This window comes from Ranitomeya imitator, chromosome 4 (assembly GCF_032444005.1).
Source record: "Ranitomeya imitator isolate aRanImi1 chromosome 4, aRanImi1.pri, whole genome shotgun sequence".
In the NCBI taxonomy this organism is placed as follows: domain Eukaryota; kingdom Metazoa; phylum Chordata; class Amphibia; order Anura; family Dendrobatidae; genus Ranitomeya; species Ranitomeya imitator.
Window position 1 is genome coordinate 289490752 of NC_091285.1, and position 1153433 is coordinate 290644184.

Genomic DNA, 1153433 nt, shown 5'->3' on the forward strand with positions numbered 1-1153433 from the left:
CATAGGTAGGGAATCAGGGGACAAAAAATACCCTATTGTAAAGCACAGCTCAGGCACTATTTAACGGTATTTTTATCTCCTACTGAAAAAACGGGGTGACAGGTTCCCTTTAACTCTGTCTCCTGCAATGTGTCATTTAACTGCCGTTAGATCACCAGGTGAACTTTCTCTGTACGGTGCATTTTGGGCAAGGGGGCTGTGATGGCACTATTTTATTTTGTAAAAAAAGGAACCCACATTGGGGAATTTGGCATGAATTGGGAATTGGGCACGCACCACATTGCCAGCTAGGGTTGTTAAATGTTACAATGACATTTCCCAGTGAATGCATTTGTAGCCGTTGAAAGCAATGTTAAAGTTGAAAAACACTTCAAAATCGCTGCGTCTGAACTAAGCCTAAGTGGGGGAGGAAATTTTTGTTCTGGGGTTAATAATTTGGCCTTACAGGCAAGTCATTAACCTGCAAAGGATGTACCTTAACATATTTCCCAGCAAAATCTGTTTTGGTTTCGTTTTAGTGTGTTTTTGGTGGCACCGGGAAAAATGGCATGAATCTCAGAAAAAATTGTTTAAAGCTGTGAACTAGGAGTCAGGAGTGATCCCCATGATGTTCCTGTGTCATATGAGCAGTGTTTCCATCATTTTCAGATGTTTTTAGACCTTAAAAGGACCCCCTGGGGGGATCGCGGTAAAAATACTCGGGTCTCCCATAGACTTACATTGGGCTCGTTGTTCTGGCTGAGTACCCGAGTATTCCAATCTGCTCGACCCGAGCAACGAGCCCCCGAGCATTTTAGTGCTCGCTCATCCCTATTCATATCCTCTTTGGCGGACAGTGCTGATCATTGATTCTATATGTTATGTTTTGTCTGTGTTATGTTATCCAGTCATCATGGCATCTGGCATCTTCTAATATCTTTTTCATCTTCTGGGCCTCCTGATGAACGTCACAGCTGGGAAAATGCGTTGAGGCATACCCTATACATGATAAATGCACTCTTTGTTATATCTAGTCGTTATTGTTAAGGCATTGACTAACTGATGCTTTGCCTGATCCATCTAATGGGGCTGATTTTTTTTCTGAGTGCTTATCATTGTATGGGTTAACGTATTACCAATAGCATTGTAACCAAAAGAAATATACCTCACATTTGATCACGTGGTGATCCCTTCAATTTGAACCATAAAGCCATTGGGGACAATGAAGGAACAATATGATCTAAAGTGCAAATCTATTATAAATCACAAGTAATACATATACAAAGCGATATTATTATAAATATATTATACAAAAAATATACAAAATACATACAAAATAATGTCACCTAGAAAGGAGACAGGCTGTAAATCAAGAGAAACGATAGGGCCACACATTTATAAGTAATTGTCACCTTTGTTAGAATGACATATCAAACCCACGAAGGAGATACTAGAGAAAATCTCAATCCTCTGCTAAATGCGACTGTCTCCTACATAGGTGCAGTAAAGGTTGCTCTGACCATAATCACATATAGCAACAAAACATATTGCTCAGCTATGTAAAGCGTGGTCTGATGTGCCCATGAAATATAGCATAATGTAATTAGTATGTCATGGAACTAAAATATACGTGTTGCCTACAAGGTAATAACACAGCTTGTCAGCAGGGCAACACCAGTGAGACTAAATATTACCTGCAGCCATTGTGCAACCTACAGTAGATGTATGGTTCACCAGCGCACCTCGACGCGCATTTCACCGCCTCTGCAGTTTTGTCAGGAGGTAGGTAAACGCTGTGCTATAACCTTTGTGTCTAAAAAAACACCTTCATGGATTTTTAGGCATTTTTCTCCTTCCTTTTTTTTTATCTCTTCTCTATCAATACAGTGTTTTCCCACCTTCATGATAGGGCGATAACAAGGTATGTAGGGATAGTCTACGTTGAGTGGGGGCGCCAAAAATTGCTGTTATTAGGGTGACAACCTCCACAGTAAGGTAAGTTTTTAAGATACGCCTATTGCAGGGTTTTCTAGGCTGTGTGTTAGGTTTTTTTCTATTTTGGCATTGAACCAAATTTTACTGGGTAGGTGTCTTTTAATATATAGTTATTAAAGATTGTTTTTAAGGGAATACATGTTCACTTTTTTTTAACAGTGTACCCATGTCTCTGCTGTACCTGTTATGTGTCTCTCTCGCCTATCCTCCTTGGTTGGGCAGTGAAGATTGCCCCGTGCTGCTAGCATTGTTTGATGGGAATTTTTTCAACATATTTTCCACAATGGCCTTTCCGCCTCAGGAGAAGAGATGCAAAGTTCTTCTTTGCGGGGTGGGCCTAACAGGATGAACAGCCAGTACTCTTTTTTGGCCAAGATGAATGTATCACAAGGGTCACGGGAAAGGCAGAGGTACAAAAATTCAGCCATATGTATCAAAGGGCCCTACAGTCAACACTTTCCTGTCTCCACCATGATGACTACTCTCCAACTCGTCCTTATCATTCCCCTTCCACAGTCCCTCCAAATAGAAGAGACGTGACGAAGCTCGTGTGGGTACTAACATCTTTTGCGTTATCAGCCGACTCCTGGGAAACTAGATTATAAACTATTTCAGTTTGTTTCGTATATGCGTCTAATTGCCATTTATTGGCGATCTAGGGCTGCCTCCGGTACAAGACTGACAATGACAAGCCTCCCCAGACTCTCACCATGTCCATGCAGGTGCCTCACTGATGTGAAGTGAGAGCAGGGCTGCCGCATTAATACACAGAAGGGCGGCCATCTTCCGCAAGTGCATAGCCTTTGGAATGCTACTCTTGTAGTTGCATTTACGTCGCGCCTGATGTGATGTCACTTCCGTTGAGCTCATTACAAAAGGGAGGCTCTATTAGAACATATATATTGGCACCAAATAGATTCTGACATAGCATGCAGCATAGTGGGGGCAGCTTGATCATTTGCTACTGAGCAGACAACTCCATGCTGGGACAAACTATCTACCTCCGGCATATAGCACTTTACTGGCAGTATAGTGGAATTATTCCTGGATATGCCACTGAGCAGTTTCCCACATAATTGAACTTCAAGTTTTCCATGAGACACTTTACTGAAGGGATCATCCTTATACCCATGAGCTAAGTACTATGCATTACAACAGGAAGGAAGGCAAACCGCGGGAGCGCTGCCATGAATGCATCCTGAAGCATCTAGCCATATCTTCCTGATCTTGAGGACTATGCAGCCCAATGAAAAAAAGAGATCTCTTCCAGCTCCTTTGATAAAAAATGAATACTCCTTTATTTAGAAAATCTTTAAAATTTCCATGTGAGAATCCGGGACAATAAATGACAGATGAGCAGACAGAGCTTTGTTGACACATTTTGATCACAGCAGTGATCTTTGTCAAAGCTATCATCTTACCACCAGCAAGACAAGTTTATAAATATCTAAAGACCAATCAGAAAGACAGAATGAATCACATGACATATGTAAATTAGACCAGAAAGGTCCTAAAATAGACATAAAAACATGAGATATGTTGATATATACAATACAATCTGCAGGATGGAAAAAAATATATAAAGTATATAATATATAAATATATATATATCTATATATATAATTGTCTAAGGGTTTTTCCGTCTGTCTGTCTGTCTTTCTGTCTGTCTGTCTGTCCTGGAAATCCCACGTCTCTGATTGGTCGAGGCCGCCAGGCCTCGACCAATCAGCAACGGGCACAGCGACGATGATGTCATAAAGGACGTAGAAATCCCACGTTTCTGATTCAGCGACGGGCACAGTATCGATGTAGATGTCATAATGGTTGCCATGGCGACGATGATGTCATAAAGGTTGCCTCAACCAATCAGCGACGGGCACAGTCTGCCGCGAATTCTACGTCCTATACTACGGGGACATGCATATTCTATAATACCCGATGCGTTAGAATCGGGCCATAATCTAGTATATATATATATCTGCATATAAATATATATGTATCCCCTTAAAGAACAGAAACAAGAGAAGAAGAAAAAAGAGGACCATATACAGTCATATGAAAAAGTTTGGGCACCCCTATTAATCTTAAGCTTAATGTTTTATAAAAATTGTTTTTTTGCAACAGCTATTTCAGTTTCATATATATAATAACTGTTGGACACAGCAATGTTTCTGCCTTGAAATGAGGTTTATTGTACTAACAGAAAATGTGCAATCTGCATTCAAACAAAATTTGACAGGTGCATACGTATTGGCACCCCACCAGAAAAGTGCCATTAATATTTAGTAGATCCTCCTTTGGCAAAAATAACAGCCTCTAATCGCTTCCTGTAGCTTTTAATGAGTTCCTGGATCCTGGATGAAGGTATTTTTGACCATTCCTCTTTACAAAACAATTCCAGTTCAGTTAAGTTTGATGGTCGCCGAGCATGGACAGCCCTCAGTCATGTCGGACGCTATTCACACTAGGGCTTCTGACAGACAGCAGTAATTCTGAATTTGTCCACTATGCGCTCAGTGGCGCCGGCTAGATTTTATCTAGGTTGTCCGGGGTTAATCTAGCTGGTACTTGGATTGGAGGCTGGGTCACGCCCACGGCCATTAAATAGTTCTTCTGAACTTTGGGCGTCGCCGATTATAGCTTGTGTCTTGTGCCTAGTGATCTCGGTTCAGAGTGGTGGTCTTGGAGTGGAAATATCATATCTGGTGGTGTATGATCCTTTGTCATATTTCTCCTTCCTATATTCATGTTTTGTTTTGCCCTGTGCACATTATAGTGCACAGGGCAAAATAGTGTCTGTGCTTTCTGAGGGGGTTGGTGTGAGGAATTATCACTGGGTGGAGGGTGGAGGTTTCTGATTAGTACTGAAACAGGACTCAGGGTCAGGCCTGGCGGCCCAGACAAGCACACCATCAGTGTAATCTCTGGGAGAGGGACAGACAGGGTTTCCCTAGTCTGAGGGATATTGCAAGGGCCCGGGTTATTAGCTTTAGCCTACCTAGGCTCCCCGTGACACCTTCTTCAAATGATCCCACAGATGTTCAATGATATTCAGGTCTGGGGACTGGGATGGACATTCCAGAACAGTGTAATTGTTCCTCTGCATGAATGCCTGAGTAGATTTGGAGCGGTGTTTTGGATCATTGTTTTGCTGAAAGATCCATCCCCTGCATAACTTCAACTTTGTCACTGATTCATGAACATTATTGTCAAGAATCTGCTGATACTGAGAGGAATCCATGCGTCCCTCAACTTTAACAAGATTCCCGGTGCCGGCATTGGCCACACAGCCCCAAAGCATGATGGAACCTCCACCAAATTTTACTGTGGGTAGCAAGTGTTTTTCTTGGAATACTGTGTTTTCTGGCCGCCATGCATAATAATAATAATTTTATAATAATAATTTTATTTATATAGCGCCAACATATTCCGCAGCGCTTTACAAATTATAGAGGGGACTTGTACAGACAATAGACATTACAGCATAACAGAAATACAGTTCAAAACAGATACCAGGAGGAGTGAGGGCCCTGCTCGCAAGCTTACAAACTATGGGGAAAAGGGGAGACACGAGAAGTGGATGGTAACAATTGCTTTAGTTATTCGGACCAGCTATAGTGTAAGGCTCAGGTGTTCATGTAAAGCTGCATGAACCAGTTACCTGCCTAAGTATGTAGCAGTACAGACACAGAGGGCTAATACTGCATAAAGTGTATGAGAACATGATGCGAGGAACCTTTTTTTTTTTTTTTTTTTTTATTATAAATAGGCCACACAGGGATCGTTAGGTTAATGCATTGAGGCGGTAGGCCAGTCTGAACAAATGAGTTTTTAGGGCACGCTTAAAACTGTGGGGATTGGGGATTAATCGTATTAACCTAGGTAGTGCATTCCAAAGAATCGGCGCAGCACGTGTAAAGTCTTGGAGACGGGAGTGGGAGGTTCTGATTATTGAGGATGCTAACCTGAGGTCATTAGCGGAGCGGAGGGCACGGGTAGGGTGGTAGACTGATACCAGGGAGGAGATGTAGGGTGGTGCTGAGCCATGGAGTGCTTTGTGGATGAGGGTAGTAGTTTTGTACTGGATTCTGGAGTGGATGGGTAGCCAGTGTAATGACTGGCACAGGGTAGAGGCATCGGTGTAACGGTTGGTGAGGAATATGATCCTGGCTGCAGCATTCAGGACAGATTGGAGCGGGGAGAGTTTTGCAAGAGGGAGACCGATTAGTAGAGAGTTACAATAGTCCAGACGAGAATGAATAAGTGAAACAGTCAGAGTTTTTGCAGAGTCGAAAGTAAGAAAAGGGCGAATTCTAGAAATGTTTTTGAGATGCAGGTAAGAAGAGTGAGCCAGTGATCGGAATGCCTTTTTGTATGACCAAATAACTCAATCTTGGTTTCATCAGTCCACAGGACCTTCTTCCAAAAAGAAATTGGCTTCTCCAAATGTGCTTTTGCATACCTCAGCCAACTCTGTTTGTGGCGTGCTTGCAGAAACGGCTTCTTTCGCATCACTCTCCCATACAGCTTCTCCTTGTGCAAAGTGCGTTGTATAGTTGACCGATGCAGAGTGACACCATCTGCAGCAAGTTGATGCTGCAGCTCTCTGGAGGTGGTCTGAGGATTGTCCTTGACTGATCTCACCATTCTTCTTCTCTGCCTTTCTGATGTTTTTCTTGGCCTGCCACTTCTGGCCTTAACAAGAACTGTACCTGTGTTCTTCCATTTCCTTACTATGTCCCTCACAGTGGAAATTGACAGGTTAAATCTCTGAGACAGCTTTTTGTATCCTTCCCCTGAACAACAATGTTGAATAATCTTTGTTTTCAGATCATTAGACAGTTGTTTTGAGGAGCCCATGATACCACTCTTCAGAGGAGATTCAAACAGGAGAACAACTTGCAAGTGGCCACTTTAAGTAGCTTTTTCATGATTGCATAGACCTGGCTATGACGTTCAAAGCTCAATGAGGTTAGAAAACAAAAAAAAAGTGCTTTAGGAAGTCAGTAAAAAGTAGGTAGGAGTATTTAAAACAAGAAAATGATAAGGGTGCCCATACTTATGCACCTGTCAAATTTTGTTTGAATGCAGATTGCACATTTTCTGTTAGTACAATAAACCTCATTTCAAGGCAGAAACATTACTGTGTCCAACAGTTATTAGATATATGAAACTGAAATAGCTGTTGCAAAAAAACAATTTTTATAAAACATTAAGCTTAAGATTAATAGGGGTGCCCAAACTTTTTCATATAACTGTATAATCCATATGAATACCACTGTGTGACTCAGTAATGAAACATTACCTCATTAGTAATCATTACATTTATTTAAGCCATTAGGAGATCTTGTGCCCAAATAATAAATCCAGAAAGCTTCCCTAGTTAGAAGCTGTTGCTGGATATATCTTCTATGCCATAGGCACGAAAAGAAACTATACTCCTTGAATGGCTGTCTATGAATGTTTTGCTACTGAAGATAAATTTCTATTATCACTAGATAGTTCCAAAATATCACGTAAATGCTCAGAAATGCGGCGTTTCAGTTTGCGAGTCGTGCAGCCTATGTATGATTTTGAACAAGACAAACAATCATTTTTATAAACCACGTTAGTGGATTTGTGATTACTGAAACTTTGTTTAATGAAAAACTTTGTAGTATTATTATAGCTGGTAAATGTTTTGACAATGGTAGTTTGTCTACACGTGGTAAACCAGTTTTTCCACATTTGAAAAAAACGGTACATGTGAGCCATGTTCTATTTTTCCTCTCAGATGCATAAAAACTGGGCGATATCATATTGCCAATAGTAGGCGCCCTCCTGTAACTATATTGCATTCAGACTGTAATATTTTGCCTAGAGTATCATCTTCTCCAAGAATGGGCAAATATTTGGTGACAATTTGTTTAATTTCATGAAATTGGGGACTATACTGAAGGCACAAAAAAGGTTTTTGTTGAAAATTAGTGTTTTTTTGTGTTTTACGAGAAGAATCAAGTAAATCAATCTGTTTTTTTTAGAAACATAATTGTGTGCCCTAGTCAATGTCCAATCTGGATAACTACGTTTTTTTAATTTCTGAGAACAATGAGAAAATTCATCTGCCAAATTATGAACATTATTACAGTTCCGCTTAATGCGAACAAATTCTCCAACCGGTATGGATTTAATAGTGTGTCTAGGGTGACTGCTCGATGCATGTAATATTGTATTCCTAGCAAATGGTTTGGAAAACATTTTAGTTGAAATTATTTCACCAGATTTACCCTGCAAACTAAAGGCCCCTTCACATTAAGCGACGCTGCAGCGATACCGACAACGATCCGGATCGCTGCAGCGTCGCTGTTTGGTCGCTGGAGAGCTGTCACACAGACCGCTCTCCAGCGACCAACTATGCCGGTAACCAGGGTAAACATCGGGTAACTAAGCGCAGGGCCGCGCTTAGTAATCCGATGTTTACCCTGGTTACCATCCTAAAAGTAAAAAAAAACAAACACTACATACTTACCTACCGCTGTCTGTCCTCCAGCGCTGTGCTCTGCACTCCTCCTGTACTGTCTGTGTGAGCACAGCGGCCGGAAAGCAGAGCGGTGACGTCACTGCTCTGCTTTCCGGCTGACCGACGCTAACAGCCAGTACAGGAGGAGTGCAGAGCACAGCGCCGGGGACAGACGGCTGTAGGTAAGTATGTACTGTTTGTTTTTTTTTTACTTTTAGGATGGTAACCAGGGTAAACATCGGGTTACTAAGCGTGGCCCTGCGCTTAGTTACCCGATGTTTACCCTGGTTACCAGTGAAGACATCGCTGGATCGGTGTCACACACGCCGATCCAGCGATGTCAGCAGGAGTCCAGCGACGAAATAAAGTTCTGGACTTTATTCAGCGACCAACGATCTCCCAGCAGGGGCCTGATCGTTGGTCGCTGTCACACATAACGATTTCATTAACGATATCGTTGCTACGTCACAAAAAGCAACGATATCGTTAACAATATCGTTATGTGTGAAGGTACCTTAAGGTCCAAGAAAGAAATACTTATAGGATCACTAACAAAGGTAAATTTAAGATTAAATTCATTGGTATTAATATACCGGACAAAATCAGGTATGGTAGATACATCGCCCTACCATATAATGAGCGTATCGTCGATGTATCTACCATACTACTCAATGTGCGAGCTGTAAATATTCAGATCTGAATACAAATAATTATATTCCCAGAAAGTCATTACAAGATTTGCCAGAGATGGCGAGAATTTGGCACCCATGGCCACTCCAGACCGTAAAAAAAATTGTGTGTCAAAAGAAAAAAAAATTGTGAGTCAATAAATAAAATGTGACCTGTAAAATATAATTGATCAAAACTTGAGAATACCTACTGAATTTCATCAAATGAAATTTTAACGCCTCCATAGCTACAGAATGAGGGATGCAAGTATACAGTGATATCACATCACAACTAAGCCAAGAAAACTGAGATGACCATATTTTAGTTGAAAAAGTCTCTAATACGTCTCTGGAATCCTGTATATACCCAGGAGTCCTGTGCACCAGTGGTTGCAAGAGTAAATCAAGCCACTTACACATATGCTCATTAATTGAGCGGATACCTGATACCCGATGCTCTGTCTGCTCATCTGTCATTTATTATCCCGGATTCTCACATGGAAATTTTAAAGATTTTCTAAATAAAGGAGTATTCATTTTTTTATCAAAGGAGCTGGAAGAGATCTCTTTTTTTCATTTGTCTACAACCACGTCAACCAGGACGGACTTCTGCCCACCTGTGCTTCTAAGGGTGAGCTGGCTTCTTTTCTATGTGTTTCATATTATACAGCCCAACTTGCAAATTACCAATACAAGGGTGTTTGCCCATACCAATTTCTACATTTATGACTGAGGAATTGCCAAGTGAGCATATGTTCAACGTATTGAATAAGGCCTGAGATAGGTCAAAACGTCACTTCAATATAGTCACTCTAGCAATTTTTTCTTGTGCTTTACCGTTGATTTTTTTTTATTCTCACCACTTCAAAGTTACAGAGTGTGCGGTGAATTTTTACTACATGAACTAAGGGCCATCTGGCCCGTTACACCAGCACCTCACCATAAGACAGCATGCAGGCCAATACTCTTTCCATTTGATTTTGCACAGTACATTTTCTGTATATATTTTTACACAGTACTGTTATGATCCAGACCGGGTTTTGAGTCTTGTTTTCCCTTTTTCCCGGTCAGGTCAAGTCAAGAGTTAACCTTTCTCAGCCTCCATCTGGGTTCAGATTGGCTATTTATCGCTGCTGCTTCCTGCAGGCTATGCCAGTTATAGTTTTTACCTAGTGCTGCTGTTACATTATGGACCCCCTGGCTTGTCTCTGACAGAGAGTTTGCTTATTCCTTTGGTACTGTGCTACAGTCTAGGATTTGACCCAGCTTGTTTGACTATTCTGCTGCCACCTGTGGTAGCCTCACTGCTGCACTGCATGTCAGCTCTGATTAGGTGCAGACATGCTTCCTCTCTACTGTCATCTAGTGAAGCCTGCACTTACCTGCATTGCAGGAGCATGACAACTACATTTTCTACATATATATTGTTTTTCAATTACTACTATAGCGAAAGATACCATGTCAATTGTCATTGATAGCATATGATTGTGGTTTATACCCATTGTCTGAATTGTACTTTGTGGGTCTATTGGCTTATGAAGACTCTTCCCACAGGTTTTTTGGCTATTTATGTTTACCATTTGTTTTTATGGTTGCCTATCTCTTTTACATTTGTTGTCCAAGAATAATATATATTTTCTATAACTAATTGGAACAGCACAGTTTGGTGCATTGACAGTTTACCAGTCTAGGGAAAAGGCTTCAGTGCAACTGACTATTGTGTTGTATTATGTATTAATAACGGTACGAATATTTATGTGACATGTTCAAAAACAAAGATCTATAAGCTGTAGTGTCCCGACATGTCCCCATTCATATAGAGCCTAAGACCATTCACGCTTCAAGAGGGTGCCAACCTCATGCCCCTGTCTACCTGTATATTTTGTCTTTTTGTTCACTGTTATGTATTCTCACTCCCCCTGATGAAGGAAGTCTAACCGAAACGTGCGTCGGGGCGCACGTGCACACACAGACTTGGAGTCCCCTTAAGGTATTTTGCACATTATTATATGTGTTATGATATAAATTTTACTGGCATTTTTTTGCTGGAGCACTTGTTTCAGTGCCGGATGCAAGACTGGCAGTGATCTTGACCCACATTGCACTCTTTTGCACATTGAGGATTAAGACACCCGTTATTTTGTGTCCCCCTTTTTACTGGTACCTGCACATGGTGCACTTATATAATTATAATTATTTGTACACTTTTTGATTCACACTTTTTTAACTGCTCAGTATAATTTTATTCTATTTTCTATTAATCAATGAGGGGTTTTATTTACAGTATGATCAAAAATTTTAACATTTATTGATGTGTGCACATTGTGGTTTTTTAACCCTTTTATTGTAATTTGTCGCATTGTCAGATGATATAAATAAAAATTAATTATTATTATACAGATTTATGTCTGGTATTTTCTTTCTTTCAATCTGTGCTTTGGTTTTGGTCTCACCCTGTCACGAAGTGGTCACCACTAGGGTTGAGCGACTTTTAGATTTTAGGGTCGAGTCAGGTTTCGCGAAACCCGACTTTCTCGAGTTGAGTGAAATCGGCCGATTATCGCAAAAAGTCGGGGATCGACCGAAACACGAAACCCAATGCAAGTCAATGGGGAAGCATAGTCGGCAGTGAGTGGAGGCCAGGAAAACACCTACAGTGCCCATTTTAATGGCCAAAACATCCATTCTTGGCACTGAAGCTTGTCAATCTTAATTTACCTTATACTAATAGTTAGGCATTGGACATTGGGGGTAATTTAGCAAAATTTGTGGGGGGTATGGCTGGGTCAAGTATTTAGTGGGCCCAGGAAACGTGGACCACGTCACGGCAGTGGAGCAGGGAGAGGTAAGTATTTCAACTTTGCAAGTGCTGTGATCCAGAGCAAGCATGGGGGCCCACTCGTTCGCATTGCCACTGGCACAGGGCCCCTCAAAGTACAGCGGTGTGTTTGCACGGCGGGGGCGCTTCCCACAGGCAGCAATACTTTTGCGTACTATGAGGGGCCCTGTGCCAGTGGCAATGCGAACGAGGGGGCCCCCCCACCTGATGAAGGAACCTGCACTTTCATCTGCACCTTCCTATTTGCCCCCGTGTAAGGTGGTATAGTATGCGGGAAGGGGAACCTCACTTTCAGCAGCGTCAGAATCTGGCTGTGTAGCGTGCAAGGGGAATGTAGCGGTCTGGGTCAATGTACCAGCAGTGTCATCTAGCACTGGCTGGGCAATGGGCAGGATGAGGAGGAAACACAGATCTAGGCCCAAATAATAAAGTGGGCTAAATGCATTTAAAAATTGGTAACAGGACTAACCAGGTGGCATTGCTTTGTTCAGTGGAGGACAACTGTAATGAGAGGCAGACACAGAGAGTAGGCCCAAATCAGTAAGTAGTCTAAATGCAGTTCAAAATTGGCAACAGTAGTAAACAGGCGGCACAGCTTTGTTCAGTGGAGGAGAACAGCAAGGAGCGGCAGACTAGTAGGCCCCAACCCAACTAGTAGGCCAAATGCAGTGTAACATTAACAACTGCTTAACGAGAGCCTGAAAATGGAAGTTCAGGACAGGAAACCAGGAGAACAGCATGGAGCGGCATACACAGTTAGTAGGCCCCAACCACACTAATAGGCCAAATGTAGTGTAATATTAACAACTAGTTAATGAGAGCCTGAAGATCGAAGTTCAGGACAGGAAACCAGGAGAACACCTTGGAGCGGCAGACACTGTTAGTAGGCCCCAACCAAACTTGGAGCCCCACTGCATTACTTCTATTTAACAACTATTTAACAAGAGCCTGAAGATAGAAAGTCAGGAAAGTTAACCTGGAGAACACCTTGGAGCGGCAGACACTGTTAGTAGGCCCCAACCAAACTTGTAGCCCCAGTGCCCCACTGTAGTTTTACAATTCCGATAGGCTGAAAACCTGACAATTGAAGGTCCTTTTTTTAAGAGGACAGCTGTATTGAGTGGCACAGACAGACACTGCTAGTAGGCCTTACACCACAAAGTTGGCTCGACGCAGGTTTAAAAAAGGTTACATGGGTACACAGTCTGCATTGGTGTGCTCAGTGGAGGACAATTGGAAGGAGGGACCGCAGAAAGACTTAGTAGGCCTAAAATAAAAAAAGTAGACTCTATGCACTTTTAAATAGGTTCCAGGGGTACACAGGCAGCATTGGTGTGGTCAGTCGAGGACTATTGGAAGGAGGGACCGCAGACAGACTTAGTAGGCCTAAAATAACAAAATAGGCTCTATGCACTTTTAACCCCTTAAGCCCCGAGGGTGGTTTGCACGTTAATGACCGGGCCAATTTTTACAATTCTGACCACTGTCCCTTTATGAGATTATAACTCTGGAACGCTTCAATGGATCTTGGCAATTATGACACTATTTTCTCGAGACGTATTGTACTTCATGATAGTGGTAAAATTTATTCGATATAACTTGCGTTTATTTGAGAAAAAAATGGAAATTTGGCGAAAATTTTGAACATTTCGCAATTTTCCAACTTTGAATTTTTATACCCTTAAATCACAGAGATATGTCATGCAAAATACTTAATAAGTAACATTTCCCACATGTCTACTTTACATCAGCACAATTTTGGAACCAAAATTTTTTTTTGTTAGGGAGTTATAAGGGTTAAAATTTGACCAGCAATTTCTCATTTTTACAACACTATTTTTTTTTTAGGGACCACATCTCATTTGAAGTCATTTGAGGGGTCTATATGATAGAAAATAACCAAGTGTGACACCATTCTAAAAACTGCACCCCTCAAGGTGCTCAAAACCACATTCAAGAAGTTTATTAACCCTTCAGGCGTTTTACAGGAATTTTTGGAATGTTTAAATAAAAATGAACATTTAACTTTTTTTCACACAAAATTTATTTCAGCTCCAGTTTGTTTTATTTTACCAAGGGTAACAGGAGAAAATGGACCCCGAAAGTTGTTGTACAATTTGTCCTGAGTACGTTGATACCCCATATGTGGGAATAAACCACTGTTTGGGCGCATGGCAGAGCTCGGAAGGAAAGGAGCGCCATTTGACTTTTAAATGCAAAATTGACTGGAATTGAGATGGGACGCCATGTTGCGTTTGGAGAGCCCCTGATGTGCCTAAACATTGAAACCCCCCACAAGTGACACCATTTTGAAAAGTAGACCCCTTGAGGAACTTATCTAGATGTGTGTTGAGCACTTTGACCCAACAAGTGCTTCATAGAAGTTTATAATGCAGAGCCGTAAAAATAAAAAATCATATTTTTTCACAAAAATGATCTTTTTGCCCCCAATTTTTTTTATTTTCCCAAGGGTAAGAGAAGAAATTAGACCACAAAAGTTGTTGTGCAATTTGTCCTGAGTACGCTGATACCCCATATGTGGGTGTAAACCATTGTTTGGGAGCATGGCAGAGCTCGGAAGGGAAGGAGCGCCATTTGACTTTTAAATGCAAAATTGACTGGAATTGAGATGGGACGCCATGTTGCGTTTGGAGAGCCCCTGATGTGCCTAAACATTGAAACCCCCCACAAGTGACACCATTTTGAAAAGTAGACCCCTTGAGGAACTTATCTGGATGTGTTTTGAGAGCTTTGAGCCCCCAAGTGTTTCACTACAGGTTATAACCCAGAGCCGTGAAAATAAAAATTCTTTTTTTTTCACAAAAATGATTTTTTAGTCCCCAGTTTTGTATTTTCACAAGGGTAACAGGATAAATTGGACCCAAAAAGTTGTTGTCCAATTTGTCCTGAGTACGCTGATACCCCATATGTGGGGGGAAGCACTGTTTGGGCGCATGGCAGAGCTCGGAAAGGAAGGAGCGCCATTTGGAATACAGACTTAGATGGATTGGTCTGCAGGCATCACATTGCATTTGCAGAGCCCCTGATGTACCCAAACAGTAGAAACCCCCCACAAGTGACCCCATATTTTAGACTAAACCCCCCAAGGAACTTATCTAGATGTGTTGTGAGAACTTTGAACCCCAAAATGTTGCACTACAGTCTATAACGCAGAGCCGTGAAAATAATTTTTTTTTCACAAAAATGATTTTTCAGCCCCCAGTTTTGTATTTTCACAAGGGTAACAGGATAAATTGGACCACAAAAGTTGTTGTCCAATTTGTCCTGAGTACGCCGATACCCCATATGTGGGGGGGAACCACTGTTTTGGCGCATGGCAGAGCTCGGAAGGGAAGGAGCGCCATTTGGAATACAGACTTAGATGGATTGGTCTGCAGGCGTCATGTTGCATTTGCAGAGCCCCTGATGTACCCAAACAGTAGAAACCCCCCACAAGTGACCCCATATTGGAAACTTGACCCCCCAAGGAACTTATCTAGATGTGTTGTGAGAACTTTGAACCCCCAAGTGTTTCACTGCAGTTTATAACGCAGAGCCGTGAAAATAAAAAAAAATTTTTTTTTCACAAAAATGATATTTTAGCCCCCAGTTTTGTATTTTCACAAGGATAACAAGAGAACTTGGACCCCAATAGTTGTTGTACAATTTGTCCTGAGTACGCTGATACCCCATATGTTGGGGTAAACCCCTGTTTGGGTGCGCCGGAGAGCTCGCAAGGGAAGGAGCACTGTTTTACTTTTTCAATGCAGAATTGGCTGGAATTGAGATCGGACGCCATGTTGCGTTTGGAGAGCCCATGATGTGTCTAAACAGTGGAAACCCCCCAATTATAACTGAAACCCTAATCCAAACACACCCCTAACCCTAATCCCAATGGTAACCCTAACCACACCTCTAACCCAGACACACAACTAACCCTAATCCCCAACCCTAATCCCAACCGTAAATATAATCCAAACCCTAACCCTAACTTTAGCCCCAACCCTAACCCTAACTTTAGCCCCAACCCTAACCCTAACTTTAGCCCCAACCCTAACCCTAACTTTAGCCCCAACCCTAACCCTAACTTTAGCTCCGAACCCTAGCCCCAAGCCTAGCCCTAACCCTAGCCCTAACCCTAGCCCCAACCCTAGCCCCAACCCTAACCCCAACCCTAGCCCCAACCCTAACCCTAGCCCTAACCCCAGCCCCAACCCTAGCCCCAACCCTAGCCCTAACCCTAGCCCTAACCCTAACCCTAGCCCTAACCCTAACCCTAACCCTAGCCCTGTTGGGAAAATGGAAATAAATACATTTTTTTAATTTTATTATTTTTTCCTAACTAAGGGGGTGATGAAGGGGGGTTTGATTTACTTTTATAGCGTTTTTTATATCGGATTTTTATGATTGGCAGCTGTCACACACTAAAAGACGCTTTTTTTATAGCAAAAAAGTTTTTGCGTCTCCACATTCTGAGACCTATAATTTTTCCATATTTTGGTCCACAGAATCATCTGAGGTCTTATTTTTTGCGGGACGAGTTGACGTTTTTATTGGTAACATTTTTGGACACGTCACAGTTTTTGATCACTTTTTATTCCGATTTTTGTGAGGCAGAATGATATAAAAAACCAGCTATTCATGAATTTCTTTTGGGGGAGGCGTTTATACCTTTCCGCGTTTGGTAAAATGGATAAAGCAGTTTTATTCTTCGGGTCAGTACGATTACAGCGATATCTCATTTATATCATTTTTTTATGTTTTGGCGCTTTTATATGATAAATGCTATTTTATAGAAAAAATAATTATTTTGGCATCGCTTTATTCTCAAGACAACTTTTTTATTTTTTTGCTTATTATGCTTTGTGGGGGCTTGTTTTTTGCGGGACAAGATGACGTTTTCAGCGATATCATGGTTATTTACATCCGTCTTTTTGATCGCATGTTATTCCACTTTTTGTTCGGCGGTATGATAATAAAACGTTGTTTTTGTCTCGTTTTTTTTTTTCTTACGGTGTTCACTGAAGGGGTTAACTAGTGGGACAGTTTTATAGGATGGGTCGTTACGGATGCGGCGATACTAAATATGTGTACTTTTATTGTTTTTTTTGTTTTTTTTAGATAAAGAAATGAATTTATGGGAATAATATATATATATTTTTTTTATATATTTAGTAATTTATTTATTTTTTTTACACATGTGGAAATTTTTTTTTAACTATTTTTTTAACATCACCTTGTACCGATCGTCTCAGGGAAGCCCGCAGGGAGCCCCCTCCCTGCGCGATGCTTTCCTGTACCGCCGGCACACCGCGATCATGTTTGATCGCGGTGTGTCGGGGGTTAATGTGCCGGGAGCGGTCCATGGCACATAGTGCCGGATGTCAGCTGCGATAGTCAGCGGCTGATCGCCTATGACGTACTATCCCGTCGGTGGGAATTAAGGCCCACCCCACCTCGACGGGATAGTACGTCATATGGGATTAAGGGGTTAAATAGGTTCCAGGGGGACACACTCACCATTGGTGTGGTCAGTGGAGGACTATTGGAAGGAGGGACCACAGACAGACTTAGTAGGCCTAAATAACAAAATAGGCTCTATGCAGCTTCGTTTATGTGGCAACCTGGAGAACACCTTGGAGCGGGAGACACCGTCTCTACAACCCAGACCCAACTTGTGGGCCTAATGCAGTGTTGTTAAAACAACTACTTAACAAGAGCTTCCAGATAGAAGCCAAGGAGAGGGAACCTGGAGAACACCTTGGAGCAGGAGACACCATCTCTAGAACCCAGACCCAACTTGTGGGCCAAATGCAATGTTGTTTCAACACCTACTTAACAAGAGCTACATGATAGAAGCTATCGAGAGTCAACCTGGAGAACACCTTGGAGTGGCAGACATTGTCTCTACAACCCAGACCCAACTTGTAGGCCAAATGCAGTGTTGTTTCAACAACTACTTAACAAGAGCTTCAAGATAGAAGCTAGGGAGAGGCAACCAGGAGAACACCTTGGAGCGGCCGACACCGTCTCTACAACCCAGACCCAACTTGTAGGCCTAATGCAGTGTTGTTTCAACAACTACTTAACAAGAGCTTCAAGAGAGAAGCGAGGGAGAGGCAACATAGAGAACACCTTGGAGCGTAAGACTCAGTTTGTAGACCACAACAAAACTTGTGGCCCCAATGCAGTTTTATAATTCCGACAGGCTTAATTGTGTTTTTTTTTGCTAGTAGGCCTTACACTACAAAGTTGGCTCACTGCAGGTTGAAAAAGGTTACATGGGTACACGGTCGGCATTGGTGTGCTCAGCGGAGGACAATTGGAAGGAGGGACCGCAGACAGACTTAGTAGGCCTAAAATTTTAAAAAATAGGCTAAAAGCAGTTTGAATTATTTTGCAGGGGTACACAGGCAGCATTGGTGTGGTCAGCGGAGGACAATTTGAAGGAGGGACCGCAGACAGACTTAGTAGGCCTAAAATAAAAAAAATTAGGCTCAATGCAGTTTGAATTATCTTGCAGGGGCACACAGGCAGCATTGGTGTGGTCAGCGGAGGACAATTTGAAGGAGGGACCACAGAAAGACTTAGTAGGCCTAAAATAAAAAAAATTAGGCTCAATGCAGTTTGAATTATCTTGCAGGGGTACACAGGCAGCATTGGTGTGGTCAGCGGAGGACTATTTGAAGGAGGGACCGCAGACAAACTTAGTAGGCCTAAAATTAAAAAAAATAGGCTCAAAGCAGCTTTGATTATGTGGCAGGGGTACACAGGCAGCATTGGTGTGGTCAGCGGAGGATGATTGGAAGGAGTGTCTGACACAGTTAGTACTCCCAAAAAAGAAATAGATGTTAATGTCTCGCAAAACAACAAAACAAAAAAAAAGGGGTGGCATACTTAGGTACAGGGGTGGGCTCCTCTGCTGAGTTTCAGACATAGTAATTTGGCGCTAAGTATTTACTGGTGTCAATATAGGACACTGACCCTGACTATTTTAACTAGCATCATACTTGTCAACAAATTGGTATTGTCAGTGCCAGGCATTGAAGGATGTCAGCGCATAGACTAAACATTGGTGGAGCTGTGAGAGATAATTTTGCAAGTGGTAGAGCACTGTTTGAGCTGGGGGCGGTACAGGCCCAGGGCCCCTCATGTTACAACGGTGTGTCTGACGTTGGGTGCGCGCCACCACCGCCAGAGACACTTTATTGTACTATGAGGGACCCAGTGGTCCTCTTCTATCTCGTGTACAACTTCGTCTGTGTCACCGTGTAAGCTGGTGGTATAGCGTTCGTGACGGGGCACCATAGTCTCATCAGGGTCAGATTCTGGATCAGTACACTGTGAGGGCAATGTTCTGGTCTGAGTCAAAGGAACAGCATAGTAATCTGGCTGTGGCTGTGCATCTGTGCACTCTATGTCTGATTCAACTTGTAATGGGCATGGCCTGGTAACTATTTCACTTTCTAACCCAGGAACGGTATGTGTAAAGAGCTCCATGGAGTAACCCGTTGTGTCGCCTGACGCATCCTTCTCTGTTGTTCTTGGTGAAGAAGACAAGGAAGCGACTTGTCCCTGACCATGAACATCCACTGACGACGCGCTGCTTTTACATTTAACAGTTTCAGAAGAGGGGGCGAAAGAGCTAGAGGCAGAGTCACCAAGGAAAGCCAAAACTTGTTCTTGCTGCTCCGGCTTTAAAAGCGGTTTTCTTACTCCCAGAAAATGGAGCGTTCGAGGCCTTGTGTAGCCAGACGACGAACCTGGCTCAACAACTCGAGACTTAGGTGCAATATTGCTTTTACCAAGACAACCTGATGCTCCACCACCACTACCATCATTACCAGCTGGCAATGACCGCCCACGGCCACGACCTCTTCCACCAGACTTCCTCATTGTTTGAAAAACGTAACCAAACTAACGGTATTTGTTACTGTAAAACCAGTTACAAGGTGAACTCAAACTTCTGTTGGATTTATATATCCCTTTATAGGTGGGTGAGACTGCAGGGAAAATCAGGCCCAATGTATAACAGTACACAGCTTCAGTGGCAGACAGATATGCCACTAACAGGACTGACGCAGATGGACACACTACCAATAAAAATCTCCCCCTTTTTATTTTTTCAGGGAGAATATTGAAGAAATGTGGCCCACTCTTATACAGTATATGTTCTGTGGCATAAAATGAAAGACAGATGCCACAGAAAGGACAAGCACTGAGGCAGAAATGCCAATCTTAATCTCCCACTATTTTTTTTTCCTGGCAGAATTGTCAAGAAATCAAACCCAGTGTTACACACTAGGTTTTCTGTGGCACAAAATGAGAGACAGATGCCACACACAGGACTGGCACTGAGGCAGAATTGCCAATCTTAATCTCCCACTAGTTTTTTTTATCCTGGGAGAATTGTCAAGAAATCAGGCCCAGTGTTACACACTAGGTTTTCTGTGGCACAAAATGAGAGACAGATGCCACACACAGGACTGGCACAGAGGCAGAAATGCCAATCTTAATCTCCCACTTGTTTTACTTTATTGTGGGAGAATTGTCAAGAAATCAGGCCCAGTGTTACACACTAGGTATTCTGTGGCACAAAATGAGAGACAGATGCCACACACATGACTGGCACTGAGGCAGAAATGCCAATCTTAATCTCCCATATTTTTTTGTCTGGGAGAATTGTCAAAAAATCTGGCCCAGTGTTACACACTAGGTTTTCTGTGGCACAAAATGAGAGACAGATGCCACACTTAGGACTGGCACTGAAGCAGAGATGCCAATCTTAATCTCCCACTATTTTTTTTTCTGGGAGAATTGTCAAAAAATCTGGCCCAGTGTTACACACTAGGTTTTCTGTGGCACAAAATGAGAGACAGATGCCACATACAGGACTGGCACAGAGGCAGAAATGCCAATCTTAATCTCCCACTTGTTTTACTTTATTGTGGGAGAATTGTCAAGAAATCAGGCCCAGTGTTACACACTAGGTTTTCTGTGACACAAAATGAGAGACAGATGCCACACACAGGACTGGCACTGAAGCAGAAATGCCAATCTTAATCTCCCACTATTTTTTTCTGGGAGAATTGTCAAAAAATCTGGCCCAGTGTTACACACTAGGTTTTATGTGGCACAAAATGAGAGACAGATGCCACACACAGGACTGGAACACAGAGGCAGAATGGCCAATCTTAATCTCTCACAATTTTTTTTCTGGGAGAATTGTCAAAAAATCTGGCCCAGTGTTACACACTAGGTTTTCTGTGGCACAAAATGAGAGACAGATGCCACACACAGGACTGGCACTGAGGCAGAAATGCCAATCTTAATCTCCCACTTGTTTAACTTTATTGTGGGAGAATTGTCAAGAAATCAGGCCCAGTGTTACACACTAGGTTTTCTGTGGCACAAAATGAGAGGCAGATGCCACACACAGGACTGGCACAGAGGCAGAATGGCCAATCTTAATCTCCCACTACTTTTTTTTCTGGGAGAATTGTCAAAAAATCTGGCCTAGTGTTACACACTAGGTTTTCTGTGGCACAAAATGAGAGACAGATGCCACACACAGGACTGGCACTGAGGCAGAAATGCCAATCTTAATCTCCCACTTGTTTTACTTTATTGTGGGAGAATTGTCAAGAAATCAGGCCCAGTGTTACACACTAGGTATTCTGTGGCACAAAATGAGAGACAGATGCCACACACAGGATTGGCACTGAGGCAGAAATGCCAATCTTAATCTCCCACAATTTTTTTGTCTGGGAGAATTGTCAAAAAATCTGGCCCAGTGTTACACACTAGGTTTTCTGTGGCACAAAATGAGAGACAGATGCCACACATAGGACATGCACTGAAGCAGAGATGCCAATCTTAATCTCCCACTATTTTTTTTCTGGGAGAATTGTCAAAAAATCTGGCCCAGTGTTACACACTAGGTTTTCTGTGGCACAAAATGAGAGACAGATGCCACACACAGGACTGGCACTGAGGCAGAAATGCCAATCTTAACCCCTTTCTGACATCGGACGTACTATCCCGTCCATGTGGGGTGGGCCCCTATGACCATGGACGGGATAGTACGTCCAGCGCGATCGGCGGCACTCACGGGGGGAGCGCCGCCGATCGCGGCCGGGTGTCAGCTGCCTATTGCAGCTGACATCCGGCACTATGTGCCAGGAGTGGTCACGGACCGCCCCCGGCACATTAACCCCTGGCACACCGCGATCAAAGATGATCGCGATGTGCCGGTGGTGCAGGGAAGCATCGCGCAGGGAGGGGGCTCCCTGCGGGCTTCCCTGAGCCCCCCGCAGCAACGCGATGTGATCGCGTTGCTGCGAGGGTCTTACCTCCCTCCCTCCCTGCTCGAGCCCCGGATCCAAGATGGCCGCGGATCCGGGTCCTGCAGGGAGGGAGGTGGCTTCACAGAGCCTGCTCAGAGCAGGCACTGTGAAGCCTGCAGCGCTGCATGTCAGATCAGTGATCTGACAGAGTGCTGTGCAAACTGTCAGATCACTGATCTGTGATGTCCCCCCCTGGGACAAAGTAAAAAAGTAAAAAAAAAATTTTTCAAACGTGTAAAAAAAAATTTAAAAAAATATTCCAAAATAATGAAAAAAAAAAAAAATATTATTCCCATAAATACATTTCTTTATCTAAATAAAAAAAACAAAACAATAAAAGTACACATATTTAGTATCGCCGCGTCCGTAACGGCCCGACCTATAAAACTGGCCTACTAGTTAACCCCTTCAGTAAACACCGTAAGAAAAAAAAAAAAAAAACGAGGCAAAAAACAACGCTTTATTATCATACCGCCGAACAAAAAGTGGAATAACACGCGATCAAAAAGACAGATATAAATAACCATGGTACCGCTGAAAACGTCATCTTGTCCCGCAAAAAACGAGCCCCCATACAGCATCATCAGCAAAAAAATAAAAAAGTTATAGTCCTGAGAATAAAGCGATGCCAAAATAATTATTTTTTCTATAAAATAGTTTTTATCGTATAAAAGCGCCAAAACATAAAAAAATGATATAAATGAGGTGTCGCTGTAATCGTACTGACCCGAAGAATAAAACTGCTTTATCAATTTTACCAAACGCGGAACGGTATAAACGCCTCCCCCAAAAGAAATTCATGAATAGCTGGTTTTTGGTCATTCTGCCTCACAAAAATCGGAATAAAAAGCGATCAAAAAATGTCTCGTGCCCGAAAATGTTACCAGTAAAAACGTCAACTCGTCCCGCAAAAAACAAGACCTCACATGACTCTGTGGACCAAAATATAGAAAAATTATAGCTCTCAAAATGTGGTAACGCAAAAAATATTTTTTGCAATAAAAAGCGTCTTTCAGTGTATGACGGCTGCCAATCATAAAAATCCGCTAAAAAACCTGCTATAAAAGTAACTCAAACCCCCCTTCATCACCCCCTTAGTTAGGGAAAAATTAAAAAAATGTATTTATTTCCATTTTCCCATTAGGGCTAGGGCTAGGGTTAGGGCTAGGGTTAGGGCTAGGGTTAGGGTTAGGGCTAGGGTTAGGGTTAGGGCTAGGGTTAGGGCTAGGGTTAGGGTTAGGGTTAGGATTAGGGTTAGGGTTAGGGCTAGGGTTAGGGTTAGGGCTAGGGTTAGGGCTAGGGTTAGGGCTAGGGTTAGGATTAGGGTTAGGGTTAGGGCTAGGGCTACAGTTTGGGTTGGGGCTAAAGTTACAGTTAGGGTTTAGATTACATTTACAGTTGGGAATAGGTTTGGGATTAGGGTAAGGGGTGTGTCTGGGTTAGAGGTGTGGTTAGGGTTACTGTTGGGATTAGGGTTAGGGGTGTGTTTGGATTAGGGTTTCAGTTATAATTGGGGGGTTTCCACTGTTTAGGCACATCAGGGGCTCTCCAAACGCGATATGGCGTCCGATCTCAATTCCAGCCAATTCTGCGTTGAAAAAGTAAAACAGTGCTTCTTCCCTTCCGAGCTCTCCCGTGTGCCCAAACAGGGGTTTACCCCAAGATATGGGGTATCAGCGTACTCAGGACAAATAGGACAACAACTTTTGGGGTCCAATTTCTCCTGTTACCCTTGGGAAAATACAAAACTCGGGGCTAAAACATATTTTTTGTGGGAAAAAAAAGGATTTTTTATTTTCACGGCGCTGCGTTATAAACTGTAGTGAAACACTTGGGGGTTCAAAGTTCTCACAACACATCTAGATTAGTTCCCTGGGGGGTCTAGATTCCAATATGGGGTCACTTGTGGGGGGTTTCTACTGTTTAGGTACATTAGGGGTTCTGCAAACGCAATGTGACGTCTGCAGACCATTCCATCTAAGTCTGCATTCCAAATGGCGCTCCTTTCCTTCCGAGCTCTGCCATGCGCTCAAACGGTAGTTTCCCCCAACATACGGGGTATCAGCGTACTCAGGACAAATTGGACAACAACTTTTGGGGTCGAATTTCTCCTCTTACCCTCGGGAAAATACAAAACTGGGGGCTAAAAAATAATTTTGGGGGGAAAGATTTTTTTTTTTAATTTTCACGGCTCTGCGTTACAAATTGTAGTGAAACACTTGGGGGTTCAAAGCTATCACAACACATCTAGTATGAGTTCCTTAGGGGGTCTAGTTTCCAAAATGGTGTCACTTGTGGGAGGTTTCTACTGTTTAGGTACATTAGGGGCTCTGCAAATGCAATGTGACACCTGCAGACCATTCCATCTAAGTCCTCATTCCAAATGGAGCTCCTTCCCTTCTAAGCCCTCCCATGTGCCCAAACAGTGGTTCCCCCCACATATGGTGTATCATCGCACTCAGGACAAATTGGGCAACAAATTTTGGGGTCCAATTTCTCCTGTTACCCTCAGGAAAATACAAAACTGGGGGCTAAAAAAATAATTTTTGTGGGAAAAAAATTTTGTTTTATTTTTACGGCTCTGCATTATAAACTTCTGTGAAGCACTTGGTGGGTCAAAGTGCTCACCACACCTCTAGATAAGTTCCTTAGGGGGTCTACTTTCCAAAATGGTGTCATTTGTGGGGGGTTTCAATGTTTAGGCACATCAGTGGCTCTTCAAACGCAACATGGCGTTCTATCTCAATTCCTGTCAATTTTGCTTTGAAAAGTCAAACGGCGCTCCTTCCCTTCCGAGCTCTCCCATCCACCCAAACAGTGGTTTACCCCCACATATGGGGTATCAGCGTACTCAGGACAAATTGTACAACAACTTTTGGGGTCCAATTTCTTCTCTTACCCTTGGCAAAATAAAAAATTGGGGGCGAAAAGATAATTTTTGTGAAAAAATATGATTTTTTATTTTTACGGTTCTACATTATAAACTTCTGTGAAGCACTTGGTGGGTCAAAGTGCTCACCACACCTCTAGATAAGTTCCTTAGGGGGTCTACTTTCCAAAATGGTGTCACTTGTGGGGGGTTTCAATGTTTAGGCACATCAGTGGCTCTTCAAACGCAACATGGCGTCCCATCTCAATTCCAGTCAATTTTGCATTGAAAAGTCAAATGGCACTCCTTCGCTTCCGAGCTCTGCCATGCGCCCAAACAGTGGTTTACCCCCACATGTGGGGTATTGGCATACTCAGGACAAATTGTACAACAATGTTTGGGGTCCATTTTCTCCTGTTACCCTTGGTAAAATAAAACAAATTGGAGCTGAATTAAATTTTTTGTGAAAAAAAGTTAAATGTTCATTTTTATTTAAACATTCAAAAAATTCCTGTGAAGCACCAGAAGGGTTAATAAACTTCTTGAATATGGTTTTGAGCACCTTGAGGGGTGTAGTTTTTAGAATGGTGTCACACTTGGGTATTTTCTATCATATAGACCCCTCAAAATGACTTCAAATGAGATGTGGTCCCTAAAATAAAATGGTGTTGTAGAAATGAGAAATTGCTGGTCAACTTTTAACCCTTATAACTCCCTAACAAAAAAAAATTTTGGTTCCAAAATTGTGTTGATGTAAAGTAGACATGTGGGAAATGTTACTTATTAAGTATTTTGTGTGACATATCTCTGTGATTTAATTGCATAAAAATTCAAAGTTGGAAAATTGCGAAATTTTCATAATTTTCGCCAAATTTCCGTTTTTTTCACAAATAAACGCAGGTACTATCAAAGAATTTTTACCATTGTCATGAAGTACAATATGTCACGAGAAAACAATGTCAGAATCACCAGGATCCATTGAAGCGTTCCAGAGTTATAACCTCATAAAGGGACAGTGGTCAGAATTGTAAATATTGGCCCGGTCATTAACGTGCAAACCACCCTTGGGGGTAAAGGGGTTAATCTCCCACTTGTTTTACTTTATTGTGGGAGAATTGTCAAGAAATCAGGCTCAGTGTTACACACTAGGTTTTCTGTGACACAAAATGAGAGACAGATGCCACACACAGGACTGGCACTGAAGCAGAAATGCCAATCTTAATCTCCCACTATTTTTTTTTCTGGGAGAATTGTCAAAAAATCTGGCCCAGTGTTACACACTAGGTTTTCTGTGGCACAAAATGAGAGACAGATGCCACACACAGGACTGGCACTGAGGCAGAAATGCCAATCTTAATCTCCCACTTGTTTTACTTTATTGTGGGAGAATTGTCAAGACATCAGGCCCAGTGTTACACCCTAGGTTTTCTGTGGCACAAAATGAGACAGATGCCACACACAGGACTGGCACAGAGGCAGAATGGCCAATCTTAATCTCCCACTATTTTTTTTTCTGGGAGAATTGTCAAAAAATATGGCCCAGTGTTACACACTAGGTTTTCTGTGGCACAAAATGAGAGACAGATGCCTCACACAGGACTGGCACTGAGGCAGAAATGCCAATCTTAATCTCCCACTTTTTTAACTTTATTGTGGGAGAATTGTCAAGAAATCAGGCCCAGTGTTACACACTAGGTTTTCTGTGGCACAAAATGAGAGGCAGATGCCACATACAGGACTGGCACAGAGGCAGAATGGCCACTCTTAATCTCCCACTATTTTTTTTTTCTGGGAGAATTGTCAAAAAATCTAGCCTAGTGTTACACACTAGGTTTTCTGTGGCACAAAATGAGAGACAGATGCCACACACAGGACTGGCACTGAGGCAGAAATGCCAATCTTAATCTCCCACTTTTTTAACTTTATTGTGGGAGAATTGTCAAGAAATCAGGCCCAGTGTTACACACTAGGTTTTCTGTGGCACAAAATGAGAGGCAGATGCCACATACAGGACTGGCACTGAGGCAGAAATGCCAATCTTAATCTCCCACTTGTTTTACTTTATTGTGGGAGAATTGTCAAGAAATCAGACCCAGTGTTACACACTAGGTTTTCTGTGGCACAAAATGAGAGACAGATGCCACACACAGGACTGGCACTGTGGCAGAATTGGCAATCTTAATCTCCCACTATTTTTTTTTTCCTAGGAGAATTGTCAAAAAATCTGGCCCAGTGTTACACACTAGGTTTTATGTGGCACAAAATGAGAGACAGATGGAACACACAGGACTGGCACTGAGGCAGAATTGCCAATCTAAATCTCCCACTATTTTTTTTATTTATAGGAGATTTGGCAAGAAATCAGGCCCACTGTTAGACTGTATGTTTTCTGTGCCAGAAAATGAGACACAGATGCCACACGCAGGACTGCCACTGATGCAGATTTGCCAATTTTAATCTGCACCCTTTTTTTTTCTTCAGGGAGACTAGTGAATAAATCTGGGCCACCGTATTAGAGTATATTTTCTGTGGCAGAAAGTGGCTTGAAGCGATATAACGAAAAAAAAAGGGACTGTACTACAATTACTATCTCCCTGAAGTAATCTCAGCAAAGTATGGTAGGCAGCAATAAAAAGGAGTGGACTGCTGCACAAAAAAAGTCAAAAGTGTGGACAAACAAATAAGATAGCTGTGCAGAAAGGAAGGAGCAACAGGATTTGTGCTTTGAAAAAAGCAGTTGGTTTGCACAGCGGCGTACAAACATCAATGCAGCTATCAGGGAGCCTTCTAGGGCAGCCCAATGAGCTACAGCGCTGAGGAAAAAAAAATGTAGCCTCCACTGTCCCTGCAAACAAAAGGTGGTGTTGGACAGTGGAAATCGCTACAGCACAGGCGGTTTGGGGGTTAATGTACCCTGTCTAACGCTATCCCTGCTTCTGATGAAGCGGCAGCAACCTCTCCCTATGCTCAGATCAGCAGCAGTAAGATGGCGGTCAGCGGGAACGCCCCTTTATAGCCCCTGTGACACCGCAGAAATCAAGCCAATCACTGCCATGCCCTTCTCTAAGATGGTTGGGACCAGGAACTATGTCATCACGCTGCCCACACTCTGCGTCCACCTTCATTGGCTTAGAAATGGCGCTGAACACGTCATCGAAACGCGACTTTAGCGCGAAGGTCGCCGACCGTGTGGCCGACCCCACACAGGGATCGGGTCGGGTTTCATGAAACCCGACTTTGCCAAAAGTCGGCGACTTATGAAAATGACCGATCCGTTTCGCTCAACCCTAGTCACTAGGGTTGAGCGACCTTTACTTTTATAGGATCGGGTCGGGTTTCACGAAACCCGACTTTTTCAAAAGTCGGGTCGAGTGAAATCGGCCGATCCTATAAAAAAGTCGGGGTCGGGGTAGGCCGAAACTCGAAACCCAATGCAGTGCATTGGGTTTCCATGGTTTCCAGGGTCTGAAGGAGCGGAAACTTTCCTTCAGGCCCTGCGATCCATATTTTAGTGTAAAATAAAGAATTAAAATAAAAAATAAATACTTACCCTCTGACGCGCCCTGGTACTAACCGGGAACCTTCCTTCCTTAGAATCAGCCTTCCAGGACCTTGCGGTGACGTCGCGGTGACGTCGCGGCTTGTGATTGGCCGCGCGGCCGCCCATGTGACCGCTCGCGCGACCAATCACAAGCCGCGACGTCACCGCGACGTCACCGAAGGTCCTGGAAGGGCTGATTCTTAGGAAGGAAGGCTGCCGGAAAGAAGCAGGGCGCGTCCGAGGGTGAGTATATTCCTATTAGGTATATACTCACCCTCGGACGCGCCCTGCTTCTTTCCGGCAGCCTTCCTTCCTAAGAATCAGCCCTTCCAGGACCTTCGGTGACGTCGCGGTGACGTCGCGGCTTGTGATTGGTCGCGCGAGCGGTCACATGGGCGGCCGCGCGGCCAATCACAAGCCGCGACGTCACCGCGACGTCACCGCAAGGTCCTGGAAGGCTGATTCTAAGGAAGGAAGGTTCCCGGTTAGTACCAGGGCGCGTCAGAGGGTAAGTATTGCGATATTTTTTATTTTAATTCTTTATTTTACACTTAAATCAGAATTCCGATACCAATTCCCGATATCTTAAACATATCGGGAATCGGTATCGGAATTCCGATTCTAGATTCAAAAGATCGCCGACTTCATGGCCGACCCAACACAGGGGTCGGGTCGGGTTTCATGAAACCCGACCTTGCCAAAAGTCGGCGACTTTTGAATATTTTCGACCCGTTTCGCTCAACCTTACTAGTCACCACTTGTTTTCTGCCACACTCTTAATATAATTTATATAACTATATTATTCATAATCTAACATATATCATTTTGAGATATTTTTATTATTTTTTTGTCATTATTTTGAGTGCTGTGGTACTAGTTACTTATTTCAGTAGTAAGGTAATGATTCAGATGATAGCAAGCTATTATCCTGATTTCAGTTTGTTCTTTATAAAAACTTGTGAATTACAATGGTCATGTCAAAGATGTTAGCCAGTACAGTATGTAATGTATATGATAGAAGTAAAAATCTGCCATAATAAATCAGGTCTACATAAAAGTGGTCTTCTTTTAAGATGTGGTTTTTGTGAGAAAAGTAATTGCATATAATTTTGAACGTTTTAAACAGTGAGAGTAAGGAAATATTTATTTTTAGTTTAAAAGTTTTGCACATATACCATGATATCATAAATGTAGGATCATAGTATGAACTACAAATATAAATAATGATACTTTTGTGTGAAAACTGTTACTTAATAATAATAATAATATTAATAACCTTTATTTTTATATAGCGCTAACATATTCCACAGCGCTTTACAGTTTGCACACATTATTGCTGTCCCCGATGGGGCTCTGTAGAAGGGAAGTGCCCCAAAATGTACAGTACAGACCAAAACTTTGGACATACTTTCTCATTTAAAGATTTTTTGTATTTTCATGACTATGAAAATTGTACATTCACACTGAAGGCATCAAAACTATGAATTATCACATGTGGAATTATATACTTAACAAAAAAGTGTGAAACAACTGAAATTATGTCTTATATTCTAGGTTCTTCAAAGTAGCCACCTTTTGCTTTGATGACTGCTTTGCACACTCTTGACATTCTCTTGATGAGCTTCAAGAGGTAGTCACCGGGAATGGTTTTCACTTCACAGGTGAGCCCCGCCAGGTTTAATAAGTGGGATTTCTTGCCTTATAAATGGGGTTGGGACCATCATTTGTGTTGTGCAGAAGTCTGGTGGATACACAGCTGATAGTCCTACTGAATAGACTGTTAGAATTTGTATTATGGCAAGAAAAAGCAGCTAAGTAAAGAAAAACGAGTGGCCATCAATACTTTAAGGTAATGAAGGTCAGTCAGTCCGAAAAATTGGGAAAACTTTGAAAGTGTCCCCAAGTGCAGTGGCAAAAACCATCAAGCGCTACAAAGAAACTGGCTCACATGAGGACCGCACCAGGAAAGGAAGACCAAGAGTCACCTCTGCTTCTGAGGATAAGTTTATCTGAGTCACCAGCCTCAGAAATCGCAGGTTAACAGCAGCTCAGATTAGAGACCAGGTCAATGCCACACAGAGTTCTACCAGCAGACACATCTCTACAACAACTGTTAAGAGGAGAATTTGTGCAGCAGGTCTTCATGGCAAAATAGCTGCTAGGAAATCACTGCTAAGGACAGGCAACAAGCAGAAGAGACTTGTTTGGGCTAAAGAACACAAGGAATGGACATTAGACCAGTGATAATCTGTGCTTTGGTCTGATGAGTCCAAATTTAAGATCTTTGGTTCCAACCACCATGTATTTGTGCGACACAGAAAAGGTGAATGGATGAACTCTACATGCCTGGTTCCCAACGCGAAGCATGGAGGAGGAGGTGTGATGGTGTGGGGGTGCTTTGCTGGTGACACTGTTGGGGATTTATTCAAAATTAATGGAATACTGAACCTGCATGGCTACCACAGCATTTTGCAGCGACATGCTATTCTATCCGGTTAGCGTTTAATTGGACCATCATTTATTTTTCCACAGGACAATGACCCCAAACACACCTCGAGGCTGTGTAAGGGCTATTTGACCAAGAAGGAGAGTGATGGAGTGCTACGCCAAATGACCTGGCCTCCACAGTCACCAGACCTGAACCCAATCGAGATAGTTTGGGGTGAGCTGGACCGCAGAATGAAGGCAAAAGGGCCAACAAGTGCTAAGCATCTCTGTGAACTCCTTCAAGATTGTTGGAAAATCATTCCCGGTGACTACCTCTTGAAGCTCATCAAGAGAATGCCAAGAGTGTGCAATACAGTCATCAAAGCAAAAGGTGGCTACTTTAAAGAACCTAGAATATAAGACATATTTTCAGTTGTTTCACAGTTTTTTGTTATTAATATAATTCCACATGTGTTAATTCATAGTTTTGATGCCTTCAGTGTGAATGTACAATTTTCATAGTCATGAAAATACAGAAAAATCTTTAAATGAGAAAGTGTGTCCAAACTTTTGGTCTGTACTGTATATCTTTACATAGAGATGTGTTTAGCGATATACAAGGAAAAAGAAAAATGTGAAAAATCAGAAGACTGGGTTCTCTGTTATTGATTTTGTTCCGTACATAGCTTGTATTGAAAACCTGCGTCACCCATCCGAACTATCAGCGCTCTGAATGCACAGAATTACACAACAGTTCACCCTGTATCAATGTAATCTGTCTACGTCCCTCTGGCCTGATCAGTTCACAGACGATGACCAGAAATTCACACAGCAAAACATGGAAAACAAAATCTACAGTGGGCCTGTAGCTCCGGAGAATTACAGTTATATGAAAAAGTTTGGACACCCCTATTAGCAGCACAGCGCATGCTTAATCTAGTCTGAAAAATATCTGTGCAGGGCAAAAAGGGGGGAGTGAAGGAAAAGGTGAGGGATCAAATATTTTAGTAAATTTTGATCCAATAAAGAAATGTAATGACAGGTATGTGCTATCTAAATTACAAAGAAAGTTCAAACGTAACATTGTTAAGAGTGCATCCTTAGTAATGGAAGAGTTTAAAAGTTCCAGAGAGAAGGAAACATGTTCTGTCCGGGGACCCTAAATCAGGCATGGCATGTGTTAGGTTGTCATATCTGTATAACTGAATGACAGTCTCATTCAGTGCTTATGCTTTAGGCATGGGCTGTATTTATCCACAGCCGGCACGGCCGATAGAACATGACGCTAATTTCATACACTTAACATTATATGCATTTTCTTACTCTCCAAATTGACTCAATGATATGTCCGGTTAGGAATCATTATTCTCTGACGATTATCCATTTCTTTAGGGTTTCCTCTGTGCAGACGCACCCCATGCATGCACTGTGCTGCTCATAGGGGTGCCCAAGCTTAATGTTTTATAAAAAATGTTTTTTTTGCAACAGCTATTTCAGTTTCATATATCTAATAACTGTTGGACACAGTAATGTTTCTGCCTTGAAATGAGGTTTATTGTAATAACAGAAAATGTGCAATCTGCATTCAAACAAAATTTGACAGGTGCATATGAATGGGCACCCCACCAGAAAAGTGACATTAATATTTAGTAGATCATCCTTTTGCAAAAATAACAGCCTCTAGTCGCTTCCTGTAGCTTTTAATGAGTTCCTGGATCTTGGATGAAGGTATTTTTGACCATTCCTCTTTACAAAACAATTCCAGTTCAGTTAAGTTTGATGGTCGCCGAGCATGGACAGCCCTCTTCAAATGATCCCACAGATGTTCAATGATATTCAGATCTGGGGACTGGGATGGCCATTCCAGAACAGTGTAATTGTTCCTCTGCATGAATGCCTGAGTAGATTTGGAGCGGTGTTTTGGATCATTGTCTTGCTGAAAGATCCATCCCCTGCGTAACTTCAACTTTGTCACTGATTCATGAACATTATTGTCAAGAATCTGCTGATACTGAGAGGAATCCATGCGTCCCTCAACTTTAACAAGATTCCCGGTGCCGGCATTGGCCACACAGCCCCAAAGCATGATGGAACCTCCACCAAATTTTACTGTGGGTAGCAAGTGTTTTTCTTGGAATGCTGTGTTTTTTGGCCGCCATGCATAACGCCTTTTTGTATGACCAAACAACTCAATCTTGGTTTCATCAGTCCACAGGACCTTCTTCCAAAAAGAGATTGGCTTCTCCAAATGTGCTTTTGCATACCTCAGTGTTGTGAATTCTGTGGTCGAGCTCCCTCCTGTGGTCACAAGTGGTACTTCGGCTGATTCTGTCTATGAGCTTCTGTTGGTGGATGTGAGTGGTACTGCGGCTTCTAAGTTTCCTTCCTCAGGTGATGTGGTGAAGTCGTTAGGTGCTGCTCTATTTAACTCCACCTAGTGCTTTGCTCATGGCCTCCAGTCAATGTTCTAGTGTGGATCTTGCTCTCTCCTGGATCGTTCCTGTGGCCTGTCTTTCCTGCATAAGCTAAGTTTTGCTGGTGTTACTTTTGTTGCTATATTTTCTGTCCAGCTTGCGATATTGGTTTTTCTTGCTTGCTGGAAGCTCTGGGACGCAGAGGGGGTACCTCCGTACCGTTAGTCGGTGCGGAGGGTCATTTTGCACCCTCTGCGTGGTTGTTTGTAGGGTTTTGTGTTGACCACAAAGCAATCTTTCCTATCTTCGGTCTGTTCAGTCAGTCGGGCCTCACTTTGCTAAAATCTATTTCATCTCTGTGTTTGTACTTTCATCTCAACTCACAGTCATTATATGTGGGGGTCTGCCTTTTCCTTTGGGGAATTTCTCTGAGGCAAGGTATACTTATTTTTCTCTCTTAGGGCTAGCTAGTTTCTCAGGCTGTGCTCGAGGCGCCTAGGCCTGGACAGGAGCGCTCCACGGCTCCCTCTAGTGTGGTATGATAGGATTAGGGATTGCGGTCAGCAGAGTTCCCACGTCTCAGAGCTCGTCCTTGTTATTGGTAACTGTCAGGTCACCTTGTGTGCTCTTGACCACTAGACCCATTGTGGTTTTGAATTACCTGTTCATAACAGTACTGGAGGCCCAAAGTACTAATGCTTCTCAATAGAGGGAAAAAAGAAGTTCTGAGACCATTTTTTTTCTTTGCACTGTGTTTTGCCTTTTTTTTCCCCTAGACATTTGGGTGGTTCAGGACACAGGTGTAGTGATGGACATTAAAGGTCTGTCTTCATGTGTGGATCATCTCACTGCAAGAGTACAAAATATTCAAGACTTTGTGGCTCAGAATTCTATGTTAGAACCAAGAATTCCTATCCCTGATTTGTTTTCTGGAGATAGAGCTAAATTTCTGAGTTTCAAAAATAATTGTAAACTGTTTCTGGCTTTGAAACCTCGCTCCTCTGGTGACCCAGTTCAACAAGTTAAGATCATTATTTCTTTATTACGTGGCGACCCTCAAGACTGGGCATTATCCCTTGCGCCAGGAGATCCTGCATTATGTAATATTGATGTGTTTTTTCTGGCGCTCGGATTGCTGTATGAAGAACCTAATTCAGTGGATCAGGCAGAGAAAAATTTGCTGGCTCTGTGTCAGGGTCAGGATGAGGTAGAGGTATATTGTCAGAGGTTTAGGAAGTGGTCTGTGCTCACTCAGTGGAATGAATGTGCGCTGGCAGCGATTTTCAGAAAGGGTCTCTCTGAAGCCCTTAAAGATGTCATGGTGGGATTTCCTATGCCTGCTGGTTTGAATGAGTCTATGTCTTTGGCCATTCAGATCGGTCGACGCTTGCGTGAGCGTAAATCTGTGCACCATTTGGCGGTATTATCCGAGCATAAACCTGAGGCTATGCAGTGCGATAGGACTTTGACCAGAGCTGAACGGCAAGAACACAGACGTCAGAATGGGCTGTTTCTACTGTGGTGATTCCACTCACGCTATCTCTGATTGTCCTAAGCGCACTAAGCGGTTCGCTAGGTCTGCCACCATTGGTACGGTACAGTCAAAATTTCTTTTGTCGGTTACTTTGATTTGCTCTTTGTCATCTTATTCTGTCATGGCATTTGTGGATTTAGGCGCTGCCCTGAATTTGATGGACTTGGAGTATGCTAGGCGTTGTGGGTTTTTCTTGGAGCCCTTGCAGTGTCCTATTCCATTGAGAGGAATTGATGCTACGCCTTTGGCCAAGAATAAGCCTCAGTACTGGGCCCAGCTGACCATGTGCATGGCTCCTGCACATCAGAAGTATATTCGCTTTCTGGTGTTGCATAATCTGCATGATGTGGTCGTGTTGGGGTTGCCATGGCTACAAGTCCATAACCCTGTATTGGATTGGAAATCAATGTCTGTGTCCAGCTGTGGTTGTCAGGGGGTACATGGCGATGTCCCATTTCTGTCTATTTCGTCATCCACCCCTTCTGAGGTCCCAGAGTTCTTGTCAGATTACCGGGCTGTATTTGATGAGCCCAAGTCCAATGCCCTACCTCCGCATAGGGATTGTGATTGTGCTATCGATTTGATTCCTGGTAGTAAGTTTCCTAAAGGTCGACTGTTTAATTTATCGGTGCCTGAGCACGCCGCTATGCGGAGTTACGTAAAAGAATCCTTGGAGAAGGGTCATATTCGCCCGTCATCATCGCCATTGGGAGCAGGGTTCTTTTTTGTGGCCAATAAGGATGGTTCGCTGAGACCTTGTATTGATTACCGCCTTCTAAATAAAATCATGGTCAAACTTCAGTACCCCTTGCCGCTGCTATCTGATTTGTTTGCTCGGATTAAGGGGGCTAGTTGGTTCACCAAGATAGATCTTCGTGGTGCGTATAATCTTGTGCGTATTAAACGGGGCGATGAATGGAAAACTGCATTTAATACGCCCGAGGGCCATTTTGAGTACCTGGTTATGCCATTCGGACTTGCCAATGCTCCATCAGTATTTCAGTCCTTTATGCATGACATCTTCCGAGAGTACCTGGATAAATTCCTGATTGTATACTTGGATGATATTTTGGTCTTCTCGGATGATTGGGAGTCTCATGTGAAGCAGGTCAGAATGGTGTTCCAGGTCCTGCGTGCTAATTCTTTGTTTGTGAAGGGATCAAAGTGTCTCTTTGGTGTTCAGAAGGTTTCATTTTTGGGGTTCATTTTTTCCCCTTCAACTATCGAGATGGACCCTGTTAAGGTCCAGGCCATTTATGATTGGACTCAGCCGACATCTCTGAAGAGTCTGCAAAAGTTCCTGGGCGTTGCTAATTTTTATCGTCGCTTCATCTGTAATTTTTCTAGTATTGCTAAACCATTGACCGATTTGACCAAGAAGGGTGCTAATGTGGTCAATTGGTCTTCTGCTGCTGTGGAAGATTTTCAAGAGTTAAAGCGTCATTTTTCTTCTGCCCCTGTGTTGTGTCAACCAGATGTTTCGCTTCCGTTCCATGTCGAGGTTGATGCTTCTGAAATTGGAGCGGGGGCTGTTTTGTCGCAAAGAGGTTCTGATTGCTCGGTGATGAAGCCATGCGCCTTCTTTTCCAGGAAGTTTTCGCCAGCTGAGCAAAATTATGATGTTGGCAATGAAGTGGGCATTCGAGGAGTGGCGTCATTGGCTTGAAGGAGCTAAGCATCGCGTGGTGGTCTTGACTGATCACAAGAACTTGATTTACCTCGAGTCTGCCAAACAGTTGAATCCTAGACAGGCTCGTTGGTCGCTGTTTTTCTCCCGTTTTGACTTTGTGGTTTCGTACCTTCCGGGCTCTAAAAATGTGAAGGCGGATGCCCTGTCTAGGAGTTTTGTGCCCGACTCTCCGGGTTTTCCTGAGCCGGCGGGTATTCTCAAAGAGGGAGTAATTTTGTCTGCCATCTCCCCTGATTTGCGGCGGGTGCTGCAAAAATTTCAGGCTAATAAACCTGATCGTTGCCCAGCGGAGAAACTGTTTGTCCCTGATAGGTGGATGAATAGAGTTATCTCTGAGGTTCACGGTTCGGTGTTGGCTGGTCATCCTGGAATCTTTGGTACCAGAGATTTAGTGGCTAGATCCTTTTGGTGGCCGTCTCTGTCGCGGGATGTGCGTTCTTTTGTGCAGTCCTGTGGGATTTGTGCTCGGGCTAAGCCCTGCTGTTCTCGTGCCAGTGGGTTGCTTTTGCCCTTGCCGGTCCCGAAGAGGCCTTGGACACATATCTCTATGGATTTTATTTCGGATCTCCCCGTCTCTCAAAAAATGTCGGTCATTTGGGTGGTTTGTGATCGCTTCTCTAAGATGATCCATTTGGTACCCTTGTCTAAATTACCTTCCTCCTCTGATTTGGTGCCATTGTTCTTCCAGCATGTGGTTCGTTTACATGGCATTCCAGAGAACATCGTTTCTGACAGAGGTTCCCAGTTTGTTTCGAGGTTTTGGCGAGCCTTTTGTGCTAGGATGGGCATTGATTTGTCTTTTTTCTCGGCTTTCCATCCTCAGACAAATGGCCAGACTGAACGAACCAATCAGACCTTGGAAACATATCTGAGATGCTTTGTTTCTGCTGATCAGGATGATTGGGTGTCCTTTTTGCCGTTGGCTGAGTTCGCCCTTAATAATCGGGCCAGCTCGGTTACCTTGGTTTCGCCGTTTTTCTGCAATTCTGGGTTCCATCCTTGTTTCTCTTTAGGGCAGGTTGAGTCTTCGGACTGTCCTGGTGTGGATACTGTGGTGGACAGGTTGCAGCAGATTTGGACTCATGTAGTGGACAATTTGACCTTGTCCCGGGAGAAGGCTCAACGTTTCGCTAACCGCAGACGCTGTGTGGGTCCCCGACTTTGTGTTGGGGATTTGGTTTGGTTGTCATCTCGTTATATTCCTATGAAGGTTTCCTCTCCTAAGTTTAAGCCTCGTTTCATTGGTCCGTATAGGATTTCTGAGGTTCTTAATCCTGTGTCTTTTCGTTTGACCATTCCAGATTCTTTTTCCATCCATAACGTATTCCATAGGTCATTGTTGCGGAGATACATGGCACCTATGGTTCCATCTGTTGATCCTCCTGCCCCGGTTTTGGTGGAGGGGGAGTTGGAGTATATAGTGGAGAAGATTTTGGATTCTCGTGTTTCGAGACGGAAACTCCAGTATCTGGTTAAGTGGAAGGGTTATGGTCAGGAAAATAATTCCTGGGTCTTTGCCTCTGATGTCCATGCTGCCGATCTTGTTCGTGCCTTTCATATGGCTCATCCTGGTCGTCCTGGGGGCTCTGGTGAGGGTTCGGTGACCCCTCCTCAAGGGGGGGGGTACTGTTGTGAATTCTGTGGTCGAGCTCCCTCCTGTGGTCACAAGTGGTACTTCGGCTGATTCTGTCTATGAGCTTCCGTTGGTGGATGTGAGTGGTACTGCGGCTTCTAAGTTTCCTTCCTCAGGTGATGTGGTGAAGTCGTTAGGTGCTGCTCTATTTAACTCCACCTAGTGCTTTGCTCATGGCCTCCAGTCAATGTTCTAGTGTGGATCTTGCTCTCTCCTGGATCGTTCCTGTGGCCTGTCTTTCCTGCATAAGCTAAGTTTTGCTGGTGTTACTTTTGTTGCTATATTTTCTGTCCAGCTTGCGATATTGGTTTTTCTTGCTTGCTGGAAGCTCTGGGACGCAGAGGGGGTACCTCCGTACCGTTAGTCGGTGCGGAGGGTCTTTTTGCACCCTCTGCGTGGTTGTTTGTAGGGTTTTCTGTTGACCGCAAAGCAATCTTTCCTATCTTTGGTCTGTTCAGTCAGTCGGGCCTCACTTTGCTAAAATCTATTTCATCTCTGTGTTTGTACTTTCATCTCAACTCACAGTCATTATATGTGGGGGGCTGCCTTTTCCTTTGGGGAATTTCTCTGAGGCAAGGTAGGCTTATTTTTCTCTCTTAGGGCTAGCTAGTTTCTCAGGCTGTGCTCGAGGCGCCTAGGCCTGGACAGGAGCGCTCCACGGCTACCTCTAGTGTGGTATGATAGGATTAGGGATTGCGGTCAGCAGAGTTCCCACGTCTCAGAGCTCGTCCTGGTTATTGGTAACTGTCAGGTCACCTTGTGTGCTCTTAACCACTAGACCCATTGTGGTTTTGAATTACCTGTTCATAACACCTCAGCCGACTCTGTTTGTGGTGTGCTTGCAGAAACGGCTTCTTTCGCATCACTCTCCCATACAGCTTCTCCTTGTGCAAAGTGCGTTGTATAGTTGACCGATGCACAGTGACACCATCTGCAGCAAGTTGATGCTGCAGCTCTCTGGAGGTGGTCTGAGGATTGTACAATAAACCTCATTTCAAGGCAGAAACATTAATGTGTCCAACAGTTATTAGATATATGAAACCGAAATAGCTGTTGCAAAAAAAACAATTTTTATAAAACATTAAGCTTAAGATTAATAGGGGTGCCCAAACTTTTTCATATAACTGTAATTCTCCGGAGCTACAGGCCCACTGTAGATTTTGTTTTCCATGTTTTGCTGTGTGAATTTCTGGTCATCGTCTGTGAACTGATCAGGCCAGAGGGACGTGGACAGATTACATTGATACAGGGTGAACTGTTGTGCAATTCTGTGCATTCAGAGCGCTGATAGTTCGGATGGGTGACGCAGGTTTTCAATACAAGCTATGTACGGAACAAAATCAATAACAGAGAACCCAGTCTTCTGATTTTTTACATTTTTCTTTTTCCTTTGCTTGGTAATCTTTGAGAGTGTGGGGTGATCTTTGCCAGTCCATTCTTCCAAAGAGTCATAGTCATTCTCAAGGTAAAAGTCCAGCTGTTCAGGAAAAGGCGTTCCAGATGATAAAAGTACCCTTTCAAGCAGCAGAGAAGGGAGAAGGAGGACAAGCAAGATGGCTTCAGGAAGAGCAAGTATGGACTTATCACCCCTTAAAAGATTAGCAATGCATTAGAGTTGAGCGACCTTGACCTTTTTAGAGTCGAGCCGGGTTTTGCGAAACCCGACTATGTCCAAAGTCGGGTCGAGTGAAATCGGCCGATTATGACGTAAAGTCGGGATCGACCGAAACACGAAACCCAATGCAAGTCAATGGGGCAGCATAGTCGGCAGTGAGTGGGGGCCAGGAAAACACCTAGAGTGCCCATTTTAATGTCAAAACCATCCATTCTTCTTAATGAAGCTTGTCAAGCGTAATTTACCTTATAATAATTGGAAGGCATTTGAAATTGGGGGTCATTTGGCTAAAGTTGTGGGGGGTAGGGCTGGTTCAAGTAATTAGTGGGCCCAGGAAATCTGGACCACGTCACGGCAGTGGAGCAGGGAGAGGTAAGTATTTCAACTTTGCAAGTGCTGTGAACCTGAGCAAGCAGGGGGGGCCCACTCGTTGGCATTGGCACTGGCACAGGGCCCCTCAAAGTACAGCGGTGTGTTTGCACGGCGGGGGCGCCTCCCACCGGCAGCAACACTTTTGCGTACTATGAGAGGCCCTGTGCCAGTGACGTCGCCAACTAGTATTCCTCCCCCCACCTGATGAAGGAACCTGCACTTTCATCTGCACCTTCCTCTTTGTCCCCGTGTAAGGTGGTATGGTATGCGGGAAGAGCAACCTGACTTTCAGCAGGGTCACAATGTTGTTGTGTAGCGTGCACGGGGAATGTTGCGTTATGGGTCAATGTACCAGCAGACTCATCTATCACTGGCTGGGCAATGGGCACGATGAAGTGGAAACACAGATATAGGCCCAAAGAAGAAAGTGGGCTAAATGCAGTTCAAAATTGGTAACACAGGAATAACCAGGGGGCATTGCAGTGGAGGACAACTGGAATGAGAGGCTGACACAGAGAGTAGGGCCAAATCAGTAAGTAGTCGAAATGCAGTTCAAAATTGGCAACCGTAGTAAACAGGCGGCACAGCTTTGTTCAGTGGAGGAGAACAGCAAGGAGTGGCAGACACCGATAGTAGGCCCCAACCCAACTAGTAGGCCAAATGCAGTCTAACATTAACAACTACTTAACGAGAGGCTGAAAATGGTATTTCAGGACAGGAAACCAGGAGAACAGCAAGGAGTGGCAGACACCGATAGTAGGCCCCAAACCAACTAGTACGCCAAATGCAGTTGTTCCATTTAACCACAATTTAATGAGAGCCTGAAGATAGAAGCTCAGGAAAGGCAACCTGGGGAACACCTTGGAGTGTAACACACCATCTCTCTCCACCCCATACCCATTTTGTAGGCCTAATGCTGTGTACTTTTCTACAACTACTAAACGAGAGTCGGAAGACCGAAGCAATGGCAAGGAAACCTGGGGAACACCTTGGAGTGTAACACACCATCTCTCTCCACCCCATACCCAATTTGTAGGCCTAATGCAGCCTACTTTCCGACACCTACTAAACGAGAGCATGAAGATCGAAGCTCAGGAAAGGCAACCTGGGGAACACCTTGGAGTGTAACACACCATCTCTCTCCACCCCATACCCATTTTGTAGGCCTAATGCTGTGTACTTTTCTACAACTACTAAATGAGAGTCGGAAGACCGAAGCAATGGCAAGGAAACCTGGGGAACACCTTGGAGTGTAACACACCATCTCTCTCCACCCCATACCCAATTTGTAGGCCTAATGCAGCCTACTTTCCGACACCTACTAAACAAGAGCATGAAGATCGAAGCTCAGGAAAGGCAACCTGGGGAACACCTTGGAGTGTAACACACCATCTCTCTCCACCCCATACCCATTTTGTAGGCCTAATGCTGTGTACTTTTCTACAACTACTAAACGAGAGTCGGAAGACCGAAGCAATGGCAAGGAAACCTGGGGAACACCTTGGAGTGTAACACACCATCTCTCTCCACCCCATACCCAATTTGTAGGCCTAATGCAGCCTACTTTCCGACACCTACTAAACGAGAGCATGAAGATTGAAGCTCAGGAAAGGCAACCTGGTGAAAACCTTGGAGTGTAACACAACCTGTCTCTACACCCCATACACAATTAGTAGGCCTAATGCAGCGTAGTTTCCAACAGCTACTAAACGAGAGCCGGAAGATCGAAGCTCAGGAAAGGCAACCTGGGGAACACCTTGGAGTGTAACACAACCTCTCTCTACACCACGGAAGGGCTGATTCTTAGGAAGGAAGGCTGTTGTAAATAAGCATTGCGCGTCCGAGGGTGATTATATTCTTATTCGGTATCTACTCACCCTCGGACGCGCCATGCTTCTTGATTTGTAATTAATGTTTATTTGCAATGTGCTTTTGACTTACTCAATTATTTTTTTAATTATTGATTTTATTAAATTAATAGTTTAACATCTTATTGGAAATAATTTAAAGGAGACGCGACAGGACAACACTCGGTGGATGCCATATCTGTGTTAACAACTCCAAAAAACTTTCAGTTAACTTCTTGCAGGAGAAAGAAATTGTAGCTGTTGGACCTTTGTAGTACAGTTCCAGATATTTGTTGTGTGTTTGTTTTGATTGTTAAAATGTCTGCATTTGAGATCTCAACACGATCTTATTTTTTATAATCAAATTAATTTTTTAAATATTTTATTAGGTTGGTTCAAGGGGTACACGGGCCGCAGTAGACAGGTCAGTGGAGGCCTAGTGGAAGGAGGGACCGCAGATGCGCCACTGTTTCACCCATACACAATTAGTAGGCCTAATGCAGCGTAGTTTCCAACAGCTACTAAACGAGAGCCGGAAGATCGAAGCTCAGGAAAGGCAACCTGGGGAACACCTTGGAGTGTAACACAACCTCTCTCTACACCACGGAAGGGCTGATTCTTAGGAAGGAAGGCTGTTGTAAATAAGCATTGCGCGTCCGAGGGTGATTATATTCTTATTCGGTATCTACTCACCCTCGGACGCGCCATGCTTCTTGATTTGTAATTAATGTTTATTTGCAATGTGCTTTTGACTTACTCAATTATTTTTTTAATTATTGATTTTATTAAATTAATAGTTTAACATCTTATTGGAAATAATTTAAAGGAGACGCGACAGGACAACACTCGGTGGATGCCATATCTGTGTTAACAACTCCAAAAAACTTTCAGTTAACTTCTTGCAGGAGAAAGAAATTGTAGCTGTTGGACCTTTGTAGTACAGTTCCAGATATTTGTTGTGTGTTTGTTTTGATTGTTAAAATGTCTGCATTTGAGATCTCAACACGATCTTATTTTTTATAATCAAATTAATTTTTTAAATATTTTATTAGGTTGGTTCAAGGGGTACACGGGCCGCAGTAGACAGGTCAGTGGAGGCCCAGTGGAAGGATTGACGGCAGACAGGCATCAAAGGCCTAACATTGGGCTGGCTGTAGGCAAGTTAAAATTGGTTCCAGGGGAACACGGCCATCAGTGGCCTGGTCAGTGTAGTTGTAGTTGAAAGAACGGGACGCAGACAGGCTTCGAAGGCCTAACATAATAACATAGGGCTGGCTGTAGGCAAGTTAAAATTGGTTCCAAGGGAACACGGCCATCAGTGGCCTGGTCAGTGTAGTTGTAGTTGAAAGAACGGGACGCAGACAGGCTTCGAAGGCCTAACATAACAAACTTGGGCTGGCTGTAGGCACTTTTAAATTTGTTCCAGGGGTACATGGGCAGCAGTGTATGGTCAGTGGAAGTCTAGTGGAAGGAGTGACCGCAGACAGGCTTCGAAGGCCTAACATAACAAACTTGGGCTGGCTGTAGGCACTTTTAAATTGGTTCCAGGGGTACACGGGCAGCAGTGGTCTGGTCAGTGGAAGTCTAGTGGAAGGAGTGACCGCAGACAGGCTTCCAAGGCCTAACATAACAAACTTGGGCTGGCTGTAGGCACTTTTAAATTGGTTCCAGGGGTACACGGGCAGCAGTGGTCTGGTCAGTGGAAGTCTAGTGGAAGGAGTGACCGCAGACAGGCTTCCAAGGCCTAACATAACAAACTTGGGCTGGCTGTAGGCACTTTTAAATTGGTTCCAGGGGTACACGGGCAGCAGTGGTCTGGTCAGTGGAAGTCTAGTGGAAGGAGTGACCGCAGACAGGCTTCCAAGGCCTAACATAACAAACTTGGGCTGGCTGTAGGCACTTTTAAATTGGTTCCAGGGGTACACGGGCAGCAGTGGTCTGGTCAGTGGAAGTCTAGTGGAAGGAGTGACCGCAGACAGGCTTCCAAGGCCTAACATAACAAACTTGGGCTGGCTGTAGGCACTTTTAAATTGGTTCCAGGGGTACACGGGCAGCAGTGGTCTGGTCAGTGGAAGTCTAGTGGAAGGAGTGACCGCAGACAGGCTTCCAAGGCCTAACATAACAAACTTGGGCTGGCTGTAGGCACTTTTAAATTGGTTCCAGGGGTACACGGGCAGCAGTGGTCTGGTCAGTGGAAGTCTAGTGGAAGGAGTGACCGCAGACAGGCTTCCAAGGCCTAACATAACAAACTTGGGCTGGCTGTAGGCACTTTTAAATTGGTTCCAGGGGTACACGGGCAGCAGTGGTCTGGTCAGTGGAAGTCTAGTGGAAGGAGTGACCGCAGACAGGCTTCCAAGGCCTAACATAACAAACTTGGGCTGACTGTAGGCACTTTTAAATTGGTTCCAGGGTAACACGGCCAGCAGTGGCCTGGTCAGTGTAGTAGTTGTAGAAAGAAGGGACCGCAGACAGGCTTCGAAGGCCTAACATAACAAAAATGTCAAAACAATGGTATTGTCAGTGCCAGGCATTGAAGGATGTCAGCGCCTAGACTACACATTGGTGAAGCTGTGAGAGATAATTTTGCTAGTGGTAGAGCACTGTTTGAGCTGGGGGGGGGAACTGTCTTGTGGCCGGCGGTACAGGCACAGGGCCCCTCATATTACAACGGTGTGTCTGACGTTGGGTGCGCACCACCACCGCCAGAGACACTTTATTGTACTATGAGGGACCCAGTGGCAGTGCCGTCGACCAAAAGCGGCCACACCCACCTCTTCAGACAAACAGCACTCTCAAGGGTCCAAGCGCAAAGTGGCGATAGCACGGCCCCGTGTGGGGAGTTTGGCCATTTCGTGAGGTGGAAACATGTCGTATGCTGGACAATCAGGTGAAGAAAATTACGAGATTGGAAAAGTCATTCAGAATAGTCCACAGGCAAGACCTTTTCATAGGAAAGCTAGGTGTCAGCCGGGCAGGGTGGAGCAAAAGATTTTGAAATCCAGTTGTGGTTCATTTTAATGAAGGTTAGATCATCTACATTTTGGGTAGCCAGACGAGTCCTTTTTTCTGTTAGTATTGAACCTGCAGCACTGAATACTCTTTCTGATAGGACACTAGCTGCCGGGCAAGCAAGCTCCTGCAATGCATATTCTGCCAATTCTGGCCAGGTGTCTAATTTGGATGCCCAGTAATCAAATGGGAATGACGGTTGAGGGAGAACGTCGATAAGGGATGAAAAATAGTTTGTAACCATACTGGACAAATGTTGTCTCCTGTCACTTTGAATTGATGCTGCAGTACCTGTCCTGTCTGCGGTCATAGAAAAATCACTCCACAACCTGGTCAGAAAACCCCTCTGGCCAACGCCACTTCTGATTTCTGCCCCTCTAACACCTCTGGTCTGCTGGCCCCTGGAGCTCGTGTGAGAACGATCACGGGCGCTGTGTGCAGGGAATGCCAGAAGCAAACGGTCAACAAGAGTTGATTGTTTTGTTGCTAATATTAGTTCCAAGTTCTCATGTGGCATAATATTTTGCAATTTGCCTTTATAGCGAGGATCAAGGAGGCAGGCCAACCAGTAATCGTCATCGTTCATCATTTTTGTAATGCGTGTGTCCCTTTTGAGGATACGCAAGGCATAATCCGCCATGTGGGCCAAAGTTCCCGTTGTCAAATCTGCGGTTGTGCTTGGTTGAGGGGCAGTTGCAGGCAAATCTACGTCACTTGTGTCCCTCAAAAAACCAGAACCCGGCCTTGCCACGCCACCAATTTCCCGTGCCCCCGGGAAAGCTTCCTCATTAAAAATATACTCATCCCCATCATCCTCCTCATCCTCCACCTCCTCTTCGCCCGGTACCTCGTCATGTACACTGCCCTGATCAGACAATCGCTGACTGTCATCAAGGCTTTCCTCTTCCTCTGGTGCAGACGCCTGATCCTTTATGTGCGTCAAACTTTGCATCAGCAGACGCATTAGGGGGATGCTCATGCTTATTATGGCGTTGTCTGCACTAACCAGCCGTGTGCATTCCTCAAAACACTGAAGGACTTGACACATGTCTTGAATCTTCGACCACTGCACACCTGACAACTCCATGTCTGCCATCCTACTGCCTGCCCGTGTATGTGTATCCTCCCACAAAAACATAACAGCCCGCCTCTGTTCGCACAGTCTCTGAAGCATGTGCAGTGTTGAGTTCCACCTTGTTGCAACGTCTATGATTAGGCGATGCTGGGGAAGGTTCAAAGAACGCTGATAGGTCTGCATACGGCTGGAGTGTACAGGCGAACGGCGGATATGTGCGCAAAGTCCACGCACTTTGAGGAGCAGGTCGGATAACCCCGGATAACTTTTCAGGAAGCACTGCACCACCAGGTTTAAGGTGTGAGCCAGGCAAGGAATGTGTTTCAGTTGGGAAAGGGAGATGGCAGCCATGAAATTCCTTCCGTTATCACTCACTACCTTGCCTGCCTCAAGATCTACAGTGCCCAGCCACGACTGCGTTTCTTGCTGCAAGAACTCGGACAGAACTTCCGCGGTGTGTCTATTGTCGCCCAAACACTTCATAGCCAATACAGCCTGCTGACGTATGCCAGTAGCTGCCCCATAATGGGAGACCTGGTGTGCAACAGTGGCAGGTGCGGATGGAGTGTTTGTGCGACTGCGGTCTGTGGACGAGCTCTTGCTTCTGCAGGAGGACGAGGAGGAGGAGGAGGAGGAGGGGGTGCGAACGGCTACAGACAACTGTTTACTAGACCGTGGGCTAGGCAGAACTGTCCCAAACTTGCTGTCCCCTGTGGACCCTGAATCCACCACATTTACCCAGTGTGCCGTGATGGACACGTAACGTCCCTGGCCATGCCTACTGGTCCATGCATCTGTTGTCAGGTGCACCTTTGTGCTCACAGATTGCCTGAGTGCATGGACGATGCGCTCTTTAACATGCTGGTGGAGGGCTGGGATGGCTTTTCTGGAAAAAAAGTGTCGACTGGGTAGCTCGTAGCGTGGTACAGCGTAGTCCATCAGGTCTTTGAAAGCTTCGCTTTCAACTAACCGGTAGGGCATCATCTCTAACAAGATTAGTCTAGCTATGTGGGCGTTCAAACCCTGTGTACGCGGATGCGAGGCTAAGTATTTCCTTTTTCTAACCATAGTCTCATGTAGGGTGAGCTGGACTGGAGAGATGGAGATCGTGGAACTAGCGGGGGTGCCGGTGGACATGGCAGACTGAGAGACGGTGGGAGATGGTATTGTTGCCGCCGGTGCCCTAGATGCAGTGTTTCCTACTACGAAACTGGTGATTCCCTGACCCTGACTGCTTTGGCCTGGCAAAGATACCTGCACAGATACAGCAGGTGGTGCGCTAAATGGTGGTCCTACACTGCCGGAAGGGATGTTGCGTTGATGACTAGCTTCATTGGCCGAGGGTGCAACAACCTTAAGGGACGTTTGGTAGTTAGTCCAAGCTTTCAAATGCATGGTGGTTAAATGTCTATGCATGCAACTAGTATTGAGACTTTTCAGATTCTGACCTCTGCTTAAGGAAGTAGAACATTTTTGACAGATGACTTTGCGCTGATCAATTGGATGTTGTTTAAAAAAATGCCAGACTGCACTCTTTCTAGCATCGGATACCTTTTCAGGCATTGCAGACTGAGCTTTAACCGGATGGCCACGCTGTCCTCCACCAGGTTTTGGCTTTGCCACGCGTTTTGGGCAAGATACGGGCCCGGCAGATGGAACCTGTGGCGATGTTGATGCCTGCTGCGGCCCCTCCTCCTCCTCTGCTTCAGAACTGCTGCCGCCTGCACCCTGTTCCCCCAATGGCTGCCAATCGGGGTCAAGAACTGGGTCATCTAATAACTCTTCTTGTACCTCCTGCGCAACTTCGTCTGTGTCACCGTGTCGTTCGGTGGTATAGCGTTCGTGATGGGGCAACATAGTCTCATCAGGGTCTGATTCTTGATCAGCACCCTGCGAGGGCAATGTTGTGGTCTGAGTCAAAGGACCAGCATAGTAGTCTGGCTGTGGCTGTGCGTCAGTGCACTCCATGTCAGATTCAATTTGTAATGGGCATGGACTGTTAACTGCTTCACTTTCTAAGCCAGGGACGGTATGTGTAAAGAGCTCCATGGAGTAACCCGTTGTGTCGCCTGCTGCATTCTTCTCTGTTGTTGTTTTTGCTGAAGAGGACAAGGAAGTGACTTGTCCCTGACCGTGAACATCCACTAACGACGCGCTGCTTTTACTTTTACCAGTTTCACGAGAGGAGGCAAAAGAGCTAGAGGCTGAGTTAGCAAGATAAGCCAAAACTTGCTCTTGCTGCTCCGGCTTTAAAAGCGGTTTTCCTAATCCCAGAAAAGGGAGCGTTCGAGGCCTTGTGTAGCCGGACGACGAACCTGGCTCCACAGCTCCAGACTTAGGTGCAATATTTTTTTCCCCACGACCACCTGATGCTCCACCACTACCACTACCCTCATTACCAGCTGACAATGAACGCCCCCGGCCACGACCTCTTCCACTAGACTTCCTCATTGTTTTAAAAACGTAACCAAACTAACGTTATTTGTTGCAGTCACACAACTTACACGGTGAGCTATAACTTCAGTATGATTTAGCTACCCCTTTACAGGTTGGTGAGACCACAGCGAAAATCAGGCCCAATGTTACACACTCTTTTTTTGGTGGCTGCAAATTAGAGAGATGCCCCACACGCAGGACTGTCACTGAAGCACAAATGTTAATATTAATGTCACACTATTATTTTTTTTTTATTTTTATTTTTTTCAGGAACACTTTAGAAACCCCCCAAAAAAAAAAAAATAGATTTTTGCAGGGAGAATTTAGAAAACAAATGTAACAAACTATATGCTTTCTATGGGCCACTGAGTGAGAGATGACGCACACAGGAATCAGGAGTGGCACACAAGCCCAGAGGCCAATATTTTTCTACCAATGATTGATGGAGTTATTTTCTCTGGTAGATTTTGGAACCCAAATCAAGGAAAAAAAATATAGGCTTTCTATGGACCACAATTGGAGAGAGAGAGAGAGAGAGAGAGAGAGATGGCACACCCAGGAGTCAAGACTGGCACACAAGCAGAAAGGCCAATATTAATCTCCCACTGTTTTTTTTGGTTGTTTTTTTTTTTTTTTTTTCAGGGAGACTTTAGAAAAAAAAATAATAAAAAAAATATGATTTTATCAGGAAGAATTTAGAAACCAAATAAAATAAAATGATTTTTTCAGGGAGAATTTATAAAACAAATAAAAACAAAAATAGGCGTTCTATGGCCCACTGACTGAGAGATGACGCACACAGGAATCAGGAGTGGCACACAAGCCCAGAGGCCAATATTTTTCTACCAATGATTGATGGAGTTATTTTCTCTGGTAGATTTTGGAACCCAAATCAAGGAAAAAAAATATAGGCTTTCTATGGACCACAATTGGAGAGAGAGAGAGAGAGAGAGAGAGAGAGAGAGAGATGGCACACCCAGGAGTCAAGACTGGCACACAAGCAGAAAGGCCAATATTAATCTCCCACTGTTTTTTTTGGTTGTTTTTTTTTTTTTTTTTCAGGGAGACTTTAGAAAAAAAATAATAAAAAAAATATGATTTTATCAGGAAGAATTTAGAAACCAAATAAAATAAAATGATTTTTTCAGGGAGAATTTATAAAACAAATAAAACCAAAAATAGGCGTTCTATGGCCCACTGACTGAGAGATGACGCACCCAGGAGTCAAGACTGGCACACAAGCAGAAAGGCCAATATTAATCTCCCACTGTTTTTTTTTTTTTTTTTTTTTTTTTTTCAGGGAGACTTTAGAAAAAAAAATAATAAAAAAAATATGATTTTATCAGGAAGAATTTAGAAACCAAATAAAATAAAATGATTTTTTCAGGGAGAATTTAGAAAACAAATAAAACCAAAAATAGGCGTTCTATGGCCCACTGACTGAGAGAGAGAGAGAGATGGAACGCTTAGTACTGGCACACAAGCCCAAAGGGCAATATTAATCTCCCTTTTTTTTTCCAGGGAGAATTTCTAAAACCCAAAAAAAAAAAAAAATAGGCTTTCTATGGCCCACTATTTGTGAGAGAGATGGCACGCTCAGGGCTGGCACAGATGGCACGCTCAGGACTGGCACACAAGCCCAGAGGCCAATATTAATCTCCCTTTTTTTCAGGGAGAATTTATAAAACCCAAAAAAAAATAAAATAGGCTTTCTATGGCCCACTATTTGTGAGAGAGATGGCACACTCAGGACTGGCACACAAGCCCAAAGGCCAATATTAATCTCCCACTGTATTTTTATCAGGGAGAATTTATACACCCCACAAAAAAAAATACAGAAAAATGAAAAGGCTTTCTATGGCCCACTATGTGAGAGAGATGGCACACACAGGGATGGCACTCTAGCAGAAATGCCAAATTGCCAATCTTAATCTCCCACCAAAAAAAAAAAAAAAAAAAAAACAGGGAATGTCCTACAATTACTATCTCCCTGCCTGCAGTAATCTCAGCCAGGTATGGCAGGCAGCTACTATCTCCCTGCCTGCAGTAATCTCAGCCAGGTATGGCAGGCAGCAATAAGGAGTGGACTGATGCACAAATGAAATAAAAAGTGTGGACAAACAAAAAAGATAGCTGTGCAGAAAGGAAGGAACAAGAGGATTTGTGCTTTGAAAAAAGCAGTTGGTTTGCACAGCGGCGTACACACAGCAATGCAGCTATCAGGGAGCCTTCTAGGGCAGCCCAATGAGCTACAGCGCTGAGGGGAAAAAAAAAAAAAAAAAAACTTCCACTGTCCCTGCACACCGAGGGTGGTGTTGGACAGTGCAAATCGCTGCAGCACAAGCGGTTTTGTGGTTAATGGACCCTGCCTAACGCTATCCCTGCTTCTGACAAAGCGGCAGCAACCTCTCCCTAAGCTCAGATCAGCAGCAGTAAGATGGCGGTCGGCGGGAACGCCTCTTTATAGCCCCTGTGACGTCGCAGACAGCAAGCCAATCACTGCAATGCCCTTCTCTAAGATGGTGGGGACCAGGACCTATGTCATCACGCTGCCCACACTCTGCGTTTACCTTCATTGGCTGAGAAATGGCGCTTTTCGCGTCATTGAAACGCGACTTTGGCGCGAAAGTCGCGTACCGCATGGCCGACCCCGCACAGGGGTCGGATCGGGTTTCATGAAACCCCGACTTAGCCAAAAGTCGGCGACTTTTGAAAATGTTCGACCCGTTTCGCTCAACCCTACAATGCATAGTAAATTTCATCCAGTAACCCCCACTGTACGCAAATCTGCAGAATTGCTGTGGTCTGCCCTATTGGAACAAGCATGTGGGCATGATAGCATGTGCATAGACAGACGGTCAGTCTTGAACAAGTCAAGCAGATGACTGCAGATGTTTGCCAAACTGATCTGTGTGTATGAGGAATCCCTGTGTAAGACAGACTCCCCAAATTTCAACTGTCAGTGTTGTGTGTCTAATGTGCAGAGAGTTTGTGCCTTACAGACACAACTGGCAGAGAATGAACAGTATAATGTGGACAGAGAAAAGCAGGTTGCCAGTCTTGAATCACAACTGCTGAAAATGAAAAATCATTGTGTTGATATGGAAGCACAGCTGACTCAGTCTGGGGCTGAGATCAAAGCTGTGAAGGAAATGGCAGCAGCTAGTGATGCCATTATTAATCAGTGCAGTGTGGAGCTGGATACTAGTTCCCAACTAATTACTAGTCTGAAAAATATCATCAATGATTTTTCAAATGTGGTGCCGGCCTTCTCTTTGTCTCTGAAAACAAGGTCAGATCCCCGATCACTTGTGCCCTGTGCAGGGCAAAAAAGGGGGAGTGAAGGAACAGGTGAGGGATCAAATATTTTAGTAAATTTTGATCCAATAAAGAAATGTAATGACAGGTATGTGCTATCTAAATTACAAAGAAAGTTCAAACGTAACATTGTTAAGAGTGCATCCTTAGTAATGGAAGAGTTTAAAAGTTCCAGAGAGAAGGAAACATGTTCTGTCCGGGGACCCTAAATCAGGCATGGCATGTTTTAGACTGTCATATCTCTATTACTGAATGACAGTCTCATTCAGTGCTTATGCTTTAGGCATGCGCTGTATTTATCCACAGCCGGCACGGCCGATAGAACATGACGCTAATTTCATACACTTAACATTATATGCATTTTCTTACTCTCCAAATTGACTCAATGATATGTCCGGTTAGGAATAATTATTCTCTGACGATTATCCATTTCTTTAGGGTTTCCTCAATGCAGACGCACCCCATGCATGCTCTGTGCCGCTCCGGCGGCGTTGCTGGCTGGGCGCGTTGCTGTGGAGATGGACAGTGATGACGCACGTCCTCCTGCCCATGATCCACAGTGCATGGCGTCCCGCTTCGCTGCCAGCATGAGCGCATCATGATGGGTCTGCGCGCTGATTCACTGAGGGCCCCTCTCACGCCCACATAAATATGTTAGCCCATTCTTATTGATCACGCCTCCTGATGAAGTCAATGCGGTGAAACGGGCGTCGAGGCTCTCCTGTGTCCTGTCTGCACGCCTGCACCTTTTTGCCATCATGTCCCAAGGTACGAGTATATAGCCATATTTGGCAGAAACTTATCTTTGTTTGCCTTGGACTATATGAATGCTTTAGTGATTTATCACTCTGGGTGTCTAGCAGACCTGTTATGAAAGGCAATTCAGTAACACAATGTACATAGCGATCAGAGCACATACAGTGATCTGACAATAACCCAAAATAATAGAACGAGCTCTGAGACGTGGAAACTCTGTAGACCGCAATTCCTGATCCTCTCCAAACACAACTAGAGGCAGCTGTGGATTGCGCCTAACGCTCCCTATGCAACTCGGCACAGCCTGAGAAACTAACTAGCCTGAAGATAGAAAAATAAGCCTACCTTGCCTCAGAGAAATACCCCAAAGGAAAAGGCAGCCCCCCACATATAATGACTGTGAGTAAGACGAAAAGACAAACGTAGGGATGAAATAGATTCAGCAAAGTGAGGCCCGATATTCTAGACAGAACGAGGATAGGAAAGATAAGTTTGCGGTCTACACAAAACCCTAATGAAAACCACGCAAAGGGGAAAAAAGACCCTCCGTACCGAACTAACGGCACGGAGGTACACCCTTTGCGTCCCAGAGCTTCCAGCAAAACAAATAGACAAGCTGGACAGAAAAAATAGCAACAAATAGCAAAGAAGCACTTAGCTATGCAGAGCAGCAGGCCACAGGAATGATCCAGAGAAACACAAGTCCAACACTGGAACATAGACAGGAAGCATGGATCAAAGCATCAGGTGGAGTTAAGTAGAGAAGCAGCTAACGACCTCACCAGATCACCTGAGGGAGGAAACTCAGAAGCTGCAGTACCACTTTCCTCCACAAACGGAAGATCCCAGAGAGAATCAGCCGAAGTACCACTTGTGACCACAGGAGTGAACTCTGCCACAGAATTCACAACACAGACCACTGTTAGGCTAATTAGCCCCATTCATCTACTTTCTTCCAGCATGGTCTCCCTGGCACTCTGACTGCTGTATTTATAATTATATAGCATTTGTACATTGCAGGTGCTGCACCAGGACACTTGTGCTGTCTATCAGTGCACCCCATACCATCTAGGCACACTGACTGTTTTAGCTGTTATTGCTCACCTACTCCTCAACTTTTGTCTATGTGAATTTATATATATTCTGTCTAAATAATAAACTTTGTATTGATTTATTACTAACCCTTATCTGGTATGGATTTTGTGCATAGCTACATTGTGAACATATTTGCATTTTCTATTATATTACTTTACTGATCGTTTGCCTTGTTTGTTGGTTCGTATGGCATGTGTTAGAAGTTATGCCTGTGCTGGCTCCGGCCATATTGTCAGGTACTGCAAATGTCCGGGTACAATGAGAGAGAGAAAATATCATTCTGTGAAATGTTTTTTAACCCCAGTCCCACAAGCCCGCTGTCTTGGGGTAATCCTTGACACTGATCTCTCTTTTAAACCACATATCCAAGCCCTTTCCACTTCCTGCCGCCTCCAACTCAAAAATATTTCACGGATCCGCACATTCTTAAACCAAGAATCCGCAAAGACCCTAGTCCATGCGCTCATCATCTCCCGCCTTGACTACTGTAACATCCTGCTCTGTGGCCTCCCCTCTAACACTCTTGCACCCCTCCAATCTATTCTAAACTCTGCTGCCTGACTAATCCACCTGTCCCCCCGCTATTCCCCGGCCTCTCCCCTCTGTCAATCCCTGCACTGGCTCTCCATCACCCAGAGACTCCAGTACAAAAGCCTAACCATGACATACAAAGCCATCCACAACCTGTCTCCTCCATACATCTGCGACCTCGTCTCCCGGTACTCTCCTGCACGCAAGCTCCGATCCTCACAAGATCTCCTTCTCTACTCCCCTATTATCTCCTCTTCCCACAATCGCATACAAGATTTCTCTCGTGCATCCCCCCTACTCTGGAATTCTCTACCACAACATATCAGACTCTCGCCTACCATGGAAACCTTCAAAAAGAACCTGAAGACCCACCTCTTCCGACAAGCCTACTACCTGCAGTAACCACCGATTGACCAAACCGCTGCACGGCCAGCTCTACCCTACCTACTGTATCCTCACCCATCCCTTGTAGATTGTGAGCCCTCGCGGGCAGGGTCCTCTCTCCTCCTGTACCAGTTGTGACTTGTATTGTTCAAGATTATTGTACTTGTTTTATTATGTATACCCCTCCTCACATGTAAAGCGCCATGGAATAAATGGCGCTATAATAATAAATAATAATAATAATAATAACCCCTCAGTGACAGAGCCAATTTGATACTTAATGACCGAGCCAATTTTTGCAATTCTGACCACTGTCACTTTATGAGGTTATAACTCTGGAACGCTTCAACGGATCCCGCTGATTCTGAGATTGTTTTTTCGTGACATATTGTACTTCATGTTAGTGGTAACATTTCTTCGATATTACTTGCGATTATTTATGAAAAAACGCAAATATGGCGAAAATTTTTAAAATTTTGCAATTTTCAAACTTTGTATTTTTATGCCCTTAAATCAGAGAGATATGTCATGAAAAATAGTTAATAAATAACATATCCCACATGTCTACTTTACATCAGCACAATTTTGGAAACAACATTTTTTTTTGTTAGGGAGTTATAAGGGTTAAAAGTTGACCAGCAATTTCTCATTTTTACAACACCTTTTTTTTTTAGTGACCACATCACATTTGAAGTCATTTTGAGGGGTCTATATGATGGAAAATAATGAAGTGTGACACCATTCTAAAAACTACACCCCTCAAGGTTCTCAAAACCACATTCAAGAAGTTTATTAACCCTTTACGTGCTTCACAGGAACTGAAACAATGTGGAAGGAAAAAATGAACATTTAACTTTTTTTTGCAAACATTTTAATTCAGAACCATTTTTTTTTCACAAGTGTAAAAACAGAAATGTAACCATAAATTTTGTTATGCAATTTCTCCTGAATACGCCAACACCCCATATGTGGGGGTAAACCACTGTTTGGGCGCACCGCAGAGCTTGGAAGAGAAGGAGCGCCGTTTGACTTTTTCAATGCAGAATTGGCTGGAATTGAGATCGGACGCCATGTAACGTTTAGAGAGCCCCTGATGTGCCTAAACAGTGGAAACCCCCCACAAGTGACACCATTTTGTAAACTAGACCCCTTAAGGAACGTATCTAGATGTGTGGTGAGCACTTTGAACCCCCAAGAGCTTCACAGAAGTTTATAACGTTGAGCCGTGAAAATAAAAAAATCGCATTTTTTCTACAAAAATGATCTTTTTGCCCCCAAATTTTTATTTTCACAAGGGTAACAGGAGAAATTAGACCACAAAAGTTGTAGTGCAATTTCTCCTGAGTACGTCAATACCCAATGTGTGGGGGTAAACCACTGTTTGGGCGCACCGCAGAGCTTGGAAGAGAAGGAGCGCCGTTTTACTTTTTCAATGTAGAATTGTCTGGAATTGAGATCGGACGCCATGTCGCATTTGGAGAGCCCCTGATGTGCCTAAACAGTGGAAACCCCCCACAAGTGACACCATTTTGGAAGCTAGACCCCTTAAGGAACTTATCTAGATGTGTGGTGAGTACTTTGAACCCCCATGTGCTTCACAGAAGTTTATAACGTTGAGCCGTGAAAATAAAAAAATCACATTTTTTCTACAAAAATGATCTTTTTGCCCCCAAATTTTTATTTTCACAAGGGTAACAGGAGAAATTAGACCACAAAAGTTGTAGTGCAATTTCTCCTGAGTACATCGATACCCAATTTGTGGGGGTAAACCACTGTTTGGGCGCACCGCAGAGCTTGGAAGAGAAGGAGTGCCGTTTTACTTTTTCAATGTAGAATTGTCTGGAATTGAGATTGGACGCCATGTTGCGTTTGGAGAGCCCCTGATATGCCTAAACAGTGAAAAAAAAACCACAAGTGACCCCATTTTGGAAACTAGACCCCCATGGAACTTATCTAGATGTGTGGTGAGAACTTTGAATGCCTAAGTGCTTCACAGAAGTTTAGAATGCAGAGTCGTGAAAATAAAAAATATTTTTTTTTCCACAAAAAAGATATTGTAGCCCCCAAGTTTTTATTTTCACAAGGGTAACAGGAGAAATTGGACCACAATAGTTGTTGTCCAATTTATCCCGAGTACACTGATGTGCCATATGTGGGGGTAAACCACTGTTTGGGCGCACGGCAGAGCTCGGAAGGGAAGGAACGCTGTTTTGGAATGCAGACTTTGATAGAATGGTCTGTGGGCATTATGTTGCGATTGCAGAGCCCCTGATGTACCTAAACAGTAGTAACCCCCACAAGTGACTCCATTTTGGAAACTAGACCCCCAAGGAACTTATCTAGATGTAAGGTGAGAACTTTGAATGCCCAACTGCTTCACAGAAGTTTAGAATGCAGAGTCGTGAAAATAAAATAAATATTTTTTTTTTCCACAAAAAAGATATTGTAGCCCCCAAGTTTTTATTTTCACAAGGGTAACAGGAGAAATTGGACCACAATAGTTGTTGTCCAATTTATCCCGAGTACACTGATGTGCCATATGTGGGGGTAAACCACTGTTTGGGCGCACGGCAGAGCTCGGAAGGGAAGGAGCGCTGTTTTGGAATGCAGACTTAGATAGAATGGTCTGTGGGCTTTATGTTGCGTTTGCAGAGCCCCTGATGTACCTAAACAATAGTAACCCCCCACAAGTGACCCCATTTTGGAAACTAGACCCCCCAAGGAACTTATCTAGATGTGTGGTGAGAACTTTGAATGCACAAGTGCTTCACAGAAGTTTAGAATGCAGAGTCCTGAAAATAAAAAAATATTTTTTTTTCCACGTGTTTGGAGACCCCCTGATGTAACTATACAGTGGAAACCCCCCAATTCTAGCTCCAACCCTAACCCCAACACACCCCTAACCCTAATCCCAACCCGATCCATAATCCTAATCACTAACCCTAACGATAATCACAACCCTTACCCTAAAACAACCCTAATGTCAACCCTAACCATAACCCTAATCTAAACCCTAAATCCAACACACCCCTAATCCTAATCTCAACCCTAACCTCAAACCTAACCCTAATCCCAATTCACCCCTAATCACAACCCTAACCTTAACCCTAATCCCAAACCTAACTGTTGTGAGTTCCGTTCTGGAGCTCCCTCCTGTGGTTGCTAATGGTGTGTTTGCGAGTTCTGCCCTTGGGCTCCCCCTGGTGGTTTCGAGTGGAACTGCTGCTCCGTTAGGTAGCTTTAGCAGCTGCCTTCACTAATCGCCTTGCCTGGGTTTGTTATTTAAACCTGCTCTGGGCTTTAGTCGATGCCTGCTGTCAATGTTCTTGGTTGGATTTGATTCTTCCCTTGGATTTCTCATATGGCCAGTCCTTGTCTGCTTAAGATAAGTTTTGCTAGTTTGTTTGTCCATTTGATTAGACTCTATTGCTTGCATTTTGTCTCTTTTGTCCAGCTTGTCACTATGTCTTATTTAGGCTAGCTGGAAGCACTGGGAAAGCAGATTTGCCCCTCCACCCCGTGAGTCGGTGTGGAGTTCATTTTTGTAAACTCTGCGTGGATTTTGTAGTTTTTAATACTGACCGCACAGTATCCTTTACTCTCTGTCTATCTAGTTTAGTATTGGCCTCCCCTTTGCTGAATTCTAATTTCATTTCTGTGTTCGTCATTTCCCTCTCCTTTCACAGTCAATATTTGTGGGGGGCTATCTTTCCTTTTGGGGGTTTCTCTGAGGCAAGATAGCTTTCTATTTCCTTCTTTAGGGGTAGTTATATCTTAGGCTGTGACGAGGTGTCTAGGGAGTGTCAGGAACATCCCACGGCTATTTCTATTTTTGTTGTTAGGATTAGGGACTGCGGTCAGTAGAGATACCACCTTCTCAGAGCTCGTTCCATGTTGCGTTTTAGCCACCAGGTCATTTCAGTGTGGCCTCTTAACCACCAGGTCATAACAGTACAGCAGGCCAAGAATGAATTGAATGCATCTCAAAAGAAGGAAAAAATAAGAGTTCTGAACCATTTTTTTTTCTGTGCTCTGTTCTGTCTTTTTTTTCCTCTTGATATCTGGGTGGTGCTGGATATATGCTCTGGTATGGAGGTTCAGGGTTTGTTTTCTCGTGTGGATCAACTTGCTGCAAGAGTCCAGAGTATCCAAGATTATATTGTTCAGACTCCGGCTCTAGAGCCAAGAATTCCTACTCCTGATTTGTTTTTTGGGGATAGATCCAAGTTTTTGAACTTTAAAAATAGCTGCAAATAGTTTTTTGCTTTGAAACCCCGTTCTTCTGGTGATCCCATTCAGCAAGTGAAAATCATCATATCCTTGCTGCGTGGTGATCCTCAAGACTGGGCATTTGCTCTTGAAACAGGGAATCCAGCATTATTGAATGTAGATGCATTTTTTCAGGCGCTCGGATTGTTGTATGACGAACCTAACTCTGTAGAGCATGCTGAGAAAACACTGTTGGCCCTGTGTCAGGGTCAGGAAGCGGCAGAGTTATATTGCCAGAAATTTAGAAAATTGTCTGTGCTCACTAAATGGAATGAAGAGGCTGGCTGCTATTTTCAGAAAAGGTCTTTCTGAAACCATTAAAGATGTTATGGTGGGCTTTCCTGCGCCTGCCGGTTTGAGCGAGTCTATGTCTCTAGCCATTCAGATTGATCGGCGCTTGCGTGAGCGCAAGGCGGTGCACCATATGGCAGTGTCCTCTGAGCGAAGTCCTGAGCCTATGCAATGCGATAGGATTTTGACTAGAGCAGAAAGGCAGAAATTCAGACGTCAGAATGGCCTGTGTTTTTACTGTGGTGATTCAGCTCATGCTATTTCTGATTGCCCTAAGCGTACTAGGAGGGTCCCTAGGTCTGTTACCATTAGTACTGTGCAGCCTAAATTTCTCTTGTCTGTTACCCTGATTTGCTCATTGTCGTCCTTTTCTGTTATGGCATTTGTGGATTCTGGCGCTGCCCTGAACTTAATGGACTTAGAGTTTGCCAGGCGCTGTGGTTTTTCCTTGGAACCTTTGCAGAGTCCTACTCCCTTAAGGGGGATTGATGCTACGCCATTGGCCAAGAATAAACCTCAGTACTGGACACAGTTAACCATGTGCATGGCTCCAGCACATCAGGAAAATATTCGTTTTTTGGTGTTGCATAATTTGCATGATGTTGTTGTGCTGGGTTTTCCATGGTTACAGGAACATAATCCAGTGCTGGATTGGAGATCTATGTCTGTGACTGGTTGGGGTTGTCAGGGAATACATAGTGATATTCCTTTGATGTCCATTTCCTCGTCCCCTTCTTCTGAAGTTCCTGAGTTTCTGTCGGATTTCCAGGATGTATTTGATGAGCCCAAGTCCAGTTCTCTGCCTCCTCATAGGGACTGTGATTGCGCCATTAATTTGATTCCTGGCTGTAAGTTCCCTAAGGGCCGACTTTTCAATCTGTCTGTGCCAGAGCATGCCGCTATGTGGAGTTATGTAAAGGAGTCCTTGGAGAAAGGGCATATTCGCCCGTCTTCGTCACCGTTGGGAGCGGGATTTTTTTTTGTTGCCAAGAAGGATGGCTCCTTGAGACCCTGTATAGATTATCGCCTTCTCAATAAGATCACTGTCAAATTCCAGTATCCGTTACCTTTGCTTTCTGATTTGTTTGCTCGGATTAAGGGTGCTAGTTGGATTACTAAAATCGACCTCCGAGGGGCGTATAATCTTGTGCGTATTAAACAAGGTGATGAATGGAAAACAGCATTTAATACGCCTGAAGGCCATTTTGAATATCTTGTGATGCCATTCGGGCTCTCTAATGCTCCATCGGTATTTCAGTCCTTTATGCATGATATCTTCCGGAATTATCTGGATAAATTTATGATTGTGTATTTGGATGATATTTTGGTTTTCTCCGATGATTGGGAGTCTCATGTGAAGCAGGTTAGGATGGTGTTTCAGGTCCTTCGTACTAATGCGTTGTTTGTGAAGGGGTCTAAGTGCCTCTTTGGAGTTCAGAGGGTTTCTTTTTTGGGTTTCATTTTTTCTCCCTTGGCTATTGAAATGGACCCTGTTAAAGTCCAGGCCATTCATGATTGGACTCAACCTTCATCTGTAAAGAGCCTTCAGAAATTTTTGGGCTTTGCCAATTTTTATCGTCGCTTTATTGCTAATTTTTCTAGTGTGGTGAAGCCTCTGACCGATTTGACGAGGAAGGGCGCTGATGTGGTGAATTGGTCCTCTGCGGCTGTTGAGGCCTTTCAGGAGCTTAAACGTCATTTTACTTCTGCCCCTGTGTTACATCAGCCAGATGTTTCTCTACCTTTTCAGGTTGAGGTTGATGCTTCTGAGATTGGGGCAGGGGCCGTTTTGTCTCAGAGAAATTCTGATGGCTCTTTGATGAAACCATGTGCCTTCTTCTCCAGAAAATTTTCGTCTTCTGAGCGTAATTATGATGTCGGCAATCGGGAGTTGTTGGCTATGAAGTGGGCATTTGAGGAGTGGCGACATTGGCTTGAGGGAGCCAAGCATCGCGTGGTGGTCTTGACTGATCACAAGAATCTGATTTACCTCGAGTCTGCTAAGCGGTTGAATCCTAGACATGCTCGGTGGTCCTTGTTTTTCTCACGTTTTGATTTTGTGGTCTCGTATATTCCTGGATCTAAGAATGTGAAGGCTGATGCCCTTTCTAGAAGTTTTTTGCCTGATTCTCCGGAAGTTCTTGAGCCGGCTGGGATCCTCAAGGAGGGGGTGATTCTTTCTGCCATCTCCCTTGATTTGCGGCGGGTACTTCAGGAGTTTCAGGCTGATAAACCTGACCACTGTCCTGTGGGGAAATTGTTTGTTCCTGATAGATGAACTAGTAGGGTAATTTCTGAGGTTCATTGTTCGGTGTTGGCTGGTCACCCTGGGATTTTCAGTACCAGAGATTTGGTGGCTAGGTCCTTTTGGTGGCCTTCCTTGTCGCGGGATGTGCGTTCGTTTGTGCAGTCCTGTGGGACCTGTGCTCTAGCTAAGCCTTGCTGTTCCCGTGCCAGCGGGTTGATTTTGCCTTTGCGTATTCCTGAGAGGCCCTGGACGCATATTTCCATGGATTTTATTTCTGATCTTCCTGTTTCTCAGAAGATGTCTGTTATCTGGATGGTTTGTGACCGGTTTTCTAAGATGGTCCATTTGGTGCCGTTGCCTAAGTTGCCTTCCTCTTCTGATTTGGTTCCATTATTTTTTTAGCATGTGGTTCGTTTGCATGGTATTCCGGAGAATATTGTGTCTGACAGAGGTTCCCAGTTCGTTTCTAGGTTTTGGCGGTCCTTTTGTGCTAGAATGGGCATTGATTTGTCTTTTTCTTCTGCATTCCATCCTCAGACAAATGGCCAAACGGAGCGAACCAACCAGACCTTGGAAACCTATTTGAGATGCTTCGTGTCTGCTGATCTGGATGATTGGGTGACCTTTTTGCCGTTGGCCGAGTTTGCCCTTAATAATCGGGCTAGTTCTGCTACCTTGGTTTCGCCTTTTTTTGTAACTTTGGTTTTCATCCTCGTTTTTCTTCAGGGCAGCTTGAGCCTTCTGACTGTCCTGGTGTGGATTCCGTGGTGGACAGGTTGCAGCAAATTTGGACTCATGTGGTGGACAATTTGACGTTGTCTCAGGAGAAGGCTCAGCGTTTTGCTAACCGTCGTCGGTGTGTTGGTCCCCGGCTTCGTGTTACGGATTTGGTCTGGTTGTCTTCTCGTCATGTTCCTATGAAGGTTTCTTCCCCTAAGTTCAAGCCTCGCTTTATTGGGCCTTATAAGATTTCTGAAATTATCAATCCAGTGTCTTTTCGTTTGGCCCTTCCAGCTTCCTTTTCCATTCATAATGTGTTCCATAGATCCTTGTTGCGGACATATGTGGTACCTATGGTTCCCTCCGTTGATCCTCCTGCTCTGGTGTTGGTTGAGGGGGAATTGGAATATGTGGTAGAGAAGATTTTGGATTCTCGTTTTTCGAGGCGGAAGCTTCAGTATCTGGTCAAGTGGAAGGGTTATGGCCAGGAGGATAATTCTTGGGTTGTTGCCTCCGATGTTCATGCTCCCGATTTGGTTCATGCTTTCCATTTGGCTCGTCCTGATCAGCCTGGGAGCTCTGGTGAGGGTTCGATGACCCCTCCTCAAGGGGGGGTACTGTTGTGAGTTCCGTTCTGGAGCTCCCTCCTGTGGTTGCTAATGGTATGTTTGCGAGTTCTGCCCTTGGGCTCCCTCTGGTGGTTTCGAGTGGAACTGCTGCTCCGTTAGGTAGCTGTAGCAGCTGCCTTCACTAATCGCCTTGCCTGGGTTTGTTATTTAAACCTGCTCTGGGCTTTAGTCCATGCCTGCTGTCAATGTTCTTGGTTGGATTTGATTCTTCCCTTGGATTTCTCATATGGCCAGTCCTTGTCTGCTTAAGATAAGTTTTGCTAGTTTGTTTGTCCATTTGTTTGGACTCTATTGCTTGTATTTTGTCTCTTTTGTCCAGCTTGTCACTATGTCTTATTTTGGCTAGTTGGAAGCTCTGGGAAAGCAGATTTGCCCCTCCACACCGTGAGTCGGTGTGGACCACACAGTATCCTTTGCTCTCTGTCTATCTAGTTTAGTATTGGCCTCCCCTTTGCTGAATTCTAATTTCATTTCTGTGTTCGTCATTTCCCTCTCCTTTCACAGTCAATATTTGTGGGGGGCTATCTTTGCTTTTGGGGGTTTCTCTGAGGCAAGATAGCTTTCTATTTCCTTCTTTAGGGGTAGTTATATCTTAGGCTGTGACGAGGTGTCTAGGGAGTGTCAGGAACATCCCACGGCTATTTCTAGTTGTGTTGTTAGGATTAGGGACTGCGGTCAGTAGAGATACCAACTTCTCAGAACTCGTTCCATGTTGCATTTTAGCCACCAGGTCATTTCAGTGTGGCCTCTTAACCACCAGGTCATAACACCTAACCCTAATCCGAAGCGTAACCCTAATGCCAACCCTAACCCTAATACCAACTCTAATCCAAACCCTAACCCCAAATCTAACCCTAACTTTAGCCCCAACCCTAGCCCTAACTTTAGCCCCAACCCTAACCCTAGCCCTAAGGCTACTTTCACACTTGCGTCGTTTGGCATCCGTCGCAATCCGTCGTTTTGGACAAAAAACGGATCCTCCAAATGTGCCCGCAGGATGCGTTTTTTTGCCCATAGACTTGTATTGCCGACGGATCGTGATGGATGGCCACACATCGCGTCCATCGTGCACTGGATCAGTTGTGTTTTGGCGGACCGTCGGCACAAAAAACGTTCAATGTAACGTTTTTTTGTACGTCGCGTCCGCCATTTCTGACCACGCATGCGTGGCCATAACTCCGCCCCCTCCTCCCCAGGACATAGATTGGGCAGCGGATGCGTTGAAAAACTACATCCGCTGCCCACGTTGTGCACAACTTTCACAACGTGTGTCGGTATGTCGGGCCGACGCATTACGACGGCCCCGTACCGACGTAAGTGTGAAAGAACCCTAACCCTGAATTTAGCCCCAACCCTAACCCTCCTTCGGCCGGCAGATGGCGATAGATGGCGGGCGCACTGCGCATGCGCCCGCCATTTTCTTTTCCCCGGCAGCCAGGAGGAGCAGCAGGAGGATCCAGGGACACCGGTAAGTATAATAGGGTCCCCGAATCCCCCTATTTCTCTGTCCTCTGATGTGCGATCACATCAGAGGACAGAGAATTACACTTTGATTTTTTTTTTTGCGGTCGCCGGTAAACAGTTAATTACCGGCGATCGCAAAACAGGGGTCGGTAAAACCGACCCCGATCATGTTCTTTGGGGTCTCGGCTACCCCCGGCAGCCGAGACCCCAAAGATTCTCCCAGTGCCGGCCGGCGGGCGCACTGCGCATGCGCCCGCCATTTTGAAGATGGCGGCGCCCACCGGGAGCCACGAGGAGCACCGGGGGAGATAGGTGAGTATCGGGGGGCTATCTGGGACCCCTTTTCTCTGTCCTCTGATGTGCGATCACATCGGAGGACAGAGAAATTAAAAAGAGATTGCGTTTTTTTTTTGCGATCGCCGGTAAACGGTTAATTACCGGCAATCGCAAATGCGGGGTCGGTTAAAACCCCCCCGAATCATGCTCTCTGGGGTCTCGGCTACCCCCGGCAGCCGAGACCCCGGAGAAAATCCGACTCTGGGGGGCGCTATTTACTTTTTCCACAGCGCTGTTAATTAACGGCGCTGTGGTTTAAGTACCCTTAGTGGCCGCCGTTAAAAGGTGTATCGGTGGTCGCTAAGGGGTTAAATGTGGTTACTTTGGACATATTGCAAAGAACTGTTATTGCACAAGTAATTGTGAGGGGCCTAGCAATATTGTCAAGGAGCATAGGCATTTTCACAGACATAATGGCTTTGTCTTTCAGTCTCATGTACCCCACCATGTGCAGACTCCTCAAAATGGCCGATTACAACCAGGGAGGCTAGTGAAGCCTTGATGTAAACTCAGTTTATTCAGAGTTTCAATCTGGCCTCTAGTCTTTCTGATTGTTTGTTTTCTTTTAGTTTCTTGTACTCTTCTGTTTGCTAAGTTTGCTCTTTTGTAATTGAAATGTATTGTTAGACCAGTAAGGTTCAGACAGGAGGCAGAAGGGCTTTATCTGAGGTTCCTTGTGATTGCAATGATAACAGGATTTGTTTTAGTTGCTGGTTGTTTGCTGTTTTCTATCAGACCCCCTGTGAAGTAAATGAGGTGTATTTGTTGTATTTGTCCAGGTTTCCATAGAATTCATAATGATAAGAGTAACACAGATTGCAGGATAATAGAGCCACATCCATGGATGTTCTGATTTTGTTGCTTGAACTAAAGGTACCGTCACACTTAGCGACGCTGCAGCGATACCGACATTGATCCAGATCGCTGCAGCGTCGCTGTTTGGTCGCTGGAGAGCTGTCACACAGACCGCTCTCCAGCGACCAACGATGCCGGTAACCAGGGTAAACATCGGGTAACTAAGCGCAGGGCCGCGCTTAGTAACCCGATGTTTACCCTGGTTACCATCCTAAAAGTAAAAAAAACAAACAGTACATACTTACCTACAGCCGTCTGTCCTCCAGCGCTGTGATCTGCACTCCTCCTGTACTGGCTGTGTGAGCACAGCGGCCGGAAAGCAGAGCGGTGACGTCACCGCTCTGCTTTCCGGCTGACCGACGCTCACAGCCAGTACAGGAGGAGTGCAGAGCACAGCGCTGGAGGACAGACGGCTGTAGGTAAGTATGTACTGTTTGTTTTTTTTACTTTTAGTATGGTAACCAGGGTAAACATCGGGTTACTAAGCGCGGCCCTGCGCTTAGTTACCCGATGATTACCCTGGTTACCAGTGAAGACATCGCTGAATCAGTGTCACACACGCCGATTCAGCGATGTCTGCGGGGAGTCCAGCGACCAAATAAAGTTCTGGACTTTCTTCCCGGACCAGCGACAGCACAGCAGGGGCCTGATCGCTGCTGCCTGTCACACTGGACGATATCGCTAGCGAGGACGCTGCAACGTCACGGATCGCTAGCGATATCGTCTAGTGTGACGGTACCTTTAGATTGGATAAAGGGTGTTGTTACGTGAACTAAGACAGGCAAAGAAGCATGGAGAGATAACGGACATACACAAGGGAGTGTTGTGTTATAGTGTGTGCTTAGACCTTGACGTTTGGATGGATAACATGGTTTTGTTTGAAACTTGATGCAGGATCCAACTAAATACAGTGTACCTTAGTTTTACGTTTAGTTTTCCTAAGGGTGTTAATGTTTTTCTGGTTTCTTTAATAATAGAGTCACATCCATGGATGCCCTGATTTTGTTGCTTGAACTAAGATAGGTAGAGGTGTGAGTTCACCTAGGCCTTGAAGTTCAGCGGTTAATTAATTTTGCTTGTTTGTTTTCCTGTGCATCTTAGATTGGATAAAGGGTGTTGTTACATGAACTAAGACAGGCAGAGAAGCATGGACAGATAACGGACGTACACGATGGAGTGTCATGTTATACTGTGTGCTTTGACCTTGACATTTGGATGGATAACATGGTTTTGTTTTGTGTAAAGGTTGTTGTTATGTGAACTAACAGTGTCTATAGAAAAAACAGCCGCACACTCAAGACTTGCAGGTTTTTACGTGAAAGTTGTATTTTTTATTATTAGTACAGGCATCACCAAATGCTTATTAGTGTTCAGAAAAAATGACGGATACTTTAAGTTACGGTTAACGTTTCGACCAAGGCTGGTCTTTGTCAAAACCACACTTCTAATGGAGGGTAGAAAAGGTGCAGAAGCAGTCTGGAGTAGGCGAAGTCTGCAAGGGTCCTGTAGCACTGAGTCCGTCACACTGGTGATGCAGTTATGTGAACTAAGACAGGCAGAGAAGCATGGACAGATAAAGGACGTACACTTTGGAGTGTTGTGTTATACTGTGTGCTTAGACCTTGAAGTTTGGATGGATAACAGGGTTCTGTTTTGGATAAAGGTTTCTATTAAGTGAACTAAGACAGACAGAGAAGCATGGACAGATAACGGACGTACACGATGGAGTGTCGTGTTATACTGTGTGCTTAGACCTTGAAGTTTGGACAGATAACATGGTTTTGTTTAAAACGTGATGCAGGATACAACTAATGTCAGCATACCTTAGTTTTATGTTTAGTTTTCCTAGGGTGTTAAGTAGCTGCGAGGGTTGTACATTACTCTTTTGAATTGTGAAAAATTGGAAGGGGTGTCTGTATAGGAAACAGAAGCAATTGACTAGGATATTACTAAAGGAAAATTGCATTCATTTTTTTGGGTTCAGGAGAGTTGAGGCATTAGCTAATTACTGGGCAGCTCAAGAAAGGTTAACAGGCGGAGGTCACCCTGAAGTAAAAGCATAAAGAATGAGTGCATTTGGTGGAACAGGGAGCATCAAATAAGGAAGGTTATCCAGTGCCAGGATGGTTATTAACTGCACTGGGAGATCTCCTAGAGCGTATTGTTCCCTTTTCCCCATTTGAGGTATCTATGTACAGTCATGGCCAAAATTTTTGAGAATGACACCAAAATTATATTTTCACATTATCTGCTGCCCTCTGGTTTTTATTAGTGTTTGTCTGATGTTTATATCACATACAGAAATATAATTGCAATCATATTATGAGTACCAATAGGTTATATTGACAGAATGAGTTCATGCAGCAAGTCAATATTTGCAGTGTTGACCCTTCTTCTTCAAGACCTCTGCAATTCTCCCTGGCATGCTCTCAATCAACTTCTGGACCAAATCCTGACGGATAGCAGTCCATTCTTGCATAATCAATGCTTGCATTTTGCCAGAATTTGTTGGTTTTTGTTTGTCCACCCGTCTCTTGATGATTGACCACAAGTTCTCAATGGGATTAAGATCTGGGGAGTTTCCAGGCCATGGACCCAAAATCTCTATGTTTTGTTCCATGAGCCATTTAGTTATCACCTTTGCTTTATGGCAAGGTGCTCCATCATGCTGGAAAAGGCATTGTTGGGCGCCAAACTGCTCTTGGACGGTTGGGAGAAGTTGCTCTTGGAGGACATTCTGGTACCATTCTTTATTCATGGCTGTGTTTTTAGGCAAGACTGTGAGTGAGCCGATTCCCTTGGCTGAGAAGCAACCCCACACATGAATGGTTTCAGGATGCTTTACAGTTGGCATGAGACAAGACTGGTGGTAGCGCTCACCTCTTCTTCTCCGAATAAGCTGTTTTCCAGATGTCGCAAACAATCGAAAAGGGGATTCATCAGAGAAAATGACTTTGCCCCAATCCTCAGCAGTCCACTCCCTGTACCTTTTGCAGAATATCAGTCGGTCCCTGATGTTTTTTCTGGAGAGAAGTGGCTTCTTTGTTGCCCTCCTTGAAACCAGGCCTTGCTCAAAGAGTCTCCGCCTCACAGTGCGTGCAGAAGCACTCACACCAGCCTGCTGCCATTCCTGAGCAAGCTCGGCACTGCTGGTAGTCCGATCCCGCAGCTGAAACAGTTTTAAGATACGGTCCTGGCGCTTGCTGGTCTTTCTTGGGCGCCCTGGAGCCTTTTTGGTAACAATGGAAGCTCTCTCCTTGAAGTTCTTGATGATGCGATAGATTGTTGACTGAGGTGCAATCTTTGTAGCTGCGATATTGTTCCCTGTTAGGCCATTTTTGTGCAGTGCAATGATGGCTGCACGTGTTTCTTTAGAGATAACCATGGTTAACTGAAGAGAAACAATGATACCAAGCACCAGCCTCCCTTTAAAGTGTCCAGTGATGTCATTCTTACTTAATCATGACTGATTGATCGCCAGCCTTGTCCTCATCAACACCCACACCTGTGTTAATGGATCAATCACTAAAACGATGTTAGCTGCTCCTTTTAAGGCAGGACTGCAATGATGTTGAAATGTGTTTTGGGGGTTAAAGTTCATTTTCTGGGCAAATATTGACTTTGCAAGTACAGTAATTGCTGTTAAGCTGATCACTCTGACATTCAGGAGTATATGCAAATTGCCATTAGAAAAAATGAAGCAGTAGATTTTGGAAAAATTAATATTTGTCTCATTCTCAAAATTTTTGTCCATGACTGTAGAAGAGCACATATCATTCCAGAGAAGAAGACCTGACCTTTGCCCAGATGCCCTTGAGAGTCTTCAGAACGCCCTGCTTACATTTGGTGCCGAGCAGAAACATCACCTCTCAGATTTCAGCCATGAAGAGGAGACTGTAATAAAACCCAACGCCACTTCTTCCTGTCATTTTCCTCCTGATCATTATTTTATGTATATTGGACTGTTTATGATCTGCAGGAGGACCAAAAGACTGGACTCCCAGCTGCAAGGAAGTCAGGCTGAGCACCATTAACTCAGCTGGAGAAGGGGGTTAAGGACATAAGAAAAATCCAATCCTTTACCCCGAATCCAATATATATATATATATATATATATATATATTGTATATAAATAATGCATTGTCGTGTTACTGTGTAGTAAATTCCATATGTGTGCATATAGACACTTTAGGTGTAAGTGCAGGACTACCTGTACATGGACATACTCAGTAAGTGTGTTCATGTGAAAGTGTTCATGCATTTACAGCCAGTAGAGCTTAAGTCTCTATTTGCATGCATTATGGAATTGTAATATGTGTTTTGTGTGAATGGGGTGTGAATATGGAAAAAGAGTAAGGTTCTCTAGGGACAGCCCCCACCCCCCCTCAACTAAGGTATTTGCCACTTTATCCCTAGCAATGGTGAAGGTTGTTAGGGATGGATTGAATGTCGGTTAGAATTAGACGGTGTTCCTTCCTGCAGACAACTTAAGAATTGTGACATCACTCCCTACTCCAGAAATTCTCACCTGCCTAGTAAAGATCTGCGTATCTATCTATGGAGGAACCTCATCAACTATCTTCAATCAAGATTACAGGAGAAGTGCCTGATGGAAGTTGTGTTTGATGCATGTCTGATGAAAGTAAAGTTGTGCCTCACGGAAGTTGTGCCTGATGGAAGTCGTGCCTCCGCTACAAAAATACCATGAGGCCCATCTACAGACACCCAGCAGTCTCATCATGCCAGATATACTCAAAAGAGAGTAATGTGAATTCTGGCAGGGTGAAGGGTATGCACAGCATGATGCTGGCTGACCTATGGATTGTAAGGGTGAAGCGATTCCAGAGTCTGACCACTAAGACGACATTGGGATAGGCCGGCACCCGAAGACCGATAACGACATGACCACAGAGAAAAGACATAGCAAACAGACTTTGATAACAAAAGACTTTGATTTGACAACAATAAGACTACCAAGAAAGAAGAAGGTGTACTCTGCGGATAGAGATGTGGGTTACGGTGAACGGCAGGGAAGAGCTGATGGTCGTGTGGATGATGTCTAGGTACCTAAGTGCAGAATTATGCTTCATTCCATCCTGAACTGTCACAAGTTATAATTGGGTTTGAGTAGGTAAATAAATCCCAGCACAACACTTCCCTCAAATTTCATTGTCGTGTTCTCGACAACAGGGGGATTGTAGAAGGGAAGTGCCCCAAAATGTATATCTTTACATAGAGATGTGTTTAGTGATATAATTCTCCCACATGTGTTCCCAGAAGCCCCCTCCTCCAGCCTGCTGTATTGCAAAGTAGGTCTGCCATGAGCTGGTAAGACAGGTTATTGAGGGGATATACCTTTGCCAGTGGACAATAGACTTGTGACTTCATTCCCCACACCTGGGGCTGGACACACCTCTTTTAGATGGTCACATTAAAGGGACAAGAGCATGTGGCTCTGGTCTCTTTTGCCTCTCTTGCTTGCTGGGACGATCATGGGCGTACATGGTGGTTGAGTATACACTGTAACCCCTTTATTTACTAGGCCTTAGGGACAGTAAGCTATAGATGGGAGGGCTGATATTTTATGTGTGATTTGGGTAATTTGGGAAGTTAATTGTGGGTTTTTACTGTGTGATATTGTTGTGATATTACTGTATACTGTAGTGATATTACTGCATTAGAGATGTAGTGTCCGTAGATTTGTATTTATACATATATATATATTTATAGTCGCCAGCTTGGGTATAAATATATATGTATGTTATAGACTGCAGACTTGTTTGGGTGTAATAAATATCCTTTATTGTTACACTGTTTTGTCTCAGTTAGTACCGTATATACTCAAGTATAAGCTGACCTGAGTATAAGCCGACCCCCCTAATTTAAGCAACAAAAAACTGGGGAAACTTATTGACTCGAATATAAGCCTAGGGTGAAAATGCAGCAGCTACCGGTAAATGTCAAAAATAAAAATAGATACCAATAAAAGTAAAATTAATTGAGACATCAGTAGGTTAAGTGTGTTTGAATATCCATATTGAATCAGGAGCCCCATATAATGCTCCATACAGTTCATTATGGCCCCATAAGATGCTCCATACAAAATAGGCCCCATATAATGCTCCATACAGTTCATTATGGCCACATAAGATGCTCCATATACAAATATGCCCCATATAATGCTCCATGCAGTTCCTTATGGCCCCATAAGATGCCCCATATAATGCTCCATTCAGTTCTTTATGGCCCCATAGATGCCTCATATAATGCTCCATGCGGTTCTTTATGGCCCCATAAGATGCTCCATACAAAATAGGCCCCATATAATGCTCCATACAGTTCATTATGGCCCCATAAGATGCTCCATATACAAATATGCCCCATATAATGCTCCATGCAGTTCCTTATGGCCCCATAAGATGCCCCATATAATGCTCCATTGTTCTTTATGGCCCCATAGATGCCTCATATAATGCTCCATGCGGTTCTTTATGGCCCCATAAATGCCCCATATAATGCTCCATGCAGTTCTTTATGGCCCCGTAGATGCTCCATATGTTAGGGGTCGAGTTCCCGCCTCTGCACAGGGGGAATCTCGGGCCATCTCTGCTGCGGTCTCCCATTCTTCTCCTGCCGCAGTGGAGCCTGCTCAGCGGAGACGTCGGTCCCAGCATATTGCTCAGTCCCACTCTGTACAAAGAGTTACTGCTGCTTTTCCGGCTTCTGCCGTTGAAGTCAGTGCTGGGCAGCGGCGAGCAGACGCTTCTGGGACTAAGTCCTGATTTTCTCGTTCTGAGCATGCCCTGAGTAAGATCTCTCAGTGGAGATTGAGGGTCACATGGTCAGATACTGCAGCTAAGTCCATTGGTCCTTTCAGGAGGGTCCTTTAAGTGCTAGGACTAAGTCATTCTTTGCACACTGAGCATGCCCAGGGCAAGATCTCTCAGTGGAGATTTAGGGTCACATGCTCAGGTATGGCAGTCTCTCATTGGTCCTTCTAGGAAGGTCTTTTACTTGCTGCAGCTATATAAGGCTCGCATGGCCGCACGGCCATGCGCTAGAGTACATTTGTATACGTGTGTTTGTTGTGAGTGCAAGTCGTTCATTAAATACCCCTACCCTATTGTATGACTGTTCGCATAAAGTGTATGGCTGCTACCTAGCGCCCGACTTATCACTCAACGTGTTACACACGAATCAGCGTCTATTGCTGTGACCACCAGTGCGGCACCACGCGCCAGTAGTGCGCTTCCGAACCCACGTCCGGGTACTTAGTGGTGTCTGCCAGCACGGCACAGTTTGCACTTCGGTGCTCTTACTATACCTAACACACCCAGTTGCGGTGTGGTGCGCAAGTAGTCTGTACGGACTTCAACCCTGAGTCTTGGGATTGAGTTCGCTGACTCCTTGCTTACACTCATTAGTGCGGTATTGCGGACCTGTGGCTTTACAGGGTTCGCTTCCACCGCCATATAGCGCTGCCATTTACTAGCAGCAGGTTTTTCATCTGCACTGTGGACCCCGGACTGTGAACGCACCAATATTATTTCATCTTATACTTGGTGCAATCCGCCAGTCATAACACCATATAATGCTCCATGCAGTTCTTTATGGCCCTATAGATGCCCCATATAATGCTCCATGCAGTTCTATATGGCTCCATAGAGGCCCCATATAATGCTCCATGCAGTTCATTATGGCCCCATAGATGCCCCATATAATGCTCCATGCAGTTCATTATGGCCCCATAGATGCCCCATATAATGCTCCATGAAGTTCTTTATGGCCCCATAGATGCTCCATATAATGCTCCATGCAGTTCTTTATGGCCCCATAGATGCCCCATATAATGTTCCATGCAGTTCATAATGGCCCCATAGATGCCCCATATAATGCTCCATGCAGTTCTTTATGGCCCCATAGATGCTCCATATAATGCTCCATGCAGTTCTTTATGGCCCCATCCCATGTAATGCTCCATATAATGCTCCATGCAGTTCGTTATGGCCCCATATAATGCTCCATGCAGTTTTTTATGGCCCCCATAGATGCCCCATATAATGCTCCATGAAATTCTTTATGGCCCCATAGATGCCCCATATAATGCTCCATGCAGTTATGGCCCCATAGATGCTCCATATAATGCTCCATACAGTTCTTTATGGCACCATAGATGCTCCATATAGCATTGTGCCACATGTAATGCTGCTGCTGGTGCACTAAAAAAAAAATGACATACTCACCTCTCGTCACTGCTCCTCAGCGTTCCGTCTGACTGACTGTTCAGGCAGAAAGCGGTGCTTACACTAATACGTCATTGCGCCCTCTGACTTGAACAGTCTCTGCAGAGGACGTGGGAGATGGGGCGGCGGTGGAACGAAGGAAGGTGAATATGAAATACTCACCTGCTCCCCGGCCCTCCTGACATGTTCCCTGCATGTCCCACGGTCTTCGGGAGCGGCAGCTTCTTCCTGTAGTGAGCGGTCACATGGCACCGCTCATTACAGTAATGAATATCGGGCTCCACCCCTATGGGAGTGGAGTCCATATTCATTACTTTAATGAGTGGTACCAGTGACCGCTGAACAGGGGAAGAAGCTGCCGCTCCCTAAAACCGTGGGACATGCAGGGACCGCGTCAGGAGCGCCGGGAGCACGTGAGTATTTGACATATGTCGCTCCCCCTCAACCGCCGACCCCCTCCGCCTTCCATGACTCAAGTGTAAGCCGAGAGGGGCACTGTCAGCACATTTTTTTGGGCTGAAAATCTCAGCTTATACTCGAGTATATATGGTATATAGTATAAGGAAAAGATAACATTGAGGCATATTTAGTGGATATTAATTATTAATAGCAAAGTTCGGCGTTAATATCGGACCTCAATAGAGGTGTAGGGAGAGTTCCTCCTTTAATAACCATAATGGTTAATATTTTGTGGAGGAATATCTGATCCTTCTACAGGCTCACAATCTAAATTTCCTATCAGTATGTCTTTGGAAATTAAATATAATAGACACTGACCAATGATGTAGGTATGATTCTCTTAGAACATCTGCAATAAGGAATAGACGGTCATTAGAAAGATGGGAGTACTTTGTGGGTTATCTTTGATCATAGAAGCTTGACAGGTGGCAGCAATTTTTTCTTGATTCACATTTAGAGCTTTAAGCTTGATGCCATATTTTTGATTACCACATATAAAGCAACCCATTTACTGTTCAATTAGGCACTGTATTTTAGAACAACAATGTGGAAAGAACTTTTAAATCATCACTATGTTTTTGTGAAGTCTGCATAATTAAAACTGACATTCGTCTATGTGCCTTAAAAACAAAATGTACACTGGCTTTATATAATTCAGTGGTCAGTTACGGCAAAGAAAACACTTTGAGTTGGACTGAACTTCTAATTTAAAGGGAACCTGTCACCCCCCAAATCGATGGTGAGGTAAGCTCACCGTCATCAGGGGCTTATCTACAGCATTCTGTAATGCTGTAGATAAGCCCCGGATGTATCCTGAAAGAGGAGAAAAAGAGGTTAGATTATACTCACCCAGGGGCGGTCCCGCTGTGGTCCGGTCAAATGGGTGTCTCAGGTCTACTCCGGCGCCTCCTATCTTCATACCATGACATCCTCTTCTGGTCTTCACACCGTGGCTCCGGCGCAGGCGTACTTTGTCTGCCCTGTTGAGGGCTGAGCAAAGTACTGCAGTGCACAGGCGCCGGGCTTCTCTGACCTTTCCAGCGCCTGCGCACTGCAGTACTTTGCTCTGCCCAAAACAGGGCAGAGAAAGTACGCCTGCGCCGGAGCTGCGGCGTGAAGACCAGAAGAGGACGTCATGGAATGAAGATGGGAGGTGTTGTTCCGGACCTGAGACGCCCATCGGAGCAGGACTGCCCCTGGGTGAGTATAATCTAACCTCTTTTTCTCATCTTTCAGGTAACATCGGTGGCTTATCTACAGCATTACAGAATGCTACAGTTAACCAAAAGCACAACGAAACTCAGCATTACACAGACAAGTGCCTGGAACCACATACTGTACATATATCATATGCTGAACATAAAGAAGGACTAAGTAAGCGGACTAGTCGCTAATAAACCTGAACCAAAGCATGGGTCACAAGGACCCAAAAAAACGACCTCAAAGTCCATGTAGTACAATATATATCAACAATCTTTATTAGCCGTTAAAACAATTTTTTAGACAATACAGAAACAGGTAAGATAGGGTACCACATGGTGTACACGAACACCGCACCGACGTGTGATGCACCACAGGCGCATGGAGCCAGGGAAAACACCTGCATATATCAGCTGCTTACAAAAAAGGTTAAAGCTTACACAAGCCAGATGTCTAATTCCAGATAATCTATATGAATAGCAACGCCATTTTAACAGGAGCATAGGTACATAGTGCTAGATAAAGTTATCAACCGTAGCCCTGCATGCAGCATGGTAACAACGCTAAGTCAAATATACAGGAATAGACTCTGGGATATACATTACCTCTTAATAGAGCGCAGTGTGTAAATTTCCCCCGGGTCCGTGCGCCCACCCCGACGCGTGTTTCAGTCACACACAGCATAATTCAACCCCCCCACACACACACATAGTATAATGCAGCCCCCACAGTACACACATACACATATATACACATACATACACAGACACAGTACACATATACAATACTCACCTCTAGTGTTGAGCGATACCGTCGTATATTTGAAAGTATCGGTATCGGATGGTATCGGCCGATATCCGAAAAATATCGGATATCGCCGATACTGATATCCGATACCAATACAAGTCAATGGGACACAAATATCGGAAGGTATCCTCTATGGTTCCCAGGGTCTGAAGGAGAGGAAACTCTCCTTCAGGCCCTGGGATCCATATTCATGTGTAAAATAAAGAATAAAAAAAAAAATATTGATATACTTACCCTCGGACGCGCCCTGGTTTTAACCGCTGCAACCGCCATGATTCCCTTCCTAAGAATGAGCGCGTAAAGGACCTTCGATGAAGTCGCGGCTTGTGATTGGTCGCGTGACCGCTCATGTGACCGCTCACGCGACCAATCACAAGCCGCAACGTCATCGAAGGTCCTTCACGCGCTCATTCTTACGAACAGAAGCATGGCGGTTGCAGCGGTTACAACCAGGGCGCGTCCGAGGATAAGTATATCAATATTTTTTATTTTTATTCTTTATTTTACACATCAATCTTCATCCCGATACCGATTCCCGATATCGCAAAAATATCGTAACTCGGTATCGGAATTCCGATACCGCAAATATCAACCGATACCCGATACTTGCGGTATCGGAATGCTCAACACTACTCACCTCTCCTCCCCATTCTCCATGCTGCTCCAGGGTCAGTATAGTGGTATCAATATTGTATATGCTGGTAAAAAAAAGATGGTTTGTTGGTATTTCTCTGTACTATGGCAATATTACTATTTTGATATTATAATCTTATATAGCAATTTTATCGGTATGATTAGAAATATTTGTCTTGCAGTAAATCTTGATTTCCTCCAGGCAGGTTAATATAATTTATATATTCCCATCTGGTGCTCAGGGGCAGGGACAGCATGGACCTGTATGATTTCAAATGCCAGGGCTGAATTTCAGTCCCAGTTCGTCCCTGATTCACATTGATGTTGCTATCACAGATAGTAAGGTTTTAATACTAAAGGTTAGGACCATCCCAAATTTGGCTACACCATGACGCTGTGAAATGACTCTACACTTTTTTTGAACAAAGATGGTATTTGCTAAGATTCTTATTTATTTATTTGCACTATTGTTTTTACTAATTTACTTACAGCAGGGTATGTGTTCATTTTGTTTCTGTCTTAGGTTTTTTAAGAAAGACAGAATCTTTGGGAAAGTGCATACGTCTTTGTGTTCTTAGTACCATGTCTGAATCAAATATAGAAAAGAACAAAGCTCATCTAGTTTGCCTAGGGTTGAGACTCTTAGCTGATTCCAAATAAGTCAGATTTTAGTGGTCCATGATAACAGTGACTTTCATGGGTGTACCGTGACAGAGAGGAGCCAGAAGATCGCAGTGTCTGATTTCTCCTACTCCTGCAAAGATTAGAAGCACTTCACCTTCTTATTAAATGCTATAAATTTCTTTGTGCAGTGAAGGGGTTAATCTGCTCTGTTGAGAGCTCCTGGAGCTAAGGCTCTCAGCTGCGCACTGTTAGTCACTCCCATCTCCCATATAAACTGAATCCTGGATAGCACTCATTGTCAGAGTTAGCTTTTGCTATATGGCTTGAAGCTGTTGTTGGTGGTTATTGGAGAAAGTCATTTGGGGTTTATGTCTGACGGTTGCTAGGTTTTGAGTGTGTGATAATTTCCCTTCTTCCGCTACTTAGGTTTAACCCCATCCTCCACTCCCCAGCGCATACCTCTGTTGTTTACGTGTGTATATTTGTATGTTTGGTATTTTTTGTTACCCTAGTTCATATTACCTTGTTAGTCTGGTTGGTGTATTACAGTACACTTCTAATCCCCTCTTCCCTAGGTGGGGGATGTGTATACAATGATGGTGGATCCAGGAGCTAAGGCAAAGTACGTGGCCCCGGCATCGTCACCATCAGAAGTTACCTGGAGAACAGGGTGAGCTAGGGTGCTCCTAGCATTAGGGACAGGGAATGAGCCCCTGGTCCTGGGACACCCAACAACGGAGTCGTGACAGTGATTTTATGTTTGGCACCTTGGAGGAAGTGGCACCATTCCTCGAATACCCACTTAATTACTTAATTGCTAACAATTCACGACTACCGATGTCGTAATTCTTCTTGGCAGATTAAAATGTTTGTGAAAAGAAGGCACACAGATGAAGATGAATGAGAGACCGGGTACCTTGCAATAGCACCACTTCAACTCCAACATCAGAGGCATTGATCTCCGCAATTAAAGGATGCTTAAGATCAGGCACATCTGCCCCTTAAGTCAAGTAAGTGAGGGGTTTGGTAAATTTGGAAACATTTTTAATATATTTATGATAGTAGTTTGCAAATTGTCTCTACATAGAGTAAGAGGACTAGAACTCTAGTGCCACCTATTGGAAGTAGCAATCGTAAAAATTAATATCAACCATTTAACAAGCTTTGTTACATAACTTAGGATAGAAACCAATAACCGGAATCTCAATTTGCAGACACTGTGTTTCGGGGTACTGCCCCCCATCAGTGCAAAGTGTGAGATATGGTTTAGCTGGGTGATAGGCGTCTGACTGGGGTCAAAGTGTTAAAGTTTCACCTCCTTTCTGAAGAGACAATTTGGATACTTAATTTACCATAAGAGCATTGCAAGGCTTAAAATCTTCTCACCTTGGTATGTCAGGCTTGACATGTCACTCTCCGTAAGGAGAAACATTAAATTATTTCCCTGCCTGTTTTTAAAAAATGTGTTACATCAAAAAAATAATTATTTGCCATACTGGGCTGTAATGTCTGAATACTTTTTTACTTCCTTCATTATCTAGGAGATGTGGTATGATCACATCATGTCCCAGCACGGTCAGACACAGCCATTACACAGTACACAGCATGAGCACATTTATAAGATCATCTCAGCACAGGAACATTTTTTTAAAACACATACAATTGTGGAAATTATTATCATTCAAAGATCTATTAATTAAAATGACCTTTGTTAGTGGGACAACCCCTTTAAAAGGTTATTAAGGTAATTATGGCTCTGGAAAGAAGGGGGGCAAAAAACAAAACTGCAAAACCAAAAATACCTCTGGTCATGAAGGGGTTAAGAGGCAATTTTATTCAATCCCCATAAAACCTCTTTAATATTCATTTGATGGAAGTTCTATCTAAAGGTATTGCCCTTCAAATACAGTCATAACTAGCAGGTTTACAGACAGTTGAGGCAAACAATAAGTTACCATTTCCCATAGAAGATAACTGCATGTTTACCCAATAATAAATATCCATTCCAAATACAGCTAGACAGTGGCAGACAAGCCTAGAGGCTTCGGGGGGCCCCTGCAGGGCAGATAATAATGGGGGCAATCTGGCCAGTTTATCCGGCCCTGAGGCTCCGGGGGGCAATCCCTGCAGCTCCGCTGCCTGCAAGAGAAAATGGCAGCGGAGAGGAGCTGCAGGAAATGGATCCATCCTGCTTCCTGCCCCCACTTCCTGTCTTACACAGCAGCGACTGAATGAAATCATCATTTAGTACTGCGGCTGTGCGAGACAGGGGGCTGCTGGTGATGGTGCGGCTTCAGGATACCGTGCGCAGAGGTGAGGTGTGTGTGTGTGTGTATTCAGAGAGGTGAATGGTGCTGGGTGTGTCTGTTTGTTTGTATGTGTATGCAGAGAGGTGAATGGTGCTGTGTGTGTGTATGTGTATGCAGAGAGGTGAATGGTGCTGTGTGTGTATGTGTCTGTGTGCAGAGAGGTGAATGGTGCTGTGTGTGTCTGTGTAGGTGGAGGAGAGGGCAATGATGGGGGTGATGGGGCAGAAGGCAATGATAGGGTTGACAGAGAGGGAAATAATAGGGGTGATGGGGCAGAAGGCTATGATTGGGTTGACAGAGAGGGCAATGATGGGGTGATGGGGCGGAAGGCAATGATTGGGTTGATGGAGAGGGCAATGATAGGAGTGGTGGGGGAGGAGGAAATGATGGAGGTGGTGTAATGGTCAATGATGGGGATGGTGGGGAGGAGGAAATGATGGAAGTCCTTGGAATGAGTAATGATAGGGTTGGTGGGGAGGAGGAGATGATGGAGGTCGTGGAATGGGTAATGATGGGGTGGTGGGGGAGAAGACTGATGATGGCGGTGGGGGAGTAGGAAATGATGGAGGTGGTGGAATGGGTAATGATGGGGTGGTGGGGAAGAAGGTAATGATGGGGTGGTGGGGAGAAGACAATGATGGTGGCAGTGGAAAGGACAATGATGGGGTGGTGGGGAGGAGGAGATGATGGAGGTGGTGGAGTGGGCTATAATGGGGTGGTGGGGAGAAAGCAATAATGGAGGTGTTGAAGAGGGCAGTCATGGGGGTGGGGCAATAATGGGACGCAGGGGAGGAGGACAATGAGGGGTGTGGAAGATTTGGATGGGAGGAAGGGAAATTTATAAGAACAGGGGGAGGTGGAGGAAGACGTTATTATCGATTATTATGTCTAACACAGTCCCTTAGTATAAAGTGTACTCACTTATATATAGCACAGTCCCTTAGTGTGTGTGTTTGTGCATATATATATATATATATATATATATATATATATATATATATGTATATTAGATGGTGGCCCGATTCTAGCACATCAGGTATTCTAGAATATGCATGTCCACATAGTATAATGCCCAGCCACGTAGTATATTGCCCAGCCACGTAGTATATTGCCCAGCCACGTAGTATATTGCCCAACCACATAGTATATTGCCCAGCTACATAGTATATTGCCCAGCCGCGTAGTAAATTGCCCAGCCACGTAGTATATTGCCCAGCCACGTAGTATATTGCCCAGTCACGCAGTATATTGCCCAGCTACGTAGTATACAGCACAGAGCCACGTAGTATACAGCACAGACACGTAGTATATTTCCCAGCCATGTAGTATATTGCCCAGCCACGTAGTATATTGCCCAGCTATGTAGTATACAGCACAGAGCCACGTAGTATACAGCACATACATGTATTATATTGCCCAGTCACGTAGTATATTGCCCAGTCACGTAGTATATTGCCCAGTCACGTAGTATATTGCCCAGTCACGTAGTCTATTGCCCAGTCACGTAGTATACAGCACAGAGCCACGTAGTATATTGCCCAGCCACATAGTATATTGCACAGTCACGTAGTATATTGCCCAGTGACGTAGTATACAGCACAGAGCCACGTAGTATACAGCACAGCCACGTAGTATACTGCCCAGTCACGTAGTATAATGCCCAGTCATGTAGTATATTGCCCAGCCACATAGTATGTTGCCCAGACACGTATGTAGCAGGTTAAAAAAAGAGTTAAAATAAAAAATAAAAATATACTCGCCTTCCGCGGTGCACGCGGCAGCTTCCGGTCCCAGGCTATGTCCAGAACGGTCGCTGTACACTGGGGCGTCTGAAGAGACAGGAACCGCCAACTCCTGGTGTGCCCGGGCCAGATGCAACGCCGGAGCAGTAGCGGTGTGTGGGGGGGCATGGCTAAGATCGTGACGTCACAGGTAGGGCGGGCGTTGTGTCAGGGGAAACCAATCCAACGCATTTCGAAAGAGGTACTCCTTCTTCGTCCGGGCCCTGGACATAGCCGGTCTCAGCATTTACCTGCAGTTCTACAGCACAGCCCAGCACACCAGCCGACGAAAGTCTTGGACTTCCACTGATCTCCGCAACCATCCGGACCTTTAGTACTAGTAAGTGGATGTTCAATCGCTTACGGGCACTCCATTACTGTCGGTCTCTAACTGATAGATCCCCATCCCACCGTAATAGGAGGGTGTCAGTACACATTTGATTTTAAGGCATAGCCCGCTCATTGCATTCATTTTATCGCATATTTATTGTATTAATTAGTGTGCAATTGGCTCTGTCCATTTTGCTGTAGTGCATGCACTGAATATTTTCCATTAGCGCAGGTGGGCCATCGGTATATATTTTCTAGTACAACTATCTCAGACAGGGTATAGCACAGACCCTGTCACCCCACCAGCAGCTCCACTTCTTTTCCCTCTCCCTCAATCAGCCTTTCCCTCTTTCCTCTATTGCCCGGATTGTACAGCGCCAGTGTTTACTATCTCAAATTTATTAACCAATGGAGACCTGGATTTGGAGTCTCACACAAAATTAAAGTGGAATGTAATGTCCTTAAAACAAGTCAAAAGGAAGCTCAGTATTGTGTGTGGCCTCCACGTGCCTGTACATGCTGTATGACTTCCCTACAACATCGGGGCATGCTCCTGATGAGGCAGCGGATGGTCTCCTGAGGGATCTCCTCCCAGACCTGGACTAAAACATCTGCCAACACCTGGACAGTCTGTGGTGCAAAGTGACGTTGGTGAATGGTGCGAGACATGATGTCCCAGATGTGTTCAATCGGATTCAGGTCTGAGGAACGGGTGGGCCAGTCCATAGCTTCAATGCCTTCATCTAGCAGAAACTGCTGACACACTCAAGCCACATGAGGTCTGGCATTGTCCTGCATTAGGAGGAACCCAGGGTCAACCACACCAGCATACCTACCCGGTACCTAATGGCAGTCAGGCTACCTCTGGCGAGCACATGGAGGGCTGTGCGGCCCTCCAAAGAAATGCCACTCCACACCATTACTGACCCACTGCCAAACCGGTCATGCTGAGGGATGCTGCAGGCAGCAGATCGCTCTCTATGACATCTCCAGACTATGTCATGTCTGTCACATGTGCACAGTGTGAACCTGCTTTCATCTTTGAAGAGCACAGGGAACCAGTGGCAAATTTGTCAATCCTGGTGTTCCGTGGCAAATGCCAAGCGTCCTGCACGGTGTTGGGCTGTGAGCACAACCCCCATCTGTGGACATTGGGCACTCAGACCATCCTCATGGAGTTATTTTCTAACCATTTGTGCAGACACATGCACATTTGTGGCCGGCTGGAGGTCATTTTGCAGGTCTCTGGCAGTGCTCCTCCTGTTGCTCCTTGCACAAAGGCTGAGGTGGCAGTCCTGCTGCTGGGTTGTTGCCCTCCTATGGCCCCATCCACATTTACTGGTGTACTGGCCTGTCACCTGGTAGCGCCTCCAGCCTCTGGACACTATGCTGACAGACACAGCAAACCTTCTTGCCACAGCTTGCATTGATGTGCCATCCTGGATGAGCTGCACTACCTGAGCCACTTATGTCAGTTGGAGAGTCTGTCTCATGCTACCATGAGTGTGAAAGCACAACCAACATTAAAAAGTGACCAAAACATCAGCCAGAAAGCATTGGTACTGAGATGTGGTCTGTGGTCCCTACTAGGGTTGAGCGAAACGGGTCGAACATTTTCAAAAGTCACCGACTTTTGGCGAAGTCGAGTTTCATGAAACCCGATCCGACCCCTGTGCGTGGTCGGCCATGCGGTACGCGACTTTCGCGCCAAAGTCGCGTTTCAATGACGCGAAAAGCGCCATTTCTCAGCCAATGAAGGTAAACGCAGAGTGTGGGCAGCGTGATGACATAGGTCCTGGTCCCTACCATCTTAGAGAAGGGCATTGCAGTGATTGGCTTGCTGTCTGCGGCGTCACAGGGGCTATAAAGGGGAGTTCCCGCCGACCGCCATGTTACTGCTGCTGATCTGAGCTTAGGGAGAGGTTGCTGCCACTTCGTCAGAAGCAGGGATAGCGTTAGGCAGGGTCCATTAACCACAAAACCGCTTGTGCTGTAGCGATTTCCACTGCCCAACACCACCTTCGGTGTGCAGGGACAGTGGAAGCTCCTTTTTTTTTTTTTTCCTCAGCGCTGTAGCTCATTGGGCTGCCCTAGAAGGCTCCCTGATAGCTGCATTGCTGTGTGTACGCCGCTGTGCAAACCAACTGCTTTTTTCAAAGCACAAATCCTCTTGTTCCTTCCTTTCTGCACAGCTATCTTGTTTGTTTGTCCACACTTTTTATTTAATTTGTGCATCAGTCCACTCCTTATTGCTGCCTGCCATACCTGGCTGAGATTACTGCAGGGAGATAGTAATTGAAGGACAGTTCCTTTTTTTTTTTTTTTTTTTTTTTGTGGGAGATTAAGATTGACATTTCTGCTAGAGTGCCATCTCTGTCTGTGTCATCTCTCACTCAGTGGGCCATAGAAAGCCTATTTATTTTTTTGCTTGATTTGGGTTCCAAAATCTACCAGAAAAAATCACAACATCAATCAGTGGGAGAAAAATATTGGCCTCAGGGCTTGTGTGCCACTCCTTACTCCTGTGTGTGCCATCTCTCACTCAGTGGGCCATAGAAAGCCTATTAATTTTTTTGCTTGATTTGGGTTCTAAATTCTACCTGAAAAAATCAATAAATCAATCAGTGGGAGATTAATATTGGCCTTTGGGCTTGTGTGCCAGTCCTAAGCGTGCCATCTCTCTCTCTCTCAGATAGTGGGCCATAGAAAGCCTATTTTTTTATTATTTTATTGGGTTTATAAATTTTCCCTGGAAAAAAAAAAAAAGTGGGAGATTAATATTGGCCTCTGGGCTTGTGTGCCAGTCCTGAGCGTGCCATCTCTCTCACAAATAGTGGGCCATAGAAAGCCTATTTATTTTTTTGGTTGATTTGGGTTCATAATTCTACCTGAAAAAATCAATCAATCAATCAGTGGGAGATTAATATTGGCCTTTGGGCTTGTGTGCCAGTCCTAAGCGTGCCATCTCTCTCTCTCAGATAGTGGGCCATAGAAAGCCTATTTATTTTTTTTTTTTTTATTGGGTTTATAAATTTTCCCTGGAAAAAAAAAAAAAGTGGGAGATTAATATTGGCCTCTGGGCTTGTGTGCCAGTCCTGAGCGTGCCATCTCTCTCACAAATAGTGGGCCATAGAAAGCCTATTTATTTTTTGGGTTGATTTGGGTTCCTAATTCTACCTGAAAAAATCAATCAATCAATCAGTGGGAGAAAAATATTGGCCTCAGGGCTTGTGTGCCACTCCTTACTCCTGTGTGTGCCATCTCTCACTCAGTGGGCCATAGAAAGCCTATTAATTTTTTTGCTTGATTTGGGTTCTAAATTCTACCTGAAAAAATCATTAAATCAATCAGTGGGAGATTAATATTGGGCTTTGGGCTTGTGTGCCAGTCCTAAGCGTGCCATCTCTCTCTCTCAGATAGTGGGCCATAGAAAGCCTATTTATTATTATTTTTTTTATTGGGTTTATAAATTTTCCCTGGAAAAAAAAAAAATGGGAGATTAATATTGGCCTCTGGGCTTGTGTGCCAGTCCTGAGCGTGCCATCACTCTCACAAATAGTGGGCCATAGAAAGCCTATTAATTTTTTTGCTTGATTTGGGTTCCAAAATCTACCAAAAAAAATCACTAAATCAATCAGTGGGAGATTAATATTGGCCTCTGGGCTTGTGTGCCACTCCTGACTCCTGTGTGCGTCATCTGTCACTCAGTGGGCCCTAGAAAGCCTATTTTTTGTTTTATTTGTTTTCTAAATTCTCCCTGAAACAATCATTTTATTTTCTTTGGTTTCTAAATTATTCCTGAAAAAAATCATTTTTTTTGTATTTTTTTTTCTCTCAAGTCTCCCTGAAAAAAAAAAAAAAAAAAAAATCTGTGGGAGATTCATATTGCCCCTTCTGCTTGTGTGCCAGTCTTGACTCCTGGGTGTGCCATCTCTCTCTCTCTCCCCAATTGTGGGCCATAGAAAGCCTATTAATTTTTTTGCTTGATTTGGGTTCCAAAATCTACCAAAAAAAATCACTAAATCAATCAGTGGGAGATTAATATTGGCCTCTGGGCTTGTGTACCACTCCTGACTCCTGTGTGCGTCATCTGTCACTCAGTGGGCCCCTAGAAAGCCTATTTTTTGTTTTATTTGTTTTCTAAATTCTCCCTGAAACAATCATTTTATTTTCTTTGGTTTCTAAATTATTCCTGAAAAAAATCATTTTTTTTGTATTTTTTTTTCTCTCAAGTCTCCCTGAAAAAAAAAAAAAAAAAAAAAATCTGTGGGAGATTCATATTGCCCCTTCTGCTTGTGTGCCAGTCTTGACTCCTGGGTGTGCCATCTCTCTCTCTCTCCCCAATTGTGGGCCATAGAAAGCCTATTAATTTTTTTGCTTGATTTGGGTTCCAAAATCTACCAAAAAAAATAACTAAATCAATCGGTGGGAGATTAATATTGGCCTCTGGGCTTGTGTGCCACTCCTGACTCCTGTGTGCGTCCTCTCTCACTCAGTGGGCCCTACAAAGCCTTTTTTTTTTTTTTTTTCCCTAAATTCTCCCTGAAACAATCATTTCATTTTATTTGTTTTATAAATTCTTCTGTAAAAAATAATTTTTTTTTAATTTTTTTTTTTTCTGAAGTCTCCCTTTTAAAAAAAACAAACACAAATCAGTGGGAGATAAATATTTACATTTGCGCTTCAGTGACAGTCCTGCGTGTGTGCCATCTCATTTGTTGCCAACAACAACAGAGTGTGTAACATTGTGGCTGATTTTCGTTGTGGTCTCACCCACCTGTAAAGGGGTAGCTAAATCATACTGAAGTTATAGCTCACCGTGTAAGTTGTGTGACAGCAACAAATACCGTTCGTTTGGTAACATTTTTAAAACAATGAGGAAGTCTGGTGGAAGAGGTTGTGGCCGGGGGCGTTGATTGTCAGCTGGTAATGAGGGTAGTGGTAGTGGTGGAGCATCAGCTGGTCGTGGGAAAAAAAATATTGCACCTAAGTCTGGAGCTGTGGAGCCAGGTTCGTCGTCTGGCTACACAAGGCCTCGAACGCTCCCTTTTCTGGGAGTAGGAAAACCGCTTTTAAAGCCGGAGCAGCAAGAGCAAGTTATGGCTTATCTTGCTGACTCAGCCTCTAGCTCTTTTGCCTCCTCTCGTGAAACTGATAAATGTCAAAGCAGCGCGTCGTTAGTGGATGTTCACGGTCAGGGACAAGTCGCTTCCTTGTCCTCTTCAGCAAAAACAACAACAGAGAAGAATGCAGCAGGCGACACAACGGGTTACTCCATGGAGCTCTTTACACATACCGTCCCTGGCTTAGAAAGTGAAGCAGTTAACAGTCCATGCCCATTACAAGTTGAATCTGACATGGAGTGCACTGATGCACAGCCACAGCCAGACTACTATCCTGGTCCTTTGACTCAGACCACAACATTGCCATCGCAGGGTGCTGATCAAGAATCAGACCCTGATGAGACTATGTTGCCCCATCACGAACGCTATACCACCGACCGACACGGTGACACAGACGAAGTTGCACACGAGCTACAAGAAGAGGTAATAGATGACCCAGTTCTTGACCCCGATTGGCAGCCATTGGGGGAACAGGGTGCAGGCGGCAGCAGTTCTGAAGCGAGGAGGAGGGGCCGCAGCAGGCATCAACATCGCAACAGGTTCCATCTGCCGGGCCCGTATCTTGCCCAAAACGCGTGGCAAAGCTAAAACCTGTTGGAGGACAGCGTGGCCATCCGGTTAAAGCTCAGTCTGCAATGCCTGAAAAGGTATCCGATGCTAGAAAGAGTGCAGTCTGGCATTTTTTTAAACAACATCCAATTGATCAGCGCAAAGTCATCTGTCAAAAATGTTCAACTACCTTAAGCAGAGGACAGAATCTGAAAAGTCTCAATACAAGTTGCATGCATAGACATTTAACCACCATGCATTTGCAAGCCTGGACTAACTACCAAACGTCCCTTAAGGTTGTAGCACCCTCGGCCAATGAAGCTAGTCAGCAACGCAACATCCCTTCCGGCAGTGTAGGGCCACCATTTTCCGCACCACCTGCAGTATCTGTGCAGGTTTCTTTGCCAGGCCAAAGCCGTCAGGGTCAGGGAATCACCAGTTTCGTAGTAGGAAACACTGCATCTAGGGCACCGGTGGCAACAATACCATCTCCCACCGTCTCTCAGTCTGCCATGTCCACCGGCACCCCCGCTAGTTCCACGATCTCCAGCTCTCCAGTCCAGCTCACCCTACATGAGACTATGGTTAGAAAAAGGAAGTACTTAGCCTCGCATCCGCGTACACAGGGTTTGAACGCACACATAGCTAGACTAATCTCGTTAGAGATGATGCCCTACCGGTTAGTTGAAAGCAAAGCTTTCAAAGCCCTGATGGACTACGCTGTACCACGCTACGAGCTACCCAGTCGACACTTTTTTTCCAGAAAAGCCATCCCAGCCCTCCACCAGCATGTTAAAGAGCGCATCGTCCATGCACTCAGGCAATCTGTGAGCACAAAGGTGCACCTGACAACAGATGCATGGACCAGTAGGCATGGCCAGGGACGTTACGTGTCCATCACGGCACACTGGGTAAATGTGGTGGATGCAGGGTCCACAGGGGACAGCAAGTTTGGGACAGTTCTGCCTAGCCCACGGTCTAGGAAACAATTGGCTGTAGCCGTTCGCACCCCCTCCTCCTCCTCTTCGTCCTCCTGCAGAAGCGAGAGCTCGTCTACAGACCGCAGTCGCACAACCATTCCATCCGCAGCTGCCACTGTTGCACACCAGGTCTCCCATTATGGGGCAGCTACTGGCAAACGTCAGCAGGCTGTATTGGCTATGAAGTGTTTGGGCGACAACAGACACACCGCGGAAGTTCTGTCCGAGTTCTTGCAGAAAGAAACGCAGTCGTGGCTGGGCACTGTAGATCTTGAGGCAGGCAAGGTAGTGAGTGATAACGGAAGGAATTTCATGGCTGCCATCTCCCTTTCCCAACTGAAACACATTCCTTGCCTGGCTCACACCTTAAACCTGGTGGTGCAGTGCTTCCTGAAAAGTTATCCGGGGTTATCCGACCTGCTCCTCAAAGTGCGTGGACTTTGCTCACATATCCGCCGTTCGCCCGTACACTCCAGCCGTATGCAGACCTATCAGCGTTCTTTGAACCTTCCCCAGCATCGCCTAATCATAGACGTTGCAACAAGGTGGAACTCAACACTGCACATGCTTCAGAGACTGTGTGAACAGAGGCGGGCTGTTATGTTTTTGTAGGAGGATACACATACACGCGCAGGCAGTAGGATGGCAGACATGGAGTTGTCAGGTGTGCAGTGGTCGAAGATTCAAGACATGTGTCAAGTCCTTCAGTGTTTTGAGGAATGCACACGGCTGGTTAGTGCAGACAATGCCATAATAAGCATGAGCATCCCCCTAATGCGTCTGCTGATGCAAAGTTTGACGCACATAAAGGATCAGGCGTCTGCAGCTGAGGAAGAGGAAAGCCTTGATGACAGTCAGCCATTGTCTGGCCAGGGCAGTGTACAGGATGAGGTAGCGGGTGAAGAGGAGGAGGAGGACGAGGAGGATGATGGGGATGATTATATTTTTAATGAGGAAGCTTTTCCGGGGCCACTGGAAATTGGTGGCGCGGCAAGGCCGGGTTCTGGTTTTTTGAGGGACACAAGTGACGTGGATTTGCCTGAAACTGCCCCTCAACCAAGCACAACCGCAGATTTGAGAACTGGAACTTTGGCCCACATGGCGGATTATGCCTTACGTATCCTCAAAAGGGACACACGCATAACTAAAATGATGAATGATGACGATTACTGGTTGGCCTGCCTCCTTGATCCTCGCTATAAAGGCAAATTGCAAAATATAATGCCACATGAGAACTTGGAACTAATATTAGCAACCAAACAATCAACTCTTGTTGACCGTTTGCTTCTGGCATTCCCTGCACACAGCGCCCATGATCGTTCTCACACGAGCTGCAGGGGCCAGCAGACCAGAGGAGTTAGAGGGGCAGAAATCAGAAGTGGCGTTGGCCAGAGGGGTTTTCTGACCAGGTTGTGGAGTGATTTTGCTATGACCGCAGACAGGACAGGTACTGCAGCATCAATTCAAAGTGACAGGAGACAACATTTGTCCAGTATGGTTACAAACTATTTTTCATCCCTTATCGATGTTCTCCCTCAACCGTCATTCCCATTTGATTACTGGGCATCAAAATTAGACACCTGGCCAGAATTGGCAGAATATGCATTGCAGGAGCTTGCTTGCCCGGCAGCTAGTGTCCTATCAGAAAGAGTATTCAGTGCTGCAGGTTCAATACTAACAGAAAAAAGGACTCGTCTGGCTACCCAAAATGTAGATGATCTAACCTTCATTAAAATGAACCACAACTGGATTTCGAAATCTTTTGCCCCACCTTGCCCGGCTGACACCTAGCTTTCCTATGAAAAGGTCTTGCCTGTGGACTATTCTGAATGCCTTTTCCAATCTCGTAATTTTCAGCACCTGATTGTCCAGCATACGACATGTTTACACCTCACTAAATGGCCAAACTCCCCACACGGGGCCGTGGTATCGACACTTGGCGACAGCACCCGTGAGAGTGCAGTTTGTCTGAAGAGGTGGGTGAGCCCGCTTTTGGTCGACGGCACTGCCACTGGGTCCCTCCTAGTACAATAAAGTGTCTCTGGCGGTGGTGGTGCGCACCCAACGTCAGACACACCGTTGTAATATGAGGGGCCCTGGGCCTGTACCGCCGGCCACAAGACAGTTTCCCCCCACCCCAGCTCAAACAGTGCTCTACCACTTGCAAAATTATCTCACAGCTCCACCAATGTTTAGTCTATGCGCTGACATCCTTCAATGCCTGCCACTGACAATACCATTGTATTGACATTTTTGTTATGTTAGGCCTTCGATGCCTGTCTGTGGTCACTCCTTCCACTAGGCCTCCACTGACCACACCACTGCTGCCCGTGTACCCCTGGAACCAATTTAAAATTGCCTACAGCCATGTGTTATTATTTTAGGCCTTCGATGCCTGTCTGCGGTCACTCCTTCCACTAGGCCTCTACTGACCACACCACTGCTGCCAGTGTACCCCTGGAACCAATTTAAAATTGCCTACAGCCAGCCCAATTTTTTTATTTTAGGCCTTCGATGCCTGTCTGCGGTCCATTCTTTCAACTACTACTACACTGACCAGGGCACTGCTGCCCGTGTACCCCTGGAACCAATTTAAAATTGCCTACAGCCATGTGTTATTATTTTAGGCCTTCGATGCCTGTCTGCGGTCACTCCTTCCACTAGGCCTCCACTGACCACACCACTGCTGCCCGTGTACCCCTGGAACCAATTTAAAATTGCCTACAGCCATGTGTTATTATTTTAGGCCTTCGATGCCTGTCTGCGGTCACTCCTTCCACTAGGCCTCCACTGACCACACCACTGCTGTCCGTGTACCCCTGGAACCAATTTAAAATTGCCTACAGCCATGTGTTATTATTTTAGGCCTTCGATGCCTGTCTGCGGTCCATTCTTTCAACTACTACTACACTGACCAGGGCACTGCTGCCCGTGTACCCCTGGAACCAATTTAAAATTGCCTACAGCCATGTGTTATTATTTTAGGCCTTCGATGCCTGTCTGCGGTCACTCCTTCCACTAGGCCTCCACTGACCACACCACTGCTGTCCGTGTACCCCTGGAACCAATTTAAAATTGCCTACAGCCATGGGTTATTATTTTAGGCCTTCGATGCCTGTCTGCGGTCCATTCTTTCAACTACTACTACACTGACCAGGGCACTGCTGCCCGTGTACCCCTGGAACCAATTTAAAATTGCCTACAGCCATGTGTTATTATTTTAGGCCTTCGATGCCTGTCTGCGGTCACTCCTTCCACTAGGCCTCCACTGACCACACCACTGCTGCCCGTGTACCCCTGGAACCAATTTAAAATTGCCTACAGCCAGCCCAATTTTTTTATTTTAGGCCTTCGATGCCTGTCTGCGGTCCATTCTTTCAACTACTACTACACTGACCAGGTCACTGCTGCCCGTGTACCCCTGGAACCAATTTAAAATTGCCTACAGCCATGTGTTATTATTTTAGGCCTTCGATGCCTGTCTGCTGTCACTCCTTCCACTAGGCCTCCACTGACCACACCACTGCTGCCCGTGTACCCCTGGAACCAATTTAAAATTGCCTACAGCCATGTGTTATTATTTTAGGACTTCGATGCCTGTCTGCGGTCACTCCTTCCACTAGGCCTCCACTGACCACACCACTGCTGCCCGTGTACCCCTGGAACCAATTTAAAATTGCCTACAGCCATGTGTTATTATTTTAGGCCTTCGATGCCTGTCTGCGGTCACTCCTTCCACTAGGCCTCCACTGACCACACCACTGCTGCCCGTGTACCCCTGGAACCAATTTAAAATTGCCTACAGCCAGCCCAATTTTTTTATTTTAGGCCTTCGATGCCTGTCTGCGGTCCATTCTTTCAACTACTACTACACTGACCAGGGCACTGCTGCCCGTGTACCCCTGGAACCAATTTAAAATTGCCTACAGCCATGTGTTATTATTTTAGGCCTTCGATGCCTGTCTGCGGTCACTCCTTCCACTAGGCCTCCACTGACCACACCACTGCTGCCCGTGTACCCCTGGATCCAATTTAAAATTGCCTACAGCCAGCCCAATTTTTTTATTTTAAGCCTTCGATGCCTGTCTGCGGTCCATTCTTTCAACTACTACTACACTGACCAGGTCACTGCTGCCCGTGTACCCCTGGAACCAATTTAAAATTGCCTACAGCCATGTGTTATTATTTTAGGCCTTCGATGCCTGTCTGCGGTCACTCCTTCCACTAGGCCTCCACTGACCACACCACTGCTGCCCGTGTACCCCTGGAACCAATTTAAAATTGCCTACAGCCATGTGTTATTATTTTAGGCCTTCGATGCCTGTCTGCGGTCACTCCTTCCACTAGGCCTCCACTGACCACACCACTGCTGCCCGTGTACCCCTGGAACCAATTTAAAATTGCCTACAGCCAGCCCAATTTTTTTATTTTAGGCCTTCGATGCCTGTCTGCGGTCCATTCTTTCAACTACTACTACACTGACCAGGGCACTGCTGCCCGTGTACCCCTGGAACCAACATCAGAAAATATAAAAATAAGTATTTTGCTTACAAAAAAGAAAATACTGGAGAGATATCAAATGCAGACATTTTAACATTAAAAACAAACACACAACTAAAATCTGGTACAGTACTAAAAATGGCCACCAGCTACAATTACTTTCTCCTGCAAGTAGTTAACTGAAAGGTTTTTTAAATTGAAAACACACATATGGCATCCACCGAGTGTTGTCCTGTCGCGTCTTCTTTATATTATTGCCGAGAAGATGCAAAACAATGAAAATAATAAAATCATTAATTACCAAAATAATAGAGAAAGTCAACACCACATTGCAAATAAACATTCATTCCAAATAAAGAAGCAGGGTGCGTCCGAGGGTGAGTATATACCTAATAAGAATATAATCACCCTCGGACGCGCAATGCTTATTTCCAACAGCCTTCCTTCCTAAGAATCAGCCCTTCCGTGGTGTAGAGAGACGTTGTGTTACACTCCAAGGTGTTCCCCAGGTTGCCTTTCCTGAGCTTCGATCTTCCGGCTCTCGTTTAGTAGTTGTTGGAAACTACGCTGCATTAGGCCTTCAAATTGGGTATGGGGTGTAGAGAGATGGTGTGTTCCACTCCAAGGTGTTCCCCAGGTTGCCTTTCCTGAGCTTCGATCTTCCGGCTCTCGTTTAGTAGTTCTTGGAAACTACACTGCATTAGGCCTTCAAATTGGGTATGGGGTGTAGAGAGAGGGTGTGTTACACTCCAAGGTGTTCCCCAGGTTGCCTTTCCTGAGCTTCGATCTTCATGCTCTCGTTTAGTAGTTGTCGGAAACTACGCTGCATTAGGCCTTCAAATTGGGTATGGGGTGTAGAGAGAGGGTTTGTTACACTCCAAGGTGTTCCCCAGGTTGCCTTTCCTGAGCTTCGATCTTCCGGCTCTCGTTTAGTAGTTGTTGGAAACTACGCTGCATTAGGCCTTCAAATTGGGTATGGGGTGTAGAGAGAGGGTGTGTTACACTCCAAGGTGTTCCCCAGGTTGCCTTTCCTGAGCTTCGATCTTCCAGCTCTCGTTTAGTAGTTCTTGGAAACTACACTGCATTAGGCCTTCAAATTGGGTATGGGGTGTAGAGAGAGGGTGTGTTACACTCCAAGGTGTTCCCCAGGTTGCCTTTCCTGAGCTTCGATATTCCGGCTCTCGTTTAGTAGTTGTTGGAAACTACACTGCATTAGGCCTACAAATTTGGTATGGGGGAAACATTGGCGCATCTGCGGTCCCTCCTTCCTCTAGGCCTCCACTGACCTGTCTACTGCTGCCCGTGTTCCCCTGGAACCAATTTTAAATTGCCTACAGGCAGCCCAATTTATTATGTTAGGGCTTCGAAGCCTGTCTGCGGTCCCTCCTTCCACTAGGCCTCCACTGACCTGTCTACTGCTGCCAGTGTACCCCTTGAACCAACATCATAAAATAAAAAAAAAAGTATTTTGCTTATAAAAAAGAAAATACTGGTGAGATATCAAATGCAGACATTTTAACATTAAAAACAAACACACAACTAAAATCTGGTACAGTACTAAAAATGGCCACCAGCTACAATTACTTTCTCCTGCAAGTAGTTAACTGAAAGGTTTTTTAAATTGAAAACACACATATGGCATCCACCGAGTGTTGTCCTGTCGCGTCTTCTTTATATTATTGCCGAGAAGATGCAAAACAATGAAAATAATAAAATCATTAATTACCAAAATAATAGAGAAAGTCAACACCACATTGCAAATAAACATTCATTCCAAATAAAGAAGCAGGGCGCGTCCGAGGGTGAGTATATACCTAATAAGAATATAATCACCCTCGGACGCGCAATGCTTATTTCCAACAGCCTTCCTTCCTAAGAATCAGCCCTTCCGTGGTGTAGAGAGACGTTGTGTTACACTCCAAGGTGTTCCCCAGGTTGCCTTTCCTGAGCTTCGATCTTCCGGCTCTCGTTTAGTAGTTGTTGGAAACTACGCTGCATTAGGCCTTCAAATTGGGTATGGGGTGTAGAGAGATGGTGTGTTCCACTCCAAGGTGTTCCCCAGGTTGCCTTTCCTGAGCTTCGATCTTCCGGCTCTCGTTTAGTAGTTCTTGGAAACTACACTGCATTAGGCCTTCAAATTGGGTATGGGGTGTAGAGAGAGGGTGTGTTACACTCCAAGGTGTTCCCCAGGTTGCCTTTCCTGAGCTTCGATCTTCATGCTCTCGTTTAGTAGTTGTCGGAAACTACGCTGCATTAGGCCTACAAATTGGGTATGGGGTGTAGAGAGAGGGTTTGTTACACTCCAAGGTGTTCCCCAGGTTGCCTTTCCTGAGCTTCGATCTTCCGGCTCTCGTTTAGTAGTTGTTGGAAACTACGCTGCATTAGGCCTTCAAATTGGGTATGGGGTGTAGAGAGAGGGTGTGTTACACTCCAAGGTGTTCCCCAGGTTGCCTTTCCTGAGCTTCGATCTTCCGGCTCTCGTTTAGTAGTTCTTGGAAACTACACTGCATTAGGCCTTCAAATTGGGTATGGGGTGTAGAGAGAGGGTGTGTTACACTCCAAGGTGTTCCCCAGGTTTCCTTGCCATTGCTTCGGTCTTCCGACTCTCGTTTAGTAGTTGTAGAAAAGTACACTGCATTAGGCCTACAAAATGGGTATGGGGTGGAGAGAGATGTTGTGTTACACTCCAAGGTGTTCCCCAGGTTGCCTTTCCTGAGCTTCTATCTTCAGGCTCTCATTAAATTGTGGTTAAATGGAACAACTGCATTTGGCGTACTAGTTGGTTTGGGGCCTACTATCGGTGTCTGCCACTCCTTGCTGTTCTCCTGGTTTCCTGTCCTGAAATTCCATTTTCAGGCTCTCGTTAAGTAGTTGTTAATGTTAGACTGCATTTGGCCTACTAGTTGGGTTGGGGCCTACTATCGGTGTCTGCCACTCCTTGCTGTTCTCCTCCACTGAACAAAGCTGTGCCGCCTGTTTACTACGGTTGCCAATTTTGAACTGCATTTCGACTACTTACTGATTTGGCCCTACTCTCTGTGTCAGCCTCTCATTCCAGTTGTCCTCCACTGCAATGCCCCCTGGTTATTCCTGTGTTACCAATTTTGAACTGCATTTAGCCCACTTTCTTCTTTGGGCCTATATCTGTGTTTCCACTTCATCGTGCCCATTGCCCAGCCAGTGATAGATGAGTCTGCTGGTACATTGACCCATAACGCAACATTCCCCGTGCACGCTACACAACAACATTGTGACCCTGCTGAAAGTCAGGTTGCTCTTCCCGCATACCATACCACCTTACACGGGGACAAAGAGGAAGGTGCAGATGAAAGTGCAGGTTCCTTCATCAGGTGGGGGGAGGAATACTAGTTGGCGACGTCACTGGCACAGGGCCTCTCATAGTACGCAAAAGTGTTGCTGCCGGTGGGAGGCGCCCCCGCCGTGCAAACACACCGCTGTACTTTGAGGGGCCCTGTGCCAGTGCCAATGCCAACAAGTGGACCCCCCTGCTTGCTCAGGATCACAGCACTTGCAAAGTTGAAATACTTACCTCTCCCTGCTCCACTGCCTTGACGTGGTCCAGATTTCCTGGGCCCACTAATTACTTGAACCAGCCCTACCCCACACAACTTTAGCCAAATGACCCCCAATTTCAAATGCCTTCCAATTATTATAAGGTAAATTACGCTTGACAAGCTTCATTAAGAAGAATGGATGGTTTTGACATTAAAATGGGCACTCTAGGTGTTTTCCTGGCCCCCACTCACTGCCGACTATGCTGCCCCATTGACTTGCATTGGGTTTCGTGTTTCGGTCGATCCCGACTTTACGTCATAATCGGCCGATTTCACTCGACCCGACTTTTGAGATAGTCGGGTTTCGCAAAACCCGGCTCGACTCTAAAAAGGTCAAGGTCGCTCAACTCTAGTTTCGTACCTTCCGGGCTCTAAGAATGTGAAGGCTGATGCCCTGTCAAGGAGTTTTGTGCCTGACTCTCCGGGTGTTCCTGAGCCGGCGGGTATTCTCAAAGAGGGGGTAATTTTGTCTGCCATCTCCCCTGATTTGCGGTGGGTGCTGCAAAAATTTCAGGCTGATAGACCTGACCGTTGCCCAGCGGAGAAACTGTTTGTCCCTGATAAATGGACTAGTAGAGTTATCTCTGCGGTTCATTGTTTGGTGTTGGCTGGTCATCCTGGAATCTTTGGTAACAGAGATTTGGTGGCTAGATCCTTTTGGTGGCCGTCTTTGTCGCGGGATGTGCGTTCTTTTGTGCAGTCCTGTGGGACTTGTGCTCGGGCTAAGCCCTGCTGTTCTCGTGCCAGTGGGTTGTTTTTGCCCTTGCCGGTCCCGAAGAGGCCCTGGACGCATATTTCTATGGATTTTATTTCGGATCTCCCTGTCTCTCAAAAGATGTCGGTCATTTGGGTGGTTTGTGATCGCTTCTCTAAGATGGTCCATTTGGTACCCTTGTCTAAATTGCCTTCCTCCTCTGATTTGGTGCCGTTGTTTTTCCAGCATGTGGTTCGTTTACATGGCATTCCGGAGAACATCGTTTCGGACAGAGGTTCCCAGTTTGTTTCGAGGTTTTGGCGATCCTTTTGTGCTAGGATGGGCATTGATTTGTCTTTTTCCTCGGCTTTCCATCCTCAGACTAATGGCCAAACCGAACGTACTAATCAGACTTTGGAAACATATCTGAGATGCTTTGTTTCTGCTGATCAGGATGATTGGGTGTCCTTTTTGCCTTTGGCTGAGTTCGCCCTTAATAATCGGGCTAGCTCGGCTACTTTGGTTTCGCCGTTTTTCTGCAATTCTGGTTTCCATCCTCGTTTCTCTTCAGGGCAGGTTGAGTCTTCGGACTGTCCTGGTGTGGATACTGTGGTGGATAGGTTGCAGCAGATTTGGACTCATGTGGTGGACAATTTGACATTGTCCCAGGAGAAGGCTCAACGTTTCGCTAACCGCCGGCGCTGTGTGGGTCCCCGACTTCGTGTTGGGGATTTGGTTTGGTTGTCATCTCGTTATGTTCTTATGATGGTTTCTTCTCCTAAGTTTAAGCCTCGTTTCATTGGTCCGTATAAGATTTCTGAGGTTCTCAATCCTGTGTCATTTCGTTTGACCCTTCCAGCTTCTTTTGCCATCCATAATGTATTCCATAGGTCGTTGTTGCGGAGATACGTGGCGCCTGTGGTTCCATCCGTTGATCCTCCTGCCCCAGTGTTGGTTGAGGGGGAGTTGGAGTATGTGGTGAAGATTTTGGATTCTCGTATTTCGAAACTCAAGTACCTGGTCAAGTGGAAGGGTTATGGTCAGGAAGATAATTCCTGGGTCTTTGCCTCTGATGTTCATGCTGCCCATCTGGTTCGTGCCTTTCATTTGGCTCGTCCTGGTCGGCCTGGGGGCTCTGGTGAGGGTTCGGTGACCCCTCCTCAAGGGGGGGGGGGTACTGTTGTGAATTCTGTTGTTAAGCTCCCTCCTGTGGTCATGAATGATACTTCGGCTGGTTCTGTCCATGGGCTTCCTCTGGTGTTTGTGAGTGGAGCTGCGGCTTCTGAGGTTCCTTCCACAGGTGACGAGGTTAATTCGTTAGCTGGCTGCTCTATTTAACTCCACCTAGATCATTGCTCCATGCCACCTGTCAATGTTCCAGTATTGGTCTAGTTCGCTCCTGGATCGTTCTTGTGACCTGTCTTCCCAGCAGAAGCTAAGTTCCTGCTTCTTTTTCTCTGTTTGCTATTTTTTCTGTCCAGCTTGCTATTTTGATTTTTGTCTTGCTTGCTGGAAGCTCTGGGACGCAGAGGGAGCGCCTCCGCACCGTGAGTCAGTGCGGAGGGTCTTTTTGCGCCCTCTGCGTGGTCTTTTTGTAGTTTTTTGTGCTGACCGCAAAGTTACCTTTCCTATCCTCTGTCTGTTCAGTAAGTCGGGCCTCACTTTGCTAAATCTATTTAATCTCTGTGTTTGTAATTTTCATCTTAACTCACAGTCATTATATGTGGGGGGCTGCCTGTTCCTTTGGGGAATTTCTCTGAGGTAAGGTAGGCTTTATTTTTCTATCTTTAGGGCTAGCTAGTTCCTTAGGGTGTGACGAGGCGCCTAGGGAGCGTCAGGAGCGCTCCACGGCTATTTCTAGTGTGTGTGATAGGATTAGGGATTGCGGTCAGCAGAGTTCCCACGTCTCAGAGCTTGTCCTGTTTTATTAGTAACTATCAGGTCATTCCGTGTGCTCTTAACCACCAGGTCCATTATTGTCCTCACCACCAGGTCATAACAAATGGGCGTCCGAGTCCGGCGCCTCCCATCTTCATGCGATGACGTCCTCTTCTTTGCTTCCTGTTGCGGCTCCTGCGCATGCGTCCTTTATCTGCCCTGTTGAGGGCAACGTATAGTACTGCAGTGTGCAGGCCTCTCTGACCTTTCCTGGCACTTGCGTACTGCAGTACTTTCCTCTGCCCTCAACTTTTAGGTTACCCCACAACATTTTCTGAAATTGGAATATCTAATAATATTGACCGTTAAGTATTACCTGAAGCAGATTTTTTTTAGCTATTATTTCAATGCTGCATCAAAGAGAGAAATTCTGGAATGATGATACATATTACAGCGTTTGTGTCAAAATCATTATATTCACGTGCAGTGAATTAGTCTGTTTTCTGAAACCACAACATTTGTTCTGTAAATTTCCTGATACGGGTAAGAACTTGTTCTAGGGACAAAGGTAAGGACGAAAAGGAGGAATAATTTGTTACATAGCGTGCATGTTCAGAAAACCCATTAATATATTCTGAGCATACTTTGAAGTCTGTAAATGGATTTTAATAGCAGCTCACTTGCTGTCACATCTAATAGCAGCTTTGGAAGTATGTGAGAGAGTATAATGTTATTTTCTGGCCTCGTGCCAGCATTTTGTATTTCTCCCTACAAATATTTTATTTCACTTAACAGTATGAGGATTGATAGCTCATTGTGATGAAAGTATACAAACACAAAAACGTATCTATTCTCTATTGCTCTTTAACCCCTTTCTGACATTAGACGTACTATCCCGTCGAGGTGGGGTGGGCCCCTATGACCACTGAAGGGATAGTACGTCATATGCGATCGGCAGCGCTCACGGGGGGAGCGCCGCCGATCGCGGCCGGGTGTCAGCTGCCTATCGCAGCTGACATCCGGCACTATGTGCCAGGAGCGGTCACGGACTGCCCCCGGCACATTAACCCCCGGCACACCGCGATCAAAGATGATCGCGATGTGCTGCCGGTACAGGGAAGCATCGCACAAGGAGAGGGCTCCCTGCGGGCTTCCCTGAGCCCCCCGCAGCAACGCGATGTGATTGCGTTGCTGCGAGGGTCTCTTACCTCCCTCCCTGCCTGCTCCAGCCCCGGATCCAAGATGGCCACGGATCCGGGTCCTGCAGGGAGGGAGGTGGCTTCACAGAGCCTGCTCAGAGCAGGCACTGTGAAGCCTGCAGTGCTGCATATCAGATCGGTGATCTGACAGAGTGCTGTGCAAACTGTCAGATCATTGATCTGTGATGTCCTCCCCTGGGACAAATTAAAAAAGTAAAAAAATTTTTTTCCAAATGTGTAAAAAAAAAAATATTCCTAAATAATGAAAAAAAAAAATATTATTCCCATAAATACATTTCTTCATCTAAATTAAAAAAAAACCAATAAAAGTACACACATTTAGTATCGCCGTGTCCGAAATGACCCGACCTATAAAACTGGCCCACAAGTTAACCCCTTCAGTAAACACCGTGAGAAAAAAAAAAAAACGAGGCAAAAAACAACGCTTTATTATCATACCGCCGAACAAAAAGTGGAATAACACGCGTTCAAAACGACAGATATAAATAATTATGGTACCGCTGAAAACGTCATCTTGTCCCGCAAGAAACGAGCCACCATACAGCATCATCAGCAAAAAAATAAAAAAGTTATAGTCCTGAGAATAAAATGATGCAAAAATAATTATTTTTTCTGTAAAATAGTTTTTATCGTTTAAAAGCGCCAAAACATAAAAAAATTATATAAATGAGGTGTCGCTGTAATTGTACTGACCCGAAGAATAAAACTGCTTTATCAATTTTACCAAACACGGAACGGTATAAACGCCTCCCCCAAAAGAAATTCATGAATAGCTGGTTTTTGGTCATTCTTCCTCACAAAAATCGGAATAAAAAGCGATCAAAAAATGTCACGTGCCCAAAAATGGTACCAATAAAAACATCAACTCGTCCCGCAAAAAACAAGACCTCACCTGACTCTGTGGACCAAAATATGGAAAAATTATAGCTCTCAAAATGTGGTAATGCAAAAAATATTTTTTGCAGTAAAAAGCGTCTTTCAGTGTGTGACGGCTGCCAATCATAAAAATCCGCTAAAAAACTCGCTATAAAAGTAAATCAAACCCCACTTCATAACCCCCTTAGTTAGGGAAAAATTAAAAAAATGTATTTATTTCCATTTTCCCATTAGGGCAAGGGTTAGGGCTAGGGTTAGGGCTAGGGTTAGGGTTAGGGCTAGGGTTAGGGCTACGGTTAGGGCTAGGGTTAGGGTTAGGGCTAGGGTTAGGGTTAGGGCTAGGGTTAGGGCTAGGGTTAGGGTTAGGGCTAGGGCTAGGGTTAGGGTTAGGATTAGGGCTAGGGTTAGGGTTAGGGCTAGGGTTAGGGCTAGGGTTAGGGCTAGGGTTAGGGTTAGGGCTAGGGTTAGGGCTAGGGTTAGGGCTAGGGCTAGGGTTAGGGTTGGGGCTACAGTTAGGGTTGGGGCTAAAGTTAGGGTTAGGGTTTAGATTACATTTACAGTTGGGAATAGGGTTGGGATTAGGGTTAGGGGTGTGTCAGGGTTAGAGGTGTGGTTAGGGTTACCGTTGTAATTAGGGTTAGGGGTCTGTTTGGATTAGGGTTTCAGTTATAATTGGGGGGTTTCCACTGTTTAGGCACATCAGGGGCTCTCCAAACACGACATGGCGTCCGATCTCAATTCCAGCCAATTCTGCGTTGAAAAAGTAAAACAGTGCTCCTTCCCTTCCGAGCTCTCCCATGTGCCCAAACAGGGGTTTACCCCAACAAATGGGGTATCAGCGTACTCAGGACAAATAGGACAACAACTTTTGGGGTCCAATTTCTCCTGTTACCCTTGGGAAAATACAAAACTGGGGGCTACAAAATAATTTTTGTGGGAAAAAAAAAGATTCTTTATTTTCACGGCTCTGCGTTATAAACTGTAGTGAAACACTTGGGGGTTCAAAGTTCTCACAACACATCTAGATGTGTTCCCTGGGGGGTCTAGTTTCCAATATGGGGTCACTTGTGGGGGGTTCTACTGTTTAGGTACATTAGGGGCTCTGCAAACGCATTGTGACGCCTGCAGACTATTCCATCTAAGTCTGCATTCCAAATGGCACTCCTTCCCTTCCGAGCCCTCCCATGCGCCCAAACGGTGGTTCCCCCCACATATGGGGTATCAGCGTACTCAGGACAAATTGGACAACAACTTTTGGGTCGAATTTCTCCTCTTACCCTCGGGAAAATACAAAACTAAGGGCTAAAAAATAATTTTGGGGGGAAAGTTTTTTTTTTTTATTTTCACGGCTCTGCGTTATAAACTGTAGTGAAACACTTGGGGGTTCAAAGTTCTCACAACACATCTAGATGAGTTCCCTGGGGGGTCTAGTTTCCAATATGGGGTCACTTGTGGGGGGGTTCTACTGTTTAGGTACATTAGGGGCTCTGCAAACGCAATGTGACGCCTGCAGACTATTCCATCTAAGTCTGCATTCCAAATGGAGCTCCTTCCCTTCCGAGCCCTCCCATGTGCCCAAACAGTGGTTCCCCCCACTAATGGTGTATCAGCGCACTCAGGACAAATTGAACAACAAATTTTTGGGTCCAATTTCTCCTGTTACCCTCGGGAAAATACAAAACTGGGGCTAAAAAATAATTTTTGTGGGAAAAAATGTTTGTTTTATTTTTACGGCTCTGCATTATAAACTTCTGTGAAGCCCTTGGTGGGTCAAAGCGCTCACCACACATGTAGATAAGTTCCTTAGGGGGTCTACTTTCCAAAATGGTGTCACTTGTGGGGGTTTCTACTGTTTAGGTACATTAGGGGCTCTGCAAACGCAATGTGACACCTGCAGACCATTCCATGTAAGTCTGCATTCCAAATGGCGCTCTTTCCCTTCCGAGCCCACCCATGCGCCCAAACAGTGGTTCCCCCCACATATTGTGTATAATCGCACTCAGGACAAATTGGGCAACAAATTTTGGGGTCCAATTTCTCCTGTTACCCTCGATAAAATACAAAACTGGGGGCTAAAAAATAATTTTTGTGGGAAAAAATTTTTGTTTTATTTTTATGGCTCTGCATTATAAACTTCTGTGAAGCCCTTGGTGGGTCAAAGCGCTCAAAACACATCTAGATAAGTTCCTTAGGGGGTCTACTTTCCAAAATGGTGTCACTTCTGGGGGGTTTCAATGTTTAGGCACATCAGTGGCTCTCCAAACACAACATGGCGTCCCATCTCAATTCCTGTCAATTTTGCATTGAAAAGTCAAACGGCGCTCCTTCCCTTCCGAGCTCTCCCATGCGCCCAAACAGTGGTTTACCCCCACATATGGGGTATCAGCGTACTCAGGACAAATTGTACAACAACTTTTGTGGTCCAATTTCTTCTCTTACCCTTGGGAAAATAAAACATTGGGGGTGAAAAAATAATTTTTGTGAAAAAATATGATTTTTTATTTTTACGGTTCTGCATTATAAACTTCTGTGAAGCACTTGGTGGGTCAAAGTGCTCACCACACCTCTAGATAAGTTCCTTAGGGGGTCTAATTTCCAAAATGGGGTCACTTGTAGGGTGTTTCAATGTTTAGGCACATCAGTGGCTCTCTAAACGCAACATGGCGTCCCATCTCAATTCCTGTCAATTTTGCATTGAAAAGTCAAACGGCGCTCCTTCCCTTCCGAGCTCTCCCATGCGCCCAAACAGTGGTTTACCCCCACATATGGGGTATCAGCGTACTCAGGACAAATTGTACAACAACTTTAGGGGTCCAATTTCTTCTCTTACCTTTGGGAAAATAAAACATTGGGGGCGAAAATATAATTTTTGTGAAAAAATATGATTTTTTATTTTTACGGTTCTGCATTATAAATTTCTGTGAAGCGCTTGGTAGGTCAAAGTGCTCACCACACCTCTAGATAAGTTCCTTAGGGGGTCTACTTTCCAAAATGGTGTCACTTGTGGGGGGTTTCAATGTTTAGGCACATCAGTGGCTCTCCAAACGCAACATGGCGTCCCATCTCAATTCCTGTCAATTTTGCATTGAAAAGTCAAACGGCGCTCCTTCCCTTCCGAGCTCTCCCATGCACCCAAACAGTGGTTTACCCCCACATATGGGGTATCAGCGTACTCAGGACAAATTGTACAACAACTTTTGGGGTCCAATTTCTTCTCTTACCTTTGGGAAAATAAAAAATTGGGGGCAAAAAAATAATTTTTGTGAAAAAATATGATTTTTTATTTTTACGGTTCTGCATTATAAACTTCTGTGAAGCGCTTGGTAGGTCAAAGTGCTCACCACACCTCTAGATAAGTTCCTTAGGGGGTCTACTTTCCAAAATGGTGTCACTTGTGGGGGGTTTCAATGTTTAGGCACATCAGTGGCTCTCCAAACGCAACATGGCGTCCCATCTCAATTCCTGTCAATTTTGCATTGAAAAGTCAAACGGCGCTCCTTCCCTTCCGAGCTCTCCCATGCACCCAAACAGTGGTTTACCCCCACATATGGGGTATCAGCGTACTCAGGACAAATTGTACAACAACTTTTGGGGTCCAATTTCTTCTCTTACCTTTGGGAAAATAAAAAATTGGGGGCAAAAAAATAATTTTTGTGAAAAAATATGATTTTTTATTTTTACGGTTCTGCATTATAAACTTCTGTGAAGCACTTGGTGGGTCAAAGTGCTCACCACACCTCTAGATAAGTTCCTTAGGGGGTCTACTTTCCAAAATGGTGTCACTTGTGGAGGGTTTCAATGTTTAGGCACATCAGTGGCTCTCCAAACTCAACATGGCGTCCCATCTCAATTCCTGTCAATTTTGCATTGAAAAGTCAAACGGCGCTCCTTCCCTTCCGAGCTCTCCCATGCGCCCAAACAGTGGTTTACCCCCACATATAAGGTATCAGCGTACTCAGGACAAATTGTACAACAACTTTTGTGGTCCAATTTCTTCTCTTACCTTTGGGAAAATAAAAAAATTTGGGGCGAAAAGATAATTTTTGTGAAAAAATATGATTTTTTATTTTTACGGTTCTGTATTATAAACTTCTGTGAAGCACTTGGTGGGTCAAAGTGCGAAGCACTTGGTGGGTCAAAGTGCTCACCACACCTCTAGATAAGTTCCTTAGGGGGTCTGCTTTCCAAAATGGTGTCACTTGTGGGGGGTTTCAATGTTTAGGCACATCAGTGGCTCTCCAAACGCAACATGGCGTCCCATCTCAATTCCTGTCAATTTTGCATTGAAAAGTCAAACGGCGCTCCTTCCCTTCCGAGCTCTCCCATGCGCCCAAACAGTGGTTTACCCCCACATATGGGGTATCAGCGTACTCAGGACAAATTGTACAACAACTTTTTGGGTCCAATTTCTTCTCTTACCCTTGGGAAAATAAAATATTGGGGGCGAAAAGATAATTTTTGTGAAAAAATATGATTTTTTATTTTTACGGTTCTGCATTATAAATTTCTGTGAAGCGCTTGGTGGGTCAAAGTGCTCACCACACCTCTACATAAGTTCCTTAGGGGTTCTACTTTCCAAAATGGTGTCACTTGTGGGGGGTTTCAATGTTTAGGCACATCAGCGGCTCTCCAAACGCAACATGGCGTCCCATCTCAATTCCTGTCAATTTTGCATTGAAAAGTCAAACGGCGCTCCTTCCCTTCCGAGCTCTCCCATGCACCCAAACAGTGTTTTACCCCCACATATGGGGTATCAGCGTACTCAGGACAAATTGTACAACAACTTTTGGGGTTCAATTTCTTCTCTTACCTTTGGGAAAATAAAAAATTGGGGGCAAAAAAATAATTTTTGTGAAAAAATATGATTTTTTATTTTTACAGTTCTGCATTATAAACTTCTGTGAAGCACTTGGTGGGTCAAAGTGCTCACCACACCTCTAGATAAGTTCCTTAGGGGGTCTACTTTCCAAAATGGTGTCACTTGTGGAGGGTTTCAATGTTTAGGCACATCAGTGGCTCTCCAAACGCAACATGGCGTCCCATCTCAATTCCTGTCAATTTTGCATTGAAAAGTCAAACGGCGCTTCTTCCCTTCCGAGCTCTCCCATGCGCCCAAACAGTGGTTTACCCCCACATATAAGGTATCAGCGTACTCAGGACAAATTGTACAACAACTTTTGGGGTCCAATTTCTTCTCTTACCTTTGGGAAAATAAAAAATTTGGGGCGAAAAGATAATTTTTGTGAAAAAATATGATTTTTTATTTTTACGGTTCTGCATTATAAACTTCTGTGAAGCACTTGGTGGGTCAAAGTGCTCACCACACCTCTAGATAAGTTCCTTAGGGGGTCTGCTTTCCAAAATGGTGTCACTTGTGGGGGGTTTCAATGTTTAGGCACATCAGTGGCTCTCCAAACGCAACATGGCGTCCCATCTAAATTCCTGTCAATTTTGCATTGAAAAGTCAAACGGCGCTCCTTCCCTTCCGAACTCTCCCATGCGCCCAAAAAGTGGTTTACCCCCACATATGGGGTATCAGCGTACTCAGGACAAATTGTACAACAACTTTTGGGGTCCATTTTCTCCTGTTACCCTTGGTAAAATAAAACAAATTGGAGCTGAAGTAAATTTTTTGTGAAAAAAAGTTAAATGTTCATTTTTATTTCAACATTCCAAAAATTCCTGTGAAGCACCAGAAGGGTTAATAAACTACTTGAATATGGTTTTGAGCACCATGAGGGGTGCAGTTTTTAGAATGGTGTCACACTTGGGTATTTTCTATCATATAGACCCCTTAAAATGACTTCAAATGATATGTGGTCCCTAAAAAAAAATGGTGTTGTAAAAATGAGAAATTGCTGGTCAACTTTTAACCCTTATAACTCCCTAACAAAAAAAAATTTTGGCTCCAAAATTGTGCTGATGTAAAGTAGACATGTGAGAAATGTTACTTATTAAGTATTTTGTGTGAGATATCTCTGTGATTTAATTGCATAAAAATTGCGAAATTTTCATAATTTTCACCAAATTTCCATTTTTTTCACAAATAAACGCAGGTACTATTAAAGAATTTTTACCACTATCATGAAGTACAATATGACCCAAGAAAACAATGTCAGAATCACTGGGATCCGTTGAAGCGTTCCAGAGTTATAACCTCATAAAGGGACAGTGGTCAGAATTGTAAAAATTGGCCCGGTCATTAACGTGCAAACCACCCTTGGGGTTAAAGGGGTTAATACGCACAAGTGTATACAAGGACCTACAGATTTGTATACACTCAACAATCTTTGATTATGCGCATGGAAAGCTACAGTAGCTGCTGGTATGGCAGACCAGGTAATGCATGTATGGGTATTGCTCTTACTTTACATCTATATATCTGTTCTGGCTCATGTAGGTCAATTCAATGCTGGGGCAAATCACTGTATAGTTACACAGATTGGTCATATGGCCTTGGACTGCTGGTGGTTCCAAGCTTCTTCTATTTAATTTAATTATGATCACTGTGCATTCTGGAGAAAATGCAATACATCAATCTATTTTGTACCCTTCCATGGATTAGTCAATCTGTCTTGAATGTCTCTAACTTTTTTCTGACACTGGATATACTGATAGGTCCTATTTTGCAGTGACGTCCCACAAATGGATGTATTGGTACATCATAGTGGTTATGAGTCGCCCGTCGGGGGCCGTGGGGTACCCGGTACCGGGTCTGGTTCTTAATGGGACATGTCACGGTGGCGGCGACACGGTCCGTGGCCCTGGGTGCCCATATTAAAGGAAAGGTCTTTAAAGAGGTTGTGTGAAATAATAGGAGTTTGTGATGCCACTTCTGGTATTCGGTTAGGGATGACCGACGCTGCCTCAAGGGGTCCACTGGGGTGATGTTATGACAGCTAGGATGGTGTAGCTTCCCACAGGTGAATCTAGGTCCCCAGGGCTCCCAGTGTAGTAGATGAAGATGGTAAGTGGTGCGATAAAAAACGGAAGACACAGATTTGCAGTCTATTTACCTGGTTTACTGATGGTAGAAGGCAGCCCCAGTCCAGGGCACCAGATCACAGGTACAGGCAAGGTCCGGCCGGCTTGGAAGCGAGTTCAGAGTCCCCTTTAACCAGGTGGAGTTAAAAACCTTCCTTTTAGAATGGTGATATTATAGTCCCTTGCTGCCTATGACTTCTTAGCAAGGTCCTCTCAGTTATCTCTGTCCTTTATTAAAATGGGACACAAATCCGTATGACAGGGCTCTATGTGTCATTGTGTCTCCTGGGTGTTAGGGCGGACAGGTTACGTGTAGTCTAGCTGTCCTACCGGTTTCTGCTGTGCCTCCTAGAGTATGACACAACCTTGGTCTTCCGGTTACCCGTATCTGCTCTTTCAGGGAGGTAGCCCAGTTACAGCTATTCTCCCTTGTTGTTGCTCTCCTGTGCTCCGCTCTCCGGCACGTTAGCTAAAGGCTGTTCTTCCTTCTGTATCTCGCTATCTAGGAGCTACAGCACCTCAGGCTGTATGGCCCCTCACCCGTCCTTCTGCCTCAGACTGCTCCCATCTGATGTCTGGCATCAAGTGTCTAATTCTTCCCAACTGCCTATCAACTAACTCCTCCTCCCGACCAGATAGAGCAGCTCCCCTGAAGTCGGGGATAGAGCTCCCCCTTCCGGCCTGGAGTCAGAACGGTATTGTATGTGCTGATTACCTGTCAAAAATGAATCCTCCATCGCTTCCAAGCATGACAACACTCTCCCCGTGAGGAAAGCAATGCCACTGTGACAACCAGGACCCTGGGGCATCACCCCCCACCCCCCACCCACCCCCGTTAAATCCAGTACTCCCGGACTGGGAAAAGAAAACAACAGTTACAGGTTATTAAAAGACATGCAAAATTTTTATAAATGCTGATAAACAGGTTAAACATATGTTAACTTGAGCTTCCCTTTATGGGAGGTAATTTCCTAAACATTGCAGGAACATATAGCAGGGAGGTTTCTTTCTTGAACGTTACATAAAACAAATGCAAACATTTTTCAGGTGTACAACATTACATTAATAACATTTTTACTTCTTGTTCTAGGGCAGGTCCCCAGGCCTGCATCCTCCTGGACTGGAGGCCAGCTGGATCTTCTCCTTTGGGGGCACTTGCATGGACTGCACAATTTTGGTTAAGGGCATACTCCCGTATACTGTCCTGCACCCTCTGTTTACATCCAAAGAATTTCATTTTTACTATTGCTGCAGTGTGAGTGTCAAAAGAGTCTTTCAGTTTGGGTAATATTTGCTCAACAGTTCCTTTTCCAATATCCGGCCAGGATTTTTCTTCTCTTTGTGCTGCACCAATTAATTGGCCAGTTAGGATGTTGACTTTTTGTTGTTCCAACAGGGGGTACACCTGACATAAGCTGCAGAGTCTTTCTTTAAAGTTATTGAGGATGTGGGACTCCCCTGAATATTGTGGCAGCCAGGCCGCTCCTGGCACAGTATATAGGGCATGGATAGCAGCATAATAGGAGCTGTTACTGTTTCTGGGTCCCGCCTATTTGCAGGAGCTGTGGGCACTGCGGTGACTGGTGGCATTATGGGACCTGCGGCTGCTACCACTGCTGGGCCTGAGAGCTTCATGGGACTTACAGCTGCAACCGCTGCTAGTTCTCCTCCCAGACCAACATTTCCATTCCCCCATGCTAACCTTCAGCTTGGCTGACGTCTCTCCTCTGGAGTCTGCAGCAGTTCCTCCTGTGTGCGGTAAGTCGCTCCTTCCAGTCATCCATCCAGGATTTTGTAGCGTCTTCACTTGCGATTCTCGTCCACGGCATCCTCACTTGTATTTCTCACTTCAGGCTCCACCCACAATGGCACACCCCTCTTTTCCTGCACTCCTCACAGCGCTTTTTCTGGCGGCTGTTGGTGGTTATTTTGAAAACAAAGTGCGTGCTTCGTGTGACGCAGTTATGGCGGTGTTTTGATGGCGATGTTTTAGAAAACCATTAAAGTCTCTCTAGTTTCTCAATAAATCACAGTCTCTTAGGCGCACTAGACCCGTTTGCTGGGTCGGTCTATCCTATTCGTGAAGCCAAAATGAGTCGCCCGTCGGGGCTGTGGGGTACTCGGTACCGGGTCTGGTACTTAATGGGACACGTCACAGCGGCGGCGACATGGTCCGTGGCCCTGGGCACCAATGTTAAAGGAAAGGTCTTTAAATGGGTTGTGTGAAATAATAAGAGTTTGTGATGCCACCTGTGGTATTCAGTCAGGGATGACCGATGCTGCCTCAAGGGGTCCACTGGAGTGATGTTATGACAGCTAGGATGGTGTAGCTTCCCTCAGGTGAAGCTGGGTCCCGAAGGCTCCCGGTGTCGTAGATGAAGATGGTGAGTGGTGCGATAAAGAACGAAGGACACAGATTTGCAGTCTCTTTACCTGGTTTACTGATGGTAGCAGGCAGCCCCAGTCCAGGGCACCAGATCACAGGTACAGGCAGGGTCCAGCTAGCTTGGAAGCGAGTTCAGAGTCCCCTTTAACCAGGTGGAGTTAAAATCCTTCCTCTTAGCGTGGTGGTATTATAGTCCCTTACTGCCTATGGCTTCTTAGCAAGGTCCTCTCAGTTATCTCTGTCCTTTATTGAAGTGGGACACAAACCCGTATGACAGGTGACTCGAGCCTTTTTACAGGGTCTCTATCATGACCCGGGCTCTATGTGTCACTGTGTCTCCTGGGCGTTAGGGCGGACAGGTTACGTGTGGTCTAGCTGTCCTACCGGTTTCTAATGTGCCTCCTAGAGTATGACACAACCTCGGTCTTCCGGTTACCGGTATTTGTTCTCTATCAGGGACGTAGCCCAGTCGCAGCTATTCTCCCTTGTTGTCACTCTCCTGTGCTCCACTTTCCAGCACGTTAGCTAAAGGCTGTTCTTCCTTCTGTATCTCGCTATCTAGGAGCTACAGCACCTCAGGCTGTATGGCCCCTCACCCTTCCTTCTGCCTCAGACTGCTCCCGTCTGCTGTCTGGCACCAACTGTCTAATTCTTCCCAACTGCCTAGCAACTGCCTATCAACTAACTCCTCCTCCCGACCAGAGAGAGCAGCTGCCCTGAAGTCGGGTGTAGAGCTCCCCCTTCTTGCCTGGAGTCAAATCAGTATTGTATGTGCTAATTACCTATTAAACGGAATCCTCCATCGCTTCCGAGCATGACATTATTATCCCCATGAGGAAAGCAATGCCACTGTGACAACCAGGACCCTGGGGTGTCACACTCATGTAGGTACAGGAGCTATGCTCGCACAATCACCACCAGTAGCTCGGCTTAACTACCAGATTTTATAGCCATTGCATGTGCCAACATTGCTCTTAACTGGCTGTTTAATCCTGTATCAACAGCGATTGCGGAACTTAGAACGTTGAAAGAGGGGCCTCCCTGTCTCACTTCATAAGCACCCCTGCAACATGATTTTGGGGGATCGTGGGGAGCCAATGGTTGTCATATCACCCTAGAGGTCAAATAACGAAAGTCAAGCACAGGGGGACTGTTATACCCTAAGCCCAGAAACAGACATTCTATCATTGTCAAAACAACATGCCCAATAAATTAAAAATTGCATATGTATTCTAATGCATTAGACTACCGATCAGACAGATAAAATGTAAAACCTCACAGAAGGATTAAGTAAAAAAAGGTTAAAAAAGTTTTAAAACATTGTAAGAATACAAAAACAAACAACTAAATACACATTTTTATGTAACTACAAAAATAAATCTAAGAAAGGAAACATATGTGGTAATCCCATGTCTGAAATAGCCTAATCTATAAAATTGTCACACTATTTAACTTCTACAGTGAACACCGTAACAAAAACTAAATACATAACAAGTAAAAATTTATGTGAGTGGGGGCACCAGTGCTGTGCTGATACTAGGTTGCCAATCTCTGTGGCCAGTGTCCTATAGATTTTTTAACCTTTGGTACACCAGTCGGTAACATCCTATTGTATAGTATTTACTGTATCTATCATTTATTACTATGGCTAAGTCATACCAATTTATTAGGATTATTTTTCCTTGGCCAGTTTTGTGATTTTTAATGAATATAGCTATATTTTTGTTTTGCACTTACTTCAATAGTTTTTGGTGGGATTTATTTGTATTGGAAAAATTGTAATATCCACCTTAAAAGTTATATTTTAGGGGTCTAATATGTAAAAATGGTTGTGTTCATACCCTCTTTCTATCCCATACGTTGTCAGCCAAGTAAATGCACAAACACTTGGTTTTTCAAAGTCATCTTGTAACTTAAAAATGTCTTCCATAGATTAGTACCATACTCCATACATAAATTAGCCTCTAGTATTTACTGCTAACATGCTGCAGTCATCTTTCCTTCAACTTTGACCAAGTTTCCTGTTCCTTTGCAGCTCACACATCCCAAAACATCAGCGATCCACCTCCGTGCTTTACAGTGGGAATGGTGTTCCTTTCATCACAGGCTTTGTTGACCTCACTCCAAATGTAACGTTTATGGTTGTGGTCAATAAGATCAATTTTGGTCTCATCACTCCAAATTACCTTGTTCAAGAAGTTTTGAGCTTTGTCTCTGTGCTGTTTTGCGTATTGTAGGCGAGATACTTTGTGGCATTTGCGCAGTAATGGCTTTCTTCTGGCGACTCAACCATGCAGCCCATTTTTCTTCAAGTGGCTCCTTATTGTGCATCTTGAAACAGCCACACCACTAGTTTTCAGAGAGTCCTGAATTTCAGTTGATGTTATTTGTGGGTTTTTCTTTACATCCTTAACAATTTTCCTGGCAGTTGTGGACAACATTTTTGTTGGTTTACCTGACCGTGGTTTTGTTTTAACAGAGCCCCTGATTTTCCATTTGATAACCACAATTTGAACGTTGCTGACTGGCATTATCAATTCCTTGGATATCATTATGTATCCCTTTCCAGTTTTATACAGTTCAACTACCTTTTCCCGTAGATCCATTGACAATTCTTTTGCTTTCCCCATGACTCACAATCCAGAAATGTCAATGGCTGGATGAAAGATACAAGAGTCTGTCTGGATCCCAGAACCTCACTCAGCTTTTATGTACACACATTGATTACAAGCAAACAGGTCACAAGTGAGGATGTTACCTTTAGTAGCCATTCAAACCCATTTGTGTCAACTTCTGTGCATGTTATCATGCCAAAATCACCAGGGTATGTGAACTTTTGATCAGGGTCATTTGGATGTTTTGGGTTGTCATTATGATGTAAAAAGAGAAAACACCGTGGTTTGATAATACTGTAAATGGCTTCACCCAACCACTTACCGTGAGTGGAGAAAAAGCTTTTGTGTTATCATTCATATTCTCTGAAATAAAGGCCAAAAAAGCAAAAATTCTGCCGGGCTATGTAAACTTTAGAGTACAACTGTACATGCTCAAATGGAACTGCAATACTGCCATTTTACATTTGATTTCCATGGACCAAACAGGAGCAGCCAGTAGGCTGGATTTGACCCATGAGACACAGGTTATACTGTAACTTATAAAATCATTCACAAAGAAATGAATCTCTACAAGAAGACACAAATTGTAAAAACATCTCAATGGCAATCAATGGAAATAGGATGCATAAAATGCAAGAGGCTGATAACCTACAGTATTTGTATGTTAAAATGTTGTTGGATACATACTGAATTTTCAAACTGAAAGAAATTTTCAGCGTTTCAGTTTTCTTTTCTTTTAGAGGTAAAATGCAGCAGCACAAAAGATAAACACAATATCTGTATTAATTTATAAAAATACTTATGTAAAGAAAATCATTAGGCTGGGCTTCTTCACTATAAAACTTTGTTGTGTCAATGTGGTGGGTTATGTCTCAACATCCAATGCTGTTTACATCACTGAGTACTGCACAGAACTCAACCATTATTAAAGTGTTTGTCTCAGGATTGTTTTGCAAGAGAGGACCACTCCCTTGCCTCTCAGCTTCCTGCTTTCTGGAGTTAGCTGTGCTCCTTCTTGGTTGATTGCAAATTGTCCATGCTGCAAACAGAGCAAGCTATTGAAAATTGTGCATTTTCTGGTGCTGCAAATAGAGCAAGCTTTAGTGCAGGATCTGAGAAGCGCAGTGACACTGAAGTCAGCCAGGATGAAGAACTAACAGTGCGCTCAGTGCGCTCAAGCTATCCTAGGCAGCCTTGCTCACATGTGTGACCACCACTGCTAGACTGCAGCAGTTGCCAGTAACCTAGACAATGACAACTAATTGAGGATTTTACACTTTGCAATTTTTCCAAGGTAAGAACATGGTAATGACCCTTTAAACTGGCATGATAATAGAATAATTAGAGATGATCGAATGTTTTGAACTCACTAACTTCAATGGATTGAACAAAATGGATTTGAAGGAAATTTCAATACTGCAAAGCCTCCAGTTCCCATGTGATAATATACTTTTAGCTCTCCTAGTATTGTTTGAACCTTATTTGAGCTTGTTAAAACAAATACAGCCTTTAGAAATGTCAACGTGACCAAAACATAACTGGCTTGATAACCATTGGCAGGGTTGCCACTAGAAATTTCGGGGCTCCATATTGGCAAACTTTTTGGGGCCCTCTTGAGACTCCGCCCAGGCTCCACCCCAGCCCCACCTCCACGCCACACCCCTCAAATTGCCCACAGTTCCACCGCTCTCTTTTGGAAAAAATCCACTTCTCACCTATCACACATTAACAGTTCCTATCACCAGATCACGCATATAGCCCGCAACTTTTGCTTTGGCCAAAATATTTTTTAAGCCGCCACCATAACACGTTAGACCCTTTTGGCCGGGCCCTACTCTACTGTAACCTATTAAATATTTGTTAAAATATGCAATACAATTTAGGTATATATATTTTTTTCAATTTTTAAAATGACCAATAATATCATATTCAAAGAACAAATACTGCTACACCATGTCCAGACCACATATTACCACCACAGTGATCGAATAATTTCACATACAAGGAACAAATACCACAACACCATGACCAGACCACATATTACCACCAGTGACCGAATAATATCACATACAAGGAACAAATACCACCGCACCATGACCAGACCACATATTACCACCACAAAGTGACCAAATAGCACATACAAGGGACAGATACGGCAAAACCATGTCCAGACCACATATTACCACCACATAGTGACTGAATGCTACAATACTGATCAGTAATAAAAATAACACAATACTATCACCATAAGTGCCATTATACACAGGAGATCTGCACTTAGTATGCAGTGTCTGTGTACAGGTAATAGTTTTCACTGTTGGTATTATACACAGGAGCTCTGTATATAATGTATAGGTAATATAGTGATCACTGGTGACATTATACAGAGGACCTCTGTATATAGTATACAGTGTATAGTGTCAGTGTATAGGTAAGACACTGTCTCACCAGTGACGTCTCTAGGTGAAGTCCTTCATCTTTGTTTTTCATCCATCACAGACCGCCATCACTTTTTCCAGCCAGGGCTCATCTCTGCAGGAAATAACACAGTTATCTCGAGCTCTGCTTGTAGAACACAATAATTAATTTTTCCAAACTTCTACATTACACCACATGAAGAAAAAAAGGCAACATAGTATCACGCTACACAGTAACAGGACCGCCCCCCCATTTAAAACAGTATACTCAAAAGATAAAATAAATACATCACTGCAGTAATAATATCCCTTAATTAGCCCCTATGGTAATAATATTCCCCATCCTGGCCCCCGTGTGTCTCATTCCTGGCTTCAGCCATATGTTCTCGCATCCTGCCCTCATGAGTATCCATTCTGTCCCATATGATCTCCCCATCCTTCCCCATATGTCTCCATCGTACCTATCCTGCCCCATGATCCAATCATGCCCCGTATCTCCATTATGCCCCTATGTCTCCAACATTCTGCCCCCAATGTGTCCACCATTCTGCCCCCAATGTGTCTCCAGCATTCTGCCCCGTGTCTCCAGCATTCTGCCCCAGTGTCTCAAGCATTCTGCCCCAGTGTCTCCAGCATTGTGCCCCCAGTGTGTCCAGCATTGTGCTTCATTCTGTCCAGCATTCTGCATCCAGTGTGTCCAGCATTGTGCCCCCAGTGTGTCCAGCATTGTGCCCCAGAGTGTCAAGCATTGTGCTCCCAGTGTGTCCAGCATTGTGCCCCAGTGTCTCCAGCATTGTGCCCCCAGTGTGTCCAGCATTGTGCCTCCAATGTGTCCAGCATTGTGCCCCCAGTGTGTCCAGCATTGTGCTCCAGTGTCTCCCGGATTGTGCCCCAGTGTCTTCAGCATTCTGCCCCCCGCCCCGTGTCTCCAGCATTCTGCCCCAGAGCCCCCTGGATTGCCGCTCTCAATAATTAAAAAAAAAGAAGTTCTTACCTGGCCGCACACCTGCAGCGAAGGTGAAGCTCCCTCCACTCAGCTGATGCGCGCACTCGCCGTTGACTGACAATGACGTCAGACGCTGGCAACGTGCGCGCTGCGGCTGATGTCAGCTGCCAGCCTCCGATTGGCTGGCGGCTGTTAACTATTGACATGCGAGGACGGGCCCGCACATCAATAGCTTTGCTGCCGCAGTGCCGCTAAGGGCCCGGTTTAGCCTGACAGTAGGGGCCAGGTGAGCAGATGAGACGGGGCCCGATGCGGGCCCCCTCTGCCCACCGGACTCCATACGCCAATCAGGGCAGTAATGCCCTTATGGCGGCCCTGACCAGTGGTAACCAACAGCCTGCTTAGTAACACAGATTTTTTATGCATTACAATGTTAAAAAAAGTCCAAAAATTATCTGTCTTAGGCCCTGATTCATGAAGTGTTTTCATAAGTTTTCTAGAATAAATCAGCTTTAATTGTCACAAGCAAATATTGTGACTTTTGCCATTTCCACGACAGTCCTGACCAGCTTCTTCAAAAAGGAAGGGGGATCAGGTGTGAGATAGAGCATGACTTACCCAGGTTATCTTTTTCATGAAAATGTATGCCACCTTATGCAGTGTAAAATGTAAAAAAATGCAATCACTTGGAAAGCTCTCAAAAACATATTTTGTTCAGAACACCGAATATAGAATTGAAGTTGAAAGTTAGTCTTCCTTTTATGTCCTTTGAAAAAAATTGCTCATTTATAAATTTATGGCAGCAAAAGTTGAGACAGGGCTTAAAAAAGTACAAAGCTAATGAACAGCTTGAGGGTCAATTTTCAACTACGTCATATGACTGTGCACTGAAATAGCATATTAGAAAGGCAGACTCTCCCAGAAGCAAACGATTGTCAACGGTTCACCAATCTACATAGTAACATAGTAACATAGTTAGTAAGGCCGAAAAAAGACATTTGTCCATCCAGTTCAGCCTATATTCCATCATAATAAATCCCCAGATCTACGTCCTTCTACAGAACCTAATAATTGTATGATACAATATTGTTCTGCTCCAGGAAGACATCCAGGCCTCTCTTGAACCCCTCGACTGAGTTCGCCATCACCACCTCCTCAGGCAAGCAATTCCAGATTCTCACTGCCCTAACAGTAAAGAATCCTCTTCTATGTTGGTGGAAAAACCTTCTCTCCTCCAGACGCAAAGAATGCCCCCTTGTGCCCGTCACCTTCCTTGGTATAAACAGATCCTCAGCGAGATATTTGTATTGTCCCCTTATATACTTATACATGGTTATTAGATCGCCCCTCAGTCGTCTTTTTTCTAGACTAAATAATCCTAATTTCGCTAATCTATCTGGGTATTGTAGTTCTCCCATCCCCTTTATTAATTTTGTTGCCCTCCTTTGTACTCTCTCTAGTTCCATTATATCCTTCATGAGCACCGGTGCCCAAAACTGGACACAGTACTCCATGTGCGGTCTAACTAGGGATTTGTACAGAGGCAGTATAATGCTCTTATCATGTGTATCCAGACCTCTTTTAATGCACCCCATGATCCTGTTTGCCTTGGCAGCTGCTGCCTGGCACTGGCTGCTCCAGGTAAGTTTATCATTAACTAGGATCCCCAAGTCCTTCTCCCTGTCAGATTTACCCAGTGGTTTCCCATTCAGTGTGTAATGGTGATATTGATTCCTTCTTCCCATGTGTATAACCTTACATTTATCATTGTTAAACCTCATCTGCCACCTTTCAGCCCAAGTTTCCAACTTATCCAGATCCATCTGTAGCAGAATACTATCTTCTCTTGTATTAACTGCTTTACATAGTTTTGTATCATCTGCAAATATCGATATTTTACTGTGTAAACCTTCTACCAGATCATTAATGAATATGTTGAAGAGAACAGGTCCCAATACTGACCCCTGCGGTACCCCACTGGTCACAGCGACCCAGTTAGAGACTATACCATTTATAACCACCCTCTGCTTTCTATCACTAAGCCAGTTACTAACCCATTTACACACATTTTCCCCCAGACCAAGCATTCTCATTTTGTGTACCAACCTCTTGTGCGGCACGGTATCAAACGCTTTGGAAAAATCGACATATACCACGTCCAATGACTCACCGTGGTCCAGCCTATAGCTTACCTCTTCATAAAAACTGATTAGATTGGTTTGACAGGAGCGATTTCTCATAAACCCATGCTGATATGGAGTTAAACAGTTATTCTCATTGAGATAATCCAGAATAACATCCCTCAGAAACCCTTCAAATATTTTACCAACAATAGAGGTTAGACTTACTGGCCTATAATTTCCAGGTTCACTTTTAGAGCCCTTTTTGAATATTGGCACCACATTTGCTATGCGCCAGTCCTGCGGAACAGATCCTGTCGCTATAGAGTCCCTAAAAATAAGAAATAATGGTTTATCTATTACATTACTTAGTTCCCTTAGTACTCGTGGGTGTATGCCATCCGGACCCGGAGATTTATCTATTTTAATCTTATTTAGCCGATTTCGCACCTCTTCTTGGGTTAGATTGGTGACCCTTAATATAGGGTTTTCATTGTTTCTTGGGATTTCACCTAGCATTTCATTTTCCACCGTGAATACCGTGGAGAAGAAGGTGTTTAATATGTTAGCTTTTTCCTCGTCATCTACAACCATTCTTTCCTCACTATTTTTTAAGGGGCCTACATTTTCAGTTTTTATTCTTTTACTATTGATATAGTTGAAGAACAGTTTGGGATTAGTTTTACTCTCCTTAGCAATGTGCTTCTCTGTTTCCTTTTTGGCAGCTTTAATTAGTTTTTTAGATAAAGTATTTTTCTCCCTATAGTTTTTTAGAGCTTCAATGGTGCCATCCTGCTTTAGTAGTGCAAATGCTTTCTTTTTACTGTTAATTGCCTGTCTTACTTCTTTGTTTAGCCACATTGGGTTTTTCCTATTTCTAGTCCTTTTATTCCCACAAGGTATAAACCGCTTACACTGCCTATTTAGGATGTTCTTAAACATTTCCCATTTATTATCTGTATTCTTATTTCTGAGGATATTGTCCCAGTCTACCAGATTAAGGGCATCTCTAAGCTGGTCAAACTTTGCCTTCCTAAAGTTCAGTGTTTTTGTGACTCCCTGACAAGTGCCCCTAGTGAAAGACAGGTGAAACTGTACAATATTGTGGTCGCTATTTCCTAGATGCCCAACCACCTGCAGATTTGTTATTCTGTCAGGTCTATTAGATAGTATTAGGTCTAAAAGTGCTGCTCCTCTGGTTGGATTCTGCACCAATTGTGAAAGATAATTTTTCTTGGTTATTAGCAGAAACCTGTTGCCTTTATGGGTTTCACAGGTTTCACTTTCCCAGTTAATATCCGGGTAGTTAAAGTCCCCCATAACCAGGACCTCATTATGGGTTGCAGCTTCATCTATCTGCTTTAGAAGTAGACTTTCCATGGTTTCTGTTATATTTGGGGGTTTGTAACAGACCCCAATGAGAATTTTGTTACCATTTTTCCCTCCATGAATTTCGACCCATATGGACTCGACATCCTCATTTCCTTCGCTAATATCCTCCCTTAAAGTGGACTTTAGACAAGACTTTACATAGAGACAAACCCCTCCTCCTCTCCGATTTTTACGATCTTTTCTAAACAGACTGTAACCCTGTAAGTTAACTGCCCAGTCATAGCTTTCATCTAACCATGTCTCGGTTATTCCCACTATGTCAAAGTTACCTGTAGATATTTCTGCTTCTAGTTCTTCCATCTTGTTTGTCAGGCTTCTGGCGTTTGCGAGCATGCAGTTTAGAGGATTTTGTTTTGTTCCAATCTCCTCGCTGTGGATTGCTTTAGAAATGTTCTTACCTCCCATCTGAGTATGTTTTCCTGGGTCTTCTTTGTTCAAGTCTAATGTTTTTCTTCCCGTCCCCTCTTCTTCTAGTTTAACGCCCTCCTGATGAGTGTAGCGAGTCTTCTGGCGAATGTGTGTTTCCCAGGTTTGTTGAGGTGTAGTCCATCTCTGGCAAGGAGTCCATCGTACCAGTAATTCACACCGTGGTCCAGGAATCCGAATCCTTGTTGTCTGCACCATCGTCTTAGCCAGCTGTTTGCATCAAGGATCCTGTTCCATCTCCTGGTGCCATGCCCGTCTACTGGAAGGATAGAAGAAAAAACTACCTGTGCATCCAGTTCCTTTACTTTCTTCCCCAACTCTTCAAAGTCTTTGCAGATTGTCAGTAGGTCTTTCCTTGCTGTGTCATTGGTGCCAACATGTATCAGAAGAAATGGGTGAACGTCCTTGGAGCTGAAGAGCTTTGGTAACCTATCGGTCACATCCTTGATCATCGCACCTGGAAGGCAGCATACTTCTCTTGCAGTTATGTCCGGTCTGCAGATGGCTGCTTCTGTGCCTCTCAGTAGTGAGTCTCCCACCACCACCACTCTTCGTTGCTTCTTGGCTGTACTTTTTGCTGTCACTTGTTGCTGTGTGCCCTTTTCTTTTTTGCTTGCTGGTATTGCTTCATCCTTAGGTGTGCCATCTTCATCCTCTACAAAGATTTGATAATCTGTGGTATGGAGTGCATCACACTTACTTCCGGGCCGCGTGCCTCCATTGGCTCCGGGTTTTCTTCTTCTGGAACCTCAGCAGTAATAACTCCAAGGAAAAAGGATCCCATAAAAACAATCAAACTTTTACTGGATAAATGGCAGTCTTTAGAAACAGGCATACAGGATAAGGCCCAACGAGTTGTTGAGTTACAGCCAACAATGTTAGAGATGAGCGAATATTTCAATGTTCGGTTCGATTCACGATCGCCGACTTTGCAATATACGCTGAATTAATCGTTGATTAAATTGCCGAATATAGCCGAACATACACAGATCAAAAGCCGGTGTTTCCCACGCTATGTGACTGCGTGGGAAGCACCGGCGTAGCGCTCTGATCAGCAGTAAAATCATCCCCGCCGGTCAGAGAGCCGCGGTTCTCACGCTGTCAGAAGACAGCATGAGCTCTCAGTTGTAATCGGAGTTATAAAGTTTACCTCCGGTCACAGGTGTCAGTTGATGGGACTTCGCAAAAACAAGGAGAGAAAAGACCAACAAATAATGGTGTGCACACCTGGTACAAATCAATAGAAATACATATAATTTTTATTGAGAACCCGAAACAGACAACAAATTTAAAAACATCTAAAACCAATAATACGACACGATGATCAAAACACCCCCCCCCCCCCTTCCCCTCCCAGGGAAACATGTGTCTACATGGGACAAACTATGTGGAGCTCCATTAACATGCAATGATAAAATACTAAATACAATCAATAATCAAAAATATGATACAGCAATAAAAATTGCAATCGAGTACAAGAAATCACTATTTAGTCACAATATAAATTGCCCAAAAAATATTGTTATATACCAAAGCAGCCAATATGATAAGATCCAATTTCAAAATGAAAATTGCATGGTATGGGTATAGCTAGAGATAAAGGAAAAAAATGGGAAAAGGTGCCAGTGCCTTTATGATTAAATGTTTAAAAAAGCACTATATACCCTGATGAGAGCAGAAAGCTGCCATGAGAGATGGATGTAAGCCCAAAAATAGCTACCTGTGTAGCTCAAACAAGAGAGGAGCTCCTATCAAGCCCAAGTGGGCAGTCAGTCCACATGAGACAGGGGAGTGGGGAGACCCCACGTGTATCGCTGTGCAGGACACCTTCGTCAAGGAAAGTCTGTACCGGGTACCATATACATGCATTATATACAGAAGGTACTAATGAGTCCAAGTATTTACCGATGTGTAAAAATCATCTCATAGGTCAGGATTGGGAGGTAGTCAGAGGGTCACGGACACGCGGTGTCCAATCCACTGCATAGTCCATGTACGTCCGGTTGTCAAGCTGCGCAAGCGCATAGTTCTATTAGATTTCAACCGGGCAGAAGTAAACTCATTGCGCATGTGCAATACCTGAAATGAAGTCAAAATTAAAAACTCAAAGTGCATGCGCTAGAATGAAACAAAATTGAGTCGTATGTGTGCACACTGCGCATGTGCCAAATTTACCCAAGAAAATGCACGTAGAATGCATCTGCAAACACCCAAAGTGCCGCAGATGACTAATTATAGGGCCATCAGATGAATCAACACCTATAATGAGGCACAATATCCAATAAAGGTAATACTATTAAAGATAGTAATATCAAAAGATGGCACAATAAACAGCAAATGCTCGATAGATTGAACTCAGCGCATGCACTGCATATATCTTCATTTGAGCTATTTTTGCGCATCTACTATTTATTGTGCCATCTTTTAATATTACTATCTTTAATATTTTTATTGGATATTGTGGCTCATAATAGGTTTTGATTTGTCTGATGGCCCTATAGTTTGCCATCTGTGGCATTTTGGGTGTTTGCAGATGGCAGTCTACATGCATATTCTTGGGTACATTTGGCGTATATGTGTTAGGTGTCGAGTTCCCACCTCTGCACAGGGGGAATCTCGAACCTTCTCTGCGGCGGTCTCCCATTCTTCTCCAGCCGCAGTGGAGTCTGCTCAGCGGAGACGTCGGCCCCAGCATCTTGCTCAGTCTCACTATGTGCATAGGGTTACTGCTAATTTTCCAGCTTCTGCCATTGAGGCCAGTGCTGGGCAGCGGCGAGCAGACGCTTTTGGGACAAAGTCCTGCTTTTTCCCTTCTGAGCATGCCCGGGGTGAGATCTCCCGTTGGAGATCTCGGGTCACATGCTCAGATGCTGCAGCGGTTCCCATTGGTCCTCCAGTAAGGTCTTGAAGGTGCTAAACTTCTGTGGCAGCTTCCCATTGGTCCTTTATTGGAAGGTCCTGAACGTGCTGCAGCTATATAAGCTGCACATGACCGCACGGCCATGCGCTAGTGTACATTTGTAAACATGTGTGTGTTGTGAGTGAAAATCGCTCTTTAAAAAACCCTCCCTATTGGATGACTGTTCGCGGAAGGTGGATGATTGCTGTCTAGCGTCCGACTTACCCAACAGCACGTTACACACCAATACATCTAGTTGCTCTTGTGTGCGGTACCGCGGCCCTGTGACTTAACAGGGTTCGCTTCCTTCACACAGGGTGAAGTTAACCCATGTGTGTATTCACATTGTACCGCCATATAGTCCATCATTGCTTGGCAGCAGGTTCCATCTCTGCACGGTGGACCCCGGGCTGCGAACGCACCTTATTCTACCTATCTTATTATTTGGTGCGTTCCGCTAGCCCTAACAATATGCGCAGTGTGTACACTTACGGCTCTATTATGCTTCATTCTAGCGTATGCGCTTTGAGTTTTTAATTTTGACTTAATTTTGGGTATTGCGCATGCGCAATGAGTTTACTTCCGCTTGGTTGAAATCTAATAGAGCTATGCGCCTGCGCAACTTGACAACCGGACGTATGTGGACTATGCAGTGGATTGAACACCGTGACTTCCGTGACCCTCTGACTGCCTCCCGACCCTGACCTATGAGATGATTTTTACACATCGTTAAATGCTTGGACTCATTAGTACCTTCTGTATATAATGCATGTATATGGTACCCGGTACAGACTTCCCCTGACGAAGCTGCACAGCGATACGCGTGGGGTCTCCCCACTCCCCTGTCTCATATAGACTGACTGCCCACTTGGGCTTGATAGGAGCTCCTCTCTTGTTTGAGCTACACAGGTAGCTATTTTTGGGTTTACCGCCTTCTCTCATGGCAGCTTTCTGCTCTCATCAGAGTATATAGTGCTTTTTTAAACATTTAATCATAAAGGCACTGGCACCTTTTCCTTTTTTTTTCCCTTTATCTCTAGCTATACCCATACCATGCAGTTTTCATTTTGAAATTGGTTCTTTTCATATTGGCTGCTTTGGTATTTAATAATAATCTTTTTTGGCTGTTTATATTGTGACTAAACAGTGATTTCTTGTACTTGATTGCAATTATTATTGCTCTATCATTATATTATTGATTATTGATTGTATTCAATATTTTATCATTGCATGTCAATGGAGCTCCACATATTTCGTCCCATGTAGACACATGTTTCCCTGGGAGGGGGGGTGTTTTGATTATCATGTTGTATTATTGGTTTTAGATGTTTTTAAATTTGTTGTCTGTTTCAGGTTCTCAAAAAAGAATTATACCTGGACCCGTTGAAGCACCCTGCGCGAAACGGCCGTAGTCCTTACCGGTTCCCCGCACCCTCTCCTGTTCACGTCCTGCCGCCTCTCCATATGTACCTGATTGCTGTTCGTAGCAAATAAAGGACTTCATCACAGCATCTCCAGGGGTGAGTGCCATACTTTCTTTTCTGATATACTGTCAGTGAAGCCTTGGGTCCTCTGTGGATTTTTCTGTGAGCACCACCCCGAGCTGTTTTTTCTGGACAGTGTTGCAGCCGACGCTGCAGCCGACGCTGCCGCCGCTTTTCCACACACCTGTGAAGAGTTGTGATTCTAGTGCCGCACGGCTACCATTCTTTGGTTTGGTTCTGATTTCTATTGATTTGTTCCAGGTGTGCATGCCATTATTTGTTGGTCTTTTCTCTCCTCATTTTTGCTTTGTTTATATTCCTACAAGGTGTAGCACCCTATTATTTAAATTTAACTTATGGAGGTGCATCCTATATTTTTTCTTTATAGTTGATGGGACTACAGCTCCCATCAACTGACACCTGCTGCCGCTTATAACAGTGAGAGCAGGAGTGGCAGATGGGAGTATTCATCAGCTGCTCCTGCGCTGTAAATAAATACCGTATATACTCAAGTATAAGCTGAGACCCCTAATTTTGCCACCAAAAACTGGGAAAATTTATTGACTCGAGTATAAGCCTAGCTGCATACAAAATACGCCCCATAAAATGCTGCATAAAGTTCATGATGGGCCCCATAAGATGTTCCATACAAAAAATATGCCCCAAATAATGCTGCACAAAGGTTAATAATGACCCCATAAGATGCTCCATATTAAAATATACCCACATAATGCTTCATAAAAGTTGATGGCCCCATAAGATGCGCCATAGAATAATATGCTCCATATGCTGCTGCGATGAAAAAAAAAAAGGACTTACTCACCTCTCGTCGTTGGGGGCCAGGTGTCGGTGTTGCCGTTGGCTCATGCCCCCTGTACTTGCGATATTCACCTGTGCCCGTTCCACCGCCGCGCTGTCTTCCATGTCCTCTGGCTGTGACTGTTCAGGAAGACAGAGACCGGCGGTGGAACAGGGACAGATAAATATCACATGGCTCACCCTCCCCCGTCATACTCACCCCCTCCTGATGCGGTCTCTGCATGTCCCTGCTTCTCTGATCATCTCTGGCGCCTGCAGCTTGTTCCTGTGTTCAGCGGTCACATGGTACCGCTCATTAAGGTAATGACTATGCGCTGCTAGCCTATGATAGTGGAGTCACGTGCATATTCATTACTTATTTTTAATTATGTAAATACATTTTTAAAAAAACATCATGGGGTCCCCCCATTTTTGACAACCAGCCTTGCTAAAGCAGACAGCTGAGGGCTGGTATTCTTAGCCTGGTAAGGATCCATGGATATTGGCTCCCCCCAACCTAAAAATAGCAGCGCGCAGCTGCCCAAAAGAGGCACATCTATTATATGCACCAATTCTGTTGGCAAATATATAGCTGCTGCTTTTTTTTGAGGAGACTGAAAAAATATAATATATTTTGATCCGTCAAGTATAACATGTTTTGAGGTCCTTTTTTGAAACATTTTCCTGGGCTACATTTCTCAGCCATACACTGTAGTGTGGAGTATATTTCTGTAATTTCTAAAACTGAATTTCTGTGATCTCCAAACCTGATAAAAAAATTGAAACATGTTTAACCCCTTTATGACCGTGGGATTTTTCGTTTTTCCGTGTTCGTTTTTCACTCCCCTCCTTCCCAGAGCCATAACTTTTTTATTTTTCCGTCAATTTGGCCATGTGAGGGCTTATTTTTTGCGGGACGAGTTGTACTTTTGAACGACATCATTGGTTTTAGCATGTCTTGTACTAGAAAACGGGAAAAAAATTCCAAGTGTGGTGAAATTGCAATAAAAGTGCAGTCCCACACTTGTTTTTTGTTTGGCTTTTTTGCTAGGTTCACTAAATGCTAAAACTGACTTGACATTATGATTCTCCAGGTCAGTTCGAGTTCGTAGACACCTAACATGACTAGGTTATTTTTTATCTAAGTGGTGAAAAAAAATTCCAAACTTTGCTAAAAAAAAAAAAAAAATTGCGCCATTTTCCGATACTCGTAGCGTCTCCATTTTTCGTGATCTAGGGTCGGTTGAGGGCTTATTTTTTGCATGCCGAGATGACGTTTTTAATGATAGCATTTCGGTGCAGATACGTTCTTTTTATCGCCCGTTATTGCATTCTAATGCAATGTCGCAGCGACCAAAAAAACGTAATTATGGTGTTTCGAATTTTTTTCCCGCTACGCTGTTTAGCGATCAGGTTAATGCTTTTTTTTAATTGATGGATCGGGCGTTTCTGAGCATGGCGATACCAAATATGTGTAGATTTGATTTTTTTTTTATTGATTTATTTTGATTGGGGCGAAAGGGGGGTGATTTAAACTTTTATATTTTTTTTATTTTTTTAACATTTTTTTCAACTTTTTTTTTTTACTTTTTCCATGCTTCAATAGCCTCCATGGGAGGCTAGAAGCAGGCACAACTCGATCGCCTCTGCTACATAGCAGCGATCTGCTGATCACTGCTATGTAGCAGAAATGCAGGTGTGCTGTGAGCGCCGACCACAGGGTGGCGCTCACAGCCACCGGCGATCAGTAACCATAGAGGTTTCAAGGACCTCTATGGTTACAATGGAGATGCATCGCCGACCCCCGATCATGTGACGGAGGTCGGCGATGACATCATTTCCGGCCGCCCGGCAGGAAGCGGTGGTTAAATGCCACTGTCTGCGTTTGACAGCGGCATTTTACTAGTTAATAGGTGCGGGCAGATCGCGATTCTGCCCGTGCCTATTACGGGCACATGTCAGCAGTTCAAAACAGCTGACATGTCCCGGCTTTGGTGCGGGCTCACCGCGGAGCCCTGCATCAAAGCAGGGGATCTGACCTTGGACGTACTATCCTGTCCAAGGTCAGAAAGGGGTAAAGGATTGAAATTGATTGTCATCCATGCACTTTTGCATTCTTTCTGTTATATTATGGTTGACTAAACTCCCCAAAACTGCTTTGATTGCTGCAGGTGACCAATTTTTTTCTTTTATTAAAAATAAACTTGATTTCAAGAGACCTAGCAATTAAAAAATGCGTAAACTGTGCGTTAAGGGATGGGGAAGTGGAAGTGCTGATGATAGTGGAAGCAGATGCCGAGGACGTGGGTAGATGCAATTACGCTTGTTGCTGTAGCACAATAAACACGATAATCCAAGGCACACAGGTTCCTGGCCCACTTTGTAGGGAGGCATGGTATATCACTTTTGAAGCCAGAGCAGTGTGAACAGGTGGTCAGTTGGATAGCAGATAACATAGTAACATAGTTATTAAGGTTGAAGGAAGACTTTAAGTCCATCTAGTTCAACCCATAACGCTTCCAGCAGGCTTGGCTGCACCACACAGTCTTCCACACAGTCCAGTCTTACAAGGCCAAAGTCTGGATCACTTAATCCACCTCCTTCCTCCCACCATGTTGAGTCCCAGGAGACTAGTGATCCCACACTAGGACACTCTGATGTGCTCTTTACCCCAACATTTCTTGATTGTGGACTCCCAACCTGCATATTTCAAGAGGTACAGGAGGACAGCCATAGCCAAAAGAACATGATGGTCAGGAACTGCAAATTTGGGACAAGGAGGAAGATGATGATGAGACACAGTTGCTGATAAGTCTTGTTGTTGTTAAATCACAAAGTCAGGAGGACCAGAGTGCAGCAGTGCTAGACGAGGTGGTGGATGACAAGTGTGAAGAGATTGAGGGCACTACCAACAGGGGATCAAAGGCCACACAGAGTATATATTGATGACCAAGGAAAGAGGAAAGCAATGTGTATGACGGCCATGATCACCCATGAAAAAGTCCACACAATATGATTGCTCCAAACCTAATATAGAAATACAATAATTTTTATAAATGCAAAAAACAGACCAAACAAGGACAAACAGATTAAAAACAATTTAAAAAATGCCAAAAGTAGGCCATAGAAAAAGCTACTAGAGGCCCGTGTGAGGACCAAAATTAACATCCTACAATGTGTTGGCTATAAAATGCAGGAAAGAAACAATGTATGGATAGGGACACCAAATTCAACAAAATGAAATATTAACCATACAATGCCAAATGCTAGACAGGTTTACCATGTATGAAGTAATGACAAAACTGTTAGCAAAAATACAAACAAATTCTAAGCAAGCACCTTTTCCGCCGACTCATGGCGGCAGCCATCTCTCGGTACTCAGTCCCCAGCTGCCACTTTTTCTCCCAATGTGGCATCCCCACCTTGTACCAGCATGTGTCCATGAACATCACCAGTGCTCTTACCAACTCACTTATATGGATTGTCCACTTAGCAACCGACACGTGGACAAGCGCTTGTGGCCAGGGACGCTACATTTCCATGATGGCACACTGGGTGAACATTGTAATGGCCGAGCTGAGTCCTACTCTGGCACGGCACATTTGCTCAGTGTCACAGTGCAGAAAGGTCGCTCCTATGCTAGTGCTGGTGCTGAAAATGAACTTATCCTGTGTGAAATCGATCTTCCAGCATCAAAGTAGATTGTGCAAAAATTGTGTGGCAGTCTCCAGATGCCCCATTAGCTACTCCAAATCATTTGTGCTAACACTGTGTTTCAGTGGAAAATCAGAAAGCCAGATTTCCACTTAAAAATCGTTAGGCCTAATATAGTTTTGCAGCCTGGAGGGCCAATTAGCTACTCCTAATCGTTTGTGCTAAAACTGTGTTTCAGTGGCAAATCAGAAGGCCAGATTTCCACTTAAAAATTGTTAGGCCTGATATAGTGGTGCAGCCACGAGGCCCAATTAGCAACTACAAATCGTTTGTGCTAAAACTGGGTTTCAGTGGCAAATCAGAGGGCCAGACAGGAAGAGGCAGTGGGGTGACCAGAGGGACAAAGCGGCAACTGGAATTTCTCCATCAAAGAGTCAGGCTTTCCTCAGTCTGTGACTTTTAAAGAGAGTTCTGAGACAAACAAAATGGCCGTTTACAACCTGTGCCATGACAAGATCAGCAAGAGCCTGACCACTAAGAACCTAACCACCACCAAATGTCATCTAAGCACCCGATTCGGTGGGCCGTATGCCTGGGACCACGATTGGGGCCATCTGATGACACCACTACCTATTCCCCTGTGTTAGGTGCTTCCTAAACCCCTGTCCAAAACACTGATGCAGATGCCTCCTGCCCTGCACGTATCCTTGCACATTCTGACTTACTATCATCAGGCACTTCCAATTTCTTGTCCCAGCACAGCGTTCAGCTGTCCTTACCCCATGCTTGGAATGAAAAAGAAAGTTCCCACCCATCCACATGTCAAATTGCTAAGCAGGCATATTTCCAGGCTGCTTGCCTTGGAAATGATGCCATATAGGCTGGTAGACAAGGAGGATTTCCGCCGACTCATGGCGGTAGCCGTCCCATGGTACTCGGTCCCCAACTGCCACTTTGTCTCCCAATATGGTGTCCTCACCTTGTACCAGCACGTGTCCAGGGACACCACCAGTGTTCTTACCAACGCACTTACATGGATTGTCCACTTAAAGACCGACATGTGGTCAAGCACTTGTGGCTAGGAACTCTATCTTTCCATGACGGCACACTCGGTGAACATTGTGGTGGCCGGGCCGAGTCCTAACCTGGCACGGCACATTTGCTCAGTGTCACAGTGCAGAAAGCTCGCTCCTGCATTAGTGCTGGTACTAAAACTGAACTTACAGTGCCTTGCGAAAGTATTCGGCCCCCTGGATCTTTTCAGCCTTTTCCCACATATCATGCTTCAAACATAAAGATACCAAATGTAAATTTTTGGTGAAGAATCAACAACAACTGCAATACCAAGTTAGGTTATTACACTTGGGGCTATTTAGTTTGGAAAAAGGAAGACTAAGGGGTGATCTTATTTTAATGTATAAATATATGAGGGGACAGTACAAAGACCTTTCTGATGATCTTTTTAATCATAGACCTGAGACAGGGACAAGGGAGCATCCTCTACGTCTGGAGGAAAGAAGGTTTAAGCATAATAACAGACGCGGGTTCTTTACTGTAAGAGCAGTGAGACTATGGACTGGATACCTTTCTGGAAAAGTATAATGTTACAGGGTATATATGCTAGATTTCTTGATAGGGTGTTGATCCAGGGAACTAGTCTGATTGCCGTATGTGGAGTCGGGAAGGAATTTTTTTTCCCATAATAGAGCTTACTATTAGCCACATGGGGTTTTTTGCCTTCCTCTGGATCAACATGTTAGGGCATGTTAGTTTACGCTATGGGTTGAACTAGATGGACTTAAAGTCTTCCTTCAACCTTAATAACTATGTTACTATGTAATATATGGGAATGCTAAAGTCACTTCAAACATGGATAGGTCCCTAAAAAATATAAATTTTGTAAATTTCCTTGAAAAAATGAAAAATTACTGCTACCTTTTTAAACCTCCTAAAACGCTAACAAAATAAAAGAACATTTTAGAAATGGTACGGATGCAAAGCAGAGATTAGAGAAATTTTATTTATTAATGTTTTGCTGTGGTATGATTATCTGAATTAAAGGGATAATCATTCAAAGTTTGAAAATTGCTAATTTTTTACCATTTTTCTCAAATTTCTGATATTTTTTATAAATAAACACGAAACATATTGACCTAAATCTACCATTATCATAAAGTATAATGTGTCACGAAAAAACAATCTCAAAATCACTGGAATTTGTTGAAGCATTCCAGAGTTATTATCACATAAAGTGACACTGGTCAGATTTCAAAAATTTGGTTCCATCACTAAGGTATTTTGTTGCGCCACCTTTGGTGCGATTACAGTTCAAGTCGCTTGGGGTATGTCTCTATCAGTTTTGTACATTAAGAAACTGAAATTATTGCCCAATCTTCCTTGGCAAACAGCTCGAGCTCAGTGAGGTTTGATGGAGATCATTTGTGATCAGCAGTTTTCAGCTCTTTCCACAGATTCCATTCTAACACCTGCATACGCTTGTTTGTGAACCATTCCATTGTAGATTTTGCTTTATGTTTGGGATCATTGTCTTGTTGGAAGACAAATCTCTCTCCCAGTCTCAGGTCTTTTGCAGACTCCAACAGGTTTTCTTCAAGAATGGTCCTGTATTTGGCTCCATCCATCTTCCCATCAATTTTAGCCATCTTACCTGTGCCTGCTGAGCAAAAGTAGGCCAAACCATGATGCTGCCACCACCATGTTTGACAGTGGGGAAGGTGTGTTCATGATGATGAGCTGTGTTGCCTTTATGCCAAACATATCGTTTGGCATTGTTGCTAAAAAGTTCAATTTTGGTTTCATCTGACTAGAGCACCTTCTTCCACATGTTTGGTGTGTCTCCCAGGTGGCTTGTTGCAAACTTTAAATTACACTTTAAAGCGCCCGTCGCTGATTTGTCGTGGCAATGGTCGTAGGCGTTTTGCCACGACCAATCAGCGACTTGGATTCCATGACAGACAGAGGCCGCGACCAATGAATATCCGTGACAGAAGGACAGACAGACAGAAAGACGGAAGTGACCCTTAGACAATTATATAGTAGATTCCCAAAAGCTGCTAAACACATCAACTTAGGGGCAGACACCAGGAAAGTGGCCTCAATTCACCCACAGTACAAATTTTAGAATGGCATGTGTTGTGAATTCTGTTATCGAACTCCCTCCTGTGGTCATGAATGGTACTTCGGCGAGTTCTGTCCATGGACTCCCTCTGGTGGCTGTGAGTGGAGCTGCTGCTTCTGAGGTTCCTTCCACAGGTGACGTATTTTATTCTTTGGCTGGCTGCTCTATTTAACTCCACTCAGATCGTTACTCCATGCCAGCTGTCAATGTTCTTGTACTGGTTCAGTTCGCTCTTGGATCTTTCTGGTTACCTGTCTACTCCAGCAGAAGCTAAGTCCCTGCTAGTTTATTATTTGTTCATTGTTTCCTTGTCCAGCTTGCTATCATGATTTTGCCTTGCTAGCTGGAAGCTCTGGGATGCAGAGTGGCACCTCCGCACCGTGAGTCGGTGCGGAGGTCTTTTTGCACACTCTGCATGGTCTTTTTGTAGTTATTTATGCTGACCGCAAAGATACCTTTCCTATCCTCAGTCTGTTTAGTAAGCCTGGCCTCCCTTTGCTGAAACCTGTTTCATTTCTGTGTTTGTGACTTTCATCTTAACTCACAGTCAATATATGTGGGGGGCTGCCTTTTCCTTTGGGGAATTTCTCTGAGGCAAGGTAGGCTTTATTTTCTATCTTTAGGGCTAGTTAGCTCTTAGGCTGTGAAGAGGCATCTAGGCAGTGTTAGGTACGCTCCACGGCTATTTCTAGTTGTGTGATAGGATTAGGGGTTGCGGTCAGCAGAGCTCCCACTTCCCAGAGCTTGTCCTGTGTGAGTTTAACCATCAGGTCATTCCGGGTGCTCCTAACCACCAGGTCCATAACAGTACAGCTGGCCCAAAGTATTAATGCATCTCAATAGAGGGATAAGAGAAGTTCTGAGACCATTTTTTTTTCTCTGCAGTGTGTTTTGTCTTTCTTTTCCCCTTAACCTCTGGGTGGTTCAGGACACAGGTGTAGATATGGACATTAAAGGTCTGTCCTCTTGTGTGGATCATCTCACTGCAAGGGTACAAAACATTCAAGATTTTGTGGTTCAGAATCCGATGTTAGAGCCTAGAATTCCAATTCCTGATTTGTTTTCTGGGGATAGATCTAAGTTCCTGAATTTTAAAAATAATTGTAAACTGTTTCTAGCTTTGAAACCCCGCTCCTCTGGTGACCCCGTTCAACAAGTAAAAATCATTATTTCTTTGTTGCGTGGTGACCCTCAAGACTGGGCATTTTCCCTAGCGCCAGGAGATTCTGCATTTCGTGATGTAGATGCGTTTTTTCTGGCGCTTGGATTGCTTTATGATGAACCAAATTCAGTGGATCAGGCAGAGAAAATCTTGCTGGCTTTGTGTCAGGGTCAGGATGAAGCGGAGGTGTACTGTCAGAAGTTTAGAAAGTGGTCTTTGCTTACTCAGTGGAATGAGTGTGCCCTGGTGGCAATTTTCAGAAAGGGTATTTCTGAAACCCTTAAGGATGTCATGGTGGGATTTCCCACGCCTGCTGGTCTGAATGAGTCTATGTCCTTGGCCATTCAGATCGATCGGCGCTTGCGTGAGCGCAAAAATGTGCACCATTTGGCGGTATTCTCTGAGCATAGGCCTGAGCCTATGCAGTGTGATAGGACTTTGACCAGAGCTGAACGGCAAGAACACAGACGTTGGAATGGGCTGTGTTTTTACTGTGGTGATTCCACTCATGCTATCTCCGATTGTCCTAAGTGCACTAAGCGGTTCGCTAGGTCTGCCACCATTGGTACGGTACAGTCTAAATTTCTTTTGTCCGTTACTCTGATTTGCTCTTTGTCGTCCTATTCCATTATGGCATTTGTGGATTCAGGCGCTGCCCTGAATTTGATGGACTTGGAGTTTGCCAGGCGCTGTGGTTTTTTCTTGGAGCCCTTGCAGTATCCTATTCCATTGAGAGGAATTGATTCTATGCCTTTGGCCAAGAATAAGCCTCAGTACTGGACTCAATTGACCATGTGCATGGCTCCTGCACATCAGGAGGATATTCGCTTTTTGGTGTTGCATAATCTGCATGATGTGGTCGTTTTGGGGTTGCCATGGCTACAGGTCCATAATCCAGTAATGGATTGGAAATCTATGTCTGTGTCCGGCTGGGTTTGTCAGGGGGTACATGGTGATGTTCCATTGCTGTTAATTTCGCCTTCCACTCGTTCTGAAGTCCCTGAGTTTTTGTCAGATTACAGGGATGTATTTGAAGAGCCCAAATCCGGTGCCCTACCTCCTCATAGGGATTGCGATTGTGCTATTAATTTGATTCCTGGTAGTAAGTTTCCTAAGGGCCGACTGTTTAATTTATCTGTGCCAGAGCACGCCGCTATGCGGAGTTATATAAAGGAATCCTTGGAGAAAGGTCATATTCGCCCGTCGTCATCACCGTTGGGAGCAGGGTTCTTTTTTGTGGCCAAGAAGGATGGCTCTTTGAGACCTTGTATTGATTACCGCCTTCTTAATAAGATCACAGTCAAATTTCAGTACCCTTTGCCGCTGCTGTCTGATTTGTTTGCTCGGATTAAGGGGGCTAGTTGGTTCACCAAGATAGATCTTCGAGGGGTGTATAATCTTGTGCGAATTAAACAGGGCGATGAATGGAAAACAGCATTTAATACGCCCGAGGGCCATTTTGAGTACCTGGTTATGCCATTCGGGCTTTCTAATGCTCCATCTGTGTTTCAGTCCTTTATGCATGACATCTTCCGAAAGTACCTGGATAGATTCATGATTGTATATTTGGATGATATTTTGGTCTTTTCGGATGATTGGGAGTCTCATGTGAAGCAGGTCAGAATGGTGTTCCAGGTCCTTCGTGCGAATTCCTTGTTTGTGAAGGGGTCAAAATGTCTCTTTGGAGTTCAGAAGGTTTCATTTTTGGGTTTCATTTTTTCCCCTTCTACTATTGAGATGGACCCTGTTAAAGTTCAGGCCATTTATGATTGGACTCAGCCGACATTTGTGAAGAGCCTGCAGAAGTTACTGGGCTTTGCTAATTTTTACTGTCGCTTCATCGCTAATTTTTCTTGTGTTGCTAAACCGTTGACTGATTTGACCAAGAAAGGTGCTGATGTGGTCAATTGGTCCTCTGCGGCTGTAGAGGCTTTTCAGGAGTTGAAGCGTTGTTTTTCTTCTGCCCCTGTGTTGTGCCAGCCAGATGTTTCGCTCCCGTTTCAGGTCGAGGTTGATGCTTCTGAGATTGGAGCAGGGGCTGTTTTGTCGCAAAGAAGTTCTGATGGCTCGGTGATGAAACCATGTGCCTTCTTTTCTAGAAAATTCTCGCCTGCTGAGCGCAATTATGATGTTGGCAATCGAGAGTTGTTGGCCATGAAGTGGGCATTCGAGGAGTGGCGACATTGGCTTGAAGGAGCCAAGCATCGCGTGGTGGACTTAACGGATCACAAGAATTTGACTTATCTCGAGTCTGCCAAACGGTTGAATCCTAGACAGGCTCGATGGTCGCTGTTTTTCTCCAGTTTTGATTTTGTGGTTTCGTACCTTCCGGGCTCTAAGAATGTGAAGGCTGATGCCCTGTCAAGGAGTTTTGTGCCTGACTCTCCGGGTGTTCCTGAGCCGGCGGGTATTCTCAAAGAGGGGGTAATTTTGTCTGTCATCTCCCCTGATTTGCGGCGCGTGCTGCAGAAGTTTCAGGCTGATAGACCTGACCGTTGTCCAGCGGAGAAACTGTTTGTCCCTGATAGATGGACTAGTAGAGTTATCTCTGAGGTTCATTGTTCGGTGTTGGCGGCTCATCCTGGAATCTTTGGTACCAGAGATTTGGTGGCTAGATCCTTTTGGTGGCCTTCTTTGTCACGGGATGTGCGTTCTTTTGTCCAGTCCTGTGGGACTTGTGCTCGGGCTAAGCCCTGCTGTTCTCGTGCCAGTGGGTTGCTTTTGCCCTTGCCGGTCCCGAAGAGGCCCTGGACGCATATTTCCATGGATTTTATTTCAGATCTCCCTGTCTCTCAAAGGATGTCGGTCATTTGGGTGGTTTGTGATCGCTTCTCTAAGATGGTCCATTTGGTACCCTTGTCTAAATTGCCTTCCTCCTCTGATTTGGTGCCATTGTTTTTCCAGCATGTGGTTCGTTTGCATGGCATTCCGGAGAACATCGTCTCGGACAGAGGTTCCCAGTTTGTTTCAAGGTTTTGGCGGTCCTTTTGTGCTAAGATGGGCATTGATATGTCTTTTTCTTCAGCTTTCCATCCTCAGACAAATGGCCAAACCGAACGAACTAATCAGACTTTGGAAACATATCTGAGATGCTTTGTTTTTGCTGGTCAGGATGATTGGGTGTCCTTCTTGCCTTTGGCTGAGTTCGCCCTTAATAATCGGGCCAGCTCGGCTACTTTGGTTTCGCCTTTTTTCTGTAATTCTGGTTTCCATCCTCGTTTCTCTTCAGGGCAGGTTGAGCCTTCAGACTGTCCTGGTGTGGATACTGTGGTGGACAGGTTGCAGCAGATTTGGACTCATATGGTGGACAATTTGACATTGTCCCAGGAGAAGGCTCAACGTTTCGCTAACCGCCGGCGCTGTGTTGGTCCCCGACTTCGTGTTGGGGATTTGGTTTGGTTGTCGTCTCGTTATGTTCCTATGAAGGTTTCCTCTCCTAAGTTTAAGCCTCGTTTCATTGGTCCGTATAAGATTTCTGAAGTTCTCAATCCTGTGTCATTTCGATTGGCTCTTCCAGCTTCTTTTGCCATCCATAATGTGTTCCATAGGTTGTTATTGCGGAGATACGTAGCGCCTATGGTTCCCTCCGTTGATCCTCCTGCCCCGGTGTTGGTCGAGGGGGAGTTGGAGTATGTGGTGGAGAAGATTTTGGATTCTCGTATTTCGAGACGGAAACTCCAGTACCTGGTCAAGTGGAAGGGTTATGGTCAGGAAGATAATTCCTGGGTTTTTGCCTCTGATGTTCATGCTGCCGATCAAGTTCGTGCCTTTCATTTGGCTCGTCCTGATCGGCCTGGGGGCTCTGGTGAAGGTTCGGTGACCCCTCCTCAAGGGGGGGTACTGTTGTGAATTCTGTTATCGAACTCCCTCCTGTGGTCATTAATGGTACTTCGGCGAGTTCTGTCCATGGACTCCCTCTGGTGGCTGTGAGTGGAGCTGCTGCTTCTGAGGTTCCTTCCACAGGTGACATAGTTTATTCTTTGGCTGGCTGCTCTATTTAACTCCACTCAGATCGTTACTCCATGCCAGCTGTCAATGTTCTTGTACTGGTTCAGTTCGCTCTTGGATCTTTCTGGTTACCTGTCTACTCCAGCAGAAGCTAAGTCCCTGCTAGTTTATTATTTGTCCATTGTTTCCTTGTCCAGCTTGCTATCATGATTTTGCCTTGCTAGCTGGAAGCTCTGGGATGCAGAGTGGCACCTCCGCACGGTGAGTCGGTGCGGATGTCTTTTTGCACACTCTGCGTGGTCTTTTTGTACCCTTGTCTAAATTTTTGTAGTTTTTTGTGCTGACCGCAAAGATACCTTTCCTATCCTCAGTCTGTTTAGTAAGCCTGGCCTCCCTTTGCTGAAACCTGTTTCATTTCTGTGTTTGTGACTTTCATCTTAACTCACAGTCAATATATGTGGGGGGCTGCCTTTTCCTTTGGGGAATTTCTCTGAGGCAAGGTAGGCTTTATTTTCTATCTTTAGGGCTAGTTAGCTCTTAGGCTGTGAAGAGGCATCTAGGCAGTGTTAGGTACGCTCCACGGCTATTTCTAGTTGTGTGATAGGATTAGGGGTTGCGGTCAGCAGAGCTCCCACTTCCCAGAGCTTGTCCTGTGTGAGTTTAACCATCAGGTCGTTCCGGGTGCTCCTAACCACCAGGTCCATAACAGGCATGGCAGCAATCAGCCATGCATGAGGTATCAGGGTCTGGACAAGCATTTACAGCTTTGAACCGAACTTTAAATTAAGATTAGGTGGGGGGGAAATCAGTGTAGGCCTGCTGTGCTAGGAGCCCTGATACCACATGCAACAGCTCAACCTGTTTTGATGCTCAGCCACACTCAGGTGGCACAAATATCAGTTTTGTAGACTACTATTATCAGAAAAATGAAAAAATAGTAACACGTGTAGTTGACTCAAAGGAAGTGAGGCCTACTGCTACAGGCAACACACATGAAGGAGACACAACAAGGAGTCTACACATTTCCAAAAATTAGAGGCAAACACCAAAAAAAGTGGCATTTATTGCAATAGAGTAGATCTAGTAAAATGGGGATAAACACCTCTTCCACTACAGCCAATCTAGCAGATGGATTGGAGACCCAATCAGGAGTCTTCAAATTCAAAAAATGAGGGCCTGACACCAAAGTGGCATCAATTTCATCAGAGTATAAGTAGTATAATAGGGAACGACATCTCTTCCACTACAGCCAACCCAGCATATGTAGACACAACCACGAGTGTTCATATTTCCAACAATTAGTGGCAGACACCACTAAAGTGGCATCAATTTCACCAGAGTAGAAATAGTATAATGAGGAGCGACATCTCTTCCACTACAGCCAACCGAGCAGATGGAGAGACCCAATCAGGACTCTCCACATTTCCCAAATTTAGTGGCAGATATCAACAAAGTGGCATCAATTTTACCAGAATAGAAATAGTTTAATATGGACCAACACTTCTTCCACTACAGCCAACCCTGTAGATGGAAATCCAACCAGGATTATTCAAATTTCCAAGAATTAGTGGCAGGCACCAAAGTGGTATCAATTTCTCCAAAATAGAAATGGTATAATGGGGAGCAACATATATTCCACTAAAGCCAACCCAGCAGATGGAGAGACTTAATCAGGGTGTCCACATTTCCAAAAAATTTGTGGCAAACACCACCAAAGAGGCATCACTTTCACCAGAAATAGCATAATCAGGAGTGACATCTCCTCCACTACAGCCAACCCAGAAGATGGGGACCAAATCATGAGTCTTCAAATTTCCAAAACTTAGGGCCTGACAACACTGAAGTAGCATCAATTTCATGAGAGTAGAAATACTATAATAATAGGGACCGACATGTCTTCCACTAAGTCATGACTATATGGGGATCATGTTGCAGACAGTGCAGCAAGAAGGCACTCATATGTCGGGCTTTTTCCATGCTTGTTTCCTCTGTCCCCTCCCGCTAACCATAAACAAGAGAGGGGATGATTTTCCTCTTCATCTCCTGACAGTTGCTCTTGCACCTTCACAACAGATTGCCTGGTATTTACAGTCCCCCTCGATCTCAGTAATCCACCCTCTCTTGGCACCCGCCTGTGTGATGACAGTCTGGAACTTTGAGACAATGTTATCCCTTCCGCATCCTTCTTTGCTTTCTCCTTTTCCTCTGGGACTAGCACCTCGTCCCGCAGGCTAATCAAAGTCAGCTCCAGCATGTATATGACCGGAAAAGTGATGGTGATTATGGTATCGCCAGCGCTAACCACCTTAGTAGCCATTTCCAAACTGTGCAGAAGCGTGCAGAGGTCCTTAATCTGTGCCAGTGTAAGGAGGAAGACCGGACTGTGGGTACCTGTGCCAGACTGGGTCCGGAACTGCTGAAGTTGCATCCCATGTTGTCTGCGGGAAGGCAAAAAGGCCCAGACAGGTTCCTTGACCCAGAAGCAGGGGACGCAGCTATAAGTAAAAGTGCGCAGCGTCGGGCAGTTTTCCGCCGGCGGTGATAGAGGCAAGGTGCAGGCTCCGTGGGGTGCGCAGCCAGGCCGCAACGACATTGGGCTGATCCGATGCTGGGACGCTGCCAGAGTCCACCGCAATAATAAGGAAAGAGTCGGGAGCCCTGTTCAGCTAAGCGCCGCACGCCAGCCTAAGAGCCAGGGCAGAGTTCAGGACTGTTCGCTGCTGCCCTCATTGTTTAACTGTGGCTTGAAGGACTTCGTTGGAGAAGCATCGCGCCAGCTGTTGTCGGCGCTTCAGTCTTGGCAGGAACAGGCAGCGCGCAGCACAGAGAAAGAGGTACAGCGTGCCTGGTGACTGACAGAGAGCAAGGTGCCATGCGCTTCGTGACCGTGAGTACAGCACATATGCCGCAAAGAGAGAACTGGGTACTGGACAGACGTTTTCAGCCCACCTTAGCAGCATATACTTTCCCACCCACTGGAGACCATGATCGTGCTGTGGCCTTGTTTGCTCCGGCCGCATATGTTCAAGGGCTAGGGGCTCAGCGGAAGGTGCAGAAGACCGACCGCTGCCACCAGAAGATGGACCACTGCTACCAGCTGATCCTTCTTGTACCAGCAACGCGCCAGCCGTTGTTGGCGCTATTGACTCCCTCGCAGCATTCACAAGAACTGCCGTTATCTGATTCATTGTTCCTTAACTCTGCATATCCTTTCACTTTGGACTGTTATTCTCCCCATTTAACACTGCCCCTCCCTGCGAGGAGTTAACCCCGTTAAATTAAAACTTACTGTATATTGGTTAACCTTTGCTCTGTCTTCTGTCTGTCACTGCATCCCGCAACCTGTTTACACTTGGCATTGTCGGCAGGATGCAGTCCACAGGCATGGAAGTGACAGACCAAGTGGCCGGGGTGCCCCAAGAGCCAGTATACTGGTGGTGGCAATGTTGAGCAACCTCCAGGGCCGTATTTGCCACTAGGCACGTGAGGGCACATGCCTAGGACGCCAGGATGCAGGGGGCGGCACCTGGGCAAGGTTTTTTTTTAAAAGTCTGGGGTCAACCGCCCGCCCCACTCTCCCCCTCCTTGAAGATGACATACTCACCCTCCTCCTGCGGTGCCTGCAGCTCCGATGGTCTCAGCGCCGGCAGCTCATCCTGTTCTCAGCGGACACATGGTATCGGTCATTAAGGTGATGAATATGGACGCATATTCATGACCTTAATGAGCGGTACCATGTGACCGCTCAAACAGGAAGAAGCTGCCGTGTCGGCAGTCGGGACATAGAATCAGATGCAGGGAGTTCAGAGCGCTGTGAGGAGGGTGAGTATGACGGTCCCTGGAGGATGCAAGAGGACGGGGGAGGATGCAGGAGGACGGGGGAGTATGAAGGAGGACGGAGGAGGATGCAGGAGGAAGGGGGAGTATGAAGGAGGATGGGGGAGGATGCAGGAGGACGGTGGAGGATCCAGGAGGACGGGGGAGTATGAAAGAGGACGGGGAGGATGCAGGAAGATGAAGGAGGTCGGTGGAGTATGAAGGAGGACGGGGAGGAAGCAGGAGGACGGGGAGTATGAAGGAGGATGGGGAGGATGCAGGAGGACGGGGGAGTATGCAGGAAGACGGGGGAGTATGAAAGAGGACAGGGAGGATGCAGGAAGATGAAGGAGGATGGGGGAGTATGAAGGAGGACGGGAAGGATGCAGGAGGACGGGGAGTATGAAATAGGATGGGGGAGGATGCAGGAGGACGGGGGAGTTTACAGGAAGACAGGGGAGTATGAAGGAGGATGGGGAGGATGGAGGACGGGGAGGTTGAAGGAGGACGGGGGAGGATGCAGGAGGACGGGGGAGTATGAAGGAGGATGGGGAGGATGCTGGAGGATGGGGGAGTATGCAGGAGGACGGGGAGGATGAAGGAGGATGGGGGAGGATGAAGGAGGACGGGGGAGGATGAAGGAGGATGAGGGAGGATGAAGGAGGACGGGGGAGTATGCAGGAGGATGGGGAGGATGAAGGAGGATGGGGAGGGTGAAGGAGGACGGGGAGGATGAAGGAGGATGGGGGAGTATGAAGGAGGATCGGGGAGGATGAAGGAGGACAGGGGAGGATGAAGGAAGACGGGGGAGGGTGAAGGAGGACGGGGGAGTGTGAAGGAGGACGGGGGAGTGTGAAGGAGGACGGGGAGGATGAGGGAGGATGCTGAGCCACGCATATAAGGATGGGAGGGGGGAGCAGAGCCACGCATATAAGGATGGGAGGGGGGAGCAGAGCCAAGCATATAAGGATGGGAGGGGGGAGCAGAGCCACGCATATAAGGATGGGAAGGGGGAGCAGAGCCATGCATATAAGGATGGGAGGGGGGAGCAGAGACAAGCATATAAGGATGGGAGGGGGGAGCAGAGCCACGCATATAATGATGGGAGGGGGGAGCAGAGCCAAGCATATAAGGATGAGGGGGGGGGAGCAGAGACAAGCATATAAGGATGGGAGGGGGGAGCAAAGCCAATCATATAAGGATGGGAGGGGGAGCAGAGCCACGCATATAAGGATGGGAGGGGGGAGCAGAGCCACTCATATAAGGATGGGAGGGGGGAGCAGAGCCACACATATAATGATGGGAGTAGGGAGCAGAGCCACGCATATAAAGATAGGAGGGGGGAGCAGAGCCACGCATACAAGATGGGAGGGGGGAGCAGAGCAACGCATACAAGATGGGAGAGGGGAGCAGAGCCAAGCATATAAGGATGGGAGGAGGGAGCAGAGCCACGCATATAAGGATGGGAGGGGGAGCAGAGCCAAGCTTATAAGGATGGGAGGGGGGTGCAGAGCCAAGCATATAAGGATGGGAGGGGGGAGCAGAGGCAATCATATAAGGATGGGAGTGGGGAGCAAAGCCATGCATACAAGGATGGGAGCGGGAGCAGAGCCATGCATATAAGGATGGGAGGGGGGAGCAGAGCAACGCATATAAGGATGGGAGAGGGGAGCAGAGCCATGCATATAAGGATGGGAGGGGGGAGCAGAGCCATGCATTCAAGATGGGAGGGGGGAGCAGAGCCACGCATACAAGATGGGAGGGGGGAGCAGAGCCATGCATATAAGATGGGAGGGGGAGCCATGCACATAACAGGGGGATCCACACAGAGCAGGATAAGAGGGGGAGCCACACATGATGGACAGTGATGAGGGGACAATACATACCCAGCTTATACTCAAGTCGATAAGCTTACCCAGTTTTTTGTGGCAAAATTAGGTGCCTCGGCTTATACTCGGGTCGGCTTATACTCAAGTATATACGGTGTGTAATATATACACATGTACTGTATGTGTGTGTGGCTATATCTATATAGCTTTGTCACCATAAAATGAGGGGGGCCCAGACACAGTTTTTCCACAAAGGTCCTAAGTTGTCTGTGTCTGCCCCTGCCCAGGTAACAATTGTACTCACATCTTACAGAAGTGAGTATAACTGAGGCTTTGACTGCCGGGTCAGAGCGACGTGAGCAGCGTGATCACGCTGCTGACGTCGCTCACTCGCGCTACAGAGGCAAACAATGGTGGTAAGTGCTCCAGTGGAGCAGAAGACACCGAAGATTAAGTGCACTGGAGGGGGGGGGACAATTGGAGTGGGGATGGGGGGATTTATTATGTGTGGGGAGAATTGGAGTGGGGATGCGGGTGCTTAATGTGTGGGATGAGATTTAAGGCACAAAATGAAGAGCAAAGGGGGAGATGGGGAAACAGTACTGGGGAATGGGGGCATGTATGAGGAAACAGTATGGGGGGATGGGTGCAGACATTATGGGGAACGATGGGGGAATGTATGTGGACACAGTATGAGTAGCGATGTGAAAAATTGATGTGGACAGAGTACGGGGAGTGAGGATGATGGGATGTGTGCAGACACAGTATGGGGAGTCAGGTGAGCAGGCAGTATAGAAAGTGAAGGGTTAAATATATGAGGAGACAGTATGGTGAACAGGAGGGATGTGAGAGGAGACAGTATGAGGAGGGAGGGGAATAGTGTGAGGAGACAGTATGGGGGAAGATGGAAATCAGGAGCGGTCCCGCTGCGGTCCGCTCTGATTGGCATCGCAGTGCGGGTCCGGCGCCTCCCATTTTCATACAATCACGTCCTCTTCTTGTCTTCCTTCCCCTGCTTTGGCGCAGGCGTACTTGGTCTGCCCTGTTGAGGGCAGAGCAAAGTACTGCAGTGCGCAGGCACAGGCGCCGGGCCTCTCTGACCTTTCCCGGCGCCTGCGCACTGCAGTAATTTGCTCTGCCCTCAACAACGCAGACAAAGTATGCCTGCACTGGAGCTGTGGCAGCAGGAAGACAAGAAGAGGACGTGATCGTATGAAGATAGGAGGCGCCGGACCGGACCTCGATGCCCATTGGACCAGAACTGGACCGCAGCGGGACCGCCCCTGAGTGAGTATAATATAACCTGTTTTTCTTACCTTGCAGGACACATCGGGGGCTTACCTACAGCATTACAGAATGCTGTAGATAAGCCCCTGATGCCGGTGGCCTTATCTCATATACGATTTTTGGGCTGGCAGACTCCCTTTAATAAATTGTTTTTCTAAAGCTTTATAGTGTAGTTTTAGGTCAGGGAGGGATGGTTAGAGATAAGCTAGCAAGGTGCAGGGACAGGTAGTGATGGCTACTTGCGGACATGTGCGGCACTTGTGGTTTTGCACTTGCGGTGAGACAAAAACACTGCTGGCAGCATTTTTTCCCATTGCTGCAAGTACCGCATTTGCCGGATCGCGGCAAAACCGCAAGTGCCGCACATGTCCGCAAGTCCCATCGGGAATGAATGAGGCTGAACGCAGTGTTGCTGTAAGTGTTCCGTTACGCGGCAGATGCGGAAAAACTGCCAGATCTGCTGCAAAAGGCTACTTTCACATCAGCAATTTTTGCCAAAGTCACTGCCGATAGTCTCATACTCACCAATGGGGGAGACAGCACTAAAAGTGCCTAGAGCAGCAGAAACTATAAATACAGCCCAGGAAACCTCCCAAAATTTACAGGAAGCAATGCTCTGCTGTGGGACTGGACTGAGCGAGTCAAGGGTATGTTGAGGATGCACCCCGTGACTCCTGTGATAGAGGCAGAGATTGCCATGATGGCCCTGGACGAGGCGAGAAGCTCCATCATGTTCCGACCTCCATGCTGCAATCGCTAAGTGGGATGATCCAGGCATAGGGCCTCCTGATATAACTTTGAGAGACCAGCTAGCGGCATGCTTTGGAGATGAGCAGCTTAAACAAGTTTTGCAGCAGCGCCTACGTGCTAGGCAGCGTATGACTTTCTCAGAAATTGGGGCAAAAGTGTGCATAAAGGAACAGGATCAATAGATATATATGACAAAAAACCATGGTAAAGTGTTTAGTAATTTGTAAATTTATAACCATGCGTTAAATAGGATTAATGTGGCCTATCATCAACTACTACATAGATCCAGAAAACAAAAGATGATCAAAAGGCAATAATATCAGTATAAAAGCCATAATTTTATTAATACAACTTCATTTAAAAAACATACTGCCAATCCTTAGGGAAATGGAACCACCAACATATATCACACCATCACCAGTGTTGACGCACAGCGCCCTACGACAAACAGCATCCTTCTATCAAAGGTGTTAATACTGGGCAATGTTAGAATGAAACACCATAGTATATTATAATAATAGACACAAATTCTTGCCCTATACGCCACCACTCTAGATAATAGCCTTACATCATCACACAACCCCCATCAAGCCCACATGAGGCCTATATAAAATGGGACATTATAATTACCCTTCAGTGAAGTAGCGTGTGAGATGCACGCAGCCTGGTGGCGACAGCTAGGGTTGAGCGAAACGGATCGTTCATTTTCAAAAGTCGCCGACTTTTGGCACAGTCGGGTTTCATGAAACCCGACCCGATCCCTGTGTGGGGTCGGCCATGCGGTACGTGACTTTCGCTCCAAAGTCGCGTTTCAATGACGCGAAAAGCGCCATTTCTCAGCCAATGAAGGTGGACGCAGAGTGTGGGCAGCGTGATGACATAGGTCCTGGTCCCCACCATCTTAGAGAAGGGCATTGCAGTGATTGGCTTGCTGTCTGCGGTGTCACAGGGGCTATAAAGGGGCGTTCCCGCCGACTGCCATGTTACTGCTGCTGATCTGAGCATAGGGAGAGGTTGCTGCCGCTTCGTCAGAAGCAGGGATAGCGTTAGGCAGGGTCCATTAACCCCCAAACCGCTTGTGCTGTAGCGATTTCCACTGTCCAACACCACCTTTTGTTAGCAGGGACAGTGGAAGCTACATTTTTTTTCCTCAGCGCTGTAGCTCATTGGGCTGCCCTAGAAGGCTCCCTGATAGCTGCATTGCTGTGTGTACGCCGCTGTGCAAACCAACTGCTTTTTTCAAAGCACAAATCCTGCTGTTCCTTTCTTTCTGCACAGCTATCTTGTTTGTTTGTCCACACTTTTGATGTAATTTGTGCAGCAGTCCACTCCTTGTTATTGCTGCCTGCCATACCTGGCTGAGATTACTGCAGGGAGATAGTAATTGTAGGACAGTCCGTTTTTGTTTTTTTTAAATTGTCCCTGAAAAAAAATAAATAGTGGGAGATTAATCTTGGCATTTGTGCTTGAGTGCCAGTCCTGTGTGTGCCATCTCTCTCCAATTTTGGGGCACAGAAAGCCTAGTGTCTATAATCCTTTATTTTTTTTTATTTTTTTTTTAATTCTCCCTAATAAAAAAAAATAATGGGAGATTAAGATTGGCATTTCTGCTAGAGTGCCATTCCTGTGTGTGCCATCTCTCTCCAATTTTGGGGAACAGAAAGCCTAGTGTGTAATACTGGCCCTGATTTCTTGGCAATTCTCCCTAACAAAAAAAAGTGGGAGATTAAGATTGGCATTTCTGCTAGAGTGCCAGTCCTGTGTGTGCCATCTCTCTCCAATTTTGGGGCACAGAAAGCCTAGTGTGTAATACTGGCCCTGATTTCTTGGCAATTCTCCCTAACCAAAAAAAGTAGTGGGAGATTAAGATTGGCATTTCTGCTAGAGTGCCAGTCATGTGTGTGCCATCTCTCTCCAATTTTGGGGCACAGAAAGCCTAGTGTCTGTTTTGTTTTATTTTTGTTTTTAAATTCTCCCTGAAAAAAATAAATAAATAGTGGGAGATTAACATTGGCCTTTGTGCTTCTGTGCCCGTCCTGTCTGTGCCATCTCTCTCAAATTGTGGGCCACAGAAAGCCTAGTGTATTTTTTTTTTTATTTTGGTTTTTAAATTCTCCCTGAAAAAAAAAAAATAGTGGGAGATTAATATTGGCCTTTGTGCTTCTGGGCCTGGCCTGTCTGTGCCATCTCTCTCAAATTGTGGGCCACAGAAAGCCTAGTGTCTGTTTTTTTTATTTTGGTTTTTAAATTCTCCCTGAAAACAAAAAATAAATAGTGGGAGATTAATATTGGCCTTTGTGCTTCTGGGCCCGTCCTGTCTGTGCCATCTCTCTCAAATTGTGGGCCACAGAAAGCCTAGTGTTTTTTTTTTATTTTGGTATTTAAATTCTCCCTGAAAAAAAAAAAATAGTGGGAGATTAATATTGGCCTTTGTGCTTCTGTGCCCGTCCTGTCTGTGCCATCTCTCTCAAATTGTGGGCCACAGAAAGCCTAGTGTCTGTTTTTTTATTTTGGTTTTTAAATTCTCCCTGAAAAAAAAAATTGTGGGAGATTAATATTGGCCTTTGTGCTTCTGGGCCCGTCCTGTCTGTGCCATCTCTCTCAAATTGTGGGCCACAGAAAGCCTAGTGTCTGTTTTTTTTATTTTGGTTTTTAAATTCTCCCTGAAAAAAAAAAAAATAGTGGGAGATTAATTTTGGCCTTTGTGCTTCTGGGCTCGTCCTGTCTGTGCCATCTCTCTCAAATTGTGGGCCACAGAAAGCCTAGTGTCTGTTTTTTTTATTTTGGTTTTTAAATTCTCCCTGAAAAAAAAAAATAGTGGGAGATTAATATTGGCCTTTGTGCTTCTGGGCCCGTCCTGTCTGTGTTATCTCTCTCAAATTGTTGGCCACAGAAAGCCTAGTGTCTGTTTTTTTTATTTTGGTTTTTAAATTCTCCCTGAAAAAAAAAATAAATAGTGGGAGATTAATATTGGCCTTTGTGCTTCTGGGCCCGTCCTGTCTGTGCCATCTCTCTCAAATTGTGGGCCACAGAAAGCCTAGTGTCTGTTTTTTTTATTTTGGTTTTTAAATTCTCCCTGAAAAAAAAAATAAATAGTGGGAGATTAATATTGGCCTTTGTGCTTCTGGGCCCCTCCTGTCTGTGCCATCTCTCTCAAATTGTGGGCCACAGAAAGCCTAGTGTCTGTGTTTTTTATTTTGGTTTTTAAATTCTCCCCGAAAAAAAAAATAAATAGTGGGAGATTAATATTGGCCTTTGTGCTTCTGGGCCTGTCCTGTCTGTGCCATCTCTCTCAAATTGTGGGCCACAGAAAGCCTAGTGTCTGTTTTTTTTATTTTTGTTTTTAAATTCTCCCTGAAAAAAGAAATAATAGTGGGAGATTAATATTGGCCTTTGTGTGTTAGGTGTCGAGTTCCCGCTTCTGCACAAGGGGAATCTCGAGCCATCTCCACTGCGGTCTCCCATTCTTCTCCAGCCGCAGTGGAGTCTGCTCAGCGGAGACGTCAGTCCCAGCGTCTTGCTCAGTCTCACTCTGTACAAAGAGTTACTGCTGCTTTTCCTGCTTCTGCCATTGAAGTCAGTGTTGGGCAGCGGCGAGCAGATGCTTTTGGGGCTAAGTCCTGCTTTTATCTTTCTGAGCATGCCCAGGGCAAGATCTCCCGTTGCAGATCGAGGGTCACATGCTCAGGTACTGCAGCACATCCCATTGGTCCTCCAGGAAGGTCCTGAAAGGGCAAAACTTTGGTAGCAGCTTCCCATTGGTCCTTTATTGGAAGGTCCTGAATGTGCTGCAACTATATAAGCTGCGCATGACCGCACGGCCATGCGCTAGTATAGACTTGATAATGTGTGTGTGTTGATGGATGTATGTCGATGGATGAAAGCTCCTAATCATTCCCATTCCTAGTGTTGTTGACTGGTCGCGAATGTAGGTTTGCTATCTAGCACCCGACTTAGCCATCAGCACGTAAACACACAATACAGCGTCTTATTGCTTTGACCGCCAGTGCGGCGCCGTGTGCTTTCACAGCGCTTTCCTGACCCAAGCCTGGGTGGTTAGTGGCGTTCGCCAGTGCGGCACTGCATGCACTCTCGTGCTTCTAATGCTGTCACTCTGACACCCCAGTAGCGGTGTCGAGCGCATGAGGTCTATGTACTCAAATCCTGTGCCTCGAGATTGAGTTCTGAGTCTCCTTGCTTGCGCTCTTGGTGCGGTACCGCGGCCCTGTGACGCAACAGGGTTCGCTTCCTTCACATAGGGTGAGGTTAACCCGTGTGTGTATTTACTTTGTACCGCCATATAGTCCGTCATTGCTTGGCAGCAGGTTCCATCTCTGCACGGTGGACCCCGGGCTGCAAACGCACCTTACTCTATCTGTCTTATTATTTGGTGCGTTGCACTAGCCCTAACATTGTGCTTCTGGGCCCATCCTGTCTGTGCCATCTCTCTCAAATTGTGGGCCACAGAAAGCCTAGTGTCTGTTTTTTTTATTTTGGTTTTTAAATTCTCCCTGAAAAAAAAAAATAGTGGGAGATTAATATTGGCCTTTGTGCTTCTGAGCCCGTCCTGTCTGTGCCATCTCTCTCAAATTGTGGGCCACAGAAAGCCTAGTGTCTGTTTTTTTTATTTTGGTTTTTAAATTCTCCCTGAAAAAAAAAAAAATAGTGGGAGATTAATATTGGCCTTTGTGCGTCTGGGCCCGTCCTGTCTGTGCCATCTCTCTCAAATTCTGGGCCACAGAAAGCCTAGTGTCTGTTTTTTTATTTTGTTTTTTTAAATTCTCCCTGAAAAAAAAAATAAATAGTGGGAGATTAATATTGGCCTTTGTGCTTCTGAGCCCGTCCTGTCTGTGGCATCTCTCTCAAATTGTGGGCCACAGAAAGCCTAGTGTCTGTTTTTTTTATTTTGGTTTTTAAATTCTCCCTGAAAAAAAAAATAAATAGTGGGAGATTAATATAGGCCTTTGTGCTTCTGGGCCCGTCCTGTCTGTGCCATCTCTCTCAAATTGTGGGCCACAGAAAGCCTACTGTCTTTTTTTTTTATTTTGGTTTTTAAATTCTCCCTGAAAAAAAAAAAAAATAGTGGGAGATTAATATTGGCCTTTGTGCTTCTGGGCCCGTCCTGTCTGTGCCATCTCTCTCAAATTGTGGGCCACAGAAAGCCTAGTGTCTGTTTTTTTTTATTTTGGTTTTTAAATTCTCCCTGACAAAAAAAATAAATAGTGGGAGATTAATATTGGCCTTTGTGCTTCTGGGCCCGTCCTGTCTGTGCCATCTCTCTCAAATTGTGGGCCACAGAAAGCCTAGTGTCTGTTTTTGTTATTTTGGTTTTTAAATTCTTCCTGAAAAAAAAAAAAGAAATAGTGGGAGATTAATATTGGCATTTGTGCTTGAGTAACAGTCCTGCGTGTGTGGCATCTCTCTCATTTTGTGCCACAGAAAACTGAGTGTGTAACATTGTGCCTGATTTTCCTTGCAGTCTCACCCACCTATAAAGGGATATCTAAATCCTACAGAAATTTGAGTTCACCTTGTAAGTTGTTTAACAGTAACAAATACCGTTACTTTGGTTACATTTTTAAAACAATGAGGAAGTCTGGTGGAAGAGGTCGTGGCCGTGGGCGTTCATTGCCAGCTGGTAATGATGGTAGTCGTGGTGGAGCATCAGGTGGTCGTGGGAAAAACAATATAGCACCTAAGTCTCGAGCTGTGGAGCCAGGTTCGTCGTCTGGCTACACAAGGCCTCGAACGCTCCCTTTTCTGAGAGTAGGAAAACAGCTTTTAAAGTCGGAGCAGCAAGAGCAAGTTTTGGCTTTCCTTGCTGACTCAGCCTCTAGCTCTTTTGCCTCCTCTTCTGAAACTGGTAAATGTAAAAGCAGCGCGTCGTTAGTGGATGTTCACGCTCAGGGACAAGTCGCTTCATTGTCCTGTTCAGCAAAAACAACAACAGAGAAGGATGCGTCAGGCGACACAACGGGCTACTCAATGGAGCTCTTTACACATACCGTTCCTGGGTTAGAAAGTGAAACAGTTAACAGGCCATGCCCATTACAAGTTGAATCGGACATGGAGTGCACAGATGCACAGCCACAGCCAGATTACTATGCTGTTCCTTTGACTCAGACCACAACATTGCCCTCGCAGTGTACTGATCCAGAATCAGACCCAGATGAGACTATGGTGCCCCGTCACGAACGCTATACCACCGGCTTACACGGTGACACAGACGAAGTTGCAGACGAGATAGAAGAGGAGGTCATAGATGACCCAGTTGTTGACCCCGATTGGCAGCCATTGGGGGAACAGGGTGCAGGCGGCAGTAGTTCTGAAGCGGAGGAGGAGGGGTCGCAGCAGGCATCAACATCGCAACAGGTTCCATCTGCCGGGCCCGTATCTGGCCCAAAAAGCGTGGCAAAGCCAAAACCTGTTGGAGGACAGCGTGGCCATCCGGTTAAAGCTCAGTCTGCAATGCCTGAAAAGGTATCCGATGCTAGAAAGAGTGCAGTCTGGCATTTTTTTAAACAACATCCAATTGATCAGCGCAAAGTCATCTGTCAAAAACGTTCAACTACCTTAAGCAGAGGTCAGAATCTGAAAAGTCTAAATACCAGTTGCATGCATAGTAACATAGTAACATAGTAACATAGTTAGTAAGGCCGAAAAAAGACATTTGTCCATCCAGTTCAGCCTATATTCCATCATAATAAATCCCCAGATCTACGTCCTTCTACAGAACCTAATAATTGTATGATACAATATTGTTCTGCTCCAGGAAGACATCCAGGCCTCTCTTGAACCCCTCGACTGAGTTCGCCATCACCACCTCCTCAGGCAAGCAATTCCAGATTCTCACTGCCCTAACAGTAAAGAATCCTCTTCTATGTTGGTGGAAAAACCTTCTCTCCTCCAGACGCAAAGAATGCCCCCTTGTGCCCGTCACCTTCCTTGGTATAAACAGATCCTCAGCGAGATATTTGTATTGTCCCCTTATATACTTATACATGGTTATTAGATCGCCCCTCAGTCGTCTTTTTTCTAGACTAAATAATCCTAATTTCGCTAATCTATCTGGGTATTGTAGTTCTCCCATCCCCTTTATTAATTTTGTTGCCCTCCTTTGTACTCTCTCTAGTTCCATTATATCCTTCCTGAGCACCGGTGCCCAAAACTGGACACAGTACTCCATGTGCGGTCTAACTAGGGATTTGTACAGAGGCAGTATAATGCTCTCATCATGTGTATCCAGACCTCTTTTAATGCACCCCATGATCCTGTTTGCCTTGGCAGCTGCTGCCTGGCACTGGCTGCTCCAGGTAAGTTTATCATTAACTAGGATCCCCAAGTCCTTCTCCCTGTCAGATTTACCCAGTGGTTTCCCGTTCAGTGTGTAATGGTGATATTGATTCCTTCTTCCCATGTGTATAACCTTACATTTATCATTGTTAAACCTCATCTGCCACCTTTCAGCCCAAGTTTCCAACTTATCCAGATCCATCTGTAGCAGAATACTATCTTCTCTTGTATTAACTGCTTTACATAGTTTTGTATCATCTGCAAATATCGATATTTTACTGTGTAAACCTTCTACCAGATCATTAATGAATATGTTGAAGAGAACAGGTCCCAATACTAACCCCTGCGGTACCCCACTGGTCACAGCGACCCAGTTAGAGACTATACCATTTATAACCACCCTCTGCTTTCTATCACTAAGCCAGTTACTAACCCATTTACACACATTTTCCCCCAGACCAAGCATTCTCATTTTGTGTACCAACCTCTTGTGCGGCACGGTATCAAACGCTTTGGAAAAATCTAGATATACCACGTCCAATGACTCACCGTGGTCCAGCCTATAGCTTACCTCTTCATAAAAACTGATTAGATTGGTTTGACAGGAGCGATTTCTCATAAACCCATGCTGATATGGAGTTAAACAGTTATTCTCATTGAGATAATCCAGAATAACATCCCTCAGAAACCCTTCAAATATTTTACCAACAATAGAGGTTAGACTTACTGGCCTATAATTTCCAGGTTCACTTTTAGAGCCCTTTTTGAATATTGGCACCACATTTGCTATGCGCCAATCCTGCGGAACAAACCCTGTCGCTATAGAGTCCCTAAAAATAAGAAATAATGGTTTATCTATTACATTACTTAGTTCTCTTAGTACTCGTGGGTGTATGCCATCCGGACCCGGAGATTTATCTATTTTAATCTTATTTAGCCGGTTTGCACCTCTTCTTGGGTTAGATTGGTGACCCTTAATATAGGGTTTTCATTGTTTCTTGGGATTTCACCTAGCATTTCATTTTCCACCGTGAATACCGTGGAGAAGAAGGTGTTTAATATGTTAGCTTTTTCCTCGTCATCTACAACCATTCTTTCCTCACTATTTTTTAAGGGGCCTACATTTTCAGTTTTTATTCTTTTACTATTGATATAGTTGAAGAACAGTTTGGGATTAGTTTTACTTTCCTTAGCAATGTGCTTCTCTGTTTCCTTTTTGGCAGCTTTAATTAGTTTTTTAGATAAAGTATTTTTCTCCCTATAGTTTTTTAGAGCTTCAATGGTGCCATCCTGCTTTAGTAGTGCAAATGCTTTCTTTTTACTGTTAATTGCCTGTCTTACTTCTTTGTTTAGCCACATTGGGTTTTTCCTATTTCTAGTCCTTTTATTCCCACAAGGTATAAACCGCTTACACTGCCTATTTAGGATGTTCTTAAACATTTCCCATTTATTATCTGTATTCTTATTTCTGAGGATATTGTCCCAGTCTACCAGATTAAGGGCATCTCTAAGCTGGTCAAACTTTGCCTTCCTAAAGTTCAGTGTTTTTGTGACTCCCTGACAAGTCCCCCTAGTGAAAGACAGGTGAAACTGTACAATATTGTGGTCGCTATTTCCTAGATGCCCGACCACCTGCAGATTTGTTATTCTGTCAGGTCTATTAGATAGTATTAGGTCTAAAAGTGCTGCTCCTCTGGTTGGATTCTGCACCAATTGTGAAAGATAATTTTTCTTGGTTATTAGCAGAAACCTGTTGCCTTTATGGGTTTCACAGGTTTCTGTTTCCCAGTTAATATCCGGGTAGTTAAAGTCCCCCATAACCAGGACCTCATTATGGGTTGCAGCTTCATCTATCTGCTTTAGAAGTAGACTTTCCATGGTTTCTGTTATATTTGGGGGTTTGTAACAGACCCCAATGAGAATTTTGTTACCATTTTTCCCTCCATGAATTTCGACCCATATGGACTCGACATCCTCATTTCCTTCGCTAATACCCTCCCTTAAAGTGGACTTTAGACAAGACTTTACATAGAGACAAACCCCTCCTCCTCTCCGATTTTTACGATCCTTTCTAAACAGACTGTAACCCTGTAAGTTAACTGCCCAGTCATAGCTTTCATCTAACCATGTCTCGGTTATTCCCACTATGTCAAAGTTACCTGTAGATATTTCTGCTTCTAGTTCTTCCATCTTGTTTGTCAGGCTTCTGGCGTTTGCGAGCATGCAGTTTAGAGGATTTTGTTTTGTTCCAATCTCCTCGCTGTGGATTGTTTTAGAAATGTTCTTACCTCCCTTCTGAGTATGTTTTTCTGGATCTTCTTTGTTCAAGTCTAATGTTTTTCTTCCCGTCCCCTCTTCTTCTAGTTTAACGCCCTCCTGATGAGTGTAGCGAGTCTTCTGGCGAATGTGTGTTTCCCAGGTTTGTTGAGGTGTAGTCCGTCTCTGGCGAGGAGTCCATCGTACAAGTAATTCACACCGTGGTCCAGGAATCCGAATCCTTGTTGTCTGCACCATCGTCTTAGCCAGTTGTTTGCATCAAGGATCCTGTTCCATCTCCTGGTGCCATGCCCGTCTACTGGAAGGATAGAAGAAAAAACTACCTGTGCATCCAGTTCCTTTACTTTCTTCCCCAACTCTTCAAAGTCCTTGCAGATTGTCGGTAGGTCCTTCCTTGCCGTGTCATTGGTGCCAACATGTATCAGAAGAAATGGGTGGACGTCCTTGGAGTTGAAGAGCTTTGGTATCCTATCAGTCACATCCTTGATCATCGCACCTGGAAGGCAGCATACTTCTCTTGCAGTTATGTCCGGTCTGCAGATGGCTGCTTCTGTGCCTCTCAGTAGTGAGTCTCCCACCACCACCACTCTTCGTTGCTTCTTGTCTGTACTTTTTGCTGTCACTTGTTGCTGTGTGCCCTTTTCTTTTTTGCTTGCTGGTATTGCTTCATCCTTAGGTGTGCCATCTTCATCCTCTACAAAGATTTGATATCGGTTCTTCAGTTGTGTGGTTGGTGATTTCTCCATGGTCTTCTTGCTTCTTTTGGTCACATGCTTCCACTCATCTGCTTTTGGAGGTTCTCTGACACTTTTTTCACCTTCTGTGACCAGTAGAGATGCTTCTGTTCTGTCTTGAAAGTCTTCATTCTCTTTGATGAGTTTCAAAGTTGCTATTCTTTCTTCCAGACCCCGCACCTTTTCTTCTAAAAGGGCCACTAGTCTACACTTCTGACAGGTGAAATTTAATTCTTCTTCTGGTCGATCTGTGAACATGTAGCACATGCTGCAGCTCACCATGTAGGTTGTCACATCTGCCATGTTGCTCCTAGATCCTGCTGACTTGCTGTGTGTTTTCCTTCTTGTGTAATCTACTCAGCCAAGCTTTCTTGCATTAATGTCCTACAGGCAAAAATTACGGCGCGCGGTTTGGTGATTCTTTCCAAGCAGCTGGTCCCGGCTGTACCCAACGATCTTCTAGCTTAGGGAGACTTTTCGCTTTTCCCAGAAGGCACCTGGAATATGCAAATTAGCCTCCTCAAGCTTGAATCCCTGGTTTGGTGATTCTTTCCAAGCAGCTGGTCCCGGCTGTACCCAACGATCTTCTAGCTTAGGGAGACTTTTCGCTTTTCCCAGAAGGCACCTGGAATATGCAAATTAGCCTCCTCAAGCTTGAATCCCTGGTTTGGTGATTCTTTCCAAGCAGCTGGTCCCGGCTGTACCCAACGATCTTCTAGCTTAGGGAGACTTTTCGCTTTTCCCAGAAGGCACCTGGAATATGCAAATTAGCCTCCTCAAGCTTGAATCCCTGGTTTGGTGATTCTTTCCAAGCAGCTGGTCCCGGCTGTACCCAACGATCTTCTAGCTTAGGGAGACTTTTCGCTTTTCCCAGAAGGCACCTGGAATATGCAAATTAGCCTCCTCAAGCTTGAATCCCTGGTTTAACCACCATGCATTTGCAAGCCTGGACTAACTACCAAACGTCCCTTAAGGTTGTAGCACCCTCGGCCAATGAAGCTAGTCAGCAATGCTACATCCCTTCCGTCACTGTAAGGCCACCATTTTCCGCACCACCTGCAGTATCTGTGCAGGTTTCGTTGCCAGGCCAAAGCAGTCAGGGTCAGGGAATCACCAGTTTTGTAGTAGGAAACACTGCATCTAGGGCACCGGCAAGAATACTGTCTCCAACCATCTCTCAGTCTGCCATGTCCACCGGCACCCCCGCTAGTTCCACGATCTCCAGCTCTCCAGTCCAGCTCACCCTACATGAGACTCTCGTTAGAAAAAGGAAGTACTTAGCCTCGCATCCGCGTACACAGGGTTTGAACGCCCACATAGCTAGACTAATCTCGTTAGAGATGATGCCCTACCGGTTAGTTGAAGCAAAGCTTTCAAAGCCCTGATGGACTATGCTGTACCACGCTACGAGCTACCCAGTCGACACTTCTTTTCGAGAAAAGCCATCCCAGCCCTCCACCAGCATGATAAAGAGCGCATCGTCCATGCACTCAGGCAATCTGTGAGTACAAAGGTGCACCTGACAACAGACGCATGGACCAGTAGGCATGGCCAGGGACGTTACGTGTCCATCACGGCACACTGGGTGAATGTGGTGGATGCAGGGTCCACAGGGGACAGCAATTTTGGGACAGTTCTGCCTAGCCCATGGTCTAGGAAACAGTTGGCTGTAGCCGTTCGCACCTCCTCCTTGTCCTCCTGCAGAAGCGAGAGCTCGTCCACAGAACACAGTCGCACAACCGCTCCATCCGCAGCTGCCACTGTTGCACACCAGGTGTCCCATTATGGAGCAGCTACTGGCAAGCATCAGCAGGCTGTATTGGCTATGAAGTGTTTGGGCGACAACAGACACACCGTGGAAGTTCTGTCCGAGTTCTTGCAGAAAGAAACGCAGTCGTGGCTGGGCACTGTAGATCTTGAGGCAGGCAAGGTAGTGAGTGATAACGGAAGGAATTTCATGGCTGCCATCTCCCTTTCCCAACTAAAACACATTCCTTGCCTGGCTCACACCTTAAACCTGGTGGTGCAGTGCTTCCTGAAAAGTTATCCGACCTGCTCCTCAAAGTGCGCGGACTTTGCTCGCATATCCGCCGTTCGCCCGAACACTCCAGCCGTATGCAGACCTATCAGCGGTCTTTGAACCTTCCCCAGCATTGCCTAATCATAGACGTTGCAACAAGGTGGAACTCAACACTGCACATGCTTCAGAGACTGTGCGAACAGAGGCGTGCTGTTATGTTTTTGTGGGAGGATACACATACACGGGCAGGCAGTAGGATGGCAGACATGGAGTTGTCAGGTGTGCAGTGGTCGAAGGTACAAGACATGTGTCAAGTCCTTCAGTGTTTTGAGGAATGCACACGGCTGGTTAGTGCAGACAACGCCATAATAATCATGAGCATCCCCCTAATGTGTCTGCTGATGCAAAGTTTGACGCACATAAAGGAGCAGGCGTCTGCAGCAGAGGAAGAGGAAAGCCTTGATGACAGTCAGCCATTGTCTGGTCAGGGCAGTGTACAGGACGAGGTAGCGGGCGAACAGGAGGAGGAGGAGGACGAGGAGGATGATGGGGATGAGTATTTTTTTGATGAGGAAGCTTCTCCGGGGCCAATAGCAACTGGTGGCGTTGCAAGGCCGGGTTCAGGTTTTTTTAGGGAGACAAGTGACGTAGATTTGCCTGAAACTGCCCCTCAACCCAGCACGACCGCAGATTTGACAACTGGAACTTTGGCCCACATGGCGGATTATGCCTTACATATCCTCAAAAGGGACCCACGCATTATTAAAATGATGATTGATGACGATTACTGGTTGGCCTGCCTCCTTGATCCTCGCTATAAAGGCAAATTGCAAAATATTATGCCACATGAGAACCTGGAACAAATATTAGCAACCAAACAATCAACTCTTGTTGACCGTTTGATTCAGGCATTCCCAGCACACAGCGACGGTGAGCGTTATCACACGAGCTGCAGGGGGCAGCAGGCCAGAGGTGTTAGAGGTGCACAAATCAGAAGTGGCGTTGGACAGAGGGGTTTTCTGACCAGGTTGTGGAGTGATTTTGCTATGACCGCAGACAGGACAGGTACTGCAGCATCAATTCAAAGTGACAGGAGACTGTTATGAAAGGCAATTCAGTACTACAATGGACATAGCGGTCAGAGCACATACAGTGATCTGACAATAACCCAAAATCATAGAACGAGCTCTGAGACGTGGGAACTCTGCAGACCGCAATCCCTAATCCTCTCCAAACAACACTAGAGGCAGCCGTGGATTGCGCCTAACTCTGCCTATGCAACTCGGCACAGCCTGAGAAACTAACTAGCCTGAAGATAGAAAATAAGCCTACCTTGCCTCAGAGAAATACCCCAAAGGAAAAGGCAGCCCCCCACATATAATGACTGTGAGTTAAGATGAAAAGACAAACGTAGAGATGAAATAGATTCAGCAAAGTGAGGCCCGACTTTCTTAACAGATCGAGGATAGAAAAGGTAACTTTGCGGTCTACACAAAACCCTAAAGAAAACCACGCAAAGGGGGCAAAAAGACCCTCCGTACCGAACTAACGGCACGGAGGTACACCCTTTGCGTCCCAGAGCTTCCAGCAACAAATTAGACAAGCTGGACAGAAAAAATAGCAAACAAATAGCAAAGAAGAACTTAGCTATGCAGAGCAGCAAGCCACAGGAATGATCCAGGGAAAAGCAAGTCCAACACTGGAACATTGACAGGAAGCCAGGATCAGAGCATTAGGTGGAGTTAAGTAGAGAAGCACCTAACGACCTCACCAGATCACCTGAGGGAGGAAACTCAGAAGCCGCAGTACCACCTCCCTCCACCAACAGAAGCGCACAGAGAGAATCAGCCGAAGTACCACTTGTGACCACAGGAGGGAGCTCTGCCACAGAATTCACAACAGTACCCCCCCCTTGAGGAGGGGTCACCGAACCCTCACCAGAGCCCCCAGGCCGACCAGGATGAGCCACATGAAAGGCACGAACAAGATCGGGAGCATGGACATCAGAGGCAAAAACCCAGGAATTATCTTCCTGAGCATAACCCTTCCATTTAACCAGATACTGGAGTTTCCGTCTAGAAACACGAGAATCCAAAATCTTCTCCTCAATATACTCCAATTCCCCCTCCACCAAAACCGGGGCAGGAGGATCAACAGATGGAACCATAGGTGCCACGTATCTCCGCAACAATGACCTATGGAATACGTTATGTATGGAAAAAGAATCTGGAAGGGTCAGACGAAAAGACACAGGATTAAGAACCTCAGAAATCCTATACGGACCAATGAAACGAGGTTTAAACTTAGGAGAGGAAACCTTCATAGGAATATGACGAGAAGATAACCAAACCAGATCCCCAACACGAAGTCGGGGACCCACACGGCGTCTGCGATTAGCGAAACGTTGAGCCTTCTCTTGGGACAAGGTCAAATTGTCCACTACATGAGTCCAAATCTGCTACAACCTGTCCACCACAGTATCCACACCAGGACAGTCCGAAGACTCAACCTGTCCTGAAGAGAAACGAGGATGGAACCCAGAATTGCAGAAAAATGGCGAAACCAAGGTAGCCGAGCTGGCCCGATTATTAAGGGCGAACTCAGCCAAAGGCAAAAAGGACATCCAGTCATCCTGATCGGCAGAAACAAAGCATCTCAGATATGTTTCCAAGGTCTGATTGGTTCGTTCGGTCTGGCCATTAGTCTGAGGATGGAAAGCCGAGGAAAAAGACAAGTCAATGCCCATCCTACCACAAAAGGCTCGCCAAAACCTCGAAACAAACTGGGAACCTCTGTCAGAAACGATATTCTCTGGAATGCCATGTAAACGAACCACATGCTGGAAGAACAATGGCACCAAATCAGAGGAGGAAGGCAATTTAGACAAGGGTACCAGATGGACCATCTTAGAAAAGCGATCACAGACCACCCAAATGACTGACATCTTTTGAGAAACGGGAAGATCAGAAATAAAATCCATAGAGATATGTGTCCAAGGCCTCTTCGGGACCGGCAAGGGCAAAAGCAACCCACTGGCACGAGAACAGCAGGGCTTAGCCCGAGCACAAATCCCACAGGACTGTACAAAAACACGCACATCCCGCGACAGAGACGGCCACCAAAAGGATCTAGCCACCAACTCTCTGGTACCAAAGATTCCAGGATGACCAGCCAACACCGAACAATGAACCTCAGAGATAACTTTATTGGTCCACCTATCAGGGACAAACAGTCTCTCCGCTGGACAACGATCAGGTTTATTAGCCTGAAATTTTTGCAGAACCCGCCGCAAATCAGGGGAGATGGCAGACACAATTACTCCTTCCTTGAGGATACCCGCCGGCTCAGACAAACCCGGAGAGTCGGGCACAAAACTCCTAGACAGAGCATCCGCCTTCACATTTTTAGAGCCCGGAAGGTACGAAATCACAAAGTCAAAACGGGCAAAAAACAGCGACCAACGAGCCTGTCTAGGATTCAACCGCTTAGCAGACTCAAGATAAGTCAATTTCTTATGATCAGTCAATACCACCACGCGATGCTTAGCTCCTTCAAGCCAATGACGCCACTCCTCGAATGCCCACTTCATGGCCAGCAACTCTCGGTTGCCCACATCATAATTTCGCTCAGCAGGCGAAAACTTCCTGGAAAAAAAAGCGCATGGTTTCATCACTGAGCAATCAGAACCTCTCTGCGACAAAACAGCCCCTGCTCCAATCTCAGAAGCATCAACCTCGACCTGGAACGGAAGAGAAACATCTGGTTGACACAACACAGGGGCAGAAGAAAAACGACGCTTCAAGTCTTGAAAAGCTTCCACAGCAGCAGAAGACCAATTGACCAAATCAGCACCCTTCTTGGTCAAATCGGTCAATGGTTTAGCAATACTAGAAAAATTGCAGATGAAGCGACGATAAAAATTAGCAAAGCCCAGGAACTTTTGCAGACTTTTCAGAGATGTCGGCTGAGTCCAATCATGGATGGCTTGGACCTTAACAGGATCCATCTCAATAGTAGAAGGGGAAAAGATGAACCCCAAAAATGAAACCTTCTGCACACCAAAGAGACACTTTGATCCCTTCACAAACAAAGAATTAGCACGCAGGACCTGAAAAACTGTTCTGACCTGCTTCACATGAGACTCCCAATCATCCGAGAAGATCAAAATGTCATCCAAGTACACAATCAGGAATTTATCCAGGTACTCTCGGAAGATGTCATGCATAAAGGACTGAAACACTGATGGAGCATTGGCAAGTCCGAATGGCATCACTAGATACTCAAAATGACCCTCGGGCATATTAAATGCAGTTTTCCATTCATCTCCTCGCCTGATTCGCACCAGATTATACGCACCACGAAGATCTATCTTGGTGAACCAACTAGCCCCCTTAATCCGAGCAAACAAATCAGATAACAATGGCAAGGGGTACTGAAATTTAACCGTGATCTTATTTAGAAGGCGGTAATCTATACAAGGTCTCAGCGAACCATCCTTCTTGGCTACAAAAAAGAACCCTGCTCCTAATGGTGACGATGACGGGCGAATATGCCCCTTCTCCAGGGATTCCTTCACATAACTGCCCATAGCGGCGTGCTCAGGCACGGATAAATTAAACAGTCGACCTTTTGGGAATTTACTACCAGGAATCAAATTGATAGCACAATCACAATCCCTATGCGGAGGTAGGGCTTCGGACTTGGGCTCATCAAATACATCCCGGTAATCAGACAAGAACTCTGGAAACTCAGAAGGGGTGGATGACGAAATTGACAGAAATGGAACATCACCATGTACCCCCTGACAACCCCAGCTGGACACTGACATGGATTTCCAATCTAATACTGGATTATGGGCTTGTAGCCATGGCAACCCCAGCACGACCACATCATGCAGATTATGCAACACCAGAAAGCGAATAACCTCCTGATGTGCAGGAGCCATGCACATGGTCAGCTGGGTCCAGTATTGAGGCTTATTCTTGGCCAAAGGCGTGGCATCAATTCCTCTCAATGGAATAGGACACTGCAAGGGCTCTAAGAGAAACCCACAACGCTTAGCATACTCCAAGTCCATCAAATTCAGGGCAGCGCCTGAATCCACAAATGCCATGACAGAATACGGTGACAAAGAGCAGATCAAGGTAACGGACAGAAGAAATTTTGACTGTACCGTACCAATGGTGGCAGACCTAGTGAACCGCTTAGTGCGCTTAGGACAATCAGAGATAGCATGAGTGGAATCACCACAGTAGAAACACAGCCCATTCAGACGTCTGTGTTCTTGCCGTTCAACTCTGGTCAAAGTCCTATCGCACTGCATAGGCTCAGGTTTAAGCTCAGGTAATACCGCCAAATGGTGCACAGATTTACGCTCACGCAAGCGTCGACCGATCTGAATGGCCAAAGACATAGACTCATTCAAACCAGCAGGCATAGGAAATCCCACCATGACATCCTTAAGGGCTTCAGAGAGACCCTTTCTGAACATAGCTGCCAGCGCAGATTCATTCCATTGAGTGAGCACGGACCACTTTCTAAATTTCTGACAATATACCTCTATCTCATCCTGACCCTGACAAAGAGCCAGCAAATTTTTCTCTGCCTGATCCACTGAATTAGGTTCATCGTACAGCAATACGAGCGCCAGGAAAAATGCATCGATATTACTCAATGCAGGATCTCCTGGCGCAAGAGAAAATGCCCAGTCCTGAGGGTCGCCGCGCAAAAAAGAAATAACAATCAAAACCTGTTGAACTGGATCACCAGAGGAGCGAGGTTTCAAGGCCAGAAATAATTTATAATTATTTTTGAAACGCAGAAATTTAGTTCTATCTCCAAAAAACAAATCAGGAATAGGAATTCCAACATAGCTTTCTGATCAATAGTGTCTTGAATCTTTTGTACTCTTGCCGAGAGCTGATCCACAAATGAAGACAGACTTCTAATGTCCATCGCTACACCTGTGTACTGAACCACCCAAATGTCTAGGGGAAAAAAAAGGCAAAACACAGTGCAAAGAAAAAAAAATGGTCTCAGAACTTCTTTTTTCCCTCTATTGAGAATCATTAGTACTTTTGGCTTCCTGTACTGTTATGAAAGGCAATTCAGTACTACAATGGACATAGCGGTCAGAGCACATACAGTGATCTGACAATAACCCAAAATCATAGAACGAGCTCTGAGACGTGGGAACTCTGCAGACCGCAATCCCTAATCCTCTCCAAACAACACTAGAGGCAGCCGTGGATTGCGCCTAACTCTGCCTATGCAACTCGGCACAGCCTGAGAAACTAACTAGCCTGAAGATAGAAAATAAGCCTACCTTGCCTCAGAGAAATACCCCAAAGGAAAAGGCAGCCCCCCACATATAATGACTGTGAGTAAGATGAAAACACAAACATAGAGATGAAACAGATTTAGCAAAGTGAGGCCCGACTAGCTGAACAGAACGAGGATAGGGAAGATACCTTTGCGGTCTACACAAAACCCTAAAGAAAACCACGCAAAGGGGGCAAAAAGACCCTCCGTACCGAACTAACGGCACGGAGGTACACCCTTTGCGTCCCAAAGCTTCCAGCAACAAATTAGACAAGCTGGACAGAAAAAATAGCAAACAAATAGCAAAGAAGAACTTAGCTATGCAGAGCAGCAGGCCACAGGAATGATCCAGGGAAAAGCAAGTCCAACACTGGAACATTGACAGGAAGCCAGGATCAAAGCATTAGGTGGAGTTAAGTAGAGAAGCACCTAACGACCTCACCAGATCACCTGAGGGAGGAAACTCAGAAGCTGCAGTACCACCTCCCTCCACCAACAGAAGCTCACAGAGAGAATCAGCCGAAGTACCACTTGTGACCACAGGAGGGAGCTCTGCCACAGAATTCACAACAGGAGACAACATTTGTCCAGTATGGTTACTAACTATTTTTCATCCCTTATCGACGTTCTCCCTCAACCGTCATTCCCATTTGATTACTGGGCATCCAAATTAGACACCTGGCCAGAATTGGCAGAATATGCGTTGCAGGAGCTTGCTTGCCCAGCAGCTAGTGTCCTATCAGAAAGAGTATTCAGTGCTGCAGGTTCAATATTAACCGAAAAAAGGACTCGTCTGGCTACCCAAAATGTTGATGATCTAACCTTCATTAAAATGAACCACAACTGGATTTCGAATTCTTTTGCCCCACCTTTACCGGCTGGCACCTAGCTTTCCTATGAAAAGGTCTTGCTTGTGGACTGCTCTGACTGACTTTTCCAATCTCGTAATTTGCAGCAGCTGTTTGTCCAGCATATGACATGTTTACACCTCCCAAAATGGCCAAACTCCCCCCACGGGGCTGTGGTCTCGCCACTTGGCGCAAGCACCCGTGAGAGTGCCGTTTGTCTGAAGAGGTGGGTGTGCACGCTTTTGGTCGACGGCACTGCCACTGGGTCCCTCATAGTACAATAAAGTGTCTCTGGCGGTGGTGGTGCGCACCCAATGTCAGACACACCGTTGTAACATGAGGGGCCCTGGGCCTGTACCGCCGGCCACAAGAGACTTCCCCCCCCAGCTCAAACAGTGCTCTACAACTTGCAAAATTATCTCTCACAGCTCCACCAATGTTTAGTCTATGCGATGACATCCTTCAATGCCTGGCACTGACAATACCAATGTGTTGACATGTATGATGCTACTTAAAATAGTCAGGGCCAGTGTCCTATATTTACACCAGTAAATACTTTGCGCCAAATTACTAGGTCTGAAACTCAGCAGAGGAGCCCACCCCTGAACCAAAGTATGCCACCCTTTTGTCTTTTGGTTTTGTTGTATTGCGAGACATTAACATCTATTTATTTTTGGTGAGTACTAACTGTCAGACACTCATTACAATCGGCCTCCGCTGACAACACCAATGCTGCCTGTGTACCCCTGCAAGATAATTCCAAGTGTCTACAGCATACTTTTGTTATGTTAGGCCTACTAAGCCTGTCTGCGGTCCATTATAGAAATTGTCCTTAACTGACCACACCACTGCTGCCCGTGTACCCCTGGAACCTATTTTAAATTGCATAGAGCATCCTTTTTTAATTGTTGGCGTACTAAGTCTGTCTGCGGTCCATAATTGAAATTGTCCTCCACTGACCAGAACAATGCTGCCTGTGTACCCCTGTAACCTTTTTTAAACTGCATTGAGCCAACTTTTTTGTTTAAGGCCTACTACCTGTGTCTATCTGCGCCACTCAATACAGCTATCCTCCTCTGAAAAGGCTGAGTTTTCAGCCTATAGGAACTTGAAAACTGCATTGGGGCTACTACTTCGGTAGGGCCTACTAACGGTGTCTGCCGCTCCAAGGTGTTCTCCTGGTTGCCTCTCCATAGCTTCGTTCTTCTAGCTCTCGTTTAGCATTTGTTGCAAACAACACTGCATTAGGCCTCCAAGTTGGGTCTGGGTTGTAGAGACGGTGTCTTCCGCTCCAAGGTGTTCTCCTGGTTGCCTCTCCATAGCTTCGATCTTCTAGCTCTCGTTTAGTAGTTGTTGAAACAACACTGCATTAGGCCTACAAGTTGGGTCTGGGTTGTAGAGACGGTGTCTGCCGCTCCAAGGTGTTCTCCAGGTTGCATCTCCATAGCTTCGATCTTCTAGCTCTCGTTTAGTAGTTGTTGAAACAACACTGCATTAGGCCTACAACTTGGGTGTGGGTTGTAGAGACGGTGTCTTCCGCTCCAAGGTGTTCTCCAGGTTGCCTCTCCATAGCTTCTATCTTCTAGCTCTCGTTTAGTAGTTGTTGAACACAACACTGCATTAGGCCTACAAGTTGGGTCTGGGTTGTAGAGACGGTGTCTTCCTCTCCAAGGTGTTCTCCAGGTTGCCTCTCCATAGCTTCTATCTTCTAGCTCTCGTTTAGTAGTTGTTGAACACAACACTGCATTAGGCCTACAAGTTGGGTCTGGGTTGTAGAGACGGTGTCTTCCGCTCCAAGCTGTTCTCCTGGTTGCCTCTCCATAGCTTCGATCTTCTAGCTCTCGTTTAGTAGTTGTTGAAAACAACACTGCATTAGGCCTACAAGTTGGGTCTGGGTTGTAGAGACGGTGTCTTCCGCTCCAAGGTGTTCTCCAGGTTGCCTCTCCATAGCTTCTATCTTCTAGCTCTCGTTTAGTAGTTGTTGAACACCACACTGCATTAGGCCTACAAGTTGGGTCTGGGTTGTAGAGACGGTGTCTTCCGCTCCAAGGTGTTCTACAGGTTGCCTCTCCATAGCTTCTATCTTCTAGCTCTCGTATAGTAGTTGAACACAATACTGCATTAGGCCTACAAGTTGGGTCTGGGTTGTAGAGACGGTGTCTTCCGCTCCAAGGTGTTCTCCAGGTTGCCCCTCCATAGCTTCTATCTTCTAGCTCTCGTTTAGTAGTTGTTGAACACAACACTGCATTAGGCCTACAAGTTGGGTCTGGGTTGTAGAGATGGTGTCTTCCGCTCCAAGGTGTTCTACAGGTTGCCTCTCCATTGCTTCAATCTTCATGCTCGTCTTAAGTAGTTGTTGAAACAACACTACATTAGGCCTACAAGTTGGGTCTGGGTTGTAGAGACTGTGTCTTCCGCTCCAAGCTGTTCTCCTGGTTGCCTCTCCATAGCTTCTATCTTCTAGCTCTCGTTTAGTAGTTGTTGAACACAACACTGCATTAGGCCTACAAGTTGGGTCTGGGTTGTAGAGACGGTGTCTTCCGCTCCAAGGTGTTCTACAGGTTGCCTCTCCATTGCTTCAATCTTCATGCTCGTCTTAAGTAGTTGTTGAAACAACACTACATTAGGCCTACAAGTTGGGTCTGGAATGTAGAGACGGTGTCTTCCGCTCCAAGGTGTTCTCCAGGTTGCCTCTCCATAGCTTCGATCTTCTAGCTCTCGTTAAGTAGTTGTTGAAAACAACACTGCATTAGGCCTACAAGTTGGGTCTGGGTTGTAGAGACGGTGTCTTCCGCTCCAAGGTGTTCTACAGGTTGCCTCTCCATTGCTTCAATCTTCATGCTTGTCTTAAGTAGTTGTTGAAACAACACTGCATTAGGCCTACAAGTTGGGTCTGGGTTGTAGAGACGGTGTCTTCCGCTCCAAGGTGTTCTCCAGGTTGCCTCTCCATAGCTTCGATCTTCTAGCTCTCGTTTAGTAGTTGTTGAACACAACACTGCATTAGGCCTACAAGTTGGGTCTGGGTTGTAGAGACGGTGTCTTCCGCTCCAAGGTGTTCTCCTGGTTGCCTCTCCAAAGCTTCGATCTTCTAGCTCTCGTTTAGTAGTTGTTGAAAACAACACTGCATTAGGCCTACAAGATGGGTCTGGGTTGTAGAGACGGTGTCTTCCACTCCAAGGTGTTCTACAGGTTGCCTCTCCATTGCTTCAATCTTCATGCTCGTCTTAAGTAGTTGTTGAAACAACACTGCATTAGGCCTACAAGTTGGGTCTGGGTTGTAGAGACGGTGTCTTCCGCTCCAAGGTGTTCTCCTGGTTGCCTCTCCATAGCTTCGATCTTCTAGCTCTCGTTTAGTAGTTGTTGAAACAACACTGCATTAGGCCTAAAAGTTGGGTCTGGGTTGTAGAGACGGTGTCTTCCGCTCCAAGGTGTTCTCCAGGTTGCCTCTCCATAGCTTCGATCTTCTAGCTGTCGTTTAGCAGTTGTTGAAAACAACACTGCATTAGGCCTACAAGTTGGGTCTGGGTTGTAGAGACGGTGTCTTCCGCTCCAAGGTGTTCTCCAGGTTGCCTCTCCATAGCTTCGATCTTCTAGCTCTCATTTAGTAGTTGTTGAAAACAACACTGCATTAGGCCTACAAGTTGGGTCTGGGTTGTAGAGACGGTGTCTGCCGCTCCAAGGTGTTCTCCAGGTTGCCTCTCCATAGCTTCGATCATCTAGCTCTCGTTTAGTAGTTGTTGAAAACAACACTGCATTAGGCCTACAAGTTGGGTCTGGGTTGTAGAGACGGTGTCTGCCGCTCCAAGGTGTTCTCCAGGTTGCCTCTCCATAGCTTCGATCTTCTAGCTCTCGTTTAGTAGTTGTTGAAAACAACACTGCATTAGGCCTACAAGTTGGGTCGGTCTGGGTCGTAGAGATGGTGTCTGCCGCTCCAAGGTGTTCTCCAGGTTGCCTCTCCATTGCTTCAATCTTCATGCTCGTCTTAAGTAGTTGTTGAAACAACACTACATTAGGCCTACAAGTTGGGTCTGGGTTGTAGAGACGGTGTCTGCCGCTCCAAGGTGTTCTCCAGGTTGCCACATAATCGAAGCTGCATAGAGCCTATTTTGTTATTTTGCGCCTACTAAGTCTTTCTGCGGTCCCTCCTTCCAATTGTCCTCCACTGAGCACACCAATGCAGACCGTGTACCCATGTAACCTTTTTTAAACCTGCGTCGAGCCAACTTTGTGGTGTAAGGCCTACTTGTAGTGTCTGGCTGCGCCACTCAATACAGCTGTCCTCTTTACAAAAAATGACCTACAATTATCTGGTTTTCACCCTATTGGAATTGTAAAACTGCAGAGGGCCTACTAGTTGGGTTGGGGCCTTCTATCGGTGTCTGCCGCTCGTTGCTGTTCTCCTCCAGTGAACAAAGCTGTGCCGCCTGTTTACTACTGTTGCCAATTTTGAACTGCATTTAGACTACTTACTGATTTGGGCCTACTCTCTGTGTCAGCCTCTCATTCCAGTTGTCCTCCACTGAACAAAGCAATTCCCCCCTGGCTAGTCCTGTTACCAATTTTGAACTGCATTTAGCCAACTTTATTCTTTGGGCCCATATCTGTTTCCCCCTCATCCTGCCCATTGCTCAGCCAGTGATAGATGAGTCTGCTGGTACATTGACCCATAACGCAACATTCCCCGTGCACGCTACACTGCAAGATTGTGACCCTGCTGAAAGTCAGGTTCCCCTTCCTACATACCATACCACTTTACACGGGGACAAAGAGGAAGGTGCAGATGAAGGTGCAGGTTCCTTCATCAGGTGAGGGGAGGAATACTCGTTGGCGACGTCACTGGCACAGGGACCCTCATAGTATGCAAAAGTGTTGCTGCCGGTGGGAGGCGTGTTATGACCTGGTGGTAAGGACAATAATGGACCTGGTGGTTAAGAGCACACGGAATGGCCTGATAGTTACTAATAATACAGGACAAGCTCTGAGACGTGGGAACTCTGCTGACCGCAATCCCTAATCCCATCACACACATTAGAAATAGCCGTGGATTGCTCCTAACGCTCCCTATGCAACTCGTCACAGCCTAAGGTACTAGCTAGCCCTAAAGATAGAAAAATAAAGCCTACCTTGCCTCAGAGAAATTCCCCAAAGGAAAAGGCAGCCCCCCACATATGATGACTGTGAGTTAAGATGAAAATTACAAACACAGAGATGAAATAGATTTAGCAAAGTGAGGCCCGACTTACTGAACAGACAGAGGATAGGAAAGGTAACTTTGCGGTCAGCACAAAAACTACAAAAAGACCACGCAGAGGGCGCAAAAAGACCCTCCGCACTGACTCACGGTGCGGAGGCGCTCCCTCTGCGTCCCAGAGCTTCCAGCAAGCAAGGCAAAAATCAAAATAGCAAGCTGGACAGAAAAATAGCAAACCAGAGAAAAACAAGCAGGAACTTAGCTTCTGCTGGGAAGACAGGTCACAAGAACGATCCAGGAGCGAACTAGACCAATACTGGAACATTGACAGGTGGCATGGAGCAATGATCTAAGTGGAGTTAAGTAGAGCAGCCAGCTAACGAATTAACCTCGTCACCTGTGGAAGGAAACTCAGAAGCCGCAGCCCCACTCACAACCACCAGAGGAAGCCCATGGACAGAACCAGCCGAAGTACCATTCATGACCACAGGAGGGAGCTTGACAACAGAATTCACAACAGTACCCCCCCCTTGAGGAGGGGTCACCGAACCCTCACCAGAGCCCCCAGGCCGACCAGGATGAGCCAAATGAAAGGCACGAACCAGATCGGCAGCATGAACATCAGAGGCAAAGACCCAGGAATTATCTTCCTGACAATAACCCTTCCACTTGACCAGGTACTGGAGTTTCCGTCTTGAAATACGAGAATCCAAAATCTTCTCCACCACATACTCCAACTCCCTCTCAACCAACACCGGGGCAGGAGGATCAACGGATGGAACCACAGGCGCCACGTATCTCCGCAACAACGACCTATGGAATACATTATGGATGGCAAAAGAAGCTGGAAGGGTCAAACGAAATGACACAGGATTGAGAACCTCAGAAATCTTATACGGACCAATGAAACGAGGCTTAAACTTAGGAGAGGAAACCTTCATAGGAACATAACGAGACGACAACCAAACCAAATCCCCAAAACGAAGTTGGGGACCCACACAGCGCCGGCGGTTAGCGAAATGTTTAGCCTTCTCCTGGGACAATGTCAAATTGTCCACCACATGAGTCCAAATCTGCTGCAACCTATCCACCACAGTATCTACACCAGGACAGTCCGAAGACTCCATCTGCCCTGAAGAGAAACGAGGATGGAAACCAGAATTGCAGAAAAACGGCGAAACCAAAGTAGCCGAGCTGGCCCGATTATTAAGGGCGAACTCAGCCAAAGGCAAAAAGGACACCCAATCATCCTGATCAGCAGAAACAAAGCATCTCAGATATGTTTCCAAAGTCTGATTAGTTCGTTCGGTTTGGCCATTTGTCTGAGGATGGAAAGCCGAGGAAAAAGACAAATCAATGCCCATCCTAGCACAAAAGGATCGCCAAAATCTCGAAACAAACTGGGAACCTCTGTCCGAAACGATGTTCTCCGGAATGCCATGTAAACGAACCACATGCTGGAAAAACAATGGCACCAAATCAGAGGAGGAAGGCAATTTAGACAAGGGTACCAAATGGACCATCTTAGAGAAGCGATCACAAACCACCCAAATGACCGACATCTTTTGAGAGACAGGTAGATCCGAAATAAAATCCATAAAAATATGCGTCCAGGGCCTCTTCGGGACCGGCAAGGGCAAAAGCAACCCACTGGCACGAGAACAGCAAGGCTTAGCCCGAGCACAAGTCCCACAGGACTGCACAAAAGAACGCACATCCCGCGACAAAGACGGCCACCAAAAGGATCTAGCCACCAAATCTCTGGTACCAAAGATTCCAGGATGACCAGCCAACACCGAACAATGAACCTCAGAGATAACTCTACTAGTCCATTTATCCGGGACAAACAGTTTCTCCGCTGGGCAACGGTCAGGTCTATCAGCCTGAAATTTTTGCAGCACCCGCCGCAAATCAGGGGAGATGGCAGACAAAATTACCCCCTCTTTGAGAATACCCGCCGGCTCAGGAACACCCGGAGAGTCGGGCACAAAACTCCTTGACAGGGCATCAGCCTTCACATTCTTAGAGCCCGGAAGGTACGAAACCACAAAATCAAAACGGGAGAAAAATAGCGACCAACGAGCCTGGCTAGGATTCAACCGTTTGGCAGACTCGAGATAAGTCAAATTCTTGTGATCCGTCAAGACCACCACGCGATGCTTGGCTCCTTCAAGCCAATGACGCCACTCCTCGAATGCCCACTTCATGGCCAACAACTCTCGATTGCCAACATCAATAATTGCGCTCAGCAGGCAAAAACTTTCTAGAAAAGAAGGCACATGGTTTCATCACCGAGCCATCAGAACTTCTTTGCGACAAAACAGTCCCTGCTCCAATCTCAGAAGCATTAACCTCGACCTGAAACGGGAGCGAAACATCTGGCTGGCACAACACAGGGGCAGAAGTAAAACGATGCTTCAACTCCTGAAAAGCTTCCACAGCCGCAGAAGACCAATTGACCACATCAGCACCCTTCTTGGTCAAATCAGTCAACGGTTTAGCAACACTAGAAAAATTACTGATGAAGCGACGATAAAAATTAGCAAAGCCCAGGAACTTTTGCAGACTCTTCACAGATGTCGGCTGAGTCCAATCATAAATGGCCTGGACTTTAACAGGGTCCATATCGATAGTAGAAGGGGAAAAAATGAAACCCAAAAATGAAACCTTCTGAACTCCAAAGAGACACTTTGACCCCTTCACAAACAAAGAATTCGCACGAAGGACCTGGAACACCATTCTGACCTGCTTCACGTGAGAATCCCAATCATCCGAGAAGACCAAAATATCATCCAAATATACAATCAGGAATTTATCCAGGTACTCTCGGAAGATGTCATGCATAAAGGACTGAAATACTGATGGAGCATTGGAAAGCCCGAATGGCATAACCATAACCGGCAAGGGCAAAAGCAACCCACTGGCACGAGAACAGCAGGGCTTAGCCCGAGCACAAGTCCCACAGGACTGCACAAAAGAACGCACATCCCGCGACAAAGACGGCCACCAAAAGGATCTAGCCACCAAATCTCTGGTACCAAAGATTCCAGGATGACCAGCCAACACCGAACAATGAACCTCAGAGATAACTCTACTAGTCCATTTATCCGGGACAAACAGTTTCTCCGCTGGGCAACGGTCAGGTCTATCAGCCTGAAATTTTTGCAGCACCCACCGCAAATCAGGGGAGATGGCAGACAAAATTACCCCCTCTTTGAGAATACCCGCCGGCTCAGGAACACCCGGAGAGTCGGGCACAAAACTCCTTGACAGGGCATCAGCCTTCACATTCTAAGAGCCCGGAAGGTACGAAACCACAAAATCAAAACGGGAGAAAAATAGCGACCAACGAGCCTGGCTAGGATTCAACCGTTTGGCAGACTCGAGATAAGTCAAATTCTTGTGATCCGTCAAGACCACCACGCGATGCTTGGCTCCTTCAAGCCAATGACGCCACTCCTCGAATGCCCACTTCATGGCCAACAACTCTCGATTGCCAACATCATAATTGCGCTCAGCAGGCAAAAACTTTCTAGAAAAGAAGGCACATGGTTTCATCACCGAGCCATCAGAACTTCTTTGCGACAAAACAGTCCCTGCTCCAATCTCAGAAGCATTAACCTCGACCTGAAACGGGAGCGAAACATCTGGCTGGCACAACACAGGGGCAGAAGTAAAACGATGCTTCAACTCCTGAAAAGCTTCCACAGCCGCAGAAGACCAATTGACCACATCAGCACCCTTCTTGGTCAAATCAGTCAACGGTTTAGCAACACTAGAAAAATTACTGATGAAGCGACGATAAAAATTAGCAAAGCCCAGGAACTTTTGCAGACTCTTCACAGATGTCGGCTGAGTCCAATCATAAATGGCCTGGACTTTAACAGGGTCCATATCGATAGTAGAAGGGGAAAAAATGAAACCCAAAAATGAAACCTTCTGAACTCCAAAGAGACACTTTGACCCCTTCACAAACAAAGAATTCGCACGAAGGACCTGGAACACCATTCTGACCTGCTTCACGTGAGAATCCCAATCATCCGAGAAGACCAAAATATCATCCAAATATACAATCAGGAATTTATCCAGGTACTCTCGGAAGATGTCATGCATAAAGGACTGAAATACTGATGGAGCATTGGAAAGCCCGAATGGCATAACCATAACCGGCAAGGGCAAAAGCAACCCACTGGCACGAGAACAGCAGGGCTTAGCCCGAGCACAAGTCCCACAGGACTGCACAAAAGAACGCACATCCCGCGACAAAGACGGCCACCAAAAGGATCTAGCCACCAAATCTCTGGTACCAAAGATTCCAGGATGACCAGCCAACACCGAACAATGAACCTCAGAGATAACTCTACTAGTCCATTTATCCGGGACAAACAGTTTCTCCGCTGGGCAACGGTCAGGTCTATCAGCCTGAAATTTTTGCAGCACCCACCGCAAATCAGGGGAGATGGCAGACAAAATTACCCCCTCTTTGAGAATACCCGCCGGCTCAGGAACACCCGGAGAGTCGGGCACAAAACTCCTTGACAGGGCATCAGCCTTCACATTCTTAGAGCCCGGAAGGTACGAAACCACAAAATCAAAACGGGAGAAAAATAGCGACCAACGAGCCTGGCTAGGATTCAACCGTTTGGCAGACTCGAGATAAGTCAAATTCTTGTGATCCGTCAAGACCACCACGCGATGCTTGGCTCCTTCAAGCCAATGACGCCACTCCTCGAATGCCCACTTCATGGCCAACAACTCTCGATTGCCAACATCATAATTGCGCTCAGCAGGCAAAAACTTTCTAGAAAAGAAGGCACATGGTTTCATCACTGAGCCATCAGAACTTCTTTGCGACAAAACAGTCCCTGCTCCAATCTCAGAAGCATTAACCTCGACCTGAAACGGGAGCGAAACATCTGGCTGGCACAACACAGGGGCAGAAGAAAAACGATGCTTCAACTCCTGAAAAGCTTCCACAGCCGCAGAAGACCAATTGACCACATCAGCACCCTTCTTGGTCAAATCAGTCAGCGGTTTAGCAACACTAGAAAAATTACTGATGAAGCGACGATAAAAATTAGCAAAGCCCAGGAACTTTTGCAGACTCTTCACAGATGTTGGCTGAGTCCAATCATAAATGGCCTGGACTTTAACAGGGTCCATATCGATAGTAGAAGGGGAAAAAAATGAAACCCAAAAATGAAACCTTCTGAACTCCAAAGAGACACTTTGACCCCTTCACAAACAAAGAATTCGCACGAAGGACCTGGAACACCATTCTGACCTGCTTCACGTGAGAATCCCAATCATCCGAGAAGACCAAAATATCATCCAAATATACAATCAGGAATTTATCCAGGTACTCTCGGAAGATGTCATGCATAAAGGACTGAAATACTGATGGAGCATTGGAAAGCCCGAATGGCATAACCAGGTACTCAAAATGGCCCTCGGGCGTATTAAATGCTGTTTTCCATTCATCGCCCTGTTTAATACGCACAAGATTATACGCACCACGAAGATCTATCTTGGTGAACCAACTAGCCCCCTTAATCCGAGCAAATAAATCAGACAGCAGCGGCAAAGGGAACTGAAATTTGACTGTGATCTTATTAAGAAGGCTGTAATCAATACAAGGTCTCAAAGAACCATCCTTCTTGGCCACAAAAAAGAACCCTGCTCCCAATGGTGACGACGACGGGCGAATATGACCCTTCTCCAAGGATTCCTTTATATAACTCCGCATAGCGGCGTGTTCTGGCACAGATAAATTGAACAGTCGGCCCTTAGGAAACTTACTACCAGGAATCAAATTGATAGCACAATCGCAATCCCTATGAGGAGGTAGGGCACTGGATTTGGGCTCATCAAATACATCCCGGTAATCCGAGAAAAACTCCAGGACTTCAGAAGGGGTGGATGACGAAATAGACAAAAATGGAACATCACCATGTACCCCCTGACAACCCCAGCTGGACACAGACATAGATTTCCAATCCAATACTGGATTATGGACCTGTAGCCATGGCAACCCCAAAACGACCACATCATGCAGATTATGCAACACCAAAAAGCGAATATTCTCCTGATGTGCAGGAGCCATGCACATGGTCAATTGGGTCCAGTACTGAGGCTTATTCTTTGCCAAAGGTGTAGTATCAATTCCTCTCAATGGAATAGGATACTGCAAGGGCTCCAAGAAAAAACCACAGCGCCTAGCAAACTCCAAGTCCATCAAATTCAGGGCAACGCCAGAATCCACAAATGCCATAACAGAATAGGATGACAAAGAGCAAATCAGAGTAACGGACAAAAGACATTTCGACTGTACTGTACCAATGGTGGCAGACCTAGTGAAACGCTTAGTGCGCTTAGGACAATCGGAGATAGCATGAGTGGAATCACCACAGTAAAAACACAGCCCATTCCGACGTCTGTGTTCTTGCCGTTCAGCTCTGGTCAAAGTCCTATCACATTGCATAGGCTCAGGTCTTTGCTCAGATAATACCGCCAAATGGTGCACAGCTTTACGCTCACGCAAGCGTCGATCGATCTGAATGGCCAAAGACATAGACTCATTCAGACCAGCAGGCATGGGAAATCCCACCATGACATCCTTAAGGGCTTCAGAGAGACCCTTTCTGAAAATTGCTGCCAGGGCACATTCATTCCACTGAGTGAGTACAGACCACTTCCTAAACTTCTGACAATATATCTCTACCTCATCCTGACCCTGACACAGAGCCAGCAAGATTTTCTCTGCCTGATCCACTGAATTTGGTTCATCATAAAGCAATCCAAGCGCCAGAAAAAACGCATCAACATCACGCAATGCCGGATCTCCTGGTGCAAGGGAAAATGTCCAGTCTTGAGGGTCGCCACGTAACAAAGAAATAATGATTTTCACTTGTTAAACAGGGTCACCTGAGGAGCGAGGTTTCAAAGCAGGAAACAATTTACAATTATTTTTGAAATTCAGAAACTTAGATCTATCCCCAAAAAACAAATCAGGAATTGGAATCCTAGGCTCTAACATCGGATTCTGAACCACAAAATCTTGAATGTTTTGTACCCTTGCAGTGAGATTATTCATACAAGAGGACAGACCTTGAATGTCCATATCTACACCTGTATCCTGAACCACCCAGAGGTAAAGGGGAAAAGAGAGACAAAACACACTGCAAAGAAAAAAAAATGGTCTCAGAACTTCTTTTATCCCTCTATTGAGATGCATTAATACTTTGGGCCACCTGTACTGTTATGACCTGGTGGTAAGGACAATAATGGACCTGGTGGTTAAGAGCACACGGAATGACCTGATAGTTACTTATAATACAGGACAAGCTCTGAGACGTGGGAACTCTGCTGACCGCAATCCCTAATCCTATCACACACACTAGAAATAGCCGTGGATTGCTCCTAACGCTCCCTATGCAACTCGTCACAGCCTAAGGAACTAGCTAGCCCTAAAGATAGAAAAATAAAGCCTACCTTGCCTCAGAGAAATTCCCCAAAGGAAATGGCAGCCCCCCACATATAATGACTGTGAGTTAAGATGAAAATTACAAACACAGAGATGAAATAGATTTAGCAAAGTGAGGCCCGACTTACTGAACAGACAGAGGATAGGAAAGGTAACTTTGCGGTCAGCACAAAAACTACAAAAAGACCACGCAGAGGGCGCAAAAAGACCCTCCGCACCGACTCACGGTGCGGAGGCGCTCCCTCTGTGTCCCAGAGCTTCCAGCAAGCAAGACAAAAATCAAAATAGCAAGCTGGACAGAAAAATAGCAAACCAGAGAAAAACAAGCAGGAACTTAGCTTCTGCTGGGAAGACAGGTCACAAGAACGATCCAGGAGCGAACTAGACCAATACTGGAACATTGACAGGTGGCATGGAGCAATGATCTAAGTGGAGTTAAGTAGAGCAGCCAGCTAACGAATTAACCTCGTCACCTGTGGAAGGAAACTCAGAAGCCGCAGCCCCACTCACAACCACCAGAGGAAGCCCATGGACAGAACCAGCCGAAGTACCATTCATGACCACAGGAGGGAGCTTGACAACAGAATTCACAACAGAGGCGCCCCCGCCGTGCAAACACACCGCCGTACTTTGAGGGGCTCTGTGCCAGTGCCAATGCCAACGAGTGGGCCCCCCCTGCTTGCTCAGGATCACAGCACTTGCAAAGTTGAAATACTTACCTCTCCCTGCTCCACTGCCGTGACGTGGTCCAGATTTCCTGGGCCCACTAATTACTTGAACCAGCCCTACCCCCCACAACTTTAGCCAAATGACCCCCAATTTCCAATGCCTATTATTATAAGGTAAATTTAGATTGACAAGCTTCAGTAACAAGAATGTATGTTTTTTGCCATTAAAATGTGCGCTGTAGGTGTTTTTCTGGCCTCCACTCACTGCCGACTATGCTCCCCCATTGACTTGCATTGGGTTTCGTGTTTCGGTCGATCCCCGACTTTTCGCGATAATCGGCCGATTCCACTCGACACTCGACTCGACTTTTGAGATAGTCGGGTTTCGTGAAACCCGATTTGACTCTAAAAAAGTCAAGGTCGCTCAACCCTAGCGACAGCAACTCACACGCTACTTCACTGAAGGGTAATTATAATGTCCCATTTTATATAGGCCTCATGAGGGCTTGATGGGGGTTGTGTGATGATGTAAGGCTATTAGCTAGAGTGGTGGCGTATAGGGCAAGAATTTGTGTCTATTATTATAATATACTATGGTGTTTCATTCTAACATTGCCCGGTATTAACACCTTTGATAGAAGGATGCTGTTTGTCGTAGGGCGCTGTGCGTCAACACTGGTGATGGTGTGATATATGTTGGTGGTTCCATTTGACTAAAGATTGGCAGTATGTTTTTAAATGAAGTTGTATTAATAAAATTATGGCTTTTATACTGATATTATTGCCTTTTGATCATCTTTTGTTTTATGGATCTATAAAGGAACAGGAGCAGGGGACCGCCGCCTTGGCAGGGATGGTCCAGACCCGCAAAGTACCTACACTGAATGTGACAAAGCCGGAGTGGTTCTGTGAATTACGGCAGGAAATGCAAAAAATGAGGGCAGAAATAGGGAGTCTAAAGGAAGCCCTTGCTGCTGCCTTGGAGTCCAATTCCATACCCCGGGGTAACTTACGGCAAGGGATAAGAGAAGTTAGAGGAGAGACACACGTTGTAAGAGAAACTCCAGCAGTAGCCCCAGAATCTAGTCCTATATCCTGGGATGAAGAGCAATTACAGAGGGGGTATGCCTCTACTGGAGGACAGCGAACTAGACGGAAGTGCCCACCAGACAGGCGCAGAAGTGAGTGTTGGACTTGGAGCATGGAAGTTGAAGATGACAACGGCCCCAGCGAAGAGGCGGAGGTAGAACTCACACCTAGTGCACAATCAGGTGTTGGGGATAGCACACTAATGCTGCTGAAGGAGGTACTACGTATGCGGGTGTCACTCCATGTTCTGGATGGCTGTGAGGCTGGAGAAAACCAATGAAGTGCAGTCAGATGACCTAGTGGAGGAGGACATTGAATGCCATGGAGAAGAGCCTGATGTCAAAATTCTGTATGAGATGCCTGAAGTTCTGAGTACTCCTGACGAGAAGATTCAAGAGGTGCCTCAAAGTGCTCAGTGTGACCACACTGGTGTTCCGCCTATGCAATATACACAGAATAATTTTCTTTGGCAAAACGAAGTGCAAGAGAGGCAGAAATAAGTGCAAAAAATGTGGGCATCTTGCCCACCTCCGAAGAACATAAATGGGCACAAAGAGTCCTCGCCCGTGGAATGGTGAGCTAAAGGAAAGGGGGAGTGTAAGGAGGGAGACTGGACTGCGGGTACATGTGCCAGACCGGGTCCGGAACTGCTGAGGCTGCGTCTCATGTTGTCTGGGGGAAGGCAAAGAGGTCTGGACAGGTTCCTTGACCCAGAAGCTGGGGACATGGTTATTACTAAAAGCGCGAGCAGCGTTGGGAAGTTTCCCACCAGCGGTGACAGAAGCAAGGTGCGGGCTCCGACGGGTGCGCAGCCAGGCCGCAACGACACGCAGCTGATCTGATGCTGCCGGAGCCCACCACAATAATAAGGAAAGATTCGGGAGGCCTGTTCAGCTAAGCGCTGTATGCCAGCCTAAAAGCCAGGGCAGAGTTCAGGCCTGTTCGCTGCTGCCCTCGTCGTTGGACCGTGGTTTGCAGAATCTCGTTGGAGAAGCATCGTGCCAGCTGTTGTCGGCGCTTCAGTCTTGGTGGGAACAGGCAGCGTGCAGCACAGAGAGGTGCAGAGCGCCCGGTGGCTGACAGAGAGCGAGATACCATGCGCTTTGTGGTCGTGAGTACAGCACACGTGCCGTAAAGAGAGAACTGGGCACTGGACAGACATTTTCAGCCCACTTTATCAGCATATACCTTCCTGCCCACTGGAGACCCTGATCGTGATGCGGCCTTGTTTGCTCCGGCCACAAATGTTCATGGACTAGGGGCTCAGCGGAAGGTACCAGAGACCGACCGATGCCGCCAGAAGACAGACCACCATTACCAGCTGAGGCTTCTTGTACCAGCACCGTGCCAGCCGTTGTTGGTGCTATCGACTCCCCCACAGCATTCACAAGAACTGCCATTATCTTATTCATCGTTCCTTAACTCTGCATATCCTTTTCCTTTGGAGTGCTATTCTTCCCATTTAACACTGCAGCTCCCTGCGAGAAGTTATCCCCCCTGTTAAATTAAAACTGTTATATTTGCTAACCCTTGCTCTGCCTTCTGTCTGTCATTGCATCCCACAACCTGCTTACACCCACTCTGTAAACGTGATATGTGCCACGTCCGTACTATGTTGGCACAGGCTATACGACATTACATACTGCATCAGGGCTTGTTGCTGCTGCAACAGTCGCTGCAACATGTGCAGAGTGGAATTCCTTAGTGTCGTAACATTTCATATAAACCTGTTAACTGGCATGGACAAAGATCTACGTATCAATGTAAGTCGATGACCTGAGGGGTGCGAACGGCGGAAGTGAGCACACAGCTTCCGTGCTTTCTGCATCAGCTTACCCAGGCCAGGATAGTGGTGGAGAAAACGCTGTACTACCAGGTTGAAGACTTGAGCCATGCAAGGCACATGTGTGAGCTTGCCTCGCCATAGGGCCGCCACCAGGTTCGCACCATTATCGGACACGGCTTTCCCTGGATCCAGGTTTAGTGGAGACTGCCATTGCTCAAACTCGGCCAGGAGACCTGTCCACAACTCTTCAGCTGAATGACTGTGATCTCCAAGGCATATGAATTTTAACACTGCCTGATTGTGGTGAGCCCTCACTGCGTGGTACGGAATGGTGGGGTATCGCTCTGCATTGTTGGAATGCCCTAGGAGGCCCTAGAGGAGGTAGATGATGAGGCAGAAGCAGTGAAGGAAGTGTGAAATACAGAAATTTGTCCTGCAAAGCTTAGGGATTCCACAACTTGTGGTGCAGCCCCTTTCCCACCTGCCCCCACATCCACCAGAGTCACCCAGTGCTCAATCAGTGAGATGTAACGCCTTGGCAATGCTTACTCATCCAAGTGTCTGTAGTGAAATGCACCCTGGCAGACATAGAGTTAATCAAGGAATGGGTGATGTTGTCAGCTACATGCTGATGTAGCGCAGGCACAGCTTTCTTAGAGAAGTAATGGCGACAGGGCAACTGGTACTCGGGAACTGCAATGGCCATAAACTTTCTAATACCGTCTGTATCTACCAGATGGAAAGGCAGCATTTCTGTGGCCAACAGATTGGAGATGGTGGAGTTCAACCTCTTAGGCCATGTTCACACAGTGCGTTTTTTACCGCGGAACCGCGGCGGTTTTGCCGCTGCGGTTCCGCAGCTGTTTTCCATGCAGGGTACAGTACACTGTACCCTATGGAAAACAGGACACACTGTGCACATGGTCCGGAAATTGTAAAAAAAAAGCCGCGCTGAATAGCTCCCGGAAAAAAGAAGGAGCATGTCAATTCTTCTTCCTGAACCGCAGCGGTTCTGCACCCATAGACCTCCATTGTGAGGTCAAAATCGCAGTAAAACCCGCAGATCAAAAATATATCTGCGGGTTTTACTGCGATTTGATGTGCAGAACCGCTGCAGCAGGAAGTGCGGGGGAGCGGGCGGAAGTGCGTGGGCGGAGTGTGGCTGCCCCCCCGTGCTCCGATCCCGCCCCCCCGTGCTCCGATGCCCCCCCCCCCCGTGCTCCGATGCCCCCCCCCGTGCCCTAATCTCCCCCCCTTATACTTACCCGGCGTCCCGGTGTCCGTCCGGCCGTCTTCTCCCTGGGCGCCGCCATCTTGCAAAATGGCGGGCGCATGCGCAGTGCGCCCGCCGAATCTGCCGGCCGGCAGATTCGCTCCAAAGTGCATTTTGATCACTGAGATATAACCTATCTCAGTGATCAAAATAAAAAAATAGTAAATGACACCCCCCCCACTTTGTCACCCCCATTGGTAGGGACAATAAAAAAATTAAGAATTTTTTTTTTTTTTTTCACTAAGGTTAGAATAGGGGTAGGGTTAGGGGTAGGGTTAGGGTTAGGGGTAGGGTTAGGGGTAGGGTTAGGGGTAGGGTTAGGGTTAGGGTTAGGGGTAGGGTTAGGGGTAGGGTTAGGGTTAGGGTTAGGGGTAGGGTTAGGGGTAGGGTTAGGGGTAGGGTTAGGGGTAGGGTTAGGGGTAGGGTTAGGGTATTTTCAGCCATTTTAGCCCTAAAAAGCTTCCTAGGAAACACACAGTAAAAAAAGGATAAAAAAACGCATCAAAAAACGCATCAAAAAACGCATCAAAAACGCATCAAAAAAGGACAAAAAAAGGACCTGCGTTTTCTGCCAAGAGCTGCAGTTTTTTAAAAAAACTGTCCTGAAAAAAAAAGGATGGAAATCCTGAACGTGTGAACATACCCTTAGCTTTGTCATGTGTAGGAGGAAACAAGCTTTTACATGACCACAACTGCGAGACCGTGGGCTTCCTGCAGTCGTGAGAAAGGCAGAGTACGGTGAACCGGACAAACTTCTGGACCGTGAGTGAGGTGCAGGCGGAGATGTTACGGTGGATTAATAAAGATAAAGAACTGGAAGTTCTGCGGTCAGGGACCTCCGTGACAATACTTGGCATGGTAACAGAGGAGGAAAAAGCAGCAGATGCGGTTGATGGGGCAGCTGATGGTTCTAAAGGTCCACTGGTTCGCATTTTAGCATAGTGGGTTTCCGAGAGTAACGCATGTTGATTGCGCATGTGAAGGTTCATGCAGGAAGTAGTCAAATTAATGCACTTTTTCCCTCTACTTAGTTTTTTTGCAAAGTTGGCAGATAACGTGAGTTGACTCATCCTTTGTGGTGTCAAAAAAGACCCAGGCTAGGCAATCCTTGCCATCCCTGCAAGCTGCTCGTCATGGCTGCATCAGAATGTGTCTGCGCCGTACGGTGCAACATAACCTTCTCATCTTCCCCTCCACCTCCTCAGATGACCTACACAGCTGCATGCCTCTGTGTTCACAACAAGTGAGATCTACAACCTTATACTCATCATCTGTGTTATCACATTCCTCGTCCTAAGTGTCACCCTCCTCCTCTTCCTGCCCTGACAGCACAGTACAGTCCGCATGAACTTCAGATATCTGAGTCTCATCAGGATCACCTCCCGTGGGTTAACATCTGGTGACAAGTGTCAGGATGCTTTGTGAACAGATCTGTAGACTCACCTATCTACAGTAAGTTGGGCGACGGAGAGTTGTGATGCAAGGGAATGCAAGGGTAATTGGGGTGCCACCTCTGTGGACTGTTCTGGGTGTGATGTTTTAGTGTGACTGTGCTCCATTTCGCAAAGCACGTCCCATAAAAGTATTGTTGGCTGATATTGGTGTGAAAAAGGTTTACTGACCCACACAGAACAGAACACAGAACAAAGACACAACATCGTTGAGACTAGATCAGAGAATGTGAGCCATATCCTATCGCACAATATTTGTGTCTGACTTCATCAGTGCTCTGCTGGAAGAATGGGCAAAAATTCTTACACACATCCTCCAAAATCTTGTAGAAAACCTTCACAGAAGAGAGGAAGCTGTTATATCTGCAAGGGAGGATATGACCAACTCTATATGAATTTAGAATGGGATGTCATATAGGCCAATGTAGGTGTAATGTGTAGGTGTCCCAATAATTTTGTTCTTATAGTGTATGTTCCAGATGTATGCTACTGTATTACAAACATTCGGTCCAGATTTATGCAATGGAATGCCAAATTTATGTTCTATGTATAGTGGAAACTTTATGCCAAACATATGCCCGAAGTGTATGCCAAATGTATGTCCTAGATATACTAAATTGTATGCCAAACATGTGCCCTAGGGGCATGCCACTGTATGACAACTGTAACATCTAGATATATTGAATTGTATGAAAAACACATGCCCCAGATGTATGCCACTGTATACCAAATGTAAGTCCAAGACATACTGAACTGTATGCTAAACATATGCTCCAGAAGTAGGCCAGACATAAGTCCCAGATATACTGAATTTTATAATAACATATGCCCCAGATATATGCCACTGTATGCCAAACGTAACTCCTAAATTTACTGTACTGTATGCCAAACATGTGCCCCAGATGTATGCCACTGTGTGCCAAATGTAAATCCTATTTATACTGAACTATTTTCTAAGCATATGCCCCACATGTATGCCAAACATAAGTCCCAGGTATGCTGGATTGTATTCCACATACAGTATATGCTTTGGGGTATGCACCTATATCCTGAACATGTGCCCCAGGTGTGTGGTACTTGGTGTCTACGCAGTGGCACATATATGTGTGTTGCACACATTTTCCACACTGCTATAGTAGAGTTGTGTACTGTAGTGTAGTTCTGTGCTGTAGTGTAGTTGTGTACTGTGGCGCAGTTCTATACTGTAGTTGCATAGTGTAGTGTAGCTGTTTACTGTAGCGTAATTGTGTACTGTAGCGCAGTTGTGTACTGTAGTGTAGTTGCATAATGTAGTACAGTTGTGTACTATAGTATTGTGTACAGTAGCACAGAAGTTCTGTACTGCAGTTGCATACTGTAGTGCAGTTGTGTACTTTAGTGTAGTTGTGTACTGCAGTTGTGTACTGTACTGAAGTTGTATACTGTAGTTAGTGCAGTTCTATACTGTAGCTGCACACTGTAGGGAAGTTGCGTACTGTAGTACAGTTGTGTACTATATTGGAGTTGTGTACTGTAGCGCAGTTGTATACCGTAGTGTAGTTATGTACTGTGGTTGTATACCGTAGTGTAGTTGTGTAGTGTAGTTGTGTACTGTAGTTATATACCGTAGTGTAGTTGTGTACTGTAGTACAATGTGTACTATATTGGAGTTGTATACCGTAGTGTAGTTGTATACGTAGTGTAGTTGTGTACTGTAGCTGCACACTGCAGGGAAGTTGCGTACTGTAGTACAACGTGTACTATATTGGAGTTGTGTACTGTAGTACAGTTGTATACCGTAGTGTAGTTGTATACGTAGTGTAGTTGTGTACTGTAGTGCAGTTGTATACCGTAGTGTAGTTGTGTACTGTGGTGCAGTTGTATACCGTAGTGTAGTTGTATACGTAGTGTAGTTGTGTACTGTGGTGCAGTTGTATACCGTAGTGTAGTTGTATACGTAGTGTAGTTGTGTACTGTGGTGCAGTTGTATACCATAGTGTAGTTGTATACGTAGTGTAGTTGTGTACTGTAGTGCAGTTGTATACCGTAGTGTAGTTATGTACTGTGGTTGTATACCGTAGTGTAGTTGTGTAGTGTAGTTGTGTACTGTAGTTATATACCGTAGTGTAGTTGTGTACTGTAGTACAATGTGTACTATATTGGAGTTGTATACCGTAGTGTAGTTGTATACGTAGTGTAGTTGTGTACTATAGCTGCACACTGCAGGGAAGTTGCGTACTGTAGTACAACGTGTACTATATTGGAGTTGTGTACTGTAGTACAGTTGTATACCGTAGTGTAGTTGTATACGTAGTGTAGTTGTGTACTGTAGTGCAGTTGTATACCGTAGTGTAGTTGTGTACTGTGGTGCAGTTGTATACCGTAGTGTAGTTGTATACGTAGTGTAGTTGTGTACTGTGGTGCAGTTGTATACCGTAGTGTAGTTGTATACGTAGTGTAGTTGTGTACTGTGGTGCAGTTGTATACCATAGTGTAGTTGTATACGTAGTGTAGTTGTGTACTGTAGTGCAGTTGTATACCGTAGTGTAGTTGTGTAGTGTGGTGCAGTTGTATACCGTAGTGTAGTTGTATACGTAGTGTAGTTGTGTACTGTGGTGCAGTTGTATACGTAGTGTAGTTGTGTACTGTGGTGCAGTTGTATACTGTAGTGTAGTTGTATACGTAGTGTAGTTGTGTACTGTAGTGCAGTTGTATACCGTAGTGTAGTTGTGTACTGTAGTGCAGTTGTATACCGTAGTGTAGTTGTGTACTGTAGTGCAGTTGTATACCGTAGTGTAGTTGTATACGTAGTGTAGTTGTGTACTGTAGTGCAGTTGTATACCGTAGTGTAGTTGTATACGTAGTGTAGTTGTGTACTGTAGTGCAGTTGTATACCGTAGTGTAGTTGTATACGTAGTGTAGTTGTGTACTGTAGTGCAGTTGTGTACCGTAGTGTAGTTGTGTACTGTGGTGCAGTTGTATACCGTAGTGTAGTTGTATACGTAGTGTAGTTGTGTACTGTGGTGCAGTTGTATACCGTAGTGTAGTTGTATACGTAGTGTAGTTGTGTACTGTGGTGCAGTTGTATACCATAGTGTAGTTGTATACGTAGTGTAGTTGTGTACTGTAGTGCAGTTGTATACCGTAGTGTAGTTGTGTAGTGTGGTGCAGTTGTATACCGTAGTGTAGTTGTATACGTAGTGTAGTTGTGTACTGTGGTGCAGTTGTATACCGTAGTGTAGTTGTATACGTAGTGTAGTTGTGTACTGTGGTGCAGTTGTATACCGTAGTGTAGTTGTATACGTAGTGTAGTTGTGTACTGTAGTGCAGTTGTATACCGTAGTGTAGTTGTGTACTGTAGTGCAGTTGTATACCGTAGTGTAGTTGTGTACTGTAGTGCAGTTGTATACCGTAGTGTAGTTGTATACGTAGTGTAGTTGTGTACTGTAGTGCAGTTGTATACCGTAGTGTAGTTGTATACGTAGTGTAGTTGTGTACTGTAGTGCAGTTGTATACCGTAGTGTAGTTGTATACGTAGTGTAGTTGTGTACTGTAGTGCAGTTGTATACCGTAGTGTAGTTGTGTACTGTGGTGCAGTTGTATACCGTAGTGTAGTTGTATACGTAGTGTAGTTGTATACCGTAGTGTAGTTGTATACGTAGTGTAGTTGTGTACTGTAGTGCAGTTGTATACCGTAGTGTAGTTGTGTACTGTAGTGCAGTTGTATACCGTAGTGTAGTTGTATACGTAGTGTAGTTGTGTACCGTAGTGTAGTTGTATACCGTAGTGTAGTTGTATACGTAGTGTAGTTGTGTACTGTAGTGCAGTTGTATACCGTAGTGTAGTTGTGTACTGTGGTGCAGTTGTATACCGTAGTGTAGTTGTATACGTAGTGTAGTTGTGTACTGTGGTGCAGTTGTATACCGTAGTGTAGTTGTGTACTGTGGTGCAGTTGTATACCGTAGTGTAGTTGTATACCGTAGTGTAGTTGTGTACTGTGGTGCAGTTGTATACCGTAGTGTAGTTGTGTACTGTGGTGCAGTTGTATACCGTAGTGTAGTTGTATACGAAGTGTAGTTGTGTACTGTAGTGCAGTTGTATACCGTAGTGTAGTTGTATACGTAGTGTAGTTGTGTACTGTAGTGCAGTTGTATACCGTAGTGTAGTTGTATACGTAGTGTAGTTGTGTACTGTAGTGCAGTTGTATACCGTAGTGTAGTTGTGTACTGTGGTGCAGTTGTATACCGTAGTGTAGTTGTATACGTAGTGTAGTTGTATACCGTAGTGTAGTTGTATACGTAGTGTAGTTGTGTACTGTAGTGCAGTTGTATACCGTAGTGTAGTTGTGTACTGTAGTGCAGTTGTATACCGTAGTGTAGTTGTATACGTAGTGTAGTTGTGTACCGTAGTGTAGTTGTATACCGTAGTGTAGTTGTATACGTAGTGTAGTTGTGTACTGTAGTGCAGTTGTATACCGTAGTGTAGTTGTATACCGTAGTGTAGTTGTGTACTGTGGTGCAGTTGTATACCGTAGTGTAGTTGTGTACTGTGGTGCAGTTGTATACCGTAGTGTAGTTGTGTACTGTGGTGCAGTTGTATACCGTAGTGTAGTTGTATACGTAGTGTAGTTGTGTACTGTGGTGCAGTTGTATACCGTAGTGTAGTTGTATACGTAGTGTAGTTGTGTACTGTGGTGCAGTTGTATACCGTAGTGTAGTTGTGTACTGTGGTGCAGTTGTATACCGTAGTGTAGTTGTATACCGTAGTGTAGTTGTGTACTGTGGTGCAGTTGTATACCGTAGTGTAGTTGTGTACTGTGGTGCAGTTGTATACCGTAGTGTAGTTGTGTACTGTGGTGCAGTTGTGTACTGTGGTGCAGTTGTATACCGTAGTGTAGTTGTGTACTGTGGTGCAGTTGTATACCGTAGTGTAGTTGTGTACTGTGGTGCAGTTCTATACTGTATTTACATACTGTAGCGTAATTGTGTACTGTTGTGGCCACTTTTAACTTTCCCCATTCTGTGGGTGAGATGTGCTTTTCACTGGCACGGTCGGGTGGGTCACTGAGTGTGAGTGCCACTGTCTATGGGGGCTTCTCAGGTGGCATCCATCACTCCCTGCTTACACAAGCATGGCGCGGAGCGGCCGAGTGCAGCTGCTCGCAGACCATGATAGATAGGCTTCCTTCCAGCAAGAGGGGCTCTGATGTCGGCTTGTGTCAGGGGCTGGCCAGAAGGCGGGCTCTGCTCTTTGATGTCGGGTCCTGGGATGGTCAGAGAGGACGGCGGAGGGAGCAGAGCTGCTGGCACGGTGCCGCGGCTTCACACATGTCCTCCGTGCAAGTGCCAGCTGAAGACACTGCGAGGAAGGGACAAGGACGGAGCGATGCGAGGCTGGCACTGGAGACACTTCTGTGAGGGGCACAAGCGGCAGACATAGTCCGCACAGCACTTGTGAGGGGAGCCGAGGGGCGCGGGCTGGGGGCGAGCGACCGAGGGAGGCAGGGAGGGAGGAAAGTGAGGGGAGGAAAGTGAGGAGAAGAGGACCTTCCGTGCTCTGCACACAGGGAACATGCTGGGGGCGCACTGGCTGGCGGGGCTCATCTGTCACCTCTGCTTCCTGCACATCCGCTCCTGGGAAAGCCGGCTTCACCCCAAGCAAGGTAATGTCACTGACAGCACTGACTGACAGCACCGACTGACAGCACCCGCCTGTACTGCAATGAATGGGAGTCACCACCTTGTGGGTATAGGGACTTACATGGGACAGTGAATGATACTCCACTCACAGGTTCAATATGTCCCAGGACTTTACAATGCTGCCTTTCTCTCAGATTCTGGCACTTGTAGTTCAGGCGGACAGCTGATGGAGCCCGTTATAACTGTTGGTACTCGTAATATGGCATGTGCCACCATTTGTTCGTAACATTCGGGTACCACAATATGTTTTCTGCCAAATTTTACAATGTCCGGCAGGATATGGTTCAGTGACTAGGACTGGTCCTGAGGAAAGAAATCCATTAATAATTACACCCTCTGAGGTGATTCCCTGCACCCACTCTTATGAGGAAACCAATGGTGGAGCTCCTGTGGGGTGTCCCAGAAGTGGTGTCTTTCACTCATAAAAAGAGTGGTGTGGGTGAACAGTTGCGTGGGTGATTAGTGGCCTGGATGATCAGTGGCGTGGGGGACCAGTGGCATGGGGGGACCAGTGGCGTTGGTGACCAGTGGCGTGGGGGGCCAGTGGCATGGGGACCAGTGGCGTGGGGGACCAGTGGGGTGGTTGACCAGTGGCATGGGGGGACCAGAAGAGTAGGGAACCAGTGGCGTGGGGGACCAGTGGCATGGGTAACCAGTGGGGTTGGTGACCAGTGGCGTGAGGGACCAGTCGTGGAAAAGTGGTATGTGTGACCAGTGGCATGGGGGGACCAGTGGCGTGGGTGACCAGTGGCATGGCTGACCAGTGGGGTGGTTGACCAGTGGCATGGGGGGACCAGAAGAGTAGGGAACCAGTGGCGTGGGGGACCAGTGGCATGGGTAACCAGTGGGGTTGGTGACCAGTGGCGTGGGGGACCAGTCGTGGAAAAGTGGTATGTGTGACCAGTGGCATGGGTGACCAGTGGCGTGGGTGACCAGTGGCATGGGTGACCAGTGGTGTGGGGGACCAGTGGCATGGGTGACCAGTGGGGTGGTTGACCAGTGGCATGGGGGGACCAGAAGAGTAGGGAACCAGTGGCGTGGGGGACCAGTGTAATGGGTAACCAGTGGGGTTGGTGACCAGTGATGTGGTTGACCCGTGGCGTGGGGGACCAGTGGCGTGGGTGATCAGAGGCATGGGTAACCAGTGGCGTGGAGGAGCAGTGGTGTGGGTAACCAGTGGCGTGGGGGACCAGTGATGTGGTTGACCCATGGCGTGGGGGACCAGTGGTGTGGGTGATCAGAGGTGTGGGTAACCAGTGGCGTGGAGGAGCAGTGGTGTGGGGGACCAGTGGCGTGGGTGACTAGTGGCGTGGGGGACCAGTGGTATGTGCCCAGTGTCCTTATTCCATTGTTCTTCATTGCCTCTTGATGTGACTATAACAAGCAATAGATGTTAAGTAGTGAATGGTCGTATGCTACCAATCCGGCATAAAGAGCCAGCCCCCCACTGACAGCTACTTGTCATTTGTGAATGGCTCTCACAGGGGTAAAATGATGGGGTTGCCAATATGGGGTCTCAGCACATTGGACTGAAGGTTTTATCATAAATCCCTTTGGGATCCAAGAAAAGCCAACCCTTTTTTGATGAGCGGAGCCAAACGATCCTGCTTACCAAAAAGAGCTTATCCTGAGGTAAATTTTCAGTTTTTTGCCAATGTAAGTATTTGTGCCCTTCCTAAGTCACAGGTCAGAGTTGGAAATGATATGTGAGAGGAATATTGCCCGGAAATAATGACTGACCCCTCTTATTGGCCATTATATGGCATAATGCATGTTTTTGTACCAGTTTCATACATGGATCTGCCATGTCTGTATATGTTTCAGGTATAGCTGTCCGCCTTTGCCTTGTCTATGGCCAGAACAAACTTTTCAATATAGTCAGAACTTCCTTTTTTTCAGTAAATGCAGTTTCACACATCGGAGACTTTGGAAAAATGTCTTTTTCATGACATTTTTACTGGTGTTTTCATGATTTTTTTCCCCAAAAACACAGCAAACGGATTTTCCATAAGGCTCCATACGGATATAGGCGATCTAAAAAAATGTTGTTGTTTTTTTGCTGCGGAAAAAACAATGAAAAAGATGTGTAAAGGAGACATGAGGCTGAAATCACAAAAACTGTTTTTGTAGCAATTTTTGTTATTTTTTTTAGACAAAGTCAGAAGTGGATTCACAATAAATGGGACTTAAAAGGAAGGACTAAAATGTTTTCATGCTACCGAATCCACTACTTGCTCGAAGGGTGCCGTATAAATCGGAACGAGATCGCAACCCAGTGCTCTGATTGGCTGGTGGCATTCTCAAACCGAGTGTAACAGCTTCATTTATTTCTATGTACCGGTCACACTCGGATCAAGGGAGCACAGTCCAATTTCGGTCTGATCTACACGGCTGTCTGACTGCACCCTAACACAAAAAACTGGCTACAAAGCAATTTTCAGACAAGACCAAAATACATTTCTGCAACTTGTCTGCAACTTGCTGTCTCGCAAATATTTTATTGTAGTGATCTTTGACCAAAAATCCAACAAGGTCAAAATTTTTGTGACTGGACGGTCATGGGCCAAAACAAGACCTCATTGACAATCATTAGACGAAATGTTTCGATGCGTCACCATGATCTCCATGTTATGTGATCAGAGTCATCGTCTAGCCTATCCTTAAATGTTTTGTCTCATCCGATTAAATGGGAATAGTTGCAAAGTGCTTATGAAAATAGCAACTTTTGGAATTTATCTCTTATTAAAAATTCTCTAAGTTCTCAAGATCAAAGAGATTTTTAATTCTATAGTATACAGCTGGTTCCCAAGGTTACTGGCCACCTCTGTATTCTATTAGCAGCTGGATTCTTTTGCAAGCTCTTTGCTATGCACTGAAGATGTCCAGATAGCTGGATCCGCTCACCTTCAGTGCCACTGCCCTTTTTTCTTAAAAGACAAGACCAAAAATCTTTTTTCAAGTATGTGAGTAAAGTACTGTGTCTAACATTGGATGTGAAAGTTTACAGGATCCCACGAGTATTTAGGTGAAAAATCAGATTCCTAATGTGTCACGGAAATGTGGATTTACATAAGACTACCATTCAGGGCCTTGGAAAAGTTGGCTCATAAACTAACAGCTGTCATTAGTGGTTTTCTCCCAGCATCTGTCATCCATTTAACACACAAGAATAACTGAGTAAAGACTGAAAAGGATATTAAGGATTTCACACAGCACAATTTGTTTTTAATTTCGGACAGAAATAATCGATAACGTAAAGGGCTTGTCCAGTGGGGCATGGTCCCTGTTATGAAAGGCAATTCAGAATCACAATGGACATGGAGGTCAGAGCACATACAGTGATCTGACAATAACCCAAAATAATAGAACGAGCTCTGAGACGTGGGAACTCTGCAGACCGCAATCCCTACTCCTATCAAACCACACTAAAGGTAGCCGTGGAGCGCTCCTGACCAGAACCTAGGCGCCTCGTCACAGCCTGAGAAACTAGCTAGTCCTGAAGATAGAAAAATAAGCCTACGTTGCCTCAGAGAAATTCCCCAAAGGAAAAGGCAGCCCCCCACATATAATGACTGTGAGTAAGATGAAAACACAAACATAGAGATGAAACAGATTTAGCAAAGTGAGGCCCGACTAGCTGAACAGAACGAGGATAGGGAAGATAACTTTGCGGTCAGCACAAAAACCTATAAATAACCACGCAGAGGGGACAAAAAGACCCTCCGCACCGACTAACGGTACGGAGGTGGTCCCTCTGCGTCTCAGAGCTTCCAGCAGGCGAGAAAAACCAATAAAGCAAGCTGGACTGAAAAATAGCAACAAAATAACATAAGCAAAACTTAGCTTTGCAGAGCAGCAGGCCACAGGAATGATCCAGGGAAAAAGCAAGTCCTACACTGGAACATTGCCAGTAAGCATGGATCAAAGCATCAGGTGGAGTTAAGTAGAGAAGAAGCTAACGAGCTCACCAGATCACCTGAGGGAGGAAACTCAGAAGCTGCAGTACCACTTTCCTCCACAAACGGAAGATCCCAGAAAGAATCAGCCGAAGTACCACTTGTGACCACAGGAGTGAACTCTGCCACAGAATTCACAACAGTACCCCCCCCTTGAGGAGGGGTCACCGAACCCTCACCAGAGCCCCCAGGCCGACCAGGATGAGCCACATGAAAGGCACGAACAAGATCGGGAGCATGGACATCAGAGGCAAAAACCCAGGAATTATCTTCCTGAGCATAACCCTTCCATTTAACCAGATACTGGAGTTTCCGTCTTGAAACACGAGAATCCAAAATCTTCTCCACAATATACTCCAATTCCCCCTCCACCAAAACCGGGGCAGGAGGCTCAACAGATGGAACCATAGGTGCCACGTATCTCCGCAACAATGACCTATGGAATACGTTATGTATGGAAAAAGAATCTGGAAGGGTCAGACGAAAAGACACAGGATTAAGAACCTCAGAAATCCTATACGGACCAATAAAACGAGGTTTAAACTTAGGAGAGGAAACCGTCATAGGAATATGACGAGAAGATAACCAAACCAGATCCCCAACACGAAGTTGGGGACCCACACGGCGTCTGCGATTAGCGAAAAGTTGAGCCTTCTCCTGGGACAAGGTCAAATTGCCCACTACCTGAGTCCAAATCTGCTGCAACTTGTCCACCACAGTATCCACACCAGGACAGTCCGAAGACTCAACCTGTCCAGAAGAGAAACGAGGATGGAACCCAGAATTGCAGAAAAACGGTGAAACCAAGGTAGCCGAGCTGGCCCGATTATTAAGGGCGAACTCAGCCAAAGGCAAAAAGGACACCCAGTCATCCTGATCAGCAGAAACAAAGCACTTCAGATATGTTTCCAAGGTCTGATTGGTTCGCTCGGTCTGGCCATTAGTCTGAGGATGGAAAGCCGAGGAAAAAGACAAGTCAATGCCCATCCTACCACAAAAGGCTCGCCAAAACCTCGAAACAAACTGGGAACCTCTGTCAGAAACAATATTCTCTGGAATGCCATGCAAACGAATCACATGCTGGAAGAACAAAGGCACCAAATCAGAGGAGGAAGGCAATTTAGACAAGGGTACCAGATGGACCATCTTAGAAAAGCGATCACAGACCACCCAAATGACTGACATCTTTTGAGAAACCGGAAGGTCAGAAATAAAATCCATAGAGATATGTGTCCAAGGCCTATCGGGACCGGCAAGGGCAAAAGCAACCCACTGGCACGAGAACAGCAGGGCTTAGCCCGAGCACAAATCCCACAGGACTGCACAAAAGTACGCACATCCCGCGACAGAGAGGGCCACCAAAAGGATCTAGCCACTAACTCTCTGGTACCAAAGATTCCAGGATGACCAGCCAACACCGAACAATGAAGTTCAGAGATAACTCTATTCGTCCACCTATCAGGGACAAACAGTTTTTCCGCTGGGAAACGATCAGGTTTATTAGCCTGAAATTTTTGCAGCACCCGCCGCAAATCAGGGGAGATGGCAGACACAATTACTCCCTCCTTGAGGATACCCGCCGGCTCAGATAAACCCGGAGAGTCGGGTACAAAACTCCTAGACAGAGCATCCGCCTTCACATTTTTAGAGCCCGGAAGGTACGAAATCACAAAGTCAAAACGGGCAAAAAACAACGACCAACGAGCTTGTCTAGGATTCAAGCGCTTGGCAGACTCGAGATAAGTCAAGTTCTTATGATCAGTCAATACCACCACGCGATGCTTAGCTCCTTCAAGCCAATGACGCCACTCCTCGAATGCCCACTTCATGGCCAGCAACTCTCGGTTGCCCACATCATAATTTCGCTCAGCAGGCGAAAACTTCCTGGAAAAGAAAGCGCATGGTTTCATCACTGAGCAACCAGAACCTCTCTGTGACAAAACAGCCCCTGCTCCAATCTCAGAAGCATCAACCTCGACCTGGAACGGAAGAGAAACATCTGGTTGACACAACACAGGGGCAGAAGAAAAACGATGCTTCAACTCTTGAAAAGCTTCCACAGCAGCAGAAGACCAATTGACCACATCAGCACCCTTCTTGGTCAAATCGGTCAATGGTTTAGCAATACTAGAAAAATTGCAGATGAAGCGACGATAAAAATTAGCAAAGCCCAGGAACTTTTGCAGACTTTTCAGAGATGTCGGCTGAGTCCAATCATGGATGGCTTGGACCTTAACAGGATCCATCTCGATAGTAGAAGGGGAAAAGATGAACCCCAAAAATGAAACCTTCTGCACACCAAAGAGACACTTTGATCCCTTCACAAACAAAGAATTAGCACGCAGGACCTGAAAAACCGTTCTGACCTGCTTCACATGAGACTCCCAATCATCCGAGAAGATCAAAATGTCATCCAAGTACACAATCAGGAATTTATCCAGGTACTCTCGGAAGATGTCATGCATAAAGGACTGAAACACTGATGGAGCATTGGCAAGTCCGAACGGCATCACGAGATACTCAAAATGACCCTCGGGCGTATTAAATGCAGTTTTCCATTCATCGCCTTGCTTAATTCGCACCAGATTATACGCACCACGAAGATCTATCTTTGTGAACCAACTAGCCCCCTTAATCCGAGCAAACAGATCAGATAACAATGGCAAGGGGTACTGAAATTTAACCGTGATCTTATTAAGATGGCGGTAATCTATACAAGGTCTCAGCGAACCATCCTTCTTGGCTACAAAAAAGAACCCTGCTCCTAATGGCGACGATGACGGGCGAATATGCCCCTTCTCCAGGGATGCCTTCACATAACTGCGCATAGCGGTGTGCTCAGGCACGGACAAATTAAACAATCGACCTTTTGGGAATTTACTACCAGGAATCAAATTGATAGCACAATCACAATCCCTATGCGGAGGTAGGGTATTGGACTTGGGCTCATCAAATACATCCCGGTAATCAGACAAGAACTCTGGGACCTCAGAAGGGGTGGATGACGAAATTGACAGGAATGGAACATCACCATGTACCCCCTGACAACCCCAGCTGGACACCGACATGGATTTCCAATCTAATACTGGATTATGGGCTTGTAGCCATGGCAACCCCAACACGACTACATCATGCAGATTATGCAACACCAGAAAGCGAATAACCTCCTGATGTGCAGGAGCCATGCACATGGTCAGCTGGGTCCAGTATTGAGGCTTATTCTTGGCCAAAGGCGTAGCATCAATTCCTCTCAATGGAATAGGACACTGCAAGGGCTCCAAGAAAAACCCACAACGCTTAGCATATTCCAAGTCCATCAAATTCAGGGCAGCGCCTGAATCCACAAATGCCATGACAGAATACGATGACAAAGAGCAGATCAAGGTAACGGACAGAAGAAATTTTGACTGTACAGTACCAATGGTGGCAGACCTAGTGAACCGCTTAGTGCGCTTAGGACAATCAGAGATAGCATGAGTGGAATCACCACAGTAGAAACACAGACCATTCAGACGTCTATGTTCTTGCCGTTCAACTCTGGTCAAGGTCCTATCACACTGCATAGGCTCAGGTTTAAGCTCAGGTAATACCGCCAAATGGTGCACAGATTTACGCTCACGCAAGCGTCGACCGATCTGAATGGCCAAAGACATAGACTCATTCAAACCAGCAGGCATAGGAAATCCCACCATGACATCCTTAAGGGCTTCAGAGAGACCCTTTCTGAATATTGCTGCCAGCGCAGATTCATTCCATTGAGTGAGCACTGACCACTTTCTAAATTTCTGACAATATACCTCTATCTCATCCTGAGCCTGACAAAGAGCCAGCAAATTTTTTTCTGCCTGATCCACTGAATTAGGCTCATCGTACAGCAACCCAAGCGCCAGGAAAAACGCATCGATATTACTCAATGCAGGATCTCCTGGCGCAAGAGAAAACGCCCAGTCCTGAGGGTCGCCGCGCAAAAAAGAAATGACGATCCTAACCTGTTGAATTGGGTCACCAGAAGAGCGAGGTTTCAAAGCCAGAAATAGTTTACAATTATTTTTGAAACTCAGAAATTTAGTTCTATCTCCAAAAAACAAATCTGGAATAGGAATTCTCAGTTCTAGCAAAGAATTCTGAACCACAAAATCTTGAATATTTTGAACTCTTGCCGTGAGCTGATCCACACATGAAGACAGACCTTTAATGTCCATTGCTACACCTGTGTCCTGAACCACCCAAATGTCTAGGGGAAAAAAAAGACACAGTGCAAAGAAAAAAAAATGGTCTCAGAACTTCTTTTTTCCCTCTATTTAGAATCATTAGCACTTTTGGCTTCCTGTACTGTTATGAAAGGCAATTCAGAATCACAATGGACATGGAGGTCAGAGCACATACAGTGATCTGACAATAACCCAAAATAATAGAATGAGCTCTGAGACGTGGGAACTCTGCAGACCGCAATCCCTACTCCTATCAAACCACACTAAAGGTAGCCGTGGAGCGCTCCTGACCAGAACCTAGGCGCCTCGTCACAGCCTGAGAAACTAGCTAGTCCTGAAGATAGAAAAATAAGCCTACCTTGCCTCAGAGAAATTCCCCAAAGGAAAAGGCAGCCCCCTGTTGTGAATTCTGTGGCTGAATTCACTCCTGTGGTCACAAGTGGTACTGCAGCTTCTGAGCTTCCTCCCTCAGGTGTTCTGGTGAGCTCGTTAACTGCTTCATTACTTAACTCCGCCTGATGCTGCTATCCTTGCTCCTTGTCAATGTTTCAGTGTTGGATCTGAGCTTCACCTGATTGTTCCTGTGACCTGCTGCTCTGTATAGCTAAGTGCTTTTTGCTTTTTTGTTGCTTTTTTTCTGTCCAGCTTGTCTTTTGTTTTGCTGGAAGCTCTGAGACGCAAAGGGTGTACCGCCGTGCCGTTAGTTCGGCACGGTGGTTTTTTTTTGCCCCCTTTGCGTGGTTTTGCTTTAGGGTTTTTTGTAGACTGCAAAGTTCGCTTTACTGTCCTCGCTCTGTCCTAGAATATCGGGCCCCACTTTGCTGAATCTATTTCATCCCTACGTTTTGTCTTTTCATCTTACTCACAGTCATTATATGTGGGGGGCTGCCTTTTCCTTTGGGGAATTTCTCTGGGGCAAGTCAGGCCTATTTTTCTATCTTCAGGCTAGCTAGTTTCTTAGGCTGTGCCGAGTTGCCTAGGTAGTTGTTAGGCGCAATCCACAGCCGCTTTTAGTTGTGTTTAGGATAGGATCAGGTGTGCAGTCTACAGAGTTTCCACGTCTCAGAGCTCGTTCTTGTATTTTTGGGTATTTGTCAGATCACTGTGTGCGCTCTGATCGCTAAGCACACTGTGTTTCTGGATTGCCTTCATAACACCTGTCATTAGCAAACATAACAGTACAAGGAGCCCCACTAATGATTCTCAATAGAGGGAAAGAAAAAGTTCTGACATAATTTTTTTTTTTTTTCTTCTGCTCTGTGTTCACTTTTTTTTTTTCCCCTAGACATTTGGGTGATTCTGGACACAGGTGTGGACATGGATATTCAGGGTCTGTGCTCTTCAATGGATAATCTCGTTATAAATGTACAAAAAATTCAAGATACTATTGAGCAGAAATCTATGTTAGAACCAAGAATTCCTATTCCTGATTTGTTTTTTGGAGATAGAACTAAGTTTCTAAGTTTCAAAAATAATTGTAAGCTATTTCTGGCCTTGAAACCTCATTCTTCTGGTAATCCTATTCAACAGGTTTTGATTATTATTTCTTTTTTGCGCGGCGACCCTCAAGACTGAGCATTTTCTCTTGCGCCAGGAGACCCTGCATTGAGTGGTGTCGATGCGTTTTTCCTGGCGCTCGGATTGCTGTATGATGAGCCTAATTCAGTGGATCAGGCTGAGAAAAATTTGCTGGCTTTGTGCCAGGGTCAGGATGATATAGAAGTATATTGTCAGAAATTTAGGAAATGGTCAGTACTCACTCAGTGGAATGAATCTGCGCTGGCAGCTTTGTTCAGAAAGGGTCTCTCTGAGGCTCTTAAGGATGTCATGGTGGGATTTCCTATGCCTGCTGGTTTGAATGAGTCTTTGTCTTTGGCCATTCAGATCGGTCGACGCTTGCGCGAGCGTAAATCTGTGCACCATTTGGCGGTACTGCCTGAGGTTAAACCTGAGCCTATGCAGTGCGTTAGGACTATGACTATGGTTGAACGGCAGGAATACAGACGTCTGAATGGTCTGTGTTTCTACTGTGGTGATTCCACTCATGCTATTTCTGATTGTCCTAAGCGCACTAAGCGGTCCGCTAGGTCTGCCGTCATTGGTACTGTACAGTCCAAATTCCTTCTGTCCATTACCTTGATATGCTCTTTGTCGTCGTTTTCTGTCATGGCGTTTGTGGATTCGGGCGCTGCCCTGAATCTGATGGATTTGGATTATGCTAAACGTTGTGGGTTTTTCTTGGAGCCTTTGCGGTGTCCTATTCCATTGAGAGGAATTGATGCTACACCTTTGGCCAAGAATAAACCTCAATACTGGGCCCAGCTGACCATGTGCATGGCTCCTGCACATCAGGAAGTTATTCGCTTTCTGGTGTTGCATAATCTGCATGATGTGGTCGTGTTGGGGTTGCCATGGCTACAAACCCATAATCCAGTATTGGATTGGAATTCCATGTCGGTATCCAGCTGGGGTTGTCAGGGGGTACATGGTGATGTTCCATTTTTGTCGATTTCGTCATCCACCCCTTCTGAGGTCCCAGAGTTCTTGTCTGATTATCAGGATGTATTTGAAGAGCCCAAGTCCGAGGCTCTACCTCCGCATAGGGATTGTGATTGTGCTATCAATTTGATTCCTGGTAGTAAATTCCCTAAAGGTCGATTATTTAATTTATCCGTGCCCGAACACGCCGCTATGCGCAGTTATGTGAAGGAATCCCTGGAGAAGGGACATATTCGCCCATCGTCATCACCACTGGGAGCAGGGTTCTTCTTTGTAGCCAAGAAGGATGGTTCGCTGAGACCGTGTATTGATTACCGCCTTCTTAATAAGATCACTGTTAAATTTCAGTATCCCTTGCCATTGTTATCTGACTTGTTTGCTCGGATTAAGGGGGCTAGTTGGTTCACTAAGATAGATCTTCGTGGTGCGTATAATCTGGTGAGAATCAGGCAAGGAGATGAATGGAAAACTGCATTCAATACGCCCGAGGGTCATTTTGAGTATCTAGTGATGCCGTTCGGACTTGCCAATGCTCCATCTGTGTTTCAGTCTTTTATGCATGACATCTTCCGTGAGTATCTGGATAAATTCCTGATTGTTTACTTGGATGACATTTTGATCTTCTCAGATGATTGGGAGTCTCATGTGAAGCAGGTCAGAATGGTTTTTCAGGTCCTGCGTGCTAACTCTTTGTTTGTGAAGGGATCAAAGTGTCTCTTCGGTGTGCAGAAAGTTTCATTTTTGGGGTTCATCTTTACCCCTTCTACTATCGAGATGGATCCAGTTAAGGTCCAAGCCATCCAGGATTGGATTCAGCCGACATCTCTGAAAAGTCTGCAAAAGTTCCTGGGCTTTGCTAATTTTTATCGTCGCTTCATCTGTAATTTTTCTAGCATTGCCAAACCATTGACCGATTTGACCAAGAAGGGTGCTGATTTGGTTAATTGGTCTTCTGCTGCTGTGGAAGCTTTTCAGGAGTTGAAGCGTCGTTTTTGTTCTGCCCCTGTGTTGTGTCAGCCAGATGTTTCTCTTCCGTTCCAGGTCGAGGTTGATGCTTCTGAGATTGGAGCAGGGGCGGTTTTGTCACAGAGAGGTTCTGATTGCTCAGTGATGAAACCATGTGCTTTCTTTTCCAGGAAGTTTTCGCCCGCTGAGCGTAATTATGATGTGGGCAATCGAGAGTTGCTGGCCATGAAGTGGGCATTCGAGGAGTGGCGTCATTGGCTTGAAGGAGCTAAGCATCGCGTGGTGGTATTGACTGATCATAAGAACTTGACTTATCTCGAGTCTGCCAAGCGCTTGAATCCTAGACAGGCCCGTTGGTCGTTATTTTTTGCCCGCTTCGACTTTGTGATTTCGTACCTTCCGGGCTCTAAAAATGTGAAGGCGGATGCTCTGTCTAGGAGTTTTGTGCCCGACTCTCCGGGTTTATCTGAGCCAGCGGGTATCCTCAAGGAAGGAGTCATTGTGTCTGCCATCTCCCCTGATTTGTGGCGGGTGCTGCAAAAATTTCAGGCGAATAAACCTGATCGTTGTCCAGCAGAGAAACTGTTCGTCCCTGATAGGTGGACTAATAAACTTATCTCTGAACTTCATTGTTCGGTGTTGGCTGGTCATCCTGGAATCTTTGGTACCAGAGAGTTAGTGGCTAGATCCTTCTGGTGGCCATCTCTGTCACGGGATGTACGTACTTTTGTGCAGTCCTGTGGGATTTGTGCTAGGGCTAAGCCCTGCTGTTCTCGTGCCAGTGGGTTGCTTTTGCCCTTGCCGGTCCCAAAGAGGCCTTGGACACATACTTCGATGGATTTCATTTCTGACCTTCCCGTTTCTCAAAAGATGTCAGTCATTTGGGTGGTCTGTGATCGCTTTTCTAAAATGGTCCATCTGGTGCCCTTGGCTAAATTGCCTTCCTCCTCTGATTTGGTACCTTTGTTCTTTCAGCATGTGGTTCGGTTGCATGGCATTCCTGAGAATATTGTTTCTGACAGAGGTTCCCAGTTTGTTTCAAGGTTTTGGCGAGCCTTTTGTGGTAGGATGGGCATTGACCTATCCTTTTCCTCGGCTTTCCATCCTCAGACTAATGGCCAGACCGAACGAACCAATCAGACCTTGGAAACATATCTGAGATGTTTTGTTTCTGCAGACCAGGATGATTGGGTGTCCTTTTTGCCGTTGGCTGAGTTCGCCCTTAATAATTGGGCCAGCTCGGCTACCTTGGTTTCTCCATTTTTTTGCAATTCTGGGTTCCATCCTCGTTTCTCTTCAGGACAGGTTGGGTCTTCGGACTGTCCTGGTGTGGATTCTGTGGTGGATAGGTTGCAGCAGATCTGGACTCAGGTAGTGGACAATTTGATCTTGTCCCAGGAGAAAGCTCAACTTTTCGCTAATCGCAGACGCCGTGTGGGTCCCCGACTTCGTGTTGGGGATCTGGTTTGGTTATCTTCTCGTCATATTCCTATGAAGGTTTCCTCTCCTAAATTTAAACCTCGTTTTATTGGTCCGTATAGGATTTCTGAGGTTCTCAATCCTGTGTCTTTTCGTTTGACCCTCCCAGACTCCTTTTCCATACATAATGTATTCCATAGGTCGTTGTTGCAGAGATACGTGGCACCTATGGTTCCATCTGTTGAGCCTCCTGCCCCGGTTTTGGTGGAGGGGGATTTGAAGTATATTGTGGAGAAGATTTTGGATTCTCGTGTTTCTAGACGGAAACTCCAGTATCTGGTTAAATGGAAGGGTTATGCTCAGGAAGATAATTCCTGGGTTTTTGCCTCTGATGTTCATGCTTCCGATCTTGTTCGTGCCTTTCATGCGGCTCATCCTGGTCGGCCTGGGGGCTCTGGTGAGGGTTCGGTGACCCCTCCTCAAGGGGGGGGTACTGTTGTGAATTCTGTGGCTGAATTCACTCCTGTGGTCACAAGTGGTACTGCAGCTTCTGAGCTTCCTCCCTCAGGTGTTCTGGTGAGCTCGTTAACTGCTTCATTACTTAACTCCGCCTGATGCTGCTATCCTTGCTCCTTGTCAATGTTTCAGTGTTGGATCTGAGCTTCACCTGATTGTTCCTGTGACCTGCTGCTCTGTATAGCTAAGTGCTTTTTGCTTTTTTGTTGCTTTTTTTCTGTCCAGCTTGTCTTTTGTTTTGCTGGAAGCTCTGAGACGCAAAGGGTGTACCGCCGTGCCGTTAGTTCGGCACGGTGGGTTTTTTTTGCCCCCTTTGCGTGGTTTTGCTTTAGGGTTTTTTGTAGACTGCAAAGTTCGCTTTACTGTCCTCGCTCTGTCCTAGAATATCGGGCCCCACTTTGCTGAATCTATTTCATCCCTACGTTTTGTCTTTTCATCTTACTCACAGTCATTATATGTGGGGGGCTGCCTTTTCCTTTGGGGAATTTCTCTGGGGCAAGTCAGGCCTATTTTTCTATCTTCAGGCTAGCTAGTTTCTTAGGCTGTGCCGAGTTGCCTAGGTAGTTGTTAGGCGCAATCCACAGCCGCTTTTAGTTGTGTTTAGGATAGGATCAGGTGTGCAGTCTACAGAGTTTCCACGTCTCAGAGCTCGTTCTTGTATTTTTGGGTATTTGTCAGATCACTGTGTGCGCTCTGATCGCTAAGCACACTGTGTTTCTGGATTGCCTTCATAACACCTGTCATTAGCAAACATAACAGCCCCCCACATATAATGACTGTGAGTAAGATGAAAACACAAACATAGAGATGAAACAGATTTAGCAAAGTGAGGCCTGACTAGCTGAACAGAACGAGGATAGGGAAGATAACTTTGCGGTCAGCACAAAAACCTATAAATAACCACGCAGAGGTGACAAAAAGACCCTCCGCACCGACTAACGGTACGGAGGTGGTCCCTCTGCGTCTCAGAGCTTCCAGCAGGCGAGAAAAACCAATAAAGCAAGCTGGACTGAAAAATAGCAACAAAATAACATAAGCAAAACTTAGCTTTGCAGAGCAGCAGGCCACAGGAATGATCCAGGGAAAAAGCAAGTCCTACACTGGAACATTGCCAGTAAGCATGGATCAAAGCATCAGGTGGAGTTAAGTAGAGAAGAAGCTAACGAGCTCACCAGATCACCTGAGGGAGGAAACTCAGAAGCTGCAGTACCACTTTCCTCCACAAACGGAAGATCCCAGAGAGAATCAGCCGAAGTACCACTTGTGACCACAGGAGTGAACTCTGCCACAGAATTCACAACAGGTCCCCCGCCAGTGTGTGCTTCCCTTTTTGGCACGACAGGCACATGCCGTTGTAGCCAATCAGTGGCACAGCATTGATGAACAAATCACTGCTGTGGACAATGATGGGTGCAGTGATCACTTTTTTGTATGGGAGAACAGGATGTACGTAGACCGGTTCCTGTACATCATATTTCTGTTGTACAGGTATGTGACTGCTGCAGCCAGTGATGGAGGAATCTCATGCCTTTAGAAAAGGAAATTTGAAGATTGGCGTGGGATCCGGGCGTCATTGGAAGAGGAACGGTGGGAATCCTATACTTTCCCTTTGTAGCACTGTCACCAGATTTGCAGTTTCCCTCAAAATGTAAATAGTTACATATTATTCAGCAAAACTTTTGTAAATGTTCACATCTCTTTTTTCAGAAACATATGCAACAATTGCAGTGCTCTAGCGTCCAGAACACAATAATGGAAATACTAGGTAACATGTGCCGTTATTGTGGTGCAATTTGCAACAAAAAACTAGCGTCCCACATTCGTTTTTTTCAGTCACTCAACTGCCAAACTTTTGGTGAAAAGTAAGCCAACGTGTAGATGGTGTAAAGTTAAGCTCCCATATACGATAAACTAATGTCGTCTGCAACAGCTGATATTGAAAGGGTCGGCAGACACTATGATGGGTGTGAGTGCGCCAGTGAACTGTTCATTGAGGGAGATGTCGATCAAGTCATGTCCAGTTTCTGACTGCTGATTGATCATATTCCGTCTCTGAACCCTGCTTATACAGGTACTATACAGATGATAAGATTTTTAAATACATCAGAGATTATATACATTAGGTAGGACTGCTCTATATGGGTATACCTTGATGATTGGTGGAGCAGCTTAGTATACATTTTTTTGCAAAAATCGTATCAACTAAATACCCTGTTTTTTTCCATCTTTTAACTAGCACTTGCTTATTACTGTGATTTTTTTACAACAGAGTATTTTTGACCTCAATGTGCTCTTTTGTGTCTTCAAGTTTTTTGGTGGTGTGAACAGGTTTCTACAGACTTGTTCAATGTGCAAGTAGCCCAGGTGTTTCTGGTTCTACAGCAGAGATGTCTGTAGCTTTCTCCTAGAAAGACTGGGAGTGATTGGCCGAAAGAGCACTCCTGTGTATGGGAGAGATGGCTTTCGACAGAACGATTGGATGGTGCATGGTTCGGCCGACAGCCATATAATGTGTATGGCTGGCTTTAGACAACAGTGTCTAAAAATGAGCCAGACTTATCATCCAGCTCCGTGATAAACTCGGTGTGAAGTCAAAGTCTACACTGACTAAGGAGTAAATAGTGTTAGTAAATCTGACCAGGTGTTTTTATTTTAATAATAATAATAATTTAACTCCTTTGTAAATAATAAACTATGTATATATCTGTGAGATCAGACAGTGAAACACTGTATTATGACGTCCATTGAACTTCCGCTGCATGTGAAATCAGTGCTTGATGTCTATTGCTGACACCTATACTGAGGCCATAGCTGAGCTGTGGAAATTACTGACATGACCTCAACGCTTGCTTAAATATATACTGTAATTGAGTTTTTTTTAATACAATTTTGCAAAGATATTTCAAGTGCTATATCATGGGTGGGGAACCTCAGGCTAAAGGGCCATTTACGGCCCTCGGTGACCTTTTATCAGGCCCACCGAGCAGATTCTCAGGGACAACATTCTTGTGCAGGGAGGTGTATTTTGATTACAACCAGCTCATTAATATCTTCTTGCTCTGTTAGCACACACACGCAGTGTTCACTGCTGAACACTGAAGGGCATGCAATGAAAGATTACGTCCTGACACCAGTGCCACAGTCAGGATGTACTTCGTGAGCAGAGTTTATGCAGCCCCCAAAGGATGGTATAAATATCCAAATGGCCCTTGGCAGATAAAAGATTCCCCACCCCTGTGGTAAAGGAATAAAACATAGAAGCTGTTTTTATAATAGCGAAGTACATATACATACTTTGTAAGACAAAACGTAACCATTGTTTTAATATCTTATTAGACATATCTGCATAACTCTTCCTGGACTGATTGGAAGTTCATTCTCAATTCACAGGTTATAACTGTTTTCAATTAATACAGATATTCCCATTACTGAGATCGGAGATGGCAATACGTGTCCATAAAGTTATTTAGAGAACAGTACCTGTCGTTTCAGGAGAACTTGCAGAACAATGTCATCTTTCTGCCTCTAAATCCTCCCATTTCACTCTCCACTTCTCAGAACTTTATGAGCCCCAACTTTCATTCTCTATCTCAGTAATGTGTACATTTTGTCTTCACTAAATAAAGATTTTACATATTTTACCCACAAATTGAGAGTGAAAGATCAGTTCATGAGAAGATAGAAGCAGATTTCTCTGATAACATACTTTGGGGAAAATAAATATTTAAAAAACTGCCAATTTTGCAAGTTTTCCCACCTACAAAGAATGGAAAATCTGTAATTTTTTTTATCATAGGTACACTTCAACTGTGAGCTATTGTGATTTTTTTACTGTGATTTTTAAATAATTAAATTGCATTTTATTGCGTGATATCAGTACTTGATCACCTACCAACCAGCAAGAATTCTGGCTCTCACAGACCTTAGTTTTTTTTTAAGGGCTCCTTTCCATTTGCGAGATAAACGTCCGTGTCTCGCATGTGAAAACCAAGCTCTGGCGCCGGCACTTGGGAGCGGAGCGTGTGGCTCCATGTGTTGCTATGCAGCCGCACTCTGCTCTATAGTGCCGGCGCCACAGCTTGGTTTTCACATGCGAGACACGGACGTTTATCTCGCAAGTGGAGAGGAGCCTTAAGAAGACCTCCTACTCTGCACTTAATTGCACCTGTTTGAACTTGTTAGCTGTATGAAAGACACCGGTCCACACAATCAATCAATCTCACTCTAACCTCTCCACCATGGCCAAGAAAAAAGAGCTGTCTAAGGACACCAGGAACAAAATTGTAGCCCTGCACAAGGCTGGGTTGGATACAGGACTTTAGGCAAGAAACTTGGTTAGAAGGCAACAACTGTTGGTGCAATTATTAGAAAATGGAAGAAACACAAGATGACTGTCAATCTTCCTCAGTCTGGGGCTCCATGCAAGATCTCAACTTGTGGAGTAAGGATGATTCTGAGAAAAAGGCAAGGAATCAGCCCAGAACTACACAGGAGGACCTGGTCAATGACCTTAAATGAGCTAGGACCACAGTCTCAAACATTACCATTAGTAACACACTACGCTGTCATGGATTAAAATCCTACAGAGCATGCAAGATCTCTCTGCTTATATCAGCATGGGTCCAGGCTTGTTTGAAGTTTGCCAATGGCCATCTGGGTGATGCAGAGGAGGCATGGGAAAAGGTCATGTGTTAAGATAAGGTAAAAACTTTTTGGTATCAACCCCACTCGCCATGTTTGGAGGAAGAAAAAAAACGAGTACAACCCCAAGAACACCGCCGCAACCTTGAAGCATAGTGGGGGAAACGTTATACTTTTGGGCGCTTTTCTGCAAAGGGGGCAGGACAACTGTACCGTATTGAAGGGAGGATGAAAGGGGTCATGTGTCTCAAAATTTTGGCCATCAACCTCTTTCCCTCAGTAAGAGCATTGAAGATGGGTCTTAGCTGGGTCTTACAACATGACAATGACCTGAATCACACAGCCAGGTCAACTAAGGAGTGGCTCTGTAAGAAACATTTCAAGGTTATGGAGTTGTCAGACTTGAACCCAATGAAAAATCTTTCAAGGGAGCTGAATCTCATGCCCATTGACAGCCCCGAAACCTAAAAAATTCAGAGAAGCTCTGTATGGAGGAGTGGGCTAAAATCCCTGCTGCATTGTATGCAAACTTCAAGAACTACAGGAAACGTCTGACCTCTGTAATTGCAAAGAAAATTTTCTGTATCAAATATTAAGTTCTGTTTTTCTATTGCTTCAAATACTTATTTCATGCAATAAAATTAAAATTAATTATGTTAAAATCATACAATGCGATTTTCAGGATTTTTTTTACGATTCTGTCTCTCACAGTTGAAGTGTACCTACTATAAAAATTACAGACTTCTCCATTCTTTGTAAGTGGGAAAACTTCGGCAGTGTATCAGGTGCTTATTTTCTCCACTGTATGTATTGCAGAAATTACGATCTATTATAAACGCCGGCTCATGGCTTGCGTTCACAGGAGTGTCATTATGACAGACATGAGTATCTTCTGCAGACAACCCTTCGGCGTCCCCCGATCATGTCATTGGCGCTGATTGGTGGGATTAGAGTTGCGCTTTCAGCTGGAATGTGTTAAATCCCGCTGTCAGTGGGATTTAACTGGTTAACAGCCGTAGGTGGCGCTCCAATACACTCGCGGGTGTTAAAGGGACATGGCAGCTGATTAAATCATCTGTTATGATGCGTTCATGATAACATCAGGTCACTATGGCAATGGTCGGCCCCAGAGATGATGCTGCGGGGGCGCCGATCGGAGGGCAGAGGGGGATCTCTCTCTCTCTGCCTGCCTTCTAAATGCTGAGATCGATATCAATCACAGCATTTAGGGGGTTAAGCTGCTCCGCTGAATACCCAGCTGCTGTGCATGCAAAAACGCCTGAACATACTATGTACATCTATCGTCGGGAAACACTTCCCAATCAGGGTCGAGAATGGGTTAACGCTGAGAACCTGCAATTTAAGCCCATATTGATTATATAGCTGTATCTTGAATATGTTTTGGTAAATAGGTAAAATGCTAAAACTTGTATCACATTCCAAGTATAAAAATATATAAATATAAAAATTTGACTCATCCCAATTTTAACTTGTTAAAGGGAATCTGTGACCAGAAAAATCGCTACTAACTTGCGTATATTCGATACGATACACTTTATTGATCCCGGGGAAAATTACGGGGTTAAACTTCAGGTTAATAACGTTATTAACCCATCTGGCCCCCGCACTTAGCCAAATAATGCTGGGAGAAAATGTGCTTTATTTTCCCTCTGGAGCAGGAGAAGGGTTTCAGTTACAGAGGTGGCATGAGCACGGGTTCAGTCACCATTCTGAGTATACGAAGCGGTGGCTGTAGCCGTGCCCTGGCACTGACTGACAGCCGGCCGAAATGCAGAGTTAGTGCCAATCAGAGTCGGGGGTGCAGTTACAGCTGACGCTCTATATACACAAAGCGGTGACTGAACCCCGAACACTGCTGGGGGAAATAAAGTTATTTTTTTCCCAGCAGTGTTCAGCAAAGTGCAGACGCTGGACAGGTTGATAATGCTATTAACCTACAGATTAACCACATATTTGCAGGTTAATAGCATTTTTTGGTGACAGGTTCCCTTTAAATTTAATGCAATTTAAAAAAAAATAAACATTTCTGGTGTCTCCATAAAATTCTGGTGTATCAAAATGATAAAAAAATGTTTCAATTACTTGACCTGTACGGTAAATGCTATCAATAGAAAAATTAACACACTATAATTGCAGTTTTTTTTTGTGGTCTATAAAAATGCAACAATACACAGGTTTTGATAAAGACGTCAACTCACCATGTGAAAAACAAGCTTTCAAACCGCTCCATAGATGGAAATATGGAAACATTATGGGTCTCATAAAATGGCAACAATTTTTTTTACAAACTTCTGAATATTTTTCTCAACTAAAATAAAAAGTTTGGTGTCACCGTAATCATACTGATCTGTAGAGTCATGTTGCCAGGTCATTTTTTTTTTTTTTTTAGCAAAGAACGCTGTAAAAAAAAAAAAATCAATGGCGGAATTGCATCTATTTACTGCAGGTGCACTGCGAGGAAGGGCACCAGTTCAATTTTCTAGCCAAAAAGCTAGAATCAGCCTTTCTCCTAAAAGCAAAGGAAAGGTTTCTCATTGAATACATTGTTATGGGAGATATTGAAAAATGTATATTTGTACCATGTTACCCAGTAAATAGAGAAAATAATAAAAAATGAGAGTCGGCAGTGGTTGATACCTTTCAAGGGCTAAATGTAAAGATGATGACAAATAACAAGATTTTGAGACTACCCAGTTCTCTTCGTCAGATATACCGTAGTTTAACATAATATATGAAGAGTCACCTATTTATACACAACCGGACACAGAATAGTGTAGTAAATTAGACAAGTGACGTGAAGCGAAATTGTGAAAATGGGAAGGGGAGAATCTTGGGAGATACTGAAACAGCAGAATGAGTGCAGTTTTTCCATATCTCCATTAGGGTATGTGCACAGAATGTCTTTTTACTGTGGATTTAAAAGTGCTCATAAGAATGAATTTATGCATTTCTATGTAAAAACAGCTTGCTGTGCATACATTTAGGGTATTGAGCAACCTCTAACTTCTACAAGTTTGAAAAGTCCCCAAGCTTCTAAAGAGAAGTGACCTGACCATTCTTGACCTAACAAGAAATGAAGTATTGCTAAGCAAAATATAAATTTGTGTATTTCTAAAAAGATATCTAATAACATGGAATAGACTTAATCAATTTAGATTCACAAATTAGTCCAACATCGAAAATTGGCAGACAATATAATAATAACTATAGTTCTACTTGCAAAAAGTCATTGGTACTGCGGACACTAAAAATAAAGGTTTACATAGCCCTCCACATAGAACATGCATCTCTAGAAATCATGCAGTGTTAGGTTGTGTGACGGATGTGATGCTCACTGGGTGATCTCTGTGAGGCTGCCAGCGAGTGACACATGCAAGTAGTTGCAGGAGGAAACTGTGTTCACGGAGTCCAAAACACACGGAGGAGCAGGCTAAAGAGAAGGTAATGCCTCGAGGAGGAAGTTGCATCTGTAGAGCCATCGGGTGCTCATGCCAGTAGGGTCCCTGGATACCAAACACGGAGGTGGATGGCGGAACTGGAATAGAAATGTGATGTCACAAAATACAGAGGTCAAGGGGAGACAAAAGGGACTCCGTGTGTCAGGGAATACTTGGTTTCCCTTCATCAGGGTCTATCCTGATGAAGGGGAACCTAGTATTCCCCGAAACGAGTTGGAATCCTTTTTGTCTCCCCTTGGACTCCTTATTTTGGAATGGAGATGCTAGTCTCACCCATAGCCATTCATCTGGAGGATTACATCTTTTAAAGCAGTGTTCCCCAACTCTGGTTCTCAAGAGCCACCAAGAGGTCATGTTTTCAGGATTTCCTGAGTATTGCACAGGTGATTGAATTATTGCCTGTGCAGGTGATGCAATTATCACCTGTGCAATACTAAGGAAATACTGAAAACATGACCTGTTGGTGGCTCTTGAGGACTGGAGTTGGGGAACACTGTCCTAAAGTAAAGCCAATCTGGGGAATAGATACACCATAGGAATAGTCATGGCTGCTTTCCTTATGAGCAGTGATATATAAATGACTTTGCCGCTCACGTCAGCAGAGTTCTGGCACACCACGCGCTTGATTACAATGCAGGACTAGGGCTCTACAGATACTGGTGGGGGTTTAGGGTTTGCTATAAAGATTACACTCACACATTAGTTATAGAGTAGACTAGATGGTAGCCCGATTCTAACGCATCGGGTATTCTAGAATATGCATGCCCACGTGGTATATTGCACAGCCACGTAGTATATTGCCCAGCCACGTAGTATATTGCACAGTCACGTAATATATTGCCCAGGCATGTAGTATATTGCCCAGTCATGTAGTATATTGCCCAGCCATGTAGTATATTGCCCAGCCACGTAGTATATTGCCCAGCTACGTAGTATATTGCCCAGCCACGTAGTATATTGCCCAGCTACGTAGTATATGGCCTAGCCACGTAGTATATTGCCCAGTCACGTAGTATATTGCCCAGTCACGTAGTATATTGCCCAACCACATAGTATATTGCCCAGCCACATAGTATATTGCCCAGTTACGTAGTATATTGCCCATCTACGTAGTATATTGCACAACGACGTAGTATACAGCACAGAGCCACATAGTATACAGCACAGACGCGTAGTATATTGCCCAGTCACGTAGTATATTGCCCAGCTACGTAGTATATTGCCCAGCCACGTAGTATATTGCCCAGTCACGTAGTATATTGCCCAGCTACGTAGTATATTGCCCAGCTACGTAGTATATTGCTCAGTCACGTAGTATATTGCCCAGCTACGTAGTATATTGCCCAGCCACGTAGTATATTGCCCAGTCACATAGTATATTGTCCAGCCACGTAGTATATTGCCCAGCTACGTAGTATATTGCCCAGTCACGTAGTATATTGCCCAGCTACGTAGTAAATTGCCCAGCCACATAGTATATTGCCCAGTCACGTAGTATATTGCCCAGCCACGTAGTATATTGCCCAGCTACGTAGTATATTGCCCAGTCACGTGGTATATTGCCCAGCTACGTAGTATATTGCCCAGCCACGTAGTATATTGCCCAGTCACATAGTATATTGTCCAGTCACATAGTATATTGCCAAGCCACATAGTATATTGCTCAGTCACGTAGTATATTGCCCAGCCACGTAGTATATTGCCCAGTCACATAGTATATTGTCCAGCCACGTAGTATATTGCCCAGCTATGTAGTATATTGCCCAGTCACGTAGTATATTGCCCAGCTACGTAGTAAATTGCCCAGCCACATAGTATATTGCCCAGTCACGTAGTATATTGCCCAGCCACGTAGTATATTGCCCAGCTACGTAGTATATTGCCCAGTCACGTGGTATATTGCCCAGCTACGTAGTATATTGCCCAGCCACGTAGTATATTGCCCAGTCACATAGTATATTGTCCAGTCACATAGTATATTGCCAAGCCACATAGTATATTGCCCAGTCACGTAGTATATTGCCCAGCTACGTAGTATATTGCACAGCGACGTAGTATACAGCACAGAGCCACGTAGTATACAGCACAGACACGTAGTATTTTGCCCAGCCATGTAGTATATTGCCCAGCTGCATAGTATATTGCCCAGTCACGTAGTATATTGCCCAGTCACGTAGTATATTGCCCAGTCACGTAGTATATTGCCCAGCGACATAGTATACAGCACAGCCACGTAGTATACAGCACAGAGCCACGTTGTATACTGCCCAGTCACGTAGTATATTGTCCAGTCACATAGTATATAACACTGCCCACGCAGTATATAACAGTGGCCACGTAATATCTAGCACAGCCCTCGGAGAACTGCGACGCGGGATTTCCAGGACAGACTGACAATTAAACCCTTAGACAATTTATAGATTTGTGATAGAGCAATTCTAATTCATTGTGTTATTTTGCAGCAAGTTTCGTGAAAACACTTTCATCATATGAGATTGTCATACCATCTCGAGTGAATCACTTTGGACAAGTGTTCCCTTCTAACCAACATTTCAGAAGAAAGAAAAGGAGTCTAGAACCTGAACCTTTACATCCTGTCCTGAACAGGACTTATTATCACATTGCTGCCTATGGCCAGCTCTTCCATTTTAACCTTACCAATGATGCAAGCTTTATTGCGGATTCTTACAATGTTATCCATATTGGAAACCAAAGCCATGTCCACCTTGACTTCTCCGACTTCAAGCATTGTTTCCACAGTGGGCATGTCAACGGTCTGGAGACACATCCGGCTATCTTAAGTCTCTGTGGCGGCATGGTAAGTGTATAAAACTTTCTTTTTGTTTTATTTAGCCATAAAATATTATTGATATAGATTGTCTACAAGGTTTAAGGGAACCTGTCACCCCCAAAATCGAAGGTGAGCTAAGCCCACCAGCATAAGGGGCTTATCTACAGCATTCTGCAATGCTGTAGACAAGCCCCCGATGTATCCTGAAAGATGAGAAAAAGAGGTTAGATTATACTCGCCCAGAAAGGTCTCGGCGCCTGCGCACTGCAGTACTTTGCTCTGCCCTCAACAGGGCAGACAAAGTACACCTGCGCCAGAACCGCAGCGTGAAGACCAGAAGAGGACGTCATCGTAAGAAGATGGGAGGCCCCGAACTGCGACGCCCATCGGACCAGAACCGGACTGGGACCGCCCCTGGGTGAGTATAATCTAACCTCTTTTTCTCATCTTTCAGGATACATCGGGGGCTTATCTACAGCATTACAGAATGATGTAGATAAGCCCCTGATGCTGGTGGGCTTAGCTCACATTTGATTTTGGGGATGATCGGTTCCCTTTAACCTTGCCATGCATTATATTTTATTATTTATTATGCTTTGCTTATATAGCACCATCATATTCTTTAGCGCTTTACATACATCATCATCACTGTCCCTATAGGGGCTCGCAATCTAAATTCCCTATCATACTGTCTTTGGAGTGTGGATGGAAACCGGAGAGCCCTGGGGAAACCCACCCTACCACGGGGAGAACATACAAACTCCTTGCAGATGTTGTCCGAGGTGGGATTTAAACCCAGGGCCCAAGCGCTGCAAAGCAAGCCACCATGCTGCCCTAATGCATTAGCACAGTATCACATGGCAGTCAATAGTACCCCGCCTGCTTGGGCATGGTGTGATTAGTCATATAGACCCCTTAATCTAAGAGATTATAAATTTACAGTCAGGAAATCCGAAATTGCATAATCTTCGTCAGTGTTTTTTAAAATTTTCAAGCCAATTAACCTTTAATGACAAAAAGTTCCAACTGCCTTCCCCAAGGACAGGTCCATCTGTGTAACACGGCATGTAAAGGGAATCTGTCATCCCCTGGGACATATATGACCTCATATTAATGGTCTTGTTGTTGAGAAATATTATATTCTTTTTTTATGTTAATAATTTTCATATTCATCTGTATGGGCTTATGACAGGTCACTGAACCTTCACTGACCTGCCCCCTATTTTACATATTGCATAGAATATTGTGTGAAAAAAAATAACAATCATAATGCAGGTGGCGGCATCTGCGCTGTAGCATGATACAATATGCATATATTCATTTATGATTTTGTCATATATAGAGGTGATCAGACATCTGGATGTTCGGGTCCTGCAGGTTTGGCTGAACAGATACAAAACGTTCGGGTAACAGAATATTATCCGAATCCGGACCCCATTCACTTGAATGGGGTGCCCGAACATCTAGTGTTTGCCACACTGTCATGTGCATGACAACGTGGCAAATGCTTCTGATTGTCGTAAAATCATCACCACCGGTCAGACAGCCTCGGTTCCCAGCTTTGCAGCTGTGATCGGAGGTATAAAGTTTACCTCCGGTCACTGGTGTCAGCTGATGGGACTACTGTTCCCATCAGTCGACACATGCTGCCGCTAATAACAGAGAAGGAGCGGCTGATGGGAGTATTCATTAGCTGGTGTCTGTTATGTAAATAAATAATTGAAAAAAAAAAAACGGCGTGAATGCCCCTGTATTTTTGATAACCAGACAGGCAAAACTCACAGCTGGGGGCTGCAACCCTCAACTGTCAGCCTCAGCAAGGTTGGTTATCAAGAATAGAGGGGTCCCAATGCCGTATTATTTAAATGAATTATTTGAAAAAATGGAGTGGGGTCTCGCCCATTTTTGACAATCAGCCAAGCTAAAGCAGACAGCTGGGGCTTGTGCTCTCAGGCTACTAAAGGGCCATGGATATTGGCCTTCCCCAGGCAAAAATAGCAGCCCACAGGCACCTAGAAAAGGTGCATCTATTAGATGCACCAATTCTGATGCTTTGCCCATCTCTTCCCACTTGCCCTGTAGCGTTGGCAAGTGGGGTTCATATTTGTGGGGTTGCTGTCACCTTTGTATTGTCAGGTGACATCAAGCCCACAGTTTAGTTATGGAGACGCGTCTATAAGATATACATTCGAAATCCTATAGTTATATTGTAAATAAACACACAGCAAGTGTAAAGTCTTTTATTTGAAATAAAACAAAACACACGTTTCCATTTTTATTTAAAAATAACAGTTATACTCACCTAACCCCAAACTCCACTGAATCCCTCTTCTGTAATAAAACCAAAATAAAAAACATCAATATTCCATACCTGTCCGTCGTTCTGTACCATGCCGTAATACATGTCTGGGTGATAAAAAGTTTTCAACTTTGATGGTGCCAAGATGCGACCATTCAGGCTGAGAACAACTGGTCAAGATTACTGTCCGTCACTGAGGCTGGTTAACCCCTTAAGCCCCAAGGGTGGTTTGCACGTTAATGACCGGGCCAATTTTTACAATTCTGACCACTGTCCGTTTATGAGGTTATAACTCTGGAACGCTTCAACGGATCCTGATGATTCTGACACTGTTTTCTTGTGACATATTGTACTTCATGATAGTGGTAAAATTTCTTCTATAAGACTTGCGTTTATTTGTGGAAAAAACGGAAATTTGGTGAAAATTTTGCAATTTTCCAACTTTGAATTTTTATGCCCTTAAATCACAGAGATATGTCACACAAAATACTTAATAAGTAACATTTTCCACATGTCTACTTTACATCAGCACAATTTTGGAACCAACATTTTTTTTTGTTAGGGAGTTATAAGGGTTAAAATTTGGCCAGCAATTTCTCATTTTTACAACACCATTTTTTTTAGGGACCAAATCTCATTTAAAGTCATTTTGAGGGATCTATATGATAGAAAATAACCAAGTGTGACACCATTCTAAAAACTGCTCCCCTCAACGTGCTCAAAACCACATTCAAGAAGTTTATTAACCCTTCAGGTGTTTCACAGATATTTTTGGAATGTTTAAATAAAAATGAACATTTAACTTTTTTTCACACAAAATTCACTTCAGCTCCAATTTGTTTTATTTTACCAAGGGTAACAGGAAAAATTGGACCCCAAAATTGTTGTACGATTTTTCCTGAGTACACTGATACCTCATATGTGGGGGTAAACGACTGTTTGGGCGCATGGCAGAGCTCTGAAGGGAAGGAGCGCTATTTGACTTTTCAATGCAAAATTGACTGGAATTGAGATCGGACGCCATGTTGCGTTTGGAGAGCCCCTGATGTGCCTAAACATTGAAACCCCCCAAAAATGACAAAATTTTGGAAAGTAGACCCCCTAAGGAACTTATCTAGATGTGTTGTGAGAGCTTTGAACCCCCAAGTGTTTCACTACAGTTTATAATGCAGAGCCGTAAAAATAAAAAATCATTTTTTTCCCACAAAAATTATTTTTTAACCCCCAGTTTTGTATTTTTCCAAGGGTAACAGGAGAAATTGGACCACAAAAGTTGATGTACAATTTGTCCTGAGTATGCTGATACCCCATATGTGGGGGGGAACCACCGTTTGGGCGCATGGCAGAGCTCGGAAGGGAAGGAGCGCCATTTGGAATGCAGACTTATATGGATTGGTCTGCAGGCGTCACGTTGCATTTGCAGAGCCCCTGATGTAACTAAACAGTAGAAACCCCCCACAACTGACCCCATATTGGAAACTAGACCCCCCAAGGAACTTATCTAGATGTGTTGTGAGAACTTTGAACCCCCAAGTGTTTCACTACAGTGTATAACGCAGAGCCGTGAAAATAAAAATTCATTTTTTTCCCACAAAATGTTTTTTTAGCCCCCCAAATTTTTATTTTCCCAAGGGTAACAAGAGTAATTGGACCCCAAAAGATGTTGTCCAATTTGTCCTGAGTACGCTGATACCCCATATGTTGGGGTAAACCCCTGTTTGGGCGCACGGGAGAGCTCGGAAGGGAAGGAGCACTGTTTTACTTTATCAACGCAAGATTGGCTGGAATTGAGATCGGACTCCATGTCGCATATGGAGAGCCCCTGATGTGCCTAAACAGTGGAAAACCCCAATTTTAACTGAAACCCTAACCCTAGCCCCAACCCTAACCATAACCCTAGCCCTATCCCTAGCCCTATCCTTAGCCCTACCCTTAGCCTTAACCCTAGTCTTAACCCTTCCCCTAGCCCTAAACCTAGCCCTAGCCCTAACCCTAATGGGAAAATGGAAATAAATACATTTTTTTAATTTTATTATTTTTCCCTAACTAAGGGGGTTTTTAGCGGATTTTTATGATTGACAGCCGTCACAGACTAAAAGACGCTTTTTATTGCACAAAATAGTTTTTGAGAGCTATAATTTTTCCATATTTTGGTCCACAGAGTCATGTGAGATCTTGTTATTTGCGGGACGAGTTGACGTTTTTATTGATACCATTCTCAGGCACATGACATTTTTTGATCGCTTTTTATTACGATTTTTGTGAGGCAGAATGACCAAGAACCAGCTATTCATGAATATCTTTTTTTGGGGGGGCGTTTATTCCGTTCCACGTTTGGTAAAATTGATAAAGCAGTTTTATTCTTCGGGTTAGTAGGATTACAGTGATACCTCATTTATATAATTTTTTTATGTTTTGGTGCTTTTATTCGATAAAAACTATTTTATAGAAAAAATAATTATTTTTGCATCGCTTTATTCTGACGACTGCGACTTTTTTATTTTTTCGCTGATGATGCTGTATGGTGGCTCATTTTTTGCGGGACAAGATGACGTTTTCAGAGGTACTATGGTTATTTATATCCGTCTTTTTGATCGCGTGTTATTCCACTTTTTGTTTGGCGGTATGATAATAAAGCATTGTTTTTTGCCTCGTTTTTTTTTTTTACCGCGTTCACTGAAGGGGTTAACTAGCGGAACAGTTTTATAGGTGGGGTTGTTACGGACGCGGCGATACTAAATATGTGTACTTTTATTGTTTTTTTTTTTTTTTTCTATTATTTAGATAAAGAAATGTATTTATGGGAACAATATATATATATTTTCTTTATTTAGGTTTTTTTTTACACATGTGAATATTATTTTTTTTATTTCATAACATTGCCTAGGGGGGGCATCATGTTATAGGGTCAGATCGCTGATATGCAGGGCTGCAGGCTTACCAGCGCTTGCTCTGAGCAGGCGCTGGTAAGCCACGCGGCCATTTTCCATCTGGGGCCTGCAGGGAGGAGATGCTCGGTACAAGGTGAGCACTTGTCCCGAGGGTCTCAGGGAAGCACGCAGGGAGCCCCCTCCCTGCACGATGCTTCCCTGTACCGCCGGAATGCTGCGATCATGTTGGATCACAGTGTTTCAGGGGTTAATAGTGCCGGTTTTCAGCTGCAATAGTTAGCTGACACCCGGCCGCGATCGGCCGCGCTCCCCCCGAGAGCGCGGCCGATCACATATGACGTACTATCCCTTTACTGGTAATTAAGTCCCAGGTCACCTCGACGGGATAGTACGTCATATGGGATTAAGGGGTTAAAAACTATTAATCCCCAGACATGGATTACAGCGTGAGACAGAATGACTGACAGGTAATAATAATAATAATAATTTTTATTTATATAGCGCCAACATATTCCGCAGCGCTTTACAAATTATAGAGGGGACTTGTACAGACAATAGACATTACAGCATAACAGAAATACAGTTCAAAACAGATACCAGGAGGAGTGAGGGCCCTGCTCGCAAGCTTACAAACTATGGGGAAAAGGGGAGACAGGTGAGGGATATTGCTGTTTTTTTATTTTTGTTTTATTACAGGAGACGAGGGATTCAGTGGAATTAGGCGTCAGGTGAGTATAACTGTGTTTGTTATTTTTAAATAAAAGAAGGAAAAGTGTGTTTTGTTTTGATTTCAAATAAAATACTTTATTCTTGCTTTTCTGGGCTGCTATTTTTGGTTGGGGGTCCAATACCCATGGCCCCTTATCGCCCTGATAATTCTAGCCCCCAGCTGTCTGATTTAGCAAGGCTGTTTTTCAAAAATGGGGGGCACCACATGCCTTTTTTTAAGTATTTATTATTATTATTTATTTATATAGCACCATTAATTCCAGGCGATTGGGTGAGGAGCGAATAAGCGTGGAGGAGAGGAGGAGGTCTTGGTAGGACCGGAGATTACGTGAGGGAAGATATTGAGAGATTAGTGTGGAAATATACAGAGGAGAAAGGTTATGGATGGCTTTGTAGGTCAGTGTTAGTAATTTAAACTGGATACGCTGGGAAATTGGGAGCCAGTGAAGAGATTTGCAAAGAGGGGAAGCAGGAGTGTAGCGAGGAGAGAGATTAATTAGTCTGGCAGCAGAGCTAAGGATGGACTGGAGGGGTGCGAGAGTGTTAGAAGGTAGGCCACAGAGGAGTATGTTGCAGTAGTCGAAGGCGGGAGATGATTAGGGTATGCACGAGCATTTTGGTAGAGTGTGGGTTGAGGAAAGGACGGATTCTGGAAATATTTTTGAGTTGGAGGCGACAGGAGGTGGCGAGAGCTTGGATGTGCGGTTTGAAAGACAGGGCAGAGTCAAGGGTTACTCCGAGGCAGCGGATTTTGGGGACAGGGGAAAGTGTGATTTCATTTATTTTGATAGATAGATCAGGTAGGGAAGATATGCGTGATGGAGGAAAGATAATGACTTCAGATTTGTCCACATTGAACTTGAGGAAGCGAGAGGAGAAGAAGGAGGATATGGCTGATAGACACTCTGGGATTCTTGAGAGCAGAGATGTGACATCTGGGCTAGAGAGGTAGATCTGAGTATCATCGGCATATAGATGGTACTGGAAGCCATAGGACCTCATGAGTTGTCCCAGGCCGAGTGTATAGATTGAGAAGAGTAAGGGTCCTAGGACAGAGCCTTGGGGGACTCCAACAGAGAGGGGGCGAGATGGAGAGGTAGTATGGGAGTAGGAAACGCTAAATGTGTGGTTGGCAAGGTATGAGGAGATCCAAGATAGAGCAAGGTCTTTGACCCCAAAGGAAGAGAGGATCTGTAGTAGGAGGCAGTGGTCAACTGTGTTGAAGGCAGAGGACAGGTCTAGGAGGAGGAGTATAGAGAATTGTCTGTTAGCTTTGGCTGTAAGTAAGTCGTTAGTAATTTTGGTCAGGGCAGTCTCAGTGGAATGGTGGGGACGGAAGGCAGATTGTAGGTTGTCGAAGAGAGAGTTAGATGCAAAGTGAGAGGAAAGTTAGCATGGACGTGCTGCTCAAGGAGTTTGGAAGCAAATGGGAGCAAAGATATGGGGCGATAGCTGGACATACCGCTTGGGTCAAGGGATGGCTTTTTGACGATAGGTGTGATTGTGGCATGTTTGAAGCCAGAGGGGAAGGTACTAGAAGTTAGTGATATGTTGAAGAGATGGGTTAGGGATGGGATTAGTGTGGTGGTGAGGTTGGAGAGGAGGTCGGATGGGATGGGGTCAAGTGCACAAGTGGTGAGATGTGATTTGGCGAGAAGATGAGCAAGCTCCCCTTCAGAGATTTAAAATAATAAATAAAATAAATAAATAATATTTAAAATAAATATTTAAAAAAATATCTTGGGGACCCCTCTATTCTTGATAACCAGTCTTCTTAACACTTGCAGCCCCCAGCTGTTAGTTATGCCTGGCTGGTTATCAAAAATACAAGGAGGCCACCAGAGACCACCGCCGCAACATGGCAGCAACGGATGTGCGGGGGGCTTCCGGGCTTTGACGAAATGCCAGGGGAGCCCCTCACGGAGCACAGAGAGCCGCTGCCACTGCACCGAAGCACAGCCCACCACCACCACACCATAGAGCCCCACCGCACCGCCACAGCTGCAGGATTTGTAAGTATATTGCGACCATAAGACGCACCCCCATTTTCCCACAAAATACGGTACTATGCATTATGTAAAATCAAGGAGGGATCAGTGACCTGTCAGAAGCCATACAGATTTATATGTAAGCAGAAGACCACATAAAGCCCCCCCCCCCCCCCCCCACAGGCCGCCCCGGAGCACGAGAATCCCATTAACTGAAAATTACAAATACAGATTAAACTGCAACCACAAGATGGATTTCATCAACCAAGGTATCATTTTAATCAGTATTAAACTGACACTGTAGTTTGCCCAGCACAATCCTGCTGGCATGGTCACTTTAGCAGTAAAGAGTAAACATAATCTAACTCTTTAGTGGCTTATCTTTGTTTTCATAAGTATAGTCTCAAATCAATATTTTGCATGCTATGATATGTATACAGCTTTGTTTGATAAACACCTTTCATTGTAGTCCTGACTGTGAATAGGAAGTGTTAGCTTATTATGAGACTCAGTGGTCAGAGAGAAAGCTGCAAGATTTTATTGGGAATTCATCAGTAGGCTCATCCCTCCTAAGGCATCTAACACGAAAGTTGAATAAAATGATACCTTGATAGTTGCGATTCAACATCTTATTGCAGAGAAATCCAAGGTTTCTTAATATGAAAATGATTTATTCCCGACACAAATCTACTTGAGAATTTGCCTCCAGAGCTTATTTCAATGTGAACCTGTCACCAAGTTTGGCCGATATGAGGTAAGGCCACCACCTTTCAGGCCTGATGTACAGCATTATATTATGCTGTATATATTCCCACAATCCAACCGGAAAAAGAAGAAAAATACTTTTTCTTATACTCACCTGCAGGGTGGTCCGGTCCGTGGGGTGTCGCTGGTCCTTGTCTGATGCCTTCCTTTTTTTTGCTTCATGTGGATGACACATCCCTACATCATCCACACAGTCTCCCTGGCATTGCATTCAAACGTAGGGATACTTCTCTGCCCTGTTGAAAAGATGGCAGGCTCCGGGCCAGGATCATCGACACTCATCGGACCAGACTACCACACAGGTGAGTAGAAAAAAATCTCTTTTACTTCTCTTTCAGGTCGGGTTGGGTGTAGATATACAGCATTATAGAATGCTGCATATCAGGCCTCAAAGATGGTTGCCTTACCTGATTTCAGCCAAACCTGGTGACAGGTTTCCTTTAAATGAAAGGGGGTATTACAGTCTGAGACATCTAATGACTGTGAGTCTGATATCTTTATCTCACTGCTGAGCTGTGTGTGATTATAACTAATACAGTACAGCAGTGCTGAACGTTGTCTTATTAGAAACACATCTGCAGTTATCCTCTCACAGTACTGTCAGCTCTATCTCAATGCCGTGCCCGATTACCACCCTTCTTCAGCTTCTATCTCACAGGTAGCCAGTATGGAGGAAGGGCCTGTAGAGTATAACTTTGTCTCATTGCAAACATATTTGCAGTTGTAGCTTTTTTTCTCACATAGTTGTCAGCTGAGCTGTACTTCCCTTCCCACAATGTCTGCCTGTGCGATGGAAGATAAAGTGTTTCTTGTAATCACAAACAGCTGTGTAGTGAGATCTGGAGAGCAGACTGTCAGTCATTACATGTCTCACACCAGTAATACCTCCTTTCATTTAAAATAAGCTCTGAAGACAGATTCTCAGGGAGATCTTTGTCCATCCGATAGATCTTAACAGCTCATTTACATATTAAGAAAAATGTAGATTTCTCTTCAATAAGACATCGGATCACAGATATCACATCATTTCATTCAATTTTCCAGTACATGGAGGCCCATGTAAACAGTTTAGAAGGGTTGATTATGCTGACAGATTCCCTTTGAGACTTCTTTTTTTTATAAAGTAGCATAAAAAAATAACAAAAAGGCACCAAAAATGTCAAAAAATATATAAGCAACATAAAAACTTGATTAATCTAATAGATCTTTTTCTGACAATATATTTAAAAATGTACAATGCACTTTTTTAAACAAGTAAAAATTTACTAAGGTCATAATGTATGATACTTGGTGAAATTAACCCCTTAACCCCCTAGCTATTTTTTTTGCATTTTTGTTTTTTGCTCCCCTTCTTCCCAGAGCCATAACTTTTTTATTTTTTGCTCAAAATAAGGGCTTGATTTTTGCAGGACGAGTTGTACGTTTGAAAAACACCATTGGTTTTAACATATACTGTGCTGGAAAGCGGGAAAAAAATTACTAGTGCGGTGAAATTGCAAAAAATGCAATCCAACAGTTGTTTTTTTTGCCATGTTCACAAATGCTAAAACTTGCCTGCAATTATGATTTTCCAAGTCATTACGAGTTCATAGACATCAAACATGTCTAGGTTCTTTTTATTTAAGTGGTGAAAAAAAATTTGTTAAAAAAACAATTGTGCCATTTCCCGATACCAGTAGCGTCTCCATTTTTCGTGATCTCAGGTTGGGTAAGGGCTTATTTTTTGCGTGCCAAGCTGACGTTTTGGTGCAGATATGATCTTTTGATCATCTGTTATTGTATTTTAATGCAATGTTGCAGCTAACAAAAAAACATAATTCTGGCATTTTTACTTTTTTTCTCATTATGTCGTTTAACAATCGGGTAAATTCTTTTTTTAAATTCATAGATTGGGTGATTCTGAACACAGCAATTCCAAGTATGTGTATGTTTGATTTTTTTTATTGTTTTATTTTGAATGGGGCGAAAAGGGGGGCGATTTGAACTTTTATATTTTTACTTTTTTTAAATATTTTTAAAAACATTTTTTTTTACTTTTGGCATGCTTCAATACTCTCCATGGGAGACAAGAAGCTGCCATAATCCGATCGCCTCTGCTACATACAGGCGATGATCAGATCGCCTGTTTGTAGCAGAATTGCTCACTTGCTATGAGTGTCAACCACCGGCGGCGCTCATAGCAAGCCTGTTTGTAGCAGAATTGCTCACTTGCTATGAGTGTCAACCACCGGCGGCGCTCATAGCAACCCGGCAGTGACAACCATAGATGTCTGCTGGAGACCGACCTTTTGTTGTCATGCCAAATCATCGGTGACCAGGGGTCACGGATGGGCGGGATTTCCAGCACGCTTGTCGGAAGCGTGAGTTAAATGCTGCTGTCAGAAATTGTCAGTGGCATTTAACTAGTTAACAGCTGCGGGTGGATCGCGATTCCACTTGCTGCTGTTGCGGGCACATGTCAGCTGTATATATCAGCTGACGTGCTTGGAAAGGTGCAGGCTCAGCGCCGGAGCCCGCACCAAACAAGGGGAGTCCGATATCGACATACAATTGCGCCCGATGTCGGAAAGGGGTTAATGTATCAACATGCAAAATATATGTATTCTATCAGTTTAAATGATTTGTGTGGCAAACAGAAGCATTTATGTAAATTTAAGACTGTATAATAGGTGTTATTCTAATAAAAGCATCAATTATTTTGTTACATAGATTGGCACTTTTAGAACACATGACGAAGAATATTTTTTAGAACCATTGATGAAATATGGTGCTAATGAGCATAAAGATGAGCACAGCAAGCCGCATCTTCTCTACAAAAAGCAAAACAAAACTGGGAAATCTGAAATGGCAGATCCAAATTGTGATATATCAGGTATGGTCTTAGTGGTGGATGTTACAGTGGTTGATAGTACTGTTAACTGAAGAAAAATGATTGCATATGGTCATGTTACATCTACATATTATGTAGAGCCTAAATAGGCCATCTGTAGAGGCTCATGCATACTTTCTATAAAGCCTTGGCTAAAAATTTTGAGCCTCTCACAAAGTTTTGTTTTCAGAAAGTTTGCTGCTCCAGTGTTTTTAGATCTTTTAGTCAGATGTTTCTATGGTTATTGAAGTACAATTACAAGCATGTCATAGGTTTTTACACTTTTATTTACATTTATGCAGAGAATCAATGTTTACAGTGTTGACCCTTATTTTTCAAGACTTCTGCAATTCGCCATGATATGCTGGATATCTTGTCTAGTCAGTGCTTGGAGGTTGTTACAATTGCTGGGTTTTTGTTTGTCTATCTGTATTTGAGGAGTGACCACAGGTTTTCAATGGAATTGAGATCTGGGGAATTTCGTGGCCTTGGTTCCAAAATTTCATTGTTTTGTTCATCGATACACTTAGTTGTCACTTTTGACTTGTGACATGGAACCAATCATGTAGGAAAAAGCATTGTTCATCATCAAATTGCTCTTATTCATGGCAGTGTTCTTAGACAAAATTGTAGGTGCACAAAGATTAAATTGCAGAGGACTAGGATAAAGTTATTGGCGCGGTCCCTGCATGTCCCATGATCTTCGGCGCCCGCAGCTCTTCCTCTGTTCAGCGGTCACATGGTACCGCTCATTAAAGTAATGAATATGGACTCCACTCACATAGGGGTGGAGCCGCATATTCATTACTGTAATGTGTGGTACCAGTGACCGCTGAACAGAGGAAGAAGCTGCCGACTCCCAGAGACCATCTGTCCAGGAGAAGCTTCCAGGTACCGCGCTGGGAGCAGGTGAGAATTTCATATTCACCTTTCCCCTTTCCACCGCCACTCCGTCTTCCGAGTCCTCTGCAGTGACTGTTCAGGTCAGAGGGCGCGATGACGTATTAGTGTGCGCGCCGCCCTCTGCCTGAACGGTCACTGTGGAGAGGCGGGACGCTGAGGAGCAGCGGGCAGCAACGAGAGGTGAGTGTGTCATTTTATTTTTTTATTGCAACAGCATTACATGTGGCACATTTTTATATGGAGCATCTTATGGGGCAATAATGAACTGTATGGAGCATTATATGTGGCACATTTTAACACTTAACCTACTGATGTCTCAATCAATTTTACTTTTATAGGTATCTGTTTTTATTTTTGAAATTTACCAGTAGCTGCTGCATTTCCTACCCTAGGCTTATACTCGAGTCAATAAGTTTTCCCAGTTTTTGTGGCAAAATTAGGGGTCTCAGCTTATACTCGGGTCGGCTTATAATCGAGTATATGGTATCTGTTCATTAGCAAACTTGATCACTTCTTTGAAAGCAGACACTTTGGCACTTTGCCGGTCTGGCTCATGCAGGCATTTGTTTATACAATGCCATGGAGATGTCAGTAATGATCTTCAAGGCCGGCATCACATTAAACGTATGGAAAATTGGCCAAGTCTCCATGCCGAGAGTCACACGAGTGTTCTCCATATGGTCATCCGTGTGTAATGCATCTGCAATGCAATGATGTGATTTTCTCGCACCTATGTATCTGTATGACATCCGTATGACATGCTTATGGCTTTACATTTCTCACTGCTTTTCCCCATTGAATTTTATGGCTCAATGGGCTGAAATGAGGAAAATGTGTGCGTATTTCTCACAAGTCACACAGATGGTCCGTGAGGTGTCCGAGTTTTTCTCGCACCCATAGGCTTGCATTGGGGAGTCTCGGATGAGATAAGCGTAAAATCACAGCATACTCGATTATACACACACTTTGAATACGCCTGAGAAAAAACACGGTGATGTGAGCTGCCCCATAGATTAACAATGGTCCTAGTGTTATGCGATGTTTTCTCGCATAGCACTCGTCCGTATTCTACTCTAGTCTGACCCTGACCTAAGGTTAACAGTCAGTCAGTGCCAAAAGTGCGGTTACAGCCACTATGTCACTATGTGCTAAATGGCAACTATAGCCGTGCCGACCCACCCCTATGACTGAAAGCCCGAAACTGTGAGGAGGAATAAAATGTATTTTCTCCCAGCAGTGGAGCTCTCCGAGCAGATGTGAGGCAGCTTCAGAACACTATTAAATTGCTGATTAACCCCATATCTGCAGGTTAATAGCGTTTTTTTTTTTTAGGCGGAGCTTAAGGGAAAAAGTACGCAGCCCTACGCAGGGCTGCCGAACGCAAGTGTGAACTTAGGTCCATTTCCAAACTTGCAAAAAAAAAACGAAGGGCTATAACTCAGACTTTAAAGGCCTCACTAACCATGTTAAATATTTATGTTCATGATAGTACAATTAGACAAAGACTGAATAAGTATGGCATATTTAGAAGAGCTGCCAGGAGAAAACTTATTTTTTCTAAAAAGAACATGGCTGCTGTAGGCAATCCAGTGACACAGTGTGCCAGCAATCAGAGCACATACAGTGATCTGACAATAACCCAAAAACAATAGAACGAGCTCTGAGACGTGGAATCTCTGTAGACCGCAATACCTGAACCTATCCTAAACACAACTAAAAGCAGCTGTGGATTGCGCCTGTCACTACCTATGCAACTCGGCACAGCCTGAGGAGCTGACTAGCCTGAAGATAGAAAAACAAGCCTGACTTGCCTCAGAGAAATACCCCAAAGGAAAAGGCAGCCCCCCACATATAATGACTGTTAGCAAGATGAAAAGACAAACGTAGGGATGAAATAGATTCAGCAAAGTGAGGCCCGATATTCTAGATAGAGCGAGGATAGCAAAGAGAACTTTGCAGTCTACAAAAAAACCCTAAAGCAAAAAACCACGCAAAGGGGGCAAAAAGACCCAGCGTGCCGAACTAACGGCACGGCGGTGCACCCTTTGCGTCTCAGAGCTTCCAGCAAAAACGAATAGACAAGCTGGACAGAAAAAGTAGCAACAAAAGCAAAGAAGCACTTATCTAAGCAGAGCAGCAGGCCACAGGAAAGATCCAGAAGCTCAGGTCCAACACTGGAACATTGACAAGGAGCAAGGAAGACAGAATCAGGTGGAGTTAAATAACAAAGCAGCCAACGAGCTCACCAGAACACCTGAGGGAGGAAGCTCAGAAGCTGCAGTACCACTTGTGACCACAGGAGTGAATTCAGCCACAGAATTCACAACAGTACCCCCCCCTTGAGGAGGGGTCACCGAACCCTCACCAGAGCCCCCAGGCCGACCAGGATGAGCCACATGAAAGGCACGAACAAGATCTGGAGCATGGACATCAGAGGCAAAAACCCAGGAATTATCTTCCTGAGCATAACCCTTCCATTTAACCAGATACTGGAGTTTCCGTCTAGAAACACGAGAATCCAAAATTTTCTCCACAATATACTCCAATTCCCCCTCCACCAAAACCGGGGCAGGAGGCTCAACAGATGGAACCATAGGTGCCACGTATCTCCGCAACAACGACCTATGGAATACATTATGTATGGAAAAGGAGTCTGGGAGGGTCAGACGAAAAGACACAGGATTGAGAATCTCAGAAATCCTATACGGACCAATAAAACGAGGTTTAAATTTAGGAGAGGAAACCTTCATAGGAATATGACGAGAAGATAACCAAACCAGATCCCCAACACGAAGTCGGGGACCCACACGGCGTCTGCGATTAGCGAAAAGTTGAGCCTTCTCCTGGGACAAGGCCAAATTGTCCACTACCTGAGTCCAGATCTGCTGCAACCTGTCCACCACAGAATCCACACCAGGACAGTCCGAAGACTCAACCTGTCCTGAAGAGAAACGAGGATGGAACCCAGAATTGCAGAAAAATGGAGAGACCAAGGTAGCCGAGCTGGCCCGATTATTAAGGGCGAACTCAGCCAACGGCAAAAAGGACACCCAATCATCCTGGTCTGCAGAAACAAAACATCTCAGATATGTCTCCAAGGTCTGATTGGTTCGTTCGGTCTGGCCATTAGTCTGAGGATGGAAAGCCGAGGAAAAAGACAGGTCAATGCCCATCCTACCACAAAAGGCTCGCCAAAACCTCGAAACAAACTGGGAACCTCTGTCAGAAACAAAATTCTCAGGAATGCCATGCAAACGAACCACATGCTGGAAGAACAAAGGCACCAAATCAGAGGAGGAAGGCAATTTAACCAAGGGCACCAGATGGACCATTTTAGAAAAGCGATCACAGACCACCAAAATGACTGACATCTTTTGAGAAACGGGAAGGTCAGAAATGAAATCCATCGAAATATGTGTCCAAGGCCTCTTCGGGACCGGCAAGGGCAAAAGCAACCCACTGGCACGTGAACAGCAGGGCTTAGCCCTAGCACAAATCCCACAGGACTGCACGAAAGTACGTACATCCCGTGACAGAGATGGCCACCAGAAGGATCTAGCCACTAACTCTCTGGTACCAAATATTCCAGGATGACCAGCCAACACCGAACAATGAAGTTCAGAGATAACTTTAGTAGTCCACCTATCAGGGACGAACAGTTTCTCCGCCGGACAACGATCAGGTTTATTCACCTGAAATTTTTGCAACACTCGCCGCAAATCAGGGGAGATGGCAGACACAATGACTCCTTCCTTGAGGATACTCGCCGGTTCAGATGAACCCGGAGAGTCGGGCATAAAACTCCTAGACAGAGCATCCGCCTTCACATTTTTAGAGCCCGGAAGGTACGAAATCACAAAATCGAAGCGGGCAAAAAATAACGACCAACGGGCCTGTCTAGGATTCAAGCGCTTGGCAGACTCGAGATAAGTAAGGTTCTTATGATCAGTCAATACCACCACGCGATGCTTAGCTCCTTCAAGCCAATGACGCCATTCCTCGAATGCCCACTTCATGGCCAGCAACTCTCGGTTGCCCACATCATAATTATGCTCAGCAGCCGAAAACTTCCTGGAAAAGAAAGCACATGGTTTCAACACTGAGCAACCAGAACCTCTCTGTGACAAAACCGCCCCTGCTCCAATCTCAGAAGCATCAACCTCGACCTGGAACGGAAGAGAAACATCTGGTTGACACAACACAGGGGCAGAACAAAAACGATGCTTCAACTCCTGAAAAGCTTCCACAGCAGCAGAAGACCAATTAACCAAATCAGCACCCTTCTTGGTCAAATCGGTCAATGGTTTGGCAATGCTAGAAAAATTACAGATGAAGCGACGATAAAAATTAGCAAAGCCCAGGAATTTTTGCAGACTTTTCAGAGATGTCGGCTGAGTCCAATCCTGGATGGCTTGGACCTTAACCGGATCCATCTCGATAGTAGAAGGGGAAAAGATGAACCCCAAAAATGAAACTTTCTGCACACCGAAGAGACACTTTGATCCCTTCACAAACAAAGAATTAGCACGCAGGACCTGGAAAACCATTCTGACCTGCTTCACATGAGAATCCCAATCATCTGAGAAGATCAAAATGTCATCCAAGTAAATAATCAGGAATTTATCCAGATACTCACGGAAGATGTCATGCATAAAAGACTGAAACACAGATGGAGCATTGGCAAGTCCGAACGGCATCACTAGATACTCAAAATGACCCTCGGGCGTATTAAATGCAGTTTTCCATTCATCTCCTTGCCTGATTCTCACCAGATTATACGCACCACGAAGATCTATCTTAGTGAACCAACTAGCCCCCTTAATCCGAGCAAACAAGTCAGATAACAATGGCAAGAGATACTGAAATTTAACAGTGATCTTATTAAGAAGGCGGTAATCAATACATGGTCTCAGCGAACCATCCTTCTTGGCTACAAAAAAGAACCCTGCTCCCAGTGGTGATGACGATGGGCGAATATGTCCCTTCTCCAGGGATTCCTTCACATATCTGCGCATAGCGGCGTGTTCAGGCACGGATAAATTAAATAATCGACCTTTAGGGAATTTACTACCAGGAATCAAATCGATAGCACAATCACAATCCTTATGCGGAGGCAGGGCATCGGACTTGGGCTCTTCAAAGACATCCTGATAATCAGACAAGAACTCTGGGACCTCAGAAGGAGTGGATGACGAAATAGACAAAAATGGAACATCACCATGTACCCCCTGACAACCCCAGCTGGATACCGACATAGAGTTCCAATCCAATACTGGATTATGGGTTTACAGCCATGGCAACCCCAACACGACCACATCATGCAGATTATGTAGCACCAGAAAGCGAATAACTTCCTGATGTGCAGGAGCCATGCACATGGTCAGCTGGGTCCAGTACTGAGGTTTATTCTTGGCCAAAGGTGTAGCATCAATTCCTCTCAATGGAATAGGACACCGCAAAGGCTCCAAGAAAAACCCACAACGTTTAGCATAATCCAAATCCATCAGATTCAGGGCAGCGCCTGAATCCACAAACGCCATGACAGAATACGATGACAAAGAGCATATCAAGGTAATGGACAGAAGGAATTTGGATTGTACAGTACCAATGACGGCAGACCTATCGAACCGCTTAGTGCGCTTAGGACAATCAGAAATAGCATGAGTGGAATCACCACAGTAGAAACACAGACCATTCAGATGTCTGTGTTCTTGCCGTTCAACTCTGGTCATAGTCCTATCGCACTGCATAGGCTCAGGTTTAATCTTAGACAATACCGCCAAATGGTGCACAGATTTACGCTCGCGCAAGCGTCGACCGATCTGAATGGCCAAAGACATAGACTCATTCAAACCAGCAGGCATAGGAAAACCCACCATGACATCCTTAAGAGCCTCAGAGAGACCCTTTCTGAACAAAGCTGCCAGCGCAGATTCATTCCACAGAGTGAGTACTGACCACTTCCTAAATTTCTGACAATATACTTCTATATCATCCTGACCCTGGCACAAAGCCAGCAAATTTTTCTCAGCCTGATCCACTGAATTAGGCTCATCGTAAAGCAATCCGAGCGCCAGGAAAAACGCATTGACATTACTCAATGCAGGGTCTCCTGGCGCAAGAGAAAATGCCCAGTCCTGAGGGTCGCCGCGCAAAAAAGAAATAATAATCAAAACCTGTTGAATAGGATTACCAGAAGAATGAGGTTTCAAGGCCAGAAATAGCTTACAATTATTTTTGAAATTAAGAAACTTAGTTCTATCACCAAAAAACAAATCAGGAATAGGAATTCTTGGTTCTAACATAGATTTCTGATCAATAGTATCTTGAATCCTTTGTACATTTGTAACGAGATTATCCATTGAAGAGCACAGACCCTGAATATCCATGTCCACACCTGTGTCCTGAAACACCCAAATGTCTAGGGGAAAAAAAAGACTGAACACAGAGCTGAGAAAAAAAAATGATGTCAGAACTTCTTTTTTCCATCTATTGAGAATCATTAGGTAGGCTCCTTGTACTGTTATGTAGGCAATCCAGTGACACAGTGTGCCAGCAATCAGAGCACATACAGTGATCTGACAATAACCCAAAAACAATAGAACGAGCTCTGAGACGTGGAATCTCTGTAGACCGCAATACCTGAACCTATCCTAAACACAACTAAAAGCAGCTGTGGATTGCGCCTGTCACTACCTATGCAACTCGGCACAGCCTGAGGAGCTGACTAGCCTGAAGATAGAAAAACAAGCCTGACTTGCCTCAGAGAAATACCCCAAAGGAAAAGGCAGCCCCCCACATATAATGACTGTTAGCAAGATGAAAAGACAAACGTAGGGATGAAATAGATTCAGCAAAGTGAGGCCCGATATTCTAGATAGAGCGAGGATAGCAAAGAGAACTTTGCAGTCTACAAAAAAACCTAAAGCAAAAAACCACGCAAAGGGGGCAAAAAGACCCACCGTGCCGAACTAACGGCACGGCGGTGCACCCTTTGCGTCTCAGAGCTTCCAGCAAAAACGAATAGACAAGCTGGACAGAAAAAGTAGCAACAAAAGCAAAGAAGCACTTATCTAAGCAGAGCAGCAGGCCACAGGAAAGATCCAGAAGCTCAGGTCCAACACTGGAACATTGACAAGGAGCAAGGAAGACAGAATCAGGTGGAGTTAAATAACAAAGCAGCCAACGAGCTCACCAGAACACCTGAGGGAGGAAGCTCAGAAGCTGCAGTACCACTTGTGACCACAGGAGTGAATTCAGCCACAGAATTCACAACAGTACCCCCCCCTTGAGGAGGGGTCACCGAACCCTCACCAGAGCCCCCAGGCCGACCAGGATGAGCCACATGAAAGGCACGAACAAGATCTGGAGCATGGACATCAGAGGCAAAAACCCAGGAATTATCTTCCTGAGCATAACCCTTCCATTTAACCAGATACTGGAGTTTCCGTCTAGAAACACGAGAATCCAAAATTTTCTCCACAATATACTCCAATTCCCCCTCCACCAAAACCGGGGCAGGAGGCTCAACAGATGGAACCATAGGTGCCACGTATCTCCGCAACAACGACCTATGGAATACATTATGTATGGAAAAGGAGTCTGGGAGGGTCAGACGAAAAGACACAGGATTGAGAATCTCAGAAATCCTATACGGACCAATAAAACGAGGTTTAAATTTAGGAGAGGAAACCTTCATAGGAATATGACGAGAAGATAACCAAACCAGATCCCCAACACGAAGTCGGGGACCCACACGGCGTCTGCGATTAGCGAAAAGTTGAGCCTTCTCCTGGGACAAGGCCAAATTGTCCACTACCTGAGTCCAGATCTGCTGCAACCTGTCCACCACAGAATCCACACCAGGACAGTCCGAAGACTCAACCTGTCGTGAAGAGAAACGAGGATGGAACCCAGAATTGCAGAAAAATGGAGAGACCAAGGTAGCCGAGCTGGCCCGATTATTAAGGGCGAACTCAGCCAACGGCAAAAAGGACACCCAATCATCCTGGTCTGCAGAAACAAAACATCTCAGATATGTCTCCAAGGTCTGATTGGTTCGTTCGGTCTGGCCATTAGTCTGAGGATGGAAAGCCGAGGAAAAAGACAGGTCAATGCCCATCCTACCACAAAAGGCTCGCCAAAACCTCGAAACAAACTGGGAACCTCTGTCAGAAACAAAATTCTCAGGAATGCCATGCAAACGAACCACATGCTGGAAGAACAAAGGCACCAAATCAGAGGAGGAAGGCAATTTAACCAAGGGCACCAGATGGACCATTTTAGAAAAGCGATCACAGACCACCAAAATGACTGACATCTTTTGAGAAACGGGAAGGTCAGAAATGAAATCCATCGAAATATGTGTCCAAGGCCTCTTCGGGACCGGCAAGGGCAAAAGCAACCCACTGGCACGTGAACAGCAGGGCTTAGCCCTAGCACAAATCCCACAGGACTGCACGAAAGTACGTACATCCCGTGACAGAGATGGCCACCAGAAGGATCTAGCCACTAACTCTCTGGTACCAAATATTCCAGGATGACCAGCCAACACCGAACAATGAAGTTCAGAGATAACTTTAGTAGTCCACCTATCAGGGACGAACAGTTTCTCCGCCGGACAACGATCAGGTTTATTCGCCTGAAATTTTTGCAACACTCGCCGCAAATCAGGGGAGATGGCAGACACAATGACTCCTTCCTTGAGGATACTCGCCGGCTCAGATGAACCCGGAGAGTCGGGCATAAAACTCCTAGACAGAGCATCCGCCTTCACATTTTTAGAGCCCGGAAGGTACGAAATCACAAAATCGAAGCGGGCAAAAAATAACGACCAACGGGCCTGTCTAGGATTCAAGCGCTTGGCAGACTCGAGATAAGTAAGGTTCTTATGATCAGTCAATACCACCATGCGATGCTTAGCTCCTTCAAGCCAATGACGCCATTCCTCGAATGCCCACTTCATGGCCAGCAACTCTCGGTTGCCCACATCATAATTATGCTCAGCAGCCGAAAACTTCCTGGAAAAGAAAGCACATGGTTTCAACACTGAGCAACCAGAACCTCTCTGTGACAAAACCGCCCCTGCTCCAATCTCAGAAGCATCAACCTCGACCTGGAACGGAAGAGAAACATCTGGTTGACACAACACAGGGGCAGAACAAAAACGATGCTTCAACTCCTGAAAAGCTTCCACAGCAGCAGAAGACCAATTAACCAAATCAGCACCCTTCTTGGTCAAATCGTTCAATGGTTTGGCAATGCTAGAAAAATTACAGATGAAGCGACGATAAAAATTAGCAAAGCCCAGGAATTTTTGCAGACTTTTCAGAGATGTCGGCTGAGTCCAATCCTGGATGGCTTGGACCTTAACCGGATCCATCTCGATAGTAGAAGGGGAAAAGATGAACCCCAAAAATGAAACTTTCTGCACACCGAAGAGACACTTTGATCCCTTCACAAACAAAGAATTAGCACGCAGGACCTGGAAAACCATTCTGACCTGCTTCACATGAGAATCCCAATCATCTGAGAAGATCAAAATGTCATCCAAGTAAATAATCAGGAATTTATCCAGATACTCACGGAAGATGTCATGCATAAAAGACTGAAACACAGATGGAGCATTGGCAAGTCCGAACGGCATCACTAGATACTCAAAATGACCCTCGGGCGTATTAAATGCAGTTTTCCATTCATCTCCTTGCCTGATTCTCACCAGATTATACGCACCACGAAGATCTATCTTAGTGAACCAACTAGCCCCCTTAATCCGAGCAAACAAGTCAGATAACAATGGCAAGAGATACTGAAATTTAACAGTGATCTTATTAAGAAGGCGGTAATCAATACATGGTCTCAGCGAACCATCCTTCTTGGCTACAAAAAAGAACCCTGCTCCCAGTGGTGATGACGATGGGCGAATATGTCCCTTCTCCAGGGATTCCTTCACATAACTGCGCATAGCGGCGTGTTCAGGCACGGATAAATTAAATAATCGACCTTTAGGGAATTTACTACCAGGAATCAAATCGATAGCACAATCACAATCCCTATGCGGAGGTAGGGCATCGGACTTGGGCTCTTCAAAGACATCCTGATAATCAGACAAGAACTCTGGGACCTCAGAAGGAGTGGATGACGAAATAGACAAAAATGGAACATCACCATGTACCCCCTGACAACCCCAGCTGGATACCGACATAGAGTTCCAATCCAATACTGGATTATGGGTTTGCAGCCATGGCAACCCCAACACGACCACATCATGCAGATTATGTAGCACCAGAAAGCGAATAACTTCCTGATGTGCAGGAGCCATGCACATGGTCAGCTGGGTCCAGTACTGAGGTTTATTCTTGGCCAAAGGTGTAGCATCAATTCCTCTCAATGGAATAGGACACCGCAAAGGCTCCAAGAAAAACCCACAACGTTTAGCATAATCCAAATCCATCAGATTCAGGGCAGCGCCTGAATCCACAAACGCCATGACAGAATACGATGACAAAGAGCATATCAAGGTAATGGACAGAAGGAATTTGGATTGTACAGTACCAATGACGGCAGACCTATCGAACCGCTTAGTGCGCTTAGGACAATCAGAAATAGCATGAGTGGAATCACCACAGTAGAAACACAGACCATTCAGACGTCTGTGTTCTTGCCGTTCAACTCTGGTCATAGTCCTATCGCACTGCATAGGCTCAGGTTTAATCTTAGACAATACCGCCAAATGGTGCACAGATTTACGCTCGCGCAAGCGTCGACCGATCTGAATGGCCAAAGACATAGACTCATTCAAACCAGCAGGCATAGGAAAACCCACCATGACATCCTTAAGAGCCTCAGAGAGACCCTTTCTGAACAAAGCTGCCAGCGCAGATTCATTCCACAGAGTGAGTACTGACCACTTCCTAAATTTCTGACAATATACTTCTATATCATCCTGACCCTGGCACAAAGCCAGCAAATTTTTCTCAGCCTGATCCACTGAATTAGGCTCATTGTAAAGCAATCCGAGCGCCAGGAAAAACGCATTGACATTACTCAATGCAGGGTCTCCTGGCGCAAGAGAAAATGCCCAGTCCTGAGGGTCGCCGCGCAAAAAAGAAATAATAATCAAAATCTGTTGAATAGGATTACCAGAAGAATGAGGTTTCAAGGCCAGAAATAGCTTACAATTATTTTTGAAATTAAGAAACTTAGTTCTATCACCAAAAAACAAATCAGGAATAGGAATTCTTGGTTCTAACATAGATTTCTGATCAATAGTATCTTGAATCCTTTGTACATTTGTAACGAGATTATCCATTGAAGAGCACAGACCCTGAATATCCATGTCCACACCTGTGTCCTGAAACACCCAAATGTCTAGGGGAAAAAAAAGACTGAACACAGAGCTGAGAAAAAAAAATGATGTCAGAACTTCTTTTTTCCATCTATTGAGAATCATTAGGTAGGCTCCTTGTACTGTTATGTAGGCAATCCAGTGACACAGTGTGCCAGCAATCAGAGCACATACAGTGATCTGACAATAACCCAAAAACAATAGAACGAGCTCTGAGACGTGGAATCTCTGTAGACCGCAATACCTGAACCTATCCTAAACACAACTAAAAGCAGCTGTGGATTGCGCCTGTCACTACCTATGCAACTCGGCACAGCCTGAGGAGCTGACTAGCCTGAAGATAGAAAAACAAGCCTGACTTGCCTCAGAGAAATACCCCAAAGGAAAAGGCAGCCCCCCACATATAATGACTGTTAGCAAGATGAAAAGACAAACGTAGGGATGAAATAGATTCAGCAAAGTGAGGCCCGGTATTCTAGATAGAGCGAGGATAGCAAAGAGAACTTTGCAGTCTACAAAAAACCCTAAAGCAAAAAACCACGCAAAGGGGGCAAAAAGACCCACCGTGCCGAACTAACGGCACGGCGGTGCACCCTTTGCGTCTCAGAGCTTCCAGCAAAAACGAATAGACAAGCTGGACAGAAAAAGTAGCAACAAAAGCAAAGAAGCACTTATCTAAGCAGAGCAGCAGGCCACAGGAAAGATCCAGAAGCTCAGGTCCAACACTGGAACATTGACAAGGAGCAAGGAAGACAGAATCAGGTGGAGTTAAATAACAAAGCAGCCAACGAGCTCACCAGAACACCTGAGGGAGGAAGCTCAGAAGCTGCAGTACCACTTGTGACCACAGGAGTGAATTCAGCCACAGAATTCACAACAGGCTGCACAGTTATCATTATATATGAATAAACTGCTAGACCTATTGAACAATGGCCGGAATCCTGAATGTGTTTTTCTGGAGTAAAACACCCTTTAATTTTCCAATTTTTGGTATTATTCACTCTATTCACTCCACTCCATGCCAAATATGCCAAAATGGCAAGGCCTGCCTGGCAAATTCATCAAAATTGACGTCAACCTAGTGGCGTAAATTAAACGAGAAATGTTTTTCAGTCTCTTATGAGTAACATTTCTAGCGGAGGCTCACTGCAGTTGTAAGATGTGCCTAATAAATTACCGTAAGTAATCTAATCATTAAAAACACCTCATATCAAATATCAAGCTCAGTAGTGCAAGGATCATTATTTCAGATTGTTTTGCAGTCACATGACCTAGGCACCTTGCAGTCATTGAGCTAACCATAAATTCCCAAATTTATCAAGTCAAATGTGAGTTCATAAATCCAAAAGCTAAAGCTTGACCGAAATCGGGTCATGCATCAGGGCAATGATTCCAAGCACATCAGAAAATCTTTCACACAATAGTTGAAAAAAATCATTATGATCCAACAGCCAAATTACTGTCCAGAACTCTACCCAATTGAAATTCAGTGGCGGGAACTCTAGAGAGCTGTGCATAAATAAATGCCCACAAGCTTCAATGAACTTAAGCAACATTGTAAGGAAGAGTGGGCCTAAATTCCTCTAGAACAATGTAAGAAACTGGTAATGTCATACAGAACCTGATTAATTCAAGTTATTGCTGCTTAAGGTGGATTCAACAAGCTTTCCACCTCTGCAAAAAAAATGTTTAAATGCATGCATTTGGGGCTAATCATCATGTTTTTACAAATATTATTAATAAACATTTTGCACTGTTGCTTTCATAGGCTCAGCTAATATCAGAAATGTTCTACCAAGCTGAATGCAGCTGGGCATTTTCTGTCAGCAACGTTTGCAGTTGCCGACCAATGATGTCCCAGATGTGGGTGACAAGTCTGGAGACACATGGCATAATGGCATGAGCAACATGTGTTCTGGTGTTGGCATGTTGAAAAACACTTTGGAAAAATGGCCATTCCACTTGTCCCATAAACAATTCAATATAATGCTAAGATGTTCATTTACCTGAAATGAAGACTAGAGGTGTTCGTCTACCATAATTATGCCACTTCTACAACATTCGTAGAAGAAGGAGTGGTGTGACATTCCCTTGTGAAGGTCTCTCTATGGTGTTGCCCATGTGGTCTTATCAGATTTGAAAAATGGCACTTAGTGGTCTAGTTTGTATTGCACATGAAATTAGACGTCACATATTAAGCCTAGAATGTGAAGCAATGTCTACACAACCCATCAGAATATGTTTGCATGTTTTTAGATTATGAACCAGTCATTCATCTACAGGTGTTTCATTGACTTCATGCCACCGCTTTCTAGGGCTATCATGGTGCAGAGCAATGCGGCAATGTAGGTCTAGCCTGTTTGGCAAAGAATACAACTTTTGTCTTGGATGCAATGATAATTGGAAATTAGTCTGGGGACCTCTTAGGCAACTCCAGGTCGAGTCCTTCACAAGAAAATGTAAACGTGTCCCAGCAGCCATTTTTCGTCGGGACAAGCCAGGCTGCATATTGCTCATGTTACTGTGAGCAACCTGCATCATATACATTTTCTACCATGGCCTGCAGGATTGCCAGACTTTTTTCCCATCAATCACATATAGTGCGTCATTGGTCAGTAGTTGCAAGAGGAGCTGCAAGTAGCGTATCTTGATGTTTTACGCATCAAGTGCATTCAGCGATGCAGAACTTTCCTCAGACAACCATTAATAACCTCATTTATAGAATGCCAAAACGTGTAAGTGCATGTATTTCTGCACATAGATCTAATACTCAAGATGTTTTGATGTTTTCCCCATTTTTTCATCATTTGTATATCATTAACATACTTCTTGATCTGGTGATATTCATAATTCCATACAATTTTCTTCATAGTATTGGAATTTCTAACTTGTCAGGTGTAAATAATGATATGGTTTGATTTGTCATGTGTTGTGATTCATCTGTATCTGCATTTTACTGCTGTCTAGGTACCACATTTTTTTCTTGTTTATATATATAAAACCATAACATTCAAAGAGGGTCTTTCTGCTTCATATTTCTCATGATTGTATGATCTTTTTTGTTGGATTCTGTAATCCAGCAGAAACAAATTGTGCTCTGTTTCTTCATATGGCTTATTATTACTGATTTCCAACACATTCCACCCATACAGTGTTCATGTTAGGACATTGTCACGTATCAAAGTCAAACATCAGAAATACTCTGTCTGATACCTGATTCTGATACTTGACTCTGATACCTGACTTTTACATATCAAAGTCAAACATCAGAATACTCTGTCTGATACCTGATTCTGATACTTGAGTCTGATACCTGAGTCTGATACCTGACTTTGATACCTGACTTTGATACCTGACTTTGATACCTGACTCTGATACCTGACTCTGATACTTGAGTCTGATAACTGAGTCTGATACCTGACTTTGATACCTGAGTCTGATGCCTGAGTCTGATACCTAACTCTGATACCTGACTCTGATACTTGAGTCTGATACCTGACTCTGATATTTGAGTCTGATACATGACTCTAATAACTCACTCTGATACTTGAGTCTGATACCTGACTTTGATACCTGACTCTGATACTTGAGACTGATACCTGACTTTGATACCTGAGTCTGATACCTGACTTTGATACATGAGTCTGATACCTGACTTTGATACCTGACTTTGATACCTGAGTCTGAAAACTGACTTTGATACCTGAGTCTGAACCTGAGTCTGATATCTGAGTCTGATACATGAAACATTCAAACATCAGAATCAGAAGGTTAATCAGATTCCCTCCATACAGTATGTGAATGGTTCATCTCATATTTGATTTTGATGTTTGGAAGAAGTCAAGTATCAGGTATTATGTATCAGACTCCTTTATTCAAATCACTGAGCAAGGAGGTTCTGCCACATGTTTACATTGACTGTCACATAAGAAAATAGAAGACTGATATCCTCCAACTGAGAGTATAGCACAGTGGTAAGGTGTTTAGGCTTGGAAACAGAGAGCTTTGAGTTCAAATCCCAGCAATGGAAGCTAATTTTTTTTATTATTTTAAACCAAAGCTATGTGTGATGAAAAAGCACAACTCTAGAGACTACAGCCGTCAGCCTTACCATTGCACCACACGCTCAAGTGATACCAGGTACTAATTTTTTGAGATGAACCATTCAGATACTGTATGGAGGGAATCTGAATAACCTGATTCTGATGTTTGAATGTTTCATGTATCAGACTCAGGTATCAGACTTGGGTATCAGACTCAGGTATCAAAGTCAGGTATCAAAGTCAGGTATCAGACTCAGGTATCAGACTCTGGAGTCAGACTCTGGAATCAGAGTCAGGTATCAGACTCGGGTATCAAAGTAAGGAATCAGACTCAAGTATCAGAGTCAGGTATCAGAGTCAGGTATCAGACTCAAGTATCAGAGTGAGTTATCAGAGTCAGGTATCAGACTCAAGTATCAGAGTCAGGTATCAGAGTCAGGTATCAGAATCAGGTATCAAAATCAGGTATCAGACTCAGGCATCATACTCAGGTATCAAAGTCAGGTATCAGATTCAGGTATCAAAGTCAGGTATCAAACTCAAGTATCAGACTCAGGTATCAGACTCAAGTATCAGAATCAGGTATTAGAGTCAGGAATCGGAGTCAGGTATCAGACAGAGTATTTCTCACGTTTGACCTTGATATGTGAAAGTCAGGTATCAGAGTCAAGTATCAGAATGAGGTATCAGTCAAGAGTATTTCTGATGTTTGACTTTGATACGCGATCATGTCCTAAAATGAGCACTGTACACCCAATGGCACATCATACAGTGGAGTACTGCAAAGGACTACATGAGCAATTCTGTGGCCTACTGCAGTAGACTTATATAGAGAGTTACGGAAGTGCAATGTAAGGTGAATAATATTGCTTTTATATTGTCTCTTCTGATTTTAATAGGATTGCTTTCAAGTTCTGTGCAGCTAATGAGAAAGCATTTCTAGTTGCATTTCTTTGTTTTTCAGTTGGTTCACTTTTTTGTCTGTTTAATGTCTATTAAGGAACAGGTTGACCTAGTTCTTTATTCTTCCTTTATTTTCTCAAACGAAAAAGCAGTTATCACAAAGTGTTGAATGTAATAAATAAGATATGGGAGAAATGTTACACTTTCATCGACTGTATATCAAGGTCATTTGTGTTATTAATCTTGTAACAATAACTCATTTACAAACATCATATGTGTGGTTAATGGGTTTGTCCACCCCTGAAATCTTTTAAACAAACTGTACAGTCTGCTTTAAAATGATAAAAGAAAGTATTCTCAACTTTACTGTCTGCTGCTTCTACTCTTAAGGGTATGTGTCCACGTTCAGGATTGCATCAGGATTTGGTCAGGATTTTATGTCAGTATTTGTAAGCCAAAACCAGGAGTGGGTGATAAATGCAGAAGTGGTGCATATGTTTCTATTATACTTTTCCTCTAATTGTTCCACTCCTGGTTTTGGCTTACAAATACTGACATAAAATCCTGACCAAATCCTGATGCAATCCAGAACGTGGACACATACCCTAAGAGTGCTGCCCTGGTACTCTCTGAGCGTCCTCTTCCAGCCATAGGGGTATTTGACTGCTGCAGCCAATTACTGGCGATAGAGGTCACATTTTGGTCAATGTCACCTGTTATCTTTAGTTATTTTGCTTTTTAGGAATTTACCTGTAGGCTCCATAGATTGAAGCTCAATAGGACTGACAGAAAAATAAGTAATGCAATTTTATAAATATAACTTAGGTAAAAATTCCCCCAAAATGCTTTATAGATAGCAAGTATATTATCCAAATGATCTATCAAGAAGTTTTAAACTTATGGGCAAGGCCATGAAAGCAAAAGATGACCCCTGCCAAACGTGTCTAGAAGTTGATGTCTACCATTTGAAATGCCCTTTGCCATCCATAAACCTGGAGACTAAAGGTAAAGTGGTGGAAGGTGGCAAGCTGTATAGTAGCTCTCTAAGCTTTGTTCTTGTCCCATCTGAAGGGCAGGAGTTGTTTTTGATTCAGGTGGATAGCTAACAGAAGTTCAGTTTTGGCCTTATAAGATTTTATTAACCCCATAGTGGCCGAGACAATTTTAACCTTAATGACCAGGTCAAATTTTTAAAATCTGAACATTGTCATTTGATGTGGTGATAACACTGGAATTCTTCAATATAACCCAGTGATTCTGAGATTTAGGTTGATATGTTTTGCGTTTATTTGTGAAAATATCTGAATTTTGGGAAACATTTTGAAAAATTTGCAGTTTTCAAGCTTTCAATCTTTGTACTCTTAAACCAGTTAGTGATGCTGTAGAAAATAATTTATCAATAACATTTCCCATATGTCTACTTTACATCTGCATCATTTTTTAAACGTAATTTTATTTTGTTAGGATGCTAGAAGAGTTAAAAGTTTTGTAGCAATTTCGAACTTTTTCAAGAAATTTACAAAACCTGTTACTTTAGGGACCTATTTAGATTCAAATGGCCTTTGAAGAGCCTATATATTGGAAACTCCCAAAAAGTGATACTGCCTTAAAAATTGCACCCCTCTAATACTTCAAAACTGCTGTCAGAACTTTTTCTAACCCTTCAGGTGCTCCACATGAATTAATACTATGTCGAACGAAAAAAAAGAAATTGTAATTTTTACTCTAAAATGTTGCTTTAACCCCATTTTTTTACTTTTACAAGGAAAAGCACAAAAATATGGACCTAAATATTTGTTGCTTAGTTTATTCTGAGCGCGTTGATACCCCACAGGTGGTCAGAAACCGCTGTTTGGACAAACGGCAGGGCTCGGAAGGGAAGGAGCAACATTTGAATTTTGGAACACAAATTTGTTTGAAATAGACTAAAGGCACCATTAGCACGGACCTTAAGATGCCCAAACAGCCGAAAACCCCCAAAATGACCCCGTTTTGGTAACTACACTACACAAGGATATTATCCAGGATTATAATGAGTATTTTGAACCCACAGGTACTACTCAGAATTTGATAACCTTAATTTTAATTTCTGTAATGAAAATTTTGCTTTAGCCACAAATATTTCACGTTTGCAAGACATAACATGTAAATGTGGACCATTTTGTTACCCACTTTTCTGAACGTGGCATTACCCTACATGTAGGACTTGGAAGGGAAGAAGAGACATTTGGTATTTGGAATGTACAGTTACGTCCATATATATTTGGACAGAGACAACATTTTTCTAATTTTGGTTATAGACATTACCACAATGAAGTTCAGACTTTCACCTTTCATTTAAGGGTATCCACATTAAAAATGGATGAAGGGTTTAGGAGTTTCAGCTCCTTAACATGTGCCACCCTGTTTTTAAAGGGACCAAAAGTAATTGTACAGATTAAATAATTTTAAATAAAATGTTCATTTCTAGTACTTGGTTGAAAACCCTTTGTTGGCAATGACTGCCTGAAGTTCTGAACTCATGGACATCACTAGACGCTGTGTTACCTCCTTTTTGATGCTCTGCCAGGCCTTCACTGCGGTGGTTTTCAGTTGCTGTTTGTTTGTGGGCCTTTCTGTCTAAAGTTTAGTCTTTAACACGTGAAATGCATGCTCAATTGGGTTGAGATCAGGTTACTGACTTGTCCATTCAAGAATAGTCCACTTCTTTGCTTTAATAAACTCCTGGGTTGCTTTGGCTTTATGTTTTGGGGCACTGTCCATCTGTAGTATGAAACAACAACCAATTAGTTTGGCTGCATTTGGCTGGATCTGAGCACACAGTATGTCTCTGAATACCTCAGAATTCATTCGGCTGCTTCTGTCCTGTGTCACATCATCAATAAAACTAGTGACCCAGTGCCACTGGCAGCCATGCATGCCCAAGCCATCACACTGCCTCCGCCGTGTTTTACAGATGATGTGGTATGCTTTGGATCATGAGCTGTACCACGCCTTCGCCATACTTTTCTCTTTCCATCATTCTGGTAGAGGTTGATCTTGGTTTCATCTGTCCAAAGAATGTTGTTCCCGAACTGTGCTGGCTTTTTTAGATGTTTTTTAGCAAAGTCCAGTCTAGCCTTTTCATTCTTGATACTTATGAGTGGCTTGCACCGTGCAGTGAACCCTCTGTATTTACTTTCATGCAGTCTTCTCTTTATGGTGGATTTGGTTATCGATACGCCTACCTCCTGGAGAGTGTGGTTCACTTGGTTGGCTGTTGTGAAGGGGTTTCTCTTCACCATGGAGATTATTCTGCGATCAACCACCACTGTTGTCTTCCATGGGCGCCCAGGTCTTTTTGCATTGATGAGTTCACCAGTGCTTTCTTTCTTTCTCAGGATGTACCAAACTGTAGATTTTGCCACTTCTAATATTGTAGCCATTTCTCCGATGGATTTTTTTCTGTTTTCGCAGCTTAAGGATGGCTTGTTTCACCTGCATGGAGAGCTCCTTTGACGGCACATTTACTTCACAGCAAAACCTTCCAAATGCAAGCACCACACCCAGGGTGGATTTGATTTAAATCTAACTGATTTAAATCACGATTTAAATCACTAGTCAGTAAGGCTTGATTTAAATCAGTGATTTAAATCAAAGTTTCTACCTAACTGAATTTGACTCCGCAGAGGTCACAGCCTCTTCTTCACGGTGGCGCGAATGAGGCAACACCATCTTCATCACCGCACTTCTCATGATGTTGCCTCATTCGCGCCACCAGGCCTTGCATCTCTTTGTTGCATCGTTTGCATTTTGCACGCATGCCTGCCTTACCGATAGGCGAAGGAGCTTCATTAAAATATTCCCAAACTGGGTCTCTTTTACGGCCTGCTGCCATTATAAGGAAAGAATGTAATAAACCTCAGATCGTACACACAAACAGATCCAGACTTGTCTGTCTGTGGCTATGCTGCAGTATTGTGCTCAAAGTTTCACTTTCATTTTCTTGTCTGCTTGCCCTTCCTCCTCCTCACACTTAGATTCACATTCTTCTTGTGTTGTACAGATCTATTCCACTCCAAACAATCAGAAACATATTGTCTAACTTCTTGGACTTGGCACTGAAGGGGTTGATTGTGTATTCATAGGTTTGTAGAACAATAGGATTAAGGTCTTTTTCTCAACTCTGTTCATGTTGTAACATTTTTGCCGTGAAGAAGAGGCTGGGACCTCTGCGGAGTCAAATTCAGTTTTGAGAACTGCGTAAGTAAAGCGAGCGTCTTTGATAATATAGGAGAGAAACTGCCCACTAATCCTACAGAAACCTCTGGAAGAGCATGGCATTGTGAATGTTACACATATACAGCCTTTATTCTACTGAGTTAAACAACTCAGCTTTATCTCATGATGGAAGAACCTTTGGATGGTAAAATATTTTCCTCAAAAAGCAGTTTATTGAAAAAAATCAGATTTAAATCAAAAAAATCCGATTTAAATGAAAAAAATCCGATTTAAATAAAAAAAATCCGATTTTTTTAAAAAAACATTGATTTTTATCCACCCTGACCACACCTCAAATCAACTCCAGGCCTTTAATTTGCTTAAGTGAGAATGACATAACGAAGGGATTGCCCACACCTGTCCATGAAATAACCTTGGAGTCAATTGTCCAATTACTTTTGGTCCCTTTAAAAACAGGGTGGCACATGTTAAGGAGGTGAAACTCCTAAACCCTTCATCCAATTTTAATGTGGATACCCTCAAATGAAAGCTGAAAGTCTGAACTTCAACTGCATCTGAATTGTTTTGTTTAAAATTCATTGTCCTAATGTCTATAACCAAAATTAGAAAAATGTTGTCTCTGTCCAAATATATATGGACTTAACTGTAAATTTGGCTCTAATAGATTGCAGATTCACAAGTGACCCCATATTAGAAATTTCACTGCTAAAGGAATTCATATAGGTGTGTAGTGAGTATTTTGAACCCACAGATTTCTCACAGAATTTTATACCATTGGTCGTGGAAATACAGCTCTGGCAAAAATTAGGAGACCACTGCAAAATGTTCAGTTTGTCTGATTTTTCTCTTTATAGGTATATTTTTTAGTAAAATGTAAATTGTTCTTTTATTCTCTAAACTTCTGACAACATGTCTCTGAATTTCCAAGCAATACATTTTGTATTTTTTTTCTGACAAAGAAAAATAGTCAAAATTAAAAAACAAACAAACAGTGCTTTCAAACCTTAAATAATGCAAAGAAAACTAGTTCATAATCATTTAGAACCAACAACACTAATTTTTTAGCTCAGGAAGAGTTCAAAAATCAATATTTTGTGGAATAACCATGATTTTTAATTGCAGCTTTCATGCGTCTTGGCATGATTTCCACCAGTCTTTCACACCGCTTCTGTCGCAAAAATTTAAGCAGTTCTTTGATGGCTTGTGACTATCCATCTTCCTCTTGATTACATTCCAGAGGTTTTCAATGGGGTTCAGGTCTGGAGAATGGGCTGCCCATGACAGGGTTTTGATGTGGTGGTCTCTTAATTTTTGCCAGAGCTGTATAACATTTTAGTGGTAAAATATTTCATTTGCTGCAAATTTGTCACTTACACACGGTTTAATAGGTGAAATTAGACCCCACAATTTATTGATATTAGGCAATTTCTCCTGAACGCGGTCATGCCACATATATCATCAGAATCTACTGTTTGGCCACACGCCAGGGCTGAGAAGGCAGGAGCTCTAGTTGACTTTGGAGCCTTTGAATAGTTTTTTTTTCAGACAGTAAAAATGGATTTTTTATAAAAAATTGTTTTTTTTGTCCCCATTTTCCGAGATCTGTAACTTTTTTTGTTAAACATGGCTGTATGAGTGATTATTTTTTCACGACGAGTTGGAGATTTATTTGTACCATTGTGGGCAACATAATGTTTTTTGATAATTTTTCTTCAGATTTTTTAGATGCATAATGAACAAAAAACAGCAATTTCGTTACTGTTTTTATTTTTATTCTTGTGCTGTTCACTGTGCAATAAAAGAGATAAGATAAATTTCTTCTTTGAGTCAGTACGATTACAGTGATAGCAGATTTATATATTTTTTATGCTTTGCTACTTTTCCACACTAAAAGCAGTATTTTGCAAAAATTGATTTGTTTTTGTATCGTCATATTCTGAGATGTGTATTTTTTTTACTGAATGAGCCATACTAGGGGTTTTTTTGCAGAATGGTTTTTGATTATACCATTATTATGTGTCCTTTTTTTGTTTTAAGACAAACGCTATGTTTTTAGTGGCAAAACAACTTTTCATGATGTGTGTGCCTTTTTTGTGGGTTTTTTGTTTACCTTTTTTTTTCTACTTTTTATATATATATATATATATATTTTTTTTTTCACTATGTCCCACTGTGGGACATGTATAATTTTTACTTTTTTACTTTGATCACTGGTCTCATGCGCTGCAATACTCGTGTACTGCAGTGCCGGAGACCTGTCAGAGAGCGACTGATACTTCAAGTAAAACCCAGCTTAAAAGCTGGAACTCGCATGCCACTGTGGACCTCAGGGTACCATGGCAATGATCGGCACCCATTATGATTGTGGGGGTCTATCCTGCCATAAGGGGTCATGTAACACTCTTTTAACAACTTAGATACCACTGTCATCTCCCGACAGGCAGTGTGTGGAGTGGCAGTACAAGAGAACTGACAGTGCTAAGAGAGGAGAGCTTATAGAAGGGTTTGTAATGTGACACAGCTAAAGTCAGCTGTGCTACCCCTTTCCGAACAGGATCGTTATCTGAAAAGTGTTAGTCATCTGTGCTCTAATCTCCAATCACTTTCTAATAGTGCAGGAGGTAAGAGCCTTATCCTTACATCTCACACACTGAGAAACCTCAGCTATTCTCGGAGCATGTTCTATTTCTACTGTGTTGCTACCTGCATATTATTTGGAAACTCATTCCAGGAGAAGAAGTACACGCCCCCAGTGAAAAATATCTGATAACCACTTAGACTTAAAAAGGCTAACTCAGTGCCAAATAGTTTGATTGCCAACATCTCTGAAATGGAGAGGTGAAATGAAAAAAAAAATCATTTTATTCCACTATGGAGACACTATTACATCATGAGTCAAGTTCAACATGAAAAATGTGGTGAAAAAGTCCTCCTTAAATAATTTGGACATCTGGTGTAGGTTTCTTACTTTAATTTATGCTAAAAATCTTAATTGTTAGGATTGCGTTGATATGCTTTATCCATTTTGCTTTTGTAGCTAGGGATGAGAGAACATGCACGGTGATACAATAGATATCATTCGAGTATCTGGGTGCTCAGATGTGCTTGACATTTGAAGAGTATTAACCGGTGCTCGATTTCAAACTCAAATCCACGCCTCCCATGTTTGGTGCCTGTTACACAGCCAATATGCATGCGGGGATTGCCTTTGAGTTGCTGTAATGACATTGGGATCTTGGTAATGGCATTACTGTGATTGGCTGGCCATGTGACATCATCAGGTGTTAGGCTAAGTTCACATTGCTTTAGCAGCAGCCCATTCAGCACATACGCTAACGAGCTGCTGCTAGCGCAAGTGCCGGCGCTACATCGCGCTAGCGCAGATGGAGCATCTGCTAGCTCCATCTGTGCTAGCAGTGATGGACCCGGAAACGCTGCAGCCCATGTTTCGGGTCCGTCACTCAAATGACGGCACATCGCTAGCACACGCCCTTTGTGGGCGTGCGCTAGCGATGCGTCCGACATTGCTTTAAATGGCGGCGTTAACAGACTACGTTACACCGCGTTATGCCGCAGTGTAACGTAGTCCGTTTAACGTCAATGAACGCAATGTGAACCTAGCCTTATAGAAGGAAGGCGCCGCCAGTCACGGAACACTGATTCCATTGTATAGCTCTGAGCTCTATAACAGTTGTTATTGGAGGGAGAGAGTGCTTGTCCAGGCGTGTGTGGACATTTTTATAAATCAGACTCTTGTAGTGTTGATATTTGTACAAAAGCTGAGCCATCATTCCAGCAGTCCTTGTAAGGGCTAATTTTGTGCTTTACTGTTTGTATCAGATAGAATATTCATTTATCCTATGGCGGGAGAGAGAGGCAGGAATTATGGCTTTGCAGTCTGCTGCTAAGTATATAGCTGCGACAGTTGACCACATTTTTATTTTTTGGATGAAAAAAATTACTGTATTGTCATTTATAGAGTATTAGGTGCTCTGTGGTACATTTTGCTGTTATATAACTGACTAAAAAAGTGTTGAAAAAATTTTCTGTATTCAATTACTCCTCCATAGACTATTACGTTCTCTAGAGTACATTTCAGTGTTATATAACAGTCCAAAAAAGCATTGGAAAATGTTTCTGTATTTCATTACTCATCCATAGAATATTACGTGCCCTGTAGTACATTTTGGGGTTATATAACACTCGGCACATACAGTACAGACCAAAAGTTTGGACACACCTTCTCATTTAAAGATTTTTCTGTATTTTCATGACTATGAAAATTGTACATTCACACTGAAGGCATCAAAACTATGAATTAACACATGTGGAATTATATACTTAACAAAAAAGTGTAAAACAACTGAAATTATGTCTTATGTTCTAGGTTCTTCAAAGTAGACACCTTTTGCTTTGATGACTGCTTTGCACACTCTCGGCATTCTCTTGATGATCTTCAAGAAGTAGTCTCCGGGATTGGTCTTCCAACAATCTTGAAGGAGTTCCTAGAGATGCTTAGCACTTGTTGGCCCTTTTGCCTTCATTCTGCGGTTCAGCTCACCCCAAACCATCTCGAATGGGTTCAGGTCTGGTGACTGTGGAGGCCAGGTCATCTGGCGTAGCATCCTATCACTCTTCTTCTTGGTCAAATATTCCTTACACAGCCTGGAGGTGTGTTTGGGGTCATTGTTCTGTTTAAAAATAAATGATGGTCCAACTAAACGCAAACCGGATGGAATAGCATGCCGCTGCAAGATTCTGTGGTTGCCATGCTGGTTCAGTATGCCTTCAATTTTGAATAAATACCCAACAGTGTCACCAGCAAAGCACCCCCACACCATCACACCTCCTCCTCCATGCTTCACGGTGGGAATCAGGCATGTAGAGTCCATCCGCTCACCTTTTCTGCGTCGCACAAAGACACGGTGGTTGGAACCAAAGATCTCAAATTTGGACTCATCAGACCAAAGCCCAGGTTTCCACTGGTCTAACGTCCATTCCTTGTGTTCTTTAGCCCAAAGTCTCCTCTTAACAGTTGTTGTAGAGATGTGTCTGCTGGTAGAACTCTGTGTGGCATTAACCTGGTCTCTAAACAGAGCTGCTGTTAATCTGCGATTTCTGAGGCTGCTGACTCGGATAAACTTATCTTCAGAAGCAGAGGTGACTCTTCCTCTTCCTTTCCTGGGCAGTCCTCATGTGAGCCAGTTTTTTTGTAGCGCTTCATGGTTTTTGCCACTGCACTTGGGGACACTTTCAATGTTTTCCCAATTTTTTTGGGACTGACTGACCTTCATTTCTTAACCCCTTCATGGCCTTGGGATTTTTCGTTTTTCCGTGTTCGTTTTTCACTCCCCTCCTTCCCAGAGCCATAACTTTTTTATTTTTCTGTCAATTTGGCCATGTGAGGGCTTATTTTTTGCGGGACGAGCTGTAGTTTTGAACGACATCATTGGTTTTAGCATGTCGTGAACTAGAAAACGGGAAAAAATTCCAAGTGCGGTGAAATTGCAAAAAAAGTGCAATCCCACACTTGTTTTTTGTTTGTCTTTTTTGCTAGGTTCACTAAATGCTAAAACTGACCTGACATTATGATTCTCCAGGTCAGTACGAGTTCATAGACACCTAACATGACTAGGTTATTTTTTACCTAAGTGGTGAAAAAAATTCCAAACTTTGCTAAAAAAAATAAATAAATAAATAAATAAATTGCGCCATTTTCTGATACTCGTAGCGTCTCCATTTTTCATGATCTGGGGTCGGTTGAGGGCTTATTTTTTGCGTGCCGAGATGACATTTTTAATGATAGCATTTTGGTGCAGATACGTTCTTTTGTTCGCCCGTTATTGCATTTTAATGCAATGTCGCGGCGACCAAAAAAACGTAATTATGGCGTTTCGAATTTTTTTCTCGCTACGCTGTTTAGCGATCAGGTTAATGCTTTTTTTTAATTGATAGATCGGGCGAATCTGAGCGCGGCGATACCAAATATGTGTAGATTTGATTTTTTTTATTGATTTATTTTGATTGGGGCGAAAGGGGGGTGATTTTTTTCACATTTTTTTTAACTTTTTTTTTACTTTTGCCATGCTTCAATAGCCTCCATGGGAGGCTAGAAGCAGGCACAGCACGATCGCCTCTGCTACATAGCAGCGATCTGCTGTTCGCTGCTATGTAGCAGAATTGCAGGTGTGCTGTGAGCGCCGACCACAGGGTGGCGCTCACAGCTACCGGCGATCAGTAACCATAGAGATCTCAAGGACCTCAATGGTTACAATGGAGAAGCATCGCCGACCTCCGATCATGTGACGGGGTCGGCGATGACGTCATTTCCGGCCGCCCGGCTGGATGCGGTAGTTAAATGCCGCTGTCTGCGTTTGACAGCGGCATTTAACTAGTTAATAGGCGCGGGCAGATCGCGATTCTGCTCTCGCCTATGACGGGCACATGTCAGCTGTTCAAAACAGCTGACATGTCCCGGCTTTGGTGCGGGCTCGCCGCCGGAGCCCGCATCAAAGCGGGGCTTCTGACCTCGGACGTTCTATCCCGTCCGAGGTCAGAAAGGGGTTAAAGTAATGATGGCCACTCGTTTTTCTTTACTTGGCTGGTTTTTCCTTGCCATAATACAAATTCTAACAGTCTATTCAGTAGAACTATCAGCTGTGTATCCACCAGACTTCTGCACAACACAACTGATGGTTCCAACCCCATTTATAAGGCAAGAAATCCCACTTATTAAACCTGACAGGGCACACCTGTGAAGTGAAAACCATTCCCGGTGACTACCTCTTGAAGCTCATCCAGAGAATGCCAAGAGTGTGCAAAGCAGTCATCAAAGCAAAAGGTGTCTACTTTGAAGAACCTAGAATATAAGACAAATTTTCAGTTGTTTCACACTTTTTTGTTTAGTATATAATTCCACATGTGTTAATTCATAGTTTTGATGCCTCCAGTGTGAATGAGCAATTTTCATAGTCATGAAAATACAGAAAAATCTTTAAATGAGAAGGTGTGTCTAAACTTTAGGTCTGTACTGTAAGTCTACATAAAAGCGTTGAAAAATTGTTCTGTATTCTATTACCCATCCATAGAGAATTACATCCTCTGTGGGCGATTGGAAATGGATATGCAGCACTCTTGCTAAGGCTGGTTTCAGACTTGTGCTTGGCTGGTCTGCGTATGGCTACGTACATCCTCCGTTAAGCTCCTCCTATGCTCTTCCTACTTCCCATGATGCATCCTGCGTTGTCGTTGCAAGGGTGCGTTTGGCGGGCACATCAAAACACCGCATGCGGACGCATCCGCATACATCGCATGACTCTGCGTACCTATTGTTAAAGATGTACGAAGGAGGAAGCAGGACGCATGCAGAAGTGGGCAGAGCTTAATGGAGGATGTACGCAGCCCTACGCAGACCAGCCAAACGCAAGTGTGAAACGAGCCTAAGGTGTGGTGCTCGAGTAAGGGTTCTTACATTTTTGACATCCGATTGCTGAGTACTTTACATTATTAAAGATAGCAGAATCACATTAGACTCCCAAGGGAGGGACAGGATGAACATCGGAGTGAGAGGAAGCTGGCGTGACACTGGAGGTTGTAGAAGCATGTGGTCAGGAACGGGCCACTTTCCCGGAACCACAAAGGTCCAAACCTAGGCCTGAACTCAGGCCGCAGCTTTCACCACTGGGGTTCTTGGGTGTGATCCAAGAAGGAAGGGAACAGGATGAAACCTTCTTGAGGAATGAACAAGCCTGAAAGAGGCTCCTCTAGGTCACTTGAGACGGGGCTACTACCCTCCCCCCAGAGATCGGACTGTCCTTGAGTTTCCCCACCTCCTATGTTGAAACAGGCGATGGTGCAGGTGTCACTAATTTCTAGATGCCAGGGGCTCAGGCACTACCCGAAGCTGGGTCACTTACAGCCCAGGAACCTGGGAATCGGGCTTCAGGGTGCAGGTAGAGACAGTACCCACATCCCCCAGTGAAAGGAGATACGGAAGCGGACACCTGTAGAGAATTACTGTATTACCCTCCTTATAATTTTTTACTGGCTTTGCACTTTGTCCAAAGCCTTTATAAGTGTAGGAGTGCAGCAACTACACTTTAATATAAATTACATTACATTTGAATGAGGTATGCCAATTGTTTCTTTTCTGGGGTCTATGGATGACACTACATATAATTTTTTATTTGACTTTGCACTTTGTGCATATCAACTACACTTTAAAAATATTTGAATGAGGCCCGCCAGTTGTTTCCTTTCTGGAGTCTATTGTTGACACCATTATAATATTTTCCTGCCTTTGCACTTTCTGCAAAGCCTTTGAGTGTATTAAACGTTCAAAATATTTACGTTCAAAAAATGTTTATAGATTCAATTAGCCATCCATACAGTTTAAGACTGTTCTTGTTACATTACAATGGTTTTTCACACTCCAAGAAAGCATTTCAAAATGTGTATGGACTCAATTAGTCATCCATAGAGTATTATGTGCTTTTTGTTACATTTTGGTTGTATATAACACTCCAAAAAAGTGTTGAAAAATGGGTATTCAATTAGTTATCCATAGAGTATTAGGTGCTTTCTGTGACATTTCAGTGACATTCCAAAGTATTTTATAACACTCCAAAAAACATTTAAAATTAGTCTGGATTCAATTAGTCATCCATAAAGTATTTGATCAGCTCTGTTAAATTTGAGTGGTATATAAAACTCCCAAAAAGCGTTGAAAAATTTATCTATATTCAATTAGTCATCCATAGAGTATTATGGGCTGCTACAGTTTGGCGGTGTATAACATTCCAAAAAGCGTTAACATTTTTTTCTGGATTCAATTACTCATCCATACAGTATTACGTGCATTGTGTTAAATCTTCATGGTATATAACACTCCAAAAAAGCGTTGAAAAATTTGTGTGTATTCAATTAGTCATCCAAGCGGTTAGGTGCTTTCTGTTACATTTCGGTGGTACAGTATATAAGACTCCAGAAAAGCATTTAAAAATCTGTCTGTATTTACCGTATATACTCGAGTATAAGCCGACCCGAGTATAAGCCGACCCCCCTAATTTTGCCACAAAAAACTGGGAACACTTAATGACTCGAGTATAAGCCTAGGGTGGGAAATGCAGCAGCTACTGGTAAATTTAAAAAATAAAAATAGATACCAATAAAAGTAAAATTAATTGAGACATCAGTAGGTTACGTGTTTTTGAATATCCATATTGAATCAGGAGCCCCATATAATGCTCCATACAGTTCATGATGGGCCCCATAAGAAGCTCCATATTAAAATACGCCCCATATAATGCTCAATATACAAATGTGCCCCATATAATGCTCCATGCAGTTCATTATGGCCCCATAGATGCTCCATATACAAATATGCCCCATATAATGCCCCATGCAGTTCATTATGGCCCCATAGACCCTCCATATACAAATATGCCCCATATAATGCTCCATGCAGTTTATTATGGCCCCATATATGCTCCATATACAAATATGCCCCTTATAGTGCTCCATACAGTTCATCATGGCCCCATATTTGCTCCATATACAAATATGCACCATATAATGCTCCATACAGTTCATTATGGCCCCATAGATGCTCCATATACAAATATGCCCCATATAATGCTCCATACAGTTCATTATGGCCCCATAGATGCTCCATATAACAATGTGCCACATATAATGCTGCAATAAAAAAAAATGACATACTCACCTCTCATCGTTGTTCCTCAGCGTCCCGTCTCTCTGCACTGACTGTTCCGGCAGAGGTCGGCGCGCATCAATAATGCATCATCGCGCCCTCTAACCTGAACAGTCACTGCAGAGGATGCGGAAGACGGAGCGGCGCCGACGCTGGAACAAGGGACAGGTGAATATGAAATACTCACCTGCTCCCGGCGCGGTCCCTGGCAGCTTCTCCTGGACAGATGGTCTCTGACGCCCGCAGCTTCTTCCTCTGTCAGCGGTCACTGGTACCTCTCATTACAGTAATGAATATGCGGCTCCACCCCTATGCGAGTGGAGTCCATATTCATTACTTTAATGAGCGGTAGCACGTGACCGCTGAACAGAGGAAGAAGGTGCCGGCCCCGGAGACCATGTGACATGCAGGGACCGCATCAGGAACGCCAGGAGCAGGTGAGTATGCGACCGTCGTCGCTCGCCCTCACCGACCCTGACTCGACTATTAGCCGAGAGGGGCACTTTCAGCCCATTTTTTTTGGCTGGAAATCTCGGCTATACTCGAGTATATACAGTAATTTATCCATAGAGTATTAGGTACTCATACCTGTGACATTTTGATGGTATATAAAATTCCATAAAAGAGTTGAAAAATTTGTCAGTATTAAATTAGTCATTCAGAATGTATTAGGCACTTTCTGTTATATTACGGTGGTGTGTTAGATTCCAAAAAAGTGATGAAAAATTTGTCCTTATTCCGTTATTCATCCAGAAAGTATTAAGTGCTTTCTGTGACATTTTTGTGATACTCAACACTCCAAAGAAGCATTGAAAATTTTGTCTGTTGTGACATTTCAGTGGTATATAACACTCCAAAAAAGCATTTAAAAATTTGTATGGATTCAATTACTCATCCATACAGTATTACATGCTTTGTGTTAATTTTTGATGTTATATAACACTCCAAAAAAGTGGTGAAAAATTTTTCAGTATTCAATTACTCTTTCGTAGAGTATTATGTGCTCTGGGGTATATAACACTCCAAAACAGCCATTTTTTTCTGTTTTTAATTACTCATCTATAGAGTATTACATGCTCTGGGGTACATTTATGTGGTATATAACACTCCAAAAAAGCATTAAAAATTTTTTCTGCACTGAATCTGTAATCCATTCATTATAAAGTGCTTAGTGGGTGACAAAGTCGACAAAGATGGCAGAATCTAGCAAGACTCCAGAGGAAGCTACTGGAGGAATTTCAAAGCCAGTCCAAGCTGGCATGACAGTGGAATTGGCAGTAGCCTGTGGTTCGGAAATGGCCACTTTCCCAGAACCATGAAAGCCGAAACCCAGGCCACCATGACCCAGGAGGATGAACCCTTCTTGAGGAATGAACAAGCCTGGGAGAGTCTTGTCGAAGCGGCTCCAGAAGGGGCTACTGCCTCCCCCAAGAGATCGGATTGTCCTAGGGGTTCCCCACCTCCTGTGCGGGAGTAGACAATGGTGCAGATGACACAGGGTACTGTCACCCATTTGTACATGTTGGGGGCTCTGGCACTACCTGAAGCCGAGACACTTACAGCCCAGATATCAAGTGGCAGCCTCCTGGGGAAGGAGAAGAAGAAGCAGCAGACATCTGAAGAGGATTCCTTTATTATCATCCTTGTACTTTTTCCTGGCTTTGCACTTTCTGCAAAATGTTTATGACTGTAGGAGTACAACTACACTTTCAAAATATTAACATTCCCAAAAAAATTCTGGATTCAGTTAGTCATGCATACAGTTTAACGTGCTTTGTGTAAAACTATGGTGGGTTGAAATTTTTAAAAGTCACTTGGCCCGGAACAGTTAAAATATTTTTGTTCCAAAAATTTAATATTTGCATATATTGTTGAACTTGGTTTGTGAAAAATTATGTTGGTTTGAAATAAAACACAGAATTGGCCTGCTGCAGGTAAAGAACATTTTTTTTTATTTATTATTTATTTTTTTAAATTAAAATAATGGATAAAAAAGTGGGTTAGTTGTCATGTATATACTGTGGAACTTGGTTTGTGTGAAATTTCATTGGTTTGAAATAAAAACCAAAATTGGTCTGCTACAGATATAGAAAAAAAATGTATTCAAAAATTGCCTATTACCTTCAAGATTTTTTTAATACAGTTTTTTTTACTTGACAATCTTTTCAGTAAAATGTTTCACCTCTTGCAAATTTTAGAGTTAAATTTTTTTAAAATAATGGAGAAAGGGAATGGCGAATGGGTTAGTTGTCATGTATATAATGTGGAACTTGGTTTGTGTGAAATTTCATTTGTTTGAAATAAAACCATAAGGCTATGTGCACACGTTGCGGATAAGCCTTTGGAATTTCTGGTGTGGATTCTGCCTCTCCTGGCAGAAAACGCAGCTGAGGATTTGTCGCATTTTTTTTTGCGAATCTGCAGCATTTTTTGTGCATTTTTGCTGCGTTTTTTTTGCGGATTTGCTGCGTTTTTTACCCCTGCGGATTTCTATAATGGAATGCGTACAAAAACGCTGCAGATCCGCAAAAAAGAAGTGACATGCTTTTTTTTTTCTCATTGAAATCAATTGTGGATCTGCAGCATTTCTGCACTGCAAAAAACGCTGTTGAAAAATACTGTTGAACTTAGTCTGTGTGAAATTTCATTGGTTTGAAATAAAAACCAATTTTTTTTATTCAAAAATTGCCTATTACTATCAAGATTTTATTTTACAGCAAAGATATTTTTTCATACAGTTTTCTTTTACTTAACAATCTTTTCAGTAAAAAATGTTTTATTTCTTGCAAGCTTTAGAGTTAACAATTTTTTAAATAATGGAGAATAAAACGGATGGTTAGTTGTCATATATATACTGTGCAACTTGGATTGTTTGAAATAAAAAAGCAAAATTGGCCCGCTACACGTGTAGGAATTTGGTTGTTCAAAAATTGACTATTGTCATATATACTGTTGAACTTGTTATGTGTGAAATTTCGTTGGTTTGAAATAAAAAAAACAAAAATTGTTCTGCTACAGGTGTACAAATTTGGTTCCTCGGTACTCGGAACTCTGCCACTATTTCTCCTGTTTGTGGCATCACCACCTTGTACCAGCACATGACCAGGAACAGCACCCATGCTCTTACCGTTGTGATTACTGGGATTGTCCACTTAACGATGGACAAGCATTAGTGGCCAGAGATGCTACATTTCTCTGACAGCGCACTGGGTAAACATTGTGGTGGCCTGGGTCAGAGTTCCACCCTGGCACTGCACATGTGTAACCGCTGCCGGGGGGGTTGCTGGCTCTATTTCTATCAGGGTTTTGTCCACCTCCTACATCAGTTGCTGCACATCCTCTTGCGCCTGCTCATCCTCCATCTCCGATGTGCTATCTCCGTGCATGTCCACATCAGCTGGAAGCTGGAAACTCTGCAGCACTGCCTCAGCGAAGCGGCTACAGGCTCTGCTGAAGCTAATTTGTCTAAGAGACAAACCGCACTCTGTGGCAGGATTTTTGAAAAGAACAACAGACCAGACAGATCTGTAGCTCTCGCTTTATACAAGTCATTATACAGGAAAAAATGTTTCTTAAATTTTTTTTTCCTGTAAACGCCATTTTCTTGTTGATTTTGAACGTTTTAGTATCAGTTGTTAAAGTAGAGTAAAAATGTGACACCATTGTCCTTAGCAGTGATCTGGGAGTCAAAGATGCTTCCAGGGGTCTTCCCCTTGCTGTTCTCCTTCCACTCGGAACTTTTTCCATCCATTTGAACATTTTCGCTGCTCCCCCAGACCTCCTTTTAGGGTCTGCCGTTAAAATGCTCAGATTTCTCATTGACTCCCATTATGCTCGTTACTTGAAACGATCATAGAAATTACTTGGTTTGCGTAACGAGCATCTGAGCATTTTAGTGTTCTGTGATCTCTATTTGTAGCCTCTATGTATTATAGCATAATGGCTATACAGCAATGAGTTAACACTAAATCTGTAAGTGTAACTTAGCTGTCTTCGCTCCTCTGTTCTCTCTCCCAGCTGTTAGTCACCGTCTCTCTGTTTCGGCAAGCAGCCAAACGGTGGAGAGCACAGCATTGGTGTCATTTATGGGCGGCATGTTCACTACCCAGCCTGTCTGTCAATCCTGTCTGTTGTGTACTTCTCTGTTGCTGGGTGGTGCACATACTGGCCAGCAAGTAGTTAAGTAAAAAATTAACAATCTCTGCTGAGCAGCTTGTATTGCCTGCCGCTCAGCTGTTTTGTCTATGCTTTATTTAGATTAGAATACCAAAAGAGAGAAACCGATGAACAGTCGAATAAATAAATACAAAATAAGCATGAATTTAAATAAAAATACCTTTACTGCAGTATATTTTAGGCATGTGGTGGCACAGAAGGTGCTCACACAAAATTATAACAATGAAATATACATTGGAAAAATATATGAGGCAGAGCAGCATACATTTTTAGACCAATAATTGTGATTGCACAGACCTATATCAAAGTGCAAAAGTGCTAGACAACTGATTACTGGATCAAAACTATACTAATCACATGATTGAAACCTAATTCAAAGTGCTGAAGTGCAGATTTGAATATTGAAAATATATAATCACATATACACCATTGCCATATAAATGGTAGATTCATTTTTGCAAGAAACTTATTTATCCCATATATCCAGGTTGAATCTGTAGTATATAATTTGTATGTATTTATTCCACCATTCCTTGGTTTCTCTCTTTTGGTATTCTAGTCAATTTTCTGAGTTGTCTTTACTTTAGTCTTCTGGCATGTATATACAGCTCTGGCAAAAAAATTAAGAGACCACTGCACAGTTTTATAAAAATCAGCTTCTCTACTTTGTCTGACAGCCATTTCATTCCAGTGTCAGTTGAATTCCAACCAGAGGACACCTCATTCTACTTAATGTGCGTCTGATTAGATGATCACCTGAACCAAGTCTTATTTAACGAAGGAAAGTATAAAAAAAACCCTGATGCTGTGTTTGCAATCCTCTTGCAATAGGACAACTTGGATGGCAAAACAAGTGCTAGTAATATTCCAAAAGGAATTGAAAAGTAAAGTGTTGAGTAAGGAAAAGCAGAGCTCAATTCTGGCTTTACCTGCAGAGGGACACAGTGAGCGTCATGTTGCCTCCATCCTTAATCTTTCTAAGATGGTAGCCCATTACAACAAGGTCAAGCAGCAGACATTGGGGACAACAAAGCTACAGACCGGAAGCGGTTGAAAACGATTTTCCACTGACCAGGATGACCGTCATCTTATTCGAATGTCACTCAGCAACCACAGGATCAAATGACCTACAAAAGGAATGGCAAATGGCAGCTGGGGTGAAGTGCACAGCAAGAACATTTTGTAACAGTGTCCTAGAGGCAGGGCTCAAGTCATGTAAAGCTAGAAAAAAGATTTTCATCAATGAAAAGCGAAGGAGAGCCAGGCTGAAGTTTGCCAAAGACCATAAGGATTGGACCATAGAGAACTGGAGTAAGGTAATTTCTCTGATGAGTCAAATTTTCAGTTTTGCCCAACACCTGGTCGTGTAATGCTTAGACCTGGAGAGGCGTACAAGCCACAGTGTCTTGCACCCACTGTGAAATTTGGTGGAGGATCAGGGATGATCTGGGGATGCTTCAGCAAGGCTGGAATTAGGCAGGTTAACTTTGTGAAAGATGTGTGAATCAAGCCGCATACAAGGTTATCCTGGAAAAATAGTTGATTCCTTCTGCTCAGGCAATGTTCCCCAAGTCTGAGGACTGTTTTTTTGCAGCAGGAAAATGCACCATGCCACACAGCAAGGTCAATCAATGTGTGGATGAAAGACCACCACATAAAATCCCTGTCATGGTCAGCCCACTCTTCAGACCTGTACCCCTTTGAAAACTTCTGGAATGTAATCAAGAGGAAGATGGATAGTCACAAGCCATCAAACAAAGAAGAACGGCTTAAATTTTTGTACCAGGAATGGCATAAGGTCACCCAAAAGCAGTATGAAAAACTGGTGGAAAGCATGCCAAGACGCATGAAAGCTGTGATTAAAAATCATGGTTATTCCACAAAATATTGATTTTTGAACTCTACCTGAGTTAAAACATTAGTATTGTTGTTTCTAAATGATTATGAACTTCTTTTCTTAGCATTATTTGAACTCTGCAAGTACTGCATTTTTTTGTTATTTTGAACATTTCTCATTTTCTGAAAATAAATACAAAATTTAGTGCTTGGAAATGTCAGTAGTATTTAGAATAAGGAGACTTTCACACATCAGGTTTTTTGTTTCAGGCACAATCCGGCTAATTTTATAAAAGACTGATCCGTCCCAAATAGGGAAAAACTGATGCGATGGATCCGTTTTTCTGCTGGATCCGTTTTTTTGTTTTTCACTCGAATACAATGACTTCCTGTTCCGGGGTGAGAGAGAGTTCTGTGAATATCTAGATCCGGTCGTCGGGTTCGGCCATTTCTACCTGCATTTCATACATTTTTGGCCGGATCAGTCGTGCGGTTTTCCGCCGGACAGAAAAAATGTTGCTCTGGACGTTTTCTCAGTCTGCCGGAAAACTTATTTTTTACAGATCTGACAAAAAACGGATGAAACATTGGGACATCAAGCGCAATCCGGTGCTAATACAACTCTATGAGAAAAAAAGGGATCCGGCAGGAAAAAAAAAGGATCCTTTTTTTAAAAAATCGCCGGATTGTGTCTGATGCAAAAAACCTGATGTGTGAAAGTAGCCTAAAAGAGCAAGTTACATTTTACTCAATAATTTACCTACAGTATAAAGAGAAAAATCAGACAAACTGAAAATTTTGCAGTGGTCAATTTTTGCCAGAGCTGTATGTATACACAATTGATTTCATTGATATGTATACAACTAATCTTAATATTTATATGCTATATGCGTTTTTCCTTACCTGTTTGGTCTAATTATTCACATTTGGTCTTACTAATCAGCAAGGTCTGGCTCACTCATCAGACCAATCATTATATACTAAACCTTATTTAAACTACTCACCGACTCTGGGTCAGTGCTAGTTATAAACATATCCTCACACTAGTTTTTTGTTCCTGATTGATCTGATTGCCTTGAATCTGAACATGATTGTGGACTCTTTGACCTTTGTGTTGCCTGCTAATTCTGACCATGGTTCTGCTCTCTTGATTTTGACCCCTTTTACCTTTATTCACTTGACTCTGTCCCTGCCTCAATCCCTTTCTTTTAGTATTGACTTGACAAGTCAAGTATATCCTGCCAACTCGAGTTTGCATCTCGGCTTTGGGAAAATGGCCGCCGCGATCTCTTGTGCGCACGCGCGGCATCCCGTGGCCATTTTCCTGAAGCCCCGTGCAGCAGAGCACTCCATCTGCGCACGCGCGGCCCCAGGAAGATGGCCGCCCCCACCGATGACAGGGGGTGATAGCGCAGATCGCGCGCTCCTTGTTCACGTGCCCACAGTGGATTAGTCACCTCAACATGCGCACACCACTACGCCACCAACGTAAAGCTGAGGAAGAAACCGCTGTGAACACGCCCACCCGACCTGACCAGCCTGATTGACAGGCGAAAACGGCGACTTTGGTAATGTATTGCGCAGCGTAGGTGGGGAATCAGGGTACACTACATACACTATAGTAACGCACAGCGCAGACCCTATTTAACAGTATTTATATCTCAATCTGAAAAAACGGGGTGACAGGTTCCCTTTAAGCTAAATTGATATATGATAACATCAAAGTTAAACTTTACCAGCTTAGAAGAATTTCATGACCTATATACCATCCAACGTTACACCAAAGGTATTTAGAGGAGGGTGCCTCTTAGATTTGTTTCATCTGCAAACTTTTTATGTCCTAGAAATAAGCCTTATTAGTCTCCTAAACTCCCAAAGTGACCTGGAAAAACTATATTGGAGTGGGATGGAATGGAAGGTACTACAAAAGTACTCACAATAGAAATCAAGGCCTCAAAATACTCACTTATCAAAACTTCCAAGAAAACTAGCTTTCCTGGAATCTTTTTATTCATTCCATTTTAACAAACTGGGTGAGGTATATACCGCAGCCAATACTTTTCGTGCTGTGAGCCTACAAAATGTACTATAGTTGATTATAATTGTTGCTTTCACAAATTCTACAATATTTCTAAATTAAAACTTTATTTACAAATAAATTCTGATCAAATTTAAAATTTTTAGCATTATTAAATCAAGAAAAGCAATAACAAGGCAAAAAAGCTTTTAAAGGTTAGTCTGACATACAAATTAATTTTCATCCTAAATTCCAATCTATTTAATACCGTAATCTAAACTATTTTCAAATATACTTTCATTAAAAATTCTCTATTCTTTCCTAACTACACTAACTTTTTTTTCTCATAGTTCCTGCTGGGATACTGAAACAAGGCATCATCAGGCAGCATAGATGCGTGAGTGAGCTCTTTCAGGGGCTGGGCTAGTCTTTGCTGGTTGTACACTGTGCCATATCCACAATGACAGCATTCTCATTTGCCTGCTCAAATCAGCAGTAACAAGCTGGGAACAGAGCGCACTGTTAATACACATTGTCAGAATAGTCGGTATGTTGAGACACGCGGCACACTTGCAAGGATGACGCTGGTGTCTGTACAGAAACTATTATTATTAATTTTTATAGCGCCATTCCATGGCGCTTTACATGTGAAAAAAGGGGCATACATAGACAAGTACAATCAACATGAGCAATACAATGCACACACAAGTACAGAAGGAGAGAGAACCCTGCCCGATAGGGCTCACAGTCTACAGGAAATGGTTGAGGATACACTAGGAGAGGGTAGAGCCGGTTGTGCAGCAGTTCAATAGATTGAGAATCACTGCAGGTTGTAGGCTTGTCGGAAGGGTGGGTTTTCAGCTTCCTTTTGAAAGTTTCCGTGGTAGGTAAAAGTGTGATGGGATGTGGTAGAGAGTTCCAGAGTATGGGGGAAACACGGAAGAAGTCTTGTATGCGATTGTGGGAAGAAGAGATAAGAGGGGAGTAGAGAAGGAGATCTTCAGATGATCGAAAGTTGCGTGTAGTTAATTACCGGGCGACCATGTCACAGATGTATGGAGGAGACAGGTTGTGGATGGCTATGTATGTCATAGTTAGGGTTTTGAACTGGAGCCTCTGGATAATAGGAAGCCTGTGAAGGGCTTGGCAGAGAGGAGAGTCTAGGGAATAATGGGGAGACAGGTGGATTAGTCGGGCAGCAGAGTTTAGGATAGATTGGAGTCGTGCAAGATTGCTAGAGGGGAGGCCAGAGAGTAGGAGGTTGCAATAGTCAAGGCTGGAGTTGATGAAGGCATGCACAAGCATTTTTGTAGTTTCTTGGTCAAGGAATGTACGGATCCAGGAAATGTTTTTGAGTTGGAGTTGGCAGGAGGAGGCAAAGGCTTGGATATGTGGCTTGAAAGAGAGGGGAGAGGATCACCCAGAGGCACCGAGCATGTGGGACTGGGGAAGGTGAGCAGCCGTTGACATTGATGGATAGGTCTGGTGGAGGGGTAGAGTGAGATGGGGGAAAGATGATAAATTCTGTTTTGTCCATGTTCAGTTTTAGAAAGTGAGTAGAAAAGAAAGATGAAATAGCCGACAGACATTGTGGGATTTTTGGCAGTAAGGAGGTGATGTCAGGTCCAGATAGGTAGATCTGCATGTCATCGGCTTAGAGTTGATAGTGCAGACCGTGAGAATCTATGAGCTGTCCCAGGCCAAAGGTGTAGATGGAGAAGGGCAGTGGTCCTAGAACTGAGCCTCTGGGTATTATGACAATGCGCATGGATGTGAGCTCTGTTGCTGGTTCGTTACTGCTGTTCTGAGATGGTGAGAGAGTGTGCTGTCATTGTGCACATCGCGCAGGGACTAGCCTGAAACAAAGCTCACTGATGACGCTTAGTTTCAGGTTGGGGGCAGAGACTTTATAGTGACTGCAGCCTCTTCCTCCTGATGGTCCTTCATTTGAGTATACCAGCATTCACTTGGATTCTCAAACAAAGCATCATATTAAAGGAAGATAGTTTAGATTATGGAATTAAATAATAGGCATTTAGGATGAAAATTCATTTGTATGCCATGCCGGACCACCCTTTTCATGCTACTTAGAGATGGGTGGACACCTGGATGTTCGGGTCCGGCGGGTTCGGCTGAGCAGTTACAAAAAGTTTGGGTTCGAGTACCAGAACAGTACCCAAGACCCGAACCCGAACCTGGACCCCATTCACTTGAATGTGGGACCCGAATATCTAGTGTTTGCTGCACTGTCATGTGCATGACAGTGCGGTAAACACTGCTTCTGATCAGAGGTGAAATCATCCCAGTCGGTCAGAAAGCTGCGGTTCCCACGCTGTCAAAAGACAGCGGGAGTGCTCAGCTGAGAGCGGAGGTATAACGTTTACCTTCGGTCATTGGTGTCAGCTGATGGGACAACTGATCCCATCATCCGACACCTCAACCACTAATTACAGTGAGAGCAGGAGTGGCGGATGGGAGTATTCATTAGCTGCGCTGTAAATAAAAAATGTAAAAAAAAAGTTTAGCTCACTATGCTAGTGTGAATCTCACTGAGGTTACCGCAGTTCAGCCCGGCTGGGAACGTGCCTCAGTGACCAGACGTAGCCTCAAATTCAGTGTGTGCACACAGCCTAATAACCAAACTAAAAAATGTAAAATACATAATAGTATGCTGGAGGCCTAAGGTATTTCCACACCTTGATACAGTAGTATTATACATTAAGGTTATATTAAGGGGCAACTGTCACTATGTATTACTGACACAGCCCAGTGTAAGGACTATATCTCCAGGAATACATGGCCAGAGTAAACTATCTAAAGACATTGAGCCAGTAAGGATTGCTGACAGCTTTCTGGCCCAAAGCCTGTACACTGCAACTCTAGACTACTTTATAAATTTTATCTTAAGGGGGCTATACCCATTACAGACATTTATAGCACATCCACAGTACCCACGCCTGTCTCCTATTGCTACCCCTGGCAATGCAAAACTTGGACCGATCAAACTCTGCATATGACAAGTCTGTAATAAGATTACCATGGGGCAATACATACAGATGAAATGAGTTAAAGAAGAAAAAGCTTTACTGCAATTGGTATAATAAAGCATATACCAAAACCTTAAAGGGGTATTCCCATCTCCAAGATTCCATCCCAGTATGTATTAAGAAGAATATTAGCAAATACTGTCAATTACAAATTTAGTACGTCATATTTGCTAGGTCGCTTACCTCATCTAGGTCATTGCAGTAGCTTAGTTATCCATGGTCATGACCACTCATATAGTGACAGATTGTAAGATAGATCTTAGTGGTCGTAACCATGGATACCTAAGCTACTGCAATGCCCTACATAAGGTAAGTGACATAGCGAATCTGAAGAACTATACTTAATTTGTATTTGCTAATATTATTATTATTACACTTACTACATATTGGGATAGGATCTTGGAGATGGGAATGCCCCTTTAAGGCAATAATGAGCATACATATCTCATTTAGTGCAAAAAAGTTTTCCATGATATATATTGCACCATCTTGGTGACTTGTCACAGCAGGTTATCTAATTTAACCCCTTTATCCCATATGATGTACTATCCCGTCGAGATGACTTAATTCCCAGTGATGGGATAGTATGTCATAGGCGATCGGCTGCGTCAGCTGATTATTACAGCTGACATCCAGAACTATGTGCCAGGAGTGGTCACAGACCGCTCCCGGCACATTAACCCCCAGAACACTGCGATTAAACATAATCGCAGCGTTCCGGCGGCATTGGGAAGCAGCTCGCAGGGAGGGGGCTCCAAGCGTGCTTCCCTAAGACCCTCGGAGCACCGCGATGTGATAAGTTCCTTGGGGGGGTCTTGTTTCCATATGAAGTAAATTGTGGGGGTTTCTACTGTTTAGGTACATCAGGGGCTCTGCAAATGCAACGTGACGCCTGCAGACCAATCCATCTAAGTCTGCATTCCAAACGGCGCTCCTGACCTTCCAAGCTCTGCCATGCGCCCAAACAGTGGTTTACCCCCACATATGGGGTATCAGCATACTCAGGACAAATTTTACAACAACTTTTGGGGCCCAATTTCTTCTGTTACCCTTGGGAAAATAAAAAAATGGGGGTGAAAAGATCATTTTTGTGAAAAAATATGATTTTTTAATTTTACGGCTCTACATTATAAACTTTTGCGAAGCACTTGGTGGGTCAAAGTGCTCACCACACATCTAGATAAGTTCCTTAGGGGGTCTACTTTCCAAAGTGGTGTCACTTGTGGGGGTTTCAATGTTTAGGCACATCAGGGGCTCTCCAAATGCAACATGGCGTCCCATCTAAATTCCAGTCAATTTTGCATTGAAAAGTCAAACGGCGCACCTTCCCTACTGAGCTTTGCCATGCGCCCAAACAGTGGTTTACCCCCACATATGCTGTATCAGTGTACTCAGGACAAATTTTACAACTTTTGGGGTCCAATTTCTCCTGTTACCCTTGGTAAAATAAAACAAATTGGAGCTGAAGTAAATTTTTTGTGAAAAAAGTTAAATGTTCATTTTTTTTAAACATTCCAAAAATTCCTGTGAAACACCTGAAGGGTTAATAAACTTCTTGAATGTGGTTTTGAGCACCTTGAGATGTGCAGTTTTTAGAACTTGTCACACTTGGGTATTTTCTATCATATAGACCCCTCAAAGTGACTTCAAATGTGATGTGGTCCCTAAAAAAATGGTGTTGTAAAAATGAGAAATTACTGGTCAACTTTTAACCCTTATAACTCCCTAACCAAAAAAAAATTGTGGTTCCAAAATTGTGCTGTTGTAAAGTAGACATGTGGCAAATGTTACTTATTAAGTATTTTGTGTGACATATCTCTGTGATTTAAGTTCATAAAAATTAAAATTTTAAAAATTTTCGCGAAATATCCATTTTTTTCACAAATAAACGCAGGTAATATCAAAGAAATTTTACCACTATCATGAAGCACAATATGTCACAAGAAAACACTATCAGAATCATCAGGACCCGTTGAAGCTTTCCAGAGTTATAACCTCATAAAGGGACAGTGGTCAGAATTGTAAAACTTCGCCCGGCTATTAAAGTGCAAACCACTCTTAGGGGTTAGGCCTCTTTCACACTTCCGTCTTTTTCCTCCCGTCAAAATCCGTTGACTTTTGAAAAAACAGGATCCTGCAAATTTGTCTGCAGGAGTCTGCTTTTTCCCATAGACTTGTATTAGCGATGGATTGTGAGGGATGGCCATCCGTTTCATCCGTAGTGCGCTGGATCCGTCGGAAAATAGTGGCCCGTCGTGCGGAGAAAACGTTCAGAGGAACATTTTTTCTGCACGTCGGAAAATCGCTCAGCGATGGGTCCTGCGCTGTCCGTCGTTGGCTATAATGGAATCCTATGGATGCAGGATCTGTCGCTGACCGTTACACACAGGAATCCAGCGATGTATCCCGTTTTTCATTCTGAGCATGCCAAGAAGGATTTTCAAGTCAGGGAAAAATCTCTCTCTCTTTCTCTCTCTCTCGAATCTTATACCTGAAAATGCAGGCAGGAACTCCTTCAACGCATCCGTCATAACACTGGATGCGTTGCACACGTTTTCCACTATTTTGATGACATCCGTCGAGATGTTGCTTCACTGCATTATGACGCACCCCGACCGACGGAAGTGTGAAAGTGGCCTTTAGGGGTTAAAAGGATAAAGATAGCTTAAAGGCGATGCGTTGTCTCGCGATGAATCTTCAGGAGAACACCGCTCTTGGTTTCTTGCTTTGTTGGGGGAGGGTTGGGGTAATGTACTCATGAAGATTATAATTGCTTTGAAGCAGTGTCATGGTCGCACTCCTGGTTTGAACTGAACACTGTCCCATACTTCTAGCAACGGCTGCTTTGCTTTTGCCGCATGGGTCGGAACACAGGGGAATCTGCTGTAACAGATCTGGCCAGATTCAAAGTGGTGTAAGAAGGCCGTACTCATGCCATGCATGCCTTCCCTAGGCAACCAGCCATGCTAGTGGCCTACGCAATGTGCTATACGCTACAAAATTAAAAAATCCCTCTGTTATTGAAGACAGAGAAAATGTTTAGTTAGCGATAAATTGGAAAGTTGCTTGCTTTCACAATCAGTTTGCAGTTTTGTCCATTTAACATTGCACAAGAAAGACATTGACCAATATCACCTTAAAAATTTGCAACAAACGAATTTGGAGGCAGACAAGGAAAATCACATATCCACAGGCCTATAATTTACTTATTCTTTCATTTAACCCCTTAATCCCATATGACGTACTATCCCGTCCAGGTGACCTGGGACTTAATTCCCATGGACGGGATAGTACGTCATATGCGATCGGCCGCGCTCACGGGGGGAGCGCGGCCGATCGCGGCCGGGTGTCAGCTGCCTATCGCAGCTGACATCCGGCACTATGTGCCAGGAGCGGTCACGGACCGCTCCCGGCACATTAACCCCCGGCACACCGCGATCAAAGATGATCGCGGTGTGCCGGCGGTGCAGGGAAGCATCGCGCAGGGAGGGGGCTCCCTGCGGGCTTCCCTGAGACGATCGGTACACGGTGATGTGCTCACCGTGTACCGAGCGTCTTCTCCCTGCAGTCCCCGGATCCAAAATGGCCGCCGGGCTGCATCCGGGTCCTGCAGGGAGCACTTCCGGGTCAGGATCAGGCTGCAGCTGCAGCTCTAATCCTGCCCGGCTGTATGTTAGATCACCGATCTAACAGAGTGCTGTGCACACTGTCAGATCGGTGATCTGTGATGTCCCCCCCTGGGACAAAGTGAAAAAGTAAAAAAAAAAATTTCCACACTTGTAAAAAAAAAAATAAAAAAAAAATTCCTAAATAAAGCAGAAAAAAAAAAATATTATTCCCATAAATACATTTCTTTACATAAAAAAAACCAAAAAAACAATAAAAGTACACATATTTAGTATCGCCGCGTCCGTAACGACCCGACCTATAAAACTGGCCCACTAGTTAACCCCTTCAGTGAACACCGTAAGAAAAAAAAAAAAAAAACGAGCCAAAAAACAACGCTTTATTATCATAACGCTGAACAAAGAGTGGAATAACACGCGATCAAAAAGACGGATATAAATAACCATGTTACCTCTGAAAACGTCATCTTGTCCCGCAAAAAACGAGCCGCCATATAGCATCATAACCAAAAAAATAAAAAAGTTATAGTCCTCTGAATAAAGCGATGCCAAAATAATTATTTTTTCTATAAAATAGCTTTTATCGTATAAAAGCGCCAAAACATAAAAAAAATGATATAAATGAGGCGTCGCTGTAATCGTACTGACCCGAAGAATAAAACTGCTTCATCAATTTTACCAAACGCGGAACGGTATAAACGCCTCCCCCAAAAGAAATTCATGAATAGCTGGTTTTTGGTCATTCTGCCTCACAAAAAAATCGGAATAAAAAGCGATCAAAAACTGTCACGTGTCCGAAAATGTAACCGATAAAAACGTCAACTCGTCCCGCAAAAAACAAGACCTCACATGACTCTGTGGACCAAAATATGGAAAAATTATAGGTCTCAAAATGTGGAGACGCAAAAACTTTTTTGCTATAAAAAGCGTCTTTTAGTGTGTGACGGCTGCCAATCATAAAAATCCGCTAAAAAACTCGCTATAAAAGTAAATCAAACCCCCCTTCATCACCCCCTTAGTTAGGCTAGGTTCACATTGCGTTAATGGGTTAACGCTAACGGACAGCGTTGCACGGCGAAAATGTCACAATTAACGCCGTGCAACGGGTCCGTTAGCACAACCATTGACAGCAATGTGATTTTCAGGTGTAGCGCATCGCTAGAGCGTGCCATTTTCGGCTCGCGCTAGCAAGGTGCCATTCTTTTGTGGCGCGCCTCAGACGCTGCTTGCAGCGTCCGCGGCGCGCCCGAGGTCCGATCCCCAATCTTCCAGAGCGGGGACGTTAACGCGACCACTAAACACGACACCTAAAAAGACATTGTGTTAGCGCAATCCGCTAGTGCTAAACGGATTTCCCTAACGCAATGTGAACCTAGCCTTAGGGAAAAATAATAAAATTAAAAAAAATGTATTTATTTCCATTTTCCGGTTAGGGTTAGGGTTAGGGCTAGGGTTGGGGCTAGGGTTGGGGCTAGGGTTAGGGTTTGGATTACATTTACGGTTGGGATTAGGGTTGGGATTAGAATTAGGGGTGTGTCTGGGTTAGGTGTGTGGTTAGGGTTACAGTTGGGATTAGGGTTAGTGGTGCGTTTGGATTAGGGTTTCATTTATAATTGGGGGGTTTCCACTGTTTAGACACATCAGGGGCTCTCCAAATGCGACATGGCGTCCGATCTCAATTCCAGCCAATTCTGCATTGAAAAAGTAAAACAGTGCTCCTTCACTTCCGAGCTCTCCCGTGCGCCCAAACAGGGGTTTACCCCAACATATGGGGTATCAGCGTACTCGAGACAAATTGGACAACAACTTTTTGGGTCCAAGTTCTCTTGTTATCCTTGGGAAAATAAAAATTTGGGGGGCTAAAAATCATTTTTGTGGGAAAAAAAAGGATTTTTATTTTCACGGCTCTGCGTTGTAAACTGTAGTGAAACACTTGGGGGTTCAAAGTTTTCACAACACATCTAGATAAGTTCCATGGGAGGTCTAGTTTCCAATATGGGGTCACTTGTGGGGGGTTTGTACTGTTTGGGTACATCAGGGGCTCTGCAAATGCAACGTGACTCCTGCAGACCAATCCATCTAAGTCTGCATTCCAAATGGCGCTCCTTCCCTTCCGAGCTCTGCCATGCGCCCAAACAGTGGTTCCCCCCCACATATGGGGTATCAGCGTACTCAGGACAAATTGGACAACAACTTTTGGGGTCCAATTTATTATGTTACCCTTGTGAAAATACAAAACTGGGGGCTAAAAAATTTTTGCGAAAAAAAAATAAATTTATTTTAACGGCTCTGCGTTATAAACTGTAGTGAAACACTTGGGGGTTCAAAGCTCTCAAAACACATCTAGATAAGTTCCTTAGAGGGTCTAGTTTCCAAAATGGTGTCACTTGTGGGGGTTTTTAATGTTTAGGCACATCAGGGGCTCTCCAAACCAACATGGCGGCCCATCTTAATTCCAGTCAATTTTGCATTGAAAAGTCAAATGGCGCTCCTTCCCTTCCGAGCTCTGCTATGCACCCAAAAAGTGGTTTACCCCCACATATGGGGTATCGTCGCACTCAGGACAAATTGCACAACAATTTTTGTGGTCTAATTTCTTCTCTTACCCTTGGGAAAATAAAAAATTGGGGGCGAAAAGATCATTTTTGTGAAAAAATAAGATTTTTTATTTTTACGGCTCTGCATTATAAACTTCTGTGAAGCACTTGTTGGGTCAAAGTGCTCACCACACATCTAGATAAGTTCCTTAAGGGGTCTACTTTTCAAAATGGTGTCACTTGTGAGGGGTTCCAATGTTTAGGCACATCAGGGGCTCTCCAAACGCAACATGGCGTCCCATCTCAATTCCAGTCAATTTTGCATTGAAAAGTCAAATGGCGCTCCTTTCCTTCCGAGCTCTGCCATGCGCCCAAACAGTGGTTTACCCCCACATATGGGGTATCGTCGCACTCAGGACAAATTGCACAACAACTTTTGTGGTCTAATTTCTTCTCTTACCCTTGGGAAAATAAAAAATTGGTGGCGAAAAGATTATTTTTGTGAAAAAATATGATTTTTTATTTTTACGGCTCTGCATTATAAACTTCTGTGAAGCACTTGTTGGGTCAAAGTGCTCACCACACCTCTAGATAAGTTCCTTAAGGGGTCTACTTTCCAAAATGGTGTCACTTGTGGGGATTTCAATGTTTAGGCACATCAGGGGCTCTCCAAACGCAACATGGCATCCCATCTCAATTCCAGTCAATTTTGCATTGAAAAGTAAAATGGCGCTCCTTCCCTTCCGAGCTCTGCCATACGCCCAAACAATGGTTTACACCCATATACGGGGTATCAGCGTACTCAGGACAAATTGGCCAACAATTTTTGAGGTTCAATTTCTTCTCTTACTCTTGGGAAAATAAAAAATTGGGGGCGAAAAGATCATTTTTGTGAAAAAATATGATTTTTTATTTTTACGGCTCTGCATTATAAACTTCTGTGAAGCAATTGGTGGGTCAAAGTGGTCACCACACATCTAGATAAGTTCCTTAGGGTGTCTACTTTCCAAAATGGTGTCACTTGTGGGGGGTTTCAATGTTTAGGCACATCAGTGGCTCTCCAAACGCAACATGGTGTCCCATCTCAATTCCTGTCAATTTTGCATTTAAAAGTCAAATGGCGCTCCTTCCCTTCCGAGCTCTGCCATGCGCCCAAACAGTGGTTTACCCCCACATATGGGGTATCAGCGTACTCAGTACAGATTGTACAACAATGTTTGGCATCCATTTTATCCTGTTACCCTTGGTAAAATAAAACAAATTGGAGCTGAAATAAATTTTGTGTGAAAAAAAGTTAAATATTCATTTTTATTTAAACATTCCAAAAATTCCTGTGAAACCCCTGAAGGGTTAATAAACTTCTTGAATGTGGTTTTGAGCACCTTGAGGGGTGCAGTTTTTAGAATGGTGTCACACTTGGGTATTTTCTATCATATAGACCCCTCAAAATGACATCAAATGAGATGTGGTCCCTAAAAAAAAATGGTGTTGTAAAAATGAGAAATTGCTGGTCAACTTTGAACCCTTATAACTCCCTAACAAAAAAAAATTTTGGTTCCAAAATTGTGCTGATGTAAAGGAGACATGTGGGAAATGTTACTTATTAAGTATTTTGCGTGACATATCTCTGTGATTTAAGGGCATAAAAATTTAAAGTTGGAAAATTGCGAAATTTTCAAAATTTTCGCCAAATTTCCGTTTTTTTCACAAATAAACGCAAGTTATATCGAATAAATGTTACTACTAAAATGAAGTACAATATGTCACGAGAAAACAATGTCAGAATCGCCAAGATCCGTTGAAGCGTTCCAGAGTTATAACCTCATAAAGGGACAGTGGTCAGAATTGTAAAAATTGGCCCGGTCATTAACGTGCAAACCACCCTCGGGGCTTAAGGGGTTAAAAACCTGGAGAGAACTTGACCTAGGCTATCTGGCAACTTAGCCATGGTATTCTTGAGAGAGCTGTGCAGAAAATTCATTCAGTAGATCTTGCTTACTATTACGCTCCATCTTCCTTCCTCTTGGCTTGAATGGAGTATTCACGCACTTTGAAACTGAACTTAGTTGTGACATTTGCTGACCCGATAGGACAGTTCAGTCCTATCATTTTTTCAATTTGAACAGGTGTTGCATTCTTAGTATCAGCTATAAAGAGATTAGACTTGGCTAGTGACTGGCACATATTACTGTAGATTTAAAAAGAACCTGTCAGCAGAATTTAGCACTAAAAAGTAAGGGAATGGCCATAATGGCACAGTTATGTTGATTAAATTGATACCTGCAGTGAAGGAATATGATCAGTGGTTGTTGTTTAACCCCTTAACAACCAGAGGTATTTCAGTCTTTTTGTGTTTTTGTTTTTCGCTCCCCTTCTTCCCAGAGCCATAACTTTTTTTATTTTTCTGTCAATATGGCCACGTGAGGGCTTGTTTTTAGCGAGACAAGTTGTACTTTTGAACGACACCACTGGTTTTAAAATTAAGATTTCATCTCTTTCCTTAGTGTATTCACTTAAAGTAACTTTGTAAAGAGGGAGCAGCTGCCATCTTGGATATGGAGCATAATGCTAGCCTCCTATCAGAGATTGGCCTGACTCCATTTTGTCTCATATAGAATTCACCTGGTCACACATCTGCAGGGACATGAGCACCCCTGGCCCTCATCTTTTCCCTACTTGAATGAAGACCATTTAGTATGGTAATAGACTGAGACCAGTGTAGCAGGCAGATGGCACTTCAAAGCTTAAATGAGGAAGCCACGCCAGCAGGGGGCATGGAGGTGCCTGGGGGCTCAATTAAAGCATACATGTCAGATGGCTACAGGAGGACACGTCTATTTTCTTTCCAGCCTGTCCGTCTACAACATGAAATTATGAATTATGGACGCATCGTCCGAGGTACAGGCTCTTAAAAAATATCATCATAGCCCTGAAGAAATTGTGCATCTGATAGGGCAGCTCCCGGGTCAGTAAGAGTTCTGGAACCTCAGATATAGAGATCAGCCTCCCACAGCGATCGAATGGGTCCAGGTTTGATCCCTGTACCGGCAGAACAACCCACATGCGCTGGTACCGCAGTGTACTGATCCGATCATCCTGAGAGAAGTTATTCCATTTATTAGGTATTGGGACTAGATTCTGCAGGGAATCTGAAGGGTGGAGATTGTTAGCCCACCCAGGTACAGGGGGGGAGGGACACAGAAGGATTAAGAGCTGAGGACACATGGAGAGTCGGACACAACAGAAGAAGATGATGATGATGATGATGAAATAAGGAACAGGGCATATGCCAGCCACAGGGTAGCAAGCACATGCTTTTAGGGGGCTGCCCGGCAACTAGAAGTCTTGTACCTGTGGAACGCAGAGCTCCCCGGCCTCAACAAGCGAACTTCAACCTGGTAAATTGACCTCCAGCTCTAAGCCTTGTACTATTATTGTTATATTTTACTCTGACTGTAACTCTTGGTATATTCTTACTGTATATTTCTTGTAATTATCTAGTGCGCCCTTAAGGCAATTAAACCATAAATTAATTTTGGGCTGATCCTTTTATTCTGATTGCGAATCTTAGAATACCCAGCGTGGGTAACAGGGCAGTCTCCCCGGCAGCCATTTGCTCTAGGTGCAGTTCCCTTATTGACCTGAGAGACAAGGGGGGCGCCGGAGAGCTGTGCCTGTGTAGTTACATCACGGATTGGTGACGTGGGAGGAACCAGTTTTCTTCACACACTTATTTAGATGTTAGTACTGTACTTGTTATGCTAGTGATTTTAGGTCATTGTATTGATTCATTCTGTAACTCTGTACCACATTTAGAAGTCTTTATTCTTATGGTTCTCTTTTTTTTTTTTACTTTTTAAAGAGTCAGTGCCATATACAGTGAACGCTTCAGAATTTTCCATATTTCTTCTGTGACCTAAAACTACAACAGATTTCCTTGCAAGTCATATCACATGGCATGTTGATGTGGTATTTCCATAAGAAGGAGTCATATAGACTCTGAAACGCGTTGAATAAACCACAATGAATTCCTTCACTACCAAAAAAAAAAAATTTGAAAAGGTACTCCAGCTCCGATAAAAGATGAAAGTCTTTATTATTCCCAAATTAAAAAGGATAATCCAATGCACACAGTGAACATGTAGGCGAAAGCGAAAGTCACGGCTACGCGTTTCGATCCATAAGGATCTTACTCATGCCGGACTCTCGTGCTCTGCACCTGGTGGTCTGGTTGGTGAGCTGGCTGCGGCTTTTGGCCGCTTTCTCTTTTTTATAATTCCTTCACTACGTCTGGCTTCGAATTGGTTAGCAGCGCGGACATAATCCACAAATCTTCTTCTATAACATTAATATCTGACCTTGTCATTTTTTATTGAGAAAAATTATCCAAAATCACATGATTGTGAGTGGCAAAAGTATGTGAACTTTTGCTTTCAGTATCTAGAGTGACTCCTTGGTGCAGCAATAACTGCATCACGACATTTCCTGTAATTGTTGATTAGTTCTACTCCTGCGCATTGGCTTAGAGCAATTTTAGTTGAGCAAGTAGCACCACTAATCAAACAACAACACCATGAAATCTCGGGACCAGATGCCCTATAAGAGGAGACCCGGCGTATAAGACAACCCCCGACTTTTAAGAAGATTTTCAGGGGTTAAAAGGTCTTATACGCCGGAAAATACGGTATATACAGTACATCACATATCAGTCACTAGGGCTGGTGTATATAGTATATATATATATGTATCCAGGGCCACCATCAGGGCATTACTGCACTGACTGGTGTATGGGGCCCGCGGAGCAGAGGCGGGCCGCATCAGGCCCCGTCTCTTCTGCTCACGGGCCCCAGCAGCAGGATTCTGCCGGTTCAGTAACTTAACCTGCGTTCCTAGACGCAGGTTCACTTAAACTCTATTGCCTTGCGGTCCCTTGCAGGCTGTTCCACTAGGAGGCTGGCAGCTGACATCAGCGAGCACGTCGCCGGCGTATGACATCATTGTCATTTTCCGGCAAGTACATGTTTTAAATGCCTGGGGTGGATGATGCCATGAGACCACGGCCAGGTAAGGAAAAAGTGTTTTTTTATTTTTCTTGAAAGCGGGAAGCTGCAATATGTTTGGGTGGCAGGATGGAGCCACATGGAACATTTGCCGCAGCGAATATTTCATGTGCATAAACATGGTCAATGGAGGAATTAAAGGGCCAGAAGCCCAAGCACTGCGGTCTCCAGGAACTGATATGGCACAGATATTGAAAACTTCCCATAAAAATATATTTGAATGCCAAACACATCTATATTGACAGCAATAGGTGTCAGGACCTCATTCTCAAGACAGATGTAGGCCACAGTATTGGCATCTGCAACACCCACATCTACTATAAATTTAACGTATATCCTTTTTGTAATTTTGCTTGTTTTTATACAGCTTCTGTGTCGATCTACTGTATGTGTGTGTTATGTCTATTGGGTGGAGGAGCCAGAGTAGGGTACAGCAAGCGGTGGTAAAAGATCTTGAACGTAGCAGAGGGAGCTGTTGACACTATCCAGAGATGAATAAAGAGTCTGGGTAATAAAGTTCAGGAGCTGGAGGCTGGAACTAAACTGCTAAACACAATACTCAAGCAATGAGTTAATGTTCCATGTGGCTTTAAATAGGCCCAAAAACTAAACAAAGTGGCTTTCAAAGGTTCAATATTGGCCATATTAGAAACGGGCGATTGCAGAAACACAATGACAGCCTCTAGTGGTAAGGAGTGAAATTGCAGCACAATTTAGCTAAGTGAATAATAGCTGCCATTAGTGGTCAATCCGCAGAATGACATCAGAATCCTGACATTACTTACTCCCTTTCAACAGCGGCCTCAGGACGCTGCTTCATCAGGTTTATCTTGAAACTCCTTAAGCAGGGTTCCCAGGAATTATCCTCAGGGCCGTATACCTGCTATTTAATTAAGTACTGCAATCTGTTACTGAATATTCTGGAGAACAGGATTTTTACAACATTTTAGTCTTCTTGTTCAGCAACTTTAACAGGATCAGGAGGAGGTAGGCAAAGTCCTTTAAAAGCATTTGAACAAATCGCTTCAGGCAGGAAACATTGAATACTGGATGTATCTTCATTGTTCTGGGAGTTGACGACAGAAAGCTGCTGAGCTAACTTGTCCAATAATTTTGAAAGGATCGATTAATTTTTGACCCAGTTTTGGGGAAGGTATATGAAGTTTCAGTTTCTTTTTAGAAAGCCACACTTCATCTCCGACTTGGAAGCTTTGAGAAGGTCTGTGAGATTTGTCCGCTGCTTCCTTACATTTCTCCTTGACAATTCTTAATTTTTTTTTAGCACTTCCAGATTCTGTTGGAGAGATTTTAGTATGTCAGTGACTGCAGGAAAAGAAGTTTCTCTGGAAAAATTGGAAAGAATACTTGGATGGTAACCCAAACTTGCAAAGAATGGAATCTGTTTAGTTTAATCATTTTTAGAATTGTAAAGGAAGCAAATGAACCCAGTCATACTGAAGATGGTAAACGTGTCATCGGAGATATTGCTTGAAGGTTTGGTTTGTGCATTCAGTCTGGCCATTAGATTGGGGATAAATGCAGAGGATAAGATGACATCAATATCCAATGCTATTTAAAATTCTTTCAGAATCTTGATGTAAGTTGTACCCCACGATCAGAAACAATGTAACCTGGAACTCCATGAAGACGAAGCACATTCTGAATTTACGAGATTGGCAGTCTCCTTAGCTGAGGGCAAACCTGTACAAGACACAAATTGTGCTGCTTTGGTGAGTGTGTCAATTACGATTGAGATGAAATTCTTCCCCTTTGAAATTGGTAAATCAACAATAAAGTCCACAGATACAGAATCCCAGGGGCGAAATGGAATTGACAGAGGATGCAATAGTCCGATTGGAGACGTGCGGTGAATTTTATACATGGCACATGTCCTATAGTAAGAAACATATTTTTTTACATTTTTCTTGTAATAGGGCCACCAAAATAAGAGAGACAAAAATTACTTTGTTTTCTGAATCATTTAAATATATTCAGTCTCACAGTTTTCAGGAACATCAATGCAATGATTATCAGGCCATACTTTATCTTGACACATTGGGTTCTGTGTCCCCTTCAGAGTATACATCCGAATTCCCCCTGAAATGGGATCCGGACACATGTGCTGACAGGGCCATAGACTGTAATGGTGTCAGTAGTGCGAATGTGAGCTGTGTATGCCTACAGGAGGCAGACACTCAGAATCAGTCTACTACGTCTGAGTGTCCACCTCCTTTAGGTATACACTCCAAAAAGTGATGCACAGCAGAGCGCACTTTCAGTCTATGGCCCTGTTATGCAAGGGATTTCGAACATATGCCTCATGAGGACACAGAACGCAATGTGGAAACACCCTAAGAGATATATCATCTGGCAGATGCAGAAGAATCGGGTGAGTCTCATATGCGTCGCGTATATCTTCAAGCAAGTCTTTGTTATGGATCACACTTAGCAGATCTGACAAATTTAAGGTTTGGGGTTGTCAGTTAAAACAACAATTTATGGAGCTACTCCTTCTAGATGATGTCTCCATTCCTTGAAAAATCAATGATCACTAGCTCTTCATTCATCTCATCATAGTTTCTTTCTGGCACAGTTAAAAATAAAAAAGCACAAGGATGTAACACTTCTTTTATTCGCATTCCTTGCGATAGAATGGCCCCAGCTGCACTGTCTGAAGCATCTACTTCCACAATAAAGGCATGTTCAAGATTTTGATGTATCAGTATAAGGCTGCCATCACACTAGCCGTATTTGGTCAGTATTTTACATCAGTATTTGTAAGCCAAAACCAGGAGTGCAACAAATAGAGGAAAAGTATAACAGAAACATATGCACCACTTCTGCATTTATCACCCACTCCTGGTTTTGGCTTACAAATACTAATGTAAAATACTGACCAAATACTGCTAGTGTGACGGCAGCCTGAGAGATATAGTGAATATATAGAACAAAGCAGCGCCACTGCTCTAGCAGTTTTTAAATGAACAGTGGGGGTGCTGGACTTCACCAATCTCATATTAATGACATATCCCATGAATAGTTCATTAACAAGGTGTAACTAGACAAGTAACTGTTGTTCCAATTTTGATGTCATAGATCAGTAGTACATGTGAAGATAAGCGACTTCATAATAGAGAAATCTGCTGATCTGTTACTCCCAATTCATGGGTAAAATCTGTATTCAGTGAAGATAGATTTTCCCAATGCTAAAATAGGTCATTGCAGCTGGTTCTTTTAAAATTCTATGGAGAAGGGAGGAATTAGATACAGGCACAAATATTTGTACAAATGCTCCTGAAAAAAAGTTACAGTTCTTCACACATTTTAACCATGTACAGCTAGAGATAGATTCGTCCTGGCAGACAAAGAAGCAGATTTCTCTAATAAGATATGTTACAAATTGTATTATTTTCTTGTGTACTGTTAATTTGTAAAACAAAGGTTAACACGAAGGTTACTCTGTATGTTCAGCAAATGAAAGCATGCTATAGTGGTGTTTTATGCCTCCTGTCTTTGACTTCAGTGTACAAGCTTGCACTATCGTTTCATTTCAGGCCTATTGAGTGTCATGACGAGGTTAACAAATATCTACGATAAGCCAGTCACACGTCTTGGCTCAGAAATGTTTTAACCCCTTAGTGACCACCAATACAATTTAAACCTGACCTGTGATATATGAGTCTAGCATCCTCCTAAGGGTGACAATCCAGCAGTTGTCGGCTGTTCGCTATAACTGACAACTTGCTACATCAGCCACTATCAGTGTTGGCAGCGTCCATGGCCATTTAATTTCTTAAATACTGCGGTCAATAGTGATTACAGCATCTAGATTGTAGTAGAGTATGGCTTCTCCCTCTTTAACCCCATCAGCACCCCGAGATCTTGATTGTGTGGTCCTGGTGTTTGCTATGGCTATTCATGGCCAAATAATGGCATTACATTCTGACGGCTACAGTGGCCTGTTAAGCAGTTTAACCCCTTCCCGACCTTTGACGCATACGCTGCGTCATGAAAGATCGCGTCCCTGCAGATCGGGTGAAAGGGTTAACTCCCATTTCACCCGATCTGCAGGGACAGGGGGAGTGGTAGTTTAGCCCAGGGGGGGCGGCTTCACCCCCCCGTGGCTACGATCGCTCTGATTGGCTGTTGAAAGTGAAACTGCCAATCAGAGCGATTTGTAATATTTCACCTAAAAAAATGGTGAAATATTACAATCCAGCCATGGCCGATGCTGCAATACCATCGGCCATGGCTGGAAACACTAATGTGCACCCACCCCACCCCTCCGATCGCCCCCCCAGCCCCCCGATCTGTGGTCCGCTCCCCTCGGTCCTGTGCTCCGCTCCCCCGTCCTCCTGTCCGCTCCCCCCGTGCTCCAATCACACCCCCGTGCTCCAATCAAACCCCCCGCACTCTGATCCCCCCTGCACAGCGATCTCCCCCCCGCACAGCGATCCCCCCCGTGCTCCGATCCACCCGCCCGCACAGCGATCCCCCACTCCGTGCTCCAATCCACCCCCCCGTGTTCCGATCCACCCCCCCGTGCTCCGACGCCCCCCCCCGTGCCCTGATCTCCCCCCCTTATACTTACCTGGCCTCCCGGGGACCGTCCGTCTTCTTTCCTGGGCGCCACCATCTTCCAAAATGGCGGGCGCATGTGCAGTGCGCCCGCCGAATCTGCCGGCCGGCAGATTCGTTCCAGAGTGAATTTTGATCACTGAGATAGGTTATATCTCAGTGATCAAAATAAAAAAAAAAGTAAATGACCCCCCCCCCTTTGTCACCCCCATAGGTAGGGACAAAAAAAAATAAATATTTTTTTTTTCCACTAAGGTTGGGGTAAGAACTAGGGTTAGGGTTAGGGGTAGGGTTAGGGTTAGGGGTAGGGTTAGGGCTAGGGGTAGGGTTAGGGTTAGGGGTAGGGTTAGGGGTAGGGGTAGGGTTAGGGGTAGGGTTAGGGGTAGGGTTAGGGTTTGGGATGTGCACACGTATTCTGGTCCTATGCGGATTTTTCCGCAGAGGATTTGATAAATCCGCAGTGCTAAACCGCTGCGGATTTATGGCGGATTTACCATTTTTTTTCTGCGCATTTCAATGCGGTTTTACAACTGCGATTTTCTATTTGAGCAGTTGTAAAACCGCTGCGGAATCCGCAGAAAGAAGTGACATGCTGCGGAATGTAAACCACTGCGTTTCCGTGCAGTTTTTCCGCAGCATGTGTACAGCGATTTTTGTTTCCCATAGGTTTACATTGAACTGTAAGCTCATGGGAAACTGCTGCGGATCCGCAGCATTTTCCGCAGCGTGTGCACATACCTTTAGAATTAGGCTATGTGCACACGGTGCGGATTGGCCGCTGCGGATTCGCAGCAGTGTTCCATCAGGTTTACAGTACCATGTAAACATATGGAAAGCCAAATCCGCTGTGCCCATGGTGCGGAAAATACCGCGCGGGAACGCTGCGTTGTATTTTCCGCAGCATGTCAATTCTTTGTGCGGATTCCGCAGCGTTTTACACCTGTTCCTCAATAGGAATCCGCAGGTGAATTCCGGACAAAAAACACTGGAAATCCGCGGTAAATCCGCAGGTAAAACGCAGTGCCTTTTACCCGCGGATTTTTCAAAAATGGTGCTGAAAAATCTCATACGAATCCGCAACGTTGGCACATAGCCTTAGGGTTAGGGTTGGGTTGGAATTAGGGTTGTGGTTAGGGTTAGGGGTGTGTTGGGGTTACGGGTGTGTTGGGGTTAGGGTTGTGATTAGGGTTACGGCTACAGTTGGGATAAGGTTTAGGGGTGTGTTGGAGTTAGAATTGAGGGGTTTCCACTGTTTAGGCACATCAGGGGGTCTCCAAACGCAACATGGCGCCACCATTGATTCCAGCCAATCTTGTATTCAAAAAGTCAAATGGTGCTCCCTCACTTCCGAGCCCCGACGTGTGCCCAAACAGTGGTTTACCCCCACATATGGGGTACCAGCATACTCAGGACAAACTGCGCAACAATTATTGGGGTCCAATTTCTCCTGTTACCCTTGAGAAAATAAAAAATTGCTTGCTAAAACATCATTTTTGAGGAAAGAAAAATGATTTTTTATTTTCACGGCTCTGCGTTGTAAACGTCTGTGAAGCACTTGGGGGTTCAAAGTGCTCACCACATATCTAGATAAGTTCCTTGGGGGGTCTAGTTTCCAAAATGGGGTCACTTGTGGGGGGTTTCTACTGTTTAGGCACACCAGGGGCTCTGCAAACGCAACATGATGTCCGCAGACCATTCCATCAAAGTCTGCATTTCAAAAGTCACTACTTCCCTTCTGAGCCCCCACGTGTGCCCAAACAGTGGTTTACCCCCACACATGGGGTATCAGCGTACTCAGCAGAAACTGGACAACAACTTTTGGGGTCCAATTTCTCCTGTAACCCTTGGGAAAATAAAAAATTCTGGGCTAAAAAATTATTTTTGAGGAAAGAAAACGTATTTATTATTTTCACGGCTCTGCGTTATAAACTTCTGTAAAGCACTTGGGGGTTGAAAGTGCGCACCACATATCTAGATAAGTTCCTTTGGGGGTCTAGTTTCCAAAATGGGGTCACTTGTGTGGGGTTTCTACTGTTTAGGCACACCAGGGGCTCTGCAAACGCAACGTGACGCCCGCAGACCATTCCATCAAAGTCTGCATTTCAAAAGTCACTACTTCCCTTCTGAGCCCCCACGTGTGCCCAAACAGTGGTTTACCCCCACACATGGGGTATCAGCTTACTCAGGAGAAACTGGACAACAACTTTTGTGGTCCAATTTCTCCTGTAACCCTTCGGAAAGTAAAAAATTCTGGGCTAAAATATTATTTTTGAGGAAAGAAAACGTATTTATTATTTTCACTGCTCTGTGTTATGAACTTCTGTGAAGCACTTGGGGGTTCAAAGTGCTCACCTCACATTTAGATAAGTTCCTTTCGGGGTCTAGTTTCCAAAATGGGGTCACTTGTGGGGGTTTCTACTGTTTAGCCACATCAGGGGCTCTGCAAACGCAACGTGACGCCCGCAGAGCATTCCATCAAAGTCTGCATTTCAAAACATCACTACTTCACTTCCGAGCCCCAGCATGTGCCTAAACAGTGGTTTACCCCCACATATTGGGTATCAGCGTACTCAGGAGAAACTGGAAAACAACTTTTGGGGTCAAATTTCTCCTGTTACCCTTGGGAAAATAAAAAATTGCGGGCTAAAAAATCATTTTTGAGAAAATAATTTTTTATTTTTATTTTCATGGCTCTGCGTTATAAACTTCTGTGAAGCACTTGAGGGTTCAAAGTGCTCAACACACATCTAGATTAGTTCCTTTGGGGGTCTAGTTTCCAAAATGTGGTCATTTTTGGGGGATCTCCAATGTTTAGGCACACAGGGGCTCTCCAAACGCGACATGGTGTCCGCTAATGATTGGAGCTAATTTTCCATTTAAAAAGCCAAATGGCGTGCCTTCCCTTCTGAGCCCTGCCGTGCGCCCAAACAGTGGTTTACCCCCACATATGGGGTATCTGCGTACTCAGGACAAACTGGACAACAACATTTATGGTCCAATTTCTCCTATTACCATTGGCAAAATAGGAAATTCCAGGCTAAAAAATCATTTTTGAGAAAAGAAAAATTATTTTTTATTTTCATGGCCCTGCATTATAAACTTCTGTAAAGCACCTGGGGGTTTAAAGTGCTCAGTATGCATCTAGATAAGTTCCTTGGGGGGTCTAGTTTCCAAAATGGGGTCACTTGTGGGGGAGCTCCATTGCATAGGCACACAGGGGCTCTCCAAATGCGACATGGTGTCCGCTAACAATTGGAGCTAATTTTCTATTCAAAAAGTCAAAATGCGCGCCTTCCCTTCCGAGCCCTGCCGTGTGCCCAAACAGTGGTTTACCCCCACATATGAGATATCGGCGTACTCGGGAGAAATTGCTCAACAAATTTTAGGATCCATTTTATCCTATTGCCCATGTGAAAATGAAAAAATTGAGGCGAAAAGAAATTTTTTGTGAAAAAAAAGTACTTTTTCATTTTTACGGATCAATTTGTGAAGCACCTGAGGGTTTAAAGTGCTCACTAAGCATCTAGATAAGTTCCTTGGGGGGTCCAGTTTCCAAAATGGGGTCACTTGTGGGGGAGCTCCAATGTTTAAGCACACAGGGTCTCTCCAAACGCGACATGGTGTCCGCTAACGATGGAGATAATTTTTCATTCAAAAAGTCAAATGGCGCTCCTTCCCTTCCGAGCCTTACCATGTGCCCAAACAGTGGTTTAACCCCACATGTGAGGTATCGGTGTGCTCAGGAGAAACAAATTTTAGGATCCATTTTATCCTGTTGTCCATGTGAAAATGAAAAAATTGAGGCTAAAAGAATTTTTTGTGTGAAAAAATAGTACTTTTTCATTTTTACGGATCAATTTGTGAAGCACCTGGGGGTTTAAAGGGCTCACTATGCATCTAGATAAGTTCCTTGGGGCGTCTAGTTTCCAAAATGGGGTCACTTGTGGGGGAGCTCCAATTTTTAGGCACACGGGGGCTCTCCAAACTTGACATGGTGTCCGCTAAAGAGTGCAGCCAATTTTTCATTCAAAAAGTCAAATGGCGCTCCTTCCCTTCCAAGCCCTGCCGTGCGCCCAAACAGTGGTTTACCCCCACATATTAGGTATCGGCGTACTCAGGACAAATTGGACAACAACTTTCGTTGTTCAGTTTCTCCTTTTACCATTGGGAAAATACAAAAATTGTTGCTGAAAAATAATTTTTGTGACTAAAAAGTTAAATGTTCATTTTTTCCTTCCATGTTGCTTCTGCTGCTGTGAAGCACCTGAAGGGTTAATAAACTTCTGGAATGTGGTTTTGTGCACCTTGAGGGGTGCAGTTTTTAGAATGGTGTCACTTTTGGGTATTTTCAGCCATATAGACCCCTCAAACTGACTTCAAATGTGAGGTGGTCCCTAAAAAAAATGGTTTTGTAAATTTTGTTGTAAAAATGAGAAATCGCTGGTCAAATTTTAACCCTTATAACTTCCTAGCAAAAAAAAATTTTGTTTCCAAAATTGTGCTGATGTAAAGTAGACGTGTGGGAAATGTTATTTATTAACTATTTTGTGTCGCATACCTCTCTGGTTTAACAGAATAAAAATTCAAAATGTGAAAATTGCGAAATTTTCAAAATTTTCGCCAAATTTTCGTTTTTATCACAAATAAACACAGAATTTATTGACCTAAATTTACCACTAACATGAAGCCCAATATGTCACGAAAAAACAGTCTCAGAACCGCTAGGATCCATTGAAGCGTTCCTGAGTTATTACCTCATAAAGGGACACTGGTCAGAATTGCAAAAAACGGCAAGGTCTTTAAGGTCAAAATAGGCTGGGTCATGAAGGGGTTAAAACAATTAGATGGTAAAAATACATTTTTTCATTCGTGTTATGTCACATTTCATTAATTCCTGAAAAGCACCAGAAGGGTTAATAAACTACCTGAAAGAAATTTTGAACACCTTGACGGGTGCTGTTTTTAAAATAGTATCAATTTTGGGGATTCCAATATATAGGACCAAGAAAATCATTTAAAACTGAATAGGTCCCTAAAAAGTTTTGTCAATTTCCTTGAAAAAAATGAAAAATTACTGCTACATTTCCTTCTAAAATGTTAACAAAACAATATTTTACAAATGGTGCTGATGTAAAGCAGGCATGAAGGAAATGTTAATTATTAATATTTTTGTGTGGTATTTTTATATGGATCAAAGGGATAATCATTCAAAGTTTGAAAATTGCTCATTTTTTGAAATTTTTGTTAAATTTATGATATTCTTGTAAATAAACAAATCTACCTAAATTTACCATTATCATAAAGTGCAATGTAAAAAATAATCTCAAAATCAATGGGATATGTTGAAACATTCTAGAATGATTACTAAATAAAGTGATACATGTCAGATTTCAAAAATGTGGCTTGGTCATTAAGGGGTTAGTATACTGTAGCACATTCTTTAAGAAAATTTTGTTTAAGAAGACAGATTTTTCTTTTCAGATTTATTTCATAAACATGTATGGCTTTCTTTATAGCTGAGTACTGGTTCAATGCCAGACATTTATGGCTTAACTGTATTCAATACAAGACATGTGATCTAATGCTCTAAAAACAACCCTCTGGGAAGGGGCTACAGCTGTGTGGTTGTAGCAGAAGGAGTCCATATTGCTTAAAATGTGTTGGCTATGCATATTTGAGATTAGACTCCTGTACTGAGCTCTCTAGAATGACACCAGTGGAAAATCGAAACAGTATTTGACATACAGTGGGGCAAAAAAGTATTTAGTCAGTCAGCAATAGTGCAAGTTTCACCACTTAAAAAGATGAGAGGCGTCTGTAATTTACATCATAGGTAGACCTCAACTATGGGAGACAAACTGAGAAAAAAAAATCCAGAAAATCACATTGTCTGTTTTTTTAACATTTTATTTGCATATTATGGTGGAAAATAAGTATTTGGTCAGAAACAAAATTTCATCTCAATACTTTGTAATATATCCTTTGTTGGCAATGACAGAGGTCAAACGTTTTCTGTAAGTCTTCACAAGGTTGCCACACACTGTTGTTGGTATGTTGGCCCATTCCTCCATGCAGATCTCCTCTAGAGCAGTGATGTTTTTGGCTTTTCGCTTGGCAATACTGACTTTCAACTCCCTCCAAAGGTTTTCTATAGGGTTGAGATCTGGAGACTGGCTAGGCCACTCCAGGACCTTGAAATGCTTCTTACGAATCCACTCCTTCGTTGCCCTGGCGGTGTGCTTTGGATCATTGTCATGTTGAAAGACCCAGCCACGTTTCATCTTCAATGCCCTTGCTGATGGAAGGAGGTTTGCACTCAAAATTTCACGATACATGGCCCCATTCATTCTTTCATGTACCCGGATCAGTCGTCCTGGCCCCTTTGCAGAGAAACAGCCCCAAAGTATGATGTTTCCACCACCATGCTTTAAGGTAGGTATGGTGTTTGATGGATGCAACTCAGTATTCTTTTTCCTCCAAACACGACAAGTTGTGTTTCTACCAAACAGTTCCAGTTTGGTTTCATCAGACCATAGGACATTCTCCCAAAACTCCTCTGGATCATCCAAATGCTCTCTAGCAAACTTCAGACGGGCCCGGTCATGTACTGGCTTAAGCAGTGGGAAACGTCTGGCACTGCAGGATCTGAGTCCATGGTGGCGTAGTGTGTTACTTATGGTAGGCCTTGTTACATTGGTCCCAGCTCTCTGCAGTTCATTCACTAGGTCCCCCCGCGTGGTTCTGGGATTTTTGCTCACCGTTCTTGTGATCATTCTGACCCCACGGGGTGGGATTTTGCGTGGAGCCCCAGATCGAGGGAGATTATCAGTGGTCTTGCATGTCTTCCATTTTCTAATTATTGCTCCCACTGTTGATTTCTTCACTACAAGCTGGTTGGCTATTGCAGATTCAGTCTTCCCAGCCTGGTGCAGGGCTACAATTTTGTTTCTGGTGTCCTTTGACAGCTCTTTGGTCTTCACCATAGTGGAGTTTGGAGTCAGACTGTTTGAGGGTGTGCACAGGTGTCTTTTTATACTGATAACAAGTTTAAACAGGTGCCATTACTACAGGTAATGAGTGGAGGAAAGAGGAGACTCTTAAAGAAGAAGTTACAGGTCTGTGAGAGCCAGAAATCTTGATTGTTTGTTTCTGACCAAATACTTATTTTCCACCATAATATGCAAAAAAAATGATAAAAAAACAGACAATGTGATTTTCTGGATTTTTTTTTCTCAGTTTGTCTCCCATAGTTGAGGTCTACCTATGATGTAAATTACAGACGCCTCTCATCTTTTTAAGTGGTGGAACTTGCACTATTGCTGACTGACTAAATACTTTTTTGCTCCACTGTATGTAAAACCATGAAGTATAAATAGCTGGTGTCTACCTTGTCTAATACATAAAATGTTAACATGTGGCCCCTGAGAGCTGACTCTAGGGACTACTTGGCATGCAAAAACCCTAAAAAGAACCTCTGGTAGAGAACATACAGTCAGACAGGAAGCCCTCCAAAAGCATTAACCCTAGAATGCGTATCTCAGGCATTTTAGATTTGGTAGCTTACTTTTCTTTGCTATTTTCTGCAAAATGACTTTCATATTTATCATATCTTTGCAATTTTGAAATAAATTTGTAAAAGTTATTTATTTGAGTTTCCTCCATATGATTTGCACAAGGGTGTTAAATTGTCAATTGATCTGGCTAACATTGGCAGTTTTGATGACTTTAGTGTGTATAAGGCCTTTAGTAAACCTGTTTGGCTTGTGCCCTGTGAAAGTGTCTCATATTCTTAACTTGACTCTGCAAAAACCCTTACTGTTACTTTTATTTATTCTCGTCTGGACTAATGCAACTCACTACTAATTGGTCTTCTCCTCACTAAATTCTCCCCTCTCCAATCCATCCTGAATGTGGCAGCCAGGATCATAGTCCTGTCTAACCGCTACATTGATGTCTCCACCCTTTGCCAGTCATTGCACTGGTTGCCCATCCGATACAGAGTACAATATAAACTTAACACTCTCGCCCACAAAGCGCACCACAGTTCTGTACCGCCCTACATCTCCTAACTTATCTCTGTCTACCATCCTTCCCATGCTCTTCATTCCACTAATGACCTAAGACTAACAATAATCATAACCTACCACTCCCATCTCCAACACTTCTCGTGTGCTGCATTACCCAGGATGATTTGATTAAAACTCAATACCCACAGTTTTAAACATGTCCTAAAATACATTTCTGTAGACTGAACTTTCACCTTACTTCACTTGACTTACCAAATATTTCCGTTTTTCTTTGACAAAATTTTACTCTGTATCTCATGTACTTAATAGAATTCTGTAATTATACTTGTACAGATACTGGCTGATTACCGGCTCATGCAGCATTCTTGGGACGCCTCTATTTATTATATTGATGGATGGAGCGTACACGACAAGCATTTTTTATCATTTATCTTCTGTGTCTCCCCCATTTCCTCATAGATTGTAAGCTTGCGAGCAGGGCCATCAGTCCTACTCGTGTCTGTTGAACTATGTGTTACTGTATAATGTCTTCAATTGTCTGTACAAGTCCCCTCTGAATTGTAAAGTGCTGCTTAATATGATGGGGCTATAGAAATATATTTTTTATTATTATCTGATGAACATAATCTTAAATCATCATTCACTGGATGGAGGGAAAAGCCAGGTCCACTTGTCCTTTGTCTGAGTGGCATTCGCATAATATGTATACCTCAAATTTATACCCATAATGTGATGTTAACATGTTGTCTTAATGCTCCTTCACATAAGATTCAGGCTGGTCATGGCTGCTGATATCTTCTGGATGTTCTGATCATCTAATGAGCGTGGTGGCATTCCGACTCTTCCTATAGATGATGCCATTGCCGAGTAGTCTAGTAGCGGTTTTGTCTTCATTGATAACACATAAATGCTTAGCTGAGCATTAATGTATGTTGGAGAGTCTGGAGGGATAACTGTGTATGGCCATTTGAAGAACCATCTATTATCACAATAACAGTTTTTTTTCTAGTGTTGCTAGGTAATAATAATCTTCACACATTCTGGTTACACTCTATGGGTGCCTTTTCACTGTGCGATGCGCAGCTTTAAACCACCCCCAACTAGCAACAAACATGTCTGTGACCATCTGATTGGGGACTGCACTTAATGGAATAGCTGGCAGCAGGTTGTGATCCCCGATCTAGAATGTAACTTAGCTACTGGGTACTAGCCATTCAGGGTGCCCAAACTTTTGTATCTGCCCAGTTTCATTTATGTAATTTTTAAAATGTAAAAGTTGAAAACATATATTTATATATATTTTTTCATAAAATACAAAGGAGATGTGTCATCTTTAACTTTAGGCCTTTCAGAGGCCATTTCATCTTCAACTTTCTTCACTGTTCACAATAACAGTAATATTGACCAGGAGGGAGTGCCCAACCTTTTACATGCCACTGTATCTTTTAAAGGTTATCTTATTTTTAATGTCAATTGCATTTGGGTAGAAAAAAAGTCTGCCAGATTAATTTTTTGTAAGTGTTGTAACAAAAATTTCATTGAACTGTTAGTTACATCAGACAATTATTTGCTGATAGCTTCTGTTTCTTTACAGAATATAAAATGAAGGAAGATTCGGCATTATTACATGCTTCAGGCTTTGAAGATCTTATTATGTTTACAAACTCTGCACTTTTTGAACATTTGCCACACAACGAGACTAAAGATGAAGGAAGCAGGTCACATGTCAGACGGAAACGCTTTATTTCATATCCAAGATATGTAGAGCTCATGGTTACAGCAGATGCAAAAATGGTGCGCCATCATGGCAGAAACCTACAGCACTATGTTTTAACTCTAATGTCAATTGTAAGTAATGGGGATGTAATTTGACACAACAAATAACATACTGTATGTTTGTAGCGGACTAATGTTCCTTTTCCGCAACATGAGAAATCATTCTATGGCCCCATTCTCTATGTATCAAGTATGTAAATTTTATTATTATAGTATTGTTATTATCATAAATGGCTTTATTGCTTGTGTAGGTAATGGTGTACTTTGAAGCCTTTGGCCTCAATGCAAAATCTCCACCAGGGCCCCCAAGTATCAAGTGTCTTTAAAGGGAACATGTCCTGTAAAATAACGATATTAACCTGCAGATATGGGGTTAATCTGCAGGTTAATAGGAATCTGAAGCTGACTGGCTCCTGCATTGAGAGCCCCGCTGCTGGGAGGAAATGAACTTTATTCCTCCCAGCAGCCTCGGGCGTTCAGTCATAGAGAAGTGGCTTTAGTCACTGCTCAGTGCATAGCGAGTGGCAGCTGTAACCATGCCCCATCACTGACTAACTGCCATCTCTGATACTTAGCCAGCTGTCAGTTAGTGCTGGGGGCACGGTTACAGCCAGCACTCACCATGCACTGAACGGTAACTAAAGCCGCTCCTCTGTAACTGAAAGTCCGAGTCTGCTGGGAGGAATACATTTCATTCCGGCAGCAGGGCTCTCAGTGCTGGTGCTGAGCAGCTTCAGAATGTTGTTAACCTGCAGATTAAGCCCATATCTATAGGTTAATAGCATTTTTTACATGATGGGTTCCCTTTAAAAGTACTAATCTTTTCATATGGGTCAAAGGGACTATTTGAGTCTCCCTAGGATCCAGGGCCAAGGTACGACTGCAACCCCTGCACCCACTATCGTTATGCCCCTGTGTGTAGAACATATCACCAATACGAACTAATTGTTTCATAATAAATAGGCCTTAGTAGCAAAAGACTACAAATGATGCACCAAATGGGGTTTTTAACCTGAGTCATACTGACTAGCGAGTCCGTCTTGCAAGACTTACTGTATGACAGATTTGGTTGTTCCTGTGGGAGCTCACTACATTTGAAACAGGATTCCATGGTTTATTTTCTGATACTAGTGTGAGTAAATGGTTTCTATATATGGGTGCTATGTTGTGTGCCAAGAGGAATGTCGTGTGATACTTGATATGATCACTTGTGCTAAGCAGCCTGCACCCACCCTTGATTGAGAGCCTCTGCAACAAAAAAAAACCTCTCTCCCTATTGTAAATCTGTTCCATGTGTATAAACAAAGTTACTAAAGTAGAATCTTCACACATGAACAGGTTTCTTTTAACCCTTATCTTTTACTTATTACTTATAAATGTCTTATAACAATATCCACAGAACAGAATTCATAATCTATGGATTAAATATTTTTAGTCCTAGGGCCATATATGAAAGGGGCCTAAGTATATGTATGATGGAAACTCCTGCACAATTCATGCACCAAAAAAATGGAGTAACTAGTCCATCCAAAAGCTATAGTAATTTTATTACACAAATATCTTTTAAATAATGGCATATGACAATTACAACAAACATGAAGTCAAAAGCTTAAGCAAGATACAGGTGTCAATATAGTACATGCCACATATATGTGTTTGGGTTGGGAAGAGATACTATGTCATGAAATTCAATAGGATATAGCAGCTAGTACAGTATAGGAGTCTGTATATTATATCAAACATATTTACGTTACCAGCTTCACATAACTTTTCTGCCAGCACAAAAACACACCATGTAAGCTCATCGGTAAGGTAATTCATTCTGACTGCACTGAGAAGCCATAACCATAATGATCCCTGGGAACCAAAACTGCAAATACTAGTTATTAATATCTCTTACTCATCTATCACCCACGTGGACCAAGTACCTAAACAGCACCAACGCGCGTTTCGCGTGGGCTCCCTCAGGGGGCTGTATAACTTATAAATACCTTGTTTAGTGGATTATGCAAATGTACAACATAAGGCAATTAAAGAAAGATGATTAATATATTTCTAATTATAACAGCCTACTTTGTGAATGAATTTGTAATACACAAGTGTTGCCACCACTCCATTCACTACTATGGAACCAAGCGCTGTGTTGTTACGTTTTAACTTTAAATGGAGTCTGTCACCCACCAAAACTCAATTAAAAGTATTTATACAGTCCTGCAAGTGACATAGCCCCTATAGAAGTCTTACCTACAGTATTGATGTCACTTGTTTAATTGTACACAAAAACAGTTTTGTTGCATATGTAAATGAAGGCTTCTCTGTGCACCCTTGGCTTGGCCAAGGGCTCAATGCACTGTTTTACCCCCTAAATCAACATTATGCACACTTCTCAATTGCTTGATCGTTGTCCTCACTGACAGTGCAGGAGCTAAAGAGGCTTTAAACAGGATCACACAGTAATGAAATGTAGACAGGTTGAGGGATGAGACTGTGCCCGCTGTGTGTGCACTTGTTCGGCTCCTGCAATATTGGTAATAATGTGCAAGGCCAGGGATTCAGTATATTTATCACTCTGGACAAGTGAGCGTTGTCATTTAAGAACAGGAGTTGTACATGGCATATGGATTGAGGGTGCATATCGATGCAGAGAGACCTTGGTCTTGTCAAAAGTGAACAGAGTGGCCCTCTTTTGCTTATTTGTGTCTATACTATTAAAAAAGAGAAATCTATACTACAAGTATGAGTTTTATAGGGGTTACCTCTCTTATAGAACTTTAGAAGTGCCAGAAGTTTACATCGAGTTTTTGGTGTGACAGACTACCATTAGGCAAGGATAAAAATCACAAGATATCCAAGAGATTTTTTGTTTTCATCACAGTTAGTTTCTCGTTTCATTCATTCGTTTGTCTTAACTGCTCGTTGAACTCATAAGAGAGTAATTTACTGTCTTACTGTATATGATCAGTGATACATTTTTTATGCTAGGTTGCTGCTATCTACAAAGATCCAAGCATTGGGAATCTCATAAATATCTTGATTGTAAAGCTGATTGTCATTCACAACGAACAGGTATGTTATTTAACAATTTTATTCTTATATTTGAATCACAATGTTCATTCTGAATCCCATTTTCATTTTCTGAAGAGGCAATTTGCATTTTTGTTGAACAAAAATTTAAATGAACGGTAATACATAGAAGTAGTACTGATTATTATTATTATTATTATTATTATACATTTTTATAGCGCCATTTATTCCGTGGCGCTTTACATGTGAATACGGGGCAAATATAGACAAATACATTAAACAGTACTGATGTTGAAGTCATACAATTATCTTCAAAGGTTTGCAAGTTAAAAGCAGCCACATAGACAAAAAAAATAAAATTGATCTGACACAGGCTTGTTCTAACAAACCATTCATCTGGACCATTAATGTCCAAAACTTATTGCAATGTCACCATTTGTACATGAAAAATAGTTAAGTAATCCTTCTGATGTTTTCCTTACACATGTCTGGCATGTATTACCAGAAGTTTGGAAAGAATGAGCATTGTGCATATTCACTTTGCCTATATTAAAGAGGCCTTGCTCTGTGGTGCAGAGGCGTAGCTAGAGCTTTTGCCGCCCGGGGCTGTTCCCGAGTTTGGCGCCCCCCCCCCGGCTCAATACACACAAAGGTTACCAAAAACGGTTTTCCTGTTTTGTAGAACTTAAACTGGGCCTAATGGTGTCACCCCCACATGCCACACCTGTGACTTAATACCACCACACCATGACCAGGCCACATAGTGACCGAATAATACTACATACAAGGGACAAATACCACAACACCATTTCCAGACCACATATTACCACCACATAGTGACTGAATACTACAATACTGATCAGTAATAAAAAAAAACCCACAATACTATCACCATAAGTGCCAGTATTCACAGGAGATCTGTACTTAGTATGCAGTGTCTGTGTAGAGGTAATACAGAGATCACTGGTGACATTATACACAGGACCTCTATATAGTATACAGTGTATAGTGTCAGTGTATAGGTAACACTGACTCACCAGTGACGTCTCTAGGTGAAGTCCTTCATCTTTCATCCAGCACAGACCGCCATCATTCCTTCCAGCCAGGACTCGTTTCTGCAGGAAATAACACAGTTATCTCGAGCTCCGCTTGCAGAACACATTACTTAATTTTTCACAACTTCTACATTACATCACATGAAGAAAAAAAGGTGATATAGTGTCACTCTGCACAGTAACAGGACCGCCCCCCCATTTAAAACAGTATACTCAAAAAATAAAATAAATACATCACTGCAGTAATAATATCCCTTAATTAGCCCCTATGGTAATAATATTCCCCACCCTGGCCCCGTTTCTCATTCCTGGCTCCAGCCATATGTTCTCGCATCCTGCCCTCATGAGTATCCATTCTACCCCATATGATCTCCACATCCTGCCCCACCAGCCTCCATCGTATCCGTCCTGCCCCATGATCCAATCCTGCCCCGTGTCTCCAATCATGCCCCGTATCTACATTCTGCCCATGCCTCAAGTCCTGCCCCCAGTGTGTCCAGCATATTACCCCCATGTTGTCCAGCAATCTGCCCCAGTGTGTCCAGCATATTACCCCCATGTTGTCCAGCAATCTGCCCCAGTGTGTCCAGCATATTACCCCCAGTGTGTCCAGCAATCTGCCCCAGTATGTCCAGCACTGCCCCCAGTGTGTCCAGCAATCTGCCCCAGTGTCCAGCCTTTCCTCAGTGTGTCCAGCATATTACCCCCAGTGTCCAGCATTGCCCCAGTGTGTCCAGCATATTACCCCCAGTGTGTCCAGCAATCTGCCCCAGTGTCCAGCATTGCCCCAGTGTGTCCAGAAGTCTGCCCCAGGGTCTCCAGCATTGCCTCAATGTGTCCAGAAATCTGCCCCAGGGTCTCCTGTATTGCCCCAGTGTGTCCAGCATTCTGCCACATGGTCTCCTGTATTGCCCCAGTGTGTCCAGCAATCTGCCCCATGGTCTCCTGTATTGCCCCAGTGTGTCCAGCATTCTGCCACATGGTCTCCTGTATTGCCCCAGTGTGTCCAGCAATCTGCCCCATAGTAGTCTCCTGTATTGCCCCAGTGTGTCCAGCATTCTGCCCCATGGTCTCCAGTATTGCCCCAGTGTGTCCAGCAATCTGCCCCATGGTCTCCTGTATTGCCCCAGTGTGTCCAGCAATCTGCCCCATGGTCTCCTGTATTGCCCCAGTGTGTCCAGCATTCTGCCACATGGTCTCCTGTATTGCCCCAGTGTGTCCAGCAATCTGCCCCATGGTCTCCAGTATTGCCCCAGTGTGTCCAGCAATCTGCCCCATAGTCTCCTGTATTGCCCCAGTGTGTCCAGCAATCTGCCCCATGGTCTCATGTATTGCCCCAGTGTGTCCAGCAATCTGCCCCATGGTCTCATGTATTGCCCCAGTGTGTCCAGCAATCTGCCCCATGGTCTCCTGTATTGCCCCAGTGTGTCCAGCAATCTGCCCCATAGTCTCCTGTACTGCCCCAGTGTGTCCAGCATTCTGCCCCATGGTCTCCAGTACTGCCCCAGTGTGTCCAGCAATCTGCCCCATGGTCTCCAGTATTGCCCCAGTGTGTCCAGCATTGCCCCAGCCCCAGACAGTCAGACATAAAGAAAAAAAAAAAAAAGTAAAATCCTCACCTCTCCCGTTCCTAGCGTAGGTCCGGTGCAGTCAGCGTCTCTCCGGCTCTGCGACGCTCAGGACAGAGAGGCAGAGCGGCGCGCACAGTAGTGACGTCATCGCGCCCTCTGTTCTGAGACGTCGCAGAGTCAGAGGACGCTGCAGCTGCCGGCGCCGCAGGAACCAGGAGAGGTGAGTATAGAGCGGGGGGCGGGGTCCGGTGGTGGGGGGAGCTGGCCCTGGTCGTGGCGGCGGACGGCGCCGCCCGAAGATTTAAAGGGCGTCTTTTTTTTTTTTTTTTTCTTCTCCTGCAGCGCCGGCCGCCCCCCGCATTGTGCCGCCCGGGGCGGACCGCCCCCCCCGCACCCCCCTTCCTACGCCACTGCTGTGGTGGACATGTTTATCTGCAGATCAAATCACAAATTGTATTGTAACTGAATCTGTAGCAGAAAGAGAGCACAGGTAGAATGATGTGCAGGAGATGGAGGGAGGTGCAGCACTGTAAAGAGGACTGATAGAGAATATACAGAGGTGAGCAGGAGATGTAGGGTAGTGCAGCACTGTGGAGAGGAGAGGTAGGGTGGAAGACACAGGTGAGGAGGAGATGTAAGACAGTACAGCACTTTAGATAGGACAGGTAGCGTGGCAGACCGAGATGAGGAGATGTAGGGTGGTGCAGCACTCTGGTTAGGACGAGTAGGTGGTATACATAGATGAGGAGATGTAGGGCGGTGCAGCACTATGTATAGGACAGGTAAGGTGGTAGACAGAGATAAAGAGGAGATGTAGGGTGATACAGCTCTGTGGAGAGGACTAGTAGGTGGTAGACAGAGATGAGGAGTAGATGTATGGTGGTGCAGCACTGTGTAGAGGACAAGTAGGTGGTTGAGGGAGATGAGGAGATGTAGGGCTGTGCAGTACTGTGGAGCAGATGGATATGGTGGTAGACAGAGGTGATGAGATACAGGGTTGTGCAGTACTGTGGAGAGGATGAGTAGGGTGGTAGACAGAGATGAGGAGGAGGTGTAGAATCATAGAATGTTAGAGTTGAAATGGACCTCCAGGGTCATCTTTTCCAATCCCCTACAGCAGACCTGGGCAAAGTGCAGCCCGCGGGCCACATCCGGCCCTCTGGCTGTCTCAGTCTGGCCCGCGGAACGAGACAACCGTGGGGCTGGAAATCAGAGGTCCACGGGCAGCACGATGCCTTCTCACCCGCCCGCTGTTTCCATGTGTGCCGCGGCTCTGCGGGGCGCCGCTGACTCCTTGGTGGAGGAGGGGCCTCCGGGCACTTCCTCCACCAATCGGCACGTGAAACAGCTGAAGTGATGACGTCACTTCATCGCGCCAGCTGTGTACTCCAGAGAGTCCGCGCACTGGAGGCAGGGAGAGAAGCAGAGTGCCAGGGAATGGGACTGAGGTGTGCAGTTTTTTTTCCTTATGTATGTGGGCTATTTGGGTGGGCATGGTGCAGCTATGGGGGTGACATGGTGTTGCACACATGGGGTGACAACATGGTGTTGCACACATGGGGTGACAACATGGTGCTGCACACATGGGGTGAAAACGTGCTGTACATGGGGGTGACAACATGGTGCTGCACATGGGTGACATGGTGCACGACATGAGGGTGACAAGGTGGTGCACATGGGGGGAGACATGGTTCTGCACATGGGGGGAGACATGGTGCTGCACATGAAGGGGAGACATGGTGCTGCACATTGGGGGGTGACATGGTGCTGCATATGGGGGGTGACATGGTGCTGCACATGGAGAGGTGACATGGTGCTGCATGTGGGAGCAACATATTGCACATGGTGCTGCATATGGGGGTGACATGCTGCACATGGTGCTGCTATGGGGGTGACATGCGGCACATGGTGCTGGATATAGAGGCGACATACAGTGGGGCAAAAAAGTATTTAGTCAGTCAGCAATAGTGCAAGTTCCACCACTTAAAAAGATGAGAGGCGTCTGTAATTTACATCATAGGTAGACCTCAACTATGGGAGACAAACTGAGAAAAAAAAATCCAGAAAATCACATTGTCTGTTTTTTTAACATTTTATTTGCATATTATGGTGGAAAATAAGTATTTGGTCAGAAACAAAATTTCATTTCAATACTTTGTAATATATCCTTTGTTGGCAATGACAGAGGTCAAACGTTTTCTGTAAGTCTTCACAAGGTTGCCACACACTGTTGTTGGTATGCTGGCCCATTCCGCCATGCAGATCTCCTCTAGAGCAGTGATGTTTTTGGCTTTTCGCTTGGCAACACGGACTTTCAACTCCCTCCAAAGGTTTTATATAGGGTTGAGATCTGGAGACTGGCTAAGCCACTCCAGGACCTTGAAATGCTTCTTACGAAGCCACTCCTTCGTTGCCCTGGCGGTGTGCTTTGGATCATTGTCATGTTGAAAGACCCAGCCACGTTTCATCTTCAATGCCCTTGCTGATGGAAGGAGGTTTGCACTCAAAATCTCACGATACATGGCCCCATTCATTCTTTCATGTACCCGGATCAGTCGTCCTGGCCCCTTTGCAGAGAAACAGCCCCAAAGCATGATGTTTCCACCACCATGCTTTACAGTAGGTATGGTGTTTGATTGATGCAACTCAGTATTCTTTTTCCTCCAAACACGACAAGTTGTGTTTCTACCAAACAGTTCCAGTTTGGTTTCATCAGACCATAGGACATTCTCCCAAAACTCCTCTGGATCATCCAAATGCTCTCTAGCAAACTTCAGACGGGCCCGGACATGTACTGGCTTAAGCAGTGGGACACGTCTGGCACTGCAGGATCTGAGTCCATGGTGGCGTAGTGTGTTACTTATGGTAGGCCTTGGTACATTGGTCCCAGCTCTCTGCAGTTCATTCACTAGGTCCCCCCGCGTGGTTCTAGGATTTTTGCTCACCGTTCTTGTGATCATTCTGACCCCACGGGGTGGGATTTTGCGTGGAGCCCCAGATCGAGGGAGATTATCAGTGGTCTTGTATGTCTTCCATTTTCTAATTATAGCTCCCACTGTTGATTTCTTCACTCCAAGCTGGTTGGCTATTGCAGATTCAGTCTTCCCAGCCTGGTGCAGGGCTACAATTTTGTTTCTGGTGTCCTTTGACAGCTCTTTGGTCTTCACCATAGTGGAGTTTGGAGTCAGACTGTTTGAGGGTGTGCACAGGTGTCTTTTTATACTGATAACAAGTTTAAACAGGTGCCATTACTACAGGTAATGAGTGGAGGAAAGAGGAGACTCTTAAAGAAGAAGTTACAGGTCTGTGAGAGCCAGAAATCTTGATTGTTTGTTTCTGACCAAATACTTATTTTCCACCATAATATGCAAAAAAAATGTTAAAAAAACAGACAATGTGATTTTCTGGATTTTTTTTTCTCAGTTTGTCTCCCATAGTTGAGGTCTACCTATGATGTAAATTACAGACGCCTCTCATCTTTTTAAGTGGTGGAACTTGCACTATTGCTGACTGACTAAATACTTTTTTGCCCCACTGTATATAAATAGTATAGTCTCTAACTGGGTCGCTGTGACCAGTGGGGTACCGCAGGGGTCGGTATTGGGACCTGTTCTCTTCAACACATTCATTAATGATCTGGTAGAAGGTTTACACAGTAAAATATCGATATTTGCAGATGATACAAAACTATGTAAAGCAGTTAATACAAGAGAAGATAGTATTCTGCTACAGATGGATCTGGATAAGTTGGAAACTTGGGCTGAAAGGTGGCAGATGAGGTTTAACAATGATAAATGTAAGGTTATACACATGGGAAGAAGGAATCAGTATCACCATTACACACTGAACGGGAAACCACTGGGTAAATCTGACAGGGAGAAGGACTTGGGGATCCTAGTTAATGATAAACTTACCTGGAGCAGCCAGTGCCAGGCAGCAGCTGCCAAGGCAAACAGGATCATGGGGTGCATTAAAAGAGGTCTGGATACACATGATGAGAGCATTATACTGCCTCTGTACAAATCCCTAGTTAGACCGCACATGGAGTACTGTGTCCAGTTTTGGGCATCGGTGCTCAGAAAGGATATAATGGAACTAGAGAGAGTACAAAGGAGGGCAACAAAATTAATAAAGGGGATGGGAGAACTACAATACCCAGATAGATTAGCGAAATTAGGATTATTTAGTCTAGAAAAAAGACGACTGAGGGGCGATCTAATAACCATGTATAAGTACCGTATATACTCGAGTATAAGCCGACCCGAGTATAAGCCGACCCCCCTAATTTTGCCACAAAAAACTGGGAAAACTTATTGACTCGAGTATAAGCCTAGGGTAGGAAATGCAGCAGCTACTGGTAAATTTCAAAAATAAAAATAGATGCTCCATACCGTTCATTATTGCCCCATAGATGCTCCATATACAACTGTGCTATATAGAATGCTGTGCACCGTTCATTATGACCCCATAGATGCTCCATATACAACTGTACTATATAGAATGCTGTGCACCGTTCATTATGACCCCATAGATGCTCCATAGAAAGATGTGCCATATATATATTGCTCTGCACCGTTGATTATGGCCCCATAGATGCTTCTTATAAAGCTGTGCCATATATATATTGCTCTGCACCGTTGATTATGGCCCCATAGATGCTCCTTATAAAGCTGTGCCATATATATATTGCTCTGCACTGTTGATTATGGCCCCATAGATGCTCCATAGAAAGCTGTGCCATATATATATTGCTCTGCACCGTTGATTATGGCCCCATAGATGCTCCTTATAAAGCTGTGCCATATAGAATGCTGCTGGTGCTGCAATAAAAAAAAAAAAAATCACATACTCACCTCTCTTGCTCAGGATGCCAGCGCTTTCAATATTTACCTGCTCCTCGTGCGGCTCCGTCTCCAGCACTGACGCTCAGCAGAGGGCGCGCACTGACTACGTCACCGCGCCCTCTAACCTGAATCTCGGCTTATACTCGAGTATATATACGGTATATAAGGGGACAATACAAATATCTCGCTGAGGATCTGTTTATACCAAGGAAGGTGACGGGCACAAGGGGGCATTCTTTGCGTCTGGAGGAGAGAAGGTTTTTCCACCAACATAGAAGAGGATTCTTTACTGTTAGGGCAGTGGGAATCTGGAATTGCCTGCCTGAGGAGGTGGTGATGGCGAACTCAGTCGAGGGGTTCAAGAGAGGCCTGTATGTCTTCCTGGAGAAGAACAATATTGTATCATACAATTATTAGGTTCTGTAGAAGGACGTAGATCTGGGGATTTATTATGATGGAATATAGGCTGAACTGGATGGACAAATGTCTTTTTTCGGCCTCACTAACTATGTTACTATGTTACTATGACATGCTACACATGGGGAGGCTATGGGGCCAACAGGGTGCACATGAGGAGGCTATGGGGGTGACATGCTGCACATGGGGAGGCTATGGGGTGACATGCTGCACATGGTGCTGCATATGGGGGCAACATGCTGCACATGGTGCTGCATATGGGGGGACATGTGGCACATGGTGCTGCATATGGAGGTGACACGCTGCTCATGGGAGGCTATGAGGGCAACCTGTTGCACATAGGGAAGCTATGGGGCGACATACAGTGTATATGTGTATATAGGTAGGCTGTAAGGTTCATGCAGTGTATATAGGAAGGCTTGTTGGGGCTCATGCAGTGCATATAGAGAGGCTGTGGGGCTCATGCAGTGCATATAGAGAGGCTGTGTGTGGCTCATGCAGTGCATATAGGGAGGCTGTGTGGGGCTCATGCAGTGTATATAGGGAGACTGTGTGGGGCTCATGCAGTGTATATAGGGAGGCTGTGTGAGGCTCATGTAGTGTATATAGGGAGGCTGTGTGAGGTTCATGCAATGTATATAGGGAGGCTGTGGGGGCTCATGCAGTGCATATAGGGAGGCTGTGTGGGGCTCATGCAGTGCATATAGGGAGGCTGTGTGGGGCTCATGCAGTGTATATAGGGAGGCTGTGTGAGGCTCATGTAGTGTATATAGGGAGGCTGTGTGAGGCTCATGCAATGTATATAGGGAGGCTGTGTGTGGCTCATGCCATATATGGGGGAGGCTGTGTGGTGCTCATGCCGCATATGGGTAGGCTGTGTGGGGCTCATGCTGCTTATAGGGGAGGCTGTGTGGCGCTCATGCCGCATACGGGGGAGGCTGTGTGGGGCCCATGATGTATTTGGAGAGGCTCAGAAAACACAAGAAACAGGAGTCACCAAAGTATCCGCAAACCACCAAAATTATAATAGAAAATACATAAGCTTTATTGGTAACATGATTAAAAACAATTAAAACCATATGTAACATCCTCCGTGCACATGTTCCTGTAACCACTGTGTGCCGCACAACAACTCACATACAACAATGGAGCATAAACAAAAATTGTAACCATACATCAATCTTGTACAATCAATACTAGCGGTTTGACTATAAATAGTCCAAATAGTACTAAGCAAGCTGTATTAAAAAATATAACAGCATTTACACACACAGTTCAGCGTTATGGGAGCCTCCGGTCACATTTGCCCTGTGGTAGCTCAGCCTCACAGCCTCCTCCACGAGCATTTGTTCCTTGGTGCCCTGAAAAGCAAAAATTTTTTTGCTTCCACATGATCTTTGGTTGCAACCATACAGGGTATGCTTGTCTATTACCTAGACATTTCTTCTTTCTTGTTCTGGGGCATCGTGTTATCATATGCTCCTTGATATTCATAGGGACAGTGTTGGGGGCTATATGCCATGGTGGGGCAGTCTGTTATTAGGCTCCCATAACGCTGAACTGTGTGTGTAAATGCCTTCGTTTTTGCAAGCTAAACATTCCCAGATCTTTTAAATGCTCCTCATAGGACATAGTTTGCAGTCTGCTCACCATTCTGGTAGATCTTCTCTGAACTTGCTCCAGTTTTTCAATGTTTTTTTTTAAATGAGGTGCCAACAACTGGTCAGAGTATTTCAGATGAGGCCTGACCAAGGAGGAGAAGAGGGGGATAATTACTTCACATGATCTAGGCTCTATGCTTCTCTTCATACATTCTAGAACTGTGTTTGCTTTTTTGTGCTGCTGCATCACACTGTTGACTCATGCACAGTCTATTAGTATATACTAATATACAAGTCTTTTTCACATGTGCTGTTGCTTAGCTTTATTACTCCCATTCTGTAGATGTAATTTTCGTTTTTCTTGCCCAGATGTACAATCTTGCATTTATCACTATTACATCCATTCTATTAGTCCCTGTCTTCATTTAGAAAATATTTGAAATATCACTTAACTATTTTTTTTTTCAGCTGTTTCTTTCTTCTTATGCAAATTAATATTTAATTTTACACATAATAATGTAGTCATTTTTTTTACATGAAGGATGGACCAGTAATCAACATTAATGCAGCTACAACACTTCAGAATTTTTGTGTCTGGCAAAGAACACAAAATATTCCTGATGACTCTCATCCATCTCACTATGATACAGCTGTTCTTCTAACCAGGTATCAATTATCAGTTTTTTTTAATCAGTAGATTTGCACTGCATTTTTCGTTCTGTTAGTAACTTTTACTTCCATCATCAACATCAAAGGTTTCTTCATGTTGTGGCCTTTCCTATTTTCTATAATGTAATATTATTATTTGATCTGGAAATGTGATATTTGATAACATACAGTCATGAGAAAAATTAAGTATATCCATTTGGAAGACTGTTTTACATATCAAGGCATAATGAAAAAACATGTGGTCCTCAGAAAGAAGTAAAATTAGATAAAAACAACTAAATACAACTTCGGCTGAACAACAACACATGACAGATTACACTGTGTCATTAACTATTTCACAAATGCTAAATTTAGAAGCAATGTGTGAAAAAGTAATTACGCCCCATAAATATTACGTTTTTTAGTCTCTCATGCTGTTCTGGGGAAATTTTGGCCCTCTCTTCTTTTCAATATTGCTTAAAGGGAATCTGAGAGGTGTTATCAGCCACTGACTGTACGATCACAGCCATGTATGTTTGCCACATTGTTCACATTGTTTCAGAGAAAAAACTTATAATCGCTGCCAGGGACTGAGTCGCACTGTGCACCAGTCATACAGGTGCGTTCTTGGTGGCTTTTCCTCGCCTTCTGACCGTAACTGGCAAACCTCTGCCTGTAATGGCATGCAGGTAGAGACCCAGGGTCAGATTAACTCACCGGATAGAGATGGGCGAACCCAAACAGTAAAGTTCGGCGTCTGTACCAAACACCTACTGTTCGGGAACGGACACCGAACACGGACTTCACCAGGAAGTCCGTGTTACTGTTCGGGTTCAGCTGCCCGAACACCGGGTGTTTGTTGCGCTGTCATTTGCATGGCAGCACGGCAAACATCGCTTCTGATCAGCGGTGAAATCATCCCCGCTGGTCTGAGAGCTGCGGTTCCCACGCTGTCAAAAGACAGTGTGAGCGCTCAGCTGTGATTCCAGGTTTAAAGTTTACCTCTGGTCACTGGTGTCAGCTGATGGGACTACTGATCCTATCATCCATCACCTGCTGCCACTAATAACAGTGAGAGCAGGAGCAGCGGATGGGAGTATTCATCAGCCGCGCCTGTGCTGTAAATAACTAATTAAAAAAAAAACGGTGTGGGTTCCCTTGTATTTTTGCTAACCAGCCAGGCAAAACTCACAGCTGGGAGCTGCAGCTTTCATCTGTCTGCCTCAGCAAGGCTAGTTATCAAGAATAGAAGGGTCCCCACTCTGTATTTTTTAATTATTTAAATAATTTTAAAAAACGGCTTGGGGTTTCCCCTATTTTTGACAACCAGCCTTGCTAAAGCAGACAGCTGGGGGCTGGTATTCTCAGGTTGGTAAGGGGCCATGGATATTACCCCCACAGCCATAAAATAGCAGCCCGCAGCTGCCTAGAAAAGGCACATCTACTAGATGCACCAATTCTGGGGCTTTGTCCTGCTCTTCCCACTTGCCCTGTAGCGGTGGCAAGTGGGGTTATTATTTGTGGGGTTGATGTCACCTTTGTATTTTCAGGTGACATCAAGCCCACGGCTTAGTAATGGAGATGCGTCTATAAGACACCTATCCATTAGTAATCCTATAGTTATATGGTAAAGACACAGCCAGAATAAAGTCTTTTAATTGAAAGAAAGACACAGACTCCTTTAATAATCTTAGTTAAACCATACTTACGACCTCGCCTAATTCCACCGAAGCCCTCGATCTCCTGTAAGAAAACTAAAATAAAAAAAAACAATATACCATACCTGTCTGTCGTTCTGTTCCACGCCATAATCCATGTCTGGGGGATAAACAGTTCTCAACCTGGATGGTGCCAAGATGCGACCATCCAGGCTGAGAACCACTGGTGACTGAACTGCTGCGGGCGCAGCCTCATTGACCGGTGGTGACATCATTGATGTTACGTCCGGTCACCGAGGCTCCGTTCCCTGCCGGGCAGTACTGCGTTGACCTCAGTGAGATTCCCGTGAGATTAGTTTCCCTTCCATTTTTCAAGAATTGTTTATAGTTATTAGACCTTGATTTTTTTGTGAACACTCGTGATTGGGTGGTTCCTGGATGACCCTATTACCTTTTTAAAAAAAATAAATTATTACTTTTAATACAATAATTAAAAGTTAATTTTTAGGGGGTTTTATTTTCTTTGTGGTTTTGTTTCTACTGTATATTGAGACCCAATTCATTTCTTTAAAGGGTTTGTTCTGGTAGCACAAAGGCTCTGGAAAAGCAAAATGCCGCCCCTCCCCCCATTCCCCCAAAAGAAATTATTCAATTACTGCACTCTGAAATCCAAATGCCCCCCTCCCTTCTGAGCCCCACAATTTGTCTAAAGAACATTTAGCGTACACATGTTTGGCATTTCTGTAGCAATGAGAGCTTGCCTCATTTACGGGTGAGTGTCTCCAGAAGCATGAGCTGGGCACAACATAATGGTCATTACAACATACTGGTCACTACAAGGTACTGATCACTACAATGTACTGGTCACTACAACGGCGGTTTGTATTTTTCACTCGGCAACATGCACTACACCTTGTTTGTGGAAAACAGCCATGGAGTCAAAAATCTTCACTACACCTGTAGATAAATTTCCAAAGGGGTATAATATCCAAAATGGGGTCACTGGAGGGGAATTCTCTTCTTGCACTTAGGGGCTCTGTATATGGAGTAAGAAAATCTACGCTCCAGGAGGCAAATAGTGCTTCGTCCTTCCCAAGTCTCGCTTTGTAGCTAAGCTTTACTGTACAGCCATCTAACATGTTGAGTTTCTATGAGGAAGTAACTGCAAATCTGGATGTTGGTAATGTGGTTGATGTGATTTATCTGGACTTTGCTGTTTGTTCTGACCCAAAGTCAGATATGCAAGATCACCAGTGAGGCCGAATTAAGAGGTTATGCCCCAGATAACGAGCTCGGAGAAAAGCATGCACACAGAGTGTGAGTATATCACTTTCCTACTTTAATGCCAAAAACAAGCCAGTGTTTTATACCATTTACAGATAATGTAACTCTATGTAATTCATGTAGCCCCTCCCCCCCCCGTTACCCAGGGTCATGCTTTATTTACCATATACCCAGAACATGTTGTTGCTGACTATTAAAAACATATAAGATAAGTATAAAATCCTTGAATCGGAGACTACAAGACTATTACATTATAAGAACAAATTCTAGCAGATTCTAGCAATTAAAGGAAAAACATTAACCCTTCTATATCAGTTTCCCCCTTTTGTAAATGGTATAACCTTTTGCCATGGGGTCTGTTGGTGTCCACAAAGGAGCTACTGTCTCATGTGTCAAGTACCCATAAGTGAGCTTTCTACCTGCTTCACCCATCCACCCTCAGTGTGGACACTCACTTCCTCCATCAGCAGTGGTTATCTGGGGTCTATGATACACTATGGAAGGTTCAACCTTAGATTTTTTTCTCATACATTATTCAATAGCTTAGGTAATACATATATCAGCGCTTTTACAGCTACATAAAGCAATAAACAAATCAATAACATTTGTATGAAAATCTGTACAATACCAGAAATCCATCCTGCTAGGCCACTAAATCAGTTGGCTGGATTTAAAAAGGAGTCTCTGTATTGTATTAGTCTCATTGAGAACTGCAAGGAACCTGGAAAATCTGAGTCCAAGTCTCATTGTGTATGCAGTGTGGTGTTAATAAGTTCCATGGCTCCAGAGGTAAGGCTAAGTATGGCATAGTCCTTGCAGATGCTGGGCTGTGTGTACAGATCCAACAGTCTTTCGGTTCTTGTCCTTCCGTGTCCTTTATAAGAAGAGCATGATGTCCAGAAAAGTTTGTTGTCCCAGTCAACATTTAAAAGTTTATCCAGTGTCTGTAGAGTGCAATAATCCTGATACTGCAAGCAAGGTGGTTAGAACAGTCATTCTGCTGGTGAAGTGACCTTTTTAAAGTGACTTGCGTGGATCCAGGTGAGCTTTCCCTCAGGTTTCACTGAGGTGGATGTGGTTAGCTGGACTTGGAATGGGCCATCAAACCGTGGATCTAGTCTCCTTCTCACATGTCTGCGTATGACCACCCAATCACCAGGATTCAGCTGATGCACGTCTGCACTTTTATTAGGATCTGGAATGCATCAGAACACATGCTTATGCACCACATTAAGTCTTTTCTGCAAGGCCTGGACATAGGTTGTCATAGAACTGTGTTGCATTTGTAGCACCTGTGGGAAGTACAGACCAGTCTTTGGCGCACTACCAAACAGAACTGCAAAAGGAGACAAGCCTGTCTTTCTATTTGGAGTGTGTCTGACTGAAAAGAGTGCAAGTGACAAGCACTTTACCCAGTTCTTTCCTGTGTCTTCCATGGCCTTTTCGATTTTTAGTTTAAGTGTCCCGTTTAGTCTTTCCACTTTCTCACTACTTTGTGGCCGATATGGTGTATGATATGCTTGCTGAATTCCCAGGGCCTGCATGATTTCCTTCATTATTTCTCCCGTGAAGTGCGTATCCCTATCACTTTCAGTTGTTTCTGGGACACCATATCTGCAGATCAGTTCTTTCATCAGTTTCTCTGCAGTCGTTTTAGCATTTGAGCATTTTACGGTATAGGCTTCCGGCCAATTAGGGAAGAGATCTACACATATTAGGACATATTCTTACTCTCCTACCTTAGGTAGCTGTATGTAGTAAATCTGCAGTCTCTGAAATGGGTAGAGAGGCCTGGGTGTCACTTTCTTAGGGACTTTTACTGTTTTACCTGGGTTGAGCTGTGCACAGATGAGGCATGACTGTACAAGTTTCGCGGCTGCGTAACTAAAACCAGGAGCGATCCAGAAGGTATTTACCATGGTACACATGTGACTTTTTGAGGCGTGAGTGGGGCCATGTGCTGCTTGCACCATGACTGGGAACAGGGACCTCGGTAGGCACAATTTATCCTTATTCTCCCATACTCCATTTGAGTTCAGCTCAGCTTCCATTTTCCCCCATTGTTCCTTCTCCGAGGGGGAAGCCTGCTGCTGGAGGGATTTCAAGACATCTAGGCTCAGTGTGGCTGTAATAAGCTGACTCCCCGCCTCCGTCCTCTGCTACTTAGGCTGCCTTGCTGCTACTTTAGCAGCCTCGTCCGCTCTTCTGTTGCGCTCTACCTCCATGGAGCCACCTTTTGTGTGTGCTCTCACTTTGATTATGCCAACCTGGACTGGTAACATCAATACCTCCATTAATTGTTTCACCAGCTCTGCATTTTTAATGGGCTTACCAGCTGATGTAAGAAATGCTCTGCTTCTTCAGATAGTGCCAAAATCATGGGATATTCCCCATGCATAATTCAAATCTGTGTAAATATTAGCGACTTTACCTGCAGCAGCTCTACACGCCTCAGTGAGTGCCTTCAACTCTGCCTCCTGCGCTGACATGTGAGGAGGGAGTGGTTCAGCGTAGAATCACCCATCCTGGCGGTATCTGGAGCCAGCTACAAAAAACTCAAAATCTGCATTAGGACCAGGTTTTTCATGAACGGGTGCAAAACCCACTGTTTCCTGACTCATCAGTTCTATGCAATCATGTTTGTGCGTCATGTCAAAGTACTCTTCTTCACTTGCTAATACTGTCACGATTTCCCACTTTTTTGAATCCGTAGGGTAGCTGAATTCAGAACATTACATCTTTTGAGAGTGACGTATTCAGAAATTAGTAAAGCATATTTAAGTCTGAGCTGTCAGGCCATAGACAGGTGTTTTAGTTGAACTTGTACGAGTATGGCATGGATGTCATGTGGGGAGCAAATTGTCAAAGGAAAATTTAGTGTGATCTCACATGCCTTTCCTAGTAGTAATGCAGCAGCCCCTACAGAACGGACTCACATAGGAGACCCTCTGATCACTGGGTCTAATTGTGCTGAGTAGTAAGCTATTGGTCTCTGTTTTCCTACATGTTGTTGTGCCAGTACTGCTGTAGCATGTCCTCCTTGTTCTGTGCAGAACAAGAAAAATAGCTGATCATAGTTTGGAATGCCTAGGGCCGGGGCTGACACAATGAGCAGCTTGAGAGAATGGAAGGAATCAGTTGCTTCTTGAGTGAGATCAAAGGGGTCTGATGACAAGCAGTCATAGAGTGGTTGCATCATTTGTGAAGCAGACCTTATCAAAGGCCTACAATAGGTCACCAAGCCTAGGAAAGTGCGTAGATGCTGGTGTGACCTGGGTAAAGGGAGATTTTGAATTGCCTGTTTTCTCTCTTCAGTCAGGTGTCTTGTACCTTCAGCAATACAGTGGCCTAAAAATGTCACCTTTTGTTTGCAATACTGTAATTTGTCACGTGAGACTTTGCAACCCTTTTCTGCTAAAAAGCATAGCAAGGAAACTAGCTTCCTTGTAGGACATCTGGTCTGGGCAGCAGAGCAAGAGGTCATCCACGTACTGTAATAGTACAATCTGTGGATGAGGTGGTTGCCACTGCTCAAGGATCCCTGCCATTGCTGTTGAATAGATGGTAGGGGAGTTTTTTCCTCCCTGCGGGAGGACCATCCAACAGTATTGTTTACCTTCGTGAGTAAAAGCAAAAAGATCCTGACAATGAGGGTGAGGGGTACAGAGAAGAATGCATTTGCCAAATCAATGACTATGAAACATTTTAACTTCACTGGGATCTGTGACAGTAAGGTGTGTGGGTTAGGAACAATTGAGGTCACACTCTCTGTAGCATCATCAATAGCCTTTAAATCATGAACCATTCTGTAAGTGTCAGGGTAACCCTTGGGTTCTTTTTGTCTTAATGGGATACAGGGGGAAGATCTTTGCACAAGAGCACCTGCTTTGACATACTCTTTAATACCCCTGCTCAGTGCCATTCATTTGGCTAGGCTTAAGAAGTATTGTTTAAAACAAGGAGAAGCGGTTCCCTCTTTTGATTTTTATCATGATGGGGGGAATGGGAAGCCGACCCACATCTTTGCCCAAACGGTGTCTGGTGCCTGACTCATTTCCCTATCCTCAGACACTGGGGAGTCAGGTGTTACTTTCACAGCTTTGTCATATACACCATTGCTGCAATCTTACACAAGTGTTTATCTGAGAGGGGACTTGTGACCGTAATACCCTCAGGAGAGTAGTGTATGGTGGCCTGGATAGCACTCAACACATCTGCTCCCAGCAAATTCATAGGCGTATTGTCTCTAAAAATAAGCTTTGTAAGCACTTCCTGGCTATCTTGTAATTTTAGTTTTATTTGTTCAGTTAGAGGGGCTTCAGTCACTTGTCCCTCTATCCCCCACACATTCCACAATCTCATTAATAATCAGGTCTGGCATTATCAAGTCCTTGTGTACCACAGTCCTGGCTGCTCCAGTGTCAATAAAAAAATCTGCCTCTTTTCCCCCTGGCATTTTTATGGTAATCATCAAGGCAGGACCAGGTCCCTAGGGGATAAGAACAGGGTACACATTTGTCACTGCATTGCCAGTTTCCTAGTCTGAAGGTAAAGGAGGTAGAAGATTGGTCTGCGTAGTCTCCTTTGTAGGGTTTTTGCAGTGTTTGGCGTAATGTCCAATTTCTTCACAATTCCAGCACCTCACTGTTTCTAGGGCATTAGGTCCCCTACCACGTCTCCACTCTTTCCCTTGTGCTCTAGCATACATGACAGGTCGTCTTATCGTCCTTGTTTGTTCAACTCTTTTAGCCACCTTCAGGAGATCTTTTGGATCTACATTTCTCCATTCAGGTCTGGCTGTCTGTACTGCGTCTCGTAAGCCTTTGTTCATACCGTCAATGAATGTATTTACCAGTATTTTCACATCAAGTGGGTTTATGGGACTGTACCCCATGTCTGCCCATTTCAGCTGTATCCGTCCAAAGTACATCTCTATACTCTCTCCTTTTTGCAGTGTCACCTCAGTCAGGAGTACAAACTGCTCTGATTGTTTTACTGTTGCCCATTGTTTTAGTGATTCACAGTACATCTCTCCAGACCATGCAGATATATCATCCATGCCCCATGCTTGATCCTTTGCCACATCTGTATGTGTCTTAATTATGTGTCCTAGTCCGTCACCTGCCTTTGCACTCACCAAACTCTTTAGGTCTGCCCAGGTACACTTATATGCCCACTGTATTTCCTTTATTTGTCTGTAAAATGGGAAAGGTAGGTTCTCAGGGTTTAGCAGCTGCTTCAGCATAGCTAGCTGGTCAGAGGGGCTCCAGGGATAATACTCCTGCGTCAGTCTTACTCTAGTTACCCTTCTAGGTCCTGATGTGGTTAGTTGTCCGGTGGTGGAGGTGACCGGATGATCAGTGGGGGTGATTTCCTCCCTCTCAGGATTACTTTCAGCTTCTTCCCCAAAAGTCAATGTCCCCACTACCTACTAACCACACTACTGTGTCAGTTTCTTATGTCACTACATGTGATCTTGTCTGGACAGGATTTAGTGTAATTCACTTAGGTCGGTAGCACAGGTCACACAAGTATTTTTCCAGTCTAGGTTTGTCTGACCATAGTGTTTACAAGTTCATCTGTCTTATCTCGGTCTCTGGCTATACAGAGGTACGACAGTAGCAGTCATGTTTCGGTCATAGTAAGACTTTTGTGCATCAAAACATTCATAATACACCTTACTTCTGTACTACTGCACTATCCCAGACACCATTTTTTCACTTGCTATTTTCTTCCCTTGTCTGTGCCATTTTTGTGCATCCAAACATCCACACTCTGGCATTTTTGCCTTTTTCAATATTTCCCACATTCTATCACTGCTTCTTTTCCTTCTCTCTCTTTTACAATCGGTATAGCTGTTTTGGATCCCATTGGGGCCCTGACTGCACACAGAACAAGTTGCCCATGGCTTCAACTTATTCTCCCGACAGCTCAACTTTCTTCAAATGCCCTCTCAGTGTGGCTTGACCTTGTCTACGGGCCACACTTTAGCAAGTCAGAATGAGCCTGTCTAGGTGTAGCGGTAAGGCTCTCGTGCCTCTCACCTGGTAGACCTACAGGGTGTAACGGGAAGGCTCTTTGCCTCTCACCTGTTAGCTGAATAAAGTGGAAAGGCTCAGGCCTCTCACCTACTAGACCAGCTCTATGGACAGTGGGAAGGCTCAGGCCTCTCACCCACAACAAAAAAACACCATCTGACTAAAGTGGGAAGGCTCAGGCCTCTCACCTACTAGACCAGCCGTACAGTTGGCTACCTCCTTTTGCTGATCCTCAATTTGCTGTACATCAATCACACAATTAGAATCAGGTATGAAACTACTGATGAACACACAATCACTCACAAGTTTCAGTACTGTTGGGGTAAAAGCACAAATCTCCCAGCCCGTATTACACGAAGGACAGAAGTACAAAGAACTCGTGCGCAGCTTCATTCCCCCTCCCTGTATTAGCGGAGATAAGATCTCACAGTGTCTTTTACACAGAAGCAGAATACAGCAGTTCTCAGACTTAATTCATTTCTGAAAAACCTTCATCCTCCTCAGGAAACCAAGGAACTTCAATGTAAGGGCAGATCACTGTATAATTTGAAATGCCGAACCCTGACCTTGTCTGGCCAAATGCATACAGGAAACTGTCCAATGTCATACCACATATAACACGGGCTATATCATCACTCAATTCATTAAATCTCAGATGTAGATTAAAATATCTGTAACATCCATCCTGGACCTTCCACAATAATTGGAATAGTAAACGTATTAGGAATCCATGAAAAAATCCTGCAGGGCTCTGCCCCTTGACACGGTACCCCTAGGCGTCCTTTGCACCCTTCACAAAATGGTGTGTGGTGATTCATTAATACGTGCTCATTCAGGGATTTTTTTTTTCATTTTTTTTCCTCTTCACTTTCCTGCGGTCAGTTGATTTTACAAAAGGAAGAGAAGAACAAAATCCCTTATCTCAATCACTCCGCCTGATTCAGCTCAAAGTGAGTTGAATAATTGTCCTCTGTCACATACAGAGGACCACACCTACCGGAACCCCTCATCAATCAGGGACTTAAATTTGTGTCCCTTATACTCAATTACTCATCACTCATGTCATTCAGAGTTTCTCATAAACATGCATACAAGGATTTACACAGCAGGCCTATTGTACCTAGGAATTTGCACAACTTGTAAAACTGCAGCAGTGTCCACTGACACTCCGACAATGCCGAAGCCAACTACATAAACATAAAACACATCAACACAGCCCTATACAATGAACTACCAATCCAAAATGACCAAAGGACCAAAACAAAACTGCACAGAGTCTTTCCCAGCTCTGCACTACACAATTCACAACCAGTTGGTATATTGACAGATAATACAGATAACAATGATCATCTTATTACTCTGTTGTTCAACTCTCATACGGACATAAACAGACAAAACACAAAACTCACTGGTGATGTTGATTCTTTGAACCGTGTTTGCAACCTTTACCCAGAGATATTGATAGATCAAGAGAGATTGCAAGTGGAAAACAAAGTGTAAGAATAAAATTTATCACCTTGTCACCTTGCTGCAGCTGGGTTTTGCATGTCCAATCTCCCAGGAAACTCCAACATAAGGATTCCGTATAGGCTGGTTACCACGGCCCCACATTGGGCGCCAAAACTGTTGTAGCTGTTTGCATTGTGACCCAAAGTCAGATATGCAAGATCACCACTTAGGCCAAATTAAGAGGTTACGCCCCAGATAACGAGCTCGGAGAAAAGCATGCACATAGGTTGTGAGCCAATCACTTTCCTGCTTTAATGCCAAAAACAAGCCAGTATTTTATACCATTTATAGATAATGTAACTCTATGTAATTCATGTAACCCCCCCGTTACCCAGAGTCATGCTTTATTTACCATATACCCAGAACATGTTGCTGACTATTAAAAACATATATTGGGCTCCACATTTTAAAAAAAATATTCAGAAGTTCAGAAGTTAGAATTAGTTCAAAGATGAGTAACTAGATTATTACAAAGGATGGAAGGCCTCTCATATGATGCAAGGTTGGAAAAGTTTTTATGCTTAGAAAAAATACGCCTCAGAGGAGATCTCATTTACATGCAGATGACTTATTCCTTCTAAAGACCATACTGAGGACTAGGGGGCGCTTATTATGGGTGAAAGAAAGGTGATTCCGTCAGCTAAATAGGAAAGGGTTATTTACAGTTAGAGCAGTCACACTGGAATGCCTTACCGCAAGAGGTAGAAGTGACCAACACTATAGCAGCATTTTAAAAAGGGCTAGCCGATTTCCTTAATACACATAACTGTTGTGAATTCTGTGGCAGAGCTCCCTCCTGTGGTCACAAGTGGTACTTCGGCTGGTTCTCTCTGTGAGCTTCCATTGGTGGAGGAAAGTGGTACTGCGGCTTCTGGGTTTCCTTCCTCAGGTGATGTGGTGAAGTCGTTAGGTGCTGCTCTATTTAACTCCACCTAGTGCTTTGATCCTGGCCTCCAGTCTATGTTCTAGTATTGGACCTGTTTCCTCCTGGATCGTTCCTGTGGCCTGCTGCTCTGCATAGCTAAGTTCCTCTTTTCTATTTGTTTGCTGTTTTTTTATGTCCAGCTTGTCAATTTGTTTTTTTCTGCTTGCTGGAAGCTCTGGGACGCAGAGGGTGTACCTCCGTGCCGTTAGTTCGGTACGGAGGGTCTTTTTGCCCCCTTTGCGTGGTTTTTGTAGGGTTTTGTGTTGACCGCAAAGTTACCTTTCCTATCCTCGCTCTGTTCAGAAAGTTGGGCCTCACTTTGCTAAATCTATTTCATCTCTACGTTTGTCTTTTCATCTTAACTCACAGTCATTATATGTGGGGGCTGCCTTTTCCTTTGGGGTATTTCTCTGAGGCAAGGTAGGCTTATTTTCTATCTTCAGGCTAGCTAGTTTCTCAGGCCGTGCCGAGTTGCATAGGGAGCGTTAGGCGCAATCCACGGCTGCCTATAGTGTGGTTGGAGAGGATTAGGGATTGCGGTCAACAGAGTTCCCACGTCTCAGAGCTCGTTCTTGTTTTTTGGGTTATTGCCAGGTCACTGTATGTGCGCTGACCTCTATGTCCATTGTGGTACTGAATTACCTTTCATAACAGTACTGGAGGCCCAAAGTACTAATGATTCTCAATAGAGGGAAAAAAGAAGTTCTGAGACCATTTTTTTTCCTTTGCACTGTGTTTTGCCTTTTTTTTCCCCTAGACATTTGGGTGGTTCAGGACACAGGTGTAGCAATGGACATTAAAGGTCTGTCTTCATGTGTGGATCAGCTCACGGCAAGAGTACAAAATATTCAAGACTTTGTGGTTCAGAATTCTATGTTAGAACCGAGAATTTCTATTCCTGATTTGTTTTTTGGAGATAGAACTAAATTTCTGAGTTTCAAAAATAATTGTAAACTGTTTCTGGCTTTGAAACCTCGCTCCTCTGTTGACCCAGTTCAACAAGTTAGGATCGTTATTTCTTTTTTGCGTGGCGACCCTCAGGACTGGGCATTTTCTCTTGCGTCAGGAGATCCTGCATTAAGTAATATCGATGCATTTTTCCTGGCGCTCGGATTGCTATATGATGAGCCTAATTCTGTGGATCAGGCAGAGAAGAATTTGCTGGCTCTGTGTCAGGGTCAGGATGAAATAGAGGTATATTGTCAGAAATTTAGAAAGTGGTCCGTACTCACTCAGTGGAATGAAGGTGCGCTCGCAGCTATTTTCAGAAAAGGTCTCTCTGAAGCCCTTAAGGATGTCATGGTGGGATTTCCTATGCCTGCTGGTCTGAATGAGTCTATGTCTTTGGCCATTCAGATCGGTCGACGCTTGCGCGAGCGTAAATCTGTGCACCATTTAGCGGTATTACCTGAGCTTGAACCTGAGCCTATGCAGTGCGATAGGACTTTGACCAGAGTTGAACGGCAAGAACACAGACGTCTGAATGGGCTGTGTTTCTACTGTGGTGATTCCACTCATGCTATCTCTGATTGTCCTAAGCGCACTAAGCGGTTCGCTAGGTCTGCCACCATTGGTACGGTACAGTCAAAATTTCTTCTGTCTGTTACCTTGATCTGCTCTTTGTCATCGTATTCTGTCATGGCATTTGTGGACTCAGGCGCTGCTCTGAATTTGATGGACTTGGAGTATGCTAGGCGTTGTGGGTTTTTCTTGGTGCCCTTGCAGTGTCCTATTCCATTGAGAGGAATTGATGCTACGCCTTTGGCCAAGAATAAGCCTCAGTACTGGACCCAGCTGACCATGTGCATGGCTCCTGCACATCAGGAGGTTATTCGCTTTCTGGTGTTGCATAATCTGCATGATGTGGTCGTGTTGGGGTTGCCATGGCTACAAGTCCATAATCCAGTATTAGATTGGAAATCCATGTCTGTGTCCAGCTGGGGTTGTCAGGGGGTACATGGTGATGTCCCATTTCTGACTATTTCGTCATCCACCCCTTCTGAGGTTCCTGAGTTCTTGTCTGATTACCGGGATTTATTTGATGAGCCCAAGTCCGATACCCTACCTCCGCATAGGGATTGTGATTGTGCTATCGATTTGATTCCTGGTAGTAAATTCCCAAAAGGTCGACTGTTTAATTTATCTGTGCCTGAGCACGCCGCTATGCGGAGTTATGTGAAGGAGTCTTTGGAGAAGGGGCATATTCGCCCGTCATCGTCGCCATTAGGAGCAGGGTTCTTTTTTGTAGCCAAGAAGGATGGTTCACTGAGACCTTGTATAGATTACCGCCTTCTAAATAAGATCACGGTTAAATTTCAGTACCCCTTGCCATTGTTATCTGATTTGTTTGCTCAGATTAAGGGGGCTAGTTGGTTCACCAAGATAGATCTTCGTGGTGCGTATAATCTTGTGCGTATTAAGCGAGGCGATGAGTGGAAAACTGCATTTAATACGCCCGAGGGCCATTTTGAGTATCTTGTAATGCCATTCGGACTTGCCAATGCTCCATCAGTGTTTCAGTCCTTTATGCATGACATCTTCCGAGAGTACCTGGATAAATTCCTGATTGTGTACTTAGATGACATTTTGATCTTCTCGGATGATTGGGAGTCTCATGTGAAGCAGGTCAGAACGGTGTTTCAGGTCCTGCGAGCTAATTCTTTGTTTGTGAAGGGATCAAAGTGTCTCTTTGGTGTTCAGAAGGTTTCATTTTTGGGGTTCATCTTTTCCCCTTCTACTATCGAGATGGACCCTGTTAAGGTCCAAGCCATCCATAATTGGACTCAGCCGACATCTCTGAAAAGTCTGCAAAAGTTCCTGGGCTTTGCTAATTTTTATCGTCGCTTCATCTGCAATTTTTCTAGTATTGCTAAACCATTGACCGATTTGACCAAGAAAGGTGCTGATTTGGTCAATTGGTCTTCTGCTGCGGTGGAAGCTTTTCAAGAGTTGAAGCGTCGTTTTTCTTCTGCCCCTGTGTTGTGTCAACCAGATGTTTCGCTTCCGTTCCAGGTTGAGGTTGATGCTTCTGAGATTGGAGCAGGGGCTGTTTTGTCGCAGAGAAGTTCTGATTGCTCGGTGATGAAACCATGCGCCTTCTTTTCCAGGAAGTTTTCGCCTGCTGAGCGAAATTATGATGTGGGCAATCGAGAGTTGCTGGCCATGAAGTGGGCATTCGAGGAGTGGCGTCATTGGCTTGAAGGAGCTAAGCATCGCGTGGTGGTCTTGACTGATCATAAGAACTTGACTTATCTCGAGTCCGCCAAGCGGTTGAATCCTAGACAAGCTCGTTGGTCGTTGTTTTTTGCCCGTTTTGACTTTGTGATTTCATACCTTCCGGGCTCTAAAAATGTGAAGGCGGATGCTTTGTCTAGGAGTTTTGTGCCCGACTCTCCGGGTGTATCTGAGCCGACGGGTATCCTCAAGGAGGGAGTAATTGTGTCTGCCATCTCCCCTGATTTGCGTCGGGTGCTGCAAAAATTTCAGGCTAATAAACCTGATCGTTGCCCAGCGGAGAAACTGTTTGTCCCTGATAGGTGGACGAATAAAGTTATCTCTGAGGTTCATTGTTCGGTGCTGGCTGGTCATCCTGGAATCTTTGGTACCAGAGAGTTAGTGGCTAGATCCTTTTGGTGGCCGTCTCTGTCGCGGGATGTGCGTTCTTTTGTGCAGTCTTGTGGGATTTGTGCTCGGGCTAAGCCCTGCTGTTCTCGTGCCAGTGGGTTGCTTTTGCCCTTGCCGGTCCCAAAGAGGCCTTGGACACATATCTCTATGGATTTTATTTCAGATCTTCCCGTCTCTCAAAAGATGTCAGTCATTTGGGTGGTCTGTGATCGCTTCTCTAAGATGGTCCATTTGGTACCCTTGTCTAAATTGCCTTCCTCCTCTGATTTGGTGCCATTGTTTTTCCAGCATGTGGTTCGTTTACATGGCATTCCAGAGAATATCGTTTCTGACAGAGGTTCCCAGTTTGTTTCGAGGTTTTGGCGAGCCTTTTGTGGTAGGATGGGCATTGACTTGTCTTTTTCCTCGGCTTTCCATCCTCAGACTAATGGCCAGACCGAACGAACCAATCAGACCTTGGAAACATATCTGAGATGCTTTGTTTCTGCTGATCAGGATGACTGGGTGTCCTTTTTGCCTTTGGCTGAGTTCGCCCTTAATAATCAGGCCAGCTCAGCTACCTTGGTTTCACCGTTTTTCTGCAACTCTGGGTTCCATCCTCGTTTCTCTTCAGGGCAGGTTGAGTCTTCGGACTGTCCTGGTGTGGATACTGTGGTGGACAGGTTGCAGCAGATTTGGACTCATGTAGTGGACAATTTGACTTTGTCCCAGGAGAAGGCTCAACGTTTCGCTAATCGCAGACGCTGTGTGGGTCCCCGACTTCGGGTTAGGGACTTGGTTTGGTTATCTTCTCGTCATATTCCTATGAAGGTTTCCTCTCCTAAGTTTAAACCTCATTTTATTGGTCCGTATAGGATTTCTGAGGTTCTTAATCCTGTGTCTTTTCGTCTGACCCTTCCAGATTCTTTTTCCATACATAACGTATTCCATAGGTCATTGTTGCGGAGATACGTGGCACCTATGGTTCCATCTGTTGATCCTCCTGCCCCGGTTTTGGTGGAGGGGGAGTTGGAGTATATTGTGGAGAAGATTTTGGATTCTCGTGTTTCAAGGCGGAAACTCCAGTATCTGGTTAAGTGGAAGGGTTATGCTCAGGAAGATAATTCCTGGGTCTTTGCCTCTGATGTCCATGCTCCCGATCTTGTTCGTGCCTTTCATATGGCTCATCCTGGTCGTCCTGGGAGCTCTGGTGAGGGTTCGGTGACCCCTCCTCAAGGGGGGGTACTGTTGTGAATTCTGTGGCAGAGCTCCCTCCTGTGGTCACAAGTGGTACTTCGGCTGGTTCTCTCTGTGAGCTTCCGTTGGTGGAGGAAAGTGGTACTGCGGCTTCTGGGTTTCCTTCCTCAGGTGATGTGGTGAAGTCGTTAGGTGCTGCTCTATTTAACTCCACCTAGTGCTTTGATCCTGGCCTCCAGTCTATGTTCTAGTATTGGACCTGTTTCCTCCTGGATCGTTCCTGTGGCCTGCTGCTCTGCATAGCTAAGTTCCTCTTTGCTATTTGTTTGCTGTTTTTTTATGTCCAGCTTGTCAATTTGTTTTTTTCTGCTTGCTGGAAGCTCTGGGACGCAGAGGGTGTACCTCCGTGCCGTTAGTTCGGTACGGAGGGTCTTTTTGCCCCCTTTGCATGGTTTTTGTAGGGTTTTGTGTTGACCGCAAAGTTACCTTTCCTATCCTCGCTCTGTTCAGAAAGTTGGGCCTCACTTTGCTAAATCTATTTCATCTCTACGTTTGTCTTTTCATCTTAACTCACAGTCATTATATGTGGGGGCTGCCTTTTCCTTTGGGGTATTTCTCTGAGGCAAGGTAGGCTTATTTTCTATCTTCAGGCTAGCTAGTTTCTCAGGCCGTGCCAAGTTGCATAGGGAGCGTTAGGCGCAATCCACGGCTGCCTTTAGTGTGGTTGGAGAGGATTAGGGATTGTGGTCAACAGAGTTCCCACGTCTCAGAGCTCGTTCTTGTTTTTTGGGTTATTGCCAGGTCACTGTATGTGCGCTGACCTCTATGTCCATTGTGGTACTGAATTACCTTTCATAACACATAACATTGCGAGTTATAGTTAAATTAGTGACAAAATGTATAATTAGTGGAGAAAGGTTGAACTTGATGGACCTAGGTCTTTTTTCAACCTGTGTAAAAACCGGTATGTATATAGGGTATTTCAACATTCAGCAGAAATTGTGGGAAAAATGTTGGTGCCAATATGGCGCTTCTTCACTTCTGAGCTTTGAAATGTGCCTCAAAAGTAGTTTTTGACCACATATGAGGTATCAGTGTACTTACGAGAAATTGCACAATAGATTTTGGATTCAATTTTCTCCTGTTACCTTGTGAAAATAAAAAAATAGGGCAACAATAAAATTTTTGTAGTAAAAATGTGATTTTGCTTGTTATTTTCACGGCTCTACGTTAACTTCTGTGAAGCACCTGGAGTTTAAGGTGCTCACCACACATATAGATGCATTCCTTGAGGGGCTTAGTTTCCAAAAGGGGTCACTTCTGGGGGATTTCCACTCTTTAGGCACATCAGGGGCTCTCCAAACGCGACATGACACCTGCAGACCATTCCATCAAAATCTGCGTTCCAAACTGTCACTGCTTCCATTCTGAGATCTGCCATGTGCCCAAACAGTAATTTTTCACCACATATAGGGTATATGCGTACTCAGGAGAAATTGCCCAACTCATTTTGGGGTCCATTTTCTCCAATTACCTTGTGAAAATAAAAAAAAATTGTATTTTTCTGGGAAAAAGAACCAAGGAGTTCAAGGTGCTCAGCACACATCTAGATAAGTTTACCAAGGGGTTTAGCTTCCAAAATGGTGTTATTTTTGGGGGGTTTACACTGTTTAGGCACATCAGGGGCTCTCTAAACACGCCATGGCATCCGCTAATTAATCCAGCATATTTTGCTTTCAAAAAATCAAATGACCCTCCTTTCTTTCCAAGCCCTGCTGTACACCCAAACAGTAGTTGTCCTCCACATTTTGGGTATCAGAGTACTCAGGAGAAATTGCACAAGAATTAGTGTAGTGCAATTTCTCATGTCACCCTTGTGAAAATGCAAAATTTGGGGCCCAAAAAACTTTTTTTGTGGGGGAATTGGATTTTTTTTTTTTTTTTCATGGTTCATTGTTATAAACTTTTGTGAAACTTTTTGTGAAGCACCTGGTATTACAAGGTCCCCAGCACACATTTTGACAAGTTCCCTGAGGGGTCTGGTTTCCAAAATGGTGTCAGTTTTGAGGTGTTTTCACTGTAAAGGCTCATTAGGGGCCCTCCAAATGCGACATGGTGTCCGCTAATTATTCCAGCAAATTTTGCATTCAAAAAGTCAAATGGCTCTCCTTCCCTTTCAAGCCCAAACAGTAGTTTTCCTCCACATATTGGGTATCGGCGTACTCAGCAGAAATTGTACAACAAATTGCATTGTGCATTTTCTCCTGTTACTCTTATGGAAATGTAAAATTTGGGGCTAAAAACATTTTTTTGTGAAAAATGGGATTTTTTTTATGTGTACCGCTCAAAGTTATAAACTTCTAGGAAGCACATGGGGGTTCAATATGCTCATCACACATCTAGAGAAGTTCCCTGAGTGGGTCTAGTTTTCAAAATGGTATCACTTTTGGGGGTTTCCACTGTTTAGCTACATCAGGGGCTCTCCAAACTTGACAAGGCATCCGCTAATTATTCCAGCAAATTTAGCATTCAAAAAGTCAAATGGCGCTTCTTCCCATCTGACCCCTGCCATCTGCACAAACAGTAGCTTTCCCCCTCGTATGGGGTCTCAGCATGCTCTGGAAATTGCACAACAAATTTTACAGTCCATGTTTTCCTGTTACACTTGTGGAAAAAAATCAAGTGGGAAGAGCCAGGTAAAGTGCCACAATTGGAGCATCTTTGGATGCACGGTGCTATTTTTAGGCAGGTGAGGGCCAAAATCCATGGGCCTCGCCAGCCTGAGTATACCAGGCCACAGCTGTCTGCTTTTTACTTGGCTGGTTAACAAAAATAGGTGGACCCCACGCTATTTTTTTGGAGGGAATCCCACTATTTTTATTAACCATCCAAGGTCAGCAGACTGCTGCAGCCTGGTGTTATCAGGCTGGTAAGGTTCATGGATATTGGATCCTTACCAAGGAGAAAAAACGAAAAAACTAAAAAAATAAAGACCTAAAAGAATATACTTTATTATCAATAAATAAGAATAAAATTAGGAACCATTTAACCTATAAACCTAAAGTAGGGCGCCTATGGGTCAGGATCTGCTAGTGATAAAATACAAAACAAAAAATGTAATAATGGGAAAGGACTAGGGAGGATAGTGGTGTCTCACCCTAAGCTATTCCCTTCCTTGCAGCAGAGGTTGGCACCCTGTGTTAGGGCTAGCGGAACGCACCAAATAATAAGACAGATAGAATATGGTGCGTTCGCAGCCCGGGGTCCACCGTGCAGAGATGGAACCTGCTGCCAAGTAATGACGAACTATATGGCGGTACTCATAAGTATACACACGTGGGTTAAACTTCACCCAGCGTGAAGGGAGCGATCCTGTTGCGTCACAGGACCGCGGTACCGCACATAGAGCGCGAGCAAGTAGTCAGCGAACTCAACCCCAACTAGGATTGAAGTCCGATTAGACCCTTGCTGGCACAACACCGCAACTGGGTGTGTAAGGAAACCGAACAACAATATCAAGGCACAAGAGTGCATGCGGTGCCGCACTGACGAACGCCACTAACCACCCAGGCTTGGGTAAGGAAAGCACAGAGGAAGTGCACGGCGCCGTACTGGCGGTCACAGCAACTGGACGCTGTAATGTGTGATTCGTGCTGTTGGATAAGTCGGGCGCTAGATAGCAACCATACACCTTCCGCGAACAGACATTCAATAGGGTAGGGGTATCCAAGGACGACTTGCACTCACAACATACACACATTAACAATTGTACACTAGCGCATGGCCGTGCGGTCATGCGCAGTTTATATAGTTGCAGCACAGGAAGTGGCCACAGAAACTTTGCCAATCCAAGACCTGCCAAGAGGACCAATGGAATGTGCTGCAGAGCCTGAGCACATGACCCTCGATCTCCAACGGGAGATCTTGCCCTGGGCATGCTCAGTGTGTGCAGACAAGGACTTAGTCCCAGAGAAGTCCGCTCGCTGCTGACCAGCCCTGGCTTTAATGGCAGAAGCTGAAGAGGCAGCAGTAACTCTCTGTACAGAGTGAGACTGAGCAAGACGCTGGGACCGACGTCCCTGCTGAGCAGACTCCACTGCGGCTGGATAAGAATGGGAGACCGCAGCGGAGATGGCTCGAGATTCCCCCTGTGCAGAAGCGGGAACTCGAGACCTAACATTACCCCCCCTCCTTGGGCCTCGCTACGCTCAAAGGCAGCAATGAGCTGTGGGGCCCGAATGTTTTCAGCAGGCTCCCATGACCTGTCCTCTGGGCCATAACCCTTCCAATCCACCAGATAAAACTTTTTTCCGCGTACCACCTTGCACCCCAAAATAGCGTTCACCTCGTAATCGTCCGTAGACGAACCCGATGTCCCGGCAGATGACTCGGAAAACCGGGACATGTATACGGGTTTCAAGAGGGAAAGGTGTCGGTGATACCCAAGCGTGGAGGAAGAGCCAAACGGTAGACCACAGGATTAACCCGTTCGAGAACCTTGAAGGGACCCAAGTAGCGAGGAGCAAACTTAGTGGACTCAACTCGCAGCCTGATGTTACGGGCGGAGAGCCACACCAAGTCGCCAGGAGCAAAGGTCGGAGCGGGGCGCCGATGAACATCGGCAGAGGACCTCATTCTCTCCTTGGAGGCCCGAATGGCATCCTGCGTGCGGTCCCAAATGTCCCGTGCCTCCACAGCCCAGTCTGCCACCCTGGAGTCAGCAGAAGACACAGGCATGGGCACAGGAACACGCGGATGCTGGCCGTAATTTAGGAGGAATGGAGTCTGACCGGTGGAGTCAGCTATGGCATTGTTTAGTGCAAACTCTGCCCACGGTAGCAAGGATGCCCACTCATCCTGCCTGGCAGAAACAAAATGTCGTAAATATGTGACCAAGGTCTGGTTGGCCCTCTCTACCAACCCATTCGTCTCGGGATGATATGCCGAAGAGAGATTCAACTCAATACTGAGGAGACGACAAAGCTCTCTCCAGAATCGAGACGCAAACTGGGGACCCCGGTCACTAACAATTTTGTCTGGCATACCGTGTAGGCGAAAGATATGCTTGACGAACAAGACAGCCAACGCCCGTGCAGAAGGTAGCCGTGGAAGAGGCACCAAGTGCACCATTTTGGAAAAATGGTCGGTGATCACCCAGATAATGGTGCAGTTACGAGACTTGGGTAAGCCCACCACAAAGTCCATCCCGACCATCTCCCAGGGCCTGTCCGCCACCGGCAGAGGATAAAGCAAACCAGCTGGCCGTTGCCGAGGAGTCTTGTTCTTGGCGCAAGAGACACACGCCCGAACATACTCTGCGACATCACGAGCCATATGCGGCCACCAGTACGTCCTCGCCAGTAACTCAGATGTCCTTTTGGTACCAAAATGTCCACTGTTATGGCTGGCAATCAGGCAACACAGCGTGCAGTAATCAGCGCACATACAGAGATCTGGCAATAACCAAAAACAATAGGACGAGCTCTGAGACGTGGAATCTCTGTAGACTGCAGTACCTGATCTATCCTCACACAACTATAAGCAGCAGTGGATTGCGCCTATCACTACCTATGCAACTCGGCACTGCCTGAGGAGCTGACTAGCCTGAAGATAGAAATACAAGCCTGACTTACCTCAGAGAAATACCCCAAAGGAATAGGCAGCCCCCCACATATAATGACTGTTAGCAAGATGAAAAGACAAACGTAGGAATGAAATAGATTCAGCAAAGTGAGGCCCGATATTCTAGACAGAGCGAGGATAGCAAAGAGAACTATGCAGTCTACAAAAAACCCTAAAACGAAAACCACGCAAAGGGGCAAAAAGACCCACCGTGCCGAACTAACAGCACGGCGGTGCACCCCTTTGCTTCTCAGAGCTTCCAGCAAAAGTTAATAGCAAGCTGGACAGAAAAAACAGAAAACAAACTAGAAGCACTTATCTAGCAGAGCAGCAGGCCCAAGGAAAGATGCAGTAGCTCAGATCCAACACTGGAACATTGACAAGGAGCAAGGAAGACAGACTCAGGTGGAGCTAAATAGCAAGGCAGCCAACGAGCTCACCAAAACACCTGAGGGAGGAAGCCCAGAGACTGCAATACCACTTGTGACCACAGAAGTGAACTCAGCCACAGAATTCACAACAGTACCCCCCCCTTGAGGAGGGGTCACCGAACCCTCACCAGAACCCCCAGGCCGACCAGGATGAGCCACATGAAAGGCACGAACAAGATCTGGGGCATGGAGATCAGAGGCAAAAACCCAGGAATTATCTTCCTGAGCATAACCCTTCCATTTGACCAGATACTGGAGTTTCCGTCTAGAGACACGAGAATCCAAAATCTTCTCCACAATATACTCCAATTCCCCCTCCACCAAAACAGGGGCAGGAGGCTCCACAGATGGAACCATAGGTGCCACGTATCTCCTCAACAACGACCTATGGAATACATTATGTATGGAAAAGGAGTCTGGGAGGGTCAGACGAAAAGACACCGGATTGAGAATCTCAGAAATCCTATACGGACCAATAAAACGAGGTTTAAATTTAGGAGAGGAAACCTTCATAGGAATATGACGAGAAGATAACCAAACCAGATCCCCAACACGAAGTCGGGGTCCCACACGGCGTCTGCGATTAGCGAAAAGCTGAGCCTTCTCCTGGGACAAGGTCAAATTGTCCACTACCTGAGTCCAGATCTGCTGCAACCTGTCCACCACAGAATCCACACCAGGACAGTCCGAAGACTCAACCTGTCCTGAAGAGAAACGAGGATGGAACCCAGAATTGCAGAAAAATGGAGAGACCAAGGTAGCCGAGCTGGCCCGATTATTAAGGGCGAACTCAGCCAACGGCAAAAATGACACCCAATCATCCTGGTCAGCGGAAACAAAACATCTCAGATATGTTTCCAAGGTCTGATTGGTTCGTTCGGTCTGGCCATTAGTCTGAGGATGGAAGGCCGAGGAGAAAGATAGGTCAATGCCCATCCTACCACAAAAGGCTCGCCAGAACCTCGAGACAAACTGGGAACCTCTGTCAGAAACAATATTCTCAGGAATGCCATGTAAACGAACCACATGCTGGAAGAACAAAGGCACCAAATCAGAGGAGGAAGGCAATTTAACCAAGGGCACCAGATGGACCATTTTAGAAAAGCGATCACAGACCACCCAAATGACCGACATTTTTTGAGAAACGGGAAGGTCAGAAATGAAATCCATCGAAATATGTGTCCAAGGCCTCTTCGGGACCGGCAAGGGCAAAAGCAACCCACTGGCACGTGAACAGCAAGGCTTAGCCCTAGCACAAATTCCACAGGACTGCACAAAAGCACGCACATCCCGTGACAGAGATGGCCACCAGAAGGATCTAGCAACCAACTCCCTGGTACCAAAGATTCCTGGATGACCGGCCAGCACCGAACAATGAAGTTCAGAGATAACTTTACTAGTCCACCTATCAGGGACGAACAGTTTCTCGGCCGGACAACGATCAGGTTTATTAGCCTGAAATTTCTGCAACACTCTCCGCAAATCAGGGGAGATGGCAGACACAATGACTCCTTCCTTGAGGATACTCGCCGGCTCAGATAACCCCGGAGAGTCGGGCACAAAACTCCTAGACAGAGCATCCGCCTTCACATTTTTAGAGCCCGGAAGGTATGAAATCACAAAATCAAAACGAGCAAAAAACAACGACCAACGGGCCTGTCTAGGATTCAAGCGCTTGGCAGACTCAAGATAAGTGAGGTTCTTATGATCAGTCTAAACCACCACGCGATGCTTAGCACCCTCAAGCCAATGACGCCACTCCTCGAATGCCCACTTCATGGCCAGCAACTCTCGGTTGCCCACATCATAATTACGCTCAGCAGCAGAAAATTTCCTGGAAAAGAAAGCACATGGTTTGAGCACTGAGCAACCAGAACCTCTCTGTGACAAAACCGCCCCTGCACCAATCTCAGAAGCATCAACCTCGACCTGGAACGGAAGAGAAACATCAGGTTGACACAACACAGGGGCACAGCAAAAACGACGCTTCAACTCCTGAAAAGCTTCCACGGCAGCAGAAGACCAATTAACCAAATCAGCACCCTTCTTGGTCAAATCGGTCAATGGTCTGGCAATGCTAGAAAAATTACAGATGAAGCGACGATAAAAATTAGCAAAGCCCAGGAATTTCTGCAGACTTTTTAGAGATGTCGGCTGAGTCCAATCCTGGATGGCCTGAACCTTAACCGGATCCATCTCGATAGTAGAAGGGGAAAAGATGAACCCCAAAAATGAAACTTTCTGCACACCGAAGAGACACTTTGATCCCTTCACGAACAAGGAATTAGCACGCAGTACCTGGAAAACCATTCTGACTTGCTTCACATGAGACTCCCAATCATCCGAGAAGATCAAAATGTCATCCAAGTAAACAATCAAGAATTTATCCAGATACTCACGGAAAATGTCATGCATAAAAGACTGAAAAACAGATGGAGCATTGGCAAGTCCGAACGGCATCACCAGATACTCAAAATGACCCTCGGGCGTATTAAATGCCGTTTTCCATTCATCTCCCTGCCTGATTCTCACCAGATTATACGCACCACGAAGATCAATCTTAGTAAACCAACTAGCCCCCTTAATCCGAGCAAACAAGTCAGAAATCAATGGCAAGGGATACTGAAACTTAACAGTGATCTTATTAAGAAGGCGGTAATCAATACACGGTCTTAGCGAACCATCCTTCTTGGCTACAAAAAAGAACCCTGCTCCCAATGGTGACGACGATGGGCGAATATGTCCCTTCTCCAGGGACTCCTTCACATAACTGCGCATAGCGGTGTGTTCAGGTACGGACAAATTAAATAAACGACCCTTAGGGAATTTACTACCAGGAATCAAATCGATAGCACAATCACAATTCCTATGCGGAGGTAGGGCATCAGACTTGGACTCTTCAAATACATCCTGAAAGTCCGACAAGAACTCTGGGATGTCAGAAGGAATGGATGACGAAATAGACAAAAATGGAACATCACCATGTACTCCCTGACAACCCCAGCTGGTTACCGACATAGAATTCCAATCCAATACTGGATTATGGGTTTGTAGCCATGGCAACCCCAACACGACCACATCATGCAAATTATGCAGTACCAGAAAGCGAATAACTTCCTGATGTGCAGGAGCCATGCACATGGTCAGCTGGGCCCAGTACTGAGGCTTATTCTTGGCCAAAGGTGTAGCATCAATTCCTCTCAACGGAATAGGACACTGCAAAGGCTCCAAGAAAAATCCACAACGTTTAGCATAATCCAAATCCATCAGATTCAGGGCAGCGCCTGAATCCACAAACGCCATGACAGAATACGATGACAAAGAGCACATTAAGGTAATGGACAAAAGGAATTTGGACTGTACAGTACCAATAACGGCAGAGCTATCGAACCGCCTAGTGCGTTTAGGACAATTAGAAATAGCATGAGTAGAATCACCACAATAGAAACACAGTCTGTTCAGACGTCTGTGTTCTTGCCGTTCTACTTTAGTCATAGTCCTGTCGTACTGCATAGGCTCAGGTTTACTCTCAGACAATACCGCCAGATGGTGCACAGATTTACGCTCGCGCAAGCGACGACCGATCTGAATGGCCAAGGACATAGACTCATTCAAACCAGCAGGCATAGGAAATCCCACCATTACATCCTTAAGAGCTTCAGAGAGACCCTTTCTGAACAAAGCCGCTAGTGCAGATTCATTCCACAGAGTGAGTACTGACCACTTCCTAAATTTCTGACAATATACTTCTACATCATCCTGACCCTGGCATAAAGCCAGCAGATTTTTCTCAGCCTGATCCACTGAATTAGGCTCATCGTAAAGCAATCCCAGCGCCTGGAAAAATGCATCAACATTACTCAATGCAGAATCTCCTGGTGCAAGAGAAAACGCCCAGTCCTGTGGGTCGCCGCGCAAAAAAGAAATAATAATCAAAACCTGTTGAATAGGATTACCAGAAGAATGAGGTTTCAAGGCCAAAAATAGCTTACAATTATTTCTGAAGCTCAGGAACTTAGTTCTGTCACCAAAAAACAAATCAGGAATCGGAATTCTTGGTTCTAGCATCGATTTCTGATCAATAGTATCTTGAATCTTTTGTACATTTACAACGAGATTATCCATTGAGGAGCACAGAGCCTGAATATCCATGTCCACAGCTGTGTCCTGAAGCACTCTAATGTCTAGGGGAAAAAAAAGACTGAAGACAGAGCTAAGAAAAAAAAAATGATGTCAGGATTTCTTTTTTCCCTCTATTGGGAATCATTGGTGTGGCTCCTTGTACTGTTATGGCTGGCAATCAGGCAACACAGCGTGCAGTAATCAGCGCACATACAGAGATCTGGCAATAACCAAAAACAATAGGACGAGCTCTGAGACGTGGAATCTCTGTTGACTGCAGTACCTGATCTATCCTCACACAACTATAAGCAGCAGTGGATTGCGCCTATCACTACCTATGCAACTCGGCACTGCCTGAGGAGCTGACTAGCCTGAAGATAGAAATACAAGCCTGACTTACCTCAGAGAAATACCCCAAAGGAATAGGCAGCCCCCCACATATAATGACTGTTAGCAAGATGAAAAGACAAACGTAGGAATGAAATAGATTCAGCAAAGTGAGGCCCGATATTCTAGACAGAGCGAGGATAGCAAAGAGAACTATGCAGTCTACAAAAAACCCTAAAACGAAAACCACGCAAAGGGGCAAAAAGACCCACCGTGCCGAACTAACAGCACGGCGGTGCACCCCTTTGCTTCTCAGAGCTTCCAGCAAAAGTTAATAGCAAGCTGGACAGAAAAAACAGAAAACAAACTAGAAGCACTTATCTAGCAGAGCAGCAGGCCCAAGGAAAGATGCAGTAGCTCAGATCCAACACTGGAACATTGACAAGGAGCAAGGAAGACAGACTCAGGTGGAGCTAAATAGCAAGGCAGCCAACGAGCTCACCAAAACACCTGAGGGAGGAAGCCCAGAGACTGCAATACCACTTGTGACCACAGAAGTGAACTCAGCCACAGAATTCACAACAGTCCACCCACCTGGACGAGTGTGCCCAAGAGAGAACCCCCGGTCGCAAATTGGATGGAACAAAAGTCTTGCCCGGGGGCACAGACTCTAGCGAAACCAGGGCCACAGTTCTCAAACTCTCGGTGGGGACAATAAGCCGAGGCTCCTCCTCCTCCGCAGATGACACAACGGAGCGAGAGAGAGCGTCGGCCCGAATGTTCTTCTCCCCAGAAAGAAAATGGAGGGTGAAATGAAACCGGGAGAAGAATAAGGACCATCTGGCCTGGCGAGAATTCAACCGCTGGGCTGTCTGCAGGTACACCAAATTTTTATGGTCTGTGAAGACTTGGAAGGGAAAACGTGCTCCCTCCAAGAGATGTCTCCACTCCGAGAAAGCCAACTTCATGGCTAGCAACTCCCTGTCCCCGATGGAATAATTCCTCTCTGCTGGTGAGAAGGTCTTGGAGAAAAAGAAGCAAGGATGCTTCCGACCTTGAGCATCCTTTTGGAAGAGGACTGCTCCAGCACCAACAGAAGAGGCATCCACCTCCATGATAAATGGCTTATCAACATCGGGGCGATGTAGGATGGGAGCGCTAGCGAAGTGTGACTTTATAGAGTTAAAGGCCTTGGAGACCTCCTCAGACCACAATTTAGGATTCGCCCCCTTTTTGGTGAGGGCAACCAAGGGAGCTACCAAAGTTGAGAAGTGCGGAATGAACTGGCGATAATAATTAATGAACCCCATAAAGCGCTGCACCGCTTTAAGAGAATGGGGTTCCTGCCAGTCCATCACAGCCTGTAGTTTGGCAGGATCCATAGCCAATCCCTGGGCAGAGATGATGCAGCCTAGGAAAGGTAAGGACTCCTGCTCAAACATACACTTCTCCAACTTGGCATAGAGGGAGTTTGCCCGTAGGAGGTCGAAGACTTTGCAAACATCTCTCCGGTGGGAGTCAATATCTGGAGAGTAGATGAGAATATCATCCAGATAGACTACGACCGAGGTGGAAAGCATATCCCGGAAGATATCGTTCACAAAGTCTTGGAAAACGGCTGGGGCATTACAGAGCCCGAAGGGCATAACCAGATATTCATAGTGCCCATCCCTGGTGTTAAAAGCCGTCTTCCATTCGTCCCCCTCACGGATGCGAATCAGGTTGTAAGCACCCCGCAGATCTAGTTTAGTAAATACCCTTGCTCCCCGAAGCCTATCGAAGAGCTCAGATATCAAGGGCAAAGGATACTTATTTTTAACGGTGATGGCGTTAAGACCCCTGTAGTCTATGCATGGACGCAATTCCCCATTCTTCTTCTGCACGAAGAAGAACCCTGCCCCAGCAGGTGACACTGACTTCCTAATGAATCCTCTTGCCAGATTTTCCTGGATGTACTGTGACATTGCCTCCGTCTCCGGGAGAGATAGCGGATAGACTCGACCCCGGGGAGGCTCAGCACCAGGCAAGAGATCAATAGGACAGTCATAGGGGCGATGGGGCGGAAGGATCTCCGCCGCCTTTTTGGAGAACACGTCTGCATAAGACCAATACTGCTTGGGGAGAGAGGAAAGATCTGCGGGTACCTCTGTAGTAGCAACCTGAACGCACTCTCTCTGACACCTACCCCCACAAGATTCGCCCCATCCCAGGATTCTGCCAGAGGACCACTCGATATGAGGAGAGTGGTTCCCGTAGCCAAGGTATTCCCAACAGGACCTCATCAATTCCCTCAGGAATGACGAGCAGAGATATAATCTCCTGATGAGATGACGACATGGACAGAGTAAAAGGGATGGTCTGGTGTCTTATATGTGAGGGCAGTGTCGACCCATTCACCACTCGTACCGTTACTGGTTGAGCTAGCATAACCAGGGGTATTGCGTGACGTTGGGCGAAGGCAGAAGACATAAAATTGCCCTCCGCCCCAGAATCCACGCAGAGCTCTACCGAGTGGGAGAATGAGCCTATAGTAATTGTCCCCTTAAAGGACAATTTAGAGGCAAACGTCGCCGTGTCTAGTGTACCTCCACCTACTACCACTAGACGCTGACGTTTCCTCGACCGCTGAGAACATCTGGTGGCTAGATGTCCTGACTGCTGGCAAACATGACAGACCTTGAGTGCACAAGCGGTCCGGGACTTAGATCCCGCTTGTGACACTTCCCTGGCCTCATGTGACTCAGGAACCAGGACCGGAGATTCCAGAGGTTTGGCGAAGGTAGGAGCCAGCCGAAACCTCTGCCTACACTGGGCTCGCTCTAACCTCCGCTCGTTAAAACGGAGGTCAATTCGAGTGGAGACAGTTATTAACTCCTCCAGTGTGGCAGGAACTTCCCTAGTGGCCAGAGCGTCCTTAACGTGGTCAGCCAGGCCCCTCCAAAATATGGGGATAAGAGCTTTATCCGACCAATCCAGCTCAGAAGCTAAAGTGCGGAATTGGACGGCAAAATGACTGACCAAGGACTCACCCTGAGTTAATGCCAGCAGTTGGAGCGCAGTATCATGGGTGACTTGAGGTCCTAAAAAGACCTGTTTCAGAGTGCTCAGAAACAGCGGAGCACTCTGCACCACATGATCGCCACGCTCCCACAGCGGCATAGCCCATTCCAACGCCCTGTCCGACAAGAGAGACACTATAAATCCCACCTTAGCCCGCTCTGTGGGAAAACGTGCAGCCAGGAGCTCGAGGTGAATAGAGCACTGACTCACAAATCCCCTACAAAATTTGCTATCACCAGAAAATTTTTCTGGCAGCGGGAGGCGAGAAAATGTCGGAGCAGGGGTGGCAATGGACAGGGTTGCTGCAGCCACGCTAGCAGCCTGTACAGCAACTGCGGTAACATCCACAGCTGAGGTTGCGCTCTCAAGAGCCGCCAACCTACCCTCCAGCTGCTGGATATACCACAAGGATTGCTGTTTGTCCGTCATTACTAGCCAGACCCTGGTGCTAGTGTAATGTTAGGGCTAGCGGAACGCACCAAATGATAAGACAGATAGAGTATGGTGCGTTCGCAGCCCGGGGTCCACCGTGCAGAGATGGAACCTGCTGCCAAGTAATGACGGACTATATGGCGGTACTCATAAGTATACACACGTGGGTTAAACTTCACCCAGCGTGAAGGGAGCGATCCTGTTGCGTCACAGGACCGCGGTACCGCACATAGAGCGCGAGCAAGTAGTCAGCGAACTCAACCCCAACTAGGATTGAAGTCCGATTAGACCCTTGCTGGCACAACACCGCAACTGGGTGTGTAAGGAAACCAAACAACAATATCAAGGCACAAGAGTGCATGCGGTGCCGCACTGACGAACGCCACTAACCACCCAGGCTTGGGTAAGGAAAGCACAGAGGAAGTGCACGGCGCCGTACTGGCGGTCACAGCAACTGGACGCTGTAATGTGTGATTCGCGCTGTAGGATAAGTCGGGCGCTAGATAGCAACCATACACCTTCCGCGAACAGACATTCAATAGGGTAGGGGTATCCAAGGACGACTTGCACTCACAACATACACACATTAACAATTGTACACTAGCGCATGGCCGTGCGGTCATGCGCAGTTTATATAGTTGCAGCACAGGAAGTGGCCACAGAAACTTTGCCCTTCCAAGACCTGCCAAGAGGACCAATGGAATGTGCTGCAGAGCCTGAGCACATGACCCTCGATCTCCAACGGGAGATCTTGCCCTGGGCATGCTCAGTGTGTGCAGACAAGGACTTAGTCCCAGAGAAGTCCGCTCGCTGCTGACCAGCCCTGGCTTTAATGGCAGAAGCTGAAGAAGCATCAGTAACTCTCTGTACAGAGTGAGACTGAGCAAGACGCTGGGACCGACGTCCCTGCTGAGCAGACTCCACTGCGGCTGGATAAGAATGGGAGACCGCAGCGGAGATGGCTCGAGATTCCCCCTGTGCAGAAGCGGGAACTCGAGACCTAACACCCTGGGATACGAAATGGTGCCCCCGCTCAACGTAGACTGACCCTGGAGACCCTAATAGGTATCCCTACCAAAAGCCACCACCCAAACAAACACCACAAAAACAGAAAAAAAGTGAATACATACACTAAAGTGCTGTAGCTAGTACTGACTGCTGATGCGTCAATGGCACCGTTGAGCTTAGTATGATAAACTCTGAGAAATTACTAAGACTCTTAATATTGTAAATACTAGGAGGTAAGACTCTTAATAATGTAAATACTAAGAGGTAAGGTGATTCACAGAGATAGAACGTAAACAATGATTTATAACACAGTGTACTCCTCCTTCCAGGTAGAATTCAATTGGTATAGGAAAGAGACATGAAATAATCACCTATTAGAAGAAAGAATCTTAACCCCTTTCTGACATTAGACGTACTATCCCGTCGAGGTGGGGTGGGCCCTTATGACCACCGACGGGATAGTACGTCATATGCGATCGGCAGCGCTCACGGGGGGAGCGCCGCCGATCGCGGCCGGGTGTCAGCTGTTTATCGTAGTGATCGCGTTGCTTGCTGCAAGGGTCTTACCTCCCTCCCTGCCTGCTCCAGCCCCAGATCCAAGATGGCCGCGGATCCGGGTCCTTCCAGGGAGGGAGGTGGCTTCACAGAGCCTGCTCAGAGCAGGCACTGTGAAGCCTGCAGCACTGTAAGTCAGATTAGTGATCTGACAGAGTGCTATGCAAACTGTCAGATCATTGATCTGTGATGTCCTCCCTGGGACAAAATAAAAGAGTTAAAAAAAAAATTTCCAAATGTGTAAAAAAAAATAAAAAAAAATATTCCTAAATAATGAAAAAAAATATATATATTATTCCCATAAATACATTTCTTCATCTAAATAATAAAAAAACAATAAAAGTACACATATTTAGTATCGCCGCGTCCGTAACGACCCAACCCATAAAACTGGCCCAATAGTTAACCCCTTCAGTAAACATCGTAAGAAAAAAAAAAAAAAAACGAGGCAAAAAACAACGCTTTATTATCATACTGCCGAACAAAAAGTGGAATAACACGTGATCAAAAAGACAGATATAAATAACCATGGTACCGCTGAAAACGTCATCTTGTCCCGCAAAAAACGAGCCGCCATACAGCATCATCAGCAAAAAAATAAAAAAGTTATAGTCCTGAGAATAAAACGATGCAAAAATAATTATTTTTTCTGTAAAATAGTTTTTATTGTATAAAAGCGCCAAAACATAAAAAAATTATATAAATGAGTTGTCGCTGTAATCGTACTGACCCGAAGAATAAAACTGCTTTATCAATTTTACCAAACGCGGAACGGTATAAACGCCTCCCCCAAAAGAAATTCATGAATAGCTGGTTTTTGGTCATTCTTCCTCACAAAAATCGGAATAAAAAGCGATCAAAAAATGTCACGTGACCGAAAATGTTACCAATAAAAACATCAACTCGTCCCGCAAAAAACAAGACCTCACATGACTCTGTGGACCAAAATATGGAAAAATTATAGCTCTCAAAATGTGGTAACGCAAAAAATATTTTTTGCAATAAAAAGCGTCTTTCAGTGTGTGACGGCTGCCAATCATAAAAATCCGCTAAAAAATTCGCTATAAAAGTAAAGCAAACCCCCCTTCATCACCCCCTTAGTTAGGGAAAAATTAAATAAATGTATTTACTTCCATTTTCCCATTAGGGCTAGGGTTAGGGCTAGGGTTAGGGCTAGGGTTAGGGTTAGGGTTAGGGCTAGGGTTAGGGCTAGGGTTAGGGCTATGACTAGGGTTAGGGCTAGGGTTAGGGCTAGGGTCAGGGCTAGGGTTAGCGTTAGGGCTAGGGTTAGGGCTAGGGTTTGGGCTAGGGTTTGGGCTAGAGTTAGGGCTAGGGTTAGGGTTAGGGCTAGGGTTAGGGCTAGGGTTAGGGCTAGGGTTAGGGTTGGGGCTAGGGTTAGGGTTGGGGCTAAAGTTAGGGTTAGGGTTTAGATTACATTTACAGTTGGGAATAGGGTTGGGATTAGGGTTAGGGGTGTGTCAGGGTTAGAGGTGTGGTTAGGGTTACTGTTGGAATTAGGGTTAGGGGTGTGTTTGGATTAGGGTTTCAGTTATAATTGGGGGGTTTCCACTGTTTAGGCACATCAGGGGCTCTCCAAACACGACATGGCGTCCGATCTCAATTCCAGCCAATTCTGCGTTGAAAAAGTAAAACAGTGCTCCTTCCCTTCCGAGCTCTCCCGTGTGCCCAAACAGGGGTTTACCCCAACATATGGGGTATCAGCGTACTCAGGACAAATAGGACAACAACTTTTTGGGTCCAATTTCTCCTGTTACCTTTGGGAAAATACAAAACTGGGGGCTAAAAAATAATTTTTGTGGGAAAAAAAAGATTTTTTATTTTCACGGCTCTGCGTTATAAACTGTAGTGAAACACTTGGGGGTTCAAAGTTCTCACAACACATCTAGATGAGTTCCCTGGGGGGTCTAGTTTCCAATATGGGGTCACTTGTGGGGGGTTTCTACTGTTTAGGTACATTAGGGGCTCTGCAAACGCAATGTGACGCCTGCAGACTATTCCATCTAAGTCTGCATTCCAAATGGCACTCCTTCCCTTCCGAGCCCTCCCATGCGCCCAAACGGTGGTTCCCCCCACATATGGGGTATCAGCGTACTCAGGACAAATTGGACAACAACTTTTGTGGTCGAATTTCTCCTCTTACCCTCGGGAAAATACAAAACTGGGGGCTAAAAAATAATTTTTTGGGGAAAGTTTTTTTTTTAAATTTTCACGGCTCTGCGTTACAAACTGTAGTGAAACACTTGGGGGTTCAAAGCTCTAACAACACATCTAGATGAGTTCCTTAGGGTGTCTAGTTTCCAAAATGGTGTCACTTGTGGGGGGTTTCTACTGTTTAGGTACATTAGGGGCTCTGCAAACGCAATGTGACACCTGCAGACCATTCCAGCTAAGTCTGCATTCCAAATGGAGCTCCTTCCCTTCCGAGCGCTCCCATGCGCCCAAACAGTGGTTCCCCCCCACATATGGGGTATCAGCGCACTCAGGACAAATTGGACAACAAATTTTGGGGTCCAATTTCTCCTGTTACCCTCAGGAAAATACAAAACTGGGGACTAAAAAATAATTTTTGTGGGAAAAAATTTTTGTTTTATTTTTACGGCTCTGCATTATAAACTTCTGTGAAGCCCTTGGTGAGTAAAAGCGCTCACCACACATCTAGATAATTTCCTTACGGGGTCTGCTTTCCAAAATGGTGTCACTTGTGGGGGGTTTCTACTGTTTAGGTACATTAGGGGCTCTGCAAACGCAATGTGACACCTGCAGACCATTCCAGCTAAGTCTGCAGTCCAAATGGCGCTCCTTCCCTTCTGAGCCCTCCCATGCGCCCAAACAGTAGTTCCCCCCACATATTGTGTATAATCGCACTCAGGACAAATTGGGCAACAAATTTTGGGGTCCAATTTCTCCTGTTATCCTTGGGAAAATACAAAACTGGGGGCTAAAAAAATAATTTTTGTGGGAAAAATTTTTTGTTTTATTTTTATGGCTCTGCATTATAAACTTCTGTGAAGCCCTTGGTGGGTCAAAGCGCTCAAAACACATCTAGATAAGTTCTTTAGGGGGTCTACTTTCCAAAATGGTGTCACTTGTGGGGGGTTTCAATGTTTAGGCACATCAGTGGCTCTCTAAACCCAACATGGCGTCCCATCTCAATTCCTGTCAATTTTGCATTGAAAAGTCAAACGGCGCTCCTTCCCTTCCGAGCTCTCCCATGCGCCCAAACAGTGGTTTACCCCCACATATGGGGTATCAGTGTACTCAGGACAAATTGTACAACAACTTTTGGGGTCCAATTTCTTCTCTTACCCTTGGGAAAATAAAAAATTTGGGGAGAAAAGATAATTTTTGTGAAAAAATATGATTTTTTATTTTTACGGTTCTGCATTATAAACTTCTGTGAAGCACTTGGTGGGTCAAAGTGCTCACCAAACCTCTAGATAAGTTCCTTAGGGGGTCTACTTTCCAAAATGGTGTCACTTGTGGGGGGTTTCAATGTTTAGGCACATCAGGGGCTCTCCAAACGCAACATGGTGTCCCATCTCGATTCCAGTCAATTTTGCATTGAAAAGTCAAATGGCGCTCCTTCGCTTCCGAGCTCTGTCATGCGTCCAAACAGTGGTTTACCCCCACATATGAGGTATCGGTGTACTCAGGACAAATTGTACAACAACTTTTGGGGTCCATTTTCTCCTGTTACCCTTGGTAAAATAAAACAAATTGGAGCTGAAGTAAATTTTTTGTGAAAAAAAGTTAAATGTTCATTTTCATTTAAACATTCCAAAAATTCCTGTGAAGCACCAGAAGGGTTAATAAACTTCTTGAATATGGTTTTGAGCACCATGAGGGGTGCAGTTTTTAGAATGGTGTCACACTTGGGTATTTTCTATCATATAGACCCCTCAAAATGACTTCAAATGAGATGTGGTCCCTAAAAAAAAATGGTGTTGTAAAAATGAGAAATTGCTGGTCAACTTTTAACCCTTATAACTCCCTAACAAACATCCGTGTGCCGCCCGTGTGCCGACTGGGTACCACACGCACCGTGCAGGAGACAGCGCTACAGTTAAGCGCTGTCCCCTGCATCTGGTGCTGAAGCCGCCATTCATTTCTTCTCTCCAGCAGTGTTTGCCTGCATTCTCTCAGCGTCGCAGCTCTTCCTGTATGAGCGGTCACATGGTGCCGCTTATTACAGTAATGAATATGCGGCTCCACCCCTATGGGAGGTGGAGCCGCATATTCATCACTGCAATGTGCGGCACCATGTGACTGCTCATACAGGACAAGCAGCGACGTTGAGAGGATGTAAGCGCCGAGGGAGCTGGGTAAGTATTTTAATGCCAGCAGGCGGGCGCACAGGGGGTGGGAGGGGGCAGATTACCGGCAACTTTATTTTAAAAACAAATATAAATAAAAAAATTATTAATTCCTTCTTTCCAGCGAACGCTGCTGGAGAGAAGAAATGAATGGGGCTTCAGCACCACATGCGGGGGGGACAGCGCTTACAGTAGCGCTGTCTCCTGCACGGCACACGGACTGTACACGGACAACATCCGTGTGCGGTACGTGTTTTACATGGACCCATTGACTTTAATGGGTCCGTGTGATCCGTGCGCTCCCACGAACACTGACATGTCTCCATGTTTTCCAAACGGACACACAGTCCGTGAAAACACGCTGACATGTGCAGAGACACATTGATTTTAATGTGTCTACGTGAGTCAGTGTCTCCGGTACGTGAGGAAACTGTCACCTCACGTACCGGAGCCACTGACGTGTGAAACCGGCCTAAGCCGGAGGCATCCGTGCACGTATAGTGGACATGGGATTTCTTGAAATCCCATCCACTATGTTGTAACAGCTGGACGCTGCAGGTTGGACACTGCAGAAGTATGCAGCATCCAACCCGCAGCATTTACTAATCGTGGGAACGTTTCCCAATATATCTGCAAACAGGAAATCACTTTTTTTTCCTTCCCAGAAGCCAACTTTCAATTAGCTTTATTTCAAGTGTGAAAAAAATGCATGCAATGAACACATCAAAAACGCATGCAGAAAAAAACGCATAAAAAAAGTAGGTGACCTGCCAGTGACCTCATATGCAGATTTGGTGCATATTTCACCTGCGTCAAATCCTGAGCAAATACTGAGATCATGTGCACATACCCTTAGAGTCTGAGCTGTAGCTATGGGGTTGTTTGTAGTAGCTCAGAACATTGCTTAGTCTAACCTTGGGTTTAATTTGCTAGCACATATACTCATAGAAAGATTTACAACTGTTAATGTTTGTGAATAATTTTCACTTATGAATAACTAGCTGAAGAGCCCGGCGTTGCCTGGGCATAGTAAATATCTGTGGTTAGTTATAGCACCTCACTTCTCTTATTTTCCCATCACGCCTCTCATTTTCCCAATCACATCTTTCATTTTCCCCCTCACATCTCTCATTTTCTCCCTCACACCTCTCATTTTCTCCCTCACTCCTCTCATTCCCCCCTAACACCTGTCATTTCAACCTCACATCTGTCATTTTCTGATCACTCCACTATTTTTCCTCACTCCTCTCATTTTGCACTCACACCTTTTCATTTTCACCTCACACCTCTCATTTTCACCTCATCACCTCAGTATATACATGTTTGTCATCTCCCTTATATATAGTATACATCTGTATGTTATCTCCTGTATATAGTATATACCTGTATGTCATCTCCCCTGTATATAGTATATACCTGCTGTGTGTCATCTCCCCTATATATAGTATATACCTGTATGTCATCTCCTCCTGTATATAGTATATACCTGTGTGTCATCTCCCCTGTATATAGTATATACCTGCATGTCATCTTCTATATATAGCATATACCTGTATATATATAGCATATACCTGTATGTCATCTCCTCCTGTATATAGTATATACCTGTAGGATATCTGCTCCTGTATATAGTATATACCTGTGTGTCATCTCCTCCTGTATATAGTATATACCTGTATGTCATCTCCTCCTGTATATATATGTACCTGTATGTCATCTCCTCCTCTATATAGTATATACCTGTGTGTCATCTCTCCTGTATATAGTATATATCTGTGTGTCATCTCCTCCTGTATTAGACCTCGTTCATACGTTATTTGCTCAGTATTTTTACCTCAGTATTTGTAAGCTAAATTGGCAGCCTGATAAATCCCCAGCCAACAGGAAGCCCTCCCCCTGGCAGTATATATTAGCTCACACATACACATAATAGACAGGTCATGTGACTGACAGCTGCTGTATTTCCTATATGGTACATTTGTTGTAGTTTGTCTGCTTATTAATCAGATTTTTATTATTGAAGGATAATACCTTCTGTATACAGGATAATCCTCCTGTATATAGTATATACCTGCATGTCATCTTCTATATATAGCATATACCTGTATATATATATAGCATATACCTGTATGTCATCTCCTCCTGTATATACCTGTGTGTCATCTGCTCCTGTATATAGTATATACCTGTGTGTCATCTCCTCCTGTATATACTATATACCTGTATGTCATCTCCTCCTGTATATATATGTACCTGTATGTGATCTCCTCCTCTATATAGTATATACCTGTGTGTCAGCTCTCCTGTATATAGTATATATCTGTGTGTCATCTCCTCCTGTATTAGACCTCGTTCATACGTTATTTGCTCAGTATTTTTACCTCAGTATTTGTAAGCTAAATTGGCAGCCTGATAAATCCCCAGCCAACAGGAAGCCCTCCCCCTGGCAGTATATATTAGCTCACACATACACATAATAGACAGGTCATGTGACTGACAGCTGCTGTATTTCCTATATGGTACATTTGTTGTAGTTTGTCTGCTTATTAATCAGATTTTTATTATTGAAGGATAATACCAGACTTGTGTGTGTTTTAGGGCGAGTTTCGTTTGTCAAGTTGTGTGTGTTGAGTTGCGTGTGGCGACATGCATGTAGCGACTTTTGTGAGATGAGTTTTGTGTGGCAACATGCGTGTAGCAACTTTTTGTGTGTCAAGTTGAATGTGACAGGTTAGTGTAGCAAGTTGTGTGCAGCAAGTTTTGCGCATGGCGAGTTTTGCGCGTGGCGAGTTTTATGTGTGGTGCCTTTTGAGTATGTGCAAGTTTTGTGTGAGGCAACTTTTGCATATGTTGCAACTTGTTAGGAGTCGAGTTTCCTCTGCTGCACAGGGGGAATCTCGATCCGTGTCTGCTGCGGTCTCCCATTCGGTATCGGCCGCAGTGGGCTCTGCTCAGCGGAGACGTCGCTCCCAGCGTCTCGCTGAGGCTGATTCAGTGCATAGGGTCACTACTGCCTTTTCTGGCTTTCCTATGGTACCCTGCACTGATCTGCGGCGAGCGAGTCTCTCTGGGACTAAGTCCTTGTTTACTCACACTGAGCATGCCCAGGGCAGGGTCTCCCATTGGAGGTTGAGGGCCACATGTTCGGTCACATGCTCAGGTGCTGCAGTACATTCCATTGGTCCTCCTGGAAGGTCCTGAAAGGGCAAAACATGCTCAGGTACTGCAGCACTTTCCATTGGTCCATCTGGAAGGTCCTGAAAGGGCAAAAACTTCAGTAGCAGCTTCCTGTGCTGCAACTATATAAACTGCGCATGACCGCACGGCCATGCGCTAGTATTGTCTTGAAAATATATGTGTGTGTGTGTAGATGGATGTATGTCGAAGGATGAAAGCTCCTAAGTATCCCTCCCTAGTGTTGTTGTCTGTTTGCGGATGATGGTAGCTATCTAGCGCCCGACTAGCCATCAGCACAAAACACACATAACAGCGTCTAGTTGCTGTGACCGCCTGTACGGCGCCGTGCGCTTTCCTTACCCAAGCCTGGGTGGTTGGCGGCGTCCGTTAGTGCGGCACCGCACGCACTCTCGTGCCTTTATTTACTATTTCAATAGTTTCCTTACACACCCAGTTGCGGTGTTGTGCCAGCAGTGGTCTAATCGGACTTCAATCCTAGTTGGGGTTGTGTTCGCTGACTTATTGCTCGCGCTCTATGTGCGGTACTGCGGTCCTGTGACGCAACAGGATCGCTTCCTTCACGCAGGGTGAAGTTAACCCTTGTATGTATACTTATAGTACCGCCATATAGTCCGTCTTACTTAGCAGCAGGTACTTTCCTGCACGGTGGATCCCGGGTTGCGAACGCACCAATTCCATCTAATAAACTATATATTTGGTGCGTTCCGCCAACCCTAACAGAATACTAGCGCCAGGATCTGGCTAAGTAATGGCGGATGAACAGCGATTGCAGGGGTACATCCAGCTGCTGGAGCGCCGGTTGGCGTCTCTTGAGCGTGCAACCTCGGCGGTGGATGTTACCGCAATAGCTGTTCAGGCTGCTAGCGTGGCTGCAGCAGCTTTACCCACTGCCACCTCTGTTCCGACCCTATCTCACCTTCCTTTGCCTGAGAGATACTCTGGGGACAGTAAGTCCTGTAGGGGTTTCGTGAGCCAATGTGGTATACACCTCAAGCTCCTGGCTGCACGTTTCCCTACTGAGCGGGCAAAGGTGGGATTCATAATCTCCCTCTTGTCGGACAGAGCGTTGGAGTGGGCTACGCCGCTGTGGGAGCGCAACAATCATGTGGTGCGGAGTGTTCCTCGGTTTCTGGACTCTCTGAAACAGGTCTTTTTAGGACCTCAAGTCACCCATGATACAGCGCTCCAGCTGCTGGCTTTGACTCAGGGTTCAACCATGGTCAGCCATTTTGCTGTTCTCTTCCGGACATTAGCGTCTGAGTTGGAATGGTCAGATAAAACCCTCATTCCCGTATTTTGGAGGGGGCTGGCTGACCATGTGAAAGACGCTTTGGCTACTAGGGAGATTCCCGCCACACTGGAGGAGCTCATAGCCATATCTACTCGCATAGACCTTCGTTTTCGCGAGCGAAGGTTGGAGCGAGCCAAGTGTAGGCAGAGGTTTCGGCTGGCTCCCACCTTCGCCAAACCTTTGGAATCTCCAGTCCAGGCGTCCGAGTCACATGAGGCCTTTGAGGTGACACGAGCGGGATCCAAGTCTCAGTCCGCCCGTGCACATAAGGTCCGTCATGTTTACCGGCAGTCAGGACCTCTTGCCTCCAAGGGTCCTCAGCGGTTGGGGAAACGTCAGCGTTTAGTGGCAGTTGGAGGAGGTACACTAGACACGGCGACGTTTGCCTCAAAGTTGTCCTTCAAGGGGACAATTACCATAGGCCCATCCACTCTTATGGTCGAGCTATGCGTGGATTCTGGGGCAGAGGGTAATTTTATGTCTTCCTCTTTTGCCCAGCGTCACGCAATACCCTTGGTGATGCTCGCCAAGCCTGTGACTGTTCGAGTGGTAAATGGGTCAACACTACCCTCACAGATTACCCACCAAACCATTCCTTTCACGCTTTCTGTGTCTCCATCACATCAGGAGATAATCTCCCTATTAGTCATTCCTGAGGGAATTGATGAGGTCCCGTTGGGGATACCATGGCTTCGCTACCATTCTCCTCATATTGAGTGGTCCTCTGGGAGAATTTTGGGATGGAGTAAATCCTGCGAGGGTAGATGTCAGAGGGAGTGCGTTCAGGTTGCTACTACACAGGTACCCGCAGATCTTTCCTCTCTCCCCAAGCACTATTGGCCCTATGCAGACGTGTTCTCCAAAAGAGCTGCGGAGACCCTTCCGCCTCACCGCCCCTATGACTGTCCTATTGACCTCTTGCCTGGTGCTGAGCCTCCCCGGGGTCGAGTCTATCCGTTATCTCTCCCGGAGACGGAGGCAATGTCTCAGTACATCCAAGAGAATCTGGCAAGAGGATTCATTAGGAAGTCAGTGTCACCGGCAGGGGCTGGGTTCTTCTTCGTACAAAAGAAGACTGGAGACTTACGTCCATGCATAGACTACAGGGGTCTTAACGCCATCACCGGTAAGAACAAGTACCCATTACCCCTGATATCTGAGCTGTTTGATAGGCTACGGGGAGCGAGAGTATTTACGAAGTTAGATCTGCGGGGTGCCTACAACCTGATTCGCATCCGTGAGGGGGATGAATGGAAGACGGCTTTTAACACCAGGGATGGGCACTATGAATATCTGGTGATGCCCTTTGGGCTCTGTAATGCCCCAGCCGTTTTCCAAGACTTTGTGAACGACATCTTTCGGGATATGCTCACCACCTCGGTCGTAGTCTATCTGGATGATATTCTCATCTTCTCTCCAGATATTGACTCCCATCGGAGAGATGTTCGCAAAGTCTTCGACCTCTTACGGGCAAACTCCCTCTACGCCAAGTTGGAGAAGTGTGTGTTTGAGCATGAGTCCTTGCCTTTCCTTGGTTATATCATCTCTGCCCAGGGTTTGGCTATGGATCCTGCCAAGCTACAGGCTGTAATGGACTGGCAGGAACCCCATTCTCTTAAAGCGGTGCAGCGCTTTATGGGGTTCATTAATTATTATCGCCAGTTCATTCCACACTTCTCAACTTTGGTAGCTCCCTTGGTTGCCCTCACCAAGAAGGGAGCAAATCCCAAGTTGTGGTCAGAGGAGGTCTCCAAAGCCTTTCTCTCGATCAAGTCACACTTCGCTAGCGCTCCCATCCTACATCGCCCCGATGTTGATAAGCCATTTATCTTGGAGGTGGATGCCTCATCCGTTGGTGCTGGAGCAGTCCTTTTCCAAAAGGATGCTCAAGGTCGGAAGCATCCTTGCTTCTTCTTCTCCAAGACCTTCACACCAGCGGAGAGGAATTATTCCATCGGGGACAGGGAGTTGCTGGCCATGAAGTTGGCTTTTTCGGAGTGGAGACATCTCTTGGAGGGAGCTCGCTTTCCCTTCCATGTCTTCACTGACCACAAGAACTTGGTGTATCTGCAAACGGCCCAGCGGCTGAATTTTTGCCAGGCTAGATGGTCCCTGTTCTTCTCCCGGTTCCATTTTACTCTCCATTTCCTCTCCGGGGAGAAGAACGTTCGTGCTGACGCTCTCTCCCGCTCCGTGGTGTCATCGGAGGAGGAGGAGCCTCGGCTTATTGTCCCTTCTGAGAGCCTGAGAACTGTAGCTCCGGTTTCGCTAGAGTCTGTGCCCCCGGGCAACACTTTCGTACCAGCTAACTTGCGACCGGAGGTTCTCTCTTGGGCTCACTCCTCCAAAGTGGGTGGGCATTTTGGGACCAAGAGGACATCTGAGCTTCTGGCGAGAACATACTGGTGGCCGCATATGGCCCGAGATGTCAAGGACTATATTCAGGCGTGCGTTTCTTGCGCCCAGAATCGGTCTCCTCGGCAACGGCCTGCTGGGTTGCTTTACCCTCTACCGGTGGCAGACAGGCCCTGGGAGATGGTCGGGATGGACTTTGTGGTGGGCCTATCCAAGTCGCGTGGCTGCTCCATTATTTGGGTTGTCACCGACCATTTCTCCAAGATGGTGCATTTGGTGCCGCTTCCTCGGTTACCCTCAGCACGGGCCTTGGCGGTGTTGTTCATTAAACACGTTTTCCGATTGCATGGTAAGCCTGATAAGATTGTCAGCGATCGGGGTCCCCAGTTCGCATCTCGGTTTTGGAGAGAGCTCTGCCGTTTACTCAGCATAGAGTTAAATCTCTCCTCTGCATACCATCCCGAGACGAATGGATTGGTGGAGAGAACCAACCAGACTCTGGTGACATATTTGCGAAATTTCGTCTCTGCTAGGCAGGATGACTGGGCATCTTTGCTACCTTGGGCGGAATTTGCCTTGAACAACGCCGTAGCCGATTCCACTGGTCAAACTCCTTTTCTCCTTAATTACGGCCAGCATCCGCGTGTCCCTGTGCCCATGCCCGTGTCATCCACCGATTCTAGGGTGGCAGACTGGGCGGTGGAGGCACGTGACATCTGGGACCGCACACAGGATGCCATCCGGGCCTCCAAGGAGAGAATGAGGGTTTCGGCTGATACACACCGGCGCCCCGCTCCGGTCTTTGCTCCTGGTGACTTAGTGTGGCTCTCCGCCCATAACATCAGGCTGCGAGTTGAGTCCACTAAGTTTGCTCCTCACTACATTGGTCCATTTAAGGTTCTGGAACAGGTCAACCCTGTGGTCTACCGTTTGGCTATTCCTCCACGCCTTGGTATCACCGATACTTTCCACGTTTCCCTCTTAAAGCCCGTTCATTTGTCCCGGTTTTCTGAGTCATCTGCTGGGACATCGGGTTCATCCACGGATGAGTTTGAGGTGAATGCTATTGTGGGGTGCAAGGTGGTACGTGGCAAGAAATTTTATCTGGTGGACTGGAAGGGTCACGGCCCAGAGGATAGAACCTGGGAGCCTGTGGAGCACATTCGGGCTCCGCTGCTTATCGCAGCTTTTGAGCGTAGTGAGGCTCAGGGAGGGGGGGGCCCTAGGAGGGGGGGTAATGTTAGGAGTCGAGTTTCCTCTGCTGCACAGGGGGAATCTCGATCCGTGTCTGCTTCGGTCTCCCATTCGGTATCGGCCGCAGTGGGCTCTGCTCAGCGGAGACGTCGCTCCCAGCGTCTCGCTGAGGCTGATTCGGTGCATAGGGTCACTACTGCCTTTTCTGGCTTTCCTATGGTACCCTGCACTGATCTGCGGCGAGCGAGTCTCTCTGGGACTAAGTCCTTGTTTACTCACACTGAGCATGCCCAGGGCAGGGTCTCCCATTGGAGGTCGAGGGCCACATGTTCGGTCACATGCTCAGGTGCTGCAGTACATTCCATTGGTCCTCCTGGAAGGTCCTGAAAGGGCAAAACATGCTCAGGTACTGCAGCACTTTCCATTGGTCCATCTGGAAGGTCCTGAAAGGGCAAAAACTTCAGTAGCAGCTTCCTGTGCTGCAACTATATAAACTGCGCATGACCGCACGGCCATGCGCTAGTATTGTCTTGAAAATATATGTGTGTGTGTGTAGATGGATGTATGTCGAAGGATGAAAGCTCCTAAGTATCCCTCCCTAGTGTTGTTGTCTGTTTGCGGATGATGGTAGCTATCTAGCGCCCGACTAGCCATCAGCACAAAACACACATAACAGCGTCTAGTTGCTGTGACCGCCTGTACGGCGCCGTGTGCTTTCCTTACCCAAGCCTGGGTGGTTGGCGGCGTCCGTTAGTGCGGCACCGCACGCACTCTCGTGCCTTTATTTACTATTTCAATAGTTTCCTTACACACCCAGTTGCGGTGTTGTGCCAGCAGTGGTCTAATCGGACTTCAATCCTAGTTGGGGTTGTGTTCGCTGACTTATTGCTCGCGCTCTATGTGCGGTACTGCGATCCTGTGACGCAACAGGATCGCTTCCTTCACGCAGGGTGAAGGTAACCCTTGTATGTATACTTATAGTACCGCCATATAGTCCGTCTTGCTTAGCAGCAGGTACTTTCCTGCACGGTGGATCCCGGGTTGCGAACGCACCAATTCCATCTAATAAACTATATATTTGGTGCGTTCCGCCAACCCTAACACAACTTTTGTGCATGTGGCAATTTTTCCGCGTGTGCAAGTTTTGCGTGTGGGGAGTTTTTCATGAGGTGAGTTTTGCACTTGTGGCGAGTTTTGCAAGAGCCTAGTTTTTGCATGTGGCGAGTTCTGCGCATGGTGAGTTTTGAGTGGCGACTTTTGTGTTTCGACTTTTATGTGGCGAGGTTGGTGTATTTGTGGTGAAATGTGTGCTGAGGGTAATATGTGTTCAAGCACGTGGTAGTGTGTGGCGCATTTTGTGTGTGTGTTCATATCCCCGTGTGTGGTGAGTATCCCATGTCGGGGCCCCACCTTAGCAACTGTACGGTATATACTCTTTTGGCGCCATCGCTCTCATTCTTTAAGTCCCCCTTGTTCACATCTGGCAGCTGTCAATTTGCCTCCTACACTTTTCCTTTCATTTTTTTCCCATTATGTAGATAGGGGCAAAATTGTTTGGTGAATTGGAAAGCACGGGGTTAAAATTTCACCTCACAACATAGCCTATGACGCTCTCGGGGTCCAGACGTGTGACTGTGCAAAATTTTGTGGCTGTAGCTGCGACGCCTCCAACACTTTTCTTTTCACTTTTTTCCCCATTATGTAGATAGGGGCAAAATTGTTTGGTGAATTGGAACACGCGGGGTTAAAATTTCGCCTCACAACATAGCCTATGACGCTCTCGGGGTCCAGACGTGTGACTGTGCAAAATTTTGTGGCTGTAGCTGCAACACCTCCAACACTTTTCCTTTCACTTTTTTCCCCATTATGTAGATAGGGGCAAATTTTTTGGTGAATTGGAACGCGCGGGGTTAAAATTTCGCCTCACAACATAGCCTATGACGCTCTCGGGGTCCAGACGTGTGACTGTGCAAAATTTTGTGGCTGTATCTGCGACGCCTCCAACACTTTTCCTTTCACTTTTTTCCCCATTATGTAGATAGGGGCAAAATTGTTTGGTGAATTGGAATGTGCGGGGTTAAAATTTCGCCTCACAACATAGCCTATGACGCTCTCGGGGTCCAGACGTGTGACTGTGCAAAATTTTGTGGCTGTATCTGCGACGGTGCAGATGCCACTCCCGGACATACATACATACATACACACACACATTCAGCTTTATATATTAGATTTTCATCACTGTAGAATGATGAACTCCAAATTGCCTTATAACCCTTCCCAGATGGACAGAAGCAATTGATTCTCTAATTCCTCCTAGATATTTTAGTAACATAATTCTGAATACGCTAGACTAGCAAACTGCTGAAATGTCTACTTTAGGCCTTGCTCACATGAGTGTATAACACGGCCAAGTGCTATCTGATGTTTTATCTGATAGCACTCGGCCCCATGTTATACTATGGGGCAGTGCAAATCAGCAATTATTTTCTCATGTCGATTCAGTATTAGAAAACAGGTGCAGCATGCTGCAAGTGGCAGCGAGACTCAGCAAATTCGCACCAATTAAAGTCTATGGGTGGGTGTGAAACATCAGACTGCACTTGGATGTTATCCCTGTGCAGTCCAATATATGCCGAGACAGGCAATGGAGGAGATGGAGAAATTACTTTCTCCATCGCCTCCGCACCTGTGCTGCTGTACTCTGATAAGAGAGGATCGGCGCCCAGAGCACTGACAATCAGATCACATGAGGGCAGTAGCCGAGTGTCCTTAACATTTCATATAATGCTCTCACATCATATGTCTATGTTAAATAAATAATGACATGGTGTAATTTGTCATATGTTGCTGTTCACCTGAGATTGTAGTAACCAAATTTTAAGACCTTTTAGGCTATGTGCACACGTTGCTGATTTTATGCGTTTTTGTTGCCGCGAAAACGCGGCGAAAACGCATACACAACACAACCCATTGAATTCAATGGGATTCTGCAATGCTGTGCTAATGCTGCATTTTTTTTCCGTGGTGGATTCGCATCGCGGAAAAATACGCAACATGCTCAGTCTTTGTGCGGAATCGTGGCGATTCCGCACACATAGAAATGCATTGATCCGCTTACTTCCCGCATTGGGCGATGCCCACCATGCGCAAAGTAAGTGGATCATGTTCGGATGGTACCCAGGGTGGAGGAGAGGAGACTCTCCTCCAGGCCCTAAAAAAAGAACTAAAATAAAAAATAGTTATATACTCACCTTCTGGCGGCCCCCGGATCCAGCCAAGGCCTTAGCGATGCTCCCGGCAGCTCCCGTTCCCAGTGATGCCTTGCGACAATGATCTGTGATGACGTAGCGGTCTTGCGTGATGCTACGTCATCTGGGGTCATTGTCGCAAGGCATCGCTGGGAACAGGAGCTTGCCGGGAGCATCGCGAGGAGCGGGAAGGCTGCGGGGGCCGCCGGAAGATGAGAATATCACGATTTTTTTTTAATTATTATTTTTATCATTATATGTTTTTATTATTGATGCTGCATAGGCAGCATCAATAGTAAAAAGTTGGTCACACTACACTTGTCAGGCACTATGCTTGACAAGTGTGACCAAACTTTATCATTTTTCCAAGCGATGCTACAGATTGCTTGGAAAACGCTAGCATTCTGCAAGCTAATTACGCTTGCAGAACGCTAGTGTTTAGCGGCAAGGAGTTGCGGAATTGCGGGGGAAATTTCCGTGGCAATTTCACAACGTGTGCACATAGCATTAAGGACCAGATTTTTTTTTATTATGATCCATAATGCCATAAAATTCAAAGACAGTTTTTCTCATGAATGTACGTATGTAACCAGTGATGACATACTGTATCTCTGTGCAATATCATCATCATCTAATGACTGGTCAGGACTAATATGCTTTAATATTTTATTCATTCATGCTCTCCTTTGCTAAGTGATCGGTGAGGGTCCCAGTTAAGGGTAAGACACTTCTTGTGAATATAAACGGGGACCTACACTGGGGCTGATTTACTAAAACATAGTGTAAAGTCAGCCTAGACGAGTCTTAAAATGTGTGTTATTTATAAAAAATGCTTTTTGGGTTTGATACATCTTGACCATCTTAAGAGCCACTAGCTAGGGCAGTGCAATCTATGGCCTATTCCCTTAACGGCAAGAGCCACTGAGTGCGACACTCTTCTTTGATAAAGGACTTCAACCTTACAGACTGAAATGGGGATAAACATCCCATTGTATAATACATTGACATGCTTTCTTTCATTGGAGAATATTATTGTACTACCTCATTGTACTATTTTCTTTGTCCAAAAATGCCACTAAAGACACATGTAACTAGTGTAGAAAAACAAGCTTCAAACTGCAAGTATAATTTTAAATAACAAACATAAATAAGAAGTTAGTTTAATCAGTTTACCAATATTACATGCATCTTTAGTCAAATGCCACTAAAGACACAAGTAACTAGTGTAGTAAAACAATCTTCAAACTGCAGGTATTAATTTAAATGTCTTTAAAATATAACAAAAAATTGTATGCCATATGTAATCATTAAAGACAGAAAAGGTTCATTCAAGTTTTTCTGCTAAAAACATATTTATGAAAAATTGCTGGCATTTTTTTATTCTGGAAGTCTTTTCAGTGGCCAATGAGTCTCGCAATAGGCTGACCCTTCCTGTTCTAAAGAGATCATTTTTTGTAGCCTTTTTTTCATCATGGGCAGGATTACACCACTCACAATAGGTGATGGGTACGGCTCACTTCATCGTCCTCTCTGCACTGTGACTTCTGCACAGCTCAAAGAGCATGCTCAAATCATCCTACCATAGAGGTCATCAATGATTCCTCTCTACAATTACTGTTCCCAATGGTCTTTGTGGCTGCAATAAAGTATATCACTATATGCTGTTCACAAAGATCAGGCATTATGACTGCCCCATGATCGTGAACATTCAAAGATAAAACACCATGAGAAAATAAAACAGTATAAAAAAATGTGGTTTTGATATTAGTCATGTGTGGACCTGCAATGGACTTCATGTGTGGATTCAACTTAACACTTATAACAATCTTTATTCTATTTGGTTTGTAACCTGACAGCAATCAGAACAGGAAATGTAGTTTGGAAAATCCTATTGTGGTTAGGGCATGCACAGTCTGCTAGTTGGTATATAAGTCATCTACAGGTGGTAGTCATTTATAGAAAATTACTGAACCTTTAAATGTAATGTTAACTCTATATTTTATTGGACATATTATAGGTACTTATGATTATTGTATATTCAACTTCCTTTCTACCTCTTTTTTTTTTACTAGAGAAGATATATGCAGAGCCAGTAATAAATGTGACACTTTAGGTAAGTAATTCTTTGTTGTGCTGTATGATATACTGTAATAGTGTTCCATTTTACAGCTCTCTGCATTGCATTGGAAAAGATGGTTTCAAGTAAAATTTGTAAAGTCTAATAAAATTACCCAAGCTGTCTTTTTCTTTTCCCTTTGACCTTTTAAGGTATCATTTGCTTAACCATGTTCTATGTTTGGCCTATGTGAGTAGTTACCACTGAAGGAAAGCAGGAAACCTCTTCAGGTCCTGCTTTTGTTAAATGGGGTGTGATCTGATTTTGGTTGGAAATGTCCAAACTTGTTTTCATTTTTCATGTATTCTTAGGTATATTTGAAAAGTATTCCACCACCAATGAATGCAATGAAGGCTGCGATGTATGCTTCTGTATAGGCAAAAGGGCATTCAGACGTGGACAAAATTGTTGGTAAAGTTTCTTACTGTTAAAGTAAGAAAAACCCACAGTGGTCACTGAAATAACTTAACACTGGCAACATTAATTTACTGAGTATCAACTATTAAAAATCATACATTGCTTTTAAATGGTAGTACAACAGAAAAATAAAACAAGCAACAATAAAGCCATGAAAATGGCCTGGACAAACATGATGGTACCCCTAGAAAAGCTTGAAAATAATTTGAATACATGGACATGTGAATCTAAGGTATGTCCTGTAACTGGCATCACAGATGTCTACAAACTTGTAATCAGTCAGTCTGCCTATTTCAAGGGTGAAAAGTAGTCAGTCTGCTGTTTTGTATCATGGTGTGTAGCTCACTGAACTTGGACCAAAGAAATCTAAGGAGAGCATTATCTCAGTAGATTAGAAACAAAATTAGAGACAAACATGTTAAAGATGAAGACTATAAGACCATCTCTAAACAGCTTGATGTCCCTGTTACTACAGTTGCAGATTTTTTTCAGAAGTTTAAGTTCTCTGGAAGAGGAAAATTGATGAAAAATTGAAGAGATGGATAATGTGAATCATAATCAAAGAGCCCAGAGTAACTTTAAAGGGAACCTGTCACCCCCCAGGCGTTTGAAACTAAAAGAGCCACCTTGTGCAGCACTAATGCTGCATTCTGACAAGGTGGCTCTTTTAATTATTGGTGCTGTAAATGCAGAAATAATCAGTTTTGTAATTTGGCCGAAATACCTATCTTCAGTCCTGGAGGCAGGTCTTTCCCCCCTGCTGCAAACGCCTCACAGCTGTCACTCAAGTCTTCTTCGCGCCAGGCGCCGCCTCCTCACCGCTGTTTTGAAATCAGCCGGCTCCTGCGCTCTTTTGTCATGCCTGGGGCAGGCGAAGTGAGCGCTGCCTGTCTGTCCTCATATGCAGTCTCGCTGACTGCGCCTGTGCGGCCACCCTGCTTGTGAATCCCAGCCCCTCAGTGTCTTATGATTTATTCACACTGCGGGACTGGGATTCCTGGGCATGCGCACTGTGTGTCTAAGCCACTCACCCAGGTCGCAGTGCGCATGCCCAGGAATCCCAGCCCCGCAGTGTGAAAAAATCATAAGACACTGAGGGGCTGGGATTCACAAGCAGGACGGCCCCACAGGCGCAGTCAGCGAGACTGCATATGAGGACAGACGGGCAGCGCTCACTGCGCCTGCCCCAGGCAAGACAAAAGAGCGCAGGCAGATTTCAAAACAAACTGCCCTAAGGAGGCGGTGCCCGGCGCCAAGAAGACTTGACTGACGGCTATGAGGCATCTGCAGCAGGGGGGGGGGGGGGGGAGACCTGCCTCCAGGACTGAAGACAGGTATTTTGGACAAATTACAAAATGGATTATTTCTGCATTTACAGCACCAATAACTAAAAGAGCCACCTTGTCAGAATGCAGCATTACTGCTGCACAAGGTGGCTCTTTTAGTTTCAAACGCCTGGTTTGACAGGTTCCCTTTAAAGAGACTAGAGTTGAACTCTAAGGTACATCAGTGTCAGATCGCATCATCCTTCACTGTCTTAGCAAAGTGGACTTTATTGAAGACAACAAAGGAAGAAACCATTTTTTAAATCTAATCATTAAAAAGCGAGACTGGAATTTGCTAAAAGGCTTATTGACAAGCCACAAAGCTACTTGGAGAATGTACTCTGGACAGATGTCCAGATGACTCAAAACTGAAGCATTTGGCAAATCACATCAGCTAAATGTTCACAAATGCAAAATTGTAGCATACAAATAAAAGAACATTGTACCTAATGTGAAACATGCAGGAGGCTCGGCTAGGTTTTGGGGCTGCTTTGCTGGATCTGGCACCGGGTGCCTAGAGACTTCTGCAGGCTAGAATGAAATCTCAAGACTAACAAGTAATTTAGCAGTCAAATGTGCTGATCAGTGTCATAAAACTTGGTCTGAATTGCAGGTCATGGGTTTTCCTACAGGATAATGATCCAAAAACAGAAAAAAACATCCAAGATTGGCTAAGAGCAAAGCATCGGCCATTCTGAAGTGTCCTCTCTGAGCCCTGATCTAAATGGATGGAGCTGAAACATGCAGTCTAGAGAAGGCAACCTTCACAACTCAGATGAGCTGGAGCTATGATACCTGTGGACAGGTGCAGAAGTCTCAATGAGCTTTACAGAAATTCTCTGTTTGCAGTGATTGCCTCAAAACATTTTAAAACAAAATATTTAGCTAATGGTACCATCATTTTTGTCCAGTCCATATTCATTAGTTTTTTTTACATTTTTCCGATTAACCAACATACTAAAGCAATATCTGATTTTTATAAGTTGATACCTTTCAAGTTATTTAAATGGATTTTTCTTACATTAAAGGTTTTTGCTAGGTAACCTGAAGACAGCAGGAGATAGGGCTGAAACACAGATTTCAACGATGTATCAGTTTTTTGGCTATGTGCTATTGTTGACTTATAATGTAGGTTTTATCACCTGGGAATCATCGCTGTTGGACTAGGTGCCCCCATGCCCCCTGATCTGATTCCACCTCCTCCTCTGATAGGCATCTCACTGTCAATAGATTATGTATATACAAAATTTGGTGGGGGTGGGGTTAGGTTTCTTAGCTCTGCTTCATGCTGCATCAAAGAAATCTGATTTATCACCACTGCTGCACCCAGTAGACTCACTTGCCTTATATTATGCTACTCTCAGATTAAATAGCAAAAACCACAAATTCCCTGTAACAGAAGGATATTAAACATTTTGTCCACCATATCTGCAAATTGTCTCTTCAGAGAGGAAGAGGACTAGTACTCTGGCGCCACCTACTGGAAGCAGCGATCTTAAAAATCAATATTGACACTTTTATGAGCTTGCAATATGACTTAGGATAAAAGCCAAACCAGAACCAGAATCTTAAATTGAAATTCTGGTTTGACTTTTATCCTGTCATATTGCAAGACACGTTAAAGAGTCAATATTTTCTTTTAGGATTGCTGCTTCCAGTAGATGGCGCTAGAGTTCTATTCCTCTTCCTCTCTGAAGAGACAATTTGCATATTTAATTTCCCATGGTAGTAGTGTATATGGCTTTTAAGTCTCCTCACTCTGACTTGCCAGGCTTGGCTTGTCACTCTCCACAAGGAGACACGTTACCCCCTTAAACCTCAGTCCACAATGTCTCTTGAGTCATCCACTGAGTGACATTGTGAAAAAAAGTATATACTGTGCTATATACTTTAATGTATCCATCTGTATAAAAAAGCACAAGTAAATCTTCCGATACACAAAAAATAAAAATGCATATCAGGCTAGTGTATGCCAAATACACTGAATGTATATATTAAATAACTGGTATGTTCTCATTTTCATTTACAGGATTAGCGGAACTAGGCACAATGTGTGACCGGCAACGCAGTTGCTCTATAAGTGAGGAAAATGGTTTAGGTGCTGCATTCACGATAGCTCATGAACTGGGACATGTGTAAGCATTTTCTGGTTTTTAATATAAGCTTCCTGTAATGAAGATGTGGCTCTTTCTATTTACTACTAATACTTTTTTTAATGAATGATTTTCCCATTTTTTCTTTTGATGCAATCAAAGATAGACTGTGCAAATGTATGAAATTATAAACTTCTCAGATATTTGGGTACTACTCAACAGACTTGGCTTTGTAAACTGCCTCTGAGTTGCAGAAAATGCAGGGTTTTTTTAAAAGATTTTCTTTGTTTTTTAATGTTTAATGTTACAAATAGGGACTATGAACTCTGTACATATAAAGTACATACTTGCATACTTGCACTCCAGTATATTACATAGTCATATCAACAGGGGATAAGAATCATTTCAGAACTTTTTTCATCTTGAATGTCACCCAAAATCTGTATAATTCAATTGAATAGCAAAATGAATTTTTTTCAGGTGGAGAAAGAAAAATAGAGAACTGGAATCAGGTGGTTATATATATATATATATATATATATATATATATATATATATATATATATGCACACCCTTAAACTAATACTTTCCTGAAGTGCTCTAAATTTTTGACAGCATTCTGTCTTTTTGAGGAAGAGTTTGTCAGCATAGCACATTTGCAATATGCAGTCTTTGCCCACTCTTCCTTGCAGCAGCACTCCAAATCTGTAAAATTGAGAGGACATTTCCTGTGTACAGCCCTCTTCAGGTCAATCCACAGATTTTCAGTTATATTCAGTTCTTGATGGGCCATTCCCAAACTTTGATCTTCTCGCGAAGATAATCTTTTGTTGATTTGGAGGATTGCTTAAGGTCGTTGTCATGCTAAAAGGTAAAATTCCTTTCATCTTTAGCTTATTTAGCAGAGGCCTGCGGTTTTGATGCAAAATTGACTGATATTAAGAACTGTTCATAATTTCCTCCACTATGACTAAAGCGTCATTTCTGGCTGCCGTAAAGCTGCGCCAAAACATGTTGCCTCCATTATGCTCAATTTGTGAGAGCTTTACAAGTCTGAGAAAACACTAGACAATCCTTCTTGAAGCAGAGACTGAGGTTTATTAGAGAAATGCAATAGAGTTGATACAGAAGATGGGTTAGCTGAAGCAAGAAGACAACGGACCCTGACTAGGATGTACGGACTTTTTTATACAGGGTTAGACAAAGGAAACATACTGCAGAAAAATGTTTATACGTTGTAGAATAAAGCATGCAATGATACAGCATGACAATATTTATGAGCAAAACTCAATAAAATAATATAATTGTCACAGGTTTACTGCGACAGAGAGGAGAGAGGACCACGGTGTTTGATTTCTCCTACTCCTGCACTGGCTAGAAGCACTTGACCTTCATATTAAATGGTATAAATTTCTTTTAGCAGTGCAGGGTTTACCTGCTCAGTTGTGAGCTCCTGAAAGCTTTCCTGCGTTAAGGCTCTCAGCTGTGCCCATCTCCTATATAATCTGGGTCCTGGCTAGCACTCATTGTCAAAGATAGCTTATGCATCATGGCTAGAGGTTGTTGGTGGTTATTATTGGAGAAAGGCATTTGGTGAATTTATCTGTGACTGTTGCTGTTGTTTGAGTGTGTGATAATTCCCTTTCTTCTCCTACTTTGGTTTAACCCCATCTTACACTCCCTGGTGTATTTCTTTGTTGTTGCTAGGGCACCCCTAGCATTAGGGACAGGGAAGGAGCCCCTGTTCCCTGAATACCCGACAACAGAGTCGTGACAATAATTCTTTGGGCCTCCATGTTTCTTCTAACTAATTCAATAATGTCATCATCACTAACGTCTGTGATCCTTGAAGGTGCCTCGACTCACATGCAGTGGGGACGGAAAGTATTTAGACCGCTTTAAAATTTTCACTCTTTGTTTCCTTGCAGCCATTTGGTAAATTCAAAAAAAGCTCATTTTGTTTTCACATTAATGTACACTCTGCACCCCATTTTGGCTGAAAAAAAAAGAAATGTAGAAATAAATTTTTGCAAATTTTAATAAAAAAGAACAACTGAAATATCACATGGTCATAAGTATTCAGACCCATTGCTCAGACACTCATATTTACGTCACATGCTGTCCATTTCCTTGTGATCCTTTGAGATAGTTCTACTCCTTCATTGGAGTCCAGCTGTGTTTAATTAAACTGATAGGACTTGATTTTAAAAGGCATACAGCTCTCTATATAAGACCTCACAGCTCACAGTGCATGTCAGACCAAATGAGAATCATGAGGTCAAAGGAACTGGCCAAGAAGATCAGAAACAGAATTGTGGCAAGGCACAGATCTGGCCAAGGTTACAACAGAATTTCTGCAGTACTCAAGGTTTCTAAGAGCACAGTGGCCTCCATAATCCTTAAATGGAAGAAGTTTGGGACCACCAGAAGTCTTTCTAGACCTGGCCGTCCAGCCAAACTGAGCAATTGTGGGAGAAGAGTCTTGGTAAGAGAGATAAAGAAGAACCCCAAGATCACTGTGGCTGATCTCCAGAGATGCAGTAGAGAGATGGGAGAAAGTTCCACAAAGTCAACTATCACTGTAGCCCTCCACCTTATGTGTCCCCAGGTGGTTCAGAATGTCACATTAGTACAAGATGGGAGACCTTACGACATTATCTCACTGTTGTGAGTTCTGCTCTTGGGCTCCCTCCTGTGGTTTTTAGTGGCATGGCTGCTTCTTGGATTTAGCTTCAGCAGCTGTTTTCACCGATCGTCTTTCTGGCTCGGCTATATTAGTCTGGCCTTATCCCTCATTCAATGCCAGTTGTCAATTGTTCCTGCCTGGAGTCATGGCTCTTAGGATTTTCCTGACACTCTGACCAGTTCAGCAAAAGCTAAGTCCTTGCTTGTCCTTTTGCAGTTCACTTGTTGTGGACTTTGTTGTTCAGCACTTTCTATGTTTTGCTCATTTGTCCAGCTTATCAGTATGGATCTATTCAGCTAGGCTGGAAGCTCTGGGCAGCAGAGTTTGCCCTCCACACCTTTAGTCAGGTGTGGAGATGTTTGCATTCCTCTGCGGTGGACTTTTTCTAGTTTTTATTACTGACCGCACAGCGTTCTGTCCTGTACTATTTCTATCTAGCTAGAAGTGGCCTCCTGTGCTTAATCTTGTTTCATACTACGTATGTCATTTCCTTCTCCTCTCACAGTCATTACTTGTGAGGGGGCTAATCTATCCTTTGGGGATTTTCCCTGAGGCAAGATAGTTTTCCTGCTTCTATCTTTAGGGGTAGTTAGCTCTTAGGCTGTGACGAGATGCCTAGGCAGAGTTAGGAGCATTCCACGGCTACTTCTAGTGTTGTGTCGAGCTTAGGGACTGCGGTCAGTATAGTTACCACCTGCACAGAGCTAGTCGCATGTCGCTCCTTAATCACCAGACCATAACAGTACAACTGGCCAAAAATGAATTAAATGCATCTCAAAAGATGGAAAAGAAAGTTCTGAACCATTTTTTTTTCTGTGCTTTGGTTTGTCTTTTTTTTTTCCTCTTGATATCTGGGTGGTTCAGGATATATGCTTTGGCATGGATGTTCAGGGTTTGTTTTCTCGTGTGGATCAACTTGCTGCAAGAGTACAGAGTATCCAGGACTATGTTGTCCAGACTCCGGCTTTAGAGCCCAGAATTCCTACTCCTGATTTGTTTTTTGGGGACAGATCAGAGTTTTTGAACTTTAAAAATAACTGCAAATTGTTTTTTGCTTTGAAACCCCGTTCTTCTGGTGATCCCATTCAGCAAGTAAAAATCATCATATCCTTGCTGCGTGGTGACCCTCAAGACTGGGCTTTTTCTCTAGAAACGGGATCCGGCATTATTGAATGTAGATGCATTTTTTCAAGCGCTCGGATTATTGTATGACGAACCTAACTCTGTAGAGCATGCTGAGAAAACACTATTGGCCCTGTGTCAGGGTCAGGAAGCGGCAGAGTTATACTGCCAGAAATTTAGAAAATGGTCTGTGCTCACTAAATGGAATGAAGAGGCTCTGGCTGCTATTTTCAGAAAAGGTCTTTCTGAAGCCCTTAAAGATGTTATGGTGGGTTTTCCCACGCCTGTTGGTTTGAGCGAATCCATGTCTCTGGCCATTCAGATTGATCGGCGCCTGCGCAAACGCAAAGTGGTGCACCATATGGCAGTGTCCTCTGAGCAGAGTCCTGAGGCCATGCAATGTGATAGGATTTTGACTAGAGCGGAACAGAGGGGATACAGACGTCAGAATGGGCTGTGTTTTTACTGTGGTGATTCTGCTCATGCTATTTCTGATTGCCCTAAGCGTATTAAGAGGATCGCTAGATCTGTTACCATTAGTACTGTGCAGCCTAAGTTTCTCCTGTCTGTGACCCTGATTTGCTCATTGTCATCTTTTTCTGTCATGGCATTTGTGGATTCGGGCGCTGCTCTGAACTTAATGGACTTAGAATTCGCTAGGCGCTGTGGTTTTTCTTTGCAGCCTTTGCAGAGTCCCATACCCTTGAGGGGTATTGATGCTACACCATTGGCCAAGAATAAACCTCAGTATTGGACTCAGCTGACTATGTGCATAGCTCCTGCACATCAGGAAGATTGCCGTTTTCTGGTGTTGCATAATTTACATGATGTTGTTGTACTGGGTTTTCCATGGTTACAAGTACACAATCCAGTGCTGGATTGGAAATCAATGTCTGTGACTAGTTGGGGTTGTCAAGGGGTACATAGTGACGTTCCTTTAATGTCAATTTCCTCTTCCCCCTCTTCTGATGTTCCTGAATTTTTGTCAGATTTCCAGGATGTTTTCGATGAACCCAAGTCCAGTTCCCTTCCTCCACATAGGGACTGTGATTGTGCTATTAACTTGATTCCTGGTTGTAAGTTCCCTAAGGGCCGACTTTTCAATCTGTCTGTGCCAGAGCTATGTTAAGGAATCTTTGGAGAAAGGGCATATTCGGCCCTCTTCGTCACCATTGGGAGCGGGTTTCTTTTTTGTTGCTAAGAAGGATGGCTCCTTGAGACCCTGTATTGATTATCGCCTTCTTAATAAGATCACGGTCAAATTCCAATACCCTTTACCTTTGCTCTCTGATTTGTTTGCTAGGATTAAGGGGGCTAGTTGGTTTACCAAGATTGACCTTCGAGGGGCATATAATCTTGTTCGTATTAAACAGGGTGACGAATGGAAAACTGCATTTAATACGCCCGAAGGCCATTTTGAATACCTGGTGATGCCTTTTGGGCTTTCTAATGCTCCTTCTGTATTTCAGTCCTTTATGCATGATATTTTCTGCAATTATCTTGACAAATTCTTGATTGTGTATTTGGATGATATTTTGATTTTTTCCAATGATTGGGAGTCTCATGTGAAGCAGGTCAGGATGGTATTCCAGATCCTTCGTGATAATGCTCTATATGTGAAGGGGTCTAAGTGCCTATTTGGAGTTCAGAAGGTCTCTTTTTTGGGGTTTTTTTTCCCCTTCGTCTATAGAAATGGATCCTTTTAAGGTCCAAGCCATTCATGACTGGATTCAACCCACATCTGTGAAGAGCCTTCAGAAATTTTTGGGCTTTGCTAATTTTTATCGCCGTTTCATTGCCAACTTCTCTAGTGTGGTTAAACCCCTGACCGATTTGACGAAGAAAGGCACTGATGTGACTAATTGGTCCTCTGAGGCTGTTGAGGCCTTTCAGGAGCTTAAACGCCGATATACTTCTGCCCCTGTCTTGCGTCAGCCGGATGTTTCTCTTCCCTTTCAGGTTGAGGTTGACGCTTCTGAGACTGGGGCAGGGGCCGTTTTGTCACAGAGGAATTCTGATGGTTCCTTGATGAAGCCATGTGCCTTCTTTTCCCGAAAGTTTTCGCCTGCGGAACGCAATTATGATGTTGGCAATCCGGAGTTGTTGGCTATGAAGTGGGCATTTGAGGAGTGGCAACATTGGCTTGAGGGAGCCAAGCATCGCATTGTGGTCTTGGCCGATCATAAGAATCTGATTTACCTTGAGTCGACCAAGCGGCTGAACCCTAGACAGGCTCAGTGGTCCCTGTTTTTCTCCCATTTTGATTTTGTGGTCTCGTATCTTCCAGGATCTAAGAATGTTAAAGCGGATGCCCTCTCTAGGAGTTTTTTGCCGGATTCTCCTGGAGTCCTTGAGCCGGTTGGCATTCTTAGGGAAGGGGTGATTCTGTCTGCCATCTCCCCTGATTTGCGGCGGGTGCTTCGGGAGTTTCAGGCTGATAAACCTGACCGCTGTCCTGTGGGGAAGCTGTTTGTTCCTGATAGATGGACAAGTAAGGTAATTTCTGAGGTCCATTGTTCTGTGTTGGCCGGTCATCCTGGGATTTTTGGTACCAGAGATTTGGTTGCTAGGTCCTTTTGGTGGCCTTCCTTGTCGCGGGATGTGCGTTCTTTTGTGCAGTCCTGTGGGACTTGTGCCCGGGCTAAGCCTTGCTGTTCCCGCGCTAGTGGGTTGCTTTTGCCTTTGCCCATCCCCGAGAGGCCTTGGATGCATATTTCCATGGATTTTATTTCGGATCTTCCTGTGTCCCAGAGGATGTCTGTTATCTGGGTGGTTTGTGACCGGTTCTCTAAAATGGTCCATTTGGTACCTTTGCCTAAATTGCCTTCCTCCTCTGATTTGGTTCCATTGTTTTTTCAACATGTGGTTCGTTTGCATGGCATTCCGGAGAATATTGTGTCTGACAGAGGTTCCCAGTTTGTTTCCAGGTTTTGGCGGGCCTTTTGTGCTAGGATGGGTATTGATTTGTCTTTTTCTTCGGCGTTCCATCCTCAGACAAATGGTCAATCTGAGTGAACTAATCAAACCTTGGAGACCTATTTGAGATGCTTTGTGTCTGCTGATCAGGATGATTGGGTGACTTTCTTGCCGTTGGCCGAGTTTGCCCTTAATAATCGGGCCAGTTCAGCTACTTTGATTTCGCCTTTCTTTTGTAATTTTGGTTTCCATCCTCGTTTTTCTTCAGGGCAGGCTGAGCCTTCTGATTGTCCTGGTGTAGATTCTGTGATGGACAGGTTGCAGCAGATTTGGACTCATGTGGTGGACAATTTGACGTTGTCCCAGGAAAAGGCTCAGCGTTTTGCTAACCGCCGTCGGTGTGTTGGTCCTCGGCTTCGTGTGGGGGATTTGGTCTGGTTGTCCTCTCATCATGTTCCTATGAAGGTTTCTTCTCCTAAATTCAAGCCTCGGTTATTGGTCCTTATAAGATTTCTGAGATTATCAATCCTGTGTCTTTTCGTTTGGCCCTTCCAGCCTCTTTTGCCATCCACAATGTTTTCTATAGATCTTTGTTGCGGAGATATGTGGTGCCCGTTGTTCCATCTGTTGATCCTCCTGCCCCGGTATTGGTTGAGGGGGAGTTGGAATATGTGGTTGAGAAAACTTTGGATTCTCGTTTTTTGAGGCGGAAGCTTCAGTATCTTGTCAACTGGAAGGGTTATGGCCAGGAGGATAATTCTTGGGTTGTTGCCTCCGATGTTCATGCTGCCGATTTGGTTCGTGCTTTTCATTTGGCTCGTCCTGATCGGCCTGGGGGCTCTGGTGAGGGTTCGGTGACCCCTCCTCAAGGGGGGGGTACTGTTGTGAATTCCGCTCTTGGGCTCCCTCTGGTGGTTGTAAGTAGCATTTTTGTGAGTTCTGCTCTTGGGCTCCCTCCTGTGGTTTTGAGTGGTATGGCTGCTTCTTGGATTTAGCTTCAGCAGCTGTTTTCACTGATCGTCTTTCTGGCTCGGCTATATTAGTCTGGCCTTATCCCTCATTCAATGCCAGTTGTCAATTGTTCCTGCCTGGAGTCATTACTCTTAGAATTTTCCTGACACTCTGACCAGTTCAGCAAAAGCTAAGTCCTTGCTTGTCCTTTTGCAGTTCACTTGTTGTGGACTTTGTTGTTCAGCACTTTCTATGTTTTGTTCATTTGTCCAGCTTATCAGTATGGATCTATTCAGCTAGGCTGGAAGCTCTGGGCAGCAGAGTTTGCCCTCCACACCTTTAGTCAGGTGTGGAGATGTTTGCATTCCTCTGCGGTGGACTTTTTCTAGTTTTTATTACTGACGGCACAGCGTTCTGTCCTGTACTATTTCTATCTAGCTAGAAGTGGCCTCCTGTGCTTAATCTTGTTTCATACTACGTATGTCATTTCCTTCTCCTCTCACAGTCATTACTTGTGAGGGGGCTAATCTATCCTTTGGGGATTTTCCCTGAGGCAAGATAGTTTTCCTGCTTCTATCTTTAGGGGTAGTTAGCTCTTAGGCTGTGACGAGATGCCTAGGCAGAGTTAGGAGCATTCCACGGCTACTTCTAGTGTTGTGTCGAGCTTAGGGACTGCGGTCAGTATAGTTACCACCTGCTCAGAGCTAGTCGCATGTCGCTCCTTAATCACCAGATCATTACACTCACTGACGTAATATTGACATCAGTCGGGGTGGCGAGGTGTGGATCCTTCACGTTCATCACAGTGAGATATATATATATATTCTTATGTTATTTTGTATTGGTCTACTGTTTGGTTTAAATGATGACTGACTGTTCGTAACCTTATTATCCACTGGTACTACAATGGAACTTCTCTATCTGTGCAAATCTCTGCCTTTTATCTGGTTTTATTACTGTATAGTATGTGATCTGGCTGTGGTTTAAGATTATTTAATTGGGGGATGTATGAGGGTGCTGATTGTTTTATGCATCACTTTGTTTTCATACAACAATTCTTGTGATGTGACAATTTTTTTATAATTAGCAGTATCCACTCTGTTTATGGCGGTCTGTGAGCATCTCTACTTCTGGAGGACATGAAGTATGCTTTTTTGTATTCTTATAAAGTTACTGTTCTCGTGCTTGCTCCCCTGCCTGACATGATATTATATGGATCCATGTAACCATCCACATTTATAACTAGACAACTACCGTAAGTGAAAAGTGATGTCACAGACAAGTCTCATCAGGAACAATAGGTTCCTATAAGATCAGCAGATGCAGCAAATATACTGTAATTTACTAATGCAGTTGTCTCACCAGGATAATCTCTGAATCTCTCTGTTAGGGCTGGCTGAATGCATCAAATAATATAAAAGGCGATCTGAGGTGCGTTCGCAGCCCGGGGTCCACCGTGCAGAGATGGAACCTCCTGCTAAGTAATGGTGGAACAAGATGGTGGATGAACGCTTGCGCACATGTGGGTTAGACTTCACCCAGTGTCAATGGAAGCGAACTCTGTTGCTTCACAGAGTCACTAAAGGAACGCTGTGCCCTGTTAGCAGTCACAGGGTGCAGCTGGTAGACGCTGGTGGGATCCCTATGATTCAAGCCCACTATACTGGTGAATGGACTTTCTCTGACCCTCAGTGGCTTTTGAGCCCACGCCTGAGGACACCCTGAGTCAGATTCTGAGTCTAAGCGGGAATTCCCACCCTACACTGACCAGTGGTATAAACGCGGCTGTGCCACCTGGATATGGCGCTGACGATTTGCTCCAGCACCCTAATACCCAAACAACAGCCAAAGGGATGGGGATCATTAAGGAGCTTTCACCAATCTCAAACACACTGCACTCACACACCTAGTCAGGTTTATACTAGTGCATGGCCGAGCGGCCATGCGAGCCTTTTATAGATGTAGCCTTCCGAGACCTTCCTAGTGGTCCAATCGGAGCCGCTACAGGACCTGAGCATGTGACTTCCGACCTCCAATAAGAGGCCATCCCACGGCATGCTCAGTAGATGAAAAGCAGGACTTAGTCCCTGGAATGTCTGCTCGCCTATGATCAATGCTGGTTACAAAGGCTGTAACCAGATGCACAGCATCAGCTTGAGCCAGACGCTGGGACCGACGTCTCTGCTGAGCAGACTCCACTGCGGCCGGGGAAGAATGGGAGACCGTAGAGGACATGGTTCGAGATTTCCCCTGTGCAGCGGCAGGAACTCAACACATTACACTCTCTTTTCTCTTCATATGTGACAGTCCATGAAAATTGCACTGCACTCGGATACCATCCGAGTTCTGTTTTTTTTTCTCTGATCCATAAACTTGCATTGCCGATTCTGCTCTAACTTTCTGAACAAAAAGGAGTCTCCCCCATTTTACACAGACAACTCAATCCACGGAAAGTCACCGACATGTGAATGATTTCATTCACGATTGTAGGTACACATGCTAACTGTGAACAACAGGGATAGCACTCGTGCGTGAAAAACAGACGTCTGAATGAAGCCTCAGACTTTATTATATGGGTGGCCATTAATTTTAACAGCCAACACTTAATAATTCATTTTCTCTGCTTCTTTTTTTATTTAAACCACCAAATAACGAGAAGTATAATAATGGAATATTTTTCTTGTGATAGTTAATTTATAAAACTATATTTAGATGGGAAGGTCCTATTCATAAAGGTGTGCCAATTGATTATATTGTATACAGTACATTTCAATCATTCACATGGGCAATGCAGACTGTATAGGAGCAGAATGATTGCTAACACAATTGTTTGGACCCCATAGAGTATGCTTCCGACATCAGTTATTTTCATGCTGATGATCCAGTCAGTCAATGAACATGATTTTTCTCATTTGTTGGCTGATCAGCCAAAAATTGAGAAGGATTCTTATGAATGCTGGTAAATGGGTCTATAGTTAAAGAAACACATCAAAATGCTTATCCTCTTAATATATTACAATCATCATATTATAGAGCACTGTGTAGTTACATTTTCTCATTTTGCTTTAGGTCTATGACATCATGTGATTAAAAACTGACTTGCTAAATACTACTTAGCTCTATGTAGAAACAGGAGGTCAATTTTGTCTCTATGTCTCATCACTCACTGCAATAGTCAATGGCAGGGGGATGGAAGTATTAACTGGGTCAGGAGTTGAGAAGATGAATAATTTCTGCAGGCACAAAAGACTTCCTGTTTCTACATAGAGCAGAAAAATTAGAAGAATTAGCTGGGAAGAAAGGCAAAATGAGCAATTGTAAGAACCCGGTGCTATATACAGTGGGGCAAAAAAGTATTTAGTCAGTCAGCAATAGTGCATGTTCCACCACTTAAAAAGATGAGAGGCGTCTGTAATTTACATCATAGGTAGACCTCAACTATGGGAAACAAACTGAGAAAAAAAAATCCAGAAAATCACATTGTCTGTTTTTTTAACAATTTATTTGCATGTTATGGTGGAAAATAAGTATTTGGTCAGAAACAAACAATCAAGATTTCTGGCTCTCACAGACCTGTAACTTCTTCTTTAAGAGTCTCCTCTTTCCTCCACTCATTACCTGTAGTAATGGCACCTGTTTAAACTTGTTATCAGTATAAAAAGACACCTGTGCACACCCTCAAACAGTCTGACTCCAAACTCCACTATGGTGAAGACCAAAGAGCTGTCAAAGGACACCGGAAACAAAATTGTAGCCCTGCACCAGGCTGGGAAGACTGAATCTGCAATAGCCAACCAGCTTGGAGTGAAGAAATCAACAGTGGGAGCAATAATTAGAAAATGGAAGACATACAAGACCACTGATAATCTCCCTCGATCTGGGGCTCCACGCAAAATCCCACCCTGTGGGGTCAGAATGACCACAAGAACGGTGAGCAAAAATCCCAGAACCACGCGGGGGGACCTAGTGAGTGAACTGCAGAGAGCTGGGACCAATGTAACAAGGCCTACCATAAGTAACACACTACGCCACCATGGACTCAGATCCTGCAGTGCCCGATGTGTCCCACTGCTTAAGCCAGTACATGTCCGGGCCCGTCTGAAGTTTGCTAGAGAGCATTTGGATGATCCAGAGGAGCTTTGGGAGAATGTCCTATGGTCTGATGAAACCAAACTGGAACTGTTTGGTAGAAACATAACTTGTCGTGTTTGGAGAAAAAAGAAAACTGAGTTGCATCCATCAAACACCATACCTACTGTAAAGCATGCTGGTGGAAACATTATGCTTTGGGGCTGTTTCTCTGCAAAGGGGCCAGGACGACTGATCCGGGTACATGAAAGAATGAATGGGGCCATGTATCGTGAGATTTTGAGTGCAAACCTCCTTCCATCAGCAAGGGCATTGAAGATGAAACGTGGCTGGGTCTTTCAACATGACAATGATCCAAAGCACACCGCCAGGGCAACGAAGGAGTGGCTTCGTAAGAAGCATTTCAAGGTCCTGGAGTGGCCTAGCCAGTCTCCAGATCTCAACCCTATAGAAAACCTTTGGAGGGAGTTGAAAGTCCGTGTTGCCAAGCGAAAAGCCAAAAACATCACTGCTCTAGAGGAGATCTGCATGGAGGAATGGGCCAACATACCAACAACAGTGTGTGGCAACCTTGTGAAGACTTACAGAAAACGTTTGACCTCTGTCATTGCCAACAAAGAATATATTACAAAGTATTGAGATTAAATTTTGTATCTGACCAAATACTTATTTTCCACCATAATATGCAAATAAATTGTTAAAAAAACAGACAATGTGATTTTCTGGATTTTTTTTTCTCAGTTTGTCTCCCATAGTTGAGGTCTACCTATGATGTAAATTACAGACGCCTCTCATCTTTTTAAGTGGTGGAACTTGCACTATTGCTGACTGACTAAATACTTTTTTGCCCCACTGTAATATTATGATTGCAATAGATTAAACGGATACAAACTTTAATGGGAGGAGAGGTTTTTTAAAACCTCTCACCATGAACATATGATGTGTATCAGCTCACCAGGCATGACTATGATTTGTCTGAAAAAGGACATATGCTCAGAGAATTTAAGCAATACATAAACCATCACAAGAGGATTTCCTATGTATCTTCTTAGATTTATATTCGGAGCTCAGTCAGGCTGAAGTAATATTCTTCATTTTTTTTACTTGCTATGTACCGGGTAGACTATCCATGGTATACTCCAGTGATGTTTGGCTCTTGCAGCACCCTGGTATTTTAAGTGTGACAGCTGTTGTGTCTATTGCACATTCTGAAAGCGTGAGCAGATAAGATATTGTCCGCTGTCCACAGACATTCTGAAATTACTGCATCTCTAGAGATTATCTTTACTTGACAATCCTATTAAAATAAGTTTTTAGACATGAACTATAAAACACCTTTTGATTCCTTTGTAATGTAATAATTAAAGCAGAGCCATGTTTTTATACAAATAAAGTGATTGGCTGCTTTATGGATAGTTTTCCCATTGGGTACATAAAATAGACATTTAGACAACCTACTAATATATCCTTATTAGAAAGCCCTTCAATATGAAATACCCTTTTCTCTAACAGCACCCTACTATCTCCCTATAATTGCTGCTGATGGAGGGCATGTGGCACGTGTGATAGGTTTTTCAATAAATTTTAAGTTCCCTGATGAACACAAGCTGCAAAGTTTTTTTTGGGAAGCCCACGACTTGCATAAACGCTGTTGAATGTTTGGTACTGAGGTTGAACATTCTACAAGTTACATATTACTAAGTTGCCTACATGACTATTTTACACGCATTAGTTAAACGTAAATATTAAGCATATAAATTCATATACGAGCGGAATAGAAAATAAATACTCTTTAACAGCTAAATATTAAAAACACGAGAGGAAAAAAATTACTAAAACGCGAGGTAGATGCTGCATCTAGGTGGAGTGGAATTTACCCAAATATGGTTGAGTGAATAAACATGTACACAATGAGGTTAATAATGTGGCAAAAATTAATCTAGTGATATCAAGCAATATATCACATCAAGCAGCAATATCACAGTTACACATGGCAAATAGACATATACTACAAAGCAGAAACCAGGAGCAACAACTCAACTCACATTTTGCACGGTGTGATTCATTACCTGACCATGCACCTTTTGCAAAAAGCATGTCAGGTGTCTGTTCCCCCAGCTTTATAACCCCTGCCTGGTATTACTTCATAGCTAGATTTGCCAAATGTATTTTTTGTACTGCGATATTGATGCTTGCTGATTTACATTTACATTATATCACTTGATGAGTTCTGGATATTCCTACATTAAATAATGTAATGCTTACGCTTGTTAACGTGCCTTTCAGATTTAACATGCCTCATGATGACAGCTCAAAGTGCAAAGACATAGGAATTAAAAAGGAATTCCATGTAATGTCAGCAGTTCTAAGCTATGACACAAGCCCGTGGACCTGGTCTAAGTGCAGCCAGAAATATATCACAGAATTCCTAGAGTAAGTATTTACACATTCTAGCTGCATTTGTGCATTTAATAAAGAAAATGTTTGCTTTTTGTTTGTAAAGTTTTATTTTTTGTTTGTGAATTTTTTTTTCAAAATTCTATAATTACTTTTAAGGTTCACTTATGCAATTTTCATGGTTTTGCCCATTTTAATGTGTAACTGTTAAAGATTCAATTTAGATTAGGGTTATTGTAATTTTCACTTGGTTGCCATTTTTTCTTAATTGTGTGATTATAAATTGCATAAAACTGCAACATAAACCAAAAAATATAAGTCCAGACAGTGCACCGCAATAAAGTGGCTGTAAACTGAATTTATTTTTATTAATTGTCTTCAAAGACCCGATTCAATTTTGACCTTAATGACCAAACCAAATTTTACAATTCTGACCACTGTCACTTTATGAGGTTATAACTCTGGAACGCTTCAACGGATCCCACTGATTCTGAGATTGTTTTTTCGTGATATAATGTACTTCATGATAGTGGTAAAAAAAATTTCGATATGACTTGCGTTTATTTGTGGGGGAAAAAATGGAAACTTAGTGAAAATTTTGAAAATTTCACAACTTTTAATTCTTATACCCTTAAATCAGAGAGTCATCTCTCACAAAAATAATTAATAAATAACAGTTACCACATGTCCACTTTACATCAGCACAATTTTAGAAACAACATTTTTTGTTATAAGGGTTAAAAGTTGACCAGCAATTTCTAATTTTGCCAACACAATTTACAAAACCATTTTTTTAGGGACAACATCCCATTTGAAGTGACTTTGAGGGGCTGTATGACTGGAAATACCCCAAACTGTCACCATTCTAAAAATTGCACAACTCAAGGTGCTCAAAACATACCTGTCAGGTGCTTCACAGTAACTGAAGCAATGTGGAAGGGAAAAACTAACATTTAATTTTTTTTTTAATTTTTAATTTAATTTTTATACCCATACTGTTAGGGCTAGCGGAACGCACCAAATAATAAGATAGATTAAGGTGCGTTCGCAGCCCGGGGTCCACTGTGCAGAGATGGAACCTGCTGCCAAGTAATGACGGAATATATGGCGGTACAATGTGAATACACACACGGGTTAACTTCACCCTGTGTGAAGGAAGCGAACCCTGTTGAGTCACAGAGCTGCAGTACCGCACGTAACAAAACCAATAATTAAATAGCACGAGAGTGCGAACTGTGCCGTACTGGCGGACGCCACTAACCACCCTGACTTGGGTTGAAGAAGCACTCTAATGGCGCGTGGCACCGTACTGGCGGTCACAGCAGTAGGTGCTGTTTCGTGTGTAAACGCTGTGAGTTCAGCCGGGCGCTAGATTGCAGTCATGCACATGGGATGGGTTTTTTAAGGAACGACTTGCACTCATCAACACACACACGATTACAAATGTACACTAGCGCATGGCCGTGCGGTCATGCCAAGCTTATATAGCTGCAGCACGTTCAGGACCTTCCAATAAAGGACCAATGGGAAGCTGCCACAGAAGTTTAGCACCTTCAAGACCTTCCTGGAGGACCAATGGGAACCGCTGCAGCATCTGAGCACGTGACCCTCGATCTCCAACTGGAGATCTCACCCTGGGCATGCTCAGATGGGAAAAAGCAGGACTTAGTCCCAAAAGCGTCTGCACGCCGCTGCCCAGCCTGGCTTCAATGGCAGAAGCAGGAAAAGCAGCAGTAATCCTATGCACAGAGTGAGACTGAGCAAGACGCTGGGAACGATGTCTCCGCTGAGCAGACTCCACTGCGGCTGGAGAAGAATGGGATACCGCAGCAGAGATGGTTCGAGATTCCCCCTGTGCAGAGGCGGGAACTCGACACCTAACACATACTTTTTTATTTTCATAAGGGTAACAGGAGAAAATACACCCCAAAATTTGTTGTGCAATTTCTCCTGAATATGCTGATATCTTATTTGTAGGGGAATTCCACTGTTTCGGCCCTCGGAAGGAAAGGAGTGGCATTTCACTTTTTCATTGTAAAATTTGCTGGAATAATTGGTATGCCATGTTGCATTTGGAAAGCCTCTGATGTGCCTAAACAGTGGAAACCCATCACAAGTTACCCCATTTTGGAAACCACACCCCTCAAGGATTTTAACCAGGGGTATAGCGAGCATTTCTAACCCACAGGTACGACACAGAATTTTATAACATTAGGTTGTCATATTGAATATGTCTTCATTAATGTTGATAAAATTGTTTTTACTGTGTAAAAGCGCCAAAATATAAAAAAAATTATAAATGTGTTATTGCTGCAATCGTACTGACCCCAAGAATAAAAGTGCCCTGGCAATTTTACCACACGTGAACCGGCATAAAAACACCCCCAAATAAACAATTTCTTTCTTGCTGGTTTTAATCATTCTGCCACCCAAAAATCAGAATAGAAAGCGATGAAAAATCATTATCTGACCGAAAACGGTACCAATAAAAATGTAAATTCGGCCCGCAAAAAAAATGAGGTGTTACATGACTCGGCAGAAATATTTAAAAATTATGGCTCTCAAAATATGGCCATGCGAGAACTATTGTTTGCAATAAAAAAGCTTTTTTTAATCATGTGACAGCAGTTAACCCCTTAGCGACCGCCGATACGCCTTTTAACGGCGGCCGCTAAGGGTACTTAAACCACAGCGCCGTTTATTAACGGTGCTGTGGAAAAAGTGAATAGCGCCCCCCAGAGTCGGATTTTCTCCGGGGTCTCGGCTGCCAGGGGTAGCCGAGACCCCAGAGAACATGATTCGGGTTTTTTTTTACCGACCCCGCATTTGCGATCGCCGGTAATTAACCGTTTACCAGCGATCGCAAAAAAAATTTGATCTCTTTTTAATTTCTCTGTCCTCCGATGTGATCGCACATCAGAGGACAGAGAAAAGGGGTCCCAGATAGCCCCACGATACTCACCTATCTCCCCCGGTGCTCCTCGTGGCTCCCGGTGGGCGCCGCCATCTTCAAAATGGCGGGCGCATGCGCAGTGCGCCCGCAGGCCGGCACCGAGAGAATCTTTGGGGTCTCAGCTGCCGGGGGTAGCCGAGACCCCAAAGATCATGATCGGGGTCGGTTTTACCGACCCCTGTTTTGCGATCGCCGGTAATTAACTGTTTACCGGTGACCGGAAAAAAAAAAAAATCAAAGTGTAATTCTCTGAACTCTGATGTGATCGCACATCAGAGGACAGAGAAATAGGGGGATTCGGGGACCCTATTATACTTACCGGTGTCCCTGGATCCTCCTGCTGCTCCTCCTGGCTGCCGGGGAAAAGAAAATGGCGGGCGCATGCGCAGTGCGCCCGCCATCTATCGCCATCTGCCGGCCGACAGGAGAAGAGCAGTTGGGGCTAAAATTAGGGTTAGGGCTAGGGTTAGGGCTAGGGTTAGGGCTAGGGTTAGAGCTAGGGTTAGGGCTAGGGTTAGGGCTAGGGTTAGGGCTGGAGTTAGGGTTAGGGCTAGGGTTAGGGCTAGGGTTAGGGCTAGGGTTAGGGTTGGGGCTTAATTTAGGGTTAGGGTTGGGGCTAAATTCAGGGTTAGGGTTCTTTCACACTTACGTCGGTACGGGGCCGTCGCAATGCGTCGGCCCGACACACCGACGCACGTTGTGAAAATTGTGCACAACGTGGGCAGCTGATGTAGTTTTTCAACACATCCGCTGCCAAATCTATGTCCTGGGGAGGAGGGAGCGGAGTTACGGCCACGCATGCGCCGTCAGAAATGGCGGACGCGACGTACAAAAAAAGTTACATTGAACGTTTTTTGTGCCGTCGGTCCGCCAAAACACAACTGATCCAGTGCACGACGGACGCGTTGTGTGGCCATCAATCACGATCCGTCGGCAATACAAGTCTATGGGCAAAAAAACGCATCCTGCGGGCACATTTGGAGGATCTGTTTTTTGTCCAAAACGACGGATTGCGACGGATGCCAAACGACGCAAGTGTGAAAGTACCGTTAGGGCTAGGGTTAGGGTTGGGGCTAAAGTTAGGGCTAGGGTTGGGGCTAAAGTTAGGGTTAGATTTGGGGTTAGGGTTTGGATTAGAGTTGGTATTAGGGTTAGGGTTGGCATTAGGGTTACGCTTGGGATTAGGGTTAGGTTTGGGATTAGGGTTAAGGTTAGGGTTGTGATTAGGGGTGTATTGGGATTAGGGTTAGGTTTGAGGTTAGGGTTGAGATTAGGATTAGGGGTGTGTTGGATTTAGGGTTTTGATTAGGGTTATGGTTAGGGTTGACATTGTTTTTGGGTAAGGGTTGTGATTATCGTTAGGGTTAGTGATTAGGATTATGGATCGGTTTGGTATTAGGGTTAGGGGTGTGTTGAGGTTAGGGTTGGAGCTAGAATTGGGGTGTTTCCACTGTTTAGTTACATCAGGGGGTCTCCAAACACGACAGCCAATTTTGCGCTCAAAAAGTCAAATGGTGCTCCCTCCCTTCTGAGCTCTGCCGTGCGCCCAAACAGTGGGTTACCCCCACATATGGGGCATCAGCGTACTCGGGATAAATTGGACAACAACTTTTGGGGTCCAATTTCTCCTGTTACCCTTGTGAAAATAAAAACTGTGGGGCTACAAAATCTTTTTTGTGGAAAAAAAAAATATTTTTTATTTTCATGACTCTGCATTATAATCTTCTGTGAAGCACTTAGGCATTCAAAGTTCTCACCACATATCTAGATAAGTTCCTTAAGGGGTCTAGTTTCCAAAATGGTGTCACTTGTGGGGGGTTTCCACTGTATAGGCACATCAGGGACTCTCTAAACATGACATGGCGTCCGATCTCAATTCCAGCCAATTCTGCATTGAAAAAGTCAAACGGCGCTCCTTCACTTCCAAGTTCTGCGGTGCGCCCAAACAGTGGTTTACCCCCACATATGGGGTATTGGCGTATTCAGGAGAAATTGCATAACAAAATTTATGGTTACATTTCTGTTTTTACACTTGTGAAAATAAAAAAAAATGGTTCTGAATTAAAATGTTTGCAAAAAAAGTTAAATGTTCATTTTTTCCTTCCACATTGTTTCAGTTCCTGTGAAGCACGTAAAGGGTTAATAAACTTCTTGAATGTGGTTTTGAGAACCTTGGGTGGTGCAGTTTTTAGAATGGTGTCACACTTCGTTATTTTCTATCATATAGACCCCTCAAAATGACTTCAAATGTGATGTGGTCCCTAAAAAAAAAAGGTGTCGTAAAAATGAGAAATTGCTGGTCAATTTTAACCCTTATAACTCCCTAACAAAAAAAAATTTTGTTTCCAAAATTGTGCTGATGTAAAGTAGACATGTGGGAAATGTTATTTATTAACTATTTTTTGTGACATATCTCTCTGATTTAAGGGCATAAAAATACAAAGTTTGAAAATTGCAAAATTTTAAAAATTTTCGCCATATTTCCGTTTTTTTCATAAATAATCACAAGTAATATCGAAGAAATGTTACCACTACCATGAAGTACAATATGTCACGAAAAAACGGTCTCAGAATTAGCGGGATCCGTTGAAGCGTTCCAGAGTTATAACCTCATAAAGTGACAGTGGTCAGAATTGCAAAAATTGGCTCGGTCATTAAGTACCAAATTAGCTCTGTCACTAAGGGGTTAAACATAAAAAAACAATATGAATCTGGTATCCTTGTAATCACACCGACCCAAATAATAAAGTCGTCTAATCACTTATACTGCATGAGGAACGCTGTAAAAAATAAATAAAATCAACTCTCCACTTGATGTTGATTTTTTCATTCTGCCTCCCAAATATCGCAGTAAAGCTTGGCTCACATTTATGCTGTGCTCTACACTGAGCGCTTACATGTAAATCTCTGAAATATGGGATTTAGACTGGATCCCGGTGGAAGATTCCATATAATGAGGCAGATGGAGGCACTGTGCACACCGTCTGACCTGTGATCTGGTGGTGACCATCTTTTTAGGCGTGCATAAAAGTGCTGTCGGCCACAGTTTTGTGCACTGTTGGAAAGAAGGAAACCACTGATTAGAGACCAGAATCCAGAGTAACTCTCCTGCCTCATTATAGTAAATGGATCCCTCGGGGATTTCATCTGAATCACGTCACTCAGAAGTTTAGATGGAAGCCTCAAAGTAAGTGCTCAGCATAGAGTGTCAAATAAATGTGATCCCAAACGTTATGTAAAATGGTCCAAATAAAAGCTTCCACTCAGTCCACAAAAACAACAAGCCCAACTCAGGTCCATCATCTATCAATGGAAATATAGGGGGCTTCCACGTCACTGGTAGCATAAAGGCTCTGGAATAGCCCTATGGCACCTCGCACCCCAAAAGAAATCTGGAATTCTGCGCTCCCACATACAAATGCTCCCTCCATTCTGATCCTCAGTGTGCCTAAACTACATTTAGCATCAACATGTTTGGTATTTCTGTAGTGTTGGGCACTCTGAACTTACTGGGCACTACAATGGCAGTTCTGGAAGTACACACACAGACAAAATTGTCACTACACCTGTAGATAATTTCCACAATGGGGTCACTTGAGGGGGAATTCTACACTTCTAGCACTTACTGGCTCTGTTTATGAAGTCTACAAACTATTCTAGGAAAATCTGAGCTCCAGGAGGCTTGCCATTTGGCTAACCGGTACTGTACAACCACATATGGGGTGTTTCCACATTCCGGAGAAATTGTGGGAAAAATTTTGGTGCTATTTTTGCCCATTTCTTCTTGTGAATATGTAAAATCTGGGGCTACAACAATTTATTTTGGTAAAAATGTAATTATTTTTTCTTCACTGCCCAATGGTATAAAATTCTGTGACACACCTGTGGTGTCAATGTTATCACTGCCACCATAGATTAATTCATCAAGAGGTGTAGTTTGCGAAAATGGGGGTCACTTATGGCACCCACAAACTAAAACAGTAAAATCTGCTTTATAATATGGTGCTCCTTCCCTACTGAGCACTGTTCCTGAAAAGTATGTCCTGTTTATATGCAGGGCATTGGCGCACTCAGGAGAAATTTTTACAACAAACAGGTCCTTTTTTTCCTACTAGCCCTTAGAAAAATTAAAAACTTGTGGCTAATACAACATTTTAGTAATAAAAATGTAATTATTCTTTCTTCATCACCCTATAGTATAAAATTCTTTGAGGCACAAGTGGTCTCAATATGATCACTGCACCCCTAGATGAATTCATTGGGCTGTGTAGTTTGTAAAATGAGGTCATATATGGGGGCATTTCTGCTGTACTTGCACCTCAAGGGCTCTGCCAATGTGACATGACATCCTCAAACCATTCCAGCAAAATCTAAACTCCAATATGATGCTTTTTACCTTCGGAGCTTTGCACTGTGCTTCAAAAGTAGTATTAGGGGGGTATCAGCGTACTCAGGAGAAATTGCGCAAATGTTGGGATCCATTTTCTCCTGCTATCCATAAGAAAATGAAAAAATTGGGGCTAATACAACAGTTTTGTGGGAAATTTTTGTTTTTCATTGTCACAGACCAACGTTGCAAAATTCTGTGAAGGACCTTGGGGTTCAATTTGCTCACCACACATCTAGATAAATTCCTTCATTGGTCTAGTTTTCAAAAAGGGGGTCATATCTGGGGTTTTCCATTGTGTAGGAACATCAAGGGCTCTCCAAATACGACATGACACCCGCACACAATTCCATCAGACCCTGCGTTGCAAAACTTCACTCCATTTCTGAGCCCTGCCTGCAACCAAACAGTAGTTTTACCCCTCATATGGGGTATCGGCATACTCAGGAGAAATTGCACAACAATTTGTATTTTGCAACTTCTTGTTAGGTCTCGAGTTCCCGCTTCTGCACAGGGGGAATCTCGAGCCATCTCCGCTGCGGTCTCCCATTCTTATCCAGCCACAGTGGAGTCTGCTCAGCAAGGACGTCAGTCCCAGCGTCTTGCTCAGTCTCACTCTGTACAGAGAGTTACTGCTGCTTCTTCAGCTTCTGCCATTAAAGCCAGTGCTGGTCAGCAGCGAGCGGACTTCTCTGGGACTAAGTCCTTGTCTACACACACCGAGCATGCCCAGGGCAAGATCTCCCGTTGGAGATCGAGGGTCATGTGCTCAGGCTCTGCAGCACATTCCATTGGTCCTCTTGGCAGGTCTTGGAAGGGCAAAGTTTCTGTGGCCACTTCCTGTGCTGCAACTATATAAACTGCGCATGACCGCACGGCCATGCGCTAGTGTACAATTGTTAATGTGTGTATGTTGTGAGTGCAAGTCGTCCTTGGATACCCCTACCCTATTGAATGTCTGTTCGCGGAAGGTGTATGGTTGCTATCTAGCGCCCGACTTATCCTACAGCACGAATCACACATTACAGCGTCCAGTTGCTGTGACCGCCAGTACGGCGCCGTTCACTTCCTCTGTGCTTTCCTTACCCAAGCCTGGGTGGTTAGTAGCGTTCGTCAGTGCGGCACCGCATGCACTCTTGTGCCTTAATATTGTTATTGAGTTTCCTTACACACCCAGTTGCGGTGTTGTGCCAGCAAGGGTCTAATCGGACTTCAATCCTAGTTGGGGTTGAGTTCGCTGACTACTTGCTCGCGCTCTATGTGCGGTACCGCGGTCCTGTGACGCAACAGGATCGCTTCCTTCACGCTGGGTGAAGTTTAACCCACGTGTGTATACTTATGAGTACCGCCATATAGTCCGTCATTACTTGGCAGCAGGTTCCATCTCTGCACGGTGGACCCCGGGCTGCGAACGCACCATACTCTATCTGTCTTATCATTTGGTGCGTTCCGCTAGCCCTAACATTACACTAGCGCCAGGGTCTGGCTAGTAATGACGGACAAACAGCAATCCTTGTGGTATATCCAGCAGCTGGAGGGTAGGTTGGCGGCTCTTGAGAGCGCAACCTCAGCTGTGGATGTTACCGCAGTTGCTGTACAGGCTGCTAGCGTGGCTGCAGCAACCCTGTCCATTGCCACCCCTGCTCCGACATTTTCTCGCCTCCCGCTGCCAGAAAAATTTTCTGGTGATAGCAAATTTTGTAGGGGATTTGTGAGTCAGTGCTCTATTCACGTCGAGCTCCTGGCTGCACGTTTTCCCACAGAGCGGGCTAAGGTGGGATTTATAGTGTCTCTCTTGTCGGACAGGGCGTTGGAATTGGCTACGCCGCTGTGGGAGCGTGGCGATCATGTGGTGCAGAGTGCTCTGCTGTTTCTGAGCACTCTGAAACAGGTCTTTTTGGGACCTCAAGTCACCATGATACTGCGCTCCAACTGCTGGCATTAACTCAGGGTGAGTCCTTGGTCAGTCATTTTGCCGTCCAATTCCGCACTTTAGCTTCTGAGCTGGATTGGTCGGATAAAGCTCTTATCCCCATATTTTGGAGGGGCCTGGCTGACCACGTTAAGGACGCTCTGGCCACTAGGGAGATTCCTGCCACACTGGAGGAGTTAATAACTGTCTCCACTCGAATTGACCTCCGTTTTAACGAGCGGAGGTTAGAGCGAGCCCAGTGTAGGCAGAGGTTTCGGCTGGCTCCTACCTTCGCCAAACCTCTGGAATCTCCGGTCCTGGTTCCTGAGTCATATGAGGCCAGGGATTTGTCACAAGCGGGATCTAAGTCCCGGACCGCTTGTGCACTCAAGGTCTGTCATGTTTGCCAGCAGTCAGGACATCTAGCCACCAGATGTTCTCAGCGGTCGAGGAAACGTCAGCGTCTAGTGGTAGTAGGTGGAGGTACACTAGACACGGCGACGTTTGCCTCTACATTGTCCTTTAAGGGGACAATTACTATAGGCTCATTCTCCCACTCGGTAGAGCTCTGCGTGGATTCTGGGGCGGAGGGCAATTTTATGTCTTCTGCCTTCGCCCAACGTCACGCAATACCCCTGGTTATGCTAGCTCAACCAGTAACGGTACGAGTGGTGAATGGGTCGACACTGCCCTCACAGATAACACACCAGACCATCCCTTTTACTCTCTCCATGTCGCCATCTCATCAGGAGATTATATCGCTGCTCGTCATTCCTGAGGGAATTGATGAGGTCCTGTTGGGAATACCTTGGCTACGGTACCACTCTCCTCATATCGACTGGTCCTCTGGCAGAATCCTGGGATGGGGTGAATCTTGTGGGGGTAGGTGTCAGAGGGAGTGCGTTCAGGTTGCTTCTACAGAGGTACCCGCAGATCTTTCCTCTCTCCCCAAGCAGTATTGGTCTTATGCAGACGTGTTCTCCAAAAAGGCGGCGGAGATCCTTCCGCCCCATCGCCCCTATGACTGTCCTATTGATCTCTTGCCTGTTGCTGAGCCTCCCCGGGGTCGAGTCTATCCGCTATCTCTCCCGGAGACGGAGGCAATGTCACAGTACATCCAGGAAAATCTGGCAACAGGATTCATTAGGAAGTCAGTGTCACCTGCTGGGGCAGGGTTCTTCTTCGTGCAGAAGAAGAATGGGGAATTGCGTCCATGCATAGACTACAGGGGTCTTAATGCCATCACCGTTAAAAATAAGTATCCTTTGCCCTTGATATCTGAGCTCTTCGATAGGCTTCGGGGAGCAAGGGTATTTACTAAACTAGATCTGCGGGGTGCTTACAACCTGATTCGCATCCGTGAGGGGGACGAATGGAAGACGGCTTTTAACACCAGGGATGGGCACTATGAATATCTGGTGATGCCCTTCGGGCTCTGTAATGCCCCAGCCGTTTTCCATGACTTTGTGAACGATATCTTCCGGGATATGCTTTCCACCTCGGTCGTAGTCTATCTGGATGATATTCTCATCTACTCTCCAGATATTGACTCCCACCGGAGAGATGTTTGCAAAGTCTTCGACCTCCTACGGGCAAACTCCCTCTATGCCAAGTTGGAGAAGTGTATGTTTGAGCAGGAGTCCTTACCTTTCCTAGGCTACATCATCTCTGCCCAGGGATTGGCTATGTGTTATGTCTGCTAATGAAAGGTGTAATGAAGGCAATCCAGAGACACAGTGTGCCTAGCGATCAGAGCGCACACAGTGATCTGACAAATACCCAAAAACAAAAGAATGAGCTCTGAGACGTGGAAACTCTGTAGACTGCACACCTGATCCTATCCTAAACACAACTAAAAGTGGCTGTGGATTGCGCCTAACCACTACCTATGCAACTCATAGTAACATAGTAACATAGTTAGTAAGGCCGAAAAAAGACATTTGTCCATCCAGTTCAGCCTATATTCCATCATAATAAATCCCCAGATCTACGTCCTTCTACAGAACCTAATAATTGTATGATACAATATTGTTCTGCTCCAGGAAGACATCCAGGCCTCTCTTGAACCCCTCGACTGAGTTCGCCATCACCAACTCCTCAGGCAAGCAATTCCAGATTCTCACTGCCCTAACAGTAAAGAATCCTCTTCTATGTTGGTGGAAAAACCTTCTCTCCTCCAGACGCAAAGAATGCCCCCTTGTACCCGTCACCTTCCTTGGTATAAACAGATCCTCAGCGAGATATTTGTATTGTCCCCTTATATACTTATACATGGTTATTAGATCGCCCCTCAGTCGTCTTTTTTCTAGACTAAATAATCCTAATTTCGCTAATCTATCTGGGTATTGTAGTTCTCCCATCCCCTTTATTAATTTTGTTGCCCTCCTTTGTACTCTCTCTAGTTCCATTATATCCTTCCTGAGCACCGGTGCCCAAAACTGGACACAGTACTCCATGTGCGGTCTAACTAGGGATTTGTACAGAGGCAGTATAATGCTCTCATCATGTGTATCCAGACCTCTTTTAATGCACCCCATGATCCTGTTTGCCTTGGCAGCTGCTGCCTGGCACTGGCTGCTCCAGGTAAGTTTATAATTAACTAGGATCCCCAAGTCCTTCTCCCTGTCAGATTTACCCAGTGGTTTCCCGTTCAGTGTGTAATGGTGATATTGATTCCCTCTTCCCATGTGTATAACCTTACATTTATCATTGTTAAACCTCATCTGCCACCTTTCAGCCCAAGTTTCCAACTTATCCAGATCCATCTGTAGCAGAATACTATCTTCTCTTGTATTAACTGCTTTACATAGTTTTGTATCATCTGCAAATATCGATATTTTACTGTGTAAACCTTCTACCAGATCATTAATGAATATGTTGAAGAGAACAGGTCCCAATACTGACCCCTGCGGTACCCCACTGGTCACAGCGACCCAGTTAGAGACTATACCATTTATAACCACCCTCTGCTTTCTATCACTAAGCCAGTTACTAACCCATTTACACACATTTTCCCCCAGACCAAGCATTCTCATTTTGTGTACCAACCTCTTGTGCGGCACGGTATCAAACGCTTTGGAAAAATCGAGATATACCACGTCCAATGACTCACCGTGGTCCAGTCTATAGCTTACCTCTTCATAAAAACTGATTAGATTGGTTTGACAGGAGCGATTTCTCATAAACCCATGCTGATATGGAGTTAAACAGTTATTCTCATTGAGATAATCCAGAATAACATCCCTCAGAAACCCTTCAAATATTTTACCAACAATAGAGGTTAGACTTACTGGCCTATAATTTCCAGGTTCACTTTTAGAGCCCTTTTTGAATATTGGCACCACATTTGCTATGCGCCAGTCCTGCGGAACAGACCCTGTCGCTATAGAGTCACTAAAAATAAGAAATAATGGTTTATCTATTACATTACTTAGTTCTCTTAGTACTCGTGGGTGTATGCCATCCGGACCCGGAGATTTATCTATTTTAATCTTATTTAGCCGGTTTCGCACCTCTTCTTGGGTTAGATTGGTGACTCTTAATATAGGGTTTTCATTGTTTCTTGGGATTTCACCTAGCATTTCATTTTCCACCGTGAATACCGTGGAGAAGAAGGTGTTTAATATGTTAGCTTTTTCCTCGTCATCTACAACCATTCTTTCCTCACTATTTTTTAAGGGGCCTACATTTTCAGTTTTTATTCTTTTACTATTGATATAGTTGAAGAACAGTTTGGGATTAGTTTTACTCTCCTTAGCAATGTGCTTCTCTGTTTCCTTTTTGGCAGCTTTAATTAGTTTTTTAGATAAAGTATTTTTCTCCCTATAGTTTTTTAGAGCTTCAATGGTGCCATCCTGCTTTAGTAGTGCAAATGCTTTCTTTTTACTGTTAATTGCCTGTCTTACTTCTTTGTTTAGCCACATTGGGTTTTTCCTATTTCTAGTCCTTTTATTCCCACAAGGTATAAACCGCTTACACTGCCTATTTAGGATGTTCTTAAACATTTCCCATTTCCCTTAAACTCGGCACAGCCTAAGAAACTAGCTAGCCTGAAGATAGAAAAATAGGCCTGACTTGCCCCCAGAGAAATACCCCAAAGGAAAAGGCAGCCCCCCACATATAATGACTGTGAGTAAGATGAAAAGACAAAACGTAGGGATGAAATAGATTCAGCAAAGTGGGGCCCGATATTCTTAGACAGAGCGAGGACAGTAAAGCGAACTTTGCAGTCTACAAAAAACCCTAAAGCAAAACCCACGCAAAGGGGGACAAAAAAGACCCACCGTGCCGGACTAACGGCACGGCGGTACACCCTTTGCGTCTCAGAGCTTCCAGCAAAACAAAAGACAAGCTGGACAGAAAAAAGGCAAAAAATAGCAAAAAAGCACTTAGCTATACAGAGCAGCAGGTCACAGGAACAATCAGGAGAAGCTCAGATCCAACACTGGAACATTGACTAGGAGCAAGGATAGCAGCATCAGGTGGAGTTAAGTAACGAAGCAGCTAATGAGCTCACCAGAACACCTGAGGAAGGAAGCTCAGAAGCTGCAGTACCACTTGTGACCACAGGAGTGAATTCAGCCACAGAATTCACAACAGTACCCCCCCCTTGAGGAGGGGTCACCGAACCCTCACCAGAGCCCCCAGGCCTACCAGGATGAGCCGCATGAAAGGCACGAACAAGATCGGGAGCATGAACATCAGAGGCAAAAACCCAGGAATTATCTTCCTGAGCATAACCCTTCCATTTAACCAGATACTGGAGTTTCCGTCTAGAAACACGAGAATCCAAAATCTTCTCCACAATATACTCCAATTCCCCCTCCACCAAAACCGGGGCAGGAGGCTCAACAGATGGAACTATAGGTGCCACGTATCTCCGCAACAATGACCTATGGAATACATTATGTATGGAAAAGGAGTCTGGGAGGGTCAGATGAAAAGACACAGGATTGAGAACCTCAGAAATCCTATACGGACCAATAAAACGAGGTTTAAATTTAGGAGAGGAAACCTTCATAGGAATATGACGAGAAGATAACCAAACCAGATCCCCAACACGAAGTCGGGGACCCACACGGCGTCTGCAATTAGCGAAAAGTTGAGCCTTCTCCTGGGACAAGGTCAAATTGTCCACTACCTGAGTCCAGATCTGCTGCAACCTGTCCACCACAGAATCCACACCACGACAGTCCGAAGACTCAACCTGTCCTGAAGAGAAACGAGGATGGAACCCAGAATTGCAGAAAAATGGAGAAACCAAGGTAGCCGAGCTGGCCCGATTATTAAGGGCGAACTCAGCCAACGGCAAAAAGGACACCCAATCATCCTGGTCTGCAGAAACAAAACATCTCAGATATGTTTCCAAGGTCTGATTGGTTCGTTCGGTCTGGCCATTAGTCTGAGGATGGAAAGCCGAGGAAAAGGATAGGTCAATGCCCATCCTACCACAAAAGGCTCGCCAGAACCTTGAAACAAACTGGGAACCTCTGTCAGAAACAATATTCTCAGGAATGCCATGCAACCGAACCACATGCTGAAAGAACAAAGGTACCAAATCAGAGGAGGAAGGCAATTTAGCCAAGGGCACCAGATGGACCATTTTAGAAAAGCGATCACAGACCACCCAAATGACTGACATCTTTTGAGAAACGGGAAGGTCAGAAATGAAATCCATCGAAATATGTGTCCAAGGCCTCTTTGGGACCGGCAAGGGCAAAAGCAACCCACTGGCACGAGAACAGGAGGGCTTAGCCCTAGCACAAATCCCACAGGACTGCACAAAAGTACGTACATCCCGTGACAGAGATGGCCACCAGAAGGATCTAGCCACTAACTCTCTGGTACCAAAGATTCCAGGATGACCAGCCAACACCGAACAATGAAGTTCAGAGATAAGTTTATTAGTCCACCTATCAGGGACGAACAGTTTCTCCGCTGGACAACGATCAGGTTTATTCGCCTGAAATTTTTGCAGCACCCGCCGCAAATCAGGGGAGATGGCAGACACAATGACTCCTTCCTTGAGGATACCCGCTGGCTCAGATAAACCCGGAGAGTCGGGCACAAAACTCCTAGACAGAGCATCCGCCTTCACATTTTTAGAGCCCGGAAGGTACGAAATCACAAAGTCGAAGCGGGCAAAAAATAACGACCAACGGGCCTGTCTAGGAGTCAAGCGCTTGGCAGACTCGAGATAAGTCAAGTTCTTATGATCAGTCAATACCACCACGCGATGCTTAGCTCCTTCAAGCCAATGACGCCACTCCTCGAATGCCCACTTCATGGCCAGCAACTCTCGGTTGCCCACATCATAATTACGCTCAGCGGGCGAAAACTTCCTGGAAAAGAAAGCACATGGTTTCATCACTGAGCAATCAGAACCTCTCTGTGACAAAACCGCCCCTGCTCCAATCTCAGAAGCATCAACCTCGACCTGGAACGGAAGAGAAACATCTGGCTGACACAACACAGGGGCAGAACAAAAACGAAGCTTCAACTCCTGAAAAGCTTCCACAGCAGCAGAAGACCAATTGACCAAATCAGCACCCTTCTTGGTCAAATCGGTCAATGGTTTGGCAATGCTAGAAAAATTACAGATGAAGCGACGATAATAATTAGCAAAGCCCAGGAACTTTTGCAGACTTTTCAGAGATGTCGGCTGAATCCAATCCTGGATGGCTTGGACCTTAACTGGATCCATCTCGATAGTAGAAGGGGAAAAGATGAATCCCAAAAATGAAACTTTCTGCACACCGAAGAGACACTTTGATCCCTTCACAAACAAAGAGTTAGCACGCAGGACCTGAAAAACCATTCTGACCTGCTTCACATGAGACTCCCAATCATCTGAGAAGATCAAAATGTCATCCAAGTAAACAATCAGGAATTTATCCAGGTACTCACGGAAGATGTCATGCATAAAGGATTGAAACACTGATGGAGCATTGGCAAGTCCGAACGGCATCACTAGATACTCAAAATGACCCTCGGGCGTATTGAATGCAGTTTTCCATTCATCTCCTTGCCTGATTCTCACCAGATTATACGCACCACGAAGATCTATCTTAGTGAACCAACTAGCCCCCTTAATCCGAGCAAACAAGTCAGATAACAATGGCAAGGGATACTGAAATTTAACAGTGATCTTATTAAGAAGGCGGTAATCAATACACGGTCCTAGCGAACCATCCTTCTTAGCTACAAAGAAGAACCCTGCTCCCAGTGGTGATGACGATGGGCGAATATGTCCCTTCTCTAAGGATTCCTTCACATAACTGCGCATAGCGGCGTGTTCGGGCACGGATAAATTAAATAATCGACCTTTAGGGAATTTACTACCAGGAATCAAATTGATAGCACAATCACAATCCCTATGCGGAGGTAGAGCATCGGACTTGGGCTCTTCAAATACATCCTGATAATCAGACAAGAACTCTGGGACCTCAGAAGGGGTGGATGACGAAATCGACAAAAATGGAACATCACCATGTACCCCCTGACAACCCCAGCTGGATACCGACATGGAATTCCAATCCAATACTGGATTATGGGTTTGTAGCCATGGCAACCCCAACACGACCACATCATGCAGATTATGCAACACCAGAAAGCGAATAACTTCCTGATGTGCAGGAGCCATGCACATGGTCAGCTGGGCCCAGTACTGAGGTTTATTCTTGGCCAAAGGTGTAGCATCAATTCCTCTCAATGGAATAGGACACCGCAAAGGCTCCAAGAAAAACCCACAACATTTAGCATAATCCAAATCCATCAGATTTAGGGCAGCGCCTGAAACCACAAACGCCATGACAGAAAATGACGACAAAGAGCATATCAAGGTAATGGACAGAAGGAATTTGGACTGTACAGTACCAATGACGGCAGACCTAGCGGACCGCTTAGTGCGCTTAGGACAATCAGAAATAGCATGAGTGGAATCACCACAGTAGAAACATAGCCCATTCAGACGTCTGTATTCCTGCCGTTCCACTCTGGTCATAGTCCTATCGCACTGCATAGGCTCAGGTTTAACCTCAGGCAATACCGCCAAATGGTGCACAGATTTACGCTCGCGCAAGCGTCTACCGATCTGAATGGCTAAAGACAAAGACTCATTCAAACCAGCAGGCATAGGAAATCCCACCATGACATCCTTAAGAGCCTCAGAGAGACCCTTTTTGAACAAAGCTGCCAGCGCAGATTCATTCCACTGAGTGAGTACTGACCATTTCCTAAATTTCTGACAATATACTTCTATATCATCCTGACCCTGGCACAAAGCCAGCAAATTTTTCTCAGCCTGATCCACTGAATTAGGCTCATCGTACAGTAATCCGAGTGCCAGGAAAAACGCATCGACACTACTCAATGCAGGGTCTCCTGGCGCAAGAGAAAATGCCCAGTCTTGAGGGTCGCCGCGCAAAAAAGAAATAATAATCAAAACCTGTTGAATAGGATTACCAGAAGAATGAGGTTTCAAGGCCAGAAATAGCTTACAATTATTTTTGAAACTTGGAAACTTAGTTCTATCTCCAAAAAACAAATCAGGAATAGGAATTCTTGGTTCTAACATAGATTTCTGATCAATAGTATCTTGAATTTTTTGTACATTTATAACGAGATTATCCATTGAAGAGCACAGACCCTGAAAATCCATGTCCACACCTGTGTCCAGAAACACCCAAATGTCTAGGGGAAAAAAAAAAAAAGTGAACACAGAGCAGAGAAAAAAAAAAAAAAATGATGTCAGAACTTTTTCTTTCCCTCTATTGAGAATCATTAGTTGGCTCCTAGTACTGTTATGTCTGCTAATGAAAGGTGTAATGAAGGCAATCCAGAGACACAGTGTGCCTAGCGATCAGAGCGCACACAGTGATCTGACAAATACCCAAAAACAAAAGAACGAGCTCTGAGACGTGGAAACTCTGTAGACTGCACACCTGATCCTATCCTAAACACAACTAAAAGTGGCTGTGGATTGCGCCTAACCACTACCTATGCAACTCGGCACAGCCTAAGAAACTAGCTAGCCTGAAGATAGAAAAATAGGCCTGACTTGCCCCCAGAGAAATACCCCAAAGGAAAAGGCAGCCCCCCACATATAATGACTGTGAGTAAGATGAAAAGACAAAACGTAGGGATGAAATAGATTCAGCAAAGTGGGGCCCGATATTCTTAGACAGAGCGAGGACAGTAAAGCGAACTTTGCAGTCTACAAAAAACCCTAAAGCAAAACCCACGCAAAGGGGGACAAAAAAGACCCACCGTGCCGGACTAACGGCACGGCGGTACACCCTTTGCGTCTCAGAGCTTCCAGCAAAACAAAAGACAAGCTGGACAGAAAAAAGGCAAAAAATAGCAAAAAAGCACTTAGCTATACAGAGCAGCAGGTCACAGGAACAATCAGGAGAAGCTCAGATCCAACACTGGAATATTGACTAGGAGCAAGGATAGCAGCATCAGGTGGAGTTAAGTAATGAAGCAGCTAATGAGCTCACCAGAACACCTGAGGAAGGAAGCTCAGAAGCTGCAGTACCACTTGTGACCACAGGAGTGAATTCAGCCACAGAATTCACAACAGCTATGGATCCTGCCAAACTACAGGCTGTGATGGACTGGCAGGAACCCCATTCTCTGAAAGCGGTGCAGCGCTTTATGGGGTTCATTAATTATTATCGCCAGTTCATCCCGCACTTCTCAACTTTGGTAGCCCCCTTGGTTGCCCTCACCAAGAAGGGGGCGAATCCCAAATTGTGGTCTGAGGAGGTCTCCAAGGCCTTTAACTCTATAAAGTCACACTTCGCTAGCGCTCCCATCCTACATCGCCCCGATGTTGATAAGCCTTTTATCATGGAGGTGGATGCCTCTTCTGTTGGTGCTGGAGCAGTCCTCTTTCAAAAGGATGCTCAAGGTCGGAAGCATCCTTGCTTCTTTTTCTCCAAGACCTTCTCACCAGCAGAGAGGAATTATTCCATCGGGGACAGGGAGTTGCTAGCCATGAAGTTGGCTTTCTCGGAGTGGAGACATCTCTTGGAGGGAGCACGTTTTCCCTTCCAAGTCTTCACAGACCATAAAAATTTTGTGTACCTGCAGACAGCCCAGCGGTTGAATTCTCGCCAGGCCAGATGGTCCTTATTCTTCTCCCGGTTTCATTTCACCCTCCATTTTCTTTCTGGGGAGAAGAACATTCGGGCCGACGCTCTCTCTCGCTCCGTTGTGTCATCTGCAAGGGAGGAGGAGCCTCGGCTTATTGTCCCCACCGAGAGCTTGAGAACTGTGGCCCCGGTTTCGCTAGAGTCTGTGCCCCCGGGCAAGACTTTTGTTCCATCCAGTTTGCGACCGGAGGTTCTCTCTTGGGCACACTCGTCCAGGGTGGGTGGACATTTTGGTACCAAAAGGACATCTGAGTTACTGGCGAGGACATACTGGTGGCCGCATATGGCTCGTGATGTCGCAGAGTATGTTCGGGCGTGTGTCTCTTGCGCCAAGAACAAGACTCCTCGGCAACGGCCAGCTGGTTTGCTTTATCCTCTGCCGGTGGCGGACAGGCCCTGGGAGATGGTCGGGATGGACTTTGTGGTGGGCTTACCCAAGTCTCGTAACTGCACCATTATCTGGGTGATCACCGACCATTTTTCCAAAATGGTGCACTTGGTGCCTCTTCCACGGCTACCTTCTGCACGGGCGTTGGCTGTCTTGTTCGTCAAGCATATCTTTCGCCTACATGGTATGCCAGACAAAATTGTTAGTGACCGGGGTCCCCAGTTTGCGTCTCGATTCTGGAGAGAGCTTTGTCGTCTACTCAGTATTGAGTTGAATCTCTCTTCGGCATATCATCCCGAGACGAATGGGTTGGTAGAGAGGGCCAACCAGACCTTGGTCACATATTTACGACATTTTGTTTCTGCCAGGCAGGATGACTGGGCATCCTTGCTACCGTGGGCAGAGTTTGCACTTAACAATGCCGTAGCCGACTCCATCGGTCAGACTCCATTCCTCCTAAATTACGGCCAGCATCCGCGTGTTCCTGTGCCCATGCCTGTGTCTTCTGCTGACTCCAGGGTGGCAGACTGGGCTGTGGAGGCACGGGACATTTGGGACCGCACGCAGGATTCCATTCGGGCCTCCAAGGAGAGAATGAGGTCCTCCGCCGTTGTTCATCGGCGTCCCGCTCCGACCTTTGCTCCTGGCGACTTGGTGTGGCTCTCCGCCCGTAACATCAGGCTGCGAGTTGAGTCCACTAAGTTTGCTCCTCGCTACTTGGGTCCCTTCAAGGTTCTCGAACGGGTTAATCCTGTGGTCTACCGTTTGGCTCTTCCTCCACGCTTGGGTATCACCGACACCTTTCATGTGTCCCTCTTGAAACCCGTATACATGTCCCGGTTTTCCGAGTCATCTGCCGGGACATCGGGTTCGTCTACGGACGATTACGAGGTGAACGCTATTTTGGGGTGCAAGGTGGTACGCGGCAAAAAGTTCTATCTGGTGGATTGGAAGGGTTATGGCCCAGAGGACAGGTCATGGGAGCCTGCTGAAAACATTCGGGCCCCACAGCTCATTGCTGCCTTCGAGCGTAGCGAGGCCCAAGGAGGGGGGGGGGCCCCTAGGAGGGGGGGTAATGTTAGGTCTCTAGTTCCCGCTTCTGCACAGTGGGAATCTCGAGCCATCTCCGCTGCGGTCTCCCATTCTTATCCAGCCGCAGTGGAGTCTGCTCAGCAAGGACGTCGGTCCCAGCGTCTTGCTCAGTCTCACTCTGTACAGAGAGTTACTGCTGCTTCTTCAGCTGCTGCCATTAAAGCCAGTGCTGGTCAGCAGCGAGCGGACTTCTCTGGGACTAAGTCCTTGTCTGCACACACTGAGCATGCCCAGGGCAAGATCTCCCGTTGGAGATCGAGGATCATGTGCTCAGGCTCTGCAGCACATTCCATTGGTCCTCTTGGCAGGTCTTGGAAGGGCAAAGTTTCTGTGGCCACTTCCTGTGCTGCAACTATATAAACTGCGCATGACCGCACGGCCATGCGCTAGTGTACAATTGTTAATGTGTGTATGTTGTGAGTGCAAGTCGTCCTTGGATACCCCTACCCTATTGAATGTCTGTTTGCGGAAGGTGTATGGTTGCTATCTAGCGCCCGACTTATCCTACAGCACGAATCACACATTACAGCGTCCAGTTGCTGTGACCGCCAGTACGGCGCCGTGCACTTCCTCTGTGCTTTCCTTACCCAAGCCTGGGTGGTTAGTGGCGTTCGTCAGTGCGGCACCGCATGCACTCTTGTGCCTTAATATTGTTATTGAGTTTCCTTACACACCCAGTTGCGGTGTTGTGCCAGCAAGGGTCTAATCGGACTTCAATCCTAGTTGGGGTTGAGTTCGCTGACTACTTGCTCGCGCTCTATGTGCGGTACCGCGGTCCTGTGACGCAACAGGATCGCTTCCTTCACGCTGGGTGAAGTTTAACCCACGTGTGTATACTTATGAGTACCGCCATATAGTCCGTCATTACTTGGCAGCAGGTTCCATCTCTGCACGGTGGACCCCGGGCTGCAAACGCACCATACTCTATCTGTCTTATCATTTGGTGCGTTCCGCTAGCCCTAACACTTCTTTTGTTAACATTGTGAAAACAAAAAATTGGTGCTAAAAAAACTTTTTGTGGGAAAAATGTTTTTTTTTTTTTTTTTTTCATTATTGCAGCTTAACGTTACAAACCTCTGTGAAGCACCTGGGGCTTAAAGATGCTCACTGCACATTTAGATACATTCCTTGAGGGATCTAGTTTCCAAAATGGCACCACTTGTGGTGAGTTTCCACTGTTTAGGCACATCATGAGCTCTCCAAGCGCTACATGGCGTCCGCTACTGATTCCAGACATTTTTGTATTCAAAAAATCAAACGCTACTCCTTCTCTTCCGAGCCCTGCCGTGCGCCCAAACATTTCCCCCACATATGGGGTATCGGCATACTCAGGAGAAATTGCACAACAATTTTTGGAGTCAAAATAAATAATTGGGGCTAAAATAACATTTAAAAAAAAAAATTATAATTCTTTATTTTCACGTCTCAACATTATAGATTTCTGTGAAGCACCTTGGGATTCAAGGTGCTCACCACATTTCTAGATAAGTTCAGTGAGGAGTCTAATTTCCAAAATGGGTTCATGGGTCTGCACTGTTTAGGCACACCAGAGTCTCTCCAACAGGGGCAACATTATTTGAAAACCCCTATTTATTATAATAATGGCTCGTCCATACATGACAAACCCTTTTACCTTTTGTGTCCCCCCTATTTCCTTATAGGTTGTAAGCTTGCTAGCAGTGCCCTCACTCCTCTTGTTTAAATTGTTGAATAATGTATTACTGTGTTATATCTTATATAATTCATATAATGCAAAAAATGGAACAGCACAATGCCAATTTGCGGGTGCTCAGGCCTCCTCAGCAATGCATCCAATACTTGCCCCAATCCAGATAAAAGTAAAAAGGAAGGCAGCACTCCATAGGCTTTTAGGTGAAAAAAAGTGGATTTATTCAGACCCCCATGGCATGGTGGCGTTTTGGCTCACACTGAGCCTTTCTCAAGCGGTGAGTTTAACACACAGGTGAGTATATACAGACATTACTTAATAATCATTAGTTATTCACAATTACTGTATATTCTCGAGTATAAGCCGACCCAAGTATAAGCCGAGACCCCTAATTTTGCACAAATCTGGGAAAACTTATTGACTCGAGTATAAGCCTAGGGTGGGTAATGCAGCAGCTACTGGTAAATTTCAAAAATAAAAATAGATACTAATAAAAGTTAAATTAATTGAGACATCAGTAGGTTAAGTGTTATTGAATATCTATATTGAATCAGGAGCCCCATATAATGCTCCATAAAGTTGATGATGGGCCCCATAAGATGCTCCATATTAAAATATGCACCATGTAATGCTGCATAAACGGTTAATGAGGGCCCCTGTTGTGCATTTATCAGGTGTGTTCAATTTGGACTCAGCTATTTAGTCCTGCTTGATCCTTTAGTCAGTGCCAGTTGTCCATTGTTTTTGGAGGATTCACATCCCTTCTGGTCTCTCCTGTTTGCTGTGCTTTTCTTCAAAGATAAGTCCTGGCTTTGTTTTTGCTGTCCACCTGCTGTGAACCTTATAGTTCTGTGCATTTTCATGTTTTGTCTTGTCCAGCTTTGTCTGTGAAGGATTTTTTGCAGCCAAGCTGTGTCTCTGGAGATGCAGATATACCCTCCATGTCTTTAGTCAGATGTGGTGATTTGTATTTTCTGTGGTGGATATTTTCTAGTGTTTTAATACTGACCGCATAGTACTCTGTTCTATTCTTTCTTTTTAGCTAATATGGCCTCCTATGCTAAATCCTGATTTCATTTCTGCGTATGTTATTTCCCTCTCCTCTCACAGTCAATATTTGTGGGGGGCTGTCTATCCTTTGGGGATTTTCTCTGAGGCAAGATAGGTTTCCTGTTTCTGTCTTTAGGGGTAGTTAGTTCTTAGGCTGTGTCGAGGGGTCTAGGGAGTGTTAGGTACCCCCCACGGCTACTTCTAGTTGCGCTGCTAAGTTCAGGGTTTGCGGTCTGTACAGGTACCACCTTCTCCAGAGTACGTCTCATGCTGCTCCAAGGCCACCAGATCATAACAGGCCCCATAAGATGCTCCCTAGAATATTATGCCCCATTTAATGCTGCACAGCGGTTGATGGCCCCATAAGATGCTCCATAGCATATTATGCCCCATATACTGCTCCATAAAGGTTGATGGCCCCATAAAATGCTCCATAGAATATTATGCCCCATATAATGCTGCACAAAGGTTGATTGCCCCATAAGATGATCCATAGCATATTATGCCCCATATTCTGCTCCATAAAGGTTGATGGCCACATAAGATGCTCCATAGCATAATATGCCTCATATGCTGCCCCATAAAGGTTGATGGCCCACATAAGATGCTCCATAGAATAATATGCCCCGTATGCTTCTGCTGCTGGTGTAATTAAAAAAAATGACTACTCACCTCTTGAGGTGCTGAGGGCCTGAGCAGGCAGGGACACTGGCTCGCTATGAGGGCCAGGTGCCGGAGTCGCCGCTGGCTCAAGACACCTGCACTTGTGACATTCACCTGTCCCCGTTCCACCGCCGCGCGCCGCTGTGTCTTCCGGGTCTCTGCAGTGACTGTTCAGGCAGAGGCGCGCACTAAATACGTCATTGTGCCCTCTGACCTGAATGTCACAGCCAGAGGACGCAGAAGACACATTGCGGCGGTGGAACGGGGACAGGTGAATATCGCATGGCTCACCCTTCCCCGTCATACTCACCCTCTCTTGGCACAGTCTCTATTTATGTCCCTGCTTCTCCGATGGTCCCCGGAGAGCGCCGGCAGCTTGTTCCTGTGTTCAGCGGGCACATGGTACCGCTCATTAAAGTAATAAATATGCGCACCACGCCTATTTGAGTGGAGTCGCACACATATTCATTACTTTAATGAGCGGTACCACGTGATCGCTGAACAGAGGAAGAGCTGCAGGCGCCAGAGACCATCGGAGAAGCAGGGACGTGCAGAGACCGCATCAGGAAGGGGTGAGTATGATGTGACAGCCGCCACTCCTACTGCTCCCCCTCCGCCGCCGACCCCCTTGGACAATGACTTGAGTATAAGCCGAGAGGAGCACTTTTAGCCTAAAAAAATGGGCTGAAAATCTCGGCTTATACTCGAGTATATACTGTACATTACAAACTGCAATAAAATACTTGATTATAAATAATTTTCATGATTATGTCCATAGTGCTGCTATATTATATCTTATTAACCTTTAGAAAATGCTTAGTGCATAAAGTGCCAATAAAATGCATACAGAAAAGTCTTATATCTGTTAATCATTATTATTCAAATAGTGACTACAACCTTGCATACAATTATTAGAATAGCTCACCCATTGAATATACCTGTGGCTTTAGATTTAATGAAAAGGTTTTGTATACAGGCGCTGATGCTTTCCAGGGATAATATGTAATTAGTGTATACTGGAGACATGCCATATGGATGGGAAGAATTGTCCTTTAACAGGCCTGTGATGTGCGCGGTACAGTAAGTTCTCTTGTTAGTGTGCCCAACCTAAGATGTCACTGAGGAGGCTGGAATGTGGGAGTGCGCATGCGTGCACACGAGATATTATACACGTATACTCGGATTGGCGTTCAGAATATGACTAGGTAATGATGAGCTGATGCATGTGCAGTAGGTATCTAGGAACGCTGGATATGGCATTCATGGCGTCCTCCATGTGAGAGTCAGTAATCCTAACTGGGTGAGCTATTCCAATAATTGTATGCACAGTTGTACTTACTATGAGAATAATAATTATTAACAGATATTAGACTATTCTGTATGCATTTATATGGCACTTTATGCACTAAGCACTTTCTAAAGGTTAATAAGATACAGGTACATCTCACAAAATTAGAATATTATCAAAAAGTTAATTTATTTCAGTTTTTCAATACAAAAAGTGAAACTCATATATTAGATACAGTGATTACAAAATGAGTGATGTATTTCCAGTGTTTGTTTCTGTTAATGATTATGGCTTACAGCCAATGAAAACCCAAAAGTCATTATCTCAGTAAATTAGAATATTTTATAATACCAGCTTGAAAAAAATGATTTTAAAATCCGAAATGTTGGCCTACTGAAATGTATGTTCAGTAAATGTACTCAATACTTGGTCGGGGCTCCCTTTGCATCAATTACTGCATCAATGCGGAGTGGCATGGAGGTGATCACCCTGTGGCACGGCTGAGGTGTTATGGAAGCCCAGGTTGCTTTGATATCAGCCTTCAGCTCTTCTGCATTGTTGGGTCTGGTGTCTCATCTTCCTCTTGACAATACCGCATAGATTTTCTATGGGGTTAAGGTCAGACGAATTTGCTGGCTAATCAAGCACAGTGATTCTGTTGTTTTTAAACCAGGTATTGGTACTTTTGGCAGTGTGGACAGGTGCCAAGTCCTGCTGGAGAATGAAATTTCCATCTCCGAAAAGCTTGTCTGCAGAGGGAAGTATGAAGTGCTCTAAAATTTCCTGGTAGACGGTTGCGCTGACTTTGGTCTTGATAAAACACAGTGGACCTACACCAGCAGATGACATGCCTCTCCAAACCATCACTGATTGTGGAAACTTCACACTTCAACGAAATGACTTTTGAGTTTTCATTGGCTGTAAGCCATAGTCATCAACATCAACAGAAATAATCACTTGAAATAGATCACTAGATCACTCTGTTTGTAATGACACTAATATATGCGTTTCACTTTTTGTAATGAAAAACTGAAATAAATTAACTTTTTAATGATATTCTAATTTTGTGAGATGCACCTGTATATTGTCACTGCACTATGGACAAAATCATGCAAATTATGTATAATCATGTATTTTATTGCACTTTGTAGTGTAATTATGAATAACTAATGACTGTTAAATAATGTCTATATATACTCACCTGTGTGTTAAACTCACTGTTTGATAAATGCTCAGTGTGAGCCGAAACATCGCCATGCCATGTGGGTCTGAATAAATCCGCTTTTACCTAAAAGTCTGTGGAGTGCTGCCTTGTTTTTTACTGTTATATAATTTGTATACAGCTGGACCTTCTATGACAGTATTTGAAGGCCATGCAATTGCATGCAAAGCCAGTTAAATCTTAAGATGTACATTTGTGATATTTTATTATCTTTATTCCATTTGTATAGCACGGGTTATGGTGAATGTCTCCTTGATAAGCCCAGTGGACGTGTGTATGATTTTTCAAATCAGTTACCTGGTATAATATACGATGCTAACAAGCAATGTGAATTGATGTTTGGTAAAGGGTCACAAGTTTGTCCATATATGGTAAGTTGTTCTTTTATTTTAACTTACAGCTAGAGTTTTAAATGCAATCTGTTAGTTTAGTATCGTGTTCTAGTATAGAGCTGAATATTATAAATATTAGTTCAAAAAGATCAAAATCATAATGTATTTTGCCATTTGTCTAATATGACAAAGAATACACTACAGCTGCAGTAGTGAGTCTAAAGTCTAATGTATTCTAGCTACTTGGGTATGGCACAATTGTTTTGTGCTTTTTGTCTTGGTGAAACGTGCTAAGATGCCATTACACCATACACAGCTGTCTGTCCAAGCCTTCATGTGGTTTTAGTGGAGAGATCAGCATAATTCCCATGCAAAGGATTGGTCATTTCAGTTCAAATTGATTTATTCTTATTTCCCTCTACACCGTCTATCGAGGAAAAGTCAGGTAGACTCCATACACTTTAGATGGTCGTCCAGTTGCTCCGAAAATTGTGGGTTAAGACTTTTAAAAAAGGTTGTCCATTACTCTGACTCAGTTACTGGATTTACTATGAATGCTTAAGGCTAATGCCCCTTAGGCTCACCATATAAGTTTTCTGCCAAGTTTCAAGTTGCTTTATGCATTTCTGCTTTGCTTCCTATTTCCTGGCATCAGCTCTGCAGTCATTGCCATCACTTCCTATTCAGATTCCTTTGCTTCCTTCTTACTATATTTCCCAATTCCCATCATTTATTGTGCTGAGCTGCAAGCCAGCAGTGAACACACCCACTATAACTCTGCATAAACCCCTCCTACTCCCCCAGCATCACACACAGACCCAGCACAGATATTCTGTACAGGACACTGTAAGAGGGGATAGAAGTAATGCACATAGCACCATTACACCAGCTCTGACAATAAAGGTCATACCCTACTCTCCCTCACTGATGGATGGATAATAATAATAATAATCTTTATTTATATAGCGCCAACATATTCCGCAGCGTTTTACAGTTTAACAGTTTCAAACACAACAGTCATAGGTAACAACGTTAACAATACAATAAAGCAAAATAAGACGACCCTGCTTGTGAGAGCTTACAATCTACAATGAGGTGGGGGAGATACAAAGTACAGGTGTGTATTTACAATGATGTATTTACAATGATGGTCCAGCTATCTTCAGGGGGCGGGGGGTAGATGAACATGAAATGACTTTGATTAGTTAACATGGTAGGCCCCTCTGAACAAATGGGTTTTGAGCGAGCGCCTAAAACTATGCAAGTTGTGGATGGTCCTAATATCTTGGGGTAGAGCATTCCAGAGGATTGGCGCAGCACGGGAGAAGTCTTGGAGTCGGGAGTGGGAGGTACGGATTAGTACAGAGGTTAGCCGAAAGTCATTTGCAGAGCGCAGCGGTCGGCTAGGCTGATAGACCGAAATGAGGGAGGAGATGTATGGGGGTGCTGCACTGTGGAGAGCTTTGTGGGTGAGAACAAGTACTTTGAATTGTATCCTGTAATGAATGGGCAGCCAGTGTAATGACTGGCGAAGAGCGGATGCATCTGAGTAACGATTAGCCAGATGGACAACCCTGGCTGCCGCATTAAGGATGGACTGGAGAGGGGAAAGTCGAGTGAGGGGGAGGCCAATTAATAGAGCATTGCAGTAGTCCAGGCGGGAGTGGATCAGGGTGACAGTGAAGGTTTTTGTTGTCTCGATGGTGAGAAAAGGACGGATTCTAGAGATGTTCTTTAGGTGTAATCGGCATGAGCGGGCAAGAGATTGTATGTGGGAGGTGAAGGAGAGATCGGAGTCAAACATAACACCAAGACAGCGTGCCTGCTGCCGGGGTGTTATTATGGTGCCACCCACGGAGAGGGAAATGTCAGATTTAGGGAGGTTAGTAGAAGGCGGGAGCAGAAGAAGTTCAGTTTTGGAGAGGTTGAGTTTCAGATAGAGAGCGGACATGATGTTGGAGACAGACAGTCAGTTGCGTTCTGTAGTACAGCGGGGGTAAAGTCAGGGGACGACGTGTATAGTTGTGTGTCATCAGCATAGATGGTACTGAAAGCCAAATCTGCTGATGGTCTGTTCAATTGGGGCTGTGTAGAGGGAGAAAAGAAGGGTGCCAAGGACTGAGCCCTGAGGTACCCCAACAGTAAGAGGAAGAGGAGATGAAGTGGAGCCAGAGAACAGAACACTGAAGGAGCGGTCAGAAAGGTAGGAGGAGAACCAGGAGAGTGCAGTGTCCTTAATGCCTAGTGACTGGAGCCTAGAGAGTAAGAGAGTGTGGTCAACAGTGTCGAAAGTTGCAGAAAGGTTGAGGAGAATGAGCAGAGAGTGGTCACCGTTACATTTTGCTGTCAGAAGGTCATTGTTCACCTTGATGAGTGCAATTTCTGTCAAATGTAGGGGGCGGAAACCGGACTGTGAAGGGTCTAGGAGGGAATGAGTGGAGAGGTAATGGGTAAGGCGGGTGTAGATCAGGCGCTCCAAGAGTTTTGAGATGAAGGGGAGATTGGAGACCAGTCTGTAGTTGTTTGTGCAGGATGGGTCGAGGGTAGGTTTTTTTTAGTAATGGAATAATGATAGAGTGTTTGAAGGAGGAGAGGAAAATGCCAGAGGAGAGGGAGAGATTAAAGATTGTAGTTAGTTGATTTGTGACGACTGGAGAGAGAGACTGGAGGAGGTGTGAGGGAATGGGGTCGGTGGTGCATGTAGTTGGACAAGAAGAGGAGAGGAGCTTGGAGACTTCTTCTTGTGTGATGGGATCGAATGTGGAGAGTGAGCCAGGGGAGATGCAGGGAGGGATTGGAGTCATTGCACTTGGTGTCTGGGAGCGGATTTCCTGACGGATATTGTCTAGTTTCTCTATAAAGTGGGAAGCCAGGTCATCAGCACAAATCTCTATGATAGGTTCTTGTACTTTTGGCCTGAGGAGGGAGTGAAAGGTGTTAAAAAGTTTCTTGGGGTTGTTGGATAGTGAGGAGATCAGGGTGGTGTAGTAGGTCTAGAAAGATAGATATGCTGGATGGGATGGATCAATTGGATATGAACAGAGATATAAATATAAATTATACAGTATACACAGCAGTGTGTTTACATGTATATACCCCCTTTTTTAACTGACCTAACACTATCTTCACCATGCATTCCTTTGTTGTATGCACTTTTTCTTAAAGTTTTTACTTTTCATGAATAAACTTTGTTTTACATCTAATGGTTTTCTGTGCATCCCTTTCTTTAATAAGTTCAGCCTATGTACAGTATATATACCCTGCTGTATGCATGCAAATATAAGTGGGGAGTGTCTACAGGGAGAGCTGTGTTGGCAGCAGCAACATACACAACAGGAACTGCTTGTGCCCTGCTGAATGGAGTCGCGTCCATTTACATGGCAAGCCCCACTCACCCACCAGTTACAACATCCCGAAACTTATGATGGAGATTTTGACGTGACATAACAGGAACGTAGGAGATTCTCAGCCAGAGATCATGTGCCAGAAGGGCAGCTCAGGTTACAGCAGGGCTTGCAAAAGCAAAGCATCTAGAGATGTGCTTATCTGTGGCAGTTAGTTCAGATGAAAGAGACTTGCAAGGTAGTGGCCATCCCCTTCAAGACTAATGTATATGGGAGCTTTTACATTTTATAGTAACAGATCAACTTGAAACAGAGACAAGTTTTTTGAGTTTTGCTGGTTAGGAAATAACAGGATCATTAAGGCATCAGTGTTTATTAATCACTTCTTGCAAACACTAAAGTGCATAGCATGTATGGCCATTAGGAGTTTTGTAACTTTATGCTTCAGGCTTTTCTATCTTCATTTATACACACAACTTGCTTTGGTTCTTTACTTTCTGTAAACAGTTGTCCTCAAAGTGCATTGGGTAGCAATCAGATTGAAAAAAAAACTTGGGTAAATTACGGTGCACGTGATGATAGTCTGCCACTCGATCAAAAAACCCTTGGCGACTACATTCACAATTCGGCAGGTTGTTGGGAACAGTCCAAAATCTTGTCATCAGATATTTCTAACAGCTCAATTAAGCTTACTTGATGCAGAGGGAAAGTTAGAGAGTATTCACATGGGCTGGACGCCTGCTGGCTGATCAAAAGGAAGTTGCAATGATTCACACAGCATCTTTGCACAAGTAACGCAATATACAGTGAGCCGAATAAATGAGTACACCCTCTTTGAAAAGTAAGACTTTAATCAATATTTTACTGATTTTCCAAAATTTTGACAAGCCTGAGTTACAAAGAACATTTTTCTTTCTAGATTAATAATATAATTTTCATTACAAAATCTTCAGTTTTACTAAAATTAGTTGATCCAAAAATGACCACAGACTCAAATCAAAAACTACTGCATTTAGAATTTTATATGATCTCCATGATTTTCTTCTGCGCATGGAATGAAAACGCTGGCAAATTTTTTTCAACATTTTATTTCTCTTTTTTTTTTTCTTGCTTTTCAATACCTATTATGGTAAAAAGAATGGTGTCATTCAAAACTACAAGGCCTTTTATGGCTTTGTCTATGAAAGAAATAAAAAAAAATTGACTCTTAAAAGAAAACAAGGAAAATATGTAAGTACAAGAAATGAAAAGTCATTCAAGCCTTAAAGGGGCTATTCAGGACTTAAATAAAAGGCATGCAGTTGCTCACAGAGGCCAGTACCTGCCTGCTGTACTCTGCTCTGGTCATTGACCGCTCATGGCATAGATTCAGCTGCTCCCTGTCAACAGAGCAGCAGTTTATTTTCCTGTTGACGGGGTGGGACTACTGGTGACATGCCGATTGACAGCCAGCTTCCCCCAACTAGGCAGTGGAGAGCAGGCTGTCAATCAGCATGACACCATTAGCCCGCTCTGTCAAGAAGAAGAGAAACTGCTGACGAGATGTCAACAGAAGCCTGACAGTGGCATGTAACTCACACATCCGGACAGAAATGCGCATACCGGTGACCCCCGTCATGTGATCGGGGGTCATCGGTGCGTCGGCATGACAACCAGAGGTCTCCTGAAGACCTCTATGGTTGTTGATGCCAGATTGCTATGAGTGCGACCCTGTGGTCGGCTCTCATAGCAATCCTGTAATTCTACTACATAGGGGCGTCAATCATTACACCAGGGAGTGATCACAGTGAGTAGTGACCATAACATCTGCCTCCTACACCCTGATCACTTGAAACAAGCAGCTGCTGTGAAAATGTAACTCTATTTTCTCCATGTAGCCGTTGTTCCAGTAACAGAGAAAAGCATGATTTAATCGCTATTTAACTGCAGATTACCACTTTATTTGCAGGTAAATAATATTTCTAGAGGTGACAGGATTTCTTTAACTCTTTATAATATGCAAAATTAAAAACATATACCTTACAATCAGCATCCATCTTTAAACAATTTGTATTGACAATATCATTATGCGAACTGCCTTAGGCCACCTACAATCTTATAATTAACTAGATGGCAGCCCGATTCTAAAGAATCGGGAGTCTAGAATCCATATATACTTTATTTATTCAAATGTAAAAATAATACAATTAATAAATAATAGTAAGAAAGAACAAAAAATGGCTGCACTCACCAGCTCTTGACAATTCTTGTTATTTAAGGTACAGTTACACAGGATCCATGAACATGCGTATGAGGGGAGGGATGAAAGACATCAGACGACAACTTTGCGTGTTGTGGCAAATGCCACAACAACGGTTCTTTGCTTAAGAACAATGTCAGGTAGTAGGAAAATACCCAGTTAATAATAGGCAATAGTTCTTTGCAGGAATGCAGATATTAATAAATAGGCAGTTTATATTGCAGAGAAATTGCTGGGCAATAATGGACAATGTCCTTATGTGGCAAATAATAGAGCAATATACCCAATGTGGCAAAGAAGAGGTTAATAAACGGCAGTCTCTCAGTATAACAGTCAGTGAATAATAGGCAGTATATGGAGAAAACACCAAACAAAAGTTCAAAATTGGTGTGAAAATGTCACTGAACCACTTCACAACTAAATATATATAGTTTTGGTAAATGGTATTATCATTTTTTTGACGAAATTCGGCAGGAGCTTGAAGAGCAACGTCACTGGGCCCGCCTCCACGCAGTAGAAACTTGCTGTGAGGTAAAAATTCAAAAATCACACCAAAATGGCGGGCGGAGTGTGTCACAGTACGGCACGTTTCTGATTGGTCGCTCGCAGCAGGCGGCAACCAATCAGACACTGGACACTGTTGACGTCACTTATCTCCGGACATTAGCTCCGGACATTATCTCCGGACATTAGCTCCGGACAGGAAGTTGGCACAAATTGCAGGAAGTAGTATTCTAGGCAATTATATATTAGATGAAGACCATTGTTGTACACAGCAGCCTTAATGATGGGGTGTGCGAAAGTAAGATGTCTCTAATTCACTAAGAGGTGCACACATTAGGTGCATAAGGACTAGAGTATATTTCTAGAGTAATTTACGCTGATAAAGTTGAGTACATTTTCATGAATTAAATGGGCGGGCTTAGGTATGCCCTGTCCTGCACATATTCCGCCCATTTTGGCGAAGCTGACCAGGACTGGCTTGAAAAAAGGCAAAAGTAGCAACATTTTTGAACATCTTCTGAGATATTACAAATTTTGAAACTTTTTAGTTTCTTTTATGGCAACATTCTACAGAAATACAGGCTTGGAAAATGTCAGAACCCTTAATGAATTTCATAAGCTTTTGAGGCCCACACCCATCTCTCACCTTGGCTTCACCCATGTAATTGGCATAAAAATGCCTAAAGTCGCAACATTCTTGTGCAATTTTTAAAGCTTTTACACTAGTTTTCTGTCATAAAAGCTTTGATGATTCGGCCCCTATCTCTTGAATATAATCATGTAATATGCTACATAGCCTTTTAAAGGTTTTTTTTACACATCGTCTCCATTTGACAATGAAAAAAAAACATTTTTGCAACCATTACCTCCCAAAAAGTTAAATCAATGGGCTTGAAACCCAAACATCACATCACAAATCCCTTATCCCCTTCACAACCTTAGACGTATCCATGCGTCCAGGTTGGGAAGTACTTCCCGACCTTGGACGTATGGATACGTCATGGCGATTTTGCCATCTAGGGGTATACTGAGCATTTTTAACCAACAGCTGATTCACAAAACTTTATAACATTTAGATGTGAGAACAAAAAATTAAATTTTTCCACTAAAATGCTGTTTTAGCATGAAATTTATAATTTACATGAGGAGTAATGTGAGAATTTGCACCCCACAATTTGTTATGCAATTTCTACCATATGTGGAAGTACCCCATATGTGGTTGTATACTACTGTTTGAGCACAAGGCAGGGATTGGATTGGAAGGAGCACTACCCTTTTTTGGAAGTGCATTAAACAGCAAGGTGGATTGCAGCTGAGGGGAAAAAGAAAAATTTTTTTTAAATCTTCAGCTTAGCGAGTGTGAACGAGCTGACTGTGACCTGAGCGTAAGTGTGAACGGCTGTAAGTGTGACTTTTGTTTCAGTGAAGAGGTATTTGGAAAGCCTTTAACAAATACCTGTGTGAATTGGTGTGAATTGCTGAATTAGGAGTAGCTATATTCACAAGGCTTTAACTTAGGGTGGGGACTTATAATTAGGGGTTTATAAGGGGCAGCTGTTTGGGGCTCAAGTCCTTTTTGGAAGTGCATTGAACAGCAAGGTGGATTGCTACTGAGGGGAAAAAGAAAAAAAATTCTTTAAATCTTCAGCTTAGCAAGTGTGAACGAGCTGAGTGTGACCTGAGCGTAAGTGTGAACGGCGGTAAGTGTGACTTGTGATTCAGTGACTTTGGATTCAGGGAGTTTCCAAGGGAGGAATTACTGAATTGCTGTCTGTATCTTATTAATGCATTTTTTTGTGTGTTTTTTTATTTAACGGTTCTGTCTGGTGCAATCCCCATTAGGAAATGTGCTCCACTATTGTTGATGCCATCCAGTGCACATCTTGCCACATGTATGCAGTCCTTGATCAGCCGGTCGAGGGTGCATACTGCTGTGCAAGATGTGAGCACGTTGTGCATTTGAAAGCCCAGATTCTGGATCTAAATGTGCAGCTGACAACACTGAGATCCATTGACAACATGGAAAGGAGTCTTCTGCTCACTGAGCAGACGATCAATGGGATAGATGAGGTGGGGGATGGTAGGATGGAGCTGCAGGACGGTGAAGTAGCAAGCTGGGTGACAGTTAGAAGGCTGGGTAGAGGGAAGAGTGCCAGGGAGGCTAGTCCTGATCTGGAACACCCCAATAAGTTTGCTAAGTTGGCAGATGAGGGGGGTGCCAGTACAGGGGTAGCACTGCTGCAGCAAGGCATGTCCTCTGAAAGCCGGAGGAGTGGCTGCTCCAGTAAGGAGGGAAATAGGAGAGCAGGGCAGGCCAGACAGGTGCTGGTAGTGGGGGACTCAATTAGGGGAACAGATATGGCAATCTGTCACAAAGACAGGGATTGTTGAACGGTGTGCTGCCTACCTGGGGCTCGAGTCCGACACATCGCTGATTGGGTGGACAGATTACTGGGAGGGGCTGGTGAGGACCCAGTGGTCATGGTGCACATTGGCACAAATGACAAAGTTAGAGGTTGGTGGAAGGTCCTTAAAGATGATTTCAGGGAAGTAGGCTGCAAGCTGAAAGCAAAGACCTCCAACGTAGTATTTTCCGAAATACTGCCTGTACCACGTGCCACGCCAGAGAGGCAACGGGAGATTAGGGAGGTTAATAAGTGGCTCAAGAATTGGTGTAGGAAGGGGGGGTTTGGGTTCCTGCAGATCTCGGCCGACTTCTCAGTTGGCTACAGGCTCTACGCTAGGGATGGGCAGCACCTCAATGGGGAGGGTGCAGCTGTGTTGGGGGAGAAAATGGCTAGAAGGTTGGAGGAGTGTTTAAACTAGGGATTGGGGAGGGAGGGTATTCATTTTATAGGAGGGGAAGATAGTGCAGATAGAGACCTGGGCACAAATAAGGAAGATGGGGGTGGCGGTGGCAGTGGGGGTGAAACAGTTAATAAATTAAGAAAGAATAGAGGTACACAGAGGAACATCAAGTGCATGTATACTAATGCCAGAAGCCTTGCCAACAAAATGGACGAATTAGAATTAGTGTTGTTGGAGCATAATTATGACATGGTGGGGATATCTGAAACGTGGCTGGATGAGAGCCATGACTGGAATGTTAACTTGCAGGATTATAGTCTGTTCAGAAATGACCGAATGGATAGGCGAGGGGGAGGGGTGTGTCTACATGTAAAATCGTCCTTAAAACCTATCCGGCGTGATAATATAGGTGAATCTAATGAAAATGTAGAGTCCCTGTGGGTGGAGATAAGGGGAGGGGAAAAAATAATACGGTAAATTACTGATAGGGGTTTGTTATAAATCTCCAAAAATAATGGAAGCAATGGAGAATATCCTCGTAAAGCAAATAGATGAAGCTGCAACTCAAGGGGAAGTCATTATTATGGGGGACTTCACCTAACCTGAAATAGATTGGGGAACAGAAACCTGCAGTTCCAGCAAAGGTAATCAGTTTTTGACAACTATGAGAGACAATTGCCTTTCACAACTGGTTCAGGACCCAACAAGAAGGGGGGCACTGCTAGACCTAATATTAACCAACAGGCCAGACCGCATATCAAATATAAGGGTTGGGGGTCACTTGGGGAATAGTGATCACAAAATAATACGTTTTCATGTATCCTTTAATAAGATGTGTAGTAGAGGGGTTACAAGGACGCTAAATTTCAGGAGGGCAAATTTCCAACGGATGAGAGAGGATCTTGGTGCAATTAACTGGGACGATATCCTGAGACATAAAAATACACAAAGAAAATGGGAGACGTTTATTAGCATCCTGGATAGGACCTGTGCACAGTATATACCGTATGGGAATAAACATACTAGAAATAGGAGGAAACCAATATGGCTAAGTAGAGCTGTAAGGGGCGCAATAAGTCACAAAAAGAAAGCATTTAGAGAATTAAAGGAAGTAGTGATGAGGCATTAAATAAATACAGAAAATTAAATAAATTCCGTAAAAAGCAAATCAAGGCACCAAAGATTGAGACAGAGAGACTCATTGCCAGAGAGAGTCAAAATAATCCCAATATATTCTTTAACTACGTAAATAGTAAGAAACTAAAAAATGATAGTGTTGGCCCCCTCAAAAATAGCCTGGGTGAAATGGTGGATGAGGATGAGGAAAAAGCTAATATGCTAAATGACTTTTTTTTTATCAGTATTTACACAAGAAAATCCCATGGCAGACAAAATGACTAGTGATAAAAATTCCCCATTAAATGTCATCTGCTTAACCCAGCAGGAAGTACGTTTGCGTCTAAAAATCACTAAAATTGACAAATCTCCAGGCCCGGGTGGGAAACACCCCCGAGTACTGCAGGAATTAAATACAGTCATTGATAGACCATTATTTTTAATCTTTAAAGACTCCATATTAACAGGGTCTGTACCACAGGACTGGCGTATAGCAAATGTGGTGCCAATATTCAAAAAGGGGACAAAAACTGAACTCGGTAATTATAGGCCAGTAAGCTTAACCTCTACTGTGGGTAAAATCCTGAAGGGCATTCTAAAGGATGCTATACTGGAGTATCTGAAGAGGAATAACCTCATGACCCAGTATCAGCACGGGTTTACTAGGGACCGTTCATGTCAGACTAATCTGATCAGCTTTCTATGAAGAGGTAAGTAACGGACTGGACCAAGGGAACCCAGTGGACGTAGTGTATATGGACTTTTCAAAATCTTTTGATACGGTGCCACATAAAAGGTTGATACATAAAATGAGAATAATGGGGATAGGGGAAAATATGTGTAAGTGGGTTAAGAGCTGGTTCAGGGATAGGAAACAAAGGGTGGTTATTAATGGAGCACACTTGGACTGGGTCGCGGTTAGCAGTGGGGTACCACAGGGGTCAGTATTGGGCCCTCTTCTTTTTAACATATTTATTATTGACCTTGTAGGGGCATTGAGAGCAGAATTTCAATATTTGCAGATGACACTAAACTCTGCAGGGTAACCAATACAGAGGAGGACAATTTTAGATTACAGGATGATTTATGTAAACTAGAAGCTTGGGCTGATAAATGGCAAATGAGCTTTAATGGGGATAAATGTAAGGTCATGCACTTGGGTAGAAGTAATAAGATGTATAATTATGCGCTTAATTCTAAAACTCTGGGCAAAACTGTCAATGAAAAAGACCTGGGTGTATGGGTGGATGACAAACTCATGTTCAGTGGCCAGTGTCAGGCAGCTGCTACAAAGGCAAATAAAATAATGGGATGCATTAAAAGAGGCATAGATGAGGAGAACATAATTTTACCTCTATACAAGTCACTAGTTCGACCACACTTAGAATACTGTGCACAGTCCTGGTCTCCGGTGTATAAGAAAGACATAGCTGAACTAGAGCTTGTGCAGAGAAGAGCGACAAAGGTTATTAGAGGACTGGGGGGTCTGCAATACCAAGATAGGTTATTATACTTGGGGCTATTTAGTTTGTAAAAATGAAGACTAAGGGGTGATCTTATTTTAATTTATAAATATATGAGGGGACAGTACAAAGACCTTTCTGATGATCTTTTTAATCATAGACCTAAGACAGGAACAAGGGGACATCCTCTACGTCTGGAGGAAAGAAGGTTTAGGCATAATAACAGACACAGGTTCTTTACTGTAAGAGCAGTGAGACTATGGAACTCTCTGCCGTATGATGTTGTAATGAGTGATTCATTACTTACATTTAAGAGGGGATTGGATACCTTTCTTGAAAAAGTATAATGTTGCAGGGTATATACACTAGATTCCTTGATAGGGTGTTGATCCAGTGAACTAGTCTGATTGCCGTATGTGGAGTCGGGGAGGAATTTTTTTCCCCAAAGTGGAGCTTACTAGTTGCCACATAGGTTTTTTTTGCCTTCCTCTGGATTAACATGTTAGGGCATGTTAGGTTAGGCTATGGGTTGAACTAGATGGACTTAAAGTCTTCCTTCAACCTTAATAACTATGTTACCCTGCTTGGCCTTTAGAACACAGATTTCATTTGAACAGATTGTGGGCTCCATTAGCTGAGCCCCTGAGGTACCAGAACAACAGAATCCCCCCTTCCCCCAGGTGACCCCATATTGGAAACTTGAGTGCATAAGGAATTCATCCAGGGGTGTAGTGAGTATTTTGAGCCCGTACAATGGGGAAAATACGTATTTTATACACTGCCGATTTTGCATGTTTTTTCACTTACAAAGAATAGAGAAGTCTGTAATTTTCATCGTAGGTCCACTTCAACTGTGAGAGACAGAATCTTTAAAAAATATCTAGAAAATCACATTGTATGATTTTTACATAATTAATTTGTAGTTTAGTGTGTGAAATAAGTATTTTACATAATAGAAAAACAAAACTTAATATTTGGTACAGAAACATTTGTTTGCAATTACAGAGGACAGAAGTTTCCTGTAGTTCTTGATCAAGTTTGTACACACTGCAGCAGGAATTTTGGCCCACTCCTCCATACAGATCTTCGCCAGTCTTTCATGTTTTAGCACTGCCACTGGGTAACATTGAGTTTCAACTCCCTCCAAAGATTTTCTATTGAGTTTAGGTCTGGAGCCTAGCTAGGCCACTCCAGGACCTTGAAATGCTTCTTACGGAGCCACGCCTTAGTAGCCCTGGCTGTGTGTTTCTGGTCATTATCATGCTAGAAGACCCAGCCACGACCCATCTTTAATGCTCTTACTAAGGGAAGAAGGTTGCCAAAATCTTGTGATACATGACCCCATCAATCCTCCCTTCAATACGGTCCAGTATTCCTGTCCCTTTTGCAAAAAGTGACCTCCAAAGTATGATGTTTCCCCCACCATTTTTCACAGTTGGGACTGTGCTCTTGGAGTTGTACTCTTCTTTCTTCTTCCTCCAAACACAGCAAGTGGAGTTGATACCAAAAAGTTCTATTTTGATCTCATCTAATCACATCTAATCACATTACCATTTCCCATGCCTCCAGATGGTTATTGGCGAACTTCAAACAGGCCTGCACATGTGCTGTCGTGAGCTGGGGGACCTTGCGTGCCTTGCAGGATTTTAATCCATGATGGTGTAGTAATGTTTGAGACTATGGTCCCAGCTCCCTTAACCCCTTCACCCCTGGAACTTTTTTTCATTGGTTTTACCATGTCATGTGTTGTGAATTCCGCTCTTGGGCTCTCTCCCGTGGTTGTAAGTGGCACTTTTGTAAGTTCTGCTCTTGGGCTCCCTCTTGTGGTTTCTAGTGGTATGGCTGCTCCTTGGAGTTAGCTGTCATCAGCTGCCTCCACTTATTGTCTCTTCTGCTCGGCTATTTAAGTCTGGCTCTTCCTTCAGCCAGTGCCACTTGTAAATGGTTTCTGGTTGGATTCACTTCTCTTTGGAGTTCCCTGTTATCCTGACCAGTTCAGCTAAGCTAAGTTTTTGCTTGCTCTTTTCTGTCCATAGATTGTGGACTTATCCATTCTGTGCTTTCTATGTTTGTCCAGCTTATCAGTGTGAATTAATTCTGTCTTGCTGGAAGCTCTGGGAGGCAGATTTGCCCTCCACACCTTTAGTCAGGTGTGGAGATTTTTTGTAAACTCTGCGTGGATTTTTGTAGTGTTTTATACTGACCGCACAGTATTCCATCCTGTCCTATCTATTTAGCTAGACTGGCCTCCTGTGCTCATCCTGGTTTCATTCTGTGTATGTCTTTCCCCTCTCCACTCACAGTCATTATTTGTGGGGGGGTAATCTATACTTTGGGGATTTTCTCTGAGGCAAGATAGCTTTCCTGCTTCTTTCTTTAGGGGTAGTTAGCTCTTAGGCTGTGACGAGATGCCTAGGGAGAGTTAGGAGCATTCCACGGCTACTTCTAGTGTGTTGTTGAGCTTAGGGACTGCGGTCAGTACAGTTACCACTTCCTTCAGAGCTCGTTCCATGTTGCTCCTAGACCACCGTATCATAACAGTATAAGTGGCCAAAAATGAATTAAATGCATCTCAAAAGAAGGAAAAGAAAGTTCTGAACCATTTTTTTTTCTGTGCTCTGGTTTTTTTTTTTTTTCCTCTTGATATCTGGGTGGTTCAGGATATATGCTTTGGCATGGATGTTCAGGGTTTGTTTTCTCGTGTGGATCAACTTGCTGCAAGAGTACAGAGTATCCAGGATTATGTTGTCCAGACTCCGGCTTTAGAGTCCAGAATTCCTACTCCTGATTTGTTTTTTGGGGACAGATCCAAGTTTTTGAACTTTAAAAATAACTGCAAATTGTTTTTTGCTTTGAAACCCCGTTCTTCTGGTGATCCCATTCAGCAAGTAAAAATCATCATATCATTGCTGCGTGGTGACCCTCAAGACTGGGCTTTTTCTCTTGAAACAGGGGATCCGGCATTATTGAATGTAGATGCATTTTTTCAAGCGCTCGGATTATTGTATGACGAACTTAATTCTGTGGATCATGCAGAAAAAACCCTGTTGGCCTTGTGTCAAGGTCAGGAAGCGGCAGAGTTATACTGCCAGAAATTTAGAAAATGGTCTGTGCTCACTAAATGGAATGAAGAGGCTCTGGCTGCTATTTTCAGAAAACGTCTTTCTGAAACCCTTAAAGATGTTATGGTGGGCTTTCCTACGCCTGCCGGTTTGAGCGAATCTATGTCTCTAGCCATTCAGATTGATCGGCGTCTGCGCGAGCGCAAAACTGTGCACCATATGGCAGTATCCTCTGAGCAAAGTTCTGAACCTATGCAATGTGATAGGATTTTGACTAGAATAGAATGGCAGGAATTCAGACGTCAGAATAGGCTGTGTTTTTACTGTAGTGATTCGGCTCATGTTATCTCTGATTGCCCTAAGCGTACTAAGAGAGTCACTAGGTCTATTACCATTAGTACTATACAGCCTAAATTTCTCTTATCTGTGACCCTGATTTGCTCATTGTCGTCCTTTTCTGTCATGGCATTTGTGGATTCAGGCGCTGCCCTGAACTTAATGGACTTAGAATTCGCCAGGTGCTGTGGTTTTTCCTTGCAGCCTTTGCAGAGCCCTATTCCTTTGAGGGGCATTGATGCTACACCCTTGGCCAAGGATAAACCTCAGTACTGGACACAGATGACTATGTACATGGCTCCTGCACATCAGGAAGATTGCCGTTTTCTGGTGTTGCATAACCTGCATGATGTTGTTGTGCTGGGATTTCCATGGTTACAGGAACATAATCCGGTGCTGGATTGGAAAACTATGTCGGTGACTAGTTGGGGTTGTCGAGGAGTACATAGTGACGTTCCTTTGATGTCAATTTCCTCTTCCCCCTCTTCTGAGGACCCTGAGTTTTTGTCGGATTTCCAGGATGTATTTGATGAGCCCAAGTCCAGTTCCCTTCCTCCACATAGGGACTGTGATTGTGCTATTAACTTGATTCCTGGTTGTAAGTTCCCTAAGGGCCGACTTTTCAATCTGTCTGTGCCAAAGCATGCCGCCATGCGGAGCTATGTTAAGGAATCTTTGGAGAAAGGGCATATTCGTCCCTCTTCGTCACCATTGGGAGCGGGTTTCTTTTTTGTTGCTAAGAAGGATGGCTCATTGAGACCCTGTATTGATTATCGTCTTCTTAATAAGATCACAGTCAAATTCCAATACCCCTTGCCTTTGCTTACTGATTTGTTTGCTCAGATTAAGGGGGCTAGTTGGTTTACTAAGATTGACCTCCGAGGGGCATATAATCTTGTTCGTATTAAACAGGGTGACGAATGGAAAACTGCATTTAATATGCCCGAAGGCCATTTTGAATACCTTGTGATGCCATTTGGGCTCTCTAATGCTCCATCTGTGTTCCAGTCTTTCATGCATGATATTTTCCGCAATTATCTTGATAAATTCATGGTCGTATATTTGGATGATATTTTGATTTTTTCTGATGACTGGGAGTCTCATGTGAAGCAGGTCAGGATGGTGTTCCAGATCCTTCCTGATAATTCTTTATTTGTGAAGGGGTCTAAGTGCCTATTTGGAGTTCAGAAGGTCTCTTTTTTGGGTTTTATTTTTTCTCCCTCGTCTATATAAATGGATCCTGTTAAGGTCCAAGCTATTCATGACTGGATCCAACCCACATCTGTGAAGGGTCTTCAAAAAATTTTGGGTTTTGCTAATTTCTATCGCTGTTTCATTGCCAACTTTTCCAGTGTGGTTAAGCCCCTTACTGATTTGACGAAGAAAGGCGCTGATGTGACGAATTGGTCCTCTGAGGCTGTTGAGGCCTTTCAGGAGCTTAAACGCCGATTTACTTCTGCCCCTGTGTTGTGTCAACTGGATGTTTCTCTTCCTTTTCAGGATTTTTCATTCCTTCTCTCTAGCGAACGCTGCTGGGAAGAAGGAATGAATTCTGGATTCAGCACCCAAAGCAGGGGACGGCGCTTAACTCTAGCGCTGTCTCCTGCACGGTGCGTGTGGTACCCAGTCGGCACACGGAGGGCACACGGCTGCCACACGTGTGCCACACTGATGTGCCACGTGAGCACATGGACACGGATAACTCCGGTACCGATTTTTCCGGTACCGGAATCATCTGGACGTGTGGGACAGGCCTAACATGGTAACCATTGGAACCTGAAATTCTCAGTCTTTTATCCCCTTTGTAACCAATTAAATACCACTGCCACTATTGACAGCGTTTTTTAACCCCTTCCCGACATGCCCCGTACTAGTACGGTGCATGTCGGGTCCCCTGCTTTGATGTGGGCTCTGGCGGAGAGCCCACATCAAAGTCGAGACATGTCAGCTGTTTTGTACAGCTGACATGTGCACGCAATAGCGGCGGGTTAAATTGCGATTCACCCGCTGCTATTAATCTGTCAAGCGCTGACAGCGGCATTTAACCGGCGCGGCCGGAAATGACCTCATCGCCGACCCCCGTCACGTTATCGGGGTTAGCGATGCATCAGGATGGTAACCATAGAGGTCCTTGAGACCTCTATGGTTATTGATGCTGGCCTGCTGTGAGCGCCCCCCTGTGGTCGGCACTCATAGCAAGCCTGCATTTCAGCTACATAGCAGCGATCATCATGTAGCAGAGCCGATCAGGCTATGCCAACTTCTAGCCTCCCATGGAGGCTATTGAAGCATGGCAATAGTTAAAAAAACAGTTTTTATAAATATGAAAAAAATAAAAAATATATAAAAGTTTAAATCACCCCCTTTCGCCCCATCCAAAATAAAACAATAAAAAAAAAAACAAACCTACACATATTTGGTATCGCCTCGTTCAGAATCGCCTGATCTATCAATAAAAAAAGGATTAACCTGATCGCTAAACAGCGTAGCAAGAAAAAAATTTGAAACACCAGAATTACGTTTTTTTGGTCGCCGCGACATTGCATTAAAATGCAATAACGGGCGATCATAAAAACATATCTGCAAAAAAGTGGTATCAATAAAAATGCCAGCTCGGCACGCAAAAAATAAGCCCTCAACCGACCCCAGATCATGAAAAATGGAGACGCTACGGGTATCGGAAAACGACGATTTTTTTTTTTTTGCTGCAAAGTTTTGAATTTTTTTTCTTCACTTACATAAAAAATAACCTAGACATGTTAGGTGTCTATGAACTCATAATGACCTGGAGAATCATAATGGCAGGTCAGTTTTAGCACTTAGTGAAGCTAGCAAAAAAGCCAATCAAAAAACAAGTGTGTGATTGCACTTTTTTTGCAATTTCACCGCACTTGGAATTTTTTTCCCGTTTTCTAGTACAAGACATGGTAAAACCAATGGTGTCGTTTAACAGTACAACTCGTCCTCACATGAAGATATTGACGGAAAAATAAAAAAGTTATGGCTCTGGGAAGGAGGGGAGCAAAAAACGAAAACACAAAAACTAAAAACGACCGTGGCGGGAAAGGGTTAATAGATTAATCTGCCCTAATGAGTCTGAAAACTGTCCCGGGCCAATACCGCAGGGTGTCAGCTGTCATGTATAGCTGAATTGCGACTGCCGAGTGGCGCTACACCCTTATTCACGATCATTATTTTAAAACGGCGATGAGGGAAAAAGGCCCCTTAACGGGTTAAATCCGTTCTCTCTAAAAGCCATAGTTTATTCAATTTCATTACTATTTTTATCCTGCACTTCATTCATTATCAGTTTTCATTAGGTGTACCATGCCAAACATCGCTCATATAGAGGGGTCCCACCAGTGGATTCGCCTGTTTCCCTGTCGGCCAGTCTCAGCCTTTGCCTGTGTATATGTTTGTCAGAAATTGTTGTCCATAATCATAAACGTGACGGGAAAAGATATACAGTAATATTTGATTGGCTCACAGCAACCTCATGTGCAGCAGGCATGGAACAATCTCTGCAGCTCAGCTGCCTACTGGAGTGGAGCTGCAGGAATTTGTCCTCAGCTTCTTGCCTGACGTTTTCTCTCTGACACAGGCATGCACTGCTGGATTATGTCAGCACCTATGTCAGAGAGAAAGTTGCTGGCGACAGACAGAGGTGAGTGTTGTTGTTTGTTTGTTTTTTTACCAATACATTGGGGAGAACAATGATGGAGGGGTGGGAGAACAATGAGGGGGTGGGGAAGAAGAAGAATAATGGAGGTGGGGGAGAACAATAATGGAGTTGGGACAACAATGATGAGGTGTGGGAGAGCAATGATGGAAGTGGGGGATAGTAATGATTGAGATGGGGCAAAATAATGATATAGGTGGAAGGAAAATGGCGGGGAGAACAATTATGGAGGTGAGGGAGAACCATGAGGGGTGGGGGAGAACAATGATGGAGGTAGGGGAGAATGATGATAGTGGTGGGGAGAACAATGATTGAGGTGGGGGAGAACAATGATGGAGGTGGGGGAGAACAATGATAGAGGTAGAGGAGAACACTAAGGGAGGTGGATGAGAGGACAATGATGGATGTGGGGGAGAGGACAATGAGGGATGTAGGGGAGATGACAATGAAGGAGGTGGGGAAGATGGCAATGAGAGATGTGGAGGAGAGGTCATTGTGAGGTGTGGGAGAGAAGACAATGAGGGGGTATATTTGAATGGGAGTAGGGGGGACTTATAATGGACTTATGAACAGGGTGAAGAGGAGGAGGAGGACATTAGATATGGATATAAAATGAATTGGGTGGTGGAGAGAGTGCTAAGTCCCTGATAGCTTTCTCAACTATCTTACAATTCATTATGACACTATCGATGGAATAGGAGGCGGTACGGTGCATATGAATAATTATAATGAATTGAAAGGTGGGAAAGACTCTGTCAGAGACTTGTCATTAATTGGGAGATGGGTGTTGCATGCTCAGTACCTGATAATGTCTTCTCCCACCCTCAAATTCATTATGATGCTATCAAGAACTTATAATGAATGGGGGGACAAAGAAAAAGGACTACGGCTATGTAAACATTTTAAGGATTTGCAGGAGAAAATTCTGCAGGTCCTAATGTGTTGGCAGGAAGAATGCTGCATAAAATATTTTTGTTTCCACATTTTGTACATGCTTTTGTTCCGTATTTCCCCTGACTCATTAGTATGGGTGAAATACGCTGCAAGAATTGACATTATGCAGATTTTAATCTGCTGCAAATCTGCAATGGAAAAATAACTATATGTAGTCAGGAGTTTTATAGATCCCTTCACACATCCGTGAAAATCATGGATCTGAAAATGAGATTCATGAGTGAATTCTGCTCTTGGGCTCCCTCCGGTGGTTATGAGTGGTAGTGCTGCTGTCTGTGGATTGCAGCATTTATCAGGTGTGTTCACTTTTTGCAATTTGGACTCAGCTATTTAGTCCTGCTTGATCCTTTAGTCAGTGCCAGTTGTCCATTGTTTTTGGAGGATTCACATCCCTTTCTGGTCTCTCCTGTTTGCTGTGCTTTTCAAAAAAGATAAGTCCTGGATTTGTTTCTGCTGTCCACATGCTGTGGGCCTTATAGTTCAGTGCATTTTCATGTTTTGTCTTGTCCAGCTTGTCTGTGAAAGGATTTTTTGCAGCCAAGCGGTATCTCTGGAGATGCAGATATACCCTCCATGTCTTTAGTCAGATGTGGAGTTTTGTATTTTCTGTGGTGGATATTTTCTAGTGTTTTAATACTGACCGCATAGTTCTCTGTCCTATTCTTTCTTTTTAGCTAGTAAGGCCTCCTTTGCTAATCCTGATTTCTGTCTGCGTTTGTCATTTCCCTCTCCTCTCACAGTCAATATTTGTGGGGGGCTGTTTATCCTTTGGGGATTTTCTCTGAGGCAAGATAGTTTTCCGTTTCTATCTTTAGGGGAAGTTAGTCCTTAGGCTGTGTCGAGGTGTCTAGGGAGTGCTAGGTACATCCCTGTTGTGAATTCTGTGGCAGAGCTCCCTCCTGTCGTCACAAGTGGTACTTCGGCTGATTCTCTCTATGAGCTTCAGTTGGTGGAGGAAAGTGGTACTGCAGCTTCTGAGTTTCCTTCCTCAGGTGATGTGGTGAAGTCGTTAGGTGCTGCTCTATTTAACTCCACCTAGTGCTTTGATCCTGGCCTCCAGTCAATGTTCTAGTATTGGACCAGCTTCCTCCTGGATCGTTCCTGTGGCCTGCTGCTCTGCATAGCTAAGTTGCTCTTGTGTTATTTTTGTTTGCTGTTTTTTCTGTCCAGCTTGTTTATTTGGTTTTTCTTGCTTGCTGGAAGCTCTGGGACGCAGAGGGTGTACCTCCGTGCCGTTAGTCGGTACGGAGGGTCTTTTTGCCCCCTTTGCGTGGTTGTTTGTAGGGTTTTGTGTTGACCGCAAAGTTACCTTTCCTATCCTCGCTCTGTTCAGAAAGTCGGGCCTCACTTTGCTAAATCTATTTCATCTCTACGTTTGTCTTTTCATCTTAACTCACAGTCATTATATGTGGGGGGCTGCCTTTTCCTTTGGGGTATTTCTCTGAGGCAAGGTAGGCTTATTTTCTATCTTCAGGCTAGCTAGTTTCTCAGGCTGTGCCGAGTTGCATAGGGAGCGTTAGGCGCAATCCACGGCTGCCTCTAGTGTGGTTGGAGAGGATTAGGGATTGCGGTCAGCAGAGTTCCCACGTCTCAGAGCTCGTTCTATGTTTTTGGGTTATTGTCAGGTCACTGTATGTGCTCTGACTTCTATGTCCATTGTGGTACTGAATTACCAAATCATAACAGTACTGGAGGCCGAAAGTACTAATGATTCTCAAATAGAGGGAAAAAAGAAGTTCTGAGACCATTTTTTTTTCTCTGCACTGTGTTTTGCCTTTTTTTTCCCCTAGACATTTGGGTGGTTCAGGACACAGGTGTAGCGATGGACATTAAAGGTCTGTCTTCATGTGTGGATCAGCTCACGGCAAGAGTACAAAATATTCAAGACTTTGTGGTTCAGAATTCTATGTTAGAACCAAGAATTCCTATCCCTGATTTGTTTTTTGGAGATAGAACTAAATTTCTGAGTTTCAAAAATAATTGTAAACTATTTCTGGCTTTGAAACCTCACTCCTCTGGTGACCCAGTTCAACAAGTCAGGATCATTATTTCTTTTTTACGTGGCGACCCTCAGGACTGGGCATTTTCTCTTGTTCCAGGAGATCCTGCATTATGTAATATTGATGCGTTTTTCCTGGCGCTCGGATTGCTGTACGATGAACCTAATTCAGTGGATCAGGCAGAAAAAAATTTACTGACTCTGTGTCAGGGTCAGGATGAGATAGAGGTATATTGTCAGAAATTTAGAAAGTGGTCCGTGCTCACTCAATGGAATGAAGGTGCGCTCGCAGCTATTTTCAGAAAGGGTCTCTCTGAAGCCCTTAAGGATGTCATGGTGGGATTTCCTATGCCTGCTGGTCTGAATGAGTCTATGTCTTTAGCCATTCAGATCGGCCGACGCTTGCGTGAGCGTAAATCTGTGCACCATTTGGCGGTATTATCTGAGCATAAACCTGAGCCTATGCAGTGTGATAGGACTTTGACCAGAGTTGAACGGAAAGAACACAGACGTCAGAATGGGCTGTGTTTCTACTGTGGTGATTCCACTCATGCTATCTCTGATTGTCCTAAGCACACTAAGCGGTTCGCTAGGTCTGCCACCATTGGTACGGTACAGTCAAAATTTCTTTTGTCCGTTACCTTGATCTGCTCTTTGTCATCTTATTCTGTCATGGCATTTGTGGATTCAGGCGCTGCCCTGAATTTGATGGACTTGGAGTATGCTAGGCGATGTGGGTTTTTCTTGGAGCCCTTGCAGTGTCCTATTCCATTGAGAGGAATTGATGCTACGCCTTTGGCCAAGAATAAGCCTCAGTATTGGACCCAGCTGACCATGTGCATGGCTCCTGCACATCAGGAGGTTATTTGCTTTCTGGTGTTGCATAATCTGCATGATGTGGTCGTGTTGGGGTTGCCATGGCTGCAAGTCCATAATCCAGTATTAGATTGGAAATCCATGTCTGTGTCCAGCTGGGGTTGTCAGGGGGTACATGGTGATGTCCCATTTCTGTCTATTTCGTCATCCACCCCTTCTGAGGTCCCAGAATTCTTGTCTGATTACCGGGATGTATTTGATGAGCCCAAGTCCGATACCCTACCTCCGCATAGGGATTGTGATTGTGCTATTGATTTGATTCCTGGTAGTAAATTCCCAAAAGGTCGACTGTTTAATTTATCTGTGCCTGAGCATGCCGCTATGCGGAGTTACGTGAAGGAGTCCTTGGAGAAGGGGCATATTCGCCCGTCATCGTCGCCATTGGGAGCGGGGTTCTTTTTTGTGGCCAAGAAGGATGGTTCGCTGAGACCTTGTATAGATTACCGCCTTCTAAATAAGATCACGGTTAAATTTCAGTACCCCTTGCCGCTGTTATCTCATTTGTTTGCTCGGATTAAGGGGGCTAGTTTTTTCACCAAGATAGATCTTCGTGGTGCATATAATCTTGTGCATATTAAGCGAGGCGATGAATGGAAAACTGCATTTAATACGCCTGAGGGCCATTTTGAGTACCTAGTAATGCCATTCGGACTTGCCAATGCTCCATCAGTGTTTCAGTCCTTTATGCATGACATCTTCCGAGAGTACCTGGATAAATTCCTGATTGTATACTTGGATGATATTTTGGTCTTCTCGGATAATTGGGAGTCTCATGTGAAGCAGGTCAGAACGGTGTTTCAGGTCCTGCGTGCTAATTCTTTGTTTGTGAAGGGATCAAAGTGTCTCTTTGGTGTTCAGAAGGTTTCATTTTTGGGGTTCATTTTTTCCCCTTCTACTATCGAGATGGACCTTGTTAAGGTCCAGGCCATCCATGATTGGACTCAGCCGACATCTCTGAAAAGTCTGCAAAAGTTCCTGGGCTTTGCTAATTTTTATCGTCGCTTCAGCTGCAATTTTTCTAGTATTGCTAAACCATTGACCGATTTGACCAAGAAGGATGCTGATGTGGTCAATTGGTCTTCTGCTGCTGTGGAAGCTTTTCAAGAGTTGAAGCGTCGTTTTTCTTCTGCCCCTGTGTTGTGTCAGCCATATGTTTCGCTTCCGTTCCAGGTCGAGGTTGATGCTTCTGAGATTGGAGCGGGGGCTGTTTTGTCGCAGAGAAGTTCTGATTGCTCGGTGATGAAACCATGCGCCTTCTTTTCCAGGAAGTTTTCGCCTGCTGAGCGAAAGTATGATGTTGGCAATCGAGAGTTGCTGGCCATGAAGTGGGCATTCGAGGAGTGGCGTCATTGGCTTGAGGGAGCTAAGCATCGCGTGGTGGTCTTGACTGATCATAAGAACTTGACTTATCTCGAGTCTGCCATGCGGTTGAATCCTAGACAGGCTCATTGGTCGCTGTTTTTCGCCCGTTTTGACTTTGTGATTTCGTACCTTCCGGGCTCTAAAAATGTGAAGGCGGATGCCCTGTCTAGGAGTTTTGTGCCCGACTCTCCGGGTTTGTCTGAGCCGGCGGGTATTCTCAAAGAGGGAGTAATTGTGTCTGCCATCTCCCCTGATTTGCGGCGGGTGCTGCAAAAATTTCAGGCTAATAAACCTGATCGTTGCCCAGCGGAGAAACTGTTTGTCCCTGATAGGTGGACGAATAAAGTTATCTCTGAGGTTCATTGTTCGGTGTTGGCTGGTCATCCTGGAATCTTTGGTACCAGAGAGTTAGTGGCTAGATCCTTTTGGTGGCCATCTCTGTCGCGGGATGTGCGTTCTTTTGTGCAGTCCTGTGGGATTTGTGCTCGGGCTAAGCCCTGCTGTTCTCGTGCCAGTGGGTTGCTTTTGCCCTTGCTGGTCCCGAAAAGGCCTTGGACACATATCTCTATGGATTTTATTTCAGATCTTCCCATCTCTCAAAAAATGTCAGTCATTTGGGTAGTTTGTGATCGCTTCTCTAAGATGGTCCATTTGGTACCCTTGTCTAAATTATCTTCCTCCTCTGATTTGGTGCCATTGTTCTTCCAGCATGTGATTCGTTTACATGGCATTCCAGAGAATATCGTTTCTGACAGAGGTTCCCAGTTTGTTTCGAGGTTTTGGCGAGCCTTTTGTGCTAGGATGGGCATTGGTTTGTCTTTTTCCTCGGCTTTCCATCCTCAGACTAATGGCCAGACCTAACGAACCAATCAGACCTTGGAAACATATCTGAGATGCTTTGTTTCTGCTGATCAGGATGACTGGGTGTCCTTTTTGCCTTTGGCTGAGTTCGCCCTTAATAATCGGGCCAGCTCGGCTACCTTGGTTTCGCCGTTTTTCTGCAACTCTGGGTTCCATCCTCGTTTCTCTTCAGGGCAGGTTGAGTCTTCGGACTGTCCTGGTGTGGATACTGTGGTGGACAGGTTGCAGCAGATTTGGACTCATGTAGTGGACAATTTGACCTTGTCCCAGGAGAAGGCTCAACGTTTTGCTAATCGCAGACGCTGTGTGGGTCCCCGACTTCGTGTTGGGGATTTCGTTTGGTTGTCTTCTCGTCATATTCCTATGAAGGTTTCCTCTCCTAAGTTTAAACCTCGTTTCATTGGTCCGTATAGGATTTCTGAGGTTCTTAATCCTGTGTCTTTTCGTTTGACCCTTCCAGATTCTTTTTCCATCCATAACGTATTCCATAGGTCGTTGTTGCAGAGATACGTGGCACCTATGGTTCCATCTGTTGATCCTCCTGCCCCGGTTTTGGTGGAGGGGGAGTTGGAGTATATTGTGGAGAAGATTTTGGATTCTCGTGTTTCAAGACGGAAACTCCAGTATCTGGTTAAGTGGAAGGGTTATGCTCAGGAAGATAATTCCTGGGTCTTTGCCTCTGATGTCCATGCTCCCGATCTTGTTCGTGCCTTTCATATGGCTCATCCTGGTCGTGCTGGGGGCTCTGGTGAGGGTTCGGTGACCCCTCCTCAAGGGGGGGGGTACTGTTGTGAATTCTGTGGCAGAGCTCCCTCCTGTGGCCACAAGTGGTACTTCGGCTGATTCTGTCTGTGAGCTTCCGTTGGTGGAGGAAAGTGGTACTGCGGCTTCTGAGTTTCCTTCCTCAGGTGATGTGGTGAAGTCGTTAGGTGCTGCTCTATTTAACTCCACCTAGTGCTTTGATCCTGGCCTCCAGTCAATGTTCTAGTATTGGACTAGCTCCCTCCTGGATCGTTCCTGTGGCCTGCTGCTCTGCATAGCTAAGTTGCTCTTGTGTTATTTTTGTTTGCTGTTTTTTCTGTCCAGCTTGTTTATTTGGTTTTTCTTGCTTGCTGGAAGCTCTGGGACGCAGAGGGTGTACCTCCGTGCCGTTAGTCGGTACGGAGGGTCTTTTTGCCCCCTTTGCGTGGTTGTTTGTAGGGTTTTGTGTTGACCGCAAAGTTACCTTTCCTATCCTCGCTCTGTTCAGAAAGTCGGGCCTCACTTTGCTAAATCTATTTCATCTCTACGTTTGTCTTTTCATCTTAACTCACAGTCATTATATTTGGGGGGCTGCCTTTTCCTTTGGGGTATTTCTCTGAGGCAAGGTAGGCTTATTTTCTATCTTCAGGCTAGCTAGTTTCTCAGGCTGTGCCGAGTTGCATAGGGAGCGTTAGGCGCAATCCACGGCTGCCTCTAGTGTGGTTGGAGAGGATTAGGGATTGCGGTCAGCAGAGTTCCCACGTCTCAGAGCTCGTTCTATGTTTTTGGGTTATTGTCAGGTCACTGTATGTGCTCTGACTTCTATGTCCATTGTGGTACTGAATTACCAAATCATAACACATCCCACGGCTATTTCTAGTTGCGCTGCTAAGTTCAGGGTCTGCGGTCAGTACAGGTACCACCTTCTCCATCGTACGTCACATGCTGCTCCTAGGCCACCAGATCATAACAGTACAACTGGCCAACAATGAGTTAATTGCATCTCAGAAGAAGGGAGGAAAGGTTTTGAGCCATTTTTTTTTCCTTAGCCTGTTTTGTCTTTTCCTCCCTCTTAATCTCTGGGTGGCTGCGGAACCTAGTAATAACATGAATGTTCAGGAGTTAGGGTACAGGGTATTTCAGATTATATTGTTCAGACTCCTGCCTTAGAACCTAAGATTCCCACTCCTGATTTATTCTTTGGTGACAGATCCAAATTTTTGAGTTTCAAGAATAACTGTAAACTGTTTTTTGCATTGAGACCCCGGTCCTATGGTGATCCCATTCAGCAGGTTAAAATCATCATATCCCTGCTGCGTGGTGACCCACAGGATTGGGCATTTTCCCTGGAAACTGGCAATCCTGCTTTGCTTAATGTTGATTCTTTCTTTCAAGCATTGGGGTTATTGTATGATGAGCCTAATTCTGTGGATCAAGCTGAGAAGATCTTGTTGGCCCTGTGTCAGGGTCAAGAAGCGGCAGAATTGTATTGCCAGAAATTTAGAAAATGGTCTTTACTGACTTAATGGAATGAGGATGCCTTGGCGGCAATTTTCAGAAAGGGTCTTTCTGAATCCGTTAAAGATGTTATGGTGGGGTTCCCCACGCCTGCTGGTCTGAGTGATTGTATGTCTCTGGCCATTCAGATTGATCGGCGCTTGCGCGAGCGCAGAGTTGTGCACACTGTGGCGTTGTCCTCTGAGCGGAGCCCTGAGCCTATGCAGTGTGATAGGATTTTGTCTAGAGCTGAACATCAAGGATTCAGGCGTCAGAATAGGTTGTTAGGTTGTGTTTTTACTGCGGCGATTCTGCTCATGTTATTTCTGATTGCCCTAAGCGTACAAAGAGAATCGCTAGTTCTGTGACCGTCAGTACTGTACAACCTAAATTTCTGTTATCTGTGACCTTGATCTGCTCATTATCATCATTTTCTGTCATGGCATTTGTGGATTCAGGCGCCGCTCTGAACTTAATGGACTTAGAATTTGCCAGACGTTGTGGTTTCCCCTTGCAACCTTTGCAGAACCCTATTCCTTTAAGGGGCATTGATGCTACACCGTTGGCTATCAATAAACCTCAGTTTTGGACACAGCTGACCATGCGCATGGCGCCAGCCCATCAGGAAGATTGTCGTTTTCTGGTGTTGCATAATTTGCTTGATGATATTGTGCTGGGTTTTCCATGGTTACAGGTACATAATCCGGTGTTAGATTGGAGATCTATGTCTGTGACTAGTTGGGGTTGTCAGGGGGTTCATGGTCACGTTTCGTTGATGTCAATTTCCGCTTCCCCCTCTTCTGAAATTCCTGAGTTTTTGTCAGATTTCCAGGATGTATTCGATGAGCCCAAATCCAGTTCCCTTCCACCGCATAGGGACTGTGATTGTGCTATTGACTTGATTCCAGGTTGTAAGTTCCCTAAGGGTCGACTTTTCAACCTGTCTGTGCCAGAACATGCCGCTATGTGGAGCTATATTAAGGAGTCTTTGGAGAAGGGGCATATTTGGCCATCTTCTTCACCATTGGGAGCAGGTTTTTTTTTGTTGGCAAGAAGGATGGCTCCTTGAGGCCCTGTATTGATTATCGCCTCTTGAATAAGATCACGGTCAAATTTCAATACCCTTTGCCTTTGCTTACTGATTTGTTTGCTAGGATTAAGGGGGCTAGCTGGTTTACTAAGATTGACCTTCGAGGGGCATATAATCTTATTCGTATTAAGCAGGGTGACGAATGGAAAACTGCATTTAAAGGGACACTGTCACCTGAATTTGGAGTGAACAATCTTCAGCCATGGAGGCGGGGTTTTGGGGTGTTTGATTCACCCTTTCCTTACCTGCTGGCTGCATGCTGGCTGCAATATTGGATTGAAGTTCATTCTCTGTCCTCCGTAATACATGCCTGCATAAGGCAATCTTTCCTTGCGCAGGCGTGTACTATGGAGCACAGAGAATGAACTTCAATCCAATATTGCAGCCAGCATGCAGCCAGCGGGTAAGGAAAGGGTGAATCAAAAACCCCAAAACCCCGCCTCCATGGCTGAAGATTGTTCCCTCCAAATTCAGGTGACAGTGTCCCTTTAATATGCCCAAAGGCCATTTTGAATACCTTGTGATGCCATTCGGACTCTCTAATGCCCCATCTGTGTTCCAATCCTTCATGCATGATATCTTTCGGAGTTATCTTGATAAATTCATGGTTGTATATTTGGATGATGTTTTGATTTTTTCCGATGATTGGGAGTCTCATGTGAAACAGGTCAGGATGGTATTTCAGATCCTCCATAATAATGCTTTATTTGTGAAGGGGTCAAAGTGCCTCTTTGGAGTGCAGAAGGTTTCTTTTTTGGGCTTCATTTTTTCTCCCTCATCTATAGAAATGGATCCGGTTAAGGTTCAGGCCATTCATGATTGGATTCAGCCCACATCTGTGAAGAGCCTTCAGAAATTCTTGGGCTTTGCTAATTTTTATCGTCGTTTCATTGCCAACTTCTCCAGTGTGGTTAAACCTCTGACCGATTTGACGAAGAAAGGCGCTGATGTGACGAATTGATCCTCCGCGGCTGTTTCTGCCTTTCAGGAGCTTAAACGCCGATTTACTTCTGCCCCTGTGTTGCGTCAGCCGGATGTTTCTCTTCCATTTCAGGTTGAGGTTGACGCGTCTGAGATTGGGGCAGGGGCCGTTTTGTCTCAGAGGAATTCTGATGGTTCCTTGATGAAACCGTGTGCCTTCTTTTCTCTGAAGTTTTCGCCTGCGGAACGCAATTATGATGTCGGCAATTGGGAGTTGTTGGCTATGAAGTGGGCATTTGAGGAGTGGCGACATTGGCTTGAGGGGGCCAAGCACCGTATTGTGGTCCTGACCGATCATAAGAATCTGATTTACCTCGAGTCTGCCAAACGGCTGAATCCTAGACAGGCTCGATGGTCCCTGTTTTTCTCCCGTTTTGATTTTGTGGTCTCGTACATTCCTGGTACTAAGAATGTTAAGGCGGATGCCCTCTCTAGGAGTTTTTTTCCTGATTCCCCTGGGGTTCTTGAGCCGTTCGGCATTCTGAAGGAAGGGGTGATTCTTTCTGCCATCTCCCCTGATTTACGACGGGTTCTTCAGGAATTTCAGGCTAATAAACCTGACCGCTGGCCAGTGGGGAAACGGTTTGTTCCTGATAGATGGACTAGTAAAGTGATTTCTGAGGTTCATTGTTCTGTGTTGGCTGGCCATCCTGGGATTTTTGGTACCAGAGATTTGGTTGGTAGGTCCTTTTGGTGGCCTTTGTCGCGGGATGTGCGTTCTTTTGTGCAGTCCTGTGGGATTTGTGCGCGGGCTAAGCCTTGCTGTTCCCGCGCTAGTGGGTTGCTTCTGCCTTTGCCGGTCCCTGAGAGACCTTGGACGCATATTTCTATGGATTTTATTTCAGAGCTTCCGGTTTCCCAGAGGATGTCTTTTATCTGGGTGGTTTGTGACCGGTTTTCTAAGATGGTTAATTTGGTACCTTTGCCTAAATTGCCTTCCTCTTCTGATTTGGTTCCGTTGTTTTTTCAGCATGTGGTTCGTTTGCATGGCATTCCAGGGAATATTGTGTCCAATAGAGGTTCCCAGTTTGTTTCTAGGTGTTGGCGGGCCTTTTGTGCTAGGCTGGGCATTGATTTGTCTTTTTCTTCCGCATTTCATCCTCAGACAAATGGCCAAACCGAGCGAACTAATCAGACTTTGGAAACTTATTTGAGATGCTTTGTGTCTCCTGATCAGGATGATTGGGTGGCTTTCTTGCCATTGGCCGAGTTTGCCCTTAATAATCGGGCTAGTTCTGCTACCTTGGTTTCGCCTTTTTTTTTGTAATTTTGGTTTTCATCCTCGTTTTTCTTCAGGGCAGGTTGAGCCTTCTGATTGTCCTGGTGTGGATTCTGTGGTTGACAGGCTGCAGCAGATTTGGGCTCATGTGGTGGACAGTTTGGTGTTGTCTCAGGAGGAGGCTCAGCGTTTTGCTAACCGTCGTCGGTGTGTTGGTTCCCGGCTTCGGGTTGGGAATTTGGTCTGGTTGTCTTCCCGTTATGTTCCTATGAAGGTTTCTTCCCCTAAGTTCAAGCCACGGTTTATTGGTCCTTATAGGATTTCTGAGATTATCAATCCAGTGTCTTTTTGTTTGGCCCTTCCAGCCTCTTTTTCCATCCATAATGATTTCCATAGATCTTTGTTGCGGAAGTATGTGGTGCCCGTTGTTCCCTCTGTTGATCCTCCGGCTCCGGTGTTGATTGATGGGGAGTTGGAGTATGTGGGTGAGAAGATTTTGGATTCTCGTTTTTCGAGGCGGAAGCTTCAGTATCTGGTCAAATGGAAGGGTTATGGCCAGGAGGATAATTCTTGGGTTGTTGCCTCCGATGTTCATGCTGACGATTTGGTTCGTGCCTTTCATTTGTCTCGTCCTGATCGGCCTGGGGGCTCTGGTGAGGGTTCGGTGACCCCTCCTCAAGGGGTGGGTACTGTTGTGAATTCTGCTCTTAGGCTCCCTCCGGTGGTTATGAGTGGTAGTGCTGCTGTCTGTGGATCGCAGCATTTATCAGGTGTGTTCACTTTTTGCAGTTTGGACTCAGCTATTTAGTCCTGCTTGATCCTTTAGTCAGTGCCAGTTGTCCATTGTTTTTGGAGGATTCACATCCCTTTCTGGTCTCTCCTGTTTGCTGTGCTTTTCAACAAATATAAGTCCTGGCTTTGTTTCTGCTGTCCACATGCTGTGGGCCTTATAGTTCAGTGCATTTTCATGTTTTGTCTTGTCCAGCTTGTCTGTGAAAGGATTTTTTGCAGCCAAGCGGTATCTCTGGAGATGCAGATATACCCTCCATGTCTTTAGTCAGATGTGGAGTTTTGTATTTTCTGTGGTGGATATTTTCTAGTGTTTTAATACTGACCGCATAGTTCTCTGTCCTATTCTTTCTTTTTAGCTAGTAAGGCCTCCTTTGCTAATCCTGATTTCTGTCTGCGTTTGTCATTTCCCTCTCCTCTCACAGTCAATATTTGTGGGGGGCTGTTTATCCTTTGGGAATTTTCTCTGAGGCAAGATAGTTTTCCGTTTCTATCTTTAGGGGAAGTTAGTCCTTAGGCTGTGTCGAGGTGTCTAGGGAGTGTTAGGTACATCCCACGGCTATTTCTAGTTGCGCTGCTAAGTTCAGGGTCTGCGGTCAGTACAGGTACCACCTTCTCCAGAGTACGTCACATGCTGCTCCTAGGCCACCAGATCATAACACATGAGGGTCAGAGAATGTTCTCTGTTCTGATCGGATTTTGATGTTCAATGTGTCTGTAAAAGTGGGCAGCCCACTGACACTGTCCCTTAGTATATAGTGTACTCATTTATTATGTATAGGACCGACCTTAATTACATATTTTCTTCTATTATTATGTGTAACACCAACCCTTATTACGTACCATCTTCTTTAGGTATACATGCTACCGTACCTTATTATATAGCTTCCTCCGCTGTTATGTACAGTGCTGTCCCTTACATACAGTAGTATATTCTTGTCATTCTTATTATTCACAGCACCCTCTTTTATTACATAGTCCTCTCTTGTTGGATATAAAATGATGGCTGATGGAGCAGCATCTGACCAGAAGACCAGCCATCAGCTCTTTCATGAGAAAAGAAACTTTCTCATGATCTATCAGCCATCATTGCAGTTATATCTAACAAGGAGAACAGTATGTAATAAAGAGAACAGGGAACTATATGATATGTAAGGTACGGTGCTGTACATAACAAGAGAGGGCACTGTGTAATAAGGAACAGAAATATTCATAATAAAGGAAACTATTTAATATATTTGTGTGTGTGGCTATATTTATATTTATCTGTAGCTTTGTTGCCATAAAAGGAGGGGGGACCAGACACATTACTCGCACAGGGCCCCAGACTTTGAATGTCCACCCTTGTTCTCCAGTAAGGAGAAACGTGCATGTATAGAAACCACAGCTATCTAATATACAGCTGTAATGTCTGTGATTTTGAAATAATTTTTTTTTTGTAATGAAAGATACACCTGAGACATTTTCCACTACAAAGAAAAGTTGAATATGAAGAAATTACATCAAATGTATTTATTGTTTTTAACTAGAAACAATGTAAGCGCTTGTGGTGCACCAGTACAGAAGGGATGCATAAAGGATGTTTAACTCAGCATATGCCTTTAGCTGATGGAAGCGACTGTGGTCCTGGAAAGGTATGCACTTTAGACTTTCTATTTGGTTAACAGAGTTAAAATAAAATGAAGAAATGTCTAGAGTTACTCTTTAAGATCTCAGTACATGATAACATACTTTTCTAACATCTAAAGATGTAAAAGCAGTACAGATATTATATTTAAATGGAGATTTCAATAATACAAAGTTGTGGCTGGGACTCCCACAGATCCAGAAAGTGTGAGGGCCAAAATGCTGTCACTATGTCTCCTTCTAAGCCTTTACTGCACAGCGATGCTCTTGGCTGCTCGGCTATGAAGGGAACTGCAGCAGGTCACGTATATTAGAAAACAAAAAAGTTACATAAATTGCTAAACCAGGTCTATGGACTCTTTACTCGCAGAATCTGTGTATATCCCAAGGTCAGACTTCATGGATCATAAAGTGATTTTTGCATATTAGCAATATACCATCACTTAAATGGAATCTGTGAAGATAATCAACCCTTCTAAGCCATCTAATTTAGCACGCAGGTCACTGGAAACTGAATAAACTGATACCTTGGTATGTGTGATCTAATGTCTCATTCCTGAGTTATCTACGTTTTTCTTACATATAAATGAGCTGCTCCAGATTATGGGCCGGACACTGATCTGCAGGAGAATCTGCCTCCAGAGCAAATTATAAATGAAAGGAGGACGTTACTAATGTGATGTGTAATATCCGCTCTCTGCTCTCCTGATCTCACTGCAGAGATGTGTGTGGTTATACCTGACACATCTGCGGGATCCTCTCAATGTCAAACTCACAGGCAGATAGGGCTGCAATACAGCAGAGCTGAAAAGCTGTAGTAAATGTGTTTTGTTATGAGACAAAGTTCAGTAAGGCTACGTTCACATTTGCATTGTTGGGCGCAGCGTCGGCGATGCAACCAACAACGCATGTACACAACGTAGCGTTTTGCGACGCATGCTTTGTCATAAGATCGTACAGAGCAGGAATTTCGGCGCAGGGAAAACGCTACAAGTAGCGTCCTCTGAGCCCTGTCTGTGCATCAACATGACGCATGCGTCGTAAAACGTAATACAACGCATACCGGCGCATGTCCATGTGCCACCCATGTTAAAGATAGGGGCGCATGACGCATGCGTCGGTATGCGTCGACGACGCTGCGCCCATCAACACAAATGTGAACGTAGCCTTACATGTCTCTCAGTGGTAATGCTCCCTTTCATTTATAATAAGCTCTGGAGGCAGATTCTCATGCAGATCAGTGTCCGGCCCCATAATCCTGAAACAGCTCATTTACACATAAGAAAAAAATGGCTTTCTCTGGAATAAAACATTTGGTCACTGACCTTTTCTCCTCAAAATGCCAGTTAGATTGTAATTTCCCTTTTAACAGTTTATTCATATAATCTTGCTAACATTTACCAACACTTATACTCCTGATTCATTTAGCCCAGAGATTTGTGCCTTCAGATTAGTTTAGATGACAGATTAATGGATAGGCTTGATAGAATTGTAGCAAACATTTGTGAGAAGTATTATATTTGTGCAGGTTTCGAGACTTTGCATATGTCAGAATGTTTCTATACACAGAGAACTAGGGAAGTGAGTTGCACAGTTGATTGGTGTTCGTTTAATAGCCTGTTTATGCAGGCAAACCCAGCTTCAGATGCTCAGTGAATGATCTTCGATAGCTTGTTCAGTGCTCATAGGCTGTCATTGTTCTCGGCAGAATGGTGATCTTTTGTGCAGCCCAAAAGGTTAGTTCGCCAGATGAATGAGTGAATGATCAGCAGCCTGTTTAGATTGAACGATTATCTTTATACAAGCATTCATAGGAACACATTTCTTGATAATCATTCAGTGTAAATTAACATTTAGATCTCGAACAGTGAGGAATTAAACAAAAGTTTATTAGAAAGTTGATGAGCATTTCAATTTATCTTGATTTTTGTTCACATAAAACCAAGAAACCCATTAGATTAGTCAAACAGTATATATAGTTTTTATTGAGGTGGATTTCCTCCTTGACACCTTACTTAGTTATTATCCACTGCAAAGAGCATTTATAAAAAACACTCCCATTAAGTTTTTATCCTCTTGCAATTATCATATGGCACTAGGTACCTATAATTGCTCATTTTGTCTTTCTACTTAGTTAATTCTTCTCTTTTCTCTGTTCTATGTAGAATCAGAAAGTCTCTAAGGGTATGTTCCCATGGTCAGTAAATGCTGCGGGTTGGACACTGGGTATATCCGCAGTGTCTAACCCACAGCATCCAGATGTTACAGCATAGTGGATGGCATTTCAAGAAATACCATGCCCACTATGTGTCCTCGGACGCACGCGGATCATCCACAGAGACCGACATGTGGTGCGTCTTTCCAGACCGCAGCATGTCAATTTATCTTGTGGAGACACAATCCTTTTAGAGTAAACCACGACACTTATGATGCCCATCACAATGCTTTTATTAAGAGTTTATCAATCTAGCAATGGCTTGTATTAGCAATTTATTATTACAGATGTACAGAGACAGTTGGATTCACCACCAATGTTTCAGTCCTTCCAGACTTTGATCACAGTGGTATTTACAATAATAAGTCATAAAAATGTACGAATTCAGGAAATCAATATAGCATACACCAATCTGTTTAGTGTTAGTCATAATAAAAACATGCCAATCAGAATGAAATAAGGCAAGATAAATCATGTAGTAGAGGAGCTGTTGCCAATAATTGCATGAAAAATATGACATTTTTAATATACATTTTATATTTCTTGATGTGATTATTGGAAAAAGCTCCTCATATATGATTTATCTTGCTTTATTTCATTCAGACTGACATGTTTTTATGTTTTTGTTACGTCTAATACCATATTGATTGGTGTATGGTATGTGTAGTTCCTGTATTGATACATTTTTATGTCTTGTTATTATAGAATACCTCCATGATCAAGGTCCAAGAGGACTGAAATGTTGGTGGTGTAATCAAGTATTTTGTCACTGTACATAATAAAACATTGGCCCGTGAAGGTGAAAGCTATTTCTGGATTGATCAATGACCTTTTAAAGAGGACCTTTCACAAAATATTTCATATTGAACTAGACACACAATGTATCAGTGTATGCAGAACAGAATAAAATGTTTTTTTGTTTTTTTTGTATCTCACCTCTCCACTGCGCAGATATTAGTACTCAAAGTTTTATTTGTTTCCTAATGAATTCATATTCGTCAAGTCAAAGTGGGCGTTATCGGATAATTTTCACTATGGGTGTGTGCTTCTTCCCTGTGTATGATGCTGATCAATCATAAACAGGCAACATATAGCAGAAATAGTACAGGCCCCACAATAGCTTCAATCAGGTTTCTCAGTGTGTGAGGGTTAATGACAGACAGCCCTGATCTCCTGGACTAACTTTGTGCATGATTAGAAAGTATTTTGAGTGGGAGTAGAAATGACTACTACCTTTCAGATAAAGTCCCAGTTTATGTGGAGATAGGCCCAGTACAGCTGGGTGTAGTTGTGTTACATTAAACACCATTTTATCAGCTCTCATCCTCTCATAGCACTGTAACCTCTGTTGTACTGCCCCCTCCCTATACTGCCCATTCTGTGCTGAAAACTAAGAGGAGTCAGTAATTACAGTTAAATGTCTTGTTCTCATACCAATTTGTAAACACTCCTGGGTGAGACATTTAACCCCTTAGTGACAGAGCCAATTTGGTACTTAATGACCGAGCCAATTTTTGCAATTCTGACCACTGTCACTTTATGAGGTTATAACTCTGGAACGCTTCAACGGATCCCGCTGATTCTGAGTTTGTTTTTTCGTGACATATTGTACTTCATGTTAGTGGTAACATTTCTTCAATATTACTTGCGATTATTTATGAAAAAACGGAAATATGGCGAAAATTTTTAAAATTTTGCAATTTTCAAAATTTGTATTTTTATGCCCTTAAATCAGAGAGATTTGTCATGAAAAATAGTTAATAAATAACATTTACCACATGTCTACTTTACATCAGCACAATTTTGGAAACAAAATTTTTTTTTGTTAGGGAGTTATAAGGGTTAAAAGTTGACCAGCAATTTCTCATTTTTACAACACCATTTTTTTTTAGGGACCACATCACATTTGAAGTCATTTTGAGGGGTCTATATGATAGAAAATAATGAAGTGTGACACCATTCTAAAAACTACACCCCTCAAGGTTCTCAAAACCACATTCAAGAAGTTTATGAACCCTTTACGTGCTTCACAGGAACTGAAACAATGTGGAAGGAAAAAATGAACATTTAACTTTTTTTTGCAAACATCTTAATTCAGAACCATTATTTTTATTTTCACAAGTGTAAAAACAGAAATGTAACCATAAATTTTGTTATGCAATTTCTCCTGAATACGCCAATACCCCATATGTGGGGGTAAACCACTTTTTGGGCGCACCGCAGAACTTAGAAGTGAAGGAGCGCCGTTTGACTTTTTCAATGCAGAATTGGCTGGAATTGAGATCGGACGCCATGTCACGTTTAGAGAGCCCCTGATGTGCCTAAACAGTGGAAACTCCCCACAAGTGACACCATTTTGGAAACTAGACCCCTTAAGGAACTTATCTAGATGTGTGGTGAGCACTTTGAACCCCCAAGTGCTTCACAGAAGTTTATAACGTAGAGCCGTGAAAATAAAAAAATCGCTTTTGTTTACACAAAAATGATCTTTTCACCCACAAATTCTTATTTTCACAAGGGTAACAGGAGAAATTAGACCACAAAAGTTGTTGTGCGATTTCTCCTGAATACGTCGATACCCCATATGTGAGGGTAAACCACTGTTTGGGCGCATGGCAGAACTTGGAAGTGAAGGAGCGCCGTTTTACTTTTTCAATGTAGAATTGGCTGGAATTGAGATTGGACGCCATGTCGCGTTTGGAGAGCCCCTGATGTGCCTAAACAGTAGAAACCCCCCACAAGTGACCCCATTTTGGAAACTAGACCCCTTAAGGAACTTATCTAGATGTGTGGTGAGCACTTTGAACCCCCATGTGCTTCACAGAAGTTTATAATGTAGAGCCGTGAAAAAAAAAATCGCATTTTTTCTACAAAAATGATCTTTTTGCCCACAAATTTTTATTTTCACAAGGGTAACAGGAGAAATTAGACCACAAAAGTTGTTGTGCAATTTCTCCTGAGTACGCTGATACCCAATATGTGGGGGTAAACCACTGTTAGGGCGCACCGCAGAGCTTGGAAGAGAAGGAGTGCCGTTTTACTTTTTCAATGTAGAATTGGCTGGAATTGAGATTGGACGCCATGTCGCGTTTGGAGAGCCCCTGATGTGCCTAAACAGTAGAAATCCCCCACAAGTGACCCCATTTTTGAAACTAGACCCCCCATGGAACTTATCTAGATGTGTGGTGAGAACTTTGAATGCCCAAGTGCTTCACAGAAGTTTATAATGCAGAGTCGTGAAAATAAAAAATATTTTTTTGTCCACAAAAAATAATTTTTAGCCCCCAAGTTTTTATTTTCACAAGGGTAACAAAAGAAATTGGACCCCAAAAGTTGTTGTCCAATTTGTCCTGAGTATGCTGGTACCCCATATGTGGAGGTAAACCACTGTTTGGGCGCACGGCAGAGCTCGGAAGGAAGGAGCGCCGTTTTGGAATGCAGACTTTGATAGAATGGTCTCCGGGCATTATGTTGCAGAGCCCCTGATGTACCTAACCAGTAGAAACCCTCCACAAGTGACCCCATTTTGGAAACTAGACCCCCCAAGGAACTTATCTAGATGTGTGGTGAGAACTTTGAATGCCCAAGTGCTTCACAGAAGTTTAGAATGCAGAGTCGTGAAAATAAAAAATATTTTTTTTTCCACAAAAAAGATATTGTAGCCCCCAAGTTTTTATTTTCACAAGGGTAACAGGAGAAATTGGACTGCAATAGTTGTTGTCCAATTTATCCCGAGTACGCTGATGCGCCATATGTGGGGGTAAACCACTGTTTGGGCGCAAGGCAGAGCTCGGAAGGGAAGGAGCGCCTTTTTGGAATGCAGACTTTGATAGAATGGTCTGTGGGCATTATGTTGCGATTGCAGAGCCCCTGATGTACCTAAACTGTAGTAACCCCCCACAAGTGACCCCATTTTGGAAACTAGACCCCCCAAGAAACTTATCTAGATGTGTGGTGAGAACTTTGAATGCCCAAGTGCTTCACAGAAGTTTAGAATGCAGAGTTGTGAAAATAAAAAAATATTTTTTTTTTCACAAAAAAGATATTGTAGCCCCCAAGTTTTTATTTTCACAAAGGTAACAGGAGAAATTGGACCACTAACGTTGTTGTCCAATTTATCCTGAGTATGCTGATGCCCCATATGTGGGGGTAAACCACTGTTTGGGCGCACAGCAGAGCTTGGAAGGGAAGGAGCGCCGTTTTGGAATGCAGACTTAGATAGAATGGTCTGTGGGCGTTATGTTGCGTTTGCAGAGCCACTGATGTACCTAAACAGTAGTAACCCCCCACAAGTGACCCCGTTTTGGAAACTAGACCCCCCAAGGAACTTATATAGATGTGGTGAGAACTTTGAATGCCCAAGTGCTTCACAGAAGTTTATAATGCAGAGTCATAAAAAAAATATATATATATATATATTTCCACAAAAAGGATTTTGTAGCCCCCAAGTTTTTATTTTCACAAGGGTAACAAGAGAAATTGGACCCCAGAAGTTGTTGTCCAATTTATCCCGAGTATGCTGATGCCCCATATGTGGGGGTAACCCACTGTTTGGGCGCACGGCAGAGCTCAGAAGGGAGGGAGCACCATTTGACTTTTTGAGCGCAAAATTGGCTATCGTGTTTGGAGACCCCCTGATGTACCTAAACAGTGGAAACCCCCCAATTCTAGCTCCAACCCTAACCCCAACACACCCCTAACCCTAATCCCAACCTGATCCATAATCCTAATCACTAACCCTAACAATAATCACAACCCTTACCCCAAAACAACCCTAATGTCAACCCTAACCATAACCCTAATCAAAACCCTAAAGCCAACACACCCCTAATCCTAATCTCAACCCTAACCTCAAACCTAACCCTAATCCCAAAACACCCCTAATCACAACCCTAACCTTAACCCTAATCCCAAACCTAACCCTAATCCCAAGCGTAACCCTAATGCCAACCCTAACCCTAATACCAACCCTAATCCAAACCCTAACCCTAATCCAAACTCTAACCCTAACTTTAGCCCCAACCCTAGCCCTAACTTTAGCCCCAACCCTAACCCTCGCCCTAAGGCTACTTTCACACTTGCGTTGTTTGGCATCCGTCGCAATCCGTCGTTTTGGACAAGAAACGGATCCTGCAAATGTGCCCGCAGGATGCGTTTTTTGCCCATAGACTTGTATTGCCGACGGATCGTGACGGATGGCCACACGTCGCGTCTGTCGTGCACTGGATCAGTGTTTTGGCGGACCGTCAGCACAAAAAAACGTTCAATGTAACTTTTTTTGTACGTCGCATCCGCCATTTCTGACCGCGCATGCGTGGCCGTAACTCCGCCCCCTCCTCCCCAGGACATAGATTGGGCAGCGGATGCGTTGAAAAACTACATCCGCTGCCCACGTTGTGCACAATTTTCACAACGTGTGTCGGTATGTCGGGCCGACGCATTGCGACGGCCCCGTACCGACGTAAGTGTGAAAGAAGCCTAACCCTAAATTTAGCCCCAACCCTAACTCTAAATTTAGCCCCAACCCTAACCCTAAATTTAGCCCCAACCCTAACCCTAAATTTAGCCCTAACCGTTAATCCTAGCCCTAACCCTACCCCTAGCCCTAACCCTAGCCCTAACCCTAACCCTACCCCTAACCCTACCCCTAGGAGCAGCAGGAGGACCCAGGGACACAGGTGAGTATGGCAGGGTCCCCGAATCCCCCTATTTCTCTGTCCTCTGATGTGCGATCACATCAGAGGACAGAGAATTACACTTTGACTTTTTTTTTTTTTTTTGCGGTCGCCGGTAAACAGTTAATTACCGGCGATCGCAAAACAGGGGTCGGTAAAACCAACCCCGATCATGCTCTTTGGGGTCTCGGCTACCCCCGGCAGCCGAGACCCCAAAGATTCTCGCGGGGCCAGCCGGCGGGCGCACTGCGCATGCGCCCGCCATTTTGAAGATGGCGGCGCCCACCGGGAGCCACGAGGAGCATCGGGGGAGATAGGTAAGTATTGGGGGGCTACCTGGGACCCCTTTTCTCTGTCCTCCGATGTGCGATCACATCGGAGGACAGAGAAATTAAAAAGAGATCGCGGTTTTTTTTTGCGATCGCCGGTAAACGGTTAATTACCGGCGATCGCAAATGCGGGGTGGGTTAAAAAACCCCCGAATCATGTTCTCTGGGGTCTCGGCTACCCCCGGCAGCCGAGACCCCGGAGAAAATCCGACTCTGGGGGGCGCTATTTACTTTTTCCACAGCGCCGTTAATTAACGGCGCTGTGGTTTAAGTACCCTTAGCGGCCGCCGTTAAAAGGCGTATCGGCGGTCGCTAAGGGGTTAAGGACAGCCTGCTCTGGTTTCACTGCAGAGTGATTACAAGTTGCTGTGAGCACAAAACACATAACTGTGATTACTGACACCTTTTAGCATCCATTTCTGGGCAGGCAGTGTAAAGAAAGGGACAGTATAGCAAAGGTAACAGTGCTATGAGAGGAGAGCTGATAGAAGGGTTTTTAGTGTTGTACAACTATACTCAGCTGTACTCCCCATTCCCTGCTGGTACCTTATGTAAAAGGTGTCATTTGTCTTGCTTTCTAACAATTTTTATGATGAGACATACAGTGGTGTTCAGAAGTCCTGCATAGGAAAATTGATTGATTTTTCAAGTTTTAAACGTTTTCTGTCGAATATTTTCGATGCTAATGACATATTATATATGGTTTTGATCAGAATACAATTTTGCATTCTTTCCCTGTAATATTTTTAGCTTTTGAAGCAGTTTTGCCTGAAATTATTGCAACAATATGGGAATTGAAAGCAGAACTAAACATTGTACAGATTCAGATCCAAAATTAGCCAATCACAGATGAGGTTCTTGTGACCATCATAACCGGGATATGGCAGCCAATCACATTGCATTACATTGCATCACATCTGCTGCTTTGTTTGTTTTATCTGTTGGTCTATCTAGTGAATCATACTGTAGAGTTTTATGATGGGAGCCTTCAGATTTTTGCCAGCGGAGGATCGTGTGCGAGTTGTGGTGCTACATGAAGAGGGTTATACTGGCCCCCAGATCGCAAGGAAGGTCGGCTGTAATCAGAGTACAGTCGTAAGAATTTTGCAGAAACATAAGCAGCTTGGAATCACCCAGGACAGGCCCAGATCTGGTCGGCCTGGAAAGTCAACTAAAAGGGAGGATAGAGTACTGATAAGAACATCCCTTGCCAATCGAAAGCTCACCTCTCCTCAGCTTCTGCGAGAATGGCAGGAAAAGTGCAATATTGAGGTAGCAACATCAACTGTTAGGAAGAGATGTTTGGAAGCAGGATTGAGAGGGTGCAAGGCCCGAAAGAAGCCATTGATGACAGCCATACAAAGACAAAGGCGAAAACTGTGGGCATTGAAATAGTTAAAATGGAGGAAGGAGGAGTGGGAAAAAGTGCTATTTAGTGATGAAAGCACTTTTTGCATTTTAGGAAATGATGGCAAGTCTTATGTGAGAAGGTTCCCACATGAAGAGTACAAGCCAGAGTGTTTGAGCTCCTCTGTGAAACATCCAATGAAAGTAATGGTCTGGGGCTGTATGGCAGCCAATGGTGTTGGAAGGCTTCATATTGTGGAGAGTATGGTTAATGCAAAAAAATACATAGACATCCTTAATAAGAAAATACTGCCTTCTGCTCAACACTCTGAATTAAATAAAAAATAATAAATCTTAAAATTTAAGTCTGTGTGAACTTGCATTGGAAGTTAGTGAACTTAGAAACCTGTTCACCATTCTACACACTGTACTAGTGTAGGTATGGTTATGCTGTAAAAAAATTATCAAAAATGCACATACCATAACAAGTTATATACTTGGGACATTCAAAAATGAGTATGGCATACAATGAGGGATTACAAAAACATATCTGTTCCACCAGTTTCACTGTAGAGATGCAGAGGTATGTAACATATAGTTTTCTTCACGCCTATGCAGGACTTTTGAACACCACTGTACATACCCCCAGTGAAAAACTGTGATAGCACCCACTTGGACTTAATGAATATTAATTCATACGGTGCCAAATATTTTGACTGCAATGAAGAGGCAAAATAATAATAAAAAAACAATTCCGCTATGTAGCCACTATCTTATTGTGTGTCCAATTCAACATAAAATAAATTTAGATCCACTTTAATAAAAACAATACAGTCAGCATCATAAGTGCTGTAGTTTACTCTAAAAAATTTAAAGTTGTAGTTTAGTTATTGGGAACGTTAGTCTTTCTTTAGCATGGAGTACCGACAATAAGTTATTAACTGAAGATCTGTCAATGAGCTTGTTCTGATAGGAGTGTTTGTAACTCCTTATTCTGTCTTTTTCTGAGCTCTTCTGTGCTTAATTATGCCCACATTAAAGTCCAGCTCAACTTTTACTTGGTGTGTGGCTACAAAATCAGGATGGAGGAGGTAATAAAACCAGATAGAATCCCTGACAGAACGGCTGACTAACAGATTCACAGATAACTCATTCTGAAGTCAGCGATAAATAGTGTAAGGCCGGTGTCACACTTGCGAGTGCAAGGCGAGAAACTCGCACGAGTCTCTCGCATCAATATCCGGCTGCATGTATTTCTATGCAGCTTCACACTCCAGTCCCGAGTGCCGGTGGCAGTGCCAGGTATTGATGCGAGAGACTCGCGCGAGTCTCTCCTTGCACTCGCAAGTGTGACACCGGCCTAACACAAAGCCTTTAGTAGGCAAAACTTTTAACAAACCCTAGTTGGAAAAAAATATTTTTAACCAAAAATACATTTAGTTAAAAAAAAAAGTTTGCTTGAATGTGTCCAGTATATTGAATCTGCATCAACTTCTGATCTGCAGAAATCAATTTATCTCTATTGTGGAAACAAAAGTGAATTAAGGAAGACCTTTCACCAGTTTTTCTTACATTGAACTGGACACACGATATAATAGTGACTGCAGAGTGGAATAAAAGATTTTTTTATTTCACCTTTCTGTTTTGGATATATTAGCGATGAGAGTATTTGGGACCTAATGAGTTAACTTTTTTAAGTTCATGTGGATGTTAGCGGACAGTGCTATGAGAGGAGAGATGATAGAATAGTTTGTAATGTGACCCAGCTAAACTCAGCTGTGCTGCCCTTTGCCCCACATCCTCCTTATCTGAAAGGTATGAGTAATCTGTGCTCTAATCAGCACTGTCTAAGGGTACCGTCACACTATACCATTTCGATCGCTACGACGGTACGATTCGTGACGTTCCAGCGATATCGTTACGATATCGCTGTGTCTGACACGCAGCAGCGATCAGGGATCCTGCTGAGAATCGTACGTCGTAGCAGATCGTATGGAACTTTCTTTCATCGCTGGATCTCCCGCTGTCATCGCTGGATCGGTGTGTGTGACACCGATCTAGCGATCTAGCGATGCGATCCAGCGATGCGTTCGCTTGTAACCAGGGTAAACATCGGGTAACTAAGCGCAGGGCCGCGCTTAGTAACCCGATGTTTACCCTGGTTACAAGCGTAAAACTAAAAAAAAACAAACAGCACATACTTACATTCTGGTGTCCGTCAGGTCCCTTGCCGTCTGCTTCCAGCACTGTGACTGCCGGCCGTAAAGTGAAAGCAGAGCACAGCGGCTGTGCTTTCACTTTCACTTTACGGCCGGCAGTCACAGTGCGGGAAGCAGAGACTGCAAGGGACCTGACGGACACCAGAATGTAAGTATGTGCTGTTTGTTTTTTTTTAGTTTTACGCTTGTAACCAGGGTAAACATCGGGTTACTAAGCGCGGTCCTGCGCTTAGTTACCCGATGTTTACCCTGGTTACCCAGGGACCTCGGCATCGTTGGTCGCTGGAGAGCTGACTGTGTGACAGCTCCCCAGCGACCACACTACGATTTACCTACGGCCAGGTCGTATCGCTGGTCGTGATCATAGGTAAATCGTATAGTGTGACGGTACCCTAATGATGCAGGAGTTTACAGCAGGAAACTAGATTGTATCAGTACATCTCACACACTGAGAAACCTGCTCTAAACTATTGTGGCAGCATGTTATTTTCTGCTTGTTGCTGCCTACTTATGATTTGCTAGCTCATACAAGGGGAAGAAGTACACGCCCCCATTGATTAATGTCTAGCACCCACTTGGAATTATCAAAAGTTAACTCGTTAAGAGACAAATTCTTTTATTGCTAATATCTCAGCAACAAACGTAAAAAATTACTATAACATCCCTTGTCAAGTTCAACATGAAAGATTTGGTGAAAAGACAATTTTTGCCAAGTGCAAAAATGCATTTGTTAAAACTATGCATTTTAAAAACCACTGTGGGCCTGGTTATGAGAGACAAATTGTCCGATTATGAGAGGCAAATAGCCTTGTACAATAAAAAAATGAGTAGCTTTTGACTTTTAATTTGTTTGTTTTTTAATGTTTTTATTGTTATAAATGTATTTATTTATTTTCTTATTAAATAGCATTGCCATCGTGGCCTTTGTGTAGACAAAGTATTGAATACCCATCTTGTAGATGGTGAATGGGGTCCTTGGGAGCCTTACAGTTCATGTTCAAGAAGCTGTGGTGGTGGAATCAAAACGTCTACTAGATATTGCAATCAACCTGAGTAAGCTGTTGAACTGATGTATTGCATATTTATTCATGTAAATATTGCTTCTGTCCATTATCAAATGAAATATTTAAAGGGAACCTGTCACCCCGAAAATCGCGGGTGAGGTAAGCCCACCGGCATCAGGGGCTTATCTGCAGCATTCTGTAATGCTGTAGATAAGCCCCCGATGTTACCTGAAAAAGGAGAAAAAGACGTTATATTATACTCACCCAGGGGCGGTCCCGCTGCTGGTCAGGTCGGATGGGTCCGCTGCGGCGCCTCCCATCTTCATTACAAGACGTCCTCTTCTGATCTTCAGCCACGGCTCCGGCGCAGGCGTACTTTGCTCTGCCCTGTTGAGGGCAGACAAAGTACTGCAGTGCGCAGGCGCCGGGCCTCTGACCTTTCCGGCGTCTGCGCACTGCAGTACTATCCTCTGCCCTCAAGAGGGCAGAGCAAAGTTTCGGGGTGACAGGTTCCCTTTAATAAGATCTCCTGAGCTTTTTGACCTAAGGACAGAAGCATGGGGAAGTATGCTGTACCATTTTTCATCTGTTTTCAGAATTGTGTTGTTACATCAACTGTCAAAATATATAACCTTAGTTTTAGTAACATTATTTTTAGCCCTTTTAGGACATGAGGACATTGAGCAGCCAAAACAAAGAAACAATGTAAAGTGTAGCTCATAGGGATTTCCTGATTGCATTACCTTTAAAGGGAACCTGTCAGCAGGTTTTTTGGTGTGTACACCATGTTCCAAATAAATCTGCTAATGATATTTTTCTCAGATTTTCCTAAATGGTCAGTGCAAATGAGTCAGTCTAATAAAAGTCATCACCCGTTAGAGTATACATCAAATTTTATTGAAGAAACCTCCCAATGATAACAGTATAATCTCCAAAATGAATAAAAATTCAAAATGCACTGTTCCAAATTATTAGGCACAGGAGAATTTCTAAACAGTTGATATTTTAAAACATATCAACTGTTTAGAAATGAAAATGCTCATTTGTGGAATTTGCAGCATTAGGAGGTCACATTCACTGAACAAAAAAGCTATTTAACTCCAAAACAAGAAACACCAAATGATATCCCTAACAGGACCATGAAGGCACCAAAAATGCAAATACCAAAAAAACAAACCTTCACAAAAAGGACCCAAGAAAATATATAGCAAAAATATAAACTTTATTGAATATACATAAATAAAATAAAAACAGGGCAGTAGCCACCAGTGCAGCAGCAAAGGTGGGACTCATACAGGGGCAACCTCAATAAAACAGCATATGCGGCAGTAGTATAAGGAAAGCAGGTAGCAATGTCTAAGTTATGATGACAATAAATAAATAAAGTGCAAGTAGATACATACAGGGCAATAGAACAAAAATGATTAGATAATATACACAATAATAAATATAAAGTGAGAAACTAGTAAGCTGTGTCCTATTGCATAGGCATAAAACTATCCTAGGCTAGACCGTTAATAAACCACACATGTGAACGCTGCATAAATAGACGGTATAGTTACCACGAGGAGGCACCCGGAGACCCACCACACCCGACGCGCGTTTCGCAGGGAAATGCTTCGTCCAGGGGTGGTTGGGTACTGGCCAGAGGGGGATTATAAGAGGGTCATGACCAATAGAAAGAAAGAAGAAATGAAGAAAAGATTAACGGCACCTGTGTAGAAAGAAAATCCTGATGGAGGAACGTCCCAGATAATGTAGAAGCGCCAGTATAAGAGGACCGGAAACCGGAAATGACGATGCCGGCCAAGTTGAAGGTAACTGTGCAGCCGTGGGCAAAGAGCAACTGTTGCCATAAAAAATAAAGAACGCGCGGCCGAAAATAGGCAGCGGCCGTACTAAGATCCTAGCACAGGCGCATAATCAAGAGGAGATAGTTGCCAGGGACGCGTACAGCCGGAAATGCATCTTCACCGCGCGTGCGCATAAATGATGGACAAACACAGACGCACCAGCGCAAGCGTCGGCACCGGGCAGCCACAGCTACAACAGTGCACATATAGATGATAGCGATCAAAGTAGGGACACAGCCCTAGATAAATCAGAGCGCCAGCACATATAAGAACAAAGATAATAACTATAAAATAAAACAAAAAACATACCAACCATCACAGTCGCACCAAAACCGCAGCAGAGAAAAGAGGACATAACAATTGAACAAAGAGTAAAGCATAACACAATACATAAAAACTGACAACAGGATATACAAGTGGGAGGCTCACCGTGGCCACACATAAGTGCAGACGAGCAATAGCGCAGAGTAACAGTAGATTCACATAAAACCCGCAAAGTAAAAAGTGGCCAAAGGAAAAAACAACATATAAAAACTAATCAAAAAACGCAACAGACGCAACAGTAATGGAATATGACAAAGTGAACTAAATAAATAAGAAAAAAGAAAAAGAATAATAATGAAAGTAAAACAAAAAGGAAATGAAAAAAGAATCAAATCATGAGGAAGAAAATAATGAAGAATAGAACCAACGTAGGTAAATTACGAAGTGTTACGCAGACACTAGTAACAGAATATCAACCCATACAAATACATGAGTGCAAATTACTGATAAATATATAAATGGACATACATATATATATATATATATATATATATATAAATATAAAAAAGGGGAGGCATATAATCCCTGCCAAAACAGTACATATTAATAAGTTAGTGAATTAGAGGTATGGTATACCGTGAAAAAAACAATAAGAAAGAAAAATCAAGGGAGATAATGTGAAAAACCACAATAATGAACAACAATAAATAAATACACCAAAACGGAGACGATTAAGTTGCTAGGTGTCCGGAAATCTTCATATGGTTATACCAACAAATCTACTGTAAACATCATCCAACAGGACCAGGAGCCAAGAAGAGAAGTCCATATAGAGGGCGACTAACAGGACATGACCATAATCGAATAATTAACCTTAACGGAAAAAATAAAATAAAAAATGAATAAAATGAGACAGAAAACCAAAAATTTATTAAAATATATAGTAACATAGTTAGTAAGGCCGAAAAAAGACATTTGTCCATCCAGTTCAGCCTATATTCCATCATAATAAATCCCCAGATTTACGTCCTTCTACAGAACCTAATTATTGTATGATACAATATTGTTCTGCTCCAGGAAGACATCCAGGCCTCTCTTAAAAAGGAAAGCCAGTTAAAAACAACTGCAGACAGAAAACAGCATATAGTATGAAATTCTACTACTAAATAAATAAGCTGAAAAGATTAAGAAGGTAAGAATGGAACAAAACTGTTGTGGTCATTAAGACCGAATGGTGTAATTGTGTTCAATCTATGTATCCACTTCGTCTCTCTCTGTGCTAGAAGTCTTTTCCAGTTACCACCACGAGGGCCAATAAAAATACGGTCAATGCCCTTCACCATCAATCCGGTGGAATCACAATTGTGTACGGACTTGAAATGTCGAGGTATGGGTTTGAGTCTGTGAAGATCATCCTCGGTGGCTGCATTTTCAATGTCCAAGACATGTTCCCGTACCCAGCGGCGGAGTTCCCGTGTAGTCATGCCCACGTAAATCAAGCCACAAGGGCATGTGGCATGGTAAACTACCGATTTGGTGGTACAGGTAATGGTGTGAGTAATGACAAAAAGCTTGTCGTTGGTGGAGTTGGAAAACTCGGTAGATTCACAGATATTTTTACAGGCAACACACTTACCACACCGAGTACATCCCCATTTTGGACCTTTTGAGCCGAAGATATATTTTTGTCGTGGACCACTATGGTAACTGTGGACCAGTTGGTCTCTGAGATTCTGCGATCTCCTAAACGTGACCGCTGGAGTATTACCAATGAATTTGGAAATAACCTCATCCAATTGAAGGATGTGCCAGTGTTTGGCAATGATGTCCCTGATTTCCCGACTCCTAGAGTTATAGTCCAATATACATCGTACCTGGTCCTGTTGTTCAGTAATCCTCTTTTGTTGTAGCAATTCGGTCCTCTGGCTCTGAAAAGCTGGTATGAACGGCAAATGGTCCTCTTTCCATACCCCCTATCCATGAACCGTTTGGAAAGATCCAATGCCTGTTTTTCAAAGAGAATATTATTTGAACAAATCCTTCTGGCACGTAAGTATTGTCCTGTTGGAATATTCCTGATCAAGTGTTGGGGATGCTGAGAAGAAGCGTGCAGTAGTGAGTTGGCCGAAGTACTTTTCCGATAGAGGTCGGTTTGTAAAAAGCCGTCACCATCCACAAAAATAGAAATATCTAAAAATTCAATCGAACTAGTGCTATGTTTATATGTTAGCTTGATGTTCTTGGAATTGTCATTGAGAGCAGTAAAAAAGGAGTTTAATTCGTCTTGAGTACCCTGCCAGATCATAAGTACATCATCAATGTACCTCCACCAGGATACAACTTTAGCACTTAACTGGTGTGGACACACCTAAAAGATCTCACGCTCCCAAAGGCCCAAAAAGAGGTTCGCATATGAGGGCGCACAAGACGCCCCCATAGCGGTACCCTGTACCTGGAGGAAAAAAGAGTCACGATACATAAAAAAATTGTGTGTCAAAATAAACCTCAAGACCTTAATAAGGAAGACACACAAATGTTCATGATGGCCACTATGGCTAAGAAAAAAGGAGACTGCTGACAGGCCATCAGCGTGACGAATTGATGTGTACAACGACTCAACGTCGCATGTCACCAAAATCATATTAGCTTCCAATTGAATCCCATCTAGTTTCCTCAAAGTATCCGTGGTGTCCTTAAGATACGAAGGTAGGGTTTCCACCAAAGGTTTCAGGTGGTGGTCAACAAATTTTGAAATAGGGTCAGAGATATTATTAGTCCCAGAAACTATAGGCCTACCTGGAGGTGTTAAGGGATCTTTATGGATTTTTGGAAGTAGGTAGATGCTTGCAACTGTTGGTTCTTCAATCCAGAGACCCTCCATCTGTTTGGCCGTCAAGACACCGTTGTCCACCGCCTCCTGTAGAAGGACTCGCAACTCATCTCTATATTTAGATAAAGGGTTGAAAGTCAATTTCTGATAACAAGATGTATTTTTAAGCTGTCGCGTCATCTCCTTCTCATAAGCAGGAACTGACCACACCACCACGTTGCCACCTTTATCAGATGGCTTGATAACCACCCCCTGGATATTTCTCAGTTCTCTGATCTTTCTTTCGATCTTAGTACGGCCGCTGCCTATTTTCGGCCACGCGTTCTTTATTTGTTATGGCAACAGTTGCTCTTTGCCCACGGCTGCACAGTTACCTTCAACTTGGCCGGCATCGTCATTTCCGGTTTCCGGTCCTCTTATACTGGTGCTTCTACATTATCTGGGACGTTCCTCCATCAGGATTTTCTTTCTACACAGGTGCCGTTAATCTTTTCTTCATTTCTTCTTTCTTTCTATTGGTCATGACCCTCTTATAATCCCCCTCTGGCCAGTACCCAACCACCCCTGGACGAAGCATTTCCCTGCGAAATGCGCGTCGGGTGTGGTGGGTCTCCGGGTGCCTCCTCGTGGTAACTATACCGTCTATTTATGCAGCGTTCACATATGTGGTTTACTAACGGTCTAGCCTAGGATAGTTTTATGCCTATGCAATAGGACACAGCTTACTAGTTTCTCACTTTATATTTATTATTGTGTATATTATCTAATCACTTTTGTTCTATTGCCCTGTATGTACCTACTTGCACTTTATTTATTTATTGTCATCATAACTTAGACATTGCTACCTGCTTTCCTTATACTACTGCCGCATATGCTGTTTTATTGAGGTTGCCCCTGTATGAGTCCCACCTTTGCTGCTGCACTGGTGGCTACTGCCCTGTTTTTATTTTATTTATGTATATTCAATAAAGTTTATATTTTTGCTATATATTTTCTTGGGTCCTTTTTGTGAAGGTTTGTTTTTTTGGTATTTAACTCCAAAACATCCTAACAGGCCAAGTTACATGTTAACATAGGACCCCTTCTTTGATATCACCTTCACAATTCTTGCATCCATCGAACTTGTGAGTTTTTGAAGAGTTTCTGCTTGTATTTCTTTGCATGAAGTCAGAATAGCCTCCCAGAGCTGCTGTTTTGATGTGAACTGCCTCCCACCCTCATAGATCTTTTGCTTGATGATACTCCAATGGTTCTCTATAGGGTTGAGGTCAGGGGAAGATGGTGGCCACACCATGAGTTTATCTCCTTTTATGCCCATAGCAGCCAATGACTCAGAGGTATTCTTTGCAGCATGAGATGGTGCATTGTCATGCATGAAGATGATTTTGCTCCTGAAGGCACGTTTCTGCTTTTTATACCGTGGAAGAAAGTTGTCAGTCAGAAACTCTATATACTTTGGAGAGGTAATTTTCACACCTTCAGGAACCTTAAAGGGCCCTACCAGCTGTTTCCCATGACTCCGGCCCAAAGCATGACTCCTGCACCTCCTTGCTGATGTCGCAGCCTTGTTGGAACATGGTGGCCATCCACCAACCATCCACTGCTCCATCCATCTGGACCATCCAGGATTGCTCGACACTCATCAGTTAACAAGACTGTTTGAAAATTGGTCTTCATGTATGTCTGGGCCCACTGCAACCATTTCTGCTTGTGAGCACTGTTTAGGGGTGGCCGAATAGTAGGTTTATGCACCACAGCAAGCCTTTGAAGGATCCTACACCTTGAGGTTTGAGGGACTCCAGAGGCAACAACAGCTTCAAATCACTGTTTGTTGCTTTGTAATGGTATTTTGGTAGCTTCTCTCTTAATCCAATTAATTTGTCTGGCAGAAACCTTCCTCATTATGCCTTTGTCTGCACGAACTGTGCTCTGTTTCAGTCACAAATCTCTGATCTGATCACTCTTAAGTTTTCGTGAAATATCTAGTGTTTTCATACCTTGTCCAAGGTATTGCACAATTTAACGCTTTTCAGCAGCAGAGAGATCCTGCTTAATAATGTGGAACATCATTTTTAAGTAGTTTTCCCTTAAATAGAATCACCTGGAAAACTAATTATCACATGTGTTTAAGATTGATTTCAGTGATCCATTGAGCCCTGAGACACTATACCATCCACGAGTTTATTTGAAAAACAAAACAATTAAATCTTTATGACACTTAAATCCAATTAGCATAATAATTTGGAACACAGTGTATTGTGAGAACATCATGTGGTAGGGGTTAAAACACAGAATTCAGCTGTGTCACTTTATCAATCTGTATGCTGTTGTTTACTTATAGTGCAGGTTTTAGCATTAGAACATTTTCACTCCTAGGTCTGATGTGCATGCGACTGCCAGTCCCACTCCACCTCCTCCTGTGATAAGTACCTCACTGTCTATGGACATTGTACATACAAAGCCTGGTGTAAGGTGGAGAGAGGCAGCTTTCTCAGCTCTGCATCATGCTAAATCTAAAAACTCTGATTGTGTCAGAACTGCTGCACATAGTAAACTAATTGATGCATTGTCGGATTTAGGGTCTGTTTACCTACATCACGCTGCACTCAGATGCGGTAGCAAAAGCCTGCTGACAAATTCCCTTAAACCCCTTCTCGACATATGACGTATACCTGTATGTACGACATACGTCGTGTCCTTGCCTTTGGTGCCATCTTTTGCAGATCGATGATGGCGATCCGACGATCAGAGTTTCAAGTCCCCTAAGGAAACTATTAAATAAAGTAAATTGTAAAAAAATTGTTTTTAAAAATTCAACCCCTTAAAAATAAAACACATATAGTATCTCTGTGTTCTAAAAAGTCCAATCTATCAAAAGAATAACGTAAATTAACGGAATAACAAGAAAAAAACAAAATGCCAGAATTATGTAGGTTTTTATAGTTTCAATAAAAACGTCAGCTCGGGGCACAAAAAATAATCCCTCACACTGATCCACATCATGAAAAATGAATATTACACGTCTCAGAAAATGGCGACCTAAAAGAACCTATACTTGTTTGGTATTTGCGTATTCGTACTGACCTACAGAATTATATTGCCACGTCAGTTTTACAATATAGTGAACATGGTAAATACAAACCACAAAAAACAATTGTAGAATTGCATTTTTTTTTGCAATTTCAATGCACTTGGAAGTTTTTTCCCATTTTCCAGTGCACTATGTGATAGAATGAATGGTGTCATTCAAAAGTACAACTTCTCTCTCAAGAAATAAGCTATCATATGGCTATGTCAACAGAAAAATAAAAAAGTTTTGACTCTTGGAAGAAGGGGAGGAAAAAAAAGGAAATTGCAATGTCACGGAGGGGTTAAGACCATATTGTGTTACAAATGTTTGACAGTGTCTGGCCATTAAGACAAAAAATAATCCGACTTGATTAGCAGTAGAGATGGACGGACTCCTGGATGTTCGGGTCTGGCGGGTTCGGAAAAAAGTGCCTGGACCCAAACCCGGACCCCATTCACTTGAATAGGGGGTCAAACATCCAGTGTTTGTCACGCTGTCATGTGCATGACAGTGTGGCAAACACCCCATTTGGTCGGAGGTGAAATCATCCCCGCCGGTCAGAGAGACGCAGTTCCCACTCTGTCAGAAGACAGCGTGAGCGCTCAGCTGTGATCGGAGGTATAAAACTCACCTCCGGTCATGGGTGTCAGCTGACAGGACTACTGATCCCATCATCTAACACTGCTGGCCGCAGTGAGAGCTGGAGCGGCGGATGAGAGTATTCATCACCCGCTCCTGCTCTGTAAATAAATAATTAAAAAAAATGACTTGGGTCTCCCTGTATTGTTAATAACCAGCCAGGCAAAATTCACAGCTGGGGGCTGCAACCCTCAGCTGTCAGCTTCAACAAGGCTGGTTATCAAGAATAGAGGGGTCAACATACTGTTTTTTTAATTATTTAAATAAATAATAAAAAAACGGCGTGGGGTCCCCCCATTTTTGACAACCAGCCTTGCTAAAGCTAAAAGCTGAGGACTGATATTCTCAGGCTGGTAACGAGTCATGGATATTGGCCCCCCCAACCTAAAAATAGCAGCCCGCAGCTGCCCAAAAAAGTCACATCTATTAGATGCGCCAGTTCTTTATTTAGCATGTAACTATAGGATTAGCAATGGATAAGTGTCTTATAGATGCCTCTCCATTACTAATCTGTGGGCTTGATGTAACATGATAATACAAAGGTGACATCAACCCCACAGATATTAACCCCATTTGCCACCATTACAGGGCAAGTGGGAGGAGCCAGGCAAAGCGCCAGAATTGGCTCATCTAATAGATGTGCCTTTTCTGGTCAGCTGCGGGCTGCTATTTTTAGGCTGGGGGGCCAATATCCATGTCCCCTTACCAGCCTGAGAATACCAGCACCCAGCTGTCTGCTTTAGCAAGGCTGGTTGTCAAAAATGGGGGGCACCCCATGCCATTTGTTAAAATTATTTATTTAAATATTTAAATAATTTTAAAAAGATACGGTGGGGGGATCCCTCTATTCTTGATAACTAGCCTTGCTGAATCTGACAGCTGGGGGTTGCTGCCCCCAACTGTGAGTTTTGCCTGGCTGGTTATCAAAAATAGGGGGGGAACCCACACCAGGTTTTTTAAAATTATTTATTTACAGCGCAGGAGCGATTGATGAATACTTCCATCCGCCGTTCTGGCTCTTGCTGTTATTAGCAGCAGCAGGTGTCGGATGATGGGACCAGTTGTCCCATCAGCTGACACCAGTGACCAGAGGCAAGCTTTATATCTCCTATCACAGCTGAGCGCTCACGCTGTCTTTTGACAGTGTTACGCTGTCTTTTGACAGCATGGGAACCGCGGCTCTCTGACCAGCAGGAATGATTTCACTGCCGATCAGAAGTGGTGTTTGCCATGCTGTCATGCACATGACAGTGAGACAAACAGCTAGTGTTTGGGCAGCCGAACCCGATCAGTAACATGGACTTCCTGGGGAAGTCCGTGTTCGGTGTCCGTCCCTGAACAGTAGGTGTTCGGTAGGGACACCGAACTTTACTGTTCGGGTTCACCCATCTCTAATTAGCAGCTAAAATTATATTATTATCAGCTATATCAACATTCATTTTATGTGAAAACCATACATGAAATTCTTAATTATAATAGTACATAAAGCTTAAAATTTGCTGCACTTTTAAATATGCAATCTTGTTTATTACCTAGCCATAATAACTTAATGCACATATGTGGTGAATTTTATCTAACTTTTACTACTGCAAATGTTTTGTAGGCCAAAAAATGGAGGAAAATATTGTGTGGGAAGAAGAATGAAGTTCAGATCTTGTAACACCGATTCTTGTCCCAAAGGAAAGAGAGATTTTAGAGATGCGCAGTGTTCACAGTTTGATGGCAAGCATTTTAACATCAATGGTCTTACAACCAGTGTACAGTGGATCCCAAAATACAGTGGCAGTAAGTTTCCATTGTATCGTCGTTGTCGCCATAAGAGTGTGAAGTTATTATTGGAAGCAGAAACTACACAGTAACAGAGAATGCATTTTATCTGTACAGTCCTGATGAAAGATCGATGCAAGCTGTTTTGTCGTGTTTCTGGGACGTCATCCTATTACCAGCTGAAGGACAGGGTTATAGATGGCACGCCTTGCGGTCCAGATGCTGACGACCTTTGTGTTCAAGGATTATGCAGGGTATGAAATAAAGCTGAAGTGCCTCTTGTTTCCATAGTGTTGTGTATAAATATAATTTCATAAATCATATTGATAGAAGATATGCATCCTATCGTGCTGTCAAATATAATGCTGCTATAGAAACAACGTTCCACTTCTTTAATGAATACAGTTTATCATCTATCTAAAGTATTAATAAAGAAAAATTAGTTAATAATCATAATAATAATAATAATATTACAATGACAGCCATCTCTAGACTAATTTAATTAACTATTCTGATAGAGCAAAGAGTAGCCCATATTTGAAGTATGTTTATGTGATATTTTCTGCATTAAATATACGTTCTTTTTTTTAGCAAGCGGGCTGTGATCATGTTTTAAATTCCAACGCAAGAAAAGATAAATGTGGTGTATGCGGAGGTGATAATTCCTCCTGCAAACTGGTAGAAGGAACCTTTACCAAAGCTCAGTATGGTAAGTAGATTCTTAATGTCCTGACTTTGTTGTTAAATTGAAACTGGAGTTTTACTAAAATAAAATATATAATTGTGTACATTCTGCATCTTTATATTCCAATAAAGAGATGGCAAAAAACAGTCATGTATATTGGATGCAACCCTAAATGCATGTGGGAGTATTCTCGTCTCTAAGATCCTATCCCAATATGTAGTGGGTGTAATAATAATAATAATAGAAAATACCTCCAATTAGAACTGTAGCATAGCTCTGATAACTTATGTGTCTTAGCCCATATGCTGGGCATTCCAGTGGCTTAGGTCTCCATGGTTACGATGACTAGCAACTAACTGTCACTATGTGAGTGGTCGTAACCTTGGATACTTAAGCTGCTACAATGGCCTGTACAAGAGGTAAGCGACATAAGTTATCAGAAGAACTATACTACTTTTCTGACCCCTTAGTGACGGGGCCAAATTTTTAAAATCTGGTCTGTGTCACATTATGTGGTAATAATTCTGGAACGCTTCAACATATCACACTGATTTTGAGATTGTTTTTGGTGGCACCTTATCATTTATGATAATGGTAAATTTAGGTTGATATGTTTTGTGTCTATTTATAAAAAAATGTTGAGAAATTTGTCAAAAATGTTAAAACATTAGAAATTTTCAAACTTTAAATGATTATCCCTTTAACCCCTTTCTGACCTCGGACGGGATAGTATGTCCGAGGTCAGAAGCCCCGCTTTGATGTGGGCTCCGACGGTGAGCCCGCATCAAAGCCGGGACATGTCAGCGGTTTTGAACAGCTGACATGTGCCCGTAATAGGCGCGGGCAGAATCGCGATCTGCCCGCACCTATTAACTAGTTAAATGCCGCTGTCAAACGCAGACAGCGGCATTTAACTACCGCATCCGGCCGGAAATGACGGCATCGCCGACCCCCGTCACATGAACGGAGGTCGGCGATGCTTGTACATTGTAACCATAGAGGTCATTGAGACCTCTATGGTTACTGATCGCTGGTAGCTGTGAGAGCGACCCTGTGGTCGGCGCTCACAGCACACCTCCATTTCTGCTACATAGCAGCGATCAGCAGATCGCTGCTATGTAGCAGAGGCGATCGTGCTGTGCCAGCTTCTAGCCTCCCATGGAGGCTATTGAAGCATGGCAAAAGTAAAAAAAAAAAGTTAAAAAAAATGTGAAAAAAATAAAAAAAATATAAAAGTTTAAATCACCCCCCTTTCGCCCCAATCAAAATAAATCAATAAAAAAATCAAATCTACACATATTTGGTATCGCCGCGTTCAGAATCGCCCGATCTATCAACTAAAAAAAGCATTAACCTGATCGCTAAACGGCGTAGCGGGAAAAAAATTTGAAACGCCAGAATTACGTTTTTTTGGTTGCCGCGACATTGCATTAAAATGCAATAACGGGCGATCAAAAGAACTTATCTGCACCAAAATGCAATCATTAAAAACGTCATCCCGGCAAGCAAAAAATAAGCCCTCAACCGACCCCAGTTTTTTGGGGTTTTTTTAGCAAAGTTTGGAATTTTTTTTCACCACTTAGGTAAAAAATAACCTAGTCATGTTAAGTGTCTATGAACTCGTACTGACCTGGTGAATCATAATGGCAGGTCAGTTTTAGCATTTGGTGAACCTAGCAAAAAAGCCAAACAAAAAACAAGTGTGGGACTGCACTTTTTTTGCAATTTCACCGCACTTGGAATTTTTTTCCCGTTTTCTAGTACACGACATGCTAAAACCAATGATGTCGTTCAAAAGTACAACTCGTCCCGCAAAAAATAAGCCCTCACATGGCCAAATTGACGGAAAAATAAAAAAGTTATGGCTCTGGCAAGGAGGGGAGTGAAAAACGAACACGGAAAAACGAAAAGTCCCAAGGTCATGAAGGGGTTAACCCAAATAGTCAAACCATTAATAAATAACATTTCCCTCGTGTTTGCTTTAAATCGGCACCACTTGTAAAACGTTTTATTTTGTTAGCAGCAGTTTTTCATTTTTTCAAGGAAATTTACAAAATTTATTTTTTCTAGGACCTATCCAGGTTTGAATTGACTTTATATTGGAAAACCTATGAAAATGATATTTTAAAAACAGCACCCTCTGACATGGAAAATTGCTGTCGGGTAGTTTATTAGCCCTTCAGGTGTGTTCAGGAATTAATGCAAAGTGACATGACAGGAATGAAAACGTGTATTTTTTACCACCTAAATGTTGGTAACTTCTGAACAGGTTACTACAGCCGGCAGACTCTAAGACTGCTATTTGGCCGTGAACTGCAAATGCAAACATCAGGACCATGCAATCATGATCTCAGGGTGCAGATGGGAATAAATAGGAAGCGCCCACACTTTCTTAACCATTTATATGATGTAGTCACTATTGACAGCAGCGTCTAAGGGGTTAAAACAGATATGGTGGATGCCAACACCCTATCGTGGCTGTTGCAGCAAGTTGTCATCTATAGTGTACAGCTGACAGCTGCTGGATTGTCCCCTGTATGGGGAGGCTAGTCTCTTATACCTCAGGTCAGTAAAAAGTCGTATTGGTGGTCATTAACGGGCCGATTGGAGGTATTTGTTAATATTATTATTATTACACCTACTACAAATTTCGATAGTATATTGGAGATTTTAATAAAAAGGGAAGATTCTGCCTTTTGGACATACTCAGTTGTCAGGCACTTTAGTCCAAGGAAAAAGTTGGACATGTGCACATCCCCATAGAATATCATGGGTACGAGTGCTATCTGTCAAAACCACATATAGCATTCGTCCAATATAAATGGTAGAGCCCACGAACCCTACAGGAGTTTCTTTTTGCAAACAAGAGTATTACTCCCATCATTTCTCTGCAAATATAACTGCATTTACCCAAAATGATAACAGGCTGCTGCTAACCCTATGTATGAGCAAAGCGCCCATTAATGTGGTGCAATGACCTTTTCTGCATTACAAAAGATCTTCATTATCTCCTGTGCATCTTCCTCTGTAAACAGGACTCACACCGCCGAGAATAAAGGTACCTTCACACTAAACGATATCGCTAGCAATCCGTGACGTTGCAGCGTCCTGGCTAGCGATATCGTTTAGTGTGACACGCAGCAGCGATCAGAATCCTGCTGTGATGTCGTTGGTCGGGGCTAGAGGGCCAGACCTTTCTTTGGTCGCTGGCTCTCCCGCTGACATCGCTGAATCGGCGTGTGTGACACCGATTCAGCGATGTCTTCGCTGGTAACCAGGGTAAACATCGGGTTACTAAGCGCAGGGCCACGCTTAGTAACCCGATGTTTACCCTGGTTACCATCCTAAAAGTAAAAAAAACAAACGCTACATACTTACCTACCGCTGTCTGTTCCCGGCGCTCAGCTTCTCTGCTCTGGCTGTGAGCACAGCGGCCGGAAAGCAGAGCGGTGACGTAACCGCTCTGCTTTCCGGCTGCCCGGCGCTCACAGCCAGAGCAGAGAAGCACAGCGCCGGGGACAGACAGCGGTAGGTAAGTATGTAGCGTTTGTTTTTTTTACTTTTAGGATGGTAACCAGGGTAAACATCTGGTTACTAAGTGCGGCCCTGCGCTTAGTAACCCGATGTTTACCCTGGTTACTGGCATCGTTGGTCGCTGGAGAGCGGTCTGTGTGACAGCTCTCCAGCGACCAAACAGCGACGCTGCAGCGATCCGGATCGTTGTCTGGATCGCTGCAGCGTCGTTTAGTGTGAAGGTACCTTAATGGCAGCCCATGTGCAATAAACAATCTATTACAGGTGACTCAGTGCACATCATCAACTGCAGTCTATCTGTGTAAACAAGCTGTGAAAAGACCACTGAATGCCAGAGGTTTACTTAGCGGTTGTTTAGTGCTGCCGGTCATACGTGTAAACAGACCTTTGTATGGTGCAGAGGTATGGTGCAGTTAATTTTCACAAATAAACGCAAGTCATATCAAAGAAATGTTACCACTATCATAAAGTGCAATGTGTCACGAAAAAAAACAATCTCAGAATCAGTGGAATCCGTTGAAGCGTTCCAGAGTTATAACCTCATAAAGTGACAGTGGTCAGAATTGTAGAAATTGGCCTGGTCATTAACGTGCAAACCACCCTTGGGGGTAAAGGGTTGTAATAATTTTAATGGATGACTCAGGAGTCTTTTTGCGTGGACGCTACAGAACACAGTTTATAGGTGGTAAAGTCTATATTATAACACACAGTGTTTCAAACAGGTGCAGGGAAAACATCAAAGTCTATAAACACACAGTGTAGATATTGAATGCGACTTAACAGAGTCTGTAGGTAACCTCAGAGGAGAATGTAATCAACGGAGCAGTCTGTGAAGCACAGCTACAATTGAGGATGCTTGAAGACTAGTAAGTCCTTGTCTAGTCCATCCACGGATAAATATATATAAGCCAGTTCAAATAATATAGTAACTCATCCAGGGAGGTCTGGGTAGGAAGTCTTGAGCATTTGCAGAGCAAAGCAGCAACGGCTTACGTGTACAACAAATGCAGGTGAGAGCAACATGAACAGCCAGAAGCAGGAGGAATTCTGGAAAAAGGTGTATGCAGCAGAAACTCTGAGAGCGGAGAAACAGGAAATCCACACGTGCTCACAGAAGCAGGCAGAAAGCCAGGAAGCCACCAGGGTCAGGAGTTGGACACAGGCAGAATACTCTAGCACAGACCAAAGGCTGGGGTGGAGTTATAAAGCAGGAAGACAGGGGGCACATGAGACAAAAGGCGCCATCTTCAAAGAGGGCTGGAATGCCCAAAAGGTAATTAAAAATGTTCAGTCCTTTCCTGCAAGGGGTTAAACTTCTACTGAAAGCTCAAAAGCTGCTTTGCAGTTAAAGCTCATTGGAAAGTACAAAGAGGGAGTAGAGCTTCATACAGTGTATGCTGTCTTCATTGTGAGTGTGTTGAAGTCATGAAACCCAGTACTCAATGGCTACAGTATTTATAGTGCTTCAGTTAATAATCCAGGTGTTTGAAACATATACCATTTTGTTTTATTTGCTTTTTTTCAGGATATAATATTATTGTGAAAATTCCTGCTGGGGCAACAAACATTGATATTTATCAGCATAGTTATTCTGGTCGACCAGATGATGACAACTACCTGGGTAAGTCTAAGAAAACATTTGTAATTGTTCAGTTTTGTAAGTGGAGTTGTATCACATATTGTCTGCCAGAACTAATACGAATAGCAAACACTGTAGTTATTAGAAAAGCTACCGTATATACTCGTGTCTAAGCCGAGATTTTCAGCACATTTTTCTGTGCTGAAAACACCCCCCTCGGCTTCTACAACCCCTGGAAAAAATTATGGAATCACCGGCCTTGGAAGATGTTCATTCAGTTGTTTAATTTTGTAGAAAAAAAGCAGATCACAGACATGGCACAAAACTGCAGTCATTTCAAATGACAACTTTCTGGCTTTAATAAACACTAAAAAAAATCAAAAACAAAAAATGTGGTAGTCAGTCATGGTTACTTTTTTAGTACAAGCAGAGGGAAAAAATTATGGAATCACTCAAGTCTGAGGAAAAAATTATGGAATCACCCTCGAAATTTTCATTCCCAAAACTAACACCTGCATCAAATTAGATCTGCTCATTATTCTGCATCTAAAAAGGAGTGATCACACTTTGAAGAGCTGTTGCACCAAGTGGACTGACATGAATCATGGCTCCAACACGAGAGATGTCAATTGAAACAAAGGAGAGGATTATCAAACTCTTAAAAGAGGGTAAATCATCATGCAATGTTGCCAAAGATGTTGGTTGTTCACAGTCAGCTGTGTCTAAAATCTGTCTAAAATCTGGACCAAATACAAACAACATGGGAAGGTTATTAAAGGCAAACATACTCGTAGACCAAGGAAGACATCAAAGTGTCAAGACAAGAAACTTAAAGCAATATGTCTTCAAAACAGGAAATGCACAACAAAACAAATGAGGAACGATTCAATGTCTGTGACCGATCTGTAAGAAGCCGCCTAAAGGAAATGGTATTTACATACAGAAAAGCTAAATGAAAGCCATCATTAACACCTAAACAGAAAAAAACAAGGTAACAATGGGCTAAGGAAAAGCAGTCGTGGACTGTGGATGACTGGATGAAAGTCATATTCAGTGATGGATCGCGAATCTGCATTGGGCAAGGTGAAGATGCTAGAACTTTTGTTTGGTGCCGTTCCAATGAGATATATAAAGATGACTGCCTAAAGAGAACATGTAAATTTCCATAGTCATTGATGATATGGGGCTGCATGTCAGGTAAAGGCACTGGGGAGATGGCTGTCATTACATATTCAATAAATGCACAAGTTTATGTTGATATTTTGGACACTTTTCTTATCCCATCAATTGAAATGATGTTTGGGGATGATGAAATAATTTTTCAAGATGATAATGCATCCTGCCATAGAGCAAAAACTGTGCAAATATTCCTTGAAAATAGACACATAAGGTCAATGTCGTGGCCTGCAAATAGTCTGGATCTCAATCCAATTGAAAATCTTTGGTGGAAGTTGAAGAAAATGGTCCATGACAAGGCTCCAACCTGCAAAGCTGATCTTGCAACAGCAATCAGAGAAAGTTGGAGCCAGATTTTATTTTATTATTATTTTTATTTTTTTATATAGCGCTAACATATTCCGCAGCGCTTTACACACATTATCATTGCTGTCCCCATTGGGGCTCACAATCTAAATTCCCTGTCAGTATGTCTTTGGAATGTGGGAGGAAACCGGAGTGCCCGGAGGAAACCCACGCAAACACGGAGAGAACATACAAACTCTTTGCAGATGTTGTCCTTAGTGGGGTTTGAACCCAGGACTCCAGCGCTGCAAGGCTGCTGTGCTAACCACTGCGCCACCGTGCTGCCCTAGATGAAGAGTACTGTGTGACACTCATTAAGTCCATGCCTCAGAGACTGCAAGCTGTTACAAAAGCCAGAGGTGGTGCAACAAAATACTAGTGATGTTTTGGAGTGTTTTTTTGTTTGTTTTTCATGATTCCATATTTTTTTCCTCAGAATTGAGTGATTCTATAATTTTTTCCCTCTGCTTGTTCTAAAAAAGTAACCATTACTGACAACCACATTTTTTGTTCTTGATTTCTTTTAGTGTTTATTAAAGCCAGAAAGTTGCCATTTGAAATGACTGTAGTTTTGTGCCATGTCTATGATTTGCTTTTTTACTACAAAATTAAACAACTGAATGAACAACCTCGAAGGCCGGTGATTCCATAATTTTTGCCAGTGGTTGTACACGAGTCAGACATCAATACTCACCCTCCATCCCTGGATCTCCATCCCTGCATCTCCTTTGTCTGGGCGCCGGCAGCTTCTTCCTGCACAGAGCGGTCACGTGGTACCGCTCATTAAGGTAATGAGTATGTACGCGTCTCCACTCCCATAGGCACGGATCGCATATTTAGTACCACGTGACCGCTCTGCACAGGATGAAGCTGCCAGCCCCGGGACAACGGAGAAGCAGGGAAGTGCAGAGACCGTGCCAGGAAGGGGTGAGTATGACGAGGGAGAGCAGGTGAACCGAGCCATGCCATGCATACAAGGGGGAGGACGGGGGAGCCATGTATACACGGGGGAGTACGGGGGAGCCTTGCATACACAGGGGAGTATAGGGAGCCATGCATACATGGGGGAGTACGGGGGAGCAATGCATACACGGGGGAGTACAGGGGAGCCCTGCATACAAGTGGGCGGAAGCCGAGCCATGCATACACCGGGAAGTACGGGGGAGCCATGCATACATGGGGGAGTACGGGAGAGCCATGCGTACACGGGGGAGTACGGGGAGCCATGCATACATGGGGGAATACGAGGGGGCCATGCATACACGGGGAGCCATGCATACATGGGGGAGTACGGGAGAACCATGCATACGCGGGGGAGTACATGAGCCATGCATACATGGGGAGTACGGGGGGCCATGCATACACGGGGGAGTACAGGGGTGCTATGTATATACGGGGGAGTACAGAGGAGCCATGCGTACACGGGGAGTATGGGGGAGCCATGCATACACAGGGGAGTACAGGAGAGTCATGCATACACGGGGAGTACGGAGAGCCATGCATACACGGGGGAGTACGGGAGAGCCATGCATACATGGGCGAGTAAGGGGAGCCATGCATACACGGGGGAGTACGGGAGAGCCATGCATACACTGGGGAGTACGGGGGAGCCATGCATACACAGAGGAGCCATGCATACACGGGGGAGTACGGGAGAACCATGCTTACACGGGGGAGTACGGGGAGCCATGCATACACGGGAGACTACGGGGGAGCCATGCATACACGGGGAGTACGGGGAGCCATGCATACATGGGGAGTACGGGGAGCCATGCATACACGGTGGAGTACAGGGGTGCGATGTATACACGGGGGAGTACATGGTAGCCATGCATACACGGGGAGTACGGGGGAACCATGCATACACGGGGAGTATGGGGAGCCATGCATACACGGGGAGTACGGGGAGCCATGCATACACGGGGGAGTACGGGAGAGCCATGCATACACGGGGAGTACGGGGAGCCATGCATACACGGGGAGTACAGGGAGCCATGCATACACGGGGGAGTACGGGAGAGCCATGCATATACGGGAGAGTATCGGAGAGCCATGCATACACGGGGAGTACGGGGGAGCCATGCATACATGGGGGAGTATGGGGAGCCATGCATACATGGGGGAGTACGGGGGAGCCATGCATACACGGGGGAGTACAGGGGAGTCATGCATACAAGGGGAGTACGGGGAGCCATGCATACACGGGGGAGTACGGGAGAGCCATGCATACACTGGGGAGTACAGGGAGCCATGCATACACGGGGGAGTACGGGGAAGCCATGCATACATGGGGAGTACGGGGAGCCATGCATATACGGGGGAGTACAGGGGAGTCATGCATACAGGGGGGAGAATGCCAAGCCATGCATACACGGGGAAGTACGGGGGAGCCATGTATACACGGGGGAGTACAGGGGAGCCATGCATACAAGAGGGAGGACCCCGAGCCATGCATACCTGGGAAGAGAGAGCCATGTATACACGGGTGAGCCATGCATACACGCGGAAGTACGGGGAGCCATGCATACATGGGGGAGTACGGGGAGCCATGCATACATGGGGAAGTACCGGGGAGCCATGCATACACGGGGGAGTACAGGGGAGCCATGCATACAAGGGGGAGATGCCGAGCCATGCATACAACAGAGGGAGCCACACATAGCAGGACAGGGATGAGGGAACAATGCATACCCAGCTTATACTCGAGTCAATAAGCTTGCCCAGTTTTTTCCGTGGCAAAATTAGGTGCCTCGGCTCATACTCAGGTCGGCTTATACTCAAGTATATACGGTAATTATATATAATCATATCTAACATATTGTCGTTCTTTATTTCAGCGCTTTCAGATGGTCAAGGGAACTATGTTCTTAATGGAAATTTTATAGTGAGCAAGTTTAAAAGAGAAATCAATATTAGAGGTGCTGTTTTGGAATATAGTGGTTCGGACACTGTAGTAGAAAGATTAAATTGCACTGACCGTCTGGAGGAAGCTTTAATTCTTCAGGTAACTAATAAATTAGGAACTGCAGTTTGTCCTTTCCTCGGTGTAACTCTGGTATTATATTTATTGTTTTTCTTTTATTTAAAAGAGATTTGAGCCTAATTTATTACAAGGCGCACACTTCTTAATATATCTCGCGCATTTGTCTCACCATTGTAATTTATTTTTATGCTTTCTAAAAGCTGCCATACATTTGCACGTCTTTATTTGGAAACTATCATCTAATAGAACTTAAATTGATCACTTTATTGGATGGGAATACCCCTATAATGTTTGATAAATGAGACTTAAAGTACAATTACAGCCATGCTATTCTCAACTGTTTTTTTTTCGTTTGGAGTGGAGATACAAAAGACACATTTTGGTGCACATTTTGCACAATTTGAAATAAAAATTTTGGGAAATTGAGCAGTAAATGTGGCCCATTGAGTATACTCACTTTATTGGTTTAATTTAGATTTATTGATAGTCTTAGAATCCTTTTAAAAAGCTGCATAAAATACACTTAAAACGGATATTTTCTGCCTGTTGAAACATAATACATAGCATGATATTAACATTTATTACAAAATTTTGATTAGAAAATACCATTCAGGAAGTTAAGGGTTCTGCTGGAGACATTTGGCCTCTGGAGGGATTTGGAAAAGGTCATCCTTTCCTTTCTTTTGTATATTTTCACCTCCGAAGGAGCTCGTCCAATCTTCATCTTCCCTCTTTCTGGATTACAGGTGATGAAAACTGGTGCTATAATGACGAGGGAAAAGGGAGAAAAGGACTCTTTCCAAGTCCAATAGAGCCCTTAAGCTAGTGAGTGCACTTATACCAAGAAAACTTTCCTGTAAAGTTTCCAGTGTGTTATGCTATGCGGCACATGTTTTGACTAGATTTGTCAAGGCAGACATATCTTAATCTCAACATTTTCATCTCATTATAAAAACTTATGGAAATTTCTCGTAGATAACTACACATATGGTTTATTGTATTCATAGCTGTAATGTTTAGTGGTATAGTTTAACTTTACATCAAATATTTACTGTTGTTATTGAATCAATCTGGTTCTAGATTTTATGTGTTGGAAATTTATACAATCCAGATGTTCGATATACATTCAATATTCCTGTTGAGGATAAAGTCAACCAATTTTCTTGGGGCAAATATGGGCCATGGCAGGACTGCAACAACATATGTCAGGGTAAGTTTTTCTCTATAACCTAATAAAAGCTGTTATTGGGGGAAAATGTTAAAACCCTAGTGTCCAGACTTTTATTTGCACGACTAACATCCTTCCTTCTTCTCATTATTAAAGCTTTTAATGTGCAGGATATTGTTCATGTTATGCAAAAATTACAAATTAGAACACCATGGTCTTTTTGAAGTTCGGTATTAATGTATTTATTAAATGTATATGTGTTGAATTATATAGGTTTTCGGAAAAGAAAATTGACCTGCCAACGTAAAAGTGACCAAGCTGTTGTCTCTGATCAAAAATGTGAATATTTGTCTCGACCAGAGCCCATTACTGAACCGTGTAACACAGAATGCCAATTAAGGTAAATCTAAAGTGTCTAAAAAATTTAAATTTTTTCGTAATAGTAGTAGCCATAACATCTCTATTTTACAGCTACTTAGCTTGTGATGATCTGGTTCTTTTGTAAGACTAGTTGTTGGATCTTGTAGATATAAATATAAATATATATATATATATATATATATATATACTGTATATACTTTATTTATTGTATTTCTTCAATATATTGTACTTAGTTTGGAGCTTTGAATCATCCTATGATACAATTTTTAAACCTAAACAATTTCAACCCCTTTACAATACAGCCAGTTTTAGTTTTTGCGTTCTCTTCTCTTTTTCCAAGAACCATAACTTTTTTTCTACACCAACATAGCCATATGAGTTATATTTTTGAACGACACCATTCACTTGACCATATGATATACTGAAAAACAAGAAAACAATTACTTGTGACATGAAATAGTGTGTTAAAAATAACCGTGCAACGCAATCTTTCAGGCGCGCACAGATATGGCTATACCAACCTTTTTTTTTATTTCTTTAGACGCTTTAATAAATTGCCATGTGTCTCCATTTTCTCAGAATTATAACTTATTTTATTTTCCTATCTATTGAGCTGTATTAGAGCTTGTGCTTGTGTACCAAGCTATATTTTTTATGGGTACCATTTTGTGGTGTACATGATGCTTTGATCACTTTGTATTGCATTTTCGAAGTGATGGTGCATTGACGAAAAACGGAAAGTTTGGTGATTTGATTATTTTCTTCTTTATGGCATATATCTTTAGTTAAAATAATTTTACATTTTGATAGATTGGACTTTACAGCTTTTATAGTCGCGCTGATATCAAAAATGCTTTTTTTTTCTTTTTTTTTTTTGTTAGATGGGGAGATCGGGGCGATTTGAATTTTCATATTTTTCCTTTTCACTTTATATTTTAGTTTCCACAAGGGACTTGAAGCTGCAACTGTTTTGTTGTGGCAGGCCAACGACTGCTATTGCTAACCAGTGGCACTTCGGGAAGGGCAATGATCTGACACCACACAGGAAATGCAAGACTTAAATGCTACTCTCAGTTTCTGACAGCAGCATTTAAGTGGTTAAATAGTCATCAGGTGCAGGCTACATAACATCACTGGCACCTGTGAAGCTCCTGATTTCCCTCCATGATGTAATAGTACGTCATCAACCAAAATGGAGTTAAATTGAAATATTTATAATGGATACATGTATCATTCATTTGCTATCTGCTTTTTTGTATTTTTTTATAGCAAAATTGTAACTTATTGTATGAAATTGTGGTTTGGTTAGCAATGAGAAAGCAGCTAACATGAATACATGTATATGTTCTCTTTAATGGTTTCTACCTAAAGGTGGTATGTTACTAGCAAAGGTGAATGTTCATCCCAGTGTGGACCAGGACATCGGTCGCTGGATGTGCGCTGTATAAAATATTCTTCTGTAAGGAGTCTGACCACACCTGTGGAAGATACATTTTGCATGAACCAACCTAAGCCTCCAATCCGGGAATCTTGCCATGGAAACTGTCTTTCAGCCAGCTGGCGATACTCAGAATGGGCACAGGTAAGGAGGGTCATAAAGTTTTTCAATGTAGTTGGTATCAAAAAAGGTTTACATCAATGTAAGGTAAGAGGTAGACTTCAGTTTATCTATTTGTACTTTATTTGCTTATATAACACCATTAATTTGCACAACACTTTACTGACATCATCACTGTCCCCCATGGGGGCTCACAATCGAAAGGTGTTAAGCATTATGTCAACTGCCAATAGGTTCTACTAAGCTTAATTACCTTACTTTTAATTAACCACTTATGGTTGGAGCTAATTTTGGTCTGAAGGGCCACAGAATTTACAGTATTATATCAGCCATAACTTCTTTATTTTTACATCAACTTAACTTGTAATGTGTAATGTTCTGGTTCTTTTGTAAGACTAGTTGTTGGATTTTTTTAGACATTATTCTGGTACATTATGCTAATGTTTATTTTATTTGGATTTTCATCATGGAAAAATACATAAAAATTACACTTCCACTATAGATTTTAATTTCATTATGCTGTTTAACTTTGAGGGTTTTTTACTATTACATCAGATTTACTCATCAAAAAGGATTTGTTTTATCATTATTACATTTACTTGTAACTTTATTGCAATGTTTTAGATTTTTACTTTTTTTAATTTGCCATAATGTAATATCTGATGAGTCATTCCATGTAAAATGCACAGACATCTATTTAGTGTGTTCCCATTGGCTTAATTTTATGCCATGAATAGTCCACCTCAAAATGTGCATGAATTACTTGATTCTGATATTAATATAGATGCTTATTTTCTGCTAATTTACTCTGGATTTCAACCTTTTAGTGCAACTGCTAAATCTAGATCGATCCCAAGACAAATCTATCTCAAATGTATGTGACTGTAAAATTACAGTCTATGTGAATGCACATGATCGCCATGCAAAAAAGACTAAACAGCTGAGATCTGTTTGTACAGGGAACTGTTTAATGCTAACATAGTAAGAAGGCTTATGCTGTACAGCTTGCGGGACTTCTTATTACAACAGTAAAAATACACCAGCCTTGGTGTTACAGTAATGTTTTAAAGGACCCTTCCTTCATGATAAAGATTATAAAGCCTTTATTTCATCAGGACTCCTGTTATGTAAAAGAGGTTAAACATTTGGGATATGAGTTTTAATTAAACCCGGCTATAATTCACAGCCGCCGTCCAGAAGGCTATATCTGAGGCCAAGTTGATCTGTTCCATTTGACCATTTTCATGTATATTATACAATTAAATAATTTAAAGGGAATTTGACAGCTAATACCTTCTGTCTGATCCCTGACACTGGCTGTATAATTTCAACTGTATATGTTTGTCTCTGGAACTACTGAGGGTATGTGTCCACGTTCAGGATTATATCCGGGTTAGCTGTGGATTGAACGCTGCATACAGCCGCAGCGTTCAACCCGCAGCTTCCAGATGTTGCAGCATAGTGGAGGGGATTTTATGAAATCCCGTCTCCACTATGCATGTGAACACGCATCCGGCGGCCCTGCGTTAAAGGACATGTAAATCACAGGGCCCTATGTATAGGGTGTGGTAAACCCTGATGTGTGCAATGAACACATCCGGAATCACCGTGCGTACAGAAGGGGGCGGTGCATTGGGCGGAGCGGGGTTTCCTCTCCGTCCAAAGTGCAGTCATTACGGAACGTGGACACACACCCTAACACAGATGTCTCACCAGCAGCTTCTCCCCTTGAGTAACGGGTCTCTCCTGGCGTGCATGTATAGGGAGAGACCTTTCACTCATGGGGAGTGGGTGAGAAGGCGTCTCTGGCGTCCGGTCTTTCCGACTAGTCTCCGGTGCGGCGCAGTTCCCAGCCAGCTTTAAAAGTATGTTTTTCTCTGAAATGCCGGAGCTGTATCAGACAGACTGTGTCTCATACATGCTGCTCGTGGATCGAGCAGCATGTATCAGCAGTCAGATTCCCTTTATTATGTTATTGAATGTTAATGCAGCATTTTGTCATTCATGGAAGTAATATACGGTTGTGAATATTCTTTTTGTTTGTAAATGATAGTGCACTCAGAGCTGTGGAAGGGGAGTGCAGACTCGGGAAGCTTATTGTATTAACAACTTTGGTCATCGTTTGGTTGATAGAGAATGTAGCGAAGAGCAAAAAGTAGTGACCCGTGGCTGTAATGAGCACTCATGCCCTTCTTGGACTACCAGTGAGTGGAGTGAGGTAATTAAGCTGTTTACTCATTATTAGTAGTGTGTGTTGGGGTATGGTGTTGTCTGAAATTAGTGTGGGCTAACTAACTCATTGACTCATTTTTGATATGGAAAATTGGTGTAAAATAATAACAAGTGGTGGTGTAATGTTAGGTACATGAAAGTGTGTACAGTGCATCAAATAGGCATGAATGTTTTGTCAGGTTCCCTTTAAATGTAGCAACTAATAAACGAGTCAGCTTGTAATGTAGCTATACTGTAACCATACATTTTTGGACACTAATGTATTAAACTTTTTTTCTTTCCTTGTGTCATCAGTGTTTTGTGACCTGCGGAAAAGGCATAAGGCGACGACATATAACATGCATATTGAACGATGAACATGTGAAAGACAATTACTGTAATTCAGACATTAAACCTGAGTCTGTCATGTCTTGTGAGCTTCAGGAATGTGCTTTTTGGCATGTTGGACCTTGGGGACAAGTAAGTGGAAAGAAAATACATACATTTGTGCGAGTATTCGTTATGTAAAAAATAGAAACAGTATATTTAATGCAGATCAGTATTTAACCTAGCATTTATCTCAATACATAATTAAATGTAACATATGGACCTATAAATACATAAAACATTGCAGTATACAGTCATGGCCAAAAGTATTGACACCCCTGCAATTCTGTCAGATAATACTCAGTTTCTCCCTGAAAATGATTGCAAACACAAATTATTTGGTATTATTATCTTCATTTAATTTGTCTTAACTGAAAAAACACAAAAGAGAATGAAGCAAAAAGCAAAACATTGATAATTTCACACAAAACTCCAAAAATGGGCCAGACAAAAGTATTGGCACCCTCAGCCTAATACTTGGTTGCACAACCGTTAGCCAAAATAACTGCGACCAACCACTTCCGGTAACCATCAATGAGTTTCTTACAATGCTCTGCTGGAATTTTAGACCATTCTTCTTTGGCAAACTGCTCCAGGTCCCTGATATTGTAAGGGTGCCTTCTCCAAACTGCCATTTTTAGATCTCTCCGCAGGTGTTCTATGGGATTCAGGTCTGGACTCATTGCTGGCCACCTTAGAAGTCTCCAGTGCTTTCTCTCAAACCATTTTCTAGTACTTTTTGAAGTGTGTGTTTTGGTCATTGTCCTGCTGGAAGACCCATGACCTCTGAGGGAGACCCAGCTTTCTCACACTGGGCCCTACATTATGCTGAAAAATTTGTTGGTAGTCTTCAGACTTCATAATGCCATGCACACGGTCAAGCAGTCCAGTGCCAGAGGCAGCAAAGCAACCCCAAAACATCAGGGAACCTCCGCCATGCTTGACCGTAGGGACCGTGTTCTTTTCTTTGAATGCCTCTTTTTTTCTCTGTAAACTCTATGTTGATGCCTTTGCCCAAAAAGCTCTACTTTTGTCTCATCTGACCAGAGAACATTCTTCTAAAATGTTTTAGGCTTTTTCAAGTAAGTTTTGGCAAACTCCAGCCTGGCTTTTTTATGTCTCAGGGTAAGAAGTGGGGTCTTCCTGGGTCTCCTACCATACAGTCCTTTTTCATTCAGACGCCGACGGATAGTACGGGTTGACATTGTTGTAACCTCGGACTTCAGGGCAGCTTGAACTTGTTTGGATGTTAGTCGAGGTTCTTTATCCAACATCCACACAATCTTGCGTTGAAATCTCTTGTCAATTTTTCTTTTCTGTCCACATCTAGGGAGGTTAGCCACAGTGACATGGGCTGTAAACTTCTTGATGACACTGCGCACGGTAGACACAGGAACATTCAGGTCTTTGGAGATGGACCTGTAGCCTTGAGATTGCTCATGCTTCCTCGCAATTTGGTTTCTTAAGTCCTCAGACAGTTATTTGAGTCTTCTTTCTTTTCTCCATGCTCAATGTGGTACACACAAGGACACAGGACAGAGGTTGAGTCAACTTTAATCCATGTCAACTGTCTGCAACTGCGATTTAGTTATTGCCAACACCTGTTAGGTGCCACAGGTAAGTTACAGGTGCTGTTAATTACACAAATTAGAGGAGCATCACATGATTTTTCGAAGGGTGCCAATACTTTTGTCCACCCCCTTTTTTATGTTTGGTGTGAAATTATATCCAATTTGGCTTTAGGACAATTCTTTTTGTGTTTTTTCATTTAAGACAAATTAAATGAAGATAATAATACCAAATAATTTGTGTTTGCAATCATTTTCAGGAAGAAACTGAGTATTATCTGACAGAATTGCAGGGGTGTCAATACTTTTGGCCATGACTGTATGCTATATTTATGTAAAAATGGGCCTTGGTCTGAAATCCAAATTGTGTCTAGAGCAATGCAGTAAATTAAAGAAAAGGAGGAGGGAGAAGCAGCAGCAATTTTCGACTCAATGCTCTAGTAGAACATTAAGAAGCATAGAGTTGTAAGGAGCGGCAAGAAGAAATGTCCGATTGACTTAGCTTACAGCACAGCTTCTATCACACGAGAAAAAGCACAGGCATTCATCAAGAATGGAGGAACAAAATGTACATTTAAAGAATAAACACTTCACAATATGGAGATCAACATATACTCATCTCAGTTGTCTTTTCAGAATTTACTGTCATGTGTATAAATGACGAATAACACTATTTCTGTCCTTTATATACCTTGTATTCTGCATTTTTCACAAGGTTTCCCCTTTGAAGGCTATATCTACCATTTCAGTTGTCTGTGAGCTAGTGGAAGGAGACCTACTGTTATGATGTCTCCCATACACTGCACATACAGACATGAGAAGCAGCATGGAGGACATCATGCAGCAGTATCGAGCAGAGTAACTGTAAATACAGCTCTTGGGGTGAGCTAAAGAAAGCTGCTTAGAAGAAAACTGTCACATGACTTGTCTTTGTTTTTCTTTCCCTATCCTCTGTATGTGCTCCTCTTTCCACTTCCTTTTTTTGTAAACTCTCTAGGCAGTTGTAATCTAATGTGTCAATGAGCTATCAGGCTTTTATCTGTTTTTCAAAGTAACTGATGAGTTCTGGATGTACGAGGTAAAAGAAGCATATTTCTTATAGTCAACTGTACTACTGTTTTATGCAAAATTTGTTGAAATGACATTGACTATTAAAAACAATATTTCTGGCTACACTACACTTAATATATAGCTCATTTATTATGGGCTCTGACTAATGAGCGAACATGCTCAGATAAGGTGTTAACCGTGCATGCTTGAGTGCTAATAGAGTGTCTTCAACGTGTTTGAATACTAAGTCGCTTTGTCTGCATTTTTGACAAGTGTTCGACAGCCGCAACACATGCAGGGATTGCTTAACAAACAACACAGGGACTCAAAGTATTCGATCATGCTGAAGATACCCTATTATCACCCGGGCATGCTCGAATAACACCTTATCAGAGTACACTCACTCATCACTAGCTCGGACCACTGAAGTATTAAGTTATTTGCATGGAACATTTTGAGCTGGGTTGCGCCTGAAATCTGCCTGAAAAAGCACTTAAAAAATGCTAAAAAGAATGATTGTATTGCAGTGTCAAAATGACTTGCCATGCGTATGTTCAGTATTTTACAGCTTCTTTTAGTTGTTTCAGGCCTTTAAAGTCACAAAGCAGCTAAAAGAAGTCACTTGTCCATTCAACAGGCGGCTTCTGCGTGGAATCTGCCCAAAAGTTTGTGTATCCAGTTAAACAAAAAAGGCACCATAAAAACAACCAAAGAAGATGCTTCAGGAACAACATCTATGGTGTTTTCCTAAAGTTTCTTCTGCTTCAAAAACTCAGCAGGTACACGAGTGTCCAAAAGAACGAACACATGACAGCACTTAGCTGCTACCAGAGTTTTATCAGAGTGTTTAGTACAAGGTGGAATAAAGGTGACTTTGCAGAATAATTAAGTGGGTGAGCATATTAAACTGGCCTTTAGGTGTATAGACAGCTAAACCGGTGTACAAAATGTATTCCACGCTCTATTAGGTCAGCTTGTATCAATATATGGCTATATGCTTGAATTTCCTTTTAAATTAATATGCAAATATTGATATTTCCTAATTTAGTAGTAAGTAAGACTTTGTCTATTTATGTGTAAACAACATTAAACAGCATTAAACAAGACGTGTGTTCTTTTTATAATAACAGTTTTGATGTCCTTTAACAGTGTTCGGTTACTTGTGGACATGGATATCAATTGCGTACAGTGAAATGCAGCACAGGAACCTATGGGATTTCTTTGGACGAGCGTGAATGCAATGCAGCATCAAGGCCTACAGATAGTCAGGCAAATATCGGTCTTGTACTGTGTACTTTTGCAATGCTAACTAAAGTTAACAATACATAATTTATGATGAAGTTGGTATTTGTAGAACCATTTGCCATCGAGTCTGTATCTGTTGTCTGGTGATGCTACTCGTTTGCAGAAGTGATTTTCTTCACATTTCCAAAATCAGATACAAAGCTGATTTGCGTAACATCTACTTTTTATCCCTTTTTATAATTATGGAACCAAAAAAAGGAAGAAAATAAAACTGTGGGTTTGAGTATGCCCTTACAAATACATTCTGCACTATAGAAATCATTTTTGCACCTGCAACAGCACTTCCAATTGGTGTAATTCAAATGACATTTTCTTTTTCCTCATTTATACTTTCAATAAATATTTGGACATTTTAATAAATGTAGCCTTTGATTTAACACTAATTTACTTTCCTTTGTTTAAAACTTATTGTATTAAAACTAGTCCACCCCACCCGGGTTTGTAAACCTCTGCTTTAATATACCATTATTGCAACATATGTAAGCCACTGTTTTAATATGTTACTATTGTTTTTATTTATGTTAGTCTTGTATCTACAGGACTGTGAAAGATCTTCTTGTCCTACACATTCCCGTGTATATCCAACTATCTCCTCCATAGATCAAATACAAAAGAATGCACAGTGGCGATATGGGTCATGGACACCAGTAAGTGCCATACAGATTGTATTTAGTCTACAATGAATAGTTTTCAAACATGCTTCTTTATCTCTGATATAACACAAGTCTAGTCATGCTAATAGGCCCATATAAAAAGGTGGTATTGAAAATTAACACACTTTTCCCTTTAAAATTTATAATAATATCCAAAATGTAAGAACATTCCTATGGAAAAAACAACATCAAGGACACAAAGGCGATGCGTTTCGATCACGATCCTGCAAACTGAGTCCAGAACACAGCCTTCGACTATTCTATGGCAATTTCAAGAGAGTTTCTTCTTTTTCACGCCCCACACAAAGACATATACTAAAATGTCTGCAAGATCATCAATTGATTGATACATGGCACCTATGACAGACAGGGATTTCTCTTTCTACTATTTTTCTCATGATATCCATATGAGAATTAATTACTTTTTACTAGAACATCAAAACATTACTCCAATGGGCCGCAATTTACAATTTCTTCTCGGAGCACAAACTTGTTAGTGTCTCCATTGCTCTAGTTGCCTTTAGAGTCAAGCAGTGCCACTGACACTTAAACTTGTTCCTACTCAATGATCCCATCGTGAAGTCAGACTTAGATAAGTCTCTTGACACATACTTCGCTGTGATCACTGTTGAGGGAACAGACCCTTGTATTGTGTGGGAGGCTTATCTGCTGGGGAGAACAGTAACCTGGGAAGATCGCATAAACGTGCCACATCCAATAACATAAGGAAGTCCCTTATAATTAGAATGGAATCATTCTATTCTTTACTCCTACATAAAGCAAAAGTGGATTTTTCTAAATGTCGTCGTCATTAGTACAAACATCGCAATAGAAGTGGTAATTCATTAGCTAGAGCCTTAAGGGTACAGAGCGCTAATAACTATGCCCCTTCTATCAGGGACCAGTCACAATGATGCAAACACCTACCTTATATTGCCGATATGATTAAAACCCTTTACTCCTTTTACTCCTCCCTGTATTCCGTGGATTCAACTAATCCTGCAACACAAAAAGCTGACTTTAAATCCCACATCCAAACATATACAAAAGAGTCTGGTCTACTTACATTGTCTGACGACAGCACAGAAACCCTTCAGTTGCCTCTTACTGAAGGGGAACAATGGACCGCCATAAAAGAGTCCAAATCAAGGAAAGCCTTTGGCCTGGGTGGTTTCTCTTTACCCTTTTATAAACAGTTCATGGAGTCAATTTCCCTTATTTTTAGCTTCAATAAGATACGTAAGGGCTCTTCATTCCCAAGGAACTCCTTATGAGCTCATATATCCTTAAGGAAGGGAAATATCCATCCCAATGTGCAAGCTTGAGACCTATGATTCCTTAAATATAGATATTAAGTTGATTGTGAAAATCCTCACGTCCAGATTTTCCCTGCTATTAACAGATATTATCCACACGGACCAGGCAGGTTTCATGAAAGATAGAGAGGCTAGGAACAACACAACTAAGGCATTGAACCTCATATGCAGAGCTTGAATGAAATTCTAGCACTTTATGCTTTTATCTGCAGATACAGAAAAGGCCTTTGATAGGGTAAACTGGACCTTCATGAATGAGACTCTCTGTAGTATAGGCTTAAAATCTAATATGCTACATTGGATCTCCACCTTATAGTCAAAACAGACTGACAGCTAAAGGTAATTGGTGTCTTATCACTGAAATTTGCAACACGCAAATCCCTGAAAGCCACCTTCAACTTCAAATGGGCTAACTCAGCCATAAAATACTTAGAGATACTATTACTGAGAGAAATAAGCTTGACTTATTCTCTTAAATTCCCTAAACGTCTCTAATCGGTACAGGAGAACTGCTCAAGATGGACAAGGAATGTTTTTACATTTGGTATACGTTTGGTATAAGTGCAATTTTTAAAATAGACGTGATTCCTTGGATTTGGTATGTCATTCATGCTTTTCAAATTGGGATTCCCTTGTTATTCTTCAGCAGTCTTGCTTCGGTTGAAACAAAGTTGATATGGTCTGGTAAATTCCCCTTTATCAGTAGATCCATTTTATATCATTCTGAGTTCTCAGGGGGTGTAGCCTTGCCAGAATTCAGAAATCTTATTATATAGCCTCCCATCTCTCCAGAGTCCTGGACTAATGTAGAAATGGTGTGGTGAAAGCTTAGGACGGGATCGAGCAAGGCTTCACAAATATCCCTCTGACTGCTACTCCTTGGTTAGACTTGTCCCTGGTGATATCACTTAGACATCCCACGATTGAGGATACCCTTGCCTTAGAAAACAGAAAAGGATAATGCCAGCTCACCATTGAAGTTTATAGAAGTCCAGCTTGCATGGAACCACGAGCCGACCACTCATGTGTTTATTTGCAAAAAATAAAGAAGAAATGTTCCAGCTTCTGGTAAAATTTTCAGAGTAATCTTTAGTCAATAAAAAAACTATTAAAAAAATGGTGAACAGGAGCAAGCGACGCGTTTCGATCACGGTTGTTCTTTGTCAAGCAAACAATTGTCCAAAATGTCTTGGAATGTCAATGAATTAAAGAGGACATATCACCTCGAAACATACTAGGGTATACCACAGTAAGCAGACTGTATGTATTTATTGTAGGCATTCAGTCTCTCAGGTACGCATTAGGTAGTGTACATACAGGCAATGCGGTTTGGTCCAAACATGTGCAGTTTTATTGCTTTCATAAAACTCCAAGGGACTCAAAATCAAAAACAGCCTCTTCTAGGCATAATGGTATCACAGCAAATAGTTCAGTTAGTAGTTCAAATCGGATATTGGGATACTGGCGTGCTCAAAAGAAATTGCACAGTAAATTGTATGGTCCATTTTCTTCTGTTACCCTTATGAAGATAAAAAATTTGGGGCTAAAAGAAAATTTTTGTGGGAAAAATGTGATTTTTTTATTTTATTTTCATGGCTCAACTTTATAACCTTCTGTTAAGCACCTGGGTGTTTAAGGTGCTCACCACTAATCTAGATATGTTATTTGAGGGGTCTAGTTTTCAAAGTGGGATTACTTGTGGGGGATTTCCACTAGTTAAGGAACATCAAAGGCTCTCCAAACTCAACATGGCGTCCGCTAATTATTCCAGCAAATTTTGCATTCAAGAAGTCAAATGACGCTCCTTTCCTTCCAAGCCCTACCAATCGCCTAAACAGTAGTTTACCCCTACATATGGGTTATGAGCGTGCTCAGGGGAAATTGCACAACAAATTTTGTGGTCCATTTTTTCCTTTTACCCTTGTAAAAATAAAAAAATTTGGGTCTTTTTTCCTTCCACATTGCTTCAGTTCCTGAGAAGCACTTGAAGGATTTATAAACTTCTTGAATATGATTTTGAGCACCTCGAGGGGTGCAGTTTTTAAAATGATGTAACTTTTTTTGGTATTTTCTGTCATATAGACCTCTCAATGTCATTTCAAATGTGATGTGGTCCCTAAAGAAATGGTTTTGTACATTTTGTTGTAAAAAAGAGAAATCTATGGTCAACTTGTAACCCTTATCACTTCCTAACAAAAAAAAAATTGTTTCAAAAATTGTTCTGATGTAAAGTAGACATGTTAGTTATTAGCTATTTTGTGTGACATAACCCTCAGATGTAAGGGCATAAAAATTAAAAGTTTGAAAATTGATACATTTCCACCAAATTTCTAATTTTTTCACAAATAAACGCAAGTCATATTGAAGAAATTTTACAACTGTCATGAATTACAATAGGTCATGAAAAAAATCTCAGAATCACTGGGATCCAGAGTTATTCTGATAACACTTGTCAGAATTGTACATTTTGGCCTGGTCATGAAGGTGAAAACAGGCTCGGGGGTGAAGGGGTTAATGGTGTTTGACAGTGTACAAAGACTATACTAAAATAGCTTCTTTAAAAGCTGACTTCATAATTATTCTTACTTTGTGGCTTCTATATTTTATTGGGATAAACAAACCTATTACAAGTGATAAGCGGCATTGCATCCTAGTATAAAGGTACCGTCACACATAACGATATCGTTAACGATATCGTTGCTTTTTGTGACATAGCAACGATATCGTTAACTAAATCGTTATGCGTGACAGCGACCAACGATCAGGCCCCTGCTGGGAGATCGTTGGTCGCTGGGGAAAGTCCAGGACTTTATTTCGTCGCTGGATCACCCGCTGACATCGCTGAATCGGCGTGTGTGATGCCGATTCAGCGATGTCTTCACTGGTAACCAGGGTAAACATCGGGTTACTAAGCGCAGGGCCGCGCTTAGTAACCTGATGTTTACCCTGGTTACCATTGTAAAAGTAAAAAAAAAAAAACTACATGTTCACGTTCCTCAGCGTCAGCTTCCCTGCGTCCCCCAGTGTCAGGGCCGGCCGTAAAGCAGAGCACAGCGGTGACGTCACCGCTCTGCTTTCCGGCCAGCGCGCTTACACAGTGCAGGGAAGCTGACGCTGGGGGACGCGACAGGAATGTAAGTATGTAGTGTTTTTTTTTTTTACTTTTACAATGGTAACCAGGGTAAACATCGGGTTACTAAGCGCGGCCTTGGCTTAGTAACCCGATGTTTACCCTGGTTACCCGGGGACTTCGGGATCGTTGGTCGCTGGAGAGCTGTCTGTGTGACAGCTCTCCAGCGACCAAACAGCGACGCTGCAGTGATCGGCATCGTTGTCTAGATCGCTGCAGCGTCACTTAATGTGACGGTACCTTAAGACACTGTCTGTTCTGTCGCTAATGAACAATCAGCACTAGAAGAGTAGAAGGCTTTCCTTATAGAATCTCTCTACCAGTCCAGCACTGAGCACTCAACAAATCAGTGTTTGTCTCTTACACTGGGTAGCTTATCTCTACTTATCTCTAATTGTAAGTAGTGTTCAGGGCATGTAGTATTAATTCAGTCACAGTCCCTGCCAGGGTACATTGACTGTATGCTGTGCTACTGATAAATGCTCAATTCTCATCAGACTAACAAACAGCTTGCTAATTTGTTGAGGGTTCAGTGCTGGAGTAGTAGGCGGATTCCCTGTACCATTCTAGCGCTAAGCGCTTGTCAGTCTCCTGCACTAGAATGTAGAGCCATTTAGCCCTTATAATAGGTGCCAGCTATCCCTACCAGTAAAATGTTAGTACAGTCACATTGCTGGCCAGGGAGCAATTGACCGACTGCTGTGCTGCCGATGAGCACTTTCCTCAGTAAATATCTTTTCTCAGAGCACTCAGCAGTAGCCCAGCAGGCAGTATAATCACTCTGGCTGACTGTGTGTGTTGTATGTGCTGAGCACTGATGAGTTACTGATCGAGATAAGTCTAAAGGTTAAGCAGTGTTGCCTACTAGTACAGGAGACTGACAAATCCGCTGATGATGAATAGTAGCGGCTGGGGCGGACCCTGTAAGTGAAGGGCCCCTGTGTAGGATTTGTTTCTGGGTCCTCCCATCCGTAAGACCCCACCTATGCAAACACAATAATATTTACATGCATATTCACATTAGGCACATACGTGTTTACACTTTATGCATGCATATACATAGTACTAAAATGCAATCAAGCAAATATAAAATATGCACGTACACATAACACATACAGCGGGTGAAATAAGTATTGAACACATCACCAATTATCTAAGTAAATATGTTTCTAAAGCTGCTATTCCTATGAAATTCTCACCAGATATTAGTAACAAACAATCCAATCCACACAGGCAAAGAAATCAACCCATAGATGTCCCACGGAACCTCCAGTATTTAAAGAGTGTTTGTGTGGAAGAATGGGCTAAAATCACATCTGAACAATGCATGCAACTATTTTCTCCATACAGGAGGCATCTTCAGCTGTCATCCCCAACAAAGGCTTTTGTATGAAGTATTAAATACATTTCAGTAAGCATGTTGTCATGATCGGTTCCAGGGTTTAATCCTGTCTGCCCTTTTTCCAGGCGGATCATGTCAAGGGTAACTTTGGTCTGCCTCATTCTAGGTTCAGGTTTGCTATTTAGCTCCCATGCATCCTGCTGGCGGTGTCAGCTATAGTTCTGCCTTCGGCATGTGAACCTGACTCTGGTAGCTCTTGATTTGTCCTGCTGTGATCCTTGACTTACCCCGTGTCTGTTGACTCCCTCTGTCTGCCCTTTTCCCAGCATTTCCCTGTTTTTGTTTGATTCTCTGGTTCCTGACTTGGCTTGTATTCGGACTCGCTTCTGCCTTCTGACTTTGTCTTATCCGCTTCTGACTACTGCTGAACCTCCTGGCTTCTTCCTGACCACGTTTACTGCTTATCCCTTTTGGTATTCTGCCTCCGATTGTATTTTGACTTGGCTTGTCTGACCACTCTCTTGCCACTTGGTGGCGCCTGAGCTGCTGCTCTGTGGTGCTTCTCTGTGTACGCAGTCTCACTTCCATCTCAAGCTTCCATCTCTGGTGGAGGTTGTGTTATACTGCACTGCAGCAGCATGACACATGTTCAATACTTTTTCCCTGTCATTTCTCATTATTACATATAACTTAATTTATGGACATTTATGGTTTGATTTCTTTGCCTCTGTGGATTGGATGGGTTGTTACCGACATCTGGTGAGAAATTCAAGTCACTAGCAGCTTTAAAAATATATTTGCTTAGAAAATTGGTGACAAGTTCAATACTTATTTCACCTGCTGGTTTTATACACAATTACATTTTTGTGATGCATTCGTTCAGATGACCAGACATTTTCTGTGTTCATTGATTCAAATTTGTAATAGATATAAGTTATGAACAAATCTGGTTTTGCTGAATCGGGCCAAAATATTCAAGACGAAAAGCTGGTGTAAATACAGTGAGAAATCTGCCACATTGACAGCCACTATCTAATTTCTAAATGGTGTAAACTCGGACTAGTCAGTCCAAAAAAAAAAAAACATTCCAAATTTATCATGGTTACTCATGTTGTTTGATAAGCTTGATGCATTTTTTGATTGTTTGCAGTAAGTTTGCACTTCCACAAGTTAGCTTACTTTACACCAGAAATTTGCTCCAAAATTCAGTTTCTTAAGCAAACTTTGTTTTGTCTGAATACAGTATTATGGGAACCACATAATTCTTCCATACAGTATTATGACACCACATAGTGCTCCATATGGTATTATGGGCCCCATATATTGCTCCATACTTTATAATGGGCCCCATATATTGCTCCATACTTTATAATGGGCCCCACATAATGCTCCAGTATTATGGCTCCTATTTATTATTACATACCATATAATGGGCCCCAGCTATAACTCCATACAGTATAATAGACCCCATATATTGCTCCATACATAAGGTCTCCTCAGCATCTTTTGACCATCGGCACTGATGCTCAGTACAGAGGGCGCTCTGTAGTGAGATCATCGCACCCTCTTTGCTGAGACGTCACAGAGCTCTGATGAGGGAAAATGATGGGAGAAGGCGCGTCAGCTGATGGCTCTCTCTCCCATCATTGTTTTCAACTGTATCAGAATCCAAGATGACAAAACAGTTGAAAGTATAATCCTGGGGATGAGTGGCGCTGGCACCAGCTCCCCCACACTTTACGGGCCCCATAGTGTGCCGGTGTCCCCGATGGTGAGTGTGCCCTCTGTTTGTCCAGTGCCCTGGCACTAGCCCGGGTGTGCCAGGTGTTGACACTGGCCCTGCATTTAACTTATACTTTTCTTTTTTGATTATTTTTCAATAAATGTAAATACCGTACTTTAAATGTGTTAAGCGATTTCCACTTCCAGTTACTTATAATGTAATTAAAAAATGAAAGATAACATCACACTTGCATTTTTTTTAGACAGCATACAGTTCATTTGATTCTGATTAAACGTTTTGGAAAATTTCAGTGTTCTGCTTCGTGTGGAAGAGGCAATCGTGCTCGTTATGTGAGCTGCAGAGATGTGCTTGGTGGGGTGGCTGATGAGACCTTTTGTACCTACTTACCCCGACCACCTGAAGTTACCAGCTGTTTTTCATCCTGTGGAGAATGGAAGTCAGGAGATTGGTCTCCTGTAAGCAAAAAATCATAGTATATTTATTCTTCTCTTGAATTTAATTTGCATTCTCCAGTAACATTTGTCTTATTTTTGTGTATCTAGTGTCCAGTGTCTTGTGGAAAAGGAACAGTTATTAGACAAGTTGTGTGTACTAGTTACCATGGAAGAATTGATGATGAAAACTGTGATCCCGATAACAAACCTATAAAAGAGCAGGAATGCAAGCTGGTCCCATGCCAAACATCCAGACAGCATCCTAACAATCATGACAATCCAATGAGATTCCCAGATGCCGAAAGCCCACATAGATTTAGAGAACATGATACAACCAGCAAAGACAACCAGCGCAACAAGCTTGCTAGCCACGGAAACCAGTGGAGGACTGGACCATGGGGCGCAGTAAGAAATACTTTCCCTTGTAAAACAAAACCACAGCAATTTTTAGTTCTTGAACATACTGAAGGTCATTTTTATTTGCTTTCTGTAATTCATATCCATCAAAATGACTTGTTTTTTTTAAACTAAAATCACTTTATATTTATATAAATCTGTAGGTTTTATGTTGCTTTTGAAAGAATAGAGGCTGAAAGATAGGAGTAGTGAATGCCAAAGGAAGGTAGATTGGAAGTTCTTCAGATGAGAATGTGATGAGCAACGTGTTAAAAGTGTAAGGCCATGTGCACACTTTGCGGATTTGTCCTAGCGGATTCTGAAAAATCCACAGGTAAAACGGCCTGCGTTTTACCTGCGGATTTAACGCGGATTTTGTGCGGATTTCACCTGCGTTTTTACACCCGCGGATTCCAATTATGGAGCAGGTGTAAAAGCTGCAGAATCTGCACAAAGAATTGACGTGCTGCGGAAAATAAACATCGCAGTGTTTCCGCGTGGATTTTTCCACAGCATGTGCACAGAGGATTTGGTTTTCCATAGGTTTACATGCTAATATACAATGCATGGAAAACTGCTGCGGGTCCGCAGGGCCAAATCCGCTGCGGATCAGCAGCCAAATCTGCAACGTGTGAACATACCCTAAAAAGTATTTTGTTGGTGATTAGTAACTAGTTAATGTATTGTGTGATGTATTGTGATAATTTTGGTGTCGGAGTGAATTGGGATAACTAGAAAGGATGTGAAATCTGTTTGTGCATGGTGAGTTTTAGTATATGAATGGTGAAGTAAGAGGAGACAGCTAAAGAATGCTTAGACATCATTTTGTACAGCAAAGAACATCAAGGAACAAAGAGAGGTAGAGACGCAATTTATCAGGATATTAACATCAAGTGATTAATGACAGTGCTTTGAGAGCCCCTATGAATTAAAGGGACTCTGTCACCTGAATTTGGAGGGAACAATCTTCAGCCATAGGGGCGGGGTTTTCGGGTGTTTGATTCACCCTTTCCTTACCCGCTGGCTGCATACTGGCTGCAATATTGGATTGAAGTTCATTCTCTGTCCTCCGTAGTACATGCCTGCACAAGGCAATCTGTATATAGTATATACCTGTATGTCATCTCCCCTGTATATTGTATATACCTGCTGTATGTCATCTCCTCCTCTATATACAGTCATGGACAAAAGTATTGACACCCCTGCAATTCTGTGAATAATACTCATTTTCTTCCTGAAAATGATTGCAAACACAAATTATTTGGTATTATTATCTTCATTTAATTTGTCTTAAATGAAAAAACACAAAAGAGAATGAAGCAAAAAGCAAAATATTGATCATTTCATATAAAACTCCAAAAATGGGCCAGACAAAAGTATTGGCACCCTCAGCCTATTACTTGGTTGCACAACCTTTAGCCAAAATAATTGTGACCAACCGCTTCCGGTAACCATCAATGAGTTTTTTACAATGCTCTGTTGGAATTTTAGACCTTTCTTCTTTGGCAAACTGCTCCAGGTCCCTGATATTTGAAGGGTGCCTTCTCCAAACTGCCATTTTTAGATCTCTCGATCTCTCCACAGGTGTTCTATGGGATTCAGGTCTGGACTCATTGCTGGCCACCTTAGAAGTCTCCAGTACTTTCTCTCCAACCATTTTCTAGTGCTTTTTGAAGTGTGTTTTGGGTCATTGTCCTGCTGGAAGACCCATGACCTCTGAGGGAGACCCAGCTTTCTCACACTGGGCCCTACATTATGCTACAAAATTTGTTGGTAGTCTTCGGACTTCATAATGCCATGCACACGGTCAAGCAGTCCAGTGCCAGAGGCAGCATAGCAACCCCAAAACATCAGGGAACCTCCGCCATGTTTGACTGTAGAGACCGTGTTCTTTTCTTTGAATGCCTCTTTTTTTCTCCTGTAAACTCTATGTTGATGCCTTTGCCCAAAAAGCTCTGCTTTTGTCTCATCTGACCAGAGAACATTCTTCCAAAACGTTTTAGGCTTTTTTTATGTCTTGGTGTAAGAAGTGGGGTCTTCCTGAGTCTCCTACCATACAGTTTCTTTTCATTCAGATGCTGACAGATAGTACGGGTTGACATTGTTGTACCCTCGCACTGTAGGGCAGCTTGAACTTGTTTGGATGTTAGTCGAGGTTCTTTATCCAACATCCGCACAATCTTGCGTTGAAATCTCTTGTCAATTTTTCTTTTCCGTCCACATCTAGGGAGGTTAGCCACAGTGCCGTGGGCTTTAAACTTCTTGATGACACTGCACACGGTAGACACAGGAACATTCAGGTCTTTGGAGATGGACTTGTAGCCTTGAGATTGTTCATGCTTCCTCACAATTTGGTTTCTCAAGTCCTCAGTCAGTTCTTTGGTCTTCTTTCTTTTGTCTATGCTCAATGTGGTACACACAAGGACACAGGACAGAGGTTGAGTCAACTTTAATCCATGTCAACTGGCTGCAAGTGTGATTTAGTTATTGCCAACACCTGTTAGGTGCCACAGGTAAGTTACAGGTGCTGTTAATTACACAAATTAGAGAAGCATCACATGATTTTTCGAAGGGTGCCAATACTTTTGTCCACCCCCTTTTTATGTGTGGTGTGGAGTTATATCCAATTTGGCTTTAGGACAATTCTTTTTTGTGTTTTTTCATTTAAGACAAATTAAATGAAGATAATAATACCAAATAATTTGTGTTTGTAATCATTTTCAGGAAGAAAATGAGTATTATCTGACAGAATTGCAGGGGTGTCAATACTTTTGGCCATGACTGTACCTATGTGTCATCTCCGCTTTCATATAGTACATACCTGTATGTCATCTCCTCCTGTATATAGTATATACGTGTGTCTTCTCCTCCTGTATATAGTATATACCTGTATGTCATCTCCTCCTATATATAGTATATACCTGTATGTCATCTCCTCCTGTATATAGTATATACCTGTGTGTCATCTCCTCCTGTATATAGTATATACCTGTATGTCATCTCCTCCTGTATATAGTATATACCTGTATGTCATCTCCTCCTGTATATAGTATATACAGTGGGGCAAAAAAGTATTTAGTCAGTCAGCAATAGTGCAAGTTCCACCACTTAAAAAGATGAGAGGCGTCTGTAATTTACATCATAGGTAGACCTCAACTATGGGAGACAAACTGAGAAAAAAAAATCCAGAAAATCACATTGTCTGTTTTTTTAACAATTTATTTGCATATTATGGTGGAAAATAAGTATTTGGTCAGAAACAAACAATCAAGATTTCTGGCTCTCACAGACCTGTAACTTCTTCTTTAAGAGTCTCCTCTTTCCTCCACTCATTACCTGTAGTAATGGCACCTGTTTAAACTTGTTATCAGTATAAAAAGACACCTGTGCACACCCTCAAACAGTCTGACTCCAAACTCCACTATGGTGAAGACCAAAGAGCTGTCAAAGGACACCAGAAACAAAATTGTAGCCCTGCACCAGGCTGGGAAGACTGAATCTGCAATAGCCAACCAGCTTGGAGTGAAGAAATCAACAGTGGGAGCAATAATTAGAAAATGGAAGACATACAAGACCACTGATAATCTCCCTCGATCTGGGGCTCCACGCAAAATCCCACCCCGTGGGGTCAGAATGATCACAAGAATGGTGAGCAAAAATACCAGAACCACGCGGGGGGACCTAGTGAATGAACTGCAGAGAGCTGGGACCAATGTAACAAGGCCTACCATAAGTAACACACTACGCCACCATGGACTCAGATCCTGCAGTGCCAGACGTGTCCCACTGCTTAAGCCAGTACATGTCCGGGCCCGTCTGAAGTTTGCTAGAGAGCATTTGGATGATCCAGAGGAGTTTTGGGAGAATGTCCTATGGTCTGATGAAACCAAACTGGAACTGTTTGGTAGAAACACAACTTGTCGTGTTTGGAGGAAAAAGAATACTGAGTTGCATCCATCAAACACCATACCTACTGTAAGGCATGGTGGTGGAAACATCATGCTTTGGGGCTGTTTCTCTGCAAAGGGGCCAGGACGACTGATTCGGGTACATGAAAGAATGAATGGGGCCATGTATCGTGAGATTTTGAGTGCAAACCTCCTTCCATCAGCAAGGCCATTGAAGATGAAACGTGGCTGGGTCTTTCAACATGACAATGATCCAAAGCACACCGCCAGGGCAACGAAGGAGTGGTTTCGTAAGAAGCATTTCAAGGTCCTGGAGTGGCCTAGCCAGTCTCCAGATCTCAACCCTATAGAAAACCTTTGGAGGGAGTTGAAAGTCCGTGTTGCCAAGCGAAAAGCCAAAAACATCACTGCTCTAGAGGAGATCTGCATGGAGGAAAGGGCCAACATACCAATAACAGTGTGTGGCAACCTTGTGAAGACTTACAGAAAACGTTTGACCTCTGTCATTGCCAACAAAGGATATATTACAAAGTATTGAGATGAAATTTTGTTTCTGACCAAATACTTATTTTCCACCATAATATGCAAATAAATTGTTAAAAAAACAGACAATGTGATTTTCTGGATTTTTTTTTCTCAGTTTGTCTCCCATAGTTGAGGTCTACCTATGATGTAAATTACAGACGCCTCTCATCTTTTTAAGTGGTGGAACTTGCACTATTGCTGACTGACTAAATACTTTTTTGCCCCACTGTACCTGTGTGTCATCTCCTCCTGTATATAGTATATACCTGTATGTCATCTACTCCTATATATAGTATATACCTGTATGTCATCTCCTGTATATAGTATATACCTGTATGTCATCTCCATCTGCATATAGTATATACCTGTATATCAGCAGCCAAATCTGCAACGTGTGAACATACCCTAAAAAGTATTTTCTTGGTGATTAGTAACTAAGTTAATGTATTGTGTGATGTATTATAATAATTCTGGTGCCGAAGTGAATTGGGATAACTAGAAAGGATGTGAAATCTGTTTGTGCATGTTGAGTTTTAGTATATGAATGGTGAAGTAAGGGGAGACAGCTAAAGAATGCTTAGACATCATTTTGTACAGCAAAGAACATCAAGGAACAAAGAGAGGTAGAGCAGCAATTTATCAGGATATTAACATCAAGTGATTAATGACAGTGCTTTGAGAGACCCCATGAATTAACGGGACTCTGTCACCTGAATTTGGAGGGAACAATCTTCAGCCATAGGGGCGGGGTTTTCGGGTGTTTGATTCACCCTTTCCTTACCTGCTGGCTGCATACTGGCTGCAATATTGGATTGAAGTTCATTCTCTGTCCTCCGTAGTACATGCCTGCACAAGGCAATCTGTATATAGTATATACCTGTATGTCATCTCCCCTGTATATAGTATATACCTGCTGTATGTCAACTCCTCCTCTATTTACCTATGTGTCATCTCCTCTTTCATATAGTATATACCTGTATGTCATCTCCTCCTGTATATAGTATATACGTGTGTCTTCTCCTCCTGTATATAGTATATACCTGTATGTCATCTTCTCCTATATATGGTATATACCTGTATGTCATCTCCTGTGTATAGTATATACCTGTATGTCATCTCCTCCTGCATATAGTATATACCTGTATGTCATCTCCTCCTATATATAGTATATACCTGTATGTCATCTCCTGTATATAGTATATACCTGTATGTCATCTCCCCTGTGTATAGTGTATACCTGCTGTATGTCATCTCCTCCTCTATATACCTATGTGTCATCTCTTTTATATAGTATATACCTGTATGTCATCTCCTCCTGTATATAGTATATACATGTGTCTTCTCCTCCTGTATATAGTATATACCTGTATGTCATCTTCTCCTATATATAGTATATACCTGTATGTCATCTCCTGTATATAGTATATACCTGTATGTCATCTCCTGCATATAGTATATACCTGTATGTCATCTCCTGTATATAGTATATACCTGTATGTCATTCTCTGTCCTCCGTAGTACATGCCTGCACAAGGCAATCTGTATATAGTATATACCTGTATGTCATCTCCCCTGTATATAGTATATACCTGCTGTATGTCATCTCCTCCTCTATATACCTATGTGTAATCTCCTCTTTCATATAGTATATACCTGTATGTCATCTCCTCCTGTATATAGTATATACGTGTGTCTTCTCCTCCTGTATATAGTATATACCTGTATGTCATCTTCTCCTATATATAGTATATACCTGCTGTATGTCATCTCCTCCTCTATATACCTATGTGTCATCTCTTTTATATAGTATATACCTGCATGTCATCTCCTCCTGTATATAGTATATACATGTGGCATCTCCTCCTGTATATAGTGTATACCTGTATGTCATCTCCTCCTATATATAGTATATACCTGTATGTCATCTCCTGTATATAGTATATACCTGTATGTTATCTCCTGCATATAGTATATACCTGTATGTCATCTCCCCTGTATATAGTATATACCTGTATGTCATCTCCTCTTTTATATAGTATATACCTGTATGTCATCTCCTGTATATAGTATATACCTGTAAGTCATCTTCTCCTGTATATAGTATATACCTGTGTATCATCTGCTCCTGTAGATAGTATATACCTGTATGTCATCTCCTGTATATAGTATATACCTGTAAGTCATCTCCTGTATATAGTATATACCTGTGTGTCATCTGCTCCTGTATATAGTATATACCCGTGTGTCATCTCCCCTGTATATAGTATGTACCTGTATGTCATCTCCTCCTGTATTAGACTTCGTTCACACGTTATTTGGTCATTATATTTACCTCAGGATTTGTAAGTTAAATTTGCAGCCTGATAAATCCCCAGCCAACAGGAAGCCCTCCCCCTAGCAGTATATATTAGCTCACACATACACATAATAGACAGGTCATGTGACTGACAGCTGCATTATTTCCTATATGGTACATTTGTTGTTCTTGTAGTTTGCTTATTAATCAGATTTTTATTTTTGAAGGATAATTCCAGACTTGTGTGTTTTAGGGCGCGTTTCATGTGTCAAGTTGTGTGTGTTGAGTTGCGTGTGGCAACATGCATGTAGCGACTTTTGTGAGATGAGTTTTGTGTGGCGACATGCGTGTAGCAACTTTTTGTGTCGAGTTGCATGTGACAGGTTAGTGTAGCAAGTTTTGCGTATGGCGAGTTTTGCGCGTGGCAAGTTTTATGTGTGGTGCGTTTTGAGTATGTGCAAGTTTTGTGTGACGCAACTTTTGCATGTGTTGCAACTTTTGTGCATGTGGCAATTTTTCCGCGTGTGCAAGTTTTGCATGTGGCGTGTTTTCCATGAGGTGTGTTTTGCACATGTGGCGAGTTTTGCGTGAGCCTAGTTTTGCATGTCGCGAGTTTTGCGCGTGGTGAGTTTTGAGCGGTGACTTTTGTGTTTCAACTTTTATGTGGCGAGGTTGGTGTATGTGTGGTGAAATGTGTGCTGAGGGTGGTATTTGTTCAAGCACGTGGTAGTGTGTGGCGCATTTTGTGTGTGTGTTCCCCACCTTAGCAACTGTATGGTATATACTCTTTAGCGCCATCGCTCTCATTCTTTAAGTCCCCCTTGTTCACATCTGGCAGCTGTCAATTTGCCTCCAACACTTTTCCTTTCACTTTTTCCCCATTATGTAGATAGGGGCAAAATTGTTTGGTGAATTGGAATGCGCGGGGTTAAAATTTCGCCTCACAACATAGCCTATGACACTTTTGGGGTCCATATGTGTGACTGTGCAAAATTTTATGGCTGTAGCTGCGACGGTGCACACACACACATTCAGCTTTATCTATATATATAATTGTCTAAGGGTTTTTCCGTCTGTCTGTGTTAGGAGTCGAGTTTCCTCTGCTGCACAGGGGGAATCTCGATCCGTCTCTGCTGCGGTCTCCCATTCTCCTCCAGCCGCAGTGGAGCCTGCTCAGCAGGGACGTTGATCCCAGTGTCTCGCTCAGTCTGACTCTGTGAGAAGAGTTACTGCTGCTTCTCCAGCTTCTGCCTGTAAAGCCTATACTGGTCAGCAGCGAGTGGACTTCTCTGTGACTAAGTCCTTGTCTGCGCACACTGAGCATGCCCAGGGCAAGATCTCCCGTTGGAGATCGAGGGTCATGTGCTCAGACTCTGCAGCGCATTCTATTGGTCCTCTTGGCAGGTCTTGGAAGGGCAAAGTTTCTGTGGCCGCTTCCTGTCCTGCAACTATATAAACTGCGCATGACCGCACGGCCATGCGCTAGTGTACAATTTAATACGTGTGTTTGTTGTGAGTGCAAGTCGTTCTTTAAATACCCCTACCCTATTGTATGATTGTTCGCGTATGGAGTATGGCTGCTATCTAGCGCCCGACTTATCACTCAACGTGTCACACACGTGTCAGCGTCTACTGCTGTGACCGCCAGTGCGGTGCCACGCGCCAGTGTGCGCTTCCTGACCCACGTCTGGGTGCTTAGTGGTGCCTGCCAGCACGGCACAGTTCGCACTTCGGTGCCTTAATTATATAATTCCTTTCACACCCAGTAGCGGTGTAGTGCCAGCAAGGGTCTAATCGGACTACAATCCCTGTTGGGGTTTAGTTCGCTGACCACTTGCTCGCGCTCTATGTGCGGTACCGCGGTCCTGTGACGCAACAGGATCGCTTTCTTCACGCTGGGTGAGGTTTAACCCACGCGTGTATACTTTTGAATACCGCCATATTGTCTGTCATTTCCTAGCAGCAGGTTTCACCTGCACGGTGGGCCCCGGACTGCGAACGCATCTATATCATCTCTCTTGGTGCGTTCCGCCAGTCCTAACAGTCTGTCTGTCTGTCCTGGAAATCCCGGCTCTCTGATTGGTCGAGGCCGCCAGGCGACGGGCACAGTATCGACGTACAAATCCTGCGTCTCTGAGGCCTCGACTAATCAGCGACGGGCACAGCGACGATGATGTCATAAAGGATGTAGAAATCCCGCGTATCTGATTGGTCGAGGCCGACGTAGATGTCATAATGGTTGCCATGGTGACGATGATGTCATAAAGGTTGCCTCGACCAATCAGCGACGGGCACAGTCTGCCGCGAATTCTGGAATCATCATTGTCCTTATACTACGGGGACATGCATATTCTAGAATACCCGATGCGTTAGAATCGGGCCACAATCTAGTATAATATATATATATATACAAATATATATATATATAAATATATATATATATATATATATATATTAGGAGATGGGGTGAGCAAAACACAGCAATACAACTTTTTTATGGGTTAAATTACTTAATCATTTTATTGTTTTGGTTGTTAACAAGGAAAGCAATAGCAAAAATGTCTATTGTACAATCTCTCACGGCTGTATTGATGGAAAAATAAAAAGGTTATGGCTCTTGGAAAAAGCAAAAAACAGAAAATGGTGATGGCGTGAAGGGGTTAAGAAGCACCCTCACTAACATTTTTATTGTGTGAATGTGTGTATGTGCATGTAATGTAGTGTGAGTGTCTTCATATACTCACCTACCGCTGCTCTCTCCAGTGTCCAGCGCTGTTCTTCTGCTCTTCTCATTGATCTATGTGTGACCTGGAAGCCAGTGGTACAATGTAAAGCCTATGGCGCTTCGTTCTGACTCTCCATAGACTTACATTGTAAAAGTCACTACCAATTCACGCAGAGCGCAGTGTGACCTGGAGGAGTCTGCAGAGAGGTGGCATCATTCAGAAGAACGGTGCAATGCGCTCGCACTTCTTGCATGAGCACGCACATGTACACTATAAAAATGTTAGTGGGAGTACTTCTTTAATGCTGTTTAAATGTCTTTTACTGCCTTATAAAAATGTTTCCTCATTTTTGTGTCACGTTTTCACTAGTGTTCAAGCACATGTGCAGGTGGTTTTGAACGTCGAGTTGTGGTATGTCAAGACAGAGAAGGAAGGATTACCAATTTTTGTGAAGGGACAACAAAACCTGCTGATTCAAGACAATGTGATTCTGGGCCATGTCCTCAATGGAATTACGGAAGCTGGGGTGAGGTATGAAATAAACTTAATTTTTCTTTTTTATTCACGTGAAATGCATGTAATAAAAGTACATTTTCTTTTTCCCTGTGTGATAAAACCCTTGGCAAAAATTATGGAATTACTCCAATAAAGCAAAGTTAACACAACTTTTTATTTACTTTGTAGCAAATACCCAGATAATAGATATGACATGAAATATTTATCCGTCTTTATCTAATCTTACTGATTTATGAACATAGACCACATCAGAGACAAGGTATTGGTGTTTGTGCCAATAAATTGGCTAAGAGGAGCTCAGAAAAAAAATATAAGAGTTGCAAACTCCTGAAAGATAAATTATCAGTTATCTAGCAATTTGAAGTTTAAAAAGGAGACTGGAAAATCCAATTGGTGCAAACCTTTTAATAAAATCCCATTAAAAAAAAAATATGCTTTTTCTCAATACACATCTCAAAATTTATGGTTGAAGCTAAAAAATTGGTTTGAGGAAAGGCTCCAATCTGGAAAGCTGATCTGTCAACTGCTTGCCAAGAAACTCGTCACCACTTCTGTATTTTTCTCTCACTACTGGTACTTTTACAATGAAGCTTGCCAAAGGGTTAAACTTTTTTTTTGAAAGTTATTACGCCTTTCATTTGCATTTCAATTTCTGCCTTTAAATTGCAGTGTACCCTGACATGTGGTGGCGGTATGAGAACAAGATTGGTGATATGCCAGATGACAAATGGACAAGTTTTGGATGATCAAAATTGTGAAATTGTCAATAAGCCATCAAATATAGCCCAGTGTAACACACACTTATGCCCTGCGGATGCTTCATGGCATCCAGGACCGTGGAATTCGGTACGATAGCAATTTACATTTGGAATTTACATTCGTTATATGGCGCATTTCAGGCACGACTTTCCATAAGATAACTGTTGTGCCTTATTATTTAAAGAAGGTTTATTTAATTTTGAATAATATATTGTCATTTTGGGGCATTCCTTTGTGTAAAAATAGATGTATATACTGCTACACAGAGTTGTTTCACAAATTTTTAGCACTTGTAAATTTTATTGATTATTTAGCTTAATTTAAAAGACATGCAACTATTTAATACTTTAGATAGACAATCAAATACAGTGATATTTATGATATATGGCCTTCTAGTTTTAAAGACTTTTAGTTAAAATATAATTACACAATTCTCCACCTAAATTAGATTTTTTTAAAGCACTCCAGCTGAAATGGGCAATAACATGCAACCAAGCGGTGCTGTTATGTGACAGCAACTATTGTATCTATGAAGTTACTCAGGTCCGATCTCAGCAGGTCTTCAGGAATTCCAATCGAATTCTTCCTTTCTGGGAAATTTCATAATGCAAATTACCTCTTCAGAGGAGAATTGCAAGGCAAATATGGCTCCTTTCCTTCACATGCCAGAGACGGTATGTCACTCTCCACAAGGAGAAACCTTACCCCTTAGACCCCAGTCCAGAGCCTTTCACCTAGCCAAATCAGTTCTCATGCTTTGTACTGATGAGGGGGAATACCCCGAAACACCGTGTCTGAAAATTGACATTCTGATTTGGCTTTTGTCCTTAGTCACATTTCAAGGCTTATTAAATGGTCAATAATGACTTGTAGGATTGCTGCTTCCAACAAGTGGTGCTATAGAGTCAAGTCCTTTTCCTCTCTGAAGAGGCAATTTGCATAATGGAATTGAAGGCAGCGATGGTACAAAGAGGCTGGGCAGAATGTGTTATATGAAAATGACCTATAGTTTAAATTAGGTTTATATGTTACATGTGCTTAAAGGAAATCCGACACCAGGTTCTTGCTACCCCATCTCAGAGCTGAATGATGTAGAGACTTTGATTCCAGAGATGTGTCACTTGCTGGGCTGCATTATGCAGTTTTCATAAAAAAATATATATTATCTGCTGCAGATCTACCAGTTGTCTTAATGCTGAGCTCTGTATAGCCCTGCCCACACCGATGATTGGCAGCTTAGAGGCAGAAAGATGCCAATCAGTGCTGCTGAGAGGTTATGCAGAAGTTATGAATTTGGAGGACTACAGTCCAGCAGATTTACTAGTCATCTAATCTGCTAATGAATGTGATTTTATCAAAAGTATTGCAAATTTTCCAGTAAGTGACACGTCGCTGGAACCAGCGTCTCTATCCCTACTCTAAGCTGGTCTCAGTTTATTTAGCAAAAAACTGGTGACAGGTACCCTTTAAAAGAAAAATGTTTGTTTGTTTTTTATTTTTCCATATCAATTTTTGTAAACCAAAAATAATCAGAAAATCAAGCAATTTTTACCCTGGCTACCAAGACTAATATTAGACTTTCTGTTCTTTACAGATTACTTTTCAGCAGTTACTTATTGCTGCCTATGTTTATGTGGCTGCTGAGTGGAACAGGAAGAGCCTAACATTAGGCCTAGTGGTTAGAGTGGAAATTGCAAGGGTTCTAGTGATATGGAAAGCTTAAAAAATGGTATAACAAATGCATTTAGCATTAAACAACAGAATTAAACTGCGTGTCATTTTCTGATGACAAATTCTATTATGCATTTCTTTGTATCTAGGTGGGAGATCATTATAAGGTCCATGGAAAACTAAATGAAAAACATATTGAAACATTATGAAAATGTATATTGATTATCTAAAAACAAAAATAAAAAGTATAACAAAGATTTAACCTTTAAAAAGTACTATAATTATATATAAACTCATTTACATATACATAAGTTATATATATATATATATATATATATATATATATATATATATATATACATATATATATGTGTGTGTATAAGTTTATATATAATTATAGTACTGTTATATTATAAACATAATAATATAAGTTTACAATTAGCTGCAGAATTGGTGCTACACTATGACAATTGCACAAGTTAGAGACAGAGTAGACCTTATTACATAACATCAATTCTAATATATGTAGCCAAGTTACTTTTAGTGACATAGACAAGTTTCTGTGTGTCCCTAGCCTTAGATATTTTTTTGTGTATGTTGATGAAAAACAAAATATAAAGCTCAAACCTCTTTATCTTGATATGAGCTACCTGCTAAAACCAACTTACCTGGCTTTTTTTATTTTTAACGGGAGCCTAACAGGTCCCAACTGCTACCATAGCAGATTTCTTATATCTAGTAAAATGATTTTTGTGATTAGTACCTCCGCAATGTTTGCAGATTGTGGTTTTATTCCTCATATGAAAATGAGGCAGGACTAGTCTGGGGGGGCATCTCTTCTCTTGGTTTTGTCCTGCCTAAGATTTATTAATCAAGCCCCCTGTGATGACATACAATCCACATCTTGGTAGGACCATTATGCAGGCTGTCAATCAAACACAGATAGGCAATCGGAACACTCGCCGCTGCAGAACAAAACATTGTTTTCAAACATTGCAGCATTAGTAATCACATAAAACACATTATTACCCTAGAATTAAAAACTCGATGCCCATGCAGCTATAGTAGCAGTAAAGGTACCTTCACACATAACGATATCGTTAACGATATCGTTGCTATTTGTGACGTAGCAACGATATCGTTAATGAAATCGTTATGTGTGACAGCGACCAACGATCAGGCCCCTGCTGGGAGATCGTTGGTCGCTGAATAAAGTCCAGAACTTTATTTCGTCGCTGGACTCCTGCTGACATCGCTGGATCGGCGTGTGTGACACCGATCCAGCGATGTCTTCACTGGTAACCAGGGTAAACATCGGGTAACTAAGCGCAGGGCCGCGCTTAGTAACCCGATGTTTACCCTGGTTACCATGCTAAAAGTAAAAACAAACAAACACTACATACTTACCTACAGCCGTCTGTCCTCCAGCGCTGTGCTCTGCTCTCCTCCTGTACTGGCTGTGAGCCGGAAAGCAGAGCGGTGACGTCACCGCTCTGCTTTCCGGCTCCCAGACAGTACAGGAGGAGAGCAGAGAAGCAGAGCGCAACGCTGGAGGACAGACGGCTGTAGGTAAGTATCTAGTGTTTGTTTTTTTTTACTTTTAGCATGGTAACCAGGGTAAACATCGGGTTACCAAGCGCGGCCCTGCGCTTAGTTACCCGATGTTTACCCTGGTTACCGGCATCGTTGGTCGCTGGAGAGCGGTCTGTGTGACAGCTCTCCAGCGACCAAACAGCGACGCTGCAGCGATCCGGATCGTTGTCGGTATCGCTGCAGCGTCGCTTAATGTGAAGGGGCCTTTAGGGACAGCTACCCAGAGAAATTATAGGTTAGCTTCAATAATAATCATATACTAAACGTTTGTGTTTTTATTCAGGTTAAATGATTCTATAAAAGATCAGAAAGAACTAGACTTACCCAAATAAAATCTTTGCCTATAGAAAAAATTAGTAATGCAAAATTATAGAAAAAAACATTTGACATATTTTGCATTCTCATTTGGCTTCAATATTGATTCAGGAAGAGCAGTTGAATATGCTGGTGTACTTAAAGGAGTTGTCTCAGGTTCACAAATGGGTAAAATTACAAAGTGATTGTATTGCAAGACTCGTTAAAGGGTCAATAGGATGACTGCTTCCAAGGGATGGCGCTACAGAAGGCAATTTGCATATTAAAGTGCCTGTAAAGACATTTCACCCTTACTAAAGATCCTTTCCTTTTTCAAGAACAAAGGTATTTTTGTTTTTATAGTGCAGTGTTCATACCCTGCAGTCCCAGTCTAGTTAAATAATTAGGCTATGGACGTACTCCGCTTACAGGCTCAATGCTTTTACAGCATGCACGCGCCCCTCTGAAGCTGGCAGGATCGCTGGATCAGTACAGCTTTAGCCCCCTTGTACATCTCCCATTCTGCAAAGGCAATGATGCCTCTGCTGTCATCCTGAGAGAGTGCTGATTTTGGACTAGTGACGTGACCATGATGCTGGTCTGAACTGTCAATCTTCTTGGGGCACACCGCCCCAGAAAAGCAGGAATCTGGGAGGAATGGAAGCAGTGCGCTCCTGAAGCTGCATTTTGAGACAACCCTTTCATCTTAACTTGGTTTAATCCAAAACAATTCACCTTCATATATTATACTTGTATTGGTGCTGCTAGGTGCTCATGTTGAACAAAGCTACATTACGGTGCTATAAACACTGATTATTTTATGACTTTTTTATATTGTGTTTAATGGTATATGGTATTACAGATGACTATTTAATGATGCTTTACTCTCAACGCTATGCAAAGTTTATTGAAAAACATCTTAAATTGAATGTCCCATATTCTATTATTTTATTTTAAGGTTTTAAAGGGTAACTGTACTTTCAAGTAATTTTTCAGAATAAGGTTTCCTGCATGAGGAATAACATCATTTCTGGCCATTATGTGACTTATATCCTGCATTCTCACCAGTCCCCCTTCCCCCCAAGCTTTATCTGCGATTTACATTCCATTGGTAGCTGGAGGAGACTAGTAACAGTGATTTCTCCTATAGACAGCACTGAAGGGGCGATGCCTGCTCTCCATTCAATTTTTAGCTCACCGAGACAAGCTGCAGCAACACGGAAAACATTATACAGTAGAGCTGATCTGTCTTGATAGGAATCAAGCTCTGAACACTTGATATAGACTTTTGCAGAATGCTTTCCTGTCTGCCTTTCTCTTCCTTCCCCTGCTGCTTTCTCCCCTTTCCATAGAGGATAATGGCTGTGTCACATAACACCTGCAGTCCGTGTCCTCTGAGCAAGTTTAGGACATATGGGGGAGGCTAGGAAGTGGTCTGAAAAGTGAAGAAGGAAGTTGATTTTGCTGATAAAATACATTAAAAAGTTTCTACTATTGATTTATGCTAAGATTCTTGAAAGTACAGTTCCTTTTTAAGGTTTGCATTTTTGTAATTACTATAGGAGTTGGTCACTTTCTAATCAAGTTTCAGAAATGCCAGAACTTGATGTGTAATGTTATATGAAACTGTAAAAAGCCATATCCTGATTTTAGCACCCATTGGTATTATGTGTAAAATTTGAAGGGAGCATCAATTGCTCTCGGGACCATAACTACCAATCCAGTGGGCACTGCCAGTACACATAGAAGGAATGCTAAAATGGCATATGCAAATAATACATTATATAGAAAAGAGGAAGGCACTTTCACAAACGGCAACCTTGCCTCCAAATTGTGTAAATAATCTTCCTTTGTTCAATACATGGTTGGTTAGCAAAAATGCAGACAACACAGACAAAGAAAAACCCTCAAAAAACAGGCATAGGTGTCTGTTATCACTGCCTGTGATCTAAAGCTGACAAGCTACCCACATGAGACTAAAGGCCCCTTCACATTTAGCGACGCTGCAGCGATACCGACAACGATCCGAATCGCTGCAGCGTCGCTGTTTGGTCGCTGGAGAGCTGTCACACAGACCGCTCTCCAGCGACCAACGATGCCGGTAACCAGGGTAAACATCGGGTAACTAAGCGCAGGGCCGCGCTTAGTAACCCGATGTTTACCCTGGTTACCATCCTAAAAGTAAAAAAAAACAAACACTAGATACTTACCTACAGCCGTCTGTCCTCCAGCGCTGCGCTCTGCTTCTCTGCTCTCCTCCTGTACTGTCTGGGAGCCGGAAAGCAGAGCGGTGACGTCACCGCTCTGCTTTCCGGCTCACAGACAGTACAGGAGGAGAGCAGAGCACAGCGCTGGAGGACGGACGGCTGTAGGTAAGTATCTAGTGTTTGTTTTTTTTTACTTTTAGCATGGTAACCAGGGTAAACATCGGGTTACTAAGCGCGGCCCTGCGCTTAGTTACCCGATGTTTACCCTGGTTACCAGTGAAGACATCGCTGGATCGGTGTCACACACGCCGATCCAGCGATGTCTCCAGGGAGTCCAGCGACGAAATAAAGTTCTGGACTTTCTTCAGCGACCAACGATCTCCCAGCAGGGGCCTGATCGTTGGTCGCTGTCACACAGAACGATTTCATTAACGATATCGTTGCTACGTCACAAATAGCAACGATATCGTTAACAATATCGTTATGTGTGAAGGTACCTTTAATAAAGCAAAAAAAAGGCAGCAGTGTTTACCTGCCCAGGTCTCAGAACTACTGCACTCTCAGGATGCCGCAAACCCATGTAGTAAGGATGGCGGCACCACCGGAGCAAAATACTGATGAGACAACCACTCACAATCTACCAATTCACGGAGGAGGTGATTGCATAGCATTAAATTGCACAAAAACGGCTTGTATAGAGAGCTGTTCACACACAGGTAATGCACTGTCTGGCTTACAGTCAATTAGTGACGCCCATACTATTAGATTAGGTGGGCTGCCCAGCACTTTCTAGGTGCATCACATATGACTAACATGAAGCTTGTCTCTACTAATACATCATAAAGGACTAAAAACTGCTTATAAATCAAGAGAAGGAAAGTAAATCAAATAATAATAAAGGTTACATATGTAGTGCAATACAGCATCAACCCCCGAAAATAATGAGAAAACAAACCCTACATCCCTAAGAATGTAGCACATGAGTAAGGGATCATTTGGAGGTGAAGTTGGCATTTTTGCACGGATTCTTTTTCTCTTTTTTTTTTTTACATAGCACTCATTGCAGTACTCATGCGATTGACCCAGGGGACCACCTCTGTGTCCTGTTACGTGCAATCACTGAGATCATTCAGTACAGGCACAGAGAGAGATTATGTAGTCTGTATCTGCAGACACTGTGCAGAAAAGGAAACTGCGAGAGAGGTGGTCACATGGGTGAATCAGGTGGTCCCCCCCATCCGGGAAGCCATAGGCACAACGACCACCGGGCCCAGTATTTACATACGGCACCCATTAACGGCGTGGGGGCTTCAATATGTGTTCTGAGTTCCTTTTGTAATTTTTTTGTTAGCATTACTCATCAAGTTATAGCAGTTACGAAGAGAAGAATATAGTTTTATTGTTATAGTGGTCAGTTTATTTTTTTCTAATATGGCCTTTGTTCACCACTAGACGGAGCTTTGAGGTTTACCGCATATTATTATTTATTTATATAGCACCATTAATTCCATGGTGTTGTACATTAGACGGGGTTACATCAAAATACAAATATCACTTACAGTAAGCAAAACTAACACTGACAGACTGATACAGAGGAAAGAGGACCCTGTCTTTGCGGGCTTACATTCTACAGGGCATACTACACCTATCTACAAACAACATCAAATTATAGTAAGCCCCTAAGCTCCATCAAGTGGTGCCGGCAAGCAGCCAGAATATTATATTCTAAATCTATGTCTGTGCAGGAGACTTGGAGGTCTGTATCTGAAATATGGAGCTCTGACTGTCGAGATATTAATGCAAACAATGAACTCAACAATGGGCACTCACTTCAGGAATGAAAAATTGGGAGAAATCCAGTGTCTCTACATTTACTACAAAGTTCATAACTGCTTTGCCACAGCATTCAGTACAACATTGCGGCTTTAAGTCTCCTCATCTCGACATGCTTAACATGTCACTCTCCGCAAGGAGAAACAATACTTCTTGGATCCCGATCAGACACCTCTCAATCAGCCAAACTAGATCTCTACTTTGCACTGACGAGGGGCAGTACCCCGAAACACAGTGTCTGCAAATTGAGATTCTGGTTTGGCTTTTATCCTAAGTCATGTGACAAGGCTCTTTAAAGGGTCAACATTGACTGTTAGGATTGCTACTTCAGTAGGTGGCATTAGAGTTCTAGTCCTCTTCCTCTCTGAAGAGACAATTTGCATATTTCCCAGAGGAGCATTGCGGCTTTAAGTCTCCTCACCTCAACATGCTTAACGTGTCACACTCCGCAAGGAGAAACGATACTTCTTGGATCCCAGTACAGCACAAAAAACGACGTATATATTTTTTACAGGGCGCGCCATTAAGCAGACTGTGTCCTGCTTGCAATGTGTTGCAGATATGCTCGCCTCAAGTACTTGTCCCATATATATGAATAGGTTTGTTATGCAGAACATACATGAGTTTTACAAATCCTGTTCATATGTAGGAAATTAATCTATGACGCAGACATTTCTATTACATGGGAACGTAACTTTATAGTAATTTGTATGTTGCTTTTTTGCACACAGATTTTTAATTGCTGATAGTGACTGATAAAATCTGTATATTCAAAGAAGAGACAATCTTAGGAAATTCCACATGCATCCCATATGTATTAAAGTTAATGTCATAATGGTCACCACAATTGTAACAAGAGATCCATATCTTTGTACTTAAAAATTACTCTGTGACTTTTACATCTTTAATGAAATACTAAATTTACTGTTAATATAATTAGATTCATACAGTATAGCTTTATTGGAGAAAATATAGTATAAAATAGTTGTTGGAATTTACCTGAAATGTAAGGTACCGTATTTTAAATTATTAATGAATATATTTATATGGAACAGAAAATGTATATAATATTTATCCTAAAAGTTATCACTAAATCAAAACATCAATATAGAATGGATCAAGATACCCTTCTGTGACTGTTATAGAATTGCACAGTCCATCCCAGGGTGTACTGAACTAAACTAAGATGGTAGCAGGGCTTTATCGTATTAGAGCTATATGACACCGCCCTAATATGTCATGGTTTTATTTAAAAGTTATTTCATTTATTGGAAAAGTACCTAGCAACTAGAGGAATGTATAAAAGGTTCCATAGCGTCCAAAAAATGTGTGCAACTTATTTATTAGTTCTTAAGGGATTGTCCACTACTCAGACAACCCTTTCTTAATCAATATGTTCCCCCCTTATAAAATAACAACTTTCTTTCCCTCAGGTGAGGGCGCAGTTTCAGCAGAATCGGCTCTCCCAGGGCTTGAATGACATTGTTATGTCATGTGATTTCTGCAGCCAATAAGTGGCCACTTTACTTTCCCATATTTCAGACAAAATCAGAAGTCAGAGCTGCGGCTGCTCTCTAAATTCCTACGAATGTCTGATTTGTCCAAAGGAGTGGACAATGAAGCGGACTGCAGGGATAGCGTGACATAATGTTACTTGAGCCCGGGGAGAGCCGGTCTGCAGGGTCTCATAGGATGGATTATTAGGATCCTGATTAGGAAGCACACAATGTACTGGCAGTAATTTAATAAAGGGAAACCTAATAACAGGTTCCCTTTAATTTTATACTCAGATGTTGAAGTTAGCGTCGATGCCAGAGGCGGCATTTGCGGTATTCAGATGGCAATATACTCTCTTCTGATATGTTTAATTATGTGCACACATGCATATTGTAGCATGGCTAAAGGGTTTGTAGTCGATGGGAGGTATGTGCCACATAAGTGCCTGGTTGCTGTAATGTAGCCCGGAGTATTCCTTTCTTGCACATAATCTTGTATATGTGTTTCAGGACCTGTGGTAATGTCAGACCACATGGCTAATCATGTGATGGGTTACTGGGTGGGGTTAGCTCTTTATAAGACTGGCTAATCCTTTACACAGCAGATATGTGTGGAGGTGAAACCCTCCTGAGTGTGTTACGGCTTCAGGACTGAGCCGGATGAACTGGACACTTGCTTTTCTTTGCCTGAACCAAAGGCCCATTTTGCTTTCTGTTATTTGCCACATGGTTTATGAAGCAATAAACCCAGTGAACTTTAAAGGAACACGTCTCCTGAGTGTCAGCCGTCGCAGCTGAGTGAGTGAAATCCTTACAATTGGTGGAGAATGCGGGCAGCGTTCCCAGCGGAGATGTGAGTTTATTTTTGAATGTCCTGGGTCAAGGCTGTTGCAAGCCAGCAAGCATTGCCGGAGAAAATGGAGGACCTGCTGAAACACTTGGTCCAGATGCAGTCACAGCAGGAGAAAAGGCAGAGCCAGCAGGAGCAAAGGCAGCAAGAGACCAACAAGCTGTTGATGCAGCAGATACAACAGAGCCAGCAGGAGCAACGGCAGAGTCAGCAGGAGCAACGGCAGCAGATGCAGCAGAGCCAGCAGGAGCATCAGCAGCAGATGCAGCTTCTGGCAACCGCCATCCAGGGCAAGGCGAGCGCCCCAACCCCAGGTTTGGCTGATGACACCCACGTCCGGAAGACGGTAAGACGCGCATTGCAGAAAATGACTCCCGGGGATGATGTTGAGGCCTTCCTGACGGTGTTTGAGAGGGTCGCTGAGAGGGAAAAACTTCCGCCAGAGCAGTGGGCAGAGGTACTTGCGCCATACCTGACGGGAGAACCCCAGAAGGCGTACTATGATTTGACCTTGCAGGATGCCAAAGAGTATCACAAATTGAAAGCCGAGATTCTCGCACGTTTGGGGGTGACACTGACTGTCAGGGCACAGCGAGTTCACTCCTGGGGCTATCACCGGGACAAACCACCTCGTTCCCAAATGTTTGATCTGTTGCACCTGGTCCAGAAATGGCTGCAGCCAGAATCCTCTGCGCCTGCACAGATGGTAGAACGGGTGATGATGGATCGGTTTGTCCATTCCCTCCCGAGGCCTATACAGTCTTGGGTTGCCCAGGGTGATCCCCAGAATGCCGACGAGCTGATCGGACTGGTTGAGAGATACCAAGGGTTGGAAGGCTCCTTCGGGAGGCAGCCCATGCCGTACTGGGGGTCCCAGAAGGCAGCTGAGTCCCAAAAAGGGGTGGTGCGTCCAAGGTCACAAAGGGCGGGGGAGGTGGTGCCCAAGGTCCCCACGGGTGATATTATTTGTTGGAGGTGCCACAAGCCAGGACATATAGCTGCCCGTTGTTCCCAAACCACTGAGCAGATGGACTGCAGCATGGGACGCCGTTGTTCATACTATGCGTATCCAGCCTGTAGTGTGAACTCTCCATCCAACGAGGGACCTCAAGCGTGTCCCGTAAAGGTGAACGGTCGAGCAGTAACGGCACTGTTAGACTCGGGGAGCCTAGTGACCCTGGTGAGGGCCACTTTTCCTCTCCACCTGCTCCCAGGAAAGAAGGTCGGAGTGCGGTGCATACATGGTGATGCAAAGGACTACCCTATGGCCAGGGTGGACATTGAAACGGCATGTGGCACTGAGTCCCACATAGTCGGCGTGGTTCAGGACTTGTTGCACCCTATAATTATTGGCCGGGATTTCTGTTTGTTTTGGGATTTGTGGGGAAATGGTTCTGAGCTCCCTGGCAGGGAACCAGTGAACCCTGGAAGGGTATCGCCACACCCAGAGGCAGACAGTTTTCCTTTTTGTGTTCTGGTTGGGGATGAGGAGGAAGTATCCCCTACATCTGACATTCTGGAGTTAGAAGTTACCGGTGAAAATTTTGGGACTGCCCAACATAGGGACCCCACTCTGAGGGAAGCCTTTAATAATGTCACAGTTATTGACGGGGTGGTACAGGAGCCGGGGGCAGACACAAGATTTCCCCATTTTCTGTTGAGGGGGGAGTTGTTGTACCGTGTCACGAAAATACGGGAGGAGTTGGTAGAGCAGTTGATAGTGCCGGGTCCGTATAGACGGAAAGTGTTGGACATGGCCCATTCACACATCTTGGGTGGACACCTGGGGGTGGAAAAAACGCAGGAACGGGTTGTGCAGAGGTTCTATTGGCCTGGGTGTCACCGGGAAATAGTGAACTATTGCAGGTCCTGCCCTACATGTCAGCTAACTGCTCCTACTCCTCATTTCCGGAACCCCCTTGTGCCACTGCCCATTATTGAGGTACCGTTCGAGAGAATTGCCATGGACTTGGTCGGTCCCTTAGTTAAATCAGCTCGGGGCCATCAGTATATATTAGTCATCCTGGACTATGCCACACGCTATCCTGAGGCAATTCCCTTGAGAAATTCTTCCTCAAAAAGCATAGCCCGCGAGTTGGTCCATGTCTTTTCCCGGACAGGTCTGCCAAAGGAGATCCTGACTGACCAGGGTACACCTTTCATGAGCAAGGTGATGAGGGAGTTATGCAAAGCCCTGAAGATCTCCCAGTTGAGGACCTCGGTGTACCATCCCCAGTCAGATGGCCTTGTTGAGAGGTTTAACAAGACACTAAAGAGCATGCTGAGAAAAGCTATAGAGAAAGACGGTAGAGACTGGGATTGTCTCTTACCCTATCTGATGTTTTCCATTCGTGAAGTTCCACAGGCCTCCACAGGGTTCTCACCGTTTGAGCTTCTATATGGCCGACATCCACGAGGACTCCTGGATATAGCCAAGGAAACCTGGGAGGCCGAAGTCACACCCCACAGAAGCGTCATTGAGCATGTGGCCCTGATGCAGCAGAGGATTGCAAAGGTGATGCCTATCGTGAAAGAACACCTTCTCCAAGCACAAGAAGCTCAAGCCAGGGTCTACAACCGGTCTGCAAGAGTGAGGCAGTTCAATCCGGGAGACCGAGTTCTTGTGTTAGTTCCAACGGTGGAAAGCAAGTTCTTGGCCAAATGGCAAGGGCCATATGAGGTTGTCGAGAAACTTGGTGAGGTAAATTATAAAATTCACCAACCAGGAAGACGGAAACCATTCCAAGTTTACCATGTCAACCTCATCAAGCCATGGCAAGATAGAGAGCCGACAGCAACTCCATCATTGTTAAGCAACCCAGAAGGTGAGGTTGGAGCGGTTACTATAACAGAGACGCTATCAAAGACCCAGAAACAGCAGTGCCGGGAGTTACTCCAGAAAAACAGGGACCTGTTTTCAGAATTGCCAGGATACACGAAGGTCATAGAGCACGAGGTCCTAACAGAGCCACATGTGCGGGTGAATGTGAAACCTTATCGTATTCCTGAGGCTCGTCGAGAAGTTATCTCCAAGGAAGTGGAGCGTATGTTGAGGCTTGGGGTCATTGAAGAATCCAAGAGCGGTTGGTCGAGCCCAATTGTCCTGGTCCCAAAACCTGATGGAGAGTGGAGGTTTTGCAACGACTATCGGAAGTTGAATGAAGTCTCCAAGTTCGACGCTTATCCCATGCCCCGTATTGATGAGCTCATCGAAAGGCTTGGGCACGCCAGATATATATCCACCTTGGATTTGACAAAGGGGTATTGGCAGATCCCCATGGCACAGGAAGCCAAGGAGAAGACGGCCTTTTCAACACCTGATGGATGCTTCCAATATGCCCGGATGCCGTTTGGCCTACAGGGAGCTCCGGCGACCTTCCAGAGGGCTATGGATAGAGTCCTTGCACCCCATAAGGCCTACGCTGCTGCGTACCTAGATGATATCGTCATCTTTAGCCCGGACTGGGAGAGTCATCTGGAGAAAGTCCAAGCGGTGTTGGATGCTATAAGAGAGGCCGGATTTACTATAAACCCAAAGAAGTGCGCCTTGGGTAAAGAAGAAGCTAAGTACCTTGGATACATAGTGGGTCATGGAGAAATAAAACCCCAAATCAATAAAGTGGAGGCAATCCAAACATGGCCAAAACCAGTTTCCAAGAAACAAGTTAAAGCCTTCCTGGGAATCGTGGGATATTACAGGAGGTTCATCCCAAACTTTGCCACGAAGGCTGCGCCTCTGACTGACCTGCTAAAAGGGACAAAATCAGTAATGGTTAAGTGGTCCGAAGAAACAGAGTCAGCCTTCCAAGAAATGAAAAACGCTTTGTGTAAGCAACCCGTTCTGATGGCCCCAAACTTCAAGAAAGAGTTTATTCTTCAGACAGATGCCTCAGATGTTGGGGTGGGAGCAGTCCTTTCCCAAGAACTACATGGGGAGGAGCATCCTGTTCTCTATCTGAGTAGGAAGCTGTCCTCATCTGAAAAGAACTACTCAGTCGTTGAGAAGGAGTGCTTGGCCATAAAATGGGCAGTGGACACATTGCGGTACTATCTGCTGGGACGTAAATTTAGACTGGTGTCTGACCATGCCCCGCTTAGGTGGATGAGAGAAACGAAAGGAAGAAATGCTAGAGTCACCCGTTGGTTCTTAGCCCTGCAGGACTTCAGTTTCCATGTGGAACATAGGGCCGGAAAGCTGCACGGTAATGCGGATGCCCTATCGAGAATCCCTTGTTTAGTGGGGGAAAGTGCCAAGCCCCACGGCTTTAGGCAGAGGGGGGAGGTATGTAGCATGGCTAAAGGGTTTGTAGTCGATGGGAGGTATGTGCCACATAAGTGCCTGGTTGCTGTAATGTAGCCCGGAGTATTCCTTTCTTGCACATAATCTTGTATATGTGTTTCAGGACCTGTGGTAATGTCAGACCACATGGCTAATCATGTGATGGGTTACTGGGTGGGGTTAGCTCTTTATAAGACTGGCTAATCCTTTACACAGCAGATATGTGTGGAGGTGAAACCCTCCTGAGTGTGTTACGGCTTCAGGACTGAGCCGGATGAACTGGACACTTGCTTTTCTTTGCCTGAACCAAAGGCCCATTTTGCTTTCTGTTATTTGCCACATGGTTTATGAAGCAATAAACCCAGTGAACTTTAAAGGAACACGTCTCCTGAGTGTCAGCCGTCGCAGCTGAGTGAGTGAATTCCTTACAATATGTAGCAAAGTTTGACATGACTTGGAGTTTGTGTAGAGCAGCCAGGAGCTAATTTACTTTGTAGTGGGACAGCCTTGCTACTAAAATTGCATATGAACTCTCAGTGCGCCAAACAAACAATTGCGGGACATGGAAAGCTCATTTGGAGATTGACACATCTGTATACACGTATTTCACACCATTCAAGCCAGATAAGAAATACATAATGATGTGACTAGAGTTGCAGATGACAACAATACAGAGAAGGAAATGTCATCAATATGCATATCAAAGATACATCAGCTTTGAAGTCATTTGGCATATTTATAAAGCTAGAAGAGTGACTTGCTCATGAGACATTATTTCCTAATTTTACAGTAACAGTCACCTTTTGAGGTCAAATGAGGTTAAGAACGGTTGATTTTCTTTGCCCCTATGTTACAGTCAGTTCCCTGTTTTCTATCAAATTCCAGTAGTTTTCTAAAATGTAGAGCTATATTTTGTATCATAGTCTTGCAGCAGTCCAAAACTTACATGATCTAATTCACACTGTGAAAATTCAATAAGTCATGTATTAAAGAGTTATTCCTCTCTTAGGCTGTGTGCACACGATGCAGATTTGGTGCAGAAAAATCTGCTGCAGTTCTGCACTAAATCTGCATCTCCTGGCAGAATCTGCAGGTGCGTTTTTTGTGCGTTTTTTGTGTGTTTTTGATGTGTTTTTTATGTGTTTTTTAAAGTGCAGTTTTGGTGCAGATTTGAAGTGCGTTTTTACATGCAGTTTTGTAAGCGTTTTTTAAAGCTAAGTTAAGCCCTAACCCTAGCCCTAACCCTAGCCCTAACCCTAGCCCTAACCCTAGACCTAACCCTAACCCTATTCTAACCTTAGTGGAAAAAAAAAAATTCTTTATTTTTTTATTGTTCCTACCTACCTATGGGGGTGACAAAGGGGGGGGGTCATTTACTATTTTTTTTATTTTGATCACTGAGATAGGTTATATCTCAGTGATCAAAATGCACTTTGGAACGAATCTGCCGGCCGGCAGATTCGGCGGGCGCCCAGGGAGAAGACGGACGGACCCTGGGAGGAACGGTAAGTATGATGAGGTGGGGGGAAGGCACGGGGGAGGATCGGAGCGTGGGGGGGTGGATCGGAGCACGGGGGGGTGGATCGGGCACGGGGTGGATCGGAGCGCGGGGGGGTGGATCGGAGCGCGGGGGGGTGGATCGGAGCGCGGGGGGTGGATCGGGCACCGGGGGGGGTCGATCGGAGCATGGGGGGGTGGATCAGAGCACGTGGGGGTGATTGGAGCACGGGGGTGAGCGGACAAGAGCACGGGGGGAGCGGAGCACAGGACGGAGGGGAGCCGGAGCAGTGTACCGGACAGATCGGTGGCTTGGGGGGGATCGGTGGGGTGGGGGCACATGTTATATGTTGTATGTAATGTATGTTTTATGTGTGTTTGTGTTTCTAACCCATTGTAGTCAGTCGCCTGACGATGGGACAACTCTCCCATCATCACATTTCGATGGGAGAAGTAGTCCCACCCGACAAATGACTACAATGAGTCACTACTGACAGAGAGACAGACACAGACCGACACACACACACAGACCGACACACACACACAGACCGACACACACACACAGACACTACATACCATTTCCACCATACGCTTTACATCGACCATACACTAACTTCACTACACTCCGCCCACACACTTCCTCCACATCACTGACGTCACTTCCGTCTGCTGCGGTTTTGACACCCTAATCCGCATAAAATCTGCAGATGGTTTTTACATCTGCAGTTTCTATGCGGATTTGACCCACAAAATGGGAGCCGATGGGTGCAGAAACGCTGCAGAACTGCACAAAAGAAGTGACATGCACTTCTTTGAAATCTGCAGCGTTTCTGCACGGATTTTTCTGCACCATGTGCACAGCTTTTTTTTTTTTCTATCGATTTTCATTGAATTGTAACTCACAGTGCAGTTCTGCAGCGTTTCTGCTGCAGAAAAAAACGCTGCAGAACTGCACTAAATCTGCATCGTGTGCACATACCCTTAGGTTTTTATTGTCCAAATGGTAACAACTTCTGCTAGGTGTCTGTCACCAGCTGATCTGCACTGTTTGCTTACCTCCTATGTAAATGAATGGGAGTTAAGGAAAGGGTGAAAGTAAGTGAGCTATACTGGCACAACTCTCCAGTTATGGAAAGAGCGTAGCTTGCTGTGTTATATAGTTTCTGTAACTCCCATTATACGTCTATGGGAGTTACCCAGATAGGGTAGCCAAGCAGCGCTTGCCTCTTTTCATAATAGCCCCATCTCTGGAAGCCAACTTTAGAAGTAGTTATTCCAATTTTTTGGAAATAAAAACCTGAGATGGGAACAATTCTTTAACTTATATATTTGTATATATTAGCATTTTAGTTAACATGCAAACATTTGTAAAATGTTTTTTCATTGCAAAACTGTAAATATGTATCCTTGCACACGAACAGTATCTTACAATAGCACGCTTTTTATTAAGATTGGTGGAAAATATGTGTCTTAAAGAGGAACTTTCATCATTTTTTTCATGTTCAACTGGACAAATGATGTAATACCATGTAGTGGCTGCAGAGCAGAATAAAACTTTTTTTTTTTTTTTTTTATTTCACTTTTCCTTTCTGGATATTTTAGCAATCAAAAAAGCCCTGCGGAATATGTTGGTGCTATATAAATAAAGATTATTATTATTATTATTAATCAAATTATTTTGCAGCTAATGAGTTAATTTTAGTAAAATCCATTTGGCTTGATCAGAGTTTTCACAAGGGTGTGAACTTCCTCTCCCTGTATGATGCTGATCAATCATAATAAAACAGCAACTCAGGAAAAAAAGATCATTTCCCACAATAGCTTAGAAGGAGAGTCTCATGTATGGGATAAAATGACAGCTTGCTCTGATCTCAATGCACAGCAATTACAAGTACATGAGCACAGCAGACATAAGTGATTACTGACACCTTTGAGCTTCCACCTCAGAGAGGGGATACAAGGATGTCAGTAGTCACATTGTTGCATCAGTCAGAGGCCTTCAGTAGGCATAATAAGATTTATTAGCCTATTTCTTTAACCTAGCAGAATGATAGAGCTGTACTAGTAGTTTCTGTGCAGCGTCGCTGTAATTTGGTTATTTGAATGAGGACTATTCCTCAACTAGCTTTTTTTTTTACTTGTACGGGCCGTAGTCTTCTTAGCTACATCTTAGGAATACTCAATATTTTCCATACTCTTCTTGAGTTTTGGCTTGACTGTTGTGTCAATTGTCTGCATATTTCTGCTGCTCTCTGAAGGCATCAGAGGTTGGGCAGACTGATTTCAGTGCTTTTTGTGAAATCTAAACTTTAGTTGCAGCACTTGTGAGCTATAAGTTCTTAAAATTATAATCACAAGCTTAGGGTCCTTGGTATGAGGCGCAAGCTGACCCTACTCTCCAGTCTTTGATTAACAACAACAGGGACATGGCCATCAACAAGCAAAGGGCCGCCAACGACTGATGAATACTGTGAACTTGATCTTCATAGCTGAATGCAAGCTATGCAAGTAATAAAATAAGTAATACAAACTACACCACAGGCTTGTATAACAGTCACAATGGCAGCTTCTCTGTCATGACCTTATGCTGCACTTAGAGAAGACAGCATGAAGATGGTGACAGATTCCCCTTACACTACAAATCTATCAATGGCTTATCTTTATACACTAGCATTTACATTTTACGTGACTTACTACAATTAGGAGTCAATCAACTTCAGTAAGTACCATATCTTGGCTTCCTATAAGTCGGAGCTTCTACAGAGCCATAATAGACTCATGTCCGTGTTTCAGCACCAAGAAAATGAAGTGGGTTGTCCGTGTAATGCAGAAAACCATTCTCTTCTTTGACTATGAGTTGAAGATCCTGAGACTCATCCCACCCTAATAACTCAGAATTTCCTGATAGAGTACATAAAAATGGATGCTATCAATTTAGTTCTCAGTATGCAGGAGCATTTATTGTAAAGTGTCCATAATGTATGGTCTAGCGTATTGCTTAAAAATCACATTATCGTTGATGATTGATTGGACCTTGTCCATTGGGAAGGAACAGTATCACATACCTGATTGGACCTTATCCACTGAGAAGGAACCACATCACATACCTGATTGGAACTTATCCATTGGGAAGGAACCATATCACATACCTCACTTAGCATCCTTTATTTGTGATATTTTTATTGTTTACTGAAATAGACCTCATTGTTTGGCAGCTGATAATTTTTTTTCTACAGTCCAGTACATAAGTTATCTTTTAGGTTTTCGGTTTCATTCTATCTATGATGAGAGCTAAAGCGAATACTTTGTTTGCTTTATGACTAGAATTTTAAAAACACTATTTGCACAGTGCAGCGTCAGCTGTAATTCGGATTCTTTGCATTTGGTGAACGTAACATTTAGTGATGAGCGAGTATACTCGTTGCTCGGGTTTTCCCGAGAACGCTTGGGTGGTCTCTGAGTATTTGTAAGTGCTCGAAGATTTAGTTTTGGTTGCCTAAGCTGCATGATTTACAGCTGATAGACAGCTTAATTAGACAGCTTGTGGAGATTCCCTAGCAACCAGACAACCCCCACATGTACTCAGGCTGGCTAGCAGCTGTAAATCATGCAGCTGCATCAACCAAAACAATCTCCGAGCTGTTACAAATACTCGTAGACTACCCGAGCATGCTTGGGAAAACCCGAGCAACGAGTACACTCACTCATCACTAGTAACAATCCATTGAGGTAAGAAAGTCACCGGCACCGTTACTAATTGTGCTTACACCTTAAACACAAGCACAAATGGTAAGGGAGTCTTAAAAGTCTGGGGTGAAATAGATCTGATTTTATTGTTTTCTTCATGGCCAAAAGAAATTCAGACTATAAGTATACAGATATAAAATATTTACAAAGATTGGTTTGACTGTAAATTCTGCCAAAAGAAAATATGTCAGTGATTGCCACCTAGTAATGCTACTAACAAAAAGGTGCTGTAGGGGACATTTTTATGTAGCCAGTATTGGATTTTAGGTAAGCAACAATCAATATATGAAATTTATTTTTTTATAATAAATGACATTTCTATGTTCAGACATTTGAACATTAATACTGGGTTACTGTAGGTGTCTGGCATTCACTGTGCCATATTCGTTTTTGTCTTGCATGTTTAAAACATAGATAACATTCAAATTATGTTTTAAAATGAATGTGATTGTTGTGTACATTTTGTGTTACATTGTTGAGCTGTGTATTCTAACGTTTGCTTTTATTGTTATGTTAACCTAATACTGTGAATAAATAACAAACTGACAATACTGTTCTTCAACTGTATATATAATAAAAAGAAATGTGCTGCTTTTTGTCGTTACTCCTGGATCAAATGTTTCCCTAATGAGCTGTTTGTAAGGCCGATTTCACAATGTTTCACATACGCGTGAGACCGGCCTAAGAATGTCTACTAATTCAGTTGCTTGTGTTGCAGTGTAATATATTTTCAAAGTTACTAAACTTAAATCAATTAATGTCATATCTGACATTTAGTAGCAAAATAATGTTCAAAGATGGACATACACTTTCAGAGTGATGACATCTTGCACACCATATTTTCATGGTAAGATATTATTTTTCCATGCTTGCTCAACCACCTTTACCCAAGTTACATAATTTATAGTAGTGCAGTCATGATATCAAAATTACACATGCTAGTCTATATAGATTCTGTCCTCTAAAAATAGTTACAGGTAGCCTGGGAGCTTCAAAAAAGCTTTTTAGTTATTTACATGCAGATGCAGTGGGACTGTGCACGGAAGTAATGTTTTGATTATGTTTAGTTGTGTTAGGTGGAAGTGCGGCTAAAGGGCGAAAATTGAGTTATGTTCTCCCTGCAACTGCTCCCTTCCAGTCATCGGAGTGCTGTAGGGAGGTGTGACAGTCACTGCTTGCATGCTGTGATCGCTCCCCGATACTTTGGTTGACAGCCAGTTTTGCACACACACAAGAGTAGCCTTTCAGTCAAGGTGCAGGGAGGCTAAGAATAGCATGTCTAATATGTAGGGATCTGTGGCTATTACAGTCTCCAGCACCTTCCCCATGTCTGGAAGCGAGCAACTGCAGGGAGAATATAACTTCATTTTCTCCCTTGTAGCCGCTATACCGGCACAACAAAACAAGGGTAGAATGTTATTTACTTTTAGTATAACACTATATCTGCAGGAAAATAGCATTTTTATAGCTGACAGGTTTCAATTAACATAAAATATTAGGCAACTGCATGTGAAGCAATCCCCTAATGTATTGCTAATAACCTTCACGGAGGCTATCATTATAAAATACCCCCGGTGAGTTCAAAGTGGAACCATGTAGCTTACTACCTCCCAGCAGAGTACTGACACCACTATTTCTGGCAGCCATAGGCTCTCACTTGTTATGTAGAAATGGTGTGGAGCTTATGTGGTAAGTACATTACTATTTGTTATACTTAATGATTTAGTGACTTTTGTGTGTTTTACTTTAGCTTAATTAGTTTATCGAGATGGTTAAAGATGGTTGGCTACAAAAAAAACTCTGTCATACATATACTTTAAAGGTTTTTTGAGGCCGAAAAGAAAAGTTTGCAGTCACTCTGTGTAACAGTGCAAACTGTACACTCTGTCTGAATTCTTTTTTATCATCTGTATGAGTGGGCATTCACATGACCACAAGTATGCGATTAGCATGTGCTCACTAGATAATCATTCTCTTCTTTCAATACATCATTGAGAGAAATCCAGGAGAATCTAGTGGGCACATTACCACAACTGTGCAAATAGCATACTTGCAATCACATGACCGGCAACTCATACAAGGAATAAAGGGAATCCTTACAGAGTGTGCATTGTACACTGTCACGATTTGGCAGTCTGCAGTTACACCGAATGACTGCAGACTTTTCCAGTCATCTCAGAAAACCCCTTTAAAAATAAATTATTAGGTTTCCATTTTACGACATCTCTCAGAGATCTGCTATTCAGTATATCTCATGAATAACATTAATTATTTTTTGAAACTACATTGACATATAGTGCTGTGTAAGTATGGAAAAAATGCTGCTAATTAAGAATGCTTTCAGAAATAGAAGTGTTAATAGTTTACTTGTATCAGTTTTCAAAATGCAAAGTGAAAGAACTAAAGAGAACACTAAATCAAATGAATATTTGGTGTGACCACCGATTTCATTCAAAGCATCATTAAAGCATCAATTCTGTTAGGTACTTTTTCACAAAGTTTTTGATGGAATTCGCCAGGTAGGTTGTTCCAAAGATCTTGGAGAAGTTACCACAGATTTTCTTTGGATGTAGGCTTGTGCAAGTCCTTCTGTCTCTTCATTTAATCCCTCACAGATTCAGAGATGATGAAATCAGGGCTCTGTGGGGGCCATATCCTCACCTCCAGGATTCCTTGTTCTTCCTAACACTGAAATACTTCTTAATGATATTGGATGTATGGTTGAGGTCATTGTCTTGCAGCAAAATACATTTGGACCCAATCAGATGCCTCCCTGGTGGTGTTGCATGATGGATAAGTATCTACCTGTACCTCATAGCATAGAGCCAGAAAAATGGCAGCAGTTACCCTGGAATGCGGAGTCGAAATTTGAAATACTTGGCTGTAACGCAACAGATTGCTTGCCAAATACCTGGAGCGTGGTACAATAGTATGTCTGTAGGAAACAGTGAAGCATCCTGGAGGTTCCTTGCAAGCTTAAGGCTGCATTTCAGCAAATGGAGTTGAAAATTTGATCAGGATTAATGGTGTCTTTAATGCTGAGAAATATAGACTGATCATGCATTGCCTTCAGAGATATGTCTGATTGGCTCCAAGTTTATTCTGCAGCAGGACAATGATCCCAAACATACAGCCAATGTCATTAACAACTATCCCATTCCTAAATAAGAACAAGTAGTCCTGGAAGTGATGATATGGCCCCCACAGAGCCCCGATCTCAATATTGAGTCTGTGTGGGACTACATGAAGAAACGTTAACATGAAGAAGAATTTATGCAAATTACATTCATGGAAGATCTGTAGTTAGTTCTCTAAGATGTTTGAAATGATCTTCCTGCTGAGTTCCTGCAAAAATGTTGTGCAAGTGTACCTAAAAGCATTGCTTGTATGCTGTTTAAAGTCAAGGATTGGTCATACCAAATATTGGTTTGATTTACAGTTAGGGCCAGAAATATTTGGACAGTGACACAAGTTTTGTTATTTTAGCTGTTTACAAAAACATGTTCAGAAATACAATTATATATATAATATGGGCTGAAAGTGCACACTCCCAGCTGCAATATGATAGTTTCCACATCCAAATCGGAGAAAGGGTTTAGGAATCATAGCTCTGTAATGCATAGCGTCCTCTTTTTCAAGGGACCAAAAGTAATTGGACAATGGACTCTAAGGGCTGCAATTAACTCTGAAGGCGTCTCCCTCGTTAACCTGTAATCAATGAAGTAGTTAAAAGGTCAGGGGTGGATTCCAGGTGTGTGGTTTTGCATTTGGAAGCTGTTGCTGTGAGCAGACAACATGCGGTCAAAGGAACTCTCAATTGAGGTGAAGCAGAACATCCTGAGGCTGAAAAAAAAAGAAAAAATCCATCAGAGAGATAGCAGACATGCTTGGAGTAGCAAAATCAACAGTTGGGTACATTCTGAGAAAAAAGGAATTGACTGGTGAGCTTGGGAACTCAAAAAGGCCTGGGCGTCCACGGATGACAACAGTGGTGGATGATCGGCGCATACTTAATTTGGTGAAGAAGAACCCGTTCACAACATCAACTGAAGTCCAGAACACTCTCAGTGAAGTAGGTGTATCTGTCTCTAAGTCAACAGTAAAGAGAAGACTCCATGACAGTAAATACAAAGGGTTCACATCTAGATGCAAACCATTCATCAATACCAAAAATAGACAGGCCAGAGTTAAATTTGCAGAAAAACACCTCAAGAAGCCAGCTCAGTTCTGGAAAAGTATTCTATGGACAGATGAGACAAAGATCAACCTGTACCAGAATGATGGGAAGAAAAAAGTTTGGAGAAGAAAGGGAACGGCACATGATCCAAGGCACACCACATCCTCTGTAAAACATGGTGGAGGCAACGTGATGGCATGGGCATGCATGGCTTTCAATGGCACTGGGTCACTTGTGTTTATTGATGACATAAGAGCAGACAAGAGTAGCCGGATGAGTTCTGAAGTGTACCGGGATATACTTTCAGCCCTGATTCAGCCAAATGCTGCAAAGTTGATTGGACGGCGCTTCATAGTACAGATGGACAATGACCCCAAGCATACAGCCAAAGCTACCCAGGAGTTCATGAGTGCCAAAAAGTGGAACATTCTGCAATGGCCAAGTCAATCTCCAGATCTAAACCCAATTGAGCATGCATTTCACTTGCTGAAATCCAGACTTAAGACGGAAAGACCCACAAACAAGCAAGACCTGAAGGCTGCGGCTGTAAAGGCCTGGCAAAGCATTAAGGAGGAAACCCAGCGTTTGGTGATGTCCATGGGTTCCAGATTTAAGGCAGTGATTGCCTCCAAAGGATTTGCAACAAAATATTGAAAATAAAAATATTTTGTTTGGGTTATGTTTATTTGTCCAATTACTTTTGACCTCCTAAAATGTGGAGTGTTTGTAAAGAAATGTGTACAATTCCTACATTTTCTATCAGATATTTTTGTTCAACCCTTCAAATTAAACGTTTCAATCTGCACTTGAATTCTGTTGTAGAGGTTTCATTTCAAATCCAATGTGGTGGCATGCAGAGCCCAACTCGCGAAAATTGTGTCACTGTCCAAATATTTCTGGCCCTAACTGTATATCTCTCTTTTGTTCATTCACTTTGGCTTTTGTTAATTGATAAAAATAAACTATTATAATTTCTATTTCTGAAATGATTCTTACTTTGCTACATTTTTCCATAACCTTCTAAAACTTTTGCACAATATTGTATATCAGGAGATTTTATCTCTGGCCTTCAGTGACCCTTCTACACTACTGACAGCTGCATAATCTACCTTGGGTGCACCTTCTTCTGTTTGTTCTCCTGGCTTTACTCACAGATCTGATTGAAACTAACATTCATTGATATCTAATTTGATTAACACAAACCTACACTCAATAACTTTGATGAAGTCATAAACTGGATCTGAATATGTGAAAATGTGACGTCATCTGCTTTCAAAGAAGACTTTAGATATGATGACAAATAGCGATGAGTGGATCTATTCGCCTACAAGCATCCTGGTCAGTGGCAACTGACAGCTACATGGGAGGTCAGTAAGTCTCTTACTTTTCAGCATCCCTGGAGTGGCTTTTGATTAGCCAGGGCTGGTGTGAAGTCATCTGTGCATTACGTTGCACATCCATTTTGGTTGTCACTTACTGTTCCTTCAAAAAGATACTTCTAAGGAACAGGTTATAGCCAAAAAGCATTTTTAGGGTCAAATAATGATGTTAAAAAGGTTGTCCACTACATATTATAATTTCCCCATCGATATAACCTTTCTATAGAAGTATTTTTCTAAATACCTCTTGTTGTCCTCTCTGCCTGCAAGCGGCACTATCACTGCCTGCGAGCGGCGCTATCGCTGACCGCTCACTTGGCATCACGTGACCCGGGCTGCAGCTGCCGCTGATGCCATATCAAGTTCCATAATCCATTCACCTGGGCATGACCCAGTTGTGCACACCCCTCCTGAGTGACAAGGCTGTCGCCAGTTACAACCAGCCACAGGTAGGGTGTAACGGGAACTGCCTGTGTAGTCACACAGGTTTCATGCAATCAAGTGCTGGTGCACTGCAATGCGTGCTGTAGAAATAAAAAAGTACACACATTTGATATTGCCATGTCTGGAACGACCTGATCTATTAAACTGTCACACTAGTTCAGTGAATACCGTAAAAAAATAGCAAAAAACTATTGTTTTTCATCATACCGCTGGAAAAAATGATAAAAAGACCAACGTAAACAAAAATGGTATTGCTGATACAGTAATCTTGTCCCGTAAAAAACAAGCTGCCATACAGCTCCATCAATTGAATAAAAAGGTTAGAATACAGTGATGCAAAAACAATATTTTTTCTCTAAAATAATTTATATTGGTTAGAATTGACAAAACATAAAAAATACGTAAATGTGGTATCACTGTAATCGTAGTGACACGAAGAATAAAAAATAAAACAGTCTTAACACTTCTACCACTCGGTGAATGCCACAAAAATAAACCCAAAAATAGAATTCCTGAATTGCTGGTTTTTGTTCATTCTTCCTCCCAAAAATCGGAATAGAAAGCGATAAAAAAGTAATGTGCCCGAAGAAATAATGTTCACTTCTGGTATGGTCTCCATGGGAGGGGTAATTTGCAATAAAAATGTAAACTGAGCAAAGATATGTGACATGTCATATTTGTTTTATTTTTGTTATATTTAATAAAAATTAAAAATGTATTTCATTAAAATAAACTGATGTACCCGAAAATAGTTCCAATAAAAACGTAATTTTGTCCCGCAAAAAAAACAAGCCCCCCACTTGACTCTGTCAGCAGAAATATGGAAAAATATTAGCTCTAAAAGTATGGGGATGCAAAAACTTTATTTTGCAAAAAAAGTGTCTTTTTTTGTGTGATAGCTGCTAAACATAAAAAAGATATGAAGCTGGTATCGCTGTAATCGCACTAACCCGAAGAATAAAGTAATCTAATCACTTATACCACATGAGGAACAGCATAAAAAATAAAACCAGTTCTCGACCTGCTTTTGATTTCTTTGTTGATCGTAGTAAGGCTCGGCTCACATATATCTTGGGCTCTGCATTAAGCGCTTACACCGGGGTATCCATGTAATTCTCTGAAATACGTGATTCAGACGGAACCACTGACCGGAGATGCCCTATAATGAGGCAGATAATTATGCCATCTGGCCTATGATCCGGTAATGTCTTTTTAAGCATGCGTAAAGCCGGCCACAGTTTTGTGCACTTCTGAAAAGCCGGATACCGCTGAACAGAAGCCAGACAGAGTCCAGAAAAATTAGTGAATGGATACATCAGGGGGTTTTATCCAAATCACATATTTTGTAGATTTATTTGGAAACCCTGATGTAAGTGCTCGGCATAGGATAAACACAAGATAAATGTGATCCAAAATGTTCTGAACTCCAAAATGCCGCCAATAAAAGCTTCAACAATCCACAAAATATTCTCCACTCAGGTTTGTCATCTGTTAACAGAAACATAGGGGGCTTCCACCTTACTGTTAGCACGATGGCTCTGAAAAAGTGACGTGGCTCCCATCAAAAGAAATCCAGCAAAATCTGCTCTCCCAAATGCCCCCTCCTCTTGAGCCCCACAGTGCACCTAAACTACAGTTGGTGTCCACATCTTTGGCACTACTGTAGCAAGGAGAGCCCACTTAATTTATGGGGTGCATGCTTCCAGAAGCACAAGCTAGGTACTACAATGGAATATTTGCATTTTCACTTAGCAACATCTATTGCTGCTTGATCTTGAAAACACCCAAGAAGTCAAAATCATCACTACACATGTAGATAAATTCCAATAGGGGTGAAATTTCCAAATTGGGGTTAATTGACGGGGATTCTGCTCTACTGGCACTTGGGGGCTCTGTATATGGCGTGCGCAAATCTATTCTATCAAAATTTGTTCTCCAAGAGACCAATAGCGCTCCGTACCTCCGGAGTCTTGCCACGTGGCCAAACAGTATTGTACAGCCACATGTGGCATATTGCCTCATTCATGAGAAATTCTGTAACAAATTTTATTTCCATTTTTACCTATTTCTATTTGTGAGATTGTAAAATCTGGGGCTAAAACAACGTTATAGTGGTAAAAATGCAATTTTTCATTTTCTTCAGCATAGATATATTTTGTGAAACACAATTGGCATCAATATGATGATTGCATCCGTCAATGATTTTATTAAGAGGTGAAATTTATAAAATGGGGTCACTTATGGGGGTACTGCTGTCCTTACATCTCAGAGGCACTGCCAATGTGATATGGCTTCGGCAAACCACTCCAAGCAAATCTGTTCTCTGATATTGCGCTCTTTCCCTTGTGAGGTTTCCACTGTAGCTAAGAAGTAGATTTTGACCACATGTGGGCCACTGCGGTACACAGGAGACATTGCGTAACAAATTTTGGTGTCCATTTTCTCCTGATACATTTGTGAAAATTAAAATTTGGGGCTAAAGCAACATTTGTGAGGAGAAAATGTCATTTTTAATTTTCACGGTCCAACGTTTTAAAATTCCACAAAGCACTTGTGAGTTCAAAATGCTCACCACACCTTTAGATACATTCCTTGAGGAGTGTAGCTTCCAAAATGGGGTCACTTGTGGGGGGTTTCCACTCTTTAGGCACATCAGGGGCTTTCCAAATGTGACATGGCTTCTGCTATCAGACAATTTTGCCCTCCTTCCCTTCCAAGCCCTGCCATACACCTAAACTGTAGTTTTCCTCCACATATGGTGGTGATAGATGTTAGGTGAGATCTGCATGGCTTTCAGATCATACCAGACATTGACCATGCAGATTGTGTTCATTAACTGACAGTCTTTTTGATCTAGACCTTACTGTGCATGCACTGCCCCGTTGAACGATTCACTAAATCTCAGGCAGGAGAGGCAGGTCACAAAAAGAAGATTGATTTGTCAGTCAATTACAAGAGACAGGTGGGGACTAGGGAAGAGGCAGAAGAGCTAAGTGATATGCCGGCCCAGTGAACTTGCTTCTCATTTGCATAGCAGTGCCTTTGCATAGATGGCATTAGAGGGGCGTATTAAAACCTTATCACAGCTTATTCAACCTACAGTTCCTTCTAGTCTTGTAAACACATACATGCTCTGCTCAGTGATCTATTTATTTGTGAGATGATTAAGCCACTGCCTCATACCTCTTTTGGTGGTGTATCACCCATAGAAACAAGGCTGGGCATGGTGTAATCCACAAGCCAGTCCCATTTTAGTGGCATCTATAGTGTCAGAAAGTTGGAATCCCTCATGTTCCTTCAGATGGTTGGCTGTGCAAATGGGCAGGCTTGTCCAACAATGAACCTAATACTTATGGTCACCTAAAAGATTGTCATTGCATGTATGATGCTGGGCATGTAGTTTGACTACTACTTGAGTTCCTCAGGTTGCAAATCTTTCATGTAAACTTCAACTTGTAAATAGTTTTATTTATAGGCTGGTAGGAAGATGTATTTCAGGGATGACATCAAGAAAGAGCTGCTCACCTGGCATATAGTGGTTTTGCTTCCTATGTACAGCCTATTGCATAATATCTAATAAAACGCAGCTTGTGGCCACTAGAAGTAATTTAACTCCTTAAATGCAGTGGACATTAGCAACTTTGCTACCTATGGGGAAGAGGACCTCTGTCTTTGCATCACCCTCCCTCTCAGCACAATTGCAGGGTGCCGATAGCTTTGTCACAGCAGCTGTGAGACTAATAATGCCTGCTGCTTATCTGCCATCTTTGCACTTTTGTGAAAGCTACTGCATCTGCTGTATTTGATGATTACACAATTTACAAAAAATTTAAATAATTGAATATGTAAAATACAAGTATAAGAATCACCCTCACGCTGACTCACTGTCGCCATAGCCATTCTATATAACAAAGTCTATGCCTATAATTGTAAAATGTAGTGGTAGTCACAACCAGGCTGCTGTCCAGTTTCGCTCTGGCACTTTACAGACAAATGGTGTCCCAGTGTGTTGTAGAGTGCGGGATGCATTACACCCACTTATTAGCCGCAGGCCTCCGTTGCCTCCAGGCTTCTTTCCTAATGAGCTGCTGCAAACAATGCATGGGACACCAAGTTGTTTGTAACAGTCAAACTATTACCAAACAGTCCAAATTCATCAGGTGTACACAAGTGGGATAGGGCACAGCAATACGCACTTCCTTCCTCATTATTACAACTCCTCTTCTGTCTTGCCACCCATTCTTTCTGGACCACCCAAGCCCACTGTCTCCATCAGTCTCAGGGATTCATAGGCGGTCCTCTCGGTCAGAAATGTAGACCAATATTCATCCGAGTCCATGTTCCAGAAAAACAATGGCCCTAAAGGCCACACATTAACTTTGTTTTCACTGAATCTTTCCTTGCATTTGGCAAGTTTTCTTGATGTATGGACTGATCCTGCCAACTACGCCAAATGTAAAGTGTCCGAGAGCTGTAGTCGCGACTGAGCTGCTGTCCAGTTGCGCTCTGGCACTTTACAGAATAGGGTTGTTCCAGTCCCAAGTTTATCAGGTGGACATAAGTGGGATAGGTTACGGTATATATATTTGCGCTAAAGTAACCAATAGTTTTTAAAGAACTCTTAATAAGAAGATTTCTTGCGAAACAAAAAATGCTGTATGTAACTGTTGATCTGGCCAATTACCTTAATCAGGATGAATGCAGCAAGCGTCCTGCGGCTCTGTTATCCCAAAAAGGTCCTTGCGGCTAGGGGATGATGGTATCTAAATGTCCACAAAAATCGTCTCCCACCGATATGTCAAGTGATAATCCTCAATATTCCTATGATGGAGAGGGGGTGTTTTCCTGTCCCGGCCGGTGACAGGCACCCTTCACCTCGTGGGTAGCGCTCCTGGCGTCTGGGCGGAAGCCCGAGTCTTCAGATAGTAATTGCTGGCAAGGTGCAGTGAAGCTGCAGAACCTTGCGTGACGTCACGGACACGTGATGCTTCACGTGACCGGCTTACGAAGTGCACCTAGGACCAAAATACAATCCGACGCATTTCGGAATCAACTAGTGGATACCGTGTCTGGAGGCTGGGACCTTCGCCCCACACACCGGCTTATATCAGCCTGTTGATGCTCAATTTCTAAATGTGGTCACCGCCCCACCACAACAGTATTTAAATCAAGCTTTATTAGAATATTACCATTCATGCCCTAAAGCATGGCGGTTCTCTTGCACAGCCCGTATAATTTTTCTCCCGCATGAATTTTGCCATATTTGCTAGGATCAGCACGTGACTGAGGAAAGTCCTTATGGACTGAAACTTTTCAAGTGCTACAAATAAATCAAACCTATCGAAACTTAAATTGAGTGCTAGACTTCTTACTTGATTTGACGGTTTGGGAACCTAGTCTAAGCACCACGTTGTAGCTGTGCACATGGTGTTTTCACTCACATTAAAGGGATTATGTCACCAGGTATTTGCTACCCCATCTGAAAACAGCATGATGTATGAGGTAGAGACAAGTGTTGAGCGATACCTTCCGATATCGGGAAATATTGGATCGGACCGATACCCAAAAAATATCGGATATCGCCAATTCCGATACTGGAAACCAATGCAAGTCAATGGGACACAAATATCAGATTGAAAATAAACCCTTTCTTTCCTTGCAGGTTAATTCTACATGAAGGAAAACAACTAAGAATAATGTAGAATGTATTGGGGAGGTGGAGGAGACGTTAAAGGCATAGAGGTGTAGCCCAATCAAATGGAATAGCAGGAATTACATGTTTTTGAAGACGTTCGGAGTTACAAAGATATTGACTATGTTAAGTTTTTTTTCTATTTTGTGAGATATTTATGTTTCACTACTTCCATGCTCTTTACCTTCTTTTCAACTTCTCCCACACTTTCTCCTTCATCCTCGGCAGCAGCATCTTTTTCATCAACTTCACCTTATTCATCTTCGTCTTCACCTTCTTCCTATTCTTTTATTTTACATTCTTCATATTCTTCTTATTCAACTATTATTCTTCTTCATATTCTACTTCTTCATCTTCTTCATATTCTTCTTCATCATATTCTTATTTGTGACAGGCATTCCTGTAGCTGTTATCTATAAAAGTTTGAAGATTGCACCTTCCGTTCTGCCTGTCACAAAAGATTTACAACAGCATTTGTCCGCATTCAGTTTGGCCTGCAGCAGCAGATATTTTCCACAAGGAGGAACGGACTCACCCCCATACACTGCTTAGTCTTCTGCTTATAATTTAGATAATATCTTTTGCTCTGTTTTTTAGTCTTATGCTTAATGTTCTTCTGCTTTTTGTTCTGCAGCTTCTTGTTCTTCTGCTTCTTGGTCTTCTGTCTCTTGTTCTTCTGTATCTTGGTGGTTGTCTTGTTCTTTGTCCTCTTGGTCATCTTCAGGGTCATCTTCTTAGTCTTCTTTGAGGTGGTCTTCAGGGTCGTCTTCAGGGTCATTGTCTTCTTCGGGGTGGTCTTCAGGGTCATCGTTTTTAGGGTCATTGTCAGGGAGATCCAGACTGATTACCAAAAACCATTTCAAAAAGCTTGAACTTGGAAATGTAGCAGATGGTACAAGAAGGCTGAGGAACTGCCGAGAACCAGCTGACGGTACTGGAACCCGAATAGGTAGCAGAAGGTACAAGAGCCAATGGAACTATCGAGGTCCAGCTGATCGTTCTGGAACCTGGTTACTAAGCAGGAGGTACCTGTGCCAGAAAGAACTACCAAGGACCAGCAGACGTTGGTGGAACTCGGATACTGAGAAGGAGGCACCTAATCCAAAGGCACTGCCTGGAACCAGCTGATGTTACTGGAACCCAGGGAGACATTCAAGATTGACTTCCAAAGAACCAGCTAATGATACTGGAACTCAGATAGGCAGCAGAAGGTACACATGAAAGAAAAAGTTGCAAGGCCGCGAGCCGGCTGGAGTTACCGAAACCCACAGTCCTACAGGGGTGCTTGTCCTATTGGCACTACGGAACCAGCCTTCATTGCCAGATCCCACAGTCCACATAGGAAGCACCTAAACTGCAAGCACCATAGAGTCGGCTAACCCGACCCTAAGACGACAGGACAACGTATTGGAGGCAAAGTGACGTTGACACTACCCGGAAACAGCTGGTGTGCTGGAACCAGGCTGGGCAGGAGGGAGTACCCATGACAAAGACACTGCCGGGAAACAGCTGGAGGTGCTGGAGCCCAGGGTAAATACTAGAAACAGAGTGGAGGCAGAGGCCTAATTAGAGCAAGTTTAAAATCAGTAGTGTGAATGTGGACAGAGCAGGAGAAATTGCCGGACACCCAGCAGGGGATCAGCTGACATTACTGAACCTCAATAACACCGGAGCATGTGTTGACTGTGCAGACGGCACTTCTGAGCAGCAACTGGCAGTGTTGGAGTCCAGGGTAAATACTAGAAACAGAGTGGAGGCAGAGGCCTAATTGGAGCAAGTTTAAAATCAATAGTAGTGTGAATGTGGACAGAGCAGGAGAAATTGCCGGACACACAGCAGGGGTTCAGCTGACATTACTGAACTCCAATAACACAGGAGCAAGTGTTGACTGTGCAGATGGCACTTCTGAGCAGCAACTGGCAGTGTTGGAGCCCAGGGTAAATACTAGAAACAGAGTGGAGGCAGAGGCATAATTGGAGCAAGTTTAAAATCAGTAGTAGTGTGAATGTGGACAGAGCAGGAGAAATTGCCGGACACACAGCAGGGGATCAGCTGATGTTACTGAACCCCAATAACACTGGAGCATGTGTTCACTGTGCAGATGGCACTTCTGAGCAGCAGTTGGCGGTGTTGGAGCCCAGGGTAAATACTAGAAACAGAGTGGAGGCAGAGGCCTAATTGGAGCAAGTTTAAAATCAGTAATAGTGTGAATTTGGACAGAGCAGGAGAAATTGCCGAACACACAGCTGGGGATCAGCTGACGTTACTGAACCCCAATAACACAGGAGCAAGTGTTGACTGCAGATGGCACTTCTGAGCAGCAACTGGCGTTGTTGGAGCCCAGGGATTACAGTTCAGGTGATAGAAACATGAACACAACAGGAGATCTGGATACTGTTGCCAACCAATTATTTAATCTGGAAATGGACTGGCAAAATCCTGTGAGATCCAGGCCTTGTTCATTTTCAGAAAAGTAAGCCGTCAACGTTATCGGAGGATAGTCCCATGCGACGATCTGTTAGTACACCACCTGTGGCACTAAAGACGCGTTCCGATAATACACTAGCAACAGGGCAAGCCAGCACCTCCAATGTATACTGGCTAAGCTCTAGCCATGTATCCAGCTTAGAGACCCAAGACTTGAAGGGGGATGAGCCGTCTAGGAGTACACTGAGAGGGTAAGACATGTAGCCTGTCACCATCTGACAGAAATGTTGCCTCCTGCTGACTGGAGCCGTCTGTGATGGTGTAGATATTTGTGGCAGGGACACTAAACTTTGCCACATTTGGGCCATACTGGTCTTGCCTTGTGCTGAAGCGCTGCTTTTGCTCCCTCTTTGTGCAGAGCTTCCTCCACTGCCTCAACGCCCTGAGTTGCTTTGTAAAGTATTAGCAGCACTGCTCTCGGGTGGAATGGAGAACATGATGGAATGCACCAGTGCATCTTGGTACTCCTGCATTTTACGCTCCCAGTTCAATGGTGTTATAAGGCTTTGTAAGTTGTCCTGGTAGTGAGGATCTAGGAGGGTGGACACCCAATAATCAGCCGTGTTGAGAATGTGGGCGATGCGGCGGTCATTTCTCAGGCACTGCAGTATGAAACCAACCATGTGCTGCAGACTGCCAGCTGGCCAAGAAATGCTGTCCCTGCTTGAGGTGTGATCTCTGCCTGCTCTGCATCACTCCACCCTCGCTCTACATACTGACTACTAGAGTATTGTGTACCTCCCTCCTCTGGACAGATGTCTTCCTCCTCCATTGACTCCTCATCCTCCTCACAAAGTGTCCCCTGCCTGGGCCTTTGTGAGGAACCACGTTGCGCTGACTGTCCAGAAGCAGATGGCATTTGTGACTCCTCATCGTCCAGCTCTTCCAAAACCTCCTCCTTTAATGCAGTGTTTTTTCAAGCAGGCAGATAAGGGGGATAGTCATGCTGACTAGTGCATCATCTGCACTCGCCATCCGCGTGCAATCATCGAAGGCATGCAAAACGTGGCAGGTAGTGTTGAGCATTCCGATACCGCAAGTATCGGGTATCGGCCGATATTTGCGGTATCGGAATTCCGATACCGAATTCCGATACTTCCCGCGTATCGGATACCGGAATCGGAAGTTCCCAGAATTCAAACTGAACGCAGCAGCCAATGAGGAATGATTGGAAGTGTGGGCACATCCTGTTTAGCATGGTGGGCATGTAAGTACTGGCAAGGCTGTGATTGGCTGCTGAAATGATGTCACTCTGCACTATAAAAAACGCTGCCGCCATTTTGCGCTCACTCTGCTGTGATTTCAGTTAGGGACAGGACGCTGTGTTCTAACTGAGGGCCAGTTGAGCTAGCTAATTGCTTTATTTTCCTTTCCAAAGGCTAATTTAGCAAAACACTGTGTGTTCTTCACTGCTCACCTTGCTCTTGCCTTGCAGCGCTGTTTTAACAGCGTTCTGCAAGGTCTCTGTGTGTGTGTGTGTGCAGCTCACTCTGTAGTCTGTGTGCAGCCATATACCCGGTTGTATTCAGCTCAGGGGGGGTTCACACTGCCTCACACAGTTGTCCTTTTTTGCTCATAGTGCAGCCTGCTGCACATTTTTTCTCAAATTTCCTATTAGTGTTTTTCCACCCGTCTCCAGCTAAATTGTGGAAAAACACTACATAGGATAACCTAGAGGGGGGTTTTTGGGCCTTGCAGCGCCGTTTACGGCTGTCTGCACGGTCTCCGTGTGAGCCCAGCTCGCGCTGTAGTCTGTGTGCAGCCATAGCCGGTTGGATTCAGCTCAGGGTTCGTTACTGGCTCATACCTTGAGAATAATTTTACTTTTTTTCAAATAGTGCAGCCTGTTTAAAAATTAAAAAAAAAATTCCCTATTAGTGTTTTTCCACCCGTCTCCAGCTAAATTGTGGAAAAACACTACATAGGATAACCTAGAGGGGGGTTTTTGGGCCTTGCAGCGCCGTTTACGGCTGTCTGCACGGTCTCCGTGTGAGCCCAGCTCGCCCTGTAGTCTGTGTGCAGCCATAGCCGGTTGGATTCAGCTCAGGGTTCGTTACTGGCTCATACCTTGAGAAAAATTTTCCTTTTTTTCAAATAGTGCAGCCTGTTTAAAAATTTTTAAAAAAATTCCTATTAGTGTTTTTCCACCCGTCTCCAGCTAAATTGTGGAAAAACACTACATAGGATAACCTAGAGGGGGGTTTTTGGGCCTTGCAGCGCCGTTTACGGCTGTCTGCACGGTCTCCGTGTGAGCCCAGCTCGCCCTGTAGTCTGTGTGCAGCCATAGCCGGTTGGATTCAGCTCAGGGTTCGTTACTGGCTCATACTTTGAGAAAAATTTTCCTTTTTTTCAAATAGTGCAGCCTGTTTAAAATTTTAAAAAAAAAATTCCTATTAGTGTTTTTCCACCCATCTCCAGCTAAATAGTGGAAAAACACTACATAGGATAACCTAGAGGGGGTTTATTGGGCCTTGCAGCGCCGTTTACGGCTGTCTGCACGGTCTCTGTGTGAGCGCAGCTCGCCCTGTAGTCTGTGTGCAGCTATAGCCGGTTGGATTCAGCTCAGGGTGCGTTACTGCCTCATACCTTGAAAAACAATTTCCTTTTTTTCAAATAGTGCAGCCTGTTTAAAATTTAAAAAAAAAAATTCCTATTAGTGTCTTTCCACCCGTCTCCAGCTAAATAGTGGAAAAACACTACATAGGATAAACTAGAGGAGGGTTTTTTGGCCTTGCAGCGCCGTTTACGGCTGTCTGCACGGTCTCCGTGTGATTTAAACTAGCTCTGTAGCCCGATCTGCACAAAAAAAAAGTAAAGTTCACCAAACACAACTTAACACTTGTGTAGGCCACATTTGAAAAATAATAAAGTTTAGTCCACACTTTACAACATTAGTGTTTCTTACACCTGTTAGGAGGAGCATTTCAGGAATAAGCACACTAAGGCCTTAGTACTTTTCTGCTTATCTTTATCTGTCAACCAAGATGAAGAGGGCAGGGAGTAAGGCACGTGGGCGTGGGCGCGGAGCAGGGAGAGGAGCAGGGAGAGGACGTGGTGATTCTGTGCCTGCTGCGGGCGCCGGTGACTCGTCGTCACTCAGTTTCAGCAAGGAACAGTCCTTCATGCGCAGCTTTGTCGGAGAGCGCCGTGCACCGCTGCTGCGTGAAGACCAAATTGAAGCCGTTGTCGGGTGGATGGCAGCTAACGCCTCGGCATCGACTTCAGTTAGTGCCACATCCTCTCAGGCACAGAGCACTGGAGAACAGCCATCTGTCTCTTCACCACCTGCCAAATTGGCCAGGCAGTCAGAGAGCCCAGGACAGGAGCCGTCTCTACTTCTGTTCTCTGAATCTCTTGGCTTGGAAACAGGGGGCCAGCCAAGCAGCATTGGAGAAATGGAAGAAGAGTCAGTGTGCAGTGATGCCCAACAGCTTTTTCTCTCTGACTCTGAAGAGGCAGGTGGGCCAGTGCCTCCGGTGACCACAGCGCAGTACGCATCTGATGATGAAACTCAGGTGCCGCTTTCTGATGCGTACTGTGCTGCCGAGACTACCCAGGAGGAGCAGTTGGTGGCAGAGGGTAGTGGAGATGATGAGGTCCTTGACCCATCGTGGCGTGAGGAACAGGAAGGTGGTGGGAGCAGCTCTGAGGAAGAGCTTCCCCTTACGGGCCAAAGAGGAAGAGGGAGGGGGAAGACTGCGGAGCCTGTAGCCTCCACTTTGGCACCCGTTAGGAGCCTGTCTCTTTCCAAAGCCAAAAAGGGCGCTCCCAAGACTTGCAGTGCCTGGTCCTTTTTTGACACAGTTGCAGATGACATTTGTTTTGTCAAATGCAAGCTGTGTCATCAGAAAGTAAAAAGAGGGAAAAATGTCAGCAACCTCAATACCACAAATATGTAGAAACATGTGCGGACCAGGCACGCGGTGGAGTTACAGAAACAGACTGAAGATGTAGGCCAACCAACAGCGGCAGCTACCACCTCTTCAGCTCGTGTTGCCTCTTCCTCCAGCTCACGCACAGCTGGTTTGGCTTCCTCCCAGGATCGCCATGGAAGAACCTCTGGCACTGTTGTCCAGAGACCTTGTGTAATTCCACCCACAGCACCACCTTCCCAGTCATCCTCACACTCCCAGTCTACTCTACAGCCATCGGTAGTACAGGCATTGGAGAAAAGTCGGGCATTCTCGGCCAACCACCCCCGAGCACAGGCTCTGAATGCAGGCATTGCCAAACTGTTGTCCCTGGAAATGCTCTCGTTCAGGCTGGTGGAGACTGACAGCTTCCGTGACTTGATGGCATTGGCAGTCCCACAGTACAAGGTGCCCAGCCGCTTTTACTTCAGCAGGCAGGCTGTCCCTGCCCTGCACAGGCATGTTGAGGCAAACATAAAACATGCGCTACTGAACACCGTCAGTAGCAAGGTCCACCTCACCACCGATGCGTGGACCAGTCAGCATGGACAGGGGCGATATGTTTCCCTCACTGCCCATTGGGTTAATGTTGTTGAGCCAGGTACAGATCGTGCGAGTGGCGCAGGACGTGTCCTGCTCACTCCAAGGATTGCAGGAATCCAGTCTGTACGCATCGACTCCTCTTCTTACACCAGTTCCTCAGATTCCTCTCTGCAGGATCCGTCACAGTCCACCTCCACATGGACCCGTGAACGTTTACCTATGACCGACATGAGCACAGCCGTGGCCAAACGTCAGCAGGCCGTCTTGAAACTAGTTTCATTGGGGCATCGAAGCCACACAGCGCAGGAGCTCTGGAATGCCATCAAGCAGGAGAGCGATGTGTGGTTACTGCCAGCGAATCTCCAGCCAGGCATGGTAGTGTGTGACAATGGCCGAAATCTGGTGGCAGCTTTGGCCCTTGGCAACCTCACTCACATCCCATGTCTGGCACATGTGCTCAATTTGGTTGTGCAGAGTTTTCTGAGGGACTATCCGGATCTTGATGCCCTGCTGCACAAGGTCCGCCTAGAGTGTGCTCACTTGCGGCGTTCCAGCTTGGCCAGATCCCGCATTGCTGCTCTGCAGCGCCGATTCCGCCTTCCGGAACACCGCATCATATGTGACCTACCTACCCGGTGGAATTCCACGTTACATATGTTGGAGCGGTTGTGTGAGCAGCAGCAAGCAGTTATGGAGTACCAGCTGCATCAGGCGCAAAGAAGTCGCAGTCAGCGCCGATCAGACTTCACAACCACAGAGTGGGCCACTATGAAGGACGTCTGCCAGGTTTTGCATCCTTTTGATTATTCCACGCGGATGGCAAGTGCAGATGATGCACTAGTCAGCATGACTGTCCCCCTTATCTGCCTGCTTCAGCAAACTTTGCAAGGGTTAAGGGATGATGTTGTGGAAGAGGTGGAGGATGAGGAGTCACCTTTTCCATCAGCTTCTGGAGAGTCAGCACCACGTGGTTCCTCACAAAGGGGTACGCAGGGGCCAATTTGTGAGGAGGATGAGGAGGAGTCAATGGAGGAGGAAGAGCTCCGTCCAGAGGAGGGAGCGACACAATTGTCCAGTGGTCAGTGTGTACAGTGAGGGTGGGGTGATGACGAGCGGGCAGAGATCATGTCTCAAGCAGGGGACAGCGTTTCTGGGCCAGTTGGCACTCTGCAGCACATGGTGGATTTCATGTTGCAGTGCCTGAGAAACGACCTCCGCATCGACCACATTCTCAACATGCCTGATTATTGGGTGTTCACCCTCCTCGATCCTCGCTACCGGGACAACGTCCAAAACCTCATCCCTGCGTTGACCCGGGAGCGTAAATTGCGGGAGTACCACGACACACTGGTGAATTCCATCATCTTCTCCTGTCCAACTGAGAGGAGTGCTGCTAGTGCTTTACAAAGCAGCTCAGTGCGTCGAGGCAGTGGGGGAGGCTCTGCCCAAAGAGGGAGCAGAAGCAGTGCCTCTGCCCAAGGCAAGCCCAGTATGGCACAACTCTGGCACACTTTTGTGTGCCCGCCCCAAATGTCTACACCATCACCGGCGGCTCCAGTCAGCAGGAGGCAACGGTTCCGTCAGATGGTGACAGACTACATGGCTTGCCCTCTTACTGTACTCCCAGACGGCTCTTCCCCGTTCAAGTTTTGGGTCTCTAAGCTGGATACATGGCCAGAGCTAAGCCAGTATGCATTGGAGGTGCTGGCTTGCCCTGCGGCTAGTGTCTTATCGGAACGTGTCTTTAGTGCCGCAGGTGGTGTACTAACAGACCGTCGCATGCGACTATCCTCCGATAACGTTGACCGGCTTTCCTGAAAATGAACCAGGCCTGGATCTCGCAGGAATTTGCCACTCCTCTGCCTGATTAAGTAATTGGGTGTCATCCAGGTCTCCTGCTGTGTTCATCTTTCTACCACCTGAACTGCTATTCCTGGGCTCCAACACCGCCAGTTGTGGCTCAGAAGTGCAGGCTGCACAGTAAAAACATACGACCCAGTGTTATTGGGTTTCAGTAACGTCAGCTGATCCCCAGCTGTGTAGCCGGCAATGTGTCCTGCGACCGCCACGCTGGCACAACAACCTAAATGTAAGGGAACCTGTCCCCCTCCCGTCGTTTGTTACTGAAAGAGCCATCTTGTGCAGCAGTAATGCTGCACAAGGAAAAGGTAGCTCTTTTTTTTTAGCTCCTTGCACACGCAGAACTTAACACTTATAAAATGTGTTCACTGATACCGTTATACTGTCCCGGAGCTGAGACTTTCCTTCGTAATGTGACGCAGCACAGCCATCATTCCTACCCCCTTGGTGCCATGCGCTGCCTCCTCAGCGTTGTTTTAAGCTGTCACGGAGCCTGCGCTGTTCTGTTATCCCTTGGGCATGCCCTATTTGCGCTGCCTGTCTTCTGACATAATTTGGTGTCAGGCTGGCTGCGCCTGTGCGGCCGCGCTGCCCGAGATCCCGCCTCGCAGTGTCTTCTGATTGAGTCACACTGTGGGCCTGGGATCCATGGGCATGCGCAGTGCATATCTTCCCCTCGGGCTCTCGCTCATTTCCCTCCGCCTTCTTTAGACTGTGCACCGTCAGCTGATCCCTAATAGCATGCCACGGCCGTGACACCGCAACGTCTGAAGAAGAGGGAAGGAGGGGAGTGAGAGTCGAGGATATGCACTGTGCATGCCCATGGTTCCAAGGCCCGCAGTGGGATTACATTAGACGAGACTGCGAGGTGGGATCCGGAGCAGCGTGGACGCACAGGCACTGACAGCCTGACACCAAATTATGTCAGAAGACAGGCAGCGCTAATTGGGCATGGCCAAGGGCTAACAGAACAGCGCAGGCTCCGTGACAGCTTAAAACAACGCTGAGGAGGCAGCGCATGGCACCAAGGGGACAGGAATGACAGCTGTGCTGTGTCCCATTACGAAGGAAATTCACACCTCCGGGACGGTTTAACGGTATAAGGGGACACATTTTTAGTGTTTACTTCGGTGTTTGCAAGGAGCATAATTAAAAGAACCACCTTTTCCTTTTGCATCCTTAGTGCTGCACAAGATGGCTCTTTCAGCTACAAACGTCTTGGGGGGGGGTTAAAGGTTCCCTTTCAAATTGCTCCAATCAGGCTTCGGCCTACACTCTGTTCCTCTGCTCCTCCTGCTGTCCCTGGGCTCTAACACCGCCAGTTGGTGCCTGGAAGTGCTGTGTGCACAGTCAACAGTCGCTCCTCTGTTATTGGGGTTCAGTAACGTCAGCTGATCCCCAGCTGTGTGTGCGGCAATACCTCCAATCTGCTCCTCCTGCTGTCCCTGGGCTCTAACACCGCCAGTTGGTGCCTGGAAGTGCTGTGTGCACAGTCAACAGTCGCTCCTCTGTTATTGGGGTTCAGTAACGTCAGCTGATCCCCAGCTGTGTGTGCGGCAATACCTCCAATCTGCTCCTCCTGCTGTCCCTGGGCTCTAACACCGCCAGTTGGTGCCTGGAAGTGCTGTCTGCACAGTCAACAGTCGCTCCTCTGTTATTGGGGTTCAGTAACGTCAGCTGATCCCCAGCTGTGTATCCGGCAACGTGTCATGCGACCGCCACGCTGGCACAACTAAAATGTAAGGGGACCTGTCCCCCCCCCCCCTAGGCGTTTGTTACTGAAAGAGCCACCATGTGCAGCACTAATACTGCACAAGGGAAAGGTCGCTCTTGAAATTATGCTCCTTGCAAACGCTGAACTACACACTCATGTAATGTGTCCCCTCACACCGTCCAACCGTCCCGGAGGTGGGACTTTCCATTGTAATGTGACGCAGCACAGCCGTCATTGCTACCCCCTTGGCACCGTGCGCTGCCTCCTTAGCGTTGTTTGATTCTGTCATGGACCCTGCGCTGTTATGTTATCCCTTGGCCATGCACAGTTTGCGCTGCCCGTCCTCTGACATCATTTGTTGTCGTCCTGGCTGCGCCTGTGCATCCACGCTGCCCGAAATCACACCTCGCAGTGTCGTCTAATGTGATCCCACAGTGGGCCTGGTATCCATGGCCATGCGCAGTGCATATACTAGTGTTATGTAGGCAATCCAGTAACACAGTGTGCCAGCAATCAGAGCACACACAGTGATCTGACAATAACCCAAAAACAATAGAACGAGCTCTGAGACGTGGAATCTCTGTAGACCGCAATACCTGAACCTAACCTAAACACAACTAAAGGCAGCTGTGGATTGCGCCTGACACTACCTATGCAACTCGGCACAGCCTGAGGAGCTGACTAGCCTGAAGATAGAAAAACAAGCCTGACTAGCCTCAGAGAAATACCCCAAAAGGAAAAGGCAGCCCCCCACATATAATGACTGTTAGCAAGATGAAAAGACAAACGTAGGGATGAAATAGATTCAGCAAAGTGAGGCCCGATATTCTAGATAGAGCGAGGAAAGCAAAGAGAACTTTGCAGTCTACAAAAAACCCTAAAGTAAAAAACCACGCAAAGGGGGCAAAAAGACCCACCGTGCCGAACTAACGGCACGGCGGTACACCCTTTGCGTCTCAGAGCTTCCAGCAAAACGAAATGACAAGCTGGACAGAAAAAGTAGCAACAAAAGCAAAAAGCACTTATCTAAGCAGAGCAGCAGGCCACAGGAAAGATCCAGAAGCTCAGATCCAACACTGGAACATTGACAAGGAGCAAGGAAGACAGAATCAGGTGGAGTTAAATAACAAAGCAGCCAACGAGCTCACCAGAACACCTGAGGGAGGAAGCTCAGAAGCTGCAGTACTACTTGTGACCACAGGAGTGAATTCAGCCACAGAATTCACAACAGTACCCCCCCCTTGAGGAGGGGTCACCGAACCCTCACCAGAGCCCCCAGGCCGACCAGGATGAGCCACATGAAAGGCACGAACAAGATCTGGAGCATGGACATCAGAGGCAAAAACCCAGGAATTATCATCCTGAGCATAACCCTTCCATTTAACCAGATACTGGAGTTTCCGTCTAGAAACACGAGAATCCAAAATTTTCTCCACAATATACTCCAATTCCCCCTCCACCAAAACCGGGGCAGGAGGCTCAACAGATGGAACCATAGGTGCCACGTATCTCCGCAACAACGACCTATGGAATACATTATGTATGGAAAAGGAGTCTGGGAGGGTCAGACGAAAAGACACAGGATTGAGAATCTCAGAAATCCTATACGGACCAATAAAACGAGGTTTAAATTTAGGAGAGGAAACCTCCATAGGAATATGACGAGAAAATAACCAAACCAGATCCCCAACACGAAGTCGGGGACCCACACGGCGTCTGCGATTAGCGAAAAGTTGAGCCTTCTCCTGGGACAAGGTCAAATTGTCCACTACCTGAGTCCAGATCTGCTGCAACCTGTCCACCACAGAATCCACACCAGGACAGTCCGAAGACTCAACCTGTCCTGAAGAGAAACGAGGATGGAACCCAGAATTGCAGAAAAATGGAGAGACCAAGGTAGCCGAGCTGGCCCGATTATTAAGGGTTTATGAGAAATCGCTCCTGTCAAACCAAACCAATCTAATCAGTTTTTATGAAGAGGTAAGCTATAGGCTGGACCACGGTGAGTCATTGGACGTGGTATATCTCGATTTTTCCAAAGCGTTTGATACCGTGCCGCACAAGAGGTTGGTACACAAAATGAGAATGCTTGGTCTGGGGGAAATTGTGTGTAAATGGGTTAGTAACTGGCTTAGTGATAGAAAGCAGAGGGTGGTTATAAATGGTATAGTCTCTAACTGGGTCGCTGTGACCAGTGGGGTACCGCAGGGGTCAGTATTGGGACCTGTTCTCTTCAACATATTCATTAATGATCTGGTAGAAGGTTTACACAGTAAAATATCGATATTTGCAGATGATACAAAACTATGTAAAGTAGTTAATACAAGAGAAGATAGTATTCTGCTACAGATGGATCTGGATAAGTTGGAAACTTGGGCTGAAAGGTGGCAGATGAGGTTTAACAATGATAAATGTAAGGTTATACACATGGGAAGAAGGAATCAATGTCACCATTACACACTGAATGGGAAACCACTGGGTAAATCTGACAGGGAGAAGGACTTGGGGATCCTAGTTAATGATAAACTTACCTGGAGCAGCCAGTGCCAGGCAGCAGCTGCCAAGGCAAACAGGATCATGGGGTGCATTAAAAGAGGTCTGGATACACATGATGAGAGCATTATACTGCCTCTGTACAAATCCCTAGTTAGACCGCACATGGAGTACTGTGTCCAGTTTTGGGCACCGGTGCTCAGGAAGGATATAATGGAACTAGAGAGAGTACAAAGGAGGGCAACAAAATTAATAAAGGGGATGGGAGAACTACAATACCCAGATAGATTAGCGAAATTAGTATTATTTAGTCTAGAAAAAAGACGACTGAGGGGCGATCTAATAACCATGTATAAGTATATAAGGGGACAATACAAATATCTCGCTGAGGATCTGTTTATACCAAGGAAGGTGACGGGCACAAGGGGGCATTCTTTGCGTCTGGAGGAGAGAAGGTTTTTCCACCAACATAGAAGAGGATTCTTTACTGTTAGGGCAGTGAGAATCTGGAATTGCTTGCCTGAGGAGGTGGTGATGGCGAACTCAGTCGAGGGGGTCAAGAGAGGCCTGGATGTCTTCCTGGAGCAGAACAATATTGTATCATACAATTAGGTTCTGTAGAAGGACGTAGATCTGGGGATTTATTATGATGGAATATAGGCTGAACTGGATGGACAAATGTCTTTTTTCGGCCTTACTAACTATGTTACTATGTTACTATGAACTCAGCCAACGGCAAAAAGGACACCCAATCATCCTGGTCTGCAGAAACAAAACATCTCAGATATGTTTCCAAGGTCTGATTGGTTCGTTCGGTCTGGCCATTAGTCTGAGGATGGAAAGCCGAGGAAAAAGATAGGTCAATGCCCATCCTACCACAAAAGGCTCGCCAAAACCTTGAAACAAACTGGGAACCTCTGTCAGAAACAATATTCTCAGGAATGCCATGCAAACGAACCACATGCTGGAAGAACAAAGGCACCAAATCAGAGGAGGAAGGCAATTTAACCAAGGGCACCAGATGGACCATTTTAGAAAAGCGATCACAGACCACCCAAATAACTGACATCTTTTGAGAAACGGGAAGGTCAGAAATGAAATCCATCGAAATATGTGTCCAAGGCCTCTTTGGGACCGGCAAGGGCAAAAGCAACCCACTGGCACGTGAACAGCAGGGCTTAGCCCTAGCACAAATCCCACAGGACTGCACAAAAGTACGTACATCCCGTGACAGAGATGGCCACCAGAAGGATCTAGCCACTAACTCTCTGGTACCAAAGATTCCAGGATGACCAGCCAACACCGAACAATGAAGTTCAGAGATAACTTTACTAGTCCACCTATCAGGGACGAACAGTTTCTCCGCCGGACAACGATCAGGTTTATTCACCTGAAATTTTTGCAACACTCGCCGCAAATCAGGGGAGATGGCAGACACAATGACTCCTTCCTTGAGGGTACTCGCCGGCTCAGATGAACCCGGAGAGTCGGGCACAAAACTCCTAGACAGAGCATCCGCCTTCACATTTTTAGAGTCCGGAAGGTACGAAATCACAAAATCGAAGCGAGCAAAAAATAACGACCAATGGGCCTGTCTAGGATTCAAGCGCTTGGCAGACTCGAGATAAGTAAGGTTCTTATGATCAGTCAATACCACCACGCGATGCTTAGCTCCTTCAAGCCAATGACGCCATTCCTCGAATGCCCACTTCATGGCCAGCAACTCTCGGTTGCCCACATCATAATTACGCTCAGCAGCCGAAAACTTCCTGGAAAAGAAAGCGCATGGTTTCAACACTGAGCAACCAGAACCTCTCTGTGACAAAACCGCCCCTGCTCCAATCTCAGAAGCATCAACCTCGACCTGGAACGGAAGAGAAACATCTGGTTGACACAACACAGGGGCAGAACAAAAACGATGCTTCAACTCCTGAAAAGCTTCCACAGCAGCAGAAAACCAATTAACCAAATCAGCACCCTTCTTGGTCAAATCGGTCAATGGTTTGGCAATGCTAGAAAAATTACAGATGAAGCGACGATAAAAATTAGCAAAGCCCAGGAATTTTTGCAGACTTTTCAGAGATGTTGGCTGAGTCCAATCCTGGATGGCTTGGACCTTAACCGGATCCATCTCAATAGTAGAAGGGGAAAAGATGAACCCCAAAAATGAAACTTTCTGCACACCGAAGAGACACTTTGATCCCTTCACAAACAAAGAATTAGCACGCAGGACCTGGAAAACCATTCTGACCTGCTTCACATGAGAGTCCCAATCATTTGAGAAGATCAAAATGTCATCCAAGTAAACAATCAGGAATTTATCCAGATACTCACGGAAGATGTCATGCATAAAAGACTGAAACACAGATGGAGCATTGGCAAGTCCGAACGGCATCACTAGATACTCAAAATGACCCTCGGGCGTATTAAATGCAGTTTTCCATTCATCTCCTTGCCTGATTCTCACCAGATTATACGCACCACGAAGATCTATCTTAGTGAACCAACTAGCCCCCTTAATCTGAGCAAACAAGTCAGATAACAATGGCAAGGGATACTGAAATTTCACAGTGATCTTATTAAGAAGGCGGTAATCAATACACGGTCTCAGCGAACCATCCTTCTTGGCTACATAAAAGAACCCTGCTCCCAGTGGTGATGACGATGGGCGAATATGTCCCTTCTCCAGGGATTCCTTCACATAACTGCGCATAGCGGCGTGTTCAGGCACGGATAAATTAAATAATCGACCTTTAGGGAATTTACTACCAGGAATCAAATTGATAGCACAATCACAATCCCTATGCGGAGGTAGGGCATCGGACTTGGGCTCTTCAAATACATCCTGATAATCAGACAAGAACTCTGAGACCTCAGAAGGAGTGGATGACGAAATAGACAAAAATGGAACATCACCATGTACCCCCTGACAACCCCAGCTGGATACCGACATAGAGTTCCAATCCAATACTGGATTATGGGTTTGCAGCCATGGCAACCCCAACACGACCACATCATGCAGATTATGTAGCACCAGAAAGCGAATAACTTCCTGATGTGCAGGAGCCATGCACATGGTCAGCTGGGTCCAGTACTGAGGTTTATTCTTGGCCAAAGGTGTAGCATCAATTCCTCTCAACGGAATAGGACACCGCAAAGGCTCCAAGAAAAACCCACAACGTTTAGCATAATCCAAATCCATCAGATTCAGGGCAGCGCCTGAATCCACAAACGCCATGACAGAATACGATGACAAAGAGCATATCAAGGTAATGGACAGAAGGAATTTGGATTGTTCAGTACCAATGACGGCAGACCTATCGAACCGCTTAGTGCGCTTAGGACAATCAGAAATAGCATGAGTGGAATCATCACAGTAGAAACACAGACCATTCAGACGTCTGTGTTCTTGCCGTTCAACTCTGGTCATAGTCCTATATGCATAGGCTCAGGTTTAATCTTAGACAATACCGCCAAATGGTGCACAGATTTACGCTCGCGCAAGCGTCGACCGATCTGAATGGCCAAATACATAGACTCATTCAAACCAGCAGGCATAGGAAAACCCACCATGACATCCTTAAGAGCCTCAGAGAGACCCTTTCTGAACAAAGCTGCCAGCGCAGATTCATTCCACAGAGTGAGTACTGACCACTTCCTAAATTTCTGAAAATATACTTCTATATCATCCTGACCCTGGCACAAAGCCAGCAAATTTTTCTCAGCCTGATCCACTGAATTAGGCTCATCGTAAAGTAATCCGAGCGCCAGGAAAAACGCATTGACATTACTCAATGCAGGGTCTCCTGGCGCAAGAGAAAATGCCCAGTCCTGAGGGTCGCCGCGCAAAAAAGAAATAATAATCAAAACCTGTTGAATAGGATTACCAGAAGAATGAGGTTTCAAGGCCAGAAATAGCTTACAATTATTTTTGAAATTAAGAAACTTAGTTCTATCACCAAAAAACAAATCAGGAATAGGAATTCTTGGTTCTAACATAGATTTCTGATCAATAGTATCTTGAATCCTTTGTACATGTGTAACGAGATTATCCATTGAAGAGCACAGACCCTGAATATCCATGTCCACACCTGTGTCCTGAAACACCCAAATGTCTAGGGGAAAAAAAAGACTGAACACAGAGCTGAGAAAAAAAAATGATGTCAGAACTTCTTTTTTCCCTCTATTGAGAATCATTAGGTTGGCTCCTTGTACTGTTATGTAGGCAATCCAGTGACACAGTGTGCCAGCAATCAGAGCACACACAGTGATCTGACAATAACCCAAAAACAATAGAACGAGCTCTGAGACGTGGAATCTCTGTAGACCGCAATACCTGAACCTAACCTAAACACAACTAAAGGCAGCTGTGGATTGCGCCTGACACTACCTATGCAACTCGGCACAGCCTGAGGAGCTGACTAGCCTGAAGATAGAAAAACAAGCCTGACTAGCCTCAGAGAAATACCCCAAAGGAAAAGGCAGCCCCCCACATATAATGACTGTTAGCAAGATGAAAAGACAAACGTAGGGATGAAATAGATTCAGCAAAGTGAGGCCCGATATTCTAGATAGAGCGAGGATAGCAAAGAGAACTTTGCAGTCTACAAAAAAACCCTAAAGCAAAAAACCACGCAAAGGGGGCAAAAAGACCCACCGTGCCGAACTAACGGCACGGCGGTACACCCTTTGCGTCTCAGAGCTTCCAGCAAAACGAAATGACAAGCTGGACAGAAAAAGTAGCAACAAAAGCAAAAAGCACTTATCTAAGCAGAGCAGCAGGCCACAGGAAAGATCCAGAAGCTCAGATCCAACACTGGAACATTGACAAGGAGCAAGGAAGACAGAATCAGGTGGAGTTAAATAACAAAGCAGCCAACGAGCTCACCAGAACACCTGAGGGAGGAAGCTCAGAAGCTGCAGTACCACTTGTGACCACAGGAGTGAATTCAGCCACAGAATTCACAACATACTAGCCTCTCACTCCCCTTCTTCACGCTTCTTCAGACTAGGCGGCGTCAGCTGATCCCTAATAGCATGCCACGGCCGTGACGCCGCACAGTCTGAAGAAGCAGGAAGGAGGTGAGTGAGAGGCGATGATATGCACTGCGCATGCCCAATGATCCCTGGCCCGCAGTGGGACTACATTAGATTACACTGCAAGGTTGGATCTCGGGCAGCTTGGACGCAAAGGCACTGCCAGCCTGACACCTACATGATGTCAGAAGACGGGCACCGCTAACTGTGCATGGCCAAGGGATAACATTACAGCGCAGGCTCCGTGACAGAACCAAACAACGTTGAGGAGGTGGCGCCCGGCACCAAGGGGGTTGGAATGACGGCTGCGCTGTGTCACATTACAAAGGAAAGTCCCACTCCCGGGATGGTTTGACTGTGTGAGGGGACACATTATATGAGTGTGTACTTCAGCGTTTGCAAGGAGCATAATTTTCGGAGCCACCATTTTCCATGTGCAGTATTACTGCTGTACAAGATGGCTCTTTCAGCAACAAATGCCTGGGGGGGGGTTAAAGGTTCCCTTTCAACTTGCTCCACTGCAGGCTTCGGCCTACACTCTGCTCCTCTTTGATTCCCTGGGTTTCAACACTGACAGTTGCCACCTGGAAGTGTTGTCTACACAGAAAAAACACTAGGTGATGTGTCAGTGGGGTTCAGCACCGCCAGCTGTTCCCCTGCTGTGTAGTCGGCAACGTGTCCAGCACAAGCCACGCTGGCACAACAGAACAAAAGCTGCCACCAGTGCAGGCTTCGGCCTACACTCTGCTCCTCTCCTCCTCCTGCTGACCCTGGGCTCAAACACCGCTAGTTTTTGCCCGGAAGTGCTAGCTGCACAGAGAAAAACACCAGCCAATGTGTTAGTGGGGTTCAGCAACGCCAGCTGTTCCCCTGCTGTGTAGCCGGCAACGTGTCCAGCACAAGCCACGCTGGCACAACAGAACAAAAGCTGCCACCAGTGCAGGCTTCGGCCTACACTCTGCTCCTCTCCTCCTCCTGCTGACCCTGGGCTCTAACACCGCTAGTTTTTGCCCGGAAGTGCTAGCTGCACAGAGAAAAACACCAGCCAATGTGTTAGTGGGGTTCAGCAACGCCAGCTGTTCCCCTGCTGTGTAGCCGGCAACGTGACCTGCAAACCCCACGCAGGCACATGAACTGAAATTAAAGGGAACCTGGCCCCACCCACCCAGGTGTTTCTATGTATAACAGCCACCTAGTACAGCAGTACTGCTGCATTTGTACAAGGTGGCTGACTTTTTATCCTTGCCCACGTGGAACTCAACACGTACAAAATGTGTCTCATTGAGACCATTCCACTGTCCCTGAGGTGTGACTTTCCTTTCTAATGATACGCAGCACCCCCCTTGGTAGCGTTTCCCGTCTTTTGACATCATGGTTAGCTGGCTGCGCCTGTGCATCCGCCCTGCCAGAAACAACGCCCCTCGTTGGCATATTTATTTTGTCAGCGAGGGTGTGGTTTATGGGCACGAGCAGTGCATATGTTCGCCTGTCTTAACTCATCTCCTTCCGCCTTCTTCAGACTGTGCGGCCTCCTGGCCGTGGTAGGCGATAAGGGATCAGCTGAGGCCGCCCAGTCTGAAGCAGGTGTAAGGACATGTGTGAGCGGCAAACCTATTTACTGCAAAAGGCCACGAATCCCAGCCACGCAGTGTGTTTTTTGGAAAACACACTGCGGGTCTGGGATTCATATTCATTGCTAACCGCAACGGCCAACATGAAATGAGGTGAGAAGACAGGCAGCGCTCACAGCGCATGGCCAAGGGATCACAATAGCGCAGACTCCTGTACAGCTAATAACAACGCTCATGAATTTGCGCCCAGTACCTAGGTGCAAATTTTGACACCTGTGCTGCGTCTCCTTAAAAAGACAAGTCACGCCTCCACAACTGTTTGACAGTATAATGGGCTAAATAGTGTACGTGTTTTATTCAGCGTGTGCAAGGAGCAAACTAAATAGAGCAACCTTTTACTTGTGCAGCATTAATGCTGCACAAGGTGTGGCTCTTGTACCTTGCAACACCTTAGGGGGGGTTAAAGGTAACCTTTGAAATTGGTTCAACTAGGCTTCGGCCTACACTCTGCTCCTCTCCTCCTCCTGCTGACCCTGGGCTCTAACACCGCCAGTTTTTGCCCGGACATGCGATCTGCACAGAGAAAAACACCAGTCAATGTGTCAGTGGGGTTCAGCAACGCCAGCTGTTCCCCTGCTGTGTAGCTTGCATCGTGTCCAGCACAAGCCACGCTGGCACAACCGACCAAAAGCTGCCACCAGTGCAGGCTTCGGCCTACACTTTGCTCCTCTCCTCCTCCTGCTGACCCTGGGCTCTAACACCGCCAGTTTTTGCCCAGACATGCGAGCTGCACAGAGAAAAACACCAGTCAATGTGTCAGTGGGGTTCAGCAACGCCAGCTGTTCCCCTGCTGTGTAGCTTGCATTGTGTCCAGCACAAGCCACACTGGCACAACCGACCAAAAGCTGCCACCAGTGCAGGCTTCGGCCTACACTTTGCTCCTCTCCTCCTCCTGCTGACCCTGGGCTCTAACACCGCCAGTTTTTGCCCGGACATGCGATCTGCACAGAGAAAAACACCAGTCAATGTGTCAGTGGGGTTCAGCAACGCCAGCTGTTCCCCTGCTGTGTAGCTTGCATCGTGTCCAGCACAAGACACGCTGGCACAACCGACCAAAAGCTGCCACCAGTGCAGGCTTCGGCCTACACTTTGCTCCTCTCCTCCTCCTGCTGACCCTGGGCTCTAACACCGCCAGTTTTTGCCCGGACATGCGAGCTGCACAGAGAAAAACACCAGTCAATGTGTCAGTGGGGTTCAGCAACGCCAGCTGTTCCCCTGCTGTGTAGCTTGCAACGTGACCTGCAAACACCACGCAGGCACATGAACTGACATTGAAGGGAGCCTGCCCCCCACCCCCAGGTGTTTCTATGTATAACAGCCACCTTGTACAGCAGTACTGCTGCATTTGTACAAGGTGGATGACTTTTTCTCCTTGCCCACGTGGAACTCAACACGTACAAAATGTGTCTCATTAGAGACCATTACAATGTCCCGGAGGTGTGACTTTCCTTTTTAATGACACGCAGCACCCCCATTGTTAGCGCTGCCCGTCTTCTGACATCATTGGTTGGCTGCCTGTGCCTGTGCGTCCGCCCTGCCCGACACAACGCCCCTCGTTGTCTCATATATTTTGGCTGCGAGGGTGTTATTGATGGGCATGTGCAGTGCATATGTTCGCCTGTTTTAAGTCATCTCCTTCCGCCTACTTCAGACTGTGCGGCGTCATGGCCGCGGCATGTGATAAGGGATCAGATGATGCCGCCCAGTCTGAAGCAGGTGTAAGGACATGTGTGAGCGGCAAACATATTAACTGCACAAGGGCACGAATCCCAGCACCGCAGTGTGATTTTTTCAAAACACACTGTGGGTCTGGGATTCATGTCCACAGCTAACCGCAACGGCAAACATGAAATGAGGTCAGAAGACAGGAAGCGCTCACAGCGCATGGCCAAGGGATAACAAGAGCGCAGACTCCTGTACAGCAAATAACAACGCTCAGGAAGCTGCGCCCAGCACCTAGGTGTAAATTTTGACACCTGTGCTGCATCTCCTTAAAAAGACAAGTCATCACGCCTCCACTACTGTTTGACAGTATAATGGGCTAAATAGTGTACGTGTTTTATTCAGCGTGTGCAAGGAGCAAATTAAATAGAGCAACCTTTTACTTGTGCAGCATTAATGCTGCACAAGGTGTGGCTCTTGTACCTTGCAACACCTGAGGGGGGGTTAAAGGTAACCTTTGAAATTGGTTCAACTAGGCTTCGGCCTACACTCTGCTCCTCTCCTCCTCCTGCTGACCCTGGGCTCTAACACCGCCAGTTTTTGCCCGGACATGCGAGCTGCACAGAGAAAAACACCAGTCAATGTGTCAGTGGGGTTCAGCAACGCCAGTTGTTCCCCTGCTGTGTAGCCGCCATCGTGTCCAGCACAAGCCACGCTGGCACAAATGACCAAAAGCTGCCACCAGTGCAGGCCTCGGCCTACACTCTGCTCATCTCCTCCTCCTGCTGACCCTGGGCTCTAACACCGCTAGTTTTTGCCCGGAAGTGCTAGCTGCACAGAGAAAAACACCAGCCAATGTGTTAGTGGGGTTCATCAACGCCAGCTGTTCCCCTGCTGTGTAGCCGGCAACGTGACCTGCAAACGCCACGCAGGCACATGAACTGAAATTAAAGGGACCCTGCCACCCACCCCAAGGTGTTTCTATGTATAACAGCCAAATTGTACAGCAGTACTGCTGCATTTGTACAAGGTGGCTGACTTTGTCTACTTGCCCACGTTTAATTAAACACGTACAAAATGTGTCTCATTACAGACCATTACAATGTCCCTGAGGTGTGACTTTCCTTTTTAATGACACGCAGCACCCCCCTTGTTAGCGCTGCCCGTCTTCTGACATCTTTGCTTGGCTGGCTGCGGCTGTGCGTCCGCCCTGCCTGAAACCACACTCCTCGTTGTCTTACTTATTTTGACTGCGAGGGTGTGATTGATGGCCACGAGCAGTGGATATATTCGCCTGTCTTAACTCATCTCCTTCCGCCTTCTTCAGAATGTGCGGCCTCATGGCCGCGGCATGCGAGAAGGGATCAGATGAGGCCGCCCAGTCTGATGCAGGTGTAAGGACATGAGGGACAGGCGACAAAATTTACTGCGCAAGGTCACGAATTCCAGCTCTGCAGTGTGACTTTATTAAAAGACACTGCGGGTCTGGGTTTCATGTCCATCGCTAACCGCAGCGGCCAATATGAAATGAGGTGAGAAGACAGGCATCGCTCACAGCGCATGGCCAAGGGATAACAAGAGCGCAGACTCCTGTACAGCAAATAACATCGCTCAGGAAGCTGCGCCCATGCGCCAAGGTGTTATTTTCGACACCAGTGCTGCTTTTCTTTAAAAAGACAAGTAACGCCTCCACTACTGTTTTACAGTATAATGGGCTAAATAGTGTACGCGTTTTATTCAGCGTGTGCAAGGAGCAAAATTAAGAGAGCAACCTTTTACTTGTGCAGCATTAATGCTGCACGAGGTGTGGCTCTTGTACCTTGCAACACCTGAGGGGGGTTAAAGGTTACCTTTGAAATTGGTTCAACTAGGCTTCGGCCTACACTCTGCTCCTCTCCTCCTCCTGCTGACCCTGGGCTCTAACAACGCTAGTTTTTGCCCGGAAATGCGATCTGCACAGAGAAAAACACCAGTCAATGTGTCAGTGGGGTTCAGCAACGCCAGCTGTTCCCCTGCTGTGTAGCTTGCATCGTGTCCAGCACAAGCCACGCTGGCACAACCGACCAAAAGCTGCCACCAGTGCAGGCTTCGGCCTACACTTTGCTCCTCTCCTCCTCCTGCTGACCCTGGGCTCTAACACCGCCAGTTTTTGCCCGGACATGCGAGCTGCACAGAGAAAAACACCAGTCAATGTGTCAGTGGGGTTCAGCAACGCCAGCTGTTCCCCTGCTGTGTAGCTTGCAACGTGACCTGCAAACGCCACGCAGGCACATGAACTGAAATTGAAGGGAGCCTGCCCCCCACCCCCAGGTGTTTCTATGTATGATAGCCACCTTGTACAGCAGTACTGCTGCATTTGTACAAGGTGGCTGACTTTTTCTACTTGCCCACGTGGAACTCAACACGTACAAAATGTGTCTCATTGAGACCATTCCACTGTCCCTGAGGTGTGACTTTCCTTTCTAATGATACGCAGCACCCCCCTTGGTAGCGTTTCCCGTCTTTTGACATCATGGTTAGCTGGCTGCGCCTGTGCATCCGCCCTGCTAGAAACAACGCCCCTCGTTGTCATATTTATTTTGTCAGCGAGGGTGTGGTTTATGGGCACGAGCAGTGCATATGTTCGCCTGTCGTCACTCATCTCCTTCCGCCTTCTTCAGACTGTGCGGCCTCATGGCCGCGGCATGCGAAAAGGGATCAGATGAGGCCGCCCAGTCTGAAGCAGGTGTAAGGACGTGTGTGAGCGGCGAAAATATTTACTGCTCAAGGCCACGAATCCCAGCACCGCAGTGTGACTTTATGAAAAGGCACTGTGGGTCTGGGATTTATGGCCATCGTTAACCGCAGCGGCCAACATAAAATGAGGTCATAAGACGGGCATCGCTAACAGGGCATTGCCAAGGGATAACACAAGAGCGCAGACTCCTGTACAGCAAAAAACAACGCTCAGGAAGCTGCGCCAAGCACCAAGGCGTTATTTGGGACACCTGTGCTGCGTCTTCTTAAAAATACAAGTCACGCCTCAACTACAGTTTGACTGTAGAATGGGCTAAATTGTGTACGTGTTGCATTCAGCGTGTGCAAGTAGACAAATTAATAAAGCAACCTTTTACTTGTGCAGCATTAATGCTGCACGAGGTGTGGCTCTTGTACCTTGCAACACCTTAGGGGGGTTAAAGGTTACCTTTGAAATTGGTTCAACTAGGCTTCGGCCTACACTCTGCTCCTCTCCTCCTCCTGCTGACCCTGGGCTCTAACAACGCTAGTTTTTGCCCGAAAGTGCTAGCTGCACAGAGAAAAACACCAGCCAATGTGTTAGTGGGGTTCAGCACCGCCTGCTGTTCCCCCACTGTGTAGCCGGCAAAGTGTCCTGCAAACGCAATGCAGACACAAAGCTGACTCCAGTGCAGGCTTCGGCCTACACTCTGCTCCCCCTGCTTACCCTTTGCTCCAACATCGCTAGTTGGGGCTGTAGGAAGCCAATCTTTGATAGGCAACGCATCTGGGTTCCAGCTCCGCCAGCTGGTTCTCGGCAGTGTTCTAGTCACGGGTACTCCCTCATGCCAAGCATGGTTTCAGCACCGTCAGCTGTTTCCGGGTTGTGTCAAGTTCACTGAGACGCCTATGCTTGCCCCGTCGTGGTGCGGTCGGGTTAGCCAACTCCAGGGTGCCTCCAGTTTAGGAGCTTCCTATGTGGGCTGCGTGAACTGGTAGTCAAGGCTGGTTCTGTAGTGCCAGTAGGCCCAGCTCCCCCTGTAGGACTGTTGGGTTCGGTAACTGCGGCTGCCTCGCGGCCTAGCTGTTCTCTCCTCTCCTGTGGGCCTTCGGGTCCACCTCCTGGTTCCAGCACCGTCAGCTGGTTCCAGGCCGAGCCTTTGGCTTAGGTGCCTCCTCCTGGGTATCCGAGTTCCGCCAACGTCAGGCGGTCCTTGGTAGTGCTTTTAAGCGCGGGCACCTACAGCTTAGTAACCGGGTTCCAGCACCGTCAGCTGGTCCTCGGTGCCATTGGCTCTTGCACACTGGGGCAACGCATCCGGGTTCCAGCACCGCCAGCTGGTTCTCGGCAGTGTTCTTGTCACAGGTACTCCCTCGTGCCAAGCCTGGTTTCAGCACTGTCAGCTGTTTCCGGGTTGTGTCAAGTTCACTGAGACGCCTATGCTTGCCCCGTCGTGGTGCGGTCGGGTTAGCCAACTCCAGGGTGCCTCCAGTTTAGGAGCTTCCTATGTGGGCTGCGTGAACTGGTAGTCAAGGCTGGTTCTGTAGTGCCAGTAGGCCCAGCTCCCCCTGTAGGACTGTTGGGTTCGGTAACTGCGGCTGCCTCGCGGCCTAGCTGTTCTCTCCTCTCCTGTGGGCCTTCGGGTCCACCTCCTGGTTCCAGCACCGTCAGCTGGTTCCAGGCCGAGCCTTTGGCTTAGGTGCCTCCTCCTGGGTATCCGAGTTCCGCCAACGTCAGGCGGTCCTTGGTAGTGCTTTTAAGCGCGGGCACCTACAGCTTAGTAACCGGGTTCCAGCACCGTCAGCTGGTCCTCGGTCGTGCCATTGGCTCTTGCACACTGGGGCAACGCATCTGGGTTCCAGCAACGCCAGCTGGTTCTCGGCAGTGTTTTTGACACAGGTACTCCCTCGTGCCAAGCCTGGTTTCAGCACCGTCAGCTGTTTCCAGGTTGTGTCAAGCTCACTGAGACGCCTATGCTCGCCCCGTCGTGGTGCGGTCGGGTTAGCCAACTCCAGGGTGCCTCCAGTTTAGGAGCTTCCTATGTGGGCTGCGTGAACTGGTAGTCAAGGCTGGTTCTGTAGTGCCAGTAGGCCCAGCTCCCCCTGTAGGACTGTTGGGTTCGGTAACTGCGGCTGCCTCGCGGCCTAGCTGTTCTCTCCTCTCCTGTGGGCCTTCGGGTCCACCTCCTGGTTCCAGCACCGTCAGCTGTTTCCAGGCCGAGCCTTTGGCTTAGGTGCCTCCTCCTGGGTATCCGAGTTCCGCCAACGTCAGGCGGTCCTTGGTAGTGCTTTTAAGCGCGGGCACCTACAGCTTAGTAACCGGGTTCCAGCACCGTCAGCTGGTCCTCGGTGCCATTGGCTCTTGCACACTGGGGCAACGCATCCGGGTTCCAGCACTGCCAGCTGGTTCTCGGCAGTGTTCTTGTCACAGGTACTCCCTCGTGCCAAGCCTGGTTTCAGCACCGTCAGCTGTTTCCGGGTTGTGTCAAGCTCACTGAGACGCCTATGCTTGCCCCGTCGTGGTGCGGTCGGGTTTGCCAACTCCAGGGTACCTCCAGTTTAGGAGCTTCCTATGTGGGCTGCGTGAACTGGTAGTCAAGGCTGGTTCTGTAGTGCCAGTAGGCCCAGCTCCCCCTGTAGGACTGTTGGGGTTCGGTAACTGCGGCTGCCTCGCGGCCTAGCTGTTCTCTCCTCTCCTGTGGACCTTCGGGTCCACCACCTGGTTCCAGCACTGTCAGCTGGTTCCGGGCCGAGCCTTTGGCTTAGGTGCCTCCTCCTGGGTATCCGAGTTCCGCCAACGCCAGGCGGTCCTTGGTAGTGCTTTTAAGCGCGGGCACCTACAGCTTAGTAACCGGGTTCCAGCACCGTCAGCTGGTCCTCGGTGCCATTGGCTCTTGCACACTGGGGCAACGCATCCGGGTTCCAGCACCGCCAGCTGGTTCTCGGCAGTGTTCTTGTCACAGGTACTCCCTCGTGCCAAGCCTGGTTTCAGCACCGTCAGCTGTTTCCGGGTTGTGTCAAGTTCACTGAGACGCCTATGCTTGCCCCGTCGTGGTGCGGTCGGGTTAGCCAACTCCAGGGTGCCTCCAGTTTAGGAGCTTCCTATGTGGGCTGCGTGAACTGGTAGTCAAGGCTGGTTCTGTAGTGCCATTAGGCCCAGCTCCCCCTGTAGGACTGTTGGGTTCGGTAACTGCGGCTGCCTCGCGGCCTAGCTGTTCTCTCCTCTCCTGTGGGCCTTCGGGTCCACCTCCTGGTTCCAGCACCGTCAGCTGGTTCCAGGCCGAGCCTTTGGCTTAGGTGCCTCCTCCTGGGTATCCGAGTTCCGCCAACGTCAGGCGGTCCTTGGTAGTGCTTTTAAGCGCGGGCACCTACAGCTTAGTAACCGGGTTCCAGCACCGTCAGCTGGTCCTCGGTCGTGCCATTGGCTCTTGCACACTGGGGCAACGCATCTGGGTTCCAGCAACGCCAGCTGGTTCTCGGCAGTGTTTTTGACACAGGTACTCCCTCGTGCCAAGCCTGGTTTCAGCACCGTCAGCTGTTTCCGGGTTGTGTCAAGCTCACTGAGACGCCTATGCTTGCCCCGTCGTGGTGCGGTCGGGTTAGCCAACTCCAGGGTGCCTTCAGTTTAGGAGCTTCCTATGTGGGCTGCGTGAACTGGTAGTCAAGGCTGGTTCTGTAGTGCCAGTAGGCCCAGCTCCCCCTGTAGGACTGTTGGGGTTCGGTAACTGCGGCTGCCTCGCGGCCTAGCTGTTCTTTCCTCTCCTGTGGGCCTTCAGGTCCACCACCTGGTTCCAGCACCGTCAGCTGGTTCTCGGCAGTGTCTTTTGCTCTTGTACCTTCTGCTCCCCATCCTGGTTCCAGTACCGTCAGCTGGTTCCGGGCAGAGCCTTTGGCTTAGGTGCCTCCTTCTGGGTATCCAAGTTCCACCAACGTCAGGTGGTCCTTGGTAGTGCTTTCAGGCACGGGTACCTCCTGCTTAGTAACCGGGTTCCAGTAACGTCAGCTGGTCCTTGGTAGTTCCATTGGCTCTTGGACCTTCGGCTACCCATCCGGGTTCCAGTACCGTCAGCTGGTTCTCGGCAGTGTCTTTTGCTCTTGTACCTTCTGCTCCCCATCCTGGTTCCAGTACCGTCAGCTGGTTCCGGGCAGAGCCTTTGGCTTAGGTGCCTCCTTCTGGGTATCCGAGTTCCGCCAACGTCAGGCGGTCCTTGGTAGTGCTTTTTAGCACGGGTACCTCCTGCTTAGTAACCGGGTTCCAGTAACGTCAGCTGGTCCTCGGTAGTTCCATAGGCTCTTGAACCTTCGGGTAGCCATCCGAGTTCCAGTTCCATCAGCTGGTTCTTGGCATTTTCTCAGCCTTCTTGTACCTTCTGCTACATTTCCAAGTTGAAGACCCTAAAGTCGACGACCCGGAAGACCACCCCGATGACGACGACGACGACCCGGAAGACCACCCCGATGACGACGACGACGACGGCGGAGACGACGACGGCGGAGACGACGACGGCGGAGACGACGACGGCTGAGACGACGACGGCGGAGATGACGACACTGGAGACGACGACCCTGGAGACGACGACATGGAAGACCGAGAAGCAGAAGAACAAGAGGCTGCAGAACAAAGAGCAGAAGAACATTAAGCATAAGACTTAATATCAGAGCAAAAGATATTATCTAAATTATATGCAGAAGAAGACTAAGCAGTGTATGGGGGTGAGTCCGTTCCTCCTCGTGGTGCCCCTGGATAAAGCCTGATGCTGCAGGCCAAACTGAACGCGGACAAATGTAACTTTTGTGACTGGCAGAACGGAAGGTGTAATCTTCCAACTTTTATAGATAACAACTACGGGAATGCCTGTCACAAATGAGAATATGATGAAGAAGTAGAATAGGAAGAATAATAACAGTGGAATAAAAAGAATATGTAGAATAGGAAGAATAATAATAGTTGAATAAAATGAATATGAAGAATGTAATCAAAAAAAAAAAAAAAGGTAAAGGATGAAGAAGAAGATGAATATGGTGAAGAAGAAGTTGATGTCAAAGATGCTGATGATGATGAAGATGAAAGTGTGGGAAAAGAAAAAAAAAAAGAAAAAAAAGAAGGGGAAGGGCGTGGAATAGTGAAACATCAATATCTGACAAAATAAAAAAAAAAATTTACATAGTCAATATCTTTGTCACTCCGAACGTCTTAAAAAAAAACAAAAGACATGCTATTCTATTTGATTGGGATAAACCTCTATGACTTTAATGTCTCCGCCACCTCCCCAAATACATCCGGCATTATTCTTAGTTGTTTTCCTTCATGTAGAATGAACCTACAAGGCAAGAAAGGGTTTATTTTAATTCCGATATTTTGGTCCCATTGACTTGCATTGGGATCGGGTATCGGTATCGGCGATATCCGATATTTTTTGAATATCGGCCGATCCTATCCGATACCGATACTTTCCGATATCGGAAGGTATCGCTCAACACTAGTGGCAGGTGTCCTTCATAGAGGCCCACTCAGTGATGGTGAAGTGTGAACGGTGCGCAGTGTGACTTTTTTGCGCCTGATGCAGATAGTACTCCATTACTGCTGGCTGCTGCTCACACAACCGCTCCAACATATAAAACGTTGAATTCCACCTGGTGGGTAGGTCACATATGATGCGATATTCCAGAAGGTGGAATCGGCGCTGCAGAGCTGCAATGCGTGATCTTGCCATGCTGGAACGCCGCAAGTGAGCGCACTCTATGCGAACCTTGTGCAGCAGTGCATCAAGATCTGGATAGTCCCTCAAAAAACTCTGCACGACCAAGTTGAGCACATGTGCCAGACATGGGATGTGAGTGAGGTTGCCTAGACCCAGAGCTGCCACAAGATTTCGGGCATTGTCACACACTACCATGCCTGGTTGGAGATTCACTGGCACAAACCACACTTCGCTCTGCTGCTTGATGGCATTCCAGAGCTCCTGTGTTGTGTGGCTTCGATTCCCCAAAGAAATTAATTTCAATATGGCCTGCTGACATTTGGCCACGGCTGTGCTCATATCGGTCGTAACAGTTAAGCGTTCACAGGTCCATGTGGAGGTAGACCATGATGGCTCCTGCAGCACTGATTCAGAGGAATTGGAGTATGAGGAGGAGTCAATGTGTACAGACTGGATTCCTACAATCCTTGGAGTTGGCAGAAAACGTACAGCGCCACTCTCAAGATCTGTACCCGGCTCCACATCATTTACCCAATGGGCAGTGAGGGAAAGGTATCATTCCTGTCCATGCTTACTGGTCCACGCATCGGTGGTCAGGTGGACCTTGCTACTGACGGCGTTTAGTAGCATATGTTTAATTTTTCCCTCCACATGCTTTTGCAGGGCAGGGCGGCTTGCCTGCTGAAATAAAAGCGGCTGGGCATGTTGTATTGTGGGACTTCCAATGCCATGAAGTTACAGAAGGTGTCAGTCTCCACCAGCCTGAATGATAGCATTTCAAGGGACAGTAGTTTTGCAATGCCAGCATTCAGAGCTTGTGCTCGTGGTTGGTTTGCCGAGTATGGGCGCCTTTTCTCCCATGCCTGTGCTGCCGATGGCTGTAGACTGGCCTGGGAGTGTGAGGATGACAGGGAACGTGGTGCTGTGGGTGGAATGACACTGTCTGTACAACAGTGCCAGAGGTTCTTCCATGGCGATCCTGTGAGGAAGCCGAACCAAGCTGTGTGTGAGCTGGAGGAAGAGGCTACAACACGAGCTGAAGAGGTGGTAGGTGGCGCTGAAGGTTGGCCTAGGTCTTCAGTGTGTCTTTGTAACTCCACCACGTGCTTGGTCCGCACATATTTCCACATGTTTGTGGTATTGAGGTTGCTGACACTTTTTCCTCTTTTCACTTTCTGATTACACAGCTTGCATTTGACAAAGCAAATGTCATCTGCAACTGTGTCAAAAAAAGTACCAGACACTGCAAGTCTTGGGAGCGCCCGTTTTGCGTTTTGGAAGATGCATGCTCCTAATGGGTGCCGAAGTGGAGGCTACAGGCAACCGAATCTGCCCCTTCCCTCTCCCTCCTTTTTTGGCTGTTCAGGGAATCTCTTCCTCAGAGCTGCTCCCACCATCTTCCTGTACCTCACGCCATGATGGGTCAAGGACCTCATCATCTACACTACCCTCTTCAAACAACTGCTTCTCCTGGGTAGTCTCGACAGCACAGTACGCACCAGAAAGTGGCACCTGAGTCTCATCATCAGATGCGTACTCAGGTGTGCTGACCATAGGCACTGGCCCACCCACCTCTTCAGATTCAGAGAGACAAACTGTTGCGCATCACTGCATACTACCTCTTCTTCAAATTCTAGAATGCTGCTTGGCTGGCCCCCTCTTTCCAAGCCAAGAGATTCAGAGAACAGAAGCAGAGATGGCTCCTGTCCAGGGCTCTCTGACTGCCTGGGCAATTTGGCAGGTGATGAACTGCTTGGCTGGCCACCTCTTTCCAAGCCAAGAGATTCAGAGAACACAAGTAGAGATGGCTCCTGTCCAGGGCTCTCTGACTGCCTGGGCAATTTGGCAGGTGGTGAAAAGACAGATGGGTGCTCTTCAGTGCTCAGGACCTGAGAGGATCTGGAACTAATTGAAGTCGATGCATTAGCTGCCATCCATTCGACAACGGCTTCAATTTTGTCCTCCCGCAGCAGTGGGGTACGGCGAGCTCCTACAAAGCTGCGCATAAAGGACTGTTCCCTGGTAAAACTGGGGGCTGCTGAGTCACTGGTGCCAGCAGCAGGCACAGAATCCCCACATCCTCTCCCTGCAGAAACTCCACGCCCATGACCACGTGCCTTAGGGTACCGTCACACTAAGCGACGCTGCAGCGATACCGACAACGATGTCGATCGCTGCAGCGTCGCTGTTTGGTCGCTGGAGAGCTGTCACACAGACAGCTCTCCAGCGACCAACGATCCCGAGGTCCCCAGTAACCAGGGTAAACATCGGGTTACTAAGCGCAGGGCAGCGCTTAGTAACCCGATGTTTACCATGGTTACCAGCGTAAACGTTAAAACCACATACTTACTTTCAGCTGTCTGTCCTCCGGCGCTGTGCTTTCCTCTGCACTGTCAGCGCCGGTCAGCCGGAAAGCAGAGCGGTGACGTCACCGCTGTGCTTTCTGGCTGACCGGCGCTGACACAGGATGCAGGAGGAGTGCAGAGAAGCAGAGCGCCGGGGACAGACAGCTGAAGGTAAGTATGTAGTGTTTGTTTTTTTAACGTTTACGCTGGTAACCAGGGTAAACATCGGGTTACTAAGCGCGGCCCTGCGCTTAGTAACCCAATGTTTACCCTGGTTACCAGTGAAGACATCGCTGAATCGGCGTCACACACGCCGATCCAGCGATGTCAGCGGGAGATCCAGCGACGAAATAAAGTTCTGGACTTTCTTCAGCGACCAACGATCTCCCAGCAGGGGCCTGATCGTTGGTCACTGTCACACATAACGATTTCCTTAACGATATCGTTGCTACGTCACAAAAAGCAACGATATCGTTAACGATGTCGTTATGTGTGAAGGTACCTTTACTCCCTGCCTTCTTCATCTTGGTGGACTGATAATGATAGGCAGAAAAGTACTAAGAGCTTAGTGTGCTTATTCCTGAACAGCTGCTAACAGGTATAAGAAACTAATTTTATAAAGTGTGGACTAGACTTTAATATGAGCTAATGTGGCCTACACAACTGTAAAGTGGAGTGTTTTGTGAACTTTATTTCCTTTTTTTTTCATAAAAAGACACTGGATGTGCCCAAAGACGTAAAACTGATAGTATCACAAACTTTTTGTAGCTATTACAATGCAGGAAGGTAACCTACAATGCAATAGATGAGGCTCCCAAAAATAGGCTAATACTAATCTGGCTGGGACTGCAGGGCACAAGCCAGCAGAAAGGCTCCTCTGTCTACTCCTATATAGTGTTTGCAAGCTATCTAGCTGGATACAGATGGAACCATACTAATAGGAGAAATCAGGAAAAATGAGCAGCACTAATGCACAAAAGAACAAGGTATGAGGCAGTGATGCACGCTGAGCGGACTACAACCGGAGGTGGCTGCAGAATACCCTACAGCGTGAGCTGCACTCACAGAGACCTCGCAGACAGCCATGAACAGTGCAGAGAACTGTGCACTAGCGCTGCAAGGCTGCAGAAAGGCTCCTCTATCTACTCCTATATAGTGTTTTCAAGCAATCTAACTGGATACAGATGGAACCACACTAATAGGAGAAATCAGGAAAAATGAGCAGCACTAATGCAAAAAAGGACAATGTATGAGGCAGTGACGCACGCTCAGCGGACTACAACCAGAGGAGGCTGCAGAACACACTACAGTGTGAGCTGCTCTCACACACACAGACCTCGCATACAGCCGTGAACAGCGCTGCAAGGCAAAATAAAGCTCACAGAGCGGTTACTAAAGTAGCCAGGGTAAAGCATAATAAAGCAAATCGCTAGCTCAAACTGTCCCTCAGAGTCAGAACAGCAGTGTCCTGTCCCTAAGTAAATTCACAGCAGAGTGAACCCAAAATGGAGATGGCAGCTTTTATAGTGCATCACGATATCATTTCAGCAGCCAATCACAGCCATGCCATTAGATAACATGCCTAACAGGATGTGCCCACACTTCTTAGGATCCTCATTGGCTGAATAAAATCAAACTGGCTCATTGCATTATGGGAACTTCCAATTTCGGTATTCTATATTCTAAAAGTATCGGAACTCAGTATCGGAACTCCGATACAGCGAATATCGGTCGATACCCGATATTTCAGTATCGGAATGCTCAACACTAGTAGAGACCCTATTTCCAACATTATATCACTTACTGGGCTGTTTGCTACAATTTTGATAAAATGACTGTTTTAACTGCTTATCTACCAGTTTTTTTTAATGCTGAGCTCTGTATAACTCTGCCCACTTCACTGAGCTACAAGAATAGTAAGAGTGATTACTTTATGAGTACACTGTGCATAGGCAGGAAGCTGCCAATTATCGGTGAGGGTGGGGTTATGCAGAGCTCATGAAAATGGAGGACTACATGGCAGCAGGTTTACTAGTTCCCTAGTGATAATTTTCTGTTGATAAAACAAGTGATTTTATCAAAATTACACCAAGCAGCCCAGTAAGTGACACATCACAAGAATCAGGGTATATATCTCTACATTCATTGTCCTCTTAGATAGGTGGCAAAAACTTGTTGACAGAGTCTCTTTAAGGACTAAGAGGCCTGATCATAAATGGGCAAATATCTGTGTTAATTACAGTGCTGAGAGAATGTTTTCTGGCTGCATATAGTGAACTTTTGCAACACTTAATGAATATCCTATTGCCTACAGTGGGGAAAAAAGTATTTAGTCAGCCACAAATTTTGCATGTTCTCCCACATAAAAAGATGAGAGTCCTGTAATTGACATCATATGTAGACCACAACTATGAGAGTGAAAACTAAGAAAACAAATCCAGAAAATCACCTTGTCTGATTTGGCAGGATTTTTTTTTGCAAATTATGTTGGAAAATAAGTATTTGGTCATTAACAAAGGTCATCACAATATTTTGTTATATATCCTTTGTTGGCAATGACAGAGGTCAAATGTTTTCTGTAAGTCTTCACAAAGTTGGCACACACTGTTGGTATGTTGGCCCATTCCTCCATGCAGATCTCCTCTAGAGCAGTGATGTTTTGGGCCTGTTGCTGGGCAACACAGACTTTCAACTCCCTCCAAAGGTTTTCTATGGGGTTGAGATCTGGAGACTGGCTAGGGCACTCCAGGACCTTCATATGCTTCTTACAAAGCCACTCCTTTGTTGCCCTGGCGGTGCACTTGGGATCATTATCATGCTGAAAGACCCATCCATGTTTCATATTCAATGCCCTTGCTGATGGAAGGAGGTTTGCACTCAAAATCTCATGATACATGGCCCCATTCATTATTTCATGTATACAGATCAGGCGTCTTGGTCCCTTTGGGGAGAAACAGCCCCAAAGCATGATGTTACCACCCCCATGCTTCACAGTAGGTATAGTGTTCTTTGGATGCAACTCAGTATTCTGTCTCCTCCAAACATGACGAGTTTTGTTTCTACCAAACATTTCGCGTGTGTTTCCACTGACAGGAAATGCTGCATGTTTGACACTGTGCAGAGCCGCAGCGTCAAACACGCAGCGTCCAGATGTTACAGCATAGTGTAGGCGATTTCATGAAATCCCGTCTCCACTATGCGTTAAAACATGCATGCGGCAGACCCGCGTAAACGGACATGCGGCACACCGCACAGAGCCCCGGCACACACGCACAGAGCCCCGGCACACACGCACAGAGCCCCGGTACGCCACACAGAGCCCCGGCAGGCCCGCACAGACCCCCGGCAGGCCCGCACAGACCCCCAGCAGACCTGCACAGACTCCCAAGAGGCCCACACAGACCCCCGGCAGGCATGCACATACCCCCGAGAGGCCCGTACAGATCCCTGGCAGGCCCGCACAGACCCCGCCCGCACACACAGACATGCACAGTGTCCACCCACGCACCGCTCACACTCTTCCCCCCTCCAGAACAGATATAGAAGGACAGAAAGGGCTAATTTACATTCTGATATTTATGTCACATTGACTTGCATTGGTATCGGGTATCGGTATCGGCCATATCCGATATTTTTTGGATATCGGCCGATCCAATCTGATACGATACTTTTGGATATCGGAAGGTATCGCTCAACACTTATGAAAATATACCCTGCTGTAAGTAAGTAAAAACAATAGTGCATATAAAATAGAGTACTAAGGCTACGTTCAGACTAGCGTTGTGCGCCGCTGCGTCGGCGACGCAACGCACAATGCACCGAAAAACGCGGCAAAACGCACGCAAAAACGCTGCGTTTTGCGACGCGTGTGTCGTTTTTTGCCAAGAATCGGACGCAAGAAAAATGCAACTTGTTGCGTTTTCTTGGTCCGACGCTTGCGGCAAAAAAGACGCATGTGTCGCAAAACGCAACAAGCAAAAACGCATGCGTCCCCCATGTTAAACATAGGGGCGCATGACGCGTGCATCGCCGCTGCGTCGTCCGACGCTAACCCGACGCTCACTAGCACAACGCTAGTCTGAACGTAGCCTTAGTAAACACTGTTTTTGATTGAAAAGCATGTATGTAGCATGTATGTAACATGTATGTAGCATGACTACTACAGAGCCACGCACGCCGCAAAGACCCCCGGCACACACTCACAGAGCCCCGGCATGCCGCAGAGAGCCCCGGCATGCCGCACAGAGCCCCGCATGCCGCACAGAGCCCCGGCACGCCACACAGAGCCCGGCACGCCACACAATGCCCCGACACGCAGCACAGAGCCCCGGCACACACACACAGAGCCCCGCACGCCGCACAGAGCCCCGCACACCGCACTGAGCCCCATCACGCCACACAGAGCCCCGGCACGCTGCACAGAGCACTGCACGCCGCACAGAGCCCTGGCACACACGCACAGAGCCCCGGCACACATGCACAGAGCCCCAGTACGCCACACAGAGCCCTGGCAGGCCTGCACAGACCCCAGGCAGGCCCGCATAGACCCCCGGCAGCCCCGTACAGACCCCCGGCAGGCAAGCACAGACCCCCGAGAGGCCTGCACAGACCCCCGGCAGGCATGCACATACCCCCGAGAGGCCCGTACAGATCCCCGGCAGGCCTGCACAGACCCAGCCCGCACACACAGACATGCACAGTGTCTGCCCATGCACCGCTCACACTCTTCCCCCCTCTGGAACAGGATGTAGAAGGACAGAAAGGGCTTATTTAAATTCCGATATTTATGTCACTTTGACTTGCATTGGTATTGGGTATTTGTATCGGCCATATCCGATATTTTTTGAATATCGGCCGATCAAATCCGATACCGATACTTTTGGATATCGGAAGGTATCGCTCAACACTAAAGAAAATATACCCTGCTGTATGTAAGTAAAAACAATAGTGCATATAAAATAGAGTACTTAGTAAACACTGTTTTTGATTAAAAAGCATATATGTAGCATGTATGTTTTTTTTTTTTTTCATTCAACACATTAGCCGGATGATGGGACTACTACTGTCCCATCATTGGCTAATGTGTCAATCACTGTCACTGTAGTAGGCATCGTCCGATGGGACTTGTAGTCCCAGCAGACGATGCCTGCACACACGCACAGAGCCCTGCACGCCGCACAGAGTCCCACATGCCGCACAGAGCCCCGGCACGCCGCACAGAGCCCCGGTACACCGCACAGAGCCCTGCACACCGCACAGAGTCCCGCATGCCGCACAGAGCCCCGGCAGGCCCGCACAGAGCCCCGCACGCCGAACAGATTCCGGGCACACACGCACATAGCCCCGGCACGCCGCACAGAGCCCCGCATGCCGCACAGAGCTCCGCACAGAGCCCCGGTACACCGCACAGACCCCCGGCATGCCACACAGAGCCCCGCACGCCGCACAGAGCCCTGCATGCCGCACAGAGTCCCGGCACACACGCACAGAGCCCCGCATGCCGCACAGAGCCCTGTCATGCCACACAGAGCCCCGGCACGCCGTACAGAGCACTGCACGCCACACAGAGCCCCGGAACACACGCACAGAGCCCCGGCACACACGCACAGAGCACCGGTACGCCGCACAGAGCCCCGGCAGGTCCACACAGACCCCCGGCAGGCCCGCACAGACCCCCGGCAGGCCCACACAGACCCCCAAGAGGCCCTCACAGACCCCCGAGAGGCCCGTACAGATCCCCGGCAGGCCCGCACCGACCCCGCCCGCACACACAGACATGCACAGTGTCCGCCCACGCACTGCTCACACTCCTCCCCCCTCCGGAACAGGATGTAGAAGGACAGAAAGGGCTTATTTACATTCCGATATTTGTGTCCCATTGACTTGCATTGGTATCGGGTATCGGTATCAGCAATATCCGATATTTTTTGGATATTGGCCGATCCAATCCGATACCGATACTTTTGGATATCAGATGGTATCGCTCAACACTAATGAAAATATACCCTGCTGTAAGTAAGTAAAAACAATAGTGCATATAAAATAGAGTACTTAGTAAACACTGTTTTTGATTTAAAAAAGTGTAGAAGTCAACCCGCCAGTGGCAAACTGTACCCAGTCAGGATGGTCCTTACCTCTAGTATTAAAACCTTACCATGTGTCAAAAATGACACCAATATGTATAAGGGCCGAGCAAATGCTAATTTGATTTTGGCCACAGTAAGCATTTCTTTCAGCAGATTTCCCTGAGGACAAGTACTAATCAGTGGTATTTTTACAGGTCCTTCTCAAAAAATTAGCATATAGTGTTAAATTTCATTATTTACCATAATGTAATGATTACAATTAAACTTTCATATATTATAGATTCATTATCCACCAACTGAAATTTGTCAGGTCTTTTATTGTTTTAATACTGATGATTTTGGCATACAACTCCTGATAACCCAAAAAACCTGTCTCAATAAATTAGCATATCAAGAAAAGGTTCTCTAAACGACCTATTACCCTAATCTCCTGAATCAACTAATTAACTCTAAACACATGCAAAAGATACCTGAGGCTTTTATAAACTCCCTGCCTGGTTCATTACTCAAAACCCCCATCATGGGTAAGACTAGCGACCTGACAGATGTCAAGAAGGCCATCATTGACACCCTCAAGCAAGAGGGTAAGACCCAGAAAGAAATTTCTCAACAAATAGGCTGTTCCCAGAGTGCTGTATCAAGGCACCTCAATGGTAAGTCTGTTGGAAGGAAACAATGTGGCAGAAAACGCTGTACAACGAGAAGAGGAGACCGGACCCTGAGGAAGATTGTGGAGAAGGACCGATTCCAGACCTTGGGGAACCTGAGGAAGCAGTGGACTGAGTCTGGTGTGGAAACATCCAGAGCCACCGTGCACAGGCGTGTGCAGGAAATGGGCTACAGGTGCCGCATTCCCCAGGTAAAGCCACTTTTGAGCTACAGAGAAGCAGCACTGGACTGTTGCTAAGTGGTCCCAAGTACTTTTTTCTGATGAAAGCAAATTTTGCATGTCATTCGGAAATCAAGGTGCCAGAGTCTGGAGGAAGACTAGGGAGAAGGAAATGCCAAAATGCCTGAAGTCCAGTGTCAAGTACCCACAGTCAGTGATGGTGTGGGGTGCCATGTCAGCTGCTGGTGTTGGTCCACTGTGTTTCATCAAGGGCAGGGTCAATGCAGCTAGCTATCAGGAGATTTTGGAGCACTTCATGCTTCCATCGGCTGAAATGCTTTATGGAGATGAAGATTTCATTTTTCAGCATGACCTGGCACCTGCTCACAGTGCCAAAACCACTGGTAAATGGTTTACTGACCATGGTATTACTGTGCTTAATTGGCCTGCCAACTCTCCTGACCTGAACCCCATAGAGAATCTGTGGGATATTGTGAAGAGAAAGTTGAGAGACGCAAGACCCAACACTCTGGATGAGCTTAAGGCCGCTATTGAAGCATCCTGGGCCTCCATAACATCTCAGCAGTGTCACAGGCTGATTGCCTCCATGCCACGCCGCATTGAAGCAGTCATTTCTGCCAAAGGATTCCCGACCAAGTATTGAGTGCATAACTGAACATTATTATTTGTTGGTTTTTTTTGTTTGTTATTAAAAAACACTTTTATTTGATTGGATGGGTGAAATATGCTAATTTATTGAGACAGGTTTTTTGGGTTATCAGGAGTTGTATGCCAAAATCATCAGTATTAAAACAATAAAAGACCTGACAAATTTCAGTTGGTGGATAATGAATCTATAATATATGAAAGTTTAATTGTAATCATTACATTATGGTAAATAATGAAATTTAACACTATATGCTAATTTTTTGAGAAGGACCTGTATTAGGCCAGTGCATGAAATTTGGCTGTTGAGTAACTTCTTTTTGAACCTTGCAGACAGTGCTACATCACTCTCATTATTCTTGTAGTTTCTTACTGGACAAATTGATAACTAGTGTTGAGCGATACCTTCCGATATCGGAAAGTATCGGTATCGGATAGGATCGGCCGATATTCAAAAAATATCGGATATCGCCGATACCGATACCCGATCCCAATGCAAGTCAATGGGACCAAAATATCGGAATTAAAATAAACCCTTTCTTTCCTTGTAGGTTCATTCTACATGAAGGAAAACAACAAAGAATAATTCAGTATGTATTTGGGGAGGTGGCGGAGACATTAAAGTCATAGAGGTTTAGCGCAATCAAATAGAATAGCCTTTTTTTTTTTAAAGACGTTCGTAGTGACTAAGATATTGACTATGTAACTTTTTTTTATTTTGTCAGATATTGATGTTTCACTATTCCACGCCCTTCCCCTTTTTTTTTATTACTTTTCCCACACTTTCATCTTCATCATCATCATCAGCAGCAGCATCTTTGACATCAACTTCTTCACCTTATTCATCTTCTTCTTCATCTTCTACCTATTTTTTTTTAATTACATTCTTCATATTCATTTTATTCAACTATTATTATTCTTCCTATTCTACATATTCATTTTCTTCAACTATTATTATTCTTCCTATTCTACTTCTTCATCATATTCTCATTTGTGACAGGCATTCCCGTAGTTGTTATCTATAAAAGTTTGAAGATTACACCTTCCGTTCTGCCAGTCACAAAAGTTACATTTGTCCGCGTTCAGTTTGGCCTGCAGCATCAGGCTTTATCCAGGGGCACCACGAGGAGGAACGGACTCACCCCCATACACTGCTTAGTCTTCTTCTGCATATAATTTAGATAATATCTTTTGCTCTGATATTAAGTGTTATGCTTAATGTTCTTCTGCTCTTTGTTCTGCAGCCTCTTGTTCTTCTGCTTCTCGGTCTTTCATGTCATCGTCTCCAGGGTCGTCGTCGTCTCCGCCGTCGTCGTCGTGGTCTTCCGGGTCGTCGACTTCAGGGTCTTCAACTTGGAAATGTAGCAGAAGGTACAAGAAGGCTGAGAAAATTCCAAGAACCAGCTGATGGAACTGGAACTCGGATGGCTACCCGAAGGTTCAAGAGCCTATGGAACTACCGAGGACCAGCTGACGTTACTGGAACCCGGTTACTAAGCAGGAGGTACCCGTGCTAAAAAGCACTACCAAGGACCGCCTGACGTTGGCGGAACTCGGATACCCAGAAGGAGGCACCTAAGCCAAAAGCTCTGCCCGGAACCAGCTGACGTTACTGGAACCAGGATGGGGAGCAGAAGGTACAAGAGCAAAAGACACTGCCGAGAACCAGCTGACGGTACTGGAACCCGGATGGGTAGCCGAAGGTCCAAGAGCCAATGGAACTACCGAGGACCAGCTGACGTTACTGGAACCCGGTTACTAAGCAGGAGGTACCCGTGCTAAAAAGCACTACCAAGGACCACCTGACGTTGGTGGAACTTGGATACCCAAAAGGAGGCACCTAAGCCAAAGGCTCTGCCCGGAACCAGCTGACGGTACTGGAACCAGGATGGGGAGCAGAAGGTACAAGAGCAAAAGACACTGCCGAGAACCAGCTGACGGTGCTGGAACCAGGTGGTGGACCCGAAGGTCCACAGGAGAGGAGAGAACAGCTAGGCCGCGAGGCAGTCGCAGTTACCGAACCCCAACAGTCCTACAGCGGGAGCTTGGCCTACTGGCACTACAGAACCAGCCTTGACTGCCAATTCACGCAGCCCACATAGGAAGCTCCTAAACTGGAGGCACCCTGGAGTTGGCTAACCCGACCGCACCACGACGGGGCAAGCATAGGCGTCTCAGTGAGCTTTACACTACCCGGAAACAGCTGACGGTGCTGGAACCAGGCTGGGCACGAGGGAGTACCCATGACAAAAACACTGCCGAGAATCAGCTGGCGGTGCTGGAACCCAGATGCGTTGCCCCAGTGTGCAAGAGCCAATGGCACGACCGAGGACCAGCTGACGGTGCTGGAACCCGGTTACTAAGCTGTAGGTGCCTGCGCTTAAAAGCACTATCAAGGACCGCCTGACGTTGGCGGAACTCGGATACCCAGGAGGAGGCACCTAAGCCAAAGGCTCGGCCCGGAACCAGCTGACGGTGCTGGAACCAGGTGGTGGACCCCAGGGTCCACAGGAGAGGAGAGAACAGCTAGGCCGCGAGGCAGCCGCAGTTACCGAACCCCAACAGTCCTACAGGGGGAGCTTGGCCTACTGGCACTACAGAACCAGCCTTGACTACCAATTCATGCAGCACACATAGGAAGCTCCTAAACTGGAGGCACCCTGGAGTTGGCTAACCCGACCGCAACACGACGGGGCAAGCATAGGCGTCTCAGTGAGCTTGACACTACCCGGAAACAGCTGACGGTGCTGGAACCAGGCTGGGCATGAGGGAGTACCCGTGACAAAAACACTGCCGAGAACCAGCTGGCGGTGCTGGAACCCAGATGCGTTGCCCCAGTGTGCAAGAGCCAATGGCACGACCGAGGACCAGCTGACGGTGCTGGAACCCGGTTACTAAGCTGTAGGTGCCTGCGCTTAAAAGCACTACCAAGGACCGCCTGACGTTGGCGGAACTCGGATACCCAGGAGGAGGCACCTAAGCCAAAGGCTCGGCCCAGAACCAGCTGACGGTGCTGGAACCAGGTGGTGGACCACAAGGTCCACAGGAGAGGAGAGAACAGCTAGGCCGCGAGGCAGCCGCAGTTACCGAACCCCAACAGTCCTACAGGGGGAGCTTGGCCTACTGGCACTACAGAACCAGCCTTGACTACCAATTCATGCAGCCCACATAGGAAGCTCCTAAACTGGAGGCACCCTGGAGTTGGCTAACCCGACCGCAACACTACGGGGCAAACATAGGCGTCTCAGTGAGCTTGACACTACCCGGAAACAGCTGACGGTGCTGGAAACAGGCTGGGCACGAGGGAGTACCCGTGACAAAAACACTGCCGAGAACCAGCTGGCGGTGCTGGAACCCAGATGCGTTGCCCCAGTGTGCAAGAGCCAATGGCACGACCGAGGACCAGCTGACGGTGCTGGAACCCGGTTACTAAGCTGTAGGTGCCTGCGCTTAAAAGCACTACTAAGGACCGCCTGACGTTGGCGGAACTCGGATACCCAGGAGGAGGCACCTAAGCCAAAGGCTCGGCCCGGAACCAGCTGACGGTGCTGGAACCAGGTGGTGGACCACAAGGTCCACAGGAGAGGAGAGAACAGCTAGGCCGCGAGGCAGCCGCAGTTACCGAACCCCAACAGTCCTACAGGGGGATCTTGGCCTACTGGCACTACAGAACCAGCCTTGACTACCAATTCATGCAGCCCACGTAGGAAGCTCCTAAACTGGAGGCACCCTGGAGTTGGCTAACTCGACCGCAACACGACGGGGCAAGCATAGGCGTCTCAGTGAGCTTGACACTACCCGGAAACAGCTGACGGTGCTGGAACCAGGCTGGGCATGAGGGAGTACCCGTGACAAAAACACTGCCGAGAACCAGCTGGCGGTGCTGGAACCCAGATGCGTTGCCCCAGTGTGCAAGAGCCAATGGCACGACCGAGGACCAGCTGACGGTGCTGGAACCCGGTTACTAAGCTGTAGGTGCCTGCGCTTAAAAGCACTACCAAGGACCGCCTGACGTTGGCGGAACTCGGATACCCAGGAGGAGGCACCTAAGCCAAAGGCTCGGCCCGGAACCAGCTGACGGTGCTGGAACCAGTTGGTGGACCCGAAGGTCCACAGGAGAGGGGAGAACAGCTAGGCCGCGAGGCAGCCGCAGTTACCGAACCCCAACAATCCTACAGGGGGAGCTTGGCCTACTGGCACTACAGAACCAGCCTTGACTACCAATTCATGCAGCCCACATAGGAAGCTCCTAAACTGGAGGCACCCTGGAGTTGGCTAACTCGACCGCAACACGACGGGGCAACGCATAGGTGTCTCAGTGAGTTTGACAGTACCCGGAAACAGCTGACGGTGCTGGAACCAGGCTGGGCACGAGGGAGTACCCGTGACAAAAACACTGCCGAGAACCAGCTGGCGGTGCTGGAACCCGGATGCGTTGCCTATTAAAGATTGTCTTCCTAGAGCCCCAACTAGCGGTGTTGGAGCAAAGGGTAAGCAGGGGGAGCAGAGTGTAGGCCGAAGCCTGCACTGGAGGCAGCTTTGTGTCTGCGTTGCGTTTGCAGGACACTTTGCCGGCTACACAGTGGGGGAACAGCTGGCGTTGCTGAACCCCACTGACACAATGGCGGGTGTTTTTCTCTGTGCAGCTAGCACTTCCGGGCAAAAACTAGCGGTGTTAGAGCCTGGGGGCAGCAGGAGGAGGAGAGGAGCAGAGTGTAGGCCGAAGCCTAGTTGAACCAATTTCAAAGGAAACCTTTAACCCCCCCTCAGGTGTTACAAAGTACAAGAGACACACCTTGTGCAGTATTAATGCTGCACAAGTGAAAGGTTGCTCTATTAATTTGTCTACTTGCACACGCTGAATGAAAGACGTACGCAATTTAGCCCATTCTACAGTCAAACTGTAGTGGAGGCGTGACTTGGCTTTTTAAGGAGACGCAGCACAGGTGTCCCAAATAACGCCTTGGTGCTTGGCGCAGCTTCCTGAGCGTTGTTATTTGCTGTACAGGAGTCTGCGCTCTTGTGTTATCCCTTGGCAATGCCCTGTTAGCGCTGCCCGTCTTATGACCTCATTTCATGTTGGCCGGTGCGGTTAACGATGGCCATAAATCCCAGACCCACAGTGCCTTTTCATAAAGTCACACTGCGGTGCTGGGATTCGTGGCCTTGAGCAGTAAATATTTTTGCCGCTCACACACGTCCTTACACCTGCTTCAGACTGGGCGGCCTCATCTGATCCCTTCTCGCATGCCGCGGCCATGAGGCTGCACAGTCTGAAGAAGGTGGAAGGAGATGAGTGACGACAGGCGAACATATGCACTGCTCGTGCCCATAAACCACACCCTCGCTGACAAAATAAATAAGAAACCGAGGGGCGTTGTTTCGAGCAGGGCGGACGCACAGGCGCAGCCAGCTAACCAATGATGTCAAAAGACGGGAAGCGCTACCAAGGGTGGTGCTGCGTATCATTAGAAAGGAAAGTCACACCTCAGGGACAGTGGAATGGTCTCAATGAGACACATTTTGTACGTGTTGAGTTCCACGTGGGCAAGTAGAAAAAGTCAGCCACCTTGTACAAATGCAGCAGTACTGCTGTACAAGGTGGCTATTATACATAGAAACACCTGGGGGTGGGGGGCAGGCTCCCTTCAATTTCAGTTCATGTGCCTGCGTGGCGTTTGCAGGTCACGTTGCTGGCTACACAGCAGGGAAAAAGCTGGCGGTGCTGAACCCCACTAACACATTGGCTGGTGTTCTTCTCTGTGCAACTAGCATGTCCGGGCAAAAACTGGCGGTGTTTGAGCCCAGGGTCAGGAGGAGGAGAGGAGCAGAGTTTAGGCCGAGGCCTGCACTGGTGGCAGCTTTTGGTCTGTTGTGCCAGCGTGGCTTGTGCTGGACACGATGCCGGCTACACAGCAGGGGAACAGCTGGCGGTGCTGAACCCCACTAACACATTGGCTGGTGTTTTTCTCTGTGCAGCTAGCACTTCCGGGCAAAAACTAGCGGTGTTTGAGCCCAGGGGCAGCAGGAGGAGGAGAGGAGCAGAGTGTAGGCCGAAGCCTAGTTGAACCAATTTCAAAAGTTACCTTTAACCCCCCTCAGGTGTTGCAAGGTACAAGAGCCACACCTTGTGCAGCATTAATTCTGCACAAGTCAAAGGTTGCTCTCTTAATTTTGCTCCTTGCACACGCTGAATAAAACACGTACACTATTTAGCCCATTATACTGTCAAACAGTAGTGGAGGCGTGACTTGTCTTTTTAAGGAGACGCAGCACAGGTGTCAAAATTTACACCTAGGTGCTGGGTGCAGATTCCTGAGCGTTGTTATTTGCTGTACAGCAGTCTGCACTCTTGTTATCCCTTGGCCATGCGCTGTGAGCGCTGCCTGTCTTCTGACCTCATTTCATGTTGGCCGGTGCGGTTAGCGATGGCCATGAAACCCAGACCCGCAATGTCTTATCTTTAAGTCACACTATGGGGCTGGGATTCGTGACCTTGCGCAGTAAATTTTTTCGCCTGTCACTCATGTCCTTACACCTGCATCAGACTGGGCAGCCACAGCTGATCCCTTCTCGCATGCCGCGGCCATGAGGCTGCACAGTCTGAAGAAGGCGGAAGGAGATGAGTTAAGACAGGCGAAGATATGCACTGCTCGTGCCCATCAATCACACCCTCGCAGTCAAAATAAGTAAGACAACGAGGAGCATTGTTTCAGGCAGGGCGGACGCACAGGCGCAGCCAGCCAACCAATGATGTCAGAAGACGGGAAGCGCTACCAAGGGTGGTGCTGCGTATCATTATAAAGGAAAGTCACACCTCAGGGACAGTGGAATGGTCTCAATGAGACACATTTTGTACGTGTTGAGTTCCACGTGGGCAAGTAGAAAAAGTCAGCCACCTTGTACAAATGCATCATTACTGCTGTACAAGGTGGCTGTTATTCATAGAAACACCTGGGGGTGGGGGGCAAGCTCCCTTCAATTTCAGTTCATGTGCCTGCGTGGTGTTTGCAGGTCACGTTGCCGGCTACACAGCAGGGGAACAGCTGGCGGTGCTGAACCCCACTAACACATTGGCTGGTGTTCTTCTCTGTGCAGCTAGCATGTCTGGGCAAAAACTGGCGGTGTTTGAGCCCAGGGTCAGCAGGAGGAGGAGAGTAGCAGAGAGTAGGCCGAAGCCTGCACTGGTGGCAGCTTTTGGTCAGTTGTGCCAGCGTGGCTTGTGCTGGACACGATGCCGGCAACACAGCAGGGGAACAGCTGGCGGTGCTGAACCCCACTAACACATTGGCTGGTGTTTTTCTCTGTGCAGCTAGCACTTCAGGGCAAAAACTAGCGGTGTTAGAGCCCAGGGTCAGCAGGAGGAGGAGAGGAGCAGAGTGTAGGCCGAAGCCTAGTTGAACCAATTTCAAAGGTAACCTTTAACCCCCCCCCCTCAGGTGTTGCAAGGTACAAGAGCCACACCTTGTGCAGCATTAATGCTGCACAAGTAAAAGGTTGCTCTATTAATTTTGCTCGTTGCACACGCTGAATAAAACACGTACACTATTTAGCCCATTATACTGTCAAACAGTAGTGGAGGCGTGACTTGTCTTTTTAAGGAGACGCAGCACAGGTGTCCAAAATAACACCTTGGTGCATGGGCGCAGCTTCCTGAGCGTTGTTATTTGCTGTACAGGAGACTGCGCTATTGTTATCCCTTGGCCATGCGCTGTGATCGCTGCCTGTCTTCTGACCTCATTTCATGTCGGCCGTTGCGGTTAGCGATGGGCATGAATCCCAGACCAACAGTGTGTTTTCAAAAAATCACACTGCGTGGCTGGGATTCGTGGCCTTGTGCAGTAAATATGTTTGCCACTCACACATGTCCTTACACCTGCTTCAGACTGGGCGGCCTCATCTGATCCCTTATCGCATGCCGCGGCCATGAGGCCACCCAGTCTGAAGAAGGCGGAAGGAGATGAGTTAAGACAAGCGAACATATGCACTGCACATGCCCATCAATCACACCCTCGCTGTCCAAAAAAATAAGACACCGAGGGGCGTTGTTTCGAGCAGGGCAGACGCACAGGCGCAGCCAGCTAACCAATGATGTCAAAAGACGGGAAGCGCTACCAAGGGTGGTGCTGCGTATCATTAGAAAGGAAAGTCACACCTCAGGGACAGTGGAATGGTCTCAATGAGACACATTTAGAACGTGTTTAATTAAACGTGGGCAAGGAGAAAAAGTCAGCCACCTTGTACAAATGCAGCAGTACTGCTGTACAAGGTGGCTGTTATACATAGAAACACCTGGGGGGGGGTGGGGGCTGGTTCCCTTTAATTTCAGTTCAGGTGCCTGCATGGCGTTTGCAGGACATGTTGCCAGCTACACAGCAGGGGAACAGCTGGCGTTGCTGAACCCCACTAACACATTGGCTGGTGTTTTTCTCTGTGCAGCTAGCACTTCCGGGCAAAAACTAGCGGTGTTTGAGCCCAGGGGCAGCAGGAGGAGGAGAGGAGCAGAGTGTAGGCCGAAGCCTGCACTGGTGGCAGCTTTTGGTCTGTTGTGCCAGCGTGGCTTGTGCTGGACACGATGCAGGCTACACAGCAGGGGAACAGCTGGCGGTGCTGAACCCCACTAACACATTGGCTGGTGTTTTTCTCTGTGCAGCTAGCACTTCAGGGCAAAAACTAGCGGTGTTAGAGCCCAGGGTCAGCAGGAGGAGGAGAGGAGCAGAGTGTAGGCCGAAGCCTAGTTGAACCAATTTCAAAAGTTACCTTTAACCCCCCCTCAGGTGTTGCAAGGTACAAGAGCCACACCTTGTGCAGCATTAATGCTGCACAAGTCAAAGGTTGCTCTATTAATTTTGCTCCTTGCACACGCTGAATAAAACACGTACACCATTTAGCCCATTATACTGTCAAACAGTAGTGGAGGCGTGACTTGTCTTTTTAAGGAGACGCAGCACAGGTGTCAAAATTTACACCTAGGTGCTGGGCGCAGATTCCTGAGCGTTGTTATTTGCTGTACAGGAGTCTGCGCTATTGTGATCCCTTGGCCATGCGCTGTGAGCGCTGCCTGTCTTCTCACCTTTCATTTCATGTTGGCCGGTGCGGTTAGCAATGGCCATGAATCCCAGGCCCGCAGTGGGTTTTCAAAAAATCACACTGCGTGGCTGGGATTCGTGGCCTTGTGCAGTAAATATGTTTGCCGCTCACACATGTCCTTACACCTGCTTCAGACTGGGCGGCCTCAGCTGATCCCTTATCGCCTACCACGGCCATGAGGCCGCACAGTCTGAAGAAGGCGGAAGGAGATGAGTTAAGACAAGCGAACATATGCACTGCACATGCCCATCAATCACACCCTCGCAGCCAAAATATATGAGACAACGAGGGCGGTTGTGTCGGGCATGGCGGACGCACAGGCACAGGCAGCCAACCAATGATGTCAGAAGACGGGCAGCGCTACCAAGGGGGGTGGTGCGTGTCATTAAAAAGGAAAGTCACACCTCAGGGACATTGTAATGGTCTGTAATGAGACACATATTTTACGTGTTTAATTCAACAAGGGCAATGAGAAAAAATCAGCCATCTTGTACAAATGCAGCAGTACTGCTGTACTAGGTGGCTGTTATACATAGAAAGACCTGGGGGGGTGGGGCCAGGTTCCCTTTAAATTCAGCTCAGGTGCCTGCATGGCGTTTGCAGGACACGTTGCCAGCTACACAGCAGGGGAACAGCTGGCGGTGCTGAACCCCACTAACACATTGGCTGGTGTTTTTCTCTGTGCAGCTAGCACTTCCGGGCAAAAACTAGCGGTGTTTGAGCCCAGGGGCAGCAGGAGGAGGAGAGGAGCAGAGTGTAGGCCGAAGCCTGCACTGGTGGCAGCTTTTGGTCTGTTGTGCCAGCGTGGCTTGTGCTGGACACGATGCCGGCTACACAGCAGGGGAACAGCTGGCGCTGCTGAACCCAACTAACACATTGGCGGGTGTTTTTCTCTGTGCAGCTAGCACTTCCAGGCTACAACTGGCGGTGTTATAGCCCAGGGTCAGCAGGAGGAGGAGAGGAGCAGAGTGTAGGCCGAAGCCTGCACTGGTGGCAGCTTTTGGTCTGTTGTGCCAGCGTGGCTTGTGCTGGACACGATGCCGGCTACACAGCAGGGGAACAGCTGGCGGTGCTGAACCCCACTGACAATGGTGGGTGTTTTTCTCTGTGCAGCCAGCACTTCCGGGCCCCAACTGGCGTAGTTAGAGCCCAGGGTCTGCAGGAGGAGCAGAGTGTAGGCGGAAGGCTACTTGAACCAATTTCAAAGGTAACCTTTAACCCACCCTCAGGTGTTACAATGTTGAAGAGCCACACCTTGTGCAGCAGTAAAGCTCCACAAGTTAAAGGTTGCCCTTTAAGTTTTGCTCATTGCACACGCAGATTGAAAGATGTACACAATTTAGCCCATTGAACAGAAGTTCAGTTCTGTATTGGAGGCGTGACTTGTCTTTTTAAGGAGACGCAGCACAGGTGCACATAAATAACGCCTTGGTGCTGGGCGCAGCCTCCTGAGCGTTGTTATTTGCTGTACAGGAGTCTGCGCTATTGTGATCCCTTGGCCATGCGCTGTGAGCGCTGCCTGTCTTCTCACCTCATTTCATGTTGGCCGGTGCGGTTAGCAATGGCCATGAATCCCAGACCAGCAGTGTGTTTTCAAAAAATCACACTGCGTGGCTGGGACTCGTGGCCTTGTACCATCCACCTCTCGTGTCTCCCCTTTTCCCCATAGTTTGTAAGCTTGCGAGCAGGGCCCTCACTCCTCCTGGTATCTGTTTTGAACTGTATTTCTGTTATGCTGTAATGTCTATTGTCTGTACAAGTCCCCTCTATAATTTGTAAAGCGCTGCGGAATATGTTGGCGCTATATAAATAAAAATTATTATTATTATTATTATAAATATGTTTGCCGCTCACACATGTCCTTACACCTGCTTCAGACTGGGGGGCCTCAGCTGATCCCTTATCGCCTACCACGGCCATGAGGCCGCACAGTCTGAAGAAGGCGGAAGGAGATGAGTTAAGACAGGCGAACATATGCACTGCACATGCCCATCAATCACACCCTCGCAGCCAAAATATATGAGACAACGAGGGGGGTTGTGTCGGGCAGGGCGGACGCACAGGCAGCCAACCAATGATGTCAGAAGACGGGCAGCGCTACCAAGGGGGGGGGTGCGTGTCATTAGAAAGGAAAGTCACACCTCAGGGACAGTGGAATGGTCTCAATGAGACACATTTTGTACGTGTTGAGTTCCACGTTGGCAAGGATAAAAAGTCAGCCACCTTGTACAAATGCAGCATTACTGCTGTACAAGGTAGCTGTTATACATAGAAACACCTTGGGGTGGGTGGCAGGGTCCCTTTAATTTCAGTTCATGTGCCTGCGTGGCGTTTGCAGGTCACGTTGCCGGCTACACAGCAGGGGAACAGCTGGCGGTGCTGAACCCCACTAACACATTGGCTGGTGTTTTTCTCTGTGCAGCTAGCACTTCCGGGCAAAAACTAGCGCTGTTTGAGCCCAGGGGCAGCAGGAGGAGGAGAGGAGCAGAGTGTAGGCCGAAGCCTGCACTGGTGGCAGCTTTTGTTCTGTTGTGCCAGCGTGGCTTGTGCTGGACACGTTGCCGACTACACAGCAGGGGAACAGCTGGCGGTGCTGAACCCCACTGACACATCAGCTAGTGTTTTTTCTGTGTAGACAACACTTCCAGGTGGCAACTGACAGTGTTGAAACCCAGGGAATCAAAGAGGAGCAGAGTGTAGGCCAAAGCCTGCAGTGGAGCAAGTTGAAAGGGAACCTTTAACCCCCCCCCCCCAGGCATTTGTTGCTGAAAGAGCCATCTTGTACAGTAGTAATACTGCACATGGAAAATGGTGGCTCCGAAAATTATGCTCCTTACAAACGCTGAAGTACACACTCATATAATGTGTCCCCTCACACCGTCAAACCGTCCCGGAAGTGGGACTTTCCTTTGTAATGTGACACAGCACAGCCGTCATTCCAACCCCCTTGGTGCCGTGCGCCACCTCCTCAACGTTGTTTGGTTCTGTCACGGAGCCCGTGCTGTAATGTTATCCCTTGGCCATGCACAGTTAGCGGTGCCCGTCTTCTGACATCATTTAGGTGTCAGGCTGGCAGTGCCTGTGCGTCCAAGCTGCCCGAGATCCAACCTCGCAGTGTCATCTAATGTAATCCCACTGCGGGCCAGGGATCCATGGGCATGCGCAGTGCATATCATCGCCTCTCACTCACCTCCTTCCTGCTTCTTCAGACTGTGCGGCGTCACGCCCTTGGCATGCTATTAGGGATCAGCTGACGCCGCCTAGTCTGAAGAAGCGTGAAGAAGGGGAGTGAGAGGCTAGTATATGCACTGCGCATGGCCATGGATACCAGGCCCACTGTGGGATCACATTAGACGACACTGCAAGGTGGGATTTCGGGCAGCGTGGACGCACAGGCGCAGCCAGGACAACAACAAATGATGTCAGAGGACGGGCAGCGCAAACTGTGCATGGCCAAGGGATAACATAACAGCGAAGGGTCCATGACGGAATCAAACAACGCTAAGGAGGCAGCGCACAGTGCCAAGGGGGTAGCAATGACGGCTGTGCTGCGTCACATTACAAAGGAAAGTCCCACCTCCGGGACGGTTGGACGGTGTGAGGGGACACATTACATGAGTGTGTAGTTCAGCGTTTGCAAGGAGCATAATTCCAAGAGTGACCTTTTCCTTGTGCAGTATTAGTGCTGCACAAGGTGGCTCTTTCAGTAACAAACGCCTAGGGGGGGGACAGGTCCCCTTACATCTTAGTTGTGCCAGCGTGGCGGTCGCATGACACTTTGCCGGATACACAGCTGGGGATCAGCTGACGTTACTGAACCCCAATAACAGAGGAGCGACTGTTGACTGTGCAGACAGCACTTCCAGGCACTAACTGGCGGTGTTAGAGTCCAGGGACAGCAGGAGGAGCAGATTGGAGGTATTGCCGCACACACAGCTTGGGATCATCTGACGTTACTGAACCCCAATAACAGAGGAGCGACTGCTGACTGTGCAGAGAGCACTTCCAGGCACCAACTGGCGGTGTTAGAGCCCAGGGACAGCAGGAGGAGCAGATTGGAGGTATTGCCGCACACACAGCTGGGGATCAGCTGACGTTACTGAACCCCAATAACAGAGGAGCGACTGCTGACTGTGCAGACAGCACTTCCAGGCACCAACTGGCGGTGTTAGAGCCCAGGGACAGCAGGAGGAGCAGAGGAACAGAGTGTAGGCCGAAGCCTGATTGGAGCAAGTTGAAAAAGAACCTTTAACCCCCCCCCCAAGACGTTTGTAGCTGAAAGAGCCATCTTGTGCAGCACTAAGGATGCAAAAGGAAAAGGTTGCTCTTTTAATTATGCTCCTTGCAAACACAGAAGTAAACACTAAAATGTGTCCCCTTATACCGTACAACCGTCCCGGAGGTGCAAATTTCCTTCGTAATGGGACACAGCACAGCTGTCATTCCTATCCCCTTGGTGCCGTGCGCTGCCTCCTCAGCGTTGTTTTAAGCTGTCACAGAGCCTGCGCTGTTCTGTTATCCCTTGGCCATGCCCAATTAGCGCTGCCTGTCTTCTGACATAATTTGATGTCAGGCTGTCAGTGCCTGTGCGTCCACGCTGCTCCAGATCCCACCTCGCAGTGTCGTCTAACGTAATCCCACTGCGGGCCTTGGATCCATGGGCATGCACAGTGCATATCCTCGACTCTCACGCCCCTCCTTCCCTCTTCTTCAGACTGTGCGGTGTCACGGCCGTGGCATGCTATTAGGGATCAGCTGATGGCGCACAGTCTAAAGAAGGCGGAGGGAGATGAGCGAGAGCCCGAGGGGAAGATATGCACTGCGCATGCCCATGGATCCCAGGCCCGCAGTGTGATTTAATCAGAAGACACTGCGAGACGGGATCTCGGGCAGCGCGGCCGCACAGGCGCAGCCAGCCTGACACCAAATTATGTCAGAAGACAGGCAGCGCAAATAGGGCATGGCCAAGGGATAACAGAACAGCGCAGGCTCCGTGACAGCTTAAAACAACGCTGAGGAGGCAGCGCATGGCACCAAGGGGGTAGGAATGACGGCTGTGCTGCGTCACATTACGAAGGAAAGTCCCAGCTCCAGGATGGTATAACGGTATCAGTGAACACATTTTATAAGTGTTAAGTTCTGCGTGTGCAAGGAGCTAAACTAAAAGAGCTACCTTTTCCTTGTGCAGCATTACTGCTGCACAAGATGGCTCTTTCAGTAACAAATGACAGGGGGGGGGACAGGTTCCCTTACATTTAGGTTGTTGTGCCAGCGTGGCGGTCGCAGGACACATTGCCGGCTACACAGCTGGGGATCAGCTGACGTTACTGAAACCCAATAACACTGGGTCGTATGTTTTTACTGTGCAGCCTGCACTTCTGAGCCGCAACTGGCGGTGTTGGAGCCCAGGAATAGCAGTTCAGGTGGTAGAAAGATGAACACAGCAGGAGACCTGGATGACACCCAATTACTTAATCAGGCAGAGGAGTGGCAAATTCCTGCGAGATCCAGGCCTGGTTCATTTTCAGGAAAGTAAGCCGGTCAACGTTATCGGAGGATAGTCGCATGCGACGGTCTGTTAGTACACCACCTGCGGCACTAAAGACACGTTCCGATAAGACACTAGCCGCAGGGCAAGCCAGCACCTCCAATGCATACTGGCTTAGCTCTGGCCATGTATCCAGCTTAGAGACCCAAAACTTGAACGGGGAAGAGCCGTCTGGGAGTACAGTAAGAGGGCAAGCCATGTAGTCTGTCACCATCTGACGGAACCGTTGCCTCCTGCTGACTGGAGCCGCCGGTGATGGTGTAGACATTTGGGGCGGGCACACAAAAGTGTGCCAGAGTTGTGCCATACTGGGCTTGCCTTGGGCAGAGGCACTGCTTCTGCTCCCTCTTTGGGCAGAGCCTCCCCCACTGCCTCGACGCACTGAGCTGCTTTGTAAAGCACTAGCAGCACTCCTCTCAGTTGGACTGGAGAAGATGATGGAATTCACCAGTGTGTCGTGGTACTCCCGCAATTTACGCTCCCGGGTCAACGCAGGGATGAGGTTTTGAACGTTGTCCCGGTAGCGAGGATCGAGGAGGGTGAACACCCAATAATCAGGCATGTTGAGAATGTGGTTGATGCGGCGGTCGTTTCTCAGGCACTGCAGCATGAAATCCACCATGTGCTGCAGACTGCCAACTGGCCCAGAAACGCTGTCCCCTGCTTGAGACATGATCTCTGCCCGCTCGTCATCACCCCACCCTCGCTGTACACACTGACCACTGGACAATTGTGTCGCTCCCTCCTCTGGACGGAGCTCTTCCTCCTCCATTGACTCCTCCTCATCCTCCTCACAAAGTGGCCCCTGCGTACCCCTTTGTGAGGAACCACGTGGCGCTGACTCTCCAGAAGCTGATGGAAAAGGTGACTCCTCATCCTCCACCTCTTCCACAACATCATCCCTTAACCCTTGCAAAGTTTGCTGAAGCAGGCAGATAAGGGGGACAGTCATGCTGACTAGTGCATCATCTGCACTTGCCATCCGCGTGGAATAATCAAAAGGACGCAAAACCTGGCAGACGTCCTTCATAGTGGCCCACTCTGTGGTTGTGAAGTCTGATCGGCGCTGACTGCGACTTCTTTGCGCCTGATGCAGCTGGTACTCCATAACTGCTTGCTGCTGCTCACACAACCGCTCCAACATATGTAACGTGGAATTCCACTGGGTAGGTAGGTCACATATGATGCAGTGTTCCGGAAGGTGGAATCGGCACTGCAGAGCAGCAATGCGGGATCTTGCCAAGCTGGAACGCCGCAAGTGAGCACACTCTAGGCGGACCTTGTGCAGCAGTGCATCAAGATCCGGATAGTCCCTCAGAAAACTCTGCACAACCAAATTGAGCACATGTGCCAGACATGGGATGTGAGTGAGGTTGCCAAGGGCCAAAGCTGCCACCAGATTTCGGCCATTGTCACACACTACCATGCCTGGCTGGAGATTCGCTGGCAGTAACCACACATCGCTCTCCTGCTTGATGGCATTCCAGAGCTCCTGCGCTGTGTGGCTTCGATTCCCCAATGAAACTAGTTTCAAGACGGCCTGCTGACATTTGGCCATGGCTGTGCTCATGTCGGTCATAGGTAAACGTTCACGGGTCCATGTGGAGGTGGACTGTGACGGCTCCTGCAGAGATTATTCTGAGGAACTTGTGTAAGAGGAGGAGTCAATGCGTACAGACTGGATTCCTGCAATCCTTGGAGTGAGCAGGACACGTCCTGCGCCACTCGCACGATCTGTACCTGGCTCAATAACATTAACCCAATGGGCAGTGAGGGAAACGTATCGCCCCTGTCCATGCTGACTGGTCCACGCATCGGTGGTGAGGTGGACCTTGCTACTGACGGCGTTCAGTAGCGCATGTTTTATGTTTCCCTCAACATGCCTGTGCAGGGCAGGGACAGCTTGCCTGCTGAAGTAAAAGCGGCTGGGCACCTTGTACTGTGGGACTGCCAATGCCATCAAGTCACGGAAGCTGTCAGTCTCCACCAGCCTGAATGAGAGCATTTCCAGGGACAACAGTTTGGCAATGCCTGCATTCAGAGCCTGTGCTCGGGGGTGGTTGGCCGAGAATGCCCGCCTTTTCTCCCATGCCTGTACTACCGATGGCTGTAGAGTAGACTGGGAGTGTGAGGATGACTGGGAAGGTGGTGCTGTGGGTGGAATTACACAAGGTCTCTGGACAACAGTGCCAGAGGTTCTTCCATGGCGATCTGGGAGGAAGCCAAACCAGCTGTGCGTGAGCTGGAGGAAGAGGCAACACGAGCTGAAGAGGTGGTAGCTGCCGCTGTTGGTTGGCCTACATCTTCAGTGTGTTTCTGTAACTCCACCGCGTGCCTGGTCCGCACGTTTCCACATATTTGTGGTATTGAGGTTGCTGACATTTTTCCCTCTTTTGACTTTCTGATGACACAGCTTGCATTTGACAAAACAAATGTCATCTGCAACTGTGTCAAAAAAGGACCAGGCACTGCAAGTCTTGGGAGCGCCCTTTTTGGCTTTGGAAAGAGACAGGCTCCTAACGGGTGCCAAAGTGGAGGCTACAGGCTCCGCAGTCTTCCCCCTCCCTCTCCCTTTTTGGCCCGTAAGGGGAATCTCTTCCTCAGAGCTGCTCCCACCACCTTCCTGTTCCTCACGCCACGATGGGTCAACGACCTCATCATCTCCACTACCCTCTGCCACCAACTGCTCCTCCTGGGTAGTCTCGGCAGCACAGTACGCACCAGAAAGCGGCACCTGAGTTTCATCATCAGATGCGTACTGCGCTGTGGTCACCGGAGGCACTGGCCCACCCGCCTCTTCAGAGTCAGAGAGACAAAGCTGTTGGGCATCACTGCACACTGCCTCTTCTTCCATTTCTCCAATGCTGCTTGGCTGGCCCCCTGTTTCCAAGCCAAGAGATTCAGAGAACAGAAGTAGAGACGGCTCCTGTCCTGGGCTCTCTGACTGCCTGGCCAATTTGGCAGGTGGTGAAGAGACAGATGGCTGCTCTCCAGTGCTCTGTGCCTGAGAGGATGTGGCACTAACTGAAGTCGATGCCGAGGTGTTAGCTGCCATCCACCCGACAACGGCTTCAATTTGACCTTCACGCAGCAGCGATGCACGGCGCTCTCCGACAAAGCTGCGCATGAAGGACTGTTCCCTGCTGAAACTGAGTGACGACGAGTCACCGGTGCCCGCAGCAGGCACAGAATCACCACGTCCTCTCCCTGCTCCTCTCCCTGCTCCGCGCCCACGCCCACGTGCCTTACTCCCTGCCCTCTTCATCTTGGTTGACAGATAAAGATAAGCAGAAAAGTACTAAGGCCTTAGTGTGCTTATTCCTGAAATGCTCCTCCTAACAGGTGTAAGAAACACTAATGTTGTAAAGTGTGGACTAAACTTTATTATTTTTCAAATGTGGCCTACACAAGTGTTAAGTGGTGTTTGGTGAACTTTACTTTTTTTTTTTCTGCAGATCGGACTACAGAGCAAGTTTAACTCACACGGGGACCGTGCAGACAGCCGTAAACAGCGCTGCAAGGCCCAAAAACCCTCCTCTAGGTTATCCTATGTAGTGTTTTTCCACTATTTAGCTGGAGACAGGTGGAAAGACACTAATAGGAAATGTTTTTTTCAAATTTTAAACAGGCTGCACTATTTGAAAAAAAGGAAATTTTTTTTCAAGGTATGAGGCAGTAACACACCCTGAGCTGAATCCAACCGGCTATGGCTGCACACAGACTACAGGGCGAGCTGCGCTCACACGGAGACCGTGCAGACAGCCGTAAACGGCGCTGCAAGGCCCAAAAACCCTCCTCTAGGTTATCCTATGTAGTGTTTTTCCACTATTTAGCTGGAGACGGGTGGAAAGACACTAATAGGAAATTTTTTTTAAAATTTTAAACAGGCTGCACTATTTGAAAAAAAGGAAATTTTTTTTCAAGGTATGAGGCAGTAACGCACCCTGAGCTGAATCCAACCGGCTATGTCTGCACACAGACTACAGGGCGAGCTGCGCTCACACGGAGACCGTGCAGACAGCCGTAAACGGCGCTGCAAGGCCCAAAAAAACCCCTCTAGGTTATCCTATGTAGTGTTTTTCCACAATTTAGCTGGAGACGGGTGGAAAAACACTAATAGGAAATTTGAGAAAAAATGTGCAGCAGGCTGCACTATGAGCAAAAAAGGACAACTGTGTGAGGCAGTGTGAACCCCCCCTGAGCTGAATACAACCGGGTATATGGCTGCACACAGACTACAGAGTGAGCTGCACACACACACAGAGACCTTGCAGAACGCTGTTAAAACAGCGCTGCAAGGCAAGAGCAAGGTGAACAGTGAAGAACACACAGCGTTTTGCTAAATTAGCCTTGGGAAAGGAAAATAAAGCAATTAGCTATCTCAACTGGCCCTCAGTTAGAACACAGCGTCCTGTCCCTAACTGAAATCACAGCAGAGTGAGCGCAAAATGGCGGCAGCGTTTTTTATAGTGCAGAGTGACATCATTTCAGCAGCCAATCACAGCCTTGCCAGTACTTACATGCCCACCATGCTAAACAGGATGTGCCCACACTTCCAATCATTCCTCATTGGCTGCTGCGTTCAGTTTGAATTCTGGGAACTTCCGATTCCGGTATCCGATACGCGGGAAGTATCGGAATTCGGTATCGGAATTCCGATACCGCAAATATCGGCCGATACCCGATACTTGCGGTATCGGAATGCTCAACACTATTGATAACCTAAATGAAATCATGTACTGTAACTGTCTAAAAGGACAGCACTAAAGTTTCTATACATTTTTATTTCTTTTGCCAAATAATAGATATAAATAAAATGGAGAACAGTTATTGGCCATAAATTATTTCCATGGAAACATAGCTTTGAATACTATTGTTTCCAGCTTGGTCTTATAACTTTGTAATATGATAATGTTTGATGTTTCCATATGGTTCACATTATGTTATGAATCCAATGTAGTAATAATTTTCTCATGTTAGAAATAGGCTTTGAATAACCTAATCTACCTAGCCCTCAGTTGCCCCCAGTATTTAAAAGGATCAATGGATTCATGCTGCCTAAACTATGAGCAGCATTAGTTCTAGCCTGGCTGTAGGTACATTTTTCTCTGAAACACCAAAAATATTGTTAGAAGATCGAACAGAGCAGTGAATCTCTGAATATTTACCGTTCAGACCAAGCTGAGCGCTTTTAGATGCTGCTAGCAGAGGTAGCATTACCTCTGCAGCATGGAAGAAGCGCAGGGAGATTGAATCTGGATGGCTCCAGCTACCTTCAAAGCAGCACTTGCAGGCTCTAAACGAAAAGTATATGCTCCCTACTTACACAAATGGTCAAAATTATTGGTACCCCTCATTTATTGACAGAAAAACCCACAATGGTCACAGAAATAACTTGAATCTGAGAAAAGTATTAATCAATAAAATATCTATGAAAATGAACAAATGAAAGTCAGACATTTCTTTTCAACCATGCTTCCACAGATTAAAAAAAAACAAAACAAAACAAAAAAACTCATGAAATAGGCCTGGACAGAAATGATGGTACCCCTGAAAATAATGTGACAAAAGGGATATGTTAAATCAAGGTGTGTCCACTAACTAGCATCACAGGTGTCTACAACCTTGGAATCAGTGAGTGGGCCTGTATATAGGGCTACAGATACTCACTGTGCTGTTTGGTGACATGGTGTGTATCATGTAACATGGACCAAAGGAAGCAAAGGAAAGAGTTGTCTCTAGAGATTACAGGAAAGATATATATCTTGGTACCGTGTTAGCCAGTAGATAGAAAATATTTAGAATTGAGAGTCCTCAGTGGCTGAAATGTAGTAATTTTTGCAAATTTATTAAAAAAGAAAAAAACTGAAATATCACATGGTCATAAGTATTCAGCCCCTGTGCTCAGTATTGAGTAGAAGCACCCTTTTGAGCTAGTACAGCCATGAGTCTTCTTGGGAATGATGGAACAAGTTTTTCACACCTGGATTTGGGGATCCTCTGCCTTTCTTCCTTGGAGAGCCTTTCCATTTCCGTCAGGTTGGATGGTGAACGTTGGTGGACAGCCATTTTCAGGTCTCTCCAGAGATGCTCAATTGGGTTTAGGTCAGGGCTCTGGCTGGGCCAGTCAAGAATGGTCACAGAGTTGTTCTGAAGCCACACCTTTGTTATTTTAGCTGTATGCTTAGGGTCATTGTCTTGTTGGAAGGTGAACATTTGGCCAAGTATGAGGTCCAGAGCATTCTGGAAGAGGTTTTTATCCAGGATATCTCTGTACTTGGCCACATTCATGTTTCCTTTAATGGCAATGCAGTCGTTTTGTCCCTGCAGTTGAAAAACACTCTCATAGAATGATGCTGCCACCACCATGTTTCACTGTATTGGGCAAGTGATGAGCAGTGCCTTTCTCCACACATACCGCTTTGAATTATCACTAAAAAGGTCTATCTTAGTCTCATCAGACCAGAGAATCTTATGTCTCATAGTCTGGGAGTCCTTCATGTGTTTTTTTAGCAAACTCTATGTGCACTTTCATATGTCTTGCACTGAGGAGATGCATCCGTCAGGCCACTCTGCCATAAATGCCTAACTGGTGGAGGGCTCCAGTGATAGTTGACTTTGTTGAACTTTCTCCCATCTCCCTACTGCATCTCTGGAGCTCAGCCACAGCGATATTGGGGTTCTTCTTTACATCTCTCACCAAGGCTCTTCTCCTACTATTGCTCAGTTTGGCTGGATGGCCAGGTCTAGGAAGAATTCTGGTGATCCCAAACTTTTTCAATTTAAGGATTATGGAGGCAACTGTGCTCTTAGGAAAGTTGAGTACTGCAGAAATTCTGCTGTAACCTTGGCCAGATCTGTGCCTTGCCACATTCTGTCTCTGAGCTTCTTGGCCAGTTTCTTTGATCTCATGATTCTCATTTGGTATGACATATGCTGTGAGCTGTGAGGTCTTATATAAACAGGTGGGTGCCTTTCCAAATCAAGTCCTATCAGTTTAATTAAACACAGCTGGCCTCTAATAAAGGTGTAGAACCATCTCAAGGAGGATCACAAGAAAATGGACGGCATATGAGTGTCTGAGCAAAGGGACTGAATTCTTATGACCATGTGATATTTCCGTTTTCTTTTTTATTAAATTTGCAAAAAATTCTACAATTCTGTTTTTTTTTCAGTCAAGATGGGGTGCAAAAATTTAAAGGGGTCTGATTACTTTCCATTCCCACTGTACATGTTGACAAGTCACAAAGCTTCTGGGAAAATGTTCTATGGACAGATGAGACAAAAATGGAAATTTTGGCAAGGCACATCAGCTCTATGTTGACAGATGGAAAAATGAAGCATATCAAGAAAAGAACACTGTCCCTATTGTGAAACATGGAGGAGGCTCTGTTATGTTCTGGGGTTGCTTTTCTGCATCTGGCACAGGGTGTCTAGAATCTGTGCAGGGTACAATGAAATCTCAAGACTATCAAGGGATTCTCGAGAGAAATGTGCTGCCCAGTGTCAAAAAGCTTGGTCTCAGTCACTGGTCATGGGTCTTGCAACAGGATAATGACCCAAAACACACAGCTAAAAACACCCAAGAATGGCTAAGAGGAAAACATTGGACTATTCTGAGGTGGCCTTCTATAGGCCCTGACCTAAATCCTATTGAATATCTTTGGAAAGAGCTGAAACATGCCATCTGGATAAGGCAACCTTCAAACACCAGACAGCTGGAGAAGTTTACTCTTGAAGAGTGGGCCAAAATACCTGTCGAGAGGTGCAGAAGTCTCACTGACAGTTACAGGAATCGTTTGATTGCAGTGGTTGCCTCAAAAGGTTGTGCAACTAAATATTAAGTTAAGGGTACCATCCTTTCTGTCCAGGCCTATTTCATGAGTTTTATTTTTGTAAAAATTATGTGGGAAGCATGGTGGAAAAGCAATGTCTGACTTTCTTTGTTCATTTTCATAATTTTTTTATTTATTATTACTTTTGTCAGATTCAAGTTATTTCTGTGACCATTGTGGGTTTTTCTGTCATTAAACAAGGGGTACCAACAATTTTTACCATGTGTGTAGGTTTCTGGACATTCTGAGATTGTGATGTGGTGAAATATGTGTGTGTGTATACATTGTGGTGTAGTGACCAATGGTACAGCCAGGGGGTGCTGTGTGTGCACTGCAAGATGCACTTGGAGGCATAATTCTGATGAGACAAAGTCCAGCAGTGTTGTGAATGGCCGATATGTGTCGCAGAGGGAGTCTGCGTGGTAAGTCTGATGCAATATTGTTGTTCTGGGACCTGTAGTCCCTCAAGAGTGTTTATGTATGGTGTAGTTGTAAGGGAGACTTACTAGGCTAGTTGTGTGAGATGGGCAGGACAAACTAGCCACACATCCACACACTCCCATCCATGAGAGTGGTTAAGGATATATAATGTGACCAGGGTGTGGGTCACATGTTCATGTTTGGTCTTTGAGTGTGGACCTGAATGGTCTATGCTGGAAGGTCCTGGAAGCCTGTGTTGGAAGTCCTGGAGTATAGGATTCCTGAAGAGCACATGGCAGGGCTCTGGACCTAGCACACGCCAGTGTGTGGAACGGATGGAGATCCGTGTTGAACTGACCGGGGTCAGAGTGAGAAACATCTGAAGGATACCTCTGTGGAGGAGAGGTATCTGAGAAACCTGTGCGGCACCAACAGATAACAGAAAGGGATCCGTGTTATGCTAACCGGGGTTAGAAGAGAGAGACATTTTGTATGGGGCACCTCTGAGGCCAAGAGTTGTCCAGGAACCTGTGAAGGTCGCCAGCAGGTAACGGATGAGGTCCGTGTCTTATGCTGACCGGGGTCAGAGACGAACTGTGGTGAAGTTCAATATGTACAGACGGTGTTCAAGCTGTTACCAAGTTCTGAGGATGTGGTTTATGCTGATGTGAAATAAACCTAGAGACTGTGTTTTATAAGAAAACCGTGCCTGAGTGCATTAATCCCATACCAAGTGAGTGTCCCCCAAGACACGTAGTAGGCACTATGCTACTATATATATATATATATATATATATATATATACATACATACATACACACACACACGTGCAGTGGACTATGTCACTGGCAATAATGTACCATCTGTCTTGAAAAGCTGCACCCAGGTGTTAATATGTATTTTCCTGAGAAAATTAGACTTCTGCCTCCAATCTCACCAGAGGGTTCTGCTGGTAGCCAAGAAGAAAGGTAACATTTGACACTTCCTAGCTCTTGGAAGAAAGATGTTAATTACGGCCTGATAGTATCTCTGTGAGAACTTTTACACAAAGTATCTCAAGAGAAAATAATATATTCATTGGAGGCGCGGCCGTGGACCAATCAAAAAACAAGCAATTATGATATTAACCTGAGGGGCTGGTCTAGAAACCTGACCTCCAGATCAAAGCTATAAATTAGTCCTGTATACCTAAAAATGTGTTCACATGTGAGGGTAGCCTGAGACGCTGATGTGTTCCACCAACTCCATTCACCCCCCCTCAGGGAGCAGAAAGCAAACTACCAGTTAGATGATTTCTGTAAGTTTTCTCCTGTTTATTTTTATACTGATTTGCATAAGTTGTATGTCTTTTTCTTATCATATTTTTATACCTTTTCTTACTGTACGCACTGAACCTTTATGTATTAAAGTATAAAACTTTAACAAGTTGAACCTTGAATGTTCTAAAAGAATCCATAGCCTAAGGTGTGTGAGCCTTATGAGTGGTAGACATTATTAGTATTAATATTTCCAGGACTCATCGCCCGTGTGTTCGATAAGTGGTGTCAGCGTGTATGAGTGGGTGTGTGGCCTGGGTTGGTGTGTGATTTTTGCTCCCATTACAGCATAGGACAGTGGTTGAATGTTGGACTGAGAGTGGGGACATAGATTAACCCTTGCAGGCACAACCAAAGTCACGTGCTGAGAGCAGGCACGTGACGAATTAGTTACACCACGGAGAAGGGATCCGTGACAAGCGATTAATTGCAAAGTTACTTATTTGAAATTTTAACTATTTAAGAATTTGAGAAAACCCTATTGTGTGAAAATTACCAAGCAAGCGTATTTGGCTGTTTTCAGTACTCCCATAAAAGTGAATGGAGATAGGTGCTAATTCTAGAAGTGGGACAGCTATTTATTAGGCATTTATGACATATACTTTGGATACGCTATAAATGTCTGAGATGAAAATAATTTAAGTCCGAGCTCTGTTTTATTGTCAAGAAAGAGGTAAGTAAAGCCTCATGGACATGCAGTAAATTTATGATTTGTCTTTGCTTATGCTTAATAATTTAAAGTTGGTTTGCTTAGGGAATGTTTCTTCTCAAGCAATATCACAGACATGTCCTGCTGAATCTTCACATAGCTTTAGATATTCAATGCCAAGAATGTACTCCTTGGGACCAGTCCAATTCTATTTTCCTTCAGTGTTCAAAAACACCGATTAGATTTTTACTAGTGTGTCATATTAATTTACTAGTTCACTTTAACTAGTGTTATTTTTCCAATTCTGATATTGCAATATATAAAATACTGATACTTATGACATAAACAATGAACTTTAACCTGAAGTTGATTATGTAATAGAATAGAAAAAAACTTGTAGATAGCAGTGCAGTGAAGACATTTGTATGTACTGTATATGAAGAATCGAATCTTCAGTTTGATCAGTTAAATGATAGCATAAAGTACATCTATGGGGAGCTTGAAAAATTGCATGTAAAATGCAAACACATTTTTAAGTCCAGTATTGCAGTACTCTTGCACTAAATGAAATGTATTAAATGTATAACCCTGCACCCTCAAAAAATGCATAAACAGTATTGCATATTTTGGTGTGAACATCTTCATAAAACATGCGGAAATGATGTCATGCTGCTGTATTTGGAAAACATGGTCTTAATATCTATAAAATTCCTCAAAGCTCAGAAGTTCAGAAAATAAGTAAAGATTTACTCAACATGGGACTTATATACATTTAAAGGGAATCTGTCACCTCAAAAATGGCCTATAAACTAAGGCCGTCGGCATCAGGGGCTTATCTACAGCACTCTGGAATGCTGTAGATAAGCCCCCAATGTAACCTGAAAGATAAGAAAAACAGGTTATATTATATTCACCTAGGGGCGGTCCCACTGCCGTCCGGTCCGATGTGGGTAGGGGTCTGGGTCCGGCGCTTCCCATCTTCATACGATGTCGTCTTCTTCTTGTCTTCTTGCCATGGCTCCTTCAACGGTGTACTTTGTGTGCCCTGTTGAGAGCAGAGCAAAGTACTGCAGTGCGCCGGCACCGGGACTCTCTGACCTTTCCCAGTGCCTGTGCACTGCAGTACTTTGCTCTGCCCTCAACAGGGCAGATAAAGTACGCCTGCGCCGGAGCCGCAGCAAGAAGACAAGAAGATTACGTGATCGTATGAAGATGTGAGGCGCCGGACCCGGACCACGACACCCATCGGACCTTACCGCCCCTGGATGAGTATAATATAACCTGTTTTTCTTATCTTTCAGGATACATCGGGGGCTTATCTACAGCATTACAGAATGCTGTAGCTAAGCCCCTGATGCCAGTGGCCTTAGTTTATAGGACATTTTGGGGTGACAGATTCCCTTTAAACAGGAACTCAGTGATTTAGATTTTTTCACTGTAAGAAGACACCTCAACATTTACTGTATGTGGAGTTCGGAATTATTTTTTCCCATAATATGGGGCAAGTAGCAATTGCTTCATGGGGTTTTTGCCTTCCTCTGGATAAATGTGTTAGGGCATAGGTTAAACTTGATAGACTTACCTTTGTCTCTCTAAAAGTATGAAAGAGAACAAGAGGATCTGCCATCTTGGACCAAATTCTTATCAACAGGGAAGAAATGGTTAAGGATGTAAAATTGGTTGGGAATTTAGAAGGTAGTGATCATGCTATCCTCAAATTTTGGATTTCAAGAGGAGGAAGACTTTAACCCCTTTCTGCCATTGGACGTAATATTCCGTCCATGTGGGGTGGGCCTTAATTCCCAAGGACGGAATATTACGTCCAGCGCGATCGGCCGCGCTCACGGGGGGAGCGCCGCCGATCGCGGCCGGGTGTCAGCTGCTTATCGCAGCTGACATCCGGCACTATGTGCCAGGAGCGGTCACGGACCGCCCCCGGCACATTAACCCCCGGCACACCGCGATCAAAGATGATCAAAGGCACTTGGTAACGCTGCACTGCTCTCAGACAGATCGATGATCTGTCAGAGTGCTGTGCAAACTGGCAGATCACCGATCTGTATTGTCCCCCCCTGGGGCAAAGTAAAAAAGTAAAAAAAAAAATTTCCAAGTGTGTAAAAAAAAAAAAAAAAAAAATCCTAAATAATGAAAAAAAAAAATATATATTATTCCCATAAATACATTTCTTTATCTAAATAAAAAAAACAAAATAAAAGTACACATATTTAGTATCTCCGCGTCCGTAACGACCCGACCTATAAAACTGGCCCACTAGTTAACCCCTTCAGTAAACACCGTAAGAAAAAAAAAAAAAAAACGAGGCAAAAAACAACGCTTTATTATCATACCGCCAAACATAAAGTGGAATAACACGCGATCAAAAAGACGGATATAAATAACCATGGTACCGCTGAAAGCGTCATCTTGTCCCGCAAAAAACGAGCCACCATACAGCGACAACAGCAAAAAAATAAAAAAGTTATAGTCCTCAGAAGCGATGCAAAAATAATTATTTTTTTCTATAAAATAGTTTTTATCGTATAAAAGCGCCAAAACATAAAAAAATGATATAAATGAGGTGTCGCTGTAATCGTACTGAACCGAAGATTAAAACTGCTTTATCAATTTTACCAAACGCGGAACGGTATAAACGCCTCCCCCAAAAGAAATTCATGAATAGCTGGTTTTTGGTCATTCTGCCTCACAAAAATCGGAATAAAAAGCGATCAAAAAATGTCACGTGCCCGAAAATGTTACCAATAAAAACGTCAACTCGTCCCGCAAAAAACAAGACCTCACATGACTCTGTGGACTCAAATATGGAAAAATTATAGCTCTCAAAATGTGGTAACGCAAAAAATATTTTTTGCAATAAAAAGCGTCTTTCAGTGTGTGACGGCTGCCAATCATAAAAATCCGCTAAAAAACCCGCTATAAAAGTAAATGAAAAAAATGTATTTATTTCCATTTTCCCATTAGGGTTAGGGCTAGGGTTAGGGCTAGGGCTAGGGCTAGGGTTAGGGTTAGGGTTAGGGTTAGGGCTAGGGCTAGGGTTAGGGCTAGGGCTAGGGCTAGGGCTAGGGCTAGGGCTAGGGCTAGGGCTAGGATTAGGGCTAGGTTTAGGGCTAGGGTTAGGGTTAGGGCTAGGGCTAGGGTTAGGGCTAGGGTTAGGGCTAGGGTTAGGGCTAGGGTTAGGGTTGGGACTAGGGTTAGGGTTAGGGTTAGGGCTAGGGCTAGGGTTAGGGTTAGGGTTGGGGCTAGGGTTAGGGCTAGGGTAAGGGCTAGCGTTAGGGTTAAGGCTACAGTTAGGGTTGGGGCTAAAGTTAGGGTTAGGGTTTGGATTACATTTGCGATTGGGATTAGGATTAGGGGTGTGTCTGGGTTAGAGGTGTGGTTAGGGTTACCGTTGGGATTAGGGTTAGGGGTGTGTTTGGATTAGGGTTTCAGTTATAATTGGGGGGTTTCCACTATTTAGGCACATCAGGGGGATCTCCAAACGCGACATGGCGACCGATCTCAATTCCATCCAATTCTGCATTGAAAAAGTAAAACAGTGCTCCTTCCCTTCCGAGCTCTCCCGTGTGCCCAAACAGGAGTTTACCCCAACATATGGGGTATCAGCGTACTCAGGACAAATTGGACAACAACTTTTGGGGTCCAATTTCTCCTGTTACCCTTGGGAAAATACAAAACTGGGGCTAAAAAATAATTTTTGTGGGAAAAAAAGATTTTTTATTTTCACGGCTCTGCGTTATAAACTGTAGTGAAACACTTGGGGGCTCAAAGTTCTCACAACACATCTAGATAAGTTCGTGGGGGGGTCTAGTTTCCAACATGGGGTCACTTGTGGGGGTTTCTACTGTTTAGGTATATTAGGGGCTCTGCAAACGCAATGTGACGCCTGCAGACCATTCCATTTAAGTCTGCATTCCAAATGGCGCTCCTTCCCTTCCGAGCCCTCCCATGCGCCCAAACGCTGGTTCACCCCACATATGGGGTATCAACGCACTCAGGACAAATTGGACAACAACTTTTGGGGTCCAATTTCTCCTTTTACCCTCGAGAAAATACAAAACTGGGGGCTAAAAAATAATTTTGAGGGGAAATTTTTTATTTTATTTTCACGGCTCTGCGTTATAAACTGTAGTGAAATACTTGGGGGCTCAAAGTTCTCACAACACATCTAAATAAGTTCCTTGGGGGGTCTAGTTTCCAATATAGGGTCACTTGTGGGGGGTTTCTACTGTTTAGGTACATTAGGGGCTCTGCAAACACAATGTGACGCCTGCAGACCATTCCATCTAAGTCTGTATTCCAAATGGCTCTCCTTCCCTTCCGAGCCCTCCCATGCGCCCAAACGCTGGTTCTCCCCCACATATAGGGTATCAGCGCACTCAGGACAAATTGCACAACAACTTTTGGGGTCCAATTTCTCCTGTTACCCTCAGGAAAATACAAAACTGGGGGCTAAAAAATTATTTTTGTGGGAAAAAAATGTTGTTTTATTTTTACGGCTCTGCATTATAAACTTCTGTGAAGCACTTGGTGGGTCAAAGTGCTCACCACACCTCTAGATAAGTTCCTTAGGGGGTCTACTTTCCAAAATGGTGTCACTTGTGGGGGGTTTCAATGTTTAGGCACATCAGTGGCTCTCCAAACGCAACATGGCGTCTCATCTCAATTCCTGTCAATTTTGCATTGAAAGGTCAAACGGCGCTCCTTCCCTTCCGAGCTCTCCCATGCGCCCAAACAATGGTTTACCCCCACATATGGGGTATCAGAGTACTCAGGACAAATTGTGCCACAACTTTTGTGGTCCAATTTCTTCTCTTACCATTGGGAAAATAAAAAATTTGGGGCGAAAAGAATGTTTGTGAAAAAAAATGATTTTTTATTTTTACGGTTCTGCATTATTAACTTCTGTGAAGCACTTGGTGGGTCAAAGTGCTCACCACACCTCTAGATAAGTTCCTTAGGGGGTCTACTTTCCAAAATGGTGTCACTTGTGGGGGGTTTCAATGTTTAGGCACATCAGTGGCTCTCCAAATGCAACATGGCGTCCCATCTCAATTCCAGTCAACTTTGCATTGAAAAGTCAAATGGCGCTCCTTCCCTTCCGAGCTCTGCTATTTTCTATCATATAGACCCCTCAGAATGACTTCAAATGAGATGTGGTCCCTAAAATAAAATGGTGTTGTAAAAATGAGAAATTGCTGGTCAACTTTTAACCCTTATAACTCCCTAACAAAAAAAAATTTTTGGTTCCAAAATTGTGCTGATGTAAAGTAGACATGTGGGAAATGTTACTTATTAAGTATTTTGTGTGACATATCTCTGTGATTTAATTGCATAAAAATTCAAAGTTGGAAAATTGCGAAATTTTCAAAATTTTCAAAATTTTCGCCAAATTTCCGTTTTTTTCACAAATAAACGCAGGTAATATCAAAGAAATTTTACCACTATCATGAAGTACAATATGTCACGAGAAAACAATGTCAGAATCACCGGGATCCGTTGAAGCGTTCCAGAGTTATAACCTCATAAAAGGGACAGTGGTCAGAATTGTAAAAATTGACCCGGTCCATAACGTGCAAACCACCCTTGGGGGTAAAGGGGTTAAGGTTGGACTTCAGAGAGGCAGATTCTAAAAATATTAGAAAGAGGGTAGGAAAGGTCCAATTGCTGGATGTTCTAAAGGGCAGCAATGGCCATGAAGAATGGGAGATTTTTCTCAGTGAAATTCTCCCTACACAATCAGTAACAATCGTTAAAGAAGGAAGAATTGGAAGCATTTAAGGAGACCAGGATTGATGACAGACAGAGGACAGAACTTAACCCCTTAACGACCAGAGGTATTTTTTGATTTTTCATGTTTATTTTTTGCTCTTCCCAGAGCCATAACTTTTTTTTTGTCAAAATGGCCATGTGATGACTCGTTTTTTGTAGGATGAGTTGTACTTTTGAATGACACAATTGATTTTACATATCTTGTACTCGAAAACAGGAAAAAAATTCAAAGTGGGGTGAAATTGCAAAAAAAGTGCAATCACATAGTTGTTTTTTGTTTTTGCTTTTTTACTATGTTCACTAAGCTAAAACTGACCTGCCATTTTGACTCTCCAGGTCATTATGAGTTCATTGACAGCAAACATGTCTAAGTCCTTTTTTATCTAAGTGGTGAAAAAAAATTCCAAACTTTGTTAAAAAAAATAAATTGTGCCATTTTTCGATACGAGTAGCGTCTCCATTTTTTGTGATCTTGGGTTGGGTGAGATCTTATTTTTTGTGCGCCAAGCTGATGTTTTTAACCCCTTGCTGAAATTGGGCGTAATAGTACACCAATATCGGACTCCTTCCCTTTGATGTGAGCTCCAGTGGTGAGCCCACATCTTTCTGGGGACATGTCAGCTGTTTTGAATAGCTGACATGTGCCCGCAATAGACGCGGGTGGAATCGCAATCCACCTGCGGCTATTAACCAGTTAAATGCCGCTGTCAAACTCTGACAGCAGCATTTAAATTGTTCTTCCTGCAATCGAGCCGTAAATATGCACACCGTTGTGTTGGCATGACAACCTGAGGTCTCCTGGAGACCTCTATGGTTGTCAGTGCCGGCTTGCTGTGAGCGCGACCCAGTGGTCGTCGCTCATAGCAAGTGTGTAATTCTGCTATATAGAGGCGATCTGAACATCGCCTCTATGTGGCAGAGCCGATCTGGTTGTGTCTCCTATGGAGACTATTGAAGCATGCCAAAAGTAATAAAAAAAGTTTTTAAAAATATATATAAAAAATATACATACATAAAAATTCAAATCACCCCCTTTTTGCCCCATTCAAAATAAAACAATAAAAATAAAATCAAACATACACATATTTGGTATCGCCGCGTTCAGAATTCCCCGATCTATTAATAAAACAAGGTTTAACCTGATCGCTAAATAGCATAGCGAGAAAAAAGTCTAAATGCCAGAATTATGTTTTTTGTCACCACAACATTGCATTAAAATGCAATAACGTGCGATCAAAAGATTGTATCTGTACCAAAATTGTATCATTAAAAACGTCAGCTTGGCGCTCAAAAAATAAGCCCTCACCCGAACCCAAGATCATGAAAAATGGAGATGCTACAGGTATTGGAAAATGGGGCAATTTTTTTTTTAGCAAAGTTTGGAATTTTTCTTCATTACTAATATAAAAAAGAACCTAGACATGTTTGGCGTCTATAAACTTGTAATGATCTGGAGAATCATAATGGCAGGTCAGTTTTAGCATTTAGTTAACCTAGTAAAAAAGTCAAGCAAGAAACAAGCAAGCAAGAAACACTTAGAATTTTTTTCCTGTTCAAAACAGCTGACATGTGCTGGAAAAGATATGGACTCACCGTCAGAGCCCAAATAAAAGGGAGGGTGTCAAACATCGACGTACTATTACGCTTGATGTTGGAAAGGGGTTAAACACTTGATAAAAAGGAAAAAAAATGTATATCCATTGGAAAGAGGGGGCATATCTAAAAAAATAATATAATGCTGTCTGCAGGGAATTCAGAGGAAGTGTCAGAAGAGCTAAAGCCAGTAATGAAGTGAGGCTTGCAAGCGAGACCAAAAGCAGTAAAAAAGGATTTTGGGGGTGCTATAGAATATTTACAGGATGAAAAGGGCGAAGTGGTCAAAAATGGTGTTGAGAAGGTCAAACTGTTAAATTCCCATTTTGCATCTGTGTTCTTTCAGAAAGCAAATGTAACATCAACTGATCTTCATGGTGCTATCGATGGAATGTAAAAATCTACACTATCTATAAACAGAGAGATGATGTTGGAGCACTTAGCTAATTTAAATATATTTATATCTCCTGGTCCAAATGAATTACATCCTAGGGTACTGAAAAAAGCACAGGAAATTGCAGAACCACTATCAAGAATCTTGCCAGACTAGCCTGTTTTTCAGAAATTTCCTGGAGAACAGGAGAAAATCTAAAAGATTGGAGAAGGGTAAATTATGTCCCTATCTTCAAAAAAGGAAAGAAGGTGGAGACAGAAAATTATAGGCCAGTGAGCTTTACTTCTAAGCCAGGAAACATCTTTGAACAAATGATTAAACAGCATATATGTAAGTACTCGAATAAGAATACAGTATCCAGAGCCAGCTTTGGTTTGTAGCAAACAAGTCATGCCAGACTAATCTAACTTCCTTCTATGATGGAATAATATAGTATATCTCAACTTCAGCAAAGCATTTGACAAAGAATTTCACACTGTCCTTATTGAAAAAATGGCCAAGTATGGGACTGACAACTCAAAGAGTGATAATAAATGGTTGCACATCCAATTGGAATAGTGTTTCAAGTGGGGTAACACAAGGCTCTGTCCAGGCCTCAGTTTTTTTCAACATTTTTATAAATAATCTAGACAAAAGGGAACTGAAGATAAACCAATCAAATTTGCAAGCGATGCAAAGCTAGAAGGTAGGGCTAACATTTGAGAAGATAAAGGATTCAAAATTATCTAGATAATCTTAGAAAGGGCAGCAACTAATAGAATAGTATGTAGCAAGGGGGAAGATTCTACATCTGGGCAATGTGAGGGATATCACATGTCCCCCAGGATGTGGACGGAATCTTATTAAACCCACTGGAAAGCCTTGTGTTCACAGCGGAATGCCTGTGAATCACAATGCAAAATAAAAGATTTTTAGGAAAACTCATCAAGGGCTTTTATTTTTAGAGGGATTTGCAGGTTTGGTAGTGGGACGAATCCCTCTCTCCACTTCAAATTTTGGAAGTGGCTCTATGGCCACGATTCCATTTCAAGTCTGTCAGTTTTGTCTTGTGTGTGTCAGTTTGCAAGCTGCAAAGCAGGAGGCTCTGTAAAACCCAGGTCTGTGTGGAGCTAACACAGAGCCAGAGACTTCAAGGCGGCTTATGTATCCAAGAGACATGGTGGTCCCATTGCCCACGGCAGCGGGTTTTGAACTCGGACTGTACTAGCTGAAACCTGGCTGTGATCCATAGAATATCACTCATGTATTTGAGTCTGATAATAAAGACACTCTTTATGTTGAACTTTGTGTGGTCCCTGCCTATCTGTCGCACTGCACCAACCCTGCTGTACTATAGCAAGAAAAACGAAAATGACATGTACAGAATGGGAGGAATAGAACTAAACAACAGGACATGTGTAAAAGACTTGTCTATACTAATAGATCACAGACTGCACATAAGTCAATAGTTTGATGCAGCAGCAAAAAAGGCAAACACAGTTCTAGAATGCATTAAGAGAAGCACAGAGTCTAGCTCATGTGAAGTAATTATCCACCACTACTCCTCCTTGGTCAGACCTCATCTGGAATACTGTGTCCAGTTCTGGACACAACATTTTAAAACAGACATAAAAAATACTAGAGCAAGTTCAGAGAAGAGCTAGCAAGATGGTGATCGGATTGCAAACTATGCCTTACGAGGAACTGTTAAAGGATATGGGAATGTTTAGCTTGCAAAAAAAAGGCTAAAAGGAGCCTTCATAGCTGTCTACAAATATCTGAAGGGATACAGGGTTCATCCTTATTCTCATTTGCAAATGGAAACACGAGATGCAATGGAATTAAACTGAAAGGGAGAAGATACAGATTAGGCTGGTTTCACACTTGCATTGGGCAGAGCTGCGGAGGGCTGCGCCGAACGCAACATGTTGCATTTTGTTGCGGTCATTGTAGCGTCAAAATGATGCATGCGGAGGCATCCGCATACATTCGCATGGCCTGCATACCCAATGTTAAAGATAGGTACGCAGGACGCATGCCGACGGAGGTGGAGCTTAATGGAAGAGGTGCAACAGTGGGCGGGGCTTAATGGAGCAACTACGCAGCCCTCTGCAGCTCTGCCCAATGCAAGTGTGAAACCAGCCTTAGATATTAGAATATTTTTTGACAGCGAGGGTGTGTCTAACAGGCTTCTGTGAGAGGTGGTGAGTTCTCCTTCAATAGAATTCTTCAAACAGAGGCTGGACAGACATCTGTCTGAGATGGTTTAGTGAATCCTGTGCTTGCATTGAGCAGGGGGTTGAACACGATGACCCTGGAGGTCTCTTCCAACTCTAACATTCTATGATTCTATGACTTATGTCTATCATAAACGTTAAAAACTATGAAAGTAGATTTTGTGCAGAAATTTTTACACCTGAAAATCAGTTACATTTATCTAAATCAGGTTGTTTAAGATAATGGTGATCATTGCATAACTTCCTCCAAGAAAATCCACTCTGGATTTATCGTAAGGTTCTATTTACACAAGATTTTTTTTAGCACACAGAATCCATCAAAATTTACAACTAAAATAAGTTTCATTCCTTTAAATTGGTAAAATGTCTATAGAGTACGTCTTGTTTTTTAATGTGAATAAAACATTGACATATCAATCTTCGCTACTCATTTCCTGAGCCCTCTTTATGACATCCGTTTTTCTCATAGTTGTTAAATTTTTCCACAGATAGAAAACCTACACATTACAGTCCATTGTGCTATTCACATGTCCTCTTTTTGTGAACGGTTTGGCAGCAAAAAAATAATTGCAAAGAATTAAAGAAGTTTTGCAATTTGTTTTGCATATAAGAAAATCACTTCTAAAACACTGATGGTAAATTTGACACACTGACCAAACACCGATAAAAAATGTCCATTTTTTATGTATGAGGAATCAATGGACATCTGAATGACATCTAAGTCACATAAATTAGAGGAGTGACTCCTCAAATTTATAACATAATTTGGCAACTCTGCATACTACTCTTTCTGCAAACGTAGTATATGTTATCTGCAGTTCTATGTAACACTAAGGCCGGCGTCACACTAGCGAGTTTTACGGACATATGAACGCAGAAAATATGTCCAGAAAATACGCATTGCACACGGCCCAATGATTTTCTATGGGACAGCTCCTATCTGTCGTATATTACGCATCCGTAATATACGGTATGTTACGGGTGTAGAAAATCACAGCATGCTGTGTTTGTCAGCATATTGCGCAAAAAATACACCAACGAAAGTCTATGGGGGCGAGAAAATTACGGATTACACACGGACCATGTGTGTGACTTGCGAGAAATACGCAGCGGTATTCTGTAGAAAAGCTGGCAATTCAGCGCGGTGTACAGTAAAACCACACTGACAGAATAGAATAGGTAGAATAAATGTGTACACATAGATAAATGTGTACACATAGAATAGGTGTATATATATATATATATATATATATATATATATATATATATATATATATATATATATATATATATATATATATATATATATATATATATTTCAGCGCTAGATAGCAGAAAAGCCGGTAATTCAATTGCCGGCTTTTCCTATCTCCTTCACAAACCCGACAGGATAGGAGACATGGTTTACATACAGTAAACCATCTCATATCCCTTCTTTTATTACATATTCCTCTTTAGTAATGTAAGAAGTGTCTTTGTGTCAAATTTGGGGTCTCTAGCTATTAAATTAAAGAGTTAAATCCCGGAAAAAATTGGTGTGGGCTCCCACGCAATTTTCTCTGCCAGAGTGGGAAAGCCAGTGACTGAGGGAAGATATTAATAGCCTAGAGAGGGACCATGGATATAGGACCCCCCGGCTAAAAATATTTGCCCCCAGCCACCCCAGAAAAGGCACATCTGTAAGATGCGCCTATTCTGGCACTTAGCCTCTCTGTTACCACTCCCCTGTAGTGGTGGGATATGGGATAATGAAGGGTTAATGTCACCTTGCTATTGTAAGGTGACATTAAGCCAGGTTAATAATGGAGAGGCATCAATTATGACACCTATCCATTATTAATCCAATAGTACAAGATGGTTAATAAAACACACACACATTATTAAAAAGTATTTTAATGAAATAAAGACACATGGTGTTTTAATATTTTATTATACTCCTAATCCACCTGAAGACCACCTGGAATGTGTAATAAATGCCTAGTTATTTCTCAACTATATGTCCAGTAAATTGAATCAAGACCACCTTAGGCTACTTTCACACTTGCGTCGGTACGGGTCCGTCGCAATGCGTCGGGCTGACATACCAACGCACATTGTGAAATTTGTGCACGATGTGGGCAGCAGATACAGTTTTTCGATGCATCCGCTGCCCATTCTGAAATTCGGGGAGGAGGGGGCGGAGTTTCGGCCACGCATGCGCGGTAGAAAATGACGGATGCAACAGACAAAAAAGTTACATTGAACTTTTTTTGTGACGACGGTCCGCCAAAACACAACGGATCCATCACACGACGGACGCGACATGTGGCCATCCGTCGCGATAACAAGTCTATGGGCAAAAAACGTATCCTGCAGGCATATTTGCAGGATCCGTTTTTTGCCCAAAATGACAGATTGCAACGGATTGCTAAAAACGCAAGTGTGAAAGTAGCCTAACAGTGCTCAACATACAGAATATGCAGCACAATTGTAATACGGACAGAATATTTACTACCATTCACAATATTAACAAAGTGTAAACAGGAATGCATAGGAATACATGCATTCTTCAGAAGATGCTAGGGTCAACTTTCATAATCTTACAGATAAATGAGGTTAAAAGACATTTTAGCATTCTTTCATAATGACAGTAATGTTAAAGGGAACCTGTCACGTCCCTCAGCCGTTTGTAACTAAAAGAACCACCTTGTGCAGCACAAATGCTGCATTCTGACAAGGTGGCTCTTTTAGTTATGATGCCTGCACACGCTGAAATAAACCTTCATAAAATGTGCCCCCTCATACCGTGAAACCGTCCCGGAGGCGGGACTTTCCTTCCTAATCAGACGCAGCACAGCCGTCACTCCGGGCCTGTGCACGCCGGGCGGCGCCTCCTCTTGCAACATTATCGTCCCCGGCGCCTGCGAATTAAGTTTTTTGGGGGGGCATGTGCAGTTGCGCTGCCCTTCGTTCTTACAGTTCAGGCGCCAGGGACGATAATGCAGCAAGGGGAGGCGGCGCGCGGACGGGCCCGGAGTGACGACTGTGCTGCGTCTGATTAGGAAGGAAAGTCCCACCTCCAGGACGGTTTCAGTGTATGAGGGGGCACATTTTGTAAACGCTTATTTCAGCGTGTGCAGGCATCATAACTAAAAGAGCTACCTTGTCAGAATGCAGCATTAGTGCTGCACAAGATGGCTCTTTTAGTTACAAAGGCCTGAGGGACGTGACAGGTTTCCTTTAAGTTGCTTTCACACTGCATTATGTTTGCCAATATTCTGCATTATTATTTATAAACCAAACGAGTAGTAGGTTGAAATCTCAGAAGATGCAAATTGTTCTATTATTCTTTTGCTCCTTGTAGATGGTGTTATTATCTTTCTTAATTTTAGTGCTCTGTTGGCTGTGGAAAGGGGACACAAGATCGAAATGTTCACTGCATTTCAAATGGCCAACAAGTGGAAGATGAAAACTGTAAGCACTTGAGAAAGCCTCGCATGCAAAAGATATGTAGGAGTGGCAGATGCCCTTCTTGGAAAAGTGAAAAGTGGGAAGAGGTAAAAATGTTTTTGCCATTCATCAATTTGGTTCAAACAAGCATTAAAATTATTAACAAACTTGCTGTACTACTGATGCTGTTTTGAAGTCAAATGGTTGTCACATCAAATATTATTTGATTTAGATTTCTCTTCTTTTCTGTCACTTTGTCTTTTGTTAGTTGATAAAAATAAACTATTAACACTTCAGTTTATGAAAGATGTTGAAGCCTCTGTGGCCTTAGAAAAGGTGGGTATATACTGACAGACATGTGACACTTAGATTGCACACAGGTGGACTTCCTTTCATTAAGCATGTGACTTATGAAGGTCACTGCTTGCACCAAAATATTTAGGGGCTTCATAGCAAAAGGGCTGAACACATATGCACATGCCAAATTTTATTTATTTGATCCCATAAATGTAATTCATGTCTATATTTTTCTCACTTCACTCCGCCAACTTAGGCTATTTAGTGCCGAAGCATCACACACAAGTTGGATTCCAAAAATATTTAAACACAGATTGTAATCTAACAAAATAGGAAAAAAGCCAAAGGTGGGTGGGTGAATACTTTTTTCAAGCTACCATATGTTTCCTATCTTGGTATATATATATATATATATATGTTCCTCATCCTGGAAAATTATATATATATATATATATATATATATATATATATATATATATATATATATATATATATATATATATATATATATATATATATATATATATATCCTCCATCCTGGTATATATGTTCACCTTCCTGGCCCCAACCTGGTATCTATTCCATTCTGTTATATACATACAAAAACCCGGCAGGTCTCTGTGCAGCAATAAAATTCAGCTGAATATGCTTCCAAGGAATAATAATTCGAATGATAATTCTAATAATTAATAATACTAGCCCACAGCAATTCCCTACCTCCACCTTTCTGGAGTTGAAGTGGAGGTCTATGCCCATTACTGATCCAGCCATGGGGTCAGCCTTCTTCTCTGAAGAGTCACTCATCTCATCAGTCCATAAATTCTTTGAAAATCTATGTTTAGTTATTTCTTGACCCAGTCTTGATGCTTCAACTTCTGTGTATTGTTCCGTTGTGGTCGGGTTTCAGCCTCTCTTACCTCGGCCAGGTCTCTGAGCACTGAACACCTTTTACTTCTGGGCCTCCAGGGAGGTTGCAGTTTGGAATATGACAGCACTGGAGGATAATGGGGTCCAAGTCGTTTACATTTGATTCTACTCAAACCTTTTTCATTTAATAAGCGTCTTTTTTTTCTTTAACCCCTTAATGACAGCCAATACGCCTTTTAACTGACCTGAGATATAAGAGACTTATATCCCCATACAGGTGACAATCCAGCAGCTGTCGACTGGACACTATAGCTGACAACTTGCTGCATCAGCCACGATCAGTTTTTGCACCATCCAAATCTATTTAACCCCTTAGATGCTGCTGTCAGTAGTGACTACTAGGGTTGAGCGACCTTGACCTTTTTAGAGTCGAGTCGTGTTTCGCGAAACCCGACTATCTTAGAAGTCGAGTCGAGTGGAATCGGCCGATTAAGGCGAAAAGTCGGGTATCGCCCGAAACACGAAACCCAATGCAAGTCAATGGGGGAGCATAGTCGGCTGTGAGTGGAGGCCAGGAAAACACCTACACTGCCCATTTTAATGGCAAAAACATCCATTCTTGTTACAGAAGCTTGTCAATCGTAATTTAGCTTATAATAATTGGAAGGCATTTGAAATTGGGGGTCATTTGGCAAAAGTTGTGGGGGGTAGGGCTGGTTCAAGTAATTAGTGGGCCCAGTAAATCTGGACCACGTCACGGCAGTGGAGCAGGGAGAGGTAAGTATTTCAACTTTGCAAGTGCTGTGATCCTGAGCAAGCAGGGGGGGCCCACTCGTTGGCATTGGCACTGGCACAGGGCCCCTCAAAGTACAGCGGTGTGTTTGCATGGCGGGGGCGCCTCCCACCGGCAGCAACACTTTTGCGTACTATGAGAGGCCCTGTGCCAGTGACGTCACCAACTAGTATTCCTCCCCCCACCTGATGAAGGAACCTGCACTTTCATCTGCACCTTCCTCTTTGTCCCCGTGTAAGGTGGTATGGTATGCGGGAAGAGGAACCTGACTTTCAGCAGGGTCACAATCTTGCTGTGTAGCGTGCACGGGGAATTTTGCGTTATGGGTCAATGTACCAGCAGACTCATCTATCACTGGCTGGGCAATGGGCAGGATGAGGAGGAAACACAGATATAGGCCCAAAGAATAAAGTGGGCTAAATGCAGTTCAAAATTGGTAACACAGGACTAACCAGGGGGCATTGCAGTGGAGGACAACTGGAATGAGAGGCTGACACAGAGAGTAGGCCCAAATCAGTAAGTAGTCGAAATGCAGTTCAAAATTGGCAACCGTAGTAAACAGGCGGCACAGCTTTGTTCAGTGGAGGAGAACAGCAAGGAGTGGCAGACACCGATAGTAGGCCCCAACCCAACTAGTAGGCCAAATGCAGTCTAACATTAACAACTACTTAACGAGAGCCTGAAAATGGAATTTCAGGACAGGAAACCAGGAGAACAGCAAGGAGTGGCAGACACCGATAGTAGGCCCCAAACCAACTAGTACGCCAAATGCAGTTGTTCCATTTAACCACAATTTAATGAGAGCCTGAAGATAGAAGTTCAGGAAAGGCAACCTGGAGAACACCTTGGAGTGTAACACACCATCTCTCTACACCCCATACCCAATTTGTAGGCCTAATGCAGTGTAGTTTCCAACAACTACTAAACGAGAGCATGAAGATCGAAGCAATGGAGAGGAAACCTGTGGAACACCTTGGAGTGGAACACACCATCTCTCTACACCCAATACCCAATTTGTAGGCCTAATGCAGCGTAGTTTCCAACAACTACTAAACGAGAGCCAGAAGATCGAAGCTCAGGAAAGGCAACCTGGAGAACACCTTGGAGTGGAACACACCATCTCTCTACACCCCATACCCAATTTGTAGGCCTAATGCAGCGTAGTTTCCAACAACTACTAAACGAGAGCCGGAAGATTGAAGCTCAGGAAAGGCAACCTGGAGAACACCTTGGAGTGGAACACACCATCTCTCTACACCCCATACCCAATTTGTAGGCCTAATGCAGCGTAGTTTCTAACAACTACTAAACGAGAGCATGAAGATCGAAGCAATGGAGAGGAAACCTGGGGAACACCTTGGAGTGTAACACACCATCGCTCTACACCCCATACCCAATGTGTAGGCCTAATGCAGTGTAGTTTCCAACAACTACTAAACGAGAGTCGGAAGACCGAAGCAATGTGGACAAAACCTTGGGGAACACCTTGGAGTGGAACACACCATCTCTCTACACCCCATACCCAATTTGTAGGCCTAATGAAGAGTAGTTTTCTACAACTACTAAACAAGAGTCGGAAGACCGAAGCAATGTGGACGAAACCTGGGGAACACCTTGGAGTGGAACACACCATCTCTCTACACCCCATACCCAATTTGTAGGCCTAATGCAGTGTAGTTTCCAACAACTACTAAACGAGAGCATGAAGATCGAAGCAATGGAGAGGAAACCTGGGGAACACCTTGGAGTGGAACACACCATCTCTCTACACCCCATACCCAATTTGTAGGGCTAATGCAGTGTGGTTTCCAACAACTACTAAACGAGAGCATTAAGATCGAAGCAATGGCGAGGAAACCTGGGGCACACCTTGGGGAGGCAGACACCGTTAGTAGGCCCTACCAAAGTTGTACCCCCAATACAGTTTTAAAATTCCTAGAGACTGAAAACAAGACTATTGACGCTCAGCTTTTTTCAAAGGAACACAGCTGAATTGAGTGGCGCAGACAGACACAGGTAGTAGGACTTAACCCAAAGATGTGGCTCACTGCAGCTTAAAAAAGTTACAGGGGTACACAAGCAGCAGTGCTCTGGGCAGTGGAGGACAATTTCAATAGTGGACCGCAGACAGACTTTGTACGCCTACTATTAAAAAAAGGATGCTCTATGCAATTAAAAATAGGTTCCAGGGGTCCACGGGCAGCAGTGGTGTGGACAGTGGACGAGTATTGGAAGGAGGGACCGCAGACAGGCGTAGTAGGCCTAACATAACAAAATTAGGCTGTAGACACTGTAAAATTGGTTCCAGGGGTACACGGGCAGCAGTGGTGTGGTCAGCGGAGGAAAATTGGAATTAGGGACTGCAGACAGACTTTGTAGGCTGTCCCCTGTGGACCATGCATCCAACACATTAACCCAGTGCGCCGTAATGGACACGTAACTTTTTGTGGACATGCCTACTGGTCCATGCGTCTCTTGTCAGGTGCACCTTTCTACTGTTTGATTGCCTGAGTGCTATGACAATGCAGACTTTTTCATGCCGCTGGAGGGCTGGGATGGCTTTTCTCGCAAAAGAAATGTCGACTGGGTAGCTTGAACCGTTGCACAACGCAGTTCATCTGGGCTTTCTAAATATAAAACAAAGAAAAAAAGGAGGCTACATGCACTTTCAGCTGGGTTCCAGGGGTACACGGCCAGCATTGGTCTGGTCAGTGGAGAACTATTGGAAGGAAGGACCGCAGACAGGCTTCGAAGGCCTAACATAATAACAGATGGCTGTAGGCAATTTTAAATTGGTTCCAGGGGTACACAGGCAGCAGTGGTGTGGTCAGTGGAGGCCTAGTGGAAGGAGTGACCGCAGACAGGCATCGAAGGCCTAACATAATAACACATGGCTGTAGGCAATTTTAAATTGGTTCCAGGGGAACACGGGCAGCAGTGGCCTGGTCAGTGTAGTAGAAGTAGAAAGAACGGACCGCAGACAGGCTTCGAAGGCCTAACATAAAAAAATTGGGCTGGCTGTAGGCAATTTTAAATTGGTTCCAGGGGTACACGGGCAGCAGTGGTGTGGTCAGTGGAGGCCTAGTGGAAGGAGTGACCGCAGACAGGCATCGAAGGCCTAACATAATAACACATGGCTGTAGGCAATTTTAAATTGGTTCCAGGGGAACACGGGCAGCAGTGGCCTGGTCAGTGTAGTAGTAGTAGAAAGAACGGACCGCAGACAGGCTTTGAAGGCCTAACATAAAAAAATTGGGCTGGCTGTAGGCAATTTTAAATTGGTTCCAGGGGTACACGGGCAGCAGTGGTGTGGTCAGTGGAGGCCTAGTGGAAGGAGGGACCGCAGACAGGCTTCGAAGGCCTAACATAAAAAAATAGGGCTGTTGGCAATTTAAAATTGGTTCCAGTGGTACAAGGGCAGCAGTACAATGGTCAGTGGAGGCCTAGTGGAAGGAGGAACCGCAGACAGGCTTCGAAGGCCTAACATAAAAAAATAGGGCTGTTGGCAATTTAAAATTGGTTCCAGTGGTACAAGGGCAGCAGTACAATGGTCAGTGGAGGCCTAGTGGAAGGAGGGACCGCAGACAGGCTTCGAAGGCCTAACATAAAAAAATAGGGCTGTTGGCAATTTAAAATTGGTTCCAGGGGTACACGGGCAGCAGTGGTGTGGTCAGTGGAGGCCTAGTGGAAGGAGTGACCGCAGACAGGCATCGAAGGCCTAACATAATAACACATGGCTGTAGGCAATTTTAAATTGGTTCCAGGGGAACACGGGCAGCAGTGGCCTGGTCAGTGTAGTAGTAGTAGAAAGAACGGACCGCAGACAGGCTTTGAAGGCCTAACATAAAAAAATTGGGCTGGCTGTAGGCAATTTTAAATTGGTTCCAGGGGTACACGGGCAGCAGTGGTGTGGTCAGTGGAGGCCTAGTGGAAGGAGGGACCGCAGACAGGCTTCGAAGGCCTAACATAAAAAAATAGGGCTGTTGGCAATTTAAAATTGGTTCCAGTGGTACAAGGGCAGCAGTACAATGGTCAGTGGAGGCCTAGTGGAAGGAGGGACCGCAGACAGGCTTCGAAGGCCTAACATAAAAAAATAGGGCTGTTGGCAATTTAAAATTGGTTCCAGGGGTACACGGGCAGCAGTACAATGGTCAGTGGAGGCCTAGTGGAAGGAGGGACCGCAGACAGGCTTCGAAGGCCTAACATAACAAAAATGTCAATATAATGGTATTGTCAGTGCCAGGCATTGAAGAATGTCAGCGCATAGACTAAACATTGGTGGAGCTGTGAGAGATAATTTTGCAAATGGTAGAGCACTGTTTGAGCTGGGGGGAACTGTCTTGTGGCCGGCGGTACAGGCCCAGGGCCCCTCATATTACAACGGTGTGTCTGACGTTGGGTGCGCACCACCACCGCCAGAGACACTTTATTGTACTATGAGGGACCCAGTGGCAGTGCCGTCGACCAAAAGCGGGCACACCCACCTCTTCAGACAAACAGCACTCTCACGGGTGCTGGCACCAAGTGGCGATACCACGGCCCCGTGTGGGGAGTTTGGCCATTTAGTGAGGTGTAAACATGTCGTATGCTGGACAATCAGATGCAGAAAATTACGAGATTGGAAAAGTCATTCAGAATAGTCCACAGGCAAGACCTTTTCATAGGAAAGCTAGGTGTCAGCCGGGCAAGGTGGGGCAAAAGATTTCGAAATCCAGTTGTGGTTCATTTTAATGAAGGTTAGATCATCTACATTTTGGGTAGCCAGACGAGTCCTTTTTTCTGTTAGTATTGAACCTGCAGCACTGAATACTCTTTCTGATAGGACACTAGCTGCCGGGCAAGCAAGCTCCTGCAATGCATATTCTGCCAATTCTGGCCAGGTGTCTAATTTGGATGCCCAGTAATCAAATGGGAATGACGGTTGAGGGAGAACATCGATAAGGGATGAAAAATAGTGTGTAACCATACTGGACAAATGTTGTCTCCTGTCACTTTGAATTGATGCAGCAGTACCTGTCCTGTCTGCGGTCATAGCAAAATCACTCCACAAACTGGTCAGAAAACCCCTCTGGCCAACGCCACTTCTGATTTCTGCCCCTCTAACACCTCTGGTCTGCTGGCCCCTGCAGCTCGTGTGAGAACGATCACGGGCGCTGTGTGCAGGGAATGCCAGAAGCAAACGGTCAACAAGAGTTGATTGTTTGGTTGCTAATATTATTTCCAAGTTGTCATGTGGCATTATATTTTGCAATTTGCCTTTATAGCGAGGATCAAGGAGGCAGGCCAACCAGTAATCGTCATCGTTCATCATTTTAGTAATGCGTGTGTCCCTTTTGAGGATACGTAAGGCATAATCCGCCATGTGGGCCAAAGTTCCAGTTCTCAAATCTGCGGTTGTGCTTGGTTGAGGGGCAGTTTCAGGCAAATCCACGTCACTTGTGTCCCTCCAAAAACCAGAACCCGGTCTTGCCGCGCCAACAATTTCCAGTGGCCCCGGAAAAGCTTCCTCATTAAAAATATAATCATCCCCATCATCCTCCTCCTCCTCTTCGCCCGCTACCTCGTCCTGTACACTGCCCTGGCCAGACAATGGCTGACTGTCATCAAGGCTTTCCTCTTCCTCAGCTGCAGACGCCTGATCCTTTATGTGCGTCAAACTTTGCATCAGCAGACGCATTAGGGGGATGCTCATGCTTATTACGGCGTTGTCTGCACTAATCAGCCGTGTGCATTCCTCAAAACACTGAAGGACTTGACACATGTCTTGAATCTTCGACCACTGCACACCTGACAACTCCATGTCTGCCATCCTACTGCCTGCCCGTGTATGTGTATCCTCCCACAAAAACATGTTCGCACAGTCTCTGAAGCATGTGCAGTGTTGAGTTCCACCTTGTTGCAACATCTATGATTAGGCGATGCTGGGGAAGGTTCAAAGAACGCTGATAGGTCTGCATACGGCTGGAGTGTACGGGCGAACGGCGGATATGTGAGCAAAGTCCACGCACTTTGAGGAGCAGGTCGGATAACCCCGGATAACTTTTCAGGAAGCACTGCACCACCAGGTTTAAGGTGTGAGCCAGGCAAGGAATGTGTTTCAGTTGGGAAAGGGAGATGGCAGCCATGAAATTCCTTCCGTTATCACTCACTACCTTGCCTGCCTCAAGATCTACAGTGCCCAGCCACGACTGCGTTTCTTTCTGCAAGAACTCGGACAGAACTTCCGCGGTGTGTCTGTTGTCGCCCAAACACTTCATAGCCAATACAGCCTGCTGACGTTTGCCAGTAGCTGCCCCATAATGGGAGACCTAGTGTGCAACAGTGGCAGCTGCGGATGGAGTGGTTGTGCGACTGCGGTCTGTGGACGAGCTCTCGCTTCTGCAGGAGGACGAGGAGGAGGGGGTGCGAACGGCTACAGCCAACTGTTTCCTAGACCGTGGGCTAGGCAGAACTGTCCCAAACTTGCTGTCCCCTGTGGACCCTGCATCCACAATATTCACCCAGTGTGCCGTGATGGACACGTAACGTCCCTGGCCATGCCTACTGGTCCATGCATCTGTTGTCAGGTGCACCTTTGTGCTCACAGATTGCCTGAGTGCATGGACGATGCGCTCTTTAACATGCTGGTGGAGGGCTGGGATGGCTTTTCTGGGAAAAAAGTGTCGACTGGGTAGCTCGTAGCGTGGTACAGCGTAGTCCATCAGGGCTTTGAAAGCTTCGCTTTCAACTAACCGATAGGGCATCATCTCTAACGAGATTAGTCTAGCTATGTGGGCGTTCAAACCCTGTGTACGCGGATGCGAGGCTAAGTACTTCCTTTTTCTAACCATAGTCTCATGTAGGGTGAGCTGGACTGGAGAGCTGGAGATCGTGGAACTAGCGGGGGTGCCGGTGGACATGGCAGACTGAGAGACGGTGGGAGATGGTATTGTTGCCGCCGGTGCCCTAGATGCAGTGTTTCCTACTACGAAACTGGTGATTCCCTGACCCTGACGGCTTTGGCCTGGCAAAGAAACCTGCACAGATACTGCAGGTGGTGCGGAAAATGGTGGCCCTACACTGCCGGAAGGGATGTTGCGTTGATGACTAGCTTCATTGGCCGAGGGTGCTACAACCTTAAGGGACGTTTGGTAGTTAGTCCAAGCTTGCAAATGCATGGTGGTTAAATGTCTATGCATGCAACTTGTATTGAGACTTTTCAGATTCTGCCCTCTGCTTAAGGTAGTTGAACATTTTTGACAGATGACTTTGCGCTGATCAATTGGATGTTGTTTAAAAAAATGCCAGACTGCACTCTTTCTAGCATCGGATACCTTTTCAGGCATTGCAGACTGAGCTTTAACCGGATGGCCACGCTGTCCTCCAACAGGTTTTGGCTTTGCCACGCGTTTTGGGCAAGATACGGGCCCGGCAGATGGAACCTGTTGCGATGTTGATGCCTGCTGCGGCCCCTCCTCCTCCGCTTCAGAACTGCTGCCGCCTGCACCCTGTTCCCCCAATGGCTGCCAATCGGGGTCAAGAACTGGGTCATCTATTACCTCTTCTTGTAGCTCGTGTGCAACTTCGTCTGTGTCACCGTGTCGGTCGGTGGTATAGCGTTCGTGATGGGGCAACATAGTCTCATCAGGGTCTGATTCTTGATCATTACCCTGCGAGGGCAATGTTGTGGTCTGAGTCAAAGGACCAGCTTAGTAGTCTGGCTGTGGCTGTGCATCAGTGCACTCCATGTCAGATTCAACTTGTAATGGGCATGGACTGTTAACTGCTTCACTTTCTAAGCCAGGGATGGTATGTGTAAAGAGCTCCATGGAGTAACCCATTGTGTCGCCTGCTGCATTCTTCTCTGTTGTTGTTTTTGCTGAAGAGGACAAGGAAGCGACTTGTCCCTGACCGTGAACATCCACTAACGACGCGCTGCTTTTACATTTACCAGTTTCATGAGAGGAGGCAAAAGAGCTAGAGGCTGAGTCAGCAAGATAAGCCAAAACTTGCTCTTGCTGCTCCGGCTTTAAAAGCGGTTTTCCTACTCCCAGAAAAGGGAGCGTTCGAGGCCTTGTGTAGCCAGACGACGAACCTGGCTCCACAGCTCCAGACTTAGGTGCAATATTTTTTTTCCCACAACCACCTGATGCTCCACCACTACCACTACCCTCATTACCAGCTGACAATGAACGCCCCCGCCACGACCTCTTCCACCAGACTTCCTCATTGTTTTAAAAACGTAACCAAACTAACGGTATTTGTTGCTGTCACACAACTTACACGGTGAGCTATAACTTTAGTATGATTTAGCTACCCCTTTACAGGTGGGTGAGACCACAACGAAAATCAGGCACAATGTTACACACTCTGTTTTTGGTGGCACCAAATGAGAGAGATGCCACACACGCAGGACTGTCACTGAAGCACAAATGTAAATATTAACCCATTTCTGCCATTGGATGTAATATTCCGTCCATGTGGGGTGGGCCTTAATTCCCAAGGACGGAATATTACGTCCAGCGCGATCGGCCGCGCTTACGGGGGGAGCGCCGCCGATCGCGGCCGGGTGTCAGCTGCTTATTGCAGCTGACATCCGGCACTATGTGCCAGGAGCGGTCACGGACCGCCCCCGGCACATTAACCCCCGGCACACCGCGATCAAAGATGATCGCGATGTGCCGGCGGTGCAGGGAAGCATCGCGCAGGGAGGGGGCTCCCTGCGGGCTTCCCTGAGACCCCCGCAGCAACGCGATGTGATCGCGTTGCTCCGGGGGTCTCCTACCTCCCTCCCTGCAGTAAGTCCCGGATCCAAGATGGCCGCGGATCCGGGTCCTGCAGGGAGGGAGGTGGCTTCACAGAAGCCTGCAGCACTCTGAGACAGATCGGTGATCTGTCAGAGTGCTGTGCAAACTGGCAGATCACCAATCTGTATTGTCCCCCCCCGGGAAAAAGTAAAAAAGTAAAAAAAAAAATTTCCAAGTGTGTAAAAAAAAAAAAAAACTGTCCCACTAGTTAACCCCTTCAGTAAACACCGTAAGAAAAAAAAAAAAAAAACGAGACAAAAAACAACGCTTTATTATCATACTGCCAAACAAAAAGTGGAATAACACGCGATCAAAAAGACAGATATAAATAACCATGGTACCGCTGAAAACGTCATCTTGTCCCGCAAAAAATGAGCCGCCATACAGCAACATCAGCAAAAAAAAAAAAGTTATAGTCCTCAGAATAAAGCGATGCAAAAATAATTATTTTTCTCTATAAAATAGTTTTTATGGTATAAAAGCACCAAAACATTAAAAAAATGATATAAGTGAGGTGTCGCTGTAATCGTACTGACCCGAAGAATAAAACTGCTTTATCAATTTTACCAAACGCGGAACGGTATAAACGCCTCCCCCAAAAGAAATTCATGAATAGCTGGTTTTTGGTCATTCTGCCTCACAAAAATCAGAATAAAAAGCGATCAAAAAATGACACATGCCCGAAAATGTTACCAATAAAAACGTCAACTCGTCCCGCAAAAAACAAGACCTCACATGACTCTGTGGACTCAAATATGGAAAAATTATAGCTCTCAAAATGTGGTAACGCAAAAAATATTTTTTGCAATAAAAAGCATCTTTCAGTGTGTGACGGCTGCCAATCATAAAAATCCGCTAAAAAACCCGCTATAAAAGTAAATGAAAAAAATGTATTTATTTCCATTTTCCCATTAGGGTTAGGGCTAGGGTTAGGGCTAGGGCTAGGGCTAGGGCTAGGGCTAGGGCTAGGGTTAGTGCTAGGGTTAGGGCTAGGGTTAGGGCTAGGGCTAGGGTTAGGGCTAGGGTTAGGGCTAGGGTTAGGGCTAGGGTTAGGACTAGGGTTAGGACTAGGGTTAGGACTAGGGTTAGGGTTAGGGCTAGGGTTAGGGTTGGGGCTAGGGTTAGGGCTAGGGATAGGGTTAGGGTTAAGGCTACAGTTAGGGTTGGGGCTAAAGTTAGGGTTAGGGTTTGGATTACATTTACAGTTGGGAATAGGGTTGGGATTAGGGTTAGGGGTGTGTCTGGGTTAGAGGTGTGGTTAGGGTTACCGTTGGGATTAGGGTTAGGGGTGTGTTTGGATTAGGGTTTCAGTTATAATTGGGGGGTTTCCACTGTTTAGGCACATCAGGGGGATCTCCAAACGCGACATGGCGACCGATCTCAATTCCATCCAATTCTGCATTGAAAAAGTAAAACAGTGCTCCTTCCCTTCCGAGCTCTCCCATGTGCCCAAACAGGAGTTTACCCCAACATATGGGGTATCAGCGTACTCAGGACAAATTGGGCAACAACTTTTGGGGTCCAATTTCTCCTGTTACCCTTGGGAAAATACAAAACTGGGGCTAAAAAATAATTTTTGTGGGAAAAAAAGAGATTTTTTTATTTTCACGGCTCTGCGTTATAAATTGTAGTGAAACACTTGGGGGCTCAAAGTTCTCACAACACATCTAGATAAGTTCGTGGGGGGGTCTAGTTTCCAATATGGGGTCACTTGTGGGGGTTTCTACTGTTTAGGTATATTAGGGGCTCTGCAAACGCAATGTGACGCCTGCAGACCATTCCATCTAAGTCTGCATTCCAAATGGCGCTCCTTCCCTTCCGAGCCCTCCCATGTGCCCAAACGCTGGTTCCCCCCCACATATGGGGTATCAACGCACTCAGGACAAATTGGACAACAACTTTTGGGGTCCAATTTCTCCTTTTACCCTCGAGAAAATACAAAACTGGGGGCTAAAAAATAATTTTGAGGGGAAATTTTTTTTTTTATTTTCACGGCTCTGCGTTATAAACTGTAGTGAAATACTTGGTGGCTCAAAGTTCTCACAACACATGTAGATGAGTTCCTTGGGGGGTCTAGTTTCCAATATGGGGTCACTTGTGGGGGGTTTCTACTGTTTAGGTACATTAGGGGCTCTGCAAACACAATTTGACGCCTGCAGACCATTCCATCTAAGTCTGCATTCCAAATGGCGCTCCTTCCCTTCCGAGCCCTCCCATGCGCCCAAACGCTGGTTCTCCCCCACATATAGGGTATCAGCGCACTCAGGACAAATTGCACAACAACGTTTGGGGTCCAATTTCTCCTGTTACCCTCAGGAAAATACACTGGGGGCTAAAAAATTATTTTTGTGGGAAAAAATTTTTGTTTTATTTTTACGGCTCTGCATTATAAACTTCTGTAAAGCTCTTATTGGGTCAAAGTGCTCACCACACATCTAGATAAGTTCCTTAGAGGGTCTACTTTTCAAAATGGTGTCACTTGTGGGGGGTTTCAATGTTTAGGTACATCAGTGGCTCTCCAAACGCAACATGGCGTCCCATCTCAATTCCAGTCAATTTTGCATTGAAAAGTCAAATGGCGCTCCTTCCCTTCCGAGCTCTGCCATGCGCCCAAACTGTGGTTAACCCCCACATATGGGGTATCAGCGTACTCAGGACAAATTGTACAACAACGATTGGGGTCCATTTTCTCCTGTAACCCTTGGTAAAATAAAACAAATTGGAGCTGAAGTAAATTTTTTGTGAAAAAAAGTTAAATGTTAATTTTTATTTAAACATTCCAAAAATTCCTGTGAAGCACCTGAAGGGTTAATAAACTTCTTGAATGTGGTTTTGAGAACCTTGAGGGGTGCAAGTTTTAGAATGGTGTCACACTTGGGTATTTTCTATCATATAGACCCCTCAAAACTACTTCAAATGAGATGTGGTCCCTAAAATAAAATGGTGTTGTAAAAATGAGAAATTGCTGGTCAACTTTTAACCCTTATAACTCCCTAACAAAAAAAAATTTTGATTCCAAAATTGTGCTGATGTAAAGTAGACATGTGGGAAATGTTACTTATTAAGTATTTTGTGTGACATCTCTGTGATTTAATTGCATAAAAATTCAAAGTTGGAAAATTGCGAAATTTTCAAAATTTTCGCCAAATTTCCGTTTTTTTTTTCACAAATAAACGCAGGTAATATCAAAGAAATTTTACCACTATCATGAAGTACAATATGTCACGAGAAAACAATGTCAGAATCACCGGGATCCGTTGAAGCGTTCCAGAGTTATAACCTCATAAAGGGACAGTGGTCAGAATTGTAAAAATTGGCCCGGTCCATAGCGTGCAAACCACCCTTGGGGTAAAGGGGTTAATCTCCCACTGTTTTTTTTTATTTTTTATTTATTTTTCAGGGAGACTTTAGAAACAAAATAAAATAAAATGATTTTTTCAGGAAGAATTTAGAAACCAAATAACATAAAATTATTTTTCCAATGACAATTTAGAAACCAAATAAAAAAAAAAAAAAAAAAAAAAAAAAGGCTTTCTATGCCCCACTGAGTGAGAGATGCCACACACACGAGTCAGGAGTGGCACACAAGCCCAGAGGCCAATATTTTTCTCCCAATGATTGATGTAGTGATTTTTTCAGGTAGATTTTGGAACCCAAATCAAGCTAAAAAAATAATAGGCTTTCTATGGCCCACAATTGGAGAGAGAGAGAGAGAGAGAGAGATGGCGCACCCAGGAGTCAAGACTGGCACACAAGCAGAAAGGGCAATATTAATCTCCCACTGATTTTTTTTTTTTTTTTTCAGGGAGACTTTAGAAACAAAATAAAATAAAATGATTTTTTCAGGAAGAATTTAGAAACCAAATAAAATAAAATGATTTCTTCAGGGAGAATTTAGAAAACAAATAAAACAAAAAATAGGCTTTCTATGGCCCACTGAGTGAGAGATGACGCACACAGGAGTCAGGAGTGGCACACAAGCCCAGAGGCCAATATTGTTCTCCCACTGATTGATGTAGTGATTTTTTCAGGTAGATTTTGGAACCCAAATCAAGCTAAAAAAATAATAGGCTTTCTATGGCCCACAATTGGAGAGAGAGAGAGAGATGGCACACACAGGAGTCAGGAGTGGCACACAAGCCCAGAGGCCAATATTAATCTCCCACTTTTTTTTTTTTTTTTTTTTTTTCAGGGAAAATTTATAAACCCAATAAAAAAAAATAATAAATAGGCTTTCTATGGCCCACTATCTGAGAGAGAGAGATGGCACGCTTAGGACTGGCACACAAGCCCAAAGGCCAATATTAATCTCCCTTTTTTTTTTTTTCAGGGAGAATTTATAAAAGAAAAAAAAAAATAAATAAATAGGCTTTCTATGGCCCACTATTTGTGAGAGAGATGGCACGCTTAGGACTGGCACACAAGCCCAAAGGCCAATATTAATCTCCCACTGATTGATTTATTGATTTTTTCAGGTAGAATTTAGAACCCAAATAAAGCAAAAAAAAAAAAAAAGGCTTTCTATGGCCCACTGAGTGAGTGATGATGCACACAGGAGTCAGGAGTGGCACACAAGCCCTGAGGCCAATATTTTTCTCCCACTGATTGATGTAGTGATTTTTTCAGGTAGATTTTAGAACCCAAATCAAGCAAAAAAATAAATAGGCTTTCTATGGCCCACTGAGTGAGATGGCACAGACAGGGATGGCACTCTAGCAGAAATGCCAATCTTAATCTCCCACAAAAACAAAAAAAAAAAAAAAAAAGGAACTGTCCTTCAATTACTATCTCCCTGCAGTAATCTCAGCCAGGTATGGCAGGCAGCAATAAGGAGTGGACTGATGCACAAATTAAATAAAAAGTGTGGACAAACAAACAAGATAGCTGTGCAGAAAGGAAGGAACAAGAGGATTTGTGCTTTGAAAAAAGCAGTTGGTTTGCACAGCGGCGTACACACAGCAATGCAGCTATTAGGGAGCCTTCTAGGGCAGCCCAATGAGCTACAGCGCTGAGGAAAAAAAAAATGTAGCTTCCACTGTCCCTGCACACCGAAGGTGGTGTTGGACAGTGCAAATCGCTACAGCACAAGCGGTTTGGTGGTTAATGGACCCTGCCTAACGCTATCCCTGCTTCTGACGAAGCGGCAGCAACCTCTCCCTAAGCTCAGATCAGCAGCAGTAACATGGCGGTCGGCGGGAACGCCCCTTTATAGCCCCTGTGACGCCGCAGACAGCAAGCCAATCACTGCAATGCCCTTCTCTAAGATGGTGGGGACCAGGACCTATGTCATCACGCTGCCCACACTCTGCGTTTACCTTCATTGGCTGAGAAATGGCGCTTTTCGCGTCATTGAAACGCGACTTTGGCGCGAAAGTCGCGTACCGCATGGCCGACCCCGCACAGGGGTCGGATCGGGTTTCATGAAACCCGACTTTGCCAAAAGTCGGCGACTTTTGAAAATGAACGACCCGGTTCGCTCAACCCTAATGACTACATAATTGTAAAAGGTTAACAGAGTGTGGGGGCTTCCTCTTTATCCCAATTGGTGGTCTCAGATCATGATTGTGTTGTCCTGATGTTTGCCATGGCAGTTCACGACCTAATAGCGGCTTTAGAGGCTGACGGCTGTAGTAATCTGTTCAGAAGTTAGTGACATTTAGGTGGTAAAAATACACTTTTTCATTTCTGTCATGCCACTTTGCATTAATTCCAGGGCCGTATTTAGAGTTTATGCTGCCCTGGGCACTTTTCGGCCTGCCTCCCCCATTGGTGAATATGACACTATCGGCAGTGACTTAGGCTACTTTAACATCAGCGATTTTTGACATTTGCGGCAGTTTTCCCGCATCCGTAATGGATCACTTGCGGCAACAGTGCGTTCGGCCTCATTCATTCCCTATGGGACTTGCGGACATGTGCGGCACTTGCGGTTTTGCAGCGGTCCGGCAAATGCGGTACTTGCAGCAACAGGAAAAAAAAATGCTGCTAGCAGTGTTATTTTGTCTCGCCTCAAGTGCAAAACCTCAAGTGGCGCACATGTCCACAAGTCCCACAGGGAATGAATGAGGCTGAACGCAGAGTTGCCGGCCTGTAACTGATACGTTACGTGGCAGATGCGGAAAAACTGCAGTATCTCCCGCGAACAGAGAAAATCGCTGATGTGAAAGTAGCTTTAGCAAACCTTTCCAGTTGTCATGTGAGAATCTGGTGAATCTCATACACATTACATGGTCAGTTGATTCTGCCATGGTTGCAAGTTTTGACAGATTTCTAAAGGGAACCCCCTCTTCAGCCTCACCCTGTTGGATGCAGGACGCAGACTTCCCTCAACAGCCTCTCCTCACTCCCGTAAGCAGCCTCCACCTGCCAGATGCAGCCTCCACCTGCCAAATGCAGCCTCCCCTAGCCTCCCCCTGCCAGATGCAGCCACCTCAGCAGCCTCTCATCTCACCAGCCACTCATCTCCTCACCAGCCTCTCATCTCCTCTCCAGCCTCCCCTCACCAGCCTCTCATCTCATCAGCAGCCTCCCCTCTCATCTCCTCACCAGCCTCCCCTCTCCTCAGCAGCCTCTCATCTCCTCACCAGCCTCCCCTCTCCTCAGCAGCCTCCCCTCTCCTCAGCAGCCTCTCATCAGCCTCATCTTCTCACCAGCCTCTCCTCACCAGCCTCCCCTCTCCTCTCCAGCCTCCCCTCTCCTCACCAGCCTCCCCTATCCTCACCAGCAGCCTCTCATCAGCCTCATCTTCTCACCAGCCTCCCATCTTACCAGCCTACCCTCTCCTCACCAGCCTCCTCACCAGCCTCCCCTCTCCTCCTCACCAGCCTCCCCTCTCCTCTCCTCACCAGCCTCTCATCTCCTCTCCTCACCAGCCTCTCATCTCCTCTCCTCACCAGCCTCTCATCTCCTCTCCTCACCAGCCTCTCATCTCCTCTCCTCACCAGCCTCTCATCTCCTCTCCTCACCAGCCTCCACTCTCCTCACCAGCCTCCACTCTCCTCACCAGCCTCCACTCCCCTCATCTCCTCTCTAGCCTCCCTCCTCATCTCCTCTCCTTAGCAGCCTCCCCTCACCAGCCTCTCCTTAGCAGCCTCCCCTCACCAGCTTCTCCTCAGCAGCCTCCCCTCATCTCCTCAGCAGCCTCCCCTCACCAGACTCTCCTCAGCAGCCTCCCCTCATCTCCTCTCAGCAGCCTCCCCTCACCAGCCTCTCCACACCAGCCTCTCATCTCCTCTCCTCAGCAGCCTCTCATATCCTCTCCTTAGCAGCCTCCCCTCACCAGCCTCCCCTTTCATTTCCTCTCCAGCCTCTCATATTCTCCCCTTAGCAATCTCCCCTGTCCTCACTCACATCAGCAGACTCCCATCTCCTCTCTCACCTCACTCCTCTCTGTAGCTTCCTCTCACACTGCCCGCCTCCTCTCCCTGCTCACCGCCGACTTCAGTATCTTCTCCCACAAACATGACATGCTGCTCAGCTCTGCAGTCTGCTCCTACATTAAGAAGAGTGTGCAGCATGTCACATGACCGGCGTCAGGATTATGATGCACTTGGGCCTGCCTGCTGCTGCTTAAAGGTACAGCACCCATTTCTGGACGCCAGATGCACACTAACAAGTAATGCCCTGATAGCGGGCGGCCCTGCGCCCGAGGCCCCCTCCCCCCGCAGCAGTCGGGGCTGAGGTTGACCTCGGACTAAAAAAAAAAAAAATTTTTAAACTTGCTCAGGTGCTGCCCCCTCACATCGCCACGCTGGTCAGATTTCAAAAATTTGGCTGCGCCACTAAGGGGTTAAATCAAACACTGGCTTATTATAAATGTTCAACATCTTTAATATGCCAAACAGCAGTTACTGCCACCAACTGCCTTTAGTCCATAATAAAGAAAAACGGCACATCCAATCATTTTCTTCATGATTATATCCTATTATATTTCATAAAGTGTATATACGAGTGCTTGATAGTTTCTTAATATTATTATAATCACCACTGTGAACAAAACATCCAGATTGCAATACGGGCTTCAGCAAGCTCCCGAGCTGCAGTGAGTTCCTTGGTGTGGACTGTCCATGCGCACCTGCAGTTGAATGAAAAGAGAGAAGAGGCGCTGACCAACGAAGATCGAAATGCACCTATGGCGACACTTAGGGGACCTCCCCTTTGTCAAGCATGTATCGCTGTCTGGATATTTTGTTAAGACAGTAACAAGTATTTGTATATGCACTTTATGACATATAAAAGGATATTATCCTGAAGAATATGAATGGATGTGCCGCTTTTCTATATTACTTCTTTTTGTCTCAAAAGACTTTTTTACAACCCTGCTAACTATTTGCAGCAAAACTTTTCATGATTCTGTGGTTCATGGTCCAATATTTTAGCAATTTCAAGAGTTTTGCGTCACTCAGTCAAGACTTTTAACAATTTTAGACTTTTGTGAGTCAATTAAATAACTTTTTTTGGCCTATTTTACCTGAAGAAAACAAACAAACAAACTGCCTAATAATTCTGCACACCTTTATGAAGGGTGTTGATATCCCTTGGCAACACCCTCCCTCATTACACAAATAAACATCATCTTATATGGTTCACAGTAAAAAACCATTCAAGTTTATACAGCTTAAAGATAGAATTCAGTGGTTTTTCTATATTGAGTCTAGAAACTCAAGGATGGACTTAGAGGGATTCAATGATGAAGGTCTCATAAAATTAAAGAAGTAATATTATGAACATTTTACTTCATAATCCTCTATCTACTAGAGCTACTTTACTTTATAGAGATTTCTCACATAGTTGTTTTATGGTAGTGCATTGTTGTTATCTCAATAAATAATATATTTTATTTTTGGAATTCTCTTTATCTGATATAGTGTTCTACAACATGTGGAGTAGGAATCCAGTATAGACATGTGTATTGTAGGCTAAAAGGAAAAGGCCAAGTTGATGCAAAATTCTGCAGTCCTGCTTTCCGCCCCAACAGTCATAAGCACTGTACATTGCCTGACTGTATCCAGTACCAATGGAAGGCAGATGAGTGGCTAGCTGTGAGTATTGATGATGATGAAGAATGCATTTTATATTATTTATTTTACAGTATTAATGGCGTAGCATTGATTTTTTTAATATACCACATTTTTGTCGCACTTGCTCTTGATCAGATTCATTTCCTGTATTAGATATCTGTTTGTATAGTTTACATGCTTATAATAACTTTTTATGCATAAGTGTCCCACAGATTGTAATCAAGAAGAAACGAGGAGGAAAGTAAAATGTATGGATATTCAAGGCAGATCTGTGAATGAGTCCTATTGTGACTCAGCTGCTAAGCCACTTGCCACTAAGAAATGTCCAAATACTGCATGCAGGCATATCCTTGTGACTGAAGATTTCTCTCAGGTATTGTCTTTCATTCCATAAACAAGATGAAAAATAATTAAATGAAAAAGCTGAACTATAGAATATTTTATTGAAGGTGCAATGTGGACAGGGTCGTATTTGGAGTGCTGCTGTAGGCACTTTACATGTCCCACTGATAAGTAAGACTAAGGCCTCATTCACACATCAGGATTTTGGGATCAGTATTTGTATGTCAAAACCAGTAGTGTCTTCCAAACACAGAACAGGTGTCAGTCCTGGCTTTGGCATACAAACACTGATGCAAAATACTGACCAAATACTAATGTGTGAATGAGGCCTAAGGCAAAGGTCATACGACTGTTTTTCTCTCATCCAAGAAAGTCTAATTATGCTGATCAAATTCTGATCAGACAGACTGTGATCAGAGCATGATTAGATTTTCTCGGATGTGGAGAATAAAAAAAAAATCTTCTCCATTCTGTCAGTCCGTGAAAATCGGACTGCATTCGGATGTCACCAGAGTGTGGTCCAATTTTTCCCCGTAAATGGGCCCATAAGAGGAGTGCTATCTGACATAATGACGGACACCAGTCGTCCGATTTTTACAGAATGAACATATTGTGTAATTGTTCAATTTAAACAGAATAAACATATGCAATATAAAAACAACTTGCAGCACATATGTTTTGTGTTTTGAGCTTCTTTTAACGACTTAAGGTGTCCAAAGACGCAAAGCGGTTAAAAAAAGTAACCTGTCTATTTCATACAATTTAAATATTTAAAAAAAAAAACGGTGTCCTAAAGATGTCAGAAAAGACAACTGAAAGGAAGCAAAAAAAAAGTTGTTTCAGGACTACGGTGTTCATTTTAGGACATGGTCACAAATCAAAGTCAAACATCAGAAAAACTCTGTCTGATACCTGATTCTGATACTTGAGTCTGATACCTGAGTCTGATACTTGACTCTGATACCTGACTCTGATACCTGACTCTGATACCTGACTCTGATACCTGACTCTGATACCTGAGTCTGATACTTGACTCTGATACCTGACTCTGATACCTGACTCTGATACCTGAGTCTGATACTTGACTCTGATACCTGAGTCTGATACTTGACTCTGATACCTGACTCTGATACCTGACTCTGATACTTGACTCTGATACCTGAGTCTGATACTTGACTCTGATACCTGACTCTGATACCTGACTCTGATACCTGACTCTGATACCTGACTCTGATACCTGACTCTGATACCTGAGTCTGATACTTGACTCTGATACCTGACTCTGATACCTGACTCTGATACCTGAGTCTGATACTTGACTCTGATACCTGAGTCTGATACTTGACTCTGATACCTGACTCTGATACCTGACTCTGATACTTGACTCTGATACCTGAGTCTGATACTTGACTCTGATACCTGACTCTGATACCTGACTCTGATACCTGACTCTGATACTTGAGTCTAATACTTGAATCTGATACTTGACTCTGATACCTGACTCTGATACCTGACTCTGATACCTGACTCTGATACCTGACTCTGATACCTGACTCTGATACTTGAGTCTAATACTTGAATCTGATACTTGACTCTGATACCTGAGTCTGATACTTGACTCTGATACATGAAATTAGTAAAATTAGCTAAAATTAGTACCTGGGATCACTTGAGCTTGTGGTGCAATGGTAAGGCTGACGGCTGTAGTCTCTAGACGCCGGATCCGTTTTTTTTCCACCGGATCCGTTTTTCTTCTGCCGAATCCATTTTTTTTACGCCGTCTCCGTTTTTTTTACGCCGGATCCATTTTTTTTCGCCGGATCCGTTTTTTTCCCCATATCCGTTTTTTTTTTTCGCCTGATCCGTTTTTTTTTCTGCCGGATCCGGTTTCTTTACACCGGATCCGTTTTTTTCTGCCAGATACGTTTTTTTTCGCCGGATCCGTTTTTTTACGCCGGATCCATTTTTTTTGTCCGGATCCGTTTTTTTTACCCCGATTCTGTTTTTTTTTCGCCATATCCGTTTTTTCTGCCAGATCCATTTTTTTTCGCCGTATCCTTTTTTTTTACACTGGATCCGTTTTTTTTCACCGGATCTGTTTTTTTTCTGCCGGATCCGTTTTTTTTACGCCAGATCCGTTTTTTTTACGCCGATTCCGTTTTTTCGCCATATCCGTTTTTTTTTTTGCCGGATCCATTTTTTTCGCCATATCCGGTTTTTTTTTACGCCGGATCCGTTTTTTTTTTTACGCCGGATCCATTTTTCTTCACCGGGTCCGTTTTTTTCCGGCAGATCCATTTTTCTTCTGTGGAAAAAATGGATCTGGCGTAAAAAAACGGAATTGGCATAAAAAACGGATCTGGCGTAAAAAAAACGGATCCGACAGAAAAAAAATGGATATGGCGAAAAAAAACGGATCCGGCAGGAAAAAACGGATCCGGTGTTAAAAAACGGATCCGGCGTAAAAAACGGATATGGCGAAAAAAATGGATCCGGCAGAAAAAAACGGATATGGCGAAAAAAAAACCGGAATCAGCGTAAAAAAAACGGATCTGGCATAAAAAAAACGGATCCGGCAGAAAAAAACGGATATGGCGAAAAAAACGGATCCGGCGTAAAAAAAACGGATACGGCGAAAAAAAATGGATCCGGCAGAAAAAAACGGATATGGTGAAAAAAGCCGGATCCAGCAGAAAAAAAACGGATCCGGCAAAAAAAAAACGGATCCGGCGTAAAAAAAAACGGATCCAGCGTAAAAAAAAACGGATCCGGCGTAAAATAAATGGATCCGGCAGAAAAAAACGGATATGGCGAAAAAAACGGATCCGGCAGAAAAAAACGGATCCAGCGTAAAAAAAACGGATCCGGCGTAAAATAAATGGATCCAGCAGAAAAAAACGGATATGGCGAAAAAAACGGATCCGGCAGAGAAAAACGGATCCAGCGTAAAAAAAAACGGATCCGGTGAAAAAAAATGGATCCGGCAGAAAAAAACGTATACGACGTAAAAAAAAAATGGATTCGGCAGAAGAAAAACGGAGACGGCGTAAAAAAATGGATCCGGCAGAAGAAAAACGGATCCGGAGGAAAAAAACGGATCCGGCGTCTAGAGACTACAGCCGTCGGCCCTACCATTGCACCACAAGCTCAAGTGATCCCAGGTACTAATTTTAGCTAATTTTACAAATTTTACTAATTTCATGTATCAGAGTCAAGTATCAGACTCAGGTATCAGAGTCAAGTATCAGAGTCAGGTATCAGACTCAGGTATCAGACTCAGGTATCAGACTCAGGTATCAGACTCAAGTATCAGAATCAGGTATCAGAGTCAGGTATCAGAGTCAGGTATCAGAGTCAGGTATCAGAGTCAAGTATCAGACTCAGGTATCAGACTCAGGTATCAGACTCAGGTATCAGACTCAAGTATCAGAATCAGGTATCAGAGTCAGGTATCAGAGTCAGGTATCAGACTCAGGTATCAGAATCAGGTATCAGAATCAGGTATCAGACAGAGTATTTCTGATGTTTGACTTTGATTTGTGACCATGTCCTAAAATGAACACCGTACAGGACAAATGGGATCCCAGTGTGTCCTGAAGTGTCTTCTGCTTGAAAAACTTGCAGAGTTTGCAGGCATCTAAAAGACATTGTGTGCACATACCCTAAGGCCGGCCCTAAATATTAGATAACTGTTGACTTAACTATGTCTCAGTTTATTGTTCAGCCAACAGCCTTTCAGCCTATGCTGCCATGCACAGAAATACTCACTCAGCCTATTACAACATCTACATTAATGCATCACCAGGATCACCATCAGTACATGACTACATCACTAGAACCACCACCAGTAGACAACTACATCGCCAGAACCACCGTCAGTGATTAATTACAATGCCATATCAGTCCCATATACAATTGTATCACATGAATCCACATCTCCCAGCATGTACTTAGCAATAGTAAGGAGGTACTGGAAGCTGTTCTTAAAAGTCATCATCAGACTGGGATCATACAGGAACCAAAGTACTAATTAGGTGCAGTTAGTAGAGCTATTAAACATTTAAAGAGTGACTTAACTTTTAGGAGATATACTACATGTTATAGGTTTATTAATTTTGAGCAGAGTAGTGTGGATCTGAGTCTTGAGACTTTGATTGTTCAAAAGACGTCTTAGAATGAACAGCTTAGGAGACAGGACTATGACTTTCTATGGGATTTGCTCTGCATTATGCTCTTCATTCCACTGAGCTGCTCTCTTCTAAGAGGTTGTTTGAGCAGCTGGTGGGGGTCTCAGGACCAGATTCCCCATTAATCTTCTGAGAATGAATGAGTCTAAAACATATAAAAGAATCTCCCAAAAGTTTAGTTATCCTTTAAGGTTAATTTACACTGCGGCCAATAATTGGAAACGGCTTATCAGTCTACCTAAACTGGCTGTCAATGACCCAATGCATGAGCAAAATGTTTGTTCGTTGGGTGAAATTATTTTTAAGCTTACCTAAAGGGTCTGTCACCCCAAAATGCCAAACAAACTGCATAAACATTTAAATATGGAACATAACCCCTATAAAATCATACCAGTCATATACAGTTTAGATTAATATTTGCTGAAAAAATCTTTTAATATACAAATTAGGGCAATTCAGTGCACTCTTAGCGTGGCCCTTGCTTTGGTGCATCTTATACACCATAATATACCATCATATTTGCAGTCCCTTGTCTTTATTGATGGTAATCGCTTGGTAAGAGTGAGCAATGTCTAAAATCAGTTTGCATTTTGAACTTGCGATGTGAATTGACACTAGAGGAAAACAATAGTGCTCCAATTGTCAGTGCAGATACACACCACGGCCGCCACTCGATGTTCCTGAAAGTGGAGCAAGCAAATTGCTCCAGTGAAGAGAGGACCCTGCAATGTTCACATGTTGTCCGCTTGCGTCAACACTTCTCATCTTCATTGAAGCCGCTCAAGAGGCAGTCAAAGACAGACAAGATCTAGGCAGCCCTCACCAACTTGTTTGCAGCACCTCAAGAGCAAAATAGGAGTGATACAGGCATCAGAACGCACCTGCTGCCAGACTGTGTGCGCCTTTTTGGGGGGGGGGAGAAATGTGGTCAATTTAAGGAACGCTATGGCTATAGAGCACACTGCAATAGATTAGTGGTAAGCAAACCTTTTATTGAACCACTACGCGTTTCGGCAGCGGACTGCTACCTTCCTCATGTGGGTTTCATGGATTTCAAATGTGTTTTTTTGCACCTACTACACTAGTTTTTGGTGGGAATTTTTTTGTCTGAAAGAATTTTAAGATATATATTAACCCCTTAATCCCATATGACGTACTATCCCGTCCAGGTGACCTGGGACTTAATTCCCATTGACGGGATAGTACGTCATATGCGATCGGCCGCGCTCACGGGGGGAGCGCGGCCGATTGCGGCCGGGTGTCAGCTGCCTATCGCAGCTGACATCCGGCACTATGTGCCAGGAGCGGTCACGGACCGCTCCCGGCACATTAACCCTCGGCACACCACGATCAAAGATGATCGCGATGTGCCGGCGGTGCAGGGAAGCATCGCGCAGGGAGGGGGCTCCCTGCGGGCTTCCCTGAGACGATCGGTACACGGTGATGTACTCACCGTGTACCGATCGTCTTCTCCCTGCAGGCCCCGGATCCAAAATGGCCGCGGGGCTGCATCCGGGTCCTGCAGGGAGCACTTCCGGGTCAGGATCAGGCTGCAGCTGCAGCTCTAATCCTGCCCGGCTGTATGTCAGATCACCGATCTGACAGAGTGCTGTGCACACTGTCAGATCGGTGATCTGTGATGTCCCCCCCTGGGACAAAGTGAAACAGTAAAAAAAAAAATTTCCACACGTGTAAAAAAAAAAAAAAAATCCCTAAATAAAGTAGAAAAAAATAAAATATTATTCCCATAAATACATTTCTTTATCTAAAAAAAACAAACAATAAAAGTACACATATTTAGTATCGCCGCGTCCGTAACGACCCAACCTATAAAACTGGCCCACTAGTTAACCCCTTCAGTGAACACCATAAGAAAAAAAAAAAAAACGAGCCAAAAAACAACGCTTTATTATCATAATGCTGAACAAAAAGTGGAATAACACGCGATCAAAAAGACGGATATAAATAAACATGGTACCTCTGAAAACATCATTTTGTCCCGCAAAAAACGAGCTGCCATATAGCATCATAACCAAAAAAATAAAAAAGTTATAGTCCTCAGAATAAAGCGATGCCAAAATAATTATTTTTTCTATAAAATAGCTTTTATCGTATAAAAGCGCCAAAAATTAAAAAAAATGATATAAATGAGGTATCGCTGTAATCGTACTGACCTGACGAATAAAACTGCTTTATCAATTTTACCAAACGCAGAACGGTATAAACGCCTCCCCCAAAAGAAATTCATGAATAGCTGGTTTTTGGTCATTCTGCCTCACAAAAAATCGGAATAAAAAGCGATCAAAAACTGTCACGTGTCCGAAAATGTTACCAATAAAAACGTCAACTCGTCCCGCAAAAAACAAGACCTCACATGACTCTGTGGACCAAAATATGGAAAAATTATAGGTCTCAAAATGTGGAGACACAAAAACTTTTTTGCTATAAAAAGCGTCTTTTAGTGTGTGATGGCTGCTAATCATAAAAATCCGATATAAAAAACGCTATAAAAGTAAATCAAACCCCCCTTCATCACCCCCTTAGTTAGGCTAGGTTCACATTGCGTTAATGGGTTAACGCTAACGGACAGCGTTGCACGGCGAAAATGTCACAATTAACGCCGTGCAACGGGTCCGTTAGCACACCCATTGACAGCAATGTGATTTTCGGGTGTAGCGCATCGCTAGAGCGTGCCATTTTCAGCTCGCGCTAGCAAGGTGCCGTTCTTTTGTGGCGCGCCTCGGACGCTGCTTGCAGCGTCCGCGGCGCGCCCGAGGTCCGATCCCTGATCTTCCAGAGCGGGGACGTTAACGCGACACCTAAAAAGACATTGCGTTAGCGCAATCCACTAGCGCTAGCGCTAAACGGATTTCCCTAACGCAATGTGAACCTAGCCTTAGGGAAAAATAATAAAATTAAAAAAAATGTATTTATTTCCATTTTCCCATTAGGGTTAGGGCTAGGGTTAGGGCTAGGGTTAGGGTTAGGGCTAGGGTTAGGGCTAGGGTTAGGGTTTGGATTACATTTACGGTTGGGATTAGGGTTGGGATTAGAATTAGGGGTGTATCAGGGTTAGGTGTGTGGTTAGGGTTACAGTTGGGATTAGGGTTAGGGGTGCGTGTGTGGTTAGGGTTACAGTTGGGATTAGGGTTAGGGGTGCGTTTGGATTAGGGTTTCAGTTATAATTGGGGGGTTTCCACTGTTTAGGCACATCAGGGGCTCTCCAAACGCGACATGGCGTCCGATCTCAATTCCAGCCAATTCTGCATTGAAAAAGTAAAACAGTGCTCCCTCACTTCCGAGCTCTCCCGTGCGCCCAAACAGGGGTTTACCCCAACATATGGGGTATCAGCGTACTCGAGACAAATTGGACAACAACTTTTTGGGTCCAAGTTCTCTTGTTATCCTTGGGAAAATAAAAATTTGGGGGGCTAAAAATCATTTTTGCGGGAAAAAAAAGGATTTTTTATTTTCACGGCTCTGCGTTGTAAACTGTAGTGAAACACTTGGGGATTCAAAGTTTTCACAACACATCTAGATAAGTTCCTTGGGGGGTCTAGTTTCCAATATGAGGTCACTTTTGGGGGGTTTGTACTGTTTGGGTACATCAGGGGCTCTGCAAATGCAACGTGACGCCTGCAGAACAATCCATCTAAGTCTGCATTCCAAATGGCGCTCCTTCCCTTCCGAGCTCTGCCATGCGCCCAAACAGTGGTTCCCCCCCACATATGGGGTATCAGCGTACTCAGGATAAATTGGACAACAACTTTTGGCGTCCAATTTATTCTGTTACCCTTGTAAAAATACAAAACTGGGGGCTAAAAAATCATTTTTGTAAAAAAAAAATAATTTTTATTTTCACGGCTCTACGTTATAAACTGTAGTGAAACACTTAGGGGTTCAAAGTTCTCACAACACATCTAGATAAGTTCCTTGGGAGGTCTAGTTTCTAATATGGGGTCACTTGTGGGGGGTTTGTACTGTTTGGGTACATCAGGGGCTCTGCAAATGCAACGTGACTCCTGCAGACCAATCCATCTAAGTCTGCATTCCAAATGGCGCTCCTTCCCTTCCGAGCTCTGCCATGCGCCCAAACAGTGGTTCCCCCCCACATATGGGGTATCAGCATACTCAGGACAAATTGGACAACAACTTTTGGGGTCCAATTTATTCTGTTACCCTTGTAAAAATACAAAGCTGGGGGCTAAAAAATCATTTTTGTGAAAAAAAAAAGAATTTTTATTTTCACGGCTCTGCGTTATAAACTGTAGTGAAACACTTAGGGGTTCAAAGTTCTCACAACACATCTAGATAAGTTCCTTGGGAGGTCTAGTTTCTAATATGTGGTCACTTGTGGGGGGTTTGTACTGTTTGGGTACATCAGGGTCTCTGCAAATGCAACGTGACGCCTGCAGACCAATCCATCTAAGTCTGCATTCCAAATGGCGCTCCTTCCCTTCCGAGCTCTGCCATGCACCCAAACAGTGGTTCCCCCCCACATATGGGGTATCAGCGTACTAAGGACAAATTGGACAACAACTTTTGGGGTCCAATTTATTCTGTTACCCTTGTAAAAATACAAAGCTGGGGGCTAAAAATCATTTTTGTGAAAAAAAAAGAATTTTTATTTTCACGGCTCTGCGTTATAAACTGTAGTGAAACACTTAGGGGTTCAAAGTTCTCACAACACATCTAGATAAGTTCCTTGGGAGGTCTAGTTTCTAATATGTGGTCACTTGTGGGGGGTTTGTACTCTTTGGGTACATCAGGGTCTCTGCAAATGCAACGTGACGCCTGCAGACCAATCCATCTAAGTCTGCATTCCAAATGGCGCTCCTTCCCTTCCGAGCTCTGCCATGCACCCAAACAGTGGTTCCCCCCCACATATGGGGTATCAGCGTACTAAGGACAAATTGGACAACAACTTTTGGGGTCCAATTTATTCTGTTACCCTTGTAAAAATACAAAGGTGGGGGCTAAAAATCATTTTTGTGAAAAAAAAAGAATTTTTATTTTCACGGCTCTGCGTTATAAACTGTAGTGAAACACTTAGGGGTTCAAAGTTCTCACAACACATCTAGATAAGTTCATTGGGAGGTCTAGTTTCTAATATGGGGTCACTTGTGGGGGGTTTGTACTGTTTGGGTACATCAGGGGCTCTGCAAATGCAACGTGACTCCTGCAGACCAATCCATCTAAGTCTGCATTCCAAATGGCGCTCCTTCCCTTCCGAGCTCTGCCATGCGCCCAAACAGTGGTTCCCCCCCACATATGGGGTATCAGCGTACTCAGGACAAATTGGACAACAACTTTTGGGGTCCAATTTATTCTGTTACCTTTGTAAAAATACAAAGCTGGGGGCTAAAAAATCATTTTTGTGAAAAAAAAAAGAATTTTTATTTTCACGGCTCTGCGTTATAAACTGTAGTGAAACACTTAGGGGTTCAAAGTTCTCACAACACATCTAGATAAGTTCCTTGGGAGGTCTAGTTTCTAATATGTGGTCACTTGTGGGGGGTTTGTACTGTTTGGGTACATCAGGGGCTCTGCAAATGCAACGTGACGCCTGCAGACCAATCCATCTAAGTCTGCATTCCAAATGGTGCTCCTTCCCTTCTGAGCTCTGCCATGCGCCCAAACAGTGGTTCCCCCCCACATATGGGGTATCAGCGTACTCAGGACAAATTGGACAACAACTTTTGGTGTCCAATTTATTCTGTTACCCTTGTGAAAATACAAAACTGGGGGCTAAAAAATAATTTTTGCGAAAAAAAAAAAATTATTTTCACGGCTCTGCGTTATAAACTGTAGTGAAACACTTGGGGGTTCAAAGCTCTCAAAACACATCTAGATAAGTTCCTTAGGGGGTCTAGTTTCCAACATGGTGTCACTTGTGGGGGGTTTTAATGTTTAGGCACATCAGGGGCTCTCGAAACGCAACATGGCGTCCCATCTTAATTCCAGTCAATTTTGCATTGAAAAGTCAAATGGCGCTCCTTCCCTTCCGAGCTCTGCTATGCGCCCAAAAAGTGGTTTACCCCCACATATGGGGTATCGTCGCACTCAGGACAAATTGCACAACAACTTTTGTTGTCTAGTTTCTTCTCTTACCCTTGGGAAAATAAAAAATTGGGGGCGAAAAGATCATTTTTGTGAATAAATAAGATTTTTTATTTTTACGGCTCTGCATTATAAACTTCTGTGAAGCACTTGTTGGGTCAAAGTGCTCACGACACATCTAGATAAGTTCCTTAAGGGGTCTACTTTCCAAAATGGTGTCACTTGTGAGGGGTTCCAATGTTTAGGCACATCAGGGGCTCTCCAAACGCAACATGGCGTCCCATCTCAATTCCAGTCAATTTTGCATTGAAAAGTCAAATGGCGCTCCTTTCCTTCCGAGCTCTGCCATGCGCCCAAACAGTGGTTTACCCCCACATATGGGGTATCGTCGCACTCAGGACAAATTGCACAACAACTTTTGTGGTCTAATTTCTTCTCTTACCCTTGGGAAAATAAAAAATTGGGGGCGAAAAGATCATTTTTGTGAAAAAATATGATTTTTTATTTTTACGGCTCTGCATTATAAACTTCTGTGAAGCACTTGTTGGGTCAAAGTGCTCACCACACATCTAGATAAGTTCCTTAAGGGGTCTACTTTCCAAAATGGTGTCACTTGTGGGGATTTCAATGTTTAGGCACATCAGGGGCTCTCCAAACGCAACATGGCATCCCATCTCAATTCCAGTCAATTTTGCATTGAAAAGTAAAATGGCGCTCCTTCCCTTCCGAGCTCTGCCATACGCCCAAACAATGGTTTACACCCATATATGGGGTATCAGCGTACTCAGGACAAATTGGACAACAATTTTTGTGGTCCAATTTCTTCTCTTACTCTTGGGAAAATAAAAAATTGGGGGCGAAAAGATCATTTTTGTGAAAAAATATGATTTTTTATTTTTACGGCTCTGCATTATAAACTTCTGTGAAGCAATTGGTGGGTCAAAGTGGTCACCACACATCTAGATAAGTTCCTTAGGGTGTCTACTTTCCAAAATGGTGTCACTTGTGGGGGGTTTCAATGTTTAGGCACATGAGGGGCTCTCCAAACGCAACATGGCGTCCCATCTCAATTCCTGTCAATTTTGCATTGAAAAGTCAAATGGCGCTCCTTTCCTTCCGAGCTCTGCCATGCGCCCAAACAGTGGTTTACCCCCACATATGGGGTATCAGCGTACTCAGGACAGATTGTACAACAACGTTTGGCATCCATTTTATCCTTTTACCCTTGGTAAAATAAAACAAATTGGAGCTGAAATAAATTTTGTGGGAAAAAAAGTTAAATATTCATTTTTATTTAAACATTCCAAAAATTCCTGTGAAACCCCTGAAGGGTTAATAAACTTCTTGAATATGGTTTTGAGCACCATGAGGGGTGCAGTTTTTAGAATGGTGTCACACTTGGGTATTTTCTATCATATAGACCCCTCAAAATGACTTCAAATGAGATGTGGTCCCTAAAAAAAAATGGTGTTGTAAAAATGAGAAATTGCTGGTCAACTTTTAACCCTTATAACTCCCTAACAAAAAAAAATTTTGGTTCCAAAATTGTGCTGATGTAAAGTAGACATGTGGGAAATGTTACTTATTAAGTATTTTGCATGACATATCTCTGTGATTTAAGGGCATAAAAATTTAAATTTGGAAAATTGCGAAATTTTCTAAATTTTCGCCAAATTTCCGTTTTTTTCACAAATAAACGCAAGTTATATCGAATAAATTTTACCACTACCATGAAGTACAATATGTCACGAGAAAACAATGTCAGAATCACCGGGATCCATTAAAGCGTTCCAGAGTTATAACCTCATAAAGGGACAGTGGTCAGAATTGTAAAAATTGGCCCGGTCATTAACGTGCAAACCACCCTCGGGGCTTAAGGGGTTAAAAATTATATTTTAGGGCTGTATTATGTAAAATGCGTCCATATCCTTAGACTATTCCGTACGTTGTTAGCAAACAGCTAAAATGACAAAATTTGTGTTACTGTCCAAATATTTCTGTACCTAACTGTATAAAAATAACACATTTTATTTACATACTTATTTATTCTGTTGTAGTGTCCTAGGAGTTGCTGGTTTGGCTACAAACCAAAGTTGACAAATTGTAGAAAAGTGCTTTCACGGCACAATCAGTATATTAACGGCTTTCGAATTGCCAGTTACAAGAGCTGTCCTGTACGGCAAAATATATTTGACTGGAAATGCAACGAACGAAGGAGCTGTGTCCAAGCTCTCTTTTGGAAAGTTGGAAAATGGAACAAGGTTTGGTATAAAATTGTAGTTTATATTTTCTAAATGTATGTTTTACAAAGTAAATAGATTGTTTTTTTTAATCCAGAACACCAGAATTAGATCCCCAAAACAATAAATTCCTTAAGTGCGCAACTATTTATTCTGTTTCTCACCATGGCGCTCTGAGAGCTGTAACTTTTTACTTTTTTAATAAATGTAGGCATATGAAACCTATTTTTAGGGACATTTTATTTCAATATAACCAGAATAGTTAAAGGACTACGTATTAAGCTTTGAAAAAATAGTAAAAAAGCTAAACAATTTTGTCATTTTTTGCATCATTGCTGCATCAATTTTCTAATATTTCTTTAAAATACATCGCTACTTTACCACAATAAAAACACTTAAAAACATTTTTTTTTTGTTGCAACAGCTATAAGGTTGTTTTTTTTTAGTATCGACACAGCTCATTGCTGATAATAAGTACTTATTTTTTGTGAACTTGTTAAAGTTTTCATTGTGTTTTTGTAAGTATTAATGCTTCTATATTGATTTCAGACTAAAAATAGAGTGATAGAGGTAAATGGGGTGGCTCAGCAACCATGTGCGGAGGTGGTATTTCCGCGCATGGCGGTCAATTAGGAGTTACTATATAGGGTTGACAAAATCCGGGATGAAGTAGTGGAACAGCTGGTAGTGCCCCAATCCTAACATCGGGTAGTGCCCCAATCCTACCATCGGGCAGTGCTCGAAATAGCTTACACACACTTGCTGGGTGGGCACTTAGGGGTTAAAAAGACACAGGAATGTATTTTACTGCGGTTCTTTTGGCCTGTGATTTACAGTGGTACAGTGGTTTTGTGAGACATGTCATGAGTGTCAACTGACCACACCCATCGCAACCTTCCAGAGTCCATTGGTACCTGTAGCCATTATAGAAGTACCTTTTGAGCGGATTGCTATGGATCTGGTAGGGCCAGCAGTACAATCTGCCTGGGGCCACCAACATATATTAGTGGTAGTTGATTATGCCATTCGTTACCTGGAGGCAATTCTGCTTCGTCACACCTCAGATAAACTTATTGCCTGGGAGCTGTTTGCCATGTTCTGTCACCTTGGGCTACCTAAGGAAATCTTTACTGATCAGGGGACTTCTTTTATGTCCAATGTGACAAAGGAACTGTGCTTCTGTAAATAATACAATTGTGCATGTCGGTGTACCACCCCCAGACGAACGAATTAGTCGAATGGTTTAACAAAACCCTCAAATCCATGCTGAAAAAGGAGGTTTCCAAGTATGGAAGGGATTGGGGCATGTTACTGCCCTATTTAATGTTTGTAATCCACAAGGTGCCGCAGACTTCCACGGGATTTTCAACCTTTGAGCTATTGAATGGCAGGCATCCTAGGTACATGCTGGACATAGCCAAAGAGACGTGGGAGCAGGAGCCTACTCCACATAAGAATGTAATAGAGCACGTGACCAGTATGCAGGACTGGGTTGCGGATTGGATAGTGAAAGATCATCTAGTGGGTGCTCAGGCAGTGCAAAGCCCAGAGTATAACAGAAAGCCCACAGTCCAGGCCTTTAAAGAAGGGGATCAGGTATTAGTCTTAGTGACCACTGCAAAAAGTAAGCTTATGGCCAAGTGGAAAGGGCCGTATGAAGTCCGGGAAAAGGTTGGGGAGGTGATTTGCCGAGTATACCAGCCCAGGAAAAGAAAACCCAAACAGTTGTATCATATAAATCTGCTAAAAGCATGGAAGGATCAGGAGTGTGTGATTACAGAATACAGATGCAACTCCGGTTGTAACTTCTGGGGACCTTCCGACACCGGCCCGGAAGGAGGCCGAGAGAGATGTAAAGAAAAGCGACACTCTCTCTAAACAGCATTGACGGGAGGCTATTATTATTATTATTATTATTTATTGTTATATCACCATTTATTCCATGGCGCTTTACATGTGAGGAGGGGTATACACAAAAACAAGTACAATAATCTTAAACAATACAAGTCATAACTGGTACAGGAGGAGTGAGGACCCTGCCCGCGAAGGCTCACAATCTACAAGGGATGGGTGAGAATACAGTAGGTGAGGATAGAGCTGGTCATGCAGCGGTTTGGTCGATCGGTGGTTACTGCAGGTTGTAGGCTTGTCGGAAGAGGTGGGTCTTCAGGTTCTTTTTGAAGGTTTCGATGGTAGGCGAGAGTCTGATGTGTTGTGGTAGAGGGTTCCAGAGTAGGGGCAGCGTCGGACTGGAGCACCTTGGGCCCACCAGAGAAAATCATTCTTGGGGCCCACTATGTAGCTACATAGAAATAGATACAAGACCACCAATTGTGCGGTAAAAAGCGCTAATATCAGGGTATAATATAAGGTAGTTCACGTCTTAATAATGTAGCAAGGGTTGGGGTAGCCCCCTCACAGCATATAATGTAGCCCCCTCATAAAATATAATGCAGTCCCCTCTCATAGAATATAATGCAGCACCCCACAAAATATAATGCAACCCTCTCAGGTATGACGCAGTCCCCACCATAGAATATAATGTAGCACCCCATAGGGTATAATGCAGTCCCCCCATATAGTATAATGCCACCCACCACAGAATATAATGTAGTCCCCTGAGAGAATGCAGTTCCACCACAGAATATAATGCAGCCCCTCCATAGAGTATACTGTAGCCCCCTCATATAGTATGATGTAGCCCCCAAAATATTATGTAGTCCCCTGAGAGAATAATGCAGCCCCACCACAGAATATAATGCAGCCCCCCATAGAGTATACTGTATCCCCTCATATAGTATGATGTAGCCCCCCATAATATAATGTAGTACCTTGAGTATAATGCAGTCCCCCCACAGAATATAATGTAGCCCCCCAGGGCCGTATTTAGAGTTTCTGCTGCCCTAGGCACTTTTAGCGCTGCCTCCCCTTTTGGTGAGTATGACACTATCGGCAGTGAATTTGGCAAGAATCGCTGATGTGAAAGTCGCCTTTTGCAGCAGATTGGGCAGTTTTTCTGCATCTGCCGCGTAACGGATCACTTATGGCAACACTGCGTTCGGCCTCATTCATTGCCTATGGTATTTGTGGCATTTGCCGTGATCTGGCAAATGTGGTACCATACCTCCCAACTTTTGAAGAAGGGAAGGAGGTATTAAGTTTGCGGCGCGCGTAGTGCGCCGCGGAAAATTTTAGGCCACGCCTCTGACCAGACCCATTTCACAACTAGTCACACCCATATCCACGTCCCAACCGCAGCCATTTAGCACTGCTGATCACACTGTTTTATATACAATAATTATAAGCAAACAAAAATATGGCCACACATGATGCTCAATACTGTATAACGGCCACCACACATGATGCTCCATACTGTATAATGGCCACACATGATGCTGCATACTGTATAATGGCCACACACAGTTCTTCATACTGTATAATGGCCACACATGATGCTCCATAGTGTATAATGGCCACACATGATGCTCCATAGTGTATAATGGCCACACATTGCTCCATACTGTATAATGGCCAGACAGTGCTCCATACTGTATAATGACCACCCACACATAGTGCTCCATAGTGTATAACGGCCACACAGTTCTCCATACTGTATAATGATCCCACATAATGCTCAATACTGTATAATGACCACAAATGATGCTCCATACTGTATAACGGCCACACATGATGCTCCATACTGTATAATGTCCATTGGCCACACATGATGCTCCATACTGTATAACGGCCACACATGATGCTCAATACTGTATAATGACCCCCCTCCTGTATGCATGGCTCATCTCCCTCCTATCCCATATACATAGCTCATATTACCCCCTCCTGTATGAATGGCTCATATTCCGCCCCTGTATGCATGGCTTATATTCCCCCCTGTATGCATGGCTTATATTCCCCCCTGTATGCAAGGCTCATATTCCGCCCCTGTATGCATGGCTCATAGTCCGCCCCTGTATGCATGGCTTATATTCCCCCCTGTATGCATGGCTCATAGTCCGCCCCTGTATGCATGGCTTATATTCCCCCCTGTATGCATGGCTCATATTCCCCCCTGTATGCATGGCTCATATTCCACCCCTGTATGCATGGCTCATATTCCCCCCTGAATGCATGGCTCATATTCCCCCCTGTATGCATGGCTCATATTCCACCCCTGTATGCATGGCTCATATTCCCCCTGGTAGGCATGGCTTATATTCCCCCCTGTATGCATGGCTCATAGTCCGCCCCTGTATGCATGGCTCATATTCCCCCCTGTATGCATGGCTCATATTCCCCCCAATATGCATGGCTCATATTCCCCCCTGTATGCATGGCTCATATTCCCCCCTGTATGCATGGCTCATATTCCACCCCTGTATGCATGGCTCATATTCCCCCTGTATGCATGGCTCATATTCCCCCCTGTATGCATGGCTCATATTCACCCCTGTATGCATGGCTTATATTCCCCCCTGTATGCATGGCTCATATTCCCCCCATATGCATGGCTTATATCCCCCCTGCATGGCTTATATTCCCCCCTGTATGCATGGCTTATATTCCCCCCTGCATGGCTTATATTCCCCCCTGTATGCATGGCTTATATTCCCCCCTGCATAGCTTATATTCCCCCCTGTATGCATGGCTTATATTCCCCCCTGTATGCATGGCTTATATTCCCCCCTGCATGGCTCATATTCCCCCCTGTATGCATGGCTTATATTCCCCCCTGCATGGCTTATATTCCCCCCCTGTATGGCTTATATTCCCCCCTGTATGCAGGCTTATCTCTCCGCACCTGCACTCGCTCCTGCTCCTGCTCGGCGGGCCGGCTTATGTCCTTCTTCATCCCCCCCGCCCCCCGTCCCTCATACTCACCTGTCCCACTGCACGGCCGTGCCGACATCCCTCGCGCTCTGTCCCGACTCCAGGCGGCGGCGCCGGCGCAGCACCTTCTTCCTGCTTGAGCGGTCATGTGACACCGTTCATTAAGATCATGAATATGCGCATATTCATGATCTTAATAAGCGGTGTCACGTGACAGCTCGTTCAGGACGAGCTGCAGTGCAGACGCCGAGACCATCGCTGGAGCAGGGTGAGTATTCAAGGCAGGCGGCGGCGGCGGGGGATGGGGCCCTGGAGCGGGGGGAGGCCCTGCCAGCAGGTGTCAGTGCCAGGGCCCACCGGAGGATCCTCCGGTTCCCCGGTGGGCCAGTCCGAGCCTGAGTAGGGGTGATACGCGAGAGAAATCTTGTATACGATTGTGGGAAGAGGAGATAAGAGGGGAGTAGAGAAGGAGATCTTGTGAGGATCGGAGGTTGCGTGTAGGTAAGTATCGGGAGACGAGGTCACAGATGTATGGAGGAGACAGGTTGTGGATGGCTTTGTATGTCATGGTTAGGGTTTTGTAGTGGAGTCTCTGGGCAATGGGGAGCCAGTGAAGAGATTGACAGAGGGGAGAGGCCGGGGAATAGCGGGGGGACAGGTCGATTAGTCGGGCAGCAGAGTTTAGAATAGATTGGAGGGGTGCGAGAGTGTTAGAGGGGAGGCCACAGAGCAGGAGGTTGCAGTAGTCAAGGCGAGAGATGATGAGGGCATGGACTAGGGTTTTTGCAGATTCATGGTTGAGGAATGAATGGATTCGTGAAATATTTTTGAGTTGAAGTTGGCAGGAAGTGGAAAGGGCTTGGATATGTGGTTTGAAGGAGAGGTCAGTGTCAAGGATTACCCCGAGGCAGCGAGCTTGTGGGACTGGGGAGAGTGGGCAGCCATTTACTGTAATGGATAGGTTCGTTGGGGGGGTCGCGTGAGATGGGGGAAAGATGATGAATTCTGTTTTGTCCATGTTAAGTTTCAGAAATCTAGCGGAGAAGAAGGATGAAATAGTGGACAGACATTGAGGGATTCTGATTAGTAGGGAGGTGATATCTGGTCCAGAGATGTAGATCTGTGTGTCATCAGCATAAAGGTGATACTGAAAGCCATGAGATTCTATGAGCTGTCCAAGGCCAAAGGTGTAAATGGAGAAGAGCAGGGGCCCAAGGACTGAACCTTGTGGGACTCCGACAGATAAGGGGCGAGGTGAGGAGGTGGTGTGTGAGTGGGAGATGCTGAATGTCCGGTCTGTTAGGTATGATGAGATCCAGGATAGGGCCAAGTCTGTGATGCCAAGGGATGAGAGGGTCTGTAATAATAGGGAATGGTCCACTGTGTCAAAGGCAGCCGACAGGTCGAGGCTTGGAAATTAGTGCAAGAGAATACGGATGTATTCTCGGAACTGTCCGGCCGTACATGTAAGCAGGTTGCGGGATGCAGTGACAAACAGAAGGCAGAGCAAGGGTTAACAAATATAACAGTTTAATTTAACAGGGGGTTAACTCCTCGCAGGGAGGTGCAGGGTTAAATAGGAAGAATAACAGTCTAATTATAAAGGATATGCAGAGTTAAGGAACAATGAATCAGATAATGGCAGTTCTTGTGAATGCTGCTGGGGAGTCAATTGTGCCAACAACGGTTGGCATGATGTTGGTATAAGAAGGTTCAGCTGGTAACGGTGGTCCATCTTCTGGTGGCAGCGGTCGGTCTTTGGTACTTTCTGCTGAGCTCGTAGTCCATGAACATATGTCGCTGTTGCAAACAAGGTTACAGCACGAACAGTGTCTCCCATGGGTGAGAAGGTATATGCTGGTAAGGTGGGCTTGAAACGTCTGTCCAGTACCCGATTCTCTCTTTGCGCATGTGCGCTGTACTCACTGTCATGAAGCACACGGCACCTCACTCTCTGTCAGCCACTGGGCGTGTTGCACATCTCTCTCTGTGATGCATGCTGCCTGTTCCCACCAAGACTGATGCGCTGACAACAGCTGGTGTGATGCTTCTCTAATGAGGTCCTGCAGACCATGGTCCCACGACAAGGTCAGGAGCGAACAGTTCTGAACTCTGCCCTGGCTCTTAGGGTGGCATGTGGCGCTTAGCTGAACAGGGCTCCCGGCACTTTCCTTATTACTGCAGTGGGCTCCGGCAGCATCCCACATCGGATCGGCTGCGTGTCATTGTGGCCTGGCTGCGCACCCCTCGAAGCCTACTGCGCATGCACCATGCCTCTGTTACCGCCAGCGGAAAACTGCTCGATTCTGTACAAACCTTTACTTATAACTGTGCACCCAGCTTCTGGGTCAGGGAACCTGTCCGAGTCTTTTTGCCTTCCCGAGGACAACATAGGATGCAGCCTTAGCAGTTCCAGACCTGGTCTGGCACAGGTACCCGCAGTCTGGTCTTCCTCCTTACACACATATGTGATTCAACATGGCATTGTCACCAAACCTCAGATAAGGGAATGGATGAAACGACCATGTGCCAGAAGCCCGAAGGTAAGCCATCGCGGGTGAGGTAAACCAAATGATCCAGCTAGGACTAATTGAGGAGTCCAGGAGTGAGTAGGCTAGCCCCATTCTACTGATTCTGAAGTCAGACGGATCATTAGAGTTCGGTAACTACTTCCGAAAATTGAATAAAGTGACAAAAATTGACCTTTATCCAGTGCCCCGGGTGGACGAGTTGATTGAGCAACTGGGACAGGCCTAGTTCTTTACCACGCTCGATCTGACCAAAAGTTACTGGCAGGTGCCTTTTACAGAGTCGGCGAAGGAAAAGACCACCTTTATAATGCCAGAGGGTCTCTATCACTAGGTCGTCTTGCCTTTTGGATTACATCGGGCCCCAGCCACGTTCCAGAGGCTGATGGACATAGTGTTAGAGCCCCATCAGAAGTATGTGTCAGCCTATTTGGATGATATTATCATATTTAGTACTGACTGGCATACTCAGTTGCCTCAGGTACAAGCGGTAGTGAATTCGCTCATAGCCGCAGGCTTAACAGCGAATCCAAAAAAATGTGTGTTTATCAAACACCTAATTAATAAAATCGAGGCCATTCAAACCTGGCCTCGGCCTGTTACTACTAAACAGGTAAGACTGTTCCTCTGCATCATTGGGTATTATTGACGGTTCCTAATTTTGCTGGGAGATCGGCACCCCTGACCTATCTCTTAAAGGGAAAGAAGTCAGTCATGGTTCGGTGGAACGTTCAGGTGGAAGAAGCATTCCAATCTATGAAGTTGGCATTGTGCGGACAGCCTGTCCTCATCAGCCCCAACTTCAAGAAAGACTTCATCTTACAAACGGATGCCTCGGAGGTAGGCCTAGGAGTAGTCCTGTCACAGGAGGTGAACGGAGAAGAACATCCGGTCACCTACTTGAGTAGGAAACTTACCCGGGCCAGAAAAAATAATAGCATAGTGGAGGAAGAGTGCTTGGCCATTAAATGGGCCTTGGAGTCCCTATGTTATTGTTTGCTTGGGTGATGGTTTCGCTTGGTGAAATACCATTGACCCTTGGTATGGATGAGAAATGCCAAGGAGAGGAAAGCTTGAATCACCAGATGGTTCCAGTCACTACAAAAATTTTGCTTCATGATGGAACATCGAGCGGGGAAGATGCAAGGAAATGCTGATGCCCTGTCATGGGCACCCTGTATGGTGACAAGTGTTCAACCTCACAAGTTTCAACAGAGGGGGGGATATGTGAGGCAGTGAGGTGGATCATATACGAGGGCTTGTATCTGTCCCCTGGGATGCGTATAGAGACATATTAAACCCACTGGAGAGTGTTGTAATTACAGCAAAACATCTGTGATTACAAGGCAAAGTAAAAATAAGTGTGGATTTGGTCAAAGTAGTTGAGCAAGTCAGGTTTTAGGAAAATCTTTGGAGGGATTTGCAGGTTTGGTAGTGGAGGGAATCCCTCCCTCCACTCCGGGTTTTGGGAGTGACTGGTGCCCCCAAGAGATGTGGCAATGCAATTGCTCACAGCAACAGGTTTGAACATTGGCTGTTTGGAGGACCCGGCTGTGACCCGGAGGATATCGTTTACCTGTTTATGTGAGTTTCTCGAATAAAGACATTTTTTATGTTGAACTTTCTGTGGTCCCTGCCTATCTGTCGCACTGTGTGAACATCGCTGCACTACAATACATAGAAGTGTTTTGGGGGGTTGTGGAAGCTGTCAGTTTCCTTTAAATGTTTTGATTGAAACTTTGGAGGGAGTGTAACATACTGAATCTTAATAGTGTGTAAGATACACACAGTTAGGATTCCATTATGTTTTACACACAATGTGAACGTTATGCCATGTTCATGGGATTTGCATACTTTTAATCATGTGTCATCATTGAGAGAAGTTTGAATCAAAGCACACTTTCAAATCTGTAATTTTTCAATGCTTGATAGTCTCATTTGTAATTTATTACACTAAGCAATAAAAAAGATTTGTGGCCAGGTTTATGCTTCCTAAATGCCATTGTTGGGTCATCTACTGAGCAACTCGTTGTAGTTATGGTAAAACACTTTGCTTCTGCTAGCTCTTTCAATGATGTGTTCCTTTTCACTTCATCCACTTCATTAACTGACAACTTTCTGCCTACACTATGCATAGGCAGATAACTGAAGTGATTATCAATGGTTGGGGGCCATATTGCCAGAGTTCATGAATATCGAAGAATACACATCAGAAGCTAATTATTTAAAGGACTAGCAGTACTTCAGCAGATAAGAGAGTGTTTTTTCATAGTTCAAGCAAATAGCAAAGTAAGTGATCTAGTTTTAAAATCAGGGTCTCTGCCTCCACTTTATGCTGCTGTCAGATGTGGCAGCAAAAATCTAGTGACAGATTTTTACATATTAAAGGGACCAAGCCCTGTAAACTGCCCATCTGCATTAATGCATTAATTAAAGTAGAACTCTAGGTTGAAGAAAAAGCCTATGAGATATACTGTACGATGAATAGCTAAATATAGCCCTGCTGTTTTTGAACAATAATCACATTAGTAGGGAATAGCTGGCTGTGCAACAAAATGTTGTGTATGTTGTGTATATGCAAAACACATTACTAGGAAGATACTTTTGATAAATTCATATTTTATGGTTCTGAATCCTTCCCGAACTTGCAATTAATGCTATTTGCCCTCTTCAAACAGTGTTCTGCAACATGTGGCATTGGCTTCATGGAAAGAAAAGTAGTGTGCATGACTGAAAACAATCTTTCAAGTGATCTGTGTCCATCACATGTGAAACCCCGAGCTAGGAAATCATGTTTGTCAAAATACTGTAAGTGTTGATGCCATCAATAGTGAGCATTTATAAGAAACATACTTATTGTAGTATAATTATCCCTTCACATGAATGTTATCTTTGGTATGTATATTTTTTAAACTGATATTTTTCGCCATTTATAGTGTAAGAGCAAGATAAGTTATAAATATTTAAATGGTGTAAGCCTCACTTCTGATACCCTTGCCAATCACAAGAACTGAGGTCTTGGAGGTAGATGGTGGTGCTTATTCATATAGATCTTTATTAAAGTCTATTAAGTCATAGAAAAATACAAGTTGTCATGGCTCTGTTGTCGGGTGTCCTGGAACCAGGGGCTTCTTCCCTGTCCCTAATGCTAGGGGCACCCTAGATCGCACTATTCCCGGATTACTTCTAATGGTGAAGATGCCAGGGTCACGTACCTCGCCTTAGCTCCTAAATCTGCCCTCAGTCTGTACCCTGCCCTAACTGTTATGATCTGGTGGTTTAGGAGCAACATTGAACGAGCTCTGAAGGACGTGGTAACTGTACTGACCGCAGTCCCTAAGCTCAACACAACACTAGAAGTAGCCGTGGAATGCTCCTAACTCTCCCTAGGCATCTCGTCACAGCCTAAGAGCTAACTTCCCCTAAAGATAGAAGCAGGAAAGCTATCTTGCCTCAGAGAAAATCCCCAAAGGATAGATTAGCCCCCCACAAATAATGACTGTGAGTGGAGAGGGAAAAGACATACACAGAATGAAACCAGGATGAGCACAGGAGGCCAATCTAGCTAAATAGATAGGACAGGATGGAATACTGTGCGGTCAGTATAAAACACTACAAAAAATCCACGCAGAGTTTACAAAAATCTGCTTCCCAGAGCTTCCAGCAAGACAGAATTAATTCATACTGATAAGCTGGACAAACATAGAAAGCACAGAACGGATAAGTCCACAATCTATGGACAGAAAAGAGCAAGCAAAAACTTAGCTTTGCAGAACTGGTCAGGATAACAGGGAAATCCAAAGAGATGTGAATCCAACCAGGAACCATTTACAAGTGGCACTGGCTAGAGGAAAGAGCCAGGCCTAAATAGCAGAGCAGAAGAGACGATAAGTGGAGGCAGCTGATGACAGCTAACTCCAAGGAGCAGCCATACCACCTGAAACCACAAGAGGGAGCCCAAGAGCAGAACTCACAAAAGTGCCACTTACAACCACCGGAGGAAGCCCAAGAGCGGAATTCACAACACCTAACCCAGGGAAGAGGGGAGTAGTAGTGGATGGGGTAAAACCAAAGTAGGAGAAAAAAAAAGTTACAGTAGCAGAGCTCCGGGTGGGCCCCCTCTGGGCACTGGGCCCGGGGCGATGGTCCCCTCTGCCCCCTGGTAGCTACACTACTGCGCATACCTCGATCTCCTGGGCCACAATTCTTATCCCCTGCAGCGTAACTCTTTGGGGTCTAGACTGTGCTGGTGCGTCGCGCTTCAGCAGTCTGTAAAGGCTTCGGACAGAGTGACGCTCCCACCATTATATTATAGATATTTACTAAAATACAAAGGAATTGTGTCATCTTTAACGTTAGGCTTTATCGAGATCATTTCATCTTCAAATTGCTTAACTCTTCACAATAGCAGCAATTTTGACCAGGGGTGCCCAAACTTCTTCATGCCACTGTAGCTGCTTTTGCTCAGACGATAAATAGAACTCATTGGCAAATGGAGGGTCACAGAATTTTTGTTTTCCAATGAAAAGTTTTCCAATGCCAAGCATTTAAGACATACAGTATATTGAGAATATGCCAGAAATGTTACAGGTGGGAGCTAATTAAATTTCTTTATATGTGTGGTTTAATTTACACAAGCATAGTTGACATCTTTTGGGCTATTTCCCCACGATCAGGAATAGAGGAGGCTAACCTATAGACTTTATGCCACTTTGGTAATGCCTCAAAATTCCTTTGTCAAGGGACCTGTAGTGTTACCATTTATTCTGTCTGTGATTTGTGAAAGGTAGAGATAGCTTACTGCCTCATGCTATAAATTGTGCAATTGGCCTATGATTACAAAGAGTGGCTATTAAAATAAAATGTTGGTGTCTATTGAAGAGATAAGATCATAATCATCACCCTTCTAATTTGCCTTTTCATTAGGTATTAAATGCCACCATATGTGAATTTTTCTAACTTATTACTGTCATTGTTATGGGATCCTTTTGCTGTCAGCTGTTATTTGGTGTCCTGTTGCAGTTACTAGGGAGCTTGCAGTTGTTGCCGTTGGTGGGAGACGTGTGCCTGTTGCTGCTACTGGGAATTATATGTCTGTCACTGTTGTTGTTGAGTTTCATAACTATAAATTTAGTAACATTTAGTATTTTTAGCAGTTTTTCCAGTAGCATTGTGTAATATCTGTATACCCAGGGAGTAAGAGTGAGTACTCAGAGTACTTTAGCGATGTGCTTGTACAGATGCTGGATGTTAATGCGATGTCTGCTACAACTTTATGTATTGTAAAATATAAAAGAACTATTACTTAATGGCCACTAGGCGGTTTGGTGATAAAACATAGTTTTTATGTCATGTTATGTAAGCTGGAAGGCAGAATAATCCCTCTATCATGATATCATCCACAGGTGATTATAAGAACTGCAAAGAACTACGCTTGCTAAATAGCACTAATGTAGATGGTGAATATTTATTGAAAATTGCCAACAAAAAAGTCAAGGTAGGTTTAATGCTACAGATATTACATATTTAGGATTGTAATCACTATGGTACTTCATGGGTTTCTTTATTTCTTTCAGATTTACTGTTCAGGAATGCAGTCAGATAATCCAAAAGAATATATAACATTGGTAAAAGGTGAAGGGGATAACTTTTCAGAAGTGTTTGGATATAGGTATTCAGAAATTTCTAATATTCCAAATGTTGTAAGTACTAATCTAAGATAAAACAAATTTGAGATATTTTACCACACACCAATATGTCCTATATTGGGAGCGGATGACTAGAGCAGAGCTGTGTCCATGCCCAGCAAGTGCTGCGTGTGCTGTACAGCCAGCATCTGCCTATAACAGAAGCAGCTAGAGCAGGGGTCAGGAACCTTTTTGGCTAAGAGAGCCGTAAACGCCACATATTTTGAAATATAATTCCGCGAGAGCCGTACAATATGTTTAAAGGGCCATTGACAGATCAATCGCTCCAATGTTCACTTAGTACAGCAAGGAATGCTCCTCCCTGCTGTATAAAGCCACAACTGGACTGAAACAATGGTAATTAGCAGTAAAAAATTAAATAAATAACTTACATTGTGAGCTTGCGATGCATGACATCAGTCCAGCAGTCTGGCTTCTTCTTTTTCCTGCGCATGACTGGAAGCTGGCATTCTTCCCACCTGATGTTGAGAGAATGCCAGCTTTGAGGCATTCGCAGAAGAAAGAAGCTGGAATGTTGGACATGTCACACAACGCATTGTCAGTTATGTCAATTGTCTATTTTATTATTTTACAGCGAATTATTGTTTAGGTCCAGCGGTGGCTTAGTGCAGCAGTGAGGAACACTCCTTTGTGTACTAAGTGACCGCTGGAGCAATTGTATCTGTCAGTGGCCCTTTTAAAAGTGTTGGTCTTACAGAAAATGAACAAAAAAGAGAGGCTCAGACCCATAGGGAACTAAAGCATTTACTACTTAAAGTGGTACATACAAGCAGGCACACCCAGCGTAATAAATAATTGAACTTTATTAAATAGTCTCACTGTACATAAAGTGCACACATTGACTTGTATTTAATTTTAAAGAACAACAAATCTCCGAACTCTTTTTTTTATAACATAATAACGTTTTAATGCTGTTGCTAACCAACGATGAATAGAATACTTCCTACCATTTATGTGACTTCTGGTGCTGCATGGATTTGCTGATGGCTTTGTAATCTGGTTCATACGTGGTGAGGTTTAGCTTCATGCAGGCGTTGAGACTTCCATCCGTTAAACGTGAACGTATGTTAGTCTTGATGTGCTTTAGATGTGAGAAAGACTGCTCGCATGCATAGGTAGAGCCAAACATTGTCAGTACAGCAATACCCACACGCTGCAGTGTTTGGTATGTGACAGGAAGTGCATTCCAAGTTTTGACAATCAGCTGGTCTGCATGTTGGAGTTGTTTCATTTCTCTCCACTTGTGTTTGCTTGCCAACTCTGCTTGCTGTCGTGCAAGTTTTTCCAAATCTTCATTAAGTGATTTAAACTTATTCACCCACATGTCTGAAGCCTTCAGGTCAGCAGCTTGTAGCTCAAAATCTCTGATGGAGACACCAGGGATATAACTCAGGTCAGTGCTGTCCAGTGCACACTCATGTGGATGAGTGATGAACTTAAAAAGACGAGTGTGCTCACGAAATTCTCCAAAGCGCGCTTTGAATGATTGCAGGAGATTGGATGTAAAGCCTGCTAGCTGCTGAATATCAAGATGTTGTGCAGGGTCATTTGCTGTGCATGCATCTTTAAACTCTCCCAGTTTTTCAAAGTGTATTAAACGACCTGTTTCAATGTCTGCGATAAACAGTTCCAGCTTATTTTCAAATGCAAACACAGCTTGTTGAAGCGATAAAACTGTATTACCAACGCCTTGCATTTTCACATTGAGCTGGTTCAGATGTTCAGTCATATCTACAAGATAGAAGAACTTCAGGAGCCACTCAGTGTTGGACAACTCAGGATGGTCAACGTTTTTCATTTCAAGAAAAGTTCGTATTTCACTCAGACAAGCTGCGAAACGGCTGAGCACCTTCCCTCTTGACAGCCAGCGCACGTTGCTGTGCAGAAGCAGACCAGGATAATTATTCCCAACTTCATCCAGGAGTGTTTTAAACTGGCGATCATTTAAAGCACGGGCAACAATAAAGTTGACCACCTGAATGACAAGTGACATCACCTCACCAAGCTGCTCACCAAACATCTGAGCACAAAGTGCCTCCTGATGTAGGATGCAGTGAAAACTAAGGATAGGTCTTTTTTCATGTTCACGAAGAAGCGCTACAAATCCTTTGTTTTTTCCTACCATGCTTGGAGCACCATCAGTACACACTGAAATAAGTTTATGCATTGGTAGATTTTTTTCTTTAGTGAACTCAGTGAATGACTTGAACAAATCATCCCCTCTTGTTGTCCCTTTCAGAGGCAAAACAGCAAGACTTTCCTCATGTAACGTGTCACCGACAGCATACCTTGCAATGATGCTGAACTGAGATATATGGCTTACGTCAGTTGATTCATCCAAAGCAAGAGAAAAGAACAGAGCTGTATTTATGTCCTTCACTTGGGATGCCTCAATCTGATTTGCCATCATGATGGCACGGTCATGAACTGTTCTTGCTGACAGAGGCATGTCTTTTATCTGTTTGATAATCTTGGCTTTATCCGGAAAATCATCAAAAAGTTCATTGGCAACATCAAGCATAAATGTTTTGGCATACTCCCCATCTGTGAATGGTTTTCCGTTTCTGACAATTGCCAAAGCACCAACAAAGCTAGCCGAATTTAAGTCACCTTGTTGGGTCCAAACTCGAAGTTGCTGCTGACTAGCTTGCACTTTGCACAGCAGCTCTTGACAGGCTTTCTTCCTGCTGTCCCCTGCAGGATATTTCGATGCAAATGAAGCATGGCGTGTGTCAAAGTGGCGCTTTATATTTGACCGCTTCATGGATGCAATTTTATCATTGCATATAAGACAAACTGGTGAACCTGCTCTCTCCACAAAGGCAAATTCGTCTGTCCACTCCTGCTGAAAAGTACGATACTCCTCATCCTTCTTTCTTTTAGCCATCTTCTTCAATAAAGGGCAGTACTGTGGGGTGAAAAGAAGGCTCTGAGTCATTATTTCTTTAATTTGTGGATTTGTCTGCAAGCAGGGCCAATTCCAGGTTTCTTTTGGTCCTTGTGCTATAGAACTTTAGTAGACCTCTAGAAGAGCTGTCTTCTTTTCGTCACGGGTTAGTCGGGTGCACAGTGGTCTATACAGCACAGCCCGCACAGTGGTCTATACAGCACAGGCCGCACAGCGGTATATCCAGCACAGCCCGCACAGTGGTCTATACAGCACAGCCCGCACAGTGGTCTATCCAGCACAGCCCGCACAGTGGTCTATACAGCACAGCCGGATGGATAGACCACTGTGCGGGCTGTGCGGTATATACATACCACTGTGCGGGCTGTAAAATAAAGAGGAGAAATCACGCTGCAGCCGATCACAGCTATGGGCCCCAGGGGCCCGAGCTCCTGCTGCACTGTGCCCCCGTACCTGTCCCTGGTGGTCGATGTAGTAGAAGTACTCCTTGGTTTAGGGGTCGGGGTTCTGGCCCTGGACATAATGAAGGCTCCTGCGGGGGCCCCTGAGGGCCGGGGACAGGCGGCAGAGTCGGAGCCGCAGTGCGTGACAGGACATGGCTAGGACGGCCGCGGGTCACTATGGAAACAGGTGCTGCCGCTTCCGGGCACCGCCGGAAACATGGGAACTGAAGAAAGCATCCGCACGCGATGCTTGTGTAGTGGGCATGTCAGGGGCGTGGCGGCGGATACAGAGAGCCACCCCCTGCTATGGATGGGAGGAGCCGCTCTGCAGCGTCACTGAGCCTGCGCACTGCTGCTTATCTATAGATAGAAGTAAGTGACGGAAGTGTGCGGGAGCAGGAGGCGGACATAGTGCGGTGACCAGGGGCGTCTGACTTGCCGGCCCCGGGCCCCCTGTCTGCGAGCCAGATACGGCCATCAAAAGAGCCATATCTGGCTCGCGAGCCATAGGTTCCCGACCCCTGAGCTAGAGCATGCTCCGATAAGTGCTGCTTAGCTGCTGTTAAGTCTCTCACAGGGTCTTTTTAATGGCCCAGTTGTGTGGTGTAGTCATTCAAGTGTCTGCTAGCCTGCTAGCCCCACCACAACAATGCAGCAATTGAAGGTCCCCATGGTTGCCATGTTGGTGCTCCTATAAGGCTGGAGTCACACTAGCGTATTGCATTCTATGCAAGAGCATCAGATGCGATATGCTAAGGACCCTCGGCTCCTGCTCTGCTGCGAGCAGGAGCCGAGTGTCATACATCTGTGCTCCGAGCCTCTCGTACAGAGCGTTTCAGAGCACAGCTGCGGAGGAGGCGGAGAAGCTAATTTCTCCATCTCCTCCATTGCCGGGGTCAGTGTATAATGTACATCACTCGGATGATATCCGAGTGATGTGCGTTGTCTCACTCGCACCCATAGGCTTATATGGGTGCGAGTGAGCCGAGACTCGGCCGGTGACAATCGCAACATGCTGCGATTTCACTCGCACACTGAAAACGGCCGAGGAAAGAAAACGGTGATGTCAGCTGCCCCATAGAGGAATACTGGTCCGAGTGCTATGTGATTTTTTTTTTTATTGCATAGCACTCGTCAGTAGTATACGGTCGTGTGACTCCGTCCTAAAAGTAAGTCTACGACTTGGCTTGGCAGGAGTTCAGTGATGAATACTGTGGCATTGCAGTACATAGAACAATTTATCAAATGATGGCAGATTCAAGTCCCCTAGTGGTTAATAACCCCCTTTTTTCCCATTCCAAATATAAATAAATAAAATATGTTTAGCATTGTTGTTTCTGGAAAAATCTGATGTATCAAAATATAAAATTATTCAAACTGTGCGTTATATACCGAAGAAAACCCTGAAATGCCAGAATTTGTCTTTTTTGGCTCTACACTTCCTTTTAAAATGCAATAAAATTGGATAAAAATGTCATACATATTCCCCAAGTATCAATAAAAATGTTGGCTCGCTAGGCAAATACACAGCTCTGTTGATGGATAAATAAAAAAGTTACAGGTCTCATAAAAATGCAACATTAACCAAACTCTTTTTAAAATGTTCTGTTTTATTTTAAATTATTAATATTAATACCAATAATAATACTAATATTAAGAATAATAATAATGATATATACAGTGGGTACGGAAAGTATTCAGACCCCTTTAAATTTTTCACTCTTTATTTCATTGCAGCCATTTGGTAAATTCAAAAAAGCTCATTTTTTTTCACATTAATGTACACTCTGCAGAAATTTCTGCATAATTTAAAAGAAAAACTGAAATATCACATGGTCATAAGTATTCATTGACTCTTTGCTCAGATACTCATATTTAAGTCACAGGCTGTCCATTTCCTTGTGATCATCCTTGAGATGGTTCTACTCCTTCATTGGAGTCTGGTTTTGTTTAATTAAGCTGTTAGGACTTGATTTGGAAAGGCACACGCCTGTCTACATAAGACCTCACAGCTCACAGTGCATGTCAGACCAAATGAGAATCATAAGGTCAAATGAACTAGCCAGGGAGCTAAGAGACAGAATTGTGGCAAGGCACAGTTCTGGCCAAGGTTACAACAGAATTTCTGCAGTACTCAAGGTTCCTAAGAGCACAGTGGCCTCCATAATCCTTAAATGGAAGAAGTTTGGGACCACCAGAAGTCTTCCTAAACTTGGCCATCCAATCAAACTGAGCAATCGTGGGAGAAGAGCCTTGGTGACAGAGGTAAAGAAGAACCCCAAGATCACTGTGGCTGAGCTCCAGAGATGCAGTAGGGAGATGGGAGAAAGTTCTACAATGTCAACTATCATTGCAGCCCTCCACCAGTCGGGCCTTTAGGGCAGAGTGGCCAGACGGAAGCCTTGCTAAAAAACACATGAAGGACTCCCAGACTATGAGAAATCAGATTCTATGGTCTGATGAGATGAAGATAGACCTTTTTGGTGATAACTCTAAGCAGTATGTGTGGAGAAAACCAGGCACTGCCCATCACCTGACCAATACAATCCCAACAGTGAAACATGGTGATGGAAGCATCATGCTATGGGGGTGTTTTTCAACTGCAGGGACAGGACAACTGGTTGTCATTGAAGGAAACATGAATGTGGCCAAGTACAGATATATCCTGGATGAAAACTTCTTCCAGAGTGCTCTGGACCTCAGACTTGGCCAAAGGTTCCCCTTCCAACAACACAATGTTGCTTCAGAACAACTCTATGACCATTCTTGACTGGCCCAGCCAGAGCCCTGACCTAAAACGAACTGAGCATCTCTGGAGAGACCTGAAAATGGCTGTCCACCAAAGTTCACCATTCAACCTAATGGAACTGGAGAGGATCTGCAAGGAAGAATGGCAGAGAATCCCCAAATCCTGGTGTGAAAAACTTTTTGCATCATTCTCAAGAAGACTCATGGTTCTACTAGCTCAAAAGGTGCTTCTACTCAATACTGAGCATAGGGTCTGAATACTTTTGACCATGTGATATTTCAGTTTTTCTTTTTTAATAAATTTGCAAAAATTACTACATTTTCAGTCAAGATGGGGTGCAGAGTGTACATTAATGAGAAAAAAATGAACTTTTTTGAATTTACCAAATTCACCAAAGAGTGAAAAATGTAAAGGGTATGAATACTTTCTGTACCCATTATATATACAGTACAGACCAAAAGTTTGGACACACCTTCTCATTTAAAGATTTTTCTGTGTTTTCATGGCTATGAAAATTGTACATTCACACTGAAGGCATCAAAACTATGACTTAACACACGTGGAATTATATACTTAACAAAAATGTGTGAAACAACTGAAGTTATGTCTTATATTCTAGGTTCTTCAAAGTAGCCACCTTTTGCTTTGATGACTGCTTTACACACTCTTGGCATTCTCTTGATGAGCTTCAAGAGATAGTCACCGGAAATGGTCATCCAACAATCTTGAAGGAGTTCCCAGAGATGCTTAGCACTTGTTGGCCCTTTTGCCTTCACTCTGCGGTTCAGCTCACCCCAAACCATCTTGATTGGGTTCAGGTCTGGTAACTGTGGAGGCCAGGTCATCTGGCGTAGCAACCCATCACTCTCCTTCTTGGTCAATAGCCCTTACACAGCCTAGAGGTGGGCTTGGGGTCATTGTCCTGTTGAAAAAAAAGGATGGTCCAACTAAATGCAAAACTGGATGAAATAGCATGCTGCAAGATGCTGTGGTAGCAATGCTGATTCAGTATGCCTTGAATTTTGAATAACTCTCCAACATTGTCACCAGCAAAGCACCCCCACACCATCACACCTCCTCCTCCTTGCTTCATGGTGGGAACCAGGCAAGTAGAGTCAATCCGTTCACCTTTTCTGAGTCGCACAAAGACACGGTGGTTGGAACCAAAGATCTCAAATTTGGACTCATCAGACCAAAGCATAGATTTCCACTGATCTAATGTCCATTCCTTGTGATCTTTATCCCAAACAAGTCTCTTCTGCTTGTTGCCTGTCCTTAGCATTGGTTTCCTAGCAGTTATTTTGCCATGAAGGCCTGGTGCACAAAGTCTCCTCTTAACTGTTGTTGTAGAGATGTGTCTGCTGGTAGAACTCTGTGTGGCATTGACACTAATCTGAGCTGCTGTTAACCTGCGATTTCTGAGGCTGGTGATTCGGATAAACTTATCCTTAGAAGCAGAGGTGACTCTTGGTCTTCCTTTCCTGGGGCGGTCCTCATGTGAGCCAGTTTCTTTGTAGTGCTTGATGGTTTTTGCCACTGCACTTGGGGACACTTTCAAAGTTTCAAAGTTTTCCCAATTTTTCAGACTAACAGACCTTCATTTCTTAAAGTAATGATGGCCACTTGTTTTTCTTTACTTAGCTGCTTTTTTCTTGCCATAATACAAATTCTAACAATCTATTCAGTAGAACTATCAGCTGTCTATGCACCAGACGTCTGCACAACACAACTGATGGTCCCAACACCATTCATAAGGCAAGAAATCCCACTTATTAAACCTGACAGGGCACACCTGTGAAGTGAAAACCATTCCCGGTGACTACCTCTTGAAGCTCATCAAGAGAATGCCAAGAGTGTGCAAAGCAGTCATCAAAGCAAGAAGAAACAAGAATATAAGACATAATTTCAGTTGTTTCATACTTTTTTGTTAAGTATATAATTCCACATGTTTTAATTCATAGTTTTGATACCTTCAGTGTGAATGTACAATTTTCAGTCATGAAAATACAGAAAAATCTTTAAATGAGAAGGTGTGTCCAAACTTTTGGTCTGTACTGTATATATTGATACAGTCGGTGAAAGAAGTATTGAAAATGTCACCAATTCTCTATGTAAATATACATCTAAGGGTGCTATTGACATGAAATTTTCACTAGATATTGCTAACAACTAGTGATGCACGAGTGTAATCGCGCGGGTGATCGCCGAGTATTTCTTAGTGCTCGGAGATTTAGTTTTCATCCCTCAGCTGCATGATTTATGGCTGCTGGACAGCGTGAATGCATGTGGGAATTCCCTAACAAACAGGCATTCCTCACATGTATTCAGCCTGTCTAGCAGTTGTAAATCATGCAGCTGCAGCAATGAAAGCTAAATCTCCGAGCACTAACAAATACTCGAAGACCACCCGAGCGTGCTCGGGAAAACCCGAGTAACGAGTATACTTGCTCATCACTACTAAAAACTTATCCAATCCACACAGGTAAAGACAAGGAGGGAAAATCAAAAACTCAAGAATGGAATATCGTCCGGTTGTGAAGGGCCTACATGTCTTTTCTGATCTCAAATATTCAAAAATGTTGTGTATCAATAAATGTAAGAGGAACTTTAGAAATTGTACAGTAGCAAGTGAAGAATATGGTGTGGCTGAAGAAGACTGGATGATAAGTATCTTTTGATTGCTGTGTCCGCCAGTGATATGATACTTACTGCCTATCCGTCTTGATTCTGGGAAAACCACTTTAAATAAAACACATCCTACTGTGCATGATAATCGGCATATCTGGGCAAATAGCCTGAGGATCTTTATTCTGCCTCTTCTATCTTTGTGTAGGCTGAGAAATCCATATGAGTGTCCATTCAATGGGAGTAGAAGACAAGACTGTGCATGCAAACATGACTATCTTGCAGCTGGACTCACTGTATTCAACAAAATAAGGCTTGATATTATCTCAATGCAAATCAAAAGTAAGTTTCTACAAATATATATATATATATATATATATATATATATATATATATATAATAGGAAAACAAGGAAAGAGAAAGTCTTCCAGCCTAACGTTACTTGTTCCTGTGCTTTTCGGTGCTCGAATGACAGTTCTGCCATGACACATCAGTATAGACAAAATAAAATAATATCTGGTTCTGACAAACAAGCAATCTTCTTTATTCACATGGATATAACACAGAGTACATATAGTAAAAGTTCATGTTAGGATAGTGCTACCATCACGCTAGTGTCGATACCAATAGTGAAATTGTAGCTCTATCCTAACATGAAGTTTTATTACAGTATATTTCCTCTGTGTTATATCCATGTGAATAAAGAAGATTGCTTATTTGTCACAGCTGGATAGCGCTTCTTTATTTTGATGATAGGTAAATGTTTGACTCGCACAAGTAAAGCGGAACTTCTCAACTTCAGTTTGAAAGAAAATCTAACAAGCCATAGCCTACTAAAGCTAGTAATGTAAATGAGCATACTAGTGTCAGCTCAAAGATCTGGCTGGATTCTACCTTAAAGGAGTTGTCCACTACTAGGACAACCCCTTCTCATTTGGAATGTTGCTCACTTCCCGCGCTTGTATTGTTCCAGCAGTGTCGGCACTCGCGTTCCCAGAGTTCATGTGAGAGCTGCGGCTGGCTAATCACTTTCTCTTGATTACTTATACATTTGAAGGCAGAGAGAGTGATGCCAGTACTGATTGAGAGCAGGGTTCACATGACGTAACAAAATCACTTGAGCCCCCAAAACGTTTGTGCTGACAATGATGTCATCGTGGGAAGTGAATATAAATGTTTTTATTTTAATGAGGCAAATATTCAGGATGAGAAGGGGTTGTTCTAACAGTCTACAACCTCTTACTTTAAATTAATTATATGACTTATAAGAGTATTTTAGTAATTGTGTTAAACAACTTTTTAGCTACAGATCTTCTCTATGCCCGTACACTGAATGGGAGAGCAGTTCCATTTGCCACAGCAGGTGATTGTTACAGTGCCGCCAAGTGTCCACAGGTAAGTATATGTGTTGTGTGATTAAATTACTGCAATCATCATGTCATAATTAGCTACATGTGAAAAGTCAACATTTTTATTTTCTGCCATAGGGGCAGTTTAGCATTAATCTTTCAGGAACCAATTTTCGAGTATCAGACTCTGTCAAATGGATTGCTCAAGGGAATTATGCAAGTGTCAATGTTCACAGGTCACAGGTAAGCTACTGTATATGTATTAGCAATGTCTAAAAAGAACAATTATTGTAAGCGCAGAGCATCATAAAACACTTGAATATGTTCTTAGAAAAAAATCCCAATTGTGATTTGATGATATTCGTGCCAGAATCAAAGTGTTACTTTTTAGTTTATATTAAATGGCAAATGTCATAACATTAAAAAGAAAAATGCTACAACTTTGAAAACACTTGTGTGCTTGATAACCAAAGTCAATATATAAGTTTTCTGATTTATGTATTATGACTAGTGTTGAGCGATACCTTCCGATATCGGAAAGTATCGGTATCGGATTGGATCGGCCGATATTCAAAAAATATCGGATATCACCGATACCGATACCCGATCCCAATGCAAGTCAATGGGACCAAAATATCGGAATTAAAATAAACCCTTTCTTTCCTTGTAGGTTCATTCTACATGAAGGAAAACAACTAAGAATAATGCAGGATGTATTTGGGGAGGTGGCGGAGACATTAAAGTCATAGAGGTTTAGCCCAATCAAATAGAATAGCATGTTTTTTTGTTTTTTTTTAAAGACGTTCGGAGTGACAAAGATATTGACTATGTAAATATTTTTTTTATTTTGTCAGATATTGATGTTTCACTATTCCACGCCCTTCCCCTTCTTTTTTTTTACTTTTCCCACACTTTCATCTTCATCATCATCAGCATCTTTGACATCAACTTCTTCTTCACCTTATTCATCTTCTTCTTCATCTTCTACCTATTTTTTTTGTTATTACATTCTTCATATTCATTTTATTCAACTATTATTATTCTTCCTATTCTACATATTCATTTTATTCAACTATTATTATTATTCCTATTCTACTTCTTCATCATATTCTCATTTGTGACAGGCATTCCAGTAGTTGTTATCTATAAAAGTTTGAAGATTACACCTTCCGTTCTGCCAGTCACAAAAGTTACATTTGTCCGCGTTCAGTTTGGCCTGCAGCATCAGGCTTTATCCAGGGGCACCACGAGGAGGAACGGACTCACCCCCATACACTGCTTAGTCTTCTTCTGCATATAATTTAGATAATATCTTTTGCTCTGATATTAAGTGTTATGCTTAATGTTCTTCTGCTCTTTGTTCTGCAGCCTCTTGTTCTTCTGCTTCTCGGTCTTCCATGTCGTCGTCTCCAGGGTCGTCGTCTCCAGGGTCGTCGTCTACGCCGTCGTCGTCTCCTTCGTCGTCGTCGTCATCGGGGTGGTCTTCCGGGTCGTCGACTTTAGGGTCTTCAACTTGGAAATGTAGCAGAAGGTACAAGAAGGCTGAGAAAATGCCAAGAACCAGCTGATGGAACTGGAACTCGGATGGCTACCCGAAGGTTCAAGAGCCTATGGAACTACCGAGGACCAGCTGACGTTACTGGAACCCGGTTACTAAGCAGGAGGTACCCGTGCTAAAAAGCACTACCAAGGACCGCCTGACGTTGGCGGAACTCGGATACCCAGAAGGAGGCACCTAAGCCAAAGGCTCTGCCCGGAACCAGCTGACGTTACTGGAACCAGGATGGGGAGCAGAAGGTACAAGAGCAAAAGACACTGCCGAGAACCAGCTGACGGTACTGGAACCCGGATGGGTAGCCGAAGGTCCAAGAGCCAATGGAACTACTGAGGACCAGCTAACGTTACTGGAACCCGGTTACTAAGCAGGAGGTACCCGTGCCTGAAAGCACTACCAAGGACCACCTGACGTTGGTGGAACTTGGATACCCAGAAGCAGGCACCTAAGCCAAAGGCTCTGTCCGGAACCAGCTGACGGTACTGGAACCAGGATGGGGAGCAGAAGGTACAAGAGCAAAAGACACTGCCGAGAACCAGCTGACGGTGCTGGAACCAGGTGGTGGACCCGAAGGTCCACAGGAGAGGAGAGAACAGCTAGGCCGCGAGGCAGCCGCAGTTACCGAACCCCAACAGTCGTACAGGGGGAGCTTGGCCTACTGGCACTACAGAACCAGCCTTGACTACCAATTCACGCAGCCCACATAGGAAGCTCCTAAACTGGAGGCACCCTGGAGTTGGCTAACTCGACCGCAACACGACGGGGCAACGCATAGGTGTCTCAGTGAGTTTGACAGTACCCGGAAACAGCTGACGGTGCTGGAACCAGGCTGGGCACGAGGGAGTACCCGTGACAAAAACACTGCCGAGAACCAGCTGGCGGTGCTGGAACCCGGATGCGTCGCCCCAGTGTGCAAGAGCCAATGGCACGACCGAGGACCAGCTGACGGTGCTGGAACCCGGTTACTAAGCTGTAGGTGCTTGCGCTTAAAAGCACTACCAAGGACCGCCTGGCGTTGGCGGAACTCGGATACCCAGGAGGAGGCACCTAAGCCAAAGGCTCGGCCCGGAACCAGCTGACGGTGCTGGAACCAGGTGGTGGAACTGAATGTCCACAGGAGAGGAGAGAGCAGCTAGGCCACGAGGCAGCCGCAGTTACCGGACCCCAACAGTCCTACAGGGGGAGCTTGGCCTACTGGCACTACAGAACCAGCCTTGACTACCAATTCACGCAGCCCACATAGTAAGCTCCTAAACTGGAGGCACCCTGGAGTTGGCTAACTCGACCGCAACACGACGGGGCAACGCATAGGTGTCTCAGTGAGTTTGACTGTACCCGGAAACAGCTGACGGTGCTGGAACCAGGCTGGGCACGAGGGAGTACCCGTGACAAAAACACTGCCGAGAACCAGCTGGCGGTGCTGGAACCCGGATGCGTCGCCCCAGTGTGCAAGAGCCAATGGCACGACCGAGGACCAGCTGACGGTGCTGGAACCCAGTTACTAAGCTGTAGGTGCTTGCGCTTAAAAGCACTACCAAGGACCGCCTGGCGTTGGCGGAACTCGGATACCCAGGAGGAGGCACCTAAGCCAAAGGCTCGGCCCGGAACCAGCTGACGGTGCTGGAACCAGGTGGTGGAATCGAATGTCCACAGGAGAGGAGAGAACAGCTAGGCCGCGAGGCAGCCGCAGTTACCGAACCCCAACAGTCCTACAGGGGGAGCTTGGCCTACTGGCACTACAGAACCAGCCTTGACTACCAATTCACGCAGCCCACATAGGAAGCTCCTAAACTGGAGGCACCCTGGAGTTGGCTAACTCGACCGCAACACGACGGGGCAACGCATAGGTGTCTCAATGAGTTTGACAGTACCCGGAAACAGCTGACGGTGCTGGAACCAGGCTGGGCACGAGGGAGTACCCGTGACAAAAACACTGCCGAGAACCAGCTGGCGGTGCTGGAACCCGGATGCGTCGCCCCAGTGTGCAAGAGCCAATGGCACGACCGAGGACCAGCTGACGGTGCTGGAACCCAGTTACTAAGCTGTAGGTGCCTGCGCTTAAAAGCAATACCAAGGACCGCCTGGCGTTGGCGGAACTCGGATACCCAGGAGGAGGCACCTAAGCCAAAGGCTCGGCCCGGAACCAGCTGACAGTGCTGGAACCAGGTGGTGGAACCGAATGTCCACAGGAGAGGAGAGAACAGCTAGGCCGCGAGGCAGCCGCAGTTACCGAACCCCAACAGTCCTACAGGGGGAGCTTGGCCTACTGGCACTACAGAACCAGCCTTGACTACCAATTCACGCAGCCCACATAGGAAGCTCCTAAACTGGAGGCACCCTGGAGTTGGCTAACTCGACCGCAACACGACGGGGCAACGCATAGGTGTCTCAGTGAGTTTGACAGTACCCGGAAACAGCTGACGGTGCTGGAACCAGGCTGGGCACGAGGGAGTACCCGTGACAAAAACACTGCCGAGAACCAGCTGGCGGTGCTGGAACCCGGATGCATCGCCCCAGTGTGCAAGAGCCAATGGCACGACCGAGGACCAGCTGACGGTGCTGGAACCCGGTTACTAAGCTGTAGGTGCCTGCGCTTAAAAGCACTACCAAGGACCGCCTGACGTTGGCGGAACTCGGATACCCAGGAGGAGGCACCGAAGCCAAAGGCTCGGCCTGGAACCAGCTGACGGTGCTGGAACCAGGTGGTGGACCCGAAGGTCCACAGGAGAGGAGAGAACAGCTAGGCCGCGAGGCAGTCGCAGTTACCGAACCCCAACAGTCCTACAGGGGGAGCTTGGCCTACTTGCACTACAGAACCAGCCTTGACTACCAATTCATGCAGCCCACATAGGAAGCTCCTAAACTGGAGGCACCCTGGAGTTGGCTAACCCGACCGCAACACGACGGGGCAAGCATAGGTGTCTCAGTGAGCTTGACACTACCCGGAAACAGCTGACGGTGCTGGAACCAGGCTGGGCACGAGGGAGTACCCGTGACAAAAACACTGCCGAGAACCAGCTGGCGGTGCTGGAACCCGGATGCGTCGCCCCAGTGTGCAAGAGCCAATGGCACGACCGAGGACCAGCTGACGGTGCTGGAACCCGGTTACTAAGCTGTAGGTGCCTGCGCTTAAAAGCACTACCAAGGACCGCCTGACGTTGGCGGAACTCGGATACCCAGGAGGAGGCACCTAAGCCAAAGGCTCGGCCCGGAACCAGCTGACGGTGCTGGAACCAGGTGGTGGACCCGAAGGTCCACAGGAGAGGAGAGAACAGCTAGGCCGCGAGGCAGCCGCAGTTACCGAACCCCAACAGTCCTACAGGGGGAGCTTGGCCTACTGGCACTACAGAACCAGCCTTGACTACCAATTCACGCAGCCCACATAGGAAGCTCCTAAACTGGAGGCACCCTGGAGTTGGCTAACCCGACCGCAACACGACGGGGCAAGCATAGGCGTCTCAGTGAGCTTGACACTACCCGGAAACAGCTGACGGTGCTGGAACCAGGCTGGGCACGAGGGAGTACCCGTGACAAAAACACTGTCGAGAACCAGCTGGCGGTGCTGGAACCCGGATGCGTTGCCTATTAAAGATTGTCTTCCTAGAGCCCCAAGTAGCGGTGTTGGAGCAAAGGGTAAGCAGGGGGAGCAGAGTGTAGGCCGAAGCCTGCAGTAGAGGCAGCTTTGTGTCTGCGTTGCGTTTGCATGACACTTTGCCGGCTACACAGTGGGGGAACAGCTGGCGTTGCTGAACCCCACTGACACAATGGCGGGTGTTTTTCTCTGTGCAGCTAGCAATTCCGGGCAAAAACTAGCGGTGTTAGAGCCCAGGGGCACAGGAGGAGGAGAGAAGCAGAGTGTAGGCCGAAGCCTAGTTGAACCAATTTCAAAGGAAACCTTTAACCCCTCCCTCAGGTGTTACAAAGTACAAGAGACACACCTTGTGCAGTATTAATGCTGCACAAGTGTTATGTTTGCTAATGACAGGTGTTATGAAGGCAATCCAGAAACACAGTGTGCTTAGCGATCAGAGCGCACACAGTGATCTGACAAATACCCAAAAATACAAGAACGAGCTCTGAGACGTGGAAACTCTGTAGACTGCACACCTGATCCTATCCTAAACACAACTAAAAGCGGCTGTGGATTGCGCCTAACAACTACCTAGGCAACTCGGCACAGCCTAAGAAACTAGCTAGCCTGAAGATAGAAAAATAGGCCTGACTTGCCCCAGAGAAATTCCCCAAAGGAAAAGGCAGCCCCCCACATATAATGACTGTGAGTAAGATAAAAAGACAAAACGTAGGGATGAAATAGATTCAGCAAAGTGGGGCCCGATATTCTAGGACAGAGCGAGGACAGTAAAGCGAACTTTGCAGTCTACAAAAAACCCTAAAGCAAAACCACGCAAAGGGGGCAAAAAAAACCCACCGTGCCGAACTAACGGCACGGCGGTACACCCTTTGCGTCTCAGAGCTTCCAGCAAAACAAAAGACAAGCTGGACAGAAAAAAAAGCAACAAAAAAGCAAAAAGCACTTAGCTATACAGAGCAGCAGGTAACAGGAACAATCAGGAGAAGCTCAGATCCAACACTGAAACATTGACAAGGAGCAAGGATAGCAGCATCAGGCGGAGTTAAGTAATGAAGCAGTTAACGAGCTCACCAGAACACCTGAGGGAGGAAGCTCAAAAGCTGCAGTACCACTTGTGACCACAGGAGTGAATTCAGCCACAGAATTCACAACAGTACCCCCCCTTGAGGAGGGGTCACCGAACCCTCACCAGAGCCCCCAGGCCGACCAGGATGAGCCGCATGAAAGGCACGAACAAGATCGGAAGCATGAACATCAGAGGCAAAAACCCAGGAATTATCTTCCTGAGCATAACCCTTCCATTTAACCAGATACTGGAGTTTCCGTCTAGAAACACGAGAATCCAAAATCTTCTCCACAATATACTCCAATTCCCCCTCCACCAAAACCGGGGCAAGAGGCTCAACAGATGGAACCATAGGTGCCACGTATCTCCGCAACAACGACCTATGGAATACATTATGTATGGAAAAGGAGTCTGGGAGGGTCAAACGAAAAGACACAGGATTGAGAACCTCAGAAATCCTATACGGACCAATAAAACGAGGTTTAAATTTAGGAGAGGAAACCTTCATAGGAATATGACGAGAAGATAACCAAACCAGATCCCCAACACGAAGTCGGGGACCCACACGGCGTCTGCGATTAGCGAAAAGTTGAGCTTTCTCCTGGGACAAGATCAAATTGTCCACTACCTGAGTCCAGATCTGCTGCAACCTATCCACCACAGAATCCACACCAGGACAGTCCGAAGACTCAACCTGTCCTGAAGAGAAACGAGGATGGAACCCAGAATTGCAAAAAAATGGAGAAACCAAGGTAGCCGAGCTGGCCCGATTATTAAGGGCGAACTCAGCCAACGGCAAAAAGGACACCCAATCATCCTGGTCTGCAGAAACAAAACATCTCAGATATGTTTCCAAGGTCTGATTGGTTCGTTCGGTCTGGCCATTAGTCTGAGGATGGAAAGCCGAGGAAAAGGATAGGTCAATGCCCATGCTACCACAAAAGGCTCGCCAAAACCTTGAAACAAACTGGGAACCTCTGTCAGAAACAATATTCTCAGGAATGCCATGCAACCGAACCACATGCTGAAAGAACAAAGGTACCAAATCAGAGGAGGAAGGCAATTTAGCCAAGGGCACCAGATGGACCATTTTAGAAAAGCGATCACAGACCACCCAAATGACTGACATCTTTTGAGAAACGGGAAGGTCAGAAATGAAATCCATCGAAATATGTGTCCAAGGCCTCTTTGGGACCGGCAAGGGCAAAAGCAACCCACTGGCACGAGAACAGCAGGGCTTAGCCCTAGCACAAATCCCACAGGACTGCACAAAAGTACGTACATCCCGTGACAGAGATGGCCACCAGAAGGATCTAGCCACTAACTCTCTGGTACCAAAGATTCCAGGATGACCAGCCAACACCGAACAATGAAGTTCAGAGATAAGTTTATTAGTCCACCTATCAGGGACGAACAGTTTCTCTGCTGGACAACGATCAGGTTTATTCGCCTGAAATTTTTGCAGCACCCGCCGCAAATCAGGGGAGATGGCAGACACAATGACTCCTTCCTTGAGGATACCCGCTGGCTCAGATAAACCCGGAGAGTCGGGCACAAAACTCCTAGACAGAGCATCCGCCTTCACATTTTTAGAGCCCGGAAGGTACGAAATCACAAAGTCGAAGCGGGCAAAAAATAACGACCAACGGGCCTGTCTAGGATTCAAGCGCTTGGCAGACTCGAGATAAGTCAAGTTCTTATGATCAGTCAATACCACCACGCGATGCTTAGCTCCTTCAAGCCAATGACGCCACTCCTCGAATGCCCACTTCATGGCCAGCAACTCTCGATTGCCCACATCATAATTACGCTCAGCGGGCGAAAACTTCCTGGAAAAGAAAGCACATGGTTTCATCACTGAGCAATCAGAACCTCTCTGTGACAAAACCGCCCCTGCTCCAATCTCAGAAGCATCAACCTCGACCTGGAACGGAAGAGAAACATCTGGCTGACACAACACAGGGGCAGAACAAAAACGACGCTTCAACTCCTGAAAAGCTTCCACAGCAGCAGAAGACCAATTAACCAAATCAGCACCCTTCTTGGTCAAATCGGTCAATGGTTTGGCAATGCTAGAAAAATTACAGATGAAGCGACGATAAAAATTAGCAAAGCCCAGGAACTTTTGCAGACTTTTCAGAGATGTCGGCTGAATCCAATCCTGGATGGCTTGGACCTTAACTGGATCCATCTCGATAGTAGAAGGGGTAAAGATGAACCCCAAAAATGAAACTTTCTGCACACCGAAGAGACACTTTAATCCCTTCACAAACAAAGAGTTAGCACGCAGGACCTGAAAAACCATTCTGACCTGCTTCACATGAGACTCCCAATCATCTGAGAAGATCAAAATGTCATCCAAGTAAACAATCAGGAATTTATCCAGATACTCACGGAAGATGTCATGCATAAAAGACTGAAACACAGATGGAGCATTGGCAAGTCCGAACGGCATCACTAGATACTCAAAATGACCCTCGGGCGTATTGAATGCAGTTTTCCATTCATCTCCTTGCCTGATTCTCACCAGATTATACGCACCACGAAGATCTATCTTAGTGAACCAACTAGCCCCCTTAATCCGAGCAAACAAGTCAGATAACAATGGCAAGGGATACTGAAATTTAACAGTGATCTTATTAAGAAGGCGGTAATCAATACACGGTCTCAGCGAACCATCCTTCTTGGCTACAAAGAAGAACCCTGCTCCCAGTGGTGATGACGATGGGCGAATATGTCCCTTCTCCAGGGATTCCTTCACATAACTGCGCATAGCGGCGTGTTCGGGCACGGATAAATTAAATAATCGACCTTTAGGGAATTTACTACCAGGAATCAAATTGATAGCACAATCACAATCCCTATGCGGAGGTAGAGCATCGGACTTGGGCTCTTCAAATACATCCTGATAATCAGACAAGAACTCTGGGACCTCAGAAGGGGTGGATGACGAAATCGACAAAAATGGAACATCACCATGTACCCCCTGACAACCCCAGCTGGATACCGACATGGAATTCCAATCCAATACTGGATTATGGGTTTGTAGCCATGGCAACCCCAACACGACCACATCATGCAGATTATGCAACACCAGAAAGCGAATAACTTCCTGATGTGCAGGAGCCATGCACATGGTCAGCTGGGCCCAGTATTGAGGTTTATTCTTGGCCAAAGGTGTAGCATCAATTCCTCTCAATGGAATAGGACACCGCAAAGGCTCCAAGAAAAACCCACAACGTTTAGCATAATCCAAATCCATCAGATTCAGGGCAGCGCCCGAATCCACAAACGCCATGACAGAAAACGACGACAAAGAGCATATCAAGGTAATGGACAGAAGGAATTTGGACTGTACAGTACCAATGACGGCAGACCTAGCGGACCGCTTAGTGCGCTTAGGACAATCAGAAATAGCATGAGTGGAATCACCACAGTAGAAACACAGACCATTCAGACGTCTGTATTCCTGCCGTTCAACTCTAGTCATAGTCCTATCGCACTGCATAGGCTCAGGTTTAACTTCAGGCAGTACCGCCAAATGGTGCACAGATTTACGCTCGCGCAAGCGTCGACCGATTTGAATGGCCAAAGACAAAGACTCATTCAAACCAGCAGGCATAGGAAATCCCACCATGACATCCTTAAGAGCCTCAGAGAAAAAAACCCTTTCTGAACAAAGCTGCCAGCGCAGATTCATTCCACTGAGTGAGTACTGACCATTTCCTAAATTTCTGACAATATACTTCTATATCATCCTGACCCTGGCACAAAGCCAGCAAATTTTTCTCAGCCTGATCCACTGAATTAGGCTCATCGTACAGCAATCCGAGCGCCAGGAAAAACGCATCGACACTACTCAATGCAGGGTCTCCTGGCGCAAGAGAAAATGCCCAGTCTTGAGGGTCGCCGCGCAAAAAAGAAACAATAATCAAAACCTGTTGAATAGGATTACCAGAAGAATGAGGTTTCAAGGCCAGAAATAGCTTACAATTATTTTTGAAACTTAGAAACTTAGTTCTATCTCCAAAAAACAAATCAGGAATAGGAATTCTTGGTTCTAACATAGATTTCTGATCAATAGTATCTTGAATTTTTTGTACATTTATAACGAGATTATCCATTGAAGAGCACAGACCCTGAATATCCATGTCCACACCTGTGTCCAGAATCACCCAAATGTCTAGGGGGAAAAAAAAGTGAACACAGAGCTGAGAAAAAAAAAAAAATGATGTCAGAACTTTTTCTTTCCCTCTATTGAGAATCATTAGTTAGGCTCCTTGTACTGTTATGTTTGCTAATGACAGGTGTTATGAAGGCAATCCAGAAACACAGTGTGCTTAGCGATCAGAGCGCACACAGTGATCTGACAAATACCCAAAAATACAAGAACGAGCTCTGAGACGTGGAAACTCTGTAGACTGCACACCTGATCCTATCCTAAACACAACTAAAAGCGGCTGTGGATTGCGCCTAACAACTACCTAGGCAACTCGGCACAGCCTAAGAAACTAGCTAGCCTGAAGATAGAAAAATAGGCCTGACTTGCCCCAGAGAAATTCCCCAAAGGAAAAGGCAGCCCCCCACATATAATGACTGTGAGTAAGATGAAAAGACAAAACGTAGGGATGAAATAGATTCAGCAAAGTGGGGCCCGATATTCTAGGACAGAGCGAGGACAGTAAAGCGAACTTTGCAGTCTACAAAAAACCCAAAAGCAAAACCACGCAAAGGGGGCAAAAAAAACCCATCGTGCCGAACTAACGGCACGGCGGTACACCCTTTGCGTCTCAGAGCTTCCAGCAAAACAAAAGACAAGCTGGACAGAAAAAAAAGCAACAAAAAAGCAAAAAGCACTTAGCTATACAGAGCAGCAGGTAACAGGAACAATCAGGAGAAGCTCAGATCCAACACTGAAACATTGACAAGGAGCAAGGATAGCAGCATCAGGCGGAGTTAAGTAATGAAGCAGTTAACGAGCTCACCAGAACACCTGAGGGAGGAAGCTCAAAAGCTGCAGTACCACTTGTGACCACAGGAGTGAATTCAGCCACAGAATTCACAACAACAAGTCAAAGGTTGCTCTATTAATTTGTCTACTTGCACACGCTGAATGAAAGACGTACACAATTTAGCTCATTCTACAGTCAAACTGTAGTGGAGTCGTGACTAGCCTTTTTAAGGAGACGCAGCACAGGTGTCCCAAATAACGCCTTGGTGCTTGGCGCAACTTCCTGAGCGTTGTTATTTGCTGTACAGGAGTCTGCGCTCTTGTGTTATCCCTTGGCAATGCCCTGTAAGCGCTGCCCGTCTTATGACCTCATTTCATGTTGGCCGGTGCGGTTAACGATGGCCATAAATCCCAGACCCACAGTGCCTTTTCATAAAGTCACACTGCGGTGCTGGGATTCGTGGCCTTGTGCAGTAAATATGTTCGCCGCTCACACATGTCCTTACACCTGCTTCAGACTGTGCGGCCTCATCTGATCCCTTATCGCCTGCCATGGCCATGAGGCCGCACAGTCTGAAGAAGGCGGAAGGAGGGTAGTGAAGACTGGCGAAAATATGCACTGCTCGTGCCCATCAATCACACCCTTGCAGTCAAAATAGATGAGACAACGAGGGGCGTTGTGTCGGGCAGGGCGGACGCACAGGCACAGCCAGCCAACCAATGATGTCAGAAGACGGGCAGCGCTAACAATGGGGGTGCTGCGTGTCATTAAAAAGGAAAGTCACACCTCAGGGACATTGTAATGGTCTCTAATGAGACACATTTTGTACGTGTTGAGTTCCACGTGGGCAAGTAGAAAAAGTCAGCCACCTTGTACAAATGCAGCAGTACTGCTGTACAAGGTGGCTGTTATACATAGAAACACCTGGGGGTGGGGGGCAGGCATCCTTCAATTTCAGTTCATGTGCCTGCGTGGCGTTTGCAGGTCACGTTGCCGGCTACACAGCAGGGGAACAGCTGGCGGTGCTGAACCCCACTAACACATTGGCTGGTGTTTTTCTCTGTGCAGCTAGCACTTCCGGGCACAAACTAGCGGTGTTTGAGCCCAGAGTCAGCAGGAGGAGGAGAGGAGCAGAGTGTAGGCCGAAGCCTACACTGGTGGCAGCTTTTGGTCTGTTGTGCCAGCGTGGCTTTTGCTGGACACGATGCCGGCTACACAGCAGGGGAACAGCTGGCGGTGCTGAACCACACTAACACATTGGCTGGTGTTTTTCTCTGTGCAGCTAGCACTTCCAGGCAAAAACTAGCGTTGTTTGAGCCCAGGGTCAGCAGGAGGAGGAGAGGAGCAGAGTGTAGGCCGAAGCCTAGGTGAACCAATTTCAAAGGTAACCTTTAACCCCCCCTCCGGTGTTGCAAGGTACAAGAGCCACACCTTGTACAGCATTAATGCTGCACAAGTAAAAGGTTGCTCTCTTAATTTTGCTCCTTGCACACGCTGAATAAAACACGTACACTATTTATCCCATTATACTGTCAAACTGTAGTGGAGGCGTGACTTGTCTTTTTAAGAAGACGCAGCACAGGTGTCAAAATTTACACCGAGGTGATGGTCGCAGATTCCTGAGCATTGTTATTTGCAGTACAGTAGTCTGCGCTATTGTGTTATCCCTTGGCAATACCCTGTTAGCGCAGCCCGTCTTATGACCTCATTTCTTGTCGGCCGTTGCGGTTAGCAATGGCCATAAATCCCAGAACCACAGTGCCTTTTCCTAAAGTCACACTGCGGTGCTGGGATTCGTGGCCTTCTGCAGTAAATATGTTCGCCGCTCACACATGTCCTTACACCTGCTTCAGACTGGGCGGCCTCATCTGATCCCTTATCGCCTACCACGGCCATGAGGCCGCACAGTCTGAAGAAGGCGGAAGGAGGGGAGTGAAGACAGGCGAAGATATGCACTGCACATGCCCATCAATCACACCCTCGCAGTCAAAATAGATCAGACAATGAGGGGGGTTGTGTCGGGCAGGGCGGACGCACAGGCGCAGCCAGCTAACCAATGATGTCAAAAGACGGGAAGCGCTACCAAGGGGGTGCTGCGTATCATTAGAAAGGAAAGTCACACCTCAGGGACATTGTAATGGTCTCTAATGAGACACATTTTGTACGTGTTGAGTTCCACGTGGGCAAGTAGAAAAAGTCAGCCACCTTGTACAAATGCAGCAGTACTGCTGTACAAGGTGGCTGTTATACATAGAAACACCTGGGGGTGGGGGGCAGGCTTCCTTCAATTTCAGTTCATGTGCCTGCGTGGCGTTTGCAGGTCACGTTGCCGGCAACACAGCAGGGGAACAGCTGGCGGTGCTGAACCCCACTAACACATTGGCTGGTGTTTTTCTCTGTGCAGCTAGCACTTCTGCGCAAAAATTAGCGGTGTTTGAGCCCAGAGTCAGCAGGAGGAGGAGAGGAGCAGAGTGTAGGCCGAAGCCTACACTGGTGGCAGCTTTTGGTCTGTTGTGCCAGCGTGGCTTGTGCTGGACACGATGCCGGCTACACAGCAGGGGAACAGCTGGCGGTGCTGAACCCCACTAACACATTGGCTGGTGTTTTTCTCTGTGCAGCTAGCACTTCCGGGCAAAAACTAGCGTTGTTTGAGCCCAGGGTCAGCAGGAGGAGGAGAGGAGCAGAGTGTAGGCCGAAGCCTAGGTGAACCAATTTCAAAGGTAGCCTTTAACCCCCCCTCAGGTGTTGCAAGGTACAAGAACCACACCTTGTGCAGCATTAATGCTGCACAAGTAAAAGGTTGCTCTATTAATTTAGCTCATTGCACACGCTGAATAAAACACGTACACTATTTATCCCATTATACTGTCAAACTGTAGTGGAGGCATGACTTGTCTTTTTAAGAAGACGCAGCACAGGTGTCAAAATTTACACCGAGGTGATGGTCGCAGATTCCTGAGCGTTGTTATTTGCAGTACAGTAGTCTGCGCTATTGTGTTATCCCTTGGCAATACCCTGTTAGCGCAGCCCGTCTTATGACCTCATTTCTTGTCGGCCGTTGCTGTTAGCAATGGCCTTAAATCCCAGAACCACAGTGCCTTTTCCTAAAGTCACACTGCGGTGCTGGGATTCGTGGCCTTCTGCAGTAAATATGTTCGCCGCTCACACATGTCCTTACACCTGCTTCAGACTGGGCGGCCTCATCTGATCCCTTATCGCCTACCACGGCCATGAGGCCGCACAGTCTGAAGAAGGCGGAAGGAGGGGAGTGAAGACAGGCGAAGATATGCACTGCACATGCCCATCAATCACACCCTCGCAGTCAAAATAGATCAGACAACGAGGGGGGTTGTGTCGGGCAGGGCGGACGCACAGGCGCAGCCAGCTAACCAATGATGTCAAAAGACGGGAAGCGCTACCAAGGGGGGTGCTGCGTATCATTAGAAAGGAAAGTCACACCTCAGGGACAGTGGAATGGTCTCAATGAGACACATTTTGTACGTGTTGAGTTCCACGTGGGCAAGGAGAAAAAGTCAGCCACCTTGTACAAATGCAGCAGTACTGCTGTACAAGGTGGCTGTTATACATAGAAACACCTGGGGGTGGGGGGCAGGCTTCCTTCAATTTCAGTTCATGTGCCTGCATGGCGTTTGCAGGACCCGTTGCCAGCGACACAGCTGGAGAACAGCTGGCGGTGCTGAACCCCACTGACACATTGGCTGGTGTTTTTCTCTGTGCAGCTAGCACTTCCGGGCAAAAACTAGCGGTGTTAGAGCCCAGGGTCAGCAGGAGGAGGAGAGGAGCAAAGTGTAGGCCGAGGCCTGCACTGGTGGCAGCTTTTGGTCTGTTGTGCCAGCGTGGCTTGTGCTGGACACGATGCCGGCTACACAGCAGGGGAACAGCTGGCGGTGCTGAACCACGCTAACACATTGGCGGGTGTTTTTCTCTGTGCAGCTAGCACTTCCAGGCTACAACTGGCGGTGTTATAGCCCAGGGGCAGCAGGAGGAGGAGAGGAGCAGAGTGTAGGCCGAAGCCTAGGTGAACCAATTTCAAAGGTAACCTTTAACCCCCCCTCAGGTGTGGCAAGGTACAAGAGCCACACCTTGTGCAGCATCATAAATGCTGCACAAGTAAAAGGTTGCTCTATTAATTTAGCTCATTGCACACGCTGAATAAAACACGTACACTATTTCGCCCATTATACTGTCAAACAGTAGTGGAGGCGTGAATTGTCTTTTTAAGGAGACGCAGCACAGGTGTCCAAAATAACAACTTGGTGCATGGGCGCAGCTTCCTGAGCGTTGTTATTTGATGTACAGGAGTCTGCGCTCTTGTTATCCCTTGGCCATGCGCTGTGAGCGCTGCCTGTTTTCTGACCTCATTTCATGTCGGCCGTTGCGGTTAGCGATGGCCATGAATCCCAGACCCACAGTGTGTTTTCAAAAATTCACACTGCATGGCTGGGATTCGTGGCCTTGTGCAGTAAATATGTTTGCCGCTCACACATGTCCTTACACCTGCTTCAGACTGGGCGGCCTCAGCTGATCCCTTATCGCCTACCACGGCCATGAGGCCGCACAGTCTGAAGAAGGCGGAAGGAGGGGAGTGAAGACAGGCGAAGATATGCACTGCACATGCCCATCAATCACACCCTCGCAGTCAAAATAGATCAGACAACGAGGGGGGTTGTGTCGGGCAGGGCGTACGCACAGGCACAGGCAGCCAACCAATAATGTCAGAAGACGGGCAGCGCTACCAAGGGGGGTGCTGCGTGTCATTAAAAAGGAAAGTCACACCTCAGGGACATTGTAATGGTCTCTAATGAGACACATTTTGTACGTGTTGAGTTCCATGTTGGCAAGGGTAAAAAGTCAGCCACCTTGTACAAATGCAGCAGTACTGCTGTACAAGGTGGCTGTTATACATAGAAACACCTGGGGGTGGGGGGCTGGCTTCCTTCAATTGCAGTTCAGGTGCCTGCATGGCGTTTGCAGGACACGTTGCCAGCTACACAGCAGGGGAACAGCTGGAGGTGCTGAACCCCACTGACACATTGACTGGTGTTTTTGTCTGTGCAGCTAGCACGTCCGGGCAAAAACTAGCGGTGTTTGAGCCCAGGGTCAGCAGGAGGAGGAGAGGAGCAGAGTGTAGGCCTAAGCCTACACTGGTGGCAGCTTTTGGTCTGTTGTGCCAGTGTGGCTTGTGCTGGACACGATGCCGGCTACACAGCAGGGGAACAGCTGGCGGTGCTGAACCCAACTAACACATTGGCGGGTGTTTTTCTCTGTGCAGCTAGCACTTCCAGGCTACAACTGGCGGTGTTATAGCCCAGAGGCAGCAGGAGGAGGAGAGGAGCAGAGTGTAGGCCGAAGCCTGCACTGGTGGCAGCTTTTGGTCTGTTGTGCCAGCGTGGCTTGTGCTGGACACGATGCCGGCTACACAGCAGGGGAACAGCTGGCGGTGCTGAACCCCACTGACACAATGGTGGGTGTTTTTCTCTGTGCAGCCAGCACTTCCGGGCCCCAACTGGCGTAGTTAGAGCCCAGGGTCTGCAGGAGGAGCAGAGTGTAGGCCGAAGCCTACTTGAACCAATTTCAAAGGTAACCTTTAACCCACCCTGAGGTGTTACAATGTTGAAGAGCCACACCTTGTGCAGCAGTAAAGCTCCACAAGTTAAAGTTGCTCTTTAAGTTTTGCTCATTGCACACGCAGAATTAAAGACGTACACAATTTAGCCCATTGAACAGTAGTTCAGTTCTGTATTGGAGGCGTGACTTTTCTTTTTAAGGAGACGCAGCACAGGTGCACATAAATAACGCCTTGGTGCTGGGCGCAGCCTCCTGAGCGTTGTTATTTGCTGTACAGGAGTCTGCACTATTGTGATCTCTTGGCCATGCGCTGTGAGCGCTGCCTGTCTTCTCACCTCATTTCATGTTGGCCGGTGCGTTTTGCAATGGCCATGAATCCCAGACCCGCAGTGTGTTTTCAAAAATTCACACTGCGTGGATGGGATTCGTGGCCTTGTGCAGTAAATATGTTTGCCGCTCACACATGTCCTTACACCTGCTTCAGGCTGGGCGGCCTCAGCTGATCCCTTATCGCCTACCACGGCCATGAGGCCGCACAGTCTGAAGAAGGCGGAAGGAGATGAGTTAAGACAGGCGAACATATGCACTGCACATGCCCATCAATCACACCCTCGCAGCCAAAATATATGAGACAACGAGGGGGGTTGTGTCGGGCAGGGCGGACGCAAAGGCACAGGCAGCCAACCAATGATGTCAGAAGACGGGCAGCGCTACCAAGGGGGTGCTGCGTGTCATTAAAAAGGAAAGTCACACCTCAGGGACAGTGGAATGGTCTCAATGAGACACATTTTGTACGTGTTGAGTTCCACGTTGGCAAGGAGAAAAAGTCAGCCACCTTGTACAAATGCAGCATTACTGCTGTACAAGGTAGCTGTTATACATAGAAACAGCTTGGGGTGGGGGCTGGTTCCCTTTAATTTCAGTTCATGTGCCTGCGTGGCGTTTGCAGGTCACGTTGCCGGCTACACAGCAAGGGAACAGCTGGCAGTGCTGAACCCCACTAACACATTGGCTGGTGTTTTTCTCTGTGCAGCTAGCAGTTCCGGGCAAAAACTGGCGGTGTTAGAGCCCAGGGTCAGCAGGAGGAGGAGAGGAGCAGAGTGTAGGCCGAAGCGTGCACTGGTGGCAGCTTTTGTTCTGTCGTGTCAGCGTGGCTTGTGCTGGACACGTTGCCGACTACACAGCAGGGGAACAGCTGGCGGTGCTGAACCCCACTGACACATCAGCTGGTGTTTTTTCTGTGTAGACAACACTTCCAGGTGGCAACTGACAGTGTTGAAACCCAGGGAATCAAAGAGGAGCAGAGTGTAGGCCGAAGCCTGCAGTGGAGCAAGTTGAAAGGGAACCTTTAACCCCCCCCCAGGCATTTGTTGCTGAAAGAGCCATCTTGTACAGCAGTAATACTACACATGGAAAATGGTGGCTCCTAAAGTTATGCTCCTTGCAAACGCTGAAGTACACACTCATATAATGTGTCCCCTCACACCGTCAAACCGTCCCGGAAGTGGGACTTTCCTTTGTAATGTGACACAGCACAGCCGTCATTCCAACCCCCTTGGTGCCGTGCGCCATCTCCTCAACGTAGTTTGGTTCTGTCAGGGAGCCCGCGCTGTAATGTTATCCCTTGGCCATGCACAGTTAGCGGTGCCCGTCTTCTGACATCATTTAGGTGTCAGGCTGGCAGTGCCTGTGCGTCCAAGCTGCCCGAGATCCAACCTCGCAGTGTCATCTAATGTAATCCCACTGCGGGCCAGGGATCCATGGGCATGCGCAGTGCATATCATCGCCTCTCACTCACCTCCTTCCTGCTTCTTCAGACTGTGCGGCATCACGGCCGTGGCATGCTATTAGGGATCAGCTGACGCCGCCTAGTCTGAAGAAGCGTGAAGAAGGGGAGTGAGAGGCTACAATATGCACTGCGCATGGCCATGGATACCAGGCCCACTGTGGGATCACATTAGACGACACTGCGAGGTGGTATTTCGGGCAGCGTGGACGCACAGGCGCAGCCAGGACGACAACAAATGATGTCAGAGGACGGGCAGCGCAAACTGTGCATGGCCAAGGGATAACATAACAGCGCAGGGTCCATGACGGAATCAAACAACGCTAAGGAGGCAGCGCAAGGTACCAAGGGGGTAGCAATGACGGCTGTGCTGCGTCACATTACAAAGGAAAGTCCCACCTCCAGGACGGTTGGACGGTGTGAGTGGACACATTACATGAGTGTATAGTTCAGCGTTTGCAAGGAGCATAATTTCAAGAGCGACCTTTTCCTTGTGCAGTATTAGTGCTGCACAAGGTGGCTCTTTCAGTAACAAACACCTAGGGGGGGGGGGACAGGTCCCCTTACATTTTAGTTGTGCCAGCGTGGCGGTCGCATGACACGTTGCCGGATACACAGCTGGGGATCAGCTGACGTTACTGAACCCCAATAACAGAGGAGCGACTGTTGACTGTGCAGACAGCACTTCCAGGCACCAACTGGCGGTGTTAGAGCCCAGGGACAGCAGGAGGAGCAGATTGGAGGTATTGCCGCACACACAGCTGGGGATCAGCTGATGTTACTGAACCCCAATAACAGAGGAGCGACTGTTGACTGTGCAGACAGCACTTCCAGGCACCAACTGGCGGTGTTAGAGCCCAGGGACAGCAGGAGGAGCAGAGGAACAGAGTGTAGGCCGAAGCCTGATTGGAGCAAGTTGAAAGGGAACCTTTAACCCCCCCAAGACGTTTGTAGCTGAAAGAGCCATCTTGTGCAGCACTAAGGATGCAAAAGGAAAAGGTTGCTCTTTTAATTATGCTCCTTGCAAACACAGAAGTAAACACTAAAAATGTGTCGCCTTATACCGTAAAACCGTCCCGGAGGTGGGAATTTCCTTCGTAATGGGACGCAGCACAGCTGTCATTCCTATCCCCTTGGTGCCGTGCGCTGCCTCCTCAGCGTTGTTTTAAGCTGTCACGGAGCCTGCGCTGTTCTGTTATCCCTTGGCCATGCCCAATTAGCGCTGCCTGTCTTCTGACATAATTTGGTGTCAGGCTGTCAGTGCCTGTGCGTCCACGCTGCTCCAGATCTCACCTCGCAGTGTCGTCTATTGTAATCCCACTGCGGGCCTTGGATCCATGGACATGCACAGTGCATATCCTCGACTCTCACTCCCCTCCTTCCCTCTTCTTCAGACTGTGCGGCGTCACGGCCGTGGCATGCTATTAGGGATCAGCTGACGGCGCACAGTCTAAAGAAGGCGGAGGGAGATGGGCGAGAGGCCGAGGTGTAGATATGCACTGTGCATGCCCATGGATCCCAGGCTCGCAGTGTGATTCAATCAGAAGACACTGCGAGGCGGGTTCTCGGGCAGCGCGGGCGCACAGGCGCAGCCATCCTGACACCAAATTATGTCAGAAGACAGGCAGCGCAAACTGGCCATGGCCAAGGGATAACAGAACAGCGCAGGCTCCGTGACAGCTTAAAACAACTCTGAGGAGGCAGCGCATGGCACCAAGGGGGTAGGAATGACGGCTGTGCTGCGTCACATTACGAAGGAAAGTCCCAGCTCCGGGACGGTATAACGGTATCAGGGAACACATTTTATAAGTGTTAAGTTCTGTGTGTGCAAGGAGCTAAAATAAAAGAGCTACCTTTTCCTTGTGCAACATTACTGCTGCACAAGATGGCTCTTTCAGTAACAAACGCCGAGGGGGGGGGCAGGTTCCCTTACATTTAGGTTGTTGTGCCAGCGTGGCGGTCGCAGGACACATTGCCGGCTACACAGCTGGGGATCAGCTGACGTTACTGAAACCCAATAACACTGGGTCGTATGTTTAGACTGTGCAGCCTGCACGTCTGAGCCGCAACTAGCGGTGTTGGAGCCCAGGAATAGCAGTTCAGGTGGTAGAAAGATGAACACATCAGGAGACCTGGATGACACCCAATTACTTAATCAGGCAGAGGAGTGGCAAATTCCTGCGAGATCCAGGCCTGGTTCATTTTCAGGAAAGTAAGCCGGTCAACGTTATCGGAGGATAGTCGCATGCGACGGTCTGTTAGTACACCACCTGTGGCACTAAAGACACGTTCCGATAAGACACTAGCCGCAGGGCAAGCCAGCACCTCCAATGCATACTGGCTTAGCTCTGGCCATGTATCCAGCTTAGAGACCCAAAACTTGAATGGGGAAGAGGCGTCTGGGAGTACACTAAGAGGGCAAGCCATGTAGTCTGTCACCATCTGACGGAACCGTTGCCTCCTGCTGACTGGAGCCGCCGGTGATGGTGTAGACATTTGGGGCGGGCACACAAAAGTTTTCCACAGTTGTGCCATACTTGGCTTGCCTTGGGCAGAGGCACTGCTTCTGCTCCCTCTTTGTGCAGAGCCTCCTCCTCCACTGCCTCGACGCACTGAGCTGCTTTGTAAAGCACTAGCAGCACTCCTCTCAGTTGGACTGGAGAAGATGATGGAATTCACCAGTGTGTTGTGGTACTCCCGCATTTTACGCTCCCGTGTCAACGCCGGGATGAGGTTTTGGACATTGTCACGGTAGCGAGGATCAAGGAGGGCGTATACCCAATAATCTGGCACGTTGAGAATGTGGTCGATGCGGCGGTCGTCTCTCAGGCACTGCAACATGAACTCAACCATGTGCTGCAGACTGCCAACTGGCCCAGAAACGCTGTCCCCTGCTTGAGACATGATCTCTGCCCGCTCTTCATCACCCCACCCTCGCTGTACACACTGACTACTGGACAATGGTGGAACTCCCTCCTCTGGACTTAGCTCTTCCTCGTCCATTGACTCCTCCTCATCCTCCTCACAAAGGGTCCCCTGCCGACCCCTTTGTGAGGAACCACGTGGCGCTGACTGTCCAGAACCTGATGGAAAAGGTGACTCCTCATCCTCCACCTCTTCCACATCATCCCTTATCCCTTGCAGGGTTTCTTGAAGCAAGCAGATAAGGGGGGCAGTCATGCTGACTAGTGCATCATCTGCACTTGCCATCCGCGTGGAATAATCAAAAGGACGCAAAACCTGGCAGACGTCCTTCATAGTGGCCCACTCTGTGGTTGTGAAGTCTGAGCGGCGCTGACTGCGACTTCTTTGCGCCTGATGCAGCTGGTACTCCATTACTGCTTGCTGCTGCTCACACAACCGCTCCAACATATGTAACGTGGAATTCCACCTGGTAGGTAGGTCACATATGATGCGATGTTCAGGAAGGCGAAACCGACGCTGCAGAGCAGCAATGCGGGATCTTGCCAAGCTGGAACGCCGCAAGTGAGCACACTCTAGGCGGGCCTTGTGCAGAAGTGCGTCAAGATCCGGATAGTCCCTCAGAAAACTCTGCACAACCAAATTGAGCACATGTGCCAGACATGGGATGTGAGTGAGGTTGCCAAGGCCTAAAGTTGCCACCAGATTTCGGCCATTGTCACACACTACCATGCCTGACTGGAGATTCGCTGGCACAAACCACGCATCGCTCTCCTGCTTTAGGGCATTCCAGAGCTCCTGCGCTGTGTGGCTTTGATTCCCCAAAGAAACTAATTTCAAGACGGCCTGCTGACGTTTGGCCATGGCTGTGCTCATGTCAGTCATAACAGGTAAACGTTCACGGATCCATGTGGAGGTGGACTGTGACGGATCCTGCAGCGAGGAATCTGAGGAACTGGTGTAAGAGGAGGAGTCAATGCGTACAGACTGGATTCCTGCAATCCTTGGAGTGGGCAGGACACGTCCTGCGCCACTCGCACGGTCTGTACCCGGCTCAACAACATTAACCCAATGGGCAGTGACGGAAAGGTATCGCCCCTGTCCATGTTGACTGGTCCATGCATCGGTGGTGAGGTGGACCTTGCTACTGACGGCGTTCAGTAGCGCATGTTTGATTTGTCCCTCCACATGCTTGTGCAGGGCAGGGACAGCTTGCCTGCTGAAGTAAAAGCGGCTGGGCACCTTGTACTGTGGGACTGCCAATGCCATCAAGTCACGGAAGCTGTCAGTCTCCACCAGCCTGAATGAGAGCATTTCCAGGGACAGAAGTTTGGCAATGCCTGGATTCAAAGCCTGTGCTCAGGGGTGGTTTGCCGAGAATGCCCGCCTTTTCTCCCATGCCTGTACTACCGATGGCTGTAGACTAGGCTGGGAGTGTGAGGATGACTGGGAACGTGGTGCTGTGGGTGGAATTACACTAGGTCTCTGGACAACAGTGCCAGAGGTTCTTCCATGGCGATCCAAGGAGGAAGCCGAACCAGCTGTGCGTGAGCTGGAGGAAGAAGCTACATGAGCTGAAGAGGTGGTAGCTGCCGCTGTTGGTTGGCCTACGTCTTCAGTGTGTTTTTGGAACTCCACCGTGTGCCTGGTCCGCACATGTTTCCACATATTTGTGGTATTGAGGTTGCTGACACTTTTACCTCTTTTTACTTTCTGATGACACAGCTTGCATTTGACAAAAGAAATGTCATCTGCAACTGTGTCAAAAAAGGACCAGGCACTGCAAGTCTTGGGAGCGCCCTTTTTGGCTTTTGAAAGAGACAGGCTCCTAACTGGTGCCAAAGTGGAGGCTACAGGCTCCGCAGTCTTCCCCCTCCCTCTCCCTCTTTGGCCCGTTAGGGGAATCTCTTCCTCAGAGCTGCTCCCACCACCTTCCTGTTCCTCACGCCACGATGGGTCAAGGACCTCATCATCTCCACTACCCTCTGCCACCAACTGCTCGTCCTGGGTAGTCTCGGCAGCACAGTACGCACCAGAAAGCGGCACCTGAGTTTCATCATCAGATGCGTACTGCGCTGTGGTCACCGCAGGCACTGACCCACCCGCCTCTTCTGAGTCAGAGAGACAAAGATGTTGGGCATCACTGCACTCTGCCTCTTCTTCCATTTCTCCAATGCTGCTTGGCTGGCCCCCTGTTTCCAAGCCAAGAGATTCAGAGAACAAAAGTAGAGACGGCTCCTGTCCTGGGCTCTCTGACTGCCTGGCCAATTTGGCAGGTGGTGAAGAGACAGATGACTGCTCTCCAGTGGTCTGTGCCTGAGAGGATGTGGCACTAATTGAAGTCGATGCGTTAGCTGCCATCCATCCGACAACGGCTTCAATTTGATCTTCACGCAGCAGCGGTGCACGGCGCTCTCCGACAAAGCTGCGCATGAAGGACTGTTCCCTGCTGAAACTGGGTGATAGTGAGTCACCGGTGCCCGCAGCAGGCACAGAATCACCACGTCCTCTCCCTGCTCCTCTCCCTGCTCCACGCCCACGCCCACGACCCTTACTCCCTGCCCTCTTCATCTTGGTTGACAGATAAAGATAAGCAGAAAAGTACTAAGGCCTTAGTGTGCTTATTCCTGAAATGCTCCTCCTAACAGGTGTAAGAAACACTAATGTTGTAAAGTGTGGACTAGACTTTATTATTGATAAAATGTGGCCTACACAAGTGTTAAGTGGTGTTTGGTGAACTTTACTTTTTTTTCTGCAGATCGGGCTACAGAGCGAGTTTTACTCACACGGAGACCGTGCAGACAGCCGTAAACGGCGCTGCAAGGCCCAAAAACCCTCCTCTAGGTTATCCTATCTAGTGTTTTTCCACTATTTTACTGGAGACGGGTGGAAAGACACTAATAGGAAATTGTTTACAAAATTTTCAACAGGCTGCACTAGTTGAAAAAAAAAGGAAAAGTTATTTAACGGTATGAGGCAGTGACAAACCCTGAGCTGAATACAACGGGCTGTCGCTGCACACAGACTACAGGGCGAGCTGCGCTCACACGGAGACCGTGCAGACAGCCGTAAACGGCGCTGCAAGGCCCAAAAACCCTCCTCTAGGTTATCCTATCTAGTGTTTTTCCACTATTTTACTGGAGACGGGTGGAAAGACACTAATAGGAAATTGTTTACAAAATTTTCAACAGGCTGCACTAGTTGAAAAAAAAAGGAAAAGTTATTTAACGGTATGAGGCAGTGACAAACCCTGAGCTGAATACAACGGGCTGTCGCTGCACACAGACTACAGGGCGAGCTGCGCTCACACGGAGACCATGCAGACAGCCGTAAACGGCGCTGGAAGGCCCAAAATCCCTCCTCTAGGTTATCCTATCTAGTGTTTTTCCACTATTTAGCTGGAGACGGGTGGAAAGACACTAATAGGAATTTTTTAAATAATTTTTAAACAGGCTGCACTATTTCAAAAAAGGAAAAGTTTTTTAACGGTATGAGGCAGTGACAAACCCTGAGCTGAATACAACGAGCTGTGGCTGCACACAGACTACAGGGCGAGCTGCGCTCACACGGAGACCGTGCAGACAGCCGTAAACGGCGCTGCAAGGCCCAAAAACCCTCCTCTAGCTACTCCTATCTAGCGTTTTTCCACTATTTGGCTGGAGACTGGTGGAAAGACACTAATAGGAAATTTTTAAAAAATTTTTCAACAGGCTGCACTATTTGAAAAAAGGACAAGTTATTTTACAGTATGAGGCAGTGACAAACCCTGAGCTGAATACAACCGGCTATGGCTGCACAGAGACTACAGGGCAAGCTGCGCTCACACGGAGACTGTGCAGACAGCCGTAAACGGCGCTGCAAGGCCCAAAAAAACCCCTCTAGGTTATCCTATCTAGTGTTTTTCCACTATTTAGCTGGAGACGGGTGGAAAAACACTAATAGGAAATTTTAGAAAAAATGTGCAGCAGGCTGCACTATGAGCAAAAAGGACAATGGATAGAACTGTGTGAGGCAGTGTGAACCCCCCCTGAGCTGAATACAACCGGGTATATGGCTGCACACAGACTACAGAGTGAGCTGCACACACACACACACTGAGACCTTGCAGAACGCTGTTAAAACAGCGCTGCAAGGCAAGAGCAAGGTGAACTGAACAGTGAACACAGCGTTTGCTAAATTAGCCTTGGAAAAGCAAAATAAAGCAATTAGCTATCTCAACTGGCCCTCAGTTAGAACACAGCGTCCTGTCCCTAACTGAAATCACAGCAGAGTGAGCGCAAAATGGCGGCAGCGTTTTTTATAGTGCAGAGTGACATCATTTCAGCAGCCAATCACAGCCTTGCCAGTACTTACATGCCCAACATGCTAAACAGGATGTGCCCACACTTCCATTCATTCCTCATTGGCTGCTGCGTTCAGTTTGAATTCTGGGAACTTCCGATTCCGGTATCCGATACGCGGGAAGTATCGGAATTCGGTATCGGAATTCCGATACCGCAAGTATCGGCCGATACCCGATACTTGCGGTATCGGAATGCTCAACACTAATTATGACATGAATTAGATAGTGTACATGCAGGGCCGGCTCCAGGTTTTTGAGGGCCCCGGGTGAAAGAGTCTCAGTGGGCCCCCCCTTTAACACATACCACGATTCATGATCGCATATAAACACAGCCATGTAGTATATAACACAGCCCACGTAGTATATAGCACAGCCACGTAGCATATAACACAGCCATGTAGTATATAGCACAGCCAATATAGTATATAGCACAGCCACATAGTATATAACACGGCCCACGTAGTTTATAGAACAGCCATCTAGTATATAGCACAGCCCACATAGTATATAACACGGCCCACGTAGTATATAGAACAGCCATGTAGTATATAAAGACATTTGCCCCATATAGTGCTGCACAAACGTTATGGCCCCATACAGACACTTGCCCCATATCGTGCTGCACAAACGTTTTGCCCCATAAGATGCTCCATACAGACACTTGCCCCATTTGTTGTTGCTGCGATAAAAAAAAAAAAATCACATACTCACTTCTCCGTCACTCAGCCCCCACGGCACTTTCAATATTCACCTGTCCTCGTTCCAGCCGCCGCTCCATCTTCTTCAGCATCTTCTGCACTGATGCTCAGGCAGAGGGCACGCACTAACCATGTCACCGCACCCTCTGACCTCAGCGTCACTGCAGAGGACGTGGAAGATGGAGCGGCAGCTGGAACGAGGAGCAGGTGAATATCGCGCAGCGCTGCACTCCCCTCCCCATTATACTCACCTGCTCCTGGCACTGTGCAGTCCCTGCTTCCTGGCGCCAGCAGCTTCTTCCTGTATTGAGCGGTCACTGTTACCGCTCATTACAGTAATGAATATGCGGCTCCACCCTTATGGGAGGTGTAGCCGCATATTCATTACTGTAATGAGCGGTACCATGTGACCGCTCAGTACAAGAAGAAGCTGGGGAGCCGGGGACCTGCAGGGACCGCGCCAGCCGCCAGGAGTAGGTGAGTATAATTAGACAGCCCTCGGCCGCTCCCCCTCCCCTGCTGAGTCAGCTCTGTGATGTGCCGCTAGTTGAGGGCCCCTGCTGGGGGAGCAGTGGTCCTAGGAACTGGCAGCTGCCTGCCCTTAACGTCGGCCTTGAATGGGCCCCCCTGTCTCGCCAGGGCCCCGGCACTTGCCCGGGTACGCCAGGTGCTGAAACCGGCCCTGTTTCAGTTACCGGGGGTAGCTAAGACCCTGGAGAACACAATCAGGGCCAGATTTTATGGTCACCGATCATGTGATCACCATTATTCGATGAATAACGGAGATCAAGTTAAAAAAAAGCATGTCTGCTATTAAAATAATTTCTCTCCCTTCTGACCTGATATACATATCAGAGGAGAGAGAAATGATATACTATATACATATATATATATATATATATATATATATACATATATATATATTATCTTTTACATTTTTAAAATTACAAAAAGGAAAATGGACCGATGCAAAAGTTTGGACACCCTGCATGGTTAATAGCTAGTATGACCCCTTTTGAAAATATCACAGCTTATAAATGCTTTTTGTAGCCAGACAATAGTCTTTGAATTCTTGTTTCAGGGATTCTCATCTATTCTTCCTTCGAAAATTCTTCCAGTTCTGTGAGATTCCTGGGTCGTCTTGCATGCACTGCTACTTTGAGGTCTACCCACAAATTTTCAAATCAGGGGACTGTGAGGCCATTTTAAAACCTTCAGCTTGCGCCCTTTGAGATGGTCTATTGTGGATTTTGACGTGTGCTTAGGATCATTATCCATTTGTAGAAGCCATCCTCTTTCCAACTTCAGCTTTTTTACAGATGGTGTTATGTTTGCATCAATAATTTGTTGAAATTTCATAGAACCCATTTTTCCCTCTACCTGTGAAATGTTGCCCATGGCATTGGCTGCAAAACAACCCCAAAGCATGATGGATCATGATTTTCCTGTGCCCTTTTTACTCCAAACATACCTTCTGTCACTGTGGCCAAAGAGTTTTTTTTAAACGGTACACAGGACTTGTTTCCAAAATGCATCACGCTCATTTAGATATTCTTTTGCATACTTCTGATACTGAGTTTTATGATGAGGAGGCAGGAGAGGTTTTCTTCTGGTGACATTTCCATGAAAGCCATATTTGTTCGGGTGTATCTGAACAGTAGAACAATGCACCAAAACTCCAGAATCTGTTAACCTCTTTCTGACATCAGACGCGATATTCCGTCAATGTGTCCTGGGCCTATTTGATCATGGATGGAATATTGCATCCACGCGATCGCCCGCGCACATGGGGGTGTGCAGCCGATCGCCGCCGGGTGTCAGCTGATTCTTACAGCTAACACCTGCCACTAAGTGCCAGGTGCAGTCACAGACAGCTCCCGGCACTTTTACCCCCAAAATTCTGCGATCAAACATGATCGCAGCATTCTGGAAGCTGGCAGAGTCGGCTGACAGCCCCTCTGCCTTTAGATCGGAGACTCCGCGGCATGATGCGGTGTCTGATTGTTGCCATGGTGACCTGGCCTAGCAAACATGCTGATCATGCCCAGTACATGATGAGCAAGTTTGTCTGTCAGAACACAGACAACGGTTTCTGCAGCATGGAGATGCTGCTTCATCTCCATGCTCTAGAAGCAATCAACCTTCAAAAAATTATAGTCCCATATTGGGATAAAGTAAAAAAGATAGAAAAAGTAAAAAAAATTGTTAAAATAATTGTAAAAATATTTTAAAAAAATCAAAATTTAGAATACTGTGTACAGTTCTTTAGAATACTGTATACAGTTCTGGTCTCCGATGTATAAGAAAGACATAGCTGAACTAGAACGGGTGCAGAGAAGAGCGAACAAGGTTATTAGAGGACTGGGGGGTCTGCAATACCAAGATAGGTTATTACCCTTGGGGCTATTTAGTTTGGAAAAACGAAGGCTAAGGGGTGATCTTATTTTAATGTAGAAATATATGAGGGGACAGTACAAAGACCTTTCTGATGATCTTTTTTAATCATAGACCTGAGACAGGGACAAGGGGGCATCCTCTACGTCTAGAGGAAAGAAGGTTTAAGCATAATAACAGATGCGGGTTCTTTACTATAAGAGCAGTGAGACTATGGAACTCTCTGCCGTATGATGTTGTAATGAGTGATTCATTACTTAAATTTAAGAGGGGACTGGATACATTTCTTGAAAAGTATAATGTTGCAGGGTATATATACTAGATTACTTGTTAGGGTGTTGATCCAGGGAACTAGTCTGATTGCCGTATGTGGAGTCGGGAAGGAATTTTTTTTCCCCAAGGTGGAGCTTACTCTTTGCCACATGGGTTTTTTTTGCCTTCCTCTGGATCAACATGTTAGGGCATGTTAGTTTAGGCTATCGGTTGAACTAGATGGACTTAAAGTCTTCCTTCAACCTTAATAACTACAGTATGTTATTATGTTACTAAAAATAATAATAAAAATCAAAAGATATTGTATCTCTAAATAAATATTTCAAAGAAAAAAACAAACAAACAATAAAAGTACACATATTTGGTATCACCACGTATGCAACAACCCGACCTAAAAAATTGTCCCACTAGTTACCTCCTTTAGTGAACACCATAAAAAATAAATTAAAAAAAAGCAAAAAAAACAATGCTTTATCATCATGCCACCGAACAAAAAGTGGAATAAAACGCGATGAAAAATACAGATATAAATAAACATGGAACTGCTGTAAATGTCATTTTGTCCTGCAAAAAACAAGCCACCATACAGCTCCATCAGCAGAAAAATAAAAAAGTTATAGCTCTCACAATAAAGTGATGCAAAAATAGTTATTTTTTCTATAAAATAGAAAACATAAAAAAGATATACATGAAGTATTGTTGTAATTGTACTGACCTGAAAGATAAAACTGCCTTATCAATTTTACCACATATAGAACGGCATAACCCTCCCCCCAAAAAAAAATAAATTCCTGAATTGCTGGTTTTTGTTTGTTCTGCCTCACAAAAATTGGAATAGAAAGTGATCAAAAAATGAAATGTGCCTGAAAATGGTATCAATAAAAATGTTAACTCGTCCTGCAAAAAAACAAGCCATCACATGACTCTGTGGGACAAAATATTGAAAAAGTATAGTTCTCAAAATGTGGTGATGCAAAAAGCGTCTTTTAGTGTGTGACAGCAGCCAAACATAAAAACCCAATATAAATCTGATATTGCTGTAATCGCACTGACCCAAAGAATAAAGTCGCCTAATCACCTACTGCTAATTTTTTCAGTCAGACACCAAAAGATCACATTAAGGTTCGGCACACATTTATCCTGCAATCTGCGTTGAGCGCTTACACTGGGGTTTCCGTGTAAATCTCTGAAATACGTGATTCAGGTGGAACCTCTGGTAGAAGATTCCCTATAATGAGGCAGATGGAGGCACTGTGGACGTCGTCTGACCTGTGATCCAGCGGTGTTCATCTTTTTAGGATTGCATAAAAGTGCCATCAGCCACAGTTTTGTGCACTTCTGAAAAGGAAACCGCTAAACAGAGGCCAGATGGAGTCCAGAGTAATTCTGCTACCTCATTACAGTGAATGGATCCCTTGGGGGTTTCATCTGAATCACGTCACTCAGAGATTTAGATGGAAACCCCAAAGTAAGTGGTCACTGTAAATGTGATCCCAAACATTATTTAAAATGTTCCCAATAAAAGCTTCAATTCAGTTTACAAAAGAAGCAAGCCCTAGCTCAGGTGCGTCATCTGTTAATGGAAATATAGGGGGCTTTCACGTTACTGGAAGTACATAGGCTCTGTAAAAGAGAAATGGCTGCTCACCCGCCAAAAGAAATTCAGCAAATTCTGTGCTTTCAAATCCAAAATGCCCACCTCCCTTCTGAGCACCAAAGTGTACCTAAACAACATATAGAGTCCATGTTTGGCATTTCTGAAGCAATGAGAGCCCACCTAACTTATGGGTGCATGCGTCCAGAGGCATCGGCTGGGCATAACATACTGGTGACTGCAATGTTCTGGTCACTACAGCGGCAGTTTGCAATTTTCACTTGACAACATTCATTGCTTCTGGAAAATACCCATGGAGTCAAAATCAGCACTACACCTGTAGATAAATTCCCCAAGGGGTATAATTTCCAAAATGGGGTCATTTTAGGGGGGGTTCTGATCTTCTAGCAATTAGGGACTCTGTATATGGAGTCTGCAAACTGTTCTAGGAAAATCTGTGCTCCATGAGGCAAATAGTGCTCCATTCCTCCTGAGTCTCTCCGTATGGCTAAGTTGTACTGTACAGCTACATATGGCGTATTGCAACATTCAGTAGAAATTGTGGGACAAATTTTGGTTCCATTTTTACCCACTTCTTGGTTGAAAATTTTAAATCTGGGGCTAAAACTAAATTTTGATGTTAAAAATGTAGTGATTTTTTCTTTACTTCTTAATGGTATAAAATGGTATAAAATTCTGTGACACACCCGTGGTGTCAATTTGATCACTGCACCCCTAGATTAACTCTTTGAGAGGTGTAGTTTATAAAATGGGGTCACTTATCGGGGGTTCTGGTGTTCTGGCACCTCATGGGCTCTCCCAGTGGGTCATGGTACAAGCAAACCATAACAGTAAAATCTGGCGCTCTTTGTCTTCTGAGCTTTGCACTGTGCCTGAAAAATATTTCCTGATTGCATGTAGGGTTTTGGCGCACTCAGGAAAAAATGGACCTCAGTTTGCTGTAAAAAATTTCCTATTAGCCCCTGGAAAAATTTTAAACTTGGGGCTAAAACAACATTTTTTGTGAGGAAAATGTGATTTTATGTTATTGCCATGGCCCGGTCCTCCGCTGCTCGCCCCATTCTGTCTGCTCCAGCGTGTGATCCTGGCACCCGTGCATGCTCCCTGGGAAGCATGGGACGCGGCCATGCGCATCTTATGGAGCTGATGTGTCCTGACCCAGAAGCGCCGTCCAGCCTATAGGGCTAAGGGATTGAGTATATAAGGCTGCTTCCTCTCTGTGGAGGTGCCTTATTATTACATGAGTTCCATGCTAGTAACTCGGGCCCTGCACTCCTATCCGTGCGCTGCGCTGTCTCTGCACTATCCTTACCCGACTTCTCTCTTGTTCAGTCCACAGTGCCTGCCGCCATCACCTGCCTCAGTGTGACTCCCCGGTAGTCCTCAAACCTGGTTCCTATCCTTTTTGGTCTATGTCTTTGGTTCCTTGTTCCAATCCTCTTCCTCACCAGTACCCCTAGTCCACCAACGTTTCACAGTCCCTTCTTGGATCCCTTTCTGCTATCCCACCTTACCCTTACTTCCCTATGAGCCGCCCCTCTCAGTATCAGCTGCTGTGGTATTAGAGTCCACTAGGCTTTCCCCTGATGGTCCTGTATAGGGGTTGGTTCCACTAGGGTCTGCTAGCCTTGGGGAGGGTCGGTTCCATGGTCCAGAGGGCCCACTCTAGGTAGCTCGTCTACCTGAGGTGTTACATTTTATTATTTTCACGGCTCAACATTATAAACTTCTGTGAATCCTGGGGGTTCAAGGTGCCTACCATGCATCTAGATACATTCCTTGAGGAGTCTATTTTCCAAAATGGGGTCACTCATGTGTGGTTTCCACTGTTTAGGCACATCAAGGGCTCTCAAATGGGACAGGAAGGGCGCTAATGATTCCAGGAAATTTTACATTCGAAAAGTCAAATGACGCTCCTTTCCATCCGAGCCGTGCCGTGCACCCAAACAGTAGTTTTCTCCCTCATTTGGGATATCAGTGTACTCAAGAGAAATTGCTCAACAAATTTTATGTTGCAAATTCTCCTCTTACCCTCAAGATGCAATATTTTGTGTTAAAAACATTTGTGGGGAAAATGTGATCTTTTTTATTTTTACATCTCAATATTATAAACTTCTGTGAAGCACCTGAAGGTTCAATGTGCTTCCCACACATCTAGATCAGTTCCCTGAGGGGTCTAGGTTCCAAAATGGTGTCACTTGTGGGGGATTTTCACTGTTTAGGCACATCAGAGGCTCTCCAAATGCGACATGGTGTCCGCCAATTGTTCTAGCAAATTTTGCATTCACATAGTCAAATGGCGCGCTTTCTTTTTCAAGCTTTGCCGTGCGCCCAAACAGTGGTTTTCTCCCTCATATCATGCATCGGTGTACTCAGGAGAAATTACACAACAAATTTTGGGGTCCATTTTATCCTATTACCCTTGTTAAAATAGAAAATTTTGGATCGGAAGTAAATTTTTGGGGGAAAAAAGTAAAATGTTAATTTTCTTTCCACATTCCAAAAATTCCTGTGAAGCACCTGAAGGGTTAATAAACTTCTTGAATGTGGTTTTGATCACCTTGAGGGGTGCAGTTTTTAGAATTGTTTCACTTTTGGGTATCTTCTATCATATAGACCCCTCAAAGTGACTTCAAATGTGTTGTGGTCCCTAAACAAAATGGTGTTGCAAAAATGAAAAATCACTGGTCAAGTTTTAACCCTCATAACTTCCTAACCCAAAAAAATGTGGTTCCAAAATTGTGCTGATGTAAAGTAGACATGTGGGAAATGTTACTTATTAAGTATTTTGTGTGACATATCTCTCTGATTTAAGTGCATGAAAAATCAAAGTTGGAAAATTGTGAAATCTTCAAAATTTTCACCAAATTACTGTTTTTTCCACAAATGCAAATCATATCAAAGAAATTTTACCACTACCATGAAGTATAATATGTCACAAAAAACAGTGTTAGAATCACCAGGATTTATTGAAGCGTTTCAGAGTTATTACTTCATAAAGGGACAGTGGTCAAAATTGTAAAAATTGGCCTGTCATTACTGTACAAACAACTGTCGGGGGTAAAAGAGTTAAATCTTCTGAAGTTCTTTGCAGTAAAAGCAGAGGTTCTGATTTTCTCCTCTAGCAATCCTATGAGCAACTGTCACTTAAATTTTGCTTTGTCCTCCAAACCTTATCTTGACCTCTACTGTTCCTCTTTACTACCATTTCTTAATTATATTTTAAACTGAGGAAAGGGCAACTTGAAAACGCTTTCCTATCTTCTTAAAGCCTTCTCCTGCTTCCAGCATTTTCATTTTCATTGTGCTAGGCAGCTGCTTAGAAGAACTGAATGCTGCTGTTTTTTGGCACAAGGTTAGAGGAGGCTGGATTTTTATAAAGCTGTGAAATTTGTATCACGTGGCCTTTACTAACGATGATAGTGAATAAGCCATAACCCTACCAGACAAATTAAGGTCTGAAACCTTGGTCAGAATTATCTGAGCAAACAATTCTCCAAGGCTGCCCAATTTCCAAACTCAATTTCCGTTTTGTAATTTTTGAAATGTAAAAGATCAGAATAGATATATATTGCCTAAAATACAAAGGAAATTTGTCATCTTTAATTTTAGACCTTTTAGAGATCATTTCATCTTCAACTTGCTTAACTGTAATTTTTACCAGGGTGTCCAAACTTTTACATGCCACTGTATATATTCATACGATATTTACTGTTTTTTAATTATTCATAACTCATATAAAGTAGCATAGTTTATTTTTATTTTTAAAGGGTTTTATACTGTGGGTCATTCTTATATTACAGTTATTAATTCCAACAATAAACACCTAATCCAATGCTGGTAGCACGAGTTACTTTCTTCTGAAGTTTTTAACTTTTGTCAGGCTAATTTATTATCTAATAGTCATTTAATGATAGCAGTAGTACTGCTGATTTTATAGAAGACCTGAATTTGCAAATAGAGAGTGAGCCTTGTGAGCGATTTACCCTGATGGGCTCAAGTTTCTTCAGTTTTTAAGTACTTTAGTACTGCTACAATATGGGATTTCTAAGACTACCTAACCTCACTGTTTAAATTAAACTTGCCAATTAAACAGTCATTTATATGTTTATTTCCTTTAGGATGGGAATAAAATATATGGAAGATGTGGAGGTTATTGTGGAAAATGTGTTCCCAATTCAACTGTTGGTCTCCAAGTTCAGGTGCAAGACCGTTAATGGACTCCTTACTTACATGAAAAAGAGCTGTTGAAATGTATTACCTATTTTTTAACAACCTTACCAACAGTCATAAAACCTCTAGAAGCCGTCAACTATATCTTGTGGAAGTAGGCGTTCTTGTGCAGCACACTATAACAAGATAACAGGTTATTTTCTTAAAATTTCAAAGATTAGATTTTAGGTGCACTAAATTCACTTAAAAGAGGTTTTCCACTTCTAATTTATCCCCTTTTCATTTATCCTAACTCTTCCTAACTAACAGTTTTCAAATAAACTTGCATTACCTACCATGCTCCTGAAAGCTCAACTCTCTGTTGGTGATATACCCTTCTATGTTGACTTTGGTTCTGCTACTTCCAATCTGGGGACCGTAATCAGAGTGGGACATGTCACTAGTGAGGGCGGGGCTACATCTCGGTGAGTGACAGAATGCATGCTCAGATCAAAATTCACTCTTTTCTCTTTGCTGAATACTGTTTTGAAGTGCCATCCATTCAGGTGACAAACCCTGCGATGTCCTGATCATTAGAAAGTATTTCACAAGGCATGTCTGTTGAAGGCATGGCACTTCAATGAAGTATTCAGGCAGAGTCAGTCTGCACCATTCATGACCGAGGTCACATCAGAATTCACTCTTGTCTGACTGAATGTTGTTTTGAAGTGCCGTGCCTTCAGCTGACAAGACCTGTGATATGCTTTCTAATGATCAGCACATCGCAGGGCTTGTCATCTGAATGGAATGCACTTTATAGCAACATTCAGGCAGAGAGGAGAGTGAAGTCTGATCTGAGCATGTGTGCTCAGACTGCTGTCACCGATATTTAGCGCCGCCCCCACCAGTGATGTCACCTGCTCTGTTTATCCGATTCCAGTCACCAGATTGGAAGTAGCAGAGTCAGAATCAAAACAGAAGAAAATATGACCCACACAGAGATGAGCTTGCAAAAGCATGGCATTTATTAAAAGTGTATTACAAAAGTGTTAGTTATGAAGAGTTAGGACAAATGGAAAGTGATGAAATTAGTAGTGGAAAATCCCATTAAATTAAGGTTAGGCAATATTATACTGCCTCATTTTTTTATAGCTGTTATATCTATTTAACAACCTCTCACTCTACACCCACCTCTACTAGCCAAAGGAAAGAGCAGCCTCTGGTAGACCCAACATATCCATAAAGTACATGGCCAACAGGTGACATTAGAATTAAGTACATAATACTGCAGAACACTGCATGAATGGCTAGCCAAAACTACTCCCTGCAATGTTTGTAGACATTAAAAAGCTTGACACATGGTTGGCTTCATTTGACAGAAACCATACCATATATTCTACACATTGAAACAGTAGCTGTATGGAATATGAGAAAAATTGTGTATTTATAAGATTATATAATGCCAAGTATACACAAAACATAAGATTTGAAAAGGCTTATCTGGGACCTTCGTATTTTCCTTATGGTGAGAGAACATACTCGCAGGTAATTTCTAAGTACCCTCCTGTTATTGCCTGAAATCATCTTTCCTGGCTCAGAGCGGTTCCGGAACGCTCATGCCAGCAATTCTTCCGCTTCATGTGATGTCATATCATTAGCAGTTCCTTCTGTTTCACACTGCTCTGTTGATGTGGTGTCACTGCTGTCATCATGATTACAAGCCGGGTCCCTGCTGCATAACTGCAGGTAGCTAGCTGTCAATCAGCATGACGATGGTAGTGATGCCCTATTGATAGAGTAGCCTGGAAAAGCTGCTCTGTTGGCATGAGATCGAAGGACGCAGCAGAATCGCTTCCTGAGCCGTGAGACATCGTCACAGGGCAGAACAGGCAGGTAGTTACTAACTATCTGCTAGTAATTTCTTAGACCCATACGGAAAAAAAAAAAGTAGATAACCCCTTTAAGATTGTTTGGACAATGGATACTGTTCAGTAGGCGCTGTGCTCAACAGTCAGTCTTCACATTAAAAATTCTATATGGGTTGATGAATTGACCAGTTAATTGCTGGATGATATGGCTGTAGCACATTGAAGGCTTTAAAGAGAACCTGTAAGCAGGATTTAGCCCTTTAAAATAATGGCACTGTGATGCTGATTAGTGATGAGCGAATATGCTCGTTGCTCGAGTTTTCCCGAGCACGCTCGGGTGACCTCCGAGTATTTGTTAGTGTTTCGGAGATTAAGTTTTCATTGCCTCAGCTGAATGATTTACAGCTATTAGCCAAGCTAAGTACATGTGGGGGTTGCCTGGTTGCTAGGGAATCCCCATATGTAATTAAGCTGGCTAACAGCTAGAAATCATTCAGCTGCCGCGAAGAAAACTTAATCTCCGAATACTAACAAATACTCGGAGGTCACCCGCTCATCACTAATGCTGATCAATCTGATAACTGATGTAAAGGATCCACTAAGTGGATCATAAATATTTACACTGTGAAGTTTTCATAAAATGACAACTTGTGTGGTTTGGGGTGGGACATGAGGCAGTGTCTTCTTCTTGTTTTCCATCCTCACCAACCTCCTCTGCTTTTTCTACAGATCACTGATTATTCAATGACCTGCCTCCTTTTTAAAATTCCATGCTGCCACCGCCATCATTCTGTGGGTAGCGCATGCACAGTATGAATCTACGTCCTGTGTGCAAGCCTTCAATAAAATGATGCCAGAAATGGCACATGCGCAGATTGAGATTTTGGCTCGGAGAAAAATTTACTGAGCTAAAACCTTGATCTGTGCATGCGCCGCCTCTGGTGCCATTTTAATGATGTCCTGCACACAGGATGCTGACTCACACTGTGCTCGCGCAGTCCACTCAATTAATAATTTTAAAAAGGAGGTAGGTCAGTGACCTGTGCAAGAAGCAAAGGAGACTGGTGATAGGGTTGGGGGGGCAGAACCATAAGAAGACCCTGTCCCCATGTCCCAAAGCCTACAGAAGCACAAAAGACGTCATTTTATGAAAACTTCACAAAGTAAGTATTCATCAGCGACTGAGCGGATCTTTTCACATCAGCTATCAAATTAATCAATATCACAGCACCATTATGGCCATGCCTTTTGTTTACAGGGCTAAATCCTGCAGACAGGTTCTGTTTAAAACTCACTAAAAGTACAAACTCTCCTTATATTGTTATGTGTGTGGCACAACGTTTCAGGATTTGTCCTATCAAGTCGTAGGAATGCAGATATTATTCAATAATTATTGTTTATTTTATTATTTTGTGCTAAGTAAGGTGTTATATGCTAGACCTTTAGACTTGTAACTGAAATAAGAGCATTTAAATGGTGCATAACAATTTAAATCATCAGGGCATATTCTCAGGTATTCATTTACATTTTGAACGTGAGTCTGTTTCTAATATTTAGTAAATGTTCGAAGAATCCTTGGGTAAAATATGTAAGAAATTATATTGTATTAAATGACATTTGATTATATAAAACTCAAATGATCATAATGGCAGCTGTAACCAAAAAAAACCTTCAAGCGTATTCTAATAGAATACAAAAAACACACCTCTCCATCCGTTTTTATTAATAATAATACTTTGTATTAAATAAATGTTGACAAAATTATGTTATTGTACTGACCTTTGACTGAAATACAGTGGGGACTCCAATCTTGAAGAAACATTGTACAAATGCAATGAAAATTATTCACCTCCAAATTATGGTTATTAGCAACATTAACAAGCTTTCTGCTTTTTGCAACATAACAATCAAACAAGAACACTTTAAATAACTCAACAAATAATATAACAAATTTTTCTAAAATGCTGCCAGAAGCTGGTGTCTGACTATGCATTATATTTGCAGTACGTTATAACAACCAAAGATGTGTTTCTAAGTACAAAATAAGCTTGTCATGAAGGGGGTGAATAATTCTAAGACTGCAATAGTCAGTGAAAGTGGCATTTTCTGTTAAATTTGGAGAAAACACTTGATATGTTATTTTATTGAGGTATTTCCATTGTTCTTATTTCATTAATTTATTGCAAACAGCAAAAAAGGTTATAAGTTTTGCGAATTTACATTGGGGTTGTTGTATAATTTTCATTTCAACTGTGTGCAACAAAGCAGCATAAATGCCAGAAAAGTTTGCACTACCAAGTTAAAATAATAATTATTGCATTCATTTTCCTTTTGTAACTAAATATGAAATGTAAATGATACATTATTATTTTAGTGTTATAAATCATTTTTTATATTATTTTTCTCAAAATCAGTTAAATAGTTTGTAATTAGGATGATCTGAATTCATATTGGAAATATTCAGCATTTTAATTCTGAATATTGAATATGGTGCTTAATTTTTATAACAACACATTTTGATATTTTTTTTAGAGATCAACAAAAACAAATTTTGCACTGTGTTTGTATAATAAATCATATGTATTCATAGAAAATTTCACTTATTGAGAAGTAGAAAACATTTGAATTGTACAGGGGTTTTCTGGGATGTTAACCTTGATGGCCTAAATCATCGATGTTTGATTGGTTGGGTCTCACATTCTTATGCACTGCATCTTCTTAATATTTATTTTCAAAGGCACAAACCGTTTTATGCATAACTGGCTGTGCCCTGTACTGCAGCTTGCCTTATTCACTTTAGCAATCCAAGCTGTGACCCCTTTATTGGACTAATCAGTGGGACTACTAAATTGTCTAATCCCCAGCAATGACATATTATTGTCCTAGAGAACCACTACAATGCTGTAGCCTCTAAGTGGTGCTATAATTACACTCATGGCCAAAAGTATTGACACCCCTGCAATTCTGTCAGATAATACTCATTTCCCAGTTTGGAGAAGGCACCCTTCAAATATCAGGGACCTGGAGCAGTTTGCCAAAGAAGAATGGTCTAAAATTCCAGAAGAGCATTGTAAGAAACTCATTGATGGTTACCAGAAGCGGTTGGGGCTGAGGGTGCCAATACTTTTGTCTGGCCAATTTTTGGAGTTTTGTGTGAAATGATCAATGTTTTGCTTTTTGCTTCATTCTCTTTTTGTGTTTTTTCATTTAAGACAAATTAAATGAAGATAATACCAAATAATTCGTGTTTGCAATCATTTTCAGGAAGAAACTGAGTATTTTCTGACAGAATTGCAGGGGTGTCAATACTTTTGGCCATGACTGTATATGTATTTAGTTGAGGAATATCAACTTTTACAATGCTTTTGACTGTCCTGGTAAAATACATATGTGGAGCCTTATGTGTTATTGTATGCTTTACTTGTATATTTATTTATCTGGTAACTGTAATGTGTATTTGTAGAAGAAGAGTAAGGAAGAACTAGATTAGTTCTTCTTTATCACATATATTGTTGGTTTTTTCATGTTAAACATGTAGGCTTCATGGGTCCGGGTTCCACCTCTGGGTCCTACTGCTCTTCCTGTAACTCCCCTAAGCTTCAATAGAAAGAACCATGTTGGATCTCCGCCTCCTCTCCATTGAATTTGATGAGGGCTATACACACTAAAAATTGACCAATTGGTCATGGTACCTGGGTTCTCACTATATGTTACCAAAGTTTGCACCCAAACCTATGAACCATTTATGGTATGGCCATAATACCCCTTTGATATACAATTGATAATTGACTAATTTTAGAACATTGTTCCAAATTTTTTACTTTTTGAAAGACCAATGTGTTTTTTTTACCATTTTTTCTGCTTTCTTAGTACTTTATTACTGCACATTAATATTTTGGTCAACAGAGGTGCTATATTCCTTAAAGGAAATCTGTCAACAGGATTGTGCAGAGTAACCTACACACAGTGTCAAGTTGGGTCTTCATGTGGTGCTCATTATGTAAAATAGTGGGCAGGTTACATAGGGATCACAGGCCACCTGGGAGCATGAGCATATCATTAACACAAAACTGAAAATAAGGATTGCACAACAGCCACAAGACAGATTTCATCAATCAATGTTTCATTTTAGTCAGTATACCGGTGCCTACCTAACTGTATCTGTAGGTTTCTCAGCACAATCCTGCTGACAGGTTCCCTTTAACAGCTAAATGTGAATGTTTATTCCAAAATTTAAAAAATTGCAAAACATTGGAGATGAGAAAAACAGTTCATAACAAATCAAACTTTTGTGGACTTCCCAACAATTTCAGATTTGCCAGCCTGCCACAATCTTGAAGGTTTCTTTAAAGGGTTGGGAAGATAAAGAAAAATATGAAAGATTATACTTACCTATCCTAGGATCACTCCTCATGTACTGCTGCCACAGCTCATGAGCTGAGTCTTACACTTTACTCTTTGTATCTTCAAGTTCAGACTAGTCTAGGTGGTATGATATACGTCATTGATATGACTTTGGAAAGCCTAGTCAGCACCGAAAGAGCAAAAGTGTGAAGATTAGTGAAAGCTAGTTGAGGACTGGGCGAGATGCTGAGGCTTCAAGATAGTGGAGGGACAAGTCTAGAACAGATGAGAATAGTCTTTTATTATTTTTTAATGCCTTACCGGTCCTCCATTTATTTGAGTATTTTTTTATTTTAACCTAATTTTATTTGGACCAAATCAAATCTGCCAACTGGTTTGATTGAATTTGCCAGGCAAGAATTTGGGGAGACATTTCCTGTTACTAAGGGTTTATGTTGCCGAGTAATTTACTCAGACTCATTTAAAGGACACTGGCATCACTGTTTTGGCTCATTTCAATAAAAAAAAATTTATTTTATGTTTTGTTCTTTATTTTAAAAAGTAGCATTAATTTTGCCTCTAAATATTTACATCATGCTGTATTTTTCTCCTGGAACTGCACCTTATCCTCTCTTAACAACTTTAAAGTTTACCTGCAATTATAGAGAAAAACTATTATAGTCTAAGAAGTTAAACTATAATATTCTTCTAAATTACTTTAACCAGCGATTTTGTGCTCAAAAGCAGCATGAACTGGCCATTGTCTGTGATGGTTACCTTGATTAGACAGTACTATATAATTGTTATTATATTATTACATAACTGCTGACCAATCTTAATGAGGTGTCGACTCAACACTGAGTTTTACTACAGTCTACGGCTATGTTCACAATAGAAATCTCTGCGCTGAGAACTCCGTCAGGAGTAATATGTCTGTACCTGAAAATCTAGTAGACTGAGTGGACTAATCTCTTCTGTCCCACAAAGGGAAAGTATACGATGGAAAGGAGCTGAAACATTTATCCTTTGGACTCTTTTGCCTCAATAGATATGTTATGGGGCACATCTGAATCCTATTTTGGGCATAAAGATGTGACTGCACTCTTTATGTGAAAATAACTTAAAATGTACACTGTCTGACCATGGGTAATTATCACATATGAAAACTGCATTGTGATTTTTGCATTAATAGACATGGCAAAATACAAAGTAATATTGCACTCCCCAAAAGCATTTATTTATGCAAGCAAGCAAGCAAGTCTTTATTTGTTGATAGTGTTTGTTCAATGTCAATCTACAGTACATACGAGATTTTTCCAATTTTGAAGCTATGAAACCCAGATGGGTTGAGCGGAACACAGATTTAATTTGCAATTCACAAACTATAAAGCAGCAGAAGCTGACAAAAGTGTTAAAGTGCACTCACTATAAAAGTTGTTTTTTCAAAATGATTATGCTAAATAAACTTTTCTGAATGCAGAGATGTTGACCAAAATAATCTGTAATGTTAATTGTTTGTGCGCAACAAAGTAGGTTTACTTACTGTCAAGTCAATAATGTCAGTGCAATCGTTTTCAATTGCAAAAAATATATTTTCAGAAATAAAAAGTGCATTTATAACATGGTACCCCTGTATAGTCTATTTGTTACATACTATACTAATTGCATTTCTTTCCTGTTTCTTCTCAATTTTTTTAAAAATGGGAAAAACGTAAATATACTAAAAAAGAACTAAATTGACAGCATAATACAATTTTCTTGTAAACTTAGGTCAACCAGAGTCATTTGCCTCAATTCATTAAGACCATGTTGCGGACGCCAGTCTTAATGAATATCGCTGCTGCAGGTCAATGTGCCTTCTAATTTATTAAGAATGTGCCCCCTAGTGAATTAGGTACATCGCGCAAGTGCTTGCGCACCTCCTTCAGACATGTACTCCAGTTAGGGATTGGAGTTGAATAACCGTTCATGAACTGGACTGATGGGCTTAGCCATGCTCCTATCTGCCAGTGCTCAACCCACTTTGGAATTGAGTGAAAACACCAAAAGTGGCAAAATTTTTGTCAACTTGCTCAAAAATTTGACAACATTTGAATGGTGTTATATGGCAGAAATCTGGTTAGAACACATTCTTAAATTGGACTCATGGTTTTAATACTTTATATTGATAAATGATAGAAGGTCATACAGTTCTAAGCAACTTGAAAGCAGCTGTTTAAGTTTAATAGAATCATAGAATGGTGGAGTTGGAAGGGATCTCCTGGATCATCGGGTCACTAAATTCACTAAATCATTCCAGACAGTTGTTTAATCTTTATCAGACAAAACTTTAGACTTTATTCTGCTGTATAATAGATGTTCTGAATGTATAGAGAATGTTTGGGTAAAGAGATTTTCCAAATAAAGAGATTAATCACCTATTCAAAGCTTAGGTGGTAAATGTCTGATTGCTTGGGGCTTCACCAATGTAACCCCCATGATCAATTGAACCTGGTTCCCAAACCACCCTTTTCACCTTAATGCAGACCCACGCTGAAAAGAAAGTTAAAATGATAGACAATCAAGCACACACGGTACAAGTTTATTCAAACTCTAAGGAACTGTCGGAAACAGCTTATCAGCATGTACGTATGTAAGCGCAGCTTCATTCAAAGTTCTCACTGCTGCTGTGAAGTGAGGAGGAGATAGCGACAAATTATACTGACTGAGGGAATACCACACCCCCAGAAGGAACTTTAATAAGAAACGGCATAGGGGTCGGGGAGAAGCAGCTGTACCTTATCTATTTCTGAACTCCATTGCCCTATTCACTCAGGTGATGTACCTACTTATATAAGTTATTATTTGTATGATTGCCCTATGCTGATACCTATGCTATATGTAATCTAACCATAGATAGAGTGATAATTACTTAGCAACTTTGCTTTCTTTCACTATCTACACTGCCTATGGTTAAAATCTTTGCCATTTTTAATACATGGGACTGCTAAGTCCTATCTGTACATATTTAAGTTTACATTGCACCCATCACTTTATATCGTTTTGGGCAACACTACAGAATTATGCACTATCATTTTCACTGCTTTAATTAGGATCCATTTTGGGACATTGTGGGCTCCACAAGTAGTCAGACCCTAGGAGGTCTTCCTTCCCCACCCTGTTATTTTACCTTCCTGTCATTTGTATTTTAATAATTTTTATTAATAAAAATGATTTACCTAAGCTAGAATTTCTTTTTTTCTGTTGACCGCATAAAAAAAACACAGCTGTTAGCAAAAAAGATATTTATTGTGTCTGAAGTGTCTAGCACATTATACTTTCTATTGGTTTGGGACATGTGTAAATCAATATAAGACTTGTATTGATAAATAGTATCTCCTCACTGCAGAGTGATGATGTGCTGGAGCACAACAGGCCTGAGTGTGATTATCTGACAACTTTCAGATTTCACCAGCAGTCTGAGTGGGGTTGGGACAGTACTGCAGAAGTTGAGTCTCCTTACACACACTTCTAGTATCTCTACTCTCAGATTCAAATGAGCTTTATAGACAGAACCAAATAAACATTAACATTGCCAAAATAAGTGTAGTGCTTTCACCTCTGCGGTACTGATGCTCCACCCACACTGACTGCTGGAGATGGCAACTGAAAGCTGTTGATCACACTCTTGTCTGTTGTACTCCATCACTCTGCCAGTCACAGATGCTGATCAAGCAGTCATCAGTCTCAGATTTTTTCAAGCTGTGATTGGCGCCATCTGGTAGGGAGAAATGAAAACTCATGCCCCCAGGGAAGACTCTGAAGAAATGCACATTTGGTGTACAAGCAGAAATTTCACATGGTGTGCTCCAAAAGCAACAAATGTCAATATCTCTGCAATGGAGCGATGCAGGAATTTCTACAAGGTATTTGGCCCAATTTTTTGAGAAAGTGATAAACCCTCTTTAAAGACGGCTTCCATGTAAGTGACATGGCCTAACAAGTTTTCACTTCCATCACAGAAAATTCAGTCACTCTGCCAAACTGTTTATATTTTTGAAGGTTGTTATCTTACCTATGAGACACACTGTAGACAGGTTTAAATTTATTTGAATGCTACTTTCACGCTCCACGGCTAACAGGTAATGTGTCTCTGCCACTGTGCATTACTTCTTTAGGGTCATCACCTATGTTTGATATATCAGGACTTGCTCACTCTCTTGGAGCCTAGCTAGGTCGCATATCTTACCGAGATCACTTTCATTTATGTGAAGCCCCATAGTCCTTTTTCCTACCAGCCTCTTTTTTGCTGCTTAAAATCTGTGCACTATAGCACATTAACACTTTTACTGTCTATCAGAAGCGTTTATACGCTCTTGACCGCACTCTGCACTTTACATACCATATACTTTATATCTGATGACCCATGACATTGTCTATACCTAGTCTGGTTCGATTGTATCAGTTGCACTTTGTATCCGCATAGCCCTTTTAATCCCTATTACACTGTTTCCTTTTGTTTATAAATTTATTGAAATAAAGTATGTTAATATTTTTAAGGCTATAGCTTTCTCTTGTTCTCTTTTTGGATGCAATACCTTTACTAGCAGCCAAAAAACAACTGACATCAACCCCACAACTATTACCCCACATGCACCAGGGCAAGTAGGAAGAGCGGGGGCTAAGGATCAGAATTGGAGCATCTAATGGATGCCCCATTTCTGGGGCAGCTGAAAGCTAATGTTTTTAGTATGAAAGGGGGCCAATAGCCATGAATCCATAAATACAAGTACAGAAAAATAAGCATGCAAAGAACTGACACTGTCATACTTCTATCTATCTAGAAAAAAATCGATGGAAGCAGCACTCCATATTACGTAGAATAATGCTATTTTAATAGCACACAAGACAAAGAAGCTTGAAGAAGGCTCACACTTAGAGCCGAAACGTCACCTTATGAGCTATTAAAATAGCATTTTCTAAACAATGAGTGCTGCTTCCATCTTTTTTTAATATATTAAGGACTGGTATGTGCCTGGGAGGTTTGCACCTGTGAGGTCGAAATGTTGCACCACTTGGTGCTGGATTAAACCCCATAATTTTTCCTTGAACTGGAGTGCTGCCTGATTTTTTTTTTATCTATCTATCTATCTATCTATCTATCTATCTATCTATCTATCTATCTATCATGTTCCTCATCACTATCTCTATCTTGCAACATCTTTAAGACATAAAAATCTTTAATTTCAATGCTGGACATTATCTCCCAATCCCCTCATACCATGCACTCTCCTCCCTCCCCCACTGCATCTAGCTTACTCTCTGACTTTGAACCAGTCACAGAAGAAGAAGTAATCAGGCTCCTTGCATCTTCTTGCCCGACCACTTGCACCAGTGACCCCATTCTGTCACATCTCATCCAGTCCCTTTCCCCTGCTGACACCACTCACCTAATCTAATCTTCCCTTCATCTCAAAACTCCTAGAACACCTGGTCCACTCCCATCTTATCCGCTATCTCTCAGATAACTCTCTTCTCGCCCTCTACAATCTGGTTTCTGCTCTTTACACTCTACTGAAACTGCCCTTACTAAAGTCTCTAAAGATCTACTAGCAGCTAAATCTAATGGCCACTGCTCCCTGCTAATTCTCTTGGATCTCTCTGCAGCATTTGGCACTGTAGATCATCTGCTCCTCCTCACTATGCTCCACTCCATCGGCCTCAAGGACACCGTTCTCTCCTGGTTCTCCTTCTATCTCTCTGACCGCTCATTCACTGTACCTTTAGCTGGCTCCTCCTCCTCTCATCTTCCCCTTACTGTTGGAGTTCCTCAAAGATCGGTTCCAGGCCCCCTCCTCTTCTCTTTGTATACCGCCCCTATTGGTCCAACAATTAGTAGCTTTAGTTTCCAATACCATCTCTATGCTGATGACACCCAATTATACACCTCTACTCCTGATATCACACCTTCCTTTTTAGAAAATACTAGTGATTGTCTTACCGCTATATCAAACATCATTTCCTCCCTCTATCTGAAACTGAACCTGTCAAAAACTGAACTCCTTGTGTTTCCTCCCTCTACTAATGTGCCTATGCCCAACATTGCCATTTCCATGTGTGTTTCCTCCATTACTTCCCAGCAACATGCCCGCTGTCTTGGGGTCATACTTGATTCCGAGCTTTCATTCACCCCCCACATCCAATCACTGGCTCACTCTTGTTATCGGCATCTCAAAAACATTTCTAGAATTCGACCCATTCTTACTTTCAACTCTGTAAAAACTCTCACTGTTTCTCTTATTCATTCTCATCTGGACTATTGTAACTCTCTACTAATCGGTCTCCCTCTTACCAAACTCTCCCCTCTCCAATCGTCTTGAATGCTGCAGCCAGGATCATATTCCTCACCAACCGATACACCGATGCCTCTACCTTGTACCAGTCATTACACTGGTTACCCATCCACTCCAGAATCCAGTACAAAATTATTACCCTCACCCACAAAGCACTCCATGGCTCAGCACAACCCTACATCTCCTCCCTCATCTCAATATACCACCCTACCCGTGCCCTCCGTTCTGCTAATGACCTGAGGTTAGTATCCTCAATACTCAAAGCCTCCCACTCCCGTCGCCAAGACTTTTCACATGCTGCACCAATTCTTTGGAATGCACTACCTAGGTTAATACGTTTAATCTCCAATCCACACAGTTTTAAGCGTGGCCTAAAAACGCATTTGTTCTGACTGGCCTACCGTCTCCATGCTTTAACCTAACTATCCCTGTGTTGCCCATTCAAAATTTTTACCATAACCAGGTTCCTCGCATCATGTTCTCACATGCTTTATGCATTTAATAGCCATCTGTGTCTGTACTGTTACATACTTAGGCTGATAACCGGTTCATGCAGCTTTACATGAACACCTGATTCTTACACTATGGCTGGTCCGAACAACGAAAGCAATTGTTACCATCCACCTTTTGTGTCCCCCCTTTTCCTCATAGATTGAAAGATTGTGAGCAGGGCCCTCATTCCTCTTGGTATCTGTTTTGATCTATGTGTTTATTGTTATGCTGTAATGTCTACTGTCTGTACAAGTCCCCTCTAAAATGTAAATTGTTGTAGAATATGTCGGCGCTATAGAAATAAAATTATTATTATTATTATTATTATTATTATTATTATTATAAGGGAAACGTAGCTGATCTAGGAAATACTGTGGTGCCAGACCAAAAAATTCCTTCAACTAACAAGTTGCACGGACATCACTGGGGGGTTGTATACCATCTCCGTAAGTGCCACATCCCGATATTGACAAATGTGCACTTGAGGGAAGTGTTTAGGGTTCCAGTGACCCACTTCAGCTACTGTGACATTAAAATCTGCTGCCAGTTCAACTACATGCTCCAGCTGGCCCCTATACAAAATCTGACACCTCCCCAATGGCTCACCTCTGTAGCATTATTAGGCAATATAGGCTACTCACAGTAGCCTGAACAAGATGCAGCCTGGCATTATATTGTCAAGAAATAGCTCCTAGGCCACTTTGGAGAAATGGCGTATCATTTGTTCCATGAAAAAATCAATATACCACTGAGCTGTTAGTGTAAGCAGAGTGAAGATCATAGGGTTGCGGCTACTGTACATTATTTCACCTTGCACCAGAAACACAAGAGTAGGACCTGTGTGACTTTTCTTAATTAAGACACTTTCATGGCATTTCCATGTGGTCTCGTCAGATTCGACCAATGGCATTTAATGATCCATTCTGCAATGTAAGTGAAACTGAACATCATATATTGTCTATGATAACCACCAAAGGGCATTTGGAAGACATTGGACTATGAACCAGGCATCCAGCTACAGGTGTTAAACTGACCACAAGCCACTACTCAAACTATCATTGTTTAGATCAAGATGACAACAGTGACTGAGATGAGGGTTCATCCTCTTCAGCAATGAGTTATGCTTTTGTCTAGGATGCAATGGTAGCTGGAGATTAGTCTGGGGACAATGTGGGCAATACCATGAAGAGACCTTCATGAGAGAATGTGAAAGCGTGCCAAGTACCATTTTTCAACACGACAATGCCATGGTCTGTCGCATTTCTAGACTTGTCTCCCATGAAGCACATTTGGGATATCATTAGTTGACAATTACAAAGAGAGCTGCCAGAAGCAGATCTTGATGATTGCCCAAGTGCATGGTCGCAGAACATTCCTGAAACAACCATTAATAACTTCACTGATAGCATACCAAGGAGTGTAAGTGTGTGTATTTCCGTTTGGGGTAATAAAACTAGATACTGAATAGAGATGTTTTCAAAAGAGGGAAGAGGATGAGAAGAGGCGACCATGTTAGAATCTTCAACTGTTGTTAGTTGTATCTGTTCCTGGGAGGTCAGCTTTACTATGAAAAGATATATTCCTCAACTGCTGTTAGTGATATCTGTTCTTGGGAAAGCTGAGTGGAAAGATCTCCCAAATGGTGACTGGAAAAACTAACATTGGAAGAGACATTAAAGAAATGTGGAGGACAGTTATCCCCCTCCCCCGTTTATCCTGTAATGTTGGTGTCTCTAAAAATAAAAAAAATTATAAAATTAAATGCCCACATCCCCCCCATTAAAAAAAAAAAAAAAAAAACATATTTGGTATTGCCGCATCTGTACTGTAGTATAATTTGTAATGATAATGTGCGCAAAACTGTAAAGTGCTGCTAAATATGTTAGTGCTATATAGAGTTGAGCGACCTTGACCTTTTTAGAGTCGAGCCATGTTTCGCGAAACCCGACTATCTCAAAAGTCGAGTCGAGTGGAATCGGACGATTATCGCGAAAAGTCGGGGATCGACCGAAACACGAAACCCAATGCAAGTCAATGGGGGAGCATAGTCGGCAGTGAGTGGAGGCTAGGAAAACACCTACACTGCCCATTTTAAAGGCAAAAACATCCATTCTTGTTACAGAAGCTTGTCAATCGTAATTTAGCTTATAATAATTGGAAGGCATTTGAAATTGTGGATAATTTGGCTAAAGTTGTGGGGGGTAGGGCTGGTTCAAGTAATTAGTGTGCCCAGTAAATCTGGACCACGTCACGGCAGTGGAGCAGGGAGAGGTAAGTATTTCAACTTTGCAAGTGCTGTGATCCTGAGCAAGCAGGGGGGGCCCACTCGTTGGCATTCGCACTGGCACAGGGCCCCTCAAAGTACAGCGGTGTGTTTGCACGGCGGGGGCGCCTCCCACCGGCAGCAACACTTTTGCGTACTATGAGGGGCCCTGTGCCAGTGACGTCGCCAGCAACGAGTATTCCTCCCCCCACCTGATGAAGGAACCTGCACCTTCATCTGCACCTTCCTCTTTGTCCCCGTGTAAGGTGGTATGGTATGCGGGAAGGGGGACCTGACTTTCAGCAGGGTCACAATCTTGCAGTGTAGTGTGCATGGGGAATGTTGCATTATGGGTCAATGTACCAGCAGACTCATCTATCACTGGCTGGGCAATGGGCAGGATGAGGGGGAAACAGATATGGCCCCAAAGAATAAAGTGGGCTAAATGCAGTTCAAAATTGGTAACAGGACTAACCAGGGGGCATTGTTTTGTTCAGTGGAGGACAACTGGAATGAGAGGCTGACACAGAGAGTAGGCCCAAATCAGTAAGTATTCTAAATGCAGTTCAAAATTGGCAACAGTAGTAAACCGGCGGCACAGCTTTGTTCACTGGAGGAGAACAGCAAGGAGCGGCAGACACAGATAGAAGGCCCCAACCCAACTAGTAGGCCTAATGCAGTGTTGTTTTCAACAACGACTAAACGAGAGCCAGAAGATCGAAGCAATGGAGAGGAAACCTGGGGAACACCTTGGAGTGGAACATACCGTCTCTACACGCCATATACCCAATTTGTAGGCCTAATGCAGTGTAGTTTTCAACAACTACTAAACGAGAGTCGGAAGATCGAAGCAATGGAGAGGAAACCTGGGGAACACCTTGGAGTGGAACACACCGTCTCTACACCCCAGACCCAACTTGTAGGCCGAATGCAGTGTTGTTTTCAACAACTTCTAAACGAGAGTCGGAAGACCCAAGCAATGGAGAGGAAACCTGGGGAACACCTTGGAGTGGAACATACCGTCTCTACACCCCATATACCCAATTTGTAGGCCTAATGCAGTGTAGTTTTCAACAACTACTAAACGCGAGTCGGAAGACCCAAGCAATGGAGAGGAAACCTGGGGAACACCTTGGAGTGTAACACATCGTCTCTACACCCCATATACCCAATTTGTAGGCCTAATGCAGTGTAGTTTTCAACAACTACTAAACGAGACTCGGAAGATCGAAGCAATGGAGAGGAAACCTGGGGAACACCTTGGAGTGGAACACACCGTCTCTACACCCCAGACCCAACTTGTAGGCCGAATGCAGTGTTGTTTTCAACAACTTCTAAACGAGAGTCGGAAGACCCAAGCAATGGAGAGGAAACCTGGGGAACACCTTGGAGTGGAACATACCGTCTCTACACCCCATATACCCAATTTGTAGGCCTAATGCAGTGTAGTTTTCAACAACTACTAAACGAGAGTCGGAAGACCCAAGCAATGGAGAGGAAACCTGGGGAACACCTTGGAGTGTAACACATCGTCTCTACACCCCATATACCCAATTTGTAGGCCTAATGTAGTGTAGTTTTCAACAACTACTAAACGAGAGTCGGAAGATCGAAGCAATGGAGAGGAAACCTGGGGAACACCTTGGAGTGGAACACACCGTCTCTACACCCCAGACCCAACTTGTAGGCCGAATGCAGTGTTGTTTTCAACAACTTCTAAACGAGAGTCGGAAGACCCAAGCAATGGAGAGAAAACCTGGGGAACACCTTGGAGTGGAACATACCGTCTCTACACCCCATATACCCAATTTGTAGGCCTAATGCAGTGTAGTTTTCAACAACTACTAAACGAGAGTCGGAAGACCCAAGCAATGGAGAGGAAACCTGGGGAACACCTTGGAGTGTAACACATCGTCTCTACACCCCATATACCCAATTTGTAGGCCTAATGCAGTGTAGTTTTCAACAACTACTAAACGAGAGTCGGAAGAATGAAGCAATGGAGAGGAAACCTGGGGAACACCGTGGAGTGGAACACACCGTCTCTACACCCCAGACCCAACTTGTAGGCCGAATGCAGTGTTGTTTTCAACAACTTCTAAACGAGAGTCGGAAGACCCAAGCAATGGAGAGGAAACCTGGGGAACACCTTGGAGTGGAACATACCGTCTCTACACCCCATATACCCAATTTGTAGGCCTAATGCAGTGTAGTTTTCAACAACTACTAAACGCGAGTCGGAAGACCCAAGCAATGGAGAGGAAACCTGGGGAACACCTTGGAGTGTAACACATCGTCTCTACACCCCATATACCCAATTTGTAGGCCTAATGCAGTGTAGTTTTCAACAACTACTAAACGAGACTCGGAAGATCGAAGCAATGGAGAGGAAACCTGGGGAACACCTTGGAGTGGAACACACCGTCTCTACACCCCAGACCCAACTTGTAGGCCGAATGCAGTGTTGTTTTCAACAACTTCTAAACGAGAGTCGGAAGACCCAAGCAATGGAGAGGAAACCTGGGGAACACCTTGGAGTGGAACATACCGTCTCTACACCCCATATACCCAATTTGTAGGCCTAATGCAGTGTAGTTTTCAACAACTACTAAACGAGAGTCGGAAGACCCAAGCAATGGAGAGGAAACCTGGGGAACACCTTGGAGTGTAACACATCGTCTCTACACCCCATATACCCAATTTGTAGGCCTAATGCAGTGTAGTTTTCAACAACTACTAAACGAGAGTCGGAAGATCGAAGCAATGGAGAGGAAACCTGGGGAACACCTTGGAGTGGAACACACCGTCTCTACACCCCAGACCCAACTTGTAGGCCGAATGCAGTGTTGTTTTCAACAACTTCTAAACGAGAGTCGGAAGACCCAAGCAATGGAGAGAAAACCTGGGGAACACCTTGGAGTGGAACATACCGTCTCTACACCCCATATACCCAATTTGTAGGCCTAATGCAGTGTAGTTTTCAACAACTACTAAACGAGAGTCGGAAGACCCAAGCAATGGAGAGGAAACCTGGGGAACACCTTGGAGTGTAACACATCGTCTCTACACCCCATATACCCAATTTGTAGGCCTAATGCAGTGTAGTTTTCAACAACTACTAAACGAGAGTCGGAAGAATGAAGCAATGGAGAGGAAACCTGGGGAACACCTTGGAGTGGAACACACCGTCTCTACACCCCAGACCCAACTTGTAGGCCGAATGCAGTGTTGTTTTCAACAACTTCTAAACGAGAGTCGGAAGACCCAAGCAATGGAGAGAAAACCTGGGGAACACCTTGGAGTGGAACATACCGTCTCTACACCCCATATACCCAATTTGTAGGCCTAATGCAGTGTAGTTTTCAACAACTACTAAACGAGAGTCGGAAGACCCAAGCAATGGAGAGGAAACCTGGGGAACACACCCCATACCCAATTTGTAGGCCTAATGCAGTGTAGTTTTCAACAACTACTAAACGAGAGTCGGAAGATCGAAGCAATGGAGAGGAAACCTGGGGAACACCTTGGAGTGGAAGACACCGTCTCTACACCCCAGACCCAACTTGTAGGCCGAATGCAGTGTTGTTTTCAACAACTACAAAACGAGAGTCAGAAGACCCAAGCAATGGAGAGGAAACCTGGGGAACACCTTGGAGTGGAACATACCGTCTCTACACCCCATATACCCAATTTGTAGGCCTAATGCAGTGTAGTTTTCAACAACTACTAAACGAGAGTCGAAAGACCCAAGCAATGGAGAGGAAACCTGGGGAACATCTTGGAGTGTAACACATCGTCTCTCTACACCCCATACCCAATTTGTAGGCCTAATGCAGTGTAGTTTTCAACAACTACTAAACGAGAGTCAGAAGATCGAAGCAATGTGGACGAAACCTGGGGAACACCTTGGAGTGTAACACACGTCTCTCTACACCCCATACCCAATTTGTAGGCCTAATGCAGTGTAGTTTTCAACAACTACTAAACGAGAGTTGGAAGACCGAAGCAATGGAGAGGAAACCTGGGGAACACCTTGAAGTGGAACACACCGTCTCTACACCCCATACCCAATTTGTAGGCCTAATGCAGTGTAGTTTTCAACAACTACTAAACGAGAGTCGGAAGACCGAAGCAATGGAGAGGAAACCTGGGGAACACCTTGGAGTGGAACATACCGTCTCTACACCCAATATACCCAATTTGTAGGCCTAATGCAGTGTAGTTTTCAACAACTACTAAACGAGAGTCGGAAGACCGAAGCAATGGAGAGGAAACCTGGGGAACACCTTGGAGTGGAACATACCGTCTACACCCCATATACCCAATTTGTAGGCCTAATGCAGTGTAGTTTTCAACAACTACTAAACGAGAGTCGGAAGATCGAAGCAATGGAGAGGAAACCTGGGGAACACCTTGGAGTGTAACACATCGTCTCTCTACACCCCATACCCAATTTGTAGGCCTAATGCAGTGTAGTTTTCAACAACTACTAAACGAGAGTCGGAAGACCCAAGCAATGGAGAGGAAACCTGGGGAACACCTTGGAGTGGAACACACCATCTCTACACCCTATACCCAATTTGTAGGCCTAATGCAGTGTAGTTTTCAACAACTACTAAACGAGAGTCGGAAGATCGAAGCAATGGAGAGGAAACCTGGGGCACACCTTGGAGCGGCAGACACCGTTAGTAGGCCCTACCAAAGTAGTAGCCCCAATGCAGTTTTCAAATTCCTAGAGGCTGAAAACAAGACTATTGACACTCTGCTTTTTTCAAAGGAGGACAGCTGTATTGAGTGGCGCAGACAGACACATGTAGTAGGCCTTAAACCAAAAATGTGGCTCACTGCAGTTTAAAAAAGGTTACAGGGGTACACAGGCAGCATTGCTCTGGTCAGTGGAGGACAATTTCAATAGTGGACCGCAGACAGACTTTGTACGCCTACTATTAAAAAAAGGATGCTCTATGCAATTAAAAATAGGTTCCAGGGGTCCACGGGCAGCAGTGGTGTGGTCAGTGGACGAGTATTGGAAGGAGGGACCGCAGACAGGCCTAGTAGGCCTAACATAACAAAATTAGGTTGTAGGCACTTTAAAATTGGTTCCAGGGGTACACGTGCAGCAGTGGTGTGGTCAGCGGAGGACAATTTGAATTAGGGACTGCAGACAGACTTTGTAGGCTGTCCCCTGTGGACCATGCATCCAACACATTAACCCAGTGCGCCTTAATGGACACGTAACTTTTTGTGGACATGCCTACTGGTCCATGCGTCTCTTGTCAGGTGCACCTTTCTACTGTTTGATTGCCTGAGTGCTATGACAATGCAGACTTTTTCATGCCGGTGGAGGGCTGGGATGGCTTTTCTCGCAAAAGAAATGTCAACTGGGTAGCTTGAACCGTGGTACAGCGTAGTTCATCTGGGCTTTCTAAATATAAAACAAAGAAAAAAAGGAGACTCCATGCACTTTCAGCTGCATTCCAGGGGTACACGGCCAGCATTGGTCTGCTCAGTGGAGAACTATTGGAAGGAGGGACCGCAGACAGGCTTCGAAGGCCTAACATAATAAAATATGGCTGTAGGCACTTTAGAATTGGTTCCAGAGGTACACGGGCATCAGTAGACAGGTCAGTGGAGGCCTAGTGGAAGGAGGGACCGCAGACAGGCTTCGAAGGCCTAACATAATAAAATTAGGCTGTAGGCACTTTAAATTTGGTTCCAGGGGAACACGGGCAGCAGTAGACAGGTCAGTGGAGGCCTAGTGGAAGGAGGGACCGCAGACAGGCTTCGAATGCCTAACATAATAAATTAGGGCTGTAGGCACTTTAACATTGGTTCCAGGGGAACACGGGCAGCAGCAGACAGGTCAGTGGAGGCCTAGTGGAAGGAGGGACCGCAGACAGGCTTCGAAGGCCTAACATAATAAATTAGGGCTGTAGGCACTTTAACATTGGTTCCAGGGGAACACGGGCAGCAGTAGACAGGTCAGTGGAGGCCTAGTGGAAGGAGGGACCGCAGACAGGCTTCGAAGGCCTAACATAATAAAATTAGGCTGTAGGCACTTTAAATTTGGTTCCAGGGGAACACGGGCAGCAGTAGACAGGTCAGTGGAGGCCTAGTGGAAGGAGGGACCGCAGACAGGCTTCGAAGGCCTAACATAATAAATTAGGGCTGTAGGCACTTTAACATTGGTTCCAGGGGAACACGGGCAGCAGTAGACAGGTCAGTGGAGGCCTAGTGAAAGGAGGGACCGCAGACAGGCTTCGAAGGCCTAACATAATAAATTAGGGCTGTAGGCACTTTAACATTGGTTCCAGGGGAACACGGGCAGCAGTAGACAGGTCAGTGGAGGCCTAGTGGAAGGAGGGACCGCAGACAGGCTTCGAAGGCCTAACATAATAAAATTAGGCTGTAGGCACTTTAAATTTGGTTCCAGGGGAACACGGGCAGCAGTAGACAGGTCAGTGGAGGCCTAGTAGAAGGAGGGACCGCAGACAGGCTTCGAAGGCCTAACATAATAAAATTAGGCTGTAGGCACTTTAAATTTGGTTCCAGGGGAACACGGGCAGCAGTAGACAGGTCAGTGGAGGCCTAGTGGAAGGAGGGACCGCAGACAGGCTTCGAAGGCCTAACATAATAAAATTAGGCTGTAGGCACTTTAACATTGGTTCTAGGGGAACACGGGCAGCAGTAGACAGGTCAGTGGAGGCCTAGTGGAAGGACGGACCGCAGACAGGCTTCGAAGACCTAACATAATAAAATTAGGGCTGTAGGCACTTTAACATTGGTTCCAGGGGAACACGGGCAGCAGTAGACAGGTCAGTGGAGGCCTAGTGGAAGGAGGGACCGCAGACAGGCTTCGAAGGCCTAACATAATAAAATTGGGCTGTAGGCACTTTGAATTCTCTTGCAGGGGTACACAGGCAGTGGGCACCATTGGTGTTGTCAGCGGCGGCCGATTGTAATGAGTGTCTGCCAGTTAGTAGTCCCAAAAAATAAATACATGTTAATGTCTCGCATTACAACAAAAAGAAAAACCAAAAGGGTGCAATCATTAGGTACAGGGGTGGGCTCCTCTGCGTAGTTTCAGACCTAGTAATTTGGCACAAAGTATTTACTTGGGTAAATATAGGACACTGCCCCTGACTATGTTAAGTACCATCATACATGTCAACACAATGGTATTGTCAGTGGCAGGAATTTACGGATGTCAGCGCATAGACTAAACATAGGTGGAAGTGTGAGAGATAATTGTGGAAGTGGCAGAGCAATGTTTGACCTGGGGGTGGGTGAACTCTCTTGTGGACGGCGGTACAGGCCCAGGGCCCCTCATGTTACAACAGTGTGTCTGACGTTGGGTGCGCACCACCACCGCCAGAGACACTTTATTGTACTATGAGGGACCCAGTGGCAGTGCCGTGGACCAAAAGCGGGCACACCCACCTCTTCAGACAAACAGCACTCTCACGGGTGCTTGCGCCAAGTGGCGATACCACGGCCCCGTGTGGGGAGTTTGGCCATTTAGGGAGGTGTAAACATGTCGTATGCTGGACAATCAGCTGCTGCAAATTACGAGATTGGTAAAGTCATTCAGAGTAGTCCACAGGCAATACCTTTTCATAGGAAAGCTAGGTGTCGGCCGGGCAAGGTGGGGCAAAAGAATTCGAAATCCAGTTGTGGTTCATTTTAATGAAGGTTAGATCATCAACATTTTGGGTGGCCAGAGTCCTTTTTTCGGTTAATATTGAACCTGCAGCACTGAATACTCTTTCTGATAGGACACCCCATATACCCAATTTGTAGGCCTAATGCAGTGTAGTTTTCAACAACTACTAAACGAGAGTCGGAAGACCCAAGCAATGGAGAGGAAACCTGGGGAACACCTTGGAGTGTAACACATCGTCTCTACACCCCATATACCCAATTTGTAGGCCTAATGCAGTGTAGTTTTCAACAACTACTAAACGAGAGTCGGAAGATCGAAGCAATGGAGAGGAAACCTGGGGAACACCTTGGAGTGGAACACACCGTCTCTACACCCCAGACCCAACTTGTAGGCCGAATGCAGTGTTGTTTTCAACAACTTCTAAACGAGAGTCGGAAGACCCAAGCAATGGAGAGAAAACCTGGGGAACACCTTGGAGTGGAACATACCGTCTCTACACCCCATATACCCAATTTGTAGGCCTAATGCAGTGTAGTTTTCAACAACTACTAAACGAGAGTCGGAAGACCCAAGCAATGGAGAGGAAACCTGGGGAACACCTTGGAGTGTAACACATCGTCTCTACACCCCATATACCCAATTTGTAGGCCTAATGCAGTGTAGTTTTCAACAACTACTAAACGAGAGTCGGAAGAATGAAGCAATGGAGAGGAAACCTGGGGAACACCTTGGAGTGGAACACACCGTCTCTACACCCCAGACCCAACTTGTAGGCCGAATGCAGTGTTGTTTTCAACAACTTCTAAACGAGAGTCGGAAGACCCAAGCAATGGAGAGAAAACCTGGGGAACACCTTGGAGTGGAACATACCGTCTCTACACCCCATATACCCAATTTGTAGGCCTAATGCAGTGTAGTTTTCAACAACTACTAAACGAGAGTCGGAAGACCCAAGCAATGGAGAGGAAACCTGGGGAACACACCCCATACCCAATTTGTAGGCCTAATGCAGTGTAGTTTTCAACAACTACTAAACGAGAGTCGGAAGATCGAAGCAATGGAGAGGAAACCTGGGGAACACCTTGGAGTGGAAGACACCGTCTCTACACCCCAGACCCAACTTGTAGGCCGAATGCAGTGTTGTTTTCAACAACTACTAAACGAGAGTCAGAAGACCCAAGCAATGGAGAGGAAACCTGGGGAACACCTTGGAGTGGAACATACCGTCTCTACACCCCATATACCCAATTTGTAGGCCTAATGCAGTGTAGTTTTCAACAACTACTAAACGAGAGTCGAAAGACCCAAGCAATGGAGAGGAAACCTGGGGAACATCTTGGAGTGTAACACATCGTCTCTCTACACCCCATACCCAATTTGTAGGCCTAATGCAGTGTAGTTTTCAACAACTACTAAACGAGAGTCAGAAGATCGAAGCAATGTGGACGAAACCTGGGGAACACCTTGGAGTGTAACACACGTCTCTCTACACCCCATACCCAATTTGTAGGCCTAATGCAGTGTAGTTTTCAACAACTACTAAACGAGAGTTGGAAGACCGAAGCAATGGAGAGGAAACCTGGGGAACACCTTGAAGTGGAACACACCGTCTCTACACCCCATACCCAATTTGTAGGCCTAATGCAGTGTAGTTTTCAACAACTACTAAACGAGAGTCGGAAGACCGAAGCAATGGAGAGGAAACCTGGGGAACACCTTGGAGTGGAACATACCGTCTCTACACCCAATATACCCAATTTGTAGGCCTAATGCAGTGTAGTTTTCAACAACTACTAAACGAGAGTCGGAAGACCGAAGCAATGGAGAGGAAACCTGGGGAACACCTTGGAGTGGAACATACCGTCTACACCCCATATACCCAATTTGTAGGCCTAATGCAGTGTAGTTTTCAACAACTACTAAACGAGAGTCGGAAGATCGAAGCAATGGAGAGGAAACCTGGGGAACACCTTGGAGTGTAACACATCGTCTCTCTACACCCCATACCCAATTTGTAGGCCTAATGCAGTGTAGTTTTCAACAACTACTAAACGAGAGTCGGAAGACCCAAGCAATGGAGAGGAAACCTGGGGAACACCTTGGAGTGGAACACACCATCTCTACACCCTATACCCAATTTGTAGGCCTAATGCAGTGTAGTTTTCAACAACTACTAAACGAGAGTCGGAAGATCGAAGCAATGGAGAGGAAACCTGGGGCACACCTTGGAGCGGCAGACACCGTTAGTAGGCCCTACCAAAGTAGTAGCCCCAATGCAGTTTTCAAATTCCTAGAGGCTGAAAACAAGACTATTGACACTCTGCTTTTTTCAAAGGAGGACAGCTGTATTGAGTGGCGCAGACAGACACATGTAGTAGGCCTTAAACCAAAAATGTGGCTCACTGCAGTTTAAAAAAGGTTACAGGGGTACACAGGCAGCATTGCTCTGGTCAGTGGAGGACAATTTCAATAGTGGACCGCAGACAGACTTTGTACGCCTACTATTAAAAAAAGGATGCTCTATGCAATTAAAAATAGGTTCCAGGGGTCCACGGGCAGCAGTGGTGTGGTCAGTGGACGAGTATTGGAAGGAGGGACCGCAGACAGGCCTAGTAGGCCTAACATAACAAAATTAGGTTGTAGGCACTTTAAAATTGGTTCCAGGGGTACACGTGCAGCAGTGGTGTGGTCAGCGGAGGACAATTTGAATTAGGGACTGCAGACAGACTTTGTAGGCTGTCCCCTGTGGACCATGCATCCAACACATTAACCCAGTGCGCCTTAATGGACACGTAACTTTTTGTGGACATGCCTACTGGTCCATGCGTCTCTTGTCAGGTGCACCTTTCTACTGTTTGATTGCCTGAGTGCTATGACAATGCAGACTTTTTCATGCCGGTGGAGGGCTGGGATGGCTTTTCTCGCAAAAGAAATGTCAACTGGGTAGCTTGAACCGTGGTACAGCGTAGTTCATCTGGGCTTTCTAAATATAAAACAAAGAAAAAAAGGAGACTCCATGCACTTTCAGCTGCATTCCAGGGGTACACGGCCAGCATTGGTCTGCTCAGTGGAGAACTATTGGAAGGAGGGACCGCAGACAGGCTTCGAAGGCCTAACATAATAAAATATGGCTGTAGGCACTTTAGAATTGGTTCCAGAGGTACACGGGCATCAGTAGACAGGTCAGTGGAGGCCTAGTGGAAGGAGGGACCGCAGACAGGCTTCGAAGGCCTAACATAATAAAATTAGGCTGTAGGCACTTTAAATTTGGTTCCAGGGGAACACGGGCAGCAGTAGACAGGTCAGTGGAGGCCTAGTGGAAGGAGGGACCGCAGACAGGCTTCGAATGCCTAACATAATAAATTAGGGCTGTAGGCACTTTAACATTGGTTCCAGGGGAACACGGGCAGCAGCAGACAGGTCAGTGGAGGCCTAGTGGAAGGAGGGACCGCAGACAGGCTTCGAAGGCCTAACATAATAAATTAGGGCTGTAGGCACTTTAACATTGGTTCCAGGGGAACACGGGCAGCAGTAGACAGGTCAGTGGAGGCCTAGTGGAAGGAGGGACCGCAGACAGGCTTCGAAGGCCTAACATAATAAAATTAGGCTGTAGGCACTTTAAATTTGGTTCCAGGGGAACACGGGCAGCAGTAGACAGGTCAGTGGAGGCCTAGTGGAAGGAGGGACCGCAGACAGGCTTCGAAGGCCTAACATAATAAATTAGGGCTGTAGGCACTTTAACATTGGTTCCAGGGGAACACGGGCAGCAGTAGACAGGTCAGTGGAGGCCTAGTGAAAGGAGGGACCGCAGACAGGCTTCGAAGGCCTAACATAATAAATTAGGGCTGTAGGCACTTTAACATTGGTTCCAGGGGAACACGGGCAGCAGTAGACAGGTCAGTGGAGGCCTAGTGGAAGGAGGGACCGCAGACAGGCTTCGAAGGCCTAACATAATAAAATTAGGCTGTAGGCACTTTAAATTTGGTTCCAGGGGAACACGGGCAGCAGTAGACAGGTCAGTGGAGGCCTAGTAGAAGGAGGGACCGCAGACAGGCTTCGAAGGCCTAACATAATAAAATTAGGCTGTAGGCACTTTAAATTTGGTTCCAGGGGAACACGGGCAGCAGTAGACAGGTCAGTGGAGGCCTAGTGGAAGGAGGGACCGCAGACAGGCTTCGAAGGCCTAACATAATAAAATTAGGCTGTAGGCACTTTAACATTGGTTCTAGGGGAACACGGGCAGCAGTAGACAGGTCAGTGGAGGCCTAGTGGAAGGACGGACCGCAGACAGGCTTCGAAGACCTAACATAATAAAATTAGGGCTGTAGGCACTTTAACATTGGTTCCAGGGGAACACGGGCAGCAGTAGACAGGTCAGTGGAGGCCTAGTGGAAGGAGGGACCGCAGACAGGCTTCGAAGGCCTAACATAATAAAATTGGGCTGTAGGCACTTTGAATTCTCTTGCAGGGGTACACAGGCAGTGGGCACCATTGGTGTTGTCAGCGGCGGCCGATTGTAATGAGTGTCTGCCAGTTAGTAGTCCCAAAAAATAAATACATGTTAATGTCTCGCATTACAACAAAAAGAAAAACCAAAAGGGTGCAATCATTAGGTACAGGGGTGGGCTCCTCTGCGTAGTTTCAGACCTAGTAATTTGGCACAAAGTATTTACTTGGGTAAATATAGGACACTGCCCCTGACTATGTTAAGTACCATCATACATGTCAACACAATGGTATTGTCAGTGGCAGGAATTTACGGATGTCAGCGCATAGACTAAACATAGGTGGAAGTGTGAGAGATAATTGTGGAAGTGGCAGAGCAATGTTTGACCTGGGGGTGGGTGAACTCTCTTGTGGATGGCGGTACAGGCCCAGGGCCCCTCATGTTACAACAGTGTGTCTGACGTTGGGTGCGCACCACCACCGCCAGAGACACTTTATTGTACTATGAGGGACCCAGTGGCAGTGCCGTGGACCAAAAGCGGGCACACCCACCTCTTCAGACAAACAGCACTCTCACGGGTGCTTGCGCCAAGTGGCGATACCACGGCCCCGTGTGGGGAGTTTGGCCATTTAGGGAGGTGTAAACATGTCGTATGCTGGACAATCAGCTGCTGCAAATTACGAGATTGGTAAAGTCATTCAGAGTAGTCCACAGGCAATACCTTTTCATAGGAAAGCTAGGTGTCGGCCGGGCAAGGTGGGGCAAAAGAATTCGAAATCCAGTTGTGGTTCATTTTAATGAAGGTTAGATCATCAACATTTTGGGTGGCCAGAGTCCTTTTTTCGGTTAATATTGAACCTGCAGCACTGAATACTCTTTCTGATAGGACACTAGCTGCCGGGCAAGCAAGCTCCTGCAATGCATATTCTGCCAATTCTGGCCAGGTGTCTAATTTGGATGCCCAGTAATCAAATGGGAATGACGGTTGAGGTAGAACATCGATAAGGGATGAAAAATAGTTAGTAACCATACTGGACAAATGTTGTCTCCTGTCACTTTGAATTGATGCAGCAGTACCTGTCCTGTCTGCGGTCATAGCAAAATCACTCCACAACCTGGTCAGAAAACCCCTCTGTCCAACGCCACTTCGGATTTCTGCACCTCTAACACTTCTGGTCTGCTGCCCCCTGCTGCTCGTGTGAGAACGATCACGGGCGCTGTGTGCTGGGAATGTCTGAAGCAAACGGTCAACAAGAGTTGATTGTTTGGTTGCTAATATTAGTTCCAAGTTGTCATGTGGCATAATATTTTGCAATTTGCCTTTATAGCGAGGATCAAGGAGGCAGGCCAACCAGTAATCGTCATCGTTCATCATTTTCGTAATGCGTGTGTCCCTTTTGAGGATACGTAAGGCATAATCCGCCATGTGTGCCAAAGTTCCAGTTGTCAAATCTGCGATTGTGCTTGGTTGAGGGGCAGTTTCAGGCACATCTATGTCACTTGTGTCCCTCAGAAACCCAGAACCCGGCCTTGCCACGCCACCAATTTCCAGTGGCCCCGGAGAAGCTTCCTCATTAAAAAAATACTCATCCCCATCATCCTCCTCGTCCTCCTCCTCCTGTTCGCCCGCTACCTCGTCCTGTACACTGCCCTGACCAGACAATGGCTGACTGTCGTCAAGGCTTTCCTCTTCCTCGGCTGCAGATGCCTGCTCCTTTATGTGCGTCAAACTTTGCATCAGCAGACACATTAGGGGGATGCTCATGCTTATTATGGCGTTGTCTGCACTAACCAGTCGTGTGCATTCCTCAAAACACTGAAGGACTTGACACATGTCTTGTATCTTCGACCACTGCACACCTGACAACTCCATGTCTGCCATCCTACTGCCTGCCCGTGTATGTGTATCCTCCCACAAAACATAACCGCCCGCCTCTGTTCGCACAGTCTCTGAAGCATGTGCAGTGTTGAGATCCACCTTGTTGCAACGTCTATGATTAGGCGATGCTGGGGAAGGTTCAAAGACCGCTGATAGGTCTGCATATGGCTGGAGTGTACGGGCGAACGGCGGATATGTGAGCAAAGTCCGCGCACTTTGAGGAGCAGGCCGGATAACCCCGGATAACTTTTCAGGAAGCACTGCACCACCAGGTTTAAGGTGTGAGCCAGGCAAGGAATGTGTTTCAGTTGGGAAAGGGAGATGGCAGCCATGAAATTCCTTCCGTTATCACTCACTACCTTGCCTGCCTCAAGATCTACTGTGCCCAGCCACGACTGCGTTTCTGTCTGCAAGAACTCGGACAGAACTTCCGCGGTGTGTCTGTTGTCGCCCAAACATTTCATAGCCAATACAGCCTGCTGACGCTTGCCAGTAGCTGGCCCATAATGGGACAACTGGTGTGCAACAGTGCCAGCTGCGGATGGAGTGGTTTGGCGACTGCGGTCTGTGGACGAGCTCTCGCTTCTGCAGAAGGACGAAGAGGAGGAGGAGGATGAGGGGGTGCGAACACCTACAGCCAACTGTTTCCTAGACCGTGGGCTAGGCAGAACTGTCCCGAAATTGCTGTCCCCTGTGGACCCTGCATCCACCACATTCACCCAGTGTGCCGTGATGAACACGTAACGTCCCTGGCCATGCCTACTGGTCCATGCATCTGTTGTCAGGTGCACCTTTGTACTCACAGATTGCCTGAGTGCATGGACGATGCGCTCTTTAACATGCTGGTGGAGGGCTGGGATGGCTTTTCTCGAAAAGAAGTGTCGACTGGGTAGCTTGTAGCGTGGTACAGCGTAGTCCATCAGGGCTTTGAAAGCTTCACTTTCAACTAACCGGTAGGGCATCATCTCTAACGAGATTAGTCTAGCTATGTGGGCGTTCAAACCCTGTGTACGCGGATGCGAGGATAAGTACTTCCTTTTTCTAACCAGAGTCTCATGTAGGGTGAGCTGGACTGGAGAGCTGGAGATCGTGGAACTAGCGGGTGTGCCGGTGGACATGGCAGACTGAGAGACGGTTGGAGACGGTATTGTTTCCGCCTGTGCCCTAGATGCAGTGTTTCCTACTACGAAACTGGTGATTCCCTGACCCTGACTGCTTTGGCCTGGCAAAGAAACCTGCACAGATACTGCAGGTGGTGCGGAAAATGGTGGCCTTACAGTGACGGCAGGGATGTAGCGTTGGTGACTAGCTTCATTGGCCGAGGGTGCTACAACCTTAAGGGACGATTGGTAGTTAGTCCAGGCTTGCAAATGCATGGTGGTTAAATGTCTATGCATGCAACTTGTATTGAGACTTTTCAGATTCTGACCTCTGCTTAAGGTAGTTGAACATTTTTGACAGATGACTTTGTGCGGATCAATTGGATGTTGTTTAAAAAAATGCCAGACTGCACTCTTTCGAGCCTCGGATCCCTTTTCAGGCATTGCAGACTGAGCTTTAACCGGATGGACACGCTGTCCTCCAACAGTTTTTGGCTTTGCCACGCGTTTTGTCCCATCTACGGGCCCGGCAGATGGAACCTGTTGCGATGTTGATGCCTGCTGCGGCCCCTCCTCCTCCGCTTCAGAACTACTGCCGCCTGCACCCTGTTCCCCCAATGGCTGCCAATCGGGGTCAACAACTGGGTCATCTATAACCTCCTCTTCTAGCTCGTGCGCAACTTCGTCTGTGTCACCGTGTAAGTCGGTGGTAGAGCGTTCGTGACGGGGCAACATAGTCTCATCAGGGTCTGATTCTGGATCAGTACCCTGCGAGGGCAATGTTGTGGTCTGAGTCAAAGGACCAGCATAGTAGTCTGGCTGTGGCTGTGCATCAGTGCACTCCATGTCAGATTCAACTTGTAATGAGCATGGCCTGTTAACTGCTTCACTTTCTAAGCCAGGGACGGTATGTGTAAAGAGCTCCATGGAGTAACCCGTTGTGTCGCCTGCTGCATCCTTCTCTGTTGTTGTTTTTGCTGAAGAGGACAAGGAAGCGACTTGTCCCTGACTGAACATCCACTAACGATGCGCTGCTTTTACATTTACCAGTTTCAAAAGAGGAGGCAAAAGAGCTAGAGGCTGAGTCTGCAAGGTAAGCCAAAACTTGCTCTTGCTGCTCCGGCTTTAAAAACGGTTTTCCTACTCCCAGAAAAGGGAGCGTTCGAGGCCTTCTGTAGCCAGACGACGAACCTGGCTCCACAGCTCCAGACTTAGGTGCAATATTTTTTTTCCCACGACCACCTGATGCTCCACTACCACTACCATCATTACCAGCTGACAATGAACGCCCACGGCCACGACCTCTTCCACCAGACTTCCTCATTGTTTTAAAAACGTAACCAAAGTAACGGTATTTGTTACTGTCAAACAACTTACACGGTGAGCTATAACTTCACTATGATTTAGATATCCCTTTACAGGTGGGTGAGACCGCAAGGAAAAACAGGCACAATGTTAAACACTCTGTTTTCGGTGGCACCAAATGAGAGAGATGCCACACACGCAGGACTGTCACTCAAGCAGAAATGTCAATATTGATCTCACACTTTTATTTTTATTTTTTCAGGGAGAATTTAGAAGCCAAATTAAAAAAAAAATAGGCTTTCTATGGCCCACTATTTGAGAGACAGAGATGGCACACCCAGGAGTCAGGAGTGGCACGCAAGCAGAAAGGGCAATATTAATCTCCCACTGATTTTTTTTTATTTTTTCAGGGAGAATTTAGAAACCCAATAAAAAAAAAAAATAGGCTTTCTATGGCCCACTATTTGAGAGAGAGAGATGGCACATCCAGGAGTCAGGAGTGGCACGCAAGCAGAAAGGGCAATATTAATCTCCCACTGATTTTTTTTTATTTTTTCAGGGAGAATTTAGAAACCCAATAAAAAAAAAATAGGCTTTCTATGGCCCACTATTTGAGAGAGAGAGAGAGAGATGGCACACCCAGGAGTCAAGACTGGCACACAAGCAGAAAGGGCAATATTAATCTCCCACTGATTTTTTTTTTATTTTTTCAGGGAGAATTTAGAAACCCAATAAAAAAAAAAGGCTTTCTATGGCCCACTATTTGAGAGAGAGAGATGGCACACTCTGGAGTCAGGAGTGGCACACAAGCAGAAAGGGCAATATTAATCTCCCACTGATTTTTTTTAATTTTTTCAGGGAGAATTTAGAAGCCAAATTAAAAAAAAAAAATAGGCTTTTTATGGCCCACTATTTGAGAGAGAGAGATGGCACACCCAGGAGTCAGGAGTGGTACGCAAGCAGAAAGGGCAATATTAATCTCCCACTGATTTTTTTTTAATTTTTTCAGGGAGAATTTAGAAACCCAATAAAAAAAAAAAACGCTTTCTATGGCCCACTATTTGAGAGAGAGAGAGATGGCACACCCAGCAGTCAAGACTGGCACACAAGCAGAAAGGGCAATATTAATCTCCCACTGATTTTTTTTTTATTTTTTCAGGGAGAATTTAGAAACCCAATAAAAAAAAAATAGGCTTTCTATGGCCCACTATTTGAGAGAGAGAGATGGCACACCCTGGAGTCAGGAGTGGCACACAAGCAGAAAGGGCAATATTAATCTCCCACTGATTTTTTTTTATTTTTTCAGGGAGAATTTAGAAACCCAATAAAAAAAAAAGGCTTTCTATGGCCCACTATTTGAAAGAGAGAGATGGCACACTCTGGAGTCAGGAGTGGCACACAAGCAGAAAGGGCAATATTAATCTCCCACTGATTTTTTTTGATTTTTTCAGGGAGAATTTAGAAACCCAATAAAAAAAAAAATAGGCTTTCTATGGTACACTATTTGAGAGAGAGAGATGGCACACCCAGGAGTCAAGACTGGCACACAAGCAGAAAGGGCAATATTAATCTCCCACTGATTTTTTTTTATTTTTTCAGGGAGACTATAGAAACAAAATTTAAAAAAATGATTTTTTCAGGAAGAATTTAGAAACAAAATTAAAAAAAATGATTTTTTCAGGGAGAATTTAGAAACCAAATAAAAAAAAAAAAGGCTTTCTATGGCCCACTATTTGAGAGAGAGAGATGGCACACCCTGGAGTCAGGAGTGGCACACAAGCAGAAAGGGCAATATTAATCTCCCACTGATTTTTTTTTTAATTTTTTCAGGGAGAATTTAGAAACCCAATAAAAAAAAAAAATAGGCTTTCTATGGCCCACTATTTGAGAGAGAGAGATGGCACACCCAGGAGTCAGAAGTGGCACACAAGCAGAAAGGGCAATATTAATCTCCCACTGATTTTTTTTAAATTTTTTCAGGGAGAATTTAGAAACCCAATAAAAAAAAATACGCTTTCTATGGCCCACTATTTGAGAGAGAGAGATGGCACACCCAGGAGTCAGGAGTGGCACACAAGCAGAAAGGGCAATATTAATCTCCCACTGATTTTTTTTTTATTTTTTCAGGGAGAATTTAGAAACCCAATAAAAAAAAAAATAGGCTTTCTATGGCCCACTATTTGAGAGAGAGAGATGGCACACCCAGGAGTCAGGAGTGGCACACAAGCAGAAAGGGCAATATTAATCTCCCACTGATTTTTTTTTTTTTTTTCAGGGAGACTTTAGAAACAAAATAAAAAAAAATAATTTTTTCAGGAAGAATTTAGAAACCAAATAAAAAAAATGATTTTTTCAGGGAGAATTTAGAAACCAAATAAAAAAAAAAATAGGCTTTCTATGGCCCACTATTTGAGAGAGAGAGATGGCACACCCTGGAGTCAGAAGTGGCACACAAGCAGAAAGGGCAATATTAATCTCCCACTGATTTTTTTTTAATTTATTCAGGGAGAATTTAGAAACCCAATAAAAGAAAAAATAGGCTTTCTATGGCCCACTATTTGAGAGAGATGGCACACTCAGGACTGGCACACAAGCCCAAAGGCCAATATTAATCTCCCACTGTTTTTTTTTTCAGGGAGAATTTATAAACCCCACAAAAAAAAAACAGAAAAATAAAAAGGCTTTCTATGGCCCACTATGTGAGAGAGATGGCACACACAGGGATGGCACTCTAGCAGAAATGCCAATCTTAATCTCCCACAACTTATTTTTTTAGGGAGAAAAAAAAAAAAAAAAAAGGGACTGTCCTACAATTACTATCTCCCTGCAGTAATCTCAGCCAGGTATGGCAGGCAGCAATAAGGAGTGGACTGATGCACAAATTAAATAAAAAGTGTGGACAAACAGACAAGATAGCTGTGCAGAAAGGAAGGAACAAGAGGATTTGTGCTTTGAAAAAAGCAGTTGGTTTGCACAGCGGCGTACACACAGCAATGCAGCTATCAGGGAGCCTTCTAGGGCAGCCCAATGAGCAACAGCGCTGAGGAAAAAAAAATGTAGCTTCCACTGTCCCTGCAAACAAAAGGTGGTGTTGGACAGTGGAAATCGCTACAGCACAAGCGGTTTGGTGGTTAACCCCTTTACCCCCAAGGGTGGTTTGCACGTTATGGACCGGGCCAATTTTTACAATTCTGACCACTGTCCCTTTATGAGGTTATAACTCTGGAACGCTTCAATGGATCCCGGTGATTCTGACACTGTTTTCTCATGACATATTGTACTTTTTCACAAAAAATTTACTTCAGCTCCAATTTGTTTTATTTTGCCAAGAGTTACAGGAGAAAATGGACCCCAAACCTTGTTGTACAATTTGTCCTGAGTACGCCGATACCCCATAAGTGGAGGTAAACCACTGTTTGGGCGCATGACAGAGCTTGGAAGCGAAGGAGCGCAATTTGACTTTTTAATGCAAAATTGATTGGAATTGAGATGGGACGCCATGTTGCGTTTGGAGAGCCACTGATGTGCCTAAACATTGAAACCTCCCACAAGTGACACCATTTTGGAAAGTAGACCCCCTATGGAACTTATCTAGATGTGTGGTGAGCACGTTGACCCTCCAAGTGCTTCACAGAAGTTTATAATGCAGAACTGTAAAAATAAAAAATATATTTTTTTTCACAAAAATTATCTTTTCGCCCCCAATTTTTTATTTTCCCAATGGTAAGAGAAGAAATTGGAACCAAAAAGTTGTTGCACAATTTGTCCTGAGTACTCTGATACCCCATATGTGGGGGTAAACCACTGTTTGGGCGCATGGGAGACCTCGGAAGGGAAGGAGCGCCGTTTGACCTTTCAATGCAAAATTGATAGGAATTGAGATGGGACGCCATGTTGCGTTTGAAGAGCCACTGATGTGTCTAAATATTGAAACCCCCCACAAGTGACACCATTCTGGAAAGTAGACCCCCTAAGGAACTTATCTAGATGTGTGGTGAGCACTTTGACCCACCAAGAGCTTCACAGAAGTTTATAATGCAGAGCTGTAAAAATAAAACAAATTTTTTTTCCCACAAATATAATTTTTTAGCCCCCAGTTTTGTATTTTCTCGAGGGTAACAGGAGAAATTGGACCCCAAAATTTGTTGTCCAATTTGTCCTGAGTGCGCTGATGCCCCATATGTGGGGGGGAACCACCGTTTGGGCGCATGGGAGGGCTCGGAAGGGAAGAAGCGCCATTTGGAATGCAGACTTAGATGGAATGGTCTGAAGGCGTCACATTGCGTTTGCAGAGCCCCTAATATACCTAAACAGTAGAAACCCCCCACAAGTGACCCCATATTGGAAACTAGACCCCCCCACGAACTAATCTAGATGTGTTGTGAGAACTTTGAGCCCCCAAGTGTTTCACTACAGTTTATAACGCAGAGCCGTGAAAATTAAAAAATCTTTTTTTTCCCACAAAACTTATTTTTTAGCCCCCAGTTTTGTATTTTCCCAAGGGTAACAGGAGAAATTGGACCCCAAAAGTTGTTGTCCAATTTGTCCTGAGTACGCTGATACCCCATATGTTGGGGTAAACTCCTGTTTGGGCACACGGGAGAGCTTGGAAGGGAAAGAGCACTGTTTTACTTTTTCAACGCAGAATTGGCTAGAATTGAGATCGGACGCCATGTCGCGTTTGGAGAGCCCCTGATGTGCCTAAACAGTGGAAACCCCCCAATTATAACTGAAACCCTAATCCAAACATACCTCTAACCCTAATTCCAACGGTAACCCTAACCACACCTCTAACCCAGACACACCCCTAACCCTAATCCCAACCCTATTCCCAACCGCAAATGTAATCCAAACCCTAACCCTAACTTTAGCCCCAACCCTAACTGTAGCCTTAACCCTAACTGTAGCCTTAACCCTAACTGTAGCCTTAACCCTAACTGTAGCCTTTACCCTAACTGTAGCCTTAACCCTAGCCCTAACCCTAGCCCTAACCATAACCCTAGCCCTAACCCTAGCCATAACCCTAGCCCTAACCCTAGCCCTAGTCCTAACCCTAGCCCTAACCCTAACCCTAGCCCTAACCCAAACCCTAACCCTAGCCCTAACCCTAGCCCTAACCCTAGCCCTAGCCCTAACCCTAATGGGATAATGGAAATAAATACATTTTTTAATTTTTTTTTATTTTTCCCTATCTAAGGGGGTAATGAAGGGGGGTTTGATTTACTTTTATAGTGGGTTTTTTAGCGGATTTTTATGATTGGCAGCCGTCACTCACTGAAAGACCCTTTTTATTGCAAAAAATATTTTTTGCGTTACCACATTTTGAGAGCTATAATTTTTCCATATTTGAGTCCACAGAGTCATGTCAGGTCTTGTTTTTTGCGGGACGAGTTGACGATTTTATTGGTAACACTTTCGGGCACATGACATTTTTTGATCGCTTTTTATTCCGATTTTTGTGAGGCAGAATTAGCAAAAACCAGCTATTCATGAATTTATTTTGGGGGAGGCGTTTATACCATTCCGCGTTTGGTAAAATTGATAAAGCAGTTTTATTCTTCGGGTCAGTACGATTACAGCGACACCTCATTTATATCATTTTTTTATGTTTTGGCGCTTTTATGCGATAAAAACTATTTTATAGAAAGAATAATTATTTTTGCATCGCTTTATTCTGAGGACTATAACTTTTTTATTTTTTTGCTGATGTTGCTGTATGGTGGCTCGTTTTTTGCGGGACAAGATGACGCTTTCAGCGGTACCATGGATATTTATATCTGTCTTTTTGATCGCGTGTTATTCCACTCTTTGTTCGGCAGTATGATAATAAAGCGTTGTTTTTTGCCTCGTTTTTTTTTTTTTAATCTTACGGTGTTTACTGAAGGGGTTAACTAGTGGGCCAGTTTTATAGGTCGGGTCGTTACGGACGCGGCGATACTAAATATGTGTACTTTTATTGTTTTGTTTTTTTTTATTTAGATAAAGAAATGTATTTATGGGAATAATATATATATTTTTTTTCATTATTTAGGATTTTTTTTTTTTTTTTTTTACACACTTGTAAATTTTTTTTTTTACTTTTTTACTTTGTCCCAGGGGGGGACAATACAGATTGGTGATCTGCCAGTTTGCACAGCACTCTGACAGATCACCGATCTGTCAAACAGCGCTGCAGCGTTACCAAGTGCCTGCTCTGAGCAGGCACTTGGTAAGCCACCTCCCTCCCTGCAGGACCCGGATCCACGGCCATCTTGGATCCGGGACTTTCTGCAGGGAGGAAGGTAGGAGACCCCCGGAGCAATGCGATCACATCGCGTTGCTGCGGGGGTCTCAGGGAAGCACGCAGGGAGCCCCCTCCCTGCGCGATGCTTCCCTGCACCGCCGGCACATCGCGATCATGTTTGATCGCGGTGTGCCGGGGGTTAATGTGCCGGGGGCGGTCCATGATCGCTCCTGGCACATAGTGCCGGATGTCAGCTGCGATGAGCAGCTGACACCCGGCCGCGATCGGCCGCGCTCCCCCCGTGAGCGCGGCCGATCGCCTATGACGTACTATTCCGTCCTTGGGAAGTAAAGCCCACCCCACATGGACGGAATAGTACGTCTAATGGCAGAAAGGGGTTAATGGACCCTGCCTAATGCTATACCTGCTTCTGACGAAGCGGCAGCAACCTCTCCCTAGGCTCAGATCAGCAGCAGTAAAATGGCGGTCGGCGGGAACGCCTCTTTATAGCCCCTGTGACGCCGCAGACAGCAAGCCAATCACTGCAATGCCCTTCTGTAAGATGGTGGGGACCAGGACCTATGTCATCACGCTGCCCACACTCTGCGTCCACCTTCATTGGCTGAGAAATGGCGCTTTTCGCGTCATTGAAACGCGACTTTGGCGCGAAAGTCGCGTACCGCATGGCCGACCCCACACAGGGGTCGGGTCGGGTTTCATGAAACCCGACTTTGCGAAAAGTCGGCGACTTTTGAAAATGAACGATCCGTTTCGCTCAACCCTAGTGCTATATAAAAGTGAAGATTATACGCATCCTGTGGTGTCTTCACCATTTTTCGGCGCTGCTCTGGTCCCACGGTTCCATCTTGTGAGCATAACTTCTGACTAGCCAGAACTAAGAATCTATGTCACAAGCTCTCAATGCAAGTCTATGACGGCCAGAAATGCGTCCAGAACGCGGCTCTCATAGACTTACATGTATTAGCGGCCTCCGGCTTGCTCCATGAAACACTGGAGCACCCAGCTCACAAGCTCCAGGAGATGGCCCGGAAACAGGTGAAAACGCCAGAAGGTGAGTATCAGACAGAGGACTTCGATTTTCAGCACCACTCCAGGGCTGAAATAAAAAAAAACAAACATTGGAGTAGTGCTTTAAGTAATAGTTTTCTGAAGAAAACCCACATTTACTGCAGTTGTAATGCGAACTAGCAGTCCACCAGGTTTTCATGGTAAATTTCTGCAGCTGCTCCCCCTAGTGTTTACAGGTTGAAAATATCAAAACCTTTAAAATAACTTCTCATGTTTTTTATCAGTAAAAAATAAAAGCGTTAATACTTTACATTTTTCAATTGTTTAAAATGTTTTTGTTTCTCAATAATATGTTATATTTAAAACTTTTAAGTTAACCCCTTAATCCCATATGACGTACTATCCCGTCAAGGTGACCTGGGACTTAATTCCAAGTGACGGGATAGTACGTCATATGCGATCGGCCCGCTCACGGGGGGAGCGCGGCCGATCGCGGCCGGGTGTCAGCTGCCTATCGCAGCTGACATCCGGCACTATGTGCCAGGAGCGGTCACGGACCGCTCCCGGCACATTAACCCCCGGCACACCGTGATCAAAGATGATCGCGGTGTGCCGGCGGTGCAGGGAAGCATCGCGCAGGGAGGGGGCTCCCTGCGGGCTTCCCTGAGACAATCGGTGCACGGTGATGTACTCACCGTGTACCGAGCGTCTTCTCCCTGCAGGCCCTGGATCCAAAATGGCCGCGGGGCTGCATCCGGGTCCTGCAGGGAGCACTTCCGGGTCAGGATCAGGCTGCAGCTGCAGCTCTATACCTGCCCGGCTGTTTGTCAGATCACCGATCTGACAGAGTGCTGTGCACAATGTCTGATCGGTGATCTGTGATGTCCCCCCATGGGACAAAGTGAAAAAGTTAAAAAAAAAATTTCCACACGTGTAAAAAAAAAAAAAAAAAAATTCCTAAATAAAGAAGAAAAAAAAAATATTATTCCCATAAATACATTTCTTTATCTAAAAAAAACAAAAAAAAACAATAAAAGTACACATATTTAGTATCGCCGCGTCCGTAACGACCCAACCTATAAAACTGGCCCACTAGTTAACCCCTTCAGTGAACACCGTAAGAAAAAAAAAAAAAAACGAGCCAAAAAACAACGCTTTATTATCATAACGCTGAACAAAAAGTGGAATAACACGCGATCAAAAAGACAGATATAAATAACCATGGTACCTCTGAAAACGTCATCTTGTCCCGCAAAAAACGAGCCACCATATAGCATAATAACCAAAAAAATAAAAAAGTTATAGTCCTCAGAATAAAGCGATGCCAAAATAATTATTTTTTCTATAAAATAGCTTTTATCGTATAAAAGCGCCAAAACATAAAAAAAAGATATAAATGAGATATCGCTGTAATCGTACTGACCCGAAGAATAAAACTGCTTCATCAATTTTACCAAACGCGGAACGGTATAAACGCCTCCCCCAAAAGAAATTCATGAATAGCTGGTTTTTGGTCATTCTGCCTCACAAAAAATCGGAATAAAAAGCGATCAAAAACTGTCACGTGTCCGAAAATGTTACCAATAAAAACGTCAACTCATCCTGCAAAAAACAAGACCTCACATGACTCTGTGGACCAAAATATGGAAAAATTATAGGTCTCAAAATGTGGAGACGCAAAAACTTTTTTGCTATAAAAAGCGTCTTTTAGTGTGTGATGGCTGCTAATCATAAAAATCCGATATAAAAAACGCTATAAAAGTAAATCAAACCCCCCTTCATCACCCCCTTAGTTAGGCTAGGTTCACATTGCGTTAATGGGTTAACGCTAACGGACAGCGTTGCACGGCGAAAATGTCACAATTAACGCCGTGCAACGGGTCCGTTAGCACACCCATTGACAGCAATGTGATTTTCGGGTGTAGCGCATCGCTAGAGCCTGCCATTTTTGGCTCGCGCTAGCAAGGTGCCGTTCTTTTGTGGCGCGCCTCGGACGCTGCTTGCAGCGTCCGCGGCGCGCCCAAGGTCCGATCCCCGATCTTCCAGAGCGGGGACGTTAACGCGACCACTAAACGCGACACCTAAAAAGACATTGCGTTAGTGCAATCCGCTAGCGCTAAACGGATTTCCCTAACGCAATGTGAACCTAGCCTTAGGGAAAAATAATAAAATTGAAAAAAAATGTATTTATTTCCATTTTCCCATTAGGGTTAGGGCTAGGGTTAGGGCTAGGGTTAGGGTTAGGGCTAGGGTTAGGGTTTGGATTACATTTACGGTTGGGATTAGGGTTGGGATTAGAATTAGGGGTGTGTCAGGGTTAGGTGTGTGATTGGGGTTACAGTTGGGATTAGGGTTAGGGGTGCGTTTGGATTAGGGTTTCAGTTATAATTGGGGTGTTTCCACTGTTTAGGCACATCAGGGGCTCTCCAAACGCGACATGGCGTCCGATCTCAATTCCAGCCATTTCTGCATTGAAAAAGTAAAACAGTGCTCCTTCACTTCCGAGCTCTCCCGTGCGCCCAAACAGGGGTTTACCCCAACATATGGGGTATCAGCGTACTCGAGACAAATTGGACAAATTTTTGGGTCCAAGTTCTCTTGTTATCCTTGGGAAAATAAAAATTTGGGGGGCTAAAAATAATTTTTGTGGGAAAAAAAAGGATTTTTTATTTTCACGGCTCTGCGTTGTAAACTGTAGTGAAACACTTGGGGGTTCAAAGTTTTCACAACACATCTAGATAAGTTCCTTGGGAGGTCTAGTTTCCAATATGAGGTCACTTGTGAGGGGTTTGTACTGTTTGGGTACATCAGGGGCTCTGCAAATGCAACATGACGCCTGCAGACCAATCCATCTAAGTCTGCATTCCAAATGGCGCTCCTTCCCTACCGAGCTCTGCCATGCGCCCAAACAGTGGTTCCCCCCCACATATGGGGTATCAGCGTACTCAGGACAAATTGGACAACAACTTTTGGGGTCCAATTTATTCTGTTACCCTTGTAAAAATACAAAGCTGGGGGCTAAAAAATCATTTAAAAAAAAAAAAAGAATTTTTATTTTCACGGCTCTGCGTTATAAACTGTAGTGAAACACTTAGGGGTTCAAAGTTCTCACAACACATCTAGATAAGTTCCTTAGGGGGTCTAGTTTCCAAAATGGTGTCACTTGTGAGGGGTTTGTACTGTTTGGGTACATCAGGGGCTCTGCAAATGCAACGTGACGCCTGCAGACCAATCCATCTAAGTCTGCATTCCAAATGGCGCTCCTTCCCTTCCGAGCTCTGCCATGCGCCCAAACAGTGGCTCCCCCCACATATGGGGTATCAGCGTACTCAGGACAAATTGGACAACAACTTTTGTGGTCCAATTTATTCTGTTACCCTTGTAAAAATACAAAGCTGGGGGCTAAAAAATCATTTAAAAAAAAAAAAGAATTTTTATTTTCACGGCTCTGCGTTATAAACTGTAGTGAAACACTTAGGGGTTCAAAGTTCTCACAACACATCTAGATAAGTTCCTTAGGGGGTCTAGTTTCCAAAATGGTGTCACTTGTGAGGGGTTTGTACTGTTTGGGTACATCAGGGGCTCTGCAAATGCATCGTGACGCCTGCAGACCAATCCATCTAAGTCTGCATTCCAAATGGCGCTCCTTCCCTTCCGAGCTCTGCCATGCGCCCAAACAGTGGTTCCCCCCCACATATGGGGTATCAGCGTACTCAGGACAAATTGGACAACAACTTTTGGGGTCCAATTTATTCTGTTACCTTTGTGAAAATACAAAACTGGAGGCTAAAAAATAATTTTTGCGAAAAAAAGAAGAATTTTTATTTTCACGGCTCTGCGTTATAAACTGTAGTGAAACACTTGGGGGTTCAAAGCTCTCAAAACACATCTAGATAAGTTCCTTAGGGGGTCTAGTTTCCAAAATGGTGTCACTTGTTGGGGGTTTTAATGTTTAGGCACATCAGGGGCTCTCCAAACCAACATGGCGTCCCATCTTAATTCCAGTCAATTTTGCATTGAAAAGTCAAATGGTGCTCCTTCCCTTCCGAGCTCTGCTATGCGCCCAAAAAGTGGTTTATCCCAACATATGGGGTATCATCGCACTCAGGACAAATTGCACAAAAACTGTTGTGGTCTAATTTCTTCTCTTACCCTTGGGAAAATAAAAAATTGGGGGCGAAAAGATCATTTTTGTGAAAAAATAAGATTTTTTATTTTTACGGCTCTGCATTATAAATTTCTGTGAAGCACTTGTTGGGTCAAAGTGCTCACCACACATCTAGATAAGTTCCTTAAGGGGTCTACTTTCCAAAATGGTGTCACTTGTGAGGGGTTCCAATGTTTAGGCACATCAGGGGCTCTCCAAACGCAACATGGCGTCCCATCTCAATTCCAGTCAATTTTGCATTGAAAAGTCAAATGGCGCTCCTTTCCTTCCGAGCTCTCCCATGCGCCCAAACAATGGTTTACCCCCACATATGGGGTATCGTCGCACTCAGGACAAATTGCACAACAACTTTTGTGGTCTAATTTCTTCTCTTACCCTTGGGAAAATAAAAAATTGGGGGCGAAAAAATCATTTTTGTGAAAAAATATGATTTTTTATTTTTACGGCTCTGCATTATAAACTTCTGTGAAGCACTTGTTGGGTCAAAGTGCTCACCACACATCTAGATAAGTTCCTTAAGGGGTCTACTTTCCAAAATGATGTCACTTGTGGGGATTTCAATGTTTAGGCACATCAGGGGCTCTCCAAACGCAACATGGCATCCCATCTCAATTCCAGTCAATTTTGCATTGAAAAGTAAAATGGCGCTCCTTCCCTTCCGAGCTCTGCCATACGCCCAAACAATGGTTTACACCCATATATGGGGTATCAGCGTACTCAGGACAAATTGGACAACAATTTTTGAGGTCCAATTTCTTCTCTTACTCTTGGGAAAATAAAAAATTGGGGGCGAAAAGATCATTTTGTGAAAAAATATGATTTTTTATTTTTACGGCTCTGCATTATAAACTTCTGTGAAGCAATTGGTGGGTCAAAGTGGTCACCACACATCTAGATAAGTTCCTTAGGGTGTCTACTTTCCAAAATGGTGTCACTTGTGGGGGGTTTGAATGTTTAGGCACATGAGGGGCTCTCCAAACGCAACATGGCGTCCCATCTCAATTCCTGTCAATTTTGCATTGAAAAGTCAAATGGCGCTCCTTTCCTTCCGAGCTCTGCCATGCGCCCAAACAGTGGTTTACCCCCACATATGGGGTATCAGCGTACTCAGGACAGATTGTACAACAACGTTTGGCATCCATTTTATCCTGTTACCCTTGGTAAAATAAAACAAATTGGAGCTGAAATAAATTTTGTGTGAAAAAAAGTTAAATATTCATTTTTATTTAAACATTCCAAAAATTCCTGTGAAACCCCTGAAGGGTTAATAAACTTCTTGAATGTGGTTTTGAGCACCTTGAGGGGTGCAGTTTTTAGAATGGTGTCACACTTGGGTATTTTCTATCATATAGACCCCTCAAAATGACTTCAAATGAGATGTGGTCCCTAAAAAAAAAATGGTGTTGTAAAAATGAGAAATTGCTGGTCAACTTTTAACCCTTATAACTCTCTAACAAAAAAAAATTTTGGTTCCAAAATTGTGCTGATGTAAAGTAGACATGTGGGAAATGTTATTTATTAAGTATTTTGCGTGACATATCTCTGTGATTTAAGGGCATAAAAATTTAAAGTTGGAAAATTGCGAAATTTTCTAAATTTTCGCCAAATTTCCATTTTTTTCACAAATAAATGCAAGTAATATCAAATAAATTTTACCACTTTCATGAAGTACAATATGTCACGAGAAAACAATGTCAGAATCACCTGGATCCGTTAAAGCGTTCCAGAGTTATAACCTCATAAAGGGACAGTGGTCAGAATTGTAAAAATTGGCCCGGTCATTAACGTGCAAACCACCCTCGGGGCTTAAGGGGTTAATAACATTTTTAATTCTTCGTTGTAATGTTTTTAAATGATGACATGTAATATGATCACCATCCACAAGAAGAAAAGTAGACACTGGTAAAGTAAGTATATATACCCTTCAAGGGTAGAATTTTTTTAGTCTGTACACATAGGGAGAACTACAATACCCAGATAGATTAGCGAAATTAGGATTATTTAGTCTAGAAAAAAGACGACTGAGGGGCGATCTAATAACCATGTATAAGTATATGAGGGGACAATACAAATATCTCGCTGAGGATCTGTTTATACCAAGGAAGGTGACGGGCACAAGGGGGCATTCTTTGCGTCTGGAGGAGAGAAGGTTTTTCCTCCAACATAGAAGAGGATTCTTTACTGTTAGAGCAGTGAGAATCTGGAATTGCTTGCCTGAGGAGGTGGTGATGGCGAACTCAGTCGAGGGGTTCAAGAGAGGCCTGGATGTCTTCCTGGAGCAGAACAATATTGTATCATACAATTATTAGGTTCTGTAGAAGGACGTAGATCTGGGGATTTATTATGATGGAATATAGGCTGAACTGGATGGACAAATGTCTTTTTTCGGCCTTACTAACTATGTTACTATGTTACATGGAAGCATATAGGTCTGCATTGGAGCTATAGACCCAAGATAAGTGAATATTTATAACCAAGATTATTTTCAAAGTTCCTTCACTTGTAACATGAAAGGAGAATTCCAAGTAAACTAATCTACTGACAATTATGAGAAAAAAGAACCTCTCAGCAGGATTTAGTTTTCAAAGTTTCTTCTCCTACTTGTTATCTGGGAAAATGACAGCTTCACAATGATGATCTTTTATATTCTGGCAGATTGAGGATAACTGAGAAAAATGACTTTAATTCCTGTATTAATTTAGCAGTAAGAAGTGATGCTTTAGAACCGCACTCCTGCGCTGGCCAGCCTCCTCCTGGTCAGAGGGATGTCCCGCAGACCTACTGCACATGACAAGCTGTATCCAGCAGCACTAACCACACGTGCAGCATACAGATAAAGCCCTATGCTATTAAACCTCTGTTCCCTGCACATATGCCAGTCAGTTACAGCTGGAGGTGGCTTGTGATGAGAAGGGGGCTGGCCAGCCTGGCTGCTCTACAGAGTGGCACCATTCTTGTGACTTCTTACTGCTGTTTGAATGCTCAAAGTTATTTTTCTCCTTTATGTTCACTGTCAAAAGATCATGATCGTGAACGTGTCACCATTCTAGATAACAGGTTGCTAATGGTTTGGATGCCAGATGGCAAGTACACTTTAAAGGGGTATTCTTAAGTTTGAAAGTTATCTCCCCCCCTCCTGATATCCGGTAGAAGTGCCCTCTCAACAATCTCGAGAACCAGGGCTCTGAAGAGCCCCAGTTGAATGGAGTGGTGGTCAATCTTGCATACCACCGCTCTATTCACTGTTAATGGTGGAGAAGTGGATTGCCGAGCACTGCACTTGGCTGATCTTTGTCTATCTTGCAGAATGATTGGAGCAGTGCACATTATCGACCTGTACTCAATTCATATGGGAAAGATGTCCTTTATACCATGGATAGGTGATAACTTTCAAACTTGAGAATATGCCTTTAAGTTGTTTAGTTTATATAGTAATTTGCAGTACTCAACTACTAATGACAACACTGCCATCTAGTGGTAAATCTGAAGCAAAATGTGACAAAATATGGTTTAGCTTGTTTGTGACGTCTTTAACTACCGTAACTTTTTTTCACATTAGTGGAGATATCTAATAAATGCTGAAATGCTTTCACAATGTTAAGTTTTAAACTTGGATCACATAATATAATAGCGAGGAGACTATCAGTCTTCTGTAACTTTGACAACTTACTGGCTAAAATTATAGGAAGGCCATAATATCAAAAGTAAAGTTATGAAAATATTAGTATGTAAATTTGACCTCTACAGTATAACAATAATTCTGAATTTATCAGTACAACTGAAAAGAGATTCGTAAAATAATGAAGCCTTTACATACACTACATGGAAAGGTTTTCCTGTAACCTTTGAAATTCATGGCATTCCTTCTAAATCAAGACTTAAAAGAGATGAAAGGAAGTTGGCTTGAGTCCTACTCTAATAAAAGGTACACATGCATCTGTTTTGTGCAGGCTGCTATTAACCATTCACAGTCTCGTCAAATCGCCTACTTAACATTATTTCATAGCATTAGACACTATATGGAAATATGAATGGTATAGCAGATTGATGTTAGTCATTTGACCTAGTCTTATGTAATCGTTTGGTTTTTAGGCAATTGTGAGGTCACAGATAGTGATATTTCAATCTCAAATATGAAAGCATAAGAATTAAACTTCAGTGTGAAATTTCCAATCCCTGTGAAACATGTTAATAGGTATGTGGATGCAACAGCGCAGACAATGAGGAGACTGGTAATTAACAAACAGCTATTTAATTGTCTAACACGAGTTTCTCGCTCTATATGTAAGCACGTTGTCAAGGGTAACAAGGAACAATGACAGTACAGAAAAATGGCACGATCAGAACACAGTAACAAAATGAAACAGGATATCCTTACAGCAATATATATACACACATACTGTTTTATATTTACAGCTAAGGGACAAAGTCTAGTCCTTAGTTCACAACCTAGCGAACATCACTCTCACTACTGGGTCCATCATCGTTATCTTTCTCTAGGCAGCTCAAAATATCACACAGGCCCTAGTGGGGGTCATCGGTATTTGCTGCTTAGCTGCAAGTCCCGGACTGGTGAGTTACTTGGTATACAGTACACTCATCAGACTGCTATCTTCGTTCCCTGAAGCATGGCTCCGGCCCACACTCTGTACCATACATCTACGCTGAAAGTATTGGCTCATATGAATGTCTCCTTCTGTGGTCTGGTCGTCACTCTCGGCCCTAGCTTTGCTTACCTGATTTGGATCTCTCAGCCCTCGTCTCTGGTCATCTGGATCTTATCACTCAATCCCTCTCCTGAAGCTGGGTACTCAGTCCTTCAGTCGCAGCTAGTCATTGGCAATGGCGGCTGTAAGCCAACGCCACTGCAGCCCACGTCCGTCCTCCAATAGATCCAGTTGTCGACTCCTCCCCTTCTTTTCATTAAGGCTAGCTTCACACTAGCGTTCGGCAGGGCGGCGGATGGCAGCCTTCGTCCTCCGTGATCCCCCGCCCACTGCCGCGCCTCTTCCTTCAGCTCCACCTACGTCTGCATGCATTCTGCATACCCTATCTTTAACATTACGCAGGCCATGAGGATGTATGCAGATACCTCTGCATGTGTCGTTTTGAAGCTGCGCCGACCGCAACAAAATCCTAACATGTTGCATTTGACGCAGGTCAGCACAGCATCAAGACGACGCATGCGGAGGCATCCGCATACATCCGCATGGCCTGTGTACCCAATGTTAAACATAGGGTATGCAGAACGTGTGCAGATGTAGGCGGAGCTGAAGGAAGAGGTGCGGCAGAGGGCAGGGCTTCACAGAGGAAGAAGGCTTTCATCCGCAGCCCTGCCGAAGGCTAGTGTGAAGCCTGCCTAAGAGGCTTTTTATAATTATCAACTGTGCCACAGCTTTCTTGTGACACAGTGTCTTCTCCAATTTCCTCCCTGCAGTGACATGCACTTCACTCTTGGGTTCCTAGTAATACAGTTCTTTTTAACTTTCACTTTCTCTTTCATCTTTGATCAGCATATGGCAGTGTTCACTTACAGACACTCAGTTTAGACACTATTATTTGTGTGTCTTCTCTTCTTTACTTCTTTATTCCCTCACATTCCTCTCTTCTTTAACTTCATCAATCTACAGGTGAGAAAAATTGCTTCAGGCAATAGATGCTCTCTTTGGGGGTGGCCCCAGCGTAGCTAGTATCCAGGTGCACTCCTGTATCTCTCACAATGCATTGCCAGATGAAGGCATCTTTGCATACCTCGTGGGTGGGACACTGGCTTTTGTCATGCTCAGTTCTACAGGGCCCCTCTTGGCTTACTCCTTCAGGAGCACTTAAGCCTTCTAAAACTTCTCTTGCAGGTTCAGTCTCTGACTAAGTCCGGTGTCATACTTGCAATTGCCGATGCTGATGTTCCCGCAGCCAGGTGAAAGTGCTCATCCTGGTGCAATCTTCATCTAGGTCAAGCTATAAGTTCATTATCTCACAGCCAATACGGCCAAATGGCAACTTGCTGGATGTGTATCGGGTTGGGTCATGAGCTTGGTTGTTATACACCCACACTAATTCTGGAACAAATTCAGGGCATTTCATTTTCCGTTCCTCTTTCCCTAAGGGTGATAGGGTGTTGTCCTGGACTTCTCTATGTCATAGAGTTGGTACAGTTCTTCCATGACTCTCTCCTGGAAGCATGCCCCTTGATCATAGTGGATCCTCTTTGGGCACCCATATGCCCCAAAAACGTCTTGGCTGATGGCACAGGCCGCTGACTCAGCTGTGTGATCCTGAGTCAGGTTCACATCTGTGAAATTTGTGAAGTAGTCTGTAGTCACCAGGCAATATTCACATCCATAATGAGATGGGCTGATCATGAGGTAACCCACCATTAACATTTCCAGTTAATATGCAAATTGCCTCTTCAGAGAAAAAGAGGACTTGAACTCTATAGCGCCACCTATTACTCAGACGTTCTTATCACTTTGCGTGGGTGCCCGCTGTTCTGGAGGTTTAGCCAATTCACACTGTCGGCACTTTTGATAAACTACTTCCACCACCTGACATAATTGTGGCAAATACACAAGCCGCTGCAGCCATTGAAAGCTCCTCTCCATTTCAAAGTGTGTACCCCTTTCATAGGCCTCATTTGGCAAACTTGGCCCCACCTATTCTGGAATCACTACTTGCCACATAGTTCTGAACTCTCTGGGCTTCTGTATCCACCTGTATAACAGGCCATTCTTCATATAGAAATGCTCCAATTTTCCTAGAGTCTGTCTTGCTGCTCTATCTTCTCAGTTGGGCTTCTGGCCTTAGGTCACCCACTTCTGTAGCATCGATAACTCTGGATCTGACTATTGCATCTGCACCCATTCATCTGGTGGGTGTCCCAGCACTCATTTTTGTCGATATACTTCTTACAGTTCTTGAGAGGCCACTGTTACAAGGCACCTGAAATCTGAGGTATCATCACCCTCCAACTCTACATCCACATCTTGGGCCGGTCGCTCATGGGTCACGGGTCATAGGTTGGATGGATAGTACATCCTCGTTCGTGTTTTCAGTCTTCACATGATACTTTGTCTTGTACAGGTACTTTGACATCCTCGCTACCCACCATTGTTCCAATGCTTCCTGTTTTGAGTTTTCTTTTTTTGGGCAACTGGGTTTTTGTCAGTTCACACATTAACTTCAGACTCTGACAGGTACTCCACAAACTTTTCAGTAATGGCCCATACCAGGGCTAACAGTTCTAGTTTGAATGAGCTATCATTTTGATGATTCTTCTGTGTATCCCATATGGATCTGCTAGCATAGGCAATCACTCGTTCTTGCCCTTCTTGGACCTGGGCCAGCACCGCTGCTATACTGCAGAGACTCACTTCTTGTGGCAGACACCACACAGGACTGCCGGTATCTGGAGGCTATATAGCCACTGCATATAGCTCCAACTTATGGACTGTTAATTACATGGACTTGTAAGCTATATTTGGGCCTGGTGGCCGTTGAAACTCCCCTGATGAATCTTCAAGACTGGAGAGGAAACGCGTAGGGAGGCACTATATCACATCTTACACGGTGGAGGGGTGTCCATAGTGGGGCTGATTTGGGCCTGTCCTTGTCAGGACAGGAGTCATTGCTGGGGCACGACAGGGGATATAGGACAGAGATCCCCCGTTCCTTCATTCTTACCCCACTACTACTGGACCCTCCCTGGGACCCTCTTGCATCGGTTTGGGTACCCAACGTCCATAATTGGTGAGATCAAACCAATTTTTTAATATGAGCACGGTTTTCGGCGTGAGCACTTTGTGTATATGTTGTACTGTTTTGTCCACCTTTTTAATATAAATAGTAAAAGTTACATTTTATCCTATTGGGTTATGCTCTTCTAGCTGTTTTTCTGTCTTCTATACTGCAGAGACTACCATCCCTGTATAACACAAAGGAATGTGAGAAGTCAGCATAAGCCAGGATAGGAGCATTTGTCAATGCCAGCTTCTCCGCCTGGGAGGCCCCATTGGATCAGCTGACTCTTGGAACCTCCTTCCCCTTTATAGCTCATGCAGTGGTGCTGCAGTCTTTGCAAAATCCTTTTTACATTTTCTATAGTATCCCGACAGGCCCAGGAATGCCTTTAACTCTCTCAACAATGTGAGTGTAGGCCACTTTTGCACAGAGGCTAAATTTTTCTTTGTCGGGCACACATCTTCACTCAAGACTGTATGCCTCAGGTACTCAATTTCCTACTGGAACATACTTATCCATGCTTCTGAAGCCGCTCCAGCACCAAGTCTATCAAGATGCTCTTCATGCATGAGTATATAATGATGTCATCCAAATATATGAGCGTCTCTTTGAGGTTCAAGTCTCCAAGGCACCTCTCCATTTTTCCTCTGGAATGTCACTGGACCATTAGTTAACCCAAACAGCATTCGATTAGAATCAGAGAGTCCCATAAGGAGTTTGAAAACAGTCTTCAGGAAGTCCTGCTTGGCCATGGGACCTACATCTAGGGCAGAATATGATGATATCTTTCTCGTATGGGGCTGCAGTTCCTGTAGGGATCTCATGCTGGAAAGCCTCCATACATCCGAAGATGTCATTGTGATGGGCGAACCTTCCTGATATCGCCCCAACAGGTCTCTCACTCGTCTGTATAAAAAAAAACTGGATAACAATACTTCCATCTGCCCAAACATGAATTTCACCTTTGGGTTCCTACTAATACAGTTATTTTTCACGTTCGCTTTCGATATTTGATCAGCAGATGACAGTGTTCGCTTACAGACACTCAGCTTAAACACTATCATGTGTGTCTCTTCACTTCTTCATCCCCTTACAAATGCACAGTTTTATTTCATTGGGTGTCATCCCAGTTGTATTCATGTTGCATTTATTTTATTCTTAGGCTGCCATCACACTAGCAGTATTTGGTCAGTATTTTACATCAGTATTTGCAAGCCAAAACCAGGAGCGGGTGATAAATGCAGAAGTGGTGCATATGTTTCTATTATACTTTTCCTCTAATTGTTGCACTCCTGGTTTTGTCTTACAAATACTGATGTAAAATACTGACCAAATACTGCTAGTGTGACGGCAGCCTTAGCCATTGTTTTCTTCACTAAAAAGATGTGATTGATCCAAGCCAATTAAAAGACCTCTCGAAGTTTGTCTTTCTAATTCACACTGTTCACTAAGCAATGGATCCATTAGACACGGAAGCACATTAAAAGCATTCCGATGTGCATTTGTGATTCTTACATTCCTATTGACGTCTATGGCAGAGTCTGATCCACAAACACAATATCCGCGCTGGGTCCATGAATTTTTGTGGGTCACTGTGCTGTGGAAGTTAGACAGAAAACCCCTACACAGATTTTTTTCTGTACAATTTACATCTGAATCCTTTTACATGGGCAAATTTTAGATCCATGTGTTGTTTTCTGGCTGTGTGTTGTACATCTCAATCAAGGGTGGTGGTAGTGGGAGATTTATTCTACCCAGTACTGAAATATTTCATATTGTTATCAAGCGATAATGAATATAGCTTCAAGATTTGTCTCTCTAGTTTGCTTGAGGAAGGAATAATTTTAAAATTGAAGATTGATAGCACTGAAGTATGCAGGAAAATATCTGGTCATATAAAATATCTGGGCTACAAGCAGTCAAATTGTATGGGTCTATTGTGCTCAGTCATATCATATGTCCTACAGTATATACCTTATACCAAAATTTCCATTTGCTTGTCATCTAATGGGACTATTGAGAAGGGAAAACATGATCATAATGCAGCACAAAGATCTTATTAGTTTCCTTCTTAAGCACCATGTGCCTCCTATTTAGTACCTTTGTCCACTCTTTCAATACTATACCATTTTACTCGACTTTTCACACTTCCTGGACAACCCCTGAAGTTTCTCGCCTTGTAAAATAAAAATAACAGCTACTCACCTCCAATGAGTATTGTGGTGCGGTAACCCATGTTACAGCCAGGGGGCACTGTGTGTGTGCTTCAGGATGCGCTTGGAGGCATAATTATGGTGATGAGACAAGGTTCGGCAGGATTGTAAATGGCCGGTATGTGTTGCAGAGGTGCTCTGCGCTGTAAGCCCAAAATTATATGGTTATGCTGGGACTTATAGTTCCACAAGAGTTTGTTGTGTTTACTTATAAGGGCGGGCTTATAGGGTTAGCTGGTGAGCTGGGCGGGACTGGCTAACCACACACACTCCCATCTAGGGGAGTGGTTACAACCATATAATGTGACTGAGGTCTGGTCACATGGTCAGAGTGTATGGACCTGTTTGGTCCATGTGCAAGGTCCTGGATGGTCGGTGTTGGAAGCTCCTGTGAGTGGAGTCTTCCTGGAAGCACCTGAGAGACCGTGGACCTGGTGGTCGGTGTTGGAACCTCCTGTGAGTGGAGTCTTCCTGGAAGCACCTGAGAGACTGTGAACCTGAATGCTCAGGGTGCTGGATTGTCCTGGGATGGACTGGAGTCCTGCAAGCACCTGGTGAGGCTATGGACTGATGGCCTGTGTGTTGGAAGTGCCTGGGATTGGACTTCCTGGAAGCGCATGGAGAGGCTGGATCTACAGAGCCTGAGACGGTTTCTGTGTTGGGGAAGCTACAATTCCTACTTTGGGTCTCGACTATCCGAGGTGCCCTGGTCCCAAGGACGGTGATCCCAGTGAGGCAGCTTTCCTCTGTGAACCAGTACTGTCAGGAGTCAGTGTGTGGAGCCGGAGCTCCTGTAAGGTAACTCCAGGTAACAAGGGGTTACGGGCAGACACGGATCTGCCATTGGAACAGACTGTCGGTGGTTAAAATGTTCCAGTGATGTATATAATGAACTGTTTGTGTTATGGTTTATGACGTCTAATAAACCGAATAAGACTGTTTACAAGGAGAAACCGTGCCTGAGTGCTTAAATCCCGTGCCAAGCGAGTGTTCCCCAACCCACTCAGGTAGCGTTTCACCACATTATCTTTTCATGCATTGCCAATGTCCGGGCTCCCGAGGCTCGTGTAACATTGCTGTGCTATGTGAGACCTGCAGTCAATCAGAGACTGCTTTGGGCAGCTGTGCTCTCACTTTTTCCACTTGTCTGTGGTTTGTTCGAAGGAAGTGAGAGTGTAGCCGCTCAATAGCAGTTGATAATTGGCTCCAGGGCTCAAATGGCATAACAATTTCACGCGAGCCCAAGGACACTTAGCGCTGTCATCGCTGGAATGATGCCAGTGTAGTTTGGGTCTCCTTCACCCACTAGGATACACATTAAATACAAATATTGTATAAGTGCATGGGCAGCTATAAGCCCTAGCCATTACTTTAAATACAATGGTCAACTTATTGGTTCCTCTACTTGCTTTTAGGACTAGGGTGCATATTACCTCCCTAACCAGCTATGCCTCAGATACCACACGTTCAAACTTGATACACACTGTCACAATGTGGCACAATTTAATGCAAATTTAGACTCAGAAGAACATTCAGTCAACTTTACTGAAAAGGAATTTGGAGAAATGTGGCATTTATTGGAATTGCACCATTCTTAATTAATTATGTAAGCGTATTGTTCAGATAAACATCTTTACAGCATTTCCTTAAATAATGTGCACAATTATTGTAGAAAACTGAGTTTTTGAAATAAAATGATGCAAATATGTGGTTATGTGACTTAAACGGTATATTTTATTTAAGTACAGCAAGAGAGCTAGGAAAAGGGCAACTTATTTGCCATGTTTGTAGACAAAAAACTGAAAAAATTTTTTGATTACAGTCAGGGCTGCTGACCAAATAGACCTCCATATAGTATAATGTGCCCTCCATATAGTATAATGTACCCCCATTGCCCTCTACATAGTATAATGTGCCCCCATTGCCCTCCATATAATATAATGCACCCTCATTGTCCTCCATATAGTATGACTCCCTATAGTCTTCCAGATAGTAATATGTGCCCTCATTACCATCCATATAGTATAATGTGCCCCCTTTGCCCTCCATATAGTATAATGCACCCCACTGCCCTCCATATAGTATAATGACTCCCTACAGCTTTCCATATAGTAACATGCACCCCATTGCCATCCATTTAGTATAATGTGCCTCCATTGCCCTCCATATAGTATAACGCACCCCCATTGCCCTCAAAATAGTATAATTCACCTTCATAATCCTCCATATAGTATAATGCACCCCAATCGACCTCCATATAGTATAATGTTCTCCCATTGCCCTCCATATAGTATAATGCGCCCCATTACAGTTCATATAGTATAATGCACCAACATATAATATAACACATGCAATAAATCCTACACAATGTACTCTTTGATTTAAAAAATAAAAGAATGCACACCCTCTCTCGATCCCCTGCTGCATCTCCGCAGCGTGTGGTCTGTATCACTGCACAACTCCACACAGAGTCTGCCATGTAGTAATGTCATCACATCCACTGAGCTGTTTAAAGTATGATGCGGGGAAGGGATGGCAATGGCATTGGGCCCCCCCAACTTGCTGGTGCTGGAAGTGCATTTGAACAGCAAGGTGGATTGCTGTTAAGGGAACTAGAGAAAAAAAAAATCTATAAATCTTCAGCATAGCGAGTGTGAGCGAGCTGAGTGTGGCCTGAGCGTAAGTGTGGACGGCGGTAAGTCTGACTTGTGATTCAGTGACTTTGGATTCAGGGAGTTTCCAGGGGAGGAATTACTGAATTGCTGTCTGTTTCTTATTAATACTTTGTATTTATTTTTTATTTTTTTTTAATTTAACTTTTCTGTCTGGTACAATCCCCATTAGGAAATGTGCTCCACTCTTGTTAATGCCATCCAGTGCACATCTTGCCACATGTATGCAATCCTTGAGCAGCCGATCGAGGGTGCATACTGCTGTGCGAGATGTGAGCACGTTGTGCATTTGGAAACCCAGATTCTGACTCTAAATGTGCAGCTGGCAACACTGAGATCCATAGACAATATGGAGAGGAGTCTTCTGCTCACGGAGCAGACGCTCAATGGGATAGATGAGGGGAGAGTTGGTAGGATGGAGCTGCAGGATGGTGAAGTAGCAAGCTGGGTGACAGTTAGGAAGCGGGGTAGAGGGAAGAGTGCTAGGGAGGCTAGTCCTGATCTGGAACACCCCAATAAGTTTGCTAAGTTGGCAGATGAGGGGGGTACCAGTACAAGGGTAGCACTGCTGCAGCCAGGCATGTCCTCTGAAAGCTGGAGGAGTGACTGCTCCAGTAAGGAGGGAAATAGGAGAGCAGGGCAGGCCAGACAGGTACTGGTAGTGGGCGACTCAATTATTAGGGGAACAGATAGGGCAATCTGTCACAAAGACAGGGATCGTCGAACGGTGTGCTGCCTACCTGGCGCTTGAGTCCGACACATCGCTGATCGGGTGGACACATTACTGGGAGGGGCTGGTGAGGACCCAGCGGTCATGGTGCACATTGGCACAAATGACAAAGTTAGAGGTAGGTGGAAGGTCCTTAAAGATGATTTCAGGGAATTAGGCTGCAAGCTGAAAGCAAGGACCTCCAACGTGGTATTTTCCGAAATACTGCCTGTACCACGTGCCACGCCAGAGAGGCAACGGAAGATTAGGGAGGTTAATAAGTGGCTCAAGAATTGGTGTAGGAAGGAGGGGTTTGGGTTCCTGCAAAACTGGGCCGACTTCTCAGTTGGCTACAGGCTCTACGCTAGGGAAGGGCTGCACCTCAATGGGGAGGGTGCAGCTGTGTTGGGGGAGAAAATGGCTAGAAGGTTGGAGGAGTGTTTAAACTAGGAATTGGGGGGGAGGGTATTCCATTTATAGGAGGGGAAGATAGTGCAGACAGAGACCTGGGCACAAATAAGGAAGATGGGGGTGGCGGTGGCATGGGGGGTGGGGTTAGAACAGTTAATAATTTAAGAATGAATAGTGGTACAGAGAGGAACATCAAGTGCATGTATACTAATGCCAGAAGTCTTGCCAACAAAATGGACGAATTAGAACTAATGTTGTTGGAGCATAATTATAACATGGTAGGGATATCTGAAATGTGGCTGGATGAGAGCCATGACTGGGCTGTTAACTTGCAGGGCTATAGCCTGTTCAGAAATGACCGTACAGATAAGCGAGGGGGGAGGGGTGTGTCTGTATGTAAAATCGTCCTTAAAACCCATCCTGCGTGATAATATAGGTGAATTTAATGAAAATGTAGAATCCCTGTGGGTGGAGATAAGGGGAGGGGGAAAAAATAATAAATTACTGATAGGGGTTTGTTATAAATCTCCAAAAATAATGGAAGCAATGGAGAATATCCTCGTAAAGCAAATAGATGAAGCTGCGACTCAAGGAGAAGTCATTATTATGGAGGACTTCAACTACCCTGAAATAGATTGGGGAACAGAAACCAGCAAAGGTAATCGGTTTTGACAACTATCAGAGACAATTACCTTTCACAACTGGTTCAGGACCCAACAAGAAGGGGGACACTGCTAGACCTAATATTAACCAACAGGCCAGACCGCATAACAAATATAAGGGTTGGGGGTCACTTGGGAAATAGTGATCACAAAATAATAAGTTTTCATGTATCCTTTAATAAGATTTGTAGTAGAGGGCTTACAAGGACGCTAAATTTTAGGAGGGCAAATTTCCAACGGATGAAAGATGATCTTGGTGCAATTATCTGGGACGATATCCTGAGACACAAAAATACACAAAGAAAATGGGAGACATTTATTAGCATCCTGGATAGGACCTGTGCACAGTATATACCGTATGGGAATAAACATACTAGAATTAGGAGGAAACCAATATGGCTAAATGGAGCTGTAAGGGGCACAATAAGTGATAAAAAGAAAGCATTTAGAGAATTAAAGGAAGTAGGTAGTGATGAGTAGTGTTGAGCATTCCGATACCGCAAGTATCGGGTATCGGCCGATATTTGCGGTATCGGAATTCCGATACTGAATTCCGATACTTCCCGCGTATCGGATACCGGAATCGGAAGTTCCCAGAATTCAAATTGAACGCAGCAGCCAATGAGGAATGAATGAAAGTGTGGGCACATCCTGTTTAGCATGGTGGGCATGTAAGTACTGGCAAGGCTTGGATTGGCTGCTGAAATGATGTCACTCTGCACTATAAAAAAGCGCTGCCGCCATTTTGCGCTCACTCTGCTGTGATTTCAGTTAGGGACAGGACGCTGTGTTCTAACTGAGGGCCAGTTGAGCTAGCTAATTGCTTTATTTTCCTTTCCAAAGGCTAATTTAGCAAAACGCTGTGTGTTCTTCACTGTTCACCTTGCTCTTGCCTTGCAGCGCTGTTTTAACAGCGTTCTGCAAGGTCTCTGTGTGTGTGTGTGTGCAGCTCACTCTGTAGTCTGTGTGCAGCCATATACCCGGTTGTATTCAGCTCAGGGGGGGTTCACACTGCCTCACACAGTTGTTCTTTTTTGCTCTTAGTGCAGCCTGCTGCACATTTTTTCTCAAATTTCCTATTAGTGTTTTTCCACCAGTCTCCAGCTCTATTGTGGAAAAACACTACATAGGATAACCTAGAGGGGGGTTTTTGGGCCTTGCAGTGCCGTTTACGGCTGTCTGCACGGTCTCCGTGTGAGCCCAGCTCGCCCTGTAGTCTGTGTGCAGCCATAGCCGGTTGGATTCAGCTCAGGGTTCGTTACTGGCTCATACCTTGAGAAAAATTTTCCTTTTTTTCAAATAGTGCAGCCTGTTTAAAATTTGAAAAAAAAAATTCCTATTAGTGTCTTTCCACTCGTATCCAGCTAAATAGTGGAAAAACACTATATAGGATAACCTAGAGGAGGGTTTTTTGGCCTTGCAGCGCCGTTTACGGCTGTCTGCACGGTCTCCGTGTGAGCCCAGCTCGCCCTGTAGTCTGTGTGCAGCCATAGCCGGTTGGATTCAGCTCAGGGTTCGTTACTGGCTCATACCTTGAGAAAAATTTTCCTTTTTTTCAAATAGTGCAGCCTGTTTAAAATTTGAAAAAAAAAATTCCTATTAGTGTCTTTCCACTCGTATCCAGCTAAATAGTGGAAAAACACTATATAGGATAACCTAGAGGAGGGTTTTTTGGCCTTGCAGCGCCGTTTACGGCTGTCTGCACGGTCTCCGTGTGAGCCCAGCTCGCCCTGTAGTCTGTGTGCAGCCATAGCCGGTTGGATTCAGCTCAGGGTTCGTTACTGGCTCATACCTTGAGAAAAATTTTCCTTTTTTTCAAATAGTGCAGCCTGTTTAAAATTTGAAAAAAAAAATTCCTATTAGTGTCTTTCCACTCGTATCCAGCTAAATAGTGGAAAAACACTATATAGGATAACCTAGAGGAGGGTTTTTTGGCCTTGCAGCGCCGTTTACGGCTGTCTGCACGGTCTCCGTGTGAGCCCAGCTCGCCCTGTAGTCTGTGTGCAGCCATAGCCGGTTGGATTCAGCTCAGGGTGCGTTACTGCCTCATACCTTGAAAAACAATTTCCTTTTTTTCAAATAGTGCAGCCAGTTTAAAATTTGAAAAAAAAAATTCCTATTAGTGTCTTTCCACTTGTATCCAGCTAAATAGTGGAAAAACACTATATAGGATAACCTAGAGGAGGGTTTCTTGGCCTTGCAGCGCCGTTTACGGCTGTCTGCACGGTCTCCGTGTGATTTAAACTAGCTCTGTAGCCCGATCTGCACCAAAAAAAAGGTTAAGTTCACCAAACACAACTTACACTTGTGTAGGCCACATTTGAAAAATAATAAAGTTTAGTCCACAATTTACAACATTAGTGTTTCTTACACCTGTTAGGAGGAGCATTACAGGAATAAGCACACTAAGGCCTTAGTACTTTTCTGCTTATCTTTATCTGTCAACCAAGATGAAGAGGGCAGGGAGTAAGGCACGTGGGCGTGGGCGCGGAGCAGGGAGAGGAGCAGGGAGAGGACGTGGTGATTCTGTGCCTGCTGCGGGCGCCGGTGACTCGTCGTCACTCAGTTTCAGCAGGGAACAGTCCTTCATACGCAGCTTTGTCGGAGAGCGCCGTGCACCGCTGCTGCGTGAAGACCAAATTGAAGCCGTTGTCGGGTGGATGGCAGCTAACGCCTCGGCATCGACTTCAGTTAGTGCCACATCCTCTCAGGCACAGAGCACTGGAGAGCAGCCATCTGTCTCTTCACCACCTGCCAAATTGGCCAGGCAGTCAGAGAGCCCAGGACAGGAGCCGTCTCTACTTCTGTTCTCTGAATCTCTTGGCTTGGAAACAGGGGGCCAGCCAAGCAGCATTGGAGAAATGGAAGAAGAGGCAGTGTGCAGTGATGCCCAACACCTTTTTCTCTCTGACTCTGAAGAGGCAGGTGGGCCAGTGCCTCCGGTGACCACAGCGCAGTACGCATCTGATGATGAAACTCAGGTGCCGCTTTCTCGTGCGTACTGTGCTGCTGAGACTACCCAGGAGGAGCAGTTGGTGGCAGAGGGTAGTGGAGATGATGAGGTCCTTGACCCATCGTGGCGTGAGGAACAGGAAGGTGGTGGGAGCAGCTCAGAGGAAGAGCTTCCTCTTACGGGCCAAAGAGGGAGAGGGAGGGGGAAGACTGCGGAGCCTGTAGCCTCCACTTTGGCACCCGTTAGGAGCCTGTCTCTTTCCAAAGCCAAAAAGGGCGCTCCCAAGACTTGCAGTGCCTGGTCCTTTTTTGACACAGTTGCAGATGACATTTGTTTTGTCAAATGCAAGCTGTGTCATCATAAAGTAAAAAGAGGGAAAAATGTCAGCAACCTCAATACCACAAATATGTGGAAACATGTGCGGACCAGGCACGCGGTGGAGTTACAGAAACACACTGAAGATGTAGGCCAACCAACAGCGGCAGCTACCACCTCTTCAGCTCGTGTTGCCTCTTCCTCCAGCTCACGCACAGCTGGTTTGGCTTCCTCCCAGAGACCTTGTGTAATTCCACCCACAGCACCACCTTCCCAGTCATCCTCACACTCCCAGTCTACTCTACAGCCATCGGTAGTACAGGCATGGGAGAAAAGGCGGGCATTCTCGGCCAACCACCCCCGAGCACAGGCTCTGAATGCAGGCATTGCCAAACTGTTGTCCCTGGAAATGCTCTCGTTCAGGCTGGTGGAGACTGACAGCTTCCGTGACTTGATGGCATTGGCAGTCCCACAGTACAAGGTGCCCAGCCGCTTTTACTTCAGCAGGCAGGCTGTCCCTGCCCTGCACAGGCATGTTGAGGCAAACATAAAACATGCGCTACTGAACGCCGTCAGTAGCAAGGTCCACCTCACCACCGATGCGTGGACCAGTCAGCATGGACAGGGGCGATATGTTTCCCTCACTGCCCATTGGGTTAATGTTGTTGAGCCAGGTACAGATCGTGCGAGTGGCGCAGGACGTGTCCTGCCCACTCCAAGGATTGCAGGAATCCAGTCTGTACGCATCGACTCCTCCTCTTACACCAGTTCCTCTGATTCCTCTCTGCAGGATCCGTCACAGTCCACCCCCACATGGACCCGTGAACGTTTACCTATGACCGACATGAGCACAGCCGTGGCCAAACGTCAGCAGGCCGTCTTGAAACTAGTTTCATTGGGGCATCGAAGCCACACAGCGCAGGAGCTCTGGAATGCCATAAAGCAGGAGAGCGATGTGTGGTTACTGCCAGCGAATCTCCAGCCAGGCATGGTAGTGTGTGACAATGGCCGAAATCTGGTGGCAGCTTTGGCCCTTGGCAACCTCACTCACATCCCATGTCTGGCACATGTGCTCAATTTGGTTGTGCAGAGTTTTCTGAGGGACTATCCGGATCTTGATGCCCTGCTGCACAAGGTCCGCCTAGAGTGTGCTCACTTGCGGCGTTCCAGCTTGGCCAGATCCCGCATTGCTGCTCTGCAGCGCCGATTCCGCCTTCCGGAACACCGCATCATATGTGACCTACCTACCCGGTGGAATTCCACGTTACATATGTTGGAGCGGTTGTGTGAGCAGCAGCAAGCAGTTATGGAGTACCAGCTGCATCAGGCGCAAAGAAGTCGCAGTCAGCGCCGATCAGACTTCACAACCACAGAGTGGGCCACTATGAAGGACGTCTGCCAGGTTTTGCGTCCTTTTGATTATTCCACGCGGATGGCAAGTGCAGATGATGCACTAGTCAGCATGACTGTCCCCCTTATCTGCCTGCTTCAGCAAACTTTGCAAGGGTTAAGGGATGATGTGGTGGAAGAGGTGGAGGATGAGGAGTCACCTTTTCCATCAGCTTCTGGAGAGTCAGCGCCACGTGGTTCCTCACAAAGGGGTACGCAGGGGCCAATTTGTGAGGAGGATGAGGAGGAGTCAATGGAGGAGGAAGAGCTCCGTCCAGAGGAGGGAGCGACACAATTGTCCAGTGGTCAGTGTGTACAGCGAGGGTGGGGTGATGACGAGCGGGCAGAGATCATGTCTCAAGCAGGGGACAGCGTTTCTGGGCCGGTTGGCACTCTGCAGCACATGGTGGATTTCATGCTGCAGTGCCTGAGAAACGACCGCCGCATCGACCACATTCTCAACATGCCTGATTATTGGGTGTTCACCCTCCTCGATCCTCGCTACCGGGACAACGTCCAAAACCTCATCCCTGCGTTGACCCGGGAGCGTAAATTGCGGGAGTACCACGACACACTGGTGAATTCCATCATCTTCTCCTGTCCAACTGAGAGGAGTGCTGCTAGTGCTTTACAAAGCAGCCCAGTGCGTCGAGGCAGTGGGGGAGGCTCTGCCCAAAGAGGGAGCAGAAGCAGTGCCTCTGCCCAAGGCAAGCCCAGTATGGCACAACTCTGGCACACTTTTGTGTGCCCGCCCCAAATGTCTACACCATCACCGGCGGCTCCAGTCAGCAGGAGGCAACGGTTCCGTCAGATGGTGACAGACTACATGGCTTGCCCTCTTACTGTACTCCCAGACGGCTCTTCCCCGTTCAAGTTTTGGGTCTCTAAGCTGGATACATGGCCAGAGCTAAGCCAGTATGCATTGGAGGTGCTGGCTTGCCCTGCGGCTAGTGTCTTATCGGAACGTGTCTTTAGTGCCGCAGGTGGTGTACTAACAGACCGTCGCATGCGACTATCCTCCGATAACGTTGACCGGCTTACTTTCCTGAAAATGAACCAGGCCTGGATCTCGCAGGAATTTGCCACTCCTCTGCCTGATTAAGTAATTGGGTGTCATCCAGGTCTCCTGCTGTGTTCATCTTTCTACCACCTGAACTGCTATTCCTGGGCTCCAACACCGCCAGTTGCGGCTCAGAAGTGCAGGCTGCACAGTAAAAACATACGACCCAGTGTTATTGGGTTTCAGTAACGTCAGCTGATCCCCAGCTGTGTAGCCGGCAATGTGTCCTGCGACCGCCACGCTGGCACAACAACCTAAATGTAAGGGAACCTGTCCCCTCCCCCCCCCCGTCGTTTGTTACTGAAAGAGCCATCTTGTGCAGCAGTAATGCTGCACAAGGAAAAGGTAGCTCTTTTTTTTTAGCTCTTTGCACACGCAGAACTTAACACTTATAAAATGTGTTCACTGATACCGTTATACCGTCCCGGAGCTGGGACTTTCCTTCGTAATGTGACGCAGCACAGCCGTCATTCCTACCCCCTTGGTGCCATGCGCTGCCTCCTCAGCGTTGTTTTAAGCTGTCACGGAGCCTGCGCTGTTCTGTTATCCCTTGGGCATGCCCTATTTGCGCTGCCTGTCTTCTGACATAATTTGGTGTCAGGCTGGCTGCGCCTGTGCGGCCGCGGTGCCCGAGATCCCGCCTCGCAGTGTCTTCTGATTGAGTCACACTGCGGGCCTGGGATCCATGGGCATGCGCAGTGCATATCTTCCCCTCGGGCTCTCGCTCATTTCCCTCCGCCTTCTTTAGACTGTGCGCCGTCAGCTGATCCCTAGCATGCCACGGCCGTGACACCGCACAGTCTGAAGAAGAGGGAAGGAGGGGAGTGAGAGTCGAGGTTATGCACTGTGCATGCCCATGGTTCCAAGGCCCGCAGTGGGATTACGTTAGATGAGACTGCGAGGTGGGATCTGGAGCAGCGTGGACGCACAGGCACTGACAGCCTGACACCAAATTATGTCAGAAGACAGGCAGCGCTAATTGGGCATGGCCAAGGGCTAACAGAACAGCGCAGGCTCCGTGGCAGCTTAAAACAACGCTGAGGAGGCAGCGCACGGCATCAAGGGGATAGGAATGACAGCTGTGCTGTGTCCCATTACGAAGGAAATTCGCACCTCCGGAACGGTTTAACGGTATAAAGGGACACATTTTTAGTGTTTACTTCGGTGTTTGCAAGGAGCATAATTAAAAGAGCAACCTTTTCCTTTTGCATCCTTAGTGCTGCACAACATGGCTCTTTCAGCTACAAACGTCTTGGGGGGGGGGGGTTAAAGGTTTCCTTTCAACTTGCTCCAATCAGGCTTCGGCCTACACTCTGTTCCTCTGCTCCTCCTGCTGTCCCTGGGCTCTAACACCGCCAGTTGGTGCCTGGAAGTGCTGTGTGCACAGTCAACAGTCGCTCCTCTGTTATTGGGGTTCAGTAACGTCAGCTGATCCCCAGCTGTGTGTGCGGCAATACCTCCAATCTGCTCCTCCTGCTGTCCCTGGGCTCTAACACCGCCAGTTGGTGCCTGGAAGTGCTGTGTGCACAGTCAACAGTCGCTCCTCTGTTATTGGGGTTCAGTAACGTCAGCTGATCCCCAGCTGTGTATCCGGCAACGTGTCATGCGACCGCCACGCTGGCACAACTAAAATGTAAGGGGACCTGTCCCCCCCCCCCCCTAGGCGTTTGTTACTGAAAGAGCCACCATGTGCAGCACTAATACTGCACAAGGGAAAGGTCGCTCTTGAAATTATGCTCCTTGCAAACGCTGAACTACACACTCATGTAATGTGTCCCCTCACACCGTCCAACCGTCCCGGAGGTGGGACTTTCCTTTGTAATGTGACACAGCACAGCCGTCATTGCTACCCCCTTGGCACCGTGCGCTGCCTCCTTAGCGTTGTTTGATTCCGTCATGGACCCTGCGCTGTTATGTTATCCCTTGGCCATGCACAGTTTGCGCTGCCCGTCCTCTGACATCATTTGTTGTCGTCCTGGCTGCGCCTGTGCGTCCACGCTGCCCGAAATCACACCTCGCAGTGTCGTCTAATGTGATCCCACAGTGGGCCTGGTATCCATGGCCATGCGCAGTGCATATACTAGCCTCTCACTCCCCTTCTTCACGCTTCTTCAGACTAGGCGGCGTCAGCTGATCCCTAATAGCATGCCACGGCCGTGACGCCGCACAGTCTGAAGAAGCAGGAAGGAGGTGAGTGAGAGGCGATGATATGCACTGCGCATGCCCATGGATCCCTGGCCCGCAGTGGGACTACATTAGATGACACTGCAAGGTTGGATCTCGGGCAGCTTGGACGCACAGGCACTGCCAGCCTGACACCTACATGATGTCAGAAGACGGGCACCGCTAACTGTGCATGGCCAAGGGATAACATTACAGTGCGGGCTCCGTGACAGAACCAAACAACGTTGAGGAGGTGGTGCCCGGCACCAAGGGGGTTGGAATGACGGCTGTGCTGTGTCACATTACAAAGGAAAGTCCCACTTCCGGGATGGTTTGACGGTGTGAGGGGACACATTATATGAGTGTGTACTTCAGCGTTTGCAAGGAGCATAATTTTCGGAGCCACCATTTTCCATGTGCAGTATTACTGCTGTACAAGATGGCTCTTTCAGCAACAAATGCCTGGGGGGGGGGGGGTTAAAGGTTCCCTTTCAACTTGCTCCACTGCAGGCTTCGGCCTACACTCTGCTCCTCTTTGATTCCCTGGGTTTCAACACTGTCAGTTGCCACCTGGAAGTGTTGTCTACACAGAAAAAAACACTAGGTGATGTGTCAGTGGGGTTCAGCACCGCCAGCTGTTCCCCTGCTGTGTAGTCGGCAACGTGTCCAGCACAAGCCACGCTGGCACAACAGAACAAAAGCTGCCACCAGTGCAGGCTTCGGCCTACACTCTGCTCCTCTCCTCCTCCTGCTGACCCTGGGCTCAAACACCGCTAGTTTTTGCCCGGAAGTGCTAGCTGCACAGAGAAAAACACCAGCCAATGTGTTAGTGGGGTTCAGCAACGCCAGCTGTTCCCCTGCTGTGTAGCCGGCAACGTGACCTGCAAACGCCATGCAGGCACAGGAACTGAAATTAAAAGGGAACCTGGCCCCACCCCCCCAGGTGTTTCTATGTATAACAGCCACCTAGTACAGCAGTACTGCTGCATTTGTACAAGGTGGCTGACTTTTTCTCCTTGCCCACGTGGAACTCAACACGTACAAAATGTGTCTCATTGAGACCATTCCACTGTCCCTGAGGTGTGACTTTCCTTTGTAATGATACGCAGCACCCCCCTTGGTAGCGTTTCCCGTCTTTTGTCATCATGGTTAGCTGGCTGCGCCTGTGCATCCGCCCTGCTAGAAACAACGCCCCTCGTTGTCATATTTATTTTGTCAGCGAGGGTGTGGTTTATGGGCACGAGCAGTGCATATGTTCGCCTGTCTTAACTCATCTCCTTCCGCCTTCTTCAGACTGTGCGGCCTCCTGGCCGTGGTAGGCGATAAGGGATCAGCTGAGGCCGCCCAGTCTGGAGCCGGTGTAAGGACATGTGTAAGCGGCAAACCTATTTACTGCACAAGGCCACGAATCCCAGCCACGTAGTGTGATTGTTTGAAAACACACTGTGGGTCTGGGATTCATGTCCATCGCTAACCGCAACGGCCGACATGAAATGAGGTCAGAAGACAGGAAGCGCTCACAGCGCATGGCCAAGGGATCACAATAGCGCAGACTCCTGTACAGCAAATAACAACGCTCAGGAATCTGCGCCCAGTACCTAGGTGCAAATTTTGACACCTGTGCTGCGTCTCGTTAAAAAGACAAGTCACGCCTCCACAACTGTTTGACAGTATAATGGGCTAAATAGTGTACGTGTTTTAGTCAGCGTGTGCAAGGAGCAAAACAAATAGAGCAACCTTTTACTTGTGCAGCATTAATGCTGCACAAGGTGTGGCTCTTGTACCTTGCAACACCTGAGGGGGGGGTTAAAGGTAACCTTTGAAATTGGTTCAACTAGGCTTCGGCCTACACTCTGCTCCTCTCCTCCTCCTGCTGACCCTGGGCTCAAACAACGCCAGTTTCTGCCCGGACATGCTAGCTGCACAGAGAAAAACACCAGCCAATGTGTTAGTGGGGTTCAGCACCGCCTGCTGTTCCCCCGCTGTGTAGCCGGCATCGTGTCCAGCACAAGCCACGCTGGCACAACCGACCAAAAGCTGCCACCAGTGCAGGCTTCGGCCTACACTTTGCTCCTCTCCTCCTCCTCCTGCTGACCCTGGGCTCTAACACCGCTAGTTTTTGCCCGGACATGCAATCTGCACAGAGAAAAACACCAGTCAATGTGTCAGTGGGGTTCAGCAACGCCAGCTGTTCCCCTGCTGTGTAGCTTGCAACGTGACCTGCAAACGCCACGCAGGCACATGAACTGAAATTGAAGGGAGCCTGCCCCCCACCCACAGGTGTTTCTATGTATATCAGCCACCTTGTACAGCAGTACTGCTGCATTTGTACGAGGTGGCTGACTTTTTCTCCTTGCCCACGTGGAACTCAACACGTACAAAATGTGTCTCATTAGAGACCATTACAATGTCCCTGAGGTGTGACTTTCCTTTGTAATGACACGCAGCACCACCCTTGTTAGCGCTGCCCGTCTTTTGACATCATTGGTTAGCTGGCTGCGCCTGTGCATCTCCCCTGCTCGAAACAACGGCCCTCGGTGTCTTATTTTTTTGGACAGCGAGGGTGTGATTGATGGGCATGTGCAGTGCATATGTTTGCCTGTGTTCACTCATCTCCTTCCGCCTTCTTCAGACTGGGTGTCCTCATGGCCGCGGCAGGCGATAAGGGATCAGATGAGGCCGCCCAGTCTGAAGCAGGTGTAAGGACATGTGTGAGCGGCAAACATATTTAGTGCACCAGGGCACGAATCCCAGCACCGCAGTGTGATTTTTTAAAAACACACTGTGGGTCTGGGATTCATGTCCATCGCTAACCGCAACGGCCGACATGAAATGAGGTCAGAAGACAGGAAGCGCTCACAGCGCATGGCCAAGGGATCACAATAGCGCAGACTCCTGTACAGCAAATAACAACGCTCAGGAATCTGCGCCCAGTACCTAGGTGCAAATTTTGACACCTGTGCTGCGTCTCGTTAAAAAGACAAGTCACGCCTCCACAACTGTTTGACAGTATAATGGGCTAAATAGTGTACGTGTTTTAGTCAGCGTGTGCAAGGAGCAAAACAAATAGAGCAACCTTTTACTTGTGCAGCATTAATGCTGCACAAGGTGTGGCTCTTGTACCTTGCAACACCTGAGGGGGGGGTTAAAGGTAACCTTTGAAATTGGTTCAACTAGGCTTCGGCCTACACTCTGCTCCTCTACTCCTCCTGCTGACCCTGGGCTCAAACACCGCTAGTTTTTGCCCGGAAATGCTAGCTGCACAGAGAAAAACACCAGCCAATGTGTTAGTGGGGTTCAGCACCGCCAGCTGTTCCCCTGCTGTGTAGTCGGCAACGTGTCCAGCACAAGCCACGCTGGCACAACCGACCAAAAGCTGCCACCAGTGCAGGCTTCGGCCTACACTTTGCTCCTCTCCTCCTCCTGCTGACCCTGGGCTCAAACAACGCCAGTTTCTGCCCGGACATGCTAGCTGCACAGAGAAAAACACCAGCCAATGTGTTAGTGGGGTTCAGCACCGCCTGCTGTTCCCCCGCTGTGTAGCCGGCATCGTGTCCAGCACAAGCCACGCTGGCACAACCGACCAAAAGCTGCCACCAGTGCAGGCTTCGGCCTACACTTTGCTCCTCTCCTCCTCCTGCTGACCCTGGGCTCAAACAACGCCAGTTTCTGCCCGGACATGCTAGCTGCACAGAGAAAAACACCAGCCAATGTGTTAGTGGGGTTCAGCAACGCCAGCTGTTCCCCTGCTGTGTAGCTTGCAACGTGACCTGCAAACGCCACGCAGGCACATGAACTGAAATTGAAGGGAGCCTGCCCCCCACCCACAGGTGTTTCTATGTATATCAGCCACCTTGTACAGCAGTACTGCTGCATTTGTACGAGGTGGCTGACTTTTTCTCCTTGCCCACGTGGAACTCAACACGTACAAAATGTGTCTCATTAGAGACCATTACAATGTCCCTGAGGTGTGACTTTCCTTTGTAATGACACGCAGCACCCCCATTGTTAGCGCTGCCCGTCTCCTGACATCATTGGTTGGCTGGCTGTGCCTGTGCGTCCCCCCTGCCCGACACAACGCCCCCCGTTGTCTCATATATTTTGACTGCGAGGGTGTGATTGATGGGCACGAGCAGTGCATATGTTCCCCTGTTTTCACTCCCCTCCTTCCGCCTTCTTCTGACTGTGCGGCCTCATGGCCGCGGCATGCGATAAGGGATCAGCTGAGGCCGCCCAGTCTGAAGCAGGTGTAAGGACATGTGTGAGCGGCGAACATATTTACTGCACAAGGCCACGAATCCCAGCACCGCAGTGTGACTTTAGGAAAAGCCACTGTGGGTCTGGGATTTATGGCCATCGTTAACCGCACCGGCCAACATGAAATGAGGTCATGAGACGGCCTGCACTAACAGGGTATTGCCAAGGGATAACACAAGAGCGCAGACTCCTGTACAGCAAATAACAACGCTCAGGAATCTGCGCCCAGTACCTAGGTGCAAATTTTGACACCTGTGCTGCGTCTCGTTAAAAAGACAAGTCACGCCTCCACAACTGTTTGACAGTATAATGGGCTAAATAGTGTACGTGTTTAATTCAGCGTGTGCAAGGAGCAAAATTAAATAGAGCAACCTTTGACTTGTGCATCATTAATGCTGTTCAAGGTGTGGCTCTTGTACCTTGCAACACCTGAGGGGGGGGTTAAAGGTAACCTTTGAAATTGGTTCAACTAGGCTTCGGCCTACACTCTGCTCCTCTACTCCTCCTGCTGACCCTGGGCTCAAACACCGCTAGTTTTTGCCCGGAAATGCTAGCTGCACAGAGAAAAACACCAGCCAATGTGTTAGTGGGGTTCAGCACCGCCAGCTGTTCCCCTGCTGTGTAGTCGGCAACGTGTCCAGCACAAGCCACGCTGGCACAACAGAACAAAAGCTGCCACCAGTGCAGGCTTCGGCCTACACTTTGCTCCTCTCCTCCTCCTCCTGCTGACCCTGGGCTCTAACACCGCTAGTTTTTGCCCGGACATGCAATCTGCACAGAGAAAAACACCAGTCAATGTGTCAGTGGGGTTCAGCAACGCCAGCTGTTCCCCTGCTGTGTAGCTTGCAACGTGACCTGCAAACGCCACGCAGGCACATGAACTGAAATTGAAGGGAGCCTGCCCCCCACCCCCCCAGGTGTTTCTATGTATAACAGCCACCTTGTACAGCAGTACTGCTGCATTTGTACAAGGTGGCTGACTTTTTCTCCTTGCACACGTGGAACTCAACAAGTACAAAATGTGTCTCATTACAGACCATTACAATGTCCCTGAGGTGTGACTTTCCTTTTTAATGACACGCAGCACCCCCATTGTTAGCGCTGCCCGTCTCCTGACATCATTGGTTGGCTGGCTGTGCCTGTGCGTCCCCCCTGCCCGACACAACGCCCCCCGTTGTCTCATATATTTTGACTGCGAGGGTGTGATTGATGGGCACGAGCAGTGCATATGTTCCCCTGTTTTCACTCCCCTCCTTCCGCCTTCTTCTGACTGTGCGGCCTCATGGCCGCGGCATGCGATAAGGGATCAGCTGAGGCCGCCCAGTCTGAAGCAGGTGTAAGGACATGTGTGAGCGGCGAACATATTTACTGCACAAGGCCACGAATCCCAGCACCGCAGTGTGACTTTAGGAAAAGCCACTGTGGGTCTGGGATTTATGGCCATCGTTAACCGCACCGGCCAACATGAAATGAGGTCATGAGACGGCCTGCACTAACAGGGTATTGCCAAGGGATAACACAAGAGCGCAGACTCCTGTACAGCAAATAACAACGCTCAGGAATCTGCGCCCAGTACCTAGGTGCAAATTTTGACACCTGTGCTGCGTCTCGTTAAAAAGACAAGTCACGCCTCCACAACTGTTTGACAGTATAATGGGCTAAATAGTGTACGTGTTTAATTCAGCGTGTGCAAGGAGCAAAATTAAATAGAGCAACCTTTGACTTGTGCATCATTAATGCTGTTCAAGGTGTGGCTCTTGTACCTTGCAACACCTGAGGGGGGGGTTAAAGGTAACCTTTGAAATTGGTTCAACTAGGCTTCGGCCTACACTCTGCTCCTCTACTCCTCCTGCTGACCCTGGGCTCAAACACCGCTAGTTTTTGCCCGGAAATGCTAGCTGCACAGAGAAAAACACCAGCCAATGTGTTAGTGGGGTTCAGCACCGCCAGCTGTTCCCCTGCTGTGTAGTCGGCAACGTGTCCAGCACAAGCCACGCTGGCACAACAGAACAAAAGCTGCCACCAGTGCAGGCTTCGGCCTACACTTTGCTCCTCTCCTCCTCCTCCTGCTGACCCTGGGCTCTAACACCGCTAGTTTTTGCCCGGACATGCAATCTGCACAGAGAAAAACACCAGTCAATGTGTCAGTGGGGTTCAGCAACGCCAGCTGTTCCCCTGCTGTGTAGCTTGCAACGTGACCTGCAAACGCCACGCAGGCACATGAACTGAAATTGAAGGGAGCCTGCCCCCCACCCCCCCAGGTGTTTCTATGTATAACAGCCACCTTGTACAGCAGTACTGCTGCATTTGTACAAGGTGGCTGACTTTTTCTCCTTGCACACGTGGAACTCAACAAGTACAAAATGTGTCTCATTACAGACCATTACAATGTCCCTGAGGTGTGACTTTCCTTTTTAATGACACGCAGCACCCCCATTGTTAGCGCTGCCCGTCTCCTGACATCATTGGTTGGCTGGCTGTGCCTGTGCGTCCCCCCTGCCCGACACAACGCCCCCCGTTGTCTCATATATTTTGACTGCGAGGGTGTGATTGATGGGCACGAGCAGTGCATATGTTCCCCTGTTTTCACTCCCCTCCTTCCGCCTTCTTCTGACTGTGCGGCCTCATGGCCGCGGCATGCGATAAGGGATCAGATGAGGCCGTCCAGTCTGAAGCAGGTGTAAGGACATGTGTGAGCGGCAAACATATTTACTGCACCAGGGCACGAATCCCAGCACCGCAGTGTGATTTTTTAAAAACACACTGTGGGTCTGGGATTCATGTCCATCGCTAACCGCAACGGCCAACATGAAATGAGGTCATAAGACAGGAAGCGCTCACAGCGCATGGCCAAAGGATCACAAGAGCGCAGACTCCTGTACAGCAACTAACAACGCTCAGGAAGCTGCGCCCATGCAAAAAGGTGTTTTCGACACCTGTGCTGCTTTTCTTTAAAAATACAAGTCACGCCTCCACTACTGTTAAACAGTATAATGGGCTAAATAGTCTACGTGTTGCATTCAGCTTGTGCAAGTAGACAAATTAATAGAGCAACCTTTTACTTGTGCAGCATTAATGCTGCAGAAGGAGTGGCTCTTGTTCTTTGTAACACCTGAGGGGGGGTTAAAGGTAACCTTTGAAATTGGTTCAACTAGGCTTCGGCCTACACTCTGCTCCTCTCCTCCTCCTGCTGACCCTGGGCTGTAACAACGCTAGTTTTTGCCCGGAAATGCTAGCTGCACAGAGAAAAACACCAGCCAATGTGTTAGTGGGGTTCAGCAACGCCAGCTGTTCCCCCGCTGTGTAGCCGGCATCGTGTCCAGCACAAGCCACGCTGGCACAACCGACCAAAAGCTGCCACCAGTGCAGGCTTCGGCCTACACTTTGCTCCTCTCCTCCTCCTCCTGCTGACCCTGGGCTCAAACACCGCTAGTTTTTGCCCGGAAATGCTAGCTGCACAGAGAAAAACACCAGCCAATGTGTTAGTGGGGTTCAGCAACGCCAGCTGTTCCCCCGCTGTGTAGCCGGCATCGTGTCCAGCACAAGCCACGCTGGCACAACCGACCAAAAGCTGCCACCAGTGCAGGCTTCGGCCTACACTTTGCTCCTCTCCTCCTCCTCCTGCTGACCCTGGGCTCAAACACCGCTAGTTTTTGCCCGGAAATGCTAGCTGCACAGAGAAAAACACCAGCCAATGTGTTAGTGGGGTTCAGCACCGCCAGCTGTTCCCCTGCTGTGCAGCTTGCAACGTGACCTGCAAACGCCACGCAGGCACATGAACTGAAATTGAAGGGAGCCTGGCCCCCACCCCCAGGTGTTTCTATGTATAACAGCCACCTTGTACAGCAGTACTGCTGCATTTGTACAAGGTGGCTGATGTTTTCTCCTTGCCCACGTGGAACTCAACACGTACAAAATGTGTCTCTTTGAGACCATTCCACTGTCCCTGAGGTGTGACTTTCCTTTCTAATGATACGCAGCACCCCCCTTGGTAGCGCTTCCCGTCTTCTGACATCATTGGTTGGCTACTTGCGCCTGTTCGTCCGCCCTGCCTGAATAAAATGCTCCTCGTTGTCTTAATTATTTTGACTGCGAGGGTGTGATTGATGGGCACGAGCAGTGCATATCTTCGCCTGTCTTAACTCATCTCCTTCAGCCTTCTTCAGACTGTGCAGCCTCATGGCCGCGGCATGCAAGAAGGGATCAGCAGAGGCCGCCCAGTCTGAAGCAGGTGTAAGGACGTGTGTGAGCGGCCAAAATATTTACTGCTCAAGGCCACGAATCCCAGCACCGCAGTGTGGCTTTATGAAAAGACACTGTGGGTCTGGGATTTATGGCCATCGTTAACCGCACCGGCCAACATGAAATGATGTCATAAGATGGGCAGCGCTAACAGGGCATTGCCAAGGGATAACACAAGAGCGCAGACTCCTGTACAGCAAATAACAACGCTCAGGAAGCTGCTCCAAGCACCAAGGCGTTATTTTGGACACCTGTGCTGCGTCTCATCAAAAAACCAAGTCACGCATCCACTACAGTTTGACTGTAGAATGGGGTAAATTGTGTATGTCTTTCATTCAGCGTGTGCAAGTAGACAAATTAATAGAGCAACCTTTCACTTGTGCAGCATTAATACTGCACAAGGTGTGTCTCTTGTACTTTGTAACACCTGAGGGGGGGGTTAAAGGTTTCCTTTGAAATTGGTTCAACTAAGCTTCGGCCTACACTCTGCTCCTCTCCTCCTCCTCCTGCTTCAACACGGGCTCTAACATCGCTAGTTTTTGCCCGCAAGTGCTAGCTGCACAGAGAAAAACACACGCCATTGTGTTAGTGGGGTTCAGCAACGCCAGCTGTTCCCCCAGTGTGTAGCCGGCAAAGTGTCCTGCAAACGCAACGCAGACACAAAGCTGCCTCCAGTGCAGGCTTCGGCCTACACTCATCTCCCCCTGCTTACCCTTTGCTCCAACACCGCTAGTTGGGGCTCTAGGAAGACAATCTTTAATAGGCAAGGCAACGCATCCGGGTTCCAGCACCGCCAGCTGGTTCTCGGCAGTGTTCTTGTCACAGGTACTCCCTCGTGCCAAGCCTGGTTTCAGCACCGTCAGCTGTTTCCGGGTTGTGTCAACTTCACTGAGACGCCTATGCTTGCCCCGTCGTGGTGCGGTCGAGTTAGCCAACTCCAGGGTGCCTCCAGTTTAGGAGCTTCCTATGTGGGCTGCGTGAACTGGTAGTCAAGGCTGGTTCTGTAGTGCCAGTAGGCCCAGCTCCCCCTGTAGGACTGTTGGGGTTCGGTAACTGCGGCTGCCTCGCGGCCTAGCTGTTCTCTCCTCTCCTGTGGGCCTTGGGGTCCACCACCTGGTTCCAGCACCGTCAGCTGGTTCCGGGCCGAGCCTTTGGCTTAGGTGCCTCCTCCTGGGTATCCGAGTTCCGCCAACGCCAGGCGGTCCTTGGTAGTGCTTTTAAGCGCGGGCACCTACAGCTTAGTAACCGGGTTCCAGCACCGTCAGCTGGTCCTCGGTCGTGCCATTGGCTCTTGCACACTGGGGCAACGCATCCGGGTTCCAGCACCGCCAGCTGGTTCTCGGCAGTGTTTTTGTCACAGGTACTCCCTCGTGCCAAGCCTGGTTTCAGCACCGTCAGCTGTTTCCGGGTTGTGTCAAGCTCACTGAGACACCTATGCTTGCCTCGTCGTGGTGCGGTCGGGTTAGCCAACTCCAGGGTGCCTCCAGTTTAGGAGCTTCCTATGTGGGCTGCGTGAACTGGTAGTCAAGGCTGGTTCTGTAGTGCCAGTAGGCCCAGCTCCCCCTGTAGGACTGTTGGGGTTCGGTAACTGCGGCTGCCTCGCGGCCTAGCTGTTCTCTCCTCTCCTGTGGACCTTCGGGTCCACCACCTGGTTCCAGCACCGTCAGCTGGTTCCGGGCCGAGCCTTTGGCTTAGGTGCCTCCTCCTGGGTATCCGAGTTCCGCCAACGCCAGGCGGTCCTTGGTAGTGCTTTTAAGCGCGGGCACCTACAGCTTAGTAACCGGGTTCCAGCACCGTCAGCTGGTCCTCGGTCGTGCCATTGGCTCTTGCACACTGGGGCAACGCATCCGGGTTCCAGCACCGCCAGCTGGTTCTCGGCAGTGTTTTTGTCACAGGTACTCCCTCGTGCCAAGCCTGGTTTCAGCACCGTCAGCTGTTTCCGGGTTGTGTCAAGCTCACTGAGACACCTATGCTTGCCTCGTCGTGGTGCGGTCGGGTTAGCCAACTCCAGGGTGCCTCCAGTTTAGGAGCTTCCTATGTGGGCTGCGTGAACTGGTAGTCAAGGCTGGTTCTGTAGTGCCAGTAGGCCCAGCTCCCCCTGTAGGACTGTTGGGGTTCGGTAACTGCGGCTGCCTCGCGGCCTAGCTGTTCTCTCCTCTCCTGTGGGCCTTGGGGTCCACCACCTGGTTCCAGCACCGTCAGCTGGTTCCGGGCCGAGCCTTTGGCTTAGGTGCCTCCTCCTGGGTATCCGAGTTCCGCCAACGCCAGGCGGTCCTTGGTAGTGCTTTTAAGCGCGGGCACCTACAGCTTAGTAACCGGGTTCCAGCACCGTCAGCTGGTCCTCGGTCGTGCCATTGGCTCTTGCACACTGGGGCAACGCATCCGGGTTCCAGCACCGCCAGCTGGTTCTCGGCAGTGTTTTTGTCACAGGTACTCCCTCGTGCCAAGCCTGGTTTCAGCACCGTCAGCTGTTTCCGGGTTGTGTCAAGCTCACTGAGACACCTATGCTTGCCTCGTCGTGGTGCGGTCGGGTTAGCCAACTCCAGGGTGCCTCCAGTTTAGGAGCTTCCTATGTGGGCTGCGTGAACTGGTAGTCAAGGCTGGTTCTGTAGTGCCAGTAGGCCCAGCTCCCCCTGTAGGACTGTTGGGGTTCGGTAACTGCGGCTGCCTCGCGGCCTAGCTGTTCTCTCCTCTCCTGTGGGCCTTGGGGTCCACCACCTGGTTCCAGCACCGTCAGCTGGTTCCGGGCCGAGCCTTTGGCTTAGGTGCCTCCTCCTGGGTATCCGAGTTCCGCCAACGCCAGGCGGTCCTTGGTAGTGCTTTTAAGCGCGGGCACCTACAGCTTAGTAACCGGGTTCCAGCACCGTCAGCTGGTCCTCGGTCGTGCCATTGGCTCTTGCACACTGGGGCAACGCATCCGGGTTCCAGCACCGCCAGCTGGTTCTCGGCAGTGTTTTTGTCACAGGTACTCCCTCGTGCCAAGCCTGGTTTCAGCACCGTCAGCTGTTTCCGGGTTGTGTCAAGCTCACTGAGACACCTATGCTTGCCTCGTCGTGGTGCGGTCGGGTTAGCCAACTCCAGGGTGCCTCCAGTTTAGGAGCTTCCTATGTGGGCTGCGTGAACTGGTAGTCAAGGCTGGTTCTGTAGTGCCAGTAGGCCCAGCTCCCCCTGTAGGACTGTTGGGGTTCGGTAACTGCGGCTGCCTCGCGGCCTAGCTGTTCTCTCCTCTCCTGTGGACCTTCGGGTCCACCACCTGGTTCCAGCACCGTCAGCTGGTTCCGGGCCGAGCCTTTGGCTTAGGTGCCTCCTCCTGGGTATCCGAGTTCCGCCAACGCCAGGCGGTCCTTGGTAGTGCTTTTAAGCGCGGGCACCTACAGCTTAGTAACCGGGTTCCAGCACCGTCAGCTGGTCCTCGGTCGTGCCATTGGCTCTTGCACACTGGGGCAACGCATCCGGGTTCCAGCACCGCCAGCTGGTTCTCGGCAGTGTTTTTGTCACAGGTACTCCCTCGTGCCAAGCCTGGTTTCAGCACCGTCAGCTGTTTCCGGGTTGTGTCAAGCTCACTGAGACACCTATGCTTGCCTCGTCGTGGTGCGGTCGGGTTAGCCAACTCCAGGGTGCCTCCAGTTTAGGAGCTTCCTATGTGGGCTGCGTGAACTGGTAGTCAAGGCTGGTTCTGTAGTGCCAGTAGGCCCAGCTCCCCCTGTAGGACTGTTGGGGTTCGGTAACTGCGGCTGCCTCGCGGCCTAGCTGTTCTCTCCTCTCCTGTGGGCCTTGGGGTCCACCACCTGGTTCCAGCACCGTCAGCTGGTTCCGGGCCGAGCCTTTGGCTTAGGTGCCTCCTCCTGGGTATCCGAGTTCCGCCAACGCCAGGCGGTCCTTGGTAGTGCTTTTAAGCGCGGGCACCTACAGCTTAGTAACCGGGTTCCAGCACCGTCAGCTGGTCCTCGGTCGTGCCATTGGCTCTTGCACACTGGGGCAACGCATCCGGGTTCCAGCACCGCCAGCTGGTTCTCGGCAGTGTTTTTGTCACAGGTACTCCCTCGTGCCAAGCCTGGTTTCAGCACCGTCAGCTGTTTCCGGGTTGTGTCAAGCTCACTGAGACACCTATGCTTGCCTCGTCGTGGTGCGGTCGGGTTAGCCAACTCCAGGGTGCCTCCAGTTTAGGAGCTTCCTATGTGGGCTGCGTGAACTGGTAGTCAAGGCTGGTTCTGTAGTGCCAGTAGGCCCAGCTCCCCCTGTAGGACTGTTGGGGTTCGGTAACTGCGGCTGCCTCGCGGCCTAGCTGTTCTCTCCTCTCCTGTGGACCTTCGGGTCCACCACCTGGTTCCAGCACCGTCAGCTGGTTCCGGGCCGAGCCTTTGGCTTAGGTGCCTCCTCCTGGGTATCCGAGTTCCGCCAACGCCAGGCGGTCCTTGGTAGTGCTTTTAAGCGCGGGCACCTACAGCTTAGTAACCGGGTTCCAGCACCGTCAGCTGGTCCTCGGTCGTGCCATTGGCTCTTGCACACTGGGGCAACGCATCCGGGTTCCAGCACCGCCAGCTGGTTCTCGGCAGTGTTTTTGTCACAGGTACTCCCTCGTGCCAAGCCTGGTTTCAGCACCGTCAGCTGTTTCCGGGTTGTGTCAAGCTCACTGAGACACCTATGCTTGCCTCGTCGTGGTGCGGTCGGGTTAGCCAACTCCAGGGTGCCTCCAGTTTAGGAGCTTCCTATGTGGGCTGCGTGAACTGGTAGTCAAGGCTGGTTCTGTAGTGCCAGTAGGCCCAGCTCCCCCTGTAGGACTGTTGGGGTTCGGTAACTGCGGCTGCCTCGCGGCCTAGCTGTTCTCTCCTCTCCTGTGGGCCTTGGGGTCCACCACCTGGTTCCAGCACCGTCAGCTGGTTCCGGGCCGAGCCTTTGGCTTAGGTGCCTCCTCCTGGGTATCCGAGTTCCGCCAACGCCAGGCGGTCCTTGGTAGTGCTTTTAAGCGCGGGCACCTACAGCTTAGTAACCGGGTTCCAGCACCGTCAGCTGGTCCTCGGTCGTGCCATTGGCTCTTGCACACTGGGGCAACGCATCCGGGTTCCAGCACCGCCAGCTGGTTCTCGGCAGTGTTTTTGTCACAGGTACTCCCTCGTGCCAAGCCTGGTTTCAGCACCGTCAGCTGTTTCCGGGTTGTGTCAAGCTCACTGAGACACCTATGCTTGCCTCGTCGTGGTGCGGTCGGGTTAGCCAACTCCAGGGTGCCTCCAGTTTAGGAGCTTCCTATGTGGGCTGCGTGAACTGGTAGTCAAGGCTGGTTCTGTAGTGCCAGTAGGCCCAGCTCCCCCTGTAGGACTGTTGGGGTTCGGTAACTGCGGCTGCCTCGCGGCCTAGCTGTTCTCTCCTCTCCTGTGGGCCTTGGGGTCCACCACCTGGTTCCAGCACCGTCAGCTGGTTCCGGGCCGAGCCTTTGGCTTAGGTGCCTCCTCCTGGGTATCCGAGTTCCGCCAACGCCAGGCGGTCCTTGGTAGTGCTTTTAAGCGCGGGCACCTACAGCTTAGTAACCGGGTTCCAGCACCGTCAGCTGGTCCTCGGTCGTGCCATTGGCTCTTGCACACTGGGGCAACGCATCCGGGTTCCAGCACCGCCAGCTGGTTCTCGGCAGTGTTTTTGTCACAGGTACTCCCTCGTGCCAAGCCTGGTTTCAGCACCGTCAGCTGTTTCCGGGTTGTGTCAAGCTCACTGAGACACCTATGCTTGCCTCGTCGTGGTGCGGTCGGGTTAGCCAACTCCAGGGTGCCTCCAGTTTAGGAGCTTCCTATGTGGGCTGCGTGAACTGGTAGTCAAGGCTGGTTCTGTAGTGCCAGTAGGCCCAGCTCCCCCTGTAGGACTGTTGGGGTTCGGTAACTGCGGCTGCCTCGCGGCCTAGCTGTTCTCTCCTCTCCTGTGGACCTTCGGGTCCACCACCTGGTTCCAGCACCGTCAGCTGGTTCCGGGCCGAGCCTTTGGCTTAGGTGCCTCCTCCTGGGTATCCGAGTTCCGCCAACGCCAGGCGGTCCTTGGTAGTGCTTTTAAGCGCGGGCACCTACAGCTTAGTAACCGGGTTCCAGCACCGTCAGCTGGTCCTCGGTCGTGCCATTGGCTCTTGCACACTGGGGCAACGCATCCGGGTTCCAGCACCGCCAGCTGGTTCTCGGCAGTGTTTTTGTCACAGGTACTCCCTCGTGCCAAGCCTGGTTTCAGCACCGTCAGCTGTTTCCGGGTTGTGTCAAGCTCACTGAGACACCTATGCTTGCCTCGTCGTGGTGCGGTCGGGTTAGCCAACTCCAGGGTGCCTCCAGTTTAGGAGCTTCCTATGTGGGCTGCGTGAACTGGTAGTCAAGGCTGGTTCTGTAGTGCCAGTAGGCCCAGCTCCCCCTGTAGGACTGTTGGGGTTCGGTAACTGCGGCTGCCTCGCGGCCTAGCTGTTCTCTCCTCTCCTGTGGGCCTTCGGGTCCACCACCTGGTTCCAGCACCGTCAGCTGGTTCTCGGCAGTGTCTTTTGCTCTTGTACCTTCTGCTCCCCATCCTGGTTCCAGTACCGTCAGCTTGTTCCGGGCAGAGCCTTTGGCTTAGGTGCCTCCTTCTGGGTATCCAAGTTCCACCAACGTCAGGTGGTCCTTGGTAGTGCTTTCAGGCACGGGTACCTCCTGCTTAGTAACCGGGTTCCAGTAACGTCAGCTGGTCCTCGGTAGTTCCATTGGCTCTTGGACCTTCGGCTACCCATCCGGGTTCCAGTACCGTCAGCTGGTTCTCGGCAGTGTCTTTTGCTCTTGTACCTTCTGCTCCCCATCCTGGTTCCAGTAACGTCAGCTGGTTCCGGGCAGAGCCTTTGGCTTAGGTGCCTCCTTCTGGGTATCCGAGTTCCGTCAACGTCAGGCGGTCCTTGGTAGTGCTTTTTAGCACGGGTACCTCCTGCTTAGTAACCGGGTTCCAGTAACGTCAGCTGGTCCTCGGTAGTTCCATAGGCTCTTGAACCTTCGGGTAGCCATCCGAGTTCCAGTTCCATCAGCTGGTTCTTGGCATTTTCTCAGCCTTCTTGTACCTTCTGCTACATTTCCAAGTTGAAGACCCTAACGTCGACGACCCGGAAGACCACCACGATGACGACGACACGGAAGACCACCCCGATGACGACGACGACGACGGCGGAGATGACGACACTGGAGACGACGACCCTGGAGACGACAACATGGAAGACCGAGAAGCAGAAGAACAAGAGGCTGCAGAACAAAGAGCAGAAGAACATTAAGCATAAGACTTAATATCAGAGCAAAAGATATTATCTAAATTATATGCAGAAGAAGACTAAGCAGTGTATGGGGGTGAGTCCGTTCCTCCTCGTGGTGCCCCTGGATAAAGCCTGATGCTGCAGGCCAAACTGAACGCGGACAAATGTAACTTTTGTGACTGGCAGAACGGAAGGTGTAATCTTCAAACTTTTATAGATAACAACTACGGGAATGCCTGTCACAAATGAGAATATGATGAAGAAGTAGAATAGGAAGAATAATAACAGTGGAATAAAAAGAATATGTAGAATAAGAAGAATAATAATAGTTGAATAAAATGAATATGAAGAATGTAATAAAAAAAAAAAAATAGGTAGAAGATGAAGAAGAAGATGAATAAGGTGAAGAAGTTGATGTCAAAGATGCTGATGATGATGAAGATGAAAGTGTGGGAAAAGAAAAAAAAAAAGAAAAAAAAGAAGGGGAAGGGCGTGGAATAGTGAAACATCAATATCTGACAAAATAAAAAAAAAATTTACATAGTCAATATCTTTGTCACTCCGAACGTCTTAAAAAAAAACAAAAAACATGCTATTCTATTTGATTGGGATAAACCTCTATGACTTTAATGTCTCCGCCACCTCCCCAAATACATCCGGCATTATTCTTAGTTGTTTTCCTTCATGTAGAATGAACCTACAAGGAAAGAAAGGGTTTATTTTAATTCCGATATTTTGGTCCCATTGACTTGCATTGGGATCGGGTATCGGTATCGGCGATATCCGATATTTTTTGAATATCGGCCGATCCAAACCGATACCGATACTTTCCGATATCGGAAGGTATCGCTCAACACTAGTGATGAGGCATTAAATAAATACAAAAAATTAAATAAATTCTGTAAAAAGCAAATCAAGGCAGCAAAGATTGAGACAGAGAGACTCATTGCCAGAGAGAGTAAAAATAATCCTAAAATATTCTTTAACTACATAAATAGTAAGAAACTAAAAAATGATAGTGTTGGCCCCCTTAAAAATAGTCTGGGTGAAATGGTGGATGAGGATGAGGAAAAAGCCAATATGCTAAATGACTTTTTTAAATCAGTATTTACACAAGAAAATCCCATGGCAGACAAAATGACTAGTGATAAAAATTCCCAATTAAATGTCACCGGCTTAACCCAGCAGGAAGTGCGGCGGCGTCTAAAAATCACTAAAATTGACAAATCTCCGGGCCCGGATGGGATACACCCTCGAGTACTGCACGAATTAAATACAGTTATTGATAGACCATTATTTTTAATCTTTAGAGACTCCATAATAACAGGGTCTGTACCACAGGACTGGCGTATAGCAAATGTGGTGCCAATATTCAAAAAGGGGACAAAAACTGAACTTGGAAATTATCGGCCAGTAAGCTTAACCTCTACTGTGTGTAAAATCCTGGAGGGCATTCTAAGGGATGCTATACTGGAGTATCTGAAGAGGAATAACCTCATGACCCAGTATCAGCACGGGTTTACTAGGGACCGTTCATGTCAGACTAATTTGATCAGTTTCTATGAAGAGGTAAGTTTCAGATTGGACCAAGGGAACCCAGTGGATGTAGTGTATATGGACTTTTCAAAAGCTTTTGATACGGTGCCACACAAAAGGTTGATACATAAAATGAGAATAATGGGGATAGGGGAAAATATGTGTAAGTGGGTTGAGAGCTGGCTCAGGGATAGGAAACAAAGGTGGTTATTAATGGAGCACACTCGGACTGGGTCGCGGTTAGCAGTGGGGTACCACAGGGGTCAGTATTGGGCCCTCTTCTTTTTAACATATTTATTAATGACCTTGTAGGGGGCATTCAGAGTAGAATTTCAATATTTGCAGATGACACTAAACTCTGCAGGGTAATTAATACAGAGGAGGACAATTTTATATTACAGGATGATTTATGTAAACTAGAAGCTTGGGCTGATAAATGGCAAATGAGCTTTAATGAGGATAAATGTAAGGTCATGCACTTGGGTAGAAGTAATAAGATGTATAATTATGTGCTTAATTCTAAAACTCTGGGCAAAGCCGTCAATGAAAAAGACCTAGGTGTATGGGTGGATGACAAACTCATATTCAGTGGCCAGAGTCAGGCAGCTGCTACAAAGGCAAATAAAACAATGGGATGCATTAAAAGAGGCATAGATGCTCATGAGGAGAACATAATTTTACCTCTATACAAGTCACTAGTTCGACCACACTTAGAATACTGTGCACAGTTCTGGTCTCCGGTGTATAAGAAAGACATAGCTGAACTAGAGCGGGTGCAGAGAAGAGCGACCAAGGTTATTAGAGGACTGGGGGGGTCTGCAATACCTAGATAGGTTATTACACTTGGGGCTATTTAGTTTGGAAAAACGAAGAATAAGGGGTGATCTTATTTTAATGTACCGTATATACTCGAGTATAAGCCGAGATTTTCAGCCCAAATTTTTGGGCTGAAAGTGCCCCTCTCGGCTTATACTCGAGTCACGGTAGCGGTGGGGTCAGCGGGTGAGGGGGAGAGGGCGCTGAGGCATACTTACCTAGTCCCAGCTGTCCTGACGCTCCCTCTGCCGTCCCACGGTCTTCTGTGCTGCAGCTTCTTCCCCTCTTCAGCGGTTACGTGGGACCGCTCATTAGAGAAATGAATAGGCGACTCCACCCCCCATGGGGGTGGAGCCGCCTATTCATTTCTCTAATCAGCGGTGCCGGTGACCGCTGATAGAGGAAGAGGCTGCAGCACAGAAGACCGTGGGACAGGCGGGGAGCGCCAGGATCGCTGGGACTAGGTAAGTATGTAATATTCACCTGTCCACGTTTCAGCCGCCGGGCGCCGCTCCATCTTCCCGGCATCTCTGCGCTCTGACTGTGCAGGTCAGAGGGCGCGATGACGCATATAGTGTGCGCGGCGCCCTCTGCCCTCTTAAGCCTTCTGGTATTACACCATTATTAACCCTCTCCGCCACAAGAAGGAGAGATGGAAGGTTCTCCTTGTAGTATGGGTTGAGAAGGGTGAAGAACCTGGAATCATTGTTAGCCAAAATGCGCATAACGTAAGGGTCACGAGAAAGGCAGTGGGACATTTTGTCAGCCATATCAGTCTGCCAAACTGCCAATAGGCAAGACTTCCCTATCCTCACCAGGAGGATGACTCTCCATCTCATTCTCCTCCCCCTCTTGCTTTTAGCCCATGCACGCTGAACGGTGACCAGAAAAATGCCCACAGGAAAATTGCCCACAGGAAAATTGCCCACAGGAAAAATGCCCACAGGAAAAATGCCCACAGGAAAATTGCCCACATGGAAAATTGCCCACATGGAAAATTGCCCACACAGAAAATGGCCAATTGCAGCATCACAAAGTTTCAGATCCATGATATTTGAGGTGCAAGGTGAAGAATGCCCACAGAAAATTGCCCACAGGCTGAAATATAGGTTAAATGCTAAGTAGGACAGGGGGATAGTATATGCATGTATACATGAGATGCTCTGCAGGGCAGAAGAATAATATATAATTATAGGTGAGATGCTCTGCAGGACAGAGAATAGCAAAGAGATATAGGTTAAATGCTCTGCAGGACAGGGGGATATTATGCAGGTATACGTGAGATGCTCTGCAGGGCAGAAGAATAATATAGAATTATAGGTGAGTTGCTCTGCACGATAGAGAATAGCAAAGATCTACAGGTTAAATGCTCTGCTGGACAGGGGGATAGTATGCAGGTATACGTGAGATGCTCTGCAGAACAGAGAATAGTATAGAATTATAGGTGAGATGCTCTGCAGGACAGAGAATAGCAAAGAGATATAGGTTAAATGCTCTGCAGGACAGGGGGATATTATGCCGGTATACATGAGATGCCCTGCAGGGCAGAAGAATAATATAGAATTATTGGTGAGTTGCTCTGCAGGATAGAGAATAGCAAAGATCTATAGGTTAAATGCTCTGCAGGACAGGGGGATAGTATGCAGGTGAGATGCTCTGCAGAACAGAGAATAGTATAGAATTATAGGTGAGATGCTCTGCAGGAAAGAATAGCAAAGATATATAGGTTAAATGCTCTGCAGGACAGGTGGATATTATGCAAGTGTCGAGGAGAGCCATAAGATCAAATACTTAATTAACCTCAAGACATAAGAGATTGAGAGAAGTGACCCATAACATGTATTGTTTAACCTTACTTAAGGTTTCTCAGATCAAAGTGAGACACTAAAGATGGCTGCCATTTCCTGTCTCAGCACACCATGTGCTGGTATCCAAGATGACGCCCACCCTGATGACCTCATGGATCCACCCACAGTGACGCCCACCTTGATGACCTCATGGACCATCCCACCCTGATGACCTCATGGATCCGCCCACAGACTTGCTCATTGCCCAATCCACTGACCAATGGAATACATACGATCACTTCCATCTCAGAGCTAACTGTGCCCCCTTACAGGGGTTATATAAACCTGTGTTCTGACTAAATAAAGCCCTTGGAACTGAGCCATAGATTGATCAAGGAAAGTTTACATCTGACTGTGTGTCTGTCTAATTTTATTTCTTTAGTGCGCACCTGATCAATATCCATTAGACCAGGAGTAGGCAACTGGAGTGAACATATATTAATTGTTCAATCTAACACAACTATACTTGAGATGCTCTGCAGGGCAGAAGAATAATATAGAAGCTGCTCTGCAGGATAGAGAATAGCAAAGATCTATAGGTTAAATGCTCTGCAGGACAGGGGGATAGTATGCAGGTATACGTGAGATGCTCTGCAGAACAGAGAATAGTATAGAATTATAGGTGAGATGCTCTGCAGCACAGAAGAATGTCGGCAAAAATTTCCCATATAGAAAACTACCGACAAGTTTATCAAGAACAGTTTATTAAGGAGTTCTAATAACAACAATAACTTAAGTTTATTAAACAATCATTGCACACCTGCAAATAATTAGCTGCCGGGTGATTGTCCTTGACTTCCATGGGCTCCATTGAAATACAATACAGCACAACACAGGCAGCAAAGAAAATGCAGAATGGATTTCAACAAATGTCTCTGGGTCCAGTTTACTTCTCCAGGTTCTACAGGTTCGGTTCACTCATCCCTAGTCCCAGACTACGGATTCTGTTCTTAGGAGTTGTCATTCCTCTGTGCTAACAATAATTCTACTCTCATTGTGGTGTGTCTGGGCCTAGAGATCCTTCCAGTAGACGGGCATGGCACCAGGAGATGGAACAGGATCCTTGATGCGAACAACTGGCTAAGACGATGGTGCAGACAACAAGGATTCGGATTCCTGGACCACGGTGTGAATTACTTGTACGATGGACTCCTCGCCAGAGACGGACTACACCTCAACAAACCTGGGAAACACACATTCACCAGAAGACTCGCTACACTCATCAGGAGGGCGTTAAACTAGAAGAAGAGGGGACGGGAAGAAAAACATTAGTCTCGAACAAAGAAGATCCAGGTAAACATACTCAGAAGGGAGGTAAGAACATTTCTAAAACAATCCACAGCGAGGAGATTGGAACAAAACAAAATCCTCTAAACTGCATGCTCGCAAACGCCAGAAGCCTGACAAACAAGATGGAAGAACTAGAAGCAGAAATATCTACAGGTAACTTTGACATAGTGGGAATAACCAAGACATGGTTAGATGAAAGCTATGACTGGGCAGTTAACTTACAGGGTTACAGTCTGTTTAGAAAGGATCGTAAAAATCGTAGAGGAGGAGGGGTTTGTCTCTATGTAAAGTCTGGTCTAAAGTCCACTTTAAGGGAGGATATTAGCGAAGGGAATGAGGATGTCGAGTCCATATGGGTCGAAATTCATGGAGGGAAAAATGGTAACAAAATTCTCATTGGGGTCTGTTACAAACCCCCAAATATAACAGAAACCATGGAAAGTCTACTTCTAAAGCAGATAGATGAAGCTGCAACCCATAATGAGGTCCTGGTTATGGGGGACTTTAACTACCCGGATATTAACTGGGAAACAGAAACCTGTGAAACCCATAAAGGCAACAGGTTTCTGCTAATAACCAAGAAAAATTTTTCTTTCACAATTGGTGCAGAATCCAACCAGAGGAGCAGCACTTTTAGACCTAATACTATCTAATAGACCTGACAGAATAACAAATCTGCAGGTGGTCGGGCATCTAGGAAATAGCGACCACAATATTGTACAGTTTCACCTGTCTTTCACTAGGGGGACTTGTCAGGGAGTCACAAAAACACTGAACTTTAGGAAGGCAAAGTTTGACCAGCTTAGAGATGCCCTTAATCTGGTAGACTGGGACAATATCCTCAGAAATAAGAATACAGATAATAAATGGAAAATGTTTAAGAACACCCTAAATAGGCACTGTTAGGCCATGTTCACACGTTCCTGCTGTTTTTTCTGCACTAAAAACCGCAGCTCTTGGCAGAAAACGCAGGTGCGTTTTTTGGTGCGTTTTTGGTGCGTTTTTTGGTGCGTTTTTTTATGCGGTTTTTAGTGCGTTTTTTATGCAGTTTTCTCTGCAGAGTGTGTGTTTTCTAGGAAGTTTTTTTAGGGTTAAAATGGCTGAAAATACCCTAACCCTAACCCTACCCCTAACCCTACCCCTAACCCTAACCCTACCCCTAACCCTAACCCTAACCCTAACCCTACCCCTAAGCCTACCTCTAACCCTACCCCTAACCCTACCCCTAACCCTACCCCTACCCCTAACCCTAACCGTACCCCTAACCCTAACCCTAGTTCTAACTGTAGTGGGGGAAAAAAAAAATTCTTTATTTTATTATTGTTACTACCTATGGGGGTGATAAAGGGGGGGGTCATTTACTTTTTTTTAAATTTTGATTACTGTGAGGTTATCACAGTGATCAAAATGTGCCTGGAACGAATTTGGAAGATGGCGGCGCCCAGGGAGAAGACGGACGGACACCGGAAGGCCCGGTAAGTATAAGAGGGGGAGATGAGGGCACGGTGGGGGCGTCGGAGCACGGGGGGGTGGCATCGGAGCATGGGGGTGGGATTGGGGCACGGGGGGACAGCCACACTCCGCCCACGCACTTCCTGCTGCAGCGGTTCTGCACCACAAACCGCAGAAAACCCGCAGATATTTTTCTCGTCTGCGGGTTTTACTGCGGGTTTGACCTCACAATGGAGGTCTATGGGTGCAGAACCGCTGCAGTTCCGCACAAAGAAGTAACATGGTCCTTCTTTTTTACCGCAGCTATTCAGCGCGGCTTTTTTAGTGAATTTCCGCATCATGTGCACAGCGGTTCCTGTTTTCCATAGGGTACATTGTACTGTACCCTGCATGGAAAACAGCTGCGGACCCGCAGCGGCAAAATCGCGGCGGTTCCGCAGTAAAAAACGCATTGTGTGAACATGGCCTAAGCGGTTTATACCTTGTGGGAATAAAAGGACTAGAAATAGGAAAAACCCAATGTGGCTAAACAAAGAAGTAAGACAGGCAATTAACAGTAAAAAGAAAGCATTTGCACTACTAAAGCAGGATGGCACCATTGAAGCTCTAAAAAACTATAGGGAGAAAAATACTTTATCTAAAAAACTAATTAAAGCTGCCAAAAAGGAAACAGAGAAGCACATTGCTAAGGAGAGTAAAACTAATCCCAAACTGTTCTTCAACTATATCAATAGTAAAAGAATAAAAACTGAAAATGTAGGCCCCTTAAAAAATAGTGAGGAAAGAATGGTCGTAGATGACGAGGAAAAAGCTAACATATTAAACACCTTCTTCTCCACGGTATTCACGGTGGAAAATGAAATGCTAGGTGAAATCCCAAGAAACAATGAAAACCCTATATTAAGGGTCACCAATCTAACCCAAGAAGAGGTTCGAAACCGGCTAAATAAAATTAAAATAGATAAATCTCCGGGTCCGGATGGCATACACCCACGAGTACTAAGAGAACTAAGTAATGTAATAGATAAACCATTATTTCTTATTTTTAGGGACTCTATAGCGACGGGGTCTGTTCCGCAGGACTGGCGCATAGCAAATGTGGTGCCAATATTCAAAAAGGGCTCTAAAAGTGAACCTGGAAATTATAGGCCAGTAAGTTTAACCTCTATTGTTGGTAAAATATTTGAAGGGTTTCTGAGGATGTTATTCTGGATTATCTCAATGAGAATAACTGTTTAACTCCATATCAGCATGGGTTTATGAGAAATCGCTCCTGTCAAACCAATCTAATCAGTTTTTATGAAGAGGTAAGCTATAGGCTGGACCACGGTGATTCATTGGACGTGGTATATCTCGATTTTTCCAAAGCGTTTGATACCGTGCCGCAAAAGAGGTTGGTACACAAAATGAGAATGCTTGGGATGGGGGAAAATGTGTGTAAATGGGTTAGCAACTGGCTTAGTGATAGAAAGCAGAGGGTGGTTATAAATGGTATAGTCTCTAACTGGGTCGCTGTGACCAGTGGGGTACCGCAGGGGTCGGTATTGGGACCTGTTCTCTTCAACATATTCATTAATGATCTGGTAGAAGGTTTACACAGTAAAATATCGATATTTGCAGATGATACAAAACTATGTAAAGCAGTTAATACAAGAGAAGATAGTATTCTGCTACAGATGGATCTGGATAAGTTGGAAACTTGGGCTAAAATGTGGCACATGAGGTTTAACAATGATAAATGTAAGGTTATACACATGGGAAGAAGGAATCAATATCACCATTACACACTGAATGGGAAACCACTGGGTAAATCTGACAGGGAGAAGGACTTGGGGATCCTAGTTAATGATAAACTTACCTGGAGCAGCCAGTGCCAGGCAGCAGCTGCCAAGGCAAACAGGATCATGGGGTGCATTAAAAGAGGTCTGGATACACATGATAAGAGCATTATACTGCCTCTGTACAAATCCCTAGTTAGACCGCACATGGAGTACTGTGTCCAATTTTGGGCACCGGTGCTCAGGAAGGATATAATGGAACTAGAGAGAGTACAAAGGAGGGCAACAAAATTAATAAAGGGGATGGGAGAACTACAATACCCAGATAGATTAGCGAAATTAGGATTATTTAGTCTAGAAAAAAGACGACTGAGGGGCGATCTAATAACCATGTATAAGTATATAAGGGGACAATACAAATATCTTGCTGAGGATCTGTTTATACCAAGGAAGGTGACGGGCACAAGGGGGCATTCTTTGCGTCTGGAGGAGAGAAGGTTTTTTCACCAACATAGAAGAGGATTCTTTACTGTTAGGGCAGTGAGAATCTGGAATTGCTTGCCTGAGGAGGTGGTGATGGCGAACTCAGTCGAGGGGTTCAAGAGAGGCCTGGATGTCTTCCTGGAGCAGAACAATATTGTATCATACAATTATTAGGTTCTGTAGAAGGACGTAGATCTGGGGATTTATTATGATGGAATATAGGCTGAACTGGATAGACAAATGTCTTTTTTTGGCCTTACTAACTATGTTACTATGCTACTATGTTATTCCACTCTCATTGTGGTGTGTCTGGGCCTAGAGACCCTTATTCCACTCTCATTGTGGTGTATGTGGGCCTAGAGACCCTTATTCCACTCTCATTATGGTGTGTCTGTGCCTAGAGACCCTTATTCCACTCTCATTGTGGTGTGTGTGGGCCTAGAGACCCTTATTCCACTCTCATTGTGGTGTGTCTGGGCCTAGAGACCCTTATTCCACTCTCATTGTGGTGTGTCTGGGCCTAGAGACCCTTATTCCACTCTCATTGTGGTGTGTCTGGGCCTAGAGACCCTAATTCCACTGTCATTGTGGTGTGTCTGGGCCTAGAGACCCTTATTCCACTCTCATTGTGGTGTATGTGGGCCTAGAGACCCTTATTCCACTCTCATTGTGGTGTGTGGGGGCCTAGAGACCCTAATTCCACTCTCATTGTGGTGTGTCTGGGCCTAGAGACCCTTATTCCACTCTCATTGTGGTGTGTCTGGGTCTAGAGACCCTAATTCCACTCTCATTGTGGTGTGTCTGGGCCTAGAGTCCCTTATTCCACTCTTATTGTGGTGTATGTGGGCCTAGAGACCCTTATTCCACTCTCATTGTGGTGTGTGTGGGTCTAGAGACCCTTATTCCACTCTCATTGTGGTGTTTGGGCCTAGAGACCATTATTCCACTCTCATTGTGGTGTGTGTGGGCCTAGAGACCCTTATTCCACTCTCATTGTGGTGTGTCTGGGCCTAGAGACCCTTATTCCACTGTCATTGTGGTGTATGTGGGCCTAGAGACCCTTATTCCACTCTCATTGTGGTGTGTGTGGGCCTAGAGACTCTTATTCCACTCTCATTGAGGTGTGTCTGGGCCTAGAGACCATTATTCCACTCTCATTGTGGTGTGTCTGGTCCTAGAGACCCTTATTCAAATCCACTCTGCATTTCCTTCCATACTATGCCTGCCTGCACCTGCCGTATATGTGTATGATGCATAACTAGGTAGGATCTGTTCACTCTTAGGCTGCCGTCACACTAGCAGTATTTGGTCAGTATTTTACATCAGTATTTGTAAGCCAAAACCAGGAGTGGGTGATAAATGCAGAAGTGGTGCATATGTTTCTATTATACTTTTCCTCTATTTGTTCCACTCCTGGTTTTGGCTTACAAATATTGATGTAAATTACTGACCAAATACTGCTAGTGTGACGGCAGCCTTACTCTTGGTAATCATACTGTAAGTGGACAGGGAAGGAAGTGCATGCCCCAGATTCACTGCCACTGAAGTCAATGGTAGAGCGGAGCTGCTATGGCACTTCCGCTCCTTTGACAGATTCTGACAGAATCTCACCTTTCTGCGGTGCCTTCTGGGCTTCCAGGACCAGCTATCTCAGCCATGAGCACCCTGTTTTTGGTGGGCACCCACTGAGATGATAATGTATTAGATCTGACCTACAGTCCCATGTAACTCCACAGATAATACAGTGATTCTTTTGTGGGTACTGATAGCAGTGATGGCTCCTCTGGATCATACTGCTGCTGTTTCTGCATGCATTGTGCTGCTGTTCTGGGCTGGTGGGAGGAGTAAGGCAGAGTCAGTGAGAGATGAGAGCAGACAAGATCTATCTATTGCTAATAATGACAAACTGCTACAAACCACAGATCTTCAGCATGTTTGCAGTTTTGCACTAGGTCAGCTGTAAATCACAAGTTGATCACACATCATGTGAACATCCTCACCTTTCACCTCAAATATCATAGATCTGAAACTTTGTGATACTGCAATTGGCAATTTTCCATGTGGGCAATTTTCCATGTGGGCAATTTTCCTTTTGTGCATTTTTCATGTGGGCAATTTTCCTGTGGGTATTTTTCAGGGAACCGTGGCAGTTAGTAGCGGAGAGGTGAGTGTAAGGATTTTTATTATTTGTTTTACATACTACGTTTATTATGATCTCAGGAGAGAACTAAACTCCCCTTTTATATGTTTCTCACCCAATCACCTCTAAGATTTTTCCAGAGCATCTCGGCAGCACGGTGGCTCAGTGGTTAGCGCTGCAGCCTTGCTGCGCTGCAGTCCTGGATTCAAATCCCGCCAAGGACAACATCTGCAAGGAGTTTGTACGGTCTCCCCGTGTTTGCTTGGGTTTCCTCCCCCATTCCAAAGACATACTGATAAGGAATATAGATTGTGAGCCCCATCTGGGACAGCGATGATAATATGTGCAAAACTGTAAAGTGCTGCGGAATATGTTAGTGCTATATAATAATAAAGATTATTATTAAGATTATTATCCACTGGAATTTAGTGCATCAACATATCCTATTGTCTCCCACATTTGAAATCTTTACCTGCAACCTGAAAACTCATCTCTTCAGGAAAGCTTACAGCTTGCAATAACCTGGCTGCCCATCTCACTACCACCGAGGCTGCTCCAACCTCTACCTACTGTCTCCTTCCCAATTACTGTGCAGACTGTAAGCCTGTGAGGCCAGGGTCTTCTCCTCCTCTGAACTAGTCTGTCAGTTTCATTACTTTATTTTATATACCGTACATACTCGAGTATAAGCTGAGATTTTCAGCCCCCCAAAAATGGGCTGAAAGTGCCCCTCTTGGCTTACACTCGAGTCATGTTTGGCGGGTGAGGGGGAGTGACGACTGTCAAATACTCACCTGCTCCTGGCGCTCCTGACGCGGTCCCTGCATGTCCCACAGTCTTTGGGCACGGCAGCTTCTTCCCCTATTCAGCGGTCACTGGTATCCCTCATTAAAGTAATGAATATGTGGCTCCACCATATGTGACCGCTCACTACAGGAAGAAGCTGCAGTGCCCAGAGACCGTGGGACATGCAGGGACCGCGTCAGGAGTGCCAGGAGCAGGTGAGTATTTCATATTTACCTTCCCTCTTCCACCAACACTCCATCTTCCGCATCCTTTGCACTGACTGTTCAGGTCAGAGGGCACGATGACGTATTAGTGTGCACGCCGCCTCCTGCCTAAACAGTCAGTGTGGAGAGAGGGGACGCTGAGGAGCGACGAGAGGTGAGTATGTCAATTTTTTTTTTTAGTGCAGCGGCAGCAGCAGCATTACATGTGGCACAATGTTATATGGAGCTTCTATGGGGCCATAATGAACTGCATGGAGCATTATATGGGGCATCTATGGGGCCATAAAGAACTACATGAAACATTATATGGGGCATCTATGGGGCCATAAAGAACTGCATGGAGCATTATATGGGGCATCTATGGGGCCATAAAGAACTGCATGGAGCATTATATGGGGCATGTATGGGGAACTAAAGAACTGCATGGAGCATTATATGGGGCCATAAAGAACTACGTGGAACATTATATGGGGCCATAAAGAACTGCATGGAGCATAATATGGGGCATCTATGGGGCCATAAAGAACTGCATGAAACATTATATGGGGCATCTATCGGGCCATAAAGAACTGCATGGAGCATTATATGGAGCATCTATGGGGACATAAAGAACTGCATGGAGCATTATATGGGGCATCTATGGGGCCATAAGGACTGCATGGAGCATTATATGTGACATCTACGGTGCCATAAAGAACTACATGGAGCATTATATGGGGCATCTATGGGGCCATAAAGAACTGCATGGAGCATTATATGGGGCATCTATGGGGCCACAAAGAACTACATGGAGCATTATATGGGGCATCTATGGAGCCATAAAGCACTGCATGGAGCATTATATGGGGCTCCTGATTTAATATAGATATTCAAAAACACTTAACCTACTGTTGTCTCAATTAATTTTACTTTTATTGGTATCTATTTTTATTTTTGACATTTACCGGTAGCTGCTGCATTTTCCACCCTAGGCTTATACTCGAGTCAATACGTTTTCCCAGTTTTTTGTTGCAAAATTAGGGGCGTCGGCTTAAACTTGGGTTGGCTTATACTCGAGTATATACGATATATTATGTATGTCACTTTTATCACGTGTACAGCACCCTGGAAATAACACTGCTTCAAAAAGGAATAATAAATACTAATAATTATTTGGAGATCTGTGCAAATATCTACAATTGAAAAGTGCCATCCTATCCTCTTGTTTATTAAAGTCTTCTGGACAGTTTGACCGTAATCCCACCCTAAAAATGGCCACTAACGAAGGTACATGCAACCAGACCTGAATGTTGCTTTATGTTTAAAAAAAATGCATAAATATCCTTTCATTATCTCTTTTGTTGAGAGGTTGGTCAGGATCTCAGAGTTGCTTTTAAGCATAAAACTGAAGGATAATGTGCTTCCTTTTCCCATTGACTGTACATGGAGAAATCTGTAAGCATGAATGCATTACATCTACTGTTTTATCACATTTTCTCGGAATAAATAAATGAATAGACCCAATTTATAGAACAGCCCCTTTAATCCTATAAAATAAACACACTTTCTATACAACTGTATATATTTAATATAATGCAAGTTTTAGAATTAAGTAAATAATTTTTTATGCATTCCTTATGTTAGTCTTGACAAAGCTCACTTCATATTGGGGACCACCAGCACAGCCCATGGGGGGGTCACTCTACACACTGGCATGTTAGAGCTTACTGCATAGCTTTCTTTGTGGGTCCATTCATAAAATTGAAACCACCCCAACTGCTTGTAAAGGTAACACTAATAAGTCAATGAGGTTTGTGTAAAAACATTGCCATCTGTTTTCAGTCCTATGTTCATAGGTTTTAAAACTAGGGAATATGCACAAAAGAACAGGAGAAAAAAACACTTTGTAGTGAAAATACTTTTGAATATTATCAGGAATCTTCCTTTCATCTATTATGTTTTGATGGATCTATTCTGCATTGCATCTGAAATGTGCCAGCATCCCATTATACGTGGATTGTGATTTGCTCTAAATGAGAATTCAGTAACATGTTTTATACACTAGGGGGCAATATGATGTTACATATGGTTTGTCAAAAGCCAAGTTAGTAAACATAGGTTATGATGGTTCAAACAGATGGTAGATTTACACAAAAATACTATAAATTACACCTAAAACTTAAAAAAATAAATGAATTCATGTACCACAAAATTTTTACATCATTCTATGAATTTTACACTATGATAAAAGTTGATATCAATAACCTAATCTATCTATCAATCTACCTATCTTCTACTGTCTCTATAAATGTCCAGAAATTGTGCGCAGGGCACTGATGTCACTACAGGTAAGGGAGTGGGCACAACTAGTCCGTGTACCCCCTTACACAAACAGTATAATGCAGCCCCAACAGACACAAAGTATAATGTAGCCTCCCTCCACAAACACAATATAGTACAGCTCCCCAACACACAGTATAGTGCAGCTTCCCCAACACACAGTATAGTGCAGCTCCCCATCACACAGTATAGTGCAGTTCCCCATGACACAGTACAGTGCAGCTCTCCCATCACACAGAACAGTGCAACTCCCCCATCACACAGTATAGTGCAGCTCCCCATCACACAGTATAGTGAAGCTCCCCAACACACTGTATAGTGCAGCTCCATAGCACACAGTAAAGTGCAGCTTCCCCCACACACAGTGTAGTGCAGCTCCCTCAACAAAGAGTATAGTGCAACTCCCACAACTCACAGTTTAGTGCAGCTCCCCTACACACAGTATAGTGCAGCTCTCCCCCACACACAGTATAGTGCATTTCCCCAACACACAGTTTAGTACTACACCCCCAACACACAGTATAGTGCAGCTCCCCCAATGCACAGTATAGTGCAGCTCCCCAATACACAGTATAGTGCAGCTCCCCGCATGCACAATATGGTGCAGCTCCCCCCACACACATAGTATAGCGCAGCTACCCCCACACAGTATAGTTCAGATCCCCCCACACACAGTATAGTGCAGTTCCCCCACACACAGTACAGTGCAGCTCCCACACAGTATAGTGCAGCCCTTCACTCACAGAATAGTGCAGCTCTCTCCACACACCCAGTCCAGTGCAGCTCCCTCACACAGAGTATATTGTAGTTCCACCCCACATAGTATAGTGCTGCCCCTCACTCACAGAATAATGCAGCTCCCCCACCCACACACAGTATAGTGCAGCTACTCCACACAGTATAGTGCAGCTCCCCCCCACACAGTATAATGCAGCCCCTCACTCACCATTTAGTGCAGCTTCCACACACACACAGTACAGTGCAGCTCCCACACACAGTATAGTGCAGCCCCCCACACAGTATAATACAGCCCCTCAATCACAGAATAGTGCAGCTCCCCCTTCACACAGTATAGTGCAGCTCCCCCAACACAGTGCAGTGCAGCTCCCCCAATACACAATACAGTGCAGCTCCCCAACACACACACAGTATAGTGCAGACACACACAGTATAATGCAGCCCACGCACTCTCACAGACACACACACAATAATGCATACACACACTCACACAATACTCAGCCCTCCTCCTTGTTCCTTGAACTCCTCCAGGCTTTGCTCCCATCTCATCAGCTCCACTGCTGGCACAGGATGGCACACGATGAAGTGATGTCATTGCGTGCCCACTGAGTCACAAGCAGAGGGGGAGTGATGGGAGAGGGAGCATCTGATGCTCTCTCCTCCATCACTGCTTTCAACTGTATCGGCGTCTATGATGCCAATAAGTTGAATGAGCAATGGGAGTGGCGCTGGGCACCATAGTGGCCGCATGGTGTGCCGCTATTAGCGGCACACAATTGGCTGGGGGCCCCTGGAGGAGCGGGGGCGCTAGACAGCTGCCTGGTCTGTCTGCCTCTACCGCCGGCCCTGCACTCACTTCATAGTGTGAGGTGAAAGTAACCACTCCCTGCAATGCCCTGATCACTAGAAGCAAGCTTTTGTAGAGAAAATAAAACTTCATTTTCTCCCTGGAGCTGCTGTTCCCTTAAGTCAGCCAGACATGATTTAAACGCTCTTTAGCTGTGTAATATAGGTGACCAGATACAATGCACAGATAGTTCATTGGCTGTTCCTGCCTCGTCTATTTATTTCCCTCACTTTGGTGGTAACTTGCAGTAGTTTAAAGATAATTAAACAGTTTAAACAGGGTAATCATAAGTAGAGTAGATTATGCAGTATAGAACATATAATGGGTTTTAAAGTACAATTAGAACAGCAGTAAAATCTCAGAAATTATTCTAGTATTCCTCTGACAGGGGTGATACACCCATCCCTGTGGGAGCAGCTACGTTGGCTCCTCCTGAAGCATAGGCCCTAGCAGGGGTCATCAGTTGTTACCACTAGGCCGTAAGTCATCCTGACAAAGTATACTACTGAACGATGAGCCTGCTTCGCTCCAACTGACCCCCACCTTGTCTGCTGTCCTAGGCCAGACCAATCCCTGTACCATACGTCAGCGCTGGAAGCGACAGCCTATCTCACTCGTGCGTTCCTTCTACCACTGCAGGCGTCCTCATCCTGGCAGAGTCTCTTCAGGGGTTTTCAGTGCTTGACCGATGACGGCTGTCTCCCGGATCGGGAAACAGAAGGCTGGGTTCCGAATCTTGACTGACATCAGAATTCGGTATCTTGACAGCCTCAGGTATTGGATTCGGGCCTTGATCGGCCCAGTCTGGAATCTGAGTCTTGACAGGCATAAATTGGGCCCTCGGGTCTTGACCTGCAAAGTCGGGGGCCTGGAACTGATGTGATGTCATCTGGATCCCATCTATAAGCGGCCAACAACCTGTTGGCACACACTTGTTGTGGACTGTCACGCTTGCTGCGGCGTCTTCTCCTGTGCACGTCTCCACCTCTCTCTCTTGGCACAAAACCAAGATTTGGCATGCAGACTTTTTATATACTGGAACTCTGTCATAAGTGGCACCTGACTGGTTGTTGCATCTGAATTTGTACCCCCTGCAATTCTTGTTGCTCCAGTTAGCTCCGCACGTTCCCTTCTGAAAAGCAGGTGGCAACCTTCTTGCACCAATGATACACATCGTCAGGATTTCTCAGGAGCATTGTCACCTCCTTTTACACCTGCAGCTCTATTCATCAGTTGTTTTTTTTGTTTTGTTTTATGTCACTTTTCTTTTTCACTTGTGATTTTTGCTGACTTTTGAATGCCAAATTCATCAAAATGGCACACATGATTCATGAACTTTGCATAAAGCCCCAAATGTTCCTTTTTACTGCTTCTAACTGTATTTGTGACTTTTGGGGGCAAATAGTAGAATATATTGTAAAATGAAGTAAAAATGTGACTTTTATACACACTTACATAAAATTATTCAAGGAGGAATTGAGTAGAGTTGCGCCAACTTTAGCGACTTTTTCATAGCTCCCAACCATGCCGGATTCTGCAGGACTGTCCTGCCATGTCAGAGAATTGACCCGGCTTCTAAATACCACTAGTGATGAGCGAGTATACTCATTGCTCTGGTTTTCCTGAGCAAGCTCGGGTGGTCTCCGAATATTTATGAGTGCTCGGAGATTTAGTTTTTGTCAATGCAACTGCGTGATTTACGGCTGCTAGCCAGCCTGAGTTCATCGGGGGGAGGGTTGCCTGGTTGCTAGGGAATTCCCACATGTATTTAAGATGTCTATCAGCTGCAAATCATCCAGCTGTGTCAACAAAAACTAAATCTCCGAGCACTCACAAATACTCAGAGACCACCCGAGCATGCTCAGGGGAAAACCTGAGCAACGAGTATTCTCGCTCATTACTACTCACCACCTCTCTCCAATGTCTTCATTGCTCTGTAGCTCCTCCTTCTCGGGGTCAAGGCTGGCTCTCTGCTCAGTACATAAATTAAATTGTAATATTAACTGCTTTTTCTCCTGTGATCGGGTCTACTGTTATGACCTGGTGGTCAGGACAATAATGGACCTGGTGTTTAAGAGCACACGGAATGACCTGATAGTTACTGATAATAAAGGACGAGCTCTGGGACGTGGGAACTCTGCTGACCGCAAACCCTAAACCTATCAACCACACTAGAAATAGCCGTGGATTGCGCCTAACGCTCCCTATGCAACTTGGCACAGCCTAAGAAACTAGCTAGCCCTGAAGATAGAAAAATAAAGCCTACCTTGCCTCAGAAAAATTCCCCAAAGGAAAAGGCAGCCCCCCACATATAATGACTGTGAGTAAAGATGAAAATACAAACACAGAGATGAAATAGATTAAGCAAAGTGAGGCTCGACTTACTGAACAGACCGAGGATAGGAAAGGTTACTTTGTGGTCAGCACAAAAACCTACAAAAAGACCACGCAGAGGGCGCAAAAAGACCCTCCGCACCGACTCACGGTGCGGAGGCGCTCCCTCTGCGGCCCAGAGCTTCCAGCAAGCAAGACAACAAATTAAATAGCAAGCTGGACAGAAAAATAGCAAACCAAAGAAATACAAGCTGGAACTTAGCTTCAGATGGGAAGACAGGTCACAAGAATGATCCAGGAGTGAACTAGACCAATACTGGAACATTGACAGGTGGCCTGGAGCAAAGATCTAAGTGGAGTTGAATAGAGCAGCAGCTAACGAATTAACCTCGTCACCTGTGAAAGGAAACTCAGAAACACCCACCAGAGGAAGTCCATGGACAGAACCAGCCGAAGTACCATTCATGACCACAGGAGGGAGCCCGACAACAGAATTCACAACAGTACCCCCCCCCCTTGAGGAGGGGTCACTGAACCCTCACCAGAGCCCCCAGGCCAACCAGGATGAGCCAAATGAAAGGCACGAACCAGATCGGCAGCATGAACATCAGAGGCAAAAACCCAGGAATTATCTTCCTGACCATAACCCTTCCACTTGACCAGGTACTGGAGTTTCCGTCTCGAAACACGAGAATCCAAAATCTTCACCACATACTCCAACTCCCCCTCAACTAACACCGGGGCAGGAGGATCAACGGATGGAACCACAGGCGCCTCGTATCTCCGCAATAACGACCTATGGAACACATTATGGATGGCAAAAGAAGCAAGAAGGGCCAAACGAAATGACACAGGATTGATAACCTCAGAAATCTTATATGGACCAATGAAACGAGGCTTAAACTTAGGAGCGGAAACCTTCATAGGAACATAATGAGATGACAACCAAACCAAATCCCCAACACGAAGTCGGGGACCCACACAGCGCCGGCGGTTAGCGAAACGTTGAGCCTTCTCCTGGGACAATGTCAAATTGTCCACCACATGAGTCCAAATCGGCTGCAACCTATCCACCACAGTATCTACACCAGGACAGTCTGAAGACTCAACCTGCCCGGAAGAGAAACGAGGATGGAAACCAGAATTGCAGAAAAACGGCGAAACCAAAGTAGCCGAGCTGGCCCGATTATTAAGGGCGAACTCAGCCAACGGCAAAATGGACACCCAATCATCCTGATCAGCAGAAACAAAGCATCTCAGATATGTTTCCAAAGTCTGATTAGTTCGTTCGGTTTGGCCATTTGTCTGAGGATGGAAAGCCGAGGAAAAAGACAAATCAATGCCCATCCTAGCACAAAAGGATCGCCAAAACCTTGAAACAAACTGGGAACCTCTGTCAGAAACGATGTTCTCCGGGATACCATGTAAACGAACCACATGCTGGAAAAATAATGGCACCAAATCAGAGGAGGAAGGCAATTTAGACAAAGGTACCAAATGGACCATCTTAGAAAAGCGATCACAAACCACCCAAATGACCGACACCTTTTGAGAAACGGGGAGATCCGAAATAAAATCCATAGAAATGTGCGTCCAGGGCCTCTTCGGGACCGGCAAGGGCAAAAGCAACCCACTGGCACGAGAACAGCAGGGCTTAGCCCGAGCACAAGTCCCACAGGACTGCACAAAAGAACGCACATCCCGCGACAAAGACGGCCACCAGAAGGATCTAGCCACCAAATCTCTGGTACCAAAGATTCCAGGATGCTCAGCCAACACTAAACAATGAATCTCAGAGATAACTCTATTAGTCCATCTATCAGGGACAAACAGTTTCTCCACTGGGCAACGGTCAGGTCTATCAGCCTGAAATTTTTGCAGCACCCGCCGCAAATCAGGGGAGATGGCAGACAAAATTACCCCCTCTTTGAGAATACCCGCCGGCTCAGGAACACCCGGAGAGTCAGGCACAAAACTCCTTGACAGGGCATCAGCCTTCACATTCTTAGAGCCCGGAAGGTACGAAACCACAAAATCAAAACGGGAGAAAAATAACGACAATCGAGCCTGTCTCGGATTCAACCGTTTGGCAGACTCAAGATAAGTCAAATTCTTGTGATCGGTCAAGACCACCACGCGATGATTGGCTCCTTCCAGCCAATGACGCCACTCCTCGAATGCCCACTTCATGGCCAACAATTCACGATTACCAACATCATAGTTACGCTCAGCAGGCGAAAACTTTCTAGAAAAGAAAGCACATTGCTTCATCACCGAGCCATCAGAACTTCTTTGCGACAAAACAGCCCCTGCTCCAATCTCAGAAGCATCAACCTCAACCTGAAACGAAAGTGAAACATCTGGCTGGCACAACACAGAGGCAGAAGAAAAACGACGCTTCAACTCCTGAAAAGCCTCTATAGCCGCAGAAGACCAATTGACCACATCAGCACCCTTCTTGGTCAAATCAGTCAACGGTTTAGCAACAGAAGAAAAATTAGCGATGAAGCGCCGATAAAAATTAGCAAAGCCCAGGAACTTTTGCAGGCTCTTCGCAGATGTCGGCTGAGTCCAATCGTAAATGGCCTGGACTTTAACAGGGTCCATCTCGATAGTAGAAGGGGAAAAAATAAACCCCAAAAATGAAACCTTCTGAACTCCAAAGAGACACTTTGACCCCTTCAGAAACAAGGAATTCGCACGAAGGACCTGGAACACCATTCTGACCTGCTTCACATGAGACTCCCAATCATCCGAAAATACCAAAATATCATCCAAATACACAATCAGGAATTTATCCAGGTACTCTCAGAAGATGTCATGCATAAAGGACTGAAATACTGATGGAGCATTGGAAAGCCCGAATGGCATCACCAGGTACTCAAAATGGCCCTCGGGCGTATTAAATGCTGTTTTCCATTCATCGCCTTGTTTAATACGCACAAGATTATACGCCCCTCGAAGATCTATCTTGGTGAACCAACTAACCCCTTTAATACGAGCAAACAAATCAGACAGCAACGGCAAAGGATACTGAAATTTGACTGTAATTTTATTAAGAAGGCGGTAATCAATACAAGGTCTCAAAGAACCATCCTTCTTGGCCACAAAAAAGAACCCTGCTCCTAACGGTGATGACGACGGGCGAATATGGCCTTTCTCCAAGGATTCCTTTATATAACTCCGCATAGCGGCGTGTTCTGGCACAGATAAATTGAACAATCGGCCCTTAGGAAACTTACTACCAGGAATCAAATTAATTGCACAATCGCAATCCCTATGAGGAGGTAGGGCACTGGCTTTGGGCTCATCAAATACATCCCGATAATCCGACAAAAACTCTGGAACTTCAGAAGGAGTGGAAGATGAAATAGACAAAAATGGAACATCACCATGTACCCCCTGGCAACCCCAGCTGGACACAGACATAGATTTCCAGTCCAATACTGGATTATGAACCTGTAGCCATGGCAACCCCAAAACGACCACATCATGCAGATTATGCAACACCAGAAAGCGGATATCCTCCTGATGTGCAGGAGCCATGCACATGGTCAATTGGGTCCAATACTGAGGCTTATTCTTGGCCAAAGGCGTAGCATCAATTCCTCTCAATGGAATAGGATACTGCAAGGGCTCCAAGAAAAAACCACAGCGCCTAGCATACTCCAAGTCCATCAAATTCAGGGCAGCGCCTGAATCCACAAATGCCATAACAGAATAGGATGACAAAGAGCAAATCAGAGTAACAGACAATAGAAATTTAGACTGTACCGTACCAATGGTGGCAGACCTAGCAAACCGCTTAGTGCGCATATGACAATCGGAGATAGCATGAGTGGAATCACCACAGTAAAAACAGCCCATTCCGACGTCTGTGTTCTTGCCGTTCAGCTCTGGTCAAAGTCCTATCACATTGCATAGGCTCAGGCCCATGCTCAGATAGTACCGCCAAATGGTGCACAGCTTTACGCTCACGCAAGCGTCGATCGATCTGAATGGCCAAGGACATAGACTCATTCAGACCAGCAGGCATGGGAAACCCCACCATGACATCCTTAAGGGCTTCAGAGAGACCCTTTCTGAAGATTGCTGCCAGGGCACATTCATTCCACTGAGTGAGCACAGACCACTTTCTAAACTTCTGACAATATATCTCCACTTCATCCTGACCCTGACACAGAGCCAGTAAGATTTTCTCTGCCTGATCCACTGAATTAGGTTCGTCATAAAGCAATCCAAGCGCCAGGAAAAACGCATCAACATCACGCAATGCCGGATCTCCTGGCGCAAGGGAAAATGCCCAGTCTTGAGGGTCACCACGTAACAAAGAAATAATGATCTTTACTTGTTGAACAGGGTCACCTGAGGAGCGAGGTTTCAAGACAAGAAACAATTTACAATTATTTTTGAAATTCAAGAACTTAGATCTATCACCAAAAAACAAATCAGGAATAGGAATCCTAGGCTCTGACATCGGATTCTGAACCACAAAATCTTGAATGTTTTGTATCCTTGTAGTGAGATTATCCATCCAAGAGGACAGACCTTGAATGTCCATGTTTACACCAGTGTCCTGAACCACCCAGAGGTAAAGGGGAAAATTGAGACAAAACACACTGCAAAGAAAAAAAAATGGTCTCAGAACTTCTCTTATCCCTCTATTGAGATGCATTAGTACTTTGGGCCACCTGTACTGTTATGACCTGGTGGTCAGGACAATAATGGACCTGGTGGTTAAGAGCACACGGAATGACCTGATAGTTACTGATAATAAAGGACGAGCTCTGGGACGTGGGAACTCTGCTGACCGCAAACCCTAAACCTATCAACCACACTAGCAATAGCCGTGGATTGCGCCTAACGCTCCCTATGCAACTCGGCACAGCCTAAGAAACTAGCTAGCCCTGAAGATAGAAAAATAAAGCCTACCTTGCCTCAGAAAAATTCCCCAAAGGAAAAGGCAGCCCCCCACATATAATGACTGTGAGTAAAGATGAAAATACAAACACAGAGATGAAATAGATTAAGCAAAATGAGGCCCGACTTACTGAACAGACCGAGGATAGGAAAGGTTACTTTGCGGTCAGCACAAAAACCTACAAAAAGACCACGCAGAGGGCGCAAAAAGACCCTCCGCACCGACTCACGGTGCGGAGGCGCTCCCTCTGCGGCCCAGAGCTTCCAGCAAGCAAGACAACAAATTAAATAGCAAGCTGGACAGAAAAATAGCAAACCAAAGAAATACAAGCTGGAACTTAGCTTCAGATGGGAAGACAGGTCACAAGAACGATCCAGGAGTGAACTAGACCAATACTGGAACATTGACAGGTGGCCTGGAGCAAAGATCTAAGTGGAGTTAAATAGAGCAGCAGCTAACGAATTAACCTCGTCACCTGTGAAAGGAAACTCAGAAACACCCACCAGAGGAAGTCCATGGACAGAACCAGCCGAAGTACCATTCATGACCACAGGAGGGAGCCCGACAACAGAATTCACAACAGTCTACCCATTACTCATACTCGCATCTCAATGTTTGTAGACAGCAGCTTAATCTATGAGCCACAGCTCATAATGGTAAACATTGGAGAATTTGGTAATCTTGACCTGTAATGCAGGCAGTCTACCCAGAAGCAGATTATACATGTACATAGAGATATATTGTATATTTCAATGTACTTCTTTGGTCCCCATATACTGAGGTGAATAAAAAGTCAGAGGTTTTTTTGCTCCTATAAAACTGCTAAAAATAATAAAAAGCAATTAGAAAAATGTAATTTTTATTTTTTGTATGTCTTACTTGTAATCCACAAACCTCAACATTGTAGGCAGTTGCTAAAGCAATTGAGCCAAAAGTTCTGGCAATGTAATGGGAAGAATTTTGTGTACTTGATCTGTATTGCAGGCTCTGATTCTACAGGCAAATTGTGCTGATACATTGTACACAAAAAAACTAAACCACAGAAAAAACAAAACCCTAAAAGCATTTTTTATTCATAAATATTTAAAAAGACCAAATTATCAACACTAGACAAATACATAAATTACCATCACCAAACTGAAAATGGGTATTGGTACAAGGGTACTAATCTGGAAGGTGCCAGATTAAAGATAATGCTACATAAACCTAATGTGGCCCTAATAAAGTCCTACACACGCTGTACCTTCCTGACAGTGGAGGTTGGCACCCTAAGTTCGACACGGCGCCCCCACTCCGCGACGGCTGTCCCTTCTATCCCTGAAGGCCCTGTCAGCTACCCAACCCAAGACCCACCACCATGCACCCAAATAGCTAATCCCTTTGGCTATAAAGTATATAAATAGCCTCTCCTATGATAGAAAATAGAAATAAACCCTCTAGTGTTCACTAGAGTTTATTGAGAGTTTGCCAAACAGTGTCCATTCAAAGGACTACAAATTGCCCTCATATTAAAGGCTCATGCTGTAACTGTCATTGGCATGACTAAGAGAAAGAGCAAATCCAAAATGACTATGTATATATTGTCCTCTAATTTCAAATTAGATCGGATGTCTGTGCTAGCGGGATCGCCAAGCGCGATCCCTTTTGGGACATTGTGTTAGCGCAGTCCGTAGCGCTATGCGCTAAACGGACTGCCCTAACGCAATGTGAATCTAGCCTTAGACACAACGCACACAGCGCCTAGATTTCGTAGTATCACATCCACTGATTGTGATCATTTTAACAAAAACCCAGGCTGCTTACTTTTTGCAAACAATTATAAATACAATGTTGTGCATTTTTCATATCTTACTTTGCAATTTTGAAATAAACTTGTAAAAGTTTATTTATTTGAGTTCCTCCATATGATTTATACAAGGGCCTAAAGGGCCCTGGTTATGTGAAAGTGGATGTGATTTTTTTTCAAAACTGTGCCCCCTGTTCCTCTAAAGACGCTGCTGAACTGTGCACTTTTGGTGTTTTTTTCTCTAGTGGCTTTAAAAAAAAACACACACATAAAAATGTACTATAAAAAGCACTTAAAAATGAGCTTGACATCTCCTCTTAAAACACTTAAATCAAATAAATGGGAAAAGGAATGAGGCTATGTGCACACGTAGGAAATGTAGTGCAGAATTTTCTGCACAAAATCCGCAGCTGCAAATTTGCAGCGGTTTTTATGCGGATTTTATGCGGATTTTGCCACTGCAGATTTCTATCATGGAGGGGTGCAGAAACACTGCAAATCCGCACAAAAGAAGTGACATGCACTTCTTTTAATACTAGAAGTCCCAGAAATTTCAAGCTCCCCCTGAAGTCCTGAAAGAGGGTCAAATGACCCTAAAGGTACCGTTACACTTAGCGATTTACCAACGATCATGACCAGCGATACGACCTGGCCGTGATCGTTGGTAAGTCGTTGTGTGGTCGCTGGAGAGCTGTCACACAGACAGCTCTCCAGCGACCAACGATGCCGAAGTCCTCGGGTAACCAGGGTAAACATCGGGTTACTAAGCGCAGGGCCGCGCTTAGTAACCCGATATTTACCCTGGTTACCATAGTAAATGTAAAAAAAAAACCACTACATACTCACATTCCGGTGTCTGTCACGTCCCTCGCCGTCAGCTTCCCGCACTGACTGTGAGCGCCGGCCGTAAAGCAGAGTACAGCGGTGACGTCACTTCATGAGACAGTGTGGCGTGAAGTACAAGTGGGGAAACATCTCCATTTTACCACAATAGAACCGTACCCTACAGATGGAGAGCCAAGTGCTAAGGCCAGACGAAGTGTCCGGAGTCGCCTTCAGAGCTTCCTCTGTTTTATCACTCTTGACATGCTTCGTAGCATTCAAGAATGGACTACTCAACATGCACGTCACACGGAGCAGGTGGATTGGTTAATGGGTCTCCCAGAACTAATGGCATTTATTTCAGTCATTATCTTGCGGGGGGTGACCAAGGTTCCATCATTACGTGACAGCTGGTCAAGAAACCTGGCAAACCCAAGGATCATTGCAACTATGGCCCGAAACCGCTTCCAAGACATCATTCAACACCTACGCTTTGATGACATGTTCACGCGCAGTGAGCGAGTGGAGACCGATAAGTTTGCTGCAATCTCCGATGTGTGGAGATCGTTTGTCACCAACTGCATCGCATCCTACAACCCTGGTCAGCACATCACTATTGATTAACAGCTTTTCCTGTCAAAGACTCGCTGCTGATTTCTGCAATACATTGCAACAAAAACAGACAAGTTTGGCATCAAGTTTTGGGTGGCTTGCAACTTGAAATCAAAGTACATCTGTAATGTCCTCCCATATCTTGGCAAGGACCCCAGTCATCCCAGCGGGGAGAGACTGTTCAAAACTGTAGTGATGAGGCTGATGGAACCATTCATGGAGGAGGGCAGAACTGAACCACGGACAATTTCTTTACATAATTGTCACTTGCACGATTGCTTAGTCGGAAAACCACTATCCTCAGCACAGTCAACAAGAGTCGCAGGGAACTTCCTTAATCCGCTAGACAGATGGACTGCACTGAATTCACCACTCAGGTGTTTTCAACCACTGGTGCCACACTGACAGTGTATGCACCCAAACGAAAGAAGGCTGTCTACATTCTCCGAAGCATGCACAACGTGGTTGAGACTGAGGATACCAACAAAAGGAAGCCAAACACGGTCACACAATAACCACACAAAGTGTGGTGTGGATGTAATGGACCAAAATGGTGTGGGAGTACAGCGTGCGTGCAGGAACACGGAGATGGCCAGTCACCGTGTTCTACAACATGATTGACATGGCAGCACTGAATGCTCATGTTCTTTATCAGGCATGCACTGGGGTGCAGGAGAGACGGGTGGACTTCCAGGTTGAGCTTGCAAAAGAGTTAGGTGGCTCTCATGTGACTGAAAAGAAGGCACGCAAGGAGAAACTCCTTCGGCAACAACCTTCCACACCCAGTCCTGGCAAAAGGGCAAAGTATCAGGTCAACCAACGATGCATGAACAATTGTGCAACTGAGAGATGTGGTGACTAATACACATGTGGCAAATGTACCAGGGACATACCCAGGCAGTGCAGTGCAGACAGACTGCTGAGTGAGTGCTGAAATGCTAGTCACACAAGAAGGACATGCCACTCACATACACACGCAGCCCCCCACTGCAGCCTATTGTAAATATGTGTGGAATTGTTTTATTCCTTGTTTTTTTTTATTATTTTTATAACAAAAATAAGAAGCATGGAAACAAATAACAGTTGTTCTTTTGTATATTTTTCACACTGAAATTTCAGTCCTCTTGTGTGATTTTCGCATGATTTTTTTTCGCTAGTGTTCTTGAGGCCTTAGACACAAATGCTTCTGGTCATTACTCACAGCTGTACCTTGCTCTAAAATTAAATTTCTAATTCTCTATTTAAAATATATAAAAATGATTCATTGTTTCAGTGCTTTTTTGCTCAAATAAAACTAAACTAAACACATTATGTATAGTCTTTATATTATCAAATACAATAAACTGAATAGAACTAACTAGAAACTAAATGGCTAAACTCAAAGGAAAACAACAACCTCCTGTGGTGCGACAATAATAGCCTTAATTACAGAACAAAAGACGGTGATTAGAGGATGTTAGGTAAAATCCTTCAGGTCATTGGACAGGTTTCTGGGTTCCAAAGGTAGAAATGTTAAATGACTCCTCTCTGGGACTTCTAGTGTTAAATCCGCAGCAATTCCGCACTGATTTTTCCACACCATGTGCACAGCTTTTTTTTTTTTTACATTGATTTACATTGTACTGTAAATCACAGTGCGGATCTGCAGCTTTTCTGTGCGGAAAAATCCGCATCGTGTGCACATAGCCTAACAATGCAGAAAAAAAATACAATAACCAGAGAAGATTGTTATTGTGTAGTTTGGTGCAGACACAGGGGCGTAACAACTGTGGTTGCAGGGGTCGCAGCTGCGACTGGGCCCGAGTGTTTAAGGGCCCGCCCAGTTCAGCAAACAAGCCGACAAGTCACGCAGTCTGCTAGCCACGCCCACAGCTTCCCCAGACTTCCAGCAGTGTGCGGCAAGTGGGCGTGTCTGTGAAGGACATGTGACCTAGCAGAAGGGCTGGGCGTGACTGTCACTGAAGCTTGAGTTCAAGTTGGAAGGCAGCAGCTAGTGAGTGAAGCGGCTGTAAAGTGCTGATGTGCTGCTTACACCTGACACACACATACCACACAACACACACACACCTGTTCTGTGCGCACAGCACCTGTGATGAGGTCACAGGAGGGGAGGAGTCAAGGGTCACATGATCAGTGGCCTCAGTGTATGCAGGACTCTGCTGTTCTTGATTGTCATGTTGCTGAATGAGGGGATGTTTATGTGTGAGGTCAGGAGGGGGTTACAGTGTGGATGTAGCAGAGCCGTGTGTGTACAAGGTGTACAGAGCGGAGCCGTGTATGTGTAGTGGAGCAATGTGTACGAGTCAGGTGTGTACGAGGTGTACAATGCTGAGCCGAGGGTGAAAGAGGTGAGCGGAGTCGTGTATGTATGGGGTGTATGGAGTGGTGCTGCGTGTTTATGAGGTGTATGGAGCGGAGCCGCGTGTGTACGGGGTGGACGGAGCGGAGAAGCCTGTGTATGGAGTGTACAAAGCGGAGCTGTGTGTGTGAGGTGTACGGAGCAGATCCGCAGGTATAAGGAGCGGAGCCATGTGTGTACAAGGTGTAAGTAGCAGAGACGCGTGTGTACGAGGTGTAAGGAGCAGAGCCGCGTGTGTACAAGGTGTAAGGAGCGGAGCCGTGTGTGTACAAGGTGTAAGGAGCAGAGCCGCGTGTGTACGAGGTGTAAGGAGCAGAGCCGCGTGTGTACAAGGTGTAAGGAGCAGAGCCGCGTGTGTACAAGGTGTAAGGAGCAGAGCCGCGTGTGTACGAGGTGTAAGGAGCAGAGACGTGTGTGTACAAGGTATAAGGAGCAGAGCCGCGTGTGGGCAAGGTGTAAGAAGCAGAGCCGCATGTGTACAAGGTGTAAGGAGCAGAGCCGCGTGTGTGCAAGGTGTAAGGAGCAGAGCCACGTGTGTACAAGGTGTACGGAGCAGAGCCGCGTGTGTACGGGGTTTATGGGAGCGAAGCCGTGTGTGTACGGGCTGTAAATTTCCAAGTGGGGAAGAATGGTACACGGCTGTGGACAGAGCCCTGCATGTGCAATGTGGGGGAGTATTGCGTGTACTCGCCAGCATCAGAATGTGCAGTGCGCATGCTCTGGAGCTGACCAGTACACCCAATACACTCCCACACTGCACAGGTCTGGAAATGACGCACTGCAGCGTCATACCAGGAAGAAGCAGCACACAGATTTCAAACGCCGGGAGTGCGCTTGGAATTAGAGCGAGGGAGGACATGAACGCCCAGTGTCTGCACTTCCGAAGACATCGCCCTAATTAGTATAGTGACATGTTAGTTATAAAATCATTTTTCTCAGCGATTACAGTGCAGTAATAGGTCAGACCATACAACATTGCAACAAAATTATAGTGTGCGAAATGCTTAGGGAAAATGTGAATTTCGGTGGGAAATATTTTGGCACGGGGGGCCCCATTTGAATGTTCGCATCGGGGCCCCTCACTTTGTAGTTACGCCACTGTGCGGACACCTGCCGAAAACACAGTTTCTATTCTACGTGTAAACACGGCCTTACAGGCACAAAAAAGCCGGATGTTGTATAGAGATGCTATATAAAAATGAGAAAAGTCTGGCAGCTCTGTGAATGAAGGAAAAAGACATAAATCCACAGGTACCAACTAGAGATGAGCAGGACGCACCGATCACATCTCACCAGCCCTGGGTGATCAAAAGCTGTGCCAGATCTGCTCATCTTTAGCCCCAACTGTCATGGATACAGTGGACAGTCCTGGATTTGAGTCTGCACCCTGCAGTCTAGGACATTTGCTGAATGTCACTCACTACCACCACTCCTCCTACCAGGTGTGACAGTCACTGGCAAGGTACTGGAGGGGAGATATGTTCACCTGAGGTAATTAGGTTCAGTGATGTGAAACCCAGAAGTTTTGCTCCAGCACACTGAGTGCTGAGAGGGGTTAAGCAGCCATATTAAAAGGGATGTTTTTTTTTAGAACAACTATAGTGCGGGTGGGAGGTTATTCTCCATATGTCCACCTCAGGGTGTGATCTGAGATTTATATAGTTGGTCTTCTTCGACCGAGATCTTCAAAACGCGTTGGAATTGGTCCACACAGCGCTCCGTACCTAGGACGGTCACGTGACCATCTACGTCACGCAAGGTCCTGTTTCGGCGTCTGCAACGCCACAGGCTCCAAGCGTGCACCGGCTTCATTTGTGCACCACCAGGAAGGACGCGAGGAGAAAGAGGGGTGTGAGTCACCGGCCGGGACCACACTCCTGAATAATTATTACTACTACTCTTTCTATTTCTATTTCTTCCCGGACTGTCGCTGGGACCATACCGCTACCGTGGAAACGGACCTCACTATATGAAAAGGTATTTTATAGTGCTCTTGTATATTTAACCTGAGACACATTGAGTTATATCAGGACTCTTTGCTTTCTCATAGCTATTGATTAAAGTTGGCAGAGTAGCTGCCGATTATTTGGAGTATATCTAGGTAAAAGTGGAGATCATTTGCATAGCGCAAAACGAATTGAATGATTTTGTATTTATATTTTATTGTGGATAACTTTGGTGGTTGTTGTCCTGTTTTTGCAGCAGCAATAAGATCTCCAACATTGCCTGGTTCGCGCCAAACATACTATATACTCTGTCAAATTGCATTTTATGCATCTGTCTAAAGATCTGCAAAAGCTACAATGACATAAAACCCAGAAACCTAAACCTCAAAAGACAACTTGAAAAAGGCGCAAATCATTTGATGAAATTATCGCATATGACAAAGTCACTAATTGAGAGGTATTCAAGCCAAAAAACTGGAGGAAATGCAGCGATGAATTGGACCTTCATCTGCAAGTAAATAGTGTTTTTTGGAAGTTACAGGTTTCCCTTTAATTTAGCACCGCAAAGTACACAACTACCTTCAAGTTGTATCTTCTAACCAATGTGTTAGAACCAACTGGATTGCAATGAAAACTTGTGTCACAGAACTCAGACTGTGTAACAATTATAGTGGAACACTCAGGTATCTCTTGGCTTGACACAAATAAGGCAGCAAAACCAAAGTAAAGTGTAACGTCTGTATAATTCAATAAATACAGGTGCAAGGCGTGAGCAAGTACAAAACACAGCAAACAAGGTGATATCAGGAGATGATACTTTGCAGCTCTGCTGCAGGCAGAGTCAGTGTTTATATGCACAAACATTGGTGCAGCATGTGGACATAAGTTCAAGTGAATGGTAAACAAAGTCCTTCTTAGGAGTAGTTCATTTGCAGCTCCGCTGCGGGCAAAGTCTTATGGGCGTAGCACTCTCTGGAGTAAAGCAGATCATAGAACACAGTTCATATCAGGGTTTGCAGATCTGGAACATCCATCGGAGACCTAGGAATGATGTTTGGATGATAACCTAGATTAGCAAAGAAGGGCGTTACCATAGTGGAGGCATTCTGAGAATTGTTGAATGAGAATTCCGCTAGAGGAAGTAGCTCCAACCAATCTTCCTGAAGATGGCAGATGTAGCATCGTAGATATTGCTCCAAAGTCAGACTGGTTCGCTCTGTCTGACCATTCATCTGAGGGTGATATGCAGAAGAAATATTAAGCGTAGCACAAAACCCTTTCCAGAATCTTGAGGTGAATTGGACTCCATGGTCAGAGATCACTTCATCTGGGACCTCATGCAGCCGAAATATATTCTGAATCACCAAGTTCACAGTCTCTTTTGCCGAGGGGAGGCTGGCACAAGGAACAAAATGAGCAGCCTTAGTCAGACGATCAACCACCACTAGGATTGTATTCATACCACCAGAAGTAGGAAGATCCACAATGAAGTCCATAGAAATTGAGCCCCATGGTTGAGATGGAACTGGTAGTGGTTTAAGTAGACCCGTAGGAGAAGCACGAGGAGTCTTATAACGAGCACATACCTCGCAAGAGAGAACATAGTCCTTAGTATCCTGCAGGCAAGTTGGCCACCAGAAGAATCGGCTCAGGAATTCTTGTGTCTTCTATACCCCCCTATGACCTGCCAACTTGGAGTCATGTACCAACTTGAGAGTCTGCAGACGTACGGCCTCAGGGATGTAGAAATGTCGGTCACGGAACCACAAGCCTCCCTTAAGGACAAGATTGAGATCCACAGGTGGGTTAGCAAGACATACATCACCATCATAGGCCTCCATGATCTACGTCCACAGGTCTGGATCATGGATTACTCTGATGAAGTTGGCATCCGATAAAATGGTCCTGGGTGGGGATCCAGGTACGGAATCCGCAGAATGGATTAGGGACAAAGCATCAGCCTTCCCATTATGTGAACCTGGATGGTACGAAATAACAAAATTAAATTGGTTTAAAAATAAATTCCACTGAGCCTGATGTGGAGACAGACACTTAGCAGATCTGAGGAACTCTAAATTGCGATGATCGGTCAGCACTATGATCTGTTGTGCAGCCCCTTGCAGATGGTGCCTCCATTCCTTAAAGGCCGCAATAATCACTAGAAGTTCCTTATCTCCCATGTCGTAGTTCCTCTCTGCAGGGGTAAGCCTACGGGAAAAGAAAGAACAAGGATGTAACAGAGCCTTCTCTCCAATTCTTTGAGAGAGAATGGCCCCCAACGCCCAATCAGAAGCATCCACCTTCACGATAAAAGGAAGTGTTGGGTCCGGATGAATCAAGATTGGAGCTGAAGTGAAACATGACTTAAGCCGATCAAAGGCTTCCTGAGCCTGTTAAGACCACTTAAAGGATTTCTCCTTCTTAGTCAGAGAAGTGATGGCATTGAAAATCTCTGAAAAAGTAGGAATTAGTCAAACCGGTACTAGTGTTTCCAGGAGTCCATCACGACAGCACCACAAGGAGGCTGCCCTTCGTATCCTTGATAGGGACAGGAACACATAAGAGGTTAAATAGCCTCTCCCCACCTCCACCCTTCAGTGATTTTCCCAAGTACCACACCAGGATGGATGCAACTCTATTTTATTGAATTATTGAACTTCCTTTCTACACATTTTTGCATCACATATCAGACAGGAAACTCAAGGGAGTGTATATTAGGTGGTGCTGTCATGATGGACTCCTGGAAACGCTATTACAGGTAGGACTAATTCCTACTTTCCAAAACGTCCCTCCTGACAGCACCACCAGGAGAAATACCAAATAACTCCTATTTTAGGGCAGGATTGCAGCTAGGAGGACTTTCCTCCCAAATCTAGTTTGTTAATTTGCCATAACATCCAACCTATAATGCCTACAGTAGGTATTTGATCTAGACCAGGTTGCAGCTCTGCAGATCTTGTCCATGAAGCCCAGATTGCTCTCAACGAGTGCGCTTTGAGGTTTTCCGGTGAGGGTCTCCCCGCCGAGACATAAGCTGCAGTGATAGTTGACTTAATCCATCTAGCTAGTGTAACTTTGGACGCCTTCTTCCCTCTGTTTCTTCCGGCCATTTGGATGAAGAGGTTAGAGTCCACTCTCCAACTGTTTGTTATTTCTAAATTGTGGAGAATCGTTCTTTTAACATCTAAAGCGTGAAGGGAATGCTCCTTTTCATTACTATAATTTTGGCAAAAGGTAGGTAGAACAATCTCTTGACTCCAATGGAAATCGGAAACCACCTTAGGAAGAAAGGCGGGATCCAGTTTTAGGATGATGCAGTCATCTTGTATTTTCAAGTACGGGTCCTTTATGGAGAAGGATTGAATTTCGCCAATACGTCTTGCTGATGTTATTGCCACTAAAAAGAGGGCTTTAAGGGTTACTGCTCTTAAGTCTGCCTGATTTAGCGGTTTGTATGATTCTTTACAAAGTTTGTTCAAAACCAGGTTGAGATCCCAGGGAGGTACTGTACTGCGAATTGTGGGCCTAAGCCGTTGGGTGGCTTTGATAAATCTCATCACCCAGAAATGAGCGGCTAACTGGAAGTCATAGAAGGAACTGAGAGCTGAAATTTGTACTTTTAAAGTACTAGGTTTTAACCCTATTTCGAAGACAGATTGGAGAAAGTCTAGGATTCTAGGAATATCTGGGCCCTGAGAGACAGATACAGGAGTTGTACTTTGTGAACTGAACTTTGTCTATATTTTCCTGTATATTGCAGAAGTCACCGGCTTCCTACTGTTCTGGATGGTAGAAATGACTGTATCCAAAAGACCTTTTGACCTCAAGATCTCTTTTTCAGGATCCAAGCCGTTAACTGTAGCAGGCCCGGGTTTTGATGAACTAGAGGGCCCTGAACTAAAAGGTCCAGTTTTGCTGGTAAATGGACTGGCTCTTCCAAGAACATCCATTTTAGTAGAGGAAACCAGCTCCTTTTGGGCCAGTATGGCACAATTAAGATTACAGTCGTCTGACTCTCCTGAATCTTCCTTAAGACCCTCGGTATTAGCGACAATGGAGGAAAAGCATTGGCCAGATTCATATTCCAATTTTGGGCTAAGGCGTCCATTCCTGACGGCTTGTCTCCTGGATTTAGGGAGAAGAATCTTCTTGTCTTTGTATTCTTCCTTGAAGCAAATAGATCTACTTCCAGGATACCCGAGCGTTGGGTTAAGTGAACAAGGATGTCGTGATTTAAGGACCACTCTGTGGGACATAGCTTTTGTCTGCTCAGGAAGTCGGCTACCTGATTTTTGGTGCCTTTCAGCTGAACTGCTGTTATTGATTTTACTGAGAGTTCTGCCCAGGAGAATATTGTGTTTGAGAGATCCTGTAAATGACGATGTTTTGGACCTCCCTGATGTAGTAGAAAGGCTACTGTTGTCGAATTGTCTGAAAAGATACGTCCTTTAGCTCCTCTTGATATTTTTTAAGGCTTCCCAAACGGCTCTGAGCTCTCTGTAGTTGGAAGACCTGTTGCGTATTGACACGGGCCAGATTCCTTGGGAGTAGTATTCCTTCATATGTGCTCCCCAGCCCCTGAGGCTTGCATCCGTAGTGATGTTCACGCATGGAGATGTTCTCCAGGGTCTTCCTTTCTCAAGGTTTGTTGTCTTGGTCCACCATGACAGCGAACTTTTTGTGTCCGTGGATAGGTGCACCCTGTTGTCCAGAGATGTGTCTTTGCCATCCCATAGAGAAAGAACTTCCTGCTGAAGAGGTCTTGAATGATATTGACTCCATCGAACACTGGGAATGCATAATGTCATTAACCCCATCACCCGCATGGCTTTTCTTATGGAGGTGTGTTTCTCTGTAAAACCTGAATCTCTTTTTTGATGGATTCATGTTTGTGTTGCGGGAGATACGAATGTTCCTGAGTTGAGTCTAGAATCACTCCGAGAAACAATTTCTTTGTTTCTGGTTTGAAATTTGATTTTTTTTAGATTTATTAGCCATCCTAGACTCTTTAGGACTGACACTGTTGTTGTTAAATGATCTTCCATTTGTTGAGGGGAGTCTGCTATAAGCAGAATGTCATCCAGGTAAGGAGCGATGAGTATTTCTTTTTCTCTCAGAAAGGCCATCACTTCTGCTATAAGTTTGGTGAAGATTCAGGGAGCGGACGAGAGCCCGAAAGGTAGACACCTGAACTGGAAGTGTTGTATGTGATCTCGGTTTTTTATAGCAAATCTGAGATATTGTTGATGGGAGGCGTAGATGGGGACCTGGTAGTAAGCACTTTTTAGGTCTAGTGTGCTCATTAATGAGTTTTCCCTGATTAGAGGTATTATAGATTTGAGGGACTCCATCTTGAACTGTTTGTATTTTACCCACTGGTTTTGTGGTTTCAGGTTTATGATCGTACAATATTCTCCACCTGGTTTATTTATAGACAACAGGCATGAATAGAGTCCCCTGAATCTTTGAGAGTGGGGTACCGGGATAATGGCTTTTGACTGGAGAAGTTCCTGTATATCCTTTAGAAGTCTCTGATGAATTGTCAGAGACTGGGTCTGAGTTAGACAAAATCTCTTCAGGGGTAACTGGCTGAATTCTATTCTGTACCCCTGTTTTATTGTACTTAAGATCCATGAATTCTGAGTGATCTCTTGCCAGCCCCGAAAATAGTATTGGAGTCTTCCACCCACTGCTCTGGCGTCATTGTTTGTTGGATCTTGATTTCTGATCCTGGAAGGTACCTCTACCTCTACCACATTTCAGGTAGTTCCACTTTCCACCTTTCCCCTTCCCTCTATAGTCCTTTCTGGGATGGGAACGCGTCCTACGAAAGGGCGGCGTGTTTTTTTGTTTCTCTTCAGGAATACCCTTTTTTGTCTGCTGCTTTTTCATGCAGCTTGTCTAATACTGGACCGAACACATGAAGGCCAGAGAAAGGTATTGAACAGAGTTTGTTCTTCGATTGTGTATCCCCAGACCATGACCTATGCCAAAGAGCCAGTCTTGCCTGCCGCATTGGATAAAGCATTGTTTCTAGCTGGAAAACGAAATGATTCTGCCAAGGCCATAAAATCCATCGCCATCTTCAACATTGGTAATGATTTTAGGATCTCTTCTCTAGAAGACTTATTGTTAATCTGGTCTTCTAGTCTTTCTACCTATAAGGACATTGATCTGGCCACTGAGGTTGCCGCAATGTTAGCTTTCATGATGGCTGATGATGCCTCCCAGGCCTTCTTGAGGAGAACTTCTGATCTTTTGTCCATAGGGTCTTTGAGAGCAGACGAATCTTCAATGGGAATGGCAGTCTTTTTTGAGACCTTAGCCACTGGGATATCTACCTTAGGCACAGATTCTCATACTTTGGTTTCATCTGGATCAAAAGGGAGTCTGTGTTTAAAATCTCTTGGGACTATGCGTTTCCTTACGACGTCATCACATTCTTCCAGAATCATTTCTGTTATGTGGTGATTTACTGGAAACACCCTGTTCCTGCGAGCTCTAAGCCCACCAAACATTTCGTCTTGAACCGTCAGAGGCTCTGTGGCTTCCTCCACCTTCACGGTGTTTCTGACAGCCTGTAGGAGTATGTCCGTGTTTTCAGAAGAGAATAGATACCTCTTCCTCTCTTCTGGGAGAAAAGCTGAAAAACATTCGGCTTCCGCAGAAACTGATATAGAGTAAGTCGAAACCTCTCCTTCTTCTGAGCTAATATCCTGTTCCCACCTGGGTTTTTTAGGACGGGGGGATTCTCCCAGCATCAGAGAAGATACCGTAGTCTGTACCTCCTCTTTGATCATAGCTTTGATGCTATCTAAAAAAAGAGGTCTGCTCTTCTTTAAGTAGCCCCGCCATACAGCTGTCACATAGTTTTTTTAAGGTGTCCATCTGGGAGTCTGCTTGCGCATAAAGGGCATCTATTAGTCTTGCGTTTAGTTGCTGCCACCGGACGCCTGGGCGCTTCCTTGTCCTGAAATAGACACATAAGAAGGCCCAGGAGTTTGTAGCTGACCGGCCCCAGGAAACCCCATTATGTGTCTACTCACATGTTCTGGGGCGAGCTCTGAGGACTGGACATCTGGACGATTAGCATCCTCCATGTTTACTGGGTCAAGGGTGCTGTCAGCTGTCCGTGTCTAAATAGTCTGCCTCACCTGGCTTCAAAACATCTGACACGTTCCCTCCTACCGAGCTCAGCTGCTGCAGATTTCGGTGATTGCAGGTCCCTGCTGTACTGCGCATGCGTCATCTGGAACGCACGCTGACCAGCCTGGGACCTTGTTGTCGGAGCCACCATGCCTCGCTTTACTCCAGCGATCCACCCGGGTCCATTACGGCAGAAACCACAAGCGTCGCTGAATACAGACCTTGGCCATGCCCCCCAAAGCAGATGTCGGCGCACCTTCTCTGACAAAGCACCAGAAATGAGGGAGATACCCCGGGCGCCGGAAGTCTCAGGGAGGCGCCACTTGAAGGTCGGGGAAATGCCGCCGGCACTGGCCCATGTGGTGCCCAGAGCCGGGATGCCAGACCACGCTGCCACAGCTGCTGCCTCAGAGCCCTTTACAAAGGGATGAAGCAGCTGACGGGAGCACAGAGCTCAACCTATAATACAGGAGGGACCTCCGTCGGTATCCTGCAATCTGTCCATCGGGACTCCCACGGTCCAGAGCCCCCTCCAGGAGGAAAGGACTGCCTTCAGGAGCATCTGCTCCCTTACCAAATATCCAGGTACTCTGTCTTCTGGAGAGCACTCTCCTGCGTCTGTCCCTGATAGGGACAGAAAAAACACTGAAGGGTGGAGGTAGGGAGGGGCTATTTAACCTCTTCTGTGTTCCTGTCCCTATCAAGGATACAAAGGACAACCTTCTGGTGGTTCTGTCAAGAGGGACGTCCTGGAAATTTCGGATAAAACGTGTATAAAAATTTGCAACGCCAATAAAGCGTTGAACTTCCTTAACGTTTTAGGTGCCAGCCAATACAGGATTGCTTGAATCTTACCAGATTCCATGTTTATCCCTTGAGGAGAGATGACAGACCCCAAGAATTGTATTTCAGAATGATGGAAGTCACATTTCTCTGGCTTGTTATAAAGATGGTTTTCTTGCAAACATTTCAAAACCACTTTGACATGTTCTTGATGTTCCTGTAGGAAGTCAGAAAAAATTAAGATGTCGTCCAGATAGATTACGACAAGCTGGTCCAGTAAATCTCTAAAGATATCATTGGCAAGATGTTGAAAGGTTGCAGGGGCATTGCACAGTCAAAAAGGCATCACCAAGTATTCAAAATGTCCTTACCGACATCTGAAAGCCATCTTCCATTCATCACCAAGACGAATATGTACCAGATTATATGCCCCGCGAAGATCCAGTTTAGAAAATACCTTGGCATGATGGATTCTTTCCAATATTTCTGGAATCAAAGGCAAGGGATATCTATTCCAGATGGTCACCTTGTTGAGTTCCCGATAGTCGATACAAGGTCTTAGAGTCCCATCCTTCTTCTTCACAAAAAAATAGGTGCCCCTGCTGGTGAGGAAGAAGGACGTATAAAGCTCTTGGCCAAATTCTCATCGATATACTCCTTCAAAGCTTGTAGTTCAGGAGTAGCTAATGGATATACATTACTGAAAGGAATGGCAGCACCTGGAAGCAGTTCAATAGGACAATCATAAGACCTATGTGGTGGAAGCTGATCTGCCTTCTTCTTATCACAGTTATCTGAGAATTCCTTATACACAGAAGGTAAAGTGAATACCGGTTCCAGAGGTTCCGAATCAAGGGACTTCGGTACAGTTTCCAGTAATGTTGAATCACTCCTTGTTGGAAATGCAATCTCTCTGGTCTCCCAGTTGATCGTTGGCTTCTGTGAATGCAGCCAGGGAATGCTTAGAATCATAGGAAAAAGAGGAGAAGAGATTAATAACAAGGAGAGCTGCTCCTGATGATCTGGCTCCAATACAATGGTAAGAGGCACAGTCTCCTGATCAACAGGCCCAGAGATTAAAGGGACTCTGTCACCCTCTCCAGCCGTTATAAACTAAAAGAGCCACCTTGAACAGCAGTAATGCTGCATTCTAACAAGGTGGCTCTTTTAGCTTTTGGTACAGTTATTGCCAAAATAAAGCATTTTATAATTTCACCAAAATACCTTTCTTTAGACAGGGAAGCAGGTCTTAACCCCCCTGCTGCACACGCCACACTGCCGTCGCTCAAATTCTTCTTCATTACTGCTGCACAAGGTGGCTCTTTTAGTTTAGAACGGCTGGAGGAGGGTGACAGAGTCCCTTTAAGGGTGAGTCATCTATAGTCTCCATGGCAATTGGGGAAGCTCTATGCAGAATATCTATACCGTGTTCCTTGGCAAAAGCAATGTCCATGAAATTACCCCCTGCGCCTGAGTCGATCATGGCTGCACCAGAGATCCACTGTCCAGAACCTTTATAGGGAGCGAACAGTGAGAACTCCTCTCCTTCTGCTCAGTGGAAGAAGTAGTCATTGAGAGTGCATGGAAAACAGCATTCACTGGTAAACTAAATTCAGAGATATCTGACTCAGCATCACAGTCATCATATTCCCCTACCGCTGTTAATACCTTGTTAGGCCGCTTGGGACAGTTGATCAGGAAGTGGTCAGATTGGCCACAATAGAAGCATAGACTCTCCCGGAGGTGGTGCTCTCGGCGTTCATTACTCTCACGCCTCTGTACTGAGTCAAATTGCATAGGCACCACCTCAGTCTCCCAAGCAGCTTTACCTGCAGATTACTTGGGAGAAAGGGAATAGTTAGACATGCAATTAAATACTGCCATTTTCTCCTGTCTACGCTCAGTAAGGCGATTATCAATGAGTATCAATGAGTACACAATATTGAATAAATGTTTCTAGTTCTTGTGGTGACTCAGAATGAGCTAGCTCATCCTTTATAACACTAGATAGACATAGTAACATAGTAACATAGTAACATAGTTAGTAAGGCCGAAAAAAGACATTTGTCCATCCAGTTCAGCCTATATTCTATCATAATAAATACCCAGATCTACGTCCTAGACCTCTCCTGAAAATAGGCAATTGTGCATAAGAATCCCAATTAGTATCAACAGCTAACCTTCTAAAATCAGTGGCATATTCAATAACTGAACGTTTACCCTGGCGTAAAGACAGTAAGGCGGTCTCAGCAGAAGCACGGCGATTAGGGTCATCAAACATTAATGCCATGGCAGCCAAAAAATCATCCAATACATTTAAACGCAGATCACGAGACTCGATCATCGGATTTACCCAGGCGAGTGCTCGTGATGTCAATAGCATAATGATACATAACACCTTAGAACGATCGGTGTGAAAGCGGTCAGCATGCACATCAAAATATAACAAACGTTGATTAACAAAACCACAAAATTTATCATGATCACCATTGTATGTATCGGAATGGCGGCAGCTTAACAGGACTGGCTGCCTGCGGCTGTCCAGGGGGTAAGACCACTTGTGTGGCCATCTGAGCACTTAAGTCCTGAAAAGCCTGTCCATACTGGGACTCCATGCTTTTAAATTTATTTTCCTGAGCATCCATTGGAGAACTCAGATGCTGCAGAGCTTGTCAAAATACCTGCTGATTATGCTCCAAGCCTCCAACCTTACTTTGCAGACTGCCCATTTCTTTTTGCAGAGATCTCATCATAGAAAACAGTTGCTCAATCTTAGGTTCAGTAGCCATTGTCTCAGCAGATTCCTTATTTGGCTTGTGTATCCTGTAACAATTATAGTGGAACGCTCAGGAATCTCTTGGCTTGAGACAAATAAGGCAGCAGAACCAAAGTAAAGTGTAAAGTCGGTATAATTCAATAAACACAGGTGCAAGGCGTGAGCAAGTTTAAAACACAGCAAACAAGGTGATATCAGGAGATGATAATTTGCAGCTCTGCTGCAGGCAGAGTCAGTGAATGGTAAACAAAGTCCTTCTTAGGAGTAGTTCATTTGCAGTTCCGCTGCGGGCAAAGTCTTATGGGCGTAGCACTCTCTGGAGTAAAGCAGATCATAGAACACAGTTTATACCAGGGTTCGCAGTCACTAGAAAAGCGTCCTGAAGCAGAGCAGAGCTTCGAGTCCAGAAACAGTCAAATAAACTGGCAACCGATACCAAACTAAATAGCTGCAGCAGGCAGAGCTTACATGTCCATGCAGGCAGGAGGAGGATGCAGAGTGACACAGGCAAAACAGCTTGCAGCACAAACACCTCTGAGAGCTGGAAAGGTTTGCTAAGGAGGCAGAGACGGAGTATCTGAAGCAGGAAAGTCTCTTGCAGCACAAGCCAGGAATACTAGCAGAATTCACAAGCAAGGAGTGGGATGTGAGCCAGGGTTATAAAGACAGGGAAGGCAGATCACATGGGCAGAAGCGAGGCAGCAGACGCCATCTTGGAAAAAGGCAAACAGTACCACAAATGAAAACAGAGAATCCAGAGTCCTGACAGACAGCTATATAAATCAGACTGAGATTGGAGCACAGTGCATGGATTGGCTCTCTTCTGACCCAAAAGTGATGCCTTCATGTATTTCAATGCAGCTGTTCTTTCTGGCGGGAGATCCACTCCCCAGTCTGTACAGTGCGTTCCGATCTCTGTCTGATTCATACAGCCTGAAATAAATGGATATATGTGTATAATATATATAAAAAAATAAATTATGCTTACGTAAAAAGTCTGTTCTAATAATTGGGACAATTTTTATGTTTGGAGTACAATGTCCATTTTAGTACATTATGCTAAAACATCTGAATTACACTACATTTCCTGTTATCAGATTCGATCATGACTTGTCAGAATCAAATATGGCTTTAATGTTAGTGGAAATGATGAGAAATCAGAAATACGGTAGGTAATGAGGATGAGATAAAAATATCTAGCAGTGAATCATGGAAAGTAGGACACCGAGATATATCTCTGCATTAGCAGACTTCTAATTAGGCAAAACACCTAAAGCAAGAGACTAGGAAGAAAGTGCTGGAAGAGTATTCATCTGCATTAATTACTAATGCTAATACTTGAAATGCTAAATCTAATATATAAAGCTGAATGTGTGTGTGTATGTGTATGTCCGGGATTGGCATCTGCACCGTTGCAGCTACAGCCACAAAATTTTGCACAGTCACACGTCTGGACCTCGAGAGCGTCATAGGCTATGTTGTGAGGTGAAATTTTAACCCCGTGCGTTCCAATTCACCAAACAATTTTGCCCCTATCTACATAATGGGGAAAAAGTATTGGCGGCAAATTGACAGCTGCCATATGTGAACAAGGGGGACTTAAAGAATGAGAGCGATGGTGCCATAGAGTATATACCGTACAGTTGCTAAGGTGGGGCCCTGACATGGGATACTCACCATACACGGGGATATGAACACACACACACAATGTGCCACACACTACCACGTGCTTAAACACATATACCACCCTCAGCACACATTTCACCACACATACACCAACCTCGCCACATAAAAGTTGAAACAGAAAAGTCACCACTCAAAACTCGCCATGCGCAAACTTGAACAGAAAAATTGCCACATGCACAAAAGTTGCAACACATGCAAAAGTTGCCTCACATAAAACTTGCACATACTCAAAACGCACCACTCATAAAACTCGCCATGCGCCAAACTCACCATGTGCAAAACTTGCTGCACACAACTTGCTGCACTAACCTGTCACATAAAACTCGACACACAAAAAATTGCTACACGCATGTCGCCACACAAAACTCATCTCACAAAAGTCGCTACATGCATGTTGCCACACGCAACTCAACACACACAACTTGACACATGAAACTCGCCGTAAAACACACAAGTCTGGTATTATCCTTCAAAAATAAAAATCTGATTAATAAGCAGACCAACTCCAAGAGCAACAAATGTACCATATAGGAAATACGGCAGCTGTCAGTCACATGACCTGTCTATTACGTGTATGTGTGAGCTAATATATACTGCCAGGGGGGAGGGCCTTTTGTTGGCTGGGGATTTATCAGGCAGCCAATAGCAACCAATCACAGCTCAGCTTCTATTTTGCTTCAGTTAATTAATCTGAGCTCTGATTGGTTAATATAGGCAACAAAGGACATTCTCAGTATAACAAAGCTTGTGTGAGGTAATAGCATGTTAGTTAGGGTGTGCTGGTGGAAAGGCTGATGTCAGTCACATTACCTCTGTGTGAGAGGATATAGAAATTGCCAGTTACAGACTACTTTTACCACAATAATGCCTCATAAGAAAAGTAATTCCATGGCACGGATGTCAGCTGATGCGAAAAGAAAAGCTGCATTATGGGCCAATGAAAAATGTGAAGACCGAGAAACAAGGTTGACACACATGAGAACAGCAGCTGCTTCCTCAAGAGCCAATGAATTTTCTGAGCAGAGGGAAGCGAGGCTTGCATACAAGAGAACAAGAGCTGCTTCCTCAAGGGCCAATTAACTTTCTGAGGAGAGAGAAGTGAGGCTTGCAGACATGAAAACAAGAGCTGCTTCCTCAAGAGCCAATGAACTTTCTAAGGAGAGGGAAGCGAGGCTTGCAGACATTAAAACAAGAGCTGCTTCCTCAAGGGCCAATGAACTTTCTGAGCAGAAGGAAGTGAGGCTTGCAGACAAGAGAACAAGAACTGCTTCCTCAAGAGCCAATGAACTTTCTGATGAGAGGGCAGCAAGGCTTGCAGATAAGAGAAGAGCTGCTTCCTCAAGGGCCAATGAGTCATCTCAGCATAGAGAAGGCCGACTTGCCACTAAGAGAATTGCTATTTCTTCCACCAGGGCACAGGAAATGGTTGTAGATTTGAAACATGCTGCATTTTGTTACCAGTCAGACATAAACTATCAGCATAATCCTAAAGTTCAGATAGGAAAAATGGATGTGGTCTGCATGTACTGCAGTCCCCTGAAATAGAAAGATGAACTACCAGGTTTATGCTGTGCAAATGGCAAGATAAAACTTCCACCTCTCCTGTCACCACCAGATCCCCTAAAGTCTCTGATGACAGGTACCAGTACAATATCAAAGCATTTCTTGGACAACATCAGGAAGTACAACTCCTGCTTCCAAATGACATCATTTGGTGCAACAAAAGAAATGTTTACAACAGGATTTATGCCGACATTTAAAGTTCAATGACTGGTTTATCACTCAATTGGCTCAACCACTGGACAGATCACCTTCCCAAGCAACTTATGTTGCATTGTGACTTCCATTGAGGAGTTGAAAGCAAAGGTTTTTCCAAACATTCAACTCCACTTCAGAAATTCTGGCTGGCTGTGTGAAAGGGCTATTCTAGCTCCCAAAAATGACAACGTCAACAAGATCAATCTTCAAATTCTCAATCTCCTTCCAGGTATGTGCACAACCTACAAGTCAGTGGATACAGTAACAGACCCTGCTCAAGCATTATTTTATCCAACGGAGATCCTCAATTCCTTGGAGCCACAAGGACTTCCTCCTCACAACCTCTTTCTAAAATCTGGAGCACCTATTCTGCTATTGAGAAATTTGTATCAACCAAAGCTGTGCAATGGAACAAGACTCTTTATTAAGAACCTGTTTCCACATGTAATTGAGGCAACCATTTTGACTGGATGTGCCACAGGAGAATATGTTTTCATTCCAACAATTCCTGTCTTTTCATCTGATTTGCCTTTTGATTTTAAACGCCTCCAGTTTCCTGTTCGACTTGCATTTGCTATGTCCATCAACAAGGCTCAGGGACAGTCCTTTAAAGTAGTTAGAATCGCTTTACAATCTTCGTGCTTTTCTCATGGTGAACTTTATGTGGCCTGTTCAAGAGTTGGAACAGCCAAAAATCTGTTCGTCTTTGCACCTGAAGGAAAAACTAAGAATGTTGTTTATCAAAAGGCTCTCAAATAAGTAGTAGAAGATTACTTCACATTACTTGGACAATTTAGTTAAATCTGTGTGGACTATCTCTGGTGTTGAAATATATGTTGTGAAATGCTTCTATTAGCTTAGTTTTTGCCTTTTAATAATTACATTTCTAACTATTTGTTTTGTGGTTTTTGTATGCAGAATAAATTTTTGCTAACACATTCTATTTCGCTAACAGCAGTTATTAACCCGGGCGAAGCTGGGTAGTACAGCTAGTCTGTAATAAAACAGAATATATAGGAAATCAGCCTTCCAGTTTAACTTCTTACTGATTACACTGTTCATCAGTTACTGCTCTTGACGTCTCTTTTTTGGCAGACTCATCACTTTGGCCCTCATTGCTCACTTTTCATCATGTACAGTATCACTTATCATGTTATGCTTGACACGTATCCCTCATCACCTATGTTACGGGTTGCTCATCACTCATTGCTCATCCTACGCTCTCTGCATATACCAGTGTTTTGATTATGTGGAATGATGACATTTTAGTATGACATAATTTTATGTCTAAATTTGATATTTAAAAAAAATTGCATTGCTTTGACTTTAATATAGGATTGGCATTCTGAGTGACTTCTTGCAAAAAAGAAACGCCCAACCTTGGGGTTTCTAGTCAGCAAGATAACACGTGGAATGGAATATCGGAGTGTGCTGCCCTTCCACCCAAGTTCTTCAGTCAAATTCTAGTTAAATTAACTAGTAAGCATAATACCCAAGCCCATATTCCCAACACGGGAGTGGGCAACACTTCATATATAACTATAGCATACTTGTTCCACAGTTAGTCAATCTGTGGTCAAAAAAAGAGCCACATATACAGTCATGGCCAAAAGTATTAACGCCCCTGCAATTCTGTCAGATAATACTCATTTTCTTCCTGAAAATGATTGCAAACACAAATTATTTGGTATTATTATCTTCATTTAATTTATCTTAAATGAAAAAGCACAAAAAGAATTGTCCTAAAGCCAAATTGGATATAATTCCACACCAAACATAAAAAAGGGGGTGGACAAAAGTATTGGCACCCTTCAAAAAAACATGTGATGATTCTCTAATTTGTGCAATTAACAGCACCTGTAACTTACCTGTGGCACCTAACAGGTGTTGGAAATAACTAAATCACACTTGCAGCCAGTTGACATGGATTAAAGTTGACTCAACCGCTGTTCTGTGTCCTTGTGTGTACCACATTGAGCATGGAGAAAAGAAAGAAGACCAAAGAACTGTCTGAGGACTTGAGAAACCAAATTGTGAGGAAGCATGAGCAATCTCAAGGCTACAAGTCCATCTCCAAAGACCAGAATGTTCCTGTGTCTACCGTGCGCAGTGTCATCAAGAAGTTTAAAGCCCATGGCACTGTGGCTAACCTCCCTAGATGTGGACGGAAAAGAAAAACTGACAAGAGATTTCAATGCAAGATTGTGCGGATGTTGGATAAAGAACCTCGACTAACATCCAAACAAGTTCAAGCTGCCCTGCAGTCTGAGGGTACAACAGTGTCAACCCGTACTATCCGTCGGCGTCTGAATGAAAAGGGACTGTATGGTAGGAGACCCGGGAAGACCCCACTTCTTACCCCGAGACATAAAAAAGCCAGGCTGGAGTTTGCCAAAACTTACCTGAAAAAGCCTAAAATGTTTTGGAAGAATGTTCTCTGGTCAGATGAGACAAAAGTAGAGCTTTTTGGACAAAGGCATCAACATAGAGTTTACAGGAGAAAAAAAGAGGCATTCAAAGAAAAGAACACGGTCCCTACACTCAAACATGGCGGAGGTTCCCTGATATTTTGGGGTTGCTTTGCTGCCTCTGGCACTGGACTGCTTGACTGTGTGCATGGTATTATGAAGTCTGAAGACTACCAACAAATTTTGCAGCATAATGTAGGGCCCAGTGTGAGAAAGTTGGGTCTCCCTCAGAGGTCATGGGTCTTCCAGCAGGACAATGACCCAAAACACACTTCAAAAAGCACTAGAAATTGGTTTGAGAGAAAGCACTGGAGACTTCTAAGGTGGCCAGCAATGAGTCCAGACCTGAATGCCATAGAACACATGTGGAGAGATCTAAAAATGGCAGTTTGGAGAAGGCACCCTACAAATATCAGGGACCTGGAGCAGTTTGCCAAAGAAGAATGGTCTAAAATTCCAGCAGAGCATTGTAAGAAACTCATTGATGGCTACCGGAAGCGGTTGGTCGCAGTTATTTTGGCTAGAGGTTGTGCAACCAAGTATTAGGCTGAGGGTGCCAATACTTTCGTGTCGCCCATTTTTGGAGTTTTGTGTGAAATTATCAATGTTTTGCTTTTTGCTTCATGCTCTTTTGTGTTTTTTCATTTAAGACAAATTAAATGAAGATAATAATACCAAAGAATTTGTGTTTGCAATCATTTTCAGGAAGAAACTGAGTATTATCTGACAGAATTGCAGGGGTGTCAATACTTTTGACCATGACTGATATAAAATCACTGCATGTCTTTATTGAAAATATTAAAATACATTTAACTACATAGATAAACACTAGACAAGGTGCCTCAAACAAACCACATGAAAATGAGGTCAACTAGAGCTGGACAACTAATCAATACACAGGAGGTAATTAGTATAAATATTGCACATACTATGGTGTCAGGGGAAATGGAAATACAGTTTGTTGCCAATAGGCCCTTAAATACAATTAAAGTTCAAAATTACTGTTATATAGAAACAGGGCAAAACATTATAGCTTGGACCAGACATGTCGTGAATAGGTGCATATAATTCAATGCAATCCTACCAATAGCAGAAAGTAAGCCTAACATGCGGCCCGGAACATACACCTATGAGTTTAAACGCTCTCAATAAAGACATTCAGTGATTTAAATTAACTAGTGACATAAATATGCCATCCACCACTTTATAGAGAAAAAGAGCGGCACATCCAAGGAATGAAATAACGGAATCTTCTCTTATTGCATGGCAAAAAAGGATAAGGCTAAGGGTGTTACTATTACACCAGAAATGCGCAGTCTTTCAGGGCTGTCATGTCAACCCATGGTGGGATGACTTTTAAGGATTTTTTTTAATCCAAATTATGTTAACTAAATACCCTACAGTGCTGTGCAAATTAATTGGGACAAAGCAAAAAAATAAAATGTTATAATGCACTGTTACATACTAATTCTGAAAATTACCTTTTTCCACTGGCTAGGTGATCAAGATTTATTTATTATATATTAAAGCTAGTTTGAATCACTGACTGGTAACCAACTTACGATTTTACTTAAAAAATGCTTTGTCCCAATTAATTTGCACAGCACTGTATGTTATTTTTATGCACTATTGCTGTTTATTTATTTATTACAGGTATTTGCTCATTTTACTTGCATCCGGGATGCAGATACCATTGGAAATGTTCTGAATTTGGACCCCCTGACTCACGGGATCTATTAGCCGTATGCCACTGTTCATGCCAGATGCAACTGTTAAATTATTATCTTTCACAGTGATGCAATTACTGTGATTTTATAGTTATTGCTATTGTTCTGTTGTAGTCTATTGCTGACGTGTGATGATATTTCTGTGAGGTGGACGTGACACTGTAACATAGAGTCAGAGAAGAATTCAACAGTTACAGCCAGACCCAGTTGCTGGAAGAGTGTTAATATGGATTCTTCAAAGCTGGGAAGTGGCTTATGTTATTTAAGAGGCTGTAGAGCTTGCGCACCAATAGTTGACGTTCAGTGAGGTACTAGTGATAGTAAGTCCTGCAGAAAACAATTGGATTCAAAATGGAAGAAGATCAAACACAGATGCAAGTGAGTGAAACTCAGGGAGAAGCATCGGTGGAGCAGAGCTGCTGGGAATCCTGAGACTGTTGGGTGTTGAGAGTGCCTCCTTGTCCTCCATATCTTACAGTTAAGGAATTGCTTATCGGTAATGCCTAGTCCTAATGACCCAGCCTAACAGGTGTCACTCTCATTACTGTCTATGTCAGATGTGAAAAATGTCAAGCACTGTGCTTACTGTCCATTATGGCTGTTCATTTTTCAAAACTACAAATTAAATCCTGCTTTTAATGACAATCGCCGATCCTGCTATTTCATTTGCATATTTCACCAAAATACACCTCAGGCCCCAGCCACCGGCCCACAAGGAAGCAGTATTGATAAGATAAGGGTAGGAGCTGAGTACGTGACATGTTTATCACTAAGAGGTGGAAGACAACTCTTGGCCAGAGAGACCTTACAAGCAGTTTTCCATGATGTCAGCTGAATGCCAGGAGTCACAAATGCTGGACCCACTTGCTCAGCAAGAACTTGCAGAAGTCATAGAAGTAATTGGAGAAAACGGTTTAAGCAAACACAGGTCTAATGATACATATGTGCTTTTAAATGGTGACATCTGTCAATAGTCGCATATATTACATTTCTAGAGATTTTTGCCTGAAAAGATTTTTCTTTATTGACATTTCTTGAAAATTCACAGTAAAAAGTTCACTTACTTATTTTTGTTACTGAAGCCATACAGCACTTGTCATAGTTAATGAATTATACGCAATATCAATTTTGTATATACAAAAATCAGTAGAGCAAATTCAGAAAATAATGGCCCTGAAATACAGGAGATTATACGTCCTGGAAAAGCTCCCTGCTGAGCAGACATACCTGCGTACATTTTAATCTTATAGGACTGTATTCGGAGTGACCTGAAATGCTCCCAGCGCTGCTTCATTTACACACTCATATTTCTGCTTGGCATCCTCAAATCTCTTCTGCCAAGTAGCAATATATCAAACTATGTGTATGGTGAAAAAAGTATCTTTCTGGGAAGGTACAGAGAAGTTTTATACAGCCTTATTTGTTTCTTAAAAAAAATATGCCATTTGTTTCCAAGCATTTTTTTAGGGTAACTTTTTTTTTTACGTAGACATTGTTTCTTTTATCACATTTTTTAATAATGGGTTACATGGAACGTTCTGCAATTTGAAAAAAGCCAAACAAACAAAAAAAATAACCAAGAAGCTCCAGTGCAAAATGATCATTTGTTCTATGTAAAACTATCCATCTATATCAGATGAGCCATAGACAGTAATTTAACAACCCACCACTAATGATTATGGTATGACTATGATTTAGCGTTTAGAGTCCACTGCTGGTAATCCAGAATTTGGCTAGAGTCAACCCAGAGGTATCCTGTAAAATGTTATGTTGGTTCAAGACTTTAATGATAGCCGGATTGCCTTGTGATTTATTAAGAACTCACTCAGATCCAGTAGCTTTAATAAAACTTGCAGTGACATAGTAACTAATGAATAATATACTACTGTATTCGTCCGTAAGTACTGTACGTATATGAGCTAGTTGAAAATTCTATTACGCTACCATCAGGGCCGTATTTGGCGTTCATGCTTCCCTAGGCTCTTTAAATGGTCATGCCCCCCATTGGTAAGTCAGAAAAAGGCCTCATGCAGCCATCACTGCTAAACATACAGATGATAGCTGTGTTTTTTATGGCTACATCAGGTAGTCATTATAGTCTATGGGGCAGTTCACATATCTGTGTTTTTTTTTCATGGACTATGTGCCCGTGCAAAACTCTTGAAGATATGTCCATTTTTTTTTAACAGTACACCATATGAAAAGTGCTAATACAAGTCTATGTGTCCAGAAAAAGCACATTAAGTACATGGATAGTATCAGTATATCGTCCATGTTCTGTCTGTGATTAACGTTGCAAAGTATAGGAGAAGCTTTGTAATTTATTTATCCATGTGTGACAGCCACTAACAATAACGGATGGTAAAAACAGGCACAGGGACCATACAAAAATGACACATGGACCGTGCACCAATGACACACGGACCGTACACTAATGACACACGGACACTGATAACTTATGGACCATACAACAATGACACACGGACCGTACACTAATGACACTTGGACTGGACACTGATGACACACGGACCGTACACCAATGACACGTGGACCGTACACTAATGACACACGGACTGTACCCTAATGACACACGGACCGTACACTAATGACACACGGACTGTACACTAATGACACACGGACACTGATAACTTATGGACCATACAACAATGACACACGGACCGTACACTAATGACACTTGGACTGGACACTGATGACACACGGACCGTACACCAATGACACGTGGACCGTACACTAATGACACATGGACTGTACACTAATGACACAAGGACTGTACACCGATGACACACGGACCGTACACCGATGACACATGGACCATACACTGATGACATATCGACCATACACCAATGACATATGGACCGTACACTAATGACACTTCGACCAGACACTGATGACACACGGACCGTACACCAATGACACATAGACTATACACCAATGACACACGAACCGTACACCCTTGACACACGGACTGTACACTGTTACACATGGACCACACACCGATAACACCAGAACCATTACACGTACGTACGTGTTTAAATACAGATGGGTGAATGATGCCTAAATGTGCCCATTCCCTTTAGATAGTAGTTAATGTCCCCATATACATTAGACTAAGGTTGGCCAAACCCACCGATATCAACGTGCTCGGCCGACAATCTGATGCTAGATTCACACATTCATGTGTTAAAATGTGAGCGACACAGACTGATTTTCTTCTCAGTTGTCATCGTAGCAGCTCCAATTTATTTTTCTTCCGTTGTTTTTTTCACTGAAATGGTGCTTGCTAAACCCTTGGAAGATCACATTTTTATTCAAGTTTATCACTAAGCAACCAATGCAATCAATTCAATTTTATTGAGAGAAGCCGAATATATCGAGCTGGCATGTGACCGCAAGTATGTAAATGGCATGCATCAGGTCAAAATAAATTTGGAGCCAATCAGACGCTTCCTTGATTGTCTTGCCGCTTGCCTCAATTAGGCATATATAGCCAAAAATAATACACGACAGAGCATATGCTGACTCCGTCTGCATCATTACAGTATAGTCAATAGCCCCATCAGTGCATATCACTGTGCTGGTTCAGACATAAGCCCTAAAATAGCCGCTGAACACACTGTATTTACATAGAACAGGCTGTCAATCACCTGATGCACAAGCAAAATGTTTGTGCGCTTAGTGCAATAAGTTTGCTTAAAGGGAACCTGTCACCTGAATTTGGTGGGTCCTTTTTTGGGTCATATGGGCAGTGTTTTTGGGTCATTTATTAACCCTTTTTTTCCCGCTGGCCGCACACTGGTTGCGAAATTGACTTGCCGTTGATTCGCTTTCCTCCCTAATTAACGCGTGCGCAAAGCAATCTTGCCTTGCGCACGCGCAGTATGCTTTGCCCAACTGCGGGGAAAGCCAAAAACCATTAGTGCACATGCGCCAGCGCACTATGTCCCAGAAGTATTTTGCTGTGTTTCGGGACATAGTACGCCGGCGCATGCGCACTAATGGTTTTCGGCAAAGCATACTGCACGTGTGCAAGGCATGATTGCTTTGCGCACACGTTAACTAGGGAGGAAAGCAAATCAACGGCAAGTCAATTTCGCAACCAGCGTGCGGCCAGCGGGAAAAAAAGGGGTTATTAAAAGACCCGAAAACACCGCCCATATGACCCAAAAAAGGACCCGCCAAATTCAGGTGACAGGTTCCCTTTAAAGAGGTGTCCATTACTTTAACATTGATGACCTATCCTTAGGATAGGTTATCAATGTGTGATCAGTGGGTGTGCAACACCTAGCACCCGCTGATTAGATGTTCTTGATGTCATCAGCGTCTGGAACTGCTCAGCTATTCAGCTGCACAACTACTGTAAAGTGGCCGTGGCCGGGTACTGCACTTCTGCCCCTTGCACTGTGCAGTTCTGTAACTAAGCAGCTTTAGATGTCGACACTGAGAACAGCTGATTGCTCTCCTACTGATCAGAAACTGATGATCTATCCTAAGGAGGTTAACCTATTTGCATGTTAATGACAGGTCCAATATTAACAATTCTGACCACTGTCCGTTTATGAGGTTATAACTCTGGAATGCTTCAACGGATCCAGGTGATTCTGACAATGTTTTCTCGTGACATACTGTACTTCATGATATTGGTAAAATTTCCTTGACATTACTTGAGTTTATTTATGAAAAAAATGGAAATTTGGTGAAAAATTTTGAAAATTTTGCAATTTTTCAAATTTGATTTTTTATGCCCTTAAATCACAGAGATATGTCACACAAAATACTTAATAAGTAACATTTCCCACATGTCTACTTTACATCAGCACAATTTTGGAACCAATTTTTTTTGTTAGGGAGTTATAAGGGTTAAAAGTTGACCAGCAATTTCTCATTTTTTTAGGGACCACATCACATTCAAAGTCACTTCGAGGGGTCTATATGATAGAAAATACCCAAGTGTGACACCATTCTAAAAACTGCACCCCTCAAGATTCTCAAAACCACATTCAAGAAATTTATTAACCCTTCAGATATTTCACAGGAATTTTTGGAATGTTTTTAAAAAATGAACATTTAACTTTTTTTCACACAAAATTTATTTCTGATCCAATTTGTTTTATTTTACAAAGGGTAACAGGAGAAATTGGACACTAAAAGTTGTTGTACAATTTGTCCTGAGTACGCTGATACACCATATGTGGGGGTAAACCACTGTTTGGGCGCATGGCAGAGCTCAGAAGGGAAGAAGCGCCATTTGACTTTTCAATGCAAAATTGGCTGGAATTGAGATAGTACGCCATGTCTTGTTTGGAGAGCCCCTGTTGTGCCTAAACATTGAAATCCCCCACAAATGACACCGTTTTGGATAGTATACCCCCTAAGGAACTTATCTAGATGTGTGGTGAGCACTTTGAACCCCAGAGTGCTTCACAGAAGTTTATACTGTAGAGCCGTAAAAATAAAATATCTTATTTTTCTCAGAAAAATGATTTTTCGCACCTAATTTTTTATTTTCCCAAGGATAGCAGGAGAAATTGGACCCCAACAGTTGTTATACAATTTGTCCTGAGTATGCTGATATCGCATATGTGTGGGTAAACCACTGTCTGGGCACCTGGCAGAGCTCAGAAGGGAAGGAGCACCATTTGACTTTTCAATGCAAAATTGGCTGGAATTGAGATGGGAAGCCATGTCTTGTTTGGAGAGCCCCTGATGTGCCTAAACAGTGGAAACCCCCAAAAGTTTCACTAAAGCTTATAACGCAGAGCCATGAAAATAAAAATCTTTTTTTTCCACAAAAATGATTTTTTAGCCCCCAGCTTTGTATTTTCCCATGGGTAACAGGAGAAATTGGACCCCAAAAGTTGTTGTCCAATTTGTCCTGAGTACGCTGATACCCCATATGTGGGGGTAAACCACTGTTTGGGCGCACAGCAGAGATCAGAAGGGAAGGAGCACTGTTTTACTTTTTCAACGCAGATTTGTATGGATTGAGATCGGACGTCATGTTGCGTTTGCAGAGCCCCAGATGTGACTACACAGTGGAAGCCTACCAATTCTAACTCCAACCCCAACACACCTCTAACCCTAATCCCAACCCTAACCACACCCCTAATGCTAATCCCAACCCTAACCTGTTATGAACAGGTAATTCAGAACCACAATGGACATTGAAGTTCAGAGCACACAAAGAGACCTGACAATTACCAAAAACAAAGGACGAGCTCTGAGACGTGGAAACTCTGCTGACCGCAATCCCTAATCCTATCACATCACACTAAAGGTAGCCGTGGATTGCACCTAACGCTTCCTATGCAACTCGGCACAGCCTGAGAAACTAACTAGCCCTGAAGATAGAAAAATAAGCCTACCTTGCCTCAGAGAAATTCCCCAAAGGAAAAGGCAGCCCCCCACATATAATGACTGTGAGTAAGATGAAAATACAAACACAGAGATGAAATAGAATTAGCAAAGTGAGGCCCGACTTACTGAATAGACCGAGGATAGGAAAGATAGCTTTGCGGTCAACACAAAAACCTACCAACAACCACGCAGAGGGGCAAAAAGACCCTCCGCACCGACTAACGGTACGGAGGTGCTCCCTCTGCGTCTCAGAGCTTCCAGCAAGCAAGAAAAACCAATATAGCAAGCTGGACAGAAAAAATAGCAAACAAAAATAACACAAGCAAAACTTAGCTTATGCAGGAAGACAGGCCACAGGAACGATCCAGGAGGAAGCAAGACCAATACTAGAACATTGACTGGAGGCCAGGATCAAAGCACCAGGTGGAGTTAAATAGAGCAGCACCTAACGACTTAACCTCATCACCTAAGGAAGGAAACTCAGAAGCCGCAGTACCACTCTCGACCACAGGAGGGAGCTTGGCCACAGAATTCACAACACTAATCATACCCCTAACCCTGACACACCGCTAACCCAACCGTAAAAGTAGTCCAAACCATAACCCAACTGTAGCCCCAACCCTAACTTTAGCCCCAAAACTAACCCTAACTTTAGCCCCAACACTAACCCTAATGGGAATATAGAAATAAATACATTTTTTTATTTTATTATTTTTTCCTAACTTAGGCTGGTTTCACATTTGTGTTTAAATCCGCAGCGTTTTAAACGCATCCACAAGTGGTGAAAAAAACCCATGTAAATGCGTACAAACACTGCGTTTTTTAGACGCATGCGTTTTCGCATGTGGTCAAAAAACGCGGCGTTTGTACGCATTTACATACGTTTTTTCCTGCGTTTGCGCTTTTGGTACGCATGATGAGAAATTTCACAAGCTGGTTTTTGTTCATTCTGCTTCACAAAAATCGGAATAAAAAGCAATCAAAAATGTCATGTGCCTGAAAATGTTACCAATAAAAATGTCCCACAAAAAACAAGACCTCACATGACTCTGTGGACCAAAATATTGAAAAATTGTAGCTCTCAAAATGTGGTAACGCAAAAAATATTTTTTGGAATAAAAAACACATTTCAGTGTGTGACAGCTGCCAATCATAAAAATCCACTAGAAAACCCCTTATAAATAGAAATCAAACCCCCTTCATCAACTCCTTAGTTAGGGAAAAATTAAAAGATTAAAAAAATGTTTTTATTTCCATTTTCCCATTAGGGTTAGGGCTAGGGTTAGGGTTAGGGTTAGGGCTAGGGATAGGGTTAGGGCTAGGGTTAAGGTTAGTTTTATGGTTAGGGTTAGGGTTTGGATCCCTTTGGGGTTAGGGTTAGGGTTTGGATCCCTTTATCACCTTGATGGTGGGGGGTGGCTTATCAGTGTCTAGACTTGTTTTTCTCTATGGAAACGCATGCATTAAAAAATGCAACCAAACAGATGTGTTAAAAACGCATAGACAGCAATACGTTTTTTTGACGCAATCGAACGCATGCTTTTTTTTTCGGCAAAAAAAACGCCTCTAGAAATTACTACATGTTGCATTTTCGTGCCAAGATGCAAGCATCGAAACAACGCATGCGTCATCAAACGTGGCAAAACGCGTACAAAAAAAACGCATGCGTTTTTAATGTTAAATATAGGAAAATCGAACGCATGCGTTTATATGCATTACAAACGCAGCGGCAAAAAACGCAAATGTGAAACCAGCCTTAGGCGGTGATAATGGGGGGTTTGATTTACTATTTATAGCGGGCTTTTATAGCGGGTTTTTATGTTTGGCAGCTGTCACACACTAAAAGATGCTTTTTATTGCAAAAAATAATTTTTACTTTACCACATTCTGAGAGCTATAATTTTTCCATATTTTGGTCCACAGAGTTATGTGGTTATGTGAAGTCTTGTTTTTTGCGGGACGAGTTGACGTTTTTATTGGTATCATTTTCGGGGACATGACATTTTTTGATCGCTTTTTATTCCGATTTTTGTTAGGCAGAATGAACAAAAACCAGCAATTCGTGAGCGTTTATACCATTCCGTGTTTGGTAAAATTGATAAAGCAGTTTTATTCTTCGGGTCAGTATGATTACAGCGATGCCTCATTTATATTTTTTTTATGTTTTGGCGCTTTTATACAATAAAAACTATTTCATAGAAAAAATAATTAGTTTTGCATCGCTTTATTCTGAGGGCTATAACTTTTTTATTTTTTCGCTGATGATGCTGTATGGCAGCTCGTTTTTGCGGGACAAGATGACATTTTCGGCGGAACAATATTTATATCCGTCTTTTTGATCACATGTTATCCTACTTTTTGTTCGGCGGTATGATGATAAACATTGTTTTTTGCCTAGTTTTTTTTTTTTTTACGGTGTTCACTGAAGAGGTTAACTAGTGGGACAGTTTTATAGGTCGGGTCGTTATGGATGCGGCGATACTAAATATGTGTACTTTTATTGTTTTTTTTATTTACATAAAGAAATATATTTATTGGAACAATATTTTTTTTAATATATTTATTTAGGATTTTTTTTGTACACATGTAAATATTTTTTTTAAACTTTTTTACTTTGTCCCAGTGTGGGACATCATAGCTGATCTGACACTTTGCAATGCACTGTGTCACATCAGTGATCTGACAGGCACTGCAGGAGGCTTGCCGGCACCTGATGTGCCAGATGTCAGCTATGATAGTCAGCCGACACCCGGCCCCGTGAGCGCGGCTGATCCCGTTAGACATACTATCCCATCGGTGGTCATACGGGCCCATACCACCTCGACGGGATAATACGTCTAATGTCAGAAAGGGGTTAAAGTAGTGGACACCTCTCTAAATATTAGCGGATACTCCTGTAAAAACGTGCTGCCAAGAACAATGCTATTATGTAGTATGTGCACAGAAGGAGCATATTAAACGAGCTGTCTATAGGTTTGTCAAACAAGTGAACTGAGTGAGGCTGCACATGTCTAGTCTGAATGTGGCCAGAAGTATACATATCTCATACTTGTGGTCACATGACCGCTCTCACCACTGGTGTTTGTGAATTCTAACAGCATGCAGTGCACATGCTGCTGAGATTCAGAAGTCTGCAGTTACAGGCTATTAAATGACTGTCGATTGACTTCATATATCCGGTCAGTGGTCGTTTAAAGACGGTAATTGTCCAGCATAAATGCACCCATAGATCCAGGTACCTTATTGGTTGACATGTTCTCTGATTGGAAATGTTCTCATCCCATTCTTCTTCGTCTGATCCAGAAGCCATTATGACTTTGGACATCCACAGCACGTCTCTGCAGACTTCTCTCTTCTCTGGTCTTCTACAAGCACATTCCGACACATTGCCCGTAAAAATAACAGTGTCATTATAATTATGCTGTTCACTAAACAAGTCTTATGCCATGCACCTGAATAAATATTTGCCCATTGTGCTTCCTTCCAAAAAGTTTACCCCACACTGTCCCTCTTATGATACATGGCCTCCACACTGTCATCCTTGTACACTATAACCCATGGGCGGACATACCGCCGGTTCAACCTGTGCAACTGCACCGGGGCCCAGAGCCGGAGGGGGCCCCTGAAGGACCGAGAAAGCAGGGCGGTGAATGACAGCCGGCGGCAGGATTACTGATAATAGGAGAAGCAGGGGGCCCGCTCTGCTGCACACGTGATATGACGGTCAAAAGGGGCCCCCTGCCTGACCTCTCCTGTTAGCATACATACGCTGCTGTCTGGCTGTCACTGGTGCAGTGTGGTGAGGGGTGGCAGACGCTGGAAGAGAGGAGTGAGGGAGTCACTGAAGCTGCGTCTCTGACTCGCTGCTGTGCAGGTACACATTCTTCCCAGAGCCTCAGTGATCGGCAGGACTGGGATAGTGGATACACATGAAAATAGGGGGAGGGGAGGAGGAATTACTACTCTAGGTAGGAGATAGGAGAAGGCCTGGCCCGCCAGGTGTCTGCAGTGATGAGTGCCGACAGTCTGGACAGGCTCATGTCTCCCCTGCTCATTTCCTGTGTTCTGGGCCTGACTAGCTCCCTGCAACTGCACTCTCTGTAGGTACTGTACATATTCCATGTGATGGATGTTGATCTATCTAGTGTGTGTGTGTATACTGCTATGTGTATATATTGCTAGTGTGTGTGTGTGTGTACTGCTGTGTGCATATATATTGCTAGTGTGTGTGTATATATATTGCTAGTGTGTGTGTGTATACTGCTGTGTATATATATATATATATATATATATATATATAGCTGGTGTGTGTGTGTGTGTGTATATATATATATATATATAGGGCTAGTATGTGTGTGTATACTGCTGTGTGTGTATATATAGGGCTAGTATATGTGTGTGTATACTGGTGTGTGTGTATACGGCTAGTGTGTATACTGCTGTGTGTGTGTATATATAGGGTTAGTGTGTGTATACTGTTGTGTGTGTATATAGGGCTAGTGTGTATACTGCTGTGTGTGTGTGTGTGTATATATAGGGCTAGTATGTGTGTGTATATATAGGGCTAGTATATGTGTGTATACTGCTGTGTGTGTATACTGCTGTGTGTGTATATATATAGGGCTAGTATATGTGTGTATACTGCTGTGTGTGTATACTGCTGTGTGTGTATATATAGGGCTAGTATGTGTGTGTATACTGCTGTGTGTGTATACTGCTGTGTGTGTGTATATATATAGGGCTAGTATATGTGTGTATACTGCTGTGTGTGTGTGTGTATATATAGGGCTAGTATATGTGTGTATACTGCTGTGTGTGTATACTGCTGTGTGTGTATATATAGGGCTAGTATGTGTGTGTATACTGCTGTGTGTGTGTGTGTATATAAGGCTAGTGTGTGTGTATACTGCTGTGTGTGTGTGTATATAAGGCTAGTATGTGTGTGTATACTGCTGTGTGTGTGTGTGTATATAAGGCTAGTATGTGTGTGTATACTGCTGTGTATGCACATATGTTATTATAGGTATTTTATATACAGTGTACATGCATGAGGGGGGCCCCGAATGTATTTCCTGCACAGGGGCCCATTGCTGCTTGTGTCCGCCCCTGCTATAACCACTTTAACTATGGCCGCCACACTGGCTTTCCTTATGAGCAATGTCTGTCAAATCATCTCCCCTTAACAAATATAATCTATTCGCTGTCCAAACTACACAATGTACCTGTCATATGAACTATGGCCTCCACACTGTCCACATCTTTAGTGCCCTCCCCTTGCTGACTTTTTCCATACAGTGACCCCTTTTCATACCTTACTTTTATCTACTGCCTCCCATACTTTGCCCTTACTTTGAATACTGCGTGAACACCCCTATTCCCCCTCCCATGGTCCACAGTAAAAGGTCCTCACTTCTTCATCTTCTCCCTCATCTTCACCTCCTTTGTGACGCTCTATCACACACAGTCTGCACCCCCATCGGCACCCCCATATTCCACATTGCCTGCAACCTTCTGTCTCATAGCCTGTACCCCACACACCCCTCTTACAGTCTGCACTCCTGTATTTCACTAACTCAAGCACTCTGCAAACCCCCGTGCCCCTCTATCTCATGCATCCTGCACCTTTATATCCCACACAACCTTCACCTCTCTATCTCATGCACCCTACATCCCCTCACACCCCTCTATTTCACGCACTGTGCACTCTCATGCACCCCTCTATCACATAGTGCACCTCTTTTTAAGTGTGCACCCCTCTATCACTAATTCAAGCACACTTCAACCCTCTATCTCATATTCCCTGCACACCCATATCCCACACACCCTGCATCCTCTCTCTTATGCATCCTGCACCCTCATATCCAACACAACTTTCACCTCTCTCTCACCCAACTATCTCACGCACCCTGTCCCTCTCTTGCAAACTTTTATCTCATGCACCCCCTCCCACTCCTCTATCTCATGCCGCTCTCGCATATCTTGATCTCATGTACCATGCACCTCCATATCCCACACACCCTGCACCCCCTTGCAACCCTCTATTTCATGCACCGTACACCCCCATATCCCACACACCCTGCACCTCTATATCTCACACACCATGCACCCCCTTATCTCACGCACCATATACCCTCATGCACCCCTCTATCTCACGCACCTTGCACCCCCATATCCCACATTCCCTGCACCCCTGTATCTCATGAACACTGCTCCCAAACACCATGCACCCCCTTGCACACCTCTATCTCACACACTGGGCACCCCCATATCTCACACACCATGCACCCCTCTATCTCAAGCATCCTGCACCCCCTTATCCCACACACCCTGCACCCCTCTATCTCACACACCATGCATCCCTCTATCTCATGCATCCTGCACCCCCATATCCCACACACCCTGCACCCCTTTAGCTCACACACAATGCACCCTCATGCACCCCTCTATCTCACGCATCCTGCCACCCCATATCCCACACACCCTGCACCCCTCTATCTCACGCATCCTGCACCCTCTTGAACCCCTCTCTCACACACCATGCTCCCCTCTCTCTCATGCACGATACATCCCTCTAGCTCATGCAACATGCACCCCCTCGCACCCATCTATGTCACAAACTGTTTACTCCCCTGCACCCCTCTATCTCATGTACTCTGCACTCCTTTTCTCACACCATGCACCCCTTTATCTCACGCACCCTGTACTCCTTCACATCCCTCTATCTCATGCACCATGCACCCCTTCGCACCCCTCTATCTCACACACCCTGTATCCCCTTGCACACCTCTCACACACTCTGTACCCCCTTGCACCGCTCTCACACATGACACATCCTGTATCACCTCGGACCTCTCTCACGCCCTGTACCCCCCTGCACCCCTCTCACACACTCTGTACTCCTCTATCTCATGCACCCTGCACCCCCTCGCACCCCTCTGTCATGCACCATGCACCCATCTATCTCACCCACACTGTACTACATTGCACCCCTCTATCTCATGCACCCTGTACCTCCTTGAACCTCTCTATCTCACGCACCCCTGTACCCCCTTGCACCCCTTTTTCTGACACAACCTGTACCCCTCTTTCTCACACAGTCTATACCCGCTTGCACCCCTCTATTTCACACATCCTGTACCCCCTTACACCCTTGCACCTCGTTTTCTCACATACCCTGCACCCCCTTGCACACCTGTATCTCACACACCCTGTACCCCTCTATCTCACACACCCTCTACCCCCTTGCATCCATCTATCTCACACACCCTGAACCCATCTGTAACAGTCTGCATCCCTCTATTTCCCACAGCCTGTAGCCCCATACACCCCACTGTCAGTCTTCTCCCTCCATAGCCCACAGAGCCCGCATCCCTCTATCACTTCCACCCTGCACTCCTCATGTACGCCTGTTCCCTCATTACCTCTCACAAGTGCTTTTATCTTCTCCTTTAACACAGGGGTCCCCAACTCCAGTCCTCAAGGCCCACAGGATTTCAGGATTTCCTTAGTCTTGCCCAGGTAATAATTGCATCACCTGTGCAATGCAAAGGAAATCCTGAAAACATGACCTGTTGGTGGGCCTTGAGGACTGGAGTTGGGGACCTCTGCTTTAGCATACTGCTGCTTCCAGCCATCAAAACTCTGTGGCACACCCATTGAGTCATGACCTTTCAGATCTATTTTCTTCCATATACACAGGGAGCGGATTAGTGCTTCTCTGATCCTGCTGCGTGCTTGCATATCGAGTTCCCCATCTCCTCTTAAAAAACGCTGTTTTGCTACTTGGTCCAACAAAAGGCAAGGAGGTTTTTTTAAAAAAAAAAAAAAATGTTCCTACACGATGGCGCCGCCCCACTCCACCTGCCGCCCTAGGCACCTTCCCTCCAGTAACTAATGTCTAATATGGCCCTGCATACCATGGTTGGTATTATTGAGTTGCAAACTATTGCAACTAAAACAGCTTCCAATTTCCAGGGAAGGGTATGTGCACACACTGCAGATTTTGCTGCGGATTGGCCGCTGCAGATTCGCAGCAATTTTCCATGTGATTATGGAGTGCCCCCAGACACAGGGCCACGAGTTCTCGGTACCGGGCCTCTCTGGTTCGGTTCTGAGGCTGTCACGGTGGCTAGACCCGGTCCGCGACTGTGCTAAGGGGCGTCCAATAAAGGTGGTAAGAGTCTGTCAGGGATTCGTGACGCCACCAGTGGTGTTCGGTCAGGGTGACCGACGCTGCTGTGGGGTCCGCTGGGGTGATGGAATGGCAGCTGGATGGTATACCTTCCCACAGGTGAAGTATGTCCCCAGGGCTTCCCAGTAAGGAGGATGGTGATGGTGTAAGGTGCAGTCAATAACGAAGACACAAGGTTGCAGTCTCTTTACCTCTTTACTGAAGACTTCAGGATCCTCAATCCAGAGCACGCTTAACAGGGCTATCTGAGACCGGCCGGTCCGATGGGCACATCCAGAGTTCCCTTTGCAGGTGGAAATCAGTGCCTGCCACTAGCACCTGTGTGTTGTAGTGCTACCCTGCTGAGCATTCGGAATAGTCCTCACAACTGCTGTTCACGTTCATTCGTTCTTTCTAATTCTCTCTCGCTTGTTCCAGATGTTACGATACGATACGATACGATACACTTTATTGATCCCATGGGAAATTATGGTATCACAGCAGCACAACTTAAATCATAAAAATCATAAAGGAATTACATAGTTGACATGACAGTTTGTTGACAGAAGAACATTATACATTATACATTAGAATAGGACATACACAACGAGTGAACTGAAATGTAGAGAAATAAGTAGACTTTCACCTTGGTGGTTTAACCCTAATGTTATTATTGTACATTCCCATGGCAGTTGGCACAAACGATTTCCTATATTTTTCCTTCTTACACCTCAGAAGTATTAGCCGGTTACTGAAGGTGCTCTTCTGTCTCATGAATAGCTCATATAATGGATGTGCATTATTGTTCATAATTGCCATACACTTTTTCAGAGTTCTTCTCTCCACTACCTCCCCAAAAGAGTCCAGATTGCAGCCGACAGCAGAAATTGCCTTCTTGATAATCTTATTCAGCTTATTAGCATCAGAGGCCCGCACACTACTACCCCAGCACGTGATTGCAAAAAAGATGGCACTTGCCACTACAGACTGGTAGAACATTTCTAACATTTTGCTGCACACATTAAAAGACCTCAGTTTCCTTAGGAAATACAATCTGCTCATCCCCTTCTTGTAGACAAACTCTGAGTGGCATCTCCAGTCCAGTTTGCTATCCAAATGGACCCCCAAATATTTGTAACTCTCCACCTGCTCGACCTCCTGACCAGCAATAGTGATCGGTAAGCATTCCAACTTAATCCTGCTATAGTTGGCCACCAACTCCTTAGTTTTCTTAACATTTAGTTAAAGATAGTTCCCATTGCAGCAATCCACGAAATTCGACACCACACTTCTGTATTCCTCATCCCCCTGATCTCCCCTAATGCATCCCACAACCACGGAGTCATCCGAAAATTTTTGAAGGTGGCAAAGTTCAGATTTATACTGAAAGTCTGAAGTATACAGAGTGAAAAGAAAGGGTGCAAGCACCGTTCCCTGGGGGGCACCTACACTGCTCAATAATCTGCTTGACACCACTGCTCCCATCTGTACAAACTGTGGCCGATCTGATAGGTAGTCAGTTATCCAATTTCTCATCCCCTCCTCAACCTTCATATCAGTTATACTAGTTTCTCGTCCCCCAGGTATGTTATGGCTAGGACGCACCTGTATGAAGCTTTTCCGGGACCCTAGAGACGCCCATCTCCACGCGTTGCCCCCTATGTCTTCGTAGGAAATTTAAGGTAGACAGCCAACCTATAATTAACTGTCCTGCGGAGTTCGAAGTAAGGCCTAGAGTCAGTTACTCCCGCGGTGTTCCGACCACCGGCTACGCGCCTCAGTAGGATGTTGCCTCGGTCTCACGGCACGACTCCTACTGGCTCTCCTTTGAGCTTGATCTCGTTTCTCACAGTTCCACAATATCCTTCCCTTCGTGTCACTCTCTTAGGATACCGCCGCGGGGTGTGCAGGCGCGGTTCTGTAATGTTCTGCTCTGTTCGCTAGGCACCTGCCAGGTTCCCACGCCTGACAGGGACCCCCCTGTGTCTTCTCCCTGCAACACCCCCTGCCACGGGATGTTGCCTGAATCCAACCTAGTCAGCTTCTGACTAACTTCCTATCCAACCCCTAGTTTTACCAGTGTGAGGAGTGGCCCAATAAATAAAGCCTTTTTCTCCCCCTAGTGGCCGGAGTGTGAAGTGTAATGTGTGCTGGTGATACCCGGTCAGTAGAATTCCTTCAGTGCCATCAGACGTACCATCACTCCCCTTAGCGGCAGAGTGTCATACTGCAACGACCAGATCTCTGGGGCGCTGCACTTACAGTACCATGTAAACCTATGGAAAACAAAATCCACAGTGCACATGCTGTGGAAAAATTCGCGCGGAAACGTTGTGTTGTTTATTCCTCAGCATGTCAATTCTTTGTGCGGATTCCGCAGCGGTTTACACCTGCTCCATAATAGGAATCTGCAGGTGTAAAACCGCAGGTGAAATCCACACAAAAACCGAAAAAAAAAATGCAGTAAATCCGAATTTACCAAAATCAGTCCGGAAAAATCTGTAGAGTAATCCGCAGCATGTGCACATAGCCGAAGGCTTGTCATAAGATTTTGAGGGTTGTCTACAGAAACTTCTGTCTATTCAGCAAAAAAAAACCCATTTGTTATGTCATTCACTAAGGGTGAATAAAAAGGTCAGGCTCACAATTAGCATTCCAGTTCATCCTAAAGATGTTTGTAAGGCTAGGTTCCCATTGCGTTAATGGGACCGCGCTAATGGAAAGCGTTGCACGGCGAAATTAACACCGTGCAACGCGTCCGTTAGCGCGCCCATTAACAGCAATGGGGACGCGCATCACTAACACATGCCATTTTCACACTAGCGATGTGCCGGTGTTTTTTGGCGTGCCGTGGACGCTGCTTGCAGCGACTGAGGTGCGCCCGCGGTCTGTTCTCTGCTCTCGCAGATCGGAGATCTGCGAGAACGGGGACGTTTAACGCGATACCTTTACAACACATTGCGTTAGCGCAATCCGCTAGAGCTAGGCGCTGAACGGATTGCACTAACGCAATCTGAACCTAGCCTTAGGGTTGAGGTCAAGGTTCTGTGAAAGATTCTTAAATTCCTCTAAATCCAATTTCTTAAAAATGTCCTTATGGACCACATTTTATGTACAGGAACAAAGCTATAGTGGAACAGCAAAGGGCCTTTTCCAAATTGTTGCCACTAAATTGGAGGCATACAATTGTCCAAAACATATTTTTATTCTGTAGCATTAACATTACCTTTCATTGGAATTAAAAGGCCAAGGCCATTCACTAAGATGAGCCCCATGCACCTCCTTAACCAAATGTTCTAATAGGCTCTGCAGATAGTGTTCTCTGGTGACCAACAATCCCAGATGTGTCCATCATGCACTACTGCTGTATCCAGTGACTGTCAGACTTCCGCACAGCAGCTTGACTATGGAAACCCATTAGGCTGCTTTCACACATCAGGTTTTTGCCGTCAGGCTCAATCCGGCGAATTTTGAAAAAAACAGATTCGTCGCAAATTGTGAAAAACTGATGCGACGGATCTGTTTTTTCGCCGGATCTGACTAGCTTATCCGGTCCGGAGCTGAATAGCTGGTCCGGAGAGAGAGAAAGAGATAGAGAGATACCCCAGAATGGAAAATGCTTGCTTAGTTTCAAAAACGGAATCCGTCACCGGACTCCATCATTTGACGGTTCCGGCGCCAAAGGGTTCCATTATAGCAAATGATGGACGGCGACGGATCCGTCTCTGTACGTTTTTTCGCCGGACACAAAAAACGTTACTATGTCTGTTTTTTGTGTCCGGCAAAAATACGGACAGTGACAGATCCGGCAAAAAACGGATGAAACATGTGGCCATCCATCGCAATCTGACGCTAATAGAAGTCTATGAGAAAAAAACGGATCTGGCGGGAATTTTTGTCGGATCCGTTTTTTTTTAAATTTGCCTGATTATGCCTGATGGCAAAAAACTGATGTGTGAAAGCAGCCTTACATGTAGCTCCTGAAATACAGTTGTAGCTTCTACAATGTTTGCTGCCTGACAGCAGAAGATGAGTGCAGTCAGTCTATCATATGGGATCAAATTGACCATAGAAATTAATGAGGGAAAACATTTAAATTGGTTGCTATAATTTAACATGTGCAAAGTTCTTTATCCTAGGGTTTATATGCGTATACTCCAAACACCACAATAGGAGAAGCTGCTGCTATCCATGTCCATTTGTTCATAATCTGGTGCATCAACATGGGAAATTTGTCTGAAATAAATAGGAATAAAGAACCAAACTATGATATTGCATTTGGTAAGACAAAAGGAAAGCATTCAAGAAAGTCTCTTAATTTGCCAGCATGTTCCAATAATTGTTTATAGTGGGGCTATAACATTTTAAACTTTGGTACATATCAATCTTTTGGTACATGTGGACGAAATTGTATGTCCGCGCCACTGTGCTCATGTATGGAGCTAAGGCTGGTTTCACATTTGCATATATGTGCTCAGCGTTTGATCTGCATACAGTATATCTGCATGCATCTTGCGTACCTGTCCTTAACATGGTGCACGCAGGGACATGCGTTTGTATGCGTGCGCATGCGTCTGCGTACGCATGCGTTGTTTTTCGATGTGCGGCGGGGCGCAACGAATGCAACATGTTGCATTTTTTGAGGCGTCAATTATGTGCATTTATCCGCATGCGGATGATTGCAGATGGAGTGCGTCAATACAATGCATTACTGTCTATGGGAATGCATTGGTACGCAAGGACATGTGTACATATGTATTCGATACGCATGCGTACTTCACACTAATCATGTCCAGGAAACTATGTTACCATCTCCAAAATCGCTGATGTATAAAAGGGGGTCTGGAGACTGATAGTCCATTACTCTCAAGACACTGGAGCTGACCGCAACACTGGCTGTGTAAGTATAGAACCTTTCATAATGTCTGTCTATCTCTCTGCAGTCTGTACTTTGTACACATTTTTTTTCTGTTCCTTGTAGACTGGGCGAATCTCCTGTTGCTGTGGTGTGTCTCCTTGTGCTCCTGGATCTCCTGGTGCTGCCGCCTTTCCTGGTGAGGACAACACAGTCTATGTAAGTATAGATTTTTTGAAAATGTCTGTCTGTTTCTCCAATGCTTTTTCTGTTGCTTGTAGACTGATGGAATCTCCTGTTGCTGCCGTGTGTCTCCTTGTGCTCCTGGGTCTCCTGGTGCTGCCGTCTTTCCTGGTGAGGACAACACAGTCTATGTAAGTATAGATTTTGAAAATGTCTATCTGTTTCTCTAATGCTTTTTCTGTTGCTTGTAGATTGGTGGAATCTCCTGTTGCTGTGGTGTGTCTCCTTGTGCTGTGGGGTCTCCTGGTGCTGCCATCTGTCCCTGGCCTGTACTGAATGCTGTGCTGTTGTACTGCTGCCTGCCTGTAATGTAAGTATTGGTGTCCATGGATTTTTTTTTTGGCTACATAGTGTTTTGCTCATAACAAGTTTATTTTTTATTCTCTGTTCTTTTCTGTAGTGTTTCACTTGACTGCTGCCTGGTCTTCCAACATGTCCTCCTCCAGTGAAGCCTCCCAGAGTGGACTTGACCCTGATTATGCAATCACATTTGATATACTGATTGGTATGTATTGAATGGCAGTACTATACATGTGGTAAATCCTGTTTTTTTCTTTACAAGTACCTGACAGTTAAATAAAAATACTCAAAGCAAGGGATACATAGGTACTTCTGTCACATAGTAGGACAACCAATAAAAGATGATATGTACAGTTAGGTCCATATATATTTGGACAGAGACAACATTTTTCTAATTTTGGTTATAATCATTACCACAATGAATTTTAAACAAAACAATTCAGATGCAGTGGAAGTTCAGACTTTCAGCTTTCACTTGAGGGTATCCACATTAAAATTGGATGAAGGGTTTAGGAGTTTCAGCTCCTTAACATGTGCCACCCTGTTTTTAAAGGGACTAAAAGTAATTGGATAATTGATATCCAAGGCTATTTCATGGACAGGTGTGGGAAATCCCTTCGTTATGCCATTCTCAATTAAGCAGATAAAAGGCCTGGAGTTGATTTGAGGTGTGGTGCTTGCATTTGGAAGGTTTTGCTGTAAAGTAAACATGCGGTCAAATGAGCTCTCCATGCATGTGAAGCAAGCCAAGTACTAAAAACAGAAAAGACCCATCTGAGAAATTGCTACAATATTAGGAGTGGCAAAATCTACAGTTTGGTACATACTGAGAAAGAAAGAAAGCACTGGTGAACTCATCAATGCAAAAAGACCTGGGCGCCCACGGAAGACAACAGTGGTGGATGATCGCAGAATAATCTCCATGGTGAAGAGAAATCCCTTCACAACAGCCAACCAAGTGACCAACACTCTCCAGGAGGTCGGCGTATCAATATCCAAATCTACCATGAAGAGAAGACTGCATGAAAGTAACTACAGAGGGTTCACTGCACGGTGCAAGCCACTCATAAGCATCAAGAATAAAAAGGCTAGACTGGACTTAGCTAAAAAACATCTAAAAAAGCCAGCACAGTTCTGGAAGAACATTCTTTGGACAGATGAAACCAAGATCAACCTCTACCAGAATGATGGAAAGAGAAAAGTATGGTGAAGGCGAGGTACAGCTCATGATCCAAAGCATACCACATCATCTGTAAAACACGGCGGAGGCAGTGTGATGGCTTGGGCATGCATGGCTGCCAGTGGCACTGGGTCACTAGTGTTTATTGATGATGTGACACAGGACAGAAGCAGCCGAATGAATTCTGAGGTATTCAGAGCCATACTGTGTGCTCAGATCCAGCCAAATGCAGCCAAACTGATTGGTCGTCGTTTCATACTACAGATGGACAATGACCCAAAACATAAAGCCAAAGCAACCCAGGAGTTTATTAAAGCAAAGAAGTGGAATATTCTTGAATGGCCAAGTCAGTCACCTGATCTCAACCCAATTGAGCAGCATTTCACTTGTTAAAGACTAAACTTCAGACAGAAAGGCCCACAAACAAACAGCAACTGAAAACCATCGCAGTGAAGGCCTGGCAGAGCATCAAAAAGGAGGAAACACAGCGTCTGATGATGTCCATGAGTTCAAGACTTCAGGCAGTCATTGCCAACAAAGGGTTTTCAACCAAATACTAAAAATGAACATTTTATTTAAAATTATTGAATCTGTCCAATTACTTTTGGTCCCTTTAAAAACAGGGTGGCACATGTTAAGGAGCTGAAACTCCTAAACCCTTCTTCCAATTTTAATGTAGATACCCTCAAGTGAAAGCTGAAAGTCTGAACTGTTATGTTTGCTAATGACAGGTGTTATGAAGGCAATCCAGAAACACAGTGTGCTTAGCGATCAGAGCGCACACAGTGATCTGACAGATACCCAAAAATACAAGAACGAGCTCTGAGACGTGGAAACTCTGTAGACTGCACACCTGATCCTATCCTAAACACAACTAAAAGCGGCTGTGGATTGCGCCTAACAACTACCTAGGCAACTCGGCACAGCCTAAGAAACTAGCTAGCCTGAAGATAGAAAAATAAGCCTGACTTGCCCCAGAGAAATTCCCCAAAGGAAAAGGCAGCCCCCCACATATAATGACTGTGAGTAAGATGAAAAGACAAAACGTAGGGATGAAATAGATTCAGCAAAGTGGGGCCCGATATTCTAGGACAGAGCGAGGACAGTAAAGCGAACTTTGCAGTCTACAAAAAACCCTAAAGCAAAACCACGCAAAGGGGGCAAAAAAAACCCACCGTGCCGAACTAACGGCACGGCGGTACACCCTTTGCGTCTCAGAGCTTCCAGCAAAACAAAAGACAAGCTGGACAGAAAAAAAGCAACAAAAAAGCAAAAGCACTTAGCTATACAGAGCAGCAGGTCACAGGAACAATCAGGAGAAGCTCAGATCCAACACTGAAACATTGACAAGGAGCAAGGATAGCAGCATCAGGCGGAGTTAAGTAATGAAGCAGTTAACGAGCTCACCAGAACACCTGAGGGAGGAAGCTCAGAAGCTGCAGTACCACTTGTGACCACAGGAGTGAATTCAGCCACAGAATTCACAACACTGAACTCTAACTGTATCTGAATAATTTTGTTTAAAATTCATTGTGTTAATGTCTATAACCAAAATTAGAAAAATGTTGTCTCTGTCCAAATATATATGGACCTAACTGTATATATATATATATATATATATATATATATATTATGTATATCCCAAAATGGACATAAATGGGGACAAATCGGAGAAAATATATAAAAACAAAGAACACACAACCGAACTAATGCCCAGGAAATAAATTTAAATAAATTTATTAATACAAAAATACACCAATTGGTGTGTGGGGGGGGAAGAAACCAACGAAAAAAGGTACAACAACAAGGAGACAGGGCAAAATACAGTCCTGAAATGGCAAAGAAATGGCAAAATATATAAAAGAGATAAATAAATATAAAGCCAAACACTGAACTGAAAAAAAAAAAAAAAAAAAAAATATATATATATATATGCACGCACAGAACTAATGACAAAAAGAAAGGGGTGATACACCTTTAAAAATACCTGAAAGGGTTAACAGGCTAAGACAAATGTAATAACTGCAGTTGCAGTAAAAAAGTGAAGATATAAATATGTATATATAAAAACAGTATTTTAAAGTGAGAGTTTGTGCGGCTATATATGTACTTTACACTAATAGTAGGTACAGGGGGACTGCTAAATGAGGTAGAGACACTATGACATATGTCACATGGGAGTAAACCATATATTGCAGCTAATAGCTTAAGTGGAGTGTCAAAAGCAGGCGTTACCTGTAGTGCTACCCGTCTCCTGGATGTGTCAGTCCCCGACGCGCGTTTCGGCATCTGCCTTCGTCAGGGGCGGTGTTTGGCTTTATATTTATTTTTCTCTTTTATATATTTTGCCATTTCTTTGCCATTTCAGGACTGTATTTGCCCTGCCTCCTTGTTGTTGTGCCTTTTTTCGTTGGTTTCTTCCCCCCCCCCCCCCACCAATTGGTGTATTTTTGTATTAATAAATTTATTTCAATTTATTTCTTGGGCATTAGTTCGGTTGTGTGTTCTTTGTTTAAGTACCTGACAGTGCAGAAGAGCAGGAGCAGGAGAGTGGAAATGAAGCTTCCCAGGGTCGTCGGACTCAAGTTTCTGAGGAGGAAAGATGGGGTGTCCCAGCCCTCTTCCTCTGCCTTGGTCTCTGCTTGAGTCTTCTTGTCAGTGGCAGAGGACCAGGGAGAGGCCAGGCATGCCCGAGTTTATGCACTTAAGCTCGGTCTTTCAGGATGGGATTAGGGTGCTTGGTGATAGACTGAAGAGTGGGTTCACTCATGTGAACACACTTTTACAGGATGTCAACAAACGCCTTGACCTCCTGGAAGCCTTGAGAGACCGGTGAGACATTTCTTTTCAGCAATAGAGCGGAGCGTGTCGGAAAACCTTACACCTCAGCTCCAGCTGAACATCATGCAGGCCTGACAGGCTGCATACAGCCATGTATTGCAGCAGCAGTCCCAAAGCTACAATCCACAGGCCAGAGGATATTACCAGCAGCCAAACATCTACTTTACAACTCCCACAGCACCTAACTATCCTTAGCAACCACTGCCTCCAGTTTACAGATCCACCACCCTGACGAGTTCAACAGCCCTGCAGCCAGCATTATCCACAACGCTGCCCATTCCATCACCCCTGCAGCTAGCAGTATCTACGATGCTGCCCATTCCATCACCCCGGTAGCCAGCAGTATCTATGATGCTGCCCATTCGTGCACCATGCCCGAACAATAATATATCAGCCAAGAAAACAAAGAACCAGGACAAAGACCCGGAGCCACAAAAAACAGCCAAGTTTGGACCCACCACCTCCACCCTCACCTACCAATATGTCACTACCTTCAAGTTTGTCTATCCATTCCCATGATTCCACTGTGTCGTCTACCCTCGATGTGTCCACTCCCTTCCATGAGTCAATCCTTCAATGTGTTGCTCCTTTCCCTGTAACCCCTGCCTCATTAATTACCACCCAATCCTCACATCTCTACACCCCCAAAGTCCACCCCATCTCACCCTCAGATATACCCTGATCCTAAAAACAATCACCCCTATCCTAAACCCCGATCCTAAACCCTATCACTCCTATCCTAAACCCATTTTCTTTGTTAAATTTTGTTAAATAAAATTTGTATTTTTTTGCCACAATATTTGTGTTTTCTTTGTATCTTTATGCGCCGCCGCCGCAAACACACGCAAGTGTCTATTGTATTGTTGAGGGAACTTGTAATTTTAACTGGAGGCATTTTATTATATGAGTAAGCAAAAATTACAGGTACATTGTAAAATTAAATGTAGATTTTAATATTAAAGGTACATTGTAAAATTACAGGTAAATTTTAAAATTACATGTACATTTGAACAGGTGCATTTTAACATTAGATGCACATTTTAACTTTACATAGAAATTGTAACGTTACAGTGACATTTTACCATTGCAGGGACATTTTAGTATTAAATGAAAATTTTACTTGGTGGCTTAAACCATTCCATCTTGCCATGCAACATGTCCATTATCAGAAACAAAATAAGCAGCAAACTTATCCCTCATCTGAGCAACTACCACTGAAGTCCTCAGAGGGTGATCTTGGTACTCCTGCAATGAAACAGCTTCCTCAGGTTCCAAGTTTGGTCGCTCTTTTGCCAGGATGTAGTTGTGCGGAAGAACACAAGCTTTCACAACCTCATCAATAGTCTCAATTTTTAGATTAATTGATGTTCCCAAAATGCGTCATTTAGAAACCAGCAATCCAAATGCACAATTAACAGTTCTTCTTGCCCTTGTCAGTTGGTAGTTGTAAATCTTTTTTGTTTGATTTAAGTCCCAAATTGAGTACGGTTTGGTGAGGTTAGCACACATTTGCAATGCTTCATCCCCAACCACAACAAACGGCATTGGCGATTGGCGGTCCTTCAGTGTTGGGAAGAAGTTGTGGCTGTGGAAAATTAAAATCATTCTCTTTTGAAAGTCTGTGAGTCAATTCCTCATCCATATGAGCCAATGTCCATGGTGACAAATCTACACTCAGCATCTGCGATTGCCATTAGAACAATGGAAAAGTATTTTTTTTAATTGAAATATTCGGTTCCACTTCTGGCAGGTTTCAAAAATCCGAATGTGTTTGCCATCCACAGCCACCACACAGTTAGGAAAATTACAAATATCCTTGAATTTTTTAGCATTTTCAAGCCATATTTCAGTTGTAGGTTGGGGGAGGAATTCATGCGGCGGAACCTCACCTAAGGCACAGCAGGTGTCTCCAAGAATCCCAGAAAGTGTTGACACTCCAATCCTGAATTGAAAATGGAGGGATAACAAGGTCTCTCCGGTAGCAAGGAATCTGCGGAACAGAAAATTAGAAAAAAAAATCAGTACATGGCTTTTAGAAAAATCATATTAATGACAGGTGTTTCTTTTTCCAAATTACGTACCTCAGAGTGACCAAGAGACGTTTGTCTGCAGGAATTGAAAGATGGAGCTGTGTGTCTTGTCTGGCGATTGATCCTTGGACACATAGCGGCCGATCATCAAAGCTCTGTTCTGACATTCTTGTGTAGTCAAAAAACTTCTGAGGGTTTGCACGCAGCTCTGTGTACAAAGAGTGGTAGGCTCCACGGCTCTCTCGGAGTTCAATGATGGGGTGTTGCCAATAGCGATGATGACATCTGATCCATCTTTCTCTTCTTCTTTGTTCTTGACAAGCCACAGCAAAGGCAGCAGCCAATTTCAATTGTAAATCCAGATCTTCATAGAAGCTGTCCATGCCCAGATCCATCTTGCAGCTTTATACAGCAGCCAAAGGCGAGGATTTCATCAGTGCAGTGTGTCTACATATATATAGAAATTCCATGAGACACGCCCACTGGGTGTCTGATGTCAAGGAAAAGCTACTGTGAAGCATTGGAAATATCTAATGCATGCCAAAACGCATACAAACGCATGCACATGCAGCGCTTTTTTGGCATCATGTGTAAGATGATGCGGATAAAAAAAGCTGTGTAAGCATGCGTTTGTATGGGTTTTTTGCATGCGTTTGGGCATGCGGATGATACGCTGCGGATGCAAACGCTAATGTGAACCTAGCCTTACGCCTTACTCAGGAGCTTAGAATGTTCTGCACGCAGCAGAATCGGGGTGTGTGATACAAAGCCCCGATACGTAGCTCACTCCAATCACTGCTGTTTAACCTTTTAGATACTGCTGTAAATCACCATGGCATTTAAATGGTTTGGTTGACGCTGCGCTTGTGCATCGGTGCCCATAAACCCCATCCTCGCAACTTGATCATTAAGTGCTGATAAGTTATCGTTGATGCCCGGTACCTAATGGATTGCTGCTAATTATCTTCTTGGCCTCATATTACGCTCAGTGTGCCTATGCTTCATAGGAGAATATCAGTTTCGTTAAATGGTGAAATATGGTAGTATAGCAGAATCTGTTACAAACGATCAAACGATTGCAAGTTCAAATGCTTTAGGGGGACAAAAAAATAAAGTAAAAAATAAATAAATTAAATAAATTTCAAATTAAAAAAATAAAAAAATAAACAAGTTTATTTTAATCGCTTCTATTAATATTCATATTATGAAAATGTAAAATGAATTAACCCACACGGAAAACTGCAAAAAGAAAAGAATTTAGAACAATAGAATTGTCATTTTTTTGGTCACTGCACTGCCTTAAAAACACAGCAAAAAGCTATCAAACAACATATGTACGCTAAAATATTATCAATAAAAATGTTAGACCAGCATACGAAAAGCAAGCCCTCACACAGCTCTATCGATGAAAAAATTAAAAAGTTACTGGGCTCAGAATATTGAAATGATAAAATGCATTTTTTAAAACATGCTGAATGTTTTTAACTAATTTTTTAAAGAGGTGTTCCTAGCTCTACAATTCTGCCCCAATATGTACAGTAGTAGGTGTAATAATAATGATATTAGCAAATATCTGCAATTAGAATTGTAGTAAAGTTTATTTCTGCACATATATTGACATCATAAATAAATAAATGAAAAAATGATGTGGGGTTCCCCCATTTTTGGTAACCAGCAAAGGTAAAACAATCAGCTGTGAGCTGATATTAATATTAATTAAACTGTTCTACACATTTTAAAAAGTTGTCAGGTTCAGTTATGAAATGAGCCATTTCTTAATGATTTTGACCTCGTGAATTCAAATCTGAGAATGACATTTTTTTGTTGGCTCTTGCTTCTCTTATATCAAAGAGTTTTCCCAGTACTGTGTGATAGGGTAACTGGTGATGCATGTGAGGGGAGATATGTGTCACAAAGGTTGCTATCTTCTGTGATGTGAAACCTAGAAGTTTCTCTTCAGCATGTTTTATGCTGAGGGGATTAATTGGTCATGACAGGGTTGAGCATTTTGTGAGTGGCTGTACGAGATGGACGGGACGGCCACTCATCATATCTCCTCCCCAAGGATGTGGTTGGTGAAGTTAAATGTACAGCTACTGTGTTTTTTTACTCTGCTATGGCTTTGGAGACCATGAAAGCTCCAGTGGGAGCTGCAGTTTACTGTGTCCCTGCGTGTGAATCCCGCAAACATATGGACTGTCCTATAAGTTATCTTTTGTTTTGCCGTTATGCCAGAAAGGACATGTTTATTTTGTTAAATCGTGCACTAGTTAATGCCATGTTTTAGTAAACCAGCAGAAGATAAACCCAAGAAGCGTTCCTATGTCTACCTCTGAGAGTAGCTGAGTGAGCCAATCTATCACAACTGCTAAATATAAGTAAAGCATGAAAGCTTCAGTACTTTGAAACATTATTGTTTTTGCTAACATAAAGAAGCAGAATATTTTGTTATGCCAATTTCCTGATATTTATTGAGAGGAAGCTGTCACGCGTTTACAACAGAGAGAAGCCAGAATTTCTCCTACATAACTGATTTCTCCTACTCCTGCACTGATTAGGAGCACTTCACCTACATATTAAAAGGTATAAGTTTTTTTTTATCAGTGCAGAGGTTAATCTGCTCAGTTGAGAGCTCCTGCAAGCTTTCCTGAGTTAAGGTTCAGCTGTGCATTGCTAGTCACTCCCATCTCCTATGTAAACTGGGTCCTGGCTATCACTCATTGTCAGAGTGGCTTTTGCTGATTGTCTGGTGATTGTTGGTGGTTGCTGTTGGAGAAGGCATTTGGTGGATTTATCTGTGACTGATGCTAGGTTTTGAGTGTGCGATAATTCCCTTGTTTCTCCTACTTTGGTTTAACACCATCCTGCACTCTCCGGTGTTTACCTCTGTTGTTTATGTGTGTATACTTGTATGATTGGTATTTTCCTGTTCATATTATCTTCTTAGTCTGGTCAGTGTATTACAGTACACTACTCTAGATGGGGGAAGGGTACAGAATGAGGGCGGATTCAGGAGCTAAGGCAAAGTACGTGGCCCTGGTGTCTTCACCATTAGAAGTAATCTGGGGAACAGGGTGAGCTAGGGTGCCACTAGCATTAAGGACAGGGAAGGAGCCCCTGGTCCTGGGACACCGAACAACAGAGTCGTGACCAAAAATTAGCAACAATTCAAATAACTAAAAAATGTCTAAACACTATTGCAAATTACAAACAGTTACAGAAATTGCAATACAAAATTTGGTCCTCATTCAGTGACAGCTCTTTCTTGCTTGTCCCTTGTACTGCTATATAGGATTATCTCTCGATTGTCTACCAGATTTTCCACCAACTCTTCATAGTTACCTGTTGAGTTTCCCCCCAAAATTAGTTAGTTACTACTAATGCAAATGCTACCCATGCAGCCCTTTTCCTTGCTCTGCAACAAAAAGAGAAACTCCTCATCTTGAAGAAGCATATGAATCTGAGGTCCAATAAAGACTCCTTCCTTTATCTTTACTTCACTCAACTTTGGTAATTTATCAATGAGATACTTAAATGCTTTTGCATTTTCATCCATTGTGTTTATAACATTTTTCATTAGGCTCAACTAGATATGCAATAGTGATAACAAATTGTTATGTGCGTCAACAAATGCTGGATGCAGGACATTTTTATGCCTTGGCTGAAGTGAATGTTGGAGAGGCCAGTCTCTTTTATTGTAGTGATATTCTTTTGCTGACTATCCCACTCATGCATAAAGCCGCAGTACTTCATGTGTCCACCATAGAGACCAAGTAAGAGGGCAACCAGCTTTAAGTCACCACAAAGGAGCCACAAATGTTGGTCATAGTCAGGCACCTGAATAGCTGTTTCATGTTGTCATAGTTTTCTTTCATGTGGGCTGCATACCCAACTGGAATTGATGGTAGTGAATTGCCATTATGCAGCAAGATGGCTTTTAGGCTTGTTTTAGATGAATCGTTGAAGAGACTCCATTCCTCTGGATTATGACTAGAGATTGGTGAACCCAAACAGTAAGGTTCATCATCCGTAACGAACAGCTACTGTTCGGGCATGGACACCGAACACGGACTTCACCATGAAGTCTGTGTTACTGTTCGGGTTCGGCCCACAAACACAAGGTGTTTCTCGCGATGTCATGTGCATGAGGGCACGGCAAACAATGCTTTTGATCGGTGGTAAAATCGTTACCGCCAGTCAGATACCAGCGGTTCCCATGCTGTCAAATGACAGCGTATGCCCACATCTGTTATCGGAGGTAAAATGTACATACATATGCACAAAAAATACTTTATTCAAATGATCACTCCCCGACACTTATCATGGTTCACTACTTTATTAAAAAAATCCCACGCAGGTCCATCTTGTGGGTTCCAGTGTTCATGGCACTGAAAATGATGTATAAGATTTCATGCAGCCCATAGGAAGTGACGCGTGCGGGTCACGTCTTGGCCTGCATGTTGGCGCACGGCTGTAATATTTCCCCACTTTGGTCTTTTGTCTCCCCTGCTGAGTCAGAGATGAACTGTGTGGGGAGCACCACGGTGTATTCTTTTTATTAATCCCTGGAATTTTGAGTGAGGAAATGTGTGGCCTTGTTGGAATAGTGCCCCCCCCCCATCTTTGCTTCACCTGGTATAAAGGATTTATCCTGTTCAATCCGGTACAAGTAATCTTATCTAGATAATTTCTTCTAAGACATCTTCTGAATTACGGTGAAATCCTTCCAAATTTGTACAATTTTCATGTATATATTCTTTACTACATCAAACTGCCTCATTTATTTGAGAATATATTGGTTTAATTATCCTTACTAGTGCTGATTATTTGTATATTTATTTGTGTGTCCGCATATATATTTTCTATGCTCATTAGCCTGTTGGCTATTGTAGTTTCATTATTTTAAACACTTTCTGCCTTGCTGCTAATATATTATTGCATGATTGGCAGCATATAACCATACACTTGATCTTAGCCAAAAGACTGAGATGCACCAAATCCATATATAGTATATATGCAGTAACGGACAGGAGGCAGAGCAAGGGTTAAAGTTAACTTTACTGATACAGGGGTATAATCCACGCAAGGAGGGGAAAGTAGAGGCAAGGGTATGGCAGGTGAAAGAAGCACAATAGGTGTGCTGAGGGAGGTTATGAGGGCAAAAATATTACAACTGTTCATAAAGAGTAAACTTATCAGTTTGACGGCTTCTTGACTACAGAGACTCAGGTTCTAACGGTGGTGCCAACGCTGTCAGTGCGTGATGAATCCAGTGTCATCCTGCAGATGATTAATGATCCAGTTCCGGGCGATGGCGATGGGTCCTTGACATCTTGCATGGGGTCCTGGGTCCAGGATGTGGGTTGAGGGTGAATACCTGTCTTCAACGCTGCCAGGGCTTAAAGCAGCTTGGCAGAAATAGGCGGGTGAGAAAAAGTACAATTCTCGGTAAGTCACCCGGGGTTTCTTAGGCAGCATGTGCATGTTCTCTACTGGCCTGCAGCATCGGATACTTGGTGTAGTGGGAGCCGACGGGCAGATTACAGTTCTCCATAGTCTCTGTAAGTCACAGCAGGGATAATAAAGTGTGGGCCTGCGTTACCATGATGCTCAGAGGATGGAGCACCAAAGTTTCCCTGCTACGCCCAGTACGTTCCTGCCAGGTCTGATCTCCTTTTTGTGCACTCTTTCCTTTTTATGCTAACTGTGCCCCCTGTTGTCCAGTGCAAAGGTCCGGGTCTCTAAGCTTTCCCCCAGACAACAAAGGTGACAGCCCTGACAGTTCAGGACCCGGCGCAAGAAAGGTACCCCCGGTCCGGTGCCTCTTCTTACACTCCCCCTCTCCTTTAGCTTGCCATTCCATGGACGAGAATTCTTGTAGTGTGAGTTGACATTCTTTTGGTCCTTGAACGATTTGTCACCAAATAAATTGGTCTTGTTTGTATCTGTTGGGGTATTCCGGCTGTGGCCCATTCAGAGCACCTTAAGTCAGAAGGATAGTCGAATCAGGTTGAGTAGTCGAGTCGGCTGAACAGATGAGGGTGGGGATGCACCCATTTTCACCAGAGCAACCACTTCAGGGACTTCAGGAACTTCAGCTTCAGGAACTTTGTTCCTCTCTTGGATTTACAGATGAGAGGTCAGGGAACTCATCTTTTTGATAAACAGCAACTGTCGGAGGGAGCATTTCAGGAGCACTTTTCTATTCTCTAATTTGGTCAGGATCTTTCGACAAACAAGGATGTAGCATATTGCGGTGAACTAATCGAGTGGGAGCATTTTCTTCCTGATCAGGTTGAATTTCATAGATGGCCCTTCCTGACTGATTCTCCGATTCACCCCCTGCTCAATGCATTGCATGATTCACTAAACCATCCCAGACAGATGCCTGTCCAGCCTCTGTTTGAAGACTTCCATTGAAGGAGTACTCACCAGCTCTCATGGCAGCCTTCTCCACTCATTGATCACCCTCACTGTCAAAAAGTTTTTTTCTAATATCTAATCTGTATCTTCTCCTTTCAGTTTCATTCCATTGCTTCTCGTGTTTTCATGTGCAAATGATAATAAAGATGATCCCTCTACATTATGACATCCCTTCAGATATTTGTAGACAGATATTAAGTCTCTTGTTAGCTTTCTTTTTTGCAAGCTAAACATTCCTGGATCCTTTAACCCTTGTAGGACATACTTTGCAGTCCACTCACCATCCTGGTAGCTCTTCTATGAACTTGCTCCAGTATTTCAATGTCTTTTTTTACAATGAGGTGCCCAAAACTGGACACAGTATTCCAGATGTGGCCTGACCAAGAACGAATAGAGGGGGATAGTTACTTCACGTGATCTAGACTCTATGCTTCTCTTAATACATTCTAGAACTGTGTTTGCCTTTTTTTTGCTGCTGCATCACACTGTTGACTCATGTGAGGTATATAATCTTTCAGTATAACTAAGTCTTTTTCACATGTGCTGTTGCTTAGTTCTATTCCTCCCATTCTGTAGATGTAATTTTTGCTTTTCTTGCCCAGAAGTAGTCTTGCATTTCTCCCTGTTAAATACCATTCTATTAGTCGCTGTCCATTGTTCAAGCTTATCTAGATCCTTCTGAATTCTTTCTCTGTCTTCACTAGTGTTAGCTATCCTTCCTAACTTTGCATTGTCTGAAAATTTGATCAGCTTACCTTTAGTTCCCTTGTCTAGATCATTTATAAAAATGTTGAACAACACTGGGGGCAGAACAGATATTTGTGGTACCTCACTTGAAACATTTATCCAATTGGATCTACGACCATTTATTACCACTCTTTGAGAACAGTCACTAAGCCAGTTATGAATTCACTTAACCATAGCCTTGTCAATCCCATACTTTGTCCTTTTTTCAATAAGAATAGTATGAAATACTTTATGAAATGCTTTGCTGAAGTCGAGATACACTATATCTACTGAAATTCACTTAGCCACCCAATCAGGGATTCCATCATAGAAGTAAATTAGATAAGTTTGGCATGACTTGTTTGCTAAAAACCCATACTGGCTCTAGGTAATTACTGGATTCTTATCCAAGTACTTACATACAGTGCTGTGCAAATTAATTGGGACAAAGCAAAATACACATATTTTTTGAATATTTAATAATAAAATGTTATAATGCACTATTACATACTAATTCTGAAAATTACCTTTTTCCACTGGCTAGTTGACCAAGATTTATTTATTATATATTAAAACTGGTTTGAATCACTGACTGGTAACCAACTTACGATTTTACTTAAAAAATGCTTTGTCTCAATTAATTTGCACAGCACTGTATATGATGTTTAATAATTTGTTCAAAGATTTTTCCTGGTATAGAAGTAAGGCTCACTGTCCTGTAATTTCTTGGCTCCATCTTTCCTTTTTTGAAGATAGGGACAAAATTTGCCCTTCTCCAATCTTCTGGGACTTCTCCTGTTTTCCAGGATTTTTCAAAGTTTCTGGCTAGAGATTTTGCAATTTCCTCTGCTAACTCTTTCAGTACCCTAGGATCCAGAAGTATAATTGCTCCTTGCGGAGAGTGACATGTTAAGCATGTCGAGATGAAGAGACTAAAAGCCGCAATGCTCCTCTAGGAAAAAAGCAAATCGTCTCTTCAGAGAGGAAGAGGACTAGAACTCTAGTGCCACCTATTGGAAGTAGCAATCCTAACAGTTAATGTTGATTCTTAAACGAACCTTGTCACATGACTTAGGATAAAAGCCAAACCAGAATCTCAATTTGCAGACACTGTGTTTCGGGGTACTGCCCCTCGTCAGTGCAAAGTGGAGATCTGGTTTGGCTGAGAGAGAGGCGTCTGACCGGGATCCAAGAAGTATTATTTCTCCTTGCGGAGAGTGACTTGTTAATCATGTCGAGATGAGGAGACTTAAAGCCGTAATGCTTTTCTGGGAAATATGCAAATTTTCTCTTCAGAGAGGAAGAGGACTAGAACTCTAGTGTCACCTATTGGAAGTAGCAATCCTAACAGTCAATGTCGACCCTTTAATGAGCCTTGTCACATGACTTAGGATAAAATCCAAACCAGAATCCAGTACCCTAGGATGTAATTCATCTGGACCAAGAATTTGATATTCATTTAAATTAGCTAAGTGTTGCCTCACCATCTCTCTGTTTATGGATAGTGTGGATTTTTATTTATACCTTTGATTCCACCGTGGAGATCAGTTGATGTTACAATTGCTTTTTTAGAGAACACAGACGCAAAATAGGAATTTAAAAGTTTGGGCTTCTCATCACCATTTTTTACCACTTCTTCCTTTTCATCCAGTAAAAATCCTATAGCATCTTTGGGGTGCAATAGTCTATCCATTTCCAGAAAATCTTCCTTGAAGTTGCTATTCTGGCAAAAAGAATTCTTTTTTTTCAGTTTTTAAAGCTTTTGGGTTTTTTCAACTTGAAGACTGTATTTAGTTGTTATGGATTTCACTTCCACCAAGCAACTTTGAACTGCCAGATCATCAGAACATTATCACTTCAACCAAAATTTCATGGAACTTATACTCTTCTGGTAATTTCAGCTGCCAAAGACTGGATGACAGAATAACCTGATGTAATCTCTTGAAAATATTTGTATGATCAAGTCAGAAATACGCACTGTTTAGATGTTACTACTACTAGTTTCTTGAGACTAGTTGACTGTATACTGTTCTACATTCAGTACCACATTCTACGATTTATAACTCTGCCATTACAGTGGAAAGTGTTAGCTTGTCTTGCACACAAAGTTAATAAAATGAGTAAAGAGCTGCTCATTATTTTTTTATGACTTTCCTTTTCCAGCCTATATCTCATGACTATTACTCTATTCCAGATCACTTTAAATCATTTAACTACTTGATACAATTGTGTCTTTGTCCTAATCCAGCAATACATTTGTGACCCCTAATGCTGTTCTACCAAGTTGTGTATAATTAGTACTTCACCAGGACTTGTATGGAATACTTGCAATGTAATCTTGGATATAAACATTGTTTGCCACTGGGGAGGTGAAAATAAATTCTCTATTTTTTGGGGGTGAATGAATATTAATTTTAGTCATTTGAATAGGAATTTTTTTATGTTGTGTGCGAATTTCAGTTTCTGCCACATTATTTCTGCAACCTGTGCAAACAGCCAAATTGTCAAGCTTCAAACCTAAAAGCCCCCATATTCATATTAGATTAAAAGTCATTCAAACTTACCAATATTGATTGAATTGGCCGACCATGTAACACATTAGGGTTGAGCGACTTTTACTTTTAAAGGATCGGGTCGGGTTTCACGAAACCCGACTTTTTCAAAAGTCGGGTCGAGTGAAATCGGCCGATCCTATAAAAAAGTCGGGGTCGGGGTCGGCCGAAACACGAAACCCAATGCAGTGCATTGGGTTTCCAATGGTTCCCAGGGTCTGAAGGAGAGGAAACTCTCCTTCAGGCCCTGGGATCCATATTTAAGTGTAAAATAAAGGCCATGAGGTCGGCGATCTTCTGAATCTGGTATCAGAATTCCGATACCGAGTTCCGATATGTTTGCAATATCGGAAATCGGTATCGGAATCCATATTTAAATGTAAAATAAAGAATTAAAATAAAAAATATTGCTATACTCACCCTCTGACGCGCCCTGGTACTAACCGGCAGCCTTCCTTCCTTAGAAACAGCGCGTGAAGGGCCTTAGATGATGTCGCGGCTTGTGATTGGTCGCGCAACCGCCCATGTGACCGCTCGCGCGACCAATCACAAGCCGCGACGTCACCGAAGGTCCTTCAAGCGCTGATTCTTAGGAAGGTAGGCTGCCGGAAAGAAGCAGGGCGCGTCCGAGGGTGAGTATATACCTAATAGGAATATTCCTATTCCTTCACGCGCTGACCACTGATATGTATTTTCACGGTGGCAATTAGGGTACTTAAACCACAATGGCGTTAATTAATGGCGCTGTAGAAAAAGTTTATAGCGCCCCCCATGAGTCGGAATTTCTCCAGGGTCTCAGCTACCGGGAGTAGCCGAGACCCCAGAGAACATGATTCAGGTCCTTTTACCGACCCCGGTGTTGCGATCACCATTATTAATGGTATAACAGTATAACAGCGACCGCAAAAGAAAAAGTCCAATGTTCCATTTAATTTCTCTCTCCTCTAATGTGATCGCACATCAGAGGAGAGAGAAATAGAGTCCCCCGATTGCCCCCCCTGTACTTCTGGAGTCTAGGAATCCCCCGTGATGTCACCCGGCATCTTGTTCTGGGGGAAAATTGATATGGAAATTTGGGTTGGATAAATCTATTCCATGTGTGCTGCAGCCGTTCCCAATAAGACTGAGTATTTTGAGCGCTCATCAAGAATGAGTCTGTACACCATTGTGACAGAAAAGCATTCCATCAATACTGACACTTTATTGTACATACATAGTTTTATAATTGCATATAGAAAGTAGTGGTTAGAGGTGGTTACTTAATTACCATATTGTCTAGCTCCTCTGTTATTGGTTATCTGAATATCTATGGAATATTGTGATTAATGCACATATGATTGCTGATTAAGCAACTAAAATGTATCTCTGCATCTAGGACAAAGTTGAGACATCTCATCAGCACTTAAGACATCTGGAGTTCTTCCGCTTTTTTGGGTGGAAATCACCGAACAGTCTGTCTGGCTTATATCAGTTTATGTCAGCCATTTTAAGCAATTGATTATAGTGTACATAGATATATTTGCGTTTATAAGAGTATATATGATTATAGAGGAGTATACATGCAAGTGAGATCTACATGATATAAATATTTCTATCACAAGCCCCCCTTAGATATCACTTGTCCCAATCCTAGCCTTCTGTCCCAAAGCGCTGCAACTCTTTTGTGCTGCTGGTGAACTGACGCAAGCCTAGCGCCTACGCCCTACACCGTACAGACTTTTCGCAAATGGGCGGTCAGGAGATCTGTCCCTAACGGGGGTTAGTTGCAATCAGTCTCTTAGTCAATAGCATGTGTAGTGTATTCTTTATCAGGTAGGTCATCTATTCGGTCAGGCAGGGCATCCACAACATCATTCTGGCTTGGTTGTCATCTTCTGGTAGGGGAGCGTTCTTGCAATGCGATGCGTGGATCCAAGTGGGTCTTCCCTCCAGCTTCACAGAGGTTGGTGTCATCAGCGGCACTTGAACAGGACCATCAGATCTGGGATCGAGTGGTGTTCTCCTTACAAATTTTTTTCACCAACACCCAGTCTCCTGGCTTCAAGGAGTGCGTACCGGACACTGAATCTGGATCTGGCAATAAAGAAAAAACTCAAGAATGGATGTTAGCAAGTTTCTTGGTGAGTTCAATTACATGAGCAGACAAAGTATCATATTGCATAATCAGCTGCTGAGGGAAAGAATACCCCTAACCTGGGACTAGACCCAAACAAAATTTCATATAGTGACAGCTTTACTGGTCCTCTGGAAGTGTGCCTTACACTAAGTAGTGTGATTGGGAGTGTCTCATGCCATGGTTTGTGTGTCTCTTGGGCAACTTTCAACATCCTGTTCTTAAGTGCCCCATTCAGTCTATCCACTTTCCTCGCTACTCTGGGGATTGTAGGGAGTGCGTAGGCCTAAGTCTGACCCTACTGCTGACCAGATCTCCCGTGTGAGATTTGCTGTGAATGCGGGTCCCTGGTCACTGCCTATCACTTCTGGGACCCCATATCTGCGTATCTCATCTCTGAGGGTAGTCTCTTTGCAGTAGTCTTTGCTGACTGGTTCCTCACTGGGAAAACTTCTGGCTATCCTGAGAACACGTCCAAGACCACAAGGGCATATTCAAAACCTCCACTTAGCGGCATCTGGATGTGGTCTACCTGGATCCTCTGGAAGGGGTACAGTGGTCTGGCAAGATGATTTGTGGGAACTTTCTCCATTCTTCCAGGGTTGCATTTGCCGCAGGTCAGGCAGCTGCTAGTGAACTTGGCTGTTAGGGTGGAGATCCCTGGAGCGAACCAGTAAGCACCTATCAGATCATTCATCTGTCTCTTTGATCTGTGTGTGGGCCCATGTGCCCACTGGACTACCATAGGATACATGCTTCGGGATAAACAGGGCGGGGTAAACAGGGTTTTGTAGTCCATTGCGTACACCCTTCCTTCTTCATGTGTTACTCCATTCCACATCCAGCATTCCTTCTTGTCCTTTTTTGGGGCTTGCTCTTGCAGCTTTTTGAGCAGATCCCAGGACGTCATCTGGTCAGGTTTCTTGCCTTCAGTCGTCGTGTAGTAGCCGTCCGGCTCTACGACCTCTCCCACTTCTCCATATTGTCTTCCTTTGGCTGCTTCTTTGGCTGCTATATCCGCCATGTTGTTACCCCATGCCTCTACTGTGTTCAATTTTCCATGTGCTTTGACTTTTAGTACTGCCATCATATTTTGGAAGTTGGAGTGCATCCAGCAGGTCCTTGATGGCTCCATGATGCTTTACGGTTTGTTCCGCTTGCTGTGATGAAGTCTCTTGCAGTCCAGACGGGTCCAGATTCGTGTGCTATGCCATGCGAGTACCTTGAATCAGTGTATATGTTCGCAGTTTTGCCTTCTGCAATCTGGCAGGCCTCCGTCAGCGCTATCAGTTCTGCTTTCTGAGCTGACAGACTAGGCGGCAGACTTCTGGACCACAGGATCTCTTGATTGCTGGTCACTGCACATCCCGTGTGGAATCTTCCTTCATCATCTGCAAATCTGGAGCCATCCATGTAGAGGATCAACTCTGGTTTGGTCAGTGGCTCTTCTGCCACCTTAAGTAGTCCTGCTGTTTCCTGTTGCATGATGCTGAAGCAATCATGGTCATCCGTCCGGAGCAAATCCAGATTCCTGTGGAAGGTATCATGCAGATTTTGATCAGAATTTTGATCTGAGGGTCCATATCTGTATCCCCCCTTGGGAGTGGGAGTAGAGTGGACGGGTTGAGGACTGTGCATCTGGAGATAGTGACATTGTCGGGCAGGAGTAGAGAGCACTGGAGGCGAAGATGCCTGGCGGTGGAGAGATGTTTTGGCTGGGTTTGGTTGAGGATTGCTGAGATGTCATGCAGGAGGGGGCTTCCCTTGCAACTGGATCCAAGCAAGCTGAAAATTAGCCCAAAGGTCTCGGCTTTCCCCCCTGAAGCTGCGTCAGGACTCCAGTAGCAAGGTCTTCTTTTTCCATCAGGTAGAGACGGAATGGCTTCTCGTAGTCAGGTAAGCCTAGTGCTGGTGCTGAGAAGTCTTTTAACTTCTTGAACGTGCTGAAAGCTGCATCTGTCAGGAGGAACGGGGTTATGTTGACACAGTCATACAGAGGCTGCATTAGGACTGAAGCATCAGGGATCCAGGCTCTGTAATATACGAAACTAGACCAAGGAAGGCCTGTTGCGCCTTTGGAGTTGTTGGAGGAACCATCTTCTCCACTGTGGTCTTCCAGTCATCTGTCAGGTGTTTTGTCTGGTAAGCAATACAGTGTCTCTGGAACATAACTCGCTTCAGACACCACTGGACTTGGTTCTTTGAGACCTTGCAGTGCTGCTCCGCCAGGTAGAGTAGGAGAGACAAGGAATGGGCTTTACACGTGCACAAAGGAGTAGATTGTCCACGTATTGTAGCAGGGTTACTTCTGCATGTCATGTGACCCAGTTGGTGAGGACAGTGGACATTGCTTTGCTGAACTATGAAGGGCTGTTCTGGGCCCGCTGTGGCATAACTGTCCATGTGTGCTGTCCCCACTGGTGCGTTAAGGCAAACAGGTACTGGTCTTCTGGATGAAGTGAACACTGGAGAAAGCATTAGCCAGGTCGGTCACTGTGAACACTTTTGCTGTGGAAGGCACATTTGAGAGCAGAGTGTGCGGATTGGAGTTTCAAACACCGTGGCATCATTCACGTCTCTCAGGTCATGTACCATTTTGAACTTGGCTGGCTCTCCTTTTACAGTCTTTTTTTTCTTGACCGGGAAAAGCGGGGTATTGCAAGGCGATGTGCAAGGAACAATGATTCCTATTTCCAGGTAGACCTTCAGTTGGTCAGAGGCAGCTTGACTCTAGGCCTGGCCTGGGCCTTACGAGGGTACAGGGTACCTGGCTTGAGTGACACCCGTACTGGGGCAACTTGAGGTTTTCCCACGTCCTGGGGTCCCTTAGACCATAGACTCTCTGGTACTACGTCCAGTACCTCCTTGGGTAGGCCTCATCTGGTTGTTTGAGGTTCTTGTAGGGCCGCCAGCATGATTCTTCTTGGGTCAGGGATGAAGAAAGTGTCACGGTCCCATCTTCCTGGAACATTGTGGTTGCCTTCAGCTTCTGAAGTAGGTCCGCTCCCAGCAGGTTGAGTGGCAGGTTCTTGACACCACAAACTGGGACAGGATAGAGTATCCTGGCTGAGTGCACACGCTCAGAGGCTTTGTAAGCTGAGAATGTCTGACTTGACCATCAATGCCCATGCGAGACACAGAGGATTCTGATAGGCAGGTGGGATCAGCGAGTTCCACAGGTCTCATCACACTTCTGGCTGCACCAGTGTGCAGAAGAAAAGATCTGACAACGCCATCCACTTTCAGGGCAATTTGAGGTATTGGTCCTGCAGACGGGGTTTTACATGTCAGGAACGTAGTGTCTTGCAGACCTGGCATGCTTACCCCTGTCCCATGGACGGGGTACTTCACTGTTTTCTGTACTTCTTCCTTGACCTGTTTCTCTGGACCAACTCTTGGGTTGCATGGGTGCTCTGCACTGGTTCCAGAAATGACCAAACTTGCCACAGTTGCAACACTTGACACTTCTTCTGTCTTTGTAGGGTGGTTGCGCTTCCAGGTCAGTGGTCACCATGAGAGGGGCTGTCTTCTGCACTCGTGGTTGGGACTCAATCCCTTTGGCTACTGTGGACAACGGCATGATGGGCACTGTAGCGGCAGCAGGGTCCGGCCTGCTGATTGAAGCTGCGGTGGTAAGATGTGGCCTACAGGTACGTCCATAGCGAGGCCCGGGGTGCCATGAGACCGGTGGCCGCATCCAACCCGAGATCTTGGGGCATTACAGGGGCTGAGGCTCCATCTGCCACCACTTCTTCCCCCTGGTTTGACATAACTTCTCCCCTTTGCTAACCTTATTGAGGTCGGTGTCTCCTCTCCGGAGTCTGCAGCGGTTCTTCCGGCGTGTCGCTCGACACTTTGCAGCGTCTTCACCTCTGGCTCCCCTTCCGGCGTTCTCAGCAGCACGGCACCCGTTTCCTTCTTTGTGCGCTTTGTGGCGCTATAATGGCAGCATTTTTGGGGACAATTGGCAATAAACAGTCTCCCAGGTGCACATAACCCGTTTTGTTGGGTCAGTCCACTGCTATTGACCTGTTCTCGGGCCTAGCCACTATCAGTGGTTTCCTGATTGGCTGTCTCAGTCCATGCACAAAGGCCTGTGCCAACATTTGCATGTGTATCTGGTCATGAATGGTGAAGCCCAAGTCTTGGAATACTTGCATTACTCTGCCATGAAACTTCTTTAAAGACTCTGTCTTGTCTTGGCTCATGTCATATAAGCTGAGGGCTTGTCCTGCCAATCTGCCTTTGGCTCACACTCTGAGCTGTTCAATTTGCTGTGGCCCTGACTGTACATCTAATTCTGCTGGAAGTTTGAATTGTTCCTTCATGATTGGCCAGAGTGCATCACCTGCTTTTATTTCCATTTATGGCCCAGAGATCATTCGAGGTGGCTATATATGTTCGCTGATTCTGCTACATTCTTCAGTAAAATGGCATGGGATGCATCCCTGGGTCTGAAAGATTGTCACCTGACTTGAAGTGCAGTGCACATAGAGTAATGGTGGTGCCTCTATCTGCCCCTGCATTCTTGGTGCCTGTGGGTTTCTTTAACCCCTTTCTGACCTCGGACGGGATAGTACGTCCGAGGTCAGAAGCCCCGCTTTGATGCGGGCTCTGGCGGGGTGAGCCCGCATCAAAGCCGGGACATGTCAGCTGTTTTGAACAGCTGACATGTGCCCGTAATAGGCGCGGGCAGAATTGCGATCTGCCCGCACCTATTAACTAGTTAAATGCCTCTGTCAAACAGCGGTATTTAACTACCGCATCCGTCCGGGCGGCAGGAAATGACGGCATGGCCGACCCCCGTCACATGATCGGAGGTCGGCGATGCTTCTCCATTGTAACCATAGAGGTCCTTGAGACCTCTATGGTTACTGATCGCCAGTAGCTGTGAGCGCCACCCTGTGGTCGGCGCTCACAGCACACCTGATTTTCTGCCACAATGCAGCGAACAGCAGATCGCTGCTATGTAGCAGAGGCGATCGTGCTGTGCCTGCTTCTAGCCTCCCATGGAGGCTATTGAAGCATGGCAAAAGTAAAAAAAAAAGTGAAAAAAAAGTGAAAAAAATAAAAAAAATATAAAAGTTTAAATCACCCCCCTTTCGCCCCAATCAAAATACATCAATAAAAAAAATCAAATCTACACATATTTGGTATCACCGCATTCAGAATCGCCCGATCTATCAATTAAAAAAAGCATTAACCTGATCGCTAAACAGCGTAGTGAGAAAAAAATTCGAAACGCCAGAATTACGTTTTTTTTGTCGCCGCGACATTGCATTAAAATGTAATAACGGGCGATCAAAAGAACGTATCTGCACCAAAATGCTATCATTAAAAATGTAATCTCGGCACACAAAAAATAAGCCCTCAACCAACCCCAGATCATGAAAAATGGAGACGCTACGAGTATCGGAAAATGGTGCAAATTTTTTTTTTTTTTTTAGCAAAGTTTGGAATTTTTTTTCAGAACTTAGGTAAAAAATAACCTAGTCATGATAGGTGTCTATGAACTCGTACTGACCTGGAGAATCATAATGTCAGGTCATTTTTAGCACTTAGTGAACCTAGCAAAAAAGCCAAACAAAAAACAAGTGTGGGACTGCACTTTTTTTTGCAATTTCACCTCACTTGGAATTTTTTCCCGTTTTCTAGTACATGACATGCTAAAACCAATGATGTCGTTCAAAAGTACAACTCGTCCTGCAAAAAATAAGCCCTCACATGGCCAAATTGACGGAAAAATAAAAAAGTTATGGCTCTGGGAAGGAGGGGAGAGAAAAACAAACACGGAAAAACGAAAAATCTCAAGGTCATGAAGGGGTTAACTAGTACTGGACAGCATGTATGATGTACCCTCCTCATCTTCATTAGAGGAATAGTTGTGATAGTGTGTGCTGGGGTCATACACTGGCTGATTTTCGACTTAGAAGTTGCCTTTTTGTGTGAGGATGTCTTCCCCCTTACTGAAGCATGGGCTTATAGTTCTATGTTGGTGTGAATGTAGGCAGCTCTGACCGGTGCTGAAGTTGCTCATTATCAACAGATGGTGAGTAGTGTTGAGCATTCCGATACCGCAAGTATCGGGTATCGGCCGATATTTGCGGTATCGGAATTCCGATACCGAATTCCGATACTTCCCGCGTATCGGATACCGGAATCGGAAGTTCCCAGAATTCAAACTGAACGCAGCAGCCAATGAGGAATGATTGGAAGTGTGGGCACATCCTGTTTAGCATGGTGGGCATGTAAGTACTGGCAAGGCTGTGATTGGCTGCTGAAATGATGTCACTCTGCACTATAAAAAACGCTGCCGCCATTTTGCGCTCACTCTGCTGTGATTTCAGTTAGGGACAGGACGCTGTGTTCTAACTGAGGGCCAGTTGAGATAGCTAATTGCTTTATTTTCCTTTCCCAAGGCTAATTTAGCAAAACGCTGTGTGTTCTTCACTGTTCACCTTGCTCTTGCCTTGCAGCGCTGTTTTAACAGCGTTCTGCAAGGTCTCTGTGTGTGTGTGTGTGCAGCTCACTCTGTAGTCTGTGTGCAGCCATATACCAGGTTGTATTCAGCTCAGGGGGGGTTCACACTGCCTCACACAGTTGTCCTTTTTTGCTCATAGTGCAGCCTGCTGCACATTTTTTCTCAAATTTCCTATTAGTGTTTTTCCACCCGTCTCCAGCTAAATTGTGGAAAAACACTACATAGGATAACCTAGAGGGGGTTTTTTGGGCCTTGCAGCGCCATTTACGGCTGTCTGCACGGTCTCCGTGTGAGCCCAGCTCGCCCTGTAGTCTGTGTGCAGCCATAGCCGGTTGGATTCAGCTCAGGGTTCGTTACTGCCTCATACCTTGAAAAAATTTTTCCTTTTTTTCAAATAGTGCAGCCTGTTTAAAATTTAAAAAAAAAATTCCTATTAGTGTTTTTCCACCCGTCTCCAGCTAAATTGTGGAAAAACACTACATAGGATAACCTAGAGGGTTTTTTTTTTGGCCTTGCAGCGCCGTTTACGGCTGTCTGCACGGTCTCTGTGTGAGAGCAGCTCGCCCTGTAGTCTGTGTGCAGCCATAGCCGGTTGGATTCAGCTCAGGGTGCGTTACTGCCTCATACCTTGAAAAAACATTTCCTTTTTTTCAAATAGTGCAGCCTGTTTAAAATTTAAAAAAAAAATTTCCTATTAGTGTTTTTCCACCCGTCTCCAGCTAAATTGTGGAAAAACACTACACAGGATAACCTAGAGGGGTTCTTTTGGGCCTTGCAGCGCCGTTTACGGCTGTCTGCACGGTCTCTGTGTGAGCGCAGCTCGCCCTGTAGTCTGTGTGCAGCCATAGCCGGTTGGATTCAGCTCAGGGTGCGTTACTGCCTCATACCTTGAAAAAAAATGTCCTTTTTTTTCAAATAGTGCAGCCTGTTTAAAATTTTTAAAAAAAATTTCCTATTAGTGTCTTTCCACCCGTCTCCAGCTAAATAGTGGAAATACACTACATAGGATAACCTAGAGGAGGGTTTTTGGGCCTTGCAGCGCCGTTTACGGCTGTCTGCACGGTCCCCGTGTGAGTTAAACTTGCTCTGTAGTCCGATCTGCAGAAAAAAAAAAAAGTAAAGTTCACCAAACACAACTTAACACTTGTGTAGGCCACATTTGAAAAATAATAAAGTTTAGTCCACACTTTACAACATTAGTGTTTCTTACACCTGTTAGGAGGAGCATTTCAGGAATAAGCACACTAAGGCCTTAGTACTTTTTTGCTTATCTTTATCTGTCAACCAAGATGAAGAGGGCAGGGAGTAAGGCACGTGGGCGTGGGCGCGGAGCAGGGAGAGGACGTGGTGATTCTGTGCCTGCTGCGGGCACCGGTGACTCGTCGTCACTCAGTTTCAGCAGGGAACAGTCCTTCATGCGCAGCTTTGTCGGAGAGCGCCGTGCACCGCTGCTGCGTGAAGACCAAATTGAAGCCGTTGTCGGGTGGATGGCAGCTAACGCCTCGGCATCGACTTCAGTTAGTGCCACATCCTCTCAGGCACAGAGCACTGGAGAGCAGCCATCTGTCTCTTCACCACCTGCCAAATTGGCCAGGCAGTCAGAGAGCCCAGGACAAGAGCTGTCTCTACTTCTGTTCTCTGAATCTCTTGGCTTGGAAACAGGGGGCCAGCCAAGCAGCATTGGAGAAATGGAAGAAGAGGCAGTGTGCAGTGATGCCCAACAGCTTTGTCTCTCTGACTCTGAAGAGGCGGGTGGGCCAGTGCCTCCGGTGACCACAGCGCAGTACGCATCTGATGATGAAACTCAGGTGCCGCTGTCTGGTGCGTACTGTGCTGCCGAGACTACCCAGGAGGAGCAGTTGGTGGCAGAGGGTAGTGGAGATGATGAGGTCGTTGACCCATCGTGGCGTGAGGAACAGGGAGGTGGTGGGAGCAGCTCTGAGGAAGAGATTCCCCTTACGGGCCAAAGAGGGAGAGGGAGGGGGAAGACTGCGGAGCCTGTAGCCTCCACTTTGGCACCCGTTAGGAGCCTGTCTCTTTCCAAAGCCAAAAAGGGCGCTCCCAAGACTTGCAGTGCCTGGTCCTTTTTTGACACAGTTGCAGATGACATTTGTTTTGTCAAATGCAAGCTGTGTCATCAGAAAGTAAAAAGAGGGAAAAATGTCAGCAACCTCAATACCACAAATATGTGGAAACATGTGAGGACCAGGCACGCGGTGGAGTTACAGAAACACACTGAAGATGTAGGCCAACCAACAGCGGCAGCTACCACCTCTTCAGCTCGTGTTGCCTCTTCCTCCAGCTCACGCACAGCTGGTTTGGCTTCCTCCCAGGATCGCCATGGAAGAACCTCTGGCACTGTTGTCCAGAGACCTTGTGTAATTCCACCCACTGCACCCCCTTCCCAGTCATCCTCACACTCCCAGTCTACTCTACAGCCATCGGTAGTACAGGCATGGGAGAAAAGGCGGGCATTCTCGGCCAACCACCCCCGAGCACAGGCTCTGAATGCAGGCATTGCCAAACTGTTGTCCCTGGAAATGCTCTCATTCAGGCTGGTGGAGACTGACAGCTTCCGTGACTTGATGGCATTGGCAGTCCCACAGTACAAGGTGCCCAGCCACTTTTACTTCAGCAGGCAAGCTGTCCCTGCCCTGCACAGGCATGTTGAGGGAAACAAAACATGCGCTACTGAACGCCGTCAGTAGCAAGGTCCACCTCACCACCGATGCGTGGACCAGTCAGCATGGACAGGGGCGATACGTTTCCCTCACTGCCCATTGGGTTAATGTTGTTGAGCCAGGTACAGATCGTGCGAGTGGCGCAGGACGTGTCCTGCCCACTCCAAGGATTGCAGGAATCCAGTCTGTACGCATTGACTCCTCCTCTTACACAAGTTCCTCAGAATCATCTCTGCAGGAGCCGTCACAGTCCACCTCCACATGGACCCGTGAACGTTTACCTATGACCGACATGAGCACAGCCGTGGCCAAACGTCAGCAGGCCGTCTTGAAACTAGTTTCATTGGGGAATCGAAGCCACACAGCGCAGGAGCTCTGGAATGCCATCAAGCAGGAGAGCGATGTGTGGTTACTGCCAGCGAATCTCCAGCCAGGCATGGTAGTGTGTGACAATGGCCGAAATCTGGTGGCAGCTTTGGCCCTTGGCAACCTCACTCACATCCCATGTCTGGCACATGTGCTCAATTTGGTTGTGCAGAGTTTTCTGAGGGACTATCAGGATCTTGATGCCCTGCTGCACAAGGTCCGCCTAGAGTGTGCTCACTTGCGGCGTTCCAGCTTGGCAAGATCCCGCATTGCTGCTCTGCAGCGCCGATTCCGCCTTCCGGAACACCGCATCATATGTGACCTACCTACCCGGTGGAATTCCACGTTACATATGTTGGAGCGGTTGTGTGAGCAGCAGCAAGCAGTTATGGAGTACCAGCTGCATCAGGCGCAAAGAAGTCGCAGTCAGCGCCGATCAGACTTCACAACCACAGAGTGGGCCACTATGAAGGACGTCTGCCAGGTTTTGCGTCCTTTTGATTATTCCACGCGGATGGCAAGTGCAGATGATGCACTAGTCAGCATGACTGTCCCCCTTATCTGCCTGCTTCAGCAAACTTTGCAAGGGTTAAGGGATGATGTTGTGGAAGAGGTGGAGGATGAGGAGTCACCTTTTCCATCAGCTTCTGGAGAGTCAGCGCCACGTGGTTCCTCACAAAGGGGTACGCAGGGGCCACTTTGTGAGGAGGATGAGGAGTCAATGGAGGAGGAAGAGCTCCGTCCAGAGGAGGGAGCGACACAATTGTCCAGTGGTCAGTGTGTACAGCGAGGGTGGGGTGATGACGAGCGGGCAGAGATCATGTCTCAAGCAGGGGACAGTGTTTCTGGGCCAGTTGGCAGTCTGCAGCACATGGTGGATTTCATGCTGCAGTGCCTGAGAAACGACCGCCGCATCGACCACATTCTCAACATGCCTGATTATTGGGTGTTCACCCTCCTCGATCCTCGCTACCGGGACAACGTCCAAAACCTCATCTCAGCGTTGACCCGGGAGCGTAAATTGCGGGAGTACCACGACACACTGGTGAATTCCATCATCTTCTCCTGTCCAACTGAGAGGAGTGCTGCTAGTGCTTTACAAAGCAGCTCAGTGCGTCGAGGCAGTGGGGGAGGCTCTGCCCAAAGAGGGAGCAGAAGCAGTGCCTCTGCCCAAGGCAAGCCCAGTATGGCACAACTCTGGCACACTTTTGTGTGCCCGCCCCAAATGTCTACACCATCACCGGCGGCTCCAGTCAGCAGGAGGCAACGGTTCCGTCAGATGGTGACAGACTACATGGCTTGCCCTCTTACTGTACTCCCAGATGGCTCTTCCCCGTTCAAGTTTTGGGTCTCTAAGCTGGATACATGGCCAGAGCTAAGCCAGTATGCATTGGAGGTGCTGGCTTGCCCTGCGGCTAGTGTCTTATCGGAACGTGTCTTTAGTGCCGCAGGTGGTGTACTAACAGACCGTCGCATGCGACTATCCTCCGATAACGTTGACCGGCTTACTTTCCTGAAAATGAACCAGGCCTGGATCTCACAGGAATTTGCCACTCCTCTGCCTGATTAAGTAATTGGGTGTCATCCAGGTCTCCTGCTGTGTTCATCTTTCTACCACCTGAACTGCTATTCCTGGGCTCCAACACCGCCAGTTGCGGCTCAGAAGTGCAGGCTGCACAGTAAAAACATACGACCCAGTGTTATTGGGTTTCAGTAACGTCAGCTGATCCCCAGCTGTGTAGCCGGCAATGTGTCCTGCGACCGCCACGCTGGCACAACAACCTGTCCCCCCCCCCCCCGTCGTTTGTTACTGAAAGAGCCATCTTGTGCAGCAGTAATGCTGCACAAGGAAAAGGTAGCTCTTTTAGTTTAGCTCCTTGCACACGCAGAACTTAACACTTATAAAATGTGTTCACTGATACCGTTATACCGTCCCGGAGCTGGGACTTTCCTTCGTAATGTGACGCAGCTCAGCCATCATTCCTACCCCCTTGGTGCCATGCGCTGCCTCCTCAGCGTTGTTTTAAGCTGTCACGGAGCCTGCGCTGTTCTGTTATCCCTTGGGCATGCCCTATTTGCGCTGCCTGTCTTCTGACATAATTTGGTGTCAGGCTGGCTGCGCCTGTGCGGCCGTGCTGCCAGAGATCCCGCCTCGCAGTGTCTTCTGATTGAATCACACTGCGGGCCTGGGATCCATGGGCATGCGCAGTGCATATCTTCCCCTCGGGCTCTCGCTCATCTCCCTCCACCTTCTTTAGACTGTGCGCCATCAGCTTATCCCTAATAGCATGCCACGGCCGTGAAACCGCATAGTCTGAAGAAGAGGGAAGGAGGGGAGTGAGAGTCGAGGATATGCACTGTGCATGCCCATGGATCCAAGGCCCGTAGTGGGATTACGTTAGATGACACTGCGAGGTGGGATGTGGAGCAGCGTGGACGCACAGGCACTGACAGCCTGACACCAAATTATGTCAGAAGACAGGCAGCGCTAATTGGGCATGGCCAAGGGATAACAGAACAGCGCAGGCTCCGTGACAGCTTAAAACAACGCTGAGGAGGCAGCGCACGGCACCAAGGGGATAGGAATGACAGCTGTGCTGTGTCCCATTACGAAGGAAATTCGCACCTCCGGGACGGTTGAACGGTATAAGGGGACACATTTTTAGTGTTTACTTCTGTGTTTGCAAGGAGCATAATTAAAAGAGCAACCTTTTCCTTTTGCATCCTTAGTGCTGCACAAGATGGCTCTTTCAGCTACAAACGTCTTGGGGGGGGGGGTTAAAGGTTCCCTTTCAACTTGCTCCAATCAGGCTTCGGCCTACACTCTGTTCCTCTGCTCCTCCTAATGTCCCTGGGCTCTAACACCGCCAGTTGGTGCCTGGAAGTGCTGTCTGCACAGTCAACAGTCGCTCCTCTGTTATTGGGGTTCAGTAACGTCAGCTGATCCCCAGCTGTGTATCCGGCAACGTGTCATGCGACCGCCACGCTGGCACAACTAAAATGTAAGGGGACCTGTCCCCCCCCCCAGGCGTTTGTTACTGAAAGAGCCACCTTGTGCAGCACTAATACTGCACAAGGAAAAGGTCGCTCTTGAAATTATGCTCCTTGCAAACGCTGAACTACACACTCATGTAATGTGTCCCCTCACACCGTCCAACCGTCCCGGAGGTGGGACTTTCCTTTGTAATGTGACGCAGCACAGCCGTCATTGCTACCCCCTTGGCACCGTGCGCTGCCTCCTTAGCGTTGTTTGATTCCGTCATGGACCCTGCGCTGCTTTGTTATCCCTTGGCCATGCACAGTTTGCGCTGCCCGTCCTCTGACATCATTTGTTGTCGTCCTGGCTGCGCCTGTGCACCCACGCTGCCCAAAATCCCACCTCGCAGTGTCGTCTAATGTGATCCCACAGTGGGCCTGGTATCCATGGCCATGCGCAGTGCATATACTAGCCTCTCACTCCCCTTCTTCACGCTTCTTCAGACTAGGCGGCGTCAGCTGATCCCTAATAGCATGCCACGGCCGTGACGCCGCACAGTCTGAAGAAGCAGGAAGGAGGTGAGTGAGAGGCGATGATATGCACTGCGCATGCCCATGGATCCCTGGCCCGCAGTGGGATTACATTAGATGACACTGCGAGGTTGGATCTTGGGCAGCTTGGACGCACAGGCACTGCCAGCCTGACACCTAAATGATGTCAGAAGACGGGCACCGCTAACTGTGCATGGCCAAGGGATAACATTACAGCGCGGGCTCCGTGACAGAACCAAACAACGTTGAGGAGGTGGCGCACGGCACCAAGGGGGTTGGAATGACGGCTGTGCTGTGTCACATTACAAAGGAAAGTCCCACTTCCGGGACGGTTTGACGGTGTGAGGGGACACATTATATGAGTGTGTACTTCAGCGTTTGCAAGGAGCATAATTTTCGGTGCCACCATTTTCCATGTGCAGTATTACTGCTGTACAAGATGGCTCTTTCAGCAACAAATGCCTGGGGGGGGGGGTTAAAGGTTCCCTTTCAACTTGCTCCACTTCAGGCTTCGGCCTACACTCTGCTCCTCTTTGATTCCCTGGGTTTCAACACTGTCAGTTGCCACCTGGAAGTGTTGTCCACACAGAAAAAACACTAGCTGATATGTCAGTGGGGTTCAGCACCGCCAGCTGTTCCCCTGCTGTGTAGTCGGCAACGTGTCCAGCACAAGCCACGCTGGCACAACAGAACAAAAGCTGCCACCAGTGCAGGCTTCGGCCTACACTCTGCTCCTCTCCTCCTCCTGCTGCCCCTGGGCTCAAACACCGCTACTTTTTGCCCGGACGTGCTAGCTGCTCAGAGAAAAACACCAGCCAATGTGTTAGTGGGGTTCAGCACCGCCAGCTGTTCCCCTGCTGTGTAGCCGGCAACGTGACCTGCAAACGCCACGCAGGCACATGAACTGAAATTAAAGGGACCCTGCCACCCACCCCAAGGTGTTTCTATGTATAACAGCTACCTTGTACAGCAGTAATGCTGTATTTGTACAAGGTGGCTGACTTTTTCTCATTGCCAACGTGGAACTCAACACGTACAAAATGTGTCTCATTGAGACCATTCCACTGTCCCTGAGGTGTGACTTTCCTTTCTAATGGTATGCAGCACCACCCTTGGTAGCGCTGCCCGTCTTCTGACATCATTGGTTGGCTGACTGTGCCTGTGCGTCCGCCCTGCCCGACACCACCCCCCTCGTTGTCTCATATATTTTGGCTGCGAGGGTGTGATTGATGGGCATGTGCAGTGCATATGTTCACCTGTCTTAACTCATCTCCTTCCGCCTTCTTCAGACTGTGCGGCCTCATGGCCGTGGTAGGCGATAAGGGATCAGCTGTGGCCGCCCAGTCTGAAGCAGGTGTAAGGACATGTGCTAGCGGCAAACATATTTACTGCACAAGGCCACGAATCCCAGCCACGCAGTGTGATTTTTTGAAAACACACTGCGGGCCTGGGATTCATATCCATTGCTAACCGCACCGGCCAACATGAAATAAGGTGAGAAGACAGGCAGTGCTCACAGCGCATGGCCAAGGGATCACAATAGCGCAGACTCCTGTACAGCAAATAACAACGCTCAGGAATCTGCGCCCAGCACCTAGGTGTAAATTTTGACACCTGTGCTGCGTCTCCTTAAAAAGACAAGTCACGCCTCCACTACTGTTTGACAGTATAATGGGCTAAATAGTGTACGTGTTTTATTCAGCGTGTGCAAGGAGCAAAATTAAGAGAGCAACCTTTGACTTGTGCAGCATTAATGCTGCACAAGGTGTGGCTCTTGTACCTTGCAACACCTGAGGGGGGGTTAAAGGTTACCTTTGAAATTGGTTCAACTAGGCTTCGGCCTACACTCTGCTCCTCTCCTCCTCCTGCTGACCCTGGGCTCTAACACCGCTAGTTTTTGTCCGGAAATGCGAGCTGCACAGAGAAAAACACCAGCCAATGTGTTAGTGGGGTTCAGCACCGCCAGCTGTTCCCCTGCTGTGTAGCCGGCATCGTGTCCAGCACAAGCCACGCTGGCACAACCGACCAAAAGCTGCCACCAGTGCAGGCTTCGGCCTACACTCTGCTCCTCTCCTCCTCCTGCTGCCCCTGGGCTCAAACACCGCTAGTTTTTGCCCGGAAGTGCTAGCTGCACAGAGAAAAACACCAGCCAATGTGTTAGTGGGGTTCAGCACCGCCAGCTGTTCCCCTGCTGTGTAGCCGGCATCGTGTCCAGCACAAGCCACGCTGGCACAACAGACCAAAAGCTGCCACCAGTGCAGGCTTCGGCCTACACTTTGCTCCTCTCCTCCTCCTGCTGACCCTGGGCTCTAACACCGCCAGTTTTTGCCCGGACATGCTAGCTGCACAGAGAAAAACACCAGTCAATGTGTCAGTGGGGTTCAGCACCGCCAGCTGTTCCCCTGCTGTGTAGCTGGCAACGTGTCCTGCAAACGCCATGCAGGCACCTGAACTGAAATTAAAGGGAACCAGCCCCCACCCCCCCAGGTGTTTGTATGTATAACAGCCACCTTGTACAGCAGTACTGCTGCATTTGTACAAGGTGGCTGACTTTTTCTACTTGCCCACGTGGAACTCAACACGTACAAAATGTGTCTCATTGAGACCATTCCACTGTCCCTGAGGTGTGACTTTCCTTTCTAATGATACGCAGCACCCCCCTTGGTAGCGCTTCCCGTCTTCTGACATCATTGGTCGGCTTGTTGCGCCTGTGCGTCTGCCCTGCCTGAAACAATGCTCCTCGTTGTCTTACTTATTTTGACTGCGAGGGTGTGATTGATGGGCATGAGCAGTGCATATCTTCGCCTGTCTTAACTCATCTCCTTCCGCCTTCTTCAGACTGGGTGGCCTCATGGCCGCGGCATGCGATAAGGGATCAGATGAGGCCGCCTAGTCTGAAGCAGGTGTAAGGACATGTGTGAGCGGCGAACATATTTACTGCACAAGGCCACGAATCCCAGCCACACAGTGTGATTTTTTGAAAACACACTGTGGGTATGGGATTCATGTCCATCGCTAACCGCAACGGCCGACATGAAATGAGGTCAGAAGACAGGAAGCGCTCACAGCGCATGGCCAAGGGATAACAAGAGCGCAGACTCCTGTACAGCAAATAACAACACTCAGGAATCTGCGCCCAGCACCTAGGTGTAAATTTTGACACCTGTGCTGCGTCTCCTTAAAAAGACCACTCACGCCTCCACTACTGTTTGACAGTATAATGGGCTAAATAGTGTACGTGTTTTATTCAGCGTGTGCAAGGAGCAAAAGTAATAGAGCAACCTTTTACTTGTGCAGCATTAATGCTGCACAAGGTGTGGCTCTTGTACCTTGCAACACCTGAGGGGGGTTAAAGGTTACCTTTGAAATTGGTTCAACTAGGCTTCGGCCTACACTCTGCTCCTCTCCTCCTCCTGCTGACCCTGGGCTATAACACCGCCAGTTGTAGCCTGGAAGTGCTAGCTGCACAGAGAAAAACACCCGCCAATGTGTTAGTTGGGTTCAGCACCGCCAGCTGTTCCCCTGCTGTGTAGCCGGCATCGTGTCCAGCACAAGCCACGCTGGCACAACCGACCAAAAGCTGCCACCAGTGCAGGCTTCGGCCTACACTTTGCTCCTCTCCTCCTCCTGCTGACCCTGGGCTCAAACACCGCTAGTTTTTGCCTGGAAGTGCTAGCTGCACAGAGAAAAACACCAGAAAATGTGTTAGTGGGGTTCAGCACCGCCAGCTGTTCCCCTGCTGTGTAGCCGGCAACGTGTCCTGCAAACGCCACGCAGGCACATGAACTGAAATTGAAGGGAGCCTGCCCCCCACCCCCAGGTGTTTCTATGTATAACAGCCACCTTGTACAGCAGTACTGCTGCATTTGTACAAGGTGGCTGACTTTTTCTCCTTGCCCACGTGGAACTCAACACGTTCAAAATGTGTCTCATTAGAGACCATTACAATGTCCCTGAGGTGTGACTTTCCTTTTTAATGACACGCAGCACCCCCATTGTTAGCGCTGCCCGTCTTCTGACATCATTGGTTTGCTGGCTGTGCCTGTGCGTCCGCCCTGCCCGACACAACCCCCCTCGTTGTCTCATATATTTTGGCTGCGAGGGTGTGATTGATGGGCATGTGCAGTGCATATGTTCGCCTGTCTTAACTCATCTCCTTCCGCCTTCTTCAGACTGTGCGGCCTCATGGCCGTGGTAGGCGAAAAGGGATCAGCTGAGGCCGCCCAGTCTGAAGCAGGTGTAAGGACATGTGTGAGCGGCGAACATATTTACTGCACAAGGCCACGAATCCCAGCACCGCAGTGTGACTTTATGAAAAGGCACTGTGGGTCTGGGATTTATGGCCATCGTTAACCGCACGGGCCAACATGAAATGAGGTCATAAGACGGCCTGCACTAACAGGGTATTGCCAAGGGATAACACAAGAGCGCAGTCTCCTTTACTGCAAATAACAACGGTAAGGAATCTGCGCCCAGCACCTAGGTGTAAATTTTGACACCTGTGCTGCGTCTCCTTAAAAAGACAAGTCACGCCTCCACTACTGTTTGACAGTATAATGGGCTAAATAGTGTACGTGTTTTATTCAGCGTGTGCAAGGAGCAAAATTAAGAGAGCAACCTTTGACTTGTGCAGCATTAATGCTGTTCAAGATGTGGCTCTTGTACCTTGCAACACCTGAGGGGGGGTTAAACGTTACCTTTGAAATTGGTTCAACTAGGCTTCGGCCTACACTCTGCTCCTCTCCTCCTCCTGCTGACCCTGGGCTCTAACACCACTAGTTTTTGCCCTGAAGTGCTAGCTGCACAGAGAAAAACACCAGCCAATGTGTTTGTGGGGTTCAGCACCGCCAGCTGTTCCCCCACTGTGTAGCCGTCAAAGTGTCCTGCAAACGCAACGCAGACACAAAGCTGCCTCCAGTGGAGGCTTCGGCCTACACTCTGCTCCCCCTGCTTACCCTTTGCTCCAACACCGCTAGTTGGGGCTCTAGGAAGACAATCTTTAATAGGCAAGTAAATAAGGCAGCACACTGCAGCGCTAGAACATACAAACTTGAAAAACGAAATTTGAACTGCATTACTGCACTAGAAATATGAAAAATGAGAGCTTTTAGCGCATAAAAATGGCCAATTTTATGTGTACCTGGTAGCCCCGTTACGGCATCTCTCTTATACCAGGTCCTAGGCTTGCCTTACCTCGCTGAGAATAAACGTCTCCATCTGAATGGGTACATGTGAAAACCTCTTACTAGACTAAAATTCTCTCTCTCTGTGGAGGGGTATTGGACCTGCTGTAATTAAAACACCTGAAGCTAGGAGGCGGAGTGCACGATCAGAAGGCTAGAGAATACATTTCAAAAACCTGACCGGCACATCCAAACATAGACTCAGTGTGAACAGGTGCTGAACCTAGAGTCGCCAACTCGTATATAGTTAAGTAAATAAGGCAGCACACTGCAGCGCTAGAACATACAAACTTGAAAAACGAAATTTGAACTGCATTACTGCACTAGAAATATGAAAAATGAGAGCTTTTAGCGCATAAAAATTGCCAAAAAAAATCTTTAATAGGCAACGCATCCGTGTTCCAGCACCACCAGCTGGTTCTCGGCAGTGTTTTTGTCACGGGTACTCCCTCGTGCCCAGCCTGGTTCCAGCACCGTCAGCTGTTTCCGGGTACTGTCAAACTCACTGAGACACCTATGCGTTGCCCCGTCGTGTTGCGGTCGAGTTAGCCAACTCCAGGGTGCCTCCAGTTTAGGAGCTTCCTATGTGGGCTGCGTGAACTGGTAGTCAAGGCTGGTTCTGTAGTGCCAGTAGGCCCAGCTCCCCCTGTAGGACTGTTGGGGTTCGGTAACTGCGGCTGCCTCGCGGCCTAGCTGTTCTCTCCTCTCCTGTGGGCCTTCGGGTCCACCTCCTGGTTCCAGCACCGTCAGCTGGTTCCGGGCCGAGCCTTTGGCTTAGGTGCCTCCTCCTGGGTATCCGAGTTCCGCCAACGTCAGGCGGTCCTTGGCAGTGCTTTTAAGCCCAGGCACCTACAGCTTAGTAACCGGGTTCCAGCACCATCAGCTGGTCCTCGGTCGTGCCATTGGCTCTTGCACACTGGGGCAACGCATCCGGGTTCCAGCACCGCCAGCTGGTTCTCGGCAGTGTTTTTGTCACAGGTACTCCCTCGTGCCAAGCCTGGTTTCAGCACCGTCAGCTGTTTCCGGGTTGTGTCAAGCTCACTGAGACGCCTATGCTTGACCCGTCGTGGTGCGGTCGGGTTAGCCAACTCCAGGGTGCCTCCAGTTTAGGAGCTTCCTATGTGGGCTGCGTGAACTGGTAGTCAAGGCTGGTTCTGTAGTGCCAGTAGGCCCAGCTCCCCCTGTAGGACTGTTGGGGTTCGGTAACTGCGGCTGCCTCGCGGCCTAGCGGTTCTCTCCTCTCCTGTGGGCCTTCGGGTTCACCTCCTGGTTCCAGCACCGTCAGCTGGTTCCGGGCCGAGCCTTTGGCTTAGGTGCCTCCTCCTGGGTATCCGAGTTCCGCCAACGTCAGGCGGTCCTTGGTAGTGCTTTTAAGCGCGGGCACCTACAGCTTAGTAACCGGGTTCCAGCACCGTCAGCTGGTCCTCGGTCGTGCCATTGGCTCTTGCACACTGGGGCAACGCATCTGGGTTCCAGCACCGCCAGCTGGTTCTCGGCAGTGTTTTTTTCACGGGTACTCCCTCGTGCCAAGCCTGGTTTCAGCACCGTCAGCTGTTTCCGGGTTGTGTCAAGCTCACTGAGACGCCTATGCTTGCCCCGTCGTGGTGCGGTCGGGTTAGCCAACTCCAGGGTGCCTCCAGTTTAGGAGCTTCCTATGTGGGCTGCGTGAACTGGTAGTCAAGGCTGGTTCTGTAGTGCCAGTAGGCCCAGCTCCCCCTGTAGGACTGTTGGGGTTCGGTAACTGCGGCTGCCTCGCGGCCTAGCTGTTCTCTCCTCTCCTGTGGGCCTTCGGGTCCACCTCCTGGTTCCAGCACCGTCAGCTGGTTCCGGGCCGAGCCTTTGGCTTAGGTGCCTCCTCCTGGGTATCCGAGTTCCGCCAACATCAGGCGGTCCTTGGTAGTGCTTTTAAGCGTGGGCACCTACAGCTTAGTAACCGGGTTCCAGCACCGTCAGCTGGTCCTCGGTCGTGCCATTGGCTCTTGCACACTGGGGCAACGCATCCGGGTTCCAGCACCGCCAGCTGGTTCTCGGCAGTGTTTTTGTCACAGGTACTCCCTCGTGCCAAGCCTGGTTACAGCATCGTCAGCTGTTTCCGGGTTGTGTCAAGCTCACTGAGACGCCTATGCTTGCCCCGTCGTGGTGCGGTCGGGTTAGCCAACTCCAGGGTGCCTCCAGTTTAGGAGCTTCCTATGTGGACTGCGTGAACTGGTAGTCAAGGCTGGTTCTGTAGTGCCAGTAGGCCCAGCTCCCCCTGTAGGACTGTTGGGGTTCGGTAACTGCGGCTGCCTCGCGGCCTAGCTGTTCTCTCCTCTCCTGTGGGCCTTCGGGTCCACCACCTGGTTCCAGCACCGTCAGCTGGTTCTCGGCAGTGTCTTTTGCTCTTGTACCTTCTGCTCCCCATCCTGGTTCCAGTACCGTCAGCTGGTTCCGGGCAGAGCCTTTGGCTTAGGTGCCTCCTTCTGGGTATCCAAGTTCCACCAACGTCAGGTGGTCCTTGGTAGTGCTTTCAGACACGGGTACCTCCTGCTTAGTAACCGGGTTCCAGTAACGTCAGCTGGTCCTCGGTAGTTCCATTGGCTCTTGGACCTTCGGCTACCCATCCGGGTTCCAGTACCGTCAGCTGGTTCTCGGCAGTGTCTTTTGCTCTTGTACCTTCTGCTCCCCATCCTGGTTCCAGTACCGTCAGCTGGTTCCGGGCAGAGCCTTTGGCTTAGGTGCCTCCTTCTGGGTATCCGAGTCCTGCCAATGTCAGGCGGTCCTTGGTAGTGCTTTTTAGCACGGGTACCTCCTGCTTAGTAACCGGGTTCCAGTAACGTCAGCTGGTCCTCGGTAGTTCCATAGGCTCTTGTCTTGAACCTTCGGGTAGCCATCCGAGTTCCAGTTCCATCAGCTGGTTCTTGGCATTTTCTCAGCCTTCTTGTACCTTCTGCTACATTTCCAAGTTGAAGACCCTAACGTCGACGACCCGGAAGACCACCCCGATGATGACGACGACGACGGCGGAGACGACGACGGCGGAGACGACGACACTGGAGACGACGACCCTGGAGACGACGACATGGAAGACCGAGAAGCAGAAGAACAAGAGGCTGCAGAACAAAGAGCAGAAGAACATTAAGCATAACACTTAATATCAGAGCAAAAGATATTATCTAAATTATATGCAGAAGAAGACTAAGCAGTGTATGGGGGTGAGTCCGTTCCTCCTCGTGGTGCCCCTGGATAAAGCCTGATGCTGCAGGCCAAGCTGAACGCGGACAAATGTAACTTTTGTGACTGGCAGAACGGAAGGTGTAATCTTCCAACTTTTATAGATAACAACTACGGGAATGCCTGTCACAAATGAGAATATGATGAAGAAGTAGAATAGGAAGAATAATAACAGTTGAATAAAATGAATATGTAGAATAGGAAGAATAATAATAGTTGAATAAAATGAATATGAAGAATGTAATCAAAAAAAAAAAAAAAAGGTAAAGGATGAAGAAGAAGATGAATAAGGTGAAGAAGAAGTTGATGTCAAAGATGCTGATGATGATGAAGATGAAAGTGTGGGAAAAGTAAAAAAAAAAGAAGGGGAAGGGCGTGGAATAGTGTAACATCAATATCTGTCAAAATAAAAAAAAAATTTACATAGTCAATATCTTTGTCACTCCGAACATCTTTAAAAAAAAACAAAAAAACATGCTATTCTATTTGATTGGGCTAAACCTCTATGACTTTAATGTCTCCGCCACCTCCCCAAATACATCCTGCATTATTCTTAGTTGTTTTCCTTCATGTAGAATGAACCTACAAGGAAAGAAAGGGTTTATTTTAATTCCGATATTTTGGTCCCATTGACTTGCATTGGGATCGGGTATCGGTATCGGCGATATCCGATATTTTTTGAATATCGGCCGATCCTATCCGATACTTTCCGATATCGGAAGGTATCGCTCAACACTAATGGTGAGTCCTCCTCCCTCTGCACCCAGGGCTGAGCTGTCTGCTGCCTGATGTGTCTGTATCTTGGTGGGTGCCTTCTACTGGGGGATCTCCACCTTCCTCCCCCGATACCATGATTGTCAGAGGCCGGGCTGTATTAGGAACATATAATGTGCCTTGTGCTGTGAGCACCGGATACAGAGACACCTCACTGCTTGAATCTGGCATCTGCCCAGCAGACAACAAAGCAGGAGAAGGAGAGTGTGAAACAGGAAGAGATACATGGTGCAGAGGAAAAGAAGGAGGTAGAGATGTAAGGTGCGCAGAAGTCGGGACGTGCGGAGGTGAAGAATGAGGGAGGGGAGCTGATAGAGCAAAAGACGGGTGGTTTAGAGAAGGGGGAGAGAGAGAAGGAGGCAAAGGGTGTGGCGAAAGAGAAGGAGGAGGTGGGGAGTGTGATGTAGAAGGAGGGAGGAGAACAGAGGGAGGAGAAGATGGGAGGTGAGGAGGAGGAGAAGAGAGCTGTGGAGATTGGTGTGGAGAAGGAAGAGCAGGGGGAGATAGGTGTGGTGGGGGAGTGAAGAAGGAGGAGTGAAGGAGGGTGAGTGAAGGAGGAAAGAGGTGTGGAGATGAAGGAGAAGGAGGAGTAGATGAGTAGAGGAGATAGAGAGGGAGAGAGAGAGAGGAAAAGAGTGAGAGAGGAGTAGGAGGAGAGAAAGATTGATAGAGAAAAAGGAGGATAGAGAGAAGAAAGATGGAGGAAAAAGACAAGAATTCCTTCTTCTTTGATGGCAGATGCAGCCTGAGACTGCATGGTCAGATCAACAGCGCCATCTCCATGTACAAAGGTTGGGCGGGGCGCACCACATACTGTGCAAAAACTCCCTATACCATGGAATCTATTGAGAGCATGGGGAGGCGCTGATAGCTTAATACCTTTCCCCATCTTATACACATAAAAATCACTTCCTGGGTTGCTCACATATCTCTCTGTACCACCTAAACTATGTAAGCTCTGCTGCTACTGTATACCATGTATCAGCATTCAGCAATGTAACATCAGCTAACTTCCCTTATTTCCTTTCTACATCATGCCATTCTGCAGCTTGAATTCTGCCGTTCTTATGGATTTCACATACTTAACACCTTCGTATTCTGCAACTATCTGGGGGGCCGTTTTCTCATCAGGAAGTAAAAGACCCTCCTGTTGCTTGGCCACCTTACTTCCCATTGCAAAAAGAAAAATATTAAAAAAAACACAACAAAAAACTTCAAACAAATGGGTATATAAAAACACAAAAAATAATAAAATAAAAAAAGAAAGGAGCACTTCCAAAAATTGGTGCAAGAAGGTGAAACCAAAAGGAAAGAAAACCATCAAAAACCCTTGGTGCACGACCAAAAAGACCTTAAGATTTTGATACAAAAGTAAAAACCTTTTCTTCTACAGTATATCTTTTTCCTTTTTTTCCAAAAGAAAAATAAAGAGATAGAAAGGAAAACTTTTGGGAACTTAAAAAAAAAAAACTCCAAAAGACTTTAAAATGTCTTTGCTCTTTTTTTTTCCCTTCTGTGCTCAAACACAGTTAGACACACACACTTCCCCTTTTCTTATGCTGCTATATCGAAAAATACCAAAATCATGTATCTAAAACAAGTAGCTCACAGCAAAAATGATAGATACCACTTAGTTTCACTTCTTCCAAAAAATGGCTACACTATAGCCAGCACTGCAGAAACAGGAAACTTAAAAAAAACAGATTTAACAGTGTGATTTACAATGAATATATCTCTACAAGCAGCGTGGAGAAGGAAAAAAGAGGAAGAGAAAAAAAAACTTCTCTATCTAATATATAATTGCCTAGAATACTACTTCCTGCAATTTGTGCCAACTTCCTGTCCGGAGCTAATATCCGGAGATAATGTCCGGAGCTAATGTCCGGAGATAAGTGACGTCAACAGTGTCCAGTGTCTGATTGGTTGCCGCCTGCTGCGAGCGACCAATCAGAAACGTGCCGTACTGTGACACACTCCGCCCGCCATTTTGGTGTGATTTTTGAATTTTTACCTCACAGCAAGTTTCTACTGCGTGGAGGCGGGCCCAGTGACGTTGCTCTTCAAGCTCCTGCCGAATTTCGTCAAAAAAATGATAATACCATTTACCAAAACTATATATATTTAGTTGTGAAGTGGTTCAGTGACATTTTCACACCAATTTTGAACTTTTGTTTGGTGTTTTCTCCATATACTGCCTATTATTCACTGACTGTTATACTGAGAGACTGCCGTTTATTAACCTCTTCTTTGCCACATTGGGTATATTGCTCTATTATTTGCCACATAAGGACATTGTCCATTATTGCCCAGCAATTTCTCTGCAATATAAACTGCCTATTTATTAATATCTGCATTTCTGCAAAGAACTATCGCCTATTATTAACTGGGTATTTTCCTACTACCTGACATTGTTCTTAAGCAAAGAACCGTTGTTGTGGCATTTGCCACAACACGCAAAGTTGTCGTCTGATGTCTTTCATCCCTCCCCTCATAAGCATGTTCATGGATCCTGTGTAACTGTACCTTAAATAACAAGAATTGTCAAGAGCTGGTGAGTGCAGCCATTTTTTGTTCTTTCTTACTATTATTTATTAATTGTATTATTCTTACATTTGAATAAATAAAGTATATATGGATTCTAGACTCCCGATTCTTTAGAATCGGGCTGCCATCTAGTCTAATATATAATTGCCTAGAATACTACTTCCTGCAATTTGTGCCAACTTCCGTGGCTTTGTCCGGAGCTAATGTCCGGAGCTAATGTCCGGAGATAAGTGACGTCAACAGTGTCCAGTGTCTGATTGGTTGCTGCCTGCTGCGAGCGACCAATCAGAAACGTGCCGTACTGTGACACACTCCGCCCGCCATTTTGGTGTGATTTTTGAATTTTTACCTCACAGCAAGTTTCTACTGCGTGGAGGCGGGCCCAGTGACGTTGCTCTTCAAGCTCCTGCCGAATTTCGTCAAAAAAATGATAATACCATTTACCAAAACTATATATATTTAGTTGTGAAGTGGTTCAGTGACATTTTCACACCAATTTTGAACTTTTGTTTGGTGTTTTCTCCATATACTGCCTATTATTTTTGTTCTTTCTTACTATTATTTATTAATTGTATTATTCTTACATTTGAATAAATAAAGTATATATGGATTCTAGACTCCCGATTCTTTAGAATCGGGCTGCCATCTAGTACAATTATATGCTCTTTAAAGCAGCAATATGTGACTCGAACCAAACAGATACAGACGTCCGGGAGAAACCCTTTTAATTATTCTGTGACATGTGCAGGTTGTGCTGGGAACAGACTACTGCCAATCGCACTGGGCACACCTGTGCCCGGGCCGCCTGAGTGAGAAACACAGCAAGCGGGAAATCTACCACCCCGGTCATCCTAACTGGCTTGCCGGCACTACGGGAATCTGCAATAGCCCTCTAAGTTATCACTACCCGTGCCTGGATTCGGAGCCACCTGCCCACGGAACTACCTGTTCCTGCTATGCACGGGAATCCTGCAATAACTTATCGAGCAATTTGACCTCCTGCGGTCTGTTACCCAGCAACCACAAGCAAAACAGCCACTGTTCCATCCAACTGTCTCCCGGATCTTACACAAACATGGAACACATACACGGCACACAGCAGACACCTTGATCCCAGGGTTTTGGATACAGGCTTTTGGACTTTTTACACTACCTGGGAATGCGGTGCTGACCACACCTGACCGGCAAGAGGTATAGACCCGGACTGGGCACAGGGGACTTTCAGGTAAAATGATAACATTTTCTTACCTTACTTATGGAGCTGCGCAGTCTCCGTCCCGTGAACCAAGGCCGTGGCCAACACTTCCGTCTCTTCGGTCAGCGGGGTCGCCATGTGTTTCATCCAAGCCACACGTTGGGCACCATTTGATATGGAAATTTGGGTTGGATAAATCTATTCCGTGTGTGCTGCAGCCGTTCCCAATAAGACTGAGTATTTTGAGCGCTCATCAAGAATGAGTCTGTACACCATTGTGACAGAAAAGCATTCCATCAATACTGACACTTTATTGTACATACATAGTTTTATAATTGCATATAGAAAGGAGTGGTTAGGGGTGGTTACTTAATTACCATATTGTCTAGCTCCTGTGTTATTGGTTATCTGAATAAATATGGAATATTGTGATTAATGCACATATGATTGCTGATTAAGCAACTAAAATGTATCTCTGCATCTAGGACAAAGTTGAGACATCTCATCAGCACTTAAGACATCTGGAGTTCTTCCGCTTTTTTGGGTGGAAATCACCGAGCAGTCTGTCTGGCTTATATCAGTTTAAGTCAGCCATTTTAAGCAATTGATTATAGTGTACATAGATATATTTGCGTTTATAAGAGTATATATGATTATAGAGGAGTATACATGCAAGTGAGCTCTACATGATATAAATATTTCTATCACAAAATGACGGGTGCATGTGCAGTGTGCCCGCCGAGATCTGCTGGCCGGCACCCAGCAACAATTAGAAAATGTTCCTATTGGTTCATTTTGATCATGTAATAGACACTATCACAGTGATCAACAAAAAAAGTAAATACTAACCCTTTTATCACCCCCTTAGGTAGGGAAAAATAATCAAATAAAAAAATAAATTTATTTCCATTTTTCCATTATGGTTAGAGTTGGGCTAAAGTCATTTGGGCTAAAGTTAGGGTTAGGGCTAGGACTAGGGTTAGGGTTAGGATTGGGATTAGAATTAGGGGTGTGTGTTATGATCTGGTGGTTTAGGAACAACATGAGACAAGCTCTGAAGGAGGTGGTATCTGTACTGACCGCAGACCCTGAACCTAGCAGCGCAACTAGAAATAGCCGTGGGGGGTACCTGATGCTCCCTAAACCCCTCGGCACAGCCAAAGATCTAACTTCCCCTAAAGATGGAAACAGGAAACCTATCTTGCCTCAGAGAAAATCCCCAAAGGAAAGATAGCCCCCCACAAATATTGACGGTGAGAGGAGGGGAAAATAACATACGCAGAGATAAAATCAGATTTTAGCATAGGAGGCCAGTCTAGCTTGATAGATAGGACAGGAAAGGATACTATGCATTCAGTATAAAAACTACAAAACAATCCACACAGAGTTTACAAAATCTCCACACCTGACTAAAGGTGTGGAGGGTAAATCTGCTTCCCAGAGCTTCCAGCTAACAGAAAAAATCCATAATGACAAGCTGGACAACAATAGAATGCACAGAACAATAAGTCCACAACATGTGGACTGAAATGAGCAAAGCCAGAACTTATCTTTGCAGAACTGGTCAGGAAACCAGGAGAATCCAAGCAGAGATGTGAATCCAGCCAGAGAACATTGACAAGTGGCATAGGCTGAAAACTGGAGCCAGGTTAAATAGCAGAGCCAGGAGAGACGATTAGTGAAAGCAGCTGCTAAAGCTAAACCCAAGGAGCGGCAGTTCCACTCAAAACCACCAGAGGGAGCCCAAGGGCAGAATTCACAAAAGTGCCATTTACAACCACCGGAGGGAGCCCAAGAACGGAATTCACAACAGGTGTGTTAGGGTTAGGTTTGTGTTTTAGGGTTATGGTTAGGGCTGGGATTAGGGTTAGGGGTGTGGTGGGTTATGGTTAGTGTTGGGATTAGGGTTAGGGGTATGTTGTGGTTAGGGTTGGGATTAGGGTTAGGGGTGTGTTGGGGTTAGGGTTGTGGTTCGGATTTAGATTAAAGTTAGGGGTGTGATGGGGTTAGGGTTGGAGTTAGAATTGGGAGTTTCAACTGTTTTGGTATATCAGGGGGTCTCCAAACGCGACATGGCGCCATCATTGATTCCAGCCAATTTTGCGTTCAAAAAGTCAAATGGTGCTCCCTCCCTTCTGAGCCCTGCCATGCACTCAAACAGTGAATTTTCCCCACATATGGGGTATCGGCATGCTCAGGAGAAATTGTACTACAATTTTTGTGGTCCATTTTCTCCTGATACCCTTGTGAAAATAAAAAAATTAGTTCCAAATTAAATTTTTTGTGAAAAAGTAAAATGTTCATTTTTTCTTCCACATTGCTTTAGTTCTCGTAAAGCACCTGAAGGGTTAATAAACTTGTTGAATGAGGGGTGCAGTTTTTAGAATGTTGTCACTTTTGGGTATTTTCTTTTATATTGACCTCCCAAGTCACTGTGGGGTCCCTAAACAAATGGTTTTGTAAATTTTGTTGGAAAGATGAGGAATCGCTGGTCAACTTTTAACTCTTATAATGAACTAACAAAAACAATTTGTTTCCAACATTATGCTGATGTAAGGCTAGTGTCACATTTGCGGATGGAGGGCTGCGAACGTCCTCCGTGGAGCACCGCCCACCACCGCACCTCCTCCGGTCAGCTATGTCTACGTCGGCATACGTCGTGCATACCCTATCTTTACCATTAGGTACGCAGGCCATGCCGATGTATGTGGCTGCCTCCGCATGCTTCGTTTTGACGGTGCAGCGACCACACCAAATTGCAACTCATTGCAAGTCACCACATCGTCAAAGCTACGCATGCGGAGGCATCAGCATACATCGGCATAGCCTGAGTACCTAATGGTAAAGATAGGGTACGCACACCGCATGCCGACGTAGGCGGATCTGACCAGAGGAGGTGCGAAGGTGGGCAGAGCTTCACGGAGGACGCGCGCAGCCCTCCATCCGCCGTAAATGTGAAACTAGCCTTAAGTAAACATGTAGGAAATGTTAGTTATTAAGTATTTTGTGTGACACCACTTCGCTCTCTGATTTAAGGGCATAAAAATTCTAAATTTAAAAATTGCTAAATTTTCAAAATTTTTGCTATATTTCTATTTTTTTCATAAATAAACGCATGTTATATTGAAGAAATTTTACCACTAACATGAAGTACATTATGTCACGAAGAAACAATTTCAGAGTCAGTGGGATCTGTTGAAGCATTCCAGAGTTATAACCACATAAAGTGACAATGGTCAGAATTGTAAAAATTGGCTTGGTCATTAAGCTGCAAATTTGCTCTGTCATTAAGGGGCTAAATACCAGTCCGCAGCTGCCCCAGAAGTATTGCATCACATTAGATGTGCCAATCCTGTCACTTTAGCCTGCTCTTCCCGATTACCCTGTTGTGGTGGCAATTGGGGTAATGGTAGTTGGAGTTAATATCATCTATGGTTTGCCAAAATTCACCGCTGTCATCAAACCCTGTTGTTAGTAATGGAGAGGTGGCTATCAACCACCCCCATTGCTAGCCCAGTATTTAAAAATAAAATGAAACACACAGAAAAAAAGTTTATTTGAATAAACACTCACCCTCACATTGATAATATCAGCCCCCAGCTGTCTGCTTTACTTTTGTTGGTTAGCAAAAATAGTGGGGACTCCACATCATTTTTTTCTTTATTTATTAGGTAAAACAAGCTAAACACTTGCACTAAAGGGTGCAAGTTTATTATATAGGGGGGATTATTGACATTATATATCTATAGGATATCTATCTATTCTATTTATATATTTTATCTTACTATCTATTCTATCTAATTTATCTATTATGATGGTTCTAGCTATGAATTTACTGTATTTGGCTGGTTAAATATGGTGGTTCTTTTGTCATGTGTGAGTAAAAATCGGATGCTATACGTATAGTCTATGTGTCATCCAATGTTTTTCTTGCATTCAATGACTTGCATTGGCAAGTGTGAGCCAATACTTGCATCAACTCAACATTGTGCAAATTTCTTCCTACATCTGATTATAGCTGAGGAAAAACTCGACGATGAGCGCTGCCTTATTGAATAACATTGCTCAGAGCACAATGTGATGTTTTCTCGCATTGCACTCATCCGATTTATATGCTTGTGTGAGAACCCTATCAGATAATGTCGGGAGAGATATAGATTGGAGTTTCATTTTAAAGAGGTGTCTTTCATTGGTTTTTTCCACTCTCCCCATACTGAGCACACGAATGCTCAGTCAAGCATTCATGCGTATGTAGGAGTCAGGAGAAATATTTTGTGGCCAAACGACATATAAGGGCTTAATAAAGAAAATGGTATAGAGTCATGAAGCAAAATCAGGTATTAACCCCTTCATGACCCAGCCTATTTTGATCTTAATGACCTGGCCGTTTTTTGCAATTCTGACCAGTGTCCCTTTATGAGGTAATAACTCAGGAATGCTTCAACGGATCCTAGCGGTTCTGAGACTATTTTTTCGTGACATATTGGGCTTCATGTTAGTGGTAAATTTAGGTCGATAATTTTTGCATTTATTCGTGAAAAAAAATGGAAATTTGGCAAAAATTTTGAAAATTTTGCAATTTTTAAATTTTGAATTTTTATTGTTAAACGAGAGAGTTATGTGACACAAAATAGTTAATAAATAACATTACCCACATGTCTACTTTACATCAGCACAATTTTGGAAATAACATTTTTTTTGCTAGGAAGTTATAAGGGTTAAAATTTGACCAGCGATTTCTCGTTTTTACAATGAAATTTACAAAATCATTTTTTTTTAGGCACCACCTCACATTTTGAGGGGTCAGTTTGAGGGGTCTATATGGCTGAAAATACCCAAAAGTGACACCATTCTAAAAACTGCACCCCTCAAGGTCCTCAAAACTACATTCAAAAAGTTTATTAACCCTTCAGGTGCTTCACAGCTGCAGAAGCAACATGGGAGGAAAAAATGAACATTTAACTTTTTAGTCACAAAAATGATCTTTTAGCAACAATTAATTTTATTTTGCCAAGGGTAAAAACAGAAACTGGAAACCAAAAGTTATTGTACAATTTGTCCTGAGTATGACGATACCCCATATGTGGGGGGGAACCACTGTTTGGGCGCACAACAGGGCTCGGAAGGGAAGGAGCGCCATTTGACTTTTTCAATGAAAAATTGGCTCCAATCTTTAGCGGACACCATGTCGCGTTTGGAGAGCCCCTGTGTGCCTAAACATTGGAGCTACCCAACAAGTGACCCCATTTTGGAAACTACACCCCCCATTGAGCTTATCTAGATGCATAGTGAGCACTTTGATTCCCCAGGTGCTTCACAAATTGATCCGTAAAAATGAAAAAGTACTTTTTTTCACACAAAAATTCTTTTAGCCCCAATTTTTTCATTTTCACATGGGCAACAGGATAAAATGGATCCTAAGATGTGTTGGGCAATTTCTACTGAGTACACCGATACCTCATATGTGGTCACAAACCACTGTTTGTGCACACGGCAAGGCTCGGAAGGGAAGGAGCGCCATTTGACTTTTGAATGTAAAATTAGCTCCAATCGTTAGCGAACACCATATCGCGTTTGGAGAGCCCCTGTGTACCTAAAGATTGGAGCTCCCCCACAAGTGACCCCATTTTAGAAACTAGACCCCCCAAGGAACTTATCTATATGCATAGTGAGCACTTTGAACCCCCAGGTGCTTCACAAATTGATCCGTAAAAATTTGTTCATTTCCACATGGGCAGCAGGATAAAATGGATCCTAAAATTTATTGGGCAATTTCTCCTGAGTACACTGATACCTCACATGTGGGGGTAAACCACTGTTTGGGCACACGGCAGGGCTCGAAAAGGAAGGAGCGCCATTTGACTTTTTGAATGAAAAATTAGCTCCAATCGTTAGCAGACACCATGTCGCATTTGGAGAGCCCCTGTGTGCCTAAACATTAGAGCTCCCCCACATGTGACCCCATTTTGGAAACTAGACCTCCCATGAAACTAATCTAGATGTGCGGTGACCACTTTAAACCCCCAAGTGCTTCACAGAAGTTTATAACGCAGAGCCGGGAAAATTAAAAAATCATTTTTCTTTCCTCAAAAATTATTTTTTAGCCTGCAATTTTTTATTTTCACAAGTGTAACAGGAGAAATTGGACCCCAAAAGTTGTTGTCCAGTTTGTCCTGAGTATGCTGATACCCCATATGTGGGGTGGAACCACTGTTTGGGCACTGGTCGGGGCTCAGAAGGGAAGTAGTGACGTTTTGAAATGCAGACTTTAATGGAATGGTCTGCGGGCGTCACGTTGCATTTGCAGAGGCTCTGATGTGCCTAAACAGTAGAAACCACCACAAGTGACCCTATTTTGGAAACTAGACCCCCTCATGGAACTTATCTAGATATGCGGTGAGCACTTTGAACCCCCAAATGCTTCACAGACGTTTACAACACAGAGCCGTGAAAATAAAAAATCATTTTTCTTTCATCAAAAATTACGTTTTAGTAAGAAATTTTTTATTTTCACAAGAGTAACAGGAGAAGTGGACCCCAATATTTGTTGCCCAGTTTGTCCTGAGTACGCTGGTATCACATATGTGGCGGTAAACCACTGTTAGGACACACGTCGGGGCTTGGAAGTGAAGTAGTGACGTTTTGAAATGCAGACTTTGATGGAATGGTCTGCGGCATCACATTGCATTTGCAGAGCCCCTGATGTGCCTCAACAGTAGAAACCCCCCACAAGTGACCCCATTTTGGAAACTAGACCCCCCAAGGAACTTATCTAGATGTGTGGTGAGCACATTGAACCCCCAAGTGCTTCACAGAAGTTTATAACGCAGAGCCGTGAAAATAAAAAATCATTTTTCTTTCCTCAAAAATTATGTTTTAGCAAGCATTTTTTAATTTTTGCAAGGGTAACAGGAGAAATTGGACCCCAGTAGTTGTTGCCCAGTTTGTCCTGAGTACGCTGGTTGTTAGGGCTAGCGTAACGCACCAAATAATAAGATAGATTAAGGTGCGTTCGCAGCCCGGGGTCCACCATGCAGAGATGGAACCTGCTGCCAAGTAATGACGGACTATATGGCGGTACAATGTGAAAACACACACGGGTTAACTTCACCCTGTGTGAAGGAAGCGAACCCTGTTAAGTCACAGGGCCGCGGTACCGCACACAAGAGCACAAGCAAGGAGTCACCAAGCTCAGTCCCAAGACTTGGGATCCGAGTCCGACTAGACTACTTGTGCTCGACACCGCTAATGGGGTGTCAGCGTAACCAAAGTAAAAATAAAAGATGCACGAGAGTGCATGCGGTGCTGCACTGGTGGACGCCACTAACCACCCAGGCTTGGGTCAGGAAAGCGCTGTGAAAGCGCACAGCGCCGCACTGGCGGTCACAGCAATAGACGCTGTAAGGTGTGTAACGTGCTGATAGCTAAGTCGGGCGCTAGATAGCAATCACCCACCTTCCGCGAACAGTCATCCAATAGGGAGGGGATTTTAATGAACGACTTTCACTCACAACACACACGTTTACAAATGTACACTAGCGCATGGCCGTGCGGTCATGCGCAGCTTATATAGCTGCAGCACGTTCAGGACCTTCCAATAAAGGACCAATGGGAACCGCTGCAGCATCTGAGCATGTGACCCTCGATCTCCAATGTGAGATCTCACCCTCGGCATGCTCAGAAGGGAAAAAGGAGGACTTAGATCCCAAAAGCGTCTGCTCTCCGCTGCCCAGCAGGCAAAGCAGCAGTAATCCTATGCACAGAGTGAGACTGAGCAAGACGCTGGGAACGACGTCTCCGCTGAGCAGACTCCACTGTGGCTGGAGAAGAATGGGAGACCGCAGCAGAGATGATTCGAGATTCCCCCTGTGCAGAGGTGGGAACTCGACACCTAACATTACCCCCCCTCCTAGGGCCCCACCTCCTTGGACCTCGCTACGCTCAAAGGCAGCAATGATCTGTGGAGCTTGAATGTGTTCAGCTCCCAGGACCTATCCTCTGGGCCATAACCCTTCCAATCCACCAAATAGAATTTTTTGCCATGTACCACCTTGCAACCCAAAATAGCGTTCACCTCATAATCATCCGTAGACGAACCCGATATCCCGGCAGATGACTCGGAAAACCGGGACATGTATACGGGTTTCAAGAGGGACACATGAAAGGTGTCGGTGATACCCAAGCGTGGAGGAAGGGCCAGACGGTAGACCATAGGGTTAACCTGTTTGAGGACCTTGAAGGGACCCAAGTAGCGAGGTGCAAACTTAGTGGACTCAACACGCAGCCTGATGTTACGTGCGGAGAGCCACACTAAGTCACCAGGAGCAAAGGTCGGAGCGGGGCGCCGATGAGCATCGGCGGAGGACCTCATTCTCTCCTTGGAGGCCCGAATGGCATCCTGAGTGTGGTCCCAAATGTCCTGTGCCTCCACAGCCCAGTCTGCCACCCTGGAATCAGCGGAAGACACAGGCATGGGCACAGGGACACGCGGATGCTGGCCGTAATTTAGGAGGAATGGAGTCTGACCGGTGGAGTCGGCTACGGCATTGTTAAGCGCAAACTCTGCCCACGGTAGCAAGGATGCCCAGTCATCCTGCCTGGCAGAGACAAAATGTCGTGAATATGTGACCAAGGTCTGGTTGGCCCTCTCTACCAACCCATTCGTCTCGGGATGATATGCCGAAGAGAGATTCAACTCAATACTGAGTAGACGACAAAGCTCTCTCCAGAATCGAGACGCAAACTGGGGACCCCGGTCACTAACAATTTTGTCTGGCATACCATGTAGGCGAAACATGTGTTTGATGAACAACACAGCCAGAGCTCGTGCAGAAGGTAGCCGTGGAAGAGGCACCAAGTGCACCATTTTGGAAAAATGGTTGGTGATCACCCAGATAATGATGCAGTTACGAGACTTGGGTAAGCCCATTACAACGTCCATCCCGACCATCTCCCAGAGCCTGTCCACCACCGGCAGAGGGTAAAGCAAACCAGCTGGCCGTTGCCAAGGGGACTTGTTCTTGGTGCAAGAGACACACGCCCGAACATATTCTGTGACATCACGAGCCATATGCGGCCACCAGTATGTCCTCACCAATAACTCAGATGTCCTTTTGGAACCAAAATGTCCACCCACCCTGGACGAGTGTGCCCAAGAGAGAACCTCCGGTCACAAACTGGATGGTACAAAAGTCTTGCCCGGAGGCACAGACTCTAGCAAAACCGGGGCCACAGTTCTCAAGCTCTCAGTGGGGACAATAAGCCGAGGCTCCTCTTTCTCCTTCACAGATGACACAACGGAGCGAGAGAGAGCGTCGGCCCGAATGTTCTTCTGCCCAGAAAGAAAATGGAGGGTGAAATGAAACTGGGAGAAGGACAAGGACCATCTGGCCTGGAGAGAATTTAACCGCTGGGCTGTCTGCAGGTACACCAAGTTCTTGTGGTCAGTGAACACTTGGAAGGGAAAGCGAGCTCCCTCCAAGAGGTGTCTCCACTCTGACAAAGCTAACTTCATGGCTAGCAACTCCCTGTCCCCGATGGAATAATTCCTCTCCGCTGGTGTGAAGGTCTTGGAGAAGAAAAAGCAAGGATGCTTCGGACCTTGAACATCCTTTTGGAAAAGGACTGCTCCAGCACCAACGGAAGAGGCATCCACCTCCATGACAAATGGCTTATCTACATCGGGGCGATGTAGGATGGGAGCGCTAGCGAAGTGTGACTTAATCGAGAGAAAGGCCTTGGAGACCTCCTCTGACCACAACTTGGGATTTGCTCCCTTCTTCGTGAGGGCAACCAAGGGAGCTAAAAAAGTTGAGAAGTGTGGGATGAATTGACAATATTAGTTAATGAACCCCATAAAGCGCTGCACCGCTTTAAGTGAATGGGGTTCCTGCCAGTCCATCACAGCCTGTAGTTTGGCAGGATCCATAGCCAATCCCTGGGCGGAGATGATATAGCCCAGGAAAGGTAAGGACTCCTGCTCGAACATACACTTCTCCAACTTGGCATAGAGGGAGTTTGCCCATAGGAGGTCGAAGACTTTGCAAACATCTCTCCGGTGGGAGACAATATCTGGAGAGTAGATGAGAATATCATCCAGATAGACTACGACCGAGGTGGAGAGCATATCCCAGAAGATGTCATTCACAAAGTCTTGGAAGATGGCTGGGGCATTACAGAGCCTGAAGGGCATCACCAGATATTCATAGTGCCCATCCCTGGTGTTAAAAGCCATCTTCCATTCGTCCCCCTCACGGATGCGAATCAGGTTGTAAGCACCCCGCAGATCTAATTTAGTAAATACCCTTGCTCCCCGAAGCCTATCGAAGAGCTCAGATATCAAGGGCAAAGGATACTTATTCTTAACGGTGATGGCGTTAAGACCCCTGTAGTCTATGCATGGACGCAATTCCCCATCCTTCTTCTGCACGAAAAAGAACCCTGCCCCAGCAGGTGACACTGACTTCCTAATGAATCCTCTTGCCAGATTTTCCTGGATGTACTGTGACATTGCCTCCATCTCCGGGAGAGATAACGGATAGACTCGACCCCGGGGAGGCTAAGCACCAGGCAAGAGATCAATAGGACAGTCATAGGGGCGATGGGGCGGAAGGATCTCCGCCGCCTTTTTGGAGAACACGTCTGCATAAGACCAGTATTGCTTGGGGAGAGAGGAAAGATCTGCGGGTACCTCTGTAGTAGCAACCTGAACGCACTCCCTCTGACACCTACCCCCACAAGATTCACCCCATCCCAGAATTCTGCCTAAGGACCACTCGATATGAGGAGAGTGGTACCGTAGCCAAGGTATTCCCAACAGGACCTCATCAATTCCCTCAGGAATGATGAGCAGAGATATAATCTCCTGATGGGATGGCAACATGGACAGAGTAAAAGGGATGGTCTGGTGTGTTATCTGTGAGGGCACTGTCGACCCATTCACCACTCGTACCGTTACTGGTTGAGCTAGCATAACCAGGGGTATTGCGTGACGTTGGGCGGAGGCAGAAGACATAAAATTGCCCTCCGCCCCAGAATCCACGCAGAGCTCTACCGAGTGGGAGAATGAGCCTATAATAATTCTCCCTGTAGGACAATTTGGAGGCAAACGTCGCCGTGTCTAGTGTACCTCCACCCACTACCACTAGACCCTGACGTTTCCTCGACCGCTGGGGACATCTGGTGGCAAGATGTCCTGACTGCTGGCAAACATGACAGACCTTGAGTGCACAAGCGGTCCGGGACTTAGATCCCGCTCGTGACAGTTCCATGGCCTCATGTGACTCAGGAACCAGGACCGGAGATTCCAGAGATTTGGCGAAGGTAGGAGCCAGCCGAAACCTCTGCCTACACTGGGCTCGTTCTAACCTCCGCTCGTTAAAACGGAGGTCAATACAAGTAGAGATAGTTATTAACTCCTCCAGTGTGGCAGGAATCTCCCTAGTGGCCAGAGCGTCCTTCACGTGATCAGCCAGCCCCTTCCAAAATATGGGGATAAGGGCTTTATCCAACCATTCCAGCTCAGAAGCTAAAGTGCGGAAGTGGACGGCAAAATGGCTGACCAAGGACTCACCCTGAGTTAATGCCAGCAGTTGGAGCGCAGTATTATGGGTGACTTGAGGTCCTAAAAAGACCTGTTTCAGAGTGCTCAGAAACAGTGGAGCACTCAACCACATGATCGCCACGCTCCCACATCAGCGTAGCCCATTCCAACGCCCTGTCCGACAAGAGAAAGACAATAAATCCCACCTTAGCCCGCTCTGTGGGAAAACATGCAGCCAGGAGCTCGAGGTGAATAGAGCACTGACTCACAAATCCCCTACAAGATTTGCTATCTCCAGAAAATTTTTCTGGCAGCGGGAGGCGAGATAATGTCGGAACAGGGGTGGCAGTGGACAAGGTTGCTGCAGCCACGCTAGCAGCCTGTACAGCAACTGCGGTAACATCCACAGCTGAGGTTGAGCTCTCGAGAGCCGCCAACCTAACCTCCAGCTGCAGGATATACCGCAAGGATTGCTGTATGTCCGTCATTACTAGCCAGACCCTGGTGCTAGTGTAATGTTAGGGCTAGCGGAACGCACCAAATAATAAGATAGATTAAGGTGCGTTCGCAGCCCGGGGTCCACCGTGCAGAGATGGAACCTGCTGCCAAGTAATGACGAACTATATGGCGGTACAATGTGAATACACACACGGGTTAACTTCACCCTGTGTGAAGGAAGCGAACCCTGTTAAGACACAGGGCCGCGGTACCGCACACAAGAGCGCAAGCAAGGAGTCACCAAGCTCAGTCCCAAGACTTGGGATCCGAGTCCGACTAGACTACTTGTGCTCGACACCGCTAATGGGGTGTCAGCGTAACCAAAGTAAAAATAAAAGATGCACGAGAGTGCATGCGGTGCCGCACTGGCAGACGCCACTAACCACCCAGGCTTGGGTCAGGAAAGCGCTGTGAAAGCGCACAGCGCCGCGCTGGCGGTCACAGCAATAGACGCTGTAAGGTGTGTAACGTGCTGATAGCTAAGTCGGGAGCTAGATAGCAATCACCCACCTTCCTCAAACAGTCATCCAATAGGGAGGGGATAATGAACGACTTTCACTCACAACACACACACGTTTACAAATGTACACTAGCGCATGGCCGTGCGGTCATGCGCAGCTTATATAGCTGCAGCACGTTCAGGACCTTTCAATAAAGGACCAATGGGAACCGCTGCAGCATCTGAGCATGTGACCCTCGATCTCCAATGGGAGATCTCACCCTGGGCATGCTCAGAAGGGAAAAAGCAGGACTTAGATCCCAAAAGAGTCTGCTCTCCGGTGCCCAGCACTGGCTTCAATGGCAGAAGCAGGCAAAGCAGCAGTAATCCTATGCACAGAGTGAGACTGAGCAAGACGCTGGGAACGACATCTCCACTGCGGCTGGAGAAGAATGGGAGACCTGCAGCAGAGACGGTTCGAGATTCCCCCTGTGCAGAGGTGGGAACTCGACACCTAACACTGGTACCCCATATGTGTGGGTAAACTACTGTTTGGGGGCTCGGAAGGGAGGGAGCACCATTTGACTTTTTGAACGCAAGATTGGCTGTAATCAATGGTGGAATCAAATGTTGCATTTGGAGACCCCTGATGTGCCTAAACAGTGGAAACCCCTCAATTCTAACTTCAACACTAACCCCAACACACCCCTAACCCTAATCCCAACTGTAACCCTAATCACAACTCTAACCCCAACACACCCGTAACCCCAATCCCAACCCTAACTCTAATCTTAACCCTAATCCCAACCCTAACCCTAATTCCAACCCTAACCACAACTTTAACCCCAACACACCCCTAACCGTAACCCTAACCACAAGCCTAATCTTAACCCTATTTCCAACCCTAGCCCTAATTCCAAACCTAACTCTAATTCCAATCCTAACCCTAAGGCTATGTGCCCACGTTGCGGATTTGTGTGAGATTTTTCCGCATGATTTTTAAAAATCCGCAGGTAAAAGGCACTGCGTTTTACCTGCGGATTTACAGCGGATTTCCAGTGTTTTTTTGTGCGGATTTCACCTGTGGATTCCTATTGAGGAACAGGTGTAAAACGCTGCGGAATCCGCACAAAGAATTGCAATGCTGCGGAAAATACAATGCAGCGTTTCCGTGCGGTATTTTCCGCACCATGGGCACAGCGGATTTGGTTTTCCATAAGTTTACATGGTACTGTAAACCTGATGGAAAACTGCTATGAATCCGCAGTGGCCAATCCGCTCTGGATCCGCGGCCAATCCGCTGCGGATCTGCAGCCAAATCCGCTGCGGATCTGCAGCCAAATCCGCACCGTGTGCACATAGCCTAATTCTAACCCTAACCCTAGTTCTAACCCTAGCCCCAGCCCTAACAATAACCCTAACCCTAGTTCTAACCCTAACCCTAGTTCTAACCCTAACCCTAGTGGAAAAAGATATATATATATTTTCTTTATTTTATTATTGTCCCTACCTATGGGGGTGATAAAGGGGGGGTCATTTTCTATTTTTTTTATTTTGATCACTGTGATAGGTTTTATCACAGTGATCAAAATATACCTGGAACGAATGTGCCGGCCGGCAGAGTCGGCAGGTCCACTGCGCATGCGCCCGCCATTTTGGAAGATGGCGGCACCCATGGAGAAGACGGACGGACACCAGGAGGCTCGGTAATTATGAGGGGGGGGATCGGAGCACGGGGGGGGGGGAGATCGGAGCACGGGGGTGGGATCGGAGCACAGGGGGAGCGGACAGGAGGACGGGGGAACAGACAGGACGACGGAGAGGAGAGGAGCACAGGACGGAGGACTGGGGAGATCGGTAGCAGTGGGGGAGGCAGATCAGGGTTTCTAGTCATGGCCGATGATATTGCAGCATCGGCCATGGCTGGATTGTAATATTTCACCAGTTTTCATAGGTGAAATATTACAAATCGCTCTGATTGGCAGTTTCACATTCAACAGCCAATCAGAGCGATCGTAGCCACGGGGTTGTGAAGCCACCCCCCCTGGGTTGAAGTATCACTCCCCCTGTCCATGCAGATCGGGTGAAATTGGAGTTAACCCTTTCACCCGATCTGCAGGGACGCGATCCCTCCATGATGCCACAAAGGCATCACAGGTCAGATTGGCACAGACTTTCATGATGCCTACGTGGTGTCACAGGTCGGGAAGGGGTTAAAGGGAATCTGTCAGCAGGGATTGAGACCTTTAGGCCTCTTTCACACCTCCAGATAATTTCGGTATTGGAGAAATCGGTACCGGAGTTATCTGTGTCCATGTGTCCGTGTGCTCATGTAGCACATCAGTGTGGCACACGTGTGGCACATGTGCGGCAGCCATGTGCCACCTGTGTGCCGACTGAGGACCACACGGACCATGCAGGAGACAGCACTACAGTTAAGCGCTGTCCCATGCTTTTGGTGCTGAAGCTGGCATTCATACCTTCTCCCCAGCAGCGTTCGCTGAAGAGAAGGAATGAAAAATCAAGGGTTTTTTTGTGTTAAAAATAAAGTTTGTGGGTCACCTCCTGCCTCCCATCCCCTGTGCGCCCGCCCGCTTGCTGAGAAATACTCACCCAGCTCCTGCGATGTATGCTCTCAGCGCCAGCAGCAGGTCCTGTGTGAGCAGTCACATGGTACCGCTCATTACACTGAATACCATGTGACTGCTCACACAGGACCTGCTGCTGGCGCTGAGAGCATACATCGCAGAAGCTGGGTGAGTATTTCTCGGCAAGCGGGCAGGCGCACAGGGGATGGGAGGCGGGAGGTGACCCACAAATTTTATTTTTAACACAAAAAAACCTTGATTTTTCATTCCTTCTCTCCAGTGAACGCTGCTGGGGAGAAGGAATGAATGCCGGCTTCAGCACCAAAAGCAGGGGACAGAGCTTAACTGTAGCACTGTCTCTCCTGCGGGCGGTACGTGCACACGGAGGAGAGTGCACACTGTTCTCCGTGTGCACGTGTGCGGGACGTATTGCGGTACGTGCTGCCGGAGAAAAGCGGACATGTCTCCGTGTTTTGCACACGGACACACGGTTTGTGAAAAAACTGAGACATGTGCATAGACCCATTCATTTGAATGGGTCTACGTGTGTCAGTGTCTCCAGTACGTGAGAAAACTGTCAATACACGTACCGGAGACACTGACATATTAAAGAGGCCTTAGGGATGTTTCACCTATTTGTCTGTGTGCTTTAGTTTGAATACAATCAGTGTTTTATCAGCAGGAGATTATAACTTCAGGACTAGGTGTTGTGTGCCAGGCAGTCCAGACTAATCTGTGTAATCCCACCCTCACCACTGATTGGCAGCTTGCTGACAATGTGCAGTGTACACAGGAAGCTGCCAATCAGTGGTGTGGGTGGTGTTATACACAGCTTCTAATTCTTCTCACTCCTACATTTACAGCAAAAAAAACATAGATCTCCCCCTACTTCATGCTGCTCTTATATTACATAGCAAATACCTGCTGACAGATTCTCTTTAAGAGATTTTTCCTGGACCTTAACTTCAGGTGACTATACAATTAGGACAGATGAACTAGTAATTTCATTCAACAGCTATTTGTCATTATCTCATCTTAAACATGCACACTCCATTGTGAATGCTTTTTTCAATGGGGTGAATAAGCCTGTCAGCAGCTTATCCCTGGCTGGAACAAAAGATAATGCGTTGTGAAGTCCAAATGCTACATTCGACTTTACCTGAACATCTGCCATCGCCCATGCAGAGTCCGGAGTCTGCTGTACATATTGGATAGTCAGCTGATTCTGTCACAATTGGCGTCCGTGCTACATTCATGTAATGTGTATGGTCATTTTAAGTTGATGAAGTTGGTACTTGAGCTGCAGAATAAACTGGAAACAACCATAGCATTAAAGTGTAAAGTGCATAGCACTTGTGGTTTCATTAGACAGGTAAAGATACGTCATGTGGTGGAATTAGGCTTTTATGTATTAAATAAATTTGAAATATTTAATTTGCCATTAAATTGCTTTTTATTACTCTCTAAAAGTAATGCATTACAAAGTTTATTATTGTGTTATATAATGCACCTCTTTATGACATAAATAACAACACAACGTATTTACTTACACAGTTGATTTAACACTTTGCATACAGATACAGAACACTTTTTCATATCTTTAAAACCATATGCATCTTAAAAAAGAGTATCTTCAGAGCCCAAAATGAGTTGGTATAACACATCTTTCGGAGCTGAATTTTTACCAAGGCCATAGAGATTGTTAGTGTTGAAGCCAGAAATGTTCAAAGGGTGTGGTGCTGTAGGAAAAGAGGAATGATACGCACTCTGGCTCTGTAATATGAATCAAAGGAAAACCATTTCAACCATCCCATGAGATTGTGTTTAAAAGCTCAGAAAGGGAATATTAAAGCAGACATTTATGATCAAAGAGACATCAAATGCTGTTAAAATATCACTGTGTATGACTTAACATATTTTAGTGTTTCAGGAAGAACAGAAAAATGCAGTTTTTGCTTGTACTAAAGTATATACTCGGAAGAAAGAATTAGCTTTGACTTAGCATGTGGCATAAACTTTCAGAATAAAATACAATCATTTGAGGTACGTACATCACTGTGTGGTCACTGTAAAACACATACTAAAATATATCAGAGTTGCTCCAGGTATCACAAAGGGACACATTTTTACCAATCTCCGGCTTCATAGCAACAGTTAAAGGGTTGTCCAATACTCAGAAAACCCCTTCTTAATCACTATTCTCCCCTTATAAAATAATAACACCTATACCCTAGAGAGGTAGTGTGATGAGGGGGCACAGTATAGAGACTGGGCCCTGTAACAACCAGTACGCCGCTCATTGTTTGACAATGGGATATGGCGCTGCTATGAACGACTCTGACCACGATTTGATACCAAACCAGCTTCTCTTTATAACTTGTGAAAAAGATAGCAGGATTTTACTTCTCAACTAAATATGGGCCACAACAGCAACAAACCACACAATACAAATTATGCAGCCTGAGAGATCATGATTAAGGGAGCTTAGTCTCCAGAAACGCGTTCAGATTCTTACCCATATGGCTTGTGCTGAAGTTTGTATCCTCCATGTTTAAGTTTGTGAATAAAAAAAACTTTTTTTCATGGATTCGGTGAAGCTGGACATTTTTTTCTTTTGGATTCTACATGCCTGGACACAGCGAGTCCGTGCTCCCGAAACTCAGCTTATGTATGCATCACGGGTGAGCTGGTTTATATTCCTTCTCTTCAAAGCCAGAGAGATCCCAAGTGCCAGCTTCACGGACAAGAGAAAGACTACCCCAAGACTATGCCACTCCCTCCCTTATCTGGTACCTATACAGGGTTCTACCACGACTGTGACACGTGGTCCTCTCAGGTATATAATCTTACACCCGCCTCCTGCCTTAATTACAACAGTTTTCGGGTATCCTGTTTTCCCCTTGATAAGTATATATATTTATATAACTAATCATTTGAACCAACACAATATGTACACAGTGCACTGTCCTCTTTGCGAGCGCTCAGAGAGGACGCCCTGCCAGAACATACTCAGCAGTAAACAACTGCACTTGTTATTCTGACGTCCGGCCACTGGATTTTATCAGCTTTCTAGGTCACCAAATCCTCTGATGCAGGTGATGATTCAAATCAGTCCCAGTAGTATTTCACACAGCTCTTCTATGGCATTCACGTTTTTATCAGAGCCTTGCTATACAGGAGCTCACACAATCTCCATTAGTCCATGGGTAGTCTCAGTAACAGGTGTGTTCTTGAATATGCTGCGACTTCTATCTTACTCTCCATAACTAACTAAACAGTTGGTGACTGGATCACACCGTCCAATTTGGATCACTTCAGGCTCTGGATTCTTCTGAGTCTCTCAGGCAGGGCTCCTTCTCTCAATTTACCTCATGAAAGCCAGAGTTCACCACTTCCTGTTTCCAGAGCTTTCTTTCCGCTACTCCATGGTGACCTCTAGTGGCCAAACTAAATTACTGCAACATCATCTATAATATAACGCTGGGAGCATCACTCTGTCCGAAGCCTTTATAGACTGCGCTGGCGCAAGCGCTGGCGCAGTCTGGCCCCCACAGAGTGATGCTCCCAGGAGATCGCGGTATGCGTAAGCACTGAACGCATACCGCGATCTCCACCGGAGAGTCAGGGACCGCCAGGAGGGTAAGTATATTCACCTTTCCCCGTTCCAGGGCTGCGTGCGGCTCCGTCTCCCGGCTCCTCTGCTGTGACAGTTCAGAGGGCGCGATGACGCGCTTAATGTGCGCCGGCGCCGCCCTCTGACTTACCAGTCACAGGCAGAGTAGACGGAGTATGTCTTCAAGAAAATGGCGCCGGAAAGCGCGGACTGCGCAGGCGCCGATTCCTGCTGCCGGAATCGGCGCCTGCGCAGTCCGCGCTTTCTGGTACCATTTTCTTGAAGACACACCTGCAGTGGAGCCGGACGATAGGTGAGTATGGTATTTTTTTTTTTTTATATGGCAGCAGCATACGGGGGCATACACACTGGAGCGTCTTATGGGGGGCATATAATACAATGGTGGCGCAGGATGGGAGCAGCACATGACAGAACGGGGGCAGGATGGCAGCAGCACATGACAGAACGGACGCAGGATGGCAGCAGCACATGACAGAACGGGCGCAGGATGGCAGCAGCACATGACAGAACGGGCGCAGGATGGCAGCAGCACATGACAGAACGGGCGAAGGATGGCAGCAGCACATGACAGAACGGGCGCAGGATGGGAGCAGCACATGACAGAACGGGTGCAGGATGGCAGCAGCACATGACAGAACGGGCGCAGGATGGGAGCAGCACATGACAGAACAGAAGAGCAGGATGGGAGCAGCACATGACAGAACGGGCGCAGGATGGCAGCAGCACATGACAGGATGGAGGTGCAGGATGGGAGCAGCACATGACAGAACGGGCGCAGGATGGCAGCAGCACATGACAGAACGGGCGCAGGATGGGAGCAGCACATGACAGAACAGGGGAGCAGGATGGGAGCAGCACATGACAGGATGGAGGTGCAGGATGGGAGCAGCACATGACAGAACGGGGGCGCAGGATGGGAGCAGCACATGACAGAACGGGGGCGCAGGATGGGAGCAGCACATGACAGAACGGGGGTGCAGGATGGGAGCAGCACATGACAGGATGGGAGCAGCAAATGACAGAATGGAGGCGCAGGATGGGAGCAGCACATGACAGAACGGGGGCGCAGGATGGGAGCAACACATGACAGAACGGGGGCGCAGGATGGGAGCTGCACATGACAGGATGGGGATGCAGGATGGAGCAGCACATGACAGCATATGACAGAATGGGGGCGCAGGATGGAGCAGCACATGACAGGATGGGGACGCAGGATGGAGCAGCAAGTGACAGAATGGGGACGCAGGATGGAGCAGCACATACCAGGATGGAGACCATATACCAATATAAATGCTCACCACCCGGGCGTAGAACGGGTTCAATAGCTAGTTTCTTATAACAGGCAACATTAGCCCCTTCCTGACCTGCGCCATACTAGTACTGCTCTGCGGGAACTGAGTTCCCGCAAACCGCAGTACTAGTACAGTGGCACGATCGCGCGGCCTCACGCTGAGCGCCGCGGCGATCGCGTGCAGGTGTCAGCTGTATATGACAGCTGACACCCTGCAGCAATGCCCACGATCGTCGCTAGCGCCGATCGTGGGCATTTAACCCCTCTGATGCCACTGTAAGTAGTGACAGCGACACAGAGGGGCAACGCGCAGGGACGGGGGCTCCCTGCGCTACCCCACCGGAACAACGCAAAGCGATCACGTTGTTCTGGTGTCCTGGAAGGAGTCCCCAGATCCAGGATGGCCGCGGGGCTCCTTCTGGGCCCTGAAGTGAGGTGGCTAGCTGGTGCCTGCTCAGAGCAGGTGCCGGAAAGCCTCCTGCACTGCCTGTCACCACACAGTGCTATGCAAAGTGTCAGATCAGCGATCTGATCTAAAATAGAAATGTCCCACCCTGGGACAATGTTAGAAAGTAAAAAAAATTAAAATAAAATGTATAAAAATAAATCCCCAAATAAGGAAAAAAAAAATATTTCCCAATAAATCCATTTATTTATGTAAATAAAAAAAACAGTAAAAGTGCACATATTTGGTATTGCCGCATCCGTAACGACCCGCTCTATAAAACTATCCCACTAGTTAACCCCTTCAGTGAACACCGCAAAAAAAATGAATAAAAACGAGGCAAAAAAACAACGCTTTATTATCATACCGCTGAACAAAAAGTGGAATAACACGAGATCAAAAAGATGGATATAAATAAACATGGTACCGCTGAAAACGTCATCTTGTCCCACAAAAAGAAGCCACCATACAGCATCATCAGCAGAAAAATAATAAAGTTATAGCTCTCAGAATAAAGCGATGCAAAAACAATTATTTTTTTATATAAAATAGTTTTTATTGTGTAAAAGCGCCAAAACATAAAAAAAATTAAAATGAGGTATCGCTGTAATCATACTGACCTGAAGAATAAAGCTGCTTTATCAATTTTACCACACGTGGAATGGTATAAACGCCCCCCTAAAAGAAATTCTGGACTTGCTGGTTTTTGTTTATTCTGCCTCCCAAAAATCGGAATAAAAAGCGATCAAAAAATGTCATGTGCCCGAAAATGGTACCAATAAAAACGTCAACTCATCCCGCAAAAAACAAGACCTCAAAAACTCTCTGGACCAAAATATGGATAAATTATAGCTCTTAAAATGTGGTGATGCAAAAACTATTTTTTGCAATAAAAAGCGTCTTTTAGTGTGTGACGGCTGCCAATCATAAAAATCAGCCAAAAAAGCTATAAAAGTAAATAAAACCCCCCTTTCATCACCCCCTTAGTTGAGGAAAAATAATAAAATTTTAAAAAATGTATTTATTTCCATTTTACCATTAGGGTTTGGGTTAGGGTTGGGGCTAAAGTTAGGGATGGGGTTAGGGTTTGGGTTGGTGTTATGGTAGGGGCTAAAGTTAGGGTTGGAGTTAGGGTTGGGGTTAGGGTTAGGGTTGAGGTTAGGGTTGAGGCTAAACTTAGAGTTATGGCTGGGGTTCGGGTTGGGGTCAGGGTTGGGGCTAAAGTTAGGGTTTGGATTACATTTACGGTTGAGATTAGGGTTGGGATTAGGGTTAGGGGGGTGGTTAGGGTTATGGTTGGGATTAGGGTTAGGGGTGTGTTTGGGTTAGGGTTTCAGTTAGAATTGGGGGTTTCCACTGTTTAGGCACATCAGGGGCTCTCCAAACGCGACATGGCGTCCGATTTCAATTCCAGCCAATTCTCCGTTGAAAAACTAAAACAGTGCTCCTTCCCTTCCGAGCTCTCCCGTGCGCCCAAACAGGGGTTTACCCCAACATATGGAGTATCAGAGTACTCAGGACAATTTGGACAACAAATTTTGGGGTCCAATTTCTTCTGTTACCCTTGGGAAAATACAAAACCGGGGGCTAAAAATAATTTTTGTGGAGAAAAAAAGATTCTTTATTTTCACGGTTCTGAATTATAAACTGTAGTGAAACACTTGGGCATTCAAAGTTCTCACAACACATCTAGGTAAGTTCCTTGGGGGGTCTAGTTTCCAATATGGGGTCACTTGTGGGGGGTTCCTACCATTTAGGTGCATCAGGGGCTCTGCAAATGCAACGTGACGCCTGCAGGCCAATCCATCTAAGTCTGCATTCCAAACGGCGCTCCTTCCCTTCTGAGCTCTGCCGTGCGCCCAAACAGTGGTTTCCCCCCACATATGGGGTATCAGCGTACTCAGAACAAATTGGACAACAACTTTTGAGGTCCAATTTGTCCTATTACCCTTGGGAAAATAAAAATTTGGGGGCTAAAATATCATTTTCATGGAAAAAATATATTTTTTTATTTTCACGGCTCTGAATTATAAAATGTACTGAAACACTTGGACGTTCAAAGTTCTCACATCACAGTTCCTTGGGGGGTCTAGTTTGCAATATGGGGTCACTTGTGGGGGGCTTCTACCGTTTAGATACATCAGGGGCTCTTTTGGACTTTTGGGGTCCAATTTGTCATATTACCCTTGGGAAAATAAAAATTGTGGGCTAAAAGTTCATTTTGTGGAAAGAAAAAATGATTTTTTAATTTTCAAGGCTCTACCTTCTAAACTTTAGTGAAACAATTGGGGTGAAAAGTGCTCACCACATGTCTAGATAAGTTCCTTAGGGGGTCTTCTTTCCAAAATGGGGTCACTTGAGGGGCGATTCCTCTATTTAAGCACATCAGGGACTCTCCAAACGCAACATGGGTTCCGATCTCAATTCCAGCCAATTTTGCATTGAAAAGTCAAACAGCGCTCCTTCCCTTCCGAGCTCTACCATGCGCCCAAACAGTGGTTTACCCCCACACATGGGGAAATAGCATACTCAGGACAAATTGCACAACAACTTCTGGTGTCCAATTTGTCCTGTTACCCTTGGGAAAATAAAACATTTGGGGAGAAAACAACATTTTTTTGTGAAAAAAAAAGATTTTTTTACGGCTCTACATTATAAACTTCTGTGAAGCACTTGGAGGTTTAAAGTGCTCACCACACATCTAGATTAGTTCCTTAGGGGGTCTACTTTCCAAAATGGTGTCACTTGTGGGGGTTTCCACTGTTTAGGCACATCAGAGGCTCTCCAAACGCGACATGGTGTCCGATCTCAAGTCCAGCAAATTTTACATTGAAAAGTCAAATGGCGTTCCTTCCCTTCCGAGCTCTGCCATGCGCCTAAACAGTGGTTTACCCCCACATATGGGGTATCGGCGTACTCAGGACAAATTGTACAACGACTTTTGTGGTCCAATTTCTCCTGTTACCCTTGGTAAAATAAAAACAAATTGGATCTGAAGTAAACATTTTGTGAAAAAAAGCTAAATGTTCAATTTTTTTTAAACATTCCAAAAATTCCTGTGAAGCACCTGAAGGGTTAATAAACTTTTTGAATGTGGTTTTGAAAAGCTTGAGGGTTGCCGTTTTTAGAATGGTGTCACTTTTGGGCATTTTCTGTCATATAGACCCCTCAAAGTCACTTCAAGTGTGAGGAGGTCCCAAAAAAAATGGTTTTGCAAATTTTGTTGTAAAAATGAGAAATCGCTGGTCAATTTTTAACCCTTATAGCTTCCTAACCAAAAAATTATGTTTCCAAAATTGTGCTAATGTAAAGCAGACATGTGGGTAATGCTATTTATTAACTATTTTGTATGATATGACTCTAATTTAAGGGCATAAAAACTAAAAGTTTAAAAATTGGAAAATTTTCAAAATGTTCGCCAAATTTCCATTTTTTTCACAAATAAACGCAAGTCAAATTGAAGAAATTTTACCACTATCATAAAGTACAATATGTCACGAGAAAACTTTCTCAGAATCACCAGGATCTGTTGAAGCATTTCAGAGTCATTACCTCATAAAGTGACAGTGGTCAGAATTGAAAAAAATGGCCTGGTCAGGAAGTTGAAAACAGGCTTCGGGGTGAAGGGGTTAAGAACTAGTAGTGAGCGAATATACTCGTTACTCGAGATTTCCCGAGCACGCTCGGGTGTCTTCCGAGTATTTTTTAGTGCTCGGAGATATAGTTTTCCTCACCTCAACTGAATGATTTACATCTCTTAGCCAGCTTGATTAATGTTGTCTAACAGATCTAAATCATTCAGCTGTGGTGATGAAAACTAAATCTCCAAGCACTAAGAAATACTCGGAGGTCACCCGAGCGTGCTCGGGAAATCTCGAGTAATGAGTATATTTGGTCATCACTATTAAGAACATTAACATGCTACACTCTTATGGGGGACACACAGTATGATAGGACAGTGTGAAAAGGAGACCCAGTATAAAAAGTAGAGGGCAGTGTGGTGACATGTACCATAAGAGGAAGAGTTTGGGGTCATATTTTGGCAGGGGCAGGGCTGGACTGGCCATCGGGCAGTTCTGGCAAATGCCAGAATGGCCGGTGGCAGTAGTGGGCCACTCGAGTGTGCCGCTGTCGGCACACTCCCCCCCGCTGTCGGCACACTCCCCCCGCTGTTGGCACACTCCCCCCGCGCTCGGCACACTCCCCCCACTGTCGGCACACTCTCCCTGCTCTTGGCACACTCCCCCCGCTGTCGGCACACTCTTTCCCGCTGTCGGCACACTCCCCCCCCCTGCTGTCGGCACACTCTCCGGCGCCCCGCATTCAACTATACCGGCGTCTATGACGCCGATACAGTTGAATGCAATGATGGAGGAGAGAGCATCTGCTGATGCTTTCTCCCCCATCATTCCCCACTCTGCCTCTGACACTACGGGTGCGCGATGACGTCATATCATTGCGCACCTGCTGTGTGTCGGGCAGGCAGACTGCAGCTGCTGAGACCGGAGCTTGGAGCAGCGCGGGGCAAGAGGAAAGGTGAGTAGAGTGTTTTTTTTCTTATATATACATCAATGAGTGATAACTGGATTGTGGGGCTATGGGGGGCTGCATTACATTCTATGGGGCTGGCTGCATTACATTCTATGAGGGCTGTGCTGCATTACATTCTATGGGGGCTGTGCTGTATTACATTCTATGGGGGCTGTGCTGTATTACATTCTATGGGGGCTGGCTGCATTACATTCTATGGGGGCTGTGCTGTATTACATTCTATGGGGGCTGGCTGCATTACATTCTATGAGGGCTGTGCTGTATTACCTACTATGGGGGCTGTGCTGCATTACATTCTATGGGGGCTGTGCTGCATTACATTCTATGGGGGCTGTGCTGCATTACATTCTGTGGGGCTGGCTGCAATACATTCTATGGGGGCTGTGCTGTATTACATTCTATGGGGGCTGTGCTGCATTACATTCTATGGGGGCTGGCTGCATTACATTCTATGGGGGTTGTGCTGTATTACATTCTATGGGGGCTGGCTGCATTACATTCTATGAGGGCTGTGCTTTATTACATTGTATAGGGGCTGTGCTGCATTACATTCTATGGGGGCTGTGCTGTATTACATTCTATGGGGGCTGGCTGCATTACATTCTATGGGGGCTGTGCTGTATTACATTCTATGGGGGCTGGCTGCATTACATTCTATGAGGGCTGTGCTGTATTACCTACTATGGGGGCTGTGCTGCATTACATTCTATGGGGGCTGTGCTGCATTACATTCTATGGGGGCTGTGCTGCATTACATTCTGTGGGGCTGGCTGCAATACATTCTATGGGGGCTGTGCTGTATTACATTCTATGGGGGCTGTGCTGCATTACATTCTATGGGGGCTGGCTGCATTACATTCTATGGGGGTTGTGCTGTATTACATTCTATGGGGGCTGGCTGCATTACATTCTATGAGGGCTGTGCTGTATTACATTGTATAGGGGCTGTGCTGCATTACATTCTATGGGGGCTGGCTGCATTACATTCTATGGGGGTTGTGCTGTATTACATTCTATGGGGGCTGGCTGCATTACATTCTATGAGGGCTGTGCTGTATAACATTCTATGGGGGCTGTGCTGTATTACATTCTATGGGGGCTGGCTGCATTACATTCTATGGGGGCTGGCTGCATTACATTCTATGGGGCCTGGCTGCATTACATTCTATGGAGTCTGTGCTACATTACATTCTATGGGGGCTGTGCTGCATTACATTTGATGGGGCTGGCTGAAATACATTCTATGGGGGCTGTGCTGTATAACATTCTATGGTGGCTGCGCTGTATTACATTCTATGGGGCCTGGCTGCATTACATTCTATGGGGGCTGTACTGTATTACATTCTATGGGAGCTGGCTGCATTACATTCTATAAGGGCTGTGCTGCATTACATGCCATGGGGGCTGTGCTGCATTACATTCTATGTTGGCTGTGATGCATTACATTCTATGGGCCTGGCTGCAATACATTCTATGGGGGCTGTGCTGTATTACATTCTATGGGAGCTGTGCTGTATTGCATTCTATGGGGGATGGCTGCATTACATTCTATGGGGGCTGGCTGCATTACATTCTATGGGGGCTGTGCTGTATTACATTTTATGGGGGCTAGCTGCATTACATTCTATGAGGGCTGTGCTGTATTACATTCTATGGGGGCTGTGCTGTATTACATTCTATGGGGGGTGGCTGCATTACATTCTATGAGGGCTGGCTGCATTACATTCTATGGGGGCTGTGCTGTAATACATTTTATGGGGGCTAGCTGCATTACATTCTATGAGGGCTGTGCTGTATAACATTCTATGGGGCCGTGCTGTATTACATTCTATGGGGGATGGCTGCATTACATTCTATGGGGGCTGGCTGCATTACATTCTATGGGGGCTGTGGTGTATTACATTTTATGGGGGCTAGCTGCATTACATTCTATGAGGGCTGTGCTGTATTACATTCTATGGGGGTTGTGCTGCATTACATTCTATGGGGGCTGTGTTGCATTACATTCTATGGGGGCTGTGCTGCATAACATTCTATGGGGGCTGTGCTGCATTACACTCTATGGGGCTGGCTGCATTACATTCTATGGGGGCTGTACTGTATTACATTCTATGGGGGCTGGCTGCATTATATTCTATGAGGGCTGTGCTGCATTACATTCTATGTGGGCTGTGCTGCATTACATTCTATGGGGCTGTGCTGCATTACATTCTGTGGGGCTGGCTGCAATACATTCTATGGGGGCTGTGCTGCATTACATTCTATGGGAGCTGTGCTGCATTACATTCTATAGGGCTGTGCTGTATTACATTCTATGGGGGCTGTGCTGCATTGCATTCTATGGGGCTGTGCTGTATTACATTCTATGGGGGCTGTGCTGTATTACATTCTATGGGGGGTGGCTGCATTACATTCTATGGGGGCTGGCTGCATTACATTCTATGGGGGCTGTGCTGTAATACATTTTATGGGGGCTAGCTGCATTACATTCTATGAGGGCTGTGCTGTATAACATTCTATGGGGCTGTGCTGTATTACATTCTATGGGGAATGGCTGCATTACATTCTATGGGGGCTGGCTGCATTACATTCTATGGGGGCTGTGCTGTATTACATTTTATGGGGGCTACCTGCATTACATTCTATGAGGGCTGTGCTGTATTACATTCTATGGGGGCTGTGCTGCATTACATTCTATGGGGGCTGGCTGCATTACATTCTATGGGGGCTGTGGTGTATTACATTTTATGGGGGCTAGCTGCATTACATTCTATGAGGGCTGTGCTGTATTACATTCTATGGGGGTTGTGCTGCATTACATTCTATGGGGGCTGTGCTGCATTACATTCTATGGGGGCTGTGCTGCATAACATTCTATGGGGGCTGTGCTGTATTACATTCTATGGGGGCTGGCTGCATTATATTCTATGCGGGCTGTGCTGCATTACATTCTATGTGGGCTGTGCTGCATTACACTCTATGGGGCTGGCTGCATTACATTCTATGGGGGCTGTACTGTATTACATTCTATGGGGGCTGGCTGCATTATATTCTATGCGGGCTGTGCTGCATTACATTCTATGTGGGCTGTGCTGCATTACATTCTATGGGGCTGTGCTGCATTACATTCTATGGGGCTGGCTGCAATACATTCTATGGGGGCTGTGCTGCATTACATTCTATGGGAGCTGTGCTGCATTACATTCTATAGGGCTGTGCTGTATTACATTCTGTGGGGGCTGTGCTGCATTGCATTCTATGGGGCTGTGCTGTATTACATTCTATGGGGGCTGTGCTGTATTACATTCTATGGGGGGTGGCTGCATTACATTCTATGGGGGCTGGCTGCATTACATTCTATGGGGGCTGTGCTGTAATACATTTTATGGGGGCTAGCTGCATTACATTCTATGAGGGCTGTGCTGTATAACATTCTATGGGGCTGTGCTGTATTACATTCTATGGGGAATGGCTGCATTACATTCTATGGGGGCTGTGCTGCATTACATTCTATGAGGGCTGTGCTGTATTACATTCTATGGGGGCTGTGCTGCATTACATTCTATGGGGGCTGTGCTGCATTACATTCTATGGGGCTGTGCTGCATTACATTCTATGGGGCTGTGCTGCATTACATTCTATGGGGGCTGGCTGCATTACATTCTATGGGGGCTGTGCTGTATTACATTCTATATGGGCTGGCTGCATTACATTCTATGAGGGCTGTGCTGTATTACGTTCTATGGGGGCTGTGCTGCATTACATTCTATGGGAGCTGTGCTGCATTACATTCTATAGGGCTGTGCTGTATTACATTCTATGGGGGCTGTGCTGCATTGCATTCTATGGGGACTGGCAGCATTACATTCTATGGGAGCTGTGCTGCATTACATTCTATGGGGGCTGGCTGCATTACATTCTGTGGGGGCTGTGCTGTATTACATTCTATGGGGGCTGGCTGCATTACATTCTGTGGTTCCTGCATGGTCCGCAGTCTGATGATGACTGATAACAGCAACTCCCAGTATCTCGATTGTTAAGGACATACTGGGAGTTGTAGGTTCATGTGATACAAAATTATATGGTGCTGACCTGACATTGCTATTGATGTACCATGTACTGATGGTGGTTCAGATGTTGTATTCATGTACGGAAAACAAACAGGTGGGAAGGTGTATATAAACTATTGCCTGGCTGCCATGATAATCTGAGCTCCTCTGCTTGGTTTCAATAGTCATTCTGTGCTGACAGAGAGCCTTTAACCTTCGTCAGGCTGCATAATTTTACAACGTTAACAGGCTGCAGAGGTACAATTGTACCTTCAAATATTTTTTATTGAAATTTGGCCAATATATTCTGGACCAAAACTGCAGAGATGTCACGAAATTTCAGCCCTCTATGGCTTTTCGAAAAAAAAAGTTATTGCAATTTTAAAACGGAATAGTTACAATTGTACCTACTCAGCCGGACGAAGGTTAAAAAGGTCTCCAATACACTTGATGGATTTCACTCTCACTCATAACATTGAATTTAATGCACCGAGCATTATATATGAGTATATGTCAGTATAATGTTGGCACGATCCTCCTCCAGAGTGGATCCACATTGGGATACAAGCAGCAGGCATTATATATGAGTATATATCAGTATAATGTCGGCACGATCCTCCTCCAGAGTGGGTCCACTGAGGAATACAAGCAGCGAGTATTATATACAAGTATGTATCAGTATAATGTCAGACTCAGCACAATCCTCCTCCAGAGCGAGTCCACTGTGGGATACAAACAGCGGGTATTAAATATGAGTATATATCAGTATAATGTCGGCATGATCCTCCTCCAGAGTGGGTCCACTGTTGGATACAAACAGCGGGCATTATATATGAGTATATATCAGTATAATGTTGGCATGATCCTCCTCCAGAGCGGGTCCACTGTAGGATACAAGCAGCGGGCATTATATATGAGTATATGTCAGTATAATGTTGGCACGATCCTCCTCCAGAGTGGATCCACATTGGGATACAAGCAGCGGGCATTATATATGAGTATATATCAGTATAATGTCGGCACGATCCTCCTCCATAGCGGGTCCACTGTGGGAAACAAGAAGCGGGTATTATATATGAGTATGTATCAGTATAATGTCAGACTCAGCACAATCCTCCTCCAGAGCAAGTCCACTGTGGGATACAAACAGCGGGCATTATATATGAGTATATGTCAGTGTAATGGTGCAAAAAAAGCCTAAGGTTAAGACGCAATACATAAAGTGCAAATGCACATATTAATTTCTAACTGTATTTTCAAAATGAGACATTTAGCAAACAATTGATCAATTCTTTGAGCCACCCCGCCTCTTCACGGCAATCTCATATTGGGGCCTGTTTCACTCTTCATCTGTGGCTCTGGATGGGCAGTGTGGAGGTTGGATCCGAAATGTCTGTCTGGACCTGGTCAACCTTTATCCTCGCTTGCCTACTCTGGCGCCATGGGGGTGACTCAGTATATGCTCCAGGTACAGCATGTTTTTAATGTGGTCTTGCATTTAGTTCATTTAGGAGGCCTTTATGGCACAGCGAATATAAAAAACGTAGTGTAGGACTGCCCCAATATGAGATTGCCGTGAAGAGGCGGGGTGGCTCAAAGAATTGATCAATTGTTTGCTAAATGTCTCATTTTGAAAATACAGTTAGAAATTAATATGTGCATTTGCACTTTATGTATTGCGTCTTAACCTTAGGCTGCGCTGGCTTCTCCCCCTTTTTTTGCCCAGTATAATGTTGGCATGATCCTCCTCCAGAGTGGATCCACATTGGGATACAATCAGCGGGCATTATATATGAGTTTATATCAGTATAATGTCAGCACAATCCTCCTCCAGAGCGGGTCCATTGTGGGATACAAGCAGCGGGCATCCAGCAGTGGACTCGGTAGTGTGAAATTACCATACAGGTATATCCAGGGATTCTGTTACAGGGAATCTGTCACTGATTTTATGGTGTTCTAACTAAGGGATACAAACTAGTGACAGATCTCCATAACAAAATGCTGGGTCAGTCAGTTGTACCACAATCTTTTATTGGAAGCTCCAGCACATAATGATGAGTCCTGAATATTCATGAGCTCCTGACTTTCTGCTGCTACTTCAGTTTAAAAAAACAAACAAACCTGTAAATCAGAGGCCGGGTATAGAGAAAGCCGGGAGCTCAGGGACATCTGGACTCATCATTTAATGCTTCCAGAAACTTATTTTCCTAATGAGGCATATTACAAATATGTTTAACATTCCTGTCCTTATATTATATAAAAAAAAGTTTATGGAAGCTGTGCAGTGGGCCATTTGAGTTAATTCCCCTGGTGGGCCCTGGACACCTGATTCCGACTCTGGACATAATGTCGTGCAAGCGTGGGAAAACTAGTGCTGATACCGTTGGAATGGAGCTGGCATTGGAGATAAGTATAGGGTGTTATTATTTTATAAAGGGAGACTTTAAAGATTGAAAAAGGGTTGTCCAAGTAGTGGACAACCAATTTCTATATTAATTGCCTTATGCCCTCAAACTAAGCGAGCCCTCACATATGCCCAGAATTGCCCAGTGCCAGCTTTGAGATAAAATGTAGACAATTCAGCAAAGCTGATAGATATGCTAGAATTTTCACAATAGGATTTGTTTTGGACTCTATTTGCTTGCTTATAGCTATTACAACAAGAAACTTAAATGTAGTCTGTCACCAGTTTGTGGTGGAGAGACAAAGATACTTTATTTTCAGATGTCAATACACCCAGAAAATTGCCAATATCTCATTGACATTTAACCAACAGCTATCTCTCTGGTCCCCTCCATCAGATTTCTCCATCATACATATGCACGCTTGGCTGAGCTTGAATAAGTTCTGAATGGTGAGACGTGAGTAAGCAGCTGCCAGACACCTCTGACAGTGCTTAATATTTCCTTGGAACAAAAATATTGGGCTTTGGAACTCAACATGCCTTATTCTTCATTCTCCAAACCTCATCTGTCAGGGGAGAGTTGGGAGGCACACATACAAATTAGATGGTTGACCTGTTTCAGTGAAATCAGATACAGACATTAGTATAATGTGTATGGCCAGCTTTAGTTTGTATTCAGGGCCGGGATGGTCTGGGACGAGGGCAAGGCAGGGTAGACATCCACCTAGGGTGCGGCCTCTTACCTCAACAAGGGGGAAGGACACTTTTTGAAAAAAACAAAACAGATGTTGCTTAATGCCTGCGGCCACCCAGCACCTGTCTCCAGTCACAGGCATTCAACACACTGATGGTCAGGGCGCAGACAGAGAGACGTTATCCCCCTGCACTCAATTCTTATTGCATCTATAAGACGCAAATACAATAGATGGAGCAGCTCCCAGCATAGGAGCTGAGAATCCAGGCTACTTCCATCAAGCGCAAGGTTGGAGTTGGCAAACACATGAGTATTGGAATGGTGCAATGACATTATTGCATTACGCTGTTCAGTACCAACTGCTGTATCACATAGAAGATGATACAGCTCTGTATGGGAAGCCTGGATTAGGTGAAAATACCCTTTTTTTCATCTTCTATTATTGTGCCAATGAATGGTGGCTATTAGGGTTGAGCGAAGCGGGTCGTTCATTTTCAAAAGTCGCCGACTTTTGGCAAAGTCGGGTTTCATGAAACCCGATCCGACCCTTGTGCGGGGTCGGCCATGCGGTACACGACTTTCGCGCCAAAGTCGCGTTTCAATGACGTGAAAAGCGCCATTTCTCAGCCAATGAAGGTGAACGCAGAGTGTGGGCAGCGTGATGACATAGGTCCTGGTCCCCACCATCTTAGAGAAGGGCATTGCAGTGATTGGCTTGCTGTCTGCGGCGTCACAGGGGCTATAAAGGGGCGTTCCCGCCGACCGCCATCTTACTGCTGCTGATCTGAGCCTAGGGAGAGGTTGCTGCCGCTTCGTCAGAAGCAGGGATAGCGTTAGGCAGGGTCCATTAACCACCAAACCGCTTGTGCTGTAGCGATTTCCACTGTCCAACACCACCTTCGGTGTGCAGGGACAGTGGAAGCTACATTTTTTTTTTCTCAGTGCTGTAGCTCATTGGGCTGCCCTAGAAGGCTCCCTGATAGCTGCATTGCTGTGTGTACACCGCTGTGCAAACCAACTGCTTTTTTCAAAGCACAAATCCTCTTGTTCCTTCCTTTCTGCACAGCTATCTTTTTTGTTTGTCCACACTTTTATTTAATTTGTGCATCAGTCCACTCCTTATTGCTGCCTGACATACCTGGCTGAGATTACTGCAGGGAGATAGTAATTGTAGGACAGTCCCTGTTTTTTTTTTTTTTTTGTGGGAGATTAAGATTGGCATTTCTGCTAGAGTGCCAACCCTGTGTGTGCCATCTCTCACTCAGTGGGCCATAGAAAGCCTATTTATTTTTTTGCTTGATTTGGGTTCTAAAATCTACCTGAAAAAATCACTAAATCAATCAGTGGGAGATAAATATTGGCCTCTGGGCTTGTGTGCCACTCCTGACTCCTGTGTGTGCCATCTCTCACTCAGTGGGCCATAGAAAGCCTATTTATTTTTTTGCTTGATTTGGGTTCTAAAATCTACCTGAAAAAATCACTACATCAATCAGTGGGAGAAAAATATTGGCCTCTGGGCTTGTGTGCCACTCCTGACTCCTGTGTGTGTCATCTCTCACTCAGTGGGCCATAGAAAGCCTATCTATTTTTTTGCTTGATTTGGGTTCTAAAATCTACCTGAAAAAATCACTACATCAATCAGTGGGCGAAAAATATTGGCCTCAGGGCTTGTGTGCCACTCCTGACTCCTGTGTGTGCCATCTCTCACTCAGTGGGCCATAGAAAGCCTATTTATTTTTTTGCTTGATTTGGCTTCTAAGATCTACCTGAAAAAATCACTACATCAATCAGTGGGAGAAAAATATTGGCCTCAGGGCTTGTGTGCCACTCCTGACTCCTGTGTGTGCCATCTCTCTCAGTGGGCCATAGAAAGCCTATTTATTTTTTTGCTTGATTTGGGTTCTAAAATCTACCTGAAAAAATCACTACATCAATCAGTGGGAGAAAAATATTGGCCTCAGGGCTTGTGTGCCACTCCTGACTCCTGTGTGTGCCATCTCTCACTCAGTGGGCCATAGAAAGCCTATTTATTTTTTTGCTTGATTTGGGTTCTAAAATCTACCTGAAAAAATCACTACATCAATCAGTGGGAGAAAAATATTGGCCTCAGGGCTTGTGTGCCACTCCTGACTCCTGTGTGTGCCATCTCTCACTCAGTGGGCCATAGAAAGCCTATTTATTTTTTTGCTTGATCTGGGTTCTAAAATCTACCTGAAAAAATCACTACATCAATCAGTGGGAGAAAAATATTGGCCTCAGGGCTTGTGTGCCACTCCTGACTCCTGTGTGTGCCATCTCTCACTCAGTGGGCCATAGAAAGTTTTTTTTTATTTTTTTATTTGGTTTCTAAATTGTCCTTGAAAAAAATCATTTTATTTTATTTGGTTTCTAAATTCTTCCTGAAAAAATCATTTTATTTTATTTTGTTTATAAAGTCTCCCTGAAAAAAAAAAAATAAATTGGTGGGAGATTAATATTGCCCTTTCTGCTTGTGTGCCAGTCTTGACTCCTGGGTGTGCCAGCTCTCTCTCTCTCTCTCAAATTGTGGGCCATAGAAAGCCTATTAATTTTTTTGCTTGATTTGGGTTCCAAAATCTACCTGAAAAAATCACTACATCAATCAGTGGGAGAAAAATATTGGCCTCTGGGCTTGTGTGCCACTCCTGACTCCTGTGTGTGCCATCTCTCACTCAGTGGGGCATAGAAAGCCTTTTTTTATTTTTTTTTATTTGGTTTCTAAATTGTCATTGAAAAAATCATTTTATTTTATTTGGTTTCTAAATTCTTCCTGAAAAAATCATTTTATTTTATTTTGTTTCTAAAGTCTCCCTGAAAAAAAAAAATAAAACAGTGGGAGATTAATATTGCCCTTTCTGCTTGTGTGCCAGTCTTGACTCCTGGGTGTGCCATCTCTCTCTCTCTCTCAAATTGTGGGCCATAGAAAGCCTATTAATTTTTTTGCTTGATTTGGGTTCCAAAATCTACCTGAAAAAATCACTACATCAATCAGTGGGAGAAAAATATTGGCCTCTGGGCTTGTGTGCCACTCCTGACTCCTGTGTGTGCCATCTCTCACTCAATGGGGCATAGAAAGCCTTTTTTTATTTTTTTATTTGGTTTCTAAATTGTCATTGAAAAAATCATTTTATTTTATTTGGTTTCTAAATTCTTCCTGAAAAAATCATTTTATTTTATTTTGTTTCTAAAGTCTCCCTGAAAAAAAAAATAAAAATAAAACAGTGGGAGATTAATATTGCCCTTTCTGCTTGTGTGCCAGTCTTGACTCCTGGGTGTGCCATCTCTCTCTCTCTCTCTCTCAAATTGTGGGCCATAGAAAGCCTATTAATTTTTTTGCTTGATTTGGGTTCCAAAATCTACCTGAAAAAATCACTACATCAATCAGTGGGAGAAAAATATTCTTCCTGAAAAAATCATTTTATTTTATTTTGTTTAGAAAGTCTCCCTGAAAAAAAAAAAAAAAATAGGTGGGAGATTAATATTGACATTTGTGCTTGAGTGACAGTCCTGCGTGTGTGGCATCTCTGTGATTTGGTGCCACAGAAAACAGAGTGTGTAACATTGTGCCTGATTTTCCTTGAGGTCTCAACAACCTGTGAAGGGATATTGAAATCATACTGAAGTTATAGGTCACCGTGTAAGTTGTTTGACAGCAATAAATAAAGTTACGTTGGTTAAGTTTTTAAAACAATGAGGAAGTCTGGTGCAAGAGGTCGTGGCCGTGGGCATTCATTGTCAGCTGGTAATGATGGTAGTGGTAGTGGAGCATCAGGTGGTCGTGGGAAAAAAAATATTCCACCTAAGTCTGGAGCTGTGGAGCCAGGTTCGTCGTCTGGCTACACAAGGCCTCGAACGCTCTCTTTTCTGGGAGTAGGAAAACCGCTTTTAAAGCCGGAGCAGCAACAGCAAGTTTTGGCTTACCTTGCAGACTCAGCCTCTAGCTCTTTTGCCTCCTCTTCTGAAACTGGTAAATTTAAAAGCAGCGCGTCGCTTGTGGATGTTCACGGTCAGGGACAAGTCGCTTCCTTGTCCTCTTCAGCAAAAACAACAACAAGAGAGAAGGATGCAGCAGGCGACACAACGGGTTACTCCATGGAGCTCTTTACACATACCGTCCCTGGCTTAGAAAGTGAAACACTTAACAGGCCATGCCCATTACAAGTAGATTCTGACATGGAGTGCACTGATGCACAGCCACAGCCAGACTACTATGCTGGTCCTTTGACTCAGACCACAACATTGCCCTCTCAGGGTACTGATCCCCAATCAGACCCTGATGAGACTATGTTGCCCCGTCACGAACGCTATACCACCGACCGACATGGTGACACAGACGAAGTTGCACACGAGCTAGAAGAGGAGGTAATAGATGACCCAGTTGTTGACCCCGATTGGCAGCCATTGGGGGAACAGGGTGCAGGCGGCAGTAGTTCAGAAGCGGAGGTGGAGGAGGGGCCGCAGCAGGCATCAACATCGCAACAGGTTCCATCTGCCAGGCCCGTATCTGGCCCAAAACGCGTGGCAAAGCCAAAACCTGTTGGAGGACAGCGTGGCCATCCGGTTAAAGCTCAGTCTGCAATCCCTGAAAAGGGATCCGATGCTAGGAAGAGTGCAGTCTGGCATTTTTTTAAACAACATCCAATTGATCAGCGCAAAGTCATCTGTCAAAAATGTTCAACTAGCTTAAGCAGAGGTCAGAATCTGAAAAGTCTCAATACAAGTTGAATGCATAGACATTTAACCACCATGCATTTTCAAGCCTGGACTAACTACCAAACGTCCCTTAAGGTTGTAGCACCCTCGGCCAATGAAGCTAGTCAGCAACGCAACATCCCTTCCGTCACTGTAAGGCCACCATTTTCCGCACCACCGGCAGTATCTGTGCAGGTTTATTTGCCAGCCAAAAGCAGTCAGGGTCAGGGAATCACCAGTTTTGTAGGAGGAAATATTGCATCTAGGGCACCGGCAGAAACAATACCGTCTCCAACCGTCTCTCAGTCTGCCATGTCCACCGGCACACCCGCAAGTTCCACGATCTCCAGCTCTCCAGTCCAGCTCACCCTACATGAGACTCTGGTTAGAAAAAGGAAGTACTTATCCTCGCATCCGCGTACACAGGGTTTTAACGCCCACATAGCTAGACTAATCTCGTTAGAGATGATGCCCTACCGGTTAGTTGAAAGCGAAGCTTTCAAAGCCCTGATGGAGTACGCTGAACCACGCTACGAGCTACCCACTCGACACTTTTTTTCCAGAAAAGCCATCCCAGCCCTGCACCAGCATGTTAAACAGCGCATCGTCCATGCACTCAGGCAATCTGTGAGTACAAAGGTGCACCTGACTACAGATGCATGGACCAGTAGGCATGGCCAGGGACGTTACGTGTCCATCACGGCACACTGGGTGAATGTGGTGGATGCAGGGTCCACAGGGGACATCAATTTCGGGACAGTTGTGCCTAGCCCACGGTCTAGGAAACAGTTGGCTGTAGACGTTCGCACCCCCTCCACCTCCTCCTCGTCCTCCTGCAGAAGCGACAGCTCTTCCACAGACCGCAGTCGGCCAACCACTCCATCGGCAGCTGACACTGTTGCACACCAGTTGTCCCATTATGGGGCAGCTACTGGCAAGCGTCAGCAGGCTGTATTGGCTATGAAGTGTTTGGGCGACAACAGACACACCGCGGAAGTTCTGTCCGAGTTCTTGCAACAAGAAACGCAGTCGTGGCTGGGCACAGTAGATCTTGAGGCAGGCAAGGTAGTGAGTGATAACGGAAGGAATTTCATGGCTGCCATCTCCCTTTCCCAACTGAAACACATTCCTTGCCTGGCTCACACCTTAAACCTGGTGGTGCACTGCTTATTGAAAACTTATCGTGGGTTCTCCGACCTGCTCCTCAAAGTGCGTGGACTTTGCTCACATATCCGACGTTCGCCTGTACACTCCAGCCGTATGCAGACCTATCAGCGGTCTTTGAACCTTCCCCAGCATCGCCTAATCATAGACGTTGCAACAAGGTGGAACTCAACACTGCACATGCTTCAGAGACTGTGCCAACAGAGGCGGGCTGTTATGTTTTTGTGGGAGGATACACATACACGGGCAGGCAGTAGGATGGCAGACATGGAGTTGTCAGGTGTGCAGTGGTCGAAGATACAAGACATGTGTCAAGTCCTTCAGTGTTTTGAGGAATGCACACGGCTGGTTAGTGCAGACAACGCCGTAATAAGCATGAGCATCCCCCTAATGTGTCTGCTGATGCAAAGTTTGACGCACATAAAGGATCAGGCGTCTGCACCCGAGGAAGAGGAAAGCCTTGATGACAGTCAGCCATTGTCTGGTTAGGGCAGTGTACAGGACGAGGTAGCGGGCGAAGAGGAGGTGGAGGACGAGGAGGATGATGGGGATGAGTATATTTTTAATGAGGAAGCTTTCCCGGGGGCACTGGAAATTGGTTGCGTGGCAAGGCCGGGTTCTGGTTTTTTGAGGGACACAAGTGACGTAGATTTGCCTGAAACTGCCCCTCAACCAATCACAACCGCAGATTTGACAACTGGAACTTTGGCCCACATGGCGGATTATGCCTTACGTATCCTCAAAAGGGACACACGCATTACTAAAATGATGAACGATGACGATTACTGGTTGGCCTGCATCCTTGATCCACGCTATAAAGGAAAATTGCAAAATATTATGCCACATGAGAACTTGGAACTAATATTAGCAACCAAACAATCAACTCTTGTTGACCGTTTGCTTCAGGCATTCCCAGCACACAGCGCACTTGATCGTTCTCACACGAGCTCCAGGGGGCAGCAGACCAGGAGTGTTAGGGGTGCACACATCAGAAGTGGCGTTGGACAGAGGGGTTTTCTGACAAGGTTGTGGAGTGATTTTGCTATGACCGCAGACAGGACAGGTACTGCTGCATCAATTGAAAGTGACAGGAGACAACATTTGTCCAGTATGGTTACAAACTATTTTTCATCCCTTATTGATGTTCTCCCTCAACCGTCATTCCCATTTGATTACTGGGCATCAAAATTAGACACCTGGCCAGAATTGGCAGAATATGCATTGCAGGAGCTTGCTTGCCCGGCAGCTAGTGTCCTATCAGAAAGAGTATTCAGTGCTGCAGGTTCAATATTAACCGAAAAAAGGACTCGTCTGGCTACCCAAAATGTTGATGATCTAACATTCATTAAAATGAACCACAACTGGATTTCGAATTCTTTTGCCCCACCTTGCCCGGCAGACACCTAGCTTTCCTATGAAAAGCTCTTGCCTGTGGACTACTGTGAATTACTTTTCTAATGTCTAATTTGCTGCAGCTGATTGTCCAGCATACGACATGTTTACACCTCCCTAAATGGCCAAACTCCCCACACGGGGCCGTGGTATCACAACTTGGCGCAAGCACCCGTGAGAGTGCTGTTTGTCTGAAGAGGTGGGTGTGCCCGCTTTTGGTCGACGGCACTGCCACTGGGTCCCTCATAGTACAATAAAGTGTCTCTGGCGGTGGTGGTGCGCACCCAACGTCAGACACACTGTTGTAACATGAGGGGCCCTGGGCCTGTACCGCCGGCCACTAGAGAGTTCACCCAACCCCAGGTCAAACATTGCTCTACCACTTCCACAGTTATCTCTCACACTTCCACCAATGTTTAGTCTATGCGCTGACATCCTTCCATTCCTGCCACTGACAATACCATTGTGTTGACATGTATGATGGTACTTAACATAGTCAGGGGCAGTGTCCTCTATTTACCACAGTAAATACTTTGCGCTAAATTAGTAGGTCTGAAACTACGCAGAGGATCCCACCCCTGAACCTAATGATTGCACCCTTTAGTGTTTTCGTTTTGTTTTAATGCGAGACATTCACATTTATTTATTGTTTTGGACTACTAACTTGCAGACACTCATTACAATTGGCCTCCGCTGACCAGACCACTGCTGCCCGTCTACCCCTGGAACCAATTTTAAATTGCCTACAGCCAGCCCATTTTATTATGTTAGGCCTTCGAAGCCTGTCTGCGGCCCGTTCTTTCTACTACTACTACACTGACCAGTCTACTGCTGCCTGTGTACCCCTGGAACCTATTTAAAAGTGCCTACAGCCCAATATTTTTTTATGTTAGGCCTTTGAAGCCTGTCTGTGGCCCGTTCTTTCTACTACTACTACACTGACCAGTCTACTGCTGCCCGTGTACCCCTGGAACCAATGTTTAAGTGCCTACAGTCCAATATTTTTTTATGTTAGGCCTTCGAAGCCTGTCTGCGGCCCGTTCTTTCTACTACTACTACACTGACCAGTCTACTGCTGCCCGTGTACTCCTGGAACCAATTTTAAATTGCCTACAGCCAGCCCATTTTATTATGTTAGGCCTTCGAAGCCTGTCTGCGGTCCCTCCTTCCACTAGGCCTCCACTGACCTGTCTCCTGCTGCCCGTGTACTCCTGGAACCAATTATAAAGTGCCTACAGCCTGTCCAATTTTATTATGTTAGGCCTTCGAAGCCTGTCTGCGGTCCCTCCTTCCACTCGGCCTCCACTGACCTGTCTACTGCTGCCCGTGTACCCCTGGAACCAATTTTAAATTGCCTACAGCCAGCCCATTTTATTATGTTAGGCCTTCGAAGCCTGTCTGCGGTCCCTCCTTTCAACTACTACTACACTGACCTGTCTACTGCTGCCCGTGTACTCCTGGAATCAATTTTAAATTGCCTACAGCCAGCCCATTTTATTATGTTAGGCCTTCGAAGCCTGTCTGGGGTCCCTCCTTCCACTAGGCCTCCACTGACCTGTTTCCTGCTGCCCGTGTACCCCTGGAACCAATTATAAAGTGCCTACAGCCTGTCCAATTTTATTATGTTAGGCCTTCGAAGCCTGTCTGCGGTCCCTCCTTCCACTAGGCCTCCACTGACCTGTCTCCTGCTGCCCGTGTACTCCTGGAACCAATTATAAAGTGCCTACAGCCTGTCCAATTTTATTATGTTAGGCCTTCGAAGCCTGTCTGCGGTCCCTCCTTCCACTCGGCCTCCACTGACCTGTCTACTGCTGCCCGTGTACCCCTGGAACCAATTTTAAATTGCCTACAGCCAGACCATTTTATTATGTTAGGCCTTCGAAGCCTGTCTGCGGTCCCTCCTTTCAACTACTACTACACTGACCTGTCTACTGCTGCCCGTGTACTCCTGGAATCAATTTTAAATTGCCTACAGCCAGCCCATTTTATTATGTTAGGCCTTCGAAGCCTGTCTGGGGTCCCTCCTTCCACTAGGCCTCCACTGACCTGTTTCCTGCTGCCCGTGTACCCCTGGAACCAATTATAAAGTGCCTACAGCCTGTCCAATTTTATTATGTTAGGCCTTCGAAGCCTGTCTGCGGTCCCTCCTTTCAACTACTACTACACTGACCTGTCTACTGCTGCCCGTGTACTCCTGGAACCAATTTTAAATTGCCTACAGCCAGCCCATTTTATTATGTTAGGCCTTCGAAGCCTGTCTGCGGTCCCTCCTTCCACTAGGCCTCCACTGACCTGTCTCCTGCTGCCCGTGTACTCCTGGAACCAATTATAAAGTGCCTACAGCCTGTCCAATTTTATTATGTTAGGCCTTCGAAGCCTGTCTGCGGTCCCTCCTTCCACTCGGCCTCCATTGACCTGTCTACTGCTGCCCGTGTACCCCTGGAACCAATTTTAAATTGCCTACAGCCAGCCCATTTTATTATGTTAGGCCTTCAAAGCCTGTCTGCGGTCCCTCCTTTCAACTACTACTACACTGACCTGTTTACTGCTGCCCGTGTACTCCTGGAATCAATTTTAAATTGCCTACAGCCAGCCCATTTTATTATGTTACGCCTTCGAAGCCTGTCTGGGGTCCCTCCTTCCACTAGGCCTCCACTGACCTGTTTCCTGCTGCCCGTGTACCCCTGGAACCAATTATAAAGTGCCTACAGCCTGTCCAATTTTATTATGTTAGGCCTTCGAAGCTTGTCTGCGGTCCATCCTTCTACTAGGCCTCCACTGACCAGTCTACTGCTGCCCGTGTACTCCTGGAACCAATTATAAAGTGCCTACAGCCTGTCCAATTTTATTATGTTAGGCCTTCGAAGCCTGTCTGCGGTCCCTCCTTTCAACTACTACTACACTGACCTGTCTACTGCTGCCCGTGTACTCCTGGAACAATTTTAAATTGCCTACAGCCAGCCCATTTTATTATGTTAGGCCTTCGAAGCCTGGCTGTGGTCCCTCCTTCCACTAGGCCTCCACTGACCTGTCTCCTGCTGCCCGTGTACCCCTGGAACCAATTTTAAATTGCCTACAGCCAGCCTATTTTATTATGTTAGGCCTTCGAAGCCTGTCTGCGGTCCCTCCTTCCACTAGGCCTCCACTGACCTGTCTACTGCTGCCCGTGTACTCCTGGAACCAATTATAAAGTGCCTACAGCCTGTCCAATTTTATTATGTTAGGCCTTCGAAGCCTGTCTGCGGTCCCTCCTTTCAACTACTACTACACTGACCTGTCTACTGCTGCCCGTGTACTCCTGGAACCAATTTTAAATTGCCTACAGCCAGCCCATTTTATTATGTTAGGCCTTTGAAGCCTGTCTGCGGACCGTTCTTTCTACTACTACTACACTGACCAGTCTACTGCTGCCCGTGTACCCCTGGAACCAATTATAAAGTGCCTACAGCCTGTCCAATTTTATTATGTTAGGCCTTCGAAGCCTGTCTGCGGTCCCTCCTTCCACTAGGCCTCCAATGACCTGTCTACTGCTGCCCGTGTACCCCTGGAACCAATTTTAAATTGCCTACAGCCAGCCCATTTTATTATGTTAGGCCTTCGAAGCCTGTCTGCGGACCGTTCTTTCTACTACTACTACACTGACCAGTCTACTGCTGCCCGTGTACCCCTGGAACCAATGTTAAAGTGCCTACAGTCCAATATTTTTTTATGTTAGGCCTTCGAAGCCTGTCTGCGGCCCGTTCTTTCTACTACTCCTACACTGACCAGACCACTGCTGCCCGTGTACCCCTGGAACCTATTTTTTATTGCATAGAGCATCCTTTTTTTAATAGTAGGCGTACAAAGTCTGTCTGCGGTCCACTATTGAAATTGTCCTCCACTGCCCAGAGCAATGCTGCCTGTGTACCCCTGTATCCTTTTTTAAGCTGCAGTGAGCCACATTTTTTGGTTTAAGGCCTACTACCTGTGTCTGTCTGCGCCACTCAATTCAGCTGTGTTCCTTTGAAAAAAGCTGAGCGTCAATAGTCTTGTTTTCAGACTCTAGGAATTTTAAAACTGCATTGGGGGTACAACTTTGGTAGGGCCTACTAACGGTGTCTGCCGCCCCAAGGTGTTCCCCAGGTTTCGTCCACATTGCTTCGGTCTTCCGACTCTCGTTTAGTAGTTGTAGAAAACTACACTGCATTAGGCCTACAAAATGGGTATGGGGTGTAGAGATATGGTGTGTTCCACTCCAAGGTGTTCCCCAGGTTTCCTCGCCATTGCTTCGATCTTCATGCTCTCGTTTAGTAGTTGTTGGAAACTACACTGCATTAGGCCTACAAATTGGGTATGGGGTGTAGAGACGGTGTGTTCCACTCCAAGGTGTTCTCCAGGTTGCCTTTCCTGAGCTTCTATCTTCAGGCTCTCGTTTAGTAGTTGTTGGAAACTACGCTGCATTAGGCCTACAAATTGGGTATGGGGTGTAGAGAGATGGTGTGTTCCACTCCAAGGTGTTCCCCAGGTTACCTCGCCATTGCTTCGATCTTAATGCTCTCGTTTAGTAGTTGTTGGAAAGTACACTGCATTAGGCCTACAAATTGGGTATGGGGTGTAGAGAGATGGTGTGTTACACTCCAAGGTGTTCCCCAGGTTTCGTCCACATTGCTTCGGTCTTCCGACTCTCGTTTAGTAGTTGTAGAAAACTACACTGCATTAGGCCTACAAATTGGGTATGGGGTGTAGAGACGGTGTGTTCCACTCCAAGGTGTTCTCCAGGTTGCCTTTCCTGAGCTTCTATCTTCAGGCTCTCGTTTAGTAGTTGTTGGAAACTACGCTGCATTAGGCCTACAAATTGGGTATGGGGTGTAGAGAGATGGTGTGTTCCACTCCAAGGTGTTCCCCAGGTTACCTCGCCATTGCTTCGATCTTAATGCTCTCGTTTAGTAGTTGTTGGAAAGTACACTGCATTAGGCCTACAAATTGGGTATGGGGTGTAGAGAGATGGTGTGTTACACTCCAAGGTGTTCCCCAGGTTTCGTCCACATTGCTTCGGTCTTCCGACTCTCGTTTAGTAGTTGTAGAAAACTACACTGCATTAGGCCTACAAATTGGGTATGGGGTGTAGAGACGGTGTGTTCCACTCCAAGGTGTTCTCCAGGTTGCCTTTCCTGAGCTTCTATCTTCAGGCTCTCGTTTAGTAGTTGTTGGAAACTACACTGCATTAGGCCTACAAATTGGGTATGGGGTGTAGAGAGATGGTGTGTTCCACTCCAAGGTGTTCCCCAGGTTTCCTCGCCATTGCTTCGATCTTAATGCTCTCGTTTAGTAGTTGTTGGAAACTACACTGCATTAGGCCTACAAATTGGGTATGGGGTGTAGAGAGATGGTGTGTTGCACTCCAAGGTGTTCCCCAGGTTTCCTCTCCATTGCTTCGATCTTCTTGCTCTCGTTTAGTAGTTGTTGGAAACTACACTGCATTAGGCCTACAAAATGGGTATGGGGTGTAGAGAGATGGTGTGTTCCACTCCAAGGTGTTCCCCAGGTTTCCTCGCCATTGCTTCGATCTTAATGCTCTCGTTTAGTAGTTGTTGGAAACTACACTGCATTAGGCCTACAAATTGGGTATGGGGTGTAGAGACGGTGTGTTCCACTCCAAGGTGTTCTCCAGGTTGCCTTTCCTGAGCTTCTATCTTCAGGCTCTTGTTAAATAGTGGTTAAATGGAACAACTGCATTTGGCGTACTAGTTGGTTTGGGGCCTACTAACAGTGTCTGCCGCTCCTTGCTGTTCTCCTGGTTTCCTGTTCTGAAATTCCATTTTCAGGCTCTCGTTAAGTAGTTGTTAATGTTAGACTGCATTTGGCCTACTAGTTGGTTTGTGGCCTACTATCGGTGTCTGCCACTCCTTGCTGTTCTCCTCCATTGAACAAAGCTGTGCCGCCTGTTTACTACGGTTGCCAATTTTGAACTGCATTTCGACTACTTACTGATTTGGGCCTACTCTCTGTGTCAGCCTCTCATTCCAGTTGTCCTCCACTGCAATGCCCCCTGGTTAGTCCTGTGTTACCAATTTTGAACTGCATTTAGCCAACTTTATTCTTTGGGCCTATATCTGTGTTTCCTCCTCATCCTGCCCATTGCCCAGCCAGTGATAGATGAGTCTGCTGGTACATTGACCCATAACGCAAAATTCCCCGTGCACGCTACACAGCAAGATTGTGACCCTGCTGAAAGTCAGGTTCCTCTTCCCGCATACCATACCACCTTACACGGGGACAAAGAGGAAGGTGCAGATGAAAGTGCAGGTTCCTTCATCAGGTGGGGGGAGGAATACTAGTTGGCGACGTCACTGGCACAGGGCCTCTCATAGTACGCAAAAGTGTTGCTGCCGGTGGGAGGCGCCCCCACCGTGCAAACACACCGCTGTACTTTGAGGGGCCCTGTGCCAGTGCCAATGCCAACTAGTGGGCCCCCCCTGCTTGCTCAGGATCACAGCACTTGCAAAGTTTAAATACTTACCTCTCCCTGCTCCACTGCCGTGACGTGTTCCAGATTTCCTGGGCCCACTAATTACTTGAACCAGCCCTACCCCCCACAACTTTAGCCAAATGACCCCCAATTTCAAATGCCTTCCAATTATTATAAGCTAAATTACGATTGACAAGCTTCAGTAACAAGAATGGATGTTTTTGCCATTAAAATGGGCAGTGTAGGTGTTTTCCTGGCCTCCACTCACTGCCGGCTATGCTCCCCCATTGACTTGCATTGGGTTTCGTGTTTCGGGCGATACCCGACTTTTCGCGATAATCGGCCGATTCCACTCGACTCGACTTCTAAGATAGTCGGGTTTCGCGAAACACGACTCGACTCTAAAAAGGTCAAGGTCGCTCAACCCTAGTGGCTATCACAAGAGGGGCTGTCTGTGAGGACATAACAAGAGGAGCTGTCTGTGAGGACATGAAAAGAGGGGCTGGCTGTGGGAACATATCAAAAGGGGCTAACTGTAGGGATATAAAAAGAGGGACTGGCTGTGGGGACACAATAAGAGGGTCTAGCTGCGGGAACATTGCTAGAAGAGTTGACTGTGGGGACATAGCAAGAGAGAATAGCTGTGGGGACATTAAAAGAGGAGCTAGCTGCTGGGACATGACAACAGGGGCTGGCTGTTGGGATATTACAAGAGGGGCTTGCTGCTGGTACATTACAAGAGGGGCTGGCTGTGGGGACATTACAAGAGGAGCTGTCTGTGGGGACATAAAAGGGGTTAGCTGTGGGGCCTATCACTCAGGGACAGTGGGAGACATCACAAGCGAAGTTGTGAAGGCCATAATTCTATATAATGGGGGCATTGGTGGATATCATACAGCATGGGGGACTGTCATGGACATCACACTGTGTACGCGGTGATGTTTGTGGCTATCATATTGTATGGGCAGCTGTGATGACCATCATAGTGTGTAGGTGGACAGTGTGAAGAGGGGGTACAATTTGGAGAGGGTTGCATGGTGAGCAGAATGAGGGTACTATGTGAACAGGGAGCACAGAATGGAGAGGTTATCATAGCTTGGGAACAGTGTGGAGCTATAGAGAGTGTAAAAGAAAACAATGGCGAGGCAACAGCAATTGTATAGGCTGTTGTTTATATGGGTGTGTAGTGTTGTGGTTATAGCTTGTAATGGTGGAGGGACCAGTGGCTTTTATAGCTCGTTAAGGCGGGCAGTGTGATGGCTATAGCTCATAAGGTTCAGACAGTTTGGAGGTCATAATTAGAGATGAGCAAAATTGATCGAAAAAGATTGCCAAACATAAATTCATACAGATAAATATGACACATAACCATGGTAATCAGAAAAATCTAAAACATCATTAGTATGTATAATATATAAATACATATATGTACCATGTAATCTACAATGGGACTTGTAGAGCCTATCACCAACTACTGCATAGACAACGATATAAAGGATGATCAAAAGGCCATAATTAGATAATAAAATCACAATCTTTATTGAAAAACATCATTTAAAAACATATAACCAAGGTGTACGAAAAAGAGACAGAGCAATCCATAAATCACAGTCACCCATAATCACGCACAGCCACGGGTAATGTTTGGCTAATATGTAAAATCTCAAACACCTCAAAATCAGATATATATATATATTTTTTTATAATCAGGTATATTTTATCTATTTATATATTTCTCAAATTACCCTGGGAGACAACTATTATTAAGAATTAAACACATATATAATCATTCCCATATCGAAGCACTGTATATAATACTATAATTAGCCAGGACTATATGTCCTAAGGTAGTTGCTTCTTATATGATATAGTATATATCCCAGGCGCTAGCATACCCGCCACACACGGTATTACGCTCGACTAAGGAGCCACATAATATTAGGCAGATATATCCATAATTACCTTAGTACAAGTGTGGAGAGTGTGCCTCTAATACCCGTAGCCGCGCGTGCCCTGACGCGCGTTTCGGACTCCTTTTTCAAGGGGCCTAGCATACACACATAGTCACCCATATTTATATTCCCCAGCTTGTTACGAGTAAAGCTGCGCATCCGGAAGTCACACACACTGCCCCGGATGTGACGCGTGCCGTTGCCTAGTCACCAGCAACGCCAACCAGCGTCGGCATCACAACGGGGGGGGGGGGGGCCAAAACGGACCCCCACCACGTCATCAGTCGCCGAAGGCAAGGAGGCGTGGCGGTGAGTAAACACAGCATGCGTCAGGGACAGGAGTGTAGCTATAAACCATAGATATACCAATGCATAACAGACAGTGGTGAAATGGACAAAGAAATGCATACAATAGTTATACATATATTTACAATACATTGCACCGAAAAACATCAATAATACATACGGCAAAATTACAATATTATATGGCGCAAGTGCTGTACGACTGGTGGTATCCGAATGGATTTGTCCCGCGGTTCGTCCAGAACAACAGTCCAATTATATCGGCAAGGATACAAACTATATGGCACAAGCGCTATGCGACTACAGTATCCAAGTTAATTTATCCCGCAGTCCATCCGGAATAACTAGCCGTTCCTCACACCTCCATGGTGAAATGTGTACACACAAACAACAATGCTAAAAAGACAATAAAAACAAACAATTAGACTAAATAAAGAATAATATTAAAACATAATTAAAAAATATGGGGACAGTGACAAATGGGAAATGAAGGAATGTGATAGCAGGACGTAACTACAGAAAGGGGGCATAGCTGATGTTCTCATTGAGTCCAGATGGTTAGACTGTGCCCAAAGTCCATATCCACCTGGACTCTAATTGGGCCAATCTCTTGGTCATATTTCCCCCCCGGATGTCCATATCAAGCATATCGATACCCCGAAATCTCAGGAGATCCCCATTACACTCATGGTACCGCCTAAAATGACGAGGGATGGTTTTTAATACCGTAACGTCCTCCACCATTGCCGCAGCCGCAATACCCAGAACATGTTCCCTGATGCGAATTTTTAATGGTCGGGTAGTCATGCCAATGTAGATCTTCCGGCATGGACATATCGCATAGTAGATCACATATCTACTATTACACGTAATCCGCTTTTTGACTGAAAATGTGTGTGACCCATCCTGATTGTCAAATGTATCCGCTCGTTCAAAGTTGGTACACGCTACGCACCGACCGCATGGAAAACATCCATTTCGTACCGTCACCTGATCAAGAAACGTATTACTAGGCATTCCAGTATAATGACTGTGGACCAGGTGATCCCTAAGATTCCTTGATCTCCTTGCTGCAATGGCAGCCTTCTCGGGCACGAATCTAGAGATCACCGGGTCAACCCTCAAAATGTGCCACGATTTATTAAGTATCCTTCTCATTTGAGCAAACTGAGAATGGTAGTCCGTAACAAATCTCACCAGATCTTGACCACTTTTAGACATCTGTTTAGGGCCGTAAAGTAAAGTGTTCCTAGATGCATATCTAGCCCTATTAAAGGCCTTCTTAATCATGCGGTTACTGAAACCGCGTTCCTTCAGCCTCAGCTTGAGATCATCGGCTTGTTTGATAAATTCAACATCACTCGAGCATAATCTACGCAACCGAAGGAATTGCCCGGTGGGGACTGATTGGATCATGTAACCCGGGTGGGAGGAAGTAGCGTGCAACAACATGTTCGTGGAGGTAGGCTTACGAAAGATATTTGTCTGTACCTCTCCTTTCTCATCCTTATGAAGCAGGACATCCAAAAATTCAACAGTTTGTGAATCATATTTATATATAATAAATAAATTCAACCGATTGTCGTTGAATATGCTAGGCCCCTTGAAAAAGGAGTCCGAAACGCGCGTCGGGGCGCACGCGGGGCTACGGGTACTAGAGGCACACTCTCCACACTTGTACTTAGGTAATTATGGATATATCTGCCTAATATTATGTGGCTTCTTAGTCGAGCGTAATACTGTGTGCGGTGGGTATGCTAGGGCCTGGGATATATACTATATCATATAAGAAGCAACTACCTTAGGACATATAGTCCTGGCTAATTATAGTATTATATACAGGGCTTCGATATGGGAATGATTATATATGTGATTAATTCTTAATAATAGTTGTCTCCCAGGGTAATTTGAGAAATATATAGATAAAATATACCTGATTATAAAAAATATATATCTGATTTTGAGGTGTTTGAGATTTTACATCTTAGCCAAACATTACCCGTGGCTGTGCGTGATTATGGGTGACTGTGATTTATGGATTGCTCTGTCTCTTTTTCGTACACCTTGGTTATATGTTTTTAAATGATGTTTTTCAATAAAGATTGTGGTTTTATTATCTAATTATGGCCTTTTGATCATCCTTTATATCGTTGTCCAAACATAAATTCAGCATATTCGGATTCGTGATCAGAAACACGAGCAAAATGTTATAAAATCGGTAAAAATTGGTAAAAGTCCGGGAAACTATTTGAGTTGCCACAAAAATATTTTAAGTATTTTAGCAATGATATTGGTGGTGTTTTCTGAGCATTTGGCACGTGTTTGATGAGGAGAGGGGGGTTGCAGGGCTCAGAGGTGCCGCGTTTTTGGAAGCACAGCACAGCAGTCATTTTTTTTTCCTAATTTTATTTGTGCACATTGCGGCTAGTCAATCAGGGCGCAGGAAACACCCACAATGTCCTGACACCATGGCTTTTGTCATTGGCTGCTGAAATCACATGTCTCTGTCTATATAAATATCTGACATGTGGTTTTAGCGCTATTTTAACACTGATACAGCGCAGAGAGGCTGCAGCTAGAGAGTCTGTGCCTGACACTGACACTGTGACTAGCAAAATTTCAGCTATTTAGTTAGGCAGTTGTATATCAGTCAGATAGTATATGTGGCGCCCCAGGGTCCTGGTCATCACAGTAGCATTGCTTTCCTCACTGGGAGAGTGATGTTACGTTTGGAAGCGATGAAGGATATCTTTTATCAGGTAATCACCATAAACACAACCTGTTCACATTCCAGCTTTTGATCCTATTCCTAGGTGACTCCCCTATATATATTGTGGTTTGGAGGGAAAGAGAGGTCAGATTGTCAGAGAGACAGAAGAGAGCAGATCGACATAGAGTGTCAGAAGGTCTGAAGGGGCCGTGTAATCTGAAGTACTACAGCTCCTGAAGAAAGGAACATTCAGAAGGAAAGGACATTGTTCAGTGAGAGTGAAGGAGAGTGAGGCACAGGCGAGGACACCAGGGGGAGGACAGCAGCGAGCAGACTATTTCCCTGGGTAAGCGCAGATAACCGGTAGCCGGTACACCAAAGGTTTTAAGGGACTCTAGCACTTACATCAGAAACCATCAGGACAGCTGATCTGCAAGTTACCTGTCCACCACACACCTGAAGACACAGTAACACATAGAGCCCGGGGTGTGATAGAGTCCCTGTAAAAAGTCTCGAGTTACCTGTCATACAGGTATTGTCCTATCCTATATGGGAACAGAGAGAAGAACTGTGAGGACCTTATCTGAAGCCATAGGCAGTAAGGGACTACAACACCACTGTGCTAGAGGAAGGCTTTTAACTCCACCTGGTAAAGGGGACTCTGGATTCGCCTCCAAGCCGGCCGGACCCTGCCTGCCCTGTGATCTTTTACCCTGGACTGTGGTTGCCTGAAGTCTTCAGTAAACCAGGTAAAGAGACTGCAAACCTGTGTCCTCCTTCTTTACTGCATCATTCACTATCTTCCATCTACACACTGGGAGCCCAGGGGGTATACTTCACCTGTGGGAAGTTGTACCATCTAGCTGCCATAACATCACCCGAGAGGACCCCTTAAAGCAGCAACGATCCCCATTGACCGAATACCACAGGTGACGTCACGAACATAAACTTTATTCAATTTTCCCATTTACATTGGCGCCCAGGGCTACGGACCGGGTCACCACCGTGACATCCCCCTGTGAACACCGGACCCGGTACCGGGTAACCCACGGCCCTGGCGGGAGACTCATCTTGGTGTCATGAACAGGATGGACCGACCCTGAGAATCGGGTCATGTGCGCCTAAGAGACTGTGTTGTGCTAAGAGACTGTGCATTGTGAATTGCCACCAAAACTGCCGCCATTATAGCACCAAGAGGAGAGCTGGAAAAGACAAGTGCGCCATTGTGGGTAGGAACTAACTGTGTGGCGCAAAAATAATGGCCACCCACTCCAAATACTACTGTACCATGCGGACATGTCCATCTGTAAGAGGGTGAACTGTAGTCACACTGAGAGGGCACTAGGACCCTGTGGTTTTTGCCTGTTGCAGCAGAGGACAGACCGTGCAAATCTCCCGGAGACAATGTGTGCTGGGGGGTGGGGTCTAGTGTCTCGTGTGTAAAGTGAAACTAGGAAGTGAGAGCTGAGAGAGAAAAGGCGGGAAGCAAAGGCAGAAGCTGCTGTGAGATCTTAAAAAGAGACTGTGTGTGGATTTACTGCAAGTGTTTTTGGAGGAAAAGAAGCTTTTGAGAGACTTTTTGTTGCTAACGTTCCCCTGGAGAAGAGCTAACCTTTTGTTTAACTCTGTGAGAGACTTGTGTTGCTAACGTTTCCTGGAGAGGAGCTAACCCTTTATCTAAGAAAAGACTGAGACTTTACTAAGAACCCAGTACGAATTTGGAAGTCTGTGGATTCCCTGTGCATTGAGTCGAGAAACAAGTCTGGACAGACTGCTGATACAGAGACGGACGGATTGTCGTGGAAGCATTCCTAGGAGCTACAGAAGCAGAGACAACATCGTGAGACCACTAACTTAAGTCCCCGGCGTTTGGGCTCGGCATCGGCTGACAAGACAAGAGGAGCTTGCTGTAACTTATTGGCGCTGAAGATATGGACTGGCTGCAGCCTGTGCGGATTCCTGCCTGAGAGGAAATCCATCTCAGGATACGGTACCATAGTTATAGATACCCGGGTATCTCTGCTCAGAGTGTTAAATTGTTACTTTAGAGGTGTATCTTATATTAGAGTTGTGTAAGTTATACTCAGTGTGCCGTTCCAGGGCCTCCCCTTGATAACACTACATTCAATTTACACTTGTTCCTGTTTTTAGTTGCCTGTTAGGTAAATTTCTTACTAGTTTGTTGTAGTATACAGTTCTCAGGAGACCTTGGAGTGGCACAGTGATTTCAGGTGCTGCTGAGCTAGTGTATCTTTGGGGTGCATCTGCCTTAATATTCTCCATATTACCTTGATTATTTTGCCTTTGAGTAAATACCGTTGGAGATTTCTGCCATGGTCTTGGTTTGTGACTCACTGGCTCTTATTCGGACCTCTGGTCATTACATTTTTTTGGCGTAGTCGGCAGGATCCAGTGTTTGTCATGGACGAGGGTGGAAATGACCCCGCTGTATCCGCATCCTCCTCGGGGGTTGGGGTTCCCCTGGCAGCCGCGGCGACTCCGGGAGGGTATGTGCCTGTAGGAGCTTTACTTCAGCACATGCCGAAATACGATGGGCGCAATATGGCGTTGCAAGATTGGGCTGAGAGAATCCGGAGTATTCTGCGCATGTGTAATTTGACCCCCGCGTTACGCGCTGAGCTGGCATTAAATGCACTGGAGGGTGATATTAGGCGTATGGTGATGGTGCGCCCAGAATCAGAGAGGGATACATTAGAAAAGATTTTGGAACTGTTAGAGGGGAGTTTGGGGGGCCGAGCGCGTGTTGCCCAGCTTCGGTCCCTATTCTTTAATCGTCCCCAGAGAGAGTGTGAGTCCCTGATGCAGTACTCTAATATTTTGCAAGAGATGTTGAATGAGATGCAGCGACTAGACCCGGGGGCCATGGGGGCGTTCCGGGAGGTAGACCGCTTGCTCCGGGACCAATTCATCACCGGTTTAGCCAATAGACTTCTCCGGGACAAACTGAGTTATCTTTCTGTCAGATTTACCGAGCTGCAGTGGAAAGGGAAGAGAAATCAGCCTATGTTCCCGAGGGGTCAGTGAACAGTGCCCAGCTGGAGGAAGGTGGGTCATCAGGGTCGGGGGGAGAGGGGCTGGTAAGCGTGGTACAAGCTTTGCGTGCTGAGGTGAAGGAGTTGAAGCTGAAATTGTCTCAACTGACAGTTGATCCCACCTCTATCCCCTCAAGGGAACCTCCTGCCCCACCCCCTGGAATGGTGACCCCGCAAATGGACAGGTCGTCCTATCAGAATGAGTCAAGCCCTCGCCCACGAGGAACAATCACCTGCTGGAAGTGTGGCCACCAGGGACACATCTCGCATTACTGCCGGGCGCTTACAGCCCCAGAAACCCCGTCGCCGGCTTTAAACTTCCGGCCGCTGCCATGAGAGGGCAAGCAGCAGCGGCCCCACCCACACAAAGCCCTCGACGGAATGAACAAGATTTGTTTGCATGTAGTCCAGTGATAGAAGCAGAGTTTGAAGGGCGGAAGATGAGGTGCTTGGTTGACACGGGATCCGAATGTACTATAATGCCTCTAGAAGTATATGAGAGATACTTCAGTCGACTAGTGATTCCAGAGGATGGCCGAGTGATACGACTGACCGCCGCAAATAATGGTCAATTGTCAGTCAAAGGGATCGTGTGGATGCAACTAAAAATGTTTGGTCAAGAGCTGGGGCAGAAAGGGGTAGTACTGGTGGATCACCCCCCTAGAAGAGGGATGGAAGTGACGCTCGGAATGAACGTGCTGCGAGATTTGAATCACCAGATGTATGCCAGTGAAGGACCCCGATACTGGGCCCATGCGACAAGACACCGACCCACACAGAAAATTCTACACCGTCTAGTGCTGAGTTGCGACTTGCTGAAAAGTGCGGTCCCAGGTGGCCAGGTGGGCCGGGTCCGAGTGACTTCGAGGGCCCCGATCCTGCTGGGACCCAGACAAGAGGAACTCTTAATGCTGCCTGTGGGAGCTGCACAGAGATTGAATGGGCTTGAAGTGCTACTTGAGCCCGCCTGAGAGGGTTCCTCATTTGCCAAGGTACATGTGGCCCGGTCTTTGGCGATTGTGAATAATGGACGAGTGCCGGTCCGATGCATCAATGTTTTAGATGAAGCTGTTGCAATTCCCGCTGGGACCATACTGGCTGAACTGTTCATGCCGGCAGAGAAGGTGCCGGAAAATGCAGGGTTCGAATTGCGACCAGACCAACAATCATCCTGGACATTCGCGGTCGAGGTAGGCCGGACTGAACCTCCTACGGAGGAATGGAATGTTCATGTGATCATGGAGCAGATGGGAGTGGATGGGGAGAAGCTGACCCCCGTGCAGTTGGAGCAGTTGGAGAGAGTTTTGTGGGAACATCAAGAGACCTTTTCCCGACATGGAGAGGACTTCGGGTGTACCCAGACGATTGAGCATGAGATTCCAACGGGGGATACTCCACCCATTAGAGAAAGATATCGTCAAATTCCTCCGGCGCTCTATCAAGAGGTGAAGAGCATGGTGGCCAGTATGCTGGACAACCAAGTGATCCGAGAGAGCCGGAGTCCCTGGGCGGCCCCTGTAGTCTTGGTCCGCAAGAAGGATGGGACACTCCGATTTTGTGTGGACTATCGGAAATTGAATGCCCACACTGTACGGGACGCATATCCTTTACCCCGTATTGAAGAATCCCTGTCGGCCCTGGGTCGGGCCAAGTATTTCTCAACGTTGGATTTGGCAAGCGGGTACTGGCAGGTCCCAATGGCTGAAAAAGATCGGGCCAAGACGGCGTTTGTCTTGCCAATGGGGCTCTTTGAGTTCAACCGGATGCCCTTTGGCCTCGCTACCGCCCCGGGAACCTTCCAACGCCTGATGGAACATTGCTTGGGCGATCTAAATTTTGAATCAGTCCTGATATATCTAGACGACATTGTGGTGTTCGGAACCTCATTTGAAGATCATCTGGAGAAGCTGCGTCAAGTTCTCCGGCGGCTCAAGAGCTACGACCTGAAAATAAAGCCAAAAAAAGTCAACTGTTATGAAACCAGATTGAATATTTGGGGCATCTGGTGACCCCGGACGGGGTACTACCTTTAGCCATTAAGATTAAGGCGGTACAAGAGTGGCCACCTCCTTGTGACCTGCGAGAAGTGTGGGCCTTCCTGAGCCTAGCAGGATACTATCGGCGGTTTGTGCGTAAATTCTCACAAGTGGTGAGTCCCTTGAATGAACTTTTGAGAGGGACAGCGCTGGGTCCTCGAAATCGCCCCATTCCATGGGGGCCCCTACAGAAAAAGGCATTTGATGGAGTGAAAACCGCCCTAACGAGTGCCCCATTGCTGGCCTACGCCCGGTTTGACACCCCTTTTTTGTTCTATACCGATGGTAGTCTTCATGGGTTGGGGGCAGTACTAGCACAGGTGCAGGACGGCCGAGAATGAGTGATTTCTTATGGCAGCAGATCTTTAAGAGACTCCGAGCGAAATCCGGCTAACTACAGCTCATACCGGCTGGAATTGCTGGCCCCGGTGTGGGCAATGACAGAACGCTTCGCCGAGTATCTAACAGGAGCTGAGGTGCTAGTCATGACAGATAACAACCCGCTAGCTCACTTAGAGAATGCAAAACTGGGGGCGTTGGAGCAGCGGTGGGTCGCCAGACTGGCCAAGTTCAATTACCGCATTAAATTTCGCTCTGGTCGAGAGAACGGCAATGCAGATGCATTGTCAAGAGTGCCCCTTGGGTCATCCGGGGAAGATGTTGACGAACAACTTGAGGATACTGAAACTCCAGCTTTGGGGCAAATACCTATCTTCCAAAGTGTGGTACACTCAAGTGGGGTGGCCACCGGGATGCCCTGTGTCCTGGGTCACCCTCAGATTGGACAAGAGTCCAGGATGAGTGTCCGGACATTGCACTTGTGCGCCGTTGGGTACAAAACAAGGCCTGGCCCAGTGCAGAGGACAAGGCTCAGTTGTCCATGGAAGGAATGAAACTCCTTCGACAATGGGATAAATTGTGTGTGGAACAAGGTCTTTTGTATCGTAAGGTGTACCTGCCATCGGAGCTGCAGCATCGGTACCAACTGATAATTCCTGTGGGGATGGGGCCAGTGGTCGCTCGTGAGGCGCATGAGAAGGGGGCCCATTTTGGAAGTGAAAAGACACTTCAGTGGTTGCAGCGAGTCCTCTACTGCCCTGAGTTGGGAGGGATGGTGGCCGACGCGTGCCGGCAGTGCCGAATTTGTGGGCTCAACAAAAGCCCTGAGCAGCGGGCTCCCACACAGTCTATTAAGACTTCAGCTCCACTGGAACTACTCATGATTGACTACGTGTTGATAGGGTACTCTACGTCAGGGTACTCCTATTGCCTGGTGATGACAGATCACTTTACCAAGTATGCTGTAGCGGTGCCGACAAGAGATCAGACGGCCAAGTCGGCGGTTGAGGCAGTGTGCCGACATTTCTTCCAAGTGTTCGGGTGTCCGCAGAGAATACATTCAGATCAAGGGGCCTGCTTTCAGGGGACACTGATGAAAGAGTTTCACCAGCTCTATGGTATCGAGCAGTCGAGAACAACACCTTACCACCCTCAGGGTAACGGGGCGTGGGAGCGTTTTAATCGGACCCTGTTGCAAATGTTGAGGTCCTTAGAGAGTCAGCAACAGACATGCTGGCCTGAGTATCTCCCCGAATTGATGTGGGCTTACAATAACAGGGTGCACAGTACTACTGGTTACTCACCACACATGTTGATGTTTGGTAGACCTGGCCGAGACATTGAGGATTTGAACATGCCAGATCCCTCCTCCGCCCCCCTTCGGACTGCATCCGAGTGGGTACGAGAGCATCGGCGGCGGTTGAGGGTGGTGCATCAGGTGGTGGGCGACCGCCTTCGCCAGGTGGTCCATAAGGACACGCGACCTGTACAAACAGAGCTGTTCTCTCCGGGAGACAGAGTGTTGGTGAGGACAAAACGACGGTCAGGAAAGCTGAGTGACCGATGGGAGGCGATACCGTATCTGATAAAAAAACAGGTGAACCCTGAGATTCCAGTGTACGAGGTCGAACCGGTGGGGAGAGGGGGGCCAACCCGTAATTTGCATCGTAACATGTTACAGCGGTGCTGGTTTGAAGACTCGGCGCCTACCCCCCTAGAGCCAGAGGCCATGTTTCAAGAGGCGGAAGCTCTGAATGATCTTGAGTTTGATGGTGTGCTTACTCCTGCGCCTGCTTATTTGCCCCCTGTGACCGATCTGGCCTCGGGTGATGAGAATGTTGGGGATATGGAGGATGTTGTTGAGGAGAGTGCATCAGGTCAACTGCTTGGTCCTGACGCTGTATCACAGGACATCGAGCCGCAGGAGGAGACAACTCCACTTACGCCCACTAACATGACCACAAAAGAGACTCTAGCTCCCTCTAAGGTCGCACCTGTTGATGTAGGACTTAGGAGAACTACACGATCTACGGCAGGAATACCGCCTCAGCGATATGCTCAAGATGAATTTGAGTGGGAAGGTATGTCGAGGACGCCAACCTCTAGTGGGGTGGCATGTAAGAGGGTGAACTGTAGTCCCACTGAGAGGGCACTAGGACCCTGTGGTTTTTGCCTGTTGCAGCAGAGGACAGACCGTGCAAATCTCCCGGAGACAATGTGTGCTGGGGGTGGGGTCTAGTGTCTCGTGTGTAAAGTGAAACTAGGAAGTGAGAGCTGAGAGAGAAAAGGCGGAAAGCAAAGGCAGAAGCTGCTGTGAGATCTTAAAAAGAGACTGTGTGTGGATTTACTGCAAGTGTTTTTGGAGGAAAAGAAGCTTTTGAGAGACTTTTTGTTGCTAACGTTCCCCTGGAGAAGAGCTAACCTTTTGTTTAACTCTGTGAGAGACTTGTGTTGCTAACGTTTCCTGGAGAGGAGCTAACCCTTTATCTAAGAAAAGACTGAGACTTTACTAAGAACCCAGTACGAATTTGGAAGTCTGTGGATTCCCTGTGCATTGAGTCGAGAAACAAGTCTGGACAGGCTGCTGATACAGAGACGGACGGATTGTTGTGGAAGCATTCCTAGGAGCTACAGAAGCAGAGACAACATCGTGAGACCACTAACTAAGTCCCCGGCGTTTGGGCTCGGCATCGGCCGACAAGACAAGAGGAGCTTGCTGTAACTTATTGGCGCTGAAGATATGGACTGGCTGCAGCCTGTGCGGATTCCTGCCTGAGAGGAAATCCATCTCAGGATACGGTACCATAGTTATAGATACCCGGGTATCTCTGCTCAGAGTGTTAAATTGTTACTTTAGAGGTGTATCTTATATTAGAGTTGTGTAAGTTATACTCAGTGTGCCGTTCCAGGGCCTCCCCTTGATAACACTACATTCAATTTACACTTGTTCCTGTTTTTAGTTGCCTGTTAGGTAAATTTCTTACTAGTCTGTTGTAGTATACAGTTCTCAGGAGACCTTGGAGTGGCACAGTGATTTCAGCTGCTGCTGAGCTAGTGTATCTTTGGGGTGCATCTGCCTTAATATTCTCCATATTACCTTGATTATTTTGCCTTTGAGTAAATACCGCTGGAGATTTCTGCCTTGGTCTTGTTTTGTGACTCACTGGATCTTATTCGGACCTCTGGTCATTACATATCAGCAGCATAGATCCGCCTCCTGATCCTGAATGGCGGAAGAAAGAGAAAGAAGACGCTCCACCCCCGAAGGAGAGAGCGGGAACCAGAGAAAAATGCAGAGAGCAACGTCGAGGATGCCATGGCAAGCGTGGGGTGGAAGCGGAGGACTCCCCCAGCCACCTGGATGGAAGCTGCGGCGAGCTGTCACCAGCCGTCCCCGAACTGCTGCAAGCCAGAGTGGAAGAACTCACCGACCAGCTCCTGCGGATGCAGCTGAGCACCGAAACCAAGCGGAAGGCGGCACTGGGAGGAACATTGCAGGAACTGTGTCCTATCCAATGGGCTGCGATACCAGCAGAGGAGACCGGCACCGGAGACACCACAGCGGCAGGTAAGGACGCTGACCCTGCTCCGGTAGTCGAGGGACTCCTAGTGGGCCCGCTAGCTGCACCACCCCATTATGGATCCAGACAGATTCAGATCCTAGGGGAATGGAAAGAGGCCACGGGGATGGAAAGTTTCATGAAGGCCCCGATCCAGCCCACCAGCCTGCAGGGTGAAATCTATGCAAAAAGGACTGTATACCACTGGGTGAACCCTGGGACAGATCTTATGGGGTTCACCGGGGCAGAAAAGAAGGAAAGAGAGGTCCTAGAGGTTCTGAGCTGGAAGGAATACCAACAACTTGCCCGTAAATGGGAGGCTGAGGAGGAGGAGTACCAGGCCCGACACAAAGCCTTTGACAAGAGGGACCTATGTGCTAAGGCCCAGGCCCGCAAGGACCACCAGACGAACCAGGCCCTGCTGAAGCAGGGCACAGTGGTAGCCTTCAAACTAAAGAAAGGTTGGGGTTTCATTAAAGAGCCAGGCCTGTACGTGGAGGTCTTTGTCAATAGGAGGGACGTGGAGTAGCACCTCTGGGAAGGACACCCAGACAGGGACTTTACCCCGGCGATCATGTCGTGTACACCAGACATCTCGGTGACAAAGGGTGGTATGGTTTGAATGTGAAAAAACACAGAGACACTGCCCAAAGCCGGCTAAACCAAAGGCACCAGTAGCGCCAGCTAGCGCCAAAGTAGCTACCACCACTACTACTCCCACTGTAATCCCAGCATGCACCACCAAGGCGACAGTGTGCACCATAACCACCACTGAGAGCAGTGGCAGCCTCACCAGCCATTACGTGCACCCAGGCTATGCAAACTGAACTGATAACCACGTGCAGCTGCACTCAGACCCGCATAGTGGGAACTGACAAAATTTTCATCATCCCTGGGATCAGGTTGGAACCTAATATGAGTGAGCGTAGCGTCCAGGTGCTACCAAAAGAACCATAAGACTGAATCTGAAAAGAAAAATGACTGTGAATATGTTTGAAAGTTTGTTTTACCAGGCAAAGGTTTCTGCATTAAAGGGTTTAAGCACTAAAGAGTTTAACTGTTTAAAGGACATTCGGATCATGGACAGTGAATGATTCACAATCTTTGTTGTACATAGTTGGCACCTGTTTAGGTGCTTCCTACTGGTTTTACAAAGAAGTTTCTAACATTACTGTGAAAGTTGCCTTGTTTTACAGAGACCTGAAGAAAAACCCGTTTTTCGCGGCAGGATTCCGGATCTGTATATAGGCCTTGTAGCCCGCCCAAGCCTACATTGGGGGTTTATGATGGGTCCCTCGACTCGTTCCTGCTGTTATAAAATTATTGATTGACTTGAGTATTAATTGCACAATTAATTGCATTACCTCCATACTGAAAGACTTGAAAATTGTTTGAACCCTTAAAGGGAATGTTGACTTATCGCACTTTGTTTAAATGATATTTGAAGTTAATCAGAACTGTACTTTATATTTCAGATAGTTAATATATTAGTGAGTTAGTATAATGAATAAAAATGAAACTGAAACTTGGATCCCGATAGTGATGAAGATTATAGTATGTCTAATGTTGCACTTTTGAATTAAACGGACCTGATGCAGCATATCCGTAGGGGTAGTCGCCATTTGTAGGAAAAGCTCTGCACTTTGAAGAAAATAAAAATGACGTTTGTTTTGCACTTTGAAGCCTTAAGAGATAGTATACCCGTAGAGGGTAATTACCTTTCATAGTTAGTTATCATACTGTTTTCTATTGTTGAAAATACGCGTACTATGTATATATGTTCTTGTAATGTTCAAGCATCAACTCCTCCCATAAATGGAAGCTCCAGTTCGCACTATTAATTTGTTTTACATGTTTACAGAATTCCAAAAATTTGTATGTATTTTTGCTAATTTGTATTGTTGTTCTTCTTTTCCCAGTCCGGGAGTGCTGGATTTAACGGGGGGGGGGGGGGCGGTGGGGGGTCCTGGTCGTCACAGTAGCATTGCTTTCCTCACGGGGTGAGTGATGTTATGTTTGGAAGCGATGAAGGATATCTTTTATCAGGTAATCACCATACACACAACATGTTCACACTCTAGGCCACAAGGGGGAGCTTTTGATCCTATTTCTAGGTGGCTCCCCTATATACAGTGGGGCAAAAAAGTATTTAGTCAGTCAGCAATAGTGCAAGTTCCACCACTTAAAAAGATGAGAGGCGTCTGTAATTTACATCAGAGGTAGACCTCAACTATGGGAGACAAACTGAGAAAAAAAAATCCAGAAAATCACATTGTCTGTTTTTCTAACAATTTATTTGCATATTATGGTGGAAAATGAGCTTTTGCACATTATATTTTTTTTTGTTTTTTACAAACGTGATACAGGAGGCGAGATCTGAGTTGAAAATTGTTTTGAGCCTATCTTTTAGATTATGTGCTTCTTTTTAATCCAATTTCTCACAGGCATCTTTTATACCTACTACACCCCTTAAGTAACATTTCTAGATGTGTGGTGAGCACTTTGAACCCCCAAGTGCTTCACAGAAGTTTATAACGCAGAGCTGTGAAAATAAAAAATCATATTTTTTCCACAAATATGATCTTTTCAGACCCAAATTTTAACTTTCACAAGGGTAACAGGAGAAATTGGTCTCCAAAAGTAATTGTGCAATTTGTCCTGAGTACGCTGATGCCCCATATATGGGAAAAAACTACTACTGATACCCCAGATGTGGGGGGGACCACTGTTTGGGCGCATGGCAGAGCTCGGAAGGGAAGGAGCGCCGTTTTGGAATGCAGACTTTGAGAGAATGATGTGCCTAAACAGTGGAAACCCCCACAAATGAACCAATTTTGGAAACTTGATCCCCCAAGGAACTTATCTAGATGTGTGGTGAGCACTATGAAAGCCAAAGTGCCTCACAGAAGTTTATAATGCAGAGCTGTGAAAATTAAAAAAAATGATTTTTAACCCTCAATTTTTTATTTTCCCAAGGGTAACAGGAGAAATTGGACCCCAAAAGTTGTTCTCCAATTTGTCCTAAGTATGCTGATGTACCATGTGTTTGAGAAAACTACTGTTTGGGCACACGTCGGGGCTCGGAAGGGAAGTAGTGATGTTTTGGAATGCAGACTTTGATGGAATGGTATGCGGGCATCATGTTGCGTTTGCAGAGCCCCTGATTTGCCTAAACAGTGAAAAACACCCCACAAGTGACCCCAGATTTCCCCAAGAAGCTTAACTAGATGTGTAGTGAGCACTTTGAAAGGCCAAGTGCTTAACATAAATTTATGACGCAGAGCTGTGAAAATATAAAATATTTTTCTTTTCCACAAAAATTATTTTTTAGCCAATTTTTTTTCTTTTCCCAAGGGAAGCAGGAGAAACTGGACCTCAAAAATTGTTTTCCAATTTGTCCTGAGTACCCTGATGCCCCATATGTGGGGGTAAACCACTGTTTGGGTGCACGGCAGAGCTCAGAAGGGATGGAGCACCATTTGACTTTCTGAATGTAAAATTGGCTGGAATCAATGGTGGAGTCAAGTCGTGTTAGGAGACCCCATGATGTACCTAAACAGTGGAAACACCCCAATCCCTAACCCCAACACACGCCTAACCCTAATCCCAACCCTATCCATAATCCTAATCACAACGCTAACCCCAACACATCCCGAACCCTAATCCCAACCCTAACCGTAACCCTAATCAAAACCCTAACCCCAACACACCCCTAACCCTAATTCCAACCCTAATCATAACCCTAATCAAAACCCTAAACCCAACACACCCCTAACCCTAATCCCAACCCTAACCATAACCCTAACCACAAACCTAACCCTAATCTCAACCCTAATCCCAATACACCCCTAACCCTAATCCCAACCCTAACCATAACCATTATCCCAAACCTAACCCTAATCCCAAACCTAACCCTAATCCAAAACCTAACCCTAATCCCAACCCTAACCCCAACCCTAACTCTAATCTCAACCGTAACCCTAATCTATACCCTAATCCTAATGCTAACCCTAATCACAACTCTAACTCTAACTTTAGCTCCATCCCTAACTTTATCCCCAACCCTAACCCTAACTTTAGCCATTCTCACTTTAGCCCAACTGTAACCGTAATTGGAAAATGGAAATAAATATTTTCTTTATTATTTTTTCCTAACTAAGGGGGTGATAAAGGAGGTTTATTTACTATTTTTTTTATTTTGATCACTGTGATAGGATCTATCACGGTGACCAAAAGGAACCAATAGGAAAAATCTTTCCATTGTTGGCGGGTGCCAGTAGATCTCAGCGAACGAACTGCGCATGCGCCCGCCATTTTCTTCCAAAAGCAGGAGGCACAGGGACTTCAGGGGGCCATGGAGGGTCAACGGAGGTACCAGGGGGATCGGAGACTCTATTTCTCTCTCCTCTGATGTGCGATCACATCAGAGGAGAGAGGAATTAAATTCACATCAGACTTTTTTTGTGGCCGCCGTTACGTGATTAGTAACGGCGATCGCAAAACAGGTGTTGGTAAAAACCGACCCGAATCATGAGGGTTTGCTGCTGTGCCGACACATTGTGGAGTAGGGTGAACATGACAAGCTGCTATACTGTGGTAAAGGTGCAGGCAGGGATGTTATGGTGAATTGAGAAATATGAAGTGTGCTTGGTAGGTTAGATCAGTCAAAAACAGCAGGCATGTCCAATTCTGTATCAGCTGATTGGCTATCAATCACCCTAACAGTAGGGGGTAAACAAGTGGAGGTTCTTTGGCCAGAGACTTGTGTGACAACACTTACCACAGTGAGGGAGGAGGAAGAATCAGAAGATGCAGTTGATGGCGTGGACGGTGGTTGGCGAGACCCACTAGCCTGCATTTTAGCACATTGACATTCGAAGATTAACGCATGTTAATCACGCATTTGGCAGGTCATGTATGTAGTACTGAAATGATTTCATTTTTTACTCTACCAGGTTATTTTTGAAAAAGTTGACAGATAACATGATTTTTAAGATTTTTGCTAATCTGTAAAAAAAGACCCAAGCTAGGCAACTGCAGAACTAGGCAACTGCAGGTCCACTGCCAGAGTTGGGCCTCAGGATGCATTGGTTGTCGTGATTGCATAACTCTGTGTGTACGTAACCTCCTCATCTTAATCCTCCTCCTCCTCTGCTGAGCTAATCAGCTGCATGCCTCTGGGTTTACAACAAGTGTGATCTACTACAGCATTGTCATCCTCTATGTTCTACTACTCCTCGCCCTGAGAATCACCCTCCTCCCATTCCTGGCTTGATACCACAGTACAGTACGCAGGCGTCTCAAATATCTGAGTTTCATCACAAATAGATCACCTTCACCCAACGGGGTTAATGTCTGTTGAAGGGATTTGGATGTTTTGCCCCCAGCAGTTCGTCCCCAGCAGTTCGCCCCCAGCAGGTCACCCCCAGAAGTTCGACCCTGGGTACATTTTGCCCCCAGCAGTTCACCCCGTTTATCCTTGCGGTCCATGAATTCCTGTCCATCATCAATCCACATGTCATAAAAGTACTGTACAGAATGCTGCACTTTTGTGACATGTTAAATCAACTGTTTCCATCTGACGTCATGGGGAATCGCTACACTGCACTCCGTGACCCAAGGAGCTGCAGCTGCAACAGGTAAGTATCATCCTGGGAGCCAAAGGCTGGGTGCGAAATGTGCGTTAGTCAAATGTAACTGGGGCGAACTGCTGGGGGTGAACTGCTGGGGGTGAAACATCCTATAACCCTGTTGAAGAGGGTTTGGTTTGTGCTCAGACAAAACTTTGTCTGACCATAGATATAAGTCAGAAAAAATTTGGCCATCGGTGCAGATGATTTCCTCCTCTTGACTCTGTGAATGTTTAGAACATACCTCTGATGCCCATGGAAAACAATGTGTGAACAGCTCTGCAGAATGGCCCATCTGTGGTTCTCAACAGTCAGTTGTGCGCTTGGAGAGTTGTGATGTGGGGAAAAAAAAGGTTAATTGGCGTGCCATCACTGAGGACTGTACTGTGTGATGTTAAGGTGGAGGAAGAGGAGAAGAGGCCACTTAGTAACATAGTAACATAGTTAGTAAGGCCGAAAAAAGACATTTGTCCATCCAGTTCAGCCTATATTCCATCATAATAAATCCCCAGATCTACGTCCTTCTACAGAACCTAATAATTGTATGATACAATATTGTTCTGCTCCAGGAAGACATCCAGGCCTCTCTTGAACCCCTCGACTGAGTTCGCCATCACCAACTCCTCAGGCAAGCAATTCCAGATTCTCACTGCCCTAACAGTAAAGAATCCTTGATGCAGTGCTTGCCATCTACTGGAGTACATGTTCTTTCTGGCCCTCATCTACAAAGCATACCGTTGTACAGCTGCCAAAGAAAGGGAGCGGAGTTGCCTGTCCAGTAACAAAAGTTCTAAAAATGCTGTGCAAATTCTGACTGCAGCAAAACAAAACAACTTCTCATCCCTCATATCATACCTGTCTCAAAATCATAAACACTTATTCAGTACTTTCAATTTTTTCCTGCATTCACCAGTTCCCCCTCCCTCTCTTCTCATCTGAATACTTTGCCTCACCACCTGTGAATGTGACACAAAAACGTCCCACCTCATTCCAAACTTTACCACAGTCTTCATCACAAGCATAACCCACCTCTTCAACCTGTCACCAACAACTGGTGTCTTCCATCCTGATTGAAACATACCTCAATCACACCCATCCTCAAAAACCACCCCCTTGACCCATCCTCTGTATCTACCTATCACCCCATATCATTTTTCTCCTATGCCACCAAACTACTGGAACAACTTGTCCATTTTGAACAGTCCTCCCACCAGTCTTCTTGCTCCATCTTTGTACAATCTGACTTCAGACTGCACCATTCCACTGAAACTGCCCTGACTAAAGTCATCAATGACCTACTAACTGCCAAATGAAAGTAATGCGAGTTTGTCCTCCTCCTTCTTTGGGACCTAGAATCTGTCGTTGACACAGTGAACCATTCCCTCTTACTACAGATGTTCTGATCTGTTGACATTACAGACTTGGCCCTTTGTAGGATCTTCTCATACCTTACAGACAGGACATTCAGTGTCTCCCACTCACACACCACCTCCTCATCTCCCCCCCTATGTGTTGGTGTCCACCAAGGAGGTTCAGTTGTAGGACCAGGAACTGTGCTTATAGGGCGCACTCGGTCGCACGCTCCCTCCCTCTTAATGAGACTGCCTGCATCAACCTAAGTTGTTGCCAACCTATACCTGGGGGACACCTTCTTCTTCTTCTCCTCCAGTATGGAAGTGCCTGAGCTACGTTGTTAGCTTGCCTTGCATGCTTGCTAGTTGTCAGGTTCCCCAGGTCCGTCTATCTGCTTGTCTACCCTTTAACCGTCTGCTCTTACCTGTCTGTGCCCATCTGCTCGTACCTGTCTGCGTTATTCTGTCCATCAACTGGTCCAGATCGCAGCTACCAGCACCCATCTGTCTAACACCAGGTCCAGACCACAGCTGCCAGTGCTTTTCTGTTCCTCAACCGGTCCCATCTGCACCCATGGCTCCAGAGTCCCTACAGTGCCTGCCTGCATTTTTCATCCCTCATTTGGGCCTTAGCAGCTAACCCAGCTGCCACATTCTGTAGGTCAACCATGGAGTAGCACCTTGTGCCACCTCTTTGTAATGCCTTTGTTTGTAGTTTTCACCTGCTACAAATTGTCCAAGTAGGGATTTGGTAGGCCACCTTGTTACACCCCTTCCATGCTTTCAAAGGGATATGGAACAGTGATTCCACCACCTTGCCTGTTACAGTCTCCATCTGCTGGGTTGGCTGTACTGGAAGAGGTGTCGGTCCCCACTATACTCATTATACTTTATTGCAATTGATGCCACTTTGTTGGTGTCTGTCACTAATTTTGGTAAATGTGTAAACTCCTGGTTGGGTCTCCTTCATGCGTGTTTCCTGTAGCAGTAGGCTTCCGGGATCGTCAGGCCTCCACTTTCTTGTACTCAACTACCCTTGTTACTAGCCTTTAATTCTTCTGACAATGGTAGTCTAGAAAATTGATATTTGTGCCACCTGAGTGTGGCTCAGCATGAAAGCAGGTAGAGGTGTTGCATGTGGTGTCAAGGCTCCCAGCAAAAGGGCCCTACACCGATCTCTCACCCACCTCATCTTACTGTGACGTTCATTGGAAAGCTTTAAATGCTGTCCCAGACCCCGATGCCTCATGCCTGGCTGATTGCCACAGTTCCATGCTGCAATTTGTACTGTGCGTGAATTGAGGCCACTTTTCTGGTGTCTGTCCCTTATTTGATGTATTTTGGCAGCAATTGGGGCCGTTCTAAGGTGTTGTGCATGCAATTGATTTTGCCTCACAATAACGTGAATGGTGTTTGGTTATTTTCAGCTAATATTCGACAAATTAATCGGCGAATATTGCAAATTAGGCGAACGTAATCCGAATCCAACATTGAAATATTTGCTCATTTCTAGTCATAATCCATACCTGGATGTATATGTATACTTGCTGATCCTGACCATGCCTCATCAGTACTCTGGTTCCTGTATGGTCCTCAGTCTGATAATGACTGATAATTGTTAAGGACATCCTGGGAGTTTTAGGTTCCTGTGATGCAAATGTACGTAGGCCTGATTAGGCATTACAATTGATTGCTGTGCTAAGTGATGGTGGTTATGATGATGTAGTCATGTACTTATAGTGTTTCTGGTGATGTATACATGTACTGATGGTAGTTCCTGTAAAGTATTCATGTACTCATTATGGCTCTGGTGATGCATTCAGGTTTTGATGGGTCTGGCGATGCATTAAGGTACTGATAGTGGTTTTGGTGATGTATTCATGTACTAATGGTGGTTCTTATAAAAACAGACAAGAGAAAGTGTATGCATAAAAATTGGGATCACCACAACAATACAAAAATAATAAGCAAAATACAACTTTATTAAGGGAACATTAGACAAAGCACATAAAAACATTTAAAAACCCCATAATGTGACCTGGGGTAACGGGTCCATACAAATAACAGATAAACAACATTGTACAGCTCATATGCAGCAGTAAATAGATCACAAAGTCAATATTCCCAACATATGGGCATGATATGATATAATGTACTACCACACACCAAATCCAAGATCCTGGAATAAATCCAGGCACACGTAGTAATGCCCCCTATAAAAAGGGTCAGAGGAGAGACAGAAGAAAATAAAATTCCCCTCAAGAAATAGTAAATGACATCTGAATCCCTAGCCCCTGATATTAAGGTCCTGTATATCTTACCCTCCCTAAATAGGTTAGGCAGTGGTAGGGATCCTAGCAGGATAGGTAAAGTGGCACTGAAGCAGGCTGTGCAGTTGTTGTGTTCTTGGATGGTGGTTCTTATGATGCATAATTCTACTGATGGTGGTTCTCATGCGGTAATCATGAAATAATGAATGGTGGTTCTTGTGATGAATTTAAGTACTGATAGTGGTCACTAATCAGATTTAACAAACAGAACGTAAGAGAGAAACAAAATGAGCAAATACCCTTTAGTAAAAAAATAAATAGTAATATTCCATGTAAATAACATAGGGTACTTAGTTAACATTGTTTGCGCAAAAAAATGGAACAGCATGTACGGCATGAGACAACGTACAGCAAATCAAACATGCAGCACCAGAGCAGCCATCATGTAATACTATTGTAGGAACTCTAGGATTCTGGTAGCATGGGGCAATGAACAGACAGAGACGGGTTTCTTTAGTGCAAATAGTGTATTTGTACCACAGCAATACACCCAAAACAATATACTGATAACCCACAATGAAACAAGTCCCTTAACCATATACAGAAAATCGGAAGAGTTCTTAGGGCAGAGTCCTTGGCAAGGTGAGTGTGACAGGTGACGTGGTGCAGATCCAAAACACTGTTGGTGCAGAAAGAGTCAAATCCAGGTATGTAGTAAACACAGGGAAGTCCAGAACAAGTCTTCAGGTTAATCCCAGGTGTGGCATGAACACGGGTAAGTCCAGAAACAAGTTCTCAAGTTGATCTCAGTTGTGGCATAAACACGGGTAAGTCTAGAACAAGTTCACATTAAAGTATTATACTGGTGTAATTTCCAATAGTTCCCACCGGGGAGAGTAAATGAAGGATTAAGTAGCAAAAACACAGTCCAGCAACATAGTATCAAAAACACAGTTCCAAAACAGAGTTCTTACCAGGTGGAGTTAAGTTCCAAAGCCAACAGACTGAGAGTGTAGCTTACAAAGGCAGAGAATGTCCTGAGCTACGGTTAGAAACACTGTAGAACAAGCAGCTGAGCTGAAGGGAAAACGAAGCAGAATACTCCAGCAAAGAGGCTGACACCTGACCCGGGTTTTAAACAAATGAACAGGAAGTAGGGCAGACAAAAACAGCAAACTCCATCTTAACAAAGGGCAAAATAATTCACAAGGTGACTTGGAAAACCCGGAATACTGACTGACACATCACTACATGAATACATCACCAGAAGAGTACAAGAATATGGAATCAGAACCACTATCAGTTTTTTTGCAAACTATTTTTGACCCATGATGGACACAATACCCATCATACGTTTCCCTTCATCTATAATGAGGTCTGTTTCCTTTTTCATTAGGTTATTTTCCAGATGCTAGACATGTTAATTGACACCAAACGGGCCCCATTATAATCAGCTTCCATGACTGTCCTTTGGTTTGACAATTAAAATATTGGATGTCAGGGATGAATATCTCTATTTTTCCCTTGTGGTTTGTAAATGATCCGCAAATAAGGAATGATCCTACATCTAATATTGAAAACTCCTGGTTAAGCCGTACCCTTAAAGTGAACCTCTTTTTTATTTTTGCTGGTATTATTTGGTGAAAAAGTTAACAATTCTAGTGCAAGTAGTCATCATAGCTTGTTACTATACACATCAGAGGGGGTGGGATGTGTGTTAGGGGTTCTGTTACCTTAGCCTCTGACCCATTAATTTACTTGTGGGCTGAGGGGTCATGGGGTGAGGGGAGGAGTCGCCATTGGCTTCATCTGCCAAGAGCACAACAATACCTTGTCCCAGTCCTGATTGCATCCATGGGTTTTAAAAATGGAACACCTATAACATTATTTTAAATTTTTTAGTGTATTATTTAATTAGCACAAGATATCATTGCACCTTAACTTTCTATGTTGAAGCAGCAGCTCTGCAATTCCTCTGTAGTTGCTGCAGGGAATCCCTGAATTTTCCCGTAGTAGTAGCAACAGTACCACCACACCCGTACCCTGCTTCCTCAATTGGCAAAAGAGTCCCTTCCCCCATCGTAATCACACTACCAACTTACCTAGTAATTACATCAACTTGTCCCACTTCCGTAGTTGTCAGGCTGCCACCCACACTTTTCAGTAGTGACAGCAGGTCCCAGCCTTCAATTTACTTTTGTATTTATATGGAAAATTCTGGGTAGTAACTCTTTGGTTGGAAAATACTTTATATACAACTGCTTTGCATTCATTAAAGTGGCTACAAACTTTACACAAGACTGTGGCTTTTAAACTTACTGCATGATATTACGGCTCGCTTGGCTTTGCCTAATCAAAACCATGTGTCGAGTTTACAAAATGCTAGAGACATTTCTCTCTTCTCTAACATACTGATTTTACAATGCCCATACACATTTAGCACTGACAGTTATTTCTCCCCATTTTCTTTTACAGATGGAAATTCAACTCGGTCAGAATATGCATGTGCTCTCAATGGAGGAGATGGAAATCTGCTGTCAGACACATCTTTTTGTAAATGCAAATGATTTGGTATATTTAATCCAAGAGCTGGCACATCTCATGCATTCATAGGGGTATACTCAAGTTAGAAAGTTATCCTCTATGTAATAAGGAATAATTTCCCAATCACTGGAATCTTTACCAATTCCAAGAACCAAGGCTTTGAAAAGCTTCATGTGAGTGGAGTGGTGGTTGATCATGTGTACTGCCACTCTAATCATTCTTAATCAAACCATCGGAGATTGTTGAGTGCTGCGATCAGCTGGTCTTTAGCACTCCCATAAGGATGAGTAGAACGACAGTGTGTATAAATGACATCTTCTCCATTCACAAAAGGCTCTTCAAAGTTCAGAATCAGTGGAGAACTTAGCAGTCGAACCCCCATTCTAACCCATGTTATATCCTATCCCATGGTTAGTGGATAATTTGCAAACTTGATAATACCCTTTCAACATATTTGGCCAGTTCCGATGGTTGGGTTCAGCCTTCTTTGCTCTTATGTGTATAGTGGTACCTTAGAATCTGTACCGGTAGAACTGGAATCTTGTCATTATTTCTTTACAGTGATAATTTCCTCATCTCTAGTCTAAATTCTATTTTAACAGGAAATACCGTGAAACAATGTGAACACTTGTCCATTGAAAATAATAACACCAATCTTGTCTGTATGTTTAGAAAATGTGTTTTGGATTTTCATTCTTGGCAGGCAATGTATTTGTCAAACCATTCCTATGCAGACATACTCTATAAACAGTCTGCTCTAACTTAACTAATATGCCCTACACAATGATTTCAGAAAATACAAAATGAACTTGGTAGTCTTTGTATATTAACATTCACTTGTTTTCCTATTACAATTTCAGATTCTACTGCATATGTATTCCTTACTTTAGGTAAGCATATTATTTTTCAAAGATATCTTATTCCACCTTTTCTACTTTCATCCAAAATATTGTAGTCTTCTTCCAAGTGCGGAATGTGCCAGATCCACCTACATATGTTCATTTTTTTTATTATTCATCTCAGATGTTCCCACAACCTTTTCATAGTCAGCATTTGATTCAATCTGTTCCCATATGTCAACAATCTCTAGCTCTCTTGGCAAAAGATCTGTGTGTTATATTCTAAAAACAACCTATATGCACTATATACACATATGCCCTACATCATCTTTTCTGATGTTAAAATGAATATGCACAGTATTCTACAAAGGATGAATAATGAACACAAAACACTTCAGATCAAGGTATAGGGAACATTTTCTCTTTAGAAATGACATTTTCAGAATGTAGTGCATATTATTCACCAATGTATTGATATATGAAAAGTTAAATATGAAAGAACAACAACCAAAAATATTATATACTGTACAAGCAAATTCTATTTGGGCCATATACGCAGTGGATTTTCTGCAGAAAATCTGCAGCATTTTAAAGTAGCAGTCTTGTGAATTATATTTTAAAAAATTAATGCAGATGCTGTGGAGACCTTCTGATACATATTACAGTAATATTGTGAATGATATTTTGAAAAAGTTTATGGACACAATACTGAGTAAATGTGTTGGTATAAATGGACTGGCACTGTGAATTTGAATTTATTATTGCAAATATCCCTTCTGATTAACATCATTTGTAATGCAGAGGGTGATATAAGTGGAAAAGCCACTACATTTTTGCAACGGAAATTATACTGGCATATGTAAAAAGATGCATGTCATATATAGTATGTGGCTATGGAATGTCAAAGGCAGGGGTTGTGTCCCACTCTTGGGAATCATACAGTTTTGTATTCTCATTGTATTGTTGTTATTACACTGCTATGGAATCAGTTTGGCTTGTAGAAGATTGCCCTGTCTCTCTCCCTGTAGTGCAGCTCTAATGTAAGTGGCCCTTCCCTTCCTCCCTAGTTATTGTTTGTCAGCCATCTTCATCTGAGGTTCATCTCTGTGCATCTCTGGTTCAGAATTGTCTTTTTATCTACTGTCACTACTACAGCTATTGCATCTGTTGTAGCTACTTCCATTACTAGTGTTCCTAATACAAGAAATCAGCCTGAGAATAACGTTCTTCTGGAATCTTCTTACGTGTCTCTGCAGTCGAGTTAAAGCTATCTGATGAAATTCTTGGTGTTAGAACTGTTCAATACAGATATCAATAGAAACGCTGTCTTATGAAACCCGCACTCGCAGTATAGTAATGGCAGGGGTCTCCAACTTGGTCAGGTAAATGAGCTGCAAATAGAAAAAAGTTGAAGTTGATGGGCCCCATTCATTGTAGGACCAGATGACATTTTTTGTGATACCATTTTTTTCTACAAGACTTTTTAATCACGTTTTATTCCATTTTTTTGTGAGAAATATAATGAAAAAGCTACATTTTTTTATTTAGATTGTTTACGTGTTTATCAGATAGATTATGGTAGTTTTGTAGGTTTGGTCTTTCCGGACTTGGAGACAACAAATGTATACTTTTTTTGTTAACTTTTGTTTTTACATGATGACAAAATATTTCTTCTAACTTCATTTTAACTTTTTGGGTTATTTTTCCTTTTTGTTTTCCTTTTTTCCTTGGCCCCTAAGGGACTTTAAGTTTTGCTTGCCTGATAGCTTATCTAATATTCTGCAATACTACTGTGCTGCAGGATATTAGATCTGTTCTTTTTAGGGCTCACTCACACCACCGTATCTTCTATCTAAGTGCGAGAATCTATGATCGTGTGCACTTGCCCTTACACTTCACCTGTTAAACTGCTTATTGCAGGGCCTTGCAGGCCACAATAGCTAGATGACCCAGAGGCCAGTACTCCGCCTCAGGTTAGGTTCAAAGAGGAATCACCTTCCTGTAAATATTTGAATACTTAAAACAATGAAAATATGACAATCAAACATACAATCTTATTACTGAACTTAAAATGTTTTGCTGTGACTTGACTGGTTACTATGAACACCTATTTTTTGTTCTAGTTTTCTAGATGACTACCATGGGAGGAGTTAAGAGGAATAGAATTACTAAAGCTTGAACATCTGGCATGCAAATGTTCAAAAGTTAAGGAAAGGCCTAAAGATTTAACATTGACTGTGGTGCACCACAAAAAGTATAATTTCATAATTAGTGACACTTCCCTTTAAGCTTGTAATTTTGCATTTAGCTTTCACCACATATTTAAGTGTATAATTAACAGGAGATTTCACTCTGCTCATTACATATTGTTGAAATGTAAGAAGTCAATAGTAATATCTTTACTCAACAGTTTTGATACTATGCAAAATACATATGAAGTTTACAACTGGTGTATGTTTTAACAGAAGGAATGTACACGGAAAAAGCAAACCATGCAGCTCTGTTTGTAAAAACATAAGTAGAAACTGTCTGCAAAACCTTTTGAACTACAAGGATTGGTTTCTTAGTTACAGCAAAATATATTTGTATATAGGAAGGTTTTCAACTGTAAATGGGAAACAGATGGTATTTGTTAGGTTTAGATAAAAGGAGCTTCAATACATTGTTATGAGCCAATGAAAATAGTCTGAAATGAGTTGGATTCTAATTTACCAAAAACATAAGATGATTAGAAAAGTAGGTATATAAAGTTAAATCTTAGTGGATTGAAGAAAAGAGCACAGAAATTCATCAAGTCAACTTCTAATACTAAAACCTAAAGAGATGAACTAGAATATAAGTTGGTATGCATACAACGTGTAGGCATATGTTCACACTGGCCACTAAACAGAAAACAAAAACAAAATGAGCAAATACCCTGCAGTAAATATATAAATAGCAATAGTGCTTGAAAAAAAATTAGGGTAATTAGTTAACATAATTTTGATTAAAAAAAATATAAAAGCCATCCCACCGCGTCAAGGTCACTTTATTTGGGACAGTCCTAACCTCTAGTATTAAAATCGGTCCCTATGCCAAATTACATAAATGTGAATAAGGGCTGAGCAGGATTGAGACCCAAGCTAATAGATATCCAACCTTTCCCAAACCCAATTTCCAAATCCCAACTGATCCCAATATTAAAAAATACCAAGCATAGCTTCTTTTCACATTCTGCATTCTCAACTAGGATGTCTTGCCTTAAAAACTATCTGCACTTTCAGGAACCACTGCAAAGGGCACAGGCCATAGAAACAATTGCATAATTAGAGTGAGGCACATGCTAACTACTCCACTATATAGATTCCTCAAAGAGCATTGTTTTTAAAGAGTCATTTTGTTCTGTTTCACCCCCTCAGGGGCTCTGCAAATTGCGCTGACAATATATTCTTAAAGCCAAATGAATCGGCTTGCCTTTCTAACCCTGCCATATGCCCATGACTGTTAAGAGTTCAACCTAGGGAGGGGAGCAAAACATGTGAGTGGGCCTCTAACCAGGCAAGCATGTTTACAACCCTAATCATGGATGTAGGAGAACCTTAGCAAATACCCTTTGTGTTACTAAAACTAAATCTCTATACAAAGACCAAGATCGATATTCCCACCATATGGAGGACATATATATTGGTAGATATCAGTGCTGCAGAACATATAAGAGATTACAAGACAGTATAATATAGATAGGGACTTACATCTGACACTTTTTCTGATGGAGCCATCCACTATTTTTCTCTTTTTTCATCTGGCCCAGAAAGACATGATGACTTTTTCCAGCCAAAATTTGTTTGCAGAGTCTACAACAAAGTCACATTTGACTTCCTACATTTGGTTGGTGCCAGCTAACCTCAAGCCCGGCCTACTGGTGTGCAAAAGCGAGAAAAATCTTGCAGTCGCTCTGGGCCTTCCCAGTTTAATGCACATCCCTTGCCTGGTGCATGTGCTAAATTTAGTGGTGCTGGGCATTCTTAAAAATTACCCACATATGTCAGTGAGGGTCTGTCCAATTTAACTTCTGGGTCTCCAAATTGAACACATGGTTTGAGCTTTCCCTTTATGCTATGGAAGTGCTGGCCTGCCCTGTGGCAAGTGCACTGTCAGAAAGTGTGTTTAGCACTGCACGGGGTGTGATCACAGATAGGCACAACCGCCTGTCCACATTCAACCTGGGGAAGCTAAAATGTATATTAAAATGAACAAAGTGTTAAACCCACCGTTCTTGTCCGTACCTTTGGCTAACTAGACAACTATACAGTGCCTACAAGTAGTATTCAACCCCCTGCAGATTTAGCAGGTTTACACATTTGGAATTAACTTGGCATTGTGACATTTGGACTGTAGATCAGCCTGGAAGTGTGAAATGCACTGCAGCAAAAAAGAATGTTATTTCTTTATTTTTTTTTTAAATTGTGAAAAGTCTTTTCAGAGGGTCATTTATTATTCAACCCCTCAACCCACCAGAATTCTGTTTGGTTCCCCTAAAGTATTAAGAAGTAGTTCAGGCACAAAGAACAATGAGCTTCACATGTTTGAAATAATTATCTCTTTTTCCAGCCTTTTCTGACTATTTAAGACCCTCCCCAAACTTGTGAACAGCACTCATACATGGTCAACATGGGAAAGACAAAGGAGCATTCCAAGGCCATCAGAGACAAGATCGTGGAGGGTCACAAGGCTGGCAAGGGGTACAAAACCCTTTCCAAGGAGTCGGGCCTACCTTTCTCCACTGTTGGGAGCATCATCCAGAAGTGGAAGGTTTATGGAACTACTGTTAGCCTTCCACGGCCTGGACAGCCTTTGAAAGTTTCCTCCCGTGCCGAGGCCAGGCTTGTCCGAAGAGTCAAGGCTAACCCAAGGACAACAAGGAAGGAGCTCCGGGAAGATCTCATGGCAGTGGGGACATTGGTTTCAGTCAATACCATAAGTAACGTACTCCACTGCAATGGTCTCCGTTCCAGACGAGCCCTGTAAGGTTCCTTTACTTTCAAAGTGTCATGTCAAGGCTCGTCTACAGTTTGCTCATGATCACTTGGAGGACTCTGAGACTGACTGGTTCAAGGTTCTCTGGTCTGATGAGACCAAGATCGAGATCCTTGGTGCCAACCACACATGTGACGTTTGGAGACTGGATGGCACTGCATACGACCCAAGAATACCATCCCTACAGTCAAGCATGGTGGTGGCAGCATCATGCTGTGGGGCTGTTTCTCAGCCAATGGGCCTGGCCATCTGGTCCGCATCCATGGGAAGATGGATAGCACGGCCTACCTGGAGATTTTAGCCAAGAACCTCCACTCCTCCATCAAGGATCTTAAGATGGGTCGTCATTTCATCTTCCAACAAGACAACGACCCAAAGCACACAGCCAAGGAAACCAAGGCCTGGTTCAAGAGGCAAAAAATCAAGGTGTCTCCTGACCTTAACCCAATTGAAAACTTGTGGAAGGAGCTCAAGATTAAAGTCCACATGAGATACCCAAAGAACCTAGATAACTTGGAGAAGATCTGCATGGAGGAGTGGGCCAAGATAACTCCAGAGACCTGTGCCGGCCTGATCAGGTCTTATAAAAGACGATTATTAGCTGTAATTGCAAACAAAGGTTATTCCACAAAATATTAAACCTAGGGGTTGAATAATAATTGACCCACACTTTTATGTTTAAAATTTATAAAAATTTAACTGAGCAACAAAACTTTTTGGTTTGCAAGATTTATGCATCTGTTAATAAATCCTTCTCTTGTTTGAAGTTTGAAAGCTCTAACTTATTTGCATGTTATTAAACCTGCTAAATCTGCAGGAGGTTGAATACTACTTGTAGGCACTGTAGCTGCCAAGTTTACGGGGGACCCTGGAAAAAAATGATGTAGAGTTCCCCTATAATTTGTAACTTGCAAAGGCTAAACAGACAGCTGTGTGCTGATATTAATAGCCTGGAAAGGGACCAAGGATATTTAGCCCCCCTCTCGGGCTAAGAACATCAGCATTCAACCGCCCTAGAAATGGAGCATCCATAAGATGATCCAAATCTGGCACTTAGCCCCTCTCTTCCCTCATGCCCTGGTGCGGTGGCAAGTGGAGTAATAGGGTTGGCATTGATGTCAGCTGTTTTATAGCTGCTGACATAAAGCCCAGAGGTTAGTAATGGAGAGGCGTCTATAAAACACCCCCATTACTAACCCCATAGTCAAATTGTAAAAAATACGCACCCAGAACAAAATTATTTAATTTATAGAAAGACACAGACTCCTTTATTTGAAATAAACCCTCCCCACCCTCATTTTTCCATTTACTAGTATAAAAAAATAAATTAACTCCATATTGCTCATCTCTCCAACAACAATTTATTTGTCACTCCAAGAACTCAAATTCTGCTAGACCTGGAGTGCATGGCTGAGAGGAGGCATGATGCGACCGCTCAGCCATGAATCCAGGAGACAATTACCTGAACTTGGGATGCAGCATCAGTGATGAGTGGTAACATCATAAAGGTTACCACAGGTTACAGCCAGCTGTTCGCATGCTCAGTTCAGTGTGGGCCTGTCGATGAACTGCGGCTGCTTTCAAGATGTCACCACTGGCACCGTGAGAAATTTCTCACAGTGCTAGCAATGATGTCATGAAGGTTACCGCAGTTCATGTTCTTTTAAGTCAGTTCCATTAATAAACAAAAAAAAAAACCAAAGCATAATGTAAAAAATTTGAAAAACACAGTGTTGGTTTATTCCTCCCTTGCCTCTTCCTACACCGCCACGTCCACCTCCTCCCCCACTTGGACCTCCTCCACTTTGGCCTCCACTTCCAAGGTCTAAATTGTTATATTTTTGTGTGTTTAATTCTATGTTATTTTAAGTCAGTGACATAGAAAAAAAGGAAAAAATTTGAAGCAACTCCAAAAAAACAGTATTGGATTACTCCTCCCTTGCCACTTCCACCTATACCACAATGTCAACCTCCACCTCCTCCTCCACTTGGACCTCGGCCTTCTGAGTCAAGTTATGTTTTTTTATTCTGTTATTTCAAGTCATTTCCCTATTCACATTTGTTTGCAGGGCAATTGTCCTGCTATTACTCCTGTTTAGCTTCCTTTGGCAGCCCCCTAACTCTTGCTATGACCACTTTATAGCCATTTTAAAGCACCAAACTTGGTGTCCCCATTGAATTCTATTGGGTTCAGGTTTGAACAACTTTAAACTACTGTTCAGCTGAACCATCCTTGGATCCACTCATTCCTAAGCATGAGCTTCAGTGGAGTGCACATCTGAAAAAACAGCAAAGATATGAGGCTCCTCCTGCTCCCTCTTCTGCTGTGGTCTCAGCCTCTTCCTCCCTCTCAAGAGCAACAGGGCCATCCAGCTTTCCACAAAGACAGGACATGACATCATCACCACAACTGCAGTGTCACAGAGCATCTCCACACTTTCAATAGAAGCATCCAGCTCTCCATCCCCCAAACACTGGAGATAAAGTACTCACCCACAAGCCCTGATCCTGAATGACAGCATAGAAAGGCTGCATGGCCCTCCTAAAAGGGTGCACAAATTGGATTCCACTCATGTAAAAAAATGAGAATTTGGTACTTCAAAAAGTTAATGCAAAGATTAACTTTATTTTGCATAATGCATCCACAATTTTTTATTTTTTATTTTTTATTCATTTATTTTCCCCCTTTTTCCTTGTTTTTCATTTATTTATTTTTTTAAGCTACAAACCTTTTTTTCTCCTATATACCTTTTTTTCTTTTTCCAATATACCTTTTCCTTTATAACATACTAGATTGTGGCCCGATTCTAACGCATCGGGTATTCTAGAATATGCATGTCCCCGTAGTATATGGACAATGATGATTCCAGAATTCGCGGCAGACTGTGCCCGTCGCTGATTGGTCGAGGCAACCTTTATGACATCATCGTCGCCATGGCAACCATTAAGACATATACGTCGATACTGTGCCCGTCGCTGATTGGTCGAGGCGAATTTGCGGCAGACTGTGCCCGTCGCTGATTGGTCGAGGCAACCTTTATGACATCATCGTCGCCATGCTGTGCCCGTCGCTGATTGGTCGAGGCCTGGTGGCCTCGACCAATCAGAGACGCGGGATTTCCAGGACAGACAGACAGACAGACGGAAAAACCCTCAGGCAATTATATATATAGATGGTGTATATATTTTTACAGCTTCCACAGCCACATTTTCTGCACTGAGCAGTATCATGGTAAAATCCTTCTCTGTTTCTTTCCTTATATATTTTTTTCTATGACAGGGAACTAGACATATGTGGAGTCAGGAAGGAAATTTTTTCCCCAATATGGAGCTTACTATTTGCCGCATGAGCATTTTTTGCCTTTCTCTGGTTCAACATGTTAGGGCATGTTAGGTTAGGATATGGGTCGAACTAGATGGACTTAAGTCTTCCTTCAACCTTAAAATCTATGTTACTATGTTACAATATTCTAGTATGATAATCACTGTGACCGTATATCTTTGTTATATTCTACAAACGTATTCTATGCTGTATTAATCTGGTGATCATGCTTCAATAATCACCTTTAGGCTAGTACTTTATGTTCTATATGGCGCATTTATCTAGTTTTTTCTATGACGTTTGTATAAAAATTGCTATTCAATTTTTTGCCAATGTTATCCCATTCTTTTGCATGATGAGCTATTGTACTGATATGTATTACAAGGTGGCCCGTGCAAAATTTTCACACATTGGTTTTCGGGGGTGCAGGCAATTTCAGAAAAATCAAGCAGATCAAATGTTAATTTATTTAATGAGATGATGAACACAGAGAGGTATTTATATATGTAGACTGGTAATACAATATATTGGTTTGCTAAGTAGAGGATAAAAAAATGTCTTGAGGTTGTGGTGCCACCTGCAGCTCATTGTTTTTTCTGCAGGTTTCGGGAAATGAATGTTTAAACTGTATTTATTGATCAAATCATGAATTTGTGGTTTGCTTGTATCTTTTCTTGCTGAAGGGGGCAAGTTTACCTTTCAAATGGTGAATTATTTGTGTGTGTGGGGCGAAGTAATCACCTAAAAAGCAGTGCATGTTTACAAATGTGTTTGCATATGTGACTCACCATTTGTGTGTGGGGCAAAGTAATCATTGAAAAAGCAGTGCATGTTTACAAATGTGCTTCCTTATGTGAGTCACCTGCAGTGAAGTGTGTAATCAAATTTGCCTGAAATCAGCTCGGCAAGCACTTCGGCTAGCTGGAAAGACCCCAAGGCAAAAGCCACCTGCAGGTAATTTGACCCTTAAAATGGTGTATCGTTTGTGTGTGTCAGTGGAGTATAAACGGAGCAACTTGAGGTTGTGGTGCTACCTGCAGGTTATTTGTTTTTTTGCAGGTTTCTGAAAATGAATGTATAAACTGTATTTATTGATCAAATCGTGATTGAGTGGATTGTTTGTGCCTTTTCTTGCTGAAGGGGGCAAGTTTACCTTTCAAATTGTGTAACTGTATTTATTGATCAAATCGAGAATGTGTGGTTTGTTTTGTATCTTTTCTTGCTGAGGGGGGCAAGTTTACCTTTCAAATGGTGTATTATTTGTGTCTGTGGGGTGAAGTAATCACCAAAAAAAGCAGTGCATGTTTACAAATGTGTTTGCATATGTGACTCATCATTTGTGTGTGGGGTGAAGTAATCATTGAAAAAGCAGTGCATGTTTACAAATCTGCTTGCCTATGTGAGTCACCTGCATTGAAGTGTGTATTCTTCGAATTTGCCTGAAATAGGCTGGGCAAGCACTTCGGCAAGCTGGAAAGACCCCAAGGCAAATGCCACCTGCAGGTAATTTGACCTTTGAAATGGTGTATCGCTTGTGTGTGTCGATGGAGTATAAATGGAGCAACTTGAGGTTGTGGTGCCACCTGCAGGTTATTGTTTTTTTCTGCAGGTTTCTGAAAATGAATGTATAAACTGTATTTATTGATCAAATTGTGATTGAGTGGATTGTTTGTGTCTTTTCTAGCTGAAGGGTGCAAGTTTACCTTTCAAAGGGTGTAATTGTATTTATTGATCAAATCGCGAATGTGAGGTTTGTTTGTATCTTTTCTTGCTGAAGGGGCAAGTTTACTTTTCAAATGGTGTATTATTTGTGTCTGTGGGGCGAAGTAATCACCCAAAAAACAGTGCATGTTTACAAATGTGTTTGCATATGTGACTCACCATTTGTGTCTGGGGCGAAGTAATCATTGAAAAAGAAGTGCATGTTTACAAATGTGCTTGCTTATGTGAGTCACCCGCAGTGAAGTGTGCAATCCTTGAATTTGCCTGAAATAGGCTGGGCAAGCACTTTGGCAAGCTGGAAAGACCCCAAGGCAAATGTCACATGCAGGTAATTTGACCTTTGAAATGGTGTATCATTTTTGTGTGTCGGTGGAGTATAAACGGAGCAATTTGAGGTTGTGGTGCCACCTGCAGGTTATTGTTTTTTTCTGTAGGTTTCTGAAAATCAATGTATAAACTGTATTTATTGATCAAATCATGATTGAGTGGATTGTTTGTGTCTTTTCTTACTGAAGGGGCAAGTTTACCTTTCAAATGGTGTATTATTTGTGTGTGTGTGGGGCGAAGTAATCACCGAAAAAGCAGTGCATGTTTACAAATGTGTTTGCATATGTGACTCATCATTTGTGTCTGGGGCGAAGTAATCATTGAAAAAGCAGTGCATGTTTACAAATGTGCTTGCTTATGTGAGTCACCTGCAGTGAAGTGTGCAATCCTGGAATTTGCCTGAAATAGGCTGGGCAAGCACTTCGGCAAGCTGGAAAGACCCCAAGGCAAATGTCACCTGCAGGTAATTTGACTTTTGAAATGGTGTATCATTTGTGTGTGTTGGTGGAGTATAAATGGCGCAATTGTGCAATTGAATAGTTAGTGCTTGTTTACAAATGTGTTTGCTTATGTGACTCACCTGCAGTGAAGTGAATGTGGCACCCCTAGGGGTATTTGCCACAAAAATAGTTACTGACAGTAAATGCAAATACTAAAATAGCAAGACTGCACTACCACCTCCGGCCAGAAGGGGGAGCTCCAGAGACTCCCCTTGATCCATTCTGGTCTGAGAGAAGAAATGGCAGTTGGGCTAAGGAGCTGAAAGTGAGAGGTCATACAGCTGAATTTCTAACAGCCCTGTGACTGTTACCAGGCCTAAATCACCGGCCTGAGGAGAAGAGGGATAGAGAAAAAGGACATTGTGAGAACCGGGTAGCATTAATCACTACCCAGAACAGGCGCAAAGACGGATACCGGATCCGTGGCTGTATTCATTATATATAATACAGCAACCGGAAAAACGTGAGGTGATATCAGCTTCACTAGGGCCGGACGCAGCAACAGACACAGAGTTCAGCGGTACTCCCAGAGGGGGTAAACCGATAAAAGGACTCGGGTTGCCCGTCGAACCAGGACCCGGAGGGGACAGATTGGGCCGGCAGCCAGTTCACATACAGCAGCAGGGCCACACAGAAATTGCGCACAATAAGAGGCGAAGACCCCGGCAGGGTCAAAGTAACTCAGAGTTCCCATACAGACTCCGGTGACAGGACTGGTTGTAAATCCTTTTATGTTAAAGTAAACTGGTTAAACGTTTCAGTGCCTCAGTCTTTCATTTGGACAATAGCCATCTATCCAGGATCGGGATCGTCACCGCTGGGAGAATCTGCTGCTGATCAAGTAAGTGCCTGTCCCCTCATGATACCCCTTACACTGTGCATTGCCTGAGGCCACAGCACCGGGTCAAGCCACCCGTGACATCCCCCTCAAGAGACAGACTCCATTGGTCCGGTGCTGGGTATCCCGGTCTCCTGGGCGTCACAATTGGCGTCACGAACAGGATCTAGCCAGCCCGTATACCGGGTATTGTGTGCCGTGATTGGAGCCCAAAACTGTGAAAACTGGGATGAAAAATCTTGAAAATTGACTTTATTAAAGAAAAATCCATTCCCCATTGAAAACTATTGAAAGTGACTTTTCCCCATTGGTTATAATGGAGTAAAGATGGCCGCCATCCCCTGAGGTAATCACTTCATAACCGTTAGGCACGAGACTGTTAATTGAGCTACGCCATCACCAGAGCCCCAGTCTAACTGAAAAACTTCAGAATCCGCCATTACAGAGCGCGGTGGGTGAGAGCAGCAGGGGGCGTGTCATTGTGGGCGGCACCAAGCTGAGCGCTCTGACATCAGAGCAAGGGGAAAATCGATCCTGCTGCACAGCGGAACGAATCTACACTATCCCGACGGAAGCGGAGGACCGGAAGGGTCCGGATTAACTAAGGGGGCACAGTATGTCGCAGCACGGAGACGCCGCAGCACCCGGCAACGCTAATGCAGCTAAAAGACAGAGTGTCAATAGAGAGTCCGGCAGCGCAGCGGTGCAAGGAGTGGCGCCCATCATGCCGGTGCTGATGCCATATACCCCGGGTGGCCCATGTCTTCCAATGTATGAAGGTGAGCCTAATACCCTTGACGATTTCAGAGAAAAGATGCTGGCCCATTTTGACATGTTCCCTGTGGGTGAAGTTCAGCGTGTTAGTCTCCTGATGATGCAGTTAAGTGGCCATGCTAAGCGAGAAGTCACAGCATGGGCAGCTGATCTAAAAGGCACTGTTGAACGCATATTTGCTGGATTAAAAGCTACATTTGAAACCACGGCCAGCAGCAAAGCTAAAATACGATTCTTTAATTGCAAACAAAAAGCTAATGAGGGCGTGAGAGACTTTGCCTTAAACCTGCAGGAAGCCCTTAAATCACTTACACTGGCTGAACCCATTTTTAACATCGGAGCGGATAAACTGCTAAGAGATCAATTTATTGAGGGACTCTACACCCCTTCTCACCGGGGGCATGTGAGCATGCTTGTTTTTAAGAACCCTGAATTGACATTTGCCCAATTAAAGGAGAGCGCTATACGTCTCCAGCTGGCAGAGGCACCTCGGGATCAGGATCCTGCGCAACCCATGGCAGAGGCACCTCAACAACAGGGAGTGCCAGTGACATCAGCTATGTCTGGGGCCATTGCTAAGCCCCTGGGGCCCAGTACTAATGAGGCTCTTCAACAAAAGCTTGACTCTTTAGCTGATGTTGTTGCTTCAATGGCTAAAACCATGCAGGAGATGAGAGGACACAAGATGGAGTTGGCAAACTGTAGAGAGGATGTTCCATGGATGAGACCCCGGAGATACCCGACATGGAGAGGACGACCCCGCGACCGCTACCAACCGGATGGACAGCCCATTTGCCGCCGTTGCCAGCAGCCGGGCCACTTTGCACGAGATTGTGATTTAAACGGGAATCCCCTGGGAATGCGGGCCGCTTCGCAGGAATGAACTTTCAAGGCCCAACACCCTGGCACGACAGGTACATCGGAGGACGACCCATTATCCCTATCGTGCTGGACGGAATTCCCCTCAACGCTTTGCTGGACACAGGTTCCCAGATTTCATCTATACCGTATATCCTTTATAAGAGGTACTGGGCTGATGCAGATATTGATAAAGGGCCCTCTGATGTTGAACTAGATATATGGGCCAGTAATGGTAAGTTGGTACCGAAACTAGGATTCAGGGAGATGACCATAAAGATTGGTAAAGTAGAACTGAAGAAACAGGGTATAATTGTTGTTGATGTTGACCGGCGGAACTGTGAACCAACTGTATTGATAGGAATGAATGTGTTAGAGAACTGCTTTTCCGAAGTCATTTCTGTCTTACAGCAAATTGCTGAAACTGCCCAATCCTGCCAGCAGAGAGTTCTCCGGAGGGAAATAAAAGTATTGATGTTAAGGCAACAGGTAGAAGTTGCAGGTGGAGAAATCGGCAGTGTGAGGGTAAGTGATCCAACGTCTATTGTAATCCCACCAAAAACAGAAATGCTGGTATGGTGTAGAGCAGCCATTGGTACTAAGGGACGAGATTATCAAGCCTTAATAGAACCAGTGTACACCGACAGCAGGCCCACTATACTCACAGCACGAGGGATAGTCGAGGTACACCGGGGACAAGTGCCGGTACGACTTTTGAACTGTGGAGAGGAAGAGGTCACTTTGCCAAGGTATGCTACAATGGCAAAGCTATATACTGTTGACAACAATGCCATCACAACCATTGAGCCCTTAGAATCAACCTGTCAGGTGGAAGGCAATGGCTCAGATGGAGAAATGGAGGATTGGTGCCAACAGCTACACGTGGGCATAAATTCAACACCTACCCATCAAAAACAAGGGGTGTATAGGCTAGTGACGGAATATGAACAAGTCTTCAGTAAACACCCATTGGACTTCGGACGGATAGAAGGGGTAGAACACACAATCCCCACAGGTGACCATCCCCCAATAAAAGAAAGATATAGACCCATACCGCCCGCTCACTATCAATGTGCAAAAGATATGCTGAGGGAAATGAAACAGGCCGGGGTAATAAGAGACAGCTGTAGCCCCTGGGCGGCCCCTCTAGTGATTGTCAAAAAAAAGGACGGAACCATGAGAATGTGCGTAGACTACCGGAAGATTAATAACATCACCCATAAAGACGCCTACCCCTTGCCTAGGATAGAAGAGTCCTTAACTGCTTTGAAATCTGCTAATTATTTTTCCACCTTAGACTTAACAAGCGGGTATTGGCAAGTCCCTGTGGCTGAGAGAGATAAGGAAAAGACGGCATTCACCACACCAATGGGTCTATGTGAATTTAATCGCATGCCGTTCGGACTCTGCAACGCATCCGGTACCTTCCAGCGGCTGATGGAATGCTGCCTCGGACACAAGAACTTCGAGACCGTCCTCCTGTACCTAGATGATGTGATCGTCTACTCAAAGACTTACGAACAACACTTAATAGACCTGGCAGAAGTGTTCGAAGCCTTATCCAGGTATGGCATGAAAGTCAAGCCATCCAAATGTCACCTTCTCAAGCCAAAGGTACAGTACCTGGGACACATCGTGAGTTCGGAGGGAGTAGCACCAGATCCCGAGAAAATAAGCGCCATAAGGGATTGGCCAAGACCTACCAGCGCAAATGAAGTGAGACAATTCCTGGGATTGGTGGGTTACTATCGCAGATTTATAAAAGGATTTACCAAGTTGGCAGCACCCTTGCAAGACACCTTGGTAGGACAGACGAAGAAACCTTCAAACCGAAACCCTCCTTTTCAGTGGAACGACGAAAGGGAAGACTCCTTTGAACAACTAAAGAAGGCACTAACTGGAGAAGAGGTTCTGGCATACCCAGATTACCATCAACCTTTCATCCTCTACACCGATGCGAGTAATGTGGGACTAGGAGCGGTGCTGTCACAAAAGCAAGAAGGTCGGGAGAAAGTCATCGCCTTTGCAAGTAGAAAGCTCCGGCCTACTGAAAGAAATTCAGAAAATTACAGCTCCTTCAAATTGGAACTACTGGCAGTAGTTTGGGCTGTGACGGAGCGTTTCAAACACTATCTGGCCGCTGCAGAATTTATTGTCTATACTGACAACAAACCGTTGACCCACCTGGACACAGCCAAATTAGGTGCGTTAGAACAGCGATGGATAGCCCGGTTATCTAATTACAACTTCATAATCAAGTATCGAGCAGGTCGCAAGAATGGAAATGCCGATGCCCTATCCCGGATGCCACACTTGAGAGATGTAGAAGAGGAAACGGGGGAGCTTGAAGAAATTGAACTACCAGCCTTCCATCGTCCCAAGGCAAAACATCATCAGTCAAGTACCTATCAGAAACAACAAGAGGTGAATTTTAATCCGTTAGCACACCATAGATGGGCTGACACCCAAGACAGCAATCCGGCTGTGAAGTTGGTGAAGGAACTGTTGACTGAGCAAAGTGCATATCCCGATGAGGATGCCCCAGAAGAGACGCATCAACTCTGGAAAGAGAGAGGCAAAATGTTCCTGTATCAAGGGAAGCTCTGTAGAAGATACACCAATCCGAAAACACATGAATTGGTTTGGCAGATTATTGTGCCTAAACAAGATGTGAAGATGGTCCTCGAAGCTTACCATAATGGTGCTGGTCACTTCGGTTGGAAAAAGTTAGAAGTACTTCTAAGAGAAAGATTTTATTGGGTCGGGATGAGAAAATCAATCGAACAGTGGTGCAGAAATTGTGGCCCGTGCAACCTCAGAAGAAACGATCAAAAGAACCAAAGAGCACCACTGCAGCCCATAATCACCAAACAACCACTTGAACTTGTAGCCATGGACCACGTGAAGTTGACACCAAGCCGGTCCGGCTATGTCTATGCCTTGACCATCGTGGACCATTATTCACGTTTCTTGGTAGTAGTACCCGTAAAAGATCTGACAGCAAAAACAGCAGCCAAAGCGTTCCAAACGTACTTTTGTAGACCCCATGGATATCCGGAACAGGTTCTCACCGACCAAGGTACAGCCTTTGAATCAGAGATCTTCAGAGAATTCTGTAATATGTATGGTTGCAAAAAGATCCGGACGACGGCCTATCATCCACAAACAAACGGCTTATGCGAGAAGATGAACCATATTGTAATAGACCTACTAAAGACTTTACCTGAGACAGAAAGGAATCAATGGCCAGAGAAATTGCCTGACTTGGTGGATCTGTATAATCATGTCCCGGTGAGCTCCACCAACTGCACCCCAGCTTACCTTATGCGTGCAAGACCCGGCCAATTACCAATCGATCTAGAAATGGGAATTCTGAAACCAGACGCAGAAGTTCAAGACTCCAATTGGGATATCATACGGCAAAAGCAGTATCGCCAAGTGCAAGAGAGTGTGGAAAGAAGCCTTCAGCAAACTAGAGAAAGACAAGAGCGAACTTTCAACCAGAATGCTCTAGCGACCCCATTAAGACCGGGTGACCAAGTGCTCAAGAGAAATCGTCGAACCAATAAACTGGACAATCAGTGGGAAGCCGTACCCTACACAGTTTTACCAACAAGAGTGGATAATCCTAAAATGTGTCTCATTAGCAAAAACGGAGGCTTAACATCTGTACTAGTGTCAAGAGACAATCTTAAATTGTGTCCGGAAGCATTGAAAGAGCCAGACGTTGTCCAGCCAGAACCAGAAGTTATTCAACCCATACAGGTTCAACCAGTAAAGGAAAAAGAAGAGGAAGTGTATCACACCTGTATAGGAGACTTTCCCAAAACCCTACTAACATACCATGGTGCAGTAGTGGTTCCCATGGTGGCCTTTTACCCAACACCAAACCCAATACCAGAAGTCCCAAGACAGGAAGAGGCTGACCCCGTACTACAGGAGGTTCCAGGCCAGGAAGAACAGATTCCTGGTCAGAGTAATCCCATTCACGGTGGACTTGCCAACTCCATAGTCGTGGAATTATCTTTAGCAGAGCGGGCAGATACTACATCCGCAGTAGACAGTAGTACACCACATGAAGAGACACCGCTATTACGTAGATCACAGCGTAGTACCCAGGGTCAATTACCGGCCAGGTATGCAGATTACCAACTATAAAGCTCATAATGTGAATTGTATATATGTTATGCCGTATATAGTTAAACAGAAAATGTAGTATAGTCATTGTTATCAGTCTGCAACGTTTAAGCCCAGTGCCTACAGAGACTTGTCTGTATGAACTTATTGCATATTCTTGAACTTTTTATCAGCCCGGAGGCACTAAATCAAAGCTCCGGAAAGACTGCTTTTTGAACTTTCTTTAGACTTTATATTGATAACTCCGTTGGAAAAATGGAATTAAATTCCTGGACACTAAGTACAGTGCCTTTCCTAATACCTTCAAGGATAGAACTGTATTAATGGACGCTATTTGAAGTGACTTTTTTACAGAACTCTATTTTTGTTTCCTTGAGTGGTTTTTGTAGCTTTTCATTTTTAAGACTCTGTACATATTAATTGTTATTTCAAAATGTTATTGTCCCACAGTCCCGGAGTACTGTTCTTAACTAAGGGGGAATGTGGCACCCCTAGGGGTATTTGCCACAAAAATAGTTACTGACAGTAAATGCAAATACTAAAATAGCAAGACTGCACTACCACCTCCGGCCAGAAGGGGGAGCTCCAGAGACTCCCCTTGATCCATTCTGGTCTGAGAGAAGAAATGGCAGTTGGGCTAAGGAGCTGAAAGTGAGAGGTCATACAGCTGAATTTCTAACAGCCCTGTGACTGTTACCAGGCCTAAATCACCGGCCTGAGGAGAAGAGGGATAGAGAAAAAGGACATTGTGAGAACCGGGTAGCATTAATCACTACCCAGAACAGGCGCAAAGACGGATACCGGATCCGTGGCTGTATTCATTATATATAATACAGCAACCGGAAAAACGTGAGGTGATATCAGCTTCACTAGGGCCGGACGCAGCAACAGACACAGAGTTCAGCGGTACTCCCAGAGGGGGTAAACCGATAAAAGGACTCCGGTTGCCCGTCGAACCAGGACCCGGAGGGGACAGATTGGGCCGGCAGCCAGTTCACATACAGCAGCAGGGCCACACAGAAATTGCGCACAATAAGAGGCGAAGACCCCGGCAGGGTCAAAGTAACTCAGAGTTCCCATACAGACTCCGGTGACAGGACTGGTTGTAAATCCTTTTATGTTAAAGTAAACTGGTTAAACGTTTCAGTGCCTCAGTCTTTCATTTGGACAATAGCCATCTATCCAGGATCGGGATCGTCACCGCTGGGAGAATCTGCTGCTGATCAAGTAAGTGCCTGTCCCCTCATGATACCCCTTACACTGTGCATTGCCTGAGGCCACAGCACCGGGTCAAGCCACCCGTGACATCCCCCTCAAGAGACAGACTTCATTGGTCCGGTGCTGGGTATCCCGGTCTCCTGGGCGTCACATGTGCAATCCTCGAATTTGCCTGAAATAGGCTGGGCAAGGAGTTCAGCAAGCTGGATAGCCCCCAAGGCAAAAGTTAGGATTTGTTTGTGATGTCTGTAAGCAGCTTTGTGGTAATGTGCTTTGGGGTAGTGTGGTGCCACCTGGAGGTCATTTTTCCTTACTGCAGATTTATGAAAATTAATGTTTAAACTGTATTTTGTGATCACATCGTGGATGTGTGGTTTGTTTGGCTATTTTCTTGCTGAAGGGGGCAAGTTTACCTTTCAAATGGTGTATCATTTGTGTGTGTGGGTGCAGTATGAACGGAGATACCAAGTAATCAACAAAAAAGAGTGATTAGAAATAATATATAATGATTTGTTTGATATCTTACCTTTTTTTATTATTCTTAGTTCTGAAGAAGGCCAACAGAGACCTAAACATTAATATTGCAAATATTGAATGTATTATGCAATAAAAAGTTAATTATCTTTGCATCAACTTTTTTCTCATTTGATTACCTGAATTACAGCATTTCAAAATTCCTGGCCTGCTGCCATTCCAGTTGGTGGAGATAGACAGTTTTTTTTAAAAAAAACAGCAGTTTTAAAAAGCAACCACTTTTTTTCCAGGCGGGCCATCACTGCCCTGCAGAAAATGTGGTGGACAAAATCAGATATGCACTGCACAACGCTACCATTTGAAAGGTCCACATACAGTCATGGCCCAAAGTGTTGTCACCCTTGCAATTGTTCCAGAAAATGATTGCAATTACACATGTTTTGTTAGACACATGTTAATTTTCTTTGTGTGTGTTGGAACAACACAAAAAAAGGCAATTTGAACATAATTTCACACGAAACCCCAAAAATGGGCCACACAAAATTGTTGGCACCTTTCCAGAAATGTGTAAACAACTTAGTTTCAAGCATGTGTTGCTCGTTCAAACTCATCTGTGTCAAGTAGCAGGTGTGGGCAATATGAAATTACATCTGAAATGAGATGAAATGGGTAGATGTTGACTTAAGCTTTGCATTGTGTGTCTGTGTGTGCCACACTACACATGGAGAACAGAAAGAGAAAAGGATTGTCTGATGACTTGAGAACCAAAATTGTTGAAAAATATCTACAATCTCAAAGTTACAAGTGCATTTCCAGAGATACTGATGTTCCTTTGTCCACAGTGCACAAAATTATCAAGAAGTTTACAACTCATGGCACTGTATCTAATCTCCCTGGACGTTGACGGCAGAGAAAAATTGCTGAAAAACTGCAATGCAGGATAATCTGGATGGTGGATAAGCAACCCCAATTAAGTTCCAAAGAATTTCAAGCTTTTCTGCACTCTTATGGTGCATCAGTGTCAGCTCTAACTATTCATTGACATTTGAATAATCCCATCGAACAGCTGTGGATATGTCTTAAAATTGGTGTTGGGAAAAGTCACCCTTCAAATATGACCTTGAACAGTTTGCAATAGAAAAGTGGTCCAAAATTCCAGTTGAAAGGTGTAAGAAGCTTGTTGATGGTTATAGTAAGCGATTGATTGCAGTTATTTATTCCAAAAGGTGTGCTTCCAAATATTAAGTTGGGGGTGCCAACAATTTTGTCCTGCCAATTCTTTTGTGAAACTATGTCCAATTTGCCTTTTTCCTCTGTTTTTTTGTGTTGTTCCAATACACACAAAGGAAATAAACATGTGTATAACAAAGCGTGTAAATAAAAAAGTAGAAAAAACGCAATAGCACTCACCAATCAGTGGCAATTCAAACGTCCTTTATTGGAGCATATAGCAAAACCCGGGACCCGTGGAAGCGCTCGGTATTAGCGCGAAACGGCCGTCATCGTCTTGCCTGTCGCACTCCCTCTCTCACTCCCTCCCTTGAACCGCGAAGATGTTTTTGATATATGCTCCAATAAAGGACGTTTGAATTGCCACTGATTGGTGAGTGCTATTGCATTTTTTCTACTTTTTTATTTATATGGACACTTTGTTTCACGCAAGCACCGCCTTTCAGCTGACCGGACTACCTATTGTTGGGAAACTCTCCACATCGAGTTATTAATCTCTGGAAAGTCGAGCTGTGCCGCTTACTTTTTTTCTTTTTTTGGTTTATAACAAAGCGTGTAATTGCAAATTTTTCTGGGAAAAATACTAAATTTTTTGGAATAATTTCAATTGTGTGAACACCTTCGGCCATGACTGTAACCACCGATAGGTGGACCAGTAAACACGTTCAGGCATGTTATATCACCCTAAATGCCCTCTGGGTAAATGTAGTGGCAGCTGAGCCTGAGACGGGAGGTGTTCTAGCGCATATCCTACCACCATTGAGGGTTGCTGCATGTTTCTCTGTCCATGTTGCCTCCTCCACCTACTCCGCTTCCTCCACTGCCTTCTCATCCTGTCAGCATATCACCTGCACCACCGACTTCATCACAGCCAGGAGGAAATGACAGCAAGCTGTTCTGAAACTCAACTGTTTGTGAGAAAGATCCCATATTGCACAGAAGCTGTGGACAGGGATCAGATAAGTGGTTGGTGTTGCTGAACCTCAAGCCTGGCCTGGTGGTGTGCGATAATGGGTGAAATTTTGTAGCAGCTCTGGGCCTGACTGGTTTGATGCACATCCCTTACCTGGTGCATGTGCTGAATTTTGTGGTGCAGAGCTTCATTAAAAATTACCCCGATATTTCAAAGCTGTTGCAGAAGGTGCGGGCCATCTGTGTGCACTTTCAGCATACTCACCCTGCTGCTCACCTGTCTGCAGCACCACCTCTGCCTTCCCGCTCACCACCTGATATGCGACTTACCAACAAGGTAGAACTCTACCTTGCACATGCTTTAGAGACTGTGCGAGCAGCAAGCTATAATGAAGTTTCTGCTACAGTGCGCACAAGTGAGTCACTCTGCAGAACAACACCACTTAATGACCAATGAGTGGGCCTCCATGCAGGACATGTGGGCCGCGTTGCGCTGCTTCGAATATTCCACCAACATGGCCAGCGCTGATGATGCCATCATGAGCGTTACTCTACCACTTCTATGCCTGCTGGAAAAAACATTTCAGGTGATAATACATGAATGAATGTTGATGCCACAGGAGGAAGAAAGAGGAGCAGGAGGAACAGGGACCATTCACATTTTTATCAGGCCTGTCGTCCACATATGACCTGGAGGGTGGAGTCCTATACCAACAGCAGCCAGGTACACAACTATCCAGCCAGGGTACAGTTTTGGAGCATGAGGATACGGAGGAGAACCATGTTCACAGCAGAATAGTAGAAAAGGGATGTTCACCTGCACAACCATCCAGGATATAACAAAATTAAATGTTTATTGGAAAAAACTGATTAAAAACGTAAAAATAGAAACCTCAGAACCTAGGTGCGTATGGCAAAACATATATATGTGTCACCATTTGCACCTATACATGGATAGATATCGTTTCATGTATGTATATATACTGTATGTATTGTAGTGCAGCGGTGTCCACACCGTGCAGTGATGAGGCAGGGACCCAGAAAGAATTCAAAGTAAAGTCTCTTTTAATGAACAGCACACTCACAAAACAGAAAAGTAAATCAGATCCTCCATATCGCAGCCAGGAAAACAAAGACAGTCAGTGACCAGTTGATGTAGGCAACTGCACCGCCATGTACGCTGAGGATGCCAGGCCTTTTGGCACTGCTTGGACCTGTTTCCTCACATAGGTTGAGCTCTGCAAAGCCTTCTGCTCTGCCTGCTTGCAAGACCAAAACTGACACACCCAACAATCTGCTGCAGGGGTTTTTACAAAAAACTGTGGCCGTATGCCATATGGAAAACCTGGGGCCGGGGGAGGAAATGGACTGCCCTACTACCATCCTGTAGCCCATTTCAAAAATAAAAGCCCATGGCAGATTTTCTTAAATCTGCCTCGGACAAATAGCTTGCACAAGCTCAACACTTCTATTCTGCCTTGCAATCACAGCTCCTTATGCTTCTTTGCACATCCTGGGGGACACATAACGAGTCGACCCTCGCATATAACACCAGTCACTGCCTCACAATATATATATATATGTCCACAACTACATTGATATGTTAATCCAATGTAACTAAAGATAGATATATGGCAAAAAAGAGGCAGCACACCATGTTAGCAATGTTAAACGTGCAGGATTTAATCAACCCACTGTTCAGGGCGACGTTTCTGCTCTGACTGAGCCTTTCTCACTATTTGGATACATGGACTGTTATCCTGGGGCCCTGCACCTGAAGATAAGTAGACATTGTGCTGTTCCTTTTTTTTCTCTAAAGATAGATATAGCTATGAAAAACAAAAAAAGATAAAAAACAGGTGTACAGAGGAACACATATGAACAAATCATGAAGAGGTGAACAGTATTGGAGAGGTAGGGGAGGGGTCACATGATGCAGGGGCCACCATAAACTGTTAAGACATAGAGACATGCATATGTAACACCCCAGGGTCCTGGTTGTTGCAGTGTCATTGCTTTCTTCACGGGGAGAGTGATGTCATGCTTGGAAGCGTGGAAGGATCCCTTTAACAGGTATTCAGCACATACAACACCGTTCTGACTCCAAGCCAGAAGTGGGAGCTCTACACCTGACTTCAGGTGAGCTGCTCTCTCTGGTCGGGAGGAGGAGTCAGTTGCTAGGCAGTTGCTAGGCTGTTGGGGAGAGTTAGACAAACCAAATTAATTTTACTCAACATTTTAATTAAAGGATCTTTGAATAATAATAAGTTCCACAGTTGGATGTGTTTAATATTTTTGTTTCCTGTGCTGAGATAATTTAATAAATGTGCCCCTGCTGTGTACTGTGTAATGGCCGTGTCTGACCGTGCAGGAACATGGTCTGATCATATCACAGCTCCTGGGCAGGGGAGGAAGCAAAATAATATACTGACATTACAGCACTGGGATCACAGCTGATTTTCTCTTTGAGGTAAAACATTGCTTAAAAACAGGCAGCAAGATGTTTTACCACACAAAAACAATTCTGTGTGATCCCCTGCTGTCCTGTTTGTATACAGTGGGGCAAAAAAGTATTTAGTCAGTCAGCAATAGTGCAAGTTCCACCACTTAAAAAGATGAGAGGCGTCTGTAATTTACATCATAGGTAGACCTCAACTATGGGAGACAAACTGAGAAAAAAAAATCCAGAAAATCACATTGTCTGTTTTTTTAACAATTTATTTGCATATTATGGTGGAAAATAAGTATTTGGTCAGAAACAAAATTTCATCTCAATACTTTGTAATATATCCTTTGTTGGCAATGACAGAGGTCAAACGTTTTCTGTAAGTCTTCACAAGGTTGCAACACACTGTTGCTGGTATGTTGGCCCATTCCTCCATGCAGATCTCCTCTAGAGCAGTGATGTTTTTGGCTTTTCGCTTGGCAACACAGACTTTCAACTCCCTCCAAAGGTTTTCTATAGGGTTGAGATCTGGAGACTGGCTAGGCCACTCCAGGACCTTGAAATGCTTCTTACGAAGCCACTTCTTCGTTGCCTTGGCGGTGTGCTTTGGATCATTGTCATGTTGAAAGATCCAGCCACGTTTCATCTTTAATGCCCTTGCTGATGGAAGGAGGTTTGCACTCAAAATCTCACGATATATGGCCCCATTCATTCTTTCATGTACCCGGATCAGTCGTCCTGGCCCCTTTGCAGAGAAACAGCCCCAAAGCATGATGTTTCCACCACCATGCTTTACAGTAGGTATGGTGTTTGATGGATGCAACTCAGTATTCTTTTTCCTCCAAACACGACAAGTTGTGTTTCTACCAAACAGTTCCAGTTTGGTTTCATCAGACCATAGGACATTCTCCCAAAACTCCTCTGGATCATCCAAATGCTCTCTAGCAAACTTCAGACGGGCCTGGACATGTACTGGCTTAAGCAGTGGGACACGTCTGGCACTGCAGGATCTGAGTCCATGGTGGCGTAGTGTGTTACTTATGGTAGGCCTTGTTACATTGGTCCCAGCTCTCTGCAGTTCATTCACTAGGTCCCCCCACGTGGTTCTGGGATTTTTTCTCACTGTTCTTGTGATCATTCTGACCCCACGGGGTGGGATTTTGCGTGGAGCCCCAGATCGACGGAGATTATCAGTGGTCTTGTATGTCTTCCATTTTCTAATTATTGCTCCCACTGTTGATTTCTTCACTCCAAGCTGGTTGGCTATTGCAGATTCAGTCTTCCCAGCCTGGTGCAGGGCTACAATTTTGTTTCTGGTGTCCTTTGACAGCTCTTTGGTCTTCACCATAGTGGAGTTTGGAGTCAGACTGTTTGAGGGTGTGCACAGGTGTCTTTTTATACTGATAACAAGTTTAAACAGGTGCCATTACTACAGGTAATGAGTGGAGGAAAGAGGAGAATCTTAAAGAAGAAGTTACAGGTCTGTGAGAGCCAGAAATCTTGATTGTTTGTTTCTGACCAAATACTTATTTTCCACCATAATATGCAAATAAAATGTTAAAAAAACAGACAATGTGATTTTCTGGATTTTTTTTTCTCAGTTTGTCTCCCATAGTTGAGGTCTACCTATGATGTAAATTACAGACGCCTCTCATCTTTTTAAGTGGTGGAACTTGCACTATTGCTGACTGACTAAATACTTTTTTGCCCCACTGTATTCTCTTTTGCTTCCTCCCATGCCCAGGAGCTGTGGTATGATCAGACCATGACCAAGTGCGGTTAGCCACAGCCATTACACAGTACACGGCAGGGACACATTTATAAGATTATCTCAGCACAGGGACATTTTATTTAAACACATCCAATTGTGGAAATTATTATTATTCCGAGATCTATTCATTAAAATTAATCATGGGAAAACCTCTTTAATTGTATTACAGACCAATACCCCAAATGTTTAGGCTTTTACTGTACCTCACTGCTTTCATATTTGACATCCATCATACGATACCATAGTTGCAGAGGTAATTGCTCTTGAAGTAGTGTAGTATTTATATCAGGTTACTTTTCCTATAATTGCAATTACTACAAACATGATTTTGTGGCAGACATAAACAGAAAACATGTACAAGTTCAAACAGACTTAAATGTCTTATTCCTAAAGTCAAACTATCTCACCATTGCGCCAATATTCACCTAGGGCAGCACAGTATATAAGAACTCACATTTGATATGCATTTCTTCTTTTGGATAAAACTGTGAAAAATGTTTTTATTTTTTTTAAATAAAATGACCAGATGGGGTTAATTAGAAGACTACTAGGTCAGTAATAAAGACTAATAAATGATCCTTTTAAGCAGATCAAAGAAATTGTAACAATCTTTCCTTATGTCTCCTTTAGTGCTGGTGTTTATAGGCATTATTGTGGCTAAAATTCCTTTGTCAGTAATAAAGTAGTCACTCAGTTCCAGTAGAAAACAAAGCTATAAGAAACTTGCCAATTAAATGAATCGTAAACTAGGGCCAAAGGGGAAGAGGCAAAAGGTGGCAAGTGAAAAAACTGCAAGATAAATGACTTTCACAGGCCGTCATGTTTCTTTTTCACATTTATTGCAAATGCATTAAAAATGCAGTACTTCTATTAGGTAGAGAAGCAGCCGATTGATTTGCTCAATTTCCCATATTAAAATGTATATTTTATTGTGTTTAATATACGAGTAAAATCGGGTTCAGGTGACTTGACCCGTATTTACAGGCTCATATTTGTCAATTAGATATCATTCAGACATCTGTGTTATATCTGTTTTTTCACGGATACAACACGTACCCATTAATCTATGGTGTCACGCACATGTCCTTGATTTTCATGAATGGAGGGTCCATGCACAACACACAGACATGCCCTTTTTTTCCCGCAGGATGGATGACAAGGGCCAATATAATGTGGGTCCGTGAAAAAAAGCATCCAGCATACGGACTGCATCAGTGACGGACATCACTGTGCCATCTGTGTTTAACATTGCAAAATTTAGGAGAAGGTTTGTCACTTTTTTCTTTATCCATCAGTGAAAAACACTGATGACATTCATGGTAAAAACGGAAACACTGATGATACACTGATCCAAATTATTTATGTCACCGGTACCATTTCTGCATTTTGGCCTTGGGCTGTGAGTTCAGGTAGGGAAACCTACGGTCAGTCTTGACATTGCAATCCATATATGGACCATGACGTTTGCCCATCTGAACCCAATCCTAATGCAAACTATGGCCAGTAACACTAACGTCTTCCCTACCTGCCCTGTACTCAAAAGGAACCAGAAATGTTCACTTGGGACATTGAGCTATATAGCTCATAAATATTTTTGCATACTGATAAAGCAATCTACTATATAATTGTCTAAGGGTCACTTCTGTCTTTCTGTCCTTCTGTCTTTCTGTCTGTCACGGATATTCATTGGTCGCGGCCTCTGTCTGTCATGGAATCCAAGTAGCTGATTGGTCTCGCCAGCTACCTGTCATGGCTGCTGTGACCAATCAGCGACGGCCACAGTCCGATTAGTCCCTCCCTACTCCCCTGCAGTCGGCGCCTACTCCATACTCCCCGCAGTCACCGCTCACACAGGGTTAATGCCAGCGGTAACGCACCGCGTTATGCCGCGGGTAACTCACTCCGTTATCGCTGCTATTAACCCTGTGTGACCAAGTTTTTACTAGTGATGCTGCCTATGCAGCGTCAATAGTAAAAACATCTAATGTTAAAAATAATAAAAAAATAGCAAATCATTATATACTCACCTTTCGCGATGCTCCGGTGACCTCCGGCAGGTTCTGGTGCCAAGAATGGTATGGGAGAAGGACCTGCCATGACGTCACGGTCATGTGACCGCGACATCATCACAGGCCCTGCGCGCCTGCGCGAGAAGGACCTGCCATGACGTCACGGTCATGTGACCGCAACCTCATTACAGACCCTGCGCGCCTGCGCGAAAAGGACCTGCCATGACGTCACGGTCATGTGACCGCGACGTCATCACAGGTCCTGCGCGCCTGCATGAGACAGACCTGCCATGATATCACGGTCATGTGACCGAACTACAATGGGCCCTCGGAAGGCGAGTATATGTTTATTTTTTATTTTTTAACCTGTGACATACGTGGCTGGGCAATATACTACGTGGCTGGGCAATATACTACGTGGCTGGGCAATATACTACGTGGGATGTGCAATATACTACGTGGCTCTTTGCTGTATACTACGTCACTGTGCAATATACTACGTGGCTCTGTGCTGTATACTACGTCACTGGGCAATATACTATGTGGCTGGGCAATGGACTACGTGACTGGCCAATATACTACGTGGCTCTGTGCTGTATACTACATCACTGAGCAATATACTATGTGGCTCTGTGCTGTGTACTACGTCACTGGGCAATATACTACGTAACTGGACAATATACTCCGTGCCTGGGCAATATACTATGTGGCTCTGTGCTATATACTACATCACTGTGCAATATACTACGTGGCTCTGTGCTGTATACTACGTCACTGTGCAATATTCTACGTAACTGGGCAATATACTATGTCACTGGGCAATATACTGTTATGAAAGGCAATTCAGAATCACAATGGACATGGAGGTCAGAGCACATACAGTGAACTGACAATAACCCAAAATAATAGAACGAGCTCTGAGACGTGGGAACTCTGCAGACCGCAATCCCTAAGCCTATCAAACCACACTAAAGGTAGCCGTGGAGCGCTCCTGACCAGAACCTAGGCGCCTCGTCACAGTCTGAGAAACTAGCTAATCCTGAAGATAGAAAAATAAGCCTACCTTGCCTCAGAGAAATTCCCCAAAGGAAAAGGCAGCCCCCCACATATAATGACTGTGAGTAAGATGAAAACACAAACATAGAGATGAAACAGATTTAGCAAAGTGAGGCCCGACTAACTGAACAGAACGAGGATAGGGAAGATAACTTTGCGGTCAGCACAAAAACCTATAAAAAACCACGCAGAGGGGACAAAAAGACCCTCCGCACCGACTAACGGTACGGAGGTGGTCCCTCTGCGTCTCAGAGCTTCCAGCAGGCGAGAAAAACCAATAAAGCAAGCTGGACAGAAAAATAGCAACAAAATAACATAAGCAAAACTTAGCTTTGCAGAGCAGCAGGCCACAGGAATGATCCAGGGAAAAAACAAGTCCCACACTGAAACATTGACAGGAAGCATAGATCAAAGCATCAGGTGGAGTTAAGTAGAGAAGAAGCTGACGAGCTCACCAGATCACCTGAGGGAGGAAACTCAGAAGCTGCAGTACCACTTTCCTCCACAAACGGAAGATCCCAGAGAGAATCAGCCGAAGTACCACTTGTGACCACAGGAGTGAACTCTGCCACAGAATTCACAACAGTACCCCCCCTTGAGGAGGGGTCACCGAACCCTCACCAGAGCCCCCAGGCCGACCAGGATGAGCCACATGAAAGGCACGAACAAGATCGGGAGCATGGACATCAGAGGCAAAAACCCAGGAATTATCCTCCTGAGCATAACCCTTCCATTTAACCAGATACTGGAGTTTCCGTCTTGAAACACGAGAATCCAAAATCTTCTCCACAATATACTCCAATTCCCCCTCCACCAAAACCGGGGCAGGAGGCTCAACAGATGGAACCATAGGTGCCACGTATCTCCGCAACAATGACCTATGGAATACGTTATGTATGGAAAAAGAATCTGGAAGGGTCAGACGAAAAGACACAGGATTAAGAACCTCAGAAATCCTATACGGACCAATAAAACGAGGTTTAAACTTAGGAGAGGAAACCTTCATAGGAATATGACGAGAAGATAACCAAACCAGATCCCCAACACGAAGTCGGGGACCCACACGGCGTCTGCGATTAGCGAAAAGTTGAGCCTTCTCCTGGGACAAGGTCAAATTGTCCACTACCTGAGTCCAAATCTGCTGCAACCTGTCCACCACAGTATCCACACCAGGACAGTCCGAAGACTCAACCTGTCCAGAAGAGAAACGAGGATGGAACCCAGAATTGCAGAAAAACGGTGAAACCAAGGTAGCCGAGCTGGCCCGATTATTAAGGGCGAACTCAGCCAAAGGCAAAAAGGACACCCAGTCATCCTGATCAGCAGAAACAAAGCACCTCAGATATGTTTCCAAGGTCTGATTGGTTCGCTCGGTCTGGCCATTAGTCTGAGGATGGAAAGCCGAGGAAAAAGACAAGTCAATGCCCATCCTACCACAAAAGGCTCGCCAAAACCTCGAAACAAACTGGAAACCTCTGTCAGAAACAATATTCTCTGGAATGCCATGCAAACGAACCACATGCTGGAAGAACAAAGGCAACCAAATCAGAGGAGGAAGGCAATTTAGACAAGGGTACCAGATGGACCATCTTAGAAAAGCGATCACAGACTACCCAAATGACTGACATCTTTTGAGAAACGGGAAGGTCAGAAATAAAATCCATAGAGATATGTGTCCAAGGCCTCTTCGGGACCGGCAAGGGCAAAAGCAACCCACTGGCACGAGAACAGCAGGGCTTAGCCCGAGCACAAATCCCACAGGACTGCACAAAAGCACGCACATCCCGCGACAGAGAGGGCCACCAAAAGGATCTAGCCACTAACTCTCTGGTACCAAAGATTCCAGGATGACCAGCCAACACCGAACAATGAAGTTCAGAGATAACTCTATTCGTCCACCTATCAGGGACAAACAGTTTCTCCGCTGGGCAACGATCAGGTTTATTAGCCTGAAATTTTTGCAGCACCCGCCGCAAATCAGGGGAGATGGCAGACACAATTACTCCTTCCTTGAGGATACCCACCGGCTCAGATAAACCCGGAGAGTCGGGTACAAAACTCCTAGACAGAGCATCCGCCTTCACATTTTTAGAGCCCGGAAGGTACGAAATCACAAAGTCAAAACGGGCAAAGACCAACGAGCTTGTCTAGGATTCAAGCGCTTGGCAGACTCGAGATAAGTCAAGTTCTTATGATCAGTCAATACCACCACGCGATGCTTAGCTCCTTCAAGCCAATGACGCCACTCCTCGAATGCCCACTTCATGGCCAGCAACTCTCGGTTGCCCACATCATAATTACGCTCAGCAGGCGAAAACTTCCTGGAAAAGAAAGCGCATGGTTTCATCACTGAGCAACCAGAACCTCTCTGCGACAAAACAGCCCCTGCTCCAATCTCAGAAGCATCAACCTCGACCTGGAACGGAAGAGAAACATCTAGTTGACACAACACAGGGGCAGAAGAAAAACGACGCTTCAACTCTTGAAAAGCTTCCACAGCAGCAGAAGACCAATTGACCACATCAGCACCCTTCTTGGTCAAATCGGTCAATGGTTTAGCAATACTAGAAAAATTGCAGATGAAGCGACGATAAAAATTAGCAAAGCCCAGGAACTTTTGCAGACTTTTCAGAGATGTCGGCTGAGTCCAATCATGGATGGCTTGAACCTTAACAGGATCCATCTCGATAGTAGAAGGGGAAAAGATGAACCCCAAAAATGAAACCTTCTGCACACCAAAGAGACACTTTGATCCCTTCACAAACAAAGAATTAGCACGCAGGACCTGAAAAACCGTTCTGACCTGCTTCACATGAGACTCCCAATCATCCGAGAAGATCAAAATGTCATCCAAGTACACAATCAGGAATTTATCCAGGTACTCTCGGAAGATGTCATGCATAAAGGACTGAAACACTGATGGAGCATTGGCAAGTCCGAACGGCATCACAAGATACTCAAAATGACCCTCGGGCGTATTAAATGCAGTTTTCCATTCATCACCTTGCTTAATTCGCACCAGATTATACGCACCACGAAGATCTATCTTTGTGAACGAACTAGCCCCCTTAATCCGAGCAAACAGATCAGATAACAATGGCAAGGGGTACTGAAATTTAACCGTGATCTTATTAAGAAGGCGGTAATCTATACAAGGTCTCAGCGAACCATCCTTCTTGGCTACAAAAAAGAACCCTGCTCCTAATGGCGACGATGACGGGCGAATATGCCCCTTCTCCAGGGATTCCTTCACATAACTGCGCATAGCGGTGTGCTCAGGCACGGACAAATTAAACAATCGACCTTTTGGGAATTTACTACCAGGAATCAAATTGATAGCACAATCACAATCCCTATGCGGAGGTAGGGTATTGGACTTGGGCTCATCAAATACATCCCGGTAATCAGACAAGAACTCTGGAACCTCAGAAGGAGTGGATGACGAAATTGACAGAAATGGAACATCACCATGTACCCCCTGACAACCCCAGCTGGACACCGACATGGATTTCCAATCTAATACTGGATTATGGGCTTGTAGCCATGGCAACCCCAACACGACCACATCATGCAGATTATGCAACACCAGAAAGCGAATAACCTCCTGATGTGCAGGAGCCATGCACATGGTCAGCTGGGTCCAGTATTGAGGCTTATTCTTGGCCAAAGGCGTAGCATCATTTCCTCTCAATGGAATAGGACACTGCAAGGGCTCCAAGAAAAACCCACAACGCTTAGCATATTCCAAGTCCATCAAATTCAGGGCAGCGCCTGAATCCACAAATGCCATGACAGAATATGATGACAAAGAGCAGATCAAGGTAACGGACAGAAGAAATTTTGACTGTACAGTACCAATGGTGGCAGACCTAGCGAACCGCTTAGTGCGCTTAGGACAATCAGAGATAGCATGAGTGGAATCACCACAGTAGAAACACAGACTATTCAGACGTATATGTTCTTGCCGTTCAACTCTGGTCAAGGTCCTATCACACTGCATAGACTCAGGTTTAAGCTCAGGTAATACCGCCAAATGGTGCACAGGTTTACGCTCACGCAAGCGTCGACCGATCTGAATGGCCAAAGACATAGACTCATTCAAACCAGCAGGCATAGGAAATCCCACCATGACATCCTTAAGGGCTTCAGAGAGACCCTTTCTGAATATTGCTGCCAGCGCAGATTCATTCCATTGAGTGAGCACTGACCACGTTCTAAATTTCTGACAATATACCTCTATCTCATCCTGAGCCTGACAAAGAGCCAGCAAATTTTTTTCTGCCTGATCCACTGAATTAGGCTCATCGTACAGCAACCCAAGCGCCAGGAAAAACGCATCGATATTACTCAATGCAGGATCTCCTGACGCAAGAGAAAACGCCCAGTCCTGAGGGTCGCCGCGCAAAAAAGAAATGACGATCCTAACCTGTTGAATTGGGTCACCAGAAGAGCGAGGTTTCAAAGCCAGAAATAGTTTACAATCATTCTTGAAACTCAGAAATTTAGTTCTATCTCCAAAAAACAAATCTGGAATAGGAATTCTCGGTTCAAGCAAAGAATTCTGGACCACAAAATCTTGAATATTTTGAACTCTTGCCGTGAGCTGATCCACACATGAAGACAGACCTTTAATGACCATTGCTACACCTGTTTCCTGAACCACCCAAATGTCTAGGGGAAAAAAAAGACAAAACACAGTGCAAAGAAAAAAAAATGGTCTCAGAACTTCTTTTTTCCCTCTATTGAGAATCATTAGCACTTTTGGCTTCCTGTACTGTTATGAAAGGCAATTCAGAATCACAATGGACATGGAGGTCAGAGCACATACAGTGAACTGACAATAACCCAAAATAATAGAACGAGCTCTGAGACGTGGGAACTCTGCAGACCGCAATCCCTAAGCCTATCAAACCACACTAAAGGTAGCCGTGGAGCGCTCCTGACCAGAACCTAGGCGCCTCGTCACAGCCTGAGAAACTAGCTAATCCTGAAGATAGAAAAATAAGCCTACCTTGCCTCAGAGAAATTCCCCAAAGGAAAAGGCAGCCCCCCACATATAATGACTGTGAGTAAGATGAAAACACAAACATAGAGATGAAACAGATTTAGCAAAGTAAGGCCCGACTAGCTGAACAGAACGAGGATAGGGAAGATAACTTTGCGGTCAGCACAAAACCCTATAAAAAACCACGCAGAGGGGACAAAAAGACCCTCCGCACCGACTAACGGTACGGAGGTGGTCCCTCTGCGTCTCAGAGCTTCCAGCAGGCGAGAAAAACCAATAAAGCAAGCTGGACAGAAAAATAGCAACAAAATAACATAAGCAAAACTTAGCTTTGCAGAGCAGCAGGCCACAGGAATGATCCAGGGAAAAAACAAGTCCCACACTGAAACATTGACAGGAAGCATAGATCAAAGCATCAGGTGGAGTTAAGTAGAGAAGAAGCTGACGAGCTCACCAGATCACCTGGGGGAGGAAACTCAGAAGCTGCAGTACCACTTTCCTCCACAAACGGAAGATCCCAGAGAGAATCAGCCGAAGTACCACTTGTGACCACAGGAGTGAACTCTGCCACAGAATTCACAACAATATACTACATCACTGGGCAATATACTATGTGGCTCTGTGCTGTATACGATGTTACTGGGCAATATACTACGTAACTGGGCAATATACTATGTGACTGGGCAATATACTACGTGGCTGGGCAATATACTACGTGGCTGGGCAATATACTACGTGGCTGGGCAATATACTACGTAGCTGGGCAATATACTACCTAGCTGGGCAATATACTACCTAGCTGGGCAATATACTACGTGACTGGGCAATATACTACAGTATGTGGCTGGGCAATATACTACGTGACTGGGCAATATACTACGTGACAGGGCAATATACTATGTAAGTGGGCAATATACTACGTGGCTGGGCAATATACTACGTGGCTCGGCAATATACAATGTAGGTGAGCAATATACTACGTGGCTGGGCAATATACTATGTGGCTGGGCAATATACTACGTGGGCTGGGCAATATACTACGTGGCTCGGCAATATACAATGTGGGTGGGCAATATACTACGTGGCTGGGCAATATACTATGTGGCTGGGCAATATACTACATGGCTGGGCAATATACTATGTGGGCTGCGCAATATACTACGTGGACATGCATATTCTAGAATACCCAATGCGTTAGAATCCAGCTACCATCTAGTGATATCATAATGCAGAAAGACATACCGATGCAGAAAAATAGAATTCGTTACCTAACTATACAAATGTAATGGCTTTTGTTTTGTTAAATGTTGTGTTCATTTTCTGCATCATGATATATTTTTTGTGTGTTAGGCTTCTGTCACACTTCCATTGTTGAGAAAATAGTGTTAAAATGGAGGCAATGCATCCAGCGTTATGACGGATGCGTCGCCTGAGGTTTTCTGGGTTAGATATGGGAATTAGTATCAGAGCGAGAGAGAGAGAGAGAGTGAGTTTTTTCTGGACTTGAAAATCCTTCCGGGCATGCTCAGAGGGAAAAACGTGATACGTCGCTGGATTCCTGTGTGTAACGGTCAGCGACGCATCCTGCGTCCACAGGCTTCCATTATAGCCGACAACGGACAGCGCAGGACCCGTCGCTGACCGATTTTTCCGAAGTGCAGAAAAAACGTTCCTCTGAACGTTTTCTGTCCATGATGGACCGCTATTTTCCAACGGATCCAGTGCACAACAGATGAAACGGCTGGCCATCCGTCACAATCCGTCGCTAATACAAGTCTATGGGAAAATGCAGGATCCTGCATTCTCAAAAATCGTCGTATCTCGACGGGAGCTGAAAGACGGAAGTGTGAAAGAGGCCTTAGTTTCTAGGAGGCTACACCTGTAGGCCCCCCCAATAAAAATCCACAATTTTACTATGGCAAAAATGTTGCAGTTATAAAACAGTCACCTGCTGCTCTCAATAGTTATCTTGACGGTACAGAATGTCAGAACACATAGGCCCCAGTTCATTATTGCGGTTTCTCTACTTTTCTGGAGTGATTTGCTCCTTTTTAGTGGTTTTACTATTTACTGTTTAGTATTTTATCTTGGTTCTTTATATGTTTTGTGTCACTTTTTTAATTTTCCTGAAAAACTTTGCTTTTTTTAGACAAATTCATGAAATGCAAGTTTTACCATGAATCGCATTTTCTTTTTTATGCATCTCACTCGAGTTCCTGCCTGAAGTAATGTTTTTGGTGCAATTTTAGACTAAAGATCATCTGCAACTTTTGGATCTTAAAAGTCGCAAAAACAGGCTAGAGACAAAATTACAGAGCAATTTTGATCTTGCATTAGATTTATGAACAGAGTGTGCCATTTTGAGGAATTTGGCATAAAAAACGTCAGCAAATACCATAAAACAAAAAAAAAGGGACTTGGTTGAATCGCAAATGATGAACCAGGGCCATGGTGTCTCTGATGTTAACAAGCCACTCTCATTCCATTTCTCCCTTGATTACTTTCCCTCCCAGTATGTGAACTTAGTGCTAGCTATGCAAAGCAGAGCATAAATCAATTTAGAAGAGGTAAAAAGGTTGTAGTAGCCCCTGCAACATCACAGTAGCAACAATTTCATATATTTCATTTCATGTTTACATGCTATGGCGTTACAAATGCAACTTCATTTGTTAGTTATACATGGAGATGGCCATTCTTAGTATACACCTGTTCAGACCAGTATACTGTTTGAAAATGATGTTCAGTCTTTTGATATGTGAATCTATGCAAGTTTGATATTTCGGCAATTGTACTGAACTGGAGAACCATGATTCAGAGTAACTTTTACAAGCGTAGCGTAGCTACTGGGGGGCCAGAGGGGGTCATCGCCCCAGGCCCTGTCATATGAAGGGGCCCACCGGGAGCTGGCACTTCCACTTCTTTGATGAGGAACAATACAGCACAGGAGGAGAGCAGTAAAATGCCAGCTCCTGTCTGAAGGAGATTCTGCTGGCTGCTAGCACAGAGGCCAGTTGTAGAATCCACCTCCTGCAATATACGGTGCAGGCTGACCTGAGGAGCTTTTGCCAGGTTGCAGTTTTCTTCACTCCATGCATCATGCAAGCTGGAATTGGCTCAGGGCAGGCATGCTGGGTCCTAGTGCCCACCTTCATTTCACTCAGACACATCCTGTTCCTGCTGCAAAAGTCATCGGTAAGTGGGGATAACATTTATTAGATTGATTAATAATGTAGGCATGTCATGGTCAATGTGGGGTGAATGTGAGGAGGATAGGGGTATTGTGGGGGATGAAGTGGTGGAGAGGGAAAGGGCACTGGGGTTGAATGTGAGAGGATGGGGTATTGTGGGGGCTGAGGTGGGGAGGGGGACAGAGCACTGGGGGGTGAATGTGAGAGGATGGGGGGTATTGTGGGGGCTGTGGTGGGGGGATGATTATTATACAGTTTTGTTATGAGATTACATGCACTCCATCACATGTAATAGTTGTTGTCTAGAATGGGGAGGTAGGGTACTTTTTATACTTACCGTCTGGGTAAGCCATGAGGTGCTTCACATTTAAAGCACCACTCCAGCATTTTTTTTTTATTTCACCACTTGAGTGGCACTTTAAATCCAAGACCAATTGTCTGATACTCTTTTTCTGTCGTCTAAATCTGTTTTTGCCACTGCACCTCTTGGGTCCATCTCTTGCAGTTTGTGACCTGTCCGCTGCTCCAGTGTTTCATGGAGCGATGCGGAGGTCACTAATCAATTTGAGTCTATGAGAGCCTCATTTTCGCCTCGTTCTGGCCCTCATAGACTTACATTGAGCACTTGTGACATAACTTCTAACTTCTGGCCAATCAGAAGCTGCATTCACAAGATTGAGCCGCGGGACTGGAGCAGTGCCAAAAAATGGTGAATATGCCGAAGGACGAGTATATGACTGGAGCAGGGGATTTGCGCTTAAAGCACCACTCCGGCAGTGAAAAAAACCCCTGCTAGAGTGGTGCTTTAATAATTTAATAATAAGCAGACTAAAAAAGTCATAACAGGGAGCGCCTGCTGCATCAGCCCCCAATATCACTGGCATTATCAGGCAGTAATGCAATCTTGTTTGCTATGTGCATGTGTCGACTAGAAAGGTTTGGCTTCTCTCAATTGAAGAGAATTGAGAGAAGCCGAAAGAGTCGTCACAGAACCGCTGGTTGACATCTGCGATGCTGGGGCCATTGTTACTGTACATGAAGGACCATTATTAAATGTCAAGTGGGCACTTAAGAAGCATTATTGTTTATAGGGGCACCAGTAGCAAAGCTACCGGGTGGTAGAGGGTGCTGGGCCGGCTGTCAGTCGGGGTAAGGGGCGCAATTACAGCTGCTAATCTCTATACACGGAGAGGTGACTGCAACCATGCCAGCACCGAACCTGTGACTGAAAAGCAAGGATGCAGGGAGGAATCAAGTTAATTTCTTCTTGGCAGTGTGACTCTCAGTGCAGGCGCCGTATGGTGTCAGAACATTATTAACTATTATGCTATGTTTTGGGGAAGAAGTGGGGACATCATTCTATGTATAGGGGAGCTCTGGGAGACATCATACTGTATATACAGGAGCTGTGGGCCCATCATGCTGTGTATAAGGGAGCTGTGGGTCCACCATACTGTGTGTAGGGTAGCTATGGGGGCTTTATACTGTGTATAAGGGAGTGGTTGCCCCATTATACTATATACAGGGGAACTGTGGGGGACATCATTTTGTATGTAAGGATGCTGTGGGCCCACCATATTGTGTATAGTGGAGCTGTGAAGGCATTTTGCTTCCCATAGGGGAGCTGTTGGCCCATTACGCTGTATATAGGGGACCTCAGGGGGGGATTATACTTTTTATAATGGAGCTCTGTCGGCATAAGATTGTGTATAAGGAAGCTGTGAGCTCATCTTTTTATGTATAGGGGAGGAGTTGGATCATCATACTGAGAGGGGAGCTGTGGGCTCATCATACTGTGTATAGGGGAGCACTGTGGACATCATACTGTGTATAGGGAGCAGTGGAATCATCAAATTATCATAGTGTGTATAGGGGAGGTGTGGGCCCACCATACTGTGTATAGTTGAGCTGTACATGGGGGCTACTTAGGGGACATTATTAAATGTTAAGTGGGCACTTAAGCATTATTGTTATAGGGGCACTTAGAGTATTGTGACCATCAAAGTTGCATATGTGGTATTATTACTTTCTAGTGACAAAATGTGGAGGGTGCTAGCACAGAGCATTAATGTTTTCTAGGGTGAATTTTACTATTTAGAGAGCACAAAGGAGTCTTTATTACTATGTAAGGGGCACAGTGGTGGCAGCATTATGTGGGGGTGATAAGAGGAGCCGCTATTATACCACACAGCAGGTGCCGTAGGACACATATGGCAGCAGCAGTTCAGTACTGGGGTATCAGCAGGATGAGGAGTTTGCACAGGTTGGGAATAGATGGGGATGGGCTTGAAATGTGAGAAGTCAGATGTATCATTGTTGTAATCTCTGATGATGAGTGGTGGCTGGAGAAGTTTTCACGTTGGTCTGGGCCAGATGGAAAAGACGGGAAAAGTGAACGACTCCATAAGAAGGAAAGGCAGGTGTAAGTCACCATCTATAACTGTACTGTAGTCTCTTATATTGTCTGCTGGACTGGTATTTACCACGATATGGTCTCCATGTAGTAGTATCAGTGTTCGCTTTTGTATATAGATTGTATATAGATTTATCACAATTAGGTTGCACCACGTAGCTGTAGTCAGGATTACCTGGTTAGGGGTCCACTCAGATTTTTCTCCCCCCTAAGCTGAAACCCTAGCTATGCCTTGTTAGGGCTAGCAGAACGCACCAAGTAATAAAGAGATTGATACGAGGTGCGTTCGCAGCCCGGGGTCCACCGTGCAGAGATACCTGCTGCAAAGTAATGGTGGATGGACACTGAGCTCACACGTGGGTTAAACTTCATCCCGTGTGAAATGTAAGCGACCTCTGTTGCTTCACAGAATCACGCTGTACACAGAAACTAATACCCTAACTAGGGTTGTGCTTGCTCTGGAACTTTTCTGTGCTAACCGCACACATGAAGGAACCAGATGCTAAGCCAAGGCTAATTGCCCCCACTGACGCTAGCTGCCTGCCTGAGTGTACAGCCCCAAAGCTAAACAGACTCACACCACATATATACAGAGTGGTAGAGTATCCACTGGCAACAGCCAAACACAAATGATACTAGCGCATGGCACTGCGGCCATGCGAACCTTTTATATATATATGGGCAGCACGGTGGCTCAGTGGATAGCACTAGAGCCTTGCAGCACTAGAGTCCTGGGTTCAAACCCCACCAAGGACAACATCTGCAAACAGTTTGATTGTTCTCTCCGCGTTTGCGTGGGTTTCCTCCGAGCACTCTGGTTTCCTCCCACATTCCAAAGACATACTGATAGGGAATTTAGATTGTGAGCCCCATTGGGGACAGCGATGGTAATGTGTGCAAAAAACTGTAAAGCGCTGTGGAATATGTTAGTGCTATGTAAAAATAAAGATTATTATTATTATAGTTGTAGCTCTCCAGGACCTTCCTAGTGGACCAATAGGAGCTGCTACAGGACCCTTGGGCATGCTCAGAAGGAGAAAAGCAGGACTTAGTCCCAGGAGCGTCTGCTCGCCGCCGAACAGTACTAGTTATAATGGCTGGACCTGGAAGTGCAGTGGTAACCAAACGTGCAGTATCTGTCTGAGCCAGGTGCTGGGACTGACGTCTCCGCTGAGCAGGTTCCACCGTGGCTGGAGAAGAATGGGAGACCACAACAGACATATATAAAAAAAAGGCAGAAAATGAGACAAACCCTTTATACAACTAGAGGCAGAATTTCTGAAGTTGAATCAGTCTTGTTCCTTATTTTTCTCATGAAAAAGTATGATGAATAAAGAACACATTTCAGGTGTTTTTTTGTGTGCGGTTTTTGTTTATGGGGCATTTTTTTTTGCCTCAAATAATTCAGTTGTCAAATTTGGAGAATTATTTCTGAGCAGAAGTGCCACACATTGAAATGAATAGGAAGTTAATGCAGAGAGTTGTCAAAAAATTTTCATGTGGATTTTGGAGAATAATTTGATTCAAAATCTATGTAAAAAAACTGTGACCTTTCCTTAAGTCTAGATATGATTGTTTTTCATTTATTATGTAATAAAAACTAAGGTCTGTTTGTTATATTTTATGTAATTTTAGACATAACTCATTTCCAACCTGATATACGGTATGTAATCGTTCTCTATTTTTATGTAAGAAATGTAGAACTGGTAAACCAATATGCATGCACAATGAGGAAAACCCTCTCTCTACATAATACAGAGAGATAAGATCCCAAATGGGAACATCGGTCCTATTGCTGGACACCGGAGCATCATTGTGTCCTCTGCCACTTTGAAAAAGCTGAATAATCAAAACGCTTTAATGTCTGGATTATCTTGTACTCATGAGGAATAAAAGACTATTGCCGCTTTTAATTTAGCTAAACCCTTTCATGCTCACTGCCTTTTGTTATTATAAATGGATAGGCAGCACCACGTGAAATAAAAGTTCTGCTGACAAACAGGAGGTAAGGTAGACCATTCATAAAATTGAGCCGTGATATGGAAACACATGTAACTGACATTATCTGCTTCCATATTCTACAATCAATGGTAAGGAGGGAACATATCTGCAGAAAAAAATATAGCTATTTGTTTTAGTAAGCTTTAAAAAATGTGAATGAAGACAATTGCTTCCCTAAAAGTATGGCATTAACCATACTGACCTTTAAAATATTATACTGAGGCATTCAAAAAAGTCACATCTGATATGGTTTATTGATTTATTTGGTATGTTTAAACCTTTGGTGATGTTTATGTTGTGTAATATGATTTATCTACAATGGAATGGCAGGTAAAATAAATTATAAACTGGGCTGAAATGGTGTTATACTAGGGAATATTAATAATAAGTGATATTTCCCATTATAATACTGTGATATAAAATGACGCCAAAGACCTACCATAATTAAAAAATCCCTTTTTTCATATAGATGAGATATGACAATGTTTCTACTAGAAGAAAATCTTGTACTCATCTAGCAAATCTGCTGTTTGACCCAACAATCTAATTGACTTTTCTGCAGTGATGGTATGCCAACTATACACAAGTGACCATTGCAGCCTATTAGTGGTCTCTGCAGTAAGAGACTTGATGTAGGCATCCTCACTGGAGGAGGTTAATGGTTACAGCCCTTTACCAGTGCAGAACAAGTCAACAAGACCGACAGGATCGCCAGTAGGATGGCACTTAAGATCAATCGAATTGCTAGGTGAGTATACATTATTTTTTTATGTCACTACATTGTCTGCCTTTGATCAATATTTTTAAAACCCCTTCAAGATATTGTGACATTCTCTTGACCGGTCAGAGATCTATCAGGAAATCCAATCCACTGGTTACCTTTTGAGGGTTTAAATCTTGTGTCACTTTAAAATGTAAATTCTTTGCTGCCTTGCTGATCTTATTACATATACAGGCAGTCCCTAGATTACAAACTAGGTGCAAGCTATAGCTTTGTTCGTAGCCTTTGTTAGTAATGTATGTAAATTGGAACAGGGCCAGAAATAAAACTTACTGCACTCCTCACTACTCCGATCACGCCACAGCACGCCACCTGCCATCCTCTTCTTTCCACTGCTGCAAGCTGCATCTCCAGCGTCTTTGCTATAGCTAGGATTTCCAGCCTCACTCAGGCTTTGAAGTTAACAGTAGGTCATAACTTGGCGACTTTATGACATGCAATGACCTCAGGGGCTTGGACACAGCCAGAAGTCTTGTAGATATGGCACATGATGGTAGAACGAAGAGGACTGGATAGTAAGCAGCGTGGGCTGTCAAAAAGGTGAGTCTTCTTTTTTTAAAACTGATACCCACATTTCCGGCCCCCTTGCTGCTAACCGTCTAAGACTCTTCTTTTTGTCGTCATGCATGCCACATCTCCAGCCTCCTCACGATAGGCTAGGACATCCGGCTGTGTCATGTCCAAAGCTTATTGCTTGTGATAGGGTTGTCATGAGAACACAGCTTTATGACGCTCAGTGAGGTTCAGCCTGGATATGTCCATCAGTCCTGCACTATAGAGCAGGGGTGTCAAACTGCATTCCTCGAGGGCCGCAAACAGGTCATGTTTTCAGGATTTCCTTGTATTGCACAGGTGATAATTTATTCACCTACACAGAAGGATTCCAGCACCTTGTGTAATGCTAAGGAAATCTTGAAAACACACATGGTCTGAGGCCCTCGAGGAATGCAGTTTGACACCCCTGCTATAGAGGATAGACCAGAGAAAAAACACATGGCAGCTGAAGCAAGAGTGTTGGTGGCATCCAGAGAAGTCAGTGTTGAGGTGAGTAATATTTTTTTTTTTCTTTCACACTTTCAATGTTTGTAACTAGGCTTCACAAATAAGTTGGATGTTTGTAAGTCGGGCACTGACAATATTCATTATCGAATTGCACTTTCTTTAAGAGTGATTATTTTCATTTTCCTTCCTATGTCATTAGGTGCTTTGCACATTTTTTGCGCCTTTTTAAAGCTCTTGACCACTTTCTTTTTTGTTCATCAATTTGGGTGTAGTTTGCCAGTTCCAGATGTTTTGATCCTAATTCATTGTTTGTGACTTTTTAAAAAGTCGCTGTTTGTTTTTGCACAAATTTATTTCACTTTCCCCAAGGCATATTTTTTCTTTTTTTTGCAGTTGAAGATTAATATGCAAGTCTAAAAAGGAGCAAGTAAAGCAATAGAGTTAGAAAAATGACATTCTTTAATTTAAGCAAAATTCCTCAAGCATCATGCTCCATTTTGATGAATTTGGCACAAAATATGCAAAGACAAGAAAAAGGACAAAACCAAAAATGACCTAAAATTAATGAGTTCTACGGGTCTCAGGCATGTCAAGGTAAGGAGGCTTATTCGTCATGCAATGCTTCTCTGGGAAATTTAAAATTCAAATTGCCTCTTCAGAGAGAAAGAGGACTTGAACTCTATAGCGCCAGCTAAGTCATATTGCAAGCCTTGTTAAAGGGTTGATTGTAACTTGTAGGATCGCTACTTCCAACAGGTGGCGCTATAGAGTTAAAAGCATCTTTCTCTCCAAAGAGGCAACTAAAATTAATAAACAAGTGATGATTTCTGGCCTATAAGAGTAGAAAAAACCACAACATATTTCTGCTGAGCACCATCTAATGTGCCTACTGTTTCTAGCTGATCGTCTCCAGTTTGGGCAGCTGAGAATTGCCATTCCACTGAGTTTATTTGGAGCTGTGGTAGATTTTTTGTGTCTTTATATATGAATTTACTGTTACTTATACCAGTTATGTGAAGATACAAAATTTAGTGAGATTACTATGTTTGCTTAAGATTGTGAGTTCATCAGCCTGTGGATAGCATGTGCCAAATCCCGCTTGTGATTGGAAACAAATGTAAAAAAAAAATGAGGGTCCAAGGCAGACCCACCTGATTAACTTTAAGAGAAAAAGAGAAAAGGAAAATGGCAAATGGAAAAGCTGATGAATTTCTGGAGTGTGTGTCTCCTTAATCTTAGTAATTTGCTGTTTGCGCCTTTGACAACATGAGATGAGTATTTCCTAAACTGCATGATGGATACAACACAATTGCTTCATGAACTATGACTCCCACCATGTGATATTTTGCCTTCTTTGTAATGTTTAATATATTGTCTGCACCATTAGAATATTAAAAAAGGAAGAACTGACAATTTATCCAGTATGAAAGAGAAACTGTCATGTATAAAATGCTATTAACTTGCAGATATGGGATTAATTTGCAGGTTAGTAGTTCTTTGATGCCATCCAGCTGGCTCCCTGAAATTGATTTTCCTCCCTGCAGCCTTAAGCTTATAGTCATAGAGGCAGGACTTTGGTCACCCCAGAGTAAATAGTGAGTGGTGACTGTAACCGTGCTCCCTGTACTTCCTGAGAGCTGGCTCTACAGTGCAACAGCTCAGATCTGACAGTCAGTGCCAGGGCGTGGTTACATCCACCACTCACTGTGTACTCTGTGGTGACTGAAGCCGCACCGACTCTGCTTCTATGACTGCAAGCCCAAGGCTGCCAGGAGGAATAAAGTTTATTTCCTCCCAGTTGTCAGACTTTCATTGCAGCATCCGGACAGTTTCAGAATGCTATTAACCTGCATATTAACCCAATATCTGCTGATTCATAGAGTTTTTCACTTCAGCGGTTCCCTTTAACCCCTTCATGACCCAGCCTATTTTGACCTTAAAGACCTTGCCGTTTTTTGCAATTCTGACCAGTGTCCCTTTATGTGCCTAAACATTGGAGCTCCCCCACAATTGACCCCATTTTGGAAACTAGACGCTACAAGGAACTTATCTAGATGCATAGTGAGCACTTTGAACCCCCAGGTGCTTCACAAATTGATCCGTAAAAATGAAAAAGTACTTTTTTTTCACAAAAAAATTCTTTTAGCCTCAATTTTTTCATTTTCACATGGGCGACAGGATAAAATGGATCCTAAAATTTGTTGGGCAATTTCTCCTGAGTACACCAATACCTCACATGTGGGGGTAAACCACTGTTTGGGCACATGGTAAGGCTCGGAAGGGAAGGAGCGCCATTTGACTTTTTGAATGAAAAATTATCTCCATCGTTAGCGGACACCATATCGCGTTTGGAGAGCCCCTGTGTGCCTAAACATTGGCGCTCCCCCACAAGTGACCCCATTTTGGAAACTAGACCCCCCAAGGAACTTATCTAGATGCCTAGTGAGCACTTTAAACCCTCAGGTGCTTCACAAATTGATCTGTAAAAATGAAAAAGTACATTTTGTTTACAAAAAAATTATTTTCGCCTCAATTTTTTCATTTTCACATGGGCAATAGGATAAAATGGATCATAAAATTTGTTGGGCAATTTCTCCCGAGTACGCTGATACCTCATATGTGGGGGTAAACCACTGTTTGGGCACACAGCAGGGCTCGGAAGGGAAGGCGCGCCATTTGACTTTTTGAATGGAAAATTAGCTCCAATTGTTAGCGGACACCATGTCACGTTTGGAGAGCCCCTGTGTGCCTAAACATTAGAGCTCCCCCACAAGTGACCCCATTTTGGAAACTAGACCCCCCAAGGAACTTATCTAGATGCATATTGAGCACTTTAAACCCCCAGGTGCTTCACAGAAGTTTATAACGCAGAGCCATGAAAATAAAAAATAATTTTTCTTTCCTCAAAAATAATAATTAGCCTGGAACTTCCTATTTTGCCAAGGGTAATAGGAGAAATTGGACCCCAAATGTTGTTGTCCAGTTTGTCCTGAGTACGCTGATACCCCATATGTGGGGGTAAACCACTGTTTGGGCGCACGGCAGGGCTCGGAAGGGAAGGCACGCCATTTGGCTTTTTAAATGGAAAATTAGCTCCAATCATTAGCGGACACCATGTCACGTTTGGAGAGCCCCTGTGTGCCTAAACATTGGAGATCCCCCTGAAATGACCCAATTTTGGAAACTAGGCCGCCAAAGGAACTAATCTAGATGTGTGGTGAGGACTTTGAACCCCCAAGTGCTTCACAGAAGTTTATAACGCAGAGCCATGAAAATAAAAAAAAAAATATTTTCTCAAAAATGATCTTTTAGCCTGCAATTTTTTATTTTCCCAAGGGTAACAGGAGAAATTTGACCCCAAAAGTTGTTGTCCAGTTTCTCCTGAGTATGCTGATACCCCAAATGTGGGGGTAAACCACTGTTTGGGCACATGCTGGGGCTCGGAAGTGAAGTAGTGACGTTTTGAAATGCAGACTTTGATGGAGTGCTCTGTGGGCGTCACGTTGCGTTTGCAGAGCCCCCGATGTGGCTAAACAGTAGAAACCCCCCACAAGTGACCCCATTTTGGAAACTAGACCCCGAAAGGAACTTATCTAGATGTGTGGTGAGCACTTTGAACCCCCAAGTGCTTCACAGAAGTTTATAATGCAGAGCCGTGAAAATAATAAATACGTTTTCTTTCCTCAAAAATAATTATTTAGCCCAGAATTTTTTAATTTTCCCAAGGGTAACAGGAGAAATTTGACCCCAATATTTGTTGTCCAGTTTCTCCTGAGTACGGTGATACCCCATATGTGGGGGTAAACTACTGTTTGGGCACATGCCGGGGCTCGGAATTGAAGTAGTGACGTTTTGAAATGCAGACTTTGATGGAATGCTCTGCGGGCGTCACGTTGCGTTTGCAGAGCCCATGATGTGGCTAAACAGTAGAAACCCCCCACAAGTGACCCCATTTTGGAAATTAGACCCCGAAAGGAGCTTATCTAGATGTGTGGTGAGCACTTTGAACCCCCAAGTGCTTCATAGAAGTTTATAATGCAGAGCCGTGAAAATAATAAATACGTTTTCTTTCCTCAAAAACAATTATTTAGCCCAGAATTTTTTATTTTCCCAAGGGTTACAGGAGAAATTGGACCCCAAAAGTTGTTGTCCAGTTTCTCCTGAATTACGCTGATACCCCATGTGTGGAGGTAAACCACTGTTTGGGCACACGTCGGGGCTCAGAAGGGAAGTAGTGACTTTTGAAATGCAGACTTTGATGGAATGGTCTGCGGGCGTCACGTTGCGTTTGCAGAGCCCCTGGTGTGCCTAAACAGTAGAAACCCCCCACAAGTGACCACATTTTAGAAACTAGACCCCCAAGGAACTTATCTAGATATGTGGTGAGCACTTTGAACCCCCAAGTGCTTCACAGACGTTTACAACGCAGAGCCGTGAAAATAAAAAATCATTTTTCTTTCCTCAAAAATGATGTTTTAGCAAGCATTTTTTTATTTTCACAAGGGTAACAGGAGAAATTGGACCCCAGTAATTGTTGCGCAGTTTATCCTGAGTATGCTGGTACCCCATATGTGGGAGTAAACCACTGTTTGGGCACACGTCGGGGCTCGGAATTGAGGGAGCATCATTTGACTTTTTGAATACAAGATTGGCTGGAACCAATGGTGGCGCCATGTTGCGTTTGGAGACCCCTGATGTGCCTAAACAGTGGAAACCCCTCAATTCTAACTTGAACACTAACCCCAACACACCCCTTACCCTTATCCCAACTGTAGCCATAACCCTAATCACAACCCTAACCACAACCCTAATTCCGGATTCGTGTGAGATTTTTCAGCATCATTTTTGAAAAATCCGCGGGTAAAAAGCACTGCGTTTTACCTGCGGATTTTCCGCGGATTTCCAGTGTTTTTTGTGCGGATTTCACCTGCGGATTCCTATTGAGGAACAGGTGTAAAACGCTGCGGAATCCGCACAAAGAATTGACATGCTGCGGAAAATACAACGCAGCGTTTCCGCGCGGTATTTTCCGCACCATGGGCACGGCGGATTTCGTTTTCCATAGGTTTACATGGTCTGTAAACCTGATGGAACACTGCTGCGAATCCGCAGCGGCCAATCCGCTGCGGATCCGCAGCCAAATCCGCACCGTGTGCACATAGCCTAATTCTAAAGGTATGTGCACACACTGCGGAAAACGCTGCGGATCCGCAGCAGTTTCCCATGAGTTTACAGTTCAATGTAAACCTATGGGAAACAAAAATCGCTGTACACATGCTGCAGAAAAACTGCACAGAAACGCAGCGGTTTACATTTCGCAGCATGTCACTTCTTTGTGCGGATTCCGCAGTGGTTTTACAACTGCTCAAATAGAAAATCGCAGTTGTAAAACCGCAGTGAAATGCGCAGAAAAAACGCAGTAAATCCGCCATAAATCCGCAGCGGTTTAGCACTGCGGATTTATCAAATCCGCAGCGGAAAAATCCGCAGAGGACCAGAATACGTGTGCACATACCGAAACCCTAACCCTAGCCCTAGCCCTAACCCTAACCCTAGCCCTAGCCCTAACCCTAGCCCTAGCCCTAACCCTAACCCTAGCCCTAACCCTAGCCCTAACCCTAGCCCTAACCCTAACCCTAACCCTATTCTAACATTAGTGGAAAAAAAAAATTCTTTATTTTTTTATTATCCCTACCTATGGGGGTCACAAGGGGGGGTCATTTATTATTTTTTTCATTTTGATCACTGTGATAGATTATATCTCAGTGATCAAAATGCACTTTGGAACGAATCTGCCGGCCGGCAGATTCGGCGGGCGCACTGCGCATGCGCCCGCCATTTTGGAAGATGGCGGCGCCCAGGGAGAAGACGGACGGACCCCAGCAGGATCGGTAAGTATGATGGGGTGGGGGGGAGCACGGGGGGGGGGGATCGGAGCATGGTGGGGTGGAACGGAGCACGGGAGGGTGGAACGGAGCACGGGGGGGTGGAACGGAGCACGGGGGGGTGGAACGGAGTACGGGGGGGTGGATCGGAGTGCAGGGGGGGTGATTGGAGCACGGGGGGGTGATTGGAGCACGGGGGGAGCGGACAAGAGCACGGGGGGAGCGGAGCACAGGACGGAGGGGAGCCGGAGTAGTGTACCGGACAGATCGGAGGGCTGGGGGGGGGGCGATTGGTGGGGTGGGGGCACATTAGTGTTTCCAGCCATGGCCGATGATATTGCAGCATTGGCCATGGCTGGATTGTAATATTTCACCAGTTATAATAGGTGAAATATTACAAATCGCTCTGATTGGCAGTTTCACTTTCAACAGCCAATCGGAGCGATCGTAGCCATGGGGTGGTGAAGCCACCCCCCCTGGGCTAAACTACCACTCCCCCTGTCCCTGCAGATCGGGTGAAATGGGAGTTAACCCTTTCACCCGATCTGCAGGGACGCGATCTTTCCATGACGCCACATAGGCGTCATGGGTCGGATTGGCACCGACTTTCATGACGCCTACGTGGCGTCATGGGTCGGGAAGGGGTTAATAACAAAAATAAATCTTACTCTAGTGCAGCCGTTTTGTGCAAAAACATAAAAGTGACACCTTTCGTTTTTTTTTAAGACATTAAAGGAGTTAACTGCACAATTATAGAGTAGGAGGCAGTTGGCAGAGTAACTTTCTTTTAATAAAAGCTTTCTGGATTTTAATTTTTGATATGAAATATTCTAATAGTATGAGTTTCAAAAAATAATTGTATTTTTTTTTAAATCATGAACAACTTAATTGAAATATTTATTTTCAATACATATTTTATATACAGGGTGGACCAAAAGTAGATGGACCAAAAGTAGGTGGACAGAAAATAATAAAATTTATTTTGATTTACAGTATATATAAAATTATATTTACTAACACAAGCATAGCATTGACAATTACATTTTATTCTGAACAATAAAACAAAAGCCCTTACATTTTATCAGCGCAGGTGCTCAAACTGTATTCCATCACAATTTGCACAGCTTTGAAGTCGGCCTCTTACACTTCGACAAATATTTTTGCACAAGTCTCTTTGGGTATTCATTTCTTGAAATGCATCTCTTATGTAATTTTTCAAATCACTGACACTTTTTGGTTTTCGACTATAAACTTTGTCCTTGAGTACTCCCCAAAAGAAATTGTTAGGACTGGCGGAACGCACCAAGACAGATGATAAAGGTGCGTTCGCAGTCCGGGGTCCACCGTGCAGGTGAGAACCTGCTGCTAGCAATTAGCAGACAATATGGCGGTACACTAAAGTATACACGCGTGGGTTAAACCTCACCCAGCGTGAAGAAAGCGATCCTGTTAATTCACAGGACCGCAGTACCGCACTAGTGCGCGAGCAAGTGGTCAGCGGACTTAACCCCAGAAGGGATTGGAGCCCGATTAGACCCTTGCTGGCGTAACACCGCAACTGGGTGTGTAGAGAACCTTAAGCAATCTGTGCACAAGAGTGCGAGCGATGCCGCACTAACGGACGCCACTAACCACCCAGACTCGGGTATGGAAAGCGCAAGGCAGGCGCACGGCGCCGTACTGGCAGGCACAGCTACAGGACGCTGTGATGTGTGTTAGTGCTGTAGGCTAAGTCGGGCGCTAGGTAGCAGCCATACACCTTCCGCGAACAGACATTCAATAGGGTAGGGGTTTCCAAGGACGACTTGCACTCACAACATACACACATAAGCAATTGTAAAACAATACTAGCGCATGGCCGTGCGGTCATGCGCAGTTTATATAACAGCAGCACAGGAAGTGGCCGCAGCACTTTTGCCCTTCTAGGACCTGCCAAGAGGACCAATGGAATGTGCTGCAGAGCCTGAGCACATGACCCTCGATCTCCAACGGGAGACCTTACGCTGGGCATGCTCAGTACATGCAGACAAGGACTTAGTCCCAGAGAAGTCCGCTCGCTGCTGACCAGCACTGACTTTAAAGGCAGAGACTGGAGAAGCAGCACTAACTCTCAGAACAGAGTGAGAATGAGCAAGACGCTGGGACCGACGTCCTTGCTGAGCAGGCTCCACTGCGGCTGGACAAGAATGGGAGACCGCAGCGGAAGTGGCTCGAGATTCCCCCTGTGCAGAAGCGGGAACTCGACCCCTAACATTACCCCCCCTCCTAGGGCCCCCCCCTCCTTGGGCCTCGCTACGTTCGAAGGCAGCAATGAGCTGCGGGGCCCGAATGTGCTCAACAGGTTCCCAGGACCTGTCCTCGGGGCCATAACCCTTCCAGTCCACCAAATAAAATTTTTTACCACGCACCACCTTGCACCCCAAAATAGCGTTCACCTCATAATCGTCCGTAGACGAACCCGATGTCCCAGCAGATGACTCGGAAAAGCGGGACATATACACGGGTTTCAAGAGGGACACATGAAAGGTGTCGGTGATACCCAGGCGTGGCGGAAGGGCCAAACGATAGACCACAGGATTAACCTGCTCGAGGACCTTGAATGGACCCAAGTAGCGAGGAGCAAATTTAGTGGACTCAACTCGCAGCCTGATGTTACGGGCGGAGAGCCACACCAAGTCGCCAGGAGCAAAGGTCGGGGCGGGGCGCCGATGAGCATCAGCGGAGGACCTCATTCTCTCCTTAGAGGCCCGAATGGCATCCTGAGTGCGGTCCCAAATATCCCGTGCCTCCACAGCCCAGTCTGCCACCCTGGAGTCGGCGGAAGACACGGGCATAGGCACAGGTACCCGTGGATGCTGACCATAGTTGAGGAGGAATGGGGTTTGTCCAGTGGAGTCGGCAACGGCGTTGTTCAGTGCAAACTCTGCCCATGATAGCAAGGATGCCCAGTCATCCTGCCTGGCTGAAACAAAATGTCGCAGGTATGTGACCAAGGTCTGGTTGGCCCTCTCTACCAACCCATTCGTCTCGGGATGATAAGCGGAAGAGAGATTCAACTCAATACTGAGAAGACGACAGAGCTCTCTCCAGAACCGAGACGCAAACTGGGGACCCCGGTCACTGACAATTTTGTCTGGCATACCATGTAGGCGGAAGATATGTCTGATGAACAACGCTGCCAAGGCCCGTGCAGAAGGTAACCGCGGCAGCGGCACCAAATGCACCATTTTTGAGAAATGATCGGTGATGACCCAAATGATGGTACAGCCGCGAGACTTGGGCAAACCCACAACAAAGTCCATCCCGACCATCTCCCAGGGCCTATCTGCCACCGGCAAGGGATAGAGCAAACCAGCTGGCCTTTGACGCGGAGATTTATTTTTGGCGCAGGAGACACACGCCAGAACGTAATCCCTGACATCCCGGACCATATGCGGCCACCAGTACGTCCTCGCCAGTAGCTCAGATGTCCTCTTTGTCCCAAAGTGTCCACCCACCCTGGACGAATGAGCCCAAGAGAGAACCTCCGGTCGCAAATTAATGGGCACAAAAGTCTTGCCCGGAGGCACAGACTCTAGCGATACCGGCGCCACGGTTCTCAGGCTCTCGGAAGGGACAATAAGCCGAGGCTCCTCTTCCTCCTCCTCAGTTGACATAAGGGAGCGAGAGAGAGCGTCAGCACGGATATTCTTCTCCCCGGCGAGATAATGCAGGGAAAAGTGGAATCGGGAGAAGAACAGGGACCATCTGGCCTGGCGAGAATTTAGCCGCTGGGCTGTCTGCAAATAGACCAAATTTTTGTGGTCCGTGTAAACTTGGAAGGGAAACCGCGCACCTTCCAGAAGGTGTCTCCACTCCGAAAAGGCCAACTTCATTGCTAGCAACTCCCTGTCCCCGATGGAGTAGTTCCTCTCCGCTGGCGTGAAGGTCTTGGAGAAGAAGAAGCATGGATGCTTCCGACCTTGAGCATCCTTTTGGTAGAGGACTGCTCCAGCACCAACGGACGAGGCATCCACCTCCAGTAGGAATGGCTTATCCACATCGGGACGATGTAAGATGGGAGCGCTAGCAAAGTGGGACTTAATAGAAGTGAAGGCCTTGGAGACCTCTTCCGACCACAATTTGGGATTCGCTCCCTTCTTGGTGAGGGCTACCAAGGGAGCCACCAGAGTTGAGAAGTGGGGAATGAACTGGCGGTAATAGTTTATGAACCCCATAAAGCGCTGCACCGCTTTAAGAGAATGGGGCTCTTGCCAGTCCATCACAGCCTGTAGTTTGGCAGGATCCATAGCCAATCCCTGGGCGGAGATGATATAGCCCAGGAAAGGTAAGGACTCCTGCTCAAACACACACTTCTCCAACTTTGCGTAAAGAGAGTTTGCCCGTAGGAGGTCGAAGACTCTGCCAACATCTCTCCGGTGGGAGTCAATATCTGGAGAAAAGATGAGAATATCATCCAGATAGACTACAACCGAGGTGGAAAGCATATCCCGGAAAATGTCGTTGACAAAGTCTTGAAAAACGGCAGGTGCATTACAGAGCCCGAAGGGCATCACCAGATACTCATAGTGCCCATCTCTGGTGTTAAATGCCGTTTTCCACTCGTCCCCCTCACGGATGCGAATCAGGTTGTAAGCACCCCGCAGATCTAGTTTCGTAAACACTCTAGCTCCCCGAAGCCTATCGAAAAGCTCAGATATCAACGGCAAAGGGTACTTGTTCTTAACTGTGATAGCATTAAGACCCCTGTAGTCTATGCATGGACGTAGTTCTCCATTCTTCTTCTGCACGAAGAAGAACCCTGCCCCAGCAGGTGACATTGACTTCCTAATGAACCCTCTTGCCAGATTCTCTTGTATGTACTGAGACATTGCCTCCGTTTCCGGGAGAGATAATGGGTAGACTCGACCCCGGGGAGGCTCAGCACCAGGCAAGAGATCGATAGGACAGTCATAGGGGCGATGGGGCGGAAGGGTCTCCGCCGCCTTCTTGGAGAACACGTCTGCATATGACCAATATTGCTTGGGGAGAGAGGATAGATCTGCGGGTACCTCAGTAGTAGCAACCTGAACACACTCTCGGTGACACCTACCCCCACATGATTCACCCCATCCCAGAATTCTGCCTGAGGACCACTCGATGTGAGGAGAGTGGTACCGTAGCCAAGGTATCCCCAACAGGACCTCATCAATACCCTCAGGAATGACGAGTAGAGAAATAATCTCCTGATGGGATGGCGACAGGGACAGAGTAACAGGGATGGTCTGATGTGTTATCTGTGCGGGGAGTGTCGACCCATTCACCACTCGTACCGTTACTGGTTGGGATAGCATAACCAGGGGTATTGCGTGACGTTGGGCGAAGGCAGAAGACATAAAATTGCCCTCCGCCCCAGAATCCACGCAGAGGTCTACCAAGTGGGAGGATGAGCCAAAGGTAATTGTCCCCTTAAAGGACAATTTGGAGGCAAACGTCGCAGTGTCTAGTGCACCTCCACCTACTACCACTAGACGCTGACGTTTCCTCGACCGCTGATGACATCTGGTGGCAAGATGTCCTGACTGTTGGCAAACCTGGCAACCCTGGAGTGCACGAGCAGTCTGGGACTTAGATCCCGCTCGTGACACCACCTTAGGTTCCTGAACCTCAGGAGCCTGAACTGGAGATTCCAAAGGTTTGGCGAAGGTGGGAGCCAGCCGAAACCTCTGCCTACACTGGGCTCGCTCTAACCTCCGCTCGTGAAAACGGCGGTCAATGCGAGTAGATACTGCTATTAACTCCTCCAGTGTGGCGGGAATCTCCCTAGTGGCCAGAGCGTCCTTAACGTGGTCAGCCAGCCCCCTCCAAAATATAGGGATAAGGGCTTTATCCGACCACTCCAGCTCAGATGCCAGAGTGCGGAAATGGACGGCAAAAAGGCTGACCAAGGACGAGCCCTGAGTCAGTGCCAACAGTTGGAGTGCCGTGTCATGGGTGACACGAGGTCCAAGAAAGACCTGTTTCAGAGTGCTCAGGAATAACGGAGCACTCTGCACCACATGATCGCCACGCTCCCACAGCGGCGTAGCCCACTGCAACGCCCTGTCCGACAATAAGGAAATTATAAAGCCCACCTTAGCCCGCTCTGTAGGGAAACGAGAGGCCAGAAGCTCAAGATGTATTGAGCACTGACTCACGAAACCCCTACAGGACTTACTGTCACCAGAAAATTTCTCTGGTAGCGGGAGGCGAGATAGCGTCGGTACAGGAGCGGCAGTGGACAAGGTAGCTGCAGCCACACTTGCAGCCTGAACAGCGACAGCAGTAACATCCACAGCTGAGGTTGAACGCTCAAAAGCCGCCAACCTTCCCTCCAGCTGCTGGATGTACCGCTGTAAACGCTGATCGTCCGCCATTTTACTAGCCAGACCCTGGCGCTAGTATTCTGTTAGGACTGGCGGAACGCACCAAGACAGATGATAAAGGTGCGTTCGCAGTCCGGGGTCCACCGTGCAGGTGAGAACCTGCTGCTAGCAATTAGCAGACAATATGGCGGTACACTAAAGTATACACGCGTGGGTTAAACCTCACCCAGCGTGAAGAAAGCGATCCTGTTAATTCACAGGACCGCAGTACCGCACTAGTGCGCGAGCAAGTGGTCAGCGGACTTAACCCCAGAAGGGATTGGAGCCCGATTAGACCCTTGCTGGCGTAACACCGCAACTGGGTGTGTAGAGAACCTTAAGCAATCTGTGCACAAGAGTGCGAGCGATGCCGCACTAACGGACGCCACTAACCACCCAGACTCGGGTATGGAAAGCGCAAGGCAGGCGCACGGCGCCGTACTGGCAGGCACAGCTACAGGACGCTGTGATGTGTGTTAGTGCTGTAGGCTAAGTCGGGCGCTAGGTAGCAGCCATACACCTTCCGCGAACAGACATTCAATAGGGTAGGGGTTTCCAAGGACGACTTGCACTCACAACATACACACATAAGCAATTGTAAAACAATACTAGCGCATGGCCGTGCGGTCATGCGCAGTTTATATAACAGCAGCACAGGAAGTGGCCGCAGCACTTTTGCCCTTCTAGGACCTGCCAAGAGGACCAATGGAATGTGCTGCAGAGCCTGAGCACATGACCCTCGATCTCCAACGGGAGACCTTACGCTGGGCATGCTCAGTACATGCAGACAAGGACTTAGTCCCAGAGAAGTCCGCTCGCTGCTGACCAGCACTGACTTTAAAGGCAGAGACTGGAGAAGCAGCACTAACTCTCAGAACAGAGTGAGAATGAGCAAGACGCTGGGACCGACGTCCTTGCTGAGCAGGCTCCACTGCGGCTGGACAAGAATGGGAGACCGCAGCGGAAGTGGCTCGAGATTCCCCCTGTGCAGAAGCGGGAACTCGACCCCTAACAGAAATAATCCATTGGGATCAAGTCTGGTGAACGTGCCGGACAATCAAGTAGGCCTCTTCGGCCAATCCATTTATTAGGAAATGTTTCATCAAGATACTCGCGGACTACTCTTGAATAATGTGGAGGAGCTCCATCTTGTTGGAAATAAAGGTCATTTGAATTAGGCTGTTGCTGTAACTGGGAAACAACTTGATTCATTAGAATTTCGAGATACTTATCTCCTGTGACTGTTCCATAAAAAAAAGGTCCAAAAACACCAAAACTTGAAATACCACCCCAAACATTGACACAGGCTCATTTAGTTGTTGCTCTAATGTTAAATGCATGTTCTCATTATACCAGTGAATACAATTATGTCTGTTAATATGGCTAGATAATTTGAAAGAAGCTTCATCACTTCACATAATGTTATCTTTTTACTGGATTTTCTTCAATTTCGTCAAGCATAATCTCACTAAGTTGCAGCTGCCTGTCTGGATCATCCTCCAGTAAACCATGAATTAGACGTGGACGATAAGCTTTCCACCCACTAGATTTCAGGATTCACATGATGGAAGCTCGTGAAATTCCCAGTTCTAAAGAGACTCTTCTGGTGGACTTTTTTGGACTCTGAACAAATGTTTCAGCTACAAGTTGTTTATTATTTTCTGTACAGGCTGTTTTGGGTCGACCAGTTTTTGAAGCATTAAGGATTGAGCCAGTGGCATCGAATTTGTCATGAATGCGGTAAATGGTTTGTCTCTTTGGGGCTTGAGTACCAAATGTTTCAACCCAATTTGCTCTAACAGTTTCAGCATTTTGAGATTTCCAGTACTCTTTTAAAATCCTTTTTTTTAAATCTGTATTTAAATTATTTACCATTATGGGTTATATGAATTATCTGAAAAGAAAACAGATTTGGGGGAGATTTATCTGTGAAAACTGGATCTGTGAAACTGACTCAGTTGCCCTTAGCAACCAATCAGATTCCACCTTTCATTTTCCAAAGAGTCTGTGAAGAATGAAAAGTGGAATCTGATTGGTTGCTAAGGGCAATTGAGTCAGTTTCACTTTACATGTAACCCTATTACACATACTATCCACCTACGTTTGGACCCCCTGTATTTTTGTTTGTTCAATATGTTATTCAGGATTACATTGTTATACGCGTCTTCACATGAATGGGTTTAACATTTTTAAAATTTATCCCATGAGTTTTTGTGATTTGCTGTTTACTAAGGATATTTAAAATGCCAGAAACACATCAGGTTTTTCACTATCTTGTTTGACTCCACTTTTTTTTACTGTATAACGAATAAAGAAATGTTATTATTCAGGGCAGTCATGGACCCTTATATTTTCTTAAATTTTTAACATTCATACTATAATTTGGTGAGTTGTCAGCTCATAACCAATAGCTCTAGTATAGAGATAATGACATGGTTACTTTTAATGCAGCCATGTACTGCACTTTTGCGGACTGGTGGATTTTTTAGAGCGTTTTAGCCAACTGTTAGGTGAAATCCTAAGCAATAATACATATGGCTACATTAGTTACATAAGTGCACAATATCAAATGCCAGATACATTTATGATGATATGAAACAAATACTATGGTAAAATACAACTCTGTCTAACCCAGAAAGGGGATCCCTGAATTTCAACACATAGCACAGCTATATCACAAAATCTTACTTATATGTAGTCTAACTTCGTACACAAACAAATAATACAACATCCCCAATGGTTTAAAGGGATAAAGAGGCATCAACAATTGAAATGTAAAATATCAGATATTTTATTAAATGGTTAAAATGATCTGCCTAAAAAATCTTTACACACAAAGGACATCTAATTAAAAAAGGCAGCAAAGGGGCAAATGAAATACTACAGACACAGATGTATTAAGGAGATACACACTCCTAAAAAATATTTGATTTAGTCCTATCTCCTCCCAGATTAAAATTAAGTTCCAACAAATGCAAAAAAAAGTGCAAAGTGCTGTAATGATATATGAATCTGATGATATACGTATACTGGTAATATTATAGTCAAGTGACTAGGATATATATAAAGATTCCTTTGAAAAAATGACAATGACTTTGCAAAGATACTGTAAAAGTGTCCTAGTTTTTATTTTACAAGTCTCAATCATGGAGAATTGTAGCATAGCAAATGTATGGAAGCGAATACATTTTTTCATATTAGATTGTATCAGGTTGGAAATATCTGGGAAGAGAAACACTTCAGACTGGTACAGAAAATGTACAAACGAGCCATTGGTTGATTCTAAGAAAATTTTACTCCCTCCGCTTCACATCAAACTAGGACGAATGAAAAACGTTGAAAACAGCATGCAACAAGAAAGTGATGGTTTCAAGGATTTAACATCAAAAGGCCTCGATTAAGTCATGCAAAGTTGAAAGAGGGTATCTTTTTTTTAGCCCACAGATTGGGGAGCTTTACAAGGACATTCAGCTCAATGACATACCTCAGGCTGTCAAGAAGACAGCGTGGAATAATTTTAACCATTTCACCACCTTGCAATTTACCATTTTTGCGCTTTCATTTTTACCTCTCCTTTTCAAAGCCACAACTTTTTTTCCATCAATATTACCATATGAAGGCTCATATGTTACGAGATGAGTTGTACTTTTGAATGACACCATTGATTTTACCATCTAGGGCAGAGGTCCCCAACCTTTTTTGCCCCAGGGACCGGCTTTAAGCAAGACCAGTTTTCCATGGCCCGGTGGGGTGGGGGTGGGGCAGGGGTGGGGCTCTGGTCATATGGGGGTGGAGTTATGGAGGGGTGGAGCTTAGTGCATACTTATCATGTAATTATGACATTTATAATGAGAATTTGATTCACACATTCACACACACACATTCTCACACACACATTCTCACACACACATTCTCACACACACATTCTCACACACACACACACACACACATTCACACACACACTCTCACACACACACATTCACATTCTCACACACACACACACACATTCACACACACACACATTCTCACACACACACATTCACACACACATTCACACACACACATTCACACACCCCTCTCACCTCTCCTCGCACTCTACCACAGCATCTCATTGCCTTCCTCTGACACAGCCTGCCGCTGAATGATGATGTCATCCAGCGGCGCGTCTGTGTGAGAGGAAGCAGGAAGACAGATCACTGGGCAGCGGAGCTGCACGGATTTCTCCCTGCCTGCCGCAGCCACCCTGCAGGGGCTCCCCTCCACCTCTGGACACATTGGGATCCGGCACTCTGCAGCTTCTCTGTGTCGGCTGTCAGCTTGACAGTCGGCACAGAGAACAGCTGACTCCCTGACCGGGGACGGCAGAATGCAGCCGCCGGGGGGAGACACTGCGGACCGCCGAATGAGGCGGCCCGACTGCGCCCCTCCCTGCCGGCTGCACCCGGGGCAAATGCCCCGGCTGCCCCCCCCTAGATACGCCACTGGGCGTGTCAGTGAGGAGAGCCTGCCGCCCCACCCCATCAGGAACACACCATGCTGGGCAGGAGGGCTGCCCCCTCGTCCTGCATAATGTTCTCTGCCGGGAGCTGCGAGCTGTCACAGAGCGTGCTCTGACCAGGCGCAGGGCCGCGAAGCTAGCTGTCAGCGGCGCCGCGGACCGGCTGAAAAACCTCAACGGCCCGGTCCTGGTCCGCGGACCGGCGGTTGGGGACCTCTGATCTAGGGTACTGGAAAACAGGAAAAAAAATGCCAAGTGCAGTGAAATTGCAAAAAAAAGTGCAATTCCACAATAGTTTTTTGGGATTTTTATTTACCATGCTCACTAAATGCTAAAACTGACATGACAATATAATTCCCCAGGTCAGTACAAGTATGTAGATACCAAACATATATAAGCAATTTTTTATTTAAGTGGTGAAAAAAAAATCTAAAATTTGAAATAAAAAAAACATGCTAATGTCGCCATTTTCCGAGACATGTAGGGTCTCCATTTTTTGGTATTTGGAGCTATGCGAGGACTTAATTTTTGCTTGCCAAGCAGACATTTTAATTGATACCATTTTGGGATGGTTACAATGCATTGATCTCCTGTTATTGCATTTTATTGCAATGTTGCGGCGGCTAAAAAACTGTAATTACGCCATTTACCTATCAGATTAATTTACTTTATATTTTGATAGATCAACATTTCTGAAAGCAGAGATACCAAAATGTGTATTTTTTTTATTTATTTCGAATTGTTTTATTTTCAATAGGGCAAAAGGGGGGTGGTTTGAATATTTGTGATTTTTTATTTTTTTATATTATTTAAAAATAAATCTACTTTTTACTTGCTTCAATAGTCCCCTTAGGAGACTGTGATCATCTGATTGTCTGTGCTACACATATTAGTGCTCATGCACTGCTATGTGTAGCAGAAATCACGATCTACAATGAACTCTAGTCTTAAGCAAATTCCCAGCTGTTGTGACAGCCTATCGGTGCCCCACAATCACGTGACAGGGGCACCTTTGAGCGGGACATGTGACGCGCTTCCAGCTGGCACATGTTAAATGCCTCTGTCAGTGATTGATAGCAGCACTTAACTGGTTAACAGCCACGGGTGGATCTCGGTTCCACCCGGGGCTGTTAGAGGCACATGACAGCTGATCAGCTCAGCTATCATGTGCAGGGTAAGATGCAGGCTCAACACTGGAGCCCACATCAAATGCAGGGAGATGATCGATGACGTACCTTTACATCCGAGGTCGTGAAGGGGTTAAGAGTGTTTGTTCAGGATTTTGTGAAACAAGTGTGCATCCAAATACAAAAACTGGTGGTTGAGATGCTCATGTGCTACCTCAAGCTTGGGTCACGTCTCTGGGAAGAAGTCGAGGTGGGAATGGAGAAAGTGAATCTTCAGAGAACTGTGGAGCCATCAGTCATGAACATGGTAAGAGGCTCCTTCAGGACATTGCTGCCATTGAGAAAAGGTATGAAGGGAAATGGGGCCTGACAATGTTAGGAGACTACTGCTTGGCAATCAAGAGAGATGGTCGAGAGCTACACTACAAATGGCAGGTCTAGAGAAAATTACAATAAATGTAGTTATCTATGTACTGTGGTCCATGTACTGATAGTTTGTCATAAAAATTCCCAATAAATGTGTGGAAGGTGTTTGCAAATTTCACCTCGCAACGATGAATTGTGTATTTCATTAATTTCATTGCCCCACAACTCCTATTTTAAAACCTAAAAAGCTAATGATTTAGCAACATGGTAATAATATTCTTTTCCTTTATAGTCATAGAATAGTCATACAGTCATTTTATTGCATTTACAAAGAATTTGCAAAAATGTTTTGAACAGTGAATTGAAAAGACACTAAATGAACAGATCATGGTTCTGGTTGAAAATCTGGCTCTGCAGAATTGTGAACACTTCTCTGGATTATATTAACAAGCTGTCAGTCAGGATTAGTTCAAGCTATGTATTTATAAAGTTATTGAACTTTTTAAACTATTATTTTTATGTAAACTATGAAAGGAAGTTGAAACGTGAGCACTTGTTTTTTTACCTTTTTAAAAGTATTAGAAATTATAATATAATATATGGGAAATATTACCTTTTTTCATGCTATTAATCTTATTAAGTAGTCATTTTCATATTTAAGCAATGTGCAACCATCTCTGTGGTACCAAGGGATGCACCAGGTGCAGCATTTGGTCTTTCGAGCTCATTAACTGTACCGCATGTGCTGAATCCTTGTCTCCAGGTGTCAGATGTGACATACACATGGTCTATTCATTTGCCATTCTTAAGGTAATCATTAATTTAATCACATAAAAGCATTAAATGTAATGTGAGAATCATTATTTTGTTATATGTTTAATCTATCATAGAGGTTGTCAAGACAGAGATTGTTTATGCCCTATCCAGTACAGGTTATTAATAGGCGATCAGTGTGAGTCTAACAATCATTTGTGCCTGAACAATTGATTAAAAGAAAAGTTTTTGAAATGTGGATCTTTAACTAAAAAAAACTATGCCATCAAAGCTCAGAAAAGTGACAATTTAATGAAACACTACCCAGTGCCTGTTTTAATGTATCTAGGTTTCTTTATTCCTTAAAAAAAAATTACTCACATTTTCCCAGCAAATATGTAAATCCTCTTAAGGAGGTGGTCCAGCAAGCACTTTATTAATATTTTCATCTGTTTCCTCCAGCTCATGCACATAATTCAGTATTTTTTTACTACAAAGAACATAAAGGTGTGGCGCCCCAGTTTCCTGGTCGTCATGGCAGCATTGCTTTCTTCACGGGGAGAGTGATGGAACGTTTGGAAGCGATGAAGGATATCTTTTATCAGGTAATCACCATACACACAACATGTTCACACTCCAGGCCACAACGGGGAGCTTTTGATCCTATTCCTAGGTAACTCCCCTGTATATGCAGATATATTGTGGTTTGGAGGGAAAGTCTGTCAGAAAGTGCCAGGAAGCATAGTGGAGCAGTTTGAGGCAGGATGAACGTATGAGGGGCCGTGCAGCCACGAGAAAGTGCTGCAGCTCCTGGACAGAGATACAGAAGGAAAGGACATCATTCAGTGAGAGTGAAGGAGAGCAAGGCACAGGGGAGGACACCAGGGGAAGGACAGCAGTGAGCAGACTGTCTCCCTGGCTAAGAGCAGATAATCGGTAGCCGGCACACCGAGGTTGTGAGGGACTCCAAGACTTACATCAGAGACCGGCAGGACACCTCAATTTCAAGTTACCTGTCCTCCACACACACCTGAAGACACAGTAACACATACAGCCTGGGGCGTGATAGAGTCCCTGTAAAAAGGCTCGAGTTACCTGTGATACAGGTATTGTCCTATCCTATATAGGGGACAGAGAGAAGAACTATGAGGAGTGGACCTTATCTGAAGCCATAGGCAGTGAGGGACTACAACACCACCGCGCTAGAGGAAGGTTTTTAACGCCACCTGGTAAAGGGGACTCTGGATTCGCTTCCAAGCCGGCCGGACCCTGCCTGCCCTGTGATCTGGTACCCTGAACTGGGCTGCCTGAAGTTTTCAGTAAACCAGGTAAAGAGACTGCAAACCTGTGTCCTCATTCTTCACTGCAACATTCACCATCTTCCATCTGTGGTGGAAGTACCTCAGCCTAGCTTTTGGAAAACACGTCTTCGAAGTCTTTCAGGTATTCCGGAATACCCTCCAGACCGACAGACGAGACAGATACAGACTTTGCCGGGTTAACAAAAGGTCCCAGGTTACAACGCAGACTATTACCCTTACATCCCAATTGAGTGATCTGCCCTGCTGCTAGCGTTCTGTCAGAGAGGGTTTTTAGTGCTGCTGGTGGAATTATAACAGATAAGCGCATCCGCTTGTCAACAGAAAATGCTGACAGGCTGACTCTTATAAAAATGAACAAGGCCTGGATTGGGAGAGGCGTCTGTACACCACCAAGTGAAAAAAGCGAAACATAACCTCAAATACATTCTCTCTTTTGGGGAGGTGTATTCTCATGCACCTCTTCACAGCCACACATGGATATACACTTCCACATTTGGCCTGCTTGTTGTTATCCTCCTCCTTATCCTCATCATCATCCAGAACCACAAGATGACCAGGGTGAATCTGCTCTATACTGTTATAGACCGGTGATTTTTTTGGGCACGGGGGCTGTGAAGGCACTATTTTATTTTGTAAAAACAGGACCCCACATTGGGGAATTGAGCATTACATTACATTGGGCCTACTTCTTAAGTCTGTCTCCTGCAATGTGTCCTTTAACTGCCACTAGATAATCAGGATGAACGTGCTCAGTATTGTTACAGGCCGGTGAATTTTGATTAAGGGGCCTGCGTTGGAAATAGTCTATTTTTAAAAAAGGTAACCCCACTGGGGAATTGTTTGGCAGATCATGCACTACATTACAAGTCTCAGAGACACGCACCACTACATTGGGCTAATTCTTAACTATGTCTCCTGCAATGTGTCCTTTAACTGCCACTAGATCAACAGGGTGAACGTGCTCTGTACGGTGCATTTTTGCCAAGGGGGCTGTGATGGCACTCTTTTATTTTTTAAAAAAAGGATCCCACATTGGGGAATTGGGCATGACATTCCATTGGGCCTACCTCTTAACTCTGTCTCCTGCAATGTGTCCTTTAACTGCCACTAGATCACCAGGGTGATCATGCTCTGTACGGTGCATTTTGGCCAAGGGGGCTGTGATGGCACTCTTTTATTTTTTAATAAAAGGACAACATATTGGGGAATTGGGCATGACATTACTTTGGGCCTACTTCTTAACTCTGTCTCCTGCAATCTGTCCTGTTCCTGCCAGTAGATCACCAGGGTGAACGTGCTCTGTACAATGCATTTTGGCCAAGGGGGCTGTGATGGCACTCTTTTATTGTTTAAAAAACTATCCCACATTAGGGAATTGGGCATGACATTACTTTGGGCCTACCTCTTAACTCTGTCTCCTGCAATGTGTCCTGTTCCTGCCAGTAGATCACCAGGGTGAACGTGCTCTGTACGGTGCATTTTGGGCAAAGGGGCTGTGATGGCACACTTTTTTTGTTTTTAAAAAAAAGTACAACACATTGGGGAATTGAGCATGACATAACTTTGGGCCTACTTCTTAACTCGGTCTCCTGCAATCTGTCCTGTTCCTGCCAGTAGATCACCAGTAGATCACCAGGGTGAACAAGCTCTGTACGGTGCATTTTGGCCACGGGGGCTGTGATGGCACTCTTTTATCTTTTTAAAAAAGGACAACACATTGGGGAATTGGGCATGACATAACTTTGGGCCTACTTCTTAACTCGGTCTCCTACAATCTGTCCTGTACCTAAGAGTAGATGACCAGGCTGAACGTGCTTTGTAATGTTATAAGCCATTGAAGTTTGGCCAAGGGGCCTGTGATGGCATTAATCTATTTTTTAAAAAAGGTACCCCCATTGGGGAATTGTTTGGCAGATCATGCACTGCATTACAAGTCTCAGAGACACACAACACTACACTGGGCCTAATTCTTAACTCTGTCTCCTGCAATGTCTCTTGGATAACTGCCACTAGATCACCAGGGTGAACGTGCTTTGTTCTGTTATAGGCTGGTGAAGTTTGGGTAAGGGGGGCTGTGATGGCACTAGTATATTTTTAAAAAAGGTACCCCACATTGATGAAACTACATCCTTGTTGGCAAACATTTCACAACATTTGTGTACCTTAAAGAGCTCACATTGGACACAATACACTTCATATAAATTGGATAAAGCATTGCTGTTAGTTTGGTTCAGTAGTTCATTAAAATTAATTCTTTGTCCACTATATTAGTTTCTCTCCTTGAGAGCCTTAACTTTGGCTGAATCAAATGTACAAATGGCGAATATACAAATGGCGATTTGTAACCAAAATTAAAATACTGTATACCCAATGCATTCAGACAATCACATGGCTGCATTTATTGTAAAACATTTACAGATGTGACATACAATGCTCATAGTGACACAATCTTGATAAATGTTTGCTTAGTCACTTCACAAACAGTTCTAAGCCTCTATATGTTTGCTGTTTGTCATTGTAAAACATTAAAGTTTGCTGAAACTATACCTGTGGTGGTTTGATCTAAATCCTTGTGGTTTTTATTTTCTAGGGGTTTATGGCCCCTCATCTGATAACTCCATGATATCTCAGTTTCATCCAACCTTGAAAAGTGGCCACTTGAAGGTGTGGGTGACCAGAGAAACATGACTAAAACAGATGCCAAAACTGGGGTACCTGTACATGTACAGTGTGCTGATACCTGCATAATTGGGGACGCCCATTCAGTGTAGGTAATCTCCCAGGGGTTGTCTCTCTTGGTGTTGCTTCTCTGATATTCCAGACGGATGATGTTTTAAAGCCTCTTGGTGATGATCTAAGTGTACTGTATGCAGTTAATCTTCATAGATATGTAATCACTATATTTATTTAATCCTTGTATGTACTTATTAACCTGTGTATGCTAATATATACTAAAGTGTACGCACTCACACTATTCAATCATACTATTCCTTGAATATTTTAGTTTGCTATAAAATTGCCTTGTATTGCAAGTATTAGCCTTTTTTTAAAGCCGTATCTGAGCCTTAGTGTTAAAAACATGGCAAATAAAATTGCTAAATACAACTATAAATAATTGTGCAAAGAGGGAACCATCATACCATTAAAAAATACGAGTGGATTTTCATGGGCCCATCCAGTACGTGGGTTCCAAGGCCTAATGGGGTGTATATGACTATGCAGCATGGCTGGCCTTGCTGCCAACGTGTAAAACAAAGGAGTATGGATTACAAAATGCATATTGTGAAGTGGATTTTCATGGTACCATCCAGTATGTGGATTCCAAGGCCTAACGGTGTGCATATGACTGACTATGCAGCAGGGCTGGCCTTGCTGCCAACGTGTAAAACAAAGGAGTACAGGAGTACAAAATGCATATTGTGAAGTGGATTTTCATGGGCCCATCCAGTATGTGGGTTCCAAGGCCTAATGGGGTGCATATGACTGACTATGCAGCTGGGCTGGCCTTGCTGCCAATGTGTAAAACAAAGGAGTACAGAGTACAAAATGCATAATGTGAAGTGGATTTTCATGGGCCCATCCAGTAAGTCGGTTCCAAGGCCTAATGGGGTGCATATGACTGTGCAGCAGAGCTGGCCTTGCTGCCAACGTGTAAAAACAAATAAATACGGAAGTACAAAATGCATATTGTGAAGTGGATCTTCCTGGGCCCATCCAGTATGTGGGTTCCAAGGCCTAATGGGATGCATATGACTGACTATACAGCTGGGCTGGCCTTGCTGCCAATGTGTAAAACAAAGAGTACGGGAGTACAAAATGCATATTGTGAAGTGGATATTCATGGGCCCATCCAGTATGTGGGTTCAAAGGCTTATTGGGGTGCATATGAATTGGTAGCAGGGCAGGCCTTGAATTCAATGTAACACTTTTTTCAGGAGTCCCCCCTTGACATCTTAATTCTTGGCAGCCCATCCACTCACAGCCTAGACTACAACAGCTTAGGAGACCCACTGTTTCATAATGGCCTTTTAAGAAGATTAATGCCGCCTGATGCACCAGTAAAAATAGGCTCTGTGACTTTAAGAGTCCCTCCTTCATAAAGGAAACAATATGGGTCTGCTTATGTGTCACACACCACATGGCCAGCTAGGGGTGTTAAATGTTACAGTGACATTTCCCAGTGAATGCATTTGTTGTGGTTGAACGCAATGTTAAAGTTGAAAAACGCATCAAAAACGCTGCGTCTGATCTAAGCCTAAGTGGGGGAGGAAATTTTCAGTCTGGGGTTAAATATTTGGTCTTACAGGCAAGTCATTAACCTGCAAAGGATGTACCTTGACATATTTCCAGCAAAATCCGTTTGTTAAAATGGTTTTAATGTGTTTTTTGTGGCAGCGGGAAAAATGACATGAATCTCGGAAAAAATTGATTGAAGCTGTGATCTAGGAGTCAGGAATGCTTCCAGGGGCGATCCCCATGATGTCCCTGTGTCATTATAGCAGTGTTTCCATCATTTTCAGACATTTTTAGACCTTAAAAGTACCCCCCGGGGGATCGCGGTAAAAATACTCGGGTCTCCCATAGACTTACATTGGGCTCGTTGTTCTGGCCGAGTACCCAAATATTCCAATTTGCTCGACCTGAGCAACGAGCACCTGAGCATTGTAGTGCTCGCCCATCACTAATCGTGTTCTTTGCCTTAAAGAATCTGTCAATGTATAGCTGTGCTCATAAAATATTGAATTTTCAGAGTGGATTATAGAGTTGTTCTGGGATGGTTTTCCTCATCGGGTCTATGTGATCTAGTTCATGATGTTTAACCATTATATTGTTAGATCCGATGACAAATCCTTTTAGTGGCTTAATTATAGTGCATTTTTGCATTTGGCACTAGAGCAATCACACTATTAACCCCTTTACCCACAAGGGTGGTTTACATGTTAATGACCAGGCCAATCTTTACAATTCTGACCACTCTCTCTTAATGAGGTAATAACTCTGGAAAGCTTCAACGGATCCCAGTGATTCTGACAATGTTTTCTCATGAAATATTGTACTTCATGATAGTGGTAAAAATTTCTTTGCTATGACTTGCATTTATTTGTGAAAAAAATTGAAATTTTGCAAAAATTTTGAAAATTTTGCAATTTTTCAACTTTGAATCTTCATGGTCTTAAATCACAGAGATATGTCACACAAAATACTTAATAAGTAACATTTTCCAAATGTCTACCTTACATAAGCACAATTTTGTAACCAAGATTTTGTTAGGAAGTTATAAGGGTTAAAAGTTGACCAGCGATTTCTCATTTTTACAACACCAATTTTTTTTAGGGACCACATCACATTTGAAGTCACTTTGAGGGGTCTATGTAATAGAAAATACCCAAAAGTTACACCATTCTAAAAACTGTATTCCTCAAGGTGATCAAAACAACATTCAAGAAGTTTATTAACCCTTCAGGTGCTTCAGAGGAATTTTTGGAATGTTTTAAAAAAAATGAACATTTAACTTTTTTTCAGAAAAAATGTCATTCAGATCCAATTCACTTGCTTTTTTCCCAAGGGTAACAAGAGAAATTGGACCTCAAAAGTTGTTGTACAATTTGTCCTGAGTACGTTGATACCCCAAATATGGGGGTAAACCACTGTTTGGGCACCTGGCAGAGCTCGGAAGGGAGGGATCACCGTTTGACTTTTGAATGCAAAATTGGCTGGAATTGAGATTGGACACCATGTCACGTTTGGAGAGGCCCTGATGTGCCTAAACAGTGGAAACACCCCACAAGTGAAACCATTTTGTAAAGTAGACCCACTATGTAACTTATCTAGATGTGTGGTGAGCACTTTGAACCCCCAAGTGCTTCACAGAAGTTTATAATGTAGATCAGTAAAAATAAAAAATCATATTTTTTTCACAAAAATGATTTTTTCACCCCCAATTTTTTATTTTCCCAAGGGTAACAGGTGAAATTTGGCCACAAAAGTTGTGCAATTTGTTTTGAGTACGCTGATATCCAGTATGTGGGGGTAAACCACTGTTTGGGCGCATGGCAGAGCTCGGAAGGGAAGGAGCACAGCTTGACTTTTTCAACACAGAATTGGCTGGAATTTAGATCAAACACCATGTCACGTTTGGAGAGCGCCTGATGTGCCGAAACAGTGGAAACCCCCCACAAGTGACCCCATTTTGGAAACTAGACCACCCAATGAACTTATCTAGATGTGTGTTGAGCACTTTGAGCCCCCAATTGTTTCACTAAAGTTTATAATGTCGAGCCGTGAAAATAAATAATCATTTTTTTTCACAAAAATTATATTTTAGCCCGCATTATTTTATTTTCTCAAGGGTATCTGGATAAATTGGACCCAAAAGGTTGTGCAATTTGTCCTGAGTAAGGGAAGGAACGCCGTTTTGGAATGCAGTCTTTGATGGAATGGTCTGCGGGCATCACATTGTATTTGCAGAGCCCATGATGTACCTAAACAGTACAAACCCCCCATAAGTAACCCCAGTTATCTAGATGTGTTGTGAGAACTTTGAACCTCCAAGTGTTTCACTAAAGTTTACAAAGCAGAGCCATGAAAATAAAAAATATTTTTTTCCCTCAAAATGATTTTTTAGCCCACAAATTTTTATTTTCACAAGGGTATCAGGAGAAATTAGACAGCAAAAGTTGTTATTCCAATTAGTCCGGAGTATGCTGATTCTCCATATGTTGGGGTAAACCACTGAATTGGTGCACGGCAGAGCTCGGAAAGGATGGAGCAAAATTTTAGTTTTTCAATGCAGAATTGGCTGGAATTGAGATTGGATGCCATGTCGCGTTTGGAGAGCCTCTGATATGCCTAAATAGCGGAAACCCCTCAATTCTAACCCTAACCCTAACACACCCCTATCCCTAATCCCAACCCTAACCATAACCCAAAACACACCCCTAACCTTGAGACACCCCTAACCCTAATCCCAACCCTAATCCCAACCCTAACCATAATCCCAACCATAAACATAATCCAAACCCTAACCCAAACTTTAGCCCCAACCCTAACTTTAGCCCCGACCCTAACCCTAAAGTTAGCCCCTACCCTAATCCTAACTTTAACCCTAACCCTAATAAGAAAATGGAAATAAATACTTTTTTTTATTTTATTATTTTTCCCTAACTAAGGGGATGATAAAGGGGGGTTTGATTTACTATTTATAGCGGGTTTTTATAGCGGGTTTTTATGCTTTGCAGTTGCCACACACTAAAAGACGTTTTTTATTCAAAAAAATAGTTTTTGAATCACCACATTTTGAGAGTTATAATTTTTCCATATTTTGGCCCACAGAGTCATGTGAGGTCTTGTTTTTTGTGGGATGAGTTGACGTTTTTATTGGTACCATTTTCTGGCGCATGACGTTTTTTGATTGCTTTTTCTTCAGATTTTGTGAGGCAGAATGAATAAAAACGAGCAATTCATGAATTTCTTTTGGGGAGGCGTTTATACAGTTCCACATGTGGTAAAATTGATAAACCAGTTTTATTGTTCGGGTCAGTACGATGGCAGCAATACCTCATTTATATCATTTTTTATGTTTTGCCGCTCATATACAAACTTAATTCCAGCTCACCCAGTTTCTCTATGCTCATTCACCTGGGGCTCAGACACCGGCCTCGCCCTGGCCTCACATCAAGGAAAATAGAAAAACTTAGAGTCCGGCTCAATAGGACTGGATTTTCTTTTTTTATTTCAAAAGAAATTATAGTGCATACAAAAGAAAAATGTACACGGTCGACATGACCCAGTCGACACGTTTCGACTGCACTAACTTTTACACTGTGTCTCACTATGGACATTCATTTTGGCAGGCTGATCGCTTCTATAGCATGCAAATCTGCATACTGTAGAAGCTGTCGGCATTGTAGCTTCTGTACACTGACCTTATAGACATCCTGACATGCACTGCGCGTGACAGGAAGTCTCTTAGCTTTGGTAACCCGGATGTCATCATGAGGACATTGGGGTACCATGGGAGAGATTGGAACCCCGCGTTATGCAGCGGCTGTCAGCCCCTCTGCCGGCTCTGGAATGCTGCGATCATGTTTGATCACAGTTTTCCGGGGGTTAACGTGCAGTGAGCGGTGCCTTGTGTCAGCTGTGAGAATCAGCTGACACCCGGCTGCGATATCAGCCGCGCTTCCCCGGGAGCGCCGCTGATCGCATTGGACATAATATTCCGTTCATGGGAATTAAGTCCCAGGTCACATGGATGAATTAGTACGTCCAATGCCAGAAAGGGGTTAATAAACAATCTTTGAATAGACAAATGTATCATTTGATAGATTGCTCCTCCGCTGTTGTTTTCACAAAATGGTTCTGGCCTAATGCTGGCTATACAGATTTAGATGGTTGTCAGCTGAACAATGCTTTGGCCAATCAATCGGCCAACAACCATCTCAGCCGAAACCGCCATACACATTAGCATTCGTTCGGTCGAGCACTCCTCTGTTCTCTATGAGAAAGCCACCTACTGACTCATCAGATTATCTCAGGGAGAACAAGGTGATCGGCAGGCTGAAATCGGATAAGCGCGATCAACATCTCTCTGGACCATCCATCGTCCCGTGCCCCATACACATTTATACCGGACCCGCCCGTATTGGTGGGTTCAGCTAACATTAGTATAATGTGTATGGGGGCCTTAATTTGGCCACTTTCAACTATAAAGTGGTGGAGAAAAGGCAAATACATTATGTAATTGCATATATAATTCCCTCAAGTATAAGCAGCCTACATATGATTTTAGGAATTTTTAGCAATTATCCTATCTGGTAAACAATACTACTGCAATACAGCTACGTATCTCATATCCTCGCAATCCCTTAGTGCAAAGTGATTATTCAATATTTTTAACTCCAAACTTAGGCCTCTCTCTCCACCTCCTGTCTCATGTATTTTCTATGAAGTCCTGGCCACAGGTTTTAAAGAAAATAATTGACATAATAAAAAACAGCTCCAACTCAAATCTTTGGCTGTTTGCCTAGACCATTCATTTAACATCCTCTCTGCAAGGGTTTCCATCCTTATTGGCCAAAGACTTTCCTTTTACATTTGCAAGTTTTACTTTACCACCTGCTTTCTTGGTCCCATTTCTTTCTGCCCCATTTTGACCCCACATCATTTATCATCTCTGCCTTAAAATGGTGTCTGTCCCTCCCTATTGGCACATTCAATCTTACATTAGCACTGAAAAAAAGACTGTTAACAGGTTCAGTATTTACATTGCTATTTCTTTTTTGATCATTTTCAGTCTGGTTTATGACATGATCATTCTACTTCTGTAGTCCTCAATAAAGTTGGTTTTAGAGCTGCTAATTGCAAAATGTGTAAGCCCCTAATCTATACTAATCTTATTGGTTTATTCTATTAATATTTTACACTGTGAATCATTATTTTGTGATATTTGGATGAAATTGTGTCTGTTATTGTACCCTTAAGGTCTATCCTTGGCCCCTTTTTTTTCCCTCTATACCTACAATGGGGAAAATAAGTATTTGATACACTGCTGATTTTGCAAACTTTCCCACCTACAAAGAATGGAGAGGTGTGTAATTTTTATTGTAAGTACACTTCAACTGTGAGAGAGAGAATCTAAAAATAAAAAACAGAAAATCACATTGTATGATTTTTTAAATTATTAAATTGCCTTTTATTGCATGAAATAAGTATTTAATCACCTACCGACCAGCAAGAATACTGGCTATCACAAACCTGTTATTTTTCTTAATGCCCTCCTACTCTGCACTCATTATCAGTATTAACACACCTTTTATGCAAAGGGGACAGGATGACTGCACCGTATTGAAGGGAAAAAATGATTTGTTCTTGTGCTGCCGTTTTTAAGAGCCATAAGTTTTAGCACTTTTTAGTCAACAAAGCTATGTATGTACAGTGAAGGAAATAATTATTTGATCCCTTGGTGATTTTGTAGGTTTGCCCACTGACAAAGACATGAACAGTCTATAATTTTAAGGGTAGGTTAATTTTAACATAGAGAGATAGAATATCAGAAATAAAACCCAGAAAATTACATTGTATAAATTATATAAATTTAGTGGCCTTTTGCAGTGAGAAATAAGTATTTGGCTCCTCTGGCAAACGAGACTTAATACTTGGTGGCAAAACCCTTATTGGCAAGCAAAGCAGTCAGACTTTTTTTGTAGTTGATTATGAGGTTTACGCACGTGTCAGGATGAATTTTAGTCCACTTCTCTTTGCAGATCATCTCTAAATCATTAAGATTTTGAGGTTGTCGCTTGGCAACTCGTAGCTTCAACTCCCTTCATATGTTTTCTATGGGCTTAAGGTCTGGAGACTGGCTAGGCCACTTCATGACCTTAATGTGCTTCTTTTTGAGCCACTGCTTTGTTTCCTTGGCTGTTTGTTTTGGGTCATTGTCTTGCTGGAAGAACCAGCCATGACCCATTTTTAATGTTATGGAGGAGGGAAGGAGGTTGTCACTCAAAATTTTATGGTACATGGCTCCATCCATTCTCCCATTGATGCCGTGAGATAGTCCTGTGCCCTTAGCAGGTAAACACCCCCAAAACATGTTTCCACCTCCATGCTTGACAGTGGGGATGGTGTTCTTTGGGTCATAGGCAGCATTTCTCATATTCCAAACATGGCGAGTTGAGTTAATGCCAAAGAGCTCAAATTTTGTCTCATTTGACCACAGCACCTTCTCCCAATTACTCACAGAATCATCCAGGTGTTCATTAACAAACATCAGATGGACCTGCATGTGTGCCTTCTTGAGCAGGAGTACCTTGCGAGCACTGCAGGATTTTAAATCTTTATGGCGTAAGGTGATACCAATGGCTTTCTTGGTGACTGTGGTCCCAGCTGCCTTGAGATCATTAACAAGTTCCCCCAGTGTAGTTTTAGGCTGATCTCTCACCTTCCTCATGATCAAAGATACCCCATGAGGTGAGATTTTGCATGGTGCCCCAGATCGATGTCAATTGACAGTCATTTTGTATTTCTTCCATTTTCTTACTATTGCACCAATAGTTGTCTCCTCCTCACACAGCGTATTACGTATGCTGTTGTAACCCGTTCCAGCTTTGTGCAGGTCTATGATCTTGTCCCTGACATCCATATAAAGCTCTTTGGTCTTGCCCATGTTGTAGAAGTTAGAGTCTGACTGATTAACTGAGTTTGTGTACAGGAGTCTTTTATAAAGGTGACTATGTAAGACAGCTGTCTTTAATGCAGGTAATGAGTTGATTAGGAGCGTCAAACCGGTCTGTAGAAGCCAGAACTCTTAATGGTTGGTAGGGGATCAAATACTTATTTCTCACTGCAAAATGCAAATAAATTTATAGAATTTTTGCAATGTGATTTTCTGGATTTTATTTTGATATTCTATCTCTCAATGTTAAAATTAACCTACTCTTAAAATTATAGACTTTTCATGTCAGTGGGCAAATTTACAAAATCAGCGAGAGATACAATAATGATTTCCTTCACTGTATATATATATATATATATATATATATATATACATACATACAGTATATGGTCTTAATTTTTGCTGCTGTCAAGATGCAATTTGCAACAGTTCCATTTGTGAGTACATTTGACACTTTGATCACTTTTTATAACACTCATTGCTTTTTTTATTGTTCCACTATCTAGTATAATTTAAGTGACGTATCTTTATGGGGCACTCATATTTTATTAGAATAAATTACTTTCTATTTTAAAGATATGATTTATTTGTTTACCTTTCTTAAGCTATTTTTTTGACAATTAAAAATACAGTGCCTTGCAAATGTATTCGGCCACTTGGAACTTTTCAACCTTTTCCCACATATCATGTTTCAAACATAAAGATACCAAATGTAAATTTTTGGTGAAGAATCAACAAGTGGAACACAATTGTGAAGTTGAACGAAATTTATTGGTTATTTTACATTTTTGTGGAAATTCAAATTCTGAAAAGTGGGGCGTGCAATATTATTCGGCCCCTTTAACTTAATACTTTGTTGCTCCACCTTTTGCTGCAATTACAGCTGCAAGTGGCTTGGGGTATGTCTCTATCAGTTTTGAACATTGAGAGACTAAAATTCTTGCCCATTCTTCCTTGGCAAACAGCTCGATCTCAGTGAGGTTTGATGGGGATTGTTTGTGAACAGCAATTTTTAGCTCTTTCCACAGATTCTCGATTGGATTGAGGTCTGGACTTTGACTTGGCCATTCTAATACTTGGATACATTTATTTGTGAGTCATTCCATTGTAGATTTTGCTTTATGTTTGGGATCATTGTCTTTTTGGAAGACAAATCTCCATCCCAGTCTCAGGTCTTTTGCAGACTCCAACAGGTTTTCTTCAAGAATGGTCCTGTATTTGGCTCCATCCATCTTCTCATTAATTTTAACCATCTTCCCTGTCCCTGCTGAAGAAAAGCAGGCCCAAACCATGATGCTACCATCACCATGTATGACAGTGGGGATCGTGTGTTCAGGGTGATGAGCTGTGTTGCCTTTACGCCAAACATATCGTTTGGCATTGTTGCCAAAAAATTCAATTTTCGTTTCATCTGACCATAACACCTTCTTCCAGATGTTTAATGTGTCTCCCAGGTGGCTTGTTTCAAACTTTAAGCAACACTTTTTATTGATATCTTTGATAAATGGCTTTTTTCTTGCCACTCTTCTTTAACCCCTTCCCGACCTTTGACGCAGCGTATGCGTCATGAAAACCCGTGCCAATCCGACCTGTGACGCAGCATATGCGTCATGGCCGGATTGGGCTCCTGCAGGCCGGGTGAAAGGGTTAACTCCAATTTCACCCGGCCTTCAGGGACAGGGGGAGTGGTAGTTTAGCCCAGGGGGGTGGCTTCACCCCCCCGTGGCTACGATCGCTCTGATTGGCTGTTGAAAGTGAAACTGCCAATCAGAGCGATTTGTAATATTTCACCTAAAAAACTGGTGAAATACAGGTCCTTCTCAAAAAATTAGCATATAGTGTTAAATTTCATTATTTACCATAATGTAATGATTACAATTAAACTTTCATATATTATAGATTCATTATCCACCAACTGAAATTTGTCAGGTCTTTTATTGTTTTAATACTGATGATTTTGGCATACAACTCCTGATAACCCAAAAAACCTGTCTCAATAAATTAGCATATCAAGAAAAGGTTCTCTAAACGACCTATTACCCTAATCTTCTGAATCAACTAATTAACTCTAAACACATGCAAAAGATACCTGAGGCTTTTATAAACTCCCTGCCTGATTCATTACTCAAAACCCCCATCATGGGTAAGACTAGCGACCTGACAGATGTCAAGAAGGCCATCATTGACACCCTCAAGCAAGAGGGTAAGACCCAGAAAGAAATTTCTCAACAAATAGGCTGTTCCCAGAGTGCTGTATCAAGGCACCTCAATGGTAAGTCTGTTGGAAGGAAACAATGTGGCAGAAAACGCTGTACAACGAGAAGAGGAGACCGGACCCTGAGGAAGATTGTGGAGAAGGACCGATTCCAGACCTTCGGGAACCTGAGGAAGCAGTGGACTGAGTCTGGTGTGGAAACATCCAGAGCCACCGTGCACAGGCGTGTGCAGGAAATGGGCTACAGGTGCCGCATTCCCCAGGTAAAGCCACTTTTGAGCTACAGAGAAGCAGCACTGGACTGTTGCTAAGTGGTCCCAAGTACTTTTTTCTGATGAAAGCAAATTTTGCATGTCATTCGGAAATCAAGGTGCCAGAGTCTGGAGGAAGACTGGGGAGAAGGAAATGCCAAAATGCCTGAAGTCCAGTGTCAAGTACCCACAGTCAGTGATGGTGTGGGGTGCCATGTCAGCTGCTGGTGTTGGTCCACTGTGTTTCATCAAGGGCAGGGTCAATGCAGCTAGCTATCAGGAGATTTTGGAGCACTTCATGCTTCCATCGGCTGAAATGCTTTATGGAGATGAAGATTTCATTTTTCAGCACGACCTGGCACCTGCTCACAGTGCCAAAACCACTGGTAAATGGTTTACTGACCATGGTATTACTGTGCTCAATTGGCCTGCCAACTCTCCTGACCTGAACCCCATAGAGAATCTGTGGGATATTGTGAAGAGAAAGTTGAGAGACGCAAGACCCAACACTCTGGATGAGCTTAAGGCCGCTATTGAAGCATCCTGGGCCTCCATAACATCTCAGCAGTGTCACAGGCTGATTGCCTCCATGCCACGCCGCATTGAAGCAGTCATTTCTGCCAAAGGATTCCCGACCAAGTATTGAGTGCATAACTGAACATTATTATTTGTTGGTTTTTGTGTTTGTTATTAAAAAACACTTTTATTTGATTGGATGGGTGAAATATGCTAATTTATTGAGACAGGTTTTTTGGGTTATCAGGAGTTGTATGCCAAAATCATCAGTATTAAAACAATAAAAGACCTGACAAATTTCAGTTGGTGGATAATGAATCTATAATATATGAAAGTTTAATTGTAATCATTACATTATGGTAAATAATGAAATTTAACACTATATGCTAATTTTTTGAGAAGGACCTGTATTACAATCCAGCCATGGCCAATGCTGCAATATCATCGGCCATGGCTGGAAACACTTTTGTGCCCCCACCCCACCGATCGTCCCCCCAGCCCTCCGATCTGTGGTCCGCTCCCCTCCGTCCTGTGCTCCGCTCCCCCGTTCTCCTGTCCGCTCCCCCCGTGCTCCAATCCACCCCCCTGCACACCGATCCACCCCCCCGCACACCGATCCACCCGCCCGCACACCGATCCCCCCCCGCACACCGATCCACCCGCCCGCACACCGATCCACCCGCCCACACACCGATCCACCCCCACCCATGCTCCGATCCACCCCCCCGTGCTCCGACGCTCCCCCGTGCCCTGATCTCCCCCCCTTATACTTACTGAGCCTCCCGGGGTCCATCCGTCTTCTTTCCTGGGCGCCGCCATGTTCTAAAATGGTGGGCGCATGCGCAGTGCGCCCGCCGAATCTGCCGGCCGGCAGATTCGTTCCAATGTGAATTTTGATCACTGTGATAAAACCTATCGCAGTGATCAAAATAAAAAAAACAGTAAATGACCCCCCCTTTGTCCCCCATAGGTAGGGGCAATAATAAAATAAAGAATTATTTTTTTTCCACTTAGGTTGGAGTTAGAACTAGGGTTAGGGTTAGGGGTAGGGTTAGGGGTAGGGTTAGGGGTAGGGTTAGGGGTAGGGTTAGGGTTAGGGGTAGGGTTAGGGTTAGGGGTAGGATTAGGGGTAGGGTTAGGGTTAGGGGTAGGGTTAGGGGTAGGGTTAGGGGTAGGGTTAGGGGTAGGGTACGGTATGTGCACACGTATTCTGGTCCTCTGCGGATTTTTCCGCAACGGATTTGATAAATCCACAGTGCTAAACCGCTGCGGATTTATGGCGGATTTACCGCGGTTTTTCTGCTTACAACTGCGATTTTCTATTGGAGCAGTTGTAAAACCGCTGTGGAATCCGCAGAAAGAAGTGACATGCTGCAGAATGTAAACCCCTGCGTTTCCGTGCAGTTTTTCCGCAGCATGTGTACAGCGATTTTTGTTTCCCATAGGTTTACATTGAAATGTAAACTCATGGGAAACTGCTGCGTATCCGCAGCGTTTTCCGCAGCGTGTGCACATACCTTTAGAATTAGGCTATGTGCACACGGTGCGGATTTGGCTGTGGATCCGCAGCGGATTGGCCGCTGCGGATCCGCAGCAGTGTTCCATCAGGTTTACAGTACCATGCAAACATATGGAAAACCAAATCCGCTGTGCCCATGGTGTGGAAAATACTGCGCGGAAACGCTGCGTTGTATTTTCCGCAGCATGTCAATTCTTTGTGCGGATTCCGCAGCGTTTTACACCTGATCCTCAATAGGAATCTGCAGGTGAAATCCGCGCAAAAAACACTGGAAATCGGCGGTAAATCCGCAGGTAAAACGTAGTGCCTTTTACCCGCGGATTTTTCAAAAATAGTGCCGAAAAATCTCACACGAATCCGCAACGTGGGCACATAGCCTTAGGGTTAGGGTTGGGTTGGAATTAGGGTTGTGGTTAGGGTTAAGGGTGTGTTGGGGTTAGGGTTGTGGTTAGGGTTACGGCTACAGTTGGGATAAGGGTTAGGGGTGTGTTGGCGTTACAATTGAGGGGTTTCCACTGTTTAGGCACATCAGGGGGTCTCCAAACGCAACATGGCGCCACCATTGATTCCAGCCAATCTTTTATTCAAAAAATCAAATGGTGCTCCCTCCCTTCCGAGCCCCGACGTGTGCCCAAACAGTGGTTTACCCCCACATATGGGGTACCAGCATAGTCAGGACAAACTGTGCAACAATTACTGGGTTCCAATTTCTCCTGTTACCCTTGAGAAAATAAAAAATTGCTTGCTAAAACATCATTTTTGAGGAAAGAAAAATGATTTTTTATTTTCACGGCTCTGCGTTGTAAACGTCTGTGAAGCACTTGGGGGTTCAAAGTGCTCACCACAGATCTAGATAAGTTCCTTGGGGGTTCTAGTTTCCAAAATGGGGTCACTTGTGGGGGGTTTCTACTGTTTTGGCACACCAGGGGCTCTGCAAACGCAACGTGACGCCCGCAGACCATTCCATCAAAGTCTGCATTTCAAAAGTCACTACTTCCCTTCTGAGCCCCGACGTGTGCCCAAACAGTGGTTTACCCCCACACATGGGGTATCAGCGTACTCAGGAGAAACTGGACAACAACTTTTGGGGTCCAATTTCTCCTGTAACCCTTGGGAAAATAAAAAATTCTGGGCTAAAAATTATTTTTGAGGAAAGAAAACGTATTTATTATTTTCACGGCTCTGCGTTATAAACTTCTGTGAAGCACTTGGTGGTTGAAAGTGCTCACCACATATCTAGATTAGTTCCTTTCGGGGTCTAGTTTCCAAAATGGGGTCACTTGTGGGGGGTTTCTACTGTTTAGCCACATCAGGGGCTCTGCAAACGCAACGTGACGGCCGCAGGGCATTCCATCAAACTCTGCATTTCAAAACTTCACTACTTCACTTCCGAGCCCCGACGTGTGCCCAAACAGTAGTTTACCCCCACATATGGGGTATCACCGTACTCAGGAGAAACTGCACAACAAATATTGGGGTCAAATTTCTCCTGTTACCCTTGGAAAAATAAAAAATTGCGGGCTAAAAAATCATTTTTGAGAAAAGAAATTTTTTTTTTATTTTCATGGCTCTGCGTTATAAACTTCTGTGAAGCACTTGAGGGTTCAAAGTGCTCAACACACATCTAGATTAGTTCCTTTGGGGGTCTAGTTTCCAAAATGGGGTCATTTGTGGGGGATCTCCAATGTTTTGGCACACAAGGGGCTCTGCAAACGCAACGTGACGCCCGCAGACCATTCCATCAAAGTCTGCATTTCAAAAGTCACTACTTCCCTTCTGAGCCCCGACGTGTGCCCAAACAGTGGTTTACCCCCACACATGGGGTATCACCGTACTCAGGAGAAACTGGACAACAAATATTGGGGTCAAATTTCTCCTGTTACCCTTGGAAAAATAAAAAATTGCGGGCTAAAAAATCATTTTTGAGAAAAGAAATTTTTTTTTTATTTTCATGGCTCTGCGTTATAAACTTCTGTGAAGCACTTGAGGGTTCAAAGTGCTCAAAACACATCTAGATTAGTTCCTTTGGGGGTCTAGTTTCCAAAATGGGGTCATTTGTGGGGGATCTCCAATGTTTAGGCACACAGGGGCTCTCCAAACGCGACATGGTGTCTGCTAATGATTGGAGCTAATTTTCCATTTAAAAAGCCAAATGGCGTGCCTTCCCTTCCGAGCCCTGCCGTGCGCCCAAACAGTGGTTTACCCCCACATATGGGGTATCTGCGTACTCAAGAAAACTGGACAACAACATTTATGGTCCAATTTCTCCTATTACCATTGGCAAAATAGGAAATTCCAGGCTAAAAAATCATTTTTGAGGAAAGAAAATTTATTTTTTATTTTCATGGCTCTGCGTTATAAACTTCTGTGAAGCACCTGGGGGTTTAAAGTGCTCAGTATGCATCTAGATAAGTTCCTTGGGGGGTCTAGTTTCCAAAATGGGGTCAATTGTGGGGGAGCTCCAATGCATAAGCACACAGGGGCTCTCCAAACGCGACATGGTGTCCGCTAACAATTGGAGCTAATTTTCCATTCAAAAAGCCAAAAGGCGCGCCTTCCCTTCCGAGCCCTGCCGTGTGCCCAAACAGTGGTTTACCCCCACATATGAGGTATCGGCGTACTCGGGAGAAATTTCCCAACAAATTTTAGGATCCATTTTATCCTATTGCCCATGTGAAAATGAAAAAATTGAGGCGAAAATAAATTTTTTGTGAAAAAAAGTACTTTTTCATTTTTACGGATCAATTTGTGAAGCACCTGAGGGTTTAAAGTGCTCACTAGGCATCTAGATAAGTTCCTTGGGGGGTCCAGTTTCCAAAATGGGGTCACTTGTGGGGGAGCTCCAATTTTTAGGCACACGGGGGCTCTCCAAATGTGACATGGTGTCCGCTAAAGAGTGCAGCCAATTTTTCATTCAAAAAGTCAAATGGCGCTCCTTCCCTTCCAAGCCCTGCCGTGCGCCCAAACAGTGGTTTACCCCCACATATGAAGTATCAGCGTACTCAGGACAAATTGGACAACAACTTTCGTGGTTCAGTTTCTCCTTTTACCATTGGGAAAATAAAAAAATTGTTGCTGAAAAATCATTTTTGTGACTAAAAAGTTAAATGATCATTTTTTCCTTCCATGTTGCTTCTGCTGCTGTGAAGCACCTGAAGGGTTAATAAACTTCTTGAATGTGGTTATGTGCACCTTGAGGGGTGCAGTTTTTAGAATGGTGTCACTTTTGGGTATTTTCAGCCATATAGACCCCCTCAATCTGACTTCAAATGTGAGGTGGTCCCTAAAAAAAATGGTTTTGTAAGTTTTGTTGTAAAAATGAGAAATCGCTGGTCAAATTTTAACCCTTATAACTTCCTAGCAAAAAAAATTTTGCTTCCAAAATTGTGCTGATGTAAAGTATACATGTGGGAAATGTTATTTATTAACTATTTTGTGTCACATAACTCTCTGGTTTAACAGAATAAAAATTCAAAATGTGAAAATTGCAAAATTTTTGAATTTTTCACCAAATTTCCGTTTTTATCACAAATAAACACAGAATTTATTGACCTAAATTTACCACTAACATGAAGCCCAATATGTCACGAAAAAACAATCTTAGAACCGCTAGGATCCATTGAAGTGTTCCTGAGTTATTACCTCATAAAGGGACACTGGTCAGAATTGCAAAAAACGGCAAGGTCTTTACTGTCAAAATAGGCTGGGTCATGAAGGGGTTAAAGGCCAGATTTGTGCAGTGTACAACTGACTGTTGTACTATGATCAGACTGTCCACCTCAGCTGTAGATCTCTGCAGTTCATCCAGAGTAATCATGGGCCTAATGGCTGCATCTTTGATCAGTCTTCTCCTTGTTTGAGATGAAAGTTTAGAGTGACGGCCAGGTCTTGGTAGATTTGTAGTGGTATGATAGTTCTTCCATTTCAGTATGATCGCTTGCACATTGTGTTAGGACTGGCGGAACGCACCAAGAGAGATGATATAGATGCGTTCGCAGTCCGGGCTCCACCGTGCAGGTGAAACCTGCTGCTAGGAAATGACAGACAATATGGCGGTATTCAAAAGTATACACGCATGGGTTAAACCTCACCCAGCGTGAAGAAAGCGATCCTGTTGCGTCACAGGACCGCGGTACCGCACATAGAGCGCGAGCAAGTGGTCAGCGAACTAAACCCCAACAGGGATTGTAGTCCGATTAGACCCTTGCTGGCACTACACCGCAACTGGGTGTGAAAGGAATTATATAATAAAGGCACCGAAGTGCGAACTGTGCCGTGCTGGCAGGCACCACTAAGCACCCAGACGTGGGTCAGGAAGCGCACACTGGCACGTGGCACCGCACTGGCGGTCACAGCAGTAGACGCTGACACGTGTGTGACACATTGAGTGATAAGTCGGGCGCTAGATAGCAGCCATACTCCATACGCGAACAATCATACAATAGGGTAGGGGTATTTAAAGAACGACTTGCACTCACAACAAACACACGTATTAAATTGTACACTAGCGCATGGCCGTGCGGTCATGCGCAGTTTATATAGTTGCAGGACAGGAAGCGGCCACAGAAACTTTGCCCTTCCAAGACCTGCCAAGAGGACCAATAGAATGCGCTGCAGAGTCTGAGCACATGACCCTCGATCTCCAACGGGAGATCTTGCCCTGGGCATGCTCAGTGTGCGCAGACAAGGACTTAGTCCCAGAGAAGTCCACTCGCTGCTGACCAGTATAGGCTTTACAGGCAGAAGCTGGAGAAGCAGCAGTAACTCTTCTCACAGAGTCAGACTGAGCGAGACGCTGGGATCGACGTCCCTGCTGAGCAGGCTCCACTGCGGCTGGAGGAGAATGGGAGACCGCAGCGGAGATGGATCGAGATTCCCCCTGTGCAGCAGAGGAAACTCGACTCCTAACATTACCCCCCCTCCTAGGGCCCCCCCTCCTTGGGCCTCGCTACGTTCGAAGGCAGCAATGAGCTGTGGGGCCCGAATGTTTTCAGCAGGCTCCCATGACCTGTTCTCTGGACCATAACCCTTCCAATCCACCAGATAGAACTTTTTGCCGCGTACCACCTTACACCCCAAAATAGCGTTCACCTCGTAATCGTCCGTAGACGAACCCGATGTCCCGGCAGATGACTCGGAAAACCGGGACATGTATACGGGTTTCAAGAGGGACACATGAAAGGTGTCGGTGATACCCAAGCGTGGAGGAAGAGCCAGGCGGTAGACCACAGGATTAACCTGTTCGAGAACCTTGAAGGGACCCAAGTAGCGAGGCTCAAACTTAGTGGACTCAACTCGCAGCCTGATGTTACGGGCGCAGAGCCACACCAAGTCGCCAGGAGCAAAGGTCGGAGCGGGGCGCCGATGAACATCGGCGGAGGACCTCATTCTCTCCTTGGAAGCCCGAATGGCATCCTGAGTGCGATCCCAAATGTCCCGTGCCTCCACAGCCCAGTCTGCCACCCTGGAATCGGCGGAAGACACGGGCATGGGCACAGGTACCCGCGGATGCTGACCATAGTTAAGGAGGAATGGGGTCTGTCCAGTGGAGTCAGCTACAGCATTGTTAAGAGCAAACTCCGCCCACGGTAGCAAAGATGCCCAGTCATCTTGTTTAGCAGAGACAAAATGACGCAGATATGTGACCAAGGTCTGGTTGGCTCTCTCCACCAACCCATTCGTCTCGGGATGATATGCCGAAGAGAGATTCAACTCGATACTGAGAAGGCGACAAAGCTCTCTCCAGAACCGAGACGCAAACTGGGGACCCCGGTCACTGACAATTTTGTCTGGCATACCGTGAAGACGGAAGATGTGTTTAACAAACAATGCTGCCAAGGCCCGTGCAGAAGGTAGCCGGGGAAGCGGCACCAAATGCACCATTTTAGAAAAATGGTCGGTGATAACCCAAATGACAGTACAGCCACGTGACTTGAGCAAACCCACCACAAAGTCCATCCCGACCATCTCCCAGGGCCTGTCTGCCACCGGCAGAGGGTATAACAACCCAGCTGGCCGTTGACGGAGAGACTTATTTTTGGCACAAGAGACACATGCCCGAACGTAGTCTCCAACGTCACGAACCATATGTGGCCACCAATACATTCTCGCCAACAACTCAGATGTCCTCTTTGCCCCAAAGTGTCCACCCACTCTGGACGAATGAGCCCACGAGAGAACCTCCGGACGCAAATTGATGGGGACAAAAGTCTTGCCCGGAGGCACAGACTCAAGCGAAACCGGAGCTACGGTTTTCAGACTCTCTGAAGGGACAATGAGCCGAGGCTCGTCCTCCTCCTCCACAGTTGACACCAGGGAGCGAGAGAGAGCGTCAGCACGAATGTTCTTCTTCCCGGCGAGATAATGTAGAGTGAAGTGGAACCGGGAGAAAAACAAGGACCATCTGGCCTGACGAGAATTCAGCCGCTGGGCTGTCTGTAAATAGACCAAATTCTTGTGGTCCGTGTAGACTTGGAATGGGAACCGAGCACCCTCCAAGAGATGTCTCCATTCCGAAAAGGCCAACTTCATTGCCAGCAACTCCCTATCCCCGATGGAGTAATTTCTCTCCGCTGGTGAGAAGGTTTTTGAGAAGAAGAAGCATGGATGCTTCCGACCTTGAGCATCCTTTTGATAGAGGACTGCTCCTGCACCAACGGAAGAGGCATCCACCTCCATTAGGAATGGCTTATCCACCTCGGGACGATGTAAGATGGGAGCGCTAGCAAAGTGGGACTTAATAGAAGTGAAGGCCTTGGAGACCTCTTCGGACCACGATTTAGGATTCGCTCCCTTCTTGGTGAGGGATACCAAGGGAGCTACCAGCGTTGAGAAGTGGGGGATGAACTGACGATAGTAATTTATGAACCCCATAAAGCGCTGCACCGCTTTCAGAGAATGGGGTTCCTGCCAGTCCATCACTGCCTGTAGTTTGGCAGGATCCATAGCCAATCCCTGGGCAGAGATGATGTAGCCCAGGAAAGGTAAAGACTCCTGCTCAAACATACACTTCTCCAATTTGGCATAGAGGGAGTTTGCCCGTAGGAGGTCGAAGACTTTGCAAACATCTCTCCGGTGGGAGTCAATATCTGGAGAGTAGATAAGAATATCATCCAGATAGACTACGACCGAGGTGGAAAGCATATCCCGGAAGATATCGTTCACAAAGTCTTGGAAAACAGCTGGGGCATTACAGAGCCCGAAGGGCATCACCAGATACTCATAGTGCCCATCCCTGGTGTTAAAGGCCGTCTTCCATTCGTCCCCCTCACGGATGCGAATCAGGTTGTAAGCACCCCACAAATCTAATTTAGTAAATACCCTTGCTCCCCGAAGTCTATCGAATAACTCAGATATCAAGAGCAAAGGATACTTATTCTTAACGGTGATGGCGTTAAGACCCCTGTAGTCTATGCATGGGCGCAATTCCCCATTCTTCTTCTGCACGAAGAAGAACCCTGCCCCAGCAGGTGACACTGACTTCCTAATGAATCCTCTTGCCAAATTTTCCTGGATGTACTGTGACATTGCCTCCGTCTCCGGGAGAGATAGCGGATAAACTCGACCCCGGGGAGGCTCAGCACCAGGCAAGAGATCAATAGGACACTCATAGGGGCGATGAGGCGGAAGGACCTCCGCCGCCTTTTTGGAGAACACGTCTGCATAAGACCAATACTGCTTGGGGAGAGAGGATAGATCTGCGGGTACCTCAGTAGTAGCAACCTGAACGCACTCCCTCTGACACCTACCCCCACAAGATTCACCCCAACCCAGAATTCTGCCTGAGGACCACTCGATATGAGGAGAGTGGTACCGTAGCCAAGGTATTCCCAACAGGACCTCATCAATTCCTTCCGGAATGACGAGCAGAGAAATTATCTCCTGATGAGATGGCGACATGGACAGAGTAAAAGGGATGGTCTGGTGTGTTATCTGTGAGGGCAATGTCGACCCATTCACCACTCGCACCGTTACTGGTTGAGCAAGCATAACCAGGGGTATTGCGTGACGTTGGGCAAAGGCAGAAGACATAAAATTGCCCTCCGCCCCAGAATCCACGCAGAGCTCTACCGAGTGGGAGAATGAGCCAATAGTAATTGTCCCCTTAAAGGACAACTTAGAGGCAAACGTCGCCGTGTCTAGTGTACCTCCACCTACTACCACTAGACGCTGACGTTTCCTCGACCGCTGAGGACATCTGGAGGCTAGATGTCCTGACTGCTGGCAAACATGACAGACCCTGAGTGCACAAGCGGTCCGGGACTTAGATCCTGCTTGTGACACTTCCCTGGCCTCATGTGACTCAGGAACCAGGACCGGAAATTCCAGAGGTTTGGCGAAAGTAGGAGCCAGCCGAAACCTCTGCCTACACTGGGCTCGCTCTAGCCTCCGCTCGTTAAAACGGAGGTCAATTCGAGTGGAGACAGTTATTAACTCCTCCAGTGTGGCAGGAATCTCCCTAGTGGCCAGAGCGTCCTTTACGTGGTCAGCCAAGCCCCTCCAAAATATGGGGATAAGAGCTTTATCCGACCAATCCAGCTCAGATGCTAAGGTGCGGAATTGGACGGCAAAATGACTGACCAAGGACTGACCCTGAGTTAATGCCAGCAATTGGAGCGCAGTATCATGGGTGACTTGAGGTCCTAAAAAGACCTGTTTCAGAGCACTCAGAAACAGCGGAGCACTCTGCACCACATGATCGCCACGCTCCCACAGCGGCGTAGCCCATTCCAACGCCCTGTCCGACAATAGAGACAGAATAAATCCCACCTTAGCCCGCTCTGTGGGAAAACGTGTAGCCAGGAGCTCGAGGTGAATAGAGCATTGACTCACAAATCCCCTACAAAACTTGCTATCACCAGAAAATTTTTCTGGCAGCGGGAGGCGAGATAATGTCGGAACAGGGGTGGCAATGGACATAGTAGCTGCAGCCACGCTGGCAGCCTGTACAGCTACTGCAGTAACATCCACAGCTGAGGTCGCACTCTCGAGAGCCGCCAACCTACCCTCCAGCTGCTGGATATGCCGCAGAGATTGCTGTTTGTCTGTCATCACTAGCCAGACCCTGGCGCTAGTGTAATGTTAGGACTGGCGGAACGCACCAAGAGAGATGATATAGATGCGTTCGCAGTGCGGGGTCCACTGTGCAGGTGAAACCTGCTGCTAGGAAATGACAGACAATATGGCGGTATTCAAAAGTATACACGCATGGGTTAAACCTCACCCAGCGTGAAGAAAGCGATCCTGTTGCGTCACAGGACCGCGGTACCGCACATAGAGCGCGAGCAAGTGGTCAGCGAACTAAACCCCAACAGGGATTGTAGTCCGATTAGACCCTTGCTGCCACTACACCGCAACTGGGTGTGAAAGGAATTATATAATAAAGGCACCGAAGTGCGAACTGTGCCGTGCTGGCAGGCACCACTAAGCACCCAGACGTGGGTCAGGAAGCGCACACTGGCGCGTGGCACCGCACTGGCGGTCACAGCAGTAGACGCTGACACGTGTGTGACACGTTGAGTGATAAGTCGGGCGCTAGATAGCAGCCATACTCCATACGCGAACAATCATACAATAGGGTAGGGGTATTTAAAGAACGACTTGCACTCACAACAAACACACGTATTAAATTGTACACTAGCGCATGGCCGTGCGGTCATGCGCAGTTTATATAGTTGCAGGACAGGAAGCGGCCACAGAAACTTTGCCCTTCCAAGACCTGCCAAGAGGACCAATAGAATGCGCTGCAGAGTCTGAGCACATGACCCTCGATCTCCAACGGGAGATCTTGCCCTGGGCATGCTCAGTGTGCGCAGACAAGGACTTAGTCCCAGAGAAGTCCACTCGCTGCTGACCAGTATAGGCTTTACAGGCAGAAGCTGGAGAAGCAGCAGTAACTCTTCTCACAGAGTCAGACTGAGCGAGACGCTGGGATCGACGTCCCTGCTGAGCAGGCTCCACTGCGGCTGGAGGAGAATGGGAGACCGCAGCGGAGACGGATCGAGATTCCCCCTGTGCAGCAGAGGAAACTCGACTCCTAACACATTGCTCCTTGGGATGTTTAAAGTTTTGGAAATCATTTTGTATCCAAATCCAGCTTTAAACTTCTCCACAACAGTATCATGGACCTGCCTGTTGTGTTCCTTAGTCTTCATGATGCTCTCTGTGCTTCAAACAGAATCCTGAGACTATCACAGAGCAGGTGCATTTATATGGAGACTTGATTACACACAGGTGGATTATATTTATCATCATTAGGCATTTAGGACAACATTGGATCATTCAGAGATCCACAGTCAACTTCTGGAGTGAGTTTGCTGCCCTGAAATTAAAGGGGCCGAATAATATTGCACGCCCCACTTTTCAGTTTTTGAATTTCCACAAAAAAATAAAAAAAACAATAAATTTAGTTCAACTTCACAATTGTGTTCTACTTGTTGTTGATTCCTCACCCAAAATTTACATTTGGTATCTTTACGTTTGAAGCATGATATGTGGGAAAAGGTTGAAAAGTTCCAGGGGGCCGAATACTTTCGCAAGGCACTGTAGTTTGGGTTTTATCTTTATGATATTAATTTGTCCCACAAGGGTACTTGAACATGTGATCTTTTAATTGAATAGATAATACACAGTAGTACCTATGTAGTGCAGTGCATTTTCCAGTCAGTGTTAGATGATCTATTTGACTTTGCTTTATGGCAGACACAGAACTTAATGTTAGTAGTGTTACAGTTTTTGTTACAATTTTCATGTGATAACATGCTACATTTGTATGTTAACGGCCATAAGAACCTAATATTCCAAGTTTTAAACACTGGAATATTTATTTACTCAGACCACCCATCTTAACCTTTTTCTACTATCTCCTGCAAAATAAGTTACTTTATTGAAGCTCTTTATAAGAAATTCTACTCCACATAAACACACATCCTAGGTAGAATAACATGACATTCCCCTTTGTGGTTCACCACTGGACAGACTGGTATTTTTCCACTCTATCTTAAAATTTTAAATTTGACCACATCTTTTCAAATGTTGCTAGCATCAATCCTTTCTGTTAGTCTGGCTGTCTCTTACACAAAATACAATACAAAATCCTAACAAACATGCCTAACTTGTCTCCATTGTGCATTTCTTATCAAGTCTTTGGAGATGACTCTGAATTTAACTTCTCGGCTACACGTGACCGGCTTCATCATCTGTTCACATTTATTTATTTAGTTGTTTTCTTTTTTAATTCCCTCATGTGATCCACTACTCTTCACCACCCTTTACCCTTCCAAGATTACTATTTCACAAAACGTCTTAACTGGTTTTATGTAAACCTCTCAACAGTCTTCAGCATGTGTATTACACTGTACTATACGAAGAAATGTCAAAACTGGCCTTATGTATTCTCTCAACAGTTTTTACCATGCTGTATGACACTGAAAAAACATAAACCACCTACTTGATCCCTTACTTGAGCCCTTTTTTGTCCTTAATCATGTGAGAAAATGTTAAAGAAAATTAATTCTAAAATTATACCTAAGAAAATTCAGACACGTGGTTTAATTGACAAGCCAAAATTCGGAACTGAGAAAAATCTGTTACAATAACTCAGGACACAAATATTGAATATGACCGTTTTATCATGCGGTGCAGCAAATATGTAAAAAGAGTGTAAACATTTGCACAAGCTTTGTATGACGAAGCACACAATTTGTTTTAGTTGGAATCCATGTGAAAGATATTGAATAACACTGTGTGCAGTACAAGGAACGGAGTCAGGGCTTCATTCTTTTATCCCATAGAGAAATCTTGATTCATGTGTATTTCATTTTCGATGCTCTTTCCTACGGTGCTGCTTCCTCTCCTGTGACTCCTTTTGGAGCCAAGGAATAGCTATTAAACTCCTCAAATCATATATACATTCATAGTAAGTGACATCTTTAGTCATCAAATTTGAGTGAATTACAGTGCAACACTTTGTACCAAGAATTATATATTTCACATGATACAGTGAGATATTTAGAACAATATTTGAAAATATTTTGGTGATCACATAAAATTTAAATCCTCAATTTCAAAATTTTCTTGTTTGTTTTGAAGCTTTCATCCAGTGGCAAAATTAGACTGATCTACGATTGTTCTGTTTTTAGAAGCCCACACGCTAGTAAATATTTGGTGTAAAGTTTGTCAAACTGACAAGTCCTAAAAATTGAATTTTTATACATTTCTTGCAACTGTAGTGACGTAGTTCCAATTAGGAAAATATATCCATTGTCGAAATCAATTAAAGCAACAGTAAATAAACTTGTAAAATATTTCCAGGTTTCCGTGAATAACTTTTAGTACCTATCCTTGCCAAGTGCTAAAAGTGAACACAATGGTCAGTAGACACTGTCAAAACTCAATAAACTGGATTGAAAACTAAAGACGTCCACTTTAAAAAACAAATAAAACTACTTTTATACTTAGTTCATAGATAATAGGCCTCTTTATCCATGAGGTAAGGGGAGTAAGTTTAGATGTGCCCACTAGATTCTTCACTGACCTGGATCACCAGGGGTGTGTACATTATCCTGTTCAGCATCCTAGACAGCCAGGGATGTGGCCATTAACGCCTTTGCAAGTTTAGATTGCGATAATACCATTAATGTGTATGTGTGTTGTAGCGACCTGAATGTTTTGATCTGGGAATGAATTGATGAGTGTGGACAGGGGGGGGGGGGGGTTATCTTTTATCTTTTTGTCACAGGCGGCAGAAACACTTAGTAGAGTCCTCTATACAATCTAAAATGTCTATGATTGCAACTTTTAGTTAAAATAGAAACAGCATGGATTTTGTCATGTCATCCAGGTTAACATCTGGAGTTAATATAGTTTTCCTGAAAAGTTCATTTCCATTGTTGCAGTAACCTCAGCCATCATATGCACAATATTTGTGTCAATTGCCAGTTTTCATGAAAGATGGGAAGATTTGCTTTTAGAGCTTTTGCTATAACTTTGCTTTTTCATCACTGTGGGTAACTACATTTGGATCACATAAGTGCATATTTTAGCAGCCACATGACAGTATTAGCTAGCTAATGCTACTAGTTTATTTTTCTAGTGCAAATAGGCTTTGGTGCCTAACATATCTCAGACCAGTCTTTTGTTACTTTAAATTGTTTATGTCTCAAGTGCTTCACTTTGATTAATAATGTGTGAACACACTGGTTAACTAACCTTCCAATGTGGGCATAAAACTGTGCCAAGAATAATCTTAGTTTATAATTTGTTAAATTTTAGAGAAAAGAAATATATATTGTAGTGAATGATTGTTGTAAGCCGAAAATCAGTTTTGAGAATTCGTCCTTTGCTTCAAGTGCACGCAGAAGACAATAGTTAGGTTTTTGTATTCAGCAAGTTTCCATTGAATGAATTTTCATCACTGCATGTCTTAGGCCTTCTGCAGTGTGAATGCTGGATGTCAATGAGATCATCTGTATTATATTATTTACAAACCCATTATCCAGTACCAGCTGGATATCTGGTACTAACACCTATTGTAGTCATTCTTATAAAATAAGATACACGCTATATCAAAACATCTAATATTAGAGGACAATATTACTATTAAGAATAAAATAAGCCCTGGGCAGTTTGAAAATTTCTGCCCTCCAGTTATTTGATTTGGGTCATGAGATTGGGGTTATGTGACCTGGAGAGTATGTGCACTTCTGAGAGATGTTGGGGAGGGGTGTAAGTGGCACACAAACATTTGTTTTCTTATATATTGCGCAAACTATAGAATTTGATTCACTAGTCGTATATATGACCCTATTTATCAGTTACCAAAATCATACGTACTACATCCTAGAAAAATGGAACAATATAAAGAGGTATCACTGTGTAAAATAAGGGAGCACACTATGTAATACAATACATATTATTAAAGCGAGCCTGTCACCAGGTTTGCTTACTATAAGATGCAACCACTGCCTTTCAGGGCTAATCTACAGCATTCTATAATTATTATACTCACCCGGGGAGCTGTCCGGTCCGATGGGTGTCTCAGGTGCTGGTCTGGCGTCTCCCATCTTCTTATTATTGCCACCCTCCTGCTTGCTTCATGTCTCCCCAGCATCGCACTTCTGCTCAGGCATACATATCTGCCCTGTTGAGGGCAGAGCAAAGTACTGCAGTGCGCAGGCGCTGGGCCTCTCGGACCTTTCCCGGCGCATGCACACTGCAGTACTTTTCTCTGCCCTCAACAGGGCAGATATGTATGCCTGAGCAGACGCACGATGCTGGGGAGCCATGAAGAAAGTAGGAGGGTGGCGATAATAAGAAGATGGGAGGCGCCAGACCAGCACCTGCGATACCCATCCAACCGGACCACCCCCAGGTGAGTTTTAAAAAAATGTATTTTTCTTATCTTTCACATCAGATTGGGGGCATATCTACAGCATTATAGAATGCTGTAGATAAGCCCCGAAAGGCAGTGGCCACACTTATAGCAGCTGAACCTGGTGACAGGTTCTCTTTAAGTGAGAACTCTATGTAATAAGGGACATCATCAGAGAGAGTGGGAGGAAGAGATTACTACGTACAGATGTGGACAAAATTGTTTGTAACCTTCTGTTAATACGCACCATAAAAAACTCACCACAAACTCATTATGTGAATGTAGCCTAAAAGCTGCAGGTGGTGCTGCTGATGACCCCCATGCTTGTCATTGCGGTCCTCATGAGACCATGATTTTCTCTATACATGGCAGGGCTGATGCACCGCTGTGTATAGCACAAGCAATTAGACAATCAGAGCTTCAAGTCCCCTAAGGGGACAATTAAATACAGTAAAAAGTGGTGAAAATAAACGTTTTAATAAACATTAAAAAAATAACAAACACAAAAGTTCAAGACGCCCCCCTTCTCCCCATTAAAAATAAAACAAAAAAATGAAAAGATGCACATTTGGTATCACTGCGTTTGTAAAAGTCCAATTTATGAAAATATAAAATAAATTAATCTGATCAGTACACAGCAAAATATAAAACAAAATAAAATCAAAGCACCAGAATTATGTTTTTTTGGTGATCTAAATATTGTGTCCACCCAAAAATGGTATCAGTTAAAACTTAATCTCAGGGCATGAAAACTGACCTCCACCAAGCCTCATTTCCCAAAAAATTAAAATGTTATGGGCCTTGGAAAGTGGTGACAAAATAATTTTTTCTAGTTTTTTTTTTTACAAATGTCCAATTTTTTTTCACCACTTAAATAAAGAAAAGCTACACTACCATTCAAAAGTTTAGGGTCACCCAGACAATTTTGTGTTTTCCAACTCATACTTTTATTAACCCCTTCATGACCCAGCCTATTTTGACCTTAATGACCTGGCCATTTTTTGCAATTCTGACCAGTGTCCCTTTATGACGTAATAACTCTGGAACGCTTCAACGGATCCCAGCGATTCTGAGACTGTTTTTTCATGACATATTGGGCTTCATGTTAGTGGGAAATTTAGGTCAATATTTTTTGCATTTATTTGTGAAAAAATTGGAAATTTGGCGAAAATTTGGAAAATTTAGCAATTTTTAAATTTTGAATTTTTTTTCTGTTAAACCAGAGAGTTATGTGACACAAAATAGTTAATAAATAACATTTCCCACATGTCTACTTTACATCAGCACAAATTTGGAAACAACATTTTTTTGGTTAGGAAGTTATAAGGGTTAAAAATTGACCAGCGATTTCTCATTTTTACAACAATATTTGCAAAACCATTTTTTTTAGGGACCACCTCACATTTCAAGTCAGTTTGAGGGATCTGTATGGTTGAAAATACCCAAAATTGACACCATTCTAAAAACTGCACCCCTCAAGGTGCTCAAAATCATATTCAAAAAGTTTATTAACCCTTCAGGTGTTTCACAGCAGCAGAAGCAACATGGAAGGAAAAAATGAACATTTAACTTTTTAGTCACAAAAATGATCTTCTAGCAACATTTTTTTTATTTTCCTAAGCGTAAAAGGAGAAAGTGGACCAATAAGTTGTTGTCCAATTTGTCCTGAGTACGCTGATACCTCATATGTGGGGGTAAACCACTGTTTGGGCGCACGGCAGAGCTTGGAAGATATTGCATTTCATGCAGATTTCTGACAGTTGCTTTTTTGTAACAGCATATGTAGGTCAATTATGTTAATGCTCTTACATAGGCTGATGTGTGTGTGTCTTTATTTAACCCCTTCATGACCTTGGGTTTTTGGTTTTTCTGTGTTCGTTTTTCGCTCCCCTCCTTTCCAGAGCCATAACTTTTTTATTTTTCCATCAATATGGCCATGTGAGGGCTTATTTTTTGCGAAACAAGTTGTACTTTTGAACAACATCATTGGTTTTAGCATGTCGTGTACTAGAAAATGGGAAAAAAATTCCAAGTGCGGTGTAATTGCAAAAAAAGTGCAATCCCACACTTGTTTTTTGTTTCGCTTTTTTGCTAGGTTCACTAAATGCTAAAACTAACCTGCCATTATGATTTTCCAGGTCATTACGAGTTCATAGATGCCTAACATGACTAGGTTATTTTTTATCTAAGTGGTGAAAAAAAAATTCCAAACTTTGCTAAAAAAAAAAAATTGCGCCATTTTCCGATATCCGTAGCGTCTCCATTTTTCATGATCTGGGGTCGGTTGAGGGCTTATTTTTTGCATGCTGGGCTGGCGTTTTTATTTATACCATTTTGGTACAGATATTCTTTTGATCGCCCGTTATTACATTTTAATGCAATGTCGCGGCGACCAAAAAAACGTAATTCTGGCGTTTCAATTTTTTTCTCGCTACGCTGTGTAGGTTTGATTTTTTTTAATTGATTTATTTTGAATGGGGCGAAAGGGGGGTAATTTAAACTTTTATTTTGTTTTTTTTTTTTCACATTTTTTTTTTTACTTTTTTTTTTTTACTTTTGCCATGCTTCAATAGCCTCCATGGGAGGCTAGAAGCTGGCACCACTCGATCGCCTCTGCTACATAGCAGCAATCAGCAGATCGTTGCTATGAAGCAGAAATGCAGGTGTGCTATGAGTGCCGACCACAGGTTGGCGCTCACAGCAGGCCGGAATCAGTAACCATAGAGATCTCAAGGACCTCTATGGTTATTATACAGAAGCATTGCTGACCCCCGATCATGTGACTTGGGTCAGCGATGCGCTCATTTCCGGCATTTAGCTAGTTAAGCTAGTTAATAGCCGCTGGTGAATCGCGATTTCACCCGCCGCTATTGCGCGCACATGTCAGCTGTTCAAAATAGTACACTCACCAAGTCTTGGACTGAACCTTAAGGGAACAGTTGAACCCCGATAGGCCCCTGCAGGGGCGGACACTGACAGCTTGGGGCCCCTGTGCAATTGTTAGGAGGTGGCAGATCCTCTCAGTTGCGCCCTCTATTCTTTCTGTGTGACCCCCATGCACTTTTATGTACATATGTTATGTAACTGTATGTTATATGTGTTTTATGCTGTACTGTCACATATGTGTTTTCTGCCTTGATTGTGCTGTGTTTACATGGTCCTAATGTTCCCTATGGTAATGTACCTAAATGTATTGTCATGTGTAACTGCTGTCTGTGTAGATTTAGGGAAAGTAAATAGTTAAAGATGTGGGCTGGGCCAGCTGCAGCAAAGGTGGCGGAAGCTGCAGCTCCCAGTCTGAGTCAGTCGCCCGGACACGTTGGTCCAGGGCAGACATATAATACAGATGGGGCATTGCTAGACTCACGGATGGGAGAGATCTGTTGCCTCAGGCTCAGAAGGACTCCAGGAACTAAGGAAGGACTCAAAAACTTAACAGGACTGGAGGACCCAGATCCCAGCGAGTGGACTTCTGCGAACTTCGGCTACTGCAACCATTGTGGGTACGACCATAGCAAGTGTCAGGAAGAGAGCAGGAAGTCAGTGTTGAACTTGTCTTTTTTCTTTCCTCTTCATCGTCATATAATAAAAAGTTATTTCCTATTGGACTACAGCTGTGTTCGTGGACCTTTACTGCCTGGATTGCTGTGACCCAAAGGAAAGAAAGGTAACCCGTGGGAAGAAGCTGTGTGAGTTCTATTTTATGTACAAAGGGCCATTTGCTCGGTGGACTGTTTGTGAACTGTACCTTCAAATAAGTTAGCCACAACTACCCCCCCCAGTTGCCCTTGTTACACAAGAAATGTGTCTGGGCCCCCCTCCCTGCCTGGTACGCTGCTTATGATGAGGGCAATCTGACAATGGGACCCCTGGAGCCTCGAGCTCTGAGAAACAAGCCAGATCGCCCTAATTATTACTTTCCAGCAAGCGGGGACGTACATAGCAATCACAGGGCCCCATAGCAAAAGTTCTATTTGGGCCTCACCACACCTCTAAAAATATATAAATTTAAATTTTTTCACTGAGATGCAGCTATATATACTGTATGTGTAATAAATATAAATATATATCCGTTAGCATTCGGTTCTGCTGGTCCCACCGCAGTCATACTAGCAGTCATGTATATATTATATTACATTACATGCCTGGTATCTGTATCATCTGGTATCTGCTCTATTCATTGTTTTTGGAACTGATGGAAATAGCGGAGCAAAGCGCTCAGCAGCTCTATAAATAATGAATAGAGCAGAGGCCAACCTTCTGACCCATCTAGGACGAGACTGCAGACCCCTGTTTTCAGAATCTCTGGGGGGGCCCAGTGGTCAAATCCCCAGGGATCAGTAAGTTATCTACGATCCAATGGATCACACATACATCGTACATATACCCTACATACATACGCACACCGTACATACATATACTGTACATATACACACACATAGATACACATCCATTTACCATACATACATATACCATACATACACACTAGTGTTGAGCATTCCGATACCGCAAGTATCGGGTATCGGCCGATATTTGCGGTATCGGAATTCCGATACTGAATTCCGATACTTCCCGCGTATCGGATACCGGAATCGGAAGTTCCCAGAATTCAAATTGAACGCAGCAGCCAATGAGGAATGAATGAAAGTGTGGGCACATCCTGTTTAGCATGGTGGGCATGTAAGTACTGGCAAGGCTTGGATTGGCTGCTGAAATGATGTCACTCTGCACTATAAAAAAGCGCTGCCGCCATTTTGCGCTCACTCTGCTGTGATTTCAGTTAGGGACAGGACGCTGTGTTCTAACTGAGGGCCAGTTGAGCTAGCTAATTGCTTTATTTTCCTTTCCAAAGGCTAATTTAGCAAAACGCTGTGTGTTCTTCACTGTTCACCTTGCTCTTGCCTTGCAGCGCTGTTTTAACAGCGTTCTGCAAGGTCTCTGTGTGTGTGTGTGTGCAGCTCACTCTGTAGTCTGTGTGCAGCCATATACCCGGTTGTATTCAGCTCAGGGGGGGTTCACACTGCCTCACACAGTTGTTCTTTTTTGCTCTTAGTGCAGCCTGCTGCACATTTTTTCTCAAATTTCCTATTAGTGTTTTTCCACCAGTCTCCAGCTCTATTGTGGAAAAACACTACATAGGATAACCTAGAGGGGGGTTTTTGGGCCTTGCAGCGCCGTTTACGGCTGTCTGCACGGTCTCCGTGTGAGCCCAGCTCGCCCTGTAGTCTGTGTGCAGCCATAGCCGGTTGGATTCAGCTCAGGGTTCGTTACTGGCTCATACCTTGAGAAAAATTTTCCTTTTTTTCAAATAGTGCAGCCTGTTTAAAATTTGAAAAAAAAAATTCCTATTAGTGTCTTTCCACTCGTATCCAGCTAAATAGTGGAAAAACACTATATAGGATAACCTAGAGGAGGGTTTTTTGGCCTTGCAGCGCCGTTTACGGCTGTCTGCACGGTCTCCGTGTGAGCCCAGCTCGCCCTGTAGTCTGTGTGCAGCCATAGCCGGTTGGATTCAGCTCAGGGTTCGTTACTGGCTCATACCTTGAGAAAAATTTTCCTTTTTTTCAAATAGTGCAGCCTGTTTAAAATTTGAAAAAAAAAATTCCTATTAGTGTCTTTCCACTCGTATCCAGCTAAATAGTGGAAAAACACTATATAGGATAACCTAGAGGAGGGTTTTTTGGCCTTGCAGCGCCGTTTACGGCTGTCTGCACGGTCTCCGTGTGAGCCCAGCTCGCCCTGTAGTCTGTGTGCAGCCATAGCCGGTTGGATTCAGCTCAGGGTTCGTTACTGGCTCATACCTTGAGAAAAATTTTCCTTTTTTTCAAATAGTGCAGCCTGTTTAAAATTTGAAAAAAAAAATTCCTATTAGTGTCTTTCCACTCGTATCCAGCTAAATAGTGGAAAAACACTATATAGGATAACCTAGAGGAGGGTTTTTTGGCCTTGCAGCGCCGTTTACGGCTGTCTGCACGGTCTCCGTGTGAGCCCAGCTCGCCCTGTAGTCTGTGTGCAGCCATAGCCGGTTGGATTCAGCTCAGGGTTCGTTACTGGCTCATACCTTGAGAAAAATTTTCCTTTTTTTCAAATAGTGCAGCCTGTTTAAAATTTGAAAAAAAAAATTCCTATTAGTGTCTTTCCACTCGTATCCAGCTAAATAGTGGAAAAACACTATATAGGATAACCTAGAGGAGGGTTTTTTGGCCTTGCAGCGCCGTTTACGGCTGTCTGCACGGTCTCCGTGTGAGCCCAGCTCGCCCTGTAGTCTGTGTGCAGCCATAGCCGGTTGGATTCAGCTCAGGGTGCGTTACTGCCTCATACCTTGAAAAACAATTTCCTTTTTTTCAAATAGTGCAGCCAGTTTAAAATTTGAAAAAAAAAATTCCTATTAGTGTCTTTCCACTTGTATCCAGCTAAATAGTGGAAAAACACTATATAGGATAACCTAGAGGAGGGTTTCTTGGCCTTGCAGCGCCGTTTACGGCTGTCTGCACGGTCTCCGTGTGATTTAAACTAGCTCTGTAGCCCGATCTGCACCAAAAAAAAGGTTAAGTTCACCAAACACAACTTACACTTGTGTAGGCCACATTTGAAAAATAATAAAGTTTAGTCCACAATTTACAACATTAGTGTTTCTTACACCTGTTAGGAGGAGCATTACAGGAATAAGCACACTAAGGCCTTAGTACTTTTCTGCTTATCTTTATCTGTCAACCAAGATGAAGAGGGCAGGGAGTAAGGCACGTGGGCGTGGGCGCGGAGCAGGGAGAGGAGCAGGGAGAGGACGTGGTGATTCTGTGCCTGCTGCGGGCGCCGGTGACTCGTCGTCACTCAGTTTCAGCAGGGAACAGTCCTTCATGCGCAGCTTTGTCGGAGAGCGCCGTGCACCGCTGCTGCGTGAAGACCAAATTGAAGCCGTTGTCAGGTGGATGGCAGCTAACGCCTCGGCATCGACTTCAGTTAGTGCCACATCCTCTCAGGCACAGAGCACTGGAGAGCAGCCATCTGTCTCTTCACCACCTGCCAAATTGGCCAGGCAGTCAGAGAGCCCAGGACAGGAGCCGTCTCTACTTCTGTTCTCTGAATCTCTTGGCTTGGAAACAGGGGGCCAGCCAAGCAGCATTGGAGAAATGGAAGAAGAGGCAGTGTGCAGTGATGCCCAAAAGCTTTATCTCTCTGACTCTGAAGAGGCAGGTGGGCCAGTGCCTCCGGTGACCACAGCGCAGTACGCATCTGATGATGAAACTCAGGTGCCGCTTTCTCGTGCGTACTGTGCTGCTGAGACTACCCAGGAGGAGCAGTTGGTGGCAGAGGGTAGTGGAGATGATGAGGTCCTTGACCCATCGTGGCGTGAGGAACAGGAAGGTGGTGGGAGCAGCTCAGAGGAAGAGCTTCCTCTTACGGGCCAAAGAGGGAGAGGGAGGGGGAAGACTGCGGAGCCTGTAGCCTCCACTTTGGCACCCGTTAGGAGCCTGTCTCTTTCCAAAGCCAAAAAGGGCGCTCCCAAGACTTGCAGTGCCTGGTCCTTTTTTGACACAGTTGCAGATGACATTTGTTTTGTCAAATGCAAGCTGTGTCATCATAAAGTAAAAAGAGGGAAAAATGTCAGCAACCTCAATACCACAAATATGTGGAAACATGTGCGGACCAGGCACGCGGTGGAGTTACAGAAACACACTGAAGATGTAGGCCAACCAACAGCGGCAGCTACCACCTCTTCAGCTCGTGTTGCCTCTTCCTCCAGCTCACGCACAGCTGGTTTGGCTTCCTCCCAGAGACCTTGTGTAATTCCACCCACAGCACCACCTTCCCAGTCATCCTCACACTCCCAGTCTACTCTACAGCCATCGGTAGTACAGGCATGGGAGAAAAGGCGGGCATTCTCGGCCAACCACCCCCGAGCACAGGCTCTGAATGCAGGCATTGCCAAACTGTTGTCCCTGGAAATGCTCTCGTTCAGGCTGGTGGAGACTGACAGCTTCCGTGACTTGATGGCATTGGCAGTCCCACAGTACAAGGTGCCCAGCCGCTTTTACTTCAGCAGGCAGGCTGTCCCTGCCCTGCACAGGCATGTTGAGGCAAACATAAAACATGCGCTACTGAACGCCGTCAGTAGCAAGGTCCACCTCACCACCGATGCGTGGACCAGTCAGCATGGACAGGGGCGATATGTTTCCCTCACTGCCCATTGGGTTAATGTTGTTGAGCCAGGTACAGATCGTGCGAGTGGCGCAGGACGTGTCCTGCCCACTCCAAGGATTGCAGGAATCCAGTCTGTACGCATCGACTCCTCCTCTTACACCAGTTCCTCTGATTCCTCTCTGCAGGATCCGTCACAGTCCACCCCCACATGGACCCGTGAACGTTTACCTATGACCGACATGAGCACAGCCGTGGCCAAACGTCAGCAGGCCGTCTTGAAACTAGTTTCATTGGGGCATCGAAGCCACACAGCGCAGGAGCTCTGGAATGCCATAAAGCAGGAGAGCGATGTGTGGTTACTGCCAGCGAATCTCCAGCCAGGCATGGTAGTGTGTGACAATGGCCGAAATCTGGTGGCAGCTTTGGCCCTTGGCAACCTCACTCACATCCCATGTCTGGCACATGTGCTCAATTTGGTTGTGCAGAGTTTTCTGAGGGACTATCCGGATCTTGATGCCCTGCTGCACAAGGTCCGCCTAGAGTGTGCTCACTTGCGGCGTTCCAGCTTGGCCAGATCCCGCATTGCTGCTCTGCAGCGCCGATTCCGCCTTCCGGAACACCGCATCATATGTGACCTACCTACCCGGTGGAATTCCACGTTACATATGTTGGAGCGGTTGTGTGAGCAGCAGCAAGCAGTTATGGAGTACCAGCTGCATCAGGCGCAAAGAAGTCGCAGTCAGCGCCGATCAGACTTCACAACCACAGAGTGGGCCACTATGAAGGACGTCTGCCAGGTTTTGCGTCCTTTTGATTATTCCACGCGGATGGCAAGTGCAGATGATGCACTAGTCAGCATGACTGTCCCCCTTATCTGCCTGCTTCAGCAAACTTTGCAAGGGTTAAGGGATGATGTGGTGGAAGAGGTGGAGGATGAGGAGTCACCTTTTCCATCAGCTTCTGGAGAGTCAGCGCCACGTGGTTCCTCACAAAGGGGTACGCAGGGGCCAATTTGTGAGGAGGATGAGGAGGAGTCAATGGAGGAGGAAGAGCTCCGTCCAGAGGAGGGAGCGACACAATTGTCCAGTGGTCAGTGTGTACAGCGAGGGTGGGGTGATGACGAGCGGGCAGAGATCATGTCTCAAGCAGGGGACAGCGTTTCTGGGCCGGTTGGCACTCTGCAGCACATGGTGGATTTCATGCTGCAGTGCCTGAGAAACGACCGCCGTATCGACCACATTCTCAACATGCCTGATTATTGGGTGTTCACCCTCCTCGATCCTCGCTACCGGGACAACGTCCAAAACCTCATCCCTGCGTTGACCCGGGAGCGTAAATTGCGGGAGTACCACGACACACTGGTGAATTCCATCATCTTCTCCTGTCCAACTGAGAGGAGTGCTGCTAGTGCTTTACAAAGCAGCTCAGTGCGTCGAGGCAGTGGGGGAGGCTCTGCCCAAAGAGGGAGCAGAAGCAGTGCCTCTGCCCAAGGCAAGCCCAGTATGGCACAACTCTGGCACACTTTTGTGTGCCCGCCCCAAATGTCTACACCATCACCGGCGGCTCCAGTCAGCAGGAGGCAACGGTTCCGTCAGATGGTGACAGACTACATGGCTTGCCCTCTTACTGTACTCCCAGACGGCTCTTCCCCGTTCAAGTTTTGGGTCTCTAAGCTGGATACATGGCCAGAGCTAAGCCAGTATGCATTGGAGGTGCTGGCTTGCCCTGCGGCTAGTGTCTTATCGGAACGTGTCTTTAGTGCCGCAGGTGGTGTACTAACAGACCGTCGCATGCGACTATCCTCCGATAACGTTGACCGGCTTACTTTCCTGAAAATGAACCAGGCCTGGATCTCGCAGGAATTTGCCACTCCTCTGCCTGATTAAGTAATTGGGTGTCATCCAGGTCTCCTGCTGTGTTCATCTTTCTACCACCTGAACTGCTATTCCTGGGCTCCAACACCGCCAGTTGCGGCTCAGAAGTGCAGGCTGCACAGTAAAAACATACGACCCAGTGTTATTGGGTTTCAGTAACGTCAGCTGATCCCCAGCTGTGTAGCCGGCAATGTGTCCTGCGACCGCCACGCTGGCACAACAACCTAAATGTAAGGGAACCTGTCCCCCCCCCCCCCGTCGTTTGTTACTGAAAGAGCCATCTTGTGCAGCAGTAATGCTGCACAAGGAAAAGGTAGCTCTTTTTTTTTTAGCTCTTTGCACACGCAGAACTTAACACTTATAAAATGTGTTCACTGATACCGTTATACCGTCCCGGAGCTGGGACTTTCCTTCGTAATGTGACGCAGCACAGCCGTCATTCCTACCCCCTTGGTGCCATGCGCTGCCTCCTCAGCGTTGTTTTAAGCTGTCACGGAGCCTGCGCTGTTCTGTTATCCCTTGGGCATGCCCTATTTGCGCTGCCTGTCTTCTGACATAATTTGGTGTCAGGCTGGCTGCGCCTGTGCGGCCGCGCTGCCCGAGATCCCGCCTCGCAGTGTCTTCTGATTGAGTCACACTGCGGGCCTGGGATCCATGGGCATGCGCAGTGCATATCTTCCCCTCGGGCTCTCGCTCATTTCCCTCCGCCTTCTTTAGACTGTGCGCCGTCAGCTGATCCCTAGCATGCCACGGCCGTGACACCGCACAGTCTGAAGAAGAGGGAAGGAGGGGAGTGAGAGTCGAGGTTATGCACTGTGCATGCCCATGGTTCCAAGGCCCGCAGTGGGATTACGTTAGATGAGACTGCGAGGTGGGATCTGGAGCAGCGTGGACGCACAGGCACTGACAGCCTGACACCAAATTATGTCAGAAGACAGGCAGCGCTAATTGGGCATGGCCAAGGGCTAACAGAACAGCGCAGGCTCCGTGGCAGCTTAAAACAACGCTGAGGAGGCAGCGCACGGCATCAAGGGGATAGGAATGACAGCTGTGCTGTGTCCCATTACGAAGGAAATTCGCACCTCCGGAACGGTTTAACGGTATAAAGGGACACATTTTTAGTGTTTACTTCGGTGTTTGCAAGGAGCATAATTAAAAGAGCAACCTTTTCCTTTTGCATCCTTAGTGCTGCACAACATGGCTCTTTCAGCTACAAACGTCTTGGGGGGGGGGGTTAAAGGTTTCCTTTCAACTTGCTCCAATCAGGCTTCGGCCTACACTCTGTTCCTCTGCTCCTCCTGCTGTCCCTGGGCTCTAACACCGCCAGTTGGTGCCTGGAAGTGCTGTGTGCACAGTCAACAGTCGCTCCTCTGTTATTGGGGTTCAGTAACGTCAGCTGATCCCCAGCTGTGTGTGCGGCAATACCTCCAATCTGCTCCTCCTGCTGTCCCTGGGCTCTAACACCGCCAGTTGGTGCCTGGAAGTGCTGTGTGCACAGTCAACAGTCGCTCCTCTGTTATTGGGGTTCAGTAACGTCAGCTGATCCCCAGCTGTGTATCCGGCAACGTGTCATGCGACCGCCACGCTGGCACAACTAAAATGTAAGGGGACCTGTCCCCCCCCCCCCTAGGCGTTTGTTACTGAAAGAGCCACCATGTGCAGCACTAATACTGCACAAGGGAAAGGTCGCTCTTGAAATTATGCTCCTTGCAAACGCTGAACTACACACTCATGTAATGTGTCCCCTCACACCGTCCAACCGTCCCGGAGGTGGGACTTTCCTTTGTAATGTGACACAGCACAGCCGTCATTGCTACCCCCTTGGCACCGTGCGCTGCCTCCTTAGCGTTGTTTGATTCCGTCATGGACCCTGCGCTGTTATGTTATCCCTTGGCCATGCACAGTTTGCGCTGCCCGTCCTCTGACATCATTTGTTGTCGTCCTGGCTGCGCCTGTGCGTCCACGCTGCCCGAAATCACACCTCGCAGTGTCGTCTAATGTGATCCCACAGTGGGCCTGGTATCCATGGCCATGCGCAGTGCATATACTAGCCTCTCACTCCCCTTCTTCACGCTTCTTCAGACTAGGCGGCGTCAGCTGATCCCTAATAGCATGCCACGGCCGTGACGCCGCACAGTCTGAAGAAGCAGGAAGGAGGTGAGTGAGAGGCGATGATATGCACTGCGCATGCCCATGGATCCCTGGCCCGCAGTGGGACTACATTAGATGACACTGCAAGGTTGGATCTCGGGCAGCTTGGACGCACAGGCACTGCCAGCCTGACACCTACATGATGTCAGAAGACGGGCACCGCTAACTGTGCATGGCCAAGGGATAACATTACAGTGCGGGCTCCGTGACAGAACCAAACAACGTTGAGGAGGTGGTGCCCGGCACCAAGGGGGTTGGAATGACGGCTGTGCTGTGTCACATTACAAAGGAAAGTCCCACTTCCGGGATGGTTTGACGGTGTGAGGGGACACATTATATGAGTGTGTACTTCAGCGTTTGCAAGGAGCATAATTTTCGGAGCCACCATTTTCCATGTGCAGTATTACTGCTGTACAAGATGGCTCTTTCAGCAACAAATGCCTGGGGGGGGGGGTTAAAGGTTCCCTTTCAACTTGCTCCACTGCAGGCTTCGGCCTACACTCTGCTCCTCTTTGATTCCCTGGGTTTCAACACTGTCAGTTGCCACCTGGAAGTGTTGTCTACACAGAAAAAAACACTAGGTGATGTGTCAGTGGGGTTCAGCACCGCCAGCTGTTCCCCTGCTGTGTAGTCGGCAACGTGTCCAGCACAAGCCACGCTGGCACAACAGAACAAAAGCTGCCACCAGTGCAGGCTTCGGCCTACACTCTGCTCCTCTCCTCCTCCTGCTGACCCTGGGCTCAAACACCGCTAGTTTTTGCCCGGAAGTGCTAGCTGCACAGAGAAAAACACCAGCCAATGTGTTAGTGGGGTTCAGCAACGCCAGCTGTTCCCCTGCTGTGTAGCCGGCAACGTGACCTGCAAACGCCATGCAGGCACAGGAACTGAAATTAAAAGGGAACCTGGCCCCACCCCCCCAGGTGTTTCTATGTATAACAGCCACCTAGTACAGCAGTACTGCTGCATTTGTACAAGGTGGCTGACTGTTTCTCCTTGCCCACGTGGAACTCAACACGTACAAAATGTGTCTCATTGAGACCATTCCACTGTCCCTGAGGTGTGACTTTCCTTTGTAATGATACGCAGCACCCCCCTTGGTAGCGTTTCCCGTCTTTTGTCATCATGGTTAGCTGGCTGCGCCTGTGCATCCGCCCTGCTAGAAACAACGCCCCTCGTTGACATATTTATTTTGTCAGCGAGGGTGTGGTTTATGGGCACGAGCAGTGCATATGTTCGCCTGTCTTAACTCATCTCCTTCCGCCTTCTTCAGACTGTGCGGCCTCCTGGCCGTGGTAGGCGATAAGGGATCAGCTGAGGCCGCCCAGTCTGGAGCAGGTGTAAGGACATGTGTAAGCGGCCAACCTATTTACTGCACAAGGCCACGAATCCCAGCCACGCAGTGTGATTTTTTGAAAACACACTGTGGGTCTGGGATTCATGTCCATCGCTAACCGCAACGGCCGACATGAAATGAGGTCAGAAGACAGGAAGCGCTCACAGCGCATGGCCAAGGGATCACAATAGCGCAGACTCCTGTACAGCAAATAACAACGCTCAGGAATCTGCGCCCAGTACCTAGGTGCAAATTTTGACACCTGTGCTGCGTCTCGTTAAAAAGACAAGTCACGCCTCCACAACTGTTTGACAGTATAATGGGCTAAATAGTGTACGTGTTTTAGTCAGCGTGTGCAAGGAGCAAAACAAATAGAGCAACCTTTTACTTGTGCAGCATTAATGCTGCACAAGGTGTGGCTCTTGTACCTTGCAACACCTGAGGGGGGGGTTAAAGGTAACCTTTGAAATTGGTTCAACTAGGCTTCGGCCTACACTCTGCTCCTCTACTCCTCCTGCTGACCCTGGGCTCAAACACCGCTAGTTTTTGCCCGGAAATGCTAGCTGCACAGAGAAAAACACCAGCCAATGTGTTAGTGGGGTTCAGCACCGCCAGCTGTTCCCCTGCTGTGTAGTCGGCAACGTGTCCAGCACAAGCCACGCTGGCACAACCGACCAAAAGCTGCCACCAGTGCAGGCTTCGGCCTACACTTTGCTCCTCTCCTCCTCCTGCTGACCCTGGGCTCAAACAACGCCAGTTTCTGCCCGGACATGCTAGCTGCACAGAGAAAAACACCAGCCAATGTGTTAGTGGGGTTCAGCACCGCCTGCTGTTCCCCCGCTGTGTAGCCGGCATCGTGTCCAGCACAAGCCACGCTGGCACAACCGACCAAAAGCTGCCACCAGTGCAGGCTTCGGCCTACACTTTGCTCCTCTCCTCCTCCTCCTGCTGACCCTGGGCTCAAACAACGCCAGTTTCTGCCCGGACATGCTAGCTGCACAGAGAAAAACACCAGCCAATGTGTTAGTGGGGTTCAGCACCGCCTGCTGTTCCCCCGCTGTGTAGCCGGCATCGTGTCCAGCACAAGCCACGCTGGCACAACCGACCAAAAGCTGCCACCAGTGCAGGCTTCGGCCTACACTTTGCTCCTCTCCTCCTCCTCCTGCTGACCCTGGGCTCTAACACCGCTAGTTTTTGCCCGGACATGCAATCTGCACAGAGAAAAACACCAGTCAATGTGTCAGTGGGGTTCAGCAACGCCAGCTGTTCCCCTGCTGTGTAGCTTGCAACGTGACCTGCAAACGCCACGCAGGCACATGAACTGAAATTGAAGGGAGCCTGCCCCCCACCCACAGGTGTTTCTATGTATATCAGCCACCTTGTACAGCAGTACTGCTGCATTTGTACGAGGTGGCTGACTGTTTCTCCTTGCCCACGTGGAACTCAACACGTACAAAATGTGTCTCATTAGAGACCATTACAATGTCCCTGAGGTGTGACTTTCCTTTGTAATGACACGCAGCACCACCCTTGTTAGCGCTGCCCGTCTTTTGACATCATTGGTTAGCTGGCTGCGCCTGTGCATCTCCCCTGCTCGAAACAACGGCCCTCGGTGTCTTATTTTTTTGGACAGCGAGGGTGTGATTGATGGGCATGTGCAGTGCATATGTTTGCCTGTGTTCACTCATCTCCTTCCGCCTTCTTCAGACTGGGTGTCCTCATGGCCGCGGCAGGCGATAAGGGATCAGATGAGGCCGCCCAGTCTGAAGCAGGTGTAAGGACATGTGTGAGCGGCAAACATATTTAGTGCACCAGGGCACGAATCCCAGCACCGCAGTGTGATTTTTTAAAAACACACTGTGGGTCTGGGATTCATGTCCATCGCTAACCGCAACGGCCGACATGAAATGAGGTCAGAAGACAGGAAGCGCTCACAGCGCATGGCCAAGGGATCACAATAGCGCAGACTCCTGTACAGCAAATAACAACGCTCAGGAATCTGCGCCCAGTACCTAGGTGCAAATTTTGACACCTGTGCTGCGTCTCGTTAAAAAGACAAGTCACGCCTCCACAACTGTTTGACAGTATAATGGGCTAAATAGTGTACGTGTTTTAGTCAGCGTGTGCAAGGAGCAAAACAAATAGAGCAACCTTTTACTTGTGCAGCATTAATGCTGCACAAGGTGTGGCTCTTGTACCTTGCAACACCTGAGGGGGGGGTTAAAGGTAACCTTTGAAATTGGTTCAACTAGGCTTCGGCCTACACTCTGCTCCTCTACTCCTCCTGCTGACCCTGGGCTCAAACACCGCTAGTTTTTGCCCGGAAATGCTAGCTGCACAGAGAAAAACACCAGCCAATGTGTTAGTGGGGTTCAGCACCGCCAGCTGTTCCCCTGCTGTGTAGTCGGCAACGTGTCCAGCACAAGCCACGCTGGCACAACCGACCAAAAGCTGCCACCAGTGCAGGCTTCGGCCTACACTTTGCTCCTCTCCTCCTCCTGCTGACCCTGGGCTCAAACAACGCCAGTTTCTGCCCGGACATGCTAGCTGCACAGAGAAAAACACCAGCCAATGTGTTAGTGGGGTTCAGCACCGCCTGCTGTTCCCCCGCTGTGTAGCCGGCATCGTGTCCAGCACAAGCCACGCTGGCACAACCGACCAAAAGCTGCCACCAGTGCAGGCTTCGGCCTACACTTTGCTCCTCTCCTCCTCCTCCTGCTGACCCTGGGCTCAAACAACGCCAGTTTCTGCCCGGACATGCAATCTGCACAGAGAAAAACACCAGTCAATGTGTCAGTGGGGTTCAGCAACGCCAGCTGTTCCCCTGCTGTGTAGCTTGCAACGTGACCTGCAAACGCCACGCAGGCACATGAACTGAAATTGAAGGGAGCCTGCCCCCCACCCACAGGTGTTTCTATGTATATCAGCCACCTTGTACAGCAGTACTGCTGCATTTGTACGAGGTGGCTGACTGTTTCTCCTTGCCCACGTGGAACTCAACACGTACAAAATGTGTCTCATTAGAGACCATTACAATGTCCCTGAGGTGTGACTTTCCTTTGTAATGACACGCAGCACCCCCATTGTTAGCGCTGCCCGTCTCCTGACATCATTGGTTGGCTGGCTGTGCCTGTGCGTCCCCCCTGCCCGACACAACGCCCCCCGTTGTCTCATATATTTTGACTGCGAGGGTGTGATTGATGGGCACGAGCAGTGCATATGTTCCCCTGTTTTCACTCCCCTCCTTCCGCCTTCTTCTGACTGTGCGGCCTCATGGCCGCGGCATGCGATAAGGGATCAGCTGAGGCCGCCCAGTCTGAAGCAGGTGTAAGGACATGTGTGAGCGGCGAACATATTTACTGCACAAGGCCACGAATCCCAGCACCGCAGTGTGACTTTAGGAAAAGCCACTGTGGGTCTGGGATTTATGGCCATCGTTAACCGCACCGGCCAACATGAAATGAGGTCATGAGACGGCCTGCACTAACAGGGTATTGCCAAGGGATAACACAAGAGCGCAGACTCCTGTACAGCAAATAACAACGCTCAGGAATCTGCGCCCAGTACCTAGGTGCAAATTTTGACACCTGTGCTGCGTCTCGTTAAAAAGACAAGTCACGCCTCCACAACTGTTTGACAGTATAATGGGCTAAATAGTGTACGTGTTTAATTCAGCGTGTGCAAGGAGCAAAATTAAATAGAGCAACCTTTGACTTGTGCATCATTAATGCTGTTCAAGGTGTGGCTCTTGTACCTTGCAACACCTGAGGGGGGGGTTAAAGGTAACCTTTGAAATTGGTTCAACTAGGCTTCGGCCTACACTCTGCTCCTCTACTCCTCCTGCTGACCCTGGGCTCAAACAACGCCAGTTTCTGCCCGGAAATGCTAGCTGCACAGAGAAAAACACCAGCCAATGTGTTAGTGGGGTTCAGCACCGCCAGCTGTTCCCCTGCTGTGTAGTCGGCAACGTGTCCAGCACAAGCCACGCTGGCACAACAGAACAAAAGCTGCCACCAGTGCAGGCTGCGGCCTACACTTTGCTCCTCTCCTCCTCCTCCTGCTGACCCTGGGCTCTAACACCGCTAGTTTTTGCCCGGACATGCAATCTGCACAGAGAAAAACACCAGTCAATGTGTCAGTGGGGTTCAGCAACGCCAGCTGTTCCCCTGCTGTGTAGCTTGCAACGTGACCTGCAAACGCCACGCAGGCACATGAACTGAAATTGAAGGGAGCCTGCCCCCCACCCACAGGTGTTTCTATGTATAACAGCCACCTTGTACAGCAGTACTGCTGCATTTGTACAAGGTGGCTGACTTTTTCTCCTTGCACACGTGGAACTCAACAAGTACAAAATGTGTCTCATTACAGACCATTACAATGTCCCTGAGGTGTGACTTTCCTTTTTAATGACACGCAGCACCCCCATTGTTAGCGCTGCCCGTCTCCTGACATCATTGGTTGGCTGGCTGTGCCTGTGCGTCCCCCCTGTCCGACACAACGCCCCCCGTTGTCTCATATATTTTGACTGCGAGGGTGTGATTGATGGGCACGAGCAGTGCATATGTTCCCCTGTTTTCACTCCCCTCCTTCCGCCTTCTTCTGACTGTGCGGCCTCATGGCCGCGGCATGCGATAAGGGATCAGCTGAGGCCGCCCAGTCTGAAGCAGGTGTAAGGACATGTGTGAGCGGCGAACATATTTACTGCACAAGGCCACGAATCCCAGCACCGCAGTGTGACTTTAGGAAAAGCCACTGTGGGTCTGGGATTTATGGCCATCGTTAACCGCACCGGCCAACATGAAATGAGGTCATGAGACGGCCTGCACTAACAGGGTATTGCCAAGGGATAACACAAGAGCGCAGACTCCTGTACAGCAAATAACAACGCTCAGGAATCTGCGCCCAGTACCTAGGTGCAAATTTTGACACCTGTGCTGCGTCTCGTTAAAAAGACAAGTCACGCCTCCACAACTGTTTGACAGTATAATGGGCTAAATAGTGTACGTGTTTAATTCAGCGTGTGCAAGGAGCAAAATTAAATAGAGCAACCTTTGACTTGTGCATCATTAATGCTGTTCAAGGTGTGGCTCTTGTACCTTGCAACACCTGAGGGGGGGGGTTAAAGGTAACCTTTGAAATTGGTTCAACTAGGCTTCGGCCTACACTCTGCTCCTCTACTCCTCCTGCTGACCCTGGGCTCAAACACCGCTAGTTTTTGCCCGGAAATGCTAGCTGCACAGAGAAAAACACCAGCCAATGTGTTAGTGGGGTTCAGCACCGCCAGCTGTTCCCCCGCTGTGTAGCCGGCATCGTGTCCAGCACAAGCCACGCTGGCACAACCGACCAAAAGCTGCCACCAGTGCAGGCTTCGGCCTACACTTTGCTCCTCTCCTCCTCCTCCTGCTGACCCTGGGCTCTAACACCGCTAGTTTTTGCCCGGACATGCAATCTGCACAGAGAAAAACACCAGTCAATGTGTCAGTGGGGTTCAGCAACGCCAGCTGTTCCCCTGCTGTGTAGCTTGCAACGTGACCTGCAAACGCCACGCAGGCACATGAACTGAAATTGAAGGGAGCCTGCCCCCCACCCACAGGTGTTTCTATGTATAACAGCCACCTTGTACAGCAGTACTGCTGCATTTGTACGAGGTGGCTGACTTTTTCTCCTTGCCCACGTGGAACTCAACACGTACAAAATGTGTCTCATTAGAGACCATTACAATGTCCCTGAGGTGTGACTTTCCTTTGTAATGACACGCAGCACCACCCTTGTTAGCGCTGCCCGTCTTTTGACATCATTGGTTAGCTGGCTGCGCCTGTGCATCTCCCCTGCTCGAAACAACGGCCCTCGGTGTCTTATTTTTTTGGACAGCGAGGGTGTGATTGATGGGCATGTGCAGTGCATATGTTTGCCTGTGTTCACTCATCTCCTTCCGCCTTCTTCAGACTGGGTGTCCTCATGGCCTCGGCAGGCGATAAGGGATCAGATGAGGCCGTCCAGTCTGAAGCAGGTGTAAGGACATGTGTGAGCGGCAAACATATTTACTGCACCAGGGCACGAATCCCAGCACCGCAGTGTGATTTTTTAAAAACACACTGTGGGTCTGGGATTCATGTCCATCGCTAACCGCAACGGCCAACATGAAATGAGGTCATAAGACAGGAAGCGCTCACAGCGCATGGCCAAAGGATCACAAGAGCGCAGACTCCTGTACAGCAACTAACAACGCTCAGGAAGCTGCGCCCATGCAAAAAGGTGTTGTTTTCGACACCTGTGCTGCTTTTCTTTAAAAAGACAAGTCACGCCTCCACTACTGTTAAACAGTATAATGGGCTAAATACTCTACGTGTTGCATCCAGCTTGTGCAAGTAGACAAATTAATAGAGCAACCTTTTACTTGTGCAGCATTAATGCTGCAGAAGGAGTGGCTCTTGTTCTTTGTAACACCTGAGGGGGGGTTAAAGGTAACCTTTGAAATTGGTTCAACTAGGCTTCGGCCTACACTCTGCTCCTCTCCTCCTCCTGCTGACCCTGGGCTCTAACAACGCTAGTTTTTGCCCGGAAATGCTAGCTGCACAGAGAAAAACACCAGCCAATGTGTTAGTGGGGTTCAGCAACGCCAGCTGTTCCCCCGCTGTGTAGCCGGCATCGTGTCCAGCACAAGCCACGCTGGCACAACCGACCAAAAGCTGCCACCAGTGCAGGCTTCGGCCTACACTTTGCTCCTCTCCTCCTCCTCCTGCTGACCCTGGGCTCAAACACCGCTAGTTTTTGCCCGGAAATGCTAGCTGCACAGAGAAAAACACCAGCCAATGTGTTAGTGGGGTTCAGCACCGCCAGCTGTTCCCCTGCTGTGCAGCTTGCAACGTGACCTGCAAACGCCACGCAGGCACATGAACTGAAATTGAAGGGAGCCTGGCCCCCACCCCCAGGTGTTTCTATGTATAACAGCCACCTTGTACAGCAGTACTGCTGCATTTGTACAAGGTGGCTGATGTTTTCTCCTTGCCCACGTGGAACTCAACACGTACAAAATGTGTCTCTTTGAGACCATTCCACTGTCCCTGAGGTGTGACTTTCCTTTCTAATGATACGCAGCACCCCCCTTGGTAGCGCTTCCCGTCTTCTGACATCATTGGTTGGCTACTTGCGCCTGTTCGTCCGCCCTGCCTGAATAAAATGCTCCTCGTTGTCTTAATTATTTTGACTGCGAGGGTGTGATTGATGGGCACGAGCAGTGCATATCTTCGCCTGTCTTAACTCATCTCCTTCAGCCTTCTTCAGACTGTGCAGCCTCATGGCCGCGGCATGCGAGAAGGGATCAGCAGAGGCCGCCCAGTCTGAAGCAGGTGTAAGGACGTGTGTGAGCGGCCAAAATATTTACTGCTCAAGGCCACGAATCCCAGCACCGCAGTGTGGCTTTATGAAAAGACACTGTGGGTCTGGGATTTATGGCCATCGTTAACCGCACCGGCCAACATGAAATGATGTCATAAGATGGGCAGCGCTAACAGGGCATTGCCAAGGGATAACACAAGAGCGCAGACTCCTGTACAGCAAATAACAACGCTCAGGAAGCTGCTCCAAGCACCAAGGCGTTATTTTGGACACCTGTGCTGCGTCTCATCAAAAAACCAAGTCACGCATCCACTACAGTTTGACTGTAGAATGGGGTAAATTGTGTATGTCTTTCATTCAGCGTGTGCAAGTAGACAAATTAATAGAGCAACCTTTCACTTGTGCAGCATTAATACTGCACAAGGTGTGTCTCTTGTACTTTGTAACACCTGAGGGGGGGGTTAAAGGTTTCCTTTGAAATTGGTTCAACTAAGCTTCGGCCTACACTCTGCTCCTCTCCTCCTCCTCCTGCTTCAACACGGGCTCTAACATCGCTAGTTTTTGCCCGCAAGTGCTAGCTGCACAGAGAAAAACACACGCCATTGTGTTAGTGGGGTTCAGCAACGCCAGCTGTTCCCCCAGTGTGTAGCCGGCAAAGTGTCCTGCAAACGCAACGCAGACACAAAGCTGCCTCCAGTGCAGGCTTCGGCCTACACTCATCTCCCCCTGCTTACCCTTTGCTCCAACACCGCTAGTTGGGGCTCTAGGAAGACAATCTTTAATAGGCAAGGCAACGCATCCGGGTTCCAGCACCGCCAGCTGGTTCTCGGCAGTGTTCTTGTCACAGGTACTCCCTCGTGCCAAGCCTGGTTTCAGCACCGTCAGCTGTTTCCGGGTTGTGTCAAGCTCACTGAGACACCTATGCTTGCCTCGTCGTGGTGCGGTCGGGTTAGCCAACTCCAGGGTGCCTCCAGTTTAGGAGCTTCCTATGTGGGCTGCGTGAACTGGTAGTCAAGGCTGGTTCTGTAGTGCCAGTAGGCCCAGCTCCCCCTGTAGGACTGTTGGGGTTCGGTAACTGCGGCTGCCTCGCGGCCTAGCTGTTCTCTCCTCTCCTGTGGGCCTTGGGGTCCACCACCTGGTTCCAGCACCGTCAGCTGGTTCCGGGCCGAGCCTTTGGCTTAGGTGCCTCCTCCTGGGTATCCGAGTTCCGCCAACGCCAGGCGGTCCTTGGTAGTGCTTTTAAGCGCGGGCACCTACAGCTTGGTAACCGGGTTCCAGCACCGTCAGCTGGTCCTCGGTCGTGCCATTGGCTCTTGCACACTGGGGCAACGCATCCGGGTTCCAGCACCGCCAGCTGGTTCTCGGCAGTGTTTTTGTCACAGGTACTCCCTCGTGCCAAGCCTGGTTTCAGCACCGTCAGCTGTTTCCGGGTTGTGTCAAGCTCACTGAGACACCTATGCTTGCCTCGTCGTGGTGCGGTCGGGTTAGCCAACTCCAGGGTGCCTCCAGTTTAGGAGCTTCCTATGTGGGCTGCGTGAACTGGTAGTCAAGGCTGGTTCTGTAGTGCCAGTAGGCCCAGCTCCCCCTGTAGGACTGTTGGGGTTCGGTAACTGCGGCTGCCTCGCGGCCTAGCTGTTCTCTCCTCTCCTGTGGACCTTCGGGTCCACCACCTGGTTCCAGCACCGTCAGCTGGTTCCGGGCCGAGCCTTTGGCTTAGGTGCCTCCTCCTGGGTATCCGAGTTCCGCCAACGCCAGGCGGTCCTTGGTAGTGCTTTTAAGCGCGGGCACCTACAGCTTAGTAACCGGGTTCCAGCACCGTCAGCTGGTCCTCGGTCGTGCCATTGGCTCTTGCACACTGGGGCAACGCATCCGGGTTCCAGCACCGCCAGCTGGTTCTCGGCAGTGTTTTTGTCACAGGTACTCCCTCGTGCCAAGCCTGGTTTCAGCACCGTCAGCTGTTTCCGGGTTGTGTCAAGCTCACTGAGACACCTATGCTTGCCTCGTCGTGGTGCGGTCGGGTTAGCCAACTCCAGGGTGCCTCCAGTTTAGGAGCTTCCTATGTGGGCTGCGTGAACTGGTAGTCAAGGCTGGTTCTGTAGTGCCAGTAGGCCCAGCTCCCCCTGTAGGACTGTTGGGGTTCGGTAACTGCGGCTGCCTCGCGGCCTAGCTGTTCTCTCCTCTCCTGTGGACCTTCGGGTCCACCACCTGGTTCCAGCACCGTCAGCTGGTTCCGGGCCGAGCCTTTGGCTTAGGTGCCTCCTCCTGGGTATCCGAGTTCCGCCAACGCCAGGCGGTCCTTGGTAGTGCTTTTAAGCGCGGGCACCTACAGCTTAGTAACCGGGTTCCAGCACCGTCAGCTGGTCCTCGGTCGTGCCATTGGCTCTTGCACACTGGGGCAACGCATCCGGGTTCCAGCACCGCCAGCTGGTTCTCGGCAGTGTTTTTGTCACAGGTACTCCCTCGTGCCAAGCCTGGTTTCAGCACCGTCAGCTGTTTCCGGGTTGTGTCAAGCTCACTGAGACACCTATGCTTGCCTCGTCGTGGTGCGGTCGGGTTAGCCAACTCCAGGGTGCCTCCAGTTTAGGAGCTTCCTATGTGGGCTGCGTGAACTGGTAGTCAAGGCTGGTTCTGTAGTGCCAGTAGGCCCAGCTCCCCCTGTAGGACTGTTGGGGTTCGGTAACTGCGGCTGCCTCGCGGCCTAGCTGTTCTCTCCTCTCCTGTGGACCTTCGGGTCCACCACCTGGTTCCAGCACCGTCAGCTGGTTCCGGGCCGAGCCTTTGGCTTAGGTGCCTCCTCCTGGGTATCCGAGTTCCGCCAACGCCAGGCGGTCCTTGGTAGTGCTTTTAAGCGCGGGCACCTACAGCTTAGTAACCGGGTTCCAGCACCGTCAGCTGGTCCTCGGTCGTGCCATTGGCTCTTGCACACTGGGGCAACGCATCCGGGTTCCAGCACCGCCAGCTGGTTCTCGGCAGTGTTTTTGTCACAGGTACTCCCTCGTGCCAAGCCTGGTTTCAGCACCGTCAGCTGTTTCCGGGTTGTGTCAAGCTCACTGAGACACCTATGCTTGCCTCGTCGTGGTGCGGTCGGGTTAGCCAACTCCAGGGTGCCTCCAGTTTAGGAGCTTCCTATGTGGGCTGCGTGAACTGGTAGTCAAGGCTGGTTCTGTAGTGCCAGTAGGCCCAGCTCCCCCTGTAGGACTGTTGGGGTTCGGTAACTGCGGCTGCCTCGCGGCCTAGCTGTTCTCTCCTCTCCTGTGGACCTTCGGGTCCACCACCTGGTTCCAGCACCGTCAGCTGGTTCCGGGCCGAGCCTTTGGCTTAGGTGCCTCCTCCTGGGTATCCGAGTTCCGCCAACGCCAGGCGGTCCTTGGTAGTGCTTTTAAGCGCGGGCACCTACAGCTTAGTAACCGGGTTCCAGCACCGTCAGCTGGTCCTCGGTCGTGCCATTGGCTCTTGCACACTGGGGCAACGCATCCGGGTTCCAGCACCGCCAGCTGGTTCTCGGCAGTGTTTTTGTCACAGGTACTCCCTCGTGCCAAGCCTGGTTTCAGCACCGTCAGCTGTTTCCGGGTTGTGTCAAGCTCACTGAGACACCTATGCTTGCCTCGTCGTGGTGCGGTCGGGTTAGCCAACTCCAGGGTGCCTCCAGTTTAGGAGCTTCCTATGTGGGCTGCGTGAACTGGTAGTCAAGGCTGGTTCTGTAGTGCCAGTAGGCCCAGCTCCCCCTGTAGGACTGTTGGGGTTCGGTAACTGCGGCTGCCTCGCGGCCTAGCTGTTCTCTCCTCTCCTGTGGACCTTCGGGTCCACCACCTGGTTCCAGCACCGTCAGCTGGTTCCGGGCCGAGCCTTTGGCTTAGGTGCCTCCTCCTGGGTATCCGAGTTCCGCCAACGCCAGGCGGTCCTTGGTAGTGCTTTTAAGCGCGGGCACCTACAGCTTAGTAACCGGGTTCCAGCACCGTCAGCTGGTCCTCGGTCGTGCCATTGGCTCTTGCACACTGGGGCAACGCATCCGGGTTCCAGCACCGCCAGCTGGTTCTCGGCAGTGTTTTTGTCACAGGTACTCCCTCGTGCCAAGCCTGGTTTCAGCACCGTCAGCTGTTTCCGGGTTGTGTCAAGCTCACTGAGACACCTATGCTTGCCTCGTCGTGGTGCGGTCGGGTTAGCCAACTCCAGGGTGCCTCCAGTTTAGGAGCTTCCTATGTGGGCTGCGTGAACTGGTAGTCAAGGCTGGTTCTGTAGTGCCAGTAGGCCCAGCTCCCCCTGTAGGACTGTTGGGGTTCGGTAACTGCGGCTGCCTCGCGGCCTAGCTGTTCTCTCCTCTCCTGTGGACCTTCGGGTCCACCACCTGGTTCCAGCACCGTCAGCTGGTTCCGGGCCGAGCCTTTGGCTTAGGTGCCTCCTCCTGGGTATCCGAGTTCCGCCAACGCCAGGCGGTCCTTGGTAGTGCTTTTAAGCGCGGGCACCTACAGCTTAGTAACCGGGTTCCAGCACCGTCAGCTGGTCCTCGGTCGTGCCATTGGCTCTTGCACACTGGGGCAACGCATCCGGGTTCCAGCACCGCCAGCTGGTTCTCGGCAGTGTTTTTGTCACAGGTACTCCCTCGTGCCAAGCCTGGTTTCAGCACCGTCAGCTGTTTCCGGGTTGTGTCAAGCTCACTGAGACACCTATGCTTGCCTCGTCGTGGTGCGGTCGGGTTAGCCAACTCCAGGGTGCCTCCAGTTTAGGAGCTTCCTATGTGGGCTGCGTGAACTGGTAGTCAAGGCTGGTTCTGTAGTGCCAGTAGGCCCAGCTCCCCCTGTAGGACTGTTGGGGTTCGGTAACTGCGGCTGCCTCGCGGCCTAGCTGTTCTCTCCTCTCCTGTGGACCTTCGGGTCCACCACCTGGTTCCAGCACCGTCAGCTGGTTCCGGGCCGAGCCTTTGGCTTAGGTGCCTCCTCCTGGGTATCCGAGTTCCGCCAACGCCAGGCGGTCCTTGGTAGTGCTTTTAAGCGCGGGCACCTACAGCTTAGTAACCGGGTTCCAGCACCGTCAGCTGGTCCTCGGTCGTGCCATTGGCTCTTGCACACTGGGGCAACGCATCCGGGTTCCAGCACCGCCAGCTGGTTCTCGGCAGTGTTTTTGTCACAGGTACTCCCTCGTGCCAAGCCTGGTTTCAGCACCGTCAGCTGTTTCCGGGTTGTGTCAAGCTCACTGAGACACCTATGCTTGCCTCGTCGTGGTGCGGTCGGGTTAGCCAACTCCAGGGTGCCTCCAGTTTAGGAGCTTCCTATGTGGGCTGCGTGAACTGGTAGTCAAGGCTGGTTATGTAGTGCCAGTAGGCCCAGCTCCCCCTGTAGGACTGTTGGAGTTCGGTAACTGCGGCTGCCTCGCGGCCTAGCTGTTCTCTCCTCTCCTGTGGACCTTCGGGTCCACCACCTGGTTCCAGCACCGTCAGCTGGTTCCGGGCCGAGCCTTTGGCTTAGGTGCCTCCTCCTGGGTATCCGAGTTCCGCCAACGCCAGGCGGTCCTTGGTAGTGCTTTTAAGCGCGGGCACCTACAGCTTAGTAACCGGGTTCCAGCACCGTCAGCTGGTCCTCGGTCGTGCCATTGGCTCTTGCACACTGGGGCAACGCATCCGGGTTCCAGCACCGCCAGCTGGTTCTCGGCAGTGTTTTTGTCACAGGTACTCCCTCGTGCCAAGCCTGGTTTCAGCACCGTCAGCTGTTTCCGGGTTGTGTCAAGCTCACTGAGACACCTATGCTTGCCTCGTCGTGGTGCGGTCGGGTTAGCCAACTCCAGGGTGCCTCCAGTTTAGGAGCTTCCTATGTGGGCTGCGTGAACTGGTAGTCAAGGCTGGTTATGTAGTGCCAGTAGGCCCAGCTCCCCCTGTAGGACTGTTGGGGTTCGGTAACTGCGGCTGCCTCGCGGCCTAGCTGTTCTCTCCTCTCCTGTGGTCCTTCGGGTCCACCACCTGGTTCCAGCACCGTCAGCTGGTTCCGGGCCGAGCCTTTGGCTTAGGTGCCTCCTCCTGGGTATCCGAGTTCCGCCAACGCCAGGCGGTCCTTGGTAGTGCTTTTAAGCGCGGGCACCTACAGCTTGGTAACCGGGTTCCAGCACCGTCAGCTGGTCCTCGGTCGTGCCATTGGCTCTTGCACACTGGGGCAACGCATCCGGGTTCCAGCACCGCCAGCTGGTTCTCGGCAGTGTTTTTGTCACAGGTACTCCCTCGTGCCAAGCCTGGTTTCAGCACCGTCAGCTGTTTCCGGGTTGTGTCAAGCTCACTGAGACACCTATGCTTGCCTCGTCGTGGTGCGGTCGGGTTAGCCAACTCCAGGGTGCCTCCAGTTTAGGAGCTTCCTATGTGGGCTGCGTGAACTGGTAGTCAAGGCTGGTTCTGTAGTGCCAGTAGGCCCAGCTCCCCCTGTAGGACTGTTGGGGTTCGGTAACTGCGGCTGCCTCGCGGCCTAGCTGTTCTCTCCTCTCCTGTGGACCTTCGGGTCCACCACCTGGTTCCAGCACCGTCAGCTGGTTCCGGGCCGAGCCTTTGGCTTAGGTGCCTCCTCCTGGGTATCCGAGTTCCGCCAACGCCAGGCGGTCCTTGGTAGTGCTTTTAAGCGCGGGCACCTACAGCTTAGTAACCGGGTTCCAGCACCGTCAGCTGGTCCTCGGTCGTGCCATTGGCTCTTGCACACTGGGGCAACGCATCCGGGTTCCAGCACCGCCAGCTGGTTCTCGGCAGTGTTTTTGTCACAGGTACTCCCTCGTGCCAAGCCTGGTTTCAGCACCGTCAGCTGTTTCCGGGTTGTGTCAAGCTCACTGAGACACCTATGCTTGCCTCGTCGTGGTGCGGTCGGGTTAGCCAACTCCAGGGTGCCTCCAGTTTAGGAGCTTCCTATGTGGGCTGCGTGAACTGGTAGTCAAGGCTGGTTATGTAGTGCCAGTAGGCCCAGCTCCCCCTGTAGGACTGTTGGGGTTCGGTAACTGCGGCTGCCTCGCGGCCTAGCTGTTCTCTCCTCTCCTGTGGGCCTTCGGGTCCACCACCTGGTTCCAGCACCGTCAGCTGGTTCTCGGCAGTGTCTTTTGCTCTTGTACCTTCTGCTCCCCATCCTGGTTCCAGTACCGTCAGCTGGTTCCGGGCAGAGCCTTTGGCTTAGGTGCCTCCTTCTGGGTATCCAAGTTCCACCAACGTCAGGTGGTCCTTGGTAGTGCTTTCAGGCACGGGTACCTCCTGCTTAGTAACCGGGTTCCAGTAACGTCAGCTGGTCCTCGGTAGTTCCATTGGCTCTTGGACCTTCGGCTACCCATCCGGGTTCCAGTACCGTCAGCTGGTTCTCGGCAGTGTCTTTTGCTCTTGTACCTTCTGCTCCCCATCCTGGTTCCAGTAACGTCAGCTGGTTCCGGGCAGAGCCTTTGGCTTAGGTGCCTCCTTCTGGGTATCCGAGTTCCGTCAACGTCAGGCGGTCCTTGGTAGTGCTTTTTAGCACGGGTACCTCCTGCTTAGTAACCGGGTTCCAGTAACGTCAGCTGGTCCTCGGTAGTTCCATAGGCTCTTGAACCTTCGGGTAGCCATCCGAGTTCCAGTTCCATCAGCTGGTTCTTGGCATTTTCTCAGCCTTCTTGTACCTTCTGCTACATTTCCAAGTTGAAGACCCTAACGTCGACGACCCGGAAGACCACCACGATGACGACGACACGGAAGACCACCCCGATGACGACGACGGCGGAGACGACGACGGCGGAGATGACGACACTGGAGACGACGACCCTGGAGACGACAACATGGAAGACCGAGAAGCAGAAGAACAAGAGGCTGCAGAACAAAGAGCAGAAGAACATTAAGCATAAGACTTAATATCAGAGCAAAAGATATTATCTAAATTATATGCAGAAGAAGACTAAGCAGTGTATGGGGGTGAGTCCGTTCCTCCTCGTGGTGCCCCTGGATAAAGCCTGATGCTGCAGGCCAAACTGAACGCGGACAAATGTAACTTTTGTGACTGGCAGAACGGAAGGTGTAATCTTCAAACTTTTATAGATAACAACTACGGGAATGCCTGTCACAAATGAGAATATGATGAAGAAGTAGAATAGGAAGAATAATAACAGTGGAATAAAAAGAATATGTAGAATAAGAAGAATAATAATAGTTGAATAAAATGAATATGAAGAATGTAATAAAAAAAAAAAAATAGGTAGAAGATGAAGAAGAAGATGAATAAGGTGAAGAAGTTGATGTCAAAGATGCTGATGATGATGAAGATGAAAGTGTGGGAAAAGAAAAAAAAAAAGAAAAAAAAGAAGGGGAAGGGCGTGGAATAGTGAAACATCAATATCTGACAAAATAAAAAAAAAATTTACATAGTCAATATCTTTGTCACTCCGAACGTCTTAAAAAAAAACAAAAAACATGCTATTCTATTTGATTGGGATAAACCTCTATGACTTTAATGTCTCCGCCACCTCCCCAAATACATCCGGCATTATTCTTAGTTGTTTTCATTCATGTAGAATGAACCTACAAGGAAAGAAAGGGTTTATTTTAATTCCGATATTTTGGTCCCATTGACTTGCATTGGGATCGGGTATCGGTATCGGCGATATCCGATATTTTTTGAATATCGGCCGATCCAAACCGATACCGATACTTTCCGATATCGGAAGGTATCGCTCAACACTAATACACACACAGATACACATCCATATACCGTTAATACATACATATATATACCTTACATACACACACAGATGCTCATACATATACCGCTTATACATGCACACATAAATCCGTTACAACTACACACACATATACCATACATATACACATACCATACATACACACATACACCGTACATACATATACCTTACATACGTACACAAACACTGATATACACTACCATTCTAAAGTTTAGTGTCAATTAGAATTTTCTTTATTTTTTAAAGAAAAGCACAGTTTTTTCCAATGAAGCTAACATTAAATGATTCAGAAATACACTCTATACATTGTTAAAATGGTAAATCACTATTCTAGCTGCCAACGTCTGGTTTGTAATGCAATATCTTCATAGGTGTATAGAGGCCCATTTCCAACAACCATCACTCCAGTGTTCTTATGGTACTTTGTGCTTGCTAACTGTGTAAGAAGGCTAATGGATGGTTAGACTACCCTTGAAAACCCTTGTGCAAGTGTGTTAGCACAGCTGAAAACAGTTTGGCTGATTAGAGAACCTATAAACCTGACCTGCATTGGAGCTAGTTGAGAATCTGAAGCATTACATTTGTTGCTTCCATTAAACTCTCAAAATGATCAGAAAAAAAGAACTTTCATGTGAAACTCAACAGTCTATTCTTGTTCTTTTAGAAATGAAGGTTATTCCATGCAAGAAATTGCCAAGAAACTGATGATTTCCTACAACGGTGTGTACTACTCCCTTCAGAGGAGAGCACAAACAGGCTCTAACCAGAGTAGAAAGAGAACTGGGAGGACCCGCTGCACAACTGAGCAACAAGATAAGTACACTAGAGTCTGTAGTTTAAAAAATCAATGCATCACAGGTCCTCAACTGGCACCTTCATTAAATAGTACACACAAAACACCAGTGTCAATGTCTACAGCAAAGAGGCGACTCCGGGATGCTGGCCTTCAGGGCAGAGTGGCAAAGAAAAAGCCATGTCTGAGACTGGCTAATAAAAGGAAAGATTAATATGGGCAAAAGAACACAGGCATGGACAGAGGAAGATTGGAATGTTATGGACAGACAAATCCAAGTTTGAGGTGTTTGGATCACACAGAAGAACATTTGTGTTGTGAGATGCAGAACAACTGAAAAGATGCTGGAAGAGTGCCTGACGCCATCTGTCAAGCATGGTGGAGGTAAGGGGATGGTCTGGGGTTGCTTTGGTGCTGGTAAAGTGGGAGATTTGTACAAGGTAAAAGGGATTTTGAATAAGGAAGGTTATCACTCCATTTTACGACACCATGCCATACCCTGTGGACAGAGCTTAATTGGTGCCAATTTCATCCTACAACAGGACAATGACCCAAAGCACTCCTCCAAATGATGCAAGAACTATTTAGGGAAGAAGCAGGCAGCTGGTATTCTATCTATAATGGAGTGGCCAGCGCAGTCACCGGATCTCAACCCCATTCAACTGTTGTGGGAGCAGCTTGACCATAAGGAACTCAAAAAGTGCCCATCAAGCCAAACCAACTTGTGGGAGGGGCTTCTGGAAGCATGGGGTGACATTTCTCCAGATTACCTCAGCAAATTAACTGCTAGAATGCCAAAGGTCTGCAATGCTGCAATTGCTGCAAAAGGAGCATTATTTAACGAAAGCAAAGGTTGAAGAAAAAAATTATTATTTCAAATAAAAATCTTTTTTTCGAAACCTTCTCAAGGTCTGGACTAGATTTACAATTCATTTGGCAACTCATTTGATTAGTAAAAGTATGAGTTTTCATGGAAAACACAAAATTGTCTGGGTGACCCTAAACTTTTGAACGGTAGTGTACACATATAGTATACACGTACTGTACACAAATATACATACACATATACTGTATATCCACACAGATGTACACATACACACAGATACACAAATATAAATATACTGTACATACATACACACATAGATACACACATACATACACAGATGCGCACACGCATACATACACTTAGTTAAACACATACATATACCATAATACATACACACACATAGATACACAGGTGCGCACACACATACATATACTGTACATACAAACACATACATATATACATATAAAGTACATACAGTACATACATACACACATACATGCACAGATGTACATACACATACATACACAGATATACACACACATATATACACACATATATATATATATATATATATATACTGTATATACATAGACACATATTAATCTATTACATCAGGTGTTCAGATGAGCCATTGAGGAGGTCGGCCTCATAGTTCAGAGATCAACTCGAGAGGACTGCAGAAACCATTGTGAGGGGACACAATTGAGAGGACTGATATCAGCTTCCTGCTGTGGCTGTGGTGTCCCCTGCAGTGAGCCTCCTCCCAGGACCTCTTCTCTGTCAGATGCTGCAGCCAGCTGGGAAGAGAACAGTGGAGAGAGTAGAAGACACAACGTAAGTCCTGCTCTTTCTCTACTTTCTCCACTGTTGTTCCAAAGTGTGCTGTACAGCGAGCCCTCCGCCCTCGACCTCTTCTATGAGATGCTGCAGACTGCTGGCAATAGAACAGTGGAGGAAGCAGAAGACCCACTGTAAGTCCTGCTCTTCCTCCACTGCTGCCCCCAGTATGCTGTGCAGCCTGGGCCCCTTGACGACAGGTGTATACTCACCTTTGGGACCCGCCATGCAGGAGGAAAGAGACGGCAGCCAGTGAGCACTCTCACCAGACTGGTAGGGAAAGCATTCATTGGCCAGCGTCTCTCCCTGCATGACACGCCTCTATTTGAAGTCCTGCACTTTGTGCGCCGCTCTCTTCCTTGGCTCTGGGTAGTCGCTTGATTATGCCAGGAAGTGAGAGGGGCTCGATGCTGCATGACACTGGGCCCCTCTTACTCCCGCCCGTGACTCAGCAGCCCCATAGCGGCTACATACTCTGCAGCTATGGGCAGTACACCCTTGCCTGCACGGGCCCCCCTCCACCTGCGGGCCTTAATGCAGTTGTATCGGCGGTATGTCCACCCCTGGGCCCCTGTGCAGGAGTCGGCCTTCCATTGCTTATATTAGCAATGTTCACACAATATGCTTTGACTGAGTCAGTCAGTAAGATCAGCCCTTCTAAGCTGTCTATATGGGCATGTGGTTTATAGGAAGATGATTAATATGATACCTTGATATCGGCGATCTGATGTTTTATTCCAGAGATGTCCACTTTCTCACACAGAGCCCTATAGCTTTAGATTTCTTTTCCCCTTAATAATAATGACCTTCATTTAAAACTGGTAGACCTTTGGCACTCCAATGACACTGTACACACTCCAATTTAATTTATATCGATGTGTATTATAGAACAAATTAATTTATAAACAACCCCTTTAAGTTTTTCTTGATTGGTTATATTTTAGAAGCATCCCTTAAAAAGAAAAACATACATTAAATACCAAAATGTTCAACATGGCAGGGCTCCCACCTGTCTTTACTTTGCCTCTTAGCCATCCTGTTTATAAACCATGTGAATTCTGCTATTCATCAGCCATGTTTTCTCTGGCACTAAGACATATAGTATAATTCTTACAGAAAAAAACTTCCTTAGTTCAAGGAGCATATTAAATTAAACATGTTATTTGCCAAATGTCACTGACTTACATTTCTTCTCTCTCAAATTCAACTTGTCACAAAATACATACTGTATATACAGTTAAGTCCATATATATTTGGACAGAGACAACATTTTTCTAATTTTGGTTATAGACATTACCACAATGAATTTTAAACAAACCAATTCAGATGCAGTTGAAGTTCAGACTTTCAGCTTTCATTTGAGGGTATCCAAATTAAAATTGGATGAAGGGTTTAGGAGTTTCAGCTCCTTAACATATGCCACCCTGGTTTTAAAGGGACCAAAAGTAATTGGACAATTGACTCCAAGGCTATTTCACGGACAGGTGTGGGCAATCCCTTCGTTATGTCATTCTCAATTAAGCAGATAAAAGGCCTGCAGTTGATTTGAGGTGTGGTGCTTGCATTTGGAAGGTTTTGCTGTGATGTAAAGATGCGGTCAGAGGAGCTCTCCATGAAGGTGAAACAATCCATCCTTAAGCTGCGAAAACAGAAAAAAACATCCGAGAAATTGCTACAATATTAGAAGTGGCAAAATCTACAGTTTGGAACATCCTGAGAAAAAAAGAAAGCACTGGTGAATTCATCAATGCAAAAAGACCTGGGCGCCCACGGAAGACAACATTGGTGGAAAATCGCAGAATAATCTCCATGGTGAAGAGAATCCCCTTCACAACAGCCAACCAAGTGAACAACACTCTCCAGGAGGTCGGCGTATCAATATCCAAATCTACCATAAAGAGAAGACTGCATGAAAGTAAATACAGAGGGTTCACTGACGCACCTGGGCCCGTGCAAAACGGCCGTTGTCCTCGGTCACCCTGCACCCTCGCATATACCTGCAGCTGTTATTATGATGTCCTCAGTCCACGCTATGGCGCAATAAAGGACTATTTTATCGCAGCACAAGCTGGTGAGTGCCACATTTTCTTCTTTCTTTGTATATGTTGCTCTTGGACTGCTAATCAATGTTGAGCACCACAAAGCCAGTGCAAGATACCACCTGATATTGTACAGGGAACTTTTGCTGCTGCAGCCACAGAAAACTGCAGGTGTAACCTAGTGCCGTTCTACTTTTCTCTATAACATGAATGAATATAGGAGTAACAAGTGAAGTCGATCTCAAAGGAGTCACTTATCAATCAGGCATTTTCCTGTCAGAATAGGTCCTGGGGCAGATGATGGCATTAACAGCCGTCGACACAATGTAGATCCGGTGGGGTCCTGAAGAAGGTGACAATATGTGACCAGCTGACAACATTGAGTCTTTGAAATGTCCCGCAGAGTCCTCAGTAAGGAGACTCTGGTGGCTAGCAGGGCATAGGCCACAGTCCTTTCAGAATTAGGTGAGGCATGACGAATATGCACCAGGGATTCAGGAAACAGCAGTACCCCGTCACAATCTCTGTCAGGTGGCACACACGCAACACTGACTGTTACAGAGCGATTGGCACCTCAATGCCCAGGTGCCAACCTGCACAGGACGGGCTTCTCGTCAGAGTCCTTGCGGTCTGTCTCTCTCACAGCCGGGAGTGCACCTCTGCTGCTAACGACCCTGAAGCAGGAGCTCTCACTCTCCTCAGCCGTGCGCTCTGCCTTCCCGCCAACAACTCCTGTACCCACTGCGCTCACACTGGTAACGCTTAGCCACGCCCCCTGTCAGCCCATACACAGATCGATCCGGTTCCCTAAACTTTCCCCCGGGCAGCAGGGGATGCAGCCTCATCAGTTTCCCCCTGGCACGCAGGTACTCACGGGCGGCCATCCCCCTTACTCTCTAATGACATGGCCCCTTCTCACCTGACCTAAAGCCTATTGAGAACTTGTGGGCCCCTCTTATACCTGTGATGTTGGGTAAAGTAAAACAGTGCGCCTCTCTGAACAGACTCCATGGATGGAAGGCTCATAGCTACTATTGAAAAGAAGGGTGACTATATTGGTCATTAATATTTTTTTTTAAGTTTGAGAAAAATATTTTCATACATTTGAGTTGTTTGGTTATTGTTCTCACTTTAACTGATGAAAATAAACAACTGAGATGGGAAATGTATGTATTTTCAATTTAGTTGCCTAATAATTCTTCACACATAGATATTCTCATAAGAAAGATTAAACCTCTAAACCTCACTTTTACTTTCTTAAATATTAAGGTTTCATGTTTATTAATCTTTTGCATTGTAGTTGTACAATAATAAAATGTAATCAGCAATATTACAAATTGTCTAAAAATTGTGCACACAGTATCATGACTGGCACACTGTGAATTTAATGCATTTAAGCAGAGGAGCTGGACAATGAGGAACTGCATGGACAATGGCTATTGGGCAGGAAAAATGTTGAAATATTAGTAATTATGTATAACTCAAAGACAAATCAATATAATATATGTGACTGAAAGATTTTTAACAGTCTTAAGATATCTCAGAGGTTCATGCTGAACATTTCCCACGTATTAAGAGCACATTTCTATAGCAGGGATCTTTGTAATTACAGAAATTCTACCCCCTCCAAGGACCAGAAATAATACAATTACTTCTAATCATCATTAATCATGTATATATAGGCTGAGATCACACCGAGCGCTGCAGAGCCTTAATCACTCAAGTGATCATACTGATATACAGTGCAACATGTCTCTGCAGACTTCTCTTCAGAATATATTAACTCTCTTAGCAACTGAGCCAAACAACCATCTGCTAGCAGCCGTCCCCAAGTTTGATAATTGCCATTTTATACAAAGAGGGAATACTGTGGCCCATGTTCATATTGTTTTACTTTAGACACTAATTATATTTGATACAGGAAAGATATATATCTTGGTACCGTGTTAGCCAGTGGATAGAACTACCGAGGACTCTCTCAATTCTAAATATTTAATTATATTTGAATATTAAAAGCATTCTTTTCATTTTTAACCCCTTAGTGACAGAGCCAATTTGGTACTTAATGACCAGGCCAATTTTTGCAATTCTGACCACTGTCACTTTATGAGGTTATAACTCTGGAACGCTTCAACGGATCCCGCTGATTCTGAGACTGTTTTTTCGTGACATATTGTACTTCATGTTAGTGGTAACATTTCTTCGATATTACTTGCGATTATTTATGAAAAAAACGGAAATATGGCGAAAATTTTTAAAATTTTGCAATTTTCAAACTTTGTATTTTTATGCCCTTTAATCAGAGAGATATGTCATAAAAAATAGTTAATAAATAACATTTCCCACATGTCTACTTTACATCAGCACAATTTTGGAAACAAAATTTTTTTTTGTTAGGGAGTTATAAGGGTTAAAAGTTGACCAGCAATTTCTCATTTTTACAACACCATTTTTTTTTAGGGACCACATCACATTTGAAGTCATTTTGAGGGGTCTATATGATAGAAAATAATGAAGTGTGACACCATTCTAAAAACTACACCCCTCAAGGTTATCAAAACCACATTCAAGAAGTTTATTAACCCTTTACGTGCTTCACAGGAACTGAAACAATGTGGAAGGAAAAAATGAACATTTAACTTTTTTTTGCAAACATCTTAATTCAGAACCATTTTTTTTATTTTCACAAGTGTAAAAACAGAAATGTAACCATAAATTTTGTTATGCAATTTCTCCTGAATACGCCAATACCCCATATGTGGGGGTAAACCACTGTTAGGGCGCACCGCAGAACTTAGAAGTGAAGGAGCGCCGTTTGACTTTTTCAATGCAGAATTGGCTGGAATTGAGATCGGACACCATGTCACATTTAGAGAGCCCCTGATGTACCTAAACAGTGGAAACTCCCCACAAGTGACACCATTTTGGAAACTAGACCCCTTAAAGAACTTATCTAGATGTGTGGTGAGCACTTTGAACCCCCAAGTGCTTCACAGAAGTTTATAACGTAGAGCCGTGAAAATAAAAAATCGCTTTTGTTTACACAAAAATGATCTTTTTGCCCACAAATTCTTATTTTCACAAGGGTAACAGGAGAAATTAGACCACAAAAGTTGTTGTGCAATTTCTCCTGAGTACGCTGATACCCAATATGTGGGGGTAAACAACTGTTAGGGCGCACCGCAGAGCTTGGAAGAGAAGGAGTGCCGTTTTACTTTCTCAATGTAGAATTGGCTGGAATTGAGATTGGACGCCATGTCGCGTTTGGAGAGCCCCTGATGTGCCTAAACAGTGGAAACCCCCCACAAGTGACACCATTTTGGAAACTAGACCCCTTAAGGAACTTATCTAGATGTGTGGCGAGCACTTTGAACCCCCATGTGCTTCACAGAAGTTTATAACGTAGAGCCGTGAAAAAACAAATTGCATTTTTTCTACAAAAATGATCTTTTTGCCCACAAATTTTTATTTTCACAAGGGTAACAGGAGAAATTAGACCACAAAAGTTGTTGTGCAATTTCTCCTGAGTACGTCGATACCCAATATGTGGGGGTAAACCACTGTTTGGGCGCACCGCAGAGCTTGGAAGAGAAAGAGTGCCGTTTTACTTTTTCAATGTAGAATTGGCTGGAATTGAGATCGGACGCCATGTCGCGTTTGGAGAGCCCCTGATGTGCCTAAACAGTAGAAATCCCCCACAAGTGACCCCATTTTGGAAACTAGACCCCCCATGGAACTTATCTAGATGTGTGGTGAGAACCTTGAATGCCCAAGTGCTTCACAGAAGTTTATAATGCAGAGCCGTGAAAATAAAAAAAATTTTTTTTTCCACAAAAAAGATTTTTTAGCCACCAAATTTTTATTTTCACAAGGGTAACAAGAGAAACTGGACCCCAAAAGTTGTTGTCCAATTTGTCCTGAGTATGCTGGTACCCCATATGTGGGGGTAAACCACTGTTTGGGCGCACGGCAGAGCTCGGAAGGAAGGAGCGCCGTTTTGGAATGCAGACTTTGATAGAATGGTCTGCGGGTATTATGTTGCGTTTGCAGAGCCCCTGATGTACCTAACCAGTAGAAACCCTCCACAAGTGACCCCATTTTGGAAACTAGACCCCCCAAGGAACTTATCTAGATGTGTGGTGAGAACTTTGAATGCCCAAGTGCTTCACAGAAGTTTAGAATGCTGAGTCGTGAAAATAAAAAATATTTTTTTTTCCACAAAAAAGATATTGTAGCCCCCAAGTTTTTATTTTCACAAGGGTAACAGGAGAAATTGGACTGCAATAGTTGTTGTCCAATTTATCCCGAGTACGCTGATGCGCCATATGTGGCGGTAAACCACTGTTTGGGCGCACGGCAGAGCTCGGAAGGGAAGGAGCGCCTTTTTGGAATGCAGACTTTGATAGAATGGTCTGTGGGCATTATGTTGCGATTGCAGAGCCCCTGATGTACCTAAACTGTAGTAACCCCCCACAAGTGACCCCATTTTGGAAACTAGACCCCCCAAGGAACTTATCTAGATGTGTGGTGAAAACTTTGAATGCCCAAGTGCTTCACAGAAGTTTAGAATGCAGAGTCGTGAAAATAAAAAATATTTTTTTTTTCACAAAAAAGATTTTGTAGCCCCCAAGTTTTTATTTTCACAAGGGTAACAAGAGAAATTGGACCCCAGAAGTTGTTGTCCAATTTATCCCGAGTACGCTGATGCCCCATATGTGGGGGTAACCCACTGTTTGGGCGCACGGCAGAGCTCAGAAGGGAGGGAGCACCATTTGACTTTTTGAGCGCAAAATTGGCTGTCGTGTTTGGAGACCCCCTGATGTACCTAAACAGTGGAAACCCCCCAATTCTAGCTCCAACCCTAACCCCAACACACCCCTAACCCTAATCCCAACCTCATCCCATAATCCTAATCACTAACCCTATCCATAATCACAACCCTTACCCCAAAACAACCCTAATGTCAACCCTAACCATAACCCTAATCAAAACCCTAAATCCAACACACCCCTAATCCTAATCTCAACCCTAACCTCAAACCTAACCCTAATCCCAATACACCCCTAATCACAACCCTAACCTTAACCCTAATCCCAAACCTAACCCTCCCAAGCGTAACCCTAATGCCAACCCTAACCCTAATACGAACCCTAATCCAAACCCTAACCCTAATCCCAGCTCTAACCCTAACTTTAGCCCCAACCCTAGCCCTAACTTTAGCCCCAACCCTAACCCTAGCCCTAGGGCTACTTTCACACTTGCGTCGTTTGGCATTCCGTGGCAATCCGTCGTTTTGGACAAGAAACGGATCCTGCAAATGTGCCCGCAGGATGCATTTTTTGCCCATAGACTTGTATTGCCGACGGATCGTGACGGATGGCCACACGTCGCGTCCGTCGTGCACTGGATCAGTTGTGTTTTGGCGGAGCGTCGGCACAAAAAAACGTTCAATGAAACGTTTTTTTGTACGTCGCATCCGCCATTTCTGACCGCGCATGCGTGACCGTAACTCCGCCCCCTCCTCCCCAGGACATAGATTGGGCAGCGGATGTGTTGAAAAACTACAGCTGCTGCCCACGTTGTGCACAATTTTCACAACGTGCGTCGGTATGTCGGGCCGACGCATTGCGACGGCCCCGTACCGACGCAAGTGTGAAAGAAGCCTAACCCTAAGTTTAGCCCCAACCCTAACCCTAAATTTAGCCCCAACCCTAACCCTAAATTTAGCCCCAACCCTAGCCCTACCTCTAACCTAACCCTACCCCTACCCCTAACCTAACCCTACCCCTAACCCTACCCCTAACCCTACCCCTAACCTAACCCTAACCAAACCCTAACCCTACCCCTAACCCTAACCATACCCCTAACCCTACCCCTAACCCTACCCCTAACCCTAACCTAACCCTACCCCTAACCCTAACCTAACCCTACCCCTAACCCTACCCCTAACCTAACCCTAACCTAACCCTAACCCTAACCCTACCCCTAACCCTAACCTAACCCTACCCCTAACCCTAACCTAACCCTACCCCTAACCCTACCCCTAACCCTACCCCTAACCTAACCCTAACCCTAACCCTAACCCTACCCCTAATTTTAGCCCCAACTGCTGTTCTCCTGCTGGCCGGCAGATGGAGACAGATGGCGGGCGCACTGGGCATGCGTCCGCCATGTTCTGCTGCCGGCGGCCAGGAGGAGCAGCAAGAGGATCCAGGGACCTAGGTGAGTATGCTAGGGTCCCCGAATCCCCCTATTTCTCTGTCCTCTGATGTGCGATCACATCAGAGGACAGAGAATTACACTTTACTTCTTTTTTTTTTTTTTTTTTTTTGCGGTCGCCGGTAAACAGTTAATTACCGGCGATCGCAAAACAGGGGTCGGTAATACCGACCCCGATCGTGCTCTTTGGGGTCTCGGCTACCCCCGGCAGCCGAGACCCCAAAGATTCTCCCGGTGCCGGCCGGCGGGCGCACTGCGCATGCGCCCGCCATTTTGAAGATGGCGGCGCCCACCGGGAGACACGAGGAGCATCGGGGGAGCTAGGTGAGTATTGGGGGGCCACCTGGGACCCCTTTTCTCTGTCCTCCGATGTGCGATCACATCGGAGGACAGAGAAATTAAAAAGAGATCGCTTTTTTTTTTTTTTTTTTGCGATCGCCGGTAAACGGTTAATTACCGGCGATCGCAAATGCGGGGTGGGTTAAAAACCCCCCGAATCATGTTCTCTGGGGTCTCGGCTACCCTCGGCAGCCGAGACCCCGGAGAAAATCGGCCTCTGGGGGGCGCTATGGACTTTTCCCACAGCGCCGTTAATTAACGGCGCTGTGGTTTAAGTACCCTTAGCGGCCGCCGTTAAAAGGCGTATTGGCGGTCGCTAAGGGTTTAAAAGGGTACAAAATGATTTTTGTTTATGTAGACTAGTACTGTAGCGTTAAACATTTAGAGTCGGTCATTTTTTATATATCGTATATACTCGAGTATAAGCTGACCTGAGAATGAGCCGCGGCCCCTAATTTTACCAGAAAAAAACTGGGAAAACGTATTGAGTATAAGCCAGGTATGCGCTATCCCTTCATCCCCATCCTGGTATGACGGCCTCCACATCCCCATCCTTGTGTGCATGGCCCCCTCATCCTTATCCTAGTATACATGGCCCCCTCATCCCTATCTTGGTATGCATGGCTCCTTATCTCCATCCTTGCATGCATAGCTCTTCATCCCTATCCTTGTATGCATGGCTCTTTATCCCTATCCTGGTATGCATGGCTTCTAGAAGCAGAAATATCTACAGGTAACTTTGACATAGTGGGAATAACCGAGACATGGTTAGATGAAAGCTATGACTGGGCAGTTAACTTACAGGGTTACAGTCTGTTTAGAAAGGATCGTAAAAATCGGAGAGGAGGAGGGGTTTGTCTCTATGTAAAGTCTTGTCTAAAGTCCACTTTAAGGGAGGATATTAGCGAAGGGAATGAGGATGTCGAGTCCATATGGGTTGAAATTCATGGAGGGAAAAATGGTAACAAAATTCTCATTGGGGTCTGTTACAAACCCCCAAATATAACAGAAAGCATGGAAAGTCTACTTCTAAAGCAGATAGATGAAGCTGCAACCCATAATGAGGTCCTGGTTATGGGGGACTTTAACTACCCGGATATTAACTGGGAAACAGAAACCTGTGAAACCCATAAAGGCAACAGGTTTCTGCTAATAACCAAGAAAAATTATCTTTCACAATTGGTGCAGAATCCAACCAGAGGAGCAGCACTTTTAGACCTAATACTATCTAATAGACCTGACAGAATAACAAATCTGCAGGTGGTTGGGCATTTAGGAAATAGCGACCACAATATTGTGCAGTTTCACCTGTCTTTCACTAGGGGGACTTGTCAGGGAGTCACAAAAACATTGAACTTTAGGAAGGCAAAGTTTGAACAGCTTAGAGATGCCCTTAATCTGGTAGACTGGGACAATATCCTCAGAAATGAGAATACAGATAATAAATGGGAAATGTTTAAGAACATCCTAAATAGGCAGTGTAAGCGGTTTATACCTTGTGGGAATAAAAGGACTAGAAATAGGAAAAACCCAATGTGGCTAAACAAAGAAGTAAGACAGGCAATTAACAGTAAAAAGAAAGCATTTGCACTACTAAAGCAGGATGGCACCATTGAAGCTCTAAAAAACTATAGGGAGAAAAATACTTTATCTAAAAAACTAATTAAAGCTGCCAAAAAGGAAACAGAGAAGCACATTGCTAAGGAGAGTAAAACTAATCCCAAACTGTTCTTCAACTATATCAATAGTAAAAGAATAAAAACTGAAAATGTAGGCCCCTTAAAAAATAGTGAGGAAAGAATGGTTGTAGATGACGAGGAAAAAGCTAACATATTAAACACCTTCTTCTCCACGGTATTCACGGTGGAAAATGAAATGCTAAGGTTATACACATGGGAAGAGGGAATCAATATCACCATTACACACTGAACGGGAAACCACTGGGTAAATCTGACAGGGAGAAGGACTTGGGGATCCTAGTTAATGATAAACTTACCTGGAGCAGCCAGTGCCAGGCAGCAGCTGCCAAGGCAAACAGGATCATGGGGTGCATTAAAAGAGGTCTGGATACACATGATGAGAGCATTATACTGCCTCTGTACAAATCCCTAGTTAGACCGCACATGGAGTACTGTGTCCAGTTTTGGGCACCGGTGCTCAGGAAGGATATAATGGAACTAGAGAGAGTACAAAGGAGGGCAACAAAATTAATAAAGGGGATGGTAGAACTACAATACCCAGATAGATTAGCGAAATTAGGATTATTTAGTCTAGAAAAAAGACGACTGAGGGGCGATCTAATAACCATGTATAAGTATATAAGCGGACAATACAAATATCTCGCTGAGGATCTGTTTATACCAAGGAAGGTGACGGGCACAAGGGGGCATTCTTTGCGTCTGGAGGAGAGAAGGTTTTTCCACCAAAATAGAAGAGGATTCTTTACTGTTAGGGCAGTGAGAATCTGGAATTGCTTGCCTGAGGAGGTGGTGATGGCGAACTCAGTCGAGGGGTTCAAGAGAGGCCTGGATGTCTTCCTGGAGCAGAACAATATTGTATCATACAATTATTAGGTTCTGTAGAAGGACGTAGATCTGGGTATTTATTATGATGGAATATAGGCTGAACTGGATGGACAAATGTCTTTTTTCGGCCTTACTAACTATGTTACTATGTTACTATGTTACTATGTAACTTTTAACCCTTATAACAAAAAATGCAGTGATTTTACAGAACACGGCAGATGATTTCCCTCCCGGCTTTTCTTGTAGCTATCTATCTATGCAATATAAATACATATATTTATGTGTGTGTTACTGACATATACTGTATATCTATGTATTCTATATATATATATCTATTCTATCTATTCTATTCTAACCTGTCAGTGTGATTTTACTGTACACCGCACATGAATTGCCGGCTTTTCAAAGGACATCGGTGCACAAACATCGGACAGCACTCGCATGGTCTGTATGGTGTCCGATTTGTTCTTGCACCCATAGGCTTGCATTGGTGAGACTCGGCTGATATACGCATAAAATTGCAGCATGCTGTGATTTTACACGCATGTTGAATACGCCTGAGAAAAAATATGGTGATGTGAGCTGCCCCATAGATTAACACTGGTCCAAGTGCTATGCGATGTTTTTTCGCGTAGCACTGGTCCGTATTCTAGGGTAGTGTGACGCCGGCCTAAATATCATTTACATCCTGGCTAGCTGGCTTCTTGGAGCAGATGAAGTTATATTTTCTTTGCAGCCATTGTCTTCCAGTCATCAGAGCAGTGAAATGATCACTTATTGTCACCACCCACTACACAGTGAGTGGCCATTCTCTTCCAGTCATCGGGGCAGAGCAGGGAATAGTTATTGTCATCAGTGGTCAGTACAGAGTGAGCGCAACTATAATGACTCAGCGCTACTTTGATTGACATCCTGCTTCATAGCATGTGTGTGCGCACAGTGCAGAACGTTACTAAAAGTGCTGGTCAGTGACTACAGACGCATTCACTGTAACCAATCCCTGCATACCCTCAAAGACAGGAAGTAATTGGCTGCAGGGAGAATAATACTTCATTTTTTTCCCAATAGCCACTGTTCCAGTTAGCCGGCTAAGCAGAATTTAAACAATATTTACCTTCAGATTACCACTTTAATTGCACTTAAATTAAATTACTATATTTGTCTTTCTGGAGGTTTCCTTTAAGATGAACACTGCCAAAAGATTTAAAATCTATCGACCATACTGATTACAACCAGTATGCTCAGAACCTACATGTCCAAGGCCATTCTACTTTCTGATTGATAAAGATGCATCTCAAACAGCTCTTCTGTGACATTTATAGAACAGTTGAAGTGTTAATGCAGCGCCCCAGAGACCTGATCGTTGCAGTAATGTCGCTCTGCCGCTAAGGAGGGTGATGTTATGTCTGATTGCACTAAAGGAGTTCATCTGACCAGGTATCACAGCACACATTACACTTCACACTCCGGCCGCTAGGGGGAGCAAAAGGCACTATTTATTAGGTCACTCCTCACACTGGTAAAACTACTAGTTGGATAGGAAGTCAGACAGAATGCAGCCTGGGAGAGCTCCAGGGAGGACCTGTCAGAACTGGGAATCTGGCAGGTACCTAGCCGAAAGGGCAGATTGTTACGGAACCGCGCCTGCACTACCTTGCGGCGGTATCTAAAGAAAGGACACGAAGCGAAGGATATTGTGGACAGTGAGAAAAGAGATCAAGTACAAAGGAGAACCAGTAGGAGTCGTGCCCCGAGAACGGCAACTTCCGACTGAGGCGCGTAGCCGGTGGCCGGAGCACCGAGGAAGTAACAGTCTCCACGCATTACTTCAAACAGCGGCAGGACAGTTAATTACAGGTTGGCTGTTTACCATACATCACCTAAGAAGGACATAGGAGGCAATCGTGGGAGAGGGGCGTCGTTAGGGTCCCAGAATAACTCCAGGCCTACCTGTCATAAAGGTGCGTCCTAGCCATAACAAACCTGGGGGACGGAGAGAGAAAGATCTAGAAAGAACGAGAACAGAAGTTGTGAGGACTATCCCGAATGCCCAGCAGGGAAGAACTACAACACACAGGCGCTAGTTGGTAGGCACTGATTTCCACCTGCAAAGGGAACTCTGGATGTGCCTTCGGACCGGCCGGTGTCAGACAGCCCTGTTGACAGTGCCCTGGATTGAGGATCCCGAAACCTTCAGTAAAAAGGTAAAGAGACTGCAACTTTGTGTCCTCGTTATTCCTCACACCTTGCACCACGCACCATCACCTTTCATTGGACGCCCCTTAGTAGGATCACGGATCGGGTCCAGCCACCGTGATAACGAGGATCGAGTACCCCGTGGCCCTGTGTCTGGGGGCGCTTCATTAACATGAGAACAGAGCCATTTTTTAATCAGTAGTGATCTAGCATAGTGAGTGGATTAATAATAAGAACATCATGTTTGGCTTAATACAAACACCCTATCACCACTACTGTTCCCAAATGTGGAGGTTCTCTCCATGAATGGACATGCAGAGCAATCCCCACATTGGAATGATCCCCATCTTTGTCCAATCCTTTCAGAAAAAAATGTCCTTTGTGGTGCCACATAATGACTTCTAGTTAACATGTCTTTTAGATTCTTAGACCTACGCCACGTCACAGACGGATAATCAGAAATATGTGAAGCCACATCCTCGTCTGCCAATAGTACTGGCCAATACTTCCTCAAGACACTCGATATCTCCCTCCACTCAGAATTGAAGGAAGTTATAAATCGGACCGGTAAGTGCTCCTGATATTTGTTGGGGGACTTATGTCCAGTTTGAGCCAGAAGTGTATCACGTGACGCAAATTTAGCCCTTCTATAGCCTGCCCGTCTTACTTTGTGATTATATCCTCGTTGTTGGAGATTGCTCTTGAGGATCTTGGCCTGTTGCTCAAAAATATAATCATCAGAACAAATACGCTTAATGCGCAAAAATTGGCTCGTAGGCACTGATCCGTTTATTGTAACGTTTTACCAGTATGTTATGTGATTTATATGTATTTTAGATCGTTTATAATAAAAGTTGAGGTTTTTTAATATTTATCGTGTGATCCAGAGTCTTCATAGTTTCTCTATCGGTATGCAGTATCTGCTTATGAAGGGATCCGGTTATTGGATATGAGGGTGTGTTGTTTTGAACATCCAGTATCTTAACTGTGCGCCAGACTTCTCAAGGTGAGAAAATGTAACATATGGCTATAGCATTGTGTTGTAAGGTGCCACACTTTCTTTTCTAATTCGTCTTATTTACATGAATTTTTCTGAGCAATGCAATGCCCATCAGTCTATGATTTTTACCATTTATCATTTTTATTCCATCTGTTATGCCATTCATGTGGCTTGTATTCTTTCCAATATTAGTCATATGGCAGGAGCATACTGTCAAATTTAATGATGTCCCATGGGGTTTCTTCATTTCTCTCTAGACAATTACAATATGCTTAAAAACTGGCAGTTCATTTTTGTTTTAAAGACTGACCTGACAGTACAGTCTTACCCAAAATGTCATTATCGAATGCTTTCCAAACACATTCATATGATTAGGAGTAATTTAACATGAAGACTTCTGTAAATGAACCATTAAAATGTGACCACCTCCATGATACACTGAGAAGTGTGAAATACTAAAAAATACTGCTGGACAGATTTACTACAATTTATTCCAGAAAGCCGCCCTATGTAGGACTAGTAATATGGTACACTTCACTCCAGCGTTCCTTGAATGAAGACTGGTGTATGAAATCATGGTCTTGCTAAACGTCCTCCATAATAATATGATTATTGAATAGAGATCCTCTCTAGCTTAAAGGGGTTGTCTGGCCCAAAATGATAAGTCTGCAGTCACTCTGCAATTTATGATGCAGCTGTCCAGTGGGTGTGGTCACCCTGGAGCCCGACCTCGCTCATTACAGATGTATGGCTGGGAGTATGTATGATGCTTATGTACCCTCTGGTCCTGGCTCAGAAATCACATGCAATGGGGGGATTCAAAAGTCTGCAGTCACACATAGTGACTGTAGACTTATCATTTTGGACAGGACAACCCCTTTAAGTGTTGCATGCTCAGTTTTTCATTTTAGTATAAGACTGTAAGAATAAGAATTGTGAACCCCTATGTAGTTGGGGATCACAAACTAAACGCCTCAATGTCCCCCAGTGATAGCCCTGAAACCTGAAAGATCTGGAGAAGATCTGCATGGAGGAGTGGGCCAAAATCCTTGCTGCAGTGTGTGCAAAGTTGGTCAAGAATTACAAAAAACATCTGACCTCTCTAATTGCAAACAAAGGTTTCTGTACCAAATATTAAGTTCTGTTTTTCTACTGTATCAAATACTTATTTCATGCAATAAAATGCAATTGAATTAACATATATACTCGAGTGTAAGCTGAGATTTTCAGCCTATTTTTTTAGTCTGAAAGTGCCCCTCTCTGCTTATACTCGAGTCATTGTCCCCCGGGGTCGGTGGGGGAGAGAGAGCTGCAGGAGTGGCGGCTGTCACATCATACTCAGTCCCTCCTGGTGTGGTCTCTGCACGTCCCTGCTTCTCAGGTGGTCTTGGTGCCCACACTTAGGTAGGAAAAAAGGAACATCCACGCGCTGCCGCAAAAAGAATTCCAAAAATTGTAGAGGCTTCAACGTAATTTATTCTACGGTTCAGGTGACCCCTTCATCAGGACATACCACAAATATTGTACACTAGATGGTGACCCGATTCTAACGCATCGGGTATTCCAGAATATGCATGTTCACTTAGTATATTGCACACAGAAACAATACTGTAAAACAGTGGGCCAGAATTATTCACTAATCTTCCATATAAAAACAAAAAGGGGAGATTAATATTGGCAAATCTGTGCATCTGTGCCAGTCCAGTCTGTGGTATCTGTCAGTCATTTTCTGCCACAGAAAATGTACCGTAATACAGTGGGCCAGATTTATTCACTAGTCTTCCATATAAAAAAAAGAAGGGGAGATTTTTATTTCCAGTGTGTGCATCTGCGTCAGTCCTGTTAGTGGCATATCTGTCAGCCACTGTCTGCCACTGAAACTGTGTACTGTAATACAGTGGGCCTGATTTTCCCTCTAGCTCTTTTGCCTCCTCTTCGGAAAGTGCAAAATGTAAAAGCAGCGCGTCGTCAGTGGATGTTCCCGGTCAGGGACAAGTCGCTTCCTTGCGTTCTTCACCCAGAACAACAGAGAAGGATGCGTCAGGCGACACAACGGGTTACTCCATGGAGCTCTTTACACATACCGTTCCTGGGTTAGAAAGGGAAATTGTTAACAGGCCATGCCCATTACAAGATGAATCGGACATGGAGTGCACAGATGCACAGCCACAGCCAGATTATTATGCTGTTCCTTTGACTCAGATCACAACATTGCCCTCGCAGTGTACTGATCCAGAATCTGACCCAGATGAGACTATGGAGCCCCGTCACGAATGCTATCGCACCGGATTACATGGTGACACAGAGGAGGGTGCACAGGACATAGAAGAGGAGGTCATAAATGACCCAGTTGTTGACCCCAATTGGCAGCCATTGGAGGAACAGGGTGCAGCCGGCAGTAGCTCTGAAGCGGAGGAGGAGGAGCCGCAGCAGGCATCAACATCGCAACAGGTTTCACCTGGCAGGCCCGTAACTAGCCAAAAACGTGTGGCAAAACCAAAAACAGTTGTAGGACAGCGTGGACATCCGGTTAAAGTAGCTCAGTGTGCAACATCCCTTCCCTCACTGTAAGCCCACCGTTTACCACACCACCTGCAGCAAATGTGGAGGTTTCGTCGCAAGGCCAAAGCAGTCAGGGAATCACCAGGTTCTTGGTAGGAAACACTGTATGTAGGCCAACAGCAAGAATACCATCACCAACCCTCTCTCAGTCTGCCATGTCCACCGGCACCCCCGCTAATTCCACCATATGCAGCTCTCCAGTCCAGCTCACCCTACAAGAGACTCTCATTAGGAAAAGGAAGTACTCATCCTCTCATCCGCGTACACAGGGTTTGAACACCCACATTGCTAGACTAATCTCATTAGAGATGATGCCCTACTGGTTAGTTGAAAGCGAAGCTTTCAAAGCCCTGATGGACTACGCTGTACCACGCTACAAGCTACCCAGTCGACACTTCTTTTCGAGAAAAGCCATCCCAGCCCTCCACCAGCATGTAAAAGAGCGCATTGCCCATGCACTCAGGCAATCTGTGAGTAGAAAGGTGCACCTGACAACAGATGCATGGACCAGTAGGCATGGCCAGGGGCGTTACATGTCCATCAAGGCACACTGGGTTAATGTGGTGGATGCAGGGTCCACAGGGGACAGCAATATTGGGACAGTTCTGCCTAGCCCACGGTCTAGGAAACAGTTGGCTGTAGGCGTTCACCCCCCCTCCTCCTCGTCCTCCAGCAAAAGTGAGAGCTCATCCACAGACCGCAGTCGCACGACCACTCCATCCGCAGCTGCCACTGTTGCACACAAGGTGTCCCATTATGGAACAGCTAGTGGTAAGCGTCAGCAGGCTGTATTGACAATGAGGTGTTTGGGCGACAACAGACACACTGCGGAAGTTCTGTCCGAGTTCTTGCAGCAAGAAACTCAGTCATGGCTGGGCAGTGTACATCTTGAGGCAGGCAAGGTAGTGAGTGATAACGGAAGGAATTTTATGGCTGCCATAGCCCTTTCACAACTGAAACACATTCCTTGCCTGGCTCACACCTTAAACCTGGTGGTGCAGTGCTTCCTGAAAAGTTATCCGGGTTACCTGACCTGCTCCTGAAGGTGCGCAGACTTTGCTCGCACATCCGCCGTTCGCCCGTACACTCCAGCCATATGCAGAACCATCAGCGATCTTTGAACCTTCCCCAGCATCGCCTAATCATCGATGTTGCAACAAGGTGGAACTCCACACTACACATGCTTCAGAGACTGTGCGAACAGAGGCGTGCTGTTATGTATTTGTGGGAGGATACACATACACGGGCAGGCAGTTGGATGGCAGACATGGAGTTGTCAAGTGTGCAGTGGTCGAAGCTACAAGACCTGTGTCAAGTCCTTCAGTGTTTTGAGGAATGCACATGGCTGGTTAGTGCAGACAACGCCATAATAAGCATGAGCATCCCCCTAATGCGTCTGCTGATGCAAAGTTTGACACACATAAAGGAGCAGGCGTCTGCAGCCGAGGACAAGGGAAGCATTGATGACAATCAGCCATTGTCTGCTCAGGGAACTCTCCTGGATGAGGTAGCGGACGAACATTGGCCCACATGGCTGAGTATACCTTGCGTATCTTAAAAAGGGACCCCCGCATTATCAAAATGATGACCGATGACGATTACTGGTTGGCCTGCCTCCTGGATCTACGATATAAAGGAAAATTACAAAATATCATGCCACATGAGAACCTTGAGCAAATATTGGCTACAAAACAAGCAACTCTTGTAGACCGTTTGGTTCAGGCATTCCCAGAACACAGCGCCGGTGATGGTTCTCACACGAGCTGTAGGGGGCAACATGGCAGAGGTGTTAGAGGTGCACAAATCCGAAGTGGCGTTGGACAGAGGGGTTTTATGACCAGGTTGTGGAGTGATTTTGCAATGACCGCATACACGACAGGTACTGCTGCATCGATTCAAAGTGACAGGAGACAGCATTTGTCCAGTATGGTTAAGAACTATTTTTGCTCCCTTATCAATGTTCTCCCTCACAGGTCATTCCCCTTTGATTACTGGGCATCTAATATAGACACCTGGCCTGAATTGGCAGAATATGCATTACAGGAGCTCGCTTGCCCAGCTGCTAGTGTGCTATCAGAAAGAGTCTTCAGTGCTGCTGGTTCAATACTGACTGAAAAAAGGACACGTCTGGCTATCTGAAATGTTGATGATCTAATCTTCATTAAAATGAACCAATCATGGGTTTCAAATTATTTTTCCCCACCTTCCCCTGCTGACACGTAGCTCGCCTGAAAAATGTCTTGCTTTTGGCCTCCTCTTACTGACTGCTCCAATTCCTCCATTTGCAGCTGCTGAATGTCCACCATATACCTCCCTAAATGGGTTGACTCCCCCCACAGGGCCGTGGTCATCACTTAGCGCAAGCACCCGTGCGAGTGCCGTTTGCCTGGACAGGTGGGTGTGCCCACTCTTGGGCGACGGCACTGGCACAGGGTCCCTCATAGTACAATGAAGTGTCTCTGACGGTGGTGGTGCATAACCAATGTCAGACACACCATCATAATATGAGGGGCCCTGTGCCAGTTCCGCCTCCCACGAGAGAGTGTTCCCCCCAGCTTGAACAGTGCTCTACCACTTGCAAAACTTACCTCTCCCTGCTCCACCACTGTGTAGTTTGTGCTGTCAAATCCTTCAATGGCACTGCCAATACAAATTTGTTGAAATGATAGATGATAGTTAAAATATACAGGGGCCCTGGCCTCCATTTAGACCAGTTAATACTTTGCGCCTACTACCACTGTCTGCTACTCAGCAGAGAAGCCCACCCCTGTACCTAGCTATGCCACCTGTTTATTTATGAACAATTTTTGGGCAGACATTTAGGCCATTTTATTATTTGGGCCTACTAACTGTGTCAGCTACTCACAGTTTCCTCCGCTGAACAAAGCAATGCCGCCAGTTTAGTCCTGTTACCAATTTTGAACTGCATTTAACCTACTTACATATTTGGGCCTAGTAACTGTGTCAGCCACTCCTTACAGTTGTCCTCCGCTGAACAAAGCAATGCCGCCAGTTTAGTCCTGTTACCAATTTTGAACTGCATTTAGACTACTTACTTGTTTGGGCCTAGTAACTGTGTCTGCCACTCATTACAGTTTTCCTCCACTGAACAAAGCAATGCCGCCTGTTTAGTCCTGTTAACTATTTTGAACTGCATTTAGCCTACTTACTTTTTTGGGCCTACAACTGTGTCAGACTCTCATTACAGTTGTCCTCCACTGAACAAAGCAATGCCGCCTGTGTACTCCAGTTACCAATTTTGAACTGCATTTAGCCTAATTTTTTATTTTGGGCCTACTAAATCTGTCTGCGTCACTCATTACAGTTGTCCTCTACTGAACAAAGCTATGCCGCCTGTGTACTCCTGTTACCAATTTTGAACTGCATTTAGCCTACTTTATCATTTGTGCCTACTACCTGTGTCTGGCTGTCAGCCACTCATTACAGTTGTCCTCCTCCACTGAACAAAGCAATGCCGCCTGTGTACTCCTTTTACCAATTTTGAACTGCATTTAACCTACTTTTTTATTTTGGGCCTACTAAGTCTCTCTGTGCCACTCATTACAGTTGTCCTCCAATGAACAAAGCTATGCCGCCTGTGTACTCTGTGTACTCCTGTTGCCAATTTTGAACTGCTTTTAGCCTACTTTTGTATTTGGGCCTACTACCTGTGTCTGCGCCACTCATTACAATTGTCCTCCACAGAACAAAGCTATGCCCCCTGTTTAGTCCTGTTACCAATTTTGAACTGCTTTTAGCCTACTTTTGTATTTGGGCCTACTACCTGTGTCTGCGCCACTCATTACAATTGTGCTCCACAGAACAAAGCTATGCCGCCTGCTTAGTCCTGTTACCAATTTTGAACTGCATTTAGCCCACTTTATTATTTGGGCCTATATCTGTGTTTCCTCCTCATCCTGCCCATTGCCCAGCCACAGCTAGATGAGTCTGCTGGTACATTGACCCTGACCACTACATTCCCCTTGCACTCTACACAGTTAGAATCTGACCCTGCTGAAAGTCAGGTTCCTCTCCCCACATACTATACCACCTTACACGGGGACAAAGAGGAAGGTGCAGATGAAAGTGCAGGTTCCTTCATCAGGTGCGGGGGGCATACTCGTTGGCACTGGCACAGGGCCCCTCATAGTATGCAAAAGTGTTTCTGGTAGTGGGAGGCGCCACCCGCCATCAAATACATCGCCGTACTATGAGGGGCCCTGTGCCAGTGCCAACTAGTGGGCCCCCCTGCTTGCTCAGGATCACAGCACTTACAAAGTTGAAATACTTACCTCTCCCCGCTCCACCGCTGTGACGTATTCTGCGTTTCCTGGGCCCACGAAAATCTTGAGCCAGCCCTACCCCACCTAACTTTAGCCAAATGACCCCCTGTTTTCAATGCCTAACTATTATTATAAAGTAAATTAAGATTGACAAGCTTAAGAAATAAGAATTAATGTTTTTGGCATTAAAATGGGCACTGTAGGTGTTTTCCTGTCCTCCACTCACTGCCGACTTTGATTCCCCATTGACTTGCATTGGGTTTCGTGTTTCGGTCGGCCCCCGACTTTTCGCAATAATCGGCCGATTTCACCCGACTTTTGACAAAGTCGGGTTTCGCGAAACCCGACTCGATCCTAAAAAGTAAAAGTCGCTCAACCCTAGATGCCAGCAATAATGGGTCTGCCTGGTGGAATATGCAAATCTTTGTGCACTTTGGGAAGGTGGTACCTAAGTGTGTGTTTCAATCAGGTCCTGCACTGACCTGTGGATCTGCAGCAGCTGCCATTAATATATGTCCTTCCTTCAATCTCACCAGGTGAGTAGTTCTCTTGTTGGGCGCTTTTGTGTCTCCCTCTTTTCTCTGCTGGTCTCAGTTCCGGCAGCTCTTCCTGTGTTAAGCGATCACGTGATATTGCTCATTAAAGTAATGAATATGGATGCGCCTCTACTATGTGACCGCTGAACACAGGAACAAGATGCCGGCGTGCGCCGGAGATCATTGGTGAAGCAGGGACGACAAATCCAGTGACTTTTTTGAGGTCTATTCCCTCAACAATACTTTTTGCCACTGCCGGGTCTTCAGCCTTAAACTGCAATTCGTCAATGCTGGGTCTTCAGTTTCAACACTGCAATTCACCAATGCCAGATCTTCAGCCTCAACACTGCAATTTGCCACTGCTGGGTCTTCAGCCTCAAAACTGCAATTCTCAAATGCTGGGTCTTCAGTCTCAATACTGCAATTCGCCAATGCCGGGTCTTCAGCCTCAAAACTGCAATTCGCCGCTGCCAGGTCTTCAGCCTCAACACTGCAATTTGCCACTGCAGGTTCTTCAGGCTCACCACTGCAATTCACAAAAGCAGGTTTTTCAGCCTCAATACTGCAATTCACCATTGCCAGGTCTTCAGCCTCAAAACTGCAATTCGCCACTGCCAGGACTTCAACCTCAAAACTGCAATTCTCAAATGCCAGGTCTTAAGCCTCAACACTGCAATTCACCAATGCCAGGTCTTCAGCCTCAAAACTGCAATTTGCCAATGCCAGGTCTTCTGCCTCAAAACTGCATTTCAGTGCATAGACAAACTGTATGGGAGTACCAACTTCATAATAATTGGGACATTGGTTTTGGGTGGCAATCCTGTATGGCTCTCCTAAAGGGTATTGTAGTGCATCTAATTTTGGGGCAGGCCTTAAATTCACTGATTAGGCAAACAGTACAGGAATACCAACTTCATAATAATGGGAACATTGCTTTCAGGTGGCCATCCTGTATGGCTCTTCAAAGTGGTATTGGGGTGCGTCTTAATTTGAGGCAGGCCTTGTATTCACTGCATAGGCTAACAGTATGGGAGTACTAACTTCATAATAATGGGAATATTGCTTTCAGGCATCCATCCTCTATCTCTGTTCAAAGGGTTATTGGGATACGTCTAAATTTGCACCAAGGCAGGCCTTGCATTCACTTCATGGGCAAGCAGTATGCGAGTACCAACTTCCTAATAATGTGAACGTTGCTTTCAGGTGGCACTCATTTGCATCTGTTCAAAGGTTTATTGGGGTCCGTCCACATTTGGGGATGGGGTTGAATTCACTGCATAGGCAAACAGTATGGGAGTATCAACTTCTTAATAATGGTAATATTGGTTTCAGGTGGCCATCCTGTACGTCTGTTCAAAGGGTTATTGGGGTGCGTCCACATTTGTGGAAGGCCTTGCATTTACTTTATGGGCAAACAGTATGAGAGTACCAACTTCCTAACAATGGGAACATTGCTTTCAGGTGGCACTCATTGAAGTCTGTTCAAAGGGTTATTGGGGTGCATCTAAATTTGGTGCAGGGCATGCCTTGCATTCAATGCATAGAGAAACAGTATGGGAATACCAAATTCCTAATAATGACAGCAATGATTTCAGGATGCCCTCCTGCACGTCTCTTGAAAGGGGTATTTGTGTGCATCAAAATTTTGGGCAGCCCTGATACTGCATACACAACAACAGTATAGGAGACCCACTTTTTAATAATGGGAACAACAAAGCATAGCCGGCTGATGGCTCTCTAAGAATAGTGAGGGCTGACTGCTAGCCATTTAAGAATAGTGAAGGCCGCCTGATGGCCCTATAAAAATAGGCTTTGTGACTTTCAGAGTCCGTCCTTCATAAATGAAACAGGATGTGTCTGATGATGTGTCACACACCACATGGCCAGGTAAGGTTGCAAATGATATTTCCCAGTGAATGCTTTTGTCTTGGTTGAAAGCAATGCTAAAGTTGAAAACGCATCAAAACTGCTACGTGTGAACATAGCCCAAGTGGTGGAGGAAAATAATTTGTAATTATTTATTTTGCCTTATTTACAAGTCATTACCCTGGAAAGGATGTTCCTTAACATATTTTTCAGGAAAATTCATTTTTTTTTTATATATTTTATTGTGAGTCTGTAAAAGTAGCGTAAGACTGACAACATTGTTCACAACCAATAGCAAGACTCTAGATGATGCAAGAGACTTATATCCAATTATCTATTGATAACAGTTTCTCTTAAAACAAATACAGTACTCCTGGATAATTCACTACAATCTCCAAATGGTAGCAGTCCTGGGGTTTACAAAGTGATCAATCCACTGTATTTTTATATATACCCTTGGTGGTCAAGGAAATTCAACACAGAATGAATTGTACCATCACAAAAATGACCTTATCAAAGCCTCTAGAGAGGGAGATAACTCCTTGGCACCCACTTCTAGATTAAAGTCATAGTCATCCTTTTGACCTGCATAGGGGTGGCAGTGTTTCTCAGTAACAGCATGCTCATATAGAGAAAGATGTTTCTCCTTTAAATACAGCAACCGCACAGCAAAGTGAACCAATGTACCCCTTCTGTAATCAAGTCTTTTAAAGTACATATTATCACATACGCTGTTGCGTGCAAATCAGATAGATATTATATCATTTTATACTCATCTGCCTTCCAACGGTCATCATCCTGATTCCGTGCAGCTTCAATTCATATGGACCCTTTTAGCGGCTTTTGACATACATCCGCATTATTTCATTCAGGTCCATCTCAATGAATAGTGCCTCCCAACGCGTTTCATACAACTTTGAATCATCAGGGGATTGTGTGACCTTCATAAATAAAAAATGAGCATTTCGCTATCGTGGCATCCATCCTGCCATCCTTTTATACACTACTCACCGGCGTTTGCAGCCACGTGCTTCCGGACGCCAGGAGCCGAGTTTCCGGTCTGTTCATGCATGTGCACCATAGATTACAGCGCGCACATTACTTCCGGACACTAGGACGTCAACAAGCTATGCCGTGACGTCATGTCCAGTGGGCGGACACTTTTACATTTGTACTGCCTCTTATTCAGCGCGCACACTACTTTCGGACACCAGGACGTCAGCAAACCATGCCGTAACGTCATGTCCAGTGGGCAGACACCTTCAAATTTGTGCCGTCTCCTATTCATTAATATACATAGAGCGTATTGCGCTCAATGAGGTACAAAGTCAGGTTAGACGCTGTTATAATACATCCTTCACTCCTGTATCTTTGTTTAATCATACCCAAGGGGAAATAACTTTTTCCCGAGCCTGAAAAACAGCATGTACAGGTAATCTAACCATATTTTTGAAATTATACCCCCACGGATCGAGAAGTATAAAGAGCTTCAGAAATAGGTGTAAATCAACACTCAAAAGGTAAAATACACACTAAAGTAGAATAAAAAACAAAAATCTTTGAAATTTAGAAAAAAAGAGAATGACTACGGTCTTATAGTTTAGTGACACAGCGGACCTTAAATGGAAGGAATGATAGAGAAAAGGGTGCAGCTCTCAAAATCCCAGAAAAGCCCTCCGTAACCTTACTCCTACCTATCGCGGAGGCTGGCACCCTATTCCTGTGCAGTGGCGCCCCCACTCAACGGCGGCTATCCCTATTATAGGTATGCCCTGTTGCTCCCTGTCTCTATAGGAAGGAAGAAAAGCTCAGTTGGTCATTCAAACCCTGAGGTGTTAATGTTTGGAGGCAAAATATCCATTTGCTCTCTCTTTGATGAATGTTTTTATCCCAGTCACCCCCTCTCTGGGGCTGATACACCCTGTCGATGCCCATGAAGTTGACCATTTTCAGGTTATCCTGGTGCATTCTGTTTGCAACCGGGGTATATATATATAAACCACACCTTTCATTTTACAGTGTATAAAGTGATTAATGTGGAAAGTTCTTCCTGTTACATTGCTCGTAAAGTCTTTGCCTTGACGTATAGCCCCGCAGTACTTACAGTTCCCACTTCTGTAACATCCCTTAACCCGGCTACCCAACCAAGTAGGATTTGCCTGGAGAGGGGGGGGGGGGGGGGGGTAAAATGACTGTGGACTACCCTGTCTTTAATGGAGCGGCCCTTTCTATAGGTAATTTGTGGGACAGGAGTCAGAATTCCCTTCAAGTCGTCATCCATCTGTAATATGGGCCAGTGTCTTTTAATGATCTCTCATAAGTCCTTCGCCCCATTGGTGTATCTAGTGATTAGCCTTACATTATTATCTTTCTCCTTCTTTGGTGTTGGGGTCAATAGATCCTTCCTCTGTCTCATAAGCGATGACCTATATGCTTCTTTAAGAATTTTCCCTGGATAACCCCGTTCCAAGAAGCGCATTATTAGATCATCAGCTTGTCTTTGGTATACAGTGCTGTCGGAACAATTCCTCCGTACCCGCAGGTACTGACCTTTGGGGATACCTCTCTTAAGTGGTACTGGGTGATTAGATTCCCATCTTAAGAGGGAATTAGAGGCCGTTGGTTTCCTAAAGGTACTTGTGACCAATTGGCCGTCTCTTCCCCTTTCAATTAACACATCCAGAAATTTTGTCGAGTTCACTTCAAAAGTAAAATGTAGACCTAGTTTGTTGCAGTTCAGGCCTGTTACAAAAGAAACAAAACTAGCTTCACTCACCCTCCAGATGACAAAAACATCATCTATGTACCGCAGCCACAATATGATGTTGCTCTCGGCCAAGGGAGTATCCCCAAACACAACATTCTCCTCCCACCAGCCCAGGAGCAGATTAGAATATGGGGGGCACACGGGCTCCCCATCGCTGTGCCCCTGAGCAGGTGGAAGTATTTTCCATCATACAGGAAAAAGTTCCTGGTAAGGCAGAATTCTAAGGCTTGTTTCACAAAACTGTTATGCTCCATATATTGTCGCACTCTCATGCCCAGGTAGTAGTCCACAGCCATAATGCCCTTATTGTGCGGGATTGAGGAGTAGAGTGCCTCTACGTCTATTAAACATAGCAGCATATCAGCGTCCAGTTCCACATTTTCTAATTTTAAAAGAAGATCCGCTGTGTCACTGTAACACTCGCGCCGAGACTGGTTGGCGCGGGCACCTGGGGGTGTGGCCCCACTGGACCACAGACCGAACTTCCCTGGAAGGGGCGTAACTAAGTAGCTTCCTAGGTGTTCGCTGGAGCCTCTGATGGTGAGGTCAGACTTGTGCAATAGGAAGCTACCAGGTACCACTCCAGGGTGGAGTCGGACTGTGGATGCTGATCCCACCGGGGACAAGACACGGGCAGGCAGGCACGGCTGTGACATTGGCTGACAGACGGGTATGGCAGAGGCCCTGACGGGCGGACTGGCTTGACGGAGATACAGGCAGGCAGACGGGCGCGGCTGGCACTCAGTCAGACAGGCGGGCACGGCTGGCACTGGCAGACAGGACTGATACTCTGGTAGGAACTGGTATTCAGATGGATGTGTGGAAACAGGTAAGAACCTGTTCAGACTGGAGAATATAAAGGAACAGGTAGAGACCTGTAGGGAAAGTTGCAGAATTAAGATAGAGCAAGAGTGGAAGAAAAGCTGAATCGCAGGAGGCGGAGTACGAGTAGAAGGTGGAGCTATGAGCAGAGAAGGAGAAGGCGGAGCTATGAGCAGAGAAGGAGAAGGCAGAGCAGAGAGTAGAGAAGGAGAAGGCAGAGCCAAGGACGGAGCCGCAGGAGACGGAGCCAAGAGCGGAGACGCTGGAGGCGGAGCCAAGAGCGGAGACGCTGGAGGCGGAGCCAAGAGCAGAGACGCTGGAGGCGGAGCCAAGAGCGGAGACGCTGGAGGCGGAGCCAAGAGCGGGGACACTGGAGGCGGAGCCAAGAGCGGAGATGCTGGAGGCGGAGCCAAGAGCGATGACGCTGGAGGCGGAGCCAAGAGCGGAGACGCTGGAGGCGGAGCCAAGAGCAGAGACGCTGGAGGCGGAGCCAAGAGCAGAGATGCTGGAGGCGGAGCCAAGAGCTAAAGACGTAGAACCGCAAGGAGCGGTGCCAGGTGGAACCGCAAGGAGCGGAGCCGTAGAGCAAAGCCACAGAGAGCGGAGCAAGGTCAGAGAGCAGAGCTGTGAGAAAAGCTGAGAGACACAGAGCCACAGGTTGTGGTAGAACTGAGCAGAGAGAAGCAGAGCCACAGACAGTGGCGAACAGAGCAGAAAGATAAGACGGAGGTACACACAGCAGAGTGGGAAATGACTAATCACAAAGAAGGAGCAGGGACGGACATAGACCAGAGTACAGACAGGAACGGACACGGATACACAAACAGAACACAGATGAAGGCCTGCAATAGTGCAGCCCTCAGAGACAGGAAACACACGACCTGGCAGCTCAGTAGCAAATGCTAACTGAGGGGAATAGTTTGCTCAGGCATCCTCCAATGGGTGAGGATGCCTTAAGTATCAGAGGCCTCAAGGCTATTGGCCAGAAGCACCTTAGGGAGGTGCACATAGTCTCAATAAGAATCCGGAGTGGCTGGCGCCACCCCCCTATGCACACAGCCAGGAAGTGTACACAGAGCAGGCCGCCATGAAGCACATGGCATGAAACCAGCAGCAGACAGATCTCACAGCATGGCACTGGGTGAGTGAGTAGATGTAACAGGCAGGTGGGGAATGGAAGGCCATGCAGTGATGCCGGCAGGGTTGTTACAGTACCCCCTCCTTTACGCCCCCTCTTCTTTAAACCCGCTAAAATGATCCATAGAAGAAGAAAGGAACCACTCACAGTCCAAGTCATAACATCTTTAGAGTAGGATAAGGCAAATGGGTCACCAGGAATCTCAGAAGACAAAGTCTCATTGTGCCCAACAGGGTTAGCTTCATCAGAAATCTCGGATAGCAAAGTCTCTTTGTACCCAATAGGGTTAGCCTCCTCAATGGACTGGACCATTTCCTTTGGGTAGACAAGAAGCAGGGACTTGGATGCTACTGGTTTGATATCTTCACCAGCCGGCCACTTAGAAGCCGAAGGAACACTCACAGGATACATCTTCTGCCCGATATCCAGAGACAAATTTTCAGGTAGCAGAGATGTCTTGAAATCTTCACCAGCCGGCCATATGGACGATGAAGGCACCCACATAGGAACCATTTTCTGCCGATTATCCAGAAAAAAACGTCCAAGAGGCGGAGGTATTTCCACAAACAGGTTACAGGTATAGTCATTAGAGTAGTGAGGAGAGATTGTCACCGCTTTCCCATCTTTGGTAACATCAGCACTCCTTGACTCGATGACTAACGGGTTCCTGGTATAGTCACTGGAGACGTGTGGAGAGATAATCACCGCTTCCCCATCTTGGGTGACATCAACACACCTTGACTCGACGACTAACAGGTTACTGGTATAGTCACAAGAGACGTGTGGAGAAATAGTCACCACTTCCTCATCTTGGGTGACATCAACACACCTTGACTCGACGACTAGCAGACCAGCTGAAGAAGAAGACAACACAGTTGACTGTCCTTGATGCATGGGAACCAGACACCTCTCATGACTGGGTAAATTCAAACGAAGTCTTTTGCAGGAACTCTTGACCAGAGCGGGTGGTAGAGTTCCAGGCTCAGAATGACCCATGGGCATAACAGACAGCATACGGTAAATAAATTTCTTCGTGTATAAGGCTCCAACTTGGAGCTGTAGTTGTCCTTGCAGGACTAGACTGCTCTTGAGTAGGGCTTGACCAACTTCAGACAACGCCCTTACCGGGTTCTGGAGCTGTATGACAGAGACCACACACCGACTCCGATTGGTTGGCGACTTTACCACACCAAAGCTCCCGGAAAACAGAGACACAGTCTTTGATTTTAATGGAGAGGAGGTACTCTCACCTAGGGCAGCCTCTCCTGCTGGCCCAGGGTTTTGGAGTTTTAGATCTACAGGGCAGAGACCGTCTGGATGTTCCTTGCAACCGCAGCGATACCGCGTTCCCTTCTTGCGGCTGGATTTGGGCTGCTGCTTTGCCAGCCCACTTTTATCAGCCTTCTGGGGTTTTGCTTGGGTAGCTGCTGGGACAGGTAGAGGAACAGGTGGGTCTTGGACGGACTTGGTCTGACGTGACGATTTCTTTGGGGGATTAACTCGTCTAGACCGCCTCTGGGATCTGGTGAGGGAAGACTTTGCAGGAGGAGCAGGTTTAGGCGCTTTGAAGGATTTAACAAAGGCTTCCAGGAAAGCCCCAAGGTGTGAGAGGATTGGATCCCTTGCTTCCCAGAGAGGTTTCATTCAATTCAATGCATCTCCTGCTAGATAGGACAAGATAAATCCTACCTTGAACTCATCAGAAGAAAATTCGGAAGGATTAGCTTCGATATACATCAGGCCACGCTCCAGGAACTCCATGCACTCCTTTGGATCCCCATAGTATCTAGGCGGAAGGAGTTTTTCTCTACTGGCAATGTAATCATACAACTCTCTAGAGATTATGAGTGGACCACCAGGAGTAGGTGTAGGCAGATCTTTCAACTGAGTATAAAAACCTTCTGGGGGCCAATACAGGCTAGAAGAGAATTCATTTTGCTCCGAGAGCAACGGCTCATGGGACTCAGCGGGGACCATGGCCTGAGCAATCTGTAACGCTCGCGCCGAGACTGGTTGGCGCGGGCACCTGGGGGTGTGCCCCCACTGGACCACAGACCGAACTTCCCTGGAAGGGGCGTAACTAAGTAGCTTCCTAGGTGTTCGCTGGAGCCTCTGATGGTGAGGTCAGACTTGTGCAATAGGAAGCTACCAGGTACCACTCCAGGGTGGAGTCGGACTGTGGATGCTGATCCCACCGGGCACAAGACACGGGCAGGCAGGCACGGCTGTGACACTGGCTGACAGACGGGTATGGCAGAGGCCCTGACGGGCGGACTGGCTTGACGGAGATACAGGCAGGCAGACGGGCGCGGCTGGCACTCAGTCAGACAGGCGGGCACGGCTGGCACTGGCAGACAGGACTGATACTCTGGTAGGAACTGGTATTCAGATGGATGTGTGGAAACAGGTAAGAACCTGTTCAGACTGGAGAATATAAAGGAACAGGTAGAGACCTGTAGGGAAAGTTGCAGAATTAAGATAGAGCAAGAGTGGAAGAAAAGCTGAATCGCAGGAGGCGGAGTACGAGTAGAAGGTGGAGCTATAAGCAGAGAAGGAGAAGGCGGAGCAATGAGCAGAGAAGGAGAAGGCAGAGCAGAGAGTAGAGAAGGAGAAGGCAGAGCCAAGGACGGAGCCGCAGGAGGCGGAGCCAAGAGCGGAGACGCTGGAGGCGGAGCCAAGAGCGGAGACGCTGGAGGCGGAGCCAAGAGCGGAGACGCTGGAGGCGGAGCCAAGAGCGGAGATGCTGGAGGCGGAGCCAAGAGCGGGGACACTGGAGGCGGAGCCAAGAGCGGAGATGCTGGAGGCGGAGCCAAGAGCGGAGATGCTGGAGGCGGAGTCAAGAGCAGAGACGCTGGAGGCGGAGCCAAGAGCAGAGACGCTGGAGGCGGAGCCAAGAGCAGAGATGCTGGAGGCGGAGCCAAGAGCAGAGATGCTGGAGGCGGAGCCAAGAGCTAAAGACATAGAACCGCAAGGAGCGGTGCCAGGTGGAACCGCAAGGAGCGGAGCCATAGAGCAAAGCCACAGAGAGCGGAGCAAGGTCAGAGAGCAGAGCTGTGAGAAAAGCTGAGAGACACAGAGCCACAGGTTGTGGTAGAACTGAGCAGAGAGAAGCAGAGCCACAGACAGTGGCGAACAGAGCAGAAAGATAAGGCGGAGGTACACACAGCTGAGTGGGAAATGACTAATGACAAAGAAGGAGCAGGGACGGACATAGACCAGAGTACAGACAGGAACGGACACGGATACACAAACAGAACACAGATGAAGGCCTGCAATAGTGCAGCCCTCAGAGACAAGAAACACACGACCTGGCAGCTCAGTAGCAAATGCTAACTGAGGGGAATAGTTTGCTCAGGCATCCTCCAATGGGTGAGGATGCCTTAAGTATCAGAGGCCTCAAGGCTATTGGCCAGAAGCACCTTAGGGAGGTGCACATAGTCTCAATAAGAATCCGGAGTGGCTGGCGCCACCCCCCTATGCACACAGCCAGGAAGTGTACACAGAGCAGGCCGCCATGAAGCACATGGCATGAAACCAGCAGCAGACAGATCTCACAGCATGGCACTGGGTGAGTGAGTAGATGTAACAGGCAGGTGGGGAATGGAAGGCCATGCAGTGATGCCGGCAGGGTTGTTACAGTCACGTGTATAAGAGCTCAAAGAGACTAAAAATGGTCTTAAAATCTGGTCTACATAAAGGCCCAAATTTTGGGTAAGACTCCCAATTCCCAAAACTATAGGTCTTCCTTTAAGCGGGTTGGTGTCTTTGTGTATTTTTGGTAAACAGTAGAATGTTGCAACTACTGGATGTGTAGGTATAAGAAAGTCCCTTTCATTAACATCAATTAGTTTTTTATTAAATGCTTCCGTTACTATTTCCTTAAGTTGACCGAGGTACATCATGTTGGGATTCATCTCGAGTAACTCATAACCCATCTCTTTTAGAAGAAGGGAGTAACATAGGGTCCTGTACTGTGACACGTCCATGACCACCACGTTACCCCCCTTATCTGAGGGTTTTATCACCCTTTCACGGTCTCTTTCCAGTTCGCACAAACCCTCCATCTCTTTTTTGGTCAGGTTATGTGAGCGTCTCTTGTGGCTTTTAGATTCGAGTTCCATTAGTTAGTTGGTGACCATGTTTCGAAACACATCGATGGGGCCCAAATCCCCTGTAACTGGAGGCATACGTTTACTTTTGTTTTTAAGGTTTGTGAACGGACCTTCCCCTATGTCATTTGGGTCAATGTCCCCCAAATGAAGTAGAAACCTGACTATTTTTCAATAGTATATTGTAGACTTTTCTCTTTTGCGCCAAACTCTGGCTCAGTAGAGAATTTTTTTGTAATTTCTATTTGTTCTTTTAGATTATCGTTAAGTTTCGCAAGTATCAACCTCTCTTCCTCCAGAAGTAATCTCATCAGCCTTAGTGAGCTGTCAGTAACCTCTTTCTCCCACTTATTCAGGAGTTCTGTGCAATATACTATTGAAAAATTTCAATTCCACCTAAAAGAAAGAGGCCAGGGCCCCTGTATATTTTAACTATCATCTATCATTTCAACAAATTTGTAATGGCAATGCCATTTAAGGATTTAACAGCACAGACTACACAGTGGTGGGGCAGGGAGAGGTAAGTTTTGCAAGTGGTAGAGCACAGTTCGAGCTGGGGGGAACACTCTCTCGTGGGCGGCGGTACTGGCACAGGGCCCCTCATATTACGAAGGTGTGTCTGACGTTGGTTGTGCACCACCACCGTCAGAGACACTTTATTGTACTATGAGGGACCCTGTGCCAGTGGCGCAGCCCCAGAGTGGGCACACCCACCTGTCCAGGCAAATGGCACTCGCACGGGTGCTTGCGCCAAGTTGTGACCACGGCCCTGTGGGGGGAGTCAGCCAATTTAGCGAGGTATACAAATGGCCTATGGTGGACATTCGGCACCTGCAAATGGCAGAATTGGAGCAGTCAGTAAGAGGAGGCCAAAAACAAGAAATTTTTCTGGCAAGCTACGTGTCAGCAAAGGAAGGTGGTGCAAAATAATTCGAAATCCATGATTGGTTCATTTTAATGAAGGTTAGATCATCAACATTTTGGGGAGCCAGACGTTTCCATTTTTTGGTCAGTATTGAACCAGCAGCACTGAAGACTCTTTCTGATAGCACACTAGCAGCTGGGCAAGCGAGCTCCTGTAATGCATATTCTGCCAATTCGGGCCAGGTGTCTAGTTTAGATGCCCAGTAACCAAAGGGGAATTACCTGTGAGGGAGAACATCCATAATGGCGGAAATATAGTTGGTAACCATACTGAACAAATGCTGTCTCCTGTCACTTTGAATCGATGCAGCAGTACCTGTCGTGTCTGCGGTCATTGCAAAATGACTCCACAATCTGGTCATAAATCCCCTCTGTCCAACGTCACTTCGGCTTTGTGTACCTCTAAGACCTCTGCCATGTTGCCCCCTACAGCTCGTGTGAGAAGCATCACCGCCGCTGTGTGCTGGGAATGCCTGAACCAAACGGTCTACAAGAGTTGCTTGTTTGGTAGCCAATATTTGCTCAAGGTTCTCATGTGGCATGATATTTTGTAATTTTCCTTTGTATCGTGGATCCAGGAGGCAGGCCAACCAGTAATCGTCATCGGTCATCATTTTGATAATGCGGGGGTCCCGTTTTAGGATAAGCAAGGCATACTCTGCCATGTGGGCCAAAGTTCCAGGTGTCAATTCACTGCTTGTGTTGGGTTGAGGAGCACTTTCTTGAAAATCTACATCACTTGTGGCCCGCATAACCCTGTACCTGACCTTGCAATGCCACCAGTTTCTATTGCCCCCTGAGAAGCATCCTCCTCCCATAAATATTCATCCCCATCATCCTCCTCCTCCTCCTCTTCATCCTCCACCTCGTCCCGGAGACTTCCCTGAGCAGACAATGGTTGACTGTCATCAAGGCTTCCCTCCTCCTCGGCCGCAGATGCCTGCTTCTTGATGTGCGTCAAACTTTGCATCAGCAGACGCATTAGTGGGATGCTCATGCTTTTGATGGCATCGTCTGTACTGACCAGCTGTGTGCATTCCTCAAAACACTGAAGGACTTGACAGAGGTCTTGGAGCTTCGACCACTGCAAACCAGAGAACTCCATGTCTGCCATCCAACTGCCTGCCCGTGTATGTGTATCCTCCCACAAATACATGACAGCACGCCTCTCTTCGCACAGCCTCTGAAGCATGTGCAGTGTGGAGTTCCACCTTGTTGCAACGTCGATTATTAGGCGGTAGGGTTGAGCTAAACGGATCGTTCATTTTCAAAAGTCGCCGACTTTTGGCAAAGTCGGGTTTCATGAAACCCGACCCGACCCCTGTGTGGGGTCGGCCATGCGGTACGCGACTTTCGCGCCAAAGTCGCGTTTCAATGACGCGAAAAGCGCCATTTCTCAGCCAATGAAGGTGGACGCAGAGTGTGGGCAGCGTGATGACATAGGTCCTGGTCCCCACCATCTTAGAGAAGGGCATTGCAGTGATTGGTTTGCTGTCTGCCGCGTCACAGGGGCTATAAAGGGGCGTTCCCGCCGACCGCCATCTTACTACTGCTGATCTGAGCCTAGGGAGAGGTTGCTGCCGCTTCGTCAGAAGCAGGGATAGCGTTAGGCAGGGTCCATTAACCACCAAACCGCTTGTGCTGTAGCGATTTCCACTGTCCAACACCACCTTTTGTTTGCAGGGACAGTGGAAGCTACATTTTTTTTCCTCAGCGCTGTAGCTCATTAGGCTGCCCTAGAAGGCTCCCTGATAGCTGCATTGCTGTGTGTACTCCGCTGTGCAAACCAACTGCTTTTTTCAAAGCACAAATCCTGTTGTTCCTTCCTTTCTGCACAGCTATCTTGTTTGTTTGTCCACACTTTTTATTTAATTTGTGCATCAGTCCACTCCTTATTGCTCCCTGCCATACCTGGCTGAGATTACTGCAGGGAGATAGTAATTGTAGGACAGTCCCTGTTTTTTTTTTTTTTTTTAATTCTCCCTAAAAAAATAAGTTGTGGGAGATTAAGATTGGCATTTCTGCTAGAGTGCCATCCCTGTGTGTGCCATCAATCTCACATAGTGGGCCATAGAAAGCCTTTTTATTTTTCTGTTTTTTTTTGTGGGGATTATAAATTCTCTCTGATAAAAAAAAACAGTGGGAGATTAACATAGGCCTTTGGGCTTGTGTGCCAGTCCTGAGTGTGCCATCTCTCTCTCAAATAGTGGGCCATAGAAAGCCTATTTATTTATTTTTTTATTTGGTTTCTAAATTCTCCCTGGAAAAATAAAAAAAAACTGGGAGATTAATATTGGCCTTTCTGCTTGTGTGCCACTCCTGACTCCTGGGTGTGCCATCTCTCTCTCTCAAATAGTGGGCCATAAAAAGCCAATTTTTTTTTTTTTATTTGGTTTCAAAATTCTCCCTGAAAAAAATAAAAAAAAACAGTGGGAGATTAATATTGGCCTTTCTGCTTGTGCGCCATTCCTGACTCCTAGGTGTGCCATCTCTGTCTCTCAAATAGTGGGCCATAGAAAGCCTATTTTTTGGGGGGGTTTCTAAATTCTCCCTGAAAAAAATCATTTTTTTTTATTTGGTTTCTAAATTCTCCCTGAAAAAATCATTTTTTTTAATTTGGTTTCTAAAGTCTCCCTGTAAAAATAAAAAAAAATCAGTGGGAGATTAATATTGGCCTTTCTGCTTGTGTGCCATTCCTGACTCCTAGGTGTGCCATCTCTGTCCCTCAAATAGTGGGCCATAGAAAGCCTATTTTTTTTTTTTTTGGTTTCTAAATTCTCCCTGAAAAAATCATTTTTTTTATTTGGTTTCTAAAGTCTCCCTGTAAAAATAAAAAAAAATCAGTGGGAGATTAATATTGGCCTTTCTGCTTGTGTGCCATTCCTGACTCCTGGGTGTGCCATCTCTGTCTCTCAAATAGTGGGCCATAGAAAGCCTATTTTTTTTTATTTTTTTTTTGGTTTCTAAATTCTCTCTGAAAAAATCATTTTTTTTATTTGGTTTCTAAATTCTCCCTGAAAAAATCATTTTTTTATTTGGTTTCTAAAGTCTCCCTGTAAAAGGAAAAAAATTCAGTGGGAGATTAATATTGGCCTTTCTGCTTGTGTGCCATTCCTGACTCCTGGGTGTGCCATCTCTGTCTCTCAAATAGTGGGCCATAGAAAGCCTATTTTTTTTTTATTTGGTTTCTAAATTCTCCCTGAAAAATTAAAAAAAAACAGTGGGAGATTAATATTGGCCTTTCTGCTTGTGTGCCAGTCTTGACTCCTGGGTGTGTCATCTCTCTCTCTCAAATAGTGGGCCATAGAAAGCCTATTTTTTTTTAATTTGGTTTCTAAATTCTCCCTGAAAAATTAAAAAAAAATCAGTGGGAGATTAATATTGGCCTTTCTGCTTGTGTGCCAGTCTTGACTCCTGGGTGTGCCATCTCTCTCTCTCAAATAGTGGGCCATAGAAAGCCTATTTTTTTTTTTTGTTTCTAAATTCTCCCTGAAAAAATCATTTTTTTTATTTGGTTTCCAAATTCTCCCTGAAAAAATCATTTTTTTTTATTTGGTTTCTAAAGTCTCCCTGTAAAAATAAAAAAAAATCAGTGGGAGATTAATATTGGCCTTTCTGCTTGTGTGCCATTCCTGACTCCTGGGTGTGCCATCTCTGTCTCTCAAATAGTGGGCCATAGAAAGCCTTTTTTTAAAATTTGGTTTCTAAATTCTCACTGAAAAATTAAAAAAAGAACAGTGGGAGATTAAAATTGGCCTTTCTGCTTGTGTGCCAGTCTTGACTCCTGGGTGTGCCATCTCTCTCTCTCAAATAGTGGGCCATAGAAAGCCTTTTTTTTTTTTTTTTTTAATTTGGTTTCTAAATTCTCCCTGAAAATATCAATTTTTTTAATTTGGTTTCTAAATTCTCCCTGAAAAAAAAAAAAAAAAAGGGGGGAGATCAATATTGACATTTGTGCTTGAGTGACAGTCCTGCGTGTGTGGCATCTCTCTCATTTGGTGCCACCGAAAACAGAGTGTGTAACATTGTGCCTGATTTTTCTTGCGGTCTCACCCACCTGTAAAGGGATATCTAAATCATACTGAAGTTATAGCTCACCGTGTAAGTTGTTTGACAGCAACAAATACCGTTACTTTGGTTAAGTTTTTAAAACAATGAGGAAGTCTGGTGGAAGAGGTCGTGGCCGTGGGCGTTCATTGTCAGCTGGTAATGATGGTAGTGGTAGTGGAGCATCAGGTGGTCGTTGGAAAAAAAATATTGCACCTAAGTCTGGAGCTGTGGAGCCAGGTTCGTCATCTGGCTACAGAAAGCCTCGAACGCTCCCTTTTCTGGGAGTAGGAAAACCGCTTTTAAAGCCGGAGCAGCAAGAGCAAGTTTTGGCTTACCTTGCTGACTCAGCCTCTAGCTCTTTTGCCTCCTCTTTTGAAACTGGTAAATGTAAAAGCAGCGCTTCTTTAGTGGATGTTCACGGTCAGGGACAAGTCGCTTCCTTGTCCTCTTCAAAAACAACAACAGAGAAGGATGCAGCAGGCGACACAACGGGTTACTCCATGGAGCACTTTACACATACCGTCCCTGGCTTAGAAAGTGAAACAGTTAACAGGCCATGCCTATTACAAGTTGAATCTGACATGGAGTGCACTGATGCACAGCCACAGCCAGACTACTATGCTGGTCCTTTGACTCAGACCACAACATTGCCCTCGCAGGGTACTGATCCAGAATCAGACCCTGATGAGACTATGTTGCCCCGTCACGAACGCTCTACCACCGACTTACACGGTGACAACGACGAAGTTGCACACGAGCTAGAAGAGGAGTGTCACGATTCCCCTGACCGCTGTCACCAATTGGTCAGGATTCACACCGTGACCGTCACCCCTACGTCACGGATTGAGGTGACTTTAGGCCAACAGACGGCTATCACATGTGCAGGGGGGCTTATCTTAGTTATCCCTCCACTCCACGATGTGATGAAAAACCACACACAAGGCTATTGACCTCTTAGTTTACAGCAGGGGCTTATTCTAGGTATCCCACTGCTTTTCTATATACCACGAACTGCAGGGATTTATGTATATCCCGCTTACAGTTCCACTTAACACTTGCAGCTCTCTGGCGCCCCCCTTACTCTCAGGTCAGATTAGGTACTGCACCCTGGGTAATTAGTCGCCAGAAAGGCTGCCTGCTATGTACTGGCTATTGGGCTCGCTGCAGCGACGCGATAACTACTCCCACTCAGGCAGGAACAATAATTATTATCGCCGCAGCCGCTACAACATAACCCAAAAGTCTGCACACTTCTCGCTGCCACCAGCTTCGATTAAACGGGTCCGAAGCTAACCCAACACAGTAGCGTAATTCTCTTCAAGAGACAGGGTACGTTTAGAGCATGGATGAACGAACTAATATGAAATATTATATCCCATAAAATAATTAGGCAGTGCTTTATCAAAAATAGTTTATAAAGATGTTACAAATGAGACAATTGCAAATATGTACAAGGGTAATTATGAAATAAACAGGGATTAAATGAGAAAAGTATCACTCACATGTTCAAAGCATTGCAGGCAAGCAGGCTAGTGGAGTTTTCCATATGTCCCAGCTCATTAGGACGGGCTGCTGGCTTCAGGAGAAGACAAGAAGTCCAGAAGAAGAAATCAAGCAGAGAGACTGAGCTGGGGAGCCTGCCACAACTTAATACCTTAAGGCTTTGACATCACAGAAGGGCTGGCTTATCCAGACCCTCCTCTCTCTACATTCTGAGTACTTCAATCTTAAATTTATCTACTTGCTATAACTTCGCTACAACACATGACAGAGTCAGACCAAACCTATCATTCATCTCGGATTAACGTGAGCATTCTAATGAGATCAAATATGTCCTATCTGGGATACATATTTACAGAGAAAACCCTACTTCTTTACCAGACGGAGTTAGAAGCCCAAGTTTCAAGGGATGGGTAGATACACCGAGTGAGGATAAGAATATATATTTTCATATTTCTAGCTTAAATCGTTTGCCTAATATCTAACAAAAACTAAACAAAGAATCTTTCATGGATCCTTGAAGTTTCTACTTCACTGATAGCTGAACAAGAGCTTACACAGGAAATGCCGGTCGTAAATTCCGTTCGGCAATAAAACTCCCCACACTCTCTGAGAAGGAAAGCCAGGAATTGGCAGCTACAAACTGTTACTCCAAGAAGGGGGGCTTAGCCCACGCAGGCTAGCAAGAGAACTACTTATGATATTTCATACCATATCGTGACACCTCCCCCTTTTGGTGTGCGCTAGGGAGGTAGAACCCGACGGTATGCCTCCATGAGCACCTCAGTAGGTTCACCCTGGCGGGAGAGTCCATCTGCATTCCCATGCTCCCTGCCCATTTTGTGTTCAATGGTGAAGTCAAACTGCTGAAGGGCAAGGCTCCAGCGTAGCAACCTGCCGTTGGTTCCACACATGGCATTTAGCCAGCGCAGAGGGTTGTGGTCGGTCACCACAGTGAAAGTGTGACCATACAAGTAGGGCTGCAAGCGCTGCAGGGCCCAGACTATGGCCAGGCACTCCTTCTCGATTGTGGAGTAGGCCACTTCCCTCGGCAAAAGTTTCCGGCTCAGGTATAGCACGGGGTGCTCTTGATCCTCCGAGTCAACCTGGCTGAGCACAGCACCAAGGCCAAACTCGCTGGCGTCGGTCTGCACCAAGAACGGTCGACTGATGTCGACTGCTTTCAACACAGGGGCGTTGCACAGTGCGGTTTTCAACGCCTGGAAGGCCCCCTCACAGCCATCTGTCCAGTTGACGATGTGGGGTAGCTTCTTCCTGGTGAGGTCAGTCAAAGGTTTTGCCAGGCTACTACAGTGCTGTACGAAGCGCCTGTAGTACCCTGCAGTGCCCAAGAAGGACATCACCTGTTTCTTGGTCACAGGAGTGGGCCAGTTCACGATAACTCTCACTTTGTCAGGCTCTGGCTTCAGGGTGTTCCCGCCTACCCGGTGCCCCAGGTAGTGAACCTCCCTCATGCCCATCTGGCACTTTCCCGGCTTGATAGTCAGTTCTGCTTGGTGAATTCGCCTGAGCACCTCCTCGAGATGCTGCAGGTGTTCCTTCCAGGAGGGACTGAAGATGGCAATGTCATCCAAGTACGCCACGGCGTACGTCTCCAGTCCCTGAAGCAGGAGGTTGACCATCCGCTGGAAAGTGGCAGGGGCATTCTTCATGCCGAAGGGCATGACCGTGGACTCGTACAGTCCGAAGGGCGTGATAAAGGCGGACTTCTCCTGCGCCTCGGGGCTCAGGGGAATCTGCCAGTATCCTCTACTCAAATCCATTATTGTCAGGTATTTTGCGCCAGCTAACTTCTCAAGCAGCTCCTCGATGCGCGGCATGGGGTGCGCGTCAGAGGCTGTGATGGCGTTGAGCCCCCTGTAGTCCACGCAAAACCGGGTGGTCCGGTCCTTCTTTGGCACGAGAACTACAGGTGAGGCCCACGCACTCTTTGACCGTCGACTCACCCCCAGCTGTAACATCTCATCAATCTCTTGGCGCATAATCTGCTGCACCTGGTCAGAGATTCGATAGGGTGTTCACCGTAGTGGGGCGTGATTCCCGGTGTCCACCTCGTGGACTGCTAACTCAGTCCTCCCAGGTCGGTTGGAGAACACGACCCGGAAAGGTTCCAGTGTGGTTTGCAACTGCACCCGCTAGGGTTCAGTTAACGAGGCGCTTACCTCCACATCCTCGATGGACCCATTGGCCTTGGCTTGGGCCAGCAAGTCCAGGAGGGTGTCTTCCTCACCGTCTTCGGGCAAGCTGCAGACCGGTAGGACGAAAGGTTCACGTTCGTGATGAGCCTTCATCATGTTGACGTGAAAGGCCTTTCGCCTACCCCGAGCGTGGTCAAGCGTGACCACGTAAGTGACCGGGTTGAGCTGTTGGTGGACGACGTACGGGCCCTCCCAGGCGGCCTGAAGCTTATCCGTTGGTACGGGGACCAGCACCCACACCTTTTGACCCACGTGGTAGGTCCGCTCCCGGGCGTTCTGGTCGTACCAGTGCTTCTGATCAGCCTGAGCCTGCGTCATGTTGTCATGCACCAACTGCGTCAAGGTCTGCATCTTGTCATGGAAGCGCATGACATACTCCACTATGGACACTTCAGAAGGGTTCAGCTCCTCTTCCCAGGATTCTCTTACCAACCCAAGGGGTCCCCGGACTTGCCTGCCATACAGGAGCTCGAAGGGGGAGAACCCCGTCGAGGCCTGCGGAACCTCTCGGTAAGCGAACAACAGGTGTGGGAGGTACCGCTCCCAGTCGCGCCCTTGAGTCTCAACCAGCATGCGTAGCATCTGTTTGAGGGTACCATTGAAGCGTTCACACAAGCCATTGGTCTGTGGGTGATACGCACTCGATACCAGGTGCTTCACCTGCATTCTCTTACAGAGAGCCTCCATTAGGCGAGACATAAATTGGGTCCCTTGATCAGTAAGCATTTCCCTGGGAAATCCTACACGTGAAAAGATGGCCAACAGGGCATCCGCCACCTTATCTGCCCTAGTTGACGACAGAGCTACTGCCTCTGGGTACCGGGTAGCATAGTCTACCACAGTAAGGATGTATTGCTTTCCAGAGCTGCTGGGGACGGCCAGCGGGCCCACAATGTCCACCGCGATCCTCTGGAAAGGCTCCTCTATCACTGGTAAAGGGATCAGGGGAGCCTTAATAGCAGGCCCCGCCTTCCCCACTCTTTGACAAGTGATACAGGAGCGGCAGTAGTTTGACACATCTGTCCCCATCTTAGGCCAATAGAAGTGTTGAGACAGCCGGGCCTTAGTTTTGCTGATCCCCAAGTGTCCAGCTAGCGGGATCTCATGGGCAATCCGCAACAACTCACCCCGGAATTGCTGCGGGACGACCAGCTGTCTTTCCCTCAACCACTCCTTTTGTGATTCTCCAGGTACTGTCTCCCGGTACAACTTTCCTTGTTCCCAGAACACCTTCTCCTTATCAGTCTCGGAGAAGCGCGTCCCGGCGAGTTGTCTCAAACTCTCTAGGCTCGCATCTGTGTGCAGAGCGGCCTGAAACTCCTGGCTAGGGGAAGCCAGAAGCGACGTCAGGGTCCCTTCCCCACGGGAACCCTCTTGGACCTGCTCTGGGTCCACCTCTGGTTCAGTCACAGTGATGACTGAGGAGGGTCCGGAAGGCAGACAGTTATCTGTGTTCCGGGCACTCTGACTGCGGGTGACAGCAGCTACGTAGGCTGTCTCCCCGGGGGTTTCTACAGGCCCATCAGCCGGCGCTGCTATGGGCTCTACCTCCCCATCCACCCCCAACACTTCAGGGGCAGTGCTACTTATGGGCCAGTTACCTTCCTCGGTGGCACTGGTCACTTTCATGGCATCACCTTCCTCACGGTTCCCATGCATCTCCCCATTTCCTGTAGCACCGACACTTGCCCCTGTTAGGGGTTCCTCAGCCGTCTCACTCCGCAGAGCGACGTGGCTGGGCACACCTGTACCTATGGACACATTAACCTTCACAGAAAAATCATTATCAGGTTCAGCTGGCACAGGTACAACATTTTCACCATCAATCCTAGGGAAAAAATGGTTATTAGATGCATCATTACAAGATAAAGCATGGTCAGGTAACACATGCGATCTCCCATCATCATCATCATCAGGGTTAACGTTACTCTTATTAGTAGATTGGGGAGGGGTATCAGTGACGTAGTGGGCAACCAACCTCCCCAAATCAGTCCCCAACAAAACATCAGTGGGCAAATTATCAGACAGCCCCACTTCTTTCACCCCGCTCCCGGCACCCCAATCAATATAAACCCGGGCCATTGGTAAGGGACAGCTGATGCCCCCAATCCCAGTGACAGTTAGGGTTTTCCCCGGAATGATCTCTTCAGGGGCCGCCAGTTCGGGTCGGATGAGGGTTCGTTCAGCCCCGGTGTCCTTGAGGCCTGTAGCAACATGGCCTCCCACAGTGACGTGCTGTACGTTGTCACACACCCTCCCAACCACACCACCCACCAAAAGAACTGCTGCATTAGGCCCTGGGGCCTTGGCCGGGGTGTTGTTCTGCTTGGTTGGGCAGGAGGGACTGATATGACCAGTCTGATGGCAGGTGAAACACTTGCGAGGTTCGGTGGTAGGCCTGGTGCTGTTGGCCACGGGGACAGGACCTCTGGTGTGCTGGCTGGCAGGGGTACTGGCGTTGGTTGCAGGCTTACCCCCTCTCCAGCTGGTGGTGACTGGCTTCCGCACTTCCGATCTACGGTTGGCCTCATAGGCATCGGCAATCTGCGTTGCTTTCGTCACGTCTTTGGGTTCTCTGTCCATCACGAACTGTCGCACCTCAGCTAAGCAAAGATGAAAGAACTGGTCTTTGATCATCAGGTCTCGCAGCTGTGCAAAGGTGGTCACTGACAGTCCTTGGGTCCACTGGTCAAAGTGGGTCCCCAGTCCATGCACCACATCACTGTAACTGTCGTGTGGGCCACGTTGGAGGGTCCGGAACTTTCTACGGTACACCTCGGGTGTAAGCTGGTACTTGGCTATCAGAGCCTGCTTGATGGCCTCATAGTCACCATCTTGTTCTTGAGGGAGGGCAGCAAACGCCTCCAGAGCTTTACCTCTCAGCCCTGGTGTCAGGTATCGTGCCCATTCATCTGTAGGCAGCCGGTACTGTCTGCAGGCTTTCTCAAAGGCCCGCAGAAAAGTGTCCAAGTCCCCGTCCTTCTCCATAACAGGAAAGTGATCGGGTCGGGGCTTAGGTATCTGAGCGCTGCTGGGCTCACGTCTCTGGGTGGTGGAGGGCATCCCCCCTGCCGGAGCATCTCCAGTTCATGTTCTCGCTGGGCTTGGCGCTCGGCTCTCTCAGCCTCCCGCTCGGCTCGCTGGTATTGCTGGATCAGCTGCAGACGTCTCTCTAGGTCATCTGCAGAGCCTTGATGCAGAGCCAGCTGCAGGAGGAGGTCTGCGCCCCCCTGGTTGCCAGTAGGGCCCGTATTCAGTGGTTGGACCTCTGCTGCAGCACCATGTTCACTTGTGCTGGCTTCTGCGGCCTCTGGGCTCTGTGACCTGGCTTGGTCTGCTTCAAATTGCACCAGTTCAGCAACCATTTGAGTCTTGGTCTTGCCCTGGGGGTTCAGGCCATGGCACGTGCATATCCCAGCAAGAAAGTCCTTCTTCTGCTGGTTGTACCAAGCTTCCCCTTTCGCAGCCATGGTTGCCAAATAAAAGATAGGATAGAAAAACGAAGAGAAAGGGAGGGGATAATTACCCGTACACAATTGACTCAAGACTAATAAAACACTGAGTTCGTTCTCCAAACTTATTTGCGCAGAGTCCTCGCAAGAACTTTCTGCAAGTTTTTAGTGAGAGGAATGATTACTCAAACCAAATCACTAATGCTCTAAGATATCCCACCGCCTTGCCACCAATTGTCACGATTCCCCTGACCGCTGTCACCAATTGGTCAGGATTCACACCGTGACCGTCACCCCTACATCACAGATTGAGGTGACTTTAGGCCAACAGACGGCTATCACATGTGCAGGGGGGCTTATCTTAGTTATCCCTCCACTCCACGATGTGATGAAAAACCACACACAAGGCTATTGACCTCTTAGTTTACAGCAGGGGCTTATTCTAGGTATCCCACTGCTTTTCTATATACCACGAACTGCAGGGATTTATGTATATCCTGCTTACAGTTCCAATTAACACTTGCAGCTCTCTGGCGCCCCCCTTACTCTCAGGTCAGATTAGGTACTGCACCCTGGGTAATTAGTCGCCAGAAAGGCTGCCTGCTATGTACTGGCTATTGGGCACGCTGCAGCGACGCGATAACTACTCCCACTCAGGCAGGAACAATAATTATTAACGCCGCAGCCGCTACAACATAATCCAAAAGTCTGCACACTTCTCGCTGCCACCAGCTTCGATTAAACGGGTCCGAAGCTAACCCAACACAGTAGCGTAATTCTCTTCAAGAGACAGGGTACGTTTAGAGCATGGATGAACGAACTAATATGAAATATTATATCCCATAAAATAATTAGGCAGTGCTTTATCAAAAATAGTTTATAAAGATGTTACAAATGAGACAATTGCAAATATGTACAAGGGTAATTATGAAATAAACAGGGATTAAATGAGAAAAGTATCACTCACATGTTCAAAGCATTGCAGGCAAGCAGGCTAGTGGAGTTTTCCATATGTCTCAGCTCATTAGGACGGGCTGCTGGCTTCAGGAGAAGACAAGAAGTCCAGAAGAAGAAATCAAGCAGAGAGACTGAGCTGGGGAGCCTGCCACAACTTAATACCTTAAGGCTTTGACATCACAGAAGGGCTGGCTTATCCAGACCCTCCTCTCTCTACATTCTGAGTACTTCAATCTTAAATTTATCTACTTGCTATAACTTCGTTACAACACATGACAGAGTCAGACCAAACCTATCATTCATCTCGGATTAACGTGAGCATTCTAATGAGATCAAATATGTCCTATCTGGGATACATATTTACAGAGAAAACCCTACTTCTTTACCAGACGGAGTTAGAAGCCCGAGTTTCAAGGGATGGGTAGATACACCGAGTGAGGATAAGAATATATATTTTCGTATTTCTAGCTTAAATCGTTTGCCTAATATCTAACAAAAACTAAACAAAGAATCTTTCATGGATCCTTGAAGTTTCTACTTCACTGATAGCTGAACAAGAGCTTACACAGGAAATGCCGGTCGTAAATTCCGTTCGGACATAAAACTCCCCACACTCTCTGAGAAGGAAAGCCAGGAATTGGCAGCTACAAACTGTTACTCCAAGAAGGGGGGCTTAGCCCACGCAGGCTAGCAAGAGAACTACTTATGATATTTCATACCATATCGTGACAAGGAGGTTATAGATGACCCAGTTGTTGACCCCGATTGGCAGCTATTGGGGGAACAGGGTGCAGGCGGCAGTAGTTCTGAAGCGGAGGAGGAGGGGCCGCAGCAGGCATCAACATCACAACAGGTTCCATCTGCCGGGCCCGTAGATGGGACAAAACGCGTGGCAAAGCCAAAACCTGTTGGAGGACAGCGTGGCCATCCGGTTAAAGCTCAGTCTGCAATGCCTGAAAAGGGATCCGAGGCTCGAAAGAGTGCAGTCTGGCATTTTTTTAAACAACATCCAATTGATCAGCGCAAGTCATCTGTCAAAAGTGTTCAACTACCTTAAGCAGAGGTCAGAATCTGAAAAGTCTCAATACAAGTTGCATGCATAGACATTTAACCACCATGCATTTGCAAGCCTGGACTAACTACCAAACGTCCCTTAAGATTGTAGCACCCTCGGCCAATGAAGCTAGTCAGCAACGCTACATCCCTGCCGTCACTGTAAGGCCACCATTTTCCGCACCACCTGCAGTATCTGAGCAGGTTTCTTTGCCAGGCCAAAGCAGTCAGGGAATCACCAGTTTTGTAGTAGGAAACACTGCATGTAGGGCACCGGCGGAAACAATACCGTCTCCAACCGTCTCTCATTCTGCCATGTCCACCGGCACACCCGCTAGTTCCACGATCTCCAGCTCTCCGGTCCAGCTCACCCTACATGAGACTCTGGTTAGAAAAAGGAAATACTTATCCTCGCATCCGCGTACACAGGGTTTGAACGCCCACATAGCTAGAATAATCTCGTTAGAGATGATGCCCTACCGGTTAGTTGAAAGTGAAGCTTTCAAAGCCCTGATGGACTACGCTGAACCACGCTACGAGCTACCCAGTCAACACTTCTTTTCGAGAAAAGCCATCCCAGCCCTCCACCAGCATGTTAAAGAGCGCATCGTCCATGCACTCAGGCAATCTGTGAGTACAAAGGTGCACCTGACAACAGATGCATGGACCAGTAGGCATGGCCAGGGACGTTACGTGTCCATCACGGCACACTGGGTGAATGTGGTGGATGCAGGGTCCACAGGGGACATCAATTTCGGGACAGTTCTGCCTAGCCCACGGTCTAGGAAACAGTTGGCTGTAGGTGTTCGCACCCCCTCCTCCTCCTCCTCGTCCTTCTGCAGAAGCGAGAGCTCGTCCACAGACCGCAGTCGGCAATCCACTCCATCCGCAGCTGCCACTGTTGCACACTAGTTGTCCCATTATGGGCCAGCTACTGGCAAGCGTCAGCAGGCTGTATTGGCTATGAAGTGTTTGGGCGACAACAGACACACCGCGGAAGTTCTGTCCGAGTTCTTGCAGACAGAAACGCAGTCGTGGCTGGGCACAGTAGATCTTGAGGCAGGCAAGGTAGTGAGTGATAACGGAAGGAATTTCATGGCTGCCATCTCCCTTTCCCAACTGAAACACATTCCTTGCCTGGCTCACACCTTAAACCTGGTGGTGCAGTGCTTCCTGAAAAGTTATCCGGGGTTATCTGGCCTGCTCCTCAAAGTGCGCGGACTTTGCTCACATATCCGCCGTTCGCCCGTACACTCCAGCCGTATGCATACCTATCAGCGGTCTTTGAACCTTCCCCAGCATCGCCTAATCATAGACGTTGCCACAAGCTGGACCTCAACACTGCACATGCTTCAGAGACTGTGCGAACAGAGGCGGGCTGTTATGTTTTTGTGGGAGGATACACATACACGGGCAGGCAGTAGGATGGCAGACATGGAGTTGTCAGGTGTGCAGTGGTCGAAGATACAAGACATGTGTCAAGTCCTTCAGTGTTTTGAGGAATGCACACGGCTGGTTAGTGCAGACAACGCCATAATAAGCATGAGCATCCCCCTAATGCGTCTGCTGATGCAAAGTTTGACGCACATAAAGGAGCAGGCATCTGCAGCCGAGGAAGAGGAAAGCCTTGATGACAGTCAGCCATTGTCTGGTAAGGGCAGTGTACAGGACGAGGTAGCGGGTGAATAGGAGGAGGAGGACGAGGAGGATGATGGGGATGAGTATTTTGTTAATAAGGAAGCTTCTCCGGGGCCACTGGAAATTGGTGGCGAGTCAAGGTCGGGTTCTGGTTTTTTGAGGGACACAAGTGACATAGATTTGCCTGAAACTGCCCCTCAACCAAGCACAACCGCAGATTTGACAACTGGAACTTTGGCACACATGGCGGATTATGCCTTACGTATCCTCAAAAGGGACACACGTATTACGAAAATGATGAACGATGACGATTACTGGTTGGCCTGCCTCCTTGATCCTCGCTATAAAGGCAAATTGCAAAATATTATGCCACATGAGAACTTGGAACTAATATTAGCAACCAAACAATCAACTCTTGTTGACCGTTTGCTTCAGACATTCCCAGCACACAGCGCCCATGATCGTTCTCACACAAGCTGCAGGGGGCAGCAGACCAGAAGTGTTAGAGGTGCAGAAATCAGAAGTGGCATTGGACAGAGGGGTTTTCTGACCAGGTTGTGGAGTGATTTTGCTATGACCGCAGACAGGACAGGTACTGCTGCATCAATTCAAAGTGACAGGAGACAACATTTGTCCAGTATGGTTACTAACTATTTTTCATCCCTTATCGATGTTCTCCCTCAACCGTCATTCCCATTTGATTACTGGGCATCCAAATTAGACACCTGGCCAGAATTGGCAGAATATGCATTGCAGGAGCTTGCTTGCCCGGCAGCTAGTGTCCTATCAGAAAGAGTATTCAGTGCTGCAGGTTCAATATTAACCGAAAAAAGGACTCGTCTGGCTACCCAAAATGTTGATGATCTAACCTTCATTAAAATGAACCACAATTGGATTTCGAATTCTTTTGCCCCACCTTGCCCGGCCGACACCTAGCTTTCCTATGAAAAGGTATTGCCTGTGGACTACTCTGAATGACTTTACCAATCTGGTAATTTGCAGCAGCTGATTGTCCAGCATACGACATGTTTACACCTCCCTAAATGGCCAAACTCCCCACACGGGGCCGTGGTCTCGCCACTTGGTGCAAGCACCCGTGAGTGCTGTTTGTCTGAAGAGGTGGGTGTGCCCGCTTTTGGTCGACGGCACTGCCACTGGGTCCCTCATAGTACAATAAAGTGTCTCTGGCGGTGGTGGTGCGCACCCAACGTCAGACACACTGTTGTAACATGAGGGGCCCTGGGCATGTACCGCCGGCCACAAGAGAGTTCCCCCACCCCCAGCTCAAACATTGCTCTACCACTTGCACAATTATCTCTCACAGTTCCACCAATGTTTAGTCTATGCGCTGACATCCGTAAATTCCTGCCACTGACAATACCATTGTGTTGACATGTATGATGGTACTTAACATAGTCAGGGGCAGTGTCCTATATTTACCCAAGTAAATACTTTGTGCCAAATTACTAGGTCTGAAACTACGCAGAGGAGCCCACCCCTGTACCTAATGATTGCACCCTTTTGTGTTTTCGTTTTGTTGTAGTGCGAGACATTAACATGCATGTATTGTTTGGGACTACTAACTGGCAGACACTCATTACAATCGGCCTCCGCTGACAACACCAATGCTGCCTGTGTACACCTGCAAGAGAATTCAAAGTGCCTACAGCCCAATTTTATTATGTTAGGCCTTCAAAGCCTGTCTGCGGTCCCTCCTTCCACTAGGCCTCCACTGACCTGTCTACTGCTGCCCGTGTACCCCTGGAGCCAATTATAAAGTGCCTACAGCCCAATATTATTATGTTAGGCCTTCGAAGCCTGTCTGCCATCCCTCCTTCCACTAGGTCTCCACTGACCAGACCACTGCTGCCCGTGTACCCCTGGAACCAATTTAAAAGTGCCTACAGCCCAATTTTATTATGTTAGGCCTTCGAAGCCTGTCTGCGGTCCGTCCTTCCACTAGGCCTCCACTGACCTGTCTACTGCTGCCCGTGTACCCCTGGAACCAATTATAAAGTGCCTACAGCCCAATTTTATTATGTTAGGCCTTCGAAGCCTGTCTGCCGTCCCTCCTTCCACTAGGTCTCCACTGACCAGAACACTGCTGCCCGTGTACCCCTGGAACCAATTTTAAAGTGCCTACAGCCCAATTTTATTATGTTAGGCCTTCGAAGCCTGTCTGCGGTCCCTCCTTCCACTAGGCCTCCACTGACCTGTCTACTGCTGCCCGTGTACCCCTGGAACCAATTATAAAGTGCCTACAGCCCAATTTTATTATGATAGGCCTTCGAAGCCTGTCTGCGGACCCTCCTTCCACTAGGCCTCCACTGACCTGTCTACTGCTGCCCGTGTACCCCTGGAACCAATTATAAAGTACTCGTGTGCCTTGTTATCTGCTCATGTTTAATGTATTTGTCTATATTTGCCCCGTATTCACATGTAAAGCGCCATGGAATAAATGGCGCTATAAAAATGTATAATAATAAAAAAAATAATAATAAAGTGCCTACAGCCCAATTTTATTATGTTAGGCCTTCGAAGCCTGTCTGCCGTCCCTCCTTCCACTAGGTCTCCACTGACAAGACCACTGCTGCCCGTGTACCCCTGGAACCAATTTTAAAGTGCCTACAGCCCAATTTTATTATGTTAGGCCTTCGAAGCCTGTTTGCGGTCCCTCGTTCCACTAGGCCTCCACTGACCTGTCTACTGCTGCCCGTGTACCCCTGGAACCAATTATAAAGTGCCTACAGCCCAATTTTATTATGTTAGGCCTTCGAAGCCTGTCTGCCGTCCCTCCTTCCACTAGGTCTCCACTGACCAGACCACTGCTGCCCGTGTACCCCTGGAACCAATTTTAAAGTGCCTACAGCCCAATTTTATTATGTTAGGCCTTCGAAGCCTGTCTGCGGTCCCTCCTTCCACTAGGCCTCCACTGACCTGTCTACTGCTGCCCGTGTACCCCTGGAACCAATTATAAAGTGCCTACAGCCCAATTTTATTATGTTAGGCCTTCGAAGCCTGTCTGCCGTCCCTCCTTCCACTAGGTCTCCACTGACCAGACCACTGCTGCCCGTGTACCCCTGGAACCAATTTTAAAGTGCCTACAGCCCAATTTTATTATGTTAGGCCTTTGAAGCCTGTCTGGCGTCCCTCCTTCCACTAGGCCTCCACTGACCTGTCTACTGCTGCCCGTGTACCCCTGGAACCAATTATAAAGTGCCTACAGCCCAATTTTATTATGTTAGGCCTTCGAAGCCTGTCTGCGGTCCCTCCTTCCACTAGGCCTCCACTGACCTGTCTACTGCTGCCCGTGTACCCCTGGAACCAATTATAAAGTGCCTACAGCCCAATTTTATTATGTTAGGCCTTCGAAGCCTGTCTGCGGGCCCTCCTTCCAATAGTTCTCCACTGACCAGACCAATGCTGGCCGTGTACCCCTGGAACCCAGCTGAAAGTGCATGGAGCCTACTTTTTTTCTTTGTTTTATATTTATAAAGCCCAGATGAACTACTCTGTACCACGGTTCAAGCTACCCAGTCGTCACTTCTTTTGCGAGAAAAGCCATCCCAGCCCTCCACCAGCATGAAAAATTCTGCATTGTCATAGCACTCAGGCAATCAAACAGTAGAAAGGTGCACCTGACCTGAGAAGAGACGCATGGACCAGTAGGCATGTCCACAAAAAGTTATGTGTCCATTACGGCACACTGGGTTAATGTGTTGGATGCATGGTCCACAGGGGACAGCCTACAAAGTCTGTCTACAGTCCCTAATTCAAATTGTCCTCTGTTGACCACACCACTGCTGCCCGTGTACCCCTGGAACCAATTTTAAAGTACTTACAGACAAATTTTGTTATGTTAGGCCTACTACGCCTGTTTGTGGTCCCTCCTTCCAATACTCCTCCACTGACCACACCACTGCTGCCCGTGTACCCCTGGAACCTATTTTTAATTGCATAGAGCATCCTTTTTTTAATAGTAGGCGTACAAAGTCTGTCTGCGGTCCATAATTGAAATAATCCTCCACTGACCAGACCAATGCTGCCTGTGTACCCCTGTAACCTTTTTTAAACTGCATTGAGCCACATTTTTGGTTTAAGGCCTACTACCTGTGTCTGTCAGTGCCACTCAATACAGCTGTCCTCCTTTGAAAAAAGCTGAGCGTCAATAGTCTGGTTTTCAGCCTCTAGGAATTTGAAAACTGCATTGGGGCTACTACTTCGGTATTGCCTACTAACGGTGTCTGCCGCTCCAAGGTGTTCCCCAGGTTTCCTCGCCATTGCTTCAATCTTCTGACTCTCGTTTAGCAGTTGTTGAAAACTACACTGCATTAGGCCTACAAATTGGGTATGGGGTGTAGAGACGGTGTGTTCCACTCCAAGGTGTTCCCCAGGTTTCCTCTCCATTGCTTCGGTGTTCCGACTCTCGTTTAGTAGTTGTAGAAAACTACACTGCATTAGGCCTACAAATTGGGTATGGGGTGTAGAGACGGTGTGTTCCACTCCAAGGTGTTCCCCAGGTTTCGTCTCCATTGCTTCGGTCTTCCGACTCTGGTTTAGTAGTTGTTGCAAACTACACTGCATTAGGCCTACAAATTGGGTATGGGGTGTAGAGACGGTGTGTTCCACTCCAAGGTGTTCCCCAGGTTTCCTCGCCATTGCTTCGATCTTCCGACTCTCGTTTAGTAGTTGTAGAAAACTACACTGCATTAGGCCTACAAATTGGGTATGGGGTGTAGAGGCGGTGTGTTCCACTCCAAGGTGTTCCCCAGGTTTCGTCTACATTGCTTCGGTCTTCCGACTCTCGTTTAGTAGTTGTTGCAAACTACACTGCATTAGGCCTACAAATTGGGTATGGGGTGTAGAGACGGTGTGTTCCACTCCAAGGTGTTCCCCAGGTTTCCTCGCCATTGCTTCGATCTTCCGACTCTCGTTTAGTAGTTGTTGCAAACTACACTGCATTAGGCCTACAAATTGGGTATGGGGCGTAGAGACGGTGTGTTCCACTCCAAGGTGTTCCCCAGGTTTCCTCTCCATTGCTTCGGTCTTCCGACTCTCGTTTAGTAGTTGTTGCAAACTACACTGCATTAGGCCTACAAATTGGGTATGGGGTGTAGAGACGGTGTGTTCCACTCCAAGGTGTTCCCCAGGTTTCCTCTCCATTGCTTCGGTCTTCCGACTCTCGTTTAGTAGTTGTTGCAAACTACACTGCATTAGGCCTACAAATTGGGTATGGGGTGTAGAGACGGTGTGTTCCACTCCAAGGTGTTCCCCAGGTTTCGTCTACATTGCTTTGGTCTTCCGACTCTCGTTTAGTAGTTGTAGAAAACTACACTGCATTAGGCCTACAAATTGGGTATGGGGTGTAGAGACGGTGTGTTCCACTCCAAGGTGTTCCCCAGGTTTCCTCTCCATTGCTTCGGTCTTCTGACTCTCGTTTAGTAGTTGTAGAAAACTACACTGCATTAGGCCTACAAATTGAGTTTGGGGTGTAGAGACGATGTGTTCCACTCCAAGGTGTTCCCCAGGTTTCCTCGCCATTGCTTCGATCTTCCGACTCTCGTTTAGTAGTTGTAGAAAACTACACTGCATTAGGCCTACAAATTGGGTATGGGGTGTAGAGACGGTGTGTTCCACTCCAAGGTGTTCCCCAGGTTTCGTCTACATTGCTTCGGTCTTCCGACTCTCGTTTAGTAGTTGTTGCAAACTACACTGCATTAGGCCTACAAATTGGGTATGGGGTGTAGAGACGGTGTGTTCCACTCCAAGGTGTTCCCCAGGTTTCGTCTACATTGCTTCGGTCTTCCGACTCTCGTTTAGTAGTTCTAGAAAACTACACTGCATTAGGCCTACAAATTGGGTATGGGGTTGTGAAGAGCAGAACAAAAATGATTACCTCAATGAACAAAAATAAATAAAAGAATTTGTGATAAATATTGACCTGTCCATTCAAGGACATTTTAGCTATAGTATGAAATCCTGTTTTTCTTGTCTGTGGAATTGCCTTTGTACTGTTTGTTGTGAAACTGCCGCCCACGAAACTGTTTTCTTTTCTTTTCTTTCTTTCCTGTTTTGTCTCTTTGTTTAAACATGCAAAACTTGTATAACCACTAAACCTACTGAAACAACTATATAAAGAAGGGATAGCACTTTGAAGGCAGGCGTGCTTCAGAGACTTCCCAGTGATACACTATACAAGACGTGTCTTGTGTATTATTTCTGGTGATTTCCCACTTCCAAAGGCTGCTCCGACTGAGTGTGATCCCGACATTTCCTGGCGCCCGAACAGGGACCCGAGGTCTGTGTATTCCTTCAAGAACACCGGCAGAATACGAACGAAAAGAGAATCTGGGATAATGGACGGCAGATGAACAAAAACCTGGCCAGGTAAGAGACACTGTTAGATCTCTTATATCTGCCCTGCACTGTCCGTAAGATTTTCTGTGTCGTGTTCTTTAGCGGGTAGTTCTAGTAGAGGAGGATACCTATAGCTCGGGTTCTTTAACTATTTAGGAATTGATCACCTCACGGAGTACGGCATTGAATGAGAGTGAATGTGAATAGAAGGTGTGTGGAAGTTGGGAATAGCCCTATAAGCCGCCCAGGGGGTTGAAACAGAAGAAGTGACTGTCCCACTGGGCAACGTGGTTGCGTCCTTTCGGGGAGACCTCCGCGCCTATGTTCAATCTCTGATCCTGTCTTTGACAAAAACCTGGTGACGGATAAGTGTATGATAGTATGAGCCCAGGACAGATAAATTAGCCTGGGACAAGAATACGTTGTATGTGATAGTATAAGCCCAGGACAGATAAATTAGCCTGGGACAAGATACGTTGTATGTTCTTTTTCTTTTTCTGTCTGGTTGCATTTGTGTTGTTTGCTATAGGTGTAGGAATCAGGATTTTCTTACATCAACACAGTTTAAACATCCTAGCTCCTTAGGAAGAAGGTAACGAGGTATTCTCACACCCAAACGCCACCTAGGGCAAGAAAAAAGACATCCTAGCTCCTTAGGAAGAAGGTAACGAGGTATTCTCATACCCAAACGCCACCTAGGGCAAGAAAGCTCAGGATAAGAAAATGGGGAATAAGCAAACAAAGTCGGAACCAGAAGAATTAGATATCTATACTATCATAAAGGAGAGAAGTGAAGATGCCACTAAGGGGCTGAAAAAGATTTTTAGTAAGTTTGGAGTTACTAGGGCAGAAGCTTTTAGTAGAAAACTATGGGAAGGAATTCAGGAAAGGAAAAAAGGCATAATCAGAGACAAGAAATGGATAGATCAGATCCAAGCATTGATTGATGTCTCTAGGGTAGCAGAAAATGAGGGATGGACATATAATCAACAGAGTAAAAAGTGGTGTATTAGACCCACAGGCTGTGGAGAAAAACAAAATGTGGAATCTAAAAATACCCCACCCCCATACCTTAACCCACATGCCCCATCTTTTCTCCAAACACCACCTCAAAGTTTAGCCGGCACCAGGAGGATGGGTATGTCCGCACTGTGGACAACAAAATCCAGACTGGAGAAATGATTGCCTAGCCTGTGGTACACCTAGACATGGCGCTGTACTTGCCCCTGTTAGGGTAGTACCAAGACCCTTTAGGGAACCTGGTACTGACGGAGTAATGGGAACTAGATATCACCAAACTCGACAATATTTCCCTTGGTCCCCCGCTGAAGGCATGTCTCTCTTGCATAACGCACCAGATCCCACCCAGTGTCCAGTTAGATTTGCACAATATATACAGCAAATTATGCAGACTCACGCTGGAGTTTGGGCAGATGGAGAAGAATTATGTAGAATGAAAATGACTCCTGGACTCTTCCAGGAGCTATTAGCAAATCTACAGGTACATAGGCCCCAAGCAGGAGATGGTGCCTTACAAACGATAGAATCAGGTACACAATTTGTAGATCACTTAATGGTTTTCATGAGGGAGAGACAGAGGCAGAGAGGAACAACGGGAGTGGTGGCTCAGAAATCTGGACAATCAGTAGACGAATATTATCTAAGTGTAGAAAATAATTTCAGAGATGAAGGCATGGATCTAACCGCTCCAGGAATGATGAGGTTAGTTACAAAAACCTTTATAGATGGATTGTCTCCAAAAGTGAAGGAAAAGCTTAAGGCCGCAACCCCTGATTGGAGAACCTTGGAAGACCCACACCTGGCTAGACAGAAAGCTGTAGGGATAGAAATGGACTTAAGAGAAAATTCTAAGCCAGTAAGAATTGCACAGGCTAATACTGGCTCTGCTAATCAAAAGTTTACTTGTCATTACTGTAAGAAGCCAGGACATTTCCAAAGGGAATGTAGGAAGAGAAAAGCAGATATAGATTCAGGAACCTTTGTACCCAAAAATAGGATAAATAACCCAGTGCCTGATCAAACAGACAGCTCAGAATGACTGAAAGTTATGCAGGTCTCTCTTCCTTCTAGAAGACCAATAATACAAGTTGAAGTTGAGGGTAAAAATGTACCTTTTCTGATAGATACGGGAGCAACATCCTCCATTTTAAATCAGGACTTTTTACCATATCCTGACAATATATCCTCAAAGGTTACATATGCAGAAGGGTATGATGGTAAAATTCAGGCGTTGCCCTTTACAAAACCTTTAAATGTGAGCTTTGGCCCTAAAACTTTTGTATCCAAATTTTTATTTGCTAAAGGTGCACCTACCTGCTTGTTGGGTACTGATGTCTTAAGTAAAATGCATGCAAACATCCATTTTAGAGAAGATGGCACAGTTATGCTGACCATCCCTGAAGATGCAGAAACTCTGGAACCATATGTTAGAATACAGGCAATGGAGGATTTTCCCGAAATTTACACTCAACAAGCAAAAATTGACTTGTCTCGGGTTCCTGACAGCCTATGGGCAAAAGGAGACACTGATGTAGGATTTTTATCAGTAGCTCCTATACTGTTAGAAACTGCCCCGGGAACCATATTACCTCAGCTTAGGCAATACCCCATCAGCGCCCAGCAAGAACAGGCGATTTCTCAACAAATTCAGGATTATGTGTTACAAGGTGTTTTGGTAGAAATCAGGTCACCCGCCAATACACCCTTATATCCTGTTAAAAAGAAAGTGTCCTCCAAAGAAACTATGGTGAAATATCGCATGGTGCACGACTTATGGGAAATCAATAAGGTTTTGGCACCGGTCACCCCTGTGGTACCGAATCCTCATACCTTACTGTCTCAAATTCCCAGCACTGCTGCATATTTTACGGTAATTGACTTATCAAACGCATTTTTTTCTGTGCCACTACATAAGAACTGTTGGCATTTGTTTGCCTTTACATTCAAGGGTAAACAATTAGCATGGACAAGATTGCCACAAGGTATGGTACACTCACCAACTTTGTACTCTGAAGCAATGCAGACCGTGCTAAAAAATTTCATCCCAGAACCAGGAGTAGTCATTCTACAGTATGTAGATGACTTACTTATTTGTTGCCCTGATGAGCAGACGGCAGTTACCTCAACTGTTAATTTCTTAATTTTCCTAGCGCAAGAAGGCTGTAAAGTAAATAGACAGAAACTCCAGGCTTGTCAACAAACAGTCGTGTTTTTAGGTCACTGCATATCACAGGGCATCAGACACCTCACACCTCAACGTACGGAAGCCATACGTAACATGCTTGAACCCAGGAATCACAAACAGCTGCGTGCTTTCCTAGGTATTGTTTCACACTGTAGACAGTGGATCGTACATGCAAGTCAACTCATGCAGCCTTTATATGACTGTATTGCCAACACACCATATTCACTCAGTGAAGAGGCTAAACAGTCATTTTCCTCTTTGAAAACAGCACTGGTATCAGCTCCGGCTTTGGGACTCCCAGACTACACTAAACCTTTTCAATTGATGGCAGCTGAGATATCCTCACATGCTACAGGGGTGCTCACACAAAAACATGGAAACAAACAGAGACCTGTGGCATACATATCAGCTCATCTGGACCCTGTAGCTAGAGCCGCACCTTCTTGTGTAAGAGTAGTAGCCGCAATTTCACTGTTATTAGATAAAGCTTCTGAGATTGTTCTTGATCACCCACTTCTAGTTCAGACCACTCATGATGTACATGGCATTCTTAACCAGGTCCAACCTAAACATATTTCAATGGCCAGACACCTCCGTCTCCAATGTTCCCTACTACTGCCGCCCAACATTTCCTTTGCCAGGATTCAGACTCTTAATCTCGCGTCTTTGCTCCCTTTAGAGTCTGAGGGGGGTACCATACCTGAGGAAACTGCGCTCTCCAACTCCTTTGAAACTGCACTCTCCAACTCCTTTGACCCATCAAAGTCAATGCATGATTGTGTACAATTAATGGAACAAGAGACTCAGGGCTTATGTAATGTACGTGACAAGCCACTCTGTAATGCTACATTTGAACTTTTCATAGATGGCAGTAGATATGCAGATATGAATGGACAATTTCATACAGGTTATGCGGTAGTAACTCAGCATGAAGTGCTGAAAGCAGAACCTCTCCCTGCTAATCAGTCTGCACAAGAAGCAGAACTTACGGCATTAGTTGAAGCTCTAAAAATAGCCAAAGATCAGACAGCAAACATATACACTGATTCTAGATATGCACATGGCATTATTTTCGATTTTGGCGTAATATGGAGAGCCAGAGGTTATATGACTGCTTCAGGCCAACCTGTTAAACATGCCTCCCTCATTAGACAGATTCTGGAGGCAGCACAAGAAACTAAAGAAATAGCGGTGATAAAGGTAGCTGCACATGTGAGACTCGACACCGAGGAAGCCAGGGGTAACGATAAAGCCGATAACGCAGCAAAACAGGCAGCACGTAAACCCTTACATCATGCCCACACACTAGATAGCTCTGAAGATGATGAGGAAAGATTGAAGGAAGCTCAGAAACAGGTAGACGACGAAGAACGAGGGCAGTGGCAGAAAAAAGGGGCAGAAGATCAGCAAGGATTATGGAAAAAAGGAATTTTGTTGTGTTTACCCAGAGCCTGGTACCCCGCAGTGGCAAGTGACCTCCACCTACCCACGCATGTGTCGGCAAATGGTATGACGCTCAAGGTAAAAGAAAGGTGGTTGGCTCCAGGCTTTGGTAATTTTGCTCGGAACATGTGTGCTGCATGCGCTATATGCCTGGCACACAATCCAGGTCAGGCCATTAAAACCCCAACCAAGCATCATGTAAGACCACTGTATCCCTTTCAAAGACTCCAGATCGACTACATCCAACTTCCTAGGTACAATGGATACGAATATGTGCTTGTGTGTGTGGACATGTTCTCAGGGTGGCCAGAGGCTTATCCAGTTCGTAAAGCCTCAGCAAAAACTACTGCCATTAAAATAGCACATGAACTGATACCCCGTTACGGCATGCCTGAGGTGATCGAGTCAGATAGCGGTACCCATTTTACTGGGGAAATATTCCAGAATGTTATGAAAATGTTGGGAGTAGAAAACCAGTTTCACACTCCATATCATCCACAGAGTTCAGGTAAAGTGGAAAGATTAAATGGGACAATAAAATTAAAAATCCAGAAGGCCATGGCAGAAACAGGAAAGCCTTGGACCGAGTGTCTACCACTTGCCCTGTATTCCATCCGAAACACCCCAAGGGGGAAGGCTAAGCTGTCACCACATGAGATTCTTTTTGGTAGAGCAGCAAATTTGGGTTGTTATTTTCCACAACAACTGATGTTGAATACTGTTAATGCTTATGTACAAGAATTACAAAAACGTTTAACTAAAGTGCATTCGCAAGTTTTTGCTTCCCTTCCAGATCCAGAAAATCTCGAAGGAGGCCACAAGTTGGAACCTGGTGATCAAGTCTACGTGAAAAGACACACCAGAAAGACTCTGGAACCGAGATTTGACGGACCTTTCCAAGTCCTGTTAACAACTCCAACAGCAGTCAAGCTTGAAGGAAAGGCATCATGGATACATGCAAGCCATTGCAAAAAAGCAGTATAAGACTCATGATATTGATGTTAATAATGTTAACCTCAACGGAGGCATGGGAAAGACTGAATTCTCTAGCCCCTTTGAACAATAGATTCGTACAACATCATAGAAAATTAGTGCATGACTTGTTAAATAATACGCAACCCCTGGCAGATTGTTGGATCTGTACCCATTCACCAGTATCAGCCACAAGTATACCTTTTCTAGCAGTTCCCGTGTCAGCTGAAGAAATATTCGCTTGGCCTAATTGTTCAGACAACCTGGCCAACAACCAACCTGGCAATACTAGACTATGGAATACTACAATCGCCATACCAATTGTGGGATGGGTAGAATTTCCTTGGTGGCAGGGCAATCTTACAGGAAAAATAGACAACTTACAATATTTAGCATTCAAGGGAGGAAAATGGGTACCTAGGAATAAGACTGGATTAACTGATTTAGGACAGGTCCCCACTGAAAATCTACAGCTCAGTTTCAGTACAACCACCCCTTCCTCTGATGCTTTCAAACCTACAGTATTGGAAAGATACATACATAATAGAAAATGGGAACATTCTGAGTTGTTCCCCCAAGGTGATGCAAACAGTTGTACAAGTAAGCCGGGGAACCTGGTTTGTAATGAATCCAATGAGTATGTCAACGGAATGCATGTATGTGGGAATCCCGCAGCCGGGTACTGTAGCCCCTTGGGACAAAAACCCTCTTGGTGTATGCTTCAGAATGTATCTAGTTTTGTGGATTTGGCTCACAGATTGGTATTGCAGCACTCAGCTTTGTGGGATCTGCCTGAGGGTACATTTTGGATATGCGGAGAAGGAGCATATAAATGGCTTCCCGTAGGTATAAAGGGTACTTGTACATTAGGACGCCTAACCCCGGCTACTTTCATAATTTCAAATAAGCAAGTGAATATGCAAGCCGTGCCCAAGCACACACTGTATAAAAGAGCTGCAGATAACTCACCACGTCCCTCGGGGAGGCCGTATATAGTACAAATGGGAATTCCCAACAAAATTGCTAGTACCATTTTTATTTATCCTATGTTAACACAAATGTGGGATAAATTAGTTAGAGCCACGGATTATCTAGATGATCAGATTTGGGATATATTGGACATATTAAATACTAGTATAGCTGTACAGAATCAGCTTATAATAGTCACTAACCAACATACCCTGGTATTGGATTACCTAACTGCCTCACAAGGGGGTATGTGTCAAATCATCGGACCCACCTGCTGTCATTATATAGACCCGAATAATACTATGAGTATGAGATTTAAATTAAAAGACGTACAACGACTCAGGGATCAGTATGACAAAGACAATGACCAAAATAAGGATAGCTGGTGGTCAGATACCTTTTCTTTTCTTAACCCGGCCAATTGGTTCAGAGGGATCGGTGGGTTGGTTACCGGGATTATGCAAAGCCTAATACATACAGTTATGGTTATTGTAATTATATATGTATTATTCAAGGTTGTACTCACGGGTATCTCGGTATGCACAAATAAATTTTGTGTAATGGATGCGAGAATATAAAGTTTTTTTTTGTAATATCACAAAAAGAATGACTAAAATGATCGACAAGGTTTTGAATGGAATATGTCAAAGGGGGGATTGTGAAGAGCAGAACAAAAATGATTACCTCAATGAACAAAAATAAAAAAAAGAATTAGTGATAAATATTGACCTGTCCATTCAAGGACATTTTAGCTATAGTATGAAATCCTGTTTTTCTTGTCTGTGGAATTGCCTTTGTACTGTTTGTTGTGAAACTGCCGCCCACGAAACTGTTTTCTTTTCTTTTCTTTCTTTCCTGTTTTGTCTCTTTGTTTAAACATGCAAAACTTGTATAACCACTAAACCTACTGAAACAACTATATAAAGAAGGGATAGCACTTTGAAGGCAGGCGTGCTTCAGAGACTTCCCAGTGATACACTATACAAGACGTGTCTTGTGTATTATTTCTGGTGATTTCCCACTTCCAAAGGCTGCTCCGACTGAGTGTGATCCCGACAGGGTGTAGAGACGGTGTGTTCCACTCCAAGGTGTTCCCCAGGTTTCGTCTCCATTGCTTCGGTCTTCCGACTCTCGTTTAGTAGTTGTTGCAAACTTCACTGCATTAGGCCTACAAATTGGGTATGGGGTGTAGAGACGGTGTGTTCCACTCCAAGGTGTTCCCCAGGTTTCCTCGCCATTGCTTCGATCTTCCGACTCTCGTTTAGTAGTTGTAGAAAACTACACTGCATTAGGCCTACAAATTGGGTATGGGGTGTAGAGACGGTGTGTTCCACTCCAAGGTGTTCCCCAGGTTTCGTCTACATTGCTTCGGTCTTCCGACTCTCGTTTAGTAGTTGTTGCAAACTACACTGCATTAGGCCTACAAATTGGGTATGGGGTGTAGAGACGGTGTGTTCCTCTCCAAGGTGTTCCCCAGGTTTCCTCTCCATTGCTTCGGTCTTCCAACTCTCGTTTAGTAGTTGTTGCAAACTACACTGCATTAGGCCTACAAATTGGGTATGGGGTGTAGAGACGGTGTGTTCCACTCCAAGGTGTTCCCCAGGTTTCGTCTACATTGCTTCGGTCTTCCGACTCTCGTTTAGTAGTTGTAGAAAACTACACTGCATTAGGCCTACAAATTGGGTATGGGGTGTAGAGACGGTGTGTTCCACTCCAAGGTGTTCCCCAGGTTTCGTCTACATTGCTTCAGTCTTCCGACTCTCGTTTAGTAGTTGTAGAAAACTACACTGCATTAGGCCTACAAATTGGGTATGGGGTGTAGAGACGGTGTGTTCCACTCCAAGGTGTTCCCCAGGTTTCCTCGCCATTGCTTCGGTCTTCCGACTCTCATTTAGTAGTTGTAGAAAACTTCACTGCATTAGGCCTACAAATTGGGTATGGGGTGTAGAGACGGTGTGTTCCACTCCAAGGTGTTCCCCAGGTTTCGTCCACATTGCTTCGATCTTCCGACTCTTGTTTAGTAGTTGTTGAAAACTACACTGCATTAGGCCTACAAATTGGGTATGGGGTGTAGAGACGGTGTGTTCCACTCCAAGGTGTTCCCCAGGTTTCCTCTCCATTGCTTCGATCTTCTGACTCTCGTTTAGTAGTTGTTGAAAACAACACTGCATTAGGCCTACTAGTTGGGTTGGGGCCTTCTATCTGTGTCTGCCGCTCCTTGCTGTTCTCCTACAGTGAACAAAGCTGTGCCGCCGGTTTACTACTGTTGCCAATTTTGAACTGCATTTAGAATATTTACTGATTTGGGCCTACTCTCTGTGTCAGCCTCTCATTCCAGTTGTCCTCCACTGAACAAAGCAATGCCCCCTGGTTAGTCCTGTTACCAATTTTGAACTGCATTTAGCCCACTTTATTCTTTGGGCCCATATCTGTTTCCCCCTCATCCTGCTCATTGCCCAGCCAGTGATAGATGAGTCTGCTGGTACATTGACCCATAACTAGTGTTGAGCATTCCGATACCGCAAGTATCGGGTATCGGCCGATACTTGCGGTATCGGAATTCCGATACCGAGATCCGATATTTTTGTGATATCGGGTATCGGTATCGGAAGTGTAAAATAAAGAATTAAAATAAAAAATATTGTTATATTCACCTCTCCGGCGGCCCCTGGACATCAGCGGGAGGATCCGGCGTCCGGCACGGCTTCTTTCTTCAAAATGCGCGCCTTCAGGACCTGTGGAATGACGTCCCGGCTTCTGATTGGTCGCGTGCCGCCCATGTGACCGCCACGCGACCAATCAGAAGCCGCGACGTCATTCCTCAGCTAAAGTCCTAGAATGAGCGCCTTCTAGGACCTGAGGAATGACGTCGCGGCTTCTGATTGGTCGCGTGGCGGTCACATGGGCGGCACGCGACCAATCAGAAGCCGGGACGTCATTCCACAGGTCCTGAAGGCGCGCATTTTGAAGAAAGAAGCCGTGCCGGACGCCGGATCCTCCCGCTGATGTCCAGGGGCCGCCGGAGAGGTGAATATAACAATATTTTTTATTTTAATTCTTTATTTTACACTTTAATATGGATCCCAGGGCCTGAAGGAGAGTTTCCTCTCCTTCAGACCCTGGGATCCATGAGGATACCTTCCGATACTTGATGTCCCATTGACTTGTATTGGTATCGGATATCGGTATCGGCGATATCCGATATTTTTCGGGTATCGGCCGATACTATCCGATACCGATACTTTCAAGTATCGGACGGTATCGCTCAACACTACCCATAACGCAACATTCCCCGTGCACGCTACACTGCAAGATTGTGACCCTGCTGAAAGTCAGGTCCCCCTTCCCGCATACCATCCCACATTACACGGGGACAAAGAGGAAGGTGCAGATGAAGGTGCAGGTTCCTTCATCAGGTGGGGGGAGGAATACTCGTTGGCGACGTCACTGGCACAGGGCCTCTCATAGTACGCAAAAGTGTTGCTGCCGGTGGGAGGCGCCCCCGCCATGCAAACACACCGCTGTACTTTGAGGGGCCCTGTGCCAGTGCCAATGCCAACGAGTGGGCCCCCCCTGCTTGCTCAGGATCACAGCACTTGCAAAGTTGAAATACTTACCTCTCCCTGCTCCACTGCCGTGACATGGTCCAGATTTACTGGGCCCACTAATTACTTGAACCAGCCCTACCCCCCACAACTTTAGCCAAATGACCCCCAATTTCAAATGCAATTACAATTATTATAAGCTAAATTACGATTGACAAGCTTCAGTAGCAA

The 1153433-nt window shown here is 45.1% G+C and overlaps 1 protein-coding gene across 1 annotated transcript; it reads left to right on the forward strand.

Annotated features, from left to right (window-relative positions):
* The first annotated feature begins 189501 nt into the window (after window positions 1-189501).
* Window positions 189502-696516, forward strand: ADAMTS20 (ADAM metallopeptidase with thrombospondin type 1 motif 20). Its single transcript, XM_069764742.1, has 39 exons — window positions 189502-189592; window positions 213779-214134; window positions 225489-225651; window positions 293276-293529; window positions 296440-296523; window positions 306511-306635; window positions 356081-356121; window positions 359896-360001; window positions 374010-374156; window positions 401131-401272; window positions 433683-433787; window positions 446472-446617; window positions 456828-457009; window positions 457109-457245; window positions 457583-457700; window positions 462736-462831; window positions 467148-467314; window positions 468374-468503; window positions 468735-468861; window positions 470214-470424; window positions 472454-472618; window positions 472927-473091; window positions 476766-476885; window positions 477461-477568; window positions 485397-485561; window positions 485649-485945; window positions 495761-495922; window positions 496577-496753; window positions 605726-605890; window positions 625394-625567; window positions 625749-625919; window positions 638193-638396; window positions 648412-648541; window positions 651139-651230; window positions 651310-651404; window positions 660375-660508; window positions 661470-661561; window positions 661654-661758; window positions 696421-696516. Exons 1-39 carry the CDS (start codon window positions 189502-189504, stop codon window positions 696514-696516), a joined length of 5745 nt encoding a protein of 1914 aa, XP_069620843.1.
* The last annotated feature ends 456917 nt before the right edge of the window (window positions 696517-1153433 follow it).

Excerpts from the sequence above, each read along its gene's own strand:
- ADAMTS20 (XM_069764742.1), top strand. The coding sequence starts at position 189,502 with ATGCTGGGGGCGCACTGGCTGGCGGGGCTCATCTGTCACCTCTGCTTC. Across the intron at positions 293,530-296,439 it reads TTTTAACTCTAATGTCAATT|GTTGCTGCTATCTACAAAGA; the intron begins GTAAGTAATGGG and ends TTTTTATGCTAG. Across the intron at positions 625,568-625,748 it reads AGGCAGATGAGTGGCTAGCT|TGTCCCACAGATTGTAATCA; the intron begins GTGAGTATTGAT and ends TTTATGCATAAG.